General features: G+C 43.5%; 19 protein-coding genes, 4 long non-coding RNA genes, 3 other non-coding genes and 1 pseudogene across 69 annotated transcripts; 15 read left to right on the top strand and 12 right to left on the bottom strand.

Moving 5' to 3' along the window:
* The first annotated feature begins 231 nt into the window (after window positions 1-231).
* Window positions 232-90,050, top strand: VPS53 (VPS53 subunit of GARP complex). Of its 4 annotated transcripts, XM_073315574.1 has the most exons (22): window positions 232-399; window positions 6,442-6,522; window positions 7,720-7,769; window positions 8,629-8,695; window positions 31,008-31,094; window positions 31,389-31,504; window positions 32,765-32,884; window positions 39,057-39,135; window positions 41,681-41,824; window positions 42,498-42,640; window positions 43,368-43,509; window positions 46,216-46,317; window positions 50,811-50,905; window positions 57,371-57,613; window positions 59,328-59,475; window positions 60,576-60,658; window positions 64,806-64,884; window positions 69,847-69,995; window positions 75,974-76,043; window positions 81,609-81,746; window positions 85,312-85,416; window positions 85,831-90,050. In XM_073315574.1, the coding sequence occupies exons 1-22, from the start codon at window positions 316-318 to the stop codon at window positions 85,999-86,001; spliced, it is 2,496 nt and encodes an 831-aa protein (XP_073171675.1). In that variant the 5' UTR covers window positions 232-315; the 3' UTR covers window positions 86,002-90,050. The 4 variants fall into 4 exon arrangements, with proteins under 4 accessions (XP_073171675.1, XP_073171676.1, XP_073171677.1 ...); XM_073315575.1 differs by lacking the exon at window positions 32,765-32,884; XM_073315576.1 differs by lacking the exons at window positions 64,806-64,884; window positions 69,847-69,995.
* A 7,597-nt stretch (window positions 90,051-97,647) lies between these two features.
* Window positions 97,648-104,761, top strand: RFLNB (refilin B). Its single transcript, XM_073315603.1, has 3 exons — window positions 97,648-97,898; window positions 100,091-100,200; window positions 101,802-104,761. Exons 1-3 carry the CDS (start codon window positions 97,710-97,712, stop codon window positions 102,130-102,132), a joined length of 630 nt encoding a protein of 209 aa, XP_073171704.1. The 5' UTR covers window positions 97,648-97,709; the 3' UTR covers window positions 102,133-104,761.
* A 1,275-nt stretch (window positions 104,762-106,036) lies between these two features.
* LIAT1 (ligand of ATE1) lies at window positions 106,037-112,022 on the bottom strand. 2 transcript variants are annotated; one of them, XM_073315601.1, is made up of 3 exons: window positions 111,800-112,022; window positions 110,516-110,789; window positions 106,037-107,327 (listed from the first exon to the last, which is right to left on the bottom strand). In XM_073315601.1, the coding sequence occupies exons 2-3, from the start codon at window positions 110,748-110,750 to the stop codon at window positions 106,798-106,800; spliced, it is 765 nt and encodes a 254-aa protein (XP_073171702.1). In that variant the 5' UTR covers window positions 110,751-110,789; window positions 111,800-112,022; the 3' UTR covers window positions 106,037-106,797. The 2 variants fall into 2 exon arrangements, with proteins under 2 accessions (XP_073171702.1, XP_073171703.1); XM_073315602.1 differs by lacking the exon at window positions 111,800-112,022 and adding an exon at window positions 111,397-111,462.
* A 17,638-nt stretch (window positions 112,023-129,660) lies between these two features.
* Window positions 129,661-262,531, top strand: RPH3AL (rabphilin 3A like (without C2 domains)). Of its 2 annotated transcripts, XR_012155481.1 has the most exons (10): window positions 129,661-129,765; window positions 150,310-150,422; window positions 153,608-153,751; window positions 155,837-155,966; window positions 162,513-162,599; window positions 183,099-183,270; window positions 201,475-201,588; window positions 202,581-202,754; window positions 252,160-252,437; window positions 262,434-262,531. XR_012155481.1 is itself a non-coding variant. In XM_073316016.1 (9 exons), exons 2-9 carry the CDS (start codon window positions 150,346-150,348, stop codon window positions 212,370-212,372), a joined length of 933 nt encoding a protein of 310 aa, XP_073172117.1. In that variant the 5' UTR covers window positions 129,661-129,765; window positions 150,310-150,345; the 3' UTR covers window positions 212,373-215,969. The 2 variants fall into 2 exon arrangements, 1 of the variants encoding a protein (XP_073172117.1); XM_073316016.1 differs by lacking the exons at window positions 252,160-252,437; window positions 262,434-262,531 and adding an exon at window positions 212,338-215,969.
* A 6,611-nt stretch (window positions 262,532-269,142) lies between these two features.
* On the top strand, window positions 269,143-398,897 carry DOC2B (double C2 domain beta). 2 transcript variants are annotated; one of them, XM_073316013.1, is made up of 9 exons: window positions 269,143-269,515; window positions 300,869-300,948; window positions 326,840-326,914; window positions 341,091-341,200; window positions 370,461-370,587; window positions 373,151-373,308; window positions 391,355-391,436; window positions 392,645-392,741; window positions 393,931-398,897. In XM_073316013.1, exons 1-9 carry the CDS (start codon window positions 269,212-269,214, stop codon window positions 394,065-394,067), a joined length of 1,170 nt encoding a protein of 389 aa, XP_073172114.1. In that variant the 5' UTR covers window positions 269,143-269,211; the 3' UTR covers window positions 394,068-398,897. The 2 variants fall into 2 exon arrangements, with proteins under 2 accessions (XP_073172114.1, XP_073172115.1); XM_073316014.1 differs by lacking the exon at window positions 326,840-326,914.
* Window positions 332,157-332,256, top strand: LOC140899910 (U6 spliceosomal RNA; annotated as a pseudogene).
* LOC140899847 (uncharacterized) lies at window positions 388,475-405,047 on the bottom strand. Its single transcript, XR_012155482.1, has 4 exons — window positions 404,854-405,047; window positions 403,683-403,732; window positions 401,573-401,688; window positions 388,475-388,624 (listed from the first exon to the last, which is right to left on the bottom strand). It is a non-coding gene; the product is annotated as an uncharacterized lncRNA (long non-coding RNA).
* On the top strand, window positions 403,089-407,891 carry LOC140899845 (pinopsin-like). Its single transcript, XM_073316015.1, has 5 exons — window positions 403,089-403,437; window positions 404,873-405,055; window positions 405,739-405,884; window positions 406,184-406,423; window positions 407,751-407,891. The coding sequence occupies exons 1-5, from the start codon at window positions 403,089-403,091 to the stop codon at window positions 407,889-407,891; spliced, it is 1,059 nt and encodes a 352-aa protein (XP_073172116.1).
* LOC140899848 (uncharacterized) lies at window positions 405,821-413,539 on the bottom strand. Its single transcript, XR_012155483.1, has 4 exons — window positions 413,404-413,539; window positions 411,494-411,593; window positions 410,881-410,949; window positions 405,821-405,882 (listed from the first exon to the last, which is right to left on the bottom strand). It is a non-coding gene; the product is annotated as an uncharacterized lncRNA (long non-coding RNA).
* Window positions 413,540-416,715: 3,176 nt separating this feature from the next.
* TEX14 (testis expressed 14, intercellular bridge forming factor) lies at window positions 416,716-492,983 on the bottom strand. Its single transcript, XM_073315548.1, has 31 exons — window positions 492,848-492,983; window positions 471,232-471,346; window positions 469,521-469,686; window positions 468,442-468,578; window positions 467,434-467,515; window positions 466,689-466,819; window positions 465,014-465,127; window positions 464,421-464,544; window positions 456,882-457,060; window positions 454,536-454,687; window positions 451,004-451,194; window positions 450,651-450,801; window positions 448,500-449,497; window positions 446,698-446,804; window positions 444,594-444,673; window positions 442,880-443,152; window positions 441,310-441,410; window positions 439,072-439,191; window positions 438,428-438,506; window positions 437,455-437,545; window positions 435,438-435,500; window positions 433,344-433,471; window positions 432,704-432,894; window positions 426,502-426,601; window positions 425,978-426,064; window positions 424,800-424,877; window positions 423,067-423,184; window positions 421,754-421,849; window positions 420,511-420,620; window positions 418,312-418,375; window positions 416,716-417,810 (listed from the first exon to the last, which is right to left on the bottom strand). Exons 1-31 carry the CDS (start codon window positions 492,981-492,983, stop codon window positions 417,774-417,776), a joined length of 4,599 nt encoding a protein of 1,532 aa, XP_073171649.1. The 3' UTR covers window positions 416,716-417,773.
* Window positions 479,447-479,662, bottom strand: LOC140899924 (small nucleolar RNA U3). The gene has a single exon (XR_012155511.1). It is a non-coding gene; the product is annotated as a small nucleolar RNA U3 (small nucleolar RNA).
* On the bottom strand, window positions 485,638-485,853 carry LOC140899919 (small nucleolar RNA U3). The gene has a single exon (XR_012155506.1). It is a non-coding gene; the product is annotated as a small nucleolar RNA U3 (small nucleolar RNA).
* LOC140899923 (small nucleolar RNA U3) lies at window positions 488,262-488,477 on the bottom strand. The gene has a single exon (XR_012155510.1). It is a non-coding gene; the product is annotated as a small nucleolar RNA U3 (small nucleolar RNA).
* A 3,410-nt stretch (window positions 492,984-496,393) lies between the features above and the next one.
* RAD51C (RAD51 paralog C) lies at window positions 496,394-526,525 on the top strand. 9 transcript variants are annotated; one of them, XM_073315510.1, is made up of 10 exons: window positions 496,394-496,577; window positions 499,053-499,311; window positions 499,586-499,752; window positions 500,394-500,527; window positions 502,960-503,091; window positions 505,282-505,348; window positions 509,225-509,285; window positions 512,431-512,491; window positions 515,738-515,866; window positions 524,925-526,525. In XM_073315510.1, the coding sequence occupies exons 1-9, from the start codon at window positions 496,460-496,462 to the stop codon at window positions 515,840-515,842; spliced, it is 1,104 nt and encodes a 367-aa protein (XP_073171611.1). In that variant the 5' UTR covers window positions 496,394-496,459; the 3' UTR covers window positions 515,843-515,866; window positions 524,925-526,525. The 9 variants fall into 9 exon arrangements, 8 of the variants coding, with proteins under 8 accessions (XP_073171611.1, XP_073171614.1, XP_073171610.1 ...); XR_012155417.1 differs by lacking the exons at window positions 515,738-515,866; window positions 524,925-526,525 and adding an exon at window positions 506,698-506,782 and having other exon boundaries at window positions 512,431-512,458; XM_073315513.1 differs by lacking the exon at window positions 512,431-512,491.
* On the bottom strand, window positions 515,379-529,527 carry LOC140899661 (uncharacterized). Its single transcript, XR_012155418.1, has 4 exons — window positions 529,076-529,527; window positions 525,732-525,910; window positions 521,638-521,760; window positions 515,379-516,601 (listed from the first exon to the last, which is right to left on the bottom strand). It is a non-coding gene; the product is annotated as an uncharacterized lncRNA (long non-coding RNA).
* A 21-nt stretch (window positions 529,528-529,548) lies between these two features.
* PPM1E (protein phosphatase, Mg2+/Mn2+ dependent 1E) lies at window positions 529,549-639,766 on the top strand. Its single transcript, XM_073315508.1, has 7 exons — window positions 529,549-529,916; window positions 626,600-626,718; window positions 632,906-633,105; window positions 635,061-635,249; window positions 637,456-637,599; window positions 637,989-638,082; window positions 638,385-639,766. Exons 1-7 carry the CDS (start codon window positions 529,633-529,635, stop codon window positions 639,440-639,442), a joined length of 2,088 nt encoding a protein of 695 aa, XP_073171609.1. The 5' UTR covers window positions 529,549-529,632; the 3' UTR covers window positions 639,443-639,766.
* LOC140899660 (uncharacterized) lies at window positions 621,133-622,861 on the bottom strand. The gene is made up of 2 exons (XM_073315517.1): window positions 622,278-622,861; window positions 621,133-621,696 (listed from the first exon to the last, which is right to left on the bottom strand). Exons 1-2 carry the CDS (start codon window positions 622,633-622,635, stop codon window positions 621,158-621,160), a joined length of 897 nt encoding a protein of 298 aa, XP_073171618.1. The 5' UTR covers window positions 622,636-622,861; the 3' UTR covers window positions 621,133-621,157.
* A 5,576-nt stretch (window positions 639,767-645,342) lies between the features above and the next one.
* On the bottom strand, window positions 645,343-693,503 carry TRIM37 (tripartite motif containing 37). Of its 4 annotated transcripts, none has more exons than XM_073315504.1 (26): window positions 693,418-693,503; window positions 693,217-693,314; window positions 690,692-690,793; window positions 689,356-689,396; window positions 688,151-688,267; window positions 685,472-685,559; window positions 684,852-684,974; window positions 683,366-683,489; window positions 680,816-680,883; window positions 678,311-678,435; window positions 676,113-676,163; window positions 673,889-673,970; window positions 670,848-670,924; window positions 667,957-668,136; window positions 667,132-667,246; window positions 666,633-666,845; window positions 666,067-666,203; window positions 665,300-665,385; window positions 663,594-663,794; window positions 659,477-659,788; window positions 655,682-655,813; window positions 652,016-652,202; window positions 651,013-651,131; window positions 647,926-648,078; window positions 646,614-646,698; window positions 645,343-646,089 (listed from the first exon to the last, which is right to left on the bottom strand). In XM_073315504.1, the coding sequence occupies exons 1-26, from the start codon at window positions 693,422-693,424 to the stop codon at window positions 646,086-646,088; spliced, it is 3,027 nt and encodes a 1,008-aa protein (XP_073171605.1). In that variant the 5' UTR covers window positions 693,425-693,503; the 3' UTR covers window positions 645,343-646,085. The 4 variants fall into 4 exon arrangements, with proteins under 4 accessions (XP_073171605.1, XP_073171604.1, XP_073171607.1 ...); XM_073315503.1 differs by having other exon boundaries at window positions 647,926-648,099; XM_073315506.1 differs by lacking the exon at window positions 659,477-659,788 and having other exon boundaries at window positions 647,926-648,099.
* A 10,588-nt stretch (window positions 693,504-704,091) lies between these two features.
* On the bottom strand, window positions 704,092-725,952 carry SKA2 (spindle and kinetochore associated complex subunit 2). 3 transcript variants are annotated; one of them, XM_073316196.1, is made up of 7 exons: window positions 725,832-725,952; window positions 711,992-712,081; window positions 710,953-711,060; window positions 709,336-709,422; window positions 707,587-707,626; window positions 705,189-705,321; window positions 704,092-704,402 (listed from the first exon to the last, which is right to left on the bottom strand). In XM_073316196.1, the coding sequence occupies exons 1-7, from the start codon at window positions 725,946-725,948 to the stop codon at window positions 704,276-704,278; spliced, it is 702 nt and encodes a 233-aa protein (XP_073172297.1). In that variant the 5' UTR covers window positions 725,949-725,952; the 3' UTR covers window positions 704,092-704,275. The 3 variants fall into 3 exon arrangements, with proteins under 3 accessions (XP_073172297.1, XP_073172296.1, XP_073172295.1); XM_073316195.1 differs by having other exon boundaries at window positions 704,092-704,397; window positions 710,953-711,129; XM_073316194.1 differs by having other exon boundaries at window positions 710,953-711,129.
* A 602-nt stretch (window positions 725,953-726,554) lies between these two features.
* On the top strand, window positions 726,555-737,331 carry PRR11 (proline rich 11). 2 transcript variants are annotated; one of them, XM_073315255.1, is made up of 10 exons: window positions 726,555-726,647; window positions 728,961-729,075; window positions 729,558-729,705; window positions 730,441-730,563; window positions 732,201-732,428; window positions 732,565-732,660; window positions 734,763-734,875; window positions 734,997-735,056; window positions 735,142-735,238; window positions 736,302-737,331. In XM_073315255.1, the coding sequence occupies exons 2-10, from the start codon at window positions 728,966-728,968 to the stop codon at window positions 736,368-736,370; spliced, it is 1,044 nt and encodes a 347-aa protein (XP_073171356.1). In that variant the 5' UTR covers window positions 726,555-726,647; window positions 728,961-728,965; the 3' UTR covers window positions 736,371-737,331. The 2 variants fall into 2 exon arrangements, with proteins under 2 accessions (XP_073171356.1, XP_073171357.1); XM_073315256.1 differs by having other exon boundaries at window positions 732,288-732,428.
* A 773-nt stretch (window positions 737,332-738,104) lies between these two features.
* On the top strand, window positions 738,105-747,338 carry SMG8 (SMG8 nonsense mediated mRNA decay factor). The gene is made up of 4 exons (XM_073315312.1): window positions 738,105-739,811; window positions 741,498-741,643; window positions 743,139-744,014; window positions 745,630-747,338. The coding sequence occupies exons 1-4, from the start codon at window positions 738,131-738,133 to the stop codon at window positions 745,825-745,827; spliced, it is 2,901 nt and encodes a 966-aa protein (XP_073171413.1). The 5' UTR covers window positions 738,105-738,130; the 3' UTR covers window positions 745,828-747,338.
* Window positions 747,339-748,869: 1,531 nt separating this feature from the next.
* On the top strand, window positions 748,870-782,093 carry GDPD1 (glycerophosphodiester phosphodiesterase domain containing 1). Of its 6 annotated transcripts, none has more exons than XM_073315218.1 (10): window positions 748,991-749,204; window positions 761,136-761,178; window positions 766,430-766,565; window positions 767,086-767,131; window positions 769,428-769,546; window positions 774,164-774,253; window positions 776,344-776,477; window positions 777,699-777,758; window positions 778,793-778,844; window positions 779,997-782,093. In XM_073315218.1, the coding sequence occupies exons 1-10, from the start codon at window positions 749,066-749,068 to the stop codon at window positions 780,117-780,119; spliced, it is 942 nt and encodes a 313-aa protein (XP_073171319.1). In that variant the 5' UTR covers window positions 748,991-749,065; the 3' UTR covers window positions 780,120-782,093. The 6 variants fall into 6 exon arrangements, with proteins under 6 accessions (XP_073171318.1, XP_073171319.1, XP_073171320.1 ...); XM_073315219.1 differs by having other exon boundaries at window positions 778,666-778,844; window positions 779,997-780,082; XM_073315217.1 differs by lacking the exon at window positions 766,430-766,565 and having other exon boundaries at window positions 748,870-749,204.
* Window positions 782,094-788,745: 6,652 nt separating this feature from the next.
* On the top strand, window positions 788,746-792,694 carry LOC140899536 (uncharacterized). The gene is made up of 3 exons (XM_073315216.1): window positions 788,746-788,794; window positions 790,699-791,534; window positions 792,115-792,694. The coding sequence occupies exons 2-3, from the start codon at window positions 790,955-790,957 to the stop codon at window positions 792,633-792,635; spliced, it is 1,101 nt and encodes a 366-aa protein (XP_073171317.1). The 5' UTR covers window positions 788,746-788,794; window positions 790,699-790,954; the 3' UTR covers window positions 792,636-792,694.
* A 34,234-nt stretch (window positions 792,695-826,928) lies between these two features.
* Window positions 826,929-908,985, top strand: YPEL2 (yippee like 2). 10 transcript variants are annotated; one of them, XR_012155372.1, is made up of 10 exons: window positions 827,015-827,231; window positions 856,095-856,138; window positions 856,986-857,094; window positions 858,024-858,263; window positions 859,828-859,866; window positions 863,426-863,476; window positions 900,754-900,864; window positions 904,249-904,351; window positions 907,239-907,313; window positions 908,914-908,985. XR_012155372.1 is itself a non-coding variant. In XM_073315229.1 (5 exons), the coding sequence occupies exons 1-4, from the start codon at window positions 827,115-827,117 to the stop codon at window positions 858,111-858,113; spliced, it is 360 nt and encodes a 119-aa protein (XP_073171330.1). In that variant the 5' UTR covers window positions 827,015-827,114; the 3' UTR covers window positions 858,114-858,140; window positions 859,828-863,393. The 10 variants fall into 10 exon arrangements, 2 of the variants coding, with proteins under 2 accessions (XP_073171332.1, XP_073171330.1); XR_012155375.1 differs by having other exon boundaries at window positions 858,024-858,140; XR_012155376.1 differs by lacking the exons at window positions 859,828-859,866; window positions 863,426-863,476 and having other exon boundaries at window positions 858,024-858,140.
* Window positions 908,972-967,056, top strand: DHX40 (DEAH-box helicase 40). Of its 9 annotated transcripts, XR_012155360.1 has the most exons (20): window positions 940,081-940,188; window positions 944,293-944,500; window positions 944,862-945,007; window positions 945,898-946,017; window positions 947,871-948,101; window positions 948,352-948,418; window positions 949,715-949,846; window positions 952,094-952,193; window positions 952,828-952,914; window positions 953,432-953,614; window positions 954,190-954,270; window positions 955,021-955,178; window positions 958,281-958,395; window positions 958,672-958,780; window positions 959,122-959,216; window positions 959,824-959,893; window positions 960,677-960,905; window positions 962,308-962,535; window positions 964,070-964,451; window positions 964,632-967,056. XR_012155360.1 is itself a non-coding variant. In XM_073315186.1 (18 exons), exons 2-18 carry the CDS (start codon window positions 944,317-944,319, stop codon window positions 962,445-962,447), a joined length of 2,247 nt encoding a protein of 748 aa, XP_073171287.1. In that variant the 5' UTR covers window positions 908,972-909,059; window positions 944,293-944,316; the 3' UTR covers window positions 962,448-963,115. The 9 variants fall into 9 exon arrangements, 7 of the variants coding, with proteins under 7 accessions (XP_073171287.1, XP_073171283.1, XP_073171289.1 ...); XR_012155361.1 differs by lacking the exon at window positions 964,070-964,451; XM_073315186.1 differs by lacking the exons at window positions 940,081-940,188; window positions 964,070-964,451; window positions 964,632-967,056 and adding an exon at window positions 908,972-909,059 and having other exon boundaries at window positions 962,308-963,115.
* On the bottom strand, window positions 950,131-960,720 carry LOC140899543 (uncharacterized). The gene is made up of 2 exons (XR_012155379.1): window positions 960,298-960,720; window positions 950,131-950,627 (listed from the first exon to the last, which is right to left on the bottom strand). It is a non-coding gene; the product is annotated as an uncharacterized lncRNA (long non-coding RNA).
* A 5,030-nt stretch (window positions 967,057-972,086) lies between the features above and the next one.
* On the top strand, window positions 972,087-1,025,421 carry CLTC (clathrin heavy chain). 2 transcript variants are annotated; one of them, XM_073315180.1, is made up of 33 exons: window positions 972,087-972,398; window positions 991,442-991,649; window positions 994,067-994,335; window positions 994,834-994,995; window positions 996,123-996,236; window positions 996,716-996,889; window positions 999,274-999,471; window positions 1,000,744-1,000,944; window positions 1,002,085-1,002,237; window positions 1,002,811-1,002,933; window positions 1,003,420-1,003,557; window positions 1,004,149-1,004,313; window positions 1,004,488-1,004,668; window positions 1,006,335-1,006,498; window positions 1,008,438-1,008,563; window positions 1,009,347-1,009,489; window positions 1,010,000-1,010,234; window positions 1,010,819-1,010,941; window positions 1,011,065-1,011,210; window positions 1,011,496-1,011,679; window positions 1,012,238-1,012,430; window positions 1,013,104-1,013,261; window positions 1,013,583-1,013,747; window positions 1,013,945-1,014,052; window positions 1,014,250-1,014,417; window positions 1,014,787-1,014,936; window positions 1,015,577-1,015,708; window positions 1,015,901-1,016,011; window positions 1,016,278-1,016,448; window positions 1,016,735-1,016,956; window positions 1,018,542-1,018,562; window positions 1,022,028-1,022,103; window positions 1,023,977-1,025,421. In XM_073315180.1, exons 1-33 carry the CDS (start codon window positions 972,357-972,359, stop codon window positions 1,024,099-1,024,101), a joined length of 5,049 nt encoding a protein of 1,682 aa, XP_073171281.1. In that variant the 5' UTR covers window positions 972,087-972,356; the 3' UTR covers window positions 1,024,102-1,025,421. The 2 variants fall into 2 exon arrangements, with proteins under 2 accessions (XP_073171281.1, XP_073171282.1); XM_073315181.1 differs by lacking the exon at window positions 1,018,542-1,018,562 and having other exon boundaries at window positions 972,088-972,398.
* Window positions 1,025,422-1,031,377: the final 5,956 nt, after the last annotated feature.

Here is a 1,031,377-nt window from a genome sequence, read left to right on the forward strand (position 1 = left end):
CCTGCTCCCAGTGCTCCCTCCTGCTCCTCCAGTGCTGCCAGCCCCCTGCACCTCCCCCCTCTCGCTCCAGTGCTGCCAGCCACGTGAATCCTCCCGTGCTGCCTGCCCCTCCCCCTCTCCCGCGCTTGCACTGCCACCTAGTGCCCCATCCCCCTCACTGCCCTTCCCGCTCCTCGTCACTCGCGACCCCATCCCCGCCCCCAGGCCCGCGGCTGCCCCGCCCCCGAGCCGGGCGCCAGCAGGCGGGGCGGCCGCTGGTTGGCCGGAGTCCTCCGGCGTCCCGCCGCTCCCGGAAGCGGCGCGGGGCAGGCCGGGATGGAGGAGGACGAGCTGGAGTGTGTGGAGGAGCTGGAGGCCGTGCTGCAGCTGGCCCCTGAGGTGCAGCTGGCCATAGAGCAGGTGAGGGCCGGGCGGGGCCGGGGCCGGGGCGGGGCTGAGAGGGGCGGGGGGGGGCAGAGAGGGGCGCTTCCCTCGGGAGGGGTTGGTGGGGGGCGGGGGCGGGGACGCTCTCCCCTGGGGGAATTGGGGGGGGCGCTTCCCTCGGGAGGGGTTGGTGGGGGGCGGGGGCGGGGACGCTCTCCCCTGGGGGAATTGGGGGGGGCGCTCTCCCCTGGGGAGGCTGGTGGGGGGCAGGGGCGGGGGCGCTCTCCCCTGGGGAGGCTGGTGGGGGGCAGGGGCGGGGGCGCTCTCCCCTGGGGGACAGGGGCGCTCTCCCCTGGGGCAGTTGGGGGGGGCGCTCCCCTGAAGGGGCTGGGGGGGCGGGGCGGGGACGCTCTCCCCTGGGGGGGTTGGGGGCAGGGACGCTCTCCCCTGAAGGGGCTGGGGGTGGGGGGCAGGGATGCTCTCCGCTGGGGGGGACGCAGGGGTGCTCTTCTCTTGGATGGGGGCTGAGATTCTGGTGGAATCTTAGATTAATCTATCATCATTCAGGTAGTATTAACTTTCCTAGTAAATGAATGTCTGTCCATGCCTCAGCCTTTCCCCTCTGTTGCTTCAGGCCTGGACTGTAGAGGGAGCCAACCTGCGTGTGGTTTTTATCAACCATTATAGGCTTAAGTGAACCACAAAAGAACCCCCTGGCTGATTTGGATCTTGGCGAAATATCGCCCTGTCCCACCCTTTCAAAGGAGGCCATTGGTTTGCAGAGGCATGCTTCAGGGCTGTCACAACCCTTTTCAGTGAGCAGCCCACACAGATCCTTCTAGAGCCAGAGCCTCAGATGTACCTTAAAATTCTCTGTGCTCCAAAGCAGATGCAATGGAATTAACAACAGCCTGTGGTGAAATCCTGGCCCTGTTAAATGCAGTGGCAAAATTCACATGGACTTCCCTTGGGCCAGGATTTCACCCTTGGTGTCTGAACAGGAACCTGTCATAGGTGAAAATCTAGAGGCAAGGAATGGGAGCTGCCTCACAACACATCGCTCAGATGATCCTCTTGGGTGTTAAAGTTAACAAGTTTCAGAGTAACAGCCGTGTTAGTCTGTATTCGCAAAAAGGAGTACTTGTGGCACCTTAGAGACTAACCAATTTATTAGAGCATAAGCTTTCGTGAGCTACAGCTCACTTCATCAGATGCATATCGCATATTCATATGCATCTGATGAAGTGAGCTGTAGCTCACGAAAGCTTATGCTCAAATAAATTGGTTAGTCTCTAAGGTGCCACAAGTACTCCTAAAGTTAACAAGTTAAGTTGCAGACTTTCTTTGAATGAGCTAGAGGGGATGATGGAGACTGATGCAGCTGCAGGGATGCACGGCACCTATCAATAAGGAAGGCAGCAGCATTTCTTTGTCATTGTTCTTGTGGGTGTCGTTTATGCTGTGAGGTTAATGGGTTTTTTTGTTTTGTTTTTTAAAGCAATATCCCTGACACTTTGGAATCTTTTCATGGGATGGGTGGAAGAGAGGAACTTGATGCTGAACAGTTGAACCATTTTCACTGAGAACCTTGAGAGCAGCTAAATTAATCCTGAGGTCTAATGGAAACTGGAATTTGGCTGTAATAATAATACTTTGCATTTCATAGATTCGTAAATGCTAAGGCCAGAAGGGATCATTATAATCACCTAGTCTGATTTCCTGCATGACACAGACTAAAGAACCTCATCCAATATTCTCTGAGCTATAGCATATTTTTTAGAACAGTAGCCAATCTGGAGGATCCACCATGTCTGAGTTGTTTTAATGGATAGTTATTCTCACTGGTAAAAAAAAAAAAAATAATAATTGCACCTTACTTTTGAATTTGACTCACTTTAGTTTCCAACTACTGCCTTTTTCTGCTAGTGACACTTTAAAGGAACTTAAAGTGCTTGCAAGGACTAAGTTAAAGGAACAGTATTAATTCAAATTTGGCCCCACATTTAATTTTTTTAAAAAAAAAGCTCTAAAGCCAATGGCAAATGTTCTTATAAATTATAAAAAGCAGTGAAAATGGTTGTTTTAAAACAAATATTTTGCTCCACTGTTGGAAATTCAATCAACTACAGCACTAAGAACATGAGAATGAAATTGGCTATAAACAAAGGTGCTACTGACTGTCAGTGGCCAAGCTGAGACTAATGGAAAAAGTTAGCATCCCAGGTAAATAAATTTGTTTATTGCATATAATTTTAAAGTTGAAGACTTCTGGTCTTGCCTGTGATGTATCATAATCCCTATGTTAGAGATGGAGAGCCACCTAGAGACCACAAAACAGCAGGCCGTTAATCTTAGTGAGAACTTTAATTCCTTCAGGGTGGTGAGATTTCTTTCCTTTTCCTCACAAAAACATTTTAAATTCTGTATGGAGAGTTAAGATGGGGAGTTTTATATGGAGATTGACTTTGGTCTAGTGTCTGGGATCAAATCTGTTCAATGTAATCACAACATAAGCAGAATTTCCCACTGCTTTGGGCCAGTAAAGATTGTTTAGGGAACTAGACAAAGTTTGTAAAGTTTTTGTTAAACTGTGCATATGTAAATCTCCACTTTTGCTATAACCATAATATTTTTTTACATGTAGCTATAGTCAAATGGTTCTAACAGGGAGACTTTGCCAATCTACTGATTGGTTCCATGTCCTACTCCTGGTGGAATTCTGCACAAAAATATTCTGCACCAAAAATTAAAAATTATGCGCACAATATTTTAAATTTCTGCAAAATTTTCCACATTTTATTTGTCAAAATAATGCAATATAATCATACCAGTTTCAATTATTTTGGCAGTTTATTTAAACTACAATACAATGGATGGAGAATGGGAGTGGGGAGCATTGGAAGAAATCCCCAAACCCCCTTGCCTAATAGTTTTGACCCTTTATTTCTAGTTATTAGTCAACAAATATATGCAGCCATATGCTCAGTGTTACATCACAGGCAACTAAACAGCAAGGGGGGCTTGGAAATCAAACTCACAATTTATATTGGCTACTGACCATCTCCAGAAAGGTAAATACCAAACAATTTATGGAGCACATTTTGATAGGAATTTTTTTCAGTCCAAAAATTTAGACCATTTCCAATCACTAAAGCACCATAGGCATTTATAAAGCCATATTTTCCTTTACACCACTCTGGCAATGTAAAAGAGCCTTAAAACTTTTACATCTGTTTTATACTCCTGGGGGAATTCACAAAGACAATGGGAACAATTCACTAAGCAGGCAGGTTGTTACATTCTGCTCTGCCCCATGCCTACCTCCCCAGAAACAACCCAAAGCCCCCTTCTCCATGCCAAGTGTGCCGCAATAGCAAGCAAGCGGGACAGAGTGCCTCTCTCTCTCTCTCTCACGCATGACTGCTCAGCCTTCCCGCCCCGTCCTAGTGATGATTTATGTCTCTATCTGCTGCTCCAAGTGCCTGAACCAACCTGCCTGCACTGCCGGGGAGGGGCTCATGACCGCTCTTGTGGGCTTTTCTTGGCTTCCCTGTCAGAAGCCATTTTTCTGTGGGGAAGCAAAGAAATCTGTGGGGGACATGAATTCTGTGCATGCACAGTGACGCAGAATTCCCCCAGGAGCAATATCCAGAACAGTTTATGGTCCAAGGACTGTATGCAGAATAGCAAGTGACCTTGAGGTAGAAAGGTTCACAAAGCAAGTGACTCTCCTGGAGTGTTTTGAAGGAGGCAAAGGGAAAAGGGTTTAGCAAATATTAATTACAAGACTGTGCTGGGTGTGGGGGATTGCATGAAAGGAGGCACAGAACCGGGAATGAACAAAGGATGGTCTTATGGTTAAAGATGGGGTTCAGAAATCTGAGTTCAAGTCCCAGCTCTGCAACAGGCTGATGAGGGGTGGGGAAGATGCTGGATTCATTAGCTAATGCATTAATTGTAATGTTGTTAGGCTTGATGGTTCAAGTGGTCTCCTCCAGCACTATCCCTGCATCTTAGTGAGCAAGCCACACAGGGTTTTCTGATGCTGTGTCTTGTAAATAAAAATTTTGATTTGCTGATTTAAAAAAAGTCAGTGTAAACTTCAAAAGATCAATATAAAATAATGATTTTTAGCTCCCCTGGGATTTTTTATACCAGGCACCATTAGCTGTAAAGGCTGATATGAATCAGCAGAGGAGGCAGGCTGTCAGGGATAGCAAGGGAGATTTCACCATTCTGCTGCACTAGAGAATACCGCAGTGAAGTAACATATTCATCTTTCCTGCAACTTTTCTGTAGCGGTTGAGGAAGCTTGACCCAGGCTGCTTCCCCTTCTCTACTGTATTATGACCTCCTGGATATTTAGTGTCTCCTCTCCCCCCATTACCCTTATTACAAGCCAGAGATGCTATACTTTTTTCATAAATATTGTCTTAGTTTTATGTGGAGCCTTTTCATCACCTCTCCACCTCGTTGTCCTGTAGTACCTTGCTGGTCTAGTGCTTAGGGGCACTCAGTTCGATTTCACTGCTCAGTTCATTTGTGCCCCTGCAATGTTGCCAAACTTCACACTCAGCTTACAGTCCTACTGGCTTTTCTCTTCAAATGCTCAGTCAGATATGCTTAGCTGTGTGTCTGCTCAGTTACGTGCCCAACCATAATCCCCTCCACACATCCTGAATATGATGGACATGTTTAAATCTCCCGGAATCTATGACTCTCCTTACAGCCATTGCCAACCTTCATCTTTCATAAGAACTTTGGGCACTGTCACTGCTTGCCCACGAGAAACAGCAGACGGTAGCAAGACAGACTCAGTCATCAAACTGCAGTTGCCAGCTAGAGTAGGAGTCTGAGACAAACTGAGTTTTGTGTAGTTTTTTGGCAAGACTATTAGCCATCGCCATTGATCTGTTGTGCTATCTCTAAGTGTTGCCCAGTAGAAGATCAGGGAGTCAAGCCACCTGGCTTTTCTGTTCCTGATTTTGCCACTGATTTGCTGTGTGATATTGGAGAAAATCATTTAATCTCCCTGTGCCTCAGTTTCTAGAGTGCCCCAAGTTCCTCAGCTGAAAGGTGGATAAATACCATATTAACAGTAGTGAGGCCCTCTAAGTTACAATCCTTTCAGAGATACTAGATTTTCCCTTTGAAAAAAAGCATATCAAATTTAGATACTCGATGTGCTAAGCTAGCAAAAAGTTTGAATTGAAGGTTTTGTGTAGGATTTTCTTTGGCCTAATGCAGCTGCCTCTCGCCAGCTTGGAATGACTAGAATGACGCACATGGGTGACACTGCACAATGGCTGATGTGATTTACTGTATGTCCAGGACGTGGTTTAGACTGGGGAGGGAGGGATTGATGGCTGCATGGCACAGAACAGACATGGTAACTGGGAAGGTAATACATCATATATTTATGATGGAGGAAAAATAATTTAACATCCTTACTTGGATCATTTGAGCACCCTCTGAAGATAGATTAGAAAGAGTTGCTGCTCTTTTCTGGGATAACTAGATCATTTAACAGATTGACCCTCTCTCTCTTTTCCATGTTTGCCTGGTGAAATCTAGGTCTCCAGGGATCTAGTTTGACCATTTTCTTAATTCATCGTGTTTTATATTACAAGTTTGTGGAAGAAAACATCTCATCTCTCACCAGATGGCCCTACCCAAGAGAAGGGCATGGTCTCAGCGTGAGCTTTTAATTTCCAGGCAATGATGAAAACATGAACATCATTTTAGATACATAATTAATAGTTTCTGTCTCTTGGGAATTTGTAGCACATGATTGATTGTGCTGGTATTGAATCTCAGGATGTGCATATATATTACCTCTGTGTTTACCCAGTCTGATAAATGCAGGAATTTTAATAGCACAAAGACTTCCAGGGGTGTAGTCACAAAAACTATTTATTCTCCATTGAATAAAGGCCTGACTACTCTCCATGCAGACCTGTCAGGACCATGCTGTTAAACATAATCCCATGTCTGTGTTTTAGTTATTAAAATAACAGATATAGTTTAAAGTTACAGATGATCAAGCTGATATTTTGTGTTTCTTTCTCCACTCTCTAGGTGTTTCCCAGCCAAGATCCACTGGACAGGGCAGACTTCAATGCTGTGGAGTATATTAATACTCTCTTTCCAACTGAGCAAGTAAGTCAAATGCTTGGGGTTCTGCTGTCCCATGAGCCATGGGGTAATCTTAATGGTGACTCAGTGTGTAAATCACCCTGCATGTCCATAGGAAGACAGGTTTAAAAATATACCCAGGGCTTCTTTCTGAAGAGCAGCAAAATTATGACTTTCAGAGGCAATTACTTCTTAAACTCAGACCTGGTGACATAGAATGACAGTCTCCCAACGTGCTAGCTGCAGCTTCAAAGATAATGAAAATTCCATTTTGGTCTCTAGAAAGAAACAGTTTCATGATCCAAGGGTCGGTCTGTTTTTGCAGCTGAATTTCAGATCCTGCTGGATCAATATACTGGGAGGCCCCAAGGATTCTAGCCACACCAGGGATGTTTTGAACGTGAAGCGTCAGAAAGTCCAGTCACAATCAGACTAGATTTTAAAACCATCGTTTCAGGGATAAGGAATGGAGATCTAGTGGGGTCAAATCCTTCCCTAGTTCCAACCCACGAACTAGGCTTGGCTTGGGGTTGGGAGGTCTGTTGAGATGGGGAGGTCCCTTCTGCAGCATAACAGACCTTGGGTGAGCTCCTGAAAACTTGCTGGAACTTCCTAGATTCTGCTGCGTTTGGGTCAACTGCAGCAGCAGAGCAAGCGGTAGGATTTTTCCTTTTAGTTGCTTCTGTTCAACTTGTTCTGCTTGGTTTGCTCACACCCAGATACCAGTCAGGCATCCTTCATTGCCAGGTATCCGTGGATCTCAGGCATTCAGGGACCATTGCATTCATCTAGAGGTTGCTGAAGTTCAAAGTACTGTATGGTTGAACCCTACCATACTTTGATCCTATTTGCTCTTTGACTGCGTTATCCACTAGAGGTCACCATCACCTTTCCCTTTAACTGCTTCCTCTGAGGGAGGATTCGTACAATCGCAAAGAGAAGTTGTAGTTGTACTCAGCGTGTTTATGCATGTGCAGGGGCGAGTTGAAGAGTCATTGGAGTCTGTAGATCTGGCTTCTGTTCCAAGCTCTGTCACTGACCTCTACATGACCTGAGCAAGTCGCCAAATTACTTGGTGCCTCAGTTTCCCTGTCTATAAAAGGGGGATAGTGCTATGAAAGAAAATGCCAAGTGTTATTCAAAGGGAGGTTTGATTCTGCGAACTGCGTGTATGTACTGAAAAAACATTTTTCTTTTGAAAAATTGTTTTTTATCTTGCAGTCTTTGGCAAACATTGATGAAGTTGTGAACAAAATCAGACTGAAAATAAGGTAAGTAGCACTCTGTTTCCTTTCATTGTCACATAGATGGGAAATGGCCATATGGTCATTAGACTTAATATATTTCCATTAAAGATCAATCTTTGCACTGCTGCTGGTTCTAACTCATTTTATTTGAAGCTAGGTAGTTTTATGCTTGAAATGTAAATATCTTTGAAGAAAGAGTTGGGCAGAGGTTTAAAAAAAGAAAATATTTCTAGTACATTTTATAATTTAATTAAATTTTACATTCAACTCTTTCCTATAGTGTATGCCACTCAAATAACATAGCTCTAACGCAGTGTTTCTCAACCTCACAAAAGACAACGGTGGGAATCGTGGGGCACTGAAAAATGTGTTACAATGCTAAAGCAAAGAGAAACAAAACTCCCAGAATAACCTGGGTGGCCAAAACCTTCTGTGTTGGTGAGATCAAATGTCGTAGCTGCAGTAATAGTTGTAGTGCACAGACTTTATTGTCGTCATTCTTACGTTTGCTATAAAGGTAAGGATAACAAATGAGGGGGTTGTGAAATTTTGTTTACTTAGAAGAAAGGTCTTGTCTACCTGAAAGCTCTGCTCTAGTCCAGGAGAACCAGAAAGGGAAACTGCCCAGTCTGATACCATTGGCCAACTGGTGTGAAATGCAAAAAGTGAATTGGATTTTGAAACTAATTTTCATATTTTGACAATATTCAGTGTTGTTGCTGATATCTGAGAGACTATCAGGTGTTTATGAAAATGTCAGTTTTATGTTGTCAGCACCATTTAAAAACAAACCAAGCCAGGTACAATTTTTTTTTTTTTTTGGTGCACTGGTTTTCACAAACTATCTGTTCCTTATGATGACACTGTCTGCTTTTCCCTAAAGGAGGCTGGATGACAATATTCGAACAGTAGTGAGAGGACAGACAAACGTGGGACAGGATGGCAGACAGGTACATGTGTCTTATATCACATAAAATCCCAAGGCTCTCTTCTCCCTCTGCTATGGCATGCAGAAGTCTCATAGATGCGTGGACTTTAAGGTCAAAGGGGACCATCATGGTCATTAGTCTGACCTCCTGCACATTGAAGGCCACAGAACCTCATGCACCCATTCCTGTAATAGACCCCAAACCTCTGGCTGAGTTACTGAAGTCCTCAAATCCGGGTTTAAAGACTTCAAGTTACAGAGACTCCACCATTTACACTTGCTTAAACCTGCAAGTGACCGTGCCCCATGCTGCAGAGGAAGATGGAAAACCCCCCCAGGGTCTCTGCCAATCTGAGCCCGGGGGGAAAATTCTTTCCCGACCCCAAATATGGCGATCAGTTAGACCCTGAGAATGTGGGCAAGACCTGGGAAAAGATTCTCTGTAGTAACTCGTAGCACTCTCCCATCTAGTGTCCCATTGTAGAGATGCTACTAACATCTGGCACACACATATGTAACACTGTATATACCACGGAGAATGAATACACTAAGTCATATTGAAGAGTCACTTACAGGACAGCTGTTATTACTATCTTCTGATTAGCCTATGGAAGGGGGCAAGAGAGAAATTGAGTTTAATGAAATCAAAACAGAAACATGATGCTTGCAGTTGTCAGTCTTTGAAGTTGATTCCAGAGGTATAGGAGTAAAGCAAATAAAAACAGGCCCGCTGTTAAGTGGGAGTGGATAGCTCAGGGGATTGGTACTAGGATATGGAGCCTTTTAACCAGGTCACTTGTTGGAATGTCCCAGGTCATTACTGTCTGATCGAGTGGCCCCCATGAAATGAGATGGCAGGTTTCAGTTTATTCCCTATTTGACAAGTGTCCATACCCCAATACCCAGAACTTAATAGCAAGACACAGGATATAGTAGCCATGAAGACTGAACTACCTTCTTACCCGTTGATGTGATTCAACGTTGAGGCAGCTAGCAATGTTGCTGCATGTCCTGTAGCTGTTTTATGGGTAAACAGGGAGCTTCCATATCAATCCAGCACCTTCCATGAGCATTACATTTAGTATTAAGAAGAGAAAACAATGTTTAAAAAGTAGTACCTGGAGACGGGACTGCCTTTCCCCCGCTAGTAAGACCTTTTGGATGTATTTTTCAGTTTTTTCCCTCAGTACAGTTTTGTGTGGGTTTGCTCCTTTCCTTCTCACGCACATAGTGACAGACTCTGTTGAAAGCCTCAATCTGAAGTGCACCTGCTTGCAAAAATCTACCATGATGAAAGAATAACTGCATAGGCAAATAAAAGCACTTGAGCCCATGTGCTAAGTGATGAAAGATGAGCTGTTCTGCATGGAAAGGACACAGACCACCATTAAAACATATTCAGTTTGCCACTCCCAATAGACTGATCTTCTAGTTTATAGTCACAAATAAAAGAACCTGTACAAGTAGGTCTTATGAACTGTGGACTGAGCCCAGAGCTAGGAGCCAAGGACTTCTTGAGTTCTCCTCCTTTTTCCGCTACTGATTCTTGCTGTGGTTTGAGTAAATTATTTAACCTCTCTTTGCTTCAGTATTAGCATCTGGAAAATGGGGGTTGTTTACCTATCCCAGGAGGACTGTTTAACATTGGTATGGTTCCCTGAGCACTAAATATTACCGAGTCAGGGACAGATATCATGATGGAGACTGGAGACTATTCCTAGTATAAGAGAAAATGTGAAAGACAGCCTGGGTCAGGAGTGAAGTGGGGGGCCAGCAGAGTGGTCAGGAGAAGTGTGTCAGAAGAAATGAGGTCAGAATTACACGTGGAAGGGGAGTTGTTGAGGCTGAGGAAAAGCCAGTGCAGCAGATAGAGAAGAGGGTTGAAACGTGCTCAGGGTGACAAAAGTGGGACAGATGGTTTTGGCAGCAGCTTCTCGGACAGACTGAAGGGTGGAGGGCTGACCGGGAGAACGCAGAGAAGAGGAGGAGAGTGTAGTTAAGGAGAGAAATGATTAGAGCATGGCCTAGGATTTTGGCAGGTCCAGAGGATGAATTTGACGAGGGACACAAAATAAAAGGAGCTGTTCCCACATGGTGACAAAAGGCCACAGCTCAGCAGAGTATGTCGGTGCTGAGCATCAGTGGAAATGCTGGCTGTGGAATCCTGTGTAGAGAAACCTTTGCAAGAACCGCTGGACAGAACTTAAAGAGGCTGCTTGGGTTTACCAGGGGAAATGATGACTTATTGGGTGAGTTTCCTAGGCTGTTGGCGGATGTGTACTGTGGAGGTCCAGCACCCTCCATGTAAATCTCTGCCTTATATGTCTCACATCCTTGAGTTCCTTAGAAGGTCACTGTGCCATATTGAAACAGTGCAGGCGTTGGCCAGTACCCTGTGCACATTTGAAGGGTAAATATTGTTGTGAAGCTTCTAGTTAGTTTGCCTGTTAAGGGACTAATTAAAATTCCATCAGAATAAAACCACGGAATACTTACATGTGTGTGACATGTTTATGCAGAGCCCCTTTGAAGTAGCTTAGTGCAGTATTCAGGCATGAGCGTTTCCATGTTGAATCACTTTACTGCTGTTCAAGGTAATAGCACTTTATTTTACTGAACGTAACCAGAGGGTGTCATGTTAAAGGCAGGTACTCATCTAGAAATGCAACTAAGCTTTTAATCCTTTCAAAGAGTTTGAAATACTGACACCAAGAAATTGTTGAAAGCATTATTCTCTCTCAAGGATCTGTGTGTATTTTAAAGGATGTATGCTTTCCTCTCTGTCTGTACAACGTACATGTATATATGCTTGCACACATGTTTTATACATGGATTGCTGGAACAAAGCTGTGTCACTATTGGGAAGGGCAGACCTAGAAGTATAAAGCTTGCAGAAATGTCAGTAATTCCAGGCCTCAGATATTTGTAGGTCAAAGGGTACTGCAGTTGAGCAGGTCAGATTACAGAGAGAAAGTTGTGAATAGCATTTCAGTTAGAGATGGAATTTTGCATTCATCTCCCCAGAACCCAGACAGAAAGGAAACACAGAAGAAATAATTGCTATTCCTGGCCTCTCCATAGTTCTTTCTTTCTCAGTGGCTCAGGATGCAGGCGAATGGAGAGAGAGGCCATTTCAGATAATGACCTTGTTGATAGTTCGTGTGGGTGAAAATCTTGATCTTTAGCACTGGCTGTCTGTTCTTTTGCTGAAGGGAGCCTTTGTTTGACTAGCGCATGTTCAGTGGAAATATGGATGCTCAGAAATGTTAAGTTTTTTTTAGGGCAAGAGGCCCAGCTTTTCCCTCTTGGATGGAACAGAGGAAGAGTTTAATTTTCCAAAGTATTGTAAGAATTTGTTACCAACAAGTGAGGCACATCTAAGAAAAACAGATGCTCAGCTATGGAGAGAATCAATGCCGTTGTAAAGAGAGTGGAACTTTTAAAAAAACAGCAGCATGCTTCAGGAGCAACAGCCATGCTGACCAGGAAGCCCTATTTATCCCCTTCTGTCTGGATCCTATGTTCTATATGTCATCTGAATTCTCCAACAATTATATTTTTCCTGGCAGAAATTTCCCTGTCTGGTGATTCCGAGTGTCTTCTCATTCCTTATCACCCATTTTTTAGTTCATTTTGTCTTTTGGGTTTTGCTGGAAATTGATACATGTGTAGAACTGGCAGCTACTGTGTAACCTTTTTACTTGCTAATCTATCTCTTTCCTGCTGTGCCTTCTCCTCTCTACTCCCAGAGACCAAGCCGTAGCAAACCATTCCGTGCTGCTTATCTAGAGGAGAGTTTCCCTTCACTGGTGTGTTGTTTTTAATTTACGGTGTGTGGCAGATGCTGTAACCAGGTGACAACAGTCTACTCTGTGGAACCGGGCTTGGTTTGTGCATGTTGCTGGAGGGATGTATAAATCTGTCAAAAACTTGCTTCGTTCCTGGATTGCAGGTTCTTCTGCATGTGTGTTTGGAGAAAGCATTTAATACTTTGTGAGTTTACCCAGTCTGTAATGTTATGATTAGGGAGACAGAGGTGTGTCTGAGCACAGGCTAGAGAGTCAGGAAGTCGTGAGTTCTAATCCCATCTCTGACACTAATTCACTCTTTGGCCTTGAGCAATTTACCTAGTCTCTCTGCATCAGTCTCCTCATCTCTGAAATGGGGATAATATCTGCCACACTTCCTCTACACTTTTCTCTAGCACATGGGACTGTCTTGCTTTTTTCTTCTCCAGAGGTGGTGTGGCACGCTCTAGTCCAATGATGTGCTTACACTCTGCATTTGACTCCTTTCTGAGTGTCGGACCATTTAAATAAACATAAGAATTTAATAAGTAACATTTTAAAATAACATTCTCTTTATGGCAAGACTCGGTCTCGTAGACTTTAAGGTCAGAAGGGACCATCATGATCATCTAGTCTGACCTCCTGTCTGAGAGCATGACAGGTCTGACCCAAATAAAAACTGTTGTTCCATTTGGACACTTTTGCAGAGTGCTTTCCTTACTAAAGAGGAACTTGGCTGGCAGAGAGTTTGCAATTCACTAATCACGTTTTGTATTTTGAAGCCAAACATTAAAAATATCCACAACAAGAACACTTAAACCTCAGATACCATGTCCCAGTTGTAATGATTTCATAGCGGCTGAGATGGCCATCTTGAGTTTAGTACACAGCATGCTAGAGTGGCTTTAAAGAAGCCACTCCCATCTCTTAACCATATAACAACACGTAGGTGACCAGAAGAAGCTGTTCAGGTCTGTCATGTCCACAGAGAGGTAGCCCAGTGTCCTATTTTTAGTGCCAGTTGTAGTAATACGGGTTCTGATGCTGCCAGGGCCTGAGCAACTGCTGATTTCTGTGGGCCTGGAGGATACCTTGTAGAATTGAGGGTAAATCACTGTTTATAAAAACACCCTGGAAAGGCTTTGATCTTCTTTCCAAAGAAATATAAACCCCAACAGTGATGCTAAAACAACATGAAAGGTTTTATTTGAGCCAACAAAAGCCAGGAGGAGGTGCCAAGCGGCACTCTGCCCTGAAGGAGGCAGTTCACTGTGGTACAAGTTATTTACGTATGGTTGGGAGCGGGCAGAATTGTGGATACAGAAGTTTATTCTCCCCTCTGTTTTTATTAAGGGGAGTGACATGTACATTGCTGGAGGGGAGAAGAATATTCAGAAATGTAACCCTTGTCTTTGCGTTTCCCATCTCTCTTCTGCATAACTTGGTTGCTGAATGAGGGAGCAGGAGTCTGGAGCCTTTCATTTGTAGGTGGCTGGTTCAGATCCTTTCTATTTCAGTGAGAGGGGCCACTAAAGAGCTGAGCACAAGCAAAGTGAGGGTGCTCTTTTTTATTTGCCAACTGCATCTTCCCCTTCTGTCCAGGAGGGGGGAGCACAACATTGCTTTTGAGAACAGGCTAGCATTTGGTTTTGCTCATCAGCTGGTGGAAAAGAGAGAGTCTGGGAAAGGTATGGTCTGTACAGTGTCTCAGATTTCTCACACGGGCTGCAGAAAGCACAGATGCTCCCGATCGTGGGTCTTCGCCTACAGCAGGAGGGTGTGCTCGCAGTGCAACATCAGGCCTTGAGACAGAGTGAAACACAGGACCAGGAGCTAGGAAGTATGGAGTTCTAATCCCATGTCCAACGCTAAGAGCCTCTGTGCTATAAGCAGGTCACTTAATCACTCGGTCTCAGTCTCCCCTTCTGTAGTATGGGGATAATACTACTGTGCTTCCCAGGGCCATTGCACACGTTAATGAGAGTTTGTCAAGCAGATGAAAAATGCTGAATTTTACTCCCTTTTAAATGGAGTGCCCCAAATGTTTTATATTACCCAAAGGAAAAAAAATAGTAAGATGGTTGAAAATAAGTGCTTGAATTTAAAATTAAAATAAATCAAATGTAGCATCAAAGGAACCATTTAAACAGCTTTACAGGCTGGAGTGCTCCATCTTCTCCATATAGTATAACATTTCCCAGTTCAAAGCCATCTGCATTTTTGAAGTTTTGCCCTAGAATTTTCTACAAATGCAAAGGCCTTTAAATAGTCTGGCTCATTTGGCTTCCACTTTCTTGTGTGATATTTTTGTGACATCTGTAGGCAATGCCGTGAACTTCAAAAATTAACTTGCTAATTACCTCTTTATGGGGGAAAAACAACAGCTGTGGGTGGAACGTTCCATAGCAGGGTGACACTTTCCTTGGGAGTCCCAGACATCAGCTATTTCTGATGCCTTGGGAGAGGCTGGGTATGCAGAAGCTGCTGTGGGTCAGTTGTAACAATATGTAGTTAGGGCTGTGCCTGAATTTTGTATCGAGCCAGTGCTGTAGATCCCCCTTTAGAGTTTTCTCAGATCTGACATGGGAAAGGAGCTTACACTGCCCTTGCTCAAAAGCTAAATTCCAGTGACTGCACATTTTCATATCTGCCCCAGGTTACGGTATGGGTAGTTCCCATTGCTTTTCCACTAAGCATTTAACATGTTGTGAGTACATTTCTAATTTGCTGCCAGTTAGTCCAGTTTATTACCAAAGCTTCTAAATATGTGAGCTATAATTTGTCTGACAATCACTGACTTTTTTATAATGTTCTTTTGGCCTGAGCTGCTTCACCCATTCCCTCAAACTCCCTTTCTGTAATTTATCCTCTGTGTTTTCAGACTATAATTTAACTCTTTTTTTGTTCCATCTCTGCAGCCAGAACATTTGCAAGCTTGAGTTATTAAAGGACAGGCAACTTGAAATCTAGTCCATTTCAAAATTACTTAGAATTAGTTTCACATCCAAGCCTCTCTGCCAATGTTTGTGGTTTTACTATTGAATTTCTTTATTTAAAATCCTCCCCCCCACCCCAACTTCCTGACCTTCACAAACAACAAGGGATACAAGGAAATTATTGAAACTGATGAAACAGGTTGTCTTTTATAGGGAAAAAAATCTTTCCTTCCCAATCTTTTGTTATAGTGATAGGTTTTACTGTTACAACAGTAGATGAACATTTTCAGATGGATGTGTGAATTTGTTTTTAAGTTGCTAGTGTGTTAAATTGCTTTAAGAAAAACAAAACGTAATTTAACCTAGAGGATTTCCTAGCACAATGGGGCCCAGTCTAATTGGCTTCTAGGTCCCAGTGCAATATAAACGTTAAATAATAAGAAAAAGGAAGTGGACCTGTTCTGGACAGGGAACAGCCTTGCCCATTTTTTGGCGGGTGAAGATACTAGTTTGGTAACTCAGTTGGCTTTGACTGTCTCCCAGATCTCTTTTTTTTGACTCATAATATTGGAAATATGTTTTCCTTAACCATAGGAGTGCAGGAAAAAAATGGCAGCTGCTGGTGTTAATAAGAATGCAAGTAAATTCTTGCTGTCAAGCTTGCACCCAGCTCAGCGGTGGACACTTTAATTAGCTGTCTGGTACTTTCATAAACAATGCTGCAGATAAAGATAAATGTGTAGCACCCTTGCTGCTGGGGGAAGGTTAGCAATGCCTTCTCTTCCCAAGCCATGTGCACAGTGTAGGATCTTGCTATGTTTAAGCCTGTGAAAGGAGGAAGATGGATGCATCTGGTGTAGAGAAATACCCACAGCTCTCTTGGGTTTGGCAAGGTCTTAGACTGATGTGCATTGGATGCTTACCCTCACTCAGCTATTTCAATTGAGATCAGAGAGGACTTTACCGAATGGATGCAGGGAGGAAGGGAATTGCATATGGAGATTGAGCAGAGGAAGTGAGAGGTGAAAATGATGCAGGTGCCACTAAGACCTCCTGCAGCCTAAGAACGGGGAGGGAGCCTGGAAGGTGAGGATAAGGCCCCAATCTGGCAAAGCACTTAAGCCCATCTGTAATTTAAAGCATGTGAGTAACCCACTGAAGACAGTTTTGCATAGGCTAGTTGTGCCCTCAGTCTTGCTTCCTGCCACCTAGCCATTGTCCAATGCTTGTTCCCTCCTTCCTTAAGCTTGGTCCAGCAAAACACTGAAGTGCGTGAATAGTTGCTTTGAAGTCAGTGAGATGGCTAATATGCTTAAAATCACAAATATGCCTAAGTGCTGGGCTTTGGACAACAATTGCCAGGCAGGTAGACAGCTAAATTGGGTGTACAGCTAGGCTAGGCAACAACGTACTCAGGTTACTGTCACTTCATCCTCTCGATCTCCCAGTGCCCACCCATTTATTTGTTTTACCCACGTGTTGTGTCTTGTGTTTAAGAAAAGATTTTCGGCATTTTGGGGTAGAGCCTATCTATTTACTTAATGTTTTGTGCAGTGCCAAACACAGTGGGGCTGTGATTCCTGATCAGGGCCTCTAGAGGCTACCAGTATAGCAGGTTAGCTGGAACAAGCAGGCTTTGAAGAGCCCTGTAAAATCATCAGCCTGTTAGCAACAAGTGTTTAAGCCTGACATTTTAAATAATATCATTTGTAGGCTTTTCTTTGGCACAATCACTTTAATATCTCCCATGCCTCTTATGTAGAACACTCGTCTATCATGAACCATTCAACATTCTTGTCTCCTGTTTTTCTCTACAGAAACCTTTATCCTGATTGTTAGCAGGCAAAGGCGAATATTCAGGATTTTTGTGTGGAGTGTGTGTGGGTTGGGGTGGGGGGAATGCAGATTTAGGGAATGTCTTAAGCTCTGTGTGTAAGTTTTAAAAAAAACCAAACCCACATTTCTTAAAACTCAGTCCTTGTGATTAAAGTCACACAGAGTTCTTAAGCTTTTGTAGCCAATGAATAATAAACAGAAGTCAAGCTGCCAAAATAAATCAAACTTAAGATTCATTTAGACTCATTTCTCTAGCAAGTTACGGCAGTTGGATGGTCTCTCTTCCAAGCTGCAGGAACACAGTAAGCCTTTCTAGTCTAAAACACGCTTATTGAAAAGGGTTTTAGGCAAATGGCATGCCAAGAAGAAATACTGTTGTTTATTATCCTTTTGGACATTGGCCATTAAAACTGGCATCTGCAACTACACAAGGAGATCAAGCATAACTTTTGCCATGTGCTGCGTAGCCAAGTTCAGAGGAGAAGCAAGTCGAAGCTTGACCTTTTCTTGTGCTTCGATATCATAAGTGGGTAAATGCAGTTTGTCACCATCCTGTAGCTCAGTGGTTCTCAACCGAGGGTACACTGACCCCGAGGGGTACCTCCTGAAAGACCTCTGCGTCCATCAACTCATCTAGATATTTGCCTAGTTTTACAACAGGCTACATAAAAAGCACTAGCGAAGTCACTAAAATTTCATACAGACAATGGCTTGTTTATACTGCTCCATATACTATATTATACCGTAACGTGCATATATGCACTTTATGAAACATGCATGCCTTTTATGTCATTTACTGATGCATGCAAACATGTTAATGAGGTTGATGTTGTCATGGTGTGTATGTGGCTGCGATGTAAAAATTGATAGATTTTTTTAAAACGAGGAGCTGGAAGCAGTAGAAGTGGCGACAGTGAACTTGTAATTCACAGCCTCCCAGAATGACAAGGCTCACAAGTGAAAAACAGGTTCAAGTATCACACTGAAATGTAAGTTCAATATTTATATCCCAATCAATTTATTTTTCACTATAAGGTAAAAATGAAAGAAAGCAATTTTTTTGTAATAGCATGCTGTGATGTACTTGTATTTTTATGTCTGATTTTTGTAAGCAAGTAAGTTTTAAGTGAGGTGAAACTTGGGGGTATGCAAGAGAAATCAGTGTCCTGAAAGGGTATAGTATTCTGGAAAAGTTGAGAGGCACTGCTGTAACTGTCCAGGGTGTGGCTCGGGTCGTGTTTTGTGCTGGCAACAGGCAAACTTCATTCCCAGATGGACCCAAGCCCGGAGTAAGTTACAAAACAAGATCTTGCTGGGTTGGAGCTGGTGCTGTTTGCCTCACGCCAGCTGCATGAGAAGTCCACTCCAACAGAAAAAATTTTGACAACAGGCAGGAGTTTGAAGCTTGGTTTCACCATGCAGTGCCACCCCCCCCCCCATGGGGAAACGTTTATTCCAGCCATTATGTTCACATACCTAGAGCTGAAGATCCGTCAGCATTTCCATTTATAAATCCCTATTTTCAGGGTTTGTAATGCAGCTGTACAATCATAGGCCTCAACCCAAGAGTGGATTTATTTTACAAAATCTGAAAAGGATTATTTTGGTCAGTTTTTGGACGTACACAATGTACAAACCAAACATGGCTCTGATTGATCAAATGTGATTTGGTGGGAACAACCAAAATGCTGAGTTCTCAAATGGACTTTACAGGCATATAATTGACAAGTGCCCCACCCTAAGGAGTTTACAGGCTAGGCAAATTTGATGCACAAGATTGCAGTTCAAATAGGGAGGTGCAGGCCATGTTGGAGTGGAGATCAGGTTTGTTGAATCTGGAGGAGTAATGGAGGTCACTGACTTCAAGAGATAAGGGCAGCTCTCTGGAGCATTGTGGGTGGAACAAAATGAGGCATGGAATGGCATGTGGGAGGTGGAGACAAAAGGTTTAGAGAGGAACAGGAGCAGCATGGTGGGGGTAAAGACTCAACACATATTCTAAAAAAAATGAGATCCAGAAGAGAGAATTGCAGCTTGTCTACACAGGGAATTTACCTGTATCATTATACAGGTATGGTTATTCTGGTAAAACTCCTTGTCTGAAGACTTTTATTCCGGAATAGCGTCCATGTGGGGGTGTTACAGCAGTAGAATTACAGTGGAATATTTAGACTGGTATAGTTATGCTGGCCATTTTCCCTGTGTAGACAAGCCCTCATCCACAGCATGTTACCTCAGTGGCTCATGATACGTCTACGCAGAAAAAAAAAAAAAACCCTCTGCATTTACGAGCTTGAGCCTTGGTCAAGTGATTTGGGTTTGAGCTGCAGAGCAAAAAATAGCAGTGTAGATGCTTGGGCTGGAGCCTGGGCTCTGAGACCCTCCCTCCTTGCCAGGGCTCCAGTCTGTGCTGCTGTTTATAGCCTTGCAGAGTGAACCCGAGTCAGTTGAACCAGGCTCTGAGGCTCTCTGCTGCGGGTGTGTTTTGCTATGTAGACCTATCCTTGCTCTAATAATCTGGAGGAGTTTCCAGTCATTCAGGGCTAGGCTGTAATTTTACAAACAGCCCTGAGTAAGGACCTGGGGAGTAGCCACACCTAAGGAGAAGTCGGGGAGCCAGCTGTGGTTCTGAGTCACAATTCCTCCCCTGCTCCCTGAGAAAGGAACAGGTCACTTCGCCCCTTCGTCTGGAGCAGTTTGCTCCCCATCGTGTGCCTGCCTGGCTAGTAGAGGGAGATGGAGCCGCGACTCCACTCTACCTGCTCTCAGTGGGGAGTGATGAGGGAGTAGCCGTTGCAGCCAGTCTCTGACCTGGGGTCGAGTGGGGCTTTGCTCCCTTGTGCAGCTAAGTGTGGGCTGTGACTATCTAGCCCTCATCGCAAACTTACGTGATGAAGCCATAATAGTCACTGTGCCCAAATACAGTGACGTTAAGGGCTTTGCCAGGAGTCTGAGGCACCTGTCTAATTGCTATAGCGATGGGCCACAATGTTTCAATCCCAAATCAATGCATGTCACTGTGGCTTGGCTTATGTGCGCATAAGCAATACAGTGTTGCAGGTGAGTTCACGGTCTTGGGTAGCCATGCTTTACCACCCCTTTGACTCATCCCTGGGCCCCCAAGTCAGACGTAAGGAGTCATCGATGCTATAGAAAAGGACAGCTCTGAAAGGCTTTTGGGTAAATATGGGAGTAGAGGTGTTATACCTCATTATGTCGCCCCAAACAATATGGAAGATCGTCTTCTGTTTCAGATCTCATGTGCCTGTCAGTCCTGGCCTGCCTGTTTAACACCCAGGCTAGACTTCTAACCACAACTATGGATTTTCTCTTTTTTGGGGGGGAGGGAAGGGGGTACAATTTGAAGCTTGATTCATTATTAACATAGCTTTTAAAGCTGGTTTGTTGAATAAAGTCCCCTGCAGAGCCCTCTTTTTGGCTGAAAACTGGATTCTGTTTGCAGCAAAAGGACTGACGATAGAAACCCATGTTCTGTGCAGGTGAGATTGGAACTTAGTTGGCTTTGCACATAAACTATAGAATTGTAGTAGCAATATAGCATTTTGTGTGTTCACCTGAACAGGCTAGTTTGCTTTGCACCATGTGAGATAAATAGGTACTAGCCCCAATTTCCAGCTGGGGACGCTTCAGCATCCAGAGGACAAGTGACTTTCAGAAGGTCTCATGCACAGGCTGTAGATAGCAAGTACTAGAAGCTGGGAATCCTGATTCTCAGTCCAATGCCTTACTCACAAGAGCATCCCTCCACCCATAGATTGACTGTGCAGGTTTTTTGTGGGGTACAGCCAAATATTTCTCAAAGGGGCAGGGGAGAGAGTTAATGTTTTAAAGTAGTACATGTCCCCGTATAGTCAGCAGCAACAGGGTATGTGCCCCAGATGGGGGAAGCTTAGATTTTTTTCTTTTTTAAATTTTTTAAACCGGCTGAAATTATTTGCATTTGGAATGCTTAGGCCGTGTCTAGACTAGGAAAATAGGTAGTGTTTGAGCATGTGTAGGCTGTTTAAAACCTTTCAAAACCATGTCAATTGGTAAGTGGTCACTCCTAGTGGCGAGAGGGCTACTAGGATCAGGTACTCCAGTGATAAAGCCCTAAGGGCTTGTCTACTTGGTGAAAATGACCAGCACAGCTATAGCAGAATAGCTGATTCCACTATAGTTAACGCCAGTTAATCTACTTGTGAAGACAAGCCCTGGGAGAGCGAGCCTGGGTCACCTACAGCTAGCTAACAAGCCCTGGGAGAGCGAGCCTGGGCCACTTACAGCCAGTTTTAAAGCTGATAAACTGAGTCCACGGGAGGTGCAATGTCCTGTTTAAAATCATGTCCGCTAATGCATATTAGCCAACGTGTTTTCCAGTACAACCTATTTTCCTAGACATGACCATGGACTAAGTGATGAGGGGTTTGTGTGTGGAGGCTGAGGTAGAGGCTTTCAGCAGAATAAATTGTAGGCATAAGAAATAAGTGTTCAGAGTTTCTCCAAACCATGCTCCTGTTTTCCCGAGGCTTGACTATATTTCAGAGCAACTTAATCCTAGATTGTGTTTATCTTTGATGCAACTCTGACAGCATCCTCTAACATGAAATCCTAACAGAGTATTTTTTTGCCATTTCTCAAACTGGAGGGACTTGCAGGTATGAGACCTTAATAGAATAAATTGTTAGCGTGGTCACAGTATACAAAAGTCTCTTTGAAAGTGCTGCAGCTGAGGCTTTTTTGGGTTGTTAGATGGGAATTTATTTTTAACCATGCTTGAGGTTTTCATTGATTTCAATTGTAAGTGTGGCAAGGAATGAAAGAAGATTTAACTCTCTGCAGTTGAGAACGGGGAGGTTTCCAGAAGTTCAAAGCTCTCAGTATCCCAACCACAGCCCAATTTGTAACATGAAGGATACGTTTGGACTCTAAGAAATTGGGCAGATGTGTCAAGTGTCTATAAAATACTTAGCGCTGGGCAGTTTTCCAATATGAGTAATAACATCCAGTGGAAATGTATATTAACTAGAAGCAAATAAAACCAGCAAGTTTTTATTCCACACCAATCAGCATGTGGAAGTCATCTAAGTATTTTAACCATTATTACTCAAGAGGGGACAGAACAAAGTGGATCCTAGTGGCCCTCAGGCCTAAAGTTTCCTAAGCAAGCAACCTATCCTAGCACATTTTTTCTAATCCCCAATGAAAAGTTGTTCTCTCATAGTGCACAGACCTCGTATAGTTCCTTTTGTCTGAGGGTTTCCGAACCCCTACATATTTAGCTGAGCTCCACAACAGCCCTGAAAGGGTGGGTAGGGGGTGTTCAGAGATCACTGCACCCACCCCTGAAATGTCGCCACATCACTGGTAGAAAGTGGCAGCTGTTCAATAGAGCACAGCAACTCTGCCCTCCTTTTTAGGGTGGAGGTTAAGATGACTACCATGTCAACTTGGAATTGCAAGAGGAATTCAGACAGGTAGAGCGTAATTCCCTGTGTTGGATTTCGGGTAGGATGCTATGGGTAACACCCCTACTCTTGCACATAAGTGCTAGGACATCCTTTAATTGCCATAAGTGGCAAGAAAGTTGGTTTTAAAGGAACACAACCATTCAAAGTTGAATTGATTTAAAAAAGGTCAGTAGTGTCGGGTACTGCTTGACTTCCCCTGCCAGTTATGGTTTTACAATCACATTTTCATCTCTTAAAAATCTTTTCCCGTCCTTCTTTGCTATGCAAAACACCCAAAACCAACTCATTAACAAGGGGAAACAATGTAACTGACTATACTCAAAGTGATCTTATGGTTACTTATAACAGTACTGAGGTCTGGTCTACCCTATTGACATATACCAGTTTCACACCCCGAGCAACATAGTTATACTGACCTTAACCCCCCGTGTAGACAGCGCTATGTTGGTGGGAGAGCTTCTCCGGGTGATACAGCTGCCACCTCTCAGGCAGGTGGATTAACTACGCCAATGGGAGAGCTCTCTCCCGTCAGCTTAGAGCGTCTTCAGTGAAGCACTACAGTGGTGCAGCTGCACTCATGCAGTGTTTTAAGGGTGGATTTGCTCTAAGTAAACAAATCTTTTTCAGACAGTGTCATCTTTCGTTGTGTGTGTGTTTGTGGTCAGTGTCTCACTCTCCTCCTTATGCACTAACCAAATACTGCAACATTTTGGTTTCAGTTGCTACAGGCAGTCCTTTAAATCCAAACAAACTGTTGTCATCATCATCAGAACAAAGCTTCATGAAAATGTTGTTAAGCTTTGTCAAGCAAACCAAACCTTTATTTTGTGTCAACACCAAATTTTACATCTAAACTACCAAATGGTGCCCCATGACTTAAAAAGTGTGGAACAGGTTTTCACACAGCTTTTCTGTTGGCAGGTTTCTGTGTGTGTCTGAGTGAAATGTTATGTTATCTCTCTTCTTAACTTAAAAAATTTCAGAGGTACAAAAAAAATGCCAAACATGCACAGAGCTCATCAATTAACTAGGTTTTTCTAGGTCAAAAAGAAATATGCAGCCCTCCGGCACCATTGAATCATTCAGAGCTACTGCTGTGTTGTTTGAAGGTTATGTTTTAAGGGGTAAATGAAGGGGTTTGAAATAAGCGTTAGGAAGTCAAATCAATATTTATTAGCAATTTCACTTCGTACTGGTGCTCCTGAAATTTACAACATTGTCAAGTTTTGTTGTTGTTGGGTGGAGGGATAGCTCAGTGGTTTGAGCATTGGCCTGCTAAACCCAGGGTTGTGAGTTCAATCCTTGAGGGGGCCATTTAGGGATTTGGGGCAAAAATTGGGGATTGGTCCTGCTTTGAGCAGGGGCTTGGACTAGATGACCTCCTGAGGTCCCTTCCAACCCTGATATTCTATGATTTACAGTTTTGGAAACTTGTACCTTGTTCTAAAAATTGCAGTATAAAACTTAAACTGAATACCAGCTGCTATTCCTGTCTCTTCTCTTCCCCCTACATCCCAACCACATTGTTCAGCAAAATAGCAGGAGTCCTGAGTTCTTTAATTCATAAAACAGGGCCAGAGCTCATGTTGTCCAAACTGTGGCTCTCCAGAGCCCTTAAGTAGGTAAAAGTAACAGATGCTGGCACCACATGATGGTAGCTGTTGACCTTTTTTTTTTGGCTGTTAAAGTGTCCGCGGGCAAAATCCTGGTTTAGTTTGGTCAGCATTCCAGTGACAATTTGTTAGCTTTGGAGCTTGCCATTGGCTTCAATGCTCCATCTCCAACGAAGTGCAAAATAATAATCAAGGGAAGTATTTTTTCAAACATAAACCACTTTGATCCTAAAGGTTTCCCCGGTTTAAATATTTGACGTTCTATTCTTTTATTGCTTCTTGTCCCATTTCTGAAACAAGAGGCGCTGGGGTATCCCAGAAGTATGAAAGAGAGAATTTATTGTACATGAGCAGGGAGAAACTCTTTTCAGGGAGTATGCTTTTTCTGAGAATAAAATATGCAACAAGTGTTTGGTGTTTAGTAATTGTGAGTTGACTGGTCATTATTACGGGTACTCCCATGTTCGTGATTGGGAATATTTTCATCCCAATGAGATGAAATGGAAGGGAGATATTTTTATCTCCATGAATGGGGATTTTTATTTATAAACCCCCTTTGAACTGAGATGACGTTATATCGCCCACCATCTTGTTCTTCTCTGGAATCAAACTCTTTGGGATCAAACCAAGCAAGCGATGAGACTCTGCAGTGACAGTTAAAGCATCAGCACATCATGCACTTCTTTGCAGAACACGTTACAAATACTGTCCTTCAAATGAAATAACCTTGATAGATGGTTGGAGGTCTGGGAGTGCAGATTGGAGGCTGTGTGTCAAACCCAGGCGAATACTACTGCTCTTACATTCTCTGTCCAAGTCCATGCTTTAAAAACTAGTTATCACTGAACAGGATAGCGTTTCGACAAAATACAGTGTAGGTGTTCGTCACTTTTCTGGACTGATCCTGTTGAGTTTTTCAATAACTTCCTACTGTTTCAGGGAAGCCTTGATGTATGGTTTTTAGAAAATCCCACCCAAGAGACAAGCAGTGGATAACAAATTTGGCAGGAGTAAGGCTAGCTGATCCTGACTCTGAAGGGTGGGTAACCCTCCTCTCCTTTCACCATCTCCTAATAGTGACCAGGTTTGACCAGGTCTTACCAGGAGCTTGATAACAGATTTCGATTTTAGTATAAGATGCTGGCCCTTTTCTTGTTGCCTGTTCAGACCTTTAGAAAAGAACCTCTGGTAGCCCCCGCTCCTGCTAACTCTTATGCACATGTTTAACTTTGAGCTAGAGTAATTTGGGGCTATTCACGGTAGCAAAGTTAAGCATGCATGTAACCATTTTCAGAATCAGGACCCTAATGGTTAACTTTTTAGAGAGAGGTCTGGCTATTTTTTTATTTTTTTCCACTGCTTTCTCCAGTTATTTTTGATAACTGAAGTGGACAGGACTTCAAAGAGAAACTTGTCATTCCAACACCATATATTTTGTCTAAGTACCATAGAGTAAAAATAACAAAGCAATCTTTAACTTGGGAGACTGATGGCGAGTAATACTGCTTAGACCTCGCATAGTACTCTACAGCTTTAAATCACCAGCCACACATTCATTGCTAATGTGCTTTGCAGAGGTCACCTTATGGCAAGCTGCCAACTTCTTAAAAACTCGTATCAAAGCAACCTTTATCAAAATACCTCCATGTTAGATGCAAGATGCGATTGTGTGCAAGATGGGATGTTGGCAGGGGATGAAGGCAGAATTAAGGCGGCTTGGGTGGCTGTGAATTTTCCTGCCTTCTGATATTTGTCCTCTTATTATAATGTAAATATGGAATTTTTGGCTTTCTAACCTTGTATGATTTTTGAGAAAATGCCAAAATTCTCTTAAATAATTGATACCTCAGATTATTGAAGCTTTTTTTTGGTCTGTGAATTTTAAATAATGAAAATGTAACCCATGTGCAATAAGAAAACAGGTAAGGGTTGGATTCTGATATCGTGCTCACATTGAAAGGCATCGTACTGATTTGAATAGCCACAGCTGGACTACCTGCAGAGTAAGGTGCTACTCAGTTTGAGTAAATGAGGCAAATCCTGGTTTTATATGATGCTGTAAAAGACTTTTAGAAACACTGATTAGTAATTAAGGGCAAGAAAAAATCTTTCGATATTTGTAACAAAAAATAAAGGACTTTCCCATAAAACTAGTTACAAAAGCTCTTTACAAAGCATATCTAGAGCAAATATCATGTACCTTGCAATAAGTTGTGTGCAACCTTGAATGTCTAGAACCTGTTGTACTAAGCATGAGCGTCTGTCAGTTAATGCACTGGGGTTGTCATTTAACTTCATTGTGAAATGTCATTGGTGTTTGCCCATCCCCCGTGATAGCCACTGATGAGGCTCTGAATGGAGCTCAGTTTAGCATCTCCTACCAAATAATTATATGTCCCTGAAGGTTAAATTTGTTTTGGGTGGTCCAAGGTCTAAATAAGTGTCATGACAGTACTCTGAATGGAGTAATCGAGCTGTGGTGCTTCCGTGGGAGCTAATTTAATCTCTTGGCCAGATCTGGCCTCTGTATCTCTTTATTTAGAGCTCTGTTTTCAACATCCCTCTTGGCTTGAAATACCAGTTAGTGGTAGCAGTCAGTGCTGTGCTGAAATAAAAGGAAATGTAACAACTGGCCTCTGTGAGGGACTTTGGGTTGACTTTTTACAGGCCTATCCAAGTCTCAGAATATGCAAGAGCATCACTTTGGTAATGGTCTGTTTAATAGCTGAAGTTGGGATCTGGTACCTATACAGAGACTGTGGTTAAATAAGTTGGAGAGAGAATTCTTTAGTTTTGTTTTTAAACCACATGCTTTGGAATGGATATGGAATAAAAGGCAAGATTTTATTATAAAAAGAAACTAGGGCTAAGAGCCAAACTCTTTTTCTCCTTCTCACACACGTGAATAATTAAGCAAAAAAAAAAGGAAGATGTCAATTGCAGATGAGCAATGTAACTATCTATGTAAGATGTACATTCACTTCACTAACTGAACGTGTTGGATGACTGGCTAAGGGACGTTAAATAGATAAAAGTTAATGCTCACATGATTCTGATACTTCCGATGAGACCTTTTTTCCCCTCTGGAAAGTGAATTAAAAAATGTTCTCCAACTTAGTCACATTTATTATAAAAAGTAAACCATTCCAGCAGGAGGGGGAAAAAAAATCCTTCTGCCAAGTTGGTCTTCCTTTTGATCTTGGAAACACAAGATTTTGATAAATGTATTTGTTTTTTCAAGGAGTATGTAGCTACAATAATATCCTTGCTCATGGGATTCGATATAAAGAGGGGGATGATTAGAAGCTTACTTAACAGCAGAAGACAAAGGGAGCTGGGGATGGAGATGTTATCAAGATGGAAAGGGCTTATTTGTTGAATTACTTGGCAGGTTAGTTTTAGGACATCCGATCAGGTGGCTTTCTCCCCCTCACATACACAATTCACACCAGTTGTGATGGGGTTTAAACTTACTTCCTTTGTGTGGTTTGGTCTTATTTATGTAAGGAACTGAAAATACCACACAAAATCCAGCCCTCTGTCTATCAAGAGTCATTCCCACTTTCCTTATGGTGAGATATTGAACTACCTGCAACAGTGAATCGACAAAAGATACTTAACGTTTTCAGCATGATCATAAGGAGGTTTTCAAGCAAACACTTCCACCTCTGTGCATAATTTTATATATTCAACTAATTTTTTGTGTGTCATCTTTGAACTGAGATTGCTAGGTTGCATATCCTATCAGTACAAGATATCAAAACCAAGGAAAAGAAGAAGGTAAGTCATTCAACAACCCGTGTACAAGCCATCTTTTTGTTCCCCTTCTCAGCTTCAGCTGCCTCCTCTCCACAACCTACAGCCCACTTACCACTAACCTTCTCCTGAACAACCATATACAGATGAAACTCTAACCATAAATATAATTCAACAGCAGGTGCACACATAAATTTCAATTCTATAACTTGAACATAAAAAATGTAATACCAACTCATGAATGATCAAGACATAGAAAATGCAGTTTTCTTCGGAAGAGCTATTGTGCCAGATTTGGAAACCAAATTCAGTTATTAAAATGTGAAACAGAAGAATATTAGTCATGCTTAAAGTACAGATCTCAACACAGACTGGCCATGGTATTACCCCTGTAATACAGCAGCAGTAAGGCTAAGGACTTTTACAGATAAGTATGTAGATAAGGTCGTGCCCTAGAGTCCACAGCTGGAGGGCTGAGATTGAAAGCAAAGTGACCGAGATGTGGGGTTTTACATTCCTTCATTCCATAACTTTTAAGTTTTCCATTTAGGTTTATTATCTTTTTTGCTAGCACTTCTTTGGAGGAAGAGCTGATGCTTTCCGGCCTTTGGCAGAAGTGTGATTTATGGAGGAAGGGAATTTAAGTGAGGGAGGGTGTGAAAATAGGAATGATTTGAATGAAATTGTTGTAAATGAGCCCTTCAGGTCTGCAGATGATGATGGAATCGCAGATAGCACATAATTACAATCACCATCAGATGCGAAAGGAACTGGATAACTTAGGCCAACAAATGTGAATGCACTTCATGACAGAACAACGCACAATGCTTTGAAAGTAAAGAATTGGTTATGCAGCACAGTGATCAGGAAAAGATTTGGGAGAGATGCCATTGAAACCAGCTGCTCAGTGTACAGTAGCAGCCAAGAAACCTGGGGCAAGTTTCCTCACTGGTGTGAATCAATGTGTATGCTGGCTGAGGATCTTGTCCTCAGGTGGCTTGTTTTGCATAAGACACAAGTACAGATGTATTTAAAACCTTAATTAAAAGTTCTTAGAGCTCACTAGGGCCTGATCCTGCTCTACTGAAGTCAAATAGTCTTTCTGCTGGTTTCAGTGGTATGTGAATTGGTCCCTTACTGCATATATGCAGTAGTTGCTTTACAGAGTTACCATACCATGGTGGATTCAATTTGTCTAGTCAAATTCCCAAATGTGATTAAATCATAATGTGGCTGGAAGCGAATTTTTACAGCTGATTTATAAATGTCTGCAAACAGGTTTGTAGTTGAAGTGCTCTCGCACCCTTAACTGTAGCAATGATATGGATGAGAATGCTGTCATCTTTCTCTTTCTCTCTTCGAGAGATGCTAATGTATGAGCTTGACTGTGAATCTTATTCTTACCCTGCAAAGAAGCTGTTGCTCTGTCTGCCTCTGCTCACATTTCCCACTGTGGAAATCTCTGAGAAGCATGGAAGGAAGGAAGGAAGGAAGGAAAGGAGAAATTTCTCTCCTTTCACTATTAACGTGTTAAATATTTTGCCACACATTTTTTCCTTGAAACAATGGACAAAGTATGATGACTTTCCCTATGTAATATTACAGTGCAGATCCTGGGAAAGCTCTCTAAGACACGAGGCCCTGTGTGAGTTTAGATTAGGAGGTGCTTGTAACCCAGGTTCAGCAGCTAAGTGGCTTTGTAAAAATAAAACATGGTTTGTTCTTTTTTTAATTTAAAACTTATGGGCAGTCTTGGGTTTTTATGCTGACTACTTCTTTCCTTTGCTGTCAGAAGTCAAGCTTTGTTGTTGTTAAAAAAACCAGGAACCACTCTACAGATAGCCATGCATCCTCATATCTGTCAGTATCACACCGTGTTACTTACAAAAACAGAACGGGAACCTGGAAATGAGAGAGCCTCAATGTGCTTGATGTGTTCTTAATAGTTTCCCTATGTTGCTGTATGCCTCGCTCTGGGCTACACAAATCTCACTGTCCTTGAGGGCTGCACTCCTTTTGTTGTTTCTCTGTTATAGTGCCGTGTAGCATGATTTTGGTGCATTGGCTGAGGGGGGGGGTCATTTTATTTATTATTTGTATGACAGTATTAGCTAGAGCCCGGAACCAACATCTCCCCCGATTGTGCTAGGTGCTGTTGGTACACCTGGGAAGAGACAGTATTGCTCTGAAGAGCCAACATTCTAATTAAACAAGAGTTATAAGGGATAGAAGAATTTTATATTTAAATATTATCCCCATTTTATAGATGGGGAACTGAGCCACAGAGACACTGAAGTAGAAGTCTGTGGCAAAGCCAGGAATTAAACATAGATTTCCTGAGGCCTAGGCTAGTGTGTTAACCACAAAGCCTCCTTCCCCCTTCATTTAGGAGACTTATTCATTTAGCAAACATGGCAAGTTCAGTTCCTCTGTCCCCCTAGGTAACTCACTTGATACTTTTTCCATTGATGGCACCTTTTTCATATCACTTTTTTTGGTAGAGTAGATATTTTCTTCTCCTGATCCACTGTAAATATGTGGATCAGTGGAGGTTTTAAGTGTCTTTCCAGTTTCACTAGATGGGTGGAAAATATTCTGGTTTTCTTAAATATCGTGACTTTCCAGTTTGTAATCCGTAGAGACAAACTCTTAGAGCTCTTAATTCAGGCTCTTAGAGTCTGTTATAAAATTCATATTGAGCCATCGACCACAAAGAATAAAATCCTATCCAATTTATTTTGAAAAGGTCTTGGGAAAAATTCCTTGTCTCAGGTCTTTCTATTAAACCTTGGGACAATACAATTGTATATTGGCCTCTGATATACAGATTGAATGTTATGTGTTGTAAAAATGCTACAAAATTTGCACTAGGGAGCAACTGCATAGTTCCTTTGATGATGGAAACTGAGTATGAATCTTTTCCTTCTCTCTCAGGCTCTTGAGGAGGCCCAGAAAGCCATTCAGCAACTCTTTGGTAAGATTAAAGATATCAAAGACAAGGCGGAAAAATCAGAGCAAATGGTGAGTGGCAGTTTCTTCCTGTCCTTTAAGGGGAGTGGGAGATCTTCTTTTGTTCTCAGCATTTGTGGTTTGTCCACCGTAATGGTCGCATATTGGTAGCACATGCTATGGAGAGTTCATTCTGGCTCTAGTTCTACGTGCTGTATGTAGGTTCTGAACCCTTGTCCCTATGTTAATGTGGCTGTAGAAGCTAGCAGGGTTCTAATTCCAGAGGACAGGGCCTGTTACATCCTCTCCTTACAATTTGCTGTGGTGGCTTGGATGTTTAATCAGTCTCTTCTTTTTAATCCCTAGGTTAAAGAAATCACACGAGATATCAAGCAACTAGATCATGCCAAACGGCATCTGACCACCTCCATCACTACCCTCAATCACCTACACATGCTGGCAGGGGGTGTGGATTCACTTGAGTAAGCCACAGGAACTTTCACTGGCGCTTTTATAAATATGGGGCTCTACAGCTGTATTGTGGAGTACTGGGCAGCATTCTGAATAGTTCTGCATTAGCCGATTCTTATTCTTCCAGGGACTGTGCGCTCACAGAATTAGCAATCGCTATTATAAACACTGTTGGCAGGTCCTTTCTGCATGTATCTGGCAGGTCCTGCAATCCCTGTCTCATATGAATGGGAACTATTGTTGCACCCTTGGACTCTTGAGTTGTGTCACTGAAATCAGCATTAGAGGACCATAGTTGCTATGTTGGTGAATAATGTTGCTCCATTCAGTTGGATTTCCTAATTCTGAGTGTGGGCTTTACAAATTAGAGCATCCCTCAAGTGGTATTTGAGATTAGTGAAATGTATCTATTTCTTTAGTTGTTTGCATTTCTAAGGTGCCCACCACTACTGTGTGCAGGTGCTGTTACATAAATTATGAAGTATGTTTAATGGCCCTTCAAGAGAAGGGAACCCAGTTCTTCTCTTCTGCCTGCATTTTGAAACTATGTTTTATCAGTAGTAGTCTCTAGTTGGTTTGCTTGAGGAGCATGCTGCTGGGGCAATCCACAGGTTTCACTTGTTGATCAGATGAGTTTTGCAAGCAACTGGAAAGTTGCAAGACAAGGGCTAGGCCTGGTTTGCATGGTAGTAAATTACCCAGCTGAGAGCTTGCTGCACAGAACCTCATGTTTCTAGGCACTTATAGTTTAAACCCAGCCTTTCCAGCTGTACAGAGCCTGAAGAATACAGAAAAAGAAATAATTCAATTTGACTTTTCCATCATTTGCTCATGAAAGACATTAACAATGAAGTCAAGGCCAACCACTTTTCATTATAATTCTCTTCCCTGTGAGGCTCTAACTCATACTCTTCTGGGATGAGAAATATCTTAATTTGGGTCAATATGACAAAATAACATTTACTGCCTTCAAACCTGTACTGTTAAGTTGATGCATTCAGTAGTTTACATGTTCTTTGCCAAGAGTTACTTTTGACGTCTGTGTTTTTGAAGTATTATTAGCTGTATGCTGTCTCCGTTTATTTTAGCATCAGTTAAAACAAATTCTAATGCTGCAGCGGAATGTTAATGAACGTTTGTGTATTTTAGAAAAATAAATTTCAGTATGCGTTGCTGTGACCCAGAGAAGGATGAGGTAATCTATGGAATTGCCACCCAAGATCTGCCCTTTACACTGAGCCTGGTTTTATAATCTCTGATTTCCTCTTCAGGGCTATGACCAGGAGGAGACAGTACGGGGAAGTTGCCAATCTCCTGCAAGGTGTTGTGAATGTGTTAGAGCACTTCAACAAATATATGGGGATTCCACAGATACGCCAGCTTTCCGAAAGGTAAAATGATCGGTCTTTTTGCCCTTCACATGCCTGCGGGGAAAGGAAGTTAGAAAATGCATTGCACAGGGTAACTTTTCCAAGAATTTAAAGGCTGGATATATTCTTTGCAATTTATATCCAGCCAAAATGGATAGTTTAAAATTGGATGCAACTGGTTCATCTTTTTAACAGTCCATTTTATTCATAAATGATTATTATGTATACAATTCACAAATGACCTGGCTTCCCATTGCCTGGCTTTTAATAGGCATAGTAATTAATTTATTTACAGTGAACATCATTTTATGTGACCTCATAGGAATCTGTATTTGTAATAAACCCAGAGCTGATCTTTTCCACCACTTTCTTAGCCTTGTTTCTTTGGCCCAGAAGCATAACACAAAGTAGAAGATATGTACATTTAAAACAAAAGAATGCTCGGGGCCAGTTTCTGCCCTGATTTCCACCTGACTTCAATGGAGTTGCACAGAGTCAGGGCGAAATTTTTCCCCATAGTGTTGAGTCTAGAACTTCATGTGCTGATTCCCATTGGTTCATGCAGTGGGAGTCATCACTTTATTTTCCCTGAAATAACCAAACAAAGCTATTCTGAATCTACTGAGTTTTGTATGGTTTCCACCTGAAATTGACCCCACTTGGCTCTGAGCTCAGCAATTGAGGTTTGCAGCAACCACCCCATCCAGGAAAAAAATAAATGGACAAAACATGCCTGGTTCTGCTATGAAATTTTTTCACCCAGCTTGGTCATGGTGCTGTTTTTCTGGAATCGATTGAACAACAGAATCCGAACTAGTGAGCTGAGCTTGTGGTCTTTCTCTACACTGCTGCATAGGATACTCGGCCTTGATCTCTGGTTCTAGTCTCTTCCTGAATTAGCAGTGTATCTTGTCACCCACTACCACCGCCTTCTAGCTGATTAAGCATTCGTGTTGAGTGACCCACCCGGGCGTTCTTGGGGTGGGATGGCTTCAGTTGGGAATTTGAGGATGGGGCTGAGAAAATGGCTAGGAGACAGCTAGCGTGTTTTACCATCCCCTCACTCCTTGGTGGGGTTAAAATGAACCACACTGTGTACAAAACTGCCTGAGACGGTGCTAAAGGCAGAGCCAAAGAATCAAATTTAAAAGTGTGCTGTTAGCATTCATGCAGGGGATGGAGTGACAATGTTTTCATGGTAATGTGAACTCATAGACTTTAGCCTAATGTTTGCTTTTTGCATGCATGTGACTGCCATTCTCAGATATCAAAGAGGGGGCTTGGTAGAGGAGAGGGCCTTGGCGGAGCTCTGCAGATACAGTGTTTAGAATGGCTTTTGATGGCGTCCTTCCTAGGGAGAGCAACTAGCTGTCCAAGGCAGTATAGGATTGCAGGCAATATTGATGTCATTGCTTTAGTGTGTCTGAACACTGAAAACATAGAGGTAGAATCTGGCAGCTCCTCTGTACTGCGCTGACCCTTCTGCCAGAAAACCCAGTGGGGATGCATGTGTTCCACCCCGGTACTACTCCCCTCAAAGTCTGTGGAGACACCTGGGAATAATAGGCATGTGCCCTGGTTTGACAAAGCCCTTAAACACAGGCTTAACTTCAAGCACTTGCTTAAGCTACTTCATAGTCCAGGGAGTTTTAAGCAAATTCTTAAATGCTTTACTGAATTAAGGCCATGGTCCATGTATGTGCTGTACCCCAGAAATAGAAAGCATGCCCTTTTTCTTCTACATTGCTCCTGCTCTGCACAGTACCAATCTGATGGGAGCAGGGAGCTGTGGATGAGACTCTTGCTGGCCATTACACAGCCACGCATTAATGCTGCTTATGCACCTAATATATGTAACTGCTTATGTGGTGAGCCAGAATTTGGCCCATGGTTCCTTTGCTAATGTGCAGCCATTTATTTTATAGTGGCTTGGACTGTAAAATGAAACCTTTTCATAATGCCGGTAGAAGACACACTGGTGTCAAGTCCTACCACAAAATCTGGTAGGGGCCGGGAAGAAAACCTTTCTCTGTTTTACTGCCTCTCTAAGATAAGGCTATTAGAAGTGTAGGGAAAGTCTGTTCTTACTATTTTTAAGATCCTGTTTGTGGGATTTTCCTTTCTCTGTTTAGACAGTTACAGATGCACCATCTGGTAAAATTAGAAGTGGTTGTTTGTGGGGTGAAAGAAGAGCTACACCCAACATGTTGCTAGGATCTTGTTAGTACTTGACAGGCAGCAAATTATTGTGAAATGATTTATTGTTCTGTAATATCTGACCTGAGGTTGATTACACGTGTCCATATTCCAGCATGATTTGGATTTTTCATTTCTTTTCTCTTTCTTGCTTGGAAGTGTTTTAATTATTAACGTAACATTGAAGAAGAGTTGCTTAGCTTTAGCACTGTTTTCATCCTTTCAAGTTATTGTTTTTGGTGTACCTGTTCATTTGTTCTTTGGTTTAACAATCAATGCAACCCAAAGTGGGTTGAGGGGTCTTGCATGTTTGTGAAATCAAGCAATCCCTCTTAAAAGTAGAGTTGGATGAAGAACTACAACAACAATAATAATAATTTGAATATTTTATTTGTTAAATTGCTACATCATGATTTGACTAGCTCTCTTGTTCAGGGTGAATGAGATGAAGCCAAATGTGAAAACTTGGGAAAGAAAAGGGACAGCTGAACACTACTGGGTGGATTGCTGCAAGTAATATGGTTTTAATTTAAGTTCTTGCTGCGTGATGTTGCCAAATTTAATTGTATGTCATTTAACTGTTGTATTTCTACAGTCCTTTGTAAGTAACTCACCAGGTGCTTATAAGAGGTTTGACTGGATCCTCTTCTATTCAGGTTCTTGTACCGATGCTTTATATGGATCTATTGAGCATCAGATTTTGCATTCAAATTCAGCTGATATTTTTTCCAGCCATGCTTCTTAAAACAACTACTTATATGGTGTATTAAAGGATTACAGTAAACAGAGATACTGTTATCTCTCATTTCTGCTCTGTTTTCTATCTGCGGAGGGAGAATATAATTAGTGGTGAGAAACCCACCCATGAAAATGGTTTTAAAAGATTTGCAGATAGTGAGGGGAAAAAAGCCTGGAAAATATTTAGAAGAGACATAATTATAAGTCTCCCACAGAAAAACAGGCTAGTTCAGCCTCTTTTTATCTCAGCAGGCTGCCAGGAGCAGTCTAATATTTCTGGTAGCTTTGGCAAAAGGAATTGTGGTTTCTAGTAATTTACTGTTATTTGAAACTTAGCAAAGTTATTTTAAAAAGAAAAGAAAAGACAAGTAGAGGGCTAGAAGAGAAATAAGGTCTTTGCTAATACACATGTAGCCAAAGGTTGAAGGCATGTGTGAGCTGCCATAGCGAAATGCCCAGTCCGTGTTGTTTAGGGTCAAGGTGGCTGCTTTGTGGCGGTCCCAGCACTTGCTGGGAGTCAGGTAAAGGGAAGTTGTCAGCATAAAATTAGCACTAATAAACCACCAAAACTGAGTTAAACTAGCAACATCTGGAATGGCTGAAACAGCTGAAATTTTTCATTTATTTATATTTTACCATGGATGCTATTGGTTTCGTCTTTGCATTTCAGCTTGGGCACTGAAACTAGACAAGGCCGTAGTTTTGTAGACGTGTGCTCTGTTTTACACATGCAAATAGGCCTGGGGCTGCTAAAACGAGTGAAGTCACTCAGATGTGTACGTGTAGCAGGACTGAGGCCTCACTTGCTTCCTGTTTCCCTGTATTAATATTTTAAGTTTGTCACAATGAGGGGAATGTTTACATAAAGTATCACAAAATCACACCTGTCATCCTTGACTTCTTTTTTTTAAAAAGAAGAGATTTCTGTTTGTGTTACATTTCGTTAAAATCCATTTTAAAACTTTGATTCAGCAAGGCACATGTATGACTTTCAGCATGTGAGCAGTCATTGGGACTACTCACTTGCTTAAAGTTAAGCACATCCTTAAGTACTTTTCTGAATTAGTGCCTAGAACAACAAGTCTCAAAAATGGGTCTATAACTACTTCACAGCCTCTTTAATTCGTTCAGCTTTTTAGAAGCCAGTAGTTCTCCTACTCTGAGGTTCCTTTGTACTTTGTATTTCAGCTGGAGTCAAATGCTGATATTACTGTATCCTGTCAAATTTAAGGAAACGGGAATTACAGCAAACAGGTCCACATGTTCATATAAAGTCTCTTATTCACATGGCTCCAGACATGTTTTGAGGCCAAATGCTTGTTTATTTGTTAGTCCATTAAAAGATGCTGCTTTCTCAATCCACAGGTTTTTTTTCTTGAGGTTCAAGAGGTCTGATCCTACAGTCTTTTCTCACGTGAATTACTTGTCTGACTTAAGCAGGGTTACACCCACGAGTAAGGGCTGATGAAGTGGGCCTCTCTATTGCTACAATGTCCCCCCATAGTTTTATTATATTAATATAATTCCTTTAATATCTGGACTAGAGCTGGTTGGAAATGTTCTGACCAAACAGAGTCAGGCAGCCCTGGGAAGCAGCTGGCTTAGAGGAGTCCGAAAGCCTTGGGGTCTACAGTGCAGCATGGCAAGGCTGCACTGGAACCATAGACCCTGCCAGCCTGGGCAACAGCTGACTGACATTGATGTGAATCTGGTCAAGTTCAGTCAGCTGCGGCTGGCATTCTGGGGAACATATTTTGTTTCAGAAACACCTTGAACTGGTGTTTCCAAAAGGATTTTTTTTTCCAAAATTTCCAGTTCTCAGGAAATTTCAAAATTTGGTGCAAGCCAGAAATCCCAAATTTCAGCCAGCTCTAAGCTTGACCACAAAATAGAAGCATGAATGTAGATCTGAACCTGGAGTAGTGTTTAAACTTTCAAATAGCACTGGACAGCAAAGAACATAATTGAGAATTGCATTCAACATTGCAGGTAGAAAGCTTTTTGAAGGAAGATCCATGTAAGTAAATCAGGGAAAAGCAGATCATATTGTGAGAGCAGTACCTAAATACATACACACTCACACACACAAAATCTCACTGTAATTTTTACTGATATGGATTTTTCTGCATTTCAGCACCTAAGGGAAAATGACAGTTAAAGAATCCCGCTTTGTTGTTGTCACTTGTTGCATTTCAGCTATTGCTGGAACTGAACTGGGAAAATTAAATAAGCAAATCCTTCTTAGATATGGCTGGAAGGTCTTTTTAAACAATCCAAATCCACCCTCAATAAATATTTAAAAAAAAAAAATCCCAACTGCTCTTACTAACATATCTGTGTCTATGGAAAATCCACTGTTTTGTATAATCAGTTTTAGTCCTTAAAGCAGTTCCAGTACAGTAAAAAGTGATGGAAGGTTTCAAGGGTTGCAAAGGGACTTAAGTGCTTAGCTATTTACTTTGGCACGCTCCAGAATGTGTAGGCATTTCCATTTCTCTAAAAGAATCAATTAAGCCCTGTCAACTTTTATTTCTGAAAGTTAGAAGCTTTGTTCTCTCAGCTAAGTCAAACAAAAGATGGATCTTGTATATGGCTCTTTAAAGAAAACAAAAGATTGAGTTGTTTAAACATTTCCACCCTCTTCAAGTCCTAGCTCTTTCGTTCTCCTAAAGAAATAAAGGACTTATGTGTGACTGTAGCCAAAGGATACTTGAATGGAGGTATTTAACAATAGGTCAGTCCACCTGGGAGCTGTGAATAATTCCACTCTGGAAACAGAGGTTTTGTGAAGCCTTTTATATCTTAAAAATATACTTTTAATTAAAATATCAATGGTGCCCATGAATATAGAGGCCTAGATTGTCTGCTTGTGTAAACTGGTATAGTTCCATTGGAGTTAAAAGAACTACTGATTTATACCAGCTGAAAAACTGATCCAGAATGACAGCACTAATTTATAGTGGGGGGGGGGGGGTTTAAAATCAAGCATTTCTTCCATTAGAACTTAATAAACATAGTCACAGCACTAACTTGTTAGCCAGATGTACTTAGCAAAAAAAATAAAAATCCCACCTGATCCGGTTTTGATGAAATAGCCTACATAATGTGGATATGACTTTAAATTATGCCAGGTTTTTGTGTATTTTCATCTAGCTGCTTGGTTTGAAGAGCATGTTTGAGCAACATTTGTAGATTTCAAACACAAAACAACTAGTTGTAATTCCGGGAACAAAGTAATTGTTTGCTCTTTTTCTGGCAGGGTAAAGGCTGCCCAAAATGAGTTAGGACAACAAATCTTGGCAGATTTTGAAGAAGCTTTTCCTTCCCAGGGCACAAAGGTATTGTGGCTTTTTTCTCCCTCTAATGAACAGTCTGTTGTTCAAATGAAATGTCAAATATAATCATCATGGGTTTTTATTTATTATTTGATCTATGTGCGACTTCTTTTGTTTTAGGAGATATTTTAGAAAGAAACCTAGTCTCCTGAGTGTTAGTGTAATGCGTATAGTTTTTCTTACTGTTTTCCATCAAGTAAATGTATGTAAATAGGATGACATTCAATAAGGATAAATGCAAAGTACTCCACTTAAGAAGGAACAATCAGTTGCACACATACAAAATGGGAAATGACTGCCTAGGAGTACTGTGGAAAAAGATCTGGGAGTTATAGTGGATCATGAGTCAACAGTGTTACACTGTTGCAAAAAAAACAAACATCATTCTGGGATGTTTTAAGCAGGAGTGTTGTAACAAGACACAAGAAGTAATTCTTCCGCTCTAATCTGCGCTGATTAGGCCTCAACTGGAATATTGTGTCCAGTTCTGGGCACCACATTTCAGGAAAGATGTGGACAAATGGAGGAAGTCCAGAGAAGAGCAACAAAAATTATTTAAAGGTCTAGAAAACATGACCCATGAGGGAAGATAGAAAAAATTGGGTTTGTTTGGCCTGGAGAAGAGAAGATTGAGAGGGGACATAACAGTTTTCAACGACATAAAGGATTGTTACAAGGAGGAGGGAGAAAAATTGTTCTCGTTAACCTCTGAGGATAGGACAAGAAGCAATGGGCTTAAATTGGAGCACGGGCAGTCTAGGTTGGACATTAGGAAAACCTTCTTAACTGTCAGGGTGGTTAAGCACTGGAATAAATTGCCTAGGAAGGTTGTGGAATCTCCATCGTTGGAGATTTTTAAGAGCAGGTTAAACAATCACCTGTCAGGGATGGTCTAGATAATACTTAGTCTCTTCCCCATTGCCAGTCCCTGGAGCGCTATAAAAATGAAAACCCCACTATGCTGCAATGAGCTGGTATGTTCGTGGATACTAACAAGCAGAAGTCCAGCAATAATTTTGAATTACTGCTTGCTCTGTGGAGAATTTGGATTCCTTGCACAGGAGGAGCTAACTCTGTCTTCCAAAATACCACCACTGCTCCTTGACCATATACCTAATAAATCATTTGCCTTGTCTCTTCAGTTTCATTGCCCGGGGATGTGACCCATGAATACAACAGAGTCTCATAGTTTCATTGTTTACTTTTAATGTTTGAAATGGGCACTTGAAGGTGCAGTTAATGTACTAGATTTTTTCATTCTCTGGACGCCTGGACTCAAATCTGGCTTATTTGTCAGAAACAAAATGGGTCTTGTAGTGAGACAGTTAGTCCACATCAAAGATCATAGCAGTAGCAGATCCTGGTAAGAAGCAGTTCACAAAGTGTATTGCAGGTCATGATCAAAATGTGATGGCAAGGCTGTGTAAAGGAAGCTTTCACAGTGACAGCCCCGCAGTCTCTGGCTTCTGATCACTGTTGTCACTATTGCTTTAAAGAGCTCTTATTTTTAATTTAAAAATTCACTTCTAGGGTCAGATCCTCAGCTGGGGTCAGCTGTTATAGCTCCATTGAGACCAGCAGAGCTGCATTGTTTTATAGATCTAGGCCACAGTTTTTATAAGAGGTAACAAAATTGGGACAGGCACTGTCTTTTTGTTCTGTACAGCACCTCCCACAGTGGGCCAGGACTGGCCTGCTAGGCACTATGGGGATGCAAAAGATGGTGGTAATAGATGTAACAATTCTTAGATTTGGCTTACAACTTCTTGCTTATTCTTCCTGCAAAGCCTAGAGTTCTCTGTGAATAACTACCTTGTATTATAAAGCATCTTACATGCAGATGGGCCCCAAAACACTTGAGAAATGTTACTAAGCCCTTGTACAAGTATAGGGATCGCTTTGCCCATCACTGCACTGGTGGAACGCAACGAATGTTTAAGAACAGGGATTGCACAATGGCAGCCTTACTTCAAGCTCATTGAAAGCAATGGAGAGGCTTTGAAAGAGCCCCTGAACAGAGTAACTCTGTGTCCACTTGAAACTGCACTGGGGGGTGGGATTTTACTGAAGATGCTTCTAAGCGACTGTGATGTTTGCGGTCTTGTGCGGTAAAGCTGTGGTATGTGCCAATATCGACCAGCAATCAAATAACTTTCTAAATGTTGAAGCTTTGATCAACTCCTGTCTGCTTTTTATTTTTATTTTCTGTTTTGGCCCTCCGTGCAGCTGGGAACAAGGTTGCTTGTCCCAGGATTGCTTTGTTAGTCATCGTTCTTTAGAGAATTATTCTGTGTATAGTGAAGGGCTTAACGAAAATGGTGTGCTGAGCTGGCTGTGCTTTGCTGCAGGTTGCTGAGAGATGTTTCATTGTTCATCCACCAGAAGCCAGATACCTAAGCATCAGTAAGCCGGGCAGCAGCAGTGGAAGGAAAAGGAAACTAAAAGTAGAGGACAAAAACAAGATGAAGCTGCAAAACCCAGTAGATTTTGCAATTTCTCCTTTAGGCTTTTTGGCTAGTAAATCTTTTGTTCTTGTTTATTTTGACAGAGGCCTGGCGGTCCCAGCAACGTCCTCCGTGATGCCTGTCTAGTTGCTAGTGTCTTAGATCCCAGAATCAAACAGGAAATCATCAAGAAATTTATTAAACAACACCTCTCAGAATACCTGGTACTTTTCCAGGAAAACCAAGACGTAAGTGGAACACAGCATGCTATGGTTAGATTTTGTGTTGCAAAAGAAATGGATTTTGCTTTGTTGGCAGCTACTAATTTCATATTTTCCCAGCTTGATTTTGTAATATTTGTTTCTGAACTGTGTCAGAGATGAGTAATGACTTAATGATGTGCTATTGAGTGGATGATGATTTAGGATGTGGTCTTGTGCTGTACTTTTTCCTTCTACACAGCACTAGCAAGGATCCTGCAGGCAACTGGTGGCCCAAGTGCCAGAGTTGGAAAGCCAGCTGAAAATGGGAATTCAGGAATTCCTGAGTTCTAATCCCACTGACTTCCTCTGGGGCTTCAATTCTCCTTCTCTAAAACGGGAATAATATGTACCTTGCACCAGAGTGCTGGGAATAAATGAGAGAATGGGTGAGATTTTCAAAAGCACCTGAGTGATTTAAGAGCACAGCTGCCATTGACATTCAGTAAGACTAGTGCTATTAAGTCACTTCAGCATGTCTGAAAATCCCTCCTGTATTTAAGCAGTCTGAAGGTGTGCTAAGTATTATTTTTGTTGTTCAGTTCCATTTGACTTCAAGTTTCTTAGCCCCACTTCTTCTCTAAAGCCACTAGAATATACTTAGGCAACATGTCTAAATATTAGCAGCTGCAGGCTGTACAGTGTTCTTCATCTCATTCAGGTCGCCTGGCTAGATAAAATTGACCGACGCTATGCTTGGATTAAACGTCAGTTGATGGACTATGAGGAAAAGTACGGGCGGATGTTTCCGCAGGAGTGGTGCATGACGGAGCGCATCGCCGTTCAGTTCTGCCATGTTACGAGGTGAGCACAAACGCAGCTCATCGTGCTTCCTAGCATGGTGAATTTTGCTAAGAGGGCATATCCATGTTTTTCGCTGAGTTGATGGCAGATCTGTAAGATTTTAAAATGCTGCTGTTAAATGTCTTTGTAGAGTGGTTACTGCCTGTGACTTACAAAGGGAAAAAAATGCTGTTTAGGTGATAATCCTGAGAGAGAATTACAGAAATACATTGAATACACAGATATTGATATAAAAGGAAAAGCCAACCTTCCCTGCAGCAGAGCTGTAGATGAGTAACGAGCCTGGGAAGCCTGGGACTGCCATCTCACAGAGCTAGCTCCTTGAAAGCCAATTCCCCCAGGAGACCGAAAAGTATGCGCCAGCCAAGGTCCCCAAAGCATTTGTCCCTGCTGCTGTTCTCTGACCCCAATTATAAGCACTGCTCTCACCAAAGCTTTGTTACTGTAGGGTTTTCTGGCTAAGAACAGTACATTGGATGTTAGTGGCTGGTGTCCTGTTACGCACAAACCTCACATGGGTATGAATTCTGAAACCTAATCTGTATGGGAGTTTAGCAGTTAAATGAGAATGGCTTAGGAATTAACTTGAATTTAGTGACGAGAGCTGGCTCGCTATAGGAACTGGACTGAGTTACGACCATAAGCTTCAAATCTTTTTCTTAATATGTGCATAAGTAATTGATCTCTTCAAGCACGAAATCACATCCTTCATTTCCCTCCCTTTCAGGACTGAGCTTGCTAAGATCATGCGCACAAGAGCTAAAGAGATTGAGGTGAAATTGCTTTTGTTTGCCATTCAGAGAACGACCAACTTTGAAGGGCTGATGGCTAAACGCTTCTCGGGGTGCACTCTGGCTGATGGGACCGTGGTAAGGAAACTTCTAAAGAACAGCCCTACAGCCCTAGCAGTTACGGGAAGAAACTCCCATCCTCAGCTGTAACTGGGGCAGTGAGGCGCTATAAAGGATACCTTTTGAAAGCCTCTGCCCAAAAGATGTTAGCCTGGATTGGAGAGCAGAGAGTTTTTGATCCTAGGTACTCCACCTGGGGCACAGAGAACCCCCTTCCTCCCCTACCTCTTGAGGGTGCATGGTTATCCTACTTCTCCTACAATTCTCCTGCGCCTCTTTAATTAAATTATAGCTGAAGCCCCTTTGTTATGAAGAGCCACTACATAATTATACCACAGAATATGCATCATGACACAAGTTTCTTGCACGCTGATACAACATCATAACTGAACATTTTCCCCTCTTCTCAGTGCTCCTTTCCAATTACTGCATGGAAAAGGTCCCATCCTGCCTTAGCCGTGGGGTTTACTCTTATTTGCTGGGGAAAGTGGCTTTGGGAAAGGACCCTGGCAGCTTGCATGCGGCCTTGTCTCATTTCATTGTTCCGAGCTCTGTCTGTTACCAGCATGTCCATTAGCTTAGGGAGTGTTCCTGGGATTGTCACTCTGATTTTTCTGCCTGGAATCTAAGATGAGCAAGTGGAGTGCTAAACACATGCTGCCTAGACAGCACAAATGCCAGATGTGGCTCAAAGACCGCAGGTTTGAGGAGCGCTGCTCCGCAGTGTTAATCTGCGGAGGCCTGTTTGGACTCTTATCTTTGAGGAAGCTGTATAGGTGTAATGGTTTCCATCAGGGCCCACTGTGATGGATTGAACCATTACTATTTGCTGTAATGCAGTGGATGGTGCCAATTAAAGGGGGAGTTCTTTAACACTTCCTTCAGTTGATTGATTGGAGAGTTCTTCACAATCTGATTTTCATTTTCCCAGAATATTTATTATCCAATGTGCTGTTAATTAGCTGACTGCATTGGGTTGTTCTCATTCTCCCTTCAGAAACAGGATGCACGGAAGCAATTGTAATTGAAGAACAACAAAAGAGGAGAGAAGGGAGTTTGAAATAAAGAAAATTAATTTCTTTTCCTGGCAGCCTTTCTCTCACTTCTGATTCTGTTTAGGGACCATGAAGCCTGGGATTGCTGTCATTTGAACTCTTTTTTAAACACAAAACATAGCATGTAATTATATATGGGTATACGGACAATACACAGTGGAGATGAGTGGCAGAGGGGAGCCGAAATACAGGATTTGCTGCAGCAGCACTGTTCTGTAGTTAACTGCTGTGTCAGCAATTCTGTAATAAAGCCCCTGTTTAAAGAGGTTAGAACCAAGTCTTGCCAATGCAAGGCAAGACTTGGCCAATGGAGCATGTGGGCCCCTTTTGAATGGTCGGAGTGTAACCAGTAAAGACTCATTCTGGCTTTGCATACTTGGTCGTGTTTCTGTGAGTTACAAGGAACTTGCAGAGGTTTTCTGTCTGAGGGGTGGACAGATGGTGACACGCCACCTCACTTTCTACCAAGCCCGCTGTAGACCAGTGGGCAGAAACCTTAGCTGGCAGCGATGAACGATGCTGTCAGGAGCAGCAGAGTTTAGTCCCTTTTCTTGGAGCTTTTGTGCACAAAAGATTCCAAATAAACCCAAGAACAGAACAATGCATCCCAATTGCTGGAGCCCTTTCTAGCTTCTTAGCCTGCTGCGGGGGAAAGGACACTCGAGCTAGCCATGCCACAGCCACTTGCTCGCTACCTTTCTGTGTCCACCCCCATTACTTACTTGGTGGGCAGATCTCTGGGTTACCCCCTCATGCACTGGGGCTTGCTACGTTATCACACTCACATACCACCTGTGATTTGCCCCACAGCACAGTCTGTCCTGGCTGGCTAAGCCAGTTTGGAAACCATGTGACTGGAGTCTCACATGGGTATTTCCCTCCCCTGCCCCACCCCACCATCTCTATATTTCCATCTCCGTGTGACCAAGAAGTGCTCTTACAGGGCAGCCCTCGAACGGAAGCCACTCTGCTCCCCTTCCCCTAGCAGGCTCTTCACCCTCTCCAGCCTCTTAGTGCTCCACAGCACCATTCGCTTGTCGGCCAGTAAAGACCATGTTGCCGCTAGCTCAAACTCTGCTTCTTCCCTCTTGAGTGTTTAGCACCAATTCTGGGTTCTGCTTCTAATGCTTGATGGAGCAGCGAGCAGAGTTTGGAGCCCTGAACTGTGACCCGCTGACCACCCAGCTTGCTAGCTATTAAAGATCCCAGGGCTAATTTTGGGAGAGTAGGAATTTGTTGTGGTGGTGTTAGCCAGAATTTCCCTTCCTGGGGTGTATTGGCAGATTGGGGAGCCCAGCACTGGAACAGAAGGGCATGCTGCCTGTCAGGAGTGAGATGCATTGATAGAGCAGTGGAGGAGGATGGGGGACTCTAGTTGTAGCCTAGCAGGAGGTAGGATGGAGGTGCTTGGCAGTACGCCTCACCGTCAGTCTTTCACTTCGTTGAGCTTTGAATTCATTTCTGCGTTTTCACAAAGCAGACCTCTGGCTGATACTTGCTTTCGATGTTCTGTGGTCATCCGTGATCTGTAGATTTATTCCCATAAGACAATCGGGCAGGGAGGGGAGACGCAGATAGGGCTTAGGAAGGCAAAGCGAGAATGCAGCAACGTGGCTGATGTCCCAAAAGGAAACTGTCTCTCCCTTTACTGACTTTCTTTTTTTAACAGAAAAAGGCAGAGCTGCCACCTCCCTCCACCAACCCATTTCTGGAAGATGAAACTGGGACAGAGACGGACGAAACTGTGATAGAGAAAGGCGATATAGACAGAGTAAGTCTTCCAAGTTCCTTATCTGCAAACAAAAGAGTCCCAGTTCCTGAGACTCTCTGGAAGTCCCTAAGCTTTTTTTCCAAATCTATTTGAGAAGTTCATTGTCATTGCCACATGCTGAGCATGTGGTCCAACAAATACTTTGGTCCAACAAATACTTTACAGCAATGGTCCCTCACTGGACACATCTCCCCATGTGACTTCAGGTCATAGGTGTTCACTTTATTGAAACAAACCCGGTTTTACTCCTCCAAGGTAGGGAGAATGAGCTGGGTTCTAGTCTACCTTGCATGTCAGCAACCTGGTCAGCAGCTGAAATGTAACTGGAGAACCCTTACTGACAAAAGGCACCAGAATATAATTGGGTTTTCAGATCCTAGATGATATTTGCTGTGCTGGCCATTTGAGAATCATATTTTGCTTTGTCAACTGGGCAAATTAAACCTCAAATCAGTGAATGAGAATAAATATGGGAAGCTCATTATGTGTAATTTTTCACTTTCGCTCCAAAAATATGAGTGGAGGGATTTTTATATCCTGTTTGTTTGTTCTCCATTCCCTCTCCAGGGATGGGAAAGCGAAGCACTTACGTAACACTTTGCACCTTTAGAGCACTATACAAACAGTAAATGAATGTGCTGGAAGTGGTATTCTTTGTTTTAATAGACACCAATCTCAAAGCCAACAAGCCGCTTTATTTTGCTCGATACAGTTGAAGGTTGCAGAGCGTTAATTGTGAGCTGCTTGGGGCAGGGACCATCTTTTTGTTCTGGTCCTGCTCCGTGCCTGGGGGTCACTGAAATGCAAATAATTTAATAATCATAATAAAGAAAGTCCTAAAGCAGATATTTTTAAAAACAAGGATTTGTTCCTCCCGGTGGGATATTACCTTGATGGCCTTGGCTATCAGGAACCTGAGTTTGAGCTCCACCTTCCTGAGCTTGTTAGGGGCAGGAAATGATCTGGAGGTAGGATGTTGTGGGCCAGGGAGGTCTGAGCATGGTGTGTCCTTTGAGAATGGCCCTTTTTACCAATGGGCGGTGTGGGCATTGACTTGTTCCTGTCTACCCTACGCTGGCTAGGAGAAAGCCAGCCACGAGGAAAGGTGTTGGGGAGGGAGTAAAGTGTAAGAAAAACTGAGGGGATTCTCAAGGGCGCCAGAGGGCAGGCGAGGGACTAAATGAACTGCAGAACCATCCCCTGTTTTTAATGAACAGCTGAATGTACTAACTTGTCAGAAGGCAATTCAAGTATTTCTGAGCAGGGAATTGTCTAGTTCCCAGCATACAAGGAAGTTGGTTTCCTTCCTGGCATCAAGTCTGTGCCAGCCCGTCGTGCCATTCCCTGTAGTGCTTCTTGTGAGGGAGGGAGCCCCACTTTTGGCATTCCCCAGATTACTACCCTTGAGAATGGCACCACGATTGGCTGGAGCTGTGAGTGCACTCAGCAAAGCCCCGCCCAGCTGAGGCACACCTGGGAAGGAGGTTTGCCTCCTAGGCACCACTTGGTGACTAACACTTGCACATTAGTGGCAGAGCCTCGTATATTTCACTCGCCTTTGCTGGCAGGAGAGGAGCAGAAAAAGAAGAGGGTGAAGGTGGAGGGGGCTGGGAGGTAGAAAGCCTCTAAGATATTAGTGCTGATGACTGAGGACATGTGTAAGTGGAAGAGGGCTACTGGGGGGGCACAAGAGTGAGGGGAAAGAAATCAAAGAAATCCACGTTAAAAAGAAACCCTTCTGGTGATCCTAGCAGTTAGATTTAATCTGTTTACTTTGGATAGTAATAAAAGGAAACTGGGCCAGCTGCAGACCTCCTTACTGTGACAACAGTAACCTTTTATTATTCCATCAAACTCCAGGAGGAAATAGCTTAAACATCTGCAGCTCTTGGACAGCATTCATGCACTCTGAAATACTGCTTCAGTGCTACTGTTAGAAGATTTAGTATTTTGTCTCTCTAAGCAGTGTGGGGTGCAGGATGATGCAGAGAGAGAGAGAGGGACAGCACACACAATCTCTGCTTTAATCCAGCTCTTCCAGCCACAGGAACGGTAAACATCACTAGCCTAGTGAATCCCTGATTCCCTGATGCACAAGGTGGTCCTGTCAGAGCTCCCGTTCCAGAGACCTCTGGGAATGGTGTGTTTTAGAAATGCCACCCATTGCTTTCTTCCTGAAGCCAAGGAATGTACACATCCAGCTGGATTGCACAGGCGTTGGCAAAGCACAGGATTGGGGGATGCTGGGCAGTTGCTCTCTCCCAGAGTCATAAAAGCTCACATTCCCCAGTGTTGTTGTTCATGAAAAGGTTAATGAAACCAGGTTCATGGAGTGTTCTGGCCTCCATAAATTGTTGGTTCACGTAGGCTTTGCAGCCACACATTATTACTCATTTTTGTGTGCGCTAGTCTTAATTATTTCTATGAAATGCTGGTGTTTCCAGTCTCTGTGCACATTCCACAGGTGACCCAGTGCCTCCTTGTCTGTTGTTTAGGAAAGCACGTGGGAAAGAGCTCTCTAGTTCCTTTTCTTAGGATGAAAAGGCTTTTTCAAAGAGGGAAAACTCAGCTCTTCATTGGCTGGGCATTGAACCTAAGTCTCTGGCAAGGGAGGTGAGAATTCTACCACCGAATCATCAGTGCTTTCTTTGCAGGCTGTGAAATTGTCTGGTTGCTAAGAAATGGAGACAACAGAAGAAAGTGTCGATATCAACATTTAAAAATTCTAGATACGGTACAAATATTTGGAGGCTTTAAAGCCCCAATTCAGCATTGTCCTTAAGCATGTGCAGAATGTTAAACATACGAACAGCCCCATTGACTTTGCTGAATCAGTGAATGAGCTGGGCTTTGGAAATATAGACTCCCAGAAAGGAGGATGTGCCATGGTTATGAGTTGGGCTCGGCACTTAAAAAATATTATATGAAATAAAATAAGAATAAGACAGATGACCCAAAATTGTGCATGTACTTAATGTTGCAAATCTGATATGAAAAATAGTATTATTAGTGATAATTTTAAAACATAACCTCCCTCCCCCCATAAAATATGTTGTCATAGTGAAAGAGATCCTACCGTGCTCTGTGCATTGATAATTGCAACCCTGGGATCTGCTTACCTAAATTCCACCTGAGTATAGTATATTTCATGTCTTAAAATGTAGGTATGTGTTCATTGTGCTTTTAAACAGCTGCTGTGCCCATCTCTAATGGGGTTTCCTTTTGATGGTGTTTCCTTACTATTAACCAATCTTCACAACTTCCCTATTTATTTGCAAAGTGCTTAGAGATCCTCTGTTTAAAGGTGTTATAAAAGCACAAACTATTCTTTATTGTAAGAGAACTCTACAAGTGAAAAGACAACTCTCTGAAAGACCATACATTTATTTTACTGCAAGCTGGGAGGGGTTGAAAGCACTTGGGAGGACAAGATGCCAGATGCAAAATGTCCTTGACACATTGGAGGATTGGTCTGAAATCAACATGATGAAATTCAGTGAAGACAAGCACAAATTACTTCACTTAGGAAGGAAAAATCAAATGCACAACTACAAAATGGGGAATAAGTGGCTAGGTGGCAGTACTGCTGAAAAGGATCTGGAGGTTATAGTGGATCATAAATTGAGTACAAGTCAACAGTTTGCAGTGAAAAAAGCTAATATTCGAGAGTGTATTAACAGGAGTGTTGTATGTCAGATGCGAGAGATAATTGTCCTGCTCTACTCAGTGCTGGAAGGCCTCAGCTGGAATACCGTGTCCAGTTCTGGGCGCCACCACACTTTGGGAAAGATATGGACAAATTGGCGAGAGTCCAAAGGAGAGCAAGAAAAATGATAAAAGGTTAAGAGAACCTGACTAATGAGGAAAGGTTAAAAAAAACTGGGCAGTTTAGTCTTGAGAAAAGAAGACTGCGGGGGGACGTGAGAAGTCTTCTAATATGTTAAGGGTTGCTATAAAGATGACAGTGATCAATTGTTCTCTACGTCCACTGAAGGTAGAACAAGAAGTAATGGGCTTAATCTGCAGCAAGGGAGATTTAGGTTAGATATTCGGAGAGGCTTACTAACTAATCCCTGTCACTGGAGGTTTTTAAGAACAGGTTGGACAAACACCTATCAGGGATGGTCTAGGTTTACTTGGTCCTACCTCAGTGCAGGGAGCTGGATTTGATGACTTCTTGAGGTCTCTTCCAGCCCTACACTTCTATGATTCTATGGACATCTTACGATGTGAAGGGTCCAAACCAGGTTATATATGTTGTTAGCAACACTTTATCTTTCAAAGCAAATAAACCAGGCAAATAAACACAAGAGAATATTGCTAGATTGAGGCAAACCGTGACCCTCTGTACATTGTTGGTTATCTAGCCATAGAGTTCTGGGTTATAATAAAGTTCTAAGGAATGTAGGTCCTGCTGTGCTATTTTCTTTGCTATTTTCTGTAGAAGTTTGATGGCAGGTTTCCAATCATTGCTCTAAATGGTTTCGTTGCAGCCCAAGAAGCCAAAGGCGCCAGACAACCCATTTCATGGCATCATTTCCAAGTGCTTTGAACCTCACCTCTATGTATATATTGAGTCCCAGGACAAGTGAGTAAAAAGCATGCACCCTTTTTTTTTTTTTGTCTTAATTGAATGTGTATTATGACGAGGGTTTTCTCAAATTCTGCTTTGCTCGCTTTAGTCAGCAACAGTAGTGCCGCTCCTTCATCTCTTAAAAAGGATGTGATGTACAGAGATGGACCCCCCAAAAAGAGAAACTGCAGAGGGATGTTTGTGTTTGACACACACCCCACGTTGGAAAATTCACAATGAAAGGTGGCCAAAATGGGGCCCACCAAGTCCTATAATGCACTCTGTTGCTTCCTTGCTGAGAGATGTGACTCGCAGGCACTACAAGTCCCAGCATGCACCATTTTGACAGTCTGGGTTGCCAAACCACATTGCAGGTTCCATTAATTTCCGCAGCCCTTGCTTCCTTATTTAAAAAGGAGAGTGGCTACCATTGGATGTTTGTGTTCAAATCAGGAAAAGAGTTTAGGCTTCTGGTAAGTTACTAGTGTGGCCTTGGGTTGGGCAAAGTTTGAATGCCCCTGATGTGATTGGATCATGGTGTTCTCTAGTCCCATAGGCTTGGAGCCTCTTGGGAAGCAGGCTTTTCTCCTGCAATATGAGCAATGAAGACTCAGAGCATAGTCAACTGCCCCTCCATGATAAACACTTATCTTTCATCTCAAGTCCTACATCTATAGTTTTGCTTATTAATGTTTTGCATCTGTCTTATCCCTGCTGTGTGTGGGTTTACCTCTCTGTAAAATGGATGTAACACCTGCCTTAAAGGGGTGTTCTGAGATTTGATTATTTGTATAAACACCTACGCATGAAGCGTGCTATGAATGTGCTAGCTATTATCAAATAGGTTTTCTGTCACTCCCGGCCCACCATTTTGCTTAGTATCTGAGTCACCGTAAACTATTAAAGCATCATCATCATTTCTGTCTCACTGCAGAATATTTAGAGATCCTCTGAATGGAAGATGTTCTAGCCTAGGGCTCTCAAACTTTTCTATAGGCTTGACCACATCTTCATAGACTGTTTCCTGGGCACCTTCCCTCCCATTTGTGATCAAATAATGCCCCCATGACAACTGCAGTGACTGATTACAGGGAAAAGTGATAATGGGAAAGTATTTAAAATAGTTTAGCTTCTTTTAATATAACTTAAGGGTTGGGGGAGCGGAGGAGGAGTCACCATCATGTGACCAGCCAGCTCCCTGAGGGCTCCAGAGGGGAGAGAAATGAATGGGCTTAAATTGGATAGAGGCTTATGATGGTGATATAATTATTATTTATTCATATTATTGTACCCCCAGGAGCCCCAGTCATGGATCAGAGCCCCACTGTGTCCCAGTTGCATTGAAATGCCAGGTAGCAATCCTGGGTCACAGAGTAACAGCCGTGTTAGTCTGTATTTGCAAAGAGAAAAGGAGTACTTGTGAAGTGAGCTGTAGCTCACGAAAGCTTATGCTCAAATAAATTGGTTAGTCTCTAAGTGAGCTGTAGCTCACGAAAGCTTATGCTCAAATAAATTGGCTAGTCTCTAAGGTGCCACAAGTACTCCTTTTCTCTTTGCAAATCCTGGGTCAGTTTTTCCATGTCCCATAAACCTTTTATGCTTTAAAAAATATGTGCAATAGTCTGTCCTTTTGGGGCTAGATTTCATTCTCACTGCAGAACAAAGGGAAATGTCTTTTTTTCCCTCTCTCTCCACAAGCTAAACACCAAAGTGTCTGAACATTCCACCCCCCTCTGCCCCCTTTGGCCAATTCAGTCCCTGTTTTCAGTAATCCTACCCCACCCTGCTCCTGCTCTCAACGTTTTTTTCCTCCTGTTTTCTTCCGCAGTCCCCAAGATGTTTTACATTAGCTTTATAGCAGGGAGTTCAAAGAAAAACTGCCACATTAGTGACCCCCCCCAAGTTTGTTTTTCTGTACAATCTTTTCTACTGGGATTGAACCTTTGAGGGATCTGTTTGATTGATATCTGCATAGGGGATGTTGCTCAGATAATTAATTGGGTATTTGGGCAGCAAATAGAAAGGATGGTGGGACAGAAGTTTTGTTTAGTGTCTCTTAGTTCGTGGCAGAAAGCAGCTGGTTCCTTTTTTCTGCTGGAAAATTGTTTCCATACCAGTATGAAGAAACATGGTGCCAAAATCTGTAGCAGTTTCGCAGGAGATACCTGGAAGAAAGCCTTTAAAGATTTGTGGGATTTTTTCAGGCTTGGTTACAATTCAAATATCAGGCATCGGATTGCACTTCAGTCTCTCTGGGATATAAGCGTCTGACTCTGACGCACAATTTATGTGAGCAACATGAATAAATATAATGTTGGAAGGAAATCTAATGTTGGAAATAAACAAATCTATATTATAGCAGAGCAGTAGCTCTGTTAAAGTTGAGACTTGCTAACTGTTATCAGCCAATATTTCTAAGTCCTCTAAAATCCCCACATACTCAAACTGTCTTGAAAATCGCTGTGCCTTATTGTAGTCCAGCATAGGGTTAGTGGTCTGAATCTGGGGTCACTTGAGCAAGGAGTTCCAGAGGTATCCAATAGTGTGTTATACCCTACAATTGACCTGGACTACTTCACGTTATTTGCTCCTACTACTGAGATGATGCATGTTATCTAGATTGAACAAACTGGCTTGTTAAACGCCGTGCATTCTTTATTCATGTTGCTTCATGGCTTGATATCCAGCTCTTCTTCATGAAGATTGTGCATCCTCCCATTCATCTAATGAAGAACGAAGCACTAGCTATTAATTCTGTCATTGCTCAGCTGACAGCTGTGTCGTGATAGCACTAACTAGGAACTTGTATTAATTGCATACTGTCGTAGATCTAGAAAAAAGTACTGACATTCTGGAGACCAGGAGAGAGAGAGAGAGAGAATCAAGAAAGGGTGAGCATGCAAATAGAAGGATTTGAGTCCATTAGAAACAGAGTAAAATTCTGCAGTCGAGTGATTTCATTGCAGTTTCTCTCTCTCACCTCGTTTTGGAAAATCTGCTCCCAGCTAGTATGCCATTGTTTGGAGAAGCTTCCCGTTTGCATATGGAAAAAAAAATGTCCTGTCTGCAGCGGTCTCATTTCCAAAACCTGGATAGGAGAGAGTCCTTTTCTGTTTCTCTCTTACCTTCTTCACACTTCAGCTCCTAATGGTAGGGAACAACTTTTCCCTATCTGGTGCTTCACACTGCTCTGAGGCCAATATGTTGTTCCTGTGGTGCATTGGCAGAAATGTGCGTATTTGTTCACAGTCCAGCTGCCATGAGTTTGCCAACTCCCAAGCAACAGCTCCTGCAAAGAATTGTCACCATCTCCAGGCTCATCAAGGCCCAGAAGCACATCAGTCCCACATCAATCTGGACAAGAACTCCAGAGTGGCCTGAGGATGAGTGAGGGTGCTCTGCTGACCCCGCCGGCTCACAGTGAAGGTCATGCAGTCCATCAGAAAAGTGACAAAACAGTTATTTGGACTAACTTAAATGCTTTAGGCACTTGTACAGCATTTGGGCCTGCAGCTACTGAAATCAATGGGAAAACTTCATTGACATCAGTAGAAGCAAAATTGAGCTGCTTGTTTACAATAACTTCCAAATGCAAATTGGACCAATGTCCACAATTAAAGTTCCTTCAGCACAGGACTCTCCTCTCCACCCCAATCCATCTATCCTCTCCAGCTTGCTCACCGGGAAAAGCCTGAAGGGCTTTGCAATCTGACCAGAAGGCCAGCTCATTCAGCCAGTCTCTGATGTATGAAGGGAGGGGAAGTGAATTCCAGAGTTGAGGATCATTTGCTGAAGTGGTGATCCATGGTATTTGGCTACCCCAGGATCCCGACATTTGCCTGCACAGCTTAGCCTTAGAATAGGCATGGTACAATAGCATTGCTTTCCCAGCCATTTCAGACAGCTGTTGTTGCAGCTACATGTGCTTGTATTGAGAAGGCTTTGGGGGAGCTAGAGAATACATCTAACTTGCTTTGCATAGCAAAGGAGACTCTGTTGTGGAGATCAAGCATAAGAGGTGTAAAGAAACAAAAGCCACTGCCATTGCTCACCGTGTCTTGGGATAGTAGAAATCAGAACAGTATGGCTGCTGCCTACTCAAAGAGTCAGATTTGTGTGCACACACGGCGCAAAGCACAGTTGCTGGGATAGAAAAGCAGCTGTTGAATTTTTAGTAGGACGTTTACTAGGAACCGGCCATGTCAGTTATCCTTTGGGACACTGAAGAAATGCTGCAGGCTACCATATGTGAGCCATCTTTAGTAGGCATCGGCTCAGCTGATGCTGCAGCCATGGCAGGAACCTCCCTGATTCTGTATCTATTTCTCCCCTCTGTTCCCAGTCACGTCTCCTGAAGGAAGAAAATGGTCGTCATCGTCACAGGTTTGCATAATGCTCTAGGTGTCACATAAACAGAGAGGCAGGTACAATGCCTGCCCCGCAGAGCTCACAGATCACTGCTCCGACGTAGTTGAGCTTCTGTCTCTGGCACTTTGCTAGGCCTACCCATTCTACAGACACCTCGTTGCAAAATTGGTAGTTGGCTCTCCATAAGGTATTTAATTGCTAAAGGGGCTCCACAACACAGAATAGGATCATAAGCCATAGAATCAAGGCCAAGCAGTCATTCCTTCCATGTCTCCATGGCAGGCATATTGCTTGGTTACTTTCGGTTGCTCTGACTGCGCAAATCCATGCAGTTCTTCAACTTCTGCAGCATCAAATTGGAAGTGTCCGGTATCAGGCTCATCAATCCTTGATTGCAAACCTGGGCGTGGCAAAGGCAGTTGAACCCTGATGCTGACGGTCCAGTCTTCATCTGCAAGAGAAAATAAGTGTATTTTTGTCCTGAGACTGTCCAGAAATTATGTTTGGAAAGGTGTTACAGGACTATTCCTGAAGCCCAGCATCAGAAGCATAATGGCAGAAGGGTTATTGTGCCCTTTTCAGGGGATCCCAGTGCACGTGATACTTCCAGCCCAGTTAGTTATCTGATTTGCCAGGTCTCAGGCATTGAATGTAGAGCTGGTTGAAAATTTCAGTTGAAATTAGGCAGGGGGTTGGTTTTTTAACGAAAAATTGTTTTGAGTAAACAACATTTTTTGCAGAAAGTGTCTACTTTTTGTGGAAAATTTTGATATTTTGTTGAAAAAAATGAACACCTGAAAGCCCAAATATTTTGTTTGAAAACTGAAACATTTCAGTTCAAAATGGCGCTGCTGTGTCTCATTGTAGTTGAGTTGCTTTATGGTACCATTTTCCCCTATGAGTTGGGCTGGGCTTTCTGGCTGTACAACTTCTACCATGATGCACCACAGCCAGGCACTTTTATGATGTATCCCCCTCTTCTTCACCAGAGGAGTGCATCATGGGAGACGTAGTCTGGCCAGGGAGCCTCGACCATAAAGAAGAATGGGAGAGTAAGGATCCAAACCACAACTCCCATGAAGCACCATGGTGCCATTTTGAATGGAAATTTCAGTTTTCAGCAGAAATATTTTGATTTTTGATATTTTGCTGAAAACCCAATATTTTCTGTTTGGGGAGGGGGAGGGCGCTATTTTTCAACCAGCTCTAATGAAACCTATCATGCACAGACCAGCAAACCCATCCATACTCTAAGAATGGAACCTGGTATGCTAACACGGAGGTGCTGGTCCTGGAGAAGTGGGACCAAAGGAACCCCATTTGATCAGAAGACTTGTGTTGATTCTGTAGTGCTTGTATCAGCCATCTGCCAAGCTGAAAAGCCTTTTCTCCATGGTGGGCTAGGTAATGAGTGAACTTCGTTGGGGCATTTACATCCTATCCCCTGTAGCAATTACAGTTAGCGAAGAGCGGATTAACTCTGGTGCTCCGCAGCTCAACGGGGGCAGCAAAAAGTGCCATGCTTGCATACAATAAGTAGTCAGTGATTAAAAAGAGCTTGAATAAAAAACACACTTTCATGTGGTGTTAATAATTGTTGTCTATTAATAAAGCTTCTTTAAAGGATTTGTGTTTTCTGCACAACCAACGGAAACCATGAAACAACAAATGGCACCAATGCTGTACCATTCTGAGCTCGTCCCTTTAAACCAGCATGTTCTCCATGCCCTGATTTGGAGGAGGCTGAGCTGTGCAATACAACTGTTACTTCAACTGGTGCCAGGAATGAAACTTGAGCATAGTCTTTATGCACTTGCATTTAATATGCTGAACCTGGTCCTGGCAGGGTTTGTAATATTTTATATGTCTGGAGAACCAATTGAAGCTGCCATTAAAATTCTGAGTACACAAGGTCATTATTCTTCTGCCCTATTCTTTGTTGTTGAACAAGCTTTGTGCTGAATGGGTGGGGATAGGAGAGGTCTAAAGCATCTGTCTGCTAAGATTTGAATTCACTTGATTGGTATCATACGACAAGACATCTGGTTTTAAGCATATCTTTTTATTTTTTTACCACCATATTAAAATCTCTCTTTATTTTCCTTGCATTAGAAATCTTGGCGAGCTGATTGACAGATTTGTTGCTGATTTCAAAGCTCAAGGGCCTCCCAAGCCAAATGTGGATGAAGGGGGAGCTGTCCTGCCCAGCTGTGCTGACCTCTTTGTCTATTACAAGAAGTGCATGGTGCAGTGTTCGCAGCTCAGCACTGGTGAACCCATGATAGCATTGACCACCATATTTCAGAAGTACCTCCGGGAATATGCCTGGAAAATTCTCTCTGGAAACCTGCCCAAGTAAGTTTAGTTTCCCAAATGCTAGGCCACAGTCTGGGGATACCGTGTGGGAAGAGATGTGTTGTGATGATAACTGGTTAATAAATCAACACTTGTGAATACCAGCATTGCACTTTCAAAGGAAGCGCGTAGCTGTGATATGACTCCCATACGTAAATACAAAGTACTGTTATATTGAATTGAGAGACAGCAGGAGGGCAAACAGAAGAGCTAGCACTGGGATTTTCAGGAGAGTCTCTGGGAGTTAGGACCCTCTCCCATTGTAATTCAGTGGGAGTCGGATACCGTGCCAAGAACAATAAACACTTGAGATTTGACTTTCAGAACTGCTTGTGCACAGCTACCCCAATGGCCGATTCAGGCCCCAATTTTCCACTGCCCTACACCTTGTGTCACATGCAAAATGAGTGTGAAACTACCAGATAGGAAGAGAAGCATTTAACACCAAGAGGCCAAGATGTAAGGTAGTGAAGAGTCAGGCCCCTTCACGTTGGGTGGTTGTATACGCAAAAGCCCTGACATACACATCTGTGCTAATTACACATGCAAATTAGAAGCAAAGTTGTGCAAGCACAGTTTTGAAAATCAGGGCAATCAAGTTGATACTGATGTGATTCATATAATAACGAGTAATAAACGTAATTTCGTTATAGGGTTCTGAAGTGTCTTGATTGGAAATATTTTAGGTAGGGGGGGTGTATGTGTGTGTACACACAGACATAATTAATTGAACTAAGCTCTGTTAAACATATGTCAATCCAGTGAAGTCATTGAAGTCATGGATTTACACTAGAGTAAATAAGAGTGAGAATTGTCCAAGTGAATTCACTGGGAAATCGTCAATGCTAGTTACAGATAATGTATGCATACAGCTATTTGGTATATCCAGGCTGTCACCCTTTCTAAATCTGTGAGCTGCAAAGTGAATTTCTGAAACCAGCTAAAATGTTTTACATATGGTAGTGGGGTTACATTTAAAAAAATGGAGAGATGAATTTAACGTGTGTTCTCCAGCAGACCTCAGTTGCATTCTTTGAACATATGACTTTTTGTGCTCTATTTCTGCTGTCCAAGATAAATATCACTGTCCTATCCTTTTTTTTTAAAAAGGATTTGGATTATAGAGTTGAAATAGGCAGGGAATTTCCTGACTCCCAACTGTTCTGATCCTTTGATTAACTGCTGTGTATCAACAAATCAGTAGAAAATACAGGAGATAATCTCCGTATGCTATTTACTGTCCTTTTAGTTACCACAGTATTTGAAAGGACTGCTAAACTCTGAGATATATGTTGAAATGTATTTAGTGATCAGATAATAAATAGCTTATTACCATGTTGCATTATAGCTACTGAGATCTTCCTATAGCCATTAAGCAGAGTATTGGAGCAGTTGACAACCAAGACAGGGTTAGCCATGAAATGTGTATTAAATTTTGGTTAAGGTCTAATACACTGGAATGGGCTGGATTTTCCATCACCAGAAGTCATGAAATAAAAACTGATCTCTTTCTATAAGATTCCCTTTTGCTGAAACAGAAGGGATGGGCTTGGTGTCGATATTATTGGGTGAGATTCTTTGGCCTGTTTTATGCAGGAGGTCAGACTTGTTTCTCCTGGCCTTAAAATCTATAAATAGTGCATATGGTGATGTGTGTACGTGTACCAGAAAGCACAGTTGATGGTTGAGCCTCACAATTTTTGTCTTCCCCCAGAACAACAAGCAGCAGTGGTGGACTGACCATCACCAGCCTGCTGAAAGAAAAGGAGGGCTCAGAAGTGGCTAAGTTTACTGTAGAAGAACTCTGTCTCATCTGTAGCATCCTGAGCACGGCAGAGTACTGCTTGGCAACAACCCAGCAGGTGAACTTCCCTCTGCAATAACCTGTGATATTGTATCCCATCCACCACACGATTATGCCATGGCAAATCAGACAATGAAGTACTGCACCTTGGTCCTCAGCTGCACTAAGTAATAGCTTGTAATATTTAATTTTAAAATTAAAGGTTGCTACTCATCTAATTAAAAAAGTCAGACAGGTTCTGTGCTGAAATTGGCGTAGTAATTTCTGCTGTGCATAATGCTGGGTTAAGTATGGAAACTAGAACGTTAATTAAAACCATATTTCAAAGACAAGCGAGCGTTGATTTTGCTGCCCTCGCTCTATCAGAACAGTTTTGTGTCTTAAACTCTAACTGGTATCTCACTTTTGGGTAGTGTTCTTTCATGCTTGATACATCAACTGCTTTAATCCAAGAGAGGGTGAATCATCAAAATCCTTTCTTCCATTATCCTTCAAGTCTTAACTTAATGTAGGACCAGGAATGTGGTTTATCATCTCACCGAGTGCCAGGGCACAGTGAAAAGAGGGGACACACAATGTTTCCCTCAGGCGCCTCCATCATTGTGGTTAACTCGACATTTAACATGCTCTCAGAATGTCTTAGCTTAGTGGATGCCCTGTGTTAGCCTCCATCTTGGCCAATCCAGTGCGGGTTCAACCGGGGACCTTCACACCAAAAACCATGAGTTGCTACTGCTTTAGCTAAAGAACCAAGCTGCTCTAGCTGGAGCTGTAGACTCATAGCCTCTGCACATCTGGCACAAATGGGGACCTGTAACGCATATTCATCAGTGGGTTACACACCTGGTTTAGGTGAGTTAGTACCCTAGTACATTGTCATGTTAGATTTGTGTGCATTACTGGGCCAGAAACTCTGCTTTTACAGCCTTGAAAGTCAGTTGCTTCAAGGACACACCACCATTGTGTCTAGAGGTTCTGACAGACAGGAAATTTCTATTCTGGATACTATTACCCACTAAGGAAATCTCAGACAGGTTGCAATAGTCTAGGACCATTTCCTGATTTAACAAGCTGGCTTTTCCAGGAGTTTAGGCAGCTAAGTTATCAATTTAGGTAGAAATCTGATGTCTGTCTGTTACTCATTTTGTCCCCTGACAGCTTGAAGAAAAGCTCAAAGAAAAAGTGGATGCAAGTCTCATGGAACGAATCAACCTGACAGGAGAGATGGATACATTCAGCATGTATGTCCAGCAGGGCATCTTTCCATAATACTGGCAAATGTCATAGCTGATCTGTTCAGTGATGTAGGCCAGGCCAGTACTAGCAGAACGGCTGGTAGATGTAGGATATAAACTGGTAATGCCATGATGCTTAAGTCTAGAAGTAGGCTTCTTTTCACAGGTGAAAAAACAGTCTCTCTCCTGGACAGCCCAAGAACACGAGTGGTATCGACCATCGATGTAGTTGTTCCCCATCATTATGGCCAAAGGAACAAAAAGACTGAGAAAGGAAAGGAAATAGTGAGTTCCCATCTGGAATAACATTTGCATTTTGGTAGCTGTCTGAGATTCCTGTTACATTTCAAGAAGGAAGCCATCCTGATACCTTCTTCCTACAGTAATTTCCCAGTGTAAATCAGCAGTATTTTCATTATTATCAAACACCATTTCATGTGGCATAAAATGATCGGTCCAAGATGCAAGATCCTTGCATTTAAAAAATGTAATTGAGGGGGAAATTGTGATCATACATTAAAATGATTTTTATCCCATGTTAATAAGAAGACCATTGCTGGCACCTTCCATCAGAGGACCTCAAAGTTCTCTCCAACCATCTAGCCTATGAGGGCTATCCCCATCTTATCTTTCAGGTGAGGAACCCGAGACACAGAGTGATTAATTGGCTTGCCCAGGGTCACACACACAGTCCTTGGCAAAGCTAGGAACAGAACCCAGTTATCCTGACTCTCTGATCTGTCACAGAACCACTGTTCCTTGAAATCCTAATTGAACAAGTGTTTAATCAAATTGTACACTCTTACTGGTGCTTCTTGCCAGTCCTGGAGCTAAGATTTAGTAAAGATAACAAGCCCATGTTGATCTGCTGCTACCAGCAAGGCTGTTTTAAAAGCTTTTTCCTGTTGGCTCCAGCTAAGACTATTCCTCCTCTCTTGCTGTAATGGGCAGGATGACAAACAAAATGCCCACGCAGGATTTTCACACTCTAGGGCTCCTCTTGCTTCTCCAGCCTGGTTTCCTTCTGACCTAATCAAATTCCCTTTCTCTGTGTTATCTCTCAAATCCTAACTAAGAAGAGCGAATCCCTCGCCTACAGCTGAAACACCAAAGCAAATTAGCCTGGAAGTGGGAATGTAATTTGCCATTCTGCTGTGTGGTACAATTCTTCCAATAAGGGCAATGGGACAGTGCGTGCTGCATTCTGCCATGACCTGCTCTTATGAGCCAGCTATTTTGTGTCGCCTTTCAGTTGTGGTTGTCTCACTTAGTGGCTAATGAGATGAGGTTTTGGAAGTTGTTTTGACATACTGTTCACACATCTGCCATTTTACATGCTTTAAAGTTAGACCTTCAGGGCTGATGTGTCTCATAGCAGAGGCTTTTAAAGACCTTTAAATCAGAGTAGCACTTTGGCCAGTGTCCTGTCGGTGGAGGACATGCCTCTGAACCTCATTTTGATATAGACATTTTTCTTTAAACAATAAACAAGTCCGTTCTACTGGGATCTGGTGCTTAGTTGTACCCAGGAGTAAATAAAGCCATAAAATGTTGCTGATAACACACCCCGCCCACTGTTTTACTGAACAAGTCATTAGGCCCAGCAGCTGTTTTTTTTCCCTTCTCTTTGTAATTGCACAAGAGAAGGCAAAAATCACTGGAATGCATGTAAAGAATTTGTATTAGCAATTAGCTGGGGAAGTGTTTGGCTGTGCAGGTCGTTTAGGAAATGACAGGAGCATAACGAACAGTCTTCTTGAGGCAAACTTGGAGGCTAAATTGAATTGTGGTCTGAACATGGAACCAAGAAACTCTTAGGTTCTCACCCCAGCTCTGCCGCTCCTTTGCTGTGTGATTCTGGGCAAGTCACTTCAGGATGGATTTCTAAAGGGTTTGTCCTGATCCTAGTGAGAGGGTATCTAGTTTGAACTTCCTTGCCTCCTTGGAAAAGGCCGGCCTTGGTGTCCCCATCCCTCGGTTTTGCCATCTGTAAAACAGGGAGTATAGATGCCTTTCTCACAGGGGTGCTGTGGATGAATTGGTTAGTTTGTAAAGGGCTGTAAGCTCCTCAGGGGACAGCCCATCTGCGTCTATGGATTGTTTGTACGGCCCCGAGTTCCGCAAGGCCCCAGTTCCGATCAGGGATTCTGAGCACGGCTGTCATGCAGCACTCTGCGTTTGGTGCTGCTCGGTGCGCGCGGTGCCGTAAGTCAGGCACTGCTGCAATCCCGTTGTCCTGTAAACCACTCAGGCTGATCTTTAAAACTCGATTTTTTTCCCCCCAACTTACTGTCTGCCGCTCCTTACAGCAGACTCCGTGGCTGGTGACGAAGCCCTAGGTAGACTACGAACATATGGAAGCCAGTCGCGAGCTGCTTGCCTTCTGTCGGAATGGTCATGTTCCATTTTGGTGCTAAACCACAACTATTTCCCTACATCTCGCTGACAGCAGACGTCCTGTAGAACTCAGACATACCCAAGCAGCCCAGTTCTCTCCATCCCAGCTATCTTGGTATTGCTTGAGCTTGGGTAGTTTCCTTAGGGAGCAAATCATGTGGCACCAACCAGATGGCAGAGAGGCACAGCGGCCAAGTAGTCATGGGCACAAGTGTTTTCGTTTTAGTGCAAATGCCACATCATTTATTTTAAAGACAACAGGCGCTTCATCTCTAATATTTTTCAGGCTTGTTTTTGACAGGCTTGCCTGTCAAGGTCACTTTTTAGAAACAAATCCTGTATTGGACAGGAGCACTCTTTCTATTTAGGGCACTGCTCCTGTCTTCATGTGCTTTGAGCTCTACTGGAGAGATTTGACAGCTTGCATGTGCGTTTGTGTGTGTAAGGGGGAACAATGCAGAGTGAATTGGTAGCTGGTTGATGGTGTCCATCTATGTCAATAACTGCATTTAAATGTCTAAAAGAAAATTCCAACCCTTGAGCTGGTAAGGTGCAGAGCAGCATCTACAGAATTTTACTTATGGTGAGGGTGGGAAAGAAAGTAGAAATCAGGGTTTGTTACACACTCAGCAAGTTCTGACTAGGCCAGCATCATTTGCAAGGCAAATAGCAAAACATGATCATGGAAAATTAAGAGATCATTCATGAAAGGCTTGAGGCTTGTACTGAGGTTAAAATCTGTTTATTTAGTGGGAAGGTGATTTGCCTTGTATACCTCCTAGCAAAAGCCTGCAGTAAAGGCACTGCTGGGTCACACGTCCATGGGGATGATCCAAGATACAGAAGATGAACATACATTATTCTTTCACTGTTGTTTTAGGTTAAGCCCTACAGGCCTATGATTTTTAAGTCCAAACTTTAGTGTAATGGGATCAAAAATGGCTCTTAAGAAATATTAGTAATTTTTTTTTTAAAGACCATGGTTTAGCATGTCCTATCATTCTGGAGAAACGAGAACAATGGACTGGTGCTAGACATGCTATAAATGGCCCATCTACTGTCGCCCCGGCAAAAGGAAGACAGACATTCAGAACTCATCCAGATGCACAGTCTTAGCTGCACTGTTTAAAAGCCTTATTGTAAGGTTCTTTGGTTAATATGTGAACAACAAAATATCAAGTGGAAACCATCCCAGTGCATGGTGTAGAACTGCGTATTGGAAATGAAATTTTAATTTTAAAAAGACCAGATGAAGTTTGGAAACAGAATCACAAACAGGCTTCAGGGGTGAGCTCTGCCCCCAGTGCCGGACGGTTTGGTCATTGGGTGTGGTCCATGTACATAGGTGCTGGAACTAGGAGTGCTGGGGTTTCTCACGCACCCCCTGGCTTGAAGTGGTTTCCATCATGTATAGGGTTTTCATTTTTAATCACTCTCAGCACCCCCACTATACAAATTGTTCCAGCAACGCTGCCCATGTAAGTGATTTGACACATTACTGGGATCTTATTCCCCCTCTGTATGTCAAGGCATGGTGAAAGGCGGTCTCTGTCTAGATTATATCACATCTGCTAGCTCCCTTGTAAATGGCATGCAATATTTCCTGGGTTCTGAGAAATAAAAATTCTAACTGTGTATCTCTTCACAATTCAGTACAAATGTCACCTATGTTTTTTCTCCTTTTAACATTAAGAGAAGTCAGTTTTGGCACTGGGTTGCTGAGTACTATCATAATGCCTGTACTTGATTTTTGCAGTGTGATCTCAAACAGCATACAGCTGTTAGTGCAGGACTTGGATGCAGCCTGTGACCCGGCCCTTACTGCTATGAGCAAGGTAGGTTTTTAAAAGAGGTAGCCTTAAGTCATGCTTTGGAGCTGTTGCTCAGTGACACTGTTCAATTTCACTCTGGATGTTTCCTTTGCCCCATTCGGAGAGTAACTTTGTGGTGCCGGCTTGGTTTTTTAAAGCTGCCACCGCTTTTTAGCTCAAGTTGTGCTTCATTTCCAGACTAACTTTTGTGTGACTCCAGTAAGAGCTTCCGTTTGCTCACAGCTAAGCAAGCCACATGAGCAATAGAACGCTGTCAGTGAATATTCATCCCTGTCCTTCCTTTTAGCTCTCAATGCTTGTGGGAATCTTTGAGATTGGCAGAAATCTGATTAGCTCTAAATGCCATTTGCACTGTGTGTCACTTTCCTCTCCACACCCTCTGTCTAGGAGCTTCACCAAGCCTTTTCTAATGCTGGCCTGTGAATTGTCTGTCTGGAGGTACCCAAAGGGCAGTATAGGGCTGGGTTGTGCCTTGTCACTTCTCTGATGCTCCCAGTGGCATGTGGCACTGTGACTAGAGAGGCCAGAAGCCCGACCTTTCTTTCTGAGTCACCAGCTCTTTTGGGTTATGTGGCAGTTGCATTGTTCTCCTTTGCTCATCAGCTGAAACGTAGAGCTGTGTTTGTCTTGCTACGGTGTTGTGAAAAGCCCAGGTTGCTTTAGGCAGAGGTGAGGACGATGAAAGTAGATTGAACTATGGGTTGGGTTTTCTCTCAGTTAGAAATATTAAGCATAGGTCTCCATTTTGTAGCATCGACTTACTTCCCAACTGCCATAAGTTTTAATAGCACTCTGGTTCGTGATGTATTCCAGCTGCAACTACCCTCCACCCCCATGTTAGAGTGTGAGTTGGAATGCAGCTGCTAACAGAATTTGTACATGTCCCAAGTGGAAAGAGAATTTTTCCAGGAAAACAGCACTATGTGGGGGAGGGGATTAGCACTTCAGGTGTTGCTTATGTGCTCTGTCAGACCCATAGGTGCTCCTACCCCCACTATGACAGTTCGTCCGAATCCCTGAGCTTGGGTTGTTTATACCATAGCAAAACCACAGGACTGGGAAAGCAGCAGCTGGTCGGCCATTTATTTTTGTCTTTGGAACACCAGCAAAATGAAATCCATGTGATGGGAATGATTGGATATAAACAAGCTAAGCGCTGCAAAACTTGCTAAGTAAATACTTGTCGTTTGCACACCCATTCCTCCATTTGCAGCAGGCAGGCAGTTGCTTGTATGCGAGTTTCACTGGAATTTTGAAAGAGCTGGATTTGATGTACGATTTGTTTGTTTTTGTTTTTTTTACTTTCTCAAGACCTATTTATTACCTTTCCAGCTGAATAACAAAGATGTTAACATTTGGAAGAGTAAAATTTCATTCTGTTTTGGAGGGATGAAGGATGTGCCTATGAATCCACTCTTATTTTCCTATAATATGAATACATGTCTGTTCCAGAGCCATTGCTCTTCCTTCGTTCAGATCTTTTACTGTAGATAAACCCTCCGAAATCTGTGAGGCGGACTATTCTGGGTTCTTTTTAATTCTGAAAAATGGCTGTTTTCTTGGGAAAGAATTTGTTAGAAATAGAAGTGAATTATGAAATACCCAAGCATTGAAGCATATCTTGGCTTCATTATTCGTAGAGAGATTTCACACGGAAAATAAATAATGTGAATATCCATGTCAGACAAAAGTGGTCCTGGTTTTTCTTTTATCTTAAGTATTTTGGGCAAATCTTAAGTGAAGATAGGACTCCACCTTCCAAAATATGTATCATCTTTGCATCTAAGTAGGTAGTTAGTTACTTTTAATAACTGCTTCCATAGCTATTGTGGGACACCACTTGCGTTTTATGATGATTTCTCCTGGCCCTTCAGTTTTAGAGGTGGTATTTATAAGTGGAATGCTCCAAGTGTATGTGGTGCTGCAGAAAGGCATAAAGACAGCACTTTCCAAGAGCTTAATCTGCCTTGGATAAAAAAGATACACTGGACTAACAGTTAAATAGCAAGAATGTGTAGACACACCAATGGAAGGCAGTCCTTTGGGAGAGTTCAGGCCAGAAGTGGGTTTGAAGGAGGAGAGGGAAGTTGTTGGCTGCAGTTGGATTTGGAAGGCTCTTTAGGTGCAGAAGTAGCATGAAAAGATGTAAAGAGAGTGAGAAAGAGATAAAAGTAGTTTGGGGACAGGCTTAGGAGTATAAGGAACATATGGGGCTGGGTGGTATGGAGAGATTTATTGTATCAACCAGAAACAATGTGATGGTAGGTACCTTAGATCAGTTAGACAAGGTGTCTCTGCTCCAATGGCTGATGGCCTCATTGTGAAAGCTGAAAAGTAGATGGGAAACAGTCTTGAAAGTGAGGATAAGAAACTTGACTTGGATGCAGAAAATGAGAAGAGACTCAGTGAGACTTCAAATAGGGAGTGACCTGTGTGAGGAGTTGGAGAGACCCTTTGCCCAAGGGTATGTGCATGTGTCTGCATCGAATATACACTGAACTAAGACTCCTAATACACATCTGCCAGCGGAAAAGTTGCATACAGCGGAAAAGGTGTGATTTGTAGTGCTGACATAATTCACAAAGCTGAACGTTTCTCAGTAAAAGGAACAAAACTTGCAAAATAAACACTGTTGCAATGAAGTGACCACGTGGCTGTAACATGAACTGCCTTCATTGGAACATTTGTTACAAATTTATATAATAAAAAGCAAGGACTTCTGCAGCTCTAGTTGCATAGAAAACCACCCGAGTTTTGCTAGCGGGATTTTTTTTAAGGATCCTTTCAGAACCCCTCAGCACAGTACGTTTTTATCCGTGCAATTCTCAGTTGCTCTTTCCTTATTCTCACATTGTCACATTTCCTCTCTCTCACACATATGAGGTGAGACCTTATATTTTTGGTTGGTTATGTACAATACCAGTCAAAAACTATCTGGGGATATCCCAAGACAAACACAAATGGAAAAAACACTTGAGTCCTGAAGAGTAAATTTAAAATGACAGGAGAAAAGTTACCCTTTACCAGAAAAATTGGGTTCATATTTCTTTGGATGACTTTTCAGTATGTGTGCACACTATTCCTTTCGTTACAGCTACTGTTGTCCTATTGAAAATTGCGTGCACCCAGCTAATTTTTAATTTACATTTTTATAAGATTGGTAATCAGAATTGCTTTAGGAATGAAACCCAGCAAAACAAATTGTCTACAGCAGGGGGGAAAAGTGTTGCACTATCGGTAAGCAATACTCTGATGGTTTTTCTAGATGTGCTTTGTATATCCTGACCATGCGTTCATTTTAAATTACCATCGGTGGGGAAGCTGTGGTGCTGGGAATGTGTGAAAGTGTGGCAAGGAAACCGTTACGAGGTGTATTTCTTCAGATGTGGTGGTTGCTGTGAGCAGCTGAAGAGCAGCTGGACTAGTCTGAACAATCCCTCCAATGGGAGGTTGGCAGAGTAAGAGTTATAAACTATTGAACAGGCAGTGAGAAAAATGTCCCTCTTACCGACTGAGTGCATGTGTGTTTCTCTTCAGTTTTGTTAACGAAAAAGGCTTTGTATGGGACGTATATAGACTCTTCCACTAGACACTGGAGATTTGGCTGCTCTAACCCACTAAGTCACCTATGCCCCTCATCATTTGCATGGAGCTGAATCTGGAAAGTCATATGGAACAAAGCATCTGTAATAAGATTAAAAATAGCAGGGACGCCATACACACAGATCTGGGGCTTAGGCAAGCAAGTGTGAAGGTAGATCCTATGCAAACGCATCCCTCAAAGGAAACAAAAATAGTTGTATCTTTCTTCCCCCCCCAAACTACGTGCAGTTTTCCATCCTGATTTTCTGTTGTTCTGGTCATTCATAATTCATCTTAATGGCTTCCTTGAACGTTAGGGCTGCAGTGCTAACTGGTTACCTGGAACCATAATGCAACATGGAATCATGAGTGCTTACTGTTACTCATTAAATGTGCATGTTCGGTAAGAGCACTAAGCGGCACTCTCGGGACGGTCTTACTCCACAGGGGAAATTGCTGTGAACAAAGATGTCTTTCCAGGGACCTCAAGACCTCAGCTGTTCACTTCGTTTCAGAAGGTTTCTGCTGTATGTTTTGAACATTGTCAAAGCAGTCACACGTCTTTCTTACTAAAGGCAGCTATTCAGTTGTACTTCTACTGAAGGTATAGGAAAATGAGAAGGGGGATGGAGTCATTATTCTTTTGCTGGTGTATAGTTTTATATGTGCATTTCGGATGAGCTGGAGTCTTGCATTCTAGCCTTCCACACCAGTAACATTATGAGGTTTGCTGTCAGCTGAGCTCATGTGGAATGTTTGAGTTGCACTGGTTTTTTTATCTCTTTTCCATCTAGCTGTCCTCAGCCTAACCCGTGTTAATGTTCCTGTTTCGATACAGATGTCAAGCCTTTTTCCAATCTTGCAGTCAATTTCTTAAAGGGCCAGAATCAGGATTTATGGGAGCTGTTGAAAAGAAACTTTCAAACAGGCTGGAGTGTCCCCCTGACTTACACCAAAAGCTGTTTATCCCTGTGCTCTACCCATGTACATGTGCACACCCTTCCACCACCCATAAGCATTGGTACATATTCCCACCTCAACTCTGTATTTTGATACATTAGGGCCATTCTAGCTCTTCTTTCTTCACGTCTTCTCTATTGTTCAATGGGCTCCATGGTTCTTAGACCACTAATAACTGTAATTTGATGAGAAAACAGGTCTCAGTTTCTCTGCCAGGGATTTGGTCATCAGTCAGCTGACACAGAGGGCTGCCTGGTTAAAGAATTATGATGACTTTTTCCTGGAGACTCTCTACAGATCTTTGTAAAGGCTGGATTGGAAAAAGCCAGTGCTCACTTCAGTACTCTACACTGCTGTGTATTTTTACATTGTCTAAAGCCTAATGAAGTAAGAGGTCTTTTTTTTCTTCCCCCGCTCCTGCAGATGCAGTGGCAGAATGTGGAGCATGTTGGTGACCAGAGTCCTTATGTCACGTCTGTTATCCTTCATATTAAGCAGAATGTTCCCATCATCCATGACAATCTGGCCTCCACGAGAAAATACTTCACTCAGTTCTGTATTAAATTTGCCAAGTAAGTCACTGCCTGTCCCAGGGTTCTCTGGTAATTCTGCTTGTTGCTAGTCTGGTTATGTACCTGCGTTTTAGTACATTATATCAGTGACTTTTGACATATAGGTCAAGAGCTTCCCAAGTCTAGAGGAATGGGGTCACCTGCAGCTGTCAGTGAGATTGTGAGGTGCTTCCATTCCTTGTCTTGAGTGTCCTGCTGAAGCAAATTTGCTCAGTCGTCTGCACTGGTTCCTTCGCACATGCCCGGACCAGCCCGTAAACTATTTTAATGATCGTTGGAGAACCGCTTTCTAAGTGCAGAGGTTTCTGGGGTGGGCCTCTGCAAAAGACCCGTTCTGAGTGTCTGAATGTGGAGTCCCAGTGCAGAAGAGGTTGACCATCAGCATTTGGTGGATATTTAAAAGCTTTCAGCACTTCAGCTTCGTTATGGGAATCTCTTTTTTCCTTGGTATAAACCTGTACCAGCTCCCAACTCTCATGACAATTCTTCTTCTCCTTCTAATAACACATTTTTTAAACAATCAGCAGGCTGTGAAGCTGCATTTAACTAGAAGTAAATACACAGTGCACAATCCTCCTAGAGCTGCTTATTTGTGTAAAGACAGTGATCAATACGGACTGGAAATGTACTCCAGGTATGTGGAGCCATTGTGATGATCTGCTTCCTGGCCTGTCAGTGTTAAACAGGTTAATAGTGGTTGTGGGATGCAGAGAATAAGGCTGGCTTTTTTGGAGTTAGGGGCCCAGCTCCCACTGATTTTCATTGCAGTTGAGTGCCCACCTCTCTTAGACCCCCCCCCCCTTAAAATCCTAGCTTCTGAGTCTTTAGAGCCCTGTTTCTTAGAGCCAAATTACCTTTGAAGGGATTATGGGCAATTTCTTTTAAACTCCCTTTTCTTCGACGAGACCAATCAAACACTGCAGGCCTATGACCCAGGAAAAAGCTGTTAAAGGCCGTGGTAGCTACAGCTACTGGCTGTCGAGTTCTGCATGGCCAGCCCAGCAGAAGGCGTGAGCGGGGAACACTGCACGTGCCATATTTCATACTTAAAAATACCTAAACATTTAATTCAGTTCTAATAAGCTAATCTCTCCAAAGTAAATTGTACAGACTTGCAGTTACTGTGTGGCTGTGAGAATCAGAGCTTCGGTTTCTACTTCAGCAGAAAAGGATGTAGTGGGATGTCTTGAGAGCCATAAGTTTCTGTAGCAGGGCGGATGGCCTGAGAGTTGCACTCCCTTTTCTGTCTCTGGGTGCTCAGTAGTTTGCATTAAGGAGCAGTTACTGATAAATCATATTATGATACTGCCCATAATCACTGTTCGACACGCTGTCTCTGAAAATTTATTGCGCATAAGCCTCCTATGTGGTTACACTTGAATTTTATATAGCTATCATGGTGATAAATGAAAAATCCATTTACTCAGCTGTTCACGGCACAGTCTTAATACCTTGGCTTAGTTGCCTCCCTTTAAACTTTATTGCTAAGCACATACCAAGTGAATTGTGGATAAAGCACCCAGCTCTCCCATCTGGGATGAGTTCAAATCTAAGCTGGAATGAGTGAGTGGTTCAAAGTTTGTTCCTTGGTAGACCTTAGAAAACAGCAAAACTACCACTCAAAAGACCTCTGAATACAACTGTGGACCTGCTCCAATGTCTCTTTAAGTTGAGAGAAAGTTCTGTTGTCTTCACTGGGCTCTGGATCAAGCCCTATATGTGAGAATTCAGCTTCTTCCGTACTCCTGATGATGTTGATTTTGCCAGTATTTACATTTGAAGTCTTTTGTAAGACTTGCTTCTAAACAGAACCAGTACACTAGTTAATGATACCTTGATCTTTCTCAGCACCCATGTGACGTTTTAATACCTATCCATATCTGGGTGTCTTTAAGACTCTCAATCCATAGAGTATTAATGTTATAGGCTCGTCTGTCTAGTAGACATTGTACCTTTTTATGCGCTACACAATGCTGAAAATCCTGTTTGCATTTTGTGTGTGAACATCTGTATCTTTTTGCACCGGCAGCAACTTCTTAAATCTAATTGTATTGCACTAGGGCTGGTTTTGAGTTACAGGACCACAAGGGAGAGAGAGTTTCTAAAGCTGTTAAACTTAAAACCAGCTGAAGAAATTTGAACCAAATTTGGAGGAAGAAAATTCCTCACCAGGGACCTGAAGTGTCTTTCAGTGTATGCCATTTTTTCCCTTTTGGACCAAGACACTCACGCTCCCTAGACTGGTGTAGTAGAAATTCAAGATGACATTTAAGAGCAACACAAATGAACCCCTCTCTTACATTCTTAATGGTACCTAACTCACTTCCCTATTAAATAAAAAATATAGCACATCTGTATGGACATTTGCTCAACCTACCTTTGGAAGTTGCAAGGAGATTGGAACTGAGGAACAGGGGGGATAGAAACCCTGGCATGTGGTAAGGCTTTTAAAGGTAATCCTCTTTTCCTCTGCCCCAGATTGGCTCTGTGTTAGCTAAGTACAGTAGAATGTTGTGGATAATTAGAGTGCAAATTTAACTAATGACTTGGAGGGACTTTGATCAGGCATTCAGTGAGCAGAATTATGTGAAAGAAGATTGTGACATTCAGGCAGCATATGCTAGTGTTGAAGCAGCCTGGAGTAAATCTTGTTGATTCGGAGAGAGCGGCTGATCTGAACTTCAGAAGGTTATTTAAACCTAAGTGATTCTCTATTGCTAGTGACTCAAGAACAGCTGGATGCTTTGAACAACATTCTGTAGCAGGTCGTCATCTCTAAAACAAATGTACTGTGGTTGCATCTCTCTGTCTGTCTTGCTTAGTGAGGTACTGTGTTTAATGCATTATCAGTGCAAGGGATTAGGAAAGCACAAGCTTGGCAAAGCTTCTCCTATTGGATGGGAGCCTTTCAAGTGCTGTGGTTTCTGTTTTCAGGCTCCTAATCTGTCTTGCTCTGCTTTATTATTACCTTGGGGACTAGTCTGCTTGTACAAAGTGTTTTGGATATGATTTTACAGCTCAAACTGTAAATGAGTTGTGGCATTAAAATGTAGATCTCTGAGTACAGTGGAGCACATTTTTCAAAGTGCTTAAACCATGAGGAGAGAATATATAGTAGAATAAATATATATTCCTCTTATCGGGACTGCCTACACGTGCTGTGGGGGAGTCGGGCTTTGGAGCTAACTTTAGGAATTGTGCTGTCTAGGTCTTCGGAGACAAGAAGCTCAGATGAGCTGAGATTCTCAGTCATGCTGTAGCACTCTTGATGGCCTCTGCCAGCCAACACATGGAAGAGGGGTAGTGTCATTCATCTTGCCCACCCTGCTGGACATTCCAGTTAGACAGGGCATAATATAACGTAACAGGCAGCATCCGGGATGGAAAGGTCACTCCCTCCTCCGTTCTGTGCTCGTTGCGGGGAGAGCAGGTGGCCGTTCTCTGACACCTTGAAATTTTCACACTAAGCAAAGCTTCCCCTGTTGAAGATTTTGGCTGGACAACTCAAAGGGGGAATCCTTGGCTCATGTGAATGCGGATTCCCTACCTGAAATGCTGCAGAATTAAGCAATGTTACTGTCTCCCATATGCAATGTGGAAGTATTAGCACCAGACCTGCCCTTGGGTTAGACCTACATGTGAGATCAAAGATGCACGTAATCTTGCACGCTCCTCCATTTGCAGTGAACTGCTGCAGCCAGAACTTCTACTGATTGTCCGTTTTATAGGCTCACATAAACTCCAGCTGTTCTTGGCTCTCTCTAATTGGCCTTTGGGATTTATTTATACACCTGAAAAATAGACTTATGAGACAGATAACTTTCATCTTTGCCTTAATGCTTTCCTGCAGTAGAAGCTCGTGTTTGTTTTCCTACTGTTGTTTATGCTGTGTTGCCAAGGCTAGTTTCTCATGTGGCCAGACTGAAAGCCATTTGGGGGCAGCCCTGGAGCTTGTTCTCAGTAATGATTTTAAAATTGTTCCCCATTGAGGCTCCCCTCCCATCCAGGCAAAGATTATTCATTGTGAGAGGCCACGGCCATGAAAAGAGAGAGGAGAAAATTCTTCTGTTGAAAAAGCTTCTTGCCTTCAGTTTTTTTGCTCATTTAATGAGTGCTTTGCATGGGCTGCAGACATGTACCTTGTGTCATTCTGACCTGAGTGAGGGCAAGAAGAAATTACCTGGTGAGAATAACTGGTGGCAGGACAAAGAGGGTCTTGGCCAGGCTGCTTCCTTCGCGGGATGGAAATAAATAGCTTGACAGATGCAAAGGGAAAACCAAACTGAATTCCAGTCACTGCAGTAAGTGGAGCTTTCTGCAAGGGGAAAGAAAACAGACCAACTCAAACAAAATACAGGACTGAGCCATTAAAGTCTAAACCTGTCGCTGGGTCCCAGACATGGGACCGGAAACATGAGACATGCAAGTGTTCAGCCAAATGGAGGCCAGGTGAAGGAAGCCAAGTAAATTACAAATGAGCGAATAAGAGGAAAAGGGGACGTTAATGATGTGGTCCTACCAAGCTGCTCATCGGGGTCTAGATAACTTCCTTTTGCTTGTGCTAGCCACTCTCCTTGAGTTTGGCTACTGAATGCATCTAGTGCGGCCCTTTGGTTTTATTGGTGAATATTGTGGGCCTGAGTCCGATTTGCTTTAAGGCCCCTTTACATCACTCTGGCAGTGTAAAGGGGCCTTAATGAGGGTGTTACTGCCGGGGTAGTGTAACTGGGTGGTGTCCTGTGTAGCTTGGCCTTTTTGATCGTCAACATGTGTAAAATTCAGACATGCATAAAATACTGAAATATAGACATAATATGTCTTTTGTGTGTGTTTTATTTTTGATACACTGTGGCATAGACACTATAATACCTTAACCATGTCTTTTGGACTGAAGGGTCAATCAGTGAGATCCCACCTAAGCAAACGTTTGAGAACAGCTTTTTTCACCCGCGAAACATATACCCAGATGTAGCCCTTTGTCAGCGTAGGGAGGGGCCCTAGAATAACCATCCACCTGCTGGGAGACCATCCCTGGGAGCATGGGGCTTCAAAGGGTGCCAGATTGACAAGGAAAACACATTTAACATTGATAAGACTTCCCTTCTCAAGGAGGGGAGAGGAGAGAAGCTCTTTTTCCATTATAAAAATCACCCCCCCCCCCCCAAAAAAAAAACTTAAAATCAAGAAAAAACAGAAACCTAACCCAGAAAATCTACGTTCTATCATGTATTGTTCCATTGTTCCGGGTGGGCTTGTGTTTAAGCACTGAACTGAGATTCAGAAGATCTGGATTCAGTTCCCAGCTCTGCTAAAGACTGACCATGTGACACAAACTCTGGCAGCTTCCTTTCCCTAGCTGTAAAATGTGATAGTAAAGCTGCCTTTCTTCCCACCTTTTGTCTTACCTGCGTGGACTGTAAGGTCTTTAGAACAGGGATTTTCTCTTACTCTGTGTGTGTGTGTGTGTGTGTGTGTATGTATATACACACAGCACCTCACACAGTGGACCTCTGATCTTGGTGGGAATCTCACGGTACTTCTGTAATACTTATTTTTATGTAAATAGTATTTCTATATCCTGTACAGAATAGGTTCTTGTTATAAAGATGTTTCCACTCCATGAACAGTTATTGTCCCGGTGTTTTGATGTTTATTGTGTAGTATGATAACTTACTTAACTGATACTTCAACTGACACTATAATATATTGCTCCATTTTTACAGAAATACTTACATATAACATGTACTTGGCCTCCAGATTAACTTTTAGATCAGCATGGTTAAAGAAAAAGAACTCTACTTAACCTATTTGTATATTTAAAAAAATACTGTATGCTCAGAATCCATTTGAGAGCTGTATGCACTTGCAGTACCATAATGGAAACCCTGATTTATTTTGCACAGGGTTCGCTTAAGATTTTATGTGACTCTGAATATTGAAATTCAAATATGTAATTTTGGTACTCTTCTTCTCCGCAGCTCCTTCATTCCCAAGTTCATCAACCATCTGTTCAAGTGCAAACCGATTAGCATGGTGGGGGCAGAACAGGTGAGAAAAATTAATTACATCCTGCTGTAGAGCTCTCAGCTTCCTAGTGTCTGTGTCAAATTGCACCAAACTAGGGCATTTGTTGCTAAAGAAGTGGGGTGTTGCGGGTGATACATTGTCTGAATTTCAATATAAGTAAGTGTTCAATGGTGATTTTACGACTTTCTGATCAGTGATGTCATGATACATTTTGGGGAGTGGGATACGAAAGATTGCCATGCGCTGGTAGGCAGTGTGGTCTAGGGTTAGATCAGGGAAGAGTTCAGGTTCCCGGATTTTGTTTCCAACTCTGCTGCTGCCTCATTGAATGACTTGGGACAAAGTCCCTTCATTTCTCTGGACCTAAGATTATCCTTGCATAAAATGAGGATAGTGAAGCTTACAGTACCTGCCTCACGGTGCTGTAATGAGATTTAATGCTCCTAAAGAGCCTGGTGAAAAGCACGCGCGATGAGTGAAATGTTATTTATGGCTAAAGTACTGTAGGCAGTACAGATCTCCTCATGGGAAATAAAGGTAGTTTGTGTGTCTAGGATCCTCCCTGGGTAACCCACCCAACCTCCCACAACCACATATTGTGCTGTCCACCTGCAGTCCTGTGAACACAACCAGAGGATGCTCTGTGATTAGCCCACATCATCAGAAGGCTTGGTGCAGAGCCATCCCTGGATAGCTGTACCAGATGTGCCCCCATGCCTCCAAACTTGGTCCAACACAGTGCTTAAATGGTGCAGAGGGCCCTGTGCAATGGTGAATTTCATCTATTATTCATATAAATGTCTGATCTTGAAAAAGGAATTGATGCAGAAGGCGCCAGGTGGCAGTTCAACTGTAAATGAGTTGGCTGCTGTGGCTTTTCCAAATCCAGTCATTTAAAGCCTGAAAAGCAGCGTAAGAGCAGCCACAGTGGGAGGGCAAAGCTGTTTGCATAGCAAATAGTCTAGAGAGGTGCCAATGCACATTGGTTTGTCAACCTGGAAAAGGAAGCTCAGCTGCAAACATTGCCTCCTTGATGGTGAGAATTCTGAGCAGGTCCTGACATTGCCTCCAACTCAATGCCAGCAGCTCAGTTCTGAATGATTGCCCTTGCCTCGTAGTGCTCAGTAATCAGTCAATATCCATAGCAGTCGTATATCCATAGCATTCGTATTAGTTTTTGTTCCTGGTCCCCAGACATGGCCATGGCAAACAAACCATGAAGATGATTGGTTAGGAATGTTGGATTTTCATTTGGTTGTTGCTTTTCTAAGTGCTAGAAGATTTGTAATGATGCAAACATCTTCTGGAGAGTGGCTCTCTTGGTTTCTTTTATTACCGAAATGCAGAGTCTGTCAGGTTTTTAAGTTCATCGTCTTTTGAGAGAGAAATCGAATCATGATAACATGGCTGGATTCATAACAGGGAAAATATTGTGTGACTTTGTAAAGTTATTTTAGTTAGTCGGTAGAACCTGATTTCTTGAGAACAAGAAGTTTCATTTAATCTTAACTAGAGAGAGAGGGGTGTGTTGATGGTGTTCAGAACAGTTCCTGAGAGACTAGCTAATGTTAAAGGAAAAGGAGGCCGTTTTTATAGTAGCCGCCCTGGCTTTTGAAGCTTCTCAGGTGCACAGCCCCTGACCTGTGTAGGTGTCTGTATTTAGTAGTGGGAGCTGAGGCATGGGGGAATGTTTCACAGTGAAACGTCCAGGCAACACCCTCCAAGTGGCTTTTAAATAATGTAAAAGTTGTAACCCAATCCAGCAGAAGCCTTGGACTCCTGAGTTACAGCTAGAATGAACCCTGTTCTACCAAGGTGCTGAGATCAGTTGCTGATGAACGTGCTGTAATAATAGTAAGATTAAGAAAAATAATGGAAGTGTGAGAGAAAGAAGTTTCTGTCTTTCCTTGGCTTTGTTAGTTTGTTTCCCAGCTAATGTTTTGTTCAAACAGGATGTTAGAATGTGGATTGTGTAGATCCTTGTTTGTATTTCCTTTTATAGCAGTTTGGGGAACAAAATGCTGCACAAAAGCGTGGATTGCTGCAGTAGACCATGACTGACTTTGGAGCTGTGAACGACTTATTGTGAATGTAGTTTAAAGAAAAAATAGCATCCTTTATAGGGCCTGGGGCTAAGAGGTGTAGCTCCCAGCGGTGCCATTTGTGGTTTTTTACAGGTGCTTGCAGCATTCTTTCCAGTTTTTTGCAGCATTTCTCCATCCTGCATACCTGAGCTTGCCATGGAAATTCCAGCTGCACGCATAAGTTAGTGTTCATCTGATGGGTCTTGGCTTTTTATGAAGCTTTTAAACAGGCAGGTGGAGGCCTGACACTGGTCTGGTGGCTCAAGATGGATGAATGCAGCCGTGAGTCAGCGAGAAGGTCTGGTTGGGAAGGGTTTAGGGAAAAGAAGATTGAGGAGTCCTTTTAGATGTTATGGGGCCTGTGATGGGGGAGTGAGACTGAGAGGAAGAGTCTGTGGATAAGGGAGGAAGTTCAAGAGTTCTGGGTGGAGAAAGGAATTGGAAGAGAAATAATATTTGTCAGGATGTGACTTTGAATGCCTCGATTTTGAGTGCACCGCCTTTAAAAGGTCCTAATTTTCAGAAAATACTGAACTCCCACTTGCTGAAAATTAGGCCCAGTTAAAATGTCTCAGTTTGGACATCCAAAATCTAAGGCACTCAAACTCACTAGTGGGTTTTAAAAATCCTGACCTTACTCTTAATCCATGTGCTTCTAAAACCAGTAAATGTCTGTCTGGTTTGTTTGTTTGTTTTTTTAACTCTTGTGTAATTAAAAGCAGCCAAACTGTTGTTTTTTTGTTTTTTTGTTTTTTTTTAAGGCTGAGAATTTGTGCCAAGGTACAGCCCAAAGCAAATTTGTTTGCATGAATTCGTAACCTACTTTTGTACAGGTTTTATAATGAAAATGCTCAGTGTTGTACATCCCATGGGCTGTGAGTGTGTCTCATCTCAAGCGTAAGTAAAGTGGCGGTCCTGCTGAGGATTCTGATAGGAAATCTGGTGACAATCAGAGATCTCATGGCAGTTTTGTCAGGAGTTGATGTTAAGCCATGTGTCCTGGCTAATTTCCAGTGTGGGCAATTATATTCTGCCTCCTGCAGTTCCTCTTGTATTTCCAGATGGATATGATACTTCTCTCTTTAAAAAACACTCTGGTGTGGTGGTGCTGATACAGAATGGCTGCTGAATGGAGCTTGGCAAACCCTTTGGGGTGTTGCTGGATGAAAAATGCTGTGGCACTTATAAAATGCCTTTCATCTCAGGATCTCTATGTGCTTTACAAACCATTTCAGCCGCACCACAATATTCTCAGTTTTAGAGATGGGGAAACCAAAGCACTGAAGTGGTTTGTCTAAGGTCACACAGTGGGGCCAATGGCAGGCTCAGGACTAGAACTCTGAGCTCCTGACTCCCAGTTCTTTGTCTCCTTTCTTTTCTGTATCTTCCCTAGATAGCCCCAAAATTAACAGACAGCAAATAGCAGCCTTAAGAAAGCAAGTGGTTTTGTCAATATCTTTGACATATACTGAAACAGTGAACTTTGATACGTAGCCATGTATCAGGGAATGCAAATGACTGGACACATCGGGAGAGTTTGCATTATCTTTGCATTCGGGGTGCAGGTGCTGGGTCTGTCGCCTCAGCTTTTCTATCTTCATACACCTGTCTGGTGGCTGGGACACCACTGCTCTTTGTTTGAAGACGTGGCTTGAATGGGACAGGCTTTCAGATGGGAGAACAGTGAACTTTTGATGGATGTCTTCAAAGCTGCCGGCTGCCAAGGAGTCAGAATCTCTGAGCAACAGGCTTTTGCGAAATGGAACAGGATCTTTCTTTAAAAAATAAAAAGATGTTGCTGTGTTTGTGTAAAGACTGAACTCCTGCTGCTTTCCCGAATAGAAAGCAAGTGGCTGAAGTACAATTCCTAGTTATCTTGTATAATAAACATCATTAGAGACTCCAGGTTGTCACTGGAGCTTTTCTGAATGACCATGTGGTTAAAGTGATTAGCCCATTACCAGCAGTGCATTTGTGTGTTTAATTATTAGGGTAATGGAATAACTTGTCCATTTCAGCTCTCTGATCGCTGTGTTGTCTAATGCAAACTGAACAGTGCAGGTCTGTTAGGCTTTGATCTATACCCTGAATCCATTTCATTCTGAGTGATGCTTGTTCTCTTGGGGCTGGATTGACAAAGATGGATAGGCACTTAGTGAGATTTCCCAAAGCACGTGCGTGTGGTAGGTGACTAACTCCTATTGATTTTCAATGGCAGTCAGGTGCCTAACTGCTCTAGGCACTTTTGAAAATCCCACTAAGCCCCTATCTGCATCATTAGTTGTCTAAAGACCTTTGTAAATCTGGCCCCTGGTGCAAACGTTACCATAATAGTGCTGCTTTTTACTGCCACTGCTGATCTCTGAAGGGAGTTTCTCAGCTATTTAACAGCAGTTGTATTCAAATCCAGGCACCAGTACCATGTTTGTGAACATGTTTTTTTTTTATTATATGGAATCCTGTCCCCACTGAACTGAGACCATCAATTCATCTCTCACACGCCTTGAGACAGCCATCGTAGAGTGTCCCTTTTTTAATCTGGTCCACATTTGAGCTGGTGAACTTGCCATGGCCACTCCCTTTGGAATCAATATCCCAAGTATATTAACTAACGTCCAATAGCCTTCATATGTTAACTAAATTCTGTGTGCTTAGGACCATAACACAAACGTCCTTAACTATTGTGGGGATTTTTGCAGCACTGGTAAGGTTGTGGGGAGCCCACTTCCGCCTGATTCTAGCCCCTTTGCAGGAATGAGCTGTGGATCTGAATACCCAGAGTGTTTCCTGTCCCATGTTAACCAATCAAATTGTGCTCCACTTCTGGTTAAGCAAAAATACAGCCCAAATGACTCAGGTCTCTGCTCCGCGGCTGGTCTCCATCCTGCTTTCTAATTCGGACCTGAAGGATTTATGGTAATTAAGCTCTGGCTGAGGGCACCTTTTCCAGTTTAGCTATTGCTGAGCAGCAGCCCTTTTCCCATTATGCTGCCTGAAGTGTTGGTAGAGGCCAGTTTAGTGAAAGTTCACATGCACTGTACGGAGAGTGACACTGAGTCAGTGAGTGCAGCACGTTAGGTGGGTAGCTGTCAGTATAGGTACTGTTCTGTAGTTTTACTAGTGTTTGAGTGAATGCAGAACAATGGATAGCATTGGAGGTTGGGAGGCAAAGGGATCAAGGTGTTACTGAGTTGGTCTTAGGAACGAGTTAACATTCCAGTTTACAAATGGGTGACATGCTGTGAGCCAGATCCTGAGCTGGCGTAAATCACCATGGCTCCATTAAGGTCAGGGCAGATCTGCTGATATACCCCAACTGAGGGGACTAGTCCTTTGAGGCTCCATCATGGTGATTCATTCCTTCTGTGCCAACAGTGATGTAAATGCCAAGATGTTCTGGGATTGTAAAGAGTTTAACTTTTAGACTTTGTGGCATTCTAGCTGCTAATGACACTTAGTAGCTGGGGACAGTATAACAGCAGAGTGCGATTAACTATTACAGCTGCTGTTGGACACTCACTCTCTGAAGATGGTTCTCTTGGATCTGCCTTCCATTGGGTCCCAGGTGGTGAGGAAGGCTCCTGCCAGCTACACAAAGATAGTGGTGAAGGGCATGACGCGGGCTGAAATGATCCTGAAGGTAACTCTCAAGATTCTTTATTTTGAGTCTGCTTGACCTGGAAACTCGGAGTGTGACTGCCATGGGGCCATTTCTTTGGAACCCGACGTTACCGAGAATACATGCGCGTATGTGCACATTGGTATGGTGTGGTTGGCGTTTCCAGGACATCAGGGAGTTGGGCACTCAAATCCCATTGACTTACAATAGGGTTTGGGATCCTAATTCCCTATGGCACCTTCAAAAATCCCTCCCCATATGCTTCAGAGCAAATGCTACCGCTAAAATTACTTGGAGACTTTCACGCGTAGCTGGTTGGCGAGAGCCAAGTGGGGTGGTGGCACCTGTTTGCTGTCTAGCAGGAGAGCCAGTCCAGACACAGCTCCATTACCTTGTTGAGTGGGGTCCTCTTTCGCTTTTTGAAGCCCGTGACTGTAAAATGACCCAAGAACAATTTTTGTCATACTATAAATGAACAATTGATGTGAAAACACCAGAGCTTGTTGTATCCTTGGAGTAATATATCAGATTTGAGGCTGAACTAATACCAAGGGCTGGCACAGCAGTGCTGAAGGTCATGACCTCCCATATCTCCTGTGGATGGTGCTGTCTTCTGTTTGTTAACAAAATAGTGCAGATGGTTTTGTGTGCGAGAATCCGTGGGAGCTGGGATCAGTTATAATATCCAAGCTAAGCTAACACAACAATGAGAGTCTAATTTAAACTAGGGAAGAGGAAAGTGAGTGGATTCAGTTTTAAGGCAGTCGCTTTGTCCTCAGCCCTGTGCACTTCGGTGCTGCCTGCTGGCTCAGAGAATTGGTTTGTTCGACACATGCTTGCCAGGCTAAGGGCATGGTAGGAGTTTTAAATCTGAATTTCCTTTCTTGTCAGAGTCACATGGGACAGTAAAGACTAGAAAGTTTAAAACAATAGTATTGAATTCAGAAAACAATTGAACCAAAAGAAAAGAAAAGACTACTAGTTACTGTATGACAGCGACACCGCACGTAGAGGCCCCAGCTGAGATCAAGGCTCCATTGTGCGACCACAGGACCGTAGTAAAAGCAAATCCCTTCCCCAAAGAGCTTATGCTCTAGATAGACAAAACAAAAGGTTTTTATCCCCCCTTATCATACTGGCGTGGTCAGTCACGCTGTGAAGCCAGTGCAAGTGGTGAGACACTTGTATTGACGTTGCAGCAGATCCGCAGATCCTCTGGGCAATGCAGGATAGCAGTGCAACTATTCATGTAATGCAGAGACCTTGCATTAGTCGCAGGTCTGCTTTTCAGACAGCACAGACTGTCAGTGCTAGTGTGTAAAAATACTTTTGCTGACGCTGAGGGTGTCCTTTAGTGCCAGTGGAACCTTTAGCTATTCTCCCTCTAGTCAATATTTTCTTTACCATATTTCATACCACCACGCTCACCAGAGTCCCGCTGTGAGCCCACAGTCCCGGTAATAAACTGGTGACCGGACTAATTGGTTGGCTTATGCACCCAAAACAATCCAATCGTCAGTGGTTCCTGTTCTTTTTTTATTAATCAGTCTCCTCACATCCACGAACCTGGCATCTGTGCTCGGGCACTTAACTTGTAAGTGGTGTTGATGTGTTGGAGTGCTGTGAGGGAGTTTGCACTCCTCTCCTACTGGGACTTCTTATGGAGAAGTGTTGCATACAGATATGTCCAGAGAGCCTTGTCAGAGATAGAGGGGCCATTAATGTCAGTAATGTAATAACATGCTCTGGTGTGGAGTGACTCTGGGTACTCAGAGACCATGGGGTTAAATGTCAGATGCCTTCGAACAACCCACCAATGCTGATATCCGTGGCTCACTTCATGGTATGTAAAGCAACAGTAGCCTGGTCAACTAATAGAATTGGGCAAACCTTCCAAAACCATGAGAAACTAGTCTGCTTCAGGCACCAATCCCGACCAGGAACATGAACCTGACCCGGCTTTTGAGTGAAACCTTCTTTTTCCCCCTCAGATGGTTTCACTGGAGATTTGGTAGCTTTGGGACAATGCAGCTCAGGAGGTGAACTCGTTAGCTGAAATCGCCCCAAAGCCAGTGTGGAGTTTCCCCACAGTTCTGCTCGCTGATCCCAATCCATGGGGGTGCCACTGTCCCCATGTTGACCCTAATCGTTGTCTCAAGTAGCTTCCTCAGGCAGCCTAGCTCTGAAATGGAGTGACAAGCAGGCCCTTGGTGTGAAGCAGTGACCCTAAACTGTGCTTTCCTGGGGAGATGAATGATGGAGACGTAATCTTCTCCTGCTACCCCGACGGGATACTGTGTCTGCTCTGTACAGTGGAAAGGGAGCTTGGGTAATAAGCAATTCAGGTTAGGGTTGAGGCTCATTGATGGGGCAGCAAGGGGGAACTCTGGGCTCCCACTGTGCACATGCTGCCTGTCCTGAGCAGAGGATGTCAGCTGGGGCTTTTCACCAGTGCCACGTTCATGGCTCTTCTCCCGGTGGTATTGAAGAGACTCATGCTTCCCAGGTTAATAAAATGAAATTTCGAACCCCACCCCCAGTGCCTGCCAGCCCACAAGCTGGGAGGGAGAGCCCTACAACAGCTTCAACACAATACGCAGTCCCTGCAGCCTCTCGGATCTGTTCAGCTTCTGAGTAACAATTGACAGTTCATAAACGGGACCCATCACTCCTCCCTGCTCTGGGATTCATCGCTGCTTTGCTCCTACTAACTTGCTCGCACCTTTCAGTAAAAGTAAGCGTGTATGGCCTCTTTTCCGTTCTTTAGCCATTGTAGGTTCCACTGGTTTGCACAGATGAGACGAGACTGTACGCTGTTGTTCTACATGGATACCGCAAGCTACCCACAGCAGTGTCTCTGGCATGTTGCCCAGACAGTTCCATTGTAAGACAACTCTGCTTTGGGCTCTGGGTGAAAGGCCTTGGAAGTCTGGGTGGAGATTTCAGAGTAACAGCCGTGTTAGTCTGTATTCGCAAAAAGAAAAGGAGTACTTGTGGCACCTTAGAGACTAACCAATTTATTTGAGCATGAGCTTTCGTGAGCTACAGCTCACTTCATCGGATGCATCCGATGAAGTGAGCTGTAGCTCACGAAAGCTCATGCTCAAATAAATTGGTTAGTCTCTAAGGTGCCACAAGTACTCCTTTTCTTTTTGTGTGGAGATTGTTGGCAGGACAAAGCACAGGGAGTGAGCAGGAGACTGTTGTCCTGAGCCCTTCATAGCTTTGCTCTTTTAAAGCACAAAGATTTATCCTGCTGTTTAAAAAGAAGAGTTTGCCTTTACTCAGGTAAAGTTGGAGCAGGACTTTTGGCTCTTGTAAAATGTGCATCATTCCCCTCCTCTCCAGAATCCCTCTGCCTGAATCTAGTTTAAACGGTAACGGTTCTTCATCCTTTGCAGATGCCAGGTTGTGTAGGGGATAATTCAACCTAATGAATTTCAGTTGGGCTTTTAGAAGCTCCACTTACATGTCAGGAGAAACTTCTCCATCCACCATTGTTATGGCTCTTTGTATAGCTGGTTGGTGGGTTTATATGTTCATAGCTTGTGTCTGATGCCCCCCCCCCCCTTCTCTCTCTCTGCAGGTGGTTATGGCCCCTCATGAGCCACCTGTTGTGTTTGTTGACAATTACATCAAACTCCTTGCTGACTGCAGCACAGACACTTTCCAGAAGATATTAGACATGAAGGTTAGAACCAACCCAGCAGAATTTATTGTCCTCTAATAAAGTCCCCCTCTGGAGAAATCTGAATGCCTTGGCAACCGTTTCAGTAGAAATGTGTGGGGCTTCTGAAATATGAAAAGGCAATTTACAGAACAAATGCATCCTCCCTGCTCTGAAAGCCTGGAGAGCTGCTACTGATTGATGCCACTTACCCTGCTTTCCCTTTACCTACTGACTTGGGAGTTCAATCCCTGGCTTCAGGCTTAGCTTTCCTTTGTCTAGAACAGTGGGGTGGCTGTATCCTGCCCTTGCAGGGGAGGAAGAGAAGACTGAGATTTGAACCTGGGTCTGCAGTAGCTCTTTTCCGGCATCCACTGTCCAGGTTCAGTAGTGCTCTCACTGTGTATTGTAATTCCACTTTTTTTTGTTTCTTAACAGGGCCTAAAGAGAAGTGAGCAAAGCAGTATGTTGGAACTGTTCCGCCAGAGGCTTCCCACCCCTCCCTCTGGGGGAGAGAACACCAGCTCCATGTCCCTGACGGCTCCCACACCTGAGCAGGAGTCCTCCCGAATACGAAAACTGGAGAAGCTCATCAAGAAGAGACTGTAGATGGACAGAAGCAACATCTGCTGCCCCGAAGCAACTTTGGCCAGGTCTTGTGCAGGCTCCCCATTATCCTACACTTCATCACAGAAAAATAGCTGCCGAATCCATGCCACGCCCTGAGAGGCATTAACCATATTCTTCTGAATGGAGAAGCAGCATGATTTTGGCAAGGGATGAATCTTTCCAGAGCTCTGTGCCCCAGGGATAGATTAGCCGAGGGAAATCTGTCTCACTGGGGCTTCTCCAGGCCCACAGCTTGGAGGAGATGCAGTGAGTTGGAGACTGCAGGCTATGAAAATGCTTTGATTGAATTACATCCAAGGTTTGCCAGCTGCTCATACAATGCTACTTTCTCAGCGTCTAGCTGCAGTTCCCATTTGGGGTCTCCCAGTGTTGGACTCTGCCCTGAAAGTGACAAGACGACATTCCTTCCCCATCATAGAGCTGCTTGTTTCTTTAAAAATAAGATCCCCTTAAATCGCTGGCTCCTGGCCCCCAGGACTCTACTGAGCTCTTTATAAATGCCCAGGACAGGACACTGCAATGTCTCCCCTGTGCTCCGAGGGCAGGAGCGTGTGGTCAAGCTATCAGTAAAACAGCAAGGAGAACCCTCTGTGGGAAGCAAGGAGGGGGCAAAATCACTGCATTCACCGGTCAAATCACACCTTACTGTTAACAAGCCAGCAGTCTCTATTGCTTTTGCTGCTTTAAGGCCAAATTCTACATCTGCTGAAGCTGTCTTCAGCTTCTCATTATTTTCTCACGTGCACTGGGCTACCCCGCCCTCTCTAACCTACACTACACCTCTCTCCCTCCTCCACAAAGGGCTGTTCATGGAATAAGGCCTTGGAAGCCAAGCACCAAATGGTACTATCCCACCATGCTTGTGGCCGCCTGTTTCATGCCAGCTGGAGTCCAGAAGATGGGTGTGCCACTTTGGCATCATTGCTGCCCTGAAGGCAGAGCCGCTGGAAATGTTAGTTTTAATTATAGGCCTGCTGCTGCCAGGATTTCTTCACAGGATGGAACCCTCTCACTGGCTTTAAATTTAAAGGACCTGGTTCTCCTCTCGCTTACGCTGTTGCAACTTGTATTGAGTGGCTCCAGATTTGCACTGGAATATCTGAGGGGAGAATTGGGCCCCAAATCTCACAACACAGCTTGTTTTAAAGTAACCGGAGTTGCAATCCAGTTCCCATTGGAGTCGGCCACAAAATGCTCCTTGATTTCAGTAACAGCAGGATTTGGGTTGATGGATCTAAATTGTAAAGTGTTTGTGTGAAAAGTGCTCATCTTGACACATGCTTGCCTGAGAAGCCTTAACTGAGTGACACAAATCACCTCATTATCACCACTGGATTTCTTCCCAAACCCCCTGGCAATCTCTCCACCTAGTGCTAAAGGTGTGTTTCAGTCCAGGTGATGATACAAGACTACAGGGATTTTGGTGGCAGGAGAGTTCATGTGCAGCTTCCGTATTGTAATCCATGCTTTCCTACCCATTCTGCAGGGGCACATGCATGCGGTGTTTGTGTCAGGTGAGGAGTCACTGCAGCTGACTAGCAATCGTCTCAGGAGAATCGCACTCCAGGGCACTTCCAGCTTGCTTCTCATTATAGTATTGATTTGGGGCCTGCTGTAGATACAGGTTGGTTAGTGTTTGCAGCCACTGTTCAGGGATATGTAGTTCACTTGCGGGAGAGGGAGAGAACATTCCAGATCAAGTACAGATTTATTTTAACCAAACTCCACACGCACAGACCTGTGTCTAAAATTAAAAACCCTCCAGAGTTCCTGTGACACTCAGGAGTGGGGGCCACCAAATTAGAAATGTCCTTGTTGAGACTGAAAATCTGGCCTGACACTAGCTTCATGTTCATCTTTTTGTGCTGTCCTGTCCCCTCTCACTCCACCTGCTCCTTCCCATGTGCGAAGGGAGAGAGGGACACACACTCCCACACACACACACACCCCCCCACCCCCTCTATCCTGGATTATGGCTTCCGTGCTCATAGCTGAGGAGACTGGTGGTAGCCCATGCAGTGGTGCGGGATTTGTTTCGATCCTGTTACAAGTAGGATAGAGATCTGTTAAAAACTGGATGTCATAAAACAAAAACCTGAACCAAACGCTGCTCAAATAACTGATAACGGTTGCGATATGTGCAATATTCTGCATTACTGCATTTCCTTTACTGATAGTTTACTTGATGGGCCCTAAATGAAGATAACTATTCATGTTACTGAGCATTAATACTCTCCTGTCCCTCCTCAAAAGACCTTTATTGATGTCTAGGTCTTGAACAAATCTAATATTCATGCTCCATCCCTGCCTTGTTTCCTTTGCCATCATTTGCTAATTTCCAGCATGTGGTAAGGCAAACTGCTGAAGTTCCTACCTTCTCTATATCTGGCTCATTCCCAGCATTCAGTGGTTGGGGTGACCCTGTTTCTGTCATAGGTTTTTAAAAGTGGAATCAGATATTAATGTTTTGGAAAAGGTCCCATAACTTTCCTTCACTTCCCTTTAACATTCCCCAAGTATCATTCTCATATGATTATAGGCCAGCTGCGAACAGTTCTGTTGGAATAAGAAGTTTTGCTATTATTTTTATTTTTTTTTGTATTGGCAAATAATATATTAAGCCTACATTTTCCAAAGTCATTGGTGATTTTTGGATTTCTGGCTTGAGACACCTTCAGTGGGCCTGATTTTCAGAAGTTGGATGTTTAGTGCCTTTGGAAAATCAGGCCTCTTTAAGGCGACTCGAGTCGGGCACCCAATCACTAGTCATTTTTGAAAACATAGGCTCCAGTGTTTTTCCCGTATCAGCCCCGTGTGAGTGGGACAGTAGATTCTGTGCCTGGGCTAGTAATAGTGATTTTTCCAAGACTGATAAATCAGCCTGTGTCCTAATAGTTTATGAACTGAGAGACTGATTACAGTAGAATTGGTAAATCAGCAGATAAAATCATTTGTATCTGACCAAAACTGTTAAAATAAGTACTGACACCTAAATGAAAGTTGAGATATTGTAACACCTACATTAACCTCGTCTACACGAGGAAACCTTTACAAAAAACTCTTACTATTGAAACTGGTTCGAATGGTGTGCTGGTGTTAAAATGCTGGGAGTCCTAGTGTAGACAGGTGTTGGAGGCAGCCAGACACGTACACTGGGGAGTCCTCTATCGCTAAGCATGCACCTGAAGCAGTGTTAGCAGTGGTAGGAATTTCTGTAAACTTGGCTAAAAGGGGTGACGACAAGCTCCAATTATGTGAACTTCTGAATCCTTATCAGAAAGCCTCTTGTTGGATCACACCACTTCCCCTAGGTGCTGATTATTGTTTCTGACCCTTCTGCTAGTTTCACAACCTGCATTCTCAGGGAGTGGTGTTTGCACTTCTTACTGATCAGTTTACAAAAGACAACCTAAGAAAAGAGGGTGTGTAGTCTGCCTTTCCTGCAGAACAAATAATTAAACTCAATGTGGGTTATTATTATTACCAAATGCAGTGACAAGCCATATGGGAATGCAGGTTGTTTGCATAGATTCATTATCTGCGTGCTGGACTAGTAACTTCACTTTAAACTATTTTTTTCCTCCCAATGAAAATTAGCAATAGCGTGGTCAGTGCTGTAATATACTTTGTGGGGATGAAATCTGAACTATTTCCATGTTTCTTTACCCTGGAGACTCCTAAATTGTCATTCTTTGCCATTCAGAATTCTAGAGATAAAAGGAAAGGTTAACAAAAATAATAAACAAATCAGAAGAACGTTAGAAACCCAGGTGCATTGAATTGTACCCTGTAAAGGACATGTTTGCATTTGTCTTCCTTGATTTGAAATTTTCTTCTCTTGTTCTTTGGTATTTATCAGAGTGGGCTCTTCTGAAAGTGTAAGTGTCAGCTGGCTGAGTTGTACATTTTCTGAGGATAAAGAAATTGTGTTTCTGTATAAAATACCTTTTAAAGTTTTCTGTGCAGGAAGTAATTTCTTGATGTATATTGGAATGTGACACGAAAGCCAATTAAATCATTACTAATGATCCTCTTCTAGCCTGTGTTTTGTAGCAATTTATACAGAACAAACTGGATCCGATTTGCCTTTGGGGGGAGGGAATCTGAAAGCTGTGTGTACACGTGCCCATACACACACCTGCACTGCACAGAATGCAGCCTTTGTCCTGAGGGCGTTTGCATGAAGAATTATATTCCTATCTTTGTATCCACCACCGAGTGTTACCTGATGTGTTTTAAAATCCTCTTGCGTGGTGCTCATGGTATAGTATGACACATGCTGGCCTTGTAAACTTTTACAAACCTTTCTGTATCTCATTTCTTCCCCTCTCTTAGCAGATGGAGTTTCCCTCTTATCATCTTTCCACCTCGCATATCTCTATGGCTCCAGCAAAGTGACCTTTCACAGACAGTATTTGTATTAGTAGCAGCAGAGCCAATGGGATTCTTCCCTGCCCAGCCCAGGTGGGAGGCAGTCCAGGAAAGTTAATCTTGTGTTAGTCAATAATTAGATGATGATTTGTAATGTCTCTGCTGTTTACCTTCCAGAAAAGACTTCTGGGGAACCTCCTGTTTCCATTATTAATAATGAAAAGTCGGTGACTTTTAGAATACAATAAATATTATTTTATTTTAGTCCACTTCTTTTGCTCTGAGAGTCAGTGGTTCATTTCTCTTTCCAGTACATTTCCCTTTGCTCTTCCTCCATCAAGTGATCAGCCAGAAATGTGCACCTCTTTCACCAAATTTGCAGTGATGAATGTGACTCTCTGGGTTATATCATGTGAGTTATAGTGAGTTTCTCCTAATTGCAGGTTGGGAGGGGTGACAGAGGTGTTCCCGTCAACAGGCAATTTAAGACAGGTTGGCTCTTTAACATGCTGTACTTACATGAGCTGAAATGTTTTATTTCTGGCTATATGACAAGTTGTTTGAACAAAACACATTCCTCTGTGTGTGAGTTGGTATAGGTGGGGCTGGTAGCACCACCTATTGGCTATCATTAAGGTTGCTTGACATTTCCCATTATAAGACCCTGTTTTCTATTCCTTATACCTTTGCCAAATCCTAACTGTTTGGGCTGAAATTTTTCATGCCAGGTGTCTGTCTCATCATCGCTCTGCTGTAAGCAAATGTCTATGAAACCCAGCAAAGTGTCCTGTATCTCTCTAGAGCTGTTCCCAATAAAGGATGACAGCCTACCACTGCTAGTAGTTACTCCATTAGCTCTGTCAGGTGGATCTAAAGGTTCCAACCTTACTGACGACCCATGTGGTGTTGATATAATGCTTCATAATGGATTTTCTGTTTCTTCAGTTTGCTTTTTTAAAAATCTAGGAAGTTACACACCAAAAAACTATGTTAAAATAACATGAAGGTTGCAAAGTCAAGCTCTCAAAAGTTAGGAAATGCCAGGACTAATTCTTTTTCTGTGCAACCTTAATTCAGCACCCTTGTGTGTGTGTGCAATATGATACAATCTTTAATTCCGTGATCCCTTACTATTTTTTCCAGAGACGACCTTAATTCTGGCGTTTCCTAACTTTTGAGTTCTTGACTTTGCAACCTTAATAATGTTCTTTGTATGTAGTTGTATGTGCAATGTTGTGGTAGCCATTGGCTTTTATTAATAAAAGCATGCACTGCAGAACGTCAGCTGCAATCCTCCCGGTATGGATATTATATATTTTCCAAGACAGGCTTGCCCGAATTCAGGTAGTACAAGATGAACATGTTTTAGTGTTCTGTTGGTTGATTTGTTAGCTCATCAGGCTGCAAATAAAAAATCCCTTTCCTGTTTGTGTTGATTTTCTTCTGTCCAAACCACCATGAAACCCATTTTCTAACGCTGCAAAGTGATCTGCGCTGACATTGATGAATATGTCACTGAGTTCAGTTACAGCACGAGAGGACGTGGACTGGTTCATTGTTTTGACTCTGTCTTGTCTTGTGTTGAGATGTTCTTGCACTGGGTCACCTTGTAGGCTCTCAGCAGGTTGTGCATCTCGTGACCTTGTTAAAAGGGCCATTTTCTTGGGGATCTTTTCTTCTGGAGTGCCCAGGAGGATACAGTTAATAAAAGGAGCAGTAATTATCATTCAGGGCAGGAAGTAGTGAAATGGAAAATATAGCAAACATTTCTGTTAATCTCACCAAACCCTTTGCTTATTTTCAGCTTTATTGCCAACAGAGCTCAGTTTCCTGCCTGCTGGTAACGCTTAGCACGTACAGAGCGCTTCACAAATGTTAACTGAGCTTCCCAAGCACCTCTTGAGGTAGGTGAATGTTATGTCAATTTTACAGAGGGGGAAGGAGAGGTACCAAAATCTTGTGACCTGTTCAAGACCACCCAGTGAGTCAGTATAACATAGAGGAGTTTGTGGCTCCTGGCTCCGTGCTGAGATGTCACTAGACCACAGTGCTTTCTTCATGTTGGTTAAAAAGGGGCCATATTAGGCAGCAAACAGAAGTGAACCTGTTGGGTGCCGTGAGGAACTAGATCCAATTGCTAAGGGGAAGAGTGAGCCACCTGCCAGAATCCCAGCTGCTACCAGCAACTGAGAGTGGAAGAGGAGTGCATCCTCCAACACAGGGTTTAACGTGTTTGGAAAGGTGCTCCGACACAGCAATGATTCTGTGCTGTGCAGCAGAGGGAACTGCTGGAAACTGATCAGGACTTCTAATAACCAGAGTTACATGCAGTTGATGTTCATGAATTTAGTCTGCATCCCAGTGAAACAAACATTTATAGAGCACATATTAAATCACCTGCCTTGTAGTTTAACTGAGTGTGATTCAAGCACCTTATGTTTTCACAGACCATGCTGGGGTGAGAAGCCTGGAATTTCCCATTGTTTGGAAATGATTTTTTCATCATTATCAAATAACTCAGATTGCTCCTGTTGTGTTTTCTCTCTCATTGATTTCTCCTCTGGACCAACATCAGTGTAGCTATTGTGTGATGACTGATTAAGCTCAGAAAGCTGGGCCTGTGTGGAAAGTCCCCTGTGGAACAAGGGTCCTGATAAATTACTTGTATAATGGATGCATGCAGGCATCAGTGGAGGCAAATGAGATGGGCAAACAAGCTGTTACTTACACACACTGGCAAAGATTTTCAAAAGACTAGTGATTTTGGGTGCCCACCTTGAGATGCCTTAAAGGGGCCAGCCAGGCTTTCAGGAGGGGCTGAGAGTGTGGGCTCCTTTAAGGGATCTCACAATGGGCATCTAAAATCACTAGTCACTTTTGAAAATTAATTTCCCTCCCATCTTACATGGAGTGACAGGAACATTTGTGACCCACACTGGAATTGCACACTGCACCCACGGTCTCACAAACCTCTTCCTCTTTGGTTGAAGTTGAGCAGTAACTTGGTGCTGTGTCCCATCAGCTCTCAGTGCTGGGCTGGGTCAGCCCTTGGATGGGAAACGTTCAAAGACAACCAAGGCACTTGATGAAGGAGGGGATAGTGATTCAGGAGACGTGCTCTGAATCAGTCCTGAAGCCAGACCCCATATACCACTTTTGTGTCTTTCAGATGAGGGGTAAAACCTAGAACTTGGTGACTTGTAGTTATTAAAGTTCCCATGACACTTTTCATAAGAGAGGGTTCTTTAACTTGCATTATTAGTTGGGTTTGATGTTCTTTACAGTCTGTTCTAAGTTAGAACGTAACATTGCTGTGCACTGTCTAACAGTTGCCACATTGCAGTGGTAGGTGAATGGTCCCTGAATGCAGCTTGTGGAAGTGCTTTGGGATTCTTCAGGGTAAAAGGTGCAATATGAACATGAGAGACTCTTGCTCCAGGCTGTCAAATCAGGTTTAGCATTTGATTTAGTGGACTTCAGTAAAGAGAAGGCAATAAACACAGGACACTGAACTCTTTGGCTTTCTGCAAGGAGTGAAAGCTTTTGGGACCATGACACTGGTGCTTTTACTACAGCTGTACAGAGAGGAGCGATCTGGTGTGTTCCTGCCTCATCTCCAGTTTAGCTCTTTATGGAAGTGTTGGCCTCTGCTGAATGGACCAAAGTTCTAAATGAAATAAATCCATCATCTTTCGGCAGTTTTAGCATGTTGTAAATTCAGACTTCTTGATAGTGGAAATCTAGCTTCCCCCCACTGCACCCCCATTACATTTCTCTAACTACATTATCAGCTGAGTGGCCTCTGATCTGAGGAGCTTGGTGGCAACTCCGAAATAATAATCGTGTTAGCTTGGACATGGCTCCTTGAGCCTTTCGGGGCCTCTCATTTCATAAAGGGTTTTTGATGGCAGATTTGGAAGTTAAAGGTGATCTGCTTTCCCAGTGTTAGAGAGACCAAAATGTCCGGCCTTGGGTGTATTTAAAACAAAAGCAACAAACCACCTGTCCAGCACTTTTGCTCTGACTCCGCTGATTTGATTCAGGTTTTTAATGTACTTTTTTTAAATCCACATTTTTCAGTGAAGACAAACAACCCAATAGCATTTCTTCAAAGGAATGTAAATTCCTTTAGGAATAAGTATCCGGAGTTCCCAGCAGTACATAGCTGCAAACCACAGACGCCTCTGGCTGAAGGCTCTGTTCTGGTTTTAATTTGGGGGTAGCAAAGGAATTCTTTTGAAGGGTTTGGGTTCACTTGTGCTGGGCCCATCAGGCTAGATTGTGTGTTACTGTACAGCAATGTGTTTGCTTTGGCTGCCAGCAAAGATTTTCTTTCCCCTAGAGGAGTCTTCCCCATCAAATCTGATGATGCTGCATGATTATTTAATTAGGATTTTCCAAAAGCCATTCCATTAGCCTTCCTAGTACTACAGGAATCTGGAGACCTTTCCCTCTGATCCTCTGCACCCCCATCAACTCTGCCTCAGTAGCAGTGGCCATTCAGAAATTCAATTAACCAGCCAAGTGCTATTTATATGGGGCAAAATCATAAGTGGAAGTTTGCCTTGGAAAGGACTATGGCCTATACACAAAGTTGCATCGCTTTAATAAAAAGTGTGCCTTTAAACTGAATTAGTGCAACTTTGGTGTGGAGTCACTCATATCAGTTTAAACCTGGTTTATAGTGGTGTAGCCTGCCCTTGTAAATTTACAAGGGCAGGCTAAGCTGCTAGACAAAATGTATTTAAGACAATATAAGTGTGCGCCTAGAGGGGTTTGCCCCAGATTAACTAAATCATTTTTAAATAGCATCTTTAAGGCCTGGCCTACACCTAAAACTTTGGGTCGACCTAGTTGTATCACTCGGCTTGTAAAATTTTCACACCCTGAGCTCCATAGTTAGGTTGACCTAACGCCCTGCTGTACATGGAAGGATTCCATCGACCTAGCTATCTTCTCCCAGAGAGGTAAATTAACTACACTGAGAGAAAAAACCTTCTGTCAGTGTAGGAAGCGTCTACACCATTGTGCTGGTGCAACTTCTGTGTGCAGGCAAAGCCCTACTGGGCCTTGATCCCACAAACCCTTAACACGAGTGCCTAACATCATGTGTGTGACTCCAGTGGGACTACTCCCAGGAGTAAAGTTAAGCATGTTCAGAAGAGTTTGCAGGACAGCAGCCTGAATAAGGAGCTCAGGTTTTAGGCTCTGGGAACGCGCACTGCTGGCTGCTCTGAATAAACACAGGGACATTGCCAGAGGATCTCGGAGGTTGCTGAAATTAAAGGAAATCATATCCACTTGACTCCTTATAAATAAACACCCACCCACCCCCTGGGCTCTGACTGAATTATGTAGCCACACCTTTTCCCCGGCAATTCTAGATGGAGTAACAGCACAGCCATATTTTCCCCCTCCCTCCCAAGCAGTGACAATCAGGTGCTCAGAAAGCTCTGACTTTGACCATGGCTGCTTAGAACTCCTCCCGTGTGTGCTAGGGCAGGGGAAATGTAAATCTAGCTCAGGGTTTGCTGCTCTGAACTACCTTGGCAGGGCCGTTTCATGTTCCATGTGGCTGCGTTTTTCATGTTTCTTCTGTGGTCGTTGAGATTTTTCTCCAGGGTGAATATAAACCGTTTAAAGCTGGAAGGAGGGTCTAGGGCAGCAGCCTGTCTTCAGACCACCTCTGGAGTACAGTACACACGTGCCCTAGCTAGGTACCAAGCCTCTGTTTTACGATCTGCCTTTGAGTTTAAAAAATGCAGTGACACCAAAGATAAATAATCCCTCAGCAGTTATATTTCACACTTGCACATGGTTTCAGTAAATAGGCTGCTCCCCTGGAGTCACAAGATCTGAAATATATAGCCAAATGAGTGCTCGGCTGTTTGCGTTAATAACTAAACCTACTTCCAAGTTGATAAAATCAGGGGAGTGACTTTGTACAGGGACAACGTGGAAGAGTGTCACTCCCAGGTTCAAAACTGTGACTCAGCCCTCTCTTGGGGTGTGCAGGATGTACAGTCATGCACTGTGGGACTGGACAGGGGTGAATTTGCGTTAAATGAGGGGATGTGAAGATGTTTACACCATAAATTATGCAGGTTGCATTTGGCCCAATTTGAAACCGTTGGAGGCAGGGAGTGCTGGCTGCTGGAATGTGACTACAGTGAAGTAGGGGCCACTAGCCCTTTGGGTCCCCAGTAGGCCAGTGTAGGAAAATCCATTTGTTTCCTCCTCTGAGGGAGACCGCAGGCAGATAAATAACGTCCTGGATTAACAGTACCTTTGTTCAGGCAGGCAGAAGGGTTAGTGTCAAGCTCTGGAAGGACGGGCAAGGCTGTGACCCTGATGGCTGCCTGGCTTGTGTAGACAGGAACAGCACTAGATCTTACTCGTCTTCATAACAAAAGCCAGGACAGACTCATGGAGTGGTACTGATGGGCAGCTGCATCAGCACAGGATCTCCACTTCCACTATTGTACGGATTTGCTGTCTCTCTCAGCTCAGCCCTCTAGAAGCACTGACCCAGTGACTGGTGGGTGGAGATGCTCTGGGTGAAATTCTGGCTCCGTTGAAGTCACTGGGAGCTTTGCCATTGACTTCGGTGGGGCCAGGGTTTCACCCCTTATTCCTAAAGTCCAGTCAAGCAGAATTCCTTGCAAATTTAATAACATATAACAATCTGAGAGTCACAGACCAGAGTGGTGTCTTAGCTCAGCTGGAGTGGGACAGAGGCGAGCTGGGTGCTACAGAGCAGTACGTGTGAGTCTCGACCACTGGTCTGCTGGGTAACCTAGGGCAAGTGACTCTGCCGTCCGTGCCTTTGTTTCCCTACCTGTGAAAGGGTGGTAATGCCACTTCCCTGCTGTTGTGAGGCTTAAAGTAGGTTTGTGACCTGCTCTGAGAACCTTACCTGCAAGGCGCTAGGGAAGGGAGAGCGCTGTTTAGCCCATAATAGGGCCCCATCAATAACTGGCATTTTGTCACCGGAGCCACGTAAAGCAGAGACGAAGCAGGCTCTCGCTGTAGGACCGAAACAACCAGAACCTCAGGGCTGGGTGAGAACCCCCCTGCCCCAGTGCTGGCGTGCTCTGGAGCCTGCGTGCGGCGTCTGGGGATTTCAGAGGGGCAGGGTCCCCCGCCCCCTTCCCAGGCTGGTGCCCCGGCCCCGGGCGGCCCCCTCCTTACAGCGGGACGGGGCGGAGGGGTGGGACTCCCGGGCCCCGCCCGCTCCAATCCCCGCGCCCGGGGGCGGGCCCTGCTGCCCAGGAGCCGGCGGCCCGGGAGCGTGGCCAGTGCTGCCGGGCCGGGCCATGGTGGGGACGCTGGCGCTGCCCGAGGGGCCCGAGCCGCTGGACAGGAAGCGGCGCGGCGAGCGGGTGCTGGACAGCCCCGACTCCGGCCTGCCGCCCAGCCCCAGCCACTGGCTGCTGGCCGCCGGCCCCGAGCGCGCTGCGGCCCCCGGGCTGCCCGAGCCGGACGCCGCGGGCCAGGCGCCGCCGGTGAGTATTGCACGGTCCGGGGCAGTGCCGCTCTGGGCGCTGGGCGTGCACTGAGTTGGGGGTGGCTGCCAGGGGGCGCATGGGTACGCGCACGGCGCAGGGACCCGGGGCTGCCAGGGGGCGCATGGCTGCGTGCACAGGGCAGCGGGACTCGGGGCTGCCCGGGCAGGCATCTTTGGTGGGGGTCGCCGAGGGGCGCCGGGGTTGTGCTGGGGGTGCTAGGTTCGGGCTGTGGAAGTTTCCCTTCCGGATGATCGTGCATCCCCAGCAGGGCTCGTCCCTGCTTCACCCTTCGCAGTGGCTGCACCTCCCGGTGTGACCGAACGTGGGTGGGGGCAGCACAAAAAGTGGCTGGCTCTGGGGATCCCTGTGCGCACCCCTTCCCCCCTCCGCCTGTCCCCTCTCCGCAAAGATGCGGGTCCTACCTGCGGAGCGATGCAATTCTTTGGCTCTCCTGCTCGGCAGAGTAGACAGAATCACAGCCGAGCTCACAAATCCTCTTGTGTCTCGTCTGCTTGTGGTGTGCAGAGATGCCCTCGGCCAGTTCTCTCCCCTCTGGCTGGCGGCGCAGCAGCTGCTGGAAAGCGTGATCCCTTTGCTGACAAGTCAGCGCCTCTCCGCAGAACGGTTTGCGCATTTTTTGGTAACGTCTCCCTAAGCCAGGGGGCAGGTGTCTGCCATGAATAAATTGTAAAGGAAAGGCTGGGTTGTTTAGCTGGCTGTAGATTGTTTTTATTTAGATTTTCGTCTCAAATCACACAAGACGGCATCCATCCAAGCCTTGAGCATACATTTAAAAACCCAGTCGCATCAGCGTTACAGTTAGAACTGGTACAGATTTTCACCTGGAAGAATGCACCTGGACAAGAGAGCGGTCGAAAACAACTGACCTGACTTCCCCTCCCCTTCACTCAGAACTGCTGCTGCGTTACTGTTTAATTTATCTGTGCAGGGGCTGTACCCACAAAGTGCCCAGCACACTCTTGGCATGATGGAAGTACAGACATCAGTAACAGTGGCGGGTGGCAGAACTGTAGAATCATGAAACTGAGTTATTCATTTACAAAACCTCCCAGCTTTCTGCCTGTGACAGGAATTCCATACGGCCTGTCACTCTTGCACTCAGACTGTCTGGAGTTGTTTTCCACCAGGCCTTTTTAAAGGTCTGTCACACGCTCGGGTCTTGCCGGAGTGAAAGCCGCAAAGTGGCATCAGCAGGATAGTGCCCTTAGAATACCAGCCTGGGCTCTGGGGGCTGAATTCTGGGGGCTGATTTTTTTTCAAAGGTGCTGAGTACCCGCATCTCACTAATTTCCCTTGGAGTTTGGGGTGCTCAGTACCTCTGAAAATCAGGCCTTTTATTGTAGACAACGGATACCTCACTGGCTTACCTAGATCAAAGATGTATTTGTTAAGATGGGAAAAGGGAGAACAGCTTAGACATGCCAAAGATCAAACAATAAGATTCTCGTAACGTCCAGGGGTCTTAAAGGAGCATTTCCAAAGCTGTGTTAAAGAAAAGCAGAATTCGCCTGCTTAGAGGTGCTGTGCTCGCCTCAGCATGTGACCGTGCTCCTCCTTCCCAGCTGGGGGGCCTTGGCAGAAGGGAAAGCGTCTCACAGTTCATATGGTCCCTTAAGGGACCAGACGTGCGACTTCTTCATTTCATTCCTGAGAAACCCCAAGCTAGAAAGAGTTCCCCCTTTCTTGAAGTGCAAGTACATACTGGATGCAGCTGAGCTTGGGAAATAGGAAGCTGGGAAGGCTCTTCAGAAGTTCATGCAATTTAATAACCCATGAAGGTTTCTGTTGCAATTTATGTACAGAATTGATGGATGAATCCAGTGCTGAGAGGTTTCATATACACTTTTCAAAATATTAATGATAAAAAAAACCCAAACATAAATCCCCGAAGCAGTGACACCATACTATCCATGGAGGATGTACTGACTCCAGCCCCTCATAGTGGGGAAGGACCTTCTCTGTATGAATGCCCCAGAAGTACCAGGCAAACCTATTGTGTAAATCCGTGGGTCTCCATGGAAGCCCATGGAACTGTCAGTCATTTACAGATATGTCTGTTTTGGGTAATGTTAACCTTGTCCTTGACTTAGGGGGTGACTAAATAAACATCCCCTCTTGGGATTGTACCGAATTGCTATATTAAAGGCGCTCTCTTTGCACTTTTGCAGAATGCTGTGTTCTCCCCCAACCCTCTGCTCTCCAGCTGCCCTGCGAGGTTATGCCCTTTATCCTTTGGCGAAGGAGTTGAGTTTGACCCTCTGCCACCAAAGGAAATAAGGTAAATACAGTGTTACAATCAGTTAGTGTTTAAACTTCCCCTTCTCAGGGGCATAGGAAGCAGTAAAGGTTTAACAGAGGTACTGTGCAAAGGAGCAATAGCATTTATCAATTTGTGCCCGAGATTCAAGCTCAGTTCCACCCAGCCAGTACATTCCTCCACTTCTGCCTTCAACCAGCCCTTTGCAAAGGAATGTTCTGTTTCCTTTAACCACCTCCTAGAAGAATTTTCAAGGGAAGGCTTCCCGTGTCTCTTTATTATGCTTCTTAGTTCATTGTACAGCTGCTAAATCTTGGGTTCTGTTTAATCACTTGAAAGGTAATCAGGAGCAAAGATCTTCAAAGGGAGTAGCTTTCTAAAGGGTTGTTTTATTAGCAGAAAGGAATTCCACTTTCTTAAGCTGATGGTTTTATAGCAGAAGGTTCTAACTTATCAGCAAGAGGTAATCCTGTGAACTGGAGGGAAAAACTAATATTTTGAGATGTGGAATTTTCTTAATACACTGCCTTAGTTCATAGCATGTGAATTGTTCCTTTGGACATAATTTTGCAGTAAAAAGGAACAAAGTTTCCCTTTCTATAGGCATAAGTAGAACAATTGTATCGCTCAAACAGCATGCTGATAGAGGATTTAAAAAATTTTCACTAGTGTTGACAAAGGACCCAATCCTGAGGTTGGAATTGATGCTTGGTACCATGCAGGATCAGGCCTGGTGTGTAGCAGAGGGGGAAAATCTTTTTCGGTACACACAGTCTTCAAGTCCCATCTCATATGACAAACCCAGACATTCCTGATATTAATTTTCACATCAGAAATGCTCAATACACTAGCTGTATTATTTTCTGCCAGTCGAGTCCATGGTGGGTTTTCTCATGGAAACAAGTGGGTATAATTGCATTTGCCTTGGCTGATGACCCCAAGGATGTGGAAGGATAAAGAACTCCCACAAGACCCGTGATGGATAAGAATACAGAAAACAGCATCTGCTTCCATGGAAGCTCCAAGGGGTCGACAATTATGAAAATCAGGCCACAGGGAGTCTAAATATGGATCTAGGTGCCTGGCTGTGCTGCCAGAGTCTGAAAATGGTTGTCTAGGCCCCACCAGGCTAAGAAGATGGTTACACTGATGGCATTTCTGGAAATTCCAATAGAAAAGGAGATCCTGCCTAGAGATTGTGCTTGGACAAATAATGAAAACGCCAGGTGTGCTACAAACAGAAGGTGGTTTTCTTCTTCCCCTAAATGGAAATAGATATCAATGGGAGGATGTGTATATTTTAAATAAAAAAAGCCTTTGGACTAGGAATCCTAGTGTTTATCCGGCACTTTTCATCCATGGATCTCAAAGCACGTGACAAAGGAGATCAGGATTGTCAGCCCCATTTTACAGATGAGGAAACTGAGGCCCGGAGAGAGGAAGTGGCTAGCCTGAGGTCATATTGCAGAGCTGGGAATGGAACCCATCGAGTTCTAGTTCAGTGCCCTAGCTAGGAGATCACCCTGCCTCCCGTAGTGTCTTTGGCTAGCTACATCTCCCAGTGAGCACTGGCTGCTGGAGCAAAGTGAGATTCACACTAGGGTCTCTCTTCTGTGTTTCAGGTACACCTCCTCAGTGAAGTATGACTCAGACAAGCACTTCATCGATGATGTCTATATGCCGGTGGGGTTAGGTGTTTCCTCGTGCAGCCAAACGGTCGTCTGCATCCCTGATTGCACCTGGCGCAGTTACAAAGTCGAGGTCCACTTTGAGCCTCGGAACAAGCCTCTGCGTTTCACCAGCACCACCATTGTCTACCCAAAACACACCAAAACTGTGTACACCACCACTCTGGATTACAACTGCAGGAAGTCCATGCGGCGGTTCTTGTCCAGCATAGAGCTGGAGTCTGCAGAATACCCTGGGAACGATTACCTCCTGGATGGCTGCTGACTGACATCTGCCTCTCTTGCTATGATCCATCCTAGTCCCTTTCTACTGTACTGTACTAACTCTCCACTAGCTAAAGTGGGTAAAAAAAACCCTAATTGCCCAGTCACTCTAAGGGAAACTTACCTGTCGCTACCTCTGTCCTAGCTCATAAATTCAAAATGGCCTGCATTTAATTTTCTATGGGAATTTAGCTTTTCGAGATATCAGTTTATCCTCCTTTAGAGCTGCTGATTTCCTTCCCTGCTCCCACATTGCAGTATTAAGGTGAAAATAAGGGAAATGTTTCCAAAGAGGAAAAGTTAATTGCTCTTTCACAGATAAGGGAGAGTCTGGGACAGTGGAAAAATGTAAGATTCTTCATGCTGATGTGTAAAACCAATGACAATTCTCTTGCTGCAGAAAATTTAGCAGATAATTCAGCGACTTGTAAACAGAGAGCCATAATTAATGTCAGCTTTGGTCACAGGACCTTGATAAAGCAGAAAGTGCTGACATCCTTTGGCATAGGCTAGCTGATGGGAAATCCAGAATTTTGTATTTAAACAGATGTTTTTTAATCTCATTCATGCCTGTTTTTAAAGATGTTCCTTTAAGGCGGGGGGGGGGGGAGGAGGTTTGATTAGAGCAAGAGTTAAATTGCATTTGGGTAGGCATAGAAGGAACTGGGTTATCTTTCTTCAGGCTCCCCTAATCTTACAGAAGATCTTGTATACTTTTCAGTTAGTTAACCCAGCCTCAAACTTGTGCAACTATTTGTCAGTGCAGCAGATACTAGAATTTGCAGGCACTGTACTGTAACGACTATTACGCAGAAAATTATCTCTGAGGGGTAATTAATTTTGGAAATCCAAGTGTAGACATCCGCTAGTTTCAAACCACTATGTAATGCTGGCACTGTTTCTCACTCAAGGGGAGCTGCAACAGTGGAAAAATGTTAGGAAATCCACAGGGTGGAAGTCATAAGGTGGAAGCAGAAACCTGGGAATCCAGCAGCATCACCTAGGGGTATGTGGGAGTGACTTGCCAAGGAAGGCATTGCAACAAAGGGAATGCAAAACTGTCAACTGGCTAGATCCACAGCTATGTCTGTGCTTTCCCTGTTGGACTTCACAAAGATCATTATTCTGTCTAAGTTTTCGATCTGATGGTGTTGATGATTCCACTGGGGCAAGGGAGGTCTTCGATACCCGGAGCTTCCTGAGTAGCCCTGCAGTAACAAATCAGAGTGCATTTCAACTGGAGATCACTGGGGGTTGGGGAGTGGGCAGGAGAGAGGTGGTGAGAATAATCACTTCAGAATAACCTGCACCTTAACATTGTCTTTGTCTATCATGCACTTTGACCAACCAGAACATGTGGCTTTCTAAATCTCCAGAATTTTTGTTTCTTTGTTGAAAGAGAGGAGAGCAGCATGGAAAGTGGGTGCTTTTGAAGATGTGGCTTATACTCTTTGTTGGTGTAGTACCGGTATTGTGGATGTTCCATAGAAGCTGGCTCTTGTCTTTTTTTATATATATCTCCCCAAACTCACATGGGACAAAATTCATCCCCTATAGAGCAACAGCCCAAGACCACCTCTCAAAAGGGGACTTATGCAGGGCATAGGGACAAGGGAAAATGTCATCAGTGGAGAGTGAGGAATGTAGAATGTGTTCTAGCTGGAGATTATTATTGGGGCTGCAGTAAAATAGATCCGGCAGGTGTTACAAATGGCCTGTGTAGAGGTATATTCTGCAATGTGGTACTAGTGTGAGCTGAAATGATTCAAGAGACTGAAAGTGTAATGGAAGAGGGGATTTGTTGGGTTTTTTTGTACCTGTTTATTCCCTTGAATCAGTAGTTTCTTTGTTTCCTGCCCACAAACCCAGATGTGCTAAAACATTTCCAAGGGAGACTTGGAATGCTGAGTTTAAATAGCCATCCCCATAAGAGACTATGGGTCCTGGAATTCTGACAAGACCTTTGACCCCACTGAAACTATTGGAACTGCCTGGGATGTGAATCAGGGCCAGAACTACCAACATGAGTAGCATAGCGTAGTACCAATGCATTGAATCTAGTCTGTACTATTTAAGAAATGCTCATTACATTCCCACTAAGACCATTCCTTAACGTTTGCCAGAAGTGCACTTACGACAGGGCATAAGCCACCCTCTGTGTGTAGGGGTTTCAAACATAACTTCTCTGTTGGACAGGTTATTCCATTATTGCTAGTTTGTACTTTCCTCCTGCCACTGTAGGAGACACGATACTGCACTAGAATGGATGCCTGGTTTACTCCACTATCACTTTTCCCCTGAGTTCATTACAAGATTTTGGAGAGAAGTTTTATTTTAAAATTGTAACCATGACCTGTTCCAAGTTAAATTAGAAATAACTCTTACACTATGGTCTAGGACACAACACATGCTTTAAAAACACAGATTTATTGATGTTCCTCTTTAAAAAGATGGTAACTGATAGAAGATGCTTTTTAAAAAATTCAGGTTACTATATAGCAACACCTTGGTTCTCACTGTGCAAGATCCAATATGTTCTGCTCTCTGTGACATGATTCCTCCCCCAAAAAAACAAAGTTTCAATTTGCTTTTTCTCATTTAACTAGTAATAAATTATATGAAAACCATAATTGTAGGGAAGTCTCTTTTTAATTCAAGCCTTATTGGTGGTTGTTTGGTCTTGAATGCAAACTAGAGTCACAAATGGCTGGTTCATCTCTACTGCGTTAACTCTGGCTGGCTGGGAGTTATTACTGAAATTAGTGGGTAAGTACTATGTGGAAGAGTTAGATATCATTTATTACATGATTCACTGAGAACTAAAGACTTAATATATTCAACTGATCTTAGATCTTCTTTTTCTTTTATCAGACTTGATTGTTGCTACATTCTCTAATAAGCCATATCAAGTATAAAATTCCCTATAAAAATATAATACAAATGCTATGGCTTCATGAGTTTAGTAAGACACTTGAAGTGCTTTTAAGACCATTGGAAATCCTCTCCACGGCATGTATTTCACATCTGGTACCATTTTATTCCTAATGAGCTAGTTCTGGTTTCTGATATGTATTTTGGCACATACTGCAAACAAAGCAGTTGTTGTTTTCAAATGAACTGAGTATTTAAACAGACAAAACTCTCTTTTGATTGTGGATTTAAAAGTGGGGGGGAGAGTTCAGGTGCTCAGATGCCACAGTGATGGGCACGGTATATAAAAAGTTACTAGAATTTATTATATATTAAAAAATTTTTTTTTGATTTGTGACAAGCTGTTCTTGTCAGAGAACTTATGTGTCTGGATGCCTACTGTCTTGTTAAATGCTTCTGAATTTCCAGGCTTATGGATTTTATTTTTAATATCAATAGAAGGGTAGGAATTGATGCAACAAAATACCAATTCTTTAATTCCTAATAGAGTTTTTTGTTTACTTTTTTTGCTGCTCATTTGTCCACCCCTTTGCAAAAGCACTTGGTTTTCAAATAATGACGTTGGAATCTAGTCTTGAAACAGAATATATTTATAAAGAACCAACCTGCCATTGCAAAAGTGCCAGTGGCATGCAGCCAATTAAAGGCAATAGGATTAGAAGATCATTCAGTGATAAAATATTACAGAAAACAGAGGAGTCCTATGCATATAAGACAATAGTTGTTAGAAAAGACCAATGCATACAAACAGGGTTTAAGAAGTGTTTTAAAATCAAAGGAACATATTTCTGAGCAGGTGGAGGGAAGTTACGAGAACTTCTTGTCTCTCTCCTTTCAGATGCTTGGTCTTTTTTTCCCCAGAACATCTCCTTTTGTCTGCCCTTGGCTATTTTAAAATATTCTAATATTGTAAAAGTATTCTGAGGGAGTTTGTATGAAAGACATTACTGTGTGTGATGAAAAGCAAGGGCATCTGAGAGGCTGATGGATTGGGCAGGGAAACCTATTAAGTGAAAGACTAATTTTTTTTTAGTTCATTTTTGTCACTGATGCACGTTGCTGCAGCAATCACGATACTGACAAGGACAATCCTGTCACTTGAGAAAAGGGCACTTTTCAATTTAGTACACTTTGTTTCTGATTTAAATCTCCAAGTTCACGGAACAATACAATACGTTTTTGTAACAGAAGAAAGTAGTATTGTCTAGCAGTTAGAGAGCAAACCAGGCACTGAGACCTGGATTTTAATCCTGATTCTGCACTGTATGTGACCTTAGGTAAGCCTATCTGCATGTCGCTTACCCTCTACGCACAGTATCAAATCACTTAGCTACTTACTGCCTCAGTTTCCCCATCTGCAACATGGGCTAACACCTGCCCACTTCACTGAGGTACTGTGAGGCTTAATGCATTCATGTTTGAAAAGCAATGAGATAATCCAGTAGGACACTACTATTTATGAATAACATATAAGCAGTAAGAGGGTACTTGAGGGCAGAGTAGTAGGATGTAGAGAACCTTTAATAAAACCATCAAAATAATTGTTTTATTGTCCACTTTCTATGTAGTGTTTTATAAAAGGTCTGGCAGAAGTAAACAGAATACCCTGTTAGTAGGGGGAATTAATCCCACTAACAACGTGGCCGTGAACAAAGGTATATACAAAGTTTAAAAGTAATGGTTTTGTTGCCATTACTGTTTTAAATACAGATATAAAATAGAGAACAATACTGGTTTACACAACTTCCTGAGAAATATTTGGTAATGCTGCTGGTTGCAGTTCAGACACTTTTGTAGCTAGCTCAGCATTCATGACCTCTTCATCTTTATTTTCCTGAAAATAAGGACTGGAGCGATCCTTTTGACATGCTGTCTGACCACTATTTGTGTATGGATCTTTGTTTTGAAGTAATGGGAAATGCTTGAGAGTCAGACGTGGCTCTGCGGGTAGCTGTTGCTGGACATATAACCTATAGCGTTTCCTTCTGTTCAGTTTATAGATACGCAGTCTTTCTTCCTCAGCAGCAGGATCTTCAAGAATCCCATCCCATCGAAGGCTCTCATTGATCTGATCAGAAATGTCCTGCTCTGTTTGGGTAGAGCCTGAAGTAGTGGAAGCTGATAATAAAAGCTTATTAATTTCTGCATCAATGTGAATCCCCTTTACAGCACCTTGTGCTGGGTCATGATCGTTCCTGAGACTTAGTATTTCAAGTAACTGAGCAGAGAGGGTCTGATGCTTCTTGCTTTTGCTGTGATGTTTATCTGTTGCAATGATAAATATTATTAGCAGAGAGCTTATATGGCATCACTGTCACCTCTGGCTTTACTGTTCACATGGTAATGAGAAAGTTACAGATAAAAAAATAATTAAACATAGCACAGACTCACTGTCAAGAAACCAGATTTGTTAACAAAATATCTATCACATAAAAGCTCATTGTTGAGGGGAAATATGTATTTAGCTCAATGACTGATGCCATTTATAGAACAACTGTACTCATATAAATGTACTTAGGAATACGTACTCATAACACTTTGATACAAGCATCATGTCCATTGGACCAGTATGACTATTGCGCTTTTGTAAAGTAGTTGTGTGCACTTTAGTGTTGTATTTTTTCCAATGTGAATGTTAAACATTTGAGTTAAAAGAATGGCAGAAATTGAAATGAGAAATTCTGGCCATTATTTGAACACCACCTCAGGCTTTTAATGCTCTGCCAACCAGGGAAATGAGATGGTCCCTGTGCCAAAAAGTTTACAGTCCTAAACGAGAGAAAGTTTTCATAAATCCTCCCTCAAAAAATCAGATTGAGAGTTTGTTACCTGCTACAACTAGGATTAATTTCAGTTTTAATTTGTCTCTCCAGTTAAAGAGCTAGTGAAATGATACCACTGAGAAAAATTTCTCTTGCAATCTGTGCTGGAGCTATTTTTTAAAGTCTTGCTCCATTTAGGTCTCAGCTTCCACCAATGGTTATACTAACTAACTTTTGTCATTGTAATAAATTAATCCTGCTCCCTTCTAAAGTTTAACTTCACAAAACAGTCAGATTTTTTTTAAATCCCTGATGTTTTAATAGTGTGAGTAATGTTATTTTAATAAGATGCCTGACATAATTTTAACAGGCGTTCTACAATTGTACTGAACTGAATAGTTCTGTTTCTTTACATGATTGAAGAAAACCTCCCCAGTTAAGAAGTTTTGAAATTAACCCCCACTCTGTTGCTGTACCAGCAAGCCAAATACTGTTTGTTAGAGGTCAGATAGATTTTGACTTGCATCAATTAAATGTTGAACATTCAACCAACTGCAGTTCAGCTCTGTGAAAGAAAATCTAAAATATATCCAGCTATCTCAAATCTTGCTACAGTTTTGTGAAACTACCTGCTCTCAGACAGATGTCCTATGCCTCCTACAGTCCACATGAGGGAGCTACATGTACTGCCAATAAACCAAAAAGAAAAGGAGGACTCGTGGCACCTTAGAGACTAACAAATTGATTTGAGCTCAAATAAATTGGTTAGTCTCTAAGGTGCCACAAGTACTCCTTTTCTTTTTGCGAATACAGGCTAACACGGCTGCTACTCTGAAACCTTCCAATAAACCATTTGTTTAAAAAAACAAAAGCAAAGGCTACAGCAAGAAGTACTAACAGGCTATAATTCTAGGTGGAGGTTCTAAAATGCACAAGATTCCTTCTCACCAAAAGCCCAGATTTATTTCCTGGGATCTACAGTAACCAATCTCTTCTTTTTTTCCTATGATTGCACTGTAGTGAAAAAGGATGTCTAATTATCCCAGTATAATAGTAGTTTTCTACATTATGAACAGGTACGTAAATAGAGCCAATCTCAGCTCAAGACTGTGTGTGCTTCTATATTTATAGCTACCCATTCCAAAAAGTATGCACCAAAAGTGGTGTTATCTGGACTGATGATCTGCTGGGTCACTCCAATCCTCGACTCTGGGAGCCAGCGTTACCCTACTCTGCTGTGAGAACCCCCACTCCTGGGCTGTTCACGGACAGCCTCTGGCACATAAACTGCTTGGATTGTGCAACTGAATGACACTAGCCAATATCTCCGGTCCCAGACACAACTCTAGGAATCTCCGTCTTGCAGTGTCCAGTTATGTCTGCTGGACTCTGCAAACTTATATGAGTTCATCAATTTAACAAAGAAATTGATATGTACCAGGCTTGTTATCCCAAGGGGAGTTTCTGACATGCTTCAAACCAAACGCACTCTTTCAGGTAGAATAAACAAACACATTTATTAACTACAAAGAGAGATTTTCAGTGATTATAAGTTAAAGTACAAGAAGTCAGATTTGGTCAAATGAAATAAAAGCAGAATGCATTCTAAGCAGATCTTAACACTTTCAGTGCCCTTACAAACTTAGATGTTTCTCAGCACAGGCTGGCTGGTTGCTCTTCAGCCAGGCTTTCCACTTTGATCAGTGCTTCAGCGCTTGGTGGTGATGTTTGTAGATGGAGGAGGAAGAGCATGGCAAACGTCTCCCTTTTATCATATTCTTTCTTCCCTCTTGGCTTTGCCCCCTCCCTTCAGGGTCAGGTGAGCATTACCTCATCGTAGTCCCAAACTGACCAAGGGAAGCGGGGTTACGCACTCAAGAGTCCAACAGGTCGTTTGTTGTTTCCTAGGCCAGTGTCCTTTGTTCCTGTGAGGCTAGGCTGGGTTTGTCCCTTACATGCCATGATGAGGTGTGAACTGCCTCTCTGTTCCTGGAGAGTTTTGCCTGGGCTTGTTTTAAGCCATGAGGACACATTTTCAGCCTCATAACTATATACATGAAATTACAACCTATAACATTACTATAACAACAATGCTCAGTACATCATAAGCCTTCCGAAGACACCCGACATGACAAACTTTGCGTTGGATACCACACAATCATATTATAAGGATGAACATGGGGGTGTAGGGTGTTTCCCCAAGATTCAGAGCCTCACACCCTCCAACATACACACACGGGTATAGCAGGCAATCTGTACGTATGCTGGCTGATCAGTAAGCACAGTCAGTAACTATACCCATAACCTCTAAAGGTGATAATGCACTTCCCTCACAAACAGCAGGGACAGCAGAGTGGAGACAGACTCGATTCTCCACTACCTTACCCTTTGTGTGGTCATGTGCACCGGGCAAAGAGGGCATAAATCTGCCATTCTCATTTGGTAGCATGTTCCGTTCACTGTGCTGGTGTAAGTGATGGTCCAAGGCACTGGAGCACTGGGCCCACTGGAGCTAGCAATATGTTATGCAAAAGCCAACCTGGCCGTAGCCAGAAGCAGTGTGGCCTTTGAGAAGTGACAGCTGCTTTCCACCATGCACACCTGCATCCCATCCACTTCTTGCAGGCTGTGCCCCCATCCCTCAGGTGCTGTGCCCACTGGCACCCATTGCTATAACACAGCTTTGCTAACCTGTCTCCTCAGAGGTGGAGGGGCTGCTGCCATGCCCGCTGCTCCTGGAGTTACTGTCATCCTGGTCTGCTTTCTTTTTCTTCTTCTTTGGCTTCTTCTTGCCTGTGGCCTGTGGTGGGGATGAGGACAGCATAGGGGTTAGGAACCCCTTAGCCAGCTTCTTGCTGCTGGCCTTGCCTCTCTTCTTGCCAGGCAACAATTTCTGCACCCCTTTGCATCCTTGGCTCTTCTGCATGGGGCACACACTGGCTGTCACACCGAGCTACTGCTGAGCCTGCAAATAGGGGGAAAGACTTGTTGAAGGGCCTTTCGGTGCCCCTTTCATCTGCTGCACAGTCCACCATCTTCCTAGCAGAGGGCCCACACAACCCCCCTCAGCTCCCCCCCCCGCACCTAGTCCACTCAGTTCATCTCCTGCTGCATCACCCTTCCCCCAAGTCTGTTCTCCTGCATCGTACTCCCCAGAGCCCCCAGGACCTGATGCCAGAGGCCCCCCTGCAGAGTCCTCAGTCCCTGCCCTGTGGACCCTACCCCCCAGAGCCCTCAGTCCCCCCAATCCCTGCCTCCTTGATCCTACTCTCTAGTGATCTCTCCTATATCTCTACCCCCAGTCCATGTCGCTCTGGCCTCTACCCCCCAGGCATCTGCCCCCAGAGACCCCTGTTCTCCCCAGGCCCTACCCCCTGGATTCAGCTCCCCTGAGGGCCCCCAGCCCCCCACTCCCCAGAGTCCCTCCCCCCAACCCCTATTCTCCAGAGAGCCCCAGAGACCCTGCCCTCGACCCTACTCCCCCATAGCCCCCCGTCCCTGCTGGCCCCTGCTCCCCAGACCCCTAGTCCTGCCCTCACAGCGCTCCCCCCCCCCGGGGTGCCGGAGCTCACCTTCCCCCCCGGAGCCACCGCCTCTCCCCAGGGCCCGGACCGCGCCGCCGGCTCCCCCCCCCCCCCCCGTCCCCTCCGGACGCGTCTCCATGGCAGCGACTCAGCGCCAGCGCCCGCGCCCTCCGCGAGAACAAATAGTCCGTGCGCCCCCGACCCCCGCCTCGAGCGCCGGGCCCCGCCCCGAGCCGGGCGCGGACCCCGCGCTGCAGGCGGGGGAGGGCGGCAGCGGCTCGTCAACGGGCTGTTCCGTCTCCAAGGCGACGGGCCTGCCGCCCTGCCCACCACAGCCGCCAGGGGCCCGGGTCGGGGCCCGCCACCCCGCCAGCCCTGACGGGTGTGACCCGCGCCCTGCCTCAGCGCCAGAGCCCATTGCACGGCCCAGGGCGAGCCTGGCCTCTGTTACCGAGCTTGTCCGAGCTGGCGTGTGACCGCTTCGTGTCACAGGCCGCTTGCCCTCCTTCTCTGTGGCGCGGCGCCGAGCCCAGCAGGCCCCCAGCAGGGTCGATAGCAGCGCGCGGGGCGGCTCCGAAGGCACGTAAGGGGCTCTCCAGTAATGCCCTGCCTTTGCTCGGGTCCCTGGTTAGCCCTCGCCAGAGCTCTGCTGGCTAGTGTCCGTGACTCTCATGCTCCTGTACAAAGGGTAAATGGGAGCAGTCGTGACATTGCTCCAATTAGTCTCCCCTGGCTGAAAGGCAGAATGCCGGTTTTTCTTCCCTTCCCTTTTAACCAGGTTTAATAATTGTGTTGAGATGATGTTGAAGTGGAAAGAAAACGGGACAGAGTTTAAGCATAGAAGTTTCTGGTTATCAGGGAATAAGGTACAGATTATCAAGGGGTGCGAAATTCGGTTTAGGAAGGGGTGGCCTACAGAATACATAATCTGCAGTCTTCCCGATTTGGGGTAAAAGGTTAACGGGTCAAAGTACAGACATTGAGATATGGGGTATGTTGTTCATACAATGGCTATGTTCAGGTGTGGAGTATAATGAATGGATACGATGATGAGGATGGATTTACTCCCATTTGGTGGGATTTAATGTTCAGGGAGTTTATGGTCAGTACTTCATAGGGATGACGCTCAAACACTGTAATTCCTCTTGCTAACAGGAGTTCATAGACTCTGGTGATGGGTATGGTAGAAGAACCTGAATAGAGTCTCTGTTGGTGGCCCTGATCCTGCAGAGATTTGTACATGGGCTTAATTTTATGCTCTGTGAGTGTGGAAAGGTCACCACATGCTCATACTGGGTGTAAATTGAAGCCTGTGCCTAAGTCTTTGTAGGATCAGGGACTAACTAACTCTGTTATTATAGTTTGCTGCCTGTCACCCTGCAGCTACCTGTCCCATTTGCAAAGATCTCCTGCAGCCTTTGCCCAATCGCCTGGTGTTTTAAACCTCTTATGCCTGTTACAAAATCATGATTCTATTTTCATATACCCGAGTTAGTTAAACCTCAGCCTCTCTTAACCACTGCCTCAACCCCTTGCCCTGTAGTGACCCTGTAGCTCTGCTTCTCTACGCCCCATCATTCCCTTCACCTACTAGGACTTTTGCTACACAAATTCCCCTCCCATCCAGGGCTCTTGGGCCAAAGTCCTCCTGGTCCATGTAGTCACAGTGTCCAAACGCGAATGCTGGAGGCAATCCTAGCAGATGTATAGTGACGAGGGGCAAGCTTGGCAGGCTTTCAGGCACTCACTCTCTCCGTCTCGCCGTCAAGAACACTATCCCCGATAATGTCACGGCTAACCTGGTGGCTGAACTTTGTGACTTTGTCCTTACCCATAACTATTTCACATTTGGGGACAATGTATACCTTCAGATCAGCGGCACTGCTATGGGTACCCGCATGGCCCCACAGTATGCCAACATTTTTATGGCTGATTTAGAACAACGCTTCCTCAACTCTCGTCCCCTAAAGCCCCTACTCTACTTGCGCTATATTGATGACATCTTCATCATCTGGACCCATGGAAAAGAAGCCCTTGAGGAATTCCACCATGATTTCAACAATTTCCATCCCACCACCAACCTCAGCCTGGTCCAGTCCACACAAGAGATCCACTTCCTGGACACTACAGTGCTAATAAACAATGGCCACATAAACACCACCCTATACCGTAAACCTACTGACCGCTATTCCTACCTGCATGCCTCCAGCTTTCACCCTGACCACACCACACGATCCATCGTCTACAGCCAAGCTCTGCGATACAACCGCATTTGCTCCAACCCCTCAGACAGAGACAAACACCTACAAGATCTCTGTCAAGCTTTCTTACAACTACAATACCCACCTGCAGAAGTAAAGAAACAGATTGATAGAGCCAGAAGAGTTCCCAGAAGTTACCTACTACAGGACAGGCCTAACAAAGAAAATAACAGAACGCCACTAGCCGTCACCTTCAGCCCCCAACTAAAACCCCTCCAACGCATTATTAAGGATCTACAACCTATCCTAAAGGATGACCCAACACTCTCACAAGTCTTGGGAGACAGGCCAGTCCTTGCCTACAGACAGCGCCGCAACCTGAAGCAAATACTCACCAACAACCACATACCACACAACAGAACCACTAACCCAGGAACTTATCCTTGCAACAAAGCCCGTTGCCAATTGTGCCCACATATCTATTCAGGGGACACCATCACAGGGCCTAATAACATCAGCCACACTATCAGAGGCTCGTTCACCTGCACATCCACCAATGTGATCTATGCCATCATGTGCCAGCAATGCCCCTCTGCCATGTACATTGGTCAAACTGGACAGTCTCTACGTAAAAGAATAAATGGACACAAATCAGATGTCAAGAATTATAACATTCATAAACCAGTCGGAGAACACTTCAATCTCTCTGGTCACGCAATCACAGACATGAAGGTCGCTATCTTAAAACAAAAAAACTTCAAATCCAGACTCCAGCGAGAAACTGCTGAATTGGAATTCATTTGCAAATTGGATACTATTAATTTAGGCTTAAATAGAGACTGGGAGTGGCTAAGTCATTATGCAAGGTAGCCTGTTTCCTCTTGTTTTTTCCTACCCCCCCCCCCCCCAGATGTTCTGGTTTAACTTGGATTTAAACCTGGAGAATGGTCAGTTTAGATGAGCTATTACCAGCAGGAGAGTGAGTTTGTGTGTGTATGGGGGTGGGGGGGATGTGAGAAAACCTTGATCTATGCAGGAAATAGCCCGACTTGATTATGTAAAGAGTTGTCACTTTGGATGGGCTAGCACCAGCAGGAGAGTGAATTTGTGTGGGGGGGTGGAGGGTGAGAAAACCTGGATTTGTGCTGGAAATGGCCCACCTGTTGATCACTTTAGATAAGCTATTACCAGCAGGACAGTGGGGTGGGAGGAGGTATTGTTTCATGATTTCTGTGTGTATATAAAGTCTGCTGCAGTTTCCACGGTAAACATCTGATGAAGTGAGCTGTAGCTCACGAAAGCTCATGCTCAAATAAATTGGTTAGTCTCTAAGGTGCCACAAGTACTCTCTCCTATGTGTGGCCTGCCTGCTCCTCTGCTGCTAACAGGTGCTTTGGGAAGGCTGTTTTGTCTCCCCTCTGCTGAGTAATTGGTTGGATGGGAGGGAGGAGAAGAGCCTGTTTGCAGCAGCCTGTCAGCAAGAGGGATGATTTATGCAATGTGGAGAAGTCAGGAGGTGACACAAGTTGCCATGTGAGCCAGAAATTCATCTCCATAAAGGTCTGTAAATGATGCATGATTCCTGAAGTCCTAAGAGAGTAAATGATCCTCCTGTCTATAACTCATTACCTAACATGGGTTTTCTCCTTGAGAATCTCGGGCTAAGCCACATGAATTCAGGTCTTACTCAGTTTTCTCTTCCATTGCAAATACGAGTAGAATTGGACCAATAATCATGTGTTGCAATGATGTGTTTAGTGCACTGTGTTATTGTAGAGTATTATTTTGAACTAGTCTCTGTGCCTCAGTTTCTTCACCTGTCAAAAGAAGAGAATAAAGCCTTGCCTTCTGGGGGAAAGGAGAGTGATGAAGAGGCTTGTGGGGGGCTTAGTTAACTAGTGTGTATGCTGGCAGGCACTGAGTGTTGGCCCCTAGCATTTGGAAAGTGACAGAAGTGTTTACCAGTCACTCTTGCAGCTCTCAGCAGAAAGGGCTGGAGCATTCCTAGTGTTACAAGGGAGAGGTATTGTCAATACTAAACAGAAGTGTGTTAGCAGGGTATTGGAGCCAGAGACAGAGGCCACTCAGTGAGTCAGTGGCAGAGGTGGAAAGAGAAGTGCTGATGGCCAGCCAGCCCTGTGCTCAGTCCACTACTCCAGCCTCACAGGGGTTAGCTGGAGAAAGGAAGTGGGGCCTGTTAGGGAATGACCCCTATGCAGTATTGCCAGTTCTCACCAGGTTATCAAAAATCTTGCGATGTGAGTTTTTTTGGTCTTACCTGTCTCCTGAAAACCTGCTGAAAAGCGCCAGCCTACGAATGTTTGCTTTCTCCTGTTACTGTCAAGGGGGCTGACACCAGCAACATGGCCGCTGTTTTCCTGCAGTCGAGCCATGTGTGGAAGTCAGGCTGCCCTTAGTAAAGCTGTCTGCTGCCTCCCCCTATTTTCAGTGAGACTAAAGCCAGCCTACAGGCGAAATGCGTGCCGCTCCATCATCCGTGGCTCAGGAGACTGGATGCAGGAGCTGGGAGGAGCAACAGGGACACTGTGAGAAGGGGCAGGGAGAGAGAGGGGGGAGCAGGAGACAGATTTATGGGGTGTAGAGGAATGGAGGGCGGGAGAGAGACTAAGGAGGGTGCTGTGTGTTCAGATGGCAGCTCTGCCAGCCAAGGGGGGAAGCAGCCAGTGTTGATGTGTTGCCAACTCTCCTGGGCTGGCCGCGGGCCATGGGATTTTGTCGCCAGCAGGAGGAGCTGTTGTGATGAATTTTTCCCTTCCTGCAGATTGCAGGGCTCGGTATGTGGGCAGAGCTCTTTGTGAGAGCCTGGGGGCCTCAGGTCGTAGACCAGCCCTGCCACTGATCACTCCCTTTATGTATGATCCTAGAGCAGAGAGGGGATCTGGGGCAATGGGAGCTGGGGACTTGGTGCTGCTGGGACCCAGGGATAGGTGAATTCCCAGGTGGGAGAGTCAGGGAAGTGCTGCTTCTGACTCCTAGATAGAGATGTCCCCGGGCAGCAGGACGCAGAGACGTGTTGCTGTTCGGGCAAGAGAGTCACAGGAAATGACTGGCAGTTCCCCTGCCTTAGAACTGAGCAGGGTCAGTGGAGACTGTCTGAGCAGCCAGGGATAGGCAGGCATTTCTGTGTGCATTAAATGTTGACTTTTCAACCAGAAATTCTCACACACCCATTGGCAGGGGAGTTCAAGGTAAAAGACAGACTGAAAAACATGATTGAAAAAAAATCATATTTTGTGTTGAATGTTATTGTTTTGGGTGTCAGACTCACCCATATTGCTGGCACCCAGTGCCGAGAGGCTGAACAACAGCTTGAGTGGTTCGTGACCCGGTGTGCTACACCCAAGAATCACAACGGGGTGGAGAAGCAGAAAAGTTTATTTGCAGCTGCAAAAAGGTACAGGGAGAATAAAATCTCAAATCCTGCACACAGAGCAGGAAGTTACACAGGCTTTTATACATCCTTTTTCCCAGCATACTTATCCAATAGCAAGCTGCCCCAAGTATCCATATAGCCAGCCATCCAGTTTGCAGCTAGTTCCCTGATTCTCTGTATCATTTGTTAAACTATACATAAAGCTGCTTTATTCAGCATTGTTCTTCCACATCTGCCCTGTTTGGCCTTGCTTAGTTTCAGGCAATCTGACTCTGCAACATATTGTTGCAGATCCTCAGCATAACTGCTGTGTGTGCCTCCAGGCTGGGGGGCCAAGGACACTTGGGCCTAGTACGCAAAGCTGCTGCGAGTGCCTCCAGGCGGGAGGGGGGGCCAAGGACACCTGGGCTTAGTGCGAGGGGGCTTCATCCACACTCATGGTCTTCCATCCCCTCGAGTTACCTAGTGGCCATGCCCCAGTGTCCCCAATACTGCCTATTTCTCTTCTCCCCCCCATCTCAAAGCAAAGGGTTTCAGTGATGGTTCCTGGAGTGAGGGAAGAAATGCATAGCACACCTAAGCAAATAAATATGAGATGTTTTTGTGATATGAATGCTTGTGCCTTAGGAACAGGACTGAGACCACGTTCCAGCCATCCGCCAGTGATGGTCAAAACTCCGTCTGCTTCAGGGACTGCCAGCAGGCTCTGCATCCCTCCTTATTACTGAGCAAGCAGCAGCACCAATGCCATTGCATGGGCCTGGCAGAGCTGGGCTGAGTCTCCTTTGCAAGGAGATCCCTTCAGCGGCACTGGCATGTGAGGAGTGTGGGAAACAGGCAACACACTGGTCCCAGTCTGACTCCTTGGGAAGGACTTAAAAGCAGATTTCCAGCAGATGAAGCACTTTGCAAAAGGTTCGAATTATCAGGCGAAGTCTCCCATGTCCCTTCTTTTCAAGTGTCCCAACTTGAGAAAACCAAGCAAGTAAGGTAGACTATGACCAACTCAGCCAGCCAGAAACCCTGGCGTTTCTCTGCAAGCGAGCCATGGCTCAGCTCCGCATGCAATTTCCAGTGCTGATACTGCTGCATGCACCCTGCAAGCAGGTGAGGCTTTGCCCAGGGCTGCAATCTGCACCTCGTAATGCTCTTGCAGCAGTGTGTGACCCCTGGGCCCAACTCTGCACGCACGGTGACAGTTAACGCCTAGGCTCGTGCTCCCAGCTCTGCACAGCCCTGGGGCTGCCTCCTGCTGGGATGCTCTGATTGGCTGGGCAGGAGCCGGGGCTGGCGTGATCTCGCCGCTTCCCGACTCCCGCTTCCTTGCAGTTGTCGCTAGAGGGCAACGAGGGTGCATGGAAAGGGAGCAGCAACCAACGTGTATGCACGGTGAGAGGGTCGGGGGACGTGGTTACTTGCAGCCTCCAGCCTTCAATCAAGCAATCAGTGAGCGCCAAACACAACAGCCACACTCGCAAAGAGAGCGTGCCTGGTGGTGAGGATTAGCAGTAGCTCCTGTTAGATGTGGTCACGGGCATTTTTCAAACAACCCCCTCTCCCCCACAAAAGAGGAGCTTGCTGAGGAGGGGGAATGTGGTTGTATTTAAATCTACCAGTGCAAAGTGTTCGTTGTTATGGGGTGACTGGGAGCGGCTCGGGCTCAAGCCGCTTTTGCAGGAAGTTTTTGTACTTCGCAATTCAGAAAAGAAAAGAAAATAACCCTGGGCAATAATCGCTGAGGGTGTGCCAGCCTCCTGGGACAGTGTCAGTCTCTGCAGCAAGCAGGGTGGGTGGCTGGGGTGGGACAGCCGTTTAGTTTAGGACGGTGGAGCAAAACCAGAGACAGGCTGCGGGGCGATTTTTATTTTTTTTCATGGTCTGTGTGTATAAAAACATCTTCTGTATTTTTCACAGTATGCATCCGATGAAGTGAGCTGTAACTCACGAAAGCTTATGCTCAAATAAATTTGTTAGTCTCTAAGGTGCCACAAGTACTCCTTTTTACGCACCATGTTAGCGTGGATATAAGCAAAAGGGTGAATTGACCTTTCCCACCCTCCTCCCAAAAAAGAATCAACAATCAGTTCAGGATTAGAGGTGATGAGGATCCGTCTGTTAAAAGGCTTCTAACCCTGGCGATAAATCACTACATATACTCTGGTTTCAGAGTAACAGCCGTGTTAGTCTGTATTCGCAAAAAGAAAAGGAGTACTTGTGGCACCTTAGAGACTAACCAATTTATTTGAGCATGAGCTTTCGTGAGCTACAGCTCACTTCATCGGATGCATACCGTGGAAACTGCAGCAGACTTTATATACACACAGAGAATATGAAACAATACCTCCTCCCACCCCACTGTCCTGCTGGTAATAGCTTATCTAAAGTGATCATCAAGTTGGGCCATTTCCAGCACAAATCCAGGTTTTCTCACCCTCCACCCCCCCCACACAAATTCACTGTCCTGCTGGTGATAGCCCATCCAAAGTGACAACTCTCTACACAATGTGCATGATAATCAAATTGGGCCATTTCCTGCACAAATCCAGGTTCTCTCACCCCCCTCCCAAAAACCACACACACAAACTCACTATCCTGCTGGTAATAGCTCATCCAAAGTGACCACTCTCCCTACAATGTGCATGATAATCAAGGTGGGCCATTTCCAGCACAAATCCAGGTTTTCTCACACCCCCCCCCACCCCCATACACACACAAACTCACTCTCCTGCTGGTAATAGCTCATCCAAACTGACCACTCTCCAAGTTTAAATCCAAGTTAAACCAGAACGTCTGGGGGGGGGGTAGGAAAAAACAAGGGGAAATAGGCTACCTTGCATAATGACTTAGCCACTCCCAGTCTCTATTTAAGCCTAAATTAATAGTATCCAATTTGCAAATGAATTCCAATTCAGCAGTTTCTCACTGGAGTCTGGATTTGAAGTTTTTTTTTTTAAGATAGCGACCTTCATGTCTGTGATTGCGTGACCAGAGAGATTGAAGTGTTCTCCGACTGGTTTATGAATGTTATAATTCTTGACATCTGATTTGTGTCCATTTATTCTTTTACGTAGAGACTGTCCAGTTTGACTAATGTACATGGCAGAGGGGCATTGCTGGCACATGATGGCATATATCACACTGGTGGATGTGCAGGTGAACGAGCCTCTGATAGTGTGGCTGATGTTATTAGGCCCTGTGATGGTGTCCCCTGAATAGATATGTGGGCACAGTTGGCAACGGGCTTTGTTGCAAGGATAAGTTCCTGGGTTAGTGGTTCTGTTGTGTGGTATGTGGTTGTTGGTGAGTATTTGCTTCAGGTTGCGGGGCTGTGAGAGAACCTGGATTTGTGCAGGAAATGGCCCAACTTGATTATCATGCACATTGTGTAGAGAGTTGTCACTTTGGATGGGCTATCACCAGCAGGAGAGTGAATTTGTGTGGGGGGGTGGAGGGTGAGAAAACCTGGATTTGTGCTGGAAATGGCCTAACTTGATGATCACTTTAGATAAGCTATTACCAGCAGGACAGTGGGGTGGGAGGAGGTATTGTTTCATATTCTCTGTGTGTATATAAAGTCTGCTGCAGTTTCCACGGTATGCATCCGATGAAGTGAGCTGTAGCTCACGAAAGCTCATGCTCAAATAAATTGGTTAGTCTCTAAGGTGCCACAAGTACTCCTTTTCTTTTTACATATACTCTGGAGTTGGTTCAATGCTAGATCTCTCTGCATTTGGTTTTATGGCATATGAACTGTTTGCAGGGGGGGTGGGGGTTTTTTTGTATTTTTTTTAGTTGTTTTTTTTAAAGCCGAACTGCTTGTGTCTCTAATCCAGAAGTGAACCTGGGTGAAAAGCATTTACAATGTAGTTACTGAAGCAAAAGCAAAATGTTCTCTCACTTCCTTGACATGAAGGGGGATTGAGTTGCATTCTGCTGACTTCTCTCTATTTCCCCCACTTCCGGAGATTGAGAGGCTTCAATGCAGAGCTGATGCTAGCCCATTTGGGGGCCTTAAACAGGAATATTTTGCCTCCCCATACTAATAGTTAATAGGGGGCCCCCCTGAGCTGCTCAGGGCTCTAAGCAATTATGCCTATTCCCAGTTCTGTTTAGATGCAAAGTTTGGCAACAAGCTTTGTGCTCAGGCAAGTTGTTATGAAATCAGACTCCCAGGAGCTTTCTCCTAAAACAGACCTCGAGCTACAGGCAGCTGTTCTCTGACAACAGTTAATAGTTTTGTTCTAGTTTCAAAATGTCAGTAGCAGGGATTTCTTGATGATGGGTATTCCTGATGCTGCACAATAGCTAATAGTTCCCTGTGGGATCAGAAAGGGGGGGGGAGGGGAATGGAAAACAGGAGCAACTGCAGTGATCTGATATAAAATAACTCAGAATATAAGAGTTTTGTGGACTGTGTGGCCTACAGAGAACTGGCTATTGCTGTTATGCTTGATGTGCATGACAATAAGGTCTGGGGACTCCAACCAGGAGCAGAGCTCTGTTGTACTTGGTGCTGTAGGCACACACAGCGAGATGACGGTTCATCTTTCTGACAGCTTCTCTCCAGTGAGCTGTTTGTTCAGTCCATCTATTCCCTGCCATCTTAGGGCTGGTCTACATTAGAAAGTTAGGTCAACTGAGCTACATCACTCAGGGGTGTGAAAAATGTAAACCCCTGAGAGACATGGCTAAGCCGACCTAAGCCCTAGTGTAGACAGCAGTAGGTTGACAACAGAATTCTTCCATTGACTTAGCACTTGCCAGTCAGAGAGGTGGATTTACTACCGTGATGGAAGGAGCCCTTCCATTGACCTAGCACCTGCCAGTCGGAGAGGTGGATTTACTACCGTGATGGAAGGAGCCCTTCCATTGACCTAGCACCTGCCAGTCGGAGAGGTGGATTTACTACCGTGATGGAAGGAGCCCTTCCCTTGCTGTAGGGAGTGTCTAAGCGACAGTAGTGCTGCTGCAGCTGTCCCATTGTAGCGTTTCTAGTGTGGACAAACCCTTGGTATGTATTTGCACTGTGCTATCAATATACACTCCTAAGCAGGATGTGGGGGGGAAATGGTTAAAATGTTTGTTATTTTGGTTAAAGTTTGGGGGAGAAGCTTTCAGAGCTTATAATGATGATAAAGATTGTGGGGCGAATGGACTGTGGGAGATACAGAATGAAAGTTGGGGAGGCTGCTTTCAGTCATTTTGGGGGAAATGACTACAGTATTATTATACTCCTAGACTTGCTAGGAATTACTTAAGCAAAGCAAGCAGTCAAGGGATAAGAGTGAAGGTCCTCTCATGGATTGGTAACTGGTTAAAAGATAGGAAACAAAGGTTTGGAATAAATGGTCAGTTTTCAGAATGGAGAGGTAAATAGTGGTGTTCCCCAGGGGTCTGTATGGGGACCAGTCCTGTTCAGCATATTCATAAATGATCTGGAAAAAGGAGTAAACAGTGAGGTGGCTAAATTTGCAAATGACACAAAACTAGTCAACATAGTTAAGTCCCAAGCAGACTGCGAAGAGCTATAAAAGGATCTTTCAAAACTAGGTGACTGGGCAACAAAATGGCAGATGAAATTCAATGTTGAATAATGCAGAGAAATGCACATTGGAAAACATCATCCCAACTATACATATAAAATGATTGGCTAAATTAGCTGTTACCACTCAAGAAAGAGATCTTGGAGTCGTGGATAGTTCTTTGAAAACATCCACTCAGTGTGGAGTTGCAGTCCAAAAAAGCAAACAAAATGTTGGGCATCATTAAGAAAGGGATAGATAATAAGACCGAAAATATCATATTGCCTCTATATAAATCCATGGTACGCCCACATCTTGAAAACTGCATGCAGATGTGGTCGCCCCATCTCAAAAGAGAGACATTGGAATTGGAAAAGGTTCAGAAAAGAGCAACAAAAATGATTAGGGGTATGGAACAGCTTCCATATGAGGAGAGATTAATAAAACGGACTTTTCGGCTTGGAAAAGAGACGATATTAAGGGGGGATGTGTTTGAGGTCTGTAAAATCATGACTGGTGTGGAGAAAGTAAATAAGGAAGTGTTATTTACTATTTCTTATAACACAAGAACTAGGTGTCACCAAATTAAATTAATAGGCACCAGATTTAAAACAAACAAAAGAAAGTATTTCTTCACACAGTGAACCTGTGGAGCTCTGCCTGAGGATGTTGTGAAGGCCAAGACTATAACAGGGTTCAAAAAAGTGTTAGATAAATTTATGGAGGATAGGTCCATGAATGGCTATTAGCCAGGATGGGCAGGGATAGTATCCCTAGCCTCTCTTTGCCAGAAGCTGGGAATGAGCAACAGGGAAAGGGATCACTTGATGATTACCTGTTCTGTTCATTCCCTCTGGGGCACCTGGCATTGGCCACTGTTGGAAGACAGGATACTGGGCTAGATGGACCTTTGGTCTGACCCAGTGTGGCTGTTCTTATGTTCTTATGTACTCTGCCTGCGGTTTCATCAGTCTCATAATAAATGTAAATGTCATAGGATTGACTCATGAGTAAGGTAGTGGATTTTGACTCTGGAGAAATGGGCTCAGTTCCCATGCTGCCATTGATACTTCTGTTGAATTCCTGCTTGTAAATGGGAATAATGGTATCCCTTTCCCCCATCTTTTGTCTGTCTTGTGTACTTCAGGCCCTGTTCCATTCAGTAGGGCTTCATGCAGGTGCAGTGATCGGCTTCAGCCTGGATGCTGGAATCATGCAGAATCAGGTCCTTTGATGGTAAACTGTGAGAGGCTCTGCCACTGAATTGCTGGGTGACCTTGGACAAGTCATTTCTTCTCTCTGTACCTCTGTTTCCCTCCCACTCACTCTGAATCTTCCTTGCCTGTTTAAACTGTAAGCTCTTTGAAGCAGGCAATGTCTCTTAGTATGAGTATATACAGCGCCCTGCCCAGTGGGGCTCGATCTCAGTGGGCCTCTATGCACTGCAATAATACAGATAATAAATGTTCCTTAATCCTCGGAGGGTTTCAGCGTGTATGGGTGCTCTTGAATACTCATTTCCCAGGGTGGATCTATAAAATGTTGCTGAGTACAGAAAGAATGCACTGCTGTAATATTTTTTTGACCACTCGGTATCCAAGACAGATATGAAGATGGTCTGGCAGATACAGTGTAAAACCCAGATTAATTAACCAACTGCTCATCCCATGTTTTCCATGTATTCATTGAGTGTTGGGTTGTTTAGCTAAAAGACAAACTAACATTTCTATAAATGGATGTTGATTATATTAACCAAAATGAAATATGAAAATAAAAAAAATACCAGTGATAGAAAAATAAAGTTGGTTCTATAAGAGAGTTTGCAGGGTTTAAGTGAATGCATTTAACAAAGGGTGTTAAAATTTACCAAGGTGTTATAAATCAAATCCCAGTAAATCCAAGTTTTATTGTAAACTCATTCTAATCTTCTGTTCTGGAGCAGTGCCAATATGGAATTATGGATCCTTAATACTGGTCCACTCCTTTATCAATATAAGGGTAATTTCACTGTAACTAATCTATCAGTACTATTTGTAATATGCTTATTGGTATATGTGTATGTAATAAATATTCAGGTTGTGTATATTTTACATGGAGGCATAAACGTTTTTAATAATATAAGATTTTAAAATACTACAATTTAAGATAAAGGCCCATTCCTTAAACCTTGCTCTCATGAGTAGAATCACTCAAATCAGTTGGAGGACTAATGGGAGTAAGCATTACTAGATCAAGCCTTAAATTTGCTTAACTGTTCCCACTGTCTCCTTTAATCTTAGCTGCCTGCATTATTAATGTAAAATGAAGTAAAGGTAGCAATGTACTTGTCCTCTTTGAAATAGGGTTGTCATGACGACCTACAGTTCAGTATGAAATCTGATGAATGCAACAGGCCGGCACCTCTGACTGTGGAGGTTTGTGATTAATTCCCATATCCTGATTGTTTGTAAAATTAGTAGTTTTTCTGCCCGCTAGAATTGTTGCTGCTAGGGAGAAAAAATTGAAGGCCCTTCATCCACAGCAGAGTGGAAGTACAATCTGGCTTTGAAAAGTGACTCCTCACAGAGACCATGTATGTGTGTGTGGATGTTTTATTAGTCCATTGAATCAGTGACTTGGGCGAAGGCCCAACTATTTTAAGCAAGTTTCAGAGTAAGTGTGTAGAATATTTAATGTAAACTGGTGCGTGGATGGTGATGTTTGCTGAGATCTAAGTATAGTAGTATTTCTGCGACCAGTAAGGAAAAACCATTCCAATTACTCAGAAACAACAGCACAGTCTCTCATTGCCTTAGTTAGATCTGCTGCATTAGGGTTCCTGTGGTAGCTGAAGTCAGTGGCAAAATTCCCAGTGGCTTTAATGGGATGGGGATCAGCCCTTTAATATATTGTAGTAGCCAAATCAGACTTCATGGTTGTTGCTATGACCATTTGGTCCTTCACAGGAGCTGCAGGTCTTACTGCTCTAAAAACAAGGGTTCTGAACAAATGAGATCCAAGAGAATCTCTGCTCGCAGTACAGGGCATATGACACATTTGAGCAGTTCTTGTATCTGTCCAGTAGATGGCGGTTGGTAGGGTAGTGAAATGCAGCCTTGCAGAACTGGATGCTTGCTAAATGGCATCCCAGTTGATGTCCTGGTATTGAATTGTGGTGGTGATGTTGTGTTGTTGTGATCTGATGTATTAGTGTGTTTACTGAGCATCGCAATGCAGTGGGCCAAAGTGTGATCCAACGGGCAGAATTTCACCCTTTCTTAATGCAGGAAGTCAATGTACTTCTCAGCTTTAGATACAGCCATGCAGAGAAGTCACTTTTGGATTTCTCCTAAGGGTCCAATTCAAACCAAAATAGGTCTGACTTCTGTACTGCAAAAGTGTGGGAGCTGGACTTAATGTTATCAAACTGAGCCCATGGAAAATCACCCTATGAAATGTTTAAAATGCCACTAGAGACCAATCCAGATTATGGAGGGGAACATGAAGACTGCGATAGCTGGAACTGAAACACATGTAAAGAAAACAGTGGATCAGAGTGGAGAGTTGATTTTTTCAGGTGGTGAAAAGGGAGATTTGTTGGCCAGGAAACCTAATTGCTTTTTTAAAAATTGTTTTGGCGTTATTACATTTTCCGGTGGGCAGGATGAGTTTCTTTCAGGTTAGCGACTGAACTGTCTATCTCTTTATGAAAAAAAAACACACACACAGTTCTCGGGAAGAGTAAAAACTGACTGGCTGACAGCTGAAAGGATCAGAGTAACATTTTTGTAAAAGGGCTGTTTATGTGCTATAAAGCAATTAGCTTAGAAGGGATGGATCACATTAGGAAGGGGAATGGAAGTTCAGAATGACTGTGGCTTATAGCAGCATTCACCAGTTCTGACCCTCACGCTTTGTAGAAAGTTCCCAGTTTGTCCTTTGGTTGATGATCAGTGTAAATCAGGGAGAATTAATTATCTCCTGTTATTATTTGTGTTACAGCAGTTCCTTCTGAGTTCTCTGGTGCCACTGACTCCCTGTGTGATCTTGGGCAAGTCACTGCACCCTTCTGAGCACTAATTCATGTTTGTTTGGCGCTTTTGAATTGTAAAGCGAAGTGTGTGTATTGCAATGACCTGCTAGGGAGTGGAGACAAAGCAACAGAAATAGATAATATAAAAGGAACCATTCTCAGCTTTTGCAGACCTGTGAAACAGACCAGCTGAGTTAATATTGGCCTGTCGTGTACACGTACTTTGGGTATGAAACTTTACCTGGTTTACAGCCCTTCACACAAACAAGGGCTCCTATTGACGTGGAAAAGCTGTAGGCCAGTCCTTTTATAGCATCAGTGGGATCCAAATATTCTTTTACTCTGTTGCCAACAATCCAGGAGAGGAGGCAAATCTTCCCTGTGCTTTCATCTGTGTAGTAACTACACTTTGAAAACTCCAACTGCTCCTGCATGGGAAGAATTCTGTTTTTTAGAATGGGGCCCTCTGTTGTTCAGTGGCTAATTTGCTGGTTGAAATATTTTTTTCTTGTTATCCAAGGATTTTACAAATGTAAGTGAGTTCTTACAGCCTACCAGTGGCTATTTGACAGAGATACAAAAATGACCTGTGCAGTGTCACACAGGATGGCAGCAGCTGAGTTGGAAATAGAACCCAGGAGTCCTGAGTAGCAGTCCCCTGCTTTAACATCTAGATCTCCCAGAGCTGGAACTAGAACTTACGGGTCGTCCTGACTCCTCATGCTTTATTTAACTTCTAGATCAGGGGTTCTCAACCTTTTTCTTTCTGAGGCCCCCCTCAACATGCTGTAAAAACTCCAGGGTCCAATGGTGGGCGGGGACTCAGGACCCAGGTCCGGTGGTGGGCCCTCAGGCATAGAGATAGTTTGACTCCTATTTTGGGGGGGCAGGGGCCAGTGCGTTTTGGACCAGCTCTTCACAGCAGTGTCCAGGAAGGCAGCGCCACCTCCACCCCCTGAATCACCTCAGCAGACCACCCAGTCTGTCTGGGTTGTGTGTGGTGGGGGTTCAGCTCAAAAAGTTTGAAAACTGCTCAGGATGTAGGGAGGGTTTAGCTAAGGGCTGTGTGGGGGCAGGGTGCAGCTAGGGGCTGTGTGTGAGCAGGGGGTAGCTCAGGGTGCAGGGAGAAGGTAGCTGGGGCTGTGTGCAAGCAGGGGGGTAGCTCTGCATTGTTTGCCTGCCAAAAAATATACTATGGATCCAAAGTATAGTCCTGTGCCACCTGTTGCTGCCGTTCCATAGAACGGTCATCTCTGATGTACTGTTTGAGGGTCTTAGCTATTTCAGAAAAGGGGCATCTTGACTGTAGCCCTCATTTTGTATGTGGCCTTTAGATGAAATCATGAAGTAAGCTGTACTGATGGTTGCCTGCATGCAGCAATGCAGCCAGGGCCCTGGCTTCATACCTAATCGCCTGGGGAGCAATGCCCGCTGGGACCGAAAGGTTGGAGGCTGGCATTGTTCAGGTCGCACCGGTGATGATACGAAGGGCAGAGTCCATCATTGAGTCCAACTTGCCACATTGATGGTTGGGTCCTATGCTGCCGCAAGGCATTTAGCAGGTGCAGGAATTAGGGCATTGGTAGATGTCCATAGAGTTGCGTGCTGGTGCCCAGTGAGTGGCCAGCAGTCTTGGAGAGGAGTCCAACTCTCGACTGGATTTTAGCATGGGTCTTCTTGATGTGTTGTCAGAAGGACAGAGTGCTCGCTGTCAAGTTTTATCCGCAAGTATGTAGAGGGCACAGTTAAAAAATGATTGGCTGTTGTAGTAACTTAATGTTATTAAAGGGTGGTTTTTGCTCTCGTTTCATTCTGTTGTTGTATTACAGTGGTGCCACAGGATCCCAACTAAGATCAGGGCCCCACTGTGCTAGGTGCTGTGTACACAGGTAATAAGAGACAGTCCCTGCCCTAAAGAGCTTAGCGTTGAAATAGACAAGACAGACAAAGGGGAGGGGTCTTTCTTTCTCTCTGTAACCTTCTCCCCATTAAAGCAGAGTGTACGTAAACCAAGCCAGCTCACTCGCTCTCTGTATTGGAGCGGTCTCTTGCCTTGCCTGTTTGTTTGACCACTGCCTTCTGTTCGTGGTTGATTTGTTAATATCAGTATCTGATGTATGGAAAAATCTTTAAAATGACCAATCGAAAATGTCTGTGCTGTGTGTGTTTTCTCTGGTCACCTGGAAACCTGGGCTGCAACGTATTAAATCTTCTGCTGTGTGCTTGGACCTTTACCATACGTGGTTGCTGGCTGGCCTTGGGTGATTGGTGGGACGACACAGAGCTGCAGAGTAATGGGATGCAGGGACTGCTAATAAAGGGCTGACGAGACCAACAGAATACATAGGATCCGGTCAGTCAGTACTGGGTACAGTGGGCCATTAGACCATGGGGGTGAGGGGGAGAGTAATTTTGGTCCCATCAGTGCCTTTTAGAGAATTATCAGGTGTGACTGCCTGCCTTCTGATGAATGAAATCATCAGAGGAGCGGGGGTTCCCTCCGAGGGAGGGAGGGTCTCCCTGTGCCGAGCACTGGAGAGAAATGCCCCTCCGCTTTCTGCTCAACACGCAGTTCTTGTACCAGTATAACCATTTCAGTGAGGAGTGGGGTGGTTTTTTTTAATGGATATCGTTATACCAGTGCAGATGCGGTTATACCAGCGTAAAGGTGCTTTAGCGGGGGAAAGCGATTCCTTCACTAGCTTTGAGATCAGCACCTTGATAGCAGTGCACTTGCGCCTATGCTTGGGGTTGGGGAGGAGGGGTTTGTACTGGTTTCACTGTTCTGGTATAGTTTAAAAGAAAAGGAGGACTTGTGGCACTTTAGAGACTAACCAATTTATTTGAGCATAAGCTTTCGTGAGCTACAGCTCACTTCACTGGATGCATCACGAAAGCTTATGCTCAAATAAATTGGTTAGTCTCTAAGGTGCCACAAGTACTCCGTTTCTTTTTGCGAATACAGACTAACACGGCTGTTACTCTGAAACCTGGTATAGTTAAGGCGGTACGACTGCTGTATGTAGACAAGACCTTAATGACTCCTGATTAGTATCTGTAGTCCAGCTCCACCGTAGCTGCAAATCCAGGCCTTTGTTTAGCTCCAGCTGTACAGTTCACTGATTGCTGCCACATATTTATTTAAGGGCTGAGTAATGCAAGTTGTCTAGAATGTACCTCATGTTGCCCGGGAGTACACAACAGCTGCCTCGTCCGACAGATGAGGACACTGTCCCTGCCTGCGGGAGCTGGCAGCTAAGGAGCCGTGTGACCATCTCGGTGGGCATGGTGAGTCTCACCGTGGGTCTTCTCATTCTGAGTTGGCCACTCTTTACTTGTGTGTGCAGAAAGAAGATCTTAGTTAGAAATCCAAACACCCTGCTTTGCTCTTTGTTGTTTCCTGTTGGCTCCCCTGAATACCTGAGCATGTTCTTCTACACAGAAAACCACACAGTGTAGCCCTGTTACTAGTACTAGTGTTAATGGGAAGCATACTGCTGTGCACAGTGAAATAGCACGGACGCCTTCAAAGCCCTGCTGACAGTGGGATAGAGCTGCACACTGGAGTAGCTCATTTCCTGGTGGGTTTTGATCCTTTGGCCATGCCTCCTATGTGAGCGTGAGAGTTTGTAATGGAGCAAAACAAGCAGAGATGGTCTGCGAAGCGTGTGGTAGGAAATGCAGTAGCAGAGGGAGAAGTTGTGAGCAGCTCCAGACTTCCATGTTGCTCCACGGATTTTCCCGAGTGATTTATTATTCTTTGTCCCATATTTGTTCAAAATGTAGAGAAGCAAAGATCTGTCACCAACAATAAAATCCAAAGCAGTGCAGCAGAGCTTGGTGCTGCAGGGAGCTGAGCACTCTGGCCCTGATCCAGCAGAGCACTTGAGCATGTTCTTAACTTTAAACCCGTCATTAACTCCAGTGGGTCTCGTGCTCAAGTCTTTTTGCTGAACTAGAGACGTAGGATCGACCCCTGAAAGAAGGAAAAATGGAACTTCTGATAGATCTTGTATATGTTGTTTTGTGTGTGTTCATATGGCTCAGGCCCGGAGCCTGCAGCCACTAGAGAGGCTTTGTTGAAGTTGCCTGTGTGAACAAGATCTTCTCCCAGGAGCATGACTTGCAGGATTGGGTCCTTGATCAGCAGCATCATCCAGGCTTCTTCTGCCAGCTTCTCTTGACATGAAAAGTAGAGTTTCTTGGCTCTGTAGTTCACCAAAGCAGGCGACTGGAGCTTGAAAGGTCATGTTACCTATTGTCGAATGAAAAGCTCTAGCCAAAGCTGGGAATTTCAATATTAGCTACAGACTTTGAATGTTTAAAACTCACTAGTTATCTTAGGCTGTCCACTTCTCTCCATCCTCAGGGCTGCTCATAATATAGCATTTCAGTGAGAGCATAGCAGGGAAATCCTAGAGCAGAAGCAGAGCCCGCTGCATGTACATTACGCTGTAAGGTCCTGACTTCCAGAACTCAGCCAGGCAGGTCCCTCAGCTGTCGTTGGAGCAACGGCAGCCTTAATGGAGCAGTGATGATTTACACTAGTTGTGGATCTGTCCTGAGAGGCTAAGATCCCATGTAAAATGTGTGTAGTTAATTTGCACTGACAGCTATCCTGGTTGAACACGAATTGGATATTTGCAGGCCCAAAAAACAATCTAATTATTTGTTTCAGTGTGTGCGAACACCTCATCTGCATGCGCGGTCATAGCAACTGCAGCTGCATGCACATTTTTGACTTCTGCCTTGGACTTCTGGAGTTTAAATGTTTATTAATTAGACTTTTACTATTCACATCACATGCTCTAGGCTTGTAAACTGCGAGTCACACCAAAGCCAAGCAGATTGGTTACTTAGCAAAGCTCTTTTACCGTGTGTATGTGAACTTGGCAGCTTGGGTGTAATGATTACCAAGTGTGGAACTGGCCTGTAGTGAGATTTCCAGATCCTTGTGTTAAAGAAACAAATAGTCCTCAGTTCCAAAAGGAAGAAACAGGACCCGAAAAGCAGATCAGCCTGTGATCAACTTGGCTGTGATCACTTCATCAGTCCTACAGCTATTTTCCTCCATAGCTTATTCAGAATTAATTTAAAGTAGGCCAGGTGTAATGGCTGATCCCCATTAATGGGTTTGTATATTTGCTATATAAAGCTTCAACCCCTTTCCGTATGAATTCATCCTCTGCCCCCAGCAGTATTTCATGCAACCCTTTTGTGTCTTTGAGAGATACTTGTTTCCATTCCTGGTCCCATTCAACTGACACCCTTTGCATGGGAGCAGAGCATGCTGACTTTCTAAAATTCAGAGGACTCTTACTTGGTTTTGGAGTCTGATGTGTTCCCTGCTGGTTACTTAAGGGGGGCTGCAGTATACAGCATGATGCTCAAGTGACCAAGACCTGTGACTAATTAAAACATTACTGAAAATGTTCCAGTAATGCTGCAAGGTGAATTGCATCAGGTTGAGCTTGTTTTCTGGCTGCTTAGATGGATCTTAGCTTAATTAAATTAACTGACCACAAATGAGAGGATTTGAAACAACTGCATGAAAAATAATAAGTAAGGGATCAAAAATGGCACCGGTAATCTGAATGTTGGTGAATGTGGCATGTTCCCCAGGGCTCTTGTGCCCAGTCATTCTGAGCCATTTTGACACTGTATGGATGGGTGTGTATCATGGAGGAGCCATTTAGGGCACATCTGCACTGCACACTAAGCCCGAACTCTGACTCGGGTCTAAGGCCCACTTCTGTCCACACACAAATCGGTCTGAGTTGGGTCAGCAAGTATCCAGGTTCTAGGACCCTGTGGGGGCCTGGGTCAGAGCCTGAGTCTTGTGGTTACTCAGGTCCAAGCCCTGTCATTTTGCAGTGTGGATGCAACTCAAGCCACAGACCCAAGTCAGAGGGTCTGCATAGGGCAGTATGGCTGTGAGACCCAGGTCTAGCAATTGTAAACCCAGATTTATGATGCAGTGTGGATGCTCAAACATGGGGTTGGAAACACTGGGGGTACATCTGCACTGCAATAAAAATCTCCCCGCGAGAGGGGTGGGTCTTAATGCCTGGGCTCCAGCCTGATCCCAAACATCTACTCTCCAATTTTATAGCCCCACAGCCTGAGCCCCGCGAGACTGAGTCAGCTAACCTAGGCCAGCCGCAACTGTGCTGTGGGACTTCTATTGCAGCCTAGACATACCCTGAGTCCATAAGCCTGGGTCCCACAGACCCAGGTTTACAGTGAAGTGCAGAGATAGCCTTAGCCTTAGAGCCAGTGGAGCCTTGCTAAGGGTTCCCAGAAACTGTGGTGATGGGCAGCTTTTAAATGTGTGGAGCAATAGCTTGCACTGCACTCAACCACAGACTTTAGTCCAGGATAGCCCACGTTTCTCCATCAGCGCATGCTGCAAAGCTCTTGCCTATAAAGAGGTGGGTGATGTGTAGCTAAGTGTGTGAGAATTAAATGTTGTTGCTAGAGTCTCAGGGTAACTGATGGATCTGTTGGTTTAGTGCATTTTTGAATGATCACCAAGGGAGCCCCAAGGTTCTCATGTAGAGTAGAAATAATCCAAATCAGTAATTCATTCCCCAAATTGCCCATGTCTCATCAAAGACCTAACAGCCAAGTGGTGTTGTGAGGTCTAATTACAAACCCTAGGGTTCTGAAAGGTGCTGGAGATGGTTCATCCTTGGCTGGGCTTGAAGTTAAACTACTAGGTGCTGGTTCATGCGGGCCTGCTGTCAGTAATGGACATGCTCTTCCTGGTTTAGACAAGGCTCCAGGTGAAATAAAGACCCCGCGAGCGCTCCCAGCCAGCAGATTTCTGGACAAGGCCTGCCTATTTTGCACACTCCTGCACTGGTCCAACTCTTTCTCAGAAACTCGAAGCTAGTCTGCAGCCTGGTCAGTGGGTTCTGCTGACCTCCCACAACCCAAGGGCCCCTTGGATTCATTAACGTATCAAAACAGGGACAGGTATCTAACTGGAAGTTTATAGGCTAATTGGCATCTCCTGAGCCTTCCCCAGAGAAGCCTGTTCACCGGACATGTGACTGGGAAGAGCAGAGCGTGATGCATTTGTGAATGATTTACTTAGCATGAATACACCTGACCACAGTGAAGCAGGGCCAAGGTCTGAGAGATGAGCTTAGTAGGGACAAGTCCTGGGTAGGGTGGAACATTGCAGCAACTCTCCTTCTCCTTGAACCCCAGGGGTGTCCTGTAAGGACCTTTCTGTTTGGCTAATGGAATGTTCTTTACAGCATGACCTTGTTGGTACTAACAGAAAAGCTGTACGGACATGTCTACTGCTTTCCCAGTGGAGCTCATTGCTCCTTGGCTCTGATGAGATCCTTGTGTGTGATTTTGCCCTGGAAAAGTCATCCTCATACTGAGCATATCAATCAATGGCTTTGACCCTGTTGGCATGCTGTAGAGAGTGAAACCCCTGACACTCTCAAAGAGAGTGACCCTGGGCTCCATTTGACATCAGGGGCGTTTCTGCTTCCGGTTGGACATGTGAAACTCTTTATTTTGAAGTGTGAATCAGCCCCAGGGTAACAGATGCTGCAGAGATCATGTGGAAAAACGAACACCAATGCTGTGTAGCCAGAGAGTAGCATGAATTGTGTGTCTGTTAGGTGGCGCCTCACATCATCAGATTGAATCCATTTTATGCATTTGGTTCTGAGCAGTTAGATTACTAAAGAACAATCCAGGTCTCCATTAATGTTCAGATAATCTGGGTATCAATAGGGGACTAGATACCTTGGAATTCTTGGTACTTCTCTGTGTGTGGAAGTCCAGTAGTAAATCATTTGATAATGAAAATAGAATCCCACCCACCTAGCAATGGGTGATCCAGGTGGCTCCCTGTGGCAGCTCTGGTAAAGGGACATGCTAGAATTGAACCCGCTCATGATATGTGGTGTGTCCCAGGTGCTGCATTGGAGCCCTTTATCCTCCAGCTGGGACAGAGGATGCTGGGTTGTCAAATCCAGTCTTCAGTGTGGAGTGGTACCAACCTTTTTCCATCCAACTCACCTGGGTCTGGCAAATCCCAGTGCATTTAGCTCAGATTTGTTTGATGTTCTTGGGTTCATTTTGAGCTTGGAACTAGAGCTGGACCCAACTCAGCCCCTGGATTCAAAGATCCTCTGAACTTTGCATGTATTTGCTGTAGACCCAAACGTCATAGCTGACCAGTGACTGCAGTGGGGCAAACCAACCCACATGCGCCCCTCTCCTCGCCCAGATCAAAACTTGTCCAAAGTTTAGGGAAGTTTGCATCTGATCTCTGCAGTCTGGACCCATCTCAACTCAGAGCTAAAGGTCAAGCTCAGCTCTTGTGACCTCAAACCCATGGGCTCTGTGTATTTCTTAGGTGGTGCCCTGCACAACGCAGATCCTTTGATTTAAAACCCTCTTGAATGTCCTAGTGGCAAAATATCTCTGATCAGAAATGAAGTGTCGTGTAAGCTAGAAGATGATGATTGTCGGAATTTCCTCTGTGCACCTCCTATGCCACTTATCTTCAGCCTGATATGCTTGTCCACCCACTTGGGTATTGCCTATATGAATGCACTGCCTCTACCAATGCAGCAGATATGAGGGAACCGAGACATAGTACGGTTCCTGGCACTGTGGGTTTGTTTTCACAGCCTGGGGTTGGGAGTTCTTTGCAAAGCTGCTAGCTCAGAGATGAGTGATGGCAAAGAGGCCTGCTTTTATCATGCTGTGTCAGGTTCACTTAATATCTCTACTGTGTTTAGTGTACAGTTGGGGCCAGTTATACAAACTGGCTCTTGGTGTTCAGACCATGGTGGCTGGCAAATTTTTGAGCCAGCCCTAGCTGTACATTTTGACTCTGGATTCCCAACCCCCCCCCCCCCCTTCTTTGTGGAAGTATTTGTAAAACTGCATTTAAAATAAAATAAAATAATTCTTGTTCATGTTGCACAGCTTCCATACAAGGGATGGAGGAGCCAGAACAATCATATACTATTCTTCATATTTAGTGCTTACCATCCATAGATCTCAAAACAATGTGCAGAGGAAGGTGAGTATCATTATCTCTGTTTTACAGATGGGGAGACAGAGGCACAGAGCAAGGCAGTAACTTAACCAAGGTTGCCCGGCAGTCCAGTGGCAGAAGCAGAAATAAACACAGGCCCCCAGTCTGGTGTACATTTGTCTGGCCCGTGCTGCCTCAGCTTGTTTTGCCGTTAAGACCAGGATCTTGTTTCCTGTGGAAGTGCTGCGGTTTTGAGTCAGGCCTGTAGAGTTAATTAGGTGAGTGCTTGGTTTATGGAGTTAATCATGCATGGATGTAGAGGTCTGTAAAGCCTTCTTGTTATTAGGTTTTACAGATCTTGGCAGTGTGGGTTACTCCAAGCATGTAACTTCCAAAGGGCACCAGCACTGCAGCCTCCTAGCTACATTTGAAACTTCTCAGAACCAGCGTGACACGTGAGAAGTTAGGGTGGCTGCGTGCTCATATCTGATTCTAAGTGTAACCTAAATGACAGCCAGTGCTAGGATGCAGTAGTATCGCACAGAGCTGCGAGTTACATTGAAGCAGCTGAGCTGTGGCACGTTGTGTGCCCTGCTGACGTGCAGGAGGGATTGCTCTGGAGATGTGAGGACACAATGGTTATCTGGTTTGATCGCTCTGGAGACAGCTGCTAGCTGTGTTCTGTAAACCAACTTTTGCCTGCCAAGTAAGGTAGTGGGAGGTGGGGTTTGGCATGTGGGAGGGACTGTGGGGCATGCCCTTTTAATAGGATGATTGTCTCACAGCAGGCAAGGCATGGAAGAGTTGTTATGAGGCTCAGAGGAGCGATAATGAAAAATCAGCCCACTGCTGGAATAGCTGCAGCTGATGTTCAGAGAGATCCTGGTCATGTCGTTCTGTATGGATGCAAGGAGTGGGGTGACTTGTTGTCTGATGAAGGTTCATAACCATGTACACACACCTGTGAGTACAGGGAGGGGGCACAGGGGCTCAGCTTATAACTGGAAGGTTTGCAAGTAAATAAAAGAAAAACCTTAATTGGGGCTGCTTAAATCAAGTCATCATTGTGGGAGGGGCTTTGGGGAGTTTAATTTGACAGTGGTTTTCTAATGGGATTGACTCAAACTTGGTGAGGCTTCCATGGAGGTTCATTGGTCCGGCGTCTGGCTGCACAGCTCTCGTTCTCTGCTGATTGAAAAATGGAGTGTGAGTGTGTCCTAACCCAAAAGCACCTGCATAATGTTAGGGAGATGGTCAGTCCAGTCCTAACGGCTTGCACTAGCACTGGAGACTATTGTTGATAGGTACTTACTGTCATGGAGGCCAGCTGCATGGCCAAACAGAAGAGAGACAGGCCCGTTTATGCCAATCCTACCTGCCCCACTGCCCCTCACAATAGTGCATTCTGACATTATGGAACTTCATCTAATCTGACTGCTTGATTGGCTTGAATGTCCCTGGCTCTCCTGCGAGCTAAGAGGGCACTTCCTGCTGTTGTTGGGCTGTTCCGAACTCCTGTCAGCTTGTCGTGCGACTGCTTGCAAGCTGCTTAACCCCAGGCTGGCTTATTTGTAAAATATGGACACTTGCCTGTTTCCTTGGGGGGTGGGCTGAGATTGTGTGTGTGTCTCAAGTGAGATCCTGGGGTGTGAGTTGTTGTATTAGACCCTGGCTCAGTCAGGTACTTATGCGCCTTGGGGCCTGGGATTTAAGCACGTCCTTAAAGATCAGCTTTGGTGGAGTGCACTGTCATTAGGCACACTTGCAATTTTAAGAATTTGGGATTAATCTATTGTTGCAAAGGCCCTGAATTTGGAAATACTGCTGTGATGCCAGGAGGGGAGAGACCCAGGTCCGCAATACACGCTGTCAGTGCTGGGAGAGAACAGGAGGCAAGGATGTGGTTTAACCTTTTCTTTCTTTACTAGTCATTTACTTTCTGTTATAGCAACTTAGTGAATGTTTGTTCTTGTTGCTAAGGTTTCCTCGGGATAATGGGTGCTGGTGTGTGGCCTCAGAGACTAATTACACAGCATCACTGAGCGAGTAGCAGCTAAAGGAAAACCAGGGTATAACTGCACATGAGCTGAGCTGGTGGTCCTGGGGGAAGCAGGGCATGCCCCATAGGTAGCTTGCTGAGCAGGCGGCCTGTTAATTGCATTAGCAGGACAGATGCTGCAGACCAAGAACTTGGCTCAGGCTGGCCCCTTGTGTCTTTTAAAAAAATAAATTATGAATTGCCTAACTAATTCACGAATTTGATATAGGTGTGAGACTGGTTAGCTAAGCTGATTAGCAAATCAAAGCCCATCAGAGATCTCCTGCAGCTTGCTTGTATGGCCATATAGGACATTTCTATATGAATTGGCCTGCTAGGATTCATGCTGTGTTGGCCAAACTACATGTGAATTAGTTCCCCCTGAAGGCCAGCTCAGGCTATGTCTTCACTGCAAAGGACGGTCTGTTTCTACATTAAGGTAGCTATCTCAATGTAAAGTCCTAGTGGAAAGAAGGCCCAGGTAGGTTGGACCTCCATGTACTTAATTGAGGTCAATCTCAGATGTAGAGCGGTATGGGACTGACCTGGACCAGAGACTGAAAACTACAGTGTCTTGTCTCCAGTTGGGTTTACATTGAGCCAGCTGCCACCTTGTAAAAACACACCTTTCTTTGCAGTGAAGACACAGCCTTCGCCCTTCTGTGAAGGGCCTGGTGTCCAAGGCTATATCACTGTACATTGCCTATGGCTGCATCCCGCACCATGAGGTATGAAGGTGGTGACACATCCCCCCTGCATTCCCAGCTCTCATTGGTAAGTAACACCTTGGTTCATCAGAACACATTTCAGGAGCTGTCTCCAAGTGCCTAACCCACGTAAGTGATTCCAAAGCCACGGCGTTATGCTGAATGGGGGACATATGCAGTGCTTTAGAACTGCCTGGACTAATTGCCTGCATTTAGGAATAAAGAGGGCAAAAATCTCTCTCTGTAGAATAAACAGGCCGTGACAGAGGAGTGAAGTATTAAGCTGATTCCTCTTGAAGGCTAGAGGCCTGTGACATTTAACGTGATCACTATTAGTTGTAAACTGAGAGATGGCTTCGTTCTCTACGAGCATTGCCAGGAACAGAGAGAACTATTCTCTCCCCCCACATCCCGTCACAATATCTATCTGCAGCGGTGGCCTGAAATCCCGGTCGTAGAGCTTCCATTTGCCCTTTGTATTCTGGGCCAGCCTCTTTGCGTTTTGCAGGCGAATTGCTTGGAGTAGAGGGGAAGCAACAGGCCAGTGTGTACTGATGCTTAACGCCCAGAGGTTCATTGGCCAAGCTGATCGGAGTGGAGGGCGTCTGCGCACTGAGTCCTTTGTGCCCATTAGCCCTATCCACTAGCGATAGGACCTGCTTCTAACAGATGCTGCAGTGTTAGTGAGGATCATTAGCTCAAAGAAAGATTCCAAGCCAAACCCCTTGAATACAACATTCTTCTCCTTTGTTTCCTGAGCCTTGTGACTCTGCTTTTTCTCTAGTAGCATAGGCCCACATCCTTAAAGGTATTTAGGTGTCTAATTCCACACTGAAACCATTGGGAGTTAGGCACCTAAATACATTTGTGGATCTGGCCCATAGTCCTTGCCAGGCTGGATCCAAGCCAAAACCAATTTGGTTCGGTCTCCTGTCTTTCACAGTGGCCTCGGAGGAAAAGCATATGAACCCCATGGTAGGCAGGTGTGGGTGTCATGGTTCCAGGGCTGACTGCACCATCCATTGTGGTCTCTTTGAATGCACCCCCTCTGGTGTCAGGCCTCATGCCTTCACCTCTTCTGGGGCAGAATGCCACCATTTTGCTACTCCTACACCAGGCCTTGGGTTCAGTGCCCTGGGTGTCTATCAGTTGTGCTTACCCAGCAGGTCTGCCTGGATGCAACACCTGGCATTGCTCTCTTTGGCAGTCTGTGATCAGAAGATACAGCGACCAGGCAGCCTCCTTAAACCAAAGGATGGATTATTTCAACAGCAGGGGTGGAACATAGAAAAAGGGTTTTAAACCCCTGCCAATCTCTCTTACCCAAAGGTTTACCATCCCCTGATGAGAGCCTTGGCCAGGCCTGGCTTTTCCAGATGTCCTACCAGGTCCTGGGGGGTCAGCCGTGTCCCCACAAACATCTCCTTTCCCTCTTGAGAGGGGGATCCCTTTGAATGTCAGTTTTTGGGCTTTTGCCATGCACAGCCAAACCAATTTGGTAAATTGGCTGGATCCAGGGGCTAGAATCTGCAGAGCTTATCGCTGGGGCAGGGTCTCTTAACAACCCTGAAGTGTTTACCAAGGCATGGCTTATTCTGAGCTATTGCTTTCCTTCTTGCTTACAGCCCCCTAATACTAAGCCAATATGTTCATGCAGTAAACATCCCAGCAACCCGATCAACATACCGTATCCATATGACACTAGAGAGCAATTCCGGTTTTGTCACAGGGGGATAATCTACCCTCTGTGCAGGTTTCTTCCCATTGTTCAGAGATTGGTCTGCGCCCTAAAGGCGGCCACTCTCTTCACAGACGCTGCCCCACAGAGCTTACGGTTGAAACTAACAAGACAGACACAGGGTGGGAGACAGGTGATATTCCTGCTAGTTTCCTATTGAGGTTCTGCATAGGTAACTTCTCTTAATAGGTTTACATTGAGAGGGCCCAGGAGACATTTAATAGCCTCCCCCTAGCCACCTTTCTCTAGTTGCTCCCCGCTTCCCGACAAGCAGCATGTTTTATGTTTACCTACAAAACCGAAAACCTTTTCCTCCCTGCCTGAGTGAGATCCTACCTTCTGCCATGTCACATCTAGCTGCTCAGCGTGGCCCTGTGGTTTGTCTCGTCATACGCAGGCTTTCCCCAGGCTCTGCCTGCTCCTGCAGAGATGCATGTCACCTGCACAGCACCTCACCATGGTGAGTGAGATTTGTTTGCACCTTGACAGTCATCGGAAGGGTCTATGTGTTGCTGGGGATCCCTTTCTGTCGAAGGTCGCTCCCTTCCCCTGTTTCTGATGGAGGCTTCTGTGGCTCATCTTTGGAGAGGCATGTGCAGAGTTACATAGAAGTCTCTTCTAATCTAGACTTGGTTGACTGAAGCGCTCTGTGCAGTCTCTCGCATGAGTGACTGCCTTAGCAGGGTGTTGTCTTCACGTGGCCTCCTGTATCTCTCTGCTTTGGGCTGTCCTTGAGCGGCTTGGCTAATTGAAAAGAATCTTTGGCTCTTTGCCGTCTGATGGGTATTCTGCAGGGAGTTCGTCTGAAGTACAGATTTTTAGCACTGTGCGGTGTTGCTCACTGATGCATGTGACTCATCTGGAGCTGTTCCCCACTCCTACACACATGCACGCGCACCCTGGGTCCAGCCTGATTCATGTTCTCTAGGCATCTTATCCTGTTGCCAGCTGCGCCGGCCATGTCTGCTCACCGAGGAGCAGCATCTCGCTGGTGGCTCTGTAGGTGGAAAAGGGCTTGGATCGTACATACATAGTGCATTCCCAAGAGATTCACAGAGAGGAACCAGATTTAAGGAAGTGAAATTGTACTATAGGCGGAATGAAGTTTCGCCATGTAAGGAGCAGGGCCCATTTACGCAATGCATGAGTTCTCTCCTGGCTCTCAGTGTGATCTTACCTGACCGTGTTCCTGATGAGCAGGCTCTGTTGTACACCCTTTTGTGCTGAGATACTTAGGTCTGAGTAGTGTCCCAACACCTCATGGCTTCCCAGAGCTAATCCTGTCTCTATGGCAGCGTACAAACCTGAGGACGTGCAAGATACCAGACTAAGTTCTCTCTGTGCTCCCTTGCTTCGCTGCTGGAAATAGCTGTGTCAAACCATGTGAGGTCCTTCGTGGATCTGATTCCTCAGAGGGAGAGATGTTGAGCCACCCACAACTACAGGTGAAATCAGTGGGAGGACTAGATCCTCGGTACCAGTTAAAAGCCAGCAGAAATAATGAATCCACTTCAACTAGTGTATAGAATAATCCATCTAAAGACTAGTCCTGGGTCTTGGTGAGTCCCCTGAGCCATGTCCCTACTCCCTTCCCCCACCCCTTCTCTCTCTGCAGGCAGTGTTCAGAGAACTGTGGGGAGCCAGACAAGCATTCCGGGTAATGAGAAGCAAAAGAGCGTGATGCTATGTGTTTTGATCAGTCATGCTGGGAGAACATTCCTTATTTTCTCTGGTGTGTCTAGAGAACATGCTCAGATCTGTCCTGATGAAAGCCTTGATCGAATGCTGCTTTATTCCAACCTGTCATCATCAATACCAAAGGAGCTAAAGCTCCAAAGATAAGGGGCTTATGGGCCTCTCCACCCTATGGAAAATACAACTGCCAGCAGAGCAGGCTTCTCTGTCCCACCAGGAAGGACTGAATCCCAGGTCTGAAGGGCATTATGCTCTTATGGGCTCAAGAGTTGGTCACTGCATATCAGTGTTCCATGAAATCAGTGGAATTACACCGGGGTGAAGGTGGTCCCCTGTGTCTAACAAAACTTGCCCCCTTAGATCTGTTATTCTGAGTGTGAGTATAAAAGGCCTGGGAAGCGAGATCCAATAGGCGGCTGCTGCGCGTATCCTCAATCTGCACCTCCCTGGTTGACCCAGCAGCCGTCATAGGGGAAATGTGGGTGAACTCCACCATACTCCAGCGCTGTGCCTTTAAACCTGTCACAGCCCAAGAGCTGGCTCTAAAACAGGATGTTTTTCTGCTGAGAACAATTGTCATGTGAGCTGCAAAAGGACATGGCCAGCTTTTAGAAGCAAGGGAGCAGCAGCTCTAGTTTCTGCAGCAGTGTCAAGTTCAGTAGGTTAATGCAACAGTGATGCAAGTTGCCCTGGTCTGTGTATTTACACAGAACTCCTGTGAATTGAGAAAGGGAAGTGACACTGGTTTGGATTTTAGAAGGAACCAGCTAAGGTGGTTTTCTCCCTTTGCTGCAATGTGCATGCTTGTTACTTCACTTGGTCTGCACAAGGCCTGACGGTGGGAGTGAAGTTGCTTTTAGACTTCCCCGAATGTACGACAAACCCTTAAGGAGTAATCCCATTACTGACTTCTTCAGGCATCCCTGTCTGAAATCAATTGGCCAGCACAAAGTGGAATAATAAATCTCAGATTTAGTTTCTAATTCTTATCCCACTATACTTTACACAATACAATGTTCACTTCAAATTCTTAAATTTTATTGCACCGTCAGTTTCACATGTGGGAATAAAGAGGCAGGCTGAGGTTTTCAAAGCTGTCTAGGGAATTTGGACACCCCATTCCCACTTGTGTCTAAATCCCCTAGGCAGCTGCGGAAAACTCATGCTGGATTTGGAAAACTCAGTCGCTGCAGTTGGCTGGCCTGCGTTTGGATGATCTCTAGGGCAGCAGATCAGATAGTTATAAGAATGTAGCAGGGGAGGAGGAGTTGGCGCATTTCCTTACTTTCTGCTCCCTTTCACCATGCAGGGAGCATTTGACAGAGATAAGTTGCGTCACTGACCCAGTGCATATGCAGCATCTGATTTATGATCCAGCTAAGGGGCTGTAAGTTCCCTGAATGAGCCAAATCCAAGCTTTAGAGTCTAGTGTGTTGAATGCTATATTAATGAAGCCTCCTCTCACTCATCACGCTACTCATGATGCTGCTGGCTCTGATATTTTTTTTTCATGTGTTTCATGTAAGTGTAGCATATCAGGATACTGCGAGCAAATGGAAGAGCATCCAGCTGTCGTTGCTGGGAGTTCAGGGACTAAGTCTGATCTCTGTTATGCTGGTGTTAATCTACCATCTCCAGATTTGCACCAGCGTAGCCCTGGTTCAAAGCTGGCATGCAGGCCCTGATTGAGCAAAGCATTCAGCAAAGCACGGAAGCAGGTGACTTCAGTGGGACTTAAGCATGTGCTCTAAGTGTTTTGCTGAATTTGGACCGGAATGATTAGATTTGGAGCCAGTGGTCTACAACAAAGCAATTCCTGGGGAGTTCTCTGGCTTGTCTGAGAGAGCTTCTTGGCTTTAGTTACCACCTTTTGGCTACGTGGGCACCCGTTTGTTCAGGGCCCCTCCTGCAGCTGTGGGCAGATGGATCAGCCCTGGGTCTGATACCCTTGATCTGAATAGAATAAGGTAATGGTTTTGTCCCAGGCTCAATAGCATTGTTTTGGACCAGAGCATGCATACAAAATAACATCAGCCAATAAACATCTGCTGCAGCATCTGCCGACAAGGGCATGTGATGCCCTTCATAACATCACCATGGGACTGTCGCAAAACAGCTGGTTCTCAGACTGATTCCAGCCGTGACGTGCTGAAGTGACATTGGGGTTATTTTCTGGTAAATGTAGATGCAAATCAGTCTTGACTGTTCTAGACTTCTGCCTGGCTTGGGTTGCTTTGCAGTACGTTGGGGCTATGGGAGCCGAATCCATGTATCTTGCATGTTGGGGTCAGTCTGGAGCCCTCAGTATTAGCCTAAAAATATTTGCATATTTCTGTAGCACCTTGAACTGATCAGACTTACACCAGTGGGAATTGGATGTCTGGGCTGTGTTATCTTTCAGGTATGTAGAAATGTAGGGAGTACATGTGGTGTGTCAGGAAAGCTGTTTAAAGTGTGTGCCTAAGGGAGACAAAGCATGCACACGATACCTCTCGGTGTATGTAAGCCTTGATTGAATACTGCTTTATTCCAACCTGTCATCATCAATACCAAAGGAGCTAAAGCTCCAAAGATAAGGGGCTTATGGGCCTCTCCACCCTATGGAAAATACAACTGCCAGCAGAGCAGGCTTCTCTGTCCCACCAGGAAGGACTGAATCCCAGGTCTGGAGGGCATTATGCTCTTATGGGCTCAAGAGTTGGTCACTGCATATCAGTGTTCCGTGAAATCAGTGGAATTACACCGGGGTGAAGTTGGTCCCCTTTAAAGATGTGTCCTAATCTTGGAAAACATCTCCACTCTTCAAAGCCAGGGGTTCTGTAACCCTGATTTAAAATTGCAGGTTTGTTTGCTTGCCCACTCCAGGGATTCTAGGTGTAGAAGGTTTGACCGCCCCCTTTGCGTGAGCAGGCCAAGTATAAAAAGTATACAAGGCCCTGCTCACCAGGCCCTCTAGGGTCATTAGGAGCTGTAAAAGAAATGCAAGTGTTACAAAACAATCAGGATAAGTGACCATGCAGGGAAAGTGCCCAGTGATATGAACTTTAAGATTAGAGCGCTCATCTTTGTCCTATCATCTCAGATACCAGGATTTCATCTAGTAAATATCACCTATTTTTTTTTTAACTGGGTCATCTTTTTGATTAGTGTAATGTAATGAATAAAATCGCACAGCATTTCTCTCTGTCTTCCCTTCCTGGCTCGACTTCCTGAGGTCCAATCTTGCAGCTGAATAATTGTTGCAGTACTTCTCCCAGTGCTGGGTGTGCCGTGGGATCAGACGCAGCTGATGAGTGTTATGCTGTGTTGGTATAGCCTTCACCCTGCTGTCCCACTCACTGAGCTTTTCCTAAACACCACCTTCCTCCGGCACCAGCAAAAATCCATTCTTTTCATCCCTTGTTGTTCCTACACTTGTACTGTTGGGTAACGAGTCCCAGCTCAGCTCTGGCAAGGAGGAGAGAATCCACTGGTTGACTTGAGTCCTTATTATTTAGGTTCGCAAAGCTCAAGGAGAGTTTGGAACAAAATAACTGTTCTGTCGCGTGGCTGGTATTCCTGTGCCTCGAGGTGGGAGTGCTGTGAAGTGCATGAAATACTCAGCCAGTGCTGCACTGGTGAGCTTAGTGCAGGGGAGTGATCTGTTTGCTCAAGCTGTGTGCTTTTCTGTGGAAAAGGGCCAAGGCCATGCTGCTTGTGGCGCATCTGCGCCTTGCATGGAAACAGCAAGCTGTGTGTATCAGCAGCAGAAAGGGAGCGTAGGCTCAGCCAACTGAACAGCAGCGTGTCGGGGTAAGTGCGCTATTTATGGAGACTGGAACATGTGTTTTCTTGGGTTTGCTGTACTTTTTGTTGGTGATGTGACTTGTTTGGTATTAACAAATGGCAGATGAGTATTTGCCCATCGTTCATACATTTAAATAGCCAGGTTATCTCTGCCCAGCAAGTACAGTTTTAATGCTAGGAAATGTCGCCACCAGGGCAGGTAAATATTGATATGTGTGAATCTATATACTTAATATTAGTGCTTATGCAACAGCTGCTTTGCTGGAGAGACCTGACCACAGGCAGCTCAGTATAGCAGGTCTGACTTTGTGTCCGCCAAAGCTTTTTCTGCTGTTCAGTCCCTTTGTGCTTTCGGCTGAAGAGGCACAAGGTTGCTTAGCTGCAAAGAGGCCTACAGAAGTGCAATGAAGTGGAGACCTTCTCTTCCTGTTGTGGTGGTGGCACATTGTGATCTGCGTACAATCTTATTGTAACTGAACAGCAGGAGCCCCTGGCGTGGTCATACTGGTAGAGGACAGGGGCACTAGAAGTTCTTTTGACAGACGCTATGGCATCAAACATCAGACATTGTAAACAAGATTATTACAATTGGTTGGGGGTGGTTAATATCATCTTAGATAATTAACATGGAGAGCGTTTTGCAGAACCAATAGTCTTGGTCCTGTTTATGCTGATGGTTTAATTTTTGCATCTCAGGACTGTGAAAACCATCAATGTCTGTTTTCTTTTTCTTTGTAGACAGTCAGCTTGGCAGGGCTGCAATGCTAGCATTGCAAACACGATAGTGCATTTTTGTTCAAAACAAACTGGATTAGAAGAAAAAGTCATGGTAAAAATTACTAGCATCTGTGGGGTTTTCTTAGTTTTTATAAAATCAAAACTTCAAGCCACATCTTAAAATGGAGGGTGTTTATTGAAGGGTTGGGTTTTGAAGTGGAGACCTGTAATGTTTTTATTGCCAGGTGTAACTGGAAATCTCACAGTGACACACACAATTTGTGGTATGTTTATTGTTGTGGAGATGAGCACACAGCGGGTGAAATCTGGGCCCCATTTCAGTCAGAGGTAAAACTCCCAGTGTGCTTTTCACGTCTCATCCCTATGTAGCTGAGGTAACTGGTGTGTTGGCAATGTGATTGCTCGTTAATGCAATTATTCCCCAAAGGGGAAGCAACCTGTAATACAGCTAGCAGTTGCTTGAAGTGCTACCGCATTTTGTATCGTATTGAAGGTCATGTGCTTTGCACTGTGTCCTGTATTAATCCAGGCAATAAAGTGTTAACTTGCACACACATGAGTTCAACTGGAGTGAATCTGACTCCTGAGTTGCTGTCTGTTTAGAAGCCTGTGGCATTATTGCAAAGTGTAAGTGGTTTGATGCTCTTTGAGCCCTGCCCAGATTGTACAGGCAGCCTGGCTACAAAGCTGCTAATTTCTAGGCTGGTCAGACCTCAGAGCAGTAAGGTAATCCGGAGGGGTGCTTTGCAGTTCTTCAGTGTGAAGCATAAGTTGTGCTTTGTCCCATTGCTTACCTAGACAACAGACTAGGAATTCTGCAGTTGCTACAAAGAAGAAAAGGTCTACTGGATATGGATACTTACCTGTGATCTCTCAAACAGCTGGTGATTTGGGTGGATTTTTACTGTAACCAACCTGGCTTGGTTCTCCTAGCCCTGGTCCTTCCTTGCTAGCATCTAGCTGGGGATAGGCAAGTCTGACTATCCCGCTGGAGACGTGTGTGGTGGAATGGAGATGGAGAGGGGTCACAGCTTCTTGCTCAGATATTTTTTGACTATAGAAAGGGCATATGTTCCTGGCTGGGTGAGATGAACTATGAGACAAGTGACGATGCAGTAATGACATGAAACACCTGACAGTGCTCCAGCTCGTTACCTTTGGGGTCTCTTGTTTCCCATGCCATTCTACAGGGTGACGTGCAGCCTTCTGAGCTTGCTCTGAGTCACCCCGTGAATTATCTAGGTAGGTTGAGCACGTGTGATTCCGTGCTTCTTCCTGTCCTTCCGTAGCCATTATGCTGCCTCTCATGTGGCATTGCTCTGTAGGAGCGGAAGACGACATCCTCCCAGCTGCTAAACCAGGGACGATAAACTTGAAAGCTGTAGGTTTTGGCCAGTGGAAATGAGTGTGACTGCCCTGCTTACGTGCATCATTGTGAGTCTTCCCAGGTGATGAGGGTAGATGTACCCACCTCTGAAAATCCAGGCTACAGACCCTGCAGACTACATTGGCTTCTCTATAGGCCTAGATGTCTGTCTTTCCGTCCCTCTCATGCGGGGCCTATCTAGGTTAGACGTGAGAAGCGGGCTGATTCCAATGCAGAGGGAAACATTCTCTCCCCACTTAAGCAATGGACATCCACAAACTCTAGTGAAAGTTCCCACATGTAACCTCCCTGCTTCCCTGGTGTGGGGTGCCTTCGGCTGTGCTGTACACGGAGCATCGCTAGGCACACATGTCATGTTTACTTTGATTTACTACTTAGCACAGTCTGTGGCTTTTCTGCCAGCCCTACTGGGATGCGAAGGTGAATTCCCTGTCAGTCACTGGCACCCAAAGCCGAGCATAAATGCTGAACCCAGAACTTGCTGCTATCAAGCAGCTAGCACAAGGAACCTGTGCGCGTACTACTGCTTTGCAGTTCAGCCTCAACTGTTAATATGCAAAGCAGTGAGGACCCTGCCTTCCAGAGTGCTGTTGCGCTCTGCAGCATGCTTGGTCTGTGAGCAGATTCCACACCTGCTGTGCAGTTCTCCTTCCAAGGATCACACCCCGGAATGCACTCGCCCCAAGATTTATATCTCGCTTTAAAACTCCTTTAGGGTTTAGAAGTTTACGGCAAATGATTGCAAACTCTCTTCCCACAGTCCATATTTCCAGTGAGAGCGTGGACCCATGAGACAGGACTCCTGATTGATCAGTTCCCCTCTCTCTACCTCAGCTTATGTGTCAGTAAAATGGGGTGATGATATTCACCTCCTTCACCAGGTGGGGGGAGTTGTGAAGCCTAACTAATATTTGCACAGAGCTTTGAGCTCACCTGATGGGAAGTGCCACTGTATTTACACTAAATACTGTCCAAATAACACCTCCCTCCCCCCTTGGGTCTCTGCAGCAGCTGGGATCAAGCTAACCGTCCCCAGATGCAAACATCTACACACACATTCTCAGGGGAAGCCCCTTGATTCTGCTGGTCTGATAGAGCAGGAGTATATTGCATTGAAGGTGTAGTGCAAAGTTGGGAGGATCCAGATGGCGTCAGAGAGTGGGTTTTTTTGTTTGAACACTGTTTATAAAATCCAGTGCATTAAATGAAGCATGCACTCCCTGAGCTACTGGCATCAGGCATATTTTGTAAATTAAAAAATAAATGGACCCGATAACTCTTAAGTGCCAAGCGGTTTTCGCTTCAGCAGGAACTGCAAAAACCTACCGGCACTTTTACAGCATTTTGCTGGGGATTCAGGAGAATCTCTCGCTCTGAAACTGCTGCTTGGGGAATGTCTTGTGTCATCTGGCTGAGAGCACTTGGATGATAGACAAGCTTGGTGAAAAGACTTGGGAGCTTTTATTGACTGTAGACAATGTACTTTGATCAAGAGTCTTTCAATGTTTTTCTTTCTTGTCCCAGCTGGAATCAAAACTATATAGATCAAGCCAGGAGGGACATAGAGCCAGCAGCTGTTCACATTTCCTCCCCTCTCATTGATTACCCTGGTGTTCCTGAAATGTTAGAAAACCAGTTCAAGCTTAAATCACTTCTTATGAAAGAGTTTGTCTGTATGCTTCCCTGGGCCAAATCAACAAGGTTTTGCAATATGATAAGCGAGCCCCTGTGTATAAAATCCTCAGCATCCACAAAGCACAGGCTTCTGATGAGAGCTGTAGGTGAAAGCAAGTAAATTACACCTGGAGAAAGCTGTTCAGTGCAGCATGTTCACCTGTTAGCCAACCTGCCATCTTGATTAAATACATTTCCTTATGTAGATCAGCTTAAAGCCTCAATTGTTTTTTTGTCCAGAACATCTACAGGCCTATAGCAGCTGTTGAAGACAAATAATTTCCTCCCCTGGAGCAGCAGATAGAGACTAGAGTTAACTAGTATTGTCTCTGTGTGGATGCATTGGTCTGGAATTAAACAGTGATCACTGATTATGGAATGATCCGCGGTTCATCGCTAGCTATTCCATTGGAAGGCAGTAATGGGTACACAGAGATGGTCTGGCATGTACAGGGGTTGTGTCTAAAGCGATCACATGCTGGTGTTTTGAGCGGCAGCCAACGTTCATTTTGTGGAAGGACAAAGAGGCCACGATTCTTGCAGCACAGATCAGTGTGGCAAGAAAGTTTGGCGTAGATGGTTTTCCTGGCTTCATGCTTTTAGGACCATCAAAATGCAACTTACTCAGTCATGCAGAATCTGTCACCAGCCCTTTGCTGGCCTTGGGCAATAAGAGTCCAGGCACAAAAACAGAACGCATGTCTCCTGCATGGCAGGGCAGAGCACTAGCCTCCTGGGCCTGCCCATTCCCAGCGTCAGGTCCCAGCTCTCCAGTGCGCTGCTCTGAGGAGAGAGTTTCTCCTGAGATCTTGAGTCTTGCTGTGCAAAGGTACATGAGCGCTGCCCTTGGTTAGTGCCCTGATGTGTTCAGACCACGAGCCAAGCTCTGCCCTTGGATCTGAATGCTGAAGCTCTGCTCCCATGTTCTGTCGTCTGCTGCTGAGAGCAGCACATGGAGCTGGGTTCTGAGCAGAGCCCTGGGCTGTGCTCACTCTAGGCAGGCGTTGGTTAATGACTGACTTAGTTGTTTGGTGCTGTTTCCTTTTCTTACAGGTGTGATTCCTCCGGCCTTCTCTCCAGTTTCCTGCCATGGCTGATACTATCTTTGGCAACGGCAGTGATCAGTGGGTGTGTCCCAATGACCGGCAGCTGGCGCTGAGAGCCAAGTGAGTGCTTCCTGCTCTTCCTTCTCTCTCTGTTAACAGCAGTGGCCACAGAGCGTGATCTCTTACAGGGTTTACTCTTGCCCCCAGGCTGATTCTCAGGCTGTGAGACTCGGGCAGAAGGGGCGGTGCTAGTTGCCTGTGAGGCAAGGCCCCTGGATCTCAGAGCATCCAAACTGCAAAGACAAAGCCTGTAAGTGGGGAGGAAGGATTTTCCAGTGGTTAGAGCAGTGGTCTGGGGTTTGGGAGCCCTGGGTTCAATTCCTGGCTCTCCCACAAGCTTCCTGTGTATTCTGAGGCAAGCGAGAGAGGTGTTGTAAGGATACATACGTTAAAGGCTATCGGGCACTCAGATGCTACGGTGCATATAAGTACCCGCATAGATAGGCCAAAACCCAGTTTATTATTGGCCATGCGAGAGGAAACCAGTGGAAACCCCCCTCCACCCCCCCCCCCCCACAATCCATCCCTCCAAACTGGCTTCCCTTGCCAGGCCTGTGAGGGTTTTCCTTCACCAGACTGACTTCCACCCTGCCCAGGGCTGGTCCACACACAAACTGGAACCGTTTTATGTTCTCCCCATGCAAGTCTGAGTGTGGGATTAGCACATGAAAACCAGAGCCATTCAGTGGACATAGGACACTTCCATTCTGAACAGCTGCTGCTCACAGACACACTTGCAGCCAAGTAGGTAATGGGGCGGATCAAAACCCAGTTAGTTACTTTCTTTCTGGTTTGTGGGTAGCCCAAGCCCTAGCTCTCATTCCAGACCTTGGAGAGGGTTCCCAGCCTGCCCTGCTCATGATAGGGTCATGCCCTGTCTCTTTGCCTGATCTAGAGACTAGGGGAGAGCTGGGTCTCTCCACACCCACAGCTGTGGCTGCTTTTCAGATCCGGCTTGGGCAGGAGTAGGAGGGGAGAGGTCTCTCCTGCTCCCCGTGAGACCTGAGCTTCCTCGGAGTTGGTGGCTTTGCTCCTGTGCTGAGGAGGGCAGGTGCGTAATAACATCCTGCATCGCTGCTATCACTCCTCCTTGCCTAAAGGGATTGAACGTGCTCTAAAATCTGAAACTGATACACAAGCTGTGCAGTGATCAGTGTGTCACTGCAGTGCAGCCCACCCCCCCTCCTTGGGCCAAATGTGGACCAGCTAGTGGCTTGCCCGCCCCACTGAGAGCAGTACCTAGCTGCCCCAGCCAGTCTCCCATCCATGCAATGACCTGACCTTGCTTAGCTTGTGAAATCTGCCAGGACCCCTAGTGCTGCCCTGCTCCAGGTGTTTTAGTGTCAATGCAGCTGCCTTGTGGAGGCCAACTATGTCATTTGGCTTCCCTGAGGGCAGCCACAGGAATCGCTGCTCGGATGCCTCTTGAGGCGCAGCCCTGTGCTTGGATGCTGTCTGGAGTTTCCTTCCTGCGCAATAGCTTGCAACCCCCACCCTCCTTTGAGTTCCCACCACCGACCCTATATTTAATAAGCAAAGTTGGTGGATGCAAAAGCCAGTCCTAGCAGCACCCCATCTATAATTCATGGCCTCCCCCAGCTGGTGCCTGCTCTTTTGTTTGGAGGCACATGTCATTTGATCTTGTTTTGTCCCCCAAGTCAGATTGCTGGTGGGGAGGGGACTGGGATAAGTCAGTGGCTTGAATTGTATTTGTTCTAGCTGCTTTCCTTTGGCAGCAGCCTGCGCCCAGTTGCCCCCAGTCTTGCTCCCAGCTGAACCTCCTGGGGGTCTGCTTCAAATGGCTTAAAAATGTAACAGTGCCCAGCTGGACAGGACAGTGGCTGTAAGCGTTGTATGGGCAGGACAGAGCCTCCTGCAGTCTCTGCTGTGGAGCTCCCCTTAGGGTTGGCTATCTGGCACTGAGCCGCATGTTATCATGGTACTCTGTGCTGCTCGAGCATATCTGAGGTCATTTAGTGGTCTCAGAACCCTTTACTGAGATGCTAGTGAGTTAGGCCTGTAAGCCTGTGAGGGGTAGGAGAATTAAATCATTTGACAGAGAGGAGGGACAGTGACATCCCCCAGGTCACCCCGCAGGTCAGTGGCTGAGCTGGGGATGAACTCCCAGGCCTGTGGTTCCAAAAGTACCTAATAATGTTGGATGCTCAGCATGAGATGCCTTAAAGGAGCCTGTCAGTGTGTGTGTGTGGCAGGGGCACTCAGCGCTTCTGGAAATCAGGATCCTCTAAGACAGTGGCTCTCAACCTTTCCAGACTACTGCACCCCTTTCAGGAGCCTGATTTGTCTTGCGTACCCCCAAGTTTCACCTCACGTAAAAACCACTTGCTTACAAAATCAGACATAAAAATACAAAAGTGTCACAGCACACTATTACTGAACAATTGCTGACTTTCTGATTTTTACCCTATAGTTATAAATCAATTGGAATATAAATATTGTACTTACATTTCAGTGCATAGTACAGGTCGAACCTCTCTAATCTGGCACTCCCTGCTACAGCATCCCCCACTCCTTCTTCCTGTGCCTCTGGAGACCCGCTGGCACTCTGCATTGACCTCCTGTGGGTCGGCAAATTCTCTGGTTTGACACCAGTCAGGTCCCAAGGGTGCCAGACTAGAGCGGTTCAACCTGTATATAGAGCAGTGTAAACAATCATTGTCTGTATGAAATTTTAGTTTGTACTGACTTCGTTAGTGCTTTTTCTGTAGCCTGTTGTAAAACTAGGCAAATATCTAGATGAGTTGATGTGCCCCCCGGGAGACCTCTGTGTACCCCTAAGGTTACGCATACCCCTGGTTGAGAACCACTGCTCTAAGGTGTCTTAGGGGCAGTGGAAAATGGAGGTATTTAACATCACTGGTCATCTTGGAAAGTTTAGGCCCAGACCCCTGCTTTAACCACTAGACAATGCTTCCTTCTCCTGCTGACACCCCACCTGGGGTAATGACACTCAGATGTAAAATGAAAACTAGACCTGCTCAAAAGAAGGGGAATCCAAGGGCGGGAGGAGTTAGGTTAGTGGCAGGAGATCGGTTCTCAGCCCTATGGGAAAGGTGAAGTGCAGGATGTGAAACAGTCGTGTCGATAGATTCCTGCTTGGGACCCAGCATCTCTGCAGGCAAGTCGATGGTTGTGATTTTCTAGGCTCCCAGACTCAGCACCTGGGCGTGGCAGAGGCTTTCTGTGCTGTTCCAGCCTTCAGTGTGACACTGCCCACCCTGCAGGCTCCAAACTGGCTGGTCGGTGCACACAAACCAGACTGACAAGCAGAGGAAAACACAGGTGCTGAACCCGAAGGAGCTGGAGGTCATCCTGGAGGTCATCCGCAGGGCAGAGAAGCTGGACCTTGTTGAGCAGCAGCGAATCGGGTACGGTCGCCCCTCCCAGCTAAGGACTTGCTGTTTATTTCTCCCTGGAGGAGGGCATAGGATCCATCCTAGGAGGGTGGCTCTCCGGTCCTGCTGTGGTCCAATCACCACACAGGCTGAGCATCAGTTCTGTCAGTGGCTCCCTCACCCAGTCTGTCTAGCTCTGGTTTGGGCTGGGCGAAAGGCAGGACAGGAGCTCTCTTCTCACTCCCATACTTGGGTATTGTCTAGACCAGGGGTTTGCTCTGACTACAGCCACTGAGGCAACACCTCGTGTAGCTGGGGGGTGAGCTTGGCCTGGCTACGTTAGCCACACGCATGGCTCTGGCCAAGGCCTTAGGAACCAGACTGAGCTGCACAGCTGCTGTTGGGGCTGCAGTCAGAACTCCCGGGTGACAGTCTCTGGCTGCCCAGGAATTCTCTGGGGTTGTTTGCTCAGAGCAGTGAGTGTGGAGTGTTCTGGCTGGCTGACTCCTTGGGAACGGTTTGTTAGCCGGAGTCATTAATTCACTGGCACCATCCTCGTCTGTCGGTATCTTCGCCGCGCCATGTTTCATTTGACTTTTGGCTAAGCTAAAGGACTGGCCTGGCAGACAGGACAGTGTTAACCCTGCACCTGACTGTATCAAAGCAGGCGAGTCGCCCAGCAGGAAGCCACTGGGGGCTTGTTGTTAAAGGGTGAGAAGAAAGGAAGACCCCTGGATTAGGCACAGTTTGTGCAAAATTCCCCCGACTTGCCAGAACCTTTCCCTGGAAACTGACATGCCCGGACCTCGGGGAGGGTGCTATTTAGTGCTAGCCACGGTGGTGTTTTGTGAGAGTGTGGTGTAAGCCCCATCATATGTGAAAGCTACTGTGCAGGCATCAGATGGTAACCGCTCCCACTTGGCTGGTGAGCTAAGCGTGGAAAGCCCTAGGTCCCTCTAAGCACCAGCCCCTTACTTGTTAAAGTCCTCGTTGAAGTTCTTCTACTAACTCTTTAAAGTTCTGTTATGTGGAGGCCACGGGTTACAAAATCAGCAGCGATGGCTCCTTATGGCTCTGCTGTCTGGCCCAACCTCCTCACTATAAGGTGTGCACCCCTTCCAAACAGACCTTGCTTTCCCATCGGTGCCTGGCTTGCTTTATGAGGCTCTGGTCCTAATGAGAACGTAGGTGGGTAAAAAATGGCCTTGCCTTTTCTCCCTTAGTGCACCCACATGCACAGCTGCTGCTGGTTTCTGCCTTTGATAAACTGCATTATTATTGTTTTGCTCCATGTATAAATAGAAGCAGTGCTGGTGAGCTAGCGCCATAATCCTAGCTCTGTACGCCATCCATGTTCTGTGGTCAAGTTGACAGCCCCTGCATTCCCACTCCAGCTGCTGTGGAACCCTCACAAGCAGACTTTTGCTCTTTTTGCATGGAAAGCCGCCTATTTATTAATGCAAAGGCTTGCTGGTGTTCCCCATCCCGCTTGGGGTCCTGTGGCCTCAGAGTTTGGGCTTCCCACCTCACAGCCAGGCATAGGGTGGTGTCTCCATAGCTTGCACCTTGCACTGGCAGCCCATGGTAATGTCCTAGAACCTGAGCTGTTGCCAGTGGGGATTACCCAGCTTCCTCTGTGCCCTTCATTTTGGGATGGGTTGTTTTCCTGTAGGAGCCCTGCTTTCTGACATACGCATTTAAAGCCCATCTGGGTTCCAAAGGCGCGAAACCTTTGCTCCGTGCTGCAAGCTGAAGGCCATACAACCCGTATGAAGCTACCCTATTAGCCACCCTTCGTTAGAATGCTGAAACATCCCCTGCATGCACTGTGAGCATAACTTCTCTGCTCTGCACTCACGGGCCAAGCCAGGGATATAACATGGCTGTCTCCGGTTTGATTATATTATGTTAGCTGGGTGTTGTTATTCCCATTTTGCAGGTGGGTAAACCGAGTCACGAGGATTAAATGATTTGCTCAAAGCCTCACGAAGAGGGGTGGGGGACCAGGAACAGAACCCAGGTGTCCAGATCTAACCACTAGCCCATGCTCCTCCCTACAGAGTCTGCCTCACTGCAGTAATTCCAGAGTCATCTCCTCTAATCTCTGCTCCCCTACAGGCGCCTGGTGGAGCGGCTGGAAAACATGAGGAAGAACGTGATGGGGAATGGGCTGTCTCAGTGCTTACTCTGTGGTGAGCTGCTGGGTCTGCTGGGGACCACATCAGTCTTCTGTCAGGATTGCAAAAAGGTGAGCTTCCTGGCATCTTGTTTTCCGATAAATACCCAGGAGGCTAATCCAGCTCGGGTTCGTCTTGCAGGGGTGAGGGTGGTAGCTGACTGAATAGCGTTTAACTGTGGGGTGCTTTGTCATAAAAACCCAAAGTATCTGGTCCCTGCCCAGTCCTTAATATCTCTCATTTCCCTCAAGATCCCAAAAGAGCTTTACAAGCCCTGTGTCTAGAACCCCAATGAACTGCAGCTACGTCTGGGGTGGAAGACATCAGTTAGGTAAACAGTGGGGGGAGGGGGCAGCAATTATGCTCAATGGGGAACTCTCACAGCAAACTCCATGCGCCTCATTATCGAGGTCTCATCCGAACGTCAGCCCTGTAACTGCAAGGTGCTCAGTTTCTCTACTTCAGATCCATCCATTTTGGAACTACAGCTATTTCAGGGCTAATATGTAGTCCCCTGAGCCATCCCCCTGGCTGGTACACGGTTAAATCTTTGCTGCAAGCTTACAGCATGTTGCTGTCCCAGTGACATCCGTGCTGTTGAAATAGATGGTGGGCTTCAGTTTGCAGGGTTTTTGCTGCAGTGCAATACTTGGATGGGAGACCACTGCTTGTCCGGACTCCAGCAACCAAGGGGTTAAGCTGGAGAGCTGCGGAGATGACGATCTCCAAGGCAACCACCACATCATCTGAGAGCCTCTGCTGGGATGTTGCTTTTTTCATACACTTGAAACCCATCTTGCCCTGGGAGAAATCTCCCTTTTCCATAGTTCTGCCTCAGTGACATGCACAGGGAAGCATGAGCATAGGCACCTGGCTTGGAGCAGCTGTCTATTCAGCGCCCAGCTCAGCCTTTTAAGCAGGCTGAAGGGAGCCACCCATATTGGCAATATCCTCTCTAGGTAGCAGTGGCTAAAGTGAGGCCTGTGTGGCAGCTGGAGCTGCTCCATGGACCCCAGTCCCACCACTACAGGGGAGGTGGCCACATGGAGCCCACAGCATGCAACCCATCCAGCGGTCCTCTCGGTCTTCCTTTGGCCTGGGCAGGTTCCAGCACTGTCTCTCTAGTCCCACTGGTGCACCCCTGGGCACAGACTCTCTGTTACCCCTTCATAGAAGTGGGACCTCATAGTCCAGCTGCCCGAGGCCCCAGGACCAGTGCAGACCCCCTAAGACATCCCAATAGCTTAAGCAGATGGTGCTGCAGAGGTCCAGCCTTGTGGGTGCCCTGGGTTACTGTTCCTCTCTCCAGGAACATGTGATAATTGAAGCACAGGACACACAGGCTTTGCAAAGGCTTCCAGAACAGTTACTCTTTTCTTTAGACTGCACGCAGGCTATGCCAAGTTATACCGCATGCCCTTCCCTGCCTCAGTTTCCTCACCACTCCTAAGCATCCTTTGGGATTCAATCCCCCTCCCGCACATGCCTTCTCCTCCAAAAGTGCACCCGACAAAGTCCCCTGCTAGGCAAGCTGTTGCTTAGTTACCAGCCCAACTGGACAGAACTCCTTTTCTTATTTTGGCCATCGTCTTTAACATACCCATTGTATTGCACTGTTAGATCTAGGCCGAATGTCAATAGTCCACCCACCCAACCCAGGTGCCACTGCTCTGCCTCCTTAGCACAATGAGAACTCAGTGAAGTTCTAAGACACAAGGAAGGATACAGAGAGTTAATAAAATCAAACTGGAATTCAGAAGGTGTATGTAGATTGATTTCCCAACTGTTCGCAGCAGTGCTGGGGTGAGTGTGTGCCAATATGTGAACCACAAGGCCCAGATTATTTCAGAGAGATCCTCAACTCGGAACACAGGCGGAAGGAAGGAGATAATCCCCCTAGAAGATGTAACGAAGGAGGCACCTGCATGGTGGAGGTGGTCCTTGAACTGAGAAGGCCTGGTCACATAGATCCTGGGCACAGAGATGGGGCAAACTGGGTCATCTGAGCAACTGTCCTTGGTGGAGCAGAGGGCAAAGGTCACTCGGATAGCTTGGGCACAAATCCTGCAACTCTCTGTTGCTCATAGGGAGATAAGGGCCAGTGGATGGGAGACTGCTATTTATTTCCTTCATTTCAAGTGAGGAGAATAACAGGACATGCCGGGCTCCCCACCCTCTTCCCCTGGAAAATCCTGCTTTCAGCACATCCACAACCAGCTAGCTTAGAACTGTAGGGAAATGTCTATTTACTGGGGCATTTTCTGGTCCACCTTCCAGTGAGTCCCACGTGCTGAGGATGGGGCAGAGGGTTGCATGAACTGTCCCTCAGCTACCCCCTCTGTGAAACAGGGATAATAACTTTACCTTCACTGCAGGGCACATGGGTGTGTTGGGAACCCTAAAGCACCTTGAGATCCTTGCATGGTAGGCCTGTCCAAGGGCAAAGTTATTTGTTTTTTCCAGACAATTCCTCTTTAGTCAGGAATTCACTGGACACTGATCAGAAAAGGTCAGCTGGAATTCAGGGAAGAACTCTAGTGAATTTCACAGCAACTGTATGGTGATAAGAAAAGGAGTACTTGTGGCACCTTAGGGACTAACCAATTTATTTGAGCATAAGCTTTCGTGAGCTACAGCTCACTTCAGCTCACGAAAGCTTATGCTCAAATAAATTGGTTAGTCTCTAAGGTGCCACAAGTACTCCTTTTCTTTTTGCGAATACAGACTAACACGGCTGTTACTCTGAAACCTGTCATTATGTATGGTGATAGGAACCTCTTGCTGTGAGGACTCCTGAGGCTTTGAGAGCACTCGATGCCACTTGTTTGAGGGCTTATGGTTGGTTTCTTTTACTTCACTTTCAGCAGCATGGTGGGGGTGGGTAGTGACCAGACATAATGTACTGCAGACTCTTAAGCCTCAGCAGGTAGAAAGATGTAACATAACTTCATGCTCCCTCCCCTAAGGAGAGCTCTGTCACTTGTTCCATGTTTTGTGCAATAAGCAGTGACTCGTCAGGAGATTATGGATTTCTGAAGTTCATAAATTTCTTGCTAATGCTGCCATCTCACTGGAATCCCAACACCCTCCACATGTAGACCAATAACAGGAATTTTGGTAATGAATGCAACATAATGTATACGAAACAGAGCAATGAATACATCTTAAGTGAGTTGCTGCTGCAAAATATAGAGGCTTCCAGCCCTTTGAATCCTGTGGGTTTTCTCGGTCCTACCTTCTGGTTTAGAATTTGTTTCTTTTCAATATTAAAGAGTTTTTATTATTTCAGAAATAAATACAACACAACAAGTGTGAAATCAGCATAGCATTTAAATGCATAGTCTACATGCAGCAATAACAGCAATGAGACCCAGTCTGGTATTCCACGTACTGAGGATGTGTCAATAATGACTATCATAAATATATCATAAATATAAACCTGTAATAGGTGAAGAAGAAAGAGTCTGGCATTTCAGCTAATGGATGACAGGGTTTATTTTTAAGTGTCTGCAAATCCACATACCTATTTATTTGAGGCTTCTTCAGAACCTGACAGTGAGGTTTTTGGGTTAAGATTCCAGTTTTCCAGCAAGTCTGAGAAAAACAAAACACAAAAACCCCAAACTCTCAGTGTGTTAAAATATGGAGTTAAAATTGAATAAAAGTTCTGCAAATCTCCACTAGGGGGAGCATTTGAATGCATTATGCCATGTGGCATTTTAAATTTGCCAGTGTATTAAAGGCTGAGTTTCTGAGTCAGTCTTCAGAGAGAGGAGGAGGTTGGGGTGCAGTGAAATGGGCAACGGGTAATGACTGCACCCTCTGCTGCTTAAATCTACTGTCCCTGTCAGTTTGTGTGGCAAGGCATTGAGTCCTGACAGCCCCATTCCAAGTGGGGACAGCCAGTTACTAGTTATTTCACAGCAGAGGGGAGGGATGAGAATTGGGGAGAAACAAAGAACAGTAACTCTGTGGAATTGTTTAGTGCTTTCTCCAGTTAATCTCCCCCCACCACCACCCCCAGCTGCCGCCATGTCGGCTGGCTGGCCGGCCATGCAGAGCACAGCGTACAGGGCACAGTTGTTTGTTCCCTCCATTGTGGGTGGCTCCGGTACCTTGTTCTGGAACCGTGGAGTGGAGTTTGGTCTCTCGGGCCCGTTTGTCCTCAGCTGTCTCTGCCCACAAGGGGCTGCATTTGCATGCTGGTTGGTTGATGCTGCTGGAGCGATGCTGGCAGAGCTGCCTCCAGCCTGTATTATGAGCCATATAGTGAACGGAAGGGGGTTCAGAGAAGAGGGGGACATGGCCATGCTGTTTTCATCCACCGGAAGTGTCGGGAGATGCCCTGTCCCAAACTAGCTGGGAGCGAGATCGGAGTCCTGGGCCAAGGGTGAGATAGGACCGTCAGCAATGTTTCCATCACCTGATGCACTGCAGGGCTCTTCGTCAGCCTCTTGGATTATATTGGTATCAATCGTGGAGTTGGGCCCCTTAGCTCCAGTGACAGAGGGTCATGTTCAAGCCCCACTTGTGGCTGGAATAAGGGTAAGTTACGTTATCGGCTCATTGCCAATTTAGACCCTGTCAAGGTTCCTTCCCCACTCTGGACTCTAGGGTACAGATGTGGGGACCTGCATGAAAACCCCCTAAGCTTATTTTTACCAGCTTAGGTTAAAACTTCCCCAAGGTACAAACTGTTTTACCTTTTGCCTTTGGACTTTATTGCTGCCACCACCAAGCGTCTAACAGATATATAACCGGGAAGGAGCCCGCTTGGAAACGTCTTTCCCCCCAAAATCCTCCCGAAACCTACACCCCCTTTCCTGGGGAAGGCTTGATAAAAATCCTCACCAATTTGCATAGGTGAACACAGACCCAAACCCTTGGATCTTAAGAAATGAAAAACCAATCAGGTTCTTAAAAGAAGAATTTTAATTGAAGAAAAAAAGTAAAAGAATCACCTCTGTAAAATCAGGATGGTAAATACCTTACAGGGTCATCAGATTCAAAACATAGAGAGTCCCTCTAGGCAAAACCTTAAGTTACAAAAAGACACAAAAACAGGAATCTACATTCCAATCAGCACAGCTATTTTATCACCCATTTAAACAAAACAGAATTGAACGCATATCTAGCTAGATTACTTACTAAGTTCTAAGACTCCATTCCTTTTCTGTTCCTGGCAAAAGCATCACACAGATGGAGAGAACCTTTGTTTCTCCCCCCTTCCAGCTTTGAAAGTATTTTGTCTCCTCATTGGTCATTTTGGTCAGGTGCCAGCAAGGTTATCCTAGCTTCTTAACCCTTTACAGGTAAAAGGGTTTTTCCTCTGGCCAGGAGGGATTTTAAAGGTGTTTACCCTTCCCTTTATATTTATGACAGACCCCAAGGTAAAAGATTCCATTTCCCCATCCCCGGCCAGGCTGTCTGCTCTCCCCGTCAGTGGCTTGCACCTATGGCAGAAAGCTGTGGCTCTGCATGTTCTCCTTGAAATCCCAACTCGGGAAGGAAGAAGCAGTTGGGGTTGTTTTGTGTAACTGATAGAGTGGGTTTATTATCTCTATTGCAGTAGCTGGTGCTTAGAGGCCCCAGCCGAGATCGGGGTCCCATTGTGTCAGGTGCTGTGCAGACACGTAGTCAGAGTGCCTGCCCCAAAGAGCTTACGCCTATATGGACAACAGATGGGAAGGAAAACCAAGCCGCAGACCAGGGCTTGAGGCAGAGCAGAGGAATATGTAAAATCCCAACTGGGGGCTTTAATTTGCATTGCTGTAAACAAGATTTTGCTCTCCTAGGCCCTTGGGTGAGTGGCTTTTGCTGTGATGGCCAAAGAGGCTCAAAGGCTCCGTCCCATTCCTCATTCAAACTGTAGACCAAGATTGAGATGCATCAGCTTTGTTAGAGTATATTAGATGAGTCAAGCTCTAAATGACTTGTTATGCCAGTGGAGACATGGAAGTTTCCTTGTGCAGAAACAGATTCCATAAAATGCTATTCAGGTGTTGTCTCCAGGAAATACACCTGTTTGTATGGTCTACTCCATTTCCAAATCAGCAGAGAATCAATAACTGCCCAGCCACTTTTTGAAAGGGAGACTGTCAGGTTAAAAAATCACATAGGGAGGGTGGGGTTCTTTTACCTGACTTACTCAAATTGAAAGAATTTTAAAACTCTAACAGTTTTTCCATGTTTAACTTTTATATTGCAGTGAAAATGGATGAGATCATTTCATTTGTGTTTCTTGTCAGTTTCAGTGCTGCTATGTTTGGGTCTTAGAGTTTGTAGGGAAATGATTACTTCATTTGGGGATCATTGTAAAAAAATACCCAACTTGGGAAATTATTTCTGAGGGTCTCAGGTTTTGTTTAAATGTTTAAATCAGGAGTAACACAACTGGAGGCAGTGGGTCGGATTCTCCTCTCACTGATTCCAGTGTAGATCAGGAGTGACTCCCCTGGGATCACTAGTTACGCTGGTGTAAATGAAAGGAGCATCAAAATAATTGTTTTTGCAGAACCTAAATTCTGGGGGGAAACTTGCCTTCAGAGTGGCATTGTGAGGAGTTGGAGCTATTGACTTTGTTTTGTGTCCTTCTCTTTCTCTCTTCTTATTTTCAGAAAGTCTGCACCAAATGTGGAATTGAAAGTCTTGGGACCCAGAAACGCCCTCTGTGGCTGTGCAAAATCTGCAGTGAACAAAGAGAGGTAAAGAGCTACAAGGGAGAGCGGTGCCTTTCCCCAACATAAATCTGTGTAAGAAATAAATGCCTGGTGTCAGAACCTCATGTGCTGTGCCTCCGAGAGAGGGGGAGGGAGTGTGGGGTGGACTTGCGATACTAAGCTCATGGTCAGGTTAGCCTGACAGAGGCACACTGAGGCAAGAGGTCTAGCTTCTGAGGGAGACGGGAGGAGTAGTGGTGTGGATCTCTTAATGCTTCCTTTCTGGTGAGTCATTGGCCATAGGGGACACCTAGCATGGTCTGGTGGGTAGGGCACCGGACTGGGAGTCCGGCGACGTGGGTTCTGTTCCCTGCCCTTCCGCTGGTTTTCCGTAGGCAGTGTAAACAAGACTACCACTTTGCACAGTGCTGGCCCTTACATAGTGGTAGAGAAAACCTATCACATAGCTGCAGTGATATTTGTCCTCCTGGTTCCAGAGCAAAAGCACTGTAATTTCCACCTTGGGGCTTTGTGTTGCAGAGTCCTAGACTGCTTCCACGATTATTTAATGTCTGGCATCCCCCAACCATGGGCCTCACCCAGAGCCCATTGAAGTTTATGGGAATCTTTCCATTGGCTTCAGATCTGACTCTCTGTCTATCAAGTGCCTTTCACTATGGTATCTAAGCGTCTACACCTATGAAACCCACACACTAACCCAGTCCCATTTGAACTCTAAAGCCCAGCCAATGCTTCCCTTCTTGTCATCTGCTTAGCACTCCGGGGTGTCTACACTGCAGTCAGAGGCGTGATTGCAGAATGTGTAGACATACCCAAGCTAAGCTATGATCTAGCTAATTCCAGTAAATAACAGTGAAGCTGCAGCAGGGTAGGATAGTCGCTCAAATACATACCCAGGGTCCCAGGTGGGCATGTACAGCCAAGCCTGCCGCCCCTTGGCTGCTATGGTTATTTGTGCTAGCTGGATTGAAGCTAGCTCAGCTGTGTCTATTCATGCTCCAGTCACACCTCTCTTTGCAGTGTAGATATCCCCTTAGTTGTATGGCAGTTTCAGAAGCATCAAACTGCATCTAGTTCTTGGGGGATCTTTGCCCCAGCCATCTCTAGAATCTGTTGGGCTCCGAGTGAGGCATTTGGGGTGCAAAGTCTCTACAGATAGCTCTTCCAGAGGTTGCTTTGGTTGCATAGATCAGAATAGGGCCTCTTAAACTGCAAAAACTAACCCCAAAAAGTGTAGATGAAATCTTGAAACATGGAACTGTGTCCGATAGGTGAAGATGCCCCAGTGTGACAAATTGCAGAACTAACTTGGCCCAAGAAAACCCTTCTTGCAGTCGTTTGGCAGCTGCGTAACTCCGTGTACCTAGATTTTAAATGGAAAAGTTGTTTCTGTGCGGGTGCAATTGGCAAGCTCACATTTAGCTCTAGCTCAGTGTCCGTGGACGCCTTGTGTGGATAATTCTGGGTTCACAAAAGGAAGGCCGTGCTGGGTGATGAGCCTCTAGTGATCTCCAGGGAGGTAATTCTCAAGCTAGTGGGCCATCCACATGTTCTGTTCCCCTGACTCAGGTCCAGGTTTGTAACGTAAGTCAAGGCATGCTTTGTGCTCTACAGAGAGCCGGGTGCTGGAGCTGAACTGAAATCAGTCTCTGGCTTTACTCTCTCTCTTTCCCGTGCATTATCTTTTCCCATCTTGGTTTAACTGCCTTTTTAAAAGGTCTTTATATAAAAATAATAAAAGCCATGATCACTAGACAGAAAAGAACATTAAAATGTCCAGTAATAAGTGTTATATGTGCCCAGCATGCCAGGTGACGATAACCTTCAGAGCTTTCTCTGTAGCTGAAACCACAGCTCCAACCAAAGTGCTTCTCTGTCTAATGAAAACTGATGGAACCTTTCTTCTTAGACAAACAGTAAAATAGCCTTATCTCCTCCCCTCTCCCCCCTCCCCCCCAATTCTGTCTCTTCGGTTTCTTTTCGTGTTGCTCGCCAGCGAAAAGTAATGGCTTGGGCAACCTTGGACAGCAAAGTGCCAGAACAGATAGTGACACAGCAAAGAGCACTGGAGGGGGACTCGAGAGCTCTGGGTTCTATTCCCAGTGCTGCTGCTGAGTGATCTCGGGCAAATCACATCACTGTTCTCTGCCTCAGTTTCCCTGTCTGTAAAATGGGGACGATGATACTGACCTTTGTAAAAGCGCTTTGAGATCTACTGATGAAAAGTGCTATGTAAGAGCTGGTGTTCTGTATTATACGATTCCTCTGCCCTGGTGACGTGCTTTGGGCTACCAACCCATTTTGCGATATTCCTCCCCTGCCTCAAAAAGCAAAGGAATTAGAGAAAAATCTAATGCCCAGAAAACAAGTCCTTTTTCCCTGCTTTATTAGTACTGCAGTGAGAGTGGCGCTGTGGCAAGCAGGCTCCTGCAGTTGGCAGTGCTGGGGTTGTGCCTAGTATGTGCCATGCTCGAGCCAGTCGTAGAAGGTGGCTCAGAGGCTGTGATATCATGGAGCTAAGAGCTACTGTAGCCTTTTGCAAACAGCAGTGAATTTCTACAGTCCCCTGGTGTGGGAGGGAACTATAGATCCCTGTTTGACAAGTTGGGAGCAGGCAGAGAACTAGAGGCAGCTTCAGCAATGCACTTAAGCATGTGCTTATCTCACTGAGTCAGCTGGATTTAAGCACGTGTTTAACTTTAATGTCACGCTTAAGTGTTTGCTGCATTGGGACTTAGGTGACTTGCCGAAGGCCCTGGAGAGTTGGTCTCAGAACTGCAATCAAAACTCCTGGCTTCCAGTCCTGTGCTCAGACCACTCCCCATTCAATCCCTGTTTTAGCAGACCCAAGGGTGGGTGGCCTGTAATTATTACACCACTCTGTGGCATTCAGGAGACGTGCCCCCAGCAGACACACTCCATATGTGATGCCTCCAGCTAGCCAGCTCTCGGCACCTCATCAACACTCTGGTGTCAGCCAGAGCTATGGCTCAGAAAATTACTGGCTATCTGTGCATGATATTTATGGAGTTCTTAACCTCATTGTGCTATGCTGACAAGTGAGAGGGGGAAGGAATTTGGATCCACTGTGGGGAACCTTTATGGACTAAATAGCACAGAAGCCGATTTACTAAATCTTATAAACCTGGGCTCTCTTCCCTGCCAAACAAAATTTTCCCTTCAGCAGCCTCTGCGTGCAGAGTGAGGGAGTCTCCGTTAATTGCCATGTGCTTCCATGCTCAGGATGCTGCCTGTGTCATGGTTGATGTCGTGCAGGTGTCCATCACAACAGCACCTGAGTATGCCCTCCCCAGCCTCAGACAGAGCCACAGCCCAGCACTGGCCACATAGGGAGAGATCTTGCACACGCCCAGTGACTGGTAGGGCTGCAACTCAGCTGAGTCCCTTCCGCAGGCTTGGGCATCTGCTCTCTCCTTTCCAGTTCCCAGGAGTTCCTCGCTGGGGGCTGCTGGTTTCCACTTCCATGGTGGAGAGCCTATAGAGAGCCCATCTCTGAGATAGCCGGGGCCCTTTCAGGCAGCACCTTCAAGGTCAGTCCCAGGATTTAGAGCTGGGCCAGCTCTTAGACTGGCATGCAGAGCTCTGGTGCAGCACCTTATCTATCTGGATGCCTGGCCTGACTGGTGCTTACCCAGCAGGGGTGTTACTGTGGCCTCCCTGGAGGAATGCAAATTGAGTGAATTGCAGTACTCTGTCTGTCTGAGCAGTGTAACAAGGAACAAGAGAGATACTGGACAGCGAGCTGTGTGTGTTGTTGAAAGGGCTCCATGGAGCTCATTTTGCTGCCTTTTGTTTTGTTTTGCTGACTCCCTGCTCCTTTGCTGGATTCTCTACGTATCCTTGCCTCGTGTACTGGTGAGCTCTGATGGGGCCCTGCCCTACCACCTCTACTGAACGCTGGCCCCAGTTTAGCCATGGTGGGAGCATTAGCTCTGGTCTACACTCCACATAGCCCCCAGACAGCTGTTGGTGTAGCAGCATCAGCACTGGCCCCATGTGTAGACCATGGCAAGCTGGGGTTTGCATTAACTCAGTCAGTGCTGTCTTCGTCTATGCTGAAGGGACAGCTCCAGAATAGCTGCACGGATTGCTCAACCAGAGGTGTAGCATAACCTTGGCATAGACAAGGTGCCTTTGGCTGCCTGTGTTTTAGCACTGTGTTGTCTGGTGCTGCTATCAAAGCAGGACCAATCCCAACTAAATCATCCCAGCCAGGGCTTTAAGTTGGGCCTTAAAAACCTCTAAGGATGGAGATTCTACCACCTCCCTAGGGAACCCATCCAGCGCTTCACCACCCTCCTAGTGAATAGTATTTCCTAGTATCCAACCTACACCTCCCCCACTACAACTTGAGACCATTACTCCTTGTTCTCTCATCTGCCACCACTGAGAACAGCCTAGCTCCGTCCTCTTTGGAACCCCCCTTCAGGTAGTTGAAGGCTGCTATCAAATCCCCCCTCACTCTTCTCTTCTGCAGACTAGATAACCCCAGTTCCCTCAGCCTCTCCTTATAAGTCATGTGCCCTAGCCCCCTAATCATTTTTGTTGACCTCCGCTGGACTCTCCCCAATTTGTCCACATCCTTTTTGTAGTGGGGGCCCCAAAACCGGATGCAGTACTTCAGATGTAGCCTCACCAGTGCCGAATAGAGGGGAATAATCACTTCCCTTGATTTGCTGGCAGTGCTCCTAGTAATGCAGCCCAATGTGCCATTAGCCTGCTTGGCAACAAGGGCACACTGTTGACTCATATCCAGCTTCTCGTCCACTGTAATCCCCAGGTCCTTTTCTGCAGAACTGCCGCTTAGCCAGTCGGTCCCCAGCCTGTAGTAGTGCATGGGATTTTTCCATCCTAAGTGCAGGATTTTGCACTTGTCCTCATCAGATTTCTTTTAGCCCAATCCTCCAATTTGTGTCAGTCACTCTGGACCCTATCCCTACTCTCCAGCATATCTTCCCCCCCCACACCCGCCCCAGCTAAGTGTCATCTGCAAACTTGCTGAGGGTGCAATCCATCCCATCATCCAGATCATTAATGAAGTGTTGAACAAAACTGGCCCCACGACAGACCCCTCGGGCACTCCGCTTGATACCGGCTGCCAGCTAGATACATCGAGCCGTCGATCACTACCCGTTGAGCCCGACGATCTAGCCAGCTTTCTATCCACCTTATAGTCCATTCATCCAATCCATACTTTTTAAACTTGCTGGCAAGAATACTATGGGAGACCATATCGAAAGCTTTGCTAAAGTCAAGATATATCACATCCACCGCTTTCCCCATATCCACAGAGCCAGTTATCTCATCATAGAAGGCAATCAGGGTGGTCATGCATGACTTGCCCTTGGTGAATCCATGCTGACTGTTCCTGATCACCTTCTTCTCCTCCAAGTGCTTCAAAATGCATTCCTTGAGGACCTGCTCCGTGATTTTTCCAGGGACTGAGGTGAGGCTATAGTTCCCCGGATTCTCCTTCTTCCCTTTTTTACAGATGGGCACTATATTTGCCTTTTCCAATCTTCTGGGACTTCCCCCGATTGCCTCGAGTTTTCAAAGATAATGGCCAATGGCTCTGCAGTCACATCAGCCAACTCCCTCAACACCCTTGGATGCATTAGATCCGGCCCCATGGACTTGTGCATGTCCAGCTTTTCTAAATAGTCCTTAAGCTGTTCTTTCACTATTGAGGACTGTCACCTCCTCCCCATACTGTGCTGCCCAGTGCAGCAGTCTGGGAGCTGACCTTGTCTGTGAAGACAGAGGCAAAAAAAGTATTGAGTACTTCAGCTTTTTCCACATTGTCTCTCACTAGGTTGCCTTCCCCATTCAGTGAAATGTTCTGGTGGTAAAAACAGCGACGCCCTCTCGACGCTAGCTCTTCCACTAGTGGAGCTACTTTGATGCTAGTACAGAGGTAGGAAAATGCTGGCACAAGCAAAGCCTGTGGTTCAAACCAGGGCCGTTTTGAATCACGTGCTTAACTTGCAGCATGCCCGGAAATCCCAGTTTAATTACTTCCCCAAAGTGGGCATGCTTTCCTGACTTGGGGCTGAGTTTGGGAGCAACCACATAGCTTTTTTTATTTCGGTCTGACCCAGAAGCTGCGTAAATCACCTTGATCTTGTATAAAGCACTCTGCCCCCTCTTGCCCAGTCCTGTGTTCTAAGTGACAGCAGGATAAAACCATAACTCCAGGCATCCCAAATGTTCCCCTTCCTGCTTTTCTCCCTCCACTGCCTTACCATTTAAAACCCCGCTAGTGCATTAGGCTGGAGTGGTGGGTTACAGAGAAAATGAATTATTTTACCATTGTTCCCTTTTGAAATGCACGATGATTGCTGTGTGTATCTGTGCAGAGGAGGGGACTTTCAGTCATTTCTTGCTTAGCAGTGTTCTGTTCTCAAGGCGTTTTTGTGTGTTTTGCAGCTTGAGAGACGCACACCGTTTACCTGGAGTTCTGTTCTCTGAGCAATGGGTTATTTGTGTAGGTGGGATTGGGAGGTGCAATAGCATGTGCCTCTCTGCCGCTATGCTTGGGAGGACGGTGTCTATCAGCCTGTGGTGACTGAAAATGTCCTTGTTTTAAATCCCTTGTGAAACGTCTTGGAGCATGAGATGTACAGAATGAACTGCAGCACAGCCCTCAAGGAAAATGCTTCCTTGAGAAAACAATGAGCCTCTGTACTTTTATGCCAGTCTCTTCAGCCAAGCTCTTTCCCAGCATTGGTCAGTGTCCACTCTGAACCCCCCACCGCCTGGCAAAGTGGACAAGTTCTGTCACCCCATTTTACAGACTTATGTCCTCAGGAGACTAAACTGTTGTGTGTGCCACCGGCAGAGAACGAGAGAGACTGAGATGGCACGGATGCCCCTGCAATGGCAGGAAATCGATTAGGTGGGCTATGCTCGGTCGATGACCCGCGCCCCATTCTGCAGCGGAAAGGGCGCACACACACAAACTCACACACCATGTCTGTGCCAATCTGTTCTAGGGGAATATTCCTTCCGAAGGGATCGGTAGCAAGGCTGGGACAGGAGCGTGCTGCTGGGGAAGTGATGACACAGTGTTCTTAGCCATCTGCCTAATAATTGAACAGCGAGAGATTGGAGGGCTCAGGGGACAAAGGGAGGTTTTTGCTTCCAGGTCATTCTAAAGCTGCTTCCTTTTCCTAATGACTAGTGCTCAACACAGCACATCTTCACACCTCCCTCCCTGCTTAGCCCATTGTGAATCCTACAGATTGTTTGACGTGTGCTTGGAAACGGGTTGCTTTTAAACAAAAGTCACTGGCCCAGTAAAGACATGAAGCTTAGTTTTGTTTATTAGCAGCATGTGGTGCTGTCATGTCAGCTGAGTGCTTGTTTTGGGGGTGTGGTGGTGTGTTAATTTAACGCATGTGGCATAGCTGTGCATTGCTTCCTATATGTACATCAGTGCTTTCACGCCCATTGCCTGTGTCACGGTTCACCAAGGCAGGTCTGTAAATCCTCCCTTGATTCAGTGGATGAAGGAGAGCCGGGGGGCTGCACATTCAGCCCCACGTTTGATCTGCCTTTGAACAGTGGCTCTGGAATAAGAGCATTAACATGGCCTTTCATGCACCCATGCTGGTTGAAGGCCAGAGCTATGGAATTAGCAGTGGGTCCAAAACTGAATTCCAAATGGATGCTTGCCGTGCACAGAGGTGGGTTCCACAGAAGGCTTTTTGCTGTAACTGAGCAGCAGGCATTGAGAAGCTAATGGGAATGGAAGCTTTGCTCTCTGCTGCTGATTGCTTCCAAGGTAATACACGGAAGTGTCCAAATTATCCATCCAGAAAGCCAGCAGTGCCGCCTTGGGTGCGTGTCCTCACTACACGTGTGGCATAACGCAGACACATGGTTTCCCGTAAAGCATCACCTGGTCCCAGACATGCCGTAGTAACATACAGGAGAATGGCTCTTGTGGCCCAGTGGTGGGCACGGTATTTTGGCAGTGGCACAGCACCGCTTGCTCAGGGCAGGAGCATGACTGTGCAGCTCTGCACTTTGAGTCTGCCTCAGACTCGCGAGAAGTAGTACCGGGGCTTGTGAGCACCCACGATGGTTTGCCTCACTGCATGCTAGTACTGGATACCTGCCCTTGAATTAGCAGCCAGGTGATATGGTGAGCCACTGGGAATGCCCTTGCAGAAGGGCGTGGAGGCTGGGGAGGAGGGGGACACTTTGTCAGTCGGGACATCTGGGAGGGACAGCAGCAGACTGGGAGTCGGTGCCCCTGGTTCTGTTCCTCGCCCTGCCACTGACTTGCTGGGTCACGTCACTTTGTCCTGGGCATTACTGGAATCACACTCAGAGGACAGTTTACCTCAAGTCAGATCTCCTGTACTTAGAAGCCTGAGGCTCCCCTGGCTGCCTGAAAAACGTCCCTTTTCTATCAGAACGAGCCTGCTCTGGCTGGCTGCTGGAATGGAGAAGCAAAACAGGTTAATTCGGTCTCTGACTCTGATGATTTGGCCTAGAGAGCATCCTCCTGCTGCACTGAGGAGGCCGTGTAGTTCTGCAATGGCACCTGTTCTGTCTCACTGTCTCCCTCCTTTCCTTCGCACGCTGGAGCCATTCACAGTGCAGGGGAGATGGTATCTGCACGGCCACGACTGCAGTTAGCTCCCCAATGGGTCTGGGCCGAAAACAAGGCCCAAATAACAGAGACTGGTATTTACATTGACTTTGAATGGGAGTTAAGTGCCCAACTCCCCTAGGCCCCTTTGGAAATCTCAGACACAGTCATTCAGAGTCCTCATTGCTCTGTTTCCTTGAAGCATCTGCTGAGCAGGCTGCTTTGAATAGCAATAAGGAACAAGTTCCTCTGACACAGTGTCTTATTTCTGGAGAGCTGCGGTGATTAATGGATTCTGCCTGCGGCTGGTGCCCCAGCCATCCAGAAGCAAAACACCATGTTCAGCAGCGCTTATTTTACTAAGTGTTGTGTGCAGAAATAACACGCATGCACGCACCCACCCATGAGCGAAAGTGCTGCTGAGCAATAACACGGGCAGGTAAACTGGATGGAGCCTGGATACAGTTCCTGATCAAAGATCAGCTGTGCAATCCGCATTCCCATCCTGCCGTGGAAGGAGAGGGTTTGTGTCTCTTGCCGTGAAATGCAGTTGATCTGATCTGCATTAGGCTACGACTGTTCTCTCGGTGACACACAAGCAGCCCCAGCTGTGCCACTGCCCCCCTCCCCGGTGTTGTTTACTGTAGCTTAGCACTTGTGATAAAGGCACTGTTCTTTCTGGGCAAGTTTTCCTAACAGATGCATCCAAGGCTACAGATGGATTTTAAATGGGACCTGGATGATGTGTACAGCCCACAGTGCCATCTGTAGCAATGCGGGCTCAGATAAAGGCAGTCCAATCTCATGTTCCAGAGGCCGAGCTCATCACTGTGGGGATCTGAAAGCAAGTCTTACCCTTCACCCCTGCACAGCATCACAGAACTGGCAAGGAGCATTAGCCGGAGTTACATCTAACCTGCTTCTGAGGAGACCCCAGACAGGAGACTGGATAGGACAGGCCCATGGACTGATCCAGTCTAGCAAATTTCTCTCCGTAAACAAGCATGTAATCTAGCTATCTCCATCGCCTGGCTTGATAGGGCAGCTCTCCCTCTTCCATCCAGACTGTTGTCAGCAAGGGGATTGTAACAAGGCCAATTGCTAACCTGGCTGAGGTTGGTAAAGCAGTAAGCCGCTCTCAAGGATGCCGGGGTAGTGTAGATGCACAGCCGGCACAGTTGGTTCACTGGCAGAGGCACAAGTGGAACTTGTTGTGACAGCTATCAGTGGAATAAGGCCCAGGTCTTGAGGGCTCTAATCAGGGCATTTGTGGCAGCAGGTGTGGTTCCCAGAAGCCTGTGCTGTGACAACTCGAGTTGCCTGGAGGCCGTCCTCCATTGCTGAAAGACAGTTTGGTGTGAGAATGAGAATCTTCACCTTGTGATTCCTTGTACCCACAGTTCTGTGGGTCTCACGATTTCCCACCCAGGGCAGGGCCAGGGGCTGTCTATCAACTGGCATGAAATACCCATCTTAATGTGTGGGGGAGAGGCTGCCCCATCTCACCACAGTGCTTTTCCATGCCTGTCCTGGTGGGCAAACGGCCTTCCTTCCTGTTATTTTTCTGAGTCCTGCATGGTCCATTAGCGCTGTACTTTGGCTGGCTTTGACTGATCCTGCCAGGTTCTACCAAGCGCCTTCCTGAATTACCACTTACTTTATATCTCTCTATATTTATATATCAATAATTAGTGATGCTATCATCATAATTAAAATCCTCTTGGAAGCGTTCATGCACATTTACATCTGAATTGACACAGCCATATTCACAGTGATAACGAAAACAACTTAAGTGGGGGCAAAGGGGGAAATCTTAAAAAAAAAAAAAAAAAAAAGCCCAGCCATTCAATCTCAAGGAGAATGAAACGCCATCAGGAACCTAACAAAAGCTCCATCCTGGCTTCATCAACCCCCTCTGTTTTTTTACCTCTCTTTGCTAAATGACATTTTCAAGGCTGGCTGCATCTCTTGGTTTATCACAGTAAAACCACAAATAGGCGGAAGATTGCTGCTCTGGAAGAACATATTTCATCTCCTCCCAGGCTCATTATAAATGGCCATAGCTAAGGGTTATGCCTTTCCTGGGGTGGTTTTTGGCAAAATACCCCGCTGACAGAGGATCATTTATTTTGGGTTACTCTGGATCCAATCCAAGGGCCACGCACCTGTTTGCTATTGGTGAACTCCTTTGAAATACAGAGATACTATTTTGGGGGCTGAGAGTGAATGTATAGAATTAAAATAACATTCTCCATCACAGACCCATGACATAATGGAGGCCTGATTGAGGGTGCAATGCAGAATAATTGAAGCCCAGCAGCCACTGTATTGTAGCAAATGCTTGGGTCAGAGATGCGGTTGATTTTGCTATTCAGTAAGTGATGGCAGAATGGCAGTTTTGCTGCCCTTCAATTTGCTTGTCCTCCGATGCCTAAAGGTAGGAGTAAAGACAGCTGGGTGTAAATAATGGAATTGGAAATCTCCACGTTACGGAAGAGCAGATGAAGGCAAACAATGAAACTAAAGAGCGCTCGCTTGTGTAGCTTATCCTCCTTGTGCCGGGCTGTAGGGTTGGATTGAAATGAGTGTTCAGGCACATCCCACACATGGGCATCAATAATAAATGTTATCCCAGTGCAGTGTAATACAAGAGCTCGCATTTACATAAGGCTTTGCATCTTCCAAGAGTACCACAGATGCTAATTAAGAAACCACTGCCATCTTTGTTTTACGCATAGGGAAATTGAGGCCAGGAGGTCCAGAGATGCTCAAGGCCAGTAAAGGAATCTGCATAAGAGCTGGGACTAGAACGCAGGTGTTGCTGCCGTCCTTAGAGCAGAAGAATGTGTGCATTAGGTACAGATACACCCTCTTCTAGTGCAGCTTGGTCCCTCCTCTCTGTCCCCAGAGTAATTGTGTTCTACCAGGCAGTGCACTCTAACAAGAGATGGCCTGTCTAGAAACCTGGCTCTTTCTCTTCACCTCCTAACAAACCCCTGCACTGGCACTGGCGGGTAGGTGGCCTCTGGAAGGCTGCATCAGTGAGTTGCAGCTTGGCTGCCCCAGCAACTCTGTGCTCCTTGGTTGGAGCAGCTGCTGAGACCAGGAGCCAAGGATTCCTCCTTGTCCCTTCCCCACCCCATAGGAATCTAGTGCCAGTTGTTCTGTTCCAGAAGAGGAAGGGGGTGGTGCTGGCCTTGGGATACCAAGGTGGAGAGTCATTGCCCCCAGCTTTGAGTGGATCCCCACCACATGGTCCTGCTGTCACAGCAGTCTAGGCAATCACACTCCATCTCTGGACAGTTCTGTGTAATGTGCCCAGGCTGGGCACACCTTAAGCATACCACATGGCTTCCCTTCTGCAGGCACAGCCTGACCCAGTCACACCCTTCTCCTCCTCTTGCTCTCTGGAAGCCCTTTGCAGGTCCAGGTGTAGCACCCCAGCCTCCTTGAATTGGCTGGGTTGGGATCGCTTCTCCACCTCGAGTCGCTTCCAAGTTTCCCAGCTGAGGCTAAATTGACTTGGATAAAATAGACATTTGTCTCCAAGTACCTGGTTGCAACTCTCCTCCTGTAACGTGAACAAGTACTCGATGCAACTGCAATGGGAATAGCAGCAGAGCTATAAAATCACAGTGAATGTTCTGGGCTCGTTGCAGACATGGCTGTTTAAATTGTTTTCCATAATGAACAGCTGAATCTGCTGTCCAGTATTTTAATTTGGTTAGGGTGAACAAAATCTCCCCCGAGGCAGGTCTACCTGAGCCCAAATAGGGCCGGTGTCATTGTTCAACATCAGCTTCATCCTTCGTGCGTCTGCCCACAGAAACACAAAGCCGTTTCTCTTACGATATTGTGGCCCACAAGCAAAGCCTGAGAGTTCAGGGGCAGGGAGGTAGAGCAGCCCACAGGATAGTGAACTGGACAATGGGAGGCAGGCAGCCTGGGTTCTCTTCCTGCTGGCTGGGTGATCTTGGGAAGTCCCATCCCATCTCTGTGCCTCTGTTTCCTTAGCTTTACAATGGTGATGAGATTTACCCTCCTTTTAAGCGCTTTGAGAGCTGTGGATAAAAATAGCAATGTACGAGCTCAGTGCTATTATATATTGAACAGTTTCGCTATCTATCTCTCCTGATAAGCAGTCCTATGGTGAAATCCAGATCCCACTGAAACTCTCATTGACGTCAGTGGGGCTAGGAGTTCCCTCCGAATGTTTGTGTAACCAGCAAGAGTAAACACTGCTTTCCTTGGAAAGCGTAAAGCTCAGTATTAAAAGACCCAAACTGAAGGATTATATGCTGTCTTTTATTTTTGAAGCATCACTGCAGGTGTATTTTATTTAAAGTTAATCAAGAGTCATGCTCTTTCATCTTCATCGATTGCACTGCTGGCCTGTTTGCTGTGTCCATGATTTTGATTCATGGCCACTAGAGCTAAACGTCATGTGTCCTGGCTCGAAAAGAATATAAAGCATAGACTATTTCAGACATTGTGCCTGCCAGTAACACAGCTGAGTGTATGGAATTAATAGTGGATAAACTCTCTTGTTTTCATTCTGTGTTGGGATTGGTCCAAACACAGGTTTTTGTACTGCTGTAACTAGGTTTGTGTGTGTGTGTGTAATCCATGGCGTGTTGTACCTATTCAGCTGTATCAGTTTCTAAGCCAGTCTAGTTATAACAGGACAAAAACCTATGCGTAGATCCACCTTTACTTACTATGATCCTTTCAGTGTGTACTTCAGTGGGGGTGCACTTGGGACTGTACGTTGCTTGAAGGTATTGGCTCCCCTTGCTGTTGGGTATTTTAGAGACCTGGCATATTCAGAGCTGAATGAATAAAGAGAAAAGCGGAGTACTTCTGTCTCCCACAACAGATACATGGAAACACTCTGTATCATCAATCCCAGCTGTTCGAAAATTATGAGATTGGCTTAGGAACCATCAGGTTTTTTATTTAAAAGAAAATTGGGGCTCTGTATATTTGATCTCTGAGCCTGTAGGAGACACCCTAGAGTGAGCGCAGGTTCCATTTTCATACTTTTTTTAAAAGAAGTTTCTAGTTCTCATAGCTGTAAAAAAAAAAAAAAAAAAAAGCTGGGATTGTTGCATAATCACCTGACTCCAGGAGCTGGGGCTTTAACTTAAACATCAGATGAAACTTGCCATAAAATCATGAGAGTTTAGGCTATGCCCACACTGCAGTCAGAGGTGGGATCGCAGTATGTGTAGACATAATTGAGCTAGCTTTGATAACAATATCAGTGACCTCTTCAGCACGGACTGGAGTGGGGGCTAGCCACCAGAATAGTTATCCAGGGTCCCTGAATCCCCTGCTGCCACGGCTTTGCTGCTCCTGGTGGTCTTGCTAGCTAGATTAAAGCTAGCTAGCTGTGGGTATGCCTGCAGTTGTAGTGTAGAGGCACCATGGAAAGAGAGTGTGGGCTGTTGCTTTATGTTAGGTCATAGCCCCTAATACAGGTGAGGAGCACATTCTTCGTAGGCTGGACCTCAGAGGCAGCGCTGCCCTTTTGCAGCCAGCTGGGGAGGCTTTCCGCAGACTCAGCTTCCGCTGCGTGAAACTGTATCCACTCTGACTTTAGGCCCATGTCTGAGGCCAGGTCTACACCACAGACTTGCATCGCTATAACTGTGTCCCTTAGGGGTGTGAAAAATCCATACCCTTGAGCGACATAATTCTATCAGCCTAACCCCCGGTGTGCACAGCACTATGTCAGTGGGAGAGCGTGCTCTCAATGCTGGCAGCCCAGATGCTAGCTCCCTCGAAAAGTCTCCACTCCCTCTTATATTTATCAGCAGAGACAATGTTGTAGGAGCAATGTGAAATGACAAACATGTTCTTTATTAGCTAGCAAGTGGGGGGCAGGTGTCAGAGATTTGGCTGTCTGGAGCATAACTCTGCTTAATTGCTATTGTTTTTGTCGCTATGCTGGGGAAGGAATTGGGAACCACACTTCTTTAGCCCGTGCCCTCTCAGAATCCACCTCTTCTTATGGAGGTGCACAGTGGCTCAGCTCACGACTCAACCCAGGGTCAGTCACGCTTCAGAAGGGGGTTTCTGGTCCAGTCACTGGTGGCTGTTTGCTCTCGTGGTTCATTTTCAGCCCTCAAATCTTTTCACATTCAAGCATGTTAGAGGCCTGTGCAGCTGGCTTACTAAAAATAATCAGCGCTACGCCGGGGCTGACCTGGTACAGCAGCATGGATCAGCGCAGAGGACACTGGATTGAGAATCGATAAACTTGAGATTTGTTCCCCACTTGGCCTCTAATCTACCATCAGACCGTGGGTAAATCACTTCACTTCTCTGTGCCTCAGTTTCCCCATCTGTGAAACAGGGATGATGCTGATTCTTCCCTGCATGTAAAAAGTCCTCTAGCAATGCTAAACACTGTTATCATCAGGTTTCAGAGGAACAGCCGTGTTAGTCTGTATTCGCAAAAAGAAAAGGAGTACTTGTGGCACCTTAGAGACTAACCAATTTATTTGAGCATGAGCTTTCGTGAGCTACAGCTCACTTCATCAGATGTTTACCGTGGAAACTGCAGCAGACTTTATATACACACAGAAATCATGAAACAATACCTCCTCCCACCCCACTGTCCTGCTGGTAATAGCTTATCTAAAGTGATCAACAGGTGGGCCATTTCCAGCACAAATCCAGGTTTTCTCACCCTCCACCCCCCCACACAAATTCACTCTCCTGCTGGTGCTAGCCCATCCAAAGTGACAACTCTTAACATAATCAAGTCGGGCTATTTCCTGCATAGATCAAGGTTTTCTCACATCCCCCCCGCCCCCATACACACACAAACTCACTCTCCTGCTGGTAATAGCTCATCTAAACTGACCATTCTCCAGGTTTAAATCCAAGTTAAACCAGAGCATCTGGGGGGGGGGGGGGTAGGAAAAAACAAGAGGAAACAGGCTACCTTGCATAATGACTTAGCCACTCCCAGTCTCTATTTAAGCCTAAATTAATAGTATCCAATTTGCAAATGAATTCCAATTCAGCAGTTTCTCGCTGGAGTCTGGATTTGAAGTTTTTTTGTTTTAAGATAGCGACCTTCATGTCTGTGATTGCGTGACCAGAGAGATTGAAGTGTTCTCCGACTGGTTTATGAATGTTATAATTCTTGACATCTGATTTATCATCATCGAGCATTTCAAGCACCCTTTGATTATGCCCTGTTGTAAAAATGCAAGTTGCAGAATCCCTGATGAAATTAAGCATGCCCACTATTGCACCTCTGTTTGTATTGAGGCCCACATTTGCAAAGTGTTTTGGGAACGCCGGATGAAAAGTTCAGTAAGAATCACCAAGTATGGCTATTTCCTCTGTCAGCTGCATCAGCTCCAAGCAGAACTGCAAGATTCACATTCTGCATGAAATATTTAAGTATTTGATCTGTACTTGATTTGAACAAGTACTTGATGCAACTGCAGTGGGAATATATCTGTAATATATTCACATTTTCTTGGACAGCGTGTCTCGTTAGTTCATTATTCTGTGTGCTGGGAGGCACAAATGAAATTGCATTTTCCGGTATTTATTCTTCTTCTCTGCTGCGTATCTCCTCTGAATCCCCACACTTTATGTTAAATATGTTTAACATGGTTGCTTCATCACAATGTTGGTATTAAAAACTAAGTTGGAGAGAGATTACAGGTTACTGCCCTTTCCATGCCAGCAGCACATTTGAATTGTCTGAGCTTTCTCCTCTTTTAACACTGCTGAGCCTGCAGTAAACCAGTGCCAACAAGTGACCCCCACGACTCAAGTCTGAAGTGTGTATGGGGGAGGCACACCAGACAGAAAGGTGTAAGATCTGCACGGCTTTCTGCCCCAGGACAAAAAAGATTTCCGACATAAGCAATTGCCCATGGAATCTGCTCTTTGTCCCCAGTCTGCTGAGGACCACCAGGGCCCAGCACCGAGCGCGTCCATACGGAGATTGCCCCGGCATCGGTACTTGACACGGTGCCGAGGAAGGACTCTGGAATAAGAGACCCTCGGCACTAACGCACTCTGGCACTGCACACTGAGGAGACAACCCGGCACCACTTGCACTCACTGATGCCATACAAGCAGCATAGAAAAGCCAACAGAGGGCGCTCCCCGGTGCCGAAAACAGTGGGACCGGCAAGCACCGCACTCGTGTGTCCCTTGAAGGAGCACCCAAGCAGCAAGAGTCGGCACTGTCGACTTCGGTTCCCCCAAGAGGACCGTCGAGTCTGGTGCCCAGCAATTCACTGGAGGAGCAGTGCCAGGTGGAGGAGTTAGAGCTACCCTCCACCCCAGACACTTTTGAAGCTGCCAGAGCTTTAATTGCCATGATGGCTCCTCAGCCCCCAGCGGTCAAAGATAAGCCTCGGCACCGTCGCAACTGGCGCCATCTAGAAGCAAGCCGAGCATGATGCAGCAGTCGCCTTCCCCTGCCTGGCACCATTTGCCTGGGCACTGCTCCAGAACACCATCACCAAGACACCAGGCTCTGGCACCGGATTCTGTTCTGGGTTCCCGACACCAGTGGGACGTTGCTTCTCTTCCCTGGCACAGAGGACGGAGCGGCACCAATCCCTGGCTCTGAGAGAGGACCGGCACGGGCCCCTCGACACCAGTCCTCTGCATCGTCAGCTCAGCACCGGTGCCTGGCACAGTACCCTTCGAGTACCAGTTAAGATCTGTCTCATCAGACTTGGATGGTGACTCCTTCTATTCCCATAGCAGCCGACACAGATCTGACAGGCGATGGAGGGAAGAACCAGTGGCTTGGCACTTCCAGTGGCAGCCTCTGGCACAGTGGCCCTTTTGGACCCCCTGGGCTTACCATCAGGCCCAGAGCTCCTTTTCCAGGGGTTCCCACTCGGTGGCCTCTGAGCACCAACCACCCCAGCCAGCCAAGGACTGACCTATGCCCTGGGGATCCGAGGTGACTTTGGCACAAGCCCCACCGCTGGCCCATGTCGCCACTGAGGTGACTCTAAGGCAAGACCCATTGCAAGGCTGGGCTACTGCCACCATGGCTACAGTCGCCACAGAGGCCCCAGACTCTGTCCACGGGGAGGTCAGGGAGCCCAAGGGCCAGGAGAACCCCATTCCACCTCTGGCCTCCTCATCTTCGTCCCCAGACAAGGCGGTGGCAGGAGCTTCAATCTTGGGCCCTCCTCCAGTTGATCACAGGGCCCACCAGGACCTTCTCCAGAGGATTGCCCACAACATGGGGTTACAGGCAGAGGACCCGAGGACCCCATGGTCAACATCCTCGCATCAGAGGGTCCATCCCATGTAACTCTGTCACTAATAAAGACGATCCAGAACAATATTAAGACTCTGTGGCAGATCCCTGCTTCAATCCCACCTATAGCCGGAGGTGTTGAGTGCAAGTACTTTGTCCCCTCTAAGGGATACGAGTATCTGTTCTCTCACACGCAACTATGCTCTTCGGTAGTGTTGGCAGTTAATGAGAAAGAGAGATGGGGGCAGCAGGGGCCAGCCCCTAAATCCAAAGAGTCGAAAAGGATGGCAGGAAGGTGTACACAATTGGTGGCCTGCAGCTGAGGATCGCTAACCTGCAAGCTAGCCTCAGTAGATATAACTTCAACTTTTGGGACTTCATGTTGAAGTATAAGGAACTAATTCCACCAGACTCCAGAACCGAGTTCTCGGCTATTGTTGATGAAGGGAAGGCAGTGGCGTGGACCTCTTTGCAGGCTTTGTTAGACTCCGCGGACTCGGCCACCCATACTCTTTCCTCAGGAATAGCCATGAGGAGGAGCTCATGCCTACAGGTGTCCGGGTTGCCCCGGAGCTGCAGCAAACTCTGCAGGACCTACCATTTGACGGCACAGGGTTATTTTGGAGCAAACAGACTCCAAGCTGCACAGCTTAAAGGACTCCCGGGCAACTATGAGATTGTTGGGCATGCACACGCCGGCAACCCAACGAAAACATTTCAAGCTCCAACCGCAGCAGCAGCGCCCATATCCTCCTCAGCCGAGGCAGGATTTTTATAGACACGGGCAGAAACGGCAGAAGTAAACCTTCCAATCCCCCTTCTGGGCAGGGCCAAGGTCTGACCAACCTTCACTGGGCTGTAAGCAGGCCTTTTGAAGGGGTGCCCGAAGACAGCGCACCTGCCACGACACTGGATCCTTTCCCCTTGTTTTATGAATCGTCTATTCCACTTCTTCTGTGCTTGATTCCAAATAACATTGGCCTGCTGGGTCCTTCACATGATAGAAGTGGGATATTCTCTCCACTTCTGCTCCTCCACTCCCTCCCATGCTCCCTTCTCGTCCCTCTTCAGGGACCCTTCTCACGAGCAACTCCTTATCCAGGAGGTGCAGGTGGTCCTTTGCCATAGGAGCAGTGGAGGAGGTTCCTTAGGAGCTCAGGGGCAAGGGATTCTACTCCCATTATTTCCTAATCCCCAAGGCAAAGGGGGGTCTCAGTCCCATCCTAGACCTGCGAGGACTCAACGAATTCATGGTGAAGTTATCCCTTCCCTGGTTCCGGGAGACTGGTATGCCGCCCTTGCCGTGAAATACGCATACTTTCACATAGCCATTCAGCCTGCGCACAGATGATTCCTACGGTTTGTGGTCAACCACAAACATTATCAGTTCACGGTCCTCCCATTCGGTCTATCAACAGCCCCCAGAGTGTTCACCAAGTGCATGTCAGTTGTAGCAGCCTTCCTCCAGAGGAGGCAGGTGCAGGTATACCCTTGCTAAATGGTCTCAGCTGGAATCCCTCTTTAAGATGAACGTCAAGCCCCCACAATGCAGCACCAAAAGCCAGTTGTTACTACTGCAGAAATATTGTCGCTCGCATCCATTTTATGTTGGGGTTTGTTAGCATTGTCCCTTAGGACTCAAAAGCAAAGTGGCCTGATGCAGCAACACTCTTTGGCCCATTTATTACTTTAAGCGCATGAGTAGCTGTGTTGGAAGCTAATGGAACTTGCCCGTTTGAGCCGAGCATGCTCTTTCAGATCTATTTGTTGCAGGAGGTTTGTGTCTTGTCATAGATTTTTGAGGCCACAAGGGACCAGTAGACTATCTAGTGAGAGCATGTGTACAGATAGGGGATATCCCAGACTAGGTACTGGTAGGGGCTTCCATTTGTTATACTCAGCAGCAAGAAAGAGCGAATGGAGATGGGGCAAAGGGATGGGAGGTTCGTTGGAAAGAAATTTGGCCCCACCTGACAGGTAGCAGTTTGTCCTCCTCCTGGCCTGGTGGGAAGAGAGCTTGGGGTATAAATTTTGGGCATAGGATTTCATCCTGTTAATCCTGGAGTTTATTTGACTAAAGCACGTCCCAGGAAGGCATCCCACCAAGACCTCAAGAGACAGAGTATCCACGGCTTCCCCTGCTAGCTGGTTGCAGTAGCTAATCAGCTAACCTGACCTCACTGTTATAAAGTTGTGCCCTATTTCTAATGTGAATTTATCTGGTTTATTGAAATCTCTGTTAATCTGTTGCTGCCATGTGGGGGAGGTTGTTCATTGCAGGGGGTGCCCCGGGGGTCACCGAGTTCTTGCAGTGGGTCTGACTGGCAATCCTTGCAAAGCTTGCTGAGTCTGCTCCAGATGAGCCTTTTGAACTCTCCTTCCTTTGGTGTTTGTCTTGGGAGGAGAGAGATGGAGCTTCAGAGGAGGGCCTGGGGAAAGGAATGTCGTTCTAGCAGTGATAAGCGTTATCCTCACAGGGATGTCCTGATGGTCACACAATAACTTGCTCCAGGGAACTGGTGTTAGGGCTAGCCAGCCAAAGCCTGCTGGCCTAGCACGGTCGATGGGGCAGTCTCTGAGCCCACATGCTCCCGCTATGAACATGCACTGGCCGATGGGTAAACGCGTCTCTGTCTCTGAACAGGTTTGGAAGAGGTCCGGTGCATGGTTCTACAAAGGGCTGCCTAAGTACATCATGCCTTTGAAAACCACCAAAGCCAACGAACTGCACCTGCGGCCTCGACAAGCCGAGCCAGATGTGCAAGAAGTGAAGGGCGTCGGGACCAACCGCTCCTACACCTGGGCCAGAGGGAGAGGTCAGTCGTTAATTTCTTCCCTGTGTTTTCCTGTCTTGGGAGGACGGGGAGCGAGTCAGTGGTGCAGTAGTGCGTGTTTCCTAGTGATTAGCATATGGAACTGGGAGCTCTTGGTTTCTGCCACTCGCGCAATGTGTGACTCAAATCCTTTCCCCAAACTCTGTGCCTCAGTTTCCCCCCTGTAGCTAGGGGATAATGATACTGCCCCACCTCCCACAAGGGATTATTAGTGTGTGCAAGGCAAAGCACTGCTCATCTCACCCTCCCCCCACAATCCTTGCTAATAATGATTGATTACAGGACTGAGAGAGAGGCCAGATGGGGCGTGGCTGCTCTGTACATGTGGTGTGCACATTGCATTTATTACAGGCAGGAGAGCTCGCCGTCGGAGGCAGATGAGTGGGATCATTCACTGATAAGAGATGCCTGCTTTTCCAAACGGGAGAGGCTGGCTTCTGTTGTCTGAGACCCTGTATCCTTCTCTCTTGCACACCAAAGTGATGTAGATGAAGTTAAGGGCTGTTCTGCTAGGGGTTAGAGGGGCGTTCAAACCTCTGTGGTCTCTCCCAGCGTTTCTCACCCTTTCTGATAACCAGAAACTGGCTTGCTGCCTTCATAAACTGCATCAGGAAGGTCTCAGGGACTGGCGCCTGAGAACCACTGGGCTATTCCATCCTTGAGCCCTCTGCCGAGGCTGCAAATAGAAGGATTGGTTGTGATGTAGCACCTATCTGCTGAGACCGAGGCTGCGGCATCCCATCCGTTCCACCAGCACATTTAACCTTTCCCACTGATTTAGCTGGTAGATGGTGACCATGTTCAGTGTCTGCTAATTTAGCCCCATGTCCAGAGGCAAAAGGCTCTGCGGATCCTCCCGAGCCATCTGCACCTGCTCGTGTTTGGGCAGGATAGTAACTGCTGCTGGAGTGCAGCACGGGTTGACAACTGTTTCCAGGCAGACGGATCAGAGAGGAGTTGAACGAACTGTCTCAGGCTTGGTGAAATGAAGCTGTTGGCCTTCATTCCCCTGGAGCTCGTGTGCGTCAGTGGAGTGCAGAAGGGGTTCACAGCACAAACGGATAGGTATGAAAGTGCATTCCTCCCCAGCCCTGGGATAGCAGCCTACAAAGAGCTTGGGATTTCTGCCATCCTCTGAAGCATTGGTCATTGCCAGAAGCAGATAAAGTAGACGGATCAATGTTCTTATCTGGCCTGGAGGCTCCTATGCTTTAGTGTGGGTGGCTCTAGCATGGCCCACACAACAAAGAAAATAACAGAACGCCATTAGCTATCACCTTCAGCCCCCAACAAAAACCTCTCCAATGCATCATCAAGGATCTACAACCTATCCTGAAGGACGACCCATCACTCTCACAGATCTTGGGAGACAGGCCAGTCCTTGCTTACAGACAGCCCCCCAACCTGAAGCAAATACTCACCAGCAACCAGAGCCACTAACCCAGGAACCTATCCTTGCAACAAAGCCTGTTGCCAACTGTGTCCACATATCTATTCAGGGGACACCATCATAGGGCCTAATCACATCAGCCACACTATCAGAGGCTTGTTCATCTGCACATCTACCAATGTGATATATGCCATCCTGTGCCAGCAATGCCCCCCGCCATGCATGTTGGTCAAACTGGACAGTCTCTACGTAAAAGAATCAATGGACACAAATCAGATGTCAGGAATTATAACATTCAAAAACCAGTCGGAGAACACTTCAATCTCTTTGGCCACTCGATTACAGACCTAAAAGTTGCAATTCTTCAACAACAAAAAATTCAAAACCAGACTCCAACGAGAGACTGCTGAATTGGAATTAATTTGCAAAGTGGATACAATTAACTTAGGCTTGAATAGAGACTGGGAGTGGATGGGTCATTACACAAAGTAAAACTATTTTCCCATGTTTATTCCCCCCCCTCCACCCCCCACTGTTCCTCAGTCGTTCTTGTCAACTGCTGGAAATGGCCCACCTTGATTATCACTACAAAAGGTTCCCCCCACCGCCCCCCCGCTCTCCTGCTGGTAATAGCTCACCTTAAGTGATCACTCTCCTTACAGTGTGTATGATAACACCCATTGTTTCATGTTCTGTATGTATATAAATCTTCCCACTGTATTTTCCACTGAATGCATCCGATGAAGTGAGCTGTAGCTCATGAAAGCTTATGTTCAAATAAATTTGTTAGTGTCTAAGGTGCCACAAGTACTCCTTTTCTTTTTAGGTAAAATGAAAGACTCACTTTCTCTCTCCAGCAAAACTTAACAGGTACTGAATAAGGGCTTGTCCACATTGGGGAATTACTGATATAATTATACTGCTATAGTTATACAGGAATACCTTCCCTTGTGGAAGCTCATATTCCAGCAGAAGGGAGCATTTTTCCAAGTTTACCTTATATTGCCTTGGAAGTGGTATAAAACCCTCTTCTGAGGGAATAGGAGAGGAGCTGGAGTCACCGGTAGTCAAGGGGAATCCAGGTCCAAGCTAATGAAAGGGCAATAAGCCCCTCTGGGTAGTTCATTGAATAACAAGCACCTGGGCCTGCTAAAAAGCCATCAGGGCTCAGTTTCAGGGTGGTCCTCAGAGAGATGCTCCCACAGACCTCAGGTCTCAAAGAGGAGGGCTGGGCATCTCATCAGCCCAAGGGGTCAGACTTTATTTCATGTTTAGTTGGCTTTAATAAAGTGGAACCCCAACAGGGGATAGTCTTACACCTCTTCGGATTGTGTGGAATTCTCAAAGGGCCCTGAGAGAAGAGAAACTGAGGCAGGAAGGGGCGTGCCTGCCCTGTCGCGGCCCCCTAGCACTGCCATCCCAGCATATTGGGGGCCATGGGCCTTCTCATCTGGTGAGTGGCAAGGAGGTGTCAGGGCCTCAGCCGGTAGTCCTGCCCAGAAATGGGCCCCAGGCATGTCTCAGTCTGGCCCTGAGGCCATCAGCAAATGGGATGTGTGCTGTGCTGTTCCCCTCTGAACGAGTGTCTGGATGTGGTAGCTGTGGGGCAGAAGCGCCTCTCCCAAGGCCGCAGAGCACACATTCCAGCACTATAACGCTTCCCCTGTCCCCCTCGCATCCTCCACGTACACAGACGGTCCCCAGTCGCTGCCTTCGCTGTGTCGAGCCGCCGCTTTTGTTTGGTCACACCCAGCTCTGCTGTTAATCACAGCCGCAGCGGAACTTGGTTTTCCTAGTGTCATCGGGGTGACAAACAATTGGGTGTCTTTGGAGAGCCAAGCTGCCGGGTTCGTTTGTGGACCGGCTGATCAATGCTGCAGAACTAAAGCACCACCATGTTGTGTTGGTTCCTCTCTGTTTCTTTCCAGTGCAGATTAGCAGAATTGCCTGCTCTCACTGTCCCTCTGTCTCTTACCATTAAGCCTTCCAAATCAGGGGAACTTTGAAGTGTTCTTAGTACTCTTTCTCTCATGCTTGGGGCTAAATCTCATCAGTGTTAATGCAGGAAATAGCGTTTTTAATAATGAGTCTTGGGGGTTTGATATTGCTAACATCATATTAAGGCCCAGGCTAAGGTAGCACTCCCAGCCCCTACTGAAATTTTCCTAATTAAAGACAAAATTGATCAAGAGCGGCCGGTTGTGTTTTCACCCAGGAGAGGGTTAGAGGAGGTTGTCTTGGCAAATGGACCAAGTGATGTATTTAAGGACGCCGAGTACCTCAACTAAAATGTTCTTCCTTTAAGAGGTTGGCTGATCCAAAGCTAATTGAATTTGGTGGGAGTCTTACCATTGACTTTAGCAGGTTTTGGATTGAGCCCAGGGTGCCTAAAACCAGTACCCTGGAAGCTTATTCTTGTACCGGGTGTCTTGTCCTAGATTGTAACAGATAGGATACGGGAACTAAAAAGGTTATATTTGTCCTAATGAAATAGTAAGCAGGCAGGGTTCTACCCTATTACACTAGTGTAAATCTGGAGTGGGTCTGTTGCAGCTAATGAGGCTACCATGGAATTATGCCAGAGTAATTGAGAGCAAAATTTGTTCCAGTGACTTTTCAAATGATCCCTTTGGGTACATCTACACTACACAACAAAACCAAACCCATGGCCACAAGTCTCTGGGTCAGCTGACTGGACTCATGAGTCTTGTGCTACGGGACTGAAAATAGCTGTGTGGACATTCCTGCTGGAGCCCGGGCTCCAAAATCCTCTCCATGTTTCAGAGCTTGGGCTCCAGCCCTTGCAGGAATTTCTACACTGTTCTCTTTGGTCCCATAGCACAAGCCCTGTGAGCCGGAGTCTGTTGACTCAGGTGGACAGGGGTCCCCCCCCCATTGCAGTATAGACATACCTGTAGGCTCTGGTCCTTCTCCCATTGGAGTCAGTGACAAAATCTCTCCTTGGTTTCAGTGCAAGGGAGATCAGACCTCTAATGAATTTTGGCTTCTCTCTTCTGAATGTTGTTCACAGTGAAGATATAGATGGCTTCCTTCGGGGTACCCATCATGTCCATCTCCGTGCCAAAGCCTTTGGCACGATCAGCATTTCACTCTTTTTGAGGTGCGTAGAAGGTGCATGTGAAACGAGAGGTGGAAAACCACACATTGGTGAAGTAGAGGAATCAGCCCAAATGAGCTACTCATCATTTATTTCTTTAAAGAGAGCTGTGATCTGAGCACAGGACTGTGAGTCAGTGGCACTGACTCTGTCTGCGAGCCAGTAGCTTAGCCATGATGCCTCAGTTTCTCCATCTGTTAAATGGAGGCAAAATGGTGTTGGGAGTCATCTTTTGCATGGTGCTGGGTACAGTTATTGGCCTTTCTCCAGAAAAAATAATTGCAAGTGTAAACAACATTACTAATACGTATTTGCTTACCGCTGTCATTGTCCGTGCATATTGTGCAGAAACCATTACAAAGACCCTACCCCAAAGAGTTTTCAGTCTAAGAGATGCAACTAGTGTAATAAAATCCTACCCAAACATACTCCATCCTTCCTACATTCAGACAGATTCTACAGGCTGATACTTATTAGTACATTTCTGAAGCCCACTGCTGTCCGCGAAGGCCTTTCTGTTTCAAATGCTGGTAGAAACGTCAGAAGAGAGGCAGGGATGCTCAAGTTGGACGTTGCTCTCAGAGTAGGCTGGCAAGTTTGTTTTGAATAAGGAGCTCCCATAAATACCATGCAGGCACCAGCAGCAGTGAAGAGGCAGCCCAGGAATAACAAAGCCACTTTGATAAACCGGGCCCCTTCACTGATCCAAGCGGTGCTGTTCCTTTCTCGTGCGCTTACAGATCCGTGGTTTGTTGTGATTTATGGGAGAAATAATCTCAAACTGGTCCTTACCACATTTACTATCCTGTCGCTTTCTTCCCTTGTTCTTCTCCGACATGCCTCTAGTGCTGTGGTTGCCACAAAATCACCATCTCCAGTGTGGGTACAACCTTCCTTTCCCTGATGCAGGCTGGATCTTGCTGGGGATCTGCTTCCTCCGGCCCCCTTCCCATGTGTCGTATGGTATCTGCCCTCCCCAGCTGTAACAGACAGTCCCCCCACCCCTATGATGCTGGTCGCTGTACAAGCACACAGGTAGAGGGAGTCCCTGCCACTAAGAGCTGCTAGTCTAATTAGACTAGGCAGACAAAGTGGATGGGCAAGGGAGGGTCATTACTCCTGTTTTACAGGTGAGGAGCTGAGGCCCAGGTAGAGGAAGTTCTCCAGGTGAATGAGTTGAGCCATAAATCATTTGCACTCTGATTTCCCACCCCTCTGGTGCCCACACGTTAGCACTCTGTCCCTCTCTGCTCCTGTCCCTCTCTGCTCCTGTCGCCAGGCTCCTCTTGCTCAGATGTTTAACCCACTCCCTTTGGCTCTGCCTGCCTCTTTCAGTGCAGCCTTTTCAGATAATCAGGCTGCTAGGCCCTGTGCTGAGCTGGCATCCGCTAGGCACCCAGCCATGAGCTGCAGTTATGTCGCCAGCATGAATTGAAAGCCACATCTCATCTGGGCTAGGGTATGGAAGGTGCTAGGTAACACATGTTAACAGCCTGCTTTAGACAAGACATTGCCATTGGCACATGTTCAGCTGGCAAACTCGACCAGTTTAACACGTTAGTGGCACATGTCTTACCACTACCAGGCGGTTAACGTGTGTTGGCCAACACCTTCCAAAGCCTAGGGCACACAAGACCAGTACGGCCGCCATATAAAATCCCACCTCTATTGAGCAGATGTGCTCAGAAAGGAATCGTGGCATTAATGTACCTGCCTCTCTAGCAAAATCAGAGAGGTTAACTTCTGAGGCTGCTCCTAATGGGCTTTTTGTTCCCTTGGGCGACAGTAAGGGGAAGATCATTGGCTTAAGGCAGACAAATGCCTCTTGTGAGGCTTTGCAGTGACCTCAGTCCTCCAGGCTTTTGAAGAGCTGAAGCAAAGCACAGGAGACATGGGATCAAGCCTTGGCATCAAGGTGAATTAAAGGAAAAACCTGCTTGACAGCAGGAGCATAATTAACCTGCTCCCGTAGCTGGGTAGTTTGACAGCTCAGGTGTATGCAGCAGCAAGTCCGGAAGCTGAAATCTCTGTCATATCCCAGCATAAGGGGCTCCTCATCCTGGCTGTCAGACTGAGGTGAACATTTGTCACATCATATTTTACATACCCCAGAGAAAGGTTTCTATTGGTGATTCTAGCTGTGTATGTTCCAATACTCGGGTAAAAGCCCCTGCAGCAGAGTACACCAGGCAGTTGCTGTGGCTGCTGAATAACGTCACATGGGGATTAGGTCGGTTGGCTGATTTTTGAGTCCCATGCGCTGATCCGAGGGGAAGGATGATCCAGTGGGTCTCTGGAAATCTGGGTTCAATTCCAGGCTCCTCCACAGACTCCCTGTGTTATGTGGAGCAAGTCACTCGGTCTCTCTGCATCTCAGCTCTCCATCTGTAAAACAGGGATAATAGCCTTGCCCTACCTCGCAGGGGCGTTGAGGGAGATGCAGTAGAGGCCGAATTGCTCAGATACTACAGCGGTGGGCCACAGAAGGACCTAGGTAGAACAAGCTCCCGCCTGTCAATGTGATCAATCCCCAAGCAATGACTTGTTCTTGCACTGTGACTGCTGAGGGGTGAGGGGATGGCTCAATGGTTTAAGCATCACAAATGAAATCCTTAGGCTTGGTGGAACCACTCGTGTGAATTCCAGCAATGTGGACCTGTTAGCTGTGCATGAGGCTTTTCAAGGAAGAGTTTAAAACCCCATGTCCAGCCAGGCATGTTTCAGAAGATCAGGGGTTTGTCCACGTATCCTTGGCCAACATCTGCATTCAGTGCCAGTCAGCTGCTGAGCCTCGGCCCAGAGCAGGCTGCATTTTGGCAGTGCTGGGTGTGTGAACCTTGGGATAAAGGGCACTGTGTAAATGTGAAATATTGCAACATGTGACCCACGTTTACCAGCTCTGACGGCCCAGCTAAATTGTGAACAAATCCGTCCAACACCCCAGGACTTGAAATGTTCCTTTTAACACAAAAATAATTCTAGCCTTCCTGGCTGTGAAGAAACTTTCCCTGCGTGTGACCCTTTGTCCTGCCCTCTGAAACAGCAGCTCAGACAGGAGCAAGCTACCCCCGTGCTCACTTCAGTGACTCTGAAGCCATGTTAAAGCCTTTGCTTCCCCTAACAGACGCATGCAGCTGTTTTGGGACAGTGAGTGAAGCTTACTTCAGTGGGTGGAGTTCAGGATCATGGGCGGAGCGTAACTAAAATGCCATTCCTCATTCCCCCCACCCCTACCCCCCAACTCCATAAGGGATCTGTGTAGGATCCTGGTAACTGTATATTGTGTCCTGTGCCCATCTATGAAGACCTGGGGTGGGAAGGAGAAAGCCAACCAGAAATGGACCTCTGTTTGGGACATTGAGCTGAAGGGGGTGGTGGGGTGAGGGAGGTACAAAGCCATTGAAACGGGCTTGGTCACTGCTCACGGCCTGACACCTGCGAGTATGCTTAATGGAAGAAAAGCAAGCGTTTGTGCACACCCATTCTCCCTCGCTGACACCAGGATTTGCTGTTCCCTTAGGTTTTCTGTAATAAACAAGCAGTTGGCGTGGGAACTCTGCTATTATTTAAGTCACAAATATGTATTGTCACCATGAGAATGGCAGGCATGTTTCCTGTCCTCGAGGACAGCTCTGCTAGCTATGATGGAGCGTTTGGGTGTTGGCAATGGGAAAGGAGGGGCTTGGGCAGTTAGGGGAGAGGTGCCAAATTAATAGCAGACACTTTCTTCAGGCACCTTTGAAGCCTGCAGGAGAAAAATTGAAGGAGTCCAAAATAAGGGTCTGGTCCCTAAGCAGTGGCATCGTGTGTGGTATCAGAATTTCACACAGCCATGTTCTCCAGCTCTTGTCTCTTCTAACAATGGGCACAAGTCCTGTTGCCATGGGACGTGCTGATGTGTCAGTCACTCTGCAGGCAGCACAGAGCAGCTGTGGGCCCAGACAATGCAGCTTAGTGTCCTGCAGCGTCTTTGCGCAGGAATTATATCCCCAGGTTGTGGCACTCAATTAATGTGTGTTATGCTCAATTAAAGAGTGAAAAAATCGTTTATTATCAACAGGACTTGACTCCCCCAGAACATTCCTTTCCCCCTCAGCCACCACACCACTCTTTTGCCATCCCCCCCGTCAAACCCTCTACCTGTCCCCTCCTTTCATTCCACCTCTTCCTGTCCCCTCTCCACCCAGGTACTGATATGGCCTCCATCACTGTAGTACCCACTGCCTGTGGCACACAGATCAAATGGCTTCCTAAGGCCCCATGGGGAAGTTGAAAGTTGAACACCAATCTCCAGAGGCCTGATTTGGTGATTAGGGCACTAGCCTGGGATGCTGGAGACCCAGGGTCAGTTCCCTGCTCTGGCACAGATATGCTGTGTGACCTTGGGGAAGTCGCTTAGCCTCTCCGTGCCTAACAGCCCTGCCCTGCCTCACAGAGGGGCTGTGAGGAGAAATACATTAAAGATTGGGAGGGCCATGGAAGTGCCTTAGATTGACTTACCCCAAGATCAGCCTCCCTGCCTCCCTCTCCAGTGCCTGCCACCTTTGCCTCTTTCCAAAGAAAACATCCCTCCTGTCCTTTGCAGTCGCAGCACCATAACTGCACTGTGCACAAAGGAACCTGGGGTCTAACAATGGCACAGGGCACCTTGCATGGCCCTGCATCCCTGAACGCGTCACTTGTCAGGGCTGCCCCCAGTGGCACTTGCAGTTTGTAGTTGGTCTTTTCCTGTGAGTGTGAGCTAAGCAGGTGTTTTCTCTGCACCTTTCCCCTGATATTTTATGGGGGTTTGTTGTTGTTAGACACTTCTCCCCCACAGTACCTGGGGCTGATTGCTCCAGGAGAAAGAGCTCAGAAAGTGCTCTTTAAAAACATGATGTCAACACTCAGCTACACTCGACTGGTAAACACAGCTCGAATGCGTGGGACTTGGTGCCCATCTCCGCTGTGAAGGATTTGCTTGGTAAGACCATCCCGTTGCAGGCAAGAGGGTACAAAAGCAGTCAGGGATTTGTCTGATTTATTTCTCTGAGACTACAAAACCTTGTGCTGTCCTCCCAGGCCAAGCAGGGTCTGCTGGGTCAGCACTTGTTTGAGAAAGCATCCGGGAATGGTATGGTACTGGTGAATCAGCAGGAGGCATTCTGCTCTTCCCACTCAGTCAGATTTCACCGTGGGCTCAGAGGGCGCTGTGCCTCTGACAGCAGCCAGGAGACAGAAGGCCAAGGTCCTGATCACCTGTTGTCTGCTGCTTTTTCTTAAGAGTAATGGTGTTGACTCTGCTGTCTTTGCCAAATTTCAACTGGCTTCTGGTCTGTCTACCTAAAATCCTCCTGCAGTTTTAATTAGAGTACAGTATTCTTCTTCATTTCCTGACCTATTGTGTAGTGTTGCTATGAGCTGTTAAAAGAGCCACTGTGTTCCGCTCCAGACGTGGCTGCAGGAGAGGTAATCCCTATATTTATCCCTTTTTAACAGTGTGTTGTCTTAGTTACTTAATGTTTGTAAAGCTCTCTAAGATCTTTCGGTGACAGGTGTTATCCAAGTGTCAGGTATTATCTTTAATAAGAGCTTATTCACAGGGCTATCGAAGGGAAGGGGCATGTTGACCTTTCATAAATGTCTATCTGGGTTCTCCAACCTCCCCAAAATCCCTCCTGATTTCTCTTTCTTCACCCCAGATTCAGATGCCCTCGTGCCCAGGAGAGTGTGGATAGGAGTCAGTCTTTCAGATCAGTAGACATCAACAGAAACTGTTGGTTTATTATGTTGGCGCCTAGAGACCCCACACAGCTGAGATCCGGGCCCCATTCTGATAGGCTCACAGTCTAAACAAGACAAACACGGCGTTGGAGGGGAAACGGAACCAGAGAGAGCTCACCCAGGTAACTTGCCCAAGGTCACACAGCAGAGCTGGGAGTGGAACCAGAGTCCCTCTTCATTGCCTTATCTGCTGGGCTGGGCTGCTGCTCTCTTTTAATTTGACTTCCAGATGCTGAGCATCTGTGCCTCGTGACGCCTCTTCGCTGTCTTGCTTGGCCCCAGCCCTCGCTCTTTACAGGCAATCTTGGAGTCCTAGCCCAGGGATTACCTTGGATGATTTATTGCTGTTTGCAGCATTTCTGAAGCCAGCAGTGACTCTCCTCTCCTGTCGTGCTGGGAAGGCTTCAGTCAGGCCTTTTACATTTTGTCACGTTACAGCCGGATAGCTTAGCCTGCACTCATCTGTTTTCATGCATCAACATGAGCCACAACCAATTATCAAAGGAAAACCAGCTAGCAGCCCTCTGCATCTGCCAGGGTGCTACCCAGCACTCACGGGGAAGGCTCTCGGCTTCCTTGGTGGGGGATGTTTGTCATGGATCCCCACACAAGTACTTTTGGAAAATGGGACATGAAAATCACTTAGTACAGGCCTTTGGTGGACCATAAATAGAGAGAATTGCCTTTGCCTCATTGAGACATAAAGCTAGTTTTGGCTTTGTGTTCAGTTACAAGTAAATCCTAGGGAAGGACGGATTTCAAACTCTCGTCTCCTAAGTTTTCAAAATTCTGTCTCTCCGGGCAGACATGTACGTGCACTCACCGGACCCTGCACCTACTTTAGAACTATGCAGAAAGAGCGAGGGCTAGTATACGCTTGAAACTCTACAGTGCATCAGTGTTGACACTCACTACAGCGAAAGGAGGGGTTCTCCCATCCGTGCAGGTAATCCATCTTCCATCAACCTAACCCTGGGTGTAGACCAGTGGTTCTCAAAGTGTGGGTTGGGACCCCATTTTAATGGGGTTGCCAGGGCTGGCATTAGACTTGCTGGGGCCCGGGGCTGAAGCCAAAGTCTGAGCCCCACCCACAGGGCGGTGGAGCTTTGGTCCCCCTTCCTGGGGTCATGTACTATTTTTTATTGTCAGAAGGACGTCATGGTTCAATGAAGTTCGAGAAACCCCTTGGTGTAGACAGCGTTAGGTCAGCTTAACTACGTTACTCAGGGTGTACATTTTTCAGACCCTTGAGCAACGTAGCTGGGTCAACTTTACGTCTTAGGCCAAGTCTATGCTCAAAAGTTATGTGGTCCTGAACTATTGGTATCCCTGCTATACCCTCAATACCTAAAACCAGCTTGGATGCTCTTGATAATGTAAAGACTATCTGCTGGGGTCAGGAGCAGCATCTGAACTCGGGACTATAAAAAAAACACAGCACACATCTCTATCACAGGAGTTAAAGGAGTAACTCCATGAACTGGCAGCAGTAGTAGGCTATTATCCTCCATGTAGACAACTCACTAGGAGTGTATGGAACATCACACACTTCACAAGCGTGTTGAAGCAACAGTTCCTAGCTGTGGGGTATTATGTATTCTCTTCTGTATAGGTTCTTATATTGCTTTCCAGTGTCTGAGCGCTTCCAGTCAGGCATTCAGCAACGTAACCAACATCTGTCATGTGTTCGTTCTCTCATCCTCTCTCTGGGGGAGAGGCGTGTCCGGTGCAGCAGGGTTTTAGGTTTTGTTTTCTGAAATATACATGTGTTAATGTCAGAGACGGCAGGTCAAAGAATTGTGCCTGGCAATTGGAGTGGGAGGTGGAGAGGTTTGGGATGGTCTTTAGTTCCCAGAGGAGTTAATTGCTCCATCCCAGGCCACCCCCTGAGAATGCCATGTCTCCCAAGCAGATGAGCTTCACCCTTATTTGTAGAGAGTTCCATTGTGCCAGAGGAGTGAAGTTGTTCGCCGCGGTCTTCATCCCCAGAGCTTGTGGCCACGGAGCACCTGCAAGATTTTACTGACGCTTAGAACTTGATGGTCAGCGGGGGCGGCTCTGCCCTGCAGTATGGTTCTCCTGTCAGGGTGGCGAAGCCAGGGTTTGTTGGGTTTCAGTGCTTGCTACAAGGCCCTTCTGGGCTCTCTACTCAGGCTTCTGCATGGGAGGCATTTACTGAAGGGGGAATTGGAGGCCCCAGAGTCTCTTTATTGCCAAAAACTTTCCCCGCCAGCCAGAAGACAGCACCTGCCGATCAGAGGGCAGTAGGGCAGATGCTAGTTCTGGGGGCTACAGCTCTAGTGTTCACAGATTTCCTAAGCATCTGAAATGCATGTGGCTCTTGTTGGTTTCATGATTGGTCACAGGGTTTGAACAGGCTCAGTAAAACTGACCCAGGTCTGCTCAGGGGGGAGGCTACGAACCCGAAGATCCTGGAGGTGGAGCGGAGGGATAGAGGAGAGTGGAAGATGGCAGAGGCTGCTAGATGGGACACTGATGGAGATCTTTAATTACCAAAAGCAGATTAGGAGCTGGGTGTCCATTCTCATTCAAAAGGCAGCAGAGGCTAAATCTAAAGGATTGCTTAAAAACACAATCTCAGTCTGAACGAGATGATGAAGGACAAAGATAGCTGTCACATGCTCTGAAAATACAGCCACCCCGAAGACTCCTAGTGATATCAGCATCTGCTTGAGCGCCAGATTTATGTTGTCTGGGCACTGCAATGCTCCAGCAACAAGCCAAGCAGCCTTGGGAGAAAAATTACTTCTAAAAAGAAACATCAGCACTATGGGTGTATCTACACTAACAGCAGCAGTGGAAACTAGAGCAGAGTGGGCTGCTCCTGCCACCAGTGGTGTCTTGCAATCATTAATATCTGTCTCATCCCAAGCAGTCCCTCGCTGGAGCATTTCAAGCCAAACAGGGTGGCAAGATAAAACCATCTCCCCTTGATTCATCAGTGGGCCCTCCTTAACAGTCACCTCTACATCATGCAAGACATAAAGGAGACCTCTCCCAAATAACCCCCCACCCACTTTTCTTTTTAAGTGGCTGTAGGAGGCAGGAGCAGAGATGGAAGAATTTGTTAATCTAAACACCTTGGTAATAGACCTCAAAGGGTCTGCTTACTTTTCAGCATGGGGGAGGGGATTTAAGCTACATATTAGGATAAGCTTCCTGACTTGAAGGGTATTTAAGCTCTGGAACAGGCTTCCAGGAGAGGTTGAAGAATCCCGTCATTGGAGGTTTTAAAGAACAGGTTAGACTAACTCCTGTCACAGAGATGCTATTGGTTTATTTGGTTCTGCCTCAGTGCGGATGGCTGGACTAGGTGACCTCTCAAGGTCCCTTCCAGCCTGACATTTCTGTGATTATAGAAACCAAGCAGTAGAACCTGGAGGGTGGAGTGCCTGAGGGAGTTAGGTGACTGTCAGTGGGAACTGCATGCCTAACTCCCATGGGCTTCTGTGAAACTCCCCACCGGAGGCCATAGAATCGGAATGGACCAATTAGCTGAGGCCTGTGGTTTATAGTGACTGACCTGCGATTTTTCATTCCTGGTTGATTCTTGGTAACGACTTTTCTTAACAAAATAAACCCCTTTGTTTTAAGGCTCTTGGACAGAAGATCCATGCCTGCTGGTACATTCCCATTTGTAATGCAGTTATGGTCTCTGCTATGCATGGCTCCTTTCTCAGCAGAATTTATTAAAGCAGATGAGAGGTGCGACTGACTTCTGACAGCACGGTTAGACAGCTGAAGTCTGGGCCAGTCCAGGAGGGTGAATCGTAAACACAATAAGAGTTGCTGCAATTGAGGAACAAGCTGATTGGAGTGAGAAAATTGGCTGGCGGGCTGCACTCGCTCTTCAGCTCCGCAGAGACATTCCGATCAAGATTGCCCTGTGAAGATAGCTGGCAGCAAGGTCAATTTCTATAGCCTTCCAATAATGCCAGCAGCCAGGTTTAATATACTCAGAGATGATAACTCAAGAAATGCTTTATTTTAGATATTAAAATTTTTGTAGTAAAAAAAATTCATGTCCTACAGCTAGCTGCCTGTACGCGATAATGCTCGCAGAGGACCTTGGTGGAACAGTTCAACAGCCTGCCTGCATGCGGGGAAATATACTAGCCCTTGTCCTGCCTCTGTCCTATACAATGTAAATCAGTGTGTAGCTTTGCAAAGCACGTGTGTTAATCTGAGTGCTGGTGAAAGGTGACAACCCTGTTTTAGGTACTCTATATCATCCATTGCCATAATATCTGAACATCTCACAGTCTCTGAAGCACTTATCTTTCCAATATCCCAGTGAGGCAGGGCATTTCCACTGTCTCCATTGTACAGGTGGGGAACTGTGGCCACAGACCAAGTGACTTGCCCAGGGTTATAGAGAGAGTCAGTGGCAGAATAGGGAATTGAATCCCAGACTAGCACCCTGACCACTGGGCTCTTCTTCCTCTCTGCAATGGGCAAAAATGTCCTTTCTTGATCTGGAGAATAACTACAGTGCACAGTTTGGCAGCAAGGCAAGCTTCTTCCCCCAAAGACCTGGGGGAGGGGGGAAGCTCCATTTATCCTCCATTATATATTCAGTCCTTTCTGTACCCTCCAGACAGCTGAACTTTTCCTTGTGCTGGGATGGGGCTTGGGGTGAAATTCCCCCTGCGCAGAGGGTCAGGCCGTGGGCCCATCCGTGGGATTGAACTGCTGCATAGATGTAGTGCTGGTTCTCGGCACAGGGCTGAAAGCCACCCACTGTATGCTTTGTTTTCTGGGCTCACTCGGGTTTCTGGTGAGGGGCAGGAGGCTCTGGAGGAACTTGCTCCCGCGAGGACCTGTCTGGGCGTTGCTCTTTCTCGCCCACGCTGTCCGAGCATAGCTAGCTTATCAAGAGCCTGATCTAGCAAAGCACAGAGCACCCTTACCTCCCTTTGATTTCAAAGGTGCTTGGACTGTTGTGAGGCCCCAGGCTCAAAACCTGTGGCTCGTTAATATTCTTCCTTAGGCTGGACACATAACTTGTGCCCAGTTCCTTGTGCTGGAGTTCTGTAGTCACCTTGCTGGTACCAGGGTTGAGGGACTGGGACCCAGCAGCCCTGGATTCTGCCACCAACTTCTTGGGTGATCGTGGGCCAGTTACTTAATCTGCGTGCCTCTGTTTTCCTGCCTCTCGCTGGGGATAATGATAATTTCTTACTTCACAGGGGTGACTCTCTGCATGTTTGGCAAGATGCTCAGATATTATGGTGATAGAAAAGCTTACCAGAGAGAGTTTTCTTTATGGGGATGTTTCAGCTTGTCACTTTGACTCTCTTAAGGCTGAGATGAGCTAACTTCACACTTGCCACAAGGAATTTTGAACCATATTTGAGAATGAGCCCATGGTTATTGGGCTGCAGATATACCTGCCTGAATCAAATGAGCAAAAGCCACCCAACCAATCCAGGAGACAAATCCATCCCAAAGTCTCTGGGCTGGGGTGAGCCAGGAAGGCTGTCCTTTGCAACAGCTCCTTTCTCACTCGACATAAAGCAGCTGGCAGCTACAATGGATTTTCTTATGGGATTGAAGGAGCAGAAGTGCTTGCGTATTCCAGCTGGAAAGTGGGAATGCTTTACCCCTTCAAGGAGCACCCTTTACAAATAGAGGCTCTCTCAATGGAGCTTGCGAAACACTGGGGAATGAAAGCAGCCTTGAATGGGATGCCCTTGCTGTCCAGCCATGGATTAGCCTCTCAGGGAAAGTGCGAGGAACCCCATTGGGTAGATGTCTAGAGGCAGGATAGGCAGAGTGCCAGAAGAGACATTGTAGGGAGCACTCCTGCCCTGGGCAGGGGATGGGCAAACAGGTCTCGTCCAGCGATGATTTCTGTGAACCTGTCAGTAAGTTGAACCTGAGCAAGCATGATTGAGGTGATGCTGGCAGGCAGAGGGAAGCGTTCTGAAGAGCGTGCCGCCATGGTGCAGTCTCCACTGGTTGAAGATACACACGCACAATTGATCAGTGCAGGCTATAGTGTAGGATTCCTCTTGGATTCCTCCCTGATGCTGAGCTCTCACATGATGGCATCCGTGAATAATGCTTTGTAACATCTCTGCTTGCCTCAGAAATGCCATCCCATCCCGGTGACCCAGACCTGGCCTCAGTGATTCACGTTGTTGTCACTACTTGGCTGGACCTCAGCAATGTGATATACCTGGCACAAAGTCAGCAGCACTTAGAAAACCCCAACTAGTGCTGAAAGCTGTGGCGTGTTTCCCCAGCAGCACGGGCTACTAGGAATGTGCCAGTCTGTCGTTCGCTCTCTACACTGGCTTTCCACAGACTCAAATTAAGGTCAGGGTTTTGGGCCTTCTCTTCAAGGAGCTCCCTGGAGCGCTCAGGACATCTAAAAGGTCATTAAAGCTCTGTGATGAAAACCACGGGCAACAGCTCTGGTCCTCTGGCCTAATGGAACTCTGAACAATAAGGATGAAGCTCACCGGTGCAGGAGACAGAACCTGCTTTGGGGGTGGGCTGAGGCGATGGAACGAACTCCCCCGGGAACAAAGGACCATCCCAAACCTCCCCACTTTCCACTCCAAGTCCAAGGTGCGTTGCTTTGATGTTGCCTTCTCTGATATAAATACACAGCAACAGGTTCAACCAACCAACCAGCCACACCTGCCAAAACAAGACACTCCTCTGCACACAATTTTTCTTCTGGGGAGAGGATGAGAGAATAGACGGCATGTGATAGATTAAGGTGGCTGAATGCATGACTGGAATGTGCTCGGATCAGATACTACCATGATGAGCATGGGAAACCCTGTATAGAATAGAAGCGAATGTGATTGACATTGTAATACTGAGGATTTAACTGGCACTTTTCATCATAGATTCACAAAGGAGAGTTAGGGCTCGTCTACATGTGGAAGCTAACTCGAATGGAGGTAGGATGTGAATTGAAAGCATTGCAGCTGTTCCAGAATAGTTCCCTATGTGGACACTCCTATTCTGGAATAAGAATGTCCACACCCAGAGTCATTCAGGAACAACTCCATGTGAAGACAAGTTCTTGGTGTCATTGTCCCCACTTCACGCATGGGGAACTGGAGAACAGAGAGAGGAAGATTCTCACAGGAGCAAGTCAAATGGGACTAGAACCAGCTCTCCTGGCTCCCTAGCCTGGTCACCACTCTGCCTGCTAGACTGTGCCACCTCCTTGGGTGCTTATGCAGCACTTCCATCGCTGTTCATGAGCAAAGCACTCCATAAATAGTAACCGTGGCCCACACTATGATCCGCTGAGTGGCACTTCACTCCATTGAAACCAGGGCGGCTGCTTGTGTTGTCAGTGCGGGTCAGCATGAGGACAGGCTGTGGCCGCGTGGCCCTCTATGTAATCTGTGCAGCCGTGCTGCAAACCAGTGGCAGGGGGTGGGAGGAGTGCTAAGTGACTGGGCCAGTACTTGAACTGAGTCTGTAAAACCCCTACGCTGCCCTGAATCGTAAAACCCCTATAGAAAGGAAAGCCCAACCAAGTGTGAACAGCTGCGAGGGAGCTACAGGTGAATCGCACCTTGGAGAAGGACACAGCTACTACTGCAGCTATGCCACTGTAAGGTCTCCTGTGTAGCCGCCCTATGCCAGGAGGAGAGAGCTCTCCCGCCAGCATAATTAAACCACCCCTAACGAGCGGCAGTAGCTGTGGCAACAGGAGAGCATCTCCCACTGACATACCACTGTCCACACCGGCGCTTTTGTGTTGTTTTCACAACAAAAATGTTATTGACAGACGTGCTAGTGTGGACAAAGCCTTCAAGTCATTATGTTTCTGTGTTGTCTTTCGGCTCCATCTGGCCCTCTGCGGTAAGGACTGTGAACGTTGGGAATGGCTCTGACTCCCCTCCCTCTCTGTCTCTTCCAGTGGTTTCTAGTGACAGCGAGAGTGACTCAGAATTCAGCTCCTCTAGTCTGGATGACAAGTCCTTGCCTGGGGGGTCCAAGGGCTTGAAGATCAGGAAGCATCAGGCGGAATCAGGTGAGGAATCGGCTGTTACCCCTGAATGTGGGCACGGAAATGGGTGATGGAAATGTACCGTAGGGTGACAATTGTTACTGTGCACCCTGGACCAACTCCTCAGCTGCTGTAAATTGGCATCGTTCTGCTGGCTTCACTTTACGTCAGCTGAGGGTCTGGCTACCCCCAGAAATTACGGGCTAGTGCTGAAGTTGAGAGCCTGCTTGGGGAAGGACAGAATCTCCATCATGTGTGTTTGCAGAGTGTATGGCACAGCCGTACCCTGAGCCCAGCTGGGGCCCTTGAGTGTGACTGGACTAGAGTGGTTAATAATAATGGGAGACAGGATGCCTCGGTAGGACTGGCGATGGGAAGAGTCGTCCCACCGTGGTGAGGTTGCTGGTTTGCTAAAGGGACCAGCCTCCTGCCACTCCAATCCCTGCAGCCACGAAGCCTTTCAGCTCTCACTCCCCACCCATATGTGGGAGTGTGTTTCAAACCTGTGGTGTATGGTCTCACATCAAAACAGTGGCATTGCTTTGGTGTTGGCCTCTCCACCTCTGAAGCTGGATGTGTGGCTGTCTGTTGGGTGGTGAGCTCCGTGGGGTAGCATATCACACCGAGCTAGGGCAGGCCTGGTGCCAGCAAATATAAAAGAGTGATTTGACCCAGGAGTCCCTCCTGCCCAGGCTGGCAGTGAGGGAATGTGAGTGGTTCCCATCTGAGGGTGGGTTGGGCACCTGGAGAACTCAGTCTGGTTCCTCGTGCACATGACTCCACAGTAATCAGAATTACCACTGGAGCAGGGTGGCAAGGGAGACTGAGCTCCTGGCGATGGGCCCTGCCCGGGTCAGGAGGAGGCATGCTGGCAGGGTGGGTGTGGGAAGCTGGCCTCGTGTCTGCTCTGTGGATGTCTAGGGCCAGCAACACAGCCCCTTGCACACCCATAAACCCCAGCAGCTCCCCCAGATCGAGACAGCCCTGCAGCAAACCTCTCCCCTGTGTCTCTGCAGTGGCTGGCAGCGACTCCCCCAGGACTCCCAGCGGGAGCACCCACTCCAACGCCTTCTCGGAGAGCCGCAGCAGCCTGGGCAGCGAGCGCAGGGGAGGCCCAAGTGCTACCGAGAGCTGCCAGAATGACCTGCTGGCAGAGGAGTGCAACAGCGATGCCAGCAGAAGTGCCCGCGGTGAGTGAAAGGCATCAATGCCCCCAGGCTGGCTTCCTCTCTAGAAGCACATGGCACAGCACCCCTCCTGAACCCCCCAGGCAGGCAGCCCGGCCCACTGAGCTGAGAGAAGGCTGCTGAGAAAACCCCCATGCGCTTCTAATTGGAGTCCATGCCCAGCATTGTCAGAGAGGCGCGTGTGGCCCTTGCGTGAGGTCAGAGAAGCCCGGGGTTTAGGGGCCAGATGCTGGTGGTGATGGCCTGTGATATAGAGGAAGTCAGACCGGATTATCCGGTGGTCACTTCTGGCCTTGAACTCTATGATTCTAAGCATCTTGTCCAAGGTCATGGCTGACTTTCAGGCTCTGTTCGTCACACTGGACTTTCCCCAGTGATGGGACTTCCCCAAACACTCCTACGTTTGCCCATTAAATCCCAGCGTTTGCACCTGCAGCAGCATGGATCTGAACTTTGTTGAAGCAAAGTGCAAATGCAGGTGTTTTCCGGGGGAATAGAATGCTTTGTATATGTCTGGCTGGCTTGTAAATTAAAACAAGTCACTTCCCAACCCTCTGCAGTGTAAACTTGACCTCCCCACTCCATCCCCAGCAAGCTCAGAGGAATTAGCTGAGTGTGACAGCAGATCTGCACGCTGCTTTCACTTCTGATCTGGAGCAGCTGGAAGCAACACATATATTTTCTCTCTGCAGTTCACATTTATATACACAGTAACCCCGGAGGTTATCATTTAACACCTCTCCCTCCCAGCTGTTCCTGTCACCCTTCTGGCAACCGTTCCTTTTGGTTCTTGAGTCAGTTTCTTGGCTTGTGTGTCAAGGTATAAATTTAGATTTGAGAGAATAGTGAAGAGGTTGATCACCCAGTGCAACAATAATTCCTGTGCCACCTCCTTCCCGCACTTGGCCTGCTGGGAGTCATCAGCTTAAAAATCCTCCCTCCCTGCTGTATAAAATCGGACCCCGAAATGCAGGGGTTAACCTCTCGCAGTCAGGTTCTGCACTGCCTGGCAAATGAATGTTCAGGGTGACATATGGCATGTATCTAGGACTGCGACTTTCTCTGGGCTACTAAAGCATGTGCCCCGCGAAAATAGCCGCCTAGGGTGTAGGTGGGATCCTGGCTCAGAGGAGAGGCAGTCAGGTTTGCATGGCCAACTAGAAAACGTTTTCAAAGTACCTTCTTTTTGGCCTGAGGTCGTTCACTTCCCATTCCTGCCGCAGAACCGTGCATGCTGGAATTCTTTCATTCAGACACTGGTTCTTTTGGTGGATGAGTTCTTTCCTGTGACTTGCATAACCCTGGCGATGGCAGGGCGGGGGAGGAGCAGTAGCCGTTTCTGCCCAAGTCTGTTTGATTTTTGTACTTGATTTGATTGTGGACAGCTGACCGCAGGCTGGTGGCCCTGTTGGGAGCAGAATGCAGCGTCTCACGCCAGCGTGGGAGCCTTGTGGGCCACAAAGCATCCACCTCGTCCCGTGCATTGGATTGTAGGGGTTAGATTAGACAGGCCATCTAAGCAGTGACCTGTGCCCCTCGGCATGGCATTTGGAGGACTACTTCCACCCTCAGGGCTAATCATACCAGGGATCCCTGCTCACCCTGGCTCCAGTGCAGTGCGGAATGGCACAGCAGAGGCGCTGCCAGGTGTGCCCAAAGCAAGCCTCATCCAAAAGGTATGTGCCCTTGGCAGCACTTGGGTGTGTAGACACACATTGTGTTACAGGCGTGCTGGGGGATCATGCCCCAGCCTGCACATCAGCTCTGTCTAGAGCGAACAGGCTCGGGCTCCATTTCTGTCCTGCACTCATGCAGATACCTCAGCGATCCCAGCCACGTACTAAACTATTCAGCTGCTTCTGTTGATTGCAAGAGACAGTCGGTCTGGCATGTGTATGGTCTGTTTCCTTGGCTGAGTACTTTATCCTCACACCCCCTGCCGGGCCTCTCTCATTTGAAGGCATTATATAAAGCACAATCTGCAGGTTTGGGAAAGGGTTTTTGCTTTAATTTTTAAAGCTCTGTTTTCCTTCCAAAACAATTCTGGGTTCCAACCCTCCAAAAACAATTTTCTCCACTGTGCACAGATGACATGATCCTAAAATGAATGGCTCTGCAAGCCATTAACATGACGGTAGCATTCCCAAAACTAGGGAGATGCTGCAGCAATGTGGTGTGTGCAGAGTTTAATGGCAATTGTGGTACATTATGCATGAACACAGCTGTCAGTAATATACTGTCATACACATATGATGTCCTTGTGTTCTATACAACACCTTCATGAGTAGTTTAAATCATACATTCCATAGTCCACAATAATAAATGCACAAGCCCCACCACCTCGCCAACCATGTGGTGTAAGTCAGTGGTTCTCAACCTTTCCTGACTACTGTGGCCCTTTCAGGAGTCTAAAGCCCAAGCCTCACCTCCCAGGGCTGAAGCATGTAACTTACCTTCATGGGACCCCCTGTGGCATGGTTCCCTGGGCAGTTGCCCTGCTTGCCACCTCCTAATGCTGGCCCTGAACTTCTGACCCACAACCCATCCTGTGACACCCCTGCCCCTGAGGGTCACAACCTGCAAGTTGAGAAACGACACTGATCTAGATGAGTTGACCTACCCCCTGAAAGACCTCGGCATACCCCCAGGGGTACATGTAAGAGAACCACCGGTACCTGGTAAACAAAGAGAAAAGGAGAGAGACACCAATACAATGCTCTATAACACTCTAACGATACCAACTTGCGTCTCATAGCAGTAGCTTAAGTGTTGTTCTTTTTTTATTTTATTTTTAATGCAGATCTCATTCTCGCCTCTTCTCTAATTCTGTACCAAAGTGCAACTCTCAGCTGCCTTTCGCATCCTAAGAACAAATCCTGAGTCGCTATCTTGCTGAAGAGTTCCTGTGATGATTCCAAAGCAATTTTACCCTGACAGTCTATAGCTCTCCCACTCCGGCTCTGGGAAGGGGGAGGCGAGAGGGCTGGGAAGGGGGCATGGCCAACGGTCTGGTTGTAGGGGAAGACAAGGGACTGGTGAAAAAGGCCAGGAACTTCCAGTGTATTTGTAACATTTGTGGCTGAACTTTTCCAAGCCACATCATTTGACTGCCTGATTCCCATTAAAATGACTGGGTGTCCAGATCCCCTCCGCAGCTTTGAGAATCTGTGCCTAGATCTCTAAACACAGGGGTCTACATCTTCAGAAGCGATGAGTGCATTTGGACACTGCAGTTTTGGGGCATCCAATTTGAGATGCCATAAAGAGGCCTGGACTTCAGAGAATGGGTGCTCAGCACTTTGTGAAAACCAGGCTCCTTTGAGGCATCTCCAGTTGGGCACCCCAAAATTTACAAGCGGCTCTTGAAAAGTGTGGCCATTACCTGTATTTCTCTCTACTCTATGGAGTGAGCGTGGTGACATCTGTGGAGGCTGCTGTTAACAGAACGAGGAGGGGATGGGCGCGTAAGACAAGTGTCAAAGAACTGCATGTAGGGGAGAAAGGAGGTGTTCTGTGGCCAATCCAGTCCTCGATTTCTCTGCTGGGAGTGGCAGCAAAGGGTACATCTTAGCTGGGATTGTGAGCTGGACGCTAGCCCAGCAGGAAGTGATCGTGGACCTTAGGCTGCCTGGTGCCTGCTGGGTGGGCCCTGCTGCCATTCCCAAAGGTCTCACAGAGCCGCCTAAATCAGTGGGCTTTTGCTGCTGCAAGTGCGTCTTGAAGCGATTAATTCCAACAGGTTTGTTTAGCTAGCAGGAAGCTGAGCGAGCAACTGGCTCCACCAGCAGTCCTCCTGTGACAGCCATGGCAGACACTTCAGTGGGGCAGTGCTTGCTGCCAAAGCTTCACAGAGAGAGTGCCCCACTCTATTAGCCAGAGGCAGTTCTGTGCGATTCACAGCCAGCCAGTGGGAATGCATTACACCAGCAAATGCACGGGCTTCCTTAGTGCACCGGCTGCTGACCTTGGGAAGCTCAAGCTAAAGAGGAGGGGCAGCTGTGAGGTAGTGCTGCTCCCCCAAACCGAGGAGATGAAGGGTAGCTGCCCTCTGCTTCTAGCAGGATGTGGGCTGCACTTTGCCCTGCTGCCCCTTCTTGCAGGGCTTCGGTTCTGGCTAGCAGGGTCAGTCTGTCTGTCTATCGCCGTGATTTGCCATTCCAGTCAAGGTCACTGGGACAGTGGGCGGTAATGGAGTCTGATCCTGAGAACCACCGAGACCCACAACCCCTCTGGGAGCTACAGGTGCTTTTCAGCCCATCTGGAAATCTGGCCCCTAGTGTCCTCTGGGGCCAGGTGTGGTCTGTGCTCAGAGGTTCAGGCGAGGGGAGCCCCATAAGTACATGGGGACAGAGGAGGCTCCAGTTCCCACTGCCTTGGCACAGTAGGTTGTGGAGGCTTGGGGCTCCTTTTCTCTAGGAAGTGTAACTGTGGTTTAACAATCAGGTTAGCTGGCCCCATGCTGCCCATGGCTGTTGAGGCAGGGCAGACAGGACATGTCATGTTCAGCATCACCCAGCTCAATGGGCTTGGGATAACTTTCCCCCAGGGATGGCTTCCTTCTAAAACTGCCTGCTGCGGGGTTCATCTGGTGCAGGCTGCAGTCAGAGACAGGTTGCTGGGCTATAGGGACCTTGGTCCGACCCAGGCTGGCATTTCCTCTGATTCTAGTCCTGAGTGAACGCTGGCTGGCCAACGACTTGGCGCTGAGTGTAACTTGTTTTCACTGACCAGTCAGCGGCATGCTGTCTGACTCAGGTTGCAAATGGTCAAGTTTAGATGTGATTAAATCTCGTGAGGATGCTGCCTGTTAGGACCCAGTGCTAGGCCCTTTGTCTTCCCAGAGGAGGATCAGGGTGGCCTGAGTTCTGGGGAGCGATGACTGGGGTGGAGGGTTAGGTTCTGCAGATGCACCCTGAGTCGTGGCATGTATTTTATAAATGAAGGGGAGGAAAAAAGCCGCAGTCCAAGTGCGGCCCATAGGGAATCTGGCTGTTCTGTTCCAGCCCTGGCTCTGTGGTGCCCTGGGGTTTGCTGATCACCAGAAGGAGGTTCCCCCTGCAGAGAGTGGATTGTGCAGGGTTCCACTGGGTTTGTCTCGTGATTCCCATTTTGTCCCCAGCCCTCCAGGAGGGCTAAATTCTATCTTGGCAGGATCCAATGCATGGACGGCTCATATCATAGGGTGGGGGAGGCTGGGCCTCCCCAAGCAGCCCGGCGTGGCCCCACCCATGCTCCACCCTGAGGCAACTCCTGCTTGCCCTTAGCCCCAGTCCAGGTGGGCTGCTCATCTTCCATGAAGCCAGCTTGGGGCTGGGGCTAGGGCTAGGGCAGCCACCACTGGCCTGCGGCTGGGACTTGCAGTGGCTGGGGCCGCTCACCGCTGGGGGACCCCCGGGTGCTGGGGCCATGCCACCTGGCACTTGGCTGTGGGGGGCTGCCCACCCTGATATCTGCTGGGAGAACAATACAGCAGTGCACAGACAATCCAGGAAGTTTTTTGGAAAGTGTAGGGGACAATTTCCTGGTGCAAGTGCTGGAGGAACCAACTAGGGGCAGAGCTTTTCTTGACCTGCTGCTCACAAACTGGGAAGAATTAGTAGGGGAAGCAAAAGTGGATGGGAACCTGGGAGGCAGTGACCATGAGATGGTCAAGTTCAGGATCCTGATACAAGGAAGAAAGGAGAGCAGCAGAATACAGACCCTGGACTTCAGAAAAGCAGACTTTGACTCCCTCAGGGAACTGATGGGCAGGATCCCTGGGAGAATAACATGAGGGGGAAAGGAGTCCAGGAGAGCTGGCTGTATTATAAAGAATCCTTATTGAGGTTACAGGGACAAATCATCCCGATGTGTAGAAAGAATAGTAAATATGGCAGGCAACCAGCTTGGCTTAACAATGAAATCCTTTTTGATCTTAAACTCAAAAAAGAAGCTTACAGGAAGTGGAAGATTGGACAGATGGCCAGGGAAGAGTATAAAAATATTGCTCGGGCATGCAGGAATGAAATCAGGAAGGCCAAATCACATTTGGAGTTGCAGCTAGCAAGAGATGTTAAGAGTAACAAGAAGGGTTTCTTCAGGTATGTTAGCAACAAGAAGAAAGTCAAGGAAAGTGTCGGCCCCCATACTGAATGAGGGAGGCAACCTAGTGACAGAGGATGTGGAAAAAGCTAATGTACTCGATGCTTTTTTTGCCTCTGTCTTCGCGAATAAGGTCAGCTTCCAGACTGCTGCACTGGGCAACACAGCATGGGGAGAAGGTGACCAGCCCTCTGGAGAAAGAAGTGGTTCGAGACTATTTAGAAAAGCTGGACGAGCACAAGTCCATGGGGCCAGATGCGCTCCACCCGAGAGTGCTAAAGGAGTTGGCAGCTGTGTTTGCAGAGCCATTGGCCATTATCTTTGAAAACTCATGGCGATCGGGGGAGGACCCGGACGACTGGAAAAAGGCTAATGTAGTGCCCATTTTGAAAAAAGGGAAGAAGGAGGATCCTGGGAACTACAGGCCAGTCAGCCTCACACCTCAGTCCCTGGAAAAATCATGGAGCAGGTCCTCAAGCAATCAATTCTGAAGCACTTAAAGGAGAGGAAAGTGATCAGGAACAGTCAGCATGGATTCACCAAGGGCAAGTCATGTCTGACTAATCTAATTACCTTCTATGACGAGATAACTGGCTCTGTGGATGAGGGGAAAGCAGTGGACGTGTTATTCCTTGACTTTAGCAAAGCTTTTGACATGGTCTCCCACAGTATTCTTGCCAACAAGTTAAAGAGGTATGGGCTGGATGAATGGACTATAAGGTGGATAGAAAGCTGGCTAGATTGTCGGGCTCGACGGGTAGTGATCAATGGCTCCATGTCTAGTTGGCAGCCGATATCAAGTGGAGTGCCCCAAGGGTCGGTCCTGGGACCGGTTTTGTTCAATATCTTCATAAATGATCTGGAGGATGGCGAGGATTGCACCCTCAGCAAGTTTGCAGATGACAAACTGGAGGGTAGGGATAGGATACAGAGGGACCTAGACAAATTAGAGGATTGGGCCAAAAGAAATTTGATGAGGTTCAACAAGGACAAGAGCAGAATCCTGCATTTAGGATGAAAGAATCCCATGCACCACTACAGACTAGGGACTGAATGGCTCGGCAGCAGTTCTGCAGAAAAGGACCTAGGGGTTACAGTGGACGAGAAGCTGGATATGAGTCAACAGTGTGCCCTTGTTGCCAAGAAGGCCAATGGCATTTTGGGATGTATATGTAGGGGCATTGCCAGCAGATTGAGGGACATGATTGTTCCACTCTATTCGACATTGGTGAGGCCTCATCTGGAGTACTGTGTCCAGTTTTGAGCCCCACACTGCAAGAAGGATGTGAAAAAATTGGAAAATGTCCAGCGGAGGTCAACAAAAATGATTAGGGGACTGGAACACATGACTTATGAGGAGAGGCTGAGGGAACTGGGATTGTTTAGTCTGCGGCAGAGAAGAATGAGGGGGGATTTGATAGCTTCTTTCAACTACCTGAAAGGGGGTTCCAAAGAGGATGGATCTAGACTGTTCTCAGTGGTAGCAGATGACAGAACAAGGAGTAATGGTCTCAAGTTGCAGTGGGGGAGGTTTAGGTTGGATATTAGGAAAAACTTTTTCACTAGGAGGGTGGTGAGGCACTGGAATGCGTTACCTAGGGAGGTGGTGGAATCTCCTTCCTTAGAAGTTTTTAAGGTCAGGCTTGACAAAGCCCTGGCTGGAATGATTTAGTTGGGGATTGGTCCTGCTTTGAGCAGGGGGTTGGACTAGATGACCTTCTGAGGTCCCTTCCAACCCTGATATTCTATGATTCTATGCTCGGGAGGGACTGGGGGGAGTCACACCTCTCACGCAGCGCTCGGGGACTGGGGGGCCATGTGCCGGCGGCGGGGGGGCTTGGGCTTCGGGGTCCAGCAGGGGAAGGGGAGGCGCTCTCAGTGCTGTGGCTAACAGGGGTATTGTGGTCCTTGGATGTGTAAAAGGGACTATCAAGCAGAGGCAGGAAGTGATCTCCTTACACAGCATTGGTTAGGCCACTACTGGGATACTGTTCCCTGTCTGGGGCCTTGAAGTAGGATGTGGAAATACTGGAGAGAGTTCAGAAGAGGGGCATAAAGATGATCTGAGGGCTGGAAATCAAGCTGTACGACATGAAGCTTAAGGAGCTCAGTTTATTCAGTTTATCAAAGAGAAGGGTGAGAGGTGGTTTGCTCACCCTGTGTAGGTGCTTGTGCATGGAGAAGAGATCTGATCGTTGGGGCTTTTCAGCCTTGCTGACAAAGGCATAACAAGATTCAATGGCTGGAAGCTGAAGTCAGAGGCATTCAACCTTGAAATAAGATGCAGTCTCCTAGCTGTGAGGATAATTAAACATTGGAACAGCTTACCAGGGGAGGGGGCGGACTCCCTGTGGCTTGGAGTCTTTAAGATGGAGCTCTTTAATCCAACTTCTAGGAGAAGGTCTATGGCTGGGGGTGGTCGGGCTGGGTGGTTGCAGTGGTCCCTTCTGGCTGTGGAGTCTGTGAATCCCTCTGTTCATTCCCTTCATCCCTGCGCCTTAGAAAGAACCAAATTGACTGATTAAGACAGTAACTATAATCAAAGCTCATGCTTCAGGGCTTGAGCCAGTTGCCTGTAAGGGTCAGGAAGGATTTTTTCCCCAGTGCACAATTAGCTAGATGTAATCTGCTGGAGGTGTGGGCGGGTCGCTTTCCTCTGATGCATCAGGGTGCAGCCACAGCTGGAGATAGAACACTGCTGGCATGGGCCAATGTGAGGTGGTACAGAACGTTCTCTTTCTTAGATGTCAGGCTGATGTCTCTTACTCACGTCCTCAGGGTCAAAATGATCACCAGATGTGGGGCTGGGAAGGAATCTCCCCCCCCCCCATCAGATTGGCAGGGATCTTGGCGTGGGGGTTCAACTTCCTCTGCAGTGTGGGGCAAGTCGCCTGCTAGCATCGTCTGGGTACATCTCATCTAATCAATTTCATGCCATCACAGGGGCCTGAGGGAACCTCAGTTTCTTCTGTGGCACACACAGTAGCTTACTCTCCTGAGGACTGAAATCCTTTAGTCTAACTGAAGTCACATGGGCTCAATGTAATGGTATGTGGGTAAAATTTAATGGCCTGTGATATGCTGGAAATCAGACTACATGAGCTAATGATCCCTTCTGGCCATAAACGCTGTGAATCTATGAAAGTGCTGGACATCGTAAATTCCTTTTGAAACCCTGGGAATTGAGGCTTGGCACCTCCCAGGAGTTCAGTGAAGAAGGCAGCTCAACCAATTCTCCTGTTCCATGAGCAACCCTTCTGTTTGTTTTCTTTCTCACCCATTCTCTCCTTCCTCAGCTCTGCTTCCTTTAATAAAGTTTAATGGAGCTAGACTGCTGATGCAGCCCCCCCCCCCCCCCGGTAATGATCCACAGTCATTCTCATCACTGCTGTTCCTAGCGAGCTTTTCAAATGACGCGGAGGAGGTGAAAGCAACACAAAATAATTGTGTCAAGCTGCTCCCCCTCCCACAGCCTACCAAATCTTTGTCTTTATTTATTTCAAAGGCAAACGACGCATCCACCCGAGTCCCTGGTGTTGATGGGAGTCGATGTCTCACTGCTTCACCTGGATCCAACACGCTTGTCTGACACATCCAGTCTTGTACTCTCCACACGGATGGAGCGAACCCCAGCATTCTGTGGCTTCTGAGTCGCCATGATTCCACGGGGACCTTAATTTACTTGCCGTTGGCTGGAAAGAGACATTGCTGTTCACTCGGCGTAGTTTGTCCTGCTTTTGTTTTTGCCTCCTGCTGGCTGCAGGAGAATGGGAAACGTTTGGGTTGGAGGGATGCTCTTCTGAGTGAGGAAGGGAGACGGTGACACCATAGTAACCAGCCAGCTATGTATTAGTATTTCTACTGAGATTCATTTCTCCACCCCTCCTGCCATTCCCCCCCCCCCCCAGCATACAATGGAGAGCCCAGCACTTACTCACCTTGGTAAGGACATCTCAGTGCAGCGTGGTGAGAGCACTGAACTAGGGTCAAGATGCTTGTGTTGTATTCCTGGGCCGCTGAGTGACCTTGAGCAAATCACGTTGTGCATCTCTGTGACTGAGATTCCTCGCCTGTAAATGGTTTCTGTAAAAGAGTTCTGCCTGCTTTTTGTGAAGTGCTTTGAGATCCACAGGTGAACAGCACTATGTGAGATTCACCCCCACACACAGGCCTGCACGTCACTGACGCCCAGGAAAGCCCTTGAAATAGAGCGTGTGAGTGGCACGTAGCTTTGTGCTGCTTCTCTGCACTGGGTGAACTTCCCTAAGAGGGGAGGGTGAAATCCTGGCTCTCGTGAAGTCAATGAGAATTTTGCTACCAACTTCCATGGGGCCAGGTTTCCATCCTGAGTATTATCATCACAGTTATTGCTGGGTTTATTACTGTTTTAATTGGGTATCCCCATTAACTGGTGTGATGACACTCCATCCTCCTCCCTTCCAAGGGACCTTCTTAACATGGCTGCCTCCTGGGGATGGTTGTTTATTTAGAGAGGAAGGGAGCTGTGGAAGAGGATCGCTGGTGCGATTCCTTTAATCTGTCTCTGGTAGGATGTTTCCTCTCCTTTCCAGTTTCTGGTGTGTTGAAGTCAGTGTTGTGAGCAGCCTCTCTCTGTGCTGCCAACGGTGTGTGTTTTACCTTTTAGTGGGAGAGTCCTACTCATGCCCTGATGGCACCTGGATGGCACTGGGCAGTCAGCTCAGCCATGTGCTCTAAAAAGAAAGCTACTTTCCCTTGTGAAGGTGGAAGGAGCCAGGTCTGTGTTTTCTCCTTGCTGTCCCCAGATCTCATACATCTGTCTGGCTGCAATTTCTTACATGCTAATATTTGGGTCTTTGGCATTGATCTAACCTGGAGAGAGCTGCTAGTCTGGTGCCATCCCCACCTCTTCTCTGAACTATACACTCTTCCCCAATGTCTGGCAGATGCCTAGAGGCCAAGCCCATGACTCCTATAAAGTGATCAAGCATTTTAAGGCCTGAGCCAAAGCCCAGAGATGAATGGGAGTCCTTCAGTTGACTTCAGAGGGCTTTGTATGAGGCACATATTCCGAAGGGATCCAGAGACTCCAAAGAGTGCTGTCCAGGGACGACTGATCACTTCAAAAGCAATTCACTGCCACTAGTGAGTCACCTTCCCCTTTGTAAACTAGCCACTCTGATCAGTTTAAACAATTTCTCCTCCTCCTTCCCAGCTCATTAATTGATTGTAGAGTTATATATCAGTTTGTTTTTGTAGGGTTGCTCCTGAGGAGCAGACTTGCAGAAATTGGGGTATTTATATGAGGTTGGGGTGGTGGGAGAATATTTGTTTTTAATAGGAAAATACCCTGCAATGTACATATACACACATTGGATTTTACAAATGACTATAGTATAAAGATAAATGAGATCAGGTACTGGGGCTCCCAACCCCAAGTGGTTTTGCATCCAACCAAGCACCCTGCTGTTGCTGTTTGTGCTGCCTGTTGGGGTGATGTGCTACAGGATGGACATTTTAACTTTTGGTCTGGGTTATGAGACTAAGACATGTAGGGCCAGATTTTCAAAGGTATTTAGGTACCTAAAGATGTAGATAGACGCCTAGGTGCCAAATGGGATTTTCAAAAGCGCCTATCTCCATCTTCTTGTGCCTAAATACCTTTGAAAATCTGGCCTTACGTGCCTACGTTACTTCTGAAAATGGGACTTAAGCATCTAAGTCTCTTGGGCACTTTTGAAACTGTTACCCCAGATTTTTAGAACCCAGTTTCCTTCTCTTTCTTATTTACCACCACTTTGCGTTAGTAAGGCAGAATCAAATTTTCCTTTTCACCATCCATTCTGTTTGTGTCCTTGTTATACTTCACTCAGCTTGGACAATGAAAACCGCCGAGTCAGTTTTGTTGTGTTTCACAGCCACTTTCGCTTTTTGGTTCTTGTTCACCAGCACATATAAATCGCCAGCACTACAGGGTGGATGTTTTACTCCTGACATACTCCTCACTGGTTTGTTGGGTTGCTTTAAATCCTGAAAATGCTTCAGTTAACATTGTTTTGTGAAACACTCTTGCTTAAGCACAGACGTGAGGCTGATACTGTCCCAAAACCCTATTCACCCCCCTTGCTCACACCTGTGTAATTCTGTTGACTTCAGCAGAGTTGTCCCTGATTCAGAGTCGGATCTGGAACCTGTTGAAGTGGATACTGGATCCAGGCCTCAAGTGAGAGAAGACCCAGGCCCAATCCATGTCGATTGTCGATATGTCTACACTTGGAGCTGGAAAGTGTAAATTTCAGCTCAAGGAGACATACCTGCACTAGCTCTCATCAAGCTAGCATGCTAAAAATAGAGGATAGCTGCTGTAGCACCAGTCTGCGATCCCACATACATACTCAGGGCAACTGTCCCACAACTGTGAGTATGCTCTATTTTTAGCATGCTCCTTGAACTGGAATTTACATCTTCAGCTTGAAGTGTAGACATCCACCCATTCAAATGCGGTATGCAGACATGCACAACTCCGTGCTAATACTTTTCACGATTGAGATTTTTCATCTCAAAGGTGTACTTCACCCTAATGTGTGTTTACATGTCTTCAACCAGGTCTTTATCTTCTTTATAACTTGTAACAATGCCTGTGTTTTTAGTTGGGGGGTGGGGAGGGAAGGAAAGGGAATCTGAATGGGTCTCCATTTAATAGGTTGTTGTGTGTGTCCCTCCCTTCCCTCATCGTGTTGTGTAACATTTTAGAATTGGAAATAATAAAGCTTTGACGCTGCACCAACTGCCTGGCCTTCCTGAAATAATACAAAATTTCTCTGTTCCCAAGTTACAAATATTCTTCAAATCTTCAGGCTGCTTCCAGCAGGGAGCTAATTCCAGCACCGGGCTCGTGAATCACAGGTAATTAACAAGAATGCTGAACCTCAAGGTCCTGTTTTCTGTATTCCCACCTCTTAGATATCTAAATGGGGCAATGGAAGCTGATCCACAGGTACATTTTTAGCCTTTTTGTAGAGTTTCTTTCTCTGCTGAAAGCACTAAGCATAATACAGCAGTAATTGCCAGTCTGCAAAGAGTCGTCATTCTTGGCCTTGTGAAGCTTGTCACTCGTCTGGCAATTAGGGTCTATTTAATATTCTCCACCAAGAAACATCTACAGTATTGTTCAATAAAGCTATATAGCTAGATATACACATGTGTGTTTTTTGTCCCACCGTGCATTTAATTTCAAGGTTTCAAATGGCTTTTTAATACCTGTTTTGCTTTTCCGTTTTAAACTCATCTTGCAAATTGCTGTTGCGATTGTTCTGATGATGGTGCTTGGGTGCTGTCACTGACTTGAGGATGCAGCTTGTCAAGTACTATACAGCTCCTATAATTCTCCCCTCCTCCCTCACCCTCCTTTCACCATGAGGTCAAGTATAGAGGGGAGTCAGTTCTGCCATCTTTGAGGTGGGAAAATGCTGGCCGTGAACTACCAAACTTAAATGTTTCCCTCATTGTTCATTTTAAAGCAGTGAAGCTTCAGGATCTAATCTGGTTGAAAAAAATCCCCACGTATATATTATAGTTACTTAACATGCTGAAGCAAATGGGCTGCCAACTAGGATTGCTAATTTTGGTTGAATGTCTTTCTAGAGGTTTCATCACATGACATAATCTTTAATGAACGATTAATCGTTAATTCCTGGAGACTCCAGGATAATCGTGGAGGGTTGGCAACCCTAATGCATGTTTTGTGAGTGCTCATTAATAAATCAGGTGCTGAAGACAACAGGCTGACAATCAGAGCTTTTTGACTATTCCATTTTAACACATACAGGTGGTGGTGATTACCATTATTGCCTTAAAATGGCAGATAGTCTCTGGGTAGCTTTTATAGTTCATTTGTAAATTGAAGTCCCAGTATTAACTCTGCAAATGAGATCATTTCTCAATCACAGTAGCAGGGTGTGAAGTGTCGGTCACCATCCCAGGCCCTGGCATTTCTTGTAAGGTTCCTCTTCTCTTCCTTTACATGCAGCCTTTCCTTTCAGTTTCTATCCAATGCTTCCATCAGTTGCTTCGATTCCAGTATGAAAAACGTTCTTCTGATGACACTCCTCGTCTCCACAGGTACGTGCGGTAGAAAGCGTGCTAGGCGGTGGGTTTGACTGACTGGCTGCTGAGGGCATTACTTACATTGCAGTTAGAGGCAAGGTGGGTGAGGTAATATCTTTTATGGGACCAACTTCTACAGTTGAGAGAGAGTCTCTTGAGCTTACACAGAGCTTGTCTTCAGAGTGTTACAGCTAAATACAAGGTGGGACCAATAAGAAGTTAACACAAGAGCCCAGTCAAAGTGAAGTGTGACACTGAGTACCTTCCCCAGACCTGAAGACGAGCTCTGTGTAGCTAAGCTTGTCTCTTTCTCCAACAGAATTTGATCCACTGAAAGATATTACCCCACCTACCTGTGTCTCTAATATCTGGGGACCAAAGTGGCTACGCTGCAAACAAGACCCAGCGCTGCAAACAAGAATTGCAGTTAAACGCAGGGAAAACAGCAGGGGCTGGCTGGCACGTGGTGTTAGTAATGGCTTATGTGGAACTCCTTGCTAGAGGATGTTGTGAAGGCCAAGACTATAACAGGGTTCAAAAAAGAACTAGATAAATTCATGGAGGATAGGTCTATTAATGGCTATTAGCCAGGATGGGCAAGGATGGTGTCCCTCGCCTCTGCCAGAAGCCAGGAATGGGCGACAGGGGATGGATCACTTGATTATCTGTGGTGGTCATTCCCTCTGGGGCACCTGGCATTGGCTGCTGTTGGAAAACAGGATACTGGGCTAGATGGACCTTTGGTCTGACCCAGTGTGGCCATTCTCACTTTATCTGCACTTGGTCACAGATTCAAAGGCAGCCCAGATCATCATCATTGTTAGTAGCATTTAATATTTAAATCACACCATAAATGTTCATGGTGCTTTTGAGGAAAAAGATGCAGCCTTTACTCTGAAGATTGACTAACAAAGGGAATCTCCTACAGATTTCTATGGTCCCCATCATTACAGTATCTGAGCACCTCACAACCTTTTAATGTATTTATCAGGGCACTGCTATTATCCCCATTGCACAGATGAGGAACTGAGGGACAGGGAAACCAAGGCCCAAATCCTCAGTGGGAGTTAGGCACCTAAATACCTTTGATTACAGTGGAACTCAGGGGCTTAAATGCCTTTGAGAATTGAGCTGAAGTGACGTGCTTGGGCCAGCCAGCCCTGTGCAATTAGCCCTATGTCACTGCACCTATGCACTGTGTGAGACTTAAAAGGAGGAAGAGGAAGCTTGGAGGCAGGGTCCCGGGCAGGGAAACCCTGTCAGAATCCCCAGCAGGGAAGAGGCAGGCTAGACTAGCTGAGGAAGAGCAGGAGGTTTCTTGTGGCTGTAGCTAGTCTGAGGAGAGAGGGCAGCCAGAGAAGAAAAAAGGATGAACAGCTGTGGGGGGGTGGACTAAGAGGAGGGAAGCCCAGAGGTTGGGGGTGAGCGCACAGGATCTTCTCAGGTGAGGCAAGAAGCCAGGTTGGAGCTCAGAAGTGGTTGAGAGCTGTGGCCTGACAGATGCCGTGAGGGGAAGGGTAGACGAGGCCCCATCCCAAATGGTTGGAACCCAGGCACCAGCGGTTAGGCTGTTGCCGCTGGGAGCCTGCCTGTAAAGAAGGGTCTGAAAGCTGAGTCCCGCAGGGCCCAAGGTTTGCTTTGATGTTTGTAACAGATCACTGGCCTTCAGAGCAAGAGGCCCTTTAGCTGGCTCCATGGTTCCAGGGAGGCAGATTAAGGCTGGGAAATAACTGAAGCAGTTGTTGGAGCGGTCGGCCTCTGGGAGAGGGAAGCCATGGGCTACTCCTTTCCCCCCCATTGTTGCTTTATGGGCCTGGGGCCTTGTAGAGTGGATGAGGCCCAGCCAGTGCACATAAGTGTAGGGGTGGGTAATTAGGCCCACCTGGGAAGGATTAAGAGACTGATTAGCTGACAGGGCAAGTGAATCAAAAGGAGGCTCCCAGCCCAAAGTTTCTGAGGGAGCCATCTTGCTAGCCTGGGGGGAAGAACTCAGCTGGGACACAGTCCCCAGGAGCAGGGCTGTGAAACTCTGAACTGAAGAGGGGCTAAAGGGCCTCTCTTGGGAGGCGGCTGCTGTTTAGAGTCCAGGAAAAGGGGGATGATATTTTAAAGACTGCAGCTGTGAGTTATTTTTGGAAATTGAGGCAAGGTGCCTGCAGGGCCACCCAAGCCCATGAGTGGGCACCCTGGGGCATGCCTTTCCACAATACTGTGTTTGACTTGGACTAAGGGACTCTGTTACTCTGGAAGGGGTTGGATGCTTTAAAGTGATTTGACTGGCAGAGGCTGTCACAGGAGCTAGCAAACAGAGCTGTAAACAGGGGAGTTTGAGTGGGAGTTCTGTTGGAGGAGAAGGTGGGAAGGCTATGACAGATTCAGAGGTGGCAGTGGGAGTGACCCATGTAGCAGATGACACAATGAAGATGACTGGATGTGGAAGCTGTGGTATGTACATGATCCTGGAGGGGGCACCTGGTAAGAGTTTTGTCTGCATGAAATGCCGTCTGATAGAGCTGATGGAGGAAAAGATCAGAGGTTTGGAGATGCAGGTGGAAAGTCTGGTAGAGTTTAGGAAGGGGTTTGAGCAGATTATGGAGCAAAGACATGAGGTATCTGAAGGGAAAAGCTCAGACTTGCAGATGGAAGCAGGACTAGGGAATTTTGAGGGGAGACTGGGTGAGGAAAGTGGTCAGTGGAAGCATGTGACTAAAAGAACTAGGCAGAGGAAAAGACGGGCTAGTGAAGGAGAAATAGAGCTTCAGAATAGGTTTGCAGAGTTGGAAAATGAAGAAGGGGCTCAGCAGGTAGTCACTGAAGGTGACAGGGCAAGGAAGAAGAGAAGAGCGGTTAGTCCTATAGGAAAAGGGGAAGAGTTAATGGAGATTACACCAAATATGAGCCCCAGGAGGATACAGGATGGGTTAAAAAGGATTACAAGGGAGAATGGGAATGGAAAAAACTTGCAGCCAGAGGGAACAGGGGATAGACTGGAGAATAGCACCGTCACTAGGAAAAGGCAGGTGTATGTGATTGGGGACTCTTTATTGAGAAGAATAGATAGGCCTGTAACCAGAGCTGATCCAGAAAATAGGAGGGTGTGCTGTCTTCCAGGTGCTAAGATACGGGATGTAGACCTGAGGTTAAAAAGGATTCTAAAGGGAGCGGGAAAGAATCCCCTAATTATCCTTCATGTGGGAACAAATGATACGGCTAGATTCTCACTGGAAAGTATTAAGGGAGACTATGTTAGGCTGGGGAGGACGCTTAAGGAAATTGAGGCTCAGGTGATCTTTAGTGGGATTTTGCCTGTTCCTAGAGAAGGGCAACAAAGGTGTGACAAGATTATGACTATCAATAGATGGCTTAGGCAGTGGTGCTATAAGGAGGGCTTTGGGATGTATGGCCATTGGGAGGCATTCATGGATAGAGGACAGTTCTCTCGGGATGGACTTCATCTGAGTAGGGAAGGAAATAGACTTCTAGGATGGAGGCTGGCACAACTGATTAAGAGAGCTTTAAACTAGGAATTTGGGGGAGATGGTTGGGAGATGTCCAGGTAATCTCCACGCCAGAATTTAGCATAGAGTGGAAAGAAAATGAAGTAAGAGTGGATACAGCTGTAGGTAGGAGGAAGGGCAGTGTAGATACAAGTCTAATAGGTTATACTGGTAGTAAAATAACCGTGCCTAATAGGGTACAGAATGTGAGTGAGGCCAAACAGCAAAAATTAAGATGTTTGTACACTAATGCAAGGAGCCTAGGTAACAAAATGGAGGAACTAGAGTTACTGGTGCAGGAAGTGAAACCAGATATTATAGGTATAACAGAGACCTGGTGGAATAGTAGTCATGACTGGGCTACAGGTATTGAAGGGTATGTGCTGTTTAGGAAAGACCGAAATAAAGGTAAAGGTGGTGGAGTAGCACTGTATATCAATGATGAGATAGAATGTAAAGAAATAAGAAGCGATGAAATGGATATGACTGAGTCTGTCTGGGCAATAATTAAATTGGGGAAGAAAACTATTAGAGCCTCCCCTAGGATAGTGCTTGGGGTGTGCTATAGACCGCCGGGATCTAATTTGGATATGGATAGAGCCCTTTTTAATGTTTTTAATAAAGTAAATACTAATGGAAACTGTGTGATCATGGGAGACTTTAACTTCCCAGATATAGACTGGAGGATGAGTGCTAGTAATAATAATAGGGCTCAGATTTTCCTAGATGCGATAGCTGATGGATTCCTTCAACAAGTAGTTGCTGAACCGACTAGAGGGGATGCCATTTTAGATCTGGTCTTGGCGAGTAATGAGGATCTCATAGAGGAAATGGTTGTAGGGGATAATCTTGGCTCAAGTGATCATGAGCTAATTCAGTTCAAACTGAATGGAAGGATTAACAAAAATAAATCTGCAACTAGGGTTTTTGATTTCAAAAGGGCTGACTTTCAAAAATTAAGGAAATTAGTTAGGGAAGTGGATTGGACTGAAGAATTTATGGGTTTAAAGGTAGAGGAGGCCTGGGATTATTTTAAATTAAAGCTGCAGAAGCTATCGGAAGCCTGCATCCCAAGAAAGGGGAAAAAATTCATAGGCAGGAGTTGTAGACCAAGCTGGATGAGCAAGCATCTTAGAGAGGTAATTAAGAAAAAGCAGAAAGCATATAGGGAGTGGAAGAAGGGAGGGATCAGTAAGGAAAGCTACCTTATTGAGGTCAGAATATGTAGGGATAAAGTGAGACAGGCTAAAAGTCAAGTAGAGTTGGACCTTGCAAAGGGAATTAAAACCAATAGTAAAAGGTTCTATAGTCATATAAATAGGAAAAAAACAAAGAAAGAAGAAGTGGGACCGCTAAAAACTGAGGATGGAGTGGAGGTCAAGGATAATCTAGGCATGGCCCAATATCTAAACAAATACTTTGCCTCAGTCTTTAATAAGACTAAAGAGGATCTTAGGGATAATGGTAGCATGATAAATGGGAATGAGGATATGGAGGTAGACATCACCATATCTGAGGTAGAAGCGAAACTCAAACAGCTTAATGGGGCTAAATCGGGGGGCCCAGATAATCTTCATCCAAGAATATTAAAAGAATTGGCACAAGAAATTGCAAGCCCATTAGCAAGAATTTTTAATGAATCTGTAAATTCAGGGGTTGTACCATATGATTGGAGAATTGCTAACATAGTTCCTATTTTTAAGAAAGGGAAAAAAAGTGATCCAAGTAATTATAGGCCTGTTAGTTTGACATCTGTAGTATGCAAGGTCTTGGAAAAAATTTTGAAGAAGGTAGTTAAGGACATTGAAGTCAATGGTAAATGGGACAAAATACAACATGGTTTTACAAAAGGTAGATCGTGCCAAACCAACCTGATTTCCTTCTTTGAGAGAGTAACAGATTTTTTAGATAAAGGAAACTCAGTGGATCTAATTTATTTAGATTTTAGTAAGGCGTTTGATACTGTGCCACATGGGGAATTATTAGTTAAATTGGATAAGATGGGCATCAATAGGAAAATTGAAAGGTGGATAGGGAATTGGTTAAAGGGGAGACTACAACGGGTCCTACTGAAAGGTGAACTGTCAAGTTGGAGGGAGGTTACCAGTGGAGTTCCTCAAGGATCAGTTTTGGGACCAATCTTATTTAATCTTTTTATTACTGACCTGGGCACAAAAAGTGGGAGTGTGCTAATAAAGTTTGCAGATGATACAAAGCTGGGAGGTATTGCTAATTTAGAGAAGGACAGGGATACCCTACAGGAGGATCTGGATGACCTTGTAAACTGGAGTAATAGGAATAGGATGAAATTTAATAGTGAGAAGTGTAAGGTCATGCATTTAGGGATTAATAACAAGAATTTTAGTTATAAGCTAGGGACGCATCAACTAGAAGTAACGGAGGAGGAAAAGGACCTTGGAGTATTGGTTGATCATAGGTTGACTATGAGCTGCCAATGTGATATGGCTGTGAAAAAAGCTAATGTCGTCTTGGGATGCATCAGGAGAGGTATTTCCAGTAGGGATAAGGAGGTTTTAGTACCGTTATATAAGGCACTGGTGAGACCTCACCTGGAATACTGTGTGCAGTTCTGGTCTCCCATGTTTAAGAAGGATGAATTCAAACTGGAACAGGTACAGAGAAGGGCTACTAGGATGATCCGAGGAATGGAAAACTTGTCTTATGAAAGGAGACTCAGGGAGCTTGGCTTGTTTAGCCTAACTAAAAGAAGGTTGAGGGGAGATATGATTGCTCTCTATAAATATATCAGAGGGATAAATACCAGAGAGGGAGAGGAATTATTTAAACTCAATACCAATGTGGACACAAGAACAAATGGATATAAACTGGCCACTAGGAAATTTAGATTAGAAATTAGACGAAGGTTTCTAACCATCAGAGGAGTGAAGTTTTGGAATAGCCTTCCGAGGGAAGTAGTGGGGGCAAAAGATCTATCTTGCTTTAAGATTAAACTCGATAAGTTTATGGAGGAGATGGTATGATGGGATAACATGGTTTTGGTAATTAAATATTCATGGTAAATAGGCCCAATGGCCTGTGATGGGTTTTTAGATGGGGTAAGATCCAAGTTACCCGGGAAAGAATTTTCTGTAGTATCTGGCTGATGAATCTTGCCCATATGCTCAGGGTTTAGCTGATCGCCATATTTGGGGTCGGGAAGGAATTTTCCTCCAGGGCAGATTGGAAGGCCCTGGAGGTTTTTCGCCTTCCTCTGTAGCATGGGGCACGGGTCACTTGCTGGAGGATTCTCTGCTCCTTGAGGTCTTCAAACTACAATTTGAGGACTTCAATAGCACAGATATAGGTGTGAGGTCTTTTTTAGGAGTGGTGGGTGAAATTCTGTGGCCTGCATTGTGCAGGAGGTCGGACTAGATGATCATAATGGTCCCTTCTGACCTAAATATCTATGAATCTATAAGATCAGAGTGGGGACACAGAGGCAGAAGTGCTGCAACACTGGGTCTGACCAGAAGGGGTGCTCCAGAATGGTGAGTCATGTAACATGCTGGTATAAGTTCAGGTGTGAATTTAAATCTCTCTAGCCAAACTGATGCTAAAGGCAGTATGGACAGAGTTGTTGCAGTATGAGAGTGGCTTATTTTGGTTTTGCTGAAGCTGATTAGGAACAGGCTTAACTGAACCAAAATAAGCCATTCTTATACTGAAACAAGAGGGTCCATGTAACCCTTTGGCAACGGTTTAACTTCATACAGTGTAAATTTAATCCCAAATTCTGCCAGTCCCCCTGCCTTGTGTAGACACAGTCTGGTGCTAGACTGTGTGAAATCTCCTCCTCCCTGTGCGTCTTAACTCTAATTTATCCAAGTAAGTCTTCTCCTAGTTTAGCACGCAGATCATTTCCAGCTGCCATTGGACTCTGCACTGTGTGAATAACCCAGTTGTCCTTGATTTGACCCAAAATTCATGGCTTTGAGGGGGAATCTGGGGTTGATAATAGGGGAACTGATTGTCACTTGGCTCAAGTTTCCCAGTTTGGACTTGTCCTCAACATGAGGCTCCACCTTTTGATTACATGGAGGGGCTATTAGGAATGTCATGGGGGAAACAGGAGGAGAACTTAGATCTTCCTGTTCCAAAAGCGCAGGCTCCTCCTGCTTCAGCTAAAGGAGACTCTCCAGTATTAACTGCAGAGGCCATATGACACACAGTTGAGCAATTCCATCCATTAGAAGGCAGGTGGGATTCTAGGACACACAGTGAGTTCCTTAGGGTGAATTTTCAGGAGGGTGACAGTTTTTTGGTTTCTTTTTTTTTTTTTTTTAAAGGGTGAGTCTCGAATGATGCAGTCACATAAACCCGAAATCCTGATTCCCATGGAGCCATGCTGCAGTTTAAAGATTAGAACACCAAGATGTGTGTCTGCCAGTGAAGCTTAGCATCAGAGACACGCGCACAAATATTTATACACATCCCACTCCGCCTCTTTCATGGGAGAAATATTTCTTCTTATCTTAATGGTAAAAATCCAAAGCTAATGTACTGTAATGCTGCTTTTTTAACATTTCCATCTCCTGAGCTGCTTTTCCATGTGTCCCTTGGAGAATATTATGTAGCATGAAAAGTTGGCGCTCTGCTCCAGTTTGACTGCAAGTTGCACCTTGGAGTAAATTAATTCAAATCCCCTGGAGAAGGAGGTTAGGTGCTCATGTGGTGGAGCTTTGCAGAGGTTCTGTGGATTTATTTGCATTCATCAATAGCATTTTTTTTCTTTGCCCTCTTTCTGTGTGACATAAAGCTGTTCAGATAATCATGGATGGATAATGGTGCTTGCTTTTCACTCAGGAGTGGGTGGCATTTTGTATTTATGTGGGGGGTTGGAAGAAGCAAGTTGCATTTGAAAGGCATTTTGATTGTCATTACGTTTATCTTGTGCACAATGAACAGCCTTCATTAATTCCACTTCTCTCTCTTCCCACACACCCTGCACCTGTAAGCATTTTGTGGCATTCTCTGTAGTCCCTTTAATCAATAGATCAATTATTTTCTGATTAAAAATAAAAAGGCTAAGATCACTTGGTTTCCATCTTTGTGGCTCATCCTACCAGGTGCTGGGCATTGTGACCCCAGTCCAACAGAGCACTTAATACACACGCTTGTCTTTTGGCACTGATTTCGGTGGGGCTAGTCATGTTGTGCTTAAATGCTCTGCTGGTTTGGGGCTGTAGGGCTCAGCTCCTTGCAGTATGTAGAAAGAAACTCTTGCTGAAAAACGACTGGCATCAGCACTAGACGCTACCAGGTCTGAAGGGCCAAATTCTACTATTACAGCCATGTAAATCTGAAGCAATTTACCCAAAATTAACAGACTCCAGTGAAATGGAGATGGGAATCTGGCCCTCTGGTACTTTATTGCTGGAAATATTTGTATTTTCGAATTCCTGAAGCTGTCTTAGTTCAGCAGGGCAGAGTTGATCCTGAACTAGCCAAGCCTAATATGCAAGTCACTCCTTGTATGCTCTGATTTTAGGCTAAATAATTAAGTTAATTTGGTCACATTCTCCATTGATAATGTAAAGGGAGGAATAAATAAAGGCCTTAGTTGCTAAGTGTGGGGTTTGTACCCAGGGCCCAAATTCTGTTCTCTCAGATACTGGTGGAAATGCAGAATAATCCAATGCATCTGAAGAAGTGGGGTTTTTACCCACGAAAGCTTATGCTCAAATAAATCTGTTAGTCTTTAAGGTGCCACCGGACTCCTTGTTGTTTTTGTGGAAACAGACTAACACGGCTACCCCCGATACTCAATAATGCCTTTGACCCCTATGGAGTCACGCCAGATCTACAGCAACCAAGAGCAGCAGATGGCCCCTCTGTGTGCAAACCATTCTTAGCCGGTTTGTAACTTATTCTTGGAAATTGATTAAGCCTAATGTAAATGGTCTATTTAATACCATTTTATGACAGAACAGAATTTGGCTCTGTCTACATCTGCTGCAGCCCCGATAAATTCAGTGGACTTTGTATCCTCTGTAACTGACAGCAGACTTCTTACTAAATCCATTTAAGTTCCAAAGAGGATGGATGTGTCTAGCATCCTTTTGCATCACAGGGCATTATGGACCTCTTACTAACAGGCGCATAGCTGAGAGGCAAGTATGGGGTGGATGCATAAGAGGAACTATTAACCCTTAAAGTAAAGGTTAGATTGTAAGTTAGTATGTGTTGTAGTAGTGGAAAGAGCAGGGGTCTGGGAGTCTGGACTCCTGGATTCTATTCTCTGATCTGCCCCCAATTTACAGTGTAATCTAGATGCAGCCAATAAACCTCACTTTCCCAGTCTGGTAATGCCTAAGGCTAAGATTTTGTCATGGATATTTTTAGTAAAAGTCCCAGACAGGTCAAGGGCAATAAAGAAAATATCCGTGACAAAACGGGGAGCTCAGCTCTGGGGTCTTTTCCCCCCGCCTGCCTGCTTAGAGCTCCAGGGGATCCTGCAGCTCCCAGCTGCTGCAGGCTGAAGTTATGGCGGTCTCAGGAGTCTCGGATCTGTGCCTTCCATGACCTCTGTGATAAGATCGTAACCTTACTAATACAGTTTGTCTGGGTCTGTTCCTTAATACAGTGGTTCTCGGCCTTTATCAGATCTGGATCTCCCTCCTATATAGCAGGGCTCCAACTGGGGTGGAGGTTTTAGCAACACAGGATGGTCTAGCAGCTGGTTGAGACAGTCTGACTTAATGACTGTTTGCTTTCAAGGTATCCTCATTAGAATACCCTGTGCCTCTGCCCTGGAATAAAGCTGTGGAGGCAGATTAGCTTTTAGAAACACTGGCTGTGACTTGTTCCCCTCTGCCCCACGAACCTGTTTTCCCTTTGCTGGTTCCTTTGCTCCCCTGATGTCTCTCTCCAATCTAGCCTGTGATGCTTCTCTCCTTCCCTTCCAGGGTTCCCCTGCCCCCCTTGTTCCCCCCCCCCACACACACACTTCCGCTGCTGCAGAGTTGAGCGTAGCATACTGCAGCAGTTCAGCACACCTCTAGCAAACACCTGCGGCCTGGACCACGCAGTCCCCAAGCTGCTGGCGTCTGTGCCGAGGCTCCAGGGTGAAGAAAGTGACAGTACGGGGGAGAAGTGGCGGCATCAAGTAGCAGGAAAGGGCTCTAGTTTATTGTCAGTGATAGCACAACATAAACGGGGGCTGGATTCGGTGCTATTGGTGCTGGTGGCATGAAGCCAGTGGCGTTACCTCAGTAACTGGACAGCAGCTCCATTAACCCTCCCAGCTATGGGGCAGATTCTGTTCAATTGCCTTCAAAACGTAGAACTTAGGTTTGTGGCTGTGGAGAGTGTGGTTGGTGCTAGCTGGTGATGTCAGCTGAGCAGAGGCTCTTGCATCCAGCCCATGCGTGGAGGCAGCCTGTCGCCCTACATCTTCTCTCAAGGCGTTTTACAGTTTTATAAGTGAGCGCTTCAATACTGTGATGGGTGTGGCAGGCAGAAGGATGGTCCAGGGCTTAGGGCACTAGCCTGGGACCCAGGTTTTATTCCCTGTTCTGCAACAGAATTCCTGTGTGACCTTGGGTGAGTCGCTTAGTCTCTGTGCCCCATTCTGTAAATGGGGGTAATGCAGTGCTTCTGTTCCTTACAGGGATGTTGTGAGAATAAGTACAAAGACGGTGAAGTGCTCAGATATTACAGTGGTTGGGAGAGGGATGTGATAAGCACCTGTTATAGCTAGGTCTGCAGAGATCTAATTGTAGAGGTCCCTACAGAGTCCCAAACTAGCCTGAACCCTCTGGCTCACAGGCTCATGTCCTCAGGGAAGTGGGGGGTTCTACACTCAGTTGGGTGGATATCCAGGGCTCCAGACCACGATCCCTTTTCGTGGCAATATTTTCTAACTGCCTTCCTCCCAAATGATGCACTGTACAGCTTTGTCAAGGTGCCAACACACTGCTCACCTCCGAAAGGCGTGCATCAGAGCTGTACAAACTGTACAGGGCTCTAGCCCGAGGCTCTGATCAGACTGATTCCCTGTGGGCTGAATGGCAGCGATGTTTTCTTTTGTATTCCTACTAGTCTCTTGCACATCGAGAGAACCATTATTGCAGATCCCTTCAGAAAGCAGCCTCCCCCTTCCGTACACACAAGCAAGATCAGAGGGGCTGTCAGTGCCCAGCCTGCCCTTCTCTGCTCATTCCTTTTATTCTCAGTGGTGTGGCCAGTGGTAAAAATCCCACCCATAACTGAGATGGAAGAAGCTGATGCCATAGCAGTCATTCTATATGGCAGAATTTGTTTGCCATTTGACTTTCACATTAAAGCGAAGCCTTTCATTCCAGACCCTAAAAGAAGAAAACCTGTCAACAGGGAGCTTCTTAGACCTGCTGAAAGATTTTGCTCAGACTTCCTGATCTTGAATCTCTGAAGCCCCCTACAAACATAGGTTTAAGAGAGCATGTCTAGTTGGCAGCCTGTGTCAAGTGGAGTGCCCCAGGGGTTGGTCCTGGGGCCGGTTTTGTTCAATATCTTCATAAATGATCTGGAGGATGGTGTGGATTGCACTCTCAGCAAATTTGCAGATGATACTAAACTGGGAGGAGTGGTAGATACGCTGGAGGGCAGGGATAGGATACAGAGGGACCTAGACAAATTAGAGGATTGGGCCAAAAGAAATCTGATGAGGTTCAATAAGGATAAGTGCAGGGTCCTGTACTTAGGACGGAAGAACCCAATGCATAGCTACAGACTAGGGACTGAATGGCTAGGCAGCAGTTCTGCGGACGAGAAGCTGGATATGGGTCAGCAGTGTGCCCTTGTTGCCAAGAAGGCCAATGGCATTTTGGGATGTATAAGTAGGGGCATAGTGAGCAGATTGAGGGATGTGATCGTTCCCCTCTATTTGACATTGGTGAGGCCTCATCTGGAGTACTGTGTCCAGTTTTGGGCCCCACACTACAAGAAGGATGTGGGTAAATTGGAGAGAATCCAGCGAAGGGCAACAAAAATTATTAGGGGTCTGGAACACATGACTTATGAGGAGAGGCTGAGGGAACTGGGATTGTTTAGCCTGCAGAAGAGAAGAATGAGGGGGGATTTGATAGCTGCTTTCAACTACCTGAAAGGGGGTTCCAGAGAGGATGGTTCTAGACTATTCTCAGTGGTAGAAGAGGACAGGACAAGGATTAATGGTCTCAAGTTGCAGTGGGGGAGGTTTAGGTTGGATATTAGGAAAAACTTTTTCACTAGGAGGGTGGTGAAACACTGGAATGCGTTACCTAAGGAGGTGGTAGAATCTCCTTCCTTAGAAGTTTTTAAGGTCAAGCTTGACAAAGCCCTGGCCGGGATGATTTAATTGGGGATTGGTCCTGCTTTGAGGAGGGGGTTGGACTAGATGACCTCCTGAGGTCCCTTCCAACCCTGATATTCTATGTTTGTCTCAGGGTTACAGCGTAGGACTGACAGGCAGGACTCCTGCATACTGTTCCTCGTTCTGCCACTGACTTGCTGTTTGACCTGGGGAGAGTCACTTGATTTCTCTGTGCTGCAGCTTCTCCATATGTGAAATGTTGGTACCCATCTTGCCAGAGTGTTTGAGACTTAATCAGTGTTTGTAAAGAGCAGGGAGATCAAGATCATTGGACAGTGCATAATGTTAATTAGCTACCCCCAAACAATAGCTCAGTACCATTGGACTATAGGATGTGACCTTTTCTTAGCTTCAGGATTCCTAGAGCTGACTTCTGCCTTCACCTATAAAAGCCCAACTCCTGTTGGGAGCGGTGGTATAGTTTAAAACTCCCTTCAGTTGTATCTCAGCTGGTCCACTAGCTGCATCTCCTTCTGCTACAAACTATAGAGAGTTGTGGATGCTCAAGTTGTGCAGTCAAGCAGCCAGCTTGCCTGATCTGTGTGTGCAAAACACCAGGCTTGTTCACCTGCATGCGCAGATAACTGCATGGGTAGAAATGGGCTGTACAAAATCAGAAGCTGCTTGGGAAGGGAATTCTTTCACCCTCACCTTGAGAGGCTGGAAAATCTGTGCATGTGGATCTGATCTTTCTACCTCTTGCAAAAAATATAACCAAGCCTGTACTTTAAGCTTGCCTATTAAATAGCAATGGCCCACGAAGAATGGCAAGTCACCTGGGGAAATGGGCTGCAAAGAGCTGTCATTCTCCTCTGCCTTTCAGACACTTTAACTAGCTTTAACATCTGGTTTGGGAAAATAAAATATTGATGCTCTTATGGAAACAGTTCTGGATCTGCAAGTCTTGGGTGCTGGGCAGAGGCCTAACCATTGCTAAGCTCGGTGCAGATTCTCCTAGCTGCCCATGTATGCAGAGGGCTGATCTCTGCTTTTAGCACCTGCTAACCCTGACAGTCAGATGCCCCCGCCCCAGCTCTCCAGCTCCATCATTTTTGCTGGAATCTAGTTGCTCCAGGGGAGGAATGTATTGTAAATATTCTAATACTAAAAGTCTTATAGCCAGAATGTTCCCTGAGACACAGAGACAGCCCAAGATCAGGATGGCTGCTTAATATTAGCCGCAAGCTTTAAAGACAAAAATCTGTGTCTGTGGTTTGTAGGGTAGAATGATAATGAGTCATCAGTTTGCATCAGCCTGGGCTGGAGAGTCTGCCTAGGAATTGCAGGTTAAAGCACCATGTCCCCTCAAGTCAATTCTCTAGCATCACATGTTACCAGGCTGGCCTGCCAGTTTCCTACCTTCACCCGTGATCCCCTCCTTTCATGACGGCTGAACGCCATCTCACGCTGGTGAAAGGTGCCAGATTGATGGTCCTGGAGAAGGAAGCCCATGCTTGATGCCTGATTCTCTGCTCACGCTGGTTTAATACCGCTGCCATTCTGACTCCAGGGAGAAGGTTCAGGATCTTTCCCCAGAAAAGGACAGGCAGCAGTGGTGCAAGCTGCTCCTGCTCCCGCCCAAGTGCTGCAGCCCCTCACCGGGAGGGATCACTGCTAGGGCCATGGGTGGGGGGGAAGGAGAATCCACTGGCCTCCCTGATGAGACTTCCAAAAGGCATGTAGCTGGTGCCACTTGTAGCACTGGATCTGGCTACATGTGATGACCAGGAACTGGAATGAGAGCTGCCAGGCTTGTCTTGTAGGCCACAAAACAGCTCTCTATGGTAACACGGTTCAGTCACTGCTGGCCTGCGCTCCCTTTGAACCAGTGGCCTGCAGGTGAGAGGCTGTACTAACTCAATGGGCTTTCATGTTGCCCTGTAGCTTTTGCTCTACTGGGGTGTGGGGTGTCTTTCCTGTCAGGGCTCCAAGCTGTTTAAGGTTAATCAGTGTAAATAGCTATTATGTTGTGTTTGAGACTTTTTTTTTCTATTAATTACATCCTCATTAGAGCTGTTTTTAGTGAAGGGGATGGGGGAGGAGGGGAGATATGAGGTTTTGTGCTCTCAAGGCTCCGTTGACTGCTACTTATTGGGATAGTTCAGTGTAATTAGCCCAGTACTGCTGCCAGATGAAATTCCTTTTAATCATCAGTGGCCTCCCACTTCCCATCAGAGCAGCCTCGTTTCCCAGCAGGGGCTGCTCTCTGAACTGCCTTCTAGACGCTGAGATTCTTGCTGATTAAACTGGAAGCTGGGGAGGAAGGATGAGAATTAGCTGCTTTGTGGCTGGTGCCCGCCCCAAGGTGCTGCCTTGCTTTGAAATGACTTTACTAGCATTGCACAAGCAAGCGGTGGCACTGTTTGAGTAGTCCCTGTGCCACGTCTCTAAACACACTTGTCTTTACCCTCCAGAATCCAGACTAATATACAGGATACCCCCCTGATTTAAGCAGCTGTCAGACCATAGAGAGAGTCGAATTCCACCATTTACTTTGTGTTCTCCTGGTCAAGGAGCCAAGCTCATGAAGCCCAGCAGGGCCTATCTGAGCTCTAGTGAGGGGGAATTGAAACCACCTTTCCCAATGGGACGTCTGTGCCCCATAGACGGGTAGCTGCATCCTGGAGCCCAGCAGAGCCTGAGTGTGCATTTAAACACCATGGGTGGGTGGCCCTGCAGAACCTTTGAACCTTGGCACAATCTACCATCTCACTTCAGCATTTCGAGGGGATGGAGCTAATATTGTGGGTGAAGCATGGAAGAGTACCACCACCTTTCCACTCCCACCCCCAGTGCGAGATAGCAAGGCAAAGGGACACTAGCTGCATACGCTAATGGACAAGCCCATTGCTTTGCCATCTCTGCATTCTCTCTCTCATCCACAAGATGGAATCTTCTCAGGGGCAGGTTCTGGAAAGTCTGCTTGCATTCGGGCCCTGGTTTAAATGCTCCTGAGGGCAGCAAGGGGACCAAGTGTCATTTCTAGATCGCTTTCAGGCAGCCAGTCTCACCCAGAATGATGTGCTGCGAAGCAGTCATGAAACAGCCATTATGGCAGTGCCTTGGGGGAAGGAAAATAAGCTAAAAAGTGCAAATGAAGAGTATCCATCTTTCTAACTCCACCTGTGAGGGATCTGCATGATTCACATCACCAGGGAGCCTTGGCGTAAAAGGTACTAAATACGAAACTTGGTTAGGCCTAGATTTTGACCTCAAATGGCTTCTATTTCAATTGGCTCCCCGCCACCTTGGCATTTTCCCTTATGCCTCACTATTGCAGGATTGCCTGGTCATGGGTGGCATGAAGAGTAAGCTGCTGAAGCTTGAGCTTGTTCGATGTTACTTCTTTATGTGGGAGCAGCCGGCTGGCTCAGGCTAGTCCGGAGTGGTGATTGCTCCTGCGGCAGTTTTCAGAATCTGGGATCCTGGGCCATCAGGAAGGGACTACTTGCTCTCCACAGCACATTATAGGGTTGCCTCCCATCCAGGATTTGACTTCTGTGTCTGCATACCATTTAGGATTGCCACGTACCTGGTTTTTGACCAGAAAATCCAGTTTAAAAGGGGACCAGGCAGTGCCCTGTCAGATGTACTGGCCGGACACCGAAAGTCTGGTTACTGTGGGAGGCAGGAGGTGCCTGGTCATTAACCCATGCCAGCCCCTGCTCAGCAGGCTCTTTGTCAGGCTGCAGCAGCTCCCATCCCAGCCCCGGAGCAGAGGGAGCCTAGCTAGGGTGGGTGGGAGATGGACACTATCCAGCGAGGGGGGAGGAGTGAGCAATGGAGGCGGGGCCTTGGGGAAAGAGGCAGGGCAGGGTCAGGGTCTTGGGGGTCCAGTTACCAGCAAGCAGAGAGGTGGCAACCCTACCCAAGGACAGCCTGGGCAATGACACACACTGCTCCACCTATGGTATTACTGCTGAACCGAGCATCCCCAGTCATGTACCAACCCTGGGCTAGGCACTGTACAAACACAGAACACAGTGCCTCAGCCGTGCTCTGATGGCATCTCTTCTAAGACTAGGAGGGGTGTTTAGTCTGCCTTGTCCTCTTGGACAATTATAGTGCTGTGGGCCTACATGTTTTTTGATGAGGGCATTCCTCCCTTAGGAAGCGAGCTGAGAATTACCCAAGTCATTAGATGAGGCAGGGATGGTCCTGTACTGTTTTGTACAGCGCCTAGCGCTATGTGGGCACTGGCTGAGGCTTTCAAGCACTACTACAATATAAATATGTTAAATAATACATGTGGGTCACCAAACAATTGGCCAAAGCTGGATTTGAACTAGTAAGCTCGAGGCTCTGTCTCTCACTTACCATTTGTCGTACCGTCGCAATGGTTTATAGGCTGTTTTATTATTCTGCAGGCAGTTGCACAATGATATTCATCTGATCGCTACTCCCAATCTGTCCCTGCTTGAGGCTGCGGGGTTGGAATGATGAGTGTTTTATAAAGAGAAACAACAACAGTGCTGCACTGGTACAGCCTTTTTTTTGTTGGCTTGCCATTGAAGTGTAATAAGACCAGTGAAGATCATTTGTGTGTTCTCACAGTCAGTCTCCCCCACCCCACCCCTCCATGTTTTACCAGCTGCGGAGCAATTGAGAAGGCAGAGTTGCCCACTCTCTTGCATGGCTATGAACCCTGGCAGCTGCTTTGCTAAGGTGGGAAGTGAGAGCAAAAGGGTTGGAGGGCGAGGAATCCTGCAATCTTGACTCCCACCCGTTCAGCTTTAACTGCTAAATATTGCATCATTTCCTTCCACATGCTCCCATGCAGAACCATCATGCTGTTTAACCCACACAGACCAGGTAACTTACACACAATGTAGTTAATACGTCAGAGGGAGCCATTCAACAAATGAGCCAAGGAGTCCATGCAACAACATCCCATTCCATCCCTTCCCTCTGATCCCGAGGTTATGTTCCTGGCTCTGCCATTGATTTCCCTGTGTGACCTAGAGGTTAAGTCACTTTCTTCTCTCTCTGTGTGCCTCAGTTTCTCCATGTGAAAAGTGGCAGTTTCCAATGTGAAAAATGGGTTTGATAACAAACTTGCCTTTCCCTGCTGCTGCCCTGCCTGCAGGCAAACGTGGGGCTGCAGCCAGGGAAGGTACATCCCAGAGATTCCTTCCCTGACTGCAGCCTCAGAAACCTGCCTTCCACTTTTTAGCAACTGCTGGATAATGGCAACTTTTTGCTGGCATCTGAGGCATTATTAATAAGCAAAATCTACTGTATATGTTTATTTAACACTTAATCAAGGCTCCAACTGGCTGGCTTAGTGCTGAATGCTCCCCAGGTGGCATGCTGCCAGAATCAGATGCTCTATCTGTATGGCTGTCAGGCTTACGAGTAATGCTGCTGATCAGTGCCTCTGTGCGCAATGAAAGACTGATGCATTTACGAGGCTTGCTTTTTATTTGGGTGTGTTCTGCCTTTGAAAGCTGCAATGCAGGACGAAAAGGAAAACAAACCCCGAGTGTGGGTGCTGCCTGTGGGAGACTGAAAGCCAGTGAGCATGGCGGGGGTGGGGGTAGGGGAAGGATGTGATCTCTTGGAAGAGATTCATGGCTTATGCGAAGGGTCTGCCCGCCCAAGGCTAGACTGGGAAGACACAACAGCCAGTGTTGGATGAGAGCACCAGAAAGGCCTGGGACTGGCAGACAGCTGCTCTGTTCAGACTAACCCATGCAACCCAGCAGATGCACCTAAAATGACAGAAGGGGGCAGCGGTGAGAGAGAGGCTACATGCACCCCCTGAAGGTCACTGGGGTTACTTGCACTGCGGGTGAAGCTGCTGTATTTCAATAATATCTAGTGTGGAATAAACTGAGTGGGTCTCAGGTCCAATTCCCAATGGACCAGCATTGCCCTGTTTCCAACGGCACTGCCTTGGCTCTGTTACTGTCTCCGTGGGACCTGCGTACTGAGCTACCTTTCTCTCACCCTCACAAACGGGACTGGGTGGCCAGTGTGGGTGAAGATTGCATAACCACACAAGGAGAAGATGGGCTCTTTGTCCTCATAAGAGATCGAAGAGCACTGCAGCGGCTAGGGACTGAATCCTTCAGCGCCAGAGGCTCCTGCAGAGAGCACTGTGGGTCCCGAGTTCAAACCCTGCTGTTAGAAAGTCTGGGACCCTTCTACTATTGCTGCCCTGTAGATAGATGGAGAGGTCAGAGGAAAGGGCTGGGGTGGCAGAGAAGAGCTGGCACAGGGGAATCCGGAGCTGCATCTGAATGGTAAGCACAGGGGCTGGAGTCTCCAGGGAGGCAGGTTCTCCTGGTGTTAGCTAGTCACAAAGGCTGTTGTAGAAATCTGCATAAGGTTAATTACTTTGGCAGAGATGCTTGTATTTCGCCAGCCACACTGTGTGCACTTTAATCTGCAAATGTATTTTGTCAATGCTTTCATTTCCCTTTTCTTGTTTGTAAAATAAATCAGCAAAATGGGATCAGCGTCTTCTGTCCAGGTAGTGCAGGGCGTTTGTCCCCGTTCTGAATGGCAAATGCAGCTTGTGTCTGAGTAGTAGAGCAGGCGTTCAGAAGAACAGAGGCCAGTTGTTCATCCAAGCGGCAGTCTAGTCACTATGTGTGAAACATTTCCTAGTTTAAAAACCAAAAGCTGGCTGTCTTCCTACACCACAGGGCTTCACAGAGCCTTGTGTAGCCTGGACCACATCTTCACAGAGAGACCATCTCATGAACACTTCCCCTCCTATACACAATTCTGGGCACTAGCGCCCTCTTAAGGTTGGGGTTCTCTGACTTATCCTGTGCTTATTTTTTTGTTTCTTTTGATTTGAAGGTCTGAAATGCAGCTAATGCATGTATTACACAATAGTTCTATACTTTGTTACATTAAATATAAATATGTGAACCAGTAAGTCACTAATGATTCATGGTGCTTCTCAGTCACTCTCTGTCCAAGGACCTCACCATGCTTTCCAACCACTACCATGCTATCCGCCTATGGGGTAAGTAAATATTCTCCCCCATTTAACTGACTGGGAACAGGATAAGTGAATGGCTCTAAAGTCACTCAGGGAGTCAGTGACCGAGATGGGAAAAGAACACAGCTCTCCTAACTCCTGTGTTTGTGCCTTTACTATAAGACTCTGTTCCCTGTCCCTCTGCTGATATTTCGTGCTATGAGGTTTTGGGGGAGGGGGATGTTGATGTTGATCTTGCACATCCAACTGCTTGCATCTGTAAAATTGGGTACGTGGTCACTGGACTGGCTTGAGATTGGCTAGCTGAACATGTGGGTTCTTTGTGTCCATTATGAAGAACAATCTCTCTGCTTTTCCTAGATCTAAGAGGTGGGAAAGGACCCAGTCAGCCACTCTGATCCTTGCCTAGGCAGACTTGGTCTCTACAGCATGCTTTGTGGTGGTTTGGGTTTGTTTTTGTTTAACTTCCCTAAACTTCGTAATGCGCAGGAAACAGGTGCTGGTGGAGGGGTGGGGATGGAGAGGAATCAAGGACATGTCGGTTTAATTGGATGGACAGATGCTCGGGTGTCAGACTATCTGGTTTGAGCTCTGGCTTGCTTTCAATGGAAAAATCTTTTGTTTGCACTGATGAAGAGGCACATTCTGACAAACTTCCCTTTATGAGTCTCTTCTCCCTCTGCTGCTCCTGCTTATCTTGGGCAACTCTAAAGCATAGGGATAGTGCAGCATGGACAAAGCAGAGTAGCCGTCTGGGTCACGCAGGCCAAGAGCTAGCAACAAGTCTCTACAATTTGCAGCAAAGCTTTCAGTGGCTTAAAAGATTTTCCTGGTCTGAATCTCTGGAGATAGTTGGGACTTCGGCATGATCCTTTTTCCATCTTTTAGGTCTGCATTTGCGAATAACGTGTTAAGAAAATATGGGCCATTTATATAAGTGGAGATGTCTGGAGAATGAGTACAAACCTCCTGGGCACACCTGACACGATCGTTAGGGCCTGGCCTGCCAAAGGGCTCTGCAAATGGTCTGTGCAGTGTTCTATTAAAAAGCACTTAGGGACATTTAGTCAATCAGACAGCTGCTCTGTGGCTGGTTAAATGCTCCTAGCCGTGTAATTTTGCAGGTGGGCTGTAGGACTTTCTACTCTATTACCGTTGTTCCATTTTAATAGTGGAATGGCTTTATCTGAAGGTTACACTGTGAGTCCGGGGGAGAAGGAGCCCACTTAATTTTTATGGTAGCATAAATCTGATGCTGCCACTGTATTACTCCAATGTGATTTCAGGGCTTTATTGTGCCCAATCCTGGTCCCATGGCAGGGATCCCATCTGTGGGATGATGTCCTCAGTCAGGGGCTGCGGAGCATCATTTAAAATGTGGGGGGGGGGGCCATAGATTTGCCTTCTGACCCCAGATCCATGAGCTTCCATCCCCATCCCCTCCAAATCTGAGTGCATGGCACTGCAATTCAGCACACAAGGTTGCGGTGCCTCTCAGGTTTGGCCTGGCCAAAAATTAGTTGGGCCATGGCCTGGGTGATCCCCCTGGCTCCACAGCCTGTGACCTCAGTATTGCCAAACCCACGTGTGAGGAATCAGGCCCCCAAAATCATGAGATTGAGATGAAAACTCAGATTTAAAAAAAATCCGTGTTGGGTTCTCTTTGCTTGCTGGCTTCTGAGCCTTTGGGGAGCTCTTGAGTCCCATTTTCCAGCTTTTCTCCTCAACCACGCATCCTTAATAATTGAGGAGATGGAGCTAGAAAGCTGATACCTGACTGAAGGGAAGGCTTGCTCACTGCCTCAGGACCTGCGGGACCCAGCTTTAATCCATGCTGGGAAATGCCAGCCGGGAGTTTTGTCTCGCTGAAAGGGCCTGATGAGCTTGACAGGATGAAAACAGCATCCCAGCCCAAGTTCTTCACCCTCCCCGTCTGATATGCTCTTCTCATTCCTCTGCCTTCCTGCTTCCCCTCAGCACGCTCTGCCCTCCAGACCACCCTCTGAGACGTTGAGTCTGGGAATAGGTTTTCATCTCTGCTTAAACTGGTGTGAATCTGGAGTCACTTCTTGTCTGCAGAGCAGCGGCTGGATTCCTTGGACTCCTCAGCATGTCAGGTGTCTGGGGTTCTGTGTTGGGTGTCCTGTCACTAACCGTATGGCCTGCACCCCATCCCTTTTCGTTCATTTATTTTTGTCCCCCATACATATTTCCTGTAGCCCTTCCCTCCTTCTAAGGCATGACCTTCCTTTGCTTACTTTGGGCTCCACCTATCAGCCCCAGGACTTAATAGGCTGTGTTCATACAGCTGTGACTAAGATCCAGGATCTGCCCTCTGCCCTTTCCCACTTGACATGTGCTGACTGGTATCTTCCTGCAGCTGGAAACCAGCAGAACCTGTCCCGGGCTGCTTTATGCGAGTCTTCACTTGGGTGGCTGGGAGAGTCGCTGAGAACACGCACAGCTCTGGGAGCTCTGCTTGTGTAGGAACTGCTTCATCTGGGGCAGTGATTTTTCAGTCTGTGGTTCGCAGACCCTGGGGGTCATGTCTAAGATTTCCAAAGGGGTCTGCATGGCCATTTGAGATTTTGTAGGGGTCCTCAAAGGTGAAAAGGCTGAGAACCACTGGAGCATGCCCATTGCTTCCCATGAGCTGAACCCACCTGGTAGCTGTTGTGTACCTTAATATACTTAGTGGTGAGAATGGTAAGCAATCTGGGGAGATTTTGAAGGGATTTAGTAGCCCCGCCCTCAGGCGTTCACTAGGACCTGTGCTCCCAAGGCCACTCAGTCAATGGAAAATGTCCCTGTGAAGTGGGCATGGATGCAGAGGAGTTAGAGCCGTAGACTGGGACTCAGCAGACCTTGGTTCAATTCCCTGCTCCACCCTAGGCTTCTTTGGTGACCTTAGCTGAGTCACTTAGTCTCTCTGGGCCTCAGCTCCCCATCTGTAAAACGGAGAAACTAGCCCTTGCCAGGGCAGTGGAGGATAAATGCATTAGAGCTGGAGGTGCTCAGATGCGATGTAATAGGGGTCATGTAGGTACAGGGAGATGTGTATCTACCTCCCTCGGTTGGGGGATTAGGGCAGGAGGCTTCCATTCCCCAGCAACCGCCTGTTGTACAAGCTCCCTCCAAAGCATACCCCACATTCTGTGCCACCGTCGTCCGACCGCTTCTGTCCAGTTCCTGGGCTTTGGTCAGCTCCCTGAGTGCTCCCTTGAGCTAGGATTCACAGATGATGATTTACATAGCATTGTACATTGAGCGTAACACGCGGAGGAATGTGCTGAACCCTCCGGTCCAGCTTTTCTTTATGGCTTGATAGAATGTGTCTTTCTGCGGTACCGGGGAGTTAGCACTGCATAGACGGGTTGAACGCTCAGTGGTTGGTTCGGATTTATCCTATGGGAGGGCCTAGGAACCCCTCTCTGTGCCGGGCACTGTGTACGAGAATAATGGAGGAGACAGTCCCTGGCCCAGAGAACAGACGCTCGGCAGGCAGGAGGCACCAGAGAACCAAAGCAGGCAAATGGAGAGGGGAGTAGCAGGATATGGTAACTAGCAGAGTTTAGCAGGAGTCCAGCTGGCCGCTTGCCTAGATGCTGCCACGCTGTCGTGATTTGTGTCCTTATTAGCTTTCAGTGCCACTGTGCACAGAACAGATAGGAAGAGGGAGGTTCTTCCTATCCTGTACAAACACCCAGGCAGGGTTGCTCCAGCTCTGGGAGCATGTCTATTCCCTCTGCCTAGCCGTGACTGTGTTTGAGTAGGGAGTGGACATCACCGCTTGAGCTTCGATACCCAGTAGGCCATGGGCAGCACTCTGACTGGAGCCATATTGTGTGACAATGTGTCATGTGTCCCTGGTAGCGAAAGGTCTCCGAGTTCAGCAGTTTCCATAAAGAGTGGGGTTGGGAGGGTCTGTGCAGCACCATTTGGAAGAGAGAGGTGCCTTGTTTTGTGGAAACTCCTGGAGCTGCCATGTCACTCCTGATACCCACTTGAGCCCTTCAGTGAATGGCAGATAGCTGGTTTGATTTTCAGTTGTGAAGCAAGTGCCGACCTGCTGTGGGTGTCGTTGTGAGCCAGACCTCTGGTTGGGAGGAGAGGTAAAGCTCCACCAGGGACAGCTGGAGGCAATATGCCAGCAGAGGTCAGGACTGGGCATAATGTCTCCAGGAATGCACCTCTCCTCCAGCCCGCCATGCCCCCCCACAACCTGACTGCTGCCCCATGGCTGCTATGCAATGGTGGATGCTAGGGTTAGCCACAGCCCGTACCTAGTCAGCCATGGACCAGGTCCCCACTGGAGCCTACAGCATTGCTGGCTTTGCTAGTCTGTCTCCTCCAGTAGCCAGACACAGTGGAGGGAAGGGGTACACAGGCACTGTTTCCCCTCTTATGTACCCCAGCCAGGATTGGGGCCTCTGTCTGTACCATGCACAGCAGGACACTGTTGGACTCGACAGGGGCTGGATATAGGTGTGTTGGTGGCTTTCCATACGTGTGAGTAAGGGAAATGGGTGCGTGTGCAGGCAATCCGATCTCGTGCTTCAGGGCAGTAACCTTCACAGTGGGCTGGATTCTGCTCAGTCTCACAGGAGTCACTGGGGATCTACACCATTGACGTGCCTGGAGCAGGGTTGCTACAGCAGCACTGCATTTCGCTTATGCTTAAGGATACTGTCGTTCTGCCTGATGCCCACCCTGGACATAGAGTACCAGTCTCCATTGTCCTGCTCTGCTTAACTGCTGGTAACCAGCTGAAAAAGACAAGAGCCCTTGTTTATTCCACCCTTATTGTGTCCTGATGCTAGCTATTGCATCAGTGGGCATGGGCAAGGCGAGAAGTAGGAAGGGGTAGCGGTCCGTGGGCTTGATCACTCTTGGCAGACGCTCCGTCACATCCTGAATTCTAGCTCCAGGCAAGCAGCACGCTTGGGAGTGGTGGTCGTGGAACCCCCATCCCTAGGACTAGGCATCCCATGCCTTCTGGTCATGGTGTCTCCTTCTGATCCCTTCCCTCAGATGACTCTTCCAAACCATTCTCCGCCGTAGTACCTGTGCTGAGAGCCTGAAAACGGTTACTTACCTCTATCTGCATTGGGGATACATGGGTTCTCCTCTTTCTTCCTTTGGAGATCACATGCTGCCAATTTTCTTCCCCGTTATGCACTGCCTTCTCTGATTCTTCAGCATGCTATGCCTGCAGTACCAAACACTAACTTCTATCCAGAAAGTCTATAAGGTGGGTAGAAAGCTGGCTAGATTGTCTGGCTCAATGGGTAGTGATCAACGGCTCCATGTCTGGTTGGCAGCCGGTATCAAGTGGAGTGCCCCAGGGGTCTGTCATGGGGCCAGTTTTGTTCAACACTTCATTAATGATCTGGATGATGGGATGGATTGCACCCTCAGCAAATTCGTGGATGACACTAAGCTGGGGGGAGAGGTAGATACACTGGAGGGTACGGATAGGGTCCAGAGTGACCTAGACAAGTTGGAGGATTAGGCTAAAATAAATCTGATGAGGCTCAATGAAGACAAGTGCAGAGTCTTGCAGTTAGGACGGAAGAATCCCATGCACTGCTACAGGCTAGGGACCGACTGGCTAAGCGGTAGTTCTGCAGAAAAGGACCTAGGGATTACAGTGGATGAGAAGCTGGATATGAGTCAACAGTGTGTCAGTTGCCAAGAAGGCTAACTGCATATTGGGCTGCATTAGTAGGTGCATTGCCAGCAGATCGAGGGAAGTGATGATTCCCCTCTATTTGTCACTGGTGAGGCCACATCTGGAGTATTGCATCCAGTTTTGGGCCCTCCACTACAGAAAGGATGTGGACAAATTGGAGAGAGTCCAGCGGAGGGCAATGAAAACTATTAGGGGGCTGGGGCTCATGACTTATGAGGAGAGGCTGAAGGAACTGGGCTCGTTTAGTCTGCAGAAGAGAAGAGTCGGGGGATTTGATAGAAGCCTTCAACTACCTGAAGGGGGGGTTCCAAAGAGGATGGAGCTCGGCTGTTCTCAGTGGTGGCAGATGATAGAACAAGAAGCAATGGTCTCAAGTTGCAGTGGGGGAGGTCTAGGTTGGATTTGGGGCGGGGGGAAAACTATTTCACTAGGAGGATGGTGAAGCGCTGGAATGGGTCACCCAGGGAGGTGGTGGAATCTCCATCCTTAGAGGTTTTTAAGGCCCGGCTTGACAAAGCCCTGGCTGGGATGATTTAGTTGGTGTTGATCCCGCTTTGAGCAGGGGGTTTGGATCAGATGACCTCCTGATGTCTCTTCCAACCCTAATCTTCTATGATTCTAAGGCTAGCTCTACTGGAGTCCATGCACTATGAGGTCCTGGGGTTGATTGTCCATCCGTAAAAGAGAACTGTCTGAGTGGGGACAAAGCTCTCTTTGTTGAGACTGAGAGCTGCTCTGTGCTGGGAACTTACATTGTCATAGCTGCATCTCTCGGGGTGTGACAAATCCTCACTCCTGGGAGATGGGGCTATGCCAACCTAACCCCCGGCATAGACAGCACTAAGGCAACAGAAGAATTCTTCTGTAAACCTAGCTACCGCCTCCTGGGCTTAGGTGGTCCACCTCCCCCTATCAGCGTAGGTCGTCTCCACACTGAAGGCTGTAGCATCACAGCTGTGCCGCTGTAATGGTTTAAGTGAAGCCATAGCTTGAGGTTTGGTCTTTCATTAGTGACTCTCACCAACTAGCCATTAGCGTTTTGTTTTGTTTAAAATTAAACATTTCTTGCAGATTCTTAGAGTTATTTGAGTTGTGCATGTTGAATTTTTTTTCTCCCCCTTGAGTGAACACTAGCACCAAACCAAGCAGTGAAGGAAACCAAGCCCACAGCTCTGTTGCAATGCTGCCTGCCAATGCCAGTAATAAATAGCCAGATGAATGTTCAGGGTTGCCCTGTGGTGAGGGGTGCCCCTACCTACCGAGGGCATCTGTATTCCAGAGGTGGGTGCTCACATCTGCATGGACTTGTCTAAACACCCTCTTGATATCCGTGTAACCTCCAGGCTTGGCAACTCGGTGGGAGTTTGCATTGCTGCTTTTGGTGTCTCATGTGTTCTGTAGGATTTTGTGCCCACCCCAAGCTCATTCCACCAGCTTTCAGGTCCACTAAGGTACTAGCCACCTGTGAGGACGGGATCTGGATCAGAACTTACCCCAGCTTGAGGTGGGTTTGGGCCTGCTCTGGCTCACAAATAATAAAGGAGAAGAACTTGCTACTTTTTTCTTTTTTTTAATAGAAAATGCATCATGGTGGCTGTTACGCTAAGCCCCATTGCTTAGCAGAGCAGCCGCCACAGTCTCTGGAAATACCTTATTCCCTAATATCTCCACCTGCCGCTTGTTCTAAGAGCCTGTTTAGACGCAGCCACCAGGTGACTTGCATTCTCATTCACCTCCTCTTGAACTCACTGGCCAACTGAATTCCCTGTTCTGCCCCTGAGGGTATGTCTACACTACGGAATAAGGTCGAATTTATAGAAGTCGGTTTTTTAGAAATCAGTTTTATACATTCGAGTGTGTGTGTCCCCACAGAAAATGCTCTAAGTGCATTAACTCGGCGGAGTGCTTCCACACTAGAGGCTAGAGTCGACTTCCGGAGCATTGCACTATGGATAGCTATCCCACAGTTCCCGCAGTCTCCGCTGCCCATTGGAATTCTGGGTTGAGATCCCAATGCCTGATGGGGCTAAAACATTGTTGCGGGTGGTTCTGGGTACATATCGTCAGGCCCCCCTTCCTTTCCTCCCTCCCTCCGTGAAAGCAAGGGCAGACAATCGTTTCGCGCCTTTTTTCCTGAGTTACCTGTGCAGACGCCATACCACGGCAAGCATGGAGCCCGCTCAGGTAACCGTCACCCTATGTCTCCTGGGAGCTGGCAGACGCGGTACGGCATTGCTACACAGTAGCAGCAACCCCTTGCCTTGTGGCAGCAGACGGTACAATACGACTGGTAGCCGTCATCGTCATGTCCGAGGTGCTCCTGGCCACGTTGGCTGGGAGTGCCTGGACAGACATGGGCGCAGGGACTAAATTTGGAGTGACTTGACCAGGTCATTCTCTTTAGTCCTGCAGTCAGTCCTATTGAACCATCTTATGGTAAGCAGGCAGGCGATACGGATTGCTAGCAGTCGTACTGTACCATCTTCTGCTGAGCAGCCATGAGATGTGGATGGCATGCAGTCCTTCTGCACCGTCTGCTGCCAGCCAAAGATGTAAAAGATAGATGGAGTGGATCAAAACAAGAAATAGACCAGATTTGTTTTGTATTCATTTGCTTCCCCCTCTCCCCCATCTAGGGGACTTATTCCTCTAGGTCACGCTGCAGTCACTCACAGAGAAGGTGCAGCGAGGTAAATCTAGCCATGTATCAATCAGAGGCCAGGCTAACCTCCTCGTTCCAATAAGAACAATAACTTAGGTGCACCATTTCTTATTGGAACCCTCCGTGAAGTCCTGCCTGAAATACTCCTTGATGTAAAGCCACCCCCTTTGTTGATTTTAGCTCCCTGAAGCCAACCCTGTAAGCTGTGTCGTCAGGCGCCCCTCCCTCCGTCAGAGCAACGGCAGACAATCATTCCGCGCCTTTTTTCTGTGCGGACGCCATACCAAGGCAAGCACGGAGGCCGCTCAGCTCACTTTGGCAATTAGGAGCACATTAAACACCACGCGCATTCTCCAGCAGTATATGCAGCACCAGAACCTGGCAAAGCGATACCGGGCGAGGAGGCGACGTTAGCGCGGTCACGTGAGTGATCAGGACATGGACACAGATTTCTCTGAAAGCATGGGCCCTGCCAGTGCATGCATCGTGGTGCTAATGGGGCAGGTTCATGCTGTGGAACGCCGATTCTGGGCTCGGGAAACAAGCACAGGCTGGTGGGACCGCATAGTGTTGCAGGTCTGGGACGATTCCCAGTGGCTGCGAAACTTTCGCATGCGTAAGGGCACTTGTATGGAACTTTGTGACTTGCTTTCCCCTGCCCTGAGGCGCATGAATACCAAGATGAGAGCAACCCTCACAGTTGAGAAGCGAGTGGCGATAGCCCTGTGGAAGCTTGCAACGCCAGACAGCTACCGGTCAGTTGGGAATCAATTTGGAGTGGGCAAATCTAAGGTTGGGGCTGCTGTGATGCAAGTAGCCCACGCAATCAAAGATCTGCTGATATCAAGGGTAGTGACCCTAGGAAATGTGCAGGTCATAGTGGATGGCTTTGCTGCAATGGGATTCCCTAACTGTGGTGGGGCCATAGACGGAACCCATATCCCTATTTTGGCACCAGAGCACCAAGCCGCCAAGTACATAAACCGCAAGGGGTACTTTTCAATAGTGCTGCAAGCTCTGGTGGATCACAAGGGACGTTTCACCAACATCAACGTGGGATGGCCGGGAAAGGTACATGACGCTCGCATCTTCAGGAACTCTGGTCTGTTTCAAAAGCTGCAGGAAGGGACTTTATTCCCAGACCAGAAAATAACTGTTGGGGATGTTGAAATGCCTATATGTATCTTTGGGGACCCAGCCTACCCCTTAATGCCATGGCTCATGAAGCCGTACACAGGCAGCCTGGACAGTAGTCAGGAGCTATTCAACTACAGGCTGAGCAAGTGCAGAATGGTGGTAGAATGTGCATTTGGACATTTAAAGGCACGCTGGCGCAGTTTACTGACTCGCTTAGACCTCAGCGAAACCAATATTCCCATTGTTATTACTGCTTGCTGTGAGCTCCACAATATCTGTGAGAGTAAGGGGGAGACGTTTATGGCGGGGTGGGAGGTTGAGGCAAATCGCCTGGCTGCTGGTTATGTGCAGCCAAACACCAGGGCGGTTAGAAGAGCACAGGAGGGCATGTTGTGCATCAGAGAAGCTCTGAAAACCAGTTTCGTGACTGGCCAGGCTACGGCGTGAAAGTTCTGTTTGTTTCTCCTTGATGAAACCCCCCGCCCCTTGGTTCACTCTACTTCCCTGTAAGCTAATCACCCTCCCCTCTTCCCTTCAGTCACCGCTTGCAGAGGCAATAAAGTCATTGTTGCTTCACATTCATGCATTAGTTATTCATTCATCACACAAATAGGGGGATGACTACCAAGGTAGCCCAGGAGGGGTGGTGGAGGAGGGAAGGAAAATGCCACACAGCACTTTAAGCACAGCTCTTTAAAAGTTTACAACTTTAAAATTTATTGAATGACAGCCTTCTTTTTTTTGGGCAATCCTCTGTGGTGGAGAGGCTGGTTGGCCGGAGGCCCCCCCACCGCATTCTTGGGCGTCTGGGTGTGGAGGCTATGGAACTTGGGGAGGAGGGTGGTTGGTTACACAGGGGCTGTAGTGGCAGTCTGTGCTCCAGCTGCCTTTGCTGCAGCTCAACCATACACTGGAGCATGCTGGTTTGGTCCTCCAGCAGCCTCGGCATTGAATCCTGCCTCCTCTCATCACGCTGCCGCCACATTTGAGCTTCAGCCCTCTCTTCAGCCTGCCACCCCTCCTCCCGGTCATTTTGTGCTTTCCTGCACTCTGACATTATTTGCCTCCACGCATTCGTCTGTGCTCTGTCAGTGTGGGAGGACAGCATGAGCTCGGAGAACATTTCATCGCGAGTGCGTGTTTTTTTTTTTGTTTTTTTTTTCTTTCTAAGCTTCACTAGCCTCTGGGAAGGAGAAGATCCTGTGATCATTGAAACACATGCAGCTGGTGGAGGAAAAAAAAAGGGACAGCGGTATTTAAAAAGACACATTTTATAAAACAGTGGCTACACTCTTTCAGGGTAAACCTTGCTGTTAATATTACATACATAGCACATGTGCTTTCGTTACAAGGTCGCATTTTGCCTCCCCTCACCGCATGGCTACCCCCTCAATCTTCCCCCCTCCCTGTGGCTAACAGCGGGGAACATTTCTGTTTAGCCACAGGCAAACAGCCCAGCAGGAATGGGCTCCTCTGAGTGTCCCCTGAAGAAAAGCACTCTATTTCAACCAGGTGACCATGAATTATATCTCACTCTCCTGAGGATAACACAGAGAGATAAAGAACGGATGTTGTTTGAACGCCAGCAAACATACACTGCAATGCTTTGTTGTATAATGATTCCCGAGTACGTGTTACTGGCCTGGAGTGGTAAAGTGTTCTACCATGAAGGACGCAATAAGGCTCCCTCCCCAGAAACCTTTTGCAAAGGCTTTGGGAGTACATCCAGGAGAACCGCGAATGCCAGGGCAAAGTAATCCTTTCACATGCTTGCTTTTAAACTATGTATAGTATTTTAAAAGGTACACTCACCGGAGGTCCCTTCTCCGCCTGCTGGGTCCAGGAGGCAGCCTTGGGTGGGTTCGGGGGGTATTGGCTCCAGGTCCAGGGTGAGAAACAGTTCCTGGCTGTCGGGAAAACTGGTTTCTCCGCTTGCTTGCTGTGAGCTATCTACAACCTCCTCCTCATCATCATCTTCCTCGTCCCCAAAACCTGCTTCCGTATTGCCTCCATCTCCATTGAAGGAGTCAAACAACACGGCTGGGGTAGTGGTGGCTGAACCCCCTAAAATGGCATGCAGCTCATCATAGAAGCGGCATGTTTGGGGCTCTGACCCGGAGCGGCCGTTCGCCCCTCTGGTTTTCTGGTAGGCTTGCCTCAGCTCCTTCAGTTTCACGCGGCACTGCTTCGGGTCCCTGTTATGGTCTCTGTCCTTCATGCCCTGGGAGTTTTTGACAAAGGTTTTGGCATTTCGAAAACTGGAACGGAGTTCTGATAGCACGGATTCCTCTCCCCAAACAGCGATCAGATCCCATACCTCCCGTTCGGTCCATGCTGGAGCTCTTTTGTGATTCTGGGACTCCATCATGGTCACCTCTGCTGATGAGCTCTGCATGGTCACCTGCAGCTTGCCACGCTGGCCAAACAGGAAATGAGATTCAAAAGTTCGCGGGCCTTTTCCGGTCTACCTGGCCAGTGTATCTGAGTTGAGAGTGCTGTCCAGAGCGGTCACAATGGAGCACTCTGGGATAGCTCCTGGAGGCCAATACCGTCGAATTGTGTCCACAGTACCCCAAATTCGAGCCGGCAAGGCTGATTTAAGCGCTAATCCACTTGTCAGTGGTGGAGTAAGGAAATCGATTTTAAGAGCCCTTTAAGTCGAAATAAAGGGCTTCATCGTGTGGACGGGTGCAGGTTTACATCGATTTAATGCTGCTAAATTCGACCTAAAGTCCTAGTGTAGACCAGGGCTGAGCTATCTGGTTCACTGGCAGCAAGGCAGGTGTGCCCTGTTTTGTTAATAGCAGCCAGGTGGCAGCCGGAGCACTGGTTTACTTTGCCAGCCCAGTTCCCTTCCCCTGTAAATCTCTGTTCTGACAGTGGGTGCAGGGGATGAAGGGCTGCACATGTGGACACCAACGGGAGCAAAGAGCAATGACCCTCACCCTCCTATGTCACCTTTGCAGTCTAGGAGCTTTCAGATTGCCATCTGCCTGAGCTCGGTTACAATAACACTGTATAGCTTAGCCCACCCTAGCCCACAGTGTGAGCGAGACCCACAAGCAACTATCAAGGTTAACCCTTTCATGTCCAGGGATTCCCTGAATGCAGGAAGGATGGTCAAGTGGTTAGGGTACTGACCTGGGACTTGAGGCCTGGGTTAAATTCCCTGACGTACCACAAAATGTTTGTGTCCTTGGGCAAGTCATTTAATCTCTCTGTGCTTCCATTCCCTATTGGAACAATGAGGGGCTTGGCTGCTACAACAGTGACTTATACCCAAGATAGACGTAGTGTGCCTTTAGCACTAACAGCTAGTGCACTAGCCCACAAAGCCCAGCAGTGAAATGATCTAACAGCCTAAGGCTTTATGGACCCTCCAGTCCCTAGCACCTTAAGGTGCCACGCAGTGCTAAAGCCCACCAATTTAGGGCACAAAGCACTGTCCTGCAACTGGGATTGCCTTAAATTGCTTACTTCTGTTCTACTCCTAACAAAGGTTTGTTCTTTGGCCCTCCCTGTGTAATGGTTCCTCTGGGGACCATCAGATCCAGCAGGTAACTGCTCCTTAGTTGAGTATTATCTTGCACACAGCAGAGTAACAAGCTGTTCTTCTGGGCCATCATCCCCATGCAAAGAAACCACTCCTAGATTAACTCTGTCCACCCTGGAGTAATTGTTCCTAACTGAGTCATCCCTTCCCACTCCCGCCCCCCGCGTAATTGTTCCTAGTAAAGTTCTATCCACTCCTACTTGAGCCATCTCTTTCCCACCCCACTGCATCATTGCTACAAATGAGCCATGTCCCTCCATCTCCGCTCCATCCACAGCTTTCCTTGCAGCCCTGGCTGAATCAGGGCCTGTGACCTTGCCTGGCTTTGAAGAAGCACGAGGGTCCCTGCAGAATGCCTGTTTGGATTCCCGGTGGAAAAACTATGATAGAGATCATGACCCTCCAGCTTAACAGTAGTGGCCCGGGCAGTGGCATTTACAAGTGCTTGCGTAAAGCACATTCACCATTACTAGCCATGCCCTAATAGGAGAGCAGCTTTACCTAGTTAGTCCTGCTATGGCTGAGCTGGAATTAAAACCACTCAGGACTTTGCAGCCTGTAAAAAGGGATGGTAAGTGTGCAATGACAGGGAGATTAATCAGCCCTAGCTCAGCCTGTATTTCCGTAGCAATAATTCCTGGTGAGGAAAGGCAGGAATCATTGGGGAAATTTCCAAGCGCTCAGCAGAGGAGGCGGGGAAAAGGAGAATGAAAATGTCCCTGGATTTGGCTGCCTCCACGTGAGTGCTGCTCAGTCTTGGAACAGATGCAGCCAGATGCTGTAGTGCTGTGTAAGTGGAGAGGAGAGAAAGCAATCAGGGCCTCCCCTGCTTAGCAATCAGGGCCTTCCCCACTAGCCTATATATGCCCACGTCATTCCCACAGAAGTCGGTGGGAGTTTTGCTTGCTTAAACCTGCCAGATTGGGCACTTTGGATGGTGTCTCATCCAGTGGCTGCCCTCACTGGTGAGCGAAATTCACCCCTGCACAGAGGCCTATGCACCACCTAAGTACTTGTGTTGAGAATGAAGGGGTGCTTGAGCCTTGCGCTGCTCCCCTGCATGGTGGGTTTCATCCTACATGTAGCTATGCTGCACGTGGGGACTGGCACCTCCAGGAGCGTCCGCGCTGGCTTTGTCGGGTGAACTGACAGAATGGAACATCTCGGAGCCACGCTGAGCTAGCCTGAGCTAGGCAATCAGAGACCTGCCAACCCTGCGTGTTCCTTGTGTATCCCATCAAGGGAAACAAGGGGAAGGTGCTTCCGAGACTACTGATTAGGTTCTGCCCTTACTCAGGCTGAGTAGTGATGGATAGGTCTGAGCTAACCCCAAGTGAAATCCCTGGAGTAGTTTGACTTGAATGGTGGTAATGTAGGTGGGCAAGGCAGGCAGGTTTGTGCCCCCAACAATTAAATGACTGAAGGGGAGTAAAGAGATGTGTAATGTCCCTTTTATCCTGGCACGCAGAGGGCTGGTCCGGGGCAATTTAGGATACTGACACTAGATGTCTGCTCAGGCCTAATTTTGAAGCCTAGCCCAGACCCGAACGCAAGCCGAGCCTAGCTGACCCGAACCCAACCCACGAGTGTCAAGTCATCTTCAGACCCAACCTGAACCGGACATGTCCCCTAGAACCTGTCAGTGCTGCTGTCTCATCCTAAGGGCTCAGCCTGGTGGGGGGCTTCTCGCTCCCCATGCCCATTGCCCATCTCTGTCGGCATTCTCCTTTTTTTGTTTTGAGAGAGTGCAGCAAAAGGGGGATGGCCAAGAGAAGCAGTACATGCAGCTGCTGCCACTGGGTTGACCCCCTGGGTAGGAGGTGCTCAGAGACCATCTCGGCCTGCGTGGGTCAGGCTCTTTTCAGATCCAACCTGGCCTGAATGTGACACTTATAGTTGGGTCCCGTCCAGTTCAGGATGGGTCTCGAGACTGTAACTGACAGCGTCCCACTCTGTCTGGTTAATGGCCCGTATGTTGGCCTGGCTGGGCATAAGTACAAGCTTTTAAAATTGCACCCAGCCAGCCCAACATACAGGCCAGTCGCCATCCAGCTGGAGAAAACAGGGAAGGAGCTGCTGGATCCGCACTGGAGAGGCGATATGCTGCTGGGGCTGATGGTTTGTAGCAGACCATCCTGGCCGGTGACACAACGAGACCTGAGCTGCCTTCTCCGCTCCCAAACAAGTGGTTCTGGCTGGGTGTGTAGTCCTAGAGGCTGGCATGTGCCATGCTGGGCTAGTCACATTGACAACAGGACTGTGTGGAAAAACTGCAGGGCTGTAGTTCTGCAGACAGCATGTCACCAGGCAGCTGTCAGAGGGCCAGGGATATGTGCAGCTTCTGCTCTCTCCTCTGAGCTCAGACACTGAGAAATGAACTCTTCTTCCTTGCAGGCTCCTGATGGCTCCCACGCCATGTGCGGGAATTGCACAATCTTCAGACTAAGGATGATGCATGTGATTGGCACGTCGACCCCCAGGCTAGTCATGAAAACACTGGTCTCTGCTAACCATGTGGCAAACAGCTGTGGCTCATTCTCCTTGTTGTCCCTGGAGAGGTGCCACTGGTGGATGATCTTATCGGCCAACACACTCCTGCAAGTGAGCCCGTACATCCGTGACTAGTACCCAGGCTACAAAACGCCGCAATTTCAGCTCTCCCTGGGTAACAGGTATGGAAAGTTCTTGGGGGTGGGGTGCGGCTCCTGAGTCTGAGTGGATATTGTACCATGTTGACTCACTGTGGTTGACACAAGATAACAGATCTAAATATATTGTAGATCTAATCGGAAATGGAATGGGCTCAGTGCCCAGCCAGCATCGCTTCTGAGGGTGACTCACTGAACCTGGGAGGTAGGATAACTGGAGCATGACTTTAGAGCAGGGTAGAGAATTTCTCACCACTGGCTAAAATCCTCCAGCTGAGAGGTTCTCAAGCCCTGATCTGTGGAGCAGGCAAGTCACATGGTGCTGGCTCATCATTCTTTCCAGCTGCTAAACTGCATTAAAAGAAACTACAAAACCATTAGCTATTTTCCCATGGAAGCAATCCTGTGGCTGCTGCGTGATGATGGCCAATGGGAGGGGAGGTGGCTCAGAGCTTTTGTGAATGGGAGGGGAGGTAGGTATGAGATGACCTCTCTGAGATGTGATCTATGCTCTGAGTTAGTCAGAGACCCCTCCTCTGGCTCACCCCCCTCCTGGGATAGAAACTGCAGAGCTAGTAAAGATGGAGTTTGTCATTTAAACTTAAGGTGACCAGATGTCCTGATTTTATAGGGACAGTCCCGATATTCGGGGCTTTGTCTTAAATAGGTGCCTATTACCCCCATCCCGATTTTTCTCACTTGCCATCTGGTCACCCTGTTTAAAGTTACCCTTCCAGGTGGCTTGTCAATGACTGACTATGCAAGGCTGTGCTCTGAGGCAGGGGCTGGATTTGCAGTGCGGGAGGAGGTGGGCTTCTCCCGGGAGGGGAGCTGTCTATATTCTGGATGGAATTAAAGCTCTTAGTGTTGGCCTAACTGTGTTCTCCCATTGAAGTCCGTGATCAAATGCACATTCACTACACCAGGAGCAGAGTTAGACGCATGGTGAAAACCCTGCTCTTTGGGCAGGAGGGAGGTAAGATTGCTCCAGACACGGAGCATGTTCAATGGCAGCACTTACAGCTGCTCTAGTCCGCGTGGACTGGGAGAGTGGGGGCATAGAGATGCTGTACCCTCACAGGACCTGGAACTCTGCCAGTAACACAGGCCAGCCTCCCTAGCCCATGCTTCAGGGGCTGTGCTGGGGGTAGGCTCACTCCAGTCTCCAGCTCCCTTGCCCAGGGCAGCTATAATAGTTGATGTAACAGAGTCAGGTAGTGAAACCCACTCCGTCCCTCCTCTTTAACCCCCTTGTGATATGAAAACAAGGGGACCATGAGCTTGTCCCAAGTTAATTTACAGGTATGTTCATCCTGTGAAACTCATGGCCACATGATACTAGCAGATCAAACGGTTTTAAACAGGGAGATGAGATTGTAAGCTACTAATATGGCCTGTTCTTATGCAAGGTGTAAGTGTAATCTTGGAGGCAGAAGGTGATAGTGTGCCGGGGTCAGGAAGGAATTGAGCTAAGTGTCTAAGGTGAGGGTTTCACTTCATACTGAAGCATGCGGTACAGGCTACCACCAGAGTCAAGACCCCAGATGTGAGGGGCTAAGGATCCTATCCTGAAAGGCAAACCCTATGAAGGAAACCTCAGTCTGAATAATAATGTTTTGTCCTTATCCGTTGATCTCAAAGCACTTTAGCAAGGAAGCCAGTTATCATTTTACACGTGGGGAAACTGAGGCACAGAGCACATGCACACAGCAGGTAAGTGGGAGAGCCTGCACTGGAACTCTGCTCTCCTGACTCCTAGCCTGGAGCCCTAGCCATGGGCCTATACTGCCTCCCTTTTACAGTGCTTTGAAAAAAGCCAACTCACAGTGGGATTATTCCCAGCCACATGCTAACTTCATGTCCGGGGCAGGTTACGATGTCAACTCTCAAGCGCAGCCGCAGCTTGGTGTCTTTGCCATAGAATGCAATGAAGAATCGCTCTAACTCCCTTTCCTCATTAAGTCTAGGATGGCTGCTCCTGCTCGTAGTCTTTCCTCTTTCCGTGCTGTAGGGCTCCGCTCACCTTGGGCAAGGTCACTTCTTCAGGGCTTGCCTGTCTGCCTCTGACAGGAGCCATTTATCAGCGGGGTGTATTGGCAGCCTCTTGCAGGTAGATAGCAGTGAAGAGTGCAGAGCTGTTGGCCAAAGAAGGCAGGGAGGGGAAAAAGCCGAGGGCCAGCTCCCTGTGGTACATTTTCTATTCCTAGTGTTTATTTTCAGGCTAAGCAATGGGTCTTCCTCCTCCTGCTCCTTGGGGAGGACTCCCTCATCTATGGCCTAATGTAGTAGATCTTGCTGCCAGGAAGTTTCTGTTTACATTTTCTCTCCTACTTACACTTCTCCCTCTGTTGTAGGTTTTGGAGACGGTATCTCTGTCCTGCCATTCTCTCTAATCACGAGGGGCCAGATCCAAAGCTGGTATCAATCAATTTACACCAGCTGAGGAGCCAGATTAGTGTATGAAAAGCATTCCAGATTTACACCACTGGATCTGGGAGCAGAATTTGGTCCCTTCTTCTTAGCAACTCACAGGTTTTTAATATGGAGATACACCTATCTCATAGAGCTGGAAGGAGCCTTGAAAGGTCATCAAGTCCAGTCTCCTGCCGTCACAGGAGGACCAAGTACCATCCCTTATTTTTGCCCCAGATCCCTAAATGGCCCCCTCAAGGATTGAACTCACAACCCTGGGTTTAGCAGGCCAATGCTCAAACCACTGAGCTATCCCTCCCCCCGACAGTTCCTTGTGTCATGTCACTCCTCCCAACAGGGGACATGGGGCATGAAAATGGTATTTTCAGAGTGGTTTTGCATAAAAAAATCCAGTGTGAGGCGGTCCCTTGCCATGCACCCCAGCAGCTTCGAAACGGGAAGGGCTCACTCAAGCACAGCCAGGAGTTGCCACCACTCGGCTAGTCGATGTGTGTTTATAGCTTCCTTGTGATGAAGGCAGCAGGACAATTACCCTCCTGCCTGGCAGGGCCTGGGGAGAAGTGGGTAGGGAAGCACTAAGGATGGAGGTGTGCAAACGTTTTCGAGGCAGTGACAGGCACATCTACAGTAATAAGTAGCAGATAGCACGTAAGCAAAGTTTTGCTTGGATTGGTTTTGACAGGACGTCATTAGTCTGATGTATATGTGGCTGAGGAGTATTTATAATGTGCTCTCAATGCAGCCAAATTGCTCTTTAATTTGGTGAAACCAATAAGTTGTTTTTATGAATCCCCATAGCTCAGCATGTGGCATTTTCATACTGCAGGAGCACTGATGATCTTTTCTCTGCAGCTGTGTCTATGCCCTGAAAACTCAGTGAGGAGTGTGCAGGACAGGAGTTTCTCCCTTGTAGTGTGTGTATTCTTAGTGCTTGTGTCTGGTAAGGGGGCTGATCCAAATCAGGGAAGAGATTCCCTTTGACTTCAATGGGCTTTGGATCAAGCCTGGAATTGGTGCTAATGTGGCATGGCTCAGCTCGGGTTTTTACTCTGGGTTTCCATACGTCCTACTAGCAAGCTGTACCACAATCATGGGCACAGAAGGGTCTGATAGAAGCTGTGTCTCCTGCCAGGACTTTCTTGTGGCACCAACAGATTCTGCACAGTTTAAGCATTTGTTTAAAAATGAAAATTGGACCAACACCTTCCAGAGTAGTAACTAGTTTGGGGTGCATCAGTTTTGGGGTGTCCAGCTTGAAACCAAGGGCCTGTTTTTTTTTAGAAAGTGCTGAGCACCTGCAGCTGCCATGGATGGAGTTGTGGGTGTTCAGCATCTCAGCAAATCAGAGCCAAGAGACAGACTTTTCAATTGCTGAAACCTCCCAGCTGGGGCCAGATTTTGCAAGGAGCTCTTCTGAAAATCTGGTCTAGTGGCTAGAGTGCTGATTGGCACCCAGGATACATTGGTTCTGTTCCTGGCTCTGCCATGGATCTGAGTGATCTTGGGCAAGGCGCTGCCCCTCTCTGTGCCTCAGTTTCCCTATCTGTAAAATGGGGATAATGACCTCCTTTGTAAAACACTTTGAAAAGTACTGATGAAAAGTGCAATATAAGAGCATGGTGGTGGTGTTGATTATTCTGGGGGAGGAGGCTCAATCCAGTAAAGCATTTAAACGTGCATTTACGTTCCATTAAAGCCAATGATGCTTGAAGTTAAGCATATGGTTAAGCGCTGTGGTGAATGGAGAGGCATGATGCCTTCATGGGAACTGGGCTTTTTGGGGAATCTGGTCCCAATTTGTGAAGCCAAGCACTTGAAAATGTGGCCCAAGAGTCTAATGTTCAGATCTCCCAAAACATCAGGTTTCTAAAATCTGAGGCCATTATGGAAAGTATCAGCTTTCCTTTCCAGCCCTGCCAGAAGTGGTGGACACCCTTCTCAATGTGACCCAGTGCTGGTCAATTTGAGTCTGGAAACAAATAGAAAGAATTGATCTCAGAGGGATAAATTGACTTCATGCCCCCATTCAGCTCAATGGGTGTTGACTCTTGAAATCTGATGATGATCACATAAGGCCCTGGTCTTCCATGGCTGCAGGGCCAAGCCCTAAATGTCATTGTTAACTCTTTGGTTGCTGGACATCCAGCAATTCTGGACATTTGGCCATACCCACAATGCTATGCTATGTTTTATGGTACTACTGTATCACTTCCCAATCTGACCTTTGGGCCCTATACACCTGTATAAAGACCCTGCTCCTTCCAGAGCGCTGCTATTTATCTGACCCACACCCTGTGGGTGGTATTGATTCCAGAGTAAATGTGAGGTTTCTATCCCTCCTGCCAGCAAAAAAATTAAAAATGGTGCTGTCGTCATCCTGGAGTGAGAGCGAAAGGGGAAGGCTGGAGGATAAGAGGGAAATACAGGAAAAAACCTGCTCAGGGAAGTCAGCTGGATAATCTCACTGAATGCTGACTCGGGCTGGCTGATGCACTCAGAGCAGATGAAATTAGCCTAGCAGGAATTGATGCTATGCAGTACTCTCACCCCACCCTTGGACACATCAGGTTTACTCTGCAGTTTAGTTTACAGTTCCATAAGGAAAGGAGACACTGCAACTGAAAAGAGTGAAGCAGACAGACTCTGCCAGCAGTTTTGGCCAGCAAAGCCATTGCTAAGGATCTAGGGTCAGGGTAGGGTATAACTGAGGGGGACACAATGAATTGAAATGGGAACAAGAGGATAGCTATTAGGAAAATATTTCTACCACTGAAGATCAATTATTAGACCATGGAACAGTCTTCACTGGAAGACATTTCTTGGGCCATTTAAAATTGGGCTGGACAAAGGGAACCATTGTGCATTGACTGAGAGCTGGATTAGCTGATGAGAGGCAGTGTGGTCCAATGGGTAGCCACTGGAGTGGGAGCTGCCAGGAATCCGAGTTCTATGCTTGGCTTTGCCACTGACCTGCTAAGTGACCTAAGACTTCCCTCTCTGTGCTTCTGTTTCCCATTTCATCTGTCTTGTGAGTTAAGCTGTGGGGCAGAGACTCTTCTACCTAGCGCAATGAACCCTCTGGATACAAATAATAAGGTGGGGAGGAATGCTCTCTCTCATTCTTTTTAGAGATATGCCTGAACAAAATCCCTCATCTGATCACTCTCTTCTGGTCTCTAAACTGATTTAGCTACCATCAGTGCTGTAGTGGATAGGAATAGGGTAATGTCCCTTTAAATAGTTACAGGTTTCAGAGTAACAGCCGTGTTAGTCTGTATTCACAAAAAGAAAAGGAGGACTTGTGGCACCTTAGAGACTAACCAATTTATTTGAGCATGAGCTTTCGTGAGCTACAGCTCACTTCATCGGATGCATACCGATGCATTATTTGAGCATGAGCTTTCGTGAGCTACAGCTCACTTCATCGGATGCATACCGATGCATAAACTGCCAGTTTATGCATCGGTATGCATCCGATGAAGTGAGCTGTAGCTCACGAAAGCTCATGCTCAAATAAATTGGTTAGTCTCTAAGGTGCCACAAGTACTCCTTTTTTTTTAAATAGTTAGTGAGGCTTGGAGTATCTCTCACTGTCTTCTACGTGTTAGAAACCTCCAGAATCCTGCCAGAGAAGCAGTGTGTACGTAACCAGCCTGACATGTTTGTGTATAGATAGGTAACATGGGTACTTGGGACCTGGTTGTGCCCTTGGGGTTCCTTCATGTTGTTTTTGTTGTGTAAAGAGCAAAAGATCCAACAGCTGCTCTCAGCAAACTTGGAGCCTTCCCAGACAGCTCCCTGGGCATCTTGGTATGAAGCTACTTTCACCAGGTACCATCTCGATGTCCTCTTTGCCATGAGCTTCCTCCAGCCTGCCCTCATGATCGATTTCTCTTGGCTTTAACCTTCTCTGTGACGAGCAATGCATGCAAGCCCATAAGAATCAAGGGCCAGCACACACACTCCCCTCCTCTGTACTGCAAACCAGTGAGGCAGTGTTTAATTAAGACTTCATTGCCATTTCTGCTGAGCTCTTCAGCACTGATAATTTGCATGTCATAATCCAGCCTGTCTCAGACTGAAATGGCTGGGCAACTAAAATCTTAACAAGGAAACTTCTTCCTGAAACACTCTCTCAGACCTTCAGCTGCAGCAAAGCTTCCAGATCTTGTCGTCCACACACATGTAATAGTGCCACTGATGTCAGTAACACACGCACACAGGCTGCAGCGTCACATACCACATGGCTGGAGCCTTTCCTCTGAAAACCTTCCTTCTGCCTCCCAGCCCTGTATACATGATAACCTGAGGCACCTTCTGACTATTGACAAATAAGCACTAAAATTCAATACATCCATCTCTTTCAAGCTCCCTTGCTGCATGCCTCCAGTCCGGAAAAGCAAGATAAGGATGTTTGTTGGCTTGTGGTAAAGGAACTCATTGAGAACTGAGATGGTATCTAGCCGGGAGGTAATGGAGCACCCACTGTCACTAGGGGAGCTAGGGCATATGTGGTTGCCTATTCACATACTAACTAAACCCACCCCACTTAGTTTTTGAGCAATGCTGTGATCATATGCTCGGAGGGGGGACTTGATTCAGGAGTTGGGTTTCATTGCAGAAGGATTTCTACGTGAAGGGGGAGGTATTAAACTGGCAGAATATGTGCTGAGTATTGCCAGCTCTGAGCATTCAAAAATCAGGAGTGGCTTAGAAATTAGTAGGTTTTACAGAATCTTTGGGTTCTTTATCATTGTCTTTTGGTTTTTGAGCCATGAGGGTAAAATTGGGTCACTGTTTCAAGCTTCTCTCTGTAATCAGGAGGGCTAAAAACTTAATTTTTAAATGGAGAGCTGAGATTCTCACATAATCACTGGATTCCAGATGCTCCCACCTTAAGAAAAGTATCAAATATTGCGAGATTCGCAACAAAACTGCGAGAGTTGGCCACACTGCCATTAACCATATGGTCATAGTGAGTCACAGGCTAATCTGGGATCATCCCAAATTGCACTGAAAATGTAGAAACCAGCATGTCCTCTTGCTTTTTCCAATGTCCTTGCTGATGGATCTGGTGGTAGGAAAGCAGAAAAAAATCCTCCATCCATTCCCATGTTTATGAATCTTAAGCAGTGATAAAGAGAGCAAAGAGGGCTCTTTCTTGCAGCAGTTTGCATTTTGACTGGCTTTTCAAAAGGGTTTTGTTTGTGTCTGTTTTGCAAAGGCGTGTGGGCTGTATTTTACCACAGTGTTCACAGCCAGTAATTACTGGTTAAATCTGGTCAAATGATGGTGTTTAGCTGGACTTGCTTGAGAATGGATAACCTTGTGTATTACTTGCACAGATTAACAGCGGAGGCCAGGATGTGCCATGTATACAATGCTGCTGAGGAGCCTGAATCTGCCCAGCCTGTAGTAAGCCTCTTGGGATGATTTAACCGAGTTTCCTACTTGCTCTTACTGCTTTATTTAGCAAATGCAATGAGTGTTTAACCAGGTAGGATATGTGCCGTGCATGTAAGGGGCTCCGTCAAGATACCATTGTAGTGGATGGCCGAACTCTCATTGACTTCAGAGGAAGTAGGTTCATTCCCAACAGCTGAGCATCCACTAGGAAGTAATGCCCCATAGTCAGTCATGGAGGAAGGTGCACACTGACTTTCAGCTCACCCACCCCCCCTCCACACACACTGTAGTGAAGCTCACTAGAAGGAAAAAACAAATATGCCCATGTCTAACAGCAGGGCTGGATTAAGGCAGGATTAAGGCACCTAGTCACACCACAGCACCCAGGGTCTCACCCCACCTTCTCCCAGGAGTGGCAGGGGTCCCCCCCCCACACAGGGCTAGTGGGGTGCCTTCCCCAAACCCTGCAATGGCAGGAGGGGTCCCCCTCCCCTTGAGAGTAGTGGGGCAACAGCTAGGGTGGATCTGATTGGGAGGGTGGGTCAGGCTCACTGCACTCTTCTCTTCTCTTCTGTCCAATTGAATCCTCTCTTGGGTTGGCACCTCCAGAGCAGTGGATCTTGGTGTTAGTGCCCTCTGCAATACGCTGTGAAGTTCACACATTTCAGAGATATTATTTCAGGCTCTCTGCGGACTCAGGCAGACAATATTGCAGCAGGTGTGCTTGGATCACATTTTCAAGATTTTTCTTTGCAACCACAAGAGCTAGACACTCTTTTAAGAAAAGATGAAATTCTAATGTTACCACCTGGCTCCAGGAGCCACTGGCCTAAAGTGCCTATGCCTTAATCCAGCCCTGGAAGTGGTTAGAGCAGGGGAGTGGGATATAGGACTTGCTAGGTTCTGTTCTCAAGTTCTGACAGTGACTCACTGCATGATCTTCGGCAAGTCATGTCACCAGTCTGTGCATCAGTTTTCCCAGATGTAAAATGAGGCAAATGCTACTTCCTTATCTCACAAGCGTGCAGTGAGCTCTCCTTGACAATTATGTTTCAATGTGCTTTTGAGGTCCTTGGATGGAATGTAAATTATTATTTGTAGTGATGCCTTATGGTAAACTTTAACATGGGATCAGTTTTGAGCAAATCATTCTAACCATGTGTGACCTTGACTAGCCCTGCCAAGCACAGCAGGAAGGTGGTTTCTTGGTGTGTATGGTTTTGTTTTTCACCAGAGAAGTGGATACCCAGAGCTTATGTCTAATGAAACCATAAATAAAGATCCCTTAGAAATGCTACCTCTCATCTCCACTGTAAGTGGTAGGATCATTTGTAAATGCCATAACAAAGAAATTAGTGGACTAGATTCCACAATCAGTTTCACTGGTGTAAATCTGGAGTAAAAGAGCAGAAATTGGCCCTACTTTTTGAATGAGAAGATTAGGTTGAAATTTGCCACAGAGATATTCTTCATTTAGGAAGCAGGCTTCAGATGAAGTTTGTTCCCTCTTTGGGGCAGGGATGGTCTCTTGGCTCTGTGTTTGTATAGAGCCTAGCACAGTAGGGGCCCCCGTGTGCTACAGCAATACAAATAAGAATAACAGCAGCCTTGTAAGGTATTTCCAATACTTTTCAGATGAGGAAGCTCAGCCCTGGTCTAAACTAGGAGTTGAGGTAGAATTTAGCAGCGTTAAATAGATTTAACCCTGCACCCGTCCACACGACTAAGCCTTTTTTTTTTCTACTTAAAGGGCTCTTAAAATTGATTTCCTTACTCCACCCCCAACAAGGGGATTAGCGCTGAAATCGGCCTTGCTGGGTCGAATTTGGGGTACTGTGGATGCAATTAGATGGTATTGGCCTCTGGGAGCTATCCCAGAGTGCTCCATTGTGACTGCTCTGGACAGCACTCTCAACTCAGATGCACTGGCCAGGTAGACAGGAAAAGGCCCACGAACTTTTGAATTTCAATTTCCTGTTTGGCCAGCGTGGCAAGCTGCAGGTGACCATGCAGAGCTCATCAGCAGAGGTGACCATGATGGAGTCCCAGAATCGCAAAAGAGCTCCAGCATGGACCGAACGGGAGGTACGGGATCTGATCGCTGTATGGGGAGAGGAATCCATGCTATCAGAACTCCATTCCAGTTTTCAAAATGCCAAAACCTTTGTCAAAATCTCCCAGGGCATGAAGAACAGAGGCCATAACAGGGACCCGAAGCAGTGCCGCGTGAAACTTAAGGAGCTGAGGCAAGCCTACCAGAAAACCAGAGAGGCGAACGGCCACTCCGGGTCAGAGCGCAAAACGTGCTGCTTCTATGATGAGCTACATGCCATTTTAGGGGGTTCAGCCACCACTACCCCAGCCGTGTTGTTTGACTCCTTCAATGGAGATGGAGGCAACACGGAAGCAGGTTTTGGGGACGAGGAAGATGATGATAGCTCACAGCAAGCAAGCGGAGAAACCGGTTTTCCCGACAGCCAGGAACTGTTTCTCACCCTGGACCTGAAGCCAGTACCCCCCCGAACCCACCCAAGGCTTTCTCCTGGACCCGCCAGGTGGAGAAGGGACCTCTGGTGAGTGTACCTTTTAAAATACTATACCTGGTTTAAAAGCAAGCATGTTTAATGATTAATTTGCCCTGGCATTCGTGGCTCTCCTGGATGTACTCCCAAAGCCTTTGCAAAAGGTTTCTGGGGAGGGCAGCCTTATTCCATCCACCATGGTAGGACACTTTACCACTCCAGGCCAGCAGCACGTACTCAGGAATCGTTGTAGAACAAAGCATTGCAGTGTATGTTTGCTGGCATTCAAACAACATCCGTTCTTTATCTCTCTGTGATATCACTCTCCTGAGGATAACATTCATGGTCGCCTGGTTGAAATAGGGTGCTTTTCCTAAGGGGACATTCAGAGGTGCCCATTCCTGCTGGGCTGTTTGCCTGTGGCTGAACAGAAATGTTCCCCGCTGTTAGCCACGGGGACGGGGGAGGGGCTAGCCACGCGCTGTGGGGAGGCAAAATGCAACCTTGGAATGGAAGCACATGTGCTATGTATGTAATGTTAACAGCAAGGTTTATTGTGAAAGAGTGTACCCATTGCTCTATAAAATGTCTTTTTAAATACCACTGTCCCTTTTTTTTTCTCCACCAGCTGCATGTGTTTCAAGGATCACAGGATCTTCTCCTTCCCAGAGGCTAGCAAAGATTAGAAGGCGAAAAAAACGCACTCGCGATGAAATGTTCTCTGAGCTCATGCTGTCCTCCCACACTGACAGAGCACAGACGAATGCGTGGAGGCAGACATTGTCAGAGTGCAGGAAAGCACAAAATGACCAGGAGGAGAGGTGGTGGGCTGAAGAGAGGGCTGAAGCTCAAATGTGGCGGCAGCGTGATGAGGAGGCAGGATTCAATGCTGAGGCTGCTGGAGGATCAAACTAATATGCTCCAGAGTATGGTTGAGCTGCAGGAAAGGCAGCAGGAGCACAGACCGTCGCTACAGCCCCTGTGTAGTCAACCGCCCTCCTCCCCAAGTTCCATAGCCTCCTCACCCAGATGCCCAAGAACGATTGCCCAAGCAACAGAAGGCTGGCATTCAATAAGTTTTAAACTTTTGAAGTGCTGTGTGGCCTTGTCCTTCCCTCCTCCACCACCCCTCCTGGGCTACCTTGGTAGTCGTCCCCCTATTTGTGTGATGAATTAATAAAGAATGCATGAATGTGAAGCAACAATGACTTTATTGCCTCTGCAAGCGGTGATCGAAGGGAGGAGGGGAGGGCGGTTAGCTTACAGGGAAGTAGAATGAACCAAGGGGCAGGGGGGTTTCATCAAGGATAAACAAACAGAACTTTCACACCGTAGCCTGGCCAGTCACGAAACTGGTTTTCAGAGCTTCTCTGATGCACAACATGCCCTCCTGTGCTCTTCTAACCGCCCTGGTGTTTGGCTGTGCGTAACCAGCAGCCAGATGATTTGCTTCAACCTCCCACCTCACCATAAACGTTTTCCCCCTTACTCTCACAGATATTGTGGAGCTCACAGCAAGCAGTAATAACAGTGGGAATATTGGTTTCACTGAGGTCTAACCGAGTCAGTAAACTGCGCCAGCACGCTTTTAAACATCCAAATGCACATTCTACCACCATTCTGCACTTGCTCAGCCTGTAGTTGAACAGCTCCTGACTACTGTCCAGGCTGCCTGTGTACGGCTTCATGAGCCGTGGCATTAAGGGGTAGGTTGGGTCCCCAAGGATAACTATAGACATTTCAACATCCCCAACAGTTATTTTCTGGTCTGGGAATAAAGTCCCTTCCTGCAGCTTTTGAAACAGACCAGAGTTCCTGAAGATGCGAGCGTCATGTACCTTTCCCGGCCATCCCAGGTTGATGTTAGTGAAACATCCCTTGTGATCCACAAGTGCTTGCAGCACTATTGAAAAGTACCCCTTGCGGTTTATGTACTCGCTGGCTTAGTGCTCCGGTGCCAAGATAGGGATATGGGTTCCGTCTATGGCCCCACCACAGTTAGGGAATCCCATTGCAGCAAAGCCATCCACTATGACCTGCAGTTTTCCCAGGGTCACTACCCTTGATATAAGCAGATCTTTGATTGCGTTGGCTACTTGCATCACAGCAGCCCCCACAGTAGATTTGCCCACTCCAAGTTGATTCCCGACTGACCGGTAGCTGTCTGGTGTTGCAAGCTTCCACAGGGCTATTGTCACTCGCTTCTCAACTGTGAGGGTTGCTCTCATCTTGGTGTTCTTGTGCGTCAGGGCAGGGGAAAGCAAGTCACAAAGTTCCATGAAAGTGCCCTTACGCATGTGAAAGTTTCGCAGCCACTGGGAATTGTCCCAGACCCGCAACACTATGCGGTTCCACAAATCTGTGCTTGTTTCCCGGGCCCAGAATCGGTGTTCCACTGCATGAGCCTGCCCCATTAGCACCATAATGCCCGCATTGCCAGGGCCCGTGCTTTGAGAAGTCTGTGTCCATGTCCTCATCGCTCTGGTCACCGCGCTGACATCGCCTACTCGCCTGGTTTCGCTTTGCCAGGTTCTGGTGCTGCATATACTGCTGGATAATGCGTGTGGTGTTTAATGTGCTCCTAATTGCCAAAGTGATCTGAGTGGGCTCTATGCTTGCTGTGGCATGGCGTCTGCACAGAAAAAAGGCGCGGAACGATTGTCTGCCTTTGCCCTGACAGAGGGAGGGGCAACTGACAACATGGCTTACAGGGTTGGCTTACAGGGAATTAAAATCAACAAAGGGGGTGGCTTTGTGAGAAACTGAGTGGCCCCCTCAAGGATAGAACTCAAAACTGGGTTTAGCAGGCTGTTGATTTCACAGAGGGAGGGAGGAGAAAATGAATACAAAACAAATCTGGTCTATTTCTTGTTTTGAGCCACTTCATCTATCTTTATACATCTTGCTGGCAGCGGACTGTGCAGTACGACCGCTAGCCATAGTCATCTCCCTAAGGTACAGAGATGTTAAGAGACTTGTCCAAGATCACAGACTGAGCCAGTGGCAGAGGCTTTGATTTGGGATTTAACCACATATACTTTCCATCTCCGTTCAGGATAACACTTCACTTCAACGTTAAGCATGTGCTGAATTGCTGTCCTGAATCAGTGCCAGAGTTGGAGAGATGACTGACTCCCAGTCCTCTGCTTACTAGAGGACCTCTTTGCTTTGGATGTCAGCACATCGATCAATGCCTTGATCTGAAATTAGTTGCTGAACCTTGTTTTTGCTTAGTGTCACTCTGAGGAGCAACACAAGTTGCTGACCTGCAAGACTGTGTGTAGTGAGCTGGTGCTGTAATTGCCAACAATATACAGTTGTACATTAGGGTTGATGTACTTACTTGGCCATCATAGGGTTACAGCTTTGATGTTAATTTTGCTTTGGTCAATTTCATCTTCTCAAAGGGATAAAGGTCCCCCTCCCCCACTCTTCCCAGGATAGGATCTCTCAGTGCAATAGCAGCAGGGAGGGTCTGTGCTGAGAGTCTCTCTTCCTTTCACTGTAGAGTTGTCAGGCTGCTGAAGACCGCTCTGTAATATTTAAATGATCATGTATCTTCCTCCCTTTCATTAGGAAGGGAACATTCACCCCTCTCAGTAAAGAGGGAACGTCCGTGCAGTACGGTAGCAGTGAATCATGCTGCTGGAGCTAGGGGTCAAATAATGTTACTTTCCAGGCATTAGACAGACGGTGGGAATTAAAAGCTTTACCTGGAAACTGGTTCTCTATCCCCAAGCCTGCTTTTGTCTCCCGGCCCAATTAATACCTCTCACTATTTTTGTGTCGTCTCTACCTATTGTATTGTTGGCTTGTCAGCATGTGTGTAGGTCAGGTCTGCTACCTGATTATGTAGCCAGCCTAATCCACACTCAAAGAAGCACATGGCAAGTCTGGTTGAGTACAGTACTCCAGTATAATCCTGTATGCTGTGGCCTGGAGATTCCAGCCTGTGTAAGTGTGGGCAAGGGAGTGAAATGCTAGGGCATGAGTTGGTTGATAGGAAGAGTTTAATGTAAATAATCTTATACTTTAGTTTCCAGGTCATAAGGTCTGATCCTAAGCACATTAAGATCAATGAAAAGACTCCTATTGACTTCAACAGGCTTTGGATCAGTCCCACAGACTATAAAGCTATTAGGTTATCTAGGCAGTTTCCAGCAAGAGATTTTTCTAATACTCTGTCCAGCCCACTTCTAAAGGCCCCCAGGACAGGGCTCCCATCTCTTCCTTCTGGAAGATAATCCCATAATTTAGTAGAGCTGGGACTAGTTAACCTAAACTTCCCTTTTCTAAATTTGATCCCACTCCTACTTCCACCCTCTTTGTAGAACCGTATCCTGACCTTGGTGCTGTTCATACCCTTCCAATCATGGTGGGTAGTGACAGTCCTATCATGCCTTAGGGCCTGATGCTAACAACCTCCTCTGAGTTTCTGAGCACCTGCTGCTGCTCCTGGGAACTTGGGAGTCCCCCATTTAGCCCCTGATCCTGGCTTTGCCAAGTTGGTTAGATTTCCAAGAATCATAAATTTACTACTCTAGGTTACATGGAGATACAGGATGGCCTCCTGGTTAAGGTTAAATCAGGTTGGGCCAGTCATTCACCTCTGTGTGTCTGTTCCCCATTTGTAAAATCCTCCCTTTCTTGTCTATTTGGAAGGTAAGCTCTGTGACGAATCACTGAGAATAAGGGGGCATTAGTAATACAAATAATGATTATTTGGGCTATATATATAATGAATGAGAGAATAGCTGCATTTTCTGGACATCAGGCCTAATTCTGTCTGAAGTCCAAAAGCAGCCCCTATGCTGCACCCAGAAATGGGCACTGGATAAATGAATACATACTGCCAGAACCAAGCCTAGAAGCAACTACCCTTCCTGCTGTTTGTAATGTTCATGTAGTTTGACCTTGTCTGTTTGGCCCCTAACCATAGGGTCGCTCAGTCTAAATCCCCTAAACACAAAGTATATATCTGAGGCTTCCATGTGGACAGTGACCAAAATGAAAATATTCTGAGTCTCATAGCAGTGCAGAAACAGCAGTTCCAGCCCAGGCTGTTGGGTAGGGACCAAAGGGCAGCACTAATTTCTTTACCCTGAAACCACAAACCATCTCTGTGCAGCAAGCCAGAACAGCCTTGAAGAGGAAACCCACCCCAGAGAGCAGGACATGGGAGTAAGGAGAGGATCGCCTGTTTTCATGTTCTGATATTCATCCCCAAAGCATCAGCTAGGTGGGAACAAGGGCAAGTTTGGTTGTTGCAGGCGAGGAATATGCTCAAACGTGTAGCAGGTCAATTAGGCTTAGTGGGCGTGGTGTTTGCCCTGTGACTCCAGGACACTCATGAACGCTTCTCAACAGCTGCCTGAAAGCTGAATTGTTCATTAGGCAAAAAGGTCGAGTCGTTTCACTAGGTTTCCTGGGCACTTACCCTGCAAAGCTTCTCTGAAGGCGCGTATAGGAGCCCAAAAGGCCATTAGTGATCCCAGCCCAGGACCGGGAGCTGAGTGCTTGGCCTGCCTGGACCACACTCCCTCTGGGGCTTTGGGGGCAAAAAAGGGCTTCTCTGTCTCAGCTTCCCTGCCTGGACACTTGGGCTGATCGGCGGTTTCTCTGCAAGGAAACCTAGTTTCCCTTCGGGCCTCCCTACCTTGCCCAGGTGCTGGGGGGACGCTCAGGGCAGGCAGGGGGCAAGAGGAGCGCGAAGGGTTCTTGCTCCCTGCTGCGGTGCGCTGCCCAAGACCCACTCCGGAGCGGGGCTCCGTGTGAACGCTCCCCCTAGTGCGGGGCGAACGCTCCCCCCGTTGGGCGCTGCAGCCCACCTGGGCCGAAGTCCCCCTGCGTCTTCACAGCCCCGGCGCGCCGCGGAGCCGGCTCAGCCCCGCTCCCCCGGGCTGCAGGGGAAGGCGAGGCAGGACTGCTCCAGCCCGGGCACCGGCGGGCGGGCGGCCCCCCACCGGAGGAAGCCGCGAGCTCCGCTCCGCGGGGGAAGGGGCGAACCTCGCCCCCGCGCGGAGGCTGGCGCGTGGCTGCCCGCGTGGGGCAGGGGGGCGGGAGCCGGTGCCCTGCCCCTGGGGGGCGGGGCGCGGGGCGGGAGCGGCCCCGCCCGGGCACGGCGATGGGGGGGCCCCGAGCCGCACACCTGCCCCGGCCGCATTCCGGTGCAGCGCTTGGCGGCGAGCCGGTGACATCACCCGCGTGCCGCCCCCCCCCCCAGCCGCCTCGGAGCCGCGGCCCCCTCTCCCCCCGCGCGCGCGGGCGGCGCGGGCACTGTCTGCCAGGGCGGCCGGCGGCAGCGGCGGTGCGCGGCGAGGCTGGCAGGGGCGAGAGCGCCCGCCCGCGCTGCCCCCGGGAGCCCGCCCGCCCGCCTCTCCTCTCCTCAGCCGCCGCCGCCGCCGCCGGGGGGGCGCGTCCCGCCCGCAGCCGCCTGCATGACACTCCGCAAGGGGGAGAGAGCGACCATCAGCATCCAGGAGCACATGGCCATCGACGTCTGCCCCGGCCCCATCAAGCCCATCAAGCAGATCTCCGACTACTTCCCCCGCTTCCCGCGCGGCCTGCCCGCCGCCGCCAGCCGCCCGCCCCTCAGCCCCGCCGAGCCGCCCCGCGACGAGGACGAGGACGTGGACCGGCTCTTCGGGGCGTACGGCGCCAGCGGCCCCGCCGAGCAGCCGGCCCCGCGCCCGGCCGAGGAGGAGGCGGCCGACGCCGAGGGCTACGAGTCCGACGACTGCAGTAAGTTGCCAAGTCCCCCCCGGTCCCTGGCCGGAGCTCCCCGCCCCACGGCCCGGGTCTCAGTGCCCGCCCGCGGCGCTCCCCGGCCGGCCGGGCCCTGGGCTCGAAGCTCGCCTGGAGAGCCCCCCCCCCCCCCCGGCAGCGCATGTAGGGCTGGAGGAGGGACCGCGGCTCCGGTGCCCTGGTCCCCGGCTGCAAAGAGCCACCAGTTGCCGCGGCTCTGCCTGGTCGGGGCGGGGGCTCCGCGGCTCAGCTCGCTGGGGGGTGTCGGGCTCTCCAGGCTCGCGGACCGGGGCTCTTTAAGGGGCCGCTGCCCAGCAAGTCTCCGGGCAACCCCTCTCGGGCAACTCCGGAGCGGGAGCCGCACGGGCGGAGCATGTTAAGTGTTTCCCTTGCGGAAGGCACCGCTTTGTTACATGCGGGTGTTTGCGGCTAGATTTAACCCCTCCCCACCCGCAATGTCCTTCCCGCCCGGTGTTAGAGCCGTGGATGTCTGGCTGCGTTGAACAGGGTGGCTGGATCAGCAGCTGCCTGTAGTTAATGAAGAGGGGCCCGATCCTGTCAGGCGTTGACGCCTATGGGAGTTGAGGGTGCTTGGCTCCTTTCAGGCTCAAAGTTTGAAACAAGGAGATGACTAGGGAAGGAGACCAGTTAAGAGCCGACATTGCCCGGAGGTGCTGAGCCTCACTTGGAGGAAAGGACGACCCCCCCAGGAAGCTACAGATGCTCTTTAGGGTCCTGCATTGAGAAGGGTGTAGTCTTCTCTTTGAGAAATGTCATAGCCGTCTATTGTTGCTTCTATGCTTCCTTGCCAATAGCTAGCTAAACTCAGGCTGCAGACGTGAGCCAGATCCTGATCACCCTGGAGTAACTCCCTTAAAGTCACTGTAGTTACCCTGGAAATTGTACAGCGACCTCTGAGATCAGAATCTGCCTAGTATGAATCCAGTGGTCCAAACTGCTGGCAAAGTGGCAGAATTTGGCCTTTGGTGACTCTGAGCAAGTGTGAACCCCAAACTACTCTTTTCTGTGTTCATGGCCTTATAACCCGGGTTTGGTGGCACATGCCCTCTGCTTGGGAGCTGTCTTGCTGAACCATTCTGGTCTGCAAGTGATGAAAGTGCAATATTAAGCTGAACTCCCAGCCAAACTGTTAATAACAACTTTAGCCAGATTTGGGTTATTTGCTACTGTAATTATTGGATCATCTTTGTTCATCCTGACAATAGAAATTGGAGCATTTAGTGGTGGGGGCAGAGATGCATGCAGAAGCAAAGTGCTAAGGGGCTCTGCATCTCTTTTCTTGGCTACTGGAAGATCAGCTGCTAGGATTTCAGGATGTTCGGCTTTGGGCTCTAAAACCCACTTCCCACGCCCCACTAAGTAGTCATTTGGAAGGACTAAGGGCATCCTGGTCCTTCTCATTGACACCATGGAATCAATTAAACTGGTTTCCAGTGGGCCAGCTGGTGTTTGTCTTGTTGCAGCTAAAGTTAAAAATATGTTTCTTACAGTATAACAGGTGGCAGCAAAACTGCTGATGCTGGTTTGCCAGATGTGGTTATTTTTCCACTAGTAAAGATGCAAGAACTAATAAGCTCTTCCTGCTGGTGACAGAGCAGTTAATGCTTGGTGGTTATTTGTATGACAGCAGCACCTAACCGTCCCAACCGAGTTCGGGGCCGCATTGTGCTAGTCACTCTACATACACATAGTAAGGAACAGCTCCTCCTCCTCCGAGTTTACAATCTAAATAGAAAAGACAGGTGAAGGAAGGATTATTATCCCTATTTTAGGGATTGGAAACTGAGGCACAGTGAGGTTGAGGGACTGGCCCGAGGTTGAGGGACTGGCCCAAGGTCCCACAGGAAGTCAGTGTCAGAGCTGGGATTTGGACACAGATCTCCTAGGTCTAAGTCCAGTACGTTAACCTCACATCTTCACTGACTGATGCATGAATCTGGAATGCCCTTGAACACCTAGATTAATGTCTTGGCATAGAAATAACAGTGATGATTTAGAAGCATTGGTGCCTTTACTCCTGGAGCAGTAAGTGCTGTGAGCAAAGTGTCTGTGCAAGATACAATACAGGGACCTTCTGGGGTTCCAAAGGTCAGAACACTTCCTAGCTGATTGGACTCTCTACAGGCTTTTCCAGAGAAATAACATTACTACTGAGACAGCATCTCGCCAAGGCCTGGATGATCTGAGTGAAGAGACGTCAGGCATCATCTGCTCAGCCCAGAGGAGCAAGGTCACTGCCCCACATGGGCCTCAGTGTCAAAAGCTTCCCTCCTGGCTTGTGAGATTCCTTGCTGACCATGACAAAGCAATGCTAGTGAGGCATCAGGTAGATACAGGCTGCTGATCACATCTTGCACTCAGCCTCTCTTGTTGAAATGCAAGTCTTGCCCTGCAGGAATGCTGCAGGAACTCAGGGAAACGTCTATTACTAGATATTATCTCCCACAGAGAGGATTCACAGAGCTCTCCCTATGGCTGCACTTCTCACCTAGCTCCAAGGAGACACTCCCAGTGATGGGTAACAGCATTCAGCCTTCCCTGGGGATGAACTGTGGGTATTGGCACAGCCTGGAGGGGAAGGATGATGCTGTGGATAAAGTCTGGTCAGGTGATGTGGCTCCAATTCTTGGCTTGGCCAGTGATTCACTGTGTGATTTTAGGCAAGTCACTTCACCAATCCGTGCCTCAGTTTCCCTACCTGTAAAATGGGAATAATGAAATTTACCCACCCTTCAGGGGGTAGTAACTCCCTTCTGTTTGGAAGGCCCTTTGGGATTATCAGGCAGCCTTGTTCTGGAGAAGCCCAGAGTCTCCTTTCCAGCTCGGTTTACTTCTCTAGCCTGATGTTATTTCATCACCACCTTTCTTTTTTGCTCTTTTCAGTTTGACCGTTCTCCTTTGACACGGGTATTTCCCAACCCTGCCCCCCAATAGTTCCAGAGGTAGCAGGAGGGGGATTGGAGATGGCAGGAGGTGGCCAAGTGGACCAGCAAGCTGCGGCCCCCCACTGAGATCACTGTTGAAGAATCAGTTCAGACAGAAGAGAGAAATGGAAGAGACCTGTTCAGCCTTCTGGCCTGCCCCCCTACCCTGCCACCCATATAGGAATGTCTCCAGTGTGACCATAGAAAGAGACATTCTAGAAGGACCTGCCAGGTCCCCTCTGGTCCATTCTCTGGACAGTATGGGTTTGCTCCTTACAGTGGAGGTTCCAGCCCTCAGTCCAATCCCATTTTAAAACGCCATCAGTAATCTACTCTAACCTATCTCCTAGACACCCCCTTCAAACCATCTGCTTCTCTAGCAAGCAACTCCCTCCTTCCAGAGGAGTGCATCCCTCAGGCAAACTCTTACTGAGGTTGGGGGAGTTTTTTGGCTGAGCAAGAAGGGAAGAAAGACTGAGTAAGGACTCCACCGGGGTTTCAGCCCAGGAGGCAGAAGCCTTCAGTTACATCTTGTTTCCTTCTTAGAGATTCTTCTAAATTTCCAAAGGCTTAGAGAATGCAGGGAGAAAACCCGCTGTCTGCATCATTGCTTTTAAGAGCAGAACTGTGTGTTTAATTCTGGTGCTTTGCTAAATCAAAATCATAAGGAGCAAAGAGGAACGAGGATTCCTTCAAGGGAGTGATCCAGACACAAGGCTTAGGGGTGCAGAGAGAAACCACTGGGACTGGAATTTCCAGCTGCCGGAGATGGTGCATACCGGACGGGACCTGCTGCACTGGGTCTTCTCCACCAGGAGAGAGGGGCCCAATGCTCAGCCTGGGCTTTGCCCTGACTGGCAGAAAGCAAGGAGGAATAGACCAGGGAGAGAGCCCCCAGAGGAGGGAGCAGACGCAGATTGCAGTGAAGGGGAATAGAACAGTGGCCTGGTTACAGCAGCTCTTCAGGGAGCTGTGGAAGATTTCGGAGGAGCTGAGGAAAACAACTCTAGTCCCCACAGACCAGCGAAGGAGAGGCAATAATCAGCCTGTTGAATGCCGGCTGTGAGAGCTGCAGTGAGCGAGCAGGCTTGGAGGGGCCCAGTGGAGCAGATAATGAGGGGGAAATGTCAGGAAGGCTCCGGGAGAGATGGGAGTAGTGTGGAGCCAGCCCTTACCATCACATACACAATGGACATGCTTGTCAGGGCAGGGGGCACTTGCAAGGTCCTTTATCATACTATAACGACACTTGGTCCTTCTGCAATACCAGTTATCCCTGGATCACCAAGTACTTTGCGAACTGGGGTGAAAGAAGCCTCACAAACCACTGACAGGCAAGTGGGCATGATCCCTGGCTTACAGATGGGGATGCTGAGAAATAGAGAAGGGAACAGCAAAGCCCAGACCATGTCTCCTGCCCCCTTGCCCTGTATTCTGGCCACAGGGAAAGGCTGATGCAAAGGCAGGAGAAGCCAGTGAAGTAGCTGTGACTGAGGAATAAAATCCCTGATGGATCAAAGGGGTGAAGCTAGAAAGTTAAGGAGAAATCTCTCCCAATGGGGTAGTTCGTGGCACACCAGGCAAGCTGGAGGGAGGAATAGCACTAGACAATTATACTCTGAGGGCCACAGAATTATTATTATTTATTATTAATTGCATTATTATAGCTTGTAGGAGCCCCAGTCATGGACGGACCATGACCCCATTTTGCAATGCTAGGGGCTGTACAAACACAGAACACACAGACAGTCTCTGCCCCAGGCAGCTTACAATCTAAGTATAAGACAAGAGATGGAAACAGACAGGGAAGCAAAGGAAAACATTGAGACAACGTTGGTCAGCATGCTCAGCAGTGGTCTCAGCACACCAACAGCCTAACATTGTCAAGAAGTGTGCTTTAAGCCTCAAGTGCAAATGCTGATTGTCATCAGTGGCCCTTGCAATGTCTGTCAGCCTAGGGGTGGAAGGGAGCCCTGAACTAGGACTCAGACAAGATTCTTTGGTTTTATCACTGCTCTGAGTTTCCCTGAGACCTTGGATAAGCCACTCCCCCTCCCTGTGCCTAAAGTGTTTTGTAGAGATAATGACACTTCCCAGGTGAGCTTGTGCATGTTTAGGAGGTGCGGTGTCCATCTCTCTCTGTGGGGTCTCAGTGCCAATGGAACATGCTGGATTTTTATTCCTGTACTCAGGTTGCTTGCTATACATGATTCAAAATCTGGCTGAGACTTGGAGAAGTACTACCCTTTGTTCCATTGAGTTTGTTTTCATCAGATGGTTTTAATTGTTCATAATTGAGCTGCTAATGAGGTGTCAAAGCACTTATACCAATTGAGGAGAAGAGAGCGTTAGGGGGTAGTGACTGGAGGGGAGAAAAAAAAGCAAACACCCAAAAAATCACAGTTTGGGGCATTTTATCGGATCAGAAGTAATTGTAACATAATGTCTTTTTGACAGTGGGGAAGGAACTCACTATAGATTTATTGGAAGATCATAGTTCTCTCATCTACTTCCCAGTAGCCTGCAACCTTCCAGTGAAACAAGTCTGTGTATTGCACCCATTACCGTGGTGTCTGGGCACCAACATAAGCACAGAAAGCAAAATAGATTGAAAAACTGTCTTCTATGGTGTTTCCTTTATAATACACTGCAAAGAGTGCATGTGCATGGATTTTATTATCAGTTATTAATTATTGCTATAGTATTTGCTGTTCTTAGGGAAATTATGCCAGATCATCCTCAGGGCTGCATTCACATTGTTACAGCTGTTGCTCATGTTTCCTTTTGCTGCACAATCAGCTCGCTAGTCCAGAGTAATTGGTTATTCCCAGACGGTCTGTCAAACACTAATGATATCTTTGTTTACATATAAAGTAAGCCAATCTTAGCAGCATGGCGTCGTGTTTGGGGCATAGGGCTGGGAGCCAGGGAAACTGGGTTCTGTTTGTGACACCATCACTGACTGTCTGTGAATTTTGGCAAGTCCCTTATCCTCTGCTGCAGTTCCCCACCTGTAAAACAAGCATGATAATACCTATCTACTTTAGTAAAGTGCTTTGGGATCCTCTGATGAAAAGTGCCATATGAATGCAATATAGGTAGGCATTATAGGAACACTGTAACTCTCAGAATTGTTAAGGCAGGAGTCACTGGAGGGCACTGTTACACATACTTCAATAATTCTTTTTCACAGTGTGTGAGTGAGCTTTTAGTTCTTGAAGAAGTGCTGCGTCGTTGTTCGTGATACGCTGGTCTTTGCCAGAGAGAAGCTGTGGCAGATACCGCAGAGTTTGCTCAGTACTTTATTTTTGAAGGCAGTTCTTGCAACGAGGTAGTTTCTTGGGAACATGGGCATTGGCAGGTGGGTTGAGATTTCTGAAAGAGGAGACTGCTGATGCTACTTGTGCCTGCCTCTGTCTCATGGTGGGTGTGTATGTGTAATCGAAGGAAATTACATTTAGAATATACCCAAACTCCTCCGACAGGAAGCTGACCTGCAAGGACCTGCAGAAGAATTTTGCTTCCACGCAGCTCAGCCATGATAGTGTTATAAATATCAGCTGTAGAAAATATTATTTCTAGCCCAGATCGCAGGCCTATCCTGATGTATTGCATCTTGTGACATCTGCTACAAGTGATTCACTGAGAGAGGTTTCTTAGGAAGACACTTATTTTGGGTGAAGAAAATCATTAAGCAGCCAAAGTCATAATGAAGATATTAACTACCAGCTGTTTAAAGGTGGTGATAAGAACAAAAGTAGCAAGGGATGCAGAATCTACAGATGACATGGCAATGTTAGCAGACAACACAGAGTTGCTAACAAAGATGCTGAGAATAAGCAAGGGGGAGAGAAAACAGTTTGGAAATTATCAGGATATTTACATCCTCAAAGCAGCTCCTTAGCATATGTTGCTGCTGCTATTAATAACCTTTCATTTGTCTTTGCGATCCAGATTATGCAAAAAGAATATTTTTACTACACAAATTGCCATTGATTTCAACAGGTGTCTGGATAATATTATAGTAATTTTATTGACACTGTATCAAGTCCAACTTGCCAGCAGCTCATAAAGGCAATGGAAGTGTTTTATACACATAAGTGAGATGTTAAATCCAAGGTTTAAGTGCATTAAAGAGCTTGTGACCCTTTTTGCAAGTAGAGAGGTGTTAAACCTAGGGGGTTGGCCAGCTTCCAGCTTGAGTAATGAACCAATCAGACCTGGAAGTCCCCTTGCAGTTTCACTTGAGATATTTTACTGATTGAAAGGCATTTATATGGGATAAATATATATCTTCTTTACTACTTACCCTGAGACATAGTGCAGTGTTGCTGCATATTGGTGAAAAGCTGCCATGTTCCACACTAAGTGGTGGCTGCATTTCAGTGGTGGGGAATGTGATCTGTGTACATGTATAATGACAGGGTTCAGAGTAGCAGCCGCGTTAGTCTGTATGCGCAAAAAGAAGAGGAGGACGTGTGGCACCTCAGAGACTAACCCATTTATTTGAGCATGAGCTTTCGTGAGCTACAGCTCACCTCCTCGGATGCCTTGTGGCACCTTAGAGACTAACAAACAGCTCACGAAAGCTCATGCTCAAATAAATGTGTTAGTCTCTGAGGTGCCACACGTCCCTCCTTTTCTTTTTGTGTACACGTAGTTCACCAAGAGCTCCGGTACCCTTTGGGCTCAGAGCTTTTCTTTGGGAGTAGGGCATTGTTCCTTTCTGAGGTGTGTTTGCTGCAGTTTTCAGGGGGCACTTGTTGGCACTGTAGCTACTGTGAGAAGCGTTCAACAAAACAGCTCAGCGGTGAATGGATTTTGTCTAAGCTAATCAGACTCTTTCCTGGTAGAGAACTGTTAGGGTGGGACCAGGCTGGAATTCCCATCTATCTGAGGTGCTTATTTGGCCCCCATTATCTTTGTGTCTGAGCACCTCACAATCTTTAATTCATTTCTCCTTACAACACCCCATAAGGTAGGGCAGTATTATTATCTCCAGTGTATGGAAGGGAACTGAGGCAGAGAGAGACTTGAGCCTGGTCCACACCTAAAACTTAGGTTGACCTAGCAATATCAGTCAGGGCTGTGGAAAAAATTACACCCTTTGTGATGTAGTTAAGTCAACCTAAACTGCACTGTAGATGCAGGTAGGTTGTTGAAAGAATTATTCCGTCAGCCTAGTTACCCCCTCTCAGAGGAGAAAAACCCCTTCTGTTGACATAGACATACCCTTGCCAGAGGTCGCTCAGGAAGTTTGTGGTGGGCAAGGACTTGAACCTCCTAAGTCATAGGCTAGTGCTTTAATCACTAGACTGTTCTTCCTCTCTACATACCAGCTATGTCTTCTGTCCTGACATGTCCCCAGCTGTGAGCCAAACTCAGCCCCCAGAGAAACCAGGTGCTATTACCATGTAAGACTGTCTCCACTTACACCAGGGTTGAATTTGCCCCAGGACATCTTCTGTGTGAGCTAAGGGTGGCATCTAGGAAAGCTTGATGTTATCTGCCTCCACAAAGCGGCAGGGGTCGGGGATCAATCTAGCTTGTGTTCTGTCTCCCCAATTCCCAATCCTCCTCCTGAGACCCCAGGAGGGGAGACTCAGGTAGGATCTCCGGGGGCAGTCTGCACACAGTGCTCATGTCTGTCCAGGTGTCCATCTTCGTCCTCCTGGCTGCAGTGAAGATCTGAGCACAGGCCTGCCACAGAAAGGAACCATTTTGCCAGTAGCCTCAAGCAGTTCAGGCTAATGAGTGGACCATGTGGAATCATCTTAATAATAGGCCTAATTTTGAGTGGGCTGGCTCTTCCCACCCCCTGCAGTGTGCCATTTGTTAACCTTTTCATCCCATCTCCTTCAGCGGAGGCTGTGTAGGAGATCAACACTCCAGACAAGCTCCTTTCCAAGGCAATTGCTAGTAGCAAAATAGGCAGCCATGGATCAGAAGGGATTCTGTAACCAAACTTGCTGACTGGAGATAATCATCTCCCAAGCCATGGATTTTACTCCCATTGGCCATGAGCCAAAGCAGAGTGGATAAAAATCAATGATTTAAAAAAAAATCGAATTTTTTATTTAAATCGGATTTTTTTGGTTAAAATGCTTTTTGAGGAAAAAACCGATCTAAAGATAGTTTTAATTAAGGTAAATTGTAGCTCAAAGATATCTCATCGTGGAATAGGGATTATAAATTCTAATTCTATAGTATGAGACAATATATTCGTGTGATGTTTAAGAAAAGCTTTGTAAATGAGTTCCAATAGTTCATGGATTAGGGACCCAATCTTATGGGGTTCCAGGGGCTTCTGTATAGTTTATTAAGGTTAATCTTTCTATCTACCCAATGGAACTCAGTGCTAAGTCTAGAAGATACCATCAGAGATGCTTAATTTTGCAGTTCTCAAACTGTGGGGTTGTGTCTCCAGAGATAACATGCTTGTTAACAGCAAAAATGTTTTAAAATAAATAAATAAATATATAGAGGTGAGAAAGAATAGACCACAACCTCAAATTGTCCCTCTGCAAATTTGTGTACACAGAGTCCATCCCTTACCTCGCTCTAAAAGGGCAAAGTTTCAAAAAGTTCAATGAATAGAAGATTGTTGGGGGAGGAATAGATCTGGACAAGGAGAAGAAGTCTGGAGATAAATGTGAGACGGGAGGGACAGGCAGTAGAAACAAAAGTGAAACTGTTTGAGCAGCATATTCCAGAAGTCTTGAGGTCTTTCTGAGTGTAGCCTTCATTGATTTGAGATCTACAATACCATTCTCTCACTAGACACCAGTTTGGGTCTCATCTATCTCTGAGTTGTGAAGAATATGTATTAAGGTTATAACAATCAACGAGAATGCACTTTTATGTAGAAATCCATAATTAAATAGTCTTCCTGACTAGTGATTTAAATCATGATTTAAATCAAATCCACCCTGAGCCAAAGCCTACTGGAGTCAATGGAAGATTCTTGCCAACTTCAAGAAGCTTTCAAGCAGGCCCAGGTAATGCAGCTTCCTCCTTTCCCCCTTCTCAGCTTTTTGCACGTGCTCCTGGGCACAGCATCTTCGTTAAGCATGCCTGCAGCGATGGCATGGGTGATCATTAAGGATAGTGCTGTATTTTATTAGTCCACCGAAAATAGCTATTAAATTGCATCTGTGTACAGTGAGACCACTACTGCGCTGCCAGCAAGAGACTTCCCAAGGATATGGTCTTCCAAAATGTGTCATAGGTCCAGTGCTGAAAAGCAAAATGCCCAGGGTAGCAGGATGTGCGCACAGGAAGGAGAGTCACAGTTGTGATTGCAGCTGCCTGATGACCCTGAAGAGGGCTGGAGTTAATGGGAGTTGAGGGCACTGCAGGAACAGGCCCTATGGGCTGCCAGGTGCTGAGTACCCTCAACTCTCATTTGGCTTGTTGAGACTGAATTTCCACAGGCAGCTCCTGGAAGACCAGTCACTTGGTTTTGGTTTGTATGAGCTTGTAGCTATCAAAGATTTCCTCCTCCCTACATTTCTGCAGGATAATTTTCTGTCCTTTGCAGTTATTCTCTTGTTGCTCAGCAGTCAAACGCCATGAAAGGTAGGGCTTTAAAAGCATCTCCTCTCAGTGTGGCTCTTAATGCTGAGAAGAGGTCAGTGACCCCTGTGCATGGTGGTGAGCCTCTCCTCTGGCCCCTTAGCAGCAGCACTGCTGTTGTACTGTGTTGGTGAGTCACATTGCATGTGTGCAGGGACCTCCTCTTACCAGCGGCTCCATGACTGATCTGTTCACTCATCGCTCAGATATTCCAAAGCCCAAGTGCTTGCTAAGTTCTTCATCTTTATATTTAACACTAAAGGCAATATTTTTGGTTGTTAATTGCAATGCTGAATTTCATTAAAAAAAGAGAGCAAGAGAGAGAGATTTGAAGGCCATTTCTAAATTGAAATTGCTGAAAGTGTAATTGCTCATGACATCAGGGACCATTTAGTCCTGTAAAACATAATTGCATCTCTGAACTGTTCTGAGGAGATAAGTGAACGCTCCTAGTTTGAGAAGATAGAAGACCTATGAGCACTCCATCATCTGGCTACACAAAGAATGGGCTCAGCAGGCGGGAGCCCATCAGAGGTTCGACACTATCTTGGTCCGTAACCTCTGGAAAATGGAGAAGTAGTCATTAAGCCTGTAGGCTTAAGCTTTTTTGGGGAAAACAAACAAACAAAAATCTTCTGAGAAGGTGGAAGCTTGAAGAGTTTTGTTACTTTCTCATTCCTGATTCCACTGAAGTCAACAGAAAAACGTCCTTTGTGGCTGAAAGGAGTAGAATCCGTTCCCACAGGCAGGAAAGGACCCCTGCTCTCTCCTGTTTGCTTAAAGGCATGCACTGTCTGAATTGAAATGTTTTCTCCTGTGACCCAGAGAGCCTGTAGCCAGCCCACCTTGGGCTCTGACCTTACCAGAGCTCACTAGCTCAGTGGAGTAAACCAGGGGCAATCCAGGGATGGGAGACTTGCATGGAAAAATCAGGTGTTGCAGCAAGGGGAGGTTGGTAATCCAGTGGAGGGTCCTGTCCTCTGAATCCGTGCTGAACCCATTCCCAAGGATAGTGCTAGCATGCCTCTTGGATAGTCTGAAGGGCAGGATTTTCAAAAGCACTCAGTTTCAGCCTAACTCTTCCCCCCCCTCACCCCCCCCCCATTTGGAGTCAATGCTAAAACTCACATTGACTTCAACAGGAGCAGTTAGACCAATGATAAGTTCCACCTTAAAGCCCTGACTGCTTATGGTCATCGAGGTCTAGAGGTATTGTGGGCACACTTCACACCTTGAAGGATCTGTCCCCAGAAGTCCTTTGGAACTTTTCACCAAGGTAGACATGTTAGTTGCAGTGTCATATGCAAACTGTTCTCGATCCCTAGTAGCTTCAGCTCCCTTACCCACCACGGACCGCAGCGAGTGCTGTGAGACCATGCAGCGGTCACTGTTGGGCTGGAGAGATCTCTTTTTATACTTTAGTCTGGAAAGGGCCTGGGGTTCCTGTCTGGATGAGAAGCGCTCTAGATGTAGAGGGTGTTACTGTTCTGACTGTAATCACAGTTGCTGTGGAGAAAGCAGTCAGCTCTTCCGTCATCCCTAGTAAACTGCTGGGCTGGATTACACAGTGTAACTCCATTAACTTCCATGGATTTATTCCTGATTTACACCAGTGCAAGCCGGGGCGAATCAGGCTTTGCAGCTGTAAAAAAAAAAAAAAAACAAAAACCCTGTGGATGTGCAACAGATACACGAATGCACCTACATGTCAGCTCGCAGCATGCAGTTGATTCAGAATGTAGCATTATCTCACCCCCCAAAAGCCCTTGACGAGCTGTAATTAGATTACAAACGGAGGCAAGAGCGCCTGAGCCTCTACCTGCTGAAGAGATCTTGGGTAATACTTGGCTGAAATTGCAGTAAATTATCTCCATTCCTTCTGAGGAGTCATGTACTGACATTTGCATGGGGCTCTAAATTCACAGCTTTACTTGTTGCTTTTCGGGGCCTTAAAAATTAGTTCCAATGCGGGGAGGAATTAAAGCAGTGGCAGAACAGGGACCTGTCTTTTATAGTGCATTTTAAAAACCCAGTTTCTGAAGAAGGTTACTGAACCTGTGCTTTCTCTGAGGGCGAGCTAATCCAGCCAATCCCCTGGCAGTCTTTTCATGGCTCCTCTGATCTGCCTGGCACAAAATCCATGAGCAGATTATCTTGGGAGCAGTATTGCTGATAAGTATAGGGACTTAAAGTTTACAGACTCCCTTGTAATTAGTTCTGTAGCATTTTTTGGTACACACCTCCCTTCTCTCCACCACACAATCTTGTGGGTTTTTCCCCCAATAATCGTTAGTCCCTGAAATGTAAAACTTAATAGGAATGGCAGGGGGGAACCCCTCTCAAGTCATAAATTCCTTCCCCTTTAGTTGGAGTAAGACTGTTCCTACAATTGCTTTGCTAAGTTTGGTCCAGTTATCCAAACGATAGGGCTTCGTCCGCATCCCACCAGGGAACTGTTCCACAGCTGAATAGATCTCACCATCAGGAACATTTCACCTTTGCTGAATAGCCTCCCATTTGGGGGGAGGGATAGCTCAGTGGTTTGAGCATTGGCCTGCTAAACCCAGGGTTGTGAGTTCAATCCTTGAGGGGGCCATTTGGGGCAAAAAAACTGGGGATTCGTCCTGCTTTGAGCGAGCAGGGGGTTGGACTAGATGACCTCCTGAGGTCCCTTCCAACCCTGATATTCTGTGACATAATGTCAGCACCTTGCACTGGGCTAAATAATTCTTCTTTCTTTGTGTCATGGACGCCCTGCAGATAGTCTGAGATGGTTCTAATATCCTCCTGCTGGTTGCTGCTTAAGCCAAGTAACACCTATGCAAGTTCTTTCCGTCTTTTCTAGACAGTCAAGCCCTGTAGCCCTTTAATTGTTTCATTTGCTCTTCTCTGAATTCCCTTGTCTCTCTGATAATGAGATGCCCAGAACCAAACCCAGTATGACGCCTATCCATGTCCAGCTGGATGGCCAAGGTTAGCCGCTCAGTTCTGCCCTATGCAGTCCTGGTTAGCTGCTGTTTATCCTCGAGAAGGTTGAACCACGATGACGCCAGTTGAGCATGGAAAACATTTTGTTTGCATTGTTGTTGTCTTGTTGGTCCCAAGGTATCGGAGACACAAGGTGGTGGGTGAGGAAATACCTTTTATCGGACCAACTTCTGTTGGTGAAAGAGACAAGCTTTCGTGCTGCACTGAGTTCTTCTCTTTGGCATTATACAGCAAGAGGGCACCTGACTTACATTGCAAGGGAAGCATTTTGGTCCCAAGATGATAGAGGGCCTGTTTAATGTCTAGACTGAGGTGGGTCAGAACGGTTGTCCCTTTCGCTTGGGATGCTCAAGATCCAAATCTCAGTTCTGTGGCAATCTCTAGCTTTAATTGATTCTGGCAGTATTCCAGCGCCCTTGCACCTTTCTGACCTGTTGTCTGAAAGAGCCCATGCATTCTATCATCCCTTATAAACTGAGGCCCTAATAGTTTAGGAGACAAATAGAGATTTATCGTTGTACTTGCCTGTTATTCAGAGGGTATAAATAGAAGCTGCCTGCCTCAGCCTCTCAGTCACCCAGCGTGCTGATAGGAAATGCCAGCAGTAAACAGTTTATCTGGACTGTGCCAGTAATAGCCATACAAACTGCCACTCCCTGACACCTCATTGGCTGATAGGTTCCAAAACAGATGAGAGGTATCTCAAGGCCAGGTTCTGAGATGCATCAGCATTTTATTCCACCCTGTAAATTATTTTGTGGCCTGTTGAATTAATCCTAATGTCCAAGGACTGCCAATAAAAGAGACCACGTTCCTGTACACATCAGATTTATCTCCCTTTTAAATCCTGTGTTAAATGCCAAACTTGGCTAGCACCTTCCCATCAATCTTTCATAGTTTATAGATGGAAAAAGGATCAAAACCTGCTAATGAGTTCAGGTCTCCTAATGGTTATTTTATCATGGGAGCAGAATTATAATGTAATAATGTATCCTGGCTATTGTCTTGAGATTTCTATGTGGCAGTTTTATAATTCCTTATGGAGGCCTGTTTTATTTTATTTTAATTTTTTTTATTTGCAATCTGTATGATTAAAGGTCAGTGCCAGGAATAGCCCAGAACTTTCTAAAATATGTCTAGTAAGCAGTGTTTCCGGTCTAATTGCTGTCCTTTCATCTTTGAGAAACTTGCTTCTCAAAAGCACCATCCTAGTTTTCAACTCAAATGTGACGTTTGGTAAGAACCCGGGGGGGGGGCGGAAAGTAACAAAGCAAGCAAGAATTCTGCTTAGCTTCATTAACGGCCCCATTCAAAGCCTACATAGGCATTGGGAGTCTTTCCATTAGAGTTGATAAGCTTTGGACTGTAATTCTGTCCTCTAATAGAGGAATCCTGCTGTAGGTCCTGATATATGAAGGCCCATCACTTAAAGGTGACTTGAAAAAAAGGGTGGAAGTACTGAGGTTGAGTGCACGTTGTGGATTACCTGCTGCTTGTCTGTGGTGTAGGTATTTTGGCTGTGAATGTTTGCACCATCTGCTTCCATTGCTGGGTTGGGGATATTATATTCCTTCAAGTGCATTTGCCGTCTCTTGGCTTTGAATAGTTTGAATGTAGAGGCATCTCAATTGCATTCTCTCGTGTGAGATCTAAATTTGATGGCATCTTCTAAGTCCTTATCAGAAATGCCAGCTATGATTTTGTCCCAAATGTGCTCACTTTTACTGGCCCCAAATTCCCAGTGTTCCTCTTACTCCTAGTAGACTTCTAACACATGCTTTGACTGGTTCTCCGGGCTCTGTACTGCACTGGTGCAAGTCCTTTCCTGGCTGACAAAGCAACCATCGGACTTCCTAAGGACTGTGTCTCAGTCCCTCAGATGTGTTTGTTCCTCCAGCACATAAGTGCTGAAAACATACTCAGCTTCTCTACACAATGTATAAATGAAAGAGCTCACCTGGAAGCCACCTTTCTCTCTTCTGAGCTTGATGGTCACCTGAAAGCATGTGTCACGCTGCTCCATTCTGCGAGTCTGGTAAAGTTTAGATGCTCCAGCTCAACAAATTTAGGCATCTTGTTTACAGTCATGAACACTCAGTCTTTCACAGGTTTACTTCTGGCACCAGGTCATGATATATGGAATCCACATGTTTTCTGAAACAGTAGGTATTTATTTAAAAAAATAGCTACAGACACAATCAAACAGATACCCCCATAGCTTGAGTTCCAGCTTTTTCTCCTTTGTTTACCACACCCTGCTTGGAACTCTGTACAGCACACAGAGACCTCTAGTGGCTGAATAATATACTGCAAGTAAACATATAATTACAGGAACTGTCATCCTATCCACTATAAGCCCTTTTCTCAGAGATATGCCATTATAATTTTCTGCCAGGCGAGTTGCTGAGGGTGGAGGCATTAGGGATTCTTTCACAGAGTCTTTCTCATGTACACCATGTGCATCTGCACAGTCAAACCCTTTCATGGGAATGGTCTACATACAAGGGGTAGGGTCTGGATCCTCAGTGTCACGTTCTGACCTAGAGAGGGGAGTTTGACTTTTATCCCTCTGCACTCCCAAAATGTGGGGGCTGTGCTCCAGTCTGAGCCTCTCTCTAGATGAAGACTGATGTGTTATTCCAGACTTTGTGCTATGTTACCCCCATAGAAACCCCAGTAAAAAGGGGAAAATAGCCATCCAAAGACTAAACACATGCCTCATGGAGGGTCCTTTAAATTAATTACTCCAAAATGCTTTGGGGTCAGGCATATAAAATTCAGTAATTTCCTGTGGGTATACTAGCTCTTTGTGTCTTGACATGTGAGACAAGATGATAATGCATTTGCGTTTCTCTGTTAAGAGCCCCAAACAAATACAGCTGGATGTCACCCGATGGACCTATTGCCACAGCTAGTGAAACAGGATAAGTATCTTTAATCTTCCGGGGACTTCTTTGTGGTGGGTCCTTTTTTATCCCCCCTTCCAGCAAAGAGGATGCTGTATACATGAGAGTTCTGGAAAGTGAGGCTGGCTGTGTGGACTGCTCCAGACCTTTAACTTTGAGTTGCTGGGTAAAGGAGGCTTTGCAGTGAGTGGAAAGGTCTGTGGGAACCCCAGAGGAAACAACTGATTCAGCACCTGATATCAGGGAAGCTGAGCTAGAGAAATTGGGTATGGATGGGGAAGGAACACACAGACAGCTGATGCTAATAAGGTGAGCGGTATCTTGTGAATGCTTAAATACATTAGGTGGAGCAGGTGAGCTGGATCTGTTGGGATGAATGACTCTCACAGAAGGCAGAGAACTAGTGTAGTCCAGTGGGTGGCGTACTGGGTTGGCAGAGGGGAGACGTGGGTTCTATTCCCAGCTCCACCACTTACCTGCTGCATCCTGGGGCATGTCATTTCAACTCCCTTTGCTGCTGTTTCCCCTTCCACTCTTAGCCTGGCTTGTCTGTGTACGCTGTAAGCTCTTCCTGGGTGTCTGGGCAGCCCAATGGGATGCAGCTCTGAGCTGAGGCCTCTAATAGCTGTTCAATCTGAATGATAACATTTATAGAGCAAAAGCTGTTTCTAGATTGGCATCTGTGCTCTGACATGGTGATTGTTAACAATGGGGGAGTCTTAAAGCCACTAAAGTCAACGGAAGGACTCCCAGTGACTCCAGCGAGAGCTAGATCAGGCCCTAAAAGGTTGAGTCTGAGGATGATCTGCAGGCCAGTTTGACCTGTAACAGAGGTGCCAATGTGGACAGCTGCCTGCCAAGAACTGTGACCAGCCTTGAGATAAAAGGTTCCCTATCCCATTGTCAATCACCACATAAGAGTTTGACTTTTAAGGCCAGTTGCTTAGCTTGAGGTTCCGCTCAAGCACATTAGTAAGGTGATAATACCTATCTCTCATCTCATTTCGACCCATCCCAATGAGTCGAAAGAATAGTAAATATGGCAGGCGACCAGCTTGGCTTAATGGTGAAATCCTAGCGGATCTTAAACATAAAAAAGAAGCTTACAAGAAGTGTAAGGTTGGACATATGACCAGGGAAGAGTATAAAAATATTGCTCGGGCATGTAGGAATGATATCAGGAGGGCCAAATCGCACCTGGAGCTGCAGCTAGCGAGAGATGTCAAGAGTAACAAGAAGGGTTTCTTCAGGTATGTTGGCAACAAGAAGAAAGCCAAGGAAAGTGTGGGCCCCTTACTGAATGAGGGAGGCAACCTAGTGACAGAGGATGTGGAAAAAGCTAATGTACTCAATGCTTTTTTTGCCTCTGTCTTCACTAACAAGGTCAGCTCCTAGACTGCTGCGCTGGGCATCACAAAATGGGGAAGAGATGGCCAGCCCTCTGTGGAGATAGAGGTGGTTAGGGACTATTTAGAAAAGCTGGACGTGCACAAGTCCATGGGGCCGGACGAGTTGCATCCGAGAGTGCTGAAGGAATTGGCGGCTGTGATTGCAGAGCCATTGGCCATTATCTTTGAAAACTCATGGCGAACCGGGGAAGTCCCGGATGACTGGAAAAATTCTAATGTAGTGCCAATCTTTAAAAAAGGGAAGAAGGAGGATCCTGGGAACTACAGGCCAGTCAGCCTCACCTCAGTCCCTGGAAAAATCATGGAGCAGGTCCTCAAAGAATCAATCCTGAAGCACTTGCATGAGAGGAAAGTGATCAGGAACAGCCAGCATGGATTCACCAAGGGAAGGTCATGCCTGACTAATCTAATCGCCTTTTATGATGAGCTTACTGGTTCTGTGGATGAAGGGAAAGCAGTGGATGTATTGTTTCTTGACTTTAGCAAAGCTTTTGACACGGTCTCCCACAGTATTCTTGTCAGCAAGTTAAGGAAGTATGGGCTGGATGAATGCACTATAAGGTGGGTAGAAAGCTGGCTAGATTGTCGGGCTCAACGGGTAGTGATCAATGGCTCCATGTCTAGTTGGCAGCCGGTGTCAAGTGGAGTGCCCCAAGGGTCGGTCCTGGGGCCGGTTTTGTTCAATATCTTCATAAATGATCTGGAGGATGGTGTGGATTGCACTCTCAGCAAATTTGCGGATGATACTAAACTGGGAGGAGTGGTAGATACGCTGGAGGGGAGGGATAGGATACAGAAGGACCTAGACAAATTGGAGGATTGGGCCAAAAGAAATCTGATGAGGTTCAATAAGGATAAGTGCAGGGTCCTGCACTTAGGATGGAAGAATCCAATGCACCGCTACAGACTAGGAACCGAATGGCTAGGCAGCAGTTCTGCGGAAAAGGACCTAGGGGTGACAGTGGAGGAGAAGCTGGATATGAGTCAGCAGTGTGCCCTTGTTGCCAAGAAGGCCAATGGCATTTTGGGATGTATAGGTAGGGGCATAGCGAGCAGATCGAGGGACGTGATCGTTCCCCTCTATTCGACATTGGTGAGGCCTCATCTGGAGTACTGTGTCCAGTTTTGGGCCCCACACTTCAAGAAGGATGTGGATAAATTGGAGAGAGTCCAGCGAAGGGCAACAAAAATGATTAGGGGACTGGAACACATGAGTTATGAGGAGAGGCTGAGGGAGCTGGGATTGTTTAGCCTGCAGAAGAGAAGAATGAGGGGGGATTTGATAGCTGCTTTCAACTACCTGAAAGGGGGTTCCAAAGAGGATGGCTCTAGACTGTTCTCAATGGTAGCAGATGACAGAACGAGGAGTAATGGTCTCAAGTTGCAGTGGGGGAGGTTTAGATTGGATATTAGGAAAAACTTTTTCACTAAGAGGGTGGTGAAACACTGGAATGCGTTACCTAGGTAGGTGGTAGAATCTCCTTCCTTAGAGGTTTTTAAGGTCAGGCTTGACAAAGCCCTGGCTGGGATGATTTAACTGGGAATTGGTCCTGCTTCGAGCAGGGAGTTGGACTAGATGACCTTCAGGGGTCCCTTCCAACCCTGATATTCTATGATATTCTATTATGGTATTCATCTTCACCCAGCTTTTCATCTGTAGCTCTCAGAGCCCTTTAGAAAAGAGGCTAGTATTATTAGCCCCATTTTACAGATGGGGAAACTGAGAGGTGAAGTGACTTGCCCAAGGTCTCGCAGCGGCAGAGCAGAATAGAACCCAAGTCTCTGATTCCCAGTCCAGTGCTCTGTCCACTAGGTCATGCTGCTGCCTCTTAGAACTAACTGTATGGTGCAAAGGTGCTGTAGGATGCAGACTACAACTTGTCTGCGGACAACCTTTTTGGAACAGTAGTGCTGAATGGATACAAACAAAAGTTTCAGGCCCTCTCGGCAGAAAGTGCTGATCTCAGTAGTCATGATAAAGAGGAGGCCAGATTCTTCCACCAAGGAGATAGGCTGCAGTTCTCAGCATGCTTCACTTTTTCATTAAAAGAAACGCAGAAACATATGAGCATCTGCTTCAGTGTTTTGGTTCCTTTAAATTTTGTCTGCCTTGCTGGAACTAGGATTTCTGTGCACCAGCAGCACCTGAGGGTGAAGAGTCATTTCTGGGAGGATGATTGGTTTGTTCATTTCCTGGCCAAATTCCGGTTTCAAGCCAAGCCTGTAATTTGTTTTTTAGATTACAGAATCCATCAGGCTAAAAGCTCCCTTCATGAGATTAAACTATTCTAGCTGAACTCAGGACAATTAGAATTCAGGGATCTCAGCAAATTAATGATTAAGGGGCCTTCTCAGCAAACACATGGAAATACACAAACTCCAATTCTGGGAGATTTCTTCAACACCTAAGGTGACCTGAAGACTTGTGAAGTTCGGCTGACTCAGCTTTAGCAGATGGGATAGTTGGCATTGGAAAATGGGAGCTATGTGTCTCAATCTGCTGCTGGGACGCCTGTTTGTCATGGAGGATTCAACTAATTATAGCCACAGCTTGGAGGGCTGTGGAAGACTTGGATGGAGCCCACCGTTTTCTGGCGTCTGAATAATAATGATCTTATGTCTCTATAACTCCTCATCTCCAGGATCCCAACATGCTTTATAAACTATAAGCAGGGATCGCTTACCTGCTCCTGAAGTGCAGCCACCAGTAGTTGGCAGCGTGGCAACGTATGATATAGGAAGTTAAACGCTCTAGATAATAACTAGACTCTGTGGGCCAAATTCAGAAATAATGTGCAAGGTGATGTAATCTAGCCCTCCTCCTGCTTTAATTTACATCTTCGAGCTCTCTGTTGTATGTTATACTGATTTAGGGCTCTTCTGCAGTAACAGTTCCAGACTAACTCCCTGCATGGATACAGTATTCTGGAATAAAAGTGGATTTGGAAGCACACTAATTATTCTGCAATAAGTTGTGGCTATAATTAGCTGAATCCTTCATGGTAAACGGGCACCCCTGCAGCAAACTGAGAGACATAGCTCCCATTTTCCACTGCAAACTAGCCCAGTTGCTAATGCTGAGTCAGCAGAACTTGACAAGTTTTCATTTTAATGTAGGGGTCTGTCGTGGGCGTGCTACTGTTCTATATTTTCATTAGGGACTTGGATAAAAGCATGGAGAGTATGCTTATAAAACTTGCAGATGACACCAACCTGGGAGTGGTTGCTAGCATTTCGGAGGACAGGATTAGAACTCAAAATGACCGTAATAAATTGGAGAATTGGCCTGAAAGCAACAAGATTACATTCAGTAAAGACAAGTACAAAGTACTACACTTAGGAAGGAAAAAATCAAACACACAGCTACAAAATGGGAAATAACTGGCTAGATGAAAAAGATCTGGGGGTTATAGTGGGTCACAAATTAAATGAGAGTCAGCAATGTGATGCAGTTCCGAAAAGGCTAATATCATTCCAGGGTGTATTATTATGAATGTCATATGTAAGACACAGGAAGTAATTGTCCCATTCCACTCAGCACAGGTAAGGCCTCAGTTGGAGAACTGTGTCTGGGCACTACTCTTTAAAAAAGATGCGGACAAATTAGAGAGAGTCCAGAGCAGAGCAGCAAAAATGGTAAAAGGTTTAGAAAACTTGACCTATGAGGAAAGATTTAAAAACCTGGGCATGTTTAGTCTACAGAAAAGAAGACTGAGGAGGGGGGACCTGTTAAGTCTTCAAGTATGTTAAGGGCTGTTATAAAGAGGACTGTGGTCAATTGGTCTCCATGTCCATTAAAGTAAGTAACGGATAAGAAGTAATGGTATTAATCCCCAGCAAGGGAGTTTTAGGTTAGATATTAGGGAAAACTTTCTAACTATAAGGATCATTAAGCTCTGGAATAGGCTTTCGGGGACGTGTGGAATCCCTGTCGTTGAAAAACAGGTTAAATAAACACCTGTCAGGATGGTTTAGGACAAGATGACCCCTTGAGGTCCCTTCTAGCTCAGTATTTATATGGTTAGAATCATGTAACTGATTCTCTGAATAAAGTCATTTTTATTGCAGAATGGAGTGTCCACATAAAGAGCTATTCTGGAATCACTGTTGTGGAATATCTCATTTTGCAATAGCTATTCTGCTTGATTTCCTTGTGTAGACAAGCCCTCAGATTCCTTTGGATATCACTCGAATGGGTACAAGTAGGCCCGATTAAACTCCCTAAATTACACTGCTTTACTCAACACCTCTAAATTTGTGCGTATGTGAAAGTATACGCATGTGGAATATACGTGATGGTTGGGCCTGGATGACTGCTGGTGCCCTCAGTGGTCTGTGAGTGACACAAGCATCCTAATTCGAGACTATGAGTTATGCAGTTCTTTCCTCAGCGGTCAGGTCCTCTCAGCACCTGTAATGTGCGCATTGCTTAGATTATCATTGTTTTAGCCATTCAGAATTCATAGATTTTTAAAGCAGAAGGGATCATCTAGTCTGACCTCCTGACTAACACAGACCACATAATTTCACCAAGTAAATCCTGCTTCGAGCCCATATCTTGTGGTTGAGCTAGAACACATCTTTTAGAAAGACATCTGATCTTGGTTTAAAGACTTCAAGTGATGGAGAATCCACCACCTCCCTAATTTAATTGCTCTCCAATGGTTAATTACCCTCACTTAATAATGTGTGCCTTATTTCTAGCATGAACTTGTCTAACTTCATCTTCTAGTCACCGAATCTTGTAATTTTATTGAAAATGCTTTGCATGTTGGTTTTGATTCTTTCCATTATCTGAATCCTGTATGTGATGTCGAGGAGAGTGCTGTTACCTAGGGAACAGTTGTGGGATTCCATTTTTTGATTGGGTGTGGTGTTAGATCAGAGGGTGGAGTTCAAAAGGGTAGATGCGTGTGTACAATGCACAAACAGAAAACGTGCCTGCTGGTGAGTTCATGTCCCTTTGAGCTTGTGACCTGAAAAAACTTTGTTGAACTTGAGGGACTGCTGGCAGGCTCTGCTGTACTTTGGAAAATATTGTTAGGGGATGAGTGAAAGTGCTAGAATCCAGGGCTTCATTTGGCTGGAGTAGGGGAGATGGTTCTGAGTCTCTGAAGAAGGACTATTTTAAAGGGACACCTTAGGATAACCATAGAATCCTAGAAATGTAGGATTGGAAGGGACCGTCACCTAGTCCAGCCTCCACCCTGAGGCAAGACCAAGTAAACCTAGACCATTCCTGACAGATGTATAACCTGTTCATAAAAGCCTCCAATAACAGGGATTCCACAACCTCCCTTGGAAGCCTGTTCCAGTGCGTCTATCCTTAGAGTTAGATATTAGGAAAAAAGCTTTCTAATTTAAATTTCCTCTGCTGCAGATTAAGCCAGTTACTTCATATTATATAAGTATTGTAAAGGACAGACAGCTCTGGGTTAGTGACAATCCATCTGATCATCCGAAGAGAAAGGAATTTAAAAATCCAGTTTGCTTTTCACCAGTCATACTGTTTGTTTGCTGTATTTTGCATTCCACTCATCTGGGACCATGAAACTGGGCCACTCATTGTCACTTTGGTTTCCTGTCAGCTTTACTTTCTTATTCTTATGCACTTTACTAGTGCTGCAGTGTCTTGGTTGCATGTACAACAGGTGAATGTTGATTTGTTTAAAATATATTGTGTTTTTATTTATTTAACCCCAACATATTTATATCTTTTTCAAGTTAGTTTTACATTTGGGGTCCAGCAGGACGTGAGAATAGTGCCCATTGGTGGATCATTTGGCTAGAGGGGTTAATATACAAATGTGCATTCTGTTTATGCCAAGAATGGTGGAAATTACAGCAGGTGTGTGGAGCAGTTATTTCAGCCTACTGTGGAGTCGTTTCCAGCATGTGTATGTGGGAACAGATCTGATCCTACCTCCATGGACAGGCATGTGGTCAGTGCATGGACAGGATCATATTTCAAGGCATGGTCTCTGGTGCAGAGCATTCTTTAACTCTTACCAAGATGGAAAATAATCAGTTTGGTTCTCTTAACAGCGGCTCGGCGGAATTTTGAGTCCATCTTAATATAGTGCTATCCTCTCATGTAGGGAAATGCCAGACTCCTCCTGACTGAAAATTACGTATTGGAGCTCTGTTTGCTTCGAGCCTCCTGGTGTTTGCAAAGACTCCTGGCAGCAGGTGCACATTTAAGACCGGGAGCGGCACATTTCAGCTTGAGGCAATGGACGCTGCTGCCCAAAGTGCACCTGCCTCTGTCCGATTAAGAACAAGCACCGCATGGAATGGCATTCACAGCAGTGCTAATTATTCTGCACCTGGGGCCATTAAAATCTGCAATAGCAAACGACATGATGGCAGGGCCACGCGCTGTTTGCTTCCTTCAGGGCAAAAGGTATAATACTAAGAGCAGGAATGAATTCCTCTCTCCAGGCTCAGCAGCCATCTCTCTCTGTTTCTAATCTCTTGTCCGTGTTGTATCCCTCTGACGATTCAGGAGCAGTGTTGATGGTAATTTCCACTCCATTTACCCAAGGGAACGGTGCCTATAGCTGCAGTGTGGGTCACCTCCTCCTCCAGAGGATGTAAATCAGGGGGTAACGGGGTTGGGGCAGGGTATTCGGGGCTTCAACATGGGAGGCAGAACATCCTTGGAAAGGGAAAAGGTATTAGTTATCGTACAGTGCAGGTTCTGTTTTAAAATAACAACCAGGGACGTATTGTTACCTGGTGCGTGGCAGGGATGGGGCAGGCCAGTGAGCCAAGTCTGTGGCAGTCTTCTCTAGCTTAAGGGGTAGAGACTTGTGTGTTTGGAGCAGAAGAAGCTGGGTTGTAATCCTGGCTCCCCAGGAGAGTGCGTGGCTTATTCAGTAGCTGCATCTGTTGCATGCAACAGATGGATGCGCTGTGTGAAATTCTTTAGCTTACGTTCTGCAGTCTAGACAGTCGTAAAGATACTTGTGGCTTTGAAATCGATGAGGCTATCAGGTTAGCTGGAATTCTGTGGAGACACAAGCTCCGATTCCAGCAGCGCTGGCTCAGCCCTTCATCCTTCCACAAGAGATGAAGTGAGCACGCTGCAAACAGTGTGTGTGGCCTTTGGAGGGGACCTTGCAGAGTGAGGTCCTTTCATTCGAGATCCCCCCCGTCACCCCAGAGGTGGCTGCATTTCAATGTTAGTGACTCTGGGGTGCCTTTGTGGGCACAGTAAGCTGTAATTACTATTACACCTGAACAGTTCTTAGGCTCAGTGGCCAGGCAGTGAACTGTACCAAGGGGATGGTGGTTGTGCAGTGGGCATGCACAATTACTTTGTTGCGCTAATTGCTCTCAGTTCTTGCTGTTTCGGCAAGCCGAACTACACACAAGCCCTCACTTCACCTTGCCCCAGTTGCATCAGGAAGGAGTAAAAGTTACTGGTGTCCAGGAAGGATGTACATGAAACTTAGCAGCAGTTGTGGGGGAAAAGCCTCCATGTAGGAGACTCGTACTTAGCACACAAGGTACAGAGAGAAGTAGACTTTCCGTCTTAGCATGAGAGTCAGGAGTCTGGGGAACAAGGAGGATCTTGGGGGTGACAGTGGATAGACTTTTTTTAAAGAATTTGGGACCAAATTCTTTGCTGGTGTAAACTGAAATCAGTGGAGCTACATCAGCCAGCAGAGCTTGACCCATGAACTGTTATATTTGCTGATGAAGTTGGCTTGACAATCAAGTAAAGAAACAGAGAGGGGGACAGGTCAGCGTTCATGCTGGTAGCTGGAGGGTACGAAGCCTACAACCTGCCTGAAAAAGGGCATGAGAATGCAACTGTTTCCAAAGAGAATGAACAAGAGCCAGACAAAATTGCTGGCCCTCCATAAACAAGCGTCTGGGTGACCCTGTGTAAACAAAGCACGGGTGTTCTCTCAAAGATTACAGGCTCAGCTCCCCTGAAAAGCAGGCTGTGAGCAACCAGCTTGGGGGATCAAACCTGCATCTCCCATGTGGCACTACAGAGCAGTGCAGCTAAGCCAGGCCATCTGGCTCTGACTTGTTTTAAAGAAGCAGCGGTGTAAATAATACCAAGGCAAGCACCCTCTACAATTTCCATAGGTGCTGAAATCCGGATGGCATCCTCCTGCTCATCCGGCTGGAGTGCTGAATGGAACGCAGATTTCCTTTGTGCCCTCAGACCCGCCTAGACTCCAAACCAAGGCACCACTCAGAGTTTAAAAAGCAACAACAGCGCAGGATGTTATTCTGTTCCCATTAAAGCCTATTCACCATTTTCCCCATCTCATCATTATTATTGCTGGTGTTCAAATGCTTTCCTCCGACTGTTTATGCTAAAACCAGTTAAATTTAGCAAGTCAGTTCCCCCTTGTTTTTAATCTTTTCCCTGCATTCAGCTATGGCCCAATCCAAAGCTGCTTGAAGTCAATAAAGGTCTTTTCACTGATATCACAGAGAGAGCGCAACCCCTGTCGCAAAACATCCTTGGTGCTGTGTCTGGAAAACCCACTCCTTAGCTAGTAAGGCAGTCACAAGCTCTTTAACATGAGTCTTCTAAACTCCTGGGTGATCCCAGGCTAAGCTGATGGGACGGATAGTTAGGAAAAACATCTTGTAAACTGATTGAGTCTGATCTGAGAGGCACTGAATATGGGACCTCATGGTGCTGTTTATGTGGTGATACTGTGCTCTGAACGTCTGTTTCCTCTTGGTGAGACGAGTCGATGGGTGGTGCTGTTAGGCTGAGTAGTAGAAGGTGGCAATGTGGTCTAGTGTTTACAGCCTGAGTCTGGGAGTCAGAACTGGGAGACTTGAGTTGTAATCCCAGCTCTGACACAGGCTCAATGTGTGACCTGGGACAAGTCATTTAACTTCTTGGTGCCTGTTCTGTAAAATGTGGATCGTAAGGTGTGAATTCTAATGTGCCTCTGTTTAAACCATCTGCGATGGCTTGATAGGTCAAAGGTAAGTACACAGCACAGTGTTTAAAGCATACCTGTTCTTAGCCCCACATTGTGTGGCTCCTCCTCAGTGCTTACCTTGCTTGGAAGGGGACTGTCATGGGGCACCTGCCCCTCTAAGGGCCAGGGTACCTGGGGCGAGCCAGCCCGGTTCAATTATCAGACCCAGAACTGAGAAGGGGTTAGGTCAGGCCAACAGGAGCTGCGGGGGCGGTGCTTGTGGTGGTCGCGGGCAGTGTATGGAGACTTGCTGTCCTCCTCCCCACAAGGGGTGTGCAGAGATGTGCCAGCAGCAACTGGCCACAGATGTTTCTGGGAGCGGCATGGGGCCACAGCATGCAGGCAGCCTGCCTGAGCCCTGCTATGCCGCTGGCCGGGAGCCGCCTGTGGTAAGCTCCTCCCAGCCAGAGCCTGCACCTCGCACCCGTCCCGCACCCCAAGCTCCTGCCCCAGCCCAGAGCCCCCTCCTGCACCCAAACTCCCTCCCAGACCTCGCACCCCTCCATTAATATAGTAGAAATGTGTGGCCCGTGACGACTTACCAGAATTTGTGGAGTGGCTCCCCCTGCAAAAATTCTTGCCCACCCCTGGCTTAGGTGATCCCTATAAAGGGCTGAGAGAACTCAGTTGAAGGGGGACATGCTGGAGGTTTGCTTCTGTGGCTGGCCCTGGAGCAGATAGGGGTGCACAGGGCAAGGTCTCTGAGCCCCTGTAGCTTGTGGGGGTATAGGGATAGCTGTGTTGAGTGTTTTGAATTTATAGACCATGGAGGGCCTGAAAGAGACTTGGGTTGAGGGAGGCAGGCCAGGAGGAGCTTTACAGGAACTAGAAGGGTACAGAGATTCAAGTGCATCTTATGCCTAGGAGGTTTGTATGGCAGGAGCACTCTGAAAACTCACCCTGGGGTAGTTATTTATTCTAGTGATGGGCCAAAATCAGAACGGTTCATCCAAACCCTCACAGCTTGGAGATGTGGATAAATGACATCCAGATCCCAGGAACTCCAGTCTGGATTTTGTGGAACAAAACTTGCTCTGAACAGATTTGGGGAGAAAATTACCCCCCACTCACTGTACCATAATTATCCATTTGCTGCCCAGAAAGCTGTGGGACACTTTTCCCCATGACAAACCTCAGAAAGTAAGAGAAACTAGACTCGGGTGATGGGCGCACGGGGGGTTCATAGATAGCTAGACTGATGGAGGAGATTAGGTTAGACTGGATGAAATAGAGCACAGAGCATTTGGGAAACCTTGGAGAGCTCTGGCTGTTCTGAGCTCTCAGACTCTTGGATGCTTACCCAGGCCTCTTGGCTCTGCAGAATTAAATTGGAAACTGTGGTGTTTGGGTTGGAACCTGGGAGCTCGGCGGCACAGAAATGCTGAGCAATGTTACCCCTGATCTTGCTGTGTTCAGGGAAGCTTTCCCAGGTGCCAGGCTTCATTCAGACCTGGGCCCTCGTCTGCACACTAGGACTACACTGGGGCTGGTGTGCCTGAGCAGCCTTAACCCCAGAGGATTGGCTACAGGTCGCCTCCGCCTCTGGGAATCCTCGAGTGGTGTGAAGCCACCATAGTTACTCTTAGGGCCCTCCCTCCCTTCCACTGGCACAGGGTGGCTGGGAAATGGGAGTGAGACCAGGGCATCCTTATCCTCTGGCTGTCAGAACAGCTCCTTAGGGCTGTAAGCAACGTGGTTACCCATTGGCTGCTCTAATTTATGCTGGAAACTGGCCCAGCTCTCAGGTGGCCTCAGGACTGGGGGTAGGGGGATGTGCAAAGTGGGGTTTAGCTTACATGCACATATGTACACAGGTGCACAGGCATACATGAACTTGTGCTGAGAGCTGCTTGGCTGCATTAAGGGGCCTTACTGAAGTCCCTGGAGCTGCAGCTGCTCATGCCTGTTCTGGATTTTACCTATCACCTGCGTTGTCCTTGGGAGCCAGTAATCGATGATCCAAGAGCCACACCCTGCAAACCTCAACACATGAAAGCTGCATGATATGTGTTGTCTAGAGACAGGCCTGGAACAGAACCTCTCCCTAAAGACTGGGAGATCTCGGACCTGCTGTGCCCCACTAGTACTTCAGAGAAGGAGAGGGCTTTGGATTGTATGACTGAAGCCAGGAGATTTTCCGTTTATCAGCACCGCTGGGCATTTGCTGCCCTTGCTGGTTCCTAATGCCACTTGTGGTTGATAAAATGGGGATCAGTGGTCAAACAGCACCCTTAATGCAGCTAAGGCCTCTTGTGCAGGCCTGATCCCTGAGGGTATGTCTATGCTGCATCTGGAGGTGAGCTTCCTGGCTCAGATCTACAGACTTGTGCTGGCAGAGCTTGTGTTAGTGTGCTAAAAATGGCTGTGTAAATGTTGTGGCTTGGGCTGGAGCCAAGCCCGGGGAGATGAGCCACAATGTCTGCATAGGTTTCAGAGTAACAGCCATGTTAGTCTGTATTCGCAAAAAGAAAAGGAGTACTTGTGGCACCTTAGAGACGAACCAATTTATTAGAGCATAAGCTTTCGTGAGCTACAGCTCACTTCATCGGATGCATATCGTGGAAACTGCAGCAGACTTTATATATACAGAGAGAATATGAACCAATACCTCCTCCCACCCCACTGTCCTGCTGGTAATAGCTTATCTAAAGTGATCATCAGGTGGGCCATTTCCAGCACAAATCCAGGTTTTCTCAATGTCTGCATAGCTATTTTTAGTATGCTAGCGCGAGCCCTGCTAGCACAAAGCTATGGCCCCGGGCTGGGCGGCTTGCTCCCAGATGCAGTGTAGACAAACCCTTCGTGATTTTCTTTGCCCAGTGATGGCAAACCCAGCTGGAAAAAGAGCAGCATTAAGAGGTGGCTGGCAAGAATGAGTTTGTTGGAGTAGATGAGGCCAGCGAGGTTGCAAGGGGAGGGGGAAGTGAGAGTAGGATCGGGCCCCCCTCAAAGGAAGCCGCTGTCATGGGTGTTAGTTTGCACCCATCTGCTACACCAACTGTTGAAGCTGCTGTGCAGCCAAGGTTATTCTGGGTTTCACTCGTTATTCTGGGTGATCGCAGACGGCAGCTCTGCGGTTCTATCAGCTTGTCTCCCATTTTCTCAGCTGCAAGGAATGCTTGGGGCCAAACAAGGCAAGCAAATTCCCATAGCTGTGGGTCAGTTGCAAACTGCCAGCCCTCGCGATGCAATGGTAAAGCACATTTTTCTTTCCCTGAGGGTGGAAGGGTGTGCTTGCTAGCCCACTGACTCCCAAAGGTCGGGAACGATTGTTTGTTGTTGTATTGTGTGTTCACTACCTGCCCTGCACTGTAATATTCAGGCACCTTGACCTAAATTGAAAGTGCATCCAGTGTCCCGTCAAGGGCTGGAGCCAGTTCCCACGGCGCTTGCTCAACGCTCGCGGGAACAGCAAGAGTGTCATGGTCTGGGAGGTGCCTGGCAATCAGCGGCCAGGGGGATTTTGTCTGCAGTTCCCGCTTTGGCCACTAAAGTCTGCTTGTCAAGCCCGGGGCTGTGGTAGCTGCTGCCCGCAGTCTCTGTTTGCTCTGAGCAGGGCACCCTCCAGTAGTGAGAGCATGGCAGAGCTGCCCCCTGACACTGAGCTCAGCAGCAGCTGCCCTTTCTCTCCATTACACTGCAGTAAGTTGGGGGGATCCCAGCAGGGTGCCTCCCCTGTTTGCCTCCTGCACAGAAGCCTCCCCTTGGTGGGAGTGGGGCTGGGGTAAATCTGGAACATGGGATTTGGGGGGGCAGTGGAGCTGGCTCCGTGTTGGAACCTGGGAGGAAGGCAGGGTGGGGGGTACAGCTGAAGCCTGCCAAGGAGTGGGATTGTAGGGTGGCTGGACCCTGCCAAGGTTGGGTGTGAAGGAGGTGGGGGCTGTTGGGGTGGGGGAGTGAGGAGGAGGATCGGGGTGGCAGGAGCTGAAGGCTGCCAGGGGTGGGCGGAATCAAATGGGTGGAGAATTAGCAGTTACATTATGTTAGCCAAATTCAGCCATGGCACAGGTGGGCGGAGCTCCCATTACGATGGAGGGGTGCTATGCCCGCTTGGTGTGGGTTGAACTTGTGCCATAATACACAGTGTTACAGGAGAGAAGGATCGGGACTTATTCCCAGTTCAGCAGGGGTGACCAGCCGTCCTGCAAGGGAGATGGCTTTATGAGACTGGGAGCTCAGTTTCCTAGACCCAGCTGAGGATGTCCATGGCCTAGGGCGTGGGTGGCTGAAAGCATCAGTGTCTTACGTGTGATTGTATGTGCTAGTGTCCGATCTGGTTCCAATGGGAGTTTCGTGAATTGCTCCTTGGAGTTGTACATGTCTGGTCCGATTGTCAAAAGTGCTGAGCACCCACCATGAGTTCAGCGGCACCTGGGATTGGTCAGCACCTCTGACAATCAGGCCCTGAGTTTGCAGGCTATTTTACACCAGGCTTGTAGCGGAATCTTTTGCATCTCCCTGGGTCCCTTTCCCCAGCAGCCCTCCACTTTATTCCCCTTTAGTGAGAGTAAAAACAGCATTTGCTGGGCAGCTCACATTAACAAGGCTCTTTTGTCTTTTTCAGCTACGCTGGGAACACTAGATTTCAGTTTGCTGTACGACCAAGAAAACAATGCTCTCCACTGCACAATCAATAAAGCCAAGGTATGTCTCAATGCTAGTCTACAAGCAGCAAGAATTAAATATGCATAGATCTAATGACCTCTACTCTGGCTCCTATCTGTTACGGAGACAGTGACTCGTGGATCTGTAATAAGCAATAGGCTGCGATGCTCTGTGAATTTCCATTGCACGGGCTGCAGCTAAATCCCTGGAGTTCTAGGTTCTCTCTTTTGAAGTATTTACTAAAATTAAAATGCAATGTGGGAGTGGTGCAGGGGCTGAACATGCTGTGGCATTCATGGGAGAGTGGGTGGTTAGATGGCTGGTCTCCCTCCAATCTCCAGGGCAGCACTGAGGTGTTTCATATCCGAGTTGAAGGGAGAAAGGAGCGGGGAGGATGAGTAGCTATCCCTCGCCTTGATCTATCACTGTCTCTCTGTCTTGCTTTCCTTTACCCTCATCTCCCTCTCTTTTTTTCTTCTGGCCTCATCTCAACTCGTTCCTTTTCCTGCTTCCCTCCTCCTCTTTCTGTTTGTGTTTTTGATGCTCCTGTATATCTTTTCTTTCCTTTGCCCCCTGATCTATGAAAGATTTCTATGGGTTTGACTCTCATCCCATAGCATTTGCTGATGTTAATCACCCCAGTGGCCCTCTGCTGATTCAGCCCTTCAGGAGTTAGGACTCCTTGACAAGCAGTGATATGTCCAATGGTGCTGACTTGGCAGAGAAAAAGATCAGTGGACTCCTGAAAGCTGATGTTCAGGTTGTTCCTGCTGGGACATGTGATGCCTTTGGCCAGGTATCCCATAGAACCCAGTTCATGGGTAGGTGCTCATTGACCCTTTCTGTACTGTACAGCACCTCAGTTGAGCTGAGAGGCATTGAGCTGCCACGATCCCACTATGGCAGACACAAGCTATGCTACTGGCAAGCCCAGGGAATGTGCAATTCAGAAGTAGGGGGGAGTAGGTGGAGATCTCATGGTAGATGGGATCTAGTGTATCCTATACGAACAACAAATCCGGTTGCTTAAACTTTTGATTTGTCTGTTTTCAGAGGTAGGAAGTGCTGTTGGCATAGTCACTGGTCCTGTTCTTAGTCTGAATTTGCCTTCACAATCCTATCTAACCCCTGGCCTCTTTCAAAAGATTCCTCATATGATGGAGTGGCTTGAGTTAAAACCTCTTAGCTCAAATCTTGAGACAGTTCATGGCCAATTGGAGTAGCTAGGCCATCGGTATTGACAGCAACGTTGCCCTGCTTAGCATCATGCAACCAGGCCCAGATTCTCAGCTGGTATAAATTGATATCCTTGGAGAGAGACCCATTTAGGCCATCTGACCCCTAGGCACCTGGATTTTCCTGTGGTGTGTGAAGAAGCTGTGAAATGGCAGTGTACAGATATGAGCAAGAGCAGGGATGGTTCGGTGATTAGGCCACTAGATGGGTTCAGTTCCATTGCAGTGAAACCCCTACCGTTCTCATGTGCAAGTAACTGGAGGAGGAGGGTAGGTGTCTTTGCAGGTTCAGAATTCCCACCCAAGGATCCTAACAGTGGCTCTGGTATTCCAGTCACCACTTGTGCCAGCCCATGCAGCCCTTCCCCAGCTCCCTGCCCTCTGGCTTTGTTGTTCTTGTTGTGGCATTTTCAGAGAGAGATTGATGGCCATTTGCTTTTAATGGTTTTTAAACTAGCGCATCGAGGAGATGGTTAGAGCTATTTATACCAAAAAAAAAAAGAGAGAGAGAGAGAGCTAGAGAGAGACCAATCCAACATTATGATTATTTACTTGACGCTGTGACCGGCTGTCAGTTTTTAAACGGCTCTGTTAAATGCTGCTAATCATTGCCACAAAGCACTCTGCCTCTGTGCCTTTGCTGTCAGGGTAATTGAAGCGATTAGGTTTTTATGCTCATTTTGGAGCAGAAACTGCCTACTTAGGGCCTGATTCTGTTCCTGCCAAAGTTGATGAGAAAGGCGATCAGTAGGTTTTGTGAGAGGACTGTGATAGCCAAGCCTAGAGCAGTGCAATAAATAATCCAGTAAAGACGACGGTGACAAGCTGGCTAGGGGTATGCCACCAAAGATGGTGGCTGGGATAAGTGAAATTGTTGCCTTCTCTCTACCATTCCATTTAACTCCTGTGGGTCAGTGTCTGCAGGCAAACTAGGGCTCAGTTGTGATCACAGTAGGGATGAATTTGGCCTCCTACTGGGTGCCATTGGTCAGTACATTGTCAGCATATTAGTTAAACTGCCTGCGCCAGAGCAGGGGGCCATTTCAAACAGCTGGCAGCCTGGAAAGAGCATCTTGAGAGAGGATAGATTTTTTCCGTATTGCAGCTGATTGCTGCTCTGTAGAGTGGAGGAGAATGTTGTTTATGATTTCCTGGCTGCCTCCTTTGATTGAAGGTGATGAGATTTTCACAGATGGAGGGAGTTAATCCCTGCTGTGAGGAGCACAAGGTCTGAAAGGGGACAGTGCCAGAGTGCTAACTTCCTAGTACAAGCAGCTCTTGGGCATCCATTGCAAGTTGAATCTGCCTCGTGGTTGCCAAAAGGAATGAGTTAGTCTCCCAGGAGTAAGTGGCGAAGTGGGACTGAAAATAATGGGAATTGTTTTATAATATTCTCCCCACCCAAGCCTGATAAGGTTTTTATTTATTTATATGTACTTTATGGTCATGGGCCAGAACCTCATTGTTCTTGGAGCTGTACAGATGGAACAAAAAGATGGTCTCTGCCCCAAAGAGCTTACAGTCTTAAGCAGGATGTCTTCTGGCTGACAAGGATCTAGGATAGCAGGACCTCATTTAAGGTGTGAATCTGGCAGGGTTGTCCCTTGTAATCTGGGCTATCCAGAGAACAGCCACCCTGCTATCTACCTATGGTATGCGTCCCATCCTTTGCTAGTCACCCAGCCTTACCTCTCAAACAGCTGCAGTGAAATCACGTAACTTCCGGTATTCCTAACAAGTTGCCTCCCAAATTTTGCTTGATCCATTGTATGTGGTGCAGTGCTACATTTGTTCTGTCAGCTTTAAGTCAAAATGACAAGAAAATACAGATTCCTGAAGCCCTGAGGAGGTAGATTTTAACCCTAAGAAACACTGGGAAGGAAAAGGTCTTAATTTCATCCTGCAGGTGGATATTCTATGAATGTGTTGCTTCAGCACTGTGCATAGTGGAGCAGTGCTGTGTCTTTCTGGACAAAGGCGACGATCCGCCCTGTGCACAGAACATGCCCAGATATTGTACCCGCTATGCCATCTCCAGCTCTAAAATCAGTTTTCCCCTCAACGTGATAGGCATCAGAATTACTGCCTCCCTCCTTAAAGAAACCTCCTCTTAAACTCTGGGTCGGAAGATGTCCTGTTGTCTAATCAATATCCCGTTTTTGATCCTCCAACACCTTTTTTTTAATATGAATGTGTAACATACAAGATGTTATTTGTCCCCCCTCCCCCCACAGCGTACATGCTTGAGGCAGGGAAAAAAGAGAATGCGGTTGAATGAATCTCTGTGCTGTGTGAGTCAGGTGGCTGAATGGAAAGCATGGAGCTGCATTCCTATAGCTATAGAGAGTTGTAGCTGTAGAGGCAGAGTTCGGGGTGGTATTATAGATCAATAAGAGAAATGAATGGTGGGATTTCTTTTCCTGTCCTCCTAGCCATAGTGAGTGAATTTAAAATGCTGACGCTCAAGCAGTCCTCATTGTCAGGCTGCTCCGTTGGTTTATTTAGAGAGCTGTGCTGAGGAGGATATTTATAATTGGGTTTGTAGTGGGAGGAAGACAAGGAGGAAGGAGACCTCAAGGCAGAGAGTGATATATACTGATGGTGAGACTGAAGGAGAAGTTGACACAATTTGCAGGTATGGGAGAGGGGAACCCATTCCTGTTCCAGAACGAAGCCATCTGGTAAGGCCAGAACTTATTACCCGCCTGCTCAGTCTCTTTTAGCTCGTTCTGACAGCAGCCATTGCACTCTTTTACTATTTCCTTTAGTGGCCATGGTTGGGTTTTCTTTAGTTTTTCCTCTTCTTGATGCTGCTGCCCAGGCCTTATTCACCTGATCAGTGCAAAATGAGGCAGACCCAGCACACAGCTGGGCGTTGAAGGGGTAAAGACAGACACACGTGAAGCCCGAAGTTACCAGCTATGAGGACTGATTTGTCTGTAGAGCTCATCCCATATCCCCTGCTCGTGTCAATTGGCACAGCTTCATTGGAATCGGTGGGCTCAGATCCCCAACTTGTGTAAGTCAGCACGGCTCCATTGGAGCCAGTGAGCCAGATTCGCAGCTGGTGTGAACTGATGTCTCTCCCATGTGGCGTTTCAGCGCAACCATAATACAGACAAAGAAGACTAAACCCTCAGGTGCGTCTGTGAAACAAGCCCAAACTCCAGGCCATTTGAGGTGCCCCCATTGTTTGGAAGTGCCACAGCCATCCTGCCTGGCGAGGCAGCTGGAAGGGACCCAACTGCAAAAGGCAGGCCTTGTCTACAGGTGGAAATTGACTGGAATAGCCACTACAGAGTCATATCCTGTGTGAACACTCTCCTTCCTGAATAGCTGTAGCTATTTAGATTCACGCCCTGCCTTATTCTGGAATCAGTTCTCCATGTGGACAAATCCACAGCGAAAACAAAAGGGTTCATTGTCATTGGCCGCGGAGAAGAGCAGTTGTGTCTGTGACCAGCCAAGAGTGGCACCGCATTGGCCATTCCCCGCCTGCTGTCAAGCTGCCAGGACCTTAGATGGGCTCTTTGATGACTGAACAGGGCCTGTTAAGTCTGGAAAGTGCTTTTGATCTTACCACCAGTCTCTCCACAGGACTCAACTCCCTGTACCAAATTAAGCCCATCCCAAATGACAGAGGGTTTGTTTTTCCTAGCCTGTCTTGGATCTGAAACAGAGGGGTTTGCTTCCCCCAACTGATCTTGTGGAACCATTAGCTGGGCAAAAGGATTCAGAGCCATTTTAATTTATGCTGAAGGCTGTATAAAAGTATGGGCCCCCTTGAATTTTTCCTATTTCTTTGGCTCTTGGCAGCTCTTGGGTACCAGCAAGGACCCTTGTTTACACACAAAGGGAGACGCGCACAAAGCTGTCCTTCCATTTTCCCTGCATTGAGCACTCTTCGGTTTCTGAGCTCACTGTACAATAATAAAGGAGAGTGAAACATGAGTGAACCTATTAAAATATGCTTCAGGAAAGGGGCAGTGTGCAGTGGGGCAAGACATAATGCACCCAACCAATCTCCTGTGGCTGGAACTTTCCTATCAAATGCATCAAATTACCTGCAGTCTGGGGCTCCCGAGAAGCCAAGTTTCAATAACTCTACTGGTCTGGAGCTGCTGCAGCTGCTCTTGGCATCCCACCTGAGGGGGGTGGGCCTGGGATCTCACCTGAGGGAGCTCCCTTCGAGAGATGAAGCCTTGAAGCTGCCATTTTGCCCCTCTGGTTGATCCTGTGTGTTTGGGCTAGTGAGGGGCAAGAGGTTCACTCTGAATAAGCACCCCAATATCTGAATGCTGATTGACAGCTGATCCAAACTGCACAGAGTACCATGGTCTGGGCTGACATTTTTTTGAGAACCAGCTGTCCAGGGACTTTGAAAAGTCGCAAGTGTCTGGGTGGATTGGTCAGTGATCTCCTGGGAGGAGCCTTTCCTATGTAGCCTGATGCTTCTGTTTCCAGCCCGTTACTCCTGTGGCTGGGTCAGTAATAGCTTTGACTCATTTCCAGATAACTAGCCGTATCCTCCTGCTCCCTTAGAGTGGATTGGTGCTTCCCCCTTCCACACCCTCCTTTGCTCTCTGCATGCACGACACTGGGTCCTTAGGAAGTGAGATTGAAGCAGTAGTCAGAACACCAGGATTAACAGGAGGGTTGGGGGAGGTGCCATCCTTTGGCCTCTGTGCAGGGAAGGCGTCCTGCTGCGGGTTGCCTGAAAGGATTCAGGTGTTGTGGGTGACGTGTAAGCTCTGTGGGGCAGGGATTGTCTCTTTGTTCTGTCCCCTTTAATACAGGAGGCCTAGTGCCATCCTGTGAAATTCAGGCTTGGGGTGGGAGGGGGCGTGCTTTGGCAGGGAAGGCCCAGTAACTATACAGGCAGTGAAAGAGGCCAGATCCCCAGCCGTAGAAGGGCTCCCACTCCCAGTGCCTCCATTCACGGACCCAGGGAGGAATGATGGTCTTCCCCAATGGCTATAGCTGGGGAGATGTCCCAGTGAATTGCAGATACCCTGCTGGGCATCCTGGGACGACTCCCAGGCATAAGCACTGCTCCACCAGAGTAAGTGTTGCAGATTCTCCTCTCCTATTATTCTCCTCCCTCCCTTGCTATGCTGTGGGGAGCTCCTGTTCTGATTAACATGAGGGATGCCCGTGCATCCTTATTTGTACTGCAGTCGCTGCCGGCAGCCTCAGTCAAGATTGGGGCCCTGTTGCGTTTGGTGCTGTACAGCACTGTGAATGGTGGGAACAGGCCTCTTGATCCTGGAAAATCACTTTAAAACTCAGCCTGTTTGTGCCATGATATTCAAACGTTACTGTTCTGTTTATTTCTATCCTTCTCTCACTCTCTCCACTTTTCTGTTTTATTTGTTGTGCCATCCATCCACTCTCATTTCATCTCTTGGCTGGGGAAAGCTGCCAAAACTCACTCACAGAAAGGTAAGGGTCAGGACCCCCATCTCCCAGATGTAGCTTTTATGTAGATGCAGAGATGTAAAACTAGATGTAGACCTAGAGCTGGTTTCAGAGTAACAGCCGTGTTAGTCTGTATTTGCAAAAAGAAAAGGGGTACTTGTGGCGCCTTAGAGACTAACCAATTGATTTGAGCATGAGCTTTCGTGAGCTACAGCTCACTTCATCGGATGCATGCTGTGGAAACTGCAGAAGACATTATATACACAGAGACCATGAGCTGCACCCAGAGCCTTGCTAATCCAGTTGAAAGGTGAGTGGTATTCGATAATGAATTGCTCTGATAGCATTACAAATGCAGTTTGCTGGATTGACCCAGTGTGACTGTGTGTAGATATTGGGAGAACCTTCACGTTAAAGCTTGGCTTGGATAAAGCTAATGGAAAGGAGCATTCTCTTGACTGCCAAAGCTGCTGAAGCCTATTACAGGCTCCTGTCTGTGGCACTAATACGTATACGCTAGTCTTCCTGCACAGAGAGGGAGGGAGGGAGGCTGAGTATTAGCTGTGCTGAGATGTACAGGGTTAACAAACACATGCTGCACTTGGTAACAGTTAAGGCTGCAGCAGGACTCACCCCATTCTTCCCAAGCCTTTAAGTCCTGGAAGTAAGTGGTTACGTGGCAAGACTCTTGCATTCTTGGCACCTTCCAAGAGCCTGCAGTGCTGTCAAGTATGAATTCCAGCATGCCCTCAGGCTTCCATTTCCATCTCCAGTGCATATCCAAAAGCAGTGTGTACCCCCAGCATCATTCAACTCACATCCCAGTGACCTCACTGCTTTTACATCCGCTATCTCAATACATCATCAGCACAGCTGACTGTCACATACTCCATGCATTTGGGAGGTGCTGAGGTCACTGGTAAAGGTTTTGCCTTCGAGTGTGATCAAATCTAGACAGATTGTGAGAGAATTGGGGGCAGGGGAGGAACGGGTAAGTCGATAAGGAGGGAACCATTTGTATGATTTGTGTTTGTACAGCGCCTGGCATCTGGGCACTACCGCAATACAAATGAATAGTAATACCACCTTTGGCCAGGGAGATTGTTGGGACAACTCCATGTATGTCCATTGGCATCAATGGAGGCTCCACCAGGGACGAGTCTAGTTTGTTGTCTCTCCAGCACGACACCTCCTTGAGGCTACATCTCTGCTTTTACAGTCAGCATTTAGAAGCCTTCAGTTTTTCATCCGCTCTTGGAACATGTCCCACCCCCTCTTAGATAAAAACTCCTTCCCCTTTGATCTGCTCCTGTTATTGTCTATTTATTTTGATCTTCTGCTGTTTTATATCTGTTTATGAGTATCTACTGAGTCCTGATAACTGCTCCTCGCTGGGGCTAGGAGGTCCTGGCCTGCATTTACTGCAGGTTGAATCAAATAACGTGAGATGTATTGAATCCTATTGCTGGCAGTTCTTTCCTCTGCAGCCTTTGTCCATTGAACTCATTGGAAGGTTAGGCCATTCAGCCAGCACAGTGCATGTGTTCTGTGGTACATTTCCTGGTACAGGTTAGGGGGTTTGCTTTGTTATTATTTATTGACAGCGGGACTATCAGGATGCTCGGTGCTTTCCAGGCATTCAAGAAAAGGCACTACTGATTTCCAGGGGTTCCCAATGTAAACGTGCCGTGAGTTAGATAAATGGGAGGTTTGGGCAAGTGGAGAGGTGGAGGAAGGGTTTTCTGGGAGTTAGGCAGGACTAGGGCATGCTTAGATGCTAAGAGTCCTGAAGCTGCTTAATTTACAGTGGAAGCTCGGCAGGGTCCTTCATGGGTCCTGAATTGTGGGAGTGCGCAGGTGGCTTAAAGTCCTCCCATTCCATCCCTTCCACCAGCTCAGGACGCGAGTAACTGTGAATCAGGCCTGTTGTGTTCTCAGTCATACAGAATGTGCCTCTCGGGAGGCAGCTCTGGCTGAACTAAGAGTCTCTCTTCCTCCATGCTCCACCCCTGCCTTCTGGCCTGTATCTTGGGCAAGTCACTTCTTCTGCGGGCGGCTCAGTTTCTCCATCTGCAAAGTGAGATTCATAATGATACCAACTGGTCTTTGCAAAAGCGACTTGAGACAGAAGGCTGAAAAGTGCCGCTTGGTGGCCAAGCGTCATTGTTATTGGCAATTAGATGGTAAAAACGCTCAACTCGTATACAGAGCCTTCCAACTCGAGAGCTCCGTTTGTTTTGCATAGAACAGCCAAGTGTCACTGTCCCCCTTATACAGGCAGGAGAAGTAAAGGACAGAGGGGGAAGTGACTCATCTGTAGGAGCTACTGGAAATGTGAATAAATAGATACCCGGGCACTGCTTGAGCATTTTAAAAAACAAAATAAATAAAAAGCGCTTATTTTTTATTTTTTTTAAAGTGGTATTGTTTCCCAAAATGGCCTGTGGGCTAGATGGAATTTACTAGAGCGTGGGGCGGGGAGGTTGGGCAGAAAGTGAAATGAAAACCCGATAAACACTGCCGTTCCATCTGGCATTGCTCTCCCTGATGCCCCAATCCTGCAGAAAGTGCCACTCTGCCGCATGCAACCCCCACTGACTGAAGCGGGCCTCACGGGACCATACAAGCTTTCGCCAAGCTCTTTTCCTCCAGAAGTTCCAGTTCAGTGAGCTGGCCTCTGCACAGACCAGTCTCTCCTTAGTGTCTATAAATAAGACAAATGTTTAGAATGTGCCAGGTAACGAAGCCCCCTCCTTTCCCCGCACTCTGCAGACGGTGGTTTTTACTGTTGGAACTCAATTTGTGCCCACGTGGCAGGTGGAGAGGGATGGAGAGCAGTGTCCTGCAGACTCTTCTGGGCAAGTCAGGACACACAGCAACTTCTGGGCTCTGCTTGGCAAGAATTGAGTCACTATGGTTTCATCAGCAGGTGGTTTTTTTTTTTCTTTTTTTCCTCTATTAGATTAAAAAGTTGCCAGAATGAATTAGAGAGTTGACTTCAGCAGGTTGTGCTTTGTATTGAGAGCACAGTTATGAATAGTTTATAAAGGATTAATAAATGATTAATAGTTAATCAGCTGACATAGAATCCAAGAGTCTAAACATCTAGAATACCTTCTACAGATGTCTTCCAGCCAGCTGGAATACAGACTGTTCAGGTCTGTAACATGCTTGTAATGTCTAGCATCCGATGAAGTGAGCTGTAGCTCACGAAAGCTCATGCTCAAATAAATTGGTTAGTCTCTAAGGTGCCACAAGTACTCCTTTTCTTTTTGCAATTGTTTATTGACACTTTATCAGCTCTTTATAGATGTAACCTCAATATAAATTGTGAGCATTAAAGGAATTAGGCCATGATCCTGCAATTCTACTTAGATTGTTAGCTCTTTGAGCCAGTGTGTCTTTTTGTTCTGTGTGTGTCACCACCTAGCACAATGGGGTCCCTGTGTGGATTCCGTTGCACGATTGGGGCCCTAGAAAATTATTGTTTTTAAAAGTAGATAGAAAAATAAAACGAGCAGAAACATGAAGGTCCTATTCTCAGACAACAGTGGGTAGGAGTTGTCTGTCAGTCTGGAATATGGTCTTGGGACACAGTCATGATAAAAATCATAATTCCATTACCTTTGTCCTTGGTCGAGATGTGTTGCTCATGGCTGTTCCATTCTAAGTGTGTGCGCGCCCACGTGCACAGTCGTCGGTGTTTGCCTTAGCAGTATCCGTCGGGTCAGCAGTGGCACCCTCTGGACTGCCACAATCATGCGTTGGTATGTTAGGAGCTTCCGGCCCTATGCGCTCTCCGTTCCTTCTTATCCCCTCCCATGACAGTTGGTCAGAGAGCCTTGTCTTGCATTGCAAGAACATTAGCTAACTAATAAATTGGTTAGTCTCTAAGGTGCCACAAGTACTCCTTTTCTTTTTAAGAACATTAGCAGTTCTTAACAGCCCATTGTTGTTCTCTTTGTATATAGTTCTCAGGTACTTAGTTAGCCATTTAGTTCAATGTTTGTTGTTAGTTTAATTGTTACAGTCGGGGCTCGGACTTTGCCCTGGAGCGGGGCATGCCCTGTTCCTGGGCTTCAAACCATGTTCTTCATGCAACAGGCTGATGGCTGTTAGAGACACCCCCGCCGCCCCCCCCCACCCGCAGCAGCTGTTTGAAGTGCTTGGGGGAATCCCAAATAAAGGACAAGTACAGAATTTGCAAGAACTGTCCCAGAACTCAGAAGGAGCGGGATATCCTCTTGAAGGCCCTCCTCATGGAGGCTGCACTCCATCCAGCGTCAGAGCCCTCTTGATTGGTCTTCACGCCTAGCACCTTGGCATTGGTACAGAGCTCCCTGCCGGCACCAGGCTCTGTCTGGCACCGTTCCCCCTCACCAGTGCCCAAAAAGCTGGAAAAGAAGAGACTCCCCAGTGGTGTTTTAGGAGGGGAAGGGGGCTCGAGGGCAAAGGACCTAGCTCAGGGCACCCACCTGCCCCGGAGCTACAAGGCGGTACTGCTACAGTCGGACCCCCTAGCCCAATGAGGATCCGACTCCTGGGAGTGGCAGGGGACCCTGGCTGCTATTGGGACCTTCAACACCCAAAGCTGCCCAGGCGGCCAACAACCTCATGGGCTTGCTGGTACCGCCAGCCATGGGACCCCTCCCCCAGAGAGCGGTGAAGCACCATCAGTTCCCGGATCACAGACATATATCCCCATCCCCACAACCTTGGTCTCTGGCCAGAAGACCCAGGTCTCCGGCACCACGCTCTCCTTCCACGAGGCATGGAACACCGGAATTGGGGCACCAGTCTCCATATTCTCGGTACCAGCCAGCATCTTGACAGAGATCCCCCCCCGGTGTAAGTCCCTATCGCCTAGACAATCTCCCAGGTGTCGGTCTTGCTGTTGCGGCACTGATCTCCACTGCTCCGGTACCACTTGTTGGACAGATGCCGCTCTCTGCCCCCTAGGCATTGGTCTCTGACAAAGGTCCTCCTGCAGACTTAGTCTTCCACAGTCCTGCCTTGGTCACCAGAAGGGGAATGGTCCGAGTTAGAGCCAGAGTTCAGCCCCTCGCCGAGAGGAGGATCCCCATTGGCCCCAGAAACCGGTCCAGCATCCACCACAGCATCGGTGTGGAAGCAGGGCCAGTGGCCTGCTCAATGGCCTTTTGGAACCCTTGAGGTGTGCCCATGATGCCTGTTCCATATTCCCACTACTCCTCCCTGGCCACCTCAGACAAACCATCTCCAGCATTTTGAGGTTACACTCCCATCACATTCCAGGATTCATCCTCCTGTTTTTTCCTCAATCAACTGCTCCCCTTTTGGTCGGCATATTCACAAGTAACTTTGGACCGTTGGGTGCTTGACATAATATTTTCGAGTTGCACTCTACAGTTCTGGCCAGACCAAACTGGTTGTCTCAGAACCAGGGCAGCCTTCTGCACTCAAATCTGGCAGTGTTGCACCTGATGGCTTGGCTGCTGCATGGTTGAATGCGGAGGAACAGGAATGCTCGGCCCATGCCCAACAAGTCCTGTTGGGGAGCAAAAAGCCCTCCTCCAGGGCGACCTACATGGCCAAATGGAAGCAGTTTATGTGCCGGACCTTGGACCAAGATATTCAGCCTGTGCGGGCCTCACTGCAGTCAATCCTGGACTACCTTCTGCATTTCAAGCTCCAGGATCTGTCTCTTTCATCTATTAAGTTCCACTTGGCCACCATTTTGGCCTTCCATCTTCTGCTTCAGGGGAAGGGGGGTTGGCTTTCACTCAGGACATGGCAATCAGGTTTCTCAAGGATCTGGCGCATCTTTACTCCCACGGCCAGGACACCATCCCTAAGGCAAAAATCTTCGACGACTGTGCATGTGGGCACGCATGCACCTAGAAGGGAATGGACATGAGCAATGCATCTCGAAGAATAGCAGTTACGAAAGGTAGGTCACCATTTTTTACTGCAGATGTTTTAGATTATTAGAACTGAAATGCGTTTTGCAGATATGAATATTGAAGAAGCTCAAATAGCGCAGTGTTGCCATTAGGGTTACATGCATTATGGTAGCTGTTGGGGCCCAGCTCAGATCTTGGCCCCATTGTGCTAGATGCAGCATACACACATAGTATGAGACAGTTCCTGCCCCAAACTGCTAACAGGCTAAACAGACAAGAAGGGTGGGAGAAGGGAACCTATGGCAGTGGTGAATTAGGCCCTTTGATGCCACCTGAACAGCCTTGGTAGATGGATGTCCCCTTCTCTCCTGCGTCGGGTCTGCCTTTTGGCTCTCTGCAAGGATCCAAACTCCAGCACTTCCAGGCAGCGAAGAATGGGTGTCTAGTCAGGAGAAGCAGCATGTCTTGGATTCAGGAACTCCTCTCTTCCACTCCTGCTCTTGACGCTTATTTGCAGTGTCACTTTAGGTGCCTAAAGTTGGGTTCCTAAATCCATAATGGGTGGCTTGATTTTTCAGAGCTGCTGTGTACTATGGGAAGCTGGGGGTCCTCAGTTCCTCTGGAAATTAGGCCTGTTCTTTACATGCCTAAGTGTAGACTTGGGTGCCAAACAGTTGAGCCTTCCCATCTCCATGCCTCAGTTTCCCCAGCTGTTGAATGGGGAGAACAGCACACACCCACCTCGCACGGATTTTGTGCAAAGGAATTCCAGTTTGTAAAAGAGCTTTGAAAATACAAAGCACTTTCTGAGAGCTGAGCATGATTCCGAATGTATTAGCAGAGGGCGTTGGAGGATGGAGGTAGTAAAAGATCTGGGACAAGAGAGCAAGGAATGCTCTCAGTCCAGATCTATCTGTTTGATGTTAGAGGATGAGTCACTCACCAGCGCTCCAGGGGGCTCTGCATTCTAATTTAATTTTAAATGAAGCTGCTTAAACATTTTAAAAACCTTATTTACTTTACATACAACAATAGTTTAGTTATATAGTGTAGACTTATAGAAAGAGACCTTTTAAAAATGTTAAAATGTATTACTGGCACGCGAAACCTTAAATTAGAGTGAATAAATGAAGACCCAGCACCCCACTTCTGAAAGGTTGCCAACCCCTGCTGTAGAATATAACAGAGAATTATACCCCGCTATAGAAATTCTTTTGGGTGGCTCAGTAGAAAGCATATAGTTCTATGTTAAATTCTATACAACCCTATTGGTTTCATTGCTATTAAATGCCATAGAATTTTTTCCTAAGTGTTGGCCTTTCTAGTCTTGTTTCTCTTCCAGGACAGTGGTCACTGTCTTGTGCTTCAGAGGGAGACCCATTCATCCCTATTGTGAACCTTGTTATTTCTGCCATGCTGGAGAAGAGATTGAATTCCTTTCTGATCTTTGCAGCCCAGTAGCTCACACCCTGAAGCACGAGCTCTGATGTTGAGCCTTATCTTAGCATGCATAGCCACAGATGTTCTTGATGGTTATAAAAATTATCCAGCTTTTTCTCAATGCTCAGTAGGGTTACTGTTGTTTGCTTAAGCCGATGGGACTGTTCCATTTGATGAGGCACCAAATGCTGTTCCTATATTTTCAGATAAGTTTATTTATGAAACACGTACATCAGCAGAAAAAGCAGATCCAAACAGCTGCACTTGCCTTAAATAGATGCCAAGGTTTGTGCCAGCAAAGGGTTTTTCATTCATTCACTTTTATCTCATTAGGATCCATCTTCTCGTGGCTGCCTCCTCATCGGTTCCACCTTCAATTACTCCAGCGTAAATTCAGTGAGAGTCACTCTGAATTCACACTGGGTAAATGAGAGCAGAATGTGCTCCCCTGTGTACAGACTCCAGTCAGTGTTTGATGAGGAGAGGGTTAACACACTCTCTCCTTGAACAGAGGAAAGACCATATGAGCCCAGTTGTAGTGAATCAGGCAATTGCCTTAGCACTAGCTTGTAGGGAAGAGGCAATGTTAGCTGGAAAAATCCTTTTTTCAGCCAGCTTAGACTTTGGCTGTATAAAGTTGGCTCATTTCATTGAGCAAGAGGCTGCAGGGAGCCTTTTCAACTCAGAAGTGCAGAGACCTGAATTGTGAAATTCTGAGTAATTTTGAGCAGGCCCTGTAAAAGTCTGGTAATATCATTTGGTTGGACGTCAAACTCCTGGGATATTGAAACTGCCCCCAGCCAGGGCTTGCCTAACTTGTCACATTATGGTGACTTCCCATCTTTGGAAGCTGCAGGCTCAGCATGCTCACTCCAGAATGGCATGCAAGGGGCAACACTCACTACAAATGAAGAGAAATAGCCAGGAAAACCATTAGGGATGATTTCACCCCAAGGTAAGACTCTGGGGCTGGATGTTTCCTTTATTAAAATGCACAGGGCATCCTTGTGGAAAACTACATTTGGAACTGGGGTTGGTAGCACTGTAGAGCCCACGCTGGCTGTACAAAGGGAGTATGGTCTAATGATTAGAGCCTGGCAGCCTCTCATTTTCACGTTGTCAGGCAGTGGGGGTCCATGCAGGGAAACCCCATTATCTAGCAGCCAAAGCAGGGGACTAGGAATTGGGAGCGCTGTGTCCCATTCTCAGCTCTGCCGCTGACACCACTGAGTGACCTTGGGCAAGCCCCCGAAGGCCTCCTCTGCGGAGTGGCTGGTCACCTCTAGCATCCATTGAATTATGTGGGAGGCCAGGACTTCTGGAAACCAGGCTCTTAATCCCTCTCAGCCTCCATGGTTAGTGTGTCTTCCCTACCTATAGGGGTGATAATTCATACCCCCTCCTTACACTGCTGTAAAATCCTCTGACGGGAAGGGCCAGGAGTATGGTTAGACCTCTAAGGCAGTCTAGGGAACTGTTGTGGTAACTTGACTAATGGCAGGAGCCCTCAGGCTCTGTGAGAGTGGTTGCTAGGCTGCCTCTTAACTGCCCAGAGTGCTCTCCGGAAACCACCTTGTGTGTGTATCAAGGGTGGTGGAATCGATCTATCTCCTGTGATTTCTATACAGTTCTAACGTGTAGTTAATAGACAGGCTGATTAGCGCTGCTTGTAATTAAATGCTATTGATCTGCCGTGAGCTACATGTTGCGGGTGCAGGGAGAAATTGGCAATGGCTAGAATGCAGCAAGGCCGTTGATCTCTGGAGAGTTGTGGTGCGTTTTTTTGCAGTTGGAAAATGAATCTTTTTCAGGAGAATTCCTTGCGGCCTGGCAAGTAGCATGGTAGATCGCATTGTTATCATAGAATATCAGGGTTGGAAGGGACCTCAGGAGGTCATCTAGTCCAACCCCCTGCTCAAAGCAGGACCAATCCCCAATTAAATCGTCCCGGCCAGGGCTTTGTCAAGCCTGACCTTAAAAACTTCTAAGGAAGGAGATTCCACCACCTCCCTAGGTAACGTATTCCAGTGTTTCACCACCCTCCTAGTGAAAAAGTTTTTACTAATATCCAACCTAAACCTCCCCCACTGCAACTTGAGACCATTACTCCTTGTCCTGTCCTCTTCTACCACTGAGAATAATCTAGAACCATCCTCTCTGGAACCACCTCTCAGGCAGTTGAAAGCAGCTATCAAATCCCCCCTCATTCTTCTCTTCTGCAGACTAAACAATCCCAGTTCCCTCAGCCTCTCCTCATAAGTCATGTGTTCCAGACCCCTGATCATTTTTGTTGCCCTTCGCTGGACTCTCTCCAATTTATCCACATGCTTCTTGTAGTGTGGGGCCCAAAACTGGACACAGTACTCCAGATGAGGCCTCACCAATGTCGAATAGAGCGGAACGATCACGTCCCTCGATCTGCTGGCAATGCCCCTACTTATACATCCCAAAATGCCATTGGCCTTCTTGGCAACAAAGGCACACTGCTGACTCATATCCAGCTTCTCCTCCACTGTCATCCCTAGGTCCTTTTCCGCAGAACTGCTGCCTAGCCATTCGGTCCCTAGTCTGTAGCTGTGCATTGGGTTCTTCCGTCCTAAGTGCAGGACCCTGCACTTATCCTTATTGAACCTCATCAGATTTCTTTTGGCCCAATCCTCCAATTTGTCTAGGTCCCTCTGTATCCTATCCCTGCCCTCCAGCGTATCTACCACTCCTCCCAGTTTAGTATCATCCGCAAATTTGCTGAGAGTGCAATCCACACCATCCTCCAGATCATTTATGAAGATATTGAACAAACCTGCTCAGAGCTCCGGTACAAAACTGCAGAAAAACCTGAGTGTCTCTGGATTAAGTTTAGAAGTGTGAGCAACAAGACTGATGTAGTGGTGGGAGTTTGCAATAGACCACCGGACCAGGGGGATGAGGTGGATGAGGCTTTCTTCCGGCAACTCACAGAAGCTACTAGATCGCACGCCCTGGTTCTCATGGGTGACTTTAATTTTCCTGATATCTGCTGAGAGAGCAATACAGCGGTGCATAGACAATCCAGGAAGTTTTTGGAAAGCATAGGGGACAATTTCCTGGTGCAAGTGCTAGACGAGCCAACTAGGGGCAGAGCTCTTCTTGACCTGCTGCTCACAAACTGGGAAGAATTAGTAGGGAAAGCAAAAGTGGACGGGAACCTGGGAGGCAGTGACCATGAGTTGGTTGAGTTCAGGATCCTGACACAGGGAAGAAAGGTAAGCAGCAGGATGCGGACCCTGGACTTCAGGAAAGCAGGGAACTTTGACTCCCTCAGGGAACGGATGGGTAGGATCCCCTGGGGGACTAACATGAAGGGGAAAGGAGTCCAGGAGAGCTGGCTGTATTTCAAGGAATCCCTGTTGAGGTTACAGGGACAAACCATCCCGATGAGTCGAAAGAATAGTAAATATGGCAGGCGACCAGCTTGGCTTAACGGTGAAATCCTAGCGGCTCTTAAACATAAAAAAGAAGCTTACAAGAAGTGGAAGGTTGGACATATGACCAGGGAAGAGTATAAAAATATTGCTCGGGCATGTAGGAATGAAATCAGGAGGGCCAAATCGCACCTGGAGCTGCAGCTAGCAAGAGATGTCAAGAGTAACAAGAAGGGTTTCTTCAGGTATGTTGGCAACAAGAAGAAAGCCAAGGAAAGTGTGGGCCCCTTACTGAATGAGGGAGGCAACCTAGTGACAGAGGATGTGGAAAAAGCTAATGTGCTCAATGCTTGTTTTGCCTCTGTCTTCACTAACAAGGACAGCTCCCAGACTGCTGCGCTGGGCATCACAACATGGGGAGTAGATGGCCAGCCCTCTGTGGAGAAAGAGGTGGTTAGGGACTATTTAGAAAAGCTGGACGTGCACAAGTCCATGGGGCCGGACGAGTTGCATCCGAGAGTGCTAAAGGAATTGGCGGCTGTGATTGCAGAGCCATTGGCCATTATCTTTGAAAACTCGTGGCGAACGGGGGAAGTCCCGGATGACTCGAAAAAGGCTAATGTAGTGCCAATCTTTAAAAAAGGGAAGAAGGAGGATCCTGGGAACTGTTGTATTCATCTGGGCTTGAATGGATTTGAGTTCTCATGAAAGTGGGGGTAGATCCAACTTCTGTTGAAGCCAATGGGAAACTACATTAAAACCCATAGGAGTTTGTCCACTGATGTGTAAAAAGGAGATGGATCAGGGTGTAATAGGATCACCTAGATCCATGCATAGTGTGATCAGCCAGCTTTGTCTATGCAGCTAAACTCTTCTGTCCTAGTATACTTTGGTCCTAGGCTCCCTCTACACAGCCGTGCTGATGCTGCTCAATTTCAACTCACAGCTCCCCACACGCAGCTCTGTTGATGGACATCCACCCAGACTTGGAGCCCCCAACCTCTGCCATTCCTGTCATACGTCTTTTTCCTGAGTAGTCATGATAGTCACATCAAATAGTGCATTGACCTTGTGATGCATGACAAAGGGGCCTGGGAGGAGGTCAAACATATTTTCACGTGTTGACCTTCTAAACCAGCATGGAGACTCAGATTCCGAGACGGGAAAGCTGCCTTGGTGACCCACTCTCCCAGTGAGGGCAGTCAGTATCCTTACCATCTAACTTTTTCTCAGCCTGTTTTGATACTGCAAACCCAAGTGACGTCACCCACCGTTTGCATTGGAAGGTGTTATGCTGATTGGATTGTATTGCTTAAACACTGATCGGCTGCAGCTGAGTCTGCACTTCACTGTGGGGATGCAGGGCTGGGCAAGGCACATTCGTGTTGGAGCGAAGGCACCTCAGGGTATGCTTCACGTTAATTACTTTGGGGAACTGAGCAGCCCAGATTGCAAGCTCCATTTCAGCAGGAACTGACCCCAGATCTGCTGATCCCTGTCCAGAGCCCTAAGCTCCAGACTCAACTTCTACCTTGAGCTTTTCTAAGGCTTTGTTGCTCCAGAGGTGGGGCAGCGGGAGCTGGGATGCTACCCAAGAGCTTTCGTTGTGGCACTGCTTTGGGTGTCTCTGAGGGCAAGATTCTGCCGTGAGGCTGTGAATAGGCTGGGTTCTCACCTAGCACAGCAGCTGGCCCTGCTGGGTGGTGTGTGCGCGATGGACACACCTCCACATAGGCCGCCGGAGCAATTGCTGGGAGCAGGGCCTGTGCTCCCCAGTGAGGTTCTGGCGAGCCCTTGTGCCAGGCACAGGAAGGTGGAGGAACTCCTTGTGCTTTCTCCCCTGCCCCATGCATAGAGGCTGCCCAGAATCATCTAGCCTTGAATGGGGATGGAGCTAAGGCCTCTGGTGGGTGCTGCCTGATCCTAGTGCTGGATGCACATTGGCCCAAGCTTCGGAGCTGGGGGCCAGCTGGGAGGGGATTCACAGCAGACATGAACTGCAGCTACTGGGCTGTAGCAAGGGCTTGTCTATTTCATGCTAAAATTAGCCATACCATGTGCCTAAATCACATCAAGCAGTTTGGGAGGGAGAGAGGAATGACATCAGGAGCTTCTGACCATTTTCCAAACCTCTGTCACTCAGCTTTCCTGGCTGCATCTGTTTAAAAAGCCCTTAATAGCCTACTCTGAAGGTAATTTAATTGAAATGAATCAGTGGGTGAATTACAAAGTGGCTTGTCTTCTTCCATCTATCTTCATGAGGGATTCGCTCATTTACTTCTTTATTTGCAGCCTGGCATGACGGACAAGTGCAAAGCACCTTACAGAGGGAGGCTGTGAGCAAGGCTGGCCCCCAGGGCTGGGACTATCAGTACTGGGGATCCCCCTTGAGAGCAGTAAGGGCATGTTGCCTAGTGATAAAAGGCAAGCGGCAGGAATCAAAGCTCCTGAACTTTGGGCTTGTCCAAAACCCAGTAATGTCTCTAGAAAAACTCGGACTGAATTCAGCAGGCTACAGCTCAGGTTCTCTGTTCTCTGCAATGCCTTCTTCCCTCTGTGCCTGCTGTTGGGGTTCCCCTAAGATTTCATTCACTCGGTTCCCCAAGAGTTTGGTCCAACTTGAGTCTCGTCGCTCAGGTTCCTTTATTTGGCATATAACAAGGTAGGTGGAGTTGATCAGTGGATATAGGGCATACCACACATTCAAAGTTACACAGAAGACCTCTTCCTTTATATACATTGACACATTACATTGCATTTCCCATACATTGCATCACACGTTTTGGGATTGGCTTGATCACTTTGCAGGAACCAGTCCTTGTACAGTATGCTCTGTCCATGCACGACTTACTCTTTACCTCATCTTTGCATTCCTGACTTCTCTTGTCCATTGTGAACAGTTCCCTGGGGGTTCCTCCCTTGTCTTCACTAGTACAGACATTCTGTTTCCAGCTTGCTGCTCCATTTACCTCCTTAATCCCATCTCCCAAGAAATGAGCTTCAGCCATGTGTCAAGCTAAGCCTACCCCTGCATTAGCCAGTCTGTGAAATAGGGATAATACTGTGCCCAGTCTCACAGGGGCTTTTAGTGTTTGGGAAAGGCTTTAGGATCCTTGGTTGATGGGAACAATTTGTGCAAGGAGGGTGCTTTCACCTGCGTATTTTATTAGCTAATGTAAATGGGGGAGCAACTGCTCTCAGGTGGTGAACACCAATGTTGCCTCCATCCCCAAGTTAACTCCATTGTCTTCAGCAGAGCAACTCCCGATTGACGGGGCAAGTGGGGGCAGAATCAGGCCATTCTCTTCATTAGCACAGTACTTCATGCATAAGTAGCGAACTTCTCTGGTTAAGACATGGGGTTAAGGAGAAGAGATTATGGCTTTCATTACCTGTTTTGCAGTAGCACCAGGAGGCCCGGGCCCCACTGAGCTACACTCATGCCATTTTCTATTTCAATCACCTTCATTCAAGAGGATTAGGGATAAAGCCATCATTTCTCTCTCCTCCTGCAGCTGGATTCTCAGCAAATTACCAGGATCCAAGTTGAAACCAGCATGGGGTAGCTATGGTATGTTGTTGTAGGTTGGTCTTCCAAATTGGCCTAGAAACTCCTGAATTTGGATTCCCTTTTCTGTGTTCCTGAGCAGCTGCTTCTAGGCTTTATATTGCAAATCCTTCAGGACCAAGTTTGTCTCACACCTGTGTTTGTGCATGTCCTGTGCCCTGAGGCCCTGATCCCAACTGGAGTGTTCGGAAGCTCCGGCAAAATAAATATTTACTACTGCTGCTTCTATCTCCTGACAGAGGGCAACTGAGCTGGGCAGGAATTATGGGTTTGAGAAGGAGGATTTTTTAATTTGATGGGGAAGAGAATGGGAATTGATGGAGTTAACGGTGGGTTGGATTAATGCAAATGAGGTGATGCATATTCATAAAATATTCCTAAAATTGGATCATTGCATCATTTGCAAAAAGTATCTAGACCTGTGGCCTTTGGGTGTAACGGTAACAGCTTTGTGGGTTTGAGCTCACATGCATCACAAGCACTACTGGTTGCTCTCTAGTTCCCCCCAAGCTTTACTCTCTGTCAGTGAATAAATACTGCAGAGAGAATGCTTCTGGACCCCCATCCCCAGCTCTGAAACTTGTCTGCTACAGTGTGTTGTCAGTAAAGCTCAGTGCTGGCTCAAGGCTCTCTTGCAGCCATCTGCTTGGAATAAACAGTCTTATATACCTCCCTAATTATAACCCCATGGATTTGCTTGGTAATGAAATGTCAGAGGCTGAAGAAAACGGTGAGTTTGGTTTACGAGGTGGATTATGGCATCGTCTTGTTCTGCTGAGTTCACATTTGACAGGTGGAATGGTGACAAACTGGGAGAGGAAATACCTTTTATCGGACCAACTTCTGTAGGTGAAAGAGACAAGCTTTCGAGCTACACAGAGCTCTTCTTCAGGTGAATCAGTAACGCGTGCTGTCAGAGATTGGAGACTCCCCCATCTTATCCCACTCCAGCTTGGTCTCTCCCATCCTGTTCTTTATTATTATCAATGGAGATTGGGGCACCATGGTGCTAGGCACTGCACAAACACACACGGCTTGTCTACACAGGAAAGTTGTTGCAATGGTATAAGCGAAGATGTGAATTTAAACTTATTTTAGTTAAATTGGTTCAACCTCTGTGTGGATGCTCTTATTTTGGTTTGAGTGGCTTTTCTCAGTTTAACTTAAACCTGTTCCCAATTGACTTTTCCTTAAGTCGACAGAGAACAAGTTTAAACTAAATCAAAGTAGGCCACTCTTAAGCCAAAATTAAACTGATGCAAGTTTGTGTGTAGACAAAGCTATACAAAGAGACATTCCTTTCCCCAAAGCACTTACACTCTCTAAAGAGACATGATAGACATAGGGTGGGAGAGGAAACAAAAGGGGAAGAAAACCCAGCTCTTCTAATTCCCAAGCCAATGCCCTACCAACTAGACTATGCTGCCGTCTGTTATTTTCTTCTTGAATCCATAGGGTCAGATCGTTGACTGGTATAAATTGGCATAGAGCCACTGACGCTAAGCCAGTTTGTACTAGCTGAAGATCTGGCCCCAGATTTTACAATAGAGGAGATCTGCTGTTCTGTTGTGTATCATGAGCCTAGCTCCGGAGCTGGGAAGCCTATCAGGCAGTGGCTCCATAACTAATGTAATCGCCTTTCTCCAGTGGTTCTCTTTCCTTTTGTTCCTCACTTGCTGGGTTGAGGAGATTAATTGAAATGCAACATTGTTAAAGCAAATCCATTTAGCCTGTGTTCACCAATGATATTTTCATCCCTTCAACTGGCGGTTATATGGCTCTGATTTAGAAGCAAAATTCACTTTTTTCTGCAGACCAGAATGCTGTTTCGACTCATTCCCTGTAGGGTAGAGAGAGGTCTGCATGCACCAAGCCCACGAGAAGCATCATACTCCTTGCAAGAACCCTCAAACCAGAGACAGCCAGAACTCTTGCTCTGCAAATCCAGGATATGTGAGAATAAAGGACCCCTCCACCCCGAGGTCATGCACAATGTATGGAGCTAGGTGGATTATTCTATTGTATTCCAGTGATTTAACCCAATGTTTCCGCTTTGAGTTATCCACAAGCAGGCTTTGATCTCCACAAACCTATTCATTGTGTGCAATCACTGGACCAGTAGTTGATGTGAATATGTTTCTGCCAGTGGTTTGCTCTGATTAAACTTGGACAATACATACTTTGTCATGCAGGGGGTTTGGTGGGTTACTGGGTCACATGGTATGGTTGCTGCTGCCTGACTGGATGATGGGAGGAGAGTGAACTGTTCAATACCCTGAGCTGTGTGCAGGTATAAAATAGTTCCTCCGAAGCTGTTAGTGTGTGGGCAGAAGCCATGCACTTCAGTGTTCGTGGAAAGTAACAAAGAAGGACTCACCATGCTCAGATGGTCCCTAGGGCTATTGGCAGCATCCGCCTGGCTCCAGCCCCCACCCACATATTCAGCTTTCCAGCAAATGCCTGTTACAGGGTCCATGGGGTTTGCAGTATGGGAGGTGGTCAGGGGTTTTGCCCCGTGTACATGATCTGCTTGCTCTGCACTTCCAAAGGTCACTGCTGACCTTTGCTGTTCTGTAGTTGTTTGGATGCCCAGGTGGCTTTTCTGAATACAGGACCATCTGGACTGCACAGCCTAGCAAGGAGTCTGACTGGGGCAAGTGAGCAGAGTGGGGAAACCACATAAGAGAGTAATCTGAGAGAGTGGTGCTTCCATGGGGCCATTCCATCTCAGGAGGGGAAGCTCCCTGGAATGTACAGGGATGGTTTATAAGGCCTGGAAGGGGACATGGTATTAGGGAAGGACCTAGGTAACCTGCGTGGGTAGCTGCGTTGCTGATGTCAGGACTAGTGAGGCTTCCGGGGTGGGAGAATGCACCCATGCTCTCTCCTGGTCAGAGATAATGGGCTTTGTTCATCCCTCTGTTGGCACAGGGGCTGAAGGGAGGCCGATTGGTGCCTGTGCTCTTCGGCGGCTGCGGTGCCTGGTGTGACCATGAGCAAAGGGCCTGAAGGGTGGACATTGCAAACAGCCAGGAGAAGGAGAGAGCGGACAGGAGGAAGTCCTGGCAGGAAAAGGAGAGGGAGATGCACCAGGGCATAATAGGGCTTCTCCAGCAGCAAACACATGCTGCAGACTCTTGTGGTCCTGCAGGTTCAGCTATTGCAGGTTTGCCTCCCTTTGCAGTCCATGGAGAACTCCATTGTAGCACCTCTCAACTCCCCCTTCAACGTTCCACATGGCATCAGGGGCCACAATTCCTGCCCATCCCACTCCACCCGAGGGGACATTAAGGGGAACCACTGCTTCACATACACTGACCTGTGAGACCCACGGTTGCTAGATGTGTAGGTAAAATGGACAGGAATGTTCTTTCCCCTTGTTAAATTCTCTTCCGTTAATTTACTAAGTTTTTAATGTATTTGCCTTTAAATTGCACAGATTTTAATTTGTGCTGGTTTTGTTACTGAATAAAATTCTATTATTTGGAAAATAAGTCGTCTTTATTAGCTCTGAACGTATGCTGCGGAGTGCCTGGCAGTTCTGAAAGCACCCACTTACTTGTTACTGTGCAGTGTGACGCAACTCACAGGATCAGTAACGAACGCAGCGTAATCGTCATCGATGCACAGTAAGCACTGCAAGATTAACGAGCGCACTGGCGGTATTCTATTCACAGATGTACACCAAGCACCACAAAATTTCTAACAGGCTCCAGGACAGCAGGGCCAGGCAGAGCACAGTGCACCACAGCGCACTACTGTGGCTCGCTGCCCAAGTGTTCTTTCAAAGCCTCCCAGAGCTCTATGGCTCCGTGCTGAGTTCTTCTAATCGCCTTTGTGTCTAGCCGTTCAAGTTCAGCAGACAGTAGCTTGCCCTCCACCCCAGTGGCAGCTTCTCCCCACTTTGCTTCACAGGTGTTATGCAGGACACAGCAGGCAGCTATAACCATTGGGATGTTTTTTCAGTGAGATCCAGCCTTGTGAGTAATAATGCCAGCGTCCCTTCAGTCTTCCAAAAGTGCATCCAACTGTCATTCCTCACCTGCTGAGTACATAGTTGAATCTTTCCTCCATGCTGTCAAGGTGGCCTGAGCAATTTGTTTCTGCCCCACCATATATTGCCAGACTTCCCAAAAGTCAGTGCACTGGATGGCGGTGGGTTACACAGTGGGACACTTACCCATAGTGCACAGGACTGTACGTTGACACGAGCACTCCTGGTGAGTCCTTGCATCGGTGCTGTGTGTAGCCGAGCATGCATGCGCAGACGCGATGTGCTAACTGGCAGCTTCATGCCAACATCACTTGTGTCAACCCAGATTTGTAGAGTAGACCTGGCTTTTCTGATCACAATGGTCCCCTCTAGCCTTATAATCAGTGTAAGGGCTGTGAGAGGTTCATTACTTACATACTCTCTTGCCTCCGGGGTCTCATTGCAAATAAAGCATCAGGCAGTTGACAGCAGCTTCCTGCTTGTTCGAAGGCTGTTCTTTCCTCACACGGTGCTTTCATAACGGGGATTAGATAGGTGCCATCAGCCCCTCATCGTGTGCATTGAAGTACCGCCACAACAGCAGAGGTGTGTTTGCACATAAGCAATTATGGAACGGCAGAACCCTGTTATTTTATCTCCAAAATTGCTGAGCTGAGTTACCTAACTCTTGAATTAATTGTGATTTGGGTGCCAGGATTGGCTACTAAAATAACAGCAGGGATGTGATACAACCAATGCTAAGTACTGGGAGTGAAGTCTTCCAGAGGCTCTTTCTTGGTCAGAATTGCACCCTGCATTTGACTTCCGAATGTCTGGTTTTTTGCTGCACAGCTTGGGTTCCATGGCATTGATACATTTCTATCAACCAGTTCCGGGGAAATGAGATAATTGTTAGGTGGGTATATTTCTTGATATAGAAAATGGATTAGTAAAGAGCTGGCCTCTGTTGTAATCTTTGTAACCTTTCTTGCCTTTTTTTATCTCCTCTTCAGGGCCTGAAGCCAATGGATCATAATGGTTTGGCTGATCCATATGTCAAATTGCACTTACTCCCGGGCGCTAGTAAGGTGAGTTGTCTTTTAAATTCCATCTGAAATCTGTGTCGTGTGCACAATTCAGCTATGCAATTCTGCCTGCCTTGTGAAATTGTACCATATACTGACTAGGTATAGCAATATATAATGCTGCTGTTGTGGGTTGGGATTTATTTTCCAGTGCAAGTTGGCTATGTAAAATAATGTGCTGTATTTTAGGGGGGAGATTTTCAGCAAGCCTCCTTTGAATATGCATGCACAATTTGCAAGTACATCCATGTTCTAGCATTGCCAACGTGCTTGGAGCTGTACCGTACAACAAAAGAGAGAGTCCCCAAAGTCTCTCTCTCCTTAAAGAGAGAGGGGCTGAGTTAGCACACTGATGAATGACCGTGTAAGCAATGGTATCAGTAGAGAGACATAGGTGAAAGGGTGCACGGATTAAATTGCATACACTCAAAATGTACATTGACCTTTTTCATTTACTATCTTAGTAAGCATCTCTGTCAGAAGCACATAGGGTGATATCCTGGAACCATTGAAGTCAAAGCTACCCAATCAAACGCGTCCTCCTTTCCAAAAACCAGAGAGGCGTAGCAGACTGAGCATGGGAGTTTTTGCCATTGACTTTAATGGAACCAGGATTTTCACCTTTGGGACTTAGTACAGCATCCAGCAAAAACTACAGAGCTCGGATTTGAGTTTAGGGTATCCCTCCTAAATGTCTACTGGGCCTAAACTCTCCAATCAAAGAAAGAACCAGGCACAAGCAACAAGGTACAGTCGGGGCAAAAGTCTGACTGCACAAAAAATGTAGCGTGATCTGGAGTTCATGGGCAATCTGAGTAGCGAGTGGAGCTGGTCGAAACAGTTTTCTGTCTTAAAATGTCATTTTGACAAAACCAATTTTTTTTGCAAAATTCTATAGATTTCAACAAAATCTTGTTTAGAGGAAAAAATTGGAAAAATTTCAGAAATGTCAGTGTCCCATGTTGATGTTTTCAGAAGGAAGCTTTTTTATTTTTATTTTGAAATTTACTTTATTTATGTATATCTATATGTCTGTTTTAAAGGGTCAGAATCAAAACAATGTGTGTGAGTTGACCCCAAACAAACAAACAAAATTGCAAATTTGTTTTGTGAAAAAAATGGATGTGACTGTTTATTAACAGGTTTACAAATCCTTGCCATGTAAATATCTGAAAGAAAACGATAATCCTTACCCCAGTGAGCTTTTGTTTAGAGAGATACTACACAGGAATATAGTCATCAGATCTGGTTTTCTTTTTCTAATGAGAGGCTATTAGTAGTCTAAAGTAACTAGAAATTTTGTCTTTTCATCTTGATCCAGGATGAATTTTGTTTTCAAAATCTCTAAATTTGTCACAGAGAAAGAAAATCCAGTTTTTGACCAACTCTAGTAGCAAGTGCTAACAGGAGAGGGAGGCCTTTCAATGAGACTGTGCCACTCGCACCATCGAAAAACTCTTGGCTGTTGCAACAGATGCAGACACACTCTTTAATAACTGGGTCCCAGACATGCTGGGCTTTAAAGATGATCCCTAGTACATTGAATTTCACCCAGGTCTGGGATGGTCACCAGTGAGATGCATAGATGTTATGCCTGCATAGTGACCCACTCCATGGAATCATTGTCCATGACTGACTTATCTTGAGTGATGGAAGTGCTCACAAGCTTCCTGGGCCCAGTAAGAAGCCTGCTGAAAGCCAGCTGCTGAGTGACAGTAGAGCAGGCTGCCAGGGAAGTCACTAATACAGATGCTTATGTCTGTCATAGTTCACAACTCTGCAGAGACTCCCTTTCCTCAACACGGAAAATCCTTCCCACAGTGAGCCTAGAGTTGCATGTTCACTCATGCAGTGCTGGCATGACCAGCAGAGCTCCTCTAGCTCACTACTGGGGCTGAGTGGATTGAGTTCAGGAGGCCACAGGGAGGCCACTCTGTCTCGCTACATGTGGTCACCTAGGTCTGGCATCTGGATGTAGGTTCTCCACTAGCAGTTGGCTGGGCATCACATTTAGGTGCTAAATTGGGCATCTACATGTAGGTGTTCCAATACCAGTAGGTTGCAAAGAGCATTTAGGTGTGTCAGTACCAGTCCTCAGTTCCCAGGGGCCTGCTTCAGTGCCCAGGTGTGAGATTTGGGTGCCCAGGTATGCACCCTGCTCTGTAACTGTGTTTCTGCACTTGGGGGAGACTGAGTTGCTACGAAAGACACTGGGCAGAATTGGTGGGAGAAGCAAGTAGAAAAAGTGACCCAAATAGGAACTTGAAAGTGGGGGGAAAAGGGAAGTTGAGCTTCTTCCATTACCCTCACCCAACCACCCCGGCATGTCTAAGTTAGATTCTACCTGTGCAGACAGGCAGGGTAACTGTCACGCTGCTAGGTGGGCTGGCTTGCCCCCTGAACCCCCCCTCTTCATAAAGCAAACCTCTTCCGAATCTTTTGTACAATCGCTGTGGGAAGTGAACTGGAAACCCCCGGCATGAACCAAACAAACCAGGATTAGTCATGGGCTAGGGCTTAACAGCGGGGCACCTTTTAGCTGCTGGGTGATGAGTGATGACTGGCAGATTTCCCCTGTCTCTTGCTGATCTTGGTTTCCTTGATGAATTAGTAATGTGTTGGCTCACAGCAGGTCAGGGGATGGTGGTGGCACCATGACAGCACTGGCTCTCCAGGACTGGTCTGATGCTTAGCACACCGCCCATGCTGTTGTCACTCTACCGCAGCTCTCCTGGTTACTGTGTTCTCTGCAGCTTCTTCCAGGTCTGCAGGAGGAAACGCTGCCATCCGTTGTCTAAGTATCACTGTGCTTCAGGGGCTAGTGTTGTGTCCGTCACCGCCTGATATCCAAAAAGCATCTCCTTAGCACCTGAGCTTGGGAAGGGATCACTGGAAACCCAGCTCATTACAAACAGATGCCCCCTCTAGCTGGTTCTGTCCCATCCTGTGTGCTTTTTCTTTTTCCCTTTCTCTTCTCTTCCTGCAGTTGGGAGGGTGCATGTAAATGCCTCCAGTGCAACAGCTCTCAAAATGAGAGCCACAGGGCCACACTGGTGACGCACAGAGCTGGCTGGGCGTGAGGTGCTAACTCCTCTTTGCCTCTGGCTGCTCCTTGCATTGAAAGAAGCTACACAAAGGCATGGGAAAGGTCTCCTGATGTTACTCTGCCATGCAAGCAGCTGCGTGGTGATGTGGGGTTGTGGCAGAGAGAGGAGTGGTCTGCGCAATGGAGAATGGGAGAAGAGGTGGGGCCAGACCATTGTGGCTGGCACGCAAGAAAACTTCTCTGTTATGGTCTGCGGAGAGTCTGAGACAACTTGCTCTAGCAGATCAGACCTCCCTAGGCAAGCCAGCTAGCTAGCCGAGTGATCACTAACTAAGCGTCGGAGGTGCCCTAGCAGGAGTCTGACTATAACTGTGGATGGTATAGTCTTTAGTAAGTGCTTGGGAGAGAAGGCATAGCATGTATTCACTGCCTTGCATGGTGACAGGTTTCAGGGTGGCAGCCGTGTTAGTCTGTATCAGCAAAAAAAACTAGGATGACACCTTAGAGACTAACACATTTACTTGGGCATAAGCTTTCGTAGGCTAAAACTCACTTCATCGGACGCATGCAGTGGAAAATACAGAGAACATGAAAAAATGGGTATTGCCATACCGTAATTAGCATGGGGAAATAGTTTTTACTTTGCGTAATGACCCATCCACTCCCAGTCTTTATTCAAGCCTAATTTAATGGCGTCCAGTTCGCAAATTAATTCCAATTTTGCAGTTTCTCTTTGGAGTCTGTTTTTGACGTTTTTTTGTGGAGAATTGCAGCTTTTAGGTCTGAAATCGAGTGACCAGGGAGATTGAAGTGTTCTCTGACTGGTTTTTGCATGTTATAATTCTTGATGTCTGATTTGTGTCCATTTATTCTTTTGCGTAGAGACTGTCCGGTTTGGCCATGTACATGGCAGAGGGGCATTGCTGGCACATGATGGCATATTTTTTCCCGTACTGTTACTCACACCTTCGTGTGAACTGTTGGAAATGGGCCATCCTGATTATCACTACAAAAGTTTTTTTCTCCTGCTGATAATAGCCCACCTTAATTGATTGGTTTCATTACAGTTGGTATGGCAACACCCATTTTTTCATGTTCTCTGCGTGTATATATATCTTCCTGCTGTATTTTCCACTGCATGCATCCGATGAACTGGGTTTTAACCCCATATTTATTATGCCCAAATAAATGTGTTAGTCTCTAAGGTGCCACAAGTACTCCTCATTTATTCATTATATACTGACTCAGATCAGCTGGCTCTCCCCAGGTTTCTGGCAGTGCCCATTCCACTACGTGAAACAGCCAGCCTTTGATCACTGTCCGTTGGAAGATAGGCCCAAGTTTCAGGTTTATAATGAAACCCAAGCCTGGATGAGCATTGCCTGCTTTTGAATTTCCTCCTGTAAGCTTTACTCAGGTCCAGGTCACTGCCCTGACTGCCCAGGGAGAGCCTGGGTTTGTGAAGTATGTTGGAAGAGCCACAGTACTACGGGATGGTGTGTGGGAGAAGGGTTCGCACCCTAGGACCTATTCCAACTCCCACTAAAGTCAATGGAAGGAGTCTCTTGGATTGCGGCTCTCATCACGAGGCACTAGTGTGGAGATACTGTACAGTAAGTTACACACAAAGGCATCAGTTGCATTTCCCTCCCAGTCAGCTGATCGGTGCTGGAATATTGGCCCTAGCGGAGCTGCTGGTCAATCTGTGTGGCTAGAACATGTCACGTTATTGATAGGAGAGAGAGGAGGAACCCCCAGAATGATCCACAAGACAAAGAAATAACCTTCTACCTCCCTCCCCCAGGCAGCAGGCCTCCATGTGTTGGTGGGCCTGGTGAAGCACTAGGAGCTGCTTCTCTTGAACCCTCTGCCTGGAGGTTCAAGGGCCATTCAGGAACGATGCCTCAGTCCCAGCCTAACTACATTTCAGGTGACACTAGGAAAAACTGGGACAGCACCAGCAACCCCCTCCCCCCATGGGGCCCTCTACAGGTTGCTAGTGCAATGCCAGCCCTTTCCTCCACTGATGGATAGAAGCCCTTGCATGTTTTAATAACCTGTTCAGTTTGCCTCTGAGAAATTAAATAAATACTGACATCTTCAGTGAGTGTGGCTGAGAGTGGGCCATCCCTCCCACTCCCGTCTTCCGCCCAGTGTTCCCACTGAATGGTGCTGCTCGTGCAAATAGGGGAGAGCAGGCTCAGGCAGGAGGATATCAAAAATCGGAACGATACAGAGAAGATTAGCATGGCCCCTGCACAAGGACGACACACAAATTCGTGAAGCGTTCCATATTAAAACAAGAAAATTAACAAGCAGGCAGAGGAGTTTAAGTTTAATCCCAGGTGATCATTAACAGCCAGGAAAGCCCCAAACCACAGGCCACTGTTGTTGTAAAGCAAATAAAATCTCCACAGCTGCTTTGTCTCCCTGTTGTGAGTGGTGCAGTTTTCTTGAGTTGTCTGTTCTGTTCTCTTGCTAATGGTTAATGCTCTGTATGGGGGACCTTCGTGACCTCCTGTAGTGGGTTATTGCAATGCGCTTCTCCTGGGAGTCTGATGGGAAGCTTCAGTTAGTGTTGCCAACTTACTTGGCTGTGTTTCATGCTTGGGTCCCCAGTCAATTGCTGGGTACAATTTAGGAAGTTATGTTTGATCTACCATATAAAACACTGTGCGTTTTAGATCCTTGGAGGCCACCCCTCCAGCTGACAGTCCCTCGACTCACTCCTCTCTGGACATTGGGAGCTGAGCATGTCCTTGCTCCCCTCCCTTGCTCTGACTGAATCCTGACTTTCAGCGGGTGCTGTCGGGCCTGTTAACCCAGGGCTTTCCTGAGGAAGTGTGTAGTTCCTTGCCTTGTCCGGGAGATTTTCTGTATCATTAGCTGATGAATGATCAGAGAGTTACTTTTCTTGTATCAAGAAAAGGAGTACTTGTGGCACCTTAGAGACTAACCAATTTATTTGAGCATGAGCTTTCGTGAGCTACAGCTCACTTCATCAGATGTTTACCGTGGAAACTGCAGCAGACTTTATATACACACAGAAATCATGAAACAATACCTCCTCCCACCCCACTGTCCTGCTGGTAATAGCTTATCTAAAGTGATCAACAGGTGGGCCATTTCCAGCACAAATCCAGGTTTTCTCACCCTCCACCCCCCCACACAAATTCACTCTCCTGCTGGTGCTAGCCCATCCAAAGTGACAACTCTTTACATAATCAAGTCGGGCTATTTCTTGTATCCACACCTTGAGGACATGGTAGATGTATTCTCCTATATATTGAAAATGATAAATAACCTCCCAGGGGTTGGGGGAAGCAGAACTTCAGTATCACTGGCCTGTTAAGTGCATGATGCAAACTAGCAGCCAGAGATCAAAAATATTCCACACACACGAACTGTTTAGCATGCGTTTTCCTCCATGCTTGTTTGGCCGTTCTGTCCTAATGCAATTCCTGCCTGCGACTGAGTTACTCCATCTTTCAAAACACGCTGGTAATCAGCCTTAATAAACAGCTTATCTTGTGCCAAGCGAGCCTGGAGACTTACAGCCAGTCCTCCCCCTGGCCTGTGGCTCCCAGACATGCCTGGTGCCGTTGATAATGATACTAATAAAATGAAAGAGAGACGATCTGAACTCTGCCAGGAAGACAAATGGCTGTCAGTGCCTCCTTAAATCTCTCTTGTGAGAACCTGTCTAATTTTGAAACTATTTTACACAGTTGGGAAACATTTAAGGTGAACAAGGCATTACAATCTACCTCAGCTGAAGCTGGAAAAGATCATTTCTTTTTGTGGTCTTGTGGGATTTTATTCCTCTCCTGCCCCCCATGGAAACATCTCCTGCAAGGCAGTGATTGTTTTCACTTGGGCTTCCTTTCGAAGAGCTAAGCTGCCTCCTGACCTGACAGCCATACTAGTTGATTCACTGATTTTATTTTATGCTGAAAGGGAGCTCTGCTTGACTGACATGAAATACAATTGGTTTTGCAGGGTGTTAGATGTTCATATGAATCAATTCCCTCCTTGTGTTCCAGGTGGAGCCGAAGGATCAAAAGAAGACCCTTTCACTTACAGGAGCCTCTTGTGTTCTTCCAACCAACTTTCCTGTGTGATGATAGTAGAATAAACCTCAGCAGTGTTGTACAAACCTTAGCAGTGTTGGCAAATCCAGACTGCTTTTGAAAACTATCAAAAGGAGCAATACAAAATAGAAGGGGTCAAATGCTAGTTAGACATTCCCATCCTAGAGGGCCTAAATCCACATGAATCCAAATGAATCAGGTCTGCACAAAGCTCTGGGGAGAGACATGGGTATGTTTTGCACAGATCCCAGCCAAAGATTGGTATGTGGTGTTGGTTGGGGCCTGTAGGCACTACTATAATGCACACAAGATTAGAGCCCTGTTGTGCTGGGAGGTGTACAAATATGTAGGAAGGGCTTCTGTACATGGGAGCTTTTCCCAGTTATACCAGTTAACCTCAACTCCATAACCACTGTATTTATATCACTCTAGCTCCTTGAGTGGACACTCCAATTCTGGAATAAGAGTGCCTTTTTTCATTTTAGCTTAAACTGCTTCCAAAGAGACACAAGGTAAACTGGAAGAAGATTCTCCTATGCTGCAATAAGAGTGTCCACATGGAGGAGCTGCACTGGCACAACTAGAAAGGTTTACATTCACACCCTGCTTTACCCCCATATAGCTTCCCTGTGTAGACAAGCCCTAAGAGACTGTTACAACCCCAAAGGGCTTACATTCTAGATAGACAAGACAGACAGGTGGGAGGGGATTGGAAGTGACTTAACCAAAGTCACACAGCAAGTCCATGGAAAAGGCAAGAACCAGAGCCCAGGTCTCTGGACTCCTCTCCCAGCCCCCTGCCTGTTGGATTTTGCTGCCTCTGGGTTCTGTCTGAATCATGGGTGAGGTTCTGTGCAGTATAGTCAGCAATCTCATCCCACGATTGCTTAGGCCTGGTCTACGTAGAAAATTAGGTCATCTTAACAAGTGAGATATTTAAGTCCTCCTAACCCCCAGCATAGACAGCACTAGGTGAAGGAAGAAGTCTTCCAGTGACCTAGCTACCATCTCTCGGGGAGGTGGGTTATCTGTGCCGGGAGAGAACCCCTCCTGTCAGTATAGGTAGTGTTTACACTGCAGCCCTACAGCGGCGCAGCTGCAGCCGTGCCCCTGGAGTGTTTCAAGTGTAGACAAGCCGTTAGGGTGTGCTGAGATTTAGGGACACCTTCTTAGTGACACCAGACAACAAAAGATTGTATTTGGTTTGTCAGGTTGCTAGGAACCAGAGGAAACCACAGGGTCGGTCTGTCTGTCTGTTCAGAGGTCTTGATAAAATGTCCCTTTGTATATTAATTACAGTAGAGTCCTGTCTATTCTCTGCTGGGAGGGACATTCCAGTTTGGTTAGGAGACAATAAAGAAAGAATTTTGGTTGTTTTTAACCTATTCATCTATGCCAAGCTTAAAGCCAGATTACTTGATGAATGTTGGGTGTTTCTGGTCAGGAGGCCTTCTTTTAACCCTTGGATAAGATAATTGAAGGGTGATTTTTTTCTATAGTTTCTTTGACGGGAATGAAAAACTGCTCCGGAATCTGGAATGCCTTTTGTAAAGGAGCAAGTCCATCTGAGTAGCAAGACTGGTTCTTAAAGCATGAGAGAGACCCTTTACTTCCTTGTGTGCTAAGTGCCCTGCTTACCTCTAGTGTGGAGCTTGCAAAACAAAGATGATGAATGTAACAATGCATCCAAAATACTCTGCAGACAACTTTTACGTATTGATTTAATCAGAGCTGATTACGCTGAGAAATGGCCAGAATGAGGATTGAACTCTCCCACTTTACACCCAATTACAGTGGAAATTGTTGCTTGCTCAGCCTGTCCCTCTGCCAGGGAATTAATGGAAAAGCCCTACCTGAAATCAGCAGGCCTCTTCTACAGAGTGATGTGTCATTCTCCTCCCCAACAGGAGGAGGAAAAAATGGTCTAAGTTGTATTAAGCTCAATCCATCGTTATCACTGTGGGGGAGGAGGAGGAGGCAGACGGAGAGAGGGAACAGAGCCTGTCTTAAAATCGATCGTACTTTCAGCACGGGGATTCTGCTTTCTTCTTTCACCCAGAAGGCATTCTGGGCTCCAAGATGAAAGCTGGTGATGGAATGAAACTGTTCAGGGAGCACTCATTTGGGCTACGTGAACTCAGCACTGCAGAGAGATGTTGGATCGGCAGCCTGGAGATGAGGCCCCTTCTCTCTAGCTCCTGAAGATGATTAAAATGGTAGGGAGTGGTGCTGCAAGGTGCCCCACACTTGCTGCCCCACCAGTAGGGAGGAAGGTGGCTTGTTCTCCAGGGCCTGATCCAATGGCCAGTTAAATCAAAGGGAATCTTTCCATTGACCTCAGCAAGTTCTGTCTCAGGCCTTCATTGAGTACTTAGCCCCTCTCCAAGGAGACTGTCAGCTTGTGCAGTTTGGGATGTGCAGCATCTATGACGTGGCCACCTATCCCCATGGACATAGCCTGAGACCCAACAGACTCGTTTCATGCAGGCCCCTGGCGGGAACATCTTTCAGCTCAAGTTTAAAGCAGGCTGTAGAAAGGACCATGAAGGGTGGGGATAGGTGGGACATTTGCCATCCAGTATTCCTCTGAAAGAGCCTCTTTTGCTCCTAAATGGGCTGTGCGCAGAGGTAATAAATTTCCCCTAGAATAAGGGATGAAGCAGTCTTCCTTCCTCACTTGGAAAGCGCTGGTGTTTCTTTCATTTGTGGAGACAATGGGGCACAATTGTCACACCAGTTCTCTGCTGCTGTGGTTGTATGAGCCCGGCCTGGGAATGTATTAAACATCATCCCTCTGGATCCCCCTGCCAGCTGGAATTGCGGGGCTGCGACACCTCACTTTGTGCTGCCAGCAGAGGGGTACATCTGATGCCCAGTCAAGCAGGCTGTTCTGTGCAGGAGATGTGGGTGATGAGGTGTGTGGCTTTCTTCCTAACCCTTGGGAGGTCATGAGTTTATGCCCCAATTCATGAGGTTTGGTTAGTCCATCTTACACCCAGCAGCAGTATTTGTGTCTGTGATCCCCGCTGGCTGACTACACGCTGGGCAAGGAAGTATTGCCTTGTATTTGTTTGAATTTACATTCTGTTCGTTCGCTGACATCCCTCTTCCCCTGTACCTCCCCCAAAAAAGCCTCTTTAGCCGACAGACCCAAAAGCTATGTCTAGCTTTTTCTAGGGTCTCACTGTACTCACAGGCTTGTCTTTCTTGCTTTTGCCTCTCTCTCGGGGTTTGTCTGTTCTCAGTTTCTGTGTGTTCTGCCTTTCTTCACACCCGCTTGGTCACCGTTCCCATGCGGTGCTGGTTTCTGGGCAGAATCTATTAGGCCTTGTTTTAGGTGTTGCACCCTAAGTGTTTCTTACAAACTATCTTAAGCGAAGGGTGAGTTCACACATCAGTTTGAAGAAGGTTTTACCTCAGCCCATAACAAGGTTTCACCCAGCTCTGAACATGTTTTCTCTGGTGTTGCGTCTTTCATTATTTGTTCCTGTTACTTTGTAAATTGAAAAATAGAAATAAAAAGCAAGGCTTAATTTATGCCATCCTACAGCTTGATAATGCCTCTACTTTTCCTGTCATCTGCTTTTATTTGCTGCATCAGCAGTTCACATCAGCCTTTGCTTTGGCCATGTGCAGCCTTGCCAGGAGTGTGATAGGATATCCAAAATAAAGAACAACGGAAGTAACTAGTCCGTTAGTCTAGATGGCATTGTTTAAATCAGGCTTTGTTTGGCCTGTGCTGCCATTGCTGCATATTCTGGGCAGCTGAGGGCCTCCACCCAATTTATTCCTGCTCTGTATTTTCCTACCGTAGCTAGAAATTGTTTTAAGTGACATGGATTATGTATCCATTCCCTTAATGCTTTATAGTTTTATTGCCCATCTTCATCGCATTTTTGTTTTATTCCGCTGGATATTCTTCCTAACCATTCCATCTACTGTTCCCAGTGGTTATACAATGGCAGCATATGTATTTTCTTTTGGTTACCCTGGTATTATCAATTCCAAGTGCTTAAAAATTACAAGTCAGCTCCTCCTTTCCCCCCAGTATCATGATATTTTTTTAAAAAATGTTGGGTTTTGGGTGGGATTTTCCCTCCTACATTTTCAAGCTTTTCTATGCAACCAGAAGGGCTAGAAAGTTGCATGAAAAAAAAAATCTGAGGTTCTAACATGATCACCTGACTCCAGGAGCTGGGACTTTGAGAAAAGCACCAACTATCGCAAGAGTTGTGAAACAATTATCTGAGTTTACAATAGTGCCCTGAAAGAGCAATTATAAGAGAGAATTGACAAGTCTCACTTTAAGATGATTTAAAAGGACTTCAGACCTGGGGAAAGATGCAGGGTTGACCGTCCTAGAGTGTGAAGTCCCCTCTCTGGTTGTGATTCTAAGCAAGTGTGTTTGCTTTTAAAAAATGCTGAGGTTCATCCTGTTACAGCATATGCACAAATCCCACTGAAGCCATTGGGGGTCAATCATTTGCTTGCAGTTAGGTATGGACTTAAGCCCTGATACAGCATTCTCCTTTTCTCCACAGAGCAGGTACAGCATGGGCAGTGGCAGGCCAGACTGCCCTTCAGTTGCCCCTGGCTCGTTCTGTAAAGGACTGCCATAACTTAGCAAAGCCAATGGAAAGAGTCCCTATCCAGGATGATGCTGGCCCTTTAAGAGGGAGCAGGGCCAGTGTACCTGTGCTGCATCAGCTGACCCAAATTAGGCTTTAAAAGGGGGCGCCTGGGGTGTGTGGGGGGAGACCTATTAATGAGAGAGATCCAGTGAGTCAGAGTTAGGAAGCTATAGGCACAGGAGCAGCAGGACAGTGAGAGTCCTGGGAGGGGAGGCGGTGGGAGCCTGAAAGGTAAAGCTTAAGGGAACCATCCTTGGGTTTGTAGCCCACAGGAAACTGAGGATATGGCTTTGTTTTGTTTAAGTGGGGACAGTAAAACTGCCTAAGAGAGCCTGTGGGTGTGGTAGTGGATCCTTTGCAAGCTGGGAAGAAGCCCTTTTTACTCTCCCGTCCACCCACTGCAATGGGCTTTGGATCAGACCCGTAGTTAGGAGATTGGTGTCGTCTCCATTGCCTTTCTGTCCTGGGCACCACTACGGAAAGTGCCGGTATTCAAGCCAGCTGGGGAAGTGGTTCATGATGTGGCTTTTTTCTGTTCTGCAACTTATTACCTGTAAACGTCCTGCTGCTCAGCAGGATTGGCCAGAAGCCAGTGGAGGGAAAGAGACAGACTCTGGTTGTTTCAGTGTAGTGGTGTGGGGCTACTAAGTACAGATTTTCCACCATCTGGATTTGGACTCGGACACTTAATTTTGGCCTCTACATTGGCAACCACTGGGTTTATTCAAACTCTGGAGCAAATTGAATGATCTGGCAGCCTTTTCATCAAGTGGTTCAGCCAAGGGGTACGAAAATGAGATCCTCACAAGCCTGTATTCTGGCAAGGCTCCATAGGACTTATATGCTGATGAGAGACCCTTAAACAAGCCAGGGCCTTGACTCATTTCATAGGCAGAAAGCAGCTGGGATGCTCTGGTGATCTCCACTGGGAGTGGAACACATTCCCAGTAAGCTTCCTAGTGCCTGTTCCAGGCTAATATTTAGGTATTGGGTAACTCTGTGCCCTAGGATGTGGCCAGTGCACGTAACAAGGTGGAGCAGACTTCCCACAAGGCCTTGCAAGGAATGAGCAATGATTTAATAATGTGCACTGAGAGAAGAACAAAAAAAGGAAAATAAATCCATCCAGACAATGGCTCTTGGAAGCATCTCAATAATGCATTAATAAAATATACTCATTGGGATGGTTACTTATTTTCAGAAATGGATCTGATGTACTGGTACAGCATTTTGCTTTTTAGTGACACTCAATTATGGTGCCAATGCTTTATGGAAAAGGCCCTGTGCTGTTTTAGAATTACATTCTAGTATCCTGCTGCACAAGGTGTTGTCCCTGGTTTGACACTGTTCTGCAGGAGCTGGACTGAGGGTTTCTAGCTGTTATGGCCTTCTCTGCGCTAGAAAATTGGACCACCAGCATTGAAACTGGTGGGTTAGCATCCCTGTCTGCATAGTCGTGCTGCTTTGGGTCCATTGTGTTTTTCCCCATGCCCATGTTAGTTCTGTGTGACATTTTAGCTGTCACAATGTCCCTTGGGTCCCTAGGCTGTGCTTTCCAGCGCAGTTTCTTGAAAGCAGTGTGCTAAGTGTAGTGAGTCGGTCAGGCCTGTGAGGAGTTGCTGTGAACCCTTTGCCAGCTGGTCCCAAAGGGGCTGTGTTACACTTGGGGACTCTGGAACTGAGTGTGGAACTTGGTAGATCACCATCACTGTCCCTCACAAGCTCCAACACCAAGCCTTGACATGTCTCTCTAGTTTCCTCTTGCCTTGTTAGGAAGGTAATTGCCCTCTGCTATGGCGCTGTGTCATGTCCCTCCAGTACAACCTAGCACTGTATTAACAGGCCACCTTGCAATTTGGAGTTAAAACAAGCTACCACATCTAATAAAATGTGCATCCAGGAGACGGTTCTGGGTCTGACAGGAACTGTAGCTGCACTAAACACAGGGATGCACATAAACATCCAGACTAGCAAACTGTTGGTTTTTTTAAATAAGCCTGAGTTAATTCTTCCCCCGTCACCCCCCCAAAAATGAAGTCCCTGGTCCCTTACTGCTCTCTTCCAGGCTGCCCGTGATCTTGCTGCTTATTGTACAGGGTGTTGGATGGATAATTGGATTGCTCTATAAATGACCCACAAGGCCACTGCCTTTATGCACCTCCAGATACCTGCTGCACCAGCCTGGTTGAGGGGGATTTTTGCCATCCTGTGCAGGGAGGATCAGCAGGATGGTGCAAAGTGGCTAGATATGTATTGGAACTGAGGGCCAAAGGAGAGCTGCTTGGGTATGCTGTGTCATCGTTTCATGGACTGTTTCGTTTCCCAAGGGTTTATTCATTGCCTGCATCCTGAAACCAAAGCAGTTACCTGGGGCAGGCTAACTAACCAGGTGTATTATTTGCTTTTTCCAGGCAAATAAGCTAAGAACAAAAACTTTGCGGAACACTCTGAATCCCACCTGGAATGAGACCCTCACTTACTATGGCATCACAGACGAGGATATGGTTCGCAAGACGCTAAGGTAGGCGTACCCCTGGGGACATCTCGTGGAGATGCAGGCGGAGTGGGTCGTATGTCTCATTATTTGGAAAGAAAGCTTTCTTTGTATTCACTTGAGCTATGTGTGGGAAGGGAAAGAATGCATATTGCAGTGATGCGTTGAGAGGGGAAGCCAGTAAAATCCCCACTCCACTCCATACTCCTGCTGTCACCAATCTGCACTGGTGTGAATGGCCAGCCAAGGTGCAGAGCACCAGAAAATCAGGCCCATTGTATTTCAGCTAAATCTGAGCACCTTCAGTCAGCCACACAGCGCATTGCACCCAGGTGCCCACCAACTGAGAATAGATGTGACATTCTTTGAGATTACCGGGCGTCCAGCTTCAGAGGTCTAAAACTTTCACTGCTAGCAGCCGTGGCTGGGATGCTCAAAGGAGCTGAAGGGAGGTAAGTTCCCAGTTCTCACTGAAAATAATTGGAAGCTAGACATCTTATCTTCTTCAGACCTCTTTGAAAATGCCAGCCCATGTAGCTAGCAGTTCTTTTAGGCTATGCCAGGCCTGGGATGTGTTTATAATGGAATATCAATAATTAGGGTACAACACAGAACTCTCCCTTTGGCCTGTGTCAAGCAGTCACCTGTGCACGTGCTGTTCAGACGAAATCCTGATCGGACATTTATAGCTCCTTCTCTCCAGCGGATCGAGAGATAATTATTATTTCCCAAGGCCCCTCATTTGCACACTCCTCCTGCAGGGATCAATTGCAGCCCTTTGGTGACAGACATTTGATTTATAAACTGCCTGGATTTGAATAGCTGGTGAAGAGCCCTGTAGCATTTCATCATTATAAGCTTCGTAATTGATCAACTTGGGGTCTGAGCTGCAATTTTTTTAACCTTATAATTCCCAAAGTTGCTAAACATACCTTATTTATTTATTGCTTCTTGCTGAGTTGCTGATCTCTATTTGAAGATGAGTTTTGGAGGAGGAGGGCAGAAATGCATTTGTAAATTGCTGTAAAACTAAATGGAACTTGGTTTAACTTGGCAAAAATGAGGAATCTGATACCTTGCGAGCAAAGCAGCGTCCTGACTGGTCAAGGAGCACAGGGAGTGGTGGCAGTGTGTTCAGTAGGTGGTATTCCTTTTTCTGAACCTGGCATGGCACTGGCAGCGAGGAAATGCTGCCTTTGCGATGGGATGCAACACTGAAGTTCCTTTAGCCACTCAGAGATGTTTGCCGTAAAGTCTTGGCTAACTTCCAGTTTGGGATAACTCCCTGCTACCTAACTACATCCCCTCACTTCAACTGGCTCTGCTTAACTGGGCCCCACTCATTTAACCCTTGCTCTTGCTATTAGGGCCTGATCCAAAGGCAGTTGAAGTTAATGGAGAGACTTCTATTAACCTTTAGCTCTGGCCTTTTAAACTATTGCCGTGCTCAATCCCAGTGGTGGGTGTATTGACTCCTTATGTATGTGATCTGTAAATCTCTTCGTTCTAGCAAGCTCCTCCATGTAGAAGGAAATCAATGTAAGATATATTAAAATTAAAGAAGGATTTTGCATATCGCATCTAGGATTGACAGCTTTCTAGCTCCGTGGCTGAATTCTGAACATCTTTACTTAAAGTATATGCTGTAAATTTATTTTTGCGTGGAAGCAATGAAAACATATCACTGTAACAAAGTTATTTACTAGTAGGTGAATTTGGATTCTGAGCTTGCCTGTCATCCATAACTCACTTACTGATGAGAAATTTATCTCTCTAGATTATTAGTTCACATGGAAAATATTAGTCGTGCTGTGGGTTTCTCAGGCTGGAAAGCCTGTGTTTCGTTATTCTTTTTCCTCCATGCCTTTGAAGTTTTCAGCTAGTTCAAGTGTGAAAATTGGTTTATAGAAAGATGCCTGGCTGAGTTGTTTGTTGAAATGCACTGGGAAGAAAAAGTGTTTTGGATCCAGACTTCACCTTTCCATCAGCTCTCTTAATTGTTTCTTGCTGAGGAAATGCCATCTGGCCAGCCCCACTGGGGTAGCGTGATCATCTCTTGGGATCAGACAAGTGCAGTGTAGGAATGGAGCCTCCGTATTTGAAAGTTTTTAATCTCTTTGTTCTCCTCCTGGTGGAATTACAATTCCTAGCACATCCCTGATCTTGGGATCTGACACAGCTATCATCTTCCTCGTCAGCTGGTGATGTGTTTGTACAACCTCTAGCACAAGGGAGTCCTGGTCCGTGACAGGAGTTCCTACGCACTATGGCAACACAAATAATTATTAGTAATAATAACTGGCAGAGAGGATTATCTTCCTCTTTCCTCCACTCTCTGGCTTTCCTCAGCAGGGGTCGAGAGCCCCAACTTCCACGTGTGAGAACGGGCTTTGTTACAGCTTCCTGCTGCCTTAAGCTGTGTTCACCGTTCCAGGAGTCTGGAAGCAGGGATGCTATAAAGAATTTGAACCACAGAGGTGGGATGCTTAGGGGGGAAGACGTTAATAAAACGTGGGGAGTGGCACCGTCTCGATCTGATGGCAGGCCCGGTGGCTAGAGCATTGGAGTGGAGCACTGGAGACCTGGGTTCTGCCGCTGGCTCACAGTTGGACCTTGGGCAAGTCACTTTCCCTCTCTCAGTTCCCCCATCTGTAATGAAGATAATGATATTTACTAAAGTACTTTTGAGATCTGTAGATTACAAAGTGCTGTGTAAGAGCTATGTGTATATGTTGACGATTTTCCTACATCACATCTCAGCACGTAATTTGCTGCCCCAGGTGATACCAGATGCTCTATCACCCCCAGATCCTGCATTCAGCAGTAGCCGCCCTCTGATGCTTTGGAGCACAGTTAGAATCACCGGAGAGTACAGCTGGGTGTGCAAACCCCTCTGTGAATTCCTTCCCAATCCCTAAGGTGGTTAGCTGAAAACCTTAATCATGAGGCTCTGTTGCCCTGCTTGAACAGGTGCAACCTCACATGTTGTTGGTTATTAAATTATCCAGGGTTGGTGAGTCCAGATATAGGATCTAACTATATCTTCCAGCAGCAGTGAATTCCACAGGCTTCTGAGCATGCATTAAGCAATGGTCTCCAAACTGTGGGGCCTCGGCGGGTGTGGAGGAATGTCTGGGGGGCACGGTGGGGCCTGGGTCAGCCCCCATGGGGGGTGGGGAGGGTGCACCCTGGCCAGCCCTGTTCTGCCCCCTGCTCCGCTCCGGCCCTGGCAGCAGCTCCAGCCCCCGGCCCAGGGGGGCGCAGACACATTGCATTATTGGTAAGGGGGGGCATCCAAGGAAAAGTTTGGGTAGCACTGGCGTAAAGGGCTGATGAGGGCTATCTTGATACTTACAACTAAGGCTGCAATTCTGTCACGGAGGTTGCAGAAGTGGCCGGTGCAGCTGACCCCAGAGCTGCCTGAGCTGCGGCTGGCCCTGGAGGTCATCGGGAAAGCAGTCCCTGGGGGCCTTGGAGCAACAGGCTGCCGAGGGTAGTTAGCCCCCACCACTGGAGCAGGGGTCCCCAGAGCAGCAGAGCCCCAGGGTCAGAGATTTAGTCATCATGGGTGTTTATAATAAAAGTCATGGACAGGTCACAGACAAAAAATAAAAATTCATGGCCCCTGACCTGTCCATGGGTATTTTTAGTAAAAGTCATGACTAAATCTTAGCCTTACTTATAACCACACCAATGAAATGACAGAGAGAGACAAAAGGAAATGATATGAGGAAGCAGAGGAGTGTCAGTGACTGGTGAGATGAGATATCTGGACCCCATGTAACAGCCTGAGAGGAGCAGAGCTGGGGTCTTGTTCTGTCACCGTCTCGTTGCTTAGGAGATTCTGGACCACGTCTGGGTTGGAGTCCCAGTGTCTGGCTGATGAGATTCCAAAGGCGATCTTTGGTTTATTTTACCACCACTTTGGTGCCTGTTTAACAGGAATCAGTCTTGGGCAACACAGGCAGCGGAAAGATTTTTTGTTTTTCCTCTCTTTTCCTGGGCAAAGTTTGACATTACTCCCTCTACGTAACATCTCCGACTCTAGCCTATGGCGTAAAACTTCTAATGCTGCTTGATTGCACCCTGCTAACGTTATGTAATAACAACTACAGTCTTTGCTAGCTGACTGGGAGACCAGTAACACCTCTTAGATAGCAAACCAGACCCTGTGGGGATGTGGTCAAGCAGCTGAGACCCCTCTGAGTACCATCTGTGCTAGGAACCTAGATAGGAATCACACCCTGCAGTTGCATATGGAGAAGAGGAGTCTCATGTTCCCCAGCGCATCCATGCAACATAGCTCAGGATTTGGCCACAGAAATTTGAGCCTCCTGAGCCTGATTCTGATCCATGTATACTGGTACAAATTGGGAGTAACTCCGCAGAAGTCAGGGAGTGACACAGGTGTCAGTGAGAGGAGAATCAGTTGTCTTGTCCATGCATGTGCCAGAGAAGGATTGTGAACAGTAGTGGCAGCAAGCACATCCGCGTCCTAGCCATTGTCACTGAGTGTTTTGTAGGTGTTACAGGAGAGGTGAATTTTCAGGGTTTTAGGTGCTTTGTGGTGCACTTATGGCATTGCCCTCCACCAGGGCGAGGTTACGGCTTTATCTGTGCATCAGTTTGCTTTCTAGGGATAGCTCATGAACAGTTTGGATGCCCAGATGGAGGAAAGCAAAGCAGATTAATCCTGGCTTTTTGTCACTATGGTAAATGGGGACCCCCTAGAATTCAGGCAGATGGAATTTGAATGTGAAACACAGTTATTCTCCATTTGTGTTAATTAAGTTTCCCTTCCCCCTCACTGCTGCAGGCAGAGAATCTCTTGTAGCTTGAGTGTTGTCTCATTGTGCCAGGCCCCTTTCCTACTCCATAGGATGTGGGAGAAGATTGCTCCACTACTGATACTTAACTGACCTAATTAGATATCACATCCCACACTTTGCTGCACTACGGGAGCGGTCCCTTTCCTATACCAGGGAGAGGCAACTCCCCTGGGAGCTTGAGTGGTGAGTTTGAATTCCGGTAGTCGATTATGGAAATCTCATGCGTGCCATTAATGGGCAATTACACAGGGTACATTCACATTGAGGCTATGTAGCCATAACCTAGGCTGCTGGGTCAAAGAAAAGACCCAAGTTTTGGACAGGGTGTGAAATTCAACTGTGTGTGCGTGCGCCCCTGCCTCTTGATAAGATATCCAGAGATGGATATAGTTGCTAACTATGCTAAGATGATGGTAAAGCTTTCTGAAAAGCTGCAGTGGATCCTCTAGTTAAAAGCAACCCTTCAGCTAGGAATAACATCTGCTTGGCTGAAAGCACTCTATACAATTCGGAATCTTAAGCCACTTGCTTATGTGACATTCTGAGCCGCCTCCTTTTAGGAAAAGTTAACAGCCAAACTTCTGAAAGTTTGTTCTTCTCTTCCCCGTTAGGTATTAAGATCACATCTTTGCAGCTGCAACTTCCTCAATTAATTAGGTGATAATTAAGGATTGAAATTGTGTCTCTTCTTAGCTCCACACTTCCTAGGAGCACCTGGAATACAGTTCTCACTTCTTGGTGTTTGCAGATAACTGACTGAAAACCTTTCTGGGCTCCTGCATCATGAGGAACCATACAATACGCTCGGGGTAACGAATTGCCTACCGTCACTACTGTAAGGGTGTGCATTGAATGGTAACCTGGGCACACCATAATGGGGCCAAACTTCCCCCAACTTTCAGATTAGCTGCATGGCATGCCATCCCTCTCGTTTTGGAGGGAGTGGAGTGTGCTTGGAGCATGGGAATTGGGAATCATGGATACTAGTCCCAGCTCTCAGAGTAACAGCCGTGTTAGTCTGTATTCGCAAAAAGAAAAGGAGTACTTGTGGCACCTTAGAGACTAACCAATTTATTTGAGCATGAGCTTTCGTGAGCTACAGCTCACTTCATCGGATGCTCTGCCACTAGTGCAACATGGTGAGACCTTGGGCAAGTTCCTTGCACTTCTGTATCTGTAAAATGGGAGTAGGACTTCCCTATGCTAGTGCAGTGGTAGTGGAGAGACCCCCACATACGGGGCAGGGCTTCCTGAGTCCCCAGCACTGCTCCCAGGAGCATAGCTCATGCTGGGCTGTTTGGCTCAACACAGAGCCAGCAGGGAGAGTGCCCCACTGCTGAATCGCTTCTCTGGTGCTACAGAGTGTGACAAAGATTTTGGCTTTGGATGTTGTTGGTCCTGGAGAGCCTGGCTCCCTGCCAGAGGGTGATGGAAAATCGAGAGCAAGTGACCTTTATTCCACGTAGCCAGGCTGTCAGCAAACGGGGCCATTGCATTGGTGCCCAACCAAAGCTACCCAAAGGTTAGAAAATCTGCCTGCCTGTGGGGTGTGTCCAAATCGATTAATAGAGTTTAAGGTCAGACAGGACCATTAGATCACCTGACCTCTCCGTATAACACAGGATTTCACCCAGCTACCCCTGCACTTAGCACCCTAGCCTGCTTGTGGACACAGAGAGCAGGGACAGCCACTCTCCAAAGGGTGTTAGTGGACTTGTGCAAACCGATGCCCCGTGTTCCTGAAGGTCTAATGCCACTGCCCTTCTTGCCCTCAGATCTTCTAGGAAGCAGAGTTGCATCCTGACAGACTGGAGAGGAGGAAACGTTACCCATACAAGCCAAAGAGCTTGGCAGGGGAAGCTAGTGACAGCAGCTTCCAGCTGGGGGACAGCAGCTGCCAGCTGCAGCAAGCCCCATTCTGTAATTCTCTTTGATACTGGAGCACCACAGTACAGCAATTGGGGAAGCCGGGCGGGCGTTGGGTTACAGCTGGCATTGGGAGTATTGAGTCCCTTCCGCCAGGGAGCAGTTCTGCTTATTTTAACTGTGGTTACATCTGCACTTGGATTTGAGGGTGTAATTCCCAGCATGGGTAGATGTAGATGTAGCTGCACTAGGTCCCATGCAGCTAGCAGGCTAACAATACCGTAGCTGCGGTGACGCAAGTCGCAGGCCTGGCTAGCTGCCCCAAGTCCGTACCCGTCGGAGATGCTAGGCAAGTGCATGGGGCAGCCAGCCTGTCCCTCCCCTGGCTGCATGCTAGCTCAATGAGAGCTAAGCGCAGGTACATCTCTCTGCAAGCTGGAAATTTCACCCCCAGCTCCAAGTGAAGAGCAGCCTGTTATCTATTATGTAACCCCGCCCCCATCCTTTGCCCCTTTGGAGGTATTGTCTATCCTTCCACCTCCATTTACTGAGGGTGGAGTTGTATGCATAGGAATTACCAGGGGTCCTTTCCAGTGTCCCATCACCTTCAGTGACAAGCACCATATGCCACAAGGGGAAGACATAAGACGACCCGCGGGAAGTTCCTTCCCTTCCACATTAGTTAGAGGGTGACTTATATACCTGCAGCTGGGAGCGTGTGTAGAGGGTGACTTATATACCTGCAGCTGGGAGCGTGTGTGTGTGTATGTGAATCCACACAGCTGAATTCAGTGCAAATCTATCCCCACCCAAAGCTGATGTGACAGCCTGCGTTGAGAGACTACAAGCCCACTTGCCATCACCTGCATGCCTGGCATGAAAATGCTCCCAGCCAAGCAGCCATTTGGAAAGGAGCAGCTGGCTAAATGTTGCACGCCCTGAGTCACTGAGGTACCCATCCTACCATCATTATTCAAGGCTCAAAGTTTAGGAACCCTCGCCAGCATCCCCCTTCCTCCCCCCCTGCATGCACTTTAAGAGCTCTTTTCTGCATTGCTGCACCAGCAGTTGGGCTGATGGATTAGCATTTTATTGCATGGGATGGAAGGGGGAATTGCATTCTTGATATGTTACTATGGTGACTGGAGCCACAAAGATAACCTAAACCTCAGAATGAATGTACCATGGTTTAAACAGGCTTAGATTCTCCACAGTGTCTGCCTGAAGATTTTGTGAACAAAAACTGGGAAAGTTTGACTTGGGGCGCTTTGTTTGTTTTCCGGAAGAGGCTCAAGGAAGGAATTAAAGAATTGCAGTCCCTGAAATCAGCAGGGCAGCACTGCTCTGTACAGCCACAGCTCTTCACACCTGTAGTGAGCAGTCTTTTTGTCTGGCCTGAGGTTTGTTCTGGTGCCCCACTCTTTCCATCCCTCCTACCATGACACTAGTCTACAAGTCGTGCCAACATTAATTTATTCATTCATCTAGGGTCTGTTCACGAAAGCACTCATCATTCAAGACAAGCACGTGCTTAACTTTAAGCGTAGGTTTAAATCCCATTGAAGTCAATGGGATTTATGTACCTGCCTAAAGTTAAGCATGTGCTGACATGCCTTGCTGAATTAATTTAGCAAAATTTCACATGGAAACGTTCACCGTTTTTGGTGGCCAACACATTAACGTGGCAGAGTGAAGTTTTCCATCACAGTGATCCTGTTTATCACTTCCATGGGGGAGCCAAAAAAAAAAAAAAATTCAAGTAGCCCTCATTTTCCTTAAGAATATTTCCCAACTTGCTCATTCCTTTCCTATTGCCTTGTGAGTGGGGAATTCAGTCAATACAGTTTTTATTTAGTGAATTATCTTATTGTCAACCTGCAGATGAGATCAGACTTCTCACAGATTTGCTACAACATGGAAATTTTCCTTTTTCCCCTTCACAGCTTGAGTTTCCATGGAGGATGTAAAATAAGGTGAGTGGGTATAAGGTTGTGAAATATTGCACCTCTGCATGCAGCAAAGGTGTAAACTGCATCCTCAGGCCATATGCTTGAAAGATCATTTGCCTTTTCCGTGAAGAGGAAGGACAGCCGTGTGGTTAAGGCGCTGGATGGGGCCTCAGGAGAGCGGGATTCAATTTCGGGCCTTGCCATAGACTCCCTGCATGACTTTAGTTGTTACTTTTACCTCTCTGTGCCTCAGTATAACAGACATAAAGACACCTCCTTTGTCACGTCTACTTAGAAAGCACAGGCCAGAGACTGCCTCTTACTATGTGTTCGTACAGCACCTAGTGCAATGGGATCCCAATAGGGCCTCTAGGCACTGCTATCATACAAATAAATAACAGCAACTCAGCATGCAAAATAAGATGCTGCAGCTTACACACAACCACACCACATACAGGGTGTGCATGTGTGTGCAAATCTAATGTGAAAGTAGCACTTGCTGAATATTGCCTCTCTCCTGTTCTTTGTATGACCATAATCTAATGAAAAATGCCTGGCGTGCTGTGGGTAACCGTGCGCTTCAAAGCAGCAGGGACGGCGGATGTGCTCATGCTAATCAGCCCAGCTTCGTTGAAAGGCAGCTGTAACAAGTTGAAAACACCTGGGCGACGCCCCCTTGGTTTGAGAGGGGATCGCTTGCCAGATGCCTCTTTGGAGCTGAAATTCACCGCCTGGCAGGGAAATCGATGTTGGAGTCTCTTTAATGTAAAAAGAATGGACCCAATCAAAGCTGCCGCCAGTCCCCACCTCCCTGCCATTTGGGAAGCTGGGTGACTCAGCAGAGCAGGAATGGAACAGAAGCCAAAAATCTTCCTCCCCTCCCAAGCCAAGTCCTCCACGGGCTAGCGGACTCCACACTTGGCTTTAAAGGTTGATGGACTGGATCATGCCTTGGTCTAATGCAGCAGTGCAGGGGGTGAACATGCTTCCTTCATGGAGGCATTAATGCTGCCTGGATTGTCGCTCCAGCCCCTCAGGGGGAGAGCAGGGGCTGTTTGCCTCATGCTTTCCTTCCCACATGCTCCCACCTCATGAGTGATCAGAGTAGGGGCACCTCTGCAAAGGGCTGTACCAGATTACTCTCCCCCCCACTTCGCCCCCAATGCAGCAGAGACATTGTGTCTCCAGGGTGGCAGAGGAACATTGCCGCTTGCTGAAGGCTGGGCACCAGGAAAGTACAGGTCATTGTCAGCTCAGTGGGTCAAAATTCAGCAGCGCTTCAGGGGTGGCTCTGCTCTAACGAACTGAGTCACGGGAAGAGGCAACATTAAAAGAGAACAGCAATGCTTTGAGGATGTGCTTTGGCTTCATCCAGCTCCACAGGCCAGTGCAAGCCTCCACAAGAGAAATGAAATGAGGAAACAGCCTAGAAAATTCCCTTGGGAGGGAAGGTTTTATTAATGAATCAACCCCCTAAAATAACACTTCTACTTCATGGACTGCCTTAGCACTCAGGATTTTGAAGGGCCTGATCCAAAGCCTGTTCATTGAATTCAGTGGGCTTTGGATCAAGGCCAAAGTGCTTTGCTAACGGTTAACCCATCCACCAGCCTGGGATGATAGGGAAGTAAAATTCAGGCCTGTAACCAAAGGCACGGAGAGATTAGGTGACACTTTCAAGGCTATGCAGAAAGTCAGTTGCAGAGCAAGAATAGAACCTAAGGAGTCCAGTTATGTGCTCTAACCATTTGGACAGTGCCACAGACTGGTGCAGACAGTGTGCTGAAAGCTACCAGTCATGCAGTATCCAGCCCGGGCAGCTTTTTGCAAGACAGTGGGTTGTTTCATGACTTGCATGACTCTTGTAAACCAGGTGACCACCCCCGCTGTCCTGGTGATGCCTTGGGTTGATGGCCGCTCTGGGCTGGCTGGCTGCTTGCTGTTTTTAAAGTGCTTTTGAATAGTGTGTTCGGGCCGGGGCCTTGCTCCTGAGAACCTGGCACTAAATGGAATTGCTGCATCTGTAGCGATGTCACTGCAGAGAAACCTTCCTTAATCAGCCCTGTCCTCCCTCTCTCCTTCTGTCTCTTCCCAAAGGACAGTGACATTGGAGAGTGAGGAATGAGAGTGTCTCACTCACAGGGGGAATATCCCGTAATGAGCCAACTCTCGTCGCTTGCTCGTCAGTCTGATCACTTCCCATGGTCCAAGGGAGGGGGGTCAGACTTGGAGGGGGGTGTAAGCACCAGGCGGGATTATAACTCTTTTTAAAGAACAACGCATGGGGCTAACAGGAGAAACTCACCACTTGCAGATGGGTCCAGTCCAGCTGACAGACCCATCGCAAGTATAGTAGGACAGGGATGTTCTTCGGCAGCCCAGTGGTGCATGGAGTGTGTACTTACTCTCCTAGAGATAAGGACACAGACACTAGTATTAATGAATCAACCCTCCAAAATAAGACAGCCACTTCAGACTTCTCCTAACACCTGAGGCTGTGGCTTTTGAAAGGCCCGATTCAAAGCCCCTTCATTGAAGGCGTGGACACTGGTTCCTGTACCATTCGCAGTAGTGGAAGGTTTCCCCTCCCCTTGAATAGGGTCAGGGTCAAGCCCCAAACTATTATTTCTAATTTTTTTTTAATTATATGCGTATTACCTGAGGCTTCAGAGGTACTCACTTCAACAGGCACAATTATCCCTTGCCCTTACCCACCATTAAAAGTCAGCCCCCTCTGGGGTGTAATGCAGCAGCTTTTTACTGTTTTGAACAGAGTAAAGCAACACTACATGTCAGGAAGGACTACCAGTGAAGAATACTATACTCTGTTGAAGCAACAGCATAAATGTAGATAGGCAGACCAAATTGCCTAAATTAAATCTGATATGCAATAAAATAAATCCTATACCCAATACATATTAGAACTGGTCAGATATTGGGTAGTAAAATTAATCTTCTAAAAATATATTGAAGAAATAATTCATTATTAATTGAATGTAATATTCAGCCACCTATAGTGCTGGTCTACTATGCCTATAATCTTTGTTTAATAATAAATTTGACAAGCAGCATTACTCATCAAAAGCATAATTTTACAAATGGGAGCAGTTCATAAGAACATACATAAGAACGGTTATACTGGGTCAGACCAAAGGCCTATCTAGCCCAATATCCTGTCCGCTGACAGTGGACAATGCCAGCTGCCCCAGAGGTAATGAACAGAACAGGTAACCATCAAGTGATCCATCCCGTCACCCAGTCCCAGATTCTGGCAAACAGAGGCTAGTGGCACCATCCCTGCCCATCCTGGCTAATAGCCATTGATGGACCTATCCTCGATGAACTTATCTAATTTTTTTTTAATCTTTTTATAGTTTTGGCCTTCACAACATCCTCTGGCAAAGAGTTCCACAGGTTGACTGTGTGTTGTGTGAAGAAATACTTCCTTTTGTTTGTTTTAAACCTGCTGCCTATTCATTTCATTTGGTGACCCCCCCGCCCCAGTTCTTATATTATGAGAAGGAGTAAATAACACTTCCGTATTTACTTTCTCCACACCAGTCATGATTTTATAGACCTCTATCATATCCCACCTTAGTCATCTCTTTTCCAAGCTGAAAAGTTCCAGTTCTATTAATCTCGCCTCATATGGAAGCTGTTCCATACCCCCTAATCATTTTTGTTGCCCCTTTCTGAACCTTTTCCAATTCCAATATATCTTTTTTGAGATAGGGCGACCAGATCTGCAGGCAGTATTCGAGATGTGGATTTATGTAGAGGCAATATTTTCTGTTGTATTATCTATCCCTTTCCTAATGATTCCCAACATTCTGTTAGCTTTTTTGACTGCTGCTTCACGTTGAGTGACTGTTTTCAGAGCACTATCCACAATGACTCCAAGATCTCTTTCTTGAGTGGTAACAGCTAATTTGGACCCCATCATTTTATATGTATAGATGGGATTATGTTTTCCAAAATGCATTACTTTGCATTTATCAACAATGAATTTCACCTGCCATTTTATTGGCCAGTCGCCCAGTTTCGTGACATCCTTTTGTAACTCTGCGTAGTCTGCTTACAGTCACTTAACTATCTTGAGTACATCTAATAAATAACATACATTTTTAATGTTTTATTTGTTACTGGAGCACCCAGGAACCTTTGCTATGGCCCCTGACCCCACTGCTATTGTTAGGTGCTGTACATTACAATTGGTATTTATTAGGAGTATTACAGTAGTGCCCAGGAGCCCCAGTCATGGTCCAGGACTCCACTGTGCCAGGTGCTGTACAAATATCAGACAAAAATCAGACCCTGGCCCAAAGAACTTACAATCTAAATATAAGACGAGAAACAACAGATACAGATGGAGAGGGGGGGAGAAAGAGGGTATGTTTCTGGAGTATCTTTCACTTGAGGTTCCCAAAATACTTTACTGACTTTAATGAGGATATCCCTAAGCCTTGGTTAGTGGAGCTCTTGGTAGTGGCCCATGGAGTCACAACAACACCTTGCTGTTATATCACAACAGATCCCAAAGTGCTTCACAAGGCAAGTCCATATCATTGTCCCCAGTGTACTGGCTGGTCACCTGACACTGGCTCCTCCTCCTTGTTTCTGGCTGGCAGATGTCCTTAAAGGACAGCTAGGCATAACCTGAACACCTACTTCTCCATTTAAGCACCTGCTGAAATTGCCACAGAGACACAGAGGGACTGCAGCTAGGAAGGGATGTGTCCATGAGAGGCACTATCTATAAGATGTGCATCACACTATGAATTAGTTTGAGAACCCCCATGGGAACGCACTAAGTGCCCAAGCCTCTCCCCTCCTTCCCAAGCTTACGTAGGTTGTTACATCTATTATACAGTTGTGCGTTCTGATTTAGAGGTGGTGATGAGCCCGGGATCACATAGTAAGTCAGCGGTAGTCAGAAATAGAACCCAAAAGTCCTGATTCAGTGGGAGGGAGAATAAAGTTTAATGAGCAATGATTGTTCACTTGCTTCTTCGTTTTCTCCGGAGATACTTCTTACCGTTACTAAACCGAGGAGCCAAAGACAGGAACAAGTCCCTATTAAAAGCCATCAAACCAAACGGGAGACTCGATGGAATATGATTAGGGTTAGGGGGCTGGAATTTTTTTTAAAGGACTCATAATGGCCAAGTCAAACTTTCTGACAGATGCTCTGCTACTGCGGTTTGTCATGGATCAGATTTTATAACCCACAGTATACAAAAATCCATTGCATTGATTTCTTGTAATAAAATTCAGACAAGTGTAATTGAATTACATCTGTTACCAAAGGGAAGGGCTAGGTGGGGAGCTGCAAACAGATGTGACACTCCCGCTGCAATGAAATACAAGACTCATACACTTCTAGCATAGCATGTTTAAAAAGCCCTGATAGGCAGAGAAGATGACAGCACACTTAACATCCACATCCCAACCTGCAAATAACTCGGGTGCACCGAGCAGGTCAAAGGGATTGTGGTTGCTGATGTGAATTAAAGAAAGATCCTGTTTCTACTGGCATTGGAGCTTTCTTGTAAACGTTAACATGTCTCCTGTGAAACCGTTAGCCTCTGTTCAAAGGCACAAACACTCCTGATACTCCTTGATAGATGGCTGTATCCAAACGAGAATGTCGACGGGACCTCATCCTGTTACATCTGTGTCCATTTCCATTGCAGCCTCTGCTATCTTATTAACCCAGTTCTTACTGATGGGCTAATAACTGCATCCTTGGAGGGAATTGACTTTGCAGCACTTACGATGAATAGCTTTAATTCTCTTGGAACCCAGAGGGAATTCCCCACCCTGCCTCTGTTTTTTTACAAAAGCGTAGGTTTTTCTAGCTGTCAGCCAACAGGATCCCTTCTGCGTGGGTGAAGAGCGTACCTGGTCGGTAGCAATGTGATATGGCTTGCTTGTGGGCGGGTTGACTCTCTCCACCCCTGTTTGCTGTCTTTGTCCATCCTGATGAGTTGCTCAGAGTGAGAATTCAGCTTTAGTGGGACTTGAGTTTGAATAGTTTTAATGGTTTGGCATCATTCAACATTCGCAATACAAGGAAAGAGGACTTTCTGTCTGTCCAATGCAGATTCAAGTGCTGCCCCCTGGTGCTCGATGCTAACTCATGTCCAGTGCTCCGATAATGGAGTAACTAATGAACAGGTGGTTGGTCCAACTTTTCCCCTTTACTGGTTAATGGAGCGACTGGTTTTGACTTGGTTAATGGTAAATCTCTTAAGACACTGTCCTCTTAATTTAAATAAATAGGTTACGTATTTTCAGCCTCTTGGGGATTGGTTGAAGGTTCCTAAACTCAAAAACTTAACACATAGAATTTCTGTTTTCTAAAGGGTTTTTTGCCTCACACTGTGACTGTCAGAGCCTGGATTTGCCAACCTTCCTCAAAGTAAAGAGTTGGCTGCATTTTACTGGTGGATAAGGTGTTAACTGTCCTTGGGCATTTGAGAAAGGGACAGGCTGAGGACTGGATGGGGTTCTTGATTGGTCAGGGATAATTGGGTTTTGGCACTGAACGTGATGGCTGGATGGGCAGTGAATTTAAACAGGATTATGATTTGTTATATGCTTGCACTGTGCTTAGTGTTGGGAGCCTCCTGCCTCTGTCACAATGGTAGCTTCTATTATCTAACATATACTTGTACTAAGAAAGCTGAAAGCACTCTCATCTGTTAAATGCTTCCTTCCCTGCACTTCTAGTTCCCTTTCCCATCCTGTCATACACATAGTAAGGGACAGTCTCTGCCCTGGCCTGTGCTTGCTAAGTAGACAGGACAAAGGAGGTGTCATTATGCCTGTTATACTAAGGCACAGAGAGGTAAAGTAACTCAACTGCAGTCATGCAGGGAGTCTGGCAGAGCCCAAAATTGGTGTGTGTTAACATTGTGCAGCTTAAAAGGTGTTCCAACACAGCATCCTTTCACAGCGTTGGCAGGCCCTGATGCTGTATAGGGGACACAATTGTATACAACCTAGGACCAGTTGTGGCACCCTGCCAGTAGCCCTTGCTCCCATCCTCTTGCCCAGTGTCTGTGGTGGACACACAATAACAGAACGAAGCATCCCGTGTTCAGCCTGAGACCCTTCCTTCCCTCCAATGGATCCGAAACCCTTTGTTTAAAGCCGCTTTTGCTGAGAGCGCACAGCCTTGAGCTGTTTCTTTCCTACCCATGTTCCTTCTTATGTGTGCTTTGCCCTCTCCCTGCTCCTTGCCATTTTATCTCTGCACTCGCTCTCTTGCAAGGCTGCCTCTGTCATGCACTTCTGCAGGCTGCGGGCTCAACAGGGGGCTAAGACCATTGTAAAGCCTACTTCAGACCATGTGCCATCAGCCCAAGACATCCTGATATAAGCAAGCATGCACAGCCTTTGTTGGGAGCATTCAGCCCTCACAGCGTGAAGCATGGACCCTTGGCCTTAAGTTGATTCAAGTAAACATCCATCAGTTTTGAAAGCATCACAGTTTAAGATGCAGCAAGGGAACATGATGCTCCACATGCAGTGAGCATTTATCGTTCCACTGGTTTCTCTCCTGAAGCTCAGAGTGGTCTCTGCAAAGTAATGAAGACATGACTCATTAACTGCCCGTGCGGAAAAGGCATTTATAGATTTAGCATGGAGATGAAAATTCTCTGAGCACCACTGAAACTCTGTAAGCAAATTATTGCCATTATGTGCAATCAGCCAGCACCTCTGTTTGTTTGCTGTTAAGAGAGCTGTGTAGCTGGAGATACCTAATTGGTGGAGGATCATCAGCAGGGTTGGAACATATTTGGGATGTGGTTGGCCATGTCCAACATTAAACTCACTCTGAACTCCAGACCCCGAGAGGAAACCCTCAGCTTGCTCCCCACAGAATTCTTAGAATACAAGAAGGTGGATTCATGGCTCAGCAGAAGGAAAAACTTAATCACGGTCAGTAAGGGCTTTTCCTGAAGGTCTGGTACAAAAGAGCAAAACCATAAGCAGAAAGAAAACTGATAGACTCCTCAGCTTGTGTGTAAGCTGGTCCTATGGGCCTGGCTGTGAAAGCCTGGTGTCCCAAAGACATTCCCCCTACCTTGTTTCTCTGGCAGCCCATGCCCTCTAAGGTGTGAGAGCCTGAGGCAGTGTGTATCATTGCTCCTGTCCTGGTGTCCTCCTGGACAGCACCCTTGGCACCTCTCCGCCTGCTTTACCTCTGTTTCGTGACTTGTTACAACTCCCACTTGCAAAGCAGTTTAACTGCACTGTGATAATATTGGGGGCAAATCCTGTCCCCCTGCCCCAGGTTTGGAAAGCACTGATCACTGGGTGTTAAGCAGGGAGGCCTGTTGCTTCAGCGCCTGCAGTTTGAAATGAGCCATTTGTTAGTTAACTGGCTGGAGCCCTCTTAGGAGTTTATAGCTGGAAAGACGTGCAGTCTGCAGACTCCTTGTATTAGCTGGATGAAAAGGAATTAATTTAAGGCAGTCTGCAGTCTCTGTTCAGCCGGGGTAACTTCATTAACGGCAGTGGGTTTACTCTGGATTCACACTGGTATAAGCGAGGTAGCCTGGGTGGTGAGGGTCTCTCCAAAGCAAGACATTAGGAGCTGCACTTGTGCAGACTTCATTAAAGTTTAATAAAATTCGATCTATTGCTGAATGAAATCATAGTTCTCCTGCCCCTGGCGTTTGAAGGCAATTTAATAAGAGCCCTCTCTGGCAGCATGATCAGGCAGGAGAGGAAGCAGCCAGCCTGGCTCTTGGCTCAGAATAATTTTATTTTAGTCACAAATGACTTGGGTATTCCAATAGAGGAAAGGTAACAAGGCGACCAGCCCGGAGTTGCATGACTGCTGCTCGCTGTGCCAGGCTGCAGGCTGCTGGAGTCAGTTTGCTCTTAAGATATCTTGGGGGGGCTGCCTCAGCTCATAGTGAGTCTTATCAAGTGCGCTGTGTGTGTCAGGTGATTTGTCCCACTGACCACCCTGGTAGGTGTCCATTGCCAAGTGCATTTTAGTGCTTTCCTGCTGCCTTGTCCGTTTTTCTTAATTAGAGCTCTTTTAATGAAGCCGCTTCTGCAAAGGTATTGTCGTTACTCAGTAAACTGCACTGTTGTCTGAGAAATCTCTCTCCACAGCTGAGGATTCTAGTGTCAGGAGCAGCTTAAACCTCTAACCAGCTAGGTACTAGTGTTTGGTGTCACCTGGTAATAGCTGGGAAAGAAAGACCTTGCAGGCACTCGGGGCTCCCAAGTTGTGGTTTTTTTAGGGTTACCTTGTAGAAGATGTTGGGGTAGTGGAGAAGCATCCTGTGGGTAGAAGTGGAGACTGGGAAGGATGGTTTCTAGATTCTTTTATTATTTAGTGTTTGCATTGTGGTCACACTCAGGGCCCCCATCCTGGCCTGGGGCCCTGTTGAACTAGGCACTGTATGAACACACGCAAAGAGATCATCCCAGCTCAGCTCAGATACTGACTCGCTGTGTGACCTTGGGCAAGTCACTCAAAGATCCCAGGAGGAGGAGGTCCAGAGTTGTCATGATTAGTGGTGGTAACAATTCTGGAAGGGATATTAAACCTCATGCTTCAGGGGCTTAAGCCAATCTAGAACTATCAGAGACCAGGAAGAGACCTAATGGTGAGGGGGTAGATTATCCTACATCTATTATTGTGGGAGTCTTCCACTAGGGATGTAAATATCGTTTAAAAAGTTAACTGTTTAAACCATTAAAATTATATTGTTTAATTGGTTAACTGATTAAAGGGCGAGGGGCTGGGGTTGCTCCGGCCGGCCTGGGGCTGGGGTTGCGCCGGCTGCCTGGCCCAGAGCTCCGGCTGGTGGGTCGGCCCAGGGCTGGGGTTAACGGTTAGGGTGGGTTAACCAGTAAGACTCATGCTTACCGGTTAACCATTTAACTGTTTAATATTTTACATCCCTATCTTCCACCTCTCTCTGAAGCATCTGGTGCTGGCCTCTGTCAGAGACAGGGCACTGGACTAGATGGACCTGGGTTCTAATCCAGTCTGGCCATTCCTATGTTCTCTGTGGCTACATTGCCCATCTGTAATAAGCAGGCACTGAGTTATGGTTATCAACATATGTTGACCTGAGAGGTCGTTATTGACTGAGGCTTGGTCAATATTTTCTTCAAAGGGTGAGAAACACTAATGTTCACTGAATCCTGAAGTCAGAGGATGGATTGTGACCTGCATTCTGCATGCCTGCAGCAGGAGTGTCTGAAAATCTCTCCAGTACAGCCATGAATTTCAGAGGCGTAACAGGGGGTTTTAATTTAGAAAAAAAAACATAAAGAAGCGTTAGTGGAACTTCTGAATCAACATTGTCAAAGGCAGGTCAGGGCCAAGGACCAGAGGGAGCATTACCTCTTATGAACCAATTAGGAAGTTGAGATTTACGTAGACTATTTAGCTCGTCGGAGGTAAATACTAATGTTCACATAGATTCATGCGGTGGTGTTGTAACCGTGTTGGTCCCAGGATATGAGAGAGACAAGGTGGGTGAGGTAATATCTTTTATTGGACCAGCTTCTGCTGGTGAGAGACAAGGTTTTGAACCACACACAGCTCTTCTTCAGGTCTGGGTAAGCTTGAAAGTTTGCCTCTCTCGTCAACAGAAGTTGGTCCAATAAAAGATATCACCTCACCCACCTTGTCTCTCTGGTTTTCACATAAACAGTCCTACTCTGAATCTCTCCTGAGAAGATCTGAGGTTGGAAATAGCTACATCTCCTCCTTTTGGTAGTGGCTGCTTGTGGATTTCTAGCACCGAAACTAGCTTGGCTCAGTTGTGTATTGAGTGTGGGTGTTATGTGTCTTTCCTCATCCAAGCAATCTTTGATGCCTTGCGATTCAAGTGAATTGGCCTCGATGTCATTACCAGACAGGGCTGGCTAGGGAAGGGGGTTTCACTGGATTCTGTGGAGATGAAAGGCTTTTGGAAATGGTGCTAATGCAGCTCGATTGAGGTGGAAGGAGCTCTGCATTGATCTCCAGCATCCTCTGACAGCCACAGGCGCCATAAAATAGAAAGGAGTCCGGCGATTACACCGCTAGAATTGCCTATAAAATATTCCACCCATCCCTGCTTGGGGATGGCTGGGTGGGAGCATCCCAGTTGGATGCACCTTTCCCTCCCCTTCGCCTTACCCAATCCACAGCTGTGATTAAAGTTAAGGAGAGTCGCCTACATAAACCCCTGTGCTTTTCATAACCAGGGGCTGGGCTCAGCACGTGAGCATTATGGGGGACAGCAGGGTGTGGGGTTGGATTTCTCTCCCCCTGGTGGAGTTTATCCCCTGTTCTGCATGTGTGTTCACACACAAGCCATTAGGGACTGACTTATAATGTTGCCTCCTGCGAGTCCTGAATGCATCAGTTGGGATGTATTGGGGAGGATGCCCCAGATCTTACCAACCCCCAGGTGTCAGTAGGGTGCAAAGTATCCAGGCTGGGATTTTCAGAGAGGCCTAAAGGAGCAAGGTACCCAAAGGCATGAGATTTGCATGCCCTAGCTGCCCTCTTCCCACTCCACACTGGCCCATGCTGGGTTCAGCTGTGGTGCAGCTGAGCCCTGTGTGGGTGTATCTGGAGGATTGGGGGAGGTGATTCGCAGGCCACCGCAGAGAATGCTCCGACAATTCCAGCTGGTGACAGATGGCCCAGCTGGGCTGTACCAGGGAACACTCCTGTGCTGACGGCAAGAGGCTTAGGAAACCCAAATGGCTCTCTTCTGTCTTTCATATCTCTGGGTCCATGGTGGGAAGATAAACCCCTAGCTGGGAGGCTGCTGCGTTTGGGAGCTTAGCGCTAGCCTCTGGAGTGAGGACCAGCCTCACATGGATAGTAGTAACTGGTAAAAGGTTAGCATTTGTACAGGGCTTTGCAGCTCCAAAGCACTCTGCAAACAGAAACTCATTACTGAAGTCTGCCACATTAATTCTTCAGAGGATGAAATAAGCAAACAAATAAGCCCACAGCAAGATTAGATATGTAACAAATCCTGGCTTTCGTCTCAGGTATCGCTCCTCTGCACACCCTGACCACTCAGAATCAGAGGGCAGATTCTAGCGGGGCTAGAACGCAGATCCAGAATTACAGTCCCCATCACTTGAGCGCAAGGAGATTCCCCGCTAGCAGTACAGGGCCTGTGACAGACAACTGAGCAATTCTGTTTCCATCCAGTAGAGGGGGGTGATGCCCATACATGCTAGGCCAGTGGTTCTCAATCTGTGGGTTGGGACCCCAAAGTGGGTCAACCCAGAGCTGCCGTTACACTTGCTGGGGCCTGGGGCTGAAGCCAAAAGTCTGAGCCCCACTGCCCAGGGCTGAGGGCTTCAAGCTTTGGCTTCCTGGTCCCCCCCCCCCCCCCCGCCAGGCTTGGGCTTTGGCCCCTTGCCCAGGGCGGAGGGGCTTGGTCTTCAGTCCCCCTTCCCAGAGTCGTGTAGTAATTTTTGTTGTCAGAAGGGGGTTGTGGTGCAATAAAGTTTGAGAGACCCTGCGCTAGGCAGTTCAGACTCTTATTCTTTATAGGCACTTCTGGCTGCGCTTTCTGTTTTTACTCAGCAGCTGAGGAAAGTGACTTTTGCAAGAGGTCAGCTATAATAATTGCTTAAAGAAAGTACATGGTAATTAAGTTACTCTGTTAATTTGCTGCCGGGCAAAGCATGAGAGAGGTCTGGGAAGCTTACTGGGTTCCTGCTTAATGGCAGAAGCAGCCAATTACCACAGGAAGAAGGGGAGGGTTAAAAGAAGGACCATAGAATCCCGTGGCCCATTAAAGTAGCCACAGACTGCCTGCATAGCCCCTAGTTAGATGTGACTTTTCATCTTGCAATGGAAATGACTCCTCCGGCTGTTGTAGGGGGAATAACATCATGGCAGGCTGCGATTCTGTACTGCATCAAGGAGGGCTGATTCTGTTCTAGCTGCCTGCTGTCCCAGAAAGGAGCAAAGAGGGACTGAGACATGCACCTTGGTGGCTTACATTGTCTCTATGTACATGTCTAGGCTCAAGGGAAGGACGGTCCAGTGGTTAGGGAACAGGCCTAGGACTTGGGAGAGCTGGGTTCAATTCCCTGCTCTGCCACACGCTTCCTGTGTGGCCTTGGGCAAGTCACTTACCCTGTTTGTGCCTTGGTTCCCATCTGTACAATGGGAGTAAGAGCCCTGCCTCACTGGGCATTGAGCGGATAAATCCATTAAACATTGAGAGGTGTCTGGATGTCGGGGACAGATAAGTACCTTAGATGAAAGCAGCAGGGGAAGAGAAGGTGCAAGGAGCCACATGCAGGCAAAGCTGACCAGAATGTCAGAGATTGAGCAATCCCAATGCAGAGCAGGAGTGGGAAGATAGAGGCTGGTGAGCTAGCCTGGCATGAGTCAGAGCAGGAGGGCTTGGGACGTGGCTTCCTCCTCACCTGCTAGCACCCAGAGGCATGTTCTAGGACAGCATCCTTGTAGGTGCTGTTTCTGCACATGCAGCCCTTGGAGATGAGCCGTCCCCTGGACCCATTCTCACGCCAGAAGTTCCCCATCTCCTCTCTCCCCAACCCCTAGCCCGGCGAGTTGCAATGTTTTGTAGCTGCATCCGCACTTGTGGCTGCTTTGCTTTAAGTCCATCTCTTCTAAAAGGGTTCTCCTTCCCTGGGAGCGAAGCGGCCCTTGTTAATGTGGGGACTTTCTTCAGGGTTCCCTTGGGGTCCTTTCCTTGGCTTTAACCTCAAAAAATTCTATCCAAATTCAAGTTTATTCTAATAGGAAACAATAGAGGGGGTGAGGTGGGGGGAATCTGTCCCCTGCTGGATTTGTGCTGGATTCTGCTAGTAATGTGCTCCCCAGCACGGAATAGAGAATAGACTCCAGTATGATAAACCAATCTCTGGTGATTTCATTAGCTGCTAATACAGGCTCTGGAATTGTTAGCATACACATTTATTAGCACTCTTGCTGCCTTGATCGTTTAGACTGGTCACATTTTTTTTAATTGTTCTTCCCTGTACAAAAAAAAATTTATCCTGCATGCATGGAAGCACTCGTCGTAACATTTAAATTATTCCAATTATGTTGGTTTTGGCCCCAGTTCCTCATGGAAAAGAACACTGAGCCACTGTAATTAAAATAAATGTGACAACCTTATCGCATCAACTATCTCCGCGACTTGGAAACGCGGGAGTTTGTTCTCATCTTGATGCACTGGGAGGGCTCTCATCCCTCTTCGCCTACACACAGCGTGAGAGCGTGCTCTGAAACCGGAGGGAGAGGAGCAGCAAGGTCCACGTGCATTGGCAGCCCAGGTGGGATGCCTTGGGTAGAGCGAGAAACCCAGCCGCGTTGTCAGGATTTTGTGCATGCGCTTTGTAGACAGTCTGCATGGACTGCAAGGCAGCCAAGCTATGGGGATGAAAGCCCGGTGTTAATGGCAGGTGTCTTGGAACCAAAGTGGGTTGGAAACATTGTTAAAGCAAACAGGTGCCTGAAGCACTCACCTCCAAAGGAAAGGGCCGACACCCAGAGCCACGTGACCTGGCCACGTGACCCAGAGGGGAGTGTACAGCTAATGGGTTTACTGGATTTCAAACTAGGGGGCTGGGACCAAATTGGTGTGTGGGCAGTGAGCAACAGAGTGTGCGTGTTGCTGAGTGTCTGCTGCTTGATGATCTACACTTAAAAGTTGCATTGCATAGCCACATCAGTCAGGGATGTGGAAAAACCTGACTGACACGGCTATGCTGGCAAATCCCGCAGTGTAGACACAGCTGTGTTGGCTGGAGAGGGCTTCTGTCCACATGGTGATACTCCTACACTGAGAGACAAAATCCTGTTGTCATAGGCTGTCTCTCTGTTGAGGGACCATGCCTGTGTGGATCCTTGGAGAGTGAGAGAGAGGAACAAGGCAGAAAGGCACCTGGCCTGAGACTCCGGCACAAGGGAGCTGTCTGCAGGCAGGTCTGTTCCCAGTACCATTCCAGGAAACAGGAGCTTGTGTCAGCAGAGAATGTTCACGAATCTCACAGAGGAGATGCCCTGCCCCTGCTTCACTGATTCCTCATCCAAACAGCAGTTGCCTCCCCAGACCCTGAATTTCAGCCAGAGGCAGCGCTTCCGAGAGGCAGCGAAAGGTGCCTGGCAGGTGTTGCAGCTCCACTGCCTGGGTGCCTGAAGCATTGCACACACAACACCGCAACTTCTGCACCCCAGTGGTCCAACGTTCCAGCCTAGCGCCAGCCACAGGAACCCTGAGCCTCATCCCCCTGTGCCAGTGACTCACGCAGACCTTGGGCAGGTCACGGAGGGTCCGATCCAAAGCCCGCTGAAGCCAATTTTTCTGTTCACTTCAAAGGCGGCTGCATTGGGTCCTTGTCTCCTGACTTTCAAACCTGCAGCTGCCACTGATTTGCTGGGACTTGTGGATGCTCAGCATCTCTGACAGTGGGTCATTAACCTTGGCCTTTCGAAGTCTGCTGCTGTACAATGGGGGATCAGGCTCTGAGGCTGGCAGGCTAGGTAGTGGCTCATTGCCAAGGTCCCCAGGCCTCAATTGAACGCTGACAGTTACAGAGCTGGAATCAGTCTGGCTCAGCTGTGTGCTGGTGGTGTTAAAATAGGTATTAGAACTATAAGAATGTGTTTAGCGTTTAGACTTCATTGAATGCTTGTGAGTTGCTGCCACCTATATCCCATATTGTAAGGCATAAGGGATATTTGAGCATCTGCATTGTAAGCCACCAGACAGGAGAGACACATTAACTCCTGTGAAATGCTGGTCCCCAACCAAAGGTGTTGTGTCCTGCCTGACAAGGAAGGCCTATCAATGCCAGACAGGCTAGACTGGAACATTGAAAAGGACAAAACACTTTGTTGTTACTCCCCCCCTCCACCCCGCTCCCTCCTCCATACACACATGAAGATGAGTCTTGCAAGTTAATTCCTCCCATCAGCTGAGTTTGCCGCTCAGAGCAGAAGGGGGAACAAGGAGGAATTGGACCTCATTGTTGCTTGACTCTGGGGGCAAGGGGTTTCTAGACTTATGCAAGGGATCCTCAGTTGCTTAGCCTGCGTTAGCCCTAAAGGACAGCTAGAGCTTCCTTCTATTACCTTCTGAAACTTAAGACTTTAGCTCATTTGGGTGTGTACATTTACCCGCTTTAACCTTGTAAATAATTCTCTTATTTCCTTTTCCTACTAATAAATCAGTACATAGTTTATGATAGGATTGGCTACTAGCGTTGTTCTTGGTGTGAGATCTAAGGTGCAATTGACCTGGGGTGAGTGACTGGTCCTTTGGGACTGGATATAACCAGAATATTGCTGTGATTCGTGGGGCAAGGGCCCATCACTCATAAAGACAGTCTTGTCTAGATGAAGAGACAGATGGGGATGCCCAAGGGGGCTGTCTGTGACTCCATGGTTTGGCTGTTATACTGCCTGAGGAATATATACTGGATACTTGGTTGATGAAATCTAAATATAGAACTCAGCCCACTTGGGGGTTGTGCCCTGGGTCTTAGCAGTCTGCCCTGAGGTTGGTACTCATGCTCTTGAGTCTGCAGGACAGCTTGATCCGGGCTACCCTATTTATTGTTAGCTCCTGGAAGACAGACGGACACACCTGTGCCAGCCCCAAGGAGCTCACACACACACACACCCACACACCCCCGAAGAAGCTTACAAACACCGAGTCGAAAGGGAAGTGAGGTTCCCAGCATCCATGATGGGCCTTGGGGATTGTCAGGAACTATTTTTTATTTCTGTGCATTCAGCACAATGGGGTCCTGATCTAAATCGGGGCTGCTGAGCACTAGTGTGATGCATATAATTATGAACAGTGTGTTTGTGTTTTTAAAGCACTTTGGAAATGTAGGACCCAATCCCCACTCAGGTGAGGAGTCCCATTCACTTCAGGGGGCCAGGCTGCAGGATTGGGCCCATAAATTGTTTGTTTCTATTACCATAGTGGCTAGAGACCCGCACAGAGTCTGGGGCCCCATTGTGCTAGGTGCTGTGCATACATATAGTAAGAGACAATCCTGCAAATAATACATATCCTGCTGTGCATACATAAAGTAAGAGACAATCCTGCAAATAATAGTTTCCATAAGAAAAAATACCTGGAGATCAACGATTGGGAGCTGCGCGTTGGTGGCTGGGAAAGTTTTTAATGTCAAATGTGAAACCTCTCTGAATGCATGAATTCTTTAATTAAAATTAATGTGGCCACTTCTGCTCCTGGGCTCTAAAATTCTAATAAAACCCACATGATAACTTCTCTCATACACAAAAATTAAAGTGTTCTGGATACAGATGGATTTTTCCCCTCAATATTTATTATTTCTTTCCACTCGGAGCCAAGGAAACCTTAAGAAATAGGAATTTATATGGCACCTTTTAAACTGCAGGATCTCTTCAAACACCAACTCAGATACAGGTACCACTGAGGTGCAGGACAGAACCAGTTTGCGACAGAAAGTGAAGCAGAATCCTTTACCCAAATGAAACGGGCAGAGGATTTAGCTAGGCAGAATGTAATGTTCCAGAGTTGAAATGTGAGTAGACCTCACCAATGTTGTTGTTTTATTATTTGGTCGGTGGCCATGCCTAGGAGTCGCCAGGACACCATTGCACGAGGTGCTGTGCAAACAGAGGTGGTCTCTGTACTGAGGAGCAAACAATCTGTTAGGGCCTTATTTTTGCCAATAGTGCTTTGCGATCTTTATGGATCAGCCTCTCCCCAAGAGAAATCTTATCTGAAGGGGACCAAAATACGACCGGAAATAAAGCATACATTTTTTATAGTGAGGGTAATTAACCATTGGAACAACTTACCAAGGGTCATGGTGGATTCTCTATCGCTGACCATTGTTAAATCAAGATTGGACATTTTTCTAAAAGATCTGCTCTAGGGATTTTCTTGGAATGCTGGTTCTCTGGCCTGTGCTATACAGGGGGTCAGACTAGGTGATCACAGTGATCCCTTCTGGCCCAGAAATCTATGAGTCTGTGAAATGCTATTGCCAAAAATACAAACACAGCTACTTCTTGCTGAGTTGCTGGCTGGGATTCAGACTGGCATGGCTCCATTCCAGCCCTGCCGCCGACTCGTGATTCTGGGCGAGTCACTTAGGGCCAGAGTTTTCCAACTCATTCATAGTTAGACCTACTTGGAGTGCTTTTGGAAATCCCACTCAGTCTCTGTGCCTCAGCTCCCCACCTGTCACATGGGGATAGTAACACATCTCCTCCCCCTCCCCTCTGTCCTTGGCTGCCTTGTTTATTTAGAGTAGACTGGCAGCTCTTTGGGGCAGGGACTGTCTCTCCCTATAGGTTTGTGGAGCTCCCAGCCTAGTGAGGCCCCGATCTCAGTTGGGTCCCTCTAGGTGCTACTGTAATGCAAATTGGTAAATATTAATAGGAATAAATTGGCACTTGATGGTGCGTCTCATCTGTAGATCTCAGAGCACGCTATAAGGCTGGCCCCAAGCATTAGGTGAGCATGAAGTTAAAAGACTTGCCCAAGGTCATACAGCTAATCGGTAGCAGAGATGGGATTAGAATCCAGGAGCCCAAACTCCATTTTCCCGGCAGTGCTTCCTGCTGCTCTATGGCCTGACCCTGCAACTCCCGCTGACTTCAGTGGAAATGCTCAGGATCAGGCCAGTAATCTGCGAACGAGCATGCCCCTGCAGTAGCCCAAGTGCCAGTACACGAGTAGGCAGTTTTCCCCTGTCCATCTCAGGCAATGGAAGAACCCCTCTGCTGTGCATCTCTCTGGGTGTTGATAAGATGCCTCAGAACTGTAGGTGTGGATTTCCTGTCTCTCCGAGCCACCCGTGACTGTGTCTGGCTTTGGCCTTGTAGGCTATATCAGAACAAGTTAATGTGTGTAATTTTAAACTTAGAGCAACCCTGACCAGAATGATGAATGCTCTGCAGCTGCCAGCAAATGAAAAGTGGATCGAATTGGCCAGGCATATTGAATGAGCCATCAAGGGGAGAGGCAGCGAGCCAGTGGCCTCTACCCTGAGGTAGGGCCATGCGAGTGTGTGTGTGTGTGTATGGGAGAGCTGGCCAGGCGCATTATATTGTTCTCTGCAAGCAGGAGAGTTGCATGCATTAGTGTTTCATTGCTCACAAGGGGGGCTGAGCATGGGAGAGCCTTATTCCAGTTCACGCTCTGGTGCCAACTGGCACACGCAAGAGCGAGCGTGAGTCCCACGCCTGCTTTGATCACCAGCCTGCCTCCGCCAGCACGTATTGTTTGAGAGCCACTGGTGGTTCCCTTGACGCTGTCACTCTCAGGAAATGAGCTATGAGCATAGTCTAACTTGGTCTGTCAGCTACAGGGCTTGGAGCTTTGAAGCCCCCACCTGGAGCTGTATCTGCAGCATCGCCCCTGGTCAGCCTGCTGAGTTATTCTAGCTACATTTTGGGTCTCGTTAGCTGTTTAAAAGCAGTGCCGCAGAGGAACAACATGCAAGGTGACATTTCCAGCTGCTTTAACTTTCCAGCATTGAGAGCATGTGGTGGCGGAGTGAGATTCCAGCCTGGAGGTGCCTGTATTTGCTCCTTTTACTTGGCTGAGTGTAAAATTTGCAGTGAAAAGTTTGACTGGGCGGCAGTCAGCTAGTTCGGGCCTCGGCAGCAGGACTTGTGTTAAGCAGAGAAGAGGGGAAGGGAAGAGTTCATCACCGGAGGTTTTGTGTTCTGAACAGTGTTTAATGCAAACTATGCTCTCATTCCCTGGCACTCCTGGGCCAGCTCCCCCACCCCACCTCAGCCTGTGCTCCTGTTCTTCCAGCGCTCTGTCCCCAACATCTATTAAGTTTGTTCTAGGCCACAGGAGCCGGATAATGAAACTGACCAGCCTTGTTTCACCATCCAAGCAGAGTGAAATTCCAAAAGTCAAGAACTGGCACAAAGCTGTCAGGGGTGGCTTCGCAGTGTAACCATCAGGGTCAACATAGCTGCAGCCAGGGTCCAGCGCAGAAGCATTGACTGCAGCCTTCCAGCCAAAGTGCATACGCTCAGTTCGCTGTGTGCGTGGAGGCTCATGTTTAAACCCTGGCCTTCCCGCTCTGCGAGGGAGTTACAGATCAGACGAGCTGTTGCAGGACTCAGTTTGCCCGTGGACTTCTGTTGACATTGTCTCACCCCTTCCATGGCTGTACATCAGCTGATGCCCCCCAAACCAGAGGTGGCTCCATTTTAATGGTGGTACATGTATTCACTCTTTGTAAAGTGGTCTGGGATCCTTCAAGGAATGCACTTCAGTGATCCTGGAATGTGCACCTATGGCTGCTCTGCTTCCCCTCTCTTTCTGATGGGGAGGAGTCGAGTATGGGCCCCCTTCTTTGGAGCACTGAAGATAGCTTCCCTCACTGCACTGAGAAATGCTAAACCTCTGAGACATCCCGTTTCTGACAGTGCCCGCGTAGCCCTTAGTGAAGGATCTGGCTCATGTTGGGGTGGCGAGTCGCTCATTTCAGTCTCTGTCTGGGCCGTGCTTTGAAGGCTTAGCCCTGAATGTGGCATTCAGTTCACCCCCCAATTAGCAGGAAATACAGATTGTCCCCTCCTCTTTTGCCAGCCTGTCTCGGGACTGATTCCCCTGCCCCTGGTGTGTGTTTCAGAATTTCTGTCTGCGACGAAGACAAGTTCCGCCACAATGAGTTCATCGGGGAGACGAGAATCCCGCTGAAGAAGCTAAAGCCCAACCAAACCAAAACCTTCAGCATCTGCCTGGAAAAGCAGCTGCCGGTGAGTGAGGGCAAGGCTCTGGGGTGGGTGACCGGGCAGTGGAGTAGAATGTAGCTTTGACTGATCAGCTCTGCTTTTGGCCTCGTCTCCTTTTTGCTTCTTCAGCCCTCCCTCAGCTGCTTAGGGGGCGCTTTGGGGGCCCCACTCCCCAAACGGGTGTGGAGGGAGTGCCCCCTCGCCAGCCTGGCCATTGTGAGTTCTGCCTCTAAAGGCTCGTGCTTGGCTGCATGCCAACAGCAGAGCTGCTGCTGAGCCTCCGGGCTGCAAAGGGGCCAGCAGCAACAGCCTGGTGGAGGACACCCTCCTCTCCCCCATGGCAGCTGACAGGCTAAGGCAGCCTAGAAGGACTTGGGCCAGCCAGAGGGGAAAGATGCAAAGCCAGCAGCCCTCCACAGCACCAGGAGGAAAGAGATTCCAGCTCACGTGTTCGTGCAGCGCAGCTTGGTTTGGTGTGATGGGCTCCAGAGCATAGCTTATTTAGCCTTGGAGGAGAACTTGTGTAAGTGTGGTCATGAGCAGGCTAGGGTGTGCCACCGCTGCCCCCTATTGAATAGAATCAGAACGACTTGACGATGTGCCATAAACCCCGCATTGCTAATGGAGATTCTCCTTTAGCTCACATGGCTGGGGTTTGTGCTTTTGGAGTGTGTGCATCTGAGGGGGGGTCTGTTCACCTGCAGTCCTGTGTTGCATGGTGTGCAATGGAAGTGAGGCTTGTTACAGTAGGATAAACAAACTGCTAAACTCTGATCACCTAGAAATGCTGGCTTTGCAGCTCATCCCACTCTTCACATTGGAAGAGTGTGGGGAGGAGAGGTCATCCTGCCCGGTGTCCTGGCTAATTGCTCACACTAGCACCTTTGGATAAGAGGAGCAGAGCTGCAGGATGTTTCCCTGGGCAGTGACTCCTTTATCAGTGCGGATCACTTCTTGGGGATATTAAGCCATGTACTTGTGCAGGACACACAAATCACAGATGCTGTTGTCCTTTAAAACCATCCATCCTTTTCTTCCCCTTAAGCAGCCCTGACAGCCAGCCAATCTCTTTGTCCTGCCGATCAGCCCAGCAAGGCTTATTGGCTCCTGGGTCTCATGGCAGATGTCCTTTCTCGGGCCTGGGGGGCGGTTGCAGATGACTGCAGTCTCTAGTCCCGCTGGGGTGTCCAGGCAGGTGCACGGAGAGAGCTGTGTGTTTCCTTGGCGTGTAGGCTCAGCAGCGAGTGGTCCGTGAAGGATGTTGATACACTGAGGTGTGCAGCCACCTCGGTGTCCTACCCTCCCAATGGCAGCATTGGCTTCAACTGAGCGTCTCCTGCTACTCGCTGCAAGAGAGAGCGAGAGCCGTGTCAGACCCCTGGAGTGAAATCCAGGCCATTAAAGCCAGTTTGGCCATTGACTCTGATGGGGCCAGAGCAAGCAGGCTGCCTGCAGGCTGAGCCTTTCCAAACCACCCGCTTCTCATTAATTCTCCCAAGTCCTTAGGCAGCTGGAAACCTCAGCCTTCCGCCTCTCAATCCGTCTGCTGATTGGATCATTAAACTCCCTGGGTCCAGTTCCCCGCGTGCCCCCATCACACCCATTTAAAATGGGAGATGCTCCATTGAAGCCACTAGCCTTATCCCAGGCTGAGCAAGAGCAAAGCCAGGCCCTGGTGCAGGGTTGCATTCAAACAGAGGGGTGGTGGCCCAGTTGCACCCGCCCCATCCTTGGTCATCACAGGGTACCAGGCACATCCCCTTTGTGCTCCAGCAGCCTCATCATGCCCAGTCCACACATTGCTTGCCTTGGGATGAGTCATCTCCAGATTCCCTACCCAGGAAATCCTTGCCCAAGAGTGCATGGGGGAGGCACCGTGACTGAATCTAAAACCTCCTTAGATGTGCCACTAGTTATCATTTGGGCTGCTTTTAATCCCGGCTTGCAAGCAGGGCCTGGCAATAACAAACAGGCCTGAACTGCCCTCATCGTAGCTAGGCAGTGATTTATCACCCCAGGCGAGTGCTGTCGGCCGAGTTTCATGCGCTTTGGCTCTGGGCCCAGGAGAGTTTCCCCTCCCATGCAGCACTCCTGAGCAGCCCCTGACTCCCAGCCCGTGGAGCTACGGTATTGGTAAGCTTTCGGACCCCAGGCTGTAGGCAAAGAGCCACTGGGATGGCTCCTCGCCAGAGCAGGGAACTGGCCCAAGAGGGGCCCGTCTGCAGCGGGTGTAATTGGTGTAGCTGCACTGCCCAGGTCCATCAGATGCAATGGGTAGCCCAGACAAGGTGGCTGAAGGCTAGAGCTGGGTTTCTGGTGAAAAATGCAGTTTTGGTGACCCCGAAACACTGTGTGAATCCGTGTCCATTTTGCCAGATTGCTTCAGTCGGAAAGAAATCTGAAAAAATCCAAGTGTTTCAATTGTCTCATTCAAAATGACTTTTTGTTTTGAAGTTTCCTTTCCTTTTAGTTTTTAAATATTAAAAAAACATTTTAAAAATGCTCCAGGTGGCAATGGGATTTTCACTGTGGATGGAACAAACAGCTCACTGAGTTGTGCTTGTTTCTCTTCCCCCAACTCCCCCAGATAGATAAAACAGAAGACAAGTCCCTAGAGGAGCGCGGCCGGATCCTCATCTCCCTCAAGTACAGCTCCCAGAAGCAAGGTCTCTTGGTCGGCATCATCCGCTGCGCACACCTGGCTGCCATGGATGCCAATGGCTACTCTGACCCCTACGTGAAAACGTAAGTACGTGATGCGCGATTTGAAGATGGAGGCGGCCGATCCACCCCAGCGACCAGGCGGAAGGGCCAGGGCTTGTTTCTGGCTTCGTTTGTTGCAGGGGATTCCAGCCCTGGTCCTGTGCAGAGTTGGCGTGGAGAGAAGGGAGCCTTAAACTAGCCTGGCCATGGGCTTATGTGCTGGGACCAGAAGACGATGCCCCGTCTCCTGACTCGGTGCATGCCAACGAGGCTGGGGGAGTGGAGGGGGGTGTTAGCTGCCCCTAGCCTGGATAGATAGCCCACGAAGACTGGGAGTGTCACAGGAGCCAGAGGTGCCCAGCGCCTAATGATTCCTCAATTCTACGGCCAGAAGGAGGCATTACAATCAGCTGGTCAGACCCCCTGTGTAGCACAGGCCTGGGAGCCCGCCCAGTGAGGAGGCGACCGCTGGACGTGTGTCCTGGCTGCTGTATCGCAGGCAGGCGAAATCTTGGCAACTGGACATGATCCTGATTGTCCCTTCCACATCCCTGACCAGGACTTTGGAATAACCCGCTCCCCTCCCCATCCTCAGCCAGAAAAGGCTTCCCATGTGTTACAGTGAGCCCAGTGCCTGGTGGGTGCTAAGTCTCCTAGGGTCAGATTTTTAAAGGTATTTAGGAGCCTAAATATGCCCACGGGCACTGTGGGGGAGGGTTCCGAAACTCTTGTGGAATCCCAGCTGCCTGGCTACAGCTACAAGACGATGGGACAGCAGGGAAATAGCCACTTGAAAGGGCAGAGGCAGTTCGGTGCCGCCCGCAGCTGGCAACATCCTCTGGTTCTGGTGAGCCGGAACCGCCTCACTCTTTGAGTCGTAAAGACGCAATAACAGATGGGGCGAGGCAGGTGTCCCACATGTGATTTTAGTTGCCAGTGTGAGGACAGTGATCAGGCAATTGCTTCTGACATGATCCAGTGACTTTCCTTGCAAGCTAACGTAATGATTTAATTGTTCACAGTTAAGTCATTATTCAAGGCAATCAGGAAACATTATGCAGGGCTGGTGCCCATATCATGAGACAGGAATATTTAACCCCTTGAGAGGAGCCTGAGTAGCCTACAAGAGACTGTCCCCACCCATGCTCTGCCTTCTGATCCACCCACACTGATGAGCACTTGAGCGATCCAGTGGCGCACGTGTGGTCAGATCAGGCAACTTGGCACATGCTCTGGAGGCCTAGAGGGTTAGATCAGGGGACTGGGAGTCAAACTTTCCTGGGTTCTGTTCCCAGCTCTGCCTTTGACTCACCTGTGTGGCCTTGAAAAACAGGGGTGGCTTTGTTTGCCTCCCTCAGAGAGACAGTATGGGGCGTAGCAGTGTAAAGCTCTTTGAGATCCATGGGTCAAAGGTGCTATGACAGAGAAAAGCGTTCTTAGTGCTGCCAGGTTCCTCATCCGGGAGAAGAATAAGCAGGAGTATTCGTCTGTGCGCTACTTACCTGGCCAAGCACCTGCACTACGAGGGCGTGTTAGCAAAAACCTGCTAGGGCTGGCGCTTCCCAACCTACAGTATGGGCCATAAGCCACCAGTCTGCAGAGCAGAGTCCTTCCTGGTGGAACCTGGGAGATAGTATTTTGCTTACCAAACACTGAGTGGGTGAGGGGAATTGGTGCAGGGATCTCGGAATGGGAATGCTGACTCACTGTGGTGCTGAAGGGGTTAGGGAGGCAGCAGAATCTTCTCAGTGAGTGGGATTGTGGGGGTCCATGCACTGTAAAAGCTGCTGGGTGCATGGACCAGAGGAGCTGCTGGGTGCATGGAGCCTTGAACCATGGAGAGGATGGTTAGCAGAACAGCGTGCATGGAGTCCCCCATCCGCACTCCCAAACAGCTCATGGTGTAATGCACCATGCCTGGGAAAGGTCGCAGTGGTTCTGGCTTTGCATCACTCCAATCTGGCTCCCTCATTAATGCCCTGCAGATGAGTAATGAGTCGCAGCTTCCCTTTAATTTGTTCCTGTCCAATTCCTGGAGCAGCGGGGGGGCCTGGGAGTCTGATTGGGAGGCTGTGTGAGACTGTCAGCAAAGCTGGGGGTAATTATCTCTGGGGCAACAGATCCCCCACCCCAGGAGTCTGTCCGGCACTGCCATTTGGCTTGGAGGCTTCCCATCATCACCCCATGGTGGCTGACAGCTACAAGCAGCTGCAGCGATCCAGTGGCAGTGGGGGGCGTGTATGTGTTTGTGGAGCCCCAGCACGGCAATTTCCTCCCTCTCTTTCATATCAGAGGCCTCTGGCTGTTGAGAAGGGAGGGGAGAGTTTGGAGGAATAATTGAGATGTCTAATCTTGATTAGGGCCCTAATTAATTCAGCAAACCTGATAGTTTGCATAATACGAGCTCATTTCCCTGTGCTGGGGAAGCCTGGAAAGATTCAGTCCAAAGAATAACTCAGGCCAGTTCCCTCCCTTACATAGATTTTAAAGGATAGCACAGGGCTATGCAGCAGGCTGATTTTGAGTTGGGGGTGAAAGCCAGTGCCTGTGAAAGGGAGACAGCAGCCAATGGAGCAAGACATGATGCAGTAAACTTATCTCCCCACATGTTCTCTGAAGGTTCTTCACTCCTGACCAGCAGCCCCCCTACTGTTCCAGCCCTTGGCTCCCCCCGCACATGTAGTTTTTCTGATGCTCCTCAGTTGTGACCCACAGCCACTCCTGGGATCTCTGCCAAAGCACCTCCCTCCTAACCTCTACCCCATTGCTGTCTCAGCCCTGAGCTTCCCCTGAGGAGAAACTTCCCATGTGTCACCGGGGGGGGGGGGGGGCTGTGTGAGGTGCATAGGTATCTGCTAAGGACAAGGCTGAGGCCAGGACACACCTTGTTGTGGACTGGGAGCAAACTGGGCATGATATTGAAGCCCTGATGTTCGAGTGAATCTTATCTCGGAGCCTGGGCAGGAGTTAGGGGGACTGGGAGCCGGACATGGAGCCGTTCACCTGCTGGTTCCAGGTAAGAACTCAGCCGTCCGGGGTCCCGTCACAGACAGGTGCCTCCTTCCTGGTTTACGATTTTGGCTCCTGCTCAATTTCCTGCCTCCCTCCTCCAGGGCCCCAGGCCAGTGACCTGCAGGGCTAAGAGAGCAGCTGGTGATTGTAAGTATCAGGACAGTGCTGGCTAAAGGGAAGCCAGAGGAGGACGTGGTCATTTCTTTGCTTGCGACTCGGCATCTGTGAACTGTACACACGGCTGGTCTCTTCTACAGCCTCCGGTTCGTGCTGCTCCTTTGTCCTGTCTGCCCGCAGCCCGATCCTCTCACCCGCTTCTTCTGTCTTCTCACTGCCTCGGACACCTCCCAGGGCATGGATGTGTTTGTGCAGCACCTGGCAAGGGGGAGGCCTCTGTAGAAACAGGCTGAGATTTTCCGAGCCATTGGTAGTGTGACATCCAGTTCCTGTTAGATCTGGATGGGCATTGGGCATCCCCAGCCCCTTTGAAAGTCTCACCCATAGCAAACCAGGGAGTCCTGCGTGTTTCAGGCTGTGCTGGCCATGATGCAAGAAGCCCGCAGCCATTGGTGCGATAGTGTATGCTGAATTCCAGTTCAGGCTGGTTCATGTGCAGAGACGGGTGGGGGGTGAGAGGTGGCCTGAGATAATCAGCCAGGCTGAAAAAGCCAAAAGCCCTGTATCCCTATGATCTCCCCCCACCGCTCCCTGCCATAGTGCATGGGCAGGTAGCGTGTAGTGGACCAGTTCTGAATGATCCTCCCTGCCCCCCATCCATCTCTGTCCCACCACTTAACAAATAATTGGATCAGCTGACCTGTAAACAGCAGGCAGCTGCTGCCGCTGTTCCAGCCCAGGATCTGCAGACATCAGAATTGTGTCTTGGCAGGGGCACACGGCTGGCCGAGGAGATGGGCTAACGGAGCCTGTTGGAGAGGGTAGCTTGCATTTGCTCATCTCAGAAATACAGCATTGCTGAGACGTGAACTTCCTCCTCGCTTGCACTGTGCCTGTTGGATCCTTAATTCTACACCTGCCTGCATTCCCCCCACTCCTGGGTCCTTGCCCTTTGGGGGTGCATGTATACCCAAGAGGGCCCCGGGTGCACTGTGTTAGAGGCGTGGTCTAAAGAGCCTGTGGTATTTTTATTTTTGCAGAGCAGGTGTGCTCACACCGGTATCTATGGCTCAGTCCCAAAGTGGGTAATTACATTCTGCCTACCCGCCCACCCCTTTCAGCTCAGTTAGACAGAGGCTTCCTGTCCTAACTGGAGGTGTTGCTGTGCTCTACTTAGGAGCTGGTGTGTTTCACTCCAGAGGTGGCGACGTTTCAGCCAGTGTATGAAGTGGTTCCTGTGATGCCAATGTTGAGGTTTGCAAAATGCTATATAGGACATCCTTATTACTACTGCCTAACCCAGCCTGTGCCAATTGTATTGTTGATAGGCAGCTGGAGGGACTATTGGGAACTATTTCATGTGTGTGACGCTGTTGCAGAACTTACAAGCTCACCAGTTTCCTGAACAGAGAAGCAGGTGGTTGTGATCTATGGGAGGCCCCAGATGTACTTGCACCTCGCTCTTAGGCTGGCCTGTTGGCACATTTTCTTTTTGTCTTGCACCTTGAGAGCCTGTGATTGTTCACTGGGAAAGAATTGTTATTCAGCAAAGCCGGACCCAGCTTCTTGCCCTGTAAAAGACTGATGTCTAAAAGCTGGAATGTGGCCCCCGCCCCTGGAGAAATGGCCTGTTTGAGCAGAGTCGGAGTACACCCCCATGAGCTCCCTGACCTCATTGCTATTCCACTCCATGCTTGTAGGGTGACAGAGCACCTGCAATAGCTTTTTATATGAATCCCCCAGTGGTCATTATTCTCCTAGGGGAATAGCTTTCAAAAAATAGGGAAGCTAAAGGCTCTTGCCCAGGGAAACCACGCCGGTAACGTCTGAAGAAGGTCCAAACCATCTGTGCCCCATAAACTCGATGTGGCTAAATTACAGAGATGTGAATTGAGATGCTTCTTTCTCTCTCGCTGTGTCAGAGAGCAGGTGCAGCGTGCAGCGTGAGCACAGGATTGACTTTTATTTCCTTCCTGCCAAAGGGATTCTGCAAACCCTAATCACAACAAAAAATAAAAAGGCCCAGGCCAGGGTCGGGGGGGAAGCGTGCTGGCCATGGAGTGCTGCCCCGGGGTGGGTGGTTCTGTGACAGCCACCGTCCTGTCCCACACCAGGGACTGAGCGAGGGGCCAGTGCTAAACCCATGAGACTACAGCTTCAGCTAAAGAACCAGGCTAGTACTAGAGCTGGGCAGACCCTATACCACCCTTAACGCTAACCGGGCGTTACGTCTGTATCGGTATGTACCGTAAGCTGGGCAGGGCAGGGCAGGGGCTGTCTCTAGCGTGTACATGTGCAGTGCTCAGAACAGCAGGGCCCTGATCTCCAGTCAAGACCGTTAGTGCTACCATCACATTACGAACGGGAGCTGGGTCGTGCTGTGCAACCTAACACTCTGTAGCTCTCACCATACGTGATCAGCCCCATCCAATGCACGGTACTCAGGTGTTATGACATTTTGTGGTTCCATACTGAGAGACAATTATGTCAGTAGCAAAACCAATCTGCATAATGGTTCTGTACAGGCAGTGATGCTTACTGTGAGCAGCCTAACCACTTCTAATTACATGAGAATACCTCTTGGTCACCTTGCCATTTGTACTGCAAACACTCTCAGTGCGGCTACATCCTGATAGTCCCCTATCGATCCAGTTGCCCCGGTTTATCCCTTAAGGAATGCATTCTGGGGCAGGTAAGCAGGATCGCTTTCTAGCAATGACTGATGTTTCCACTTTGAAAGGGAGACTTCTAAAATAGGGGATGATGCTTGTCTGTCTCACATGGAGCTGTGTGGGTTAATTACTGTGAGAGAGTTTGGAATCACTGGGTTGGGGTCTCTGGCCTGTGTGATGCCCCTTTTGGCCTTAACATCTAAGGCTGAAATTTTTCAAATCCATCTGTCAGATTTGTGCAACCAGTTTTCATAGGAAATTAACAGGACCTGGGGGACCAAACGCTGTAGCTGTTTTGAAAATTTCAGTCTGAGTTTCTGCTCAGCACCTGGAGATCCCAGCCTCAGGGTGGAAGAGGCTAAAGGAATACAAAGAACATTCCATTCACTCTGGGAATTCCATTGTCACTAGAGAGAACCTGTCCAAAGCTACCTGTGGTTGTTTCCCTGCTCTGTGGAACATCATCCACTTGAAGAAACAAATGCACTTTCTCTGCTCTCTTAACTGGGCACATATATTCTCAACCTCCTGTATTTCTTCTAGGTTTTGCATTTGTGATCCCAGCTGTTGCCTGGCTCCTTTCCTTCTAGCATAGCAAAAGGCAGGTCAGCTGCTACCTGTGAATCTTGTGCCACTATAGGTCTTGCAGGCAAGGCTCGCCATAGAATGGTGCGTGTGCCTATGCTAACCTTGCAGACTGTGCCTTTACCCTATAGATCCTTTTCAACCTGCAGTATGTGGGCCCCAATTCAGATGCATGGCTGCTAGGTCTGTACAAAATGCCAACTAAGTTCAGTCTGGCCAGCCTATGTTTGGAAACTCCACCCCCACATAATTGAAATTAACGGATCTCATTAAGATATGCAAATAAGGACATCATGGTGGCAGATTGCATTTCTTTACAAGCATGTTATTCCCCAGTGATTATTTTACAGCGCATCAAAATAATTTACATGGAAACCTGCCTTGTGTAATTTAAACCTCTGTTTCTTGCTCTTTTTACCCTTCACATTTCATGGATGCTAATTTATTTTAAAAGGGGAGAGGGGAAAAACAAAGTTCACCAGATTCCCTGGTCTTGGGATTTTTTTTACAGATGGGAATTTCTAAGTAGCTACATGATTTAGGAGTCAAGTGCCAATGAAAGTCCACTGGGATTTATGCTCCTAATCCCCCGTAACAGGATTAGAAGTGTTATCAAAATTATGCCAGAATCTGAACACATGCTTCTCTCCTTCTCCCCTAGTGGCTAATGTAGAAGGAGCTGATCAGATGTGCCCAAGGTGGGTAAGTTTGCAGTCCCAGTCTATGGCCTTGCCTACACTGGAGTTCGTCAGGGTTACATCAGCTAATTATTATTTATTGTTTTATTGCTGTAGCACCTAGGAAACCTAGTTATGGACCCCGTTATGCTAGGGGCTGGATGAACCGGACAAAGAGGGGTTTCAGAGTAGCAGCCGTGTTAGTCTGTGTCTGCAAAAAGAAAAGGACTTGTGGCACCTTAGAGACTAACAAATTTATTTGAGCATCCGATGAAGTGAGCTGTAGCTCACAAAAGCTTATGCTCAAATAAATTTGTTAGTCTCTAAGGTGCCACAAGTCCTCTTTTTCTTTTTGTGGACAAAGAGGCAGTCTCTGCCCCAGAAAGCTTTCAGTCTAAGTAGAGCTGTACCATCAAAACCCCGTGTGTAGACAGGCAAAGCTGCTATTTGCACTGGTGAGTGGAATCAAGGGTCAACTGCCATGATACTAGTTGTGGTTTAGAAAGGGTTTTCCTGTAACTGGGGCAAATTCCCAGCGTGGGCAAGGCCTGTCTAATCCAGGTGCCTGTGAGTCCAGCTGTCGCTTAGCTACAGACCCAGCAGTTCATTATGTCTCCCAAATAGAGCTGTTCCTCTCCAAGGTAGGCAGAGGAGGATGGGACGCCCACTAACTATCCGGAACTCTTCCTGCAGCACGATTCCATTAGCTCATTAAAGGGCTTTATTCTCCAGGCCAGCTGTGTGCAGGTCTGATAGTCCCGATGAAGCCAATACCTGCTGTTCCCTCTTTTCCAAATGACTGTCTTCTTGAGTGTGATTAATGCTGAACTTTAGTGAGGTGGGGTGGCTGTGTTTAGATAAGCAGAGCGTCGAGTATTGCAAATAAACGGGGTTGAGCATGTGCACTGCCTGCTTAATGCAATACTGCCTGCCCTGGTCCCTGGTGTGGCCAGGACTGTCTCTGTTGTTGTTGTTATGTATTCTGGTGGTGTGTGTAGGCCCTCGGGAAGGTGGGGGACCCCCAAGGTGCCAGGCGCTTTACAAACATAGACTAGAATGGATGACAGTTCTAGCAAGACAAGGCTGACAGATGTGGACAAGCAACAAAATAAACAACCCCCCAACATTTTCTTCTGGGTTAGTTTCCCCCATGGAGCGTGCATGTGAGAATTTAGCCAGACAGATAGCAGGGTTGGCTGGCAATAACTAGTGCTGGACATTCGGTCAGTACAGCAGCCATCCCTCAGGACCTGGCAGGCTCGGTCCAGAAAAGTGCTGCAGGTTCAGCCAAGCCTGTGGAAGCTTTCTAGGCACAGGTCTGCACAGTGCTTCTCCAGTCGAGATGTAGACTTTTCCTTCTCACCCCACCCCAGATCTCAGTGCTGCATGTGGAGGTGGGAGCTATGTTGTTATTTCTGACTTGTACTGCCCCTCAGACTCCAGTCCCTGTTCCCAAGCAGGATCAGGGCCCCATTGTGCTAGGGGCAATACACACAGAAGGACAAGGCAGTCCCTGCCCCAATATAATTCCAGTTACCCCAATTCCCTTTATCTGAAAATCCTAGTAATCCGAATCCAGTGTGTCCCCCATGAAGCCCTATGTTACTTAATCACCTGCTAATAACTTCTCAATTAGCCTCTTAGCACCTGCTAGTGCTAATCAATGGCTTTGTATTTGTACAGTAGATGTGAGCAGTCAGCTGCACTTACTGAGGCTTGGTCTACACTACCAGAGCAACTAGTTCTATCAGCCTAACTCCCAGTGTAGACAGCCCTATGTCCACTGCAGGGCTTCTCCTGTCAACAGAGCTACTGTCTCTCAGGGAGGTGGAGTACCTATGCCGACAGAAGATGCCCTCCCATCGGTGTAGGTAATGTCTTCACTAAGTGCTACAGCGGTGCAGCTGCAGCACTAGAAGTGCAGACAAGCCCTCAGACCTATCCCATTTCAGCAACAACAGGACAATTGATAGGACAGCGTCAATAAAGTTAGTGTTTTACACTTTAATAGAGTACAAAGTATTAAATAAATGTCAGCATTACTCCCTTTATTTCTCTGTCAGTGAAATGTAGTTCAGCCTGTCCAATTCTTTCAGATACCTGGGCGTGGGATAAACAGATCTCCCAAGCCATTTGGATAAACAAGGATGTACTGTAAATCCACTGGCTATCCGCTATCAAACCTCTCATCTCAGAGACATGGACCACACCACACCTTGATGGCACATTCTGTTGTTCTTTCTCATGGTCTGCAGTTCCCCACGGACAGAGACCTGTGGGCATCACCCTTCAGTTGCCACAGGGAGATCTCAGTGAAGATTTCAAACCCACCTCATTGGCGGAGGAGGCCAACCCATCCTTCAGGTGGTAGGGCTCACAGGGAATGGGGAGGTATTCAGATGCCTGTCACTCCTTGTGCCACTTCAATGAGGCACAAGGATCCACAAAGGGCCATCAACAGGCTCCAGAATGACTCCTAGGTTCCTGCCTCACCCCTTCTCCCTGTTCCTCTTCTCTCCTTTCCCTGTTCTGTTCTAGTGCCCCCACCCCCCACTGTAATTGTAGCTCTAACCCCTCCCCCCGCTCGCCTGGTTTCCCCCCTCACCAGACCATGTGATCCTGACATTCAAAGTTTACTCTGGTTCAGGAGGCAGCTGCTGGACCAGTCAGCCCAGCTGCCTGTTGGCAGATTGTGCAGTGGCCTCCGGGTCAAACATTTGAGCCAGGCTGGATCTTACCACAGGGGGTTGCCCATCCCTGATGCAGAGCTTGTGGACAAAGGAGCCCAATTCTATTGCACAAGCTGTTCAAACCATCTCTCACCCCAGCCCTTTAATGCACCATTAACCATCAAGCCTATAGTCCCAAACTGGTTTCAGCAGCAATGAGCTGAACAGGCTCCCCTGTTCTGTTTTCACCCTGGATCTGATCAGATATTTTTTCCCAGTGCTCTGTTGCAGCTAAGCTCAGTAACATATTGCAGCAGAGTGAGCAGGGCTTCAAGTGCCAGCTCTTTGCTGGAGATTTTGCCGCACTGTAACACACCGCATACCCTTTGCAGGAGCATGCAAGTGCTTTGCTTGCTGCCAGATGCCATCTGAATAGGAATTTTCTCCCATTCCAGAGATGTTGCTATCTGGGTGTTTTGACGTTGAATAAAAGCGACCGTTCCATGAACTAGCATGAATGAAATTTTTTTTTTAATTTGATCCCCTTAGCATGACTGCAGTTTATTGGAGGGTTGGGAGGATGGGGACAAAAAGCTCACCAGCTGTGAAGAGCAGAAAGCGAATGCAGTCTCCTCCAAACTCAGAGCCATTCCTCCAGGCCTACCATTGGAAGGACCACTGCATTAGCTGCCTTCGGTAGGATATTCAGTTTGGTTTATAAGGTGAGTGGCTTTCAGGCACAGCAGCAGCATTCCTGTGACTCTCCTTGTCCTAAATGCACCAGTCCCTCTCCCTCTGAGACTTCCACCGAATGCTCTCAACATGCTTCCTTGTGCCCCCTGCACAGTGATGTAATCGGGCCCCCAAAGACTGGGCAGCAGCAACAGCTGAACCAAGGTGGAAAAACTTCCACTATCAGACCAGCAGATACAGTGTAGGGCATGTGCATGCGTCCAAGCACCCCTGCAAATAGCTGTGCCCACCAGTGGAGTCGTATTCAAGGACTGTTGGGAGATCTAGGAGTGGTTAGTAGGCAGAGGCCATTGGAGCGGACCTGGGAAACCTGTAAAGAGTAGTGAGAGGCCTAATGAGGTTTTGTTTCTAAGTTATTTTCCCATGTTGGAAGTATGTGGGACCAAGTTGTGGGTCCCCTGATGAGTACGGGCTGTGGCAGCTCTCAGGGGGCCTGCAAGAGGCTGTCAGCGACATAGCCAACCAGGACATCAGGGATCTGACCAAACGAATGCACTTCCAGGCTGATAATACATGGACTCTGAGAGACAGTAGGCTTGTTAGGAGCAGCAGCCTTTTCAGATGCAGTGCAATTTTTTCTCTGAGAGATAATAAAATCAGTGACTCCTTCATCTGCTGCAGGGGATGGTGGGTTGGGGTTAGCGATGCTCTTGGCTCCGTCGGGGAAGAGAACCAGGGCAGCATTTCAAGCAGACAGTTTTTAGTTTCAAGAGTTATGATTCTTCAGGACCAGACTTCTGGAAGAGTAAAGTGCTGGGTGTAGCCAGAGAAGTGCACATATAAAATGGCACCTCCTAACTGAGCAGATCCATGCTCCTTGTGGGGCTGAATCTATACCTGGCTCTGACAGGCTGCTGTGGAAATGTCTAGGAACATGGGAATTGCCAGACAGAGTCAGATCCAAGGCCCACCTCATCCAGTGTCCTGTCGCAGCCAGTGGCCAACACCAGATGCTTCAGAAGAAGGTATAAGAATGCTGCAGACAGTGAGCACATGGGGGAATATTCTCCCATGTAAATCTGTTCCCTCATAGTTAGAGATTCCTATTCAGATGACACCACCTGCAACACTTGCCAATGAGCCTATGGCCCAAGGATCAGACTCATCAGTCACCAAAGGATCCATAAAAAATAAACACCTGTGAAAGAGGGATTGCTGCCACCAATAATATATTAGCCATTTGCTATCTAATCTTAGCTATTCTTGAAACATTTAATTATCTATATAACATTAATAGTTAAAATATAAATCAATTGTTTGTATTACACAATTTACAAACAAAATTTATCAAAATCTAATTAGTTAAAGAAAAATTATTAAGAAAAGATAAAGAATACAAACAAAATTAGATCTGGAATCTTTTGCGACGCAAACCAAGTCTTCTCTATGTTATAACTAAGAGAATTAAGACATGTTGACTCAGCATTTATTTCAGCACTTTCTGGAGAGGAGGTAGGGTGGGTGTATTGTGTGTGTGTACCCACACCTCTCTCCTAACCCCCTGCAAAGAGCTTTCACATGTTTAGTGCATCATCAAGTCTACATCTCACTCCTTTCTGAGTGTGATCCCATCCAGGTAACAATGTGTCATTTCTTCACCAAAGGGAGATCAGTGTACTCCATGCTCCCTACTTAATTGGTGTCTCACTGGCAGACTGTCTTGTTTTCCTTTGTAATAGCCATGCCATTCTCACGGTGGCTGTCCTTGCCAAGCCCTTCCAGCTGTGACAACTACAAACAATTAAAGGAGAGCGTGTAGAGCAGAGATGCCAATTTCATAAGTCAGTGGCATGTGATTTAGCTGGCTTCCTCATTCCTCAGGGCAGATTCCAGCAGGACAGAGTAGATTTATTTCCGTGAAGTTTTATCTTCCAGTCTCTAACTGATAAACACGGTAGGCTGCAGAATTTTGTTCCTCTGAAAATGTACTTTGATCCAGGATACCTGAAATGCCCTTTGGCTGACTTTTCACCTAGATGTATCAGCAGGAGTGTTGTAAGCAAGAATGAGAAGTGATTCTTCCGCTCTACTCTGTGCTGGTAAGGCCTCACGTTACTGTGTCCAGTTCTGGGCACCACATTTCAGGAGAGACATAGACAAATTGGTGAAAGTCCAGAGAAGAGCAAGAAAAATGATTAAAGGTTTAGAAAACATGACCTATGAGGAGAGGTTGAAAAAATTTGGTTTTAGTTTGGAGAAAAGACGACTAAGGGGGGACATGATAACAGTTTTCAAGTACATACAAGGTTGTTACAAGGAAGAGGGTGAAAAATTGTTCTTATTAGCCTCTGAGAATAGCACAAGAAACAATGGGCTTAAATTGCAGCAAGTGACTTTTAAGTTGACAACAGGAAAAACTTCCTAACTGTCAGGGTGGTTAAACACCGGAATAAATTGCCTAGGGAGGTTGTGGAATCTCCATCATTGGAGATTTTAAAGAACAGGTTAGACACTCACCTGTCAGGAATGGTCTAGCTATTACATAGTTCTGCCTTGAGTGCAGGGGACTGGACGAGATGATCTATTGAGATGATCTATCTCTTCCAGTCCTACATTTCGTTTTAGACAAGCCCTTACTTCTAAATAACATGTACTCTTTTCAAAACTCCCTCCCCCCGCCTTAGCACTGTCTCTTGAAGTTGCCGGTCTTAGGCCTGATCTACACTTAAATGTTTTGCCAGCATAGCCATGTCAGCTGGGAGTGTGAAAAAATCACTTCCCTAGCCAACACAGCTGCACAGCAAAACCCGCAGTGTAGACTGTTATACCAGCAAAAATGGCCTTTTGCCAGCATATTTTATTTCATTTGGGGAACTGGTATAAGTGAAACCAGCAAAATAACTCTTTAGATGCTATAAGCTGTCTCTCCACTAGGAGAATTGGCCTGTATAGCTGTATCAGTATATTTGTACTGTAAGCCCTTTCTTGTGTAGACCAGGCCTGAGAAAATGAGATTCCAAGGAGCTTCCTAAAATATAAAACTATTGTACTAAGACTCAGATCCAGAGTTTCTAGCATCCAGAGAACCAGAGCTCTTTCCCTACATAGTAAATGGAGCAGTGAAAATATGTGCATGGTACAGAGCAATCCAATATTAAAATATTGTCTGGGTTCCATGCAATATTTGTGTGCTGCTGCTTACCCCTTTGGAATAGGAGTCAGGATATAAATACAGCACATGGGGAATACAGCCCTCAGCTTTGGTAGCGTTCCTAGTAAATCATGGGGGAAGTGGCAGCCTCTGCAGTCCAATCTGGGTTCTATTTGAGTTTTAAATCTGTATCTTTCTGAATGTGATTTGACCTCCCCTTTCAAGTACAACTTGATTAGTGCCTGACTGATCTATTGCCCTGCTGGGGCTTTTCAGATTGTATGTTGTCTCTTATCAGCTGGGCACAGGCTGTAAGGGTGTAGGGACTGGGGACCACTGATAACTTGGCTTAACTTTAGATTCCCCTGTGGAGTTCTGTCACTGAATTTCTACTGACAAGTGCTGGCATAGCCATGCGTGCTGTGCTGGCTAGCACCCATGTGCCGATCCCCATCAGAGGGCGGGCTCTCCCTCCCCGAAACACACTTCTGTTATTGGAAGACCCAAAGAGCTGTTTTAAAGTGATGCGACACCCAAAACAGGGCTCCTATTGATAGAATTGTATGGCCTGAATATAAGGAGTCTGACAAAAATGCCCACACCCCCAGTGCTAAAGGTATATTTATGCCTTTTCCTATCCCTGTCAGCTGCATACCTGCAGCAGCAAGCAGAGTGTGGACTGGAAACCAGATGAAGGCATTTGCACAGGAGGGACCATACCCTGCTCCTTAGCTGGGATGCACACAACTCTTCTCTGGCTGTCTGCTGTGGGTCACCTGTGCCAGTCGTGGGTGTGACTCCTGCTCCACGCCCCTGTAAAAGGTGCCATGGCATTAAAGGGGGCTGCTATATTCCTGTGTATTTTACTATCCGATGCAAATCTGGTTGTGGGGAAGCACCTGCTTGTCTCCTTGGAGTTCTGGGCGATGGTCCCTTTGAAAATCAGGCCTTGAAAATCACACTGTTAGCTCTTAGCTGATTGGAATCCAGAAAGAGCCACTCACCTTTTGGACTGTTTTCATACAAAATATTCAAAAGGCTGCTGGCTGCCAATGCCCATGGTGATGTGAGAACACGCTGCAGGTATGACCAGGGTCTCTGGGCTATGTAATGACCCTCCTCCTTTTCAGCAGAGGATGATCATGGCATTAATCCTTTTTAGAGCAGGTTTGGATATACTTAATTTCAAATAGCCTTTGGCTTCATTTAGGGTGATACTACTGATCTAACTGTGTGAGCTGAGTCTATTCTACCAGCCTGTACGCATTTTTGGCACTTAGGGGTAACCCATCATCTAGAAACATTTCATAGCTAACACGTTAGACACATATCTGATGGTCATCCCCAACGTGGATGGAGATGCTGCAAGTGGTGAAGTTTTTCTATACCACTGGATGTTTAAATGTTATTGGGCATCCAGTCAACCACAAAAAAATCATATAAAGGGCAATAGCTTGTCGAAACTTAGTCTAATTTTGACTAAAATTGGCAGAGAGCTAAATACAACTGAGGATGCAACTATGTAATCAAAACAGGACTGCTTTGGACTTAACTATCTTGCGTAATTTTGTATCATCTGCAAATTTTGCAGCCTCATCATTTAGCCTTTTTATAGATAATTTATTAACATGTTTAATAGCACTGGTCCGAGTACTCACCCACCTCCCACGCAACTTCAGAGCGGGATGTCGCTGTTCAAACAGTCTCACCTTCTCTGGGACAAACATCCTCCAAAGAAAGCCAGGAGATTCACAGGGCGTTCCCACCTCACTGAGAAGTTCCCTGGAAGGCAAAGAATCCCACTGCAAATCCCTTTAACAGGCAGAACCAGGATTTGAACCAGAATCCCCTACCTCCTAAACAAGTCCCCAGCTACTGGACTAGGGAGCGTTTCTAACTCTTTGGCTGGCCCAAACACTACTTAAGTAAAGCGGAACAGCTCCAACAGGCAAGAAGGGGGGCCCCCACCATCAGTCTCGCCCATCCTCCAATTAATTAATTAAAGCTTCAGCAAGAGAAGAGGAGCAACGCACACCACAACATCCCTTAGCTGATTAGGAAACCCACTGGAGAGATAGAAGTCTATTCAAATCCCACCTCAGGAAGCGAGCTGGGGAACTGAACGACATCCTAGGCAAGTATCCAAACCACTGGGGTAGTTTATGTAGAAGGCCTCTGGCTCTTTCCCCCTCTCTCCTCAGTTGGTTGAGGGTGTTAGGCAGCTGCCTAACTCTCTCACAAGAAACAGTTTAGGCCCCAAAGTCCCCTGCCTCCAGGAGAGGGGATCCTGTGTGGCTCACAGGCACTAACCTGTGTGAAAGGCAGGACTTAATACCCACCCCTCTCAGCATCTCCCAGTGGCTAGCTCAGGCAGTTCCCTGCCTTGAGTGCTGGCTTTTGTGGGTCCTGTTTTTAGGTCACTATCTCTCCCCCTTCAGTGAAGAGGGAGCCTAAGTGCCTACCTCAGTCTTTGGGGAGCCTGTTGTTGCTCTAGTGATTTTCTGAGCATCTAAAAGTTAGGTGTGGCAATATTCAGCGTAGCCATCCCTAAGTCCCTTTGTGGATCTGGGCCACAGTGCTGAGACCATGTCTACTTGGTCTATAGCACAGTGACTGTAAGAGAGCTGAGAATGGGCATGTCATAGGCATATAGCCCTGAGACCAGAAGAGAGGAGTTGCTGAGAGTGCGCATGCTCATTTCATACCACAAACAACTTACTAAGACCAAAAAATCTGAAAATGGGCATGCTTTGTGACTGCCACAAGCACTGAGACCAGGCCAGGGAACTGAGAACAAGCAGCCTCACTGCATGCCATAAACACAAAGCCCTGAGCCTGGGGGTTGGGGTATCCAAATGTGTGCATGTGAGAGGCATTCTGAAGCTCCCCTCCCCTCCACACTTTTCCTGGTTGGGGGGTGGGAAGGGAGAGGGTTCTAGGAGAAAAGCTTTAAACTCTGTCTCCAGACACTTCTCTGGGTGCTCAGCTGCTGTCTTCAACCATCTCTTTTTTTACTATGCCACTGAAGCTGAAATAGTCACATCCCCTGACAGCGTAAGAGTTGGCACCATCAGACACATGGCCAGTCCCAGCTCCAACGCCACTCTAGGCACTGGAATGAAGCTCTTCTTTTGGCCAACCCCAGTTTTGAAATAGAATTCATCTACCATGAGAATAGAGCATCTTCGAGTGTTGCTTTGGTAATGGTGTTAACAAAGCAATCAATCACATTTCTGTGCAATATGTTTTCTGCTTTTTACTTAATTGCTTTTTATGAATGGAGTGTTTTTCATAAAAATAAATCCTTGCATTTTTTTTTAAGTGCGCATCAGCTTTGGCTGCATATTCTCCAAAGTAACATAAGTCCCTGTTTATTACCACACAGTCATTTTGGCAGTTGCCTATTGTGCTAACACAAACAGTAGATTATGGCTTCAGGGCATGACTAAGAAGCAGGAGCCGTTAGAAAAGTATGTTGTTTTCATGCATAAATCCTAAATCTGAGTGAGATACAGAAAACATGAGAGGAAAACAGAACTGATTTTTAAAGGCGCAGCGTCAACTTTAACTACGTTTAACTCTTTGTGAATCTTAAAAGATTTCAGGCTCAACACCTTCTTCCCGTATGATTTTATTTTTCTTTGCTGTGTGAAACACGCACGTAAAGAGCAGAGCAAATTGGCTACATGCAAAGTGCTGTCCAATATATTTGTTCCTGCTACCCTCTTTGAGTTGAGGGGATGCTTGTAACATTAGTAGGTAAAAAATGGTTCAGGCATAAATGTGGGGTTTTTTAAAGTGACTATTTCTTTAGAAGGCACCATGACCTTTAGAAGGCAGCAGGACAGAGCACTGAACTGGGACTCTGGGAACCCAACTCAAGATTTTTGAATGCTTGGGGATGGCAGTACTGATGTCTAATCTCTCTCATTCATAAATGTTCTTTGTATCTCAGCAAGGATCTAGATTTGTGCCACTGGACGTGGACTGGTACTCTACTTTAGAGTCTTTAATGCATGGCTACCTAGGATTTAAGCCAGCATTTCTGGAGGCAGGAATTATTCAGAGCACACTTGTGCTGTGCCTGCAGCTCTAGTGGCCTCTAGGGACTGGAGTGTGGTATAACCATTGCACTATGAGAAGGTGTATAGTAGAATCTGAACAGCTGCTCAGCTGAGTTGAAGCAGTGCCTCTTTTTAACGTCAGAGGCCAATGTGCTACTTTCCACCGCTGCACTGGCTACTTTCCACTGCTGCAATGACTTTCACTCAAGGATCTCAAAGAACGTCAACCACGATAGGTAAAAAATAATACCACTGTTTTACAAAACAGGAAGCCATAGCTCAAGGCAGGCCAGTAGTTTACCTGTAGTCACACAGTGAGTCACCAGCAAAGCTGGGAATACAATTCAACTGATTGTGGGAACAACTTAGGTCAAACTTGTAAAAAAGAGATTCTGACTGTCAGCTAGATGGCTGTGTGTTCTGATCAACGTCTTTATTATAATTACAGCTACTTGAAACCAGATGAGGACAAGAAATCAAAGCACAAGACTGCAGTGAAAAAGAAAACACTAAATCCTGAATTCAATGAGGTACTTTTGCACCACACTGTATTTGATAGCTGCTCTCTCTAATGAGCGCCTCACATATCAAGAGGATAGGTCTATAAATCACATCAGTTTCCCCGGCTGCAGGACATCCAATCATATGCTGCCTCTGCTTGCCTTACTTAAATACTTCTATTGCAATCTGAGCAGTGAATAAACACCCTTCCTCTGGCACTCCTGGCTGGGATCCTTGCATCTGCCACCCCAGTGGGTCTGGTGTAGAGGCACCTTATCCCCATCTCAGTTATGGAAGTGGACACAAGTCTGGTTTATGCAGTTGTATTTTTCACAAGCGCTCAGTGAGGATGAGGGTGGTTATCTAGCCTGGCTCATGCTTTGCTTTATCTGCTTTGGTACTTCTATGGCCCCACCTCCATCACCATCACCTCCGAGCACCTAACTATCTTTAATGGATTGATTCTCCTCACTTCTGTGAGGTAGAGAAGTGCTACTATCTTCATTTTACATGCTGGAAACTGAGCCCCAGATCCTCACTGGTATTTAGGTGTCTAACAGCAGGGTCAGGGCCTAAGTGACTTGCCCATGATCATGCAGGAAGGCTATAGTAGAGCAGGAAATTGAACCCAGGTCTCCCAAGTCCCAGGCTTGTGCACTAACCACTGGATAATCCTTTCTCTCATTCACCTATTTCTGTTAATGCAAGTGAAAAAGAAACCTTGCTGTGCACCACTTGCTAGATCTCTCCATGGTAGGACCACCTGGAATGGCCAATGAGTGTTAGTCATATAAAATTAAAGCCCTCTCTTCCTCAATGGCTCGTGACACAGAGCATAAGCATTGGCTCATGATTCACCTCCCTTTGCATATGTTTAGTCATTGTTAAATGAGAATTTTCCTGGCCCAGAAAACAAATGACACCAAGGGATATATGCAGTGATCCCAGTAAGTAGATGCAATTCTTTATGCACTAGCTCCTCAGAGCCAACTGCTTCTATTCCTGGCCTACCGCTCCTCTGTTCCATCCAGCTGACATGCTCTGCAAGCCACTCAGTCAGTCCTATTAAATAGCACCTTCAAACCTTCCTTATTGCTGTAGCTTACAAGCATTTCCTGTGAAACATTTTGATCCTGCATTGAGGATACTCTGTAAAACCACACTGCACTGCGCTAGCATAGCTAGGGTTTTGGAGATGACATGTTGCCTCCTGAATTCGATCTCTTCTCCCCAACAGGAATTTTGTTATGAAATAAAGCATGGTGACCTGGCAAAGAAGACCTTAGAAGTCACTGTGTGGGATTATGACATTGGAAAATCAAATGATTTTATTGGTAAGTAAGATGATCTTGAAGTAAGTTTAAAGCTGCTTTGGGCATGTGCCCTTTAACATAAATCAACTAAGGGCTTGTCTGTATGACCACTTAGCTTATGGCAAGCGGGGGTAGAAATCTGTCGCACACTAGCCTGCCCAATTGGACCCTGCTGCCACACACATAAATTCTGTTGTGCACTTTGCTACCTTGCTTTGAAATGGGAGTAGATTAAAGTACCCCAGTGAACTTGTGTGGCAGGCGGGTGTAATTCCCATGCACTAAGCATTCATGTAGACAAGCCCTTACGCTCAGCTCTGGCTTCCCACTCTGCAGTAGGACGAGCCTGTCTCCATCCACCTTGATTTTCAAAGCCTTTTCTTCTGAAAGCCAGAGACGAGTGACAGTGGAGGCTTAATATGTCTTTGTTGAATGCAAAGGCTTCAAACCACCTTTGCAGTATTTAGAGGTCATTTTGTTTGTGGCCATAATGATTTATGGCCAAGGAGAATTCATTACCGCCTTATGCCTTTGGAATGAGAGGGGCATTTGCAGTCCCGCTCTGGGCCATCCTTAAAAAAGGACAGGCTGTTCCAGCTTCCATGTTTGCTTCCCTGAGTATAGAATACTTTGGCATGTGATTTAACTGGCTTTCCATTTCTTGGTCAGATTCTAGCCCAACCCCTCCCCCCACGCTAAGAGACCTGTTAAATCAAGATGGATACTTCTAGGGCAACAAATTACACAAACAAATCACTTGTAATTTGACATTGTCGAGAGTATTAAACTCAGAGGATGGGGGCAGCACCATAAAGGCAGCATGGGACAGAGCCAAGCCCGTTAGCAGTGCTTGAAAGATGTACTCCTTCCTCTTCGCCCAGCTCCAAGTGAGTGGGGCCAGGATAATCTAGTCAGGAAGCTTTCATCTACCCAGTGATTGTGCTCGCTAGCAGCCTCCACCCATCCACCCACACTAAAAGGAAGAAAATGTACCTGTGTGTGATAGTGAGGACTCCCTTTCCACTTTCTCCCTCTAAACAGCTGTTTCCAATAGCTACCAAGGAGCATGGAAAGCTTTGCAATGTCACACTGCATATATCTCACTGGATAGCTGAACAAATGTCAGTAACAGACTTCTCTGTCTGTCTTTACTGGCATAGCTTGGCTTACCTCTGTGGAATGAGCTGACTGTCTCTCTCTCTGTGCTAAGGTGGAGTAGTGTTAGGAATTAATGCCAAAGGTGAGCGGCTGAAGCACTGGTTTGATTGCCTGAAAAACAAGGACAAGAAAATAGAGCGCTGGCACACACTAACGAACGAGCTGCCAGGAGCCATCCTCAGCGATTGACCCTAAAGACAGGCCCGGGACCCTGAAGATAGCCCAGCTCTCTCTCTCACAACCAGAACCAGGAACAATTCATGCCTTTGGACTTCTAGTTTACTTACTACATTTAAAAGGATACTAAGTCAGCAAGAAAGAGTGGCTTGGTAAATTCCAACTGATGGTCAGGCTGCAGGGAAATACCACTGAACAAGACACAATTTATTTTCTCTGTTCAGTGGGTGCGATCCCCTCGGGTTTTCTCCCAGGTGTCTCTGAGCACCCCCTCTCTCCAACACACACATACACATGGTCAATTGAGAGAAAAAATGGCCTGCATGCACTAGAATTGTGACTTATTTACTAACTATTTGATATACTGAATTATCTTCTTGCTGCCTTGCAAAATGAATGGATCACTTTTTGTTTGTGTAGCTACTATGAGCAAAAAGCATTATTAAATGGAACTGTTTTACTAAGGCGACTGTGCCACATTTCTGGTTGTCAGTTTCTGTGGTTTGGGCCCGAACAGTCGAAATGCACTTAAACATCAGGTTTGAAATGATCATCTTCTCCAATAATCGATGAGGACTGTTTGCTTTTCTTTCAGAAATGTAATGCTTGTCCTGTCTGATAATCTATAAGAAGTATACCAGTATGCTAAAAGGGCTGTGCAGCTATATAAGGCTATATATATATATACACACATACTTCCTTATATACAGTAGGCACTTGCAGCCTCACCAGAAATAATATAAGGCTTCACATTTGCTAAGAGAAGTTTTGATATTTAAGAAAGATCAGAAAATCAACAGACCATTCCATTCCAGCACTTACTCTTGCTCTGTTACAGACAGTGGGACTTCACACTAGCACTTCCATGCAGCTGCTATTTTTAGGAAACCATGAATCTGCCTTTCTTCCTGTCAACTACACAGCTGGTTTGAACAGGACTATTTTTCAATTAAACTTACCTTCAGATTTTACTTTTAGTGCAGACATTTCATTCAGGTTGGTGAGAATGAGCAGAACCCCCAAAGACTTGCCACCAGCTAGAAGGGCAAGAGGAGGCAGACTTGATGCTACAGTAAGTGCCATGGATCAAATTCTGCCTTTGATTACATGCACACAACCTTCATGGACTCCAGTGGGCATTGCACACGTGTTAGGGACCGAGAATTTGGCTTTGTCTCTTCCTTTATTCAACCTTCTTAACAGTGTATGTAACTCCATAACTCCCCAGGTAGGCCAATTATCCATTCCCCTCTACAAATCTGTTCTTTGCATCTGGACTGGCTCCAGTCAGTGTCCAAAGACTTACGCCCTGATTTTGCCCTACTGACATCATTGGTACTTTTGTGGGAACATAATCAATCCCTGGTGGAATGTGCAAGGGACAACTGCAAGTCTGAGTTATTGAGAGTGATCCAATCTAATAAAAAGCTGGTTCTAGAATCTCTCCCGCTACCAAACACATAGCTCCCAAACCAAAATTCTCTACTCTGTCACAGTCACACCATACACTGGATCAAAGTTTCCTCTCTTCCTTTCATTAACCACACTGTTCTATTTTCCTAACCTTGTCCAAGACAGTTCACAGGTTTTTCTGCAAACACAAGAAGTCACAAATGAGCTAAACTAACTGCAAAATGCTGCATGTTGTCAGAATTTTCAGAAGCCTTTAATCCATGCATTATTGAAAAGGTCCATAGTTACATTCAAGTCTTTACTCTCTACTACGTAGTAGTTCATAAACATGTATTTTGGGGCTGAAAGTCACTTTTTGGCAACAATCAAATCTGTTTAGATCTACATTTATTTTTCAAAGTTATAATAATAGTACACCGTGTTAGATATGGGAAAACCTTCTTAGGGTCTTTTTAACAATGTAATATTTGTAGTGAATTATGCAGATATGCATGAATTTTATTTGAATGCCAACAGTATGTCAAGTTAGATGATCTCACCAATTCTTTCTTGCCCATGTATGGTACTTTTCCAGCACTTTAAAATATAGCAGGATATTTAGGGCTTGATTTCAGAAGTGCTGAGCCCCCACAGCTCTCACTGGCGTCCATGGGAGCTGCAAGTGTTCAAGGGCTCTGATAATGAAGCTCTTAGAATGGCCAGGAATAATAGGGACTCTCCCTTTTTGTCAGTTATTTTAAAAGTACCATTTGTTTAAGCATATATTTTGCCATAACACTGGTTTATGCCTAATGTGGAGTGGGACATAATGTGTGCATTTTTTCATTTTGTATTGAAGTCTTTTTTAACTGGGCTGTATATATAAATTGCATGCAAGATGGTTGTTGTCATGCAAGAACTTGTTAAATGTTTGATACCAATGTTTTGCTACAATGTGAAGGCTGCAGTAATTGTCCTTAACTGCATCCTACAACAATTTTGTATTTCAGTATTATCTATGTGTACTTTTTGTTGGATTTGTTAATATTTATAAATAGAACCCAAAATAAAAAGGAAAAAAAAGGTGAATTCTAAAGGTTCAGCTCTGAGTCTCCCCCTATTTGTACAGTAATCGCTCAGTCCACTATGCCGCATTTTAAACTCTCAGATGCTGGAATGACAACGAACATGACACAGACTTTCACCTCTTTTGAGGTTGTGTCAATTTTCACAGGCGCTAGACGAATCGTTTAGGATTTTATGCACTTTTTTTTATGATCTTAACTTTTCAGAGCACTTCAGGGGCAAAAATTGCTCAGCAGCAGCTGATTCTACCTGGAAAAAAATGTTTCTTTTGCCAGTTGTAAAACCAAGGGCAAAATCCTGCTTGTTTTACTCATGTGAGTAATCCTACTGAAGTCAGCTGAGTGAAGAGCAGGATCTGGCTTCCAATTTGTATTGGGACAATGTTGGAATGTTACAAGTGCATCACGAAAAATGCTATCGTTTTGCTGCCTTAGGATTGTTTTACAAGGCATACTGACCCCTGACAGAAACTCAGAGTAGATATTCTCTGTGACATTACAAGTACCTGCTGGGTTCAAAAAGGGTTATGAATCCACATGGGGAATAAGCAGCAGAAGCAGATGAACTAAGCAACAAAGAGGTATTTCCTAGTGGGGGAAATCAAAGGTGCAAAATTAAAACCCAGAGTAGAGCTAGCTAGTGGATTTATTTTTGGAGTTGGAACGTCTGCATTTTAATCTCAGCTCTTCCTGTGGCTTGCTGTGTGGCCTTGGGCAAAGTCACTTAGCCACTCTGCCTCTGCCTCCCCATCTGTAAAACAGGGATATTTATCTACCTCACTGGGGCATTGTGAGGTTTGTACATCGCTTTGAAAATTTAAAGCACTACAATTGCGTGGAAAAACCCTGAGTGGGGTTCAGAGGTTTCCAGTAGTGTCACTAAAAGGAGTTATTTAGTAACATTACCAGGGAGGCATTTTAAAAGGAATATGGCTGCTCTGAGAGTGCTTCAGTGCATGGGGTTATTTTAGCCAAATGGTACAACATGCTCTGTGGCTCTTAAGATGATTGATAAATAGTATTTCCAATATGCGTCAAGGAAAGCAGTGACAAATTTGTGAATTTGCTGTTCAAATAAAAGCTACATAAAGGAGCAAGGAAATATTTCTAAAGTCATTTTATCCAAAAGATGAGATTACAGCTACCTGTGGAATTCCACTTTCAGCTGAGTTCTGTAGATTTGGAAGATTTAACTTTATTTGCCAAGGGTTTATATTCAGAGTTCAAGACAGTGAGTAGCTAAATTGGTATCAGAGGTGAAGATCCTATTTAAAGGGTGGCATCTAGCTTAGGGAGCACCGGCTCTTTAACAATACTAGCTTTTTTTATTCAGCATCTCAAAATGAAGGCAGTAGCTTTGAATTTCAAACCTCCTACTGAATATTCCCAAGAGTCCCTTCTCATGAGTCCTTCTTTGTTACCAAATATCAAACTGCATGTGTTTTCCCATCAGTGTACATAGGACCAACTTATCAACTGCCTAGCCTAATACACGATATGCAACTAAATGTATACTAGATTTGGACACTTATCTCATCTTGGCTAGCTGTCCTCTGTTTGTTGCAAAGTGCGTGATTGTGTTCTTACAAAAAACAGCTCCAGTTGCAAATCAGAAGTTTATGTGGCAATGCTCAGCACTGTTAACTGCTTCCTGTATTCATGCTCTCTATAGACAAAGAAATAACTGAGCATTAAGTTTTTCTTGATATTGTTTAAAATGAGCTAAATGACAACAAAAAAATTCAGAGTCTATGTTTACACAGCTGCCCCAAACGCATTGCAGTTTCTAACAGTTAGTGATTTTCCAGCCAACCACAGCAGATTCTCAGCTATTCAATAGTCAGCTCCATAATGCAGATATTTACTGGATTTTGCAGTAAGTATGTTTTTAAAAACTGACAGACTGAATGGGCATTAACATTGCTCCAAACCTTGTTTCCCCTCCCATCCGCCCCACCCAAAGTGTCTGCCTTTCAGCTTTTAATCCAAAACCTGTTTTGGTCTAAGGACAGCTTCATGTACTAGAATTCCCCAGCTAGTACCTTGGGACAAATTTACCATATATACCAGGAGAAGGTCGTTTTTGTAATTTTCTTACTTGTCTCTAATACTCCTGCCCCCTTATTCTCTGTGACCTCCATGTTTCTCCTGAGAATAGGGGAGATGCTTAGGTCTTGACTTGCATAGTAAAACTGGTTGGCTGGCATTTTTATTGCAATCCTCTGTGTTTGTATCAATATTTGGTTGTAACTTCAAAGGTTTTTGGACTGAATTAATGAAGCAGGGAAGAGCATGCATTGTATTTAATGTACTAGGTTTGACTTGTCTTTTTAACAAAGTTAAAATAAAGAATGCTTATACATTGGCTTTGGCATATACTATTCAAATCAAGATCTCCCCTCCTACAGTCCATTTTGGGTAATGCTCCCATATACCAAAGTTCCCAAACCTATTCCAGTTTCGTATTTGCTCATTCACACATGAGAATTAATATTTCCAGTACAGAACGTGCGTGCCCAGGACCAGCACTACCTGCTGTATATCAGAGCCACTGAAAATATATTTCATATGTGAAAAATTACTGAGTGCCTGTTTCACAGTGTCATACCTATCACACTGGTGAATAAGATGCTACATATTAAATGTCACAAATAATTTGATAAAGTCACCTTAAAATATCAGATTATATTTAATTCCATTGCACAATCACAACTCCATCAGCCAGATCCTCGGTTTGTGTAAATCAAAGTAGCTTCACTCAAGGTAATTGCACTGTACCTATTTACACCTGCTGGGGATCTGGCTCCTGGGTAGACAGAACTTAAAAGGCTTAATTAATAATATTAATGATATTGTGGTAGCACGTAGGAGCCCCAGTCCTGGATCCCACTGTGCTAAGCACTATACAAACACAGAACAAAAAGATGGTCCCCCACCCCAAAGAGACAACAATCTAAGTACACTGTACTGCATTCCCTGCCTACTCAACCCCACCAGAGACTTTGAGGGTGGAAGGCAGTCAGGAGCTGACCTTTCAGCTATGTAAAATGTTGATTTGTGAACATACAGAGACTCAAGAAATAGACTCTACCTACCTTCCATATAGCTAATGCAGTTAGAGACACTGTTGCCTAGTGGATAAAGCACTGGAATGAGACTCAAGGGACCTAGGTTCTATTTCTGTCTCTGCTACTGACCTACAGGCTGATATTGGGAAAGTCACTTCCCCTATCTGTGCCTCAGGATCCCCAACTGTAAAGTAGGGACAATGATACTGACCTGTTGAAATCTATGGAGGTATTATTTATACAAAGCCATGTTTTCAAACCAGCCTTTGGCACTGAATAATTTGCAGGCATTTTACAAGCCTGTTTGCAGAAGAAAGTCAGTAGAAGCACCAAGTGTGTGTGTGTGTGGCGGGGGGTGGGTTGCAATTTCAAATACAGGGTTTGTGACTCCGTGCAACGACTGGTTTGCAATTCAGGGGGGGAATCACTAGAAGAGAACATTTAGGCTCAATAGCAGAAAAAACACCCTAACATCAAGATCTCATTGACTGTGCAAAACTCTCCAAGGGGAAGTGGGAGAAGCTCCATCACTTGAAATATTTAAAATTGTACTAGACAAGTAATAATAGCAGTGAACACTCCGTAATAGTGGGCGGGGAGCATTAATGTTGCAGATATCTTTTCACATGCCCACTGACATTTTCACAGTACAGTAACAAACTCGAAGGAGGATGTTTTCAATAGTACCCAAGGGACTTAGGTGCACAAATCCCATTCAAAGTCAGTGAAGACCTCCCCAACTAACGCTGCCAAGTTGCATTTAGCTTGTATTCTGCTCTGTCTCTCTTTTCCTCCCCAGCAGGTTTAGACAATAAAGCTCACTTTAATCAGATCATTAGAACAGCTCCCTAGATTTGTAGTACCCATGCCAGTCTAGGTAATGCATTTCATATATATTCTTTTCAATTCAGTTCTAACCTGTGACCTCTATTAAAAACATTGAAGGCCCAATGGTGCTGCAACCTTACCCACTTAAAATTCCCATTTACATCATTTGGTAGCATTGGGTGCAGAATTGGGCCCTCTGCTCTGTTCTTTCCTTGCTGTTTGTTAGGGCTTGTCTACACTGGCAAGTAGCAGCGCTGCAACTTTCTCGCTCAGGGATGTGAAAAAACACCCCTCCGCCATGAGTGCAGCAAGTTGCAGCGCTGTAAAGCGCCAGTGTAAACAGTGCCCCAGCGCTGGGATCCGTGCTCTTCGTGGCAGCACTTTAGCATTGCCAGTGTAGACTAACCCTTAATATACAGTCAGGAAGAAACTGAAGAAGGAAACTATACATTGCACAGTTGTGAGATACAAAGGAGAAGATGGTCTAATTAAGGCACTGAACTGGGACTCAGCAGAGGTGGATTGGCTGCCTGGTTCTGTCACAATCATTCCTGCGTGATCTTGGCCACATCACTTAAGCTCAGTGTCTCACTTACCCTCCCTGCTCTGTAAAATGGAGACAATTGTTCCTTTCTTCACAGGAATGCTGGGGGCTAAGATCAGTAACAGGTGTGAGATGCTCAGACACTACAGTGAAGCAACAGAGAAACATCTAACAGTAAAGTTAGACATCTACAGTTGCAAACAGAGCGCTACTGGCCATTTAGAAACCTAACTAGGCCCCAAGTTTGAGCACTGGGTCCACCGAGACCAAAGGGTTAGTGTGTGTTTCATTATCTATAGCTTCCTGAATAGCAAAACTGATTTACCCAACCTCATTTATCTCTCTCCTTAATCTTATACCTACACTGGTATTAAAAGACAAATACACAGTCAGCAAGAGCATATTTCCTGGCAAGCACTTGCGGACTACAATAACTCAGCCAGAGGTTAGAAGTCTATTACACGGATGAGTGGGTGAGGTTCTGAGGCCTGCAATGTGCAGGCGGTCTAGCTTATTATGATGGTCCCCACTGACCTTAGAGTGAGCAGGCCTGCTTTGGGCTCTCTCTCTCTCTCTCAGGCTGGACTCTCACACACATACCTCTTATTAACACTCCTCTCACTGGAGTAGGAACACTCCAATCCAAAACACACCAAGGTTGTTTGATTTAGCTGCAAACCCCTCAGCAGCTGAAGCAGGCTCTGTTCTCAAAAACCCTATTAAAAAAAAAACACAAAAAGGAGTCTGCATAAGCAATGGCACAAACCAAAGCACACACTATATAGGACAGCCTTGTGTGCCCAGCTAGTTTATTACCAAGCTATGAAGCCAGTCCTTCCCTGGTTTACAATTTTGGCCATTCTTATGAGCCATAAACTGCTCTCTGTGCCTGACCTTTCAGCCAGAGAAGAGCTGAAGGGCTTCTTTCCACGGTGGCCCCTTAAAAGAATTCACCCCAGTGTTAGTACATTTTGGGGCTTCCTGGCATCAATTCCCAAATGAGCCAAATGCAGTCACGGCCTCTGATTTTGGGATGGGGTGGCAAGTGGTAGGAAATGGAGAATCCAGGGCCTGTGTTAGAACTTGATGCCCCCTTTAGAATCACAATTACCCTGTTGCAGTACAGGCAGGCCAGAGAGCCTCTCTGAGCCAAAACCACAGAAGCTCATTTGGGCCCACTGCAGGTCAATATATTGAAAGATGATGTGCTTTTATTTAGGAAACTCTGACCTTCTTGATGACCGTGTGTTCTGTGCAGTCATCAGGGTGCACCAGCCTAACTTAACACCTAACAAAGGGCCACTGGTGCACAGTCAGCAAGACCATATTTCCTTCCGAGCACTTTAAGCAAAAAAACTCCACTGTCTTTCTCATTAGAGACCAAATGTATTTATTCACAGCCTTACAACAGCCAGGAGGATTCTGCTCCCCGCACCCTTAGAGGGACCCTTAATGCTGATTGGTATAATCTCACTGTTTCCTACTGCTTCATTCCCCACAACTGTTGTTTTAGCCACCTGTTGTCTACAGTTTTATACGTAGATTGCAGACTCTCTGGGGCTGGTCCTCTCTTTGTGATATGTCTGTATTGCACCCCGCTCAATGTGGCCCTGGCCTATTAGGTGCTACTGTCAATACAAATTAACAATAATAATATTACCAGAATTCATGTATTTCAATCCCTGCATTCAGAGCCCAAACTCTGATTGAAATGCAAGTGAAATACAACACTGACCATAAGCACACAAGAGATTGTGATCATTTAGATTCCAGGAAACTCAAATACAACATTGGTGGGGATTAGGCTCTAAAAAGGCTGTGTTTATAAAAATGTGTCTGCAGCCATTTAACTACATTACTAGAAAAAGCACAATCAAAATCTACTCATTTAAATGATGTAGCTTTCATCCATCAGATTGTGAGTGACTCTCTATCCCCTTATGATTAAAGAGCTGATTATAAAAACTCTGTATTAAAACACCTTAAGCCTTTTTAATCTACAGATCCTCTTTGGGGTCCCTAAGCCCCTGGTTTTATAAAGAGGGTCCACTGTCCTTTCAGGTAGGTCACCTGCTTTGTCTTTGTGGGTGTAAGTTTTTCATCTCCTTGAAGAGACATGTATGTTTCAAACACTTCTCAGGCTCCTCTGCAATATGGAACTCCCAGCGCATTTGATGGTCCACAGTGGCCTCACCTAGCGCCCAGAAGCATCTACACGTCGGTGGCTGTGCTCATGGGCATCGTAGTGTTTTTTGCCTCCTTTGTGAACGGTTTGGTCATTGTGGTTTCCATCAAGTACAAGAAACTCAGATCCCCACTGAACTACATCCTGGTGAATCTGGCTGTGGCTGATCTGCTGGTGACTTTCTTTGGAAGCACTATCAGTTTCTCGAATAACATCAATGGCTTCTTTGTGCTCGGCAAAAGGGTGTGCAAGTTTGAAGGCTTCATGGTCTCTTTAACAGGTAAGGACGTTTACAGAAATCAGCTGGCTAGTCTCTTTCTCTGTCTTCTGCTCGTGCCACTGCACTTGATCTAAAGCTGGTCTAAGACTAGAGACTATGACATAGCAACTATGGCTCATTAGCTGTCCTTGGCCATCAAATGTCTCCTTGCCTCTTCTCAAACCATAGAACAAAGACAGGGCATCATTCATGTTATCATTCCACATGCTCACAGGCATGGAATGGGAGAGCAAGTGCTTACTCACCTGGGGAGTTCAGAACACACTGGTTGAGCAGAGCCTCAGGTTTGATCTTGCTTAAAACAGGAAAGGAAGAAATAGAATGTTTTTATATCACATGTAACTTATCATAATGCTTTATGTCGTGATTGCATCACTTACCGCTGCCCAAGCTGCTAGGTTGGATGTTCATGGGCTAACAAGGCAGAATGGTCAGGTTTTTGGTGATAGTACTGGTATAAAAATGAAGACACAAGCTCTCATACATTTTGCTGTGAACAATCAGTGGCCAGCAGAGGTGTGTCTGTGTGGGCAAGGGGCACTGAAACAGGGTGCATGGCATTTGCCCTGATGCCATTCCACTCTGCAGCTCTTTTATATCAATTTTTAAAAATATTTCTATGAGCATCAGGAACATGATTCACCAATTCCAGTGTCATGATGGAAACACTCCAGTGGAGAAATTGCATTTCAGACACTCCTGCAGCTGGCGAATCAGAGTACCATACGTGGTACTCATATCTGTTAAGGCATCCTAGCTAAACTCCATTGAGAAATGTGAAAACTGCCTTTAAAAATGGAAACTGTATGTCCTAGGAAATACAGTGTATCCTTTCAGACAGCCCCAGATTAATTAATAGAGAGTTAAATAAACAAGAAACGCTGGGGGTACTGGGTGCAATCATAAAATAAATAAGAATAAGACTCTAGATAAAACTAGATAAATTCATGGAGGATAGGTCCATCAATGGCTAATAGCCAAGATGGGCATGGATGGTGCCACTAGCCTCTGTTTGCCAGAAGCTGGGAATGGGCAACAGGAGATGGATCACTAGATGATTACCTGTTTTGTTCATTCCCTCTGGGGCACCTGGCATTGGCCACTGTCGGAAGACCAGATACTGGGCTAGATGGACCTTTGGTCTGACCCAGTGTGGCTGTTCTTATGGTAATCAAAATACGATGTTATTGTGAAAGATTTTTTCCCTGCTGGTTTTGCCCGCTTGCTTGAAATCTCTATTTCAAGCACCTGCAAGACAGCTGCTTGGAATATAGCTCATTCTATGGAGCTGTCCTTACATGGACGAAGTAATATAGCTCAGGAAAACCTGGCACTTCAGATTTAGCAGTTAAGCACAGAAAGCTGCTAGATTATTTAATAGCACAGCAATTTGAAATTTATTCCACACATACTAACCATTAGTGATCTCTCTCAGGCATTGTGGGGCTTTGGTCCTTGGCGATCCTGGCCTTTGAAAGGTATATCGTCATCTGCAAACCCATGGGAGATTTCCGATTTCACCACAAACATGCAGTGATGGGCTGTGCGTTCACCTGGATTTGGTCACTTCTCTGGACAGCCCCACCAATGTTAGGCTGGAGCAGCTATGTGCCAGAAGGTATGAGTGTCACATTCTTCAAAGGAAGCATTCAAGTCTGTAGCTTCAGCAATGGCTGATGGGCACAGTTTTTTCTTCAGTCATTGGTGGAATTTTTTTTTTAAGTATGACATATTTGGGGAGAGACCACAATGATTTTACAGCTGTCTTTGACTGTGTGGCTATCTTTGTTCTCCAAGTGCTAAGACTCCTTGTTTTCTCATTAATTACAGGGTTTCCTTTCACATGTCACTCTTTAAAAGTTAGCTGCTTATTACAATAAACTGCAGAACATCTATTTTCTTATTATGCATATGCTTAACACAACATCTGATGAACAGAGGAGCAGCAGAGTACTGTCGCTGACTACAGTCACTGCACCCAGAGTAGCTCAGCAAAATGGCTAAAGCACAGAACAAGCCTATTAAAAACCTGTTCATTTAGAAATGTACTTTAATTTTATTATTATGACTCATTGTGGTTTGTTTGTAAATTAATAATAATGGTGTTGCCAGCCAGAAATCATCATGGCTGACGCCAGTGTTGTTTGTGTGATTTGGCTGGAATTTGGAGAGCTGCTTTCGGAAAACAGGCACAATTCAGCAAGAACAGTAGATGGTATTTGCTCTTTGTGCCTTTCCCACTGAAGTCCCTGATCATGCTTCAGGATTGTCCTAGCATTGTTTAAAATCTCATTGTTCTAGGTCTGAGAACCTCCTGTGGTCCCAACTGGTACACCGGAGGCAGCAACAACAGCAGCTACATCATGACTTTATTTATTACCTGTTTCATTATTCCTCTCAGTCTGATCCTCTTCTCCTATACAAATCTGCTGATGACACTACGAGCTGTAAGTACAAAGACATTTCAGTCTGAACAGTCACATGTACTGCTGACACCATTGCAAGCACAGGTTTTCAGTGTAATTTTTCATGGCTGTTTGTGTGATGTTAACATAGGTTGATTTCTACACTACAAACAGGCAACTAAACAGGAAGGGAGGATCATGTGGCTAACAAGTGTACCACATACCCATTTGTCCAGCAAATTTTCCCTCAGCCTATGCCATTTTATAGGACATCAGTATTTCCTATAGAATTAGGCAGTGACATATTAAAGAGCAGGCTGTTTCCCTTACATTGCCTGTAGGTTGCAGCACAACAAAAAGAATCTGAGACAAGTCAGCGAGCCGAGAGGAAGGTGACACGAATGGTGATTGCTATGGTGATGGCCTTTCTTATCTGCTGGCTGCCCTATTCCACCTTTGCCATGGTGGTTGCCACAAACAAAGACATTCCCATCCAACCAACTCTAGCATCACTGCCTTCATACTTCTCCAAAACAGCCACAGTTTACAATCCAATTATCTACATCTTCATGAACAAACAGGTGAGAGCATGAAGATTATCAGAAAGCAATTGAAAACGAGCCTTCACAGAGCTAGGGACTTATAGGAATGAAGTGGAATAGCAGTAATGGGGCATTCTAATATAGCATAGCATATCTATCCTATTGGGATTCCTGTCAAATGCTAGATCCCACTGATTGCTTCTTTACAATAGGCAAGGCTAAGGTATAAAATTGAGATGGAGCTTGATTTTCAACCTGGCCTTAACCAGCGATCCTTTTGCATACCCATTATTTTCTAGGGGCAACTGACTACATTTTGGATCATGAATTGCCTGATTGAGCTTGCACAACAAACAGACAGATGTTTATCAATCAATTGCCAGAGCCTGCAAAGAGCAGGATCAGGCACTAACCAGTCTGATCCCAACATTGTTATTTGTTTCAGAGTAACAGCCGTATTAGTCTGTATTCGCAAAAAGAAAAGGAGTACTTGTGGCACCTTAGAGACTAACCAATTTATTTGAGCATGAGCTTTCGTGAGCTACAGCATCTGATGAAGTGAGCTGTAGCTCACGAAAGCTCATGCTCAAATAAATTGGTTAGTCTCTAAGGTGCCACAAGTACTCCTTTTCTTTTTGCGAACATTATTATTTGCATTCCACGCTGGGCTAGGTATTGTCCACATAGCCCCTGCCTTGGAGGTTTACTACCTACAATGTTAATGCAAATTATAAAATCATGAATGGTGTGGAAAAAGTGAATAGAGAAGTGTTATTTCCCCTTTCCCACAATTAAAAAAACAGGTGTCATCTGATGAAATTAAATTCAATACAAACAAGAGGAAGTATTTTTTCACACAATGCACAATTAACCTGTGGAACGCATTGCCATGGGATGTTGTGATGGCCAAAAATACAGCTGGGTTCAAAAAACAACTAGATAAATTCATGGAGGCTAGATCCATCAATGACTATTAGCCAGGATGGGCAGGGACACACAACCCCATGCTCAGGGCAACCCTGACTGCGCGAAGCCGGGTAAGGGGGAGACGAGGGTGGTTCTCTTCAGCATTGCCCTGTTCTGTACATTCCCCCTGAAGCTCTGGTACTGGCCACCGTCGGACACAGAATACTGGGCTAAATGGGCCATTGGTCTGAGCCAATACAGCAGTTCTTACATGTGTGCCAAAAGCATCCAGGTTGCATCTCACAGGAGCACCACCAACTCACAGGTTACAGCATCTGGGTAAAGCAAAACCTGGTATAGTAGTTTGGCATAAAGGGACCCAGGAGAGGTGTGTTTAGCAGCCTGCCTTCTTCTCTTATCTAGTGAATTTTCCTGTAACACATGTGCTTTCCCCAATTAGTTCCGGGACTGCCTGCTGAAAATGATGTGCTGCAATCGCAACCCGTCAGGGATGCCGGAAACCTTTCCTGCTATGCCTGGTGCCCCCAAAGGCATCTCATCAGCCTCGGAGGGATGCGGAAATAAGGTGACTCCATCGTAAACAGTACAGATGCTTCAATTCCTGCATGGAGGAATGGCAGCTGCCGGCTCCATACATTCGTCTCAGTTTCATTTGGCATAAATACAAAGAGGAGCAAAGAGGCTGGCTATTTTCTAATAGCCCAAATATACACCAGAAAGTAATAAAAAATTTCTTCTTAGAGCTCCCAGTAATATTCACTGTACCCTGCCCTGTCACTGCAAACTTAGATAGAAGGTAAAACACATTCCCTTCAATGGCAGGAAAGCAATCATATTAGAGAGTAAATATCAGAGAGAACAGTTCACACTCCCAGTGGGAATAGCCCCCATTCCTAGTTCCTTACCCCCTGGGGGAAGTGCTAAAGCATGATAATGGGGGACCTTTTACTAGGCCAAGGAATAATTAAACTACCAGCATTAAAGCCCAAAAGAGCACTTCTGCAGTAGTAATCCCATTAGGAAAAGCATAGGCTTCATTTCATTTAAATATATATTTCACTGCACAGAGCAAAACAGGAGAAAGCCCTGCACATTTTCAATACACATTATTTTATAGACACAGTAGGATTTGTGTTGGTTGATCCTTTTGTGTAACTTCAAGACAGGCTGTGAACCAATGAAAATTTAGCAGGTGTGTTCAAGTGGATTGGGTTAATAAACATCCAGACATTTAAACACCACTGTCTCCTTGTCATGGGCAGTCAATTAGCAAATAAGCAATTAGCAAAGGGCCCCAACAGACAGCAGGGTGTAACCTCCAGTAACCACAACTGGAGTTTTATTTCACATGAAAAATGCCACACTCACTGAGACAAAGGAGAAGATCAATATCGCAAAAACAAGGGGCCTGAAGCCCAGCAGATTTGTATTTCATTTATAGCTGAGGCAATCAGGAAAGGCCTTAGAGTCATTGATTTTGCAATAAAGGTGAAACAAAGCCTGTAAAAGATTCTGTGTCACGTAACAAAAAAAACACAATAAAGCCACCGGGGCCATAAAGGCTGAGACGATAGCAGAAAGCAAAAGATGCACAACATGAATAGGAAGAAATTCAACAACATTAAACAGATGCGATTTTTCCTCCAATAACCATTACTTGACCTCCTTCATTATATCTAGTAGCTCGAGAACATTGCAAGCACTCGTGTAACATTTTCCAAAGTGCTTAAGTGACTTAGGATCCTAAGTCCCACTGAATAAGGGTCTGATTTTTAAAGGTATTTAGGCATCTAAAATGCAAGTAGGAATTTTCAAAAGCACCCAGGTGCCTAGCTCCCAAATACCACTAGACACCTATCTGCATCTTTAGCCACCTAAAAACCTCTGAAAATCTGGCGTAAAGTGCCTAAGATCACTTCTGAAAATAGGCCTTAGGCTCCTCAGTCACATTTGAAAAATGTTACCTCTGCTCTCAAAGGAGTTTCCTTTTTGTGTCATGTCATTATGGTTTTTCCTGACAAGAAGATCACTGACCTTCTCTTCCATGACCTTCTATCTACGGCCTTTGATGTTAGAACACATAAATGAAGGAGTCAGAGGGTAACTGCATTTATAGGTTCACACAATTAAATGGCTCTTACCCCATTATTAGTAATTCCAAATCTGCTGATAATAAGCAGCTACAATGGCAACTGCTAAGCCTTTCTCGAGGTGCACAGATTATTATGAAATGTGATTTTTTTTAACCTCTTTAAAAGCTTTAGGAAGGAAAAATTATTTCTATTGCCGTGATGTATTATAATGAATGCCAACTGCACCCAAAGCTGTGTTTCCCTTCTCCTTAGTGAATACAGGTAGGGAGAAAAGAGCAATGAGGTAACAAGTGCAAGCGGTAGTTGGGTTCATACCCTCTTTGATGCCACCATTAGATCATTTGCTTTTTCTTGCTTTACTTCATTCTGGGGGACTCTGGTTATCACACGCCTTTTGCTTAATTGGAGACCTTCTACAATATTATGGCCATGCTAACCCTTGCAACAAAGCAAAAATGATGCTACTCCATGCATATACTGGATATGTATTTGTGATATTACGTGCTTGCACACACACACACACAAATATATATCTGTATCCACACACATCCATATGCCCACATTTACCTATGCAGGTATGTCAAATTCAATCCAAATAACTCCTGAATGAAACACTGGGCCAGGTCCTCTGCTGGTGTAATTTATCATAGCTCCCGTGAAATCAAAGGACACTTTGAGTTACACCAAAGGTCTTAATGAAACACTTGACCCAGATGGAGCTATGCCAATTTACACCATCTGAGATCTGTCTCATTATAGTTCATCTTTCTTATGTTAATCTAATTGGGTGAGGGCTTGTGAACCAAGTTTAGTGCTGGCAAATATTTTATATGTTCTCAAACTGGTTCCAGAATCTGAAAAACATTGAGAAAAATGCTGATCAGAATGTGCTAATTTAAACCATATCTCCTCTAGGAAATGGACTTCAGTCAGGGGGATTTTTCACAAAGATTACATCCTTCATCCTTCTTCTGAAGATCCATCACAGTGTATTAACACATGGGTTCCAGATCCTCAGAGGTATTTAGGTCCCTAACTCCCATTGAAGAGAGGCACTCAGAAGGAAATTAGAATGCTTGGAGGGATAGTGTAAAGGCAAATCCTTCTCTACACAGGGCTGGGGTTGGACTAGATGACCAAAGAGCTCTTTTGTCAGTCCTGGCATACATAACACTAATGCTGTTCATACTGCACCATGAAAACAAAGGATCTTCTCAAAAAGGAATCCTGGAATTATTTTCCAGAAGCTGTGAACAATCCCAAGAATGCTAAAGAGTGCAGAGCCAGACAAATATGCAGCTCTTAAAAAGACTGGTTAAAACTGCTGATTGTACCATATTGCCAGATTTTTAACTAAGAACTAGCAGGCAATCACAGCATTGGTTAAATCAGACCTCTCCCCCACCAAGAGGCTTCTAAATAGAAAACCGCAGATTGTGAAATCCCAACAGCTAAGCCAGGCTTGCAGTAACTTACTTTCGGTTTGCACCATTCTCTGACAGGACATTGACCATCTCTCATCTCTGGGAAGCTGGCACATGCAGCCTGTGAGAGAGAAAATCGATAGCACTGGGTAAAGGATAAAGATGAGTCCGAAACTAAAGCATCAGACAAAAACCCCACAGTAGCCTATTTATCAGCAATAACCCTAAACAGCAGCTTCCGACCAAACAAACAATACACACCACAACCATTTGTACCATCTTACAATGGGGCCTATTCTCTCATTCACAGACCCAGGTCTTCCCATTGATGTTTATATGAATTACAGGCACCCAAACTTCATCCAGTCATGGGCCACATTGGCCATTTGCAAGAAGCCTGAGGGGGTGCAGCTTGTCTATGAGATGGAGCTACTCTCATCTATGAGATGAAGCTGCAGCCATGACAGATGACAGGACAGGTCCACACAAACAGTACTCCATCTGCCAGGCTTCTTGAATCATGATAGAGCACAGCATGCTCAGACCAGTAGGTTATCTGCAGACTGCACTTAGGCACTGAAGAAAAAGGCAACAGTGGAACATGCTGTGGAACTCCATGAGCCACACTGCATTAGAAGGGCATGTTCTCATGAGCAAGCTCTTACCACACGGAGAGGTTTGGCCATCATAATTGTGATGATTTAGATATACACCTCCAGCACACCAGGCCTCCATCTGTATAATATCATTCCTATATATGCAGCACTGAAAAATAAATGGGTCAGATCACTAAATGGGGCCTGTCAGGTACTATGGACTTTCAGAAGCAAACAAGGAAGTTACTCATCACTGGGGCTACTTTATAAGTGCCCTCTCTGGAAGCAGAGTGAGAGATATTGTAAACTTAAAAAATCCTCAGGTCAAAGAAACAAAGAAGAATGGTTTAGAAACCTGCCATTTTCAGAAGAAAACACTTTTTTGCTTGTTAAAAGAGGCCATTATGCTACAAAATGCCTCTCTGATTCAGAATAACCACAGAATTGTACACTAATGCCCTGCACCCCTTTAACCCTCTGCTATCAAGTTCTGGACCATTGCTATAGAATATTGCAGTGCTGTTGGGAGAGGAAAGCATGCAGTATTTTTAAATGCTTTATAGACAAATGTATTCCTATTAAACTGTCTTAAGCCAAACAATTATTTAGACTGCAAATGCTTTGGGGCAAACGCTGTCTCTTAGTATGTGCTCAATCTCAGTAGGAGCCCGGAGATGCTACTGTAATACAAATCATAAATAAGAATATCATCATTTTGTTTTAGGTGGCAGTTGAGACACAAAAGGAGCCAGCTTTTCCCATTAAAGTCAGTTTATGTGTGCACCTGAACCCCTACTGCTTGATATTAAGTGACAAGAGAGAACAAGTTACATTGACAAGATCATGCGGGACATAATCATGTAACAGGAGTTATCTTGAATCAATTAATTATTTTGCAATTCAGCTGTAATTCTATGCAGCTCTAACATTCAGAAATGCCACCAGTCCCTTATTTTTCTCCCATCTGATACATTACCCATTTTTATTTACAGCTGTTGAACTTTAATCAATCAAATTAATTACATGTGAAATCTCTCAATTAGCAATAAATTGAGAATGAAATTGGCAAAAGTTGCACAGTTAAATGAGACCCGCTGGTTTAATAATTAAGTAAACTTCTGAACAGCACTGCAGGTAAAATGAAAGGCTGGAACTAAAAGTAACTTAGGGCTGGTCTACACTGAAAAATCCACACCCATGGACGACGTAGTTAAGCCCATGGTGTAGAAGGTGCTAGGCTGCCAGAAGAATTCTTCCATTGACCTAGCTACTGCCTCTTGGGGGGGTGGATTAACTACTGTGATGGAAGAATACCTCCCATTGCTGTAGTGAGTATCTACACTGAAGCACTGCAGCTGTGCTGCTGTAGCATTTTAAGTATAGACACAGACTCAGTTACTCAGCATGCTGTTGTCTAGATATTGCAACCTACATGGTGATTTAAGATCAACCCACTGTTCTGATATTATCATCAGAGGGGATAGTATAAGCTGCTCTCTATAAACATGGCTCGTTTGAGTGGGCCACTGAGCAGTTAATATGAACTTAGACTATAACATCTTTGGAGCAAGGACTATCTTTTAGCTCTGTTTTGTACAGCCCCTAGCACAATGGGGGTCATGGTTCATGACTAGGGGCTCCTAGGCATTATGGTAAATCAAATAATAAATAAGGCTGCAGTCTGTCACAGAGATCACGGAAGTCACGGATTCCATGACTTTCCGGCAGCAGCAGGAGTTTGGGTGAATCAATGGAACAGCCTACTCCCCCACATACTTGATCTAATTCATCTTTTCTGTATAGCACAGAACAAGGAGCTACAATATTCCATCAACAAAATTCATTCCACTGTGTTTGAGAAAGTTCAGATACTGTCAGCTCCTGTCCCCATCACAGACATTCCAGCTCATCAACGATTTCTCTTAAACTACTCACACTGATGTACAGACAATGGTAATGTTTCTCTCTTGTTTATTTACCTTTCTGCTGAGATGCTGTTGCCTGACTGGATTGCTCCTTCTTGTCTCAGAGTCCAGCTGCAGCTACTGCCCAGTTCTAGAGTCCGTCTCTGAGCATGAGCTCGGCATCCATTCCTGGGTAACTCCATGAAAAGGTTGTGAGCTGAGAATCAAAGAGGGGGTTACCTCCCAGGATTTCTGCATGATTCTAACTCATTCAGGAAATGGTTTCATGTCTACAGGTCTGATATTCAGGAATGCTGAGCTCCCACGACTCTCCCTGACTCATTCAACCCATATGTCAGTACCAACCTACAGGTAAGTCAGTAAGTACTCAGCCACTATGTGTCTATTCACCAGCATGCCTTTGCCAAGTCGCCAGGTTCCTGTTTCCATAGATTTTTAAGGCCAGCAGCACCATTATGATCACCTAGTCTGACCTGCTACATAACACAGGCCAAAGAGCCCAGTCAATAATTTCTGCAACAAGTCCATAATTTCAGTTTGAGCTAGAGCATCTCTTTTAAAAAGATATCAAAACACATCTTAAAGACTGCCAATGCATCTTACATTGTTAAAGAGTTGTGTCTTAACCAATCCTTCCCTCTCCCTAGTTGATTCCACCTTTCCCCTCTTGCTTTTTTAATATTGTGACCAATAGCTGAGTAGGCAGTGGGCCAAAACAGGGAGTGGCAGTCACGTAACTGAGAGCAGATTTTGACTTAATTCCTTCTGAATTTGCCGATAAAGCTCCTGCTGTTGGTCAGTAGCCAGGGGATCTATAGAAACAATGGGGCTGCATGTCTCTTTAGTCTCTCAGACAGAGAAGAAGCAAAGAGATGATGGTCATATGCAGACCCATTCCCAAATAGCTAAGTCACCAGATATCATTTGCTTCATCAGGTGAAAATATAGGGAAAATAAGGAAATTCAGTACTTCACGCATTTTTAATATACTGAAATAGATGCCAGAAGCTATAATACTTGCCCTTCAAAGGTAAGATTATCCTGGATTTGCAATACTATGTCAGATAAGATAATGTTTATCTCTATAGTGTATGACCTACTCTTAAGAAAGGGAATGAAGCCTGAATAAAAAGGCTGGGAAGATGGAAAAATGCAGTCAAACATCAGCTGGTGGGATGGAATTCTCAGCCCCAATACAGCACTCTGAGACCCCTGGGTATATACAGCGAGTCCAGCAAGGCTACTGCTTGGCATTGGAGGGGGGTAATGGACATAAACTGCTGGTTCCAGGGTATTTGGGGCCATTGGATTCCTGCTGCATACAGATCTAGTAGCCAATTCTGGTTCACGCCCCCATTTTTTATTATTTTTTTTTTTTTTTTTTGCCTTTCACAACTTCAGTTCAATTCAGTGAGGCTTTATTGGCATGGCAATTTATGCACGTGCTGTCAAAGAGTAAGAGAGACAAATACCCACTGGTATCTGTCAGGAGTAGGTACAACCCACCAACGACAGGATTTCACACTGCATTTAGGGTAGGAGCCTTTGTGTGCATTTGTCACTACTGTCCATTCGTGATCCTGTGGCAGACTGCAACGTATTATGATGCCTTCCACAGTCCCATGTAGACACATACCAAGTCTTGCACCAGCAACACTATCCCAAGTCCAGAGTCCACCTGCCTGGGGCAAAGGCACAGAATGTAGACATAGAAAACTTAAGCGTTTGTAAAAAAGCTAATAAAATGAGCCCATCTGCAGAAAATAAAATCCTACCACAGAAAACTTTGATGAAAAAATAATTATGTAATGCACAAAAGTTCAAGTGAAATCTCCACCCCGCATGCAGTGCACTGAGCACCACCGAGTGAAACATGGAATTGTGCCTACAACAAACTTCAGGATGCAGATTTGGAAACCATGACCTCACAGTTGCTGGTTGTTCTGTCAGTATCATTACGATGAATGAGAAGAAAACCTCATGGTATCAGCTTGGAAAAAGGACTTCATTTCCCCAAAAGAGCTCACTGAAAGAACACCAACAAAATCTGACAAAGTCTGGGTAAGAATTATCTGGTCGGTGGGGCACTAGCCTAGGATTTGGGAGACGTAGGTGCAATTTCCTGCTTCACTAGATGTCAAGGTTCCTCCCCCACTCTGGACTCTAAGGTACAGATGTGGGGACCTGCATGAAAAACCTCCTAAGCTTATCTTTACCAGCTTAGGTCAAAACTTCCCCAAGGTACAAAATATTCCACCCGTTGTCCTTGGACTGGCCGCTACCACCACCAAACTAATACTGGTTACAGGGGAAGAGCTGTTTGGACGCGTCCTTCCCCCCAAAATACTTCCCAAAACCTTGCACCCCACTTCCTGGACAAGGTTTGGTAAAAAGCCTCACCAATTTGCCTAGGTGACTACAGACCCAGACCCTTGGATCTTAAGAACAATGAACAATCCTCCCAACACTTGCACCCCCCCTTTCCTGGGAAATGTTGGATAAAAAGCCTCACCAATTTGCATAGGTGACCACAGACCCAAACCCTTGGATCTGAGAACAATGAAAAAGCATTCAGTTTCTTACAAGAAGACTTTTAATAAAAAATAGAAGTAAATAGAAATAAAGAAATCCCCCCTGTAAAATCAGGATGGTAGATATCTTAAAGGGTAATTAGATTCAAAAACATAGAGAACCCCTCTAGGCAAAACCTTAAGTTACAAAAAAGATACACAGACAGAAATAGTTATTCTATTCAGCACAATTCTTTTCTCAGCCATTTAAAGAAATCATAATCTAACACATACCTAGCTAGATTACTTACTAAAAGTTCTAAGACTCCATTCCTGGTCTATCCCCGGCAAAGACCCAGCATACAGACAGACACAGACCCTTTGTTTCTCTCCCTCCTCCCAGCTTTTGGAAGTATCTTGTCTCCTCATTGGTCATTTTGGTCAGGTGCCAGCGAGGTTACCTTTAGCTTCTTAACCCTTTACAGGTGAGAGGAGCTTTCCCCTGGCCAGGAGGGATTTCAAAGGGGTTTACACTTCCCTTTATATTTATGACACTAGACTTCCTGTGTGATGCTAGTTGAGTCACTTCACCTCTCTGCCACTCGGTTCTCCACCTGCACAATGGGATAACATCCGGGCCCTGCCTCCCAGGAGGATTATGCGGAGAAAGTCATTAAAAAAAGATTCTGAAGACTTTGAAATCTACTAATGAAAAGCATTACATAAGAGGTAGGTAATTATTAATTATTATTTTCAGAAATAGCTCAGAACTGAAAAATTAGCCAAATGTATGATCTAAAACAGAAATACATTTATATAAGGCAGTAAATAGTAGCAAGAAATACCACATTGCAGCATGCTAAACTCAGAAGACTTTTATTAGTATTGTTAACATTCAGATAAGTAAACCATGTAACGGCTACAGGCATGCATAATATCTCACCATAAAAAATCAGGGAAGAGAGAGACAGACTCATGAAGTGCACAATAACAGCATGTGCAGCTAAAAACCTAACATAAAGTGGCACAATATTTATGCTGAAGTGACCAGCAGCAGCTCTAAACTTCACAGGGTTACTGAACCAACACAGTGCTGTAGAACAGACATTCAGTTCTAAAGTACTTGTGCCCATTTAGGACCTGGTTGGAAGTCCAATTAAATCAATGGGACTCTTCTTTTGGATAGGCTTTGGATCAGGCCCATCAGAGGCATGGTTTGATTAAATAAGAGAGGTCTTGACACTATCAACCAGTTATTCACACATCGCTGCCTGAAGCTAGAAATGTATGTTATGCTGCCTTCATAGTACTCACTTTTTCTCATTCACTTTTGCACAAAGATAAATCCTCTAAATCATTTCAGTCAGTTCAATTTATGTCACAAGAATTCCACAAAATGAGAAAACAAGAAATTACCTTGTCACATCTAATGAGCAAACGAAGCAATGCACACATGGGCTGTAACACCATGTTCCACTCCCTGGCACTGAAAAGCTAAGGAGAGCAAGAGCAGCAGCAGCAATTTAAAGAGACTCATTTTTGTCAATAACGAAAACTGCATAATGCAACAGAGCAAGAAATGCTTTAACTTATGAAAGTGAGTGTGCATGCTAGGGAGAAAACAAAGCTGTAGAAGGCTTAACAGGCACAGTTATATTTGGAAAACAAATCCATTTTACAGCATAATTCAGAGTGCTGCCTCTCATTTATAAGCGATTGCTAAAAAAAATGAACCAAAACTTAATATACCAGATGTACTTGGAGAGCAAACCATTCAGTCTCTTTGTATCGATTGTTACAATTAAAGGAAGTCTGAGAACTATAAGACTGCTTATTTGGTGAACAGCATTGCACATCACAGAAATAGGAAGATGTCAAACAACTTATTGAAGGTTTATATGCTATCGACTTTGATCACTTAGGTGCGTTGCTCTGATCCAGGACAATTACCCTGAAATAAAAAAATGAGATTAAACAAAACAATACGTTTTTCTTGTATGAGCAATTCATAAGCAGTGATGGGAATGGGATTCTAAAGCATTATGTCGGTCTCCAGAGCGCTGGAACAAAAGGTATACCTAGCACACGCAGTAAAAGGAGAATGCGTAAGTTCTCTCACTTCGACCTGAGTGACAATTTGGTTTGCATAGGCACTACCTCAGGCCCAGATCCTCAGAGGTATTTAGGCACCTAACTCCTCCCAATGGGAGTTGAAATCAATGAGTTAGGCAGCTAAATACTGTTGAGATTCTCGGCCTTAGGGCAGAATTTAACATAAACCCCCAAACTGTGCTAGGTTTTGATCCCATTTATTTTGCTCACTAGGCCAAATATCAGGTTGAGAAACTTCTTTGTCTTTCAACTGTATTAGCTAAAGTACAGTGGAGCACATATTTGTGGTATCACCAGAACAACTGACTTTCACACATACAAATATCTAATAAAAGTTTACCTGAATGGAGAAGGCCAAGGCAGCCGCTGCCATAAGCTGGGTTTTGGATCCTCAGGATTTGTAGCTTGAAAGGAAGTACAGAAGCAATAAGAACACACGCATCCTACACCACAATACTTCATTAGGAAAGCTTTGGGGTTTTTTGTCAGCATGTAAAAAAGCTGCAGAGATTGCTGCTAAAAATCCCTTCAATGGGCCCACTAAGCTGCAGTTATATTCAGAAACCAGTGGCTATCTGTTACTGTGCTTATAAAGGTAGATTGTACTATACCTTCTCTGCAGAACCTTTTGCTGGGGAAAACATTCCTGGCAGCACTGAACAAGTCAGGGGTTGATTCTGCCACCCTAACTCCTGCAGGAGTAGCCCCACTGAAATTGTCCTAGACTGTTAACACAGGTGTAAAGTTAGAATTTAACCCTTTCGTTTCCAGACTTGTGTGTTTAAATATATTGCCAACACTTTCAAAAGTGACTAGTAATTTGGGAACTGCAACTTTTGGGCCCCCAACTTGAAAGCTCAGCATCCACTCTCTAAACATCAGGCTCTTTTAAGTCTTCTCATGCTAGGCACTCAGAATCACAAGTCACTTTTGAAAGTCAAGGACTACAACCTTAAGACTGCATTAGCCTGTTTTTGCAGTGAGACCCTAGATTCTACCATGTTTGTTTATACAATAACAAATCCAAACCTACGAACTTCCCCCATGTTAAATGAAGTTCTCTTAACAGGTAAAGAATGAAAACAATAGGAAAGTGTTACTGTCTAATTTGACATTACTCACTAGCTGTAAAATTCCAGGACATCTTTTTTAACTGTTTCCAATGAAGATCTAGACAGGATTATACTCAAGTGCAGTTGCCTAAGACAGCCAGAGTACAGGGATGCTCTCCTGTCACTACCATCCCTACCCGCTTCTCTCATTTCTGCAGTTCCTTGTATCCAGGCTGGGGGTCAGCTGGCCTAATGATTATGTGGCTGCTTCTCAACAACCGCACTCAAGTCCAGGAACTTTGACCGGCTAAGGGTATATTATTAGTCACACTGTTTGACTAGGGGAAGCTCCACTGGAGTAAAACCCCATTGTTTGGGTTTTATATTTTCAAATCAGCTCTTGAATTTTAGAACCTAATACATTCTTCCCAGTTTGCCCCACTGGCAGGCTGTTGATCACTAGGGAAGGGTAACACCAACAGCTAAGTGCCTCAGCTGCCATGCTATCACCACGTGGTAAAAGGTAGCTCCTTCCTCCTAATCTAAAGAACCTGCGTAAGACAGTGTGGATGATACAAGTCAGTCAGCTGCAGCAAGGTGCCACAAGCACTACTCAACGGAAGGCCACTACGCCTTTAAGAGGCATATAAAGCAAAGGAAGCTCCTTTGATCTGACTCCTTCGCCTGATGAAGAACGTATGTCCTCCTCACCAACTCCTCTCCTCCGCCACCTCTAGCTAGTAGGAGAGGAGAAAGGGGAAGGATGACTTAGGGTATATCTACACTGTGATAAAACCCCATGGCACTGTGTTTTAGAGCATGGGTCAGCTGACTCAGGCTGCGGGGCTAAAAATGGCAGTGTAGATGTTGGGGTCTCGGAGCCAAGGCTCCAGCCCGAGTGTCTAGGCCAGAATTTTATAGCCCCTTGAGCCCGAGTCAGCTGACCTAGGCCAGCCAGAGGTGTTTTATTGCAGTGTAGTCAAACCCTCCGGGACGTGGTAGTGTTAGTGCGGAAGTCACGTGTTCAACCCCAACCCACACAAACAGTAGCTGAAAGCCTTTATAATGTGAAGGCCTTAATGTGCCTTAGCAGATTAAATGGGATATGGACACTGTGTGATCACAGTTCCTCCAAAGCGCGTTGATAGCTCAGTGTGGGAAGCTGCACTCTCACTACCCACATGTAAGCAGTTCTTTAACTCAAGAGAGCAATGGGCTGTCAGGCTAACACCTTTGATCAACGCTGGTAAAAATCAAAGTTTAATAATAAAACAGAATTTTACCCCAAAGCAGCTTCCTCTGTTCTAAAAGCTTGGGACAGAACTGGTATCAGTGTGTTCCAAAGGGCAAAGCAATCAGTAAGAGAACAATAGCTAACAGCCTTGCTCAGTGCAAGATATTTATTACTAATAAACTCATTGCTGCCAGGATAATAAATAAGTCATTGCCAAGCACAGTATATTATATCTTTACAAATTAAGAAAGACCTTCGGTATTCCCTGAACAGCTTTTGGTCTCTCTGCTTTCTGCCCTGGTGCCACCTTCCTCTAGTCCACTCTTCATTTCATCATCTCCTTGATCTTTAAGGTTTGTTGCCCTTCAATGACAGAGATTTGTGTGTCAAGTCACAATTTTATATTTTATTTGGGGGAAGTTTAATAGAGACCATTAATATATAAGTCCCTAAAACAGCTAAGCATCTGCTTTTTGCTCTTGTCCTCCGCTGTTGAGCCAGGAGATCAGTTTGCAGCTGTGCATTACATTTACAATCAGACTCCGGTGATCCTCCATCCCCCTCCGTTGAGGATCAGGAATTATCACTTAAGACAGATGCGTACTACAGCAGCAGGCAGCGGCAGGTAGACACCATACAGTATTTCACTTTGGTTTCTCTCAGCAGATGCCTGAAACCTTAGACATTATATGGGAGCAATCCAAAACCCATGGGCTTTGGATCAGGCCCTCTATCTAACATGACTGTGCGTATCTGAAGTAACCCTACCTGCACCTCCATCAATGTCTTTCCTTTCCATCAGGATATTTGGGCTGCGTGAGCAGAGAAATTTTGATGCCAAACAAATTAATGTGTATCCACATGGGACTGTGTGCATTCCTTTGACTCCAAAATGGAGTTGTATTGTAGGAGTGACTATTACACTTGACAGTTGGTAAGGAAGGGGCAGAATCTTCTGAGAACTGCTCACAACTATCACAGCATGTGCTAGGCTCTGGTTGCTGGTGCTAACAAGGGGGAAAAGATTATTTGACACACACACAAAGTCTTTTTTAAACTATGTTTCTATGACATTTGCCATTTTCATAATTATTTCCCAAGTTGTACTGACAAATGATTGCCCTCATCAGAACATTCTGTTTATAAGATCCCTTAATCTAAAGAACTTTCATGGCTCTTCTCTTTTTATATATATTCTTCTTTTCTATTTTTTCAAACTCTAGTAATATGGCAGGTCACCTCCAGCTTTTAGAAAGATGATCCATGCCGTTTCACAGCTACTTTTACTTTCCACCTACCAGAGACTACCTTAATAACACAGTCACTTCTCTCTAGGTCTAGTAGTGAGAGTCCCAAATCCTGATGTCTCCTGCTAAGTTCTCTAGAGCATTGCTGCCACCAGAATGACAATCTGCTTTCTAGAGGGCCCAGCATAGTCTCATGCACAAAATAAAAGTACAATATACTTATGAATGAAATATCCATTATCTCCTAACCTAACAAGGTATCCCCAAGGTTCTCCTTGGACTTCGTCATCCTCTGGAATTGGTTGGAGAATTTTTTCTAAGAGATCATCAAGAGTAGAATGAGCTCTATTGAATGAGAGATTAAAAAGGAGTCTGTAAAGTTAAATACTTTATGTTTTGAACAAACAATTTCTTTACCTGAATTACCCAAGATTACTAAAACTGAAAGAACATTTATTTTAAATATCTAATTTATTTTTCACCATTCATGTTATTTATTTCTTGTTTCTCATATCTGGGGAAATAGGCCTGGCAGCTTTATTATCATTTATAGTCAGTTTCACTTGCAGGTTCTTATCCACCAGCACAGAGTTGCAGAGTTTCGGATGTTAAGGATTTATATCCCCCTTAAGGCCCAGTATAAAGGGCCCTTTATTTAAATGAGAATCAAGTCCTCAATGTTTGTTATCAAACATTACAATGGTGCAATCATACATGGAGCAGGAATTATCAGGTGTGTACTAGAGGAGTAAGCAGTGGTCAGAAGTAATGTTCAGGATAATGGAGGGGGACAACTTGCTATCTGCACGGAATCTCCTATAACATAGTAGCATTCTCTGAAATGCTTCTAGTTTCAGACGCAGGGCCAGAAAGACAGGTAGAACTGCAGGGTCTCAATGCATGGATGAAACAACAGTGTAGGGAGGAGGGTTTTAGGTTTATTAGGAACTGAGGAAACTTTTGGGAAAGGACGTGCCTATACAGAAAGGATGGGTTCCACCTAAACCAAAATGGATCAGATTGCTGGCATGTAAAATGTAAAAAGCTATAGAGATTTTTTAAACTAAGGGCTAGGGGAAAGCCAACAGATGCAGAGGAGCACAAAATTTGGGCAGAGACATCCATTAGGGATTAATTTATTAAAGGGGGAAATCTGTACCCTCATAAAGGGGATAGGAAAGAAGTTGGTAAAATACAGGTAGGTGAAAGTGAGGAATAGTCAAATGTAAAACAGTCCCATTTAAATATAACACATGAAGGAAAGCAACAGAAAATTGACTCAACCCCATGTTCCAGGTATCCCTGAACCTCAGACTGCCAGAAGATGGGATTAGACTACAGCATTGGATGAGAGGATCACTCAAAATTAACCTTTTCTGTTCATTCCCTCTGAAGCATCTGGCACTGCCCACTTGTCAGAGATGGGATACTGGGCTAGATGGACCATTAGTCTGACCCAGTATGGCCATTCTTATGTAACATATTGAACTCTACTTTAATACTTTGCCTCCTGAGATCTAAAATGCTTTGGAAACAGCCTCCTTACTCTTCTCTTTTAGTACCTTTCTGTTTCTTCTGCTAGATTCAATATCTCTTTAGTCCATACGTTGTGATCTATCTCTCCCTTATTCTCAATTTCTTCTTCCTCCTCTTTGTCTTCTGGATTAATTTGAGTGAGAACTATTTGCATAAACAGAGTGACTTTTAATGTTAAAGATACAAGTGAAGTGGTTAAAGAAATTAAAATGCATTTGTACATCCTACTGTGCTTCAGAAACGTTCGCCTGCCCCAAATCATCTGATTTTCAATTAAACAAGTCCATTGTGGATCTACTTTTAGAAAAGGCCAGTAGCAAGACCCACATAAGTAGTGAAATCTACCACCTTTCTATATTCACAGAAGCTAACATATTGCTGCATGGTAAAATGGAAAATGCATGAGGAAATAAATCTTTAATCTTTCCCCCCTGCCCTTCTAGATATGGCAGAAAATCAAAAGGAAACCTGTAGATGTTGGCTTTGCTGCCCCATTTAGCAGAATCCAACACTATTTATTTTTCCCTAGACTTATCTTAGTAAATTTTATTCCCTGTAGCATATGAATTAATTCACAGCAACCTTCTGCTAAGCTATGATAAGCAGGCAGCAGCAGGCTGTCACTAGAATGAAATCTGAAATAGCTATACTTTATGCAAATACAAAAACCCATGCTGACTGACCGGCAAGCAACACAGAATGCTGCATTCCTCATCATCTAAGAACAAGATACCCCTGTGAATCAACACTCACAGTGGCTTCTTTATCCTAGGTAACTATTTTAAATGGGTAAAGATCTCTCACAACTTGTAGGGCAACACAAACACCAGTATCATACTCAAGTATCTTTTTAGCCTCTATACAGAGTTACTCAGGTTTCTGACTTGCTTTCACCTGCTTTCCCCCTTTTCCTTCTGCCTTCCTAATAACAAATGCAGAGCTCATTCATTAAATTTTAGGTTTTCTATTCACCTGGTGACTTGAGCTGCACATCTAAAACATGACTCCCATCTATTATCATTCTGGGTTTCAATGGCATGAGAAATTCAGTATTCTGTTCTTTGGTCTCTTAAAACAGATTGCGAACCAGATGATATTGGAGCACTATGTGCTCTGTAATCTTGGCCAAACAGCTGCAATTTTCTTGGAGTATGAGATCATAGAGTTATAAGAACTGTGAAAGGGTAATCTAAATACAAAATAAACTGCCACATCATTAGGATGCACCCTTGGAGAATGCAAGGAGCACTCTTTACTGATTTGCTCTCGGATTGACAACTTGAGCTCTCTTTTGCTGCAAAACCTGAGCCAGCTGTTCATTATCCCTCCTTTCTGGGTTATAGTGCCTATCTTAGATGAAAACTGTAGTGTCATGATACTATTAAAGTTACACTAAAAGAGAACAATCCTGCAGCCTCTCTCCATGCAAGACTCTCTCAGACTTCAGTGAGAGCTCAGTGGACAGAAAGATTGCAACAATGGGAAAGAACCTCTGCTACTGATTTGAAGGGTTCTGATTTAGAAGGATGATACCCAAGTCCAGTCTGGAAATATTTTCAAGTTCTTCCAAACCTCTGTGTCAGGATGGCAACCACAGATCCTAAAAAGCCAGCAAATAAAAGTTTAGCACAACAGCTAAACATACCAGTAGTCATTATTTGAGTTATTCAATTTTAGAATGAGAACTGCTCTGCATCAACGTAAAGTTTATTTGTATTTGCAATCTCAATCTCATTGCTCTCTATTATCAGCAACTAACCATTCATTGGCATGTTGCGGGTATGGGATCCTTTCTCCTCAAAGTCCTGATAGTGGGCATCTTGCCGCTTTAAATTTTCTGTTGAAAAAAAGTAGCACTTCTTTCTTTACTGCTTCAGATATTGTTTCAAAATCCATTCCATGTTATCTGGGGCAGTGTGTTACTTTTTCTATTTACATGCAAGATAAAGAATATGTAATCTGAAACTGATCCATAATTTAATCTTACAATTTGGCACAGGATCACAAGCTACCTTCTCTGTGCCAACCTCCCATTTGCTTGCTTTAGGTATATATATAAAAATAAAATTCCAACTTTTACAAAGAGATTTAGATGGAGACATGACCAGAAGCAATATGTGACTTCAAATCTGTTTGTCACCTTCAGTATCACATGTAAAAGCAGTGACTTCTCCATGGTGCTGCTGAACCATGGTAACAAACTGTAAATGAAGCTAACCTGGCAGAACCATTTTTTACCGAACACTGTGACCTAAAAAATAGAGACTCCTTTGAGGATGTATTTGGCCTTTGTTTGGGAATACAAAAACATTCAATTATAATCCTCAATTATCTGAATGTAAGAGTGAGGTGGGGGAGATGAAGGAAGTAATTTTGTACAACCAAGGGAATATTTGGGGGAAACAATGGAAAATTTTCCACTGTATTTTCTGTCTGGCGGTATGTCCAAATAAGAGAAGAAACTTAAATAATTTAGGATGAGCTCTTCAATAATGCCTGAGGGATTTGGATGCCCAGCTTCCATTAATCTTAATGGAGAATGGGTATCCAAATCCCTTAGGCATCTTTGAAGATTTTAGCCTTACTTCACTTGTGGAACTTGTTTCAATGTTAAATTACAACAATGCTCAGCAACTTGACTGCCATCACCTGGCAGGATTACTGGTCACAACTGTTCTGTGATGTTTGTGAATCTGCCAAGTCAGGAGCCCCAAGGCCCAATTCATTATGAAGTTTGGTGCCAATTATTTAAATTGTTGACATCTAATTTGTTACTCATCTCCTGGCAACAGCTGGGTCGAGATCTCCCATATGGTCACCTATGCATTTTGTATTAGTGCATCATGCTGGGAAATCCTGATCACTCATAGGAGGAGGACCCTGGATATAAAATGTAACTGGCAAGCCCCAAAACATTTTGGTTTTAACGCTGCTTACCAATTTCATCTAGTAGCTCCTGGGCTGGTGGAGGCAGCTCATTAATTAAGTGGTCTGATGTCGGGGAGAAAGCTGGGCTCGAATCAGCTGGAAAAAAATGTCTAATCAACTAATAGTGATGACTATAATAATTATAATACAAGTTCTGATTACGACAACATCTAACAAACCTTCCCTGAGCTGGGCTCACTCACATTCTACCAAATACCCTTCAATAATTTCATAATTTAAAGCTAGACATAAAGCTAGACTTGCAGTTACAGGCCTCAATTTTGTGGATGCAATTTGGAGCCAACAATTATTTGCACCTATAATTTAGGTCTATCACAGTAGGTGTCCAAATTCTTAATCTGCAGGTGCGAACAGGAAATCTGGGATCTGAGTTACTTAATTCAATCATTTGCAAGTGAAAAACTGCCCACTGTTCTCTGCCCCTGCAAAAGTAGAGATCTGGTTAAGGCCAGGTTGGAAACGTGTTCCTTACAATAATGCAGCTGTGAGATTTCTTTAATAATCTGCTGTACCTTTCCGTAGGTCACTCTGCTGAGTGTCAGGAAATGGGTTACGAGATTCTTTCCTGGGCTTTCTCAAAAGTGAAGAAGCACTGAGTGCTGACAAACCACTCTGTAAAAGACCATGTATAAATGAAGCATAGGAGTACAAACTGTTTTTCTGTGTTCTTCTCCTCTGCTAAACCCAAGATGAGAGGAGGCAATAATCAATTAGCATAAAGTTCAACTGTTCTATTCTTAGTGCTGGCCCATAACCCCAGAGGCAGATCATGCACTCAGTGTGCAGCACAGAATACAATAGGAAGATAAGGAGCAAATGCAGCAGCCACCCTTCAGACAAACATTGTGATGGGTCTCCTTAGGGTATGTCTACACTACGAAATTAGGTCGAATTTATAGAAGTCGGTTTTGTAGAAAGCGGTTTTATACAGTTCATTGTGTGTGTCCCCACACAAGTGCTCTAAGTGCATGTAGTCGGCGGAGTGCGTCCACAGTACCGAGGCAACTGTCGACTTCTGGAGCGTTGCATTGTGGGTGGCTATCCCACAGTTCCCGCAGTCTCCGCTGCCTATCTGAATTCTGGGTAGAAATCCCAGTGCCTGATGGGGCTAAAACATTGTCGCGGGTGGTTCTGGGTACATATCGTCAGAGCCCTGTTCCCTCACTCCCTCTGTGAAAGCAGGGGCAGACAATCGTTTTGCGCCTTTTTTCTTGAGTTCCCTGTGCAGACGCCATACCACAGCAAGCATGGAGTCCACTCAGATCACTTTGGCAATTAGGAGCACAATAAACACCACGCGCATTATCCAGCAGTATATGCAGCACCGGAACCTGGCAAAGCGATACCGGGCGAGTAGGCGACGTCAGCGCGGTAACGTGAGTAATGAGGACATGGACACAGACTTCTCTGAAAGCATGGGCCCTGCCAATGTGGGCATCATGGTGCTATTGGGCCAGGTTCATGCGGTGGAACGCCGATTCTGGGGTCGGGAAACAAGCACAGACTGGTGGGACCGCATAGTGTTGCGGGTCTGGGATGATTCCCAGTGGCTGCGAAACTTTCGCATGTGTAAGGGCACTTTTATGGAACTTTGTGACTTGCTTTCCCCTGCCCTGAGGTGCAAGAATACCAAGATGAGAGCAGCCCTCACAGTTGAGATGCGAGTGGCGATAGCCCTGTGGAAGCTTGCAACGCCAGACAGCTACCGGTCAGTAGGGAATCAATTTGGAGTGGGCAAATCTACTGTGGGGGCTGATGTGATGCAAGTAGCCAACCGCAATCAAAGATCTGCTGATATCAAGGGTAGTGACCCTGGGAAATGTGCAGGTCATAGTGGATGGCTTTGCTGCAATGGGATTCCCTAACTGTGGTGGGGCCATAGACGGAACCCATATCCCTATCTTGGCACCGGAGCACTAAGCCAGCGAGTACATAAACCGCAAGGGGTACTTTTCAATAGTGCTACAAGCACTGGTGGATCACAAGGGACATTTCACCAACATCAACGTGGGATGGCCGGGAAAGGTACATGACGCTCGCATCTTCAGGAACTCTGGTCTGTTTCAAAAGCTGCAAGAAGGGACTTTATTCCCAGACCAGAAAATAACCGCTGGGGACGTTGAAATGCCTATATGTATCTTTGGGGACCCAGCCTACCCCTTAATGCCATGGCTCATGAAGCCATGCACAGGCAGCCTGGACAGTAGTCAGGAGCTGTTCAACTACAGGCTGAGCAAGTGCAGAATGGTGGTAGAATGTGCATTTGGACGTTTAAAGCCGTGCTGGCGCAGTTTACTGACTCAGTTAGACCTCAGTGAAACCAATATTCCCACTGTTATTACTGCTTGCTGTGCGCTCCATAATATCTGTGAGAGTAAGGGGGAGACGTTTATGGCGGGGTAGGAGGTTGAGGCAAATTGCCTGGCTGCTGGTTTTGCACAGCCAGACACCAGGGCGGTTAGAAGAGCACAGGAGGGCGCGGTGCACATCAGAGAAGCTTTGAAAACCAGTTTCATGACTGGACAGGCTACGGTGTGAAAGTTCTGTTTGTTTCTCCATGATGAAAACCACCGCCCCTTGGTTCACTCTACTTCCCTGTAAGCTAACCACCCTCCGCTCCTCCCTTCGATCACCACTGTCAGAGGCAATAAAGTCATTGTTGCTTCACATTCATGCATTCTTTATTCATTCATCACACAAATAGGGGGATAACTACCAAGGTAGCCCAGGAGGGGTGGTGGAGGAGAGAAGCACCAGGAGGGGTGGTGGAGGAGGGAAGGACAGGGACACACAGCACTTTAAAACTTATTGAATGCCAGCCTTCTGTTGCTTGGGCAATCCTCTGGGGTGGAGTGGCCGGGTGGCTGGAGGCCCCCCCACCGCGTTCTTGGGCATCTGGGTGAGGAGGCTATGGAACTTGGGGAGGAGGGCGGTTGGTTACACAGGGGCTGTAGCCACGGTCTGTGCTCCTGCTGCCCTTCCTGAAGCTCAACCATACGCTGAAGCATATTGGTTTGATCTTCCAGCAGCCTCAGCATTGAATCCTGCCTCCTCTCATCACGCTGCCGCCACATTTGAGCTTCAGCCCTCTCTTCAGCCCGCCACTTACTCTCTTCAGCCCGCCATCTCTCCTCCCGCTCATATTGTGCTTTCCTGCACTCTGACATTGTCTGCCTCCACGCAGTTGTCTGTGCTCTGTCAGTGTGGGAGGACACCATGAGCTCAGAGAACATTTCATCAAGAGGGCGTTTTTTTCGCCTTCTAATCTTCACTAGCCTCTGGGAAGGAGAAGATCCTGTGATTATTGAAACACATGCAGCTGGTGGAGAAAAAAAAAAGAGGCAGTGGTATTTGAAAAGACACATTTTCTAGAACAATGGCTACACTCTTTCACGGTAAACCTTGCTGTTAACATTACATACACAGCACATGTGCTTTCGTTCCAAGGTCGCATTTTGCCTCCCCCCACCACGTGGCTAGTCCCTCAACCCCCCCCGGCCCCAGCTAACAGCAGGGAACATTTCTGTTCAGCCATAGGCAAACAGCCCAGCAGGAACAGGCACCTCTGCATGTCCCCTTAAGAAAAGCACCCTATTTCAACCAGGTGACCATGAATGATATCACTCTCCTGAGGATAAACACAGAGAGATAAAGAACAGATGTTGTTTGAATGCCAGCAAACATACACTGCAATGCTTTGTTCTACAATGATTCCCGAGTATGTGCTACTGGCCTGGTGTGGTAAAGTGTCCTACCATGGTGGGTGGAATAAGGCTGCCCTCCCCAGAAACCTTTTGCAAAGGCTTTGGGAGTACTTCCAGGAGAGCTGCAAATGCCAGGGCAAATTAATCGTTAAACATGCTTGCTTTTAAACCATGTATAGTATTTTAAAAGGTACACTCACCAGAGGTCCCTTCTCCGCCTGGCGGGTCCAGGAGGCAGCCTTGGGTGGGTCCGGGGGGGACTGCCTCCAGGTCCAGGGTGAGAAACAGTTCCTGGCTGTCGGGAAAACCGGCTTCTCCGCTTGCTTGCTGTGAGCTATCTATAACTTCATCATCATCATCTTCCTCGTCCCCAAAACCTGCTTCTGTGTTGCCTCCATCTCCATTGAAGGAGTCAAACAACGCGGCTGGGGTAGTGGCAGCTGAACCCCCTAAAATGGCATGCAGCTCATCATAGAAGCGGCATGTTTGGGGCTCTGACCCGGAGCGGCCATTTGCCTCTCTGGTTTTCTGGTAGGCTTGCCTCAGCTCCTTAAGTTTCACGCGGCATTGCTTCGCGTCCCTGTTATGGCCTCTGTCCTTCATGCCCTGGGAGATTTTGACAAAGGTTTTGGCATTTCGAAAACTGGAACGGAGTTATGATAGCACAGATTCCTCTCCCCATACAGCGATCAGATCCCGTACCTCCTGTTCGGTCCATGCTGGAGCTCTTTTGCGATTCTGGGACTCCATCATGGTCACCTCTGCTGATGAGCTCTGGCCAGCGTGGCAAGCTGCAGGTGACCATGCAAACAGGAAATTGAAATTCAAAAGTTCGTGGGCCTTTTCCTGTCTACCTGGCCAGTGCATCTGAGTTGAGAGTGCTGTCCAGAGCGGTCACAATAGAGCACTCTGGGATAGCTCCCGGAGGCCAATACCATCTAATTATGTCCACAGTACCCCAAATTTGACCAGGCAAGGCCAATTTAAGTGCTAATCCACTTGTCAGAGGTGGATTAAGGAAATCGATTTTAAGAGCCTTTTAAGTCTAAAAAAAGGGCTTCATTGTGTGGACGGGTGCAGGTTTACATTGATTTAACGGTGCTAAATTCGACCTAAACTCCTAGTGTAGACCAGGGCTAAGTGTTCTACCAGTCCTTAATGATACTATCAGATTATCCCATTTTCATCTGTTTTAACTCTTCATTGTAGCATTATCAACATCCTTCCAGCCACAGACAACTGGACAGGACTCCGTGAGGAGGCCAGTTTTGTCATCCCCTGAGAGGAGATGAACCCGTTAGTTTCACCTAAAGGATTCTGTGTGTGTGTGTGTGTGTGTGTGTGTGTGAATGCGCATGCAAATCTATAATTATAAAAGCTAGTCGTGACTAGATACAAAAATGTCCCAGTAATATACACAAGGAGGAAGGTGTGTAACCACAGACAAGACCACGTTTTCAAAATGGAAATAGAGGCTTAGTACCAAAACTTCATTCCAGAGCGATTTTTCAGGAGAGTAAGTGACAGCAATGTAAATTTCTCTGCAGCGCAAGTCAAGGCAGAATTGTGCTGTTAATGTATTTAATGAACTCCAGCTATCTGCCCTGCAAATCTAAAGATGCAGAGCTGACCTAAAGACAGTTAATCTGGCTGCCATTGTTCTGGATGAACAAACCGTAATTTAATCTTTAATCTAATGACAACCTCCCCAATGAATAACAATAAGAAAGGCATTAAGGCAACTGTTTATATATAATCCTCTTGAATAGCAGTCAAACTAATGTTCTGGCACCAGAATATTTTCAGCTCCAAAAAGATCAGTGGAAAACGCTAATGTTTCCTTGGAAATCTGGTGTCTCTATACAGTGAGGTATTTTTTGACACAACAGAACTGACAATGTAACGCCAATCCTGTGCATGTAGTAAAAGGACAAATTAAACCCCTTAATATAATGGTTTTCTGAATGCTGTGAACATCCAAACTACCCTTATGCCCAGGATGCTTCAATTTGTAACTTGTTTATTAAGAAACCATTCTTCTTTGCCTGCGCATCCCTCCCCAACCCCATTTTAAGACACCCTTCCTAAGTGTAACTTGAAATTTACAAATTTGAAAACTGACACCTCTTTCTGAGCAGATGTAATTCTCACCCTCACCAAGACAAAAAGATCAAGGGGTTTATAAATCAGCTGCAAACACTACGGTACTGATATCTTCTGAGATACCACCTTCTACATGCACACAAGTCTTTTGGATTGAGAGCAGGAAGGGACTGATCTTAGTACCAAGAGTTCCCAGTTTCATTCTTTATCAAACAAACTGCTCAGTACACTCCAGATCAAGCAATATAACAGCTAACTTCTAGGAGAGCTCAGATTCAATGCAAGATTTTACTTTCCTCTTTGTATTTCTATATACTGAGCTGTGTGAGACATTGATGGGTGAGATGCACTGAGGAGTGCGAGATTTCCTGCCTACCAATAAGATGCCAAAAAATAAGACAGATGAAACAAATTACTTTCTCAATTTTATCATGTCCTTCATAGCATACCAAGCCTATCCTGGGTTCACAAATTGTTTGAAGATATTATCATACACAATTATACTCACAAAGCATATTCAAGTATCAGGGGGTAGCTGTGTTAGTTTGTATCCACCAAAACAACGAGGAGTCCGGTGGCACCTTAAAGACTAACAGATTTATGTGTTAAATAATAAATTGATTTGTTAACAAATAATCTGTTAGTCTTCAAGGTACCACCGGACTCCACAAAGCATATTAACATTCTTATTAAAAACAGAAGTTGACATCCTGAGCCCAGTGAAGTCAATAAGTTTTGTCATTGATTCCAACAGAGATAGTATTTAACCCAGAATCTTTACAAAACTAAATGACTCCATATAAGTATCACTTCTTGCAGTTATATTAAGGTATTTTGAAAATATATGAGAGGGGACAGAGTTTAGGAATTTAGCTGGCATAAAGGAAGTACAATTTCCTACACTTACAGGCTCAGTCAATCCAGAGGAGGAGGTTTCTGAAGAAAGAAAGGGGGTTTTTGAGTTCTTTTCCTTTTCATGGGCTGTAAAGAAGCTACTAGACACTGTTAGGGAAGTCTCCCGAGTAGCCCAACAAGAGGTATCCAGGGGAATTTCATGGCAATCTCTGCATTTCTTGATGGTTGATGACACTTTTTTCCCTGAGAAGAAAAGGCGAGAGAAAAGCTAGCAAGTGGACTTTGCTTTTTATTTTGTTGTAACTACACTGCTGTTGCATTTTAATATACACAGAGTCACATTTTTAAAGAAATCAGGCATGTAATTGCATGGTTAATTTACATATGTGGTTGCATACCAAACTTTGAAAAATCTTTGCCCACAATAGTTGCTCCCTACACAGAAATTCAGTGGTATTATTGCTGATTGTGACTGGGATCTCCAGTTCATCAATGACAAAGACGACACACATTCATGAATCTTTGACTACTCAACTGATAGAGATACTGAGTTAAGGAATATGGAGCACGGTAAAGCAACATGTTATTTTTTAAAATAATATTTAAGCTCAATAATCAAAATGTAGTGGAAATCTTGATTCCTAGCCCCAAAAGGTTGAGTAATTCTCTGATCCTCTCTGCTCTGCAGTTACCTGGGCTGAGTGGAGTGCTGACACAAGTTGGTGCATGACTCACTCTGGGTGTTTTACAAGTTATATCCTTACAAGAATTCTCTCGCTCACATGAAATACTGGACAAATCCTGAATATCTGTTAATGATCTAGAGGATTGACAGTAAAAGAGAGTCAGATGGTTAGAAGACCTATTTTTAACTGTTACCTCCTTACACATTTTGTGTTACTACATCATGCTACTCTCAGGTTCTAGAAGGTTGTTTAGAATTGTTTAATCTTGTTTGGTTTTCTAGAGGAAAGTGAAACATTCCTTATGACTGCATGCGGAGTTCTCAAAAGGCTACAGCAGGGGTCGGCAACCTTTGAGAAGTGGTGTGTCAAGTCTTCATTAATTTAAGGTTTCACGTGCCAGTAATAAATTTTACATTTACAGGGGCCCCCCGACGGAACCCCAGACTGGCAGTGGGCTGAGCAGTGTCGGCAGCCAGGACCCCAGTTGGCAGGGGCCAGTGGCCAGAACCCCAGATCGGCAATGCAGGCAGCAGACGGAACCCCAACCGGCAGTGGGCTGAGCTGCTCAGTGCGCTACAGGTCTGGGATTCCGTCTGCCGCCCGCGCTGCCAGTCTGGGGCCCCGGACGCCAGCCCCGCTCATCCCGCTGCTGGCCTGGAAGGACGGAACCCCAGGCCGGCAGCAGGCTGAGCAGGGCCAGCAGCCGGGACCCCGGCTGTCAGGGGCCAGCGGACAGAACCCCAGACCGGCAGCGGTCTGGGGTTCCATCTGCTGCCTGCACTGCCAGTCTGGGGTCCCAGCCACCAGCCCAGTTCATCCCACTGCTGGCCTAGATGGACAGAACCCCAGGCTGGCAGCAGGCTGAGCCACTCAGCCTGCTGCCAGTCTGGGGTTCCATCCGCCGGTCCCTGCCAGCCTGGGTCCCAGCCGCCAGCCCTGCTCTGCCCACTGCCAGCCCAGGGTTCCGTCCATCTAGGCCAGCAGCAGGATGAGCAGGGCCAGCAGCCGGGACCCTAGCTGGCAGCAGAGTGCCACTAAAAATCAGCTCGCGTGCCTTTGGCACGCATGTCACAGATTGCTGACTCCTGGGCTACCTAGTCCAGAGACCCAGAAGAGCTTAGAAAGAGGAAGGATAACTGAGCTACCGACCTTGAGTTTCTTTTCAAAACCTCTTCCCTACAATAATTTTAATCCACAAGGTGCTCAGTAGTAGGTTACCCCCTCTACAAGAGAATGCTAACAAAATGGTCTCCACAGCTCAGGAAAGGATCTCAAGACTGAACGAACAAAAGAGACTTCAGTGGAACACAGACTAGTTTAGCGTTCTTGGTTCTTACAGCTTTAGTTGTCCTCCAAGTGAATTACTTGGACTAAGTGGAACTTACACACATATACTCTAAAGAGACCTTGGTGTCTTCTTGAGGGCTTAACTGCTTGCAGGACTGGGGCCAAACCGAGAAACCCAACGTCCCCACCAGCTATTCTCTGAAGTTAAGACTGTGCTTTAATATGCTTTGTTGATCAGAAGGGAAATTTCAGCTGTGGACCATTGTCTCAGAAGTTTATATGTGACTTTCACCCATATTTTTTTTTAAAAATTCGCTTTTCAATTTAAAATCACAGTCCACAAAATCCATTCTGCCAAGTGCTCCTATCCTACCAAAATAATAGGTTAAAAACCTCCATCATGTTAGTTGGGATCTATATTTGTTTGCTGTGAAAGGTATTTAACTGGAAACTAATGATTTAAAGTTATTTTGTTTGTATCTTCAATTTAACATATTCAGAGGGAACAGTGATTTCCTAATACTTTAACTTCGATGCACAACACCCAACTGACATTCTCTTTCATTAATTTAATTACTCACGGATATAAAAATACTGTGAAGTAAGCTAAGGTCAACTGTAGATGTTTGATTTTTTGTACCTACCCACCCTGCTGATCATGATGAAATAATATTTCTGCAATTTGCATGGCATCCTGTTTTTGAATTTCTGAATTTGAACATCACATTTTCTTACTTTAAATAAACAGAAAACCCTTATAATGGTAATGATTGACTTGCTACAGTTTCACTATGAAACAGTGTGTGTCCTTACATATCTTTCTCTTTGAACTCTTTCAGTGTCTCCTTAGGTATCACTTCTTGTGATGCTTCAGCACTGGAAAGAGAAAAAATTAAGAGCTCACAGTCATCTATTCTCTTGAAAAATCACGAAAATAAACTTTTTTAAAGAGCATAAAGGAAACTGAAGAAACTTTAAAGACTAGCTCTGTTGGGCTAGCGTGAAGCTCATCAAAATCAGAACTTGCTTAAAGTCTTGAAGCATAGGTATAGAGGAGTAGGAAAAAAGATTATGTATATAGTAGATATGAATCCGTGCTGTATCTTACACAATCAATGTATGCATTATAAATGCCAGTCATTTCAAACAAAACTATTTGAAAATTAAATCAAAACTTGTTTAAGACTTTTCGTTACTTCCTTTTCCCCACCTTTTGTCCGTCTTTTCTATATTCTAAGCTCTTTAGGACTCTTTCTTATTAGGTGTATGTACAAGACCTAGTGCAGTGGGGCCTTGATCTTGGCTGATGCCTCTATGTATTATTGTAATACAAACAAATGAGAATAATGGAAACATAAACACCCCATCTGAGAGTTAAACATGGCTGCAAGTCTCCAAATACTGAACTATTAACTGCAGACAGGGGTCATGGACAAGTCTACTTCAAATTCTGCCTCCTCCCATCCAGAGGAGGAGAAGTGGAACTCCACAGAGGAGACAGGGAAACCATCCCTGTGGCATCTGTGCACCTCTGCACCCTGCACCACACTCTTGATCTCCCTTCCCACAGAAGCTGTGCTGCCACTGGCTGTAACATTCACTAGCTACACCCCATTCCTCCAGGAAGGTGCAGAAGGGGGTAGAAAGCTTCTTGAGTCACCCATGAATAAGGCCCCTACTCAGCGTGAATCACTCCAAGTAACAGCCCAGCTGTGAGAAACGGTGCATACAAATGGGATATTGCATATGGACTTACCTCCCTGCGCCCCACATACCCACACATTAACTCTCCCTTATTTTGCATAGCTTTGTGGATTTTATGGGGTGTACTATAGGACAATCCTTTTGATCAGTGTGTCCTGTACAAGGCATGCTCTCTACTATGCAGCAAACTTGCCCAGCCAGTTACTTAAACAGCAAACTGGTGCAAAATGCAGTACTAATTCAGGTGGACTGAGTCTCTGCCCACTCTCATATGGTTATGTCTCCCATAATCAACTCCATCCAGGATGCAGATTAAAGCAAGGAATTGCCATCTGTGAATAGCGTCTGACTTGTTCATGGCAAGTCCAGTAAGAGGTGAAGTCCAACAGGAGGCCCTCAGGCAGCAAAGCCTAGGGAGCCATTGCAATATTATTTGAAATGTAAGTAAAAACACAGCAATATGGTTTCAATTAAAAGCCAAGCTCTGGCTGTGCCTCTGTTTGTAATTTATCAGGTGTTTACAGGTTGCAGAAGTTTCACATTTCAAATGTATTAAACCAAGCAAAAGAACATGAACCAACAAACCCCTGTCCATTGCGCTCATCTATTCCATCCTTCCCCTACCACATGCACCTCCTTCTATTTCTTTTTTGTCTTTTTAAACGGTGATCTGTGGGTCAGGAGCCATGTCTCTCTTCAGGTTTCTACAGCATCTAGTACGACCACAATATAAACAACAACGAATAGTGCCACCTGAGCTGCAATACTAAGGCACAACACAAGGCAAGAGCTCTTGATCTTAATTACCTGGCATTAGTCTGTTTAAGATGGTGGCATTTCAGTATATGTACTACATCTAACACACATAAAATTATTTTTTCTCTTTTTATCATAACTCCCTCATTAAGCAAAGATAGGGATAGTAACACAGTAAAAGGTAAAACCTCACTCATCCAGCTTGTGAAAGCCCTTCCAATATTTCCTGGCTAGAAAATACATAGATCACCATTTAAAAAAAACACCATGGACAGTTTATTTGAGCATTAGGTATTTCAGCAGGATTAATAAAGAGAGAGCATGTTCTGTATAGCCTAATTTTTGTTTGAAGTGGCATAAGTCTTTCTACCTGGCTACAGGAGTATGGTTGACTTGATTCATTCCCACTTCGTTACTGCCAAGACCTTTTACTGCTGCGTTGCAGATAAATATTTTCTCTCCTGAATACAAATAGCAAATGTTCCCTGTTATTGGGTTTTCAAATAAAAAAGTGAGACATAACTTATTGAACAGGAAATTACAACTTTATTATATTTTCAGTTCTTGTGACCTCTGTCTTGGTTGTTCTAAGAGTCAAATGCATTTTTAAAGATGCATTTTTATAAACATATTCCAGCTGCCAGCCATCCTGCCAATGGGGGATTGAGGATATTGAAACATTTACAAATCCTCATTGAATAAGGACTGACAAAAGAACAGACATACAATGCTGTTCTTTGCATTCCAGACATACTATTTCAGATCTAACAGGTCTCATACCCAAGAGAAGTCTGGCAATCGGAATATTAGCGTAGATATAAAACCTCTAATTCAATGTCCATGTCTCTTGCTAGTACATTATGCAAAGCTGCCAACTCAGCAATAGGTACAAAAGAAATTGGTCACAACAGATTTCTGGCTGCAGTACTACAAGTGTATGATCAAAACATCACAACTCCAACATGTCACTGATTACCATGTATGGGCCTGATCCTACAAGATACCATGCGCCCTCAATTCCCATTAAACTCACTGGGAATGGAGGCAACCAGGCCAAAATGAATCCAGTTTCAGCTTCCTACTGGGAAAGTTGCTGACTAAATATTAGGCCTGCCAACATTTGGCAGTCCTGCACCACAAAAGTAAGGACACGGAAGTATCCCTGCAAGGAGGAAACATGTATTTAACAGTGTTGTTGTAGCTGTATTGGTCCCAGGATATGAGAGAGACAAGGCAGGTGAGTTGGACCAACTTCTGTTGATGAAAGAGACAAGCTTTTGAGCTTCACAGAGCTCTTCCTCAGGTCTGGAGAAGGTAATCAGAATGTCGAAGCTAAGTATTACCTGACCCTGTATCCGTAGAGGTTGGTTTTTGTACACAGGCTTCTTGGGTTACTTCTAACTTATCTTCAGAACTTGAGGTCTGAAGAGACACAATGCATCAAATTTAATTTCTCACAGGCAAGCTATAATAGGAGAACTCTTGTCACTGTGCAATGTACACCCTAATCAGCGTGGAAAGAAGCAAATCTTTCAGGAGTTTTTCATTTTTAGTGCAATAATGAACAGCATGCATTATATCTGACATCCTTCACAAATAATTTCATCTTCTCTAGGAAATGAATAAAAACTGTCTCCCAAACATGCAACAGTAAATGAAGAGTGCTGGGAGGGGGAAACTTAGTGTAAGAGTGGCCAAAAAAATGTCTTGGCCTAACAGCAGAGTTTTTACTTTTAAGGTTACACAAAAGCCTTAATTTCCCTGTAAAAAATAAGCCAGGAGAACATGGGGGTTTTTTTGCTTTTTTTTAAGGAATAGGGATAATTGTTGAGAGATTTATCAGAGGGTATGGAAAAGGAGTGCTTGCCAATAAAGATGTCACAATAAAGATAGCTCTTTTCCACACCAACATAAACAGAACCACAGGTGTTTTTATTTTTCCTTAAGCTTGAGATACATTTTACTCCTGGGAAGACTTTGCTTTTACCTCTCGTTCTGAGTTTTCCTGAGCAGCTGGAGAGAAAAAATAATCCGGATCAGGAGTGAAAAACTCATCTGATATATCAGGAGAGGAATTGGGGGAACAAGTTAATTCACTTGAATGCTCCTGTGAAAGATGTTATAAAATATCATAGTTATGATGCCTTCACAACAATGTCCATATTTGTATAATATATTCTTAGTCAACAACGTTAAATAATAACATTTGTTATTTTATTGTAATTTCAGACTGAAACCAATGAGCTTCCTTCACTCAGGAGTATAACTTTTATTCTGCTTACATTTTCAATAAGTCCACCTTTAGGATAGCTATTACGTTTACATTATTACTCTGGCATTATCCTTTCAGCTGTTATGGGACTATTGTGCCAGCAGCTAGTGTACCACCTGGTGCAGTGGGCCCATCAGATCCCAGGTAAGCAGAGCTGGAGCTATGTTAGAGGAGTGCTCCGAAAGACCTCCCACCAGGACATTAAGGCCTGGTCTACCCTACAGGATTAGGTCAATGTAAGGTGCCTTGAATCGACCTAGCTGCAGAAGTGTAGTCACTTAAATTTGGCTCCTGCCAACGTAAGTGCCCCTCTATACTGATTTAGTAACACTACATCCTTGAGTGGCGCAGAGTCATGGTCAAGGTAATTAGGTTGGCAAAGCATCAGTGTAGAAACTGCTTTGCTTATGTTGACTGTTACTGGCTTTCAGGAGCCGTCCCACAGTGCCCCACGCTGACAATACAATCAATACACATGCTCCTGATGAGGATGCACACTGCTGACACAAGGAGCCAACTGTGCACACACACAAGCAATTTAATAACTGCAGTGGCTGTATGCCGACGTAAGTTAGGTCAACATAATTCTGTAGTGTACACATGGCCCTAGTACCATGAGAAGTGGAACTGTCAATTCAGTATGTTGTATTCTTCCCTCTGAATCAGTCCAGATGCCTGAAGCAGTGTCAGAGAGTGCTGTGTTGCCAGAGGGACTATTTTTCTGATCTCTTAAGGTCACTAAAATAGCCAATGGCATTTTTTGTTGGAATAAGTGTCTACCCTGGCAACAGTCCAACTTGGATAATTACATACTGTTGACGGTACCTAAATTGCCCTGGAGTTTTTATTCACTTCCTTCATTAAACTGTTCTAATGTGCTGTTAAACCTCCCAGACATGTTGTAAAACAGATCTTGTTGGCCTGCCAGATGTACTGTAAGGCCCATCTCTTTTCCCAAGAGTTTGGGGAGGAGGTGGGTTTAGGGGAGAAGTATTATTATTACCTGGGCAATTTAATCAATGAGGCCAGATTTTCAAAGGTATTTAGGCACTTGAAGTGACTAAGCATGTCAGTAATCTAGCTCTCGTTGATTTCAATGGGAGTTAGTCCCTAAACTGATAATCCCACTAATTATCTATCTGCATCTTTGGGTGCCTAAAGACATTGGGGTATATATAGACAGGTTTCAGAGTAGCAGCCGTGTTAGTCTGTATCCGCAAAAAGAAAAGGAGTACCTGTGGCACCTTAGAGACTAACAAGTAACAAGTTAGTCTCTAAGGTGCCACAGGTATTCCTTTTCTTTTGGGGGTATATATATATATATATATATATATATATATATTGTAATAACTGTCTATACAGCAGAAACTATTTTTATTTTATAAAAAGCAGCTCTTGGTGTTTCACAGTATTAAAAAACCTGTAATTCTGCGATATAAAATGTGCATCACATATTGACTGAGCCATACAATAATCGTACATATCGCAAACTTGAGGGGGCAAAATCTCATCTCTCTATGGGCTTTGCATGCAAAAAGGATTTCTGTAGGTGTTTTGGGATGCATTCCTGCCTAGTTTTTCTACATTGCAGAGGCATACATGTGCTTTGCCACCACTCTGAAAATTACTTTTAAAAGCACAATTCAATTTCAGATTTGGACATACCTTTTCTTCTCCTATTCCCAGTTTCTTTAGATTCTCGATGCTAGATATTTCATTTGATTGCAGTATATTTCAGCCTACCCTTCCACTGCTCACATTGCTTTAGTGGTTTTACAGGCCCAAACAACAAATGGAGGACTCCTAGGGAACTCATAGCTAAAAGATCAGCAATATCTGGCTGCCTTCATTTTTCAGTATGCAACGCAACAAAACAAATATACAACTACCTGTCACAAAACTGATCTCATAGATTACTAATAGTAATTATATTTCTTGGATTACTGTACGTACACAGCAAGGATTCTCAGCTTCTGTTGTACTGATTGAATTCTTAGGAAGGTTTGCTCCGCACTCTGCTTGCTCATCTTTTGCTAGAGACTGCCAACTTCTGCCTAACAAATTGAAGCATGTCAGAATGGAACACAATTATTATGTAAAGGATAATGTGGCTTGAATGGTTTGTGCAACTGATGGAATATAAATGTGAATAAATCTATGAACAGCCATAAAGCTACATGATCTATCGGGAAATGGAAAGATAATAACAATTAAATGCCCAATTCATAAAGCCAAACGTGAATCTTCACTGAGGATTGTCCTGAAAATGTTCTTCTTCAAAATCGCATCCATGTGCATGTCACTAATGATTCATTTTTGAAAATCTCAATTAGCAATTTATTAGGATCTAAGCTAGCACCATGCAGCAACAATGCATTGTATAAGGAACAAATCTCAGGCTCCATGCACATAAAATGCAAACCATAGGACAAGTCAGTCAGAACTCTGTCCTATTGCTAGTGGCATTTGTCATGGTGTAGGGATCGGATCATTGGTCTCATGTGGGGTGTGACTATTTCACTGACAAAACACAGTCATTTTCATCTATGGTTCTGTGTACATGTCTTTGCCAAGAGGCCTGTCCTTGGTCATTACCCAGTGTGGTTGTGAGGAACATGAGTTTACAGTGAGACATATAGCAGCTGGATTCCTCTTTTGCAAGCCATCAACCTGATTTCTTCATGAGATCTCAGGGACAGAGCCTCCAAGTGGGGGTCCACAGTCAATTAGATATTGATTGCTAAAACTTCCTTTGTGAACTTAGCAGTGGCCTTTCTGTGTGTGGGGTGGGGGGTGGTATTTTAATGTCTTCACACCATATTTAGCAGTAGCTAAATCCACTTAGGAAGTGAAGATATAGCCCTGATTGCTACAAATTTTAAAATGGAGAGTATATTAGCAGTGTCTCTGGACCAATTCACAAGCCCTTTGGAGATCTGTTGGGGCCAATTCAGATACAATGCAGGGGCTGGGGAAATCCATATTTGGAGCACCTGATGAAGCCACATTAATTTATTTTGGCTGTAACATGGCAATGCATCTACTGGATTACCTCATATTACCCCAAACTTGTAGGAGACCACAGCTCAGGAAGAGATAAAGTGAGTGTCATGTGACTTTTTTTACAGGAATCAGATTAACCATCTGCCATGACAGCTACCATATCACTGTCCAGTAGACTTCTATAGACATACACAGACATTAAAATATAGGCATGTGACCCTCTCTATGGGCTCTAACATGACAAGGGCTTTGGTCCCTCAATTCCCATCAAAGCCCATGGGAGCTGAGGGAGCTCAGTACTTCCCTGGAGGGGACCCCTTATCTGCCCCTTAGTGTATACTTCTCAGTTCAGTGCATAGTCTGTACTCTTCACTGACCTTCTTTAGAGGGCAACGTTAGAAGCAACAGTGGCCAATGATCACTCCAAAAGTCAAATAATCTCCAATCTCCCTGTGCCATGCCATCTGTGACCATAACAGTCTGACTGGAAAGGCAGGAAGACCAATTCCATCAGCATTACCTGTAAAACTTCTGAATACAGACTCCAAGTCACTCTCCTCTGACTCATCCATCTCCTTCCTGCCCAGATCCTGGGTTTCAGTGCCATCGCCTGTGTGCCACCTATCATCCTTTCTCTGCCGGCCAGCACATTCTTGGCCCCTGAAGGTGATATGTGGAAAGGCTTCCTTCACGCTTTCTGCCTCGCTTTCTGAGGTACATTCACTTGGCGGATATGGAGGGAGAAGTCCCAGCTGCCCAGACGCCACTCTTTTAGCCATTTGCTTCACTTCAGCTAGGCAAAAAGTATATACTCAAAGCTCACCTTCTCAGAACATTGGTCACAAACTAAGGTCTCTCAGTAACCTCCTGCAGAACTTGCCTGCAATTTGGATGTTCAGTCCTTCCCCTCTGTTGCTTCAGGCTGACTGCAGACTGCCCCAGAGCCACAGCCAAAAGGTTTTACTTTACAATCATACTGGCTAGAAACTTATTTCTGTTTTAATGAAAGCTTAAATCCTGCAGATACTGATGGGGAAACCTCTATACATACACATTCACCAAGGAATGTTTGAATGGGTCAATCTCTGGTAATAGGAACTTTCTATTACTCATGTTATACTGCCATCTAGCAGCTGTTGCAATGACTCACAAGGGAGAAATCCCATTCATATACTTCACTGGATTCGTTCCAGGCTGTTCTTGTTACTCCTTCAAGAACAGTGGGCTAACGTTTCCTACAGCATCTTAATGTGGTTATACTGAACCCACACATGCTGGATGTACTGGGAACACAGGACTTCCCTTCAGAATGCACAGTGTTTCCTCAAGAGGAAGATGAATGATGCCCTACACTGAAGATGCCCCTGTTGCATACACTGTATCTTTTTTTTTTTTTTTAAACCACAGAAAAAACAGAAAGGAAGACACAATTAACTGCCTGGACTATGGGCTCTATCTCGAGTACCCTATTCCATTTTTACTCAAAACTCCCAGTGAAGTAGATTGGAGCTGCAGGTGCTCAGCACCTGTGAAAATCAGGCTGCCTTTATTTAGGTGCCTACAAAGACTTTACACTCAACTCAATGGCACTTATAAGTCTGTCTGTCTTGCTGTAAAGTGATAATTTCTGAACACCACCTGTGATCAATTCCAAAATTTCAGGGAATGTTTTAAGTATCAATGGCCAAAACCCACTTAATGTGAGGGGAAATTAGAAAACTGAGAGGGAGAAAATGGAGGGTGTGTGAACTGGTGGCTAGCTCAAGCACCTCAAGCAATTGTTGACAGATCAAACAACTTGTCCATGGCACCCATTAACACTTTCCAGCATAACAATACTTCTATTTCCTCTCTGACTATCCTCCCAACTGGGTTGAGTAGGTTGACACCCTGAATGATTTATCTCCACTCAGAAAGAAGAATTATTGGAGGGGTGGGGAGAGAGAATGGGAGACTCTGATATGGGAGGAGGAGGAAAGGGGCACACAGAACCTCTGGCTGGGCAAAGTTGCAGGGAATACCTGTAACAGAAGGTGAGAGTGGCACAAAGGGAGCTTGTGGGGGTGGGGGGGATTAGGACTGTCTAAACACAGGACGATATGGGGGGATTCTAGGAGCCCCAACAGCAGCATAAAGCTCTTTCATGAGGGACAAAATGTCATTGGAAGGTCTAATAACGTGTTTTGGACATGTTAGTTAACTCCAGTGTTTAATCAACATTGCTGTTTACTCACTCGTCCATTCTGACTGCACCATCCTTTGCTCCTCACTTCTCCTTGTGTTATAAATTTCAGATGCTGATTTTGGAAAAAACCTACAGTAAATTGTTACAAGATGCATCAAACAAATCTCTGTTAATAAATACAGAAATGTATCATTAACCGTTCCCCATTTAGCAAAACACCAAGAGCTTTGGGATGCAAAGTCGACACTTTAAAATTATATCAGCATAGCTATGTTGGTTGGGGTGTGAAAAAATGATATAGCTATGCCAACAAAAACTCCAGAGTAGATGTTTCTGTCAACATAGGTAACATCATTTGGGGAGGTGGTGTCAGAAAAACTTCTGTTGGGATAGGCTGCATCTAAACAAAGCAGTCATGCTGGCATAGGCTCCGCTGTGTAGACGTAGTCTAGGTCTCCCACCATACAGGTTCTAAAAGCCCCTCAGAACTAGCACATTGATTTCCCAATGGCCTAGATTGCAGTGGATGAGTTAAGCCCATTATGGATTAGCATGACACCATCAGTGCTTTAGAATCTGATCCCACAAGGCTCTGGGCATCTCCAAAGGACAAGCCAAAAAATCTTGGCATTATGCCTTCCTCATCACCAAGTCTTGCTTTGAGCAGGGAGTTGGGCTAAGTTGGGCTAAGTTGACCTGAGGTCTCTTCCAACCCTAATCTTCTACGATTCTATATGATTCTAAGTGTCATATAGATATATACTCTGTAGGTCAATCAGCTGATCAGTGGAGAGCTGAAAACACCTGGCACCTCCATTTTGGATACCAATGGTCCCATTATCAATTCCTTGGCTACCCAACTATTAACCTGATTCCATTCTAAAGTGCAGTGACTGACATGACTATGTCACCTGTTTTTAACCCATGACAAATCTTTCCCATTTGTCGTCTGGTAATTTATTTCCTTAACAAGGGGATTTTAATCCATAGGGTCACCTTTACTTACTCTTTTTTCCAAAAAAAACTAACAGGTTAGTGCAACATGATTTTTTCTAGCTGGTTTAACCTTATGAAGTCTTTCTAGGGTTAGAACACGTGTCTGGTCCTATTCCCATTCCCAGCTCTGCCACTGACTTAATTTTGTCGTTTACTTTGATGTCTGTATGGAAATATTAGGTACAGAGAGATAAGAAGAACAAAATACAGCTTATCTCACCAGGTCAGGGGAACTGCATATAATGGAGTATAATGCTGAGGTTTGCACTAGCTGCTACTGAAGGGCTGCACAGGTTCTCTGTTCTTTGCCACTGGGTTTAGAGGGAGGATTCAGTTTCCACCACCCGCATCACAAGGATTGATCCAAGACCCATGGAAGTCAACAGAAGTCTTTACTTTAAGCTTTGGATCAAAATATGCACAGGGACCAGGATTTGGCCCTTACTATCTACACAAACAAAAATATGCACGTACACCAAAAATACACTTATTCTGTTGTACTTTAAAGGGGACAAGAAATAAAAATAACAATTAGAAAATCAATTCCTTTAACTGTGGTGCTAATGGCACTTCAGAATATTACAAGGGAACTTTAAACATCCTGCTTAGTTGCTGACAGACATGCTATTTGGAAATTTAAAAAAAACCTTCACTGAGCAGTGACAGTGAAACTAGACTGGTTTCCTTAGTCAGTTTCACAGTTTAAGACTAACTCACTTGGCACTCTCCCCTTCAGTATATTGATGTTTCCACATACACGTTATATATGCAAACAGATATTCGTGTATAAGTTACAGAAAAGAATTGAAAACTTCTAAAACCATTGTAAGATGCTGAGATATCATTTATCACATCAATTCCTACCTGTTTCACCTCTTGGCTGGTGAGCACAGATCCCAGAGGGATAGGTATTCTGCACTGACAGATTCTGACTCCGTATTAAGCTCTCTTGGTTGATATCTTGTCAGCTCTGTAGCTGACAATGAGTCTGTTTCATGGAAGGCTCTTAATTGGATGGATGGCTTTTTGCTTGCTGAGAAAAACGCAATGCCAGTTTTAATCCTAGCGGTGTCTCCTTTTGACAGAGGTTTTAGTGGGAGGAATCTACAGGAATTTATTTCTTTGTGACTAGAACTGAAGTAACAGACAGAACTCACCATTTCTCTTCCTCGATTCCACTTCCTCCAGAACTTGAATCAGTTCCTCTATGGTGTTGCAAGTTGACATTTTTCTTCCGTCTTACAACCAACCGTGGATGCAATCGCTGAAAAATCAGGCCATCACACCATGACTCAGAGTTTGCCTGGCACTATGTGCTTATTATTAGCTTAGTTTTCTCCAAATGCATACAAAGCACTGGATCCTGCACTCTTTATTAACTGGGCTCCATTTCAGTGGCACTACTGACATGAGTAAAAGTGGCAGGTTCAGACCCTGGAGTAGGAAAAAGTACACTCTAAAGCTCATAACAGGTTCTTTATATCCTAAAGGGCCCAATTCTGCAAGTGCCTCCTGGGAATTACTGGTGCTAGACAATTTATGGAAATGTACATAAATCGTAGAATTAGAGGGCTGGAAGGGACCTCGAGAGATCTTCTAGTCCAGTCCCCTGCATTCAAGGCAGGACTAAGTATTATCTAGATCACCCCGGCAGGTGTTTGTCTAACCTGTTCTTAAAAATCTCCAATGACGGAGATTCCACAACTTCCCCAGGCAATTTATTCCAGTGTTTAACCACCCTGACAATTAGGAAGTTTTTCGTAACGGCCAACCAGAGGTTAAGGAGAACAATTTTTCTCCCTCCTCCTTGTAACAACCTTTTATGTACCTGAAAACTGTCATTTCCCCTCTCGGTCTTCTCTTCTCCAGACTAAACAAACCCAAATTCTTCAATCTTCCCTCATAGGTAATGTTTTCTAGACTTTTAATCATATTTGTTGCTCTTCTCTGGACTCTCCAATTTGTCCACATCTTTCCTGAATTGTGGCCCCAGAACTGGACATAATACTCCAGTTGAGGCCTAATCAGCACAGAGTAGAGGAGAAGAATTACTTCTCGTGTCTTGCTTACAACACTCCTGCTAATACATCCCAGAATGTTTGCTTTTTTTGCAATAGTGTTACACTGTTGACTCATATCCATCCTTCAAACCCATTTTTTTTAACTAACAGTCCAGCACTTTCATGCTAAACATGTTAAATCATTATTTCAACATCCAAAAACACCTATAAGTCCCCATGACACAACATCTCACATGTCTGTAACCCAAAAAACACCTCTCCCTTTCTGCTTGCTCTGACTCATAATATTCCTCCCACCACCTTATGACAAAATGTTTTCTCTACTGTGCCACTGGATTGGTCTCAATTAAACTAAACTACAGGAACCTTGTCTGATTGCTGTATCTGTGAAGCATCATGCATACCAGAAGATTACTCAAATAAATAAAAAAGCAAAACAACTGTATGTGCAAATATAACTAAGACCTCCCTATGCTTTTACACATGGGCATTTTCAACCATCTTCAAAATCAGCCTTTAAAATTTGTATGTTGAAACAGATTTGCGCACACCAATGCAAAAATTATGAGCACAAAATTAGAGGCCAGTTTTTAAACATATGACCCAGATGATCTTGCTACATTTACTATCAATTACAAGACTCCATGGGATACAAGTTAGCAGAATGTGGCCATAAATAAAGATGAAATATATGTATGAAAAATTACTATTTTGATAAAGCAAAAAAAGTCTGACATTACTGCACTCAGGACTAGACTGATCATTTTCTATTCAATGCACAACATGTATAGTACACAAACATTCAAATAAGCGATAACCAGTGTCGTCTTTTGAAAGAGCATCCAGACCTGTGCATCTTGTCAGTGCTACACTCCTGATATACAATATAGTTATACGATTAATAGCCATATGGCCAGTCATACTCCTCTCCCCTTTACCTGATAGTTTGGCACTATTTGAGCCTCAGTACTCTTCGCCATGTTGGAGCTGAAATCATCCTGGCAGTCATTATCTTTATTCTTATGCCTTTGATCAAAGCACTCAACCTTCTCACTCTGAATTGCCCTTGGTTCCTTCACAGCTTTTGAGATAGCCTGGAAATGGTCAACCTCCAAAGCACTTTGCACCGCAGGCACTCGCAGCGGTGGTGGTATATAGTTCCTTGATGGAGGGCCTACTGCCTTCCACAAAAAAGCATCAGCTCCTGAAAAGGGGATCTTGATATTTTTGAGAATATCATCAATTTTATCTAAGTAGCTCTCTATGGACTTCTGCTTAGAAACTTGATCTGCTTGGATTTCCTTAAGCAGCTTGTGTTGGTTTTGAACAGTCTCTAATTTATCTAATTTCACCTCTGTTCTGTAAAGGGAATCTGTTGCCTGCTGCAATAAAGTCTGAGAAATCTTGAGATTAAGGACACATTTGCTGATGTGCTGCTCAGTTTTGGATGGGCTACGCACACTTTCCTTGACATCTGTTCCCAACCAGGGCAGCATGCATGACTCAGATGCCTCAGTTAGTCTCTCTACCTCCTCTATACTGTACTCTGTACCCATTTCTGAAGAGCTGACTTCCTCACTAGAATTTGGCTGCTCCACTAACTGTATTTTAGGAGGCGGAGGTAGGATTTGGGAGACGGCCCTGTCCTCGTCTACATTTTGCTGTTTTATTTGATCTTCCAAAGCACAATCTAATCCAGCTAGTTCTTCCAGAACATCTTCATGTAATTCTGGATAACACGCATAGATTTCATTGATTTCAAAACTACAGAGGCTGTCGTCCATATCACTAACACTGTAGGTCCTCTGGAGTTCAGAAGCTATATCTTGGGTCAGATCCTGTGTAACTGGCTGAATACAAGTTATATCCTCATGATCTGTGATGGTTTCTTTTTCAGCAGGAGAAACTGAACATTTTGGTGCAGTAAAGCTGCCATCTGAAAAATCAGATGTTAATATTAAGCTACTCTTTTAGGCCTCCATTACACATATTGCTTAGACATTTTAAATCCCTTTTTGTTATTCAAGTAGCAGCATTCAACCCCTCTGTGTATAAACATTTCTATTATCATCACATACTGTCTTGAAAAGTAGACTCTGTTTAATGGGGTCTGTGGGGTAGGACACTAGGCTTATGCCTTATTCATTTCAAAATGCACCGCAAGATCTTTAGTGCTGACCTGGAAGAGTCACATTTTAACAATTAATGTCCATTTTCCTTCCTCTACATATGTAAATGACTTTAATCAGAGCTGACCAGAAAATGGAAATCACTTCCCACAAAAAAATTCACATTTTTGAAAATAATTTCCTCCCAGACCAGAACAAAAAAGTCAAGGGAAGGGATTTCCAGAAAGATTCCATTTTGGGAGAACCAAAAAGGATTTTTTCAGCTTTCTACCCATCTGGAATGCTCTTGTGAACTTCACTTGCCACCTCCCGGCTTCCCCCTCAACAAAGTTGCTGGACAGGCAGAAAGTCAGGGAGGCAGAGAACCATCATTTCGATTTTCCCAATGAATACACCAAAAATTTTCAGCAAAACTGAAATGTTCCCATGGAAAATTCTGTACAAAAAAGTCATTTTCTGTCAGAAAATCATTCCGACAGAAAATTCCCAACCAGATCTAGCCTGGAACCTATGGTTCCACTACAGAAGCAAAAGGAGTATATGGGGACTTTGCATATGGGTCCATATTCCCTGCAGCCCATGGAGCTCTGAGAGCTGAGGTGGGTCCATAATTCTCTTCTGCAGAGAGAGTGTGGATACAGCAGGGATCTACTGCAGCCCTTTGCAACCTGTTTTGGAGTAAGGAAAGAAGGAGAAACATGTCTTGCCCCAAAGCCCTATCGGAATTCCTTACAACAGCTTTGCTAGTTCCACGATTTGGCTCTAACTCAGTGGAATTATACCTTCCAAATGATAGGACACACTTTACTAAATCTTCTACTGGCCTATGGCTGCTGGCAGCACAAAACTGTTTGAGTACCGGTGGCCAAGTTGTTAAGATTGTTCCCCCCCATCCTGGGGGGATAAGAGAAAACACCAGAGTGAAGGCTCTCGACATGCCCTCCAGGAATAGAAACGTACCAGTCTTTATTATCTCCTCTCCTTGCAGCTCCAGCATTTCCCTCTTGTAATTAGATGAGGACCCCAAATAGATGTTTATATCTGGAAATATGTCATGCCTTTGTGCAGTTGAGCTTTCATCAGAGCGACCAATTCGAGACTCAATCAAATCCTGTAACATAAGGAAGGTTGTGAGGAGAAGTTTATTTGGTACTCCAATGTCTTCAACTTTTATTTTAAACTCATTTGCCCAAATAAACAAAAGAAAACTCAGACCCAGACTTAAACAGAACGACTTGTCCTCTAGGAAACAATTAACTCTGATTAACCAATTACGATTTTAAAAGCATAAAGGCTACAATCCTGAGAGTTACCTTTAAGTCATTCTTCAATATATAGCGAATATCCTGAAGACTCAGGGAGCGGTCCTTTTGTTTAGGCTCTAGACCTGTCTTTACAATGTCATAGTACGGGTTAGGAAGCCTGACATCAGTTTCCAAATGTTGCCCAGAAACTATGAGTTCTCTAATACCTGAGCTTTCAAGCCCATTCCAGGGAAGAGTTTCTGTAAAACATATAACAAATACTGTATGGTTTACAGCATGGCCGTAACCAAAGAAGGGGAAGAATCACAGAAACAACTGCCACTGTAAATCAGACCAGCAGTCCGTCTAGTCCAGTATCCTGTCTCTGACAGTAGCCAACACTGGATGCTTCAGAGGAAGCTGCCACAAATTTCCTAGTGGACAATTATGGAATAACCTGCCCAGAGGAAATTTCTTCATAAACCCTCTCAGTAGTGGTTGGTTTATCCCTAAGATAATTTTTTTTCATCCCATCTGCTACAACTGTGGATGTTCTCATTATCAATATAAAAGTCTAATCCTTTTTAGAATTTTAATAAACCCTTTGCATTACCTAGGGAGGTGGTAGAATCTCCTTCCTTAGAAGTTTTTAAGGTCAGGCTTGACAAAGCCCTGGCTGGGATGATTTAATTGGGGATTGGTCCTGCTTTGAGCAGGGGGTTGGACTAGATGACCTCCTGAGGTCCCTTCCAACCCTGATATTCTATGATTCTTTGCCTCTATGATACCTTGTGGCAATGAGTTCCATAAGTTAACTGTGTGCTATGTAAAGAAGGAGTCTCTTTTATCTGGTTTCATTTGTTACCTGACATTTTCATTGACTGTCCTCTTGTTTTAGCATTACGAGAAAAGGTAAATAGGAAGAAGTGCCTCATTTACCTTCTGTAAACCATTGTTTGCTCACCTCCTCCTCTAACCTCCTCTTTAAACAAAGCAATCCCAAGTGTTTCAGTTTCTTTTCATATGAAAATCTTTCCAAGCTACTGTCATTTTTGTTACCTTTCTCTGAGCCCTTTTTATTTCTGATATATAATTTTTCAGATAGGATTATCAGAACTGAACATAGTATTCCAAGTGCGCGCACCACACATTTGTATCATAGCATATTTTTAGTATAATGTTCAATTCTGTTCTTTACAGAGCCTAATATTTTGTTTGCTTTCTGGACCAGCAGTGCATGTCGAGTTTTCATTAACTTCTCCACAATGATGCCTATGTCTTTATCCTGAGTTATTATAGTAAATTTAGATACCAGCAACATGTACCTTTAATTCCAATTATTCCTTCATTCAATGGTGATTGTCAGCCTGGAATTTTATCTGCCATGGTGCTGCCCATTCATTTAGCTAGGTAACAGCTTGAAAATTCCTCCCATTCTTCTCCAGTCTACACCAGCCTATCTAACTTTGTGCCATCTCCAATTTTGTCATCTCGCTTTCCCTCCATCATTGATTAATGGTACAAGTACAACTCCATAATGAAATTTTGATATATTGAAACAAACACTTTTAGGCAAATTATCTATTATTTCTTCACTATCCCTCCAGAAACTTTGCTGAATCCAATGTTTATTTCACTAGTTAAAAAGGGTACTCCTAGCTTCTCCCCAAAATATCAGCAGGTTATGCAGAAGGTTACAGGAGCACATATCACGCATGGAGGATTGGGCCAAAAGAAATCTGATGAGGTTCAACAAGGACAAGTGCAGAGTCCTGCACTTAGGACAGAAGAATCCCATGCACCGCTACAGACTAGGGACCGAATGGCTAGGCAGCAGTTCTGCAGAAAAGGACCTAGGGGTTATAGTGGACGAGAAGCTGGATATGAGTCAACAGTGTGCCCTTGTTGCCAAGAAGGCCAATGGCATTTTGGGATGTATAAGTAGGGGCATTGCCAGCAGATCGAGGGACGTGATCGTTCCCCTCTATTCGACACTGGTGAGGCCTCATAGAATCATAGAATATCAGGGTTGGAAGGGACCCCAGAAGGTCATCTAGTCCAACCCCCTGCTCGAAGCAGGACCAATTCCCAGTTAAATCATCCCAGCCAGGGCTTTGTCAAGCCTGACCTTAAAAACCTCTAAGGAAGGAGATTCTACCACCTCCCTAGGTAACGCATTCCAGTGTTTCACCACCCTCCTAGTGAAAAAGTTTTTCCTAATATCCAATCTAAACCTCCCCCACTGCAACTTGAGACCATTACTCCTCGTTCTGTCATCTGCTACCATTGAGAACAGTCTAGAGCCATCCTCTTTGGAACCCCCTTTCAGGTAGTTGAAAGCAGCTATCAAATCCCCCCTCATTCTTCTCTTCTGCAGGCTAAACAATCCCAGCTCCCTCAGCCTCTCCTCATAACTCATGTGTTCCAGTCCCCTAATCATTTTTGTTGCCCTTCGCTGGACTCTCTCCAATTTATCCACATCCTTCTTGAAGTGTGGGGCCCAAAACTGGACACAATACTCCAGATGAGGCCTCACCAATGTCGAATAGAGGGGAACGATCACGTCCCTCGATCTGCTCGCTATGCCCCTACTTATACAGTACTCATCTGGAGTACTGTGTCCAGTTTTGGGCCCCACACTACAAGAAGGATGTGGAAAAATTGGAAAGAGTCCAGCGGAGGGCAACAAAAATGATTAGGGGACTGAAACACATGACTTATGAGGAGAGGCTGAGGGAACTGGGGATGTTTAGTCTATGAAAGAGAAGAATGAGGGGGGATTTGATAGCTGCTTTCAACTACCTGAAAGGGGGTTCCAAAGAGGATGGCTCTAGACTGTTCTCAGTGGTAGCAGATGACAGAACAAGGAGTAATGGTCTCAAGTTGCAGTGGGGGAGATTTAGGTTGGATATTAGGAAAAACTTTTTCACTAGGAGGGTGGTGAAACACTGGAATGTGTTACCTAGGGAGGTGGTGGAATCTCCTTCCTTAGAAGTTTTTAAGGTCAGGCTTGACAAAGCCCTGGCTGGGATGATTTAATTGGGGATTGGTCCTGCTTTGAGCAGGGGGTTGGACTAGATGACCTCCTGAAGTCCCTTCCAACGCTGATATTCTATGATTCTATGATCATACAAATAAGACGTGTAATGTTTTCTTTTCTTTGCAACTTTCCTTCCCATAAAAAGAAAACTTTAATCACTAAAGGAGCTTTGCAGGAGGTATGCAATCACCTAAGGAGATTGCACTCACACTTCGTGTATTCAGGGTACTCCATGATAACTCAGGGTATGTCTACATTGCAATTAGACACCCACGGCTGGCCTATGCCAGCTGACTCAGCTCAGGCTGCTGAGCTGTTTAGTTGCTGTGTAGACATTTTGCCTCAGGCTGCAGGCTGAGCTCTGGGCAGCTGGGCTCCTCTCACCTCACAGGGTCCTAGAGCCCTGGCTCCAGCCCAAGCCTGGAAGTCTACACTGCAATTAAACAGCTCCACAGCCCAAGCCCCACGACCCTGAGTCAGCCAGCATGGGCCAGCCGCAGGTGTCTAATTGCAGTGTAGACATACTCTCAGTGACAGAAGTCTGAACGTCTTTAACTATACCTGTTAGGGCTTCCTGCATTACTGTACAGAAGCTATAAATGTCTGATTTGATTGTGGTGGCCTTTTCGAGGATCACTTCAGGAGCACACCACTTATACAGCTGAGCTGGGACAGGAACACGTGTGAGATCACTGTGGTTCCCTCCATCCTTGCTGCCAGAAGAGAACACAAAACAGGGTCAAATTTGGGAAACCATAACATGTGATGAGTAGTCAGAGACAAAAGGATTTGATAAATCGTGTTAAAACTGGGAAACAAACCACCAATGTCAACTGAGCTGAATGTTTGATTCATTCTGTCCAGGATGTTAAGTTAAAAATAGACCTACAACTGCAATGCCTCCTTTGGAAGCTCTGACAGTATGGGATCCAGCAATTCATTTCTTTATTTTCATATATGCATTTATTTTAAATGATCCATGCTATGCACAAAATTTACCAAAAAAGCTAAACCAGCTCAAAAACAGCTTGTATTGGCACATTATAGAAGAGACCTCTGTTGGTAAAAATGAGATATAGCAGTCTCTTTCAAACCTTTATCCTCAAATGACAAACCAGAGGTTAAAGATGTCCAAACTATGGAGTATTTTTACAACCACATATTTCACTCCGGTCAGCATTCATAGCACAGATGAAAGACTAGCGAGTTGTGCCGTCTAGCTTGTTTATATTCATTTGGCAGTGTAATGCCAGTACTTCTAAATGACTAAAAGTTAACTTCCCTCTACTCACACAATAGTTACATCTCATTCTTCTTCACTTTAAACTGAGAATAAGTGTTCTTTAAAAATCATTGTCCAGGACAAAGGTTTTTTTCTCATTCTACAGATGCTCATTTTCCCTTAATTTAATATTGCTCAAGGGAACATGGTCAGATATTTTAGGTAGAGACCCCATGTTAGTGAAAAGCAGTGCTGCAGGCTACACTTCATGTATATTCAAGAGAAACAATTAACTTAAACCACATTTCTGTCAGAAAATATTGTACCTATCATTAATACAAGTAAGACCTAAGACTTATTTATAACTGAAAGAAGTTAACAGGAGTGGAGAGGAAATTTCTCTATTTCTGTCAGTTAATTTGCTTTGTACTTTGGGCAATTTTTTTGGCTTATACTCAGTTTCACTCTTTTCCTTTATAATCTTATCAGCCAGTTTCTCCTTCTCTCAGCAAACACCTATAATCACCACCTGGGAAGTGGAAAAACCCGTCTGCACTTTTAAAAATTTTAAATGGAACTTTAAAAAAACAACTAAAGACATACTATTTAGTACTTAAAACCATTTAAAAAAATAATTATTTTTTTAAAAGTTCAAATTAACAATATCCCTTCACATAGGAAATAAACGTGTAGAAAAGACAACAGGAAAGTGATAAAGCTAGGTAAGAGGCTGCTCTATCTCATTTTCACCAACAGAGGGCTCTGCTAATATATGGCAATAATAACTGGTTTCAGAGTAGCAGCCATGTTAGTCTGTATCCGCAAAAAGAAAAGGAGGACTTGTGGCACCTTAGAGACTAACAAATGTATCTGAGCATAAGCTTTCGTGAGCTGTTTTCTTTTTGCCAATAATAACTGTATTTCTACAGAAGTTGAAATATGATGCTTTTTCAAAGATAACTTGAGGTGTGTCTGCGAGCACATGCATATATATATTAGAACCCTCTTTCTGGGTCTGATTCAATTCCCATTTAGCTAATGACAGTCCTTCTATTAACAGTAATGGGAGACGACTGGATCTCATAGTGAAATAATATTATTCAGAGAGAAACTGCACCATGTGTGTATATATATATGCAAGGGGCTGAGTATCCCTAATATCAGTGGGAGTTGTGGGGCTCCCAGGATCTTGTAGGATCAGATTTCATAAGCAGAGGTTTATTATAATCTGAATACATTGAAACTATTTACACTAGAGGAAGAGAATTAAAGTCTCCAATAGGATTTCTGTCTCTGTATGGTCACTAGATGCAGGTTCCATTTTCTGTTCCAAGTCTCTATTGCAGTGCCTTTACACTAGAGTGGAGCAAGACCTTTCTTCTATTGTTATCCACTATTTTCAGGTATTTATAGGGAAGCCATAAAAATTGAGATCACCTGAAACTTATGACACTGAATGAGCACTGACCATGTATCTGAGTAATGGAGATGTGAAAACCCCTCTCCCTACAGTCAAATCTGCAACGTTGTCAAAGAAAGATTAGGATGGATCTCTGTGCCCTTGCTCATGCACCGCAACCCACAAATAATCAGGAGAGCTGCAGGATCACCCTGACCACAGAATTCAGTCCTCAATTTGGCGTCACCCATCCACCTTTTCAAGTAACAATGTGATAATTCTTTACCTTTCTATCATGTACTCCAAGTTGGTTAACTTTGCCTCACCAGCAGAAACGATTTGTATAGCATAAGAGGTGAGTGAACGGTGGATAAATCCACGTGAGTGCAAAAACCTCAAAGCATCATTAACCTGAAGCAGTAGATGCACAATTGTTTCCATGTGCAATACTGGGAATTCTGAACGCTGCAAAAAAAACAAACAAACACACAACAGAAGAGTTAAGCATTCACATTGCTGATAACTGAAGATCAACGTAATGCAAAAGCTATGGTTAATGTAACATTAAAGGTGGAGAAATCAAAAAGTGAAGGTTTTGACTGTAAAGTTAACTCAATCTCGTTGCTCATGAAGAATATTATATGATCTATGTGAAACCAAACAGTAATACATTAAAAAGAACAGAAAATAATACATATGTGCAACATGCCAAAATTAACATTGTAATAGAAAAACAGCTTTTGGAATTTCTCAACTTTGTGTTTTATTTCTCTACCTCAGTGACAATATTTTGCATGTTTCCTCCTTTTGTTAAGGAAAAATAGGTAAGCAATCAGTCATGGGAAAGAGAGAGGGAAAACAATCAGCATCAATAACAGAATGTAAAACAGTTGATAAAACCTACTACTCAGTGTTGTAACTCAGCTCTAATCTGCCCTTTGATACATATAAAACCATAGAAATATAGGGTTGCGAGGGACCTCGAGAGGTCAGCTAGTCCAGCCCCCTAAGATGAGGCAGGACAAGTAAACCTAGACCATCCCTGACAGGCATTTGTCCAACCTATAGTTAAAATTTTCCAATCATGTGAATTCCAAAACCTTATCTGGAAACCTATTCTAAAGTTTAACTATCTTTATAGTTAGAAAGTTTTTCCTAATATCTAACCTAAATCTCCCATGACTGCCACGTATTTGGTGAATACTCGAGGCACCGCTGACAGACCAAATGGGAGGACGGTGAACTGGTAGTGGTTGTTGCTCACCACAAACCTGAAGTATTTTCTGTGGGACGGAGTTATTGCTATATGAAAGTACGTGTTCTTCAAGTAGAGGGCAATAAAAGCCTCTGTCCCTGTAGCCCCGAGGAACCTCTTCCACTGCTCCTAGCAAGAGAAACAATTGCACCTCCTGGATAAGGAGTTGCTTGTGAGAAGCGTCCCTGAAGAGGGACAGGGAAGTGGGGTAGAAGGGTGGGAGGGATGAGAATTGAAGTGAATATCCCCTTTCTACCATGAGGCGCACCCAACACCCTGATGTAATGCGGGCCCACACAGAGTAGAAAGGAGATAGACAGGACGAAAAGGTAAGGTGGGGAGGATCCAGTCTCTGCACTGGTGCATCACCCCCTAGCGCACCTTCAAAAGGCCTGCCTCTGGCCTGAGGAAGGTTTAGACTGGCCAGAGCCCTGCTCAAAGGAGGGGTGAGGTCTCTTTCTTGAGTTCCTGTTCCTCCTACATGACCCTTCCTGTCTGCCCTAAGGCTGATAATTCTTTGGGGGTGGGGGAGGCCTGAAGTACCTCCTTTGGGTCTCAGGCATGTGGAGATCCAAGGACTCCAGGGTGGCCCAAGAGTCCTAGAGGCTGTGCAAATGTGAGTCAGTCTTCTCTGAAAACAGTGATTGACCCTCAAAGGGGAGATCCTGAATCGTCTGCTGCACCTCAAATGGCAGGCCCGAAACCTGCAGCCAGGAACTCTTTCTAATGGCCACCCCAGTTGCCATCGTGCGGGAGGCCGCATCTGCTGTGTCCAAGGCCACCTGCAGGGACGTACGGGAGATCAATTTGCCCTCCTCTACTAGTGCGGAGAACTCTGCATGAGAGTCAGAAGGCAGAAGTTCAGTGAAATTTTGCATAGCCCCACAGGTATTATAATTGTATCTGCTAACCACCGCCTCATAGTTAACGATACGGAGCTGCAACCCTCCAGTCAAGTACATTTTTCTCCCAAAAAAGGTCCAATTTCTTGGCCTCATGGTTCTTGGGAGAGGGCCCCTGGTAGCCCTGTCGCTCATGCTGGTTAGCAGCATCCACTACCAGGGAGACCAGCTGGGAGTGGGTGTACAAATGTTCATATCCACACGAGGGAACAAAGTACCTCTGCTCATATCTCTTGGTGGTAGGTGACAGCGAGGCAGCCACAGTGTCTTGGTGGCATCACTAATCGTTTTGATCAGTGGCAGGGCGATACAGGATGGCAGTCGGCGCCAAGCGTGGTGCCTCAGTTGGGGCAGGGATCAGTTCTGGGATCAGGGCCGTTAACCCCTCCGGGATTGGGGGCATGGACACCGCCACAATCGGTGTCGGGAGTGGTGCCGAGGACTGTGGGAGTCCTGTCGGAGTGCCCGAAACTGAGGCCACTGATGCCAATCTGGAACCCTGGCTTTGATGATAGTCCCCAGGTGTCCAGAAGGGCCACTGAGGAGATTGCCACTGGCCCTGCCAGGGCGCCAGGTAAGGATGACAATCATGGCAGGAGCAGGATCTTCTGCTCCTGCTAGAGCACAAGGACTCTGCCTCCAAGGTCTCTGACTGTGATGATCAGGAAGGAGTGGAGCCTCATGGTGCCGGGGATCGGTGCCAGCTTGGGAACTGGAGCATCTCCCCTGTAGAAACCCCCGGTGCTGGCAGTCAATGCAACAGGGATGGCCTCATGGCAGACATCATTGCCAGCTTGCCCACAGAATGTATGGGGCCTGCGATTGGTACCAGCGACCTCTCCTTCCTGGGAGACGAGGGCGGTGCTGAGTGTCAACAGGCCCGCTGCCGCCTCGAATGCCTCTGGCATGGAGGGGAGCTGTATGTCCTCACGGCGATGGCCCAGTGAGCAGTGCAGGTCCGGACTCAAGGCTACAACAGAGACACACAGCAGTGCCGCGTGAAAGTCAAGGAGCTCAGTCAAGCCTATCAAAAGACAAAGGAGGCAAATGGTTGCTCTGGGTCAGAGCCCCATACATGCCGCTTCTATGATCAGCTGCATGGCATTCTAGGGTGGGACCCTACCACTACCCCATCACTGCCCATGGACACGTGCAAAGGGGGAGTCTCACGCAACATGTGAGAGGAGGAGGATTTTGTGGATGAGGAAGAGGAAGAGGAGGAGGAGGAGAATGTACAGCATGCACTCGGTGAATCCGTTCTCCCCGGCAGCCAGGACCTTTTCATCACCCTGGAGCCAATACCCTCCCAAGGCGGGATCCCCAACCCTGAAGGCAGAGAAGGCACCTCTGGTGAGTGCACATTTGTAACTACAGTACAGGGTTTAAAAGCAATAGTGTTTAATGTTTTATTTGCCCTGAAGACTTGGGATGTATTCGCGGCCAGTACAGCTACTGGAAAAGTCTGTTAACGTGTCTAGGGATGGAGTGGGAATCCTCCAGGGACATCTCCATGAAGCTCTCCTGGAGGTACTCTGAAAGCCTTTCCAGAAGGTTTCTGGGGAGGGCTGCCTTATTTCATCCTCCACGGTAGGACACTTTACCACGGCAAGCCAGTAGCAAGTAGTCTGGAATCACTGAAGCACAAAGCATGGCAGCGAATGGTCCTGGGTTTTGGTCGCATTCAAGCAACATTTGGTCTCTATCTTTCTGTGTTAGCCTCAGGAGAGTGATATCATTCAGGGTCACCTGGTTAAAATAGGGGAATTTTTGTAAGGGAACAGTAAAAGGACCCCGTTCATGACGGGCTGCTAAAAGGAATCATCCCTGAAAATAGCCATGTGGCAGGGGGAGGGGTGAAGGGATCATCCCAAATAGCTACGTGGAGGGGTGGGGTGAGATGTGTACTGCACATCCACCCAAAAACCGCAGCCCCTCCTTTTAAATGGCAACCCAACTGGCATTGCTTGCTATGGGAAAGGAGGGCACTGCAGTTTGAAAACATTCCCATATGTTATGAAGGCATTAGAAGCCAAACCCGCCTACCCTTTGGCTTAGCGTGGCTGCCTGGAAACCGAATTCTGTTGCCCAGCTATGTGTGATGTGTCACCATACCGGCAGGTGCTCAATATAAAAGGCAAAATGCAACCTTGTACCTAAAGCACATGTGCTGTCTACTGTGAATTGCTTGATTCACTGTGAAAGAGTCTCCCTTTTGTTCTCAGAAATGTATCATCTTAAATTTTACTCTCCCTTTTTATCCCCCTGCAGGTGCAAATTTTTCTATGCTCCCCCTATCATCGGAGGTTATCGCAGATTAGAAGGTGAAAAAAACCACACTTGCAATGACATGTTTTCCAAGCTCATGTAGTCCTCCCGCACTGATAGGACACAGCTGAATTCATGGAGGCATTCAGTGGCAGAGTTAAGAAAGTATTTAGTGAGCGCAATGAGAAGAGGCAGGATGCAATGCTGAGGCTAATGGGGGAGCAAACGGACATGCTCAGGCGTCTGGTGGAGCTGCAGGAAAACCAACAAGAGCACAGACCGCTGCTGCATCCACTGTACAACTGCCTGCCCTCCTCCACAAGTTCCATATCCTCCTCACCCAGACGCCCAAGAACGTGGGGTGGGGAGGTTCCAGGCACGCAGCCACTCCACACCAGAGGATGGCCTAAGCAACGGAAGGCTGTCATTCAAACAGTTTTGATTTGTAGTGTGGCTACAATAAGCAATGTGGCCTTGTCCTCCCCTTCTCCCCCACCCCACCCTACCCACCTCACTCAGGCTACCTTATCAGTTATCTCCCTTTTTTTAAAACTAATAAAGAAAGAATGCATGGTTTCAAAACAATAGTGACTTTATCTCCTTTGCCAGCTGTGATTGAAGGAGGGAGGGTGGTTGGCTTACAGGGAATTAAAATCCACAAAGGGGAATGGTTTGCATCAAGGAGAAACACACACAACTATCACAGCATAGCCTGGCCAGTCATGAAACTGGTTTTCAAAGCCTCTTTGAGGTGCAGCAAGCCTACCTGTGCTCTTCTAATCGCCCTGGTGTCTGGCTGTTCAAAACTGGCAATCTCCCACCCCACCATAAACATCTCCCCCTTACTCTCACAGATATTATGGAGTGCACAGCAAGCAGTAATAACAATAGGACTATTGGTTGCACTGAGGTCTAACCTAGTCAGCAAACACAGCCAGTGAGCTTTTAAATGTCCAAAGGCACATTCTACCACCATTCTGCACTTGCTCAGCCTATAGTTGAACTGCTCCTTACTACTGTCCAGGCTGCCTGTGTATGGCTTCATGAGCCATGAAAGCAAGGGGTAGGCTGGGTCTCCAAGGATAATTATTGGCATTCCAACATCCCCAACAGTAATTTTCTGGTCTGGGAAGTAAGTCCCTTCTTGCAGCTGCTCAAACAGTCCGGAGTTCCTAAAGTTGCAAGCATCATGCACCTTTGCCGGCCATCCCACGCTGATGTTGGTGAAATGTCCCTTGTGATCCACCAGTGCTTGCAGCACCATTGAGAAGTACCCCTTGCATTTTATGTACTGGTTGGCAAGGTGGTCCAGTGCCAAGATAGAGATATGCATTCCGCCTATCGCCCCACCACAGTTAGGGAAACCCATTGCAGCAAAGCTATCCACTATGACCTGCACATTTCCCAGAGTCACTACCCTTGATAGCAGAACGTCAGCGATTGCATTGGCTACTTGAATCACAGCAGTCCCCACAGTAGTTTTGCCCACTCCAACTGATTCTCGATTGACCGGAAGCAGTCAGGCGTTGCAAGCTTCCACAGAGCTATCGCCACTCGCTTCTCAACTGTCAGGGCAGCTCTCATCTTGGTATTCCTGTGCTTCAGGGAGGGGGAAAGCAACTCACAGAGTTCCAGGAAAGTAGCCTTGCGCATGCAAAAGTTTTGTAGCCACTGTGAATCATCCCATACCTGCAAGACTGTGCAGTCCCACCAGTCTGTGCTTGTTTGCCGGGCTTAGAATCAGCATTCCACTGTATCAACCAGCCCCACTGCTGCCATGATGTTCCAATTGCCACATCCCATGCTTTCAGGAATGTCTGTGTCCATGTCCTCCTCACAATCGTCCCTGTGCTGCTGTCTCTTAGCCAGGTTCTGCACATACTGTAGTATAAGGTGTGAGGTGTTTACAGTGCTCGCAACAGCAGTGGTGAACTGAGCGGGCCCCATGCTTGCCATGCTATGGCATCTGCATGGGTAACCCAGGAAAAAAGGCGCAAAATGATTGTCTGCAGTTGCTTTCATGGAGGGAGGGAGGGAGGGAAAACTGACAACATGTACCCACAACCACCTGTGATAATGATTTTGCTCCATCAGGCATTGGGAGCTTACCCCAGAATTCCAATGGGCAGCGGAGACTGTGGGAACTGTGGGATAGCTTCCCACAGTGCACCACTCTGTGAGTCGATGCTAGCTCACGGTAGTGAGCACTCAACTGACTTAATGCTCTTAGTGGGGACATACACAATCGACTGTATAAAATGGATTTCTAAAAATTGACTTCTATAAAAATCGACCTAATTTCGTAGTGTAGACATACCCATAGACTTAGTGAATTATACTGGGTATGTGCAAACCAAAAGACAAAAAGCTAATCCAGTCAATAGTCTTTGGCAAAGACCAATATTGTTAGTTCATGATACCAGAACCCCTGAAACTTTATTAAGCAGACTTGTCATGGTTACTTCCCAGTCTGGATTGATTTCAGAATTCTCCCTGGTAGGCAACCAGCCAGAAATGGCAGGATTCTGTGATTCCAGGTAAACTGTTATTGATGTTTCCAAATACAGAAAACAAGCACTTTGCCAACACACATGCACATATCCAACATCCTTATTTTGAACAATAATACAGACCTTGTCATGCGTCTATTAAAAATCAAACAAAACCATGCTCCTCTGTTTTTTGAGGCAATAATTCAGTCTCCAAGTCAATTACCACAATGTGGGAATATGGTAAATGGTGAGCAAAACACAAGAATAATGGCTTTACCGCTGTTACACAGCCATACAAGCTTAATACCAAACTACTAAACCTTGAACTCCTACACTAACAGCCAATCCTGACATTTCCCTGGTATCTGCAATGGAGGGCAAGTCACTGTGAATATTCAGGAAACAGAAACGGATTCATACCCATCATTGTATGTGTCAAAGAACAGAATATACTCCCTGTTATGGGGAGTGGGAACAGGTGCCTATCCTAGCCTGCTCTCAAACAGTCCACCCACTCTGTAGAGTCAAAACTCAACTCTTCCTGGAGCTTGGCTTTATTAAAAGAAATTACCAAGAAGCTAACATAGCCTAAACTTTTTCTCCACAACTAATACCCAAGAGAGCCACTCCTTTATTAATTTTCTCCAGCTGGCTCAATAGCTGCAGGATGGGGTGTAACAGGCAAACACTGGCAGCCTGTTAAAGGGAGTGGCTATTGCTATGTGATGAGACAAGCCCCTAAGTACATAAAGCGAGTTAGGATTTCTCACATTTTGTTTCTAGGTACAGGATACTTCTCTCAATGAGATGAATTTAGCTCAGAACACAGGGGATGCTGGTATCCAGTAAAATCTCTTAATTATGCGTAATTTTTATTTTAAAAATCAATAAAAAACAATCTTTCCATTTACCCTTTCATGAAGGATGCTGTATAATGAACCAAAGTTAACTCTCTCATACACCAAACGGGTTTTTTCCAGATCATTGGACAGACAAACTGCCATCAATTGCAGCAAATGAGGATGATGAAGTTTACTGCAAAGGAGAAAAATCCCAATATTACCACACAAATAAGATATTATATTAAAAAAGAAATACATGTCTGGCCTCTTGGATCTTTTCACCCACAATGTTTTTAACTTACTGTTAGAATAAGCAAAACAAGCTGGAAGAAAACTGTTCATAGAGAGCCACTGATGTTTTTATTGTTGACACAATAAGAACCTGCAATTATGCTTTCCAGGATCTATACAGGAAAGTACTTTTATGGGTCAGGAGGGGATCCTGCCTACTCCATATTACACCTCCCACTGCACATTTCCGAAAAGCTCAAAAGGGGAAAGAACAGTAGAACTGTAAATCCTATTTCCAGAGGAAGGAGTAACCCTGATTCGTTATTTTCGGAGTCAGTCATTAGCTAGGCTGAGGTGACCTGTACTTTCTCGCAGGCCCCAGGGATGCCCAAAGACCAGACACATTGTAGGCATTTTGCATTTTCTCTTACCTGCTATATTCCTGTTCTGCTATTAGAAGATCAGCTAAACGTAGCTTACTACAATTCTGATGTGGTTTAAGGCTGAGCTCCTTCACTGTGACTCTGCTGCTGCCCCACATTAAACTACACGATGAGAAGAGGAAACTCTAGTCACTCCATGTGTCCAATAGGTTCTTTGGTTACAGCATCTCTTACAAATAGCAGCAAAGTTTCCCAGGATTACAAATCTGTCTCCTGGTGTTAGCAACATGCCAGCGCTTCGATAACCCTGGCAATAGGATCATAGCTTCCTAGACAAGCAATAAACTCTCAGCTTGCCAAAGACTAGCTGCAGTGAGAAAGAGACGTGTTTTGGGGAGAGAAAGAGGAGTGCAGCTTGACAAACCATATCGCCACAGTCCTAGGCAAAAAGCCATGACACTATGAAGCACTCCTCACGGAGGCAATATTAACTTACTGTGAGACAGGATAGATCCTCTGGGAAGGAATGGGTCACCAACCCAGCTGACCCACTGAATGCTCCTTTTCTGGCAGAATTACTTGCTGCAGCATCAGAAACGGCGAAGAAGGGCCTGATTTGTACTTGCAGCTCTATAGTCAGCTCACTCTGGGTTTGAGCAATTGGGCTACACCCAGGTATACCCTGGAGCTTGAACTCATCCTACCTAAATACAGTCTATGAGCCCCATCCAGAGGCCAATATTAGCCAGAACATTTATTACTATTAAAACATTAATAGACCTAAATATGTGTAGGCTGGTTTAACCATGAATGGGGAGGGGGTCATGATAATGGTCAATCAATATTAAAAGGAGGCAAGACAACACATTAGTCAATGTATAACAGAGGACAAACCTCCCATGGTAGGGAGATGGACTGGGTGAACTTAGAACTTTTCCATCTCCAACTTCTATGATTACTGGGTCTTTATGGGTATATCTACACTGAATTGTACACCCAAGTCTGTGGGAATCAGGCTTATGAACCTGGTGTTTCCAAGCATGCGCTTGAGTGTCCAAGCTGCATTTTAAACCTGTGTTTACAATTGCTGGACCCAGGTCTCACAAATCATGCTAACGTGTCCATACTGCACTATGCAGACCTTCTGACTCAGGCCTGTGGTTTGACCTGTGTCAAAATGACAAGGCTTGGACTAAGTTATAGCAGGACTCGGGTTCTGACCCACACCCCTAGCAGCGTCCTAGGTCCTGAGTGCTTTGACACAAGCAGACTCTATTTGTGTGTGGAAAGAAGGGGAGCTTGGGCTCAAACCTGAGTCAGAGCCCAGGCTTAGGACTTGTCTACATTGCCACATACAGCGTTGAAACTTTCCTCACTCAGGGGTGTGAAAAAACACCCCCCTGAGCGATGCAAGTTTCAACGCTGTAAAGTGGCAGTGTAGACAGTGCTACAGCGCTGGGAGTGGGAGCTATTCCCCTCACAGAGGTGGGCTTTTTACAGCACTGGGAGAGCTCTCTCCCAGCGCTGGAGCTGCGACTACACAGCCACGTTAAAAGCTGCCACAGCAGCACTTTACTGTCAGCTGTGTAGACAAACCCGTGTGCTGTGTAAACATACCGTATAAACACATGGAAAAAAATCCAGACAAGCCATCTGGTCCAGTAGTTTGCTGATGATGCTGCATATTAAACAACACCTGAAAACTGTTAAAGTGTCCACTCACTTTGTCATGATCATGTACGGTCCAGTGTGGAAAGAGAATGTTGGCTCATCATCTGCCTGAACCACTTCTTTATCCCAAATGATAGGGAGAGATGCCAGGTACCCTAGCTGCCTACTGCCTGTTAGATAAAACTGAGACAAAACCATACACTGTATAACAAGGACAAATATTCAACAATTCCTGGGTTCTATGCCCAGCTCTATCACAGAGCAGCTATGTAATCTTAGGGTGTTGTGAGAATCAGGTAGTGTTTGTCAAAAACGTTGTGAAGCTGAAAAATGTTGCCTCAGTGCTACGTATACACACAAATGACAACTGACCACAAGTAAACATTAGCCAAAAACCATAAAAATTGGGATCATTCCAAAAGGCTTTCAGTGGCTAAGGGCTTTATGGAAAAGGATCTTTCTACTGAATCTTAACTGAACACAGCAGAAGCAGCCAACTCAGAGTCACACAGGTGGGATCCTTCAACCTACTTCTTCAAGGATCTTTTCTTCGTTTCAAAATAAATCCTTCTGTCAAGGACTCACTAATGACTATAGGCCAGGATTTCCACAGTCATTTAGGTCACTCCCCATTTATTTCCCACCATCTAGTGAATAGTAAGAAATATCTAACAGTGCCTGAAAACAACACAGATGGGACCATCTTTGGATTTAAATAAAAACATTGTGATTCCAATTGTGTTCAACAAACAAAAAGAAGTTACACAGTTTGGAGCCCACTGTCTCTAGTGTCTTACCTTCCCAAAGCCAAAACTGTAGATGTTTCTTGATGAATTCGCTCCACCTTTTAGAAGTCTAGTCAGAGGACTGCTGGCATTTCTAATGTCAAAACATACAAGCATAGCTACATGTAGATTAATAATGAAGGCCAAGGTTTTGCGAAAGGTTACATTCCATCTCCCAAAAGGAGATAATTTACAAAGACAGAGAGAGAGAGAAAGAAAGAAAGAAAATACAGAAGTCCTGCAGCAGCTGCCTTTCAAATACTTCATTTGATATTTGGCCTGGGTCAGAAATAGTGAGACTACTATTATTCTCACTTTCTTGGGGGCCACCACCCTCAACCCCTACTAGAGCTGAAAAAAAGTCTCGCAAGCACAGCAATGGTAACCCCATAGCCTGCTGAAACAAGAAACATGGTTATTTTTAAAAAAAGGCAGGCATATTTTAACAACTTGATTTTAATGTGCAACTATTATCTTGTATATGCTTTTGTTTAAAGTCACCTAGTGCACAGCAATGCAAATATGCAGACATCTTGAATTCACCTTGAATCTTTTCACTTAAGTATTTTTCTTAACAGAAAGATATTTCCCACTAGACACATCAGACTTATCAATAAAAAGTGTTAAACGGTTAGACACATCCTCTAAGGACTGGCAGTGACTTACAGATAAAGAAACTAGATTTATTTTATGGTACACAGTAACAGATACCTTAACACTAATAAAATACAGAATTGTATCTGGTTTATTCAGTGAAACATTTCCTTTTAAATAAAGAAGAATTTTGAAGTTACCACCAACCATTTGGCTCTACAGTAGCAAGAAAAATTTAGTACTAATGACCACATATGAAGGTGACCCATCCAAATACACTAGAATGTCTAAACAAGCAGCTTTGGTTTTAAAATAGATAGTCAAAAAGAAAGAGACAGACAACAAAAAGCAAAACACATGATAAGTTTCAGGATACTTAAGTATGGGATGGAATTTCCCTGAATCACTATGAAGTTAAGTTCTTACCCTTGAGTAATGCCACCAAATCTAGATGGGTTGCAGACCAGTACTTTTGATGAACCAACCTTTCTAAGTAAATCAGAGGGGAAATTCTGAATTGCAGCCTGCATGTGTGATGCACAACGCCGTATAAATTCTAACATCTGAAAAACATTAAGCATTCAAGAACTACTAGGTTATAAATGTTCCTATTTTAAATTAATAGATCAGGATCATGAAGAAAAGTTGTCACTTACTTCTTGTTGGCAATATTTAGCACCTGCAAGAATATTTGAGATCTTAAAAATTTTATTAGAGAGTCTTTACTGTCCATAAATGGTCTAAAATTATAATGCAGATATCAACCAAAATTCAGCACATTCAAAAAGAAACTGTATCCATTGTGTACATGTAAATTTAGAGAAAAATCAATGGTGTGAATATATAAATAAAACCAAACCTCAAGCCCTCTATATGACAGAGGCAATGCCAATAACTGACAATTCCCAAGGTGAAAATGATAAAACTACTGGATTCCAACACAATTAATAATAAAGGAATAATCTATCTTGAATTATTCTGACTAGGTCTCTCCATAAAATATGCATACTGAAAGACATCAAATTATCTCGTACCAAGACATGGGATAATTTTAAAACAACAGCTTTCTTGTAACATTTTGCTCCAGTATTAAATAAGCAATATTTATACCAGAAATTGTATAGTTCTAGACCTTGGTCTTGCAAACACTTACACACATGCCATTACACACGTGAGTAACTGCAGCTCCAACAGAACTACTCATGAGTATGCAGGGGATTGCAGGATCAGGACCTATCACTGTAGTTCTCATAACTGCACATTTACACATTATGGCTCTGATCCTGCAAGCTTGTAAGTACAGGCAGACCTCTTCCCCCAGGTAGAGTCCCAATGAAATCATTTTGAGTTTGCATGATCAGGACCCCAGAATATAATCTGAACTGGAAAGTAACACAAGGCAAATCACTTCACATTATCTTAAAAAGCATCTGTTTCCTGGGTATGGAGTTTTTGTTCCCAGACAATATTTCCAAGATAAAGTTGTGAAGTTCACATATGTGTACCTGAGCACTACTTTCCTTTCCAGCTGACATAGCCCAGCACTGCGGATTTCTTCCATTTTTATCATGTACTCGCAGATCACCTCCTGCATCCAACAATTTACTGAGAATCCACTGATTTCCTGAGAATGCTGCAGCATGTACGGGGGTGCTCCCATCATAACAGCGGCTGAGGAATATTAGAACAGAAAAATTTCAAACTACCTTTACTATGGTAAACTACAGATACCTCTTGAAAAAGAGCATACTTACAATTGCATTATATGCTAGAGCAAAAGAATCTACCCTGATTTTGCCAAAGGGGATTCCATGTATGGAGAGAGGACTGTGTGGCCTTTTGTCGTCACCAGAGGCACCAGAAAACTGCAGGCATGAAAAACTCTCTTTTTCAACACGCTTATCTGCACTTTGCCTGTCTTCTGCAAAAACCAAGCTTTACCTTTTTACTCTCGCTGGGGAGGTGCTTCTGAAGCTATGAGTAATATTTTTAGTGTTTAAAAACTTCCAATTAGATTTTAAAGATTAATTCCTGACTGAAGTGAATGAGAGAAAGAAGTGGAGTTCACACCTTTGCTTGCCCTATTGTTTGGCTGGAGACAGCGCACTGATTATCTGTAAAGTGTGGTTATTGCTGGGACTAATGTAGTGACTTGCCTTGCAAAAATAATCTTCTCACTACAATCAGTGCACTTCTATCCTGTTGATCCAGCCTAGTGAAAAAACTGCCTCCTGAGGGACAAACAATTGCATTAGAAAAAGTTGTGAACAGTATTCCCTTCTGCCATTCACTTCAATCATGCATTCATATCAACACCTAGTTGGAAACACAGAGCTCTGGACTACACTTAAAATACAGATTGAACTAGCTATATCACCCTGGAGTTCTGTAGATAAGCATACCTAATCCTGCTCAGGGAGGTGGATTACCTACATTGACAGAAAAAAACCCTTCCATTGATGTAGGAAGCACCTGCATCTGAGAAGCACCTGCAGTATGGGACTATAGTGGCATACCTGCAGCTGTGCCACTGCAGCATCTGTAGTGTAGACATGCCCTTAAATGTTAACATATTCAAGCTCAGAATTCACAACCTTCCCCAAAGAGTTTCGTAGGTGGGGCTCTTTGCCTGTTTTCTAAAACACTTTATTTGCCTAGGCTGGAAGGCACCAAGGCCCAAATTTGTATATGTATCTAGGCTTTGCTCTGCTCAGCATTGCAAGATCTAAATCACTTTGACTATTTCTGCACTGCTGCAGTGCCATAGTGTAGATGCTTCCTACAAGGATGGAAGGTGTTTTTCTGTTGCTGTATTTAATCCACCTCTCTGACAGACAGTAGCTTGGTTGACAGAAGAATTCTTCTGTCAACCAGGCCACATCTACACCTCATGTTAGGTCAGTATAGTTATGGCACTATTTTTCACATCTCTGAGCATCATATCTATGTTGACCTAACTTTTAAGTATAGAACAGGCTTAAGGCCATGCACTACTGAGCAGAGCAAAGCCTAAATACTTTTTAAAAGTCAGGGCCCTGGGCTTTTTCTTTCCCCAACTATCAGCTCTGTAACAATTACAGTTTGGATGAAGGCTATGTCTCTCTTTTATCTACACATTGACAACTATTACTTGTGCATTACAATAAAGTTGATGCTATAACAAATTTAAGTTTGTTTCAATTTATTAAGGATGTAATTCTGACTCTTATACTTAACTGATTTGGGTCTGATCCATAATCCAAGAGCACACCTACTAGTTTACCAAGACCTAGCAATGCAGCAGTAAACAGAGCGGTCTGGCCCAAGGAGTTAATTGTGTCAACACAAATACCTGAAAAGTATAAATAAATAAGTAGTCATGTCTCTTATGACTATAAAATTTCAAACATCCCCCCATTATCAATCTTTAACTTTTTCAATTAAATGTTATATAAATAGGGCCCTACCAAATTCAGGGTCCATTTTAGTCAATTTCACTGTCATAGGATTTTAAAAATTGTAAATTTTATTATTTCAGCTATTTAAATCTGAAATTTCATGATGTTGTAATTGTAGGGATCCTGACCCAAAAAAGAACTGTCGGGGGCAGGTCGCAAGGCGATTGTAGGGGGAGTTGCGGTTCTGCTACCCTTACTTGTGCCCTGCTGCTGGCAGTGGTGCTGCCTTCAGAACTGGGCAGCTGGAGAGTGGCGGCTGCTGGCCGGGAGCCCCACTCTGAAGGCAGAGCCGCCACCACCAGCAGCAGCGTAGAAGTAAGGACGGCATGGTATGCTACCACCTCCCTTACTTCTGTGCTGCTGCCTGCAGAGCTGGACCCTCAGTCCACAGCCACCACTTTCTGGCCACCCAGCTCTGAAGGCAGCAGCACAGAAGCAAGGGTGGCCTGGTATGGTATTGCCACCCTTATTTCTGCACTGCTGCTGGTGGGATGCTGCCTTCAGAGCTGGGCACCTGGCCAACAGCCAGCGTTCTCCAGCCGCCCAGCTCTGAAGGCAGCACAGAAGTAAGGGTGGCAATACGGTGACCCCCCTAAAATAACCTTGCGACCCCCCTGCAACTCTCTTTTGGGTCAGGGCCCCCAGTTTGAGAAACACTGGTCTCCCCTGTGAAATCTGTATAGTATGGGGTAAAAGCACAAAAAAGACCAGATTTCACGGGGAAGACCAGATTCCATGGTCCGTGACGAGTCTTTCATGGCTGTGAATTTGGTAGGGCCCTATATATAAGTGCAACTAATACAGAAATAGTTAACCTAGATCTGTCTAATATGAACACAACACAACAAAAAGCTTTTTCCTAATTTAAAAGAATAAATAAGCTACTGTCTATGAAAAAGGAGCATTTGATACAAATGGTAAGCTATTTTAGCCTACTTGTTGAATTTAAACTTCTGATAGTCACACTCTGGACATGTCAGTACTTTCAGTTTCAAATGTATTATTTTAGAGAGACAAGGTGGGTTAGGTAATATCTTTACTGGGTAAAGATATGTTTAAATCTTTCCTGAACTCCCTCTTCTTGCCTTCAAACCCCCCAACTTTGCCAAATTCATAATCAGAAAGTAAACTCCCCACAGGCCAGGATCCATCCATTCAAAGTGGCACCAGACCATGCCATAACATGCAGACATATCTCACTGCTAAAATGATCAATAGATACCTCTCACAACACACCTTTCAAGATCCATGGGTCCTACACATGCCTATCACAACATGTGGCGTACCTTGTTAAGGGTGCCTGGCAGAGCCTGCCCAAATGTGGGTCACCCCTCCTCTTCCGCCCGAGGCCCTGCTCCCAGCTAAGGTGGAGTGGGCCGGGAGCTGCCTGAGGACCCTCCACCTGCTGGGAGTCAGTGGGTGAGGGGGTTGAAAGCAAACCCCGCCCCATGTCCCCACCCCACAGCCCCCCACTCCGCTCAGGGCAGGTGGAGGGTCCATGGCGCGACTCCCCACAACTGCTCACACAGCTCTTACCATAGCCGTGCTGCAGCCCCCCAGCCAGACCCGGGTCCAGGTAAAAGCCGTGCATGGCACGCAGGCAGCTGTGGGGAGCCGTGGACTCTCCTGCCCTGGATGGGGCGGTGGGGTGTAGGGCAGGGACATGGGCTGAGGAGCCCCCACCCCAGGCAGGTGGAGGGTCCACAGCACCCCACAGCTGCCCGGGCTCCCTGCCTGGGCTCCAGGAGCCAGCCTGGCTGGGTGGGGGGGTTCGGGAGGATGAAGAGGGGCAGGGGAGGGGCCATGCCCCTTGAGCCCCCCATATTCCCACACTCCAGTACCGCATCCAAAGTACTAAATTCCTCAGTAACAACTATGTGGGTGAAATGAAACAATCAATCACTATGCTCTCGAATTAACTCACAGAAAAATTATAAAAGACAAAAACACCATACCACCAGTAGCAAACCACTTTGCAAACAATGACCACTCGATATCTGACCTCTCAGTCCTCATGGTGAAAGAAAACTGACACACCACCAGTAACACTAATAACAATTTATAACCCACTAACCAACCTTTGTCCTATGATTGCAGAGGTGTTAGTTGAGCACTTCACCTTGAAATGTCTCTTAGCCCTGGTCTACACTAGGACTTTAGGTCGAATTTAGCAGCATTAAATCGATGTAAACCTGCACCCATCCACATGATGAAGCCCTTTATTTCGACTTAAAGGGCTCTTAAAATCGATTTCCTTACTCCACCCCTGACAAGGGGATTAGCGCTTAAATCGGCCTTGCCGGCTCAAATTTGGGGTACTGTGGACACAATTCGACGGTATTGGCCTCCGGGAGCTATCCTAGAGTGCTCCATTGTGACCGCTCTGGACAGCACTCTCAACTCAGATGCACTGGCCAGGTAGACAGGAAAAGAACCGCAAACTTTTGAATCTCATTTCCTGTTTGGCCAGCGTGGCAAGCTGCAGGTGACCATGCAGAGCTCATCAGCAGAGGTGACCATGATGGAGTCCCAGAATCGCAAAAGAGCTCCAGCATGGACCAAACGGGAGGTACGGGATCTGATAGCTGTTTGGGGAGAGGAATCCGTGCTATCAGAACTCCGTTCCAGTTTTCGAAATGCCAAAACCTTTGTCAAAATCTCCCAGGGCATGAAGGACAGAGGCCATAACAGGGACCCGAAGCAGTGCCGCGTGAAACTGAAGGAGCTGAGGCAAGCCTACCAGAAAACCAGAGAGGTGAACGGCCGCTCCGGGTCAGAGCCCCAAACATGCCGCTTCTATGATGAGCTGCATGCCATTTAAGGGGGTTCAGCCACCACTACCCCAGCCGTGTTGTTTGACTCCTTCAATGGAGATGGAGGCAACATGGAAGCAGGTTTTGGGGACGAAGAAGATGATGAGGAGGAGGAGGTTGTAGACAGCTCACAGCAAGCAAGCGGAGAAACCGGTTTTCCCGACAGCCAGGAACTGTTTCTCACCCTGGACCTGGAGCCAGTACCCCGCGAACCCACCCAAGGCTGCCTCCTGGACCCAGCAGGCGGAGAAGGGACCTCTGGTGAGTGTACCTTTTAAAATACTATACATGGTTTAAAAGCAAGCATGTGAAAGGATTACTTTGCCCTGGCATTCGCGGTTCTCCTGGATGTACTCCCAAAGCCTTTGCAAAAGGTTTCTGGGGAGGGCAACCTTATTGCATCCTTCATGGTAGGACACTTTACCACTCCAGGCCAGTAACACGTACTCGGGAATCATTGTAGAACAAAACATTGCAGTGTATGTTTGCTGGCATTCAAACAACATCCGTTTTTTATCTCTGTGTGTTATCCTCAGGAGAGTGAGATATAATTCATGGTCACCTGATTGAAATAGGATGCTTTTCTTCAGGGGACACTCAGAGGAGCCCATTCCTGCTGGGCTGTTTGCCTGTGGCTAAACAGAAATGTTCCCCGCTGTTAGCCACGGGGAGGTGGGAGGGTAGAGGGGGTAGCCACGCGGTGGGGGGAGGCAAAATGCAACCTTGTAACGAAAGCACATGTGCTATGTATGTAATGTTAACAGCAAGGTTTACCTTGAAAGAGTGTAGCCACTGTTTTATAAAATGTGTCTTTTTAAATACCGCTGTCCCTTTTTTTTTCTCCACCAGCTGCATGTGTTTCAATGATCACAGGATCTTCTCCTTCCCAGAGGCTAGTGAAGCTTAGAAAGAAAAAAAAACGCACTCGTGATGAAATGTTGTCCGAGCTCATGCTGTCCTCCCACACTGAGAGAGCACAGACGAATGCATGGAGGCAAATAATGTCAGAGTGCAGGAAAGCACAAAATGACCGGGAGGAGAGGTGGCGGGCTGAAGAGAGTAAGTGGCGGGCTGAAGAGAGTAAGTGGCGGGCTGAAGAGAGGGCTGAAGCTCAAATGTGGCGGCAGCGTGATGAGAGGAGGCAGGATTCAATGCTGAGGCTGTTGGAGGACCAAACCGGTATGCTCCAGTGTATCGTTGAGCTGCAGCAAAGGCAGCTGGAGCACAGACTGCCACTGCAGCCCCTCCGTAACCAACCGCCCTCCTCCCCAAGTTCCATAGCCTCCACACCCAGACGCCCAAGAACGCGGTGGGGGGGGCCTCCGACCAATCAGCCACTCCACCACAGAGGATTGCCCAAAAAAAAGAAGGCTGTCATTCAATAAATTTTAAAGTTGTAAACTTTTAAAGAGCTGTGCTTAAAGTGCTGTGTGGCATTTTCCTTCCCTCCTCCACCACCCCTCCTGGGCTACCTTGGTAGTCATCCCCCTATTTGTGTGATGAATGAATAAAGAATGCATGAATGTGAAGCAACAATGACTTTATTGCCTCTGCAAGCGGTGATTGAAGGGAGGAGGGGCGGGTGGTTAGCTTACAGGGAAGTAGAGTGAACCAAGGGGCGGGGGGTTTCATCAAGGAGAAACAAACAGAACTTTCACTTTCGTAGCCTGGCCAGTCATGAAACTGGTTTTCAAAGCTTCTGTGATGCGTACCGCGCCCTCCTGTGCTCTTCTAACCGCCCTGGTGTCTGGCTGTGCAAAACCAGCAGCCAGGCAATTTGCCTCAACCTCCTACCCCGCCATAAACGTCTCCCCCTTACTCTCACAGATATTATGGAGCGCACAGCAAGCAGTAATAACAGTGGGAATATTGGTTTTGCTGAGGTCTAACTGAGTCAGTAAACTGCGCCAGCACGCCTTTAAACGTCCAAATGCACATTCTACCACCATTCTGCACTTGCTCAGCCTGTAGTTGAACAGCTCCTGACTACTGTCCAGGCTGCCTGTGTACGGCTTCATGAGCCATGGCATTAAGGGGTAGGCTGGGTCCTCAAGGATACATATAGGCATTTCAGCATCCCCAACAGTTATTTTCTGGTCTGGGAATAAAGTCCCTTCCTGCAGCTTTTGAAACAGACCAGAGTTCCTGAAGATGCGAGCGTCATGTATCTTTCCCGGCCATCCCATGTTGATGTTGGTGAAACGTCCCTTGTGATCCACCAGACCTTGCAGCACTATTGAAAAGTACCCCTTGCGGTTTATGTATTCGGCGGCTTGGTGCTCCGGTGCCAAGATAGGGATATGGGTTCCGTCTATGGCCCCACCACAGTTAGGGAATCCCATTGCAGCAAAGCCATCCACTATGACCTGCACATTTCCCAGGGTCACTACCCTTGATATCAGCAGATCTTTGATTGCGTGGGCTACTTGCATCACAGCAGCCCCCACAGTAGATTTGCCCACTCCAAATTGATTCCCTACTGACCGGTAGCTGTCTGGCGTTGCAAGCTTCCACAGTGCTATCGCCACTCGCATCTCAACTGTGAGGGCTGCTCTCATCTTGGTATTCATGCGCCTCAGGGCAGGGGAAAGCAAGTCACAAACTTCCATGAAAGTGCCCTTACGCATGCGAAAGTTTCGCAGCCACTGGGAATCGTCCCAGACCTGCAACACTATGCGGTCCCACCAGTCTGTGCTTGTTTCCCGAGCCCAGAATCGGCGGTCCACAGCATGAACCTGCCCCATTAGCACCATGATGCATGCATTAGCAGGGCCCATGCTTTCAGAGAAATCTGTGTCCATGTCCTGATCACTCATGTGACCGCGCTGACGTCGCCTCCTCACCCGGTAACGCTTTGCCCGGTTCTGGTGCTGCATATACTGCTGGATAATGCGTGTGGTGTTTAATGTGCTCCTAATTGCCAAAGTGAGCTGAGCGGCCTCCATGCTTGCCTTGGTATGGCGTCCGCACAGAAAAAAGGCGCGGAACGATTGTCTGCCGTTGCTCTGACGGAGGGAGGGGCGACTGACGACATGGCTTACAGGGTTGGCTTCAGGGAGCTAAAATCAACAAAGGGGGTGTCTTTACATCAAGGAGTATTTCAGGCAGGACTTCACGGAGGGTTCCAATAAGAAATGGTGCACCTAAGTTATTGTTCTTATTGGAACGAGGAGGTTAGCCTGGCTTCTGATTGATACATGGCTAGATTTACCTTGCTGCACCTTCTCTGTGAGTGACTGCAGTGTGACCCAGAGGAATGAGTCCCCTAGACAGGGGAGGAGGCAAATGAGTACAAAACAAATCTGGTCTCTTTGTTGTTTTGATCCACTCCATCTATCTTTTACATCTTTGGCTGGCAGCAGATGGTGCAGAAGGACTGCATGCCATCCACATCTCATGGCTGCTCAGCAGAAGATGGTACAGTACGACTGGTAGCCATTCTCATCTCTTGCCTGCCTGGCAGAAGATGGTACAATACGACTGCTTGCCATCCTCATCTCTTGCCTGCCCGGCAGAAGATGGTACAATACGACTGCTTGCCATCCTCATCTCTTGCCTGCCCGGCAGAAGATGGTACAGTACGACTGCTAGCAATCCGTATCGCCTGCCTGCTCACCATAAGACGGTTCAATAGGACTGACTGCAGGACTAAAGAGAATGACCTGGTCAAGTCACTCCAAATTTAGCCCCTGCGCCCATGTCTGTCCAGGCGCTCCCAGCCGACGTGGCCAGGAGCACCTCGGACACGACAAGGACAGCTACCAGTCATACTACACTGTCTGCTGCCAGAAGGCAATGGGTTGCTGCTACTGTGTAGCAAAGCCGTACCACGTGTGCCAGCACCCAGGAGACATAGGGTGACGGTTACCTGAGTGGGCTCCATGCTTGCCGTGGTATGGCGTCTGCACAGGTAACTCAGGAAAAAAGGCGCGAAACGATTGTCTGCCCTTGCTTTCACGGAGGGAGGGAGGGAACGGGGGCCTGACGATATGTACCCAGAACCACCCGCGACAATGTTCTAGCCCCATCAGGCATTGGGATCTCAACCCAGAAATCCAATGGGCAGCGAAGACTGCGGGAACTGTGGGATAGCTATCCACAGGGCAATGCTCCGGAAGTCGACTCTAGCCTCGGTACTGTGGAAGCACTCCGCCGAGTTAATGCACTTAGAGCATTTTCTGTGGGGACACACACACTCGAATATATAAAACCGATTTCTAAAAAACCAACTTCTATAAATTCGACCTTATTCCGTAGTGTAGACATACCCTTACAATGTATGATAACTCCTTACCAAACAAGTGTCCCACCTTGTATTTAGTTGTGACAGTCTGAAGAAGAGCTTTGTGTAAGCTTGACTCTTTCACCAACTGAAGTTTGTCCAATAAGAGATTTAATAATTTTACTAAGAAGATGTTGAAGTAAAAAGAAAACGGTACAGAGTTTAAGCATAGAAGTTTCTGGTTATCAGGGAATAAGGTAAAGATTATCAAGGGGTGAGAAATTCGGTTTAGGAATGGGTGGCGTACAGAATACAATATCCCTGATTGGGGGTAAAAGGTTAATGTGTCAAAGTACAGACATTGAGATATGGGGGTATGTCCTTCACATAATGGCTATGTTCAGGTGTGGAGTATAATGAGTGGATGTGGGGAGGGATAGCTCAGTGGTTTGAGCATTAGCCTGCTAAACCCAGGGTTGTGAGTTCAATCCTTGAAGGGACCATTTAAGGGATCTGGGGCAACTATGGGGGATTAGTCCTGCTTTGAACAGGGGGTTGGACTAGATGACCTCCTGAGGTCCCTTCCAACCCTGATATTCTATGAGGATGGATTTACCCTCATTTGGGGAGATTTAATGTTCATGGTTCCAGTTCATATGGTCCAGTGGAAAAAGTCTCTCAGTCCCTTTCCCATAGTTGATGCCATTACATCACCCACTTTGTCTCTCAGATCCTGGGACCCATACAGCTACCACTATTGTTTTAGTAATTTTAATTAAAAATACATTTCTATTGCACTTAATTCTACATATTATATAGATACATCTTAAAGAGCACTCAAACATTAACAAAATTTTTATTTTACCAGATTCTAACTGAGATAAGTTACCTACCACACACAGCAGATTTTTTTTAAAAAAAAAACCTTTTCCTTTTTTTTAAACAACATAAAAGAGCTAACCACTCAGTCTGTGTTCTCTCCCTCCCAGCTTCCCAAAAGGAAGAAGGAACGGTCATCAATAACAGACAGCAGCTGCATTAAAGCAACACTGTCTGCTCGCTTCACGCTCAGAAGAGAACACTTTAACTCCTCCTCATGGTTAGCGAGGTCGGACACTTTCGGCTACACTTCTCTAGTTACAAACTATAGAAATGATCCCTGAAAGTATAGTCTTAACAAAACGCTCCTCGGCTACACACCCAGGCGAATAAGCACAAGCTTTCTTCTCATGGTGAATGTTTTCATACAACAGCTTTCACCCTTAGCAAACTACAGGACAAAACTCTGAAACCAAGTGCCCCTTTCATTAAAGCACAATTCAGACAGCTTTAGAACGCTGAACATTAGAAGATTTTTATGTCGCTATTTACAGAAACACGTCTCCTGATTAGCATGTGGAGCTCCTAGCAACCAATCAAACCCTCTTGCTTTTACTTCCTGAAACTGCGATACTTCTCACAGGCTCCTCTGTACCACATGACAGCTTGTCAGGCACAGATAATGCGAACAGTACCGCCCTTTCTAGCATGCTCTACATCTGTTTCTCTCTGGCTTGCTCTCAAATTCATCTGCACTAACAGCCTTTATATGGTTCCATGTTACCAGTACCGGGTTTACCATGGCGCCGGGCCCAGAGTAAGAAGGGCCCCGGCCAGCCCAATCCCCCAGCCGGCTGAGCCGGCCAGGAAAGCTGCCCCCGCCCCTGCTCCATCCCAGCCCCGCCCCCACGCTGTCCCTTCCCCCCAAAACCTCCTCCCCTGAGCTGTGCGTCCTGGAGGACTGCAGCAGGGGTTGGGCCCGCCCCCACTCACCAGGCAGCAGGAAATGTAGCAACTTGGTCCCAACCCGCTCCGCCGGCTCCCAGCCACGCCGCTGGTGAGTGCGGGGGGGCAGTTCTCCCCTCCCCCAAAGTCCGGGAGCCAGGGAAGCAGAGCGGAGCGGGCTAGGGCGGGATCTCTCCACTTCCTGCCACCCCATGAGAGCGGTGTCGGGGTCGGGCTTGCCCTGCAATCACCGGCGGCAGGAAGTGGAGCGACCCGGCCTGAACCCGCTCCACTCCACCGGCTCGTGTTGGGGGGGCAGTTTCCCCCCTGTCCCCGAAGCCTGGGGAGGAGATGGAGGGGTGTGGAAGGGGCATGGGATGGGGAAGCGAAGGGAGATCGGGAACCGGGGCCGGGAGGGACACGGGGGCTGGGGGAAAGAGGCAGTGGGGAGGAAAGGGGTGGGATGAGGAGGAGCTGGAGTGGTGGGGAAGGGACATGGGATGGGGAAAGCTGGAGCCCAGCATGCGGCATCCCTTTGGCAGAAGCTGGGGCTCCCCTGTTAAGCAGGCCCATCGAACTGTCACCCTGACAAGCCCCACCTCCCCTGCATCTGTACCACCCTGATGAGCCCCCCCAGACACCCTCCCCACAGAGCCCCAACCACCTGCACCTGGACCCCCACCCAAATGAACCCCACCTCCCCTGCTCCTAGACCCCCCTGCTGAGCCCCAAACACCTTCACCTGGATCCCCTGCAGAGTCTCACTGCCCCTGCACCTGGAACCCCCCAATGAGCTTCTGTGCATCCAGATCTCCCACTGAGCCACGTGCACGCAGACTGCCCCACAGAGAACTCTCTTATCCCCACCTGGATCCCCCCACACTAAGTCCTTCTGCACTTGGATCCTGCTGCTGGGCTGAGCCTGCTCACCCACACCTGGTGTGCCTGGCACAGGGGAGCAGGGCCCCAGGGTGTTTCTGTGGCAGGCCTGGCCCTTGCACTGTGGCAGGGTCAGGTGCAGCCTCACTGCCGAGTTCCTATCTTGGGGTGGCGTGGTGGGAGGCTGCAGGGTAATCTCCCACCTCCATGCAACCAGTGGCCTGTACTCCCCACTGCCATGTTGGAGCCTCCACCTTTATTTATTGATAAATAAAATTTGCAGAATTTTAAAATATTGTGCACAGAATTTTTAATTTTTTGGTGCAGAATCCCCTCAGGAATATGGGGTGCTGTGCAGCTGTGATCGTGGGTCTGTGTGGAAGGTGGTGGGCAGTGGCGAGGTCTATGGGCGGGGGGCGCTGCGTGAGCAGTGTGGTGTGCAGGGTGCTGTGCAGTTGTGGTGGGAGGCCAGTGGGGGAGGTCTCTGGGATGAGTGGCAGCTGGGCATAGAGATCTGTGGTGGAGGTCTCTGGGTGAGGGGGCGCTGGGCATAAGGGTGGGGTACTGGACGGGGGGCAGTGTGGTGCGGGCCCGCCCTCAAAGGGAAGGGGCATGCTGGCAGCACCGGGGTGGGAAGGCCAGTGTGTGTCTGGCAGCTGCAGGTTTGTAAACGGTGCCCTCCTGCTGGGCTGCGCAGAGCGGGGCTGCTCCCATCACGCTGTGCAGCATTGCCCCCAGCCCGCCTTTCACTCTGGAGACTGACTATCTCACCCCCCTGCACCTTCCCCATGGGAGCCCACAAGTATATTTGGCGCTGGGCCCCACAAAAAGTTAATCCACCCCTGCACGTTACCGGTAGTACTGCACTAAATCAGTGGCTCTCAACCTTTACAGACAACTGTACCCCTTTCAGGAGTCTGATTTCTCTTGCAAACCCCCAAGTTTCACCTCACTTAAAAACCTAGTTGCTTACAAAATAAAACATAGTACAAAAGTGTCACAACTCAGCACAAATAATAAAAATATAGCCGTAGGGATATATTACTGACCACCTGACCAGAATGGTGATGATAACTGCAAAATGCTCAGGTAGATTAGAGAGGCTACTAAAATTAAAAACTCAATAATAATGGGGGTTTTCAACTATCCACATATTGACTGGATAGAAATCACCTCAGGACAGAATGCAAAGATAAAGTTTCTTGATACCTTAAATGACTGCTTCTTGGAGCAGCTAGTCCTGGAACCCACAAGGGGAGAGGCAATTCTTGATTTAATCCTAAATGGAACACAGGATCAGGTCCAAGAGGTGAATATAGCTGGACCGTTTGGTAATAGTGACCATAATATAATTAAATTTAACATCCCTGTAACGGGGAAAACACCACAGCGGCCCAATACTGTACCATTTAATTTCAGAAAGGGTAACTACACAAAATCCTTTCATGGATTGAGAACTGGTTAAAAGACAGGGAACAAAGGGTAGGAAAAAATGGTAAATTTTCAGAATGAAGAGGGGTAACTAGTGGTGTTCCCCAAGGGTCACTCGTAGGACCAATCCTATTCAACTTATTCATAAATGATCTGGAGAAAGGGGTAAACAGTGAGGTAGCAAAGTTTGCAGACAATACTAAACCGCTCAAGATAGTTAAGACCAAAGCAGACTGTGAAGAACTTCAAAAAGATCTTACCAAACTAAGTGATTGGGCAACAAAATGGCAAATGAAATTTAATGTGGATAAATGTAAAGTAAACATGTCTCATATGAGGAGAGGGAGGGAGTGAAGAAGAACTTCCTTTTATTTGTTTTAAACCTGCTACCCATTAATTTCATTTGGTGGCCCCTAGTTCTCATATTATGGGAACAAGTACATAACTTTTCCTTATTCACTTTCTCCACACCACTCATGATTTTATATACCTCTATCCTATCCCCCCTTTGTCTCCTCTTTTCCAAGCTGAAAAGTCCTAGCCTCTTTACTCTCTCCTCATATGGGACTCGTTCCAAACCCCTAATCATTTTAGTTGCCCTTTTCTGAACCTTTTCTAATGCCAGTACATCTTTTTTGAGATGAGGAGACCACATCTGTACGCAGTATTCAAGATGTGGGCATACCATGAATTTATATAAGGGCAGAAGATATTCTTTTCCATCTTATTCTCTATCCCTTTTTAAATGATTCCTAACATCCCGTTTGCTTTTTTTGACTGCCCCTGCAGACTGCATAGATATCTTCAGAGAACTATCCACAATGACTCCAAGATCTTTCTCCTGATTAGTTGTAGCTAAATTAGCCCCCATCGTATTGTATGTATAGTTGAGGTTATTTTTTCCAATGTGCATTACTTTACATTTATCCACATTACATTTTTTTAAATGAATTCTTTGCATCGGTCTTCACAGTTGAGAATGTGAGGGAGATTCCCAAACCTGAGCCATTCTTTTTAGGTGACAAATCCGAGGAACTGTCCCAGATTGAGGTGTCATTAGAGGACGTTTTGGAACAAATTGATAAACTAAACAGTAATAAGTCACCAGGACCAGATGGTATTCACCCAAGAGTTCTGAAGGAACTCAAATGTGAAATTGCAGGACTACTAACTGTAGTCTGTAACTTAGCATTTAAATCAGCTTCTGTACCAAATGACTGGAGGATAGCTAAGGTGACACCAATTTTTAAAAAGGGCTCCAGAGGTGACCCCGGCAATTACAGGCCGGTAAGCCTGACTTCAGTACCGGGCAAACTGGTTGAAAAGAACAAAACCGTCAGACACAGATGAATGTAATTTGTTGGAGAATAGTCAACATGGTTTTTGATAAGGGAAATCATGCCTCACCAATCTACTAGAATTCTTTGAGGGGGTCAACAAGCCTGTGGACAAGGAGGATCCAGTGAATATAGTGTATTCAGATTTTCAGAAAGCCTTTGACAAGGTCCCTCACCAAAGGCTATTAAGCAAAGCAAGCAATCATGGGATAAGAGGGAACATCCTCGCACGGATTGGTAACTGGTTAAAAGATAGGAAACAAAGGGTAGGAATAAATGGTCAGTTTTCAGGATGGAGAAAGGTAAATAACAGTGTTCCCCAGGAGTCTGTACTGGGTCCAGTCCTATTCAACATATTCATAGATGATCTGGAAAAAGGGGTAAACAGTGAGGTGGCAAAATTTGCAGATGATACAAAACTACTCAAGATAGTTAAGTCTCAGGCAGACTGAAGAGCTACAAAAGGATGTCTCAAAACTGGGTGACTGGGCAACAAAATGGCAGATGAAATTAAATGTTGATAAATGCAAAGTAATGCATATTGGAAAACATAATCCCAACTATATGTATAAAATGATGGGGTCTAAATTAGCTGTTACCACTCAAGAAAGAGATCTTGGAGTCATTATGGATAGTTCTCTGAAAACATCCACTCAATGTGCAGTGGCAGTCAAAAAACCGAATAGAATCTTGGGAATCATTAAGAAAGGGATAGATAAGACAGAAAATATCATATTGCCTCTATATAAATCCATGGTACGCCCACATCTTGAATACTGCATGCAGATGTGGTCGCCCCATCTCAAAAAAGATATATTGGAATTGGAAAAGGTTCAGAAAAGGGTAACAAAAAATATTAGGGGTATGGAGCGTCTGCCATATTAGGAGAGATTAATAAAACTGGGACTTTTGAGCTTGGAAAAAAGACAACTAAGGGGGGATATTTTAGAGGTCTAGAAAATCATGACTGCTGTGGAGAAAGTAAATACATGTTATTTACTCCTTCTCATAACACAAGAACTAGGGGGTCACCAAATGAAATTAATAGGCAGCAGGTTTAAAACAAACAAAAGGAAGTATTTTTTCACACAATGCACAGTCAACCTGTGGAACTCCTTGCCAGAGGATGTTGTGAAGGCCAAGACTATACCAGGGTTCAAAAAACAACTAGATAAATTCATGGAGGATAAGTCTATCAATGGCTATTAGCCAGGGTGGGCAGGGATGGTGTCCGTAGCCTCTCTTTGCCAGAAGCTGGGAATGGTCGACAGTGGATGGATCACTTGATGATTACCTGTTCTGTTTATTCCCCCTGCGGCACGTGGCATTGGCCACTGTCGGAAGACCAGATACTGGGCTAGATGGATATTTGGTATGACCCAATATGGCTGTTCTTATATTCAGTATAAACAAGTCATTGTATGAAATTTAATTTGTTACAACTTCACTAGTGCTTTTGATGTACCAACCAACTGCCAGAGCAGTAGAAATGAAAATACAGACTTGCAGGGGGAAAAAAAAGGGGGGGGGGGAACAGAAGAGAAGAGCAGAGAAAAAAGTAAAAAAGGAAGAGAACTTGCAGAATCAGGCCCTTACCTTTCAGTAACTACTGAATAAAAAAAACCTTCTATAATAAAATTAAGATTTAAAAATACCCTAGGCCAGCATCATAAACAATGCCATATCACAAAAACTAAAAGTTCTAAAGATCTAATTTTAAACTTGCTTTATATGAGCTAACCACTCAGTCTGTGTTCTCTCCCTCCCAGCTTCCCAAAAGGAAGAAGGAACGATCATCAATAACAGACAGCAGCTGCATTAAAGCAACACTGTCTGCTCGCTTCACGCTCAGAAGAGAACACTTTAACTCCTCCTCATGGTTAGCGAGGTCGGACACTTTCGGCTACACTTCTCTAGTTACAAACTATAGAAATGATCCCTGAAAGTATAGTCTTAACAAAATGCTCCTCCGCTACACACCCAGGCGAATAAGCACAAGCTTTCTTCTCATGGTAAATGTTTTCATACAACAGCTTTCACCCTTAGCAAACTACAGGACAAAACTCTGAAACCAAGTGCCCCTTTCATTAAAGCACAATTCAGACAGCTTTAGAACGCTGAACATTAGAAGATTTTTATGTCGCTATTTACAGAAACACGTCTCCTGATTAGCATGTGGAGCTCCTAGCAACCAATCAAACCCTCTTGCTTTTACTTCCTGAAACTGCGATACTTCTCACAGGCTCCTCTGTACCACATGACAGCTTGTCAGGCACAGACAATGCCAACAGGTCAGCCCTTTCTAGGATACTCTGCAGCTGTTGCTCTCTCCTTTGCTCTCAAATTCAGCTGCACTGAAATTTTGTAGGGTTCCATGTTACTGGTGGTACTGCACTAAATCAGTGTCTCTCAACCTTTACAGACAACTGTACCCCTTTCAGGAGTCTGATTTCTCTTGCATACCCCCAAGTTTCACCTCACTTAAAAACTACTTGCTTACAAAATCAGACATAATAGGAAAGTGTCACAACTCAGCACGCTATTACTGAAATATTGTTTACGTTCTCATTTTTACCATGTAAAAATAAATCAACTGAAATATAAATATTGTACTTACATTTCAGTGTATAGCATAGAGAACAGTATAAACAAGTCACTGTATGAATTTTAATTTGTTACAAATTCACTAATGCTTTCTATGTAGCCTATTGTAAAACTAGGCAAGTATCTAGAAGAGATGATATACCCCCTGGAAGACCATTGCATACCCCTGGTTCAGAACAACTGCACTAAATCACCCTTACTCTTAGAACTGGTGCCACTTGAACCAAGGCATTCTGAACCATTTCAATGCTAACAGACAGAGACAACACAGCTGCACTAAGTCTGTTGTTCCTCCCTGCACAATCCCCGCTTGGAAAGAAGATATCTTCTGGGTCTCCCCCTATTTACCATTATGGGCTTCATATGCAGCTTTCTCTGTGTTATGTGAGCCACCTCCACAAAATATATATACTACCTGTATGGCCCTGAGGATGCCACATGAGCCACAGCTGTATGCTGATTGAGCCACAAGTTGAGAACCACTAGTGTATAATTTTGCAAAGTCCATTGCCACAGGGTTTTTTTCCCCATGTCTGCCGTGAGACAAGAGCACATGAAATTCACTGCAATATAAATATGAGTGAAACTACCCAAATATATTTACATAAAAACTAGATAGTCTCATTTTAAAACAAAGAAAAACACAGGCCACACAGAGCGTGGCGCAAGAGCCTCAAATGATTTATACACCCGCCCGCCATTCAGCATAAGGATTGACCTAAATGGATCATGACTATTTAAATAGAGTATCTTTCTACTACAAAGCAGAGTAAGACAAAAGATTGAGGCTGTTCCCCTTCACATGGGGGACAGGGGGAGTAGAAGGATTTAGATCCTCAAGCCCCTTCAGATTATGAAAGAAACCAAGTAAACTAATGATTTACTCAAAACCCACTCAGCAAAAAGAAAACCAAACTACCAGCACCTAAGGTTATACAAGCTTCTAAATAAAGCTATTATAGCTAAGCTTCCCCATAACTAGATTTCAGGAACACTAAAAAACCTCCTTTTATTCAGTATACAAAGCCTAACCACTCCGTCTGTGCTCTCCCCTCCCACTTCTCCAACTAGCACAGTCTACACCAGGGTTTAGGTCAGCTCAGCTACATCACTCAGGGGTGTGGATTTTTCATTTACTTCAGATAGAAAAGAGAAGAAATAAGGAAGGAAAACACCCAGGGGGTGAGGGAGATGTTGACATATGTAAATCCCTTCCCCCCATGCCCTTCATTGTCTCCTCCACCCATTCCAGGGTTCTGTGTGCTTGCTATCCACCCACAGCAGGGTCCTCCATTCTTCCCAATGGCAGGGACTCTGTGTAAGCCTCCTTTCTCCCCATTCCACACTCTACCGACTCCATGGAGAGCAAACCACACACCAGCCAACTGCCAGAGCAGTAGAAGTGAAAATAGGTGCTTTCAGAAAAAAGAGGGGAGAAGAGAAGAAAGAAAAAAGAGGAAAAGGAAGAGAACTTGCAGAATCAGGCCCCTACCTAAATTCTGAAATAGATTATAACAAAAAAGAGATATAGCAGCATAAAAAAATTTTAGAATTCTTTTAGTAATTACTGAATAAGAAATCTTTAAAACACTATTTCTCAGACTCCTTTTACTTCTGTTTCAAACCCTACCAGAAACCTTCCAAAATAAATCTTAAGATTTACTATTAAAAATACTCTAAACCAGCATCATAAACAGTGCCATATTACAAAAACTAAAAGTTTTAAACATCTAATTTTAAACTTGCTTTATAAGAGCTAACCACTCAGTCTGTGTTCTCTCCCTCCCAGCTTCCCAAAAGGAAGAAGGAACGATCATCAATAACAGACAGCAGCTGCATTAAAGCAACACTGTCTGCTCGCTTCACGCTCAGAAGAGAACACTTTAACTCCTCCTCATGGTTAGCGAGGTCGGACACTTTCGGCTACACTTCTCTAGTTACAAACTATAGAAATGATCCCTGAAAGTATAGTCTTAACAAAATGCTCCTCCGCTACACACCCAGGCGAATAAGCACAAGCTTTCTTCTCATGGTGAATGTTTTCATACAACAGCTTTCACCCTTAGCAAACTACAGGACAAAACTCTGAAACCAAGTGCCCCTTTCATTAAAGCACAATTCAGACAGCTTTAGAACGCTGAACATTAGAAGATTTTTATGTCGCTATTTACAGAAACACGTCTCCTGATTAGCATGTGGAGCTCCTAGCAACCAATCAAACCCTCTTGCTTTTACTTCCTGAAACTGCGATACTTCTCACAGGCTCTTCGCTACCACGTGACGTTACAGTGAACGTTTGTCTGTCAGGCAGAGCCCGACACAGACAGAGCTCTATCTACCGTGCTCTGCAGCTGTTTCTCTCGAGTTCGTCTGCCCTAAAGACTTCATGTTTCACGTTACCGGTGGGAGGCGCCGACTCTGAGGGTGCTCCAAGGCTGGAGCATCCAGGGGGAAAAAAGGTGACTAATTAGCACCCACCGGCACCCCCCCATCAACTCCTCTCCCTCCCCCCCGCGTCTCCTGCCCGCTGGCTGGCCTCGCCAATCAGTGCCTTCTGCCGCCCAGATCAGCTTCAGGAGGCGCTCGCGGGGGGTTAAGGCAAGGCGCAGCGCGCCCTGGGGAAGGCTAGAGCCGGGAGTGGGGCATTGGGGGCGGGGCCTCGGCAGACAGGGTGGGAGCACCGTACCAGCAGATTAGAAACTCGGCGCTGCTACGTCGTACTAGTGCAACCTCAAAGTGCTGCAAAGTGGAGACAGAGCGGCGGGATTTGGTTCAGTTGTTCCGCTCTGCACAATTCCTCAAGGTCGTGTACGGTGTATCCAGAAGACAGCAAGTCTCTAGTTTTGCAAGTATATCGCCACAATTTTTCCTCTTGAAACAGCAGCACACATAATTCATAGCAATATAAATGTCAATAACTGTTAGCAAACCGATCCAAATGTTCTTAAATCAAATCTAGAGAGAGCTACATCGGAGTCAAGTACTTTATATGTTTGCCTCACTGGAGAGTATTGTGTTAGAATTAATCTGTAGCGGGATCACAGGTATTTAACTGCAGTCTCTCTCAAAGCTGCTTTGGGGAGAATTTTCAAAGCCATCCAAGTGATTTGGACACTCAATACCCACTAATTTCTAAACTGGCTTTCAAAATGCCACACCACAAAAAAAAAGTGTGGGGGGGTAAACAAACGCCTCATAACAACGCACAGAAAACTAAGTATTGTATAGATTTAGAAACAAACCCAGCTATTATAAACTTCCTAAAGCATAATTTTAAAAGTAATATTTTAAAGCTTTTTCATTCATTCAGTTAATACAGACAAACCACCCAATCTGTGCTCTCTTCCTACCGCTTCTCCAGCGGGAACAAGCAACGGGCATCAGCGACAGACAGCAGCTGTATTACAGCAACCCCACCTATTCACATCGCGCTTGGAAGAAAACAATTTAAAAGTCGTCCTCCTAGCAGTCCCTTTCGATAGCACATCTCTAGCTAAGCGCGGGCCCTGTCTCCTGCAAAGACATCCTCCCTACTTGCCAATCCCCTTCTGCCCTGATTAACCTCTTAATTACTCATATTTTTAAAACAAGTGGTCATGAAAGAAAATGAATAGTACCTTTTGCAATCAGAGCCTCTTTGTCAACAGATGTCCATATTCTTCACAGAAGTGGGGGGAACACACTTTGTAGTTTGTGCAAGTCGAGTTTACTGCCCACCCCAAGGGCTCCTAGCACCCCTCAATTCCCTCCAACAAGCTCCCTATGTGCCCGGTCCCATCCCACTGTTTTTAGGGACTCCCTGAAATTCCCCCAAATTCATACCTTAGGAGAGAATCTCTGTACCCTTATTCTCCCCATACCAAGTTCCCCACATTTCCTCCCACACCCAGAGCTCTGTTCTCACCCCCATTCCCACTTCCCCATGGCAGGGGCTCTGTGTACCCTCCATTTCCCCCATGCCAGGTTCCTCCAATCTCCATACCACTACGGGTTCTGTGTACTTCCACTTATCCCTTCGCTCCATTCCAGGGCCCCCATTCTCTCCACTACTGTAGAGACTGTGTGCACCCCATTCCACTCTTCTTCCCCATTCCTCCCTCCTTCCCAAGTCAAGCTCTCCCAGTCCCCTTACCTGCCAGGGGTTTTGTAGGCCCCATTTTTCTCCTCCCTCACTTCCACCTGAGGGTCTGCACTAAGGGCTCCGAGAAAGTTGCATACCAACCAACTGGCAGAGCATTAGGAGTGGAAATAGGGGCTACTCGAAAAGGGGGAGAGGGTGGAGAAAAGAAGAAAAAGGGGAAAGGGGAGAGAATTTGCAGAATTAATATAATCCATGCGCCTTTGAAATAGAATGGGAGGGAGGACAAAAGAGAGGGACACTGCATAAAAAAGTGGAATAAGAGGTTCAAGAACTATTAGCAATTACTAAATAAAAACTGTTGTATTTTTACACTGCATTTTCTTCTCTCAGGCTATTAGAAAACTCACTGAAAAACACCCCCATCCTCCCCCACTACAGAAATAATAATATTAGTTACAATCCCTACATCCCTTATCTAAATATACACATCAAAAACAAAGCTAAACACCAACTTCACAAAAACTGTTTTTTTAATTTAGTTTATACAGACTAACCAGTCTGTGTTCTATCCATCCTGCTTCCCCAGAGAGAAGGAAAGATCATCAATAATAGAGAACAACTATACCAAAGCAAATTAAAAAAAAATTAAGATGTTTAAAAAAAGTTAATGGTACAGAGTAGAAGCATAGAAGTTACTTGTTATCAGGAAATAACATACAAGGGGTGTGAAGTTTGTTTTAGGATCGGATGGTGTAAGGAATACATAATCTGTAATATTCCTGATTGGGGGTAAAAGGCTGATAGGTCATAGAACAGATATTGAGATATGAGAGTATGTTATTCATAGAATAGCTATATTCAGGTTCACAAAGTACACTTTAATACATCCTTAAGGTTAGCAACATCCATCACCTTCAAGTACACTTATCTACTATAGAAATGACCCCGATAGTATAGTCTAAAAGCAACCTCCCACGGCTACACACCCAGCCTTAAACGCCTATTTTTTGTGGTTACAGTGTGTAATTTAATACATCAAATCTCACTATGATCACAGACAGCAAGACTGACAAACAGTATATCTCAGTGCATGTCTCATTGTGGCACTTAACAGCTGAAGAAACTTTTTAAAATGCCCTCTCTTTAGCTTCTATTACAAATCAACGTTTTCCCGAATTTCACCAATCACTTCTTCTAATTAACAGAGGAACGCCCCTTCAGGCAATCAGATATTTCTTCCATAGCTCGTACTCATAGAGGCGGGACTAACAAACTGGAACTGGCTACGTAGGAAGGACGCATTGGAACAGTTACGCACAAGAAGCACGCATTGCAAGAGCCAAAAGTGTGACATGCTTCAGAAACGATGTAGGTAGTAAGCAATCCACTCTTAAAGCAATGACGTCTGTTCCCCAGAGATCCCTGTTAGTCTCTCCTCCCATTAGGTACTGTTTTCTTAACATTGGCCCAACTGCTTACCACCCTGCACTCCAAAGTCACTGGCAATAATGGACCATATATTATCAACTTGGTTGTTTGCTTTTCGAGCCTCTCTAGCTTTGCCGTTGAGGCGTACCTACACACGTCGCTCCCCTTAGTATTAATACAGTTATGTTTCTCAAGTTCACTGAAGCCACTAAAACTGGTTATGGGGTGAATAAACTCCCTGTTTTTCCCCTGTGCATCTCTCTATTTCAATATCCGTACACTATTTGGATACGGTACGACTGTAAACATCCAGTATTAGGAACGTCAGATTTTGGATAGAAAATACAGAAGCAATGTTTTTTTTTAATAATAGCAAAATAAAGAGATGTCAAGTATTAGACCATCTGCAAAATATTTACATTCGCATATAGGGTATCACCAGGCTGCCGAAAATTACAGAGAAATAAACTAGACATGAAATGCTTTTCAGTTTGAACCAATATGCTGTAAATTTATAGGCATATACCTATATTTCCTCCTAAAATGTGACTTCCACAATTCTTCAAAATTACAGCCTCAGCATTCTAATTAACTGGTTCTATATTCAACTACATAACTTTCTATTCCACTTATCACTTTTCAGTTCATACCTGTTTTGTGGCTGCAATAAATAACTAATGCCATGTGCCATACAGCCAAATATGTACATCAATCACAAAAATGGAGTAAGCTTTTCATATGGCATCCTAATTTCCTAACACAAAGAAAGCATCATCCATTGTCAAAAATATAAAAGATCATGATATTTGCAACACTTGTCTAAATTCGGCTCTTACCTTTTTTCAGGATTTTTTTCACTTTAACATAGTTTCCTTGTTTAACATATTCGTGCAGTTGAGCTTCCAATGAATCATTTTTGATAGTACCAAGCTGGACTGGACAAGGTATGGGGAGAGGGACAGAATGAGCCATCCTGTTTCAGAGAAACAGATTAATAAATTATACTGAACCCAGGTCACAGCTAGAAAATGCAATGGTACAATCCACTTATTTTAGATTCAAATAGCTTAATAGCTATAATAATCACTACTAAGCGACTGCTTCTTCATCGCGAAATAGAGAAAGGGGGAAGGATAGAGCTCGGAAAGCTCACTCTAATGGGCTCATCTGCAGTTCAGCTGATAATAACAAACCCACATGAAAATATGGTCTACACAGAAGGTTCGAATGTACTCATTAGAGACTTTGCTTATTGGACCCCGTGGCATCATAATGGAAATAGACTGAACTGTGTGCGGGGGTAAACAATGGTAGTGAGACAGGATTTAAGAGGACCCCGCTGAAGCAATGGTCAGAGTCCATCTAAGGGAATGATCCTAGCCCTGAGAGGTGCACAGACCTACAGGATCATAGGGCTCTGGATAAGGACAGTACAGAGCGAGTAAAACAGGCTACAGTTACTGGCTGCCTTCTGCTCACAGCCAGAGCCCCCAAACGCTTCTAATCACAGGGCACTCAGCACCTTCCCTGCACCTGGTGCATCCCGTATTCAGCACTTCGTCCCCCTTTTATCCCCTACTCACCGCGGCCGCACGCAACAGACTCCCTTACACCCCACCATCCCGCGTGCCCTACCTTCACCCCCGTCCTACACCCCACCACCTCGCGCGCCCCGCACTCAGCACTCCCGCCTTCATCCCCCACCCCGCGTGCCCCGCACCCTACACCCCCCCGCCCTCAGCACCCCCGCCCTACACCCCACCACCGCGCGCGCCCCGCACTCAGCACTCCCGCCTTCTTCCCCACCCCGCGTGCCCCGCACCCTACACCCCCCCACCCCGCCCTCAGCACCCCCGCCCTACACCCCACCACCCCGCACTCAGCACCCTCACCCTACATCCCCCGCACTCCCGCCCTACATCCCCTACTTCGCGTGCCCGCATTCAGCACCCCCGCCCTACACCCCCACACCCCGCGTGCCCCGCACTCAGCACCCCCACCCTATACCCCACCACCCCATGCACCCCGCACTCCCGCCCTACACCCCCACCACCCCGTGGGCCCGCACTAAGCACTCCCTCCCTCACCTTACCTGGCTTCAGGCCAGCAAACACCCGGCACGCCTCCCCCTTACCCCCGCACAACCGTTGACCGCTACAGGCCCCTCTTCGCCTCACTCCTCCATCCCGACCCCCTCTCCAATCCGCCCCCCACAATACCTCGGTCCCCACTTGGCAGCTCGTGGCCGCGGAGCCCTGGCCAACCGTCGAGGGAGGCGACCGTTACTGGCGAGGGACGGAGGCCCCCACAGGACATAGCTCCTGAAGGGTGGGAGCTCCACGAGCCCAAGGAGCTGCCGGAGGCCGGGGTGTTGGGGGGAGGTATGGAGGCTCCCCTGGGCCACAACTCCCTGGCATGTAGTGCGAAGCGGGGGCAACACGGGCTTTCACCTGAGGTTTGTCCAGACCAGGCTTCTGCGGAGATTAACCTGCCCCATGGGCAGGGGAGCGGCCGGAGGGCTCGCTACAGGCTACGCCATCCACCCAAACTCCTGCCACGTGCACACCATGCCCCCGCCTGCATTTTACACGATGCCGGGTGTATAGTAAACACACAACACACACTGCTCTGTGCACAGGACGGGGGGCCAACTGAGGAAGGGGCGCAGCAGTACATTTTTGCCACATTTCTCTGGCAGCGTCATGATTTTCAAACTGGATCTTTCATTTTTAAAATATTAAGCGGAGCCACGCGAATCAGTTTGCAGAACCACAGCCTAAGTTCCCAGCCGTCCTTCTCGCAAATATCATTATATAAATGTACCCCCCACCATGCAGCACTGCTTGCATCAGAATGCAGAGACACAAAAATAACCAAGAAATATGAGCCGCGTTCATTAATCTCAGTGGGGCTTTTAACTTTGAAGCTTATGGTAATTTACACGTCTACATTGTTGAGATTTCAGCAAGAACAATGAACTCAATTAGGGCTGTGGGTCGAGACTGGGATATTATTCTGAGCAGAGGTTTCTCACACCACTACTTTTATTTTCCATTGTGACCCCTGTTCCCTGGAGATATGGGGAGACCTCAAGTCCCCACTGTGTAATTGGCTGCTCACAATAGTCATGGCAGGATTAAACTAACATTTCTGCCTGATCAAATGGACTTCCCAGCCTGTGGGGGCAACTGTAGCATTATACTCAAACGCAACCAAATTAAAGTATCTGCTTGTCTGTAGTCTCATATCTCAGACAAATCCTGCAATTCCTAGGCTGTCCTTGTCTCTCTCAGAAGATGAAGGAGAATGGAGAAATGGAGAAATAATTTACCTGTCAAGTCTTGTATTCTGATCACACTTCCTTGCCCTAAGGGCACAGAGATTATAAAGCAAGCTCTAAAGTCTGCTATACCAGCAAAGATTTGTCTCTCTTTCAGCTATATGTGCCCTGACTCAGAATGGAGTTTGGACTAATATTACAAATGCCAGTCTCTCACTCATAGAAGCAGCTACAAATTTTGTTGCTGATTGAAACACACATCTGAGGTGGACAAGGGTGCTGTGCCAGGGCCCAACATGTAGGTTCGAGTAGGGTAGGTGACTATAACAATACTTCCAAGCATTGTGATCCCATGAGTCCATCCACTCTAAGAATGGCTTAAAATCATGCTTTTTTCAAAATAACATGTTTGGGGTTCTTTTTGTTGATCATTGCTTATACCAGAGTTGTGGAACTTTAAAATGTAGCTCTTCACCTCACCTCTTTTCTTCACTGCTGCACATCTAGCTACAAAAGATAGATGGCAGGTTTCACAGAAGCTGCCCTGTTAGTCTGTATCCGCAAAAAGAAAAGGAGGACGTGTGGCACCTTAGAGACAAACACATTTATTTGAGCATAAGCTTTCGTTACTATTTGCATTAGAATGGTGCCCATGATTTGCTAGGTGCTGCAAAGACAGCCCTGGCTCCTAGAGATTATTATCTAAAAAGGACAGAGCAGAATACACAGGTTGTGGGGAAACGGATATGTCTCAAATGCTGGGGGCCGGAGGCAAGCAGCCCCTAAGGCTGCCCCTCTTTCAGGGGTGCCCAACCTACTCTGTGACTAAGGCCGCAGCCACCCACTGGCACCTGACCTGGGCCCCGCTATACGCACCCAGGCTGGGGCCGGTATGAGTAGGCTGAGCGCCTCATGGCCCACACCGTGCGCCCTCCCCCGGCAGTAGAGGCTCCCTGCTGCGAGGCCGGAGTCGCTAGCCGCGGGCCGAGCGCGGGAAAAGGATTTAGGGCCGCAGCTAAGACTAGACAGGGCAGCGTCAGCGGCATCCCGGGGCGGTGGGAGGGGACTGGCCGAGGCGGGAGCGGAGGCGGAGGCGGGGCGGGGCGGGGCGGAGCTGAGCCGAGCCCAGGCCTAGAACTCTGGAGGCTTTGGGCGCAGCCTGGGGATCATGCAGCGGGATGTGGGCAGCTTTCCCCTAGCCCCCGGCCTCAGGGCTAAGCTCATCGGAGCCGGCTTCCAGACGGCCCAGGAGCTGCTGGAGATCGGGCCCTGCGAGCTCAGCAAAGGTACCGGACTGAGACCCATTGGGGGAGGGGTCTGGTTTCACCCCCGCCCCCCAAGGGCGCCGACCCCACGTCTCTAGCTCTAGCTCAGCGGCGGTGCTTTCTCCCTTCGCACCCCTACTGCCCCTGCTCTTCCCCAGCCCAGGCCTGCACACGCCCTGACTGCCCCTTCCCAGCAGACCCGGACCGTCTACTCACTCTGTAGCTTCTTCTAAAGTCCCATCTGCGCCCCCAACGAGCCTCTCTCTCACCCCCAGGCCGGCGTTCTCTCCCCAAGACCTCTAAATCCTTACCAGGGGTGCTGGCTGGAACAGTTTTTATGCTGAGAGCCAAATTGTAAACCCTGTATATAATGGAAATCACTTCAATCCAGGGGGTACAGCAGCACCCCCAGCACCTCTAGTGCAGGCACATTTTCGTCCTCCCCAAGACCCTTCTCTACAGACCAGGTGTCACCCTGAGCCACCCCCAAGCACCCCTCCAGCCAAGGACCTCCCCACTTCTCTCGGTCTTGGGAGCTTCCTCTCTTAGGGCCCACAGGCTGGGATTCCCCTCATTGTTCCATCCCCAGACATCACAGCCCAGGTTTTATCTTCAGTCACCCTATCCTAGGACTTTTCTTGGGGCTCCTTTCAATGTCCTTCCCCAATTCCCCCAGTCTGTTCTGTGATTTTGAGAATTGATATTAACAGAGCTCCACTGCCTACATGGGAAACCAGGCTAACACCTTGCTGGTAAGAATGGGGTTTTAACAATTGGCTAGTTTAATTAATTGGTTCATGTGTATAAAGCACTTCACTTCAGCAGTGTTCAAGTATTGTGGTTGGACTCCCTGAGAGGATGGTCTTATCTCATCCAGTCTTCATACAGGTCTGAAGAAGTGAAAGGAAAACATTTTCCCATGTTTAATTTTTTTTACCTATATCTCAGTAAAAAGGATCTGACTCTGACAGAGGATCCTGCTTTTGTTGAGAACTAAATGGAAACGAGACACTGAGAAAGGAGAGCTGTAACAGGTTACCCCCACACATACACATCTCAGGTTCTAAACCAGGGGTTCTCAAACTGGGGGTTGGGACCCTCAGGAAGTTGCAAGGTTATTACATGGGGGGTTGCAAGCTGTCAGCCTCCACCCCAAACCCTGCTTTGCCTCCAGCATTTATAATGGTGTTAAATATATAAAAACTTGTTTTTAATTTATTAGGGGGATCACATTCAGAGGCTTGCTATGTGAAAGGGGTCACCAGTACAAAAGTTTGAGAACCACTGTTCTAAAGCAAGTAAAGGGGTGTGAAATTGGTTACAAAGGTAAAGATCACAAGAAACTAGAATAGATCTTCCAATTCACTAAGATAAATGTATGAAATATATTATCTCAGCTTTTATCTTTTCTCTGATCAAAGTGAAATAAATATATCTTTTAGTTGATGGGCAGTTTATCAGAAATATTAATATATCTTGCATTGTTCCATTACTGTGTATAACTTCACTTGGATTTGAAATAGTCTTAGGCCCTTGAATATGCTTCTGTGTTATTTGCTGCTTATGACCACTAGGTGTCACTGTCATTTAGTTAAAACTACTTTATTACCTGTAAAAACAAAAAGAGGACTTGTGGCATCTTAGAGCATCCGATGAAGTGAGCTGTAGCTCACGAAAGCTTATGCTCAAATGAATTTGTTAGTCTCTAAGGTGCCACAAGTCCTCCTAATTTTTGCGGATACAGACTAACTCTGAAACCTGTCTTTATTACCTGTGATTCTGAACCCATTAACCAGAAGATGTATTTTTTCCAGTGAGCAGTAACTTACTACATTAGTCCCTGATGATGTGACAACAGGAAATTTGTCCTCCCAGGTCCCATCGAAATCTATGACATAGGTCACTTCTGGTCTCTCATTTGGAGGTCCCTTCTTTGGCATGCACACTCCCACCTGAACTTGAACAAACCACATTAATTGCTGTTGGAGTCACTTCCTTTGTGTTTGGTTCAGCTCCTGCAGATCTTATTAGTGGTGTCATGTTGGTATGATGAGCTTCCAGTGGAATAGAAACCAGTAGTCAGTCTCTTTTCTGGCCATGATACGAACATTTATCTTCTGAAAAAAAAATCCTGTCATCACCAAAAGAGAATGACTATTAAAGAAAGCTGGTGTTAAGTGATTGGAAGAAGAAATTTGTGGTCTGATTTTTTCAGAGGGGCTGAGTGCCTGCAGCTTCCATTGACTTCAGTGGGATTTGTGAGTCCTTGGTACTTCTAAAAATCAGGCCACTAGTTTTTAATTCCAAAGAATGAAAATAGGTAAGCATGAGTAGTCTGTTTCCATCATTAATCCAAAAATATTGATGCTTTTTGGCAGGTCTTTTTAACTGGTCTAATTGCAGAGCCTATAAATCCAGCAGAAACTGTCTTCTCTATTTATACTGGGACCTGTTGTTTGTAAAAAAATATACCGTCCCATGCTTTTATTTTTTCAGAAATTGGAATCTCTAAAGAGGAGGCACTAGAAACCTTGCAAATTGTAAGAAGAGAATGTCACAGTAATGCAACAAAGACTGCTGGTGAACCTGAAGCTGTTGGGAAGTGCACAGCACTAGAACTCTTGGAACAAGAACAATCACAGGGCTTCATAATCACCTTCTGTTCAGCGCTAGATGATATTCTGGGAGGTGGTGTGCAACTAACAAAAATCACGGAGATCTGTGGAGCACCAGGTGTTGGGAAAACCCAGTTATGGTATTTTTATATTACCTCGGTTCAACTAGGAATCTAATAATACTGAATGTAACTAGGACCAAAGTCCTTTTATTCTTGTTGTTATGGCTGCAACCCCAGATTCCATGGTGTATTACAGAAATATCTTGGTATTGGTAATATCTCCTGCTCAGTTTACCCCTCACCAGAACTAACTGTCACTTTTGAGATAAATTGGGAGTGGGGGATTGTAGACAATAACATATTATTATTTAATTATCCTTCTATCTTTAACTCTTTTTGTTTCTTCTGACAGTATGCAGCTGGCAGTAGATGTGCAGATTCCAGAATGTTTTGGGGGGCTTGCTGGAGAAGCAGTTTTCATTGATACAGAGGGAAGCTTTATGGTAGAGAGAGTGGTAGACATTGCAACTGCCTGTGTTCAGCACTGCCAGCTTATTGCTGAAACACATCAGGAAGAAGGTACATTACCAAGCTGTGTTCCTTTCAGTATGATAGGCTAACATTCTTATACTGGTGTATGTGCGAAACTAATTAAATGTAGGCAAGCTGTATTACATTTAAAAGCTTTATTTTGCATATAGAAAGCTAGGAGGACAAGTTGTCAAGGTGTCAGGTCCAGCAGCCTTGGCATATGAATATTAGGACCACATTGAGCAAAGAACTTGTTGATGATTAACAGATCTGAGGGGACACCTATATCACATGAGTTAGTACCCACACATTAAATATTGTCTGGTTAATTTTGACTAAGTGTCATTTTGATCAGCTGGCTTGATAGTTACATTACTGAACACTTTTTTTTTTTTTTTTAAACTTAGTTTTCATTTTTGCAGCAGTCTTCTCTGCAGGTTTTAGTGAATAAGTGTGCATATCCTGAGACCGCTTCTGATACAATTTCCAGAAGGTGATTGTGCTGCCCACTTTCAAGCCAGATGGAAAGGAAATTTCCTTCCACTCTTAATTGTTGACCGATAACTTCCTTTTTCTGTTTTACAAATTTTCAAATGTTGTTTTTGTTGTTAGGTGCTGGAGACAGGAGTTGGAGGAATGATGAGAGTAATAATGTGTTGAGCACAGATTTTTTTTTTCTCCCCCCCCAGACTTTCAAAAATCCCTGGAGACTTTCTCCCTTGAAAGTATTCTTTCTCATATCTATTACTTCCGTTGTCATGACTACACAGAGCTGCTAGCACAGGTCTACCTCCTCCCAGACTTCCTTTCAGAGCATTCAAAGGTAAGGCTTACTGCAGACTTAGATGAAAGATGCCTTACGTATTTGGAGATGTATTGAAGACATTGAGGGTTTGTTCATTGGCATGAGAAAAGGTCTATCCATCTGAGGTTCCAAGCAGACCATGAACCTGGGAACTGAGATTTGGCTGCTGCCAAACCTCAGATGTGTAAATTTGTGCTTCTTTTTTCTCTCTCAACTCTTGCTACCAATTTCCTCTTCCTAATAACTTCCTTCCTTTTAACCTGCTTAATCTCTATCCTAATGCTACAACTCTTGAGGCACCACACCACAAATACTACATATTCTTAGTGCAACAGATGCCCTTGGAAAATGTATCTCTAGGTCATGTTTGCACTTCATCAACATGATGTAACGTTGCCAGGATGACATAGTGCCAGTTTTCTCCTCCAAGGACAGAATCCATCACCAAAAGAACCCATCAGCATCTTGGCAGCCAGAGGCTGACTCTTTTCTGTTGCTATGAGCAACTTGAGCATGCAGCTTAATTGTATAGTGGACAACTGCTGAATAGTTGCCTAGGTTCTGAGTGTAGCAGTATTGTAATGCAGATTTCCTCCACCTCCTTTCAAGATTTTTAGATTCTTCAGGGAAAATCTCTCCCCAGCAAGCTGCTCTGTGACTCCGTGTAACAGAGTACAAATGACTAGTGTTTAGGAATGTTATCCAGGATATGGGTTGTGTCTAATATTTCATTTTCCATTTTTGGATGATCTTTTTAGTTTTAGTTGTGCTCAGAGTGTACTTGCCTCTGGTATTGCCCTCTCTTTGCCAGGTACTAAAGCTGCCTTGGTGTGCTGGCCACCCAGGAGAGCGCACAGCCTCATTAGCACAGTAGCAAAGGGCTGCCATTCTGTTGTGCCATCTGTGCAGATTAGTGATGCTTGGCTTTGAATCTGATATTCTGATGGTTGGGAACTACAAGACACTCTGGTGATTCTTTCTGCAGCCTAATATGTGACCTAACAGACAGTGGCAGTGCCATTTTGTGTTAAAACTGGCCCAATCTCTCCATGCAGCCTCATAGCTAAGAGACAGTCTGGGAACTCCAGAACAGCTCCTAACTTTATTTTGTATTATGAATGACATGGATCCTTTTTTCAGATAGCTGTGGTGGGCAACAGTGTAATTTACGTCCATAGGTACTGTCTACACTAAAGAGAAGACTATGATTTATAGTCATAAAAACAACTTCAGCTTGAATGGGTTTGCCGTGGTGTGGACAGGGCAACTGTTATCAAGATTAGGTTATTGTCTATTTTGAGTGCCTTAAACCCACAGTGCTGCTAATTTTGTAACAAATGCAATAGAAATAAATCTGGTAAATTACCGTCATACCTCAGTATCTATTAATCTGATAGGCATGTAGATGGGATAATACAATTCGCCTTTCTAGTCTACTGGATTATTGTACTATTAAACTGATTTGCTCATTCCTATAAGGGCAGGAGTGAATTTTATAGCCAATATGAGGCACCAGACAGACACTTAGAATCTTGTGAAAGAGAATCTCTGGGGAAAAATGAGAGAAAGCAAGAGGGTCTTGTTTTAATTCTGATGATTTCAGCTCCACCTCCCATTTCAAATTCTTCTTTCCTGTCAGATTCCCAGTGCCATTTCCCAAAGTGACATTTGCTTCAGGCTTGTATGTTCCAGCCCTAAAGCTATTTTCCAGTGATGTGTTAAATCAATAGTGCAACAACAAGGTTTTCCCATTGTCATTTTCAAGCTTTTGCCTTGCCCAGTAATGCAAGAATTTGCAGAATCCCATGATTGTGCTGTTTTAGCAACCAGGCACTTGAACAATACAAGACTACCAGGTCTCCCTCCTATACTTGAAGCAATTTTGTCCATAACAGCTATTGCAAATGAAACTGGAATAAATCAAAATCCTCATCTGCTATGGATGGTGATGAGCCTGTAGCAGTGTTTGTTTTCTAGTTTTAGCTAATGCACGCTCCAAAAGAAACTGTTCAGCAAAGCAAACATCTACAGGGGAGACAGACACTGAACTCCATAGCGTAGTGCCTAGTATATCTGTAAATTTCTGTTAAAATCCATGTTTCCAAGCTTGATCTCTGCTTACAGCCTCAGTACCTTGATGAGTTACTTTAACAGTGAAGTTCATCCTGTTGTTTTGTGAGGGTGAAATTAAAATAATAGGAGTTCAAGTTGAGTAGGCTGAAAAGTAACAACTGATGCTTAACTTTCTCTTCTCAGTTTCCATTCTCAATCACTACTTTTGTCCAACTTTTTATCTTAGTGTGTTATTGGGCACATATAGATAGCAAATATAAGACTTTATTTTATATGAAATAGATTCTGACACACTTGAAATATTCTGTCAGATGTCATCACTAGCTTATAGGATACAAGCTTAACACCTTTTTTTTTTTTTTGCTTTCTATGTTTAGGTCCGATTGGTTATTGTGGATGGAATTGCCTTTCCTTTTCGCCATGACTTTGAGGACCTCTCCCTGCGAACGCGGCTTCTGAATGGCTTAGCACAACAGTTGATCAGCATAGCAAATGCCCATAAGTTAGCTGTGAGTTTGGGGGTGAGGTTGAGTCAAAGGAGATGCAGTTTTACAATATGCAAAGTATACAACAGGACACTACTAATGCGGTTATCTGCTGCCTGAAAACAGCAAAATAAAACTGCAGGCATGCAACTAGAGCTTGTTTGCGCCTGTTAATAGATACAGTAGCTAGATATTAACAACCACCTGTTAATAGCAATATAGCTAACCTGTGGAGGGAAGGGGCAAAGACACACAAAGCTGACCATGCCCTCTCCATCTGAGAGGACCAAAGTGGTGCTTATACCTTGTAGAGATGGAGGGGGTGCAGAAGAGGGTCTACCACCATCAGTAAGATCAAGAGGGAATGTTTTCCCATGGCAGCTGTTTTCTGTTACAGTGAAACATCACTTAAAGTGAAGTTCTTTTCACAGATGTTTAATTCTGCCCAGCTGAACTGGTCTTTTGTCACCGGTAGCTTCTCTTATTAAAAACACCTGGAAAGAGGAGAGCTAGAGCTTGTGCCTTCCTTCAGCTTCTCCCCACATGTGTGCGCACATTTAAATAAACTAGGAATCCTTAATTTGTCTTAGATTGGGCCTACTGGTTTGGAAATAACCACTGTTTTCATGAAAGGACCACATTGAGGGAGGAAAACCACTTTCTTTGCTGTGGTTTGGCTCATTGCTCTGGCATCCATGGAAACTCATAGTTTCCTGCCTGTAGATTGTTTCTGCATCATTTAGCTCAGTATGAAAGTCTGCAAATGTGCAGCCATCTAGCCAGCAGATGGCATTCAGGAGCTACAGCTAAATATAGGGGTGTTTTTTGAGACCTTGCAACACAGGGAAGCATTATTCAGGAATTAAAGCTTCCACAGTCTCAAAATGGTGCTTGTCCACACAATTTCCAGGTGACTTGATTCCTTGTCATCCAGAATGCTGTCATGCAATTGGCTTTTGTCTGTACTGCTAAAAATAAATCCTCCTCCTGTGTTTCCTTAGATAACCACAGGAAGGAAAAGAGCATAACTGCATTCTGCCAGTGTAACACATTTGTGCCTGCTGATGACAGTAAGCCACACACATGAATTATGAAGGGCTTTCCTTCATATGTACGCACCAGGGGATACATGTATTATGTGACTGTATTTTGTACAGTTTTCTCTCATATTCGCATCCAGCCCATACATTAGTTGTCTCGTGAACTTGAAAGAGAATAGCTTTAATCATATAGGTCTCTTTTCTTCACCCAAATGATACATATATATTGTTTTATTGAACAGGGAAGCAGTACAGCACAAACATCCCTTCCTAAAGAAATGATAAATCACAATGTATAGGAAGTCGTCTAATGAATTAACTAGTCAGGCAAGAATTGCACAGCAGTAATAAAACCAAACACTGAAAGACCTTGGGTTTGGGATAGGTGCTGGTTTTTTCAGTAAACTGAAATGAACATTACAATGAAGAATATCTGCAAAATTACCAAATCTAGTGTATCAAGTCAGCTGTTACCTCCTTTGCTCCTTTTTTATCTCTTTCCCCACCATTACCTCCATTCTACCAGGAATCTAATCTAGACTGTCTGTGAGCCGCCTACAAAGATTCATGCTGTAACAACACTCCCCCACTCTGTCTGTTCTCCTGCGTATTGCTTTGTATTGTACCTACTTGCGCATTTTTAGACTAGGAGCTGCAGGGATTCTGCTAATTGCTGAGCACATGCACACTTTGTACATCGCTGTGTACATTTATGGCACACTGGGTGATGTCTGCCCCTGTGCCAAAGGGCCTATGCATGTGAATAATAGAATTTGTGCTAACTACTGTTTGGATGTCTGTGTAACGTAACAGCTTGTATGATGATTGTGCATCTAGGATGACAAGAAGGTTTAGCTTTAGAGTTGCAGTCCTGAATGAGAGCAATCCCCCCTCCCTAGGAGACTGAAAATATTTTTGCAGAGTTCTACTAATCTGCTTTGGATAGTGATACCGTAAATGTTCCCAGCCTCTCTTTACTTGTGCAAAAGTCCCATTGCAGTCAGTGGGAGTCTTGCTTGAGTAATAATGGCAGCATTAGATTATTAATATAGCTTTTTTTGATGCAGACTTGGAAAATCAGTTTTTTATTTTCTTACATGACAGTTTCCCTGTATTTTTCTTTTTTTCCTTCTCTTTCCCCTGCTCCCCGCTCTCTCTTTTTTTTTTTTTTTAGGTAGTTTTGACAAATCAAATGACAACAAGGATTGGACAAAGTCAGTCAATGTTGGTACCTGCTTTAGGTAGGTGTTTAGCCAGCAAGTTGAAAATTACATTATCCTTAGAATGTTTGTTTTTCATGAACAAAAACCTGAAAATGTTGGCTGTAATTTCTGTGGCTGCAGGAAAATGCTGAGCATTGGCAGTAAAATTACCTGAACCTGTGATGGCTTACTGCTGCTGCTGGAGAGACCTGAAATACAACTAGCCATGTTGTTTTCACTACAGGCCTCAGTTGCTACTTTTAAAACAAATTATAAGATCAAATATGGCATCTGAGATCCCAGCCTAAAAAAGGATTTACTTTTTATTTGTTTACAATTTTGTTTTGAAAGCGATTTTTATAATATTTTAAGTTGCAGACTGTGAATGTTACTAGTTCGAGCCTTTTTCCCCTCTCCTTCTTTAACTCCAAGTAATGTTTTATACTAAAACCTGAAATTAGCTTTGTTAGGACTCCTGAATTTGACTGAATTGCTTCTTGAGGGGAGATAATAGAGCAGCAAATCTATACTAAATGGGTACAGTAGCTAGTTTCCAGAATCTGAAGCTAATGTCTTGAAGCGTGTCCCACAAAGACATAAGGGCTAATGGCCCCACCATGCTTTCATTTTCTTTCCCTACAATTGCCTGAGAACTTCCTATCCCCACCCCTAAATATATTCAAACACAGTGGCAAAATAAACCTTTGAAACTGTACTCATTAATAGTTTCCAAAAGTGTTTCAGATTTGGTGCACACATTGGAACCATCAGATAACCTGTCCTTCACCCTGTGTAATCATGAAAAGGGGGTGAGATTTTGTATGGGACACACTACTTTGATTTATCCTATAAGCAGAGGAAAGATACCCATACAAATCACTCTGGTCTATCCCATAAGCAGGATGATCTGTATGGGACTGTCTACTGTGCTTATAGGGCAGACTGGAACAGTTTACTGGAAGGATGGAGATTTGGCCTAATTAAGCTTTAAATTTCCTGTCTGTCTTGGTTTATGTTGTAACTTAATATTATATTTAATGTTGCAGTTAGAAGGGTAAACATTCTCTGCATACAGCTTCACCTTCTGTGAATCAAGTAATGATTCTCTTGATTATTCAAGGGGGCAGGGGGAGGCGGGAGGGAAAGATGTTCCCAATGTATTTTCAGCCCTTGAACCGTTTGGGACAGAAGTAAGATAAAATGAACAAATACAAGGCATCTCCTTGGACAACACTGGATTTTGAACTGTGCATGCAGATAAAGACCTTGCTTTCAGTATCTGACCCTTTGTCATCTTTACCTCCTGCTCTCAGCTGTAGTCATTATTTTTGGCAGCCTTTCTGCCTACAAAATGAATTAAAGCTAATAGATTTAACCTTGTTTTACAGCCAGTGTTTGGAAAACTGGTCTGTTAACTGAATCATATGGAAAATGAAGAATGTGGAAGGAGTCCATTTAGGTGATATTCCCAAGGTGTGTCAAACTCTCGTGCACAGTTTGAAATTAAGGATCTTCTGATGTGACATAGCCTCCCCATTGCAGAAGACATAAACTGTATGTCTGCCCTAAGTATGTGTGCAGCCATATAGATTTGTTAAACTAAATTGCATCTTCTGCTACAGTGAAGGTTTGTCCTCAGCTGGTGAAATATTCAGGCTAAGAGGGCTTCTGCTCAGCCACATTTCAATTTTAAGCAACTGTAGCTCAGAGGCTGAGGATTCTGAAGTGGCACAAGGCTGTGTGCAATTTGATTTGTATTTACTCTGTAGATCCACCTATTTTAAGTGTTGCAGTAGAGAATTAGGGGAGTGATTTGAAGGCCCTCTAGATCAGTCGTTCTCAACCTTTCCAGAGTACTGTACCCCTTTCAGGAGTTTGAATTGACTTGTGTACCCCAAGTTTCACTTCACTTAAAAACTACTTGCTTACTGAAAAAGTGCTTACTTTCTAATTTTTACCATATAATTATAAAATAAATTGATTGGAATATAAACATTGTACTTATATATACTTCAGTGTATTAGAGCAGTATAAACAAGTCAATGTCTGTATGAAATTTTAGTTTGTACTGACTTTGCTAGTGCTTTTTATGTAGCCTGTTGTAAAACTAGGCAAATGTCTAGATGAGTTGATGTACCCCCGGGAAGACATCTGTGTACCCCCAGGGGTAGTTGTACCCCTGGTTGAGAACCATTGTGTAGATGGTACATCTATGGCAATGGTCTCACAATGAGGCTAAAGTAAACTTGTTCCTCAAATGTTGGTTACAGCCAAAGAGTAGTGGCTTGGTAGAATCTAATCTATTTGTATCTAAGTCAGTGATTTTCAGCCCTGCTGTCTCTGGTTGTCTGTCTGTCTTCTGTCTTCCACACTGAATGTTGTTTCATTGATTAGTGGGCCCTAGAAAATCTCAAGAGTTCACAAGAGCTTTAATCCCTAAAGTATTGTTCAGTTTCCTAGTGGAAGGGAAGCCCTAAATTATGACTAAAACCCAGATGCTGCAAGATACTAGGTCAGGAGCATTCTGGGAAGGGGGCAGCTTTCTTTCCTACTGCTGAGAGCTAAGCTGGGTGTCCCTAGACATTTTTATGTGGTATACTTATCCTTTAGGTCCAATATTAATCTGCAGCCAGTTTAACTCAGAAGCATCTCATTTTGTCATTTTTTAATTAAATATGCATGGAAATGTTGTTAAAATGGAAATTGCACCCATTTGAAAAACTCCTGTTCTGACCTCCAGTTCAGAACCATGTTCAAGAAACACAACCTTAAATCTTGCTTTGGCATAGAGATGATGGAGTGGGGTCCGGCAAGGTGCCTTGAGGGCCTAGATGTATTAAGCTATTTAATTTGAGGATCTTTTTTTCAGAGTTATATTGCTTTCCCCATTCTGTGTGCAGTAATGAAGATGTGATGGGGTGGGACTGGTGATAGGTCAGAGACAGACAAATATACTAGCTCGACTCGGAAGTGATGGGGTTGCGTTGGGATGAATAGGGGATGCTTGCAGTACTTAACCAGATGACTGTTTTAAAATCCAATCCATCTTCTGACTAAGAATGTCTCCTGGAACATATAAAGAAAAACATCTGCTGGTGCTATCTGTAAATTGATTCACATTTCAGCTTGTGGTCAGATGTAAACAGAAATAATGGGATTACTTCCCTTGAAATAAGAAAAGGAGTACTTGTAGCTCACGAAAGCTTATGCTCAAATAAATTGGTTAGTCTCTAAGATGCCACAAGTCCTCCTTTTCTTTTTGCGAATACAGACTAACACGGCTGTTACTCTGAAACCTTCCCTTGAAATGGGGCAATTGCCCCAATTTCTCAAGTTTCTCAGCATTCTACTCCTTGAATAAGTCAGAAGAGGGGTCTCAGAAATGGAGAATTTAGCATAACAGCCTTAAACACTTTAACGGTCATAATATTCCCTTCTTATGATCCAAGATTTTGGGAGGAAAATAGCAAAGTTTGTGTGTTTACAAATAGAATTGAGAGCCAGATTATAGCTGCCCTGAACTTAGATGCTGCCATATAACCACTATACCTTTTTCTCTAAAGATGGGAAAGCTCCTCTTAGTCATACTTTCATGCTATCACAAGTGTCTGTCTTCTTGCTAAATGTATATAAAACCTTTTTCTGAATATAAAGATTTTGCTTCAATCTTAAAAGCACACACAAAAATCCAGGGGAGTAGATTTTATTCCTTGACCCCATAAACTGGTAAAATAATTAAGAGATCCTTATACACTTATTTCTGGGGGTATTAAGTCAGATCACTTTTTGTTTGTGTGTTTAATCATCTTTGTGGAGGAAAGACTTTTTTTTATTTGCTGTTAAATTTATTGAAGCTAATGCATTGTAGGAAACAATAAAGCAGCATGTGGGATTTTTTTTTTTTTTTTGTCTCAGGGGAAAGCTGGGGACATGCTGCTACCATCCGTTTAATCTTCCACTGGGAGAACAAACAGAGGTAAGTGAAAGTACAGGCTAGTAAATTTACCAAGTGTACCTACTGCATCTTATATTTGAGAATCTATTTCAGGTTGAACTGAGTGGCCAAGTGGAATCTGAGTTTGGTAGGGCCCAAGAGTACTACAATGGTTCTAGGTCAGCCGTCAGTAGGGTGGTCACCTTTCTGACAAACTCCTACCTCCCCATGTGATCAGTATGCTGCAACGCTACACTGTGTTTTTGACAGGATGTCATGTAGCATCAAAATGTCAGTCTGGTGACATCAGCCTCAAGAGCAATTTGGAGACTGATGGATAATAAAAGACTGTACTTGGCATTTACAGCTCTCTTCATCCATAGACCTCAAAAAGCTTCACTAAATAAGATAGTGGGGTGGGAACAGTGTTCTTGCACTTCTAAGCTCTTTTGACCTCACGCATGGTATGCCATATTCTATGAAATGCATAGTGGTGGTGTTTGATGCCAGCAGGGTGGGATCTCACCAGGCTGGCGGGAGTAGAGTACCTGTATTTAGAAGAAGGAAAAAAAAAAAAAAAAAACAGGACAAACTTTGCAGGTGGGAAAACTGATGCATAAAGAAGTTTTGTGTGACTTTGGGCAAGCCAGTGTACAGCACTTAGCACAGGGGTTCTCAAACTTTATTGCACTGTGACCCCCTTCTGACAACAAAAATTACTCCATGACCCCAAGATGGGGGACTGAGGCCTGAGCCCACCTAAGCCCCACTGCCCCAGGTGAGGGGGCCAAAGCCTGGGCAGTGGGGCTTGGGCTTTGGCTTCAGCCCTGGGTGGTGGGGTTCAGGCTTTGGCCCTGGGCCCAAGCAAATCTAACGGCAGCCCTGGCGACCCTATTAAAACGGGTTTGTGACCCACTTTGGGGTCCCGACCCACAGTTTGAGAACCATTGACTTAGCACAATGGCGTTCTGGTCCATGACTAGGCATTACAGTAATAAAACTAATTAAGAATAAGATCTTCTGCCTTCCACTCCCTGGCCCCATCCATTGGACCATTCTGCCTCCCAAAGCAGGATCTCCCTACTAAGAACTGAAGCACCCCTTTCCTTTCTGAAGGTCTTCCTTTAGCTCTCCTCCTGACAGATGGTGGGAAATTGAAGGGAAACCTTCAGGGCTCAAAACAAAGAGGATGACTTCCACCACCAACCCCAGGGAGCAGTTCAACTTTATCTTTCTGTCTGCTGCAATGTGACTTCCACCGCCACCACTTCTGTTATCTGCTCACTTGACTTTGTCTTGCACATAATATCAGTGTGTAGATATAACTTTGGCAGCATGAAACCTCCCTTCTACTTCCTAATCCTCTGCAAACAATGAACAAACTAGACCAGCTGTTGGGATTTTGTTGTTGATGTTTTTTTTTAAACTGTGGAGAGAGAGCTGTGAATTTTTTCCCTGCATTTGTGAGAGACATGGAGTGATTACACCAGGCCGTTTGTTTTGGAGTTAACTTGACATCCCTGATCAGCCAAAAAGCCCTTAGGAAGAGGGAAGCTGCATCAGCATGTGGACTCCTGATGGAACAAAAGTTCTTAATCATAAATACTCACTGAAAATAAAGTTTGCAGTGACATTTTGACTGTGAGGCCTGCCTCCTTCATGAATCCACTGGAACGACTGTGATATATTTAGCAGATAAAGAAAGCAGAAGGGATCAGTATGCATAGAACAACATTCTTCTTTGCCTTTATATGTGGCATGCATCTCCTTATGAGTGACCTGCAAAGCCATTACAGTTTTGAGTGCTGTTGACTATTTTAGACATGCAACAAACTGCAATAAACAAATTCTGCTGTATCTGTAAATGATCCAGATATAGCTAACAATCCATGTAGGCTTTGCTATCCTTGTTTCTGTAGCTGCTGTTGTAGAGCTCATGTTACTCCTGCCTTGTCCATTATGCTTTGGTTAAACATGATACCTGCCTCTCTTTCCACCCTGCCAGCACTGGAAATTTCAGTGCTTAATTACAGTGGGGCTTGTTGCTGTGAGAACAGAACCAGTTGACTCAGAGGCAGCTAGCAGAACTCCAACTGAGTGTCATAAAAACATGGCTTATGCTGCTTGAGATTTAGGCTATTTTGTAAAGTACAGCCTACACTTAAATATTCTGAGGAATTCCCTATATAGTTAATATGAAGTGGCATTCTTCCTTAGGCTGTAATTACGTGCTCTTTAATAGAATGGCACCTAAGGGAGAAAAAAAACCTAAAAATAATTAACAGGATTCTTGGCAGGGTATCGCAGTGTGGAAGGTGACAAATTGTTGCAAGGGAGAACTTTTTCCTTATGTTTCTCAAGGGAGGGTGTAAGCTTTGGGGAGGTATGCATTCCCAGGGCTGGTGGGACAAAATCTCTTGCTGTTTAGATATTTTCTAGTTATTTTTTGGTATTACAGTACTATATAGTGGCCCCAGCCACGACTGGGGTTCCATTGTGCCAGGCACTGTACTAATACAGTACAGAGATAGTTGCAGTAGAGAGCTTACAGTCTAAATCGACAAGAATGACAAAGAGTGGGAGGGGAAAAAGGCACAGAAGGAGTAAGTGATATGCTCCAAGTTGCGTAGGTCAGTGGTATGGCTAGGAATAGAACAAATGTCTCCTGTGTTCTAATCCAGTGTCCTAGCCTCTACATTATATGTATAAACCTGAGAAACATCTGGGATAAAACTCCTTGTTTGTTTTCCAACTTGTTGGAACATACTAGATACAGTTAAACCTGTCTTTCAGCTGTTTCTCAAAGCCAAATCTATTGCTTAATGGAGTGGAGCAGAATTGTACTCAATGTCTTTCTGAAGTGAAACATTTCCATTATTATCTCTATAGGGCCAACAGCACCTCACGTACATATAAGTAAGGAAGCAAGGTCTCCACCCTAAAGAGTTCACAGTCTAAATAGAAAATGTGCTTTGCACCCAGAATTCCCATTGAGAACAGTGGTGAAACTTTTGAAAATATAGTTGTTTTATTTAGATACCTAAATGGGAGCTGTTGAATGTGGTGCTCTTTTGAAAATCTGGTCCTAAAGGCCTAAAGCTTGCTTTATATTGCACTTTGAAACATTGCTAAATCTTTTAGCAGGGTATATTTGCTAATGCTAACAAAACCTGTTTTGTTTGACCAGGTTGGCAACATTGTACAAATCACCGAGTCAGAAGGAGTCGACTGTACCTTTCCACATTACAGTTAGTATTCATTTTGGGGTGGGGCTTCAGAGATGGGAGGAGGGGTTTATCCAAAAGGAAGCTTGCAGAAGGGGTGTATACAGCTCTGAGGGTGCAATTTGGTCCTTTAGAACATTGTGTTCAAAACAATACTGGAAGTAGCCACATTCATACAATGCTGAGTGACAAATTACATGTTGTAATAGTCACCTTTATGAAGTGCTATAAGATGTACAGATCCAAAGCACTATATAGGTACAAAGTAATAATATCTCAGTTCTGTTCAGATTAAATGAATTCCAAACTCATCTCTTCAGTTGTCATTTAGGTAGCTACATGTAATAATTGTTTGTCACAGGTGCTCATGGTAACATGTTCCCATGGCATTTCTTGCAGATTTTTAATGGTGTCCATAATATCTGAGGTTTTCATAGTGAACAGAAATCAAAGTTTTTGTTCATTTCATTTACAAACCTTGGGAGAAAAAGTCATTTAAACCATATCTTAATCTTCTAGTCATATTTCTAGGTGCCTTTTCGTGTCAGATTTATTTTGTAAAATAGACCAATTCCACTCCATCCCTCCATACGCATCCATACAATCTGAAAATGTGGCTCTCTGGCGTACACTGTTATCAAAGATTGTTTGAAATTTTAGATTATCCAGATGTTGTCCTTTAGAATTGTTGAACTTCTTCAGCATAGACTTCAAAGGATAGATAAATTGCATGAGTGATAAATTCTGTATCTATTTCTTCCGTTAAATTCAGGTTTGATGGTAGCCATCTTATGTACCTATTCTTAAATATCATCTTAGTAGTTAGACATTCAATGCTGCAAAATATGTGATCAAACATATGTGCACCAAGATACAAAAAGCTGGTCTTATAGGGCAATGTTTCTCAACCTTTTCGATACCAGGGACCAGCTTCCTTAAATTGCGCGAGCGAGATCTCAGAGATCGGTGCTGGTCCACAGACTGGTCGTTGAGAAACACTGTTATAGGCACTTCCATGCCTGTAAACAGACAGGCAAAAAGGTGAGGTCTGAGGCACTGGCTAGTAACTAGGCACTCCTGGTTCTGATCTGGACAATGACACCCCTCCAGGTTATTGGCAAGTCAGTTCACCTCTGTCCCCCACTTTTTCCACTTGTAAAATGGGGATAATACTTATCTGTCTCACAGGGGTTTTGTGGATTCATTATTTAATGCTGAACATGTAAAGCATGCTAAGTGTTATGAATTTCAGCATGAAATTTCACTTAACTTTCCCAGATTTTGTCACTTTGTAGCTTCGCAATGGGAGACTGACACACAACCTATAATTCTGAGTGGGCAATGAATGTTTAAGTTCTATGAACACAAGAGCTCCAGGTCTCCAGGACTGGTGATGACATTCCCTTTTAACTGGTTTATAAAGTTAACTATCCTTAGTGATTCTCCTGCCTGTAGAATAGAGATAAATTAAAGAATAACTCACCAGGGCCACGTTATCCCTGTCTAAAAGTACTAGAACACTTCATGAAGCTATACAAGAATGATAGCTCTTCTCTGACTGAAAAGCACGAGGCTGAAAGCCAAGTACCTTCAACACACACACAAGGTATCCAAGAACTTCATACTTTGTCATGCCACTGCTTACATAACTAGTGGAATGCTTCACCTAGGAGTCTAGTGTGTTAGATTAAATGAATTCTTGGCTACAGGTCAATCTTTGGGCTGAGGGTAAATGGCAGAGATTAGATGCAAGCAGCAGTGAAACACTAAACTGTAAGTTTCTCCATTATACAGTTTAGAAGAACAGATGAGATGCTTAAAATAGTAGATGGATGGTATAAGTTCTGCCCTTGTGGGATCTCTTATTATTTGTTCCTTTTTAATTTTTTTTTTTTTAATTTAAAAAGCCCCAGCAAACTGTATGTGATGAGACATTTAGAAATACACGAGAACTATAGAGATTGGAGTTCAGTGAAATCCTTTTCACTGGCTTTGTTTCATGGATTGAATTGGTCTTGTGCATAGGACCCACTGGGATTTTATAAAAGTCACATACTTGATAGTAATTCTACGTGATTTTTCACACTGCACCAACCGGAAATGTCAACTCTTCAGAAATGCTCTCTGCCTCTCTGCATCTCCCTGAACATTCAGGATCCGGGCAGCAATATTTCCTCCTGATTAAACCCTTTCCTTCTCCAAGGCCCTGCACTGTAGTCATGATCCTTCCATAAGAGAACAACTGTGTGAGAGTCAGCACTGACTCTTAACTATCTGGAGAGGTCAGTGTGAGATGCTTCCTGCATAGCATTGTCCTGTCTGGAGACAGGAGGATAGAGAGCCAAATCAAGGGCTCCCACTTCATAGTGTATAATATCCTTTTTCCTCACATGCATGTGTCTGAAACGTCCTTTGATAGACACACACTTAACATAACATTCACTTTCTGGATCTCTATTTGTTGTAAACTTTTTAAATCCAGAAATTCTGAACCATGAGCTAATCCTAAAGCAAATGCCATTGATGCTAAACAATTAATCCTCAATCTAAGATCTCTATTTTTTTTCCTGTGTGTGTCTTTGGTCACTTCCACATTCTGGCCCACATTTGGGCTTTGGCAGATAAGGTACATCCCATCATGCCCCATAAATCACAGTTGTTGGTCACGAGCGCTCTTGTTCCTGCAGTGATGATCAGAGCAATTTGATAAAACAGATTCAGACATGTTTTTCTTGTAGTAATGTAGTGTCTTGTTGCAATTTTCAGATTTAAAAAAAACAAACCTTTTGTCCTGGGGCTTAAAAGTTCCCGTTTTTGAGTGCAAGTGTGATTCTAGCACTGAATCCTTCAGTGCTTGTCTCACTTCTGAGGGAGTTTTGCTTGAGTAAGAACCAAAGGATTTGGCATTCAATAGGCAGTGTAAGTTAATTTACAAAGTAGCAGTGCTCCATAGCCATAGTGGAGATAGGTGACAAAAGGAAAATGATGGCCTGATTGGGGCTAGGAAAATACCTTTATAAGCTCTCTCTCCTCATTTTACTTTTACTTGGCCTGTAGATGAAAGAACTTTCTTATAATTCTGATCTTAGCCTGGATTAGGAACACTTTAAAACAACTTCTCTAAAATAAATTACATTTTTCTGACCTGATTCTGATGTTGGGTTGCACCGGTGTCACTCCATTAAGTTTGAGTTACTCCTGATTCTCATCACTGTAATTGCGATCACAGTCAGGTCCACTGTTTTTGTTGGTTTTGTTTGTATCTTACAGCCTTATGGCTTCCGGGATGTGCATCCTCCACCTCCAAGCCAGACCCCAGCAGAAGTTGAAATTAACCCTCGAAAACGGCCACGGATAGAAGGGGACAAACAGTGATACAAAGGATAAACTTCAACAAAGGTGTTACATATGAAAATGTCTGCACTATAAACATGGGTCCAACATCCAAGGGAGCCTGAGAGACTGTTTTTAACCAAAACTGCTGTGTCCCAAATTACTTTAATATTAAACTCAGAATATCCAAGTTTGCACAATGGCAGTGCCATTAAAATGTTTATTTTTATGACCTAATTTGGCTTTACTAATAAATGTTTTCTACAACCAGGGACTTCAGCTTCTTTAGTTGAAGAAGGGGGGGGGGAAGGGTGAGAGAACCTGGATTTGTGCTGGAAATGGCCCACCTGATGATCACTTTAGATAAGCTATTACCAGCAGGACAGTGGGGTGGGAGGAGGTATTTTTTCATATTCTCTGTGTGTATATATAAAGTCTGCTGCAGTTTCCACGGTATGCATCCGATGAAGTGAGCTGTAGCTCACGAAAGCTCATGCTCAAATAAATTGGTTAGTCTCTAAGGTGCCACAAGTACTCCTTTTCTTTTTGCGAATACAGACTAACACGGCTGTTACTCTGAAACCTGTCATTATAGCTGCTGTTACTTGTATGTCTGAGCACGAGAGAGAGAGACACTTGCTCCATGGAACAATGGGATCCAATTCAGTACATCAGATGACATAAGTCTTGATCATGCATTCGCTTCTGTGTGCAGCTGAAGTTCAGTAGGGCTCCGTGTAGTGGTCTGTCCATATGGAACAAGCTGTAGGATAAGGGCCTCAGTCAATGGAACTGAATCACCTGCTTAAAGATAAGAATGTGTTTAAGTGCTGTACTAAATCAGGGCTTTAGCCCTTAACTACTGTGATGTCCCTGTTGGAGACCAATCAAAGCTTTCTAACAGCTGAAGCATTTGTTACTGGCCACGGTCAGAACATACTGGAGCAGAAGGACATAGGAACTGTTGTACTGGATAAGACCCAATCTTGGTGAATGGGAAACATTTGAGGTCTAATCTACATGGCTGGATAGTCTTCAGCCTCTGGTCTACCTTTCTTCTAATAAAGGATTTAGTATGGTGATCCTAATCACTAGGGCATATTTTGTTTGTGGTCCTAATTTAATTTAGAGAAGAGAGATGGTTTTCTTAAAAGCCAGCAATGTACTAGCAACTCCAAAATCTAAACCAGAGGGAAGAATATAAATGTACCCACTGAAAATGCAGCAAAGATTTGGTCTCTCTCACAGAAAATAAACCTAGAATGACTGCATGGCAATTCAAAATATTAATCATTGCAAGAAAATGGGGGTGCTGATTACCATAATATCTGGGTGCATTATATAAGGTTTAGATACTCTCCTTGTGGTAAATATTTGCTTTTGTATGTATGACCTGACTCCCTTGAAGCACAGAATTTGCTAACATGATTACTGGGGAAACCTAGCCAGCAGCCTAAATAGGAGATTCAAGTTGTGGGAGACAGTAGCTATACTGTTTAATTTAGTAATTCATCCTAAAATTGCCTTAGCTTTGAAACAAAATTCAGTGCTGAATGTGAGTCACAAAACCTCCTTTATTTAAAATGCTGAAAAAGAGAGTGACAGTGATTTCTGGATCATTATAGTATTTAGATGTAATTTGCATAATAAAATACTGAGGGAAAAATATTCAGGTGCCATCATGAGAATCAAGTATTGTCAAAATTAAAAATCCATGAATCAGGGAGAGCTATGTCGCAGAGGAAGAAAGACGGCGGGGCTTGTGATTCAGACAAACATTGCAATGCAGGAGACACAGGCAAACAAAAGGATTCTACCGCATCTGATGTCAGCAACCAAATGCTTCATTTGGGAATAATAGCTTCCTACGTCTTGCAGTGCTAGAGAAGGGGGAGTCTGACACAGTGCGCATGCCTGCTTAGCCACATGGAAAACTGCATTGATTAAAGGTCTTGTAGCAACACTTTAAAAAGTACTGTGGATTACTACTGATGTAGATACTGATGGTTGCTACTCTGTAAGGATACTTATGAAAAAGAAAACCCTCTGTTTCAGTTAATTTACCTTATTCTATCTTAAAGTGTGCAACAATTTCTCCATCTTCAAGGGGTGTATTTAAAGCTCTCTCATATTTCATGCTAAATTCAGCTTATTACTTATTTTTATTACAAGTATTACAGTAGCACTTGGAGACCTCACCTGAGACCAGGGTTCAATTATGCTAGGCATTGTACATAGAATAGTCCTTCCTCTGAAGAGCTTACCATCTAAATAGACAAGACAGACAAAGCATGCCAGGAGAAACAGAAGCACAGAGAGGTAAAGTAACTTGCACAAGGTCATACTACAGATCAGTTGCAGAGTTGGGAATAGAATCCTAACTCCTAATGCAGTATGGTAGCCAATGGATCACATCATCCATAGCATTCTTCATCTAAAGATCTCAGTCATTTACAAATATTAATTAAGCCTTACAACTCCTAAACAATGTATTCCACCTTGTATTTAGGAGTGAAACTGAGTACATTTCCATGACTTAGAGAAGAGTTCTGTGTAAACTTGAAAGCTAGTCTCTCTCACAACTGAAGTTGGTCCAATACAAGATTATCTCACCCACCTTGTCTCGCTAAACTCCTAGGTGAGTCATGGAAGTATTATCATCCCCATTTTCAGATGGGAAAGTTGAGATGTAGAAAGATTAAAGTGTCTAAGGTCTCACAGTTTAACTAGCATAGCTGGGAATAGAACTTAAGCCTCTTGACTCCCAATCTCTTCCTCTAATCATTAAATACACTCCCTCTGATTTTACAAGTATATGTATTTGCACTAATATTTTGATATGGTTTTGTTGCCTAAATATCAAGGGAGACCTATTTGGTGTAGAAGGGTTCAGAACATTAGCTTTATGCAAGAAATTATAGCTTCTGGTGTCAATCAGATTAATTTTTTCGGAAAGTGCATATTACATAAGGATAGCTTAAAGGAATACATCTTTGTTTTCATAACTGATGGATTTTTGCATTGCTCTAGAAGGTGTCAGATGTGATAATTTAGTGGCTAACAAATCAGAACATCCCCTCAAGGCAATGTGGTCTTGTGAGTAGCTTCCGCTGTTTTGGGTTTTTGGGGGGCCTAGGGAAGGAAGGAGGCAGGTTCTTGGAGAAAACCACACTGGTGTATGACTTAAGCTGTTGTAGCTACACTAGTGAAAATGCCCAATATAAGCTAGCCCTAGAGAGGATTTAATGGCTGAGATAAAACTAGACTTAGTGGGCCTGATTCAATACGCATCTGCATCAGAAACTCTGCTGGAGTCCATTGAGTTATTCCAGATATACATGTGTAAGTAAGAAAAATTTGCCCAGTGTCTCTCCCATGAACTCTCTGTTTATGGCAAGGTGTTTTCTCGTGAGTGTGGCTGGAATCCTTTGTTGCACTTTGTATATTACTTCAAAGCAGCAGTGTGCTTTAAAAAAAGTGGCATGGGAGAATTTTATGATCGCACAAATTAAGATCCTAAGTAGCCAAGTTTGCAGCATTGAATAAAACAAACATCAGCTTGTTTGGTTTGTTGCTTGAATGCTAGTCATCTCTCATGCAGGAACTGTAAAGGTGGGGCTGAGTTTACTATTATTCAGTTTGGCCCTGCCACATTAAACTTGCCTATGGGGTGAGGAGCTAGTGTGTTACCACAACAAAATTCCAGTCTCTACCACAGGGTTTGGCAATAAGAAAATGGTGTCTGTGATGTGCCTCATCTAGCAGCAGAATGCTGCTTTGAAATTCTTTACTCTAAGAAGAGAAAATTAACAATTTATTTCCTCCTGACTCTCCATGTTCTCTGCTTTGAAAACCATTTTCTTCATTAAGAAGCACTGAGAAACCAATTAACTTACAAGAAGAATAAACTTAAAATGCATGGGGGTGGAATAGTTTTGACTATAAGTGTGGATGTGGAGTCAGGGTTCAAGTTATGAGACCAAAATGTGCCTCCATTTAGGTCAATGGCAAAACTCCTATTGGGGCTCATCCTGTCCCTCCTGAGGTCAAAATTTGAAATACAGTGCCCCAGGGCAGTTGGGGGATAGGGGGGAAGAAGAGGAATCTAAAATGTGAAACCAGCTCACTTACTGGTTAATTTAAAGTATTTTTTCCTTTGGCAGTGGATCCTGGAAGCTGGTTAGGGTTGGAAAGCTTTATAAAAAGTTTGCAGCATGCCCTGCAGGTGGTCAGATTCTGGACGCTCATTCCTCAGCTGAATCCTCTCATCCCAAAATGTCCTTTTCTCTGGCTCTCATGCTATAAGAATGTGATGCTGCTGGAAAGTGGGTTCTGCTGTGCTGACTCACCAAGTCAAGTGTCTTATTACCCCCTACAGCTATGAGGAAAGTGGGAGTGGTGCTATAAAAACTGATGAGCTAGGGTGACAGCTGACCAATCAAGACAGAGGAATCCAACAGGCAGCCAGGCCAGGGGAGAAGGTTTGAGCTGAACTTTCTCTTTTTGCAAAAAGAAAAGGAGTACTTGTGGCACTTTAGAGACTAACCAATTAGTCTCTAAGGTGCCACAAGTACTCCTTTTCCTTTTGCAAATACAGACTAACACGGCTGTTACTCTGAAACCTTTCTCTTTTTGGTGATCTCTCTGTTAACAAAGTTATCCCTAGGGAGATGTTAAAGTTTGACTCTAAACAGCATGTGGACATTTAGTGAGAGAGGTGCTGGGGGAAAAAAAAAAAATCATGTCCGATGAGATTAGTCATTTATAATCGTGGTTAGTTGACTAGTTTTTAACTTTTGTCACTATCAACACTTACAAAATTAATGTACTTTTTTAGGACTAAGTTTAGAATGGAATTGTAAAACATTTCACTGATAGATTGTCCACGGGAAAATCCTTCCCCCTTTCCTCCTAAGCTCATCTTTTTTATTTGGTATGAAACGTGTAAATAGAAATGGGAAATCACTGAGACCAAGGTTTTAGTAGACTGTTTATACTGTCAGGTTTCAGAGTAACAGCCGTGTTAATCTGTATTCGCAAAAAGAAAAGGAGTACTTGTGGCACCTTAGAGACTAACCCATTTATTTGAGCATGAGCTTTCGTGAGCTACAGCTCACTTCATCGGATGCATGCCGTGGAAACTGCAGCAGACTTTATTTATACACAGAGAATATGAAAAAATACCTCCTCCCACCCCACTGTCCTGCTGGTAATAGCTTATCTAAAGTGATCAGTGCACCTGATGATCACTTTAGATAAGCTATTACCAGCAGGACAGTGGGGTGGGAGGAGGTATTTTTTCATATTCTCTGTGTATAAATAAAGTCTGCTGCAGTTTCCACGGCATGCATCCGATGAAGTGAGCTGTAGCTCACGAAAGCTCATGCTCAAATAAATGGGTTAGTCTCTAAGGTGCCACAAGTACTCCTTTTCTTTTTGTTTATACTGTGTTCAGGATCATAATTAGGTAAAAAGACACATTAAACAGTATTATTCTGCCCTAATTTACAGTGATTATATTTATAACTTTTTATGAGGTAATGAGGGTTGGTATGATGTTTTTCCTAAGGCAATGGGGCTTAAGTGAATTTTATCCATAAATATATTCACTATTAAGCACCAAACAACAAACTTGTCTTCTGCAAGCAAGAAATATTTTTATTAACATCTGTGCTACTGTATTATAGAAATACTAGTCTACATAGTCATGTAGAAATTATACTAATAGTGATCAGTGCTAAGAGCAAGAGATGAAAATTACTGTACAAGGAGTAGAAATGTTTTATCATACTGGAAAGATTACTGTACTTTCAACAGGACAATATATTACGTCTTACCTGAGGGCACTGTTTTCCAAGCAATATTTTATAGCTGATTCTTGCCTGCCGTACATTTTATTAAGGCCCAGTTTCTATGTTCAATGAAGTCTGTGAGAGTTTTGCCATTGACTTCAATGGGAACTGGATAAGTGTAAAATTACAGAAATCACAATTTGGTTTCAACCAGTCAGAAAGCAAGGACATGTTTAAAAAATAAAGTTTTAATATAATAGTTCATATAAGAAAGAAAGGAAACTATGCAGAGGTGATGAAATGGCTCTTATTAGGTCTTGGCACTTCCCATGCAGCTTCTTTGCAGTTATGCTGTTGAAATTTTAGTTTAGTATGGTATCTCACATTAATTTTAAACCCCCCAAATCAATCAGTCACTGGAGTTTTACCAGCAAAAGTACCAAATACATTTGCTCAGTGTTTCTCAAAATAATTTTTAAAAAAATAGCTTCAAATCTTTCTGGATAAAAGAACAAGTTGGTTTTTTACATGCAAATGGTGCCTCTTATAAAATATTGCATGTCAATATGAGATTATAACAGTAAGTTACAACCTTTACACCACCACAGGCCTCATCTTACATTTGCATGGTAAAAGATTTGGAACACATTACACAGCAGGTTGTATTAATCTCTCCAACGCAGTCACTCATTTTATACATTTCTGTATTTAAAGATATGCTCCTATGTAGAGAGGTGCCCAGTGAAATTTTCAAAAGCATCTTGGCACCTCGCTCCCACAGAAGTCACTCTTGAAAATCCCACCAGGCACCTATCTGCATCTTTAGGTGTCTAAACACCTTTAACAATCTGACCCTTAACCTCTCTCTTACCTTAGGATGAAACTGGATCCTCTGCACTGGGGTGAATTTCACTCTTAGTGATTAAAATACTACTACTTTATCCCTCAAATGACAGGTGCTATAGAAAGGAAAAGTATGAAGGCAGGGCCTAGCACAGCAATGCTGTCAGTAAGCCTTGTTGTTTGCTGATAGCCCAGAGCTCTGCTCCACTCATCTCCATTTAGCAGAGGGGAGAAAACGGATACTCTTATGAGTGACTGATTAGTGAAGTGGATCAGCCTCAGAGGGAACTTACTAGATTCTAGTATACTTGTGTGTGTTGTATGATCGCAGGCCTTGACAGCATCCAGCACACACAACCCATTGTGTGGTCATGAGTGTTTCCAAGAGACTGAAACCATCCCTTTGGCACTTATCTGCAACCACACTTCAATCACAGATGATTTTCTGGCATAAACATATTTACCTTAGCTTAAAAGGAAACACCACAACACATTTGACTCTGCTACTCTGGATTTTCTTGTTCTGTTAGCAACTAGTTTCCAGGGGGAGGCCTTTTGGGGTGCTGCTTTTCATTCATTCTCCCTCCTGTGCATCCCTCTCTATTTTTTCAAATCTAAGTAGGGCTATATCTACACTTAAAATGCTACAGCGGCACAGTTGTAGCACCTCAGCATAGCCACTCGTTACAGCAATGGGAGGAGTTCTCCCATTGCCCTAGTTAATTCACCTCCCCGAGAGGCAGTACCTTGACTGACACAAGGGTTCTTCTGTTAACCTAGTGCCATCTACACTGAGGGTTGGATCATCTTAACTACATTGCTCATGTAGGCAACATAGCTGGTCAATTTAACTTTTGAGTGTAAACCTGGCCTCAGTAACAAATGGACTTTTTCTCACTTCTGCTATTCAAAAATAAGCTGAATGTTTTGCGTAATGCCTCTACAGGATGAGAAGGAATGGGAGGTTAGAAACCCCTCGTTTTGGAATGCAGCTAGGTATTTGAGCATCATCTATGGACTTGAATCCTTAAGAACAGACTTGGCCTGGGAGAAAAGGAACAAAGTTATAGACACAGATCCTTAGGAATGTGCCAATACAATACTTACTGTGGTATAAGGACAGTAGTGACTTAGATTACTGTGTCTTTAAGACCTAGAAAATTCTGGATTCAGTGTTCAGAGACTTGTCACTTGAAAAATGTTGTAGTTGTAGGTTATTGGAGACTGAACCTAAAAAATTAATTGGAGCTTGATGTTGCTTGTTAACAGAGTCCTTCTCACTGTATTAACTTGGTTCACTTTGTTGCTGCACTTGTTTGGATCCAATTACTCCTCAAACTATAATGATTTTAATTGGCTTATTGGATTTTGAGAGACATAAGAATATAGAACATTTATGTCTTATGCGTCACTCCTTTCAGAGACATTTATTATACCATAGTGGTATATTTTTGTGAAAAAGTGGAAGTCAGTTTTGAATCACTGTCTTTCATCTCATGCTTGCAAGATGCACAAATAATGCAGTACAAGGACAGTAGTATCTTTCAACAGTATATTACAGAGTGTAATGCAATATATTCTCATGATACAAATGTGTACCCAGTGCTGTTGTAAACTTAAGCTGGTCAAACCCAACAGCAGTAGTCACTTAAAACTGAGAACATTACATTCTACGTGCAAAAGTTTTGGTAATGCCTGCTTTGACAGGCTCCATTTGATCATGGACACAAAAGTTATCTTCCAAAATGCCTTCTTGTTTGTAGCAAAGACTTTTAAAAGATCATGTTAAAATAATTTGTTTTTACGCTTTTCTGTGATGACACACTATTGGAGCACATCACAATAAGTATATTGAAACACCTCCAAATATTTCTTGATGTTCCCAAGTAGATTCTACATGCCAATATACTAAAGTTTCTTTCATGGTTAAAAAGAAGCATTTCATCATGCTCTTCCATACAATTCAGGTCACCTCCCTAAGGTCTGCTCAAATCCTGCTACACTGTTCACTTGTACTTCTGCTTTTTATTCAGGAAATCAATTGGGGATTTGACCATGAGATTAGGATGTGGGTAATATTAAAAAATGTTACCTATGACATGAAATTTCATTCTTGTTTTCGTGCTTTGAACATTTGGCTGCAAATTGATAGAGAGTTAATGAGGTGTGTGGCATATTTAAGTATCAGATTATAAATGTCAGTTTTACTAACACTGTTTTCCACATAGGCCATAAAGAAAACTAATGTGTTATGTAAAGGAGGCCCTTGGGGTTAGATAGCATCTCTGCAGGAAGATATTAAAAAGAATTTTTTCTTTAATAGGTACACTTTAAAGGTAACCGAGAGAGGATAAAAGTGTGTGCCATTTATTTATTGCTTCTAGATGTTGAGTAAAGAAAGCTTGAAAAGTAGAGGGTTGATTTTTTGGGGGAGTGGGGTAGGCTGTATGTTTTTCCTTTCTGTATAGCTTTTTATATTTGCATTTCAGGTCTTGCCTACCCTGTTTTTCCTGGAAGACACTATGAACCATTGGACTCCTAGTAAGATTGTAATATAACATGTACAAAGAGTGAAACCCGAACAATTTAGAGGGGCAAGAAATTTGTAGTCAGACCATTTAAAACTTCTTGGGGTAGATTCTCTGATGAATTCTGGCCCCTTTGTGCTGCTCTGGAAGAAAAAAAAAGCAAATGGATCTGGCCTGGTGAGAATACCCCCAGCATAGGGTAGCTCTCAGCTGGTGCTTGCCTGGCACATCCAGTTCCTGAACAGTTGTCGACCCTCTCTACCTGAGCATAAGAGGTAGGAAGCTGTCAGGATAGGGTGAGGCTGGAGCGCACTGCGCTACTGCTATCCCTTCTTGGAATATAGTCCTTTGGGCACTCTGACAACTCTTACCTACTCTGGGGCTGAGACAGATCCACAACAGGCTCCCTGGTACCTTTTCTCTCTTTGCTATGCTGAGCAGAAACACAGTGGAGCAGAAATTTTTGTCCTTGTTTTTAATTTTGGTAATGTCACTTCAATACATTAGGAAAATTCTTGACAAACAGGTAGTAGAAAATATTTCTTTGTGGAAGTCTCAATACCCTTCCCTTCTTCACTCATGAGCTGAGAAAACTCCTACTCCTGTTCTCTAGTTGTCCAACAAAACTAGGAAGGACAACATGACATTCTTTATATTTCTAAAGCTAAAATAAAAACCATTTTTGGGAACAAAACCTTTCTAACCTTTCATATACCATGATGAAGTCAAAAATCACACAAGCATCTTTGATTTTCTTTTGGCAGTCACCTTTAAAACTCATCTTCTATTTGACAATATGCTGCAATCCAAAGTAGTCTGCCCCAAACTGCCTTGATTTGTGAATCCATTTGCTTCAGCTATGCTTGGGGCACAGGAACCATTCATAATACTGTTATTCAGCAGTCTGGAGTTCATCAAAGCACTCTAGAATTTAGCTCCCAGGGTTGCTGGAAACAAAACAAAAACAACATAATGTAGGAGCCAATCATGTGACCTAGATTAGTCCTATACAAGACAGAAAACTATTTGGATTCTCCTTTCGGGACAGAAGCAAGATAACAGTCAAGCTACTTTGGGTGGTAATTGCACACCCACAGTGTCTTATTGTGAATTAATGGCAGACTCTTGGCTGCCTAATGTAGCCACACTACCCACGATTACCATATGGTCTGTACTGTAGGTTAATGAGAATGGTTCTTCATCTTCCCCCCCAGAAACAAATGTCACCCTGTCTTAGATCCATAACCTCTTAATTTAATACTAGAAACAAAATAATGCTAACGTGATATGTAGTACCAAAATCTAACCAAGTATCCCAAGTACAAAGTTATATGCTATTTAATTTAAATTAGTGTCCTTTGCAATTATACATATGATGGAAAATACATGGGGACTGCCAAGGTGATTCACAGACATCTGGCAACTTTAACATAATATGAAACAGAACTGCTATTCTCAAATATTTTCATATGCTGTTAACATAGACTAAGAAATGCATTTTTTTTTTTAAGGAGTTAAGACAAAATGAAGCAAGAGTCAAAATAAATTTTTGTTTAAACCTTCCTTGGCAAGTCTTAATTGCTGTTTTGTAATGTCATATGAAGATGATCAGACAGCTTGTTGAAATATGAAGTGCTTTCTTAATAGTATTAGTGTAATGGTAATTTTTAGAATTGTGTATTTTGTATAATACCCCATGATTTACCAGTGAACTATAACCAATGATCAGTGGCTCACTTGCAGCCCATTTTTATATACTTATATTGTCTTCAGGCCTTTAAATCTTTCACTGATGTTGCAGTACTGTACACACATGGACTTAAAAAAAAAATCAACTGCAGCTGTGGACTGTCATTAGCGAAAGCAGAATTATTATTATTTGGCTCTTCAAACCTTGCCTGACAGACCTATAGAAATACATTATAAATTAGAAAGGATGTAAGTGATATATTGAAAATACTGGGGGGGGGGGGGGGGAGGAATGTATCAGCTACATCTATGTATAATTCATATATCACTTTAGTGATTTTTGGCTGTGAAAAATGAAAAACACATTTTGCTTTTTTACATCTGTGGTTTTCACATACAAATTTGCCACATGATTAAGCAATAAGGTTGTCAGAGATATCATAACATTAGTTTGGGCCGTGGAATAATATTCCCCAGAACAGGAGTCAGATTTACTGCAGCACCTGAAGTGAGCTGTAGCTCACGAAACCTTATGCTCAAATAAATTTGTTAGTCTCTAAGGTGCCACAAGTACTCCTTTTCTTTTTGAGATTCAATGATAATTGCTAGGGTACTGGTGCAGTAAGTTCTGCAAGCTATTGTCCTTATTATAACCAATTAAAATTTAGAATATTTTTTAATATTAGGCCTGTAATTTGTAATTCTACAAGGTACATATGATGTTAGGGATAACAGGATATTTTTAATCTCTGTGACAATTATACCTGCACATTGTGGATGTTTAGAGACCGGATAGCTCTGGTTTGCTTAGCAGCAATGAACAAAACAAATCAACATGCTTTTCATAAATGAAGGATATTTATTAGACTCCAGTAATTTATCAGCTTTCACCAACTTTTAAGAAGTTATATTCTATGTGGAGTCTGGTGGCACCTTAAAGACTAAACGATTTATTTGGGCATAAGCTTTCGTGGGTAAAAAAACCCTACTTCTTCAGATGCATGGAGTGAAAATTACAGATGCAGGCATGAATACACTAACACATGAAGAGAAGGGAGTTACCTTACAAGTGGAGAACCAGTGTTAACAAGGCCAATTCAGTCAGGGTGGATGACACTCCCTCATCAATTACTGGGAGTGGACCATGTCCACCCTGACTGAATTGGCCTTGTTAACACTGGTTCTCCACTTGTAAGGTAACTCCCTTCTCTTCATGTGTCAGTGTATTCATGCCTGCATCTGTAATTTTCACTCCATGCATCTGAAGAAGTAGGGTTTTTTACCCACAAAAGCTTATGCCCAAATAAATCGGTTAGTCTTTAAGGTGCCACCGGACTCCTCATTGTTTTTGTGGAAACAGACTAACACGCCTACCTCTGTGATATATTCTATGTGACATCTTTGACCACTGTGAATTCCCATTATCCAAACCATCTAATGTGAAAGCATAATTCATATATCACTTCAATCTTGAAAATAGTATCAGAACTACAACAATGGTCAAATCATACTTCAGAAGATGAAAACGTGATTGCCTGAAATCACTCATTCCAATGTGAGGCCTGAAATTTGGTGACTGTTTCCATAAACTTCCACGTTCCTTTATTCCACAGAAGGCTGGATCTAATTCTCATTTAAATTAATTGGTCTCTTTCCATTGACTTCAATGGGCTTTAGATCAGGTGCAGAAACTAGGCCCATAAATCAGACAACTTCTGACTCTGCAGTAGTCTGGCTCCATATGCAACAGTTGACTGATTCCAGATGAGTCATTTTCTTTTGTAATGCCTTTCCAATGGCTATTAATTTGATGTTTCCACCATGCTAATTAATTTTGACTTGAAAAACTTTGAGACTGAACATAGCAAAAAATATTGTATGCTCATGTGGATAATTACACCTTTAATTACAGAAAAATTAAAGCTGGGTTGCGCTTTGCTGTTTACAGAATTTTGTTTACTGTCTTGATCTCCTAGAAGTGAAAGACTAGTGCAGTAACCTCTAAGATACTAGAATATATGATGATGGACATATAAGAAATTCCAAAACCGATTACACAGTAGGAATTTCTCTAGTTTCTGTTGAAGTTATAATAAAGACTACTGTGATAAATTTGCTTGTCTCTGTTATGTTCACAGCACACACACAGAGAAGTTAGATTAAAAAACAAAAATACTCTTAATGGAAGGTTGCAACAGAACACTATTTTATTTCTCAGAATCATAACACACCAGGAACCCAAAAACACAGAGAGAGAAAACAGGCTGCTCCCAAGGACAGTGAGGTATGAGTCTCTCACACACACACACACACCCCCACCCACCCCGCTTTAAGCTGGTTCTTTTCAGGTGTCCTACTGCTGGGCCCCCATTGCCCACACACAGCCCTGCGGCCAGGGCTAGGAAAAACCTCTGAGCACTTACCACTTCAATATACCAGCAGAGTCTGTCTCTCATCTATCTGTTTGCAGCGTTGGTGCCAGGGTGGTAGAGAGAGAGAAAGTGGGAGCTCCCCGGCCGGCCTGGCTGGCAGCATGGGCATGACTGAGCATCCACCCCTCTCTCTAGGACTCTCTCAGCGCTTGTGGGGAGCTTGTTGTCTGTCCGTCCATCCATCCATCTCTCTGCCTACTCCCCTTCCCTTTTTTTCACTGGAGAGACCAGCTTCCGCTCTTCCCTCTCTGCTCCTCTTTCGACAGCCTCGCTCTCTCTACGTCCGTGCTCTCCCATGCCCTGTCTGTCTCTCTCCCCCCCCCTCGGTGTGGCGCTTTCCCCGTCAGCTCCCTCGACGCCAGCTCCTTTTCCCGCGCGGCGCGCGAGCCTCGACTCCCCCTCCGCTGCCCACCCCGCCCCCGCAGCGTGCGCGGTCCCGCGGGGCCGGCTCAGGAGCGCGCGCGCAGGGAGGCTGGCCGGCCGGCGGGCGGGGAGCTCTCTGCGGGCTCAGTGCTGATCCGCCGGCAGGCAGCCGGGAATGCGAAGCGATGGCCGCTGGCGGCTCTGAGGAGAAGACCTACCGCCGCTTCCTGGAGCTCTTCCTGGGCGAGTTCCGAGGGCCCTTCGGGGCAGAGCCGGCCCCCTCGCCCCCCGCTGCCGGGGCAGAAGGGGAAGGGGCAGCCGCCGGGGAGACGGAGGAGAGCGACGCCGCGGACCCCCAGCCCCCCACCCCTCCGCTGCCGCCGCTGCCCCGGCCGCTCTCCGAGCACATCATCGAGGAGGAGGTGGAGGGCGAGTGCCTGGACCTCTGCCTGCAGCAGCTCTACAAGTAGTGAGTGCCGGGCCGGGGGGGCAGACCGGGCTGAGGGGGCCTGGGGGAGTTGCGGGGGGGGGCAGGGCAGACGGGACAGGGGCTGAGGGGGACCTGGGCAGACCGGGTGGGGTCTGGAAGGGGCAGCGGGACCAGGGCAGAGTGGGCATGGCGTGGAAGGGACACTTTTGAGGGTAACGAGAGTAGGAAAGGGGGGACCAGGGAGGGCAGTGAGTGGTAGAGCTCCACAGGGGAAAGGGTTGGGAACAGGCCACTTTTGGTGTTGAGATGCCTAGGACAGGTCAGCAGTGAGAGACCCATGCCGGTTTCTTCCTGCCCTGTCTCTCCCCCATATTCCTTGTGTCTCTTTCCTTCCATCATGCTGGGACAGGGAGCGAGTTGAAGCCGTGGGCATCAGTCTATAGAGCAGCTTGGGTAAGGGGATAATATCTTATGAACCTGTGCCAGAGCAGGAAGGGATTCTGCCATGGCGTCTTGTTTGAGGTTTGAAACTGAATGTTCCCAACAGAAGGTTTGTAAATGTGGAATCAGCTGCCAAGAAGTTAGTTTCTAATGCAAGGGGAAAAAAGAGGCAATGTATTTACAAACCAAGAGGCAAGCAACATCAGGAGAAATCCCCATGAGAAAGCTATTACTGATCTTGGGGCTATTTGTACTGTCAGCCAGAGAGCTAGAAAAGCCACCTACTGTATACTGTGTTCTGTGCAGGGCAGAGGCAGTTTCCAGATCTGTGCTTTGTAAAAGACTAGACCATAAAGGGAAAGCACATGGGACCTATTCTCAGTGTGAAAAAGTCGGTGGACTGAAACCTAAAGATCAGTTACCAGTGCTGTGTATTGTGTTTGACTTTGTAGGGTTGAAATAGGCATGGTTGTTAATGGTATTTCTTTCAAAAAGAATCTTTTTAAAACTGATGCTATAGGAGGAGACAAATGAACCTGTGAAAATATGCACAGCACGCTGGGGAGCTGTCTGACATTGAGCTGATAATTTTAATGAAAGGTGTTACTCCATTGCGCGCACACACAAAAGGAGAGAGAGAGAAAAGCAAGTTTTACAACTACATGATCCGCTTCTCTTAAATTCTGATCTGCCTTCCGCATTTGTGGATGACAGGGACAGCAGAATGAGGACCATAAAGGACAAAGCTCTTCCATTCACACACCTCGTAACTACCTCCCTGAGAGTCATTCCCTTCAGTACACTAGCAAATTCATAGGATGTGATAGAAAGGGTGTGAAAAGTCCTCTCTTCATTTTGGAAATATCTTTTTAAGAGCCAGACTTGTGTGTGGGGGAAAAAGGAAAATTAAATCTCAATAGGATGTGAGAAATAGGAACAGGTGATTTATTTGCCTTTTGGTAGAAATAAACACAGTTTAACAAAATTATTATGGGCCCAATTCTGTAAGCCCCTCTACACTTGAATTCCTCCATTAAGTCAGTGCTTGAAGAATTGGGCTCTATAGCACAATTTGTATGTCTCTCTTTTCAGCCTCAGCAGACAAGAGTTTTAAGCAAAAACATTCTGAAAGGATCTCTCGATCCTGGACTGGTCTTCCGCTCATTTTTCACCTTTGTGTATCTCTTTATGGGCTTCAGAATGAACTGCTTTATAGGTGTAGTTTTGTTTCTGGTGATGGCAGCGCAAAATCTCTTTCTAGCTACCTGTTTCATGAAGCAGAAGGCAGCATCTGCCTCAAAACCAAGGGAGTACAGGGACTATGTTATTGCAATAGTCCTCTGTCTGAAGAGGTTTTACTCAGTTTTAATTGTTAAACCTCCAATTTTTGCAAATGGAATTTCTGTATTAGATTATGCAACCATAACTGTAGATTTATAGCTATTGTATATTCGGCTATGTAAGACAGCATTTAAAATAAATAAAAAAGCAATTTCTCAAAGTGTTCACTCAAGCTAAATATGATTTACATTAAATATCGAGCACTAAAATGACTGAAATAGCTTTTTCTTAAGTGATGATGGCATATGAAATAAGGGCAAGTAATACTAAATGGTCTTCAGATGTAGGTGGCACATTTTTAGTTTCTTAGCAAAAAAAAACAAACCCAAAGATTCTTTTCAACAAGCACATGTATATAAAACAACAAACCAAAGTCGAATGATTTCCACTTGCAAGCTAAGGGCTGAATTCTGCAATTGCTTACGGAGATGAGTAGCTATATTCATTTGAGTAAAGTTACTCACAGGCACAAATGGTTATGATGGTCTTAAATTGAATGTGAAAATAAAAATTAAGTGATGTTTTACTGCTGTCTCACTGGCAAGGAAGTATATTTTGTCAAGGCATATTTTCTGTGACTATAACTGTATAGTAGTTAAATGACTGGTTGCATAATATGCAGTCAAGACCCACTACTGTGCAAAATTCAGCAGCTGTTTTTCAGTTATTTCAAGCATCCTACTTTGCTCTTTTTTTAATTAGAGAGGGCATGGCTCAGAAATGAGATCATACCTCCAGTGATGACAAAGTCTAGCAATTTTACCTTACTATGTAGCTCAGCCTCAGAAGAGCTCCTGTTTCTTGATTTTCTGCTGTTTTTTACCTTTACATTTCTCCTTGAAATTTCCAGTTCACAGTTTCTTTCTAGACACACCATATATTTGGAAAATTAGATGTATGTAATCTTTATATGTGTACTGTTCACTTTCTGAATGATGCACATCAAACTGAGCAGTAGAAGATAAGGTACAAGAGGGAGAGAATCTAATAGGAGTCACTCTTTCGAAGCATTCATTGGAATGGTGGCTTTGAAAGCCTTCATCCATTTTCATATTCTGTTATGTAACTGCTTGTTGATTGTGTAAAATGTGTATTTTGAAAAGTTTCTGCATAGGAACAAATCATAAACTTTAAGATCCCAATCCTCCTCTCATTCAAATCAATGGCAACAGTGCAGTTGATTTCAGTGGGAACAGGATCAGGCCTTAAGTCTGACCTTTTCTGGAAGTTTTTAGTAGGAAGAGTGGTTAAAATTAGATGTAACAATAAGTTGTGTATAGGAAAAAAATTAGCATTCACTATCTTAATACTACTTATTAAAATATACAACACATATTTGTAAAGCCATTTCCTGTCAAAACCTGCACAAATCATTAAAACAACAGAAAGTTTGTACTATAAAAGCAAATAAATGGATATTTGTAAAGTGGGTAGAGGGGTGGGGTGAGGAGAGAAAAATGAGAAACAGACTCTAGGACCTGATCCTGTGCCCGTTGAAGTCAATGGCAAAGGTCCCATTAACTTCTGTGGTCCAGGATCAGGCCTCTGAAAATGATCTCATGCCCTTCTAAAACTTCCTGTGTCAAACTTTAAATACAAAATACTAGTCTGATTCTTGAATAAGGAACTAGAAACAACAGTAAGTGAAGGATCGGTTTTCTAACAGACAAAGAGATGTTGTCTGTTTAAAAGTCATATGATGTCATTGGAAAGAACAAATGTTGCTGTTATGCCTTTCAAAGTCAAAGAATTTAAAAAATCCAGTTGACCTGTCACTATGTGCTTTTGCATTTCTCTCAACTTGGACAATAATAATCTTGGTAGTCACTTTCACTTCTGTTTATATTTTGTTTCACTTTCAAGTTCTTAATGGTGTAATGCCCTGTTTCTAAATTTGTTTAAAAAACAGTGGTTTTATTGGAATTAAAAATATAGAAGCATTTATCTAGTCTTAACTTCTGTAAAAGCATGTTTTTATAAAATCTAAATTTTAGGCCCCATTTAACTTGAAATTGACAATGACCAAACAGTTATTTTGAGGTACACAGAACGTTCATTGCAATTTCTAACTTGAAAAGGGAAACATGTAAGCATTATCGCTTTACTTTCCTTTGCAGAAGATAAAAGTATAAATGTGGCTAGTGAACATTAAAGGGATGTTGTTGGGACAGTTTAGACCCCAAGTTTAGGATTGACAAAAACAAAGTTTTAGAAAACCTAAGATCAATAGAAACATTTAATTGAGTGCAATTTATTTGTCCAAAAGTAAATATTATTATGCAATATTTGCAACCAAGACATTGCAGCATGAGGTTAGTACTCCAAGAACTAGAAAGTCAGTTTGACTTAGCTGTTTTTAATTGTTCAAGTTGGACTGAGTGAACGTGAACTGTAAACAAACAGCATAAACAGTGACCATTTTTACAGACATTTTAAAAATTTCAGTTTTAAAGATCTTGGGTCTTACTAAGTACACAGAAAAATACATTCTATAGTTTAATATTAGTTTACATCCAACTGTCTGTTTTGAAAATAAACTTCAAAGCAGCCATTTTGAAAATGTACCCCCATGGGAAGGGGTGATCTCCAGCTATCTCTTACCTCATAAATAAAGGTACATCTCTCTTGCTGTAGAGGACAGATGTTGTTTTCTTTTCTGTCTGATGTAATATTAACCAATATTTTATTATCCTTATATCTATTGTAGTCATCCTAGATAGTTACATGGCAAGCTTATAGATATTTCAGCATTTCACGTTGTTCAGATGTTTGTGGTACACTAAGACATTTTCTTCTGTTTTATGGCTTCCTGTTCTATACTATAGGTTCTATTGATGGTATAAAAAGCCTCCACGCATTTGCAATAAAGTGTTTGAATACAGGTAATGTAGTAGGAAATACAACTATAGTAGTTACCCATCTTGTTCAACAAAAAGAATGACACAAAAGGAACACTGTTCCTTTTTTTTAAGGTGTGGTTTGTTGAATCCTTTGCCTGGTTTTAGAATAGAAATGATGATGATGTTGGCATGTGCTGACAGTAAATGGATTCGGTGGATATCAATTACGTCTGTGTTGTGAATTGTCTATTGATTGCAGAATGAGAGACTGAGTGTCAACACCATTTTGGATTCTGTTTCCAGCTCTGCCACCAATTTACTTTATAACCTTGGTTGTTACTTAACTTCCCTCAGTTTACTGCACTGTTGGATGAGTGTGAAACACCGGAGGTTTGTGGCTGTATCGACTCTTGATTAGAGCCCCTTTCAGGCTCAGGAATGGACTTTTAAGGAGAGTTGTGGGGGACAGCAGCTGCCAAGAAAAACCCTGTCAGAATGGTTGGATTTGGAACAGTGACAGGGAGTCATGGGGAAGCAACAGTGAGGCCCCTGAGCTGGTGTGGGGGACTAGGACCTCATGCACATACCTTTGGCCTCTACGGGATACCCTGAGATCTACATGATTTTAATACCAGAACTTCTGCTCTTTCTTGGAGCGAAATCACAATGTCTCAGACAGAAGAACTGGGAGGAAACTGAAACTTCAGTGTTCTCATTAATTGAGAACTGCTGCTTCTCTTTTATGAGAGGTTAATTTAATCTCCTAATGAAACTTTGTCCTTAGGTTTGACAGTAAGTGTTGTGGTTTCCCACAACCTTTTAGAAATGGACACAATTTATTAATTTATTTTGAAAATTATTATTATTTGCAAATAGGTTGTATTTACAGTGATGATTATAATTTTCAAAACAGAGCTAATGAAGCATGGATATAAGGATTGTAGAAAGTTATGTTTACTTTTTCAAAAGGAGGTTAGGAAGATTTCTGCTTAACATTTAGGCAATATTAGCGATTGCAGCCTCAGTAGTTTTGGTATATCTGTGTCAAAACATTTTCATACAGGGAGATACAACACAGAATATCCTTCTGATGGCCATATGACACAGAGGGTACAGTATTGTATTTCTTTGATCTTGAAATTTGGGCTGAGTTTCCTCATTAAAACCCCAAATGTCCACATTCCTTAAATTTGTACGCGGGGAGGGGGTTTGCCCTGTAAAATGAGATATTTTCTAGGGGTTGCTACCAAAATATCTCCAGATCAAACCTTCCCTCTTTCCTTTTTATAAAAATGTGAGTTTTTTTATAAGAAGACTTGTTCTAATTTAATCAAAATTAGATATATTTTAACAAAAAGGAACATCAGCTCAAAGTGAGTTAAGTATTGGAAAGATAAACTTCCATTTTGTAAGGACTTAGTGATATGGGATGGGATTTTCAAAAGTTCTAAAAGTGATTTAGGAGCAGAAGTCCTGTTTACTCTCAAGGGACTCGGGTGCTTTTGATAATATCACCCATAAAAAACAGAGCATGGTCACAAATTGATTATAAGCCAATTACTCTACTGAAGGCTTCTGATAATACAGCAAACCTAGGGAGTGAACCTTATGCATCTTGTGATGGAAGAATCATGATATGAAGTATCTGGTAGGTGTCTAACTCTTGTTACTCCCATTGAAGTTAATGGGATTTTGAATGTGTACTGACAGAAGAATCAAGCCTATAGCAAGCAATATATTCTCCTTTGAAGTCTCACATGAATATCATTAACTAAGAGGAGTTACTAAGAGGTAATGTGTGTGGATGTATCCTGTAGCTTATCAGTCACCCTTTGTCATATATAATTATAAACCACCTAAAAATCTTCAGCCAACTGAGTGCTCTCGTTGCCTCAAAAATAATACTTCTTTGGACTCTGTCTTTTGAATGAAGGAAGACTGAGCCTTATTCCTTGTGGTCTTTAAAGATTCCTTAGCAAGATTTTATAAGTTTGGCATTTTTAACTCAGATGTCCAGGCCAAATCCCAAGTAATTGTATTCTTCCTACCTAAATTTACCCTGTAGTTTCACTTAGATATAGTACACTTCCTGTCTTGAACTGCTGTGTAGTGTTTTTCTGTACTGTTAAAAACAGATACTTCATATCAAACCACTAGTGAATGAATTGTTTATTTAGATAGCCCTTTTCTTATGGAAGTTATGAGGATTAATTTAAGAATTTAGAGCCTTTCACCAGAGAAGCTCAATAAAAGTGCATTGTATTATTACTAATTACTATTACTGTTAATTAGAAATAACTCCTCCAAAGGATTTGTGTTTCCAGCTTTGTGCATAAAACACTTGTTTGCCCAGAATATTTTTACTTTAAAAGTCCTGATTATATTTGCCCTCTTCAGTTCTGCAGGTACTTCCCCACATATGCATAGAAGTAATAGACCATTCAGTTGTAATTCTGAGGAGGGATTTTAGGTGATTTTTTCTTGACCCTCCAGCTAAACCTCCAGAGCGCTTTTAATAAGTATTGTAATGACTGTCTGTTCTGAGTGTGCGTGTCTTCTTACTGTTTTTCTGCCAAACTGCTCACATGATTGCACTAAAAGCAAAAGTGGCTGTAGTATGTAGGAAAATTGTATTGCCAATGTCACTGAGAAATTATCCTTGCTTTTGTAGGTCACTTTTTCCTCTGTGTTTTACTTTGTGTTTTTCTCCTTTGTGATATTGTAGTTGTCCAGAAAAAAATGTTAAAAATTGGATGATATGGAATTAGGGTTCTAAAACATCTGAAGCTCTTTGAGCCATGTTACAGACTGTCTTATGCAATACTATCATGATTATGTAATGTGAGAGGTTATAAAAATAACGTGTCCCAGGACAGTATAAGGTACATGTCTGCTTACAAGTTAGTAATCCATGACACATTACTAAAATATACCTGATTGTTGTCATAAACTATAATGTAATAGTCTGCCTCTTGTTGTTTAACTGAAATATTACTATCCAGATATTTTAGTGGCTTTAACATTACAAGATATTCAGTGATCCTATAACATGAATGCAGATTGCAAGCTAATTGTACAAAAATATTTCAGTTGTGCCTTTTTTACTTCGCTAGGAAGAAAAAATTACACCTGGTTCTAATAAGGCATTTTGTAGAGAAGTAAACACCAGAATCATAAATTAGAAATGGCAAGGAAAATAGCTGCCCTTGGGTACTTCAATAATTAATACTGAAATTGAAGAAGTTAACTAGATTTTGGTATTAGCTCTGTTCATGTTTCTACTGAATGGAAAACATAGCTGCAGGCAACTAATGACTGAACAACCCAAGGTTTTCAAGCTCTGGCACTGCCCATCAGTCCTGAAATTTGCATGGAAAGCTTCTAGATATCCAGTGATCCAGCAGGATTGAAAAGCTGGCTGGTAAACTTTGTGGTTACCCTCTGATCATAAGAAAAGCTTGCTTGAGTCTACGCAAGTCTGAATTGGGAAGCACTTATACTTGTCTTTTTTTAGCAGATTTTATTATAGGAAGAGAAGTGTGCTATAGATTGGATACATTAGTGGTCAGCCCTCCACAAATAAAATTAGGAATATTAAGATCCAGACCCCATATAGCAAAATCTTTACTGTATTTTTGTTGGCCTTTTTCCTTTAAGGAGCAATCCAATAAATTCATTACTTCAAATTTAATGCAAGTTCAACTTCTCTTGCTGTGTAATTTACAGTAAAGAATTGGAACTCTTCATCTCCTTTGAGAACACCAGCTTGTATAGGCTCTGTATTTCCAAAGTGATGTGTTAACTAAAAAGAAAAGCAACATATCAGAATAAGAGTTGGCATCTTAATTCCTTAGCCAAACTCTAGGGCTCTGCTGTCCCCTCAGGCTAAGAGTTTCTTACGGAGGTACAAATCAACCCCTTAAAAAAGAGAGTGGCAGGTGACCCTTAACTATAGTTTTATGAATATTGTACAGTATGCTTTATAAGTGTTTCTCTCCAGGATGGATTTTCTTCCCCTACGGCCCCAACCTGAAGGGATAAATGGCCAGAAACTGATCTAGTCTGGTATTTAATTAATAGTTACACTTTTCTTATTCCCAATTCCCTACAGAGGAAGTAGTAGGAGACTATAATTAACCTGTCCAAGTGTATCATATTGGCATGGAAGAAGTTCTTGTTACATTACTCATTGGTTTGGAATTGAAGATCTTTAGTCCTTACAGTTTTATAATTGGATAATAATGTTAATACAACCTCATTAAAATACTTTAATTCTCATTTTCTTTTTTTTAAAAAAGAGAAATTTAAAAAATCTTTTAGGTGACCTGAAAATTAGGGAGAAAGTAGGAACTGATGTTCGTTCCATTCAAAATGATTTGGAAATGCAACAAATTTTATGTAACTTTCCTAATTCCAAACTTTTTATTCAATTCTCTCCCACTGAAATCTTTAGAAATATTGTCATTGTCCTTAATGGAAGCAGGAATGATGAGCACATTGTTTCTCTCTGTCTAAGAAGTAAAAGTTCAAACCCAAATCCTGTGCATAGGAAGCACAGTATATCATCAGAATATTAAATATTATTATTGAACTATAGCTACTGTTAACCTTTTGTTTTCTTATTGCAGTAGTCCCTAAGGGCCCTAATCAGGGATCAGGGCTTCATTGGGCTTGCAACTGAATGAATATATGCCAAAACATGATTCCACCCCCAAAGAGCTTACAATATAAGTAATCTTTGTACTACTGTTACTTTCTTCTCTTGAGCATGAGATATCTAAGAATTATAATACATCCTGTACATTGAGCAAAGTAGAGGAGTTGAGAGTTCTACGTATCTAAATATTGATAGAGAAATACTGGTATATTCTGAGTAGATATGGCTTCTATTTATGGAGTAGTGGATTTTTCACTTGAGTTGTCCCATCCCACTTTCCTGAACAGTTCAGCTAAATATTTTATTAAACTAAAAAGAAAAGGAGTACTTGTGGCACCTTAGAGACTAACCAATTTATTTGAGCATGAGCTTTCGTGAGCTACAGCTCACTTCGTTGGATGCATACTGTGGAAACTGCAGAAGACATTATATACACAGAGACCATGAAACAATACCGACTCCCACCCCACTCTCCTGCTGGTAATAGCTTATCTAAAGTGATCATCAAGTTGGGCCATTTCCAGCACAAATCCAGGTTTTCTCACCCTCCACCCTCCTCCCCCACACAAACTTACTCTCCTGCTGGTAATAGCCCATCCAAAGTGACCACTCTCTTTAAAATGTGTGTGATAATCAAGGTGGGCCATTTCCAGCACAAATCCAGGTTTTCTCACCCCCCCGCCCCCCTCCAAAAACCACACACACAAACTCACTCTCCTGCTGGTAATAGCTTACCCAAAGTGACCACTCTCCTCACAATGTGTATGATAATCAAGGTGGGCCATTTCCAGCACAAATCCAGGTTTTCTCACCCCCACCCCGACCCCCTTTTTTCAAAAAAACACACACACAAAAACTCACTCTCCTGCTGGTAATAGCTTATCCAAAGCGACCACTCTCCCTACAATGTGCATGATAATCAAGGTGGGTCATTTCCAGCATAAATCCAAGTTTAACCAGAACGTCGGGGGGGGGGGGGAGAGAAAAAACAAGGGGAAATAGGCTACCTTGCATAATGACTTAGCCACTCCCAGTCTCTATTTAAGCCTAAATTAATAGTATCCAATTTGCAAATGAATTCCAATTCAGCAGTTTCTCGCTGGAGTCTGGATTTGAAGTTTTTTTGTTGTAAGATAGCGACCTTCATGTCTGTGATTGCGTGACCAGAGAGATTGAAGTGTTCTCCGACTGGTTTATGAATGTTATAATTCTTGACATCTGATTTGTGTCCATTTATTCTTTTACGTAGAGACTGTCCAGTTTGACCAATGTACATGGCAGATGGGCATTGCTGGCACATGATGGCATATATCACATTGGTGGATGTGCAGGTGAACGAGCCTCTGATAGTGTGGCTGATGTTATTAGGCCCTTTGATGGTGTCCCCTGAATAGATATGTGGACACAGTTGGCAACGGACTTTGTTGCAAGGATAGGTTCCTGGATTAGTGGTTCTGTTGTGTGGTATGTGGTTGTTGGTGAGTATTTGCTTCAGGTTGAGGGGCTGTCTGTAGTCAAGGACTGGCCTGTCTCCCAAGATTTGTGAGAGTGTTGGGTCATCCTTCAGGATAGGTTGTAGATCCTTAATAATGCATTGGAGGGGTTTTAGTTGGGGGCTGAAGGTGACGGCTAGTGGCGTTCTGTTATTTTCTTTGTTAGGCCTGTCCTGTAGTAGGTGACTTCTGGGAACTCTTCTGGCTCTATCAATCTGTTTCTTCACTTCTGCAGGTGGGCATTGTAGTTGTAAGAATGCTTGATAGAGATCTTGTAGGTGTTTGTCTCTGTCTGAGGGGTTGGAGCAAATGCGGTTGTATCGCAGAGCTTGGCTGTAGACGATGGATCGTGTGGTGTGGTCAGGGTGAAAGCTGGAGGCATATAGGTAGGAATAGCGGTCAGTAGGTTTCCGGTATAGGGTGGTGGTTATGTGACCATTGTTTATTAGCACTGTAGTGTCCAGGAAGTGGATCTCTTGTGTGGACTGGACCAGGCTGAGGTTGATGGTGGGATGGAAATTGTTGAAATCATGGTGGAATTCCTCAATTCCACACCACACGATCCATCGTCTACAGCCAAGCTCTGCGATACAACCACATTTGCTCCAACCCCTCAGACAGAGACAGAGAATTTGGCCCAGAGTATACCCCGGGCTGTTAGCTGAAAAGGAGAAGTGAACCTGCATTTACTAATCTGATCCTCTTCCCTGGTGCATTGTTCATTGGAGAATAAACTTGAAATGGTTTAAGCTTTTCTGATTGGTGTTAACCTTTCTTCAATTTCACTGATTACAAATGACCCAAATGATCACTTAAAATATTTAATATCTTGTTAATTAATTGTATGTTAGTTTTAGAATAACAATTTTGGATATTGGTATGAACTGTAAAATGAAGTCATTTCAGATCACATGCATTTAATCTTAAATTCTGTAAAACAGGCATTCCACACTGATAGCTGTGCTGACATATGTTGCCTTTTTTAGTAAACAGAAATAGAAAACAGAGAGCAAAGAACAAATTGAGTTCTAAATCTATCTCCTGGGATTAGAGAGAAAACTGTTTTCTCTGGATTAGGTATTGATCTCTAAAGGATTATTGAATGTCCTAAAATACTTTCCAACCCACCTCTGTGTTGTGGGGGAGGGGAGGAGTCCAAATAAGGAATTAAAAGACACTTTCTACATGATGGGATACCAGCATTATATAGTAGTATGCATAAACACAAAACACGTTTCTGATTTGTTTTTTTGCATGTGACCTAAATATTATTTAAAATTTAGCACAGAATTCATTTATTTTAATTATTGTCTGATTTATCTGTTAAATGTTTTCTTATTAATAATCAAAATGAGCAGACTCAATATCCTTTCAATATTTTTGTTGCCTTGTTGGTTTCAGGATCTGAGAGACACAAGGTAAGTGAGGTAATATCTTTTATCGGAGCAACATCTGGTGGATGCTACAAGCTTTTGCTATGCAGAGGTGGTCTTCTGGTCTCTCTCCACCTTGTTTCTCTGAAACTCAGTATGTAAGTTTTTGTACAGATTTTATTTTAGACCTGGTTTTGTATTTGAAACTATAACTTTAAATTAATATCTTCAGAAAACTGATGAAGCAACATACAGTAGAACCTCAGAGTTATGAGAATCTCGGGAATGGAGGTTGTTTGTAACTCTGAAATGTTCGTAACGCTGAACAAAATATGGTTGTTCTTTCAAAAGTTTACAACTGAACATTGACTTAATACAGCTTTGAAACTTTACTATGCAGAAGAAAAATGCTGCTTTCTCTTTACTTTTTTAGTAGTTTACGTTTAACAGTACTGTACTGTATTTGTTTATATATATATTTTGTGTGTGTGTGTATGTCTCTCCTGCAGCCTGATTGTGTATTTCTGGTTCCAAAGGAGGTGTGTGGTTGACCAGAGTTTTTAACTCTGGTGTTTGTAACTCTGAGGTTCTACTGTAGTTCCCACCTCTACACTGCTGCTGTGGCACTGGACGGCATGTTAGTAGTTATGAATGTGCTCATAGCTGAAGATATGTTATAGAGAAGATATTAAATTCATCCCTTACCTTGACTTTAGAGTCTTTTTTTTATTTTTTTGTTTTGGATTCCAAGCTCTGATCTTTCCCTTACTTACAACATTTCCATTTCAAATTCTATTCTGTTTAGTAATTCAAAAGTTCTGAAGATGGTGTCATCCTATTTACTACATAATGGCACAAGAAATTAAATCTGGAGCACACATTTGCAAAAAGCCCTTAAGTAGCAAAATTTGCCAGGGGAAAAGTTAAATATTTATATATTTTTTTCAGTTCTGTGGTTTTATTCATAAAGCCTGACGCTTACAATTGTTGGATCTCTTTCCTGCAAATACTTTAAGTGCTGAGCATATATTTTGTGTGTTTTATTTAGGTTTTTAAAAAAAATCCTTTTCTCTTTGTGTCATCCTTTTATTTATGACCTTGGAAAATAATGGGAAGTCAAGCATACATTAGTCAAAAAAGCACCCAGTGAAATGAAAAGCAGTGTCACCTGACACCTAGAAACTCCAGTATTTAAAATACTGCAGTTACTTTGGAGATGATATACCAGTGCATACATAGATTTGGGCGCAAGCAACAGCTTGTGTAGCCTTTTTTATTTATTTGTGGACCTGAAGGCTTGATCTAACAACCCCTTCATCACAAAATTTGTACACTGTTTTAAAAATGTGGTACTCCTTCAGAATGGAATACAGAGTTCAGAACATGCAGGTGACAAATGTTGTTGTTTTTTCCAGGAATAAACCTATTTTTCCTTGCCAGAGGAGGCAGGCTGGAATATGGGGCACTGGTAGCAACAATTCTGTTTAAAAAAAAAAAACAACACCTCTCCCTCAGTTCATATCCCCTTCCTAGAATGTGTACTTTTTGTAACTAAATATTTACTCCATTGTGCACTTGAAATTATGCACGGGATAGTGCTGCTCCTTGTTTCTGTTATATATTCAGTATAATCTCTAACTTGAAGTTTGACAAATGCATTTGGAAATAAATCAGCCACTAGGATTCCCTAAACTTAAGAGTTTGGCTTTGCCTACCAAAGTTTAAAATTGGACAGTTTGTTTAAAAATCAAGCAAATTCCTTTCAGAGGTAGATATCACAGAAAACATCTGTTGAGGATGCACAGAAAGGAAGATGAATGCATTAAGGAAGCAGTGCTCAGCATTCAAAGCCACTGTTTTTAAATATAAAAATAAGCTACCAAGAAGAGTTAGGATTAAAAAAGTAGAAAGGGGACGAAAGAATAGGCTAATGCCACAACTCTAGATAAACATATGGTACCCATAGTGTTCACAAATATAGTAAAATCCCCAAAGTACCAATAAATGGTAGAGGTTCCAAACCTTTAAGTTCCACAGAGCCCCAAAAAGGAGATTGCCTGTTTTCCTTCCCTACTGCCTTCATGGAGTGGTTGCCTGCCTGACAGTATAATGGACATAGGAAATGTGTAGAGACTTCTGGAAGCTAACCTTTTCTAATTCTTTCATAGTAGGCTCCCTCCACTCAGTCCAGGCATCAGATGTTGGTTCTGTCCTACTTTAGCTTCTATTTCTTTGGCCTGTTACTAGGCTGAGGCAAGATCGCTGGGTTTCCCCATCACCATATTACTTTTGGGTCACATGTGGCTCTGATATTTCCCTATCCCTCTTATCCCCCTATTGATGCACTCTAACCACTGTCAGGGCTGTCTTCAGAGGGGCTCTTTATGCTGCACTGCAAGCTACTGGGGAACGATGAGAAACAGATTACAACCATCATTCTTTTTTCCTACCCTACAAATGTGTTCTTTTGTTTCCCACTGGGAAAAGTTTTTGCCTGCTGCACTGCCCAGGTAACCAAAATCAAGAGTTGTTGAATGCTTTCTGGAAGGACTTTTCAACAGATTGATTAAACCAGAAATCAAGATCTTCAGTAGATTATTGTAACACATAATTTAGAACTGTTCATTCAGATTCTTTTAGAACAGTGACTCTCAACCTTTCCAGACTACTCTGCCCCTTTCAGAAATCTGATTTGTCTTGTGTACCCACAACTTTCACCTCACTTAAAAACTGCTTACAAAATCAGACATAAAAATACAAAAGGATCACAGCAGACTATTACTGAAAAATTACTTATTTTCTTATCTTTACTATAAAATTATAAAAAATCAATTGGAATATAAATATTGTACTTACATTTTAGAGTATAGTACATAGAGCAGTATAAACAAATCATTGTATGAAATTTTAGTTTGTACTGACTTTGCTAGTGCTTTTTATGTAGCCTGTTGTAAAATTAGGGAAATATCTAGATTAGTTGATGTACCCCCTGGAAGACCTCTGAGTACCCCCAGGGCTACACGTACCCCTGATTGAGAACCACTGTTTTAGAACACGTATAGGCCTCAGTCAAAGTACACAGTCCTTAGACTTGGAGGAGAGCAACAGCTTTGACAGATTACCCTCTGGCACAAATAGCGTGAACAGTATGTCCCAAATGCCTTGCCAGCAATAAGAGCAAACACAAAGCCTGTCAGTGGTGTACACATGAGCAATGTCATTTTGTCATGTCCATGACCAGATAGCACATGGAGAAGACATCGTCTAAAAGGGGCTAAATCAGTTATCTGGTTGTGCAGAATGAAACCTGTTTTCTGAAAGGTTCCTATTAAAATGGGAATACGAATCTGCATTTTTATAGGCTGAAGAGGATGGAAACCAAGTTTGTTAAAATTAGGTAATTAACAATAAGATCACTTATGGGAAATAATAATTAGAAGTATATGTACATGTAAATACATGTACCCAGTAGCACAGATAAAACAATATGTGTGTGAGTTATCCTGATGGTTTCATGATGTGTTTTGTAGTTCAAGTCAGGGTCTTGCAGTATGTGAGAATTTAAGCATGGAAAGGTCTAGAATTGAGGAACTGATTAGCCACGAGGAAGCTGTTAGGGAAATATAGTTCTTTAGAACTGTAAAATTGTTCTCATGAAGATAGTCAAGAAGTCAGGAAAGGATAGCAAAACAGTAGGACATGTTGTTTTACCAGAAACAGTATCTTCATTTCGTTCTTAGGAAAATATACCTACCTAAACTGACTACTAAAGTATGTAACTGGAGTATAACTCACAAGTTGAATCAACACTTATTTTTCTTTAAATTTCCCACAGCTCCACCAACGAAAACACTAATGTATGGCGGCTGTTAGTGTTTTAATCGCTATATCATGTAATATGATTTAGAGCTGATATAGGCAACGTGATGAAACAGTAATTGCAGAGGTCTGTCTAAATTAGCTCTCCCATTATTGCCACCACCAGCATAACTACAGCTCTGGGTAAGTTTAAGAAAAATGCTAATGTAGAGAAGGCCACATATGGATGTGTTCTGCATTCTTTGCACACCCAACCAAAGCCATAGTTTTGTGTGACTAAGGAATGCAGGATCTAGAAATTTAATATTATATGTAAATGTGCTATTTGCCAGTCAGGGAATAAACTAGCATGTTCTGTGACTCAAACTCTTGGGCTGCAGCAGTACATTAATTCATTGCCATTCATTGCCACTGGAGGAAGCAGAATAGCTGGCTTTACTTTTCTGTTCTGTGAATAAGGCAGGCCAAGTGCATAAAACAGGGCAGCAGGCCTGAGTAAATTTAACATCAAATAAAGAATGACTTAAGAAAATATCCAAAAGACACATTGAGGAAGAAAATGCATCAACATCAGTTTAAACAGCTGTATAGTTAGAGAAACTTACTTATCAGATAACTAGTACAGGGTCATTTACTCCCTTGTTTAAAGATCTTACTGAATCCTGAGGAAATGGAGAAAGGTGGTAAAAGATGAGACCCCAGGCAAATTAGAAATAGAGAAGGTTTAGAATATCAAGACATGAATAGTAATTCCCAACAGATGAAAAGCTGAGTGTTTATGTTGACTTCGTGATAATGAATGTTTTGGCTAATGATTGAAGAACTGATTAAGAAACTAGGAACAGTCAAATTCATTTCTGTTTTGTGGGAAGACAGAAAGAAATTAGCAGATTTTACTAAAGTCCTGGTAAGGATAATAGATGTGCAGGAATAGAATTCAAATGGCAACTCAGGTAAATTTTGTTTGGTTGGTTTTTTAATAGTCTTTTAATAATTTTACTACTCAGGTTATGTGACGTTTCAGTAACAGATAAGCAAAGTGTTAATGTCTTTATAGTGGCAATTTGCTTTGAGATTTTGCATTACAGAAATAACTTTTGCTGTGAAATATAAATACTTATGTAGTAACTTTGTGCTGTAGTCCAAAACTAAAAATCCAGAATTGGTAGCCTTGTTTGGTTTGTGGGTCTCTTATGACTTTGCTATTACATAATTTTCAGAGGGAGGGAAAACTTTGGAGAGAAATATGTAGAATAAAAAGTAAAGTCGTATTGCCAGCCTTGAATGTAAAAAACCGTGTCAGCCCCCCAGAAATCATGAGATTGACTTAGAATTATGCAGTTTTTAAAAATACAACAAACTCTGGGTTCTTCTTATTGGTCTTCTAGTTTTTGAGCCAGCAGGGTGTACTGTGATCACATTTTCAAGCTTTACTCCTCAACGATGTGAACTAGAACCTTACTTTCTTTAAATGAAAACAGAGAATTTCAGGTAGTCACTTGTCTCCAGGAAAGGGGCTCTAAGTAAAACAGCAAATATTGCTAGACTCATGACAAAATCATGAAAGCTGATGACAAACAAATCTTGGCCCCACTGAAGTCAGTGGCAAAACTCCCACTGACTTCAGTGAGGCCAGAATTTCTGTGTAGATTTCTGTTAAGTAAAGCCAGGTTTGACAGGCTTCACTTAAAAGTGGTTGATGCCCAAGACTGTGAGTCACCTTTGTTACCCTTGACCCTTGTAGCCCTTGACCTACTTCCCCTCTGCTTTAGAATTTAATCTCACAGGACTTTGGGGTAGAGAAGGAACTTAGCCCTGGTCTACACTAGGAGTTGAGGTAAAATTTAGCAGCGTTAAATCGATGTAAACCTGCACCCATCAACACGATGAAGCCCTTTATTTCGACTTAAAGGGCTCTTAAAATCGATTTCCTTACTCCACCCCTGACAAGTGGATTAGCACTTAAATCGGCCTTGCCGGGTCAAATTTGGGGTACTGTGGACACAATTCGACGGTATTGGCCTCCGGGAGCTATCCCAGAGTGCTCCATTGTGACCGCTCTGGACAGCACTCTCAACTCAGATGCACTGGCCAGGTAGACAGGAAAAGAACCGTGAACTTTTGAATCTCATTTCCTGTTTGGCCAGCGTGGCAAGCTGCAGGTGACCATGCAGAGCTCATCAGCAGAGGTGACCATGATGGAGTCCCAGAATCACAAAAGAGCTCCAGCATGGACTGAAAGGGAGGTATGGGATCTGATCGCTGTATGGGGAGAGGAATCCATGCTATCAGAACTCTGTTCCAGTTTTCGAAATGCCAAAACCTTTGTCAAAATCTCCCAGGGCATGAAGGACAGAGGCCATAACAGGGACACGAAGCAGTGCCACATGAAACTTAAGGAGCTGAGGCAAGCCTACCGCTACAGTCCCTGTGTAACCAACTGCCCTCCTCCCCAAGTTCCATATCCTCCTCACCCAGACGCCCAAGAACGATTGCCCAAGCAACAGAAGGCTGGCATTCAATAAGTTTTAAACTTTTAAAGTGCTGTGTGGCCTTGTCCTTTCCTCCTACACCACCCCTCCTGGTGCTTCTCTCCTCCACCACCCCTCCTGGGCTACCTTGGTAGTCATCCCCCTATTTGTGTGATGAATTAATAAAGAATGCATGAATGTGAAGCAACAATGACTTTACTGCCTCTGCAAGCGGTGATCAAAGGGAGGAGGGGAGGGCGGTTAGCTTACAGGGGAGTAGAATGAACCAAGGGGTAGGGGGTTTCATCAAGGAGAAACAAACAGAACTTTCACACCGTAGCCTGGCCAGTCATGAAACTGATTTTCAAAGCTTCTCTGATGCGTACCGCGCCCTCCTGTGCTCTTCTAACCGCCCTGGTGTCTGGCTGCGCGTAACCAGCAGCCAGGCGATTTGCCTCAACCTCCCACCCCGCCATAAATGCCTCCCCCTTACTCTCACAGATATTATGGAGCACATAGCAAGCAGTAATAACAGTGGGAATATTGGTTTCGCTGAGGTCTAAGCGAGTCAGTAAACTGCACCAGCATGCTTTTAAACGTCCAAATGCACATTCTACCACCATTCTGCACTTGCTCAGCCTGTAGTTGAACAGCTCCTGACTACTGTCCAGGCTGCCTGTACGGCTTCATGAGCCATGGCATTAAGGGGTAGGCTGGGTCCCCAAGGATAACTATAGACATTTCAACATCCCCAACAGTTATTTTCTGGTCTGGGAATAAAGTCCCTTCCTGCAGCTTTTGAAACAGACCAGAGTTCCTGAAGATGCGAGCGTCATGTACCTTTCCTGGCCATCCCACGTTGATGTTGTTGATGTTGACGTCCCTTGTGATCCACCAGAGCTTGCAGCACCATTGAAAAGTACCCCTTGCGGTTTATGTACTCGGCGGCTTGGTGCTCCAGTGCCAAGATAGGGATATGGGTTCCGTCTATGGCCCCACCACAGTTAGGGAATCCCATTGCAGCAAAGCCATCCACTATGACCTGCACATTTCCCAAAATCACTACCCTTGATATCAGCAGATCTTTGATTGCGTGGGCTACTTGCATCACATCAGCCCCCACAGTAGATTTGCCCACTCCAAATTGATTCCCGACTGACCGGTAGCTGTCTGGCGTTGCAAGCTTCCACAGGGCTATCGCCACTCGCTTCTCAACTGTGAGGGCTGCTCTCATCTTGGTATTCATGCGCTTCAGGGCAGGGGAAAGCAAGTCACAAAGTTCCATGAAAGTGCCCTTACGCATGCGAAAGTTTCGCAGCCACTGGGAATCGTCCCAGGCCTGCAACACTATGCGGTCCCACCAGTCTGTGCTTGTTTCCCGAGCCCAGAATCGGCGGTCCACAGCATGAACCTGCCACATTAGCACCATGATGCATGCATTGGCAGGGCCCATGCTTTCAGAGAAATCTGTGTCCATGTCCTGATCACTCACGTGACCGCGCTGACGTTGCCTCCTCACCCAGTATCCTTGCTTTCACGGAGGGAGGGAGGGAGGGAACAGGGGCCTGACGATATGTACCCAGAACCACCCGCTACAATGTTTTAGCCCCATCAGGCATTGGGATCTCAAACCAGAATTCCAATGGGCAGCGAAGACTGCGGGAACTGTGGGATAGCTACTCACAGGGCAATGCTCCGGAAGTCGACTCTAGCCTCGGTACTGTGGAAGCACTGTGCCAAGTTAATGCACTTAGAACATTTTCTGTGGGGGGGGACACACTTGAATATATAAAACCAATTTCTAAAAAACTGACTTCTATAAATTCGACCTAATTTCGTCGTGTAGACATACCCTCTGTGCAGTTTGCCCATGCAGCTCTATATATCCTTGGTACAGAGCAAGAGGATGTCTGGAATGTGTGTGTGGGGTGAACAGGCACTGCTACGGAAAATCTCAGATCAAAGGTGCATAAGGCGCATGTGTATCTGATGTGGAGTGCTCATAGGGACATATGTCTCAGAACTCTAGTTACTACACCAGATGACAGGTTTCAGAGTAGCAGCCGTGTTAGTCTGTATTCGCAAAAAGAAAAGGAGTACTTGTGGCACCTTAGAGACTAACCAATTTATAACCTCTTCTTTGATTCAAGCGTTATTTATCACAATTAAGTATGAAAATTACAAATTCATTTTCATTAGCTGGTGTCAAGTCAACCTCAAGAGACAGGTGCTGTGGACTGTGCTCGTATTCTGTTAGTGGACCTGATAGGCAGATTAGATCAGGATTCAAAACTGGAGCAGAGGGGCTGGGTCCCAAAATCTTAATTTGAAAGCTGACAAGGGAATTATTTTTCAAAGCAGCTGTCTGCAAAAGAAGGGAAATTTGAAACAGTGAATATAGACAGTCATGACAGGATTGTAGGAATCTGAGATTCCTGACTACATAAGTCTTTAGAGACCACCCACTGAGCTTTGGCAGGTGGTAATGTAATAAGCTATAATAACATAGAGGTTCTTAGTGAAATTTGAGAGCTGTTTTACTGAGATCTTCATTACAAATACAATAATCCTTTTGCTTGTGTTCTATTACCAAATGATATCAGAAATGGGCAGAAGAGACCCCAGAGATGGGACCACTAACTATGCAGAACTCAACTAGTTGAGGCTGTGTAAATGATCAAGTCCAGCTGTGGAATTTGACCACATAGGTTTCTGGCCCTGAGGCATGACATTGTCGTCTGAGCCCCTTTCATACTGAATGTGATCTCCCTATCCCATCTTCCCAATAACCACATTGTACAAATATAAACATGATGTGGGGTGTGGAAGGGACTCTGAGGCGGAGGATACTGGGGGAAACTGTTCCCATTAGAAAAAATGCCTTGTGATCTGTAATGGCCACATAGAAACTCATTTTCAAAGGACTCATCTGAAATGCCCGCACACATAGTAAATTGTTTAGAACTCTGTTTTTCTACCTTGGAAGGATGAATGGCAGAATTGACTCTGGTAGCATTTGAACTAGTAACTCCCGGGAGTCTGTTTTCTGAAATAAACATTAAGCCACCTGCTTAGTAAGCATACATAGGTCTCAAATACTGCTGCTTGAAATAGGTGCAATAGGATGGGGGTTGAGTCACACGTTATATTCCCACACATAAGACTTCCTAACTCTTAATAAGTGTAATAAGAGCGCCTACCTACTTTTTGCCTTGATCAACACAATTTATAGCTGAGTGTTGTAAGAAACCACTCTCAATTTAAAATGTATAATTCAATCTTCTAGTAGCAGTGGTTCCCTTTTTGTTGCAGTTTGTAGCTTAAGGAGACACAGCTCTTGTTTGGAAAGATATTTTAGGGATTACTGCTTAATTATAAACCAAGTTAACATGAAGAAAAAACTGTTTGCAGTGAACTGTATAACCTGATTCCCTTGGCACAAAGCCACCAGACAGATTTTCGTCTTAATGCTCACCAGATTAAGCATTCTAGATCGCAGAATGCTTTTATAACAACTTCCCACCCGCATTGCCCCATCACTTCTTTTAGATCTAGAGTATAATACATAGTGAGTATATTTCATCTGGGGGAGGCAGGAAAAGAGTTTTGTGTCTTTTGCTTTCATTGGGAGCATATGGCAATATGTAATAGGAGGTCCACAGTATATGAGTAATAGTTGCATTGTAAAAGAATTCATGTCAGAGACTGTGGTTCTGATAATACTTATCAAGTAATACATACTACTTATCTTTCTCTGGCATAGGATTCCAGCCCCATTTAACTGTCAATGTATGCCTTTATCTATAATCCTTCCAAGTCTGGAATTCTTGATAGAGTGCCAACTGTCTTGGCTTACATATTGTCAGAAGGAAAAAAGCCTATGATAGTGGTACCAAACAGGGTCAGTGTATTTATTCAACCACCTAGTGACCTGCTTCTGGTAATGATAATTATATAAATCCTGGCTGTCTTCATATCTTTGATAATGTGAGATAACATAAACTGCTTTATGAGCATCTGAACTAGCTGCATGTGAAATACATTACTGTTTTATCAAAGATTGATCTTGAATCATTTTGATGACAAAATGTTAGTGCTTTATTAATGATCAGAGTAATATACTGTTTTTCTTGAAAACTTTGTTGGTAGCTTTTACTATCAGGCTCAGTGCAGTAATATGTTACCATGGTCATTCTATTTGCCCAATTTCCTCCCAAGCTCTTAAACAGTTTACTAACAAGCAATTTTTTCTTCCAAAATTTCAGTGGGACAGTATTTGAATTTGTAGAATAGGCACGTTTATACTTTATTTAAAACAAGCATTACTGTTGTCATAAGGTTTAGATTTGTCACTAACTGGAATTTGAGATTTATTATTGTGCCTGTGGCTAAATATTAATCTGCATAGGGGTAGCTTATTTTCTTATTTTAAAACTTCTTTGAATACTTGCAGATCCTAATATATGAACAAATGGTTCTACTGGAGGGATCAGTGGAGCTGATTCATTGAATGAACAAATAATAACAGTTGAAGTGTATGTACAAGATTCCTATCTTTCTGATGAGCAGTCAAGCATTGCTCTGCTGTTAAGTTTTATTAAAAGAATGCATGTTTCTGAAAGGTTGAGCTGATCATTTGAATGCATTATTTGTCCTTGATCTTTATCATTCAAAGTGAAGGAGTATTGTGGCACCTTAGAGACAAATTTATTTGAGCATAAGCTTTCGTGAACTACAGCTCACTTCATCGGATGCATTCAGTGGAAAATACAGTGGGGAGATTTATGTACACAGAGAACATGAAACAATGGGTGTTACCATACACACTGTAACAAGAGTGATCAGGTAAGGTGAGCTATTACCAGCAGGGGGGAAAAAACCTTTTGTAGTGATAATCAAGGTGGGCCATTTCCAGCAGTTGACAAGAACGTCTGAGGAACAGTGTGTGTGTGTGGGGATATAAACATGGGGAAATAGTTTTACTTTGCGTAATGACACATCCACTCCCAGTCTTTATTCAAGCCTAAGTTAATTGTATCCAGTTTGCAAATTAATTCCAATTCAGCAGTCTCTTGTTGGAGTCTGTTTTTGAAGTTTTATTGTTGAAGAATTGCCACTTTTAGGTCTGTAATCGAGTGACCAGAGAGATTGAAGTGTTCTCCAACTGGTTTTTGAATGTTATAATTCTTGACGTCTGATTTGTGTCCATTTATTCTTTTACGTAGAGACTGTCCAGTTTGACCAATGTACATGTCAGAGGGGCATTGCTGGCACATGATGGCATATATCACATTGGTAGTACTAGTACATCAAATACTACTACAGGACCGGCTCAACAAAGAAAAGAACAGAATGCCACTAGCCATCACCTTCAGCCCCCAACTAAAATCTCTCCAACGCATCATCAAGGATTTACAACCTATCCTGAAGTATGACCCATCACTCTCACAGATCTTCGGAAGACAGGCCAGTCCTTGCTTACAAACAGCCCCCCAACCTGAAGCAAATACTCACCAGCAACCACACAACAGAACCACTAACCCGGGAACCTATCCTTGCAACAAAGCCCGTTGCCAACTGTGTCCACATATCTATTCAGGGGACACCATCATAGGGCCTAATCACATCAGCCACACTATCAGAGGCTCGTTCACCTGCACATCTACCAATGTGATATATGCCATCATGTGCCAGCAATGCCCCTCTGCCATGTACATTGGTCAAACTGGACAGTCTCTACGTAAAAGAATAAATGAACACAAACAGCGGTATACCCTGATTAATACTCCCATTTCTCTTCAGATGACTATCCTTGGGTCATGAAACCATGAATGAGATTACATTTGTAGCCTTGTAGCGCTCCTGCTTTATTCATCTGTATATGTTATTGAGAGAGCTTCTGTCCCGGCGGGGGAGTAATACACCTGTCAATCCTCTGCTGACAGACTAAATATGACCTTGCAAGGCCTCCTCACAGAAGTTGGTGCTAGGATTTTGGGTAGAATTTTGGGAATCTGTTTGTCAGAGCTCAGGGGGCCTGGAAGACCCTCTGAAGCCAGGGAGTCCTAATCATGTAAGCTGTTTCATCACGTCTTGATCCAACATTTCCTCTTTCTGTCCAGAAGCACAAAACTAAGACCGAATCTGGATTAAAACAGGTCATTTAGTGTCCAGAATGTTACTTTTTGCTTCTACCTACCATCATACATGTTCCAAGATTTTTAGCTGAATAAGCAAATGTTCTATTGCTTTCACTGTCAAGTATTACTTACATGGAAAAGCTACATCAATGACAAATTATATTAACATTTACTTGCAAATATTGGACTTTACCATGATACATGTTTTGAATCAGTAAATTTTTTGTGATGTATTATAGCCTCTCACTATAATTTATAGCATTTCAGTGGATAATGTTTTAACTTTATATTCTGTGGAAATTATCATGTTTATTTCAGTAACTTCACTAATTTTGTGATAATTCATCATAGTTTTTTAAATAGAAAAGTCACTTTTAAATTAATAATTTTTTATTCATAAGAATAGAAAGACTTGGTGTATTTACAGGGGTTGCAAAGGTCATTGCAGTGAAAAATGTCAGCATAATTTGTTCCTCTCATCGTGTACAGAAATTCTGAAGTCAGAGGTAAATGTTTTGACATGAAATTCTACTGAATCTCTTTAATCACAGTAAATCTTCTCAGATCAGATTAGTGTCTGCAGGTTATCTGTCTGATTTTGGGCCTCTGTTGTAAGAATTTGACAATAACATTTATATTGCACAGTAGAGCAAGGAACAATGAGAGTGCGAATGACAGCCTCCTGACTTGCCAGAGATGGTTTTCTTGCTGTTCATCATCCACAGCCCAGTATTTAAATAATCACTCCTAATTCTTTCTGTGGGTGGTGACTCCTAACCCAAACATGATACTATCAACTTGGTGCAATTTACAAACTCCAATTTATGGGGACTGACTCAGACAATGGGTGCTTGTCTGGATTAAGGGGTTTTTCAGTTTGGTGCAGATCATCTCTTGGGAGTGGGTAAGGGTTAAAATGAGGTTGTAGACATTAAACATAGTTTTCATCTGTGATGTTGTAAGATATGACTGTATCAAATTGTGTTGTCTTATTTGAATATCTGCCAATATTTCCCACAACGTGGCCACATTAATTTGGACTTGGCCAAGGGTAACCTGTTATGCTGCACTCCCAACAGCTACCCTTATATGACACCTCATTGCAGGATCATCACTGGGAATCATTAAGGCTGCAGTCTGGTGCTATCAGCTTTGATTGACCTTGAATTACTGGCCCCCGTCATAGAAAAGTGGTCGTTCTACATTAGGGTCATATTTGATTAAAAATGTGATTTTAGTATTTTTTCATAAAATATCTGCTATGAACAAGGCATATTTTTCAGTTGTGAACAAATTCAGATGGTTTGAAAACTTTTCTGCAAAGATAGACATAATCTACAAGACAATCAACTAAGAATCCCTATCCTGAAGTACTTATGTTTTAGAATACAAAATATGGTACAATGCTTCACAAACAATTAGAGTCAGCACACTTTACAGCATTTGGAGAAAAGGGGAATAGAGATGGAGTAGAGGAAAACTAGATGAAATGTGGAAGTTGTAAAAAGGTAACTGAATCCTCTAGTGGGCTAAGTGCAATGACAGGAGAATGGAAGGAAAAGGTCAGTGGGGTTTTGTGTTACATATTTATACAAATTAAGATGAACAATATTTGAAGGCACAATTGTTGAATAAGGTGCTGCAACAGTTGAGCATCTTTCTTTCAATGCCCAGTAGTTGAGATACTTTGTAGGAATCTGTTATCACTTTGAAAATGCTAAAGAAAATATATTACTGAAATTTCTTTTGATTTAATGAGCTTGTCAAGGTTCCTTCCCCACCCTGAACTCTAGGGTACAGATGTGGGGACCTGCATGAAAACCTCCTTAGCTTACTTTTACCAGCTTAGGTTAAAACTTCCCCAAGGTACAAACTATTTTACCTTTTACCCTTGTACTTTATCGCTGCTACCACCAAACATCTAACCGGTATATTACTGGGAAAGAGTCCGTTTGGAAACGTCTTTCCTCCCAAAATCCTCCCAACCCTTACATCCCCTTTCCTGGGGAAGGCTTGATAAAAATCCTCACCAATTTGCATAGGTGAACACAGACCCAAACCCTTGGATCTTAAGTACAATGAAAAAGCAATCAGATTCTTAAAAGAAGAATTTTAACAGAAGAAAAAGTAAAAAGAATCACCTCTGTAAAATCAGGATGGTAAATACGTTACAGGGTAATTAGATTCAAAACACAGAGAATCCCTCTAGGCAAAACCTTAAGTTACAAAAAGACACAAAAACAGGAATCTACATTCCATTCAGCACAGCTTATTTTCTCAGCCATGTAAATAAATCAGAATCTAACGCATATCTAGCTAGATTACTTACTAAGGTCTAAGACTCTATTCCTGTTCTGTCCCGGCAAAAGCATCACACAGAGAGAGAGAGGCTTTGTTTCTCCCTCCTTCCAGCTTTTGAAAGTATCTTGTCTCCTCATTGGTCATTTTGGTCAGGTGCCAGCGAGGTTATCCTAGCTTCTTAACCCCTTACAGGTTAAAGGGTTTCTCCTCTGGCCAGGAGGGATTTTAAAGGTGTTTACCCTTCCCTTTATATTTATGACAGAGCGCTTAAAATGCCTCTGATCATTTATTATATCCACTCAATTTTCTGAAACCAGGTCACATGGTGACAGGTTCTGGATTGGACTCCAACTCCTAAACTCTAAACCTGGCCCCGACACATTCCTACTGTTGCCTTGTCAGGTAATTTAATCTCTTTGTGTTTTAGTTTTCCCGTGTGTAAAATAGGGATAATACTTGCCAACTTCAGAGGAGTATTGTAAGGATTTATTAGTTTGTGTGTAAAGTGCTGTGGAAGTGGAAAAAGCAATACAGGTTGCTATGTAGTATTATTTTGAGAATGCAACTGCAACACAGCGCTATCTGTGGGGAGAGCTGCAAACTGCAGTTTAGAGAACTGAAACAGGTACTCCCACATAAAACCCCATTTGTCAACATGAACAGTTTAATTGTACAAGTGGGGAGAAGAGCCTTTGTAAGTAAAATATTGAAAAGAGGTTGAATTTTAGATTTATATTTTGAAGATGCATGAGCATAAAGCAGCCTATTCAATTTTTGTGTTTTATTGGCTCAATTTGACTTTTTGGTGGTACAAATTGGGAATCCTCTTTTGAGTATGAAGTGTTCATTGCTAAATATCCAGGGAAGGATTTATCAAATCCTAAGCAAAACATAGGAAAAAACATTTCCCCTCCATTTTACATTTCCTTGGACTGGCTGATACCTTCCCTTTAAGAAATTGGAGCTTCGGGGATAGGTTTAACCTCGCAGTTGAAGCACCACTGCTTGCAAAGATGGAAATAGCATTTTTCTTTTTGTTAGTATTTTATCCCAGTTACCCCACCACTTTGGCCAACAGCATTGGCCTTCATATCATTGTACTATGTATTTTCTCTCTTTTTTTTTTTTAGAAAACATTGAGAATTTTTATTTAAACTTCTTATGAAGACAGTGGGGCCACACCCTTTGCTACTGAGAACTGCATATTCTTCAACTTTAAAAGAAGGTGTGCGCATATACAGCTGTGTTTAAGTTGCTTTTTCACAGATTGAAGTGAAAACAAATAGTTGTTTTTAAGTATAAAAGAGTGCACATGAATTTTAAATAACTGGCCTGAATTATCCTTCCCACTGTAGAGCTTTCACAAAGATAAGCCTACAGCAATTTTCACTTGAACTAAAGCTGTCTGTGTTCTGTGGTTTCTCCATGGAAACACAGTCATCAGCCATAGAAAACCATTCAATTCAGAAAGGCTGAGTTTCCTTTCCAAATAGCCCCTAAAATACCTCTTGGTAGATTTAGTTTAGATTCACATGTGCTGACCACTTGTTAACTATGAAAAGACTGCACGATATCTTAAGAACCATTTTCAGTAGAAAGTTAGAGACCTTGTGAGCTGCTCACCCCTAGGTCCATGGGAAATTTTGAGATGATTGCCAAAGCAATTGTGCAAATGAATTGGCCACACTCTGACAGAAGTGGAGACAGAAACTGTGGGATTGTCTTCCTTTTATCCTTACTGCTGTGCAGAAATAGAAAATATTTGCCCATTGAAGTGTAATCATTTAATCAGTGCTTCAATATCTAACATTGTCTCAAAGAATGAGTCATTAGTTTGCCACTGCACGTCCATCCTATTGCCATTTCAGAATGCTGAACAGAGTGCTTTTTTACTGGGCTAACAGTACAGGCACTGAATCCTGCCACTACTGAACTATTAGTATTCTTTTCTTCCATCCTCTTCTTCCATACCTTGGGCTCAGAAGGTGCTGTTAAGATTCATTTATAGCTAATATTATGGCTTCTCTGTAGCTGTTTCATTGGCTAATGTTAGCACCCATACTCTTGCATGCTTCATGTTCTCTTCGCACTTCTGCATTTTAAGCCTTTCCCTCACATACTCATGTCACATGCTTCCTGAAATTGTTTTAACCTTTCTTTCACCCTCTGAGTGGACTTGAATCTTGCCATATGTTTACATCATATATAATGTAATTTGGGCCAAATTATGCTCTCAACTCAATGTACCCCTTCAGTCTTCTCTTCTCCAGACTAATCAAACCTTTTTTTAAATTCTTTCTTCATTTTTGTTGCTCTTCTCTGGACTTTCTCCAGTTTGTCTGCATCTTTCCTGAAGTGTGGTGACCAGAACTGGTCACACTACTCCAGCTGAGGCCTTATCAATGCTGAGTAGAGTGGAAGAATTACTTCTTGTGTCGTGCATACAATATGCCTACTAATATATCCCAGAATGATATCCAGCTTTTTTTACAACAGTATTACATTGTTGATTCATATTTAGTTTGTGATCCAGTATAACCCTCAGATCCTTTTGTGCAGTACTCCTTCCTAGGCAGTAATTTCCCATTTTTCACTTGTGTAATTGATTATTCCTTCAGCAGAGTGCAAGGTGAACTTTCAGCCACCTTTATACATACTCCTTAGCTTGCACTGTTTATAGTTTAGCCTCACTGTAAAGATATATCTGCACTGGAACTGGAGATGTAATTTGCAGCTCAGGTAAACATACCCATGCTATCTCTGATCAAGCTAGCATACTAAAAATAGAAGGGTGGACCCAGTGGTGTGAGCAGTGGGATGAGCTACCTGCTGTGAATATGATCCCATCTGAAACCCTAAGTGCATTACTCAGGCGGCTAGCTCTCTAGCTTCTGTGTACACATCCCCTAATATCTGTCCCTATTTGTACATATTAGCAAGACAAATTAAAAAAATATTCAAGTTGTCCTGAATATAGAATATACTATGTCCAACACTAATCTGTTCAAGAACAATGGCAATCACCTTAAATATTTTCCACCAAATTTTCTGCATCTTGCTATAAGATTTGGAAGAAAGTCATCATTCTGCAGATTATTTTAAATGGACTTGCTACAATTTGCCTGAATATCAAACCCAACAATTAGTTTTAACAGACATTAGAATGGTATTTATGCTGCAAGTTTCTTCTGCATGAAATATTGGTTTATTTCATGACCTTTTCCCATCATCATTATAGTTCTTACATAGTAATTTCCCTTGAAAGTAGATCATACAAAAGAAAAGAACTCAAGCTGCTTTGACAGAATATACCTTACTTGTCCCAGATGTTTTATCAATATGGCATCTTGATCCAAGAGGCCTTAGCAAGGTTCCTCCTATTTACAGTGATCTTAGTTGATGATTACTACAGTAAACAAATGAGATTCCTTCCTGTCAAACTAGAGAATCAGAATTAACAGGATTGGGAACTGGGACAAACAAAGTCAAGACTTTCCAAAATGAATGCCATGTGTTTTGTGACCACTTTCTGAAATGCCTTCAGGGTTATTAGTTTGTATTTAGAATTTTTCCTTATTTAGGGAAACGGCAGATTGCCAGTCTGTTGCTCTAGTCATGTCATGATTGCTGTTGAATCCCTGCACTGGTTTATAATCTTCTTTGTGGCCAAATTCACCACCTTATTCTCATTTTCAATGCTGTACCTACCTTCGTTTTTTGGTTTCTCCCCTGCTATCCCCTGTGCTCTGCCAACTTGTCACAGCTTGACATTCCTCTGTTCAACTCTGAGCCTGTTCAGCTGCTGCCTCCTCTGTTTGGAATATCCTTCCTGATCCTATGTGACAGGCAGTCTTGCTCTCCTCCTTCAATTCCCTCCTTGAGTCATTTGTTTCCAGCAGCCTTCTGATGCGGCCTCATTCCTGCCCTGTCTTGACTGACTTTGCTCCTACAAACATAAATTTTAGCCTATGAAAATAATTTCAATAACAATAAAAGTAACCAACAAGTTTTGCTCGTTCCCTTGGTGTGCTATGTCTTTTTTGTTTGTAAAGCACAATGCACTCCGATGTTGCTAAAGAAGTGGTAATTATAATTAATAATGAATATGTCAAATGCTGAGTTTTGCTATGCCTTTAGATCTCACTGTACTTAGTGTAAGTGTTTCAGCCATTGTTTCTGAACTATTTAAATAATTATTCTTGGCATTCCTCTAGTGCCATTTGTCCAAGCATCTCCAAGCTTTTTTGATATCAGCCTTATTAACCAACTCTATGGGGTACACAAGTTTTATTATTCCTATTTTCGGGTGGGGAAGCTGAGGCTTATATGTTAATTGATTAGCACAGAGTCAACCAGGAAGCCTGTACTAAATCCAGGAACAAAACTTAGATCTTCTGGTTCCCATTTCTGGCCCCTATCTACAAGACCATCCTTCTTTTTAGGGTTTGTGTTTAGTAAGGTAAAGATATTTCATATACTTAGTTCTGCTAATCAAAAAATAATTTTTTCAGTTGTCCTGAAAGATTTAGAAGCTAAAAAGGAGGTGGAGTCATGTGAGTATGTTCCTTGTCTCAACTCCTTCCATTTTTGTGTTAGTTTTGTAACTAGCTATTCAAAAAGAGATGCCCGGATAGTTCAAAAATTGCCATATATCTAGGTTGCATGTTTTTGGATCTGGTCCAAAAGTCATTACTGTCTAATGGCTGGTTGTTTAGTGGGATAAGAGTTGGCATTTTCAGTTTTGTTCCCAGTGTACAGATGTCTATATAACGAAATTACTGTGATGGGCCATGATCCTGCAATTGGATCCACTTGGGTGGATCTTTGCACACATTTATAGTACTTTTCTCTTCAGTGGGACTCTATGGAGGCAGAAGAGTCTGCTCATGGGGATCCAATTGCAGTATTAGGGGTATGATTATCATCAGTTAGACATCTCCCTTGTTGATTAGCAGTCGAGAGGCAAAATAGACCAGTGAATCTGAACTCCCATCTCATTCCTCCTGATGCTACTTCCTGGGTGGCCCATTGGATGGCAATGTAGAGAGAATTTGAACTGCTGTTATTCATTCTGTAGATACCCTTTTGATCAAGTCGAATACTTCATTCTCCAGGTCTGTCAATCCAAGATCTATCACAAGCACTAAAATTAAGGAAGAAAAATTGAAATATTTTAGAAATGTGAGTACACACATTCTAATTGGTATAATTGCTCTCTGACAATTTGAAATCAGTTTTTAATGTATGCTGTTCAGTAAAATAATAATTACCATAGCAACACATGCTGCCTCTGAAACATAGTTCATCCTTTCAAAAGGATAGAAACATAAAGGCTGAACTCTTGGCACAGCTCAGAGCAATTAGTGTTTCTTCGCCTTCTTTCAAATCATTATCTTTGAAAGATGCAAACAGAAGTCATAAGGTAAACAGCAATCCAGTGTTGCTCTTGCAATTCCTGTTTAGTTAGGGTTGGATCAGTGGTTTGTATATCTTGTGCTGAATTTAGCAAAGTAATAATACTAATATAACCCATCCAGAGTAAGAATTGCAGTTGATATAGGTGAGTATTATGGGAGTTTCCTTGGTGCCCCTTAACTCCTACCCTTATTATTTGTATTATCATAGTGCCTAGGAGCACTAGTCATGGATCAGGACCCCATTGTGTTATGTGCATCCAGGGTAGTGAGGCAGCTCACCATCACCTTCTCTTAGCATAAAGAAGTCTTGTCTGTGCCTGCTGTGGATCAGCACCCTGAAACTACCAGCCTGTGACAACACAAACACTGACTTCCAGGCCTCAACAGGCTTTGCTTTCTCAGTACAGGTTAAGAAAAGGTGCAAGCCAGCCCTCAGTCCTCTGAATGTTCCCTGTAATGTCCAGCCCCTTGTCCCCTGACCACTGACAGAATTACCAGGCCTGCTGTTCCCAAAGGAACAGTACACATCAGCTTGTCAGATTCAATTTAGGATCCCTACTTTGCTTAACACAACAATACTTAGATAAACTTTTTCTAGTTTTCATTATAAATGTATTAGCAAAGAGTAGATATTCAAGTGATAGTGAATAAGACTATTGGAAACAAAATGGTTACATATAAAACAAAATCATAATACTGTTTCTAGAGACTAAACTTAACGAACAAGTTACTCTACTGTCTAAGCTAATCTCATCCAAAATTATCTGCAGAATTTTTAACCATGCCTGATCAAGACCACTCTCACTGTCCGGTTACTTCCTACGTGAAGGATGACAGGGTGTCATCTTTGTCCCCCAAATATACCAAAGCAAACCTCTGATGCGCACTTCCAGATAGGTTTCCCCTGAACACCTGAGTGTTCACTTCTTCCTGTTACTTGTGTCTGTCTGAAATGTTCTCAAACCTTCATTAGTAAGGCTGCAAGTTTGTGACGGAGGTCACAGAAGTCCCGGGTTCCTTGACTTTTCATGACTTCTGCAGCGACCAGCTGTACCGGCTGCTGCTGGAGCAGTCTCGAGCTGCCGTCCCACCCTCAGCAGCAGCAGGAGTTTTGGTGGGGGGGTTCAGGGCTGGGTGTTGGGGTGCAGAAGGGGGTGAGAGCTCTGGGCAGCACTTACCTTGGGGGGCTCCCTGGAAGTGGCGACATCCCTCGGCTCATAGGGCAAGGCATGGCCAGGGGGCTCTGCGTGCTCCCTCTGCCTGCAGATACCGCCCCCACAGCTTCTGTTGGCTGCGGTTCCTGGACAATGGGAGCTGTGGAGCCAGCACTCGGGGAGGAGGCAGCGCACAAAGCTGTGTGGCCATGCCTCCGCCTAGGAGCTAAGGGATGTCACCGCCTCCGGGGAGGCGCAGAGCCGGGTAGGGAGCTTGCCAGACCTGCCAGTACCCCCCTCCCACCCCAGCGGGGGTTCCAAGTCCCTGCCAGCACCTGTGGTGCCCTCTGGGCCACCCCCCCACGGCACCCCCAGGCCACCCTATTCCCCAAGATTTAGTCAGGGGTATATAGTGCAAGTCATGGACAAGTCACAGGCAGTGAATTTTTGTTTACTGCCCGTGACCTGTCCATAACTTTTAATAAAAATACCTGTGACTAAAACGTAGCCTTATTCATTAGCATTTGCTTTAGCCTGGTGAGAGGAGACCTATTGCAAACTACACAATACATAATTTACATGTTAAGAGCGAGGTGACCAGTCCCTAGACACAAACTTTAAGAACATAATTTCAGTGTATATACATAACTCGTTACACAACATCCGTACCTGCATTTTACAATGATATTGATGACCACTGTGATTCCGGCTTTTATTTGAAACCTAATATGACACTGTTTGGTAAACTAGAATGTGCTTACCAGGCCTAGGAGATCACTGTAGCCCTCTGCACCCTTTGCCAGTTTACATTAAGAGGTTCTTGGGTCTCAGTGCTGTACATACATGGAACAAGAAGACAGTCCCTGCCCTAAGAGCTTAAAACAGAGACAGCAGATGGAGACAGACAGATGGGGAAGGACAAGGAAACAATAAGACAGCATTGATCAGTATGACTGGCAGTGGCCTTAGCAGTCTAGCCATTGTCAAGGTTTTTTGTAGGCATCTCTGAAAAAGAGAGTTTTTAAGGAGGTTCTGAAGAAGGATAATACGTTAATTTTGCAGATGTTTATGGGGATTGAGCATGAAGGCTATGCTGGGTGAAAGCACAAAAGTGTTTGTATGAAAATTTAATAAGAGGACGATGGAGGCTGGCATCAAGGGCTTATTTGGAGGCAAGAGTCAATATCTCAATAGTAAATGAGAGATAAGTAGTTGGGGTTCAATGGATTGGAGATTTTAGGATGGAATTGGAGGAGTGGAACTGCAGTGATGATAAACAATCATATTCAATGAGCTTGGAGACAAAAGGCAAAAGGGAGATGGGGCAGTAATTGGAGAGTCGTGTGGGGTCAAAGGTGAGATTTTTAAATATGAGAGAGTCTAAATAAGCATGCTCACCCTTGCCGCAAAAAGGAAAATACACATTCTACTTCTACTGTCTTTAAGGCTCCACATTGTAATGATCTTACCTTCAGCTAAGAAGAACCAGCAATACTGCCCATCAGTCAGCTGCAGACACTTGCTAGAGTGACTCAGGAAGCTCCACTTGAGGCTGGGAAGCAAGGGACCAAACATGAGAACTGAATTTTATTTGTTGAATTATAATGAATAACACAGGTATATCACGGTATATTGTTGCTTCAGTTTTGTGATCATATTTATTTTCTTTGAGGGAAAAGAAAGGCGAGTTGCTCCTAAATATTGGAAAGAACCACATTTGTTGTTGTAATTATGCTTATGAGTACTGGACTGCTGGCAGGGACTTTCTTTTAAAGAAAAAACAATAAAAAATGTTTGAAAAATAAGCATACAAAAATTACATGGATTTTGCAAAAAAGATATAAGGGAAATCAGGTAGTTGAAATGTTGTGACTTACAGTTCTTGACAACATCCTTGTTACTTTCCAGAAGACTTACTTGTCCATGAATGGTTTCAGAGTAGCAGCCATGTTAGTCTGTATTCGCAAAAGGAAAAGGAGTACTTGTGGCACCTCAGAGACTAACCAATTTATTTGAGCATGAGCTTTCGTCAGCTACAGCTCACTTCATCGGATGCATTCAGTGGAAAATACAGTGGGGAGATTTATATAGATAGAGAACATGAAACAAGGGGTGTTACCATACACTGTGTAAGGAGAATGATCACTTAAGATGAGCTATTACCAGCAGGAGAGCCGAGGCGGGGTGGGGGGGAAGAGAAAACCTTTTGTAGTGATAATCAAGGTGGGCCATTTCCGGCAGTTGACAAGAACGTCTGAGGAACAGTGCGGGGTGTGGGGGGGAAATAAACATGGGGAAATAGTTTTACTTTGCATAATGACCTATCCACTCCCAATCTCTATTCAAGCCTAAATTAATCGTATCCAGTTTGCAATTAATTCCAATTCAGCAGTCTCTCGTTGGAGTCTGTTTTTGAAGTTTTTTTGTTGAAGAATTGCCACTTTTAGGTCTGTAATCGAGTGACCAGAGAGATTGAAGTGTTCTCCGACTGGTTTTTGAATGTTATAATTCTTGACGTCTGATTTGTGTCCATTTATTCTTTTACGTAGAGACTGTCCAGTTTGACCAATGTACATGCCTGGGACATGATGGCATATATCACATTGGTAGATGTGCAGGTGAACGAGCCTCTGATAGTGTGGCTGATGTGATTAGGCCCTATGATGGTGTCCCCTGAATAGATATGTGGACACAGTTGGCAACGGACTTTGTTGCAAGGATAGGTTCCTGGCTTAGTGTTGTGTGGTTGCTGGTGAGTATTTGCTTCAGGTTGGGGGGCTGTCTGTAAGCAAGGACTGGCCTGTCTCCCAAGATCTGTGAGAGTGATAGGTCGTCCTTCAGGATAGGTTGTAGATCCTTGATGTATTGGAGAAGTTTTAGTTGGGGGCTGAAGGTGATGGCTAGTGGCATTATTTTCTTTGTTGGGCCTGTCCTGTAGTAGGTGACTTGAGGAATTCCATCATGATTTCAACAATTTCCATCCCACCATCAACCTCAGCCTGGACCAGTCCACACAAGAGATCCAGTTCCTGGACACTACGGTGCTAATAAGCGATGGTCACATAAACACCACCCTATACCGGAAACCTACTGACCACTATTCCTACCTACATGCCTCCAGCTTTCACCCAGACCACACCACACGATACATTGTCTACAGCCAAGCTCTGCGATACAACCGCATTTGCTCCAACCCCTCAAACAGAGACAAACACCGACAAGATCTCTATCAAGCATTCTTACAACTACAATACCCACCTGCGGAAGTGAAGAAACAGAGAGTGATCTTTAAAAAATAAAACTTTTTGAAAAACCTGTTTCAGCCAATTTTAAAGTATGAGTACAAAAATATCAGTGGTCCCAGATGTTTCATTTGTGCTCTTCTCTAGCCTAAAATGACAGAAGTACAGTTGAAGAGGAATTTGCCCTGCAGGAGCTAGAGACTACTGAACTGGGTGAATGATGGATGCTAAACTTAAAATGGCTTTCTTTCCAAAATGAAATTTTGCAGGTCACTAATCCATAATGTAGGGCCTTTGGTCTATTGCCCTTTTTTGTGAGGCGGAGAAACTATACCAGCTGATTCCTTTGTTTAGAGAAGTGGCTATTGCACATACACTGAATCTTTTCTTTCCAACAGCAGTTTCATAAGGACTTTCTGTACATGCAGAGAGGACAGGTGTTTGAACCAAAAGAGGTGGTAAAACCTTTGAAGGTTTCACTTACCGTCTACCACTTTGGTTATGTAGGAATATTAAACCCTCCTTGCCCTAAACTCCCAATATTAATTTATGTAATAGAGTATCATTGCTTCATTACCATAGTGGAAAGGCCAAGTCAGAATTGAACTTTATATTTAGAAGTGAAGGTGCTTAAATTTGTGGGCCTAATCAACTCCTCTGGAAGGGAGTTAGAGCTTTGCAAAGAAAGTTCTGTCCCAAGCTCTTAATAGTCTCACCATTGTCATAGATCCATAAGACCTGATGAATGTAGCTGTCATGGTAAATCTTTAAGGGACAGTCTATCTTTGTTCTTAAAATGACTTTTAATGGATTTACACTATAGATTAAAACTGTTCATTACACTTAAAACCACAAGAGGCCACAAATTTGCAGTTGTGGCTGAAACCACATCTTTAATTTCCTTTATTGTGCCCTGTTGCAGCTTATATAGTACTTTGAGCATGTCAGAAGAGTAATACATTGAAATAATTAGACTCAATTTTCTCATGCTTCAGAGTCGGAATGAAAGTTTCTGCTATACTAGAGTATTGCGCAATAAGTGTCCAACCAGGGTTTATGCTTTCTGCTGAGCCCTCCGGCTGTGACCACTGTCTGAGATAGGATACTGAAATAGATGGATACTGAATTAGTACCTATCTGTCGAGGTACTTATACCACATTTATGGCTAGGATGACTGATTAGTGTATTCCATTATGGTACCATTGTTCTATTCTGGTGTGGCAATGTATATTCTAGGAGTAAGATAAAGATGGAGTGAGAACCTTAGGGCCAAATTCTGCCCTTAGTTACACCTGTATGACTTAATGTGCATAACTGAGAACAAAGTCCTTTGTACTAAATATCCTTGTCAAGGGGTTGCTGGCCCTGTTAAGGGGAGCTTGGGCCCAGATACCTGTAATGAGCTAATTTAAGGGGAAAAAGTTCACCTGGGTTAATTGAATGGTTGGTTAATTGAATAACAAACACCTGGGCCTGATAAAAGGCTATCAGGACTCACTTGCAGGGAGGTACTTACAGAGAGAGAAGCTCTTTTAAGGGGGAGGAGCTCCCAGAGACAACAGACCCCAGGAAGGCGAGCTGGGCAACCCCTCAATCCAAGGGAAAATACTAGGACACTGCAGGGCAAGCAAACCCTGCAACATCTGAATTACCTTAATTTTGTGTTTGTGTGGGTGATGTGATATTTGTTACATTCTATTCAGCAAGTTTGTAGCGGTATTAGAGAGAGTAATTAAATTTGTGTTTTAGTGTTTCAAATAATTACTGTCCCAGTGTTAGTCTGTATCCGCAAAAAGAAAAGGAGGACTTGTGGCACCTTAGAGACTAACAAATTTATTTGAGCAGAAGCTTTCTTGAGCTACAGCTCACTTCATCGGATGTCCAGTGAGTGGAATGATGCTTTTATCTTGATAACTATTGGCACAGTATGTGCACAGTGCAAATGCATAGGCAATGGGGAGAATAATAAGTCAAACACACACAACATTTTGCCTTTTTTCATCTGTTGATGCCCTGAATGGCTAAGGGCATGAAAGTATTGCTTTCTTTGCCATGGTGACTTAGCCAGTTTTCTAATACTGCACAATTTGTTCTTGATTTTTATGCTTAGGTTCTTTTGGCACAGTGAATTTCAAACTTTTTTCCTGGATGTTTTTAGGGGATAACATTTGTTATTTTCAGTGACTGATTTCAGCCCCAGAATTGATTACTGCAGCAGCAATGAAATCCTTATGCATGTGTCCATTACTGTGGATAGAAGTTTCAGAGTAACAGCCGTGTTAGTCTGTATTCGCAAAAAGAAAAGGAGTACTTGTGGCACCTTAGAGACTAACCAATTTATTTGAGCATGAGCTTTCGTGAGCTATCACTTCGCTGTAGCTCATGAAAGCTCATGCTCAAATAAATTGGTTAGTCTCTAAGGTGCCACAAGTACTCCTTTTCTTTTTGTGGATAGAAGCAAATTTGTTCATTTTCCTTTTTAATTTGTCTTTGCTTTCAATGTTTCTATAACAACAGGAAGAACCATTATAAACTGCCTTGGTGTTTTTCAGGGAAATATTCAGTTTGGCTCCCCTATGTTTCCTCTTTGTTTTGTATTGATATTGAAAAGGGTACAAATTGGATCAAATAATGTGAAGAATGGTGTTCTCTCTTTCCTCCATACGAAATGCTGGTAAAGTATTGGTACATCAGGAATTATTTTTAACTTAATGAAATCAAATCAAAATTTTCTGGAGGCTCATCCATACTCTTCACATTTCTCAACTGTATTCCTCTCTTTTTCTGTGCTGGCACATAACAGCCTTCAGTCAGAGAACACTGGACAGAGCCTGCCAGCACTGCTCTGAGCTCTGGCCAGAGGTAATCAATTGGGAATGACATGATGTGCCCAGAGAGGACTTCCTGCACATTAAGCCACATTCTTAAGAATGAGATTGGCCAAGCACTGGAATACGTGACATGCTTTAGATGATACACATTTCTAACAGTGTTTTCTGGTGAAAAGAGCTTTGTTTTATTTTTAACCAAAGTTGTCTGTCTGGAGGTGTACATTTTATCGTTTTTCTTTTCCCTGTTTATCTTTAGAGATAATTAATTGTTAGAGACATGGAGAAAGAAATGTCTACAGAGAAATTTAAGAGGTCTAACTGTTGTTCAAAGCTATCTTCTGCTGCAATTCCTCTTTTAATTTAATCCTTAGATGTGCTAAAAATAATTACTTTTATCTGATGGGCAGCTGTTTATTTCAGTTTTTAAGCTTTGAGCAGAGGGTTGGACTAGATGACCTCCTGATGTCCCTTCCAACCCTGATATTCTATGATTGGGTAACTGAGTGAAGTTGATAATATCATCTTGAAGATCCCTGGGTTGAGAGTCTTTTTAATAATAAAAATGGAGAAATAAAGGTTAGAAGGAGAATCTGTAATGTAATGTTGTTAATTTGGTCTTTTATGGATCAGTTTTGTCTTTTTAAAGTTTAGACTCAGGTGGACATTGTCACATGCATATTTTGAAGTCTGATAGCCTTTAAGTGAGCAGGGTGGTATTCTGATATGCTAGAAGACTCCTATTCTGCAGCATGTGTTTATCATGCTGCATTTAGATTCAGGGTCAGAAGGAAGCATGCTCTCTATTCAGTGTTGACATAAATACCATGTTTGCAGTTCCAAACCTTTTTATACAGCAACTACAAAAGCAGAAGAGAGTTGATAAATATCCCACTCAAAATATGAAAGTGATACTTAAACATTTATATTGGTTTGTCAAGAACAAATAATGTCAAACCAACTTAATTTCCTTCTTTAATGGGATTACTGACCTAGTGGATCTGGGGGGAAATGGTAGATGCTATATACCTCGATTTTTAGTAAGACTTTTGACAATTCCACATGGCATTCTCATAAACAAACTAGAGAAATATGGGCTAAATGAAATTACTATAAGGTAGGTGCACAACTGATTGAAAGACTGTACTCAAAGAGTAGTTATCAATGGTTTGCTGTCAAACTGGGAGGACATATATAGTGTGGTCCTGCCAGGATCAGTCCTGGGTTCGGTACTATTCAATATTTTCATTAATGACTTGGATAATGGAGTAGAGAGTATGCTTATAAAATTTGCAGATAACACCAAGCTGGGAGGGGTTGCAAGCACTTTGGATGACAGGTTTACGATTCAAAATGACCTTGACAAATTGGAGAATTGGTCTGAATTCAATAAGAGTAAATTCAAAAAAGACAAATTCAAAGTACTTCACTTAGGAAGGAAAATGAAATGCTCAACTACAAAATGGGGAATAACTGACTAGGTGGTAGTACTGCTGAAAAGGATCTAGGGGTTATAGTGGACTACCAACTGAATATGGGTTGTCAAGATGATGCATCTAAAAAAGGCTGGTATGATTCTGGGGTGTTTAACCAGGAGTGTTGTATGTAAAACACATCCATTTTCTGACTCCTTCCCATTTTGCTTATTGTAGCCATAAATCTGATTATTGAATTGCAAGAATATCAAAGGCTTCTTGTTGAATGAAATACTCTGGAAAGTCGGCAGCGGCGGCAATCCCTCGAGGTCGAGGATGATCTCTTTCATGGGTCCTTTGGTGACTGAAGAATCCGATTCTTGAGCCACAGTCTTGTTGGCAGATATTACAGGTGGTGTTGGAAGACAGGGTTGGGTCATGATTGCTGCATGACTGTTGTCTTTCCTTTCTTTTCTGGCATTTTTCTGTAACCAGGGCAAGGCAATTTTCCTCAAAAGTGGAAGTTCCCTCTCTGACAAGTCTTCGCCAGTTATCCCTGTCCTGGGCTGCCGTCTCCCATTGTGTAGTGTTGATGCCACATCTCTTGATGTTTATCTTGAGGCTGTCTTTCTTTTGGCCTCCTCCTAGTTTCCTTTATCCTTTGGTGAGTTGGCCATACAACAGTTGTTTTGGTAAGCGTACGTCAGGTATGTGCACACAGTGCCCGCTTCACCTTAGCTGGTGCTGGATAACAAGTGCCTCAACACAGAAGATGTTGGACTCTGTGAGGACACTGACATTAGGGTGATGATCCTCCCACTTTATGTTGAGGATCTTCCAAAGAAAATGCCAGTGCTGGCATTCCAGGTATTTCATGTGTTTTCTGTGGTTTACCCAAGTCTCACACCCATAGAGGAGAGTTGGGATTACCACTGCTTTATAAACTAAAAATTTAGTATGTGTTCTGATGTTGTGATTGTTGAATGCCCGGCGAGACAGTCTGCCAAAGGCAAGGCTGGTACAGTGAATTTTGTGCTAAATCTTGATGTCTATGTCTGCCCTCTGTGAGAGATGGCTGCCAAGATAGGCAAAGTATTCTACGCTTTCCAGGTTTTCTTTGTCGATATAGGTCTTCCTTGCTGGGTCTGATGAGTGACTGGGAGCTGGAGGGTGGAGAACTTTTGTTTTGATGATGTTCAGAGAAGCTATTAGGGGCTGTTTGTAGATCCTCCTTTGAGTGTGCAAATACATCACAATCATCTGCATACTTGAGTTTGGGTTATTGTTGCCGATATTACTTTAGTTCTGGCAAGGAGATGAGAAAGGTTGAAGAGGTTGCCGTGAATCCTATACTGGATGCCAATGACCTGTGGTAGACGGTCTTGGATTGGTGATTTCATAGCTGCTAAGAAAATGGAGACAAGGGTGGGTGCCAGTACACAACCTTGTTTTACACCAGTTCAGATGACAAAGGGCTCAGAAATAGAGCCACTGCACAGGATGGAGCCAGTCATCTGGTCATGGAGGAGTATTACAATGGTGATAAATTTGCTTGGAAAGCCAAACTTTGACATGATTTTCCACGGAGCCTTATACTTGACAGAGTTGAAGGCTTTGGTCAGATTGATAAAGGCCATATACAGCTCCTGGTAATGTTCTTGACATTTTTCCTGGATCTGCCTGCCTTCCAAAATCATGTCGGTTGTGCCTCGTGATGATCTGAAGCCACACTGGGACTCTGGAAGTACTTCCTGTGCAAGAGGGAGCAGGCAATTCAATAAGATTCTAGCAAGAATCTTCCTAGCAATGGAGAGGAGGGCAATACCTCGATAGTTGCCAGAGTCGGCCCTGTCTCCCTTTTTTGAAAATGGTGACAATGTTAGCATTATGTAAGTCGGCAGGGATTTCTTTGGTGTGCCAGATTTGAGGAGCAGCAAGTGAAGCTTGTTAGTCAGTGTTTCTCCCCCCACTTTCAGTACTTCAGCTGGTATGCCATCAGGACCTGGAGCTTTATTGTTCTTCGTTTGTATAATTGCTTTGCAGACCACCTCTGGTGTTGGTGGGTTGGCAAGAGTTTCCCAAATTGGGTGCTGAGGGATTGAGTCAATGGTGTCGCCAGTCAGTCAATTCTTGATTTAGAAGGTTTTTGTAGTGTTCCTTCCAGCACTCTTTGATGGATTCATTACCTTTAAGAAGGGTACTACCGTCTTCGGATCTCAGAGGTGTGAGACCACATGAGCTTGGTCCATACAGGGTCTTTGTCTCACCGAAAAAGCTCTGCATACCATGTCTGTCAGCGAATGTTAGGATTTCTTTTGCTTTGTCCTCCCACCATTTATTTTTGATTTCTTGGATCCTTCTTTGAACTTCAGCTTTGAGCTCATGGAAAGAGCTCAGCTTCTGACCGGATAGTGGTTGGTTTTGCCAGTCGCAGAAAGCTTTTCTCTTCTAGTCCAAAAGGGCTGTAATCTCAATGTCTGCAAAGTATCACTGTATGTAGATGACTTTTTTTAAAATTTCATTTGGTATAAAAATGCCTCCTTTCCTGCACTTCCTAAAATGTTGGAGTACAGCTGCTGCTTGAGTTACCAAATTAATCTTACTGAGGCTTCCCCAATAGACCTTACCACTGATCATCTCTCCTCACCGCCATTTTATTTGTCACTTTTTCTCTAGCTTCATTAAGTATTACTAAAATGAGAATTAATACATGAGGTGGTAGTCACACCATCCTTCACCAGCTTGTGATTCTCAAACTTTTGTACTGGTGACCCCTTTTACATAGCAAGCCTCTGAGTGTGACCCCCCCCCATACATTAAAAACACTTTTTATAATATGTTTAACATCATTATAAATGCTTGAGGCAAAGTGGGGTTTGGGGTGGAGGCTGACCGCTCGCGACTCCCCATGTAATTACCTCACGACCCCCTGAGGGGTCCCGACCCCCAGTTTGAGAACCCCTGTTGTAATTACTCCCCCTATTATCTCTAAAGTCAAGACTGATCTTAGTAAGCAAGGTGATGTCCCTTCCAGCCTCTTGAGTATGTTAACCTGATTAGTATGGAAGTCATTCTCAAACTGTTTAATTTGCTTCAAGAGGTTGTATTTACCATACCACCCTAAGTTTTTCCCTCACCCTACTGTGTAGTTAAGTAGGTTCCCCAAATATACCACAGCATAAGACCTGTATTCTTTGGCATCTACTCTGGATTCCCATAATGTCACTCTCCATAATCCCTAGCTTTATTAGTAGCCTTTCAGTTTTGTCTTCATATGGGTGGACCAGAAGTGTTCTGCTTTGTCCTGGCTGCAGTCCAAGACAATTCTACTCTCCAAATGATTTGATTATTTACTAATTAATGTCAGCAATATAAACTATAGAACATTGTTAATCAGTCTTGCAAAATGGAGAGCTGCTTAGTTAACAAATAAAATCTCAGGGAGACATCCTAACATTCTTCTGAGGTTTGTGTCAGGACACTGGATCGTTACAGAGCTAAGACATCACAGTGCAATTTCAAGACATTTTGCTTTGATTATTTTGTACCTCTCTGCATCTCCATGAGAATCTGGCACGTCTGGGTCATCCATCCATGTCTTCTTTTTTCTGGGAAGTAGAGGCTGTCTCCTCTTTTGGCTGCTTTGAAGACTCGAGGAGAGATTCTGATAGCTTTGGGCCATTTGGTAACTGCTGCCTCATGTGCGGTATATCAGGCGGTGTGGGGAGACACTCTTGTGATCAGTGCTTTGCTGATCTTGAAACTGATGACTTGTAGGGTACCCTACAATTGGGAGGTGTGATTGCACCATGTGTACGCACACCCAAACTAGCTAGCTCGAGTAACAATAGCAGAGTAGCTGTAGCAATATGGATGGCAGCTTATGCTATTGCTAGCTAGATCAAAGCTAGCTTGGGCATTCCTATACAAGCTGGCATCATGCCTCTGACTGCATTGTAGACATACCTTTAGCCGTGGACTCCGGTAGGATGGCATGCAAGTCTAGAACCAAAGTAAGGCTGCATTCAAGGTTATCTGACACATTCAAATGATAGGATTTCTCTCCCAAGAAAGGGTAGCAACACTGAACACTGTCTTTAAAAATTAATTAGGTAATAGAACATTTTTTCTTTCTGCTAGAGAGAGCTCTCCAGTAAATTCAGTCCAGAATCATAGAATCATAGAATATCAGGGTTGGAAGGGACCCCTGAAGGTCATCTAGTCCAACCCCCTGCTCGAAGCAGGACCAATTCCCAGTTAAATCATCCCAGCCAGGGCTTTGTCAAGCCTGACCTTAAAAACCTCTAAGGAAGGAGATTCTACCACCTCCCTAGGTAACGCATTCCAGTGTTTCACCACCCTCTTAGTGAAAAAGTTTTTCCTAATATCCAATCTAAACCTCCCCCACTGCAACTTGAGACCATTACTCCTCGTTCTGTCATCTGCTACCATTGAGAACAGTCTAGAGCCATCCTCTTTGGAACCCCCTTTCAGGTAGTTGAAAGCAGCTATCAAATCCCCCCTCATTCTTCTCTTCTGCAGGCTAAACAATCCCAGCTCCCTCAGCCTCTCCTCATAACTCATGTGTTCCAGTCCCCTAATCATTTTTGTTGCCCTTCGCTGGACTCTCTCCAATTTATCCACATCCTTCTTGAAGTGTGGGGCCCAAAACTGGACACAGTACTCCAGATGAGGCCTCACCAATGTCGAATAGAGGGGAACGATCACGTCCCTCGATCTGCTCGCTATGCCCCTACTTATACATCCCAAAATGCCATTGGCCTTCTTGGCAACAAGGGCACACTGCTGACTCATATCCAGCTTCTCGTCCACTGTCACCCTTAGGTCCTTTTCCGCAGAACTGCTGCCTAGCCATTCGGTCCCTAGTCTGTAGCTGTGCATTGGGTTCTTCCGTCCTAAGTGCAGGACCCTGCACTTATCCTTATTGAACCTCATCAGATTCCTTTTGGCCCAATCTTCCAATTGGTCTAGGTCCTTCTGTATCCTATCCCTCCCCTCCAGCATATCTACCACTCCTCCCAGTTTAGTATCATCCGCAAATTTGCTGAGAGTGCAATCCACACCATCCTCCAGATCATTTATGAAGATATTGAATAAAACCGGTCCCAGGACCGACCCTTGGGGCACTCCACTTGATACCGGCTGCCAACTAGACATGGAGCCATTGATCACTACCCGTTGAGCCCGACAATTTAGCCAGCTTTCTACCCACCTTATAGTGCATTCATCCAGCCCATACTTCCTTAACTTGCTGACAAGAATACTATGGGAGACCGTGTCAAAAGCTTTGCTAAAGTCAAGAAACAATACATCCACTGCTTTCCCTTCATCCACAGAACCAGTAATCTCATCATAAAAGGCGATTAGATTAGTCAGGCATGACCTTCCCTTGGTGAATCCATGCTGGCTGTTCCTGATCACTTTCCTCTCATGCAAGTGCTTCAGGATTGATTCTTTGAGGACCTACTCCATGATTTTTCCAGGGACTGAGGTGAGGCTGACTGGCCTGTAGTTCCCAGGATCTTCCTTCTTCCCTTTTTTAAAGATTGGCACTACATTAGCCTTTTTCCAGTCATCCGGGACTTCCCCGGTTCGCCACGAGTTTTCAAAGATAATGGCCAGTGGCTCTGCAATCACAGCCGCCAATTCCTTCAGCACTCTCGGATGTAACTCGTCCGGCCCCATGGACTTGTGCACGTCCAGCTTTTCTAAATAGTCCCTAACCGCCTCTATCTTCACAGAGGGCTGGCCATCTCTTCCGCATTTTGTGATGCCCAGTGCAGCAGTCTGGGAGCTGACCTTGTTAGTGAAAACAGAGGCAAAAAAAGCATTGAGTACATTAGCTTTTTCCACATCCTCTGTCACTAGGTTGCCTCCCTCATTCAGTAAGGGGCCCACACATTCCTTGGCTTTCTTCTTGTTGCCAACATACCTGAAGAAACCCTTCTTGTTACTCTTGACATCTCTGGCTAGCTGCAGCTCCAGGTGCGATTTGGCCCTCCTGATAACATTCCTACATGCCCGAGCAATATTTTTATACAGAAGATACTACCAAACGTATAGCCTCAAAGTGGGTTATGAACTGCTGGTATGGGGTCTGGAAATCCACCGGTAGCATGGTTGCAGAAAGAGAGTTATTAAACAAACCACCATAGGTTTAGATTAGTAGATTCTAAGGCCAGAAGAGACCCTAATGATCATCTAGTCTGACTTCCTGTATGACACACAACACAGAACTTCCCCAAAATAATTCCTAGCACATATTTTTCAGAAAAACATCTGCTCTTGATTTTTTAAATGGTCAGTGATGGAGAACCCACCATGACCCTTGGTAAATTGTTCCAATGGTTAATTACTCTTACTGTTAAAAATTATGCCTTATTTCCAGTCTGAATTGGTCTAGCTTCAGCTTCTAGTCATAGGATTGCATAATACTTTTCCCTGCTAGATTGAAGAGCCCATTATTAAATATTTGTTCCCCATGTAGATACTTACAGACTGTAATCAACTCACCTCTGTACCTTCTCTTTGTTAAGCTAAATAGATTGAGCTCCCTGAAACTATCACTATTTATCATGTTTTCTAATCCTTTAAGCATTTTCGTATGTTTGCTCTGAACCCTCTCCAATTTATGAAGATCTTCCTTAAATTGTGAGCATCAGAACTGGACCCGGTATTCCAGTAGCAGTCACACTGGTGCCAAATACAGAGGTAAAATAACCTCTCCACTTCTACTTGAGATTCCCATGTTTGTGTGTCCCAGGATTGCATTAGCTTTCTTGGCCACAGCATCACAACGGGACAGCTGATTATCCACCATGACCCTCAAATCTTTTTCAGAGTCACTGCTTCCCAGGATAGAGTCTCTCATCCTATAAGTATGGCCTACGGTCTTTGTTCCTAAATGTATATATTTACAGTTAGCTGTATTAAAACTCATATTATTTATTTGCATACAGTTTACCAAGCAATCCAGATCGCTCTTAATCAGTGACCTATCCTCTTCATTATTTACCACTCCACTGATTTTTGTATCCTCCGCGCACTTTATCAGGGATGATTTTGTTTTCTCCCAGGTCATTGACAAAAACATTAAATATTGTAGGCCCAAGAACTGATCCCTGGGCACCCCACCAGAAACAGACCTGCTCATTGACAATTCCCCATTTGTAGTTACATTTTTGAGACCTATTAGTTAGCCAGTTTTTAATCCATTTAGTGTGTGCCATGTTAATTTTATATTTTAATTTTTTAATCAAAATGTGCAGTATCAAGTCAAACAATTTACAGAAGTCTGAGTATATTATGACAACATTATTACCTTTATCAACCAAACTTGATATAAATTTAGTTTTTCAGGATTTATTTTTCATAAACCCATGTTGATTTACATTAATTACATTACCCTCCTTTAATTCTATATTACTCAAGTCTAGTATCAGCTGCTCTCTTATCTTGCCCAGGATTATCATCAGACTGACAGGTCTAAATTATCTGGATAATCTTGTTTACCCTTTTTTAAAATTGGCACATTAGCTTTTTTCCAGTCTTCTGGAACCTCCCCGGTGCTCCAAGACTTATTGAAAACCAACATTAACAGTTCAGCTCTTTTAAAACTCTTGGACCTGCTGATTTAAAAATGTTTGACTTTAGTAGTAATAATGGAATGGAAAGAGTGTTATCACCATATGTTGAGACTATATAATCTGTTTTCACCACGTACAGAACAGAAATATTTCTTGAACATTTCTGCATTTTTCTGCATCATTGATAATTCTACCATTTGCATCTAGTAATGTACCAAAATCATTGTCAAGATTTGTTTGTTCCTAATAGAGTTTTAAAAAAACTTATCTGCTCATAGATTTCTTCTTGCATCCCTTGGCTTCCCTTATCAATTTTCTACAATTCCTAACTTTTGATTTATATTCATTACTATCAACTTTTGAAAGCATCTGGCATATCCATCTACAGTGAAACACGCCTGTTTCCATTATTGCAATTACTGGATCTCAGATTCTTGGGCTGCAATGTGCCCATTACTTTTAGGGATGATGTTATGTAGGGAGACCACTTGATTCAAGTTACCGTGTACAGTACAGCCTGAGCGCCATTAAAAGTTGAGCACAAACAACAAGATGAAAGGGTTGGTGAGCAACAGCATACCAGACTGTAGCGCACAGGCTCATTGATGAGGTGCGGGGAGAGGCCTAGGATAGCAGGTGTAAAAGTCTGATGCATCACTGTGGTACTAATTAGATAATGTTTATAAAGTATTTTGCACATGGAAAGGGATATAAATACCAAATACAATAGCAGCATCACAGCTGAATTCCTCCTGTGAATAATGGTTATTAATAAACCTAGAACAGGATGTACTCTTCCATTCTTATTTGAGCATATTTTCAGAACTAAATTCTCATATATTCATTTGTCATTTTTGGAACTTTGGGTAAAAATTAATATCTAGTTTTGTAAAGAAAAATAGATTAATTATGGACAGAAAAGAAATATATAGCAAATGGACTCTATTTTTATGGAACTTCCCACAGTTATCCCTTACATTAATAATCAACAGGTGCAATTTTCTTGATATCTGAGTTGCATCCATTAAGGTTTCTCAGTGTATAATTATTACATTTTAATGTGTTGTGGCATCAGAGCCAAATTATTGGGAAAAATAGTGGAGACTGATTTTGCCTTTTGTATTATTAGCTGTTGTCTTAAACTGTAGGCGTCTGTGTGACTATGAAATGTCCTATGTTAAAACACTGGCAATTTACCTGTCTCTGCATGACATTAGTAATTATTGATCACCAGACACAAAGTGAATGATTTTATGCTCTTTTAGAAGTGGTGTGGGCGTTGGATGCATTTACTGTAATTATGCCTAGACAATTAACACCAGAACCTGGAAAAGAAGATGCTATTCTCAATGTTTTTTTTCCCTCTTTGAACTTGAAAGATCAAATAATATCCTTTATGTAGTATAGTGGTTCTTAACCTTTTTTCATTGGCAGACCCCTAAAAAATTTCAAATGGGGGTGCGGATCCATTTGGAAATCTTAGACATAGTCTGCCAACCCCCAAGGGTCCATGGACCAGAGGTTGAAAATCACTGTGCTATGGTAACGACAACCTTTCGCGGACCCCTTAGACATAGTCTGCGGCCAACGGACTGAGAACCACTGATGAAGTGAGCTGTAGCTCACGGAAGCTTATGCTCAAATAAATTTGTTAGTCTCTAAGGTGCCACAAGTACTCCTTTTCTTTTTACTAATTTAGTATGTTCATCTAGAATGTGTATAGTTACTACTTCTAAAGTCATGGTGGAGTTTTGTTCCTTGTCCCTGATTGTAGTTTATGATTTTAGTTGACATGTTACTGGTATTTTTAAAGGGAGGAAGGAATAGCTTTTCCTATGCTTTATCCCACCCATGACAGGGAGATGCTGGCTGCTCATGAGCATTGGCACTAAAGCATTCCTCACAGTGGCTGAGTAGGCTGCCTCAGTAACTTTATAATAACTATATTTTATTTTAAATTAGTGTGCAATGTTTTAAGCACCTAGATGCAGGGTATGAGAATGAGTATGAAATAAAATTACTCCTGCTTGAGGTGCAAATACCTTTGTGTGGTCTAGTGGTTAGAGTACAGCACTACAGAATGTGGAGGTCTGTACTTGGAGCTCTATTCCCAGCTCTACAACAGATGTATGTGACCGTGGGCAAGTCACACATGCCCCAGTCCTGTAAGGTGCTTAGCTACTCATCTTCAGCCCCAAAGGAGGCTCGCCTTCCCCCTCACCCCAGCTCCACAGGGTTATAGCCCCAAGCCCTGAATGGGGGTGGAGGGAGGGAAGGTACTCCAGGAAATAATCTTTGAGAATTTAAGCCGTGATCCTATGCCTTAACTCAGCCCTGACTATGGATAGGTTATTCCATAGATGTCCACTGCATCTAGTGCTAGTCACTGTTGGAGGTAGGACAAAAAGAAAAGGAGTACTTGTGGCACCTTAGAGACTAACCAATTTATTAGAGCATAAGCTTTCGTGAGCTACAGCTCACTTCCTCAGATGCATATCGTGGAAACTGCAGCAGACTTTATATATACACAGAGAATATGAAACAATACCTCCTCCCACCCCACTGTCCTGCTGGTAATAGCTTATCTAAAGTGATCATCAGGTGGGCCATTTCCAGCACAAATCCAGGTTTTCTCACCCTCCACCCCCCCACACAAATTCACTCTCCTGCTGGTGCTAGCCCATCCAAAGTGACAACTCTTTACACAATGTGCATGATAATCAAGTTGGGCTATTTCCTGCACAAATCCAGGTTTTCTCACCCCTTTCCCGGCCAATGGGAGTTGCGGGGGGCGGTGCCTGGAAACAAGAGCAACGGAGCCCTCTGCCGCCTCCCCCCCCCCCCCCGGGTCGCAGGGGTATGGTTCCTACCGCTTCAGGAGCGGCACGGAGTAAGCAAAGGGGTGGGGGGGCGCAGGGAGCTTGGAGGGCCGCACAAAAGAACCCTGCAGGCCGTGTGTTTGAGACCCCTGGACTAGATGACCTCCTGAAATCCCTTCCAACCCTGATATTCTACGAACACTGGCCATGTTCTCAGAGCCTTTGCAGATCCATATTAGCTATCCAATGGGAAGCAGATGGAGTTTGGTATTTGGCATATTCAAAAATTACATCCTTAATCCTTGTCTCTCTACTGACAGTATTATCTACTGGTGTGAGCAAAGTGCTGATAGTAGGGAACTCCTGAGTTCTAATCCCAGCTCCACTGATGACTGCTTTGGCTTTTGGTGAGTCTGCTAAGCTCTCTCTGCCTCAGGGGAGATTTCTGCTGGAAATTGCCTTTCCTGATTTGGGTAACTTCTTTACCTGATGCTGTAAATTTGCCTATTAAGTAAGATCTATGTTAGTTTTGCCTAATCAGTTTCAGATGTAGTTCAAGTGTAGTCATCTTCTGTCTCCACCTTCTCTTGTATATTTGCTGCTCATGCTGTTAAGTGTGTAGTGTGGAGTATCAGCTGCTTCATGCTGACTGAAAGCTTTGTAGTTGTAAGCGGGGGAATGGTCCTGCTCTTGTGAGGAACTTTCCTGGCTTCTGCACTACCCTGGGTAAGTGGGCTAGTGAAAGGATCTGAGTCCTCCCTCCCACTTCCTTTACCCAGAGGCCTCTCTGCCCTTGAGGACTCCCCTTCTACCCTCCTGTCTAGCAGAGTCCTCGTAACCCAGACAAGGCTGGGCCCAGGATTCCTGGGGTGTTCTACCCCCAACCCTGCTGTGGTCACCTAGGACAGGGGCTAGGGTGTCCCCACTCCGGGGTACTTTTTCTGCACCGGGCACTTCCCGGACCCACTGATCATTTCATACAATATAAAGTAAATACAAGTTGTTTGTTTAACAATTAATTTTAAAAAAGAATAAGGAAAAATGGTAAAGGATAAAGGAAAACACATCACCCTGCCCTGTCAGTCTCAGGGTCCTAATTTCCCATCAACCATTCCCCTTTTCGTACTGGGAGCTAGCCAACCAAAACACCCCACTGAATGTTAGTAAGGGGGCAACAGGCCTCTTACATAGTGATATGTTGAGCTTCTGGGAATGAGAATATCGCCCCATTACCTTGTTCTAGTCTGAGGCACATTGCATATTTCTCCTGCTATGGAACAGGGTACCTTATCACTATTCCCCTAGCTCCACCATAAACATCACACAGTAGTTCAGGACATATTCCTTATTCTTTCAGACCCTGTGGGTCTGAACCCCTCCCTGCAGGTTGGGCTGGCATAGCAGTTTCAGGCAAGCGAGTTGGAGGAGATCACTCATGTTGGGGCTTGCATACAGGCGCTCAATTGACTGGCTTGCCCCAGGGTTTTCAGATTTGCTTGAACTGGCCTTTGCTTTCAGGGTGAAAGGGGCTATGGATATGTAAAATACTGTCAGGTTTCAGAGAAACAGCCGTGTTAGTCTGTATTCGCAAAAAGAAAAGGAGTATTTGTGGCACCTTAGAGACTAACCAATTTATTTGAGCATAAGCTTTCGTGAGCTACAGCTCACTTCATCGGATGCATACTGTGGAAACTGCAGAAGACATTATATACACATGTATATAATGTCTTCTGCAGTTTCCACAGTATGCATCCGATGAAGTGAGCTGTAGCTCACGAAAGCTTATGCTCAAATAAATTGGTTAGTCTCTAAGGTGCCACAAGTACTCCTTTTTTTTGTAAAATACTGTGACCTTTTAATAAATGTCCATGTTGAAGTATCCTAACCTGTTGCAAAGTAAAATTAACAAAATAATCTTTAAGAAATACACTTTATCTTACAATAGGCATGTCTTGCATCCGATGAAGTGAGCTGTAGCTCACGAAAGCTCATGCTCAAATAAATTGGTTAGTCTCTAAGGTGCCACAAGTACTCCTTTTCTTTTTGCGAATACAGACTAACACGGCTGTTACTCTGAAACTTGTTTAGATTTAAAACTGTTTCAGCCAAATAAATTTCCTTTGTTTAAAATAATGTTCTAGAGAGAGATGTGGTGTGCAAATGTGTGATATTTAGAGAATACCAACAGTAGATGAAGGGAAATTATTTTGGGGAAGTTCTATGGCCTGTGTTCAGGAGATCAGACAATATGATGATGGTCATCCCTTCTGGCCTTAGAATTTATGAATCTACAAAAACCAAGAATAAATCATGATGGAATCCAGCACTGAATAAAAAGTATTTTAACAAATATGTTGCTTGAATTAGGAAATTCACTGTATTCTTGACCTGACTGACCCAGCAATCGCTTAGTGTGACTCTTGGTATCAACAGCTGTGTAGGAGACATTAATCCCACCTATAATCCTGCTAATCAAACACTAGAAACTGTTGTTCAATTTTTCTGTTATTTCTGAGAGCCCACTGTACTGTCAAATATAAGTTTGGACAGCCATGCAAGCTAATTATTTTTGACTGCTGTGGACCCTGTGTGGTCAGTAAAGTAGCTTTCCAAGTGAAGGGAAATGAGATCAGCTATAAAATTGTAAATGCATTTAGTCTTCTCTGTTGAATTCCAGTAACTTTAGCTGCTTGACAGATTTTGCTTTATAGAAACTCTTGGATGTCTGCTTCTTGATGTTGTTTTACATTAATTTTAGAGAGAAAATTTAAAACCTGGAGGTACTATCTGCTCAGATGAAAGATTTCACAATGTAAAAGGCTTGCAGTGCCACTGCAGTTTGGTGCAAAGCTTTGGTGGTGGAAGAAAATAATGTAAGATTTTCTCATCACTCTCAGATTGCTCCTCATCATGCCAACCTGCGACATCCTGCATGTTTTCAAACCAGAGATTATGGAGCTCTTTGAGTCTAATTGCCTCTGACATTTCTGTCATTATATTAAAAGCTTATTCAGAGGAAATTAAAAATACTTTATCTTCTTTTATGAGTGAAATCCAGACACACATCCAGCTGTTGCATTTAAAAATAGCTACAGATGTCCTCAGCAATAAAGGGTTTTCCCATGTTGTTATAGCAACTGAAATTCAGCAAAACTTCAAGATAAGCGATATTGTAATTTTTTATTGAATATACATTTGAACACATTATAACATTATAAAGAATGTGTTTTGATTAGAGAAGACATACTTGCAGCTACTATAAAAGCAATTACTTAGTGCACAATTAGTGCTCGATATATAAGTTATTTCCGCTCTTTTTTACATTAAGGGAAATGCTACCATCTCCTCGTCTTTTTTTGTTTTGTTTTGTTTTTTTTAATTCACAGCCCAGTCCAGCTCTGCATGCATGCTTGCTTTTCTACACATTTTTTTCAACAACCTGTGTGTAGTATATTTTTAGATTTTTGCAGGGAAGTGGTTGTGCTGATGCTGAACTTGTGGAGATGTGATGCAGGAACTAATTGCTGCTGCTTTGATTCTAATAGCTTACAGTGTAATTTTAAAGCTGTAGTGTTCCTTCTCCTCTATGTAATTACTTTATTAATCAATATGTATTTGCTGGCTACCAAGGCAGCGCCATCTTTGTTTTGGAGCTGCTCCTAGATTGAGGATGCTTTGTGCTCTGTTCTGTGTATGGACTCTCAGAATGTTGCAGCTTGACAAATATAGCAGCAGTGTTAATATTTTACTAGAAAAAATGGTTTTAGTGTTCTCATTTTCATGATTTACAGCTCAGTTGGTCATTGCTCATCTCTTGCAGGCAAAACCACCACTGAGTTTAAATAGAGGTTTTGTCTGCGTAACAACATCAAGATTTGGCACCAGATGATTTAACTCTGCACAAGTGGATTTTTGTTTATCACTAACAAATAAGTCCTAGTTGTTTAGTTTGCCTCTCTGGAATCCATTGTTAAACTGTCCAAAGTGCTCTGTCTTCCCCTATCATATCTTCCACAGCAGAGTGAGACCCTTATGCTGCATTAGGCCCAATGCACTCCTGGAACTGGGGAAGCAGCATTTGCTTTTTCCCTTTCTCTTCTTGCACAGGGGTGTGGTGTTCCATGGTATTTCCTGCTGGCACTGACATGGAAGTGTTAAAAACCTCTGGGAGCCGGTTCGCGTAAGATTTCCATTCTAGTTCTGGAGTTTAAAGAGATTTTGGTAGCTCAGATGGATAGAAACTTAATGTGTGGATGAATATCTAAACCAAATACCAACTATATAGCAACTTTTATGTAAGGAATAAAAAATATTCACAAATGACCTTATACAATAGTTTCTCCAGGTCAGTAATGAAGTAGACCCTCTGGGAGGCTTAAGGAATTCTTATGTAAATACTGGGCTTTAGTCATTTTGAGAGGAATAAAAACCATAATGCAGAATTTTTCTTGCATAGAAGATGTCCACGCTTTCAGGTGATTTAGAATAGTTCTTTAGTTCAGTGCTAATGATTGCATTTTTATTTTGGGAAAGGGTGTATAGTATACAGGTTTAATTTTAAATTGATATCAAGTAGTAACCAAAATATTTGAATGAACAAAATAGTATGTGTTATCAGTTAATGATTTCGGATTATAAATTGTGTGCATGTATGACTTATGTGTACATGTGTATTTTTTTTATATTGTGGAACTAACATGATACTGGCAAGTCATCGCTCCATCCAATATATTAGTGTTACATCCCCTTCCCCACCCTATGTCTTTCTAGTCCATTTAAATTGCTGTCTGTGGCAGGGTCCATCTACTCTGTACAGTGCTTTCCACAACGGGGCTCTCGGGCCTGCAGGTGCTACTGGAATACAAATAATAATGATTAAATGCAGGATCCTTTAGTGCATTTCTGACTATTTATGCTGAGTGCATCCAAAGATGGCTAAAGCAAAAGTATCATGCAATTGAGTTTTCGGGTCATGCTTGGCAACCCCCAGGTTTTCCAGTTTGGCAGCTGCACTGTTGTTCCCATTGTCCTTCACATTGTGTTTTGCCTTTGCTGTCTTCTCTTCCCATCCAGTCTCTGTGTTGTGCTTCCCAGCTTTTCCTCTTGGTATGCGCTTGCCGTAGAGTTGAAGTGACTAGAATCCCAGCCTCTGAAGTGTTCTGTGATAGAGGTTACGTGATCAGGAGTCTAGTCAGTTTCACGAGGCAGCTAATACATAGAGATGTAGAGAACAGTATAGGGACTGAAGAGGCATGGGAAGGGGCCGGATGCAGAACACGGGGGAGAACAACATAGAGGGAAAGTGAAAAGACAACATAGTGGAAAAGTATGGAGGGTTTTTTTTTTATAAACTGTACTTTGCCCTGTTTTTTATGATGTCCCCAACTATACAGAGCCCTTGTATAAACCTGCAGTAATAGGATATGCATTGGCATTGAACAAAAAGGATGGGATATATTTGCATATAGGCAGTTTCAGATATATTTAAATAATAGCACTACAGAGAATTAAATCGTTTGTAAGAAGGAAGTGTCTTACAAGTGAGAGTGTGTATTCTTCAAAATCTAAACTAGTATGCAAATTAAAAAAATAATAGAGGAATGGAGGCAGGCACCACAATATCTGTGATATGTTCTGTCTGTGGGAATGACCAAGACCTGTGGGAACCAAATAATAAAATTATACTAATGTGATATAAGCCATCATGTGCCAGCAGTGCCCCTCTGCCATGTACATTGGCCAAACTGGACAGTCTCTACACAAAAGAATAAATGGATACAAATCTGACATCAGGAATCATAACATGCAAAAACCAATAGGAGAACACTTCAGTCTCTCTGGTCACTCAATAACAGACCTAAAAGTGGCAATTCTTCAACAAAAAAACTTCAAAAACAGACTCCAACATGAAACTGCAGAACTGGAATTAATTTGCAAACTGGACACCATCAGATTAGGCCTGAATAAAGACTGGGAGTGGTTGGGTCATTAGTATTGGGGAAATTAAGTTTAGGTTTTGTAATTTCCCCCTACTGTTACTCATACCGTCTTGTTAACTGTCTGAAATGGGCCACTTTTATTACCACTTCAAAAGTTATTTTTTCCTCCCTTGGTATCCTGCTGTCAATTGAATAGTCTCGTTAGACTAATGTCACACTTGGTAAGGCAATTCACATCTTTTCATATATTTATACCTGCTCCTGTATTTTCCACTCCATGCATCTGACGAAGTGGGTTCTAATCCACAAAAGTTTGTGCCCAAATAAATTTGTTAGTCTCTGAGGTGCCACAAGGACTCCTCGTTGCCTTTTCTTGAGGAATTTATTTTTATTCAGATAAAGAACTCAAAAATGAAACACAAAATCCTGCCCAAACCTTCTTCCCAGGCCTGGCTGCTCCCATAGTTCCTCTCTGCTGACTGCTCAGCCCACATCCTAGATTCTCTGACAGCCAATCCCATCAATATCTAGAGCATTGTGTCAGCAAAACACACCTAGCAAGTGATGATGATGCTGGAAAATGCTAACTGGTGGGATGGGGGTTTCCAGGCAAACATGTCAGCCTGTTAATTGCTTATTCCAATCTAGACTTCCATGTGTCCTACTTACTTTGTCTGTTTGCAATTTCTTTTAAATAAGTTCTTAAGAATCAGGTCATAAGTACAATACAGTAATATATATATATATAGTGTGTGTGTGTGTGTGTGTGTGTGTATATGTATATTGGAAGGAGGCAGTGTTGTGTAGTGGTTAGGGCAGGGGAATGAGAACTAGGATTCCGGGGTTCCAGGTGCTTGGCATGCTACAATATGTGCTATACAAATGCATAAAATAAAATAGATTCTTGGCTCTTCTACGTACTCAGTAGGTGTTATTGGGCAAGTAACTATGAAATGTATTTAAGCCTCCCAAAAGCTCCAGCAGCATAAAATGAAATGAGATTTTGAAAAATGTTTGTACCACTGTTTATAGTTGTCATGAACTGTGTGATAGTGGCATTATTAGGACTTCAAAAATTACCAGATACCCTAGCCAGAGACCAGCGCAAAAGATTGTAACAGAAGTCCAGTTGTATGGAATTTTTTTGCATCAGCTTCTAGCTAGGAGGCATGTGATAAATGTGAAGCTTCTTTGTCTCTGCCTCTCTCCTTACTTGAAGGGAGAGAACTTTCTCACATTTCACACTCTAGAACTTCCTGAGTGAGTGGGGACTATTCTGTGTGTCCACCAGCTTTTGGTTTTGGGATCCTCTTCCCCACTCAACAGCTGCAGTACTCTGACTGCTTATAGCTTTCCACAGCTACAGCATAGTGAAATTAACATGATTTTTCTCAGTTTCACTGCACTGCTGCCTAGAGAGTTTTGAACACTAGCACTGAAAATTACCAATTTGGCATTGTTGAGACTCAGGAAAGCTATGAGAAATGAGAAGTATTGGAGCTGTTTGTCTGTGGATGCAGGAGGACAGCACTGCATTGCTTTATATTGGAGTTCACGTCTGGAAAGTTTATTTTCAACTATAAGCAAGGTGGTCCAGTGGATAGGACACTGGTCTGGGAATTAAAAGACCTGGGAGAGTCCTATTCCTGGCTCTGTTGATGGCTTTCTGGATGATCTTGGTAAGTCACTTCAGTACTCAGTGCCTCAGTCTCCAATCTGTAAAATAGGAAGAACGATAACTTCTTTTGTAATGTGCTTTGGAATCTACAGATTAAAAATGCTATATAAATCTGCATGCAAATCTGCATGCCTGCAAACACATAAAACATGAAATCTTACGTTCACAAGAAATTGAAGAACTTTATGCTTTTGTCTTCTCCCTTACTAGGGGAAGTTTACTATTCATCACTAGCAAGTAGGTTTTTTTTTTAAGCCTGAATGATTTATCTTCAGATGAAATGCTGTGTATATATATATACACACACACATAAAATATCTTAACGGAAACAGGTTCAAGCTGTAAAATGTGGATTTGCAACATCCCAAAATTCAGAGGTGTTTGGATATAGGATTTTCAATTTCAGCCTCTTTTCATATTATTGTTATACAGTATATATTTAAAAATGTAATAAACTAAAAAAAGTGGGATTTGATAGCATCATTACTCAGGGTTAAAATATATATTTTGCAAATGAGAGTTCAGTTATTAAAAAGTTTGTACAAAACTTTTAGTAGATTCTGAGGTAGTTGTGGATACTTCACTTTTTCTGCCAGCACAGTAAAATTTTGGTTATTTCTGAAGAGTATTGTGGTAATTTTGTAATTGGATTTATGATAGAGAATATACTAATCATAAAAAGCATTAAGGTTGTTACGATGTAGTAAGACAGTCTTTCATCGACTCTCTCAGAAAACAATGCTGGCTGGCACCCCCTTGTCACAGGTCCATGAATCCTTTCAATTATGGAAGCACTAGAAGAGGAAGAAGACAGTGGAAAAATGGCAAATGAATAATTGATTGTCCAGACCTAAAAATGTCAGCCTGGGAAAGACAGATGATTTAAACAAAGCTCTGTCCTTCAAGTGAAGGGGAGAGAATTGGCTTTGAATGCAGAGTCCTTTTAGGTAAGTGTGATTAGGATAACCATTTTTGTCACAGCAGTTTGGTTCCCTTCCAGGTGTCATGGGAAAGTAAAGATGGTGATGCACTGTCTGTGGTTCAAGTCACCAAAAACATTGACTTGCACAATGATGAAGTGCAAGAGATAATCAGTCCATTGAAGAGGAAAGATCCAACTGATTCCCTTGATGCTGTTTTACACATACAATAAATGGTTAAAAATAAAGATCCAATGGCAGAATGAAAGTTATTGGCATGACTTTTACTTACAAGAACAAGTTTCTCTATTATTAAACATTTTTTTCATGAGAATGGGGGGGGGAGTGCATAATTTACACATCACTCTGGTCAAGTTTGATAGATATATATGAAATCATACTAAGCATAGCAATATTATGAAAATTAAAAAAGCAAAAGTCGGACATTGAAAAGAGTCAATTGAAATTATCTTAAAATCAAATGATACTGTGTATCATTCAGAATAATGTAAGTTAGAGATGGTGAAAGTTTGTAGGAGACTAGTCCATCCCTGTTGCCACTGCAAGTAAATTTTTTTCTATAGTACATTACCCAGTGTTTTCTCTTGCTTTAAGATTCTGCATTGAGTCATTTAAGCTTTATAAATAGTGTGGAATTTCCTCTTTGAAGTTCCAGAGCTTCCTGAAACTTTTTTTTTTTAAGAAGAAAAAGCAGCTACTGTTTTTCCGTCTAGATCTCAAAGCATTATTAGTTATCGTTGGCATAACTAACTCCAGAGGTTTTGACGAATGTGTATGTTCCATCTCACATCAGGGTTATCCTTCCAAGTCTTTCTGTATAATGTTTGACAAATCACTTAAACTATCTCTCATCTGAAAAATAGACCTGAGCATGCAAGAGACAAGGAGTCATTTTACCAGATCCTGGAGTTTCGTTTCACTTTTGAAAAGTAGCTCTGGCAGGTTGAGAGAGAGAATAATATAGTCACTGTGGTTTTCTTCTGCGTCTGCTTCATTGGCAGATAATTGTCTAGTTTCCAAATAATGGTAAATATACCCTTGAAAACACTATTAGGCCACTGTTAAAGCCCACATACTGTATGTTTAAATATTTGTGATGTAATTCTAGCTGATCTGACTCTAGTTACACTGTCATCTTCACACATAAAGACCCTTCCTGAGTTCTAAGGGGAGAACTTCATTCTGGGATGGTTAACAACTGGTTATATTCATAATCAAGAAAATATTTTAAAATAACCTTATCTGTTTGTTGATGTAAATGCCCATGTGATAAAAGTCCCTGAGTGTCATTAAAGTGAATTCTGTGTTTAAAGTGACCCTGTGATTCACCAGCATTTGTAGCGAAAAGAACAAAAATAAAATTAAAGCCTTACTTGAACGGTACAGTAATTAACTCTTCCAGTTGTAATTGTTACTAGCTGTGAAGAGAACACAGAAAAGGCAACAGGATGTTGCTCAGTTAAGAGGCTAGCAGAGTAATGACTCTAAGGTCCTGTCTATGTTGAGGAAACTTCCTCAAAAATTCTCCCCTGTTTTAAAACCCTATTGGAGCCACACTCTGCCAGGTTTATGTGAATTGGTTACAGAACCACCTCATATACGCAGACTTGCATAAAGGATTGTAGAGTCCAGTTCTTCACTGCCTTGCATCTTTCATATATGTTTACCACACATGGGAAGTGAGTGTAAAATGCTACTACACTGCCAGTGTAAGTGACTGGTGAATTCTGATGTGGTAGTGTCTTACTTTCACTTTGCACAGGTGCGATTGCATTTTTCAATGCAAGGCAGTGGAGATTCATGCTCTAGGAATATGATGCAATGTCCAAAGATCCACATCATGTTACTTCAGGTTACCTTAATACGGTCATTAATAGGGGGACATGCTCTGGATATGTGACTTGAAATAGCCTTTCTCCTTTGAAGAAGAGCTGGGTTTAATTGCACATGCTTCTTTATATAGTGGATATGCTAATTTTTATAATGCCTACCTCAGATTGAAAGACCTGGTTTGTTTTTTGATTACATTAAATAAATATTATATAAAATATCTGCTCCTTTCATCTCAAACAAATACATGCAGCTAGCACAGTAAAGGGCATATTAGAAATGCATAGATGTATAGAATTCCCCTGTCAAGGTTGTTAAGTATAGTATTTTACAGATGGCATAGAGAATTTGTGACTTGATAGGAAGGATGGCCTAATGGATAGAGCACTGAAGTGGTACTCAGGAGACCTTGTTTCTATTTCCTGGCTGTACCGCTGGCCTGCTGGGTTACCTTGGGCAAGTAATTTCACTTATCTGTGCCTCCGTTTCCCCACCTGTAAAATGGAGATTGTTATACTTGCCTCCTTTGTAAAAGGCTTTGAGATTTACTGGTAAAAAGTGCTATATAAAAGCTAGGTATTATTATTATTTACTATTACTGTTTGAGGACACACACAAATAGACCTCTGGAGTTCTGACTTCCAGTTCCATGTTTAATCATAATACATCTTCCTTATAAATGTTAGCTTTTGTTTTCCGCTAGAATGGTGGTATGTGGGTTATGCCTCAGGCAAGCATTCAATATGCTAATCAGTTCAGCAGTCAGGGTATTTCCGACTAGACTACTCTAACGCAGTACTGTTTACAAATTCAGTTTCCTACTGTTTATTCTAATCTTTCTTTGAAATAAATTATTGTTGCATTGTAAAAACATTCCTGTAGAATTCTTTTTTTTTTTTTTACCTTCACCCTCCACCGCTCTTTAAGTTGAATTTTAGTATGGTGAAATATGCCAGATAGACAGCTCTTGACACTGAAGTCTTCTGTTTATTCACAGAACAGATATAGCTTGAACAATAGTCAGTCAAGTTTTATTTACACCATCCTATCAAGGTGCCATGACCCGGACTTACTGGCGCCATGGCTAAAAGTTCAGTCTAGAGATTCACTCAATCCAATCCTTAGCCTCTTTAATGATGGTACTGCCAGTACACCAGTAGGTAGAGAATTCCATGACCTTCAAAATACTCCTAATCATGACACTTTGATGTACCTCCAGACTTCCCACATGCTGTAGCGTGACAGACTGGGGATCAGTCATTGCATAGCAAATCTAAGTTTCAGGTATTTTCTGTTTTTATTTGCCCGTTGAAGCATTAAGACTCTTTCCATCACAGAGGCACCCTAGAACTTCTCTTTGTGCTGGTCAATGGCAGTTCCAGAGAGGTACCACAGCAGTCAGTGCAAACGCTGAGTCACATTTCTTTTGGGAAGGCTCTTGGTTCTGGAAATGTAGAGGGATGTAGGAACTAAGAGTATGTCTACAGAGCATTTTGAAGACTAGGGAGGAGGGTGGGCTTCAGAGCCCAAGGTCCAGCCTGAGCCAAAGTACTGTCTGTACAGCTATTTTTATATCACTAGCATGAGCCCCACTAGCCTGAATCTGTTAACCTGGGCTGGGAAGCTCGCTTCAGAATGCTGTGTAGACATATATTCTAGAAGGCCAGTGGAGGCAAGAGAGTGTCAGTCTACTGAGGAGGGAAGAAGGGAGCAAATAACTGCTCCAGAAAAAGGAGGCAGTAACAGACCTGCATATACTTTTCATCTCTCAATAACTTGAATCAGAGCAGCCCAGTGTGGGTCAAATACAGCTCCATTTGAACGGAAAGCCTGATGTTACCTACTTTGGTAATGTCATTTGTTCACATGATTTTTGAAAAAGGTGGAAATATGCTTCAGTCTGGCAGAAATTGTGTGAGTAGCATTTGTCTGACTACAGAAAATGCTGAAACAAGCCATTATTCTTGGAGCTTAGCTAGAATTAGAGGACATGCTGTATGCAGAATGGCTGCAGCTTGAGTGTAGTTTTGGTGTATAACAACTGCTGTTACAAGATATCTCATATTCATAATATATAGAATAATAAATGGCCACGGGGGTGTAAACAGTGTTGTGTTTACCTGAGGGGCTCTGCTGACCATTGGTTTATGAATGGTAGCAGAGGCTCAAGAGGGAAATGAGCTGTGTATTTGCTCTTTGGCCATCTGTTATTATTTATCTCACAGACTTCAACTGTTTAATATGTTGCTCTTACATTTTTGTATTTAAACTTTTTAACATTTTTGTATAATTTAACTTTACTCTGAAAGGACTAAAGGAAATGCTGTATCCCTGTCTTGAATGGGACAGTATCTTTTGGTGATGGACAAATAGGCACTGTTAGAGTCCTTTCTTTATAGACTCTGCTGTATCACTGAATGTAGCAGTGCTCTTGACATAAGCATTATAGAATATGTTTGGGATTTTATCTGCTCCTTACATCTGTCCATTGAGTGATCCACTTTGAACAAGCTTTATATTGGAGATACCCTTTGTCCTGAATCTCTTTTGAGCATAACAAATAAGAGTGGCCATATTGGGTCAGAGCAATGGTCCATCTAGCCCAGTGTTTTGTTTCTGACAATTGTCAGTGCTAGATGGTTCAGAAGGAATGAACAGAACAGCAATTTCAAGCAATCCATCCCTTGTCATTGAAGGTTTAGGGACACCTGAAACAAAGGGTTGCATCCCTGACCATCTTGGCTAATAGCCATTGATGCACCCACCCTCCATGAACTTACCTAATTTTTTTTTAACCCAATTATACTTTTGGGCTTCACAACATCCCATGGCAACGAGTTCCACAGGTTGTTATATTCTTAAGTCTTTTATAAAGGAATTGTTAATGTTTCATCTTATTGGTTTATAATGAAAAAATTAAGTAGTCGTCATTACCTGGTTTACAGTGTGATAATGCATTATACCAAGTTAGCTCCAGCAGAGCTTTAAAATAAAATATTTTCTTTATAAATTTCTTTATTTTTTTATTTAGATGTATATTGAATTGCATTAGTGTTTAACATCATTGTGACATGTACTCTTGAACTGTTTCTTCTTGAGAAGAGGAAAAATATCCTTGTTTATCTATTCAGAAATATTTTATAGACAGGTTTCAGAGTAACAGCCGTGTTAGTCTGTATTCGCAAAAAGAAAAGGAGGACTTGTGGCACCTTAGAGACTAACCAATTTATTAGAGCATAAGCTTTCGTGAGCTACAGCTCACTTCTTCAGTGAGCTGTAGCTCACGAAAGCTTATGCTCTAATAAATTGGTTAGTCTCTAAGGTGCCACAAGTCCTCCTTTTCATTTTATAGACAGATCTCTGAGTGCTTTCAACTTTTATAGAGTGTACTTTCTGTGAATTAGTTTTATTCATTTAAACCAGTTTATTTTAATCATTCACAAGCAGTGTATATTTTATGAACTAATAACATCAAAATGTTTGCTGCTGCTGCAATCAAGGATAGGTCACTGGAAAGGTTTTAAGAATGTTTTTTAGAAGATATATTATGGATCCTTCCCTGGGATCAGGTTTAGTATCATAACTGACACAACCTTTATTGGAGGTCTTTATCCTGACGTTGCAGAGTGATGAACTCAATCTATTAGGCAATTAGAATCATATTCATTTGAGATGGGAAAGGTCTGTGTCTCTGTGGATCCTCTTGCTTACTAAGGGATTAATCTAGAAATGAAATAGTAATAAATGTTTACTACCTAACGGGAAATCTGCATCTTCTTATATTCTTGTGAAAGTAGGCTGCTGCTCTGACTCTTAAAAAAAAAAAAAAATTACAGTCCCATCTGCCATTGCAAATAAAATGTCTGTTAAACTGTGAAGGCGGAACAGAGTGAACTAGTGGAACATGCAGAGGGAGTGCCAAGATTTAATGCTCTCATTGCCTCCATTTCCTTTCCCTTCACACACCCCGCCCCCCATTTCACCTCTCCCGGTATATTCTCTGCATCCTCATGTCACAGCAACTCCTGTTAGAGGAAGACCGAGGCTGTGTCAGTTATGATACATCCCAGCAGGGTGTCCTGAGATAATCCTGAAAGAGCCTGTCTATTAGTAATCAACATCACAGGGCTCTGGCAGCACAGATCTAAAATGCCCCTAGATTAGTTAATTTATTCTGTGGCTAGGTGGGTGGGTGGGTAGGGGAGATGTATGAGAGAAAGAGAGAGAGAGAGAGTATGTTTGTCTTACTCTTTGCAGTGTTGTGGTTACCTCGTCTGTAAAAGAAATCCACCATATTTAATTAAGGTGGATTTAGGTCCACACCTAAATTGCTCTGTGAAGAACTTGTGAAATTTTGATCATTCCTCACTCAAGAAACCAAAAAAGACTTAATCTGGTTTAAAACCCCTGGGTGGAGACCCTTGTGGTCCCTTCTAACCCTATGGTTCTATGATTCTATGAAACCGTTAGTGCCTGTGCTCCCTGAAGTCATCCAGTTCAATGTCCAAAGATCTAAACTTCTTAGTCTAAAGTGGAGCCCCCTTTTCTTTGAGTTCCAGACTGACTGTATGCTGTGATGCATCTAGCTTAATATTTATAGAATTTCTGCAGTTTTCTTCATTAAAAATGTGGAAAAAAATCATGAGACAATTGCCAAAAACTGTGTAGGCTCAGCCCCACTGGATCAAAGACTTGAAAGAAATATATAATATTGTTGCCCAATTTTTGACCCAAGCAGCTTATCAAAGTTTTGTGGCTCTTTGGTGTTCCAGCTGGGTATAGAAATTGGTGATATTCACGTATTTCTTTCATGCAGTTTTGTTTATTTACAAAGAATGTACAAAGTCCTGTGTCTCTGAATGCAGATGGAATAAAAAAGCAGGAAATAGTTTCTTTTCTCACAGCACCAAGAACAAGAGCATTTTTTCGAACTTGCTCCCCTGACACAAAAACTTCTTCCCAGGTTTCTTCCAAGGTCAAACACTTGCTTTCAGCTGCTCCTTTAGGCTGAGCCTTTCCCTCATATGTCTACATTAGAAGCACTATAGTGGTGTGCCTGCACTCTCCCATTGGCTTAATTACTCCACCTCCCATGAGAGGCGGTAGCTATGGTAGCGGGAGAAGCTCTCCTGCCGACATAGTGCTGTCTACACCAGGGCTTAGGTCGGTATAATTTACGTTACTCGGGTGTGGATTATTCACACCCCTGAGCAACATAAATTATATCTACGTAAATTCTAGTGTAGACAAAGTTTCAGTCTGTTCTTGTCTGATGTCAGTTTCTGTGTGATCTCTCTTCCCACACACTTACCCAGAACAATACTCAACCAAAAGCTCCTGGGCAGGTTCACATATACCTTTTGTCTTAGATGGAATTTATGCTTTCACTTATGTTAATTGAAGGGTGAGTTCACATTTTCCAGTCTCAGTGAGGCTTTAATTCAACAATAACAAGGTTTTGCCCAGCCCATAACAATATGCGCCTCTGAGTCTTGTCTTCTAAATTAAGCTTACATTTTACTAATATAATGAATCGATGGTGACTCATAGCTACATGGCAGAAGATATGCATAAAGTGAAGTATTGCACTGTACATGACAAGCGTATGCTAAATATCATGAAATTAATATCTAGCTATAAACAAGGGGTTTAGACAGTTTTTCTGGATGAGATTTTTCAGAATTCCATGTCAGAGTCTGTCCTTTGGGTAAGAAACTGCATCCTGTCTTGAATTTTAACAGCAGAGGAGGTTGGCTGGTGGGGGGGATTTGTGTTCTTATCAAATGTACATTGTTTTCCATCTCTCTATTGCATTGAGCATGTGAATCTGTTTCATTGTCATAGCCATCTTCCTTCCATTACCACCCAACCCATATGCAAGTATCTTGAGTGGGTTTCATACCCTGAAGCCCCAGCTTTATTTTTTGTTTAAGGACGAGCAGATCTTATAGCTGTCTTTGGCACTAAAAAAATGTAACACAAAAATGAGTCATTTGAGGAGCAGTCTGGTATGTCCTGATTATATAACCTAACCCTGATCAGAAGGAGCAGACTGATCATCAGAAAACGTAAACAGCTTTGCTAAAAGGGTAAGGTTTTATCATTAGTCTATTATTGTTTTATAGCAAAGCCCTAAAACGTTATACTTGTTTAACTTCTCTGATCACTGAGGGAGTTCACATTGCTGCCTGTGCATTCCTCCTTATTTGACTTTGCTGTTGTTTATTAATCTAATTTAGGTTGCTTTTTCTTCTTCATTGTTTGGTTTTGAAATTGAAAGTCAACAGCTATTGAATATATGTACGACATCAAAGATGATAGTGGGACCAATTATACCTTGTTACACTGGTGTAAATCTGGAACAACTCCATTTACAACGGTGGAGTTGCTCTGGATTTACTCTAGTGTAAAAGAGGGGAAAATCGGGTGTAGTGCTGCAAGGAGCTCAGTTCTCTTGCAAAGTTCTGAGCACCTTTAACTCTGCAAAATATTTTGCATGATCAAGCCCATGGTCTTTAATTTTCAGTGATCTAGATCCTGTTTTACTCTCCCATACCCCTTTGAGTTGCCATCTACTTTCCTCAAAACCTCCTAGAATAATCTATGGGCTGGTCTATACTAGAAAGTTAGGTTGACCCAGTACATCGCTTAGGTGTGTGAAAAATTCCAACCCCGGAGAGACATGGTTAAGCTGATCTAAGCCCCAGTGTAGACTGTGCTAGACCAATAAAAGAGTTCTGTCAACCTAGCACAGGGGTGGGCAAATTACAGCCTGCGGGCCGGATCTCTGCAGCCCCTGGGAGAGGGAGGGGGCAGAGGGCTCTGCACGCTGCCCTCGCCTGCGGGTACCTCCCTCGAAGCTCCCATTGGCCGCAGTTCCCCGTTCCCAGCCACTGGGAGCTTCGGGGGAGGTACCCGCAGGCGAGGACAGCATGCAGAGCCCTCTGCCCCCTCCCTCCCCCAGGGGCCACAGGGATGTGGTGCTGGCCACTTCCAGGAGCGGCACGGGGCAGGGCAGGCAGGGAGCCTGCCTTAGCCCCACTGAGTGCTGCTGCCACCCCGGAGCCACTCCAGGTAAGCGGCGCCGGCCCAGAGCCCAAACCCCACTTGCCCCCCAACCCTCTGCCCTGAGCCCCTTCCTGCACTCCAGCCTCCTGCCCTGAGCCGCCTCCTGCATCCCAGCCTCCTGCCCCAGCACTACATTCATGACCCTGCATGCAATTTCCACACGCAGATGTGGCCCTCCGGGCAAAATGTTTGCCCACCCCTGACCTAGCAAGTACTGTCTCTCAGAAGTGGAATTACTACAGCGATGGAGGAGCCCCTTCTGTTGCTGTAGGAAGTGTCTACACTGAAGCACTGCAGCTGTAGCTTATATCTCTGTCTCTCTGTCTGCCAGTGTATTCTATGCAGTACCCACGTTATTGTAGCAATTGCATTATTGTCTGTTCCACCTGGGGCTCAGATATTCCTGGTCCATGACAACAGCTGTCATTTACTGATGATATGAAACAAAGAAAAATGACACAGTCCTGAGGTACTGTGGAATACAGGAATTGGAGTAGGAGGGGGAGGCCCAAATAGCTTAGTAAAATAAAAAGAATCCTGAACGTTGATCTTGTTCAGAAGTTTTATTAGAAAACAAGGGAGGAAAACAAAATAAGCAATTCCTAATCTATATTATGAAATATAATTTTAAGCACTTTGGTTAGCCAGTATGTAATGCAAGATTTATGGCATGTAACCTCTGGCAATATGATGGTTAATTTTTATAAACAAAGAACTATTCTGTTTTCCGTGTTGTATATTGTATTATTGGACTACATTCGGGCTGGCATTCTGCATAAGCACTCCCAGAAAACCTGTCTACATTAGCAAAAAGAAAAGGAGTACTTGTGGCATCTTAAAGACTAACACATTTATTTGAGCATAAGCTTTCGTGAGCTACAGCTCACTTCATCGGATGCATTCACTGTATTTTCCACTGAATGCATCCGATGAAGTGAGCTGTAGCTCACGAAAGCTTATGCTCAAATAAATTTGTTAGTCTCTAAGGTGCCACAAGTCCTCCTTTTTTTTTTTTTGCGAATACAGACTAACACGGCTGCTACTCTGAAACCGGTCTACATTAGGGGACCTTGGGACTGAATTCTTTGACCCTGTTCTGCCTCCGGTCACAAAACTTGCAGAAAGACCATTCTGTGGACCCTTTACAGAAGGAACTATGCAGAGTTTTTCACAGAAGTGGGTGTCCACTTTTCTGGGACATCTGTATTGTAAATAATACTACTACTAAACCCGTTCTAGGAATGTCCGAGGATCTGAAAGTGCTTTGCAGACTTTTAATGAATTAAGCTTCACACACTCATTCAAAGCTTTTAACTGTTATCGCTATTTTACAGCTAGGCTGATTGAGGTACAGCGGTTAAACGACTTGACAAAAGATGAATAGTAGGTCAGTTGCAGAGCTGGGAACAGACCTAGGTCTCCTATCAGGGTACATCTTTTGGTTTACTATTGCTGCAGTAGTATGATTCAAATCTTAGTTTGTGACAGAAACTTTTCCTCAGCTGTCTCTGAGCTCAGCATTTTATGTTTCCCAGCTTTCTTTTCTCGGTCCAGTAATATTTTCAGTTTAAACATTTACAGCTGATCACTACTGTGTCCCTTTAGACTCTGATTCCGTGCATCATCTGAATGCTCACATGTGCACTGTTGCACACCAGTATTTTCTTTTGAAAGCGCCTGTCCCCAAGGCACTCTCGGGTCTGTCTGACTATTCTTCTGATCGACATAGTTGGATGATAGCATTTTCTGCAACAGAATGTAGCAAAAACAACATTGTTTCCAGTGCATGTTTTTTCTACATAACCTTGTGACTCAGGGAGTCATGGTAGTCAAAGTCAAATGCTTTCAAATAATTACAATAAAAAGAAAACTTGAGTTTTAATCAGTTAATGGATATTAATTTTAAATCAGTTAATGGATATTAGGGCGTAGATTATTTTTGTTCTTTAATTTAAATTAAAATGAAATTGTTGGTAATGCCCTCATAAAAAGACAGAAAATAAAATTTATTTTCCAACTAATTTTGTTTTTTCAGTGATTTTTTTTATTCTCCTTCCTGTGTTACTAATAAAGCTTGATATTAACACCTCTCTTTGTTTACTTTCTTTATTGTTTACGAGATTGTCTGACTTTATTATTACTCTGAAAATAGCCAGAACAGAGAGTTCTCATCTTGGGTAGGTTTTCCTTGTGTATTTTGCCAAAATAGTGTCTGTTTATTTTTTTTTATGGAATAAGTAAAAGATTTTTGTCAGAACCACTCAAATGTGTGCTTAAGTGAGGTAGGCCATATTAGGTAGCTGAAGACAGTAATAATAAATTCAACACAGAAACTGAGGCCTTAGTAGCTGTATTACATTCTGGTTGCTTAATCATGCATGTGCATTCCCTTTACACTGGCTTACATTCTTAATTTCAAGTTGGAAATGTTAGGGTTAAAAATGTTAGTATCCTTTGCTTGTTCTCTCCTCTTCATAAGTTATGCTTTATACGAAAATGATCATCAATAACACCTGTAGTTTGACTTGACTTCTTCAGGGTCCGTTATTTTTTAAATAAAATGTATATTTGCTTGCCTGCATCTAAGGTTTTTGCGCACCTGGATTTGTGTGTATGTGGTACTGTAGTACGTACTTATCAACCACAGCGACTCTTCATCAAAATTATCTATGGTACTTCTTGTGGTGCAGAAGTTGAAACATATCACAGGATCTCTTTCTCCATACTTCTCTGGCATTTCCTTCTGAAATTTGCCCCATTTCTTTTCTTGCCTGGGTTGAGTCTCCTAACTGGGAGAAGAAAATTAGCTATTGCATGGTAACAGGAAATTTGGCATTTCCTCACTTTTAGGCGCTTGACTTTACAAGCTAAATAACATTATTTTAACTTAAGTTTTTTGGATGTAATTATTCATAAATGCCTTTTGATTCCTCATGCTACTGATAATTCTTTAGTAGGATAAAATTAGTAATAAGATTTAGTTGACCTTTGCAGACATAACCTGTAAAAGACATATGTGCTAATTAAGTGCACCAATTTAGAATCCAGGTTTTGGATGCTTATAATAAATTGCCTAGTGTGGGGACTCAACTTTTACACCTATCAGAGAACTAAATGCAGAGGCCTTCTGGTGACCATGGCTAATTTAGTTGTTATTTCTGACTGATAAGAAGCCCGTCAACCAATTGTCTAATAAATGAAATCCCGGCATGATGGAATTTCTTAACTTGGTACCCAGTTTTGACTCTGGTACACGATCTTATGGAATGGTGCAAGTCTGGCCACTTGCATTGGTGGTTTCCAGTGCTCCAAAATTATCAGGGCTATCAGTGGATCTTTCTAGAGCAGGTTGAAAATTCATGTAAAAAGGAAAGGCATATTATACTGAGTATAGTAAACAAATATCCAATGCAAAGTATATCTGGAACTCCAAATGTCAGAACATGCAAGTTTGGGTCAGTATGTGGTGTGGGGGGCCCTCCAAGGAACATTTTGCTTCAAGCAGGAAGTATTAAATGTTGATTTAAGAGGTATACTGAATCAATGCCTCAGCATGGTTCTAGAGAGTGCTGTGAAGCTGGAAGTTCTGGCTGCATGTGACCCTTAAAAAGCCAGTGGTATTTGTGATTAGAGTCAGGGTGCTAGCCACAGTGTTCTCGCAATATTCTAGGTTGATAATTGGAATTTGGATAGGAAATATCACCCTCTAGCGTCAGCTGAATAATAGCATTCTTCACTTCCAGCCCAAAATCATGTAATATTGTTGTCCATTGTTAATCAGTTGTTGCATTTCATCCAGAGGTGGCTACATTTCACTGCTGGTTGAAATGACCCCTGTGTTTAAATTCTAAATAATTTTGGGATGTAAAGCACTATAGATATAAAAGATTATCATTAGTCCCCAAAGCCGCCTCCTTTAGCATTTTGATTTTGTGTTCCCTTTGTCTGCATATCAGTTACTTCCTGCATAGGCATTACCCGTTGTAATTGATAGTGTGACTCCTAAATAACTCTTAAATGCTGATTATAACTGTGACATTACTCCATTTGAAGAAGCTTTGAACCTACTCATCAGTGTGGATGATTCAACCCCCAGTAGCATATTATTTTCAGCCCCCGTGCCTGAGGCTTCAAACAAATTCTGTTGTGTTTGCAGAAGAAGCCTTTTGATTTGAATATGTTGATTGTTCGAACCCAAATTAACCTCCTGATAATATTGTTTGTTTGTTTTCATTTATCCTACATACAAATCAAAAATAAAATTTTCACACATACACAATTGGATTCCCTTACCCAGGGAATGTTAAACTGGACTGGGTGGACCCAAGGGAGAGAAGGGATAGATGCCTTTAATAATGTTTCCATTTTAATTTTTATTGACTTATAACCAGTTGCTTTCTCTCTGATCCTTGGGAGCATCAGGTTCAGTGGGCCCCACTGATTGCTGTCTGATCCCTTGAGACATTTTCTAATGCATTTTTGCTTATATTTGGAGTTTACCTGTTTTATATCTGTAGTATAAATAGTTTGTTTATAATCTTACAAGGTTTATTGCAGAGTAATATTACTGGCTATAAAAGAGTACAGCTCTTCCCGTCAGTTGACCTCAGAATAATCGATGGAGCACGTGTGTGTAGATTGCTCTTTAAAAAATGTGTTCCAAAACATTTGCATCGTGTTTCAAAATATTAGGTAATCCACTATAGCTTTAAACATAGAAGAGAAGCCACATTGTGTAACGCATACTGCAGACTTGTTTGAAATCCTCAGCTCATTCAGAATCAATCCATATAACCTTTGTGCATAAAAGAGCTATATATAGATGCTCACGGCAGGCAAGCTAAATGGTGCTGTGGGTCTTGAAGGCTCAAACCATGCTTAATAAACAAAACAAATCTCATTCTTTTTCTTTCAAATTATGTCATTCAGTGGCTGACATCTTATTTAATATTCGAGGCAACTGTCTGGATAAAATCAAAATTCAAATTATAACTAACTGAACAGAGAGAGGGCGGGGGAAGAACTACAAAGAGAACTGTGCCATTTTAGCTTGCTTGGCAACCAGGTCTCTCTATTATTGCTTGTTTTTGCAATCAAACACCCGATGGATGGGAATTCAGACTCATCACACCTGGATTTAACTATCATAAAGTGATTTTTTTTAAACCTACTCCTTACCCTTGGCTTTTTAACCTCTTTCTTCTCCTCAAAAATGGAAAATGCTTCTCCTTAAATAAATCATGGACATGGAAGGTGAAATATAAAAGGAAAATGTTTGGTTTAGGTTTATTTTGTGATTAACCTATCATTCTACTCTGTTTGGCATTCAAGCATGAATGCTTTCTAATCATTGCTGGGCACTATTCCCTTCACATCATGTTTGACCCTGTGTAGCAAATTTCACATTTGTGTACTCCCACAAGACAATAGGGTGTTGTGAAGTGCCCCCCACGTTTCTGTCTATGGATAGACTGACAGGGGCATGTTTGCCCAACACTCAATCAAGTCCATCATCTCCATGATGCATCTGTTTTGAGGTCACAAAAAGCATCACCTCAAGTACTGCAGCACTGCAACAGAGTTGTGCCTTGGATCATCACACTTCCTCTTTCAGCATTACATGAAGCATCCTTTTTAAAGGCAAAGGCACACACAAGTGCATAGTGATTAGAGAGGGAGTTTGGAAGTTGAGATTCTTGGGTTCTGTTCCCATCTCTGCCACTGAATGTGCGCTGGGGTGAGTTGTTAGTGCATACCAATAATTCCTCACAGGAAATGAGCGTGGTGTCAAAGGGGGGGAGAACATTGATGCTTAATACTATAAAGTGCTTTGAGATCTTTAGCTAGAAGATGCTGTAGGCATGCAAAGTATTATCTCAGAGCAGGAACTGGAGTACAGCATACTGAAAATGTGTTGGTTCCTTATATCAACTTTTGTTGTATTTTTTTTTACAGTTATTCCCTTTCAAACCTCCCTTTCAAACTGTGAATGTGGTTATTAATGAGGGGAGATTTGTATTCATTTTTCACATCTTTTGCCCTTGTCCCTCTAGGAAATCCTTTAGACTGAGATTGGAAACTGAACACTTACAGCTTCTGCCTCGTGGAAAAATGTCTGCTGACAGACATTTGAACAGTGAAATATATTTTATGGGGGTAAGGAAGGAGAAAATATTGCTTCCCAGTCAAATGTTGTAAGTTAATACCATATAGCTGAGATGTCTTTCAACTGGAGTTGTTTTTTTAACTTCCTTAGCCCTTTGGAAAATGCCAGTCTACAGCTTTAAATTAGATTCCCGCCACCCCCCCCCCCTTTGCAACATTGTAAATATTATAATGCACAAAGAATTACTTGGAACAGTTCTGAAACCCTTGCTAATGTGTAACCCCTCTGAAGTCAGTGGACTACTCGCTTGAGTGGGTGCTGCAGATTGGGGCTCTTAACCCTCTTTTAAATCCTTCTACAAGCATTTGTCTCGGTGACCTCCTAGAGCTGTGAATATCATGGTATGAACTCCACACCCTGTAAGAAAGCATTTAATTTTATTTGTTTGAAGTCAAGGTAGTTACATGACGTAGTACAATGCAGTTTTCTCTGTGCCTTTAGTAATCAGACAACTTGTGCTTGCTGATTAACCCTGAACTGTAATAAAGAAACTCAAATTAATGCTCCTTTTTAGTTAACTTTATTTGGATATCCTGAGTTTGTATAGTAGATCTCTCCAGATAGAAATATTAAGAAAAAATATAAAGGAAAACAGTTTTGAGCAGATGGAACAAAATGAGTCCAATGAGAGTTATTCCCCACCACCACCCAAATGATCAGATAAAGCCTGCATGTGCTAATGAATTCTGCTGCAACATGAACTCTTCTAGAAAGTATTTCATTAGCACAATATGGTGAGAAGGGAAATCATCATATTCAGGAATCCTGAGCTGCTGTTTTTAAACTCTACCCCAGACATTATCTGGGTTGGTTGATTAGAACATTTGTAAATATCACCAGAACAGAAAGATGGTTTTCTCATCAGATTTAGAAGACATTTCAGGGTTCTGTATGGACAAAATCAATAATTTCAAAAGAAAACCTTATACACTGTAAATAAAATTTGTAGCTAGTGTTGGCTTCTATTCAGATTTAAAATTAAATTAGTTTTTTTCAATAAGGCAACAGAGACTGAAGAATGGATTCCTTTATTTGCTAATGGAGCTATTATAAAGATATTGAATCATGCTGGGTTTCATATTGACTGAGAACCAAGTAAGAGGGAAATCAATAAGGCACTCTTTAACTTCCTGGAGAGCTTTTAAGTAGTGCCCAGTCAAGTAGGGGAACTAGCCATGAGAAGATTGTTGTTGTTGGCATTAGTTTTCCATAGGGAAATATATCACTTGGGCAACAGTGCATGAATATACATGGTTTTCATTATTCCTTTGGAATGGTGTGATACTAACTAGGGAAACATACATCCGATGAAGTGAGCTGTAGCTCACAAAAGCTTATGCTCAGATAAATTTGTTAGTCTCTAAGGTGCCACAAGTACTCCTTTTCTTTTTGCGGATACAGACTAACACGGCTGCTACTCTGAATCCTAACTAGGTAATGATAATTTTATATCTGCAATGTTGGTAAGAAGGTTTTTGTTACAGGACACAAAAATCATTCAGACATTAAAAAAATTGTGCAGAGAATGTGCTAGATACCAAGAGGGTAGGTGCCTTATGAAAAATAAAAATAGTGGTTTGTCAGACCTTTTGCCCTGTGGAATCAAAAATAGGGGTGGTTTGGATCCAGGTCCCCTATTAACTGAACTTTCAACATTTGGAGTTATTGGTGATTCATGTATATGATTCCAGTTTTGTCTGTCTCTCTCTCGTCTTAATTACAGCGTAACTGAGCATTTAATTACATAGCAATTACCAATTCAGGAGTAGTGAATTTACAGGGTAAGCATCCCATAACTGCCAATCAAAGGAGTGGCTATTTCCGCATTCTGATACACATTGTACTTTGGGGAACTGTTAGGTGTACTTAATAAGTTGAATGAGTAATTACTGTCATAATACTTTCCTTTTCTTTTTGTCATAATATGGTATTTGCCCAATAAAACCTATATAATTAGAATGTTATAGTTTTCTAATTTGTAATAATACTGAAGACTTATTTTACAGAGCTAATTATTTAATGCCCCACAAACCATCTTTCCTCTCCCTCCTCCACTGTCCAATGAGAGAGGGAAGTGTGGGCCCAGTTTTACAAATGGGGAGACTGAGCTGTAGTGAATTTAACATCCGCTGTAGCCTTTTAGAAAACTCGGTGTCAGACTATTGGAACTCAAGAGTTTCTAGGTTCCATTCCTATGATCAGACAACTAGACTTCACCTTTCTCTGTATTGCAGAATTACCTTTGTTTTAATATGGGAATTTAAATTTGGATCCAAACAGTTCCAAACTTTGGTAAGTTTGGATTCAAATCTAAACTTTGCAGATAGGGCTTATTTATATAATGAAGGAAACTCTCATATAATTGGAGTTCATTCTGGGAATTTAATTTATCCCAGTGGTATATAATCTGGCTCTTGGAATGTGTTGGAATGTGTTTGGGTTTTGAGACTTGTGTCCTGCATGGTGGGCCTATTATGTAGCAGTTTATAAGCATGTATTAATGTAAATGGTATCATGTTTGGGAATCAGTAGAGATAAGCAATTTCATGTCTCTGAAATTATCCTACTCCCAGAATGATTTAGGGAGGATAAAGGAGAGAGAGGTTTCATAGAAAATATACAGAAAACATTCTGTTGCATAAAACAGCCCTGGAGAAGCTGTTTTATGTACTTGTTTTCTTTGTGGTTCACATCCCTTTAGCATGAATCATTCATTAATGTCTGTAAAGGACTACAAATTGTTAAATTGAGATAAATGGTTTGTGATCACTAAAACAGCTTATTTTCATAATACACAAGAGTGTTTAGCAACCTTCCTCAATGTACTCCATGTTTCCACAACTTTACTAGGGAGCAGAGAAGTTGTTTTTCTGATTAAATCTGTTTGGATCTGCCTATGTGTACAGCCATCTGCTCTTGCCCTTCCCCATGGGAAGGAGGGACTTCTGTGTAAAGGTACAATTTATCTCCATCTGGATAGTGGTCTCTGATACTTTTTACTCTAATCTCAGCCTACCTACTTTGGTGTCCCATGTATGTCAAAAGATGTTACCCATGGCATAAGATGGGAGTAAAGCTCCTGATCCAATAACAGGAAAAGGGATGGGTTTCAGAGACTCTCAGGAGAATTTCTACAGTTTCAGGGAATAAGGGAATTTAGATAGCGTTGAACACAAATTGAGACTGTTTATGTACAGACATCATGATAATTTATCTTGAAACCATACACAGAGCATGGGGGATAGAACCCAGAACTGTCAACTGTGCACACAGGTCTTTGCCTCTTGACCTAAAGGTGAGTCTCTCCTAGCTGTACTTAGTAATAGGCCCATGGTATACACATACTAGCCAGTATGTTGCTGTTGTCTCCCTTGCTTAACTGAAAGGTTTGTGACTGTGATAACTCTGAGAACTCATTGGGACTTTTGGAGTTGATACTCAGCTGCCATAATTTTTATTTAGTCTGACCTTCCATAATGAGAAGTATCAGATGTTCTTCCTTGAATTTACTGGGGCTTATCCCTGGCAGCAGCTTGCATTATTTCAAGATCACTGAGACCTCGTCCAAGACCTTCACTTGGGCAACTGTCTGAACACCCTGTGATAAGCACCCTAACTCAGTCTGACAGAGAAACAGAAGTAACAGTCCTCTGGGTCTTGGAGAGAGCTTATATTTGCCTGCACTATTTCTGGTAAATGATTTTTTTGGATGGTTAGAGGTCATTCATTAATGGTTTATTTTTTTTCCTGAATTTACCGTACAAAGAACTTCATCAAACATACTTGAGGAGTAGATTTTTATACTGAGGCACACAGATGATTAGGCTCTATTCCTTTACACTGCTCCACCAGTCTCTGCTGTTAATAAACATCTCAAAACCAGTGAACTTGCTTGGGTTAACATGGAAAAAAATTTCTTTTGAGCCACTGAAGCACTGCTAATGGTGTGACTTAGCCTTTTGCCCCTTTATAAAGCAGTTCAGAAAAAAATATATAATCTGGCTCTTGGAATGTGTTTCTTATTTGGAACTTCATACATTTGGAGCAATTCTTCCCTAACCAACCCAACTATGATAAATCATGGTAGCAGGATTGTTTTTCACAGTATCTCAAAATCAATGTTCTTTATGTAGTTTCTGTGCTGTGGTCTCTTTGTATTTTTGTTTTAAATCTATATAATTTTGCTTAATTATTACCAAATCACATTATTTAATCCCCTCTGTAATGCTTTTCTCCTAGTTCAAGTCTGTAATCCACCTAGTAGCATTTCTGTAGTATTTTCCTGGGCTGTAAACTTTGGTTTGATCTGAAATTTATGCCCACCATTGTCCACTTAGTTCTTTTTCATTCAGGTTATGTATGTTTTTTAGTTATGTTTTCTATTTCTCTTGTATTGTTACTTTGGCTTTCTATATTATACATATGTTATGTATGCAAAATTTTCAGTCAATGTGGAGTGAAAAAAAATTATATAAACAGCTAAGTTATTAATAGAGTTGTCTGGAAATGCAGTTCCTTCAAAATCTAAACATTTTCTGTGTTGATTTCACTGAAATTTCATTTGGCATGAAAAAAAGGGGGGAAAAGTTCAGATGATACTGAAATGTCCCATTTTGATATTTTTGGAACAAAATGTTTTGATTTTCCCCTTCAAAACAACTTTTCTTCTCAATTTTATATTATATAAAATAAAATAATCAAAATGAAATGTTTATATCGATCCAAAATGAAATCTCCTGGAATTTTATTTCACGGAGCATTCTGAAATTTTTGGGTCTGTTCTGAATCAGAAATCTTCTGTGAAATGGAATTTCTGATCTCCACAAAGCTCTAATTATCCACAATAAGAAAAGAATACAGGTGTATTTGTATCCTATTTCTGCATGTCACCTAAAGGACTGTGGATTAGTGTTAAATGCGTCAAAGGGAAATATTGCACACTTCAATGAGATAAAATTGTGTATCAGAATTTTGGGGTAATTATTAATTTAACTAAAAATTTTTAATAGATTCTAATATGTATATTTCTTCTCTGGACAGCCTTCCAAAATTTGATAGGAAGAGCAAATATAAAATTTGGGGATTTCAGTTATTTACCAGAAAAATTAATTCATTTGGTCTCTCAAATATAAAGACCAGAGGAATAGGAAAAACTGCACATAAATATGGAACACACTGTTGTTAGTAGTGTAATTATTTTACAGTAGCACTCGGAGGTCCGGTTGGGATTGGGACTCCACTGTGCTGGGTGTTCTACCAACACAGAAGAGAGACCATCTCTGCCCTCAATACCTTGGCTTAGCCTAAAGACACAAACGGACAAAGAGCTGGGGACATGTTTATAAGATAGAAGCAAAAAAATATGGTGAAGAATGGGCTTAGTTACATGTACTGTAGAATTTTATTAATAATTGGGGTTCAAGTTGGGGAGGAAGGGAGTAGGAAATGGAAGAGCCACAGCTTGCTTTCTGTTCAGCCAGGATCTGGGCTGGGTTTTATAGCCATCGTAGCACAGATGAGTCTTAGGGAGGATAAAGCAGTGGCCATTTGGATTTTATCAGGTAGTTTTTCTCATGTATAAGGGTGACATGGGAGACAGCATGAAGCTATGTAAAGGGGAGGCAGAACTGGTGATGGTACAGCCTGGAAATACTGGTAGGGTGACAGTGGGGTGAATGTCACTATCAGCATATAGCTTTTCCTCATTCATACAACCATATTTCCTGCAGCAATCCAGTTTGTCATGAGAGAGCATAGTCTAGTGGTTAAAGCACAGGACTGAGTGATGAGAAATTGTGTTCTATTTCTGGCTTTGCCACATTCTTCTGTCTGTGTTACTTGCCCAAGATCACACAAAGACTACATTTGCAAAATGTCCACTAATTTTGGGTGTCTCCATTTTTAGGTGCTCAGTTTGACACGTCAGATGCTAAGTACCCACAACTGTTATACTATAGTAATTTTAGGCTTCATCCTCTCTCTATAACACTTATCTACTTCACAAGGTGTTGTGAGCCTTAATGAGAGTCTGTAAAGCACTTTGCGATGGTTAGCTGGAAGGTGCTAACCTAGAAGGGAAAGTATTATTTCATATTGTTACCTTGGGTATCACTAGAAATGTGAATAGAACTTGTCACATATTTATATGAATTCTGCTGTATTAAACTCTTTCACAACTTTGAGAAGCCATGGCCCAGTCCCAGTTAAGTTTAGGAGCTGAGTCTCATGTAGGTAAACGAGTCAGTATATCTGCATAAAATGAAGGCAGATAGCCATGAACATTTTTTGTCTCAGTTGAAGTTCTTTGTAGATAGTCTAGTGAGGCATATGCACATGCACGCAGCACCAACCTTTATCAAAGTTTGTCTAGTCTTTTGGACAGATTCTTGCCTCAGAAGCTCCCACTGACTTCAGGTATACTGTAGCTCTGTAGCTGTGTTTGTACCTATGAAGAGAGTTTGGTTTTTTGTCTGGGTGTGGGCAGCTTTAGTATTTATTAGATGTTGTTTGGGTGTATGTGAATTGACCTGGGATTTGCTGCAAGTCTTAATTTGATAAAAACAGTTTGGCAAAGGCAGTCTGAGCTGGAAATACAGGAGCAGCTGGCTTGCTGATACAATGATATTAGACGTAGCTATAGCTAGATGTGAGAGACCTCACTAGAGGCAATGCACCATTTACTATAGAGTGTTTTATTCCCTTGAAGTTGAACAAAACAAAACTAAAGGATTCTTCCCTCCAAGATAAAAGCTAACATAGGAGGTGACATGAAATTTCATCGTAACTACGTAAGCAAAATGTGGTCCTTCCAGGGATGTAAGCATCAGTTATGGGTAGTACTTTAACGCTGCAATCCTTCCATTCTTCTCTGAATTTTTCATTACCTTTGTACACTATTTGTTATATAATTAAAACATAGGAGGTACAAACAGTGAATACAGTCACCACTGGGGGAATTCCATTAAGGGTAAGGTCTGTTCACCAGGCAGCAAATGCAACAGACCAGGCAAAGGTCTTTATTACAATTTACAAGATAGTAACTTCATAAAACCCCAATTATTGCACTTTGCATGTTTTACAATGGAAATTATTCTCTCCTCTAAAATAGGCTATCAAGCTACATAAACATAATGGTCAGAGGGCCCTGTATTCTCTTCCATTTTATCCTAGTTTGACTTTATTAAATCTTAAACAAAATATATTTTCCAATATAACTTTTTTCTTTTATAAATAAAGATTTGTATAGTTTATTTTACAGGTACAGGTGTTGTGACTATTGCTATATATGAAGATTACATTGAACTGCACATCGTAGAAACAGGTCATCTGTATTAAAAATTATTTCCTAGGTACAATTTTATTACCAGATAGTTTGCAAAATTCTTACTTAAAATCAAAGCTGCTATAATAGTATTCTAGACTGTGATGTACAATGTGTTTATGGCATCAAATACTTGTATATAAAATCATTCCAATTTATCTGAATTAATAAACTAGATGACTGTATTTTACAGATACTATACTTACTTCATAGTTAAAGTAGCTTTGGGAATTGTGTGTTAAGTTGAAATTGTACTTTGTGAAGTTAAAGTCCTAGCTATTACAGCAGCTAAACCTCATATACCTCAGTTTCCCCAGCAGCTTTAAGCACAGCCAACTTGCTTCAATTGAAGACAAGTGCAGAAGGTGCCTGTAATATATTTATGGGTTTGAAAGCAAATCTCCAGATGACAAGTTTGTTGGTATTTGCTTCTGTGTAATAGTAAGTCTATTGTTTTCTGGATTCTGGCAGCAGGAAAGCTTCTTACACAAGCAAACCCAAGGAATAGGAAAATGCCACTGGAGCCATTGTGCCTGCCAATTTTTCTTTGCTCCTTATTTTCTCTCTATACTGCCTTAGTCAGGACTCCATTTATCATGGACTGATTGTCTGATTGGGTATGACCAATCTGTGTTCCTAGTGAATTAGTTCAAAACCTTTAGTCCTCTTGCCCAGTGAGGATGACTTCTGCTGCTTCAGCATATGGAAGCATTTCCAGATACAGGGCCCAAAGCTCCATTGCAGCTGAGATGCACTTAGTGCAGGAATGGAGGAAAAGAGGCCCCGGGGCTGTTCTACCATAATCTTGAACTGTGCATGGCCCACTAGGGGTTATGAGCATCTTGACAATAGCCAGATCTCACTGATTATCCAACCCTGCTCCCTCCTCTGGCATGCCTCATTTCACCAGCTCTTTGCTGATTGGGGAACAATTTCTTTGCAATTCCATTATCAGAACGATGTAGGCAAATTAAGGGAATTCAAAAAAGAGCAACACTAGTAACTGAGGGAATAGAGGCCTGTTCTTGTACCTGTTTAAGTCAATGGAAAAACTCCCAATGATTTAAATGGATAAAGCACTGGATACGAAGTAATTAAGCATTGGAAGGGTATAATCACTAAAGAGTGAGAGGGAGTATTGGGAGAAGTTGAGCAAATGAAAGTTTTAGTCTGAACTTCAAGTGAAATTTCTTAACAGCAATTCTGTTAGGCAGTGGAATAGTCTCTCAAAAGAACTGTTGGAAACTCCATTACCTGGGTTATTTAAAACAAAACAGGATTATTTAAAACTAGATTGGATAAAGCATTAGGAATTATACTGTAGAAAACAATTCTGTATTGCATAGTGCCCAGGGCAGTGCCATCAAGTGAAGGACTTTGAAGGTATGCAGGACTTTCCATCTCTAATTTTGATTATCCTTCTGGTGATAAGATGATTCTTACAGACTGGAGCATGCTTACTGAGAGATCTCATGTGAGCCTAATGCAGTAGGAGCTTCACACCATCACTTGTGATTTACATTATATTTCTTCAGCACCAGTAATTCAGTCTGCCTTCTGTTCCTCTCCATCTACATGCTGCTCTGAAGGCTTTAGAGATTTTTCCATGTTACTTTTTCCAGTCAGTAAGCTGCAGTGTTTTTCCATTCAGCAAATATTTGCTCCTGTTATATTCTATGTTGCAGGACAGAGGGCCATTCTTAAATCTGCTTCTGGCAGAGCTACTATAGATGAGACTGTTGAGGTCCCCAACCTGTCAGCCTAAAGCTGGGTGCAGAGGTTCAGTCCAAACACAATATTTTTTAACCTGGGATGGAGGGAGTGTGTCTGCTAGAATAGTGGAAATCGTATTTTAGATGGGGTGGGGTGTATGTGTGATATTTTAGGTGGGCTTAGGGGTGTGTTATATGTGTTTGTAAAAGCGTGAGAGAGAAAGAAATCACACCTGGAAAATGGCTTGTTTTTAAACTATACTATACTATACTTACTTACATGCCTCTAGCTTCCATCCAGGATACATCACACGATCCATTGTCTATAGCCAAGCCCTATGATACAACCGCATTTGCTCTAATCCCTCAGAAGGAGACAAACACCTACAAGATCTCTATCAAGCATTCTTAAAACTTCAATACCCACCTTGGGAAGTGAGGAAACAGATTGACAGAGCGAGACGAGTACCCAGAAGTCATCTACTACAGGCAGGCCCAACAAGGAAAATAACAGAACACCACTGGCCATCACATATAGCCTCCAGCTAAAACCTTTCCAGTGTATCATCAATGATCTACAGCCTAGCCTGGAAAACGATCCCCCACTCTCACAGGCCTTGGTAAGTAGGCCAATCCTTACTTACAGACAGCCCCCTAATTTGAAGCAAATACTTACCAGCAACTACAAACCATGCCACAGAAACACTAACCCAGGAACCAATCCCTGTAACAAACCACGTTGCTTTCTCTGTCCCCATATCTACTCTAGTGACACCATCATAGGACCAGCCACACCATTAGGAGCTCATTCATGTGCATTCACCTGCACATCTACTAATGTGATATATGCCATCATGTGCCAGCAGTGCCCCTCTGCCATGTACATTGGCCAAACCGGACAGTCTGTACATAAAAGGATAAATGGACACAAATCAGACATCAGGAATGGTAATATACAAAAGCCAATAGGAGAACACTTCAATCTCCCTGGACATTCTATAACAGATTTAAAAGTAGCCATTCTTCAACAAAAAAAACTTCAAAAACAGACTTCAAAGAGAAACTGCAGAGCTACAATTCATTTGCAAACTTAACACCGTCAATTTGGGCTTGAATAGGGACTGGGAGTGGCTGGCTCACTACAAAAGCAATTTTCCTTCTCTTGGTATTGACATCTCCTCATCAATTATTGGGAGTGGACCGCATCTACCCCGACTGAACTGGCCTTCAACATTCGTTCTCCACTTGTAAAGTAACTCCCTTCTCTTCATGTGCCAATATATATATTATGCCTGCATCTGTAATTTTCATTCCATGCATCTGAAGAAGTGGGTTTTTTACCCATGAAAGCTTATGCCCAAATATATCTGTTAGTGTTTAAGGTGCCCAGATTCTTAGTTGTTTTTGCCGGCAATGTTGAAGCCTTGTATTATTCCCCACCATCCACCTCCAAAATTCCTAGAATCCAAAAGCAGCTTGCAAAGCTTGATTCCTGTGAAAGCAATTCTATTCTGATTTGCTACATTTAACTGACTCATTAGAATGTTTTCCTAGATCACAGCCCTTGTGGATGCTTTGTGAAGTAAGGGATGCAAAAGGTATCGATGTTACAAAACAAACAGGTTTCCTACGGTGAGCCTGATACACACACTGGTGCATCTTACTGCAGTTACTTAATACATTATTATCTAATGAGACATTTGGTGGTGCACCTCTTCACTTTTTGAGGTTCCCATTGCTTCTTACAGCATTAAAATCCTCCCAATGTACAGATAGCATTTTTTCTACTGCATTTACATTTGACAACTCAGCATCTTAAATGTCCTAACTAGAGTTTAAGGAATGAGACCAGACCATACAGAAGGGGAAAGCAAGTTATAACAGGATTTCATGCATTTTCAGACCTGAAAGAACTCTTCATAAACTACAGTCAGTTTCCCTTAATATTGCTAGAATGTGATGGTATGATCTGAAAGGTTAGGAAATACTGTTAACAGATACTATTATGACATGTCTGCACATACGTTATGGGTATTAAAAAACTAATCAGAAGTGGTGCAGTGTTTTGTGATGGTTGTATATTTTATCACTGTTTCCTACAACTGCCACTGCAAGGACAGATTCATCTTGAAATTTGAGTAGACAACTGTCTGTGAAGCCCACAGATAGCAGCTTCCTCATCTAGCACATTTTCAGCTCTCCCAAACAGATTTATCAAACATCTTTGCTATCTTAACACTGTCAGTTCAAATGACTTTGCACGGAGCTTTGGTTATGCAATCTTTCAAAAGATGCATTTGTTTTACTTCTGCCTCACTGTGGTAGCTCAAATCTAGCTCAGCATTTCCTTGCATCAGAAAAATATACTCCATTTCTTCAGGATCCCTCAGCTTAAACTAAGCATCAGAGCTTTCACCTGCTGTGAAAAGCCACAAGCTGGCACAGATCAGATCAGTGTGCTAACAAGAGGAAGCTACTGCTTTGTGAGTAAAGAGAGGAGAATCTACAGTGACATGGAAGCTGGGAATTACATTCTATTATTATGCTTGCAGTACACCAATAATCCTTTCAGGTTCTACAGCCTGCTTATCAGGATGCTCCTCCCTCTTCCCTTCTCTGAATGCTGTCTGAACCACTGAACCTTGGAGAGAAACAGAAAATCCTTGCTGGTGCAGTGTGCCTATAGATGGCCTTTAAAACATATATTGAAAGGTTGGCTTTTGCAGCAGAGAGATGTGTAAATAGCAGGGGCTGCTCCCACACAAAAGAATTCCCTCTGCTCTGTCAGTACTGCCATTTGTGACAGAGGAGCCTACAATGATACTGGTTTACATACTTTTCCAAAGAGCTCCCAGACTCTGCAAGAGGCTCTGTCTGGGAGATACTGACTGGACATTGGAATGTTTTTCAAATATGCTTTGGGGACCTGTATGAATTTTGTACCTGTCATGCAAAAATACAGTTCCTGCAAATATCTTGCAACAGGCTACACTAATGCTAGAATTTTCACCAAATTGCATCCATGGTGTTGCATTATCTGTTGGTAAGGGCGCAGTTAGCTTGTTATTCCGATAAAACTTTTCACAGATACAATAAATCATTATAGTCCTCACAGGAGTACTCTGTATTTAGTCCATTTCAGCTCCTGTCCTTAGTCTTAGATTCCTGTACTTAATTACATGCAATACTTTAGGTTGCTTGGCCTGTGGTTTTATGGGTTCATTCTGTACCGTAGCAGACAGAGACGTTTTCAGATAACTTATGGGAGAACTAAAGCACAGATGATATTTTCTAATATTTCTATTAGCTCTACAGTGTATGGTGTGACTCACTGAACATTGTGATCTCTGAAGGCCACAAGAGTACCTTATCCCATTTTCTGCCTTATTTACATCAATAATGCCTAAGTCAGTTACGTTGGAAGATGATAGTACAAGGAGCCTCCTGAGACTGGTGTCACTTAATCTCCATATTTTGACTGGTGGTGAGGAAGGAGGAGGAGAGGACCCCCTTTGCTTGTAATGTTGTTATTCTTTCCTAGTCTTTTAATCAGCAATGCCATATCTGATGCTGTAGAAGCCACTTCCAGTTGGACTCAGCATTGCTGAGCTTAAAGTAAGAACTTGATCTTTTCTTACTCTCAGATGTTTTTCTTTGAGAAGCTTAAGTTTTCAGAAAACCTATTTATTTCAAATGTGATGAAAGGATGCAATTGGTTATGCCCATATGTTGGCTGTGCACATCAAAAAGACAAAATGTGCCTTGTGTGGCTTGCCACTTAAGTGTTTCTGGCGTGATGTTCAAGAGCAGGGAAAATAGAATAAAAAAGAAAATATGAAAGGTCCATAAATCTTGGCTAGATCGAAAATATCTTCCATTAGAATAACAATACTTTGCCCTTCAATAGTATCTTTATCTAGAAATCTCAAATTGCTTTACAAACATTTAATTAATCCTCCCACAATGCCAAAGAGATATATTATCATCCTCTATGGATGAGGAAATCGAAGGAGTGAGAGTTGACATGACTTGTCCAAGGTCACATGCTGAGTTATTGTCATGGCTAGGAATGAATAAACACAGGAATCCTAACTCCAGCCTTTGCTACACTGCTGGATCATACTCTGTTTCAATTTATTTGCCATAATTTGGTGATTGATAAAATTTGGCAAAATGTGTTTTTTGTTGCTGCTGCTGCTGTATTTTTTTCCAAACAGCCAGTGGATAATCCCCGGAGATGGAGGGAATCCTTTGGCACAGATGTGCAGTGCAAAGCAGCTGCACTGCAACCAAGAATCTAATGCATAATTTCTATTCCTGTTCTATGTACAGGGAGAGGTGAGGATAGACTAGGAGTATCTAGTGTGATGGAATGTTGTAATTCAAGTACTAGTCTTTGTGGATGATGATCTTCCTGAGTTAAGTGGTCCTGCAAGCTTTCTATTGAATGTTCATTGTTTGTGATTAAAAGCAAAGATACTGAACTTGATTTTGAACTCAGTTACACTGGGATAAATCCAGAGTAACACCACTGAAGTAAATGGTGTTATTCTGGACTTAACTGCAGTATAACTGAGTTCAAAATCTATTCCAAACAGGCATCCCCACCTCCGGTTTATTCTGTTATTCTCGACATTGTAGGGGAGAAGCAATCCAACTAAGGTGCATTACCAGAAGCAGCAGAAATGAAATTTCTGTTGTACTAATCAAGAACACACACACCTCCAACTTGTCACTTCACTGTTTGCAGTGCATAGTCCTAGGGTATATCTACACTACGAAATTAGGTGGAATGTATAGAAGTCCGTTTTGTAGAAAGCGTTTTTATACAGTCGATTGTGTGTGTCCCCACACAAATGCTCTAAGTGCATGTAGTCTACGGAGTGTGTCCACAGTACCGAGGCAACTGTCAACTTCTGGAGCGTTGCACTGTGGGTAGCTATCCCACAGTTCCTGCAGTTTCTGCCACCCATTTGAATTCCGGGTAGAAATCCCAGTGCCTGATGGGGCTAAAACATTGTCGCGGGTGGTTCTGGGTACATATTGTCAGGGCGCCGTTCCCTCCCTCCCTCCATGAAAGCAACAGCAGACAATTGTTTTGCGCCTTTTTTTCTTGAGTTACCTGTGCAGACGCCATACCACGGCAAGCATGGAGCCCGCTCAGCTCACTGTCACCATATGTCTCCTGGGTGCTGGCAGACGTGGTACTGCTTTGTTACACAGAAGCAGTTTATTGCCTTTTGGCAGCAAACAGTGCAGTATGACTGGAGCGGTTGTCGACTTAGTCCTGGGCGCTCTTTTAAGCGGGCACCTGGGCAAACATGGGAGTGACTCAGCCAGGTCATTTCCCTTGTTTTGTCTCATGGCGATTGAGTCCTACCGGCAGTGCACTGTCTTTTAATCTGCAGCTAGCAGAAGACGATGGCCAGTAGTCATACTGCATCGTCTTCTGCCGAGCACCCAGGAGATGATGATGGCTAGCGGTCGTACTGCACAGTCTGCTGCCAGCAAGATGTATAAAGACAGATGAAGTGGCTCAAAACGAGAAATAGACCAGATTTGTTTTGTATTCATTTTCTCCTCCCTTCCTCCCTCTGTGAAATCAACGGCCTGCTGAACCCAGTTTTGAGTTCTGTCCTTGAGGTTTTGAGCTCTATCCTTGAGGGGGCATTCAGTTTCTCGCAAAGCCACCCCCTTTGTTGATTTTAATTCCCTGTAAGCCAACCCCATAAGCCATGTCATCAGTCGCCCCTCCCTCTATCAGGGCAATGGCAGACAATCGTTCCGCGCCTTTTTTTCTGTGCAGACACCATACCACGGCAAACATGGAGCCCGCTCAGATCACTTTGGCAATTAGGAGCACATTAAACACCACACGCATTATCCAGCAGTATATGCAGTACCAGAACCTGGCAAAGCGAAACCAGGCGAGTAGGCGACGTCAGTGCGGTGATGAGAGTGATGAGGACATGGACACAGACTTCTCTCAAAGCACTGGCCCTGGCAATGTGGGCATCATGGTGCTAATGGGGCAGGCTCATGTGGTGGAACGCCGATTCTAGGCCCGGGAAACAAGCACAGACTGGTGGGACCGCATAGTGTTGCAGGTCTGGGACGATTCCCAGAGGCTGCACTTTCATGGAACTTTGTGACTTGCTTTCCCGTGCCCTGAGGCGCAAGAGTACCAAGATAAGAGCAGCCCTCACAGTTGAGAAGCGAGTGGCAATAGCCCTGTGGAAGCTTGCAACGCCAGACAGCTACCGGTCAGTTGGGAATCAATTTGGAGTGGGCAAATCTACTGTGGGGGCTGATGTGATGCAAGTAGCCAATGCAATCAACGATCTGCTGATATCAAGGATAGTGACCCTGGGAAATGTGCAGGTCATAGTGGATGGCTTTGCTGCAATCGGATTCCCTAACTGTGGTGGGGCCATAGACAGAACCCATATCCCTATCTTGGCACCAGAGCACCAAGCCGGCGAGTACATAAACCGCAAGGGGTACTTTTCAATAGTGCTGCAAGCACTGGTGGATCACAAGGGACGTTTCACCAACATCAACGTGGGATGGCTGGGAAAGGTACATGATGCTCGGATCTTCAGGAACTCTGGTCTGTTTCAGAAGCTGCAGGAAGGGACTTTATTCCCAGACCAGAAGATAACCGTTGGGGATGTTGAAATGTCTATAGTTATCCTTGGGGACCCAGCCTACCCCTTAATGCCATGGCTCATGAAGCCGTGCACAGGCAGCCTGGACAGTAGTCAGGAGCTGTTCAACTACAGGCTGAGCAAGTGCAGAATGGTGGTAGAATGTGCATTTGGACATTTGAAAGCGTGCTGGCGCAGTTTACTGACTCGGTTAGACCTCAGTGAAACCAATATTCCCACTGTTATTACTGCTTGCTGTGCGCTCCACAATATCTGTGAGAGTAAGGGGGAGACGTTTATGGCAGGGTGGGAGGTTGAGGCAAATCGCCTGGCTGCTGGTTATGCACAGCCAGACATCAGGGCGGTTAGAAGAGCACAGGAGGGCGTGGTGCACATCAGAGAAGCTTTGAAAACCAGTTTCATGACTGGCCAGGCTACGGTGTGAAAGTTCTGTTTGTTTCTCCTTGATGAAACCCCCTACCCCTTAGTTCATTCTACTTCCCTGTAAGCTAACCGCCCTCCCCTCCTCCCTTTGATCACCGCTTGCAGAGGCAGTAAAGTCATTGTTGCTTCACATTCATGCATTCTTTATTAATTCATCACACAAATAGGGGGATGACTACCAAGGTAGCCCAGGAGGGGTGGTGGAGGAGAGAAGCACCAGGAGGGGTGGTGTAGGAGGAAAGGACAAGGCCACACAGCACTTTAAAAGTTTAAAACTTATTGAATGCCAGCCTTCTGTTGCTTGGGCAATCGTTCTTGGGCGTCTGGGTGAGGAGGCTATGGAACTTGGGGAGGAGGGCAGTTGGTTACACAGGGGCTGTAGCGGCAGTCTGTGCTCCTGCTGCCTTTCCTGCAGCTCAACCATACCCTGGAGCATATTAATTTGATCCTCCAGCAGCCTCAGCATTGAATCCTGCCTCCTCTCATCACAGTGCCGCCACCTTTCAGCTTCAGCCTGCCACCTCTCCTCCTGGTCATTTTGTGCTTTCCTGAACTCTGACATTGTCTGCCTCCACGCATTCATCTGTGCTCTGTCAGTGTGGGGGGACAGCATGAACTCAGAGAACATTTCATCACGAGTGCCTTTTTTTCGCCTTCTGATCTTTGCTAGCCTCTGGGAAGGAGAAGATCCTGTGATCCTTGAAACACATGCAGCTGGTGGAGAGAAAAAAAAAGGGACAGTGGTATTTAAAAAGACACATTTTATAGAACAATGGGTATGCTCTTTCACGGTAAACCTTGCTGTTAACATTACATACATAGCACATGTGCTTTCATTCCAAGGTCGCATTTTGCCTCCCCCCAGCGTGTGGCTAGCTCCTTCCCCCTCCCCGTGGCTAACAGGGGGGAACATTTCTGTTCAGCCAAAGGCAAACAGCCCAGCAGGAATGGGCACCTCTGAATGTCCCCTTAAGAAAAGAACCCTATTTCAACCAGGTGACCATGAATGATATCACTCTCCTGAGGATAACACAGAGAGATAAAGAACGGATGTTGTTTGAATGCCAGCAAACAAACACTGCAATCCTTTGTTCTACAATGATTCCCAAGTATGTGCTACTGGCCTGGAGTGGTAAAGTGTCCCACCATGGTGGATAGAATAAGGCTGCCCTCCCCAGAAACCTTTTGCAAAGGCTTTGGGAGTATATCCAGGACAGCCACGAATGCCAGGGCAAATTAATCATTAAACATGCTTGCTTTTAAACCATGTATAGTATTTTAAAAGGTACACTTACCAGAGGTCCCTTCTCCGCCTGCCGGGTCTGGGAGGCAGCTTTGGGTGGGTTCGGGGGGTACTGGCTCCAGGTCCAGGGTGAGAAACAGTTCTTGGCTGTCAGGAAAACCGGTTTCTCTGCTTGCTTGCTGTGAGCTATCTACAACCTCATCATCATCATCTTCATCCCCAAAACCTACTTCCGTGTTGCCTCCATCTCCATTGAAGGAGTCAGACAACACTGCTGGGGTAGTGGTGGCTGAACCCCCTAAAATGGCATGCAGCTCATCATCGAAGCAGCATGTTTTGGGTTCTGACCCGGAGCAGCCATTCTCCTCTCTGGTTTTCTGGTAGGCTTGCCTCAGCTCCTTAAGTTTCATGTGGCACTACTTCGGGTCCCTGTTATGGCCTCTGTCCTTCATGCCCTGGGAGATTTTGACAAAGGTTTTGGCATTTCGAAAACTTGAATGTAGTTCTGATAGCATGGATTCCTCTCCCCACATAGCAATCAGATCCCGTACCTCCCGTTCGGTCCATGCTGAAGCTCTTTTGCGATTCTGGGACTCCATCATGGTCACCTCTGCTGATGAGCTCTGCATGGTCACCTGCAGCTTGCCACGCTGGCCCAACAGGAAATTGAAATTCAAAAGTTCGCGGTTCTTTTCCTGTCTACCTGGCCAGTGTATCTGAGTTGAGAGTGCTGTCCAAGCGGTCACAATGGAGCACTCTGGGATAACTCCCGGAGGCCAGTACCGTGTAATTGTGTCCACAGTACCCCAAATTGGACCCAGCAAGGCCGATTTCAGCGCTAATCCCCTTGTCAGGGGTGGAGTAAGGAAATAGATTTTAAGAGCCCTTTAAGTAAAAAAAAAAAAAAAAAAAAGGGCTTCGTCGTGTGGACGGGTGCAGGGTTAAATCGATTTAACGCTGCTAAATTCGACCTCAACTCCTAGTGTAGACCAGGGCCTAGAAAGGCTCCATAAGAAGCTTTGTGATGTACAAATGTCAGTCAATTAATTCTGTGGCAGTCTGCTGTTACCTTTAGAACAGAGAATAACCAGCCGTACAAAGGCAAGCTGTTCTCAGACTGGTTTTCTCCATCTTGTCCATCAGAATTAATAAACAAGTCAGTCTAAGCTCTGTGATGCCTTTGATACAGTACAGTGTTAGTCTGCCTTACCCATTTTTAGGTAAGAATTTTGTATTAGATTTAGAACACAGATAAATGAGGGGAAATGTTTGGAAATTCATCACTCCAGTGCTATCGGCAAGGAGCAGAGGTGTGTGGTAAGCAAGTATCATTATAGTATGTGGGCTGAGTTAAGCCTACTTCAGACTGTTTCTCTCAAACTTAATTGATGGAGGCTGCCCACATTCAAGCTTGCTTATTACCTTAGCAGAGTTATCCCAAGATTGTTGAAATGCAACTCTGGGTGTTGTATAGACACCCACGCTGCCAAAGAATCAGGAAGGATGTACTTAAAAAACCTCTAATTTGTCTAATAACACATTTAGTGGCTTTTGTGTAGGTTTGGCATTGTAATAGAATTGTATGCCTTGTTTAGATAAAGAGCTCCAGTTCGCGACTGCAGGTATCACATTTGTATTGTGTGGGGACATGTAGCTAGCTACTGGCAAGCTGGCTGGTAAAGGCTCTGACCAGTCACCTACCTCTATGCATTCTAATATACCTCACTTCTTATAACATGCCATTGCAGAGTAAAATAATAAAACCAATTATTTATGTGTGAATGCTAATGACAGGGTGTTTATTTTCCCCTTACATGGAGTCCCCATTGGAACAAGATTCCTACTGTATTTTTGCCCTAACTTTTTATGTCCTTGAGGATCTTAATTGTACCTGCCATCTTCTTAACAGGACTCTCCATCTGATGTCCATCAGTGCTGCTCCTTAACTGTCCAGAGGAATTGTTTGTGAGTGATGGGAAGCACACTCCTTTTGCAAGAAGTGTGCTTTCTCCATAGCTCTCCCAAATTGGTACTGCAGGGAGGAAGTTGGGAAACCAACTCATATTCCATGCATAGTACCATAGGTTATGATGTTCCTCTGTAAAGTGAGCTCTGTCTGAGAAATTTGTTGTGTTTAGAAACACATGTACAACATAAGCTTTCCTGCTTTTGCTGAGGTTTGTGTAGGCTCTGCCTAGGCAAAATTATGTTTGAACATTTCTGCTGCATACTGTCTTCAGATAGAGATTCTAACATTGTTGCTGGCTCTGATTACATAATTATTTGTAATTCTTTTAGTTCAGGAGTCGTCATATTCTTGTTTCTCTTGTAACATGAAAACTGCATAAAATATCACTGGTAACCTACAATGCTTTTCAGATGTGTAGGAATTAATAATAGAAATGACAAAAACCATCCCTCATGATCTAAAGACAAACAAGGCTATCTGGAGAATGAACTTCTACATGCACTGGAAATAAAGGAAGTTACAGAGCTTTTCCTTCTTGCTGATTACTGTACCTTTCCAAAAGGTATTGCTGTATATAAATGGGATCGGAGTTCTTCTCTTGTGCTGGGAAGATCCAGCCCTAAGATAGTTAATGTTCCCATGTAGTCATGCTTCATTAGCGTACATATTGCTGAGGTTTGGAGTAGAATGTATGAGTAGAATGCTCAACTGCTAATTCAAGGAGTGACTCTTATTGATCTTGTAACTTCAGAATAGCTGGGGCTTTGAGTAACTTGGGAGACAGAATGTGCCTCTTGACAAAGTATCTTTGGGAAAAACTGGTATTTATTTCTAATCCTATGTTTAAGTAACTTTATGTAAACATTAAATACTATTTATTAAAACAGATGGAAGATTTAGCTTTGTGCAAATCTCATATCTTATTCTAAATCTACCGTTTGTAATGGTGTTCATTGTCAAATATGGTATTGGAAAGCACTGTGCTAAAGTGGATTTTCAAAGAGACTGAGCAAAATGGGTTTGACTGAAGTCTTTTGTGGAATTCAGTCTACATTAATTATGCTACCATTGTGTCAATTTAGAACAGCATTGGTTTTCTTTGGTTGGCAGCAATCCAAATGTGAGTACATGGGAGTACTGCTTTATGCATCTCAGATCTCAAGAGACACGTCTATCAAAATCCATATTTGGTGCATAGGATAGAAACGAGGTATGGCCAGCTCATCCCTGAGTCCATCTCGTCCAATTTCGTGTCTCCGACAGTGGTCAGTATCAGATGCTTCAGAGAAAGGTGTAAGAAACTCTGTAGTAGACAATGATGGGATAGTTTGCCCATAGGAGAAGTTTCTCTCTATCCCTTCTCAGTTAAGAGATTAGTTTTCTAATTCTCTGTGGTTCTATTTAGGTAGTTTCAGGCAATGGGCAATTATGATTTTGAAAAGAATATGTTTGCAAATCTGAATTTTATTTTAGTTGAAACTAGGAGATTATGCTCAAAATCAGAACCATGAGGAACGCCTCATGCTTGGATTTCTCAGGTCTGGGTGGGTGACATTTCTGGATTGACATTGCCCATCTGTCTGATTACTAGTCAGATAATTCCCTCAACCCTTTGACTGAACATACAGAAAATGTTTTATGATGAAAAGAGAAATATCTCCATAGACAGAGGTTAAGGCTTTGTCCACACAGGACAAGGATTAAGGAATTGTACTTAAACATATGATGCCAGCTAAAACTGCTTCTAACATAGTTCAGCCAGTCATTTTGGATGAGACAAACTGTGGTAGAATCAAATTCAATAGATATATTTTAACCTAGCCTATGTAGTGAGGAATCTAGACAACAACTCATTTTTAAACAAGTGAGGCCTGGTCCCTGCTGGCTATTAAAGATGTGTTTAAAAACTGATTTAGCTAGCCGTGCAAATGTTACCCCTACTGTTTAACAGGAGCAACTGGAGGTCTCCGTTTGCAGTTTCCAAACTCCCTGCCCTTTGAGAATTTGAATCAAGAGCAGAGACTGAGAAACTAGACAGCATGGGTTTCAGCTCAGGTTTGTAAATGCAAATAGAGTAAATTTAGTGTGTGTGATTTATAAGCTCTGCATGTGTGCACAGAGCCCCAGTTTTGAAGAGTAAATTAAAGGTGCAAAATGAGGCACAAAGGCTTTTAAGAAGGGCCCTTGGAAGTGAAATTTAAGCCTACTAAAATCCACAGAAGGGTCCTGCTGCAGAAGTGCAATGCTACCTATCAAAAAAGAATCTGCTGTACGCTCACAAATCTCGGACAACCTTCAAATGTAGGTGTTACTTTACAAATGGAAGCGTTGTTCTGCATTATGCTGTTGCCAGTTACCTTGTGAAATCAGTTTGAAAATATCTCTCTCGTGATTTTCTTTTTCAGTAATTGCCCTTCATTTTTGGCTGCTGCTTTAGCCAGAGCAACATCAGATGAAGTCCTTCAGGGTGATCTTTCAGTGCACTACTTACCAAAGCATGTGGATAGTACAGAAGGCATCATACGTAAGTGCATATATGTGTTATAGCATACTTTATTTTGATACAATCTTTTATGCAAACTGTGTCCCAGCAAACTTTGCAGAGCAAAACAGTACAATTTCAGAGAGAATTTGTAGATTTTTTTTAAGGCCAGAAGGCAGAGACTACCCATACCAGCCACTAATTGCGGGGCAGAGTGAGAGCAGTGGCTTCAGCAGATGTTACTGAGCATGCTCAATACAAGCCAAGCAGCAATTCTGGGGGGAGGGGGCATATGTCCTCAGTCAGAAGGGACCATTGTGATCCCCTGCATATTATAGGCCATAGGACTTTCCTGAATTAATTCCTACGTCAAGTTCAATAGCTGTGTTCACTAGAGCATATCTCATCTCACCAGAGAAACAACCAGTCTTGATGTAAAAATTTCCAGTAATGGAGAATCCACCACAGTCCCTTTCTAAGTTGTTCCAATGGTTAATTACCCTCACTGTTAAAAATTTGAACCTTATTTCCAGTCTGAATTTGTCTTGCTTCCAGCCACTAGATCATCTTAGACCTTTGTCTGCTAGATTGAGGAACTCTCTGTTATAAAACGTCTGTTCTCCAAGTAGGTACAGTATATATAGACTGTGATCAAGCTACTCCTTAATCTTCTCTTTGATAAGGAAATAAATTGAGCTCCTTGAGTCCCTTGCTATAAGGCATGTTTTCCAGTCCTTTAATGAGTCTTGTGGCTCTTCTCCGAATCCTCTCCGATTTTTCAACATCCTTCTTGAAGTGTGGATACCACAACTAGCTACAGTATTGCAGGAGCAGTCATACCAGTGCCGAACGCAGAGGTAATATAACCTCTCTACTCGTATTCAATATTCCCATAGCAGAGGGAGAAAACATTTAGGGGCATAAAAGGAGGAAAGAAATGTTTTTACATGAGATTTTAAGAGATGGAGTCCCTGAGACAGAGGAAAGTTGTCCCTGACACAAGGAGTTGTAGAAGAGAAGGCTCTCGCACCACCAGAGGTGAGATGATGGGAAGGGACAAAGGAGACCAATTCTATACAAACAGACATATGGAGGGCAGTAGAGGGGAAGAGGTACATATTTAGCATCAGAATGTTCCTTTTTCTGTTTTCATGTTACCACAATCACAATTCTAAAAGCAAAATGTGAGCAAAGGGTATTAAAAAGTGAATTGCAAAGCTTTAAATTAAACACTTTAAGATTGCAAATGAGTATCAGGATCTAATTACAGACTTTACAATTACAAATAAATTTTTAAACAACCTATCTGAAAAATCTACTGCCATCAGAAACAGCTCCTCTCTGTATGCTTCTAGATGGGGGGGAAAAAGCTGAAATCAGGTGTTTGGCTGCTTTTCAAATACGTTGTTTTATAATATGAACTGTTAAGTCTTCACATATGCAATAGACCCTACACATACGTAGACACATAACAGACACTGTATTATCTATATTGTGTTACCCCAGAAAATTTCACAGGCTGCTCAGACATTGGAGTGGCTACCACTGTATTTGCTTGAGGTGAAATTAGTTTGGATGCAGATCTCTCACACAGCATCTGTGTCACTACTTAAGTTCTGCAGTGAGAGGCTCTTGTCAGAAGAAGGAATTAGATTGAGTGGCCATGCAAGTGAGGGGTGTCTATACCCTCCTGTGTGCTTCAGAAAGGGTCTTCATTCCAGCCTCTAGTAGCCTAGGGTTGGATTCAGTTCCCTGAATTTCTTGTCTGAGCACATATTAGCAGGGTGAAATCCATCTGCCTTAAGCCAGCTTTGTGTGGGAAGGAATGAATTTCACTCTGAATGATTTCAGCTGGTAATTATTTTTACAAAAGCTTTGCAATGTCTTGGGTTTCAGTGACTGTCATGTAAAAAATACTTAATGTTAAAAACAAAAGGAATTTTCCTTTTCTCTGTTTGTACTTATTGTATAGCAAGACTTTCCCATCAGTCTGGTCAAGGCCACAAGTTCTAACTCACTCAGGATTCTGCTGACTACATTTCCTTGGAGAGCTCTCTGGGATGCTAATTAAGATGGATAACATTCCACAGAATGAGTTGACCGGAGTCCTTCATTTGGTGTGGAAACCATATATTCAGCAACCCTTATTATTCCTCTCTCCCTCCTACTTTTGATAAAAAGCTATAAATAGCACTGTGGGAAAATAAAAGCTTTAGCATTCCAGCCTCTAAAGGGGAAGTTTCTGGTCTGATTCTTAGAGGCCTCCACAAACCTGAGGAACCTGGGCAATGGGCTCTGGGCTTTGCTGTTTGTAGGTGTTGCTGCGTCTCACCCTGAGCAGGCGACTGGCATAGATTTGTCATTGTTCTGGCTGAGCAGCCCTCATTATTTCCAAATTGAAATCTCTTAGACTCTCATAAATATTTGACAGTCTCCAAGGAAATTTTGACATTTTTCAAACTAAGCCTCCACACACAATATCTAAGGAAGCTGATGTTTTAAATGAAAACATCTGTAGGTGTGTGTTAAAATGTATTTAAACCTGTAATACAAAGAAGCAATCATACATTGTGATATGTACCTTGGTGTAGCAGTTAGCCAGATGAAACCAGGGACTCCACGCAGGACCATATCTGAATGATGTGGTCGTATGTAGATAAGTGAGGTTTAAATACATCTTAAATGCAAATTAAAGAATAAGAAATGTGAAGAAAGAGAAATATAAGCTGGTGTCCTGGACCCAAAGCAAAGTGATGAGTTGATTTACGGTTAATGTAAGATTAAGCAATTCCACCTCACATAATACACTAAAAATCATGGTTTTGCAAACACATGACTAAGTCAAGGAATGAGGGGTTGGTGTGTTGAATAAAAATATTAGTTGGAGCAATTCATAGAACTGAAAGAGCTTTCATTGCAAAAGATCAGATACTAATTTGTGACTAATATTCTTATACTTAGGAAACCTGGGATAGTTACTTAGAAGAATTTAGTGACTGACTGCTTTCCTGTGCCTGATCCTAACTAGTGTTCATGTGGGGAGGCCATTACACTTTGAGAGAAACAGAGGAAGCCCTGAACGATCTATGACACAGTTGTTTGAGAATGGATTCCTGTTGTAACCTGAAATTTTGACCTGAGTTTATATCATACTGCTGACTTTAAAGCTGCTCAGATTAGTTCAGGACTAAAGAACAAGATGGATTGTAACCTTGTGCTTCTGATGTCTACCTCTGCATCAGTCTATACTGGGAAGGCTTTTGTTTTAGAGGTCCACCAAACTTGCTGCTCTATATAATGCAAAAAGTAGAAGGACTTGATATTTGCCCAAATTTGTCTCCTCACCTCAGTTTCTCCTCAGGAGGCACATTTGGTTCTGCTGGGTGACAGTGGATGATGGAATCTGTGGAGTCCTCTGCTATTCAAGTTTTGTAAAAGGAGTCAGAGGGGTGCATGTGGAAGGCAACCTTTTGATCAGAGGTTTGATGCAGGGAGGATCCTTACCTTAAAAGAAAAAAGGTATAATTGAACCCACTGATGTATGAAAGTAAGAGTGTGGAATTAGCATATTCAAAGTCAAGTATCAGGGGGTAGCCATGTTAGTCTGTATCCACAAAAACAACAAGGAGTCTGGTGGCACCTTAAAGACTAACGGATATATTTGAGCATAAGCTTTTGTGGGTAAAAACCTCTCTTCTTCAGATCACATCAGTGTTTTGGGGATTAGATAATAGTGGTTCAGCACTTAGAAAATGTTCAATATTATATAAGTACCGTTTGCAGTGTTGTTGTAGCCATGTTGGTCACTGGATATTAGAGAGACGAGGTGGGTGAGGTGAGGTGATTTTTTATTGGACCAACTTCTGTTGGTGAAAGAGACAAGCTTTTGATTTTACACAGAGCTCTCCTTCAGTTTAGAAGAGCTCTGTGTAAAGTTAATTTCTCACCCAACAGATGTAGGTGCAATAAAAGATATTAACTTGTCTGTCTAATATAAGTGATGGGTATTACTAAAACTGCTGAACAAAGATAGAGACCTAGCTTAAAGCATTTATTAATAGAAGGACCTTTGAGACCTGTGGATGAAAAGTGCTGTGGAAATGTAAATATCACTTCAGAAATTGTACTTTTCTTTCCATACACATTGATGAAGCACTGCCATTGATTATTTGGCTGTCACTAGAAATGATTTGTATGAAATAAATGGGAATCTCTCCTCCATCTGCTGCAGTGAGTCAGGCCTGATATCGACAGTGAGTGAGAGACTGGAGAGTTTAGAAATTGACACAAATTTGCCTTTCCAACCCCCCAGTCTCCTTTGCAAAGATAACCAATCAACCAAGATTAGGGACAAAAATGTCTGACCTGGGTTTCCTCCGAGCAGTGGCGCAATTAAACTGTACTTCCAACACTGAAGATTCTTGGAGAAGCATTGAGGTAGCAGCAGGAGGGAGATGAAATTCCACATGATTCAGCCACGATGACAGCTGACGCAGCTCCAGCTCAGCACCACAACATTAACGATTGAGTAATTTACAGCTGTGAGGGGGTGGATCAGCCACTGTGGGCCTCTCTCCTTTTTTTAATCTCAAACAGCAATTATTGACGCTGCTGCCACTGTGCACACACCTCATAGGGGGAGAGTATTTAATCTCTCAGCACAGCAAATCATTTCTCTCCATTCATCCTTCAGAAGCATTTTTGAATTGTAATGAACAGGTGACATTAAAATCAACAGGTTTTCTCTCTTAAACATGCCCATGGGAAAGAGTGGATGATGAAATCTGTGGATGTAGTTCCCTGACTGAAGAAGATATGATTTGGATGGTTCAGGCAGTATTTGTGTTCTTGTTTCACATGTTGCCCAGCAGTGACATTGCTGACAGCACTGAGGAGGATATTCCTTTCTCAGCCTTGCTATATATTATTTAGCTGGACATGGGAGAACCAACTCTCATGGTCTAGTGGCTGAAGCCTTGGAGGTATCCAGGGTCTTCCCTGATGCTCTGTCTTCTGTTTCTGCTTGAACATATAACAATACTTACACAGAATAACAAAAATCTGAAAGATCTCTAAGTAATTAAACCTGGGGAAACTGAGGCTCAGTTTTCCATATATGAAATTAGAATAAATTACTTACCCATGGTGGCACAGTGAAAAATAAGCAGAGCTAGAAATAGATCCCAGGAGTCTTGCTTGCTACATTTTTCCTAACTCTACCAGTGACTGTTAATTAGGCCATCATTAGAAGGTGCTGCTTATTGATACTGACACTGTTTCTGTGAAATCAGATGTGGAATGGTTCCCATCCTTCCTTTTCCCCCTTTGGATATGGTACTTCTGCAGGGCGATTGGAACTAGACACAGACTTCTGCTGAAATTGGACCCTGGAGACTCAGACTGGTGAAACTGTAATATGAAAAGAGCCTTAGATGTGTTCAGTTCTCCCATGTTTACTTACTGCTTTTTCTTCCAGTAAAAGAAGCTAACTAGACTTTCATAACTGCAGAATGGTTTGCGAGTGCCTGACTCTGCACATATTAAGAATGATTTTACGAAGTGACAGCTCACCCACCCCTTAACTGAAGGCTGCTCTGGACTTTTCACCTGCTCACAAAGATTTCTTTTGGGCTCAACCTACTTTGGGACCTGAAAACAAAATAACATTAAATTGTGAACATGTCTCAGTTAATATACCATTTGAATGAAAACCCATGAACATGTGCTTAAAAGAAATGTTATAAACCCTACTACGCCTTATTAATCGCTGCACTGCTCCAGTTCTATAGGGGTGTAACTCCACTGATCAAAACTGGAGCAAAAATGTGGAGAATCGTGCGCCTTGAGTTGCTTTTTAATGTTGTCGCTCATTTGCACCTTGAAGTGTTTAAACCCAGACATTGTAGGAGCCATGGTTGCATCATCTTGTCTGGAACTGCAAATGGGTCTTATCAGGGGAAGCATATAATCTCATTCATTGCTTGCTGCCGAGTCCAGTAAAGGCACAGGAGTAGGTAGGATACAATCAATCAGCTGTTACGTGGCGAATGCTAATTATACTGTAGGTGGCTCTCTCTTTTCCTTTTAGAACCGGAATCCAGGGTTTCCAAATTGGAGGTGTATCTCAGTTGCCTGGCCAGCATGATTTTATTTCATCTTTATAATGCACTTGAATGACAAATTCTCATAGCATTTTTAGAAAGCCTTTTATTTCTTTTTGCCTCCTCAGAGATTGAGACAGTGAAGTTAGCCCGCTCAGTTTTCAGCAAACTCCATGAGATCTGCAGCAGCTGGGTGAAAGACTTTCCACTTCAAAGGAGGCCCTACCGCTATTATGAGACATCCATCCATGCCATCAAAAACATGCGCAGGAAGATGGAAGACAAGCATGTCTGCATTCCTGACTTCAACATGCTCTTCAACCTTGAGGTAAGGGGGCTGATGTGGGTGAGTTAACATACTGAATATGGGTTTTGGGAAATTAGTAAGCATTTTACTGTGAAAACGAAAGATGTATATATGACCAGCCTTAGATAGTTGGGATCCAAGAGACACATGCCTTGTCTAAATTAATTCAGGGAGTGTAGTGTAAATATTTATGGGTCTCACAGAACACCCATGGCCTATATAGGATGAAGCAGAAGCTTTCATAGATAGCTAGTGCCTATCCCATCCTACTGTAGCCACTTGTCCAGTTACTGGGTGGCTTCACCCCCGTCCAACTGGAATCTGCATTTTATTGTAAGATTTTCACCCTTCATTTGGACTAGTTTTGTCCTGTTGTTTAGATGTTGTCATTTACAAGGCTGGTGGCCTTCTTATAATCTAGAAACTTGCATTCTGCTGGCAACAGAAGAGCAGAGAGAACAATATAGGGTGCATTCACCTTCATGGAGATTGAGAGCAGTATGGGTTCTGCAATGCTCCTCGGATTTAGTGGCCTGAGACTCAACAGTAACATAGAGTTCCCCTTGTGGCAGCCAGTGCATTGTGTTACTAAGGAGTAAGCTGAGGCAGGATCCTCTATTTGACTGAGGATTGCCCAGATAGCAGAGAATCACAAACTGAGAAAGAGGTAATGGTGCAACTCAGAGCTGTTTAGTTGCCTGCTGAGCCAGGCCTGTGCTGCTGAACTACCATGTTTTTTGGGAGAAACATCAAGAAGTCAAAAGCAGGAGAAGGAGAGGAGGTAAAAACCAGTCCTCCTGGGAGAACAGGTTCACAAAAAAGCAACCAGGACCAACTTTTTGGTAGATCCTGGCCCAGGGTTACTTTCATCCATCTCTTCATATCACTTATCAGCAAAACCCTAATGCAAGCTTTTCTTCAGATGTAAAATCTCAGACATTGTGAAATGGCAAGTATGTGAAGTAGCAAGAATTACATAACCTGGATCAGTATGATGGAAAAATTGATTTGTATTATGCTTTGTCAGTTTAATAAGCATTTTCTTGCACCCATAGTTCTTGCCTTTAAGATGTATTATGTTAATGCAAACTGAGGTAGGTTTGTTTCCTTTGCCTGTCAATTATCACCTTTCTTCACTCAAATTTGTGTTGGAGCCCATCACTTAAAAATTACAATGTATAAATATTTTAGTTCTTTAGATGGCTGTCAAGGTTGAGTGGGCACTGACAGTGGGTTGGTGAGTTGTGTGTAGAAATTGGATGCAGACGCTGATGTCTCTTGCTCCTGGAGCATTGTTTCCTCTGTGAGCAGTTTGGGCAAGACAAGAAGCCTGAGTTGAAGATGAAGTATTCTGCCTCTCTTGAGCTGAGAATGTGATCACACTTAACTACCTGATGAGACAGTACATATTAATGTATTAATTACAGATACCTGAACTGATGTGGATTGAATAAAAACCTTAGGGCTATGTGGCTTCATAGTTTAATGCCCTAGCATTTCACCTCTAAGAAACTGAGGTCAAATCTGGATTTATGCATTTTGCTTTCAGCACATGGTGGTCTCATCCAGCTGGCTGGCTGTTCAGCTCACAAAGTCTTGCCACACTTTGGTGTGAATGACAATTTTTATTCAAGAAAAGTTTAGGCATGAATAACTGAAGGTATAACAAAACAGATGTGAGGTGCATTAGCAGAGCTACGCAGATGATGCATGCATAATGCCTGCCCATGCTAAGCAAGTGCAATTGGTCAATTATATAATCTGACTGTGTATGCATATTCCCACATTATGATAAACAAAGAGTTTAGCTGAGTTCTCAAGTGGAGATTCTGCCTCTCTAACTGCATTATACCACTAATGTGAAAGCACAGTGGGGACACCAGTAATCTCAAGTTAAATGGTTTTAATGATAGTCCAGTTAACCAGCTGCACTGCTTATCTTCATCAGTTTTTGATTCAAGGTTGTCTCTTGGCAGGACCAAGAGGAGCAAGCGTATTTTGCAGTATTTGATGGTCATGGAGGGGTGGATGCTGCCATCTATGCCTCCATCCATCTCCATGTGAATTTGGTACACCAGGAGATGTTTCAACATGACCCAGCGGAGGCACTGTGTAGAGCATTCCGGGTGACAGATGAACGCTTTGTTCAGAAGGCAGCCAGAGAGGTGAGTTAGTATCATTGGGGGGAGGGAATTTTTTTTGACTCTGAAGATTATTTTTTTAATAACTTCTATTTAAAAATGAAAGTAAATTATGCGAATTTCAAGATGGGGAGAGATGAAGAGCAAACATCCTACACATCTGAGTTCAGCTTCTCTCTCAACAACCACTGCATGCCTGTTCCGGATGGGACTTGACAATCACTTTTCCCTTTCATTGCTGTACAACCACATCCCTTGCTTCCTCAGATCTGGTAGGCAGCTTTTTTTGCAGCGAATGCTTGACAGATAGCCTCATTGGCTCTTGTTCACTAGAGCTCACGCATGACACCTCTGTAATGAACCTGGAAAGCAGGAAACCCACCACTATCCTTGAACCCAAGTCTTTAGGGTGATAAATCACCAGATGGCCAGGGATTGCCATGAATCATTTCAGTGAGCCCTCACTGAAGGATTAGGAAATGACATTGATGGATTTGGAAGGGGCGGTTGTCTAGCCTCTCTGAGGTGGAGTTAAAGTAGGGAGCAAAAGGCCCGAGGTTGTGCAAGAAATACACATTCTCCTACACCCAGCGCTGTCTCCCAGGAATCTTTTTCTTCGTGTTGCTTTATTCATGGATGTTACTGACTTCGCATCATGTGAAAGGAAACTACTAAGGCTTATAAAAATGGACATTGGATTGAACCTTACTTATTTTAGTCACCTTTTGGTTCTCTTGCATCTAGAACTGCAGCCAGCGCACCAATGGCACTGTGTAAATTCACAGAGTCACTGACTAAAGCCAGCTGATTCTGAACAAATTGGAAGCACTAGAGTTTAACATCCAACAGAAGTTTTGGTAGAATGAGTCATTGTGAGAAATTAAGTATAAGTAGTTGTAGCAAAAGTTTTAACCAGGGACAAGGAGCAGCAATGGATTTGTTCTTTTAGCCCTTAGGTATGTACGTAGGGCCTGATGCTGCAGTCTTGATGCACGCAAACTTTGGGAGTCACGTGCATGTACAGACTGCAGGGGCAGGCCCAGGTCCCTTTGGAATTTTTAAGCTTGAGGTAAGTATGGTCAAAATCCTCAATTCCATGTTAAATTTCACAAGGCCTCTGAGAGTCCATGGTACAGTGTATTTGCCAACTGATTATTAATGAACCTGAAATCTTTACAAACATGGCCAGTAGGTACTGGGTTGAATCTATGCTGTCAAAGACACCCTTCTCCTTCTCTTGAAAATACTTTCCCTTACTACCTGTCCCCAGTACTTCAGTTCTGGCTCCAGGGGGAAGGCTTTGCACTAGCTCAGCTCAGCTCACACACAGCCTTGAGTATACACATATTTTTAAATAGGACATCAGTATGGGAATGGGATAACATTCTTCCACTTATGGGGCACTGGTTCAAATCCAGCTCAGGCTGGCACTGGCCAGATACTCAATGACTGTGTTAAGTTGGGGAAAGGTGAGAGTCTATTGCCTAGTGGGTTTGTCTACAGCACAGAAACCACCATTACAGTTAGCACTAATTGCCCCCTTGTTGGCATTCTCACTACAGAGGCCAATGAGTGAATGGGTCAGAGAGGTTTAACGATCACTCCAAGTCAGGTCAGCTGCCGTTCACAGCATAGTTGTCCACTGAATAAGCAGAGCTTTTCATTCTCCAGGACTGTCAATTCAGCACCTTTCACAACCACTAAAATACATTTATGAAGGGGGAGGAGGAGTTCTATTCTTTTGTTGTTACACTTATTGTGTTTGCTCTTTGATTACTTTTTTTAAAATTCTTTCATAGCGTCACAAAGAGATCACATTCCTTAGCACTTTTCACATAAGGTGGATCTCAAGATACTTTATAAGTGACTCACTCTCTGAGGTAGTTAAGTTAAACCAATTCATTTCACAGATGGGAAACTGGGTGCCCGAGAGGGTTACAAAGTGAATCAGTGGCAGAGTGCAGGATTTGAACATTAGACTTTCACCAGACATACAGGACAAAATTGTGACTTCAGTTACTCGCATTCAGCCATGTTGGCTTTGGGGGAGAGAATGGAATGGTAGCAAATGTAGAACAAATGCAGCCCCATTTCTCTGCCATTAGAACAGCCTTATTTGAACGTCAGCATGTTCTGCTTTGAGGGAAGCAGTGAAAGTTGTTTCAAGGCATTTCAATTCCAGTTCATCTTCATTGGCCCATTTAAAACTAGTAGATCGTATTTTTTCCAGAGCCTGCGGTGTGGCACCACTGGTGTGGTAACATTCATCCGAGGAAATATGCTGCATGTAGCTTGGCTTGGTGACTCCCAGGTGATGCTTGTGAGACAGGGCCAAGCTGTGGAACTAATGAAGCCTCATAAACCGGATAGAGAGGTAAGAATGGCCTGTTTTAACTGAAGATGGATAGCTTCTCACTTTTCATATTTATTTTCTGACTTCAAACAAAGATTTATGACTGCTGTCCGCATATAAAAGAGCTTTTGTATTATTGATCGCCTTGTCTATCTCCTTTGGAACAGCTGAGCAAGCACCTGTCCAGTTACTCCTATTGCTTTGGATAAGATTACTGAGTTGTCAAAACCTTTTGTTCTGATCTGATAGGGGGGCAGGATAAAACCCCTGCAGAAATTGAAGTGCTAATCTTTGCAGTATGGGCTCAGGACTGCTGTGCATGTGAAAACACCAATACATTGCTGAAGGCACCCAGAGTCTGATGACGGCAACAGAGACCTGATCAACTCTTATATTGCCTTGCGGTTTAGGACGAGAAGAAGCGCATTGAGGCCCTTGGTGGCTGTGTAGTCTGGTTTGGGGCCTGGAGAGTGAATGGGAGTTTGTCCGTCTCCAGAGCTATTGGTAGGAAATGTACTTTAATTCTTGCATCCACTTCTCTTCCCTGTTTTAATTATCTTTTGATTTCTATTGATCACACTGTGTAATACAACAGATAAATAGAACCAGGAACAACTCTCTCCATTTTTCTGGAAAACAGATGCTGGTCTAGCCTGTTATTCCAAGAGACTCCTCTAAATTTAGGGAAAAGAATAATTGGTTCCTTGTCTGAGAATAAATAAAAGGGTTCCAGGATGCCACCTATCGCTCAACATGCCAATCAAAAACCTGAGATTTGAAATATCTTTGCTTTCCATTTTCCACAGGGGATGCTGAGCACAAGCCATATATCTGTGGAGATGCAGACTCCGCCTCCACTGTACTGGATGGGTCTGAAGACTACCTCATTTTAGCCTGCGATGGCTTCTATGACACAGTAAATCCTGATGAGGCAGTGAAGGTGGTGGCTGACCACCTGAAGGAGAACAATGGAGATAGCAGCATGGTGGCACACAAATTAGTGGCATCAGCACGAGATGCTGGCTCCAGTGACAACATCACTGTCATTGTAGTATTTCTCAGGGACATGAACACAGCAGTAAATGTTAGTGAGGACTCAGACTGGACAGAGAACTCTTTTCAAGGAGGACAAGAAGATAGTGGGGAAGATAAAGAAAACCATGGAGATTGCAAACGGCCATGGCCTCAACACCAGTGCTCAGCGCCTGCAGATCTAGGGTATGATGGGCGAGTGGATTCCTTCACTGATAGAACTAGCTTGAGCATAGGGTCCAAAATTAACCTGTTTGAAGACCAGCGCTATTTAGACCTGATGAAAACAGAAACAAGCCAACCTCAGAATGCCAAACATTTGTTACCAGTTCAAGTGTTTAGTCCTAGCCTACCAAAGGGAGTCAATTTGGTTAATGGCTCAACAGCGAAGAATGAATCTCCAAAAAGCACAGGATCTTCAGTGGCTGAACCGACAGATCCAAGGGGATATTCTGCTTCTCTTAGTTTGAGGTCCATAGGGCAGCATATTTACAGAATGGGGGGTTTATCTCCACGCTTTTCTGGATTGGAAAAGGAACAATTCAGATCCTTGGGGAAAAGAGTCTCTGCTTTTTCTCACTTCTACAATGCAAAGAGGGGACGTGGAGCCAGGCTCAAACCAAAGTTTCACACATATCTCTTTGCTCACAAACCTTCCCATATGGAAGGATTAGGTCCGTCCTTACCTGTCCAAAGTGGCAGTAAAATTAAGATGTTGGTAAGAAGTTCTCTGTGGTGGAGGATGAATAGTCACAAAGTTTATGGTGAGAATATGCTCTTGAGTCTAAGACAGAGTAATTATACACCAGATCCATACCTTTATCAGAGCTGAAAAATATAACCATCCTCCTTGTATCCCCCCTTCAGACAACTAGTTTAGTCAATCCCAGAATAAAAGGTGAGCATTTTAGATCTGTGTTAAGGTTCCCTGTAAAACTCAGCTCAGATGTAAATAGACAAAGGAATTAAAAAAATAGTTTGTCACAATAAAACTGCTGGTGATGCCACTCTATCTAAGTACACCCCCACAAACACATGCACGTAAGTATCTGTATTCTCATTCACTAGACAAGCTGGTTAGTTGGCTCAGGTGAATAGACACAGTTAGAAACTGTTGAAAAAAAATGCAGCTGAAAATAAAGTTGAACCTGCCTGAGATATGTCTATGGAGCACTATTTTTTTAACACTACCCTGTTTTAGAATGCCAAATGTTGTAAAGGGTCAGGTTAGAGTTTCCACAGAAGTCCAGGTGATTTTTTTTCCTTTGTTTATTTAGACTAATATTGAGAGAAATCTATAGAAAACCATCCACTTTGCAGGTAAAAGACTAAAAGCCATACAGGGTATTAACAGGTAATTTAAGAACGGAGAGATTCATGCTGTAAACTCTACTCTGTTCTTAGACTAAGGTACATACAATTGATTTAGCTATTATTTCCTGTAACATATAATGTGGAATATGAAAAAAAGTGTTTGTATTTTTTTAAAAAATTGTTCCCTATGGCTACATAGATACACAGTATGGGGGGATTTCATAACTTTTTGGTGCTTTTAGTGGCATTTTTATTAGTCAGTCAGTTTAGGAGGCTGTTGTCAACTGGCTTTAATCTAACAGGACTGTGGTTAATTGGTATGAGATCCTCATCACACCTTCATCTCAGGTGTTGAAAGAAACTCAGTCTGAGATGATGTCCGGGTACAATATGCTGTCACTAAACTGATCATGCTGTAGAACTGCTTGTTAAGAATAATAAACAATTTGATCAGGATTTTGTTTTAGGTTAGTTTCCAGGCTGCAAGGGCATAATTTAAAATAAACTGGAAGTTTTTAGGGCTGATAAAATGCTGGAGTGAGTGTGACATCACTACTACTGAATTCTTGTTGTTCCCGATAGAGTCAGAAAATGGATGTGAGACTGCTATAGTAACCCAAAGTGAATGGAAATGCTGGGGATGTAGATGAATGAGGGTGGTTGCTTTGTTTAGCTGAGATCGTAAAATGCACTGACAATCCAGAGCTCTGCTCCAACAAATTTAGATTTGCAGAGATGAAAAATGTGGGGTGCCCATTTGTTTATCCCAGTGAACAACAGCATTATTTAAAAAACAACAACCACCCACTAACCTATCCTTGAGGTGATGTCTTGCACACTTAAAGGAATAGTTAATTAGAACACAAAAGTAATTTAAAACTGTTCCAGTTGAATGCATCAGACAACATATTAGGCATCCTGCCACTATTATTTGCCACAATAACTAACGATGAGAATACTCATTTGGCACTGGTATGAATATAAAATGTAATTCTCCCACAGCATTTAATTTTAGCAATGATTTAATATGCCACTCAATCTTAGCAGTAACACTTTAAGAATCAGCCTTACTGTTAACATTTAAATATTTTAACAAATTCTAGCTAAGTAGTTAAGAGTCTAAATTATTTGAAACCATGAGACTCGAACTTTACTGATCTCAGCTTGCTCTTTAAGTCTGTCTTTTAAAAGACATTTGATGAAATAGTGAAAAGCTATAAGCAAACAGGAGTTGAAGTGTGGTTTTAGATTCCTGTAATTATTTTGCAGTTTTTTAAAACCATAAATATAATTGAGTCATTGACTTGTACATTTGTCATCTTAAAAAGCCTTAGATGTTAACATTCTCTTCAGATGTATTGTATGTTTCTAATCAGATTTACTAAGGAAATTTGAGAAGCCACACAATACTAAAAGTATGCAATTTTGGGCATCTTGCTGTTGCCTTTTCATTGTTTAAACTTCTCACACTAGTGTAGAAGATGCATTGAAAGTCTCTTCTGTTTGATAGTTGTACTTTTATTGGAAGGTGATGTAAGTGCAATTCCTTGTTTAAGTAAGTATGTCAAGATAAAGTTATGGATGATAGAACTTCCCAACGTGAAAGACTGGTTGAAAAGTACTGGAGTGAGTGTACGCTCTCTTGTCAAGGGTGTAGTTCTTTAGGTGTGGATTCACAAATGATCATTCTGCTTCTCAGACCATTTAGGAGGGAAATTGCCATCATAGTTCCTGTGTAGTCCGGTGCAAAATATTGTATAAATAGCAAGTATTCATTTCTTCACTGTATTCATTTAGAGTAGATAGATTCATTTGTAAGGTAAGTCTTTTAAAATTCTATAATACATATAAAAGTAGTGGTTATTGGTCTGATATATGCTGCTCTTGATTCTACACACTAGACAAAAAAGCAGTGCTTTGTGAAACGCAATGTTTTCTCTTAATGCCACTGGTGATAGGAAGTAGTTCTCTTCAGTTCAAAATCTGGTGCCCTTATTTGCTGCTTGCTAACGTAAGCAATAAGTTCCCCTCTAACTAATGGTATTTAAATGTTCTGTATCTTGTATTTTGATTGTCTATCTGGTGATAAATAGACAAATATAAAAGTATCTATATAAATGTATTTATTAACTGTTAATTCTAAGATTCAGTCTGTGACTTGTGTTTTGTAATTTTATTGTGCATCTCAGTAGTGATAAAATTTGTATAACCTTTTCAATAAAGAGCTGAAGTATCCCTTTTTCAAGTTAACACAATGTGCATCAGTTTCAGTTTACCTATTAAACATGTTTTGCAGGAATAAAAAGGTAGGTAGTGAAAATTGTGTTGGTTTTGAGAAATGGACTTCAGGCTTTTTGTCTGAAGCTGTTCAGAACTCACTGGTATGCTATTCACTGTGAGTTTTAAAGGGATTAATTTAATCCCCCCTCCAATAGTTTCCAGTGTACACTTTTTAAATGTGCAACTCTTGAGGAATGTCTGCTGTTGCAGAGAGCAGTATAGCATCAGACCAGGGAGCTGTTAACCCATTTCGATTTGCACTAAAGGTGAGTGGAAACATGTAAATAACTTTTCTTTACCTAAAAGTGCCATCAATTGTCCTTGCAAGTTAAAATAATTCACTATTTATTGAGTTTAGTCTGCAGTGTAACATTTAAGGACAATGTCAAAGCAGATTTTAATTTATACCACATTGATAGTGGTACATTGTCAAACTCTGCTCCATTTTTGGAACACAGTCAGTGAAAAATGCATTGTGTTATGGACAGATAAACATGAGGTACAAGAAATTCAGTGTTTACAGATGAGACTGCTGTAGTTCAAGTCCACAATGCTATCCTATCTGCTACAGAGTAAATCCTGTTGTAGCACGGAGAAAGATTGATCTAAATTAGTGGCTGTTTTAGCACAGTATATTCACTCATTCAACACTAGTCACATAGACAAAGCCATTAAAGGGGATACTACAGCTTTGTTCATGCCTACAATTTAGGGCAATCTTTCTTTAGATCATAACTCTGCAACAGCAAATAAAACTTTCTACCCTTATAGCATGCAATAAATAATAGTGAAACATAAATGCAACCTCTAACGTAAATATTCATGTCCTTTTCCAGTCATTGTTAAGCAGGCTTAAAAGACTAGCTGCCAGCATTAAAGCATCAGAGAGAAAAAATCCTACAAAGATTTAGTTTAAGTATTTACACATTGACTGCATTTGTTTTCTTTTACTTACATCTTTCTTTGCTGCATTTCTTTACTTTCAAATTAGGGGAAACGGACTAGGCCGGGTTGGCAGAGATTGAGCCTGTCTTCTTCTCAAAGTAGTAACTTGTTTGGAGAGCTCCAGGTGTGGTGCCAGCTCCTACACGCGGTGCTTCTGTTGAGAGATACTTTGTGTTCTCTTGTTCATGGAAGTTCTAATGCTCTTTATGAAGTGAGTAAATCAATCATTTTTATGCTACAGCGTTGGGAGCTTTCCATTTGCAAACCTTATTCTACAGCTCATGAGGTCAGTTGTAATCCATGTAATAGTCACCCATATTTTATTTAATGTTTACGGATAAGCACTATGTTGAAATTTTAACAATATCTTAATAAAACAATTTAAAACATTTTTCAGTGGTCTGCTTATTTAAAGGCAAATATCAAACTCACATTCCTTGTGCTAAGCTGCTTCTGTACAGTAGTCTAATGGGATTTTACTGTTTAGAATTCAAATTGATGCTCTCAGTCTAGGGTTAAGCTGCTTTTACCTACTACTAAAAATGCATCTGAGTGTGACACGCAGAGTAGGAAGCAGGGGCATCTGACCACTGTGCTTCAATTTAAGCAAATCTAGAATTCAGAGTAGGCTGTATAAATGCTTTAAGGTTGTAGCTCCCTAAACTGTACCTGAATTGGTATCTTATTACCTCTCTCTAGGGGAGCCACATATTGACTTATCTATTTTATAACAAAGAAAGGGAGGTGCAGAATTTGAATGACATTTAGTTGTAACAGATGACTTTGTGCCATTTTCAGCAATAGCCCATTACTGGAAGTGCAACAGTTGCATACTTCAAGCCTACATTTTTAGGTGCCCTGTATTTTTTAAACATTGCTGTTAGCATTAAATTTTCCACAGTGCTTTAAGGACTATATCTTAGAACTCCAGGTGATTCTGGGCTCTGTAATGACCTGCAGACCTGGCATTAGTCGCTGTATGATTGGTAAACTAGCTGCCTGAGCATTTTTCACAAGCTGTCTTAACACTTCAACTAAAATGCACCAGTCCCTCACACTCAATTGTATTGAACAGTATGTAAGCAAAAGCTTCTAGATGACAGTTTCACTATGAAACTGGAGTAAAGAATACTATCCACTCCTAGGAAACTAAAAATCACAAGTGGAGAGGGAGTTATATAGTTGCTCAAATGGGTTAGTTTTTTTTGCTGTTTAAAATTAAGATTTTTCTAGGAAATAAGTGTAGATACCTAGCTTTCATTTTTAATCCAAGAACAGGCTCTCTCCTCAGGACCTTTCCTAGTAAAGAGCTTCTAGTTGAAAGTGTAGCACCTAGGTCAACCTTTTAAATAATCAGCTTCTCCCATAGCCCTAGTGGTGGCTGTTGGTCCTCATTTCTAAATTATCAAGCAGGAGACATGGTTCTGGACTCGGCAAATGTTCACAAAGGACTCAGCTCTTTGATACTTCAATGCATGAGAATACAGACCAGTGATTTGGATCCATAAAAGTGGCAGCATAATTGCTAGTGAATTTGGAGAAAGCTGTTATTAGCAAGACACATAGGGAACAAAGTGTATGGGGTTCTGGGGCCCTGTAACACTGGAATAACCAAAGACCTACATGAGACATGGAGTCAACTTATCTCCCCCAAGTCTCACATGCTTAGAATCAACTTGGACTGCTCCTGAATCAGGATGGGAGGCAATGTCCAGTTAGCAAAACCACTGAAAGAGGGTTAAATCAAATACACCTTAACATGAATTCAAAAGCACTTAAGCCAAGGCTAAAATTCAACAGAATGGGAGAGCTCAAACTACTCAAAATGAATGCTTCTACTTACATCATCTTCACACAGCCTATCTGATGAGTACTGTATTTGAGAGAGCCTAGAACACTGATACACAAACTGATGATACAGTGAACAACACTGCAGTCAAGCTCAAGACAATGACTAAAGAAATCCACATTATAGTAGAGATTTGGTTCATGAGGGAGTGCCTAAGGACTACTGGTTGTGGAAGTCACACAGTGTTTCATTTGGAGCAGATTGTGGCCTGAACATACTGGTTCAGCACCACTACAATATAGGTTTAAAAAAACCCAGACTGAACTCTAACTAAGTAGCAGCATATTTCTTTCCCATCAGCATCTGCAATCATACTTGTCCCTACAAAATAATTTCACACAGTATTTCAGTGTTCATTTTATTAACAAAAAGTGCAAACAGTTTTAAACTAAACTATATGATTTGTACACACTTAAACACTTGAACATTACATACAAAACAAATGTTTCAGCAAGTACAGTCAGATGAGACAAGAACACAACTAACATTTATTCATGCTTTTTCACTAGCCAGTTATTCAGCTTTCATTATAGCTTCACAAAACATTTTAGCTGCTCAAATGCAACGCACAGTGGTAAAAAGTTTGGCAACAATGTTCTCAGTTGGTCCAAATTAGAGACTGAAGAAAAACACAAACTAACTCTGGTGCAGGCCACTTTCACCCTACCTTTAAATAGCTTAAATCCCTATGAATACAACTACAATGTTTTCATACCATTAATAATAAAAAGGGAAGGCTATTCCCCAACATTCTCTGCTTCAATCGTATGATAAAGAGACATGTGAACAAGGCTCTAGCACCTTTTGAACATTTGTTCAGAATCTGCATTTGAACCTGCCAAAGCCATGAAGAATACAGTCTTGCTAAGTTTTTTCATAGGGCAACTTGCCCTATTAACAGGTTTAAAACAGCCATGGAAGAACTACATAATCTTTTATATTCAGCACAATGGAGTGCGTGCACACCCTATGAGAAAAATACAGATGGAATAAATAAGCATTATGAAGTGTGCCTCTTCTCAGGGACACAAGCAGGCTAGTGTTAATCCAACTCTTCAAAGTCTTCTGCAGTCAACAAGCCAATCCTCTACCTAGCCCAAAAGAGACAGTTCATATGCAATCTCAGTCATTAAAAAGAACCCATAGTAGCAGCGCTATTATAAATTTTTTATGGATTAGAAAGGATTTAGGGTACTTAAATCTAAAAATTCCCAAGGTAAGTACATAAATACTAAATTAATGACCCCCCCCGGATCAGCGCTGCCTTGGTGCTATGTTACCTCTAGCAATTGCATTACGGACAAAGCAGATTAGTTAACAGGTCTTGACGTTTTAAGTAAATCAAGGAACTGGAGCAGGATCTCATCTACTTTCAGCAGCAATGGGAAAGTGGGATGTATTTACAAATTGTAGGATATTAGTTATTACATAATGCCCTTCCATCTTTATATCCTTCATGTAAATGAGCATTGGCATCACACAGAGTATTTCAGATGGAGGTGTCAGTTTCTTGACACAGCAAAACTTTATCTGGATTTGACCTTTTTACATACTATCAAACCAAACTGCAATAAGTTAACTGCCATTAAGTCAATGTTCTTATTTTAGCAATTACCTTGCATTGTCCTCTCCAGTACCAAAGCTGAGGTCTTCAGGGCCTATTTGATCACCTTCAGAAAAAACTGAACACAGCTCTAATACTGAAAAACAATTATATGGCATCCTTAAAGACTGAGCTGCCAAACCAGTTAAATTTAAAAATCTGTAATTTAATGAGATCTATAATCAGCAATTCTTTGAGAGATTAAGATTTGATTCTTAACAGATGAAAGACAGATACAAAGTTGGAACCTTTATTCTGAATTAGTCTGCTCTACAATTTTAAAACTATGATGGTGGAGTACAAATTGGTGGTGGTTTCAATTTTCTTGTGAGTCAGCAATGTAACATTCAATGTTATGCTGTGGAGTTCTGTAGTAAACTACTAATTCAGAATAAGACACTGATCTTCTACTGATTATTAATATTGTTGTTGGCATTTATTCCAACCATTAACCAAAATTTATTTAGAATTAGCAATCATGTGAAGGTTTTACAAGTACCCTTTAAGAGGTTTTTGAACATTTTCACAGCACAAAATGGTAGACACTTTCAGTCCTTTTAAAACTGAGCTAAAGTATTCAAAAGCAGTTTACTGTCAGTTCAGATGCAAACTCATTACTAGGGGACATTTCGGCTACCACCACTCATTTACTGTTATTTTCTGCAATGAAAATTGAGAATTTTCATAACTGGGGCCAAATCCACTCTTCTGCCCCAAAGCCAGTCAGATTTTATGCAGAGGACAGAGTCAATCCTACAACCTACATGCTAGCTGCTACTGTAGCCCCCAAAGCAGCTGTATCCTTTACTCACAACTGGGATGGTGAATCTGAAGCCACAGGTTCCCATGCCTCTTCCCCAGCTCACCACTCTGATACCACAGCTTTGCAGTGACCATAGGACCTGCTGTACTCAGCAGATGCTCTCTGCATCCTGCCCACAATGCCATAACATTACACCTGTTCTGTGGCTTTCAGCCTTGGGCAGGGGCAAGTAACAGATGGAAGAAACCTGTTAGGTCATGTAGTCTACTCTCTGGTGCTTAATCAAGTCCACTTTGAAATAACTCAAGCAAGGGGACTTCTGCTGGGAGACTGGTCCTATCTTGGATCTCAATGCTAGGAAAAATTCACTCCCACTTTCTTTACCTCCATTTTAAAATGAGATCTCAAGCAACACCTGATATTTGGAAGCCTTCATTTGGCACTAAGACTTGTACAGTTTTGGGAATAACTTAGCCCCGAACAGTATCCTTTACCCACAAGAACTATGTCAGGAGTAGCATTTGGAAAGCTGCCCCTGATTGCACAATATAATTGTTCTACCTTCACTTGAGGGCTGGACATCAAAGGCATGATTAAACGCATCTGAGGTGGATGAGGCATCCTCCTGCTCTTCATTTTCTGTGTCACATTCAATGTCACTATCGCTGCTCATGCCTGGCAGGAGGTGAAGGACGTGCTTCTGACATAGCCCAGCTGCAAAGAGCAAAGGAGAACCTGCTGCAATGAGATTCCTGTAGCCATAAAGTTCTCAGCTTCCTTTCCTTCCCAAGACGCACCAACGTGAAATTCTCGGGCTTGGCAGGAGAACAAGATAAAGTGAGCAGTGTGTAAACTTCTTTACAAAAGCACTAAGAGATCAATAGCAGAACATGTTTGGGGAACAGTTTTAAAGATGTTCTCAGTCTGGTTATCTTATTAAATGGAGACTTAATTCAAAGGAGCAACCCTATAAAAATCCAACTAAACGGTGTAAGTGTGAACTTGTATAACTGCATTTCCTTTCTGTTTTAGCTGCTTTCCTCATTCTTACCAATGCTTCAATAGACCACCGTGTACATGAACCGAAGGCCGAATGTTTTTTAGTAGTTTTAAGACATGTCATGGCCTTTTAAGCAGACTTACAGGCCAACTCCTCCAAGCAGCAGCACATTGAAATCGGGTTAACTTTCCTATTCAGAGGCCACAAACACACAACATGATTTTCCTACAAATATATCCCATCCCATTTTTCTCAAATGAAGACAGCCACTTGTCTTGCCACTACTTGAAACTAATGATTAGTAAGGCTCCGTGACCTCAGACTTCGGGCAGCCCCGGAGCCAGCCGCTGCAGAGCAGATCAGGCAGCCACTAGGCCAGTTGCATCAGCTGCTGCTGGGGCAGTTTGGGTGTGGGACAGGGCTCAGGGCTGGGGGTGCAGGGCGGCGCTTACCTCGGGGGGAGGAAGAAGGGGGCTCCCCAGAAGTGGCAGCATGTCCCTGCAGCTTCTTGGCGGAGGGACCAGGGGGCTCTGCACCCTGCCCTTGCCTGGAGGCACCGCCCCCGCAGCTCCCATTGGCTGTGGTTCCCGGACAATGGGAGCTGCGGAGCAGGAGCTCATCATGGGGGCAGTGCACAGGGCTGCACTGGCCTTCTCTCCACCTAGGAGCTGCAGGGACATGCCAGCTGCTTTCAGGGAGCTGTGCGGAGCCTAGTAGGGAGCCTGCTAGCCCCACCAACCCTTCCGCCCCAGCACCAGCGGGGGTCCTGAGCCACATGCAACCGCCCAGCCTCCCTCCTCAGCCCTGGTCCCAAGCTGCCCAGCCCCGCTCCCCTCGTGGGGATCCCGGGCCACATGCCAACACCACCCACATCATTTTTGTTTACTTCCCCTGACTTTTACTAAAAATACCTGTGACTAAAACGTAGCCTTAATGATTAGTGGTAGAAAGCTGCTCAGGACAGCTAATGGACTGAGTGGCACTGCTGACTAACAAGATGCCAATGGTTTTGCAGCGCAGTCCCCCAGACAAAGATGTTCCACTCCTTGCCATACACCCCAGGTCAACTAAGTGAGTATTAAGATTTCCACAACTCTTTATATAACTTCACCCCCTGCCCAAACCCCTTCACTTCAAAAGATCTTATCACAAGACTTAATGCAAATGGTTCTGAGAAAACAGCAATTCCAGGTGCTCTTCCAGCTGCCTTACCCACAAGTTGACTGGGCTCTTAAAATAGCATAATAAAGCTTCATTCCCACATTGTCAAATTCTAGGCACTGTCATCTTTGAGCAGAGCTAACTAAGAAAAATGTAAACATGAACCCTTCAACCACCCTTTCCTCTGAAGATGTTCTGGAATTACATCAGTATAAACGCACAAGCACAACATGTTGACCTGAGATTGAAGTCAGATGGAGAAACTGGGTTTGCTCTTAGGTATGAAACATGCTCCCAAAGAAAGATCTAGTTCTCAAAATTCACAGCTAATCATAGCTACCTGAAAACAAATGGTTATGCTTCTGCAATTTTTTCTCTCTGAAAGGAAATAAATCGTAATATTTGTTTCCTGAGGTTTTAACAATGAAATATTTTATTTAAAAAAAAAACAAAAAAAACATTTTCCTCTTAATGCTTCCTCCTGTAACAGGAGGACTGCAGGAACACATCATGATCACGCTGCAGTGACTAAGAGAAGAAATTCAGTTTTATGTCACTGAGAGACCTTCTGTAAATGCCAACACCTACACAATATTGCACACTGCAGATAGAGATGGATGCTGGCACCTTAATATAGGCTTTGAGCTACAATTCATCAGTCATTGAAATTCAAATTAGTGCAGGGGTGGAAGGCAGCAGAGTTTTAGCAAGATATGAAAAACACTTCTGCATGGAATATCAATAAGAAAGTCAACAATATTTTCTCCAACATGGAAAGACAAGGTGAAAGAGACAGGAATGTGTTTTCAACAACTGTGTGATTTCTTCTGATTTTCAGAGGAAGTAGTGGACCTTGCATACCGCAAAACCCTATTTAAACTAGACTTAAGAGGTGTCCAGTGCAGACATGGTCCCAGTCACCACCAGACTTACCCCTGCAAACAGAAGCCTTATACCCAATAAGGTCTCTTACTGTATTTTAATAGGAACACAAGTGCAATCCATCTTTTAAGTTACTAATTTTCCAAACCTCATCTCTAAAGTTAAGTTTTAAGATGAAAACAGCCTCCAGAGGTAGAAAAATAAACCAGAAATGTAAACTAAGAAAAAAGTCCTTGAAAGTTTCTCTGTGCTCTCTGAATGCCATCATACCACTCTGTCATACACGTGAGAAGTCATCCTTTTATTCATTAAAAATCTACCAAATGTTGCAGCCCTCCAAGTAAACAGATTTTCACATAGTTTACAGAAACACTCTTGTTTTAAAGGGGTAGTCAATAGGCAGACCCTGGGCCAAATCCAGACCAGTAGATGCTTTTGAACTGACCCTGAAACCGTTTTATTTATCATTATTTTCTCTGGAGTCTGGACCTTGACTATACCTTGACCAAGAAATTTGGACCTTGACAAAAAATAATCAACTATCCCTGTTTTAAAAAGTGTCACTACAGTATTTGAGCATTTATTTTCTTTGATCTTGCCTTTACCTTCCTCTGGCTCTACTGAGGTGCCTTCAGAGAGAATGGCCTGTAGCTCCCCAGTTTCCGAGTTGTTCTCTAGATCAGTTGGTTGTGTTCCTTCTGTATGACATCCTTTAGAATTTGACCTTAAAATGGGGTTGGGGGAAAAACAGCATCAGCACCTAAAGCATTAAGTCCAACCATGGTGACAGCTTCTCCTCCTAGTGTTACACACAGTTTAGCATCAGGGGAGCCTCTCCTATGCTTCTGGGAACTTCCAACTTTCAAGTTATTTGGAATATTTACAGGGTTCCATTTTGAGATCGGAAAGTACATAATTGATGCTCTCCAAAGAATGTATCCTCCCCTGACCCACAATGCTATGTCACATTCAGCATCTGGAGTTTATACCTCTGTACAGCATGCACATTTAAGTTTTCTTAAACCTACCCTTTCATACTATTGCCTCACATCAATGACAGAAAGCAAGCACAGAATGCAACATAACTGTCTGTTTGCACAAAAAAACCCAAGACACAGCCCACCCCACCATTCACTGGCCTGCTATTTAGAAAAACCAAAACTACTACTACACATGTTGTGTAACTATCAACTGTATTTGGAGAAGCACAGAAAAATCAGAAGTGAGGAAAAGAAAGGAATGGTGGATTCTCAGTGAAATCGCCTCTCCTATATAAGGAAACTAGATGTAAAATCCTGTTGGATAGAACATTAATGTAGGAAATATTAGAAAAACGGACAAAAGTCTGACTTGCAAGTCTAAATGGGCAAATCTAAATGGGCAGTCTACAGCTACTGATGCTTCAGCTTTAGTTAAAATGAGCTGCTACGACCCTCAAAAGTTCTTTAAATAGAAAAATGAGGACATACAACTCCCTTATGGGCCAAAGCTGAATGTCCAAAGGGAGCAGCAGAAAAATGTGAATGTCTTCAAAGTAATTTACATTCCTTGATATATAAGGCTTGATTTTGAATATTCCATTTATAATTCAGTGAGAAAAGCACTTACACCAAAGCGACAGCTTTTCTCGTCTTCTCCACAGTTGTTAAGCCGTTTAAAGCCGAAACGCCCACATCAGAATCTGAGCCTTCGCACTCTTTTTCCTCTGGCTTAGGCAGTGCATCAGGAGCATTACCATTAGTCAAGGACCTGGGAGAGCTATGCCTACTGCCAGACTTTGAGCTTCCTACTGAACCTAAGAAGAGAAAAGGTGAAGATAATTGGCACTTAAGAAACATTTCAAAATTTTTCAAGTCACCATCTGAGCAGCATTTGCCATTAGGATCACTTAATGCGTGCTTTCCAAAAACATATCATCTCACCTACAGCTTCCACTTCTGGTAGCACAGGTTCAGAAAAGCCACCTACAGCTTCCACTTCTGGTAGCATAGGTTCAAAAAAGCACTTACAAGATTTCCCAGTATAGATGAACCTTTTGGATTTGTGTGAACTATGAAAATTAGTTTCCCATGTGTCAGCAATTCCACAGGTTCACCAATACAGAAAATTATCTGTTTTTTGATCTATGTGGCTGGTCTAAACAGGGAAAATATAGAGGTGTTTCTCTGCACTGGTGTAGCACCTCTGGGGATAGCAATGGTGAAAGCCACAGGGTACAGATGATTTAGCTCCCATGTGCATACACAAGAGCAGCAGTTCTCAATCTCTTTCCATTCTGGGACCTCTCCCTGGGATCCCATTAGCATGAACTGTAACACCCCACACATACACACCCATTTGCAATTCTCAATTTGAGAACAATTTTAGACAATCCAGGAAGTTTTTGGAAAGCATAGGGGACAACTTCCTGGTGCAAGTGCTAGAGGAGCCAACTAGGGGGGGAGCTTTTTTTGACCTGCTGCTCACAAACCGGGAAGAATTAGTAGGGGAAGCAAAAGTGGATGGGAATCTGGGAGGCAGTGACCATGAGTTGGTTGAGTTCAGGATCCTGACACAAGGAAGAAAGGTAAGCAGCAGGATATGGACCCTGGACTTCAGGAAAGCAGACTTAAACTCCCTCAGGGAACGGATGGGTAGGATCCCCTGGGGGACTAACATGAAGGGGAAAGGAGTCCAGGAGAGCTGGCTGTATTTCAAGGAATCCCTGTTGAGGTTACAGGGACAAACCATCCCGATGTGTTGAAAGAATAGTAAATATGGCAGGCGACCAGCTTGGCTTAACGGTGAAATCCTAGCGGATCTTAAGCATAAAAAAGAAGCTTACAAGAAGTGGAAGGTTGGACATATGACCAGGGAAGAGTATAAAAATATTGCTCGGGCATGTAGGAAAGAAATTAGAAGGGCCAAATCGCACCTGAAGCTGCAGCTAGCGAGAGATGTTAAGAGTAACAAGAAGGGTTTCTTCAGGTATGTTGGCAACAAGAAGAAAGCCAAGGAAAGTGTGGGCCCCTTAATGAATGAGGGAGGCAACCTAGTGACAGAGGATGTGGAAAAAGCTAATGTACTCAATGCTTTTTTTGCCTCTGTCTTCACGAACAAGGTCAGCTCCCAGACTGCTGCGCTGGGCATCACAACATGGGGAATAGATGGCCAGCCCTCTGTGGAGAAAGAGGTGGTTAGGGACTATTTAGAAAAGCTGGACGTGCACAAGTCCATGGGGCCGGACGAGTTGCACCCGAGAGTGCTAAAGGAACTGGCGGCTGTGATTGCAGAGCCATTGGCCGTTATCTTTGAAAACTCGTGGCGAACGGGGGAAGTCCCGGATGACTGGAAAAAGGCTAATGTAGTGCCAATCTTTAAAAAAGGGAAGAAGGAGGATCCTGGGAACTACAGGCCAGTCAGCCTCAGTTCAGTCCCCGGAAAAATCATGGAGCAGGTCCTCAAAGAATCAATCCTGAAGCACTTACATGAGAGGAAAGTGATCAGGAACAGTCAGCATGGATTCACCAAGGGAAGGTCATGCCTGACTAATCGAATCGCCTTCTATGATGAGATTACTGATGAGATTCTGTGGATGAAGGGAAAGCAGTGGATGTATTGTGTCTTGACTTTAGCAAAGCTTTTGACACGGTCTCCCACAGTATTCTTGTCAGCAAGTTAAAGAAGTATGGGCTGGATGAATGCACTATAAGGTGGGTAGAAAGTTGGCTAGATTGTCGGGCTCAACGGGTAGTGATCAATGGCTCCATGTCTAGTTGGCAGCCGGTGTCAAGTGGAGTGCCCCAGGGGCCGGTTTTGTTCAATATCTTCATAAATGATCTGGAGAATGGTGTGGATTGCACTCTCAGCAAATTTGCGGATGATACTAAACTGGGAGGAGTGGTAGATACGCTGGAGGGCAGGGATAGGATACAGAGGGACCTAGACAAATTGGAGGATTGGGCCAAAAGAAATCTGATGAGGTTCAATAAGGATAAGTGCAGGGTCCTGCACTTAGGACGGAAGAACCCAATGCACAGCTACAAACTAGGGACCGAATGGCTAGGCAGCAGTTCTGCGGAAGAGGACCTAGGGGTGACAGTGGACGAGAAACTGGATATGAGTCAGCAGTGTGCCCTTGTTGCCAAGAAGGCCAATGGCATTTTGGGATGTATAAGTAGGGGCATAGCGAGCAGATCGAGGGACGTGATCGTCCCCCTCTATTCGACATTGGTGAGGCCTCATCTGGAGTACTGTGTCCAGTTTTGGGCCCCACACTACAAGAAGGATGTGGATAAATTGGAAAGAGTCCAGCGAAGGGCAACAAAAATGATTAGGGGTCTGGAACACATGATTTATGAGGAGAGGCTGAGGGAACTGGGATTGTTTAGTCTGCAGAAGAGAAGAATGAGGGGGGATTTGATAGCTGCTTTCAACTACCTGAGAGGTGGTTCCAGAGAGGATGGTTCTAGACTATTCTCAGTGGTAGAAGAGGACAGGACAAGGAGTAATGGTCTCAAGTTGCAGTGGGGGAGGTTTAGGTTGGATATTAGGAAAAACTTTTTCAATAGGAGGGTGGTGAAACACTGGAATGCGTTGCCTAGGGAGGTGGTGGAATCTCCTTCCTTAGAAGTTTTTAAGGTCAGGCTTGACAAAGCCCTGGCTGGGATGATTTAATTGGGGATGGGTCCTGCTTTTGAGCAGGGGGTTGGACTAGATGACCTCCTGAGGTCCCTTCCAACCCTGATATTCTATGATTCTATGAACTGCTGCATTACAGTTTTCACTTTTGCTACCACTGGTAGAGCTGCACTAAAAAGTGTAAGAGTTTTCCTGGTGGCCATAATGTCCAATTCTATTATCACATGGTGCAGGAGTAAGTCTCACAAGGACTTAAGCAGAATTTTCTTGTATTTCCTTTAGAGGAAACAGAACAAAGAATTTAAGCCCTGGCTGGTAAGTTTCAGCAGTAACTTGCTTGTAAATGTAGTAATTAAGTACAAGATATTACAAACACCAATTTAGGGTATTAAAACTATTTAAGATAGGCAGGTTACTGTTAGAAAATGGAAGTCCCAGGAACACCGAGCATGAACGCTAGACACAAAGGCTTAGTAAGATGGTGTAATGTTATTGGTGCAATAATGTTAATCATGTTTAGGGGAAATAGTATCTGGTTTATGTACAAAGTTTAATCAAAGACGGGAACTTTATGAGCAAGGATATGCTGTTAAAAAGCTTCTTCCCTGATGCATTCCAAAGCATATTTAAAGCACTCCCACATTTCAGATTTACCTTCAGAGGAAGTCTGGCAGTCTCCCTTTGAGCGAAGATTATTGTCCCCACAGTCCATTGCTCTTCGAAGAGACAGGCTTCCTGCTGCTCCAGAACGAGTAGCTTTGGGTGAATTACTTTTCTTACTTGTGACTGCAAAGATATTTAATCGAAAGGCGTGTGAATGTACTGCCTAGGCATCCAGTCAATTCTCTGCATCATCCCATCTTTATTTTGGCCTGAAGTGGAATTAACTGATGCAAAGGCGCTAGACATTCTCTTCCCCTTTATTCTTGGAGCCACCACATTGTCCCCCTCTCTCAAACTCATTCAAGATTTTCATTACATATTATTTCTGTTGTGAAGGTATGTGGAGAAGAAGCCACACACTTAATCAATAATAATCCTGAGACCAGATCAGGAATGGTTACCTTAATTTTTTGAGATGGGATTGTTAGTATGAACCCACTGTATGTGCGCACAAGATCGGAGTCTTTTCAACAGCAGTGTCTGTTGAGGCCACACATGCAGCCCTAGTCTCCTTGTGTTCCTGGTGTGAGTGTAAAAGGCAGAGTAGTCCCCAACCCTCCCTCAAGTCTCTCACAATTTAAAGCAGATGCTAGCTGAGGAATCCAAAAGCAGAGATGGAAGGTAGGTCATGGGATTCACCCTAACTACAGCATCTCAAAGAACCACAGTTACTACAGAGTGAGAAATTGTTCTCTACAAGTATGTGCCAGTGCTGATCCCACTGTAGGTGACTGGGAAGCTGTACTCCCCTTCGATGGTGGGGGCAAGAAACATCAGCTGCATTAGTTAAAAGGATTGATGTACTGCTCTCCCAAACTTAGTACCAGACCTAGCTGCCATGTAAAGGGTGTAATCTTCATTGAAAGTCAGTGGGTCGGCTCCACATCACTACTTTACAAACTCAGATTCAGGCACATTTCTGAAGCAGGCTGATGACACTGCCTGTGTCCTGGTGGAGCGCAACTTGACAACTGAAGGGAGAGGTGGACTAGTAGTTGATAATGGGTGGAGTTGCAGAGTGGGATCCACTCAGAGAGCCTTTTGACAAGCCAGCTACTCATGAAAAGGGGGAGAGAGCATCTGGAAAGCTTTAGTCTTATCAATGTAATAAAGTAATGCTCTGGAAAAATCCCAAAGTACCTGTCTTTCTCTCACCTGGTGCTGAATGATTTCAGGAAGAAAACTGGTGGGTTAATTGATTGATTTAGATGAAACTCCCCAACCACATTACAAATTTAGAATCACATTCTCTCTATAAAAGGATGCATAAGGAGTAAGGGCTTGGAGTGCACTGACCCTCCATATTGAGATGATAGCTACCAAGAAAACCAGCTTAAGTGTAAAATGATGTATTGAACAATCTGACCATGGCTCGAAGATAAAATCCCAATATAAATTAGATCTTCAACCAAGGAACCTGGATTGGGGTGGGCATAAAGAACTCAAAACCTGCTTAAGGAACCTAATACTGCTTCTCTACCTAGTACATGGGCAAGTGTCTGCCATAAGGCTTTAGCCAGGTCAAGCTGTCCCTCATTTATGGGAAGAGCAATTCTGAATGGACACTCAGTTGTCAAAAATATCAAATTTACGACATTTCTCCAATGCAGCCCTCCCTAGAGTGTCTGAAATTCTCAGAAGGAGCTTTTGGAAAACTTGAAGTTATGCTGAAGACACAACTTCAGCAGGCAACAAGGCTGAGAAGTCTTTTGGTGGTAAAGCAGGACATTGGTGTTCCTCAGCCTGCAGATCTGCTTGTTCTTGATGGCCCTCCCTGTGGTCTGGCAGAGAGGTGATGGGGGAAGCGAACACTTCTGCTCTCCAGCGTGCTCCTAGCACACTGACATGGCAAACCCCAGTGAGCCCAACAGGGTGGCATGTCATGGGGATATCACTGGCTAGCTTGATATTGGCTAGTCCAATGCCGTTCCTTTTGCGATAGTGGTTAGGTCCTGCAGGGAGCGCAGGTAGGCCTCTTTGGGATACTGATCACAGATTGTAGAGGAGAGGGTTCTCTGCTTAAGGATGTTGGGAACGTATGCACCGGTGATGGAGAGGAGGAACAGACCACCTCTATGGGTAGTACAGAGAAATATGGATGGCGTTCTCAGTACCAGGGTCTGTATCAGTACCAGCAGGTGCCTCAATACAGGTTACAGACCTAGCTCATCCAGAGGCTCATTTGCTATGGGCATAATTGCTGAGCAGTGCAACACCCAATCTTGAGTTGGTGCTGGAGGAGTTTTCCTTTGTGCCACAGGCTGCTCCTCAACATCAGCCCTCAGACCCATGCAAGGCTTTGTGGATTTGTCTCCAGAAACTTTACATGGTCTATTCTTGTAGGAAGGCTCTGAGCAGTGTGTGGAGTCTCTGCTCCGGTTTAAAATGGCTCCTCTTGGTGCTGGACTTCAGTACCAGACTTCAGTATCACAGTGTGTGCTTTAGTGCCAACATCTGCAACATAGCTGGAGTCTGCTTCAGAGCTGGGGGCACTGGTGCTGATGCCAGGTCTTTTCTTGCACTGCCATCTTCTCCGCACTGGTCTTTGGAGTTGTTTGTCTGCTAGACAGCTGCTTGATGAAGTCTGTTTTGTCCACTGTCAGGACTCTGGTGCCATCTCCTCAGGATCTGAAAAGGCCTTCATAGATTGCTCCAGGAGATGAAGCTTCAACCCCAGGCCATGTGACTTACACATTCTTGTGATCAAAGATATGCACACCAAACATCTACTTAGTATATATGACTCTCCTAAACAGAAGAGGCACCTGCTATGTCCATCTTTCGAAGTAATTAGTCCATCACAGAATGTGCAAGCTTGAAGCCCACAAGTTTCAAATCCACCATGTTGAGAATCCCTGTACACTAAGGGAGCATACAGAAGTGTCTGGCAATCAGTATTCAATCTAGATGGGTCAAAGGTGTTCACAGAGGTTGTATAATAGTAGATCAGAAGAGTTCTGAAGATTTGTGAAGAATTTTGAGAAATTTAGCCAGAGCTAAGAACTACCAGGTCAGACACTTGTTAGGTTCCATCTTGCTGCCATGAGCAATAAGAGGGAGAGATGCGGCTGCCCTGGCCTTTAGGACTTTCGTATGGGAGCATAAAGAGGCACAGGGGACACGTGTGTGACGCTGCTATTCAAAAGACTCTGATCTCACACACAAGCACCTACTGTGGGATTCACACCGACACGCGAAGAAAAAGATTCTCATGCTATGAGAACAAATTACTCACTCTCTGGAGCTCTGTGAGATTTCTTGGATTTTTGCAAGGTCAGTCACATTTTAGTAACAAAATTGACAAAGTGTAGGGGTGATCCGCATATAGTCTGCAGGTAACCTTTGCCACCAAAAATTGTCTTTACAGAAGATTAAACTTCATGCTACCTGTCCATAAGGTCAACATGAAATTAGGTAAATAACATCTGCAGTGGGCTTCAAAGATTCTCATCACATTCTGGAATATTATTAATAACTACAATGCCCTTGCTGAAAACGTTAGAACCAGTTTCTAGAGAAGCCATTTAATTTCTATCAAACATAGAATATCAGGGTTGGAAGGGACCTCAGGAGATCATCTAGTCCAACCCCCTGCTCAAAGCAGGACCAATCCCCAATTTTTGCCCCAGATCCCTATGAGTTTCATGTTTCTGCCTCTCAAAAGATATTTACTATAAACAAATTCAGCTATAAAGTTTAAACTATAAAAAGGCTGAATATATCTATTCCCAGACACCTAGATACAGTGACAGCTTTAACCCTTCCCCTCCCGCATCCCACACTTACAACTCTTTATGTAACAGCTTGTAATTGATGATTTTGTCAGCAACTCCATTCCTATTTCTTGTAACTTGCTGCAGCTTTCTGTGCCACAGGCAGCCAAAGGCCCCTGATCACCAGGGAGGAAGCTGGGTTGCCCCTCACAAGAGCCAGCATTGCTGCTTCTTACTTCTGACAGCTGGTTTTTTACATCAGACATTTTGCTTCGAACTTCAGCCATTTGAGTTTTGAGTCGCTTCAGCATCTTTAAGTCAGGTGGCACACGCCACATTGCCTGGTGCCTCCGCTGGTCTCGGTCTTTTAGAGAGTAGGATGATGCTTTACAAGAGAAAGGTTAAACGAATACGAAGGTTAAAAATGTTTGTAACCTCCATCAGTAGTTTCTTTTTCTTTAAACTCTTTCATTATTAAGACTGGAAGGATTTGTAGAGGATATGTCAGTTTCACATCCAAGCTCCCATGCACTAGCAAACTGCTGCAAGGACTGGGTTGCAAATACTACAAGAAGATGTTTGTTAAACGGTTTCCATAAATATCTTTTAAAAATCTTGGAACATTTCTATTGGTTTCAGATTTTTAAATGCTTCATTTTTATTAGATTTGTCCCAAATTTGACCTGACAATCCCTTTAACATAGCAAGAGACACAAGGCTGCCTATGTGATAAGAGCAAAGAATCAGTGATAGTACTGTTTCCCTTGAGGGCAGGGAGAAATCCATGTTACTTTTTATTGCCAGTGCAGATGGAAAACAGGACAGTGTTAGGGAACAATTTTAGTGTTAATCAAGACTGCCTAAAAAAATGGGAATAGCACCTTTTTTCCTGTTCACACCAGCAAAAAAAGACAACATGCAACAACATGAATCAGGTCCCTCACCCACTCCATAAAAGACTGCTAGCACCAATTTGTATAGTGCAGACACGCTCAAAGAAGTTTCAGACCAGTTGTGTACACAGTGCCCTCTGTAGTTACTCTAATGTGTGAAAAAGAAATGGGTGCCCAACACAGAATGATCCTATTTCATCTAACATAATCAAACTCCATCCCCTTCCTCTGGGCTCTAGTGACATAGGTCATCTGCTCTCAGCAGCTCTCTCAATGGGAACAGTGGGCAGAGGTTCTTTCGTGCTGGGTGCTTTGCTTTCCCTTAGTGCGCCAGTCATGGCGACGGAGAGCCTTTCCATATCTCTGGACAAGTTTGAGTTCACCTGCTCATCAGTTTGTTGGCAAGTGCATTTCTTGGATATAAGAATAAATTTTATAATCATTTCACATTAACTGACAATTCAGAGGAGAAATCTGAAGTAAAGGAAGTCCCTTAGGTCCCTTGCTGCCCCAGGTCAGCTCTAAGAGATACTATCTACGTGAGTCTATGTTAATTAGCCAGAATTAGATCAACTTGGAAATCTTCTATATGTTACACTTTCAGAATTCTAAGTATCTCACTGCAAATTCAACTGGCTCAGAGTTATAACTCCAATGGCTTCTGAGTCCCTCAGAGGCAAAACTAAGGAAGCCCTGGAAATAAAAGAAGCCTTGTTCCAACATGGTGATTGAACAAGCTACAGGAACACAGTCAGGTATTTAAGGATCTCAGCAAAACAGAAAGACCACACCAAATGCAGTAAGTGGCTGAAGGAAGCAGAGACCCTACCCACCACAACACTATCGTGGAGGCCTCAGTCTGGGTCATACTGCCAACAGTGAAAGTTCATCCCATCTCTTCAGTAACTTCACCTGGTCTCTCTAGTTCAGTCAAGGCAGAGTCTAGACAGCACCTGCAGAGTCTTGACAGTACGCAACCTTGCATTACCTGTAGCTCATGCTCCGCTTCAAACTGCTTCTTTGGTCCAATCTTCAGGGTAGTGGGTTTTGTTTTGTTTTTTTAAAAGCTGACTACACTGCATAGGACTTATTTACCCCTTCACTGTCTTTATATCCTTTGCAGTCTGGAAGCTAGATCAAGCTCTGCATCATTATGAAAATCTTGTTAATCTAAGAAGAGAGACTTTCTGCCACAAGAACAACTGACTGAACAACCCTGCTTGCCACTGCATGAATTTTACTACGAGACTAAATTTGAAAGTTATCAAAACTCAGACCATTCACTTCCTATCTTTAGATTGAACAGTGCAAATGCCATCATCATGTTAAGAGAAAGAGCATATATCTGTACCAGATGGACTATATATTTCTCTTCTGCTCTATTAAGCCAACAAATGGTCATTTCAAAGTGACCTGAAATAAGATATTCTAGCTGTGGGCCAATTAGCCCCAAACAAATGTTAACTCTGCTAAATCTATTTATGAGGTTTGATTCATTTACTGATTCTTCACTAAAAAAGGAGAGGAACATCTGACCTTCAACAATAATTAGCTGTGACAGAATTACATTTACAGCTTGCTATCTATCTTTCCTTTGGTTCACACAAAATTAAGGTTAGGGCACATCAGCCTAACACTATAACTCAAATACATTTTATGCAAAATACTAACCAAGTTATTAAATAAGTATCAGCACAAAAACTGTCCACTATTTTCTTCCTTTCTGACATTCTGTACATGTTTCTTCCTCCATGAGTTTCTGCATCAGCCTCTACTATTTTTCAAGTGCCTTCTCACTTTTCAAGCCTTCCATCATGATCACTGCCCTCAACTTCTCTTACACTTCCTTCCTTGCTTTACAATCCACCTGATCTTGCCACTTGTGTCCTGTGCCTGCTTTCTCAAGTGCTTTCTTCCATGCCTCCTCAAATGTCTGAAATAGCTTCCCCACTAACTTATGTAATCCTTCCAATCGCTCCACTTTCAGCCAACAGCTAAAAGTTTAGAAGATGAAATAGCCATTCCGTACTCTGTGTATATCGTATTTTGTTCTGTTTATGTCTATAGCACCATAATCCTTTCCAGATGGAAATCCATTATTTATCTGGCACTTTACTACAGCAGAGTACTAAATAAGGATAAGGTATTACTCTCTTCATAGATACCAAGATAGCTACACAAGATGTGCATGGAGTTGGAACTACTCTTCAGGCACCGCCCCCCCCCAGAGTTATCTTTAAACAGACACTGTCCCTGCCCCCACACATAAATTTTTTTGACTCAATACTCATCTGCAGTTCTAAGTCTGAAAGCAGCTATTAAACCAAAGAGTACTTTGTGGTTTGGTGCACACAGTGACTACTATGAAATTATGAAAATACATCAAGAGCTAATGACAGAATCCAGTGGCCTTTCCCCATTCCCTCTTCATGATGGGCAATGCAGACAAAGCTAATGGAAACTCTCTGAGTCATTGTGGATAGTTCTGTGAAAACATCCACACAATGAGCAGTGGCTGTCAAAAAAGCTAACAATGTTGAGAATCATTAGGAAAGGGATAGATAAGAAGACAGAAAATATCATGTTGCCTCTGTATAAATCCATGGTACGCTCACATCTTGAATACTGCATGCAGATCTGGTTGCCCCATCTCAAAGAAGATATATTGGAATTGGAAAAGGTACAGATTAATAAGACTGGGACTTTTTAGCTTGGAAAAGAAACTACTAAGGGGGAATATGATAGAGGTCTATAAAATCATGACCAATGTGGAGAACGTAAATAAGGAAGTGCTATTTACTCCTTCTCATAACACAAGAGCTAAGGGTCACCAAATGAAATTAATAGGCAGCAGATTTAAAACAAACAAAAAGAAGTATTTCTTCACACAACACATAGTCAGTGTGTGGAACTCTTTGCCACAGGATGTTGTGAAGGCCAAGATTATAACATTGTTCAAAAAAGAACTAGATAAATTCATGGAGGATAGGTCCATCAATGGCTATTAGCCAGGATGGGCAGGGATGCAAAATGATAGTCTGAAGTGTCTCAAGCCTCAGTTTGCTAGAAGTTGGGAATGGGCAACAGGGGATGATTACCTGTTCATTCCCTCTGAAGCAGCTGGCACTGGCCAATGTCAGAAGACACGATACTGGGCTAGATGGACCATTTTTCTGAGCCAGGATGGTCGTTCTTATGTTCTTACATAAATCTCTAACAAATTACTTAGATTTGATGTGCACCTAACTTCTTGTCAAGGGAACATATGGAAGAATTGTATTTAAATGCACCATTTACCTCTGTTCTGCAGAAGTGAGGCAGGAGGGCGTGGCTGTAGACCCCACAGATTTTCCATCCCATTCCTGTCTTTTAGGTCCAATAAATGGATTAAAATTAAGGGATCTATGTCTAGTAAACTGCTGCTGGCTGCTGAGCCTAAAGTACTTCCTCCCCGCCTTGAAGATCTGCCACTTGTATTGGCATAGCCATGGCTACTACCTGAAAGAGAGAACATCATGGGAAAAGTAAATATACACCATTATGTCTGCATGTACTAGGGTTCTGTATTTCACAACAGAGCAGCTGAAAATCCTTGATACAGTTCAAGGATGGAAAAAGCACTCCAAAAAATCTCAGGAAAAGCAATCTTGTTACAAAAAAGTACGGATTCTAAAAGCACTGAAGAAAAACAAAGTACACTGATAAACTAACAGCCCGAAAAATGGAAAAATCAACAGAATTTGACTTCATCAAATACAAAGAACATTAACTGTTCCTACAGATTTAAAAACAAAACAAAACCCCACTAACATAAAAATGAGGAGTTTCTTTATCTGATCTAGGGAGATCTTCAATTGAGCCTTACTTTGAACTATGAAATGTTCTTATTACATAGTGTTTAGCAATCCCATAAGAGATCTGAGACCCAGTCACTGTGTCTGGAGTCCAATCTGGGAGATTAGACTAGACAGCCCAATAGGCTTCCTTCCAAAGCAGGTGACCAAAAACAGCATTATCGGTGCTCAGAGTGAAAAAGCACTATAAGCAATTGAAAGTGAGAGGCTCCTTTTAAAGTGAATGGGTTACACACATTCTTTGCATCAAGATTTACAAATACCACTAAAATGACAGGTGAAGAGAACCTTAGATAACACTGTATTCTAAAGACATTACACCCCCATTTCCACTCCTGTTCTTAACCGATTAATGCCATACTTAAATAAATTAGTCAGGCTCCTCAAATGCCTGACAAGAAATGTTTTGAAGAGAGGCATAATTTGCCTGTGTTATGACAGAGACTGGATCTAAGGCACAACAGGTTTATACTGAAAGGGAAAAAAGAGAGAGCAAGGATATGAAGATCAGCATTCCTTAAAGACTGCCAACAGACCTATGCTGCCGTATTGCAGTGTGATCTGTGGGCACTGGCATCGTGAGTGCATTTAAATGTAGATTCAGTCATTTTAGAAATCCTGGAAAAAACATGTTAGATTTTGAATTGCAGTCACCTTTATGCTGCAAGTGATCTTACGGAGTACCATTTAATTATTTTAATTTAATTCCGGCTCCACATTTAAAGATTCATACATTTCACGCCCCTCACTTAATTAAAACGTAGCTAACAACAGTGTAGCAAAATCTAAAGGAATGTGTCAAGCAGTAAGAAACCATGGTGACAGCAGTAGAGTAGAAGCAAAGACATTTGCTGGTCTACTTTTGACTTGAATGGAAACATCTTAAAATCCAGGCTCCCAGAGAAACTTCAAACTGACATTTTTCCTTAAGGATGTTCAGTAGAAGGCCCCTCCACTTTTTCTCTAACCAGTTGGAAGCTGGCACTCTACTGCAATAATTAGTGTACAGCATATGACGCAGCATTTTCAAAAATAGAAAAGCCTCTAGAATATGCGGCTCAATATTGCCTCTGATGTGGCACTGAAAAGAACAGGGGAGGAAACCTGACAAATTACTGTTAGTTAGATTGTGAATGTTTCTTTCTGTACCTGATGCTCCACCAGCAGCATCATCCTGAAGATCTCCTTCTTCTAGCTCCATATTACTATTATATTCCACATCATTTTCTCCAGACCTTGGTGCGAAGAAAAATCAGACCATCAGCTCCAGTTAGGCATTGCAATGTTTGCCAACTCAATAGAAAAACGAAACATCCCACTACAATTTTGTAGCTTCCAAACTGCATGAATTAACAAGTCAAAATGCATCATCACTTGACTCTGAAACCGGAAACATGTCAGATTTGAAGACTTCTAAGAGGTGGAATTTTAGAACCTGATTCTGCAAGTCTTCCATATTCATTAGAAGAATATGTATCTTTAATAGTATGTTAAATATGCAGATCTAACAGTGTCCTTCAACTCTTCAGTATTTAAATAGTCTAAAGTCCAAGTGTTCCACTTCTAAACAGCACTTGTATTTGTGTAGGGTATCACAGTGGTAAATTATTGTAGGATCAGAGCTAACTAATCTCTTGAAAAGAGCCTTACATGGCATTGCTGGTCAAGGACAACAGGTTAAACTGAATAAGCCAACATACTAGAAATAAATCAGTAAAAAATTGCTTGCAGACCTGGCATCTTACATTTCTACCACATTACTACATGTGTAATTTCCGGGCCAGCTTTCGGCCTCTAATCTGTCACACATCAATCAAAGACACTGTGATATTCAAAGTAAGTTAATTCTATTCTGATGGGAACTGACATTAGGCCAAGAGGACAACAATTTTGGGTAAGTTTTTGCAGTCACTCACATAGTCTCTTCATCAATATCATTCTCTTCAGTGTTACTAGTAGCTGTTGAACTAGCAGAGGAGCTGCTGCCATCTAGGTGGTTTACCTCATCTTCTCCGGCAAAGTCTACATCCAGATCACCATCCGAGAGCTCATACTGGAGCAACAAAACATGAGAACTTCTGTGCTGCAAAAATTTTATCTAAAGCATTTGGGTTTTTTATATTTTTATCTACAGTACATTCTAAACTGAGAAAGCAAAACCAGAGGTCAGTAATATCACCCAGGAGCTGGGGAGGGTCTGAAAGTGCAATACAAGTAAATAAAATGCCTGCCTGACAGTACCATTTTAGGTAGCTAGATTCTCTGATTTGCTTACCAGATGGTCATGCCTTTGGAATCTCTCTCTCCTTAAACAATTTTTTGCTGGTCCCTAAAAGTCTCTATCCTTACACCTCATTATCCACTAGTTCTGAACTTGTGGAGACTAGTTCATCTAACACAACACACATGCTTCTATAATTTTCCTGTAACAGTACAATGGATAGAAATAAAAACTGAAAACGGAACAGAAGAGAATTCCTACATTGAAATCTTCATGCTGGATTTTCTCCTCTTCATCATCCTTGGCATCTCTTGCTAATGCTGGAGTGGTGACACTCTCAAGTAGTGCCTCAGGACTCGGTCCAGATTTCTTTGGTCTTGTTTCTGGACCATCATCATTCTGGGGGCTAAGATGAGTGTCTGGAGGTGACATGCCTCGTGATTTTTGGGTACGGGAAAGCTCAATTGCAAGTCTCTTAAATACATTTTAAAAAATAGACACATAAGTATATGCCAAAGAAAATTTGTTAAAAACAAATTACAAGAAGCAACAGCATTTCACACATTTAAACAGATTAACATGAAAGACATTGAAACTAACTGGAAACAAAATCCAGCGCCATCAGTGCTCTAAAAATAGCAACCTATATCCAAATAAACCTGACAGTGAAACAAACTTACTGGTCAGTGGCCACTATAATCAAAGATTTAAATCCACGTTTGAATTTGGCATTAAAATACACATCCAACCTCACACTTACCTCTTTAAGGTTGTTTATTTGTTGGATGTAGCTTGTCTGAGCAGCTTCCAACTGAGTAATGTACCAGTGTTGGTCCCGACACTTTTGGAAGAAGGTAGGTGAACGCACCTGGAACCTTGAGAATGCCACAAAAATGAAATTTTGTAAATGCTTGAGACATCCCACCTAAAATAATGCAATGCTTAAAACCAGGTGATAAAATTAAGCTTAAGCCTGATGGGAAATTAATTCCTGTACACTTTTCCAGATATACTTTAATACAGAATTCTGAAATACCAGAATGGACAAACCACAAGTGATATTTTAAAAACCCAACTTGAAGTAGAAGTGTAGGATATCTATATTTAGCCATAATGCTGCAATTTCCACTAACAAAGTTAGCTTCAATTCCATTATAAACACCCTTCCACACCCTCCTCTCTCAAAGTTCCACTAATCTCAATGACAATACCCAAAGGGGGATGGAATGCATTATTAATCCCCTTTGAAAACACATGCAGAATTTTCCTGAAATAATTTTTAATTCTCTATCTATGCATGCCCAGTACAGGCATATTAGCGTCAAGTGTAGTTTTTGCAGATGACTGCTTCATCTCAAAGGAATTTATGCACTTAAATCTTTCCCACTTCCTCTCCTAAACACACACTCTCCTTTAAAGCTCATGAGAACTAAAAATCCTTTCCTTTTATGACAAAGCATTCCATAATATTTTTTAAATTAATCTAATTATTTTAATTATTTCCTACTTTGGTAATAACTGTAGTACTTTTATTAAAAATGCCACAGAAAACAGGTTTGTATATGCAACCAATCATCTCTCTTACCTAAGAATTACAGTGTCATTTTGTCTGTTCAAATACCCTTCATTGGCAAGCAAGTCCAATCGAAAGAATCTGTTATAACCCCAGCATTCTCCAACTTCAAAGTCAGAGGCAAACTCTCTAATTATATTTTTAGCAGGATCATTGGTGGACTGGTGAACCATCTCCACACGGTACTCATATCTAAACATGGACAAAATGAAATTAGTTGGAACAGTAACAAACATCACCAGATTTCAGTGTAAGAAAAATGCATATGGTATGTTTGTTTCAGGTCAAGTTAAGTTACTACGAGCATCACATTTTAAAAAGAAATAGGATTTTCAATTAAGAAGGTGATTCAGCAAGAAAAGAAAAGAATCTAGAGTGGAAAGTGAACAGCATGTTGATGGTTTTTGGGTAATATACAAATTTTAAGAGGTAAAGGTATAAGGCTGAGCTTACAGGCAAAAAATACTACATTTTAGGACAGGCTGAAGGACTACTGTGTATTTATAAACTAAAACAGTTTAATGACACAGATCAGGATTTCTCTCAATGCTAGGCCCTAATGATTCTGCATTACAGCTTCACAGCTATCACTCTAGGCTGCTGGTGCCAAGGGCTAACTGTGTCAGGGCTGATAAAATCTGAAGTCAAAGCTCTGTGCATTTGCCAGTCTATTCTACATGAGAAATAAGTGCAATATGATTGACAGTAGCTGGGCTGTAAGATGAAGACGGACTTCTCAAATAGAATTGAACAAGTGAATTAAAAAGGGACAATTTGAAATCTAATCAATTAAAAAAAAAAAGTAGCTCCAGGATTCCCTGCCAGCTCTTAAATCCCTGTGTCGATTTTTAAGGTTTTACAATCATTTTCCTGTCTTTCAGACAGGAACAAAAGAGAATTCTCCTATCCGCATGTGCACAGAGGAAACAGTCAAACCGACTACAGAAAATACTGTCAAATGCATAATCAAACTGAAAAGAGGAAAATATATATTTTCTCTCCTTAACTTCTTTCAATTATATGTAGCTTCAAGTTTGAAATATGATTTTCAAATTCACTGTGTCCTTTAAACTTTCATTTAAGATTATTTTGGGGTCTGTTGAATACACTTTATAATGGTTGAAAGCGATTTTGGGACTATATGTGCACAAAATACATTTCTATCCAGTTCTTCCTATCCTTTGCAAGTATGTGAAAATGGCAGAAAGCAGTTGCACCTGAGCATTAGAAAATTACCATCATTACTTTCACAATTCTTAGAAAACGCTCTTTAGTAAGGTGGATATTGTATTAAGGGCACCCATAGAAAGTAAGACGCAGCCTTCTCAGCCTAGCTGCACAGGTGCCATGACAACACAATAGTAAAACACACCACTTAGGCCTGATCTGCCCCTCAACCTTGGATCGACCTAGTTATGTCACTTAGGGTTGTACAAATTCAGTTAAACCAACCTAAGTCCTAGTACAGACACCGTTAGGTGACAGAAGAATACTTCAGTGAACATAGCTAGTGCCTCTTGAGGGGGTAGATTAACTGCAGTGATGGAAAAACCCCTTCTGTCACTGTAGTAAGTGACTACAGAGCAGCGGTGTCATTGTAATGCTTGTAGTGTAGCCATAACCTCAGACTGCCTCTGCAACAGTGTTGAAAGGGGAAGGCACATTCAAATGATATGGTGCCAATGAAATACATACATACAAAAAGACATGCAGGTTCTCCGCCATCCCATGCAACGCTAATTGTGAAATGGCAAGAGCACTGCAGATGGTGGAGTGTCTCTAGTACTAAGTGTTATCAAGTGGTCTTAATGTGAAGAGGCAAGCCCCACCCCACAATGCATCTTATTGTTCTGGATGTGTGGAAGACAAGGTTTTTAAAAGCTTGAATTATGTTTTGCTTATTAAAGTCCGCTAACATCGGCCAGTATCTCTTGTTTCAGTCTCCTGGTGCTAGCATGAATGCTCGGCCATTTTATGAAAAGCCTCTCTCCAAATAGGCCTAGAATCCTCTCCTTAGAACTCTTGCGGACCTCAAATCCAAAATTATGCCTGAACGCCTCTTCCTCACCTGAAAGGCTCCCCACGCAGTTGTCGGTCCCTTCAACATCACTATTAACATATCCCCTCCATAGCAGGCTCAGCACATTTCTTAGCTTCAGTTCTTTCCTCTCCTCAATCAGAGCATGTCACTCAGCTATCAAATTGTGCTTTCTAAGCCTGGCAAGTCAGTCATTCATAGGAAAAGGAATTTTAAGCAGAGATTCAGTCCCACAAGTTCCTGCTCCTCCAGCAGCTAAAACAGCCTCTACACCTCCAGTCAGCAGTTGCATTCTAAGTTTTAAACAGAACCAGAAAATGTTCTGAGAAGAAGTTAAAAGCTGCAGAAAGTGTCCTATTAAACTAAAGAGTCTTGAGACATTTAGACATATTTTGGAGCCAGGCACGTAAAAAATGTTATTTTTTGGAGCAACTGTGGACTTTAAAGGGCAAGATTAGAATATTGGCAGTTATAACATGATTTTGATTTATCAGAGCGCTAAAGGACTGTACAATGGTCATTTTATAGCATCTCTCTCAGCTGAACTCTTTTCCTTAGAGTCAGAGTGGTCTAGCTGACCAAGCAAAGGACTGGAAGTTGAGATCTGGGTTCTGTTGACAGGTCTGTTGCTGACTTGTTTGTCCTTCTGCAGGCCTACTTAACCTTTGCGCCTCATCTTATCTACTTGTAAAATGGGACAAGGGGCCTGATCCAAAGCCTGGTGAAGTCAACAGGAATCTTCATCTGCTTCAGTAAGCTTTGGATCAGGTCCTAGCAGAGACATGAGGCTGAATACACTTTTATAAAGCTCTTTAAACTCCTTGGGTGAGAGACATAAAAGAAGTGTAAATAGACATTTTCTTACTTGGATGTTTCTGGCAATCCAGCTGAGAGCTCTAGAAACACAGACAAGTAGTAACCACGCACAACTCCATTTCCATCCTTAAAAAGAAGTTAGGAGGTACAATTATTAAAATCATCTGTTATTGTAGAAAATAAATTCAGAATCTCAACACACAATTTCCTACAGCCTCAGTCAGAACAGTAACACATGAAATGGACTTAAACCGTGTCCTGACTAAAAACAGCTACCATAGCCTGAATGGAGGTAGAAATCAACACACATCTAGAAAATGTGCATATGACTGGGTGGTAGGCTGTATCTCACGATAGAATACTTGGAAGTTAAAATTCCTATTCTTCTTCTTGCATTTCAGTAGTTCAAACAAGTGTAAACAGAAATAGTTTGGCAAGTGCTTCTACATACTGTAGAATTGATTTTTCATATAAAATGTTGTATACGGAGGGCAATAAAAGTGACTGGTAGATTTTTAAGCTTGAGAGTATTACAACCCTTTTTCCTCTCACATCAAAATTTAATGAGGACTTTTAATATTAAATATCTAGTTATCTGAAATACTAGAGAGCAGAATTCCAAAACCCTTTTATTTTGGGGGCTGAAGCAAAATGAAGTTGTGTTTTCTAATCTGTATATTGAAAACTAACTAACCAAGATTCATTAAAGAGTTATGTTAAGCAGCACTCAGATTACAACAAAAATCAGCAAAGCCTTCTCCCTCACAACAGTGTAAGCCAAAGATTGTTAGTCTTATCTTGAATTTCCTGGGTTTTGACAATGTGTCATAACATACCATTGTTTAAAAATAGCATTTTTACACCTTTTGACAATGGCACATACAGGGTTGATCCTGACTAAGATATAGCTGTTGCTGTATTCAAATCAGTAAACTATAAGAACATTTTTACTCCATGCACAATTTAAACAGCACCCAGAGCTGCCTTAAAGAATTGACCAAACGGGAGGATTGGGGAAAGGCAAGACTCAGAGCTTCATGTTCCAACATTCATGCAGAGCCAATGCCACAGTGGTCTGAATGCTGCACTTCAATGAGATTTCGTAAGAAACATCATTCACACTGGATATTTCTTCTATTTCAGCGATGGATATCAGACAACGTACAAGAGAAATTCCTCTCAGAAAACAAAACACACTCCCCTCCTCCCAACTTCCCAAAACGGTTTCAGGCACACACAGACCCAACTATGTATGGGTATAAGTACAACAAGTAGTAAACTAGTTTAGGCCCCAATCCTGCAAACAAGTAAGCACATATATATTATAGGTGCAACAGGTAGCAACACCTATTAAGGCTGCACAATACTTGTCACTATAAAACCCTGTTTTCTGTTGCTTATTATAACTTTAACAATTTGGCTGAAGTTTTCCACTTGCCTCAGGCTGAATTTTACTAGAAAATTTCAGTCATTTCTGAGAATGAGGCTAAGGAAAAAACACATTTTGCCCACATTAAATTGTGGAGACATTTTCTTTGAACAGCTCTAGTGATCCATGCCGTGACCAGAGACTTGAAATTTGGTAGGCATGGCTTGTGTCAGGGATACGCCTTTTCCCATTCCTGTGAAAATCTGCCCCTTTGAAAAAGTGGTTTGCACACATTCAGTAGAGACTTCTTTACTAAGCATGCTTGAGCCTCTCAGAGCTCCTAGTGCTCAGACTGCACATGTGCCATCCTCACAGAGCAACTGAGCATGCTCCACCTCAGGGCTACAGAGACTCAGAAGCACTTTCCCTACAATTGCTGATCCTGGGTACTTTGAGCCAGGGAGGAGCTAGGCTCTAAGTGAGAGCAGGGAGCCAGTCTCCTCTCCTCTAAAATGACCCCTCTGCTGGACCAAGGTAGAGCAGAGGCAGAAGGCACCTGACTTGAATACAGAGAAGACAAGAGATGAACTGAGGGGCAGGGAAAACAGTAGACTGGGACAAGGAGCCTGGTGAGACTGGAAGGATGAGGAGGGAAGAGAGAAACTAACAGTTGGGGGGGTGGGGTGAGACTGAAATAAGCAGGGCAAGGAAACTGCGAAAAGAGCTGGAGAGACACTCTGACATGAAGTCGGGGTACAGGAGACCTGGGATGCACTGGGCAAAGAGAGAACGGGAAGGAGCTGTGGATGGGAGACAGATTGGAAGAGGAGTCCAAGTATGGAGAATGAAGACACTGGGAAGAGACAGACTGGATGAACAAGTGAGAGGGGGCAACTGGAACTGGTTAGGCAAGAAGACTGGCACTTAGATGAGAAGCCTGAGTAACAGAGAGTGGATTGGGTACGCAAAAGGAATGAGACAGAGCCAGGACTGGTACAGGGAAAGGTTAGAGGGGACAAGCTTGGGGGAGACTGGCAGAAGTCTTTGCTCACTACAGTACACTCCCCTTTGGAGCCTGGAATAGAACCCAAGATTCCTGAGTCTCCCCATTCCTCTTCGGTCAGCAAGCGTGTGTCATCCCCCTCTAGTGTAATCCACATAACAGTATCTAGTTCTTATACAGTATTTTTCATGAGTAGATCTCAATTTGTTTTACAAAAGGAGGTCAATATCATAATCCCCATTTTACAGATGGGGAGACTGAGACACAGAGAAGGGAAGTCACTTCTCAAAGTCACCCAGCAGGCCAGTGGCAGAGCTGGTAGTAGAATCCAGATTTCCTAAGTCCCAGTGCTCTAGGCCACACTGCCTTCCATAGGGAATGGCAACTTACTATTATCACTCACTCCATTAGTGACCGCGGTCTACTGATAAGTCATATGGTGTCTATATGATATCACTTGATGAAATTTGTTTTGTTTTTTAAACTAGGAAATAACACATGCACACACAAAACTACCTTAAAAGAATATTAAACTTGCAAATACTAAAAAACTAGGAAATGCCTGAAGTAAGGTTACCTGTCTACATGAGCAGCGATACGTACGTGCTTAAGAGTTTGCACGATTGGGGTCTAAGCTAGCTCGCTATCTAGTGTATTTATACCCGTGGATAAATTTTTGTTAGGAAAAATATTTTTAAAAAAGAGTATACAAACTCACTGGATAAACCTTTAGTCGCCAGCAAAGCCCTGACACTTGAAGAGGTGGACTGTACACAGGATCTGCCCGCTGGCGCAAAGTGCTGTTGAAAGAAGGGATGAATATTCAACAGTGAGATGGAGCAAAACCCTATCTGGGGAGGCGACAGAATAAATATCATTCCATTTACATGTTAGAACTATCCATTGTTGCACCACATAAAATGCAGTAGCATGTTTGGAAGCTATCACAGCAGTTAGAGATGGAAACGACCCATTACTTCATCTAATCTATTCCATGCGACCTTGTTCCCTATTATACTTTAAAAAAAAAAAAAGTTTTATAATTTCCAAGCAGCCAGACTACCACAACATCCCTTGGGGCTATTCCACTGCCTAATATATCTCATTATTGGCAAAGTTCTTCTGATACTTTTCCCAATTTTCTCTACATACCATCCCACTACTTAGTGTTGTCATATCATACCACACTAATAATTCCACTCCAAATATATAAAGAGCATAAGCAGCAGAGATGTAGACTTTTGTTCTTTCCCCACTACTCAGATATCTACTAACCAGGCTACATATAGTTAACTCTTCATCTTTCCTCTTAAATCATCTCCTCCACCCATTCGCTTCCACCCCTTTATTTTGGTGCTTTTATCTGAACTCATTTGGCAATGCTGTTCTGGTGATACAGTGCTCATAACCAGAACCCTAGCGCAGTCACACAGGAGCCATACAGAGAGGAATTTCTCTCTCTGCTCCATGATGTGATGCCTCTGCATCTGCAGGACAAAAATGCATGATTATTTTTCCTTCCTATGGTACAGATCCACTATCACCCTTATATCTTTCAGCCATTATTGCTTCCCATCTTTTTCCCCTATATTTTCCCCAATGAACGTTTGTTTTAAGTTTGCCCTCCCACCCTACTTCCCCACAAATGTATTAGCAGCAACTGTCCTTAAATCTTCTACTAGCCATGTTTCCAACCAGTCTAGGTACCTTTGTATTATTTCTTTGTCCTCAATGGTTAATTATTTGTGTTACCGTAGCACCTAGGAACCCTAGTCAAAGATTAAGACCCCACTGTGCTAGGCACTGTAGCAACACAAAACAAAAAATGGTCCCTGCCACAAAGAGCTTATAATCTAAGTATAAGACAAGAGATGAACAGGTGGATACAGACAGACAGGGGAGAAGAAGGAAACAATGAGACAACACTTGTCAGCATGATCGGCATTGATCTCAGCACACCAATAATCTAGCCATTGTCAAATTTCTTGTAGGCATCACGGAAAATGAGTTTTGAAGGAGGATAATGCATTAGTTTTACAGATGCTTATGGACAGCTTCTCCCAAGCATGAGGAGCAGGATGGGAGACAGCACAAACAGGCTTGTTTGAAAATATAAACAAGTTGAGCGATGGAAGCTGGCTTTGTGGGCCAATACAGAGGCAGGAGCCAACCTTGATAGTGAATGAGAGATGACAGTAGGTAGGGATAAACTGGTATGAGAAAGAGTCTAGGATGGAACTGGAGAAGAGGAACTGCAGACAGCAATTGTAAACAGAGCATACAGTGATCATGGAGACAAAAGGGAGAGGCAAGTGGAGTAAGGGATGGGATTTTACAACAGGAGAGATTAAAGCATGCTTTTATTGTGAGGGGGGAAAAAGCCAGAGAAGAGTGAGAAGTTAAGTAGTATAAGGGTGTTTGCAACTTTTCAATCTACTTTCAATTTTCACTACTCACTAAAATAAGTCATAATTCACAGGAAATTGCACTATAAAGTTCTAGCCTCAAATATTACTTCTAATTTAATCAAAAACAGAACATAAACTAAAATTAATTCTTTAACGGCTGCATTACCAAAAAAAAAAAATCAACAGATGATCTAGAAAGATGCAAAACTTGCAAGCTGAGCAGAATTTTAAGTGCCTATGTAGAGATCATGTAAATGTTTCTTGCAGATTTTTTAAAATTTGTGGGGTGATTAGAGAGAAGTAATTTCCTTCAGCATGGAATTTTTTTTTAGCAGTCAGTTTACTGAACTGGTGGCTACTTTTTCTGATCATTACTGGAGACAAAAGTCAAGAGATTTGATTCAGTTCCTCACACTTGCACACAGGTATCTTGTGGTTTTCAATAGGTCTATTCAGAGGTTTAAAACCTAATATAGAACAAACGAGAAACACACTCCTTGACATTCATGGTAATTTCTTAGGACACATTCCTACCTGAAGTTTTCCAAGACAAAGGTGGTTGAGTCATAGGCTGGTACTAATTCACTGGGGAGAAAACACAGTAGTAGAGTTGAAGAAAGTAGCATTAAATCAGAGAGTGGGATTTTCACAAGTGTTTAAGTAACTTAGAAGCAAGCACAAGTCCCATCAGGGCGTCAATAGGACTTGGACTCCTAATCACTAAAGCACTTTTGAAAATCCCACTCAAGATCTTTAAAAGGACATAAAGGTTATTAGGCTAATAGTCATACCACCACAACAGTGGTCATGTCTCATGAAAACATGAAAACAGAACATAAGTCATGAAAACAGAACATAAGTACCACTGTAATAATTATTTTTTTTAATTGCAACTTCTGAAGACAGTAGTAGCTATACCAATGCATGTTAACATTCTACTATATTACATACGTCCTGGGTAGATATTACAATTTTAAGTATATCTTTAGCAGCAGCAACTGATTTTGAAGGGTGTGAAAATGTTTTTATTTAAAATGAGTATCAGAATACATTAATGTATTATATGCATGTGCCATTAGTAACATCTGGGATTATTAACACTGACAAATTTTAAGACTCAATTTATTTTTCTCTTGTTAAATTGTATGTGGTTTGCATTTCCTTCAGCTTGGAAATGGAAACATTTGTACATTCCAGTTTACTCTAGGGTCCTGCTGAATTATATGACCTCTCACCTGGCAAGGAAGAAATACAGTTTACACAGTGGTAATAAGCTTTTAGAAAACACGAAGGAAATCAGCTACATTATGCGAACCACAAAGGCTTTGCACAAGTTTATATATAAACAAGAATTCAAAAAAAAAAAGATTGCTTTTGAAGGGTATTTTTAGAGCACACAGGACATCTGTGGGCTTCCAGTGTCAGATCCCCACTCACCCAGTGGCACTGCAAGCATACATATCCCTCCCGTCCCCTGAGCAAAATGAAACAGGAACAACTCAACTGTGGTCGGGGGGGGAGGTGGACAAGAATGTCCAAAAATGATCAATTATTAACTTTAGAAAACCTAACATGATTTGCCTTGTGACAGCAAGGGATGACTAAGGCAAATCTAAAACTACAGATTTTTAATATTTAAGGAGAAGGAACTGCTTTGTGGCTGGAGAAACAAAACAACCGAAATATATCATGTTTCAGCGCAGACCTGTAGTAAAAGAGACCATCGGTTGCTACCATCTCCTTTAAAATAAACATTTACTTTTAAAAGAACACACTTCAGGCTATATTTTAAAAGCCTGCCAAACTGATGTTTGATTGATATGGTTAGAAAGATTTGAGTAATTTTAAAATTACTCAAATGCAAAATTATCTCCAAATTTTATAGAAACCCTGCATGTTCGTTTTAAATGTAAAATGCTGCAGCCACCCATCCTAACAAGTGCACAGATTTCTGCATAAACCAGCACCAATGGCTCCTTTCTGAAAATGAGTTGTGCCAGCAGATCATTTGGGCTTTATTTTATACTAAAGGTGACTTGTACAGGCATCTCATGAGACCACTTCCACGTTTATTGTGCCACTTGAGCATTTGCCAGTAAGAGAGCCCTACAATTATAGGCTGACTGCCCCCAATAGCAAGGGTAAGAAGGGTCATCAGTATACAAATGATTCAAAACCTATTTCTTCACACCAACTGGATCCCACTTCTAATGCTAGGATGTAACATCAATTACAAGTGGAGTCCTCATGGAGGATAAAAACAAGACTCTAAAGGAGGTGAACAGAATTGGGTAAGTGATCGATTATTTTTAGCACATGGAAATAAATACAGACCCAGCATTCAGCCTGAGAAGCCAAGCCAAATACTGGAGAGAAATCTTCCCCCACTGGCTACCACTGCAGTAGCCCTAATGGTTAAAGTAGCTTTTAGGATGGATTTGGGGAGCTCTCCAGCAGCAAATCCTCCAGTTACTCCCTATTTCCCATCCCTCCAAAGCCGCAGCAGAATTTGCTCTTACACTGCAGTTTTTGAATATTTTATACATTAGGAGAATTTTTCTCCACACTAACCATTCCACAATGCTCAAAACCATTCAGATGTTCGTGAAGTTAATTTTTTGTTGTGGGTTTTTTTTTTGTTTTGTTTTGTAAGACTAAACCAAACTGCTTTAATGCTTTAGCTTTCAAGGTCAAACAAAAACTTGCAAAATAAAGGAAATGCCAGGCTGTACCTTGTGAAGTCTGGAGGGACAGGAGTAGTGACAAAGGATGCCATAGGCTTCCGGTGAACCTGCTGAAACATCATCAGAATCTCCGAGCTTTTAGATATCAACTCACTCTTACTGCATGATCTTAGCTGCAGAGAAGAAAGCAGATAAATTACAATATCGTTAAAGAAAACCCACAGATTTTGGCTTAATTTTTTAAATGAAGACATGTCAATACAGGAGGTAACATCTACTGCAGGTTCAGAGAGAAAGACAACAATAGTGCTTTCCATATTGACAGAGTTATGTTTGTTAGAGCTTCCTTTGAATTTGTCTGTTTTCAAGGTTGTAAAAAAAAGTGGTGGTGGCAACAAATTTCCATATTGTTCCCATAATTGTTTTTACAAGAAATTAAATAAAATTAAGCCAGTGTTCTCTCTACTTACATGATTTTGAGGGCTCTTGAACCCTAATGTGAGAATTATAGTGCTGTAGTATTTAAACAATTTTAAAGTGTTTTAAAAATTTCATTAGCAGCTACTGTGTACTAAGGTGACTTTTCAGTCTGAAGGTCATAAGTGTTTGTACTAGGTACAGGTGTGTTTGTTTTATCTTGTCACTGCCCCAGGCAAAGTACTATACCAGCTGTGACCTCTGTTATTATGCAATGTATAGGTGAAACTTGACTAGGCTTTGACATGATTAAGTTTAATCTATTATATAACCCAGTACATTAAGGAGGGTGTTTTACACTTTCCCTCCTTAGTGTTCTGTGGCACTCTCACTGTTAAACAGTTTTATATTCATTTTTAATTCAAATGAGCTTTAAGCCAATACTCAAATCAACTAATCAAAAAGTACATTATCTCACAAAAGAACAATCTGGAATATAAATGTAACCTCCCTTCCTTCAATTCAGCACACAAAGCCAAAACGTTTTAAGCGTGTAATAAAGTGTACCTTTTCAACACTAGATGCTTCAAGTAGTAACAACCACTTCTGAACAAAGAAAGAGGGGAAATAATCTAATCTTGTTTCCTTTGAACAGCTGGAAACAGACATTTTAAATAGTTAAGTAGTTGCAAAAATAACTAAATATACTCTACTTCTTCTGTATAATTGAAAGGTAGGAACAGTGTGCCTGAGCTGTAAATGTAAAACTTTCTACCACGCATTATATGCATTTTTGACAAGAATTATATGCATTTTTGATATTAAATCAATAAAAAGAATATAAAATTTAAAGCCTCTTGATAACTGGTGGACGTATAATGTAACTTTTTAAAGAGTTCTAGTAAATCTCAGAAATTTGGGAGATACAGAGACATCTGTCTACTGTTTAAGAATCATGGCTACAGTAAATATTTGAAATATGACTTAAGTTACCTACCTTTTTTTGGGGTATGGTCTTATAGTTCCAGTTCACTGTATTTTAATGAGTTCTATACAATACAAAACTGCTCTGCAAAGATGCACATGGATTGAAATCCTTACCACATTAAAAGGGTGAAAAAAGTTTAAAAAAAAAAAAAAGTCCTCATCTACAGAGGTCACTCTATAGCAAAAAAGGGTTTTGGAATCTAGTGGAAACAGAAAGAAAAAAAAAAACAGGCTCACACACAACATATAGCAGGATTTGCTGAAGAACACTAGCTGGTGCATCAGACATGAAAATATGGTTCTGAAAAAAGCTGCCTCAAGTGCAAGGGGCGAAGGGCATTTCCAGAACAGGTAGTGAATTTGAGCTAATACCATTCACTGGAACACAGAAAAAAAGAATACAGAACAGAAGGTTAAGTGCATGCACAGAAAAGATTTCTTCTTCAGGAGTTCTGAAGATTTTTTTTTGGAAATTTAAAGCACCAACCAGTGTCATGAGAGAATTATTACACACAAGGCTTGAAAAATCCATTTGGGAACATACTAACTCAGGGCAAGCAGAAACTCTTCCAGGATTAACATCAATTTCTGCAGAATTTAAGCTTTCACTTACAAAAAATTCCTAACCCTCTGACTGTGAGGGGAAAAACCCCCCCAACAACCTTCCAAAAGTGAACTCAGTGGAAAAAAAACAATGCTGTGCCATCTTCCCACAGCTGCTGTTTGCTGCATGCATCTCATAACTTTCCAGAACTGCAGAGTGAAAACTGGCCAGTTCTGCTTTTTTGTTTTAATTACTGCTATTCATAACCTGTGGGCAAAAATCAGTCTTGTGCTCCAAGCACTAAGCTATGCTAAATAAATGAATAAATAATAAATGTTGTCTTTTCATAACTGCTAATTACTTCTGTACTAGCTATTCAAAAGACAGAAGAGATTAAATCAAAGGTTGTTCCTGATTTAGAGATGGAAGCCACAGTTTTTTTTAAAAGGAATTTTGGGTGACTTATCTAAACCCAGTTCAACCTTACTGATTAATGCATAATTTAGAGTAACAAAAGTGGCAAGTTCATCAAGTGTCTTCATGTAGCTTCCAACATTTTAACTGTGGGGTGGTGGTGGGGTTTTTTTGTTTTTGTTTTAAATCACCTGATGTTCTACTTCCTGCAGCAGGGACTCCAGAAGTTCAGTTTCTTGGGTGAGTGATGTCTTTTGACCTGTTTAAAAGAAATGAGATCATGTGTCTTGCGGTGATGGTGTTTTTTTGTTGTTGATTTTTGTTTTGTTTTTAAAGAAATGAACCTCCCTTTTGGAGATTGCTCTAAATTTAAGGTAAAGGATTTCTAAATATATCAAGGTTGATAGAGAACACATTTTAAAGGAAGCCTGTCTTTTTAATTAGAGCTGCAGTGAATGATTCACTTGAGGTTTAAGACATTAATGAAGCATTCTTGGTGTCCCAGAAATGACAGAGGCTTTTGAGAGAAGAGCAGATCTGGATTTCATTGAACTCACTCTGATCTGACCAAACCTCCTTTTATAACATCTGAAATCTAATTCAAAAATCACTTTTCTAGGCCTTAAACCTTTTAAGGAAAATATAATTAAACATTGTAATATAGAAACACTATATTTAAACATCAACTACCATTAAGGCTGTGACAAGACAAAGAAGAAAGAAAAATCAACTCTTATTTTGAGTCTATAACTAGATTTGCTTTTTCTCAAATCACACATTAATTGTTGTAAAGGAATCTGAGATCCTTGAAGAAAAGGTGCTATATAAGTGCAAAGTATTATTCTGTGTTAACCATATAAAGAGGATTATCTTTACCTTAATTATCACTACAAAAGGCTTCCCCCCCCACTCTCCTGCTGGAAATAGCTCACCTTAAGTGATCACTCTCGTTACAACATGTATGGTAACACCCATTGTTTCATGTTCTCTATGTATATAAATCTCCCCACTGTATTTTCCACTGAATGCATCCAATGAAGTGAGCTGTAGCTCACGAAAGCTTATGCTCAAATAAATTGGTTAGTCTCTAAGGTGCCACAAGTACTCCTTTTCTTTTTGCAAATACAGACTAACACAGCTGCTACTCTGAAACCTGTCATATAAAGAAGGAATTCGTAAACAGTTTAATGACTGACCTTCAATCACTGAACCACTAAACAAATTTTGCGATTGATTACAGTATTCAGTATTAAGAGTAGCAACCATGTTAGTCTGTATTCGCAAAAATAAAAGGAGTACTTGTGGCACCTTAGAGACTAACAAATTTATTTGACCATAAGTATTCAGTATGATATGGTAAAGTGCACTCATTGCAGATTTAACTTAGAAATAGTTTAATTAGAAGAATTTAAGAGGATTTTTTTTGCTAAAAATTAAGTAATTATGTTAAAAATGTAGATAGGGTATTACACTTGTTATCATGATTTAGTCTCTATACAATATAAAAATATGGTAGCTTTGAAAAGATGTATTTAATACGGTCTGTATCCTTTTCCAGTATGTAAAGTTCTGATTTTATATTTTCTTCTGAGCAAAATTTCAAATGTCAAGAGTAAGTTTTCAGCATAGTTTATTATTATTTATGGTTCGTATTATAGTTGGGCTCAGAGACAGTCCGTATCTCCATGAGTTTCCAGTCTACAGATTTAGTTTTGTATATTGCATGACTAAATCCCTAAAAAAAGTGTTCTCATCTCCCCTATTTTCAAAGAGGCCGATATTCCAATTTAGGATAATTATAATATTAGCTCTTACACAGCCGTTAACAATGGAATGCAAGTATGATTGGAGAAGCTAAGGCAAAGTGATTTGCAAAAAAGTCACACAAAGTCAATGGCAGAGTTGGGAATATAATCCAGGTCTCCTGATTTCCAGTCCAATGTTCTAGCCGTTGAACCATGTTGTCTCCAAGAATGAACCTAAGAGTCAATTGTAGAGATGTTTCTAATCTGGGACAAAATATATTTAAAATACAAGTTTTATTTAAAAAATAAATTATTTACAGAGGGAAACCCAAAGACTGCACTACAAATTGCTTTACACGTAAGTATCTCATGGTTTTGTGTTTTTTTTTTAATAAGTGTTATACAAGCATAAGTTCCCCTGGGTATACTCTACCTACTTCCCATTTGTAAAAAGGCTAAATAGAGGGAGAGGTTAAATAGCTGGACCAAAGTCAGCGACAGAGTCAGGAACAAAACCTAGAAGTTCTGATTCCTCCCCGATACCCTGCTCTCACTACTGGACAATATTTATTTAATTACCAATCTGAAATGCTACTCAGCAGAAATATTCCATACAGAAATAATATTTTTTAAAGTTAGGTTTGGATAGTAGATATCAGAGGTGACAAATTACAGCAATCGGGAAATAATACTTGGCACTTTACATCTTCAAAGGGCTGTATGATCATTTATCCTAGCAAAGTGGTACACGTAATCTGAGTTAATATACAGTAGCTTTTCATGGAATCAGAGCATAGTTACATCTAACAAAATGCATTATATCACAGTAACCACACATTAACTAATGACACTGATATATTTAGAAGTCTTCTGTCTTCAACTTGAAGCCAGGAAACTGCTGGAGGTGCAGTTTTGTTTCTAGAAAAAAAAATTTGCCAGAAGATTTTCAACTTCAGTCTGTTTCTTCCACTTACATCAGATAAGGTGAATACCTACCCATTAGTGTTATAAGCTTGTTCTTCAGTTGAGTATCTAATCGGGCAATCATCATCTCCACTGCATTCCTAATTTCCCGAACTCGCTCATCCTTTGCGCTGCGCACTGCCTCTACATTCCTCTCCTAAAGGACAGTTCAGAGGTAACGTACAAAAAAGGAATAACCTTCTGTTTTTGTCCATATCTCTGCCTCTCATCATACCCTGTCCATTTCAACTGAATGCTTTTCCCTTGACAAGGATTAGGAAATACAGAGGAAGGGGGGAAATATATTTTATGTAGAACAAAAATAGTTTATGTTTTAACTGTTTGGGAAAATAAGCCTCTATGTAAACTTATGAGCAACTTAAAGGTCAGAAGAAGATTTCACTGTTGCCTATAATTCTCTTCCCCCTTAGGTTTGCTACTATGCAATTAGCGATATACATTTAGAAGTACTAATTAAAGTAGAGACATGCCAAAAGTGTTTTCTTTCTTTGGATAACCTAGAAAAGTTAACAGACTATCAAAATGAAGACTATTGAACACATCCAAAACTGAGTTCTTAAGGTATATAGTAAGCCATTTTTGAAACACTGTAAAAGCTACAGATGAACAGCATAACTGGTAGTAAAATAGCAGAGAATGCAGTTGCCCTCTGGTGGTTGACGGAAGGTTAAACTAAAAGGAATATATTTTTCTCATCATAGACAAACACATAAAATACTTGCTATGACAAATTAAACACTCTCTTGGAACTACTCGTTTCTTCTTCTGCACAGGGGTACTACATAGAACAAGTAGCATCCGTAAGCAGAAAAGGAAAAATGATTGCACACACAGTTTACTTTACATTAGTGCCTTTCATCCTGGAATCATCTCGACCATATACACATACCACAGCACCAAAAAACGTCAGACATCTCTGGGATGAAGAGTGGCTAACTAACCAGTATGTACACAGCACACCACAGCACAACAAAGAGAGAAAATTATGACCAAGAGCAATAGGCAAACTCCTTCTCTTACAGTAGTGCAAAAAGGGATAGTATATGTCCATGCAGAGCAAATGGGATTCTATTTTACTTTGGTTTCTATCTTATTCAAAAGGTTTGCACACTAAACTGCACAGAGATCAGCAAAGTCTCCCCCAGAACTGAGGGGCTGAAACACCCCAACAGAATTTCAGACCTTCAGCTTACCCCACTAAGGCCTGGTACTTTTTGTACATGTAACACTATACCAGTTATAGGTGTGTGGGGGCGCTTTTTTACTGACACAATCTTTAGCATGGGCAGGGTTATACTGGTATAAAAGGCGCCATATACCAGTATTCCAAGGCACCCTTATACTCATATGATTGCACTCATGCTATGGGAATTGTACTGCTTTAACTATATCACCACCTACTTCTCTTATGCTATAGATAACCTGAATATAATCAACACATTATACAGGTGTAAGAGGGTATATATAAGGTATACATTTTGATGAAACATTTTCTTACCACTTCTTGCACTAGACTGATTAGCTCCATGAGTCTCCTCCGAAGTTTTGCTACCTCCTCATTCACTTTTGTGACATGTTGCTCATAAATTTCAGCTAATGGCTTAAAAGTATGTCCTCCATGCTATTAAAAGAAAGGATCGACAAAACATCATATTTTAGCTGTACTCCATCCCTGTTAAATTAGGAGTTTTTCCCCTTCTGTGGTACCATTCAATTTGGGAAAGATCCAGAGCAGATTGTCTGTAGGAAGTCTGTGTCTTTCACTTCCCTTAGTAACAAGTCTTGGATCTGGCTTCTGCACCAGAAATGCTTCCTGTAGAGAGCTATTTGGAGATGGAGCACTCATCCAAAATGAGCCCCAGCATTTACTGTGCAATACTTGGGCTAATTAAGTTGGGGGGGGGGGGGGAAGGGAATGGTTTTATATTCAAAGGGCTATATGTATTTTGAGCTAACACTCCAGCAAAAAACTGAATTAGTGACACTCAACCACTTACATTCCCAAATATGAGGTGTGTCTCACTTGGGAATATTTAACTGGTACAGTATTAGATAGATGGAGATCTGAGATAATTTCCTACTCTCCACGTGGACATGACATGCTATAAGCCTACTCACCATTCCTCCCCAGAGAGCACACTGGTGGCAGATACATTTCTTACATGTCCAGCAGAATACACTGAGTTTTTCATGATGGTTTTCACACCTTAAAAAAAAAAACACAACAGTGATAGGAAATTACATAGTGGTGCGTGGAGACTGCAAAAGGTTCAGCAGCTTGATTTGTTTTGTTGACATGGTTTTGAGAGCAAAGCACAAAATCTAGGAGTTACAAATGGTGTCCCAACAGCAAAATTAATTAGTTGTATTCTTCTTGCACTGCAAAGCATGCCATCGTTTTACTTCGTCTCCCATATATCATCTTCCCAGGAAGTTTCTCCTGGAGGTAAGAAAGCGTACTCTGGAAGCTTGTTTTAAGCACCATCTTATCTGCATGGTATACTTTGCTTTGGTATACAGGCTTTAAATTCACTGATTCTAGAAGCTAAAAATTTCAAATGATTGAAACGCCAACAATCTAGTAACTCAGAAAGATTGAGTAAACCTAAAGTATTCTGAGGTGTGGATCAATGTGGCACCTAGGTGCCAAAGTGATGAATCAATATTTTAACTAGAAGAAGAACTAGAAGAATATTTTAACTTGTTCATATGTAACAAGACTACTCTCTCAAAGTAAATGGCAAATGACGAGTTTCTTTAAACACAGATTTCTCAGCTCCACTTAGCACTCTGGGTCCAAGATACTTGAGCAACTTGATTTCCCTTTATGTTCCTTTCAAGTTATAAGAGGGCCATGGAGGCCTGGCTTTACTGTAAAATTTTTATCAGTGCCAGACCCAGATGACAAAACACACTGTTCAGGGACTCCCATATAACAGTATGATACTTCCTGTCTATATGTGGCCACTGAATATAGAAAGCAGATTCATGTATCATAAGAAGTCCCAGCCTTCTTCTGCAGTAAAGGTGAAACTAGTCAGTTATAATACTGTCTCCAGGACTCTGTGCAAGATATACACATTCAGATGAATTCTTTGATGACTTTTTATCAACCTAACTTTACTGGAAGAGTATAGAGAAACTAGAACTAATAATTAAAGAAAAAGGACTACTTACACAGAATGCAACAAATTAAATACACACAAATTCAGTATTTCAATGTCTTAGTTTGCATACATTTGACATCAGATAGTTAAACTGGGAAATGTGACATCTGAAGGGTTGCTTTATACTAAACTTTAATTGGGGGCTTCAACTAATGCTATCTTTTTCACCAGCTCAATTTTTTTCTTTTTCTGTACCTTTCTGCATGAAAATGGCCGATTTCTGAACCATTGGCTGTAGTTCTAAATATTGTTTTTTCACTACAGTGTCCCAGATTCTTCATAGTCTGTGAGCAGGCTTATAAAGCACCATCACAGCAGATCTCTGAATGATGTCAATGAGAAGTCTGCACAAAGATCAAGGATGGAATAATGTCTTTATGCAGTTCAGAACAGTCACTTACCTTACAGTAACTGTGGTTCTTAAAGACAGTTTCTCAGTGTGGACTGCCCTCAAAGTACACACGAGGCACACATGTATCTTGAATGGGATCCACATGGACAAAAACTTGAAGAACTACTATACTTTGTTATAATTATGAATTATTTAATTGCCTTATTCACCACTGCTCAGTGGGAAAATATTCTTACTTTGGGGGGGAAAAAAACAAACTACTATTCTTACCCTTCCTTTTTTCCCTATCCCCTTTTTCATCTTTGTACATCCTCCCTTATTTCCTGCTGTATTCCGACCATTCTTTGCAGCAACTCTCAATACTCGCTCAATGAGATTTACTCCAGCACCTTTCTCTATTCCATGAGCTATAATGATTAGCAATAAAACAAACTACACAAATCAGCAATATTAAGAAATATTGCAATTTGCAGTTCTCCAAAGGGGGATGCCTTTTTGCTGTGATATTAGCACTGTATTTTTCATGCTATCCAAGTATCAGAGGATGCCAGTATCAGAAGATTTAAGAAGTTGGTTCACATAGTTCTTTCTCCACTGTAGGAAATCCAAGGAGAAATGGCATTTACAAGCAACAGTTGCACAATACATGACCAATAAGTCTTAGTTATCCACATCACTGCAAATCCTACATGGAGGGATTTTAGACAGTGCATGCCTTAGACCAAATGTCACAGGGGAAACAAACACATAAAGACTTGTCTAGGCTTATGTACTAGCACATCCAGGAGTCCCTTTAGGTTTCTGAATGCATTATCAGAGGAATCTGTACAATGTCCTCTTTGCTTTCATCATCTAGTGTCCATATGGTCACTGTGAATGGCTACGTGCAATATGAAAGAGGCAGCCCTCCTCAGTCTTCCCATGCCCTTCACTCAAAGTACATTAGGCCAGGCTAATCCAACTGTAACTTTCAAGGTAATAAAAACAGAAAGACCTGTAAAGTCTTAGCTTTTAGTGCTACTTACAGAAACTGGTACCATTTCTAGAAATAAATAAATAAATAAAAAACCAACTGCCAACCTCTTACCACCTTTCAGCTGGACAGCGTAAAAGGAAGCATACTTACTGACTGCTTCTACAACATGGTAGCAAATTTCAGTTTTCAGTACTTAGGAACTACAATCCATTCCCTAATTTTAAGAGGGTGCAATTAAAGATTTGCTGTTTTTGAGACAAACTACAAAATCCTCAAATTTTAGAAGAGTCTATTCTACATACTTGTCTTTTTCATTTTCTTCATGCTTAGTGAGATTGCATAGTTGAAGTGTGTCAAGCTGTTGCGTAACTTCTTCTGCCCAACGACAGTTTACAAGTTCCCGTAGCTGGAGTGGGGCGCTGAAAGAAAAGAAAAAGAAAAAGAAAAAGCTGAAGTTAGATTCATAGACTGTAAGGTTGGAGGGGACTATCGTGATCATCTAGTGTGACTCCTGCACATTGCAGGCCACAGAACCTCACTCACTCCAGAAACAGACTCCTAACCTCTGGCTGAGTTACTGAAGTCCTCAAATCATGGTTTAAAGACTTCAAGTTACAGAGAATTCACCATTTATATAGTTTAAACCTGCAAGTGACCCATGCCCCTTGTTGCAGAGGAAGGCAAAAAAGCCCCAGATTCAAGAACTCCGTTTCAGGATTTCAAGGTTCTAAAGAACACTAATGAAACGGATTGGTTTTGTCAATTCCACTCTTTCGCTAGGAAACATATGAGTAGTAGCAGATACAATAAAGCTGTTTGTCTACAATGCATAAGTTCACATTTAAAAGGTTATTTTCAAAACCCATCAGGCTTAGAACTTTAAGGTTTTTGGTTTGTTTGCTTTTAATATAAAGAGCTTACATTCTGAAGAAATTGGTTGCTCACCCACCTCACAAGAAAAAGTGTCTTACTTGCCATTAGAAAGTGGATTTTTTCAAGCTCTGTACTTATGGGACACAAATGTTAAGAATGTGCATGCTGCTTGCCTCTTTGGGCATGCTGCATCATGTTTATTCCTGGAAATGTCTGTCTCTCAGATCTATAGAAAGAGGGTAAATTTCAGTCAGTCTAAAAGCTAGAAGCGTTGTTTGGTCCCTATGCTGGCCATTCAAGGAGTGACACTGAATAGTTCTGAGAGGAGTCCTGTCCACTTCTTCTGGCTAGGTGTGGTTATATCCCTTAAATGGGTGCAATAACATGGTGGGGATCATCAAGATTTTACATAGGTCAGTCCTGGCCACACTAAAAAAAGATTAAAAATAATTACTTTGCCAGTTTAAATAAGGCTTCATATCACATTAAGTACAACCTTCAAAAGAGAAACTTGTGATACACATGGTATACTTACAGAGACAAAAAAACCCAACAAAACCCCACACACCTAATAACCATAAGAAAGCTGACTACAGAGTTACAATGTATTTCTAACTTATTAAAAATATCTTACCGACAGTGAGGGCACTGAGCTCTTTGTTCAGTCAGCCAACGCTATAGAAAAAGAGAATGGGCACAGTTTGAGACACACAAGAGAGTTAAAGATATGGAACATTCACACACACTGGTTTCACTTTTGTCTCAATTATACTGGAAGTCATTTTTTCTGTGCCAATCCTCCTGTATTTTTCCCTTATTTACACTCATGATTTAAATTCATGGGATTTAGCCAGTACAAGCAATCTCAGTTTAACATGTAACTATTTTAACCCCCACAAGAAACAGAAGGGGTTTTTTTTTTTGGGTGGGGAGTGTTGGTTTAACAACAGTTCTACTGTTACAGTAAAGGGACTTTTGAGATGTCTGGCATATCACCAGAAGCCACAGAATCTATCAGACAGTCATACACTAAGGGGTATATTCTAGTAAAAAGCCAAGATATTGCAGGTATTTCGCTCTGCCTCTACACACTACTTTTCAAAGAACCACATATTCTGCTACTCATTCTGGAAGAGATGGAGAGCAGGATGGGGTATGGCAAATGGGGTGTCATGTGGTAGTGGGGTGGTGAATTATATTGGAGGGGGGAAGTATCTACGGGAGACTGTGACACCAACTGCACCCTCCCAGCTCCTGTCCTGGGGGCCCAGCTGGGCTCAGGTCCCCATTCTGGGAATTGTTACGTGGCGCATGGGGTCACAGTGCCCCTCATTCAAATTTGGTCCATCCATCCCTCTGTTGTCATGTCAAAGGGCCAAGGTGGGCCAAATCTGCTACACTGTTCAACACATCACAACATCCAGAGCACAGAGCTGAGTTCAGCCAGCCCCATGACCCTTTGACACTTTCTGGTGACCCAGTTTTGGGTCGTAGCCCACGGGCTGAGAAACCTTGTTCTGGCAGAGAGGAGTTTTTAATCCGAGACTTTAGACATAGTAGTGGTTTGAATAAGTTAAGCAGTTTTCAGATGAGGAGAAGCCTGCTTTAGTATGGACAGGGCCTCACAAATGACAAAAGTATCATGGCCTAGCAGAACTCTGTACTGCAGATCTAGGTCTCATTTCCCAAACAGGCACCACTGAAAAGGCCCCTTATGAGATGTTAGAGGAAGGGACTGTTGTATGCTTAATGCTCAAAAGTGACTCTTCCAGCCAATTAAGCAGCGTTGAGTGATCCAAAAAGGGTTGGTCATGGTACAAGTCTAACTTTTATAGGGAGAAACAAGGAGAACAGAGTAAGGAAAGGAAACTCTCAGTGCTCCAACAAGGACACAAGGTAAGTTTGCCCTGTAGCTCTTTAGTTAATAATCTATACATACACAGAAATTAGAAAATAAAATGTGAACTTACCCGAATGCAACTGAAACAACATAGCTTGGAGCAATGTGGACACAGACGTGCATCACGCAACTTTTCCATACAAATAAAACATCGGAACACCTCAGCAATGCTCTGAAAAAAGTTTAGATTCACACCAGTGTTAAGATATATACTTGAAGCTGGTCAGATGTTCAGCAGTCAAACCATCAGATTTAATAACAATGAGTCCTACTCTGCAAGGCTACGGATGACATGTTGAACTTGAATCACGATGGTGGTCCCAAGACAAACAACCATGGATCACACTTTCCCCATTTTCTCTTTTTCCATGAACATGCTGTTAGTTCACTTTGTTTTATCACTATTTGTTTCCATCTGTATATGTCTGTAGCCAAAAGACACTATTCCCACTTGTATGTGTATGACACTGAATGAACAAGCACTCTACACATACAGAATCAGATTCTTAAGCCAGGAGGGCCGATGTGATCATTTAGTCTGACCTCCTGTTAACAAAGGCCATAGAACTTCTCCACAATAATTCCTATTTCAACTAGAGCATATTTTTAAAGAAACATCCAATTACCCTAATTAATTACCCTCACTGTTAAAAATGTACACCTTATTTCCAGTCTGAAGTTGCCTAACTACTTACTGTCATTGGATGTTGTTATAATAGCCTGCTGGACCAAAGAGCACATCATCAAATATTTGTTCCCCATGTGGGCACTTATAGACTGATCTCACCCTTTAACCCTCTCTTTATTAAGTTAGAAAGCTCAAGCTCCTTAAGTTTATCACTGTAAGACATGTTTTCCAATCCTTTAATCATACACACTGAACCATCTCCAATATATCAAAATTCAACTGAATATGAATTGCCAAAATGTGATGTGACTGCAAAAAAGGCAAATATGATTCTGGGGTGTATTAACAGGAGTGTTGTATGTAAGACATGAGAGGTAACTGTCCCGCTCTACTCAGCACTGCTGAGGCCCCAGCTGGAGTACTGTGTCCAATTCTGGGCACCACAATTTAGAAAAAGAGGTGGACGAATTGGAAAGAATCCAAAGGACCGCTCAAAAATCGCTTATTCCAGAGTAACTATAGCTGAATAGTTAATTTGCTAGAGCTACGATGGTCAATTTCCCTTATATCTCCTATCTAAACTAAACAGTCTCAATCTTCTCATTCTCTCCTTTCATAAACCTTTCCATACCTCAAAAAACTTGTCTCCTATCTCTGAAATCCTACTGTTGCTATAATTTTTGAGAAAAGGTGACCATAACTGAATACAGTATTTCAGATGAGGGAAACTTTTATTTATTTAAACAAGTGGCATAACAACATTTTCTGTATTTTCTATACTGTACCATAATATTGTTTGTTTCCTATCACTGCACATGGAGCTGATGTTTTTTCACAAAAACCATCCACAATGGTGTTTGGATCTTTTTCTTGTGTGGTTACAACTAATATAGCAGCGGAGTGTATGATGGGTTCCAATTACTCCTTCCAATGTGCATTTTACCTTTCACGTATCAAAACTAAAATTAATCAGCCTCTCATGCTCTCCATTCCTCATGCTCATGTCATGCTCTCCATTCCTGGCTTTGTTATGTGTCTCTGAAGTTCTTCAGAAACATCTCTAACCTAGACTAACCTAAATAATTTTGTGTCCCCTGCATTTTTTGTCTCTTTCACTGCTCACTCCCTTTTCCGGATCATTAATGCATATGTTAAACAACAGTCTCAGTGCAGAACCTTGGGGCACCCAGCCATTAACTTGTGACATGTTGAAAAACACCCACTTTATACCTATACTTTGTTTTCTGCCTCTTGGGCAATATCTAATTTACAGCACTGTTTGACCTCTCGCCCCACAACTACTCATGATACATCTACATTACAAGCACGATGGTGACACAGCTGCAGTTACGCCGTAGTGTGGACACGTGCTACAGCAACAGAAGAGGGTTTTTTCTGTTGCTGTAGCAAACACATCTGCTCAAGAGACTGTAGCTAGGTCAATGAAAGAATTCTTCCGTCGAGCTAGCGGTGTTGACACCACAGCTTAGATCAGCCTCACTTCGCCTCGAAGGGGTGCGAAAAGAGAGGACAACCCCCCACCCCGAGCCCCACAGCTAGGTCAACTTGGGTTTTTGGTAGAGACCAAGTCCTAGTTTCCTTATTCCCTCGCGAGCGGCTCTGCCGGAGGCTTTCTGAAAGCCCAAACACCACCCACCTGTCCTCCCTTTCCCAAGACAGGGGCACAGGCCAACCGAGCGGGTGGGTCAGGCCCAACTTCCCTGGGCAGCCGGCCCCGAGGCGGCCAGCACCGTTTCAACCAGCGAGCCTGGCAGCAGAGCGACGCTCACCTCGACCTGCCGCAACCGGGGCCCCGACGGCCACAAGGAGCCGGGGCGAACCCAGGGCTGGAACCCAGGCGTCCTGGCACCCCCAGCTCGAGCGCAGGCGGCCTCCCGCCAGTGCCCGGCAGGGAGGGGAGCCGGGCCCGCCCCGCCCCAGCAGGTGGAGGCTGCCCACCCCCTCACCTCCACGCTCTGCTCGTCCATGGCCTCGGCTCTCCCGGCGCCCGCCCGCAGCGGGGAGGCTCCCCAGCGCCCCGGGGAGCAGGTCCCGGCCGCAGCCCCTGCGGGAGAGAAAGGGGAGGAAAGAGCGTAAGGAGCCGCCGGGGGAGAGGCTGCTCCTCACCGGCCCGGCTCCCTCCGCAGCGCCCCGGCCCCGCTAGCTACCGGCCATGTTCGCCCCGGGGGGTCAGGGGCGCCGGCGGCTCCTCCCTCAGCGCGGCCTCCCGCCGGCCCGCCCTGCGGCTGAGGGAGCCGGGCCGACCCCTCCCTCACGTGACCCTCCCAGCCCCAGTGCGCAGGCGCCGCCGTGTCCCCGCCTGCCGCTGCTGCAGGGGCCTGCCCGCTGCCTTCGGGCGGAGCATCCGCAAAGGGTGCAGTCCCCGCCCCCCCTCCCACCTGCAGCATCCGCAGAGCGCACAGACCCCCCCCCCCCAACTGCTGCTGCAGCAGCAGCATCTGCAGAGCGCACAGACCCCCTCCCCCCCACTGCTGCTGCAGCAGCAGCATCCGCAGAGCGCACAGACCCCCTCCCCCCCACTGCTGCTGCAGCAGCAGCATCTGCAGAGCGTGCAGCCTCCCACCACCTGCTGAGGATGCAGCGTCAGTAGAGGATAGGGGTTTCCCTCCCTCTCCCCGCCCGTTCTTCTCCCGCTGCTGCAGGTTGCAGCCTCAGCAAAGGGTCTAGCCCGTGCTTAATGTTTGCCAGGGCGCGGTAGTTCATAGCCCCAGCACCTCTGGGCTTGCCGCATGGCTTATTATTGTAAAAGTTGCTTGACCCCGGCACCTCGTTCATTACAAATTAAGGACGGGCTGCAGGCCCCTGCCGTTCTCCCACGGCTGCAGGTTGCAGCATCCGCAGGGAGTGCAACCCCCCTCTCCCCACACTGCTGCAGCATGAGGTAGGAGGCTGTAACCGTGTCCCACTTTTGCAGGCTGGTAAATAAGCTTTAACTCTTCCCCCCTTATTCCGCAGGCAGCGGCGTCGGCAACATGCACCATCTTCAGCCCCAGCCTCCAATCTCACTGGAGCCAGGAAGAGGACACGGTCCTAGTTCGCAAGCGGTAGCACGAGCACTGGGGTGGCCGCCTCACATTTAGTCCATACAAAAAGGGATTTTAAAAATGTTTCTCAGAAAGGCTAGAGGGCCTCACTACAGCACCCATCAGGAAAAAAATATATAAAAACCAAAGTAAAATTAGAGAGATCTCCCTGCGAGTCTTTACTGGAGATTAATAGGTCAGCATCACTAGGCAGGATGACATGGCCTCCATCATGTCTACTGGCCCCTGCATTCTGCTATAGAAAAATAGAAACTGAAATGGAAAACAGCATGCTTGTACTTATACAGCAGGTTTCATCTTCAAAGCACTGTGCTACCAGTAGGAAAGACTTGGCTTCTTTTTTCAAACCTCCTTCCCTCTATTGACCACTGCAAGATTGTTTGTTCCCTACAGTATTTGCAAATGCTCTATCCATTCCTGATTTTCAAAATGGCAACGGCAAGGGTTTCCTTAAGTACACTATTTTACAGCCAGCACAATCTCACACTCCTGTAAGAGTGTCTTCCATGTTAGCCAGAAGTGACTAGATAGGGATACTGAGTTTCAAACCTACAGTGTGAGAGTTGATGGTGTTACAGACTGGGCATCTTCTTACATTCTTTGAAAGCATCAGGGGTGAGAGCAGAGGCTCCTTTGCCACATTTAAAATTTGTCAGTAAAATAAGTTTGAAGTGTAGTTTGTGAAAACCAGGTGGTTCCTTTGAACATTGTACTGTTATTTAATGTAAGCTGATTTTTTTTTTGTTTGTTTAAAGGGCTACCATAATAATCAGTAGGGTAGAAAGAACATGATACAAATTTCTCACTATTCTAGGTCTATGATAAAAGTAAAACATTTTAAAAACACATCAGGCCCTGTAAATGTATTAAACATTTATATTACTGTAGCCCTCAAATGCCCTAACTGGAATTCCCTCGCGCCCAACAGTATGCACACAGATTAAAGGGCACAATTTTCAGAGGTATTGAGCACAAGCTACTCCCATTGATTTCTAATAGAGTTAAGGGTGCTCAGATCCTCTGAAAAATCCAGCCCATGACATCATCTCTGCTCCAACTAGCTTAAAGTGTCAATATTGTCAACTCTTACAATAGTGGTGGTTTTTGTAAAATCCTCAAATCTTGCAATCATGTGATTAAAAAAACAAAAACACGTGATTGTTACCTAGTTTCTAAGGCTCAGGATTGCAAAGAAAAGCTTTAAAAGCTAATAACCCACAGAAGGTAAATAAAAAGAACTCAGTATTATTTATTGAAATCATGATAGGTATGCCAATTTCATGTTTTTGGCGGCTCTGAAAATGATTTTTTTTAAATGCCTCTCGTTGCCATTATCACCCCTCTCACCTACCTGCCAGATAGACAGCTCAGTGTTCTGTTGCCCTGCTACAGTTGATGACATCACTAACTCCTAAACAAGTTTAAATACAGTTCCCTGTAGCTGTTGCAAATCCACACACATTTCTGAACATCTGTTTCTTCAAACTAGGGATTTGAGCTTAGTTTTAGACCTTTACTACCTGTACTATGTGCCAGCAATCCTACTGACTTTTTGTTATTGTTAGGCCTTAGTCCTTCTAGTGCTATGAATCCTAAACTCTGTTGTCTTAAACTTTGGATTTCAGCAACAGTTGAAACCAAATCCCTACTAAACACAGTTTAGCTGCAAGGACAGAGACAGACTTTCAGAATTTAACCAATTTCTAAAGTGGCCCTGCCGATGGTTTATCTTTGGCTACATTTGCCTTTAAATCACACTCAGCACCTTTTCAGATACAGTGTTGCCCACCCCCAAATCACTCATGTCACTTCATCCAAGTGGCAGAAGCAATTTAATCTTTACTATTCCAGAAAAAAGGGAAGAACAAAGCAGCCTGACTCTAGAACAGAAAAGTGACTGACAGTTTTGATCTAACCAAGCATAATCTTTTATCAGTTTGTGAAGTGAGTTCAACTCAAATTAAAAAAAAAAAAAAGTGTGGAGTATTCTGTTTGATTTCTGCCTGTAATCTAAACTAGGAAGGTTTATAAAAAGATAGCATAGCAACCACCAGACCACTATGCCACGATAGCTTGAATCAGAAACCAAGTGATTGTTTTATTGAACAGTTTAACCATGTGGTTTGACTGTAATACAAAAAAACTGCATAGGTTAAAGGGAAATTTAGGAGTTGTGAAGAGAAAAGCTTCCCCGCTGAGCAAACAGTTCATGTTCTGGTATTCTCTAAAAAAGTCATTTAATGCATCAGTAGCTTCCCCTTCTGATGTTTATAGTTGTCCCTCAGGAGGTTTGTTGTTATGGTTGTCCAGGCGACATAATTAAAAAAAGTCAACTTGAAGCAGACTAGAATTTGGTACAAGATTATTTTTTTCTTTTTATGTTTTATGAAAAAGCACATTCAATTGTACATTATGTTATGGGGACAACGATAAATTTGAAATAATTAGAATAAGGACATTTACTTTGAAATTCACAAGAGTTGCTCCGATATCTACACATTGTTTCTTATGTTAATTATTTCAGAGTGCAATAAATATTTATGGACTAACTGTAGTATACAGGGGGGTGGGGGGAGGCGGGAGGGAGCAGGCTGCCTTGCATGGTGACTTGGCCGCTCCCGGTCTCTATTTGGGCCTAGATTGGTAGTGTCCAGTTTGCAGATGAGTTCCAGTTCGGCGGTTTCTCGCTGGAGTCTGGATTTGAAGTTTTTTTGTTTTGAGATGGCGACCTTCGTGTCTGTGATTGCGTGGCCGGAGAGATTGGGGTGTTCTCCGACTGGTTTGTGAATGTTGTGATTCTTGACATCTGATTTGTGTCCATTTGGTATACCACACAACAGAACCACTAACCCAGGAACTTATCCTTGCAACAAAGCCCGTTGCCAATTGTGCCCACATATCTATTCAGGGGACACCATCACAGGGCCTAATAACATCAGCCACACTATCAGAGGCTCGTTCACCTGCACATCCACCAATGTGATCTATGCCATCATGTGCCAGCAATGCCCCTCTGCCATGTACATTGGTCAAACTGGACAGTCTCTACGTAAAAGAATAAATGGACACAAATCAGATGTCAAGAATTGTGGCATTCGTGGACCAGTCGGAGAGCACTTCAGTCTCTCTGGTCGCGCGGTCACGGACATGAAGGTCGCTGTCTTGGAGCAGGAGGGCTTCGGGTCCGGACTCCGGCGAGGGGCTGCTGAATTGGAGTTCATTTGCAGGTTGGATGCTGTTAGTTTGGGCTTGAATGGAGACTGGGAGTGGCTGGGTCGTTGTGCAGGGTAGCCTGTTTCCTCTTGTTTTTTCCTGCCCCCCCCCCCCCAGATGTTCTGGTTTGGCTTGGATTTGGACCTGGAGAGTGGTCAGTTTGGATGGGCTATTGCCAGCAGGAGAGTGAGTTTGTGTGTGTATGGGGGTGGGGGGGATGTGAGAAAACCTTGATCTATGCAGGAAATAGCCCGACTTGATTATGTAAAGAGTTGTCACTTTGGATGGGCTAGCACCAGCAGGAGAGTGAATTTGTGTGGGGGGGTGGAGGGTGAGAAAACCTGGATTTGTGCTGGAAATGGCCCACCTGTTGATCACTTTAGATAAGCTATTACCAGCAGGACAGTGGGGTGGGAGGAGGTATTGTTTCATGATTTCTGTGTGTATATAAAGTCTGCTGCAGTTTCCACGGTAAACATCTGATGAAGTGAGCTGTAGCTCACGAAAGCTCATGCTCAAATAAATTGGTTAGTCTCTAAGGTGCCACAAGTACTCCTTTTCTTTTTGCGAATACAGACTAACACGGCTGTTCCTCTGAAACCTAATATTTTATATAATACTATGTAAAATCTGCAGTACCTGTACTATGTACCACTTAGTTTTCTGGATAGAGTTTAAGGAGCAAGTCCACAGACAGTCTTTTTAATTGCTTTCCAAGACACCTAGAGTACAGGAGAGGTTTTTTTATTTTGTATTTTTTCAGTGCATATACTGAAATAAAATAACTGATCACTACCACCCAGTGAAACTGGCCATTGAAATTACTAAAATGATTGCAAGCTTGTGAAACAGCAAAATTTCCCATAATTTTAAAATACTTTTTTCATTTATCACTATTGGAACTCCTAGTATGTTCATGCATTTCCCTTAAAAAAAAAAATAAAAAAAATAAAAAGGGACCATATATGAAAACAGAACATATTGCAATGGAGAGAGTGTGTGAACATATCTAAAGAAACTATTATCTTAAAAAATCAAATCCTATTGAAAGTTTTTGTACATACTATTCCAGGATGTGTTTTACCTTATTACAGAAGAGTCATGTGGCAGTAGCCACTCCATCTCAGCTGATGCTTTTGTCTTAGTCTGTTTGTAATCTGGTTGTCCAGAGATACATGTGGCTGCCAGCAACAAAACTTTACTCAGAGTTTTATGCGTCTCTCAATACGTCAGGTTTGTGAACTACACGAACACTAAAAAAATGTTGTTACAGCTCGCTATTTATTCACAGTGCAAACTAAGATAAAACAGCTCCCCTCTGCCAGTTCAGTATGAAGACAAACATTTCACAGACCGTAATGTACAGTAACTTTACTGGAAACTATTCATTTATATTTAATTTGTACTTAAATTATGTCAATCCACATTCCTTACAAAAAATTCACAAGGAAATGTTAAGAAAATGAAAGTCAAAATCATTCCACTTTCTGCAATATCAGTTCACAAGCTCAAAGGAAGCACATACTCTAGCATTTTCCAAATACTTAATTCAGTAGTTCTTGTCATAAATATAAAGGGAAGGGTAAACCCCCTTGAAATCCCTCCTGGCCAGGGGAAAGCTCCTCTCACCTGTAAAGGGTTAAGAAGCTAAAGGTAACCTCGCTGGCACCTGACCAAAATGACCAATGAGGAGAGAAGATACTTTCAAAAGCTGGGAGGAGGGAGAGAACAAAGGGTCTGTGTCTGTCTATATTCTCAAAAAGAAAAGGAGGACTTGTGGTACTTTAGAGACTAACCAATTTATTTGAGCATGAGCTTTCGTGAGCTACAGCTCACTTCATCGGATGCATAGTGTGGAAACTGCAGAAGACATTATATACACAGAGACCATGAAACAATACCTCCTCCCACCCTACTCTCCTGCTGGTAATAGCTTATCTAAAGTGATCATCAAGTTGGGCCATTTCCAGCACAAATCCAGGTTTTCTCACCCTCCGCCCCCCCCACCACACAAACTCACTCTCTTGCTGGTAACAGCCCATCCAAAGTGACCACTCTCCTCACAATGTGTATGAAAATCAAGGTGCGCCATTTCCAGCGCAAATCCAGGTTTTCTCACCCCCCCACCCCCACACACAAACTCACTCTCCTGCTGGGGTGGGGGGGGGGTGAGAAAACCTGGATTTGTGCTGGAAATGGCCCACCTTGATTATCATACACATTTTAAAGAGAGTGGTCACTTTGGATGGGCTATTACCAGCAGGAGCGTGAGTTGGGGGGGGGGGGGGGAGGGTGAGAAAACCTGGATTTGTGCTGGAAATGGCCCAACTTGATGATCACTTTAGATAAGCCATTACCAGCAGGAGAGTAGGGTGGGAGGAGGTATTGTTTCATGGTCTCTGTGTATATAATGTCTTCTGCAGTTTCCACACTATGCATCCGATGAAGTGAGCTGTAGCTCATGAAAGCTCATGCTCAAATAAATTGGTTAATCTCTAAGGTACCACAAGTACTCCTTTTCTTTTTGTGAATACAGACTAACACGGCTGTTACTCTGAAATCTGTCTATATTCTGGTTTCAGAGTAACAGCCATGTTAGTCTGTATTCGCAAAAAGAAAAGGAGTACTTGTGGTACCTTAGAGACTAACCAATTTGTTCTATATTCTGTCTTTATTTATATTTTATTTATTTATATTTATATTCTATATTCTGTCTTTGCCGGGGATAGACCAGGAATGGAGTCTTAGAACTTTTAGTAAGTAATCTAGCTAGGTATGTGTTAGATTATGATTTCTTTAAATGGCTGAGAAAAGAATTGTGCTGAATAGAATAACTATTTCTGTCTGTGTATCTTTTTTGTAACTTAAGGTTTTGCCTAGAGGGGTTCTCTATGTTTTTGAATCTAATTACCCTTTAAGATATCTACCATCCTGATTTTACAGGGGGGATTTCTTTATTTCTATTTACTTCTATTTTTTATTAAAAGTCTTCTTGTAAGAAACTGAATGCTTTTTCATTGTTCTCAGATCCAGGGGTTTGGGTCTGTGGTCACCTATGCAAATTGGTGAGGCTTTTTATCCAACATTTCCCAGGAAAGGGGGGGTGCAAGTGTTGGGAGGATTGTTCATTGTTCTTAAGATCCAAGGGTCTGGGTCTGTAGTCACCTAGGCAAATTGGTGAGGCTTTTTACCAAACCTTGTCCAGGAAGTGGGGTGCAAGGTTTTGGAAGTATTTTGGGGGGAAAGACGTGTCCAAACAGCTCTTCCCCTGTAACCAGTATTAGTTTGGTGGTGGTAGCGGCCAATCCAAGGACAAAGGGTAGAATATTTTGTACCTTGGGGAAGTTTTGACCTAAGCTGGTAAAGATAAGCTTAGGAGGTTTTTCATGCAGGTCCCCACATCTGTACCCTAGAGTTCAGAGGGGGGGAGGAACCTTGACAGTTCTTATTACACTCACTGATAAGTTACTCAGTGTCTTGATCTATAGAATACTCAAAACAAAGGTGAATTCCACAGTTGCCTTTGGAGAGCTTTCCCCCAGCAGACCTAACTAAGATACTGGCCACCTACTGTACATAAATTGTTATTACAGTAGAACCTCAGAGTTATGAAAACCAGAGAGTTATGAACTGACCAGTCAACCACACACCTCGTTTTGAGCCAGAAGTACAAAATCAGAGAGCAGCAGAGACCAAAGAAAAAAAGCAAAAAGCAAATGCAATACAGTACTGTGTTAAATGTAAACTGCTAAACAATAAAGGAAAAGTAGAATTTTTCTTTTGCACAGTAAAGTTTCAAAGCTGTATTAAGTCAATGTTCAGTTGTAAACTTTTGAAAGAACCACAACATTTTGTTCAGTTATGAATATTTCAGAGTTACGAACAACCTTTATTCATGGGGGTTCGTTACTCTGAGGTTCTACTGTAGTTTTAAACTGCACTGCATTTTTGCAAGATGGCTAAAAATACATTGGTGAACAACGTTCTGACAAAACAGACTAGCATTCCTCAGGAAGCTTTTTTTTAAAAAACAAAATCTATAAATTATGAACACTTGGTGTTCAAGTAATCCACTACATCTATTTAAAAACATTAAAATAAGTCTGAAGTTAAGACAGTAAAATTTGCCACAAGGACTTAGAGATGTAAATGCTCTAAATGCTTCTAGAAATTATGCCTTGGTCCTGTGACTTTGATATACCAAACAAAACATGCCAAGAATTAATCATCTTTTAATAGTGACTATGGGGCCAATGCAACTTCCATTAATGTCAACTGAAAGATTCCCATTCACTTAACTGGGAGTTACTTATAGTCCTATGTCAAAGAGGAAACAAAAGGGCCCAATCTTGCAAGCCCTCCACATGCAGAACTCACTGAAATCAATGGGAGGTCTGTACAGGAAGGATTTGTGGGACTGGGTCCAGAGCAAGGATGTGGAGAAAAAAGCAAACAGAAGCATTAAAATAGTTTACAAAACGACCAATACAAACATGAAAAAGTACAAATATGAGGGTAAAAGGTTTGATGGAAATTAATTACAATAAAGATATGTACCAAGGACTGCAGTTCCAAGGTTGCCTTGGCCAGACAGAACAGTCCAGATATATATAGGCAAAAATACCACACAAAGCAGCACATCTATCATCTTCCAATAGTATTGTTGTAATTTGTTTTCTATAACATCATAGAATACGGATGTGGTATTATAATTTGGTCAGCGTTCAATCTCATTTCTTATTACTACATAAAACACTAGCCAGATAGTGTGCTGAGTAGACTATTCTTTGCTTGGTGTTGAAGTCGCAGCCTTATTTTGAGTGGCGCTGATGGGAACAAATTTTAGATATTTTCACATGCACAAACACCAAACAAACCCACACAACCCACCATCTATTTGTTCAGTGCAAAAAAATATGCAATATTCCAAACGAGTTGTGGATTTGGCATTTCAGCTCTTATATCATATCAGGTATCTGAAAAGGGTAAAACAATTCCTTGGGCAGTGTATTTTTGCAACAGATTCTGAAGTTGTGGAACTCTGGACAGTTGCTTTTACTGCAGCAGGAAGTGGTCCCTAGAGAATTTAATGGGCTCTGGATTTACTAAAACTGTCCTCAGTCCTCTGTTTAAAAATAAAACCTTAAGGAAAAACAAAAAAATTACAGAATCTTGAGAAAGTCATGCTGCATTTCCTTGTCAATAGTTATGGAGCCAATAAGCCTAGATATCACCTGCAAAAGAGCAGCTAGAAGAGCTGGAATCAGTGGTTGATGTACAAGAGATGTAGTTTGCATGATTGACTTGATATTATGGAGAGCTGCACGAGGTGGGCTGCAACATGCCTAGCAGTACCATGGCAGGCTTTATCTAGTTTTATCATCTTATTCGTATGAATGCTAAACATTTCAAAAAGACATTCTGGAATGGTGACTAAGTCAGGCCATTGACTTATAAAATGGTTACGGAAATCAGTTATTGGGAGATTCAGAAGGTAAGCTGTGATAGATGGGAAATTTCCTGCAATACCTGTACAAACTTTATTGAATTAAGTTTTAGTGATTTAGGAGTTCATTGTATTACAAATGTTTATATATTATTGTGAAATTGTATGTAATGCTTCTAGGGAGGAGACCTGATTAATGTAAACCCTGGGAAATGCTATCAGCTTCAAAAGGGTGATTTGAAACAAAGTGAATTTATAAAAAGTTAAGTAGGTTTCCTTGAGAAACTTGTGGGGGAGTTGGAAAGAGAATGCAAATTCCCCACCTTTAGACCCAGCCTTTTGAAATTACACCTTGAGGAGAAACCCATTGTCTTACCGATTACCTATCCACTGTCTAAGATCGAAGAGCCAAGCAATATAAAGAAGAGACTCTCAGACTCATATGTGTGCTTGTTCTGAACTACCACAGTTATGAACTTGTAACTAGAGGAAAACCCCATGGGGTGGGGTTTGAAGGACTAATCATCCAACAGAGCCATTGCTCGAGTAGGAGTATGCTCTGGTAAGCTTATTAGTATGTGTGTAGGTTCTTTTATTGTTTTAATAAGTTCTCTCTGATGCTCTTACCTTAAGAAAAAATGTGCTTGCTTAGAAAGAGCTGTGTGGTAACTTAACTATGGACAATCACACTGATTACAGTCTCTGAAAAGACGGCAAAGCAAACCTGCTTAGGCAGTCAATCTTCTGGAGTAATTCATAGTGTAGGCAGGGAACTGTGCAGCCTGGAAATATCCTGGTCAGGAGGAAGTGAGATGCGTGTCTCCGCCCAGGACAGGTAACAGCTGAGGAACCAGAAGCCTGAAAGTGCATGTCCTTGCTGGGCCACTGATGGACTACATGGCCAGCTGCCCTGAACTGTGACCTATAAAGTAGTAAAACTTTTATAGCCTACTTGGCTTTCATATCACTTACTCAGGAATCCAAGTACAAGTAAAAATGTTTGGTTAGAAGCCATTAATCACCATTCAGGAAAACAAGTACTGAAATATGATGGAGTTAAAAATGTGATTCTGTCCACTATGTCCTACAAATCTTAAAAGCAAAGTAGTTTACAAAACTTGATATATGCTTTTTAATTCACAATTGGGTATTACAAAGAGAATCTTAATACAGTCACATTAACAACACATTTTCACAATGTGTATCATTTTTATAAACAGAGAACTATTTGCCTACCAATACACCAGGAGCTGCACCCAAATTCCTTCTATCAAAATATGATTAGTTCATTTAGGCTTAAATTTACACAATTAACTTAGCATTTCCTTGTTTGTCAATTTCTACAATGGAAAGTTCTTTCAGGATTTGTAGCCGGGAATTGGTGGCTTTCATATTCATCTTGTTCATCTGTGCAACATTCAATGCTGCTCTGCAAGACAAGAGCAAACTATTCAACAAAGTATTTACTGAAATCTGAAAAGACAGAGCCCAAGTTCTTCTCATAAATAATTTCTCAAAAATGTTGCTCAACATCTTAAGCCAGGTCTACACTAGAAACTTTCCCTGATATAGCAATGTCAGTTAGAAGTATGTATGTATGTATGTATGGAGTGGGGGTAGAAGGTTTGTAATAATTTTGTACGGGCAAAAGCCTTAATGTAGATAGTTATCCCAGTGTAAAAGTATTTATATAGGTATAGCTTATTTAGCTTGTCAAACTAGAATAAGGCATACTGGCAAAAGCATTTTTAACCAATATAAGCTGCAACCACATTAAGAGTTTTTATTGGTATAGCTATACCTGAAAATCTCTTCTAGCATAGACATTTAAGTTTAATGTTGTAGACCTGGCCTAAGTTAAACAATTTATTTCTGTTGAACTTGCTGTTTAATGTTGCTAAAATATGAGTAAAGATAATTGATACTTTCATTTAAACCAACCCTACTCAAAAAAGGAGTATGGGGCGGGGGGGGGGAAAAGGGGTGTGATGCCGTGTCATCTTGGGACATTTACCCTAACAGAAATCGACAACAGGAGCCTAGATCAATTTTTGAAACCAGTTAACTGCTTGCTGCAATATGAGGACTCCAGATTTAGTTGCTGTTTGGTTTCAAAAAAGCCTACATTAAGTTATGATTTATTAGTCACACCAATGAACTATTAAAAATGAAAGGCTTGAAAAAACTAATAATCATATACTCCTTCAATGCTTACCTGTTCCCATTTAGAACAAAGTAGTTAAATAGTTCCCTGTAAAAGCTGTTCAGGTCCACTAATTTAACAGTGCTTCTGATAATCTTTGGTACAGCCATCAACATCTCCTTAGTCACTGGTTTGAACTGTGGTTCTAGCAATTTTAAAATAAAAAATTACTCAAAAATATACACAGGTGAAGTTAGGGTTACTTTAATATTTAGAAGTGCTCATGTAATACTGCTTACATAGTATATCAAACTGCTGCAATACCTAATTTATATAAGTTTTGCTCAGCACTGACACTGGAAAACTGTAAGACTGGTGAAAGGCATATCTGCCCATGTACCAACTATAACAGTTACATGAATACTGTTCTGAACATATTGTTGGAAGCAGTCATCCCAGCTGAAAAGTGATATTTATTTACTGGCATGTTCATCATTATGCATATGCAATATCAAACATATAGAATATAACAGGCGGCATCACTTTCCATTTGGTTTTAATCTCAGCAACACAATGCTTGCCAGCAGTAGCTTCAAAAGTATCAATTCTTGTTAACCACCCACCCCTCCAGTACATCACAATTTCTACGCAGTAATGTGCGGTTCTCACTATTACAGCTGTAGCATTCAGAGTGATGTGCTGAGCAAAACAGGTAATTTCTTTAATAAATCATGGAAGTGAGAGAATACAATTTTAAAAATACAAAATACAGATAAAATAAATAAATAAATAAATCAGTGAACATATCTTTCTAGCCTGGCAAGTTCCTCTAGGAACTTCAAAGGAGTCCTGAAGATTATAGTTTTTCCCACTTTAGATACTTCTGGTGGCCAGGCACCAAACAGCCTTCTCCCAGCCAAGAAAAAGTGTTTCTCTCAGAACCCTTAAAGGACACTTTTAAATGGTCTTCCCTCCCCTCGGCTTGTGTAACACCTCCAGACTGCTAAGGCTTTTACTGGCCTGGGGAGAAAGTAGGTATGTATGGAAACCTAATATGGGTCTGTCAATTTGGTATAACAAGACTCTACCAATAGATCACTGGGAAAAACCCTGTTATAAAGATTCATGTCCGGACAAAGCAATGATTATTCCCATATTAAGACTAACACTGTCTTTTTAAACTATAAAGACAATTTCAGATTTAGGACCAGTTTCAGTCCTGGCATAACTCCCAATGAAATAAACAGGAGTTGTACCTGAGGTTGAAGTTGGCCCTCAGTTTCTCACATTTAAGTATATACTCTACAGTGAATGTTAAAAACTAATTTCTAACATCTGTGTTCATTTATTTTATAACTACAGTAAATTAACTGTTTACTTAAAGCACTAAGTTCTACAGACATCTCAGACCAAAAACTTCATGGCCTGATCCTGTTTCCCCCACAAGTGAATGGAAGTTTTGCCATCAGTGGTAGTAGGAGCCTTCATTTCTCAGCTAAAATTATTTGCAAGGCCTTACTTTCAGAAACTGAAGGAGATTTATCCAACCATTCCTTGGTAATGATTATTATAATTAAGGATAGGAGTTTGTCATGGAGGTCATGGAAGTCAGAGATTCCATGACTTTCAGAGACCTCTGACATTTTCTGCTGCAGTTTCAGCCCTGGGATGGTGAGGCCAGAGCTGTCAGAGGCCCTGGAGCTTCAAGCTGCCACAGGTGGTGGGGACCCCAGAGCTGTCAGCTGCCAAAGTGGTGAGTACTGGAGCCCCCTTCGCAGCGGAGCTCGGGCTCTCATCCCCGCAGTGGGGCTTGGGCTTCAGTCATCCCCCATCAGTCCCCCTCCTCCACACCCATTATTTTTAGTAAAAAAAGTCAGGTCACAGGTTTCCATGAGTTTTTGTTTATTGGTTGCAACCTGTCCATGACTTTTACTAAAAATAACTGACAAAATCTTAACCTTAATTGTAATTGTAAGATATATTTGAAATATCAAGGTAAATATTTAGGATATCAATATGTATCTTAAGAGTATATTGACATTGTTAGTGTATTCATTGTGGGCCTATATTATGAAATTTAAGGCTAGCATCCTAAAAACTCCAACTTTTTAAATATCCACACACACACACAAAATAAAATATACATACACACACTTCATTGTGGGCATATTATATATCTATTAAAAAAGTTGATTTTTTTATGCTAACCTTGAATTTCACAATATATAGGTCCACAGCGAAATACACTAACAATGTCAATATACTTTTAAGATACATACTGATATCCTAAATATTGAACTTGGTGTGTTTGAATATCTTACAATTAAAGTTATGTGGTTATCTACACACACACCCCTCTACAGAGGGGCCTATATACACACTTTTAGCAACCAGAAAAAAAATAAATGTTAATGCTCAGAAAAGGAAGCTGATTTCTGCAAAGCAGTAGAAGGGGGTTGTCAGCACTTACCCCCATCTGGAATAGGAACTGTAGACACTGAACAAAGTGGCTAAAAATAAACAGAATGTCAAGTTTCATATATACTGTACTACAGTTTTGAAGTAGTAGCTGTAGTTTTTAACATAGTTACCAATATAGAAATATGGCTGATTGTTGGCAATTAATTGCCAAGGAATTGATATGGTAGAATTCCTAAGCATTAAGTGAATGCTTCCTGGTGAGTTCCCACACTAGCTACTAGTCAGCATGCAGAAATCCTAGTGCCGAACAGATAACATAGGTTTGGGAAGGGAGTGGGGGGGAAATCAGCTGTCAAGGCAGGCCAGCCAGTTCTCCTATCTGGTAGTGGCTGAAAGCACTGCACACACAGCACAAGGAAGGGAAAGAGATGCTTAAGAGCTTTATAAAGCTGTTCTTGCAGGCCAACAGTTCTGATGGGCTCTAGAGGAAGCTGCATCCAGCTTTCCTCAGCCAGAAGAGAGGGTTAACAAAACACAGAGCCTTTAAGATGGGGTGATTTCTCTTCCTCTTTGAAAAACAACAAAAACATGCAATACCTATTTAGGGCCCAATCTTGATTCCCCTGACCTCAATTGGAGCAGGGGTAGGCCTAATTTTGTCTGGGGTATTTGAATACAAATTGTATCTTGACCACTCAAGATAAACAGGGGAAGGGAAAAGATGATGATTTTTACTTAAACTGTAAACTCATTGCGTTAGGGATGGTCTTTGTTGCTTTTGTACATTGCCTAGCACAATGGGTCCTATTCCATGACTTGGGCTCCAAGGCACTAAAGTAATACAAATGATATTATTATCATTGTGATTTAATTAGGATTATAATTATGTTAATGATGAAATTAGCAAAAATAGAGTTGAAGCAGAAAGATACTGGAAGACTGTCAAACAGTGGTGATGAAAGGACAGAAAGTGAGATGGCATTGATAGATAAGCAGTGGAAAAAGGAGAGAGACAGACAAGGTCAAGAAGATACATTAAAACAAATATGATTTAAGTCCAGGTTTTATGTAACAAAGATCCTGACAAATCTTTGCTGATATTTGTTGTTTAATACCATGAAAAGTCTTTGTTATGATTGGTTTTATGGCAGAAATCCGGAGTTTCTGCCTAAAAGTGTTAGACTTCTTTCGTTTCATATTATATTGCAGCAGCATTGTAATGTGGTTAAGTTATTCTTAGCCAGTTTTCAATTTAATATTTAACAGGAAATTATAAATATTGAAAATCATTCTAGGCGTTTGACTGAAGTAATTATGCTCTTCACCCCCACCCCAAAGATTTAGTAGCTATTCTACTAATAGCTGAATGATCTGACAGAGCACTTGTGACAAGAAACTGATCAACCAGAACAGAATGCTCTTCTGAATTCAAGGTACTGTTCATGTTTGTTTTGCATGCTATATGTGATCTAAAGCGGCATGATTTAAAATATATGCTACCATATAAATACAAAGAGTCACTGTTTTCTTAGTAAATGGTAAGAGATTAAAGTTGCTTTTCCAAAACAAAATTTTCTTAAAACCATTCCCTGGGGGAGAAGAGGGAGGGGGGCACAACAAAACAAAACATTTGTGCAATAAACTGGAAAAGTAAAAAGTGAAACTATTTCAGGGCACGCTCCTGAAAACTGCTAGTCAAGGGAGCAGTCCTAATTCACACAAATAGTTCCACTGACTTCACAGAGATTACTTGGGAGTAAGGGGATTGCAGAATCAAGCCATATAAAGCCACAATTACCTCTTCCACTGGTGGATCTGTTCCTTTAACCGTTTTACATGCTAAGCGTTGTGCTGCAGTCTGTTCTTCTTCAGACAGAGGTGAAAGCTAGGGGGAAAAAGAAACTGCTATTTTCACCACTTACGGTGGGATTTTCAGAAGCACTCAGTTTGCTTAAACCTTTTCCCATTTAAAACTATGGTAAACTCCCATTAACTTCAATGGGAGAAGAGTTAAGGCTGAGTGTTTCTGAAAATCCCACCATTAAGCTCATGTTCAAACTCCAAATAAAAATCTACTCATAGTATTCTAATGTTAGAACTATAGATTAACATCTGAAAAATAAATGTTCCATTTAAAAAAAATTCTAATCCTGCTTTTTAAAATTGTTTCATCAGTCTCCACTATAGTAAGTATAGAGACGGCTACAAACAAATATACAAACTACTAGCTGAAAATTTGTTGCCTAATCCTACTTGGCACAAGTAAGTGGCTCAGGACTTTACCACTTCACCCCAGGACAGAAACCTATACAATTATTCTCAACATGCTACTTGGCAGCATAACATTGGCACAAATGGAGAGGAAAGGTCATTGTATTTTCTCTTCTGAGCGGTGAAGGAAACTGCCATTTTTTTAAATAATGAGAAAGCATAACTTTATTTATATTATATTATATAGAATATAAAAGTAGGAGTCACAATGTTTGGTTAGGGACACGGTCAGATTAAGTATAATATTTTGACAGAGGCAGTGCCATCCAGTCAGTGTACTGAACACAGGGCTGGGACCCAGGAATATTTTAGTTTAACATTCTGTTTGATGTTGGGCTGATCACTTAACTTCTCTAGGTCTAACCTTCCCTGTCTACAAAAGTAACTATAAGAGGTTTTTGAAGGATTAAGTAGTCAATGTTTGCACAACACTTAGAAACACAAGGAAACTTTTTAAAAATATGATAATGCTTACATAAAGCTTTAAATTTTCTATCATCTGAGATTATTCAAAATTAAAATAATTTTAGAATGTTCACAATTTTATATTTACCTCCACTCACAGTGAAAATACATTGGTCATTTTGTTTTCTTTACAGTCAGTTTCACTTTCTACCTGGCAGCTTTCAAGATAATAGAGAACACTTCAAAGATCAGTTTAAAAATTGGGATTTAATTCAGTGTCTGAAACATCAATTTCCATCAAACTATTCAGAGACATGGGGTATGATTCACCATTGTTTTACTTCATCTTGAAATCAATGGAATTCCACCAGAATTGTCTTGGATTACCACAATGGTGAATCAGACCTGAGTTCAACAATGGGCCCAGTCCCAGAAACCTTAATTAACATGAGTAGCCCCACTTTTAACGTGAGTAGCCCCACTTCAATAGGGCTGCTCAAATGCAAAAGCGTTTTTAAGATTGAGTACAATATATTGAGCTGTTACTTCAGTAATGTGATCTCTCAACAGAAGATGTAAGAAGATTTTCCACCCAAAAAAGAAAATCTAACCCCTGTTCCAGTAACATTTTTGTACATACATGTTTAGTCTTTGATTTCAAAGGAACTACTCCCATCCATAAGGTTACGTGTGTGCGTTCACAGGACTGGGGCCCGTATCAGTAAACCGAAACCATTACCTCAAGATCAGCATGTCGCTGTACTGCCTGCACCATCTTCATAGTGTTTTCTAGAGTAGCGTGAATACAGCTCATAGACTCTCTTTGCTCTATAGAAATTTCTTCCAGCTGCGTACATAACATTTTATAACGTGACTTCACCACTGAGAGTTCCTCTAAGAGAGTCACTGGATTTTCCTACATCAAGGTGAAAAGTACGTTTAAACTATCAAGACATTAGAAAGATGATCAGTTTGGCTACACAAGACTAAACAGATTAGATGTTCCCAAGGTATATGGCAACTAGAGCTGTTAAAAAGAGAATTGAAAGACACTTTATAGTGGAAGCGCTTAACTACAATCAGTAGCACATTACCCATAAAATGACATCTTTCATGTTTTGGAAACCTCTTGCTCCATCTACCCATGCCACATGATAACTTTTCATAGGCAAACAAATAGTAATAAGCCACTAACTCTCTGGTTCCACAGAAGATACAATAGAATGAAGATACTGTGTTTTTGTGCTTTCTTAAATTTTCCTGAGTTAGAACGTGTAAGCCACCTCTTGTAAAAAAAAATAAATAAAATAAAAAAATCAATATTCTTTTTCACTGCATCTGAACATGTGGGGTGGATGAGGGAAGATTTACAAAAAATACTATAAATAATGTATTATACCCCCCCTTACTCTTTTTCTTTCTCCCACAAGCCCCGAGTCTAGTCATCATTTGTTGGCTGATCTATTGCAAGTGTCATAGCAGAGGTGTGTCTTGAGGAGGGTGTTGAAGTTGACAGTGTCTGCTAACACTCCAGCTGATTTCTCAAAACACAAGTATGGAGCATTCCATTATACTAAGATGTGGCTATTTTGAAATAAATCTACATCAACTGTCTTGGTATGTTGCAAAAATAGAGCATAAAAACAAAAACATACAAAATGACCAGGAGTTTTTGATATATATCCAATCAAATGTGTTTTATGATTAGAGAATTACCCATTTACAGTGAATTTGTGCAAGATACAACAAAATTTACAAATTTAATCTGAAAATAGTACCTCTGCTGATGGATTATCAGGAAGGTTTTTCATTATTTCAAACTCCAATTTGTGTTGAATGTAATCCAGATCAGATTCTGCCTTCTGGAACTAAAACATTGAAGATCAATCACAACGTATTAAACAACAAAAATTCAGACAAAAAGCATATCATTTAATCACTCTTTCCTGCACTAACAAAACAAAAACAAAAAAAACCCCAACCCCAGAAATAAAGATGTTTCAGTTTGAAAGACTGATGTACTATAAGCAAGGAGCTGTTCCCCCAGTTACTAATGTTTGTAGGTTATTCCAACCTTATATACTGAAGAGTAAACTTGCAAACTCTTGATAGTCAACGTAATTAAAGATAAGTAGCCTTAAAGCAATTAGCTAGATAAGAACTTGGCAGGCAATGAGAAGTAGTGGCCAAGAAGGTCCTTGAAGAAAAACTTACAGGAGCAGACAGCAGCATTTTCTTGCATTATCTGACAGTTGAGCTCACTGCTCTTCACAGCGCAAGTGTCACTGTATAATATGCAAGTCCCTGTTGCCAGTATGCAGTTTCGACAAAGGAAAATAGTGATCCAGAATTGGGAGGGTAAATTAAAAAACATTTATAACATTCTCGGACCTGTCATAAGGACACGCATTCATCTGTGGCAATATCTCTTTGGGTGCACTCTATTACATGTATAATACACCATATAGCATGCTGTACCATTCAGAACCGGGGTTCTCAAACTGGGGGTCATGAGGTAATTACATGGGGGGTCAGCCTCCAGCCCAAACCCTGCTTTGCCGCCAGCATGTATAATGGTGTTAAATATATTTTTTAAAAAAAGTGTTTTTAATTTATAGGGGGGGCGGGGGGGGGGGAAATCACACTCAGAGGCTTGCTATGTGAAAGGGGTCACCAGTACAAAAAAGTCTGAGAATCACTGATTTAGAACACATTGATTTAGAACTATAAACAAGCTCAAAACAGGTGAACCCAAACAGGCAGGAACATTTCGTTATTCATCTATATCTATCAATAATACGTCTTCGGTTTTATTGTAATGCATGGAATTTAGAGCTAACTGAAAGGCTTTGCATTAAAAGAACTGAAAGCAGGGAAAGAACATCTCATAGTATTTGATCAACAAGAATACAGAGATCATCCTACTTATATCTTTCTGTTTACAAAGCCAGAGAACAGAATTTCCTTTCAGTTGCTCCTGATTAGGAAAATATGAAATCAGGAATGGTTAGATTTGTATTTAGTTTTGTTCAAAGTAGATTTTGAGAGTCCTGATTACAGCTGGTATAGGACGTTATTCCAACCTGTTTGAGGACTCTGGAATATATTAATCAATAAATAAACAAACAAACCAGAAGGTGGTTTGACAATCACCTTGTCTGGAAGAAACTGCACGTAAAACCCTTTGATAAAGAGGGCTACCATATTAATATAACCCTCTTGGCAGACACAATGGCCAGTGGGAAAGATTTGAGATTAAGAAAATATGGCAGTTTTTCCACAACAGGTTTAAAACGTTCCTTTGTCAGAAATACCCCATTTAGGCTCCACTATATGACCTTAGATTTCTGAAAGGGGACTCCTGAGAAAATGCAAAGTGGATACAAGAGATATAAGGATTCAAAAGAAAATAGAAGGAACTGGGTGCACTGTACTTTATGCAGACCATTTGGGGTGAAATCCTGACACTACTGAACTCAAAGGGAGTTTTGCCATTAACTTCAGTGGGGCCAGGATAACACACTTGGACTTTCATAACAGCGGAGCCTGAATTTTCTGAAAGACTTCTTACTGAATAATTCTCATAACACACTTCTGAGATCAGTGGATGTGGGCTGAATACCCAGAAGCAGTGACCAGAGTTCTGGATACTGAAACAAATGGTATATATACACACACACGCAGGTATTCACTCATACACTAGGCCTACCGTAGTTTATTGTTGACTTTGTTTTTCTGATACAATAGGTTTTGAAGGATCTAAGGAGGATTTTTCTCTGAGAGAACTTAACTTCTTTCCTCTGACAGTAGTTATGATATCAGATAAAGTATCTTCCAAACAATGTCAGAGAAAATAGTTTTCAATTCTGACTGAAGTCATTGAGATGTTGGTGTTTATTCCAGGAATTTAAAATTAAAATACAATGGATGTTCATGGGTTGGTAACTTCTCCCACAATAGTATTGTTTGTAAAAGCACACTTTCCTAGTTTCTTAGATTATTTTGGTGAAGTTTGAGGTTTAGATGTTATGACAGAACAAGGGCTTTCTATACTCTTCTAAAAATTGATATTTAATAATGAAATATGAAAGTAAGGCTGTTATTCCCTATTGCTTCCACTGAACCTTTCAAAGCTCCAAGAATTTCTTATAACTAAAAACCCATTGCAATTCTCCCATTAATTCAAGGAAACTGTTAGAAATTTCAGCTGAAGTTAATACTTTAACTGTTTGCATTTTGTACTGACAAAATGCATTGTAAATTTCTTTTGATTCTTTAAACACATTTTGTATGTTATTGTCAGTTCAACAGCCTTTGTGGTGTTAGCATTCATTATATGTAGACAGCAATCACAAGAGCTTTTCTGCAACCTTTCCGTTCTTTAAAGGAAATATAATGTACAAAGTGATCCACCTTTGACTGGCATCTTATTATGCAGAGCTTTCTTTGAATGACTGAATGGTATGACAAATTTAATAAATATTTTAAGTGTGTAAAGGATAGGTTTTCATAGTGATGACTTATTTCATAGACATATGCACAGTTCCCACAGATATTAGTGAAACTTGACAGCAGCTAAGTCCCCACATCTAGCTTGAAACGTTACCATATATTGTCTACAATTTAAAATGAGTCCAAATATTGTAGAAAAAGAAAATGACAATCAAAATATTGTATTAGTAGAAATAGGCAGGTAACACATCCAACACCTGCTGCTTGGATAATTGTGTTGCCACAGTGAGTAACCACACTAGAAAAATTTTCTAGGCTACCATCAGATACCCTAAGGAGTTAGAAACATTCTATTCAAGTAGAATCCCCACTTCTCCTTATTCTCCCTTACTCCCTTTGTCTAACCCACTCCACACACCTACTCTTTCCTTCCTCCCGCTCTTGTCTTTGTACAGTCTTTCACCACTGCCTGTATTGCCCACTGTGTGGAAGCATCAATTTCTTACTACACCACACACAAACACCCCTACCTTTTCTTAATTCACATCTCAAGGTGAAGTTCTTCTGTGGAGCTTTTAAATTATAATCTAAAGTGTGAAATTATTTCAAAAAAGCAAAGAAAACATCTGTCAAAAACTGGACCTTGCCTGATCCATTCATGTATTAGGCACCTGAGTTTTATTGTGTTATGTAAATGGAAAACCCTTTGTGAGAGACACTGTCTTCTATGCATGATACAGCCTGCTATTTGTACTTGTAAATTTGACATTTTTAAAGAAGTGATATTTTAATATTAAATGTATATGGGACAGAAATGCCACAAGAGAACTAGCACATCCATACCTAGGGCTTGTCTACACTTACAGTGCTGCAGCAGCACAGTTGTGTCACAGTTGCACTTAGTGAAGACACTATCTACGCCAAAGGGGGAAGAGTTTCTCCACCTCCTCGAGAGGGGGTAGCAATGTTGACAGGAGTAGCCCTCCCGTTGATGTAGCATGGTCTACACCAGGGGTTAGGTCGGTAAAACTATGTCACTCAGGAGTAAGATTTTCCACACCCCCGGGCGACGTGGTTTATACCAACAAAAATTTGTAGTGTAGACCAGGACTTGATAATGCAACTGTATTTAAGAGACAGTCACTGCTGCTGCAATTTTAAATCTGCTCTTACATGAGTTTGTTACTAGGACATTAAGGGCTGAATCCAGCTCTTCTATTACACTTTTTTTTTGAAGGATTGTTACTTGAGTAAGCTAATACAAGAAGTATTTCATACAACATTGCTAGTTTTTATCATTTGCTTATAGACTAAATATTTGGTATCTGACATTCAAATGTAAGACTTTGCTAATGAAACAAAAATACTCTCACCCCCCCCCAACTTTTCTAGTTAAAGGTGTTAAATCTTCTCCATCGATTTCTACAGCTCTCTCAGCCTGATCACTGTCCTTTCTCAATATAAAAAAAAAAAAACTCTATTAGCAATAATGTGTAAACACAGCTGTGAGTAGAGACTATCAATGACAGTTCAGGATCTGGTTATATCAACAGATATTTTATTTAAGAATGTGTCCTCTTGTTTGATCAAAATACTCACAACAAATTTAATTGCTCCCTGATAAATCAGGCAGATAAGTGGACAATCAAACTGATGACATCACCAACACGTTTCACTCAATTCTTTTCTTGGGATAAATGAGTCACTAGGGAATTGGATAATTGTCCTGTGAAATAGGGGATAAGATTATTGCTTAATTAACTTTCATCTGCCATTTTAATGTCTATTAGGGATTTCTGGTTTATAGAAAGGCAGTGTGCCCAGTTCACAAAACTAACACTGAATTTCTTCATGTAATCATTTGGAATTATAGCTGAGAGAGGGACTGTTTTGAACATAAACTAAATATTTACAGAATTAATTTAACTCAATGTGGGTTTCAACTGACTTCTCACTCTCTATAGTAATAATTACAGTTTAAGTTAAACTGTTTGAAATGACCAAAAAGAATTGTGATGCACTACTACAACTTAACTTCCATTGACTTCAATGGGTTTTGGATCAGGCCCATATTTAGGAAGTTAAGTATATCCAATTGTCTTTTCTTGTTAGAAGATTGCTTCACACAAAATAATGGAAATCACAAGATCTTTGCCCATTAAGACTTATGTCTATCTACACACACACAATGTCTTGAAAATTAGAAATCTTTTAATAATACTCTTCTTAAATAGTTTAAAACTAAACAAATCATAATGCGTGACAAAGCTTCTCCGTCTATCTCAGATTTATGTCACTATAAAAAAGCCATTTTAACTTCTCTCTTCTGATTTACATCCATCAGACCCTTTTGGTGAATGATGCAGACTTGGAATGCAGAATTAGCCACCATGTGTAATAATACATAAGAACCACTCTCTCCTTTTGAGGCACCTCCTTTCCCCCACACTCACTTATCCAAACATTTGCTGCTATTTAACATTTATCTTTAATTAGCTATTATTATTCCAAAAAGGACTATAGTATTGTACACATCACATGGAATGTCATGATTTGTACCCATCAGGCTCAAATGTTTCCCAGCAACAGTAAGTGGGGGAAGACCATGGTGCGTGATCAGAGATCACTTAAGTTATTAAACTGTTTTGGGATTACTTTAATAAGAGAATCAAAAAGTCTGATATTTAAAACTCAATCACCAATAGAAAAAAATCCTCATTATTAGATTTACTATTAAACTTATTTTAAAAGAAAATAGAACAGCCAATAAACAAAAATATTAGAGGCTCAAGAAACACTAGAAGTTATGTATTCAAATTAACTTTCTTGAAGTTTCTTGAAAGGTTCCTTTTGCTCCATAAGTGAGATTCTGAGAAGACACAAAAATAAAACACTGAAACAATTCTATGAACCCCATAACTTCACACCAACCTCCTCAAAATACAGTTTTCAATTTCAAAGTACACAAATAAATTGCTATGTAGCATACAAGTGCTGAACCTATCTGACAACCACATCCTAAATTGATATAATGAGAAGGTGCTGGTCCGTACTAATAAGAAACTTTAAAAAAATATTCCAGTCTAACAATAAAATACCTGCTAAATATTTCAAAATATTAATGGGGAAAAAAAAACAAGATTAAATTTTAAAAACCCACAATTTATTCTCCTGAGCAGAGTCAATTTTTAAAAAGTCAAATATACACAAATGGTAGGTCTAGGACAAAACTCACAAGAATCATAATACTTAGCTCTCGTTTCCATAACAAATATTAAAATTCATATTGATAGTAAAATACACCAGCTGATTATTTAAGTAACTTAAAATTAAAATGCATTACAGTTTAAAGAAAAACATGAAACAAATGTTCAAAGATAATACCTATTTTGTAACACACAGAACCGACTGAACTTTGATATTAGTTTTTCCAGTTGCTTCAACAAGCCAATACAGTTACATTATAATAATATTAGAACCTAGATTATTTGCAATTGCATTCCTTGTCACTATTTTTGCAATATTAAATTATAGTTCAAATTTCAAAAGGTATTTCCTTATTGATGTTGTCCTGTGTTTCTAACAGAACTCAAAGTTAACATAACTCACATTATTTCTTTACAGCTTTAAAAATTCCATTAAGGGCAATGATATCTTTACAGTGATATCCTTTAATTACAAATTAGCAACAAAGAGATTGTGTAATCAGGAATTTATGTGCATGTAACCCAGAAAACACAGATTATAGAAACATTAAAATCATGAAGAATATAGACTCATTTGTCATTTACAGTCAGAACTTCGGGTTTCTTAAATTGAACAAATGAAGATGACAGGAAAAATACAAACAAACACAGTGAATGGCTTTACTATCAGTAGATGCTGAAGTATTTTTGGTTTGTTCTTTCAAAAGATTCCTATCAACATTAACGGGCTTTGGAGCGGGACCCTCTAGCCCCCCGCTCTCCTTCTGGTAATAGCTTATCTTAAGTGATCACTCTCCTTAGTGTGTATGATAACACCAATTTTTTCATGTTGTGTGTGTGTATATAAATCTCCTCACTGTATTTTCCACTGAATGCATCCGATGAAGTGAGCTGTAGCTCATGAAAGCTTATGCTCAAATAAATTGGTTAGTCTCTAAAGTGCCACAAGTACTCCTTTTCTTTTTGCGAAAACTTTTACTCTCTTCAACTGATTACGGTGACCAAATGTCCCATTTTAAAAGGGACAGTCCTGTTTTGGGGGGCTTTTTCTTATATAGGCACCTATTACCCTTCACTCCCTGTCCCGTTTTTTCACAGTTGCTATCTGGTAACCCCACAACTGATACTTCTTTTGGCAAACTTTAGCACAGTAGTTAAAACACAGGACAGATGTGGAAGAGTTTAACTGAGAAGTCCTCCAATTTTAGGAAGAAGAAGAAAATGCTTCTTTAACCTACTAATCCAATAATTTACCATTTGACTTTGACAAAACTGCTCCTGAGGTCCAATCCTAAAAGTTCCATTAATCATAAAGATATACAGTAAACTACTTCTTAATTACACTCTTTATTGTTTAAAAACCTTCGTAAGGATTTAAAAAAAAAATCTGTCCTGGTAATTGTGTCATCCTCTGTGGGAGAAAGTTGAAGTGAGCTGTAGCTCACGAAAGCTTATGCTCTAATAAATTGGTTAGTCTCTAAGGTGCCACAAGTCCTCCTTTTCTTTTTATATTCTTTGTTTCTAATGACAGCCCATCAAAATAGTATGTTTTTTGTTTATAACTTTGTTGTTTGTTTATAACTTCTTTATCTGCAGCTACATAATCTCAGAATGAAGACATCAGGAATACGGATTACTGTGACTGATGTTAAAAAGCATCTAGGAAGACTTAGTTTCCAAGATAATACAGTTTAAATATGTTTGAAGTAAGGAATAGATTACAATTATCCGTGCCTTTATAAAGTACGAAGCACAGCTCATAAGAATATAAAGCATGTTAAGCAAGGCAGAATCTGAGATTTATAGACTGATAGTGAACCATGAACTGCAGGTTACTTCTATAATTGAGGACATTTAATTTTAATGTGACTATTGCTTGTCTATCATGTAACTAATATTTTAAGACTTGCTGTTAATGAAAATAATATAATTAAATATCACAGCATGTTTTGTAGAAATATACCTACACACATTTAAGAAATTATGCCCATTATAAAAAATTTCCCAGAACAGCTTAGATGCATCTGAGATACACCCCCCCCTTCTGGCACTTGTTTCGTATTTTGCGAAAATGTAATAAGTGTCTGTTTCAACAAATGCATCTCTTTTAAACGTTTACAGTGATTTGATCTTTAATCCCCATTCAAGTTTTTTTTTTAAATCTACAGATACACCATTTTCTAAATCTAAGAATAGTAAAATACAATTTAATTTCAGTGCTAAAAATCTCACCATATTGTTATAGATTTGGAACCTTTGCACAATGAATATTTTACAACAATGAAAAAATGTAAATTTATTAAATGCAGATTTACTCACAGGCTTTGAAGAAACTGTTAGAAGCTGTAGAGCAAGAATCAAGGTATTGCTGGGTAGTCTGCTTTCAGATGCTTTGACAATACTATTGCACTGCTAGCTGTAAAGTACAGTAGTGCAATAAAGTCAGAGCATTCGTTAGCAGCAAGACGTAGGAAAGGTAAGAATAACCTACGTCAGCTATATTTTGAACAGAAGTAATGTTTCTATTTCGTAGGTTGACACTTTTTGAAACAAGGGAAACCAGAATCCTGAACATCTAGTCAACACCATCTATATATATGCTTTAAGTAAAAATAAGCCGATATCAGATGCTGGCGTCTTGTGGATTATGGAAATCAGGCTAAGGTTAATGCCCATCAGGCCTACTAGACACATGCAGGGACATGGAAATTGTTAACACATTTTGGAATGTCTGGATTCTCTTGACCAAAAGAAAATGATAAAAAAACACCAAAAATCTGTTGTGAATTCAGTTAAGAACATTTTGCTGCTGCTGCTCTTGCCTGACAATCACATTTCCAAATATATCTCTCTTTCATGTGCGTTATACAGCTGAACAGAATAATGAGATGCCATAGGTTCTCCAGCTGTGGTCCATGGACTACTGATAATCCAGGGAACACTTTCTGGCCACATGAAATTTGTTGTTCTTATTTCCAGCTGCTAAATTACCTTAAGTTTATTTTAACAATTAGTTTTCTAATATTTTTCTAGCAAATGCTGTGGTTACCACAGCAATGATACATGGTCACAAATAGGAGCGGGGCAACATGATTGTGAATTAGGGGAGAGGTGTCTAAAAGATATTTTCTTTATTAAAATCTGGTCTGCAATATGAGAAAACCTTCAGAACCTCTAGGGCTAGATAATTCCAATGGCCATCTCCACCTGTACATTCTAAGATTGTTAACAGCAAGACTCAGACAAATGGAGGAACTGAATGAAGGTGTATTGAATCACCATGGCTGCAACCTGAGCCAACTCCACACCTATGACATCATCTACATTGTTTTCCTAGGGAAACCAGTACCATGTTCCCTTCCTTGCATGTGGAACATATTTCTTGGGCCATGATCCTAGTTTTGATAAAGACAGCATGTGTGAAAAATGTGTAAGTGGCAATCCTACTTTATGATTATTGTAGCATAGTCTTCCAGTCTGACTAAACACAAGTACTCTGACCCTTAAATTGTGATTCCATAAAAAAAAAAAAAAAATTACTAACGTGGACAGTATCACTGGCCAATGCCCTTTTAACATTGCACTGCTTTTTGTGCATGATCACTAGTAGTACAACATAAAAAGGGCACTGGACAGACACCACTCACCAGGAAGTAAAAGGTAGTAGGTCCAACATACTAAAAATACAATGAAAGAAATGGAACAAGACTGCTCTCAAACAAGCATTTTAAATTTAATTTAGCAATTGTGTTTTTACAGTAAGGAACACTGAAATGTTGCATACTTGAATGTATTTTCCTCAGACCTTTATGCTACCTCAATGTTTGAAGGTCTGACTTAAAAGTAAATAATACTTACTATAGAACAACCATTTCTTTAATCATAATCAACCACCATATATTGTTCAGTACTCTCATTAGAGCCTGATCCAATGCCCACTGAAGTTCATAGAAAGACTCCCATTGATATCAATGGGCATTGGATCAGAGCCTCAGCTTGGGTGCATATCTCCTTCTGAAATGCAACAAGTCTTAAAAAAAACAAAACAAAAAAAAAACTAACTTAGGTTTATGCTCTTTTTATATAATGAATTTTACCACATTATGGATCCTCTGATTCACTCTTTTCTTATTGTAATTTGGTCATTTGTCTTTCAAATGTATGCAGACTCGCTTTTAAGCCACATGGCTATTCAATATTATCATTCACATTCCTATTAATAAAATTAGTTCTTTTTAAGTTTTCCTACAAAACAACTATAGTCTATCCTTGGTTCCTCTAGAGACTAAAAGCTTTTCATGAAGTACATACTGAAACTGGGGAAGTTAGAAGTACTATTTTAATCACACGTCTATGGAAAGAGCTGACGACTTCATAGAAAATACAGGAAGAATAAACAAGCCAAAAGGATAAACAAGATACACAAAACTGCAATACCAGGGACAGTTAGCAAGACAAATTCCCATTAATTTTAATAATTTAATGCTTTCAGAGAGAGATAAGACACACACACACACTGTTTTGAAAAGCTGGCTAAGCTTGCGTGCAAGAAATTAAAACAAAGTAAAACGGTACAACTTTGTGTAACATCTCGTGTAAAAAAAAGACAGAGAGAGAGAATATACAACTAAATATTCAAGATGGCTCTGCATTGTGTCACTCATGGTCCTTTCTAATTGCAGAAGGCAGCTGGACATGCCTCCCCTTGGAACAAGTCAACAGTACCCCTAAAATCAAACAAAAGAATGCAAGATGGCCCTTGCCAATATAGGAGAAAATGAATAAATTATAGTCAAACACTGGTAGCATAAGGTAGTAGTGACAGAGTGCAAATTTTTATATATAAATATAAATAAATGATTTGGTCCAAACCAATCCTAATGCAAAAATCAAGACGTCTACCTGGAAAGTAGGTCATAAAAACATTGGTTGATATCCTGGCTCCAATTAAGTCAATGGCAAGATTCTAACTGACTTTAAAGGGGCTTTGATATCACTCACTATTCCTGAACAGTAATTTACTTGATTATTTTTGTTGCAATTATTTTTGTGTCCTGAAGCAAAAATCATGATCCATCTGATTCTACAAAGTGTGGCTAAAATGTGAGTATTTGAAATATTGACACAAAATTTGACATTCAGGATATTGATAATTTCTAGGCAGTTTTTCCATAAGAAAAATAATCTTAAAGAAGTAAATTTAAAAATAGGACAAGGTTAAAAAGAAAAAAGCAACAGAAGAGACAGGTAGATTTCAAAACAAATTGACCTGTATGGACATTACTACAAGTTCTACATTTAAAATCAAAATTGATCTTCTGAGATTTGAGAAGAATTTAAACATCATTCAAGTCAAACACAGTATAGTATTACCATTCCAAACATTATTTGAATAGGATGACACCACTTTAGTAGATACTGGATATGGGACGCTATAAAGGTATAATTTCCCAGATTCCAAAGTATGGCTTGGGATTTAAAAAACAAAACAAACAAAAACCCACACAAAACAGCTTAACACAAAGCATGCATCTTTCAAATATACTGTGAAATTCAGATTTACATAGTGTACATTTTTAATGCCATGACCTTTTAACTCTGGAGCATTAGATTCAGATATTTTCTAATAATGTGATACAAATAATGTTATTTTTTTCCAAATTGTAATCTAGTGTTCTCATAAAACCACTACATATGTTACAGTGCTACTCAGAAGAGCCATTGGACTGGAATAAGGAAGGTAATGCAGGTCACTCAATGAGATGACAGAGGCACATTAGAAGAACAAGCTTAGAAGGCATTCAGCCAAAAGTACAAGTTGTTTATTTTCAGACAACAAATGCTTCATTTGCTCATTGCTGTTACTGTATTAAAGAAATAATTACATTGGAAGTGGAAGTTCAAAAACATGAATGGGAGGGACAGTTAGGTAACTGAAAAAAGTTATTAAATGAAATAGAAGGGGCTAGGAAGTGCTTTAATTTGGTGGTTATGAAAGTGAAGGTCTTAAAAGCACAGACTAGATTCAGCGATAGCATGGACATAAAACATCAACACTTTCCCACAAAGCTCTGCCATTTTACCTCCTAGTTCTGAGTTTCTCTTGAGAAGCTTGTTATAGCGATTTTAAAATGTATAAATAAGGATCAGGAGAACACCAAACTCATTTTCACCTTCCACCTAATTAAAGTTTTAGTCCCATGTTTCCATATATTAAAAACCAGAGTACTAATCTACTGCAATAGCTAACTCCCTGTATTCAATAACCTAGTGTGTTCTCTGTGAGGCTATTGATGGTCTATTAGATGGGTTACCGAAACTAGTAGCATTATTGAGATAAATGGGTAATTGGAAGTTTGCTGACAAATACCACAAGGAAACAATATAGAGATATTTTGCAGAATCACATTTTAGTGTGTGTAATTCTCATATAAAAGCCTATAAAATCTATGTTTATGGCACAATGTAAGAATTAATATTCATAATAAATTAGAATGCACAGACCATTCCCAAACATCTCCAAGCATGTTAAACAAAATTATAAACAGACAAATATGTGCCTATAATAATCCCAGTAAGTACTGAAATAAATTAACATAAGAACTCCAGAAACAAAAAAAGTAGGTTAACACGAACTACCTCCTGAAGGATACCACAGAAGGACTCTGGTGCATATGAAGGGGGAATCCTTTCTCGGGCCTAATTGCACTATAAAAATGATGTGTGTTAAAGCACAGCTATTTAACATGACTGGAGGTAGGAAAAAAGGAAACTACTTACACAGCATGACTTGGTCCTGCCTGAGGGGGACTCGATCAAACAGTGCTAAAATTAAGTTAAGAGACGTATGGCCTGGAAGGGCTGAAGTGAGCATCTTCCTTCCCCCACTAAGCGGGGCACACAATACCAGTCTAAGCAGTCTTTTTGCCACATTGAAACGGCTCATGAAAGATCTCCATCAGCATGGTCAGTGGGGAATAGGCGAGCCAACAGGAGCTCTGCCTCCACAAGCTTTTGGGGAAACAGAATGTCCCACACAAGTTTTGACCACTCATACTTCAAAGTAAGTGGAAGCAGACCAGCCCAAGTGAGCTCTTCCCACCCTCAACCGGACAAGAGCATGGATCAGCTTCAGCACAGCTCTGCCCTCCTTCCCCCATACAAGAGGGGCCCTGTATGAGGGAAGAAGTGGCCTTGATGAGCTCTGCTCCAGTTTCCTCCCCATCCCACCGCCAGATAAAGAGAAGAATGGATCAGTTCTGGTGAGCTCTGCTCCATCACCACCCCACTGGGATGAGAGGCAAATGGGACCACCCAGAAAACTTCTATGCCCCCCCCCCCCATTGCCTCCAAGGAAGGAGAAAAATGGACGGGCCCAAATGAACTTTCTGCTGCTCCACCCCCACCCCCGCATGATGGAACAGCCCAGAGTAGCCAGGCTAGGCTCCACATGTACTGGGCTGGAATTTCCATGCCCTCTCCCTCCCTAGAGAATGGGCCAGTCCAGGCAACCTCTACGCTCCCCAGCCAAAGAGGAAAATGGACCACTCCAGACCAGCTCTGCTCTACTCCCCAGCCTGAGAGGAAAATGGACCGACCCAGGCGACCGCCCTCTACCCCCCCCCCCACCGCCGGACGGGGAGAGGTGAATGGAGCGGCCCGCCAAGATCTACCTATTCCCCTCCCCAGGGCGAGGGCAAAATGAACAGACCCAGACGAATCTGTCCTCCCCGCTGCCCCTCGAAAGAAGAATGGACCGGCCCGACAGGAGGGAGGAACAGTCCTGTGCCTCCCGCTCCAATCCCCAGCTGCCCCCACGAGTCTGGATAGGGACGGTCCCCTTGACCCCCCTAGCCCACAGCTTGCTCCAGCGCCCGCTTACCTCCAGCCTCGCCCCCACAACCTCTCACGCGCCGGCGCCGGCCCCGCTCTCGGCCTGGCCCCCGCCCCGTGAACTCACCATGGTCTCAAGCCTGGTAACCGCCGTCTCCATGTTGAATAGTTGACATTCCTCAGGCAGCGGCGGAGATATAGCCACCCCCCTCTTTCTCAGGATGGGAAAGCCGGGAGTCGTCATTGGGCAGCTGTCACTCACTGCTTAATTGTGATTGGCCCGCTGCTGACACAGACCCGCTCCCATTGGGCGGGGAAGGACGTAAACCCTGCTTATGACACGGATGCGGCCGTTGGTTGGAAGAAAAACTGCACCATGTGATTGGTTAGGAAAGGAGAGCCGCGAATTATGACTGGCTGAGAGTGGACTGCAATTGTGATTGGCTGAGATTGGCGCTATACTAATAGTGATGGATAATTGGATAGAAGGGTTACCACTGTTTTCTGATTGGTCTATTGAAGGGGGGGCGAGGAAACTATGCCTCTTTTTCGTTTATCTTGTCCACTTCTCTCTTATTGGCTTCTCCCCTCCCACTTTTTAATCTGATTGGTCTTTTGTAAAACAAACAAGCTGGCAAACTGATTGGTTGAGCTGACACCCTTCCAACCAATCGTGAGACAGCTTTCCTTCGTGTGGCGAAGGATGTGCTGATGGCAGATGAGAGCTATGCTGGGATTGGTTTTTCTCCCCTCCCCCTCCTGATCACGTACACTCTTGGCGTCGACTGGCTGGCCCTGAATTCGCTGTAACCAATCAGAGCTTGGATAGCTCCGGCGGGTGTCGGGCTCCGTGGGCGGCAGAAGAGAGCGGGGCTGCGATTGGCTTTGGGTGGCTGGTGTAGCGATTTTGAATCGCAGGGAGGTTGCTCGGGCCGATGAGCCGGTAAGTAAGGGAAAGAGGGGGCGAGCCGAGTGGCTGGGGTGACTCCCCACCCGGGGAGCACAGAGGGGCGGGGCGGCTGAGGCCAGGCCACCCCACCCGAGGGGGGGTGCAGAGAGAGAGAGGGGGGGCATCTCTCCTCTGGGTGAGGGTGCAAGGGTGAGTCGCGAAGGGGGTCAGGGGTTCTGGGGAGGGGGCCTGTGGGGAAAGCGTGAGGGCTTTGCGGGGGCTCCCAGAGTGATGCATGCCCTGCTAGGCTGGGGGGGCATCCTGCCGCGGGGAGGCAGTGCAGTCTAGGGTCCCAGTCTCAGGGCCCTGCCCGGGGTGCTGGGTACGGACACAGGAGAACGGCAGAGTTACGAGCTGGCCAGTCAACCACACACACCTCATTGGGAACCAGACGTACACAACCAGGCAGCAGCAGAGACCCCGCCCCCTCCAAAAAAAAAGAAAAAAAAAAAAACCAAAAACCAGCAGCAGCAAATACAGTACTGTACTGTGCTAATCGTAAACTACTAAAAAGTAAAGGGAAAGCAGCATTTTTCTTCTGCATTGTAAAGTTTGAAAGCTGCATTAAGTCAACAGTCAGCTTTAAACATTTGAAAGAACCACCATAACGTTTTGTTCAGGGTTACGAACAGGCTCCGTTCCCGAGGTGTTCATCGCCCTGAGGTTCTACTGCACATAGTAAGACACGGAGCTTGCGCCTAACTAGGCAAGAGGGACAAAGGGTGGGAGAACAGAAGGATTTTGTTCCCATTTTACAGCTGGAAAAATTGAACCCAGTGCAAGCACCAGTCTGGCATCCTAACCACAATAAAATTCTTCTCTAAGGAAGTTGAGAGGAGAATGGCTGCCACGTGAATAGAGTCAAACTAGCTGTAATAATAGCCATGGTACTGTGGGACTTCTTACTGCAAAGGGTCCCAAATTGCTTTGCGGATCCCCATGCATACACTAGACCCATGTCCATTTCACTCTAATGATGAGAATGCACATTAGTGAGTAGCAAATGAGTGAGCAAACATTTTTTTAAATGAGAGACAATGCTTCACTGAATACCTACTGTTCATTTGAGATTGTGATTTAATTTTAACTCTGATACAACCTAAAAATGCATCCGATGAAGTGAGCTGTAGCTCACGTAAGCTTATGCTCAAATAAATTTGTTAGTGTCTAAGGTGCCACAAGTACTCCTTTTTGCGAATACAGACTAACACGGCTGTTACTTTGAAACCTAAAAATAATTACAGTGCATTTTGTAAAGGGAATAGATTATTTGTTATGAGGCCTGACTACAGCTCTCTACTCTTAAACTGATCAGTGTGGAGAGATGGCTGTTTGCATAGGGATTATTGGATATGCAAATTACTAAGGTTTTTCTTTGAGTGCTTGCTCATGTCCATTCCATATTAGGTGTGTGTGCTCAACACATGCATCGGTTCTGGAAGTTTTTCCCTCAGCAGTATCCGTAGGGGGCCAGCTCTGGCGCCCCCTGGAGTGGTGTCCACATGGTGCGGTATAAGGGGTGCCGCCAGCTCCCCCCACCCTCAGTTCCTCCTTGCTGCCAGTCACGGTGCTGGAACTTCTGCTGCTTCGGCGAGCATTGTTTCGTTCTCTGTTCTTGCAAACTTTGAAAACCTGTAATATAGGTGTATATAGTTAGTAGTTTTCTTAGTTACCTTTAAGTAGCAGTTCTCGAACTCTTCGTTAGTCCTGGACAGGACCAAGCCGGGGTTCGGGGCATGCCAACCCAGGCCCAATGCCTTCCTACTGTCATAGTCAGGGAGCCTGATGTACATGTTCCCTCCGATTCCACTCATCACCAGGGTCCTGGCAAAGATCAAAACAGACAAAGGGGAGCCTTGGAGCAAGTGGTACATTTTACATAGGTCCTGGATATATTATTTTTCCATATCTTGTGCAGAATTATATGATGATTTCCTCTACCAAATCTATGATTTTGTCCTCTCTTCCCAATATCCCTTATAAAAAATTCCACCATATTCACTCACATGGGGTGGTTTAAAATGGGAGAGATTAAAATGTCAGTTTCAACGTCATTCTATCAGCTGTCTTAACATGTACAAACTCTGTCCAGGTGATCACAGGAATACTTTAAAGGAGGTATTAATTTTTTCATGCGTCTAAGCATTACTTCTATTCAAACAAGACAATTCCAAATATCTTGAAGTGGGATTATTCACATGCATCCCTTCTTTTTTTCACCTTTTTGTGGCAGCTCTGCTCTTTAATAAAAGCAGGATTATACACTCTTGTAGAGTGATTTAACTGCTCTTGAACTTGGCTCCCTAGAAATAATGGCAAAGTATAAGCAACGCCGGCGGAAGCTGCGGGCCCGTGCAAAACTTCTAATGAACAAGAAGGGAGATGTCAGTAAACTGCAGTGCTTGAATCCTCTCCCTCAAAGGTGAGCTCACATTACATTTAGTGTTCTCATTAACCCAATTCTCATAGGTCCATTGCTAGTTCCAAAAAGTATACTGAAGCACAGAAATTGGAGATGGAGGAGACTCGTTGAGTCCCATCTACTTCATGGCCTGGCTGCTGCAGAATTGTTCCCTCTTGTACATCTTCCAGTGTCCTTCCTATCCAATCTAATTTTAAATGCCTCAGAAAATTGGGCTTGGAAAAGAGTTATCACAAAATCTCAGTAGTTGGAGCCTGAAAAAACCTGTTGAGAAGATCTTATTCTTTTGTCAGGACAGGAATGTTCCCTACAGTGTAACACAAATTTTCCTACCATCCCCTTCCCTTGCACTGATGTTTACTCCAAACTCATCTGTTACATTGACACTTCTAAATGACCAACAGACTGACCACAGTTACATTTTTGTATGGCTAAAATGATTTACTTACTTGTAAAGATAAATTTGAAATTTTCTTCCACAGGTTATTGGATGGTCTTCCTCCAAATCCCCCCCACAGCCAAAGTAGCACTTTCTGGCCATTAGCCCTCCCAAGTGTAAAGGATGCAGTAAGGCCCTTGGCAATGACAGCATCGTCTTTGTACTGGTGGTGCCAGAACAGTGTTGCACAGGTATGTTTTCTAAATCTCTATTTCTGCCTGTCTGAGATTACCATAGCACTCTGTGCATGTGTACTGCACCTAACTCCAAAATTAAGGTGAAAATTCAATTGTAGCTATTGGAGAATCTATGTCTAGTGAAAGATTTGGAAGGAATTATTAAGGTTCAAATGGGAGGTATCTGCTGGGGGAATAGGTATGGTAAAAATGCCCAAAATTAAGGTGACATTGAGATTGTATGTGAAGTTGGAGACTTTATTGCAATATCTGGAGGATTTGCAATGACCTAGGACCCAGCTTGCAACTCTTAATAGCCTAGAAGATGTGAGTGCATGATCCTGATGGGTCGGACCAAAAACATACTGTAGAATTCAAAGTTAAAATGGGAAATTTTATTGAGAATCTGCAGGACCACACCTTTCCAAAGAAATGTGGCCCATCCTTCAGTTTCTCGTGGTCTACCCGTTTGCAGCCCCCTGCAACATTCAAAATTAGCAAATAATAAGATGAGATCTGAATGTAGAAGGTCTGCTTTTCTGGTGTACTCTGACCAAAGGATGGGAAAGGGAAAAAATTAGACCAGATTTGAAATGGCCTATCCATGTTGTTTCATGCCACTGAATACAATCAGAAGAGTTTCCACTGACTTTCGGTGTGAGTTGTGCTCCCAAGTCCCTTAGGTGCTTTTGATATTTCACCCATTGTGTTTAACTCAGAAAATAGTCCTGGTTTCTTTGTGATGCTTAGAGTTTTGAAGTAATCAAAGACACCATATTTCCTTCACGACTCTACCTGCGGCAACTGAACATGCTGAAGCAACAGGTGGAAAAGCTGGAAATTGAATTTTCCAGACTTCAAGGAGTGATCCAGGTCAGTCACGTGTTAGTCCCATTAGCAGTGTGATTTTTCTCATATTTGCTAAGCTGCTGGTTTTCAATCTGGGGGTCCACAGACTATTTCTAAGATTTCCAAAGGGGTTCAAGTCTCCATTCAAAACTTCTTAGGGCTCCACAAAAAGGTTGAATAACACTGGCTTAAGCATTTAAAGATCTGTGGTCAGTGATGGAGACTAAAAGACCCGCTCAAACAGGTTGAATAAGGCCCTGATCTGGCAATGGGACTCTGTGTGCCAAATGATTATACACAGAGCAAAGCATTGTTAACTACACAAAGTGCCCAAACTGGAAAAAATAGAGTAATGTTTTGCTCCATCTCTCCATCTTCCAATGACTGAAGATGGTGTTTGCGACAATGGTAGGTAAAATATTTTTAGAAATAAATTTTTTTGTTAAAGATCTTCACTGTTTTGGCTATAATGGTTGTTAGTAATTTTCCATAGTAAAAGATGCTGTTGAAATGAAAGCTGCAGCCTTGCAACTTGCTCCATTCAGAAACCACTGTGTCTATATAGAGACCCTCTCCCCCAAATTTAGGGGGCTTCAGGGAATTGCTGAAATGGAAGAAGTTGCAGGAGTGTGGTCTGAATCACTGGTCAAACTTTTCTGCCTTTTAAAAAATTCTCCAGCCCATAACATTCCTTAACGACAGAGGAACTATTATTATTATGGCCTAAATATGTCCTCCGATGATGTTTAGTAGAATATAATGGGGTCAGACACTACATATAAACAAAAGTAGGGAATGCTCTCTAAGTTTTGATGATCAAATTAATTTAGACAATGAAGCTTGTGCCCACCAGTCACAGAGATGCTTTTGAAAATCTCACCCCTAATATAGAATAGAATTGCTAGAGAAATGTATAAATTCAGGTTTGAAAATTATAGGGCCCATCTTTTATTTCTTTAGCTCAGTGGATCTCAAACTTATTTGATCAGGCCCCCCTTTTTTTGTATCTGTAGTCATTTCCCCTCCCCTTCCCCCCAACGTATATATACCACCACCCAGCTCTGCAGGCAGAGCAGAGAGCAGTGGCTGGGTGCCCAGCTCTGAAGCACAATAGCAGCAGACTTAGTACCCCATTGCCACCCTTAGTTCTGCGCTGCTGCTGCTACCCTGGGGCTCCCCACCACCACTAGGTGAGGAACTGGGGGGGTGGGGTGTTGAGCACAGGCTGCCTCCCGGTGAGATATTGAGCCGGGAGGGAAAGAGACCCCGGGTGGCAGTGCTCTGGCTGTCGCCTTTATCCCCGCCTCCTGGGTGTACACAGCCCCTCTGCACGAGCACCTGCCACCTGGGGCTGACACCAGAGCTCTTCAAAAAAAGAAAAGCACGCTGGTTTGAGAACCACTGCTTTAGCTCCTTTCATTGCAAATCACTTCACGTTCCCTACGCATACAGCATCACTGAAATGCTGCCACCCTGAGGCTGGAAGGCAGGACTTAGCCGGCTGGATGATCACTCCAATAGCAGGCACATCGTGGGCCTGGCATCCTGGATCACCAAAAGTTATGAATTCCATTCTCTAAACATTCCTATTCTTTAAACAGTTAATTTAATATTCTATATTTTGTCTTTTTTCTTCTTCTTCTTCTTCTTCTTCTTCTCAGATGAGTGGGACTGTTGTTAGTTCCTCAGAAAACTCTCCTTGTCAAAGGTGTAATAAACCGTTACTAGCTGTTCCTGTCTGTGCACAGATCAGCTTGGCAGACCCGGTATCCCTGCCTTCTGCAGGAGTGCTGCAACCTGCATCTGCCCCCCCTCCTCCACCTCCGCTTCCTCCACCACCACCTGCACCTACAGTACTCAAAAGGGGCAACAGCACAAAAGCACTTCAGGTAGGGAGTAAAAGGATTATTGTATTTCTTCAGTTGGTCTTTGATGGATTTTGGTATATAGTGAGGGAAATGTGTCTTATGAGAACCATGCAATTTGCTGATTTTACCCTTCGTTCCAACTTCCCCTTGTTTTCAGGCTACATCAGTAAAAGATGGGCCCATACAAATAACTCTCAAGGATCTCCTGAATGTGAAACTGAAGAACACACAGAATTACACAAAAACAAACCAGGTAAACCAAAGGACATGTATAACTGGATAGTGGTGTTCTGGGGCAAATCCTGCCAGCTATCAAACCAATGTCTTCCAATGTGTATTGGCGGGAGCCTCATGCAGCAGTTGTAGAAACCCTCTATGCTGGGTAGCCCAGCACCATAGGGGGTCTGTGCACACTGGGGATCTGAGTGCAGGATTAATGGTTCTGCTGAGCAGATTCAGCAACTCCTTTGCTTTGGTGTGGAGAAAGATTGCTCTCGGTGCATACTCCAATTGGTTGGACTGTGCACTATACCCAGGATTTGTGTCTTGAAGTTCTGTTCTAACAAAATAATTCCTGGTTCCCCAGGACCATATCAAAAATGCTTGCCACTAATGGCTAGGGCCCTACAAATTCTCGGCCATGAAAAACACATCACGGACCGTGAAATCTGGTCTTTTGTGTGCTTTTAACCTGTACTATATAGATTTCATGGGGGAGACCAGTGTTGCTCAAATTTGAAGTCCTGACCCAAAAGGGTGTTGCAGGGGGGTCACAAGATTATTTTTGGGGGGTTGTGGTATTGCCACCCTTACTTCTGCACTGCCTTCAGAGCTAGGCAGCCAGAGAGCGGTGGCTGTTGCCCGGGTGCCCAGCTCTGAAGGCAGCGCCCCGCCAGCAGCGCAGAGGTAAGGGTGGCAATACCATACCATGTCACTCTTACTTCTGCGCTGCTGCTGGTGGCCGCGCTGCCTTCAGAGCTGGGTTCCCAGCCAGCAGCCACCGCTCTCCAGCTGCCCAGCTCTGAAGGCAGCGCTGCTGCCAGCAGCAACGTAGAAGTAAAGGTAGCAGTATGGCAACCCCCCCTACAATAACCTTACAGCCTCCCACACATTCCTTTTTGGATCAGGACCCCTACAATTACAACACTGTGTGAAATTTCAGATTTAAATAGCTGAAATCATGAAATTTATGATTTTTAAAATCCTATGACCATGAAATTGACCAAAATGGACTGTGAATTTGGCATGGCCCTACTAATGGCTTACTAAAGAAACATTTGCTAAGTCAAGAAATCTATATTGTTGTTCAGCCTCAGGTGGTGTACAGCTGTAGATCTAATGAAATCAGTGGCGGTTAGGTGCCTAAATACCTTTGAGAATCTGGGTTGTAGAGACCAGAATCATATTCCTGATCTTTCTTGACTTCTGCAAAACTTCTCTTATTCTCATTTAGAGCCATGCATCGAATTTTTCAGGCCACAGTTTTAACCAAGGCTAGTGCCTGTACTCTGGTTAGCTGAAAAATTGCATTTGACAGTTAAACTCTCAAACATTCTCCTAAAAATAAACTTAAGCACCACCTATTATTCCTGCCTCAAGGAATATTCCATTGAAGTGCTGAATATATGCGATGCCCTTTGATCTTTTCCAGCTCATGTCTGTGATGTTTGTTTTAAATCATTTATGCCTTCATATTCTTTCTTTGCTTATATAGTTTAGTTCTAGACAACACATTTTGGGGTAATGATGATAAATCCAATTCATAAAGTAGTTCAATTACTATATTATGAGAGATTTTAGATTTCAGCTAATAATCATAGTTATCCAATCTATATAAACCTTCAGTGCTGTCTGCAAACATTGGAGGAAATCCATCCCTTATGTAGAGTTCATTCAGAAACTTCAGTGGGCTCACACCAAAGTTGAATTAGGATTAATCAGTTGATGAGCCCAATCTCCAAATCCGCAGTAAGATATGTGAGTAAATATTGTTATCCTAACTTTGCAGAGGGGAATTTGAGGCAGAGTGGTTAAGTGATTTGCCACATGGCCACAGAGAGAGCCATGGTCAATGCATGGTGTGTTCCTTTTTAGTTTAGGGTAATAGCATCCAGCATTCCTGTAGCTTTATGAATTTTAACCATGTATGGATATTTTTGCTTGTACAGTGTGTACATAGGAGTCTTCTATAAAATGGCTATTTTTGCCCACGGTACGTTAAATCTTAATGACTCAAAACAGTTGATGAGCCACAGTGCACTAAAAACATGCAGGGTATAAATATTAAATAGATTGTATGTTCTGTGGGGTGTTTTAAAATGTATTTTTGATAATATTTTTATTTTTTAATTTTAGGCAGGATCACCAATGAAGAAGCACAGGGCATTAATTACAGTCTCAGATTTACAAAGCATTAATCTGAGACCTAAATCCAAGCTCCTACAAGCTCCCAGTACAAACCTCCTAATGTAAGGAACTTTCTACATTCTTTGATGTCAAACAGGGAAAAGATGGTATATGTTCAGAATAATCTTCCTTGATAGTACTTGAAAAATATGTTGGTTTTAACGTTTTGTTGTTTTTTATCAGCACTCCCAGCAAAAATCAAATAGACCTTCGAAAACATCTTAAGAAAGTCAATATTCAGAGGTAACTTGGTTTCTGTTTTCTTTTGTTTTTTAACTAATCAGAAATCTAAGAATAATGCCCCTTTCAATTTTTATGATCTCTTCAGGAGTCCTGGTGGAACTCCATTAACTAACAAAGAGAACATGGAAACTGGCACAGGATTGACTCCAATAATGACACAGGCACTGAGGCGCAAATTTCAGGTAAGACTTTGAGTTTAAGTCGGTTTCTTGTTGCATAAAGTTTGGTCGGAGTTTTAAAAGCCCAGTATAAGATATTGCTCCAAAATATTTTTTATCTAGCTCTAGAGCTTGGCAGTGGGAGGTGAAAGCTCTTGGTGTGCCTCATGCAGCTGAGCCCATAATTACTACTACTTATAATAGTGACACTTATCTCTAATAAAACTTTCCCCCATAGATCTTAGTGGTTTATAAAGGAGGGTCATTATTCCCATTTTACAGATGAGAAAACAGCCATAGAAAGGTGATGTGACTTGACCAAAATCAACCAGCAGGTCATGGGCAGAGCTGGGAGTTGAAGCCAGCTGATACCCAGACCACAGAAGACTGATACCCAGTCTACTGCCTTGTGCTACCTACCACTTAGTTAATATATGTTCAGTACTTTGAGAATGTAAAGAATGCTAGAAGTGCTAAATATTATTTGTAGCATAGAAAACAAACTTGAATCTTGGAGTTTAATTCAAAGCAAAACCTAGTGCTCAATTAGATGCACAGCAGCAGCATTACAGAATTCTTCATAAATATGGCCCCAGCATCCTCCTACATGTGGGGAAAACTCTTGCAGAGTCTCCCCCTGTGTTCCCTTCTCCCTTAGAGTTCTTTTCTATTAGGATTTTAAAATTTAGGAGGAGGAACTGAGGTGATAAGGGTTGGATGGCACTTCTATAACTTTGATTCCAAACATTTGGGGCTCACGTGAAGTGGAGCTCATTTAAAGTGCTGCTTTCCAGATGTCTCTGAGGCTCAGTGGTTGCAGGAGTACACCCCACAAGTGGGAATATGCAGAGGTTCTCCAAGACTATGACTATCATGGTGGTAAGCAGCTTTTTGGGCACCAAAAATCAATAAGCTAAAAATATGACTGCTGCTGACACTGGAAAAAAACCTGATTAAAAATGTTATACATGTTAGGAATCCTCTTAGGCTAGATGTTCACTTACACTTAGGATGCAATGAATAAGAATTACCCACTATGTAATTTGTTACTGAAATCTAAATTCTAACTTGGTTCTTATTTTAACAGATGGCTCACCCAAAGACTCCCTCTCCAGCTCGGTTACATACTGCAAGCAGCTTTGAAGAACAGAACTAGACCTGTGCTGCTATATTTTTATGTCAGTTGAGGGTCAGGTTGCTACTTGTCTAATCCCAATTTTATATCACTGGGGAGTAAAGAGTTTGTTATTTTAAGTAAATTTAGCACACATAAAAAGTGCCATTTTGATGGTCCTCAAGAGGGAAGTCTTCTATCCACAGAAGGAATAGCCTTCCCCAGAATGTCCTAATGTGCCTCGGTCTTCACACTGGGGTACCTCTTCAAAGGATGAGAAGAGAATGAGGTCTTTTTGGTCCTTTTGAACATTGACTTCTGAAATTTCCAAAAAGTGTTGTCTTTTTGTAATAGAGATGCATATGTACTTGGAAGTAATTTAAATTTAATGTTGTTTGTCTTACATTTTTTTTAAAGATGATTTTGGCAATATTTGTAATGTTAGAGGGAAAAAATTCAAAAGAGGGAAGTAATTTAAGACTCCAATGTTTCCAGTAACAAATAGGTTTGCAATAGTTATGTGGCTCAATAAGAAAGTATTATTACTGTTTTCCAGCATGTACCATTTTGGCTTGTCTTTACATTAACATACCCAATTTGAGACAACACTGTTTAGTGCCAGGGGACTGGAAGTGAGGAACTCCTAAGTTCCTAACTCTCCCACTGACTTGCTGTGTGACCTTGGGCATGGTCACTAAATGTGTTTCAATTTCCCCATCTGCAAAATTTGGCTTATGATACTGACCTCACAGGAAAGTTGTGATAATTAACTAATAATATTAATGAAATGCTTCAAAATGGAAAGCTCAGAGGTCCTAACTGGTGTTATAGGAATGGAATGAGCAGGCTTGGTTCCTAAACAAATACATAGTTACTATAAGTCACCTTAAACTGCCAGTATCCAGTCTTGTTTATTATAATTATTACATGTTTACACTGCATATTTTCCACCAGTGATTACACATTTCCTATTGTACTAACTTGAAACTACACCACTAAAATAGCCCTGATCATTCTTTTTATATGTAAAAATAAACATGAATGTTGACAGGCTGGAGTTTATTTCCTGTTAATTGAATATGCAAACATAGGTGCTAGAACTAGGAGTGCTGCAGCACCCCCTGGCTTGAAATGGTTTCCATTATATGCAGGGTTTACAGTTTGGTTTAATGGCTCTCAGCACTCTCACTATAAAAATTGTTCCAGCACCCTTGTATGCAAAGTTTCAAGGGGGAAGGAGCTGGAACAAGTGGAAATGCCCCTAGAATTCCACTTGATGTGGCTTCTGCAAGTTGCAGTAGAAAGATCCATCAGACCCCTTGCTGAGTTCCATAGCCTAGAAAGGTCACCCCACTTTTCCTTGGAAGGGCTTCAGTACTAATCAATTGTTTGCAGGATGGTTTTAGAAGTTGGGCTCCTGCGGGTACATATTTCCTCTGGGTTGTAGGTGATTTGAAGGAGAGTTGCTGGGTGCAAATCTCCTGGCATAGTCTCTCTCCTCGTGGTGTTGCTGTTTGATTGGGGATAACCAATCGGCTCCCTGAACGACGTCTTCCCTACTTTCCCCCATCTTTTTCCCTTCCCTGGGCACCCACCCAACCTAGCAACCCACGTGGCTCAGGAAGCAGAGTCTGAGGGCAAGGGGAGGGCAGCCGCGCTCCGCCTGCTCAGCAGCGCCCAGAGTTGTGAGCATGCGCAGGAGCACCATCGGCGTCTCGACTTACCGCGCATGCCCCGCTGTGGCGCATGCCCAGTAGCTCCGAAGGCAGTGTGGCCTATTGGGGCGGCGCGCTGCCGCGGCGATGACCGTGCCGGTGAGCCTGCGGGAGCTGCTGCTGGCTGGGGGCGGCGGCGGCGCGAGCGCCCCGGTCCCCGCCCCCGCGGAGGAGGAGGCGGCGGTGTGCGTGGTGGGCATCTTCGGCAAGACGGCCCTGCAGCTGAGCTCCGAGAAGGCGGCGCTGGTGAGCACCGTGTGCGACCGGCAGGTCTTCCCCCTTTTCCAGCGGGAGGGCGCGGGGCCGGGCGGGGCCGAGCCCGGGGCCGAGCCCGGGGCCGGCGGGGAGGAGGCCGCCGCCGCCCAGGACTACAACCTGCTGCAGGCCTATTACAGCCAGGAGAGCAAGGTGCTGTACCTGGTGCTCACCTCCATCTGCGACACCCCCCAGCTGCTGCAGGCCTGCAGGGACCTCAGCGCCGGGGACGCCAGGGTGCCGGGGCTCGGCCACCCGCCTGGCGCCCCGCTGCCCCACGCCGAGGCCCATGAGTTCTGGAAGCACCAGGAGAAACTGCACTGCCTGAGCCTCCTCTACCTCTTCTCCGTCTGCCACATCCTGCTGATGGTGCACCCCACCTGCTCCTTCGACATCACCTATGACCGGGTCTTCAGGGCCCTGGATGGGCTGAGGCAGAAGGTGCTGCCCTCCCTCAAGGCTGCCATCAAGGACTGCCCGGTTGGCAAGGAGTGGAAGCTCAACTGCAGACCGTGCCCACCCCGCCTCCTCTTCCTCTTCCAGCTTAATGGGGCCCTGAAGGTGGACCCCCCACCGGGCAGGGGGCAAGATCTCTGTGGCCAGCTGGAGAAGCCCCCACCCAAGAAGCATTCACCCAAGAGGCGGTTGCAGCATGCCCTAGAGGACCAGATCTACCGCATCTTCCGTAAGAGTCGGGTGCTGACCAACCAGAGCATCAACTGCCTTTTCACTGTGCCTGCTAACCAGGCCTTTGTCTACATTGTAGCTGGTGGGGCCCAGGATGGAGAGGACCCAGTGGCCATGCTGCTGGAGCAGCTTAGGGGCAACTGCACAATGAAGGAGACTGATTCCTTGCTGGCACCCACCTTGGCGGGGCCCAGGAGATATCAGATGATGAGACATGGCAGGCAGCAGCTGTCCTTCCATGTTGAGAGTAGCAGTAGCAGCTCCAGCTCCTCTGGGCAGTTGGTGGACTGCACCCTCAAGGAGTTCCTGTGGCAGCATGTGGAGCTGGTGCTAAGTAAGAAAGGCTTCGATGATAGTGTGGGGAGAAACCCTCAGCCCTCTCACTTTGAGCTTCCCACATATCAGAAGTGGGTTGCTGCAGCTCAGAAATTGTATGAAGTTGCCATTGAGGGGAAAGATGATGACCCAGCTTCCCCCACTGGGGAACTGACCTCCAAAATCATGGGAAGCATCAAAGTCTTGGAGGCGTACCTAGATATAGACACCAAGTTTTCTGAAAACCGTTGCCAAAAGGCTCTCCCCATGGCCCACAGTGCCTACCAGTCCAACCTGCCCCACAACTACACTATGACAGTTCATAAGAATCAGCTAGCCCAAGCCTTGCGTGTGTACAGCCAGCATGCCCGGGGACCAGCCTTTCACAAGTATGCCATGCAACTTCATGAAGACTGTTACAAGTTCTGGAGCAACGGGCATCAGCTGTGTGAGGAGCGAAGTTTAACTGATCAGCACTGTGTGCATAAATTTCACTTACTCCCCAAATCAGGTAACTAAGCTCAGTTGTGTTAGGATCCTTTTGTAGTGTACAAGTTTTAAGCCATAGGAAAACATTTTATCTGACTGGCCACTGAATTTTAAAACTGGCTTTATTTTAAAATAAATACTATTAAGTACAGTAAATCATAGACTCTAAAAATAAGTCTTGTGACTAATGTTAATGTTATGAAAAGTGAAGGAATGAGGGGTTTAGATTCTATTTCTCTGTTTATTGAAGGAATAGTTATAGCAAAGGCCGTGTTGCCTAATCCTGATTGGGAGTTAACACTCCCAGGAATTGAAAATAGTTGAGTTTCCATGGTCTGTTCAGTCCTTGCTGTCTGTGCAGAGACTGCCAGTTGTGGTGGTGGTTTATGCAATATGTATTCGTGGGCTGGGACCACCAAACTCATTTCATAGAGGACAAAAAACAGTAATCAGATGGTGGAAACAAGTGTATTAGAACTAGTAATCTACAGGTTAAAGGCTCCATACCCTATTCTCAGTCATCACTTTCCCCCCAAATATAACTTTGATTTAGAACCTCCCCCCAAACTAATTGCTACTTGGTGTGAATAAGGGTTGCAGGATTGGACTCATTAATTACTTGGGTTCTCTCCATGCCAGTTGGACATATGTTTCCTGCTAGGAAGGATGTAGGAAAGATGGTTTCCTAGGGAGGTGCAAACACTATTTTAAAGTAGAGCCATACTGTGCAAGGAATAGAACTTTCAAGGAATATATATAAATAGCCAGAAGAACCATTTGTCCTTTCAAGCAAGATCTGGTAAGTATCATAGTTAAGGCCTAGCTGCACCTTTGAACCTGTCTGAGTGCATCGCCTCGTGTTAATTCTCTTGTCTTCACCTGGTGAAAGGACAACATAATTTTCACACTCTGAGATCTGGTCATTGGGCTACAGCATCCTGTGTGCCACCCAGGATTACTCTGCAAGCCTGACTGGTAAACACAGTGACTCAAAACAGCCATTCAAAACAATGTATTGTTTTATCTTAACAGTAGAACAAGGCATATTGAGAAAAAAGGATTTCAACAAAATAAAAGGTCTATATGCATATTTGCCTTACCTAAAGACTTAGGAAGTCCTAGTTTATTCCTGAGCCCTTTGCCTCTAGGGATTGGGGTTCAGTCTACTCCCCAGCAGTCTTTGCCTCATTTTTTCCTGTCCTTCAGAGACCATCTTCTTATCCATCCAAACTTCATTGTTCGAGTTTCCTCTGCTTGGATCCCCCTATGGGGACTCCCAAGCCAGATTGTTGAAATCAGCTTGGTCAGAGGTAAAATTTAAACTAAATGATAGTTGCATTGTCTTTTAAGTAATGATAAATGGGGGACTATCTATCCTCTGCTTGAATTAACCCCTTGCAGTCATATAGCAAACCCAATATCAATCAAATGGGTGGGACATAAATTATTACATAGCAGCTCCACATCCTGCACAATAATCAATTGGCAAGAAAGGCAGCTCAGTGTGTACAAAGGGCCTTTGTAACTAGTTGTATAACAAACACAGGGAAGGGGAAGTTGCATGGTAAATTGGCAATTTTGGAAAGTAATCGGGGTGGGGAGGGAGCGTGAGGGATCATTGCAGAAGAGGGTTGAAGATGGCTAAATTATACAGGTAGCTCTCCAGATGGGGTGAAGCAAACTCCAATTAATCTTGTTACTTTTTCAGGGGAAAAACCAGAGCCAGATAGAAACCCTCCAGTGTTGTATCACAACAGCCGGGCTCGCTCCACTGGTGCCTGTAACTGTGGGAGGAAACAAGCACCCCGGGATGATCCCTTTGATATCAAAGCTGCCAATTATGACTTCTATCAGGTAATCATTAGCTTTCCATTTTTGCTTCAAAAGGAAATATTATTTATTAAGCCATAGCTATGCTTGTGCTGTACAAACAAGGCACAGCTTTTATCCTAAAGAGTCCAAAGAAAAAGTTAAGAGGTGACTTGATTGTGGTCTATAAGTGTCTATGGGGGGGGGGAAGAGAAAAAGTGATTGAATGCGGAAGCTAGCCAAATTCAGACTAGAAATAAGGTGCACATTTTTAATAGCAAAGGTAATTAACCATTGGAGTAATTTGCTTGGAGATGTGGTGGATCCTCTGTCACTTGACGTTTGTAAATCAAGACTGGATATCTTTCTAAATACATGTTTTATCGTTTTAACAGAAGTTATGGGCTTGATGCAGGAGTTACTGGGTAAGATTCTGTGGCCTGTGTTATGCGGGAGGTGATGCTAGATGATCATAACGGGTCCTTTCAAAATCGGAGCCTAGGTCTGAGACAGACAAAACAGTGCAGACACAACTAGTACTTAGTGTTCCAATAAGAGTTGGAGCTGGCATGGGAGTACTGCACTGCCTTTTTTAAAATGGTCTTTGCGTTAGTTTGTTTTAAGGAGGGATTTGATGGAAGAAAAGTGAGTCCTCTGACCCCAAGGAGAGAGAGACCTAAGTGAAAAGGGGGCATGGGAGAGAGCCTAAAACTCCCTTCTATGTAAATATTACCTTTTTCTTATCCTGCTCCTGTAAGACCCAAACAGCTTACTCCTATTGCCTTAACAGTAGTTGAGTACTCAGTACCTTGCAGGATCAGACCCAAGCCATCTGAATAGCTTGGTGAACAACCTATTCATTTTCCGTGAAAGCAGTAAAGTATGGGCTTTTCTACAATTACAGATTTATACCACTTTGACTATACTAGGATAGTTAAAGCAGTACAATTCCCTACCTTCTAGTTAGGGGTTCAGCAATAATAGTATTGGTTTTGGTTTTTTTGCCAGAAGCTGGGAATGAGTGACAGGGGTTGGATCACTTAATGATTACCTGTTCTGTTCATTCCCTCTTGGGCACCTGGCACTGGCCACTGTCGGAAGACCAGATACTGGGCTAGATGGACCTTTGGTCTGACCCAGTAGGGCCATTGTTATGTTCTTACAGTATCAAGGTGCTTATATTGGTGTAGCTTATAAGGGAAGGTGTAAGGCACCTTTATACCAATATAACTTTATCCTCACTAGGGAGTGCACTGATTTTTAACTGGTTATGTAGAAAATCTTACCCCTAACCAAAATAGTTATAGTAGTACAAAAACAGTGTGTGGACGTGTGCATAGTGTCTGTAGTTCATGCAGAAGTGCACTGGTTCCCACTTCACCAAAAGAGAGCTTCGAAATATTTGCTTGAGGCCAAGTTGCATTGATTTGTTAATACTATAGCTTATTATATTAAACTGCATTCAGTTAGTTTTGTGATTCAGAGCTATGTGAACATTGAGACTACAGATGACAAGTTAACTGTGTTCCATCTTTCACAGCTGCTGGAAGAGAAATGTTGTGGGAAACTGGATCACATCAACTTCCCAATATTTCAGCCGAGTACACCTGATCCAGCACCAGCCAAGAATGAGACCTCACCTGCCCCTCCAGAAGGAGAAGCTGAGAAACTTAAAGAAAAAGAGCCTCAAACCCAGGGAGAAAGCACCAGCCTGAGCTTAGCCCTTAGTTTGGGTCAGTCGACGGATAGCCTGGGCACCTACCCAGCTGATCCTCAAGGTGGAGGAGACAATGCAGAGACTCATGGGCAAGCATCAGAGTCTAAAAGCGAGAAGAGGCCAAGCTTGGTAGATCGGCAGGCATCCACGGTTGAGTATCTTCCTGGCATGCTCCATTCTAATTGCCCTAAGGGGCTTCTTCCCAAATTCTCTAGCTGGTCACTGGTCAAACTTGGTCCTGCTAAGGCTTATAACTTTCACACAGGCTTAGACCAACAGGGCTTCATACCAGGAACAAACTACTTAATGCCTTGGGACATTGTCATCAGGACAAGAGCTGAAGATGAGGGAGATCTGGACACTAATTCCTGGCCTGCTCCTAATAAAGCTGTTCCTGGCAAACGAAGTGCAGTTGTAATGGGAAGAGGAAGGCGGAGAGACGACATAGCTCGAGCCTTCGTTGGATTTGAATATGAAGACGCCCGTGGTCGGAGGTTCATGTGTTCAGGGCCGGAGAAAGTCATGAAGGTGATGGGAAGTGGGCCAAAAGAATCGGCTATAAAAGCCCTTAATTCTGATATGCCCTTATACATCCTCTCATCAACTCAAGGACGAGGACTTAAACCATATTATGCTCAGTTTATAAGACTCTTTGTTGTGGTGCCAGATGCTCCACTGCAGATAATACTGACACCTCAGGTAAGAAATTAAAAATAGAATCTAGCTATTTGTAAGTGACTGTAGGAACTGCAAAATGTAACTCTAAAAAGTGTATTAAGAACACTTATTGTGGGACAAAAAGACACACAAAGGAATGTAGGATCCTTCATTGTTGCAGAGGGTAAGAGTAGATAATCCAAGAATTTCCTTTCAACCTGAACCAGGATTTAATTAATGTTCTTTAGGTCAATCCAAATTGGTACTGGCCAAAAATTATTGGATTGTTGCCACCAAACCCATTTCACATAGGCCAGTTTTAGTTCAGAAATTCTCAACAGACAGACGACATATAAACCACCACCTCATTGGGAATGCTCCTTGATATGTTCAGCCAAGGACTGAATGGGGCATGCCATGTCTCTTCTCATTCTTTAGGGAGAGTCCTCACAGATCAGGTTTGAGTACAGTGGTGGTGTGGGGAAGTTTGCTGTGTAGTTGCAAATGCTGTACGTGTTCTGTAAACAAATATTTCTTGAGTCTCCAAGGCTGTTGTGACTTTAGCATTTGTCAGCCTAACTTTCTTCTTAATACACATTTTATCACAGATGACATAGTAGGGTTCCAATAGGTTGAAAAGACATTTTAAATAATATGCCACAGAAAATGCACCAGAATAATCTTTTTTTAAAAAGAACTGCTGAGCATTGGGAACATAAGAATTAAAAATTAAAATGTCTTCACAGAAAAATGGTAATTCATGGCTAAGATGGATTTTTATCTTCAATTCTTCTCTGAACTCGGGACAGAGAATCTGTAGAATGAAAAAGATGTAATTTTCATGTATTTCTAGATGCTGAGAAAAGGAGATTGATATTTGAAATTGATATGTGTGCCACTTTTTTTTAAAGTAATGAAATATGAACAAGATGTGTTTTCCAGTAGTACGCTGTCCTGGAATAATCTTACCATTTATATAGCACTTTGTAAAATACGGCAAAAAAATTTCATTTGTTGGTACCTCAAGTAAATAATACAGCATCACTGAAATGCAGCCAGCACACAGTATGTTTATATCAGTTGTGGGGAGAAACAATCTACTTCCCTAAAGTGCTCTGGGATCATTCATATACCCATGTGAAAATCTAATATGCTGAAGGAAACAATTACACCACATCAGTTCTTGACCTGGTTAAGACACCGCTCAGTCTTCTAGTGCAGTTGATACCAAACAATATTGTAAGTGCTCTTGAATCATGCTACAGTCCTGAAAAATCCAAGGTGGAAGAACAATTTGAGTCACAGTTGAAACAGTTTAATCTTGTCTGCACTACACAGATGCAACTGGATACCTAAATGTAGATTTTCTTTAAATTTTTTTTTGTAGTGTGAGACAGGGCCTTAGTGATCTGATGCCAAATCTGCTATCTTAAATTCAGCATCTTGATCACACTGGGGTTTGAGACTTTTCCTTTCTGGAAAGAACAGCATTTAAACGCCGTCTTCTAGAAATGCGCTAAAGAGGCTTCAAACCTCATTTTAGTAGAGGCTTATTAGACCAGTGTGGATTTAGTTATTTGAGAGGGTTTTATTCCAATAGTTTGATGATTTTATCTTTTAAAGCACTTAACATATTTCCAACTCTGTTGTTTTTCAGGTTCAACCAGGACCTCCACCTTGCCCTACATTTTATCCTGAGAAACAGGAAATAACCCTCCCACCTGACGGACTGTGGGTGCTGCGATTCCCTTACGCTTATGTGACAGAACGTGGACCCTGTTTTCCTCCTAAAGAAAACCAGCAGTTAATGAGTTATAAGGTTGTTCGAGGAATACTAAAAGCCATTACACAATAAGAATTATTCTGGTACATTGGTCCTGGTTTAAGGTGACATTTTTTCTCAATCCAAATTATGGATTTTGATTCCTAACTGTTGATACTTAAACAGTAATCACTGCTTGGTATAGTGAAACCACTGCATGTAAAGTGAATAGGGTCCAGATTCAGAATAAAGATCTGAGAATCAAAGTGGAGAAAGGAACATGGCAACTTTCTCTGTTTACCTATTCAGTTTTCATATGTAGAAACCATCAACTTTTAATTTATCTTTATATGTCTGAGCCTGTGTCCCTACATGTTTTGATGAGTCAGCTGTGTGTCCCTAATTACATATTTAGGAATTTACATTAAAATTACCCCTGCTTGGAATCAAGCTGTTTACTTGTCAGATGACAGTGAGAAGAGAACCTTTTTCTGTCTCTATAACCTGGCTTTTTAAATCAAAAATATGGACTCTTATTGTGTTATCAGAAACTTTGTATTTGAGTTTTTAAAATGTAATTACAGATATCTTTTGTCATTTTTGGATTTGTCCTCTCAATTCCATCAGAGCCAGGAACCCTGTTCATTCAGGTCAGAAATATTTTTAAAAAAGCAAATTAAAAATATGTCTACATTCGTGGATCATACAACCAGATCTTGTTTTTGAAAATTATCTATCCAGTGCCATAGCTGTGGCTATAAGAAATCGGCTCCTACAACTAAGTCAAGGTTAGGTGTGCTTTAAAAAAACAAACAAAAAAAAGACAAAATACTGACAACTGAAACCCATTCTAAAACAAGTTTAAAAATTAAAAAACAAACAAAAAAGCCCTAGTAACATATATCAAAGGGTTAGAATTTCTCCCAGTTTGCACTACTAGGGCAGTTAAAGCACAGTATGGGAATTGTGATACATGAGTTCTTTTCCCTTCTAGTTTGTCATGTTAAGTAAATTACTCAAATGTCTGCCTCATTTTCTAAACTATAAGATGCGAATAATGCCTCCCTCGCTCTTTGAGGGCTGCTGTGTGACTTAATGCATGAAAATTTAGAAAGTGCTTTGAGATCCTGGAGCAGAAAACTTAAGGAGTCAGATTACTAAATTGTTCGTGCTTCTTCATATGGTGATTGAATAGAGAAACATCAGTGAGAGGAGAAGAATTTGCATAAACAAACTGAAATGTTTAGACTGTTACTGGAAGAAGAGGAAAATTCAGCTGGAACTCAAAACAGCTGGAAACAATTGATGGTGTTTGTAAAATGCCTGTACAAATATCATATGTGAAAGGCGCTTGTGGAGTATAACACTTAGGTACAAGAATACAGTTGTAGAGAGATTAGAGCAGCTGGCCCACTAGAAGGCTCTTCTGCCTCAAATAACTCTGAAATGAATGGCTTGGTTTTCAGAGTGTCAATCTCATATTCAGATTGTGTATATGCTGTCATTGATCATAAATTACTGAATGTTAAAGAAAGGTAATCTGTTTCATTTGAGGAAAAAAGTGGAGTGGAAATATCTTATCAAGGATAAAATGGTGCAGATTATGTTGTCTCTGTGGAATAACTGTTTACTGAGATTTTGACATAATTGATAAATTCATAAATGATCAGTATGGGAAGACTGGGGTTTAATGCAGTTTTATGCACATGAAATGGCCAAATGCAGCTTGCTTCCAAGTCAAGCAAAAGAAGAATAGATTTTTCCTTAATACTAAACTCTTAATTTCCTATCCCGTCTCCATTAATTTTAAATGTCTAATTGTCTGAAGTCTATCAGACTTTTGGATCTTTATCCCAGTTTTGGCCTCAGTAGGTGGGAAAGTTTGCCTCTAACCTCTTTTAGGTGGTGTGAGAACTGGTGCACTTAAACTCCAGGCTGAATTGAAGATTATGATAATGTAATAGGCACTGTAGGTCTCCCTCTATAAAACAAGCAAAACATTACACAAATTCCTGGGTTTATGGTGTTTATTGATCACACCTGAACTATCAGTCACTTTAAAAAGGAAAGTTTGACAGATTATTTTTGTTGATCCTAGAAACCATTCTTGCAATAATCTTTTAAGTATGATTTTGTTTTAGATGGGGTTTTATAGTGCTGGTTACTAAACATCCCTAGCACTTTCCAGAAGAATAAGGGTTTTCAGGCACACTCAGTCAATTTACTTCAGTCACTTGTTTTACACCAGTTGAATCACAAGCAATTGGCTGTTTCCAGGCTAGCCACCCTCTGTTGAATTACCTGGTGTCCATATTAGGGCTGCATTAAAGCCAGTGATGTGCAGGTGACTGGTATATTTATTCAAAATATTCTCAGTCATCTACATTTCTGTGTAGGTGCTACCCCTTCCATCCCAAGTAGGTGGAAAGGGTAGCACCTGTGGCTGCTTGTGACAGTGGGGTGGGGGTAGGGGTGCAGAATGTAGAGATGCCCCTAGGCAGAGGTTAAAGGGCTGTGGGGTGAAAAGTTATAAAACTTGACACAAATGCTTGTATGCTGGGTGGGGGAAAGAGTTGATTCAAAGATATGCTCTTGCCTAAACCACTGGAGAAAGCAGGAGGGGGTTTGAGGTTCCCCTCAGATGCTGAGGGAGGAAGCCTAGAGGTGCACCCCCTGCTGAGGTGAAATGGGGGCAAGCCCTTCCCCTATGGGGGATGGGAAGGGGAATTCCTTCCATGGCATAAGGTTCCCTGATGCTGGGTGGCAGGGTTTAATCTCGTTATGGGAAAGAAAGAAGTCTAACAACTCTGATGAAGGGAGGAAGTAAAGGAGAAATTAATTTGTCCTTGGGGAAGAGCCCTCCCAGAGAAGACAGAGGTTGGGGAGTTAATCCCATGTGTGTGATAGAGGGATACAATCTGTGGGAAGGTGTTTAATCCACCTCCTGGGATTGGGGGGGGTCCACGCAGGTGTGTGGTTAATTTCCCTCCTCTGTGAGTATGGCAGGGAATGATCTCAGGGAAGGTGAGACCCTGCCGGGGAACCCTTCCTGGGTGTATATGGCAGGGGGAGGGGTTAATCCCCCCTCGGAGTGGGGGGGGGGACTGAGGCCCCTGGGGGCTAGAAGGGGGGAGAATGAGCCCTCAGGTGTTAGAACTGAGTCAGTTTCCCTCAAGGGAGGGCCGAGCCCCCTCCTCGCGCGTGCGGCTGCGCGCCTGCGCTCTCCGTTCCCTCGCTCGGGTTGACCGGCGGGAGAGGCTGCGGCTGCGCGGGGTGGGGCGGGCTCGTGCGCGGCTGCCGGAGGCTGACCGGCTCGGGGGGAGCGGGCAGGATGGCCGGCGTCGCCCTGTGTCTGGTGTCTACGCTGGGCGGTTACCTCCTCACCTCGGTGCTGCTGCTCAAGTGCCCGGGACTGCTGCACCGGCCCAAGCGGCAGCGCTTCCGCTGCCGGCACATCTCCCACCGCGGCGGTGAGACCGGGCACCGGGGCCCGCGCGGCTCCTGCGGGAGCGGGGTCGTTTCCCGCCCTAACCCTGAGGGGTGCGGGGTCACCTCTCATCTCAAGGCTTGGGGGAGGGAGCACCCCTTTCCCCGGCTTTCCCCCATTCCTCCCCGGCACGGTGGTGGGGGATTCACCTCAAACCCCTCTCGCCAGGGCCCGGTCCTTGTTCTTGCGGGAGTCGGGGTCAGCAGCCCCCAGCCGCGCTGCGCCGCACAGGGCTGGTCATTCCCGACGCGGCCGCGGTATGTGTGTGACGCTGATCTGCCTGTTACCTGGGCGGCTTGGCTCTGCTAGGCTGGTAATAGCCGACACTGGGTGTTCTGGCTGCCTGCAACGCAGCGATTTCCGTTCGCACTGAGTGTGTCTCCCCCCCCCATCTTCTCCTCGGCACCCCATTTTCATCCCCCCCACCACCACCGCCGAATTGTCCTTGGTTTCAGGGCTGAACAAATTCTCCAGCTCCAAGCAAATCTCACATGGAGACCCCTGGCTTTCCGTGGAATCCACATTTTGGTGGTTTCTACCCCATATTCAAAGCGGGCCCAGATTCACTATCATTTTTTTTTCTCACACACACAAACAAAAGTGTGCTCTAGTGGTGAGAGCAGGGTATTGGGAGTCAGACTTCTGCGTCCTATTAAAATAATGAAAACATTTTCTAAAACCTAACTTTTACAAAATCTACGTTTCTGATTAGTGATTGACCTAAGTAATTTTGCACATAGTGTGTTTTCTAGGGTATGTTAGTTAGCATATAACCAGCCTATTGATTTACCTTCTCCATAGTTGCACCAATCAGCAGCTTTAAAAGTTAATTCTTATTCAATAGGATGGTTATCTGTTAGGCACTTCTATGCAAACAACCTTTAACTGAATGAAGGACAGTGTATATGCTGTATACTACAACTAGGGCAGTAATACTAACCTCAGGATACTGAAACAGCTAGTTCACCATGTAAGACTGATACTGTGAGAAGTGTGTTGGATGTATATATAACATAGTAGAAAAGAAAAGGAGTACTTGTGGCACCTTAGAGACTAACATTTATTGGAGCATAAGCTTTTGTGAGCTACAGCTCACTTGATCGGATGCATACAGTGGAATGCATTCAGTTTATGCGCAAATAAATTTGTTAGTCTTTAAGGTGCCACAAGTACTCCTTTTCACAGATGCAGACTAACACGGCTGCTACTCTGAAACCTATATAACATAGTGTTTGCTAAATAAAACTTCTTTAATCTACTGCTTTGGATATATTGTCAGGACCTTGCTGTGTTACCACTATGAAATTCAGAAATCAAGATATCTCTTAACCTCTTTGAGTTTCTCTTTGTACTGAGATGGCGGATCAAACTCTAACCCTTCTATCTCAGTTTACAGCACCTGCATAGAAGTCCTCATCCATTATTTGTAGATAATCTTCCATTGGTCTAAATTTTGAAATGGTAAATCTGAAAGATCAGTAACCTGAGCCCTGATATTCGATGCTAGAATCCATGCAGGCTGTGCAGATTGAGTTGCAGCCTGTTTTGAAAGCATTGCGTACCAGTCACACTCATTGCAAATAGGCTTCCACTTTGTATGTTTTTAATTGATAATGAACTATATTTTCTTGTGGTCATTGGGGGTTTGTACCGAGACTGTTATATGTACGAAGTTGAGGGAGGAGAGCCTTCTTATTTCATATGTGTTTTTGTAGAGTTCTGTCATCTTATAACTCATCTGCTGCTCTGTCCATGACTCTCATCTGCCCCACATTGATGTTCTCTGAAGTAGAATGTGAAATGAAACTCTCTAGATGTGGCCACTTTGGCTCAGTGCCAAGTATGCCAGGGAAGGAGGTCTGCAATTGTTTGTACCTTTGGCTATATATCTGACATACCAAGTAAGAAATAAATCACTGTGGAGAGGTACCTAAACATATAATATGTCAGAACACACGTTGTAAACCCAGCCTTTGCGTTTCGAAGGAAGGAAGATGATTCATTGCAGTAGTTCATTTTCTTATTTCAGTTCCTCTGTCACAAGTTAGTTCATGGAAATTGTGTTGCAGAACTAGGGCTCCTTTTTCAAAACATTACAACAGACATTTCCAGGGAATCTGACAGGGTGGATTTGATTTAAATCACTAGTCAGGAAGACTCGATTTAGTCATGGATTTCTACATAAAAATGCATTCTTTTTGGTTGCTATAACCTTTATACATATTCTTCACAATCAGAGATAGATGTAGGTTTCATTTTTAGAAGGTACACACTATACATTTTTAAGTGATTTATTTTGAAAACTTTTCAGATTAGTTTTACAGCTATATGAGAAAATGAATATTGTTTGGTTATTTCATTTACCAAAGTCATTGAGAGGTGAACTATCTCCAGTTCAACAGGTTAATCATTAATATTTGGAGGATTTTCTTGCCATGCTGCATTAGGAGGAGAACATCACCAGACAGATATTTAAATTGTTTTATTTAACTAAAACAACGTTATGTATTCCGCATTTTTTTTCTTCAACAGCAAACATATAATATTTTAACAAAATAAGCATATGAATTTTTGATTTTAAACATTCAAGTTTTTTAAAATCAGGTTTGTTTTTGTTAATTGTTTTTAACTAAAATAGTTACATGAAATATTTAAAAAAAAACACCACAAAAATTTAATAGACTATGGCAGCCAAGTCAACATAAGAAATTTAAAATATTGGCTTCTGCAGCTAACTCAGTGGTCTTCACCTTCATTTTCCTGTTTGTTCATAATCTGGAAAAGAAGAACAAGCTTACTTGCTTTTTCAGGTCCCAAACAATTTCTCAATTTCGAATGAATTAGTCCAAAGGAAGAAAATATTCTTTCTACACTGACAGAAGCAGCTGCTGTTATTAAAAGTAAGATTATCACTTAAACAGTCTTTGAATCCAAGTACTTAAGTGACTTCCAGCAGTTCACTGGTGTGACTTTCTTTAAAATATCATCAGCAAACGTATGTTTCTCGAATGGCTCTTATTCCCAAACTGCATCTCTTTTACGGCCTGCTGCCATTATAGGCTTTCCCTTCTAGTGAGAGAATGGTATGGTAGATCTCAAATCAATGAAGGCTACACTCAGAAAGACCTCAAGACTTCTGGAATATGCTGCTCAAACAGTTTCACTTTTGTTTCTACTGCCTGTCCCTCCCTTCTCACATTTATCTCCAGACTTTTTCTCCTTGTCCAGATTTATTCCACCCCCAAAAATCTTCTATTCTAGGGGTGGCCAACCCATGACTCCGGAGCCACATGCGGCTCTTCAGAGGTTAATATGCTGCTCTTGGCATAGGCGCTGACTCTGGGGCTGGAGCTACAAGTTTCCAATGTGCTGTGGGGTGCTCACTGCTCAACCCCCAGCTCTGCCCCCACTCCACCCTTTCCCCCAAGGCCCCTGCTCCTTCCCCCCGAGCCTACCATGCCATCAATCCTCCCACCCCCAGAGCCTCCTGCGCACACGAAACAGTTGATTGCAGCAGGCAGGCGGGAGGGGGGAGACACTGATTGGTGGGATTGCTGCCAGGCAGGAGGTGCTGGGGGCTGGACGGGGGTGCAAGCTGATGGGAGGCTGCTGATGTATTACTGTGGCTCTTTGGCAATGTACATTAGTAAATTCTGGCTCCTTCTCAGTCTCAGGTTGGCCACCCTGTTTCATTCATTGAACTTTTTGAAACCTTGCACTTTTAGAGAGAGGTAAGGGATTGACTTTGTGTACACAAATTTGCAGAGGGATGATAGGGTTGGGGTCTGTTATTTCTCACCTCTATATATTATTTATTTTAAAGCATTTTTGCTGTTAACGAGCGTGTTATCTCTGGAGACATGAATCCACAGTCTGAGAACTGCAAAACTAAGTATCTCTAATGATATATTCTAGACTGAGCATTGAGTCCCATTGGGTAGATAGAAAGCTTATGCTCAAATAAATTGGTTAGTCTCTAAGGTGCCACAAGTACTCCTTTTCTTTTTGCGAATACAGACTAACACGGCTGCTACTCTGAAACCTAAATAATCTATACAGAAACCACTATAACCCCATAAGATTGGGTCCCTAATCCATGAACTATTGGAACTCATTTACAAAACTTTTCATAAACATTATATGAATATATTGTCTCATACTATAGAATTAGAATTTATAATCCCTATTCCATGATAAGATGTCTTTGAGCTATAATGTATCTTAATTAAAACTATCTTTAGATAGGTTTTTTCCTCAAAAAGCATTTTATCCAAAAAATCTGATTTAAATAAAAAAAATAGTTTAAAAAAAAATCATTGATTTTTATCCACCCTGGAATCTGAAAGATGACATGGTAATTCTATAGAAAGGACTTAATTAGTCCTCTGGTACTCTCCCAGATTTTCTCCCTACAAATTCAAAAAGCTTTGTCTCAACCATTAACTGTAGCCTTTTATATTTCTGAGATTGGGCACTTAGCACAAGAGAAAATTGTTGATCTGATGAGGAACATAAAAATACAGCAGGTAAGTTTTAAACATTTTCCCTGGTGTTAGCTGTGTAATTTATCATTAGTCCTAAATTTCTTAGGTAGTATTGAAAAACAAAATGGTTAAGTGAGTACTTGAACAATTACCCATATTAGTTAATGAGTGAGATGAATCCTTTAGTTGAAAGACTGCGGGACAAATATTTTGTAAGAGTAAAATTTCTTTTGACTCTGGTAAAGGTAACTTTTTAAAAAAAAAACAAAAAACAGTGATTTTTGTCAGGGTGATTAGTGGCTGGAGTCAGTGATTAAACTTATTTTTTTTCTGAGAACTACTGCTACAGAGCACTTGGTAACTATGTGTGTCCTAGATGTCACACAGGACTTTCTTCTCATTAAACTGTACATGCTTGCACTGGGTAATATAACCTGTCAGCGTGGTCTTAAATTTCATTCTTACATTCATGAGATGCACACATTTTTTAAAAAGAAAAGGAGGACTTGTGGCACCTTAGAGACTAACCAATTTATTAGAGCATAAGCTTTCGTGAGCTACAGCTCACTTCCTCAGATGCATATCGTGGAAACTGCAGCAGGCTTTATATATACACAGAGAATATGAAACAATACCTATTCCCACCCCACTGTCCTGCTGGTAATAGCTTATCTAAAGTGATTTCCAGCACAAATCCAGGTGCTGGAAATCACTTTAGATAAGCTATTACCAGCAGGACAGTGGGGTGGGAATAGGTATTGTTTCATATTCTCTGTGTATATATAAAGCCTGCTGCAGTTTCCACGATATGCATCTGAGGAAGTGAGCTGTAGCTCACGAAAGCTTATGCTCTAATAAATTGGTTAGTCTCTAAGGTGCCACAAGTCCTCCTTTTCTTTTTGCGAATACAGACTAACACGGCTGTTACTCTGAAACCTGACACATTTTTTAATCTTCCTTCTGCTGTCTAAGTTCTTGCACCATGTCCTTTACTTTGGCCTTTGAGTACCTTTTTCTTGCTTGCTTACCATATTATAAGGCTTGGAGTATAAATGTATCTTAAAAAGAAATTAAAACAAAATAGATAATACCAGGAGGATCTAGGCAATAGTTTGAATTTTCTATCCATCATGACTTTTCTGTGTAGCCTGCTTCCATGCTTGAAACTTTAGGAGAAATCATCTCCTGAGCTGACATCTGACTCCTGTTTCTGCTGTGGAAAATTCCTGATCACTTCATATATTCATAGATACTAAGGTCAGAAGGGACCATTATGATCTTCTAGTCTAACCTCCTGCACAATGCAGACCACAGAATTTCACACACCCATTCCTGCGAAAAACCTCTCACCTTCAGATATGTTGCCAGAGTGCAACTCCCGTTTTTCTTGCTGATTTTGTTCGTTGCTAATGGGTTTGTTTAATCCCATTTAGACTGTTGTATTATTCTCTTTTCTCACTGCATAACCAGCTGAAGTCAGCTGGTAAAAACCCCTATTCTAGGAATCTGGCTAGCAGCAGGCCAGGCAATAAAACTCCAGTTCTAGCTCAGCTACCTCCTTTGGCTGTCGGGTTCTGTGTTCACTCCACTGCCTTTGGAATCTTCAACCAACTTTCTGTTCTGGCTGCTCTTTAAACTATTCTTTCTGCTCCCCCAAAACACCCACAAGCATGACTGTCTTGCCGATCTATTTGTCTCACTGCTACCTGTGCCATGTGGCTGGCCACACCCATCATTTAAAGCCTGATTTGTGGACTTCCATGCTGCTACTGGAGATTAACTTGATATTTGCTTTTGTTTTTTCTTCACATTTTGGACTTATGGACTGTGTTACTACAATGAAGTCAAAGTTTAAGATAGTTTAAGCTTCTTGTCCTCATTACTAAGGCGTTATGTGGCTTTGCCTTATCTAAGGAATTGAGTTAAGCTACATTGATATAAGCCATGTTTGAATTAAATTAAATGTGTTCGCACACAGTCTTGCTGTAGTATAACTAAATCAGTTTAAAATCGTACATTTAAATTAAACTGGTGCAACTTTGAATGTAGGCAAGACTTTAGATTCTAAACCCCCTTTTATTACTTCTCTTCTGAGTCTGAAGTTCATTTAAGTCTCTTGAATTAGCTCTGTGTACATTTTCTGAACAACTCTGCTATAAAAGGTTTAGAAAACCTAACCTGTGAGGAATGGTTAAAAACCTGGGCATGTTATGCTCTGGACAAAAGAAGACTGTTGGGGAACCTGACAACAGTCTTCAAATATGTTAAAGGCTATTTTAAAGAGGACTATGATAAATTGTTCTCCCTGTCCACTGAAGGTAGGAAAAGGCATAATTGGCTTTGTCTTTAGCAAGGGAGATTTAGATAAGGTATTAGGAGAAACTTTCCAGCTGTGAGGTTAGTTAAGCTCTGGAATAGGCTTCCAAGAGAGGTGGAATTCCCATCCCTGGAGATTTTTCAGAACAGACAGATAGAGAGACAGCTAAGAAATGAAATAAAAAAAATAAGCAGTTTGTATCATGCCATCAGTCTCTCATGTTCTATCAGTCTAACCATAGTACACTTTTCAGAGTAGCAGCCGTGTTAGTCTGTATTCGCAAAAAGAAAAGGAGTACTTGTGGCACCTTAGAGACTAACCAATTTATTTGAGCATAAGCTTTCATGGCTCACTTCATCGGATGCATTCAGTGGAAAATACAGTGGGGAGATTTATATACATAGAGAACATGAAACAATGGGTGTTATCATACACACTGTAACCAGAGTGATCACTTAAGGTGAGCTATTACCAGCAGGGGGGACACCTTTTTAGTGATAATCAAGGTGGGCCATTTCCAGCAGCTGACAAGAACGTCTGAGGAACAGTGCGGGGTGGGGGGATAAACATGGGGAAATAGTTTTACTTTGTGTAATGACCCATCCACTCCCAGTCTCTAGTCAAGCCTAAGTTAATTGTATCAAGTTTGCAAATTAATTCCAATTCAGCAGTCTCTTGTTGGAGTCTGTTTTTGAAGTTTTTTTGTTGAAGTATTGCCACTATTAGTTCTGTAATCGAGTGACCAAAGAGATTGAAGTGTTCTCCAACTGGTTTTTGAATGTTATAATGCTTGATGTCTGATTTGTGTCCCTGTATTCTTTTACGTAGAGACCGTCCAGTTTGACCAATGTACATGGCAGAGGGGCATTGCTGGCACCTGATGGCATATATCACATTGGTAGATGTGCAGGTGAACGAGCCTCTGATATTGTGGCTGATGTCATTAGGCCCTCTGATGGTGTCCCCTGAATAGATATGTGGACACAGTTGGCAATGGGCTTTGTTGCAAGGATAGGTTCCTGGGTAAGTGGTTCTGTTGTGTGGTATGTGGTTGCTGGTGAGTATTTGTTTCAGGTTGGGGGGCTGTCTGTAAGCAAGGACTGGCCTGTCTCCCAAGATCTGAGAGAGTGATGGGTCGTCCTTCAGGATAGGTTGTAGATCCTTGATGATGCATTGGAGAGGTTTTAGTTGGGGGCTGAAGGTGACGGCTAGTGGCGTTCTGTTATTTTCTTTGTTGGGCCTGTCCTGTAGTAGGTAACTTCTGGGTACTCTTCTGGCTCTGTCAGTCTGTTTCTTCACTCCAGCAGGTGGGTATTGTAGTTGTAAGAATGCTTGATAGAGATCTTGTAGGTGTTTGTCTCTGTCTGAGGGGTTGGAGCAAATGTGGTTGTATCGTAGAACTTGGCTGTAGACAATGGATCATGTGGTGTGGTCTGGATGAAAGCTGGAGGCATGTAGGTAAGTATAGCGGTTAGTAGGTTTCCAGTATAGGGTGGTATTTATGTGGCCATCGCTTATTAGCACCGTAGTGTCCAGGAAGTGGATCTCTTGTGTGGACTGGTCCAGGCTGAGGTTGATGGTGGGATGGAAATTGTTAAAATCATGGTGGAATTCCTCAAGGGCTTCTTTTCCATGGGTCCAGATGATGAAGATGTCATCAATGTAGCGCAAGTAGAGTAGGGGCATTAGGGGACGAGAGCTGAGGAAACGTTGTTCTAAGTCAGCCATAAAAATGTTGGTGTACTGTGGGGCCATGCGGGTACCCGTAGCAGTGCCGCTGATTTGAAGGTATACATTGTCCCCAAATGTGAAATAGTTATGGGTGAGGACAAAGTCACGAAGTTCAGCCACCAGGTTTGCCGTGACATTATTGGGGATACTGTTCCTGACGGCTTGTAGTCCATCTTTGTGTGGAATGTTGGTGTAGAGGGCTTCTACATCCATAGTGGCCAGGATAAAGTTGCCATTCGACCTGTCAGTCTGAGAGTCCCACAGCCAGTGACCTCTGCAGTTAAATTCTATGAACTAGTGGAAATGAGTGAGGCCTTGTCTAAACACAGAAGCTGCACCAGTTAACTTAAAATGGTATCATGCAGTTTTTGTATCTGGAGTCTTACATCAGTTTAAAAGTATTTCAGTTTAACTTGCACCTGTAAATTTACCAAGCTAAACAGATGTAAGCAGAGTCAGGATGAGCTCCACCCTGACATCTGGTGGTGAAGTGTGGCAAGTTGTGGAAAAGAACTTCAGGGGCTGATCTCATTTTGCATAGGCACACCCACCCCACCTAGAATGAGGCCATAGCTGCCCAAATGGTCACTTTGGCTGCTGTGGGATCCCCAGTGTCTCTGTTATTGGGGCAGGAAGAATAAATTGTTATTACCCTGATTATGGGAATCAAGGACAGTGGAACTGTACTTGGCCTTTTGTTATGATGGAGGGAGTCGCCATCAACTAAGTAGCACTCGCTAGGCAAGGGACATGGGTTCCAAAACTCTGTGAATTGAGAGAGGCTGGGGACAGGTATTCATACTTGGTGGCATGGGCCCCCTGCAATGCATCCAGTGAAGTGAGCTGTAGCTCACGAAAGCTTATGCTCAAATAAATTTGTTAGTCTCTAAGGTGCCACAAGTACTCCTTTTCTTCTTCCAGATACTGTAGCTCTTGTATGTTTCCAGTTTTTTTTTTTATTTTATGGACTATGATCCTTGTTTAAAAACAAGTGTATCTACATGCTAGGCTAATTTCAAAGGCTTGTTCAGGATTAGGGAAGGGTCATCTTAATCTTGCAAATCTCTTTTTAGATTACTCCTGGCTCAGAGTAAAATAGGTTTGTATATCTGCCCTCTTCCCAGCTGAAACTAATGTCCTTTTCACTACCCCCATGCCAGGCCCCTCTATCTTGGCAAAAATCCTTTTGGATGCTAATTAGGCTTCTGTTTATTTTACTCAAATTGATTCAGGGAGTATCCTAAATGTAAAGGTACAGGCTTCTGTTTTCTAATAATTCCAACTTTGTATCAAATATGAATTTTTGGCAGGTAGAATTAAATTTGTCATAATTCTACAGTAACCTTACTCTGGTCATTCTGGGCATTTTGTGGCTGTTTCCTGTCTATTTAGGTCATAAACTGCATGGGGCAAGAATGTAATCTTCCTGTGTTTTGTACAGTCCTAAACATGCTGCACTTAACAAATAGCCTCATGAAAGTGGCCAGGCCCTCTTTAAAATTTATAATATTTTAATCTCATCTACAGTATTGCAGAAAATGGAACGTGTCACACAGATAATATAAGACATAGACCATAAGTAGTTAAAAAATTATCATGTCCTGAGTAGACAAGGAGTTTTCTAACTTTTTCACAGCGTGGACCACTTCTTTAGAGAGTGTCACATGGACTATCTTCTGTCCCGTTTACAATAACATAATATCACAGTGTGGCAACTACAGCAACTAGTTAAATGAGAAAGTAATAAGATTTTTTTTTCTGTTTTTAATTTACCTTCTTTTAGTGCGATGATGTATTCTGAAACAAGTAGAATCCAAGACTATGTAACCAAATAGGCCTGTGGACCAACAAATGCTTTGCTGACTGCAGTTTGCGAACCTCTGATGTGGAGTCATTGCCGAAATTTGTTCACAAAAATAAATAAGGCTTGACTTCTCATTCTGAAGCCATCTTCAGTTTTATTGTGTCTTCCCCATGCAATATCAACATGGAACACATTTAGAGCAAAATTTTTAGTGTCTCTAGTGGAAGCTATAGTAGTGAAGAGGAGTATTTTGAACACTGGCTGGGCGGTATTGTTAGGGAGAGTAGGCTTCAAGAGCATGGTCAGTACACTCTTTCTTTCACAGGTTTCAGAGTAACAGCCGTGTTAGTCTGTATTCGCAAAAAGAAAAGGAGGACTTGTGGCACCTTAGAGACTAATAAATTGGTTAGTCTCTAAGGTGCCACAAGTCCTCCTTTTCTTTCTTTCACAGTGTTCATTCTCCCCCGTCCCTGAAGTAGATCTCTTGTGTGTTCTACTGCTATATCATGGAACCCATTCTCATGACCGAAGATACTCGAGACAAAGTTCTCCAGTAGTGGGGTGTTACTGTTGGCCTGCCATCTCTTGAGATGATGTTAGTTCAGCTCAGTTTCTAAAGAATTCAGTTTGCACCATCTCTGTCTGGAAGCTGAAATTATCTTCTCCACAGCACATACTGCCCTCATTTGAAAGGGCCTTAGGCTAATCTTAAATCCCGCAGCTGGCTTTGTGTTCGCATGTTCAATAAGTTTCGCAATGTTTTAGTTAATCTGCAGAATTTGTCAAGAAGTCATACAGGATTCATTATTCTTAGTACTAGCAGTGGGAGTCAACCCAAGTCTCTTGACTGATATCAATCAAAGTTCTCTTGTCTGAAGCAGACTTGTTTTGTGGCAAGTGTCTTATTATAGATAATTGTTAAGTGTCTGGTTCATTTCACCTGTGCTATTGACCTAGCACTTTAATGCAAATTGAAAAATAGTCTGAAGTATGTAGTATTCTAAATGTCTTGTTGGTGATTTGCAGATGATATATAATGAGGATAAAATGCATTTTAGGGAGTTCTACAAAACAGCCGTCAGTTGCTTTTTTTGATATAGAGGTTCAGGGCAGGGCACTATGTCTTGGGAGTAGTAGTCTTTGTGGACCACAGATCTGTATTCTGTACATTGAGTAGTCTGCTCTACTTTATGCCAGTTATGTGGGGACCTCTGGCAAGTTCCCCATATGGCCCTTTGGGGAAAGTCTGAGTCTCTAATTTATATAATACTCAAGAATAACTTCAGTGCTTTCTGTGTTCAAAGTGCTATACTAACGCTAAAACTTAAAACACTTCTATGAGATTAAGTATTAGCCCCATTTTACAGAATGGAAAGCTGAGGCTCAAAGAGGTGACGTGACTTGTTTAAAATGATACAGTCAGTCAGTGTCAGGATTCCTGGCTCATTCCTCCAGACCACATTCCCTCATAAACTGACACTTTTTACCCACTGAATTGTTTACGTTCAGTGGTATATTTTCCCTCAGGGTATCATAAAAAGATGTCTTTTATGAAATTTGTTCTTGATGTTTTCACAGGTGCTGGAGAGAACCTGGAAAACACAATGACAGCTTTTCGCCAGTAAGTACAAAAGGAACAAATACCTAAAATAGTCTTATTTAATAATTTTGTCTGTATGCGACTCATTAAAGAATTGTATTTGGCACATAGCAACTGTTTAAGATACAGTATTCCATTTCTATAATAATACTTTACGTTTCTATAACTAACATCTGTCATCCAGGTGCTTTACACATAGTAAGTATCATCCTCATTTACAGATGGGGAAACTGAGGCACAGATGTTGCGACTTCCCCATGATCATATGTTAAGACAGTGGCAGTTGGGAACAGAACCCAGGCAAGCTGATTACTATCTCCCTGCTCGAACTATGAAAACATACAGCATGTTTCTTTAATACTGCCTTTGAAAAGCTACATATTTAGATGCATGAGACTTGTGTTATAAAGATGGCAGTTAGTACTGACATCAGTGTATTTGAAAATCAGAGTAGCCTGGTGTCAGTTCTTTGCACTGCATTTGGGCCACTATATGGAGATTCATTTTGTTCTTTCAATAAATTACAAAGCTTTTTGCATAGTTCATGTGTTGCACAGATGTCTCTTGAAGAGATTTACCACAGAGGACAAAGAGGGGAGACCAAAGTGGGCTAGGGGATTCTACTCATGGCATTGTCTGGTGACTTCTGTATTTAAATGAATAGTGTATGGGAGAAAAAGGAAATGTTAAACCTGGTGTTTTTTTCCCTTGGCTTCAAAAATTAAACACAGCAAGTTAGTAAAGTTCTGCATGCATGTCTCTGTGAAAAGCATTCCTGGAACTGAGTGTCTCTCTCTTTTTGGATTAGATCTCTTATTTTAAGACTTCCATTTATTTTCAAATCTCTTCTTAAAACTCTTCTCTCTCTTCCTCTCGTAACTACAGTATCTTTACACCGTTGCTTTCTGTAATTTTTATCATTTGCTGTTACTAGTGGGATATAATTCAAAAGACTCTAGTGTATTTCAAATAACAGTGCACATTCATATGCTAATTAAGACCCCGGACTGGGATTCAGGAGACTTGGGTTCTTTGTTCAATTCCTTGGTGTGGAAGCCTGAGGCAAGTCACTCCTTTTGCTGTACCTCTGTTTCCTCATTGTAAAAGGGGATAATAATCCCTTCTTCACACGATTGTTGAGGCTTAAATTGTTAATGTGTGCAGACTGCTTTAAGATAATTGATGGAAGGTTCATTAGAAGTGCATATTATGGTTTTTTGCATACCTGCTGTGTACCTGGCTTGTATGAAAGTCTCTTACCTGTGGGTTTTTCAACTGAGTTGATATTGGGAAGTCTTTTCTAAAGCCTCTCAAACTACAGCCTTCGAAAATGGTGAATTACAACAAAGTTCTCAGCAGTATTCCAGAAAAAAACAAATCCAACATTCCTCACAGTCACCTAAGAGTAGAGAGGCAGAAATGTCTTCTTTTTTTTAAACTTTATTTGTATTTAACAGCTTCATCACAGTTAGTACATTTTCTTCCAGAGTATGCAGCAGTGCCAGTGTTCCTAACCAAACAGCACTATTGAAAAGCGCCACAGGGCTTCTAATCTCCTTAGCATAGCGGGTGTTTTTTGTTGTTGTTTTTTTAAACTGCCTCTCTTTTTTTTTTTTTCTTCAACTCAGCTAACACACACTCCTCAAAGCAAGCTGTTACCAATTCTCAGCTTTCTCTTAAAACCTATGTAGTAGGTTGTCTTAAATCTGTCATTTTGACTATTTGTTTTAACTTTATCTAAAGTTTTCTTCACTTAAATACAACTAGCTGGGGCAAAATTTTGCATGTTTCCTCATCTGCATTTAAGTGTATTTATATATCAGTAATGTGTGTTGCATAATTCTTACCTGGTTAACTTGATTTTACCATTTTAAGTTCCTACAATGCTCAGAGGTGTACAGGGTCGTGGTTCCTGCCCTAAGGAATACAGTAAGAGTAAAATAGTACTTTGAGGTATTGTTTGAATTCATTACTATCAATCCCTGTCAGATTCACAGTTAATATCAGTTAGATTGTTGGCTCTTCAGACCAAGGACCACATTTTTCTTATTTGTAATTCAAAGCACCCAACATATTTGTGGATGCTGTAAAATATAATATAAGCGCACACACTGATTTTAGGTTTAAAATTATTTCTAAACACAGCGTGATTTTAAAAAAAAATCTTTCAAATTATGTTGGGACGTTGCATGCAAGGTGCTACAAGAATCACAATAGAAATCTTAATTGCATCTAGAATACAAAATTAACCTTAGCATCATGACCTTTGGCAGGAGTCAGATAAAGAAGCTATCAAGAGATTGCCACATCTTTTCACTGGGTTTTAGTTTCTTCTTCTAAAACTATATTGTTGATGTGAGAGAGTTCATTAGCGAGTTCGCTGGGCTTCAGGAAATAAAAGAGAGCTTTGTCAGTCTGGTGTTTATAAACTATGGGCATTGCCAAATGGGAATGCATCTTTAAGCCTTCTGTTCTGATATCTCTCACTACTTGGAACAAGTGGGGGCTTTACGAAAACAAACAGCTGTATTTTTGTGAGTTTATCCCTAAACCTAAAAAGTCTTGCTTGGTCGGGGTTTTATTGTTAGGTTGTGAATGAGTCTGTTTGACATCTCAAGTACTGAAGTGGATGTCCAGCAATACCAGAATACTTTGTATTTTTGAGTCAGGGAATGTCTTGTCTTTTTTAGGGCAATGTGAGTTTGAGAAGTTCTGATTGTGCTGTAGAGCAGACTGCCATTTTCAGCTGAAACCACTAAGTAGTAGGAAGAGCCACAAGTACTCCTGTTCTTTTTGCGGATTCAGGCTGACACGGCTGCTACTCTGAAACCCTTCTAGCTATAGCTACTAGTTAGAGGCTGGCAAACACGTAGGATCATTGACAATAGGAGCCGTTGTTTTCCTGCTTCCATTCAACAATAGCTCTGTGTTTTTAAGCAATTGTATCATTTGATAAAAAGTTTGGGTATTTAATGGTAGTATATGATACTGGACTGTCACTCATGAACTTGGCCACTGTCCTGTAGTATAGCTAGAAATGCTGTTTTTTCCAGAGACCCAGTCAACTGAAACCAGGCTGAATATCAGAATATTCTTGATATTGTATTTTCTTTTCTTCTCGCACTCAATTATTGAGACTGAATGGTACCTAACAGCAGACAGGTTTTAACCTGACAGATTCCTGATTCTTTATCATCATCACAGCTAGGTCAGAAGTCATGTTAAGCAGCCTTATGGTAATATGCTACAGTGTTTGTTTTGTAGTGTTGCGTGTATGTTATGCTTAAATCATAAAATGCCAAATTGAAATCAATGAAAAGTCTCCAATTGACTTGAATGAACATTGGATCCGGCCGAAATGCTGAAATCAAACCACGCTGGTAAAATGTTTAAGATTCATTGTCAGACAGCTAAGAAAAATATTTAATGGTTTTAACAGAAAGGCTTTCAGACTTTGGCTTGTATTTCTTAACTGTCTGGTGTAACTTAATCTCCTGGGTCTCTATTATGTTGATAGATGATGAATTCAGTTTTCATTGGAGACTGAAGCCCAGTTTGAGTTTAATATTTTTAATTTATTTATATCCAGCAGTTTTTAAAAAAGAATACTTCTCTGCCTTATCTGCACTGTATTGAGAGTTCATAGAAGTTTTGATACTAGGGTTGTGATAATCTAAATAATAGAATGGAAAATATGTGGCAAAGTCCTCTGCACTGCTCTGAAAATCTAAACCTGGATTTTTGTTAGTGATCATTTTCAATTATTTAATGAGTTGGAGAATGCTTAGATAGGAGGTTTGAATGCTTACTTTTAAAAAAGACAGATGGGGTCAATAAAGTAATATTTTAGTGTGTATGTGTAATATGCCAAGCAATGTACCATCCTTGTCAGTCTTACTCACAAAGCAGGAAACAAATAGAGTCCTTACTGTATCCACATCCCTAGTAATTTTAGATCCTTGAAGAGGCATTACATAATGTGTGTACTTGTCACTAGTTAACATTTGACTTCTTGTTGATGGTGGTAAAATGAGGTCATATCTTCCCAGGAAGTGATATTCACAGCTTTAAAAGTTAGTGATTGACCTTTTTTACAAACTGGTTTCAGAGGCTTAATTTGTAAATCTTAATAATATATTGCAAATTATTCCTGACCAATCTGCTCTAATTGATTTTACCTGTAGAAATTAGACTCTCAAATCTAATTCTGGATTTTTTTTCAATTTAAGTGAAATAAAACTGTAAACATAAACGGATGTATCAAGTTAAACTAACTTAAATTTTGTGTTTTTTTGTTTTAAATTAATACTCCTCAGGATTCTCCATTCTTCCACCTTTCCCTTCACAAAGAAAATGTCCATCAACTATTTCCTACAGTCACCCACTATAGGCATACAGGGGGAATTTAATCTCCTGGGTTTGTTTAGTCCTTTGCCTCTCAACTGAGACTATCAAATGTGTCAGTTATGGAATTGGTTTCTGTGGTATGGGCTCCTGTGCACTAGTGACTTGATTGTGGAGTTTGGTGATCTCATAGGTCACCTGGGACTTCTCAGATGGTAACAGCTTTTGTTCAGTACTAAAGTGAGCTGCATTTGGGCCAGTATCCAAAAGGTGCAAGGCTGTATGTCCCTTCGCTAATTCCCTGAGCCATCCAGTCCCTGCTAACTTAAATCAGACAAGGTTTTTAAAAAGAAAAGATTCGCAGTACTGAAGTGTTCAATTAGCTGTCTCTTGTATGTCATTTAAAGACATTTTTTAACACTTTAAAAAAATCTTTAATTTAAAAGAAAATTGTATGCCGTTCAAATAATTTTCATTAAAGAGAGTTTAAATTTATAATTTTCCTAACAGTAAATATGCTGAGGCTAGAAGGTATCAAATGTCAAAATTATTAAACTGTGACCATGGAGAGTGAAGTACCCTATCACCCTTATAATTGGTACCTCTGGGTTGAGAGAGATTAGCAAGCCTGTGTGTTGAGGCTTAGACAGTACAGGGGGAAAATATACGTGATCTGCACAGAGGCCAGGGAGTCGGGCGCTTCCAAGTTCAAATCCCAGCTTAGTCACTGATTTTGACACTGTTCTTATGCCAGTTGTTAACTTTGCTGTTCCCCAGCTTCAAATTGTATATATGTAAATAATTTAAAGTCTCTTGGTTTCACCAGGACCAAGTTCACTGAATAAAAGTTTGTGCGTTTATAAATTAGTTTTGTATGCCACACAACTATGTGGTATATGGTTCAAGACTGTTTTCTGGCTTGCTGCAGTGCAGTTAATGTGGGGACAGATATGTTGGAGCTAGATTGCCATCTGACGAAAGACGAACAAGTAGTGGTATCACATGATGAGAATCTGAAGAGAGCAACTGGAGTTGACGTCAGTATATCTGACCTCAAGTACGTGGTAAGTTTAAGAAAATTTTAAAAACCTAATGGTTAAAAAATAGGCAACAGATATATATTGCTTTAAGACATCACGCTAGGGAAGGAAGCAAAGGACACTGCACTTGTGATTTCCAAAGTGTGTGTCTTAGATTTGTAGTGTGTCCTTCAATATCTAAGTACTGAGCCATTGTTTTAAAAACACATCTCTTGCCAAACGCATTTTCAATAACATTTTAATTGAATTACCAAGGTCTTAGATAAAAATTTCAAAATCATGCTTTGGTTTATTCAGTCTCTGCTAGGGTAGCTCTAAGAATATTCATTCTGCTTTGTGTCATTGTGCAAACAACTCGCAAAACCATTTTTAATACAGCGGCAAAGAGACCTTATAAATATATACAGAATGTTAGTTATCTTTTCAAGATAATCAATGTTTATATGATTTATGCCTTGAAATTTGTTATGCTCCATGTGTTTCAAGAAAAACAGTCACTGTATTTGTGTATTTATGCTAATGTTCATTTTTGTTTTTTTTAAAGGAACTCCCACCATATCTCTGCAAATTGGATGTCACCTTTCAGAAAGGTAATCTTTTTGTTTCTTTGTAGGTAAACCTATCATTTTAAATTGCAACAGCATTTATAATATTTTTCCATGAATTAACAATAGCATAGTTCTTATTCTGAAAAATGGAATGGAAGATTGTTTGTTTTAATCATCTGCCTTGATTAAAAAAAAATTTGTTTTTTAAAGCTCTTTTGGTTACTAAGGTCAGATTGATATGTTCCACATCACTGGGTAGTGGTTTAATTTAAGATGTTTACTCGGGAGGAGAGATTTTCCTGTTCAGTTACTTGCATGCAGTAGGTACATCCACTTTCCAATTCCCCTGTGATTTCTTTTAAGATTGTTGATTCATGATCCCTGATATGGCAGTAGGGATGGTTTTTCTCTTTCCAACTCATGGCATTTGGCTAGTGTGCTATCTGCTTGTGACTTCAAGAGACTTTTTGGATCTACTACGCTGTTCTGGTAGAGACTTCTACAATATTCTGGCTGACACAAATGCATTTTCAGCAGAAGGAATGGGGAGAGTGAGTTGTTCTGTTAATGGGTTTAAAAGAAGCACCAATATAGCTGTGAGAGGAGGAAAGCATATAAAATGGTGAACATATTCCTCATGAAAACAAGCTGCTGGTTCTCAGGCTGCTACTTAAATAGATCATGTTCACCATGTTGACAGATTCAAATTAAAAGTAATTACCCCACCTCAAAGCCTCTGAAGACTTTATCAAATGGGCTAAATTGAAGGACTTAGTAGTATCTGTATTTAGTATTAATGGTCCTCAACGTTGTTTTGAATAACCTTGGGCATATTTGAAACTTCCATCAAGAATCTTAAAGCATTTAAAAAACACTAAATGAAGCTTCACAATTATCCTATTTTACAAATGAGGAAATAAGGGTACAAAGGTCAACTGACTTGCCCAAGGTAACACAGCATCTGTGGGACTGAAACCTGGATTTCCTGGCTCCTGTTCCCTTCTCCAACCACTAGATAATGCTTCCCCAGTAAATAAAAGTTTAAGAAGAGAATACACTTTCTTAACTAGATGATACCTATCTATTCTTTCTATCAGTCCCAACTTCTGTTTAACATTATCTATTAACCATTAAATTTAGCAGGTTGGAGCTGTTGGAAGTTGAGGGTATGTTGGCCATGACCATTAACTTAGGATTTGAACAGGGTGGGCATTGAAATTTTGATGATGATGACCATTATTTTTTGTTCTAAGTTATTTTGAATTTCATGTGCTGGAGGTCTGCTAATTGACAACCAATTCATAATAGCTTTTGGGATAGGATGTGTCATCCAAACCACACTCTGGCATCATGGCAGGGTTGGTGTGAACTGTATGTAAACCATTCTTGATAGAGGAGGAGACTGGAGGTAGAAGTTCTATTCTAATTTTTAATATCTTGGATCAAAGAAAGCATTGCAGTGGAAGGGATTCCACATTGCCCCTCCTACAAGAACAGTGTGCCAGGGTGCCTGCTGGGGAAGTCTCCCCCATTCCCATGCACATAGGTAGTTTGAGGAACAACTTCCAGAGGTAAGACATAGGTACAGTAGACACTGATTCTAGCAATGAGAACTGATGTCATAGTCACTATCATGATACTACACAGTTGGACAGCAAAATACAAAAATGCATTCTAGTTCCACTTAATAAAAATATTTCTCATTCAGTGACCTTAAATGTGAAATTTAAAATGGCCTCTTACCATTACTGGGCAGAATAACACTACAAATTATCATCCTGTGATACAAAACTGCTACACCATTTTCATGGGATGGATTTTTATACTTGCCATGTGCCACCTGACATATCTAGATTAAAAATTAGAACTAAATTTGTATATGCTTGCCAGATTCCTATACAAGTATGCTGGTCCAAGAGGCCCAGCTGAGATTTGGGGGGGCGTGTCATAATATAAAGGGAAGGGTAAACCCCTTTAAAATCCCTCCTGGCCAGAGGAAAAATCCTCTCACCTGTAAAGGGTTAAGAAGCTAAAGGTAACCTCGTTGGCACCTGACCAAAATGACCAGTGAGGAGACTGGTTCCCCCAAGTATGAGCATCCAAGGGTAGCATATTGCACTGTAAGCTGGACCATAGGATTGACCTTGATAATGATTTTGATTCACCTAGATAGTTGCAGGGTTTTTTTCCCCTCAGTACAAGGAGTATGCTAGCTTTTCAGAACTATTTTTCTTTTAGGTCCTTCATCAAAATGTTGAGTGCTCTATAGATTTGCTTTTAACTGCAAAATATTGAGAGGCAAATCACAGCACTGACACAACTCCATTTGCTTTCCCAGAATGCCACTGTGAGGGTGAAGACAATCGCATTCCACTGCTGAAGGAGGTGTTTGAGGCATTTCCAAATACTCCGGTCAACATTGACATCAAAGTGAACAACAATGTGCTGATTAAAAAGGTACACAACACAGTACCTACTGCCCAAAACTAGCACCTTGAGTTGTAATTGAATCAAATTGCGCAAAGGTCACATCTTATCTGTACTTGGATAAGAGACTACAGGAAGTAGAACTGATGATTCAGTGGAAGGTGGTGTTCTTCAAGTGCTTGTTCATGTCAGTTCCAATTAGGTGTGTGCGTAGTTGTCGGAAAGTTATCCCGGAGCAGCTCCTGTCGGGTTGGCTGTGGAGCCCCCTGGAGTGGCGCGTTCATGGCACTCAGTATATGACCCTGCTGACCCGGCCCCTCCTCAGTTCCTTCTTACTTCCAGTGATGGTCGTTGGAACTGCGATCTCTTGCCTAGCAAGTGCTTCCCTTAGCGTTCTTTCATATAGTTAGTTTAGCTTAGTTTATTTGTGGTTAGTTTTAGTTGTTAGTATATATAGTGAGGTTTGGGAGCGGGGTTCCCAAATCCCGCCCTCCCTTGGGCTCGGGGGCATGCCGTGAGCCTAGGGCTTTTAAACCCTGCGGAACCTGCAGCCAAGCCTATGCCAACGAGCGACCCCCACGACTCATGTCTGTAGGAGGTGCACCAGATAGAAAGATGCAAGATCTGCAGGGCTCTCTGCACCAGAACTAAAGGAGCAAGATTTCCGATTGAAGCAGTTGCTTGTGGAATCTGCCCTTCATTCACAGTCTGCTGCGGACCGCCAGGACGTCCCTCTTCAGGGACCCTTTTCCCGAGCAACTCCTTATCCAGGAGGTGCAGGTGCTCCTCACAGCAGGGTCAGTGGAGGAGGTTCTTCAGGAGCTATGGGGCAAGGGATTCTATTCCATTATTTCCTAATCCCCAAAGCCACGGTGGGGTCTCAGATCCATCATAGACATGCAAGGGCTCAACAAATTCATGATAAAGTTGAAGTTCTGCATAGTCTCCCTAAGTACAGTTATCCCTTCTCTGGATCCAGGCAACTGGTAAGCCGCTCTCGACATGAAAATGCATACTTTCACATAGCTATTCAACCTGCACACAGATAATTTCTACGGTTTGTGGTCGACCAAAAACATTATCAGTTCATGGTCCTCCCCTTCGGCCGGTCAACAGCTCCCCAAGTGTTCACCAAGTGCATGTCTGTCGTAGGAGCCTTCCGCTGGAGAATTAATTCTTACCTCGACAACTGGCTACTATGGGGGGGTACTCCAGGGAGCAGGTAATCTCAAGTCCAATTAGTCAGATCCATTTTCAAGAGATTGGGACGACTCCTTAATTTGAACAAGTCAACCTTATCACCGACCCAAAGAATAGAATTCATCAGGGAGGTGCTGGACTCGGTACAGGCAAGGGTGTTCCTTCCAGAGACCCGATCCCAAGCCATAACAGACATTATTCAAAACCTCAGGCGATACCTGACCACTACAGCAAGGGGATGCCTGAGTCTCCTTGGCCATGTGGCAGCCTGCACTTACGTGGTCCACCATGGCAGACTGAAGCTCGGGCCACTCCAGGCCTGGTTCGATTCGGCCTACCACCCAGGGCATGACAGCCTGGACTCAGTGGTCACGGTACCAGAGCAAGTACTTGAGTCCCTCCAATGGTGGCTCGACCCTTGGACAGTGTGCGAAGGAGTCCCATTCAACAGCCCCTAGCCCTCCTTGTCCCTGGTAACGGATGCGTCAGCTCTGGGCTGGGGTGCACATTTGGGAGATCTCCAAATATAGGGCCTATGGTCACAGGACGAGCTCCCCCTTCATATCAATATCAAGGAGCCCAGGGTAGTACAGTTAGCATGCCAAACCTTTCAGGCCTGACTAAGAGGTCAGTGCGTGGCAGTGATGATGGACAACGCCCCGCCATGTTTTATATCAGCAAGCAGGGTGCAGCCTGTTCCTCCCCCCTATGCCGAGAAGCTGACCAGCTGTGGGAGTTCTGCATAGCCCATTCCTTTCACCTGGAGGTGTCCTATCTCCCAGGAGCTCAGAATGAACTAGCAGTCCACCTCAGCAGGTCATTTGGCAATCACGAGTGGTCCATCCGTCCGGATGTCATACACTCCATCTTCCAAAGGTGGGGGTTTCCCCAGGTCGACCTGTTCGTCACCAGGAGCAACAGGAAGTGTCCAATACTCTGCTCCTTCCAGAAGCACAGCCCGGGCTCAATCACAGATGCGTTTCTGCTACCCTGGGGAGGCCGCTTGTTGTATGCCTTTCCCCTGATCCCTCTCGTGCACAAGGTACTTCTCAAGGTCCGCAGGGTCAGAGTGGAAGTAAATCTGGTGGCCCTAGTGTGGCCCCGACAACACTGGTACACCACGCTCCTGGAACTGTCAGTGGACACACCAGTTGAGTTACCACTGCCCTCTGATCTGATCACTCAGGATCACGGTCTCCTTTACCCCCCAGACCTCTAGTCACTCCATCTCATGGCCTGGAAGCTTCATGGTTAAACCCCATGGAGCTTCTGTGCTCAGAACCAGTAAGGGAGTGAAACCATCCACTAGGATCACATATCTAGCTAAGTGGAAAAGGTTCACTTGCTGGTGTGCCCAGCAACATATACCTCCACTACAGGGGTCTATACCACTCATTCTAGAGTACCTTCTGTACCTGAAACAACACAGATTGGCAGCGTCATCCATCAAGTTACATCTTGCTGCTATCTCAGCCTTCCAGCTGGGAGCATCTGGCAGATCTGTATTTTCTAACCTCACGGTAGGCCATTTCTTCATGGGTCTGGAACGCCTACATCCTCAGACTAGACAGCCTGTCCCACCATGGGACCTCAGTCTGGTCCTCTTCAAATTAATGGAGCCCACTTTTGAACCATTAGCGATTTGCTCCCTTCTCTGTCGTGGAAGGTAGCCTTCCCAGTCGCCATCACATCAGCCAGGACAGCGTCAGAGCTAACAGCCCTTACCTGCAATCCACCCTACGCAGTCTTCCACAAAGATAAGGTGCGACTCGGGCCTCACGCAGCTTTTCTTCGCAAGGTAGTGTGTCACTTCCATACCAGCAAAGACATTTTTCTACGTGTCTTCTATCCTAATCCTCATGCCAGTAATTGAGAACAGAGGCTACGTTCATTGGCTGTTCAGCGGGCACTAGCATTCTACAACGAGCTCACTAAGCCGTTCAGGCAGTCAAACCAGGTGTTTGTAGCAGTAGCAGACCGGATGAAAAGACTCCTGGTCTCATCTCAAAAATATCTTCATGGATCACGTCCTGCATCTGCACGTGCTATAAGCTGGCCAAGATCCCAGCCCTGGCACTTACGGCACATTCCACGAGGACACGAGCCTCGTCAATGGTGTTCCTGGCCCAAGTCCCGATGCAAGAAATTTGCAGGGCAGCAACTTGGTCCTTGGGGCATACGTTCACCTCTCATTAAGCTATTATGCAGCATTCCACAGAGCAGTGCTCCAATCAGCGGTTCCTTAACTCTAACCCCACCTCCGGGGTGGAGCTTGGGAGTCACCTAATTGGAATTGATGTGAACAAGTACGCGAAGAAGAAAAAATAGTTGCTCACCTTCTTGTAACTGTTGTTCAAGATGTGTTGTTCGTGTCCATTCCAATACCCACCCCCCTATCCCTCTGTCAGAGTAGCCGGCGAGAAGCAACTGAGCAGGGACAGGCTCATATATTTAGCTCCATGAAGGTGCCCCTTCAGGGAACTCCGCAGCTGACCTGACGGGAGCTGCTAAGGGAAAACTTTCTGACAACTGTGTACGCGGTGCACACACACCTAATTGGAATGGATGTGAACATCTTGAAGAACAACAGTTAGGAGTAATCGTTTTTTCCCCTGAGTCAGGACTGAACCTGGGCTCATCATGGCAATAGGAAGGGGTTGCTATGTTGCTAGAGGCATCTCTAAGATGAGATGCAAGATGGAGGTCCATTACTGTTGTGGACACTGGCATCTAGATATTGTGTACTATATGTTTTTTAGGTAAAGATAACAGCACTTCATAGAAGAGAGAACCCCCTAATATGGCTGGCTGGTAAAGCCCTCCTGGTTTTTAAACAGCATATGTGCTCCACCAGGGTACCTTCACTAAGAGTTTTTATTATTATTTCTTGTTTATCCTCCAGGTACAACACAATGTAGCAGCAGATAGAAGGGGCTTCCCTCCTGCTCCCTGGCTCAGCCTTTTCTACTGCTTGCTTCCTTCTCTGAGCTGTCCAGCTCATGAGCTAATTACTTCATTAGTTCATCAGACTCCCTACAGGGGCAAGTGATCTCCATTAAGCTTCCAAACACAATTAAACTACCTAACTCCCTCTCACTCTAACTACACCCAGTGCCCCTGCATGTCCTAAGTGACCAGGATGCTGGTTCCCAGAAGGGGCTCTATTTATAGTCACTAACAACAACGCCATGTCTCAGTATTCTTTATCTCTTGTCCTGAAATGCTGTGCTGAACAGCTGCTGTATCCCATCCTAGAAGTGACTGTGTTAAAGTGGTGGGAGAGAATATGAAGAGTTGTTTTTTTTCTGAAGGAACTCTTTGTTATAATAAATTGCAATATATTGAGCTCCCGATGAATAATTCTTCAAGTGATGAAGAATAAACATCTCAAATGGGTGGTATCAGTGAATAAATGTCAGGATTCTGCTTTTTGATCACTGATTACAGGTTTCAGAGTTGGTGAGCCAGTACAAACGAGAACGTTTGACAGTGTGGGGCAATGTCAATTATGAGATTGTGGAGAAGTGTCATAAAGAGGTAAGCACCAAGAAATAACTATGACCTAGTAAAGGATCAGTGTCTTTACACTCTCCTGTCTGTTACTGTGTGGTGATGGAGTGATTCAGCATTTACAGAAAAATACTGTGTATTTAGCCATTTACCCAGGTTTTTCACCTGTGGTCAGAACTGTGGTAGCAATATGGTATTAACTCTTCCACACGTTAAAATATAAATTAAACTAAATATTAACACTTCCTTTTTTGTCCTAACTTTTTAAAATAACAACTTATGTTAATTTTCATACATATGAATGTATTTAATTGATGCTTGAGAGTAAGACCCACACATTCTTCTTCCACATCTTTCTCTGACCTCTTTCCTGGCTTCGGCTGTCTTTCCCCATCAAGTTGAATATTCTCCTCCTCGCTTTCAAGTCTCTTTACTGCTACGTCTCTTCCCACTCCCCATCCTATTCATACAATCTTACTGAAGTTCTCTCCTGACTCCATGCTGTCCTATTACACTCTTTAATTTGTGCTGCTAGTCTCAACAATGGCCTTCCAGCTGAGGTGTACCAAGGGCACTCACTCTTCTTCAAAGGTTTTGTGAAGACTCACTTGCTCTGTGAAAAAACATTCAAGTAATAAAGCCTACCCACAACTGTCTCTGCGCTATTCTGTTCTTTACTATAATGTCCTGGGTATTATGCCTTTAGGCTGTAAGCTGTTTGTGGGAGGAACTCTTAGGCTTGATCTACACAGTCTTTACACCAATTTAACTACTTTGTTGGCAGTATAATTTTTCTACTGAAAGTAGCTCAAGTTGAACAACACCCCTAGTGTGGGTCCAATTAGGGTTTGTGTGTACAAACAGTGCCTGGCAAGCTGGGGTGTTAATCTACATTGCGCTAGCCTGCTGTGCACTAACTGTCCATGTGAACCCTAATGATGTGCCCTAAAAGTTCCCTAGTGTGCTTTAATCTACTCCTATTTCAAAGTGGGGTAACTTATAGTGCAGTACAGAACCTACAGTGCACGGCAACAGGGTCCACAGTGACACTTAGTGTGCAGCAGGCTACTGCGAGTTTGATTTACACCCCAGCTGGCCAAGCACTAAGTTTTCATATAGACAGTCGCTTATACTGGTGTAAAGGTGCCTTATACCAATACGGCTTATTCCTTTCCCTGTACAGGAATAAGCTATACCAGTTACAAGCACCTTTACTACTGGTATGATTGTGTCTGCAATAGGAGAGTTGTACCACTTTATAGTTAAAGCAGTATAACTTTTGAGTGTAGATAGCCCCTGGCTTGCTTGCTTGTTTTTTAGCAAGATTTACCCACTGCACAGTACTATTGCATACATCTGTGATACAGGATCAATAATACTGGAGGAAAACAAAATTGGTGGGGCGGGCAGAGAAATCAATCTACGGAGTAGATTGTGGGGAAGGAGTAAGGACTATTACCTTTCTCACTTCTGTCCTCTGAATCCTGCTGTCTCTTGTTCCTCAGTGTCTGTTATTTTCTGATTGTCTTTGTTTCCCAGTCACAGCTGAGCTGGATATTGCTAGAATGGCAGCTGGTTTCTCTTGTCCAAAGCCCTCTTCCCCAGGCTGGTGACTGCTTTGGAGTCTGTCAAAACCACACTCAGTAGGCAGCCAGTGGTGCCCTGGATTCTGCCCTTTTGGTTTTCTGGAAGGGTGCTCAGCTCATCTGAAGCTCAACAGCACCCCTTTGTGCATGAACAGCTTCTGTGGTAATGGAAATATGATACACAGGAAGTGCTTAGTGCCAGAATAGTTTTCACCAGAACTTTACCAGATTACAGAAGCAGGGGATGGAGATCACAGGCAATGGCTGGCTCTCTTGAAACTCTTCCCTTGACCCAGCTTGATCTTCCAGCAGCTACTGCCTCTTCCAATTGCTTGCAACTTTAGCTGGGACTACACAAATCAAGGGCAGACCCAGCAAACTTGGACAGTTGGCAACTCTGCTGGATGTTTTATGTCTTTAAGCACAAATGCTAAACTTTATAACACATTCATTCACTGAAGATTGTTTTGATACAAAAGTTTCAGCAACCTGATAAATAACTTTCATTATTTTCCTACATGTTTTTTACAGAATGCTGATATTCCTATCCTTTTCTGTTTGAAACGTGTCCTGCTTCTTGTTGGCTTGTTTTACACTGGTCTGCTGCCATTCATTCCCATCAGGGAGGAATTCTTAGAAATTCCCATGCCCTCAATCATCCTGAAGTAAGTGATTTACACACTCATCAGGCTGTCATTCCAGTGAAATAACAGCAAGGCAATAAAATGTCTGTGCAGTCTTGGACACTGATCTAGTTATATTTCTCCAGCTATATAGGGTCAATTTGGGGGCATTATTTGTATGGGAAACTTCCAAGGAAGTCTGAATGCTGAAATAAGTGGTGTTAGTGATCTGGTATGTGGCACTGTTCCCTTTAGTCTGTATTTAATCAGTGCATTTAAACATCTAAAGATTCCAGCCCATGTCTAGCAAGAGTAGAGGGGATTGACTACAGTGTCCAGGCCTGTTTGGGTAATTGTTTTCAGGTGTGGTTTTCCCCTGTTGTCCTAAATGTTTGTGTAGTGTTGCTCTGTGCTATTAAAACTGAGAGGTATCTGCCTTTCAGAGGTGAGAGAAATAATTACTATATATAATATTGGGTAAAGTGCTTTTGGTAAAAGGCACCATATAAATGTAAGATAATATCTTTGTTCAGAGAGAGTATTTCTACCAGAACAGATAAAGATTCATGTATTCTCTGATGTGGGTTTTTTTTGTGTATGTCTAAGCAAAAATCTTGCTAAATTTCTATTCTTTAGTTAAGAAACGTGTACGTGACATCCTTGAATTTTTTTTAGTGGTTAGCAGTGGGATGTGTTTATGTTCAACTATGTGCACCCAGCACATTTCCTGTTTACAGCAGTGTCCCTAATCTGTCATCCCACAGAGAAAAGCAGCTGTCTTTGCAGACACCACTTTTGCTGAGGCTAGCTAAAGAGTAATATCTAGCATTTATATAGTAATACATTCTTCAGTGCTGCAAAAAGAAATTATTCTGACACCATCTACCTACCTTTTATCAGATGTGGAAACTGACACAGGGATGAAGTGAGCCAATGAAGGCCAGAAAGCATGATGATATCAGAGCTTGTGTTATATCTCAGGATCTCTTGATTTCTTATTCCTTTGCCCAAACCATTAGTTGAAATTGCCTCTAGGTCTCCATCTCTCCTGCCTTCCACCTAAAGGAACACATTTCTCCTATGTGGCACAATCCAAGTAATTGGTCTCAGAGCCAGAGGAAGATTCTTCTTCCCATACTCTTGTGCAGAGAAACTGCTTCTGAAGTCACAAGACTGATCCAGCACACTTCCTTTGCTTGAACATAGTTTGAAATGGCACTTTTCTGTGCTGAGGTAAATTTAAGATCCTTTTTCTTTTCTTAGGCTGAAAGAACCAGAGAAGATGACGAGAAGCCAAAAATTTGTTATCTGGCTTGCTGATGTGTAAGACTTCAATCTTTTCCTGGCACACTTCATTTTCTATATACATTGTGATTATTGCCTCAAGTGAGGAGGACAGAGTTACTATTATGAAATTAACCATATTTTGTATATTGCCAAATTTGGGTATTTTGTATGTTTGAGGCAGTGCCAGTATGCATCTCCTGCAGCACATGGGGAATATCTTTTGTAGGTTTGTACAGTGAAATATGCATGAAGGAGCACTGCCACTTGGCAGGTTCTTATCTCACTTATACCCATAAGATAATCTTGAATTACTCTATTTACTTTAGTGGAGTTACTCTCAATTTACATGGGTGTGAGTGGGTTCAAAATCTGGCCTCTTACTTCATGTGGCCATTTCATGGTATCCACAAGATATCCTATACAGCTTTGCTGGACCTTGAAAGATACTGTTAAATGTGTGTCTTCTGCAGGGTCACTAAATCCAAAAGTTGCAGGAGTTGGACTTGATCTAATAAGTCTTTTTTGTCTCTCACTTCTTCTGTAACCCAAATAAAGATCTCTGATAGGCAATCTGATCTAATGGGAGGTCACTTCAGAAAAGTTTCATGTTTATTATCATCAAGGATGAAGTTCTTCTTGAGGCTAAAGAGGGTTATTCTATGGGTATAAATCAGATAAGAATCCTGCCTAATGGTGGTGCTCCTTAATTCATATTTCACTGACATTGATGTAGAGTGGTGCTGCTATAAAGGAAGAAAAGACCCTTTTTTAAAAAGAGGATGCCTACCTGGAGTTGAGTTTGTTTGTGGAGAGAAGAGTTAATGAATCACAAAAATACACTGCTAATGCAAATAGTTTGGAATGCTGTTTTCTGTGCTTCCTAGCCGTAGCTAGGCTGGAAGTTTTCATTACTTGGGCTTTTAAGCAGAGTTTCTCATTGCAGGGCCATGAAACTGTGTGACGTGGAGCAGTTGCCACAGAACATACAGATGTTGAGAATTTGCCATGGTCTAAGATGCCTAGCATGCTTTGAGTCCTGTAAAAATAATAGTTTTTTCTCCCTGCTGCAGATTGTTAATGAGGAAAGCATTGTTTGATCACCTTACTGCTCGAGGCATTCAGGTACAGTGTGATAAAACGAGAAGTCAAGCTGGTTTGTAGTTACATGGTATTTCGTTAATATTCTTAAAAGTTTGACTCCATCTTCCCACTACCACTCCCCTTGTTCCTAAAATTAGACCTGAAGATAGGAACTGAAGGCAGTTAGAATTTATATCAGCCAGATCTTCCTAATAACTGAAGGGGTTCACAGTGTGTACAATTTTAAAGTAGGCATCCTCTTTAGTCCAGTCCTTACGGTATTTATAAAAGTTGCAGTGGATTAAGTGAAGCCTTGCATCTGATTACTAATTAATATTTGTAGTTTACTTTTCTCTGTCTACTTGTTTGACGTTTTAATATGAAAAGGCTTTTAACAGATTTCCAGATGAAATGACATTTTAATAAGGCTCCATGCAGGGAGTGGAGGTGGGAGAAAGATACTCTTGCCCCCCAAAGTATTTATTTAAAGGGACTTTATCAAAATAAAAGCATTTTAAATAAATTCCTTACCTTTGTTACTAGTAACACTAGAGATTATCCAAATTGAATAGATTTTTAAAATCTAACTAGTTTTTCACCACTGATGTGCACTTTTTGTACCTTATTTATCACAGGCAGTCAAGATAGATTATAAAATACTATTCTGTTCATAATCAGGTTTATAGGTTTCACATTCAATTCTGTATTCACTTTCTGTTACTCAGACACTAACACATGCACTTTAAAGAAATATTTAGATGCTTGGGAAAAGCCCTTTTAACTGAAAACTCTTTTTTGATTTTATTAAAACATTTCTTTTCATATTTGATTTTTTTAAATCTCTACAAAACCCGTTAAACGACTTGTCCCTTATCAGCTTTGCATTAGCTAATACTAGTTTTACTAATTGGGAATGTCTGAACAGAGAGACATTCTTCTATAGCCAGTTAGAGGTTGAAGTTTGTATCATTTGTCATTAGAGAACTTATTTTCCTAGATTTGCAGTCAGGTATCTGTTTTTATGTATGATGTTGATGTCATGATGATGTGAGCATCTTGGATATACCTGGCTTCCCCTTTCACTAATATGAAACTTTTTAGATCATAATTTTCCTTATTTAATTTTTGTGTACTTTTTCTTTTAATTTTGATGACTTCCTAGATGATCTGTCAATTCTGTACTTTTGTCTTTAGGTGTATATTTGGGTACTGAATGAAGAACAAGAATATAAGAGAGCATTTGATTTGGGAGCAACTGGAGTGATGACAGACTATCCAACAAAGCTTAAGGAGTTTTTACACAATTATTCAGCATAAAGGGGAAAAAAAAATCAAGCAAGACCCTACAAAGTGGACAGAGTGAGCCAAGGATTTCATTCCTTCATCAGAATTTTTTAGCACTACATGGATAAATCACTTGCCCAATGGTGAAAGATGTAATCAGCTGGGTTATATTACCTCACTCTTAAATCATTACATGATGTAGAGATTGTATACAGTTTTATTTATTTAAAATTTTAATACCATAGTTTACATTTGTAAATAGATTGTTTAGCAAGCGTACACTATACTGATGGTGATGTATAGAAAGAAGGCTGTGGATAAGGGTACTTGTAAATAATATGCAGTATTTTACCTATTACAAGTTCCCATACCCAGACATCAAGAAATAGCATTTGGAAACTATTCCTGTCAAATGCTGTTGGATAGAGATTAATAACTGGCACTGCGTCATTGTATTTACATCTCATTGATTGAACTGGCTGTTGATTTCCAGGTGATCTGCATTGAGGAAAAGAAACTAGCACATACAAAAAGTAAGAGGTTGGATCTGTGGATATCTGGACAGATTACCCTGCAAAGTGTAGTCAGTAAAGGTAGTAACTTACAGTAATGTATTTTGACTAAAACTAAATCCTTAGACCAACATAGCTTTACTTAATTGCTTTATTAATGAGAATGTTGGGGTTAGTCTACAGCTATAATTTGGACCCCTTTTTGGTGTAATAATATCCAGTTTAGTCAATAAATCATAGTACAGTATTTTTAGAATCTAGCCCTGCCTTCTGGAATTATCATATTGTTATGTTACTCTTTTTTTTTAATTATTATTGACAAGGGATGACATTTTTTTGCCTAAATCTGAATTTATAAACCAATTTTACTGCTATAATATTGAAAAAGGTAGTTGTTTCCAGACTTGTAGTATAAATTGCATATATTTATATATCTTCATTAATTAGTTTAGGTTAAACTTGAAAGGTGCTAAAGATGAAAAATCCACAAAAGGATTCATTTCTCAGTTTTCTTTCAGATATTTTTTTAATAATCTTTACCACAATCAGACCCCGGTAGTTCTGGCTTGAGGTACAGTAGGGCTAATCTGGAATGAGTAACAGAGCAAGTGTAGCTCACTTGGTAGATAATGCCCACAATGCTACCTGGGCAATTCATTAGCCAATTTTCCAGAAAAGGAGGGTTGCACTTACCATTGACTGAGGAAAACAGAATTCAGTACTGTGTTTAAAATCTTTACAAAAGGAAAATAAATGTTTTTTAGATTCTTCTTCCCCCCCCCCCCCCCGGTAGTTCCGAAAGGATTTGGAGATATTTTTAAAACTGAATTCTGGCATTCTGTGGATGCCTAATTTGAGGGCCTCTTGGGGAGTAATATTGATAGCAGAGGAATTCTGAGATACGTTAATCTCACTCTCTGCACCAATTTTGTTGAATATATCTGCATAAAGGTTTAGCACAGGAATTAATTGCTTGACTGAGATGTTAACACACAATCTCCATTGGGTTGATGGATTGGAAATCATATTTAATGTGAGGAACCAAAGATGAGACCTTTGGGAACAATGAAGAAAACTGCCATTAAAATAATTCACTAAGACAAATATACGTTTAATGTGTATTATGAACCACTGGGTCGGTACTTGTTGTGTAAAAGTACCTTAAACAGATTTACTTAATTATCCTGCCTCTTCAAAAACAAAACAACCCTCCACTGCCACCACTTTGCAATACATATCTTGACAATCAGAGTGGCAGTAGTTTGTATTAGCTCTGTCTCATCTTTAAGGGAATTTTTTTTCCTAACCAAAAATAATAAATTCAATATGCATGAAATTTAGACATGCGCACCGATGAAGTAATGTTACTAAGAAAAGCCAGGAAATCCAGAATATCAAGGGAAGAAGGTTGCCCTAGAAATGCACACTCTCTGTTCCCATTATCACCAGCAGGAGTTGCATGTGCATGTCAAATAAAGAATGGAGCTGGTGATTTCTTCTTGTGTGTTTTGGCATTACTACTTTAATACTGTTGTTTTCATGTATTTTTGGATGATGTGGTCTGTATGTATGGAATGAGCTGTAAAAGGCTCAGTAACTTAGTCATTAGACATGACTGGAACTAAACTACAATAATATCTGCTCCTGACCTCTTTTGAGGGACTTCAGCTTTGAGAATGTGACCTCACTCAATAATAAAACCTAGTCAGATGTAGGAATAATATATGTACAAATATTTTAATTAAGGAATGACTTAAAATAAGAATTTTCTCTCTGCCTCCTTAAACTTTTAAGGGATATCTTGATTCCCTCCTTAGCTTCCCACCCCACATCTTGTGCCCCAGAGCAGCAGTCGTGCAGCCTGTTAGCTGTTCTAGGGCGCAAGCAGGCCTGCTTTCTAAAGTAAAGTGTTTGAATGTTAAGCTTGTCTGGATGGATGAACATTCACAGGTGCACTATAATCACCCTGTGTAACAGCTACTAAATGTCATCTGTATTCTGAGGAATATTTTCCCTGAGTAGATTATATGGTAGAAACCTCTTCTGAAGAAGTTTTAAGTGAACCCACATTAGGGATTTTGGCAAATATGTAGCTAGGTTTAAATAGATGTGGATCTTATTTTGTCTTAATACAATCAATGTTCTGGCATCTCAGTGAAAAAGAACAAAATAGAAGTAATGTTCTAACAATTCAGATGAAAAATATGCATTTTCAAGTAACTTGTTGTATGCTAAGCTTCTAGATCTTTGTCCAGACCAGTTAAGCTTCAGCCAGATAATTGCATGTAACCAGTATAGTTACTAGCTGTCTTGCTTTTTAGCAGAAATGGAGAGCTGTAGAATACTGTTTTGTTGCATACGGGAAATGAGCAACACTCCCCCTCCTTCTTCTGAGCCTATGCACCTGCTGCCTGCTACAGTTTAATTTCTGGCCACGCCTGTATTCACAGGAAAGTTGCCCCATCATTATTTTGCTAGATCAGCCCAGTGTTTGGACCTGAATGATTTATTTTTCCTTCTCTGGATGCATTGCTTCCATGTTTCAAACATGCATGCTGTATTTTTAAAAAAAATCTCAGTTGTTGGAGAATGACATTTATCACCTTCACTTTAAAGCCAAAAGTTGTTTGAAATTGGGGAAAGCTCTAAGCTTTGTAAATGTAGCATTCATGGCTTTTAGACTTCTCAGCTATTTTTTCATACCATGAGACTCAGATTTCCCACATCCCAACATGGATGAACAGTTCTGCTTTATTATTCTATACTGAATTCAGAAGTGTAGTAATTAAAGTGAAATGATAGGAAATTTCATTTGTTAACAAAATGTAGGTTCTATCATTTCAGGTCATCCTCAGCACTCTTGTGACAATGGAGCTCTTTTCAGGGGCTCAGCACACACTATGACCACTAAACTTCCCACATTTAAATGCCACTTGTGACTGCAATGTCTGTAAATGGCCTGTGTCTTGATAATCCATAAATCTGTTATTGGGTATCTGAAAGTTGTTGGAGATGAGGATTAATGGAGGTCAGTTCTGGAAAATATATGTAATTCATTCACTTCCACTTACCTCTGCTAAGAACCAAAGTTTGATTACTCTTAGCACACAGAGGACACCAGAAGACGTTGGCTGAATGAGATTTTGAACTGCTGTTGCACAGTACTTGTAAGGCTGTGATATCCTGTTTATGGATATAACAAATCAGTTACTGATCTAGCTAACTATACAAGAATACAGAAATGTTTGTTCTATTAAACCATTGTTTTGAATACCCCGGAAATCAGTGTAGCGGTTTAAATGCCAGATACTTGTACAGAAGAACATGTGGTCAAGCCTTGCACTGTTGTCCAAGAGAATGTGCTGCGTATCAGTCCCTCTGTCGAGGCAGAGGGAGGGGATATTTTCAGGAACTTGTCATTCTAAACATTTGTTCAGTGCATTCTCTTTCTTCTGACAGAGGTATCTTATGTATGAAGGATGTGGCAAAATACTCCATGCACTTTTAATTTGAAAACATTGTCACATGCTTCTCCTGCTGCTGGTGCAGAACTATGAAGCAATGTCTTTAGTTCTTTTTAAAGATAGGTTAAGACTTATGAAATGACACATTAAAACTCGTTTGCTCAAAAAGATCTAATCTGAATAATCATTCATTTTAATTTCCTTGCCTTTAATAAAGACTGATTTCTGGGATCATGTTACTATACTCTTGAAATGCAATGAACATTAGTGATCTAGTGCTGCTCCTTGTCTGTTGGAGGGTTGTTCAGACTGGGAGATGATTCCTGTTGTGAACTTCGTAGAAATCCATGGGGAAACTGCATCGGTTCCTTCGTATAGCGGTGATAGGTCTTGGAATAGGTCCAGCAATGCACTGTGTGCTCCTAATTGAAGGACCTGGGTTTGAACATATTCTCTGAAGTGGTCACTGCATGCTTGCATTCAGACAGATGAAGATGCAGTATAGCAGGTCACTGATGCTAACCAAAGTGGGGAAAGTCCATCTGCAGATATTGAATGTGGCTGAGTAGTAATGTTTCACCCACTAAGCGCTGCCTTATATGCTCATCTCACTGCCTGTGTTTGTTCTCTTGGGACTGACTGTGCTTGACAGTGACTTCAAAACTCTGCTTCAGAATCGAGTTAGTGGTGCTTCATGAATGTTTAAAGAAGGCTCTTCTGCAGAAGATGCTCCTAAAATGACAAACTGGTTTGAATCTTGGTTATTTAAAATTCTTCAGACACACATTGGCCGAAGGAGAGAGATGAATCTACAAATATGTAATAAACTCTTAAAATGTTACTACAGATATTAAACTTAATGTAGATGAGGTTGTGTGAAAGTGTTAAGGCAAGAGAGGCCAAGTGTGAAGATCCCTAGCATCTAACCACAAGTAGCAGACATTCCAAAACTTAAGGATTGCAAATATGGCCCAGTTGGAGTGCCTTTTTTAATCATTATTTTTCCATGATGGAGGAACTGTTTGTGCGAGAATTCTCTCTGCTGGTCTTAAATTGAAATATTTGTTAGCATCATCCATCCAAGGGTATTCAGCACCTTGCACAATTAGGGCTAAAACATGCACAGTCCCTGACTCTAGGTTTGAAGAATAAGGAGTTAGAATTATCATAGTCTGCTACAGTGAAGGCTGCTGGCCTAATGCAGGAAGACATTAGATCAAAGTTTGAGTCTTCATCATAAACTCATTCAGATTTTGTAACCACACAGAACTGGCACATGATTTGCAAGCAGAAAAAGTACCAAGGAAACAAACCATGTAACTGGGGAGGTGACAAGTTGAAGGTAGTGAAAGGATTTTGGGTAGGGGAGGGTATATTACAGAAGGGAAGTAGTGAAAACTATATTGGTCAGTTCTTAAGGTGGTCATAATCTGGGAGCAGCAGCTTTGGTAAAACAGTGCTTAAAGTGTACTCCTCAGCAACAGAGCTAGATGTAATAAATAAATTGCTAAGTCTGTGACCCTCTCCCCTCCCCCCTGCCTCTTTAAGCACTGGTTTTGCTTTTGAGTATGTATCTAACAATTCAAGTGCAAGTTGGGATGTCACGAGGAATGCATCAGTGGCTACAAAGATTCTAAAATGTTCCTAGTCTGTCCATCTCAAATTGGCCAAGTATAGCTTCTCTGACCTCCACTGTGCTTCAGGTACACATGGAAGCAAAACAAATGGATTCAGGACATGTTACAGCACTTTGTAAAGTGACATGTTACAGAGGAACATAAGAATATCCATATTGGCTTAGACCTATGGTCCACCTAGTTCAGTATTCTGTCTCCAACAGCAGCCATATCAAATTGAGTTAGGCGTCAAGAGGCATTGGCATTTCCATTTGCCAAACTAGATTATGCCCTTTCATATAGAAGACGTCCTGCACATGCTAACTCAAACTATTCTGATGTGTGCAAGCATTGCACTGTAGTGTTGCACTGTGTTTAAGGTAGGTAAAACTGTTCTTTGGAATGTCATTGAGCAAGAGGAATAAGAGTGATAGTCTGAGACAGTCACTGCCCCTAGATAAGAATCTAACCTGTTAGCCCAGTGGAATATGCCCGGCAAGGGGCTATTTATCCAAGAAACTGAAATACATGGAGTATTAACTATGGATTAAGCATTTTAATGTTAACCATAGTGGTATTGCATATTAAGTGGGCTTAGTAAATGGCTACATCTGTGAACATATTGGACCTGAATCTGAGATGCACTAGGCAACTCCCATTTAAGTTTGGCTGGTGCTCAGCGCTTCAGCGTGAGACCTATTGTTTGTATAACAGCCCCTTAAAAGCTCTTAGTAAATACATTGTTGTAGAAATTATGGGTTTTAGTTTTTAAACGACAGTAACACACCAATTTGCCTCCCTACTGGCTATAAGAAGTATTTGTTCCTTTTTTGTATAGAAATGTGTCACACTATGGCTGGTGATTGATCTGGAGCAGTGATTGATAGGTTTATCAGAATTAGGCCATAATTAAGGTCACACATTTGTAAAGTGACATGCAGTAATATAATAGCTCAGGCTTTCAAAACAGCAACAGGATGATCTCGTGTGTCATGGCCATTTGAGCATCTGCTCTGACCTATTTATATATATTAGGCTGATTAATATAAATTATAGAATGTAGCAGTTTTGCAGATGTGGAGGATTTTGTATGCAACCTTCTGGGGAAAAAAATGCAGTTTTCCCATCCTCTGTGCACATAAACTGCTGTCTCTGAGGATTTGGGTCCAACAGGCTGAAAACTAGAGCAGCTATTTGTAAAAGTGACATGACTGCCTTTAAAAAAAATTTGGTTTCATCTTAACTTTCTTCATTTACCATTTTCCATTTGACTTGCACTTAAATGAGAAGTTGAAGGTAACTTGATAGTTTGAAACATGATCTTACAATGTAACTTCTGTAAACTGCTTTTAATGTATCCTCTGCAGAGATGCCTTTTTGTAACCTCTTTAGGATACTTGGTCCATTGCAACAGATTTCCCTACAGGTGATGAATACTTCCCACTCTACTAATAAAGAACTGTCCCAAAATTATGATAAACAATGTATTGATACTCTCAAAGATCTGCACTTAAAGTGTGAACCTACCAAGTAATACGTTGAAATGATGCTCCTGATGACAGCTAACCAATTTGCAGGCATAATTTAAATAGAGATTCTATATATTTTGAGCATAGCTCTAAATTTGACTGAAGGAGGTCTTCACTGGAACATGCTCATGACCATGCACTTTTACCCGCCTGGGGCAGCAAGTTGATAGTTCTATAGGCCTGGAGCATCACAATTCCACCTGTTCTGCAGGGTGAAATCCTTTGAATAACACTTGAGCTGTGGATTTTAAGTTTTAAATCTTCTTTCACTTCAGGAGAAATCTTAAAAGTTCCAGGGCAGTATGGTGGCTATTTGAGGGATCAAAGCATTCAGTAGCTTTTATGTGGCAGGCTGATTGGAAGGATATTTACTCACATGCTTTGGGGCAGCACTTTTTTTTTTTCAATTTGATTTCTTGCTAGAAAATCTAACTCTGAAATTGCTGGGGGAGGAGAGACTGATACAAGGCATATCTGGAGTGGAGGTGGAGTGTATGGTCTTCCTAATATGGAAACCTTGAGGTTGAATTTACCATTTACCCCTGTTCCTGAAAAGGCTAAAGAGTATTTTAAGATTTTAGGGTATAGTGCACACTTCCTTTTGTGTAATGCAATACAGCTTGGCCTGCAGCTATTTTTTTGCATTCCCCCACTATTCCCTTCTGTCAGCACCACTGTTGATTACAACCTATGGTACACAAAAAACTTTTTGAAGCCATTTCAGATGAATGGTATTGAGTAATGGAAAATGTTGTTACAAATGTATATTTGTGTGCTTAAAGGTAGCATTTACTAAGATAGATATTGTGCTGCAGGGTTGTATCTGCTTATTTTCATGTAATGTCATGAGTTAATTTTTATAAAGTAATGATTGTGGTAGGCCAATAAACATATAGGCCATTTTTAAAGCAGGTTGGTGGTGTTTTTGTTTAAATTCCCATGGAAAAGATGATTGCTCAGTCTCTGGCTAGCAGGAAAAGCTGTCTGACACTTTAATTTGGTAAAGTATAATTTCTTCTAAAAAGCTGGCTTTGGGGAATAGCCAGGTTGTATATTGAAATTTAAGAAGCTATAGTTTCTATGGTCCTATATTTAAAATATTTGCTCTGTTTTACTTTCCAGTTGAAGTAGTTCTTAAACTGCCAGGAAAAAGAGTGTCAGATGAAGTCTTACTAAAATATGAATAAACCTTTCCATTTTATACTGAGTTGTGATGCTTTCCATTCCCAAGAACACCTACTTACCGCTCCACTACTTGTGTTTGGGATAGAAATATCTTAATTCCCAGGTATAAAGCTAATATAACTTCTAACATATGGCTTTCTTTGCTTCTGTATTAGTCAAATGTTCAGGGACACCAGACACAGCAGTACTGGAGATATCTGTTGTAAATAATTTGCAATAGGTTAATGTTCAAGGCTACTACAGATAAGTTGAAGCAATAAAATGGTTGCATGTCGCATTTTGTAATGAGCAACTTAAATAATTTGGTTACTTTTTACTCTATTATTATTTTACAGTACCCAAGGGTGTGCTGGATACCTGACAATAGAAAGCAAACTGATTCTTGACCTGAAGAACTTTCAGGTTAGTTTGGACAAAATACAATAAAAGGGCATTTAAAATAACAAGGTACAGAGGAGTTGAGGGAGGAAGGACAGAGCTGCATTCATAATATTATATGTTGAACAAAGTCTAGTGCTATAATTGGTAAAGTGACCCTATAACAATGGCACCTTCTTAGGGTATGTCTGCACTTTGAGTGGGACATGTAATTCCCAGCTTGAAGGAACATACTTGTGCTAGCTCTGATCAAGATTGCATGCTAAAAATAGTGTAGCCACAAGGGCATGAGCAACAGGAGGTGCTAGCCACCCCAAGTATGTACTCATCCAAGACACTAGGCACATACTTGGTTGTGTTAGGCAGTGTTAGTCTATTGATTTTGCCCTCTAAGGTCTTGTATATGTAACAAAATTGTACCAGTTTAATTAAATTATTTTAGAAACCAATTTAATTAAAATAGTCCAACCCCTGGTCTACTCAAGCTAAATGTATATGACACTCTTCCACTGAAATAAGTGTGTCAACACGAAGGGATTGCACTAATTGAACTACATTAATTTCTAAACAGATGTAGTTGTATTGGACAATAGTCTCATGTAGACAAGGAAGCCTCATAACCCTCCTTTGAGAGAGGTTTTCTCTTTTTGCAAATAGGAAAACTGAGACAAGAAAAGTTAAGCAACTGCCTAAAACCACACAGCAAACTGGTGTCAGAGCCAGAATTAATCCTTGGGGTTTCAGTGCTCAGTCCACTGTGCCACATTGTTCTGAGACATGGTTCTCTATATAGTTGTGGAAAAGTGAACTGGTTTGTATTCCACAGAATGGAAAAGGTAGCAGGACAAAGTCTTCGAACAGCCTACCCTCCCAAAAAAGTCAATACTCTTTGTTCTGTACTTGCAAAATCAACCTGTTTACAAATCTTCAATGAAACTCACTCTTTCACTGATCTTTAAGAAACAGGTCCTCAGAACCAGTTTAAGGCATCCGTATACTCAAGTGCTGATATGGTGAATGACATACAAGACTCTCCATTTCATCCTCCCCAGCAGGGTTCTGCAACATGACTGTAGCCTGCTTTAAAAGCCTCAAGCAGTACTATTGTGTACGCTTGGATTCTTTACAAAAGGAGTTATTATATTAAAAACAAATATGGGTATGGAATAAAATGTTGCATTCTATTAACATTCCAAGGGTCACAGAACTCTAGGTAAGTGGAGAATGAATTTGTACATAGGCCACATTTTAATGTTAACTATAGGGTACAAAATGCTTGATATTGTTAATACAACTTACTAAGATGTGGGAAAGGAGAAGGAGAATATAGCCCCTTAATTGGCCAGCAGTGTTCAAATTAAAAAAACCTGATAGATGAAAAAATCTTGCAATTTTTTTTAAATGTGGGAAGACAGAGACTAACATTTCAAGGAGGGATAATTAGCCATCCTAGGGGCCCCTCATAATAAAGTAGAAAATTGCCTATTGCCTACCAACCTAAGACATGACACTGACATCTGACAAAAGGTGGTTGATACATGAGCATAGATGAGATTTGATGAACAGACACCTCTAATAGAACAGGGGCCTACACTACAGAGGGCTTTAACAACCAACAAATGACCGTGTAACATCAACCCACCACTTTATTGACAGAAAAGAGCAAAAGGCAGGTATGCAATCTCAGTTGCTCAAATCCGTTAGCAAATGTACTGCATTCCAAACAAGTGAGTGGTTGAGAAGTCCTGTAAAGAGGGAATTACAATGACCCAGCTTTGTGGTCCCAAAGGGATGTTTTACTGCTACAGGGTCCCCAAAGGATCACTAAGCCCTGGTCTACACTAGGACTTTAGGTCGAATTTAGCAGCGTTAAATCGATGTAAACCTGCACCCGTCCACACAATTAAGCCCTTTATTTCGACTTAAAGGGCTCTTAAAATCGATTTCCTTACTCCACCCCTGACAAGTGGATTAGCGCTTAAATCGACCTTGCTGGCTCGAATTTGGGGTACTGCGGACACAATTGGATGGTATTGGCCTCCAGGAGCTATCCCAGAGTGCTCCATTGTGACCGCTCTGGACAGCACTCTCAACTCAGATGCACTGGCCAGGTAGACAGGAAAAGAACCGCGAACTTTTGAATCTCATTTCCTGTTTGGCCAGCGTGGCAAGCTGCAGGTGACCATGCAGAGCTCATCAGCACAGGTGACCATGATGGAGTCCCAGAATCGCAAAAGAGCTCCAGCATGGACCGAACGGGAGGTACGGGATCTGATCGTTGTTTGGGGAGAGGAATCCGTGCTATCAGAACTCCATTCCAGTTTTCGAAATGCCAAAACCTTTGTCAAAATCTCCCAGGGCATGAAGGACAGAGGCCATAACAGGGACCCGAAGCAGTGCCGCGTGAAACTGAAGGAGCTGAGGCAAGCCTACCAGAAAACCAGAGAGGCGAACGGCCACTCCGGGTCAGAGCCCCAAACATGCCGCTTCTATGATGAGCTGCATGCCATTTTAGGGGGTTCAGCCACCACTACCCCAGCCGTGTTGTTTGACTCCTTCAATGGAGATGGAGGCAATACGGAAGCAGGTTTTGGGGACGAAGAAGATGATGATGATGAGGTTGTAGATAGCTCACAGCAAGCAAGCGGAGAAACCGGTTTTCCCGACAGCCAGGAACTGTTTCTCACCCTGGACCTGGAGCCAGTACCCCCAGAACCCACCCAAGGCTGCCTCCTGGACCCAGCAGGCGGAGAAGGGACCTCTGGTGAGTGTACCTTTTAAAATACTATACATGGTTTAAAAGCAAGCATGTGAAAGGATTACTTTGCCCTGGCATTCGTGGTTCTCCCAGATGTACTCCTAAAGCAAAAGGTTTCTGGGGAGGGCAGCCTTATTGCATCCTTCATGGTAGGACACTTTACCACTCCAGGCCAGTAACACATACTCGGGAATCATTGTAGAACAAAGCATTGCAGTGTATGTTTGCTGGCACTCAAACAACATCCGTTCTTTATCTCTCTGTGTTATCCTCAGGAGAGTGAGATATAATTCATGGTCACCTGGTTGAAATAGAGTGCTTTTCTTCAGGGGACACTCAGAGGAGCCCATTCCTCCTGGGCTGTTTGCCTGTGGCTAAACAGAAATGTTCCCCGCTGTTAGCCACAGGGAGGGGGGAAGGTTGAGGGGGTAGCCACGCGGTGGGGGGAGGCAAAATGCGACCTTGTAACGAAAGCACATGTGCTATGTATGTAACGTTAACAGCAAGGATTACCCTGAAAGAGTGTAGCCACTGTTTTATAAAATGTCTTTTTAAATACCGCTGTCCCTTTTTTTTTCTCCACCAGCTGCATGTGTTTCAATGATCACAGGATCTTCTCCTTCCCAGAGGCTAGTGAAGCTTAGAAAGAAAGAAAAACGCACTCACGATGAAATGTTCTCCAAGCTCATGCTGTCCTCCCACACTGACAGAGCACAGACGAATGCGTGGAGGCAAATAATGTCAGAGTGCAGGAAAGCACAAAATGACCGGGAGGAGAGGTGGCGGGCTGAAGAGAGTAAGTGGCGGGCTGAAGAGAGGGCTGAAGCTCAAATGTGGCGGCAGTGTGATGAGAGGAGGCAGGATTCAATGCTGAGGCTGCTGGCGGACCAAACCAGTATGCTCCAGTGTATGGTTGAGCTGCAGCAAAGGCAGCTGGAGCACAGACTGCCACTGCAGCCCCTGAGTAACCAACCGCCCTCCTCCCCAAGTTCCATAGCCTCCACACCCAGGCGCCCAAGAACGTGGTGGGGGGGCCTCCGGCCAACCAGCCACCCCACCACAGAGGATTGCCCAAAAAAAAGAAGGCTGTCATTCAATAAATTTTAAAGTTGTAAACTTTTAAAGTGCTGTGCTTAAAGTGCTGTGTGGCATTTTCCTTCCCTCCTCCACCACCCCTCCTGGGCTACCTTGGTAGTCATCCCCCTATTTGTGTGATGAATGAATAACGAATGCATGAATGTGAAGCAACAATGACTTTATTGCCTCTGCAAGCGGTGATTGAAGGGAGGAGGGGTGGGTGGTTAGCTTACAGGGAAGTAGAGTGAACCAAGGGGCGGGGGGTTTCATCAAGGAGAAACAAACAGAACTTTCACACCGTAGCCTGGCCAGTCATGAAACTGGTTTTCAAAGCTTCTCTGATGCGTACCGTGCCCTCCTGTGCTCTTCTAACCGCCCTGGTGTCTGGCTGCGCGTAACCAGCAGCCAGGCGATTTGCCTCAACCTCCCACCCCGCCATAAACATCTCCCCCTTACTCTCAAAGATATTGTGGAGCACACAGCAAGCAGTAATAACAGTGGGAATATTGGTTTTGCTGAGGTCTAAGCGAGTCAGTAAACTGCGCCAGCGCGCCTTTAAACGTCCAAATGCACATGCTACCACCATTCTGCACTTGCTCAGCCTGTAGTTGAACAGCTCCTGACTACTGTCCAGGCTGCCTGTGTACGGCTTCATGAGCCAGGACATTAAGGGGTAGGCTGGGTCCCCAAGGATAACTATAGACATTTCAACATCCCCAACAGTTATTTTCTGGTCTGGGAAGTAAATCCCTTCCTGCAGCCGTTTAAACAGACCAGAGTTCCTGAAGACGCGAGCCTCAGGAACCTTTCCTGGCCATCCCATGTTGATGTTGGTGAAACGTCCCTTGTGATCCACCAGTGCTTGCAGCACCATTGAAAAGTACCCTTGCGGTTTATGTACTAGCTGCCCTGGTGGTCCGGTCCCAAGATAGGGATATGCATTCCGTCTATAGCCCCACCACAGTTAGTTTCTCCGTTGCTTTCACGGAGGGAGGGAGGGAAGGGGGGCCTGACGATATGTACCCAGAACCACCCGCGACAATGTTTTAGCCCCATCAGGCACTGGGATTTCTACCCAGAATTCAAATGGGCGGCAGAGACTGCGGGAACTGTGGAATAGCTACCCACAGTGCAATGCTCCGGAAGTCGGCGGTTGCCTCGGTACTGTGGACACACTCGCCGACTACACGCACTTAGAGCATTGTGTGGGGACACACACAATCGACTGTATAAAAATGCTTTCTACAAAACCGACTTTCGTAGTATAGACAAGGCCTTAGACAGGTTTAATAAGAGTTTACACTGATGTAGTTTAACTCAGTAAATTACCAAATGAAGTTAAAATAGTTTAAGTGCATTTATGTTAGGGGTTGCTCACCAGTGTAGCTAGATCTATTTCGGTTGCATCAGTGAAACAAAATCTAGAGTGGTGCAAAAAACCTGTTTGTAGATCAGCCTTAAAGCAGTTCAGAAAAATTATTCACACACAGCCAATCAAATGCGCCTGTGTACCAGCTTTTTAAAAAGTAAAATAAATTACTGAGGTGTTTAAGTTTGCATATTGGAGATAAATGCATTTAAATTAACTTACGACGTCTCTAACAGAGCACATTCTTCTTACAGGATCAACTAGGATGCTGGGTCCAAAGGTTAGAGGTGGCAGTCAGGACTCCTGGCTTTTACCTTAAAAATAATGCTACAGTAATGGTCCAAAATCCTAAATATTACATTTGTTACACTCAGTGATTTGGGATTGTAATTTTAATATAATTTTACTATATAATACTCAGGTAATATATATTCAAGTTCAGCTGTGCTACTGATTCACTAACACCCTGGGCAAGGCACTCACTTTCTCCATCTGTAAAATGGTCAGATAGGGCAACAGTTAATGCAGGCTGTACTGCACACATTTTCCATCTGCAGTTTGCTGCCTTTGGATGTACAGAAAAGTAACACAAATATTGAGCCTACATGACTACAAATAAGATGTACAGCCTCTTAAAGAAGGGACTGTATGTGAGTCAAGTCAATGGAATATGATTTAGTTACTTACAGTCTGTCTCCTTCCCACCCATTAATGCATGTAGTGGCTAAAGTCCACCCAGTGTGGAGTTTCTAGTAAAAAAAAAAAAAAATGATGACTGCTTATCACTATAGAGTTTCAATTGCACTAGAGGTAAAAAGTCTCTATGTGTTGGAGGTTGTTCATACATTTTTTCAGGTGCATAATTCACACAAATTACTCCCTTAGGGTATGTCTACACTACGGAATAAGGTCAAATTTATAGAAGTCGGTTTTTTAGAAATCGGTTTTATATATTTGAGTGTATGTGTCCCCAGAGAAAATGCTCTAAGTGCATTAAGTGCGTTAACTCGGTGGAGTGCTTCCACAGTACCGAGGCTAGAGTCGACTTCCGGAGCGTTGCACTGTGGATAGCTATCCCACAGTTCCCGCAGTCTCCGCTGCCCATTGGATTTCTGGGTTGAGATCCCAATGCCTGATGGGGCTAAAACATTGTCGTGGGTGGTTCTGGGTACATATCGTCAGGCCCCCGTTCCCTCCCTCCCTCCGTGAAAGCAAGGGCAGACAATCGTTTCGCGCCTTTTTTCCTGAGTTACCTGTGCAGACGCCATACCACGGCAAGCATGGAGCCCGCTCAGGTAACCGTCACCCTATGACTCCTGGGTGCTGGCAGACGTGGTACGGCTTTGCTACACAGTAGCAGCAACCCCTTGCCTTGTGGCAGCAGACGGTACAGTACGACTGGTAGCCGTCATCGTCATGTCCGAGGTGCTCCTGGCCACGTCGGCTGGGAGCGCCTGGACAGACATGGGCGCAGGGACTAAATTTGGAGTGACTTGACCAGGTCATTCTCTTTAGTCCTGCAGTCAGTCCTATTGAACCGTCTTATGGTGAGCAGGCAGGCGATACGGATTGCTAGCAGTCGTACTGTACCATCTTCTGCCAGGCAGGCAAGAGATGAGGATGGCTAGCAGTCGTACTGTACCATCTTCTGCCGAGCAGCCATGAGATGTGGATAGCATGCAGTCCTTCTGCACCGTCTGCTGCCAGCCAAAGATGTAAAAGATAGATGGAGTGGATCAAAACAAGAAATAGACCAGATTTGTTCTGTATTCATTTGCTTCTCCCCCTCCCCCGTCTAGGGGACTCATTCTTCTAGGTCACACTGCAGTCACTCACAGAGAAGGTGCAGCGAGGTAAATCTAGCCATGTATTAATCAGAGGCCAGGCTAACCTTCTTGTTCCAATAAGAACAATAACTTAGGTGCACCATTTCTTATTGGAACCCTCCGTGAAGTCCTGCCTGAAATACTCCTTGATGTAAAGACACCCCCTTTGTTGATTTTAGCTCCCTGAAGCCAACCCTGTAAGCCGTGTCGTCAGTCGCCCCTCCCTCCGTCAGAGCAACGGCAGACAATTGTTCCGCGCCTTTTTTCTGTGCGGACGCCATACCAAGGCAAGCATGGAGGCCGCTCAGCTCACTTTGGCAATTAGGAGCACATTAAACACCACATGCATTATTCAGCAGTATATGCAGCACCGGAACCTGGCAAAGCGATACCAGGCGAGGAGGCGACGTCAGCGTGGTCACGTGAGTGATCAGGACATGGACACAGATTTCTCTGAAAGCATGGGCCCTGCCAATGCATGCATCATGGTGCTAATGGGGCAGGTTCATGCTGTGGAACACCGATTCTGGGCTCGGGAAACAAGCACAGACTGGTGGGACCGCATAGTGTTGCAGGTCTGGGACGATTCCCAGTGGCTGCGAAACTTTCGCATGCGTAAGGGCACTTTCATGGAACTTTGTGACTTGCTTTCCCCTGCCCTGAAGCGCATGAATACCAAGATGAGAGCAGCCCTCACAGTTGAGAAGCGAGTGGCGATAGCCCTGTGGAAGCTTGCAACGCCAGACAGCTACCGGTCAGTTGGGAATCAATTTGGAGTGGGCAAATCTACTGTGGGGGCTGATGTGATGCAAGTAGCCCACGCAATCAAAGATCTGCTGATATCAAGGGTAGTGACCCTGGGAAATGTGCAGGTCATAGTGGATGGCTTTGCTGCAATGGGATTCCCTAACTGTGGTGGGGCCATAGACGGAACCCATATCCCTATCTTGGCACCGGAGCACCAAGCTGGCGAGTACATAAACCACAAGGGGTACTTTTCAATAGTGCTGCAAGCTCTGGTGGATCACAAGGGACGTTTCACCAACATCAACGTGGGATGGCCGGGAAAGGTACATGACGCTCGCATCTTCAGGAACTCTGGTCTGTTTCAAAAGCTGCAGGAAGGGACTTTATTCCCAGACCAGAAAATAACTGTTGGGGATGTTGAAATGCCTGTATGTATCCTTGGGGACCCAGCCTACCCCTTAATGCCATGGCTCATGAAGCCGTACACAGGCAGCCTGGACAGTAGTCAGGAGCTGTTCAACTACAGGCTGAGCAAGTGCAGAATGGTGGTAGAATGTGCATTTGGACGTTTAAAGGGTCGCTGGCGCAATTTACTGACTCGCTCAGACCTCAGCGAAACCAATATTCCCATTGTTATTGCTGCTTGTTGTGTGCTCCACAATCTCTGTGAGAGTAAGGGGGAGACATTTATGGCAGGATGGGAGGTTGATGCAAATCGCCTGGCCGCTGAATATGCGCAGCCAGACACCAAGGCAGTTAGAAGAGCACAGCAGGAAGCGGTGATCATCAGAGAAGCTTTGAAAACCAGTTTCATGACTGGCCAGGGTACTGTGTGACACTTCTGTTTGTTTCTCCTTGATGAAAACCCGCCCCCCTGGTTGACTCTAATTCCCTGTAGCCACCCGCCCTCCCGCCTTTGATCACAGCTTGCTTGCAAAGGAAATAAAGTCACTATCATTTAAAAAACATGTATTCTTTCGTAATTTATTATAAAAATAGGGCGATAACTCACAAGGTAGCCTGGGTGGCGTGTGGGAGGAGGGTAGGAGGAAAGGAAAAGGCCACTTTAAAACTAGTTGAATGCCAGCCTTCTGTTGCTTGAGCTGTCCACTGGGGTGGAGTGGTTTGGTGCCCAGAGACTTCCTGCCCCTGTGTTCTTGGGCATCTGGGTGAGGAGGCTATGGAACTTGGGGAGGATGGAGAGTGGTTAAGCAGGGGCTGCAGCGGCAGTCTGTGATCCTGCTGCCGTTCATGAACCTCCAGCAGATGCCGGAGCATGTTAGTTTGATCCCGCAGTAGCCCCAGCATTTCCTCATGCCTCCTCTGATCTTCCTGCCGCCACCTCTCCTCACATTCATCGGCCACCATCCTGTACTCTGCTATTGTGTCCCTCCACACAGCTCTGTCAGTGCCGGACGACTGCATGAGCTCAGAGAACATTTCATCGCGTGTGCGTTTTTTTCGCCGCCTTATCTGAGATAGCCTTTGGGATGGAGGAGGGAGGCTTGAAACATTTGCAGCTGCTGGAGGAAAAAAAAGGAGTGAAGTATTTAAAAAGATACATTTTACAGAACAATGTCTATACTCTTTCGTGGTGAACAACACTATTCACATTACATAATACGTGATTTTGGTTCAAGGTTGCATTTTGCATCTTATATTGAGTGCCTGTGGCTTTGGTGTTAGAGATCACACATGCAGGGCCGGGCAACAGAATTTGGCTTGCAGGCAGCCATGGTAAGCCATAGTCTTTTGGCTTCTGCAACCTTCATAACAGCAGCCCCCTCCTTTCCCATACCGAGCAAAGCCCGTTGAGTTGGCCATTTAGTGCTGCAGTTTTCCTGTTAACATGCAGCAGCAGAAACCAAACTAACCCCTTCCCCCCATCCAATTCTTTGGGTTGATCGCTTTTCCCCTCCCCCCACCGCCTGACTGGTATCAGGGAAGATCCCTGCTGGCCAAATGTGAACAGCTCAGCGCCAATGGCCTCCCCTCCCACCATGTGGCTAACTACTGGGAGGATTTCTTTTCAGCCACAGGCAAACAGACCAGTAGGAACAGGCACCTCTGAATATCCCGTTAATCAAATTCCCCTATTTCAACCAGGTTACCATGAACAATATCACTCTCCTGAGGATGACAGAGAGATAAAGAATGGATGTTGCTTGAATGCCAGCAAACACCAGGACCATACGCTGTCAGGCTTTGTCATGCAATGATAACCAGATTACTTGCTACTAGCATGGCGTGGTAAAGTGTCCTAACATGGAGGACAGAATAAGGCTGCTCTCCCCAGAAACCTGCTGCAAAGGCTTTTAGAGTACCTCCAGGAGAGCTTCCTGGAGATGTCCCTGGAGGATTTCCGCTCCGTCCCCAGGCACGTTAACAGACTTTTCCAGTAGCAGTTCTGGCCATGAATCCATCCCAAGTCCTCAGGGCTACTTAATCATTAAAAAATTCTTGTTTTTATAACATGTATTATATTTAAAAAGGTACACTCACCAGAGGTCCCTTCTCTGGCTTCGTTGAGTTGGGAGGGTATTTCAATCAGGGTGATAAAAAGATCCTGGCTGTCAGGGAGAACGATGTGCTATGTGCTCTCCTCAAGCTCATCGTCGTCCTCCTCCTCCTCCTCCTCCTCCCCATCTGCAAAATCCTCAGCCATGGTGGTGAGTACTCCATCATCGGAGTCCACGGACAGGGGTGGGGTAGTGGTGGTGGGCCCCCCCCTAGAGTTGCATGCAGCTCAGCGTAGAAGCGGCATGTCTGGGGCTCTGTCCCAGAGTGTCCATTTGATTCTTTGGTTTTCTGGTACGCTTGTCTGAGCTCCTTAAGTTTCACGCGGCACTGTGTTGCATCCCTGATGTAGCCTCTGTCCCTCATGGCCTCTGAGATTTTTTTGAAATGTTTTGGCATTTCGTCTTTTGGAACGTAGTTCTGATAGCACGGATTCCTCTCCCCATACAGCGATCGGATCCCGTACCTCCCGTTCTGTCCATGCTGGAGCTCTTTTTCAATTCTGGGACTGCATGGTCACCTGTGCTGATGAGCTCTGCATGGTCACTTGTGCTGATGAGCTCGCCTGGCCAAACAGGAAATGAGATTCGAAAGTTCCCGGGCTTTTCCTGTACACCTGACTAGTGCATCCGAGTTCAGAGTGCTGTCCAGAGCGGTCACAATGGTGCACGGGGGGATAGCTCTCGGAGGCCAATACCTTTGAATTGCATCCACACTAACCCTAATTCGAAACGGTGATGTCGATTTCAGCGCTAATCCCCTCGTTGTGGAGGAGTACAGAAATCGGTTTTAAGAGCCCTTTATGTCGAAAAAATGGCTTCGTTGTGTGGATGGGTGCAGGGTTAATTCAGATTTAATGCTGCTAAAGCCAACATAAACTCGTAGTGTAGACCAGGCCTAAGTACATTTACATTATCACTTTAGATAAGCTATTACCAACAGGAGAGTGGGTTTGTGTGGGGGCGGAGAAAACCTGGATTTGTGCTGGAAATGGCCCACCTTGTTTATCATACACATTGTAAGGAGAGTGATTACTTTAGATAAGCTATTACCAGCAGGAGAGTAGGGTGGGGGGGAGAGAAAACCTTTTGTAATGATAAACACCTATTTTTTCATGGTTTGTGTGTATAAAAACATCTTCTGTATTTTCCACAGTATGCATCCAATGAAGTGAGCTGTAGATCACAAAAGCTTATGCTCCAATAAATTGGTTAGTCTCTAAGGTGCAACAAGTACTCCTTTTCTTTTTACATTAAGGTGTAACTAAACTCTTTAAATAGATTTAAGTGAAAGATGTAAGTTTTCTAATTTAGATAAGCTTTACTTTTGGATATTGGTGGCTATCAGTTTGTAGCCTAGAACTAAATAAGCATCACCAGCCTGTACGATCTGCTAATAAGAGAAAAAACATGTTGTCCTAACCAAACAGCTGCAGACTTCCCTGGCTTTATTCTCATCTTATTAAGATAAAGAAACTTGAGATCCATTGAAGGAATGGATGACTTTTAGACTACAACATGTTCCATCAAGAAACATATGAATGGCATTTTGATTAGATATAGCTCAGTAATGCATGTCACTGCATTATACCAGAAATGCATTCTGCTAGCAGTCTGTCCACAAGTGGAGCCTGGGTTTTTATCTACGTGTCCTTGCCCAATTTGCCACAAGAGGTCACCAGAGCCCTTTTATAGTTTTTATGCATCTTTAAGTATAGCTCCAGGCTTCCCCAGCATGTGAGCTGATTCTGGGGAGATGATACAGAAACTGCAATGCAGGGAGAGAAGAATGTTCCTCCAGGTTTCAGATCCTGAGCTCTATGCTTTGCCAACTTTCTATGGCCACTTAGGCTGGATGATGGTTTTAATGTGATTGACTGCAGTTCTTAATTGTAAAAGGCAGAATACTGCTACACAAAATAAGAAGCAAAACACTTAAAGGGGAAACGATTGAGGTTCTTAGTATCAAACAATCAAATAATTTAAAACCTTTAGAAGAATGGGAAATTATGTTGTGGAACCAAAAATGGTGATGCTATGACTGGGAAGAAGGAGGGGAGGAGGACTAAATCATTATTAACTTATAAAGCACCTTTCATTTGATTATCTTAATGTGATTTAAAAAGGGTTGTGCCTTACAATGCCTCTGAGAAAGATGGTATCATCCATACTTTTTACAGATGAGAAAACGGAGGCAAAGGCCAGTTAAATGACTTGCCTCCATTGTCACATTACAAATCAGTTACAAATACAATCCAGGAGTCCTGAGAAACTGGGATGTTAAGGAGTTCTCTAGGCAAAGTCCTCCAGAATTTAAATCTGCTTTTCATTCTAATACATCATTAAGAAATTCAGAAACAATAAGGTTTCCTACAATAGTTTCCTTTTCCCTTCTCTCTGCAGCAACAGTGAAGTGGAAAATATTATCCCCAGAATCGCCTTTGCTGACATCGGTAAGTGATGCTTTGTCAACAAGGAAAGCTTTTTATTTTACATTGAAATTGACATTAGACACTGGCTATATCAATTTAAGATCCACTCAGAACAGAGAGGAAAAGAAAACTGATGTTTGCCACATTTTCAGGCTCCTAAGAGAGAATCTGCAAAGAATAGGCCGTCTCAAACTGAAAGAGACACTGTCACGTAGGTCGGACCCAAAATTCTGGTTTTCTTTAAAGAAAATAAATTTCCCACAACCTAATATCAGTGGGAATGCATTCATGACATTTAAAAATAAGTAAAAATGTTATTTTGCCTGGTTTCCAACCCAAATTTTGTAGTAGACACCCAAGAATCTGAAAGTGACTAAAACAAAATGAACCTGACTGGTCAATTTTCATTGTTCAAGACGGGTGAAATTCCAAAAGTAAAACCGCATTAATGATATTAAAATTTAAAAATTAAATGACATTTTAGTTTTAATAATCACAGCTGGTGGTAGGTCACCGTGAAGCAATTTGTGTTTTGAATATATGGGGACTAGCTTTTCCTCGACTTTAAACCCTATGCATTAAACCCATTGATTTTCATGGCACTGTTCTGGATTCACATTAGTGTAACTCATATTAACCACTGTTCCAGCCCCACCTTTGTTACAACAGTGAGCTTCTCAAGATACACCTTTCTTACTCTTTTTGCCCTACTGACAAACCCATATTTTCTGATGAGCAGACTCCATAAATTCTGATGTGCAACTTGCTGACACCTTAAATTAAAAAAAATCTTTAACATGAGGTCCTCCGTTACAAACCAGCCTCTCTTCATGATGTGTCTATTTAAATTGTCTTCGGCAGTTTCAACTCTGGATGTTTTCTAGTTACTCATTTAGGAGACATTGGTGATTTGAAATTCAGACAGATGCTCTTACTACTTCCTGCACATTAGCACTGGCTAGCTCTGTTGTCACTTGTGGTACACTTAACACTAATCTGTTTACAGTAAATTGCACTGAAATCAGATATTTTGGTTTTTTGTCTCTTGCTGATGAATTTTAAGAAGTCAAAAATCACTTTTTTTTTTTTTTGGTTGCATGGTTGTATTTTTGTTGTTGTTGTTAAAGTCAGCTTTTCCCCAGAGAGAGTCACACTCATGGTAGACCAGCCACAGGCTTGCCTTGGGACCTAACATGACTATGTCCCTTTTAATCTGCAACATGTGGTTTTGATGCAAGTGTGTCAGAATAAGTCACTGTTAACTAGTGTAAGATTTGCATCTTTTTATTAATTTATTTGTTTAACAAACAGGATATTTAAATCATACTTTGTAGCAATAGCCACAACCTAGAGAAATGCCTTCTTGAGAAATTCATGTTACAGAATCCCTCTGTTAGCTAGCACAATAATCCTTCTCCAGTGGTGTTATTGCGGGGGGTTATATTTCACTGTTGTGAAATGAGACTGTCTGAGAACAACCCATGGTAACTTTAATAACTCGAACCAAGAGGAGTACAGTATGCAAAATAACTTAGTTTATTTCCTTTAAAGTTTCTGTTATTTAACCTGTATTATCCTCTGTGTAGCTAATGCATGGCATAAAGGAGTCCAAGCAATGGAATCACCTGAAATATTTTTATGAACTGTCTAAGACAATAGCACAGAATATATTTGTAAAGTGATAAACACTAACTTCAATAAAACCTAAAGAAAAATACATTCCAATTTAATACATCTACTGTGTAACTTGATACATTCGCTGTAGAAGAAAAGGGCTCATACTACATTGAGTCAGTGTTGTATCCAGTGCTGCATCTTCCTCTATCAGCATTCCAAAAGTGTCCTGTCTATAAGCTTTCTTCAACTGAAGTTACATGAAAAATATGTAGTGCAGGAAGCATTATTCTGATCACATAACTTGTTTTTAAGTTATGGATAGGTCCTACTTTTTTAACTCATAACAGTGCTTTGTGTGGATTTTATTTAATTTTTGCCCTGGCACTTTTTTCTGGTTTAGACGCTCATGTACTTTTATAAAAAAACAACCTCCTCCCCCCCCCCCCCCCCCCCCCAGGGACATGCCACCTTGTGCTGTGATCTTGCAAGATCTCAAGCAAAACCAGATTGGGCCTGGTCAGTACCTGGGATCAAGACTGCCAAGGAACACCTTCAAGAAATGAGATTGGTAGTAAGTGGGAGCAATGTGCTACTGGAGATTGTCTTTCAGATTAAATGTAAACCCAAAATCCTGACTGTAGATGGTAATTTACAATCCAGTAGCACTTTTCATAGAAGTTGAGTTGTTAACTGGTGTCCTTGCCAAACTTCACCTTAGATAAATATATTCTGTCTACCCAAATTCCCTCTGTAATTTTAAATGTCGTCCCTTTCACTTCCTGCCTTAAATTATGTTGTTTTGCTATGTGGTTATTTAGGCAGCTGCTCCATTTAACCTCAGAGGTGAAGGTTAAAGTGAACTTAATGTAAAGTACTTCTATAAATGTAAGATCATTATTACTGATGTTGACTAATTGCTTCAGTATTTAAAAACTCAATATTGTATACTAGAAAGTGACTCTTTATAACCATCCATTGCTGTAATTCTTCAGGGTTTGTCTGTAAATCCTTGGCAGAGCCCTAGATTTTCAAAAGTAATTAGTGATTCTGGGTGCCTCAATTTTGGGAGATCCAAATTGAGAGACCTTAAAGGGGCCTGATTTTCAGAAAGTGCTGATTTCCTGCTTTCTGGAAAATCAGACCCCTTTTAAGTTGTTTCAAGTTAGGCAGTCAAAAATTGTGGCAGACAAAATCCCTATTGAAATCCTGGCCATAAATTTTTGGGGATGGGTTTTTCAAAGGAGCCTGAGATAGTTGAGTGCCCAAATCCCATTGAAATTCAACGGAAAACACTGAATGCCCCATCCTAGCCAGCATTGGTGTGTATATACTGTGTACCTATGCTGTCGTCTTCTGCATATACACAACATATTTAATCCTTTGTCACTGCTACCAGTTATTGTTGCCAAAATATTATGGAGACGATGAACAATAGACAGTGTAGTTACTAAGGTACTCTGTAGTTATCAGTCTTTCCTGTAATAATACACTAACTCTTCACTAGTCTTACCTGTAATAATACACAGGAAAGTGTCACCCCTTAACTTTCCCAACCTTTAGTACTTTCAGAAAATAAATCTCATAAAATCTTGGGGGAGACCAGGCACCCCTTGCTTCTCCAGCTTGGAAAGAGAAGCACTAGAGTAAAGATGTCCCAAAAATGCAAGCACATTGGATATCAAGAGAGATTTTAATAGAAATTCAGGTGGACTTTTTATAAAAAATTATAATGATCATACATTTAACATTTCACTGACTAGCATTATTTTGCCGTGTAACTGCTACCCCTATTTTCCTATTTAAGTTGAAAAGCTGGAGGAAACTTTCTAACCACAAGGGAGATTAGCTGGTGGAATAGTTTCTCCCAGGGAACTGCTGGATGCCTTATCCCTTGGGTTAGGAGAGTATGACTTTATGGCTAAAATGTTTAGGTATGGGAACATCGCTTCCTGGCTCTGCAATAAATTTGCTGTGTGACTTGCATTCTCAGTGCTTCCATTTCCCCATCTATGTAATGGGGATAATTATGTGTACCCATCTTTGGAAAGTGCTTTGCAATTTGTGGATGAAAGTGCCATATAAATGGTAATGGTTATTGTTGCTGTTATAGTATTACTGGTAAAGTCTCTTTTGAGAAGCTCTGATGGAAGGTGCTATAGCAATGCAAAGTATGGTAATTAAAACTAGCCTGAATAATAATCTATTGCATATACTTTAGAGAACAGACTGATGGTGATGCACTGAATCTTCCAGTTTGCGGGGTGGCATAACCCTAGGTGAAAGAAGATTGCTCCATACAGCCTTGGCATCAATCTACCACCCACTTGAAAATTAGACCATTGTGCCAAATAGACATGGACGATTACACAGTACGAAGCTTAGTCCTTGGCAGGTTCTTCATGTCATCTCTACCAGAGGGAGGTCCCCTCTGTCCCTTATGTTCTGTTGTTCCTCTCATTGGGCCTACCTTCTCAATGTCCCCAAGGAACCCTGGTACTGAGCCGCCTTCTCTTCTAAACCTGCTGGCAGATCCTTTCTTGTCCCTAGTCCTATAGCTTTGGTTGGGAGGAAGAAGGGCAGTGCGTTATTTCCTTGTCTCAGAGATGATTACCTCTGCTGTCCTTTGGGTGCCCTGATGCACCGGGCAAGCAGGTGCCCCTTGCAAGATGACATTGCTGCTCCTGCAGCCCTGTAGCTTTAAGAGAAAACGCCACTGTTTATCTTCCCTCCCAGCTCCCATGCTGGCAGGGCCAGCGTCTTTCCCATTGGCTGTCTGCTCCCCAGCTGTTGTCTGCTCCCTGCAACCTACTACTCCAGGACAGTGCAGGGGAGGGGAAATGGGCCTGGCCCTGCTGCTTCATTGGTCTCCCCAAAAAGGGTTGGGCTTAGCCCCAACCAACCGTCTGGATGTTGCTATGTGCTAGCTGGTAAGTATAGGCACAGCCAGATGGCAGTCAGGGCTAGCAGGCTCCACTGAGCCGCTATAAGCAGGAGGGAGCCTGCGGGAAGTGGGAGGGAGCTGCCGAGCTGCCTGGAGAGGAGGATCCTGGTTCTCTCCAGCTGCCCCGCTCCGCCTGTACTGGAGACGGTCGGCTGCTGCGCCGGGGCTGGTGAGTGACTGGAGGCGCTCGGGGGAGCGCAGGAGGGTTTGCGTCAGAGACACGGGGGAGTAGGAAGGCTGGGGGAGGGGACGGAGGCGGCGCAGGGGCACTGAGGCAGCGAGCTGCTGAGGACGCTCTGAAAATCTGTCACCTAACCACAGGAACCTGCGCAACAAAAAGATCGGATCCCCGGACGGTCTGTATGGGGGTGTGTCGGGGCAAGGGGCGCTCTCTGCCAGGGGCTGGATCTGTGCCCAGAGGCCGAGGCAGCCTGGGCGTGGGGAGGGAGGGTCGTGACAAACCCAGCTGCTGCGACTGGAGAATGTAGCATTGGGATAGATGCGTTTAGTTCTCTCCCTTCACTTTAATCGGATGCTCTTTGTCCCCTGGAATGAGGGGCTCCAGGTAAAAGCATCTCTGTAGGAGGCTATTGCACTGATTTTCGGGGGATGGTGGTGGAGGAGGGAGACGTCTTGCATCCTTTCAGCATTCATCCCCTCTTCATAATTTGGAGGAGAGGTAGCTCTCTATGTCCTTTTTTCTCAAGGGATCCCAGATTTGGAAACTGCACCTTCCCCATTCTGAGCCATTCTCTCACAAGTGCTCCTACCAAACACCCTGTGCCTGCTGCATTTCACTGTTGGGGTTGATAGCAGGCAATCCAGGCTCTGCAAAGCAGGGACTGTTCCTGGGGGCCATTGGAAGGATTGGGGATGTGAAGACAACAGGTATGAGAGCTTGAAAGGGGCAGAAAGTGCACAAATTAGCTTGCCTTTTTAAAACACAGTTAAGGTGGGGGTGTCTTCACCTTTTCCCTATTCTAATGATTTAATTTTGGGAAAACCCACTTGTCTGAATCTGATGCAGTTACAGGCATTGCTGTTGTGTATATGCGGAGGTCAGACACTGATGATACGTTGATATAAATACTTAGGCAGAGGAGAGTAGTTCTGAATTCAGCTGATGGCTGTAGCAATTGAATGCATAGCAGAAGGCTGAGGAATCTGAAATCCTGAGACTCATTAGAGCTAAGCCTGAAATAGAGAAATGATTTTTTTTGCGGGGGGATGTAAGAGGCATGATTCCAGGAGCAGACACAGCAGCTCCTCTGGGGAGGGTTCTAGACTAGGGCTATTCACCCTGCGTGGCTGCTAGGACAGCCAAGAGGGTGAGCTGCTGACCAGCTCTAAATGCCATGTGACTGGGTCTATTTACTAACACTGCCAGTGGGCCCCTGGAGACTGGGCCTTTCCCAGCTCAGGCTGGAGGCTGCGGTTCTGTCTGCTTTGGAGGAGATGAAATCACTGCCTTGTTTGTGGTGCAAAGGAGAAATCACAAGGCGGGAGGGGGCGACTGTCATCTCCACACATGCAGTTTTGTGCACAGAGGAAGTAGTTCTCTATGGCTTGCCGCACAATAGCCCTTAAAACCAACCCCCTCAGGTAGCTTGGATCAATGGTACAGTCCTTGCAACAGCTGTCAACCCTGTTTAGGTGTGGAGCAGATCTCCCCCCCGCCCAAGTGTGTTGATGGGGGGTCCTGGGGCATGATGCATCAGAGCTAGGGCTCCCCTGCTGTGTGGTGCTCTGGACAAGCTTCCGTTTTTGATCCAGCAAGACAGAACAGTTTGAAATGATAGGAGAAGCTGTGGACCAAGCTGGGCATCCATAATACAGTACAGGATTGTAACCATTGCATTTATGTTTGTTTGGAGCCACAAAGGATTTCAAATGTTCTGGTTTAAAAGATGGTATTGCAGGACAGAGGTGAGCAAAGCAGATTGGAGCAAAAACCAGAAATCTGCTACTTGTGTTTGCCCTTTGTCCTCAAGTACAGAAAGCATATTTAGTGTTCCCAACCAGTGGAGAGTAGGTAAATGGGGAATGGTGGTGGTAATATCACTAGTCTTCTGCTATTGCGCTCTTTGGTCATCTGGCAGTTTCTCCAAATGGTAGCTTTCTGCCAGTGCATTTTCATGGTTATTGTATATAACATTTATATTGCAGTAATGCCTAGAGGCCTCAAACAGGTTGCAGCCTGACTGTGCTAGACACCCTGAAAACAGTAGATACCAAAGAACTAATGATCTGAAAGAGGCTTCCACTTACAAGGGGCATCCTAATTTCCCCTGCACAGCAGAAGACCCCTATTTACTTGGCGTAGGGTTTTGCTGGGATTGGCAGGGCCAAGATCTCTGATTTCCTTAATATAAGGGCCTAGCAACCAAGATATTTGGAGGTAAGTTCAGAGGAGAGCTAAGGCTCCTTTTCCATTCCCATTGGATTAGCTAAAGCATTCCTGTCCCAACACACAGACCAATAAAGCAGACCTCTAAGTAGTTTGGAAGACCAGACTAAGCTCTGGGGAAACCAAGCATAAAATAAAAGTGAAGTGTTCCACTCCTATCCCTCAATGAAGATGTCTTGGACACTAGAGTGCGATTCTGTACTATTTTTGGTTTATCTGTTAGGGCTCACTTCCAGGGGCTAGACTTCAACTACAGGGTGTCAAAGTCTGAGTAGCAGTGGCAGAATTAGGTGTGTAGTTGTATTGCCTCTTGGATCTTTGGTCTACAGTTTTGTATCATTGGGTTTCTGTGTGTGTGTGAGAGAGAGAGAGAGAGAGAGAGAGGTGGGAATAATGGGGGGACAGGGCACTGAGATGGTGGGTCTCTTATTGACAAAAGCAGCATCACTACCTGTAAACCTACATTGTTTCAAAGGTGTTACATCTCACTGAATAACTGAGTATGTGGTACTAAAAGTGTTTCATAAGTTAATTCGTCACATGGATGAAGACCCTGGCAAGTGTTTTGGAAAGTGGCCTCTTCTGGTTCTCGACAAAGGTTGGGGAAGAAGAAAAAGGCATTCTCCCTTGCTGTCGCCCTGGGCACTGCCTTCCATCATACTCATGGATGCTTCTCTATTCACAAAGGAAGTGGTAGAAAATCCATCTGCAATGAAGAGATGGCTGCATTGGACATCAGTCACCATCTAAACCACCCATGTGGCATGGAAGATGAATACCAGGCCTTGATGACTTGAGCTTAAGCGAGATCTCCATTACCTGTCAGCAGTGAGGCTCTACAGGCTTTATCTAGGCCAATGAAGTTTTGGCTAGGGTTGAGGGCTCACCCATTGCCCAAAAGTAGTGTCAAGATATTCTTTACATTATTTTCTTCCTCATTTTGGAGCCCTGCAGATTTGTCCCCTCAGATTTCCCCTTTTTGCCCCCTTATCTTTTTTTCTGAGATCCCACAATCTTAAAGGCTCAGGGTAAAAGTTACCTCTTCCTTCCAAAATCCTCTCTTCTGCCAAGGCTATTCCTTAGCACAGTTGAAGAAACTGGAGCACAAAGATGAGATTCTTCTGGCTCTCTTGTATTCATAGGGCCTTTTCACCTCTTTGGGCCAGAGCCTCAGCTGATGTAAATCAGCATGTCTCCATTGACTTCAGTGGAGCTATGACTTTTTCACCGATTGAGGGTCTGGTGCCTTCTCTGTCTTACTAGTGGAATTAAAACTGTAGTCTGCTCTCCTGGAGTGGGGGATTAGAGGTGTTTCCCTGGTGAACTGCTAGATATGACATCTGGGTCTGAAAACAGCTGATGTCTTGGTCCTAAGTCATGCTTACCATTGCACTCCTCAGCCCCTGCCCTTGTTCATTGTGGGATGAGTGAGTCTGGCAACTTTCTTCTCTTCTCTCGGTGGTGTCTTGCTTGCCTTTGTGTTCCACGCTTGCTGAAGCATGGATCATAGCCCAAGATATCTGCCTCACAATATATCCAGGCTTTTTGCTTTGAGACATCACCCAATGTCAACATCAGTCAGTCTAGTTTGAGAGCTTTTTCACTTGTTGGCACTATATGTAGGCCTCTTCCTGAAACTGGGGGTGACTTCACTTCAGGAAGTTCAAGTGTCACCAGACTGGCTGTGCCACTTACAGCTGCAGGAAATACCATAATTAATAATACTTAGCCCTCCCACATCTTCCACACACCAATCCTGAGGCACTTCGCAAACATTAATTATGTCTTATTGCACTACTGTGATGTAGATAAATAATAATATCCCCATTGACTCATGAATAAACTAGTGCACAGAGCAATTATTTGTCCAAAGCCGTGCTGCACAAGTCACTGGCATATATAGGTGTGGAACCCAGGAGTCCTGGCTTCCAATCTCCTGTCATAACTGGACTACACTCTGTACCAGTGGTGGTCTTTTTATAAAATGTCCAGTTTTGTGATAGCAGCACTTGGAGAGGTAGAGGCAGGTCAGCAAAGCTTCCCAAAAATATGTGCAGTTTTTCGATTCTCTTGTGCTGCAGTATTAATAATTTCTATAGGTCCAGCTATTCCGGTCAAACCAAACACAGATTATTGAAAATACAGAAGCTATGGATGTCTGCCTTTGCCCTTCAAGAAGTTTTGACCAGCTGTATACAATGGGGATAATAATTCTTATGTCAGAGGGGTGTTTGTGAGACTTAATCTATTAATGCTCTTCAGTTAAAGGTTTTCGAGAGAAGTGGCAAAGTATACATGCTATTGGATTTATTATGCTGGTATCCAAACAGTTCTTTAATGTGAACACTTCCTTTGACTTAATGAAAAGTTTTTTTTCTCTCAGCAATCGCCTGAGAGTACAATTTTCGGCAAACATTTTATGTTATTAAAGGTGTAGCTTACAAAACATTAACAGATATGAGATCAGTTCAGTAAGTTTTTAATAAATGTAAGATTGACTAGTTTGTCCTGGTAATCTCCAAACATTCCAATTTAGGAGGCAGATGACTTACTAGGTAGGATAATGCAGTTTCTTGAAGTGCTATAGCAGGGGTCGGCAACCTTTCAGAAGTGGTGTGCCGAGTCTTCATTTATTCACTCTAATTTAAGGTTTCGCATGCTGGTAATACATTTTAACACTTTTAGAAGGTTTCTCTCTATAAGTCTATATTATATAACTAAACTATTGTATGTAAAATAAGCAAGGTATTTAAAATGTTTAAGAAACATCATTTAAAATTAAATTAAAATGCAGATCTTATCAGTTTAGTGCAGTGGTTCTTAACCTGGGGTGCATGCACCCCCTGGGAATGCGAGATGCCCTTTCTGGGGGTGCGAGACATGCAAGATTTTTTTAGAAGGTAAATCATCAAAAACACAAATTAAGCACAGGCACATGAGTACAACTGCTTAGTTTCATCAAACCTATGTATTTATTAACATTATACATTTTTTAACAATTACTGTAATATACAAAGTTTTCAAGTTTTTAAGCTAATTGTAGTGTAATTTTTGATAAGGGCTGCAGAGCACTGGGCCCAGGCCAGGAGCAGAGCCCTGGGCTGGCTGCCAGTACCCCAAGCCAGCAGGAGGGCTGAGCAGGGCTGGAGGCCCGACCCCGGCTGGCAGGGGGCTGGGCAGCTGGAACCCCAGACCAGCAGCGAGGTGAGCAGGGCCGGCAGCTGGTATACCAGGCCGGCTGCAGGCTGAGTGGGGCCAATGGCCGGGACCCTGGCTGGCAAGGGGCCGGCAGCCAGAACCCCGGGTTGACAGTGGCCTGAGCTGGGTGGCAGACGGAACCCCAGACCGGCAGTGGCTCAGCCTGCTGTCGGTCTGGGGTTCCGTCTGCCGGCTCTTGCCAGCCAGGGTCCTGGCTGCTGGCCTGGCTCAGCCATTGCTGGCTTGGGGTTCCGTTCACTCAGGCCGGCAGTGGGCTGAGCAGGGCCGGCGGCTGAGACCCCGGCTGGCAAGGGGCCAGCAGCCGGAACTCCAGACTGGCAGCAGATGGAGCGGGGCCAGTGGCCGGGACCCGGGGCCGGCAGCAGGTTGCGTGGCTCAGCCCGCCGCTGGTCTGGGGTTCCGTATGCCGGCTCCTGACAGCCGGGGTCTTGGCCACCGGCCCTGCTCAGCTGACTGCCGGCCTGGGGTTCCGTTCTGGCCTGGGGTTCCATTCACCCAGGCCGGCAGTGGGCTGAGCAGGGCTGGCAGCCAGGACCCTGGCTGGCAGCAGTATGCCAGTAAAAATCGGCTTGCGTGCCACAGGTTGCCGACCCCTGTGCTATAGTAAGCCAACAAAAGTAATTAACATAAGCAAGGCTCTATATCAATGTGCAAATTGCTCTGTTAAAATAAATGCACACTTGAGTGAATGATTTAACATAGACACTAGTATGAAATAAGGATGCAGTCTCACCTCTCCTGTTTGATATTGCCAGTAATTCATGATGAGAAAAAGTGTAGATGGATACAAAATGGGCATTGCATGGCTTAACAACAGTACTCCTACAAGATGTAGATTTTGTTGATGTAGCTCTTCTAAGCAACAGCTCAACAAACATGCAAGCAAAGACCAAAAGACTGTCCACCATTGTTTAAAAATAAAGACAGGGTTAATAATTAGTTATGGAAAAAAACTAATCTAATGAGAACTCCAGCAACTCCCAACTCAGGCATTACCTAAGAAGGCAAAGGCATACAAGAGTTGAGTCAATTCACATACCTTGGCAGCAAGATGCGAGCCAGTGGGGATATTCAGAAGGAAATAATCTCAAGAATTGGCAAAGTGGCAGTTCAAACAAGATTTGATCATCAAAAATCTACAATTTAAAGACCAAACTACCAATCTTCAGCTCAAATGTTATTTCTACCGTAATCTCTGGATGTGAAAGCTGGAAATCCACCAAAGGTACAGATGGACATCTAAATGTCTTTGAAAGCAAATGCCTCTGGAAAATACTAGATATTCAGTGGAATGAATTTATAATAAATGCTGAGATTCATCAATGTTTTCAACAACTCCTTATCTCTAAAGTTACCGAGAAAAGAAGATGGAACTATCTGGGACGTGTGTTAAGAATGAAGCCACAATATCTGCCATGGCAGGAAAGCCATTGGGTAGTTGGAGGAACATGCAAAAGGGGATGATCAAAAGAATCCCTCCATCAGACAATACTTAGAGAGGAAAAACAGGACTGGAAAGAGTGGTCCAGGATAGACCGGGATGGTGGAGCTGCATTTATGCCCTAAACAAAATTTGATGGCATGAGAAGGATTCACATTCAGATAACAGAGTAATGTAAGGAACACAGAAGAAGCATAATAGGGTAAGACCATTTGAAAAGTGAGGATATTTCACTATTAAAAGGGAAAGAGGAATGGGGACTACAAATAGAAAAAAATTTGTGTCTGCAGCAAATGGTCAGTTGTCTTGGATGGGAAGAACTCTTCCTTGGTGTCCTTATTTCAGGTCATAACCTAGATTGTAAGATCATTCAGGGAGGGCCTGTGTCTTTGTTCTCTGTTTTGAATGCCATTTACACCCTATGATGCTACATAACTTTAAATAATAACTTGAGAATGTTACCATGTCCTGATACTGTGACTCCTGTTTAATTACAGGTTTGACTTGTAGTTTACCTGGGATAGGAATATAGCTGAGGGATGAAGAATTGTATCTTATTACTATACCTTTTGAGTGATTGCTTATTATCTCACTTTAGTCTACTGAAGTTTTGTCAAGTTTAGCCAATTAGGGTAAGGGCTAGTATCACGTTACCCAAACTGTTCGGTTGTAAGTAAGTGTGTGTGTATTAGTTCTTCCTGCAGTTCTTATTTATTTATAGCCCAAGCAGGTTTTGCTGGTAGGAGCAAAAGCAAATGCTGATTTGTTTCAAATCCCTTCTCCCAGCCAGCCATGCACCTTCTCTGCATGTTCAGTTTTCTCTTGTAGTTTGGCAGTCCACACTGTTGTCTGTCTTAACTGGTTATTGAATTCTAGGCTCAGCTGTAATGATACTGACATGAAAAGCAAAGGTGGGTACCCTGCAGCTATAATGCTTGCTCTCCCTGCCATGCGTTAGCAGTAGCACTGACTTCTCTGCATTGCAAGGATGCTGCTGTCTGACAGCTCCTCAAAGACTGAAAAGAAGAGATTTAGCTGTTCATTGGCCTTTTGGTAAAGGGATGGGTCTTGCAACCTTTACTCGCATGAGTAAGGCTGCAGAATCGGGCACCAGGAAGGCAACTAGGTTCTAGGCAGTCCTGTAAGATGACTTCTGTTTTCAATGTCATGTGTCCTTTGTATTGAGCTGAACTTGTGAAAGGGGAATTGAACATAACCAAAGTAACATTTTGTTTTTTGTTTTTTCAATTCAGTGGCCATGTGAAAATCAAACTGGATATTTTTTAAACAGTGCATGAGTTCTAGAATACAGAGAGGCAGGGAAGGATGGGCTTGTGATTAAGGCACTGGACTGGGACATGGGGGTTCAGCTGCTGCTCCTCTCCAGGCTTCCTGTGTGATGGAGGGTAAGTCACTTTCTCTCTCTGTGCCTTAGGTTCCCCATATATAAAATGGGGAATAACACTGTCACATAAAAATGTTTTGAAGATAAAATAATGTCTGTGAGGCATTCAAGTGCTACATTGATCAGAGGCCATATAAGCACCTAGTTTTTAAAATGAAGATGTTCCGTCAATCAGCAATCAGATTTTGAGGTAACACTGTTAAGTAGGTCAGGCCTAAAACATAGATCTTGTTAAATATCTGTATAAAGTGTGTATATGTATATACACGCACACACACATGCATAGTGTGAATAATAAAGTGTACATCCATAGAGAGATAATTAATAATTTACTAAAACAACTATTTCTCATTTTATCAATTGTTATAAAATCCAAAGGTTTGTTACAACCATCTGTAACACCTGCTCAAGGAGTTTTAAAATTTAACCGAAAATTACACCTGCTTCTCATGTCTCTTAACATGCATATAATGTATACTAATTCTTCATAACTACTTACAAATGTTCCCTCAATATAAATTATGAATTGAATTGAAAGGATTTTTTTATGTAGAGAATGCCTAAACCCAACCCAAACATTGTGCTAATGCTTGAGACCTGAAAGTGAAATGGAGTGGAAATTGTCTATAAACAAAAGTGACACTGACTAATCCATTTTAATCTTCCAAGCTGGTTGAAATGTAGAAAGTAAAGCAAGTACATAAACTGATGGAAAAATAAATTAAATTTGTATCAATTATTTGTTTTAACAATCTAAGGAGTTAATAACTGAAGTAACAACTATAACAAAACAATATTTCTAATATGTCAGTATCCCTTTAAATTCCCATCTCAGTTTTTAAATACAACTTCTGAACTGTCTTCACAGAAGTCTCCTCCTTAGAGAGGATCTGAATTGTTGTAGCATGCACCTAGTCTTGTTTTGATGGGAAGACTTGTAATACATCACAGACTGGCATACTTCCCTGTAAAAGATACTTTAAAATATGATTAATATCATTGCAATGACTGATTTGGTATTGATGGCTCTTCAGCAGAACAATAAACTCTGCTGCTTTTCTGGATAAGCTGGCTATGGTATGTGGAGTGTGGCAGGTGCAGCACACTTGGCATTTTGCCTTTCCCTGATTCACTAGTCTTTAATTGTTGCTTTCCAAAGCCTTTTATAGTACCATCTAGTAGTTTCTGAGCAAAGCTAGTAATTGCTGTAAATAATCTTGTGCATTTGTACAGCACCTTTGCTCAGGGGATCTTGAAGAAGTTTACAAATGGGGAGGGTAATATCCCCATTATACAGATGGGAGAACTGAGGCCCAGAGAAGTGAAATGGCTTCGTAAGGTGAATCCAGAGAACTAAAGCGGATGCAGTTTGTCTCACAGCAGGAGAGGGGCTGATGCTTATCTGCTGCATGTTTTGACTTTATCATTTGTGTTGAGGTTGTGACCTTGGAGCTGAGGAGAGAGAAATGAACAGAAGAAAATGCAAACTACCCTTGCTGCCATCCTGTCATTATTTCCATTGTTAGTGTTCTGCTGTCTCTTTGGGCCAGAAGGCCCAGGAGTGCCATACGGAGCTTATACGTAAGGAAGTACATGTCCACCTCACAAAGCAGAGATTACTCTGTTTGATTAAGAAACAGTATTGACAGACTGTGTGGAACATCCATCCCATCATCTAGTGTTTAACTGGAATCTTGGTGGAATTAAAGGGTTTGTTGTCTCTGCCTCGATCCTCATTAAACCCCTTTTCTGGATTACCCTGATTGTTCGTGTCCAAATTTGGGTTAATTACACTTGATTTCAGGGCCTCTCACAACTTAGCTCTTATCCTCATCTCTCTGAGCGTGAGAGAGGCCATTCTAGATCTGCCTGACACTACAGAATCTTCTCTCCTGAAGGATTTCTGGTTGCCAGTGCTACATCAATAGGATAGACTATCCTTGCTTGACTGTTTCTAGCAACTGGTCAGACTGAGAAGGGTGGGGGGAAACATCAGCAGATGGTGATATTCTAAGGTTCCACCCAAAAACTATGAGATGCCAGAATTAAACACCATTCGCAGCAGATTGTGCAGATCTTCATAGGAGCATCCCTCCTCTTTCCTGCATTTTTGGATCAGCAGTGAAATAAAAAGGTTGACGTTTAACTGATCATTATTAGAATTCATACTAGGGGCAGTTCACCTCTCTTAGAACTGTTGTGTCAGTCATCTGCAGACTTAGGCAGATACTGCTGTGTCTAGTTTAAATTGGTTTGTATTTTGAAGGTTTTCTTTGCATCCATAAGACTTAAACCTTAATTTTTTTAAATAAAGATTCAGATTCTTGGGCAAAAGATGGCAGCCGTTCATAGAGATGCGGAGATTCAGTCCCATTTTGACCCATGATTCAGGCAGAATCGAAAATTACAACTTTCACAGGAATACCATAAAATGTGACTGTCTGGCATTGTTACAGGTTGGTGTTAAATCAGAAGGGTATAGTATTGCTGTGCATAGGGTGGGTGGTGGTGGCGGCTTACACTAACTAATGTGAAAGAGCTTTGAAATAGAAAGTGCCAGATAATTAAGTTTTATTACAAGAATAGCCTTAAAATTGACCAATTACCGCAGCACGTTCCCAAAAAGAATACAGATCTAGGTAGGGGCCCATCCTTGACTAAACTGCATGCCTGCAAAAAAAAACACCCCACCTGATTTAGATGCTGGAGATAACAAATCTTCTAACTATCCACCCTCAGAATAAAATGAGACCACAATGCTGTACAGTTTCATGTACATCCTCCTTTGTCAATGACAGAACTGTCACTGTACAATCTTTTCCATCACAGGTGGGCACTGGAGAAATATGAAGTACAAGCCTCTTGCTCGCTGGATTCTCATCATGCTACATTGCCTTGATGGGTGAAATAAACCCAAATATTAGAATCAAGTGGGGGGAAAACACTCAAGTTGTATGCATAGTGCAGACAATTTGATGACTGATAGTCATGTACAAGACACCGTCTTTCCAAAACAATCATTTGCTACCAAATGTTCTTTGAAGTTCTTTATATTACAGTGGTCTTGAGATTGGGACCCTTTGGGTTAGGTGCTGTACATACACATGGTGAGACATGATCCAAGCTCCAAAGAGCATCTGACTAGACAAGATATGAAAAAAATAGTATTTTTATCCCTGTTTACCCAGCCCAGGCAGATCCATGGCCTGATTCTTTGAACCTGGGTACTGAACATCTCTTGTTCCCACTGCCTTTTTTTTTTTTTGGTTACAGTGCTGGGTACTAAGAGCCTTTGATAATCTGTGTGTTAAGTGACTCGCCCAAGGTCACAAAGAAGGACAATGGCACAACTGGGAATTAAACCTAGATTTTCTGAGTCCCAGACCAGTGCATTCACCAGAAGACATCCTTCCTCTTTTAAGCAGCAGTGCACAAATCAGCACCCAAAATAACTTCCATCCTGTGGCTACCCAACCTAAAGATCTATCCATGACAAGTGAATGAGTGACGTCAAGGAGTTGAATAGAACCATAAGTGAGAGCCTGGTGGCTACAGTCCATGACCTTGATGAAACAAAGAGCTCTTCAAAGTTGGATTCCCTGCACTGGAATTACACCCTGGGAGCAGGTACATCAGTATCCCCTTGATATATTCATGACTGGAGATACCCAAGAAGGGAGTCTCTGGTTTCCAAACAGACAGTTTTTTTTAAATACTCTGTGTCTAAGCGTTCCCTCTCCAATACTGTATTTAACTGATTAGCATTTCTCATCATCTTCATCCTCTCAAAAAAGTTTCCATGCTGTGTTTTCTTTCTGAAAAAGAAATGAAAAAGGCCAGACCCCTTAACTGCAATATGTGTGAGGAAAAACTAGACTTACTTATGTTTTCAGCCATTGTGTGTGGACTGCTGCAGGCAGCAGCATTATCTGGCATGCATCTATAAGGATGCCAGTGCTTGGGATGGACTAAATGTTGCTTATTTTCCTGTCCCAATCATGACTGTATTTCCTTCATGGTGAGCACCCTCATGAGAAAAGCTGCCGGGGGGTCTGGGTGTGTGCGTGGAGGCGTGAGTGAATACTTGCCCAAGAAGCTCTTGGATAAACATCAAAGTCTGCTCAGCAAAACACCTGTCATGTTTTAGTTCCTATAGAGAAGATGTCATTAACCGATTATTCTTGGAATATTATACAGTATGCCCTTAAAAAAGGGACACATGTCTGTAAAACACACACACACAGCTCCCCTCCCCCGTGTTCTAGCAATTATCTCATTGATGGTTAGCTGTGAGAAAGGGGTGCTGCAGGATTACACTCCAGGACACCGCCCGCCCTAGTTTTTTTTAAACATGTTTTTTCCCTGATTATTTAAATGCCAGGCTCAAATTCCAGCTCCACTAACTTCAATAGGCCTATCCTAGCAATGAATTTGGCTCGAAGTGTTGACTTATTGGAAGGATGTAGACTCCTGTTGCTATGGTCTCAGTCTGGTAGAGTGGACAGTGAGTTGGCTGGTGGTGACCATCGTGTGTGCACCTCTCTGCCCGTATTTGTGCTTTTATTGTTAAAATAATAAAGGCTTTTTCTTACAAAAAAGTGTTAATGTAATGGAGATCAGCCAATAGCAGAGAGAGCAAATGCCACCAGCACAGAAGATGGGTAGTGCTAGATTGTGTGGCTACCAGCGTGGCCTAGGATCATAACTTTGTTGTTGTCCTGTATTTGACTGAGTGAGATTGCCATGATGCACTGTTAACTGTATTTGACTCATTACCACCCAGCTGTGCTTGTGTCTACTGCAGAAGAAAAGAATGTGAACCATTGGTGATGGTGGGAGTGGTATATTGAGAACATAATCTACCATTCCACACATTTTTGAGGTGACATTTTAGCAGGACTTAGAGTATGTATATGTTGCAAAAAAAAACCTGCAGTACTGAGTCTCAAGAGCTCGGCCAGTTGACTTGGGCTCACAGGGTTTGGGCTGTGGGGCTAGGTATAGCAGTGTAGATAGTCCAACTCTGGTTGGAGCCCAGTCTGCAAGACCCTCCACTCCCTCACTAGATTTCAGAGCCCAGGCTCCAGCCTGAATGGAACATATACACTGATATTTTTAGCCTCACAAACCCAAAATCAATTGAGCTGGGGTCTGAGATGCAGCATCAGGCGTTTATATTTGCAGTATAGATGTATCCTCAGGCTCCTAGAACTTTGTGACAGTGCTCTCCTGGGCTGAAAAGACACAGACTCTGTTGGTTGCACTCCCCTCCATTGTAATGATGATAGCACAGGGCCATAGCTTGGTAGCAGTGTTGTATTCTGAGCCTGTGTGTGTAAAAATAAATAACATATAAAATATACATTTAAAGTTAGCCACACTTACTGGCATATTCAGGGTCGACTGAGGCTTTTTAAAGCCATTTTACAATCCTTGCAGATGACCAGGATCTTTGCTCACAAATAGTAAACTTTCTCTTTTATATTCAGCAGAGATAGTGATCTAGTCATGAGAGCATAAGTGGAACCAGGAATTTCTGCCCCTTGCTCAGATATAATCTCACTTAAACTTTTTGTTCCTATTTCCCCATCTGTGAAATGGAGACTGTACTTACCCACCTCAGGCATGTTGTGAAAGCTGATAAGTTATAAACATTAACATGCTTTGACGGTGGAAAGGGCTGTATAAGTGAGAAGTATTTTTATTCCTTTCCCTCCCCAATTAGACTAACTCCATTTCAGTGTCTCCTCCTCTCATAGGTTTTAGCTGCTGATAGCACCCCTAGCTGGTCAACAATGGCACTGTTGGCGCGCCCTGTCTCAGTTTCCTTACCTGAGGTGGGTCCCCTCAGCTCTCCACATACTGGTCTATGCTGGAGATGTGGTTTAGCCTTCTGGCCAATTGATTAAAAAAACAAAACATAATCCCTTCTGGAGTAGCAGAAGTCAAAGCTCTTGTTTTGTTTTTTGTTCTGCCTGGGGTCTTCTCTTCAGTCCACCCTCTGGGTCTTGTTCCCAGGGCCTCTTTCTGGGATAGAGCGCTTAGCTCCCAGGCTGGTTCTCCTAGAGTACCATCTTCAGGGCCTTCCCTGGGAACCTACCTGCTCCCCATGGCTCCGTTCTCCAAACTGAGCTTTCTCAGCCCTCTTGTAAAGCCCAGGTATACATTAACTATCACCTGACCCTCTTTAATCCAGCCCCTCTCAGGGTAAGAAGCAACTAATTAATTATGGCACAGGTGTGTCTGGGCCAATCTTCCCCTTAAAGGTGCCTGTGATACCTCCCCATTCTAATTGTGGTTCCTATGTGCCATTGCTCAATGACCCTGGGTAGGAAGAGTAAGCAACTAACGGAGGAGATCATCATGACTGTTTCCTCTAGATTTTGTCTAGACATCAAAAAGAAAAGGAGGACTTGTGGCACCTTAGAGACTAACCAATTTATTAGAGCATAAGCTTTCGTGAGCTACAGCTCACTTCCTCAGATGCATATCGTGGAAACTGCAGCAGGCTTTATATATACACAGAGAATATGAAACAATACCTATTCCCACCCCACTGTCCTGCTGGTAATAGCTTATCTAAAGTGATTTCCAGCACAAATCCAGGTTTTCTCACCCTCCACCCCCCCACACAAATTCACTCTCCTGCTGGTGATAGCCCATCCAAAGTGACAACTCTTTACACAATGTGCATGACAATCAAGCTGGGCTATTTCCTGCATAAATCCAGGTTCTCACATCCCCCCCCACCCCCATACACACACAAACTCACTCTCCTGCTGGTAATAGCTCATCCAAACTGACCACTCTTCAAGTTAAAATCCAAGTTAAACCAGAACATCTGGGGGGGGGGTAGGAAAAAACAAGAGGAAACAGGCTACCTTGCATAATGACTTAGCCACTCCAAGTCTCTATTTAAGCCTAAATTAATAGTATCCAATTTGCAAATGAATTCCAATTCAGCAGTTTCTCGCTGGAGTCTGGATTTGAAGTTTTTTTGTTCAAATCCAAATCAAAAAAACTTCAAATCCAGACTCCAGCGAGAAACTGCTGAATTGGAATTCATTTGCAAATTGGATACTATTAATTTAGGCTTAAATAGAGACTTGGAGTGGCTAAGTCATTATGCAAGGTAGCCTGTTTCCTCTTGTTTTTTCCTACCCCCCCCCCCAGATGTTCTGGTTTAACTTGGATTTTAACTTGAAGAGTGGTCAGTTTGGATGAGCTATTACCAGCAGGAGAGTGAGTTTGTGTGTGTATGGGGGTGGGGGGGGATGTGAGAACCTGGATTTATGCAGGAAATAGCCCAGCTTGATTGTCATGCACATTGTGTAAAGAGTTGTCACTTTGGATGGGCTATCACCAGCAGGAGAGTGAATTTGTGTGGGGGGGTGGAGGGTGAGAAAACCTGGATTTGTGCTGGAAATCACTTTAGATAAGCTATTACCAGCAGGACAGTGGGGTGGGAATAGGTATTGTTTCATATTCTCTGTGTATATATAAAGCCTGCTGCAGTTTCCACGATATGCATCTGAGGAAGTGAGCTGTAGCTCACGAAAGCTTATGCTCTAATAAATTGGTTAGTCTCTAAGGTGCCACAAGTCCTCCTTTTCTTTTTGCGAATACAGACTAACACGGCTGTTACTCTGAAACCTGTCTAGACATCGTTTATGCATCCTTTTTGGTTGAGACACTCCACTGGCTGCTTTTTTTCTGACTAATGGTGCAGTACAGAGCCAGTGCTGCTGTCTTAGGGGTCAGTCAGAAATGAGATCTGAATTGGCTTTATGGTATGGGAGGGAGGGAGAGGGACAAAACAGCCTATTAGTATATTCTCCACCATTCCTGCAGAAGGGAAGTAAGAGATAAAGTTACACTGTCTCTTTTACATACATGATTTTAAAAGCAATCAGGATGAGAAGCCAGACGGCTGCTGTATAAACCTTGGAAATAAGGTAAAGCACTTGCCAGTCTTTTACTCTGTCGTTTTCCTCCAGCTGGTCTTTTTACTAATGTTTCTTTCTGACAGGGTTTGGTTCTTTGCCTTGGAATCCAACTGCATTTGGCCCAAGTAAGAGCACATTTCGTCTCCTACTTTCTTGCTCTTGGATGGCAAAGTGCATGGCTCACGCATTCTGGGCTCCAAGATCTGTTAGTTAGGATTTAGTATCAAATACTGAATCAGAAGTTTGGAATTTTGGTGTGGTTCTGTTGTCTTATGACCATCAATGCTGGTGCTCAGTTAATTCAGGACAGTTGGGAACTTGTTGCACTTGCCTACATCAAAGGAATAGGGAGCAAAGAACAGATTTCCCTATATGTTTACCTGTCTTGCTCCTGTCATCATGTAATCTTAATCCTGAATTCAGGTCTGAGCATATAACCCCCTAAGCACTTTTTACCATAGAGGGAAACCAGTGCTCTCTAATCCAACAGAGCTGACTCTGCTTACAGCACTGAGCCCGCTGAGAAAGCACTGAGGAAGTAGATAGTTTGCAGAGTCACTATCGCTAGAGCCCTGTGCAGATACAAAATGTGGATCCACATCCATCCATGATCTGCAAACATGCCCCATGGATATGATGTGGATGCCCTGTAGATATCCATGGATTTGCAGGGCTCTAGCTATCGCCTGATCCCACTCCCAATGTAGCCAAAGGAAAGATTCCCATTGAATTCAGTGAGAGCTGGATTAGATCTTATGGGATATCAAAGCTGCGTCTCTGGGTTAGAACAATTCTCACCAGGTTCCCTTTATTTTTAATGTGAAAGGACTAATCTGATTAGTCCGCTTTTGCTGAGTAGTATGATGATGATAGATCTGCCTCATCGGCAGTTTTCAGAGTGAATAAGAATCCTGTCACGCCTGCACTCACTCAGGGCCGCTCTGTGTGAGAGGCCTGGCAGGGAAGAGAAAAATTGTTTCAGGGAGCATAAGAGGAAGTGACACTATCCAAAGAGACCACATTTCTAGTTAATTTTCTAACTGATTTCTTGTCAATAAATATCTACCTCTGGGCACTCCCCAATACTATAAAATTATCATTCTTGGGCCCTGCCATGTGTTGCATTTTGCATACATTGGTGAACTTCTGAAAACTTTCCTTGCATAGTTATTAGATGCAGGTGGTATTTATTTACTATAAGGGTTGCAAGTAAAATGCTTTGCTTTTAGGTGTTGGCAATGGCAGGGAAGATATGGTGGATACATTTTTCAGACAAGCCTAAGTGACTTAGGTACTTAAGGTCTGTTTTCAGCAGTTACTTAGGAGCCTAAGTACTTTGAAAATAGATGTCTAAATCGTGTAGGCACTTCTGCAGATTTTACCCATTGTCCTGAATGTTGGCCCAGGCAGGGCTCTCTAGCAATCAGTGGTTATGGTGATTGGGTTTGTGGGTTGTAAACATTTAACTGGCTTCTCCGTTCCCCCTCTAAGGGAATTGCCCCATTGCATTGACCTGCTTTAACTTATTATCAGCAGTAAGCAGAGCTATAGGGAGCATAAGGGACCTCCCACGCTGGATGCCCCCCTCTGTTTTATATCATTCCTACTGAAGCCTCTACCTCTGCTTTCTGAATAGCTTCATGATTTCTCTACGTGCTGTTCAGACAATTCAGCGTTTTTGCAAGTGTGAGAGAAAGATGCAGTTGCCTAGAATAGTCCAGATCCAGCAACTCTCTATCCCTCTCACCCCTGCCGTGTTTTTGGTCATTGATGTAGTACAGCACATCCATCTGAGCAGGAGCAAAACTGGCTTAGTATACGGCAGTACTGAGCCATTTTAAATAAATAAATCCAGCCTAGGTCACCAAGCTGACCTGGAAGATAATCACTTATCCTTCAGGCAAGTTACTATTGCCAGTGTAGAGACCATCTCTTGTGCTGCTTTGTTTGGTTCACTCAGGAATTTCCATTATAAATCAGCTTATTGTGAGAAATAAATAAATAAACCTTGCTGTATTTGTCTGACCCATAAAGTGCAAATTCAGGAACAGAACAACAAAATCACATGTTTTATGAAAAGGAAAAATCCTCTTGGGAGGAGCAGTCCGAGTCCACAATTAATTTCTAGAACACACACGTCTCTTTGGGGTGGGGGGACATGGAGAGGGCTGCTCCCTTCATACCCTATGTTCTTTTCACCATATGAAGATACAAAGAAACCATTTTTATATACTGTATAACATATTGATGTAGGAGTTGCTGAACGATCTTGTGCTCTGAACTGGTTACATTAAATAGATTGGATAGTAAAAAGTGTTTTCACAGTGATTGGTGACATGCCTAACAATTCCCCTTTCACCTAGGCGTAGCCACTACTTGATGTTATGGGGCAAGGCACTAGAATGGTATCTTGCACTTATATAGTGGCTTCTCTCTTTGGAACTTACAATATGTACAAGGTAGGTACATTTTGTTAATTCTCCATTTATACATGGGGAAACTGGGGTAGGAAGAGAAGAAAGATGATCTAGTGCATAGAGCACTTGCCTGGGACTTGGGAAACTTAGGTTTAATTCCGCACTCTCCCACAGGCTTCTGTGTGACTTTAAGCAAGTCATTTGCTCTCTTGGTGTCTCAGTACCCCATCTATAAAACATGTATAATAGCACTTCCATGCCTCAGAGAGGTGTTAAACACATAAGAACGGCCATACTGGGTCAGACCAAAGGTCAGTTTGGCCCAGTATCCTGTCTTCCGACAGTGGTTGATACCAGATGCCCCAGAGGAAATGAACAGAACAGCTAATCATCAAGTGATCCATCCCACGTCGCCCATTTCCCAGCTTCTGGCAAACAGAGGCTAGGGACACCATTCCTGTTCATCCTGGCTAATAGCCATTGATAGATCTATCCTCCATTAATTTATCTATTTCTTTTTTGAACCCTGGTATAGTCTTGGCCTTCACAACATCCTCTGGCAAGGAGTTCCACATGGTGTCTGTGCATTGTGTGATAAAATACTTCCTTTTGTTTGTTTTAAACCTGCTGACTATTAATTCATTTGGTGACCCCCTAGTTCTTGTGTTATGAGAAGGAGTAAATAACACTTCCTTATTTACTTTCTCCACAGCAGTCATGATTTAATAGACCTCTATCATATCCTCCCTTAGTTGTCTCTTTTCCAAGCTGAAAAGTCCCAGTCTTATTAATCTCTCCTCATATGGCAGCCGTTCCATACTCCTAATAATTTTTATTGCCCTTTTCTGAATCTTTTCCAATTCCAATATCTTTTTTTCTTTTTCTTTTTTTTTTTTTGAGATGGGGTGATCACATCTGCATGCAGTATTCAAGATGTGGGTGTACCATGGATTTATATAGAGGCAATATGGTATTTTCTGTCATCTTATCTATCCCTTTCTTAATGATTCCTAACGTTCTGTTCAAATTTGTGGCTGCCACTGCACATTGAGTGGATGTTTTCAGAGAACTATTCACAATGACTCCAAGATCTTTCTTGAGTGGTAACAGTTAATTTAGACCCCATCGTTTTATATGTATAGTTGGGATTATGTTTTCCGATATGCATTACTTTGCATTTATCAACATTGGATTTCATTTGCCATTTTGTTGCCCAGTCACCCCGTTTCAAGAGATCCTTTTGTAGCTCTTCGCAGTCTGCCTGGGACTCAACCATCTTGAGTAATTTTGTATCATCAGCAAATTTTGCCACCTCACTGTTTAACCCTTTTTCCAGATCGTTTATGAATATGTTGAATAGGACTGGTCCCAGTACAGACTCCTGGGGGACACCACTATTTACCGTTCTCCATTCTGAACACTGGCCATTTATTCCTACCCTTTGTTTCCTATCTTTTAACCAGTTACCAATCCATGAGAGGACCTTCCCTTTTATCCCACGATTGCTTGCTTTGCTTAAGAGACTTTGGTGACGGGTCTTATCAAAGGCTTTCTGAAAATCTAAGTACACTCTATCCACTGGGTCCCCCTTGTCCATATGCTTGTTGACCCCCTCAAAGAATTCTAGTAGATTGGTGAGGCAAGATTTCCCTTTACAAAAAACATGTTGACTCTTCCCCAACAAATTATGTTCATCAATGTGTCTGACTTCACTACATTAGACCGTGAGCTGCTCAGATACTGTGGTAAAGGGGACCAGATAAGTACCTCAGATAGGAATAAATTCAGAGAGAAGTGAGTTGACCAAGATCTGACAACAGGTCAGTGGCCAGGAATAGAACTGAGTCCCTCTTACTGTATCCTTCTTCTAACTCCTCCATGGACCCTATGCTCTAACAATAGACGATTATCCGAACTCTACCATTGTTGGAAGTCATCATCCCTGGTAGTGTATGCGTGTCAAATCTGTTTGTCTGGTGTGAATTTGAAGCTATTAACTATATTATTTATTCTTTTGTTTCTAAATTTAGGTCCCTGTGAATCCACCCTTTGCCTCTACCAGAATCTCTTCCTCTGAAGCCATCACCAGTGTGTGGAGCCTGCCGCACACCCATCACCTACCAAACCACGGCCTTTACCTGTGTCTTCCGTTGTTTCCCGTGTGACCCTTCTTGTGGGAGCGCCTCCTGGGCTACCCCAGAGTTCACGCAGCATTCAGTGGCTCCAATGGTGAAGATGACGAGGTCCAAGACTTTCCAGGCATATCTGCCTTCATGCCACAGAACCTATAGCTGCATTCACTGCAGGGCTCATCTTGCCAATCATGATGAACTCATTTCCAAGGTACGTGCAAGAACCTCACCCTGCAGATAGTCAGGTTGAATCTCCCCAGAGAGGAGACATCCCTAATGTAATCTGAGCTGTGTACTAGGATTGCAGCCTGATTAAACTCCTTTCTCGTTGTTTGTGGAGATGTCTGGATTATTGGCATTGCAATTTGGGCTTTGAAAATGGATATCACTCTGATGGCTCTTGCAACTTGATCAGTCTTTTTGTTTTCATTTGATCAATAAACTAGCTTCAGGGCGCAGGTTCGTAAACTCTAGCCTGTGGAGCACTTGCTGGTGATCTGTGGAGAGCTCATATCTCATCCTGTGACACTGGCTCTCTTCCCCTTTGTTTCTTGTTGCAAAACTGGATTAATAGATGGCTAGAAATATATCAAAACTCTTACTGATATTGCTTTTCCCTGTAAGCACTTGCTAAAGTAGCCACAGGGATGTTGTGAATTGACAGGGAGGTATCCACAAGACACTCTATTAAAATGTGGTCCACACCGTGGAAATTTTGGGTGGCCCCTGCTTTAAGGGAATTCCACTGTAGCTTGTTTTGAAATATAAGGTAGCATCTCAGACTTGCTGAATTTGTGCTCACATTGCTGTAGCTTTGTAGGCCTGTTAGCAAGACACCAAGGGAGTGTGGCCATTAGAAGTAGAAGTGGAAAAGCAATGGGATGACAGGGTGGCTCTAAGCCACTGTTTCTCATACTCTAGTCTGTGAATCACCCTGGGGAAGGGTCCTGATGGTCAGCCGAATTTAAAAATAAATATCTTAAGAGCCAAGCAATAGGAAATCTGAGTGATGGGGTGGTGGAAATGGGCCCATGAGAGATCTCTTTCTAAAGTGTAGAAACTGCTGATAGCCCTTCACAGAGTGGCTGTCAGCTCATTGTCCATTGCTGGGGTCAAGCGTCAAGTTTCCAGGTCTTGGCTGCCTTGGCAGCCAGGCATTCCATAAAGTTTATTCAGCTTGTAAAGTTTGGGTTCAGAAAAAGCAGACACACTACAAGATTTATTAGCTGAGACAGGAGAGGAAATTGCAGTATGGGTTCTTGACAGGACCTTAAACGAGTTCTCAGCCACTTGGAACAGTGCAGCCTTGAGATGGGCAAACTTAGATCTCATGGTATGTGGGTGCTTTGCATACAGTGTTTAGAGTGCCGGAAAGTGCATGGTGCCCTCCTTTTACCCATGTGCACAGAAAGGCTTAGGATGCATCACCTTGTATGGTGGGAGTCAGTCCCTGGCTTGTTAAAATGCTTGATAGCCGGGGGGGGGGTCTGGCTGGGTTCTTGTTGATGCTCAAATAGGGCATGGCTGTGAAAAATGCCTCCTTCCACCTGAGACTGGCTAGATGAGAGTTCCCCTCCCGCATTCTGCTGGATGCTCAGTGGGCCATGGTGCTCCATGCCTTTGTGACATGACCTCCCTGCTTGACAACTGTAACGCAAAGGACATGTGAGCACTCCAGCACTGACAAAAAGTCTTCCTAATCCAGAACAGCCAATCTCACCTGCAGCACCAGCCAGCACATGACCCCTGTGCTCTGCTTACTGTACAGGCTCCCTGTAGAATACCAGCTCTAATTCAAACTCTCTGTCCTAATTCTCAAGGCCTTCCCTGGGTAGTTGGGAGGGTTTCTCTCACTCCATGACCATAATGACCTTCCTCAGCAGTGATAAAGCTGTCAGCCTCCAGTGCAGGAGACTGGGCTTTACAGCCAGCCCCGCTAGAGCATCTCAGCAGAGGGAATTAGAATGGCCACAAACCTGTTGGCCCACAGAGAAAAGTCTAAAACTTACTTCATTGCCTTAGCCTTCCCAAAGGCACACACAAATACAGCAAGGAGGAGGAAAGGTGGGTGAAGGCTAGATGCAAAAGTGAAGGGGTAAAATACAAAGCCCTCGTAGTTGCAGGGGAAATGGGGAGGAAACTGTAGGACCGGCAGCCTGTTGTGATCTGTTTAATCTTGAGGAGAATATTGGATGCTGCAGCAGTGGGCACTGTTATAAAGTAAAAGGATAGACCCTGGGTGTCCATGGGGAACCCTGACAACTCACTTCTGAGAGCCATCTTCAGGGCTTTTGAAATAGAAATACGTGCAACTTTCTCTAATGGTTAGAGCACAGGACTTGGAATCAGGAATTGCTGTGTGACCTGAGGCAAGTCACTTATTTTCTTTGTGCTTCAGTTTCTGTAAGATGGGGTTGGTAACTTCATACCACATACGGCTGCTGTGAGGATAAATCAGTGTGTAAAGCTCATTAGAAATGCTAAGTATTGTGAATAAACTTGCTGCTATAAATGTAACTCTGGATTAGCTTTTTTTTTTTCCCCTTAAAGTAGTGCAGGGTCTCTGTCCTCCCCATTTACACTCTCTCTCTCTGCCCAACTACTTGAGTTTATCTTCACTTCTTAAGGCAGCATTTTAAGGCTGTTTGGAAGATGTAAAATGCATCTCTCAGGAGCCCATCTCTGGACTCATCCTTTTGAAACAAAGAGAGGAAACCCATTGTACGTGAATTACCTATTCCCAGAATCAAAGACCCAAGGCACTCACTCTTTCATGAGGGTGCTTGTTTGAGCGAACAGCTGTTACGGACTTGTGACCACAGGAAAAAAACAACCCTTGGTAGAGTTTGAAGGACTGCTCACCTGACACAGTCCTTTTGGAGTTGGAGTGACCTCTGGTAGTAAGCTTATTGGCAAGTCTGTTTAAGGGTTTTTTCATTGTATTTAATGTTTTCTGTGTAATGCTTTTACCTTAAGAATAAATATGCTTGCTTAGAAAGAGCTGTGTTGTAACTTAACTGTAGGTAATCGTGTTGCTTATAGCCTCTGAGGAAGGAAAGCAAATCAGGCCTGCTGAGGCAGTCTGCATTGCTGGGGATATCACAGTGTAGACAGGGAACTGTGCAGCCTGAAAAAACTCAAGAAGGGGAGAGATGGTGGCTGGGGAACTGGAAGCCTGAGAATTAGTGCCCTTACTGAACCATGGAGGGGGAATTGTTTGGATTTAAACATACTTCTTTGCAGCCCTACCATCATTGCATGTGAGAAGCTGATTGTGAAAATGACCTGCTTGTCTTCCTCATGCAAACTCAGTATAGTGCAAGAAAGAAGCAGCAAAATGAAAAATAAGTGTCACTTATATACCCTTTCAGTTCTAAATAATCTGCAATGTTAGGGTCATGGAAGATATGTTTCAGAGTGGTAGCCGTGTTAGTCTGTATCGGCAAAAAAAACGAGGAGTACTTGTGGCACCTTAGAGACTAACAAATTTATTTGGGCATAAGCTTTTGTGGGCTAAAACCCACTTCATCAGGTGCATGCAGTGGAAAATACAGTAGGAAGATATAGCTATATATACACATACCATACCAACTGTAACAAGACTAATTAATTAAGGTGGGCTGTTATCAGAAGGAGGAAAAAAAGCCTTTTGTAGTGATAATCAGGATGGCCCATTTCAGACAGTTGACAAGAAGGTGTGAGTAAGAGTAGGGTGGAAAAATTAGCATGGGGAAATAGTTTTTACTTTGTGTAATGACCCATCCACTCCCAGTCGTTATTCTAGCCTAATTTAATGGTGTCCAGTTTGCAAATTAATTCCAAGTCTGCAGTTTCTCATTGGAGTCTGTTTTTGAAGATTTTTTTTATTGGAGAATTGTGACTTTTAGGTCTGAAATTGAGTGACCAGGGAGGTTGAAGTGTTCTTTGACTGGTTTTTGAATGTTATAATTCTTGATGTCTGTTTTGTGTCCATTTATTCTTTTGTGTAGAGATTGTCCGGTTTGGCCAATGTACATGGCAGAGGGGCATTGTTGGCAATTGCTGGCATATATCACATTGGTAGATGTGCAGGTGAACGAGCCTCTTATGGTGTGACTGATGTGATTAGGTCCTATGATGGTGTCCCTTTAATAGATATGTGGACAGAGTTGGCAACAGGCTTTGTTGCAAGGATAGGTTCCTGGCTTAGTGTTTTTGTTGTGTCGTTTGTTGTTGTGTGGTTGCTGGGGAGTATTTGCTTCAGGTTGGGGGGCTGTTTGTAAGCGAGGACTGGCCTGTCTCCCAAGATCTGTGAGAGTGAGGGATCGTCCTTCAGGATAGGTTGTAGATCATTGGTGATGCTCTGGAGAGGTTTAAGTTGGGGAGTGAAGGTGATGGCTAGTGGCATTCTGTTGGGCCTGTCCTGGAGCAGGTGACTTCTGGGTATTCTTCTGGCTCTGTCAATCTGTTTCTTCACTTCAGCAAGTGGGTATTGTCGTTTTAAGTACGCTTGATAGAGATCTTGTAGGTGTTTGTCTCTGTCTGAGGGATTGGAGCAAATGCGGTTGTATCTTAGAGCTTGGCTGTAGACAATGGATCGTGTGATGTGGTCTGGATGAAAGCTGGGGGCATGTAGGTAAGTATAGCGATTAGTCGGTTTTTGGTATAGGGTGGTGTTTATGTGGCCATCGCTTATTAGCACTGTAGTGTCCAAAAAGTTGATCTCTTGTGTGTATTGGTCCAGGCTGAGGTTGATGGTGGGATGGAAATTGTTGAAATCGTGGTGGAATTCCTCAAGGGCTTCTTTTCCATGGGTCCAGATGATGAAGATGTCATCAATGTAATGTAGGTAGAGTAGGGGCATTAGGGGATGAGAGCTGAGGAAGCGTTGTTCTAAGTCAGCCATAAAAATGTTGGCATACTGTGGGGCCATGCAGGTACCCATAGCAGTGCCTCTGACTTGAAGGTATACATTGTCCCCAAATGTGAAATACTTGTGGGTGAGGACAAAGTCACAAATTTCAGCCACCAGGTTTGCCGTGACGTTATCGGGGATACTGTTCCTGATGGCTTGTAGTCCATCTTTGTGTGGAATGTTGGTGTAGAGGGGTTCTACATCCATAGTGGCCAGGATTGTGTTTTCTGGAAGATCACCAATTGATTGTAGTTTTCCTCAGGAAGTCAGTGGTGTCTCATAGATAGCTAGGAGTGCTGGTAGCATAGGGCTTGAGGAGGGAGTCTACATAGCCAGACAATCCTGCTGACAGGGTGCCAATGCCTGAGATGATGGGGCGTCCAGGATTTCTAGGTTTATGGATCTTGGGTAGCAGATAGAATACCCCTGGTCATGGTTCTAGGGGTGAGTCTGTGCAGATTTGTTCCTGTGCTTTTTCAGGGAGTTTCTTGAGCAAATGGTGTAGTTTCTTTTGGTAACCCTCAGTGGAATCAGAGAGTAATGGCCTGCAGAATGTGTTGTTAGAGAGCTGCCTAGCAGCCTCTTGTTCATATTCCAACCTATTCATGACGACGACAGCACCTCCTTTGTCAGCCTTTTTGATTATGATGTCAGAATTGTTCCTGAGGCTGTGGATGGCATTGTGTTCTACACGGCTGAGGTTATGGGGCAAGTGATGCTGCTTTTCCACAATTGGAAAAGATATGGGTGATTTTGAACCTGATTGTACCACTTTAACCAAAATGACCCAAATGCTCCATCACTGGTAACCTTCCTTACAAAAAGGGGTTTTATGTAATGTCTGGGTGCCATTTTTTTTGGCTCAGTGGAATTAATTCTTCTGTTCCTCTTTCCCCAAATTACACAGAGATCACATGAGAGCTGTGCTGCTTTGAATGCCACAGGCTTTCAGCTCTTTTGGAGATATAAAATTGCAGCATTGGCTGATGCTTTTTGACTGAAGCTCAAAGTGGAATTGAATCTCAGTATTTTTTGTTTCAGTCCCCAGTTTCCCCTCTTACTCCTGCATCACCAGTGTTGACTTAATCTGGTTTTACAGGGTTTTGCCAAAACTGGGGATTGCAAGCACTTTGACAAGTAGGTTTTGGCATGGCTGATTATAAAAAGGGAAACCTTGTAAGCTTCAGATGGGCTGACGGCTTCTTAATCACAGTTATTTAAAGAAAAAGAATCAATGCAGATGCTTTAACAAACTCCAAAGCTGTTCCATGAACTAAGTTACCAAAATGTTGCCTGCTTACTTGGCCTTTTCTTCCATAGTCAGATGGAGAAAGTGGTTTAATAAAATATCTGTTTTATAATAACATCCAAAAAGTGGATTTGAATGTCTGCCCAAGAAAGTTCTTGGTGACTAAGGAAATATAAGGTAATCAGATGGGTTGGGTGGAGGGAGTAACTAGTTTCCTTTGCATGTTCTTTGGGTGTCTCAGTTAACATGAATGGAGGTTCTGCATGTCTAATTTTTCTCATTTTCTCATAGCAATGCTTCATTTAAAAACAAGCCACATCAGCACATGCTTTAGTTTCATTGCCCTTTCCAATGCTAAGAGTGTGGTTAAGGTAATGGACTGGGACTCAGGAGAGCTGGGCCCAACGCCTGGCTCTGCAACAGATTCAATGTGTGACTGTGGGGAAGTCCATTGATCTCTGTACGTGGTTTCCCCACCTCTAAAGGGAGATCATAATACTTCCTTTGTCTGTCTTGTCTGCTTAGATTCTAAGCTTTCTCAGGGCTGGGATTTGTACAGTGGGGCCCCAATCTCAGCTGAGACCTCTGAGTGCAATTGTAATACAGTACAAATAATAATTGTGGCATAGAACTGCAGTTTAGCAACTGCTAGACATTCAACTAGACTTTCTAAAGAGTGAGAAAAATGTATATGGTATTACCCAGAGGTTTCTTAATTTTTTTTCCTTCTCCCAAGACACACAATCTTTATAAAGTTTTCAGATCTTTTTATGGAAAATATGATCTGTAATTGACAACCAGACATTAGGGAAATCTCTCTTGTCTCATTGATTGAGGGGAAATTCATTGAAGAGGGTGGCTTCTGCATCATACTTGAGTGAGCTGTGGTTTACAAGCTATGGAATGGACTTTAACAGTGTAAATAACTTTTTCTGCTTCTCCAGCGTGCAGCAGTGGTGCTGCTTTCTATTTTGTTTTCAGCACCACCAGTGACATGGGTGAAATCCCAGTGTATCTTGTGTGCCTTTTCTATTGGAATTAATTTGTACCTGTTGTCCGGTATAGTGTCAATCAAAACCAAGAGCTGAAAAATCTCAGCCAAGCATAGCAATTCTTGTGTCTGCTATCACTAACTTTTTTTTTTTTTTTTTGGTTGTTGTAGAGACATAATCCAACAGAAATGTGCTTGATTATGGAAGTATTTAGGGAATGTCTTATGGGCTTCCTACAGCTTCCTTTTCATGGAGTTTTGTGATCCAAGTGCTCAGTACTATACAGTGAAATATTCTTTGAAATTGGCTTTAGGATTGCTTAAGAAGTTTAGTTTCCTCCTTGATATTTACACTGGACTCCTCATGAAGGATTCCTTTTTGATATAGGCAGCTGCATCTGGAGCAGTGAATTACCCCAAGTAAAGGACTTAGGAAAAAGTAGAGAGATGCAATATGTACTGCCTGTTTTTCACACGTGTGATTGGGCTGCAGAAGGGAGCCTTAGTACCAGAATGTACTTGGGACTCTGTATCTCGTTCATCTGTGCACATGCCTGACTGCTGTCATCACTGTAAGGAAGAAGTTTTGGCCTCGACCACTGATGGCTGCAGCCCTGAGATTGCTGATTGAATGGCCCCTTTAATGATCCCTCTCACATGCTATAGAGGTCAGAGTTTGTTCCATGTTGCACCTGAAGGATCACAGACATTTGAAACGTGGTGCCTGTTTCCAGACAAGACTTGGATAAATTCAAACATCTCAGAGATGCCAGATTTGTGTATGAATCAAATACAAATAACATTCAGCCAGTCCCTGTCTTCACAGGACTGTCCACTCCCAAGTAGGATTGAGGGAAACCTAAATACACAAGTCTGAATTACAAGTAGCATTCTCTGTACCAGTGGTTGGAATGTATTGCTTCAGGGTTAGGACCTCTGCTGTTTACCAGTGTGCCCCATGTTCCTATACATTTCCTGTCATGGGTACAGGCAGGGCATCTGCAAATCAGAAGAGCTGGGCAGGAAACCATTTTCCTATCTTGTTTCCTAGATTTCCACCCCCCATCCCAAATCAGGATGAAATAGTCAAAATGTTGCGGGAGGGCAGTGGAATTCAGTTCCGATTAATCAGACCATTTTGTTTCAATTTTAACCGTTTAAATTTTAATCTTTTTTTAGTATAAATTAACTGAAATTTTGAATCAGAAATCAAAACTTTTTTGTTTCAAAAATGTCAAAATGAGATGTTTCAACAATTTCAGAACTTTTTTCAAAACATTTTCAAATACCTGCAAACAATTTCAGTTTTGACAAATCTGCATTTTTCGGATTGAAGAAATATTTCCTTAGAAAATTCCTGACCAGCTGTAGATTGCCATCTTCTTGCTGGATCCCCTTTTTGCTCAACCAACCAGGATATTTTTCTCACTACTACAGGAAAATCAAGATGTGGGGTGGGGATACCTGACCAGGCAACAAATGATTTTCTCTTCCAAATCTGTTGTGCAATACCTTTAATGATGGAGGTGGAGCTCTCAGTGGACTGGAAACATGGATTTAAAATTACTCACCTCATTCTCTTGTTTTGGGATGGGGAGACCAGTTTCAGAACATCACATAGAAAGCCACAAATATCAGTTACAGAATTCAGACACACAAAGAAAGGCAGATACTGTTAAGGATGAGTGCACTGTACTAATGCTGCTTAGTGCTACATATGAAATAATAAAGTTGGTGTGTACTCTCAAAAGCTTGAGAGAGAAGTGGGTGTATAAGAGCATGAGGGAAGATTATGAACATGCTGTGCTGTTCAATGTGTATTGCAGCCTGCAAGGTGGAGTTAGCAGCCCCTTGTGCACTGGAAGAAGTTTATAATGTTGTGTGTAAGTGCTGGAGTGCGTGAGTTCTGGTCCCAAGTGCAGTGATTTACATGAGAAGCTCTGTTACTGATTTTATTTTTTTCCTTTGGTGGGTTTTTATACTCTGTATCCCTTGAGTTCTATCTTTCCTTTTTAAATATTCAGGAACGTGTCGGAGAATGCTCTGCATCTTAGTAGTAGCGTAAGTGCTATATGTGACAGGTGTTATGTTAAATGAGTATGTGTTTATTTTGTCATTGCATACCTGACTCAGCATGCATGTAACACTCCAACTACTTTGCCTCCCTGGAAATTAGCAGCACCTGCCAAATGTGTGTATCAGTGTGAGAAATATTGTAGTGGAGGATTGACAGTCCTGGTGAATCAAGTCCTCCATTTATCCCCAGAATGGGTGCCTCACAAGCTGCACTAAGGCATGCTTCCGCACCCTGCAAACATCGCTAGAGGTGACTTACTCCTGATCAGGCAAGTTTAGCCTTCAAGATCCAATCAGTCCTTGGTATCTCTAAGATTACCATGGATGCAATTAATGCCAGCTGTGGCTTTTGTGATACAATGACACCAGTGAGCTGGAATCTGCTTTGAGATCAAGGGCTACCCAAATGGCCATCAACATTCTTCTGGTTAACTTCTGGCACTGGCTGGGTGAGAGCTGATGTCCTCGAGCCATCCAGTCCAACAGCACAGAGAGAACTTATTTTACCAAAAATGCAGAGCTTACCTAGAGGAGAGCATTACACAGGAATTGCCACACTGGATCAGACAGAAATTCAGATTGTTCAATTGTCATTTTTTTATTTTTTATTTCGAAGAAAGAAGAAAACCTAGTTATTTCTTCGTGGACTCCAGCTTTTATAGATACCTGGTGCAATGTTAATATCTGAACAGCCGTATTCGTGTAAGGATGTCAACGCGTGTAGCAGGTGCTTAGCACCTGGAAGATCCAACAACCTAATTTAGATGTCTAATGAATTCAAGTACTCTTGTTTTAGAGTCATATATTTTAAAGCCAGAAGAGGCCATCAGATTATCTAGTCCGACCACCTGTAGGGCCGGAGAATTTCATCATAACTAAAATATGTCTTCCAGAAAGGCATCTGGTCTTGATTCGAAGACTTCTGGAGATGGAGAAGTCTCCATTTCCCTTGGTAGTTTGTTGCAGTGGTTAATTACCTGCAGTGCTTACAAATGTTTCCGTTTGTATCATAGACTTTGAATTTGTCAGGCTTTAATTCCAGTCATTGGTATTTGTTATGCCTCTTCTGCCAGATTTAAAGAGCCCTTTAATACCTTCTATTTTTTTCTCCAAAACAGTACTCCGACTGTAATCAAGTCACTTCTTGATCTTTTTTGATAAGTTAAAACAGTTTGAGTCTTCTGAGTCTCTCACTGTGATGAATTATTTTCCATACTACAAATCATATTTGTAGCTCCTCTTTGTTCCCTCTCCAGTTGTTTAACATCCTTTTCATAATGTGCATGGAGAACAGCACATAGAATTCCAGGATCTGTCTCACCACCAGTAAAATTACCTCCCTGTTCCTCCTCACTGTTCCCCTCTTTATAAATCCAGAGATTGCATTTGCCACAGCATCACTCTGGGAACTCATGTTCACTTATTTTTCCACTTTGACCCTGTTAGACACCCACGTGTGACAATTTTGGTAACAGTTCTCAGTTGCCCTCCAGTTAATGTTGTCTCCTTAATTTCATTCAGTTCCTAGCCGTTATTTTCATCATGTGTCTAGCGCTTTGCACTTATTTGGTAGTCTTACAAGAGCCCAGACTATGTAAGCAACGAACAAGGAAACAGTTCTCTAGAAAGTAATCCTTTTTGGAGCCTACGTTTGCAGTGAAATTAACTAAAAGCTTGTATATTTAAATACACAGTATTTAGTATTTCTTTACTTCATTTTATATGAAATGCGATTGGTGGATCTCCCTTGGATTCCTAGCAGAACAGATGTCCACATCACAGCTGCCATTAATTTGGACCCCCTTTATTCATCATCTTGACAGAGAGCCGAAAGACCGAATGGGCCACAGAGATGGATGTTACCCTCTTAACTCCTTCCCCAAGGCATCCCTCTAGGGCAGAGTGGAGTTGTGCTGTTGTGTGATGCCTGGCCTGTAGTTGTTGTTCTGCACCTCAGCAGAGGACATCGGTCTCCAGGGCTGTCATTCTGGCATCTCTTGCCTGCACAAAGAATTCTTTATTTAAAAAATGAAGAAAACAAAATGCCTATTCCTGGAAGAGTCAGAATGTGAAATCTGAGCAGTGTAATAAATGTGAGTAATAAGACATATAACTATGTCAGGGTTCCCTCCCCACTCTGAACTCTAGGGTACAGACATGGGGACCCACATGAGAGACGCCCTACGCTTATTTCTACCAGCTTAGGTTGAAAACTCCCCAAGGCACAAATTCTCCCTTGTACCTTGGATTAAGTGTTATGCTGCACAGCCCCCTAAATTAGATGTTCAGGTCCCATGGTGTGCCGTGCTGTAATTGCTGCTTTGGGGGCTGATCCTGCATGTTGCTGAGCTCCTTCAACTTTCAAGGACCTTACTGGATGTTGATGGTGCTCAGGCCTGTTATTTACTCAGCTCTTGGATGTTTAATAGGAAGATCCAAGCGTCGTTCATATCTCCCTGTGTAATTCTGTTTATATAGCAATTCTTGGTGATTTAAAACGTTTTGTGCTATTCTTAAAAAAAGTAATAAATAAAAATCAACATAGTTTAAAATTCTCTGGATGGGGACGAGGTGAGCATGGACTTTCTGACCGGTCGCTTTCTTTGCAGAAATAACTCTTCCATGATCTGCAGCTTCCTCCACCTTAGTATTAATGATCTGGGGATAAATACAATATAATTCCCATTTATTATCCAGGGAGCCGCCAGGGCTGCAGGGTGGTGAATCATCTTTGTGGGTTTTTTTTGCTGCAAACTCCTGAAGACTGAAGTTCCTCAGCTCTGAGCCTCTCTGGTGTTTTTTGCTTTATCTAATACCAAGAGGAGGAATTGCTGACTGGTTTGAGGAGTGTGCTAGCAGAGAGAGCTGTCCTCCAAATTGATCATGCAGAGTTTTTAAAAATCACATAGCTTTTAGACCTCAGCTAGAACGTGGGGACACTTCTCCTGGCCTCATAAGGAGGTACTGATAGTAGATTGTTGTTGTGTTAAGGAAGTGCAATGAAGGGCCAGTCCTCCCTCTACCATAAATGTGCCCTCAAGTGGAGATGATCCTGACCGACCAGGAGGAGACTTTTCCACTGCATTCTCCTTTTCGAGAACAGGAAGTGCTATAAGGAGAGGGAGTTGCATCTGCTTAGGACTGCTCGTTACTTCTGGCCTGGAGTGTGCAAATCTGCTCAGCGGCCTTGCTTCTGTTGTCCTGCATATTGTTTCTTGGGCATGGGAATGAGTCCATCTGCTGCAGGCTAGGTGAGGACCATCAACTGCTACAGCTCTGAACTAGAAGATCATGTCGAACCCCTTAGCCCATGGAGTTGAAACAGACAGAATTGAAACACAACCACGGGGGAAACCCATTCTGTGTCCCCACTCTTAAAATGAGCTGTGGCTTTGCTGCTAAAGCGCAACTGGTAGGCTAGAATACTCAGTTATAGAGGGAGGTTGAGGCAGAGTCCATCTTTCCCTGAAAACTGGAATTTCAGATGATCTGTGAGCTCGCCACATAACTAACTGGCATGAAAGAAGCCATAATAAACCAATTAACAGAGATCTGAAGTCAGGATTCCTGGGTTCCAATCCCAATTATAGAGTGCTGTTTAGGGGTTAGAGTGTGAGGACTCCTCTACACAAAAAAGTTACTCCAGAATAAGGTAGGGTGTAAATTTGTAAGTAGAAAAACTGTTCTGTAATAACTCCATGTGTAGACACTCTCATTTTGGAAGAGCCATTCAGCTCTAAATTCTCACTCTGCCTTATTCTGGAATAATTTTCATGTATTGACAAAGTCAGAGTCAAGACTCCTCCATTTTAATCCTAGCTCTACTGCTGTCATGCTGTGGTACCTTGGAGAAGCCTGATGACTTCAGGGTCTCAGTTTACCCATCTATATGATGGGGATATTGCTTCCCTTCTTTATAGGGCTGCTGAGTTTCATTTAATCTGTGCAGCATGCTCTTTGAGCCTCATGCAAGAGTGTAATAGTGATATTAAAATGAGGTCCAGTACCCTACCCCTGCTTTTAAAAGGGCAGGAACACACAAATCTAGGCATCATGACAGACTGAGTAGGGGGAAATACATTTTGTTTTTCTTCTTCCCTGCATTAGGATGAGGTTTCTAATGCCTTAGTTTACTGTCGTGGTTCTTGTCAGAGGGTCTTTACTCCCTACTTTACTCCGTCCGCTGAACAGCTCATTTTTTTGCAGAAGACTGTCTCTGCACTTTATATACTAGATACTGCCACGCTGTTGCTGTTATGAACCTCCTGGCTGCCTTAACAGAATGCAATGTTCCACTAATACCATATGGACAGTTACTATTAAGGCAGTAATTATATAACTGTGTTGCATTAATAGGTTCCATCTATCATTCCAGCTCTGTTCTGTGTTTATCTTTAAAATCTATAATGGAGCAGTAATTAAAATGGAGAGAAGAAAAAGGGCCCTGCCCTCGCTACCAGTCCCTTTTCAAGAGACTCAGTTGTTGAACATGATAAGCTAGCACTAACCTACAGGAAAACAGCATTCAAAATGGGAGGGGGGGGGGGAAAGGAGAATCAGCAGCTGCTGCAGCAATTGCAGACTTGCCAGAACAAAAGGCATTTTTCATTACTTTTTGTGTCCAGCTAGAAACAGCTGGGCCTTCTGTTGTGTTTTATTTTTCCAGATCCTTCACAATAAATAGTAGTAAAGTGGAAGTGGATATTTTCAAAGTGCCCTTATGTCCTGAGGCTTCTGTCATTGCATTTTAGTTCTGACATTGATGGCTTGATTGTCAGAGGTCCCGAGCAACTGCAGCTCTCATCAACTGCGCGGAGAGCTGAGGATACTCAGCACCTGTAGAACCTCAGGTCATGGAGGGGGAGGATTAAATGGCAGAATTCTGCCATCTGACTTAATGGAGGAGGCATTGGGAGATACGGGTTCTGTTCCTAGCTGTCACCTTGTATGGAGATCACTTCACCCCTCTGTGTCTCTTTCCCCTCTCACCCTTTGTTTGTCTTGTCTGTTCAAACTGTAAGCTCTTTGGGGCAGGGACTGTCTCTCACTGTACTTATACAGCACCCACCACATCCAGGCCTAATAATAATGCTTCTCAACTGTTCGTAATGAGGCAGAGGATTAACATAGACCTTGTACTGTAACTTTAAGAAGTGAAGCTAGGCAGTAATAAAACCCCTTTTCAATACAGCACTTCCTATGTGAGTATCCCAGTGTGCTTTACAAACATGAAGGGATTGTCTCGTAACAGTTGTTCCCATTTCATTGATGGATAAAATGAAGAACAGGACAGTCAACTCATTTGGCCAACTCATTACAGAGTTGGGTAAAGAGCTGAGTACTAGGTTACACTCCGTCCCATTGTCTGTGCTTTGAAATGGATTAACCTTCAGCCTTCCCAGCAGAGCCATGCAGCCTGATCTGAACCAAACAGGATGCAAGGCTACAAATGGCTGGGATGGGTCAGGTCTGAAAACAACCTGATCCTCTATGGCTCTGCTCTGGTTGTCTCTGCCCACCACCTACTGCCCATGGAGTTGACACAGCATGGCTGCATGCCCCGCTCCTGCCGACTGCTGCCACTCTGCTGCACTCTCCATGCTATGGAGGGAGTGTGCCCATAAGTAGCAGCGCCTTTCACTCTGGAGCATGCAAGTGGGGCGTGCAGTTGCTGCCACACTGAGCCCATGGGCAGGAGGTGGTCAGAGCCAGAGCACAGGCATGAGACATGGGTAGGAAGAAGCCCAAGAACAAGGCAGGGGCATTGACACAGTTTGGGAGGAAGTTTTGGGTCAAGTTGGAAAATGACTTGACGCTCTTGTGCTCAGGTAGGGTTTGGGTGGGTTGCGGTCTAATTGTGTTTAGGTCAGGCTTTAAAAGCAGGCCACTACTTCCCAGTGTACAAGGGTATGTGGTGCCCACACTAACCACAGAGCTGCTGGTGTGGCATCGCTTGGCTAATATAACTTAGAACATTGGTATGGAAAGTGAAGCAAGGATTCTAAGCCACATGTCAACTGCCCTGCTCTCACATGATCATAAATAGCCTTTGTGCTGCTCTTTTATTTGTTGTTTAACTGATTTGTGCCTACACATGAATACTGCCCAGATGATTGATGGAGCTTGTTAGAAAAACCTGGATTTCCTTTGACTTGCCAAAAAGGATAATTACTATTGAGACAGCAGTAACCATACAACGCTCTGTTCTCCCCCCCAGCAGAAGTGAAGGAAAAAGGTGCATCTGTCTGCATAATAAGAACATATTCAACAGGAATAGAATTGAATCCATTGATAGGTCTCAGGTGACTTAGTGCTAAATTCCCATCCCACCTACAAAGCCTGAGTATGTATAGCAAGCACAGCTAACATCTTCAAAGGCAGCTCTCTCCTCTGTTTGTGTGTGAGCCATGTGTGAATTGTTATCTCAAAGCAGCTCTGGTGTCATGCCTCTGAGCAACTTGGCTGTATCATTTTTAAAAATTGCATCTGCTTAATTTCCTTGAGTATTTTCATCCCTTTGGCAGATAAGACCAGGTTTTGATTACAGTAGTGCCAGCTCCAAGCATTCAAACCTCATGAGTCAGGCTGAGAAAAATCAGGAAAGTTTTATAGAATAATAAATCTGGGGTGTTTTTTTATCTGCTTGCTGTTTTTGAGCCTATATAATTTGTGTTTTCAAGCTTTTCTCTGCAAGTGTGAGGGCTAGAATCTTACTTTTCTGTTAAAAAACAAAACAAACAAAAACACCCCCCTGAGTTTTTAACACATCACATGACTCCAGGAGTTTGAGCTTTAATAACAGCATGAGATAGCCAAGTCTCATGATAAAATTGTGAGAGTTAGCAACACTGCATTTGAGTTAACTTTAAGGCTTCTGGGGGATGGGGAGGTTGGGAACAGGTTGATTTGTATCTACTTTTGTGTTTTGAAACATTGCACTGAGCTTTCCCCAGCCTTCAGCTCTGCAGAGTAGTGTTAAATGGCTATTAGGAATGTGTATGCATGGAAAACTGACTGACCTTTGGTATTTCCCCAATTACTGACATTCACTAATCCCATCGACTCTGAAGTGCTCTCCCCTTACCTCTCTAAAAATTGCTTGGACGCTATTTAAAAAAAACCTTTGAAAAAGTCACGCCTCTCCTGACATTAAGGGGTGATCAGACTGACATATGAACTGATTTGGTAATGGTGAAATTGTTTCTGGACACTGACCTATTTAAATCCATTGTATAGCCTGGCTGCTTGAAAGCAAAGCAGCCCAAGTGTGGCATTGGTGTCACCTCCTTGTTATGCTGATATGTCTTTCAGACTCTACCATCCCAATAAACAGCATAGAGCAGCATTTCATGGCTCCTTTCTGCTCTGATCAGTACCTGCATGAACCCATTTATTTTCCATCTTTCTTGGAAACAACTGTGTACCTCTGGTATGGAAGTTGCACTGAGTATAGTGTCCTAAGGCTGTTTTCTCTTCGTTAAGGCTACATTTCCCTTGGTGCTCCTGAATATGTATTTCCAGCCATTGTTGCCAGCTCCCACTATTTAATTATGAGTCTTGCGATATTTGGTGTATTTGTGTGGTTTTTTTTTTTTTTTTGAAGGCCCAGCTCCTTGAAAGAGTGGAATACAAAAAAAAAAAAAATCTCGATTTCCTTTTTTTAAAGTATATTTCTAGCCTTCGTAATTGCCAATTCAAGGTGGAAAACATTAACGCTGAAAGCTCAAATACCAGGAGGCAAGTTTAAAAAAAATAATCAAAATTTAGGGGTTCTGGTTTTTTGTTTTTTTTAATGCCATGATGTTTAAAGCCAGTCTGATGTTTTTTGAGGCCAGAACCAGGATTCTTGAATGCTTGGGTTTGGCATAAGTGCAAAGCCTGAAGACAAAGGCTGGCCGAGTCCTAGTAGGCCCTTAGACTGTGATTTACAAAGGGGCCTAAAATGGTTAGGAGCCTGACTTTGATTGCCTTTCAGGGTGAACTGAGGAACTAATGCCCTTAGACCCTTTGGGAATCCCACTCTTAAGCTTTTAGGTTTCTTCCACTATGTGACAGAATGAGACGAGGAATAGAGAGCTAGCTGGTGCAAAATTATTCCTCCAGTGAAAGAGAGGCTGTGGATGTGAAGTTATCAATATGTTGTTAATGAAGTGGCTACTCTGTGTGTGTGCACTGGTGCCCCCTATTGCACAGTATCAGATGCAGCATAGTGACTACCACAAAGTTTTTAGGGGGCCACTGATTTGTTATGATGTGCTGGGTAGTGTGCTGTAACAGTCTCCATTTCAGCATACCTGGCTGAGAGACCTAAATATTCCACTTGCTGGTAGTGAACCTTTTTCTCTGTCAAAAGTGACATCCCATGAGGCTTTGGCTGACATAGGAGAATTTAGCTCCCTCGGGATGGTGGTAGTGGCACTAATATAGCCTGGTGGTAGTTTAGTATGTGTGTGGATAGACCTTTTGTACCGTTGTTGCCCTCAGTCTCTCCCCACCTATCCTGTGCAGGGAAAGTGCTGAGATGTTTCCTGTTTGGACAAAAGGTGTTTATCAACAGCATGACTCTAGCCAGCTGAGCTTCTAAAGCAAGCCCAGTGCCATTTGGGTGTGGATGGAACTGAGGGGTTTAACGGGCACTTGCAGCTGCTGGCTAATGGAATAATAACCAAATAATGTCTCAATTTCTCTACTGCCTATTGCCTTTCATTACAAAGAATAACAGAGCAGCACATTGCAAACTGAGATACCAGCACCACATAAGGATCACTTACTCCATACGTGAAATGCTGCTCTTTCTGAGGTGAAAGCTGTTTAATGTTGCACAGTAGCAATAAGAGAGGAAACTGAAGAGAATATTGCATCCAATTGAACAATTTACATAGGTCAAACTGAAGTAATTTAATTAACCCAGAGTTGAGTTTGGCCAACTCACTGTAATTCCACTTCTACTTTGGGGCTCAAATATCATTAAGGACCAATGCTAAATCTCAGGTACACAGTTAAAATTGAGTTAGGACACATCTACACTACAAGGTGGAATAGTAGTGTAACCAGTTCCCCTGATCTGGTTTTGTATGTAACGTAGAATAGAATTAGCTCAAAGTTTCATTTGACCATTCATGATCCCTAGTGTGCTGGAGGACAGGTGGAATTAATGGAATCTGGAGAAGATTCTGCAGTCAGTCATGATTTAGGGACTAGCTCATTAAACTTGTACTTACTTGAGAGCAGCTAGCACAGATTGGAGAAAGGCAAACCATTTAATTCCACAGCACAGAATTCCAGAGCCCACAGCACATTTTAGAATTACATTTTCCCATCTTTCTTTCCGTTAAAGTTCAAGTTGTTAACTCACAAATAAACTCATAAATCGTAACGAACCTAGCACTATGGCCGAGCATACTGGTTGCTATAAATGTATGGAAAGATTGTTTCTTGCCCTCAGACCATTTTTGCCTATTCAGTCAATGGGCCTGAAAGATGCCCTTCAAGCTGAGCTTTCTGGTGATGTTGCTTAGTAAGTGCGTTACCAGCAGATAAGGGTTGGGGCTTGAAGAAGAGGGAGGGTGTAAGGAAAGTAAATAAATCCTTCTGACAGATAGGACTACATTGCTGATGGAGTGTCCCTTCGCTGCATACACTAGTGTTGTAATGACACGAACAAGCCAGAGCTCTGTCCTGCTACTGATCAGCGAGTTGGCTCTGTTTGTTTCTTCAGTACAGGAATCCAATTTGGAATAGGTGCACATAAAATGACTAATGCTTCTGCTTTAGGATAGAAGTGGGGAGATGGAAATACTAATGTTTAGAAACAAGGAGCTACTGTGTTGTGGGAGACTGGGGGGCGGGGGAAATAGGGAATACCAGCAGGACTGGAGTCAGTCTGTATTCTCTTATATTCTAATCCAGCAAGCTAGGCCTGGCCATAGGTTAAACTGCATGAAGATTTTACTCAGTAACTCTTTATCAACTCCAGCACTAGATCGGAGTCAAATCTAGGAATGAGCACTATTGTTTGCTCACTGAAAATAAGGTGGCCAAAGGTGTTTTTAAAGCCCACATTTGCAAACAATCTGTGCCTAATATAAAGATTAAAGGTCCTTTGCATGTGCCTCTTCGATCTTGGTCTTCATTTAACCAGGATATTGCCACAGATCCTTGTTTAGACTGGTGACTTGGCCAAGGTTGTTACCAAACTGCAGCCCAGATTCGTAAAAATACACCTTTAGTTGCCTCTGAATCATATATTGTTAGGCCCCGGTGGCCTTGTGTTCAGGGCATAGAACTGAGACACAGGAGCTCTGGGTTAATTTCCTTGCTCAGCTAAAGACTTCTCTTGTGACTTTGGACAAGTCACTTAGGGCCAAATTGTTATAAATGTTTAGGCACTTAACTCCCACTGAAATCAGTTTGAGTTCGGCATCTAAATACCTTTAAAAATCTGGTCCTTAGGCTGAACTGAAATAATTAGAAAGACTTCCATTGAATTCAAGATGATCAGGCCTCTCTCTTAACCATCTGCAAAATGGGGATGTTAATACTTTCTTTCTCCTTGTTGTACTACGTGTCCATCAGCACTCAGCACAACGGGGCCCTGATCTTAGTTATGGCTTCTAGGTGTTACCATTAAGAGTGTTGCCATTTCTTGCAAAACTCATGATGTTTGATGTTTTTCCTTAATGCCCTAAACCAGGGGTGGGCAAACTTTTTGGCCCGAGGGTCACATCGGGGTGTGAAACTGTATGGAGGGCCAGGTAGGGAAGGCTGTGCACATGTCCCCAAACAGCCTGGTTCCTGACCCCTATCCAACCCCTCCCACTTCCTGCCCCCCTCACAACCTCCCACCTATCCAAACCCGCCCCCCCCCCGCCGCTCCTTGTCCCCTGACCATCCCCTCCCATCCCAGAACCTTTGCCCTATTCAACTGCTCCCTGTCCCCTGACCACCGTCCCCTGACCATCCCCTCCCATCCCAGAACCTCTGCCCTATTCAACCGCTCCCTGTCCCGTGACTGCCCACCTGCCCCTTATCCAACCCCCCGGCCCCAGCCCCCTTACCATGCCGCTCAGAGCAGCATGTCTGGCAGCCGTGCCACCCGGCCAGAGCTAGACATGCTGCCGCACTGCCCTGCGTGAGCGCGCAGCCCCGCCCCCCAGAGTGCTGCCCGCATGTGGCGTGGGTGTGGGGGAGGGGGAACAATGAGGGAGTGGCTGGGACTAGTCTCCCTGCCCGGGAGCTCGGGGGCCGAGCAAGATAGTTCCGCGGGCCGTAGTATGCCCACCTCTGCCCTAAACTGCTAGGATCAAAAGACTGAGGGAGATCCTAGCTTAAAAATAAATAAAATAGTAAGTGTTAGCCCTGATGGTTGGAGAGAGAAGCTCCAACACATGAAGCGAATGTAGCACCCTGAAAGCAAAGACACTGGAAGGCAAATATAAAGTAGCCCAAATTTTGTTGTTTTAAAAAATCTCATGGTTTTTAAGCCAATCTCATTGTTTGATGTGTTCCCCCCACCCCCCACGACTCACGATTTTTGAACACTTTGGCTTGACAGTAGTGTAAATAAAAATATTAGAGCTCATTAAAGCCTATCAGTGGTCCAAATTTGGCTCTGAGAGACCACCCGTGGTAACTCATTGGCCATGGTGAGTGAGATTGCGTATAGTCCATGCTTGCATGTAAGTCAGGATGATAAAACTTATCAGACAGGTGTAAGAGAACTGAACTGAGCTGTATAGCATTTACAAAACAGGTTGTGTAAAGAAAACTAATGTGATCAACAGTATTAGAAAAGCAATCTCTGAATGCCTATTGGGAGTCAGAATTGGGGGCTCTGACTAAAAATAGATCTCAATCATTCTCTGTGCCCTGACGGGATCAAATCCTTCAGCTGAGTTGTCCTTTCCTATCTGAATTCAGCTAAATGTTTCGATGGTAATTGAGTTCCTCTCTGGGGCTAATCAAAGGCTTTGTCAGCTGCAAACACCCATTGCTGCCAGGGTTAACAGGGTAATGTGAAAAGCACTGGGAATGAATTTACATTGGAACTCACATTTAGACCCATCTTCTGTGCAGCTAATAACTGGAAACACTCAGGCTCGTCTAACAGCTTCAGTCAGGTTTGCGGCAAAGAGAACTGGCTGGAGTTCTCCATTAAAGAGCCTTCAGCTGGGATAGATATTAAGGTCATGTGGATGTGGAAAAGAAAACGTCTCTGCAGTGATATAGATATGTGTGTGTGGGGGGGCAAACAAATTCTGCTCCCCGTTTATATAACAGAGTCCCCAAAATCAAATATTAACATTGGAAACCAAAGCATGCTGTTTGCTATCGAGGTTGTTCAGCCTTTGACTGTGATGGGAATAGTTTTACTTTGTTTTTTAACAAGTCCACGTCTTCGCTGAAGAAACCCCCAAATACAATGTTTCAAGAACAAGCTGGTGCCTGGTGGGAAACTTGGAACCACACTGTGGTCAGAAAGTTTAAATCAGCAAAGCTGTATTTGTAAAAGCCCCTTGAAGAAGGAAAGTATCACCTAAATGCTGAGTATTAGCCTAGTTTATTGTGTGGGTATGGATGATGAGTGCAATATATAAACCTAAATAGATTCTTCCTTCATGGGGGGGGCGGGTGTTGAACGAGTGGATAGAGCATTGGAATAAGCCTCAGAAAACCTGGATTCTCTACCTGGCCCCCCTGCTGGCTTGCTGGTTGACCTAGTGCAAGCCACTTCATCTCTCTCTCTTTCTCCATCTGTAATGGGGATAATGATACTTACCCCTTTGGTAGGTTGCTTTCAGATCTGTGGGAGAAAAGAGCTAGGTGTTATTAGCTACTTCCACCTGGAAACTATAATCAAGATAGGGACCCCATTGTAAGGCACTATACATACACATAGTAACAAACAGTCCCTGCCCCAAAGAGCTTATAGTCTCAATAAACAAGACAGACAAAGGGAGGGGGAAAGGAAGTAATAAAAGCACAGAAAGATTGTGGCTTGCCCCAGGTCACAGAGGATGTCTCTGGCATTGAGTCCAGTGACTTCTAGTGACCATTTTTTCTACTCCTCCTCCTCTTTATCACTGGCAGGGCATATAGTGCTCTTACAGAGATGATGGGTCGGTCACTCTCAAAAATACCATGGTGGTGAGCACAGCCTAAGAGCCTCAGTAGAACGGAATAAGACAGCAGTGTTCATTAGTTCAAAAGGAAATGTTACTACTCAGATGGCTTAACGTGTAACAACGCCCCCCTCATCTGCAAGGACTTGCATGCAACCCAGTTGGTTCCACATTAAGCCTCAATCATACTTTTGCCCCCTTGAGGGACATTACCATGAAAACAGACTCTCTGCTTAAGAGTTTAAATGCAGAGTCAGCAGCAGGAGCAGAGACAGTCTTCATGCAAATGTCCTTAGTAATTTAAAAAATAAAAGGAGCGTGCAGAGGGCCGAGAGAGAGAGATAACGAAGCTCTCTCTGAATAGAATAATTGGATGATTTTTTCACCATTGAATATAAGGGACCCTTTAAATCCAGGAGCTCCCAATATTCCTTTTCCTCTTTGTTCTTTTCATCAGTCTGTCTTGACAGGAAAATAACAGGGCACAATAAAACTGTCCTTCATATAAGTATCTGATCAGCTGGCGCTTCCCTTCACTGTCCCCTCCCATCACACTCCAGACCATGTAGACTTTCCTAGAGCTCCAGCACAAACATTGGTCCTTCTACTCCTGAACTTGTTCTTGCAATGAGAATTAACTGTAGCTTTCACAGAGTTAACCAACAGGATCAGGATGCATATTCGTCTCTCCTCTTGGATTTCAGTGGAACCAGTTACCTTTTCATCTTTGTTTCATTGAGTTGTGTAGCGGTTGCCTGCTTGGCGTGGGTACATGTGTTCTTTTCCTGATCTGGTCTTCAGGGATCATGGTGCCGTGTCTGGTAGCTGCTTCTTGGTCTTCCAGCGGGTGCTAGTCACATTTTGCGCTATTATCTAACTCCATCACAAAGACTTTGGGAAATTAATCCTGTCATCTGTTCAATGCATGGGACTGCTGAGTGAGTGTAAGGGAAATCCTTGCTACTAGGAAAGGGGGCGGGTGTTTGGTTCACATTCAGATTTCATAGGTTTCTGCTGCAGTGCTGACTACAAATGAAAGATTCCCCCCATGCATCCAGTGTTCATTGACAGTAAAGGACTGGGTAGGTACAAGCAGGTGATTGAGGTGGTAAGCAAGTGGAGCTTTGGACAAGATGGTAGGAAAAGGAAATGAATAGCCTTGTCCCTATTTTAAGCTATACTTCTCCCATGCGCTATTGCTCCGCTCAGGAAAATCCTGGAAGAGCAGCACCTGTTTTTCAGAGGGTAGAACATAAGTTTAATCAGAATGGCAGAAATTCAGACATTTTAAATCCAGATCAGAATTTAGCCAATGGACCAGAACCAAACTAAACCACTGACTGAAATACTCCCAAGCTTGTGGCTATTTGAAATGTGGATTCAGCTGTTGACTCCATTTCTTGTGGCAGGATGATGAGGAATTGAGCACTTCTTAGTGAGAGAAGGGCTGCAGGATAGAGTATTTTGGCATGATCGGAACTTTGCTCTTGATAGTGCCTGAATGCCTATCTCATTGGCTCATACTTCTCCACTGGATATTCAAATCACTTCTCCACTGGATATTCAAATTTAAGGCATTGCCTGGATACACATTTTAGATGTCTTTGTGCTGAATGGAACTCCCAGATACAGAAGGGGATTTGAATACTGATAGTCAAGATGAAGATCATGTATATTTTTTCATCTTTCCCTCCTAACCAAAAAGTCTAGACATTGAGGGGGTGGGAAGTGGGGAAAGAAGGGAGGGAGAATTCTGTTGCAAGCGTGGCGGGTTGTGTTTCTAGTCAAACTTCCTAAATTAGCAACGGAGAGAAAAAATGGCTTGGCCTTTCAATGGGAAACAAAAAATCCTTTCCATTTCTTTGAGTTGGATTGGAAAGTATGTCCCGGGAGCTGTTATTTTAGAGGGGAAGAAGTCTGGATTTTGTGTGTGTGTATATAATATAAATAAATGTTTTTAATTTTAATTCACATCACAAAATCTGCTTTGAAAAAATGCATGACATGGAAACTAGCCACATTCTGGCTGTCATTACTTGATGCAAAGCAAGTGTATTTGCAAAACAGTTCGGAGGGGACTGTGCAGGGAATGCCTGCTTAGGTTAGGATATGATAGTTTTCCTGTGACTTCATCATGATCACTGCAGCACATCAGTCCTTCTAGAGATGGAACAGAAAGAGGAGGTTCTGGCCACCCCACTAGGTTTTATTTAATTGTAAACTAAAGGGAATGTGTTGAGGATACAAACCCAAAATATGAAATACCTGTTCCCTTTCCATCACTTCCCCTTTATCTGCATTTGCTAAATCCCCCTGGGGTGGGAGGATGTTTCTTGAAACACCGCATCAGCAGCACCAAATGCTGAGCGCTGGGATGTGGGAAAGCATCAGCCTGGCATCCCTGAAGGTGACAGGATTGTGCAGTGGCCACAGACTGATGGTAAAGAGAGTGCTCTTCGGTGACAGCAACATCTTTAGGCAACAGCTACTGACTAATATTAGTGTCTGTAGGTGGGCAATAAAGGCAGCACACTCAGGTGTGAGTTGCAAGCTTGTGGCTGGAAATGAAGTAGGAAAACCACAGCTGATAGTTGGTGAAGTTGATCATCCTTTGGTGACCTCTTCAAGCTGGTGGAGACCCTTTGTATAGGTGCACGATGGTGACCATCTGGAGCATTATTGGCTATACTTCAAACCAGGGGATGAGTGCTTCATTTGGGGCACTCCTTAAGGTAGAGTTGCCATTGAGAGAAAATAGTGGTTCTCCAGAACAAAAAGCCCAGAGATCTTCAGGATCCTATCTAGATCATGCCTTGACCTAAAGTGGAAGGAGGACGCCCACCAGGAGTACACCACAATCCTCTAGCAATTGGCTGGAGTAATGTTCAGGAAGCCTCTGACGCAAAGCTTGAGGGTTTGGTTTTGTTCTTTATTAAAGGCTGACTGATAGCCAGCAATAATGGAAACTGCTTTTTCTGTTCCAGTAAAACTCTGCTTCCATAGCTGCTGTTATTGGCAAACTAAGTCACTTTGGTGTTTATGGAAAACTGTTTACTGGGAGGGAGTGGAAGGTTAGTGTGTTTTAGCTGCTCTCATCCTGCTTTGATTAGTGGCAAGGGCCTGTGTCCCTTGAGGATCCCTCCTGCTTGATACACCTCACCCACCCAGGATCCTTGCATCCAAACTCATAGAACCTCTATGCAGCCTTTGCAGCCTGGAGAATAAATGCCTTTTGCACATGTCATTGTAGAGCACAACACAGAGCCAGCCCCTTCCAAAGGGGAGAGACAGCCTTGGCATGAAGGCTGTTAGCTTACAGAATCCCATCTTTATTTACCCTACAGAGGCATAGAGTTCAGTGCACCAAGTATTCTGTTGCAGTCAGCTCAGATACAGTTAGATTGTGCCGTATCATACAGATGAGAATAACAATAATACACGACTTCAGTGCTGAGGAGAGATTTAAGGAAGCTGCTCTAATAAATCCAATTTCACAAACATGCTTGAGCCACGTGTCCTAGTTAATTTGCTTCCAGGGGAACAAGGCATTTCTCACTGCACAGGATCCAGGGCTTATGCCAAGAGAGTGCAGAGGTGCCTCAGGCATCTCCTCCGAGCCCACAAACTTCTTTTCCCCAACATTGGCAGCTAATCTTGGGCTTGTGTCTGAATCATCTTGGCAGGCAACTCTTCCGTAGCTGGCAGAGCCATCACTGCCATCTGAGCCTCTCAGGCAGCTCTAGTCCTGGATATGGTGCTGGGTAGCTTGCCCCACATCATTGGTTTTACCCACATGCTCTCCTTCAGTCAGTGACTGGGAGGGTCTTGCTGCATGCATGGAGGCACAGATCTTTCCGCAGGCTCCATGGTGCTGTGACTTAAAAGTAGCTCAGTGCCAAGAAATACACTGAGTTGCAGCCAGAGGGGGTGGAATGTGTTCTCTTGTCGAGGGGGGTTTAAACCCAGACTTTAATGAATTTTAATCTTGGACATTGTTCAGTAAATTTCTCCTTCATGTATTTGAAATGAATAGAATGTGTGATGCAGGGGTTCTCTCTGGATAAGATCATTAAAGAGCTGTGTGTCACCAACACTTACAGCTACACTTGTGCAGAGAAGAAATACCTCTTGGATTAATCTGACATTTCCAATCACTCTGTATTTTCAAACATTATACCATGTGCTACATTCTCTATGGGAAGATGGATCCTTCACTAAACTGAGCATAGTGACCTTCGTTTTTGGGGGTCATCTGTAGGGATTGAATTTGGTAACCCTGGATCTGAAAGCATCTGCTGCTAGTGCCTAAGCTAAAGGACTGGGACTGTTAGCTTGGATGCATCAACACTTGTAAACTTTTATATGTGGTTTATCCACTAGAAGGAGAGAGAGAGATGCATTGTGTTAGCATAAATTACATGGCATGAAGAGTACAGTGTGGAACAAGGCACTGCAGCTGGATTGTGGCCTGGCTGTCTGGGGAACGATGGGCACTTCGGCATTTGCCATGCCCTGTCGCAAATCTCACTGAGTGAATTCCTGGGAACAGCTTCACGGGAAGAACAGGACCTTGTGTATGGAAGTCTCTCCATAGAGACTTCCCAAGTGATCCCTTCTGTGTCAGTAGGAGCCAGCCCCTCTGCTGCCAGCTGTTAACATCTCCCCGAATGAAACAAACTGCCAAGGGGATAAAATTCATTTAAACCTTGAAAGCTGCCCTCCTGGTAAAGTAGCCTTTACCCATTCTGACCCAATAGCTCTCTCTTTGTATTGGCTCCACTCACCTGAGCCTGCCTTTTCTCTTTGACCTGCAAATAGAGCAGTCATAACCAAAAACCATACTAATGCCTCTAGAGGGCACGGTTATGGATGCTACACCTTTATCACTGGGTGTGCATGTCATCTATAAACAGCGTAATTTTACCTTGTCATTACCTAGTCCACACCACCTCCCTCACATTAACAGTTGTGAGGAGGGAGAACTATGGGTAAGTTCAAAATCTTTAATTCAATGGGCATTTGTCAAAGCACATTAAAAACGCAGGTTGTATTGCTCCCCTATTAGCTGCTCCTGTCAGCAAGGCATTGTTGCAGGTAATATTACAGGCCAGACACAAATGGAGCTTATAGGTGCTTGGAAGCAGTGTTACTGAAAAAAGAAAAGGAGGACTTGTGGCACCTTAGAGACTAACCAATTTATTTGAGCATGAGCTTTCGTGAGCTACAGCTCACTTCATCGGATGCTTAGTCCACAGTATGCATCCGATGAAGTGAGCTGTAGCTCACGAAAGCTCATGCTCAAATAAATTGGTTAGTCTCTAAGGTGCCACAAGTACTCCTTTTCTTTTTGCGAATACAGACTAACACGGCTGTTACTCTGAAAAGTGTTATTGAAGTATCCCAGTCAGAGGTAGCTGGTGCTGCCCAACCTTTCATTGTAAAATCCTGTTTTATCATTGTGAATGTTATATGGCCAGGCACTGGGAATGCCACGATTGTTGCTAATGCTACAAAATGTGACAGTTTCACTGTTCCCTTATCCTTCCCTTTCCTTGTTTGTTTATCTCTACTCAGCTGTCTCTTGTCATATGTTTAGGCCCTGATCCTGAAAAGACTCCGGGCAGGTTTACACTTCAAAAGCTGCAGCGGCACAGCTGCACCACTGTAACGCTTTAGTGAAGATGTTACTACACCAACGGGAGAGTTTCTCCTGTCAGTATAGTTAATCCACCTCCACAAGAGGTGGTAGCTAAATCAGTGGGAGAATCTCAGGGGTTAGACTGGTATAACTGCATTGCTTGGGGCTGTGGATTTTTCACACCCCTGAGCAATGTAATTTTACTGATTGTAAATTTGTAGTGTAAACCTGGCCTTACAAAGGCGCTTAACTATGCATTATAAGTAATCCCACTGGCATCTATGGGGCTGCTTAGAGTGCATACATTTAAGTATCTGCATAAAGCTTTGCAAGACTGGGGTCTTAGATGGTCAGCAAATTGGGCCAGAGATTGTCTTTTTCAATATATATGTGTACAGCACATAGCACAATGTGGCCCTGATGGGGATACAAATAAATAATAGTAATAACGTGTATTTCTGCACCTCCTTCATGGATGGAGGCACTTCAGACTGTCAGAGCCATGTTCAAAATATTGAAGCAATGCTGTCAGGTAGCTTAGGTCCAAATTTTACTTTCTGTTTCTAAAAAAAAAAAAAAAATTTAAAATAATAATTTGGGGTTAAGGTTTCTTTGAGATTGTAAATCCATGAGCAATGGCATTGAACTAGTGCACGAGAACCAGGAAGTGAAATTGACCAACTTTTAGTTTTTACCGGAATGCAGAAACCAAACAAGCATAGAGTTTAATTTGTGAAAAGCACACTGGATTTTCACAGTGCTGTGAGGGCTGATAATCTCAAGTGATAATTAAGAAGGTAAGGTTCCAAGTCGGCTGCCAGTGTCCCTTTTAAAATGTGCATGCATCAGAATTTGAGACAGGCTGGTTCGCTTTCCATTTCCATCTCCAGGACAGACCTTTATTAATCAACTCTCATCTTCCATGAATGTTTCAATCTCTGCCTTCTCCATCTTGCATACTGTAATAATGTGCATTTCTCAGAACTCTACTATCAGTTGCTCTAACTACCCTTTGAAGTCAATAACGTTGGTATCTGGGTACTTACTGTTCATGCACAGGGTGGCTTCCTATCAACCGACTGATTTCTGTTTTCTTGCCTTTTAGTCCTTTCAAGGAAGCCAAGGGCGAGCATACCTCTTCAATTCAGTGTGAGTGTTACTTCATAAATGTCATTGCTCCACCTTTTGCGAGACAAATATATATCACCCTGAGGTTAAAATAAGGAGAAAGAGTTGCCTTTTTTGTGACAGAAAGGCACTTACTTACGAGCTTGCATCATTGCTTTAGAGTGACTGAAAGGAAACAGCACTAATTCAGACTTGACTTTGCCTTTAGGTTTCAGAAAAGGGGCTGGAATAAGAGTATTTTTGTCATGGGATTGAGAAATAACACCTAACAGAAGTAGTTTTGAGTCACTCACTTCTCAGAGGATGTAGTGAGGACCAATAAGTCAAAGCTTTGTAAATATAAAGAAGTATATAAGTGCTAAATATTAGTGGCTATTTTTAGAGCTGGGCTATAATTTTAACTGAAAAGAATTTCCTTTAGACAAATATGGTTTTCTGGAAATCAGCATTTGCCTTGGGAATACATGGATTTCAACAAGAATGTCCCGTTTTCCATTCGTGAAAATCAAAATGAAAAATTTCATTTCAAATTCAAAATGAAAATTTTACTCTGAAATGTCAAATTATTTCATTTCAGTAGAAAACATTGAAATTCTCCTTCTCAGTGTTTTTAGGAATTTTTCATTGAGTGAAAATATTCACTATTTCATCTCTTGATTCTGATATGGAACAGAACATAATTTTGAAGTATCAACATTTCTTATGAAAGGAAAGTTCTATTTTTAGAATAGCGGTAGTATTTATTATTAGAGATTCCAGTTTATATTTTCCAGTACTGCAACAAAATTGCTGAAAAGGTTCTTGCAGTGTGCAAAAAGGAAGCAATACTTTGATAGGAACCATATCTTTCTCTTCCCTTCCCTCCCAGAGTTAATGTGGGTTGCGGCCCTGCAGAGGAGCGGGTGTTACTAACAGGATTACACGCAGTTGCAGACATTTATTGTGAAAACTGCAAAACCACACTGGGCTGGAAATATGTGAGTATCGTTTATTGTTCCTGTGGATGCATTTGTCTCTATCCCTTTTTGAAGGTGTATGTGTATAATGAGGCAGAGCGCTGAAGTGGGAGTCAGAAACCTGAGTTCTATTCCTGGCTCTTAAACTGATCTACTGGGTCCCCTCTCTGTGCCTCTGTTTTTCCTGACACCTTCTGTGTGTCTTGAATATTTAGACAGTAAGCTCTTTGTGGCAGAGGCCATATGTTACTATGCATAGTCACTGCTCGTGTCACAATGTCCACACTGTTGTTTTTAACACTCTAGCTGAAGTGGAGCTAGTACATGTCTGTCTGTTTGGGGCTGGGAGGTACACTCCCAACTGCAGTGAAGCTATACTCTAGTTGCCTAACTTAATGGTTCCCAAACTGTGATCCATGGAGCACTTGCTGGTGGCCTGCAGAGAGGTGGCTGGTCACATGATCCTGATTTCTTCTCCTTGTTTCCACTGGTAAATCACATTAAAGACAGCTGAAAAGGAATTAGATGCATTCCTAATGTTACTTTTTCTTATAAGCAATTATTAGAGCTGCTCTAGGGATGTTATGCATTTGGGATGAGAGGTGTCCACAAGGTAATCTCTTTATAAAGATGTAGTATAGACTATGGAAATAGTTTGAGAGCCCTGGTCTAACAGGAGGCAGTGAGAGGTTAAGGGATTTACTGAAGTACAGACAACAGTGAGCCAGTGGTATGAGTGGAACCAGAGTCTAGGATTCCTGAAAACAAAAAGTTTCCTGAAAGTCAAAAGGGTCCCATATTCCTGCCCCTCTGTGCCCCAGAGCTGAGAGTGGAATGCATGACTCCTGTCTCCCAGACCTCTGCTCTAATCACTAGATTGCATTTTCTTTTCCGTACCTCTCGAGTCTCCCGCTAACTCCACCTTCTCTGTGTTTTTTAAATTTTTTTAGGAACACGCTTTCGAGAGCAGTCAGAAGTATAAAGAAGGCAAATACATCATCGAACTAGCTCACATGATCAAGGATAATGGCTGGGATTGAATGGAAAGAGCCCAGCTAAACCAGCGTGTAAGAGAATGCCATCCAACAGAACATTATATCCAAGAGTGAGAGAGTGACCGAACGCTTGGTTCCATGCATTTAGAGGCTCTGCCATTTGGGAGCATCTTCACACCCTTCTCCATTTTATTGGTGACTGGCCTCTAAATTTCTGTCTCTCCGTCTCTTCGCTTTTTATCTGTTTGTGAGTTGACCCTGGCTGCTTCTCTCTGTGTTCTGGTGTTGGCTAAGAGAATGCACCAAATGCCTGACAGCATTCCATGTTTATGAATGTCTAAGTACAAACTGAAGTTGGCTCTTTGGTGGCATTTTATCAGAAGGTATCAGTGCGGGAGGGAGACCAGAGTTTTGGGCAGGGGGAGAGAAAAAGGGGACAGGGGCAGGAGGGGAAGTAAGCAGGAATGAAACTGCTTTTCCTTTAAGTCCTGGTAACCGAGGCTTGAAACTATGGACAGAAATATACCTCATGACTGCGTTATCTCTGAATCTCGAAACTGCTGTTCCAGAGGCAGAGCTCCAGATTAAGCTGGCTGAGCACAAGTCGTAACCAAAAGCCCCTTGCTAGCTAATTCCTGAAACTGATGTGCAGTTCCATCTTTTGATAGGTTGTTTCATACTATTCACACAGTCACCTTTTGTGAACTTCTTGTTGTGGAGCTTGATTGCTAGAGAGATTCCGCAAGCGCTTTCCTTCTGCTTCTCCCTCCTCCTGTTTCATAGCAGATGGGCAAACCATCCCATCAGAGCATGACTACAACCTCAGCACTGCTGGGGAAACAAAATTCTGATTCTGGGCAACTGAGAGAGGAGGAGTCAAATCATGTAATGTAGGGGGGGGCTGATGCTGCAGTTTTTTTAGAAGATATGACAGATATGCAAGAACACGGGCATGTGCTAGGAAAATATGTAGGGGGAGAAGGTTGTAGATAAACTCAGAAACATATGATGCCATCTTTAATTTTCCAGTCCTTACTGTGTGCCATTAGGGCAAATCTCTTTACCATTGGCAATGTAATAGCTTGGGATCCAGTCATCCTAATGTGTAATGGGAAAATGGCTTTAATAGGATATCTGAAATTTCAGACTCCAGCCATCAGGTCCACTCTTTGAATCCATCAGAGATGTGATGGAACAGTAAGTGGCTCTGGTGGCTGTTAATATCATGTTTCACAGACGGCTATTTCAAGCCCTGAGGTATCCCCCAAACCTTGACTCCTGGTGTTTTAAAAAAAACCTGTTTCATATTCTGGAAGACTGAAACTTAGCATCCCCCAAATGGCATAGGCCTTGGAGTTGTAGGGGTAGAAGAGGTTTCGACACCTAACTGCAACGGACAAGTCCTACTTTAATTTTTGTAAATTAATTTTTATGGACCATCTTTATGTTGTTGGTGTGGGAGAGGGGGAGAATGTGTATGAAAGAAGATAGCGTAGACCTAAATGACCGTGTGAAGCTTCCTCTACAACAGTGCAGTCAGTATCTCGTGCAGAACACAAGACTATTTAACTGAATTAGTATTCTCCATCCGAGTGAATTCTTTTTGTTTGTGGAGTTATTTCAAAGTAGGTTAATTCTGTGGGGGAAATCCCTCTCAATCCAGAGAGTGAAAAATAATGTGCAGGGATTCGTAGCTCCTTATGAAATTGAACCTTCTGATGATTAGAGCCTAATGCCGCCTTTTTTTTCCAATATTCAGGTTAGCAGAGTTGAGAGGATTTCAAAATCACATTTTCTGGTAAGTGGGGGTGGGGATGTGTGTGCAGAGAGAGAGGCTTTAGAAGTGGGATTAGACTTCTATGTTGAGTACCAGTGAGTAAAACCTGAATAGCTCATGTGAAAAGTGGGTGTTTTCTCTCCTCACTAGATGAGTGTTGTGTCCATGGCATCGCTGATAACATGTGGTTATTACCCAGAAGTAGGTGACAAGATGGAGACTGAGTGTTACTTGTGGAAAGGATGTATTGAATGCCTTCTTTGGCCATTGTGTTAGGAGGTGGCTTCTGCCTTCACCCTATCTGATGTGAATTACAAGACCACTTCATCTTTGACTTCTGCTAGACTCTACTTCCATCATCCTCATTCCCCTCCATCACCGCTACCTTCAACAAAAAGAATTCCTCAGTACCCATTAGCTTGTTGACTCTGGCACTGGCCTTCTCTTCATTGCCCTTTCCACTCAATGTTTTGTTGGTTTTGGCCAGTCATTTGCTTTCTTTGAAAAGCTCTTCTCCTTCCCTGAAAACAGTCTTTAAAGGGACCTGATCTGAAATGGGAGAAATAAGGGATAACCCACAACAGTTTGTGTGCAGATGGGATGGGATACAGAGCCATGCCTAGACTCTGGTAATCTTCCCTGAATGAGTATAATTTTATGCACTACAGTGATCGCCAATAAAAAGCCAACATGCCTATAATAATCCCCCAGTATTCAGTCTCAAATACTGCAGCATTACCCCTGTAAATTGTAATTTTTGCACCATTAGTGTAGGATATGCTGTACCTCTTAAAAATAAGGGCAGTTACCACAGAGTGGTGTCAGATGCAACAGTTTTTATTCTTTGTGTACTAAGAACAAGAAGTAATATCTCAGATGGCAACACGCAGTAAGAATTTACATAAATTGCATTTTTTATGGCGACCACTGTAAATTTGAATATTTGTGGCCAGATCCTCAGTTAATGTAAATTGGCTTAGTTTCCTTGACTTCCATGGTGCTACACCGGTTTAAATCAGTTGAGGATCTGGGCCCAGATCCTCAAATCCTGGTATGGAAAATGCGTGAGCACACACACACACAGAGGCACACACTTGACTGTACGTTGATTTTTATACACTGTATAGAGAGATAAGTAAAAATGGCCTGCTAGGCTCATTTAATATTTGTTCTCCCTTATGTGTCGGATAAACCTAAAGTGCTTCTTATGATGTAAGGTCCGCTGTTAACTCATCTGTGACTTGCTGTATTAAGACATATGATAGTATTGGGAGTTGAAAACAAAACAGAGTGATGAAATTTATAGGCTAGTGGATGGGTATAACTATCTATCCGGGCATTCTCAGTTGATTAGTTGCAAAAGAATATATTCAGAATATAGCCAAAGAACTGCACCACTTGCATCTCATTGGTCGAGTCAGTTAACTGTAGCCAGTTAGTTACATCGAAGGGTGGGTAATGCCTGGACTTCATTTCCAAGATGGAGGTGCAGTCCAGAGAGCCAGCATGTCCCGGTCTCCATGGGTGGCAGCCTCAGCAAAGATGAAAACTGCAAGTTTTGCTCCATTTTCTGTTCCCTCCCCAGTTTCTAGCAAGCTGCCACCAAGGGCCTTGAGCAATGCAAATTCTGGGCACCCCTGAGTTTACATCACAGTGTACCCCAAAGCTAAACTTTGGTAGATTTGAAATGTTTTGCTCAGGCGGATTATCTTGTGTGGCATCATGACCCTGTAATAAATATTCAGATGATAATATATACAGAACATAATAAGCATTATCTTATGAAATATACTTTTGTAAATAATATTTTAATTTTTTAAAAAAAATAATATATTTGGTGCTGTTTTCTCAGAATCCACCTCTGAGAGCACTTTTATTGTTTTGTTTTTAAATTATGCTGTTTCCTCTGTCTTAGTTGGAAAATATGCTTAAAGGGAAACAACAATCATAAATATATGCTGTTTTCTTAAGTTGCTACACTTTTCACCTGGACAAGGCAGAAAAAGGGCAAATAACCTCTAATTCCATCCAGCAGAAATTACCTCTAATACAGGCCATTGCCAGGTTACAAACAGAGGCCCCCAATTCAGGAAGGTACTGAAGCATGTGTGTAACTTTAAGCACATGGGAATGCATGTGTGTTTAAAGGTATGCACATGCTTCAGTACCTTCCTCAGTGCCTGAGGCCCCTGACTTGCAATTAGATCCAGATAGGACGATCTTAATTCCTACATGGAGTCCATTTAACATCAGTGGGGCTCCATGTAAGTGCGTAGATCTGATTGCAGGATCAGGGCCTGAAATATTCTCTTGCACCAGTATTGGCTAGAATAAAATAAATAATGAAGATTTAGAATGTGGAAATGAATTTAAGTTACAACATCAGAATCTTTATTTCCTGTTGCTTGGGGCAATAGGGCCAGGGGATGGAGAATTCTAACTAATCAGGAATTCTTATTCGCTTTGCAAATATTTTTGGATGTGGATCCTGGTTTTAATTTTGCTTTTAATATAAATAAACCAGGCTGCTACATAGTGAATTAAAGTAAAAGTTTACACCTCTGGCAGTAAAGTTCTTTCCCCTTTCCTCTTTGTCTTTTTTCCCCTCCCCTCTCCCCCTTAGTTTTTATTTCATTGGTCTTCTTGTTTATCTCAAAGTGGACCAACAGCACAAATCATTAGACTGTGTTTTGCTGAGTAAGGAGCTATTTGCAGTGCTGAGTAACTGTTGCACATTCTTTTATTTTCTCTTTTTGGTGCACACATTTTAAAGGCAACAAAACCTGCACATGGAATCTGTGGTTCTTGCGAGGATCAGCTAAGAATTTTCTCTTTATGCATTTTCCTAATTGATATGTGAGTGTATTAATCATGCATTTCATTGCACTTCCTCACTTCAGAAGAAGCATCACGTTTTTATATGAACCAGTTCTTGGACAAGCATCCTGTTGGGTAAACAGATTTGAAATGCAGAGCTCAGCTAGGTAGTAAGAGCTCTCCTTGCCAGATGAGAGGTCTGAGAAATGGAACGTTCAGAAACAAAAATGTTACGCATTGAGTTGGAAGAATCCTGTTTGTTCTTTTAAAACAGGAAGGGAAAATAAAATCACACTTAATATAAAAAAAAGTTGACATTTAAATGCAAGCAGAATGGTGTTGTGTAAGGTACAATCACAAATAAGCTATTCTCGTAGTTACAAACTGTACGCATCCTTTGTTTTGTTTTTCATAAGGAAATGGGAATGCTTTCTCACTGACAAAATGAAGAGACAATATTTCCAGTACCAGCCTGTCTACTGATGCTCTTGTGTTTACAAATTGTGTATACTTTTATTTCTTTGATTTAACTATATTTTTGGCATATTCTTTCAGGTCATATTGCTTCGGTAATAAATGCAATTGTTTGTTTTTAGATAATTTGTCTTCACCTCTTTGTGTCTTTGTACATTGTACATAGTTCTTCAGTATTAGAGGGAGGCATACTGTTTGTCAGATTTACAATATGTGTTGGTGCTCATTTGAGAAAATAAAGTTTTCAAATACTAAAAGCGTGGATCTACTTTTCTGTTTTCGTCCCTAGGACCACGAACAAAGTGGAAACTGACCAAAGGGGACGGAATTCAGTTGACCTGTAAGTTTGAAAATACCCAAATCACATTGTTGTTGTTTGTATTAAAATCGGACCAGTTAAGGTCAGGGCCCTATTGTCCCAGGGGCTGGACAAACATAGTCCCTGCCCCAAAGAGTTTACAATCCAATGTGATGTGACAGACAAAGGGTGGGAGGTTTAAAAGGCACAGATGAAGTGATTTACCCAGGGTCACACAGCTGGTTACTGGCAGAGCCAGGATTAGAACCTAGGTTTCCTGACTCCCACTGCCTGTCCACTACACCACTCTGCCTCCCATCATCATTATTAATTATTATTTTTATTCTGTTGTTGTGGTGATGGAAATTTACAGGCCCTAAACAGGATCAAGGCCTCTCTACTTGGATTGTACAAACACAGAGGTAGATATAATCCCTGTCTCAAAGAGTGTAGGCTGCGGAGCCAGAGGGTGGTCTCTCAGGCCATGGCCAAACCACTTTTTGGCTGGGCCAAACCTGAGCAGCACTGCAACCCTAAGCGCCAGGTCACAATGCCACTCACTCAGATATGGGGGGGTTGGGTGAAGGGGCTCATGGGTCAGTGGGATCAATCTGCTTCTGGGTCGGGGGGAACACCTGAGAGGGGAAGAGGAAGGTGCAGGGGGAAAAACCGTGGCCCCTTCACTTTAAACAGTGCTCCACAGCCCCTGCTGAATAGTTTACATTTTAAGGCCCTGATCCTGGAATCAGATCAACACAGACTTCCATGGGGCTCTATACAGGTTGAGAGGTTTGCTTCTGTGAATCCGATTCCAGGGTCAAGGCCCAAGATTGAAGCTCTCCTTAACTTTTCCTTATTTTGTCTCCCACATGCTATGAGGGAAGGGTTTTAACATCCTCCTCTTATGCTTTCCAATTCAAAGCGTCTTTCCCTCTCAGAAGGCCTGATCCTCCAGTTCTTCCTCACCCCAAACTCCCCTTGAGAGCTGGTCACTTTTCAAATCTGGCTGGTGACACCAAGCTGGCCAGCCTCATTTGGTGATTCTCAGTTGCTCGCGGATGGCTTTTCTTTGTTCCTTTCGTTGACATTAAAAGGAAAAAAAATACCCTCGAAAGGTTTCTGTTCACACGAGGTTTGTAAAATCCCTCCCTACCCTTCATTTTGATTAAAAAATACCTGCATTTCAAGCCTGAACAACTTGGTTGTGTCCCTATCATATACTCAGGTGCAGCCGATTTTAAGTTGTAAGAGCAAATATTTAACAGGTACACAAAGGCCTTAATTGCAGTGTGTCCTGCCTTTCCCTTTCCACAGTTAAATGTCAGAAGTTTGTCATAGTCATTTCTCCTGTCACTCATCCAGCATTAGTGTAGTTAATGGGATTTGGTCAAACAAATGCTGAGCTTTCAAACAAATGCTGAGCTTTCAAACACCAGGAGACAAATTCACTTGGGCAGATGCTTAGCCAGTGGTTCTCAACTAGAGGTACATGTCCCCCTGGGGTACACAGAGTTCTTCCAGGGGGTTCATCAACTCATCTAGATACTTGCATAGTTTTACAATGGGCTACATAAAAAGCACTAGCAGGAAGTCAGTACAAACTAAAAATTCATACAGACGACTTGTTTATACTGTTTTATATACTACACACTGAAAGGTAAGTACAATATTTATATTCCAATTGATTTATTATATAATTATATGTTAAAAATGAGAAATGATTTTTCAGTAATAGTGTGCTGTGATACTTTTGTATTTTTATGTCTGATTTTGTAAGCAAGTAGTTTTTAAGTGAGGTGTAACATGGGGGTACTCAAGACAATTCAGACTCCTGAAAGGGGTACAGTAGTCTGGAAAGGTTGAGAGCCCACTGGCTTAGAGTGTCACAAATCTCTCTCTTTTTAAACAAAACTATTTTGGCTGAATTGTACGTGAAGGAGGCCCCAATCTGACTTAAATGGGAATTTTGCCTGAGTAAGACTGCAGAATTGGCATTTCAGAATGATCTGTAATTGGAATTAATTAATTTGATGTCCCCCTACTCCTCCCCCCCCCAGAAGTGTAGTGTCCTATAGATTAATTCCTCAATCTGTGTAAACTCTTGTAGTTCCATTGAAGTCAATAGAGCGATGACAGTTCACCCCAGCTGCGGCTCTGGCCCCTCGAGATGACGTTCCTGGCTCCTGGAACTACAGACAGTCCTTAGACAATCCTTCCCCAGTTCTGCACTGAGCTACAGAGTTTAGGATCAGATATTTGAAAGAGCTCAAGGGTGAATTTTCTAATGCTCAGCACCCAAAACTAGTGGCCAGATTTTCCGCATCCAGCAGCTCCCAGCAGCAAACCAATTGTGGGTCCTGAGCCCTTCAGAAAATCCCAGACAGTGTGGCTGTCAGTGCAGTGCTGACATGGTTAAGAAAGCTCTTATGGGACCAATTCTACTGTTTCTAAGGGCAAAAGCTTTGGTTATAAAGTCACTGATTAATTCTCAATTCATTTATTTCATTAGGAGTTAGGTGCTTAGGTACTTTGGAAAATCTCACCAGGTGGCTGCATCTTTAGGCCCTTAGGTGACTTGCCCAGTGTCACATAGGAAGCTTGTGGCAAGGTGGGCACTTGAACCCAGGTTTCCTGAGTCCTAAGGTTGGTGACCTAACCACTGGAAAATCCTTCCTCTCCTAAAGCGATTTCATATGGAGCACATTTACTCATCTGTAGGATCTGCAATACTCTGCAAGTGCAAAATATGCTGGTGCTGCTCCTTAGAGCAGGATTCAAGAAACGCAGTTCTCCTTTGAATACATGACCAAAAGGAGGCTGATAGTTTGGTAAGTTGCATTCACCGTTAAGGAGATCATGAGTCACTAAATTATATTTATCCTAAATGCACTTTTTGCAAATTAATCTTGTTATATGAATTCTTTAATGGGGGGCCCAGATCCTATTGCCTCCAGGTTCTGGTGAAAGTCAGATCTGGAGCCAATCTTTGCAGCTTGGACCCGTTTCTAATGTTCTCATCTAGGTCAGGATTGTGACCACACCCTTACCACAATGTGCACAGAAGTAAGAGGACTAGTTGTACTGCACATCACAGCAAGGGGAAAGAGCAGCCTCCACGGTGCTGCTGCTACTCAGCCAGGGCCGGGAGACGAGATACGAGCTGGCAGCATGGTCTCTGAGCTTGTCTACACATTTAAAGCATGCTAAGGAACTTTTAGTGCACAGCAGCGGAGTTGACATGGACCAAATAATGCACCACACATTAGTATGCTTTAGAAATCACACCCCCATGCTGTGCATTGCTGCATCATGTAGCCCTACACTTGGAATAAGGGGGGAACCAGGGAGGGAATTGTGATGTGCTCTTGACGTGGTGCAGCTAAGTGCCTGGCTCAGGACAGATTATAATGTGTCAGTCTAGCCCTAAGTAAATATTTGATCATGTTAGAGCTAGGTCTTGTGAGGTGCTGCGTTCCCTCAGCTCATAATGATTTCAGCAGGTGCAATTCAATGGGAACAGCAGCCCTTGGAGGCAGAGGCCTTTGGAGGGGCCAGGCTGAAGGGCCTGGTTTGCCCTACTTGTGTCTCTTTCAATGCATCTCTCAGAAGAGAGAGAGACATACTGGTGCTAGTGGGAATTTAATTGACATTCTGGCTGGTGAGTTTGCTTGCTGGCTTACAGGATGGTGGGTGAACTGAGGCAGGATTTGGGGAGACCCTGTTACAAGCAGGTTCTCAGATACTATAATATATATCTCTTGCGTGTCCCACTAAACACTTTTTTCCCCCAGTTGCACTGATTCTTTTTTTCCATAAAAAATGACCTTGTGCAATGCTTTGTGTATTAGCCCTCCAGAGACACAAAGCTGTGGGGAAAACTGCCAACTAGCAAAAATCATCTAGCACAAGAATGAGAAAGGAATAGCTCTAGGTTTTGGGGCTGTTGTTTTCTTCCCAGATGCACTTAAGCTATTAAACTGAAGGGCAGTTCCCTAATGGATATAACTGGTTAGAGAGCTTGTCATTCCTATCTGGCTCTGAGAGCAGAAGCAGCTATAAAAACTATTCCAAACACTATACCATTCTCACACCTTATAGGCAGGGAGGGGATAGGATATCTGCTGCTTGTAACAGCTCATTAATTTTCAAGTGTTATTTTAGTGGCTCCATAATAACTGTACACAAACACACAGAGTTAAAATAAAGTTAATGGTTTATCTTAAATTGACAAGAGCCAGGAAATTCAGACTTGAGGTTGACGTTACCCTTAAATTGCTGTGTTTTGTAAGATCACCTGTTGCAGCGGGAGGAGAGCATCTGTATTTCTGCCTTGGTACGTTTGCAGCAGAGGCTGAATTACAGAAGGGGTTACATCTCTTCATGCCTACATCCTTTCCAAAATACTTGTGTTCTGTATAAGGTTTTTTTCACCAGTGAAGCCACAGTGATACAAGTTCCTACTGCAGACATGTTGTACCGCAGTGTACCAGACTTAACCCAGGCTAAGTTAAAAAATCCAAGTCCTATTTTGCACAGGGGCTGTGTCTGGGTTAGGGGTTTGCACTGATACAACTACATCAATGTTTTTACACCAGGGCAAATTTCTGTAGTCTACCACATGCCCAGATGCAGCACCTTTGCACTCACTCTCTCCTGCCATCTGCAAAGAACCTATATTTTTACTAGGCTGCTTGTAGCTTTGCATTTCCCTGGCACCAGCGTGAAAAAACCCTCCCCAGGCACCCAAGCTTAAAGCTGTTTCCATGGAGACAGAAGACACCTGTGCCCTGGTTCTGGTCTCCTGCCAGCCAGAGAACGTAGGATACTGAGACCCTACGTCATCCCCCGTGGCTGAAAAACAAAAGGGTGGGAACATTAGACCTCACACCATCTCCTAACAGGCCCTTCCAGTGGCAACTACGATCAGGCAGGGAGTAAACAGTCCCCTCAGCCTGATGAGAATGAGGCCATGTGTCTGGCTTAACCAGTCTCTGCCTCAGTTGGTACAGGGATGCTCTCAGGAGGTCACAGTGGAGATGGGAGAAGCACAGTGGCAACAAGGAAGGAGGTGGGCTAGTCTGGAGGGTTGCTGGGGAAGGGAGACTGCTGAGGGGGTTCAAGGAATCATAAAGGAAGGAAAAGATGGAATGGGTGGGGGAGGGATACTGGGCTAGGTCAGGATGTGGTTTATATATCATGGGGTAGAGGGGGCTGGGACACCCAAAGGAGCCATGGAGGAAGCCACAGAGTTGTCCAGGGAGGCAGGTAGGAAAGACTGTTCTAACATGTTGGGGAGACATTGGCAAAAGGAGAGGGGAGGGCACTGGAATACCAGTGTGGAAGGGAGAAGGGAGTCAGTCCTTTGAACAAAGCAGGAAGCTCTCAGCAAAGGAAGAGAAGCTGCAGGAAGGCTGGGGAAAGGGAAGAAGGTGATGGGGTACCTTATAGAACCATCAGGTTGCAGAGGGATTGGGGAGGATGAAAGGCACCGAGGACAAAGGGAAGCAAAGGAAGACCCATTCTCTATGTGTCTTACACAGTTACCATTGTTGGTGTTATCGTAGCGCCTAGGAGCCCAGTAGTGCACCAAGACCCCATGGTATTAGGCACTGTACAAATACAGAACAAAAGATAGTCCCTTCCCCGAAGCGCTTAGTGCGGGGATGTGACTGCAGTCAAGAAAGCTTGGGTTAGGAGAAATATCTCTTGTCCAGCTTGATAACCAACATCCGTCTTAAGCAGAAATGGATTAAAGTCCAAACACTATCAAACTCTGGGAAGTCTCAGATAATGTCTGGCCTTTGTAGTTCAGGCCCCATCCCTCCCTAACCTTAAGCAGAGCCCCTTGTACCTGTGAATTCCACCTCCCAGAAGAGCTAGACTGGAAGTCAAATGGCACTCTTTACAAGCCGACCCCATTCCACATCTCCCCATGAATTCCTTGAGGGCAGACTTTCCTCAAGGCCGCTTGTGTTCCTGATTAACATAACTGGGACCAGACCAGCTGTGAGAATGAACTATCAGAGTAGCAGAATAAAGAGATGTCCACCAGAAAAGTTGAGGTCAGATGATGAGAGAGAGAGAAATGAAAAGAGAGGGATTTCCCTGCTGTCAGCTCACATGGACGAGAAGCAGAGGTGACAGTGGAAGGAAACTGGCTGAGATCAGCACCTGTGGCTGAATACACCAGGCTTGTAATTTAGAGAAAAAATAGGCACACTGTGAGTTTTTAAAATATTATAAAATATAATTTAGAGCAATTACTTTGAAGGACCATGTTCATCTCAAACACACGTAGCATTTTTATGAGTCATCCGTCTCACTAGGTGATACCACAACCTGCCAACTTTCTCAGCTGATTTAGTGCTGTTAACTTGAAGGCCAAAATTGCTTCTGTGGCGCTAGATGAGCATTATAAAATGTATCTGATTCTTGCTGACCTCAGTACTAAAATCCATTTGAAACTGTATCTGATTAGATTTAGACCAGCACTTTATTTTAGCTTGTTTTGAAAGTGCTGATGCAACTGTTCCACCCACACCACTGAACATGACCTGGGATTCTCTCTTGCCCTCTATACAGAGGTCTTACTGGGCCAATAGACGGCCCTAGATGTGCTATCCTGTCACTTTAACTGGACTCTCCATCTGAATGCATAGGGGCCCCCTCTGAGTCCTTAGACTTTAGCATGAGCTCAAGGGGCCCTCTACGGAGTGAGGGCCTAATCCTGCAATGTGCTGAATGTCCTGAACTCACAATGAGCTCCAGGAACAGGGGGGCCTGCAGGCTGTGATGTGCAAAGCGACATCTGAAAGCTCACCTGAGCTCAGCCAGCCAAAGAGGATTTGTCTGATACTTGGGAGAGCAGGGTTCAGTGGAGGAGGGCTGAAGAATCTGCTCTGAAAGGCCTGGCCTAGATTGGAAATTCTGTTGCAGCAGGAGGGAGCTGCTGTAGAGACAGCCACACACACCCAGCAGTTATTGTTCAGCCTCGGCAAATGGGCTTATCTAGCAGAGAGGTCAATATGACGTGTCTGCCCAACAAACCCAATGTCATCCAAGTTCTGATTCTGACCAAGCCATGCATTTGACTCGATAGGACCATCATGAGGGATGCAGTGTAGGTATAAATCCCTGAAACCAGATCCATGAGAACAAAGTGTTTGTGACCTCAGTGTACCTCTTTCTAGTCCTTTGCCATACAGACTGAGGCCTGCAAAGCCTTCAAAAACGTGATATCTTCAATTAATATAATGTTAATCCTTTGGGTGTCAAGCAGTAACCTGTGAACCAACACTGAACGTGTATTAGAAGCTCTATTTCTCACCCCTGATCTACAGTGAAAGTTTAGGTTGACAAAGCTACAGCACTCGGGACAGGGTGTAAAAAAAACAAACATGCTGTTGCTACGTTGACCTAACCCCTGGTGTAGACACAGCTAAGTTGACAGAAGAAGGATTCTATCAACCTAGCTACCACTGCTTTGGAAGATGGTGTTCCTAGAGCAACAGAAAAACCCCTTTTGGGGTTTTGCTGCCATAGCCGTGGCACCATAGTTATGCCACTGTCATCCCCATAGCATAGACCTGGCCTCTGCCTCCATTTTGTAATTAGATTTGTTGCTACAAACTGCTAAAGCCGACTTGTACGCATGGCTGCTGCTGAGTTACTCCAGAAGCTGAAAAACTCTGTTTGCTTTATCTGTGTTTCCATCTCCTGTTGTCAAGGCAAGTAATTACTGCATCAAAAGGCCAACTCGACAACAGTGCCTCTCTCCCATTGATAGTGAGAGTGTGTATGTATATCTATCTATCTATCTATATATATGGGGGGGAGACAGACTGGGTTTCCCCTGTACAATCAGCTGGTACTATTTGGTTATGGTTAGCAGGCAATGAATTAGGGTTACAAATGAAAGGCTGATGCATCCCACCCCACTTGGCAGAAGCCATCTGGTCACACATCCCTAAGACACCCAATATGATAGAAGACTATAAAGCCTGGAGCATCACAAGGAGTCTGATCAGGAATGTTCAGCCTGTAAAAGTTATGGGATATTATTAACCCAGCTCTGCCACTGACCTGCAGTGTGACCTTGGGAAAATCACTTCACTTCTCTATGCCTGTCTCCCACTGTCTACTTGTCTCATCTATCTAGATTATAATCTCGTTGGAGCAGGGACCATCTTGTATGTTTCTGTACAGTTCCTAGCACAATGGGGCCTTGACCTCATTTGGGGCCTCTGGGCATTACCACAGAATTAATTAATTAATTAAAGGGGACCTTGTTTAAGTGTGAGAGCTAGCAGGATTTTATGTGTTGCTACTAATACTGAACATACCACAGTCAAAGAACATAGAAGAGAGACACCAGCAGCAGCCTAGATGGTGACTTAACTTTCACAGTGAAAAGTTACATTCCCATAATCCCTGGTTTCAAAAAGGTCCAGTCTCATTTCACTCACTTCAATTTTAAAGAAGCTGTAAGAGGGAACAAAAATATCAAGTTTATTATCCAAAGAGCTTTGTTTTTGAAGTTCCCAGAAGCCAAAAATAACCTGTTATAAATGTACTAATGCTATCACACCACCAAGAAAGCCTTCAGGGGAGGAAGAGGGGGGAGACACTGTGCTAAACAGCACCCCACACGCAAACACTCCAGATCCCATGTTCTCACTGCATTAATATATCTGCCTGCAGTATACAAAGGGCAGAGACTTGGGGTCTGTCGTCGCTGCAGAATTAACTCAGGCTCTTATGCAGACACTATCCCAACCCTGCTACCCTCTACACCTGGCACAAATCCTCCCACCTGATGGGTGGTGTTTTAAACCCAGAATGGCTGGCTCTGCCAGGGGTAGGGGTTGGGGGGGGGGGGGCTGCTTTCACTCAAGCTGGAACCCACCTCCTTTGCAGTGAGGATGTAAGCTAATCCCCTCCAGTGCTGATAGTCCTCCACTGCCTTCCCACAATTCCCCCTATGCACCCAGAAGGACAGACAAGTTTTCCCACAATCCTCAGGAATGAATCATAGAGCAGCTCAGCACAAAGACTCCTGGGATATCCCCACTCCACCCCAGTAGCACACATACAGGAAGTAGTGTAGCAGTAAGGATATGATAATTTGGGTGGGGGTTTGAGTTAGGCTAACCCAGGTGCTAGTCACCCAAGTTAACTCTCCAGTGAAGACGTACCCTTGGTCGTCTTTGCTTCTACAGAGTCAAAAGGAGCTGACTCACCTCAGAGAGAATCCACGTTTCAGGTGAGTTCAGAGTTTGTTTTCACTCTGTCTCTCCTGGTAGCATTTTCCTTCTTCCAGTAGTTTCTCTGAAGGGGTTTCCCTTCCTGTTTTTCGCTAACAGAGCTGTCAGACTTTCCATGCCTTATGTGCTGGTTTCAGACCATGTCCCAAAGTATTCTCATGTTCTTAATGCAGACCTTTCTTCTTAGCCCCTCAGGTATCTGAAAAGTAGGGTAAGGTGCCTAGTAGCAAATAAGGGTAGAGCAACAAATCTTCATTTATATTAAGGGGGAAATGAAGTATTTCTTCCTCTCTGTGGCAGCATTTTCCAGAGAGAAGGATTTACCAAAACTATTCCCCTCCCCCCTCCAGTTTCTCTATCATAAAAGCCTTTGTTTTTAGCATTCCCAAAAGCCATCAGTAAAATCAGATCAGAATGTGTATCTGTGCTTCCAAAATGCCTCTAAGCCTCTTCTGGGTGGTTTAAAGCAATGGGGTTACCACTGCAAACTTTGCTTCATCCCTGAAATGAAGGCATGTGGTCTTAGTTTCTGCAAATCTCCCTGTTGTTGTTCTCTGCCTATTAAATTGAGGGGTCAGAGGGAAGGGATTTCAATTCACTCCTCTTCAGAGATTCCCTTCCCCTTCATTCTTATTTTATGTATATAATAATAGCACCCAGAGGCCCCAACTGAGATTGTGCTAGGCATAATCACACAGGAAGAGACAGTCCCTGCCCCAAGGAGCTTGCAATCTAAATAGACAAGACAGACAAAGGAAGGATTATTGTCATAGGCGTCGACTCTGTGGGTGCTCTAGGGCTGGAGAACCCATGGGGAAAAAAATGGTGGATGGTCAACACCTCTATCAATCCCTCTCCCTCCCCCCAGTGCCTCCTGCCCACCAACAGGCCCTGCCGATCAGCGTGGTTTTGCGGCATTAGGAGGCGCTTGGGGCGGGTGGAGGGCGAAGCAAGGGCACAGTGCACTCAGGGGAGGGGGCGGAGCAGGGGTAGGAAGAAGCAGGGCGATGGAGTTGGGGGAAGGGGTGGAGTGGGAGCAGGGCCTGGGGAGAGCCAGCTCCCCCTCCCAGCAGATTAGAAACTCAGCGCCTAAGAGGCTACAATTATGTCACGGAATCGGTGACTTCCATTGACCTCTGTGACATTTTCTCCCCTGGGGCTGGAGCTCCCAGCCAGCCCCGCCCTTGCAGCTGCCCAGCCCGGCAGGGGGACCCTGTGTAGCTGCCCAGCTGTGGCGGTCAGCAGGGACCCCCCGCAGCTGCTCAGCTGCAGCCACGGCCAGTGGTTGCGGGGGCGGGGGGGAGAATGGGACTCTGCAGCTACCAGCTGCCCAGTGGTAGAGGGACTCTGCAGCAGCCCAGCCCCAGGGTTAGGGGGAACCCAGAGCTCCCATGCACTGCAGCGGTGTGGGGCCTGGAGCCCCAGCAGCAGTGGGTGCTGAAAGCACCTACCCCTTTTGTTAGGGATATTTTTAGTGAAATTCAGGGACAGGTCGTGGGCTGCTGTGAACTTTTATTTCCCGTGACCTGTCCCTGACTTTTACTAAAAATATTGGTGACAAAAACTTAGCCTCACCTGTGATTACTGCCTCTATTTTACAGGAAGCTGAGGCACAGAAAGATTAAGTGACAACCCCAAGGTCACACAGGGACCTGTGGCAGAGCCAGAAATTAAACCCAGATCTCTTCAATCTCCCCATCTGTAAAATGGGGATAACACTTCTCTTCTTCATAAGAGGGTTGTGAGGGTAAATCTGTTTGTGTTTCTGAGGTGCTCAGATACTACAATGATGGATGCCACAGGAAAGCCCATAAATAATTGGGCTTTTTAAATGCCTATAAATAAAATAGAAATGGGCAATGAAATTATTAAATTTTTTTTGCTTTGGTTGAGTCTGTCTTATAAGCACACTCTAAATCAACCTGCTCTTAAGTGCTACACCAAAACTTGGATTCTCAGCTGGAGAACAAAGGGCCTGAGGTCTCGGAGCCCTGGCAGATCTTCCCTGGCTTTGCCATGGTTACTGTGCCACAGACAGGATTTACCGAAACACACCAGTGTTAAACCCACTGATGCACATTCACCCCAGGAGTCAGGCTAGACGGAAAGTCCCACTGTGGGAGGCAGATGAATGCATGAATGTTTGTTCAGCAAATAAGAATAAACTGCTGAATGAACTTCTGACACTCATGGAATGTTCATCATGCAGTCTTGTTATGGTGCACAATGGAGCACAAGCTACTCCCTAGGACTGCAAATTTACAGGCCAAGGTTTTCAGAAGTGATTAGTGATTTTTTGGGGAGCACAACTTGAGACACATTATAGGGCCCTGATTTTCAGACAGCGATGTAGTATGATGAGTGGGATTGAAGAAAGAGAGGAGGTTTCTGGAGGGAATCTACTCCAGTGTAAAACCTAGAACACAGACCTGCTTCTTTCATTAGCAATAAGTGATGCAGTGGCCCGGCTCTTACTGGACGAAAACAGGCCTCTTAGCATGTAACACTGGCTTCTGTGCGTGTTCAATAATGATCTTTCTTACAACTCTGCCTGCCTGCCACATCACTTACTGCTAATGAAGCAGTCGAGTCTTAGCACTTCCTGAAAATCAAGCCTCTTTTCAAGTTGGGCATTGTAACAGGGTAACTGGCCCCATAAATGAAGTCAGGCCCAGCACTCCTGTTCCAGTCTGGGTGCACCCTAATTTGGTGTAGTGAGGAGGGTGGGGCTGCCTTCAGGAGTGATAAATGAGACAGTCCAAAGGCAAGCGGTCAGAACCCAGAGTTGAGAGAGCTCAGAAGAAAAGCAGAGCTTCAGGGAGGGTATGTCCCTGAAGGAGGGAGAGGTAAGAGTTCCCTAGCAGAGCCAGATCAGGCTGGTGAAACAAAAGGGAGAAAGGCCATCATGGGGTCACCTACAGACTTCCCTAAGCTATAGAGCCAGGGCTAAAGGCTCGGGAATTCAGGGTGAGGGAGCCCACTGATGGCTTCAGGCAAGAGTGGACCTATACCTAGGAAGGAAACAGGCTGCAGAATCACCCCAACTAGAGGGTTTCGGATAGAGCGGGGTGAGAGATGCCAGAGCTATACCAGGCAGCTGAGACATGGTGAGATGCTGGAGCCATTCCAGGCAGCTGGTGTGCAGCGAGAGATGCTGGGCTCTACTTCACGTGTTGATAGACTATTGGGACTTGAATGTATGGTTTGGATTGTGCTGGGGGAATCCGATTTATGGCTGTGAGACTTTTTGTAATAAATTAACCTTGAGCAAAAGGCTATTTACTCTTGGAAAGCTTTCCTGGAATTTCTGAGGACTCTACCAAGACGGGGGAAATAATGCAGGTGTACTGGTCAGCTGCAGGAGGGTGCCCCAGGAAGGAGCTGCCCTATCACAGGCACCCAAAATAACTTGTGGAAAATCTTGGCCAGAGTGTTTTCCACAGTACTGATCTCGGGGTGGGGGCTGGGGGGAGCCTTGCTGGCTGTCGTTGTCTTGTGCCTCTGACAGCCTGAGAGGAACACCAGATTCCAGTGTAGCTAGCACACAGCTAGTCTCCCCACCCCCGACCTACTGCTGCTTTAGCATTTGATGTCGGAAAGGAATGATAGCCTAAACAGGAGACTGGACATCAGGAGATCTGGGTTCTGTTCCCAACTCATCTCTAAACATAATATCTGACCACAGGAATGTAAGTTAAAGTCTCTGCCTTAGTTTCCCCCAGTGATACTGACTTTCCAGCAGACTGGTGCTTAATTCATTTATGTTTGCAGAGCACACCGAGATCTTCCAGTGAAAGCTGCCAAGGAAGTGCAAATTATTATGGTTGTGCAGGCAAAACATGTTATGGCAAAGAATGTGGACTCTGCTAACCTCCAGTAACTGCGGCAGACTGTGTTGCTCGTTGCTTTGGCTTTTCCCTAAGACTTAGATACTGGCCAGTGGTGCAGATGCTCACAGTGGAAATGTAGCTTCTGGAATGTCCCAAAGTCCAACCCCAGGGTGACTAATCTCATCGTCTGTAGAGTTCTCAGGATGGCTTGTGACTATGCTTGTCCTTAATATGGCCAGTGAAGAGCAGGCTGCTCAGATGCTGGGAGGGTGCTGGGTTACGATAGGGATGGGTGGCAGTACAGAACCCCAAGACAGAGAGGCACCTCTGTGTTCAAGATAGGAGCAGCTGTTGTCTGCAAAGTAAATGCTGTACCTTGGCTATGGGCAAGTTGCCAGTGCAGCCCCTGGCTAGGCAAAGCCTAGACAGGCTTTCTTCCATCCTTTCTATTTTCCTATAGTGAGAGTGTGAGCTGCTCAGTATTTGCCCTCATGTGCAATGAAATTGGCAATCTGGCATCTGGATCTAATTCTCATCGCAGCCTGGCTGTGTGCAGAAAAGCAGGAGAGGTTTCTAAGGATGCAGCTTACAAACTAGTCCCAGAGGGGAGGTGGGAGAACCAGAAATCCTGTGTCAGCCTTTTGATTCCATTTAGGTGGGAGTGGAAAAGCCCCGGAGCCAAGAAATAGCCTTGAGATACAGTTGATGCTAAATGAAAAGTGAACCCTTTAGCTTGTAATGCCTTTTGTGTTACCTGTCTGCAGCTCCGAAGGTCTGGAGCTTAAGAGCAAGAGCTCCTTGAAACCTACACCAGACTCTGTCTGCTCCCGGTTCCTCAGGGTGGGAGATCAGGGAGGGAGACGTGCTGCACGCTGCAGGGAATATTGTACTGTATTTGCAGTACAGTGGGGTTATTTCTCTCTCTCCCAGTATAATTGCAGTTTAATAATATATCTAATGTGAGTGCAGCAGGCTGAAGCAGTCTATTAATAGTGAAATGCAGATAAGCTGACTCAAACAGAGACAGATCAGGCTTTGGAGAGAGGCTGCAGCCCTTGCCAAGTTGGTCTAGAGTCCAGGAACAGGAGATGGGGGGTGGGGGTTGGTGAGTGGAGACTGAGGTGGTGGGGGAGAAGCTTCTACCTCCCCCCTCCTCCCCCTTTGAGGAGGATGTAGTTGGGTTGGTTTCTTGATAGCCTTGCTGTAACACCTGTGTGGCGATGAGCATGCTCAACAGAAATCCCTTCCTCTGATGCCTTTGGAATGAGGGAACCTTTTATCAGTAACCAAGGGGCTGGTAACAGAGAGGTACGGGGCTCAGCAGCAAGGCAGCTCTTCTCTCTGAGCCACAAATGACAATTTTGTTTAAAAAAAAAAAAGGCAATCCCAGGCTATAAATATAGCAGTGCCTGTGGCCTTTAATCCTAGTTTGGTAAGAAGCTTGTCAACCACAGGTCCCTAGAGAGGACTGGCTCTTGCCCTGAGGTTGGGATGTCTTCTTTTGCATCGACATGTGTGTTTAAAATAGAGAGGGATCCAAGCTGCTATGCTGAGACCCAGATTGGACCTTTCCTGGAGCTGGGTGATATTCACATCTGACTCTTTGATCCTGTCTCGGGTTTTGAGACTTCAGGAGTTTGATTCTTCCCTCTCCAACACTGCGTCTCAGTTATTAATAATCATAATCCTGTGTCATCCTCTAGCTCCTTCCATCCATGATCTCAAAGTGCTTTATAAACATTCAGGAACTAAGCCTGACAACCCCACCCCCACAGCAGGCATTATTGGTTTTGCCCCCATTTTACAGCTGGATAAGCCGAGGCACAAGGCGGTTGTAATGTACCCGATGTGTCACCAACTGATAGCAGAGCTAGAAACAGAACCCAAGAGGCCTGGCTCTCAACCCTCTGTTCATACCACTAGGCAACAGTTCCTGCCCATTTTCTGTAGTCCTTTGTTCTATAGTGTTTATTAACAAAGCAGGTGGGATTTCTTCTTTTCTCCTTCAACAGTCACTGTGGGGCTGGATATCTGGGGTAGGGGATGGTGGGAATATCTATGTGGGTTGGGCATCAGCCTTCAGCTGAACCATTTCACAAATGGAATTGGCTTGTAAAGATTCAGAGGGCAGGAGAGTAGCTGCAGAGGTCCAGGTATCTTAAGGCAGAGAAAGAAATCTGCTTTGTGAAAGGCCCATTTGGAGGGCTGCAATTGGGGTGAGAGAGTCTATTTATTTGCAATTGATCTTACTGCCCCTTCTTGTTAATCACTTTTTTTTTTTTACACTATCTTGGAAAACAAAGAGTATAATAGCATTAACTTCCGAGGAGATTTCCGAGCCATGCAGCAAGCTGACATCTGTCCCCTTTGTCAGAGTTCATTAACTCTCACTGGACTTTTAATCAGGTCATGCAAAGAGCACGGAGGGGTTGGGGTGGGCTTGATGCTGGTTTTGTGGCTATGGGAACTTGGCTGTCTCAGCTCACCTCCACTTGTGTTTCTCACCTCCTCTACAGGGAAGGAAGAATATGTTTAGGCAGAGATGGGAGATTTTCTTACAAAAGGTTTTACAATGGAATTTTAAGACTGAAAAAATGCCAGAGCTATTTTTACCCAGGTTTCAGCTCAGGGTATAAATAGCAGGCAGGGCTGTTCTTCCCACAGCTGACTGGCATAGTTAGATAAACATCCTGTAGAAAGAGGCTTGTGCACAGAGGATATATAACTTACAGGGCAGTTTGCCATGCAGCTCATGGGGGGATAATTCCCATGTCCACTAGGTCAGCAGGCAACTTTGATGATGTCTTTACGGATCAGGGTATCTTGGCCACCTTGGCAAATGCTGGTCGCAGGAGAGGAACTCAGGAGTGGAGATGGCTTTTAATAAAGGAGATTTTTAAAAAAAAAAAAAGTGTGTCTGTAAACATCTCATTGAAGCGCCTAAGACAATCCTTCCTTACAGACCGTAAAACTAGATCCCCAGTGATGGAATCTCCTTTCAAAAGGCTGAGGGCTGACACAGGGCTGACCTGATTGCCAGGCAGTTTCCTGCACCTGTTCTGGTCACATGGAAATAGTTCTCCTGTCATTATACAGTTTCCGTGCTCACCCAGCCTGGCACAGTTCAAGGCATGCATGTATTTCCCAGAGCAAAGCTCCAGATTCAATTGCATCCTGTCCCCACGTGGGACTTCTGTGACTTTCCCATATGGCTCTACGCTTCTTGGCCGGTCTCGTGGATCTGTATCCAAACTCAGTAGTTCTGGTCCATCCCTAATTTTACATATTGGATTTAAAACCACCCCTCATGGCCACACCCTAGAGATGATTTAGCTGGTCGGGACCAATGCACTCAGGGGAAGCTGGGCCTGTCCGGTGAGTACATGTGGCTGCAGCTGAGGTTGGAAGGAATTTGAAACCCAAAACCCGACCAAACATCCTTCAGCTTTGTTACCATCCCAAGATTGTGGTCAGAGTGTTGGAAAAGCTTGCACAGGGATTTTACACAAAGCAAGATCAAGCGTCAGAGGTTCATTTGTATTATAGTAGCACCTGGAGGCCCCAGCTGGCATCACTCAGGGCCCCACTGTGCTCTGAACTGTGTATACCATAAGACGTAGTCCTTGCCCAAAGAGCTTATGATCTAAGTAGACAAGATAGAGGAAGGGTGAGAGATGAAGTGACCTCCGCAAGATCCATGCCCCCAGTCATTGGAATAGAATCCAGATCTTCTGATTGCCAGTTCGGTGGCCCTAGCCATAAGACTGTGTTGCAACATGCTTCCAGAAAGGGAGAGGATAAATACACCCACAGAAGTGTTTTGCTGAGACTCCTGTGGGTTCAATCACAAAACCAAGCCCCAAGAGGTTGGGGGAGGGAAAAAATTGTATGACCCTTTCCCAAGTGAATTGAAACCACAGAGAATCCTAAAAAGAAAAGGAGTACTTGTGGCACCTTAGAGACTAACCAATTTATTTGAGCATGAGCTTTCAGCCAGGCTGCAGCAGGAATCTGGTAGAGTTGTGGGCTCTCCTGGGTGAAGGAGACAGCTGATCAGCCTTGGGAAGGAGAGATGGAGCTTTGGGGATGGGGAGGGAGGGAAACAGATGGAAATGATTCCTGACACTTTCTGCTGAGCAGATGCTGTTTGTCAGGGGGAGGCGAGGTGATGGAAGAGACCTGGAGGATATTTATGGCATGTGTCCCCTCTGAACAGCTCTCTGGGTTATTGGTGCATAAAATAACACTTGTGAGGTTAATGGCAAAAGTAGGAGAAGGCAATAAAAAGGGGAATGGCTTTGTACTTGGCAGGGTAAAACAAGTAGAACCCCATCTTTAGTCTTCTGAGTCCCAACCCTAAAATATCAGCTGCCCATGAGCAGCAGTCCCCAATCGGAAGCCAACCAACTGCTCCCAACTCCTGCAGCAAGAACTAGTCTGCTCATGTGCTAAACACACACCAATGAAACTCTGTGTTTAACTGTCTAGCAATCAGGGCAGGCCGATGAATGCAACACATAAGGCAGCTGCCTCGCTCGCCTTAGGCACGTTAATGAAACATTCAGTATTTACAAAAAGAGACATTAGTGAAGAGGCGTCTCCCCATGTCTCTTACATTCAGTGAATTGGAGCTGTCTGGGATGGGGACTGTTTACATAGCTCTCCTTTAAACATCATGTCAACATCGGTTTCCCCCCACATGCCCCCAAAGCGGGGAACTGTGTGTGGTAGTTTCTCAGTGAAGGGTAGTGTTTGGACCCTGGCAGTCTGCCAGCAACCTCCGTCACGTTTCAGCCATCTCTTTCATTTGGTGGGGGGTAGGTGGCACCTAAGGATTTTGTGACCACAGGAGAATGCTTTTAAAATGCAACATGAAAGGGACACAACTTAATTTAACCATGGGTGTGAAACTGCATGATAGATGCAAATATTTTACTGATGTTTATAACCATATCTTCTCATCCCCCTCCACCCCAACTTTCAGTTAATGTTGCTTGTTGTCTCTATATGGGTAGGGTGACCAGATGTCCCGATTTTATAGGGACAGTCCTGATTTTTTGGCCTTTTTCTTATATAGGCTCCAATTTCTGTCCCGATTTTTCACATTTGCTGTCTGGTCACCCTATATATGGGGGAAAGTATGGTCTAGTGCTTGGAGAACAGGAGGTGGGAGTTTGGGTTCCATTGTCGACTCCCACTGTGAGTCTTTCAGTCATTGAGGAAGTTGCTTAATATTTTTCTGCCTCGGTTCCCCAAGCTGTAAAATGAGGGTGCTAATATGTCCCTCTAGGGGCATTGTTGAGATGTTGGCTGAAAAGTGCTCTAGAAATGTCATGTATTTATCACCTTTATCTATTAGAACTGGTTGGAAAATGGCTTGGGGCAGTGTTTTTGTTTTTTCCTTGTTCTATGTAGAAAATTGTGACTTTTTATCAAAAAACTGAAAACGAAAATGAAAAATTTTCCGATGAAAACTACCAAAAACTGAATTTTGTTTTTTTGTGTTTTAGCCCCTCTACCCCCCCCCCAAAAAAAAAGTGTAGAGGAAAGTGGACGCTTTCTGTGAAAACTTTCAGTTAGTCTAAAATCCAATTTTCCATTGGATTCCATCCGTTGTTTCCATCAACACTTTTTTCCAATCTGCCCTATTATTTATGATTAAACATCACTGAAATAAGCTATTGTGTTCTGACTGCAGCAGCCTATTGCAGGGCAAATGGTTTTTCATGGATGCTTTATTCTCCCTGTAAAGGAATCGCTGATTGTGGGAAGTAAAATGCTTGTCAAAATAAAATTGTTAGAAATCTTGGCCACATTACAGAAATAACAAAAAGTATAGGAGTGCTCTTTTATATAACTCTGTGTTTGCTTGTTAAGCTCAAATGGGTGTTTTCTTGTCCATATGAAAGGCGATTTTCCCATAATTGTGCTGGTTTTATGAGGCTTTAAGAAATATAAGGCAAAATGTATCCACCAGTGAGGGCACTGTCTAGACACTAAAGTATACAACTTGGTATTGGAAGATCTGAATTCTGTTCTAGCCTCTGATACAGATTTATTGTGGGACCTGGGCAAGTTACTTCACCTTTCAGTTTTCCCTGTCTCTTAAAATGGGGATAGTGATACTGCCTCACTGTCTTTGTGAAGGTTAATTCCTTGATGTGTGAAGCATGTAGGGAGCCTTTGATGGAAGCACTTTGAAATCATTAGATGGAAGATACCAGCTGGTTTGTAATGCCTGGTTATCTAATACTTGGGAAGGAGAGTCATTATACAGAAAGAATAATACCAAGGCCCAACTAAAGGTACATTTATTCCTGATGTACAGAATTAATGTAATTAGAATTCATGCTTGGAAGGCAAGATAATGAACACTTCATTAAGTAAATGTACGTTTTAACTGAAGGTTAAGGTGCTTTTATGCATGACTATTTAACTTATTAATATACACCAAATTGTCACTGTTGGGAAAGTCATAGTGCTATATAACTGTTGGTTACAAGGGTACAGATGAGAATCACTAAAGCCTCTGGCTGCTGAAGACTAGAAATTATTGACTTTCCAGGGGAAGCATTGATAGTGCTCATCAAACGGGTACTGTTTTATTTTTTTTCACAATCGCCTTCCTCTGAAGCCTTCATCAAAACAATGGTGCCAGATAGTCTTTCCATGTACTAGACTAGTAATTCTCAAGGCAACTTTTCAATGTTGTTTTACTCTTGGAAGGAGCCTTTTCCAGAATGATACTGCTGCTCAGATAGTGCCTTCACTTCACTTTTTTAAGAAAATCTACAGAGGAGCTGCCACCTTCCTAATAACGGCCTAACATAGTTAAGCTTTGATACTGAAGCCTGTGTAACTCAACACGGGCCCAGGAGTGCATGCCAGGAGATCCTGATGCAGGATTTGGAAACTAGAAGGCATAAATCTTTATCAGGAAAGGTAATCAACTACTGGAACAACTTACCAAGGGATGCGGTGAATTCTTCATCGCATGGTATCTTTACATGGAGATTGGATGTCTGACTAAGAGAGATGCTTTAGTTCATCCACAAGTTACTGAGTAAAAGTCTATGGCCTGTGTTATTCAGGAAGTCAGACTAGACACTCCCAGTAGTCCCTTCTATCTGTAAAATGTATTCATATAGATTATATGCTCCTTTAATTCACATCTTGGGGGCTCCAGGGTAAATCTCATTGAGGTACTCTTGGATTTACACTGGCGACCCTGATGTCAGAATCTAAGCTTGTGCCTCATTGTCTCTGTAAAGCACCTTGTATATGTACAATACTCTGATTTATGCACATATTAGTAAGATGATCTGATCTGGAAGCCAGTATTCCTCCTCCATAACTTATGAACATGTAATTTAAGTTTGGATTGTGCATTTTTAAGCCCTGATGGTTAGGCTTTTCAAGCTGTGAATTCCTATCTAGACAGTATGTTAACATATGCTAGTAAATGGCACTGTCATGCTGTGCAAATGCATGATAGAAATCTCTCTCTCTCTCTCTCTCTCTCTCAGTTGTAGGGTGCATGGGTTTGCCACTTCTGTGTTTTACTTCACTGGAGTTTAGGATTTTGTTTTGAGAAGTTGGGATGTTGAAATCATTGACCTAGAAACCAAAGAGTCAGGATTGTCATTCTTTTCAATGTTCATAGGCCAGAATAGACCATCTAATCTGACCTCCAGCATAACACAGGCCATAGAATTTCACCCAGTGACTTCAGCAGTGCAGGGAGTTATTCCTCAGCATGCAACTTGTTAAAAAATTGTCTATGGATTCATCTTACTCTTCTTTGTCTCCTTTTGCTAAGGAGCTTCGCTTCCCTTGGCTTCCAAAAACTCCTGACCCACTTCCCCTATACATAATGTACTTGGTACATTGAAGCTAATAGGGGTTGGAAAAGCTTTCCAAGTGGGAGGTGTGTGAGAACAAGCAGTTAGCAGCTCCAGCAGAGGAGAGATTTTAGTTATACTTGCTGCTGTTTTGATGGTTGCAGAGTCTGTAAAAAGCTTTGATTCCCAGATCCCTAGATTGCATGGCCAATTAATTTTCTCTTGTATCAGTGACTGCTCCTGTGCTACAAATGACTTTTATATTGTGTTACTTCAAATGATTCTCTTTCTAATGTACTGGGGACATGGATAATATTACATAATGGGGCTATTAAGAAAAGAATCTCATATGTTAAGCATTGCAGAAATGAACATCTATAGCTTTAAGTGATAGGCTATGTCCATTCTGGCTCAGCTCCCACGATCTGTGAAATAAACAGCAGTTTATTCTTAACATTTGTTTATATTTCTTGGTGACCAGTAGTATACACAGAGATGAGATATCTTGCTATTTTAATCTGAAATTATAGACGTCCACTCTCAAGTAGTTTAGGGCCAAAATTACAACTATTTTGTTTTGATGGAGAACATACCTTTGTGGATTTGGGCCATCGGTTTATGGGGGTTTTCGTACACAATCACTTCGGTGATTTTTAAAAATGTCAACAGTAGCTATTGTTTACGTAGGACCTACAATTCTTTTCCTCAGTGGATCATCATGACATCAAATCCACCAGCCTTCAGTGTATGGGGACACACCAGCTGCACTGCATTTATGGTTCTAGAGAATGGGGGCCAGTGTGTGTATTATGGAGTCACCAGTTGAGACTCCATAGTTAAGTTTGAGTTCCGTTTTTCACTTAAGGGATTCAGCCTCTTTTGTTGTTGCCATATCCTCTCTAAATTTACAGCATTTACTCTGTGGGCACAGAATTATTTTGAAAATTTACAAGTAAATCGGTTAATTAGTTTCACTTAAAATTAATTATAAACTGGATCCTTTAAGAAATTGAACATCTGTGTCAGTCTTTTTTCTTTTATCTAGAATTATCTTAATAACAAAATGAGGCACACTCTTCAAACTTCTCATGTACTACAGTTAAAACTCATTGTACATAAAATCTTGTGCTTAGGCTACATTTGAAGAAATTAGGTTGTAATTATGTTTTTGGATGCATTTCTATACCTTTAACATGTTGAGATTACATTTAAAAGAAATCCAAACTCTGAATTTCTTGGGTTTCTAATATTTGGCTTTGGAATAATGCAATATCCTTGTAATGTGTTTCACCCTTAAATTACTGATAGGTACTCTCAATCTCAACATAAGTTATTTTCTGTCTGTGTGAGAGCGTGCACATGTATACACACACACTTTCCCACAAATGTTGCTAGCCTTCAGGATTGATTGAGTCCACTGCTTGTTCCTCCATTAGTCTTTGGCAAGAATACAGGAGCGGAGACATTTATTATATTTTTCATTCTACCCATCAGCAATCAAGTAGATGGCCCATTGAAAGTATGTCTACGCAGTCAGGCTCAAGTAACAAGTTTACATAGTGTCTGCTTAATCCTAATGCATCTAAAGAAGGAGCACTTGGAGTGATAGAACCAGCATCTGTCACCAAGAGACAAGGCTCCGCTAATTAACTGTGAATCGGAGCTTCCCTTTTTGTTTTAAGAAAAGGAGTACTTGTGGCACCTTAGAGACTAACCAGGTGCCACAAGTACTCCTTTTCTTTTTGCGAATACAGACTAACACGGCTGTTCCTCTGAAACCTTTTTGTTTTGTTATTTCAGCATGAGAGACGTCTGAAAGGGGAGAGTGAACAAGGCCTGTTAGGTCTGGGTACAGTAGGCTCAAGCAGCACTGGGGTCAGTTGACCATTATGTTAAGATTTATATTATCTTCAGCGATGATTAGAGTACAGTGTCACCAGAGTGCTGCCCTAGCATGATGGTCTCCCACTGACAGACAGTGAGGCAGAGACCAGCACTGTGGTGGAGCTGTCTTAGAGACGTTTCTCCAATGACCGTACACTCTTCCAGTGGCTTTATTGCTATTGAACGAGTGTGATTAACACTGACAAACAGTGCAAGAAGTTCCTGGTCCAGACCCACTGAACTCAATGCGAGTCCTTTCACTGACTTCACTGGGCTGTGGATCAAATGAATACTCACATCCATTACACTTATTTAATAGCACAGAAACCTTATGATGCCCCCAAATTCGGTACAAAACTGACACACAGGAAGACACGGGAGGTAAACGTGTGAAATTTTAGAAATGGTGGTTAGTAAGCATCTCCAGGACTGGATGCTCTGTACCTCTTGTAGTAGGATTACAAGAGTTACATTTTGATGGTAAAAAGAAAAGGAGTACTAGTGGCACCTTAGAGACTAACCAATTTATTTGAGCATAAGCTTTCTGAAACCTGTCATTTTGATGGTATTATCATGTAACACAATCAAAAGAGTGAGAATGTGCCTAGATTCCTGGTGGTAACTTTTTAAAAATTTTCTTGGTGTTTGTTTGCTCCTCCTGTGCAGCGAACAATGTCTTTGAATTAAGAAATCCATGTAGTTGCCATGGATGGGATGGATGAAATCAAGCAATTTGAATCATGTTTGATCTTTTATGTGCATCACCTTGCAGGAAAATTTATTTGACCTTTTAAAAATGTATAATTGCGAGTCTCTGAGTGGCGTTGGGAAGACTAATAGACATCGACTTCGGTAGTCAGATAAGCTAGTTCTGTCTTCAGTGTAACATCTTTGTTGTCAATAGAATTACCACTGCAGAAGGCTTCAGAACTATTACTGAGCCAGCAGTGATCTAGTTACTGATTTCATCATAACTATCTCACACATAGCAGGTTTCAGAGTAGCAGCCATGTTAGTCTGTATTCGCAAAAAGAAAAGGAGTACTTGTGGCACGTTAGAGACTAACCAATTTATTTGAGCATAAGCTTTCGTGAGCTACAGCTCACTTCATCGGATGCATCGTGTGGAAACTGCAGAAGACATTATATACACAGAGACCATGAAACAATACCTCCTCCCACCCCACTCTCTTGCTGGTAATAGCTTATCTAAAGTGATCACTCTCCTTACAATGTGTATGATAATCCAGTTGGGCCATTTCCAGCACAAATCCAGGTTTTCTCACCCTCCGCCCCCGCAAACTCACTCTCCTGCTGGTAATAGCCCATTGTAAAGAGAGTGGTCACTTTGGATGGGCTATTACCAGCAGGAGAGTGAGTCTGTGTTTCCGCAGTATGCGTCCGATGAAGTGAGCTGTAGCTCACGAAAGCTTATGCTCAATAAATTGGCTAGTCTCTAAGGTGCCACAAGTACTCCTTTTCTTTTTGCGAATACAGACTAACATGGCTGTTACTCTGAAACTTAGAGACTAACCAATTTATTTGAGCATAAGCTTTCGTGAGCTACAGCTCACTTCATCGGATGCATACCGTGGAAAATACAGTGAGGAGATTTATATACATAGAGAACATGAAACAGTGGGTGTTACCATACACACTGTAACCAGAGTGATCACTTAAGGTGAGCTATTACCAGCAGGAGAGCAGGGGAGGGGGGGGGCTTTTGTAGTGATAATCAAAGTGGTCATTTCCACCAGTTGTCTCATGACTAAAACACCCTATGAATCTGACTTCGCCTTTTGGCCTTTATTTCAGTGTTTAACTAATAAGAGTTGGCTGAATTAACTAACCCCACACAGGCAGAATTCAGTTCTATGATCCTAAGACTCCAAGGGTCCTGCTGTAAAGCCATGGTGCTGGAGCTAGGGCTGCTGGGGGTGCTGCCGAAACCCCTGGCTTGAAGTGGTTTCTTTCACATGCAGGGTTTACAGTTTGGTTCAATGACTCTCAGCACTCCCCCTATCCAACTTGTTCCAGCACCCCTGGTACAGCCTCTCCATGTAGCATCCTTATAGGCTGTGCTCTGTTCTCTCACTGATGTACTGGAGTTTCATCTCGGTAATGTACACTGATGCTAATGATGGTTACACATGTAATGAATCCCCCTGTGTGACAAAGGAAGAATGGGATCCCACTGTCCAAGCCTCCTACACAGTGTGTACATGTCGGTTTCACAGTTTATTTGTGTTAAGTCAGAATGAATAGCTTGAGGATCTGGCCTAATGATCTTATAGTTTTCTCAGGCAGCTTACATGCTAATTCTATAGTTTGCTGCTCTTCAGAAACAGAGTGTTGTTTCCCTATTTTGATCCAGCCCTTACTTCCTCTCTTACACTTATGAACTGGGGTGTGAGCTAATAGTTAACCTTTCATTTCACTTACAGTATCTTATCACACAGTAATGATCCCCTGCTGATAGCTACACAACAAAGCAAAGCCAGAGACATTAAGGAGCCAGATTCTCATTTCACTTATGCTGGTTTTACACCACTGTCTTAACTGGCATTACTCCTCATTCTCACTAGAATAAGTAGGAGGAGACTCAAGCCCAATGATCCTGTAACACCACCCTGTCCTATTGATCTAATTTCATTTATAACAAATGATTAATATGGACTGAATCCTTTTGCCTGATGGATAGAGGAGAAACTGCTGTTCACTGTACCATTACTGAATGGCTGCCTTTGAATTGGCTCAGTGATCATTTTTTGTAATGTACCTAAATCAGCAGCTTGTCTTCTATACCAATACCTAGACTAATGGACGTCCCTTAATTGTTGCTGGCATGCTCCATTGTGCCTAGGTACTGAAGGGCAAGTGGCTCACTGGTTCCACTAATTATGCATTTTGTTGCTCTTGTTGATCTGTTATAGACTTAAACTCCCTTTGAAAAAGGTTCCTAACTCACTTAAGCACATTTGAAAATCCCTCTTTAGTCACTTTTTGAAAATAGGACTTAGGGGCTTTTGAAAATTTCAGCTTCAGAGCCTGAATTTGAAAGAAGCTGAGCCCCCTTAGCTCACACTAACTTCAGTGGAAGCACAGACAGCCCAGTATGTCATGGGCAGAACTCAGTGTCTGACAGGACTGGGCCCATCAAATGCCTTCAGGGCAGTTATTTCCTAGGTGTCTGTGCAGTAGACACATCTCTAATCTCATTTCTTGAGATGAGACTCAATTGTAAAGTATGACTCTAGATCCCAGTTTCCTCCAAGTCAGGAATGTTCAGCTGCAGGGTTTTGGTCAGATCTTGTTGTGAAGTTTGGATCTGGATTTCCCCCAAAGTTGAAGGATGGTTCTGATCCCAGAGCTTTAGTTAGGACTCATCTATTGAATCATAGATATCAGGCCCTCAGAATCCCCTCCCCTCTCTCTGGGAGAGACGCCCTTAAGAACTTGCTGTATGTGCAATCAGTTAACATTAATTTTCACTTTTGGCCAATTACTGCATGTGTTCCACATCCTGCTTTCTTAATGTAAAATAAATCCAGGAACTAGATCAGGTTAAATTCTTTAGAAAAACCCTTGCTGGAAGATATTGGCTGGTGGAAAATTTAAAGCATTTATGTTAATATATTACTTGTCTTCTAGCAAGAAAGGTTTCAGAGTAACAGCCGTGTTAGTCTGTATTCGCAAAAAGAAAAGGAGGACTTGTGGCACCTTAGAGACTAACCAATTTATTTGAGCATGAGCTTTCGTGAGCTACAGCTCACTTCATCGGATGCATGCCGTGGAAACTGCAGAAGACATTATATACACACAGAGACCATAAAACAATACCTCCTCCCACCCACTGTCCTGCTGGTAATAGCTTATCTAAAGTGATCATCAAGTTGGGCCATTTCCAGCACAAATCCAGGTTTTCTCACCCTCCGCCCCCCCCACAAACTTACTCTCCTGCTGGTAATAGCCCATCCAAAGTGACCACTCTCTTCACAATGTGTATGATAATCAAGGTGGGCCATTTCCTGCACAAATCCAGGTTCTCTGGAAAAGCTATTTTGAATCAGAGGCTGAAAATGTATTTGAGCTAATCACGTGAAATCTGATTAACAGATTTATGATGGAGATTTGGACCAATGTTACTGCAGCAAATGGAATCTGGCAACCTCGGGGGATATGATTGAAAGGGATTCCTACCTGCCCAGATGACTCAGAAAGATTAGTAAATGGGCCTTGAAAAATAGTAACATCTTTTGACTATAGCTACGGGCTTTGGAGGGGTCAGGACTAGTCATTCCTTCAGCCTATATGTGGAGGAATAGCTGTGAGGATGATAAAAGTCACCCACAGGAGTTGTGCTGTTTTAATGTCAGCTCCCTGTGACTCCACAGTGAGGCCATTGGTGGTGGTACTGGGGCCAAGATGATCTCCAGCTTGGCAAGGCCCTTGCTAAGGCCACACATGCATTGTATCTGTTAAACTACCCCCCATTCAGTAGTTTCAGCAGCCCTGTCGTCTAAGTTATTTCACTGCCCATTATGAGTTAGCATTCAGGGCTATATTTCTTAGGTTGCGCCATAAGGGCCTAATTGCTTAACCCAGTGTGTTGTGTATTTGCTTTCCTCCTGTGAGTTAGCACTGTCCTGTTGGAGAGAGACGTTTAAATGCTCCTTAAAAGGAAATAATGCATAAGCAAAAGCAAAATTGTTAACACTTAGCTGACCCTCTAATCCCTGATCAACTGCCTGATTGTATTAAAAGGGAACTCTCAAGGCAAATTTAGGCTGTGTGTGAAGAAGCCTAATTCTACAGATTCTTACTCCCATGTGCAGTCCTTATGCAGCTGAGGTGACCAATAAGGAAAAGACCTACAACAAACCATCTTCCACTTAGGAGAATTAGGCCCTGAATTTTACAAAACCCAAAGACAGGCGGACAACAAAAAACTTTCCATGTTTTTTTTTTTTAAATGTCCTGAGAAAATAAACGTTCCCCCTCCCTCCTTTCAAGGTGCTTGCACTCCAAACTTTACAGCATTGTGCACAGAGTCTGAAAATTATAGGAGGGAAATGATTGCTGAGATCAAAGAAGAAGTCAAGCAGCTCCAGCACGAGGCACAATAGAGTCCATGCTGTTATATTTGCTGTGGTAACCTGCAGATTAATGTTGTTTCACTGTGTCCTTGACAAGTATTATATCTGAGGAAAAAATGAAAAAGATAACATTTAAAACAAAGTTTTCATAATTGTTTGCAAGGGATTTTGGTCCCAGGATGGGGCTTTGTGGTGAGTGTAGGGCATGGTGACTGTAGAGCTGATTCTCCATTGCCCTGGACCTTGTCTACTCAGTTACACCTGTACAAAAGGAGTATAAAATGCTACCAGATCAGAAAGATCATGTCTTACACTCACTGTGCACTGGCGTAAATGACTGCTGCAGGGCAAAGGAGAACCAGGCCCTCTGTAGATTCATGCAAGGGAAGCCGATGACGTTAATAATTGAGGCAGCATAGTGTGGTGGTTAGAGCATGGGCATGCAAGTTAGCAGACTTATGTTCTAATCCTAGCTTTGCTACATTATCACACTATGACATTGGGCAAGTCACTTCACCACTCTGTGCCTCGGTTTCCCTATGGGGACAATACATCTCTGCCTCACAGGCACAAAAGGTGTTTTAGAAGAGCAAAGTATTAATATAACCATAGAGGATTTTAATGAAAGTTTGCATTCTAAACTCAAGACAAGGCTTTGTCTGTTGCAAGGGAAACCAGATGCAGTAAACCCTTCTAAACTGTCCTTTCTGACAAAAGAATTGGGCCTGATTCTCACTTACACTAAAGCCCTTCACACTCTTTGGCAGAGTAAAAAAGGCCTTAAAGTAGATGTAAATATAATGTATTCATTTTAAGACCCCCTTTTTGCTCCCAAAGCAGTGTAAAGGGGCTATACTGTAAATGAGAATCTGGCCCATCATTATCAAAGTGCAATGCACAGAAATATCTGTCAAACTAAATAAATGTTTACATTCCTAATAAACAAATATTCTGTGCCATGTGGCTGCTTCTTCCTTAGAGTTTAATTGTGGAAGGAAGTTTCCAACTGGAAGCTAATGTTTTCTCAGGTTAGGATTGGGAATACTGGGCTAGATTGGTTCCTCTTTCGTTAATGAATGGGTGGAACCCAAGTATCTATTCTGCTGTTGAAAGTCTCTCTCCATAGCCAGGTTCCTACTCAGAGCTCCGACAGCTGAGCCAGCTTCAGAAAAAGGGATTTTCAAGACTGAGATGACTATCCCTTCCTTAGGCAAAATCAATTTGGTACAGGAAATAGTAGCAGCCACAGTGACTACCTTTTAATGATCTGGCTGCAGGATGAAGAAGCGTTCTAATGTTTTTCCTTAAAGGAAACCTCTTACATGAGTTCATAATCTAGGAAGGTATTCTTGAGCTTTTCTCTCTCCAAATGCAAATGGATGCAAGTGGCCTAAGAATTGCCATAGTCTGATATAAAGCTATACTCTGATTCAGTTGAGGAAACTGCTCTTCATCTTGATGTGTATTCTTTCCTCAAACAGAGCAGCTAATACAATACCTGATATTTCACCCAGCTCAGTTCTCATGCCAAGATGTTGCAACATAGCTGTGACCTTGTGGACGTCAGATTTTTTTCTTAGCTGGACTCCCTGGTCATTCAGAATTTCATGGCAAGAGCAGGGATAGAGCACAGATCATCATGCTCCGAAAGGACTGGCTCTTACCACTTGTGCTGCAGGAGACTCTCCTTTACCTGTCAGTAGTAGAGGGGCTATGACATTCAATTGAACTGTTCTGATTCCATCGAGTGGAGGACAGTGCTACATAACGCAGGCCAGTTCATTACAGTATTACTCTTCAGCTAGGCGTTCTACTGATTTGTCAGTGCTTTTATATTCTCCAGTGTTTAGAGGAGGTGTGTTATAACTCAGTTACCTTGATAATGATACCTTGTGTCTGTGGGATCTGTTTCGTAAAAGTGCTTAATGGGTATTAAAATTAAGTCCTTTGAAAGAAGGTAGTTTCCAAAGGCCTTAATAAATAAGGCTCGAAGAGGAGAAGTGACCAGCTCAAGGGCAGTTGCAGACTGAGGAATAGAACCTAGGAGCACTAACTCCTAGTCTCTTGTTCTGACAAGTAGACGATATTCCCATTCTGTGATTAAACTAGGTACATACAACTTGGAATTAAATCAGTTCGTTCCTTTCTGATATGGAGTAAGAGGGGGATGTGCCCACTGCATTGTGTGGTGGTGGGGAGTTGATATTATCTTTGCTAGTTTCACAGCAGAACTAGCTGCATTTTGAACCATAAAAATGCTCCTTCCCAAGATTTCAGGTAATCTTTTTCCTGTGCAATGCATAGTAATATCAGTGTACAAAACCCGGACTAAAGGTCTGTAGTCTTTATGGGGCCTTAGGGAGCCGAAATGGTTCCACTCAGATCACATCAAGATTGAGGAACTTAGTTTTCACATGAAGCAGAAACTCAGCTTGAGAGAAACCACAGAAGAAAATTCAAGTGGAAGCAAGAAGTATAGCTAGCAATTTAAAATTGCTATACACACCTGCCAGCTGACCTATTGCCTCCCCTCCCTGTTCACAGTGCAGCATACGCCTGGTCTCCTGAGGCATTGTGCACGACCTGACTGCTAACACAGCAGGGGCAGCTAGGGATCTAGCAGCTAGTTGCCACAAGAAATGTTGTCCTTCTACCACTACACGCACATCAGAAGGCCACATGCTACTTGAGGGTCATGCATTAAAACTTCCGACAGCTGAGCAGAGGAGAGAAGTGTGAGCAGGCTCCAAATCTGAGCTGGCTACATTAGGGAGCAGGATGGTGGGTGGTTTTCAAGGAGCCAGCGGCTACTTTACCTGTAGCCACGGCAGCATATTGAGTGGCGCTCTTGAAATCGTGCTCTGCCCCTTCTTTGCCCTGACCACCACAGGACTGGTCTGTCTGTCCCACCCCTCTCCCAGTTGGGAAATACTGGATTATGGCGTGACAATTAATTAGGTATCTGGACATCTTCTGTTGCTTAAGTGTCAATTTCAGACCATGTATTATATACACTTGTGGTTGTGTGAAACATATCCATGTCATCCCTGCTCTTTCTCCTCTTTGGTTCAGTCTGTGTTGGTAAAGGGCTCAGAATTGCTGTACATGTTGATTTTTTTTTTTTTTTAAGCTTTTCTGACTCAACTTGCTCTAGAGCCTGAATTTAAGTGAGGGTGGGAGGGGAACCTTGTGGCACCATTTTAAATAATGTGTAATGATGCAATTAATGCCTTATAAGGAATGAATGCTGCAGGGATCAGAAGGCTCCAGCTGCGCTGTCTGTTACCCCTCTAAAATTGATGGACTGTATCATTGTAACAAGCCTGTTGCAATAAAGCCACAAATAACATCTGAGAAAATCACAGATGCTTTCAACAAACTTCAACCTTCTGAGCTTTTAATGAGGGGATGGGGGGAATATTTTCAAAGCATGCAATTTGCACAAAGAGCTAGAAACATTTATCTAGGTTTATAAATTGTTAGGATAGGAAACCAGCAGCATGGTGTCTGTACAAAGGGTAGACTTCTACTGGTGCTATTAAATTCTGGGATTTGGAGCTGGTGGCTCCAAGATTGCAGAGTTAAATAAGTTCGGCATCAATATCTTGTTTCCGTTAGAATGGACTCTGTTAAAATTAAAGTGCATTGGTAAAGATGTTGATGCCCAGTGACATCCTTGAACAAATTAATAACAAACATTACTTATTCCTAAATTTTTGAAGATTTTGCAGAGGATTTTGCTGCACAAACCCCCTTAGTCAATGGAAGTTATAACTTAATTCCATGAATCTCTGAAAATTTAGGAGCCAGGATAAGCAAAACATCGGACCTATTCCCAGACTGAGGAGCAGAGACATTACATGACTCCACTAATACTAATAGGAACTGCCCACCGAAATCTGCTGTGCAACAGTACATGGATTTGACTCATCTGTGTCAACAGTCCAAGAAAATTATTTAGATTAAGGACACTCTTTTCCTGGTTCACCAAAGGAAATTGAGCCAGGATCTGATTTTAGTTGCTCTTTGTGATGCAAATATCCGATCTGAATGGTGACCTTTCTCCATATAGTATAATTGCTCGATTGCATTGACATCTGTGATTAAAGAGACTGTACCTAACGTTAAGTTAACAGAGCTCCCAGTGCATTCCTTCATATTCACCTGTGCATGCTACTTGGCTGAAAAAATGGAAAATGATCCTGAGACTATTTAATATACATTCCTTCTGGGATCCTAAGTATCCAATCCATGAGTAAATATGCACCATCTCCCATAAGAGGGTTTTTGGTAGCATAGTCTTACTGGTCCCCTTCCTATGCTATACAGAAGCTGAATGTAACAAACAGTAGAGGTGTTCATTGGGAGCTTCTACACCAAAAACACAAACCTCTTCCTCTTGAACTAAAGGAGAACTTTTTAGCTGTAAGAAGCAGCCTGTTTATAGATGCTGAAGCCAAAAACTGGAGGAAAACAAGGCTACATGTGGGAATCCAATGTACTACTGCTGTGTGTTATGAAGGGGTGATCAGCAAGAGGCTTACTGGGCCGGTAGTCTGCAAACATTTGGACCGGTGGGTGTCCGTGAAAGCTTGCATTTTGTTACCCAGGAAAGCCTGCATCATGCTTCAAGGTGATGTTTTGTTATGAGAGAGACAACCTGACCAGCTTTATTGCTTATACAATGCATGGAGATGTTTTATGGCATTGTAAAGCTTAGGAGTGTATACATTGTCTGTCTGTGATTTTTTTTTTTTCCCCCCTCAGGCTTCTGTCTTCTCTCTCAGGGTTTATCTACGTCACTAGAATCCCTAAGTAAAGCTGCAGGCTGGTCATGTACTGTCAGTAGGCAGCAGTGAGCAATATATTAGCATGTACCCCTTGGTAAACAACTTGATTAAGTTCACTTGGTGGGAACATTTAGACTTTGTTCCGAACACAGATATGGAGCATATTGAGCACTGTGTATTAAATGTGTATAATCTGAACTGACAGCGGTGGGGTGAAGACCCTGTCAGAGGGGTCAGGTGCAATAGTATTTTCAAAATGTTTGATGACGCATTCTCAAGGCAAAGCTTTTCTCTTCAGAGCAGTGACTGGCACAAATGACTCAGCAGAATCAAGAGAGAATAGGGGGTGATGGCACCAGAGGTAGGAACATTATCCCAAATCTCCCTTCGGTTTGCGCCAAGAACTTTTTAACAAGGTGCTCCTGTGAGTTGCCTCTCCAGCCTCCAGTCACTGGTAGGCAGCCTGGATGGCAGAAAGGCCTGTCAATAGGGCCTTTCACAGTTAGATACTCAAATCTAGCCCAGTTCTGAAGTGACCAAAAGTTATTACAAGCTGTTGTGTGATTGATGTGAAGTGAGTGAATCAGCTCAAGTCTGGTTCTCATGGACAGAATTGTCACCATCACAAATGACACTAATGCGGAGTAGCAGCAGAGAAGTGAGAGGCATCGAGGACTGAAGAAGGATAGCAGACTGAACAGCCCTAGATGTGATCCCTTCCAGATCAGGGTGATGCAAAGTCTTTTGGTGACACAACACTGGGGAAACTTGCACTGCTGCTGCCTATGTTGCAGCTGAAGAGGTGACTGCAATCTCCAGGGCTCTCAGTCTGTACAGACTTTAATTGGGACTCACTTTACATGAAAAATATATAAAGGTTTTTTGTATTGTCTATTTGATATGGTTTCTTTTGTGTTTTAATTCACACATCTGCTAGACTTTGGGCAACACAATACAATGTATTCACTCTGAGCTGCACCAGACTACATGCTAGAAATGGAAAGATAGACGACCTAACAGAAAGCATCGCTCATCTGGTGCAGGATTGTTTCCCTGCAGAATATTTTCTAGCGCCTTGTCCAGTCCAGTTTTAAATGTCTGACATAAATAAACTATCTCACACACATGATTTGCAAGAATGTGTTCGCTCATTAAATCCTAAGTCTGTCATCACAGTGTAATGATTCTGTTTTTTTTTCCCCCCCATCCCATCGCTCCATTTTTAATTTGTGTTATCTGTGTACTGTGGCAGCTCTGTGGCAATCCTAGAAGGAGCAAGTTTAGACAATGTAGTTTCTCCATTTGACTCTTCCTGTTTGCTCAGAAACTGCAACAGAAATCTTGAATTATCAGTCAGAATACCCCGGAAGAAACTATTGAATGGGTAACAGAATAAACCGTAGCGGTGGGTGACAGGGTCCCAACACAGGGCAATAGTCTCTTTCGCTCACGTCAATGATGGCATTCAATACTTTCCCTGTGTTGTTTCTGCACTGCATTTTGACCCTAACGCAGCAGTCGATGCCCATTCAGAAAAATGCTTGAATGCATGCTCAACTCTAGGCAAGTGCTTAAAGTTAAATATGTGGCTGAGGACTTTGCAGAACATTATTAGTATGGGGATTTATTGTTTGTATTGTAGTAGCGCCTAGGAGCCCCAGTCATAGACCAGGACCCCATTGTGCTAGGTGCTGTACAAACACAGACCAAAAAGACAATATCGGCTCCAAGAAAATGGATTTAAGCACTTTGGGTCCGATCCTGCTTCTGTTCAACTAACGGGAGCTCTTCCACTGAGTCCAGTGGCAGCTTGAGCAGGCCCTTGATTAAATGCTTTGCTGAATTTGGGCTCTTGTGCCTTATTAGGCAGGATTACATACTGTCACAGAGAGTAAAAAAGCTTCTTTTTCTCTACATGTTTTCCTTTTTTATGAGGTTTCTGAGCCAAGATGAACCATTGAATCCTAGAAGGCTCATCAGGGAAGTCTGCAAAGAAAAAAAATGATCATACTACTAAAGATGTCGGCAACAAAATAATTATTTTATAAAGAGACATTTCAGTTTAAGCATAATTGGAGGGCAGTTTTCTCCTCCTTCTGTCACTGGTTCAGATCTGAGTATTGCTTGACCTGTATTTTAGACAAGTGTCATTTTTGGGAGGGGATTTCACAGCTGGGAAAAGGAAAGAAGGAATTATTTCTCCTCGGTATTAGTTTAAAAATAAAATGCATGGTAGCTGGGTTTAAGTTGCTCAGGGTTGACTATGTCCCAGTGGAGACAAACTAGTAAGCAGAGTGCAGGTGAAGTGGTCAAAAATGAAGTATAAATTCAATTTATTATAGGGCTATCATCATGTGGTGTGTAGGTATGGGGGTGTGTCTATTATGGTGGCAGTGTGGATCAGTTTGATTTAAAGTGGTGCACACCGCTACCCTAATGCAATAACTAACTCTCTCTCTCTCTCTCTCTCTCTCTCTCAAGATCCAGCTGATCCACACTGGTACCATAGTACGATAATAGTCATACCCCACTCCGAAGAGTTTGCAGCTTAATGAAAACAATAAATAAATAAATAAATAAATGTCTAACTCCTAGGCCCCACTTCTGCCTTCTCACAGAGGAATTATTGCGAGCTCCAAGTGTTCAAAAATCATGAGTTTGGATAACTTAAATGATACTGACTTTAAAAAATACTGTTTGTTCTTTGTATTTGCCTTCTGGGTGTACTTGGGTCATGTTTTCAAGCTTTCTTCCACAATCATGAGAACTAGAGACTTATTTTTGTTCTTTAGGTGAGAAACTCCGGTTTCATTTAATCATGTGACTCTAGGAGCTGCACCATTAAGCAAAATGCTAAATGTGGGGGGAGACTCAGTAAAGTCACGAGAGCTGGGAACTCTACAAAGGTGCAACTCCCATTGATTTAATCTGCATAAGTGAGGGTACCAGTATGTTTCTGGCATATAGATATTTTGAGTAAAATTCAAAAGTGAGTCTGATTGTAAAAGGAGTTTGTTCTGGTGTAACTTACATCCTCTTCCAGCCCCTAGCTTGCCCATTTCTGCCCTCACTTACACATGTATGGTTCTCACATATGTGAGGGCAGAATTGAGCCCAGTTACATGAGAATATTTTAATACCTGGCTCGCATGTAGTGCTTTTTCGTCTGTAGATCTCCAAACATTTCACAAAAGAGGTTAGTTATACCCATTTTATAGATGGAGAAACTAAGGCACAAAGCAACATGTCTTATCCAAGGTCACCAGGCATTCCAGTGGCAGAGACAGAAATAGAACCCAGGTCTCATGAGTCACACTCACATGATTTATCCACTGGGCCACGCTATTTTTTTGAGCTACAACTTAATCATGCATTGATAAACACCACTGAACCTTGTTCCCCAGCTGGGTAAATATTAGGTAGGGTGGAACTGGATTCCAGTCTGTTACTTAGCAAATGGCATTAGATGTAAACACAATATATCTGTCGTCTTATAAAAATATTTGCTTACCTCTCTGGTCACTCTTGGTATTAAAAGCACATTTAAAGCAGATTGGTTCAAAAATTGGTAGTGCATTTTTTTTTTTTAGGGTAGAACTCTAACGAGGGAGATGCATGTTGGATTGATATATAACCATTTTAGTTCCACAGAAGCAGCATTGTAGTGAAGGCAGATTTGACTTGGCTAAGGGGTATAAATCGCTGAGCAGCAAGACCAAGAGAAGTGGCAATAGAAGTGATTGCAATCCATACAGTTATTACAATCTCACCCTAACAGGAATTAGGCTCTCTACATTTTATATATAGAGAGAGTTCCTATTAAGGTGAGATTGTAATCACATCTATTGCCACTTCTCTTGGTCTTGCTGCTCAGTTATTTATGCCCTTTTAACCAAGTCAGATCTGCACTCATCCTTTTCCTTACTGGGAATTGCAAATTAACTTCAGCTTTATATACAGTATTTCTTTAGCAAACTAACGTAAACCAGGGTACAATTTAATGTGTTACTATTTTCATGCTTTAGGGAAGGAAAAAAGCCTCAGCTTTCAGGGCAAATTGTTGTAAAAATGTTACCCAGTGCTTTTTTAACATTTATTTTTATGAAAGAACCTGGGTTGTTGGGTTTTGGGTTTTTTTTGTTGTCTTCAATAAATGCCTTTAAGTTCCTGGGGCAGGTAAGGAGTCACTGTTGCTTTAACAAGGGCTTCTTTGCCCTGGCTGAAGACCGAAATCTAAATTTAGAAAACAGAATGTTGTTGCAGATCTCCTTATTAAGACCCCTACTGTTTCAGCAAAGCCTGAACCCAGCAACCCTGGATAATATGAAACAGGAGTCACTTATATGGAAGCAGGCAACAGGAAAGGGAAATGACTTACCTGTGACTAGGGTTCTCTGAAGATGGCATCCTTTGTAGGTCCCTCGGGCCTCACGCTTTCATGTGTGAGATTCCGTAGCGTGTTGAGATGGTAGTTTTTTGAATCCTTCCACTGTGGAGGTTGGTGCACGTTCCTCTATCATAGAGTTGGGGCAAATATCTGAAAAGCAACTTTGGGCAAATATCCACACAGATTCATTTCTGCAGCATTCACTCCCTTTTTGTGTTGGCTTTCTCAGGTGTTCTGCCCAGCAAGTAGGAAGAAGGAGAGACAATGCCTCAAGTGGACTGGATTGGGAATCAGAAGATGTGAATTGTATTCCTGGCTCTGTGACTGTCCTGGTGTGTGAGTAAGTCACTTCTCTCTGTGCCTCTGATTTCCCCTCCCACCTTCTGTCTGTCTTGTCTATTTAGACTGTCAGTGCTTCGGGTGGGGAGTGGAGGCTGTCTCTTACTGTATGTCTGTGCGACTCACTGCACAGTTGGGGGGCCGTGATCTCAGTTGTGGCCTCTAGGTCCTACAGTAATAAAAATAACCATTGACTATAGAGTAAATGCTTAGTCATCTTAGCATGATGGAGGCTACCTTCACTAAACTCGTAAGAAGATACTGTGTAGGTAACAACATGGACAAAATGAAATAGTGTGGGGACTGGTGGTTTTAATGGTAGTGTTTATGCCTAACCTCATAACCTTGGTCCTCTAGAGCTCAGGGAGAATGATCTCTGTATAGGGAGTAAACACTGAAAGGGGAGGAAAATACCTTTTGGTTGCAACCTCCTCTATGCAATGAAGGAACAGCATTCTCTAAGCGAAAACGCTCCATCCAGTCCTTTTGGGTGTTAGGATGCTGCTGCTGAGGCCCCTTGTGGGTGAGTTGAAGGGGCAATCAGCAGGGCTTCGGCAAAAGCTCTGAGAATAATTTAGGAATGAAAAATAAAATAATGAGTTTAGATGCAAAATGTGCCCCTTCTATAGCCTGGGGACAGGGATGTAGGAAGAAGTGGAGAAAAGATGCATAACTTTGACCTTAGTCTTGTTTCATGGACTTCAGATCAGGCCTAATGCAGCAAAATGCTAGATGTCTGGTGTGCTATCCAGTATCCCAAAGAAATGCCACAAGTTTTAAGAATTCTACTGAATAAAACAAAATCACAAAGCAGAACTGTATAATTGCTGCTTTTATCAACTTTCATGCAAAGGGCCTGATCCCAAGCCCATTGAAGTCCATGGAAGGACTCCCATTGATTACACTGGGCTTTAGATCAGGGCTGAAATACAAATGCCAAAAATTGGTGTCCCAATTCTCCTCTCATTGCTGTAAATCATGGGCTTCAGTGGAGTTGCACTGGCTTAGGGAAAGGAGAATCAGGGAATGTGACTCTCCTAAAGGCTAAGGATTCTCAATAGATTTTTCTCTCACTTCTGATATTTGTTTTTGCTGTGACTCTTGGGCATCACATGTGGTCACCAAACATGCATAGTCTCCTAAGGATCATTGCACTAGCCAGAGTGACCATGGTTGATGGCCTTGCATCGAGCATTGTGTAGTGAAGTTCCCAGATCTGGTTCAATCCTGCAAATCCATGAATCTTGGTGGGTGGGGGTCATGGGTGGTGGCAGGTAGGGTCTCGAAGGAGAGTTCGAGAGCGCGGTGTGCTGGACTGTTTATGTCCATCCTGGTGACGTGGCCAAAGAGAACGCAACACTGCTTTTGAATGTAATTATAACATTTTGCACAAAGTCAAACCACTTTGTCCTCAGGATTTGGCACTGACCACATATGGAATACCTCTAGCTTCTTCAAGTCTGCGTGTAAGAGGGTCCAGGTTTCTGACCCATACAAAAAATACAGGTAGTACACAGATGTGATAGATGCCGAACTTTGTCTTAGCACAGAGATATTTTTGCATTTATAAGCAAATGCATTCATGGAGGAGGCAACGAGACCTATTCGTCAAAGAACATCTGGTTTGCTGCAACCATTTGAACTCTGCTTGCAGTGTAGGTCGATGAACTCATCAGTGCTCTCCAGGGTACACGACCCCACCTGCACCAGTGGTTCTGGTGGCCCAGCTCCAAGGTTCTGGACCTTAGTCTTCTCCCATGAGATGTTCAACCCCATAGTGAGGACACAGTCTTGGAGACCTTGGAGGGTGGGGCTGAAATTCTCTGACTTTTCCATATACATAAGGTAAAAGCAGCAAGGAGACTGCTAGAGCACTGGGAACTAGCTAGGTCAGGTAGATGGGTGTTTCACTGGTGAGAGAACTAATTGGTTAGCTCTGCAATCTGCTATTATATGTTCTGGTTCTTTCCCAAAGATGGCAGGCAACTAGTCAATGCCTGTATTAAGATGTTTAGGACTATAAACTTATATTGACCCTATGGGAACAAAGCAGTAGGAGAATAGGTGTACTTAGAGAAGCCTTCTAAAGACTGGCTTAGAAAAACATAGCATTATACTACATGACCCCTGTTGCTTTTTCTTTGAACAACAGGATTTCCCCAGAGGTTAATGGTGGCTATGCTGTACTGGATGGATGAAGATATAAAGACTGCAATATCATCAATGCCCTGAGATACTGATGCTTCTCCCTAAGAGGTCATCAGTAGGACTTGAACTCAGGCCTTTTAGCACCAAAACATATATCTCTCCTACTTCGGCTAATAGAGTTAGTGTCAGTGGGTAGCAGTAGTAGGCTGTTATACGCTATGTCAACCAGTCACTATACAGGGACATACTTCAGAATAGTGCTCCCATTAGTAGGGCCCTACCAAATTCACAGCCATGAAAAACACACCATGGACTGTGAAATCTGGTTTCCCCCGTGAAATGTGGTCTTTGTGTACTTTCACCCTATACTATACGGATTTCACAGGGGAGACCAGTGTTTCTCAAACTGGGGGTTCTGACCCAAAAGGGGGATGGAGGTGGGGTTGCAAGGTTATTATAAGGGGGTTGTGATCTTGCCACCTTTACTTCTGTGCTGCTACCATCAGAGCTGGTGGCTGGAGAGTGGTGGCTGCTGGCCGAGGGCCCAGCTCTGGAGGCAGCAGCACAGAAGTAAGGATGGCAATGCCATACCGTGCATTCCTTACTTCTGCGCTGCTGCTGGCAGCATAGAAGTAAGGGTGGCAATACCACAACTCCCCTACAATAACCTTGCAACACCCCCCCATACACACACGCAGTTACAACACTGAAAAATTTCAGATTTAAATATCTGAAATCATGAAATTTACTATTTTTAAAATCCAATGACCATGAAATTTGCCAAAATGGACTGTGAATTTGGTAGGGCCCTACACAGAAAATAGCTTCATTACAGTTTACTGGATCTCAGAAGTACACAGTTGCATATGACTGATGATGATTATGAACACATAGAAGTAATTGTTGGGTTTTTTTATACTGTCCAATACAGTACACCTAGAGAACATCTTCTGCACCAAAAAAAAAAAAAAGTGTGGGCAGAGGGGAGGAAGTGATATTGTCACTGAGGGCTTGGGTTTTTAATCTCTGTTCCTCTCTCCTTAATGTTTCTCCATGCTCTCAACATAAAGAGGAAAAACAGGACTAGAAATATTTGTTTCCCTGTGATCATTTCCAGAAGCACTTCTTTAGATCTTATTACTGCTATGTATGTGACAGGTACAAACAGCAATAACTGAGCTGTATCATGCATCATGTGGGCTTTAGACACTGGTAACTTCTTTGCATTCACCACTAGGTCCCCACTTTGTGTTCTGATGCCTTCTGAGTGATGGGTCTGAGCTGAGCATTGTCGTCCTACTGAGTGCACCAGAACATTATCCTTAATGCGCCAAACAACAGTAAGAGAATTGCCAAATTATTCATTAGAAATTAGATCCCCCCCCCCCCCCGGATCATTCTTTTGCACAGTAGCATGTTATTGCAACATCAGTTACATAAAGCAACTAGTGACTGTTAGTGTCAGTTACTCTGTCCCCATGATCTCCTCTGCATGTGAGATTTCTGTGCCACATACTATATGAACTCCAGCTCCAGGCAGATAACATAGTTTGTTCCTTTAAATAAATTTGCAGGGATTCGTTTTAACTCTTAGATGATTGTAAACTAAGAGTAACTCATTCTAATCAGGTTTCAGAGTAGCAGCCGTGTTAGTCTGTATTCGCAAAAAGAAAAGGAGGACTTGTGGCACCTTAGAGACTAACCAATTTGTTAGTCTCTAAGGTGCCACAAGTACTCCTTTTCATTCTAATCAGTTGTTTTCTTCCCTGTAAAGATAAAGGGTAATGTTGTTAAATCTTATTAAAAAATGTCCAACTCATAATCCCAGAGACATCTGGTCACCTTTTCCATCCACAACCTGAGGATGTTGTATGCAACAAGATAGTAGCCTCTCTAGGCTGGAAACATCATGATACAGAACAGGGGCCTGATGACACAACTCTTACTCACAAATAATCGTGTCAAAATCAAAGGAAATATTGCAGTAAGAATTACTATCAAGAAACCTGTTATGGGTTTCGAGGCTTGATCCTGTGAGGTACTCCAACGGGACTACTCATGCTTAAAATGAAGCATGTGTTTAACTGTTCTGCTGGATGGGGGCAGGTTGCTTGACAGCTTGCAGGAACAAGTCCCTCATGGCTATTTATATGAGAGTTCCAATCACCTGGATTGCACTTGTACATGGAACATAGTAGTAAATTATGACGATCATAAGCTGTAGCTTTGCTCTTATTTTTAAGTGAATTCAGTTCCTATGGAAATACTGGACAGAGACCCCTGGGAATTGCAGTCCCTGATTTATCGCATCAGGTACAGTGAAGGTAGAAACAGTGCAAGCTTTCCCCCAGGCCAACATGCCTTGACCTGGATAATGGAATTACACCAATGATAGATTTGATCCAATAACTGGAAGTATGGAGTTGGAGGCTATTGTGCTACAAAAGTCTTTTTTTTTTTTCCCTGTGCTAAGTGGTGAAATTCAAACCTTTGTAGAGGAGCAAGCCAGAATCCTATACACCTCTTAAATCCCAATTAATGCCATAGTGCTTTAGTAGGACATAACTAGTGCGTAGGCCTTGTGGGCTTAAATTGCACTTCAGTGATGTATTTCACCCATGCTGAAACAGATTATGGAATACAAATCAGCAGTGCCACCCCCAATCATTGAAAATCATCAGACCCCAAAAAATCATGGGGCTGGCTTAAAAATCATTAAATTAAAAAAACTCATACCTTTGGAGTTCTTCTTTGCTTTCTGGTTTCTGAGACTTTTGGGCTCACTTGCATTGTGATTTCAAGCTTTTCTCTGCAACCACGGAGGTTAGGAACGTACATTTTAAAAATGAAAGCTGATATTCTCAGGAATTCACATGGCTCCAGGAGTTGGGGCTTTAAGAAAAACACGTATAACATGAAACTTTCACTTAGATCAAAGGAGTTGGCAACACAGAAAAGCTGACTGCAGCAGTAAACTTTAGATTCCATTCCAGTACAGCTTGGTAACAGAACATTGGTCCTTGGGCATGTGCATGTGTCCCAGTGCCCAGGCCACAGCTGAGGTTTGGATTTGGGCCCATTTCGAGTACCAACTGGGCTCTTTTGCATATATTGACAGAGGATTCACTGATCACTTCGATGCAGGATTGTGCCAGATAGTCTCCATGGAGCTCATGATTCAACTGCTATGTCAGAGGAATTATCTGACCAAAGAGAGATGCACCATTCTTCTGTCAGTCTTTAGTCTTGAACATACCCAAGAAGCTTATTGCTCTGCCTCTGAAAACCCAGATGGGGAGGGAGGTGCAAGTCTGTGTGAAAGGGGTTTGTAGGGGATGTTTGTCACCTTGTGTAGGGAAGCAGAACTATTATCTCTATTCGTAAAGCTCAGCTACACCTTTTGGCAACGAGAAGGCTATTTTTGTCTGGATTAAAGTGAGATGAAAGCTAATCCTCAGGATTTCAGGAAGATCCCTGAGATTTAGCATTTTATGATCATACTTTATTTTTAGCTGTAGCTTATTTTTAGCTGCTCCTTGTAAAAAAATTCAGCACCTACCCAAAGTCTCCTCCCCCTTCAGCTTCTCTTACCCTTTGTAGGCTGCATAAAGAAATGGTGGATGCTTGCTTGGTGTCTAGTAACATACCCAGATGCAGCATACATGTGAAGAACAGGACGACAGACTGTAGGGTGCTATGTTGCACTGGCTGAAAGATGGTCATAATGAATTCTGCTTTGGCAGATGGGGAGGTAATAGGGCTTTCCCATCTCTAATGTCTAGGGTTCTTTCATTTGGTGGCTCTCTCCATTAGCACAGGGAGGTCCCAGTTGTGATATGAGCCCCATTGTGCTGTGTACTATTATTATAAATATAAAGGGAAGGGTAACCATCTTTTTGTATACAGTGCTATAAAATTCCTCCTGGCCAAAGGCAAGACCCTTTCACCTGTAAAGAGTTAAGAAGCTAAGGTAACCTTGCTGGCACCTGACCCAAAATGACCAATGCGGGGACAAATCTGGAGGGGGGTAGGGGGACAAAGGGTTCTGTCTGTCTGTGTGATGCTTCTGCCGGGAACAGATCAGAAATGCAAGCCTTGCAACTCCTGTTAAGTTAGTAAGTAATCTAGCTAGAAAATGCGTTAGATTTTCTTTTGTTTAATGGCTGGTAAAATAAGCTGTGCTGGAGGGAATGTATATTCTTATTTTGTGTCTTTTTGTAACTTAAGGTTTTGCCTAGAGGGACTCCCTATGTTTTGAATCTGATTACCGTGTAAAGTATTTACCATCCTAATTTTACAGAGGTGAGTCTTTTACTTTTTCTTTAATTAAAATTCTTCTTTTAAGAACCTGATTTGATTTTTCATTGTTTTTAAGATCCAAGGGTTTGGGTCTGCGTTCACCCATACCAATTGGTGAGGATTATTATCAAGCCTTCCCCAGGAAAGGGGGTGTAGGGCTTGGGGGGGATATTTTAGGGAAAGACGTCTTTTTCCCTGTTCTTTGTTTAAAACGCTTGGTGGTGGCAGCATGCTGTTCAAGGACAAGGCAGAGTTTGTACGTTGGGGAAGTTTTTAACCTAAGCTGGTAAAAATAAGCTTAGGGGGTCTTTCATGCAGGTCCCCACATCTGTACCCTACAGTTCAGAGTTGGGAAGGAACCTTCACAACTATATAAACACCAAGTAAGAGACTGTCCCTAATCCAAAGCACTTACAATCTAAACAGACAAAAGATGGGAGAAAGGAAGTGGTATTATCGCTGTGTTACAGGTGGGGAACTGAGGCACAGAGAAATAAAGTAACTGACTTACAGTCAAGTGAGACATCTATGGCAGAGCTGGGAATTTAACCCAGATGTGCTGAACTGCAAACCAGTGCCATAATCCTAAAACTGTCCTCCCTCTCTAGCCTCAAATGTCTATTTGCGGTATCTGTATAACTCCAAAAGGTAAGACAGCTTAGCGTTTATTTTCAATCACCCCTAACAGCATCCTCTTTCAATCACTGTGGAATGCAAAGAAGAGATATGGACCAAATTCTGTTCTCTGGTACCCCAGTTTAAAGCCAGAGTAATTCCACTGAATTCAGTTGTCATTTTGCATTTACACTGGTATAACGGAGATCCGAGGCTGGCCCATTGTTCTTTCTTTCTGGTGTTGGAATGCATAAGCCTAGTGGTTCTATAAGTTACATCTTTAAAAGAAATAATTTTGCTGTATCACATCTTTGCCTCCCTTATTTGCATTTAATTAGAGAGAAAAGCTTTCTATAAACACAAAGGGCTTAATTCTCTCCCCATTGCTGGTTTTGCTTTATTGAACTTAATGAGAGTTGAACTGATGTAAAGAGAATTAGACTCAAGAGAGTTATAGGTTTGTTGGCCAAACAAACCTATACATGTAGCTGAAATAGTAACTTGCTTTGAAGAATTAGCACCTGGTCCCTTGAAGCTACCCACTGAAAGGTTCACACTGATATCATGGAAAGTCAAGTTCACATCTACCATATGGATCAGCTGTAGAGCACACACAAATTGGAGAAATTAATTGAATAAACTGAGAATTGTCCACAAACGGGGGGGGGGGGGGGGAGTCAAATGTGTTTATGGCTCAACATTATTTGTGAATTTCCTCACTGATTACTTCATACCTTGCAGATCAGTGCAGATATTCAGAGTTCACACTGGTCCCACAAGAAGTCTGTGGCAAAGATAGTGCTAGAACTAGGCATTCTGTGCGGTAGCCACTACATACAATTCCTTTAGTTATGTTGTAGTTTGGGGATAATAGCATTTAGGAGCCCAGAGGTTAAGTTGAAAAATAACATCTTATTCAAACTACACAATCAGGATAAAGTTAATTCAAGGTCTCAGTGAGTTCCCTTTTTTCATTGCATTTCACCAGCAGGATATTGAGTGACAGCTCAGCCAGTGAAACACAAGGCAGAAGTATTGCATCATGGGCTGATCATACCCCCCTGAGGGCAGCACAGCGTTCACTGGACCTCTGCTCAGGAACTCAGCCATGTCTGTTGCAAATAGCCCCTGTTGGTAAGTATCACTCTTGCTGCTGACTATCACCATCTTGCTGTCTACATTTTATCATCCTGCCTCCTTAAAGACATTCCATTTCATCACTGAAAACAAAGTACTCCCTTACCACTGTCAGGTTTGTGCTACCCACAGTATTACCTTTATATTTGTTGTTTAACACTTATACTGCAACAGCATCTAGAGGCCCCAGCCAAGACTGGGACCTCAAAATGCCACAGAAGGTCAGTAGCAGAACAAGGAATAAAACCCAGGTCTCCTGATTCAGTGCAATGGCATGCCCACTAGATCATGCTACAGTCCCATGGCAAATCTATAAAGCAGAATCAAATAAACAGTTTCTGGTATCCAAAGCTCTGAGTTATTGATAAGCAATATACCCTACTATACGCCTGGGTTTTATATATTCAATTAATTATAAAATAATAACTTAGCATAGGGTTAAGATACATGAAGCCTGAGTCTTGGTGCTCTGTTTAATTTTTGGATAACAAGTCAATGTTTAAATTCTATGGGCCAGAGTCTGTTTTCAGCTACACCAGTGTAAATGGTGGCAACTCCACTGATTTCAGTGGATTTACTTTGATTTTTTCGCCCAATGTAATTGAGAGCCGACTCTGTCCCTGCTGCATCACACACACTCTGTTTGGAAATGAAGAGTAAGAAAAACAAAAGGGAAAACCATGTTTTTCTTTTTAAAAATCAATAGGCAATCAAGGCAACACAGGCTCATTCATCAAAATAACCCGAGCCAGGAGGTGAGGTCTTCTAGCTGAAATCATTCTCGCTAGCTCATTAACATTGCTGTCACTACTGCATTCATGTCAGTTTCAGAATTCTGTAGCTGTTTCAGACAGTAGTGGTTGGTATGATACTGTCTCCTGCCTTTTCCTGCTTTAACCAGGTTGTTAAATAGTTTTATGTGGTTATGTTCAGAATATCCTTTCCCTTCTTTCTAACCCTCCTTTGATCCCCATACCAAAGCTTAGAAGGGCCTACAAGCACGGATACGACACCATGATCTGAGTGTTCCGACCCTCTGTTTGCCAGAAGCTGGGAATGGATGACAGGAGATGGATCATTCGATGATTGCCTGTTCCGTTCACTCCTTCTGAAGTATCTGGTATTGGCCACTTTTGGAAGACGGGATACTGGGGTAGATGGACCACTGGTCTGACCCAGTATGGCCGTTCTTAGGTCTGAGTGACACCAGCTGGTCCTTTTGCACCTTCTTTTCAGGAGTTCCGCTGCACTTTCTAAATCACTAGTGAGATAAACCTCACTTCCTGCCGTGAGTCAGGGAAATAATAATATCCCCATTGGACAGTTGGGAAACATTGTACAGTTGAGGCGCAGAGAGATGAAGCACTTTCCAAGTCCAAAGAACAGCATGCAGAGCTTCTGCCTCTCACTCCTGTCCTTAAGCCCAAGACCACTCTTCCTCCCTGATCTGGTTGCACACAGGGTCTAAGGACATGATAAAGGGATTCTCCTTCCTTCAATCAACAAGCATGGTGGGACTGAATTCCCACCCATTCTATCTAGTTTGCCCTGACCACCATAGTATCCAAGCACCTCTCAATCCCCCTGTGAAATAGGAGAGCACTATCCCATTTTGCAGATGGGGAATTGAAGTACAGGGTAGATTAACTGAGAGATCCAAGGTCACACAGGAAATCTTTGGCAGCGCCAGGAGTAGAACGCAGGTCTCTTGAGTCCCAGTCCAGTGCCTCTGTTAGATAATCCTTCCTACCCCTGCCCTATTAAGGTCTTTAGGTGGTAGTAGCAGCTAACCCTCCACATTCTCTATGTTGGGAAAGTTAGGCCTATGGCACTAATTTAGCAACAGATCCAGTGGCTGCTCCCCTATCTCTTCCCTCGCCCATGGAGCTATGGGGAAAGGCACCATGAAGCAGAGCTCTGGTGCTCAGGAGGGGTAGTGTCTCCCCTGCATGGTGTAGCCCCTTTGCTATGTTCCTCTGAACAGTGGAAGTGCAATTAGGGACTTTCACACCTCCAGTAGTGGGGTAAAAAAGCCAGCATAGGGCCCATAGGAAATAGGGGCTAAAACCGAGTTAACACCAGGACACATGATGAAGCCCAACCACAAAATGCCAGCGGAAGGAAGGAATGGCCATTAGTTTCCAGGAAACTAGATTCTTGGAGTTGGATTTTCATTTACACTAAGGCCCCTTTTACACTGTTCTGGGTTTTATGTCCACTTTAAGGCCCCTTTATGCAGCCAGAGCAGCCTAAATGGGCTTTGATATGAACGAGAACCAGGCCCTTGTTCTAAAACTCAGTTTTTGTTTCAGGGTATAAAGTAGGGGGTGCAGATAAGGCACCCTCCCTTTATCTTTACACTTCAAACACTCCATTCACTGTGGCCCAGAGGAAATGTGACCTTGTCCATCTTGCATGTACTTAGTAGAACATGGATTATGTGAACTCTGCAAACAGATGGTGGTGATCAGCAGGAGAGTTCTGTGCCAGGAATGAATTTTTCACACAAAGAGGGCATTAGCAGTGTAATAATAACTCCTAGGTACAGTTTCTATTAAATTACTTTATATGGAAACTCTATATGTCCCTGGCACAGAAATTAATAGGTGCTCAGGCATACCCTGTTGACTTGTTAATTGAAACTCTGTTTATTTTACAGGTAATATATAGGAGTTAAATCAAATTTTAAGTCTAAGGATTTATGACTGGAACAATTTAATGCTGAATTAGCCCCTGTTGAATATACCTTCCTAAAATAATAGCGTTGGTTCCAAGAACCCACATTTTTAGCCTATGCTGATCGCCCCTTGAATGAAAGGAATAGTCTGGCAGTAGCGTAAAACACCCCAGGCCAATTCAGCCCTGGTGTAATGCTGCAGAGTTAAGTGATGATCTTGGCTGAGTATTTTATGTCCTGTGGCTGGGCTGTGCCATGCGGTCAGTGCAGCGCAGCCATAAAGCTGGTGTGTTCGGACACAGGAGGATAAGCTCTGTGCAGTGAGATCTCTCAGCAGCATAGAACTGACACTGTGGTTCTTGTATCACCATGGCCACTGCTGCTCTAATAGGAGACATGGCCAGGAGGAAAGGAGCATGTATGTTGCTTCCTTATGCCCTCAGCAATCAGCAGCACAGGAGAGCTGGGTTCTATTCTCAGCTCTTCTGCCTTGCAGCATGGCCTTGGTCAGTCACTTCCCCTGTTTGTGCCTCTGATTCTGTTCCTGCCTTGTGTTTGCATTGCTTATTTCAATCATTAGCTCTCTGGGACAGAGACTCTCTCTCTATGTGCTTGTGTAATGCCCAGCACATTAGACCCCAGTGTGGATCAGGAGCTATTGGAATACCACTACTGAGGTCAGCCCTTTAGGGCTGTAGACAGCTGGCAAAAGAGACACGAGGGGACTGACACAGCTGGCCTCGAATTAGGGGAGCACAAATGCTGCTTTTGTGCCCCCATCCTGCGCTGCATTGTATTCTCCTTAACAGACACCAAGGATCTGGGCCAAAATATCCATACTATTTTTGTTCTGAATACCAGTCAAGCAGGAAATGCATCACCACTTCTACCTCTTCTCGCACATAGGAGTGGGTTACCAGAAAATACACATTATTTACATACAAAAACACAAGTCAGCTTAGCCCTTTAAGTTGTTGGTATAGCTCTGTTTTCCAGTTATTGCATTTATTCCCCTGTTAAGTCCTTCTGTGGTTCTGTGTGATTTTGACAATGGACCTAAACTTTAATAAGATTCCTGAGCACGGGTAGCTTATTAAATTAAACCAGTAAATGCAATGACAGTTACAAAAAATATTAATACATAAGGGAAAATCCATTCAAGACAACTCTCCCAGAGATCAGACCATGATTCCAGCTTTGGAAGATCAAAAGAATGGGTAATAAAATGTGAATTTCACACTCTGAGATGGAAGAATTGAGAACGTTTAGCCTATTTACCTTTTTAATTACAACACATGCAGTCACATAAATAGCAATGTGCTTGCGTGACCTACATGCATCCTGTCCATGACAGGGCCTCATCCAGAGCTCACTGAAGTTGATTGAAAGGCTCTCTATTGACTTCAGCAGGCTTTGTATCAGTCCCACAGGTAGCATCAGCCTATACTGTAAGTTTAAAGATGTTATGCAGTAGGAGAGTTTACGCAGATGGAGGTTAAAGGGTATTCATCTGAATTCTAGTCCCAAATCTGTCACTGACTGTTGTGTGACTGGGCAAGTCACTATATCTGTCCCTGAGTTTCTCCACCTGTAAAATGGGGGTGATGATACTCACCCACCTTCTGTAAAGCACTCAAGCCCTGATTTTTAATGGTATTTAGGTATTGCTGTGAAACACCTAAGTGATTGGGGATTTAGGCTCCCAAGTGCCTAAATCACTCTTAAAAATGAGATTTAGGCTCCCAAGCAATGCTGAGCACAGCAATGACTAAATACCTTCAAAAATCTGGGCCCCAGAGACTTCCAGAGGAGAATCACTATTTAGTGCTAAGTACTGTAAGAAGTGGAGGAGGGATTATGGATGTTGCAGAGGTTCCTTTTCTAAACTCTAGGACAAAATGTATATCTACCCCCATCTTGGCGCAAACTGTAGAGCTGGCAAATTCAGAGAACATCATGTGCACTTACTGGCGGTACCGATCAGAGAACATCCTCTGAGCCCATTGCAGATAGTGGGTTAGAGTCTTGTAGTGTCATCTATATCCATTTGAAGTGGGGCCCAGTGTTACCAGATGTACAGTCATAAACTTCTTTGTGCTCCCTTTGCACTGAGGTAAATGATGCACAAGGTAATGGTAAATCAGGCCTAGGTCTTGGAGTTGGGAGCACCCAATGGACCTACTGAGCACTGCATCCCAGGATTCACAGTGAAACATACAGCAGTGATCATGCAGATGTCTGTTGTAGCAGTACTTTTAATTTCTGAACACAGTAGCTTCTTGAAGGAGTCTCTCCTGATCAAGAAAAGAAAGAAAGGTTTCTTTTCTGATACGGAGGAAGCAGGGAACATTACTGGATGACTCTTCACAAACAAAAGCAGACTGGTTTAAGCATCAAGAAATGTTTACATGAGCCAGTACCCATAGTCAAGGTTCAGTCCCTCCACCTTTTAATATTTTTAAATAGCTGATACTGCATCTCGATCAGTCTTTCTAATACAGAGGGAGAATTTCATGCTAGACACATGCAATTCCCGCCTGTCTTGCAATGTTTGGCCATGGAGCAGTGATATTTCTCTGGGAGCAGGAAGGGCTGTGTACAAACACAAGCAACAGGATTTGTTTGTTGGGTTTTCTTTGTAAAAATGCTGCAGATCAGCAGTGAGCTGACATCTCCTTTCATCCACCTTTGGTGTAATGGTTGTTATAGCTCTCCATAAACTGGGAACAAACAAGAAAGGTTAATATTTAATTAGATATTTTATTCTCACTCTGCTTTCTTTTGGTTGACAGAAACCTTGCAAGGTGCTTGTTCTAAAAGCAAATGACAGGAAACCAGTGATTTATATTTATATATATATATACACACACACAAGAGAAATGCAGGTTTGAGTAATGAAATGTACACAGAGCTGCTTCTGTCTATACACAACATTGTCAGTAGGTGAAGTCTCTGTAAGGCTTTGTTGTAGCTCAACAGCTAGCCTGCAAATGGAAATACTTTCCTTGCATCATAAGATTCTACACAAAGGAATTAAGATTACATATGAGCACTGAATGTTGCCTGGTGTAATAGATCAGACAAGTAACAAAATTAAGATGTAAGTGCTCAATTGGCTTGGAGCACAGGCACAGAGTTGTAGAGAGATCTTAATTAAATCACAGACTAGATTCAGTAATGAGCTCTGCATAGGTATTTATAGTTTCCAAATTCCATTGAATTAATTCAATATTGCTCCTTTTTTTAAAAAAAAGAAACAAACAAACAAACACGGCCTAGTCAATGTCAACCACAGCCCAGATTCTGTCCTCAATTATATTGATTCCATGGAGTTGCACAGATGCCAGTGAAGGCAGAATTTCGCCCTAGGTATGTTTTGTGCTGCAGTATAAATCCAAAGAGCCGTGCTTAAAAGAATATTCTTCGGGGCCTAAATTAAACAGGATTCCATTTACACACGGGATTAATATTAATCTTCAATTCAAGAATAAGGAAGAGACCAATCCATTTTTTTTGAGTATTTGAGTAAATGCCAAATACTGTCTATCAGTGTTTGTTGAATGCAGAGATTTAAGGTGGAGGGATAGGGTGAGGAGAGATTTTGCAAAATGTTGTCCAATTTATTTTAGCTGTGCTCTACAATCAGTTTTGTGTTAAAACAATACTTCATAGTATCCCTTTGGCAACTATTCGTTTTCTAGGTAGAGATCTGTTTTAGAGAAATAAACTCTTAGGTTTAAGCAGAGTTTAAATAGTTGCAGCCAACTAAATGGGCCCCATTTCAGTGGAATCCACAGAAGTGTGGGTAGATTCGTACATCTCCATTTATACATGCCTTTCCCAGGTTTGCTCATACACCTGCCACATGTGTAAATGTGCATCCTAGTACAAAAAGCCCTCCTCCAGCAAAGCACTTAAGCATGTGCCGAACTTGAAATATTTGAGTTGTCCCATTGACTTCTCAACCTACAGTTGCTTTCTGCCCCAAATGGGAATTGGAGCTAGATCTAATAAGAAAGACTTTTCTATCTCTAACATCAGTCTATGATTTTAGGTATATGGTTCACTTTTTCAACCCCCGCTATCCATACAAATTTGAATACCTGAACACTAGACCTATCCATAACCAATTAAAATACTTCTCCAGTTCAGATATTTGCTGCACTGTGGCTTACGGTTCGACTGTCACTACACATATCTACGCCACCAAGAGAAGCATGATGGAATAAGGTCCCAGTTCAGCAAAGCACTTAAGCATGTGCTTAAACTCCATTGACGTCAAGGGGGACTTAAAGTTAAGCACAGGCTTAAATTCTTTGCTGAATCAGAGCCACAGGGGTTAAATTCCAGCCAGCATTGTATTTTTTTCTGCCAAAGTAAGAAAGACTCCTTTGACGTGTCAATGTGTGTATGTTAAATATAAATCTTCTTTCCTTTGTATTATTGAGAGGGCAAAGTGGGAGGAGATGCAATGGGATAAGAGGAAGGGACAGCCCCCAGGGATGAAAGGCTGGGCAGCCATCCCACTCTGCCACCTGTTCTTTCTGTTCCCTTTTTCAGGTTTTTGCTCTGGGGTAGGCTATAAAGGGAAGGAGGGTTACTCTTAGTACAAGGGTCTGAGGTTGGCAAGGCCAATACATTCTCCTGCCACCTCCCACACTTTAAATCCCACAAATTATTAGCACTTCTCAGGATCCATGTCTGTTCACTCCCAGCTGTGGAGTCACGTTGTGGCTCCAGTCTCCACTGCTGCTACCACTAAATACTAATCCTCTGCACTTCACTAATGCCTTCTGTGTAAGGATCCCAAAGTGTCCTGAGAACAAAAGCTCATGACAACCCTGTGCAATAAATAAGCATGATCCCTATTTCACAGAAGGAAGAATTAAAATAGAAATTGAATGACTTGTGCAAGTTTGCACAGCTAGTCGGTGGGAGAGGTAGAACTCAGCTAGAAATTATCTGCTGCACTAACCACATGACCGCACACCCTTCTTCTGGTGTAACTTCCTGCCCACATCCATGACCACTTTACCAAGTTCTCATACAGCTCATGTGAACACACCAAGTGCAGAACTTGCTGTAACTCTGGAGAGACTAAAGTGGAGAAGTGTCTCTCTGTATAGTTTGTCACATGGCCCTAGTCCCCTCTCCTTGGGGAAGGACTAGCAAGGTTAGCTCAGCTGTTGGAGGCAGGCTCTGCAGGGAAATCAGAACACATAATTCACAAACCATAATACCGATTGTCTTTTCTGCGATGTCCTTTGTCTCATGACCATTGCATAACACAGGAACAACGCTGTCGTCAGTATTCGAGATGAGTGGATGCATATTGATCTCTCAACCCAAACAAATCTAGTTCAGCTGATAATGTAGCAATATATTTGGCACAAACGGAACTTCCCCTACCTGCACGCAGTGTGAAAATGTCTCCCCCCATGCCCATGTAAAAGACTGTGGTGAGGCTTACCAACGAGCCTCTAAAGACTGAAGGGAACAGGGCAAAGATGTGCAGTTGAATTGACAGCAATTGACCATTGATTGGCACCATGCATGCAAGTCATTTAACCTTTCAGAGGTGCGGCTCACTCACTGTTTGGAATCCACATATGTTCAACTGATATAAATCGAAATTCATTTTCCAGCCTTTGCCATGTGCAGCTCTCACCTGAACCATAAGGTGCACCCTGAGCCAGCCCTTTTTGTACAGACTGCTCACAATGCAGCCTTTGCAGTGAATTTTTAACATGAGACCAGGTGCGTGTTGCTAAATGCAACATGGGTGAAACATGTTGAATGCCTGAAGCAAAATCTAAAGAACAAGAGGAGGGTAAGGCAACAGGTTCTGGACATGTGAGCAGTGGGAATGATGGGCATGGTAGGTTAGGCTAGAAGAGGGTACAGACTTTTTTCTGTACTGAAGGGGAAGAAGGGGGAGGTGGATTCCATCTTGAAGATACTTTGGGGGAATGAGGGGAGTTGATGGGATTAAGCAAAGGCATGACTCTGGCTTCCACAGAAGAAATGGTAATAATATTTTGCCCCTTAATAGAACCTTCCAGGATCTGAAAGCGCCTTTCAAACAGTAATTAGTGAAAGCCTGGAACCCATACTTTGATGAGATAGCAAAGAACTATCAACATTTTGCAGGTATCTCCAATTTGGCTTATCTCTATTTTGTACTGTTTTCAAATACCTAATTATGATGGATCTGGTTCGAGGGTGAAATCTCCACACTTTTGAACTTGCAGTTTTTAATTTATATGGCAGTTGTTGGAGCTGCCTTCAGAGACATATAAGTGGGTTAGTAAGCCCACTAACCACCACCCAATTAATTTCTCAGTTGCTCTGTGTGGATTGTTAGTTTGCTTCCTGTGCATCCTGGTAAATGTGTATTTCTCCCCCTACGTAACAAGGGGTTGTGACCTGCCTCTGGGCCCTAACCCAATAATGTTATAGTGTTGGATACTAATTTTTCCAACTAACAGGGCTGCCAGAGCAGGGCGCAGTCTTTGGAAATAAATAGGAGTCATATGCTGAGAAGGTTTAGAATGTACAACCACTTCCGTGGCAGTTATTTCTTCTGTTCTCTATAGGTACTGGGGGTGGGGGGCGTGGCAGGAGATGAGAAGCATTGAGGGGGGGGTGTGTGTGTGTGGAATGGCAGGACTGCTGAGTTAAAAGAATTGGATAATCCTGAAAAAGCAGTGATGCAGTGGACATTGCTGGGTCGTTTAATCAATTCTCTATGTGACTGTAATGAAAGAGAAAGAGCTTGAGTCTCAAAATCAGGCAAGGCCTTTCATACTGGGAATCTGTGAGTTAAGAAGGAGGTTTCATAATGCGTTTGTGAGGAACCTACAACACTAGCATGCCGTACCTTAATAAAACCAGTACACTTTAGGGTACTGTCTGGTTGGATTGGTAATAGGTTATAGAGTCATTTTTGGATCACCAATTTGGTCCAGGGCAAGTTAGCAATAACTAAAAGTTGTTACTATCTGAAGGCTATTTGATAGCCTACCTGAAATGAGTTGCTGGTTTAAGTTATGTCCCTAGTGGGCAAGTGTCTGCGTCATAAAGACCATCACTATAATTGCTACCTTTGTTGGCAGTCTCAGCAGAAGTGCAGACTAGATTCCCCTTTCTCCCCTGTGGATGGTCCTGAGACACACTGAGAGGGTGATCTATTGAGAAACTTGAACTGCTACTGCTCATGTTATGCTATAGGTAGGGGCCTCCAATCATCAGGGCTCTCAATCCATCACCTCTCACCAGCATGGATTTCACTGTAAACGAAGGGATGAGGACAATACAATAACTAATTCTTATTTTGAACTTTTAATTTCTAGATCTCCATCTGTTTTCCAGAGCTCATTAAATATCAAAATTGGAGAGGGTTCAGAGAACAGCTCTGTGAATGATTAAAGGATTGGAAAACATCCTTTCTAGCTCAGTCAATTTCGTTTATCAAAGAGAAGGTTAAGGGGTGACTTGATCACAGCCTATAAGTAACTACGTGGGGAAAAGAAGTCTGTTAACTGAGGTTTTTCATCTAGCAGACAAAATTATAACAAGATCTGGTGCTAGAAGATGAAGCTAGACAAATTCAAAGTAGAAATAAGATACAGATTTTTAACAGTGAGGGTAGTTAACCAGAAAAAAACGTACCAAGGGTTGTGGTGGCTTTCTCCATCACTAGAATTTCTTAAATCAGGGTTGGCTGCTTTTCTAAAAGACACACACTCTAGTTCAGGGGTTCTCAAACTGGGGGTCGGGACCCCTCAGAGGGTCATGAGGTTATTACGTGGGAGGTTGCAAGCTGTCAGCCTCCACCCCAAACCCCGCTTTGCAGCCAGCATTTATAATGGTGTTAAATATATAAAAAAGTGTTTTTAATTTATGAAGGGGAGTCGCACTCAGAGGCTTACTATGTGAAAGGGGTCACCAGTGCAAAAGTGAGAACCACTGCTCTAGTTCAACCACAGCTTTTGGACTTGAAGCAGGAATTAATTCAGGGATGTCCTATGGCCTGTGTTATGGAGGAGGTTGGACTAGCTGATCATAACAGTCCCTTCTGACCACGTTCTACAGGTGGAAAACTGAGGCATGGAATGATGCAGTGACTCGGCTAAAGCCACATAGTGTGTTTGTAATGGTACTGGGAATAGAGTATTGAGCCCCAGAGGGTATGTCTACACCGTACACTATGCTCAGGCTTTAACTCAGGTTTGAGCCCACGCCCTTCTTCCATCCACGCACAAATCAGTCTGACTTGGGTCAGCAAGCATTCATGACCCAGGTCCTAGAACCCTGCTAGGGGGGTGGGTCAGAGCCTGAGCCCCACTGTAATTCGGACCCAAGCTCTGTCGTTTTGCAGTGTGGATGCAGCTCAAACCACAGACCTGAGTCAGAAAGGCTGCGAGACCCGGGTCCAGCATTGTAAGCCAAGCTTACACAAAGCAGTGCTGCTTCAATAGAAAAAGTCCCTTTGTTGTGTTGTTTTTGCTTCCCTTCCATGAGACGTTCCACTTGTCTGCAGTATTCCACTGGCATCTCAATGTCATGTAGAGTTTAATATTTTTATTTAAAAGCCCCCAATAACTTTTCCCTTGATCAAACAAATTGTTTCATTATTCTTACAAGCTTACAATGCAGCGTGTATGTTAAAGTGCAGGCTTGGAAACACCAGATCCACATGCCCCGGTCCCACTGACCCGGGATTACAATGCAGTGTAGGCATATCCAAGGCGATCCAGAACACAAACAGCTTTAAAACAGAGTGAATCATGTTCTGCAGCCTTGTTAGATGGATGCTCAGCACCCTTGGGTTTGTAGTGGTATAAAGATTGATTTCTTGATTAAACTGTAACTTGTGGTATAATTAAGGAAATCGTTCAAGTTCAGAAAGTCATTTAGATATTCTTAATTGGATTGGGGGAGGGCGCTTTCTCACAGTGAGAAACGAGCACAGTGGCTGTTGCATTGAATTAGGAACCTTCTTTCGCTCTCAGACCACACATGCAGTTGCTGCTGATGTCAGTGAGAGATCACTACCAGCATATGGCCCCTTGAGCACATTGCAGTTCACACTGTAGGCATCTCATTCTTAACCTCACTGCAGGCCTAAACAGATCTGATTCCATTGATGCCGATGGAATTTATTATTATTTGTATTACGATAGTGCCTAGAAACTCCAACTGAGATCAAAACTGTGTTATAATAGGTGTTGTACTAACACACCGTGAGAGACAGTCCATGCCCCACAGAGACTCCAGTCTTTAGACAAGACTGACAAAGGCCAGGAGGGGAAACAGAGGTATAGAGAGGTGAAGGGGCTAGCCCAAGATCATTGGCAGTGCCAGGAACAAAACCAAGGTCCCCTGAGTCCCAGTCCAGTATCTTTCTTCTTTAACCATTTACTAGCTCTTTTCGTAATGAAAGATTTTCAGTTTAAAGCATTTCCATTACACAAAGCAGTGCTGCTTCAATAGAAAAAGGCCCTTTGTTGTGTTGTTTTTGCTTCCCTTCCATGAGATGTTCCAGTTGTCTGCAGTATTCCACTGGCATCTCAATGTCATGTAGAGTTTAATATTTTTATTTAAAAGCCCCCAACAACTTTTCCCTTGATCAAACGAATTGTTCCTTTATTCTTGTTCTCGGCAAAAAGCTCCATTTTCTGCATTTGTTTTGTTGTTTGTGACATTAAAAGACAAGATGCCAGGCAGCCTAGAGGATTTTCTTTTGTTTGGCAAGGAAATGTCAGAGTGAATGTGGAAATCTGAAGTTCACTCCTGGAATTAGTGTCTGCATCGCAAACTGTTTTTATTCAAGAAATGTTAATTACACAGTAAATTGTAGGGCTGTCAAATAAGATTTGGTGAAAAGATCAATTTGCATTAGATAGAGGAAATCACATTTCTAGACAGAAGGAATTAATTTAGGGAAAATCAGTAAGTCAGGCCGAGGCTGTGCTAGTTTGAATCATGAACAAGTTTATCTGAGTTGCATGGTGGTAGTGTTTCTTTAAAGGTTAAGCCAGGTAGATGAAATTGCTGCTGCATAGGTACTTCAGTGCATGTATTTTTAAAGGGACATGGCCCCATATTTAGGTTTTGAGAGGGGGAAAAAGTTTTACAAAACCTAATAATTTTGTATGCAAAGAGTAAGTGTTGTAATTTTGGGGAAGATACACTATATTCATCCTTGGTGTTTCAAAACCATGAGTCAGTCCTGCCCATAAATGAGATTTTAAACAATAATTATGTTTTAGTTCTTTTTATTTGCCTTCTGGTTTTGAGCTTTTAGGTTTACATTTTCAAGCTTTCCTCTGAAACATGAGGGTTAGAAACTGTTTCTAAAATAAAAGCTGAGATTTTCATGTAATCACATGACTCTGGGAGCTGGAGCTTTAAGAAATACACCAAATATAGTATGACTCATGAGCATATTGGGAGTTGGCAACCTTTTTTGTTATGTTTGAAAAATCACTGAATCCCTGCTTTAATTGCAAAACTGAACTCAACCTTAACTATGTAACAGCGACTGGTTGCTTACATTATAGAAATGTTTCCATGATATTAAAAAAAATTAAAAACAGATGCTTTTTTGTTGCTGTGGGATTCCAACCCAAATATTGAAATATTTTCCTACGATGGATTCACCTCTTTGCAGAGCAGCCAGCTCATGGCCTATGCACACTTAGGTCACACTTAAGCCCTCAAAAAAAGGCTTACGTGCAAGTTAAATAGCGTGTAGGACTTGTGCAAACCTTTTGCTTTATGTGGAATTCACCTCAATGCATTAAAACCAGAAAATGAAACTGACCAGTTTGTTTTTGAGTGAAGTTCAAACACTAAACTAACAGCATAAATGGCAAAGAGCTGTTTAGTTTTATAATCAAAAGTGGTATTAGTGAAGGAAGTAAAGAATGTTTTTCTTTGAAGTGCATGAGTGTTTTAAGCTTACAGCATTTGTGTAACTGCAAAACAATCTTGGCTCAGGCCTCCTAAATTTACAGTGCAAAGCAACAATTCTTTCCCTTGAAGTCCCCTGGTTAGATCTCTATAGTCTTCCACTGGACCTCCTAGGTCATTGTTAATTTGCTACCTTTCTAAAGGGTTGTGTTGAGCAAAACTTTAAACTTCCATGGATTTGGCCACAGCTTGGTTGTCTGTCTAGTCTTGATTCATGAACCAAAATTATCCCATTGTGTCACCTGTAGGGCGCAAGATACAGATACCAGCTAAATTTCCCGGGCTGCTGCACAATGTAGACAAACTTGTCTTCGCTGTTTGGTTAAGATCAAATGTCACTTTAACATCTAATATGCTCTCTGTTGAGGGACTGTATCCTGTCCATGCAGCAGAGAGATTGCAACTCCTGGCTTAACAGGTCTCCTCCTTATCTAGCCACTATGATCTTTTAATTCTCTCGTTCACAGTCATAATCACCTCCATTTATATAGCACTTTCCATCCAGAAGGATCCCAGAGTGTAGGACAAATCCTGCTAAGATTTATATCCTGTACAAGCTGAATGATTTTAACAGTTGCTTTAACAGGATTAGGAACAGAGATAATTTATGCCACCATTGAAATGCCACTGCCTCTTGAGCGCAGCACGGAAGCCATGGCTATGCACTTTTCAGAACGTGTGTGTTTTTTTTTTTTTAAAGCAGAAATGGAGACTAATTTAGCCAACTGAACCTGGAGGGTTAACTTTTACATAGAGTTCATGGGAAAGTGAAGTTGTATCTAGTTCGGTCAGGCTTAATTTGATTTTTTATTTTTTTTTAGATCAGTATGGAATGATGGGCCTTGTCAGTGGCCCATCAAATGAAAGGCTGTTACTGCCTGTAATGGGGGACACTCACCTCTTGAGCGCCTCCTGTTGTATTTGGTACTGAAGGACTTTTCCTGCTCCTGGTGCCCCCTGCAGGTTGTTGACGTTGCTTGGCAGGTCTTCAATGGCTTAGCCCTCTGGCCAAGTCACACTGTCAAAAATGGATGAATCCCTTACGGGATCACAAAAGTCCAGCAAACTATCTGCCCTCACCAGGGTCTTCAGCCCTGTCTCTAGACCCTTTAAATCCAGCCCTTTGCTCAGGCATCTTGTCCCTTTCTTGAGGCTTAGGCCACTCGGCCAGTGAAGGAACCTGGACCTGCCCACTACTCTGGGTTCCAACCCAAGAACTCTATAAACAGCAGCCACATACTGCTTCCTTCAGTTAGTTGCTGCTTCATTCCCTGGGTCTCTTCCCACATGATCCTTTTCCTTTCACTTAGGGTTAAAGTTCTCAGGTCCTTTAACCTTAGGGTTAAAGTTCTCAGGTCCTCTTGTTCCCAGGTCCAGTAAATGCAGCCTGTGGATTGTCTGTGGCCAGAGCGGAGCACCCTTCCTCACCCATCTGGTCCCAGCAAAGAACTGACCTGCCCAGGCCCTGCAGCTCCTTTACTTCTAAATGAATTAATCTTAGGTGGGCAGGATATAAGTATCAGAACCGGGGTTTTAGTGGGAAACTGGATGTCACAGGGTAACTGGCCCTTTAACAGAAGTTGATCCCAGCCCTGCCTGTAGCTAATCAGCTGCCTTCCCGCTGATCTTGTGAGACCAGGGATCCTGTGATAGCTTGAAGATCACCTGGTCCTCATAAAAGCCAGCAGGTAGCTCACTTGAGGGTTAGACTGGCAGGAAAAAGAACCCAGTTTATATGTGACTCTTGGAGGGATGGCTGATCAAGTGTAATCCTGGAAGGAGAAGGGAACAGAGAGGTTCACTTTGACTCCCAGGCAGAGGGCCTGTGGAGTATAATCCTATAGGTAGTAGCTAGGCCCCTGCAGAGGACCCGAGTTAGGAGGAAAAAGGCTTGAGTTACCTGTTCGACTTGTGGTAAACAGTTTTGTTTTAAAGAAATTAAACTGAGTCAAATGGAGACTGGAATCGCATGGCTGGAGGGTGGTCTTTGGTGAGTTAAATCACAGGCTCACAATGGGATTGACTTAACAGCCTGACTCTTGCAGAAGTTCTTTAATAAACTCAAATGGTTGGTTTAATGGATGTCACAGCGTACACCCAAGATCTCTGCCAATAGACTCTCTTTCCTTCCACTAACACAAATAGCATCCTAATGACAGACCTGTGGAAGTCCTCTGCAGCCAATATACCTTAAAGGGAAGGATGCAAGCTGACTGTAAGTGCTAATATCCCCAGAGTGATGGTTGCATCTTGCTCTATGGATTTACCTCTCCTAACTGTCTGACTGGCTTGGAGCAAGGTGACCTGTCTTCTAGGCCCTTTTCCTTGCTTCTGATGATGATGATAATTCTTTAGTGTCAGTGAGGAGGAAGAAAGCATTTAATTGTTTAAAGTGCCCCAGAGTAAAATTTAACCTACCATGCTAATGCTTTAGTGGCTAACAGACTGTAATTGCAATGAGGTCCTTAGGTTTGTTCTATCCAAAGGCCAATAAATTCCAGAAGCTGCTGGCTAAGCCAGTTTACATACTCATTGGGAGTTAGGTACCTAAATGCTTTGAGGATCTGGGCCTAAATTCCTATTAATGGATCAAACTCTTCCCTCAGTGACACCTGAATACCCCAACTAGGCAGAATCTGACTGGAATATAGAGGAGAGGGAAAAACTGATAGTGTGGGGCTTCTTTCTATTCTACATAATTTTTTATAATGCGCTCTTCCCTGTTGTATCTGAGCGCCTTCCAGCGGTGCATTCAGCAACGTGACTATACATCTGGCCCGTGTTGTTTGTTCATCCTATCCCCAGAGGGGGGGAAGTGTGTGCATTGGAGTGTCGTGTTTTGGTAGTTTGTTATTTAATATACCTGTTGCTATGTGTTTATATTATGAAAGGCAAGGTTAAAGAAAGGTGTTTTGCACTTGGAGTGGGAAGTGGTGGTGAGGTTTGTGGGCAGTTCATTCCACAGTCTTGGTCCTCCTGCAGAGGAGCTTCTTCAGAGCAGGGGCTCAACTCCAGACTCCTTATTCAGGTCCTGATTTTGATCTTATTTACACTGATGTAAATCAGGAGTAGCTCCACTAATGTCAGAGGAGTTGCTCTGGTGTAAAAGTGGTGTGAGTCAAGAATCGAGCCCTTGGTGTTTTTCATTACTATTTAAGTTAGGATTCTGTGCGTAGAGACAGTAGTCATGAGTGCTGAACAAGGTGGGCACTGAGCACCAAGGCCGTGATATAAGTAAAGCACTCAAGTAAATGCTTACCTTTTAAGTTGGAACTACTTGTGTGCTTAAAGTTAAGCTAGTGCTTAAGTGCTGTACTCGTGGGGCTGGAACAATTTGTTCAGTGGGGGGTACTGAGAGCCATTGAACCAAACTGTAAACCTTGTATATGATGGAAACCACTTCAAGACTGGGTGCGGCAGCCCCCCTAGTTCCAGCACCTAGGGCCGTACTGGATCAGAGTCTTGGTGCTCAACCCCTTGCAAGACTGGGCTTTAAACACCGAATATAAATAGGCAGATCCTTGCTTAACTATCCTGACTTCTCTTCTCACATCCTAGCAAATTAAGGTTCAGGTCATTCATTATTAAAAGATATCGCCCTGAGCCTAAATAAAGAGGGTTAAAATGGTTGTGAATAAGGGCAGGAAGAATTAGCAGTGAATGGAGTTTTAAAAGTTGGAAGGGTTAACAATTCAGAGTGGTGCTGGGAAGGCCTGGGCACAGATCCCATCCTTTGTTAGAGAGATCTGTGTGTGTGCAACACCCACATATTGCTTTTGGAAAATTTACCCCCAAGAGCGCTGGGTTTTACAACTTAGCAAAAAAATGTGCCTGAAGAAACATCTGTTTCCCAGATCAAACCTAAGGTACACAGAGCTATGTCTGAGCCTTGGCACAGTGACCCTCACGCTCTTTGGGATGCAGTCTTATTACCTGACATGTGTATAATTGCAATGGATTCTCAGGGTTCTGCTTGGAGGATTTTTCGTCCCCCCCAGCAGGATCTAATTGATTGATTGATTGCGTGTGTGTTGGACTCAGCATGTAAAAATATCCATTTATAAAATAAAACCGTCCTTGCATTCCCGAATGTTGAGAACATGTTTTAAGTCATGTGTTGAGGCTTTATCCCTCAGCCATGCAACCACCATGGCAGACTGACTTTAGACAGTACAATGGTAGAGGGCGTAATGATGGAACATGCTTAGAGAGGAACATGCAGATTCTAGATCTTGTACCCAATGAGTGAAAATGTGTCTTGTATAGCAGGACTAGCTAAACTGTGTCTGCAGATGGAAGGGACCCCATTAAAATGCATACTGCAGCATATGGCACGTTGCCTACTGAACCGGGCTACATAGAGTCTCAGAAGTTCTTTGATTATCTACTTAAGTCCAGTGTGCTTTGAGCTTTGTAAAGTGAGAGCTAATACACTGTATGTGGGTGACTGACAAATGGGTTAATCCTAAAACATGATGGGACAGATTCTGTGGGAAAGCTCCACTTGATTCAGTGGAGTTCCCCCAATTTTCACACCCACAGAGAATTGGGTCCATTGTTTCTGGAGACACAGGGATGCAGGATGGGGAAAGGAGGGGAGGAAAAGAGGGGATTTGGAGAACTGCAGTGAAATTGCCTTAAAGCAGTGAATAAAGATTACCTGGAATTCCTTTTCTTTATTAGAGTAGCTTCTCTAAATTGTGAATGCCACAAGCATTCAAATTAATGGTGCATATCCTCTGACATGATGCTAACAGCCAAATTGCTGGGTCCCAAGAAAGGAAATAATCCTGTACATATATATATTAAAAAAAAAACTAATGTACTGCAAATAAAGACTGGGGTAAATTATGCTCTACTTTCCTATGAGTGCAAAGGCAGAGTAACTTCTTTGTCTTCACTGGAGTTAGTGTGGATTCACGCTGGTGTAACTGTCAGCAGAATTTGACCCATTGGGCCTGATTGTCCTCTCACACCAGGTAGAACTCAGTGGACTTTGATGAAATTACTCCTGATTTGCACCTGTATAAGTGAGAAGAGTTTTGGACCCATTGTCTTTGCAACAGACGAAATACATTAGGAGATCATGGATCAGATAGTGGGCTTGTTTCTGATCTCATTTATACTGGTGTAAATCAGGAGCAACTTTATTTAAGTTGATGGAGTTACACTGGTTTTACACCAGTGTAAGTGGGATCAGAATCAGACCCACTGGTTTTGTGCCTATAATTACGTATTATGCATTGGGAACGAAATACTGAATACGTGCTTCTCCTTCCTTCCCCTTCTCTCCATTCTAACACTCTGTCTCTGTCTGATATCGTATTACTGTATCTAAGATCTGAACTGTGTTTGGGAACGTAGTCAGGGGCCCAATCCTTCAACATTTACTCATGGAGAAGGATTAGGCCTTATCATTTTTAGTACATCAAATTAATGTCATCTCAAGATCAGTGTTCTAGGCCCCCCCCCTGCTCCCAACTAAATCTCCCATTGATTGCAGTGGTGCAGCATTAAGCCCCAAGGTCTTGATCCAAAGTGCATTGAAGTCAATGGGAATCTTTCCATTGTTTTCAATGGGCTTTGGATCAGGCTGCTAATAAGGCAGGAATGCACTTTGATCAGACTGATCACAGCGATGAGAGAAGGGGGAGAGGGCACTTTTGAAAGAGCTGATGTTTAAAGAGTAAAAGGAAAAGTACATAGATCAGGTAGAGGAATTGAATTATTGCATCTGATTGTTTCCATCAACAAGAATTTATAGACTTTTAGTGGCTGTAAAGATATAATTATGCCTTTCCAAATTGGAATGAGAGGTATTTTATTGTTTGAGACACATTGTTTTATTTGTTTTTAGAAAGCCATAGGCCAAAAAGCTCCTAGCACAGTGCTCAGACACTGCTGACATTTATTATTGGCAGCACTGCTTCACTGAGTCTGCAAACAGCCTGAAACAACAGTTTTGAGAGGCCTGAATTGCCCCCACCTTATCTCAGCAGAGTGTTTAACTCTGAAGACTAACGATGACAATAGAATATTAATATTCGCTCCTTCACGTTAGAAACATCCAGACCTCCAAAACCTTCAATAGTGAATTTCAATAGATATTTATTTTAGAGAAGAAGGGTTAAATGGATACTTTACATCAATATCACTTAACTAGAAGCCAGTTAGAGAAGTTAAACCAGTGAAGGGTCTTCCCATACTACCTGCCATTAGGGTGTAACAGGGACAGATGACGAACGATACATATGGCCATTGGTGATTGACAGGATTGTGAAGGGGAAATATTCTCATATTGATGAAAGTGGCAGCAAGTGGGCAGAGATATATAGGAGATCAGTCTAAGCAATTATAATAGTCCCTTCCAGCCTTTTGTTGTTTGCAGTGTTTATTGTAGCCGTGTTGGTCATAGGATAGGAGAGAGACAAGGTGGGTGAGGTAATATCTTTTATTGGACCAACTTCTGTTGGTGGAAGCACAAACGCTTGTCCTTTCCATCAACAGAATTTGGCCCAATAAATGATATTACCTCACCCACTTTGTCTCCTTTTAGCCTTTACACCTATTAATCTGAATGGTTACAAACGCAGGGAAAAAATTGTAGTGTAGACAGGCCTAGCTCCAATGGCCCTGAATTCAGGGGAAATTGGGATCTTTGCAGCTTGGCGCCTTCTCTAGTCTCTTCACAGTTACCAGATGCAGAGCTATGTGGGCCTGGCGAGATGCAGTGTAATCCTTCCAGCAGTTCTTTCTATGAGGCTTTTTTTTGTAGGAGCCAAGGAGTCTGCATGCTATCTCCAATTATAAAGGAACCATTTAGGTTAATGTGTAATGGACTTGAAAGGATCTGAGTGGAAACCAGAGTGAAATCAGCTTGGAACAGCAGCAAAATCATAACACGGGGGAGAAAGCCCTGCACTTTTCCAATCTCTCATCATAATGTATGCAGACTGGTTGGCTCCTACTGTACAAGGTTTGTAAACTACTCAACTCTGCTAGTGAAACGTACAAGAGTGACAGGCTCCTCACTTGATTCACACACAAGATACAGCACAGACAGGTGCAATGCAAGCTTCTCCTATGACACACCTCTAGCATTGATACCTTGGTGTGATCTAGAGGGACTAGGTCTAGTGGAGAGAGGGGAGTTAATTCCTTGGCCTTTTTCCTGAGCCTGCTAGTGAAGGTGACAATTACGATGGAGGTTTTAGTGATGAGGACACTTATCCACTGGGAACGTAACTGACATTCTTCATCATTCCTCCCTCCCTCCCCCAAACCTCTATTCATTTCACATCTGCTATTGAACAGCTGTGAGATGGCAACAACTGCCATTCCTACCAACTAGGGCCCAAATCAAACCAGTGTCTGAGAAGCGAAAGGCTCTGTATCCTGTTAGCAACAATCCCCTCAACCATCCAACTTCCTCCCCTTGCCCTCCCAAGCTGCTATGCCTAAAGCATTTCAGATCATCTGCGGCAAGCATCTACTGCTCAAGTCCTTGGTATGTCAGAGAGAAATGTGAAAAACACATTAAAAGTGTCATGCTTTATCAATCGCTAAATTGTATGGGCGTTGCATTATACATTTCAAGGGTCATTGTAGAAAACAAGAGATTAAATTAATTTAGTACTCTGGCTTCAATTATCTGGATTTAAAATATAAAAGAGAGTCAAATCTGTTTGTAAATAAATATGCTGCCTGCCTGGTTATAAACTACCAGTACCACAGATTAGATACCTGTCACAGAGATTTGGGTTAAAACCCAGAGAGTTTTTTTGCTCCTGTTACTAGGATCATCCTGCTGTCATATGGATGTTGTAGCTCACTACTCCCACATTGTATTTCATCACTGAGTACAAAACTTCATGGACAATATGATCTGCAGTGCCAAACTAGTTATAGAAACAAAGAACATTATCAGTAAGGCCTCGATTCTGCAAGGAGGTGAGCACCATCACTTGGAGACACTCCTGATTTATATTGCTTTAAGTGAGAACCTAGTAGGACTTTCTGGCTACTGTGCTTCTCAGCCTAATTAAGAAAGGGATGAAATCCTGATAATCAGAGGTCAGTATTTTCAGACACAAAGTAGGCATGCAAATTCCTCGAGGGGAGGGACTGTCACTTTTTATTATCTGTGTATGTGTGTATTGTGACCAGCACAACAGGGCCCTGATCTCTGATGGGAGCCTGTGGTCGCTATCACAGTCCAAAAAGTAATCCGCAAAATAGCACTCAAGTGTAATAAATGTGATGGATGGATTTGTATGATGACCTGTGATGGAAAGATAAAAGTAACTGGCTGCGGGATAGGACTAGCTGGCTCAAGGGGTTGCTAATTGTTGTGATTTATACTGCAGTAGCACCAAGGGGCCCCTATCATAGATCAGGGTTCCGGTGTGCTAGGTGCTGCAGAAATGCAGAACAATAAGAAAGTCACTGCCTCGAGGAGTTTACAATCTAAGTATTTAGATATGAAGTCCCTCACTTATGGATCATTCTTTAATTCCTAATGGACAAACATCTGCACCCCAAAAACCACCATCACAAGTGACAACCACATGGTAGTGTTAGAAGAGAGACATGGAAACTGAACTCCTGTCTCAATAGCTAGCTGTGGACCCTTTAGCTCAGGGTTGAGCGTTCCGTGGCAAGGCACCGTGGAGGGATGCTGGCACTGCTCTTGGCTGTGCTCTCTCTGTTCTGAGGACTTCACGTTAAACTTACTTTTTCACTAATAAATTCTAATCCGAATTGAAATGGGATACCTTTTTTCTTTGGTCAGGTGAGGACCCAAGAAGCTGCATTTTGACCTAGTATTGTGACTAAAGTATAGGTTGGAAGGAGAGACCGGAAATTAATTAGAGTAATCGCTGTGAGAAATGATGAAAGGAGGGCTCTGCTGCAAAAAGCCTGGTTAAAAATCCCATGAATTGTCCACAGGCCAGTGGTAGCTGAAGAAAAGAAAATCTGATGATAAATGTTTTGTTATGCTTTTGAACAGACTATAAAACAGAATGCTATCGAATCCCTAGTGTGTGGGCTAGTGATTTAAAAAACTCTGCACACCCTGTACTGAACAAAAGGAAAAGTACCTCTCCAAGAGGGATGGAATACCAGCAGTCAATAACTTAATTTTAAGATATTATGAATCAATTTACTGGAGCGTATCCACTACTTCATCTAAATTAAACATTCCCCTCAAAGTGCAGGGAAAGTGGGGGGAAAGGTTTCAGACAATTGTCAACAAAGCAATTCATCTTGGTGTTGTCTCCATATCAGAGATATTTAAAGCCCATATTGAGTGATATCATTAGGCAAAGATAGAAAACACCCAAATACCCAATCTTGGAGGATATCTGCTATACCAGAGGAGGAGGACTTGAAGGAGAATTTCTTATAGTAAATGGCATTGTCACAGTTGGGAGAAAATATGATTTGAACCTATGCATTTCAAAGAGACCTACATCAGGGGCATTTGATCTTTGTCTGAAGGAGGGCTTTGTTTGCAGTTTGCTGGGAACCCAAGGGTCACACTGAGGACCTGACCTTGACAGGCGTTAGGTGTCTCCTGTAGGACCCTATAGGCTCTTAGATATAATAGTGAGGAGGCAAATATCAGAACTACGTTTCATTTCCTACAGTCATGGTTTGTGTTAATCAATAGTGCTGTATCTTGTGATAGTTTTAACCATGTGTCATTGGGTTCAAGGTGCCTTGTGCCAAACACAGAACAGGCTACTTAGTTATTCTCTAACTTGGATTGATACAGAAATTATTCTAACAAAGGCTAATGTTATCCCAAGTACACTTGTCTTGGTGGTGAAAGACCGGAGTCATGTCCGGTTATTCAAACACTCAGCAAGCGCACTTTAACTTCAATCGGCACCTCTCAGGATTCGATACCTGGTTTGCATCACATAGAGCAGACTACAGTCACTGTCTTTTGAATACGGAAGTTCAGTCATTGGGCCATGATTCCAGTGTGTTTAAATACTTTGCTGAACTTGGGCTTTGGAACATTGGATGCTAGGGCCTGTAGTTTCTATGTTAATCCCTTATGAAACCTGTGGGCTGCATCTCAGTTCTAAAAATTTGGCTCATCACAACCTGCATTGTAGAGCACAGATCTCTGTCAGTTCAAATGCAATGCCTCGGAGGCTACCTTGGTTTAAATAAAGACATGGACCTCTTGAATAATACTCATTCATCAGACACAACATTGGAAAGCCAAAGAAATATCTTGTACCTACTACAGAAAAGTGCATTTGTCAGAATAACTCAAAAATATTGTTCACAGTACAAGAGAACCAGACCATGGCCTTCTGAATCCAGACTGAGATGTCAAGAGACAAAAGTTCTGTCAATAGTAAACTATGGGAGAGAATGTAAGGGCCTAAGACTCCAGCAGGAAATTAAATATATGCAACAATCACCAAACTGGGAAAACTAAATGTAATTTTAAAAAGACTCATTATTAACAATCAGCTCAGATTCTGCCATATGGAATAGAATAATTAAACTGCACGTGATCAATTACCTTAATGCACTTTACCACTGGTATAATACTCTCTACTGGATCACTCTCTGATTAATGTTGCTGTAATTTTGGTCCCCAATTACTTTAGGCTACCTTCTAGAATAAGGGACTGATCCTGCTGCCCTTACTGAGGTGATCAGTCTCTAGAGGCAAAGATTTCAATGTGGCTGTTTAACTGGGGAGATCTAGGTGTGCATATGGGAGCCCCAAAGAGCCACAACTCAAACAAATGGCTAGTGTTCATCCAACCACTAACTTAATATGTAGGGCGAAAAAGGAGCACCCACTGTTGGACCAAGACACTTCCTACAAGAATACCTGGACTATTTAAAAAAATTAAAATAGCCAGATATTAAAAGCGGGGAAGTATTCTTCAAATACTTAAAAGCTCTCTTCAAATATCGGCAATTTTACAGGCCTATCGTGTGCAAAATCCCAAAGCAATTTAGGATCTAGCCTGAAATCCTTATCTCCCTTGGGAGCCATTGCAAAACATGCAAGACACAAAGCCTCAAGACAATGATAATTGATAAGGAAATAATAATTACTTATTATTATGAGATATGTGTATATGGAGCTGTGCAATAGCTCACTTGTGCCACATACCAGGATTCTGGCCTGAAAGAGCCTCCAATCTAAGGGCTCAATCCATGATGTGAAAAGCACCTCCCAGCTCCTATACACTTGAGTGAGATAGGCACAGAGTACCATGTGAGAGTGGATGCTATACAGACCAAACACAATGTGACAGATGGTCCTTATAGTGGGAATAATGAAGTCTGTAGCTAAGCTAAAGAGTTGGAGCTGAGTGAATAATGTGTTTTAATATAGTCAGGAGATTATCCACACTGAAAGACCATAAGAGCCCTTAAGAATGAATGGAAGGCGACTCCTCTCTAAACAAAGGCAGCACATTAACTAAATGCAGTTATAACAGGTTCCATTAAAAAAATCATTAGCTTATGTGGGATCTGGGGAAACATTGTAAACTTGCTTTTTAACATAAAGGCTTTGGGTGGGGACCTTTACAGTTCCACACTTAATTTTCTATTACACATTGCACAAAATGTATTAAATAATTAATGGGTATGTTCTGTGTTAAGGGGAACTGTCCTGCCAAATCCCAGTCACACTAAGTGGAAGAGAATAGATCTGCCTCTACCCTCTTTATGGTCTTTCAAGTTAAAGGACAGGTACAACGTTTTTCTGATAACACCAACTTTTGTTTCCCAGGGAAGTTTAAAAATCTGCTCAGTTTACCGTTGCTATATTTTGTTTTACTTGGAATTCCGATTCTTCTAGAACCCTCCCCTGGAGTAAGATCTGTGGCTTTGTATAATTGTTTGCATATAAGGATATTTCAGACGTATGTGTAGTTCCTTGCATTGGAGGATCTTAAAGTGCTTCCCAAACATTAGTTAACCTTTCGTTCTTGGCATGCATTTTCAGTAAACATCCACAAAGCTAATTCATTAGCCACCTTCGAATCCCTCCTCAAACCTCCTTTGCCACGATGCTCACTAAAAACTTGATAACAGCTAGGCTGCTTGGGAGCTGCCTCTCATGCTGACCAATATTCTCTCATTGTTGACTTATATTCCCCCATCTGTCTGTATCCATCTATTACCTCTTCTTTTTATACTAAGATTGTAAACTCCTTGGGACCGGGACCATCTTTTTGGTTCTGTGTTTGTGCAGCACCAAACACAATGGGGTCTTGGCCCATGACAAGGGCTCCTAGGTATACAGTAATACAAATAGTAAATAATAATGAAACTTAAATCATCCTTGTGTATTGTATCCATTTTATTGATGGGGAAACTGAGGTATAAAGCAGTGGATTGATTTGTCTAGGGCAGGGGTAGCTAATTATTTTTGTCAAGGTACAAATGTCTTGATCAATGTATAATCAAGGATAGACTCCAGAGAACATAATAATAACAAAACAACAACAACAATAATAATAAGTAAAAGGATTGTGGGGTCTGTTCAAAAGTGTCTGGCCTGCAGTCCACTTATTAACTACCCCTGGTCTAGGGCCTCACAGTGAGTGGCAGAGCTGGGAATAGAACCCAGGAGTCTTCCTTGCTCTAGTCATTAGACAACTAACACTATGTGTCCTATTAATTGAGCATTGTACTATAAATCTCAGGATTCATCACGTATAAGGCTGGCATCTTAAGAAACAAGGGTGTGTTGCTCTGAATTCTCTAGCAGAGTGGCTTTGGTAGAGATGGGCCTCAGGGTAGAGATGGGTGATTAACCACTAGAATAAACTACCAAGGGAAGTGGTGGATTCTCCATCTCTTGATATTTGCAAATCAAGTCTGGATGCCTTTTGGGGACATATGCTTTCGTCAAACAAAAGTTATTGGCTCAATACAGGGATAACTGGGCGACATTCTCTGGCCTGTGATATACAGGAGGTCAGACTAGATGACAGAATAATCCTTCTGGCCTTAAACTTTGAGAATATATCATATAAAATATTTGGCCATAGACCACTGAGCACACCTATGTCACTGTACAAATAACAGCAGTACTTTGTTTGCATACAAAACTTTTCATTTATTAAATAATAGTAGTAATAATAATGTGGAAAATTCCACAAGCTCAGTCTAAGGGGAATTATTTGAAGGGCTTCTGCCTCTGTGACAAGACCTAATCTTTTCTGTGGATCCCTTTAAATGGTAAACGAAACTTGTAAAGCTATAGGATTATATTACAGACCCACTGGCATGTACCGTACCAAACATTATGCTGCTTATCCCCAGGGATGCTGAAGGGGTCGTGCACAAGGAAAAGAAGGAACGAGATACAACTGTTTGCTTGGCAAATCATGGACAAAATGAATGAGCGGCTATTCAGAGGGGACCCACTAGACAGGCCTGCTTCTTTTTACAAGGATGCACAAAGCCACCAGTCTCTAGTGACAAAGTCCCTTAAAGCACTTTAATCTCAGCTGTCTAGCTGCCAGGCCAGCTCTGAACACAGAGGACAACATCTCAAAACACAGTAGCTTGAGGGACAGCAGCTAAGATGCTGAAGGAAAGAAAGAGCTTAAGAGGGCAATCAGTATGTGAAGGTTCCCAGCGTAATGCAGGATTAGTAGAAAGAAAATGGACTGCCCATTAAAATTCATGAAGACACACAATTTAAGCCTCATGAATAACAGGACTGCAATTATGTAGGGTCAGGGTTTTTTTCAGGGCCACAGAGAGAAATGAAGTCATTAACATGATGTGTGTGTGGCTGCCATGTGCTCCCCTTTTGTTGCTGGATGCTCAGACAGACCTATTAAGTGTTCTGGGTAACCCTGGGGAATTGGTCATAATGGCAGTAAAGCGGGAGGGGCTTTGTGACCTGACTACATAGTGTGTCTGATGGAAAGTTGAAAATTAAGAGCAAAAATGTTGCTGCGAGTGAGGATTTATTTTAAATGTATTTTATTGGGAGAAAAAGCCAAGTCCATAATATTATTGTCAGTCACTGACAATACTGGCTGTCCAGAGTACAGTGTACTACTGATACCTTCCTCTTAAGAGGCTGCAGGTATGACTTGTGATTAAGACCCTGGACTGGGACTCAGGAAATCTTGGTTCAGATCCCCACTCTGCCAAAATTTTTCTCTGTGACGTTGGGAAAGTCACTTAATTGCTCTGTGCCTCAGTTCCCCATCTGTAAAATGTAGGTAACAACTAAATATTTCACAAGGGTGATGAGGATGCAATAATTAATGGCCTTGAGGTGCTCACACATTATGGTGATAAGTGACATATGTATTCTTATATTAGATTAACAGATCCCATATTAGCTCTCTTCTTAATTAAGATACATCTAACAGTCCCTTCAAAACGAAGGCAAGGGAGGGAGGTAGTGGAAAAGAGGTAAGTGATCCTTTAATCACAATGTGCAACGAGGGCTGTGAGATCTGCAGAATTTTGAGCACCCATTCAGGTCTGTTGAAAAAAAGTTGCAATGTCTGTCATGCTGTCCTTTCCCAAAGGGATTCTGAATCTCCTCTTGCATCTGTTGAATGAAAGGATGCCAGGGTTCTGACTTGTACTTTTTGCTGCCAAAAAGGTTACTGTGTGAAGTGGATATCCCTACTTTATATGCTGCAGAGATGCTCACATCAAAATGTCCAGCGCAGGGAATTGGACAGTCCATTTCTAGTTTGGCTGTCACGGGGGTATATCTCAGGGAGAATCACTGATTTTTTTCATCTCAGACTGACTGTCATTTAGAAGGGATCATGTACTAAAGGCAGACTATCAACCTTATTATAAAATATGAATGGGTCAGTACAGATTTTTGTCAAAAACTTGGCAACATCTAGACTGTTCTAAACACAATAATAGAGTACGTGTCAGGCAGTTTTGAAGCATTTGCGGGGAGTTCTATTTAGCAATATGTAGTGGGTCTGATAAGATGGGAAGACAGGGACCAAGGAACTCAGATATCATAGTGACAAGGGAGGTATAAATGTCTAATGAGAAATGTTGCTGTCATTTACACTGGTGTGAATCTACAATGATTCCACAGACTTCAATGGACTTTCATCAGATTTACATCAATGTAACTGAAAGTGGAATGTATCCCACTTTTCATGAGGCAAGTGTGTCCTGCTGGTTTTCTACAGAGATTTCTTTACCAGTGTCTTGCTGCCAGATACTCTTAAGTTCTTCCCACTGTGGGGTGGTAGGTGTAGCAGAAAGGGGCCCAATTTATGCCACTCAGGCAAACTAAATGAGCCTAAAAGGGGCATAAGTAGCCTCTTGAATAAATCCATGCTCAGGCAGTCTCCCTGGCTCATGTGTAGCCAACATAAAGGCTCATGCCACCCCTGCTCCATGTGCCCAGCTAATTGTGTGTGGCCAGACCACTCTGCTCTACAAGTGTTTATTGCTTTTCAGAGTCCACAGGGGGCAGTGGGAAATACCATGTAAGTTTTATAAGAGACCTGAGCGTCCTCTGATTTGCACCAGTGACCAAGCAGGCCTCTGGCTCCCCAGAATATTGGCATCACAAAGATTGATTAGGGCCACTTTTTTGCCTCCCCTTGTCCCTGTAGCAACTGCAGGACTGGAGTAACTGAGACTTGGGCCCAAGGATTTTGTATAGGCCAAAAATAAGAGCTCTTTTGTGAGGAGCGTTTCTTATCTAGTTATTTTCCTGTTAGTGGGTATATGGTTAAGTCACAGCTCTGGTGCAGTCTATTGGGAATTGGAAGCCTAGGTAAATTATTGATTCTTTTGCTCATTTGATAAGGAAATCAGAAAAGGGATAAGATCTAATATGCAAGGATATCTTCAAAACTTATGACTAGTTGAGGTGCAGGCCTGAAAAGTACCTAATACCTTTCATTACTGCAGGTATAGAAAAACTAGGATTTGAAGAGAACATAACATGCAGGATTGGGACAGGAGGGCCTGGTTCTATAACCATTACTCATTCTGAGAAGCACTCATAGATTCTAAGGCCAGAAGGAACCATTGTGATCATCTTGTCTGACCTACTGATTCAGTCTCTGCCTTCAATGGGTCTCAACATATGAACACAGTCTACTCAGTGCAAAGACTGAAGAAAAAGCCCCATGTCCCCATCTGTAAAAGGAGACAATATTTAGTAACTTCATAATGGGGTTTGGAGGCAAAAATTGTCTGTTTGTAAAGCACTTTGAGTTCCTCGTTTGAAAGTGCTATAGAACTGCAAAGTATTATAAGATAGGTTTCAGAGTAACAGCCGTGTTAGTCTGTATTCGCAAAAAGAAAAGGAGTACTTGTGGCACCTTAGAGACTAACCAATTTATCTGAGCAAAAGCTCATGCTCAAATAAATTGGTTAGTCTCTAAGGTGCCACAAGTACTCCTTTTCTTTTTATTATAAGATAAACTCAGTGAAAAATAGTGTGATGCTCTTGGAAAAATTCTACAAATAATACTGTGTCTGGAGCAACCATCCTCCATTAGGGATACAGATCTTTTTGAGTAATGTTGCTGACTCATAGCTAGTGACACAAAGGATGGGTATTAACATAATAGACTTGAAATTAGACGAAGGTTTCTAACCATCAGAGGAGTGAAGTTTTGGAATAGCCTTCCAAGGGAAGCAGTGGGGGCAAAAGATCTATCTGGCTTTAAGATTAAACTCGATAAGTTTATGGAGGAGATAGTATGATGGGATACCATGGTTTTGGTAATTAAATATTCATGGTAAATAGGCCTAATGGCCTGTGATGGGATGTTAGATGGGGTGCGATCTGAGTTACCCAGGAAAGAATTTTCTGTAGTACCTGGCTGGTGAATCTTGCCCATATGCTCAGGGTTTAGCTGATCGCCATATTTGGGGTCGGGAAGGAATTTTCCTCCAGGGCAGATTGGAAGAGGCCCTGGAGGTTTTTCGCCTTCCTCTGTAGCATGGGGCACGGGTCACTTGCTGGAGGATTCTCGGCTACTTTAAGTCTTTAAACCACGATTTGAGGACTTCAGTAGCTCAGACATAGGTGAGAGGTTTTTCGCAGGAGTGGGTGGGTGAAATTCTGTGGCCTGCGTTGTGCAGGAGGTCAGACTAGATGATCATAATGGTCCCTTCTGACCTTAGTAGCTATGAATCAGAAAAAGGAAAACTATTGACTATCTGAAATGAGGCTGGGTTATGTAAAACACCGGCTTATGTTAGGTTTGTCTGCAACCAAATTAAAGCTCAGGGATCTCTCTTCTTGTCAGCTCCCATATATGGAGATTCCGGGCTCATGATTATCCGTCTCTACTTGTTCAGTGTAATTAATAGATGTGGTTTTCTCTCCAGCCATTAGGGGATGCTATGTTCATCATGGAACAGACCATCTCTTCCAGAACAGGGACAGAGAAATTCCCCAGAAATTCCCCAGAGAGTTCACCTCTTGGAAGGTTGGTGATAAAACAGGTTTGTCCAGCTAAGGACTGAAATGTTTCCTGTATTCAACTATTTCTCTACTCAGCAGAAAGCAAAACACATTCATTGCTGTGTGTCCAGCACAATTCAGCTAGGGTAGGTGGCAGAGTAGCATTGTCCTCTTTCAGTGAGCAAATGTGCAGTGGTGTCTAAACCTAATCCCTAGGCCAAGAGCATTTTTTTCTAGCAAACCTGAAAACAAAAGTGCAACCCCACATAGCACATTTATTAGCATAGCAGCTATAAGGATGCGGATGCCATGTTATTAGTGGTTGGGGCAGGGAATTGTAGCTAGGATTCCTGGATTTTTTTCCCCAGCTCTGCCAAATTGCTGTTAGTACAGACCTCTTAATCTGTGTCTGTTTTCCCCATCTGCAAAACTGAAATAATATCTCAAGGCGTGTAATTCATTAATGTTTAAGCAGCATGAGATTCTCGGTTGAAAGGCACGATATACTGCAAGGACATAGTTCAAGACTGCCAAAGAGCTTGATTAAAACTAAACATGCCATCCCTAAGAGGGGGGAAAAAATCACCTCACCTGGTTCCATAAACTGTTACAGTGTAAAACTGCCTACACACAAAGTGCATGTAATGTGTGATTAAAATAAAACCTGTTAGGAAGAAAAAACATGTACAGATGAATATCACTTAATAAATTACCATCTTTAAAAATGTGCCAAGAAAATGCAATGATGGGATATTTGCAGACCTCACTGGGGAATAGTAAAACAGTTAATTTGAATGCTATTAGCAGAGTGAGTTACTAGTAGCAACATAACACTATCACATTAAGGTAATAAATTAGGTACATATGCATAAAATGAAGTCATAGCATATTGTGTATTGTCACATCCCATACTGTATCCTGAGTGAAGAGAACTATATATTGATTATACTAATTTAGATGTAAAACTGAATGTTTTTCATGCTCCCAGATGAACATTAAAATAATTTTGGGTAATTTCTGTAGAAGTTTTCAGGTAGATATGGAAGATTTATGGCTACTGAGTGTCTGAATATCTTGTAATCAAACATGGGAATATGAAAGCTGCAAGACAGAATGTTATGTGAACAATTTGTCCAAAGGTGACGAGCAATTTCTGTGCTACTGGCTAATAGATGAGTTTTTGTCATTGGATACAAATGGTTCACTGCACTGACGAACTGATCATAACAAGTGTGTATATGTTTGGAGGTGTCTAATGATGATGATATTTGGCAGCGATATAGCTTCAAAGTGCTTTGCAAACATTAACTAATCAGTCTTTGAAACTTTCTGTGAGCTACGTAGGTAATCTATGTAAATATTATCCCGATTTTTTCAGTTGGAGATACTGAAGTATTGAGGTTAAATGCCTTGCCCATAATGGCAAGGGGAGTCATTGGTGAGTGTAGGATTAGAACCTAGGAGTTTCTTGCTCCTAGTTCTGTGCTTATGCAATAAGAGACATTTACAATGTGGTACTCATCACTTATTTATCCCAGTGAGAGGTGAAACATTCTTAATGCACATAAACAGGGTTCTTAAAGACAGACTAAATCTTAGGATGTACATATAATTTCTGCATATCCTTTCTAACAATAGTGGATATATTGATGACTACCTTGATGAACGGAAGTGCCATCCAAACCCTTCTCTTCACCATGTTCAATCTTTTGATTACTGATTTTACTGTTTAAATAACATAGAAATCTTACTTTCAGTGGAAGCAATAATACTGCATTTACCTTTTACTTGGGGATTTGTGTTTTTTCCCTATAATCTTTAAATATAACTAGCTTGCCACCTTCTGGGCATATTGGGATTTACACACCAGAGTATCAAAACCAGAAAACATTCAGCAGAGGTTCTTGAATCAAAATAAAAACATCACAGGTGTGTGTTAAATTGTATTAAGCTGAAGGAGGCTTTTGATTTTGTTCAAATGGTCTTTGTTTCATCATATATTTAATGACAGGTTTCAGAGTAGCAGCCGTGTTAGTCTGTATTCGCAAAAAGAAAAGGAGTACTTGTGGCACCTTAGAGACTAAACAATTTATTTGAGCATAAGCTTTCGTGAGCTACAGCTTATGCTCAAATAAATTGGTTAGTCTCTAAGGTTCCACCAGTACTCCTTTTCTTTTTGCATATATTTAATATATTTAGAATATAGTTTTATTTACAACATAGTTAAGTTTGGAACTGTATTGTAATATTTCCAATTATGTTGTGACAATTTATTGTTTTTAGGGAAAGATTTTCCTATTAATGGGTCACTTGCAGGTAGTTTAAACACTCCCTGAACCTTTTTTATTTAATCAACAAGTGTTTCTTGTTATGATTTCAATTGTTCCCTATTGGATTTACAGCAAACATTGCAGCCTTTGGGCTAGTGGATGAGAACCAGAAAATGAAACCAGTTTGGAAGTGTGTATAAACAAACTAAAACAGGTTGCTGTATTCACATTCTCCAAGCTAAGTGAAATGCAAAAACCAGCGTCAACAGTGACCATGACAGTCTTTTGGTTTGAATAACCAGCTCTGTTGTTATTTAGGGACAAAGGTAACGGTTTAAGCAAAAGGGGGGACCTTATTCTCCCCAACCTTGCACCCTCCTTTTCACCTGTAACAAGTAGGGGTAAAGTGTTACTCTCTCAGCCCTGTGGGGTCTCATATTCACTTGGCATTGGGGTGGACGACTGGTGCAGGGCCCGGGGGGGGTCAGGGCCCTACTACATTTAATAGGGCAGCCTCCTGGCCTGTGCCCCTCTCCATGCTTTATGGCACCTATTCCTATACTGCCAGGGTGAGCTGTGGGGAGTCCTGAGCCGAAGCCGCCCCACTAGGCTGCGAGAGAGCAGAGCCCTGGGGCGGCGGAGCCCCCCGGGGCAGGGACCGTGTCCCGCAGCTCGTAGGGAGTGGAGACACTGGTGGGGGAAGAACGGGGCTCGGGGCAGGCCTGGGGCACCGAGTTGACCCTCAGCAGGGCGCAGGGGGTGTGTGGAGACCAGTGCAGGGGGGAGGGGCGGGGCTAGGAGATGAGGATGGGCACGGCCTGGGTAGGAGGGGGCGGGGTCACAACTTCCCCGGGCCTGCCCCATCTCCCCGGCGGCTGCAGCGCCCCCAAGTACCCACGGAACGTCATCAGCGCGCGCCGGGTTCCTACCCCGGAGGCGGGAGCGGCTGGAGTCAGGTGGTAGGTACCTGTGGCCAGGGTAGAGGGAGCCTCGCCCACTGCGGGCGGGGGGACCCACTCCTCATGGATACGGCGGCGTCGGGTGGCCCCTCCTAGCTCTGCTGTGGGCCTTGTGGGGAGTAATGGGGCCCCGCCCCGCCCCGCGTTACTGGGGCTTGGGGGAGGGGTGTCATGGTTTCTGTCCGCCCCCCTTCTCTCCCCTGGGGGTGGGGGGTTGGTGTTGTGTGTGTCATGGCTGCTGCCCGGCCCCCTCCCTCCCTCCCTCCCTCTACTGAGTGGTTGGGGGGGGGGTTAATGGTTCCTGCCCGGTCCCCTCCCTCCCTTCCCTGGTTACTGGGGGTGTCATGGCTCCTGCCCCGACCCTTCCCCTCCCTAGTTACTGGGGCTGGAGGGGGTGTCATGGATCCTGCCCAGCTCGCTCCTTTCCCAGGTTACTGTCTGTGTTTTGGGGATGAGTGAAATGGCACCTGCCCGCCCCCACCCCTCCCCTGGTTAATGGGTAATGTGGGATGGTGGGTTACATGTGGGCAGTGTACAAGCGTAGCTGTGTTCTCCAGTACACCGCTAGGTTTGAGCAGGGGCCATTTCATCCCCACAAACCCAGTGTTGTGGAGTTCAGTATTTGCACTAGTCATCCTAACTGAAGAGTTGTGTTGCCTCTCGTGTGAGACTCCAAGGTTGTGCTTTAGTGGGGTTGAATTCTGCTGTTGGGAAGCTGTCTGAAAAATGTCTTGAGCTGACTCCACCTTCTGCTAGCTCCTGAATTTCATCTCATTAGGATTAGTCTGAAAGAGGGCCTGTTTTTCTCTGTTTAATGTAATTGAAATAAAGAACACTTACTGTGTACTGTGATACAAATATCAAACATGCATGTAATTATAACATTGGGAGGTGTATTTATCTATCTGCACCACAGGAGAGCTCTCAAATTGTCGCCCCAATGGAGAGAAAATGCAGTTGCCGGAAGGAAAAAGACAAAGGAAACTCAGACTTCAGAGCCCTCCCTATTCACAGATACAGGCAGAAACTAGTTGACGCTGTCAGAGACAATTCATTTCTTATCGTGACTGGGGAGACGGGGAGTGGCAAAACTACCCAGCTCCCTAAGTATCTATTTGAAGAAGGTAACTATTTATTTTCTCCTTAATATGCTGTTGGTGAAGTCTAAAACCCTTCAGTTAGATGATACTCTTAATATACTCTTTAAAATTTAAGTAATTTTCTTGTTTCTTGCTCTCCTTTTTCCAGGAGGTCCACAAATGCTAGTCACTCTCCTCTCCAAAAATTGTTAGCAAAATAGATCAGGGAAAATATTTTAAAAATCTTTGACCAAAGATGATGTGTGTTGAACTTCACTGGTGAGTGAGAGGAGAGGGAGATACTAATCAGTGAAATCAGTCAGTGAAGACTTTAAAAATATATTAGCAACATTTAACCTACCACGAAGGTAATTCTTTGATGAAGCAATTTCTTTGCCTTTTGTAGGCTTTCTAAAGCATGGAGTGATTGGTGTGACTCAGCCACGCCGAGTAGCTACCATGTCTGTGGCTCAGAGAGTGGCTGAGGAGATGAACTCTTCACTGGGAAGCATAGTGGGATATCAGGTTCGCTTTGATGACTGCACCTCTGAGGTACGAGTTGAAGATTATTTTTTTAAAATAACATTAATAAATAATCTCTCTTAATGGAGCAAGATAAATCATTGCATTCTGGGCCCTATATAGTCTCTGTGAGGCACATCTCCATTTTAAAAGAGGTGACTGCAAGTGGTTCCATTTAATACAAATCAGGTGCAGCCCTTGAGTTCATGGCAAGTTGTCAATATGTAAAATAGAGCTATGTGTCAATACCTTTCAGTTAGGTTGTCCTTGAGCTACGTGCACATTTACATAAAGGTGCTTGTACAAAGTTTGGACGCTCATCATGATCTGTTTTGTGGGTTAGTTTAAATCTAAAATTGCTTTCTGCCATCCAGGATGTCTGTTTTAATTGCATTCTGTATGTGCATCTGTATCTGTGGTGGAGATGCAATCTTAGCAGTCTGAAATATGGCTCAAATCGATTTTAGATGCTGTTCATGATTTCATAGCATATTACAACTGAAGGATAGCCACAGAACCCACAAATTCTCATCGAGAAGGTTGTTTTTTAAACAGTCTGAATGTGCGTGGGGTAGGTGAATACTTAATTCTAATTACAAAATCACAGTTATTGGATTGTCATTAGGAGGTGATGATGAGATCACTCAATTTAGAAAAGAAGAAAAGGACAGCACAGATTAGAAATGTAGCACATTACAAATACAGTCCAGTATTTAAAACATTTCTTAAGTATTTCAGAAAACATAGCAAGTGTCTTTTGTGGCTATGGCTTAGTACGTTAATTATAGCATGTAAAGTCTCTCACTAACCTTGAAAAGTCTAAATCATCAACTTCAGTCTGTAGTCGCTTCTGATATGTGACTGTATGTAATGAAATCCATATCCAGGGCAATAACTGAATGGATGGTTAAACTATTCAGGGTACTGCAATCAAGTATATGACTGATGGCTGCTTACTGAGACAGATACTGGCAGACCTCCATCTTACCAAATACAGCGTCATTATACTGGATGAAGCCCATGAGCGGAGCTTAAGCACAGTGAGTTTTTCTTTATTTGACACACGTCATTCAGTATAACTAAAAAGAAACTTGCAGATCTGTTCTCTATAGGTTCTTATGCTGTACTCATCCCCTTAGTGTGTGAAGTGATGTGACTAACATCTGTCATTAATTTGTTCTCCCATTCCTTCTCCAAGGGGAGAAGTGTTTGCAGTGGAGTGTCTTGTTTTGGTCGGCTGGCTTTTTTTTATGAAAGTACATGTTGCTATGTATTTGTGAGAGAAGGCCAGGTCAAAGAAACACACCTCAGAATGGAAAGTGGTGAGAGTTGTGATGGTCCTTAGTTCCTGGAGGAGTTAATTCTGTTTAGTTCAGTTATAAGAGACTAAAAAGCTGGTCCTCTGCCCCTTGATAGCATCTTTCATTTTAAGGATCTCAAAGTGCTTTACGTGCTAACTAAACCTCCTGACCTTCCTGTGTGACTTACCATCATTTTACAGAAGTAATTGAAAGCTTTTAACTGAGTCATAGAATAGTTAAGTGATTTATCTAGAATCTCGTACAGTGAATTGTTGTCAGAAGTTAGACTAGAACCCAGGGGTCCTGACTCCTTTGCCCACTCTTCTAATAATTAAACGTGTTGTCCCCCTTATCTGCACCATCCAGATAGAGAAGGTCCATGTAGCATAGGCTGTTTTTTTTCTTCTTTGAATGCATTGAGGTTTACAGTTCGTATATGGGAGGTTGTAGGGCTTCTGTGTTTGCCTATTCAGTTTGGGTGACTGTCTCCACTGTTGTAATCTACTTATTCCTTCCTTTGGCTGTTGGACAATCCCCAAGGCCTTCTGGCTGGGAGTGAGGCTCTTCTCTGAAACCAATGGTCTTCTCTACTTCTGGTGTATTCTTATGACTTCACTACAGCATGAACTGGCTTCTTATTTACTGAATTTGCAACATCTGACAGTTTAAAGTCCCGTCAACACTCTTCCTGGCACTGTTAGCTGTTCTGTTCAAAAACAGCAGTCAAGCTGTCAGTTTTTCCAGCATGAAAGTTACTAGCAAGGTTCCACTGCACAAAGTGGATGGGAATTTTTTTTTAAACAAACATGCTAGGTGAAACCATGAGATTGGCTACTACCCAGCGTAGTTTGTAGCACACACGGTTTTGACATTTTTCTTTAATCCTGTTACAAGCATATTTTCATTGATACAGCTGCGGTTATCAATGTTGCAAAAAATATAACTATGTTCTGTCACTGTAAGTCCCAGTATTCTATTAAACTTTGGCATTAAATCAAAGGGATTAAACCAAAGCACATTTACACTTTACAAGTCTCTCCTGAGATGGGAGTGTGAGGGGGAAAGGGTTGCACTCTTCTGACAGTTAGCCTGTGGATCTGATTTTTTCCCACACCTCTCCCTACTTCAGTTTTTGGCATTTTTTTATTTAATGCATAATAACTGAGGAAAGAGACCACCTCTGAGTGCAGCACAAACACAAGGAAGTGCCATTTTCCTGTGGGGGAACTACTAACAAAAAGTGTTGGCACTGCTTTAAAAACAGTTGTCTTTTTGCAACTGAGGGGAGAATTAGGAATGAGAAGCAAGGTATTTTAGCTGTGTTGATTCAGCTTGCTGTTACAGAGCTGTGGAAAAAAACTTGGGTTTCTTTAAGCCTACTAAGCATTTTGTTGCTAAGCTTTAGAGAGCAACCAGAATATTTACAAGAAGGAAAAAACCTTTTAAAGCACTTGTGCCCCCAAAGCACATTGCTTAATTTTGTCCCATTTACCAGTAGCTCTGGGATAAAATCAACCCCTCCCCATGTATTTCAGTGGGCATTTGTATTCCAAAGAGTTGACTTGTGAAGGTAAGGTGACTCTTTCTTTCAGGACATTTTATTTGGCTTGCTGAAGAAACTATTCCAACAAAAGAAGCCTCCCAAGAGAAGGAAAGCCTTGAAGGTGGTGGTGATGTCAGCCACCCTGGAGGTAGACAAGCTCTCAGAGTTCTTTGGAGGCTGCACAGTGGTGGACATTCCAGGAAGGAATTATCCCATCAAGGAGATATTCTGCAGCCTGCTTGGCCCAAAGGATGCAGAAAGCTCTGCTTATGTTACAGAGGTATTGCTTATTTTCCTTTGCCTGTTTGCCATGTTCTCTCTGTTAGCTGTATGATGATGAGCTCTTAAAGAGCATTGGAGCTCATCTCTGCATGAAGAATTAAACACTTCATGCAAGACTGGTTTCTCAAGCTTCCTAGTTTTTGTGGTGGAAAGTGGGAGGAGGGAATTGATTTACACTGTCAGTTACAACCAGTGATGAGAAAAGCTCTAATTCCAGCAGATAATTCTGTCAGTGGTGCTTGTTTCAGGCTGTAAAAGTGACCCTGGATATCCACTTGAATGAGTCAGCGGGAGACATCTTGGTTTTTCTGACTGGTGAGAATTCCTTTTTACTGGAAAAACTCTATCCTGTGCCAAATAGTGGCCTTGCCAACAGAAAGAATTGTTTTACTGCTGAATGCCCAGATCATTCTAGAACAGTGGGCACTGGGGGCATTAGAGCTGTGTCTAGATGCATCACTGCAGCAATACACAACTGAGCTAGGGCACGGAAGGCAAATATAGAGAAAGTGGCTGTGGCAAACATGTAATGATTTTAAAGATTGTGAGTGGGATTTTCGAAAGGCTTAGGACCACAAGTCCCATTGAAAGATAAAAGAACTTTGTTTCTAAGTCACTTAGGCACTTCCAAAAATCCTATCCTAAAGCTGTTTGGATAGCTTTTCCAACTGTGGTTATTATATACCTCTAACATTGCCTCTAGTCCTGATGTTTCTGTCCTATCCTAATGGTCAGAAGAAAGATGCCCTAACTACCTCCCTATTCCTTTATAAATCCAGTCTTTCAGGATTTGGATTGTGTGATGGCAGTAGTCACTAGTGGTTACAGAAGTACAGAACAACAAGATCAGAGTCCAGCCCCCTACCAGGGCAGGATATAGTCCCTTGAGAGAGGTGTTATTAGATAATAAAGACTAAGCCAAAAAGTTGAAAATAAACCACATCTAGTTATATATCCACTCTTCTGCCCTTTGGAAAAGAGAGATTCTATACAGAAAGTTACACAGCTTGCCTCACTGGGAAGCAGGAGTATGAAATCTTGTTTTATGGGATTTGAAAAGAGGAAAGAAAATGACTGGTGTGTCACTTTTCTTCTGTGGACCTGTTCTTACATTCCTTGCACACCAGAACCTCGCCCTGATTTCATAGGGGGCTTTAAACAAACAAAATAATCAAGTTGATCAACTCTTTCGAATATGGGAGAGAAGATAAACTCCAGATTGGTTTTTCTATGTTCATGTAGAAGAATGAAGCAATGCATTGTATATTTGTACAGTATAAGTTTTCCCTGCTGTCTTCTGGAAGAGAGAAGCTCCTTAAATAATCCTCCTGGCAAAAACTCAGTTAATTTATAATTCAGGTTGCTGAAATAGTTAATAAAACCTGATACAAAATACATGTCAAAACCATCACTGTTGCACAGAAACCCTAAGCATAAATCCCAGTTTGAAAAGACTGCAAGTGACCAGTTAATTTTCCTTTACCCTCGCAGTTGTACTGACATCTCCATAGTATGTATAAAAGACTAGATTGTGTAGAGTTGTTGCAAACTAACAAGGTAAAGTCCTCACTAAATAGTTTATATTTTAAGTGCTTCTGTATTTTGCTTTAGGACAATCTGAGATAGAAAGAACATGCAACTTACTTTTCCAAAAAGCGGAATCTATTGATTACCGCTATGATGTGCAAGATGGTTCTGTTGAAGGTTTGCTTATCTTACCATTGTATGGGTCAATGCCAACAGGTAAGGCTTACTGAATTAAACATAATGTTATGTTTAGTTCATGCAGATTTTAGCTGCAGTTAATGGTTATATGGGACATCGTGGACAAATACTTTTATTTTGAATGGAAACAACCCAGATATTTGCTTACCTGTTTGAGAGATTAATAAAGCAGTATTGTCACAAGCTAATCATAATCTGGCCAAGTCAATTCTTGCTCGGGAACCATGAATTAAAATCCATATGCTGCTGGAAGTGGCAGTGTTGGCTTAGAAGGCAGTGCCCTTCTCTCCAGATCAGTCCTGAGTGACCGTCCTAGCATGGAAAAAGTGAATGCCGTGTTGCTGGAAGTTCAGTCTTTCAGTTTGTACCAGACCCCAAAGTTCTGACTACTTGTGGTTATTAAAAATGTCATAGTGGTGTTCACAAGAATTTGCTGGCTTTGATGTCCTGGCCAAACTTCAGCACTGATGATGACATTCTGCCTCTCTGAAATTCCCATTGCAGCCTCAATAGGAAAAGGTATTATTTTCTGTAACAAAAAAGAATTGTATTGTGTGCTGGTTCATAAAGGCAGTTGGCAAAAATCCATTAAATAGTCAGATCCTGTCAATACCTTTTCATAATGACATGTTGTCTTTCCTGTACTGAAAACGCACATAACTTTTCTTGTAAAGCTGTTGCATTCTTCTGCTTCTATCAAGGAAAATTCTTGTGTCGTAACGAGAAGCCTGAGGATTCCCTAGCTATGAGTGGATCGTCATACTTGCCGTCATACTTGTTGTAGCTACTGTCCTTCCACCTAAGGAATGGATGGAATTATTATTGTTAAAGCTCATTAACTCTGCTCTTTAACTGGCTAATGGGGGTGTTGAGTGCCAGGAAGTCTTTCTCCTTTTCAGTCCAGGGTTTGCTTTTAAAATAAAGTATAGTTTCAAAAGCTTCACATTCAATTTGTGGATAATGTCTGTTATGGGGAGATATGATACCCATTTTCAATTAAAATATGTTTGGTAGCTGTTACAAAAGGGATTTGACATAATTGCTCCGTTGTGTTGCTCCAATTAATCTTAATCAACAGTTACCTTTTTTAAAAAAAAAAAAAAAAGATAAAAGTATTGCCAATAAGATACGTGGCAATAGGATTATACATACAAGAGAAGATACAAAGAATGTGGTGTTACACCTATATAGAAGGTGTAAATTACTGAACGAAGTCAGTCTGCGGTGTCACTGCCTAATTTTGAAGGGTTTAGAAACGCAGGCTTCATGACCCTTATAAAAACAGGTGTGTTTTCACTTCAGATGATCTTGAATGTGGTATTTAATTGTGTGGGTGCAATGTGTAGAATGCTGAAAGGCAGAATAAATATACATGAGAAGAATAGGTCAGCAATTTTAGAGCCTGGAAACCTTTGTAGGGAGTATATTGGTTGAAGACATGTGGGGAGGGTGCAGACCTTGTTCCCTCCCAAAAAGATTTGCTGAGGGTTGAATGAGAGAGGAGTTATTTATTTTTACAACACCAAAGGTACCAGGATAGTGCTTGAAAGCCATCATTATTTTATTATTGTGCTAGTGCCTAGGACCCCCCCTCCCCCCGAACGTGGCAATATATAAACACACAACAAAAAGATGGGCCATGCCCCAAAGAGCTTGCAATCTAAGTATAAACATATGACTTTAGGGGGGGATTTTGAAAGGCACAGAGGAAAGTTAGATGCCCAATTCTCATCTGTGCCTTAGGAGACTTTCAAAATAAGACCGAGGGAAATGTGGTGTTACCCAAAAAATCCATCTTATCTTAACCTACAGTAAGTATGTTAAGGTTTTAACTAATTTTGATGGGAAACTTATTCTATTGATCTCCAGTTGCTTTGGTTTCTTAGACCTCAGGTTGTTTCTTAACATGCTTTAAATCCTTCTTAAACATTCCATTTTTTGAGCTGGCATTTTGCTTGGTTCCCTACGTCTGTATTTCTCTTGCACAAGAGCTATTCAAAAGGGCTGCACTTAAAAGCACTTAAGCTAGAGACTTTCTTAAGGAACAACAGGGAAGAGGTGATGTTGTTCCCGACAAGTATATTAAAGACTATTGTAAAGCAGTTCTTGTTTTGAAATTCATCTCCTGGCTCACTTTTAGTTTTAACCCAAGGACCTCCATTAATTTTCTGTCTTTAGTGGGTAATCTTGTCCTTTTCTAGAGTAGGAATTTGACTTTTGTGCATCCTGACGTAAAGGATTAATTGATGGACTCTTTCTCTTTAGATCAGCAGAGAAGAATATTTTTGCCACCTCCTCCAGGCATTAGAAAATGTGTTGTATCCACAAACGTTGCTGCAACTTCTCTGACAGTTGATGGAATCAGGTATCTATTTCCTGTCCTTGGTAAAAGCTGTAACCAAGGGTCTGACTCAAAGTTGCATTAGAATTGGAAAAACCTCATCCAGTTCTCCCCTTCCTGTTTCTGTTGTTCTGATCCTGCTGAGTAATTACATGCCCTTTTGCAGTAAGGTGACTCTTCTCTTTATGTAGACCAGAAATGTTTCTTAATCAGTTTAATAAATTAATGCATCGCTTTTGCTCTGGCACTCTTAAATAGGCTTAAAGAGTTCTTAATATCGGTTTATCTTATTTTGAAACCAAACCCAGTACTTTGATTCCACTAAATCACGAAAACTTATGTTCTAATAAATTTGTTAGTCTCTAAGGTGCCACGAATACTCCTGTTCTTTTTGCGGATACAGACTAACACGGCTGCTACTCTGAAACTAAATCAGTGTAATTTCTGTGTAGACAAGCCCTATATGAAGAATTTCCTCAAGGTTCATCCCATTGTAGTTCAGTAATTGGCCAGCAGAGTGAAACTATCTGCTTCCACATTTACAGACCAACTGTGTTCCATCTGACATGTTACTAATTGACTAAGGATAAGGAACCTAAGCCACTACCTGATCTAGGTCCTTTTTCCTGTATCTTAAGATATTTTTAATTTTTTTTAGGTATGTAGTTGATAGTGGATTTGTGAAGCAGTTAAATCATAACCCCAGGGTTGGCTTGGACATACTGGAGGTGGTTCCCATTTCAAAGTAAGTTAGAAGAAAGGTAGTTTACTTTCTGGTTTGAGAAAATTCCTCAGATTGCCTTTGAAAGTTGCTCTGAATGTACTGTGTGACTGCCAATTTTCCCAATATAAAGAAGAGCAGAGAGATCTTGGAGACACTGCAGCACATTTAGTTTTAATTTGCAGCTCTGTCAGGTCAATATTTAGAAAACATCAGGGATAGTAAATAAAACATTTTAGTAGAGCATGGTACATTAATTTTAATCATGAACAGTGAGGAAGAACTCACCATGTATTATCTGTAATCTGAAAATGATTTACACATCATCTTTTCGGTACTGAGCACAACTAATTGAAAGAAGTTCAGGAAGTTTTGCCCAATATCACTTCTTCATGCTGTTACATTTTGTATAGCAGGGTTCCTGTACAATATATTAAATCCTTCATCCAGAGACACACAAATTGCTATCGTTGATCATAATTATAGGGTGCTTGGCTACTTTGACATGCACAGCATTATTTTTCTTTGCTTATTTTTGGAGGAGTGAAGCAATGCAACGAGCTGGCAGAGCTGGCAGGACATCACCTGGAAAATGCTACAGGGTGTACAGCAAGGAATTCTGGGATCAGTGTATGCCTAATCACATGATCCCAGAGATAAAGAGAACTAGTCTTACATCTGTGATCTTGACCTTGAAGTGCCTTGCTGTACATGATGTCATAAGGTAACCCATGGTGGAGGCAATTGTAATCTCCCTCCTGAGTCTTGGCAATGCGTATTAGAGGGGGTTGGCACGCTATGTCATGTTGGTACCAAGAACACAGTTAGGTATCAGGGCAAATGGGACAATTCCACAACATCAACTCTTCTGTCGTTCTCCTAAAAATCTCCAGTGTTAGGCTGTGTCTTAGGCTTTAGATCTCTTTGGGGATCTGTCAAAACTAGCTCCTGAAATAGCAGTAATCTTTGTTAGTGTTTTAAAGGAGCGTTGTTGAGGTTTGTATGCCTAAAACTTGACCCTGGTGGAATAATTAACGTGAAGGTCCCATGTGCAGGGTGTGTGTGTAAATATAGATATATTTGTGTGTGCAGACAGAGCTCTTTTGGGATATGGAAGCTATTTCCTTCATTAAAGAGAAATGTGTAACTATTATATATACACGTGCACATACAGTTTCCCCTTGGTTGTTGACCTGTATTGAAGGATTCCAGGAGTATTGTAATATATAAAACACTTATAGCTTTAACCAACTACCTTGAGCCCAAGCTGTGGAATTTATCCAGCCTTTCTGTTTGTAGGTTCCCCTATTTGGACTGCCCTGAAGAGAGGCATATTTTAGAGGCTCTTAAGCAACTTTACCAGTGTGATGCTATTGACAGGTAAAAAGGGCAAAAACAAACTTTTTACCTTTTCAACCTTAGTACTTACAAAAAGTTTTTGTGATTTAATTTTGTACTGTTAACGAGTTGCAACATAAAGTAGATTATTTTCCTCAGCAGTAGAGCACATATATTAGTTTGCGCATGAACTTAAATATTTTTCAGTCTGAAAAGAATGTTCTGATCCAAGAGGAAGGATGGGCCACTGGTTGGGGCACTAACCTGGGACTCAGGAGACCTGGATTCAGTTCCTTGCTCTGTTCCAGATTTTCCTGTGTGACGTTGGGCAAGTCACTTAGTCTTTCTGTGCTTTATTTCCCCACCTGTAAAATGGGGAAGATAACACCTCACAGGGCTGTTGTGAGGCTAAATATGCTAAAGTGTGTGAGATACCCAGACATAACAGTAATGGGTATGGGGCCTATATGATACTTAAGAGAGTAGCACACACACATCTTATCCTAGGCTTCTAAGAATTCTTCACACTAATCCTGCACTCAAAACCCCCACTGACAGTGCAGATGGGACAGGACGTGGGCAAGCTGTGGGAGAGCTTAGGCTAGAGGATCATCTGCTGTCTGGATTTGCTAGGCCTCTGTCTCTTCTGGGCCTCTGGGGAGTGTGTGTTTGTATAAGAGCCAATGAAGGCTCTGTTGGAGATGTCCTGGCTACTTGGGTCTTGTACCTATGTTCTGGCCTTACAGATTGAGTCTGTTCAATCTGATGTTTGAATCTTTTCCTCCCAATAAGGAGAGGCCGCGTGACAAGACTGGGAGAGTTTTTGGTGCAATTTCCTCTCCCTCCAAACCTGACCTGTGCTGTCATAAAGGCAGCTTCTCTTGACTGCGAAGATCTGTTGCTTCCCATAGCTGCGATGTTGTCTGTGGAAAATGTCTTCATACGGCCTGGTAAGAAACCCCATTCTTCAGAAGCAGGTCCTCAAAAGTTATGAATTGTATCCTGAGCAGAATGTGTGCTGGGAGGTGGTTGGTCAACACCCAGTGCTCAGTCTGGAGAACTTTGTCCTTAATGTCCTTTTGCATTTTGTCTTTCACTTCTTCACTAGTTTTCCATTCCTAATGTCATTAGTTATGTGAAGCCACAGCTCATCACATACACACACTTCAGTCATCAGTAGGAATCATCATCTGGGAATCTCCAGCAAAAGAAACACAAGCTCCTATCACTTGAGCTAAAAGAATGACTCCCTTGAGCTGTCAGTAAGGAGCAAGCTTGTACCCTCAACTAGCCCAGTCACCAGAGGGAGATATGGCTGCATACCCTAAGCCAGTGTATTTCGTAAACGCTGTCTGTAGCAGCTTGGGGAGCGTCACTGTTGAAAGATGCCGTTGCAATTGGCAGGCGCAGATCTAGTATTGTAACAAAAAATAACACCTCATCAGATGCTACCTGGATCCACTTTTGGTCAATCTGCAGAGAGAGACCAAGAGCTGACTAGATTAAAAGAATGAACTTGCCCTAGAAGTGTTCCCTCTGGGGCAGGATTATTAGTCTGTGTGGGGGGAGCATGAACTGCTGCTGCTGGTCCTATGCCAATTCTGCGACTAACCAGAAGATTTAATTCTGCTGGGCTTTCAGATCAGAACCTTTCACTAGCACTGAGCTCACTTGCTTTTTAAAAAAGTGTGTGTAGCAAAGTCTTAGGGAGAACTTTGTCCTTTCTGCTCGTGTTCATTGTCAGTGTCTGGTTATCTCTGTAACGTATTAACTCGTTTTTGTTGATACAGCGGCAAAAGCCAGTTCAGACATTCAGCACCTTGAAAGTGAGCTATCAGAGGATTTTTGCTGTTGGATGGTACTCTGCAGTTCCTCACACTCCCATAGACTTGATTTTTGCTTTCCCATTCTCCCTCTGGCTCCTTTTGCAGCTTGTTCACATTTCCTTTTCAGCCAGCTAACAAACTAGTGCAGGGACTCCAGTCCCTGTTATTCAGTGTACCTGTCAATCTGGAAACAAAGGATCATGGCATAGGCTCACATCCTGCAAATACTTACTCATGTGCTTAAAGCTAAGTGCATGAGTACTCTTGTTGACTTCAGTGGAGCCACATGTGTTTGAAATTAAATACCTGAATGTATGTGTGGTCAGGGCCTGGGGAAGTGCAGCAGCATACTGCATTGGCCTAAAGTAGCCCATATCTATCTATACTTGGGGTTGGGTAGTCCTTTGGGGCTCAAAATTTGAGGTCAAAGTTCTGAAATGTTATTTCTTTGGCATGACACCTTCTTTGCAGTTACATGAAGGTTTCTGTGGACTCGTGGGTTGAGTTTTATGTCAAACTATTGATTTATTTTATCTGTCCATCGCCATGTTATCTGGACTTCATGACATAAGTTAGGTTCAACAGGGTAAATGAAACTGCCCATGAATAGCAGCAGCAGGCCCTGTTTTTTTGGTCTCATCTGAAATGTGAGGGCCTGCTGCTCAGATGATGAAATCTTCCACTCACTTGATTTCTAGAAACTCTTTAAACTCTGGTTTCAGAGTAGCAGCCGTGTTAGTCTGTATTCGCAAAAAGAACAGGAGTACTTGTGGCACCTTAGAGACTAACCAATTTATTTGAGCATGAGCTTTCATGAGCTACAGCTCACTTCATCGGATGCATTCAGTGGAAAATACAGTGGGGAGATTTATATACATAGAGAACATGAAACAATGGGTATTACCATATACACTGTAACCAGAGTGATCACTTAAGGTGCTCTATTACCAGCAGGAGGGCGGGGGAGGACATTTTGTAGTGATAATCAAGGTGGGCCATTTCCAGCAGTTGACAAGAACATCTGAGGATCAGTGGGGGGTGGGGGATAAACATGGGGAAGTAGTTTTACTTTGTGTAATGACCCATCCACTCCCAGTCTCTATTCAAGCCTAATCGTATCCAGTTTGCAAATTAATTCCAATTCAGCAGTCTCTCGTTGGAGTCTGTTTTTGAAGTTTTTTTATTGAAGAATTGCCACTTTTAGGTCTTTAATTGAGCGACCAGAGAGATTGAAGCGTTCTCCAACTGGTTTGTGTTCATTTATTCTTTTACATACATTGGTGAAACTGGACAGTCTCTACGTAAAAGAATAAATGGACACAAATCAAGACGTCAAGAATTATAACATTCAAAAACCAATCGGAGAACACTTCAGTCTCTCTGGTCACTTGTTTACAGACCTAAAAGTGGCAATTCTTCAATAAAAAAACTTCAAAAACAGACTCCAGCGAGAGACTGCTGAATTGGAATTAATTTGCAAACTAGATACAATTAACTTAAGCTTGAATAGAGACTGGGAGTGGATGGTTCATTACACAAAGTAAAACTACTTCCCCATGTTTATCCCCCACCCCCCACTGTTCCTCAGACGTTCTTGTCAACTGCTGGAAATGGCCCACCTTGATTATCACTACGAAAGGTTTCTCCCCGCCGCCCCCTTGCTGGTAATAGCTCACCTTAAGTGATCCCTCTGGTTACAGTGTGTATGGTAACACCCATTGTTTCATGTTCTCTATGTATATAAATCTCCCCACTGTATTTTCCACTGAATGCATCCGATGAAGTGAGCTGTAGCTCATGAAAGCTTATGCTCAAATAAATTGGTTAGTCTCTAAGGTACCACAAGTACTCCTTTTCTTTCTTTAAACTCTGTTGCTTCTGTATATTTTCATGTCGTCATTCTACATGACAACTCAGAATTGATCATCAGAGAGAACAATACTCACTTACTTTCCCAAGGAGAGAGTTTAGCACTTGCATCAAAGCTACATCTCTAGTGCTGGCTGACAGTTTTAATCACAGCCTTAGCAGCAGCTTCATGTTCTCAGAAGTGGGAGAGACAAAACTGAGGCCGGGGGTGGGAGGGAAAGAAATGAGTCTTAAAATAATCTAAATAAAGAGCCAAGACTTTTAGCTGCACCTTAGAGAGATTATAGAAAACTAAGGTAGGAGTGACAAATGAAAATTGAATTTGTTAAAGTGAAATATAACTTAGTATTTCCTCAGGTGACCTTCTGAAACAAAAGGAAGCAGAACTCCGCCACCAGGAGCTGTCATTAGAGGCAGGAGGATGCAATGATTTTGCAACCCTTTTAAACATCTTTGAACAGTGCAAATCAAGGTACTTATGAATAGGTATTTATTCAATACACAGAAGATATCAACTGGGAGTTCTATTGTACATTTATTGTCTAAAGCCCATCTATATGTACATGTGCTCATACCCAGATGCAGATTTTTGCATACTGTAATATATGTACAGTACAAGGAATCTGCTGTCTGAATTTACAAAATATCTGAATGTTTGTCTTCTGTGTACAACCATAATAAAAAATAGCAACTTTCTGCCTTCCACTTACGAAAGGCCTCATTATAACACCAGTATCTCTATTCCTAGCAAGTCTCCTGTAGCTTGGTGCCAGAAACACTGGGTCCACTTCAGAGCTTTAAAATCTGCTTTTAGTGTGGAAGCACAACTTCAGGAAATAACCAGTAAGCTTAAACAGGTGAACAAACTTCCTTCTAATGTAAATTAGTGGTATTTGTCTTTGCACAAGTGCCTGTGTTAGATGTGTACTGCAGTATGGAGTCTTCACTAGATGGCCACCATCTTTGTCCTAATCTAAACTCATTTTCTTAGGTTTTTTTTTTTTTTAATAAGTACACACCTCATTGTAGCCTAATCCTAAATTTGTGGTGTAATGGTAGGAACGGACAAAAGGAAGGTAATATAAAATAGCTGACTATGAAGTGTGAAACACAAGGTTTAAGCTCCTGAGTGGGGAAAAGTGTGACCAATTTTCCTTTAACAAAGACACTAATCCATTTTGTGCTGCTCTTTATACAGCTGTCAGACTTCCCAAGAGAGCATTTTGATGGCTCCAAAAATGAGATACTCCGAAGATGTCTGTGCACGGGGTACTTCACCAATGTAGCCAGAAGGTAAGGAGTGGAGTTTTGGGAATTGCATGGAAAAGATTTGCCACATTTGTTAGTATGTGATTATAAATCAAAACAAATAGTCGCAAGACTGTACCACAGCTTATTAAAAGGGTCAACTTCACTTGTTACAGCAGGAGAGGAGCTGTCAGAGTGCAGGACTGGGAGCCAGGAGTCTTAATTTCCAGGGCCAGCTCTGCCACTGACTCTCATTGTAATTTTGGACAAATTATTTAACTTCTTGGTATCTCAGTCTCCATATCTGTGAAATGTGGGGAGATAATACTTAATTACTCACCTTGCAGGGGGCTTTGGGAAGCCTAGCTAATATTTGTAAAGGGCTTTGTGGATGTCAGCATGATCATCTGTCAGCAAGATGGAATCTAAAACCATATTTGTCACAGAATCAAAAGTTTGGACTGAAAAGAGAGTTAATGATGTATAAAGAGATGTTTTAATCCGTATCTAGTTTTTACACTTATTTCTGGAAAGTTTATTTTTTCTATGCAACCATTTTCTCCTATCCTGCTGCTGCTCTTTTTAGATTATGTTGCTGTCTAAGCACAGCTAAGCATGTCACTGGATATAAAAATATTCCTCATGCTTTTAGGTCCGCAGGCAGGACATTCTGCACGATGGACGGACATGGTAGCATAGTCCATCTTCATCCTTCATCAGCAGTAAGTTACTTACTTCTGCTAATAGTTGTCTGGGTGTTTTTTTCAGGTAAATGGGAAAACAAAGCAGGCTATGCAAATTGTTTCCCTGATCTTTGGCTTGCTTGTTCCTGGTGTAAGATTGAAGCTAGCTTCTGGCCATATGGAATATTGTACACAGCCTCCATACTGTAAGACACTAGCCTATACCACATCTTTCCTTAGGGAGTCGCACAGAATCAGAATCCATACAAATGTTTGGTTTGTGAAGGGAATGTAATCTAGTGGCTATAACCCAGAACTTGAAAAGTTAGTAGATCTGAATTCGGGCTCTGACTCTCACTGACTTTCTGTGCAATTTTGGGCAAGTCACTAACTTCTATACCTCAGTTTTCCCGTCTGCAACAAGGAGATAATTATTAACTTACCTCACAGGCTTTTTTAAGAGGATTAATCCATTCATGTGTCTGAAGTACTTGGAGATCCTCCTCTGGAAGATGCTCTAGAAATGAAAACCATTATTGATAAATGTTACTGAAGGCAACTCTAGGTTCTGAATTAGTTTGGTTAAAAATTGGATGTTTCAGCTTTCCAAAGTAAAAGCCATAGGAAGGCATGAAGGATTAAATATAACTTCTCAAAAGGGAATGTGGAGGAGAGCAAGACAAAAGGGTTTAGCTGTTAACCAGTTTGTGGCAAGAATCTGAATTAGGACCCGTGTTTTTTCTGCTGTCAATCTGCAGAGCACATTTATTGAAAGAAAATCAAGATAGTAATCTGAAAAAATGTGAATAACTTTACCTTTAGCTCCATGACCAGGAACTTCAACCTGAATGGATCATCTTCCATGATGTCCTGGTCACATCTAAAATTTATGTGAGGATGGTGTGTCCTATTCGCTATGAGTGGGTCAAAGACTTGTTGCCCAAGTTACATGAAATTGATGTGTATGAACTGAGCAGTGTGGCACGGGAAGAGGTGACCGAGGAGGAAATAACCAAGTGGAAAAACAAGGAAGACCTCAAACGACAGTATGGTGAGCAAACTGGACTTAGCTTTCCATAAACCTGAATCAGAAATTGACGACTGCCTATTTTCGCCATATTAGGGGGCTGTGAATGAGAGAGATGGCATAAGCATACTGAGTATTGCAGCATCTAGGCTAGTGACTTCATATTTGTTAACCTGGCCACACCTCTTTTGATTTTTGTCTTCTGTCAGTAACATTAGCTGTGCACACTCCTGTAACTGGAAGAAAAGCATTTTGAACATGAACACCTATTTTCACAAGTTACTTGAGGTTTGGAAAGGGTATTTCCCCTACTGTAGAGAGTATAATTATTTGTTAACCTGATATTGTCAGAGAAAAATTCCAATAGCTACAATATTACAGATGAGAAAGAAAAAGGGGTAGGGTGAGGGGGGAGAGCATCAGAAATTCATTGTCAGCAAAGTAACGTCCACAAAGTTTAACACCTGATTTAAAAATAATGGTCTGTGTTTAATTAAACTGGTGCATATTAACTGATTCAGCAGCTTGACATTCTCTGAATTCTTTTGTCAGCGGGTTCAGTAGAGAAGCCAAGTACTGAAAGGGCCCTTTCACCCCTGAGCTGCCCTTTCCAGACACGGATTTGAGAGACGCTGGCAGGGCCTTGTGAGGGAATCGTGAACTGTCACAGCCTGTGCTGTACCTGACCTGTGGATAAATAGGGAACTTCAGGCTTCAAGATAGCATGTTTTACCATCAGTACTTCCCTTAATTAAAAGAGTAATTGTAAAAAAAAAAAAGAAAAGAAAATATAAATCAAAATCATTTTAATGTTATGACAAATAATTCATGTTTCTCCAATACAATCAGGCAGGTGAAGTCATCCACTGCCATGATCTGAGATAGCTCAGTGGGAGCAGGAGAGAGTTTTCATTTGTAAGAGAGAAGTCCTGGAAGAGGGATCTACCTCCATTTTTATTTTCTTCTCCTTTCAAGATAAATCCAGAAAGGCATTTTTCCCAAGCCTTTTGTATTTTTTTTCAAAATGGAAGAGGTAGCATAGAAAAGTAACAAATGCATAGAACTTGAGGCCCAAAGGCTCAGTTACAGTAAAACCAACATGATCCAGATATATTCTAGGGGTGATCGCACGTGCAAATATTGACAAGAGGGTTGAGGGTAAGATTTTTCTATAACTTAAGTGTAGCTGGATATACAGTATATTTGTCTTTGAGACTTTAGTTTTTCCATAGAAAGGACGTCCTAGTTACTTTGCCGTTTGTCTCTTCTGGAGGTCGTTGGATCATCCATTGGCATGACTGAGAGCAGCACTTGAAAAATTTGAGCTTCTGTTGGTTTTAGTTGATCAGCTAACCCTATGAGTGTGAAGTCGGGGGGTGGAAGTGGCATTTATGACACACAATTGTACTGTTTTGTTTTTCTGTAGAAAAAATAAAAGATGACTCTGCAAAGAAGATGGAGAAAAGGAATGATGATAAATCAATACAGGATGCCCGAGTGCGCTACCTCCAGAGAAAACAGCAAAGGGCACAGTGTATAAATGCCACGCTAAAGGAGATAGGCTAGTACAGCAATGAGTGCTCTTGCAAAGGCACTCAGTGCAATTGCTTGTTGATAAGCTTGCTGCATAAACACACCAAAAAAAAAAGAAAAGGTAAGAACTGAAGGAAGTTGCCAGTTCACATGGAGTCTGTCTGCTTGGGGGCACAAACCTGATACTCCTTGCTGTTTTTGTGACAGACAGTGAGGAAAGGTTAATGAGCTGAACTTTCATTGCCATGTGTCTTAGGCAGTAACTTATTCACTGCAAATGTGGCTGAAGAAGCAGTATTTACAGCCTGTTCTGTGTCACTCAGTTGGAATTGGAGTTGGCCACTAAAAAGGGGCATTGTGTCAATGCAATTTTTAGTCGCATTTTCTTGAAAACCTTGTGAAATAGAGTATAACTGTCCAGTGTTACATTTTTAAAAATATATATATTTATTTCCTTCTGTAAATTGTTGGCTTATAGGACCTGTCTGGTGTGATTGTTTCACTAAATTATGTATAATAACCGTTTTTAAGTTGTATAGTACTTCATGTGCTCTTTTAACGAGGGAATAATAAGAATCCAAATTAGAAAGGTTTATGTCATTTACCTATGTTGTGCCTCATGCAGGATCATTACTTGCTCTGTATTTAGCTGTACCATACACAGTGATTGCTTTGGCATTAAAATGTCTCATTTGGATGAAGTTTTTTTGGTAAATGGATGTTTGCGTTCTTGCCATCAAGGCATGGCCTGTTTTGTCATAGGGAAGTTGCCCCGCATTGCTATCATCTAGTTGGCAAAGAAGCAGCAGTCTGTCCATTTCTCCTCTCCAGATGGTTACATCCCACAATCCACCAACAGGCCACCGCCTCCTCAGAGCTGTCTGATTTAATGTTAGAATGTTTTTTAAATGATGGTTTGTGAGAAGCATTTATGGGGTAAAAAAGATGGTGTCTACATCCTTGAATTAAGGGTAACTGTGGAAAGATGCTTCTTTTCTCGACGTTTGTTTACTTTCTAATATTTGTCATGAGTCTGTGGTTAGGCTTGGTGTAGGGCATTAGGAAGGGGTGTAATGTTTTCCTGCTGCTGATAAAGTTGCTTAGAGAAGAAAGCTATTGTGTGTGGATGCCCCCTTTCTTCAAGAGCGCTCTGGGGCTGGACTAAAAATCAAAACAGTCATTTGAAAATATATGCAGATTGGTTAGATATTGAGAAGCATGCATCTGGCTGCCACCTTTTTGCACCAGTTCATAATATGACCAAACCACGCTGCCTGAGGTCAGGACTGAGTGAATGTCACTAGCAGCCGTCTCTTTATAGACGATGAAAAAAATGTGGTGGACAAGTTTTCACAAAACAGATGGCTTCCTCCTCTTACGATAATCCTATAATGTCTCATTAAGGTGAAGTCGTTTAGATATTAAGCGCCAGAAGGAAGGGACCATGTCTTCCTTTCTGTAAAATAATGAACTTTGTATCAAACCACTATTGCAGGTAATCAGCTCCAAAAAGGATAGCGTAACATTCCTACGTCTGAGCTCATGTTTCTTGTGGATTTCATTTGTGGGTAGTGTCCAGCTGTGCTCTCTTCTGTCCACCCTCTTTGCTAATTGGTTGAGACATTTTTCATTATTATTTATTTCTATTATTGTAGTGCCTGGAAGCCTCGTCTGCTAGGTGCTGTACTGCCAGAGAATAAAAAGACAGCCCCTATCCCAAAGAGCTTACATGAAACCAAGGCTGATTCTTCACAAAGAGTCTCCATTCTACTCCGATAGAAATCAACAGCAAAACTCCTGTTGGCTTCACAGGGTGGTACTGAGCACCTACATTTCCGGCTCCCTTTAATGGGAGATGCAGCTGCTTAGCTCCTCTCGCAGGTGTTTCTATTTGTGTCAATACAGCACCACTCAGTTACAAGACAGTGACACTGTTGGAACAGTGCAGCATGCAAAGCCTTAGAACAAAGAGGCTTCCCTGGTGTTATAGTCTGAAGGGGTAGACTTGATGGCGTTTGTGGAAATGAATGCTTACATGTGAGTTGTGTAATATTTTTAGGCCTCTAGACTAACATTAGGAAGTAAGGTTTCAAAAGCCTGCAGGATACTAATTTGGATGAGATTGCAGGAAAACACTGTCTTGCATAAAAAGCAGTGTATCTAGTATACATTGTACTGCAATTTGTGATCAATATTAAAATTCTGTATTTCTGGCAGGGCCCATCATGTCTGGTGTGCTTTCCAAACAGAGAAGGAAGCATGATCCCTTCATCAAGGAGCTTTACAAGCTATAGAGGCTACAGAGTACTCCCTATGCTGCTCTGCAAAGGACAATGTTAACTCGCTGGATTGTAAGAGGCTTAGCTAAGGCTATATTACAGATATTAACAGTAATAACAGGAGCAAGAGCTAATGCCTACAGATTGTGTAAGTTGCAGCCATATTGCCTTTAACAATGTGAAATTCAGTGCTGCCCACGACTTCTCTAATTCCCTTTGTGTATACCAACTGCAGAGATAGCTGCAAAATGAATGCCTTTCTCGTTCCTACGGGGATGAGTGAATCAATATATTCTTGGGTGAGATCAGTGTAAGTAGTAGTATGTCTAAGGCTCTTGCTTTGTTGTGTTTTACAGTGTATTCAAATGGAAGAGCTTTTTGTTCTTTCACAGTCATTACTTCAGTATGTGCTCTTTAGCAGCCAGCACTCTGTTCCTTGCTAATTTGATAGGTTCCTCCTTGCTTTTGCAAGGGGCCTGCAACCCAGTATCATACTGTATGAACGTGAATGCACTTGCAGTGTCCTTTCAGATGATGTCTGTACCACGTACTGAGTCTGACATTTGTAGGTATAACACACACTCCTACTCAGGGCCCATGTCCCTCCTGACATATAGTTATGCAGAGATTTCCTTTGACTTCCTTAGTAGCAATGAAGCATCCTTTTTTTAACTTGAAAAATGACATCAGTATCCCTGATTTTTCAGGCACAAAGTCCTAAACAAATAGGAACCAATTGGTTTCTTGCTATGGAAGAAGTGTTTGCTTAAAAAATAAAGTTACTGAGGAGCTATATTACATTTGATTTTTTTATCTTTCTAACTGAACACATCTGAGCCTCATCTCTTGCTTGTTAAGCCTTTTTAATCTATTAAATTGTTTTGCAGTTCTGGCAAATAGGCTTGAAAATGTGAATTTAAGATCCAACTATACAAGAAAGTAGCACTGCACCATAAGCCCACAGCATAAGGAAAATATTAATTTAGTTTGACGTGGTGTCCTTAACTTACCCTCTTTAATTTACTCTATTTGTTTGGCTACAGTAGTACATATGGTATGTAAGATCCTCTGATAAAGGACCACATGTGTTGTAATGCATTGGTTAAAGAGGCTATAACAGCTTTAACTCAACATATCTTATGTTTTTATGGGGTTAGGTTACAAGAGGATTTTTTCTTATTTTTTTTAAGTTACTGTACGGGTAAGTTTGAAAATTTTCGTTATTGCCACTGCATACAGCAATAATGTTTTATTAAAAATCCCTCTGACAAGACCTGGAATTGTAGGGGACACCTGAAACCTTGGAATACTTTTCATTTTTATATAATTTTCTATAATTTAAAAAAGATCCTGGCATGTGTTTCTGTGAAGGAAAGAGATGAATGTTGATTTGCTATATGGTCAGAATTGTATTTTGACCCTTTTCCTGCTTGTTATGAAGAACTGCTGATCCATGCACTGTAAATTAAAACTTTATATTCCATGAAGTGCAACAGGTTTATTTCCTAATCCAAAGTGGAAAGCAGAATGTGGTCAGACTCAAGCAAGCTAATCTGGAGGGCGCACACAGTGGTGAACTTGGAGAAATCTCTCTCTGAGAAGGAAAAATATTGATTGGGCTCTGACATCTTTAGCAGCTTGTGGATGGGGATGCAATTTATTGAATAAGCTTCTGAAACACATTAGAAATTGCTGGTTTGTGCTCTCATGCAATGACCAGGGGAGACACTTGATTTATAAAGAGAATGGGCTAGAAAACATGTATGCCCTACAGGCGTTGAGATCGGCTTATGGAAGCAAATCTTCAGATTGCTGGCAGGCAAGCTAATGTCATTAAAAGGTCTTGAGAAGTTAAATAGCAACCACGTCCTGCTTGAAGTAGAAAAGAAAAATGCCATAGACAAAGAATCCTCTTTAGGTAGGGAGTGCCCCTCATGTGACTTTCTTCTATGGGTTTTTTTGTTTTGTTTTTTTTAAATAAGGACTTTTTTATCCAAACACATTGCAGGAGGTGAGCAGAGCAAAAGTCAAATGGAAGCCGGTGCTGGCCTGTCAAACTGTTACTGTATCATAGCAGCTGTGGAGAGAATAAAATCTGGCCATTTATTTTGTGCAGAATTACAATGTGCGGAATGTTGAGTGTTGGAGGGCTTTGTGTGATCTGTGTGACGCACTGTGGCTATCCCTGAACTAGACAATGTGGACACTTTTTTCTTTCTTTCTTCTTCTTTACATTCTGTCTCATAGGTTCATAGACAGAAAAGGCCAAAGATGTAATTGAGGCCATCTCTTGCAAGTATAATGGTCTGGTTCCCTGATAGAGCACGTAACAATTTTCTTTTTAATGTTTACATTTTCCTCTGTAGCAGAGATAGAAGTGGCCTTTAAGGGGCTACTCCTCGTTGTCTTCTTCAAAGACTGACCTTTGCATTCAGTCTCTCCTGAATGTGGACACCAGTCGCCTAGTGTAGTTTCAGAGTGACAAAAGCCAGTGTGCTCAGTCTGTGTACAGCTGTCATCCACTCTTTGGCATGAAGATGTTGATCAGTGATGTCAGCCTGAGAGCTTTTAAGCATTCCGCTAAAGCTGCTGTTGTTCATTCTGTCTGTTACACACACTAGAGCAGGGTAGCATTGCCCCTTTTCAGCCTGCAGGACTAGTCAAAGTTCAGAGCAGGGGCGATGTTCCAGTTGGATGTAGAAATTGATGGAGTCTGGTATTTTCTTTGATGCCATCTTGTTCATTTACAAGGAATGCAACCTCCTGCTTCTCTGCAGGAGGAACCAAGACCACGAAGACCAGTTTCTTAGCTTACAGCCCTAGTCTCTTTACCAAACAGACTCAAACATGCTCTCTGATATTTTTTTTTTTTCCCCCTCTCTCCTCTTCAGGGACACATTGCTCAGAGACTACTGCTTGGCTTCCTTGCATTTTGCTTCGGCCTCTGGTTCTCAGTTTCTATAAGTTCCACCTTCCATACCTCCCTATAGCCATACTCAGGAAAAGCCCTCCAGGCTTGCCCAGCCAGTCCTAGCCAACTCCCTTTTGCCTGAGGTGGGGGGCTTCTGATTAACTCAGCTTGACAGATTGATTGAATGTTGAGTTCTCACCCACTTTCAATCCGGTTTTAACTCAACCTCTAACAGTGTTTCATGCAGCTCATAACAGTAGTGTTCTGTACCTATTTCTGTAAGGTGCTCAGTACTTCCTGGGGCTTGATGAGTGCTGTCAATCTCCATTGACCTCACAGGGAGTTGATGACATGCTCAACAACTTGTAATTTTTTAGACTAAGATCATTACATATTGATGGCCATAGGCTTGTGCCACCTATGCAGTCCCATAGGGCCAGATTCATGAAGGTATTGAAGTCCAACATTTAGGCACCACTTAGATTCTTAAAACCACTGTACAACTGCTGTCTAACCCCCTAGGTACCAAAGTCTCTACTGGTGGGCAGTTATAAAGCTGGCTGAGTCCTGACACTGCTCCATAACTACCTCGCTGCTTGGAGCCCTAGCACAAGCTAAAGATCCTGTGGCCACAAAGTAGGATTCTCAAACTGATTGTTCCCCTACCTCTCTTGGCAGCAGGTCCCAAACTCATAGGCATGCTCAGAGCACACCTACAGGGTTGGTGTCCTGCACAAAAGGCAGTTGGTGTGAGAGTGTTCAGGAAATACCCAAAAGCCTGTTAAGGCACTCACCTGGCGTGTGGCATATGTAGGTTTGAATCCCTACTCTGCCTGCGTAGGCATGGGGCTTTGATCTCCAGTCTTCCACATCCCTAGTGGGGCTCAGCCACTGGGTAACAGTATCAGTCTCTTTTTCTGGCCCAGTGGATATTTAATTATTTATTCAAAGTGGAACAACTTTAAGCACAGAAAAAGGGAGTACTTGCGGCACCTTAGAGACTAACCAATTTATTTGAGCATAAGCTTTCGTGAGCTACAGCTCACTTCATCTGATGCATCTGATTTAGCATTTATAATGGTGTTAAATATATAAAAAAGTGTTTTTAATTTATAAGGAGGGGTTGCACTCAGAGGCGTGCTATGTGAAAGGGGTCACTAGTACAAAAGTTTGAGTGGTGTCCCTTAGGGGTCTGTACTGGGACCAGTCCTATTCAACATATTCATAAATTATCTAGAAAAATGGGTAAAGAGTGAGGTGGCAAAATTGCAGATGATACAAAACTACTCAAGATAGTTAAGTCCCAGGCAGACTGTGAAGAGCTACACAAGGATCTCACAAAACTGGATGACTGGCCAGTAAAATGATAGATGACATTCAGTGTTGATAAATGCAAAGTAATGCATATTAGAAAACATAATCCTAACTGTATGTATAAAATGATGGGGTCTAAATTAGCTGTTACCCCTCAAGAAAGATCTTGGAGTCATTGTGAATTGTTCTCTGAAAACATCCACTGAATGTGCAGTGGCAGTCAAAAAAAAACCAGAATGTTGGGAATCATTAAGAAAGGGATAGATAATAAGACAGAAAACATCATACTGCCTGTATATAAATGTATGGTACACCCACATCTTTAATACTGTGTGCAGATGTGGTTGCCGCATCTTAATAAAAGATATATTGGAATTGGACAAGGTTCAGAAAAGGGCAACAAAAATGATTAGGGGTATGGAATGGCTTCTATATGAGGAGCGATTAATAAGATTGGGACTTTTCAGCTTGGAAAAGATGATTAAGGGGGGATATGATGGAGGTCTATAAAATCATCACTCGTGTGGAGAAAGTAAATAAGGAAGTGTTATTCACTCCTCATGACACAAGAACTAGAGGTCACTAAATGAAATGAATAGGCAGCAGGTTTAAAACAAAAAAGTATTTTTTCACACAACACAGTCAAAGTGTGGAACTCCTTGCTAGAGGATGCTGTGAAGGCCAAGACTATAACAAGGTTGAAAAAAGAACTAGATAAGTTCACGGAGGATAGGTCCATCAATGAATGGGTGACAGGGGATGGATCACTTGATGATTACCTGTTCTATTCATTCCCTCGGGGGCACCTGGCATTGGCCACTGTTGGAAGACAGGATACTGGGCTAGATGGACCTTTGGTCTGACCCAGTATGGCTGTTCTTATGAAGGGTGCTAGTTGGTACCTGACATGTTTTCTTTCATGTAGGGCTGCACAAGGGCTAGAGCTAACTCTGATTTTTGGACAAGGAAGCTGCTATTGGGTCAGTACAACGTACCCAGTGTCCAATTATTCATATTGGTAAGGCTTTCAGGAAACAAATAATACTAACACTTTGTGTATGTGTAGCACTGGCAATCGCCCAAGGATCTTAAAGTGCTTTACACTCATTCATTAGCTAAATCTCATAACAATGCAGGGTTTATTATTACCAACTCCAAATGTTCAAAAATTATGAGCCAGTCCTCCTTAAAAAATAGGAGATTGATTTAAAATAAGATTTTAAAAAGTGTTTTTCTTTTAAATTTGCCTTCTGGATTTGAGCCTCAAGATTCTTTTCTGCAACCATGAGGTCTGGAAATTTAAATTAAAAAAGAAAAAGAAAACCCGGAGATTCTCATTTAATTACATGACTCCATGAGCTGTAACTTTAATAAAAATATTTAGTATTGCAAATCTCATGATAAAATCACAATAGTTGGTTACATTGAAGGGTCTGGCCGCCTAACTATTTGGGCCTAGTTCCTCCTTGCTATCACCACTGGCTGCATTAGAGTTACACCAGGAATGCATTTGCTCTTTTATGTTTCCTAATATTTTTAAAGGACGCCAAACTCAGGCAGCTTGTTGCCCTGAAGAACATGATGTATAATCTCACTTTTAAATCCTGATTGACGATGGCCTGAAGAGTCAGGATGGGAAGGGTTGAATTCTGGACTGATATGGGAAAAACTACAGAGGAAAGGCAACAAAGATGATCAAGGGTATAGAACACTTTCTACATTAGGAGAGACTAAAAAGAGTAGGGCTATTCATCTTAGAAAAAAGATGACTGGGGGATATGATAAAGTCTATAAAATCATGAATGATGTGGACAAAATGAACAGGGAAGTCTTTGTTCATCCTTTCTCACAATACAAAAAGCAGAGGGTTGCCCAATGAAATTAATAGGCAGCAGGTTTAATACAAACAAGAGGAAGTACTTTTTCACATAATGCACAATTAACCTCTGGAACTCATTGCCATGTGATGTGCAAAAGAATAATTGGATTCAAAGAACAACTAGGTAAGTTCATGGAGCATAGATTCACCAATGACTATTAGCCAAGATGGTCAGGTATGGACCGCCATGCCTAGGGTGACCTTAAACCTCTGACTGTGAGAAGTCGGGAAGGGCAAACCGGTGGATCTCTCAAAAATTGCACTGTTTTGTACACTCCCCGGAAGTTCTGCTACTTGTCACTGTTTGAGACAGGATACGGGGCTAGCCAGTATGGTAACTCTTCCGTCACTATTGCCAATTTTTGTGACATTTGGTGTTTTTTATGGAGATGTGTGATTATATGAGAATCTGTTTCCATTTTTTAAAAAAGGTGAATTACTAACTCTCATGACCGATAAAAAGCTTTAAAAATATGAATCCCAAATGTTAAAAATCAGCAAATAAAAAGAATCCCCATGGGATTATTTTTTTTAAAAAATAATTCAGCCTCTCATGATCTGGGGCCTGACTCAGGAGTTTCGAATAATAGTTGCAACAAGAAGAGGAGGACTTGTGGCACCTTAGAGACTAACCAATTTAGTTGAGCATGAGCTTTAGTGAGCTACAGCTCACTTCCTCGGATTCAAGGCAGCTGAGGGAGTGAGCTGTCGCTCAGGAACGCTGATGCTCAAATAAAGGGGTTAGTCTCTGAGGTGCCACAAGTCCTCCTCTTCTTTTTGCGGACACAGCCCATCAGGGCTGCTACTCTGAAACCTGAATAATAGTTGGCAATAGTACAGGGTTTTGCACCATGTTTTGGGGACCCCCGTACGGGCTTTTAAGGGTAGCTTTGCCAAAGATCAGAGAGGCCCGACTCATCAAAGCCCCCTTCTAGGGCACTGTCCAAGGTCACCGAGGTAGCAGAACTGGGACTCGAACGCCGCTCTCTATGTCCCCGGCCCACTACGTTAACCCCCGCGCCACGGCGTTTCCAACGCTCATGGGGAAGGGTGGCGTGTGGCGGAGCTACGGTCACTGAGGGCTGAGGTGTGACGGCGGCACCCCAGCAGAATGGTCACCTTGCCCAGCGGATCCCCCACCACGTGACCACGGAACCTGCCTTGGAGCGCGGAACGGAAATGACGTAGCCGCACCCCGGTCGCATGATGTGGCAGAAAAAAAAAAAGGCCGAGGGAGGGAAGTGTGATAAGTCCTAAAATAGTCCCTTCCGGTAGGGGGATCCCTCCGCCATTCCAATTGGATACGCCGAGTTCTGTTCACCACCGTTCTCAGGATTCTTCCGCCCAGCCGGCGCTGTTAATGCGGGGTCCCGGCAGGTGAGGAGGTGGCTGCTCCTTCAGAGCGTGTATCGCTCCGCCAGCAGGGGCCGTTTCCGGATCGAACGGCTCTCTTTCCCTTCCCGGCCCATTCCGCCATTGCGGTTCTGTGCCCCGGAGCCCCTGAGGCGACTCCCCGGTCCGGTCTCGGGCTGGAGCCCCCACCAGCCGCCGCTGCCGCCATGGCTCAAATTCTGCCCATCCGTTTCCAGGAGCATCTCCAGGTACGGGGAAGGGGTTTGGGGCGCTGAGGGGCCGCTGGAGGGGAGCCCGCCTGTGGGGGTTAAGGGCACCCCCGTGGCTCAGATCTCACCTGGGGGGCGCTGCCCTAGGGAGCTTGGCCTTGCGCTCCGCTCCTGTCGGGGACGGGTGCGCCGCAGGGCTGTGGCCCCCGCCTGCTGGCTCCGGCGCACCTGCAGCGGGCGGAGCGTGGGCGGGCTGCCGCTGCCCAGGGGCACTGCTCGCCCAGCCGCCGAATGGCAGAGCGAGCCTGCCTGCCTGCCTCTCGCCACCCTCCTTCCGCACCAGCGACCCTGGTGCCCCAGCGGGCGCCTTTCCCTGGAGCGGGTGCGGGGTGCCTCACGACTACACCGCTGCCTTGGCGCCGCGCTGGCCCGGGGACTGGCTTTATTGGCACGCAGGGATGCTGCGTCTTCCCTAGTACGTCGTTAGTTTGTTCCTTCCTCGAAACAGTCTGTTAGCTGCTGGTGGTCAAACCTCCCTCTCAAATAGGGTGTTTCTCTCGGGCCCTTATTGCCTTTTATTTTCTTAAACGTGGCACATGTTTTAGTGCCATAAAAATATAAATGCCCGCTTAGAGTCCAAGGTCCAGCATGTGCTTAAAGACCCCATGGAAACAGAGCAGTCGGTTTTCTCCTTACTGTGATTCTCTTCTCGTGTCTCATTTTCTCTGTGTGAAGTAGTGCACTTCAGCCTGTTGTGTGGGCGAGGCTGGGCCTGGGCCTAAGTCTACAGCAGCACCTACTGGGCGGTGCAGTGTCGTGGGAGGGGTAAACTGAGAAGATCCCTCGGTGCCTTAGTTCCTCTTTCCATATTAAGCGCAAGTCTCTCTCTGGGTTAAAACCAAGTGAAACTACTAAACTTCGTTTTGAAGGAGCTTTACAAAATGGATGACCTAATAGGAATTAACTTTAGCATCCATGTCTCACATCTAAATAGACAGAACCACAAAGTTATCTTTATGTAGTGGTGATGTTAATGGTTCTGTAAGGTGTAGATCTCACTCATTGCAGTAGTGTGTTAATCTCACTTCCTTGCAGAGAACTAGCTTCTAACCTTGTGCCAGGAGGAACCATGCAATTAGTAACATGGAAGTTACAGCAGTGTATAGCTGTGCCAGTGTAGGCCAATAAATACATAAGCTCCAGGGTTTTTCTTCCCTGTTAGTGTCAAATGGTCTCTAATCAAAGTAACTTTACCTGTAGATTTCTGTCAATAAGCAGTTACTTTATTAGTACACTTGGAAGTTACCTTTCTAGGTTAAACGGCCTCTTAGAGAACAGAATAATCTCTGAAGAATATTAGGGCTGTGCGCTACAGATAGCACATTATGTATCCTAATGAACTGAAGTCTAGCATGTGGCCTAGTACTGAAACACGAAGATCTAACCATTAAACAAAACATCACTCCAAAAAACATGTTTTGGAGTAACAAATGTAGGGAGGGGCCTAGGGGGAATCCTGTTATGTAAGGCTGACTGCACCCCCAACCTTTATCATGCAGTGATTTGTCTTCCTGCCAAAACTTGTGAAGGAGACTGCACAAAATTATACTATTCAACAAAATATTTCTCGGAGATTTGCATTGTATGGTGGTCTTTGCAATGACTGAGCTGGCACCCTGGCACTACTACTAGCTTTCTGAAGCCTTGTGGATTTTTTTTTGGTGTGTGTGGGGGGGTCTTTCTCATAATTTGGCTGTTCCTTAAATGGAAGGAAACTTCTTCTGTGTGTTGGCTTCGTATGGATCTCTCCATATCCCCAACTATTTCTTTTTAAGCAACTGACTCCGTCAAAACTAGAATTTACTACGTTTGTTTCATTTCTAGTTACCTTTTCAAAGGAACACTGGTAACTGAAGCCCTATCAGTTTAAGAATTGTCCCCAGGTCCCTCTAATCTGAGGTTTTACAGTCAGTTTCATGATCTGAAAGTGATCTCTTACACAACAGGAAACACAATGAGGAAACAAATTGCACTCAAATTCCAAGTGAACCAGGTGGGAACTACTTCTTCTGATTTTTTTTAAATAGTCTATGGAAAAATAACTTTATGCACTGTGCAACCTCATGGACTAAGTCAAATTAGCACTTAAATCCTTGAGTGTGCAAGTTAGTTTTACACTATAATTTTAAAATACTCTTTGACCAGTGGAATTGCCTTTCTAATTAAAGGCAAAAATGTCACTGTAAATGACTGGATTGGTTCAAACTTGATATGTAGGAAAGACTGTGAAAAAACAAGTTAGATCAGCCTGTATTAAGCTTTTGTGGAAAATGGATCTACAATATATTATTTAAGATGTAAACTATGCACATGACCGACCCACTGTCACACTTTCGTGACAAATGAAACCTACCTGCTCATGTTAAGAACTCTTAACTGGGTTTCATGCCAGTATGTTACTCTTGAGCTGAACTGTTCAGTCCAAAAATTTATCCCCATCCTTAAATATCTTACCTCTGGTCTGACAGATTGCAAGTACAAGTGTAGAAACTAACTGCATTTGTGCACTTAGTTGAATAGCTAGCCATAGTATCTGGGTACACAAGGCTTCTTGCGTATCTATCCTCAGAGATATTATTAAATGGTTGCCTGTAGCTGTTTAACTTCCTCATTCCCAAACTTCAAATGTTATTGGTCAGTCTAAAAATCCTTCCCAAAATTTACAGTTGAGTTGCCCTGTATTGTGCTTATATTGGGGGGGGGGGTTTCTTATTCTACACTTAACCCATAAACTTTGCAACAGGAGCCAAAACATCAGAGGGAGCTCCTGAAACCTGTCTACTTTTTTTTAGTGTTGAATTGTTTGCAAATAGTGTTAGCAAACTCTAGAAACAAAACTTCTTGAATTAAGTAAAGTTGCTACACACATTCCCAGGTATGACCTTCAGGCAATTTTGGTGGGATACAGTTTCTAAGCATCATATTTCACATACTAAAATACTTTGAAAAATCAACTTGATGAATCCAAAACGTTATATTCAAAAGCCATTTGATCTAAAAATATTTGGGGGAGGGGAGGAGGGAGAGATCTGTCTGGCTAGGATACAGTAGGAAAGCATTTACCTGGCAACAACCTTTGGTAATGTGGCTCCGGTAACAGACTTGCAAAATGCAGTTGTAAAGCTTTAAAGTGTATAGCGTGCTTGCCTTTATGGTGGCTGGCACCATGGATCTGGATAGAACAACCACCATCCAATTCAGAAGTAGCAAAGTAGTTTCAGACATGTATAAAGATCAGTATGATAAACTTTCAGATGCAACCTAATCACCTTTTAGTCAGTATCCAGTATCCCCATACACTGAGATTTTGATTCTCATTAGAGAATGGGCATTTTCTGAAAATTAAGATGGCTGCCTCAGCTAGCATATCTGACTAGCTGGTGTGGATGGGACAAGGCCATTGATTCCTTCTGAAGCAGTCCATTGTGAAAGGAGTAAATATTTATTTATTTTTTCTTACAAAAGCCACTTGGAGGACACTATACACAAATTGTGATTAATGCATTATAACTTTGACTTTCTGGGAGTACGTATTATAGTTCAAACTGAAGCCTTCATTATGGATGCAAAAATTGATTTGCTTAACATTCTTCCTTGAGAGATTGGATGTACAGATAGCAAGCATTAACTTAATGTCATGGGTCTCCTAATGCATTGGAGTTCTTTCACTAGCCTGTATCTTAGATGCAGAAAATGTTCAAACCAACAAAGTGAAACCTTCTGAGTTCTGTATGCATCAGGACTCCTCTTAGCTGTCCATGAGCGCTCCAGGAACACGGCTATCAAATGGCCCCCCACAGTAGTGGATGTAAAGAACGTACTATAAATTTCTTTACAATGAACTAATGCACTGTGTGTATAGGTGAATGTATATACTCATTGAATCTCTTCAGATATGTAATACTAAAGTCAGTAGAAATCCTAAAGGCTTTCAATTGAACAGGTTAAAATCCTGTATTCCTGCCCTGTTGAAGCTATTCAAATCCTCTTTCCCCCCCATCAAGCTGTCTGTTACTGATTTTTAGATTAAAATCTTTTAGAGAAGATTTTAAAAATTGCATTTGCTGTTAGAACTTCTGTGAATGATTGAATGAGCCATCTGATAGACATCTAGGGCCAAATCTTTCAAAAGAATTCAGCACTCAAAATACTGAGTGCTCCTGAAAATCTGGGTGCTAGTACTATCCTAATGTGGAATGAATAATATTAATGCCTCCCTTCCCTAGCCTGGCTATGTAGTAGTAATCTCGTGAACTCCACAGTGGTAGGTGTACTCAAAGCATTGCTTTAATACTTCTTATAAAGGCTTGTGGTATTGGGGGGGGTCATTTCCTCCCAGAGAAGACTGTCAGAATAACAGCTCATTGTGAATTAACAAATGTTCACATCAGTGGTTGGTTATATTACCAGCAGCGATTTTTGTTGCAGTCTTCTTTAGGGCTACAGTGCTGAGACATATGAGCTGAAATAAATGGCTTCATGAGCATTTGAAGTGCACAGCCTAATTTCTTATGTGCTCTTTACAGTATTTTAGATAAAAAATAGTTTTCAGAAATACTTCTGTGCAAGGGACTTCTACCTTTCTTTTCTGGTAGGACTTTATTATCTGACAACACTTGACTCCTGAACTCTCAGGGGGGGTGGGAGGGGAACGGGGACAAAAAATTAAGGAACAGAATGATGAGGTCATTAGTCTAGACACTTCTATACTGTCAAACACCTGCACACTGGCCGTGTCTGGCGATGCATTGAAGCATGTTCTGAAAGTGTAATTTTGTTTTCTAGCTATGCCAATGGATTAGCAACCAGTGACAATTAAATAGGAGTTGGTCTTTAAATGTCCCTGAGATTTATCCATAATAAAACCAATGATCAAATTGCAGTATGATTTAAGTGTAAATTATTTGTACACAGTATTAAAATAAGCTTCTTGCAGTATTACTTCTGACTGTTGGTGATTATGTAGATGAGCATGACTCTACTATATACAAACAGGCTGCCTCTCCCAGTGTCTCAAGATGAATAGCTGTAAGAGCAAGGCTGTATATTTCTAAGACTTTATTACAGAATATACTGTGCACCTCATTAGATAGTTAATCTAAAATTTAACTGTCACCTAATCTCATTTGCAGACTAAAAACAAGTGAAGTGTAGTGGGCCTCCAGTGAGGTTTGTAACTGATTTAGCAGAAATTAGAAAATAGGGTGGGTGGGAGGAGGGACATGAATATGTAACTGTGAATCTATCAAAGCTTGCTTAAATGACATGTGCCCTTGTTACCATTTATAGAGGAATTGTGATTGGTTTCAATCACATGTTATTGACTAACATGCTGTCTACAAAGGAAGTGAAATAATTAGACCTTTCTTAATGAATGTTGTCCTACTAGATATTGGGTTACTAATGTAAAGGACATGCTGGGATAATAGTACTCAACACTTTAACCTTAATACTAGTATTAATAACAGTCAAATGTCTTGAAGGATGATTGACATCTTTATATATTTAAATGAATCATTCAGAACTACTGGCCCCAAGAGAATTAGTTAATAAACATACTATTTTAACAAGTTTACTTTTCATCTTTATTTACTGAGTCTTTAAGCTAATTGGTCCAACTATATAGCATTATTTTCGAGTAATGCAACCAACTAGTTAAATGAAGACATTATATTGTATATTACTGCTGTCAGGTGGTTTGCAACAAAACTGAAGATTGAGGCTGAAACTCTAAGGTTGTGGGGTTTATTTTTAATTTAAGCATAATTAGAACTCATAAAGGTCTCTCCCCAGATGTGAACTTGCTCTTCACTTTTAAGCACAATAATACTTTGGTCTCAATCACTCCAAAGCTTTGTAGGCCACCTCTAAGTAACACTGGACCAGTATGAATATTGACTTATTTGGGAAAAGCTACATATTGAACATGGGTGTGATTTTCCCCCCCCCCCCCAATGCTTTCATTACTGTAGCAGGTGGATTTATAAGTAGATGTACTAAGTACCGAAAACTAGAGCCTAAGTGCTTGCATGTTTCTGATGTAGTGCAATAGCTTTACCCATTAATGTCAATTGAATAGACATTTTGAAAGTTGCCAAAACCTTTGTATAGCTTAGTCTCCAAAATATTGTAAACTGCCTTATAATAATGTAGCAAAACTGTGCCTGATCTAAATGGGTGAATGTCTAGCAATGCAGCTGGGAAGGAAGCCTACAGTTGAGTGTGGAGTTGTTCAGATGGAAAGTTGAGCAATAGAGGCAGAGGACTAAACTTGTTCTGTGTGATTATGTCAATTTCAAATGACCTACACCTGCTGTATGTACTAAAACAAGCTGGATGCACTCTGGCTGAAATGCCATCTTCTGTTCTCACTGTTTGTTGCCTTTAGGATGGAGCAATAACAATTGCTATAGTAGCATGAGCTAGATCCTGACTTTGAATTTCCTGTTTTGCCATCTTATTTGGGATCTCAAGCTTGTACTGTAGCTGTATGAACTTGGGGGAGCCTTGAAAGTGACAAGGATAGAGCTGAGCCATGTAAATGGTTATTTCACAGCTGTCTCTACACTGTTGGAATCTAGGAAATAACACTTGAAAAATTTAGCTTTTTAGCCAATACAGCTTACCAACATATTAACTTAGAATTTGGATGAGTTACTTGAGTCCTGATACATAATTAAATTAGTTTTGCAGTCTAAGTCCTTTCTGACTTGCTGAGGCAGCTCATAGATATCCTAGCACAAGGAAGCTTCAGCTGTTAGCAAGTTTTCTGTGAGTGCTCTTAAGACTTCTAAAATTCTGTGACTTTTTTTTCTAATTGACTTGCCCAAATGCAGTTTCTAGTGGAGAAGCAGCAAATGCAACACAGGAATGTGCATTCTGTATGAGTAAAACTTAGTGTGTAAGTCACACTGGTGTGTTTGAAAAATGACATGCTTCATGCAACTCCAAAACAGTTTCTAACTGTACTGGTAACAGACAACAGTATAGCACCTAACTCTCAAATCAAGAATTGCTCCAAAGCTACATTCTGGCAAATGCCACCACAGACAGTTAAACATTCTGTAACAAAGGGAGTAAAGACAAAACTCTCAATTCAAGCTGCACAAGATAAACTAGTGCCAGCAAGGCTTCCTTAAGCCTGTCCTATGTGTTTTCAGTGCACTGGTCTAATCTACAGTGTGAATTGGCTATATGAAATTTACAATAATTAGTCAGGGTAACACTGTTTCCTTAAAAAGAAAAGGAGTACTAAGTGCCACAAGTACTCCTCTTCTTTTTGCAGATACAGACTAACATGGCTGCTACTCTGAACTTTTTCCTTAGAAAATTTAAATTAGGAAAATTAAAATCTTAACCTCTAAAACAAAAATTTTATAAATCTTTCAGTTCCCAGGGTTGTTTAGCTTCCTAGTCCTGTAGATAAATCAGTTTTTTGGGAGGTGAGGGCCTTCTCTCAGCTGTAAGAACAATGGCTTATATCCTGTTGTTCAGTGTTGAAGCTAGGAAATGCTGCATTCTCAGCATTTTTATGCCCTAGGGGAGTGGGGAAAGCTTGATAAAAGCTCAGCAGATTCTGTCATAAGAAAGCAGACTTTTCAGGAAGGATGCAACAGTTACTGCTGTCAACATATTTTCATCAGGTTTCATACATTAGTTATACTAACAAAAATGAGGGGTACTTTTTTGTGGCAAACTATTCAAGATACTTGTTTTGTACATCACAGTAAAGGCTGTCATACTTATTACTACTGAATACTTTTCTCTTACCATGGCTGTTGCTCTTACAATAGTGCATTCAGATGAAGCCATAATCTAAAGGTACATCGTGCAATTTAGCTGAACTGTCCAACCTTCAGTTCTGTTTTTAAAACTTGAACTCTGCTTCAGACTGGATGCAGAACAGCAGTTGCTCTTGCCAGAACTTTATGAAGCAGCATTATGATAACTTTGTGATGTTTTGTTTTTATAACTACTTTATGAAACACCAGCAGCATTGGAGATACTCATTTTTTGGTTATACTTTCAGAGTTGGCAAGATGTCCTGTAAAACTTAAGCTGTGATGTAATTTTTCACATCCTATATTTAGTTTCTGAAGTGAATATCTAATGACTAAATTAGGCTAACCTTCATTCTTTTCCTAATTCTTCCCCTGGAAGCCACAAAACAAATGCAACAGATTTGAGTTTTCCAGTGTAGTGTAATAGCACTTAAAAATTCTCCTTCCCTCTGGTGGGATATTACCTTCACATTAAGGTTATTATTTTTCAAGGTAACTTCAAATACTGTCTCAGCCTCTAGATTTACCTGCTTACAAATGGGAAATGACCCTGAATCTGCATGAAGTAAACTTTTCTCATTTGATAACAGTAGTATCCAGAGTTGATTATAACAATAGTGGGTTAAGTTTAGTGTAGATAGACAGGTATTTTTAAAAACCAAGAAAATTACTTTAGGTAATTTATATAATTAATTGAACAAGCGTATCTTGTTGCAGGTTACAGTTTAATGTTCGTCATCAGCAGGGGTCTAACTTCATGGAAAGTAGGACTGAAATGTAGTTTCCCTACTGAAAGCATAGTGATAAACACCATGTGTATACCTGAAGAAGAGCTCTAGACAAGCTTAAAAGCTTGTCTTTCACCAACAGAGGCTGGTTCCATAAAAGATATTACCCCAACCATCTTGTCTTGTGTGTACCTTGTAATTTGGGTAGGCACTTAGCACCCACAAGCATGGACATCCATGTTAAGTTCCAAGGTAGACTGAGTTGGAAACGTTCTTGAAGTAAGACAAGTTCTGACTTCTGTCACTTTAATAGTGAAGTTGATACTTGTAATCCTATTCTGCATTTTCACTAATAAGATTGCAGCTTCTGTCATAAATAACTTTGAAGATGCTTGTGACTGATCTGTAGTTATATACTCTGTCCTGGAGGTACCTTTTAAAATGGGAACTAGAGGAGACTCTCAGGTGTCTTACTGCAAACTAAGGCCAGGTCTACACTACAGACCTATACCAGTATAACTGACACTTTCTAGTCCTTCTCCCCCCCCTCCCCCTGGTCTAGAGATTCTTCTGTCAACATGGCTACCACCTCTTGGATGGATTAACTATGATGATGGGAGAAGCGCTCTCATTGGTGGTGTAGTATCCTCATCTACAGCAACCCAGCTGCAGTGCTGTATGTGAAGACAGACCCAGAGAGCCATTAACTCTTTGTCTACCTCCTTTGCACATTGTGTTAATAACTTGCATTGTGCTGAACTAAAGTGTGAAGAAAAGGTTCCTGATCTGCCCCCAAATTAAATTTAAAATCAACCACCAGACCCAGGCTGGTGTAATCATTTTTGCATTATAGTTCCTTTTTAAAATAGGATTTTTCTCTTGGGTCATCCTGTAGTGGTGATTAAAACTTGTCCCAGCCCACATAAGATAAAAAGCTGCTGGACAAGTCATTTTATACTCTAATCTGAGGGGGTGTGAATGTGTGGTGTTTTTAAATCTTAATGACTCCATGTAGGCAGTAACATGCTCTGTGTGTATGAGAAGCTGTGTGTCCATGTTTGAAGAGGTTTAGCAGATTAGAGACAAGGTGTGTGAAGTGTAATCTTATTGGACCAACTTCTGTGGGTGAGAGACAAGCTTTTGACTGTCCCAGAGTTCTTCAGGTCTGTGAAGAGCTCTGTGTGCCTTGAAAGCTTCTCTCATCCACTTTGTCTCTGAAAAAAGAAAAGGAGTACTTGTGGCACCTTAGAGACTAACCAATTTATTTGAGCATGAGCTTTCATGAGCTACAGCTCACTTGAGCTTACAGAGCAGAAGTTGGAGGAAGTTTCAGACTGGCATTGCCAAGCAATGTATTGGTCTGTTGTGATAACTGGGATCAGCTTATGAAGGCTTTTAATGTGGTGAGCTCACTTGGTGCCTGATTAGCCTAAAAAATCTGTTAAATCTAGAAAGCAGGTCTACCTCTATGGGGTTGATAGGTGTGTTGGTCCAGCTAAGAGTAGTCTGCCCACACACAATGTATTAGGGAAGCTTATAGTCTGCTTAATCAGTCCATTTCCTCAGCTTGCTAGGTGTCATGAACTTCTGGTTCTTCCTGTTCACTGGTTGCAAGCTGGTCTCTCTCTCGGCCCCATTACTAAGGGCTTGTCTCCACTTACTGGGGGATCAATGCCTTATGATTGATCCACTGAGGGTTGATTTAGCAGGTCTTGTGAAGACCCACTAAATAGATTGCGGATCGCTCTCCTGTCAACTCCAGTATTCCATTGGAATGAGAAGCATAAGGTAAGTCATTGACCCAGTGCAGTGTAGACACACAGAAGATCAACCCTTAAGCTACGTTATTCACATAGCCGGAGTTGCATAATTTGATATGCTAGAAAAAAATTCTGCAGCAAATTTCACCATTGCAGAATAAATGGGGCCCTGCTTAAAGGTGATGTAGAGCAAGGGTGGAAGAGAAAAATAGTTTTTATCTTTCTGTCCTCTATAGGCTTCATAAAGGCTGAAAGGCAAAAGCACTGGTTTTGTTTAAAACTTCACACTTTTTATTTATGAATAAAAAGTCCTGCTTTGCCAGAGATCTCTTTACTTAGTTGAATTGCTTGGGATGTTGGGAACATGGGTTTAATTTTTCTTAATAAAACAAGAACCTTCTTTAAGATACCACAACTTACTTTCCCTCTCAGGTTTCACTTGCAGGTATGTTTATGGTCCTTGCTCCCCAGTTTTTATTGTCTCTTAGGAAAAAATGTAGATGACCTGAATTCCCCATATAAAACCAGGGAGGAGAATCCTTAGGAAAGGAGTAGAGCCAAGCAAATCTAACTTCTTCCCATCTTCAAATTCATCCTGCCTCACTGTTTTTAATTGTAGAATAGTTGTCTTCTGCCTAGACAAGTACCCTGGTGCTTAGTAAATTTAAGGGAGGTTGCTGAGTGTAGACTGTCACAATAGCATGCAGTTAGCAGATTTCAATTTTGTAGTTTGTACTTAAAGCATTTGAAAGGGTGCTTTTGGCTTTGCCATCTACCAATAGGTTCTACTGCCAAGTAGCAATATAAAGATCTAACATTTATTATTCCACTACAGTTCTTATGAGAATAAGTGTCCTATCTGGCCTACATGAGTTCGTTGATACTAGGACATATAGGAATGTTCTGAAGGCTATAAAGTTAGTCCCTAACTACTATTGGCTAAGTAGACCTAGGCAAAGCTGGCTTTTCTTCCCCTCATATTCCATCACTTCTAGAATTAGACTAGCTGGAACTCCATGTTGACTGTACAGAAGTGTGGCATAGGCTGAAAGCTGGCTAGGGATGAACCTAACACACTAGTCTGTCAATGAACTTTCATTGTTTAGATGCGTTCACCATCAGAGCTTGGAAGGTAATGTTCCTTGTCATGATCTATGGGCAAATGCCAATAAAACCAAACTAGTTACTCTCTGAACTGCCACAGTGAACTTCTAAAGCTTGAACAAGTTTTGTGTAATAGCTGAACTTCAAAGATTCAAAGTGGGGTGGGGGAATAGCTCAGTGGTTTGAGCCTTGGCCTGCTAAACCCAGGGTTGTGAGTTCAATCCTTGAGGGGGCCATTTAGGGATTGGAGCAAAAATTTGGGGATTGGTTCTGCTTTGAGCAGGGGGTTGGACTAGATGACCTCCTGAGGTCCCTTCCAACCCTGATATTCTATGATTCTATGATTCCAGTTCTAAATCAATGTAATTAGGATCCAGCTTGACAAAGTTAAAGTGCTACTTATGCCTGCTGTTAACCAAACTAAATGGAATCTGATAACACTCATATCTTGTGGCACCAGCATCGAAAACACGAGTACATGAAGCACTACTTCTGGCAGATGGTACAGTTTGGCCATGATTATTTGAGGTAAATCTGCCTCAAGTGGAAGTTGCCTGGATATTATGGTGCTATAGCCCTGACTTTACTGGGATGACTTTATGTAATGGTTAAGTCTTGACAGATGGTAGAGTAACTCAGAATTTAAAAACAAGTAAACTTTTGAGTTTATGGCCATAGTTTATCCAGATATGAGTAACCTTAAGACCAGTTCAGAAAAGGACACATCCAACTTTAATTGATTTAAATGCAGTGAAGTTTAAAATCTACATTTGGTAGATGTGAACAGCTGTGCATTTGTCTAATACCAGATTTCAATTAACCTGAAAATATTCCTGTTCATCTTCTCTTTTCAATCCTATTGAAGTAAAGGTGCATCTCTTCAGGCAGAGGTGAAATACAAGTCAAGTTCCCAAAATAATAGCTCATCTTAAGTGATCACTCCTCCTTACAGTGTGCATGATAAACACCCATTTTTTCATTTTCTGTGTGTATAAATCTCCTTACTGTATTTTCCACTGAATGCATCCAGTGAAGTGAGCTGTAGCTCACGAAAGCTTATGCTCGAATAAATTGGTTAGTCTCGAAGGTGCCGCAAGTACTCCTTTTCTTTTTGCGAATACAGACTAACACGGCTGCTACTCTGGGGAAAAAAGTAATCCTGTTTGCTACAGGGAAGCACTCTAGGCAAGTACCAGTAACAAAGTTCTTGTTCAAGTTGCAAGCAATTGCAGTGCTCCGTTAGAATATGAGTGCTGCTGTTCTAATGATCATAACACCATAGTTGTGGTAGCCTAGCTCAGGAGTGGTGTGGAGTGCATGGGAGGAAACATCCTGTAATCTTCACTTAAGAGAAGACTTTTTTCAAATAAAAGTTCTGCAGACAATTGAAGATAACAAATGAACTGCAACTTTAGCACATACCTGTAGTAAGGGAGTGGTATCTTATTGTGTGGGGTGTGTAAATGTGAATGGCTACTTAAGAAGGTGTGGCTTTTACAGTACTATCTGTGCTTGGTTAAGTGTCTAAAGTAAATCAGGTAGGGAGTATGACACTCCCTCTTCAGGTGGAGTGTTTCAACTTGAGCAAGGAGTATATGATTATGTAGACCACTTCAGGTCCAAGACACTATATCATCCTAATGTAGGGAGGAGGGGGAAGCCTTGGGAATGAACTCTTGTGTGTTAGCCCAAAAGCAAACATCCTTGGTGATCTGAAAAGCTTGACTAGTTGACTTGCATCACCTGGATAGGAAAAAGTGATATAACTCTGTAAACGTGTTTATATAGACAACTCCGGCTGTCTAACAGTTCTTGCTTCTGTTGCCAAAGAAGAATATTGACTTGGAAAATCAATCATATAAGCAATTGAAGATTTGTGTGCAGTCTCCTATGGAATGTATACTCTCCCACTGAGGGACAAAAGGTTATGAAAGTAAAATGCTGGAAAAATATTCAGAAGGAATTGTTATACTTTGAGTTAAATACACAGACACAAACTTGCTTAGGCTTTCATTTTAACCCTCCAGTTACTCTAGATAAAAAACTACTGAATTTCCTTATGCAGGCTTATTTCATCTGCCAGGTTGTTCAGACTACTGTAACTCAAATAGATTGTCCTTTCCAAGAAAGTCAAGGGAAATTTCAATTTCTAACTATCTGAAATTGAACAGAAAAAGTTACTCAGTGCATAGATTCAGGCAATTCCTAGTTTGGATCCCACAGCAATGTAACCACCATACTAGGGTGGAATTGTACATCTGCTTGAGGTCTGCCTTATAGTTCCTACAGTAAATTTAACTGACGCTTTTGCACACAGTTCAGTTCATACAGCCATTTTGAACCTTGATATATAATTTAGCAGCAAGGAGGGCTGGACTCTTGAGGAAATCATGCAACTAAAAACAAGTGGGATTCTAAATAAGCCTCTACTTTATTTAGTGCCTCTGCCAGACTATGAGAAACGTTTGCTCAAGGTTTTAAAATGGTCAGGTCGTGATGTGCTATCTCAGTTCTTGGGCAGGACTTTCTCTTTGCAGAGTGAATGGGGAGAAAAGTGAGTGAGCAGACCCAAACTTCTATGGGAGCATGATTTGGGGTCAGGAATTGTACCAATTTTTGCCTCCATGTCAGAGCTGAGAAGATAAATGACATGTTACACAGTTCAGGGAAACTGCACCTGTATTCCTCCTCATTGGTCCATCAAGGGTGCACACTCTAGGCTCCAGGCTCCTTAATAGTCACCTTTCTCTTGGGCAGAGACCTGCATCTCTCTTGGCCAGGAGTGTGGTTTTTTTTTTTTTTTTCAGGCTGCAGTTTCATGTCCACAGTGGTATCCCTGCAAGCTAGACTGCCAAAACAGACCAGTGCCTGCACTTGGCTTTCTCTTTGAAGGCTATGAATAATGTAATTGCCAATAGTGTTAAGTTACCACACAGCTCTTGATAAGCATGCACACTTAAAGTGAAAACACTTTAAAACCAAAAGAAAATACATGCATGCTAATAAGCTTATCAGAGGTCAGTCCCCAGCTCCAGCATGGGCTCTGATAGGAGTGAGCCCTTCAAACCTCAAAGGGGTTTTCCTGTGGTAACAAGTTGATAGGTGTGCTAGATCTGAGTTAAAGCTGTTATGAAGAGGTTAGTCACTCTCCTTTATATAGCCTGAGCCTTTGATCTTGAGACTCCAGGAACAGGTAATCAGACAGTGGTGCTCTCAGGCCATAGGGTCAAAAGGTTCATGGGGTTTTTTGTTGTGTAACTGGAGGTCCAGAATTTGCGTTTACCTCCCCCTAGAGATTCTCCAGGCAACCACCTGACATTGTCCCAGAAGTGTATTCTTGTCTGCCACACTTTTTTTTCAATGAAATCCTTTAAAGTTCATTGTACTTCCCGGGGTTCACGTCCCATCTCCCCCTCCCTGAGAAGTTGCATGCAATTCCAGCCCACAATAAGACTTGAACTTTGCATTTAATCTAAAAATACTTAAACTAAATACAAGAGAATTTTTCAAGGATATTGCAGGAGATTTCCATATTTGTCATAACATTCCCAATTTAACATCCTATAAAGTGGGTATTGATATCTTAGCTAAGTATTGAAAAACATGAAGTGTCCAACATGTTCTGTCCCAAATGTTGCTTGGTTTTTGTGGCCTGCATGCATAAACAGAAGTCTCTAATGACTGTAGTAAGCCAAATTGCAATGTGGTCTCTCCCATGCTGAGTACAACATGGTTTGCAATGTGAAATACAGCAATAACTTCATTTACTGTTACCAGCTCAAGCATTCAGGAGAAGTTTATGGGATGCTTAAGCAGAGGAGTAGGGTTCACTGAGCTACAGTATTGTAGTAAGAAAAGGAGTACTTGTGGCACCTTAGAGACTAACCAGTTTATTTAAGCATAAGCTTTCATGATGCATCCAATGAAGTGAGCTGTAGCTCACGAAAGCTTATGCTCAAATAAATTGGTTAGTCTCTAAGGTGCCACAAGTACTCCTTTTCTTTTTGCAAATACAGACTAACACGGCTGTTACTCTGAAAACTAGCCACTACTACAATACTGTCAGGTTTCAGAGTAGCAGCCGTGTTAGTCTGTATTCGCAAAAAGAAAAGGAGTACTTGTGGCACCTTAGAGACTAACCAATTTATTTGAGCATGAGCTTTCGTGAGCTAGTAGTGGCTAGTCTCCTGTTCCTTGGATTAGCTGTGGCTGCCTAGTGTAAACATAAGGCACTTAACTCTTTGGAGAGGAAGAGTGGCTTGCATTGTGAACACTGACTGGAAGGATAATGGGTGGAACTTAAATAGAATTAAAATGAGTTTAAATGGATTAAATGACTTACTAACATTAAGTTGTACAGAGGAACACCATTTCTGTCCCCAAGGAGCCCAGTTTAAACTAGACATGGCACAGTCAACACAAGTGACAGTTTGCTTAACCTGCCAGTTGGTGCCTTTTTGGTAATATTTTTTTATAAATAGACCTAGACTTTCAAATGGTATACAGACCCTGATGCAGGTGTGACTACGTGCATATGGGAAAGCTGACTTGCACATTTTTGCTTATGTAAGTTTGAAAATCTGGGCCACAGCAGATGGATCATCCATTGAAGAGCTTCACAGGAGAATCTGACTTTTGGGGAAAAAAAACCTGTTCAAAATGGAACATCTGTCTTTTAGATCAGAAGATTAAACCTACTTCTACCACAGAGTGAACAGATATATCTAAATATTAATAATGGGACAGGCTAACCTAGACAGAATAAAACTAATATTTAAAGTGCTGTGAAAACCATGAAGCTCACAATGCCTCTGTGAGCTAAGAAGGAAATTTCCTCATTTGGGAAATATGGAGGAAGTAGTAAGCCTTTGTGACTTAAGTGACTCTGCCTTGAGTAAGTCATTAGTGGTTTGGGGTAAGCCTTAGATTTCTGACTCCAATCATGATCCACTAGATTAGTGGCTCTCCATCTTTGCACACTACTGGATCCCTTGCAGGAGTCTGATTTTTGTCTTTCATACCCCCCCCCCCCCAAGTTTCACCTCATTTAAACTATTTGCTTACAAAATCAGAAATCAAGACAAGTGTCACAGCACACTATGATTGAAAAATTGCTTACATTCTCATTTGTACAAGTTAATATCAATTGGAATATAAATATTGTACTTTTCAGTGTATGGTACATAGAGCAGTTGAAACCAGTCATTGTCTGATTGAAATTAGTTTGTATTGACTTCACTAGTGATTTTTATGTAGCCTGTTGTAAAACTAGGCAAATCTAGCTGAGTTGATGTACCCCTGGGGGTACACAGAGGTCTTCAGGGGGTACATTACCCCTGGTTGAGAACCACTGCACTAGATCATACAGATTCTTTCTAAAAGTAGCTTTTAAGGTATCCTCCATTCTAATCTGGCACCCTATAGGTTGGTTGCTTCTATAAACTCCTTTCACAGTGCTGTGGGAAAATGAAGGTTGAGTAGAATAGCACAGTATGACACACACCCTCTTTATCAGAGCATGCAAGTGAAGACTAATGGAATTGCTAAGGTGGAGCCTTTCATAAAGCCTGCACCATGTAAACTGATAAGAGACTGTTAGAACACCAACATTTTACTCAAATGTAACGTGGTTTCCAGAACACTTTTCTTCAAAAGTAGCTTTGTTTAAAGACCAAACTCTTTCAAGGAGCAGTGTGTTTGACCTCTTCACTTTCTCATTCACTTTAGAACTAAATATGCTTTGGTTACTAAGCATTGTCTAATCTTAAATGAACACAAAGTTCTGAACTTAAGTGGTAGAATAAGACCACTCATCTTGCCACAACTTTATTGTGATACTAATGTAAATTAATTGCAATCCTATAGTTTCATCCAAAGATCTAAGCTTTACAAAAATAAGTCTCATCCCTATTAGGTAGCTACTTCTATTCCACTCTACCATGTGAAGAAACTGAAGCACAAAAGTTGTCACTTGTCATAAAAGTCAGTGTGTTAGAAACAGGAGCTGAACTTGTGTTTCAATACCATTATTCTAATACCTTGACCTCTAGAAAAATATCTGTACTACCAAGCTTCACTGGCTAAACTTTTACTTTAATTATAAACGTGAAGCATTTAAAATTAAACAAAGCATGCTCCCTTCAAAAACTTGAACTGAACTTTTTTTTCCCCTCTGCCCCTACTTCTAAAGTAAGCTTTTAATTGACAAATTTCTCAAGAGAGGCAGATCAGGTCTAAGCAGAAAAGGGTGGCTGCCTGGCTCAGTAAATTCTTCATGCAGTAGTAGGCAGTGTTATGTGCTCCACCCTTGCACTTCTGGGAAGTGTTATCTGCACTACTTGATCCACTATCCTGACTCGGTTTTTAATGCAGCCCTTGTTCACTTAATATTGTAAGAATTGCTAAGTGTAAACTTGTTCTAATCTAACCAGTACAGAAGTAGTTAAGACAAATGAGAGAACTGCATCTAACATGAGTTTATAGTTGATGGTCTAAAATTCAAAGTGTTGTTGAGGTAGCTAAGTGCAGAAATTTAAATCCTTAGCCTGTTATCTGGAAACTAGATTGGTAAGGCTTGAATAATATATCTTAATCCATTTCAGTCAAAACTGCACTCTAATATCAGAACAAAAATGGCTCAGATGCAGTCGAGTTGTCCAACACACTGCTCTCAATTCCTAAATTAAGCCATTCACTCTGGCTTCAGTGTATACCTTTTGGAAGGTGAGAACGACCAGAAACTTACATGAAGACTCAAATTCCAGTTTGAGGGGAGATATCAGAGCACAGTGTATTTGAGCTAGTGCACTAAAAATAGAAGTGTAGCCATGGCAACATGAACAACCAGAGGGGCTGACCACTCTAAGTACCTGCCTATAATCTCAGATGGAATTGTACTTGAGCAGCTAGTGCCTCCTAACACCATGGCTAAGCCACTCCTATTTTTAGTGCACTCTCTCTCAAAGAGTGCAGGTATGTCTCCTCAACCTGGAATCTGCACTTTCCAGCTCTTGTGTGGACCTACCATAAGTTACTTTGTTCTTCTAGAATAGCAGTTCTCAAACTGTGGGTCAGGACCCCGTTTTAATGGGGTTACCAGGGCTAGCTTAGACTTGCTGGGGCTTGGGGCAGGGCTGAAGTCTAAGGACTTCAGCCCTGGGTGGCAGGGCCTAGGTTACAGGCCCCTGGCCTAGGGCTGAAGCCCTTGAGCTTTGGCCCCTCCACCAGGGCTGGTGGGCTCAGCTTCAGTCCCCACTCCTGGGGTCATGTAGTAATTTTTGTTGTCAGAAAGGGGTCGTGGTGCAACAAAGTTTGAGAACTCCTGTTCGAGAGCTATCATACCACACATACTCAGAATCAGACTAAAATTTTGAACCTTTTAAATGTTAGAAAAATGCTCTTGAACCCATCTTGGACTAAAGTGCACCAGGCTTTCCTCCAGTTGTGCTCAAACACACCTTCCAGGTGGCGTACCTCTGTATCTCATGCCTTTCTTAGCAATAAAAGATATATCCTAGGGAAAAGCTTGCAAAAGAAAACTTTCTGACAAGGCTTCATAATTGTTTACTTTATAGAGTAAATTTCATGAACCAGACTTCAGCTGATAATCCTCCTGTGTAATACACTTTTTATTGTTTTTTGTCTTCTAGCTCCAAAATCTGGGGATCAACCCAGCTAACATTGGCTTCAGTACTCTGACTATGGAGTCAGACAAATTCATCTGCATAAGAGAGAAGGTAGGAGAACAAGCACAGGTGGTGATCATTGACATGAATGACCCCAGCAATCCCATTCGCAGACCAATTTCAGCTGACAGTGCTATCATGAATCCTGCTAGCAAAGTCATTGCACTAAAAGGTATGAAAAGAACATCTTGTGTTTAAGATCTGACTATATATTGTGTAACTTTCTGTATAAACTACCAGTTCAGGGCAAATCCATTGTTTTTGAAGACTGAAGAATTCATATTCAAAGGTTAAACCAGATGTTGGGTGGACATTCTAAGAGAGCATGCTGGTTGTTGCTCTTTCCCAAAATTCACCATAGAAAATCTGTATCCTTGTAGCTGTCCTCAGTTAAACTGTCATCCTAGACTTGTTGAATGGAATGCTGCTGATTTGCAGCAAGTTCCGATAATGACTTGCTGCCTGCTGTTTTATATTCTAGTATTGGTCCTCCTACAGCTGAGATCAGGATTTTGCTTGGTCAAACATGCACTAATTCTTCCTTTGACAGTTAGGCTTAAAAGAGTATTGCATATTTGCCCCCTTTTTTTCGGGAGGATAAACTATTTGGAAATTCAAATGATTAGCTTAACTTTTGAAGTTAAGTAGAATATGCAACCTTTGTTTTAGATCAAGCTAATCTATTAGATCTGATTAAAATAAGAGCTTTCTCTTAATTTCTCATCTATTGTCCTGTATTGCTTTGAACTCAAACATTAGTTACATTAACTTAATCTTTCTGATGGTTTTAATGTTGTACTACTATTTTTTGTTGCATCTCTAATGCTTTCTTGTGTATGCAGATGGTGAGTTCTCAATTTAGATTGTATTAGTTTTTGTCCTGTTCTATGAAAAGAGAATACCGAAGTCCAAAGGCTTACAGGCTTAAAGGCTTACAGTGCACATTGTCTGCTCTTACACCTGAATTATTCAGTAAAGACCTACATGCTGATCCCTAGGTATTCTTTAGAGTAGCACTGAAGAGGCTAAGGAAACAGGGTACTCCAAATTTAGGAAATTAATTTGAAAAATACCAGTTTGACAGCTCTATAGTTGCACTTGGCCTAAAGCAGTAAACTTAGGACCCTTCTGACTTTTTATAAACAGGATTATGACTCTTACAACTCAAGTTTGGTGGTTTTCCCCTGGTGTGCGTTGCATATTGTGCAGGATGGAAATAAAACTGGACTGTACTCTCGTTCCCTTACATTATCCCCTGTGTTAACTTTAATGCCCCATACTCGAAAAATAGCATTATGAAATGGTGCAAAACAAGAGACATTGAGATTAGATGAACTGTAGTATTTCTAGCACATAACACCAAACTTCTCATTTGCAGTTTAGATGCAGCATTCCTTAACCTCTATTTCCATCCTTGTATGCCTTGGAACATGGCTATCTTCTTAGCAGAGTGTCAACCAAACCAAAATCTGTAGTAGACCGACACCCTGACCCATATGGGACTCCTTTCTTAACCTTTAACTCTGAGACCTAGTTTTAAAAATACGCAACACAAACTTTTGACAGCTAGCTTTTAATAGCAAGCAGTGCAAATAGAATAGCCTGTTTTTTTGTATCTCTTGCGTAAAGATAATATAAATGTGACTCTGGCTATTCCTTTACTGATGCCTGTCTCTCAACAGGAATAGCTTGAACTTTCTGCTCTCTACATTCCCCTAATACTAGCAGCTAGCTGAGCCAGAATTTGTTTTTTGACATGCCACTCCAAACTTTTGTTTCCCCTTTAAAAGGAGCAGTAATTCCTCAGCATATGCTAATATAATGTAGAATGAATCTAAGCATTATTCTGGTGGCAGAAGGAATACAATGGGTGGCAGCATCGTTATTTTGGACATGTATATTTCAAAACATTTCCTTTTCCTATCTGGAGCTTGCATTAGTTCCTTGTTCTGGTTCTCCCCTCTACCCTCCCTGTCTATGTATTTTATATTCGTCTCTGGTCTGTTGCAGCCAAAGATACTTTGTTTGTTTGTTTAACCTGTTAGCTTATCTACATATAAGCATTTTGGTTAATGAAACAGAATTGCAAACAAACCTGACAAAGAGCCCACTTTGACCCTTCCATCCTTGTGGTTTGTACTTGAAACAGATGTGGACAGGTATTTTGACAGCTAACAAGTTTAGTGTACCTTTATATTTTCAAGAGAAATTCAACTGAATGTGTTCTTAAATACATACATTTAAATTTGGTTACCTGTAACTGATAAAACTGAAATTCTTCAGATGCTTTGTCACTTAATTAAAGCTGTTTCCATCATCTGTTCAAAATTGGTTAAGCAACAGACAAGTGAGAGGTCAGGATTTTTTTTTTTTTTTTACAGCCATGTGCAGTAATAACATAGCTTTAGAAATGTCTGGCTAAGAGTTTAGCTGATCACTATGAATGTCACAGGCAAGTGCAGTGCATTATGGGCATCCTCCTATGAGGAAGGCTCAATGCTAAGTCTAACTTCATAGTGCAGCTTTCATGGTACTTGAAGGAGAGACAACCGATAACACAGCTTATTGAGTTGAACTTGTGTTTTTTAGCTGGGAAAACGCTTCAAATCTTTAACATTGAAATGAAGAGTAAAATGAAGGCTCATACTATGACTGATGATGTTACCTTCTGGAAATGGATTTCTCTGAACACTGTTGCTCTTGTAACGGACAACGCAGTCTACCACTGGAGCATGGAGGGAGAATCTCAGCCTGTGAAAATGTTTGACCGACACTCTAGTCTTGCAGGCTGCCAGATCATCAATTATCGTACAGATGCTAAGCAGAAATGGTTACTTCTGACTGGCATATCTGCACAGGTACCTAATAGTAATTGATGACACCAGTCTGGAAGGCCAAAACTTGACTGATACCCTTTTTTTGTAATCTACATAACTTCCCTCAGTGTGTAAATCGTATTCTGATTCCTCTTACTTGTTACAAAGACTATTAACACTTGATTCTAGATGCAACAAATTCTATGCTAAGGCCCAAAACAGTCTTAAGGTACCCCCAAGTCTCTCAGTTTAACTCTGAACAAACTTTATTTGGAGACTCTATTTTCCCTCTACATCCAGTGTTTTTAGCTGGCCATTTAAGCTTTTTTGTCACTCTATCATTCTGATAAAGTGGATTTACCATACAACTCAAAACCGGTTAGCAAAAAAAATTAACCAGTTTCCAGAATCAAGATGCTGACTTAAGAACTCAAGCTAAACAAGAACTGTTTTTCACACAACAATCTGCCAGTACTTAAGGTAGTATTGTGGGGGAGGGAAATACCTGCTGTCACTAACTTCTCTCTACATTTTGTTTAGCAAAATCGTGTTGTGGGAGCCATGCAGCTTTATTCTGTAGATAGAAAAGTGTCCCAGCCTATTGAGGGGCATGCAGCTAGTTTTGCTCAGTTCAAGATGGAAGGTAATGCTGAGGAATCGACTCTCTTCTGTTTTGCAGTAAGAGGTCAAGCTGGAGGCAAGGTAAGCTCTGATTCTGAATGCTATCTACCTGATTTTGTTTTAGAATATTTAGCCTGGGAGTAAACAGAGGGGATTACAAAAAGCAACCCAAAGAGGAAAGGCTGTATAGTGCATACATCTACGTATGCTTTCACGGAGCGTGTTAGTGTTTGCCTTTTCCCCTCTGTTTTGGAAGAAAGAACTTGATTGATGTAGGAATCTTGTGGCTTTAAGTGATCGCTACCCTCAAATGGCTTTTTATATGCATGTGTGTAAATCTTAAAACACTGCTCCTAGCAGAATCACTACCAGAATGCTTAGGTAATTGCAAATTCTCCAAATGAGTTATTAATGTACAATGAATAAACCTATATATTAGGGACATGGAAAACTTTAGTGATATGACTTATTCAGATGTCCAAGCACCCAAAATTCAAACCTGAAATAAGTAAAAGCTCTAGTCGTTGACTTTGAAAATGGACCTCAAACTTTTTTAGGCGACAGAGCTCTTCCTACTTATCCTCCTGATACTAGAAAGTGTGCACTTTAATTCTTAAATTCAGAGGATTACATTAGGAGCCAAATTTGGGTTCTTAAAACTAGTCTGTTCCAGTCATGAACTCATTTGCTGTTCCAAATAAAGTGGAAAAGAAAACATTTTCTGAATGTTTGGCTTCTGGCTAACAAGTATACAATCTGCATGGTTTGTGTTTTATTAACTACTTTGTAAGTGATCATTGAACTTGAATTTCTCTGTGGAATGCTGTCAGATTGGAGGTATGTGTAGAAATACACAAACTAACAGTTAAGTGGCAGCAAAACTGAGTAGCCAGTAATGGCTTTTCATAACAATATTGGGGAAGACTGTTACACCCAGAGTGATAGAGGAACTTCTGATGACCTTGTGTATGGGAAGCCCTGTAGCTTAATGTGGTCTGTCTTAACTAGATCACAGAAGCTTTTCTTTCTAGTAAGATCAGATGACTCAACATAGCATTCTTGCTCACATTGCAGCAAACAAAGCACTTATGTCTGTTACCACTTTCTAATCTGACTACAGTGCCCAGAACATTTGAGCAACCATGTAGCTATGCAATATTTCAGGGAATATATATGGGATTAATCAACCAATCTCATCTGTTGTACAGTTGCATATCATTGAAGTTGGCACACCACCAACAGGGAACCAACCATTTCCCAAGAAAGCAGTGGATGTCTTCTTTCCTCCTGAAGCACAGAATGACTTTCCTGTAGCAATGCAGGTATGGTAGATGGACTGACTGTCTTGGGGATATGGTAATATAGCAGGATGGTAAATATATACACGCTCCTGTGCTGCTACGGAACCTGAGGCTTTGCAAAGAAAAATGTCTTAAAATCCAATAAATTGTTTGTTCAGCAGAGTTTATACTTTAAGTATAATATTCCCCCTTCAAGTCTTAAACTTAACTTTGTAAGCTGTTTTTTAATTGTTGATCATCCTTCCCCCTTATAGAACAAGTAGCCAGCTATTTTGGTATATGTATGCCCAAAGTATGATAGAAGTAGATATTCTGCTGCTGTGCTGTCAAGTGCATGCACACTCTCTCTCAAGCACAATTCAGTAAGAAACAACACAATCACTTTGTGCAATCAAAACAATTGTGCCCCTTCATGCTAACCATTGTAACATTACAACAAATTTGACTTTAAAGCAAGGTTTTAAGTACACTGATTATTCAACCTTACTCTTGTCTTGCAGATTAGTGAAAAACATGATGTGGTGTTTCTGATAACAAAATACGGTTACATCCATTTGTATGACCTTGAAACTGGCACCTGCATCTACATGAATAGAATCAGTGGAGAAACCATATTTGTCACTGCACCGCATGAAGCAACCGCTGGAATTATAGGCGTTAACAGAAAGGGACAAGTAAGGAAATGCTGTTCCTAGAACACTTGGCTAGGCTGTCCCAGCAAGATTAGAGTCGGGGGAATGGGAACAAGTGTCAAGCATCATGACTGTCAAGTATCCTCTTCATGTTTCTGTTCAAACACTCAGTCTTCTAGGAGAAACTTTCACTTCAAATGACAAAGTCAGTATACACATTGCAAGTGCCCATTTCCTTCATGGCTGGCCTCTAAATGAGATACTAGGTTATAACTGATCAGAGTCCATGAATGTTTGACTAGAATCGGTGTGTCCAAAAAACCCCAATGTTTGAGATTTACTGATATTCAAGTGCTCTACTTCTCGCTATCATGTCTAGATCTGCCTCTAACTCTTGTCCACCCTCACCTACCCGAAAGGTATGCTGCTGAAGTTCAGAGTGGTGTTGCAGTGCAGAAATCCACCGCTTTTCATTCAAAAAATGAAAGCAGAACTAGATGCCTGAACAGTGATCATGGGTGGCTCAAATCTTGAGTTCTGGTTCATAAAACAGGAAAGGCAGAAAATAGTTGCAATGTCTTAATTGGGAAGAATTGTCTAAAATAGACTTGAGTTTACCTGTATAGAAATTTGTGTAACTTGCACATAAAACTTGTGGAAGGGCTACTTGCTGGTATAAGAATCCCTTTATTCCACCTGGCTGAACTCTTAAATATTCTACTTTTTTTTTTTAAAAGTAGAAAGGTGACCTGTATCAATAGTTAACATGAGCAGCTGCCAGTGCTGTCCTTGAGAGTCCAGATCTTCTATAAAGGTGGTAAAAATCTTACTACAAAACAAGGAAGTTCTCTGAGATAGATCAGGCTCTTTAGGAAAAACTTGTATAAATGCTTTCAGTTCAAAAGGGTAGTGCTGCATTCCTGCTATATGGTGCTAAAATGCAGAAATTCTTAACGCACTGTTTAAACAAAAACCATCAACATGGTAGAATAGGATCTCATCCTAGAATTCCTCAAACTTGATACCAGTGTTTGTAGAATTACTTTAGGAGAAATCAGTTTAATCCCACAATCATATTTGGTATTCATAACTTCTCCCTCAGATTGTCTAATCTTCCTGTAAGATACTAGAAGAAGAATTCTCCTGGCAACAATGAGTGGGGAACTTTGGTCATTACAACATCTGAATCACAAACTGCTTTTTGTCCTTGTACGTACATACTAGCACACGATCTGCAGTGCTAGATGAAGCTGAGTGCATTCTAGTGAGTGGGAAGAGCTTGTATCTCTGTAACTAGCAAAATCTAGTCTCTGTTCATCTGTAAATATTCAATATTGGCACGATTTCCAATTAGGAGTAGGTATAGAATGCAGATGGTGAACACTGTTGCATGTAGGAAGTGAAATTGATACTGATTTTGGTTTTGTGCCATAGCGGTGGTCTGTGCAACCTTAAATATAGGTTCAACTCTTTTCAGGCTTTTGTGTTAAGAATACTGTTTTTAGGTGGCTTTCTGAACCCTTGAAAGGAACAGACAGTATGTCAGGTCAGTGACTCTTGCAGATGAATGGAAGCAGTCCAGTCTCTGCCAGAATGATTAGTTGAGTCTCTGAAAAGAGACATGTGTGATGGAAAATTTGAAGTCTCCTGCAAATATAAAAGTGCAGAGGGGAAGAACTATGTGGGGTGGGCTGGCTTCTAAACTCTCGTGGATAAAAACTGAGGATGTTCCCTTCAGGGTTTCTTATAGCAGCTAATATCCAATAGAATTTTGGAAGGAGAGACTTGCTAACTAAGCAGTAATTCCGCAATTTTTCAATGCTATTCAATATTTCAGTGCTGTGCATAAAGTAAACTACTGGTTCTGAAAGGTAGGCTCTGTCTGGAAACCTGAGATCTTAATGTTTGGATAGGGAAACATCTTGTGAACTTGACATAGCAGGCAGCCAATATATTCAAACTTGCAATTTCAGGAGAAAACTCAGTTAAACATTTGGAAAGTTATTAAACCCTAATTCATGTGTTGGTTACTCTATAGAATTCTTTTGGGAATAAAAATTAATGGAAAGAGATGGTAGGGACTTAATGTGTAACTTAGTGTCCAACCCTTTTATCAGTGAAGGAATTGTTCCGTGGTGGTGAATTCAACTGTAAGACCAAGCTTCAGAGCTTGTCCTGCAGAAATAGCTTACCGCAGTGGCAAATACTTCCTGATATTCAGCCTAAATATTCCTCTGCTTAATCTAACCTGTTACTCCTACCTTCACCCTAAACACTTAATTTTTTTGTTGTGGCACTATTGAAAATGTTTGCAGAATGCATCTACTCTGAGCACCTGGTATGCCTTTATCTTTCTTGCAGCCTGAAGATGCACAGACTGTAAATGTCCCTTTTTTTTTTCTTTCTCCTCTTTAAATCCAATTCAGGTGCTCTCAGTATGTGTAGAGGAAGAGAACATAATTCCTTACATCACTAACGTGCTGCAAAATCCTGACCTGGCTTTGCGAATGGCTGTCCGCAACAATCTGGCAGGAGCGGAGGAACTCTTTGCCCGAAAATTCAACGCACTGTTTGCCCAGGGAAACTACTCAGAGGCAGCAAAAGTGGCAGCAAATGCACCAAAGGTATAAAGTGTTGCTAAACAATGTTTATCAAAGCTAGAAATAGTTAATCACATTCTTAACCTTTGTAAGGTTAGGTCCTCATCTGAGATGTGCACTCAAGTGTTAGCAGGATCAGTATTTTACTCTTGGAAGTAGCACTACTGAAATGGCTTGAACAGGTGTGTTCACCAAAGCAACGTGCTAGAGTAGAACTCTTTAATGGAACTGTTCTTACTGCAGCAGTGCACACAAATATAAGGTCAGGCCTTCAGACAAACAAAATTGAAGGAACAAAGATAGGTGGGGAGAATAGTTCAAGATGCAAGCATAATAATTCAGATGAAAGTTGATATTGTAACTATGTGGGGTTTTTTATTAAACAATCTTGCAGGATTAGAGGGGCACTAGTGGGGCTTAAAGAAAGGGATTATGGGAGTAAAAGGAGCCTGGGTGCAAAAGGAGATTGAGCTTGGGCATCTGAACTTTTACGGTAGTAAGAGAGATGGGATAAGGGAGAAAACCAGCAGCAGAAGAGACTATCCAGAGTCCACATGAAATCTGAAAAGTCAAAGGATGTGAAGGCTAGGACTATAACAGGGTTTAAAAGAGAACTGGATAAATTCATGGAGGTTAAGTCTATTAATGGCTATTAGTCAGGATGGGTAAGGAATGGTGTCCCTAGCCTGTTTGTTTGTCAGAGGGTGGAGACAGATAGCAGGAGAGAAATCACTTGATCATTACCTGTTTAGGTTCACTCCCTCTGGGGCACCTGGCATTGGCCACTGTCAGCAGACAGGATACTAAGCTGGATGGACCTTTGGTCTGACCCAGTATGGCCATTCTTATGCCCTTATGTTCCCCTCATAGCAGTAGCTGTTTGAACTACCTCTCCCATGGTGTTAATCATTCCTTTGAAGCCCAGTTATGCCTGCCCTGCATACAGAACAGCTGCATTGCTTCTAGAATTTGGGTTTCTTACTGTCGTTATCAGGACAATAAATTTCCAACTAGATGTTAAAGGGATGTGTACAAAACTGTCGCAAACTAAGGTTGAAACTTTAACGCTAATGTATTTTATACCAGTGCTGGGCTGGTACCAGAGCATACACAGGGTCACAACTGAAGAGTTAAGTGGCACTCATTAGTGTAGCTGCTCACCAGAGTAGGTGAAGAAATAGTTCTTACATATGCAAAGAATTGTCTGATCAGACAACATACAGTCCTGAGTGACTTTTAAAGTTAGTTTTCAGTAATGGAGCTGGTGAATAAAATGCATCCTCTAACCTTTTTAAGGGAATCCTGCGTACTCCAGACACCATACGCCGGTTCCAGAGCGTTCAAGCACAGCCAGGTCAGACTTCTCCCTTACTCCAGTACTTTGGAATTCTACTAGACCAAGGTCAGCTGAACAAATATGAATCCTTGGAACTCTGCAGGCCAGTGCTTCAGCAGGGACGCAAACAGCTTCTGGAGAAATGGTTAAAAGAGGATAAGGTAAAGCTGCAATGCATGTCGTTTTTTTAATATAATTTTGGGTAATCTCTACTAGTAGCAGCCATGTCATGGGCACTGCAAGGACTAAGACCTATATCCTGTACAAAAATCAGTAATGTGACTTATGTGCATTGTCATCTTTGTGGGATAGATGTCTTGTAGTGGAATCAAGTGGTTTTTTTTGTGTTTTCCCCTTGAATATAGACCTAGCAAGTTCTTCAGTGTAACCATACATCTCCATGATGCTTTTACATGAATCTACTACCCACTGACTGATGCACTGACAACTGTTTTAACTTCCCAAGACACTGTGCTAAGTCAAGGCAGGAGTGTATGTGTGAAGAATATAATTTTAGGAGTGTCCCTTCAGAGATTTCAGTCTTCCTTATTTCTAAAGAAACCTTTTTTATTCAAGTCCCTTGTCATGCCTACTGTGACTCATGCCATGCTGTGGGCAGGGACACTTTTTTTTTTTTTTTTTGAGCCACTCCTTAACTAGCTGGAGGGAGATGACACTAGCAAATGATGTAAGCCAGTCCTTCTCACAATGCTGAACAAGTATATTCTTGCCCCAATTTAGAAGAACCAGAACAAGAATTTTAATGCAGACATAGTGGATCATTGCCAGTTGGTCTCTAGTCTGACTAGGATTTTTATGTAAATCTCACAAGGTGCTGTTAACCAAACCTGGAGGATAGAGGGAATAAAATCCAAACAAAGGCAAACTGAAAAATGATCCAATTTACACTGAAGAAATAAAACAAGGATACACGTGTCCCTTAATCTCATCATAGTTTGAGATTTAAGGAATGTAGTCCTTTGTATTGCTGCCACCACAGATGTAGGGTACAACCTGAAATATTTTTGTAAAGCTAAATCTCGTAATAACTTTGGCCCATGAACAATGACAAGCTAGGATGCATCTTTCATAAAGCGATTTAGACTGTTAAGTCCACAGTTACTGGAAAATACTTTGACATCTTCTCAACCTGTTATGTGTGTGTGTGTGTATATAAATATGAAGATTGTTATCCCAGCACTGTACCATGAATACTCTTTAAACCTAGAATATGTAATCTACCTTCATCCAGTCTATATTTATTAAAATGAATTGTTCTTAACTATATTCTTTCTAAACAGTTGGAGTGTTCAGAGGAATTAGGAGATCTAGTGAAGTCTGTGGACCCTACCCTGGCACTTAGTGTCTATCTAAGAGCTAATGTTCCTAACAAGGTCATTCAATGTTTTGCTGAAACAGGACAAGTCCAGAAGATTGTTCTGTATGCTAAGAAGGTGAGGCTGTGCTAACTACATATAGATAACATTTGCATTTGAAACTGTAAACCTTACTGAATTCAGGAGCATAAATTAAGGGGAACTACTTTGGATTTAAGAGACTACTTTTAGCATATTTCAGAACTTTTGTTTTATTAGTCACATAGTTTGTGTTTTTTTAAACAATTGTATCATAATGGCACAAATGTGTTAATCTCAGGATACCTATTTCTCTAGAACGTTTAGCTAAATATGAATATTGCATTCAAGACTCTCTCCTTTTTAATTTAAAAACTTGCACTTTGGCATACTACTTAAAGGGAGTGTGTGATACTCCTGAGTTAAAATCTTGACTGAGCCACTGACTCATCTTGGGCAACAGCTCTATGCTTGTCTACCCATTTAGCTTTTTTTACATTCCCCACGTAGATGGGAAAAGTGCTTTGAGATACCCAAATGAGCGCAGATTCTTCATGTACAAGAACTGATTCCTGATGCTTTCATGTAGCTGCTCCTTGGCTCTGTATCTGTTGAGACTTTATTTAGCTTCTCTTGAAGCACTAACACTTTTTATTATGGCTACTCTTACAGGTTGGGTATACTCCAGATTGGATTTTCCTGCTGAGGAATGTAATGCGAATCAGCCCTGACCAAGGACAGCAGTTTGCTCAAATGCTAGTTCAGGATGAAGAACCTCTTGCAGATATCACACAAGTATTAACTTTAAATACCTTGCAAATCTTAAGACTGTTAAGCAAATGAGTTGGGATTCATGCCTACCACTTAAAGCTGCCAGTGGAGAAAGGGTATTAAATTGTCTCCTGAAGATGTGGCTTTTCAAAATTAATTTTTTCTAACACTGAAAAGCAATTTAAATTAAATAGGTAAGCTAAGCTTGTTTCAGCAGTGTTTCCAAGGAAGTGATAGCTCAGGTACTTAGCTCTGCCTTGTGAGGGGTTTCAAGCATAACCTGTTAATTGAAATTCCTCATCCTCATGAGGAGGCAATCCTACTATTACAAGAATACGAAACAAGTGCTCTCATTGATGGACTGGGATAATGCTAGTAAAATCAAACTAGATCTTGTGACTGCATCTAAACTTTCATATTTAAAAGTAAACTTGTTAACGTCTTGAAATGGAACCTTTACACTGAAACTAGTACTGCAGTTCCAAAATAGTACACTTCTTTTTTTTGCAGATAGTGGATGTGTTTATGGAGTACAACCTAATTCAGCAGTGTACTGCCTTCTTGCTGGATGCATTGAAGAATAACCGCCCTTCTGAGGGTCCCCTGCAAACACGTTTACTCGAGATGAATCTCATGCATGCACCTCAGGTATGTCTTATAGACGTCCTCAAACTGACAGTTGATCAGGTTTTTGTATCTTGTAACCAAACTTCCATCAGCATAGGTATGAAAAATTTTAGAAGATATTATAGTAGTTTATGGGTTTCAGCTTAGCTTAATATCTGACTAGATACACCTTTTAAAGTCAATGAAAATGAGTATAACTTTGCCTAGAACTAATTATTTCAAAAGCGTTTTTTGTTCCCAGTCAGATATTAAGCTAGGATCTACATATTTCAGGTCTAACAACTTCCCTGTTTATACTGTGCCATAATATTAAATATCAGGTTAAGCCAACAACCCTTTGTCCTCCCTCCCCCACCCCCCACCCCCCCCAAAAAAAAATCTGGATCTGGCTCCAAAGTTCATGCCTATGAACCTACCATTAACCCTGGCTCTAATTCTAGTGTCTTAAGTGACCTCTTTAAAATAGTCATGGGATCTTCTGTAGTTCAAGATTTCATTCTGATTTGGGTTAGTAATTTACTGTAGTTTTTCCTGATGAGTCGTATGCAGAATCTAATGTACAAACTCCAGAACTAGAATAAACCCATTCTTGTTCCAACTGTCCCTTTATAGGTTGCAGATGCTATCTTGGGAAACCAGATGTTTACTCACTATGACCGGGCTCACATTGCACAGCTGTGTGAGAAAGCTGGCCTGCTGCAGAGAGCATTAGAACACTTCACTGACTTGTATGATATCAAGCGTGCAGTAGTTCACACTCATCTTCTCAACCCTGAGGTACAGAATCCAAAATTTTGTAGAGGTTTGGCTAGCTTACCTTCCAGGATCTTAAAATTATCACACTTCAAGCAGTGTATCTTTCAAATTACAATATTTATGCAGCTTTAAAATTGGTGCTCCATATTTTTTATATGGAGAATCTTTTGTAATTATCTTGCTATCTCTCTCTAGTGGCTGGTGAATTATTTTGGCTCCCTATCAGTAGAAGACTCTCTGGAGTGTCTGCGTGCCATGCTTTCTGCTAACATTCGTCAAAACCTGCAGATTTGTGTTCAGGTAGCTTCAAAATATCATGAACAGCTGTCAACACAGTCACTTATTGAGCTGTTTGAGTCTTTTAAGAGCTTTGAAGGTAAGATGCAATGGGAATACTTTGTTTAGCATTACTTCACTTTCTTAAACATAATCTATTCTATTGCAGATGTAATAGTCTGTATGCTAGTGTGCATAGGAGTGCTGAGTCCATTTGGCAACCTGATAGACATTAGGAAGTTCCACTTTATAGGGCTTGTCTGACCCTCCAAAAGCAACAGTTTGAGAAGTTGGTCTAAATCCTACCATTTTGACTACTTCACTGTCCAATTGCACTCCTGCCAGGAAACTTCTTGGGTAAACTATTAAGTTTTTAGTAGATTCTTGGTGAAGGCCTTTAGAACAGACTGGTAAAAGGATCTCCATGGGGGAAAAGGGCAACGTGTGTCTGCATCAGAAACTTGTATACTTAAGAAAGCTGGCAGCTACTTCTCACCTTTTTTATGCTTTTCTAAACTCTGCTGGTGGCTACTCATATTTAGAGCTTAGTTCTGTATACTTGTATCTCCTCTACACCCACCCTCTTGTTGGCTAGTTTAGCCATTCCCCATTCATTTGTCAGTCCTTCTTTTTTACTGAACTCTTATCTACTTTCAGCATCTGTACAGGAAAAAAATATCCTAAATTGCTTACGTGGTACTGCAGATTTTGAACAGGCCAACATGCCAGTGGACAATGGGATCTGGAGTTGGGATAGGAATAGATGGAGACAATAGCCCTTGGAAAGCTTTTCTTTCCAACTTTTTGTATAAGGGAACATCTTGCCTCTGTCGTAGGTGAACAGGGTCCCCTTTCAAAGCTGCTTTCTGTATAAAAAGCCTGTAGCTAAACAGCATTGCCAAAAACTCACTATTAAGCATTAGCCTTTTGGCCATTTATTTCATTGAGACTTCAGGAAAGTGATTGTTCAAGAACGTTTATCTGACATGGCAGTTGCTTTACGCATGTAATTATTAAATAACACTTGACCTTAATCCTATTTTTGTGTGGCCTGTAGCAAGCTATCACCGCCTGCATTTGCGGGCAGTGAAGTAAGGAGTGTTAACAGTTGGCATAGCAGGATCAAACTTTGTGCAAGAGACATTAGATACGTGGAAAACTGAGCTAGCTGAATACTGCACACTTATTTATGTGTACCTACCAGGGAGCATCTTAGAAGCAGAGCTGCTGAATACTTTTCCAAAGTATGCCATGTATTCCATCCTCTCAACCATATGGGGAAATTAAAAATGGAAGTGAATGGCAGTTTCAGTTGGCCTGCTTGCACCATGATTCAGCTACAGCTTGAGTGTACAGGACCACTGACTGCCCAAAATGAAGGAAGGAGTGAATTTACCTAGCCAGACTGGACTATAAATCTTCAGTTACTTGCCCAGAGCAGATGGACTTGTGTAACGTATGCAGAGGGAGAGGGATGACTTGTGACTTTGCTATTGCTTGCATTGCTCCAAAGAGCCTTAAACTATCTTCTGTGCATGCTTTCTCTGTCACTGAAGAGATTACAGTACTGCACGTCAGCTACAATTCCACTTCTGTGTGGTGTTCCACTGTTTAGTTTCTCCAGTTCAAATATGTCTTAGGCATCCTATGGCTCCCTTGCTGCAGTCTGAGACTTATGAGAAGTCCTTAGAGCAAGCTGTCACATAATCAGCTTGATTTTTATTTGGTATGAAGACTATTCATATTGAGTCTTTGTTTCCCTTAAGGTCTATTTTATTTCTTGGGCTCAATTGTAAACTTCAGCCAGGACCCAGATGTGCACTTCAAATATATCCAAGCTGCATGCAAGACAGGGCAAATTAAAGAAGTGGAAAGAATCTGCAGAGAAAGCAATTGCTATGATCCAGAACGTGTTAAAAACTTCCTCAAGGTAAAGAGTTGACTAGCATTGCAGTATTTTCTATTTTGCAGCAGGATTGCTTGTTACTTATCCACTTCCACTAGGGTACACCACTAAGTAGTGATGTCTTGAGAACAGGCGCTCTGGATTGCACATAGACCTATGAAAGTCCAAAACAGTTCTTAATCTCTTTAAGCAGTTTCTAATATGGAGACTGTTTGGAATATAGGAAAGATGAATGCCGTTCCTCAGGCCACATGTGCATCCGTAAGTCAGCAGAAATTACCTGTATTGGAGGATACTGCTGAGCCAGTCTGTTCCCTAGCATCTTAGAGTTGGACACCATTGAATAAACAGTCATAACTGGAACATATGATGCCAGTTGGATTTAATTACGTGAGCTATAAATGGAAAAAGTTCTAGAAGTCACCTGTTAAGTCTTTTTTTCTTTTTCTTTTTTCCCACACTAATAAATGCCGTAATCTCAAACCCCACGTCAGTTTCTTACTACTACATGATAGCTGTTCTGTGAAAATAACTATTAGAGAATTAGTGGTATCCATAACATGCTCTACTGATGTCAGATCTTCAGGTTTGAGGCTAGAAAGATACCATGTATGAAGTTGAAAATCGGTAGCCAGTTGGCATTGTTACACTGTCTATGGCCATGTCAGTCAATACAACTACCTAAGGTTGTTTCTAAACACACTTGCCAGAGAATCAGCCTTTATCTGGGAACATTTCCTGCCTTCACATTTTGTCCTGGTTGTATAGCCATTTCATGGTGTGTGACAGCAAAATCTGTTAAATAGCATAATACACCTATTGCTGCTTAACACTTCTCTCATCTGTCATGTAGAAAAACTTTGTTTTAATGTCCCAGAAAATAAACTCTAAGGAAAAAAGTTGTTGTTATTGGGGGAAGATTTTTGTGTGTATAACTCAACAGGTCTTTCTGTTTACAACAAATTATCCTCAATGAATGGTTACTGTCAACAAATTCCTGATGGAAATTGTTATTTTTTGTGCTGTTCCTTGTGTCTGTGGAATGTGCAGGACATGTACCAGGTAAATCCCCCGGATTAGGTCTCCCAGTCTGTTAACTCCTTCAGTGTCGATTTGTATGTAGAATTACATTCTGGGATGTGCATGTTAAACAGCTTTCAGTAGCTGGGTCTGACAAGGTTGATTCTTCAGGGTACTCTAAATGTATAGTATTTGGCTGCCACTTTAGCTTATTTAGACATGTTGCCTTTTTGCCAGATTTTGGGGCATTCATTCCCAAAGGTCTTTAGACATGCAGATTACTGATGCACGCTCTGATTTTTTTGACCTCCTGCAGTCACAAGTCAGTGATTCAACAGTGCAGTAGTTTGGTAGGTTCTTAAGATAGATGTGACCCTGCATGGGTATCCTAGTTAAATTCAGAAACAGTGGGTTCCTTGGGGATGCCAGAAATGCTTCAGATTAAGGTGTGAGGTGAGGAAACTAGCTCAAATCATGCATATCTGGTCATCTCACACATGACTGAGACCACATCATCCTTAAAATGGTTTTGTTAGATTCCTGTTGCGATCCCAGAGTGTTAATCCTGCACACTGAACACCAGTGGCAGTTCACAAATGCTGAAGTATAGCTTAGGTTTGTAATACTCGTTGTCCTGTGTTGTAAAATTGTTTTTTGTAGATGTGGGTGTGCCAAGGACCAGTGACTGACATTTCAGATGGTTTTTTGCTCTAGATATTGTCAAGGTTTACACCTGTTTTATAATTCACTATGTGTGCATGGCTTCAAAGTGGGAACAATAGTAACATGCTGTCAGGTAAATTAGTTTAGGAAACCAAAACAGCTGAGATTTAAAAACAGTAAACTATCTCTGATCAGACTGGTCTCCTCAGACTTGCCTCATTTATCAACTTTCTCCAGTTTTAATGTAGTAATTCATATTTCTGCTTTTTTTCCTTTGCAGGAAGCAAAACTGACTGACCAGTTACCACTGATCATTGTATGTGATCGCTTTGACTTTGTCCATGACCTCGTGCTGTACCTGTATAGAAATAATCTCCAAAAATATATTGAGATTTACGTACAGAAGGTAAGAGCCATATTTCCAGAGGGACTTAAAAGCCTTCTGTCCAAATGGCTTAATATGGTCTCATCCAGTTTCTTTTCACAGGGACGGTCATGGCTACCAATGCATGCAATACCAACACCACAAAATCCATAATCTAAATCACTTCGAACAAACCGACTTCGAAGCTTGCTATCCATCTTGGAGAGGACGTTAACCATGTAACTTCCTTTGTGCTCTCAACAAATAGCTATATAATTTCAGAACACAAGCGGTCCTTCTCCTAATCACCAAGTGATTGGTTCTGCTTCTGGCCACCTTATTAGTGAAAACAGACCTTTTTCTGGGAAGGAGGGTTCAACCTCCAAAACATTTTTACTTGATTCTTCATTATTAATTCCTTCTGTTAGTACAACAAATCCATTCCCTCTCCATGAAAGCTAGTACAGCTGCTGCGTTTGAGGGGAATGCCACAATGGCCTAAAACACCTTTTTCTTTCCCCATAAAAATGAGAATAGCACATTACATACTTCACCTATTTATCTCTGTTGCTGAAGTCTGAGGAAGATGTAAGTTCTTGTCAATCTTCACATGATTGAGAAATCCATAGTATCTGCCTCAACCGGTCATGGTCTTCAGGAGCTTTTCTGAGCCCAGGTAGGGAAAATGAAGCAGGCCCACTTGAAGTTGAACAATATTCTAGCAATTCTCATACATGCAAATGGATTCTCAGGGAAGGAACATACAATCTCTCCATGGTTGGTACTCCAATTTGTCACTTTACTAAAGTGTTCTTGTTGCCCTAGGTGAATCCAAGCCGTCTGCCTGTTGTCATTGGGGGACTGCTTGATGTGGATTGTTCTGAAGATGTGATAAAGAACTTGATCCTTGTTGTGAGAGGTCAATTCTCCACTGATGAGCTTGTTGCAGAAGTAGAAAAAAGAAACAGGTATCCAACTCCACAAATAACCATCTCTGTACATGTTTCTGATTAGAGCTAATGTTTCTAACTTTAGTAATTTCTGATTGTTAGTTTGTGGTTAAAGCTTAGGGTCTGTCTGTAAAGGAAAAAGGTGTAGACCTTCATTAGGCTATCGTTTTATTACAGTGATTTAAATGATAAAAGACAAATTTATAGCCTTGTGACAAGTTTCTCCCTTAGTTTCCAGTAGTGTCCTGTATGGAACACTGGGGGGAGCTAATGGAAAAGAATAGATCTTTAATTGTAGACTCTTGAGGTGCATCTGGATGCTTTGATGGCATTGCAATTAAGACTTAATGGAGGTGGCTTTTGGTTTTTGGCATTCAACTAACTTGATAGCTTTCAATAAAGAAATTTTGAGAGAGAAATACACACAATGGTAGGAGGATGAGTAATGCCTTCAGGAAGAAACTGGGGAGGTCTCTTGGTTGGGTAGATCCTGCAGGCTTGTTAATAAAACTAATATATTTGTTCTAGGCTAAAACTGCTCCTTCCATGGTTAGAAGCAAGAATTCATGAGGGTTGTGAGGAACCTGCTACTCATAATGCACTGGCCAAAATCTACATAGACAGCAACAACAACCCAGAAAGATTTCTGCGTGAGAATCCCTACTATGACAGTCGTGTTGTGGGGAAGTACTGTGAGAAGAGAGACCCTCATTTGGCATGTGTGGCTTATGAGCGTGGGCAGTGTGACTTGGAGCTTATTAATGTGCGTATATCCAGTGAGTTCAGGGAAAATGGGGTGGAATCACCCACAAATTAAAAAAAAAACAACCTATTTGATCTTGGGGAAGAGATTTATGCACTACTGCAACAAACAGCTGCTTTTGCAGCAGAAGTTAAAAGTGGGAATTAACTGGCATAAGTATAGCACCATGACCTTTTTTTTTTTTTTAAAAGGCATGTCCCTGTTAGATTACTTTTTCATCTAAATGAAACTCCTCTTCCAAGGATCTGGTCCAAATTTGAAAGCAGTGAGATTGCTTTGAATTTCCAGTGACTGTGTTGTGGAAAGTCCTCCTCCAATTTCTGATATAAATCTTGAAATGAGCTTTATTTACTGTCAAACTCACACCACATAATTAGAAGTTAACTTGTTGGTCTTCCCAGTCCCAAGATTTGGAGATTTAGAAAAATCAGTGTCTCCTTGGTATGTTTCACCCTGGCTTAGCATAGGGGACTGGACTAGATGACCTCTTGAGGTGCCTTCCATCCTCACATTTCTATGAATCTATTAAGATTTGCTTTAAGTAATTTCAGATGACTTCACTTATCTACCTTTTTGTCACTTAGGTATGCAATGAAAACTCCCTCTTCAAGAGCCTCTCACGTTACTTAGTTCGCCGTAAGGATCCTGAATTGTGGGGGAGTGTACTGCTGGAAAGCAATCCTTACAGAAGACCACTTATTGACCAGGTATAGTCTCCCTCAAACTTCCTATTCATTTTAACATAATGACAGAACTAGCTATAATTGAAGGTGAAGTATTTGCAATTTGCTGACTATAGCTTATCCATGGCTTGACTCTTCTGTCTCTAGGTTGTGCAGACTGCACTGTCTGAGACGCAGGACCCTGAAGAAGTGTCTGTTACTGTAAAAGCTTTCATGACTGCTGATCTTCCCAATGAGCTCATTGAACTGCTGGAGAAAATAGTTCTTGATAACTCTGTGTTCAGTGAACACAGGTGCGTAAAAAGTTCTAAACCATATATAGGCAGCTACAACAGACTTCACTGAAGCAGTCTAGCTCTGGGCTAGGGCTTGCTGCAGTAAAAATTCCAGCTGCTTTGGGGAGTAAACATAATTTTGGGGAGCTGCTAAAGTTCACTCTTTGGTTTGGGGATGAGAGTTTAGGATAAGGGCCTTGGATTTGAGTTTCATACAGTATTCACCTCTAACAATAGCCAGTGGTTTTTAATCTGAAGTAACTGACTCGGCACTCACTAATTGCTTTGTCTGTTTCTTACTAGGAACCTGCAAAACCTCCTTATTCTCACAGCTATTAAAGCTGACCGTACTCGTGTCATGGAATATATCAACCGTCTGGATAATTATGATGCTCCAGATATTGCTAACATTGCTATCAGTAATGAGCTTTTTGAGGAGGCTTTTGCCATCTTCAGGAAATTTGATGTCAACACCTCAGCTGTGCAGGTATCATAAATTCTAGTCTGATTCTACAATTAGGAAATCTTTAAGCTTTTGAGACAGCATAAAAGCCTGAATAGTGGAGTGTGCTCCTGGCTCTGCTGATGTGTGCTTTTTTTTTTTTTTTAAAGTGGACTACCAGCAGAAGCATCTCCTTCCAAAGATGACAGGACTGTCACTTTCCTATTGCTTCCTGGCTTATCTAGTTTCTCTCTCAACTGCTGAAATTTTGCCTCTATTTTGATTATACAAACCTTGAGTGTTTGAAGTAAAAGCTACACAGCTGAGTTTAGACTTTAACTATATTCTACTTAAGCATTCTTAGGCTTGCCCCTTCAGAGTTCTCCTGCAGAAAGTGGAAGAGAAGTAAGCAGTTCTTGGAAGAGTCATGCTGAGCGTTAGCAAGACTGGCTCTCAAAGAACCAACAACAAACCTTGATTACTTCCTGGTCTAAAGAAGAAAACAGAACTAATGGGTTGAGTGCAACTCATTAGTTCTCTGGAAACTTAAGACTAATGTTTTTTTCTGTACTGATGGTGACTGACATGCTACCATTTCCTCAGGTATTGATTGAACACATTGGAAACCTGGATCGTGCCTATGAATTTGCTGAACGCTGCAATGAGCCTGCTGTGTGGAGTCAGCTTGCTAAAGCCCAGCTTCAGAAAGGGATGGTAAAAGAAGCAATTGACTCCTACATTAAAGCAGATGATCCTTCCTCCTACATGGAAGTTGTTCAAGCTGCCAATGCTAGCGGTAGGATTTTCAGTTTTTGTTTAACTGAATCTTCTGTGCTGTTCTGGTATGTTCGGATATCTGAAGTTTAACCAAAGCATGTCATTTAAATGACTACAACAGCTGACGCTACGATCTGAAACTCTTACCTGCTAGTGTTATGGGTAGCACTAAATTCTGCTGAACTAGAAAATGTGAGATCTGTATCTCATAATACTAAAATGATCAAAGGTCAAAACTCAGGTTGACAGCATTCCTCAAATATGGTTGATCAAATGAATATATATCACTACTAGCTCCTCTGTAGTTCTTGCTGCCCTCTCCTGGTCAGCTGTCCTAGCTGCAGAGTTAAATTTTCACTAGGCTTCTGAATTCCACATAGTGAGAACTGCTTTTTAACAACTCTAACGATAGTAAAGTAAAATGCAAGTTAACTGATAGAGCTTTAAATGTTTCCTATAGTAAAAGGGCAACAATTAACTCAGATCATTATAGTCTCTAGCATGAGAGGCTGGCCACTCATAATGGCAAATTCTCTTGCCTTGGTCCTGGCTAAAGTAATGTTTGCTACCTACAGAAATTATCATTGTAAAACTAACTTAACAGAGCAAACTTCTAGTCCTGTTCATTCTCAAACTATAGGTGATTCAATCATGAAAAGTTACCATTTTTAATGTGAAGTTGCTTCACCTAGGGAACTGGGAAGAGCTGGTGAAATACCTACAGATGGCACGCAAAAAAGCACGAGAGTCCTATGTGGAGACAGAACTCATTTTTGCTCTTGCTAAAACAAATCGTCTAGCTGAGCTGGAAGAATTCATAAATGGACCTAATAATGCTCATATACAGCAAGTGAGTTTCTGCTCTTGGTTCCTTAGCTGTCATAGTAATAGGATTTTGGGGTTCAGCCAGTAAGAATGCCAAGCTTTGGCCTGCCAAGAATTTATTGGGTTGAATGTGATGTGATGTAGTTCTTCAAGAAGTCTAATAAAATACAAAAAACTTGAGGCAGAGTTCACTTTTGTCTAATAGCTTTAGACATACTAGCTAGTGGCTAGAACTTCCTCAGACTTCAGAATGGATCTAATTTTAGAAATCCTTTAAGATCAGTTTCACTATAAAATTCTATTCTTGTGGCTAGTCTAGAAGACTAACGTTCCAACTTAATCTTAGGTTGGTGATCGCTGCTATGATGAGAAGATGTACGATGCTGCTAAGCTATTGTATAACAACGTGTCAAATTTCGGCCGTTTGGCATCCACATTGGTTCACCTAGGTGAATACCAAGCAGCTGTTGACGGTGCTCGGAAAGCAAACAGCACTCGAACATGGAAAGAGGTAAATTACCCTGTCTTACGAGTTCAGCTCAGTAAAATATCAAAAGAGGTTGCCTCGGAGATTATATTTAATCTTACCAACAGTGTTTCTTAAATCCTAATATACCTATGTTGACAGGATTCTTCGGTATACAATTGGATAGAGCTGTGCTTTTTCATAAACTGGACAAAACGTAATTGTTATCACTTGAATTTCAGGTTTGCTTTGCATGTGTTGATGGGAAAGAGTTCCGTCTAGCCCAGATGTGTGGACTTCATATTGTAGTGCATGCAGATGAATTGGAAGAGCTCATCAACTATTACCAGGTAATGACGAGCACATGTACTAGATACTCCTAATTCTAATGCTACTGAAAGCATCAACCAAAATATGCCTGCACAGATGCTACTGTAACTCGGAGTTACAGGATCACCTTTGCTTCAAACTTGGCATGCTGTCTCTTTATCCATTTAGTACCTAACTTCTTGCTACAGCTGTCTCTTAACTGCACCTGTCTCTTAAGGATCGTGGATACTTTGAAGAGTTGATAACTATGTTGGAAGCAGCATTGGGACTTGAGCGTGCCCACATGGGAATGTTTACAGAGCTAGCAATTCTCTACTCCAAATTCAAACCCCAGAAGATGAGGGAGCACTTGGAACTATTCTGGTCCAGAGTCAACATTCCCAAGGTAACGGTCTCGAAACCTATGTGAGGGGTAGTTTTAAACCGTTCTAGATAGCCTGTAGAACAGTTTGTTGCATAAACTAAATTTTAATGAAATTACAAGATTTTCACACTTAATAAAACCACCTGATCTATTAAGCTTCAACACTAACGAAATACCAAGATAAAAGTAAATCAGTGCTCTGAAGTTAACTGATGGATTTCAAAGCTGAAAGAGTGCTGAAAGCTATTGATGACCAAGCACTGGCTGAAAACCACTAACCTGTGTTATGCAGGAGGTCAGACTAGATTATCATAATGGCCCCTTGTGGCCTTAATTTTTTTTTTTTTGCTCTATTAAACTTGTATTTAAACACTTACATTCTGTGTATAGGTGCTAAGAGCTGCAGAACAAGCCCATCTTTGGGCAGAGCTGGTGTTCTTGTATGATAAATATGAAGAGTATGATAATGCCATCATCACAATGATGAATCACCCAACAGATGCATGGAAAGAAGGACAGTTCAAAGATATCATCACTAAGGTACTGCCTGATCTGGTGTGAGAAATGCCTCTTTAAAGGCAACACTGTTCTGCATGTTTGATTTGTATTCTAGCTAATGGCCTCCTGATTAGAAGCTATCCTAGCTTAAACTGGTACTAGTTTCAGCATAACATTTTTCTCTTCTACATCACTATCTTTAAGCTTATGTCAGGGATCCTGGATCTATGGTAAAATACCAAGTAGACTTACAATGCCACAAATGATTAGATTACCCTTTGAAGGTTTATATTTAATCAAATAGCACAAAATAAACTGAGCAAATCTGAAATCTCTAAAGCAAAATTTCTTAATGCTGGCAGACATGCTTTAGGTAACTTAAGGGTCTTATGACAGGTTTCAGAGGAACAGCCGTGTTAGTCTGTATTCGCAAAAAGAAAAGGAGTACTTGTGGCACCTTAGAGACTAACCAATTTATTTGATAATATAATATAATATAATATATATAATATAATATAATAATAAATTGGTTAGTCTCTAAGGTGCCACAAGTACTCCTTTTCTTTTTAAGGGTCTTATATTCATTAGAGGTAACGAACCAGAAAAATCCATGCAGAAATACATAAACACCATGAAACAAGTATGTAAAGATCTATTAAATGATCCTCTGTGCTGTCTCTAGGTGGCCAATGTGGAGCTGTATTATAAAGCAATCCAGTTTTATTTGGAATTTAAACCCCTCTTGCTCAATGATCTGTTGATGGTGCTGTCTCCCCGGCTGGATCATACTCGTGCTGTAAACTTCTTCAGTAAGGTAACTGGTTTTCATTTTCCTATAATTATGAGAGACTTTACAAGTGGAGATGAAGCATTTGGCTACATCTAAAGGTTTACAACTCCAGTTGAGTAAATGACAGTGAATGTATCTGCGACGGACATCTATAAGCTTATGGTGTGCTATATTGTTATATTCAGGATTCTCATGTCAAAACTTCTTCTCTTAAAGGCTAAACAGCTTCCACTTGTTAAACCCTACTTGCGCTCAGTTCAAAACCACAACAACAAATCAGTGAATGAGTCTCTGAATAATCTCTTCATTATAGAAGAAGACTATCAGGTAGGCTTTTTTAAAAAAAAAAATTGCCCTTGTTTAAAACACCTTTCTTTTGTGAATGCTAATTGGTAGAGATAGCTAATTGGTATAACTATGCATCCATTAACTGCAGTAACAAACTGCAGGATTACTTTAGATCTGAAAATAGACTCAAAAGTTTGAGCAAAGGAACTCTGCAAACAGCTCAGGTGGTATCAAACGTAAATTGGTTGACCCTTTCTGGAACACAAGCACTGACGTTTGAATGACTACATTCTATTCCAATTCAGGCTCTTAGGACATCTATAGATGCCTATGACAACTTTGACAACATCTCCCTTGCTCAGCGTTTGGAGAAGCATGAGCTGATTGAGTTCAGAAGAATTGCTGCATATCTCTTTAAAGGCAACAATCGCTGGAAACAGAGTGTAGAACTTTGCAAGAAAGACAGACTATACAAGGTAACAGACTGGAATATAGAACATTAAAGCTATGCAGACCTATGTTCACATAGCTTACTTTAATACTAGTATGAGTGATCCTACCCCCTTTGATAGTATTGCTATAATGTACTTCAAAAGCTGTTTTTGTGCATCTTGGAAGTCTAAATCCCCAAGATAGCTTTTTTTGGAATGGCTCATTACTGCTTTGACCAAACTTGGCATGCCTAGCACAGTTCCTGCTCCAGCATATTAGATGTGGCTCTTTTAATGAGAGGTTTTGTTCTTTGTTCGTGTTCTTTTGTAGGATGCAATGCAATATGCTTCAGAATCCAAAGATACAGAGTTAGCAGAAGAATTGCTGCAGTGGTTCTTGCAGGAAGAAAAGAGAGAATGTTTTGGAGCTTGTCTCTTCACCTGTTATGACCTTCTAAGGCCAGATGTTGTCTTGGAAACTGCATGGAGGCACAACATCATGGACTTTGCCATGCCCTATTTTATTCAGGTCATGAAGGAGTACTTGACCAAGGTAAAAGCTATTTCTGTTGGTTGAGACTTTCACCTGCCACTAATCTTGATATTGGCTTTGTCAAATGTCTGCCTTGACTTACGTTCACTCTTATTTTCAGTTCATCAGGGGAGAAAGGCTTCACTTTTAAGTGATACCTGCTAGGAAAAATGAAACACCCACAGATAGTTCCCTAGCTACTAGTTAGAAGAACTTGCATCTGTAATAGTTCTCTGCTGAACCCATAGATAATGTGAATCTAGTGCCAAAATTTTCTCCTTGTCAAAGAACTGTTCTTCTCCTACACCCCTCCCTCCTCCCCCCCAGACTATAGGGAAATCTGGAAACTACCCATGCATTATGGGTTAGCATTCCGAGAGAACCTTTTGTTTAGTGGACAGGAATATTGGAACAGATGTTTTATAAACACTCTTAAATCTACATGTCTGCCATGCTCTTAAGTGGAAAAAATTAGTGTTTTGCATAGCTCAGCAATTACTTGAATAATCAAAGGATACAGTGAATTGAAATATGACTAATTGTAATCCTCTCAATCTAGACTCATTTTGGAGTGGAATCTCTGAAATGTAAGTGTTTATGAAGCAGACTACTTGAACATATGTTCAAGGACATAAGACACGCAACTCTAGTTTTAACTAGCCTCTTTTCACGCTTGCTTGCTCTTTTGTTTGAAGAAACTCCTTTATTTTTAGGATGCTTTCCTTCCAGCAAGACTGTCCAGATAAATCTGACTATAGAGGAATTTTTTTCCTCTGGAGCTTTAAACTTTCCGTTGTGGGTATGCTTTATGTATGTGTGAACCTCCAGGAAAAAGCCACAAGCTATTTAACTGTAGCACCTGTTAGTTTTTAAGTGTTTTCAATTCCAGTGTCACCAGACTTTTCTTGGACAACTTCAGCTACGCTGACTTTGAGCATTTTTTGTCAATCACTTTCGATACAACTTATTCTTTGGATTCTCTAATTTTTATGATAAAGCTTCTACAGCTAGGGGCTACTAGGTAACCTTATTTTGAGTGATAAAACAAGTAATGCACATTTGGTTGCACAGAGGGAGGATTTGCCTGTTGATGTTCAAAGGGTTGGTGTGGTGTGCTTTTGCTTTTTTTATGGCAGTTTTAGAGCCACTTGTTGCAGAGTCAAACTAGTGCAGAGAAATTTTTGGTTGAAAGCAACTGGTGTTAGTGCTTTAGAAAACTTTTTCAAGTGTGTATCCTATTGGTGATTATGGGATACTTTGACATCAGTCCCAACTAATATAACGTTACCTTTGAGTGTGTGCACTCTAGTCTTGAATTAGAACTTTAGTGCATATATATTTAAACCTCGAGTATAAATGCTGCAAAAGGATTTACCTTATTGTATTCCTAGTTTGACTTATTAGTCAATAAAATCTAATGACCAATACAAACTACAGCTGGCTTTCTGAATCAGATACTTCTGGTGTTTCCTTTTGTTTTTACTCTTTTTCTTGTATCTTATCAATTGTTTCTTCCCTGATTCTTATGTTGCTAATTCTACCATTATATGCTACATATGGAATTTGATTTTTTTTTTCTAAGCTGCACTTCTGAATTCCTTTGCAGGTTGATGCAATAAAGGAAAAGGTGAAAGTTGATTCTTTTCCATCTTTAAGTCTGGAGGACTAAGTCTAAAGAAACTGCATGAGTTTTCTTTCCTACCTTTACTACACTGCTGCTACTGCTTTTTTCCCAACAATATCTCACTAAAGCCTCTGCAAATTGTTTAAAACTACAATAGTTAGAACTGTAGGACAAAAGTAGATACACTTGCTACTAATCGGCTAATAGACTCTTCAGGAAGGGCAGAAGGCTGATCAGTTGGATCACAGTCCAAGTACTAATTTAAAGATACTAATGTTGACCAATACTGTTCAGAAGAAATTGACTGTACAAAACAGCAGGAATTGACAATAACCACTTTCTCTGCAAGCAGCAGTAATTAAAGCTATTCCAGCTCCAGCCAGAGACTCTGGTTTAACAAGGAAGTTGTCATATGTACATTCTTTAGCAGCAATTTTTGCAAATTTATAAGGACTGTGATCCAGTCTGATTTATTGATTCTTACTAATGTGTGTGCTGACAGTAGGCAGAATAGATACTAGCTGCTTCAGAAGAGACTTTTCCTCATGTTTCTTCAGGTTTCCAGTTCTTATGGTGCTAGTCTGTTTTGATGCAGTAAGTTAAAACTTAAGCTATTGTATCAAGTCTTGTGTTTTACCCTCCCCCTCCTCATAACATTCCTCATAGCTGAGCAAAAGAGAAGACTGCCTTCAGGGCTCTTCAGCTTCTTAAAAAACAAAACAACAAAAAACCAACCTCTTGCTACCTTTCCAAAAAACCCTTGTAACGTGGTAATGCTAAAACTTGAACTCTTTTGATGCCTGTCTGGCACTTGCCTGTTGTTGCTCAATTATGCCCAGCCTGCGGGCAGATTCCAAAGCTTCTGTCCATCTGTTTTCTGTACCCTATACCCACTCCCAATTTTCCTTGGAACATGAGCCATGCTGGCATAATTTGTCTGTTAAATGTGGTTGGGCAAAGGGCAGGCAAGCTTATATAAAGGGCTTGAAGACTAAATCCGTGCAAACTACCATCTGCTGTTTATACATCCATCTTGGTCACCACTGGAACTCAAGGCTAACCTGAGTAAAACGCATCACGTAAGGTCCTTCAGCAGCTAGTAGGTGAGGCAGTAAGAAAGCGTGTGTGTGGAAAAAAGGTAATTGAACTGCAGTGTCTGCATTATTAAACTAAGCATGTACAACAGTCATTGCAATTACATCCCACTATTCCTGAAGCTACGAAGCATTGCTGTGGGCTGCGTGTGGTTTTTGGGGGGAGCCTGTATGGCAATCATCTTCAGATCTCACTACTTGCTTCAGTACTCTTGCCTCTTTTTCATGCACACATAACACCAAAATAACATTGAACGCATGTTACTACTTTTCCTCTGCAGCTTATTGCAGTCTTTGTGGAAAAGCCTTTTTAATGCAGTTTACTTTACTAAAGCAGTGTAAGAGGGCACTGAACCCAGTGATGCTTAATCAAGTGGTGTATAAGGATCACTGTCTTCAGACTTTTAACAAGCTTGTGTTCATAATTAAGTTCCATATGTGTGGTGGTTTTTTAAGAGGCCTCTAAACCAGGTCAGATAAAGGAAAGGCAAACATAAGAGACTTCAAACAGAATATTCTGGGCTAGGGGTTAGCCAAATATATGGAAACCTGAAACTTTCTGCTTAGCTGTTGCTGCTACTCCAATATTCCACTATCCTATGCAGAGCCTATCTGGATCTATGCTTCAGCATTTCAACACTCCCAGCTAGTCTAGTTAATCCCATTTTATTTTTGAAACAGACTTTAATGTTGAATGCAATTTTTTGAATAAGATTTTTAATAGCGTTCTTTCTGTTGTGACTCTAACTTGACAATTGACTTTCTTCAGTGCGGTGTCTAACTTCTCAAACAAGATTCTGCTACTCATCCCTGATTGAGCGAGAGATGCGACAACTCTCAAATGCCAATACTTGTATTTCGTGCATGAACTGTGGCCTGGTAACTGGGGTCACAAGTGAATATATGGATTCATAAAACCATTAGACTCCATAATGTAGTTCATTTTCTGACTGAAGGACGGCTTGCTTCAGAATGTTTACAACCAATGCTAGTTCTTGTGTCCTCAGTTTGGCAGTCCTTTTTTTAATGCTCTTATGGACATCTGGCATAGTTCAAACAAAGATACATCAAAGTTCTGGGGTACCAACTAGGGAAGTGATCTCAGAGCTCTGTTTAGTATCTGTGGGTTGTGTTCCTTTGAGTTGTCAGTACTTAAGGAGGAAACTACTGGCACAATGATGCTACCTTAGTGCAACTCCAAATAGAGAACTTCATCTTCGGTATCATAAGATGTAGAACATTTGAGTCTGTCTCTGTGGTAGCTATGACTATAACTGTATAGCAGCTAGATGAATCCTCGGAAGTGGTGTGGAATAGTCAAATAAGCAACTTCCCAAAACAAAGCTATAGTTTCTATTCAGGGGTGGGGGGAAGAGAAGGAAGACTAGCCAACTAATAGCAAAAATACACTAAGATCTAACATGCACCTAACCAGTTTTCAGTAGCCCTAATGTGATTAGGGTGAAAACACACATTTGGGGGGGGGAGGGGAGAACCTATCAGTATCTGATCCACATAGCTGACTTACTCTGGCCTCCTGTGCAAATACAGTGGGAGCTGGGCATTTATGCACCTATACTCTGATACTGCTCTCTGTGCAGTGTGGCTCTGAAGAACTTGCCCCATAGTTTGACTTTGCTTTTTAAGTCTATGCATTCCCTATACAAAGTTAGAAACTGCATGAGTGAACAGACCGACTTTTCCCTAGGGCTGTTAGTTTCACTAACTTCTTGATGCTCAAGTGAAATGTCAGATGCTGTCGACTGATACTGTTAAGTATTCATAACTATTCTGTGCCCTTGTAAGAATTTTCTCTTAAACAGAAGTTCTAGACTGGAGACATTTGTCTAGTTCAAGAGTTTCTTGTTTATTGTGAATGAGAACGGATAATCTTCTAGTTGCTGCACACTCTTGTTGAAGTGTGGTGCCACGTGTGTGTGTGTGTACCAACTTGGTACAATCTTATGTTGTCTTCACACTAGTTTGACAAACTTTCTCTCTACATTCTAAAGCTGCTGGAGTGCTAAAATGACTCCAGTGAACTTTCCTTACAGTATTTTAAATATGGTCAAGGATTTTAAAAAAACACAATAATTGGTTGCCCCTGGCTGGGACCTTGCATGCCAAATTTCAGCCTGGTGTGAGCTTTTTACAGCTGTCCTGTAAATCCTTCCAGGGGGCTTTCTCATGGAAAAATGCTGAGACAAACGACTGCAGCAATATCAATGTTGCTACTTGAATTTGTAAGCAGTGGTCTTCTCTTGAGGGTGGTTAATGTACATGAAGGCTTTTCCACGTCTCTGCCAGAAAAATAAGTAACATGTTTCTATAGAGAGGGGTGGTAGTTTTAATTATTGGGCCTTCATATTTCCAGGTGGATAAACTGGATGCCTCAGAGTCGCTGAGAAAGGAAGAGGAGCAAGCTACAGAAACACAACCTATTGTTTATGGTAACCTTTCTTTTGATTCACTTATCACTAATCAGTGTATTAATGTCCAGATACACAATTATGCACTAAATATTGGTATTGATATTGCTTCCAAAGTTCAATGCATAACACTGACAAGCCACCTCTCCCTACCCATATCCAAAGCAATAGCTCTGAAAGTGGGAAGTTTCTGCTAATTAAGCAGGGTGATGTTGGTTTGAGACTAGTCTGACAAGCAGTATCTAAATTCTACATTAACTCTGCCAAGTCTGTTTTGAAAGTAATCCATATGGTGTTTGGTGCTTCACTGCCCTTGTAGGAGGCTGGCTGACGATTGCACAGCCCTCTTAAATCGCACATACCCCAACATGTTCAAGGAACTCTTACCAAAGGTAAATATTAACCATACTTCAGAGGACTAGAAATCTGGAGACATACATGCTGCTTCAGCTTCATTCCTCACCTCTCTTCCCCCTTTAGTCCCGCACCCCACTCTTCCACACTTCAGCTAATCCCCTCCTAACTGAATCCACCCAAACTAACCACTGCTGTCATAACCTTGTTCACTTTGTATTATAGCATAGCATCCTCCCACATAAGTATTTTTAATTGTAAGCCCTTTGGGCAAGGGAATGTTTGCTCCTCTGTACAATGCCTTGCACAACAGGGTCCTATTTTTTGCTTGGTCCTTGGGCACACCATACAATTAAACTTTTGTGAAGCAAAATAGAACACAAGTATCAAGAAAAACACGTTCTGCTATGGGAAGGTTGACGATTCACAGACTGATCTGTGGCAATACCTATAGACATATGTACCAATCATACCTAAACTTGCAATAAAATGCAGAATGCCATGGAGATAGGTGAAGGGCAAATGTGCAAAATCACTGGCACAGTCCATAAATTATGTAACTCTTTGTGATGGAACATGACTGTTCCAAGTAAATTTCTCAAAAGTGTATGAAAATGAGAAAGGGATAAACAGAATAGCTTTAATATACTTACCTCATAGTAGAAAATCATGTTGCATAAATTTAAATGTTTGCCAATTTATTCCAGTTGGCATAATATTTTTTTAAATTGGAACATAAATGACTTTGAGCAAATCTGGACAGGAACAGTTCTGTGACCAGAATACTGAGCTACTATGAGTATCTAGAAAATACCTCAAAGTCCCTATACAGTATTGCCTTCCTCACTATTTAGTTGGTTTTGCAGTAAAATTACACTAGGGTTTGGCAGCTGGTCCAATAAATACAAGAAAGCAGTGACAAAGTGGGAGTAAACAGAAGGTTGTTACAGCACTTGGGTATTGGGTGTAAATTTGAGGGTGGGGCCTGATTGTGGTGAGCCACTATATTAAACTGTCTGACCTAAAATGCATAATCAAGACTAATCCAAACTGATCGGGGATTAGAGGGACTGGGCTAGGACATTGTGTAGGTGAAGGTGGATAAACATCTCACTGCGTCATAGGGAAGTAAACTTATTTTCCATTCCATCTTCTACAATATATGCTACAAGTAGCTTCTAGAAACTAAAGCAAAGCATCTAAATCCATGTACTTCCTTAGATCTCTCGAGGAAAGATCCTTTAAACATGGCTGCTTCTAGAAAAGATGCTGATAGCTCCTTTCTATAAACTAGGCAGAACAGAAAACTCAAAGGCAGTGGAAGGTAGATTATCAAGGACTCAGTAAAATGTTTGAGGTGGTCAAATAGCCTCACCTCCATAGGTAATCTCCTTCCCTAAATGTATTTTATCAACATTATTGTAAAAACTAATTATTGTACATCTTTTCTACAGTTCCTGGGAAAGAAAGTAGAAATAGGCAAACTGCAGTAACTAGAACAGACTGAAATAGTTAATCATTTTACTCTTCCCATTTTCAGGTCAGCCACAGCTAATGTTGACAGCAGGACCCAGTGTTGCAGTCCCCCCACAAGCACCTTTTGGCTATGGCTACACCGCACCTCCATATGGGCAACCTCAGCCTGGTTTCGGGTACACCATGTAAGGTGCAGTGCAAGTCAATCCGGAGCTAGCAAATTTTCTTACTGAAACTCCACTGTCCCTCCAAGCTTCAACTCAAACTGGGAAAAGCAAGCATTTTGCCTTGTGTTCTTGTAACCTTTATTTCATGAAGGACTATGGTTTTCTAGCGCAAACTGTTTGGATCACACCTATGTTCAATCTTTTTTCACATTCCATGTCATTTAGATTTTACTTTGAAAGGGGAATAGCTTAAATGTTTTTGTTCAAGTGGGCTCTTTTTTGCAGGACTGCTTCTTAACATTAAAACAGGCTGTTGTGGAGATTCCAATTTGCACTCTGTAGTGTTAAGAAACTCGAATATTGAATCTTGCGTTCAGTGTATGTGAGCAGCTGACAATATGTACTGTCTATCTAAATGCATTTAAGTCTCATTGTATATTCAAAGAAAATGCTAAAGCAAAGATATTTCTATTTGAACTTGCAAGATGGCCGATGACAGACAACACTAATCAGCATATCCTACTCTGGATTGCATAGCTCTTAAAATGATTTAAAAATGCGTATGGACAACCTTGCCTGATTTTTAAAAATGAGTAAAATTTCCCTTAACCTATGCAGGTTTTGCTTATAGAAAATGCTAGTGTTTTGCTCATTCCATATGTAACAGATGACCTTATGTTTTTGTGCTGTATCCTGTGCTTTTTGTGGGATCATTCCATTTGGGAACAGAGCACCATGATTCCAATCTGTGTATTTACTAACCCTGCCCTGAGGTTTGTGTATGTTGGATATTGTGGTGTTTTAGATCACTGTTTTGAGTGTACAGAAGAGAGAATTCAAACAATATTGCTGTTCAGTTTTGTCTGTGCAATTTGAAATTACTCGAATTTAAAAATAAATTACTGGACTGTGGACATCCTGTATAGTGGTAGTTTCACTTATGTATCTTTCTCTTCAAAACTAACCTAACCATCGAGACCAACTATTCCTGTAGATTCACTTGGTGTCAAGGGCCCAAGTTCAGACAGCATTCCTAGGTTAAGGGAGGGGCCATCATCTTAGCAAAACAAATTGAGAATGGAGACTATTGGAAAGTGTCTTGCACTGATGGATTATGCAGTAAATATGTATTAATGCTTTTCCTATAGCGAGGACTATACCAGACAGTTGAAAATAGCACTTTTCAAAAATTGGCTATATGTGGTCAGCTACAGCATCTTAACTGGGAGATACTTTAAGGTCGTAGTCTGTTTCAGTTAAACTGACAAAGATCATGTTTTAGGTATGTTAAGTTGCCTTAATATATTTAGCTTCAAATAAAATTGACTTAAATGTTTGACAATGCTGAATACTGTCATATTTGAGTATGCAATTTGAATGCATCTGTTGCTAGAGGCACTGATACCCATACCAAATCAATCCATGAAAACTTAGCGTTTCTGTTTCAGCCATAGCACAATCTTAATATAGTGGCTGGTTATGAATTTTGTTAAAACCAACTTCTGCTGAAATGAACTTTAAATCTAAGTGTGCTCCACTCCCTGGGTTTTTCCTGATCACTTTCAGTTTGATGAATCAGGTCTGTCACCTTATAAGGAAGTTGTTATGCTCTACAGGGGGCTGCCTCTTGAGTCAATATGAAAACTTAGGATGCTACATTTTGCACCAGTTTATCTATCTATTAAGGAGTGGTTCAATGGTGGCACATGTCAGCAGTACTCCAAAATTTGCATCTACTACTTTGGTTTCTAAATTGCATTTGATGTATAAGCACTGCATGGATTGGGTCTTGCTGCCTGAGACTTCCAGTGCCATCAGTTCCGTCTGCTCATCATGGATGAGCACCCTCTGTTCAGAGTAGAGGAGCTGGCAGTACAGCATTCTCTGAAAGGGATCCTCTGCTCTGGAATTGGCTTTTCTTGTCCAAAATGGCTCAAATCTTGACCTGGGGCCTACTGAGACATTTACACGGGCTGCTGTGGAGGCAGGGGCACCAAGAGGCTTGTTTGGGTCCCCTTTTATCTAAAATGTACAGATAAGCTAATTTGCCAAAGCTGGAAGCTTGCCCAACTAATGTACATCTGTGCTCAAGTACATAACCCTAAATGATCAGACTTCACTACTGGAGCCATAAAGCTAGACTGCTTCAAATTGTCATGACAAATCGGACCATGTCCCAAGGGTTTGGGTAGCCCTTAACTCTCTAGGTGACAATGGAGAAGAGAGTCATGAAAGAGTAAACTTATTTCCATTTTTGGTGTAGATAGGCTTATCCTAAAACCTAGTGAAGTAAACCCAAATCTGACTGCAAGGGGAACTAACACACTCTTCCTGTTTCAGGCCTTGTGGTGAGGGCATGATATTAAAGCTTGGTTCTGCTACTTTAATCTGATTTGAAACTCTACCTTACTAAGGCTAGATAAATTTACTCTTGAGCTACCACCAGGGGATACTTTTTTATTTTTAAAACAATTTCTCATGTGCTTCAGCCTGGGGGTTTTCAGGAAGAGGAAAACCACCACCCAGAACACAGTTTATAAACTTAATTGTAATCTTGAAGTGGAAGGAAAAACTGTTAGGGAATTAGTTTAAGATTACTAATGCATGTTAAAACTAGCCACTTGTAACTGGGGAACATAAGTATGGTACTTCATAACCATGGCCCACATTCCACCAATGGGAACTACAGGCTCTTCCCTAAACTGTCCCACTGTTATACATGTATTTACAGATTCTGCTTTGTTCCATTGGTTTGTATCTCTTGTAGATGTCCTATGGGAGTAGGGTTACCAGATAGCAACTTGTGGGGGGAGGGGAGAACAGGACAGGGGGTGGTAATAGGCACCTAAGGAAAGTCCTAAAAAAGGACTGTCCCTTTAAAAACAGGTCATAGAATCACAGAATATCAGGGTTGGAAGAGACCTCAGGAGGTCATCTAGTCCAATCCCCAACTTTTGTTCCAGATCCCTAAATAGCCCCCCTCAAGGATTGAACTCACAACCCTGAGTTTAGCAGGCCAGTGCTCAACCACTGAGCTATGTCTGAGCTCACCCCCCCATCTGGTGGCGTCTAGTCACCCTAATTACTGTTGTAGTAATACCACTAAGCCAGGTGCTTGTACATTCTGCTGTGAACAAGGTTACATCTGAACACCACAACTAACACCTCCCTTCCACTGGTCCCTAATGCACTGCTGCAGAACCATACAGTAAGTCTATCCAGCTTAACCTTGTCAAATGGACATGGCAACTTTGAAAATCATGATTAAACTAGCTGATCTAGTTTCTATTCACTAGCAATAGGTATGTAGAGCTTTCAGAAGAAAGCATCAGTTTCTAAACTGCTGTTAACATCAACTCACTCAAATAATAACCACCTGTAGCCAGCCAGCCAGCCCCCCCCCCCCCCCCCCAGACCAGCATTGCTGGAAACACAGGAGGAAGCAGGAACAGGGCACTTAACATATATTCCAGCACAGCCTTTGAAGCTGTGAAAGCACAGGTGTGCTGCTACAATGTGCCTCTGGAAGCAGATACAACAATTAAGCTCACAGCAGGCAGAGGCCCTGTGACAGACATGGCTCTTAGCCCCTACTAAATAGCGTGATGTGCACACACACCAACATCCTAGGTGGGAAAATATTTACCCTGATAAAAGAAATGTCCAGTAGTCGAAACTTATTCTCTCCCTTGCAAGTGTAAACTACTCTTGCGAAAGCTGGCGTCACCCCGACAGACCAGCCTCAATTTGGCATAAGAAAGGAGAAAGAGAATAAAGGAGTACAGAGGTATAAGTAGGGGACCTACAGCACCATGATTTTTGAGTGCTTTTCACTATCTATCTGCTGGTCAGATAAGTGACAGCCTCCCAAGGCTTCTGCAGCTAAGAGGGTCCCTATGCCTTGTCCCTTATTCGTCTTTCCGCGGAATTGAGTGACCGATCCTGGCTTGGCACCGCTGGAATCAAGAGATGCAAGGAGGGTAAGAAGCACCCACACCTGATCTCCTATCTTTAGTGTACACATATTTTGAAATAGAGCTCTATACTTTGTTTTCTTTCTTTGGGATTGTGGCTTCAGTTTTGTAACTTGTTTGTGTGTGTAACATCTCTACATTTAAATAAGTAGGCACTAGCAATTTTGTAACCACATGATTAGAATCTAGCTTAATAAATTTTGGTAACCATTTATGCATAAGCCTGACTTGTTTTCTCTGGTTTACTGTAAAGCAGCCAACACAATTAAAGAACCTCAGCCGTTTTGGCTCTAAAGCCTGGCCATTAGGTGAGAGTACTAAGAGCCTAGCGTTGAGTTGTGCCGCCTCCACGGGGCAAACTCTTGGGGCACCTGTCAGTCAATCCTGGCTGCCGGCTGCGAAGGAGCTCTGAGCTCTAGCAGTTAAAGTCACGGGTGTGGAGAGGCTCTTAGTGCTGCCATTGGGGCACCTGTCAGTCAGTATTGACTGCCCGCTGCAAAGGAGCTCTGAGCTCTAGCAGTTAAAGTCACGGGTGGTTAGGACCTTGGGGCATCAGTCAGCCTAGCCCGGGCTGCCTGCCGCGAAGGGACAGTGCGTCCTAGCGGTTAAAGTCACAGATGGTATAAACGGGCATAGCTGGCACCTCACCAAACATCCTTGGCCGTCGGCTAACACCACCCCAGTCTCTTGTGCCAAGCCAGGTTCAGCGATAAAGCACAGGTGCCTGTAAACCATGAACTGAAAAGACAATTATGCCCTGGGTGAGGGAGGGGAGAGACCACCCTCTAACAAGAATGGATGTGCCTGTACAAGAGAAACTTACCTTAGTACTTTCCATGTAAGGTACAGCTCAATCTCCAACTAAACAGTTTTTTAAAAAACATGTTTAACTTTATTGGTAAGCAAACTAAAACCTGCACATCACAAGATAAAATCAACTTACTTGCAGTTTTCATGCTATTCTGGTTTCCGGCCTATAACAGCTACTGAAACTCTACTTAAATTAGACAGTTGGAAGAATTCAGATTGTCTCATAGCTCTCTCAAAACTGTGCAAGTTCTTTACCAGCTGTAGGGTCAGTTACACTTGAGGGGCTGGGTGTCTTTCTGCTTTGATGTTTGAAATAAGCATTTATTGGCTCTGAAGTACTGATAATCAAAGACACTGCATCCTGCATCTGGAGTAGGCACATCTACATAGCTTTAACTGTCACTTCTGAACCAGACTTGAGCTTTACCTGAACAAGGCAGTCTACTAGAGTCTTTTTAAACTTTGTATCCACACCAGGTGCTCTTCAGCCATAACTTAATTGCAGATTTAGAGTTGAAATGACAGATGAGCAGCTGATATTGGTCAAAATATACACACACCGCTTCCTGTTAAGTGCATCTTCCAACAGCCTGTTTTGGGGGCTTCTTTAAAGTGTCCCCTTTCTACATTTTTAGCAGGGATGATCGGTTATAAAACTAGCAATCATAACAGCAGGCTAGACAGACTATATTCAATAAGGGGATCCAGGCCCACTTTAGAGCTGAAATTTATTCACAAGCTGACTCAAACAGGTAGTTAGGTATTTTTCTTCCTCTTTCTAGCTATAATGAATGAATACTGCTTCAACCAAATTAACTCAGGGTAAAAGGATACTGTAACTTCTTGGCTCCTACAATGCTTTAATAAAACTATTAGCTCTATGAACTACTAAGCAACTCATTAGGCACTGCTGCTCTGCGAAAGAGCACATGCAAACTTATGTTCTGGCCCTTTGGGTTCAACATAAAGGGACATTCCAGCAAGTTATGCTAATCTAACTAGGGAAGGCTTTTGTGACCACACCAGGGAGTCTCCCTGGGGCACAAAGCAGTGGCTTCCAAGTAATACCTAGTTCTTATAGTACTTTTTAGATCTCCAAGCACTTTACACAGGTCAGTATTGCTTTCCCCATTTTACAAATAGGAAACAACTTCAGCAGAAGTGACTTGCCCAAGCTCACCTACCTGAGCTGGGACTAGAACCCAGGTCTCTGAGGTCCAGTGGTCTATTCAGTATGCCATACTGCTCTGACTGGTTAACTCCTCCCAGCTATTCTAGCTACTTATGACCCCTGTTGTAATAGTTGAGCACCTCAAATAATTCTCACCATCCCTATAAGTAAATAACTCTGAGGCTTACATCAGTGTCTTAACCACAAGTTTATCTACTTTTGCAATATAGCCTTGTGTTCAATGCCTCCTTAAGTTTTGTACTTAGCAAATAGTAGCCTTATCTTCTGAATATCAGGACCCTAAAGTCCACCTGCAAGTCACTTAATGTTTTCCTTAAACCTACACAAATTACCTTTTGTGGTGGCTAGGTTGAATTTAAGCCATGCATTTCCCCATCCACAGCAACCTTCTAAGAGCCCCTTTGTGACATACTGCAGGGGATATGATGATGGGTACTCAGAAGACAGCACCTATTCTCATCTCTGCCACTAATTTAGAAAGATGAAGTGATTGGCCTAAACTCACCCACTGTGTCTCATTTCCCCCTCATACTCTTTTGTTTAGATTACTTTTAGAAAGCACTTCTGTGCTTCCCCCAAGAGGCTTTTAAACAATGAGCAATTACCTTAGCTCTCCCTCAAGACCTCACTTTCAAGAATTAATTTAACCACTAAAGGGCAGTTTTCCCATTGACTACAGCCTTGTCATCAAAACTATGATCAATGATAACACAGGCTGCTGCTCAAGTACTAGCAGCATGGACAACTCACCCAAAATTCAATCTACACTAGAGAAAAGGTTCAGCAGAACACCTTTTGCTCCATTTTGCATCTGTGTTCTACCCTATGCTACAACTTGACCAGCTAAAATTGAGCTAAAGGTGTTACCCTTAACCTACACCAGGAAAAAGTCAAATGGATTGATTTTAGTTAGCTAAATCCAGCCTACACATGACCACTTTTCCTAGTAAAAACAAACCCAAAGGAATGAAACCAGTCAAAAAATAATCCTTAAAGAGGAAAATGGGGTACAAGATACATCCACCCCCCACCCAATTATTTTCATGTTAATTACTGGTTAGCACTGATACATGATACAAGGAATGGTGGAGAAAGGCTTATCCTAGTTGGCATTGTTCCAATTTCTTTTCAATCACAGTACTGTTACACAAACCAACCAGCAGGGGGTAGTGCAATAACATAGCTTGCACCCTACATCAAGGGCCACCTGTTGCTTTTCACTACTGTTTCTCAAAGGCAAGGATAGAACACTGCAGTTGGAGTTGAGCTTCAGTCTCATTTGATTACATGATGTTGCATCAGTTGATTTATTGCATAAATGT

This window comes from Lepidochelys kempii, chromosome 17 (assembly GCF_965140265.1).
Source record: "Lepidochelys kempii isolate rLepKem1 chromosome 17, rLepKem1.hap2, whole genome shotgun sequence".
Taxonomy (NCBI): Eukaryota; Metazoa; Chordata; order Testudines; family Cheloniidae; genus Lepidochelys; species Lepidochelys kempii.

Excerpts from the sequence above, each read along its gene's own strand:
- VPS53 (XM_073315574.1), top strand. The coding sequence starts at position 316 with ATGGAGGAGGACGAGCTGGAGTGTGTGGAGGAGCTGGAGGCCGTGCTG. Across the intron at positions 46,318-50,810 it reads AGAAAGGCGATATAGACAGA|CCCAAGAAGCCAAAGGCGCC; the intron begins GTAAGTCTTCCA and ends GTTTCGTTGCAG. Across the intron at positions 76,044-81,608 it reads GCATGGTGGGGGCAGAACAG|CTGCTGTTGGACACTCACTC; the intron begins GTGAGAAAAATT and ends TAACTATTACAG.
- RFLNB (XM_073315603.1), top strand. The coding sequence starts at position 97,710 with ATGGTGGGGACGCTGGCGCTGCCCGAGGGGCCCGAGCCGCTGGACAGG. Across the intron at positions 97,899-100,090 it reads CCGCGGGCCAGGCGCCGCCG|AATGCTGTGTTCTCCCCCAA; the intron begins GTGAGTATTGCA and ends GCACTTTTGCAG. Across the intron at positions 100,201-101,801 it reads CTGCCACCAAAGGAAATAAG|GTACACCTCCTCAGTGAAGT; the intron begins GTAAATACAGTG and ends TCTGTGTTTCAG.
- LIAT1 (XM_073315601.1), bottom strand. The coding sequence starts at position 110,750 with ATGCAGAAGAGCCAAGGATGCAAAGGGGTGCAGAAATTGTTGCCTGGC. Across the intron at positions 107,328-110,515 it reads CTCCACCTCTGAGGAGACAG|ATAAACATCACAGCAAAAGC; the intron begins GTTAGCAAAGCT and ends TCATTGCAACAG.
- RPH3AL (XM_073316016.1), top strand. The coding sequence starts at position 150,346 with ATGGCTGATACTATCTTTGGCAACGGCAGTGATCAGTGGGTGTGTCCC. Across the intron at positions 155,967-162,512 it reads TCTGTCAGGATTGCAAAAAG|AAAGTCTGCACCAAATGTGG; the intron begins GTGAGCTTCCTG and ends TCTTATTTTCAG. Across the intron at positions 201,589-202,580 it reads GAAGCATCAGGCGGAATCAG|TGGCTGGCAGCGACTCCCCC; the intron begins GTGAGGAATCGG and ends GTGTCTCTGCAG.
- DOC2B (XM_073316013.1), top strand. The coding sequence starts at position 269,212 with ATGACACTCCGCAAGGGGGAGAGAGCGACCATCAGCATCCAGGAGCAC. Across the intron at positions 269,516-300,868 it reads CTACGAGTCCGACGACTGCA|CTACGCTGGGAACACTAGAT; the intron begins GTAAGTTGCCAA and ends TGTCTTTTTCAG. Across the intron at positions 392,742-393,930 it reads AAAATCAAATGATTTTATTG|GTGGAGTAGTGTTAGGAATT; the intron begins GTAAGTAAGATG and ends CTCTGTGCTAAG.
- LOC140899845 (XM_073316015.1), top strand. The coding sequence starts at position 403,089 with ATGTATGTTTCAAACACTTCTCAGGCTCCTCTGCAATATGGAACTCCC. Across the intron at positions 405,885-406,183 it reads TGCTGATGACACTACGAGCT|GTTGCAGCACAACAAAAAGA; the intron begins GTAAGTACAAAG and ends CATTGCCTGTAG. Across the intron at positions 406,424-407,750 it reads ACATCTTCATGAACAAACAG|TTCCGGGACTGCCTGCTGAA; the intron begins GTGAGAGCATGA and ends TTCCCCAATTAG.
- TEX14 (XM_073315548.1), bottom strand. The coding sequence starts at position 492,983 with ATGGCTCATTCTGTCCCTCTCCCCATACCTTGTCCAGTCCAGCTTGGT. Across the intron at positions 469,687-471,231 it reads TATGGATCAGACCCAAATCA|CCGCTGTTATGATGGGAGCA; the intron begins GTTAAGTATAAG and ends AATATTCCTCAG. Across the intron at positions 468,579-469,520 it reads GAAAGGAAAGTAGTGCTCAG|ATGTTAGAATTTATACGGCG; the intron begins GTACACATATGT and ends AATGTTTTTCAG.
- RAD51C (XM_073315510.1), top strand. The coding sequence starts at position 496,460 with ATGCAGCGGGATGTGGGCAGCTTTCCCCTAGCCCCCGGCCTCAGGGCT. Across the intron at positions 496,578-499,052 it reads GCCCTGCGAGCTCAGCAAAG|AAATTGGAATCTCTAAAGAG; the intron begins GTACCGGACTGA and ends TTATTTTTTCAG. Across the intron at positions 500,528-502,959 it reads TCCTTTCAGAGCATTCAAAG|GTCCGATTGGTTATTGTGGA; the intron begins GTAAGGCTTACT and ends TTCTATGTTTAG.
- PPM1E (XM_073315508.1), top strand. The coding sequence starts at position 529,633 with ATGGCCGCTGGCGGCTCTGAGGAGAAGACCTACCGCCGCTTCCTGGAG. Across the intron at positions 637,600-637,988 it reads CTCATAAACCGGATAGAGAG|GACGAGAAGAAGCGCATTGA; the intron begins GTAAGAATGGCC and ends CTTGCGGTTTAG. Across the intron at positions 638,083-638,384 it reads GTCCGTCTCCAGAGCTATTG|GGGATGCTGAGCACAAGCCA; the intron begins GTAGGAAATGTA and ends CATTTTCCACAG.
- LOC140899660 (XM_073315517.1), bottom strand. The coding sequence starts at position 622,635 with ATGAAACTTAAGGAGCTGAGGCAAGCCTACCAGAAAACCAGAGAGGAG. Across the intron at positions 621,697-622,277 it reads AGGCGGAGAAGGGACCTCTG|CTGCATGTGTTTCAAGGATC; the intron begins GTAAGTGTACCT and ends TCTCTCCACCAG.
- TRIM37 (XM_073315503.1), bottom strand. Across the intron at positions 690,794-693,216 it reads TGGACGAGCAGAGCGTGGAG|AGCATTGCTGAGGTGTTCCG; the intron begins GTGAGGGGGTGG and ends AACTTTTTTCAG. Across the intron at positions 685,560-688,150 it reads GAAGAAAATGAAAAAGACAA|GTGTGAAAACCATCATGAAA; the intron begins GTATGTAGAATA and ends TTTTTTTTTAAG.
- SKA2 (XM_073316194.1), bottom strand. The coding sequence starts at position 725,948 with ATGACGACTCCCGGCTTTCCCATCCTGAGAAAGAGGGGGGTGGCTATA. Across the intron at positions 709,423-710,952 it reads AGCGACATGCTGATCTTGAG|CTTTCACCTCTGTCTGAAGA; the intron begins GTAATGGTTTCG and ends TTTTCCCCCTAG. Across the intron at positions 707,627-709,335 it reads CAGATCCACCAGTGGAAGAG|CCACTTTGTTCAGTGTCTAC; the intron begins GTAATTGTGGCT and ends GTTTATTTTTAG.
- PRR11 (XM_073315255.1), top strand. The coding sequence starts at position 728,966 with ATGGCAAAGTATAAGCAACGCCGGCGGAAGCTGCGGGCCCGTGCAAAA. Across the intron at positions 729,076-729,557 it reads TTGAATCCTCTCCCTCAAAG|GTTATTGGATGGTCTTCCTC; the intron begins GTGAGCTCACAT and ends TTTCTTCCACAG. Across the intron at positions 732,661-734,762 it reads ATTACACAAAAACAAACCAG|GCAGGATCACCAATGAAGAA; the intron begins GTAAACCAAAGG and ends TTTTAATTTTAG.
- SMG8 (XM_073315312.1), top strand. The coding sequence starts at position 738,131 with ATGACCGTGCCGGTGAGCCTGCGGGAGCTGCTGCTGGCTGGGGGCGGC. Across the intron at positions 739,812-741,497 it reads TCACTTACTCCCCAAATCAG|GGGAAAAACCAGAGCCAGAT; the intron begins GTAACTAAGCTC and ends TTACTTTTTCAG. Across the intron at positions 744,015-745,629 it reads AGATAATACTGACACCTCAG|GTTCAACCAGGACCTCCACC; the intron begins GTAAGAAATTAA and ends GTTGTTTTTCAG.
- GDPD1 (XM_073315217.1), top strand. The coding sequence starts at position 748,870 with ATGAGCCCTCAGGTGTTAGAACTGAGTCAGTTTCCCTCAAGGGAGGGC. Across the intron at positions 769,547-774,163 it reads ACAATGTGCTGATTAAAAAG|GTTTCAGAGTTGGTGAGCCA; the intron begins GTACACAACACA and ends CACTGATTACAG. Across the intron at positions 776,478-777,698 it reads ATGCCCTCAATCATCCTGAA|GCTGAAAGAACCAGAGAAGA; the intron begins GTAAGTGATTTA and ends TTCTTTTCTTAG.
- LOC140899536 (XM_073315216.1), top strand. The coding sequence starts at position 790,955 with ATGCAGAGCTCATCAGCACAGGTGACCATGATGGAGTCCCAGAATCGC. Across the intron at positions 791,535-792,114 it reads AGGCGGAGAAGGGACCTCTG|CTGCATGTGTTTCAATGATC; the intron begins GTGAGTGTACCT and ends TTTCTCCACCAG.
- YPEL2 (XM_073315231.1), top strand. The coding sequence starts at position 827,115 with ATGGTGAAGATGACGAGGTCCAAGACTTTCCAGGCATATCTGCCTTCA. Across the intron at positions 827,232-856,094 it reads ATGATGAACTCATTTCCAAG|TCCTTTCAAGGAAGCCAAGG; the intron begins GTACGTGCAAGA and ends CTTGCCTTTTAG. Across the intron at positions 856,139-856,985 it reads GCATACCTCTTCAATTCAGT|AGTTAATGTGGGTTGCGGCC; the intron begins GTGAGTGTTACT and ends CTTCCCTCCCAG.
- DHX40 (XM_073315182.1), top strand. The coding sequence starts at position 940,087 with ATGTTCATCATGGAACAGACCATCTCTTCCAGAACAGGGACAGAGAAA. Across the intron at positions 949,847-952,093 it reads GTATGGGTCAATGCCAACAG|ATCAGCAGAGAAGAATATTT; the intron begins GTAAGGCTTACT and ends CTTTCTCTTTAG. Across the intron at positions 952,915-953,431 it reads GAGGTGGTTCCCATTTCAAA|GAGTGAAGCAATGCAACGAG; the intron begins GTAAGTTAGAAG and ends TTATTTTTGGAG.
- CLTC (XM_073315180.1), top strand. The coding sequence starts at position 972,357 with ATGGCTCAAATTCTGCCCATCCGTTTCCAGGAGCATCTCCAG. Across the intron at positions 994,336-994,833 it reads TGACTGGCATATCTGCACAG|CAAAATCGTGTTGTGGGAGC; the intron begins GTACCTAATAGT and ends CATTTTGTTTAG. Across the intron at positions 1,011,680-1,012,237 it reads TCAACACCTCAGCTGTGCAG|GTATTGATTGAACACATTGG; the intron begins GTATCATAAATT and ends CCATTTCCTCAG.